Below are 1,153,433 nucleotides of genomic sequence, written 5' to 3' on the forward strand. Positions count from 1 at the left end.
TTCTAATGTTATATGAGCACAGCTACTGAACTTGTGGGCACTGGTTTCCTGGACAGAATATTATTCTCCGTGAGGTGAACCTCATAAATACTATCAAGATTTCACATAGATGCCAATTTCCCCATGAAACCATTGCATTCTCTATATCTGATTTATAATTTTTAATCGAATGGCATTTATTTATTAAAAATGTTTGTTGAGTCACTACTGTGTACTAGATACTTGTTCTAGGTGTTGGGATGGGGCATTAGATAAGAAAATGACTCTAGTTTCATGGAATTTACCTTGTTAGGAGCAGATAAATAACACAATTACACATTTAAAACAGGTAGTTGGATATAGTGACAAGTCTTTATAGGGCTGAGATAGTACCATTAAGGAGAGGGTAGTACCATTAAAGACAGGAAGGGTGATAATAGGAGGTGATAATAAAATAAAAATCTGAAAGATGAGAAGAGGTTGGACCTTGGAAGAGATAGTGGGAGCCTGAGCCAGACAGAAGAACAAAGGTGCTGAAGACAAAAACAAGCATGTTATTAAAATACTAAGTAGTCATTAATTGGGATGGTGATGGTTATCATTTCTCAAGCCTTTACAAGGACTCCATTACCTCATTCAATCCTCACAGCAACTCTACGAGATACGTATACTTACTAATTTAGAGATGTGAAATGTGGAGAGGTTCAGTCACTTTACTGAGGGATTTGGATCCCAAACCAAGTCATTTTGATAGCAGACAGTACTCTTCACTGGATCCAGTTCAGCCCATTTTTGACTTACTAATGTGTTTTGCAGTTCTATCTTGCCTTCTAGGTATATTCTGAGTTTTATAAAGGATGGTATATTTATCAACCATAACAAAATACCATAAACCGGGGGACTTAGATGACAGGAATTTATTTCTCACGGTTCTGGAGCCTGAGAAGTCCAAGATCAAGGTGCAGGTCCATTTGGTTCCTGATGATGATCCTCTTTCTGGCTTGTTGATGGCTGCCTTTTTACTGTGTCCTCACATGGTGGAGAAACAGGGAGAGCTCTGATCTCTTCCTCTTCTCATATGCTCACTAATCCCACCATGAGGACACTACCCTCCTGTCCTCATCTAAACCTAATTACCTTCCAAATACTCTTCCTCCAAATATCATCATAGTGGTGTAAGGGCTTCAACATAAGAATTTTGGAGAGACACAGTCAGTCCATAACAGATAGGAACCACACATTGTATATGTTGGATATTCCCTAAAATACTTACCAACCAATGCTGAAGCAATGCTACTTGAATGAACAAATGATGTCAATTTCATTCAAATACAGACCTACATCTTGAAGTCAATTAAATCCTGGCTTTAAATACATTCCATTTTTTTCTCTTCTGGAAGCACCCTTAAGCTAACCCATTTTGTCTAGCTACTTCTCAGTTAGTTTTCAGGTTTCAGCTTAGCTGTCAGCTTTCCAGGAAGCCCTAGGTTCACTGCCCCTCTCAGGTGCTTCCATAGCACACTGTATATTTACTTCTTATCCATTTTCTTATCTTTTTTTTTTCCCCTGAGTTTGTAAGCTCCCTGAAAACCATCACTATCACATTACTAATGTGTGGTGGCACAGTATTTGGCACACAGTAATTGTTTAATAATTGTTCAATTAAATTGATAGATGATCTGTGGCAAGTTACCTGCTCTCTGAACTTTAGTTTCCTCATCTGTAACCTGTGAATAATTAACTTCACGCAGTTAAGAGAGTTTAGTGAACTGATAGATATGTGTGTACTGTTGTTTCCTTTTTCCCACTTGTTCATCATCCACCATTTATTCTCTTCTGAAGTTCTTTACCTTACTTTCAACACATTTTACGATTTAGCTATCCAAAAGGGATAAGTAAACTGTGGCAGGTGATTTCAAAATGGATCTATCTTTCTAGAACATAGCTGGAATTCTTTAAATACCAAGGTCAAAACAGGACAGTGACTTTTTTTTTTTTTGTCTGAAGATGACCTTTTATCACACTAAAGATAGAGGCAATAGATTTTTCCATATCTTGTGTAAAAGTTTACAACTGCACTAACATTAAATTATTTGATATGCCTAAGTTGAATTAGTAAAAGGTTAAAGATATGGTTAGAATAACAATAATTTTTAATCAGAAAACCAGATCACATTGTCTGACAAGCATAAGCATATTTGTTGGGATAGTTGGATATAATCTTTGAAAATATGACTATTGCAGAAAATCTTAAGTGATATGAATAGGTGAGTATGAATCTATGGGATTTCAAGGTTCATCATTATTTCCATTCCACATTTATTTATTTATTTTACCAAGCTCCTTGAAGAAAATGCAATATATCTATAGATACAAATGTATGTAAAATATGTTTTACTATTAAATAATAGGATATATATGGAGTACTTGATCATATTTTAATTTTTAAATTTTTAGTTTTATCAAGGTAATATAATACATAGTATTAAAACACCAAGCTTACTCGAAATAACACCTCCCTCCCCACAACCCTTGGTCTCTTTCTACAAAGGCAAAACTTCCAACTTTCTTGCCGTTGCTTCTGATACTTACGTTCATGATAAACAACATGCAAATGTTATTATTTCTTGATTATCGATTTTAGATTTTATTTGCTTCCTGTTATGGTGGCCAATGATATGCCTCTCATATACCACCTCATTCCTTTACCGACTCCCTCCTTATTGTCTTGATGTAACTGTAATATAGTTTTCATTTACACCATTAGTCAATTTCATATGATCATTATTACGTGAATACCGTTGATAGATTTCTTCACGGCACAACCTTTTGTTGTTTTCTGAAATTAATGGCTTTCTCTCTCTCTCCTCATTTGCTTAGTTTTCTGTTTATCTACCTCTTTTCGACACCAAATACTTAACAGGTCAATAATTTTCCAAGTATTTAAACAAACCCATTAACCCACAATCTTTTGCTTTCCCTGGAAACCTCCTGCTGTGGCCCTATCCCTGGCTCCTGCCTGGGATGCTTGCTCCTGATGTTGCCGCACAGCTGTTGTTCTGGGACTTCCCACTCTCTAGCCCCAGTGTTCGAAATCCTTGGGCTTAAATCCTAGGTTGTCCTCTCTTGGTTTTCTACCTCCTTTTGTCATAGCACATCTTATTGTAGCTTCATACGGAAGGAATCATCGATGATACATTTCTTTTCATCATTATATGTCTCAAAATGTCTTCATTTTACACTTGAAACTTGATTGACAGTGGAGTGGGTTCAAAATTCTAGGTCGAAAATAATTTTCCCTCAACATTTTGACATTATTGATCCATTGCTTCTGTTGAGAATTCTGTCTAGTGCCACTCTGATCTTTGCAGATAATGTTTGTTCTAACTAAAATACATATATCAAAATAAATTTGTATGTATAATATATGTATGCACATATATATCATATATGTAAATTTTTCATTTTGAAATAATGTAAGCTTATGAAAAAGATGCCAAAATAGTAAAAATAATTGTTCCATATACATCATCCAGATTCTCTGAATGTTACCAATTTAAAAAATATATTTGTAATTAGTGTATTTGTCAATGTGTCTTTCTATTGATATGCATATTGTTATTCATTTTGAACCATTTGAGAGTAAGTTGCAGATATCATGCCCCTTTTCTCTTAAATGCTTCAGTTTGTATTTTCTAAAAACAAGGACATTCTTTCACCACAGTTGCATTTTCTAGATGAGGAAAAGAATTTTGATATAATACTCTCATCTAATCTACAGATTCTTTATTTTGTAGCAAAAAAAAAAAAAAAATCCTGATCTAGGATGTGTCCAAGATGAGACACAGCCTTATTGCTTCATACCCAGAATTCAGCATCAGTTTTCTTTACTCCTGTTTGTTTAGTCTGGAAAAGTTCCATGAGCTGAAATTTCACAATGATGTGCTGGACAATCTGTGGGCCCTTTTGTTTTGAAGATTTGTGCTCTTCAGTTGGGATTTTTTTTTCCTTAAATTAAATTTCAAAAATTATTTTCTTAATTTCTCTGCCTTTGTTTTCTCTGCTCTCTCTCTTTCTGGAACATCTAGTAGTGGGATGTTGGATGTTCTGATCTGATGCTCAAGTTTTCTTATCACTTCTCTCCCCATTTTTTGTTTTGATCCTTTTCTTCTAGTTTCTGGTGAATTCTGTTTGCTGTATCTTCTGTCATCTCTATTTTTAAAAATTTCAGTTGATTGAATTTTTAATTTCCAAGACAGTTTTATTCTTTTTCTGATTGTTTCTTTTCTCCAGCAGTCTGTTCTTGCTAATGTTTGTTAGATGTAATATCTTAATATCTTTTCTTTTTTCTCTGATGTTATTTTTTATATCTCTTCTTCCAAACTGTAGCTATTTTTTTTTTAAAAAAAGTCTCTTTTTCTGCTGGTTTGATTTGGTCTGTATCTTTCAAGTCACAGGCTCTATCAGGATCCTGGTAGGTAATAGTTGTCACTCTCCGGCAAGGTGATGGAAAGGCTTCTTTAAAGGGTTTGTTTGCAGGGTTTAGGGTAAACAACCCCTAGATGGTGAAACAAAACAAACAAAACAAAACAAAAAAACAGAGGTTAGCAGTAGTGAGGCCCTCTTACTGCTGTAGGCCTGAATGGTGAGAGAAGGGAGAAATTAATGAGACTTAGAACATTATGGTTGCCACTGGAGAAGAAAGCTGCCTGAAAGTAGCTACAGTTATTTTTAAACAATATTAGTATATTGTTTAATAAAGTAATATAACTATAGCCAAACTGGCTCGGCAGGGAGAGAGACTTCACTCTTCTCTTGCAATCCCTGGCTGGGGCCTCTCCTTAACGCAATCTACCTGGCAGCCAGGACTCCAGGACCTGGCTCCTGCATTCTCTAGGGCTCAGCCTCCTGGGTCATGGTACAGGGTAGAAAAGGAAGTGGGGGGTCTGTGGAGAGACAAATAGAGAATATTCAGCACAAAGCCTTTTAAAAATAGTACTCATCTTTGGCTAGCTACTCATTTGTGAATGATGCAATTAAAAGCTAATTGGAGAGTCTAGTATTTCTTGGAGGCCAATCTTTGGGAGAATAGAGGGAGAAAGGGTTAGAATCAAGTACATTGGCCTGAGTGTCCTGAGTTAGGAAGAGGTCTGAGAGAATCTGATATTTGTATATAGGCTTTTTATAAAGTCCTACTTCTTAAAGTCTTATTTTATTTTAGAGACCAGGTCTCTCTCTGTTGCCCAGACTAGAGTGAAGTAGTACAATCACAGCTCACTGCAGCCTTGAACTCCTGGTCTCAAGTGATCCTCTTGCTCAGCCTCCTGAGTAGCTGGGATTACAAGCATGTGCCAACATACCTAACTAATTAAAAAATTTTTTTTGTAGAGATGAGGTCTTGCTGTGTTGCCCAGGCTGGCCTCAAACTCCTGGCCTCAAGCAATCCTCCCAACTTGATCTCCCAACATGGTGGGATTATAGGCATGAGCCACTGTGCCTAACGTAAAGTCCAAATTTTTGTTCCTGCAACTCAACTCTGCTTTCCAAGGTACTATGGCCTCCAGTTATTGGAATGCTCAGGATTTCCATGAGACAAATATCTTTTTATCCTCCTCTTCTCTGCTAAACTATTTACAATTTTTCCATCAACTTTCACCATTTCATTGGGGTCTATTTTATGCTATCTTATTTACTAATCTCTGTACTTTTCATTTATATCTTTTTTTGTCTCTTATCCTCAGAGGCTTAGGAATCAAAGAAAATATCTTCAATTTAACTAAAATTCTTAGCCATTTTTATAAGTCCACCCAGGACAATGTAAATTTTATAAATGGACTTAGAATTGAATAAATTAAGAAACAGTGATTAATAAGAATTTCATCACAAAATATGTCTTTAAGTAGAAAGTCACTAATCTGAAAACTATATGGTACAATGAAAAATACCATTTTGTAGTTATCAGATAGAGGACTTATTATTATATACAATTTTGGTCATTTTCTTGTTATTTGAAAAGAAGCTCAAACAATGTGTAGTGTTATTGTTTCTAACACTGGAGTCAATCGTTGGCAGGAATGGATGTAGGTTCCTTATCTCTCATTTTGCCCTTTCTCTGGCAAAAGTTGCTAATACACTAAAAGCACAAAGATGTAGGAGAAAGAAGCAAAGGGTCCAAATTACCCATCCTTAAATGATTGAGAATTTGCTGCACCAGATGCTACAAAAAAATAAAAATCTGCCCAAGGTCCATTTAAATCAAACATATTTATAACTCAGTCCTTACATTTGTAATTTAACAATTGAGTTAGTTTCATTTAACTGGCAGCAGCTGGTGTGTGATTATTGCCTTCTTAATAAAAAAGTGCCTGTCAATACTTGTTAAATATAGATTCAGCCAAGGGTTCCTGCAACTGCTTGGGTTTTCATTAATATCATTTATTTAATTTGAATTTGGCAATTAAAATGTGTAGGAATTCCATAAATTACATATGCATTATGCATCTTGGCACCTCAGCTGCGAAATGAAGTTTGATAGTGAATTCTTCTGGAAATAAAACTTATTTTTACTAGTTTAAATTCAAAAATAAAATGGTCCCTGTGTAAACACAGGCAGAAGCTTGCATATTTAAAAACTGATTATGTTTGTGAAATGCTGCCCTTCAGCATGGAGCCTAGGCAGACTTTGCAGCCTGCACGTCGACTCTGGTGTGCTCTCCAATTAGATGGAACACAAGCGGAGAGACGCGGCAAGCACAGGCTTCCTTACCGCTGAAGCAGCAGATGGAACTGCAATGCTATTTTCACTCTTCAGAAACTGTAACTACGTTTTTTTAAAAGGTAAATTATCATCCATCAAGTACCTAAGGCTGTTCAGAAGAATTTAGGTTCATTTTTAATGGACTCCTTTGGTGGGAACTGGAGTAACTGCAGTATCATTTGGAAGTTTGCAGGATGGAGTGAATGTTTGGGTAGAATGCATTGCATTACGTATTGCAGGAAAAACAATGCAAGTCATTTTGTCTCAGTTTCTTCCTTTTTTTAAAATGAGCATTGTGTGTTTTAGAGGTTTTTGTTTGTTTGTTCATTTTCAGGCTTTTGCCTCTCTCCGGTTCATTGTTCATCTTCGTGATATTTTTCAGGGAAATCTCAGGCATGGGCCTGGGGTGGTCCCTGCTGAAGCTTCCTTTCCTCCCTCCAGGGCTCAATTGATTTTCGCTGTAGATCCATTACTTTCCTTTAGGCTTCCGAGAACTCATCGCTCATTCTTCTCATAACTTAGATGCCTCTTTCTTCAATTTAGAAAAATAGTTTTTGCTGTGATTTGTTTTTAAAGAGAGTTTTTAGAAGACATTTTTTTTGGTGCTGTGTGTAGATATCATTAAGTTCTAGAATCAAATAGGAATAGACATAGAAAAATATATGGGAAAGTTGTAAAGACAGTTTTATCTTAGCTAAAACAACTTGCCAGTAAAGCACTGCGTAAATCTTGTAGTCTGCTAGAGCTTGGGTCCCTCCATAAGAGTTGGTCTGACACAAATTAGAACACTAAATAGGTCTACTTGTATACAGCTTTTGTAGAAAACTAGCAATTGAATATCGGCAATTTTATATAATTCGATGTGACATTTGAGTTTTATTTTAATTAGAATTAACAGGACTTGATAACTTATTAGTGGCAAAAGAAAAAAAAGAGTTAAGTGACTTTGATAAATGTTGATCTTTGGTGTTTCTCTTGAATTTGAGTTCATGGCCACTAATGTTAATATAGACAATAGTCATCACATATAATCTTTATTTCAGGCACAATTCTATATATAATTTATATGTGTGTATATATATGTATTATATATACTTATATATTATTATACATTACATATACCTATATATAATATACTTATATATAATATGTATAATATATTTACAATATATAAACAACATATATACACTTATATATACAAACAATATATATTATATATACTTATATATAAACAATAGTTACATGCTCATATAATATATAAACAACATATATACTAAAATATAGATTATATATGTATATATTATAATAATATATGCATATTAATATATACTAACAATATATAGTATACATATATAAATATATAAACAACATATATGTATATAAACATATATAAACCATATATATATTTTATATATTCTCCTAATACTCAATATGGAATGTATTATTATGGAGCAGGAAAGGGCAGATCAGAGAAGTTCATTCACTTCCCCAGTTCACTTAGCTAAAAGCTGGTGGAAATTTTATGATCAGGTTGTCTGTCTGCTCCAGAGTCAGTTCTGTCAGCCTTGCATCATTCCTCTGGGGGCTCTTAATGTTGTCTTACTATTATCCAGTTTTCTCTACTGAATTTACTCCCCCTCTTCTTCTGTAGACCCATTATATACATATCCTTTATCCTCGAACCTCTAGTACCTCCTCTCCAATACTCACGCTCAGCTTATGACTTTGCTTTCTATATCTCTAAGAACAGAATAGAGCCCTCAGAAATAATACCACACATCTACAGCCATCTGATCTTTGACAAACCTGACAAAAACAAGAAATAGGGAAAGGATTCCCTATTTAATGAATGGTGCTAGGAAAACTGGCTAGCCATAAGTAGAAAGCTGAAACTGGATCCTTTCCTTACTCCTTATACAAAAATTAATTCAAGATGGATTAGAGACTTAAATGTTAGACCTAAAACCATAAAAGCCCTAGAAGAAAACCTAGGCAATACCATTCAGGACATAGGCATGGGTAAGGACTTCATGTCTAAAACACCAAAAGCAATGGCAAGAAAAGCCAAAATTGACAAATGGGATCTAATTAAACTAAAGAGCTTCTGTACAGCAAAAGAAACTACCATCAGAGTGAACAGGCAACCTACAGAATGGGAGAAAATTTTTACAATCTACTCATCTGACAAAGGGCTAATACCCAGAACCTACAAAGAACTCGAATAAATTTACAAGAAAAAAACAACCCCATCAAAAAGTGGGCAAAGGATATGAACAGACACTTCTCAAAAGAAGACATTCACACAGCCAACAGACACATGAAAAAATGCTCATCATCACTGGCCATCAGAGAAATGCAAATCAAAACCACAATGAGATACCATCTCAGACCAGTTAGAATGGCAATCATTAAAAAGTCAGGAAACAACAGGTGCTGGAGAGGATGTGGAGAAATAGGAACACTTTTACGCTGTTGGTCGGACTGTAAACTAGTTCAACCATTGTGGAAAACAGTGTGGCGATCCCTCAAGGATCTAGAGCTAGAAATACCATTTCACCCAACTATTCCATTACTGGGTATATACCCAAAGGATTATAAATCATGCTGCTATAAAGACACATGCATACATATGTTTATTGCAGCACTATTCATAATAGCAAAGACTTGGAATCAACCCAAATGTCCATCAGTGACAGACTGGATTAAGAAAATGTGGCACATATGCACCATGGAATACTATGCAGCCATCAAAAAGGATGAGTTTGTGTCCTTTGTAGGGACATGGATGCAGCTGGAAACCATCATTCTCAGCAAACTATCGCAAGGACAGAAAACCAAACACCGCATGTTCTCACTCATAGGTGGGAATTGAACAATGAGATCACTTGGACACAGGAAGGGGAACATTATACACCAGGACCTATTGTGGGGAGGGGGGAGGGGGGAGCAGTGAGGGATAGCATTAGGAGATATACCTAATGTAAATGATGAGTTAATGGGTGCAGCACACCAACATGGCACATGTATACATATGTAACAACCTGCACGTTCTGCACATATACCCTAGAACTTAAAGTATAATAAAAATAAAAATAAAAAATAAAAAAAGAAAATTGAAGGAATGCGGGCCAGGTGCAGTGGCTCACGCCTGTAATCCCAGCACTTTGGGAGACCATCCTGGCCAACATGATGAATCCCTGTCTCTACTAAAAATACAAAAATTAGCTGGGCATGGTGGTGCATGCTTATAATCCCAGCTACTTGGGAGACTGAGGCAGGAGAATGACTTGAACCCGGGAGGCGGAAGTTGCAGTGAGAAAAGATTGTGCCAATGCACTCCAGCCTGGGCCACGGAGCGTGACTCCATCAGAAAAAAAAAAAAAAAAGAGAGAGAATGTCCTTAATCACCACCATTACCTACTCACCTGTCTAGATCTGTGTTCCTATGCTTTGCCTCATCTTCAGTGAATATGGATAAACTGCCCTGTACCTCCTTACTGTGAGCACTAGAGTACATCTCCTTTCACCCACTCAAGGATAATCCTTCAGCAGTTTTCTCCTGTTTTGCATTCTCAATTTTTACCATTCTACTGGGTTATTCCCATAGCCATCTTGTAATTACTTTACTCTTAAAAGAAGCAGCACCTTCAACCCACTTTCTTTTCAGCTACTCTTCCACCTTTTTCTCCTACTGTGATGAAACTCTTGAGTTGTTGAGTGAAATAAGCCAGGTACATAAAGATACATTCCACATGTTCTCACTCATATGTGGAAGCTAAAACAGTTGATTTCATAAAAGTAGACAGTAGGGTAGTGATTACTACAAGTGGGGATGGATTGGGGAAGGGGGAATAGCGAGAGGCTGGTGAAGGGATACAGAAGTACAGCTAGACAGGAGAAAGTTCTAGTGTTCTATAGCACTACAGGGTGACTATAATTTACAACAATTTATTGTATATTTTCAAATAGCTAGAAGAGCGAATTTTGAATGTTTTCAACACAAATGTTGTTTGAGCTGATGGATATGCTAATTACCCTGATTTGATCATTACATACTGTATACATGTATTGAAATATCACATCTTATTCCATAAATATGTACAATGATTATGTGTTGATTAAAAATATTATCATAGCAATAAAAAAACTGTTTGGGAAGAGTTACCTATGATAATTTCCCCAAATTCCTCTCTTCCCATTTAATCTACTCCAAGTAGGCTGTTTCGGCTGCTCTTGACAAAGTCACTGATAACCTTCACATCATTGCTATATGCAATGGCTGGCTAGTTTCTTAGTTAATCTCTTGGCTGCATTTGCCATGATATAGTTGATCACTGTCTCCCTTCCCTCCCCACCCCTCTGCTTCCCTTCCCTTCCCCCTTCCCCTTTCCCCTTCTACTTTACCTTCCCTGCTCTTTCTGTCTCTCTGTCTTTATTTCTTTCCTTTTTTTGTACAGGGTCTCACCCTGTTATTCAGGCTGAAGTGCAGTGGCGTGATCATTGTTCACTGCAGCCTTGAACTCCTGAGCTCAAATGATCCTCCCGCTTCATCCTCCCTAGTAGCTGAGACTACAGGCATGCGGCACCATATCTGACTAATTAAAAACATTTTTTTTCTTTTTTTATAGAGACAGGATCTCATTGTGTTGTCCAGACTGGTCTCAAATTCCTGGCCTCAAGTGATCCTCCTGCCTTGGCCTCCCAAAGTGTTAGGGTTACAGGTGTGAGCCACCTTGCCCGCTGAATTCCTTTCTTAATTTAGTTTCTAGAACCCCACACTCTCCTGGCTTTCATCCTACTTCCCCAACCTCTCCACCACTTTTGCTTTTTGTCTTTCTGGCCTCTAAACACTGGAGTAACCCATGAATGCAGTTTCTATCTCCTCTCACTGCATTGGTGCTCTTAATCCTGTATCATGACTTTCAATTCTGTTGGTATCCACTGTCCTTGTGTACCTCTTGTGTATCCTCTTTTTCTGTGTACCATTTCAGATCCTCACTGTCTTTTGTTCCAGCTCTGTGCCTCTTGTTTGCTTGTTTTTGCCTCCTGTCTCTATTTATGTCACCGGGGAACCTTTCTGCTTATGCCACGCGGCCACACTTGTGCAGCCCAGCAGGGAGGTTAACACTAATAGAAGGTGAGACCTGGTGGATATATTTCTTCCTCTTTCTCACATTTTGTCTCTCCCATTACAGGCATTTTCACCTTTCCATGCCCTGGTGCTTCGTGTTTTTTACTCCTTCACAATTGTTCTGAGAATGGGAGTGAGCAAAGAAGGCCTTTCCTATGTTCCTGTAAAATACTACAAATACAGCTTTAAGTAAAGTATTACATATCTTACCGTTAGATTCTGGAATTGTCAACAACAATCATATTCTTCTGGTTAGCTGCTGTATCTAAATATCTTTTGTGGTACGTTCCATGAACTGTATACTTTTGTATTGTTTCATAAGCAACTTCTCTATATTTCTATAAGAAGTCCACACATAATAAATGATAGCATTTTTTCTTTTCTAAGTCCAGTTTCTTCTTTCTAATTAAACCCTTACAGATATAGTGTCTCTCATATAGGTGGAATTCCAACTTCTTTTGATGATTGATCTTTATTTATTGAATTATTCTGGTCTTTCTCCCATTTCTGCTAATTTTTGTGAATTATCTGCCTTAAACTTACCTTTCAATGGCTTGTGAGTGTCTCTGACCCACGCTTTGTCATCTCAACCTCATGGCATACACATCATATATTCTCTGACTTTAGGTTTTATTCAACTGTAACTCTAAGGACTCCAAACAGATCTGGGCCTTTAAATGATGGAAACAAAAGTAACTTAGGGAAGAATAGAATGGTGAATAGACTGAGAAAGACCAGACATGTCTTTGTTTATCACTAGAGGGCAAAATAAAAATTATAAGAAAAATTTTATTTACTTGAACATCTTGCTGTTCTCTTTCAAGCTTTTGAAACTCAATTTTATGAAGTTTCGCAATAACAATAAGCAGCTTATCCTGTACTCCCTTCCCCCAATTCTGCCTCTTCACTTCAGCTGGAGGACGAAGGTTAAAGGCCAAGTACAAAAGCAAATGTCAAGGCATTGCACATCACCAAGATTTAATCACAACATTTGGCATATTCCATGTCTGATTTATTTGTCTAGCTTCTGTCTTTAAGCCTACCATGCCAGGTCCTCCATATGTCGTGTGGAGGGATAAGTGTTTTAGACATTTGTTAGATAACAGAAGACACATAATTCCACTTCTCTTTTTTTCTAAACACACCTACGTGGAAGCACAATTTATTTCATTTATTCATCCTCACATATTTCTTGAATGAATCACCTTAACATTAGAGTATCATTCTTGTGATGTTGCCAAGTTGTTCAGACCTTACAACTTTTATGTTTCCTTATATGTCAATTTTTTTCTTTCTCCGTGTAATCATTATTTTTTGGTGTCACTTTCCCCTCAATGCCTTTGTCAAAAATGAACTCTCCAAACATTACCAATGAAACCGAATGATAAAACTAAGCTGACTGTATGCTTATTATGGAAAGGGAGAATGCTAAGTCACAAAGCTTTGGCGGTGTGTCACAGGAGGAAAGATAAGGTCAGATATATCAAGAATTAGACATTTGAGTTAAGGCAGGTCTTTCAGTGCAAGGACTTGAGTAGAATTGGAACTGATATAACAGTTCAGAATTTATAGAAACAGCCAGATGAGGATTTTGAGGCAAAATTCAAAGTATTTTAGAATGCAAACCCAAGGACAGTCCTGGAAGAGTAAGGAAATGCCAATGAAGACGCAACATGTGGCTTTGGTTTCAATATCTAGGCCAAATGTTGAAGTTGACAATCTTGGTCTCATCTTCTATTATATGCACATCCTTGAAGAACTAAAATGTCTAAAAATGTACATTTTTTGGCATCCTTATCATGAAAAAGGAGATCATAATATTCTATCCACTGATGGGTATTTCCTAGTATGGAGTTTCAAAACACTGGTCTCATTGATTGATTTTTTTGTGTTGTCAAGATACCCCTCGTATGTGGAACTATTTTACCTTTTAGCCTATTGCTATTTTTACAATGCCATTGATGGCTGCCATCTCAAAGTTAGCACACTCAATAACCTTGAATTAGTGTTCTAGTCTTCAGTTTTTAATTTGTATTTTACTTTAAGTTCTGGGATACATGTACAGAATGTGCAGGTTTGTCACATAGGTATACATGTGCCATGGTGGTTTGCTGCACCTATCAACCTGTCATGTAGGTTTTAAGCCCCGCATGCATTAGGTGTTTGTCCTAATGCTCTCCCTTCCCTTTCCCTCAACCCTCCAACAGGCCCCAGTGTGTGATGTTCCCCTCCCTGTGTCCATGTGTTCTCATTGTTCAGCTCCCACTTATGAGTGAGAACATGTGGTGTTTGGTTTTCTGTTCCCAAAGGATTATAAATCATTCTTCTATAAAGACACATGCCCACACATATGTTTATTGCAGCACTATCTACAATAGCAAAGACTTGGAACCAACCCAAATGCCCATCAATGATAGACTGGATAAAGAAAATGTAGCACATATACACCATAGAATACTATGCAGCCATAAAAAAGACTGAGATCATGTCCTTTGCAGGGACATGGATAAAGCTAGAAGTAATCATTCTCAGCAATGTAATCCAGTCTTCATTTTTATGCTTTTTGGAAGTTTCATACCAGTTAAGTGAATAGTCCATTTCTTGTGCTATAGGCATTAAAAAATACCTTCTTACATGTGCAAGCGTGAGAGGGAATTCTATGTGACTTATACCCAATGGTCCTATTTCTCTTCTTTGGAACAAAAGAGAACAAGGCTTCGCCTTCCTTTATAACTGTTTCCTTAATTCATCTCCTCTTCTGCTAAACTTTTAGTTTATCTTAGAACAAACATTTGGGTAACTGTGCCATCTTGATTGTCCCCTTGTTCTCTCTTTGAAATGCTTCACAATGTCAATGTTTCTCCCCAAGCAGAATCCTCAGAACTGAACACAATTCTCAAAGTATTCTTGGTCACTCTCCATGAGGAGCAAAACTGCAGCTTCCTTGGTCCTGGATACTATTTGTGAAACCAAAGATTGGTTTACAGGCCGGCACAGTGGCTCATGCCTGCAATCCCAGCACTTTGGGAGGCTGAGGTGGGCAGATCAGTTGAGGCCAGGAGTTTGAGACCAGCCTGGCCAATATGGTGAAACCCCATCTCTACTAAAAATACAAAAATTAGCTAGGCATGGTGGCGCACACCACCCAGCTACTCGGGAGGCTGAGGCAGGAGAATTGCCTGAACCCAAGAGGTGGAGGTTGCAATGAGTCGAGATCATGCCCCTACACTCCAGCCTAGGTGACAAAGTGAGACTGTCTCAAAAAAACCAAAAAATTGATTTGCTTTTTCCTAGATACCGTATCACACATTAAATGATATAATGTTAATATCAAAAAAGACCCAGGAGTTTTGCCCAAGTGTTGCTGTGAAGCCACATGTGTTTCATACATGGCGATACAGTCTAGGGGTTAAACACATAGTCTTTGGATTGTTGAGATTTGGACCTTAGCTCTATTCACTACCAGTTGTGCAAGCGTAGACAACGAATGAAGTCTTTGACCCTTAGTTTTTGAAATTTTAAAATAAAATGAAAAATCTACCTATTTCTTTGGATATTGTGAGGATTCATGCATGATAAGTCCTGAGACTATTTGTGCCAGTGCCTGGCACAGATAGAAGACTGACAAAAGTATTAGCATTTATTATATTTTAGATAGCTCTATTTTTCAAAATGAAAATAGCCTTTTATTATAAAAACGATAAATGTAAGTTACTTTAAACATCAATCTGTAATGAAAAGAATAAAGAAAACATAAAATTTTATTCCCCAGAGATTACCACTCTCAGAATTGTGCTCATCATGTTTCAGACGTTTCTACATGTCTACAGACATACATTTGCAAAATTTTATAAAAGTAAATACTACACATGATGTCTTCCATACTATTTATTTTATGAATACTTTTCACGTCAATTTGTACTGATCTATCACAGAAGTCAGTAACTTTTTTCTAACAAAATAGATAGCAAATACTTTATTTAGTCTTCTGAGCCACATGCAGCCTATATTATATATAGTCCTTTTGTTTTGTTGTTGTTCTTGTTTGTTTTACAGTACTTTAAATATATAAAAACTATTTCTTAGCTTGCATCCTATGTAGAAACAGGCCACAGGCCAAATTTGGACTGCAGCCCATAGCATGGCCATCCCTGATCTGTATTATGATTTTTCAATAATTAAATTGGATACATGTATCATATTCATAAACTTTTCAACTATTTATATTTTCTCTATTTTAAGAAACTCTTGGATAAAAATTTTATGTAATTTTTTGAACAATTTTGCTTTCTCTTTAGAGAAAATTTTAGAAGTGGAATTACTGGATTAAATTTTGATACATATTGAAACTATCTTTGAAGCTAAGTATAATACATTAAAGTAAGAGCCTGATTCTGTCATCTAAATTATTATTCGTTGTCCATAGCTTCTAGTTATTGGAGAATGTCTTCAGCAGTTCTATATCTAATCTTTGTGTGAGGGCAGCAGAATAGTGTCCACTTTTACTTTGACAGCATAATTTCAGAATTGTTTGAAACTTTTTAAGCAAGCACTGAATTCTAAATAACTGTAGTTACACCAAACATACATTTAAAAAAATCTAAATCTTGGCTAGGCGCGGTGGCTCCCACCTGTAATCCCAGCACTTTGGGAGGCCAAGGTGGGCGGATCACGAGATCAGGAGATCGAGACCATCCTGGCTAACACAGTGAAACCCTGTCTCTACTAAAAATACAAAAAATTAGCCTGGCATGGTGGCGGGCACCTGTAGTCCCAGCTACTCGGGAGGCTGAGGTAGGAGAATGGCGTGAACCTGGGCGGCAGAGCTTGCAGTGAGCCGAGATCGTGCCACCGTGCTCCAGCCTGGGCAACACAGCGAGACTCCATCTCAAAAAAAACAAAAAAAACAAGTCTAAATCCTAATAATGTCAGAAATCATCAAAAGATGAGCTGCAAACAGTCTTAAGTTTACTAATGTATTAAACATTTTTCTTTTTTTAAATACTCACCCACATTCTTTGAGTTCTTATGAAATATTTTCCTGGTCTGCAGTTTGTGGAGTCCCCTTGGTTTATTTGTTGGGAGTACTTCCTCTTTGGGTCCACCCTGTCATGCCCTGGGGATACATTTATGTAGAAGATCTCACCCCTTTTCCTCAATTCTAGTGGGGAGCAGCCGAGCAGGTCAATATAACTCAATCTGATAATTAGCAGGAGATTCATACAAGCCAACACTTTATTTGTATGGCAAACATATTCAAGCCCCTATCAGCTTCAAGATTCTGCGAATATGCCTAACTGAAATCTTTTCAGTAGGTTATCTTAATGCCCTGGAAGGTCTGAACTGATTTGGAGGCACTAATTATGACACTGCCATCTACCCAGTGGATGCAGACAGAGCTAACTTTATGCATATATTAAAGTCTTAGACTTGTATGGATTGAACAGAAAACAAAATGTAGACTGATCCGTTTCAATTAAGTAAGCTCTCAGCAATAGTGGCTCTGAATTCTGAGACCAGACTATGAATTTTCTGTTTAACAATTAAAATGAACGGGAAGGATAAACAAAATCGGTATATTTTGATATTGAGAGAAGATTTCAAAAGTGATATTTCAAGAACATTGTGAAAGCATCATTACCTTAAGAAACTCTATGATGGCCAGGTACCGTGGCTCCCGCCTGTAATCCCAGCACTTTGGAAGGCCAAGGCGGGTGGATCACAAGGTCATCATGAGCAACATGGTGAAACCCTGTCTCTACTAACAATACAAAAAGTAGCTGGGCATGGTGACACGTACCTGTAATCCCAGCTACTCAGGAAGTCGAGGCAGGAAAATCGCTTGAACCAGGGAGGAGGAGGTTGCAGTGAACCGAGATCATGCCACTGTACTCCAGCCTGGCAACAGAGGGAAACTCTGTCTGAAAACCAACAACAACAACAACAACAACAACAACAACAACAAAACTCTATAATTCTTTTATTTTGGTTTGGTGAATTTCTGGTTTCAAGGGCTGGCTGCATTTTGTGTACAGAGTAACATGTCACTCAGTGGAAATAAATCTTTCAGAAGTTTTTGAAAATACTGCTCTAGGTGTGTTGTTATCACTGAATATGTCAACTTCCATATCAAACAGACAAAATGAGTTCTGGTCTTAAACAGATGGGTATTGTAGGAGCTATGATAAGTTGAAATCAAACTTTCTTTCTGTGATCTATTTCAGCCTTTGAGGCTGTATTTCATCACTTGAAAATAAGTCTGGTGCCATCTAAGTGTCTCCCCTGAGCCAGAAACCACATTCTTACTACTAACTCTGACTTTCGTTGTTACTATGTGAAATTAGATTTCATACTGTGCTATCTTGTAATGTAAAATTTTAAACATTTTCTTTATATTTTAATTGAAATTATATTTGTTAATATTTGATAAAAATACGCATTACGTGAAAATTATCTGTAAGCCTACAATTTGGGGGAAATTTTGGAAGATAGTAATGAGAGCATCTTCTGCTTCTGGAATTGCACCTGCAGAGGTGACAGGTTTTTATAGTGTTGTTGATTTTTTCTAAATAAAGTATTCTCTGTATCTTCAACAGAGTTTCAGATAATTTTTTAGTATAGGTCGAACCTATTAAAGCACATATTTTATAGAACTAACTCATATGCAGCTCTTTAAAGTTTACCGTTATTTCCTTGAAGTAGGGCAAGATTGTAATTAGGTCTGTATGCCCAGCACCCCCTGAATGCCTGATAAATAATATATATTTAATAACTCTTATTTGGAACAATGGAGCTATATTAGAGCTGCATATGTGATTTAACTATAAAAATGAAACAATTGCAAGAAGATCAGGGTGAGATTCTTTTCAATTATTTAGAACGCGTTTTCAACATTTCATGCACTTACATGAATTTCACTTTAAGTAGGATTCCTTTTCTAAACAGGGCGTCAGTCATTGCCAAGGTTAAAGATTTCCTAAACCGCCAACTTTCTTTGGTATAGAGTTATACCTGGGAATATCTGTCATACTAAATCAGAGAGTGTTCTTCCCCTGTGTGCCATTCATAATTAGATACAGAATTAAATAAATGAGGTAAACTCAGATAAAGTAATCTTGTAGGTGGCTGCTTTCTCCTGTTTCCCATCCTTGTCGCATCCCAGCAGTTATACAGGTGTGTAGTCTCACTTAGATTGTGAGAACTGTGGGATGTCTTTCATTTAAGCTTCCTTGCTGTTTTGGCATGAGATCCCAATGCTTACATTTGAATATCATGTATGCTAATTTCTCCTCTTCTATGATCTGTGGGTTGATGAGCACTGGCTGGTTGCTCAGCCTCAATTGTGTGATCCCCACCCATCCTTGCCCCGACCCTGTTCACAATGAGAACAACTATTACATAGAATGCACACCCTAAATGGAGAAGAACCTATTTCTTCCTTCTTGCATTTGTTATATTTCTTAGGTTCCCTACCATCTTATTCTACTCAAGAGCCACTTTTAAATTCCAACACAGACATTTTATTTCCAACAATGAGACTAGGATTTCCTATGACTTTCCAACAATACCATAAGGCTGCTGTCAGAATTCTCAGTATAACTTGCTGAAAATTTATCTTACACAAAACGTTCTTTTAAGTAGCTTTGTATTAAAAATCATGAGGTAGTTGGTGGTTTGATTATACTTTTTAGAAAATATATCTTTAAATTTAATAATTACAGAATAAAGCTTTCTTAAAACAAGTTGAGTAGATGTTAGAAAAGATCTGTGTTAAAATATGCCTTTTCCCCCTTAAGTTCAAAATTAATACTTTATTTTTTAAATTCAAAATAAACATTAAATATAATAAAATGAAATAAACCATATGTATTAGTTCAGACATTTTTGGTTGACAGGAAGAGGCACTCAATCAGGTCACAAAATCATCTTGTGTTATTGAAGAATCTCAGGTATAATTCAGCTTTAGGCATAGCTGTATGTAGAGGCTTATGCAGGGTCAAATAGGAATTTATTCATCTTCATGTCTTGACTCAGCTAGCATCTGTGTTTGCCTCACTCTCAGAGAGAGCCTTCCCAAATGGTGCTAAAGAGGGCCATTGGACGATGTGGCCACATTGTCTTAGTTTAGCCAGGTGAGCAGGGGAGAGCACCTCTTCCATGACAGTTTCTGACACTTGGGGACTGCTCCTCCTTCGCCTCCCTTGGGTCACATGCTTATGTATGAACCAATCACTATGGCCAGGAAGATGCACAGACCTGACTGCTCTTGACTAAGACTTGTGCTAACACCTCCAACTCCTGTGAAACCACATAGGGGCTTAAAACGAGTTTGGGTGGTTTCTCAAAGAACATCAGTGTGTTATTGCCGAAAGGAGAAATGTGCGCCGGAGAGGTACTCACATAAACAAATAAACAACCCTACTGAGAATTAGAGGCAATCATTTTTATAATATAACATGTATTCATTTGCGTGTACCTTCAATGAATATTTATTGGGCACCAATATGTGGTGAATAATATATACTTAGCAGTGGAGATAAAAAGATAAAACATAATGTAAAATCCTTGTATGTTCCTCACAGCACTATTGACAAGAGTAAAGACAGGGAATCACCCTATGTGCTCATCAACAGCAGACTGGTTAAAGAAAATATACATATACACCATGGAATAGTATGCAGCCATTAAAAAGAAGGAATTCATGTCCTTTGTAACAATATGGATGCAGCTGGAGGCCATTATCCCTAAGCAAATTAAGGCAGAAACGGAAAATCAAATACTGCATGTTCTCACTTATTAGTGGGAGCTAAACATTGGGTATTCATGGACATAAAGATGGTGGGGACTACCATAGGAGGGAGGGAGGGGGCAGGGCTGGAAAACTATTAGGTATTATGCCCATTGCCTGGGTGATAAAATCATTTGCACCCCAAACCTCACTGTCATGCAATACACCCATGTAACAAATCTACACATGCACTCCCAAGCCTAAAATAAGATTGGAAATTATAAAAAATACAATAAATAAAGCTCTAAAGAGGTCACAGTTTTGAGGTAGGCACTGGACATTGAAGCCAACCATCAAGATGCAGTCTATAGCAGAAAGGTAAGCGGGCTGTTATGGAAACAAACAGACAACATGGAGGTAGCAGAAGTCAGGAATGGTTTTCTGAGGATGTTATGATGGTTGCGTCTTGAGGGATGAACGGGAGTTGTTCAGGCAGATAACTTAGAGGAAGATATAGAAGGCAATGCAAGCAGCATCCACAATATTAAAATGCTTCGATTAGTGACTCCTGGGCAGTTTCATAGTAATTATTGTGATATTGGCCCAATGCAACTTCCTTTTGCTTTATGTCAGTGGTAACTCAGTGCTAATTCAATATTGAAATTATTTATGGGTATTTCTGAAGATATTTGCCCTGTTTTTAAAAGAAGGTGTTTAGCTTCATAAGCCCCTCAAATTTTTTCTTTCCAGTGACCTAAATAATTAAATGGATAAAAAAGGGATAAGTTGAAAGGTGAACTTGGAGTCAAAAATAAAGGGTGTTCTGACCCCTTTTGTCTTGACGATAGCCTCTGCTCTCACAAAGGCCATGCTTTTGACTAGAGAAGGATTTGTCTCTTGAGACAGCTCAACAGAGGGCCACAGAGGAATCCTCACACCAGACCCACCCCTGTATGGGATAGCCAGTGACAGAGCACATGGGGCTGGCATGCCAAGCGAGGCAGTGATTTATTAATATACTGGCCTGATTCATCACAGTTTAGTGCCCAGTGAAGAAGAACTGGGCCATTCCTAGGCCATTCCATTGTTAACATTTTGGTTAATCAATATAGGGATGGAGTGAATTAAAAAAATATATAGGGAGGCAGAGGTGGGCAGATCACAAGGTCAGGAATTTGAGACCAGCCTGGCCAATATGGTGAAAAGCTGTCTCTACTAAAAGTACAAAAATTAGCCTGGGGTGGTGGCACACACCTGTAGTCCCAGTCTCTTGGGAGGCTGAGGCAGTAGAATCACTTGAACCTGGGAGGCAGAGGTTGAAGTGAACTGAGATTGTGCCACTCCACTCCAGCCAAGGCGAGAGAGCGAGACTCCATCTCAAAAAAAATAAAAAAAGTAAAAAATAAAAAATAAAAATATAAATAAATAAATAACCCCCTAAAACTGAAAGCTCCTGACAACTAGAGAGGGGTCAGAGAAGGTTTGGGAAGGGTTAGCGTCAAGCCACAGTTGAACAGTTGGGGAAGCAGAAGTCCGGCATATGCTGCTGACGTTCCCAGTAGTATGAGATGCAACAAATCATCTTACTTTGAGAGTTATCTTCATTCCCAGTAAATTCATGAAAGTGTCAGAACCCTATATATCCACAGGGTTTCTATATCCCTCTTATGTATGGCTTCCACCAATTTAGAGAACCTGCTAATCCATGCTTAGGTCTTTAGAGAACCTGCTAATCCATGTTTACTAGAAGCTGTTATAAAAATTCCATGTCTATAGAGGAAGAGCAGATGCCCTCTCCCGCAGGTGAGGCGCTGAAAGAACTGCAAACTACATGTGACTCAGAGGAGGTGAGCTGCTAGCGCTCTGAATTAAGATAGTGAAGATATATTGATGTCTTCTTGACTGAAAAAATATGTCTAGAGTTCTCTGCTTATTGGAATAAATGAGTCAATACATCTTCCATATTGATAGCTGTATGGGGGCTTTGCCAATATATTCAGTAAAGAAACTATGATTGGAAGAGCAGCTGTTTTCAGAGTCACAATCTAATTATGCTTTCAATAATCCTCCATTATTTTCCAAGACCCATTCAAGTTTTGGAGCAAGGCCAGCAAATAGTTGTTCTCTTGAGAAATAGCTATTGGGTTCAGATAGAGACTAAACTCCTCACCGTGAGGCACTAATGATCTTGCAACTTGAACTGCTCAAAATCAATGGAATGTAATAAGATACACCAAGCTATAAATTTGAGTGTGCCAAGCAGCACTCTATCATCAATGGAGTGATACAAGGTTCGGTAAAACAGTATATACCAGACTTGAACAGGCCACGAAGTCTCAAATAAATTCCAAAAGCAGATAGCTCACATTCCCAGGACATCTGTACAAAATGCCTTATCACTCATATATTTTTTGCTTTCTAAATTTTTCACTTTTACATTTTTTTTAATTTCTATTTTATTTTCTGGTTTTGCACTGAATGTCATGGCTATCAGAGACATGTCATCTGTGTAATACTAGGTCTTTGGGATATTTTGAAACTAGTTTTAGAAACTAGTATTTTATTCGCATGCATTCTTGTTTGATGCAGAATTTAAAACATATTCATTAGTTAGGGGCTATTGGGAATAAACACTCAGATTTTGAAAAAATTTAATTTATTTAATTTTATTTGTTTTAAGTTCTGGGGTACATGTGCAGGATATGCAGGTTTGTTACATAAATAAACGTGTGCCATGGTGGTTTGCTGCACCTGTCAACCCATCAGCTAGGTATTAAGCCCCATTTGCATTAGTTATTTATGCTGATGCTTTCCCTCCCCCATCCCCTCCAACAGGCCCCAGTGTATGTTTTTCCCTTCCCTGTGTCTGTGTGTTTTCATTGTTCAGCTCTCACTTATACATGAGAACATGCAGTGTTTGGTTTTGTGTTCCCGTGCTAGTTTGCTGAGGATAATGACTTCTAGATCCACTTAGGTCCTGCAAAGGACATGATCTTATTCCTTTTTATGGCTGCATAGGATTCCGTGGTGTATATGCACCACATTTCCTTCATCCAGTCTATCATTGATGGGCATTTCCATTGATTCCATGTCTTTGGTATTGTGAATAACATTCTCAGTTTTCAATTGTCCCCAAATTTCTTTACTTTGTTCCCTATTCTGAGTAAACACTTAGTTTGCTACTACAAGTGTCCAAGTGTAATTTTTTTATCATCACTATGAAAACATGATTCCACCATCTGCTTGCTTGCATTGTTCTGGTTGAGAAGTTAATTGCTGGTCTAAATAATATTTATTTGTAGGTAATATGTTTTGTCTCCCTAATTGATTTTAAGAATTTTTATTTTCTTGGTAATTTTCTGTTTGACTACAAAGTATCCAGCTGAATATGTTTTAAATTTATTCTGCACTCTGATTCTTAAGAGTGCATGTTTTCTTAATTTCTGGAAAATTTATATTTTCACTAATTCCATTAATGTATATTAATAAATATATAGTATTTATTAATTATACATTCAAATTATATATTCACATATATATTGTTCATATAAGTCATATATTATTAATATACATCAATCAATAATATATTAATGTTTATATAATTTATCTACAATTAATATAATAATATATATTTATATGTATAATTAATATATATTGCTTCTCCCTATTTTCTCCTTTATCTCCCCTGCCAACTTTGTGTAGTCATATAGTCCTATGTTAGACCTGTCATTCTATGTTCCAGGTTTCTTTCTTTCTTTTTTTTTTTTTTTTGAGATGGAACTTCACTCTTGTTGCCCAGGGAGGAGTGCAATGGTGAGATCTTGGCTTACTGCATCCTCCGCCTCCTGGGTTCAAGCGATTCTCTTACCTCAGCCCCCAAGTAGCTGGGATCTGCTCTGAGTCATAGAGGCTTCCTTCCTGTATGCCAGTTAATTTTTCATTTGAGCTCTTATTTAGATTATCATAAGGCATCTGCCACCATGGCCAACTAATTTTTTGTATTTTTTAGTACAGATGGAGTTCACCATGTTGGCCAGGCTGATCTCAAACTCCTGACCTCAGGTGATCCACCTGCCCTGGCCTCCCAAAGTGTTGGGATTATTGGCATGAGGCACCATGACAGGCCTATGTCCCAGGTTTCTTAAACTATATATGTTCCATATTTTCTATACATCTGTGTTGCATTTCATGTAATTTATTTTTGCCTACCTTGCAATTCATTAAATGCTGTATTCACGTCTATTTTTTCTGTACTCACTTCTATTTTTCTTTGTTATTTTTCTTTTCTATAGCTATATTTTTAATTATTCTTTAACAAAATCACTGTTGGTTATTTTGTTAGTTTATTGTTCATTGTGCATAATTTAAAAAATTTAATCTTTTAGAATATTTGATAGTTATTTTATCTTCTCTGTCTCACAATGCCAGTGGACAACTTTCAGTGTCTACTTCGGCCTCTGCTCGTTTGATTGTTTTGGCTGTAAGTCATAGAGGCTTCCTTCCTGTATGCCGGTTAATTTTTCACTTAAGCTCTTATTTAGATTATCATAATTTATAGGAGTCCTGAAGTGCCTTGTTGAAGGTGCCAGGAATTTTTTCCTAGCAAATTCTTCCTCTGGCTTTATGCAAAGATATTCGTTCTAATTCTCCATTTATGCAGGTTCAAGTCCTTTTATCACAGTTCCCAATTCATCTTTTACGATTTAGGGGTCTTTTATCTGCAAATGTGTCTTTAGACTTTCGTCATCATTTCTTCTTGCATCTCAAACCTTTATTCAATGCTTATTTTACATTAATCCTGGAATTTTCTTTAAAATATTCTTGAACATGATGTTTTAGTAATAAACTCTCTTTTGTGTCACCTCTATATCCTCCAATCTCCTTTTCCACTTTGGAAATTGGCTTTACATTTTGCAAGCTCAGCACTTGATTATACATTTAAGAGTGTTTTATATTCCATTCCATCCAACATATAGCTTTTCTTGTGGTTAGAGAGTTGGATTTTTTAAAAATAGAAAATGTAGTCAACCATTTTTGCCAAAACTAAAAGTAATGTGTATATATATTTTGCAAGTGCCTTTATACATCCTTCCCTATGTTTGAAAATTTTTAATGTCAAGGACATGGCTTTATTATTCATTGTATCTCTTCTGTCTTCCTTTTACCTATCTCCAATATCTAGCATAAAATGGATGCTCATTTTGCTCTGTATTCCAGGCTGGAGTGAAGTGTCACAATCTTGGCTCGCTGCAACTTCTGCCTTCCAGGTTCAAGCTATTCTCCTGCCACAGCCTCCCAAGTAGCTGGGATTATTACGGGTGTGTGCCACCTCACCTGGCTCTTTTTTGTATTTGTAGTAGAGACGGAGTTTTGTCATGTTGGCCAGACTGGTCTTGAACTCCTGAACTCAAGTGATCCACCTGCCTCAGCTCCTAAAGTGCTGGAATTACAGGCATGAGCCACCACATCCAGCCTGAATATTAGTTTTTAAAGTAAAAGAAGGGAACAATAAAGGAGGAAACATCAGACATAATGGCAATGTTTATGAAGCATCCAGCACAGTGTTAGGGCGCTAGTATTGAATCAGACTTTTTCCCCTTCCTCAATAAACTAGATCAAAGCAACCCTAGGTGCTATCAGTATTCTTTTATTCCTTGCTCCTTCTGGTACATTTAGAGAAAAAGTGATAAAGATTTATCAGTGGAAAATAATTTTATCTTTTGGAAACAAAATATAAATTTGTCTTATAAAATATTATACTACTGGATGATATTGAGTTACTTTGGGTGCCACATTCCAGTTCATTTCTTGTCTAAATGATGAATGACACTTGAAACACCATAGAGAAATGTTATTTTTAGTAGATAGTAACAGTTAATAAAGCAGTTTACTGGCTGATACTAGGCAATAAACAGCTATGACAGCAACAAAATACGTGATTTTTTTTTCCAAATGAAAAATGTTACGAGACCTGAATTTAGAATAAGGATGTAAAATTGAAATGTTTCTATATCTTCACATGCTTCCTTACATTCTTTTGTTTCTTTTCTCTCTTCTTCCCTCTTTTTTATTTCTTTCGTTTTCTCTCTCTTTCTTCCTCCCTAATTTCCTTTCTTTCTTAAAGAGGAAAACTTGACATGACTTTTGTCTCGATATAATGGCTGAGTTTAGTGTTGAGGGATGATGAAGTGTATTGCCACTGTAATACAAAATTGCAGTTTCAAAACCTAAAGTGTCTTTAAAAAGACTTAGACATGGAAAAGCAACACTGAACCTAAGAATTGTGTATCTTTCACCTAGTGGCATTTAAAATTTTCACATCTTTATTGCATTATTTACATGTGCCTAGCAAAGTTGATATGATGGTAATCCTTCATTAATTTCATTTAATTAACAATTGAATTGAATTGTTTGAGCAACTGCTATCTGCCAGGATACTGTGCTGCTATGCTGATGCCTGGGGATTCAATAGTGAAAAAGTCAAAATCCTGCTGCATCTTTTTAAAAAATTTTTTTTTAGCACACTGAAACAGAAGAAATTTGATAGTTTAACAATCGTATATTTAAGGGAAAAAAGCAAGCAAATATCTGATTTTTTCAATGTCAGATATATTTATTGTAATATTTTGCCATCTTATAAAATTTTACTGCATGTAGTTAAAATGCACAATAGGATGTTATGGAATACATATAGAACATAAGAAGGTTACTATAGTGAGGCAAATAGACATATTTAGCATCTCACAGTTACCCATTTGTGTGTATGTGTATGGAAAGATCAGTTAAAATCTTCTCATTCAGCATGAACCCCATATACAGTATAATTGTATTGCCTATAGTACTCATGTTGTATGTTAGATTTTTTTTTTCTTTTCTTTTCTTTCTTTCTTTTTTTTTTTTTTTTTTTTGAGACGGAATCTCGCTGTGTCACAAGGCTGGAGTGCAGTGGCATGATCTCTGCTCACTGTAACCTCCGCCTCCCAGGTTCAAGTGATTCTCCTGCCTCAGCCTTCTGAGTAGCTGGAATTATAGGTGCACACCACCATGTCTGGCTAATTTTGTATTTTTAGTAGAGACGGGGTTTCACCGTGTTGGTCAGGCTGGTCTTGAACTCCTGACCTCGTGATCCACCCGCCTCGGCCTTCCAAAGTGCTAGGATTACATGTAGATCTTTACACTTGCTTGCAAGCCAAGATATGGAAACAACCTAAGTGTCCATTGACAGATGAACGGGTAAAGAAATTGTAGATATATGTAATGAAATATTATTTGGCCCTTGAAAAGAACAAGATCTTGGCATTTGCCACAATGTAAATGAGCCTGGCTGGAGGACACAATGCTAAGTGAAATAAGCCAGACACACAGAGAGAAAATATTGCATAATCTAATTTATACGTGGAATCTAAAGAATTCAAATATACAGATGTAGAAAACAAATCAGTGTTTATCAGGATCGGAGGAAGAAAATGGGGAAATGTAGCTCGTAGGATGCAATGTAGCATGTATGTAGAATGAACAAGTCTAGAGATCTAATGCATAGTCTACTGCATTCTCATAGGATAGGGAAGGAATCACATGAGGAGACAATGACTATACTGGACTTTCAGGTGCTAAGAATGAGTATTGAAGGCTGTGAGAGAACCTAGGAATGAAATGTAACTCAGCCTGGGTAAATCAGCCAAGATACCTTAGAGAAAGTCTCCTAAGATGAAAAATAAAGAATAATAATTAACCTGGTGATTGGGGTGGGGAAGGGATCTCAGATCTGGAGTTGAGAGATGGCATGTTTAGAAAACTGCAAGCACAGTCGCTCAGTAAGGCTGTGGCTGACAGGATAGGGAAGCATTGAGCCTTGCAAAGTACGCTCTGTTTGTAAGCTACATTCAGAGTATGACAGTTCTACTGATTTCAGAGGGAAATACGTAGGAGTGGATTTGTGCTTCAGAATGGTCACCCTACCCAAAGACCAGGAAACGAGTTGTGAGTACTAGAAACGTGCTGAGATGAGAATGGGTAGAGTCTTCAATGGAAACACAGAAAATACCAGACGGATAGGATAGGTGAGAGTAGTCCAGGAACAATATAGAGGTTCCTTACTTGGGTAACTGGACAGAGGAAGGTACCATTCATTGAAATATGGAACATGGGAGTAAGAGCTGGTTGGCTGGTTGGGGAAAGGAAGATGAGTTTAGTTTTCTGTTAAAGTAGATGTGTTAATTAGGGGTGTGTGTGTGTGTGTGTGTGTGTGTGTGTGCGTGCGCGCGCACATGCACGTGTGTGTATGCGTGTACTCAGGAAGAAGTGCATATCAGGATTGCAGACAGAGACTGAGGAAACAAAAATAAAGATATCTTACTTGAAATCATGAGAGTGAAGAGAGAGCCTAGAAAAAAAGTATTACTGTAATCTTAGGAGAAAGGAGAACTTAAAATGGAACCATAAAGATAGTCAATATTTAAGGGACAAGGAAAGAAAAAGAGGTAGATGAAGGATTTATTAGTATTTATTTGCAAAACAGAGAGGTAAGAAGAATAAATGTCTGAAACAGGGCTGAAGCACAGTGCAACAAAATGTTAGATTATTTGGAGTGCTCAGAGGTAAGGCAGAATTGTGAATTCCTGTCCCCCTACCCCCTAGAATCCAGAATGTCCACTATGTATATATATATATATATATATATATATATATATATATATATATATATATACACACACACACACCCCCTACAATATGCGTAATTTTTAGAACATTTAAAAAAATTATCAGATGCCTTTTCTGTCCCTGGTCTCTGGTCCTTTCCACTCTACATTCTCCAGTTATTTTTGCCTCTTGTGGTTACACTGCAGAAATTAAAATAAAATAGTTGAAAAAGAACTTTAACATCCCCTTAAGAAATCAAATATAAAGCAATGTATAGAACATTCAACATCACATAATTTCTATAATATTCACGTTCATAAGATTATGTAATTAATATGTCTGTGTGATCTCAACTTCAATATATCGTTCATTCTGAATATGCATCCTGAAATCATGTGTTTCACTTGTAAAAGTAAATTGTGATGAATTGACAGGTGAATTCTTGTGCTATAGAAGAAGGAACACTGTTTTTAGCAGTAGGATATTTGAGCTCTCGTTTCTTACACCAACTTATTGTATTTTCTCACATATATCTCATAACTTCCTTGGGTTGAAGTTATATGATTTATAAAATAATAACATCCAATGTCCTCTCAACTTTTAAAAATCTATGGTTCTTAATTTATCTCAAGAAGCACTTACTTGCACCCGTGGGCTATAGACAAACAAACAAAACAAAACAAAACAAAACAAAAGCAAGCAAGGTGAGTTTTCTATTTGATAATAATGGATAAGCATTTTATTTTCATAGAGCAATTCTAATAATTGGGCCTGAAATTTTGAATATGTCTTAGTGTCCTCAGTAATGTTCTAAATTACATGAATGTGATTGAGTATGGGAATTAAGACAGACCATTTTTATGTAATTTATAGCTTTATTGTGGTTCCCTCTCCCCTACTATTTATTTGCCTGGCCTTTATTTTTTACAAATGTCTTTCAGGAGATAGCATGACCATAAAGGCTTAAATTGTGTAAATATGGCATACAGGGGGCAATAATAATCTATGGTTAGCTAGATACAGAACCAGTGCAATTACTCAAGTTAAATATTTTCTAAAGTCACTCCTCTGAAAGAGTAAATTAACTGCCTGGGGAGTAATTTGTTAGAGTTGCAGATAGTTACCAATAGTACCCAGTTATAAGAAGCAAACCTAGGAAAGGAAGAATAGAGAAAAAAAAAGAGAATATTTCCAATGATGGGCTTGCTTATTACAACTGCCTAATCTCTAATAGACAATACCAAGTAATGCTGTTCTTCCTGGACAGAAGGTTGGCATTCCCAATGAGTGAAACTTTTTGTTTCCTATGGATTGCCTGTGTTTTCAGTTCTATACTGGGTCAGCAAGGAACAGAAAGCTTTCAGTGTGACAATGGAGTCTCCTTGCCTCCTGACAGCATTTGTGACTTCACAGATCAGTGTGGGGACAACAGTGATGAACGGCACTGTAAGTGACATTCTCCTTTCTCCAGTTTCAATTCCCTGTCCATCCTGAAACCAGGGCCTCTGAACAGTCTGGAAGATTTGGCTAGATACCTGGCTCTGTATGGATTTTATTTTATATACCTTTAGTGTAGATCAGAAACTAAGATATATTGTTTACTAAAGAGATGAGTCCGTATATAAAAACTATCAAATCATGAAGATTTTCATCTGATGGAATATATTTTTCAGTCAATTTTTACTGATTATGAAGAAGGAATGCAAAACAAAATGTAGCTTTTGATGTTATGTGAGTGAAACAAAATTTAAAAGAACTCATTAATGCAGCTGTAAAATGCTATGATGGAAATCAACAGCTTAAGTGTGAATTTAATGTGGAAATATTTGAAATGAATTTTAGATTGGATGGCTAGATTTTATTTTCATTTACAGAGCACTGCTACCAAGTGAGTTTGTACCAATTGCATGTGGGGTACAACTCTGGCTTTTGTCCTTTGATTTCAGAGTAGTAGAAGGGCACAACCTTTGGAGAATACAAGACCTAGATTTACATCCTGGACGAGTCATCCAGGACCCAAATCTTGTGTGATTTTGAACCTTTGTTTTATTGTAAGAGGTCGTGAGATGAGATAAAGCAGCTCTCACAGGTGGGAAAATGCCCCATGACATACTGGGAGAACGCTAATAAACAGGAAGAAGCTTACCAAGGGAAGACATGGGTAATGACACGTATGTTCCTGTCATTTCTATTGCAGTATACAATCTTGAGGGTACACCATCTTTCAGTAATGGAGACTAGTGTCGTTCTTACACACATTCACCCTTCATAAACCACATTTTCATAAAATTACCAGGGGCTCATTGCTGGTTCATAGTAGCTATTGGTGCAATTAATTATCCAGAGGCACGAATTCCATTATTGTAGGTCACTTAATGCAAACATATATCTTCTTTTTTTTATTCAGATAAAATATCAATTCTGTTTACAGAATTCATTGTCTTCTGCTAAAATAAGGTTCTACATATTTGATTTTGCCACTGTTTGCCTTCCATTTATATATTCAATTGCTATTACGTTAAAACCAGAAGAGTGATTACTGAAAAACTTTTTTCTCTGTAGAATGAAACAGGCTAATAATATTTTTCTCTTAGTTTGGGATAGCTGTCATACTGTTACTACTCAGTAACCATTCAATACCAAGTGCAGCCAAGGGCAAAGATTCATTTGTATTTGTCCAATTTCCCCAGAGACACTAACTGTGGGCTTGTTGCCCCTTACTCTGGACTGTCTGGAAGAACCCTTACTGTTCCTTGATGAGCAAGCAGTAAACAGGAATGACTTGGCTGGTTGGACAAGTAGTGCCAAGTCCCTTCCATTATTAATCTCTATGAAGCTTCCTTCAGTACCCTGGCTGTGATAACATGCACGGTCCTGCTTCAGAGAAAAGGTTAACGTGAAGAAATGGAAAGCCGCTGAGTAGGAAAGGTCTTGGCTGCATGAAAGATTCTAAAATTCTAATAACTTTCAGCCTTGGAAGGAAGTGAAGGCATAAATCTGTCGAATAAACAGATTTCATATTAAATGTTACATGGAGAGGTCACCTTTTGGCATTCTTGCTTTTCATTTTCATTTCTGGGAAGTTTCCTCTCTGGCATTTTATTTAAAATGTGGGTGAGAATCTGCAGATAAAAATTGAGAATTACATTAAAGCATGAATTTCTTTTGTATATCACACTAGAAGAAAACTACTGTGAAGAAATAACAATGGCCAAGCAGTTTCACTCATGGAAACTTGTGATGCTAAACTTATAGATTAGATTTTTTTTTAAACTAGCTTTATAAGGATTTGCAGTAGCCACATTTAAGAAAAAAACAATGTCCCCTTTAACATCCAACTTGTGTGACCTTTAAAGAAACAGATTAATATGTCAACGTTTCTGAATAAAATTGGCATAGCTGAAGTTAAATTTCTGGTGCCTCTGGTGCTATTAATACATTTTTGAAAATAAGTTCTTGGACAGCGACGCAAGATGGCAGTCACCACAGGATTAGGAGTAAAAGTCCCTCTCAATTTCCGACTGTTGGAAGAACTCGAAGGCCAGAAAGGAGTAGGAGATGGCGCGGTTAGCTAGGGTCTAGAAGATGATGAAGAGATGACATTTACAAGATGGACAGGGATGATAATTGGGCCTCCAACAACAATTTGTGAAAACTGAATATACAGCCTTAAAATAGAATGTGGACCTAAATACCCAGAAGCACCCCCCTCCTTTGTAAGAGTTGTAACAAAAATTAATATGAATGGAGTTAATAGCTCTGATAGTGTGGTGGATCCAAGAGCCATGTCAGTGGTAGCAAAATGGCAGAATTCATATAGCATCAAAGTTGTCCTGCAAGAGCTTCAGAGCCTAATGATGTCGAAAGAAAATATGAAACTCCCTGAGCCACCTGAAGGATAGTGTTAGAGCAATTAATCAAAAAGAAAAACCACAGGCCCTTCCCATTTCTCCTCCATTCGATTTAAATAGTCTTCATTTTCCACAGTAGTACATTTTCTAGATATGTCTTGTAGACCTCTAAGTACTGGAAAGGAAGCTCCCATTCAAAGGAAATTTACCTTAACTTACTGTAAATGATACTATTTTTTTTTGTCCCTTTGGAATATATAAGTTGTGCTATAACAAATCATCCTGTCAAGTGTAACCACTGTCCATGTAGTTGAACTTCTGGGATCAAGAAAGTCTATTTAAATTGATTCCCATCATAACTGGTGGGGCACATCTAACTTAACTGTGAAAAGACACACCACACAATCACCTTACTGCTAATTACATGGCCTGGGGTCTCTATCTTCTCCCCTTACCCTCCCACCTCCCACCCTCCCTGCAACAATAGCCCTCTAGCCTGGGGGGCTTGTTAGAGTATATGTGAAGGTTTCAGGTTACAGCCTGTGGGACTGCAGCTGGGTGTGTGGGGTGCTTCGCCTGCACCCCTGGTTTCTTTAAGTCTTAAATGATGACCTTCCAAGCCATCATCCAGTTCCCATGCTCATCTACTCCTGCCCTTGGCCAAAGTGTAGGTTGTAACCCCTCCGCTCCCCTCTGAGATTGGCCTTCGGTGAGGAATTCAGGGCTTTCCCCATATCTTCTTTCCCCCACCTTTATCGAGGGGTGATACTTTTTTTCCCTCCTCCTCAAGTTCCGTTTTGCACTATCACCACCCAACACCTTCCATGACACTTCCTTGCTTTGGCCAGAAGCCATCAGGTAAGGCTGGAAAGAATCTCTCAGCTCCCTTGATTAGTTTTGGAACCGTACTTACTCACTGTCCACCAGCCTGGGAAATGAATATTGGGTCCTCAGCTGTGTCACACTCTGCTGTCATCAGCTGATGCATTGTTTTTAGCTCAGGTTTTGATAAGGTGAAAATAATAGTCACCAGGGTTACTCAGACCTGCCAGCTCTCAGAGTCCTTGGTGGTTGAACTTGGAGAAAGGCCACATGAAGACACTTGTAAGTGCACATGATCCCTCTGAATTGTTTTACTTTCCTGTAACTGCTTTTGTTTTCAAAAATTGAAGAAGTTTTAAACAGGGCTTTTATTTGGTCATCCTTGCAATCCATTGGGGTCTAGTTTGGAATCTGACAACTGGAACAAAAAGAACCTTGAATCTGGTGCCTGCCTTGGTTTTGGTGCTGCTGCTGCTTCTCCAGATCCTCAGCAGGGATTAAGAAAGAAGCCGGTGTGGACAGCAGATCCCCGAAATTGGCGGGCTTGACCTCCTGGCAAATTGCTTTGTCTTTCCACTTTCTGTTCAGGATCACTAAATGATGAAATGTGGATGTGTACAGAATTACAAGCAATTCATTGTGTACTAAAGTTTTTTTGTTTGTTTGTTTGTTTTGAAGCAGCAACTATCAAGTCTGAAAAGCAATTGATGTTTCCATTAATCTTTTTCTGGGGGAAAACCTTAGTTCTAAGGATTTAACATCTTGTAAGTGAAGTTTAACATAACAGTATTCCACAGGTAGTCTTTCTATTGTCAGACCGTTGCCTGACTTTAATATAATAATAATAATAAAAAAAAACTGTGTGTTAAAAAAGAAAATAAGTTCTTATTTTACATGAACTTCTTTTTTAGAATATATAAACCTTTTATTTTTACTCAGTATTGTTTTAAGAAATTAGAAAAAAACCTGAGTCCTCAAGATTAAATAAATTCTATTTTCAGATGATATTAAGCACTTAATCTATAGTGAACTAAAAAAGTAATTTGTAGGTCTAATAACTGTTTGGGTCTAGTGTTGATGAGAATTCCTCTTTTAGGATCCATTAACATGCTTAGCAAGGGAAATATAAGTTGTCATACTGGTCTGTGTAATTAAAAAAATTTTTTAAAATGATTTAAAAATAGCTTTTGAGTCATATTTAAAAAAATTATTAAGTGCTACATTCTCTGCTTCTGTGCTGATTCACGTTGGCTAGTCTTCGTTCTCTTTTGGTATTTTTATTTTTACTTTTTATCAATATTACTTTTAATTGACAAGTTATAATTGTATACAATTATGGGGTACACAGTGATGATGTAAGTGTATAATGTGAATGATTAAATCAAGCAAAGTAATCCATTGCTTGCAAAGCATTGCAAATCCATTGCCTCACTTATCATTTGTTTTTGTGATGAGACATTGAAATTTACTCTTAGTTATTTTGAAATATACAATACATTAATATTGACCGTAGTCACCCTGTTGTGCAATGGATCTCAAAACTTACTCTGTTTATCCTAAACTTTGTGGCTTTTATTAACTTCCCATTATTGCCCCCTATACCTCAGTGTCTGGTAATCATCATTTAATTTACTGCTTCTCTAAGTTCAGTGATTTTAGTTTCCACATGTAGTGAGATTGTGTGGTATTTGTCTTTTGGTGCCTGGCTTGTTTCACTTAGCATAATGTCCTCCAGGTTCATTCGTGTTGTCACGAATGACAGGATTTCCTTCTTTTTATGACTGATAGTGTTTCATTGTGTGTACATACCACATTTTCTTTATGCATCCATTGATGTACACTTAAATTGATTCTACATCTTGACTACTGTGAATAGTACTGCAATGAACATAGGAGGGCAGATAGCCCTTCAATAAACTGATTTTCTCTCCTTCAGAAATATACCTAGAATTGGGATTGATGGATCATATGGTAGCTTAATTTTTAATATTTGAGAAAGCTCTGTGTAGTTTTCCATAATGACAGTACTAATTGACATTCCCACCAACAATGTACAGGAGCTCCCTTATTTCTGCATTCTGCCAGCATTTGTCGTCTTTCATCTATTTTTGATAAAAGCCATTCTAACAGTTATGAGATTATATCTCATTGTGGTTGTAATTTGCATTTTCCTAATGATGAGTAATACTGAAAAATTTTTTAATGTACCTATTGAACATTTGTATGTCTTCTTTTGAGTAATAACTTCTCAGGTCCTTTGCCCACTTTTAAATCAGGATATTATTTTCTTGATATGAAGTTGCTTGAGCTCCTTATATAGTCTGAATATCAACCATAATCAGATGTGTGGTTTACAAATATTTTCTACCATTCTGTGGATTTTGTCTTTACTTTGTTAATTGTCATCTTTGCTGTGCAGAAATTATTTAGTTTGATGCAGTCCTATTTGTCTATTTTTGTTTTTGTTGCCTGGGCTTTTGGGGACGTAGCCAAAAATCTATTGCCCATACCAGTGTCATGGAGCTTTCCTCCATATTTACTTTTACAGGTAGAAGTTTTATAGTTTAAGGTCTTCTATTTAAGTCTTTAATCCATTTCAAATTGATTATTTTACATGGTGTAATTTAAGGGTCCGATTTCCTTCATCTGCGTATGGATATCCAATGTCCAGTTTTTGTAACACCGTTTACTGAGGAGACTGTCCTTTCTCCATTGTGTGTTACTGTCACTTTTGCCAAAGTCAATTGACCATGAATGTGTGGGTTGATAGACACTTAATACAGAAACAGAAAACCAAATGCTGCATGATCTCACTTATAAGCAAGAGCTAAACATGGAGTACATATGGACACAAATAGGGGAACAGCACACACTGGGAACTACTTAAGGGAGGAGGGAGAAAGGAGGGTGAGGATCGAAAACCACCTATTGAGTACTATTCTTATTGCCTGGGTAGCAAAATAATCTACACAAACCCTCATGACACACAATCTACCTATGTAAGAAACTTGCACATGTACCCTTGAACCTAAAATTAGAGTTTAAAAAAAAATGTTGCTTTATTTCTGGGCTTTCTAGCTTGTTCTGTTGGTCTCTGTGTCTGCTTTTCTTGGTCTATTTTTATGTTTTGATTACAGTTGCTTTATAGTATATTTTGAAACTAGATAGTGTAATGCCTCCAGCTTTGTTCTTTTTGCTCAAGATTGTTTTGGCTATTTGGAATCTTTTGTGATTTCATATGAATTTAAGTTTTTTTTTTCTATTTCTATTTCTGTGAAAATTACATTGGAATTTTGATAGGGATTGCATTAAATCTGTAGACTGCTTCGAGTGTTTTGGGCATTTTGACAATATTAATTTTTTAAATCCGTGAATATGGAATACCTTTTCATGTACTTGTGTTTCCTTCACTTTAATTCTCGGTGTTTTATAGTTTTCAGTATGCAGATCTTTCACCTTGTTAATTAAATTTTTACCTAAGTATTATACTTGATATGCTGCTATTATAAATGGGATTGTTTTCTCAATATTTTTTGGATAGTTTCTTATTAGTATATAGAAAAACGATTGATTTTTCTTATGTTGCTTTTGTATCCTTCAATGTTACTGAATTTTTTATTAGTTTTAACAGTTTTTTGTTAAGTCTTTTGGGTTTCTACATATAAGATTATGTCATTGGCAAACAGGTATACACTTTTACTTCTTTCTTTCTGATCTGAATGTCTTTTATTTCTTTCTCTTGCCTAAATGTTCTGGCTAGGACTTTCAGGACTATGCTGAAAATTGGTGGTGAGAATAGGTATTTTTGTTTTGTCCCTGATCTTAGAAAAAAAAGTTTTCAACATTTCACTGTTAAGTGTGATGTTTGCTACCTGTTGGTCATATGGCTTTTATTGTATTCTCTTTATAAGTAATCTGTTGAAAGATTTTATTATAAAAGATTTTGAATGTTTCAAATGCTTTCTCTGAATCTATTGAGATGGTTCTATGGTTTTTATCCTTCATTCTGTTAATGTGGTGTATCACATTAATTAATTTGCACATGTTGAACCATACTTACAGTCCTCAGCTAAATCCCACTTGACAATGCCGAATGATTCTTTCAATGTGTTGTTGAACTCAGTTTGCAAATATTTTGTTGAAAACGTTTGCATCTGTGTTCATCAGGAATATTGGCTTGCAACTTTTATCCTTTAAGTGTCCCCATCTGGCTTTATTATCAAGGTAATGCTGGTCTCATAAAATGACTTTTTATCTATTCAGCCACTCTGTGTCTTTTGATGAATTCAGTACATTTACATTCAAGGAAATTATTGATAGGTAATTAAGTATATTTATTAGTTGCTGGCATCATCAAGGTGCCAGCAGATTCAGTGTCTGGTGCCCTCTTTTTGGTCTGCGGATGGCTGCCTTCTTATTGAGACCTCACATGGCACAGAGACAGATCACATCTCCCGTGGCTGTTCTTGAGAGGGCAGTCATCCAGTCATGAAGGCACCATCCTCATGATCTCATAACTTCCCAAAGGCCCCACCTTCCAATACTATTACATTGGGAATTAGGGTTTTAAATATTAATTTGAGGGGACACACACATTCAGCTCATAGTACCACAGAATTAGGTATGCAAGAAATCTAAAAATAAATATGTAGAGCCTATCTGAAGAAAATCAGAAAAAAACACAGATATGCAGAAAAAAGACTCATGACAAGACTATGCTTCTTAATAGGATGTTGCAATGGTGTGAATAGGTCCATTTTCATGGAATCGATTTAATTACACTCTAGTACAAAATCTCACAAGGATAAACTTTGCCACCTGATAAAGTGTTTTCCAAGTTTATCTAGAAAAATGAGGGGTAAATAGCTAGTAAGAGGGAGAAGAAAAAGAGAAAGAATTTTCATTAATAGGTATGATAGTGTATCATGTAAACTACACTAACGTTATGAAAGTTTATAATTAGAAAAGAATGTGATTGTTAAAAATATTAAGCATATGCGTAATATATTTAACAAATAAACTTGGCCTTCCAAATTAGTTGGGAAAACAAAATAGCTAATAATAATTCCAGCAGATTTGTATACAGTACTTACTGTATGCCAAGCGCTGTTAAATAATCTCCATCCAGTGTCTCATTTAATTTTTACCAAACACAAACATAGTAGGAATAGTAGTTTTATTATTGTTCCTATTTTACAGCTTGAGGAAATGAGGCTTAGACTAGCTAAAATAAAATGCCAGAGGACACAGAGCTGTTCCATGGATCTGCTGGAATTCACAAACAATTCTATCGGATCCTGAAACTGTCAATACTAACCACCATACCATGCTGTTTTTATTACATAAAACAAATGAATACAAGGCAATTTCATGAAATACATTTCTTATCTACTCCACACAACAAAAATTTCTAAAGATAAAATGTTAAATATTAACAATGAAGCCATAGTCTTTATTGCCCCTAATAATCAGAAAAGTCAAGGAAAGTTTTTCTTTTTCTTCGACGTGTAATAGATTTTCAAAATATGTTTGTTGAATATTGATGTTGAATAAGTATTGGGATCGGAAAGACATTTGTAAGTGTTACATGAAAGAAAAAACTTTAAAAGTCAATAAATTAGAATATATAATTTAAAAGTTTCATTATATCAAAACATTGCAAGTAAAATGAAAGAGGAAAAATGTCTGCAATATAGCACACCAATAATTCTTTTCCAAGTCTATAAATCAAAGATGCATTTTTCTTTTGTAAAAATGTAGGTAAAATTCTTGTAAACAACTCACACACACACAAAGAGAAATGACCACGTATGATGAAGTTATCAACTTCACTATTAATTGTAAATCACAATTGAAAACAAAAAGCTGCCAATATTTTTAAAATAAAATAAATGTGAAAAATAAAAAAGTATGTTCATTGTTGGGAAGGGCATAAGAAGATGGATACTACTGCAGGCAAGAGAATTATAAACCCTACCTTCCTTTGTTTAGTATTTTTATAATATGAAAGAGGATTTTAAAAGTGTTCATGCCCTCTAACTGGTAATTTTGCTTTAGAAATTTATTCTAAGAAACAAAATGAATTCATGCAAAAAGTCTCCTCACAATACCATTTAATATGGTAGAAATGGGAAGTCATTTAATTTTATGATATTAGATTCATGTTTAAATAAATTATGATGCATCGATAATATGGACATCTGTGCAGCCATCTGTCATAATTTTTGATGCTATTTAAAAATGAGAAAATGCTCATGATACAATGTTATGAGAAAAACCATGATTACCCATCAATATATGTATTATACTTAAAAATATAGTATGGCATTGCACATAAAATATGAGATGGAATTATGTCTGTGTGTTGGGCTTATACATCACTTTTCTTTTTTGTATATCTTTATGGGTTCAACTTTTCTAAAATAGCATCTATTATTTTTGGGATTTTGTTTTGTTTTTTTTTTAAGACGGATTCTTGCTCTGTTGCCCAGGCTGGAGTGCTGTGACACGATCTTGGCTCCCTGCAACCTCTGCCTCCCAGTTCAAGTGATTCTCCTGCCTCCCGAGTAACTGGGACTACAGGTGCATGCCACTACACCCAGCAATTTTTTTTTTTTGTATTTTTCTTAGTAGAGATGGGGTTTCACTGTGTTGGCCAGGCTGATCTTGAACTCCTGCTCAAATGATTCGCCCACTGTGGCATCCCAAAGTACTGGGATTACAAGCGTGAGCCACCGTGCTGGCCTCTGCATCTACTGTTTTTTATAATGAGGATAAAATTATATTTTAAAACGATCTAATAAACAGCCTTCCCATTAGCAATTGTGCTTATTCTAGTAATGAGAGCAAGCTAATATTAGGCATATATACCATGTAACAGGATTCCTTTTCTTTCTTTCTCATTTCTATGTTTTTTCTCAAACTAATGAAAAAGGTTTTATTTATTTTTTGTTGTTGCAGATGTTATTTTTTAATCAGAGTAAGGAAATTGAGAATTTGCTAGTAAAATAATATGTCAAAGTTATATTAGCAAAGGCAGTCAATATCAGCAAGAAATGTGTTTATGTAGCAGGGTTAAATCCATGCATTGTCCAGTCCTATTCATGTTCAGAGCCTGGGACTTTTCCTTCCCCATCACAACTGCCCATCTGGATATCAGTCTTTTTCTTTTGTTTTGGAGCACAGTGTCTGGGCTCTCTCTTGTGTGTTTGTGTGTGTGTGTGTGTGTGTGTGTGCATGTGTGTATCCACTAGTATCCACCGATGTTTCCGGTTTTGAGCCTTCTGCCCCATGCAGTTGTTTTATGTACATCACCTTACAGCAGTAAGAGGAGCTCATTGTGGTGCCTCTGTGCTGGTGTTTCTTTGAAGGCAATAACTTGTCTGCAGGTTTGAGCTCAGTTTCCCTGCTGGTCCCTGATGCCAGCCTAGAAGTTGCTTAACCATCACACAAGGTGAACACAGTTCCTTTTTGATGTAATTTCTGGAAATCAGGTTCTTTTTTCTCTCCCCGGTCCCTTCCCCCAGTCTACCCTCTGCAAAGTCATGTCCATCTTTCCTACCCTCTTCTCGGACCCCTTACCCTTGCCTGGCCTCCCCAGGATGGAGTCTTCTCACTCTCCTGTTGTGGTTTTCCAATTCTAATTCTATGGAGTTAAGCCTATGCCCTCTGTCATTCAGACATTTTAGCTGTTCAAGGACCAATTATTAGTCAAAATTGGACAGTCTATTTTTCCTTGTATTTCATTTATAATGGTTCTAACTTTTCTAGAGGCAATGACAAGAGAGAGGTCACAGAGTAGAAGGTGAAGAAAAAAGAAAAACACCATTTTTAAGATTTCAAGGTTTGTCAGCAAAGTTATCTACCTTGAAGATTCTAGAGTGTCAAAGCAGCCTTGTGTCATGTGCAGCAGCGCTATTCGCAACAGCGAAGACATGGAATCAGCCTAAATGCCCATCAATGATAGATTGGATTAAGAAAATGTGGTGTATATATACATCATGGAATACTATGCAGCCAGAAAAAGGAATGTGATCATGTCCTTTGCAGGGACATGGATGGAACTGGAGCTGCTCTCAGCAAACTAACACAGTAACAGAAAACTAAATACCGCATGTTCTCACTTATAGGTGGTACCTGAACAATGAGATCACATGGACACAGGGAGGGGAACAACACACACTGGGGCCTGTCAGAGGTTGTGGGGGTCATCAGGAGGGAGAGCATCAGGAAGAATAGCTAAAGGATGCTGGGCTTAATACCTAGGTGATAGGATGATCTGTGCAGCAAACCACCATGGGACATGTTTACCTGTGTAACGAACTCACACATCCTGCACATGTAACCCTGAACTTAAAATAAAAGTTGAAAATCAAAAAAAAAAAAAAAAAAAGGAAAGAAATATTGCATTATAGTACAATTGGATATGTAAACAATAGAATTAAGAAAACAGAAATAAATCCTTACATTTATGGTCAAACAACACCACCACCACCACACTGAACTCCTTTTTGAAACTTTTACTGATGTAGATTCTGAAAATTTTCCAGTGAACGAGGCATAGCAAATGAAATTTACAAGTACTTACTTGTAACTAATATGTCAATGGTATGAATCTTTATTGGGAATTTTATCGTTTATTTTAGTTAAAATAAACATACCTACTAAAGCTTTTTATTTTTTCTGTGCTATCTTTTCTACTTCCTTCAATGCTATTTTATTATTATTTATTCAATACTTTTTATTTCTATGCTATCTTTTCTCCTTCCTTCAATGCTATTTTTCTTCCAAGAGAGTTGATTTTAATCTTGCTCCCATGGATGGACTTCAGAGAGACCTTGAACTGGATATGTCTTTTTTTTTTTTTCTTTTGGGATGTATGTCTATTAGATTCCTTCTGTTATTTTGAAAACAGTGTTCATAAAACACTTTTTAGGTCAAATAACACCATTAGGAACTTTTCACTCTTGTAATTGTTTTATGACTTAGATGCTGGTGTATACAGTGGTGTAACATAAATCATTTTCTTTAATATATTTTGATGTCTATAATTGCTTCCTAGTTGTAGACTGTTTTGTGTCATAACGGGCAATGGAAATATAAAAGAAAAGATGAACCATAAGTTATGTGGATTGTTCTTTCATCTCTGGGTATGATGTACAAAACTGGCAGTGCTTCCCAAAGCCTGTGAACACACGAAAGCATTGAACTGGGGAAGTGTTCTCAGCATATTCTGAAAATTGGCTGCGCAGTGACTCTTTCTTCTAGGGAGAAAGTAAAACTTTACTGGAATTTTATTTTGACCCATCTTCCAGAGTTTCTTATCACAATTCCGGTAAAAGATGCCTTATAACGATTAGGGAAAATTTGGTGGGGTCATGTACCTTAATGAGATTTTAATAAAAAAAAAAAAAAAGAAGTATTTCTGAATGAAATGATACCATTCTTCCAGAGCTGCAAACAATTTCTCTGGTGTTTTAAGGAGCTCATGAAAATGCAAAATAGTAACCCCATTTGATCAGGAAATTTACCTAGTTCTTCCACTTCTAGAAGACTGATTGGCACTTACAGTCAATAAATATTTAATAGACTGGCTGATAGTACTGGTTTACTGACTGAGTGAATGGAGGAATATTCAGTTGCACTATTTTCTTTCACCATGGAATTGGATAAAACTACTCTTGCAATGTAGTCTGCTCGTATTTTATGGCTCAAGTGTGTAAATTGATGTCACACAAGAAGAATATTCAGTTTGTGAGCTCCCTTTGAAGATTTCAGACACCTGGCAACATCAAATGGTGAATCGTTTCTTCCAAAGCAAATGTCTTCTGAGCCCATATGTGTGCATAGATAGCTCTCCTGCCATGTTTGTCATCCCATGTACATTTTTCTGCTTATAAGCAAAAATGTTTGTAACTAAATATCATTTCTTCATGTATGTATTGACACTTTAAGCTTGGCTAGGAATTCTGAGAGAAGCCTGGCATTCTGTTGTGAAAGCTATCAAATTTATGACAGCAAAGACCTTGAATCACAGTTTTTAAATAAGTTTCCATCAGAGAAATATGAATAGAATATAATATTCTCTACTACCCAGAAATAATTGTGACTTTCCACTGGGTAGGTCTTGAAATGCTTGATTGAATTTGGAAAAGAAATTTTACTTATTTTGAGAGAAATTGAAAACCTATTTGGGGAAAAAGTGACAGGAGTTCATTTGTTCATGAATTAGCTTAGTGAAAAATTTGTCCATGTAAAAGATTAAACTTTCTGTTTAGGGCCCTGTATTTATCCTTGCAGAAACTACTGAAAAGCCATTACATCTTCTGGCCAAATAGCTACTCTGGAATAGAGAATTATTTGTAAACAGCTATACAACACTTCTAATACTTGAGTGAATACTGCTGTAAGCTGGAGTGAATGCTATACCTTGTTAATATTTCTGCAAATATCATCAGACACCTGCAAACACTGAAGACCTCCTTTGAAGGTTATGAATCATCAGGCAATAATAAAGTTGAAACATGGTCTGGTAATCCTTTTTTCACTGATATAGATACCATTGATGACACAATCCTTGCCAAAGATGTTCTCAAGACTTAAGGATAAAGGCAACTATATAGGACAAGAATCCTGCTGAAGGAATATTGGATAATTCTGGTGTGAACTTTAACAGTACTCACTTAATTCACTATAGTATACCTTTGTGACTTAGGGTTTTTCTTGTTTATGTGTCAATGAAAATATTAAAATTAATTCAATGTAAATGATAACAAATATATCCTTGATAAAAACTAGTTAATACTTTTAAATCACCAAGCCAAATAGTAGGTCTTTAATTGACATTTACTCTTGAGAATTATGACATTTTACTTTCATTTAATTGGAATATTTTGGATTCATTTCATTCTTTTCAGGAACTGGCCGCTAATTTTTACATTAATTGAGAGTAGGGAAATTATTCTTTATGAAAATATTTTTGTATGTTATCTAAATGAAGGAAATGGTTTTCCAGAACAATACAATGAATTGTATGTACAATTTTGTGACAATGTAATACATAGTGTGTTAGTCCATTTTCTATTGCTATTCTAGAATCTTTCAGACTAGGTAATTTATTAAAAAACAAAAAGGTTGATCTGGCACATGACTCTGCAGGCTGTAGAAGCATGACACCAGCATCTGCTTGACTTCTGGTAAGGAAGCTTATATTCATGGCAGAAGGCAATGGGGGAGCAGATGTGCCACATTGTGAGACAGGCAGCAAGGGAGAGGAGGAGGTGCAAAGCTCCTTTAAACAACCAACTCGCTTGTTAACTAACAGTGAGAACTCACTCATTACCGTGGGGAGGGCACCAAGCCATTCATAGGGGATCCACCTCCATGACCCAAACACCTCCTGCCAGGCTCCACCTCTAAAACTGGGGATCACATTTCAACATGAGATTTGGAGGGGTCACACATCCAAATTATATCACATAGCTTTCCTCAAAAAGGGATAAAACACACTCATAAACTTGGAAAAGAAGGAGACCACCTCAACATAATAAAAGCCATATGTGAGAAACCCACAGCTAACATCACACTTGATGGTGAAAGACTGAAAGCTTTTCCTTTAAGATCAGGAACAAGACAGGAATGGCCATTTTTATCACTTCTATTCAGCATAGTTTTGAAAGTTTTAGACAGTGTAATCAGGCAAGAAAAATTTAAAGGCATTCAAATTGGAAAGGAAGAAGTAAAAGTATCTCTATTCATAGACAACATGATCTTAAATGTAGATTCTATTTAAAAAAAAAAACAGAGCTAGTTAAAAATCTCAGCAAAGTTGCAGGATACAAAACAAACACACAAAACTCAGTTGCATTTTAGTACACTAACGAACAGTCTGAAATGAATAAACCAATTTCATTTACAATAGCATCAAGAAGAATAAAATACTGAGGAATAAACTAAAGAGACAAAAATCTTTTATATTGAAAACTATGTCATTGTTGAAAGACATTTACAAAGATATAAATGGAAAAGATGTTCTGTGTCCATAGATTGGAAGATTTAATATTATTAAGATTTCAGTATTACCCAAAGCAATCTACAGATTCAGTGCAATCTCAGTCAGAATTTCAATAATTTTTCTTTTGTAAAAGTAGTAAAATTTTTTTTTTTTTTTGAGACAGAGTCTCGCTCTGTTGCCTGGGCTGGAGTGCAGTAGCTGGGACTACAGGCGCCCGCCGCCTCGCCTGGCTAGTTTTTTGTATTTTTAGTAGAGACGGGGTTTCACTGTGTTAGGCAGGATGGTCTCGATCTCCTGACCTCGTGATCCGCCCATCTCGGCCTCCCAAAGTGCTGGGATTACAGGCTTGAGCCACCGCGCCCGGCCAAAAGTAGTAAAATTTATCCTAAAATTCATGTGGAATCTCAAGGGACCTCAAAAACAAAAACAAAAACCTGAGAAAATAAGAAAGAGGTCTAACACTTCCTGATTTCAAACCTTACTAAAAAGCTACAGTACCCGAGTGTGGTATTGACATAAAGACAGACATCTAGACCATGGAATAGAATAGAGAGCCCAGAAATAAACCTTCAAATATATGGTCAAGTGAGTTTTGAGAAGGGACCCAAGACCAATGGGGAAAGGACGGTCTTTTCAACAAAGGTGGTGTGAAAATTGGGTAGCCACAAGCAAAATAATTGGAGTTGGACCCTTACCTTATACCATATACAACAAAGTACCTCAAAATGGATTGAAGACCTAAATATAAGAGCTAAAACTGTAAAACTTAGTAACATAGGAGACAAACTTCATAATATTAGATGTGGTAAAGATATATTCAATATGGCACCAACAGCACAGGCAACAAAAGAAAACAGATACACTGACTTCATCGAAATTAAAAACTTCTGTTCATCAAAGGACAGTATCAAGAGAGTGAAAAGGCAATCCATGGAGTAGTAGAAAATATTTGCAAATCATACATCTGATAACAGATTAATATCAGAATGTAAAAATAACTACAACTCAACAACGACACAAAACAAATAACCTAATTAAAAAATGAATAAAGACCTAAATAGACATTTCTCAAAAAAGATATATAAATGTCCAATAAGCACATGAAAAGATAGTCAACATTGTTCATCATTAGGGAAATACAAATAAAAACCACAATGAGATACCACTTCACACCCATTATGATGGCTATTATAACCATCCAAAAAATCTCCTAGAAAATAATGTATATATGAAGATTTGCAGAAATTGGAACACTTGTGCTTTTCTGTTGGGAATGTAAAATGTTTTAGCCACTTTGGAAAACAGATGACAATTCCTCAAAACATTAGAAATAGAATTTCCATATGATATAGCAATTTCAATTCTTGATATATACCCCAAAGAAACCAAAGCAGGGAATTGAATAGGTATTTGTACACCCATGTTCACAGTAGCGTTATTTACAATAGCCCAAAGCTGAAAACCACACAAGTGTCCATTGATAGATGAATGGATAAACAACATTTTATGTGCTACAACATGGATTAACCTTGAAGACATTATGCTAAGTGAAACAAGCAACACACACATAAAAACATCCACTGTATGATTTCTCTTATATGAGTTACCTACAATACTCTAATTCATAGAGACAGAAGGTAGAATTGTGGTTGCCAGGGGTTGAGGAGGGAGAAATGGAAAGGTGGTGTTTAATGGGTACGAAGTTTCAGTTTTGCAAGATGGAATGACTTCTGGGGATAGATGATGGTGATGGTTGCTTAACAATGTGAATATACTGAATACCCCAGAACTCTACACTTAAAAATTGTTAAAATGGGCCAGGCATCGTGGCTCATGCCTGTAATTCCAACACTTTGGGAGGCCAAGACTGGTGGATTGCTTGAACCCAGGAGTTTGAGATCAGCCTGAGCAACATGGCAAAGCTCCATCTCTACAAAATGCAAAAAATTAGCCGGGTGTGGTGGTGTGCACCTGTAGTTCCAGCTACTTGGGAGGCTGAGATGGGAGGATCACTTGAGCCTGGGGAAATCAAGGCTGCAATGAGCCACGATCGCACCATCACACTCCAGCCTAGGTGACAGAGCAAGACCCTGTCTAAAAAAGAAAAAAAAAGGTTAAAATGGTAAATTTTATGTAATGTATATTTTACCATAATAATAAAAAAAAGAGTAGGACTCTGATGGGAAGACTGCAACTGTGCCTCATAGAACCTGTAGGAGGAGGAGAAATGTACATTATTAATATTGACCCAGGGAAGATTTTGAAATAAGTGTGGTTTCTATCTCATCTCTTCCCTTGCTAGATTTTTCATAATTTTGCTAGATTTTTCATAATTCTTACATTGTGTTCTGTCTTCTAAGAACATTACGTTGTGATGCTTTACCCAGACCATACTTTCCAGAGTTAATCCTGAGTTCTGGATTATCTGAGTTTCTTCACCATTACTACAATGGAAACTTTATCCTATTCATTCCCATTTTTTCAAAAGCATGCACCAAGCTGACTGTCGCTTTGGCATATTATTTAATATTTTTCTTTCCATTATCGTGTTAAAGATCAAAACTAGGAGGAATTCTTTAGTGGTTCTTTAATGAGAGAATCTGACAGTGTGGAACCCAACTCAGGAGATAATTGTGGCTTCCAAGCAACCTTCCAATCCTCCCTCTTTGACTGCAGTACATCTGACCTTTGGGATTATAAAATTGAAAAAAAAGTGATACATTGCACAAGTTCAAAAAGTCCAGAAACTTGGATTCTACTGATAAGTTCCTGTATAGCACTCCTAATTGTTCATTATATGGTCCAACTGTGGCGTTATTACTTCACACTATTTAGTGATGGCTGTCATCTACATGGTGACAGATTTTATTACAGCAGATAGTTTCAGACTTGAATGCGATTGTGTGGAATATGAAGTTTAAAGGTAAACCAGCTACAATTCAAGGAAAATTATTCGAATTGTTTAAAATGTGCAGTTCTCTACTGGGGAAAATGAGTATTTAGAAAATTTTCCTGATGTATTTTTGAGTCATCTGGCAGTTATTAGATGTTCAGGATTGCTTTTTTTGCTAAAAATTAATTGAAAACCTGTGCCCATTGGATTCATTTTATAGCAAAAAGAACCCCTGTTGAGACTATTTCGATGAAAAAATATTTTATTTAGCTATTTTTTTTTCTGGTTCTTACACTAAAAAATTACCATTATCTTGTGTATTAAAAAAACAAAGAACATTGCAAACAGACATCAACTAAGTAATTTTTTTGCAGGAAAATTTCTTGGTATTTAAAAAATGTTTGACCACCTGTGTGAGAATGTGTGTACCTTTCATACACATAATTGTTGAAATATGGTGATAAAATAATTTAGAATATTTTATAATCAGATCATTGTAAAAATTGTTGAGAACTAAAAGAAACTTGAAAATAGATACATACTTATGTCAATACATGCATAGCTAATTGAATCTCACATACACACAAACACATATACAAGTGACTATATAATTTAGTTCCTTTTTTTGTTCAATCAGATTCCCTGGATAATTAGGAGTCTATAAGGTAATAATCTGGATATTCCAGCTATCCTAAGTATGTCCAAGGCCTTACAGGAATTGTGTATTTGATCATAGTGTGATTCATAGACTAATAGAATTTCTTTGCTTTTGAAGAGAATGATATCAACTCTATCTGGAAATACTAGTTTCCTTAGGCCAACTAGGAGCTCTGATACAGCTTTAATTCTAGTTCAGTAATAAAAATGGGACAGTGGATTAATAATTATGCCTCAGAGGAGAGCTTTAAGAGCTATGGTTCTGGAGTACAAAAACTTGTGTTCTGTTCTTGACATTAGCACCCACTAGCTGGTCTATCTTGAGCAAGTTACTTAATGTCTGTAAGACATTATCTGAGTTTTCTCATCTTTAAAATGGAAGAACAGGCCGGGCGCGGTGGCTCAAGCCTGTAATCCCAGCACTTTGGGAGGCCGAGACGGGCGGATCACGAGGTCAGGAGATCGAGACCATCCTGGCTAACACGGTGAAACCCCGTCTCTACTAAAAAATACAAAAAACTAGCCGGGCGCGGTGGCGGGCGCCTGTAGTCCCAGCTACTCGGGAGGCTGAGGCAGGAGAATGGTGTGAACCCGGGAGGCGGAGCTTGCAGTGAGCTGAGATCCGGCCACTGCACTCCAGCCTGGGCGGCAGAGCCAGACTCTGTGTCAAAAAAAAAAAAAAAAAAAAAAAAAAAAAAAAAAAAAAAAATTAAAAAAAAAAAATAAAATGGAAGAACAGGCTTGCTTCATGAGGCTTTCTTCTTGTTTCATAAGAAATAAGTTACTTCAAGTGGAATCTCAGCACAGAATAATTACCTCAATAAATTGTAGCAATGAGGATTCTTCTTATTATTATACAATACAGCTGGTGGGCAAATTTTTTAAAAATAAGGGATCTAGGAGTAAAATTAATGAAATAGGCCATGGCGAGGAAGCAGGCTTCATGGCATGTGATTGGCTGAATCCACAGATGCTGAAACCACAGACATACAAGCCTCATTACCAGTGGCCTGTTTTGTGGATTTTGCTCCTAGGTCCCTTATTTTGAAATATTTTGCCAGCCAGTGGTATTCTGTAATAATAAGATTCCTCATTGCTGCACTTTATTGAGGTAATTGTTTTGTGATAGGATGAAATGAAAATTATGTTCTTTTGACTGGGTTGCCAAGCACTATTTAACTATTAACCAGCATATTTGCTCCAGCTACAGCTAGTGCAACTAGTCAGGAAGTGAAGGAACTTGTCAGAGTGATGCAGATATGCAGGTGAGTGCTGAAATTAGGGCTTAGGCTGGGAGGGTTCTTGGATTCACTCAGGAAAGAATTCACTTAAAGAAGTTTCAGAGTCATAGGGCAGTGCTTTGGATATATAGTTAATTGTTCAACAATTATTAAAATCATGCTCAAGGCCTGCTTCTGTGCAGATGCAGAGTTCAAGTTCAAAGCAATTCAAAGCCACGTTCTGCAACAGTTTTGTTCAAGTAATGAAAAAAAAAAAAAAGACTGTTGAAATCTCAAAGCCAAGTGGCTCTGGTGATGGAACAGGAAGTATAAAATCTCCACTGTTTTTTAAAGTTTGTTCTTTCTACTTTCTCCAAGCTCACTGTAGTAATCTTATAACTTTACACAGCTGTTTTGTTAGGCAACTCTGAATCAAGCTGAAAAGAGCATTAAAGAAATTAGGAGAATATCCTTTGCTCCTTTTTACTACTGTGGAATATGTTATTCTACACTAAAGGTTAAAAGAAGGGGAAAGGAAAACAAATCATTATATAACATATATTGGCTACAACAAGAGTATTACACGTGAATTGTGAAAATTAAAAAAAAAAATTCAGGCCAGGCATGGTGACTCATGCCTGGAATCCCAGCACTTTGGGAGGCCCAGATGGGTGGAACACTTGAAGTCAGGAGTTGGAGACCAGGTTGGCCAACGTGGTGAAACCTCATCTCTACTAAAAATACAAAAACAAAACAAAAGAAAATTAGCTGGGCATTGTAGCACATACCTGTAATCCCAGCTACTCTGGAGGCTGAGGTAGGAGAATCACTTGAACCCAGGAGGTGGAGGTCGCAGCGAGCTGAGATTTTACCACTGCACTCTAGCCTGGGTGACAGAATGAGACTTCATCTCAAAAAAAAAAAAAAAAAAAAAAAAAAAAAAATTCACAGATAAGCTGGTGGTGGTAAACATCAGTCTTTTATTGAATTGTAGTTGCTTCATGTGGAGTAGGGCTAACTCATAGGTAGTACACCTGGAGCCATGCTTGTGGGGTGTTGGCAACTGTAGTTATACCCATTGTTACATACATGCAAATCAAGGAGTAGGTTAATGCAAATTGAGGGGCAGGCTACTTAGAAATCTCTAGAGGCCGGGCGCGGTGGCTCAAGCCTGTAATCCCAGCACTTTGGGAGGCCGAGGTGGGTGGATCACGAGGTCAGGAGATTGAGACCATCCTGGCTAACATGGTGAAATCCCGTCTCTACTAAAAATACAAAAAATTAGCCGGGCGTGGTGGTGGGAGCCTGTAGTCCCAGCTACTCGGGAGACTGAGGGAGGAGAATGGCATGAATCCAGGAGGCGGAGCTTGCAGTGAGCCGAGATCGCGCCACTGCACTCCAGCCTGGGCGACAGTGCGAGACTCTGCCTCAAAAAAAAAAAAAAAAAAAACTCTAGAAAGGGAGTGGTAACTTTGGGTCATTGCCATGGCATTTGCAAACTGTCATGGCACTGGTAGGAGTGTCTTATGCTAGTGAGCAATGAGAGCAGCTCGGGATTGTTTCTGTAGCCATCTGCTGGTTTCTGCCAGCTTCTTCACTTTATCCTGACTCGACCAGATCCTATTTTGGTCAGCAGGGTTGAGACCATAAAACAAGTCCTGCTATTCTCCTACCTCAAAAGGACCATCTTTACAGTTGCTGAGGACCACAACCTGGGGAGGGGCCATTTGTGGTTGAGATCATCTATTTTTAGAATGTGACTTTCTTAGACGTTGGATAATAGAATAAAGCCCTACATGGGTAGGTATTGGGAACAACCACATGCTTGAATTCTTCTGTTTCTCCCTAGCCTCTTAGATCACCCAGAGAAAGAGTCAGAAATGTCTTTGTTGTGATTTAAAACACTAAACTTTCCTCAAACACTGAGATTCAATGATGAGGTGCTGTACGTAATTTCAGGAGTATGTCTCGGCCACTAATGGTTGAGTTTTCATCAGCGGGGTCTCTGTGATTTGATCTGCCAAAACCTGAAATTCTGATATGCCTGCATGGCATGAAGATGGAAGTTGAGTTTTAAGATGTAACCTTAATAATAATTCCATATATGTTATGGTACCTAAGAGTTATAAAGTCCAATGGTCTCTTGCTCTCCATGGATAGCAAGTCTGTGATATAAAATGATGTAGTATTTGCATATAACCTATGCATATCTTCCTGTATACTTGAAATCGTCTCTAGACAATTTATAATACCTCAGACAATGTAAATATTAACACTATGTAAATAGTTGATATACTGTATTCTTTAGGAAATAACAAGAAAAAATCTGTATGTGTTCAGTACAGATGCATTTTTTTCCTGAATATTTTTGATCTGCCATTGATTGAATCCACAGATGAGGAATTCATAGACATGGAGGGCCAACTGCATTTTTATTTGTATTGTATTATAGATCTTCATAGCAATTGCTTGAGAGACACAGGACAGGATATTATTGTTCTGATTTTGCAAATAAAGGAATGGCTTGCTATGTTTGAATAGTTAAGCTAAGACACTCAGTAAGAATCAAAATCAGGATTAGATCCTCAGTCTTCTGACCCTGTGTCGTGTGGCATTCTTTCTATTTGAACACACTGTTTTTTGTTGCGGTAACTTACTAGAATATTGGATGCATGAAAAGCTTTGCATTAATAAAGTAGACTTAGATTTGTAAGGAATAATTCTTATGTTAACTTACATTTGTCATTTGTTGCTAAACTTTATTTTTCTGCTATTGTCTTATTTTTTAAAAAGCTAAACACAGTTGTGAAAACCAGTTTCTCTTCTCTCTCATTAGGCTTGAATTATGAAAGATGTGATTTTGAGGATGGTCTCTGTAACATGACTGAAGATCAGAGTCTGCAACCTCATTGGACAAAGAGAAATGGGATGACCAGTCTATCACCTCCGTTTTATGATCACAATGGTGATGTGTCTGGTAAATGCTTTAAATTTATTTTCTCACCTCTCTCCCTTCCTCCTTTCCTTCCTTCCCTCCCTTCCTTCTTCATTCTTTTCCACCTCTGTTTCTTCCTTTCCCCCCAAATATTTAATTAGGGAAGTAGAATCTAACTACATATTAGTAGTTAAAATGCCCAATTTTATACATTCTTTAACCAGTTTCGAAATATTTATGATTTTAAAATGTCACATCGGATTCTCACAATTGGGTTCCTGGGATTCCAATGGGCCTATTTAGATAACTGGAATTTTCCAGTTTTTCTTACTCTTTATGGAAATTGTAAAATGTAAATGGGAAAATATACCTAGATTAATTAGACAGTCAAATGTCTTTTATTTTGGCTGTACTGATTTTAGCTTTGGGACAATATACACAGCTTAATTTGACAAATTTCTTTTATTTTGGCTGGACTGGTTTCAGCTCTGTCTAGTACCACTTGTTAAATCAAGTTGACTGGAAAGCTCTGCTGAACTGCTCTGTAGACTTTGACGTAGCTCTGGAGTGAGCCAGAAACTTTTTCATTTATTAACTAATGAACTCCATTCATTCAACATCAGGTACTGGGTGTTTAAGATGTACTAGAGAGCAAAAATGGACTCCATGCCTGCCCTCATCTGATGGCTTTACACATGCTAGGAAAAGAAGGAACACATTTCCTGGCACAACTAAAAGCTAGTTATTTTTATAAGTGATACTTCCCTCAAATAAATTCAATTAATGTTAAAATATGGTTATTACCCTAGAGGTAATTTGAAACAAGCAAATATTCAGGCATTTGATGTTAGTTTGGCAGAGTTTTCATAACTATTACACATGTGGATTAGACTCCCTGGTCTGTCCTTCCCTAGCTGTAAAATCTTAAATTAATTTTTGAACCTTATTTTTCACAACTTTAAGAGAGGAAATAATGATGCTAAATTTTTAGGATGGTTAAGAACTACATGAGAAATTGTGGATAGAGCTTATTATAGAAAACCCAGAACTCAAAAAAGTAGATGTTTAGTCCATTTCTGAATAATTTTGGTGTTGCTAATTTTACCTCTACATTGATAAGATGGAGTTTCTTAATTTGTTTGGCTTTAATGTCAAAAATTATTTTTGTTTAGAATTCCTAACAATTTTTAGGAATCAGCCAGTTTTATTACCAAAAAGGGACCAGCCTCACAAATAGTAACAAGCACTAACTGCAACATAGGAAACTTTTATTACAGATTTAGTTATGTTAGATGGTGATAGTGAATCTTGCTCCCAACCTAACGGCCATTGCAGTCTTACAGATGGCTGATTCCATATGTCTCTCCTTTAGTACCTCTCCTCTGTTTCTTTCTTTTACTCAAAAGGTTTTTCACAGCACATATTTATTTACTCTAGGCTTTTGTTTGTTGATGGCTCTTACTGAATGCCTCTTGCTTGCCTCCTTACTGCGGAGTTAAATAACTTCAGAAGACACTGTGCTTCCCAATTTTCTTCTCTCTCTCTTTCCTGTCTGCCATTTTCCCTCATTTTTTTTTTCATGCATATTTTTGATTGCCTAGTCAAGAGATAAAATGGGGGCAATCCACATCAAAACTGAGGTGTTGTATAGGCAGATGCCATAGAACGATATCATCTGGGTTGACTTAAAATCTCTGGAATCAGACTAGATGGGTTTGAATTCCACCCTTGCCATTCCGCTAGTTTTGTAGTCTCAGTTTCCTCATCTGTAAAACAAAGATAATAATAATGCAAGCTACATAGGAAAAAGAGACAAAATATTGCCTGCATAACTAATTGAAGGCTGGTAACTTTGGTAATAGTCATGCATCTCTTACTAATACAATTAAATGTTAACATGTAAGTATTCTCTAGCAATAATTTTAAGTAAGCAAGTGTTCTGGCTGTAGATATTAGCTGTTGGAAAATATTTATAGAAAAATGGTCTGAATCCTGTCTTTACTCAAAAATTCTTATTTCATAAGTATTAACCAAATTTTTGATTAACTTACTCTTGAAATGATTTGCCAGTGCTCCAAATTTATATTTTTCATTATGTAATCAATGCCTTGAGTGGCAAGTTTGAGAATCGATTAGAACATTAAAAACATCACTGTTGTCGATATTTGAAATCTAGTAAAGCTCAGGGAAAGAATGGTTAAAATGTAGTACTAATTTTTAAAACAATGTAACATTGCATTTAGATAAAATAGTTGTACTACAACAAAATCAAATACATCTTTGTAAGGATGGTAAAACTACTTTTAAAGATGGGAATACAAATATGAAAGTTTTAAGTAATTCTGAAGCTCAGCTGATATTAAAGATGATAAAGGGTTTTTTAATGTATAATTCACTTTAAGTCTATCAAAGATTAAAAAACAATTTATTTGAAAAAATATTTCCCATTATGCCACAAATTATTATTTTCTAATTTGGGCATTTACAATCAGTTTTAAATGAGGATATTAGAGCTTTTGTTATTCTGATCCATTGTTAGATCTAAAATTCATATATTATGAAACATGTACACTATGAAATAGCATCTGATATTTTTATTTTGTTCTACAGTGTTCACATATATTGTGTCTATAATCTCTACATATTATAAACCCTACAAATCAATGTTATAATATTGCTTTAGACAGCATTAAAATGAATGAAGAAGAAGATATTCTTTTATCATATTTATTATTTGCAGCAGTCTTTATTTCTTCTAACTATCTGAATTTGTTTCTGGTATCATTTCTCTGCAGCTTGAAGAAACTCCTTTAGTATTTCTTGTAGTGCAGTTCTGTTAAGGATAAATTATATTAGTTTTTCCTCCTCAAAATGTTTTTATTTTGCCGTCATTCTTGAAATGTATTCCTGCTGAATATATAATTTTTCATGGTCTTTTTTTTCTTTTAGTACTTTAAAGGCATTATTTTGTTGTCTTCACCTAGTTTCTAATGTGATATCCACAATTTCATTTTTTTCTGTGTGTAATATATCTGTTGTTTTGATGCTTTCAAAATTTGGTCTTTATTGTTGGATTTCAGCATAAGCATTTTAAATTTTATCATACTTATGTTAACTAAGCTTCTTGAATCTGAAATGTATGCTATCGGCCAATTTTGAAAAGTATTTTGCTCTTGTTTATTCAAATAGCTCTGACCCATTCTCTCTTTCATTTCCTTTTTGTATTACAATCATCTGTAAGTCTAAGAGGCTGTTAGATGAGGCTTCACCATATATTTTGATTTTGTTTTCTGTTTTTCAGAGTGCATAATTGCAATTGATACGTCCTCAAGTTCTGTGATTTTTTTCCTTTGTTATCTTCATTCTACTGATAATCCTATGCAGTGATTAAAAAAGAAATCAACTACAGATGCTTCTCAAATTATAATAGGGTTATATCTCAATAAATCCATCATAAATTGAAAATGCATTTAATATACCTAACCTGCTGAGAATCATAGCTAAGCCTAGCCTACCTTAAACTTGCCGAGAACATATACGTTAGCCTATAGTTGGGTCAAATCATCTAACACAAAGCCTATTTCACAGTAAATATTGAATACCTCATGTAATTTATTGCATATTGTACTGAAAGTGAAAATAGAGTGGTTATGTCCCTCCGAATATATATCACTTTTGCACCATCATAAAGCAGAAAAATCTTAAGTGGAACCATTATAAGTCAGGGATTGCCTGCACTCTGTTTTTCAGTTCCAAAATTTTTAATTGGTTGTTTTAGTTAAAATAAAAATTTCTCCGTTACCTTTTCATTCATGATAAGAATATTTTCCCTTACTTCATTATGCATAATTATGTTGGAAGTTTTAAAATCCTTGTGTGCATCATCTCAGATTTACCTGCTGCTGATTACATTTTCCCATGTGTGATTATGTCATCCTAGTTCTTTGTCATATAATTTTGAGTTTTATCCTGCATGTGTGAATGGAGGCTCTGGGATGTGTTGTATTTTTTTTGAGGCATGGTGATAATTTGTTTAAGCAAGTGATTAAGTTGCATAGACTCAAATGACAAACTATTTTTTTTTCTTTTTTTTTTTGGAGACAGAGTCTTGCTCTGTTGCCCAAGCTGGAGTTCAGTGGCATGATCTCAGCTCACTACAGCCTCTGCCTCTCAGGTTCAAGCAATTCTCCTGCATCAGTCTCCCGAGTAGCTGGGATTACAGGCATGCGCCACCACTCCTGGCTAATTTTTATACTTTCAGTAGAGATGAGGTTCTCCATGTTGACCAGGCTGGTCTTGAACTCCTGACCTCAGGTGATCCTGCCTCAGCATCCCCAAGTGCTGGGATTACAGGCATGAGTCACCAGGTCTAGCCTCAAATGACAAACTTTTTTCTGCTCTGGGCAGCAGTCCAAATATCAATTCAATTCCTCTAGGCTTAGCTGCTAGAAGGGCTCCCTGCACATACAGGTTTCCATTTTGGCCAGAGACTTGGACAGAGATTATTCATAGAACATTGGGGCACTCTTTTTATTATTTTTTTCTGGCTCTCTTCTTTATAAAATTTCTCTTTTTTTGGTCATACCTGGCTATTCCAGGTTTCCCTTCCTAGTTCCTCAGGCCAAGGAGAGAGCAGCCCTTCTCTCAGAGTTTTAGCCTTGCACTCCACCTGCAGCTGCAACCGGACCCTATGCCAAAGCCTGACAGAATGGAATTTGCTGTGATCCCTTCACCTAAGTTACCTATCCCTTAAAAATAATGCCTCCTCTCTTTATCTCAAAGTACTCTTGTGTCCCAGCTTATAGATTTTTCTTGTTTTTCTACCATAGTCATTATGTCAATCCCTGAGTTTCCCAACTGAGTGAACACCAGCATCCCCTAAGCTGCTCTATGTTGCCCTTTCTGAAGGGAAACTTAGCCATAATCCACTCCTAAGTAATATGTAGGCTCTGCTACATACAGGTTGAGTTGGGTTCTTTTATTAAGAAGAAATTGTAAAAGACCAAACAGGGAGACAAGAATCCCACATTCTCACTCTCTAGATTATGTTTCTGCAGCCTTTATGGTCTGAATATCTGTTTATTTTTAAATCAGTGAAAATTTAATGTCCTTTCATTCCTTTCTATATTTACTTTGAAAACTCTTTACTGAACATCTGCATTGCTCCACATGCTCTTCCAGGACCTGAAGATATAAAAGTGAACAAGAATTCAGCTCTTGTCCCTGGTGAACTTGCAATCTGGTGATAGAGACATAAACCATTTACACGTACTTATGATTATATATTAAGAGTTAGAAAAAAGCAACTAGCAACTGTTTTCTTGTCTGCACGTACGCATTTAAAAGCTCACAATGTGACAAGGATACAATGTATGTGCTTTGCAGATGTTGTTTGGGAGCATCTATGTTGTTTGTAATCTGAGAAATTTCCATTGAACAGCTCATCTATTCCAGGCATCTGCACGCTTTTCATTGAAAGGGCTGATAGTAAATATTTTTGACTTTTTGGGCCATATGGTCCATATCCCAAAAACTCGACTCTGCCATCTACTCTATAAAAATAGTCATACATACACAATACATAAAGATTAAGCATGGCTGTGTTATGTTAACCTTTTGTTTATGAACATGGAAATGTATAATTAATATCATTTTTACATGTTTAAAATATTTTTTTTGAATTTTTCAATGATTTAAACATGTAAAAATGCTTCTTAACTGTAGGATATGCAAAATTAGGTGGCAGATGGATTTGTCTGTGGGTTATAGTTTGCTGCCCCTGGGTCTGTTCACAATAAACATTAATTGAGCATTTTATGTCTGACACTATTCAATATTGGACATAAATGAATAAAGAATATAATTCTTCCTCTAAGAACACAGATACATTATAATCTTAATTTTAGTGCCCAGTGTTCACATTTATAACAAACATAAGTGAAGCAAACTTTGTTTCTGTATCAGAATCAGCTTTATTATGCTATTATTTAAACATGTATCTGAACTTTCGATTAAGGGGGAAATTTTGTTATAGTAGTCAGTCCTCTTTCTTTAAAATAAATATGTTTAGTGCTTACTTGTACTGAGAGTACAAACAAGATGTGTTAACGAAATGGAATTACAGTGTCTTTTTTTCGTTTACCCTGTTTTTTTTTTTTTTTAAACAGAGTCTTACTCTGTCACTCAGACTGGAGTGCAGTGGCATGCTCTCGTCTCACTGCAACTTCCCCCTCCCGGATTCAAGCCATTCTCCTGCCTCAGTCTCTTGAGTAGCTGGGATTATAGGCATGTGCCACCATGCCCGGCTAATCCTTGTATTTTTATTAGAGATGGGGTTTCACCATTTTGGCCAGACTGGTCTTGAACTCCAGACCTCAAGTGATCTGCCCACTTTGGCCTCCCAAAGTGCTGGAATTACAGGCGTGACCTACCACACCAGACCTCTTACCCCATTTTTAGTATGGTAGTTGTGTTATTTTAAAGGTAAAATTATTAAAATAAAAATTTATTACATATGTATATTTATGTTGTTAGATTTATATATGCTGATTATTATTGTTAATTTCAATGCAAAAGCTTTTATTAATTCCAGTGTAAGACATCATGATAATGTTGTTAAGATAATAAGGACTACAGGTTTATCATCCCTTATCCAAAAATCTGAAATCCAAAATGCTCCCAAATTGGAAACTTTTCGAGTGCCAATATGATGCCACAAGTGGAAAATTCTGTACCTGACGCCTTTGGTTACTGATGGTTTAATGTGCAGAGACTTTGTTTTTTGCACAAAATTATTTTAAAACATTGTACAAAATTACCTTCAGGTTATGTGAATAAGGTGTACATTAAACATAAATGAATTTTATGTTTAGACTTGTATCCCATCTGTAATGTATGTGCAAATATCCCCAAATCTGAAAAAATCTGAAATCCAAAACACTTCTGGTCCCAAGCATTTTAGGTAAGAAATACTCAACCTGTATTAAGTTACAGGCTATATATCAAGGTGTTTGTGATGTCTTTGAGATACATGTTTGGGAATAAAACAATTACTTATTGGGAGAAAGAACAAGGTACAAAATATGGGTTTGAATAAATTTCTCTGAGACTAGAGACAAATTCTGACTCCAGAAAGCAAAAGAGCATTTGAGAAAATAGTTGAAACATGAGTAGTAGTTCAATGGATGGAGAGATGAGAGAAATGATATTTCAAATGGAAAGAACCACGTAAGGACGAGGTGGAGATAGTTGCTGTGCTCAGGCGATGACATAGAAGTCTACTATGACTAGAAATGACTGGAAATAAAGAAGATAGGCTCAAAGTGTATGTTGTGAATGTCAAGAATTATGTCATCCACAGGTTACTGATTTTGCTCACCTGAACTGTTTCCTTGCCTTCTTTTTCCTCCTATACCCAAACTGCTTCACAGTTGACAGTCGTATTCTGCCACTGTCCAACCAGGCAGCAGAAATGAGGGACATTGATGGATATAATAGCAGTGGTTGAGGAATAGTGTAAGGAATTTCAAGGACATGCATATTTGGTGCTTAAGGATTCCTTCTGCCTCAAGCAGTATTTTCCAGAGAGCTTTAGTTTCTTGCACAAATGCTTTCATTGTTAAGTTAATATTGCCAAGGTCCTTGATGTCTGTCTGTTTGTGTGTGTACATGAATTTGAAATGGGTGAACTATATGAGATTTTCATAGTCCCTCAACAATCTTGACATCTTTTGTGCATTGGATAATATATTTGTTCTATTTTTCCACTTATTTCAAATTCAGAGTTATATGTCATACTTGACAACTTAGATACTTATTTGAATTAACTGATACCATATCAATGAAATTTTGCAATATAATATTAATAGTCAAGCTGTCAAATATCTTAGAGTTCCTATGAGAGCTAAAAATGATATATTCCCTAATTTCTCTATTGAAAAATAGATATATTTTTCTATGCATCATTTGCTTTTCATTTGGCAATTTTTATTTTTATAGGCAGGTGGCTTGATTATTTGTTGAATTTGTAGATGATATATTCTTCAAATTAATTTAGACACAATTGAAAAAAATTCATGCTCAACAGAAATACATAAAAATCCCATAATAGTATATTAAAATTAAAATATTACAAATTTCAGAAGATGCGTATTTTGAACCATGATCTGAGGGTCATTTGAATGAGATTCTGTCAAATGAGTGTGATCATGATACTTTACTAATGAAATTGGTTGGAATTTACCCAATAGATGTCAATTACCTACATATGAACTCTGGGAAGTATGATGAACAGTAATTTGTTTTTAAGTATCTTACAAGTGAATTAGTCCAGGAAGCTTACAGAGACTCAAACTACTTTAGCTAAGCTTTACAGATTTTGATCAATACCTTGGTATATTGCAAATGGAAAAAGAGAATTAAATTGTTGTCTACGTAATTGTGGCAGGCAGATTATAAAATCTGCGCCTCCCCACCCCACCCCAATTTCCTATCCTCTAGTTGTTCAATCAAACATTAATCTGGGCACTTGTGTGAAGAGATTTCGTAAATGGGTTACTAATCAACTGACCTCAAAAATCACAAGATTATCTTGGACTGTTCAAGTGGTCTCAGTGTAATCACATGAGCCCTTAAAAGCAGAAGTGGAAGGCAGGAGAACTGAGGCAGAAGGGAAGATTAGAGAGATTTGAAGTTTGAGGACTTGATCTGCATTGCTAGCTTTGGAAATGAAGAAAGAGGATCACAAGAAAGTAATACAGGGGCCACTAAAATTGGAGAACAATCACTGGTTAACAGCCAGCAAAGATGCAGGGATCTCAGTCTTAAGGCTGTGTGGAATTGAATTCTTATGGCTGCATGGAATTGAATTCTGCCAGCCACTTGAATGAACTTGAAAGCATATTCATCCTCAGGGCCTTCAGAAGGTAGCACAGCCAACCTACACTTCTGTTTCAGCCTTTTGTGCATCTAAGAAAAGAACCAGCTAAGCCACACTATGCCTGGACTTTTGACCTATAGAAGCTGTGATATAATACATTTGTGTTGTTTTAAGCCACGGGGTGTGTAGTAATTTGTTATGGAAGCAATATAAAATGAGTACACTAATTTTCAAAATTTTTAGGGAAAGAAAGGTTTATATTTTCTTGATTGTCTATTCTTGCTAATAATGAACGTTTGCACTGAGTAAAATCTCCCTTTTACTGGGTAAAGAGGAACAATTCTAAAAGTCATCTAGAGACCTGGATTCTCCTTAAACACTAATTAATGGTATGATATATGGGAAAATCCCTGGGTTTTCTTTTTTCTCTTTTACATGGTTCCAGTTCCTCTAGTTTTTCATTTATATGTTTAATTTTTTTTATTCTTACTCCTATTTTCATTGTTTTCCTTTAGATCATGCCCAAAATTAAGGATCTATCTTCCATTAATGCCACTTGCCCCTACTGACCTAGCATGTGTAATTTTGATAAAGTCAAATTTAATTATCTGTCTACTCATCGTCCATCTCTCTCTCATAGTACATCTATCTATGTACTTACTTCTTTATTTATTTACTTCTTTATATAACTGCTCTTGTTTTAGGTGTTGTATCTAAGAGACCATTGCCTAATCCAAGGTCATAGACTTATACCTATAGTTCCTTCTAACAGTTTATATCTTTATATCTTATACTTAGGTCTTTAATCCATCTTTAGTTAATTTTTAATATGGTATGAGGTATCCACTTTTGAATGTACCTATCCAGTTGTCTGAGCACCATATATTGAAAACTCTATACTTTCCCCACTGAATTATCTTAACACAGTCAAAATTCATAGATGTACTGTTTTACTTTTGAACTTTCAATGCGATTGCATTGATCTTTCTGCCTATACTTATGCCAGTACCACACTACCTTCTTGATTACTGCAGCCGTGTACTGTAGTTTGAAAGGAAATTACTAGGGACGAGTAAGTCCTATAATTTTGTTATTTTCTTTCAGGATTTTTTTGCCTATTCTGTGTTTGTTCCATTTCCATATGTATTTTAGTATTAATTTGCAAATTTCTGCAAAAATGGTCGTTGGAATTTTGAGAGGAATTGCATTGAATTGGTAGATAAATTTGGTAACTATTGTCATCTTAACAATATTAAGTCTTCCAACCTATCATGCATCATGTCTTTCTGTTTACTTAGGTCTTCTTTGATTTCTTTCAACATTGTATTTTTTAAATTTTTGTTGTACAAATCTTGCTTTTTATTTATTGCAGTTATTCCTAAGTCTTTTATTGTTTTTGAGGCAACATTAAATGAGATTTTTTCTTAATTTTATTTTATATTGTTCCTTGCCAGTGTATAGAAATGAAACTGGTTTTTGTGTATTGATTTTATATCCTATAAACTTACCAACTTATTAGCTCTAATAGTTTTTAATTAATTTATTTTTTGGTGGTTTATCAGGATCTTCTATATACAAGATCATGTCATCTACAAATAGAGATAATTTTACTTTTGTTTTCATTCTGGGTGCTTTTTATTTTATTTCCTTGCCTAATTGTCTGAGAGAAACTCCAGTGCAATGTTGACTAGAAGTGGTGACAGACAGCCTTGTCTTTTTCCTATTAGGGGAATCTTTTTCAGTCTTTTACCATTAGGTATGATATTAGCTGTAAATTTTTTATATATGCCATTTATCAAGCAGAGCATGTTTCCTTCTATTATTAGTATGCTGAGTGTTTCTTTTATTATAAGAGAGTGTTAAGACCTTGTCATATCTTTTTTTGCATCTATTGTCATGGTCGTGTGGTTTTTCTTTACTTGATCAATATGGTGTCTGTATTGATTGATTTTTATATGTGGAACCAATTTTGCATTCCTAGGATAAATTCCACTTGACCATGGTGAAAAATTTTTTAAATGTGTTGCTCGATGTATATTCATCAGATATGTTGGTCTGTTGTTTCCTTTTTTTGTGATGTCTTTGTCTGGTTTTGGTTTATTAAGGTAATAGTGGCCTTATAGAATGAGTTGGGAAGTGTTTCCTCCTCTTTTGTTTTTTATAAGAGTTGGTGAAGTATTAGTGTTAATCATTTAAATGTTTCATATAATTTACTAGTAAGCCTTTCATGCTGGAGCATCTGTGGAAAGATTTTTGATTACCAATTTATTCTCTTTACTTGTTAGAGTCTATTTGGATTTTTTATTTCTTCTTGAATTGGTTTTGGTAGTTTGTATCTTTCTAGAAATTTTCCCATCATCTAGGTTATCTAATTTGGTAGCATAAAATTTTTCATAGTATTCCCTTGTAATTGTTTTTATTTATGTAAGGTTAGAAATTCTGACCCTTGTTCACTCTTCATTTTAGTAAATTGAGTATTTAATTTTATTTTTTCTTGGTTCATCTAGTGAAAAGATTGTCAGTTTTATTGATATTTCCATGAACTTTTGTTTCTTAATTTTTTTGTTGTTTTTCTATTTCCTATTTTATTTATTTCTTCTCTAATACTTATTATTTTCCTCCTCTGCTTGCTTTGGGTTTAGTTTGCTCTTCTTTTAGCTTCTTATTATTAATGTTTAGATCTTTCCTTGTTTAAATTTAGGCATTTATACCTATATATTTCTTACTAAGCACTGAGATAACAGCATCCCATCCATTTTTATATGTTGTATTTTTATTTTCATGTATGTAAAGTATTTTCTAACATCTCTTGCAATTTATTCTTTAGCCTATTGGTTATTTAGGAGACTGTTATTTAATTCTACGTATTTGTGAATTTTTCTAATTTAATTCTGTTATTAATTTAAATCATTCTATTATTTCTGGAGAACATACTTGTATGACTTGTCTGCTCTTAAATGTATTGAGATTTGTTTTATGACCTAAAATATTCTCTTTCTTGGAGAATGTTCTGTGTGTGCTTTAGAATCATATATATTCTTTTGTTGTTGGATAGAGTAAGTGTGCCTTATGTATCTGTTAGGTCTAGTTGGTTTATAGAATTGCTCAAGTTTTCTATTTTCTTGCTGATCTTTTATCTAATAGTTCTATATATTTATTTTTGAAGGTAGAGTATTAGAGTCTGCAACTATTATTGTAAAATGGTCTACTTTTCAATTATTTTAGCTTTTGCTTCACACATTTCAGGGCTCTGTTTTTACATGCAGAGATGTTTATAGTTTTTATATATTCTTGATTGGTTGACTCATTTGTCATTATAAAATGCCCTGTTTTGTCTCTAATAACAATTCTGTCTTCTGTCCAGGGTAATCAGGCAAGAGAAAGAAAGAAAGCATATTCAGATAGGAAGAGAGGAACTCAAATTATCTTTGTTTGCAGCAGGCATGATTCTATATCTAGAAAACTCCATTTTCTCAGCACAAAAACTCCTTAAGCTGATAAGCAATGTCAGCAATCTCAAGATACAAAATCCATGTGCAAAAATTGCTAGCAATCCTATATCCTAACGTCTGGCAAATAGCCAAGTTATGAATGAACTTCCATTCACAATTGTCGCAAAGAGAAAAAAGCACAGAGGAATACAGTTAACAAGGGAAGTGAAGGAACTCTTCAAGGAGAACTACAAACTACTGCTCAAAGAAATCAGAGAGGACACAAAGAAATGGAAAAACATTCCATGCTCATGGATAGGAGGACTCAGTATTGTAAAAATGGCCATACTGACCAAAGTAATTTATGGATTTAATGCTATTCCCATTAAACTACCATTGGCATTCTTCACAAAATTAGAAGGAACTATTTTAAAATTAGTATATAACCCAAAGTAGGTCAAATAGCCAAGATAGTCCTAAACAAAGAGCACAAAACTGGAGGCATCATGCTACCCAACTTCAAACTATACTGCAAGGCTACAGTAACCCAAAGAGCATGGTACTGGTACAGAAACAGACACATAGACCAATGGCACATAATGGAGAACTCAGAATTAAGACCACAGATCTACAACCATCTGATCTTTGACAAACCTGGCAAAAACAAGCTATGGGGAAAGGATTCCCTATTTAACAAATGGTGCTGGGAGAACTGGCTATCCATATGCAACAAATTGAAACTGGACCCCTTCCTTATACCTTATACAAAAATTAACTCAAGATGGACTAAAGACTTACATGTAAAACCCAAAACTGTAAACATTCTAGAAGAAAATCCAGGCAATAACTTTCATGGCATAGACACGAGCAGAGATTTCATGATGAAAGCACTGAAAGTAATAGCACCAAAAGCAAAAATTGACAAATAGGATCTAATTAAAGAGCTGCTGCACAGCAAAAGAAACTATCATCAGTGTGAACAGAAAACCTACAGAATGGGAGAAAATGTTTTCACTTTATCCATCCAGCAAATATCTAATATCCAGAGTCTACTAGAAACTTAAACAAATTTTCAGGAAAAAAACAACCTCATTAAAATGTGGGCAAAGGACATGAACAGACATTTCTCAAAATAAAATATTCATGTGGCCCACAAACATATGAAAAAAAACCTCAACATCACTGATTAGTAGAGAAATGCAAATCAAAACCACAATGAGATTGCCATCACATACCGGTCAGAATGGTGATTATTAAAAAGTCAAGAAACAACAGATGCTAGCGAGGATGCAGAGAAAAAGGAATGCTTTACATAGTGGATGAGAATGTAAATTAGTTCAACCACTATGGAAGACAGTGTGGCAACTCCTCAAAGATCTAGAACCAGACATACCATTTGATTCAACAGTCCCATTACTGGGTACCATTTGATTCAGCAATCCCATTACTGCACATACTGGGTATAAATAAATATAAATGATTCTATTATAAAGACACATACATGCATATGTTCATTGGAGCACTGTTCACAATAGCAAAGACATGGAATCAACCCAAATGCCCATCAGTGATAGAATGGATAAAGAAAATGTGGTACATATACACCATGGAATTTTATGCAGCCGTAAAAAGGAATGAGATCATGTCCTTTGCAGGGACACGGATAGAGCTGGAAACTGTTATCCTCAGCAAACTGATGCTGGAACAGAAAACCAAATACCACATGTTCTCACTTATAAGTGGGAACTAAATGATGAGAACACATGGACACATGGCAGGGAACAACAGACACTGGGACCTGTCAGGAGGGGAGAAGGGAGGTAGAGCATCAGGAAGAATAGCTAATGGATGCTGGGCTTAATATCTGGGTGAGGGATTGATCTGTGCAACAAACCACCATGGCACACGTTTACCCGTTTACCTGGGTTACAAACCTGCACATCCTGCACGTGTACCCCAGAACTTAAAAGCTGAAAAGAAAGAAAATCATTCTTCTGAATTTCATATAGCCATTTCAGCTTTCTTTTTGTTATTGTTTATATAGTATGTCTTTTATATCCTTTTACTGCTAACCTTTTTCTGTGGTTGAATCTAAAATGTGTCTCTTGTAGACAACATGTGGTTAGATCATGTTTTTATACAATATGCCAACTTCTTACTTTCGATTTAAGAATTTAATCTATTTGCATATTATATAATTATGATTTACACCTATCATCACGGTGATAGGTTGTTTCTTGCCATTTTCCTACTTGTTTTCTATATGACTTATGTTTTTTTCTTATTACTCTGTTCCTCCATTACTACCTTATTTTGTTAAATAGATATTTTCTAGTGTATTATATTAATATCCTTTTCTTTTTCTACTATATATTTTTGAATTATTTTATTAGTTGTTGCCTTAGGGATTACATTTAACATTTTAATCTATGAAAACTTAGGTTGGATTAATGCCAGTGTAATTTTAATAATATACAAAAATTTTGATCTTATATACTTCTGCTCACTTCTTCTTTATGCTGTTATTGCCACAAATTATATCATTACATATTGTGCCCATAACCTGTTATTATTATTGATTTTTATCAGTTATATAATGATTATAATAATTGATTATATAATATCTACCTCTTTATTAATATTCTCTATTTTATGACACATTATTCTTATGATTTCTGTAGTTCTTTATATATCGTTTCCTTAGCTCTTTGAAAATATTTGACATAACTGATTTAAAGTCTTTGTCTAACAAATCTGAAATCTGGCCTTTCTCAGAGACATTGTATATTGATTGCTTTTCTTTTTTTCTCTCTACATGGGAGATATCTTCTTGTTTCTTTGCATTTCTCACTTAAAAAAAAAATCCTAGACATTTAAAACAATATACTCTTGGACCTCTGGAAATCAGATGCTCAGTCTCCCAAAAACTCCCACACATTTGCTTCTGTTTCTGTTTGTTGTAGTTATAGTTGTTTTGTTGTTAATTTAGTAACTTTACTGAGAGTCTCTTAGATGTCACTGTTTTAGTCCATTTTGGCTGCTAGAACAAAATGCCATAAACCGCATAGATTATAAACAATGGAAATTTATTTCTCACAGTTCTATAGGCTGGGAAGTCCAAGATCAAGGCACTGGCAGATTGAAGTGTCTGATGAGGGACCACTTCCTGGTTCATAGGACAGTACTATCCTGCTGAGTTCTCACATGGTGGAAGGGGCAAGGCAACTCTCTAGTCCTTCTTGTATAAATGAATTAAATCCATCCTTGAGGACTCTACCTTCAGGATCTACTCACATCCCAAAAGTCTCATCTCCAAAGATTATGCTTCCACATATGAATGTGTGTGTGTGCAGGGGCACAAACATTCAGACCAAAGCAGCCTGGGACCAATAAATCTCTATGTTTTGCTGAGGGACTCTGTGTGTATGTTGGGGTGCACTTTCCATACTCATCCAGGCAGCTGATAACTCTGCCTTAGCTTCCATTTCCTGGTTTCATAGAGCCTCAATATCAGCCAGATGTTAGGGCTTAGGGTCTTTTCAGGTATTTCCAGAGCATGTGTACAGCCCTACACATGCCCATGTCTGGCTAGATTTGCAGGGATATGTTGGAACTTTTAAAATTCTCTATCAATGTCTCATTCTATTAGTTTGTTATTTTCACCAACTGTTACACACTGCCTCAGGTGACTATGAAGTTATAACACTTGCTGGTAATTGTTTTCAACAAACCCCTTATGTAGAAAAAGCATTTTATACTGAGCAAGCTATTATTATGGTCAATTTCAGATGGCGTTTTAATTGTGGTCTTTCAGGGAACCAAAAGACAGATCAACTAATGACAATTATTTGAGAATGAGGCTTTGAAAAAGGTCTAGCACCATTTTACTCATTCTTGTGGCTGCCAGGCTGCACAGGAATGCAAGCTGCTATTTTTCAAAGTTAAATGTGAAACTGGAGAGTGGGCAATGAGACTAGGGCAAGTTAAAGCCCATAAAGCTCACCATTTTTTAAAACTGAGATTTAGCCATTTGTTGAATAAAAGCCCTCCAAATTCCCAAAAAGCTTGGCTGATTTCCAGAGTTCCAGACAAGTTGAATCTGACTTTTTTGCCAGTTTTAAAATTGATTTTGTGGGGGCAAAAGTTTCAGAGGTCTCTATTCTGGCATTTTCATTGACAGTACTCTTGTGGTTTACTATATATTTTATCATCTCCTAAAGTGACTCACATAGCCCTTTGTCACTGAAGTCAGACATAAGTGGATATGGTAGCATCCATGTACAACTTGCTAGTAATGAGAAGGGATTACTATTTGAGGGTATTATTTAAGTGATACTATTTTAGCAAATATTACCTGGTTCTGTTGAGCTTGCTAGCTTAATAAATTGGTATGAGTCAACACTTATGATTCAAAGGAAACAGAATTTAATAAATAGTCAAATTATCAACTTGAAGAGGTTTGTATCTAATACTACTATTTGCTCTGTATTATCTGAATTAAACTATGCTTTTTGTCAGAAATTAGTGCATTTTCATATTTCCATAAGTTTTGACATTTTAACATTTGCTGCAAGCCTTGGATCTTGTTATGATGATCCATTCCTACAGCCTGATTTTTTTTTGAACGTTCTTGAGAACTGATATTATCTCACTGTTAAAATTCTCCTTTTTTGAGTTCCTTTGAACCAATTGGTTACTCTGTAGCATGCAACAGGATTTATGTCTCTCCTGCTCACATTCAGGTCCATTAATCTCTCAGAATATGGGAAATGGAGGAAGTACAAGGCTGCCCATCAATGGTTGAGGAAAGTGAAACCGAAAATTCTTCCTTATCTTTCCTGAAGATCAAGGTTGATGGAATTCACTGCCAAAGTTATTGGATTTAGCTCTCAAACCTTGATTCATGGTTTTTGTTGCTTTCATATTTTATATGTCTCCTTTTTTTTGTCATCAAACTTGGGATTTCATTCCAATACTTAACCAGTAACTGAGAAAAAGTATTTTTAAAAGTCCTCTAACATAAACATTTAAGACTATAAATGAAATTGGGCTATTTATGTTATTTCGTCATTTTAATAATTAACCCTTTGTCACAAGATTATGTTACACATGTGATTCAAAGACATTATGCATTGACTTTTATAAATGCAGGCACAACATGGGAATTTAAGTATCATGTAAACAAGCTATAATGAGGATGGTGTAGAGATTAATGGAGATATATGATGATAATGGTGATTATGTGTTTGCGTGTGATATCTGTAATATTGGGCTGCTAAAGGAAGTACAAGAGGTTTATAGAGAAAATATTCAATATAAACTTTGTTGTTCAAGAGCTTTATGCAGTCTTTTCTGGCTGGTTAGAGCTGTAGTAGATGTGAGTGTTAAATGAGGGGATGGTCATGTGGAGAAAAGTTATGCTGTCAAAGATTTGCCTTTTTCTCTTAAACTCATAGACAGCCATGATAAAAAAATGTTCTCTGGAAAGCCAGGGAACTTTCTATAAAGTGACATTTTTCTTTAGGGAACATCTCCATCTGTGAATTCAGGAAATTCTATACTCATACTAAAGGAGCAAGGTAAATGAAGTGCACACTAAAAAAAATCGCGATTGTCACTAAGTTAAAATTAAACATAGAAAACAGATATTGCCACTGGGTGCATTTTGAACAATTTTTTCCCCATACAAAGAAAAAGTTTATTACTAGAACAAAGGTCAAAAGATATCAAGCTGTTTCTGAATTTAAACCTTTACTTTCTACTATAACCTGAAGATTGACCTTTATTGAATATTTGCTACAATACAGAATAATTTATAGTGCCATAACACATAACAAATGACAGTTTTTATTTATGAAACACTCTGTTTAAATATTTAAATAATTTATTAATGTGTGAGTTGAAAAATATCACTGAAAAATGCTGCTTTTATTATTTAATAACTTAATGTGTCAAATCTGATCTTTAATATCAAGCTTTAAAAATATGAATAATTTAGGTAATATCATTGACAAATAAAAATAATTTTTCTGAGTATCTCAGGGATTCTTTTTAGTAGTTGAATGTTTATAAAGAACAATTTAGAGCCGACTGAATGCTCTTACCATTTGTATTGCTAATAATAATAAACTTACAATAATATATGCATATGACTTATTCTGTTTATTTGATTATTCATTTGCTTAACATTTGTTTACCTGCTGCAGGAGCCAACTAATGATAGTCCACTTGCATCACCATGATACCTGCTCTTCATCTAAATTATGTTTACATAATAATTCCACTAAGTATATTCTTAGAATAATCGTGTGTTATTACAGTTATTTCAGTTATGTCTCTGACTATATTCATAAGCAATCGTTAATGTCACTGTTTGCTGCTTAATTAGGATGCAGTTTTGGAATAGGAGTAGGGAAGAGAGGTTTCTTCCTTAGGTCTCATAATTTTACTGTTGATTCTTTTAATGATGTGACAATTAGATTTCATTTCCAATCTGACTTTAAAATACCACTGAATAACTGAGGTAGCTATGTCATCATAGTCATCATCATCATATTTCTCATTCCTTTTGACAAAGAGAAGCACATGAAATAAAGTGGCAGAAGACAATGGTTTTCAGATTATATGCTTGAACCTGCATAAAACATTACAGGAAATCTATGAGAGCCCAGGGAATGCGCAACATTTATTTTACAGACTTCTAAACCATAAGAGTCCACAGGTATTATCCATACTGCAGTGCATAGGAAAGCATCAGGGCTCAGAGTTGTTTTCCATAATCCTAGGAAAAGCTGGGACTATCTGATCCAACTTTTTCTGAACAAAAGTACAGTGAGCAATGATCTCTTCTAAAGCTGTGAGAGGACAAAAGAAACATGAAAAGTGACTCATCAGTCAGAAACAGGTTTATTTTAAAGAATAAACCTGAGAGGGGCCTCTGGCCGAGTTAGGTCAAGAGCCCTCTCTCTTACAGACTAAGAGTATTTTAGGATGGGAGAGCTTATCACAGGCTCAGAATGTTTCTGTGTCTCTTTGTCTTGCTTATCTGGGAGGGAGAGTTTTGTGTCTGTTCCCATACATCTTTCAGCAACTGCAGGCATACCCCCCAAGTCTGCTTTTAGCTTCCCTGTCTTAGTGAACCTAAAGAGAAAGGAATGTGCTTATTAGGGCCCACTGTTTTACTTGGGCCCATTGTATGAGTGTGAAGTTTGGTCTTTACACCATGCAGCTGTTTTATCTGTATTGTACTGTCTGCTCTTTCTAGCTGCTTATTGTTAGAAGTGATTTATTTGAAATGCATGAGATTAGAAAGGGAGCTGGAGCTTAAAATAGTGGTGTTTGTCCAAGATAATGGTGCTCCTGCTCTGTCACAAGTCTTCATTGCATTGCTTATTTTGGTAGGCAGTCTTGATAGTATAATGTAGATAGCATCTTTGCAGGGATGTATCTTTCTATGTTAAATGTGATAAATTGGGTTGTAAACTATAGTCCATGATCATATTATAGGGAGTATAATTGCAATTAGCTGTATCACTGGGCAATAGAAAGAAGTAAAAATATCAGATGGTTTGCAAAAGTAAATGATGTGGTTAAATTATTCTTTAAACAAAAAAAATTATTAATCTAGTGAGGATGTGGGCCTGAATTATCACTTGGTGTCTTAAATTCGCCAGTGATCACTCTGAATCTAACACATTGTCTGTTGTTTCTTTTTATTTTTTGTCTTTTAAGTTTTGTAGGTACATAGTAGATGTGTATATTTATGGGGTACATGAGATGTTTTGATACAGGTATGCAATGCACAATAATCACATCATGGAGAATGGGGTACCCATCCCCTAAGCATTGATCTTTTATGTTACAGACAATTCAATCACACTCTTTTAGTTATCTTTAAATGTACAATGAAATTATTATTGACTACAGTCACTCCGTTATGCTATCAAATAGTAGGTCTTATTCATTCTTTCTCTTTTTTTTTTTTGTACTCTGTCTCTTCTTTCTGATAGCTCACTTCCTTTTACTGGTGTCCAGAGTGGATTCTATTTCCTCAAGTTTAAGAAGCAGAGTTTTCCTTCCGACAAATGATCAACATGACTGCCAGGTATTTGAAAGCACACAGCATTTTAAATATGTTGTCACATTTGGGGATTTCTTTATCATAACTGTTTGGGTACTAATTGTCTTTCACAGATTACATTTTATTACTTCTCCAGCCAAGTGAGTGGCAAATTAATGGTTGGGCTTCAAACTGCATGTGGAGGTCCTATTCAGCATTTATGGCAAAACACAGCTGCACTCCCAAATCAGTGGGAGAGAAATGTCATCAAAATCCAGAGTTCACAGAGATTTCAGGTATGTGTGTTCTATTTTCTAACTATGGCCTTAAAGAAAAAATAAGATACAGATCTTTAACACCAGGTGAACTAAAAGTAAGGCAACTGTCCCAGTTTGCCAGCGACTGAGGGATTTCCCAAGACTTTCAAGTGCTGAAAGTGGACATCTCAGGCAATTTGGGATGGCTAGCCACCCTGAAAGACACTTTTACAATAAGGTTTTGAATTGTATGTATGAAAACTAAAGGTGATATATTTTAAGACGTACTGATATATTAGTAAAATACAACCTTTTAATTTCCTCCTAATTTCTTGAACTCTTTCCATTCCTCTCTACTTTTCTTACTGCTCCAGCTTCTTCTTTCTTTTCATTACTTTTTCCTTCCAGACTTTTTTCATGCTTTTGAGAGAGGGGAATGCTGGGTAATGAGGAAGGAGAATGTTTAAATACTTATTCCAAATGCTGTTGAAGTAGAATAATTGTCATATTCATTTCATAGATAACACAGCCTTTATTTTCTAAAGTAGTTTAGAGAATTAAAGTCAATGCAAGCCTATAAAACACAACTTATTTATGCAGCCTAATAAAACTTACGCATGGTTGAAACGATAATCTAATGATTATTACCAGTTCTTGAAGCAGTATTGCCTATTTTAACATTTGGGACAATCAAACAAAATTTTCCTGTTAAACATGAGATTTTAAAGCATTTTATTCCTTAAAACTTTCTAATCCTTCTCTGTGAGTCAATTTAACCCAAGTCGGTTTTTTTTATCATCTATTATTAGAATGATATAATAATCAATGTTATAAATTTGATATAAATCAAATCATTTGTTATATGGTGGATTTAGCACTTGCTTAAATATAGGGATTAAATTGGATTGAATTTTACCTTTGATTCTTTTGAGTGGCTAAGAGAAAAAGAATGGCTAAATGAACAGGATCTTCATTGTAAAAGTTGAATTATAAGATATAAGAATGGCATAGTTTCTTAATTGATTGATCATAAATCACTGTAATTTGGAATTTTCAGGTTTTGATAAACTTAATGGGGATCAAAAGAAGGCTACAAAAAAATCCCTTAACATGTGGTTAAATGACACCTATATGGCAGGACTTCAGAGAAACTCCCACTGGAAACACTAACCAGAGACTGAGACTGTACTCTATTGAAGTCAAATATCAGTGTTGGGGGTGTGGGTGGTTGGAAAGGCATCTTAAGTCATCAGGCACTTAAGTCTTTCTATCAACAATTCATTCATTCACTTAAGAAATATTAATTTGGGTCTCTTGGATGTGGTAGGTACAATGAGGGAAATGTTCCCTACAGCATGTTAAGGGAAGATTATTGATAGGTGTGGGCAGGGGATACTGTGTGTCCCTGGGCCCTGAAGACATCTGTGGCTTTCAAGGGCTGTGGTATGCAGAATGAATACCCCCTGAGCACCAATAATATATTTAATTTGCTGTAGATGCTCAAGTGTTATTAACCACTGGAGAAGTTATTTTATTTCTTACCCTTCTCTTCTTAATTCCCTGTGTCTGCTTGTTGTCTCAACAACGACAACAAAAGCAACAAAACTGGGCCAAGATCGTGTTTATGGGGATTGAGTCACATTGAGTAGACTGAAGGTTGATCTTGCTGAAGTTCCATCTCTCTCTGTTCTTGTAGACACTTAATAAATAAGATGAGAATCTTATCTATGGGTCGACTCCATCATTATTTACACATCTTTTTAACTTTGAAACAGAGCTGATGGTGTGGGAGTCTTAAACTACTTTTGCCAACCTTTGTGCCTTCTTAGACCTGTCTATGTCTTTTGGGGTCCAGATCTCTATTAGAAGCATAAGAGATCAGAGTGTGGAGTAGAACTGGAACTTGCTGTATCTTGTAGGTCAAACCTTTCAAAATAACGTCCTTGTTTTGCTCAGCTTCCTATTCTCGAGTGATACATCCTGAGTTCTGATGATTAAATATGTGCAGTAGATCAATTAAAAAAAAAAGTAAAACTCCAGAATATGTAATATCCAGGGTGATTCGACTGTAGCTGAGGCAGCAAGGTAATTCACTTGAGTGCTTTAAATGTACCAGTGGCTTCAACTAAAGCAGATGCATGTGCAATATATTAATTTTATATCCCCAAATACATTATTGCTGATGTGAAAACAGTGCATTTACCTTAAAGGCTTTGCAAAAATTAGGAGACTATATGACTCTCTCAGGATACCTCGGCTACACCAGCCTTTTCGGATTGCAGGTATGCTTTAGTTCTGTCCTGTCAGCAAGTGAGCAGATGTTCATTTGCTTTTGTTTGGTGGGCCACAGAGAAGTGCTGTACTTGTAATACGGCCTGGCACCATCTAGTGTCTCACTCCTGAAAAGATTCTGTGAGGGGCTTATTCGAGGGAATTCTGTAATCAGAGTCTCCAGACAGTATCTGCTGCCTCGACAACTTACAAGCCTCTGAGAATTATTTCATTTTCTGCCATTTCCTTTCCATGCTGACTTCTAATAGTTTAAAAGCCATGCATCCTTCCTTTAAAAATGTCCAAATAGGAGATTTCGGTCCCAGCTGGATCCCAGCTTAGCATGGGCTTAGGACAAAGCCTCTGTAGCTGATGCTCACCTGGGGGTTTTATCACCTCCATCTGTGAATGACTAGGTCTCTCCTTTAATGAAATTGAAGCAGGTTAATTTCTGAGGGAATGCTGCTGCATACACAAGGATTGCTGTTTATCTACTTAGCAAAGACGGAAGCATTTCAGAGAGTTTCTGAAGATATTTAAGGAATAATAACAACTAAAATTTCTTTAGCACTTACTATATGTAAGGCACTGTGTTTACTTCTTTGGATACATAATTTTATTGACCCTTCACAAAAATCCTCTAAGGTAGAAAGATGATTTACTCCAAGAATTACAAGCTTTAGAGAGTTAAATAACCTACTAAATCCCATACCCGCTTAGACTCTAAGGTAGTTTGATGTCAGATCTCAATTACTGAGTCACTGAGCCATAATAACTTTTTTTATTATGTTAAGCATTACAGGGATTTAGAATACATAGGGGAAAAAAAGCCGAACCTGTAGTTTGGTCAAATCTGTTGTGTGTGACTTATTATATATTCTTTTGTCTGCTGTGCTGGGTAAAACAACAATTTTAGGCATTGCATGCTGCTGATTAATTGCAATCACATTTTTAAAAAATTGCAGACATAAGCGATTAATTTTACTGTTGTCTTAAAATATTCAAGGAGAGAAATAATAAAACAAACTTAACATGCAGTAGAAATGTAGCCCCTAATTCAGGTGAAACCTTCTTTTGTCAGAGGCATTAGTACCAGAGTGACTCCATCTTGAGTGAGGGCTAGGAAAATGAGCTTGCTGGGTTGCATCCCCAGAAAGCTAGGTATCCCTAGCCTCTAGATGTTTACTGTTAAGGGAACAGATTGATAACATTTACTAAACAGACCTGGACTTGGGAGTGTCCTGGTATCCCGACACCTTGAGAACAAAATCATTCCTAATTTTGCTTTATAGATAATAATGTCGATTCTTGCAAAATATAGTAATTAAGAAAATTAATCCTTTATCGCAAAAGATTATAGCAGAGCACATCTCCCTGTGATCTTTTTTTATCCTGTATATAAACAAGTATTGTACCTAGGGTGGACGCGTTCTTCCTCTTACTTTCGGGACCGTCTATTGAGTGGCCATTCTTTTATTCTTCTACTTTCTTAATAAACTTGCTTTCACTTTACTCTATGGACATTCTCTCAATTCTTTCTTGCATGAGCTCCAAGACCCTCTCTTGGGGTCTGGATCGGGACTTCCTTTCGGTAACACTTTCACTCCTGTTTGTTGTTGTTCTTGAAAGAAGCTCATGTGACAGTTTTATGGGTAAGAAGGAATGAATACTATCCCTTACTACTAAGTATATCACTGACTGTAATTTTCACGTTGAATGTCTAGATTGTTAAACTAAATGAACAATCAGTGCCTTAAGTATAAAAAGATACTGAAGCATTTTTAACATGCTATTATTTACTTTTCATTTCTTTGATATTTCATTGAGAAACGCTGGAGAGTTCTCAGCAGCCTCCTATTTAGAAAGAATAGTATTTATTAATAAAGACAAAAGATGAGCTTTGCATTTTAAAAAATGTAAATTTTAACCTTAACTTTTAAAATTTTACCGTCACTTTTCAAAATCATTATCTGAGGTATTTTCCCTTTTAATTCAATAATATTTATGATAACACATGATGAGGAAATAATTACTGTCATCATTTTGTGTCTCAAATGTTTGCTTGGGAAATGAATGCATACTACTAATTAAGAAAACTCTTACATAATACATATAACCATAAATGTTTCTAATGTTTATACTCACGCTGAAGCAGTCTCATTGTCTGAGGCGATACCTGAGATTCATTGTTTCATGCCAAGGAAATAAAAGACGTGAACACACAAGAAGTGAGGTTAAGAATGGAGGTTTAATAGGTGAAAGAAAGAGAAGAGCTCTCTCCTGCAGAGAGAGGGATCCTGAATGGGTTTCCAGTCCATGGCGAAATGCAGGGGGGTTTTATAGATGAGCTTGAGGAAGCAGTGTCTGATTTACATGGTGCACTAAAGATTGGTCAGACTAGGTGTGTTATTTGCATAAGGCACAAAAAACTGGTTAGGGGTAGGTGTGCTATTTGCATAGGGCACAAAAAGATGGCCTTTCCCACCCTAATCTGTTATTATGCAGATGGGTTCTCTAACTGGCTGGTGCCATGTTGCCTGTTTCTTTACTGTGCATGTGGTAATAAAAGGGAAGACGGAGCTTCTATATTGGCAATGCCTGGCCCCCAGGTAGCCTTTTTTTATTGATGCAACTGCCGGCATCCACCTGTGCAAGCTTTCAGCTTGCTTATCTATGTTTACAGCTTGATTTTTCAGGCTGCTCTTTGTTGGAAAAAATAATTTATTGGGCTGCTTTTTGGTAGAAGGGAAGCCTTGCCAAGGACTCTTTTACCTTCACTATCTGCCTAAATAATTTCTTTCTAGCTCCTGTATCAATGCCATCCAGATAGTATTATCCATATGTCATCACCATTTCCTCTAACATTTAAATCAAGTGGCTTGAGTGCTGACTGCTTACCTCTATTCAGAGGTCATCCATCTTCTCTTAAAATGTTTGGGGTGAAAGGAATTTGTTTCATGTTCGCTGTCGGATTAGTGCAGGCCGTCCCTGACTTCTGTGGTGTCGGAACTCCATCATCTGTCCTATGATCCAGTTTTATTTTGCTGCTTTGCTCCTTTAAAAAAAAATCTATCTACCTATCTGTCCTCCAACGTTATTAAAATGAGGTGGGTGTTTGGAAAATAATCTTGCTGATGTTTTGGAGAAAACAAAGAATGTGTGTTAGATACTACTTTTCCTAAAAATACAACTACCACACAGCAACACAGCTCTGACCAGGGCCCTCCGTAGAACCTACATATATATATATTTTCTTTTTCCAAGATGGAGTCTCACTCTGTCACCTAGGTTGACATGCAGTGGCACCATCTCAGATTGCAACCTCTGCCTCCTGGGTTCAAGCAATTCTCCTGCCTCAGCCTCCTGAGTAGCTGGGATTACAGATGTGTACCACAACACCTGGCTAATTTTTGTATTTTTAATTGAGATGGGGTTTTGCCATGTTGGCCAGGCTAGTCTTGAACTCCTGACCTCAGGTGATCAGCCTGCCTTGGCCTCCCAAAGTGTTGGGATTATAGGCGTGAGCCACTATGTCCTGCCTTTATTTTTTCTTGTTTTTTAATCATCCTGGGGTTCCACTTTCTTTAGCTAATTTTCCAGATTCTAACCCAAATCCTTGTCAACTCTTTTCATTTAAATCTGTTTAGCTAGACTATTTGATTATGCCTGATGGGTCTTGTGTTTTATAGCCACATAGAACCATTAGTAAATTTCCCTCCACTTAGAGAAATAATTATTTCCCTAAGAAAAATGTTCCTTCCTGCTAGGCTAGTGGACTCAAATGGCAGCGAATTTTCACAATGACGTTTCAGCAGTTATACCAAGTTAACATGTAATTTAACAGAATCAAATAAATATGTAATATCTATTGCAAACTCTAATGAGGAGAGGATTAAGGCAAGAAGGTAATTTAAAAGCTACTTTAGTAGTCAAGGGGGAGGAGATGGGAGAGGAAATAAGAATGAAAGGAAAATAGGGATTAATGGAGCTTGTCTCATTGGAAATGAGAATGGAGGAGAAAGGGACTCTCAAGGTCAGTTTGGAGTTTTGAGCATTGGAGAGCACCAGTCTTCTGGTACCATTGTCAGGAAATGAGAGTGAGATGAGAGCTCCAATCCGAGGAGAAAGGACAAAGTGTTGTGAATTATAAATGACTTGTGTCATCTGAGTGAAAATCTCCAGCAGACTTTGGAAACTGGGGAGGAGAGTTCAGGAAAGAGATTAACATTTGTAATGTAAGTTTCTGATTTATCGACCCTGAAGATGAATGTTGTTTTTTTGGTGAGGAGTGTGGAGAAAAAAAAACAAGAGACATGTGATATAGTTAACACTTATTTCTACTTCTTTTTTAAAATATGATGACTGTCGACATATCCTTAACTCAGCAACAGCTAGGGACTATCTCTATGAAAAAGCTTTCAGAAAGAATAAAATGTTAATTTGTAAAGAATATATTTTTACTTATAAACACACAATTCATATAATAGCTTAAATATTTTAATAACTATGTTACAATAACAGTAGCTAACATTTTTTAATGCTAACTATATACCAGGTGCTGTTTTACATGTTTGCAACTCATTTTTCCTTATCATGTAGGCCATCATTTTATCATTACAATTGTACCAAGAAGAAAACTGAAGAACAGAGATGTTAAATAAGTTCTCCAAGGTCTTGTTGCTCTTAAGTAGTATAACAAGGAACTGAAACCAAATAGTTTTATTTGAGATACATATATATATATTCAAAATATATATAATATATAATAAGTATATAATTTATCTATATTATAAATAGATATTTTGAATCAAACTACTTGGATGTATATATGTAGTTATATATTATATATAACCAACTTGGGTATGTATATTATACATATATATTTAATAATATAGTATAATTATGTATTATATAATTTATATAATATAATTAATACTTGTATATTATATAAATATATATAACATATATTATATATAAAATATATATTTATAACATATAAAATATAACATATAATATGTATATTATATATAATCTGTATATAATGCATAATTTTATGTATGTATACATACATATGCAAAATCTATACAATACATATATGTATCTTATACATATACGTATATATAATATATATTATTCCATAATATATACATTATATCACATATATAATATTTGTATATATATGGAGATATATATCTCCAAGGAGATATGTAACATATATATTACAAATTTATTATGTATTTATTAATATATAACATAATTTATTAATATATACTATTAATATATAATATTTTATGTTATATATTGTATATCTCCAAGTAGTTTTATTAAAAATATCTGTATCTATCTATATAATATATATTAATCTATGTTATGTTATAATATAACATATATAACATATATGATATAACATAGCATATATTATATATGATATAAATTATATAATGTATATTATATAACTACATATACGATATATTTTTTGAAAAAATATATTTTGAATCAAACTACTTGGTTTCAGATCCTAGCTATATGTTGGATTCAGATTCTAGCCATACTTTTAATCACTATGTTATACCACCTGTGTATAAAACTCTCTCTACACAATCTTTGCCAGTCCTTTGAAACATGGTTCTATTTTCTAAGTAGTTACACTTATTTTTGTATAAAGAGAATATGACTTTCTTAGGGCTATTGACAGATTTTTCTGTAGGTCGTGGATATTTCTCAGTGGATTTGTAATAGAGTGGTAGATAGCATATGGTTTGAAAGGAAATGTATTGGTACAGCATATTGTACAGGGACGAAATAATTTACCATAGAAAAATGATCTGTTATGTTTTGCTGCATCTAGATCAATTGTAAACCTAAAAATCTGGGCCGACTTCTTGAGAAATACAATGTTTATGTTGTAAACAAGACTGAATAATGCACATGTTTTTATCACATCCATGAACAAAGCCTCCAACATTAGTGATATTCATTAATACGGATAGGATAATGTCTACCATCAACATGCCAATTTTCTATCGATTTGGGTAATTAGAAAATCGGAGAGTGGCTTCTTTTTAAGTTTCTCAGATCAATCATACCAGAGTATCTTTTCTTAGTGGTGTCTTGGATGGGCTCCACATCATAATGTCACATTCAGTCATTTTTTTTCTCTTTTTTTGAGACAGAGTCTTGCTCTGTCACCCAGGCTGCAGTGTAGTGGTGCGATCTCCACTCACTGCAACCTCTGCCTCCCGGGTTCCAGCGATTCAACCTCCGCCTCCCTGGTTCGAGCAGTTCTCCTGTCTTAGTCTCCTGAGTAGCTGGGATTACAGGCGCCCGCCACCACTCCTAGCTAATTTGTTGTATTTTTAGTAGATACGGGGTTTCACCATGTTTGCCAGGTTGGTCTAGAATTCCTGACCTCTAGTGATTCACCCGCCTCATCCTCCCAAAGTGCCAGGATTACAGGCGTGAGGCACTGTGACAGGCCACGTTCAGTCATTTTAACAATAAGTCACAGAACAATCATTTCCAGTCAATGTTTAGATAATGGCAGAAAATGTGCAGTAGGATAGCATGAGGATGACATCTAAGGCAAGAGTGGATAAGATTTAGAGAACCAAAGGGAAAGATGGGATACAATTGCAAAATGCCAAGAACTGGATCTCCAACAAAATTGACAGACCACTAGCAAGACTAATAAAGAAAAAAAGAGAGAAGAATCAAATCGACGCAATTAAAAATGATAAAGGGGATATCACCACCGACCCCACAGAAATACAAACTACCATCAGAGAATACTATAAACACCTCTACGCAAATAAACTGGAAAATCTAGAAGAAATGGATAATTTCCTGGACACTTACACTCTTCCAAGACTAAACCAGGAAGAAGTTGAATCCCTGAATAGACCAATAGCAGGCTCTGAAATTGAGGCAATACTTAATAGCCTACGAACCAAAAAAAGTCCAGGACCAGATGGATTCACAGCTGAATTCTACCAGAGGTACAAGGAGGAGTTGGTACCATTCCTTCTGAAACTATTCCAATCAATAGAAAAAGAGGGAATCCTCCCTAACTCATTTTATGAGGCCAACATCATCCTGATACCAAAGCCTGGCAGAGACACAACAAAAAAAGAGAATTTTAGACCAATATCCCTGATGAACATCGATGCAAAAATCCTCAATAAAATACTAGCAAACCGGATTCAGCAACACATCAAAAAGCTTATCCACCATGATCAAGTGGGCTTCATCCCTGGGATGCAAGGCTGGTTCAACATTCGCAAATCAATAAACATAATCCAGCATATAAACAGAACCAAAGACAAGAACCACATGATTATCTCAATAGATGCAGAAAAGGCTTTTGACAAAATTCAACAGCCCTTCATGCTAAAAACTCTCCATAAATTCGGTATTGATGGAACATACCTCAAAATAATAAGAGCTATTTATGACAAACCGACAGCCAATATCATACTGAATGGGCAAAAACTGGAAAAATTCCCTTTGAAAACTGGCACAAGACAGGGATGCCCTCTCTCACCACTCCTATTCAACATAGTGTTGGAAGTTCTGGCTAGGGCAATCAGGCAAGAGAAAGAAATCAAGGGTATTCAGTTAGGAAAAGAAGAAGTCAAACTGTCCCTGTTTGCAGATGACATGATTGTATATTTAGAAAACCCCATTTTCTCAGCCCAAAATCTCCTTAAGCTGATAAGCAACTTCAGCAAAGTCTCAGGATACAAAATTAATGTGCAAAAATCAGAAGCATTCTTATACACCAGTAACAGACAAACAGAGAGCCAAATCAGGAATGAACTTCCATTCACAATTGCTTCAAAGAGAATAAAATACCTAGGAATCCAACTTACAAGGGATGTAAAGGACCTCTTCAAGGAGAACTACAAACCACTGCTCAGTGAAATAAAAGAGGACACAAACAAATGGAAGAACATACCATGCTCATGGATAGGAAGAATCAATATCGTGAAAATGGCCATACTGCCCAAGGTAATTTATAGATTCAATGCCATCCCCATCAAGCTACCAATGAGTTTCTTCATAGAACTGGAAAAAACTGCTTTAAAGTTCATATGGAACCAAACAAGAGCCCGCATCTCCAAGACAATCCTAAGTCAAAAGAACAAAGCTGGAGGCATCACGCTACCTGACTTCAAACTCTACTACAAGGCTACAGTAACCAAAACAGCATGGTACTGGTACCAAAACAGAGATATAGACCAATGGAACAGAACAGAGTCCTCAGAAATAATACCACACATCTACAGCCATCTGATCTTTGACAAACCTGAGAGAAACAAGAAATGGGGAAAGGATTCCCTATTTAATAAATGGTGCTGGGAAAATTGGCTAGCCATAAGTAGAAAGCTGAAACTGGATCCTTTCCTTACTCCTTATACAAAAATTAATTCAAGATGGATTAGAGACTTAAATGTTAGACCTAATACCATAAAAATCCTAGAGGAAAACCTAGGTAGTACCATTCAGGACATAGGCATGGGCAAAGACTTCATGTCTAAAAAACCAAAAGCAACGGCAGCAAAAGCCAAAATTGACAAATGGGATCTCATTAAATTAAAGAGCTTCTGCACAGCAAAAGAAACTACCATCAGAGTGAACAGGCAACCTACAGAATGGGAGAAAATTTTTGCAATCTACTCATCTGACAAAGGGCTAATATCCAGAACCTACAAAGAACTCAAACAAATTTACAAGAAAAAAACAAACAACCCCATCAAAAAGTGGGCAAAGGATATGAACAGACATTTCTCAAAAGAAGACATTCATACAGCCAACAGACACATGAAAAAATGCTCATCATCACTGGCCATCAGAGAAATGCAAATCAAAACCAGAATGAGATACCATCTCACACCAGTTAGAATGGCGATCATTAAAAAGTCAGGAAACAACAGGTGCTGGAGAGGATGTGGAGAAATAGGAACACTTTTACACTGTTGGTGGGATTGTAAACTAGTTCAACCATTATGGAAAACAGTATGGCGATTCCTCAAGGATCTAGAACTAGATGTACCATATGACCCAGCCATCCCATTACTGGGTATATACCCAAAGGATTATAAATTATGCTGCTATAAAGACACATGCACACGTATGTTTATTGCAGCACTATTCACAATAGCAAAGACTTGGAATCAACCCAAATGTCCATCAGTGACAGATTGGATTAAGAAAATGTGGCACATATACACCATGGAATACTATGCAGCCATCAAAAAGGATGAGTTTGTGTCCTTTGTAGGGACATGGATGCAGCTGGAAACCATCATTCTTAGCAAACTATCACAAGAACAGAAAACCAAACACCGCATGTTCTCACTCATAGGTGGGAACTGAACAATGAGATCACTTGGACTCAGGAAGGGGAACATCACACACCGGGGCCTATCATGGGGAGGGGGGAGGGGGGAGGGATTGCATTGGGAGTTATACCTGATGTAAATGATGAGTTGATGGGTGCAGCACACCAACATGGCACAAGTATACATATGTAACAAACCTGCACGTTATGCACATGTACCCTACAACTTAAAGTATAATAATAATAAATAAATTAAAAAAAAAAAAAAAAGAACTGGATCTCAAGATGGAGCATGGATCCAAAAGCTGGTAAATGTGAAACAGTATGAACACATAGGAACTGAACATAGGAGATAATTGTAGGGAAAAATCCAGGTGAGTATTGCTGCATTTCACTAACATGTTACCTATCCTATGCCAGACATTTGAGATACAGTGATGACCCTACATTTCTTTGTTTTTCAGAGTGTTTGCTTTGATTTCTTTGGACCTGGAACTGGCATGGTCACTCAAGTGTTTCTAGAGAGTGACATGTTTCCTATTGCAGGCTCTCTTTTATAACACTGTGAGACAGTGATGTTCCTTGCTTTATGTTTTTGTTTTGTTTTGTTTTTCTTGTGTAGGTTGTTTTTCAAGGTCAAATGACTTCAACTTATGAACAGGATGAAGTCATTGCTATTGATGATATATCTTTCAGTTCAGGCTGCTTGCCTGCCAATGGTAAGAACTTTTTCTCTCATTTTGACCTTTATTGTGTATAAAGATTTCAGTGCAATTTAAACATTGTAATGACTTTAATCTCCTGTTTATTTTTGTCTGATGTTTTCATGTGGGCTATTTTTCCTTGTTCTAGTACATTGTATAACAGTGACTGGATCTATACTAGGAGTGAAGATTGGCTGTTTTTCACTGACTGATGCTGTAAAGAACTGAATGGGATAATTTAGTCTCAGACTTGAAATCTTGTAGCAATGTTTAGAGTGGCTAAAGTTAAATCTGAACAAGGTAACTCTGTTCCTTCTAGGAGACTGGGAGAAAACTAGCCTCCATAGACTTGAAATTGTCTTCTTGGACAATTGGTTTGATTATTCTGCTGAAAGATACAAAATAGAGATATTAGTTATAATCTATTTTCTATTTTGATATATCAATAAACCACATATATCAGATATAAACTTTTATTTCTATTGTTCCTTTGATTTTATTAACTGAATAATATTCTATTCTTCATTTATATTATTCCAAAACAATTCAATATTAAAATTATAATTAAAATAGCATAAAATATCAAGCTTAATCTGATTATCAAAAAGAGTCAGTCATATATATTTCAGGGTTTTTTTCTTTTAAGAATTTTTTTATATTGTGGCATGTTGTAACGGAATAAAGATAGCTATTTTATAGATAAGGCTTCTGAGTTCAATTTGGTACAGAGATATAGTTGTTGTGGTAAATAATATTTCTAGACAAGAAGAGATGTCTTCATCTACTTAAGAAAGACCATTGGATCTTGACATTGTGCTTGGTTTTTAAAAAGTTTTATTTTATTTTCAATTGACACATAATTGTACATATTTATTGGATGTTATGTGATGTGATGTTAAATACATGTATACATTGTGTGATGATTAAATCAGGGTAATTATTTGTTATCTCAAAAATTTATTTTTTCTTTGTAATAACATTTGAAATTCTCTCTTCTAGTTATTTTGAAATAATATAATATTGTTAACTATACTGTGTAATAGAAAAACAGAATTTATTCCTCTGATCTACCCATTGACCAGTTTCTACACACACACCATCCATGCTATCTCCCCCAGCCTCTGGTAACCACTCTTCTACCCTGTACTTCTATAAGATAGATTTTTGAAAATTTTGCAAACGAATAAGATAATATAGTATTTGTTTTCCTGTGTCTGGTTATTTCATTTAATGTCTTCCAGATTCATCCATATTGTCACAAATGGTAGGCTTTTATTCTTTTTATAGTTAAATAAAAAAGAATTATATTGCTTGTGTATTACCACATTTTCTTTATCCATTCATCCATTGATGGACACTTAGGTTGATTCCATATCTTGGCTATTGTGAATAGTTCGGCAATAAACATGGGAATGCAAAAATCTCTTTGACAGAGATTGAAATCATATCTCTTTGATTTCATTTTCTTTGGATAAATACTCAGAAGTGGGATTGTTGAATCATTCGGTAGTTCTATTTTCAACTTTTTGAGGAACCTCCGTACTGTTCTATATGGTTGTACTAATTTACATTTCTACTGACAGTATATAAGTATTCCCATTTATCCACATCTGCACCAGCATTTTTTAACTTTGACTTTTTGATAATAGCCATTCTGAGAAGTATGAGATGATATATCATTGTGATTTTAATTTGCATTTCCCTGATGATTAATGATGCTGAGAATTTTTTTCATATTCTATTCATTGGTCATTTTTCTGTCTTTTTCTGAGAAATATCTATTGAGGTTTTCTGTCCATTTTCAAATTTGATTATTTGTTTTCTTGAAAATGAGTTGTTTTGAATTTCTTATGTATTCTGAGTATTGACCCCATATTAGATGCACAGTTTGCAAACATTGCCTCCGATCCTGTAGGTTGTCTCTTCACTCAGTTATTTTCTTTGTTGTGCAGAAACTTTTTAGTTTGATGTAATTTCATTTTTTTAAATGATAGGTACTATTTATTTATTTTATGAGTGAAATATTTTACATATTTATGGGGCGCATGTGAGTTTGTTACATGCATAGAATGTATTCAGCCTCCATTTACATTCCCTTTCCACCCACTCACCCTTCACAGCCTCTAGTATCTGTCATTCTATTCTCTATTTCCGTGAGATCAATTCTTTTAGCTCTGACATATCAGTGAGAGGTTATTAGTTATTTATTAAATGTTTGCTAGAATTGATTAGTGAAGCCATCAGGGTCTGGGTTGTTCTTTGGTGGGGGACATTTTATTACTAATTCAATCTGTTCAGATTTTCTATTTCTTCAATTTTAGTAGGTTTTATGTGTCCAGAAATTTATGTATTTCTTCTAGGTTTTCCAGCATATGATTGTTCATAATGGCTTTTTATGATCTTTTGTATTTCTGTGCAACTAGTCATAATATCTCCTTGTTCATCTCTCATTTTATTTGAATCTTCTGTCTTTTTATCCTTAGTCCAGCTATTGTTTGTCAATTTTGTTTATCTTTTTTAAAAAACAACTTTTTGCTTTGTTGTCTTTGGTATTGTTTTGTTTAGTCTCTATTTCATTTAAGTCTGCTCTGATCTTTATTATTTATTTCCTTGAACTGATTTTGGGTTTGGTTTCTTCCTGTGTTTTCTAATTCCTTGAAGTATAACTTTAGGTTGTTTGAGAACTTTCTAATATTTTGATGTAGGCATTTATTGCGATAAACTTCTCTCTTAGAATTGCTTTTGCTGTATCCCATAGTTTTGGTAGATTGTGTGTCTATCTTTATTTGTCTCAAGGAATATTTAACTGTTCTTTTTAATTTTATCATTGGCTTATTTTGTTCTTCAAAGGTATGATTAATTTTCGTGTATTTGTATAGCTTCCAAAGTTCATTTCGTTGTTGAATTCTACTTTTATTCCATTGTGGCTGGAAAAGATAATATGATTTTGATTTTTACAGAATTGTTGAGACTTGTTTTGTGGCCTAACATATGATATATCCTGGAGAAAATTCCATGTGCTGATGGGAAAATGTATATTTTGTAATTATTGAATAGAATGTTCTGCAAATATATTTTAGGTTTCTTTGATCTAGAGTTAAGTTTGAATATAATGTTTCTTTGTTCATTTTCTGTCTGAATGATCCGTCCATTACTGAAAGTAAGGGATTAAAATCCTTTACTAATATTGTATTGCAGTCTATCTATTTCTGTAGATCTAATAATATTTGCTTTATATATTGGGAGGTCTAGTTTTGGGTGAATGTATATTTACAAGTGTTTTCTCTTTTTTCTAAATAGATCTCTTTATCATTATATTATGACCATCATTATTGATTTTTTCAGTTTTCAAATTAAAGTCTATTTTATATGATATAGTTATAGCTACTGCTGGTCTCTTTTGATTTCTATTTGCATGGAATATTTTTCTTCCATTCCTTTACTTTCTCCATCTATGGGTATTCTTACAGGTGATGTGAGTCTCTTGTAGGCAGCATAGAATTTTGTCTTGTTTTTTAATCCACTTATCCACTCTACATATTTTGAGAATTTAATCCATTTACATTTAATGTTATTATTGACAGATAAGGCCCTACTCCTTTCATTTTATTCATTATTTTCTGGTTATTTTGTAGAAATTTGTTTCTTTCTTCTCTTGTTTATCTTTGTGGCTTTGTGGTTTTGTGTAGTGATAAGCTTTGATTCTTTTCTATTTCTAATTTGTTTATCTGCTGTAATTTTTTCTCTCTGGTTACCATGGGGCTTACATTAAAAAAATCTTACAGAACACTATTTTAAACTGATAACAACTTAAGCTTGGTTGCATGCAAATATTCTAGAATTTTACTTTCCTCCCACAATTTGTAATTATGTTACCTTAATTTGCATCTTTTTATATTACATGTCCTCTAACAACATATTGTGGCTGTGGTTATCATTGATGATTTTGACTTTTAGTCATCATCCTAGAGATTTGAAAGATTATATAACACCATTACAATAATTAAGTATTTTGAATTCGATTATAAATTTACCTCTACAAGTAAGTTTTATATTTTCATAGGATTTCATAGTAATAATGAATATCCTTTTATTTCCAGTTAAAACACTCCCTTAAGCATTTTTTGTAAGACCAGTATAGTGGTGATTAATTCCCTCAGCTTTTGCTTGTCTGTAAAATACTTTTTTTCTCCTTAATTTCCGAAGAATAGCTTTACAGATAGTATGTTCTTGGCTAACAGTTTCTTTTTCTTTTAGAACTTTGAATATATCATTCCATTCTCTCCTGGCCTGCATGGTTTCTGCTGAGAAATCTGTTCATAGTCTAATGAATTCCTATAGATATGATTTGATGCTCTTCTCTTGCTACTTTTAGAATTATCTATTTGTCTTTGACTTTTGGTAATATGATTATAATGTGTCTTAAAGAGGACATCTTTATGTTGAATCTAATGGAGACTGGGCTTTATGTATATGGACGTTCATATTTCTCCCAAGGCTTGGGAGGTTTTTAACTATTATTTTAATAAGATTACTGTGCCTTTCTTCATCTTTTTTCCCTCTGGAAATTGTATAATGCAAAACTTTGTCTGCTTAATGATTTCCCATAGGTCACATAGGCTTTGCTTGCTGTTTTTCATTCTCTCTTCTTTCTTTTCTTCCCTCCTAAGCTATTTCAAAAGACTTGTCATCAAGTTCAAGGATTCAGAAAATCCTTGTTCTACTAGGCTGTTATTGACATCCTCAATTGTATTTTTTGTTTCATTAGTTGATATCCTCTGCTACAAGATTTCTGTCTTATAAATGATACCTCTTTGTTGAATTAATTATTGAACCCATGAATTGTTTTTCTAATTTTGTTGAATTGTCTGTATTCTCTTTTATCTCACTGAGTTACCTTAAGATTATTATTTTGAATACCTTTTTGGGCAATTTTTAAATTTCCATTTTGGTAGGGGTCAGGTGCTGGAGAGTTATTGTGTTTTTTTAGTGGTATCATGTTTCTTTGCTTTTCTGTATTTCTTATTTCCCTATGTTGATATCTGTGCAACTGGTGGAATAATTGCCCCTTCCAATTTTATAGAATGGCTTTCAGGGGGAAATATTTTCACCTGTGTTTTAGAATATTGGTTAGGTAGGATACCTTGATTGCACATGTGCTTTAGAGTATTGGTTAGGTAGGGTACACTGATTTTGGTTCCAGGTGGACACAGTAGGGTAGTCTCTGGGCAATTTCTTCAGCTATAGTCAACATCAGTAATACCTGAAGGGGTCTCACTGGCTTAGGTTGTGGGAGTTTGTGCAGCTCCTTGGACAAGCCTCCCTACTGGTGGTGGGGATGCTGGACTGTTCTGAATGCCAAGTGTATGTGAGAGCTGCTCTATTACTGGATCAAGTGTTACCTCCCTGTCGGGGACAGAAATGCTGGGCTGTTTTGTGTATTGAGGGTTTGTCAGGGCTGCTCCACTTTGAATGTGGCTTCTTTGCTGATGTTCATGGTGCCAGACTGTTTCACATACAAGGATACATTGGGACTGCTGTATCTCCGGTCAGTCATAACCCCCCTGGTTGGCAAGATTGCCTATAATTTGGGGGGGCAAGGCATCTCATAAGCTTGGCCACTGGGGTTGCAGCAGTACCACTAGGTATAGGCTTCAAATAGCTGGGATGGTGTGCTGCATCCCCTTGAACTGGAAGGTTGGAGTGCCTGCTGGCAGTTTATTCACAGAAGTAGAGAGCTATAGCTTCTTGGATGGAGAATGGTACACTACCATGTGTGAGCACAGTGTAGTGCCATCAGATCCTCATGGATGGGGAGATGCAGTGGCTACTGGACCCCAGAGAAAGATGTACTCTAGTCATGGCTCCAGTCTCAAGATAGCACTTTATAGCAGCAGTGTAGCTCATGGGAAGAGAAGGCACAATGTGGGCTCCTTCTTTGGAGTAGCATAACCATGTCAACTTCTGGCAGTGATCTTAGATTGGGCTTAGGGCCTGTGATGACCACAGAGTTCTATAGCATCAAAAACCGTGGCAACTGATCTTTGATGGGGGATGCTGGGGGCCTCCTGCTTTCCCTCCCTCCCTCCCTCCCTCCCTCCCTCCCTCCCTCCCTCCCTCCCTCCCTCCCTCCCTCCCTCCCTCCCTCCCTTCCTTCCTTCCTTCCTTCCTTCCTTCCTTCCTTCCTTCCTTCCTTCCTTCCTTCCTTCTTTTCTTCCTTCCTTCCTTCGACAGAGTCTTGCTCTGTCACCCAGGCTGGAGTGCAGTGGCACAATCTCGGCTCACAGCAAACTGTACCTCCCAGGTTCACGCCATTCTCCTGCCTCAGCCTTCCGAGTAGCTGGGACTACAGGGGCCCCTCACCATGCCTGGATAACTTTTTGTATTTTTAGTAGAGATGGGGTTTCACCCTGTTAGCCATGATGGTCTTGATCTGCTGACCTTGTGATCTGCTCGCCTCGGCCTCCCAAAGTGCTGAGATTACAGATGTGAGCCACCACACCCAGCCCCTGCTTACCTTTTGTTTGCAAGGATAATTACTTCTGATTTCGAGCTACTCCCAACTGGGGAGACAGGGCAGTAAAAATAAGGTATTTTCTTCCATTTTCTAGGAATCTATTCTGAGTCTCCATGCTCTAAAGGGTCCCTGCTATTCCCCTGCAACACTCTGGTGCTTTCCCTCAACTACTGTAGTCAAAATGTGCTTGTTTATTCATTGTTTTAGTCCTTTTTAGTGGAGGGAAAATACATTAGGCATCTCTAGTCAGTTGTCTTGCTTACATTATTCCTGTCTGTGCTTGGGTTTTTAACATCCCTTCTGTTAGTATAAGAGCTTACAGATAGATGTTTCTTGCCATGTGGACCAAGCCTGGGTTTTATAGAAGCTGGTGACGGTCGCTTCTAACACTGAACATGTAAAATTCCTGTTTGCTTTTGTATTTTTAGTGGTCAGTGTTTATCAGGCGAGAAATCACTATATGCTACATTTAAAAGTAGATAAATTGAAATAGAGAACTTTAAGGGAACAGATTATAAACCCCCTGCCTCATACCTAGAAGTAAATAATTAAAGTATCATCCTCAGTGCCTTTTTACTGTTAGAAAATAACATTTATTGGACTTATCAAAAGGGATACAATATATCAATAGAGAATATATGGTTAACTGAAGGCATTGCAGCCTCTAGTGCTGACAGATTTGTTATTTAAAATCTTCTCTAATACTCCCTCTTCTGTCACTTTGCATGGCATTCCTGGGTCCAGAGCACAGCCAGCTTAGTTTTAATGAGACATCTGGTTCTTGACCCTGATCCCTTCAGGAATGTCTTTATATATCTCAATTTTATAGTTTCTGCAGAGGTCAGGGTCTGTCAAATAAAATGATCCCTGACTAGTGTACTAGTGTTTTTAATTGGCTAGTCTGGCTAATCATGTTCAAAGGAGAAAAAGGCAAGGAAATCACCTATTGGCTGGACTTTCCTACTGTAGGGAAGTTAGGAATAGGCTGCTGCCATTGAAATTGTATTTGTATTACAAATTTACAAACACACATGCTTGGGTGGTGCTTGGGAGTTGAGATGGCCTGTAATAAGATTCTGCTATCATGTTAGATATAAATTTCTCTGTATATTTGGCCCTGGGAACTAAAGCCATTTCCCTAATTACCCATTATCTATATACTGGGACAAAGACCAAGTAGATGGGCCATCATATATATTCAGAAAGCAAATGTCAGATGTGTAGTAAGTATTTAAAGTATTTAAGTAAGTGCTAAAAATTAAGTAGCATTAAATTGCCAAGTACTATAAAATCACTGCAAAAGTATAAAAGCAATCATAGTACAAGTGAGACTTCAGAAAGATGAATATTCAAAGGAAAATTGTGATCCAATAGAAAAACATGAGTATCTACAATTTCTAAGATAAGTGTTCTAGACATTATTATAACCATAATGTATTGGAGGTGGTATGGAAATGAAATTTACTAAAGATGAGGCATCAATAAATTTTAAGGTTCATTTATTACCCGAGCCTTTCACATGAATACGAAATTTACATAACATGACAAGCTTTGGGACTGGAGAGGAGGACTTTGAAATCTAAGGCTGAAGTCATCAATGAATATGGAAAGTAGACCTACATGTATGACAGAGGGCAATAAGCTGAATATCTTGAACCAAAATGTTTGCACACATTCAAAGATAAATACTTGTGTTGAAGCAACATTGGGGATTTAGATGAACTGCAACCCTATTTATAGGCGTTGCCTTTTATGGGGCATTGCAAACGATGTCATCTCCTGGGAAAAAAGCTGCAAAGGAAGTGGTTTTCTTACGGAGAAAGCCAGGATTCAGATGAGGTCACCTGGTATGTTCTTTGAAGATGAGGACACTGAGAGTTGTTTCTGTTTTTGTTTTTCGAATAAAGTAAGGATTGAGGGCATATTTACATTTTTGGGAGGAAAACACAGCAGCACGAAGATTAATAATAGAGGAAAAACAAAGCATTATGGGATGAGATTGGCACTTGACTGGGGCTGCACTTCGTAAATGGCAGAAATGTGAGAGATTGTAAAATTAAGTAGCATTAAATTGCCAAGTGGGACTCTCTAGCCAAGTTCAGGCACTGTTGTAACAGACTAAACCTAGTTAATCATCAGAATCACATCGGGGAGTGATTGATTCTGGGCTTCACTCCAGTGATAGATGGGAATCACTGTGAGTGGAGCCTGAATTTTAAATAAGATTCTCAGGATATATATATTTTTTATTTATGAAGCCACTGGTGCCCAGGCTTAAGAACAGGACTAGCATTTGGGAACAGGTCTGGTATCATGCTGGTGATTGTACTTGGGGCAGAGTCCCAGCTAACTAGAATGAGTAGTTTTAGTCTCGTGCAATCCTGGTGGTAGTGGTTGCGGCAGGGGTGGAGGGAGCATCGGACATACAATCCAGCATCTTCTGGACATCGTCATCAGAAAATCCTATTCCTATGGAGGGTAGGTATAGGGCTTCTTGCATTTGGATGCAAGAAAACAGGAAAGTTTACTTAAATTACCTAAGGAAATGGAGGAGATAATTATGGCAAATGTTCATCAGTCCCAATACTGTTAGAGTTGAGGATCAAGGAATTTATTTTTTTGTATTTGCCTTATTACCTTATGCTTGTCACTTTATGGCTATAAGGTGATGGTTAAAGGCCTATACATCTCAAATTTTGGGCAGGAAGAAGGCATAAATAAGAAGGGGCAATGTTTTTGGCCACATCATTGGCTTGACTATTTTATCTGGATAACTTTAGTTGCTAGTCAGGCTAACAAAACTGAATATTTAGCTTTTAGCTTCTGGAATAGAGGTAAGCAAGGAGAACAGATTTATGAGTGGAATAAGCAAACGTATTTGCTACAGAAACTGAAAATCAACATGAGTATACATATGTAACAAACCTGCACGTTATGCACATGTACCCTACAACTTAAAGTATAATAATAATAAATTAATTAAAAAAAAAGAAGTAAATTCCAATTTTTTTTCAAAATCTGTTCCCTCTCATTCATTCCCTGTTTTAGTCATTAGCAGTTATTTTGTCTCACTCAAAAAGCTAAGAGTCATTTTTACATATTCTTCTCTTTTTTTCACCCTTATATCAATTTGGCTAAAAAATATTATTGAGGGAATGTCCTACCTTATTTCTTAAATTTTCTCCTCTTATTTATTACTATTATTTATCTAACCCCGACTTTGTTCCAGCCCACATTTTTTTTTTTTCCTGTGGGATACATTTTTTCTTCCAATTTTAATGTATTCTACTCGACAATCTACTTCCAACAGGTTATACTTTATAACAGACACCTATGGCCAGGTCTCCACTTCTCATAAATCCATCAGTAAGTCTTATTGCCTCCAGGACAGAATTCAAATATTTTATCATGATATTAGCTTCTCATGATACTGCTCTTTTTCAGTAGTCCAATGTCCTACTTCACAGTTCCCCCAAGAATCCCATACTCTGGTCAAAACAAATTACTTGCGAGTTCAGCAACACAGGGTCCTCTAATTCTTGGGCGTTATGCAAACCTCTTTTCCTCTGCCTGAAAGCCTGATTTCATAACTTTTCTTTTTCTTCTTCTTCTCATTTTTCCTCTCCTTCACCTCTCCCTATCCTCAACCTTCTCTTCCCTCTTTTCTCCCCATTTTTCTCCCCTCTGTCCTCCTCCTACATTTCTCCTCCCTCCTTCCTTTACTTCGCTTGCCCTCTTCCTCTCCTTTCCTTTTTCTTCCTCCTTCTCCCTTCTGCCTTCTTTGTTCCTTCCTCTTCTTTTTTCCTTTTCTTCTTTTTTATATGCTCAGGTTTCTGAGCATAAGTTTCTTGTGAGTTGAGTTTTCTTGTGCAGGGGATTTTCCCTTATAGACTATCCCTCCACACTGCCACTGCCACCCCCTACACACACACACACACACACGTTTATTGATTTATCTTCTAGACTAAATTCTAAGTGCCTTGAGGCATAGTTCCTATCCTGTCTAATTCACTTGTGGAACCCTAGAACAGAACAAGCACTTCGTGAATAGAGATTGACCAAATGATTGAACAGAGAACATGTGCAGTTATTCAAATGCCAAATATTTGAGATTTTGGATGATTTCTTCTTCCTTGTGAGATACGTATGCTCCATTCCATAAAAAAATAGATTTAAATAAAATATCAGGGGAAGATGTTTTTAACAGTACTTACATTTGTGCTGAGAATATTATACTATTTCTAGGTTTTTGTTTTAGTATGAAAAATGAAGCTAGGTCCTCAAACTACATAAGGAGGCTTTATTGAAGGAGAATTAATCTGGGCCAACCATTTTCCATATTTTAATAGACATACAGGTGCTTTTGCCACATTATAACAGAAATATTGTATTTAGAAATGAGTGGACTTAAAGAAAATGAGTGGAGTTAAGTTCTAACATAGCCGTCTTTTGATAAATCTTTTTGGTTTATTGAAATGATTGTTTAGGAGGCTGAGATGGGTGGATCACTTGAGGTCAGGAGTTCGAGACCAGCCTGGCCAACATGGTGAAACCCCATCTCTACTAAAAATACAAAATTAGCTGGGTGTGGTGGTGCGCACCTGTAATCCCAGCTACACTGGAGGCTGAGGCAGGAGAATCACTTGAACCCAGGAGGCGGAGGTTGCAGTGTGCTGAGATGGCACCACTGCACTCCAGCCTGGGTGACAAAACAAGACTCTGTCCTGGAAAGAAAAGAAAAAGATATTTAGGTTTCCTAAAAAGACTTCTTTTCTTCTTTCTTCAAACCAATATGCCTTTCAATTTTTTTTTCTACTTCTTTTAATGACACTAGGAAGCGATTGTATTAACTGTGTTTTTTTTTTCCTGTATTCTGACGCAGTGAATTCTGGGGTCTTGGTGAACCTGGAGGGGTCTCACAGGGTAAGCTTATTCCTAGAGATAGTAAACAGCTCACCCTTTTCACTTAACCAGTGTGATTTTCAAATACAAATCAACAAATCCAGAGCCCCCATCCCCATCCACTTCCTCTATTGTTGGACTTTCACATACCCGGGCCACTACGCACCTGCCCTACTCACCCCAGGGCTAGTATATTAGTCTATTATGGCTGCCATAACAAAGAACCTCAGACTGTGTTACTCAAACAACAGAAATTTATTTTCTCTTGATTCTTGAGGCCAGACATCTGAGTTCAAAATGTCAACAGGATTGATTGAGTTTTGTGTCCTTTCTTCTTGGCTTATAGATGGCTGTCTTCTCACTGTGTCTTCACATGGTCATTCTATACCTGACTATGACCTACACTCTAGTTATAAATACACCAGCCAAATTGGATTAGTGCCACCCGGTTGCCTCATTTTACCTTAGTTAGCTGTATAAAGGACATATTTTCAAATACAGTCACTTTCAGAAGTACTTTGGGTTAGCACTTCAACATCGGAATTTCGGGAGGCGTGATTTGGCCCATAATAACCAAGTTCCAGACAACTAGAAACAGCTTCTATGTTCTAGGGCCTGCTGACATCATTTAAACTAGCCAGTCCTAGGCCTGCTAACCCTGCCTCCCTTGCTTCTCCTAGAAACCAGAAGAAAGTTTCTGGCCCACATTTCACTCCTCTTCCTCTGCCTCCTGACTGACTCACGCTGGGACTTTCCCATGTGCTCCCTCTTCTTGGAGAGGGGGTGTCTAGAGACACCCAAGACGAGGTCTATACTCTGAGTGACCAAATAATCTGTATAACAGACCCCCATGACATGAATTTCCTATATAACAAACCTGCACATGTATCCCGAAGTTAAAATTAAAGCTGCTTTTTTTTTTTTTTTTTTTTTTTTTAAAGAGAAAACAACTCATAGAGCTGAATACTGGAAAATAGGAACTTTACCATATGTAAATTTATAAGTAATTTGAAAATGAAATGACCAATTTTTAAAGGTGAAAAATTCTGATGAGGAAGTTTATAATATATAGCTTATTTATTATACTGTCATTTATGAAAATGAAACTATTATTTTAACATATATATTTCTCTTTACTATAAAAATATATCATAAGGTCAGGAGTTCGAGAGCAGCCTGGCCAACATGGTGAAACCCTGTATCTACTAAAAATATAAAAATTAGCCAGGTGTGGTGGTGCATGCCTGTAATCCCAGCTACTGGGGAGGGTAAGACAGGAGAATCGCTTGAACCCGGGAGGCAGAAGTTGCAGTGAGCAGAGATCATGGCACTGTACTCCAGCCTGGGTGACAAACAAAAGAAAAAAAAAAGTACATATAAGCTATTTTATTTATAAAACTGCTTAGTATTAGGTATTTTCGCAGTTTCTGAACACTTTGCAAGTTGGACAATAAAACTAATTTTTTAATATGAAAGAAATTATTGAGACTATTTTCAGATTTTCAAACAATACCATTCTAACCTCTGCCCCTTCCAAGATGTGAAAATTTATTGTACATTTATTGAAAAGAGGATCACTTTAGATTTTACCAAAGTAGCTAGTATGAAAAAAAAAATCAAGACTTGCTATTGTGATTAAATAAGAACATGGTCAATCACTGATTCTTGAATAACACTGATTCCTAAAGAAACAGCTGATTATAATTTTGTATAATGATTTCATGCAGTGGCTCATAATCAGAATATTGTGAATATTCTGTGAATATTTTTAGATTGGTTTTTCAGGACTTTTCCTAAGTCTCATATGCAAATCCCTCAAATGTACCAATCATCCCTTTATTAGAATCTGAATGATGCATATATATTATCCAGTTAAATAACTAAGGACCTTTTTTTATTTTAGTTGCTTCCAGTTTTCTTTTAAGAGACAGTAACTGTTCCTTGAAATCCACTACTAATTAAGGAAAATTGACAAATTGTCTAAAACCTCTGGAGTAAAAACTGGATGTCAGTTATAACTTTTACCTCAATGGCCTTGAGACTTGGACTTCATTTTCTACCCTCAAGGAGTCTGGACAATTTCATTTAATCGGTTTGTGCTAGATAATATTTGAAGGATGGCAGGCCCTAGACATGTGGCTTCAGTGGTATAGACACCTTGAAAGGGTTGGCAAAGCTTCATTCCACTAATCATGTATCATTGATGGAGGATTTGAAAACCCCTAAAATAATATTCTACGGCCAGATTGTGGTACAATGTAAGAATAAGAGAAAGAGAGTTGGGCATGGTGGCTCACGCCTGTAATCCCAGCACTTTGGGAGGCCAAAGTGGGCAGATCGCCTGAGGTCAGGAGTTCGAGACCAACCTCAACCTGGCCAACATGATGAAACCTTTCTCTACTTAAAATACAAAAATTAGCCAGGTGTGGTGGCATGCACCAATCCCAGCTACTTGGGAGACTGAGGCAGGAGAGTTGCTTGAACCTGAGAGATGGAGGTTGCAGTGAGCCAAGATTGTGCCACTGCACTCCAGCCAGCCTGGGCAACAGAGTGAGACTCTGTCTCAAAAAAAAAAAAAAAAAAAAAAAAAAGGGAGAGGAGAGAGTGAAGGAGGGAAAATTAATGTGCATATAAATAACTAACATATTTAAATAGCTTTGAGCTCTGGGATTGAATGCACTAAAATAAAAAGAGCTGTCCAGTTTTATTGATCAGCAATTTATGCATGCCAGGCCAAAATACAAACTCATATGCCACTGTTTTTATGGTTGTAAATTCCAGTTTTCAGGCCAAAGTTAGTAAAAGTGGTAGACCCTGGTGAAAGAAATTTAATACATTTGACAAAAGCTATGTTTTTAATTCCATGCAATTTGTACTCAACTGTTTTGCTTTTTTGTTTGTAGTACTTCTGGGTGTTTTTTTTTTTTTGTCTAGTATAAATAGTGACGAATTAGAGATAATATACAACATTTAATTGAACTATGACCAATATTTAGTTTTGTAGCTCTAGGGATAGAGGATTTGTAGCTATTATATGAATCTACAAAAATTACAGTTTTAATTGTTTCATAGTAATCATTATTATGCAATCTTAGCTTCATTTATCGCCAACATTCCCTTAATTGCATATGCAGCTTTATTTTCAGGGGATCTTACATTCAAGAGGATTTGCATATTCATCATTTGTAAACTCACATTATGAGAAACCAGATTGTGGATGCATTCATAAATCATTTCCATAACCAATTGCTTCAGTTTTATCACAAATAAAAGTGAAAATGATGTATATTGAGTCTACAGTCTTTTAAAAATTTTCATCAGGTTGTTCTTAGGTCATTTATTCATTTATCAAACAAGTATACATTGAGCATCTATTACGCCAATAATTTTTTTAGGTAGTGGTGTGATAGCAGTGAAAAAACAAATAGTAATCATTGCATTCTCCAAGCTTACAATTTAGTCAGGGAGAAAAATGATACTAAGCTAATAAATAATATAGTTTACGTCAAGTGGTGATATTTGCTATTTAGAACAGTAAAGCAAAAAACTGTGAGAAGTTCCAGAAATGAGGATGAGATGAAGGATGGAGGTCATAAAATGTAGTTAGATTCTGGATGCATTTTATTGATAATGTGGAAATTTGCTGATGGATTGCATGTTTGGTGAGAGAGAGAGAAAGAGATGAGTCTTGGAAGACTCCCAATTTCTCACCTTCACTCACCTCATATTTAACTTTTTTGAGTTAAATATGAGATTTGGCAATATAGAGGTCAATCTTGATATATGCAGTTTCAGGGGAGCGGTAAAGGTGACCAAAAAACAAACAAAACAAAGAAGGAATAAAATACTGATCTGTGCTACAACATGGATGAGCCTCAAAAACATTTTGCTGAGTGAAAGAAGCCAAGCACAAAGGCTACAGCCTCCATGATTCCATTTAAATCGTCAGTATGTTCACATTAAAATATATAATCTGAGAAAAATAGCCAAAGAATAGAGGAAGCAAGCCATGTGAATATTAGATGTATTGACAAAAAGAGTCAAGCTCTGTAAAATATTAAAGGAGATTTATTCTGAGCCAAACATGAGTGACCAATGGGTCATGACACAGTCCTCAGGAGATCCTGAGAACAGATGCCCAAGGCGGTCGGGCTACAAGTTGGTTTTATACAATTTAGGGAGACATAAATGTCAATCAATGCATGCAGGATGTACATTGGTTGAGTTTAGAAAGGCAGAACAACTGGGAGAGGGGGCTTCCAGGTCATAGGTGGATTCAAAGATTTTCTGATTGACTATCGGCTGAGTTATTATCTAAAGACCTGGAATATGGGAAGTCATTCTAGGTTACAGTAAGAGGTGGTGGAGACCAAGGTTTTATCATGTAGATGAAGCCTCCAGGTAGCAAGCTTCAGAGAGAATAGACTGTAGATGTTTCTTATCAGACTTAGTTTGTTCTACCAGTAATTGCAAAAGGGAGGAGGGTATAATGAGGCATGTCTGGCTTCACTTTCCCATCATGGCCTGAACCAATTTTACAGGTTAACTTTGGAATGTCCGTGGATGAGAGGAGGGGTCCATTCAGATGGCTGGGGGCTTAGGGTTTAATTTTTTTATTTATAGATCCAGCGATAAATGCAAGGCCTTGAGGAAAGAGGCCTTGGTTTATATGAGGAAGGCCATAGTAAAGCATTGATATTTACTTCATGTAGGATGAAAACCCTGGAAGAGCAGAGGAGACATGATCTGACCCACATATCTAAGATTATAGTGGAGCAAGGACAACCACAGGAAGACAAATTAAGAAGTTACTAAGACGATCAAGAAGGAGATGGTGTTTCCTGAACCAGAGTTGGTAGTAGTAGTGGGGGTTATAAAATGTAGTTAGATTCTGGATGTGCTTTATTGATAATGCAGAAATTTGCTGATGGATTGCATGTTTGGTGAGAGAGAGAGAAATAGATGAGTCATGGAAGACTCCCAATTTCTTGCCTTAACTAGAAGGATGGGGTTTCATTAACTGGCATGAGAAAGGTTGTGGGAAGAGAAAATTTAGGTTGAGAAAAATCAGAAGTTTATTTGAGATAGTAACCGCCCACAGGGTTCACCTTGCCCACTGCCTCGAAAGAGCCAATTGATCAAGACAGGGGAATTGCAATAGAGAAAGAGTAATTCACGCAGAGCTGGCTGTGTGGGAGACTGGAGTTATATTAACACTCAAATCAATCTCTCTGAGCATTCAGGGAGCAGAATTTTTAAGGATAACTTGGTGGGCGGGGGGAAGCCAGTGAGCCAGGAGTGCTGACTGGTCAGAGATGAAATCACAGGGAGTCGGAGCTGTCTTCTTGTGCTCAGTCAGTTCCTAGGATGAGGCTACAAGATCAGATGAGCCAGTTTATTGACCTGGGTGGTGCCATTTGATCCATCAAGTGCAGGGTCTGCAAAATATGTCAAGCACTGATCTTAGGAGCAGTTTAGGGAGGGTCAGAATCTTATAGCCTCTAGCTGCATGACTCCAAAACCATAATTTCTAATCTTGTGGCTAATGTTAGTCCTACAAAGGCCATCTAGTCCCCAGGCAAGAAGGAGGTCTGCTTTGGGAAAGGGCTGTTACCAACTTTGTTTAAACTATAAACTAAGTTCCTCCCAAAGTTAGTCCAGCCTACACCCAGGAATGAGCAAGGAGAGCTTGGAAGGTAGAAGTAAGATGGAGTCAATTAAGTTAGATCTCTTTCACTGTCTCAGTTATACTTTTGCAAAGGTGGTTTCAAGATTTAGACCTATTTCTGTGACCCGAGGGAGGAGGCTTAAGTCAGTAACAGGATATTGCTGGAGTGTAGAGTTGGAGTCCAGCAAAAATTTTGGGCCTGAGGTATAATTTTGTGAGTCATCAGCATTTAGGAGAGGATTTAATGGCATGTGACTAGGTGATATTAACAAGGTTGTGGGTTTGTAAAGAGGAGAAGAGATGGAAGGACTGAGCTTTGAGGCAGTCTCATATTGAGCAGATGGGGGAAAACCACAAGAGAGACTGAGAAAAAAATAGCTGGCAACACGAGCAGAAAACCAGAAGAGAGATTTATGCAAAAGCCTGGTGAAGAAAATATTTCAAGAAAAAGGGAGTGAGCAGCTCTGTCCAATAATAATGATATGTCAAGTATGTTGAAGAAAAAAAGTTAAATATGAGATTTGGCAATATAGAGGTCAATCTTGATATATGCAGTTTCAGGGGAGTGGTAAAGGTGACCAAAAAACAAACAAACAAAGAAGGAATAAAATACTGATCCATGTTACAGCATGGATCAACCTCAAAAACATTTTGCTGAGTGAAAGAAGCCAAGCACAAAGGCTACAACCTCCATGATTCCATTTGTGTGAAATAGCCAGAGGTGGAAATCCATAGAGATAGAAATCAGATGTAGTGGCTGCCAGGGGAGGAGGGGAGAAGAGAGAACGGTGAAGTGACTGAGGGGTACAAGTGATGAAAATGTCTTGGAATTAGGTAGTTTGATAATTGCACAACATTGCAGATTTAATAAAAGCCACTGACTTGTACACTTTTTTTTGGTCGAAGCAGAGTTTCACTCTTGTTGCCCAGGCTAGAGTGTGGTGGCGCGATCTCAGCTCACTGCAACCTCTGCCTCCCGGGTTCAAGTGATTCTCCTGTCTCAGCCTCCTGAGTAGCTGGGACTACAGGCATGCACCACCACCCCTGGCTAATTTTTGTATTTCTAGTAGAGACAGAGTTTTGCCATGTTGGTCAGGCTTATCTCAAACTCCTGACCTCAGGTGATCCACCTGCCTCAGCCTCCCCAAAGTGCCGGGATTACAGGCATGAGCCACTGTTCCTAGTCTTTTTTTTTTTTGACGGAGCTCTGTCACCCAGGTTGAAGTGCAGTGGTGCGATCTTGACTCACTGCAACCTCCGCCTCCTGGGTTCAAACTTTTCTCCTGTCTCAGATTTCCTAGCTGGGATTGCAGGCGTGTACCACCACACCTTGCTAATATTTGTATTTTTGGTAGAGATGGGGTTTCACCATGTTGGCCAGGCTGGTCTCAATCTCCTGAACTCAAGTGATCCACCTGCCTCGGCCTCCCAAAGTGCTGGGATCACGGGCATGAGCCACTGTGCCTGGCCTACTTCTACACTTTAAAATAGATAAAATGGAAATGGTAAGTGATATGTTTTGTGATGTTTATCTCAATTTTTAAAAAACTGTTATTGACATAGGTTCAAGAGAGAATAGGAGGGGAAAGAACTGGTGTTGGAGTCAGTGTGAAAATAGGCAGAACTTTGAGAAGTTAGTTGGAGAAGGTTGTCGGGTCAGGAGAGTGTTTTTCTAAGATGGGTGAAGTTTTAGCCATTTAGGTCCTGAAGGAAATGATCTTGTTGACAAAGAGAACACACTGTTGTAAATGAGAGGAGAGGAAATTGGCAGCATGATTCCTTAAATAGCCAACAGAGATGAAATTTCTGTCTAAATGGAAGACGTCATCCAGAGAAGGGTATGGAGAGTTGACCTGTTCCTACAGAGGGCAAAGCATGTGGACAGCTGGCCAGTGAGATTGATGATGAGACTTGTAAAGTTTTCTTCTGATTTCTCTCATCTTCCCAATGAAATATGAAGCAAGATGGTAAGCTGAGAATAATGATAGGGAAGGAAGAGCTGGAAGTCAAAAGAGGGAATAGAAGGCTTTGAACAGTTGTCTAGGAATGTGGAAAAGGAAAGAATGAGGGTCACCATGACACCATGCAGTGAGTAGTCATCAATACGATGTCATTTCTGTTTACATGATTGTGAACAAAGTGAAATCTGCATGATTTCTTCACTCCATTCAGCTGTACAGATACAGGCTAGAGTAAGTGAAGGGATGTATTTTCTAGAGTTTTTGCCATAAGAGTATGGAGAAATATGAGCATGGCCAAGGAGTGATTGCTTGTCTGACATCTGTAATAAAGGAAATGAAGACATGATATATGAGGGAAATAATTGAAAAGAATTTAGGACCCTGGGCTTGTAGAACCTGGCCCAGTCGAAATATTGTTAGAGTAGAGATATGAAAAGAAGTGAGCTGGAAAGGTAGGGATGATGGTTGGGGAGCGGACCACTTGAAATTAAGACAAGGAAACGTTATCATCATTAGTAATGGTAATACTCCTTTTGAAGAGTGGTGGCAGAGGTTGTTTTTCATCAAAGTTCTCCTTCAAGGTCATCAATAAGAAGATATCAAGAAACTGAGAAGCAAATAAAAGTGAATATTGAAATGACAAAGAATGACAGTGAGCTAGAGCTAGAATCTTCAGGGGTTGAGGGACAGGGCACCCTCAGGGATCACCCACAGTGTCTGTAGGTGGTTATAACAAGCTGGAACACTGAGGGGTGCCATTTGACATCATGAGAGTCAAAGCTTGGGTATCTAGGAAGGTCAGAGGGAGAACTGTCTGCAAGTGGTATGGGCAGGAAGGACTCCTAGTCTACCTTCAAGTCTTATATTAGGAGGGCTTGGGGAAAAGAAAACAAAAAAACAGGCACAACTTTTTTTTCGATGGAGTCTTGCTCTGTTGCCCAGGCTGGAGTGAAGTGGTATGACTTTGACTTACTGCAACCTCCGCCTCCTGGGTTCAAGCAATTCTCCTGCCTCAGCCTCCCTAGTAGCTGGGATTGTGGATGCATGCCACCACGCCCAGCTCATTTTTGCATTTTTAGTAGAGACGGGGTTTTGCCATGTTGGCCAGGCTGGTCTCAAACTCCTGAACTCAGGTGATCCACCCGCCTTGGCCTCCCAAAGGCTGGTCCATGGCTGGGATTAAAGGTGTGAGCCACCATGGCCGGCCAACAGGCACAATTTGAGAAAGCTCCAGAGAAAGCAGTTCCAGGGAAGATCCACCTTCAGGTTTAACGGGACACCATATCTTGTATTGGACATATGTATAACTGTCCTTCAAATGGTAGACTCTGAGTTCTAACATTAGAGTTTTTTCACTCCTGTGAAGGATTGGCTTTGGGACTTGCCAGTCACTATGGAGATATGATTAAAATCCAAAAACATTGGCATGGTTGTTTTGTTCTGTTTTTCTCTGTCTCTATGTGAGTGGTGTGTGTTGTGTGTGTGTGAATGAGAGAGAGAGATAGGGTTACCTAAAGGGTGGTAGAGAAATTGGTTAAAGAGTGCTTTGTAGAATGAATATTAACATTAAAAAAAATACTTGAGTCTTTCCAGTTGCACCTGCATTTCACTTCTTGCCAATCTTTAAATTTAACAGATGGAATTCTACTGTGTCAGGAAGCACTGAATGCTGAGCAGGAGCTGTGCCGTCCAGATACAGATCTCTGCAGATTTGATATTACAGATGAAGAATTGAGATGTAAGTGTTAAATTGAGATATTCACTTTTCTGGTGTATATGCAATATATGAGACCCAGAGTCCATTCACAAGCCAACCTATGTTGACATTAATGTCCTAGTTTTAGCTGGAGTGTTATTGGGAGGCTATGGTGGTTTATACCAAATACATCAATTTAAGGCCATGTCATTTTGTAAAACAAACTGAAACTATCTTGGAATTATATGCAGTGTTTCTTCTATAATATTTCAGTGTGATTATGAATAGTAAATAATTTAACTAATCTAATCCCATAAAGTAGGTAAGGCAAAATATAAAGCCATTTTAAAAATTGTTGACTGGGTATGGTGGCTCATGCCTATAATCCCAGAACTTTGAGGGGCTGGGATGAGAGGATTGCTTGAGGCCAAGAGCTCAAAATTAGCCTGGGCAATATAGCAAGATGTCATCTTTACCAAAAAATTACCTGGGCATGGTGGCGTGCACCTGTGGTCCTAGCTACGTGGGAGGCTGAGGCTGGAATATTGCTTGAGCCCAGGAGTTTGAGGCTACAGTGGGCTCTGATTGTACCACTGCATTTGGCCTGGGTGGCAGAGCGAGACCCTGTCTCTTAACAAAATTAAAACATATTGTGACTGAAGTGGTGACGCATACAAGAAAAACTAGGAATCTCCTTTTATTTATGGCAATGGTTCTCATTTGAGAGGATATCGTACATGTGTATCAACTGAAACATTTTTGCAAAATAGAGTGGCTGGTACACTCTAAGATTTGTTGAATTCCAACTTCCAGACGTAAATTAGTGTGTGCTAGTGTATGTGTGTATATAAACCTTTTGGTTGATTACAATACGTAACCTGGTTAAGCAGCCACTCTAGCAGACTAATAGTCCACCAAGATCTTTTTCTCCCCTGTTTAGTGTGTCAGGCCTGTGGGTTTGAATTTGACATGTGTGAGTGGACATCAGAAGCATCTGTTGGCCACATTTCCTGGATGCGCACAAAAGCGAGAGAGGTCCCTGCATTAGAATCCACACCTCAGCAGGATCAAGGAGGTGATGATGAAGGTAGAAAAAAAATATCTTTTGTGTATTACTTTTAGAATTCTGCTTTATGGTGACTAGTTATAAGACATTACATAGGGCGCGTTGGTGAATATCCTGAGTATATTTTATTGAAAATACACCCTGTAATAGGAGCTGAAGGTGAAAATAACAATTATGTTTCCAACAGTGTAAAAGAAGAGTTGTACTAGATTAACAATTTTTTTTACGTTTTATTATTTCCTTCAGGAGTTATTATTGTGTGAACAAAAAGGAAAAGTATTAAAAGGCTTTTTTTTTGTTACACCTGTTAGCTTTCTTTTCTTTTCTTTTTGTTTTTAAAGTCTTACTCTGTCACCCAGGTTGGAATGCAGTGGTGAGATCTCGGCTCACTGCAACCCCCGCCTCCTCGGTTTAAGCGATTCTCCTGCCTCCGCCTCCCAAGAAGCTGGTACTGCAGGCACGTGCCACCATGCCTGGATAATTTTTGAATTTTTAGTAGAGACAGAATTTCAACATGTTGGCCAGGCTGGTCTCGAACTCCTGACCTCAAGTGTTCCACCAACCTTAGCCTCCCAATGTGCTGGGATTACAGGTGTAAGCCATCGTGCCTGGCCAAGTCTGCTAGCTTTTTCTTTTTCTTTTCGTTTTTTCTTTTTTTTTTCTTCCTTCCTTCCTTCCTTCCTCCCTCCCTCCCTCCCTCCCTCCCTCCCTCCCTCCCTTCCTCCCTTCCTTCCTTCCTTCCTTCCTTCCTCCCTCCCTCCCTCCCTCCCTCCCTCCTTCCTTCCTTCCTTCCTTCATTCCTTCCTTCCTTTCTTCCTTTCTTCCTTTTTCTTTCTTTTTTTTAACACTGCCATGTTGTCTATGAGTTTCTTCCTCTTGCTAACATATTAATTTGTATTTTCTGTTTACTTTTATTCTTTTTGCTTTTTTTCTTTCTTCCTTTTCTTTGAGGGGTGAGTATTGTTACATTTTTATTTTTATTTTTTTCACTGATCTGGAAGCTTTAATTTATATATCTTATTGTTATGACTATTCTTAATTTTAGGATATATTCTTTATATGAAATTTCTTTAACAAAGCCTAAAGTGATTTAGTATTTCTGCTTTTTTGAACGTGAAAAAGACCAAAGTACCATTTAATTATTTTTTGGTCCTGAGTTACAGTTGAACATTTTAAAGAGTTTTAAAGTCATTATCTTTTTATGATACTTATAACTATTAAGATTATATATTCCATTATTTTTCTTGCTCACCACTGTTTTTTAGATTTTATGCTTTCCTTTTTGGTTCCCTTATCCCCTTGCAAAGGTTGACTCTTTAATCAATTGTTCTTAATCAATTGTTCTCTTATTTAGAAAAGATCTGTGGTGATGAGCTCCCACAGTATCTGTAAACTTAAAATGTTTTAAAATTGTTCTCACTTCTAAATAATAATTTATCTGGTCATACAATTTTAGAAATTTTTTTTTTAATTTCTAAGTACAGGGTGATTTTCCCTCTTTAGCTCCTGATATGTACTGTAGTGACTGAGAAGTCTGAGTGCAAGTAATGTTTTTTTAGTTTAATGCAGATTTTAAAAATGTTTCTTTATGATATTTGAAAATTTCAATATGATGAGTGCAGGAATGAGTATATATTTAATTTTTAATGCTCAGAATGCACATATATCATCATTTACAGAAATTGTATTATTTTATTCAAGTAATTCTCTTACTCCCTCTAATCTTTTCATCTTGAGTTTCTATTAAAGACAACTATTGTTCACACTCCATAACTTGACCACTCCTTTTTATTTTCTATATAATTTACTCTATTTTGAGTTATATTTCAGGGCTTCTGGTACATGAATTTTCTCTTTGACACTATGGCCAGTCTGCGTTATATTCTGCCTATTGGGCATTTAATTTAAAGTCTTAATTTATTTTTGTTTTAAGTTTATACTTGCTAATATTTTCTTATTTATTTCCTAGTGTATCTTAATATGTTTTAAATAGAATGTATTAGAATTGTATGAAATTTAATTTCTTTTTTGTACAATTTATAAATGTATTTAGTTTTTGCTGTCTTTAGCATTATATTTATATGTTTTATTGTGCAGATTATTATTTTTTATTTTTTTATTTTTGGGAGGTAGTAGTAATATTATTATTATTGTTATTTATTTTATTTAAGTTCTGGGCTACATGTGCAGGATGTGCAGGTTTGTTACATAAGTAAACATGTGCTGTGGTGATTGGCTGCACCTGTCAGCCTATTACCTAGGTATTAAGACCAGCATGCATTAGCTATTTATCCTGATGCTCTCCCTCCCCTCACCCCTCAACAGCCCCAGTGTGTGTTGTTCCCCTCCATGTGTCTGTGTTCACGTTGTTCAGCTGCCACATATAAGTGAGAACATGTGGTGCTTGGCTTTCTGTTCTGGCATTAGTTTGCTGAGGATAATGGCTTCCAGCTCCACCCATCCTCCTGCAAAGGACATGATTTCATTCCTTTTTATGGCTGCACAGTATTCCATGGTGTATATGTACCACATTTCCTTTATCCAGTCTATCATTGATGGGCATTTGGGTTGATTCCCTGTCTTTGATATTGTGAATATTGTACAGACTATTTTCAAAAAGATTAATAGACTTTACTTTTTAGGATTATTCTTTTCAAACTGTGTTTTTTGCCTTGCAGATGCCTTGTAATTTTTTGTTGAAAGTCAGACATGATTTACTGTGTAAAAGGCATTAATGTAAATAGTGTGAGCTTTTACATTATGTTTATCCAGCTAAGGATTATGTGATGCTTAGTATTTGCTGTAGCTGTAAATATCTGAGGCTGAAATTTTGTCTAATGTTCTTGTTTTTGTCTTTCTTATTGTATTTGGGTTTCCTTAGAGACTTCTTTTAAAATTGTGTCTAGGACATGCAGCTCTTTCAGTAGCATGAAGAAGCATTTCAGACTTTATTTTTGAAAATGAAGTAAAATTACAGAAATCTCTTTATAAATCTGTGTTGTCAATGTTATTAAGTTCAAGAACAGCTCAAATTGGTTTTAAATGTCAGATGGGGAAAAACTTATCTACAATATCTTTATGTAAAACAAAATCCATAAGTGATGTTTAAAAGGACCATAGATATCTCATACCTCTGTGTGGCTTGGTAAGAAAGAAGGCATTTTAAGTTGTATTTCCTAAAACTATAAAGGATTTTCTACAAAAAGTAAATCATAAAATCATCCAAAGGGGCAAGAATTTTGGGAAAGATGAAGAGAAATTCTTGATTAAAAAAAGGATTGAATTGTGATATTTAAAAGAAAATGACGATAATTTGGTGGTGTAGCAATTTGTATATGTAGATTTCTTTTATTGCAATCTTTTTTTTTTTTTTTTTTTTTTTTTTTTTTTTTTTTTTGAGACGGAGTCTCACTGTGTCGCCCAGGCTGGAGTGCAGTGGCCGGATCTCAGCTCACTGCAAGCTCCGCCTCCTGGGTTCCCGCCATTCTCCTGCCTCAGCCTCCCGAGTAGCTGGGACTACAGGCGCCCGCCACCTCGCCCGGCTAGTTTTTTTTTTTTTTTTTGTATTTTTTAGTAGAGACGGGGTTTCACCGTGTTAGCCAGGATGGTCTCGATCTCCTGACCTCGTGATCCGCCCATCTCGGCCTCCCAAAGTGCTGGGATTACAGGCTTGAGCCACCGCAGAATCTTGAATTTTTACAAAAAGGTATTATCAAATTTTGTTTATAGAAATTAGGAGAAGATTTCTGTACATACTGGAACTAATATAAAAATTAAAACCTCTTATTTGTAGTTGATGTAACCATTTGAAAACATTCTGTCCTTTTAAGTGAAATATTTGTGTTTTAAGTCCGGTTTTGAACACTTCAGAAATGTAATAGTTTTAGTCAGACAGAAAGAAACTAATGTTTTCCTAAATTGCTTCTTTTTTCTTTTATATTTCAGGTTATTATGTATGGGTAGGGGCTAAGCATGCTTTTCCTTTTAACCATTTAGACAGCAGGGCTTACCTAAATAGCTCTGTGTGTCATTGCTTGGGCAAGAGCTGTCATCTTCAATTCTATTATACTATGGAAAGCAGTGTCCTGAGAGTCAGACTGTATAATCATAAGGTAAGAAGAAAGTTGCATTTATTTCAAATTCATTGAATCAGTGAAGTTTCTAACTCTTGGCAGCTTGTGTTTTCATTTCTCAGTTGCACATAAGCTTTTACTGTTTAACTTGACTTTATTTGGTATACTTTTTAAAAGAATTTTTAAGAAACAAGCATAGGGGACATGCTCATGTACAAAAGTTAATGTGATAAGCTGCCCAATATTTTTTCATAAAGTTTTCAAAATTCATCAAAGTGAATTAAAGAAACTGTAGATCTAATAAAAATGAGATAGCTGAGATTCTGTATCGTGAGCTCTGTATTGAAGCTCTGATGTGATCTGTTTTGGGCATTACATCTATATATCATTAGAACTATAATGGTTGAAACTTGTTTGGGTAGCAGTCGACATAATTTTCAAGACTGGTAATTATCGATTAAATATTGAAAAAATGGCACACTGGGTGGACTGAGTCCATTCTTCTTCTCTCTCTCCTTGTCTAACATGCTCAATGAGTTCTAAAGTGTAAAGTTGGGTGAGTACTCCAATTAGAAAAAGAGATAAAAACAAACTGACAGCTGATTCCATAGTATAGGAAAAAACCTGCTTTTTCTACTCGTATGCCCTCAGCACTCCCAATATCTTACTTCTGACACCAGATTCGTGTTTTTTTTTTTTTTTTTTCCAACACAGCAATTCATTTCTCTAGCAGACACCAACTGAGTGTCCTATGATTTGCCTCAATTCTGACACTAGCTACCTGGAGATAGTGCAGATTCCACGGGTTGAGGTCTCAGGCCCACAATACTACCCCTACTTCAGATGTCAATCACAAGCTTCCTATTGTGAGCAGTGTCTCTTACCTACCAGCTATAAATCGCAGTTCCCATGGCCCCCTTCTTAGGTTTGATAATTTGCTAGGATGGCTCACAGAATTCAGGAAAACATTTTACTCATGTTTACCCACTTATTATTAGAAATGTAGATGAACAATCATATGGAAGAGATGCATAGGGCAAGGTATGTGGGAAGAGGGGTGGTGCTTTGCTTCCATGCATCCCCAGGTGTGCACCCTCTAGGAATCAGCACATGTTCAGCAATCTAGAAGCTCTCTGAAACCGTACTCCAGAAATGTTTACAGAGGATTTGCCATGTAGGTATGATGAATTATTAGCTTAATCTCCAGCCCCTCTCTTCTTCCCAGAAGAGGTGGGACTGAAAGTTCCAAGCTTCTAATCATAGCTTGATCTTTCTGGTGATGAGTCCCCTAAGATTCTATTAATATCCCTATTGATTAGGAAATTTACAGGTTTTTGGGAACTCTCTGCCAGAAACTGGAGATGAATAAATATATTCATAATAAATAATACATAATGTATAACCATATGTAATATAATATATAACAAATAATGTATTATTTAATGTATCCAGATTTATATGGATTCACATAATTACATCTATGTGGATGTGAGATATCTATAGATATAGATATATATCTCTACACATCTACATAGATGTAAAAATATAGATAAATATGGATGTGACATATAAACATATATCACATATCTGTAGATGTGGATGTGATATATATATATCTTCCCACACATTCATATACATACATATAGATATGTAAAGTAATATACATATGCATATAAATTCTTTTTTAATTGCATGCGATATAATTTTTCTGGCATTCTAGAACTTGTTATGTTTTTGTGATTTTTGCACTAGTACTTTGTAGTCGCTGCCCTGCAATCTATTTAATATATTTCATTCCATTTGGTAAGGTGTGGGGGGAGGAAGAAAAGGGGACAGCATCTCCTTATCCTTCCTGCAGCACTACAAACTGTCCAGATACATGGCATCAATTTTACCGAAAAGGAAGAGAGAAAAAATTTAACTGTATCCATGTACGTTCCACCATTCAGGCCTCAATATTTCAGTTGCTGTCACCTGTGCTGTTTGAACCAATCCCAGTGAGCCTCCATGCAGTCTGCAACATTCTATAATTTCCAGCTCCTTCTTCAGTAAAGCCATAGTAGATAAATTCTAGAATAATTTCGTTGAGTTTAAATTATAGTTAAAAATGGTTAAATTATATATGTGGGCCTATGGTAATGCTTTTCAGATGGCAGATAATTATTTCATTAAAATTGAATGAGTTCTTAGCCTAAATTTAAGTAGAAATTTGTATTATAATGTGATCTAATCCTGAAGATTATTTTAATCTGCTCTGAAAATGAGTGATGCATTTTAGAAGTTTCATTGCATGTAGAATGGAATTATGTTTTTAATTATGAATGTGTGTATGTATTGTGTATATAATTATGAATGTGTGTGTATTATTGTAATTATGAATGTGTGTGTATAGTATGTATGTATTTATGAATGTGTGTAGATTGAAATTACTGAAAATGAGCAGTGCCATTCTTCCGGTGGCTTTAGTACTATGCAAGAAAGGAGTGAAAACAAATTGGCTTTAAGTATTACATCATATATAAATGATGTTAGATACCACACATCGTTAACTCTATTAATCAGTAATACAGTTATCGAGATTCTGTCTGTCATATTATAAGAAAAGAAGTTAATCATAGGGAAATGATCTAGTGCATTAACCAGAACCAAATGGTTGTACATCTTAGAGATTGTTGACTGATGCTTGATTCGTTAGACAGTATTCTGTGAGGTGTCCTGTCTTTTCTGATACTATTTGCTATCCTCTATACATATGTTACTCACTGATGCAAAATCTGCATCAAAGTACATTTAAGTCACAAGTCAGTGTTTTATCACACACTTAAAAGGACTCTAAAGCTATCATTTAAAAAAATAGCTCTTGATGAAAATGATGATTTACGTCTTTCTATGAATAGAATGCTGTTTTCTGTTATGAACATCTATTACTCTATAAATGTGAGCAGGTAAGCCAAGAAATATCTAGCAAGAATGCTGAAAGTTGTTTTCTTTATTTCCAGAGGACGTTAAAACTTAAGAAGTGAAAAACTCAGGGGAAGGCAAGTTGTTAAATACAAAGTTCACTGAAGTGTGTAGCAATTAAAGTTTGTACCATCTAACTATTCTTGGGTTAGATCTGTGTCCATGATCTATAAAATAACACTCATAGCAACAGCCTACTTTTTATTCTGTGTAAAGTTTCCATATAATTATTTACCAAAAAAAATTACGTGTAATTTTTCTTTACAACCAAATTTACTTGTAATTCTTTACGAGATTACATGGTCTTATTCCTAGATGTGATCAAAAGTAGTGAAACTCAACAACGTTGACTTTGGTACCCTTGATTTCTTTACTGGAAGAGAAAAGCATAGACTGGCATCTCTAAGAGATAAAGTGTTAATAAATATGTTAAATATTTTTCTTGAAAGTTAAATCAGCATTATTGATCCTGGACTAGGGGAGCAAAGATATATTTTTTAAAAAATTATTTACTGATTTTAAGATAAAAGAAAAGTAGGACATCATTTGAAAAGCTTTGCTGAGTTGGAGATTTCTTTTTTTGCATTAACACCTGTGAAAAGTAACTAGAAAGAGGGAGAGTAAGAACAGAAATAAAATGAAACCTGATTTCACTTAGAATAAATTCTTTTTACAAAACATTGCTAGTGCCATCAGACTGGAAAATGTATAGAAAAATTTAGATCTTATTCACTGTGTGCTGTGAACTTGGCTTATGAAAAACCATTTAAGTTTGGAAAGAACACTGCTCACTTTTCAAAAAAATGTGAGTGCACCCATCTTCAGGGGGAGCAGAGGGGAATCAATTAGTCACTGTGAAAAAAGAGCACAGTAGTTCTAAATTATTTTCATAAAATGAAAGTGGGGGAAAGTGGTGAATGCAGTTTGCCAAGAGGTGTCACTGAAAGCATCTGTGGAGGGTGTAAGTGTTTTGATGCTAAATAACTGAAGTTGTGTAAGAAATAAGTAGAAGAAAAATTAGTTGCTTGTCTCAACTTTTTATAACTCCAGTTCATCCTGATCCGCCATGAAAGCTATCAGCCGACAGTATGTCCACCCAATGTGCTTCATTGTCTTGTGGAAATATTCGCAGTTGATATGAATAAGTAATGAAGTACATTGTAATGGATTTAGACTATCTTCTGAAATATTTAGGACTTGGAAATTTGGAGTAGGCATCTGAGGGTGCAGGACTAAGTTGAAAGTAGATTCATTTTTAGAAAATCTTGGGCATGAATAAAATATGTGACGCTGAGTGAGGAGACAAATATTGATATCACGTGTCATTTGGATTACAACAAGATGTTGCCTTTCAGGGCTGCTTTCTATCTCATGCTAGCAAGTGGGACAAAGCCAGGCTCAGAGCTCGACCTGAGATATAATTATGTCAATCTTCGCATTTTTATCATATTGTTACCTAAAAAATTAGTGCATTCTATATGTAACATTATAAACAATTTGGTTTATTTTTGGGGAGAAATTTCAAATTAATTTGAATGATAAAATGTAAATAAAAATAAGATGATTTCAGAACATAAAAGCATTATCATAAATCATAAAGACCAATGCCATACATGCAGTAGACAAAATTTTGGGTAACTTATAGACTTTTTTATTTTATTTTATTTTATTTTATTTAGTTTTTTTGAGATGAATTCATGCTCTGTTGCCCAGGCTGGAGTGCAGTGGTGCCATCTTGGCTCACTGCAACCTCCGCCTCCCAGGTTCAGGTGATTCTCCTGCCTCAACCTCCTGAGTAGCTGGGATTGCAGGCACCCACCACCATGCCTGGCTAATTTTTGTATTTTTAGTAGAGATGGAGTTTCGCCATAGACTTTTATTGAGCTTCTTACACTCAATAAATATTTTGAATGCAGTAAAGGCTCATTACTATACTCATAGCATGTAGTAACAATTTTATGTACATTTTGCAATCTGAAAAATGATCATTGTACAGGTGCATGACATAGATTTCTCCAAAAGATGTAAATAGGCCTTTGATAGAATGACCAAATTAAGAATGTAATTTTCAGAAAATAACTGTGTGGTTTGGAACTTGGACCAAATGTTTCCATAGGAAAAAGTATTTAGTATAAATTGAAATTGTGCAGATAATGCATCTGATAACATTTTTAACCTTTATATTGTTTTCCTGTAATATTTTTCTTTACTAGTATCATGGCAATATAACAAAATGTAAAAATATTATTGAGATCAGCATTTAAATTGCTGATTTTATTAGCTGTTACTTAGAATTTTATTTTTGAAGCTCACTACTGTTTTTTTTTAAAGATTTAATCCAAATTTTTGTTCCATCCTAATACCATTTATCTGCAAAAAGCAGCTTTACTGCATGAACATGCTTTATTTTCCTATTTTTTAAAATGATATTCAGCTTTTTCAATTTTACTACCAAGACTTTAGATTTCCTAGTACTTTATATCTTACAGGTAAGGTAATATCTACTAAAATGTAATTAAGAGAGCATGTATGTAAATGTGAAGATTAGAATATGGGGAATGAGTGATGTCTTTCTCTTCAAATCAAAGGAAGAAGAAATATTTTGGACATACAACACATCAACTCACAGCCAATGGGTGAAAGCAGATGTGTTAATACCAGAAGGTCTGAAGACATTTAAGGTATGAAAGAAACAAAACAAAACAAGTATTTTTTTAAATCATGGTTTAAGTTTTAGCTTTGCAGTAATAAATTGATCATGCGCTGCTAAAGTTAAATTAGCATTTAAGTTAGGGATGCGTACTTGTATATTTGGGGAGAGTGATTGCCTACTTTTTAAATTGTACCTTTTCCTTCTCAGACCAAATTTTTGATGGCAGAGGAAACTGAGTGTATCCACTCTTGTTCACAGCTTCCTTGGTCTCCACAGCCTTCCTTTCTTGCTCCCCATAGGCTCAATAGGAATGCTGTCTCTTAAAAAATTACATTGATATTTTGTTTTTGTATTAGGTTGGTGCAAATGTAATTGCAGCTTTTGCCATTGTGGCTTTTGCCATTACTTTCAATGACCAAAACCTCAATTACTTTTGCACCAACATGTTATATGGAATGTGTAAGTTTATTTTTGCTGGAGTGTGAGTATAAAATGATGATACTGATTATATGTGTGGGTTATGAAATCCATTTCATTTCTTTATGGTGATTTTCCATTCATACATCCTATCACAGCCTATTGAGTTAACATATTGACACTTTAATTTTTTTTAGGCTGATGTCTGTTTTTATAACTTCTCAGGTACTAAACAAGTTTCTTTTTTCATAAACTGAAGATTAAATTTTGTTTTAACTCAAAGATAAAGTAAAATGTAAAGAAAATGAATTTGAGATTTATTCCGGGTTCTCAAGTGCATATGTAATATAATTAGCTGTTCAATAATTATAGGCCTTTGAGGCCTAAGTTTAAACCCATCAATTTTTGAACCCCAAATTGATATCATTTCTGCATATCTGATCTCTTGCTGCTATGAAAATACACAGCTATACACTAATAATTTTTACGTGTATGATAATTCATTATGGGAAAAGTATGTAGCGGCATACAAAGTTTTCTCATTGTTGGATATGATTTGAATTTAATATTATTTTCTAAACCAAATTATTAGACATATTTGCAAACTGAAAATTTGACCTTAAGTAATTCTTAATGAACAAACAAATAGATATCCCTTGTGTTTTTTTGTTTGTTTTAAATGGAGTCTTGCCCAGTTGCCCAGGCTGGAGTGCAGTGGTGGGATTTTGTCTCACTGCAGCCTCCACCTCCTGGGCTCAGGCAATTCGCTTGTCTTAGCCTCCCAAGCAGCTGGGACTATAGGCATGTGCCACCACACCTGGCTAAATTTTTGTAGTTTTAGTAGAGATGGGTTTCATCATGTTGGCCAGGTTGGTCTCAAACTGCTGACCTCAAGTGATCCACCCTCCTTGGCCTCACAAAGTGCTGGGATTACAGGTGTGAGTCACCACACCTGGCCTATCCCTCATGTTTTGAAAAGAAAATCGATTCAGAAACTTTAAGCTGGATGAAACTGAAGGAAGTCAATTTTAATTCTTAGTATCTGGCAGGAATTTTAACCACATTTAGGGCTGTTTAGTACAACTTTCTGCATCATGGAAATGCTTTATATCTGATGTCCAATATGGTAGCCACTGATCACATGAGGGTATTGAACAATTGAAATTTGACTACTATGACTGAGGGAACTAAATTTTATTTTATTTTCATTGATTTGAATTGAAATAGTCATCTCTGGCTCATGGCTAATGTTTTGGACAGCAAATAATTAGTTATTTGTGATACAGTCAGCTATTTATTCTTCTGCACTTTTGGTTTTAAGTAATAATTGCTCTTGGTAGAAACTCAAGCAATACTAATACTTGGACATTATCTTACACTTGACTAGCAATGTGTGGTTGTTTCATTTGCTAATATTGCTTATCTTCAGAAAAGCTAGCAATTCAGTTGGTGACCACATAAATTACTCTTTTATGTAAGTTTACTAGAGTTTTATGTTTATTCCCTTACATTTTTTTATTCCTATATTGTGGCTGTTTCAATTTGCCTGATATTTTTCTTCATGTATTCCAATACTAATTTCAGTAGTTAAAAACTAAGTCAGATGCAGTTACAGCTCTTGTTCTATAAGTAATGACAATACTTCTTATTTTCCTTGAAAATTAAGGATGATGACCAAGTAACAAGTCTGCAGTCAGGGACATCTTCGATAGTTAAGTGGGATGCTCGTGTTTTGCCTGATCCTGGGAGGTGTCTCTGAGCCTTTAGTGGAGCAGATGTTTCCATCAGTCTTATGAGCATGAGTTGAGCTTATCAAACAGGAACTTCGTTATATATTGCCTTGGTTGCTTTAAACACTTTTTCTCAATAACTGTTTAGTCTTTATCAACCTTCTTTAGTTTTTTGTCTTATTAAGGAGATTGTAAACTCACAAATTGATCTTTTTCTTCCTGAAGATTATTTTTGAAGGGACTCTTTTGAGCCAGAGAAGTTTTATTGGGCTTGATCACCTCTGGGTCTATGCCTGTGGACAGGCCCAATCCAGAAAGCTTTGCTCTGCAGATGAATTCCCTTGCTCTCGTGGCCAGTGCATCACCAAAGAATCTGTCTGTGACTCTCGGCAGGACTGCTCCGATGGGAGTGATGAAGACCCAGAAACTTGCGGTAAGTGACTGAATGGCTTACTAGTTTACACGCTCTAATTCATGACTGTTAGTTGGGTTTAAAATAGTCCTTGTTTCTATCAAGGCAAAGGTGAGTCATATGTATGAAATATGATAAATATGGATTATCGCTCTGAAACTATTACTACTATTCCTTCAGGGATCTCTATTTTAACTTAATGTTTTGGTGCTTGTTGCAAAAACTGCAACATCTCTCTCAATGTGTTCTACAAATGAATAGTTGTGATTATTGTTGGCTGGGTGCGTGAATGTGTGTGCTTTGATTAAAGAGAAGATGGGTAGGAGAGGGAACCTTTTTGTACCTTCCCCTTGGAGGTATATAATATGGGTTACCAACTTTTATTAAGTGTATGCTTTTTCCTTCTCTAGTCAATCATCTTGGAAGCTGTAGCAGAGAGGGGCGAGTAGGAGGAGGGTGGCCCTTCCTCCAGGGCAGCCTTCAGCCATCATGGCTGCTCTGGAGGAAGGGCCACCCTCCTCCTACTTGCCTAGAAATCACTTCAGCTGGCCAGGCATCGTGGCTTATACCTGTAATCCCAGCACTTTGAGAGGCCGAGGCAGGCAGATCACGAGGTCAGGAGTTCAAGACCATCCTGGCCAACATAGTGAAACCCCGTCTCTACCAAAAATACAAAAAATTAGCCAGGCATGGTGGTGGGCACCTGTAATTGCAGCTACTTCAGAGGCTGAGGTAGGAGAATCACCTGAACCCGGGAGGTGGAGGTGCCATGAGCTGAGATCGCGCCATTGCACTCCAGCCTGGGCTACAGTGTGAGACTCCATCTCAAAAAAGAAAAAAAAAGAAAAGAAAGAAATCATTTTAGCCATGACTGGCGTTTGGGAGGGCCAAAATGCCCCAACACCTTTCAGGCCTTTTCTGAAGAGTCTTTGATAGAAGTGATGACAAGAGATCCCATTACTATTCAAGCATAGTCATATTTCAACAAAAATACAATTTAATTTACAATCCACAGGATGGTTCTCATATGAGGTAACTTAGCAACTGAGATCCCTGTGTCTCTTTAGAAAACATGAATTCCAAGGATATGAATCCAGTTTCTGTATCACAAACAGGTGGTTTTTAAAAGATATTAAAAATTTGACATTTATTTTACTGCAGTGTTTTTGCGAGATGTTTGGTTGAGCAGAGGTGAAAATATTATAATAAGAGAAATGCCACCTTTTAAGTGAAAAGCTCTGTATAATAGGTTTCTCTTGGGAAGCTTGGATTTTATTAAGAGCAACGCAGAGGGACATGGGAGAGATGAGATGAGAAAGTAAGGTTAAAATCCCCTTCTGCCATGTTCATCAACAGCAATCCAGTTAATACCTCAGACTCCTAGCTTTAGACCAAGTAATCAGCTAACCATTGTGAGCTCAATGGAGCTTTTGGGCGGCTCCCTTCTTTTGTTCAAAACAAACAATGTAAGAACAATTTATTTACTCCAGTGTATGTGATGTTTCTTTCTATGTTTTATTTAAATTTTTTACAGACAATTTGGTGCATTTCTATTGGGAAAATATTTCTAACAGTTTCTATAATTCTTAATGTCAATAACTGAAGGAAAATATATTTCCTTTCTTTCCACTTACATAATATTTATTTATTTATTTATTTATTTATTTATTTATTTATTTAATTTTGAGACAGAGTCTTGCTCTGTCACCCAGGCTGAAGTGCAATGGCATGATCTTGGCTCACTATAACCTCCCGAGTTCAAGCGATTTTTCTGCCTCAGCCTCCAGAGTAACTGTGATTACAAGTGTGTGCCACCACACCCAGCTAATTTTTGTATTTTTAGTAGTGACGGGGTTTCACTGTGTTGACCAGGTTGTTCTTGAACTCCTGATCTCAGGTGATCCACCCACCTCGGCCTTCCAAAGTGCTGGGATTACAGTCATGAGCCACTGCACCTGGGCACTTGTGTATTTGAAAGTTTAGCTTTTTTCCCCTCCATTGTTTTCCCCGTAGTAAATCATTCTTTATGTTCACCTTTTAAAAATTTTTTAGCATTTGATTTTTGACATATTTTCTCATTTACTGAAGTTTCATTGACTATATATATGACATTTTTCCAATTCAGTAGATCTTGATACTGTTCTGCTATTTTCTTTGGGTGAGTGCAGGAACGGGTAATTGTGTTTCTCAACAAAAACAGTATTACTTAATAATCTTTTAAGTTTTTAAATAGTATAACCTCATTTGTCCAAAGCAAACCTGTCATGTTTGCATGACTGAGATTGACTTGATATAGGGAATATGTCATAAAAATGTAGCCATATTGCATACAGTATATATGTGTATTCATGTATTTTGATACCAAAATGAGTGTTTCATATATTTATTTATACAGTTATTTCTGCTGTGAAGTTATATAGATTTGAATTATTAGAACTGATATAAATTTACATTTTTTGCTGCACTAAAGTATTTAATATATTTGTGCATATAGATACGTGCATATGTATATTCTTACAAAATAAGAGAAGCTTTCCTTTGAAATTTAAAACCACTTCAAAATATTTTACATATACATATGCATTTGTATTTTACAAATTTGAGTTTGCAATATCAAGTTTTTTTCATAAACGATTGATTCTTCCATGTTCATGAAGCACAAGAAAAATACGTTTTTATCTTTTTTTTAATTGCACTTTGGAATGAATCTCTAGGAGGGTATAGTCTGTGCAGGCAGTTTGAATAGCACTGGGAATACTTACCGAATTCTAGAGAATGAGTAAATATGAACTCGTGAGGATTGTCAGTTGGTATTCCACAGTGTGCTTTTCCCCAAAGGCAGACTCACTCAGGTCTTCTCTCATTATCAACTTGCCCTTACTTTTAGGCATTATTTTAATATATGGCATAACGTAGCCTCCAGACCAGTGGCTTTTCAAAAGCAGTTAATAAAAAGGGCCTGTGGGTTTTGCTGCAATAGCAAACTCCACGGACCAGAGCATCAGCATTACCTGGGAACTTAGTGGAAATGCAGAACCTCAGGCCCCGGCCTAGCCTTTCAGAACCAAAAGCCACACGGAACAAGGTCCCAGGTGACTTGTCTGCATGTGAAACTTTGAGAACCACGTACCAAAGAGGCTTCAGGAAGGAAGACAGCTAGGGGAAGAAACAGATGGCATCTAAAGAAAATTGATAAAAACTAAAGGCAAACAGGTCAGAGTTCTCTCAGGGTAGAAGCAAAAACTCTTATCACTTTGCTAGTCCTTTAGAGCATGAATATTAACAAAATATTTATAATGTATATTAACAAAAGTTATAATATAATCCTGTTAGAATCTAGTATATTCTTATTAAATGAAATATTCCCTATTGATTTCCAATACATGGCTTTTTTTCTTATTTCACAGAGAGCTGATTAACTTCTAGAGGATTCATAAAATATTTTACTTTTCATGATCCAGAATTTTTCTCAGATGTACGATGAAATTATTTCTTGTCTGCTCATATGCTGTAGTGTTTAAATATGCAAGAGAAAGCTTTGTCATAATCTTAAAATATTACTTTAACTGATGAACTCTGAGTAAAATTTCTCTAAAACCAAACAATAGGTTTTCTATGTTTATTAACATAATCCTGTATTAAATGAGAGCAGTTAAGATTAAAATACATCTGCACCCTCATGTTCATTGCAGCATTGTTCAAAATATCCAACCAAAACAACTGAAGTCTCTGAAAATAGATCAAACAAGTGGTGTGTGTGTGTGTTTATAAAATATATATGTACTCACAATGGAATATTATTCAGCAATAATGAGAAAAATCCTGCTATTTGCAACGGTGATGAGCCTGCAGAGGATGATGCAAAGTGAAATAACGCAGACAGAGAAAGACAAATACAGCACAATCTCACTTATACATGGAATCTAAAAAACTTGAATTTGTAGAAACAGAGAGTAGAATGGCAGTTGTCCAAGGTTGAAGCCTGGCGGAAATGGGGAGCTGTTGGTCAAAAGATACAAATTTTCACTTACAAGATGAATAAGTTCTGGGGGTTTAGTGCACAGCCTGGTGACTACAGTTAATAACACTGTATTGTATTCTTGAAATTTGCTGAGAGTAGATCTGAAATCTTCTCATCACACACACAAAAGGTAACTATATGATGAAATGATGCTAATTAGCTTTACTGTGGTAATCCTTTCACTATGTATATGTATATCAAAATATTACATTGTGTACCTTAGTTACAATTTTATTTGTCATGTAAACATCAGTAAAGCTTAAAAAAGTAATACATATATATGCAATATGTTTAAAAAATTTCTATCAAAATAATTAAAATGCAACGTGCCAAACATATCCAAAGATACACATTGGATCCCTGAACAGTTTATACATGAAATAGATATAATTTTCAGACACATGCTACAACATGGATGAACCTTGAAGACGTTAAGTCAAGTAAGCCAGAGACAAAAGGACACATATTGTTGGATCCCACTTATATGAGGTACCTAAAGGAGGCAAATTCATAGAGACAGATAGTAAAATGGTTGCCAGGGTTTGAGGGGAGGGGATATGGAAGTTATTATTTAATAGAGGTGGAGATTCAGTTTGGGAATGAAAAAGTTCTGGAGTTGGATGGTAGTAATGGTTGTACAACGATGGGAATGTACCTAATACCATAGAACCTTACATTAAAAATTGTTAAAATATTACATTTATGTCATGTATATTTTACCACAATAAAATACACATTTGTATTTATATATAAAATTTTCAATAACTCGTATAGGAAAAAAATATATATATAGAATCTACTTCACTGTGTTCCAGAAAAGTTGGCGTAATAGATATATCTTCAAATCAAAATAGTTCAGGAAATTCCATGAAATAGGGTTTTTCTTATTATAGGACTTTTAAAACAATTTTAAATGCTAATGTGAATTGTGTGCCTTCAGAGGGAACGTTGGCATAATAGTCAAATGAAAGAAATTCAAGCAAGAATCTTGTACAATGCATTAATTTTTACTGTGATATTGTCTCTAGAAATCTTTCATGTTAGAAAAAAGTTGAATGCTAAAACACTTCATCAAGGGAAAGGAAATACCAACATAAAAGTATTTAGTGTAGCAATGATCTGTGTGGGTTTGCAATACATATTAACAAAATATTTATCTAATCCTGTTAAAATCTTATATATTCTTATTAAGTGAAATATTCCCCATTCATTTCCCCTACATAGCTTTTTTTCCCCTTTATTTCACAGAGAGTTGATTAGCTTCTAGAGGATTCATAAAATATTTTACTTTTCATGATCCAGATTTTTTCTCAGCTGAACAATGAAATTCTTTCTTGTCTGCCCATATGCTGCAGTGGTTAAATATGCAAGAGAAAGCTTTGTCATAATCTTAAGATATTACTTTAACTGCCAAACTCGCGAGTAAAATTTTTCTAAAATTGTGAACAGTGTCATATCTCATACTGCACTTAGAGATGGTGAAGCGTATTCTATAATCACAGAAAGTTAAAATAAAAGCAACCAAGTAATCAAAATCATTATTTTAATGAAAGTACTTTATTTATAACATGAATAGATATTTTTTAGATTTTGCAAATGTTTACATTTAACACATATAGTATGATAAGGCATTTAATAATTGCTATAATGCATTTGACTCTCCTGGCTTTCTTCAGATATTTATAAGTTCACTTTAAAGTTTTTGAATTACACAGGGGAGATATTAATGGAAGAACTTCAGTTTGGTTACTGGAACTTGACTTATATTTTACAGTACAGTGAAGTTCTTGAACTTTTAGCTTTAAAAAATATTCTTTTACGTGTACAGGAACACATTAGTAAAAACAGCCGAGCAATTCACCAAGGTTTTTACAGAGGTGGTTGCACCATGTCACCATGTTGCTTTCACAAATCTTTACAGTGATGGATTTTGAAAGCTAATTTTCATTTTTCAAAGGATAGTGGTGTTTAGCGTTCTGTAAAAAGCACAGTGATTGACATTTTTTAACCGATAAAACATCTAGGTAATGAAAGAAATGGTTTGAACTTTCGTCCTAAAGCCAAATTTCAACATATATACAATCAAAAGTTGCTTTTATCTTGAGAGCTTCGTTCTTTACGTCTTTGCGGTTGAGTGACCAGCTCAATTGTGAAGAGTCTGGGTAAGGGTTTGGGGTGCATCAGTCATATGGTACTTTCCATTTTCACACTCATCGATCTCATTGCCATTTCACACCACTGCCTTGTTGGGGAAATTAGGTTGGTGACTTCAGCAGCTCTCTGCAATGAAGAAGATTGCTGTTTGCATGGATTTGCTTCCTTTGTATAGCAATGCATAGTTTGCTGCCCTAACAGTGCAATATTGAGTTTATTACTCAAACAGGGACTGAGAGAGGGAAAAGATGCTAGGACAACAGGCATGCATTGAAGCAACCCTGGGCCAGGCCAGACATGTGGTCACTCTACCCATGGAAGATTTTGTATTCCAGGGAAGTATGTTCTAGGATTTGGGGGTACCCATGTAGTGAAGTGGAAGAATTTCTTGGTCAAATCCACAGCCAAGAATTTGGAACTTTGAAGCACATTTCGGAGGCCAAGTATGTACTTTGAGTCTTAAATATTTCTTTCTTTTTTTTTTTTTTGATTATACTTTAAGTTCTAGGGTACATGTGCAAAACGTGCAGGTTTGTTACATATGTATACATGTGCCATGTTGGTGTGCTGCACCCATTAACTTGTCATTTACATTAGGTATATCTCCTAATGCTATCCCTCCCCACTACCCCCTTCCCACAATAGGACCAGGTCTGTGATGTTCCCCTTCCTGTGTCCAAGTGATCTCATTGTTCAGTTCCTACCTATGAGTGAGAACATGCCGTATTCCACACTCCACCAACTGACAGAAAATTTTGGAGGTGGCCTAGAAGGTGGCAGAGCTCACAGAGGACCAAAGGATTAGACCAGAGGGTTCTGTGAATGCCCAAGGAGAAAGTCACAGCTGTGTTATAAGTTCTCAAGATTGTGTCAAAAACAAAAGGCACTCTCCCCTGGGGAGTAATGTTTTGTCAACAACCATATCCAATAAATTGTGTAGACACACCTGAGAAAAGAAAAACATAGCCAAGAGCAATAGATTTCCAGCTCGGTATATGGGCAAATTGCACTTCCTTGTCATATCAGTGCACCATTATTCGATATGCAGCATGTTTTTGTTACTATACTGTAGTCGATTTAGTTGTTTTTTATTTGTAGATAAATCCATTTAGAGGAAAAAAATAATATTCATTTGTAATGAAAGAAATGTTATACCAAAATCTATGAATGCTTAAGTTCCTGGAGAACTTGAGCCCCGGGGAAAAGTCAGCCCTTGTATCTGCAGGTTACACATTCTGCTAATACTATATTTTTGAATCACAATTGGTTGAATCTGCAACAAGGAACCCACAGATATGGAAGACCCATGTCTATTCTATGACTGTCTAACAAGCATGGCTTTCAGATCTAAAGGTTCAATTTGCATGTAGAGAAATTGGAAGTGGCATTATCATTTGCATACCACACTTCAATGTTTTAATAGTTGACATATCAAGGGTAAAAATATGTGGTCATAAAATCAGGTGTCCCTATTTATGGAGATTTGAAGATGCTTTGATTATTAGGATATAGTGAGCTTATTCGATATGCTAGTTAAATTGGCCATATTATTTAAAATTTACAAGTTGAATATAATGGTCAGAAGCAAACCCATGGCAATGGAATCTTTTAAATTATGAAACAGAGTTCCTGGTTTAAGGAGGCTTCATAGTATGAGCTTTTGGTGTCAGGTTCAAAGTCTCGATGTCTCATTTACTAAACTGTACCACAGGCAAGTTGCTTCGTGTTCTGAGTTCCAATTTTCTCTTTTAGGAAATGGTATTTACTATGTAGAGTGTAAGAATTAAGGGTAATATGTGTAAAATACCTGCTACATACTTAGAACTCAGTGGTAGTACGGCTCTTTTTATTGTTATTAAAGACGATAGCATGAAGATCTTAGAATCCTGTCAAAAATTTGGATGTTTTCTGACAATCAATTTAATTCTCCTTTTCTCCCCCACTGTTTGAAAAGTGCCTCAGCATAAAGAGGAATATTTAGGAATAAGCTTATAAATTAATTGTATTAATTTTTCCCCAAAAGTACTATCTAAGATAGTCTGATACTATGATTCTTATTTTAGGAAAATGAAATTTAAGCACATAAAAATGAATTTCTTGAAAGCACAAATCAAGCTATTAGACTTTCTAGTTGAATGCCCAGTCTTATGAAACTGTCTATTTTTCTCTCATAAATCTGGTGTCAAAGCTGTGAAAGATGCCTATAAAGTATGCTCCAAACACCGACTTTCTCTAGAACCAGTTCTTTTATGATAAATGGAGGAAATTAAGTACTTGGCAACTTTTGAGTTATGTATTAAGTGAAGACAGGCTCAGGCTGGGCACAGTGGCTCATGCCTGTAATCCCAGCACTTTGGCAGGCCAAGATGAGCAGATCACTTGAGGTCAGGAGTTCAAGACCAGCCTGGCCAACATAGTGAAACACTGTCTCTCCTAAAAATACAAAAAATATTCGGGCATCGTGGCATGTGCCTGTAATCCCAGCTATTTGGGAGGCCGAGGCAGGAGAATTGCTTGAACCCAGGAGGTGGAGATTGCATTGAGCCATTGAGCCGAGATTGTGTCACTGCACTCTAGCCTGAGTGACAGAACGAGAGTCCACCTGAAAAAAAAAAAGAAAAAGAAAAGACAAAAGATAACACAAGCTCAGCTCAGAATATCTAATTTACCTGCAATTCCAAAACGGCTAGGCTTTTTTTTTTTTTTTTTTTTGAGAAAGTGTTAGGATAGAATAATAAAATGAATACTGAGATGCTGACCTCAAGTTGTTTGCGTGTCCAGAATTAATTTAAATTTCCCCTTCCCAGTGGATTTTCTTCCTTTAAACTACCATCTCAGCAGGTTTATACTGGGCAAGCAAATTAGTTACTCCCTGAAAAGCTCTGGAGTTCCACCTTGCATGATTAAATACAATGGAAATGGCCAACTGGAATGAAATGTACCAGACTTACAGATAGAAGCATGTGGAAGGGTCATGCCTCACACAGCACCTGGGATATGGTGTGGGACTGGATAAAGGCAAGCTATTCTGATAATCAGAGAACATTCACTACCAAGAAGAATAATTTTGCAGGCCTCCTAAGATGATTAGCTAATGCAGAGCAGTGTTTCCCTGCATGCTCTTCGTTTCTCCTCACCTTTTTCTTTTCCACGTGTAACAGCAAAGCATCTCACCTGTGACTTTGAGTCGGGTTTCTGTGGCTGGGAGCGATTTCTCACAGAAGATTCACACTGGAAGCTGATGAAAGGATTGAATAGTGGAGAGCACCACTTCCCTGCAGCTGATCACACAGCAAACATAAATCATGGTAGGACATTTTCCTCTTTAAGAAAAAAAAAAAAGTTTTCTTTCTTGCATGTTGTGGGATGATGATACTATGTATTTTCATTTTTCCTCTGTAGGCTATATACATGGAACTCTGGTTTGTCTTGCTTTAAAACCTCCTGACCAAGTTAATAATTAGTGGGTAATTGAGTTCCCTGAAAGGAGCGTTGTTTTAATCACCAACATTTTTGTTGTTGCAATTTTTATAAGATTGGGTTAAAGGCATAAAGAGGTGGAAAAGTTTTCTGATCATTTTCTCAAGTTGCCCAGAATCGAGTACAGTAGACTTGCCTTCTTTTTAGAGCAATCCAGTTTTTTCAAAACAGGAAGAAAAATAGTCTAATCTTGTTTCTGGGAACTGAGAACAGAGATTTAGCACTATCTGTAACATAAATCTACAAATACTTGAATGCAATTTAGTCATTCTTCATGCTTCTTTATAACAAACAGTCTTATTTTTCCACATATATATTTTTAACCGTCATTCCAGTGTTGACATATCCTCTTAAAATAGGAACCATAAGTACCTGTGGTATTCCAATAAGTATCTGTGAAACACCAATAAAACAGAAAGGGTTTGTTCTCTTTTTTGTTTTGTTTACATTTAATCATTGGATGTCATTCCCCATATAAGTTAGCATCATATTAATTTTACTTCTTAAATGTATATATTTTAAGTAAAGACGCTGTCTCTCCGTGTTGCCCAGGCTGATCTCGAACTCCTAGCCTCAAGCAATCCTCTCACCTCAGCCTCCCAAACTGCTGGGGTTATAAGAGTGAGCCACCACACCTGGCCAGCCGTATAATAGCACAACTGTACTTGTACTGTAGATCATCTTTCAACCTCATTAAACATTATCCTATTTGTTTCTTCTTTCAGACTTCCAAAGAATTATACCAAAAATAAGTATTGATCATATTTTTAATTACAGCCATTGGTAATTAGGGTTGGTGGTAGTGGGTGAGGGTACTAGGGGATGGGGTGGGAGAATTTAACCATCCATCTGTTGGCTACAGCCGTAAACCCAGTTTGTTGTTTAACAGTGTGGTAAGTTCTTAATTTTTGCTTTTGTGCCATGACTCATTTCTTTAAGATTTGTGGCAGACTATATTAAGTTTAAAGTTTAAAATAGATAGGGGGCTATAAATCATTGGAACTATGTATTAACAGCACATTTTCTCTAAACTTATATAATATTTTACTTCTTTTCCTCTGTTCAAGTCAATTATTAAATACATAGCATATACAATACCTGGATGCACAAAGATGGACACCATGATCCCTGCCTTTGAGGTGGTCTGAGTCTGGTAACTGAAGTAGATAAGCAAGGAATTGCAGTCAGTTATGAGGATGCTTTAAGAGGGATGGAAGATGATTCAGATGAATTCGAGATGCCTTACTGAAGGAAATGACTCCTGAACTGAGCACTGAAGGGAAATGAAAAGTAGTTGGGGAACCAGAAGTAAGGAATTATGGAGAGAAGGCAGAACCAAAGAGAGGTGGGAGGGATCATATCCTAATTGGAGGAAAGAATCCCAAAAGAGGGCAGAAAGATGGGAGTAGTTAGGGATGAAAGACATGTATGATTGGACAGGAGAACAGAAGTGATGAAACAGGGGAGGAAGGAAGGGGACTCTAGAGAGTGCTGAGGAATTGGAAATGTGTCTGCAGGATGATGGTGACCCAGGTAGTCATATTAAAGCACGTGACCAATCAAATTTGCTCTAAACGACTGTTCTGGCTGAGATGAGGGGAATGGAGAGGGTGAAAGGCCGGGGTGGAAAAAAACATGGATGTGCTGAAGAAATATCAGTGAGAGATGACGAAGGCCTAAGCCAAGGCAGTGATTCCCAAAGGGAAGCTGTGCAGGCAGTGTGTCATGGTGGTCTGTTGTGAGCACTACCGTAGTCAGTTAGGGAAGAGCACGGGCTGCCCAGGGTTCTGTCAGGATATTGACACTGCACCCATGTCTAAATGCTAGGGTACTTCAGTTTTATTAGATAGAAAATAGAGAAAAGAAAAGTAGCTTCCCTGTGGAGTTGTCATGAGGATTAAATGAAATAACACCTGTGAAGATTTTCCATATAGTAAGAGCTCCATAAATATTAATAGATATTTGTTGTCTATTCTAATAAGACTAGGAATAGTACCAGATAAGACACTTAGAAAATATGTTTATAATTCACCTTTAATCTCTTACTATCTTATAATTACTACATAACTATGATTTGCATTAAAAAGATTCTAGTAGAGCCCCTGTGTTAGATGTTGAAAGACTCATTCTTTTCTGGTGAGATGAAGAATAGTGAAAGATAACAATATGACTGATAAAATTAGGGGCAGCTGGTCTCACCCAGAGTGTGAGGGACAAAAACTCTGTCTTTTTCATTTTAGAAAGGGCCAATAAATAAATAAATAAATAAATAAATAAATAAATATATATATATATATATATATATATATATATATGTGTGTGTGTGTGTGTGTGTGTGTGTATCTGGATCACGGAGTCAGCATTTCTTTACCTATGATTGCCATGATCAAACCTTAAAGAGAATCAGTAGTGATTTTAAATTGCAAGTGAGGAGGAGAATTGAAAAAAAAAAGGACCAGGAAGAGAAAGGAAAGTGAAATGGAAATTTCTGGTAGAGTCAGAGGCAGCCTAATAGTTCTGATATCTAAGAAAGTGAAGTTCTAGTTCATTTTGTTCTTAGAGCCTTAAACATAGATTGCAGCTTTTAAAACTTTTTCTTTCTTTCTCTCTCTCTCTTTCTTTCCCTTCCTTCCTTCCTTCCTTCCTTCCTTCCTTCCTTCCTTCCTTCCTTCCTTCCTTCCTTCCTTCCTTTCCTTCCTTCCTTCCTTCCTTCCTTCCTTCCTTCCTTCCTTCCTTCCTTCCTTCCTTCCTTCCTTCCTTCCTTCCTCCCTCCCTCCCTCCCTCCCTCCCTCTTTCCTTCCTTCCTTCCTTCCTTCCTTCCTTCCTTCCTTCCTTCCTTCCTTCCTTCCTTCCTTCCTTCCTTCCTTCTTTCTTTCTTTCCTTCTTTCTTTCTTTCTCTTTCTTTTTATCTATCTATCTATCTATCTGTCTGTCTGTCTGTCTGTCTGTCTATCTATCTGTCTGTCTGTCTGTCTATCTGTCTATCTATCTGTCTGTCTGTCTGTCTGTCTAACACAGAGTCTCACTCAGTTGCCCAGGCTGGAGTGCAGTGGTGTGATCTATGCTCACTGCAAACCCCACCTCCCAGGTTCAAGCAATTCTCCTGCCTTATCCTCCCAAGTAGCTGGGACTACAGGTGCACACCACCACGCCTGGCTGATTTTTTGTTTTTGTATTTTTAGTAGAGCCAGAGGTTTCACCGTGTTGACCAGGCTGAATATGTTGATAATTATGTAGTTTTTGTGCATATGTGTGTAATTAAGTCTCGAATTTCCTTCCTTCCTTTTTTGCTTGGTTTCTACCTTACTATTCCTACTCTGTTAAATTTCCATCAAAGTAGGCAACTCATATTAATTATCTGCCACTTTTATCTAAGTTCATATAGTCCCACACAGATATATACATAGTAGATACATACATATTCAAAATTATATGTGTTTCTGTGATTGTTTATTTTATAAGAAATATATTATCTTGTAACTATTGTCTTGTTACTAAAGATAGCTTATGGCAGTTGCTCCAAGTCATCAAATACTGTCTTTTTTTTCATTTTTTATGGTAAAGTATTGGTTAAATGTAAAATTCAACCATTTTAGTGTACAGTTCACTGAGTTCTAACAAACATATACAATTGTGTAACCATCACAAAAATGAAGATATAAAACAATTCTATTCCTGCCCCACACGTTGTTCAGTGCCATTTTATACTCAATGATTCTCCCACTTCCAACCACCGACACCAATGGTCTGATTTCTATCCCTACTGTATTGCCTATTCCAGAATGTCTTGAAAATGGAATCATATAATATGTAGCATTTCGATTCTGCCTTCTTTCAATTAGCATAAAGGACTTGAGACTCATCCATGTCACTGGCTTCAGCCACAGTTCCTTCCTTTTTTACTGCTGAGTAGTTGGGTCCATTGTGTGGATGAACCATACTTCATTTATCCACTAACCAGCTGAAGGACACTTGGATTGTTTCCAAATATTGTCGAATATGAGTAAAAACATTGTCAAATTTGCATACGTGTTTTTGTCTGGGCACAAGTGTTTGGTTTGAGTTCTCTATCCAATGCCTATGTCTGTTTTTTTGGACTCTGGGTGGTAAGAGAACTCCACCATTCCTGACTTTCTGTGACCTTCAGGAAGTGTTCCAGCTATCCATTTCGGGTGTTTTTATCCCCAGACTCAGGTAGTTTTCTCCAATCCATGCACACGATTGGTCCTTACATGGCGATTTAGGGGGGACTGTCTGCAGATCTCCGGAGCTTGCTGTCTTTACAAAGCTCCGTACCTGAAAGGGGCAGCTGGCACTCTGTCTTACGAATTCTACTCATGTGGGTCTCCCCAAAGCACCGACTCTATCTGTTTCAACTCGAGGAGACCACCACACTCCTGTGTTTCCCCTCTGCACAGGCACCTGGAAACTCTATCTAGGCAGTAAGCTGTGGAAATTACAGGACCTAACTCATTTGTTTCCCGTCTCTCAGAGATCACTATCCTGTGATCTGTCACTATCTTGCATTCTCAACATCCTGTATTTGACAATCCATGCTAAATATGCTTTTATCTAATTTTTTTGCTAGTTTAAGACAGAAGATAAAATCTGGTCTGTGATACTCAGTCTTACCTGGAATCAGAAGAAGTTTAATTCATGTTTGTTTATTTAGCTAAATTTATTTGATTTGGATATACTATAATGTATCTAGCCATTCCCCTATCCAGTGACATCAATATCATGACAGTGTTTCAAATTTATTATTCTACACATTTCCTCACGTAGGATACTTTCGATTTTATGCAACAGATAACTAGGAGTGAGATTCCTATATTTTTAAATCAAGATATGTATTTATACTTTCAATAAATATTTATAGATTCATTTCCCCTGAAACTTTAGTACTTCAATTTTCAGTGGCAAAATGGGAGTACTTTTTCCTATTTTCCTACCAGCAAGAGGCATTATAATTCTCTTTAAAAATTTCCAATTAATGGGTATACAATGCTTTCTCATATGTAATATTTATTTGCATTTCACTGAAAAATATTTTTTTCAAATGTTTCCAATGTATCAATTTATTTGGGTTCTTTAATTTTACTAAATAATATTTTACAACTTTCAGTGTAGAGATTTTGAAAATCTTTTGCTAATATTTTCCTAGGTTTTTGTGCTATTATAAATGTTACATTTAAAGAACTTCTTATTTTAATTATTGCTGACATATAGAAATGCATTTTTTATAGAAAATATTGACCTTGTATCCAGTGGCCTTGGTAATTTTATTTATCGTAGTTAAGAACTTATACATATATATTTTATTTTCTAGGATCACAATTATTTTGTCTGCAAATAATGACAATTTTATTTCCTTTTTTCTAAATATTAACATTTCTATTTTTCTTTTGTTGTTTTATGTACTGGATAGAATTTCTAGAATGTGTTGAATAGAACTGGTGATAGCTGCTAGACTTGTCTTATTTCTGTCTCAGAGGAAAAGCTGTCAATAGTTGAACCTTAAGTTCCATTCTTACTGAAAAATTGTATTCTTTATCATATAAGAATGCTCCCTTCTATTCAGAGTGTACTTTTAAAAAAAATAAAAAAATTGAATGTATGTTAAAAATTTTCAGTATTTTTCAGCATCTATTATGATCATATGATTGTCAGATTATCTTTTTTGTCTATAAGGTAAATTGATTTTTTAAATATTAAACCCCTCTTGCACTCCGGAACCAAACCTAATTGGAATAGTTTTATTTATTATTTATTTCTTCATTCTATATGGTAATGCTTGGTTATAACTTTTGCATTTGTCAAAGTTATAGAGACTGGCCTCTAATGTTCTCAAAACATGTGAGGTATTACTTTTAGGCCTGTGCATTAACAAGGATGCATGTTGTGCAGAAGATGAGGTCGAGCCAGATGTGAACACTTTAACCCAGGGAGACTATTCACTCCCTCCTTTAAGTTTTATATTGTGCGGATCACATAGCCCCTCTGGGATATGTGGGTGTGTAAGAGTTTTACAATAAACAATTCTGATTACCAGAAGTAAACTCCTTGCCGTTACCAGGAATACAATTGCTAAATTCCACATTTCTCCAACTTGGTTCATTGTTTAGAGCAGGCTTGTAGGAAGATAAATCAAGGGACATATTTCTAGAAGTCCCTGGGCCTGTGGTCAGAGTTTAGGCTCTCTATACCCCTTACCTGCACATATTAATTTTAACACAGTATTATCAACTTTCTAAATATTTGGTTAAAATTATCGTAGGATAGCATTTAGCTTCCCAATCAATGGTCAGTAACTTCATATTTTAATTATATTATCTTTCCATCTAGAAACATGTTATCTCTTTTCATCTAACCAGGGAGTTTGTAGTCTTTCACAAAGTTTTTAATGTTCTTCATATAAATCATGTCCCTTTTCTGTTAAATTTATTCCTACATTAAAAAAAGTTAATTTTGCTATCAGGAGTTGGACTTTTCTTGCTGTTTCTATATCTAGAAACTTACTGCTAAGAGAAGTAATTTTATAACATATCTGTTTCCATTTAGCTTGCCAAATTGTTTAAATGATACTATAATTATAAAAAATAGAATACTTTGGCTTTCCATTTTTACAATTATAATATTGGTAAAACATGAGAAATTTGCCTCTCTCTTTCTATAATGTCTACTAGATGTTTTATTTCCTTGGCTTCTACATTCACCAGACCTTTAAGATAATATTAGTCTAAGATAATATATATTGTCTACTATTATCTCTAATTGATAATTATGACAGAAATATATTATGTCATTTCTTATTTTAATTATTGTTTTGTCATTTGCCATTTAGAATGCTATTTATTTTGGGATTGTTCATTAGTCTTTATTTAATTATTTCCTTTTGTTTTATTAAGGTTTGTGACTTGAAATTGTTCACTGGTTTTCCATAGTCTTTTCAGCATTTAGATAGGATTCTATGACTTGATACTTTCATTTTGTTGATGTAATTGAATGTGGTGACCGAGCTCCTAAATTAAACCAAACCTCCATTCTCAGAAGGCTCAGATTAATCAAGACACACTATTTTTGGATAATGATTTCAAATTTATTCGATATCATTTTAATTAGAATATTTGTTCCTATGCTCACAAGTGAGGTTGCTCTCTAGAGTTTTAAATTTTGTCCTGTTTTCATCAGTTTTACTAAAAATTAAAGATATTCTGGCAACCTAAAATGAATCAGGAAGCTCTCCATATTTTTCTAAGATCTGAGGTTCCTCGAATAATGTTGCAAATGTTTGTTTTTTAAAAATTAAATAGGGAGCCAGGTACAGTGGCTCATGCTTGAAATCCAAGCACTCTGAAGGACCAAGGCAAGAGGATTGCTTGAGGTCAGGAGTTTGAGACTCTGTCCGTACAAAAAAATGGAAAAATTTACTGTATGTGGTAGTGTGCTCTTGCAGTCCCAGTGGGAGGCTAAAGCTGGAGGATTGTTTGAACCCAGGAGTTCCAGGCAGCAGTGAGTCATAATCATGCTACTGCACTCTAGCCTAAGTGACAGAGCCAGACCCTGTCTCAGGAAAAAAAAAAAAAAAAGAAAAGAAAGAAAATTAAATTTAACTCACATGTGGCACCATACATTTCTTGTTAGGTTTTCTTTTCATTACTTTTTCAGTTACTTTTGTTGTCTAAATGATTTATTCAGACCTTTTGCTCCTTTCAGATTTTGGTGTCTTAATGTGTACATGTTCTCACCTTCATTAACTGCTTGTTTGAAATCGTGTATATTCTTTTAAATGACTGGAGGAGTAAGGTCTTTGAATACTGGTTCATTTGTTTTTAGAATTTTGATTGTCTTTTTAAAAATATTCAGTTGAATTTTACCTAAATCTGAGTGTTTTTAGGTGGAAGAGTTTTTCAAAGTGACCTTTTTCTACTCTTTTCCTTTCTAGGTGAAGCATAGAGAATTTACTGAACTTGCTTGCATATGCTGTTTCCATTACCCATAGTTTGGAATTTGGGAACAATAATCTTTATCTTTCCAAGTTGGTTTTGAGATTTAAAAACAATATAAACTTGGGTTTATATTTTTCCTACTCAAAGATGGCACTGCTGACTCACACCCTTGGTTGTTTGGTTTAACACACGGTGGAGTCTATAAAATAATACATTCTAATTCTAAATCCTTTCCTTTCTGTGCAGTCAGCATTAACTTGTCTCTAGGAAAATCACTCTCTGAATATGGTATTTTCCAGTGAAAATCGTTGGTTTTCCAAATTGCCCATCATTGTGATTATCAAAGGGCAGGATCAGACCTTGACATTGTTGGGTATAGCCTTCCTTGTAAGTCTTCAATATTCAGTGAAACTACCCCAGACAGCAGCTCCGAACATGTGATCTTTTAAGCTGCTGAGAGATGTTATCCCCTGCACATTTGCTATGAGCACATCCGTCGTAGTTAAAATCTAAAAGCGGTTATTTTGTTAATGTTCAGATTAGATCTTTAATTAAGCTTTCATCCCCTCTAGCACAGACAACAATGTCAAACCTGAGAAACTAAAATTCATTCCATAAGCTCATATCCTTCAGTACTTTGTGAGGAAACTAAAAAATAAAGCTCTTGTGGGTATTTCAAGAAGGGCATGTTGAATATCTAATTGTCAGCTTAGAAGCTTCATTTAATTTGATGTCAAACTCTATGACATAAATGAAGCCAATAAAAATGTTTGTTCAGGTGATTTGGATCAAGAGCTTGTTTTAATTGATTAAATGTTATTTTAGGTATTTAATGTTATACATGTATAAATGCTATTTGTTGTCTACAAACCATAATAGTAAATATGTAAAAATGTAATTTTCCTTATCTAATTGATAGTTTAACATGTGCAAGGATAAGATTCTGGAGCAAAGAACAGCTAAGTGTGTAAGAGAACTTGTATCCGTATGACTTTCCCTTTGTTTTTGCAGGATCATTTATTTATTTGGAGGCACAGCACTCCCCTGGGGTGGCCAAGCTTGGAAGTCCTGTTCTTACAAAATTGCTCACTGCCTCTAACCCATGTCAGGTAATCAACTGTTCTGAATTTCCATTGGCCATTCTGTGGTTGTAAATCGCTGGGCTTGGGTTATTCTGCTAGTAAATGCCTGCCATGTTTTACTATCACTTTAATGATGAATTAAGAGATTTATATGCGCTATTTCAACACGAAATGCCATGTCCTTCTAAAAGACCATTTGTAACACGTAACTGGCACCATTCTTTGGGGGCGGCTATTAAAGAAGCTTTCTGTTATTTTATATTCTTTTCACACAGTCATTTCAATAATCTAAAGCTGTGGATACATATTGCCAAAATATTTGGCCAACAATGTGCATTGAGAAAAATAAAGTCAGTTAAATAAGTGTTTGTTGAAAGAAAGACGAATGGATAAGTAAAGATAAATGTATACAGAAAAAATGATTATATTTACTGAAATTTGAGTTCTTCAAATGAGTCCTCTGGTGCCGGGTAAACACAAACCAAGCAGTGAAATACTCATTTTATTTCAGCAGCATATTAGAGAGGACGGACGAGTCAGACTTGGCTTAAGTCTCTTTTGCCACTTTGTAATTGTGGCTCAGACAAATTGTATATTCCTTTTGAGACTTAGTGTCTACACCAGAAACATACATGATTCTATGGATTAAATGTCAGCATTTACACTGGAAGCATACACGATTGTATGGAATAATGACAAGGATTAAAATGTGATTAAATAAAGCACCTGGCAAAATATTTGGTACCTAATAGGTAAATAATGTTTGTATTAAATATTGGTATATATGTACCAAATATAATCTTAATTCAGTCAACATAATTCCTTTGCTTTCCATAAAAGTAACACCTAAATCAGGGGTCTCTATTCAACTTGTCTTGTTTTCAGTCCTTTTGAGAGCTCCAACATACCTCTCGCCCTTAGGATTTCAGCTCATTTTTTGATCTTTACTTGTCAGAAAATATTGAAGAGATCAATAGTGCCACACAGTACATTCACTGCCTGTAAGTATAGTGTTACAGCAATTTGCTTGGGCATCCCTGGTGATAAGTGACATATTATTCCGAGTTATAAACCTAATTATACTTTCAGTTTGGAATAAGTCTAAGTGGGAGTGTCCTGAGTTCTTAATAGTGATGACCCATAGATACTTTAAAGTCCTAAAGATACTTTCTTTTCCTTTCTTTTTTTTTTTTTTGTTTCTTCCCATTTCTTTGTGAGAATAAGAATTAAAACAACTGCCTGGTCTCCGTTTCCATTTTATCCAAATGCCTTTTACCCATTCCCACCTCTTTATTTTAATTAAATCCTATAAGATAGAAAAAGAGAAAGATAGATACAGAGTTTTTGTTTTTTTTTGTTTTGTTTTTTTTTGTTTTTTTTTTTTTTTTGGAGGGAAAAATCTAGAAGTCCAGAAGCACTTGTTCTTTGAAAGTACAAGCTAACTTAGATTTAATTCAAGGTCATACATTAATGTGATGAGACCACGAATGTCAGTTATATAGAAGAAATTGAATGTAAAGGAATACGATGTGTTAATTCTGCCTGCTTTACACAAATTTGAAGATATTAAGAGTGTATTAGAAATTCCTATGACTCACCTAGAGTCCCTGAGAAATCAAATGCATGTATATGATTTTAAAAGGTAATCTATATTTCCCATCATTGTATGCTTCCTGAGAGCCATTGATTTGTGGTCGCCGGGATTGAGTTTCAGTTTATCATTGTTTCCACTTGAGGACACTTAATTTTTGCTTAAATTTGTGACTTAGTTGGGGTTGAGGGTGTTATTTAGGTGGGGTCTCAGTGAAAATGCTGTCATGGACACTTTGAGTGCTTGCTAGTTTATGTCGAAACCAAGGCTTCGATTTCTAAAGGCTGTGGATGCTGACTTCATGGTTTGCCTTGGTTTTTGAAAAACTGAGACTGTTTCAAGGAGCCACTACAGACTACCAGAAGAGATATTTGTTTTTCATGCTTTTCTCTATGTGCTTGAATTTTAGGAGTCGTTGAGTTAGCAGGAAGGATATTTGATTTGCTTTATAATGCTTTCCAGTTTAGGAAGTAGGACTAGACTGTAGGAGAATGTTATTGATAGTCTGAGATACACATAGCTAAGGTTCTCAGGATTTTTCTAAGACTATAATATGACTGTTTTTATAAGTTTGTGGCAATATGTGATATTTTCTTACATAAAAGTTACAGAATAAGCAAACAAAACAAATTCTTACCTTCTTGGGTAATTGGAAAATCTAGCCAGTCCTCTGAATTGGAACGTATTGATAATAGTGCTTTCATGGAACCAGTGTTCTTCATTATAAGGTAGTAGAGTCAAGCAGTGAGATAACCAGTGTGGGGTACTTTGACATGATTAAAGCCTTCGTTTTCTGAAATTATGTTTTTTTTTTTTTCCTACATAATCCTATCAGGCTGATACAGTTAAGAATTTTTTCTTTTTTTGAAAGGACTTTAAAGCAACTTGAGCTTTCTTGTGAGTTGCCATCTGTAACAGCACAATTTTAGGGCCAGTTTACATGGATTACTTTGTACTTTATATGTGGCCAACACATGGCATCAGCATGGACAGTTGTTCCCGCAGCTAATCATTGTTCAAGATGTGGACTTTAATTTACGCTTCAAAAGTCCCTTCAGCCACTAGTGGAAAATTGGCATTTTTCTTTGAAATATGAGATAGGACTAACAGAACACGAGGAAGCCCAAAGCTATTCTATCTTACGCTGTTGAAATGCTGTTACTGTTTACAATTAACTAGGAAACATAAAGTATGAAGGGAATTAATGTGGATACTAATATTTTCTGAATTCTCATATTTGAGTTACTGTGTAAGTAACATAATCTCTTACTTTTAGGACTTCACAATTAAATACAGGAAGATGGATAATATGAAGCTTTTGCTTTCAAAATTTGTATGTTCATCTATTGATCTTTCTTTTGTTTTTAGTTCTCCAACTTGTTTTACAATTACATTAATATTCCTTCAGTAAAAGATAATCCATAGATTGTTTTACAAATATGAATGAGAAAATCAGGACAAAGGTAGATGAAACCAGAGATGGGTTGGATCCCAAAGTAAGGTTTATTAGGGCCAGCCTACACATTTGAGTCTGCCAATGAAGAGAGGGCCACATGTGGTTCAGATTCAAGGAAGTAAAAAGAAAAAAACAAAACTAAAAATAGTTATTCTGAGACTTCTCCTCTGAGTGCTTGCTATGATACCAAAGTAAACATTATGCCCACGATCCAACACATATATATTGCTTATCTACTGTGTGTTGATCACAGTCCTTGATGCAGGGAATATAATGGCAACAACCTAAACACATACTTGCTCTAATAAAATGTAGTTTAGTGGGGGATACTGACAGCAATTCAGTGTAAAATGCTCCAAGCTACAAGAGTGTAAGTCCAGTATAATAATAATACTCTACCTACAAATCTCAAGGAGTTCAGATTACAAATCTCAAGGCCATGTCTTACAGTGTCCCCAAAGTAGGACAATGAACTTACAAATCTCAAGGCCATGTCTTACAATGTCCCCAAAGTAGGACAATGAACTCGAGTCAAAGAACAATTTAGAAAAAAAAAATAATTTTGGAGCATGTCGTGGAATGGTACAGTTGTGCTCTAGTCCCTGGTCATTGTGTTTATTCCAAAGATCAATGTTACAATAGCTGATGGATTCTAGAGGAAGCGACGGTCTACAGAGGAAAGGGCGAGCAGGTGCTCTCTCTCCACTCTGTACATCAAAGCACCTGAAGATTAATCATTTAAACTAGAAAAACAGATTCTGTTTTATTGAAGATTCTAAACCTCAATGTAAGCTTGTTCAGGAAAAGAATGCCCAGGAAAAAGTGTAATTGACTAGGAGCCATAAAAATCACTATGGTAATGGTGAGGGATGTGTTTGTGTGTCTGTGTGTTTATGTATGTGATGAATGATTCCCTCTTTCAATATATACTTATTCCTAGCTGAATTTTGAGCAGCTGTAGATATCTTAGCTTGTTTTTTTTTTTTTCATTTCTCCCATTTATTTATTTTGCTTTTTTGGCTACGCTTGTTCTTCTGTATCTTCGTATTCTAGATCTTATAAAGGTGCAATAAGTGTGGCAATAAACAAACTGAGGAAGGCGTAAAGGGTCTGATGTGAAGCAGAGAAGGCAGAGTTTGCTGAGGGTTTGGAATAAAATAGAGAATGGCCATGAAGATCTGACCAAGGAGATCTGAGATTGAGAAGGAATTAGAACAAAGGCCATAGGCAAGTTGAAAAAATTGGCAGAAAATTTGAAGAGGAGAGTTTCAACAAGAGATGATCAAAATTAAAAAAAAAAAAAAAGAAAACAGAAAAATAAGGAAGAAATCATTTTAAACTTCTGAATCATGACCTTGGGTGTCATTTTAAACTTCTGAATCATGACCTGGGACACCTTGGGTGTCCCAGACTGAAGTATCAGAGAGTCCAAGGCCCCAGAGGCACTGTACAGAAACAAGAGCCAATGGAACTAAGACTGTCACCCCCTCTCCAGCTTAGGTACTTACCCATATACAATAACTGCTGTAAATCATCGGATATTCTTCCTTTAGTAGTAAAATATATGATTTAATATATACATATTTAGATACTTTAAAAATAGAAATAATTTAAAATCATAAGAATACAATTAAAAATAAAATAATTGGATCTTCCATTTTTGTCTTCAATATTCAAAAAGAACTGCTTTGTTGGAAACTTTTTTAACCACATGAAATTCTCTTGAATGCATTGATTCAAAGTCTTGAATATAGTCATACTGTATATAAAATCTGCCTTAGTGGAGACCCAAGAAAAATAAAAGCAAGCCCTCTTTGTTAACATTTTACTTAACTGCTTTTGAATGATTCAGGCATCGTCAAGAAAATTTCCTTTAAAAATGATCAAGTAGTAAATAAAATTTGAATGTTTGGTGTCATTTTCACTTACATGCTTTGCAGACCTGTTTAATGCGACATTCTGGGATGATGGACAATGTCCCCTATGTTAAGTATAGTAGCTACTAGCTACAGAGAGCTAGTTATTGAGCATTTAAAACATAACTGAGAGGCCGGGCGCAGTGGCTCATGCCTGTAATCCCAGCACTTTGGGAGGCCGAGGAGGATGGATCACGAAGTCAGGAGATCAAGATCATCCTGGCCAACATGGTGGAACCCCATCTCTACTGAAAATTCAAAACTTAGCCGGGAGTGGTGGCACGTGCCTGTAGTCCCAGCTACTCAGGAGGCTGAGGCAGGAGAATTGCTTGAACCTGGGAGGCAGAGGCTACAGTGAGCCGAGATTTCGCCACTGCACTCCAGCCTGCGCAACAGAGCGAAGCTCTGTCTCAAAAACAACAACAATAATAACAACAACAAAAACATAACTGAGAAACTGAATTTTTCATTTTCATTTTAATTAATTTAAATTTAATAGCCACCCTATTTTCACACTTTTGTAGTTATGCTCATTATAATTAAATGCTCATTTTCTTTTGCCACTCTTCCTCCAAAAGACTCAAAGGTCCCTAAGGACCCATAATGCCTTATACAGTTTTTGACATAAAACAGATTATCTTTCTTCCTCTCTTCTCTCTCTCTCTCTCTCACTCTCTCTCTCTCTCTGTCTGTTTTCTCTCTATATATATTTCTGAATGTTTACAGGCATTTACTTAAGCACCGATATTAACAGGCCACTAATTTCTTCTTTTTTTCCCAATACATATTAAGTGAATACCTGGAAAACACAAATTACTATAATAAGTTCTGTGAGGAATTTATGACATGTTTCATGATTTGGAGTTTAAGGTTTAGTGTTCTGCTACTGGCATATACCAGGCTGAGAGGCACAGAGTTTGCGTACTTGAGTACTGCTTGTGTGAAATCACAGCTTGTATCAATAACTTAAAATTGATCATTAGAGAAATTCAAATCAAAACCACAATGAGATACCATCTCACACCAGTCAGAATGGCCATTATTAAAATGTCAAAAAATAACATGCTGGCATGGTTGTGGAGAAAAAGGGATGCTTATACACTGTTGATAGGAGTGTAAATTAGTTCAACCATTGCAGAAAGCAGTATGGCAACTCCTCAAAGAGCTAAAAGCAGAACTACCATTCCACCCAGCAATCCTATTACTGGGTATATATGCCCAGAGTAATAGAAATTATTCTACTGTAGGTCAGGGGCAGTGGCTCATGCCTGTAATCCCTGCACTTTGGGCAGGTGAAGTGGGTGGATTGCTTGAGTCCAGGAGTTCAAGACCAGTCTGGGTAACATGGTGAAACCTTCATCTCTACTGAAAATTGGAAAAAAAAAAAAAAATAGCTGGGCGTGGTGGTGCATGCCTGTAGTCCCGATTACTGAGGAGGCTGAGGTGGGAGAATTACCTGAGCTTGGGAGGTTGAGGCTGCAGTGAGTCATGAACACGCCACTGCACTCCAGCCCGAACAATTGGAGTGAAACCCTGTCTCAAAAAAAAAAAAAAAGAAAGAAAGAAAGAAAGAAAAAGAAAAAAGACATCATTCTATCATAAAGACACATACATGTGAATGGTCATTGCAGCACTATTTACAGTAGCAAGGACATGGAATCAACCTAGATGCCCATCTATGACAGATGGTATAAAGAAAGAGTGGTACATATGTACTACGGAATATGCAGCCATATAAAAAGAAAAAGATCATGTCTTTTGTGGGAACATGGGTGGAGCCGGAGGCCATTTTCCTCAGCAGACTAACACAGGAAGAGAAAACCAAATGCCACATGTTCTCACTTACAAGTTGGGAGCTAAATAATGAGAACATATGAACACAAAGAAGAAAACAACAGACACTGGGGTCTACTTTAGTGGGGAGGGTGGAGGAGGGAGAGGAGCAGAAAAGATAACTGTTGGGTACAAGGCTTAGTACCTGGGTGACTAAATAATCTGTACAACAAGCCCCCGTGACATGTGTTTACCTATGTAACAAATCTTCACATGTACCCCTGAACCTAAAAGTAAATAGAAAAAACAACGAATTTCTAGGGTACATGTGCATAACGTGCAGGTTTGTTACATATGTATACTTGTGCCATGTTGGTGTGCTGCACCCATCAACTCGTCAGCACCCATCAACTCGTCATTTACATCAGGTATAACTCCCAATGCAGTCCCTCCCCCCTCCCCCCTCCCCATGATAGGCCCCGTTGTGTGATGTTCCCCTTCCCGAGTCCAAGTGATCTCACTGTTCAGTTCCCACCTATGAGTGAGAACATGCGGTGTTTGGTTTTCTGTTCTTGTGATAGTTTGCTAAGAATGATGGTTTCCAGCTGCATCCATGTCCCTACAAAGGACACAAACTCATCCTTTTTTATGGCTGCATAGTATTCCATGGTGTATATGTGCCACATTTTCTTAATCCAATCTGTCACTGATGGACATTTGGGTTGATTCCAAGTCTTTGCTATTGTGAATAGTGCTGCAATAAACATACGTGTGCATGTGTCTTTATAGCAGCATAATTTATAATCCTTTGGGTATATACCCAGTAATGGGATGGCTGGGTCATATGGTACATCTAGTTCTAGATCCTTGAGGAATCGCCATACTGTTTTCCATAATGGTTGAACTAGTTTACAATCCCACCAACAGTGTAAAAGTGTTCCTATTTCTCCACATCCTCTCCAGCACCTGTTGTTTCCTGACTTTTGAATGATCGCCATTCTAACTGGTGTGAGATGGTATCTCATTGTGGTTTTGATTTGCATTTCTCTGATGGCCAGTGATGATGTGATGAAAGTATAATAATAATAAATAAATTAAAAAAAAAAAAGAAGAGCAACAGAAGAAATACATAATCCTGTAATTGATGTGCCATATTTTATTTTCTTAGAGAGTTACCATTCTTCCCATAATACTAGATTGGATGGTTTTGGGTTAATAGATTTTTCAGTGGACCATTATAATCATTCAGGTCACTTGGAAAATTTGCAAAAATCACTTTTCAAGTGTCCCGATTAATGGAAGTAATATTTTCATAACCCATCAAATGTAACTTACTTCCAATTTGTGGTTTAATAAAGCACTTCAGACTTTCCTAAATTCCTTTTCAATATTACATTACATGGTATTTTCTGATACTTTATCAAGTTTGTATCTGCAAGACTAGAATTCACAGGCAGTTATTTTTCACCAGGATGAAGACAGCCTTCAGGACACTGCCTGTTCACACTTGTAATGCCAGCACTTTGGGAGGCTGAGGTCTGCTGATCACCTGAGGTCGGGAGTTCGAGACCAGCCTGGCCAATGTGGTGAAACCCTGTCTCCACTAAAAATACAAAAAATTAGCTGGTCAGGGGTGGCATGAGCCTGTAGTCCCAGCTGTTTGGGAGGCTGAGGCAGGAGAATTGCTTGAACCTGGGGGGCGAAGGTTGCAGTGAGCCGAGATTGTGCCACCACACTTCAACCTGGCTGACAGAGCGAGACTTTGTCTCAAAAATAAAATAAAATAAATAAGTAAAATAAAATGAGATAAAATTATGGTTCATAGCAACAATGTAAAAAAAAAAAAAAGAGGAAAAAACAACGAATTTAAAAAAATTGTGAGCTGTATCAATAACTTTTGTTCAGTGATTTGACCCTCAGAAATTGAAAAGATAATGGAACATTTCTTGGTATCTAATAACTTAAGAATTTAAGTCTCCATAATGCAAATTCTGTAAAAAAGTAAATTATATATAAGTTCCGATCCATATTATCATTGAATATGGATCCCATTGGCATTTATACTTAATACACTATTAAAATGACTTCACACTGGTGATGTACTGAGTGACAGTTTGACAGCTCGAAATTCTAATGGGACATGCACATCTCTTGTACAACTAGGTTTCAAGCTGTGTTTTGCATATTTACAAGCTTGGGACATAGTGAAACTTACAGCAGGGATCTAAAATTTAATTGCAGTTGAGAAACATGAATCATCTCTTTCCATGGAATTTAATTAAACATTTCCATTATTTTTGTTTCTAACTTACCTGTCAAGGTGTGAATTAAGGTAAGTACAGTAATAAAATCTAAAATGAAATTAAACAATCAGAATTTTTTAATCAGGTGGTCACAATTAAGTAGACATTGATAAAAATTTGTACCAAATAGAATGCTTGATGTTATGAAATGAACAATTTTTTTTTTAAAAGCATTTAAAACATGTTTTTCGGTCAACATTCACCACTGGAATTGGGTCTCAACAGTGAAATGCATGGTTTGCCTATATATATGCTAGTATCTGTCCATGTATCAGTATAAAAGCACAATGATGAATAAGAAAACATTTTTTAAAAAGAATTTAAAATATAACGAACCTGAAAAAATATCGCTCAATCTAAAGAGAAATGTTCCACTTTTGAGGGACCTCATCTTTAAATGTTGGGTTTTTCTTTAAAACATACAGCCTTAGGACCTGTTATGTGATAATCAGAAGAAGCAAAAAGATTTGACTGCAGCATATCTGAACTTGTTTTAATGGAGGTTTTGTGGGCATATTTTACAGAATGAATCATCCAAACAACATTAAGGGAATTAATTTTTGCCTCATACAGCTCCAGGTACTTAGAAAGTGCTCAGTAAATATTGGTTGAATCAGTAACAGTATGGAATTTCATTTTAGGGCTACTGCTATCAGCACCTGGAATAATCCTCTCTATTCTCTTTACTACGTAGTTAAGCCATCAGACCTTTAGATTGTGTTATTCTTGATGGTGAATAGGAAGTGAAATGATTAAGCTTCCCTGCCCTCGAAGAATGTTGTCTTACTTGGCTCAATTATTGATTAACAGTACCCTGTGAGCTTCCAAGTAATTTGGTAATGTTACCACAGAGACTAAATTAGTATAAAGTATTAATTACAGTTTTTAAAATTAAACTAAAAATAATTTTTAAGGAAACTTTTTCTTGTTTGAAACATCAAGTATGTATAGTGATACTTGATTTTTAATGTTGAGTCTCAACGTGTACCTCCCAGATTTATAAGAAGCCAGAGAAGGATTCTGGAAACTTCCATGGAAACAATAGTACTGCCATGACTGGGTTATACATCTGGGGGAAAGGAGAATTGAGAAGATTATATTTAACACAGAAGTTGTTTGGAATATATATACATAGTTTGTTGTTGTTGTTGTTGGTGGTGGTGGTGGTGGTTCTGAGCTGGAGTCTCGCTCTCGTTGCCTTGGCTGGAGTGCAACAGCATGATCTCAGCTCACTGCAACCTCCCCACCTTCTGGGTTCAAGCGATTCTCCTACCTCAGCCTCCCAAACAGCTGGGATTACACGCGCATGCCACCACACCTGGCTAATTTTTGGATTATTAGTAGAGATGGGAGGCAGGCAGATCACCTGAGGTCATGAATATTTCAAATTATAGGAAAAACTACCAGAGACAGGTCAATGGAATATTTATATAATTGAAAATATGTTTTCAACAGGTGCAGTTTTGGTATCATTTGTCTCAACATTCACATCTCTCAGTTTTTACAAGAACATCTCTAGATGGAAACTTGCAAAAGCAAGGCAAAATAATCAGATTCTCCGAATCTCAGTGGAGCCACGCAAAAATTGATCTCATTGCAAAAGCGGGAGAATCTACTCTACCTTTTCAGGTAAGCACATAAGAAATTAATACCATTCAACAGAAGACACTTTATTTCATGCTAATCCTTTCAGATAACAATATAACACATATAGCTCATACCTTTTCAGGTAAGCCCATAAGAAATTAATACAATGCGACAGAAGACACTTATTTAATGCTAATCCTTTCAGATAACAAAATAGTACACATAGCTCATGAATTTATTCAACATTAATGAAGCAAACACATTCAGAGATCAAACACACGATCTGGGATGAGTAGAGAGATTGTTTTGACTATGCGCTCAAGAAGTATGTGTAGAATAGTAGCAAAAGTGGAGATAAGAAATGAATAAGATGGCAGAGAGAAGAGTACCTTAAAATGATTTCTTTTTCGAAGTAAAGATGTTGGATTATATGATGTAGTGAAAATAAAATCTGACTTGGGCTGTAATATATTAATCTTATTGTCTCACTTTCTGCTGCCTGGTAACATTGAGAATGTTATCCACCTTTGGGAAGTGGAGGACATTATATTAAGTGAAATAAGCCAGGCACAGAAAGACAAATACGGCAGGTTCTCACTCACGCGTGGGAGCTAAAAAGTTGATCTCATGGAGGCAGAGAGGAGAATGATGGTTACTAGAGGCTGAGAAGGGTGGTGGGGAGGAGGAGGTTAGGAAGGGAGGTTTGTTAGTGGTTAAAAATTGTAGTTAGAAGGAATAAGCTCTAGTGTTTGATAGCACAGTAGGCAACTGTAACAAGTTATTGTGTATTTCAAAATATTTAGGAGATAAGATTTGGAGCATTCCCAACACAAAGAAATGAGAAGTGTGTAAGGTGATGGATATCCCAATTACCTTTATCTGATCATAACACAATGTATGCATGTATCTAAATATCACATTTACCCCTTAAATATGTACAACTATGTATTAATAAAATATAATAATAATAGAAGGCAATTGTATCTTGTCAAATGGGCATTCTAATTTCTACTCTCTTGTACATAAGTCTTCTGGATGACATTTGAAAAGAGCAATTTTGGAAACTAGATTGGATGGAGTGGAATATGATGGAGAGCACACTGTTTTGGAGTCAGGTGGTCTGAGTTTTAGTCTCTGCTCTGCTTATTGTTTGCTAAATGACTGTGTAAATATTGTCTTTGAGCATCAAATTTCCTAATGTGTGAAAACCAGTGATGATAAAAGCAATACTCCAGGGGAGTCTGAATATTAAAGATGATATAGCTAAAATGGCAGCCATGAACATGGGCTCTGGAACCTTGGGTTCAAGTTAAAGTGTATGATCAGCTGGGTGCAGTGGCTCATGCCTGTAATCCCAGCACTTTGGGAGGCTGAGGCGGGAAGATCATGAGGTCAGGAGATTGAGACCATCCTGAGTAACATGGTGAAACCCCATCTTTACAAAAAATTAGCCGAGCGTGATGGCACGCACCTGTAGTCCCAGCTACTGGGGAGGCTGGAGCAGGAGAAGCACTTGAACCCAGGAGGTGGAAGTTGCCATGAGCCGAGATGGCGCCACTGCACTCCAGCCTGGGCAACAGAGTGAGACTCCATCTTAAAAAAACAAAGACAAAAAAGTGTATGATCACAGACAAGTTACCCAAGTCTTCTATGCCTCTTTCACTAGTAGGATGTGAGGATAATAGTTGGGGCTTTAAGGTCATCTCGTCCTCATTTCTGAACAAATTGAGATAAATATAGACGTTAAACAGGTAGGGAATACATATTTTGGAGCAGATGGCTTTAGAATGTAGAGTCACTTGTTTAAAATAATGCTTGATCTTAGAATAAATAGAATTACCCAGAGAACAACTGACTGTGCTGGAGAAATATAGAGCTCATACTCTAGGAGAAGTCTCTTACCATTAGCCAGAGATAATATCAGAATGTATGCCTCCTGAGGACAGACTGGCTCCCAACAGGGGGTGTTGAATGGGAGAGGAGGATAAGTCGAGTTCCCCCAGGTTACTCTTCTAACTTCACAGTCAGCTAAATCTTCCTCCTGCTACAGAGTGAGGGGTAAGTAACAGCAATGTTACTACAGGGAACTGCCTTCCCATGGAAGCAGGAAGAATAGGGAATAAGCATCAACTGTAATCAATTACTGTTCTCTACTTTATAGAGTTATTGTGAGGATTATATGGTGTATACTTGTAAAGCACGTGGAAGCGAATCTGGCATAGACACGGGATTTAGCTATTTTTATTGCTGTGGTTATTCCTTGGATATTGTCTGGAAATAGTAGACACTCAATAAATGTTAGTATTCTCTGTTTTAAAAAGGGAATTTCTGCTTGATCAGAACTCTAGGCTCAATCATTAAAGGCCTCTTCACTCAGTGACAGTCTCCAACTTCCCTTCTCAAAGATCAATTTATTCTATTCTCATATTTAGTGGAAAAAGACATCGTGAATACTAGCAGCTCTTAATTGGGAAGCATTTGACGCAAAGGCTGGTCATGAAATCATTTTGGTGTCAATCTCCACTGCAAGGAGCAGGGCAACGAAATCAGAACAATTTGATCCTTTGCCTCCTGCATTTATATTCTATAGAAAATTGTTTTCATTCAGGTTGCTTTTAGTTAGAATGAAACTCACCAAGAAGATGGTTCAGAGTTTGTCATTAATTGACATATTGAGAAGAAAACAGAATGTCCTTTCTAGCAGTAGGTAATTTAGAAATATGAGTTTAAGCACATGCCATTTCTGTCTACAGCTGGAAGCTCTCATTGACCCATCACCATTACTGAAGAGTTTCAGTGAATGCAGTTTTTGTTTTCTGTTTAATGTTCTCCTTTTTGGATATAGTAATGATTTTGCTTTGCAGTGCAAATGGATACTATCCCTTATTATCTGGGGGGCATATTAACTAGTTTGTAGATGGGCAGTGGTTTGGTTAGATTCTGTGATTTTGTTGCAATGGATGTATGAGGGTTTCTAACCCAGCCCTGCTGTTCCCTCTCCCTTCATCCCCCTGCTGGTGGCTCAGTACCTTGTGTTGCTTTTTCTCTCCAATCAGCCTCAATGCTGAGTTCTTTCAAGGTCTCAGTCATGTTTAATTCAACCCAGAGAAGCTAAGATTTTTCCTCTGTGTCTCCCCACTTAATCCAGTTATGAGTTGGCTACAGCACATGTTTATTTTGGAAACTACAGATGAGTAAAAGAAAAATAAAAAAAAAATTCCCTCAAATTTCACTCTCAAGAAGGCCATGACGGCCCTATAATATCTAATCAGCAATTTAGAAAATTAAATTTGGAAAGCAAGAAGCTTTTTAAAAATGAGTTTAGAAGCAAAACCCAAGCTGACCTGAACCACTGTGAGGCCTTTAGGCAGCTCCTTTCATGATAGGTTTGATTTGACAGTGCTGCCCCCAATCTCCCAGAAGGTATCATGTAATAAACACTCTCAGTGTTATGTTACCATTCTCAGCTCTAAGCTATTCACATTTCAAAACTCATCTGGCCCCAAAGACTTTAGATAAGGAACTGTGGACTTGTATTGACGTTCTGTTGTGAATTAGTCTGGATTTTATACACACACAATATAAATAAATAGATACACTGGCACAGATATATACATGGTACTATTCAATACACGATTATCGCATGTATTTACTATTAAATATTTCAAACTAGTAGTTAATACAGAGAGAAACAAATACTCAAATGCACCTCAGTATTAACTAATGTTAATATTTCATTTGCTTATAATGTTAAAGTTTGTTTGCTCATGAAGATGCAACTTTTGTCTTCCTTGTATGTCTCTCCATCCCATTTCTTATCCTCTGGAAAAAAAAAAAAAGACGCTAATATGTTGGCTTTAACCTGATTTCTCTCAGTGTATTTTTAAAGATGTGAAAATATACGTGAGGATTCTAGCTAAGTACAGTTCTACTTTGTTCTTTTATCAACAACAAATGAAAAAGATATTACACCTACAAATAGTTAATCTAGCTTTTTAAATATTCAAATATTTAAAGTTTGTCTTCTTGGAAATAGGCTAGGATTTAAGGTTAATAGTCTGAATCATTTAAGGGTGACCTTAGTCATTGCCTAGTCATCAGTTCCATGTAACTGAGCTCTGAACATATTTATACAGTACAGTGTAACCCAGTCCAAATATTGGAAAGAAGAAAGACATCAAATCATGTGACCTCTGTGTTCCCTTTTAGCCATGAAATTCTGATTCAGTGTGGTTCTTTTGATGTCAGTTGTAGACAATATAACAGAATACATATTGCTTTGGGTTTCATAGGAAATCAACACCCCTAATTAGGTAGGGCATTCGCTCTTCTTGCTGGCAAAGAATTAGGTTTACTGTTTATTCTGTAAGAACAGCAAATTAATGACATTTCAATATTCCCTCCATTTCTTGTGAGAGTTTTATTGGAAAAATTTAGGCCAAAGAGTTAATAGTAATTTTCAAACCTGTTTTAACTTGGCCTGCTCACTTGCTATGTTCAGCTTTTCACATAAATATATTCTTTTAATATTTCTTTTCCCCCTAACTGCTGTGCTGTTTTCGTATCTCAAGGTGGCACTTTTTCTGAGTAGTCCATTGATTTCAAGTAGCTCTACTTGCTTCGAGCTTCCCATTAAAATGTAATTGTATCATATTTTAGATTTCGTTTTAAAATGACCCTTTTGTGAAATTTCCCACAATGATGGATACCATGTTCTGTCTTTATCGGAGTCAATGATATAAATCAATAACAATTTCCTGACATTATTTGATGATTCAGTGAAGGGTAAGATTCATAACACAAAAGTAAAAGGTGATCGAGTCTCCGTGAAGTTGCTGTGTCCTTGGCCTGCTTAATCTAGAGCTGCATGCAATCTCGTTTCTCCAGGCCGCCCTATTCTGCAGCATCCACTAAAGCCCAGTTATCTCTTTATTTCGTTAGAGAGACACAGGATGGTGTAATCATTAATGGCTCAGCTTACGTATTTTTCTTACTTGACATGTGATGCTCAACCAATTACTTCTATAATATGTTTCTTTCACTTTAAAATAAGATGAAAATAGCATCATCTTCACAGGATTAAAGCAAGTGAATGTGACTGGCATGTAGTAAGTGCTAAATAAAAGATGACTGCTGCTCTTATTATTGATACCATCATCATCCTTCAAAAATTAATATATTCCTACTCCTCTCTACTCCTTCTTACTGTATTTCTATTTTCTCTTGGATTCATATTCATTTTTTGCTCCTGTTATTTTTTTGAAAACAAGATTTCTGTGTTAATTGTGTATTTTTCTGGAAAAGCACTTGAGTTTTATACTTATAAAAAGTAATCACTTGATTGTGAACATTTATGAATTTATGTGGTTCCTGAAAGCAAGAAATTGTTTTATTCTTAGGGGGAGTAATATAATTGAATAAAACAAAAATCAACAAGATCCCAAAAAATAGTTTTAGAAGAGAGAGTCATCTAATTTAATTTAAAATGTAAATTCTCCAATTACCTTGAGAATCTTATCAAATGAGGTTTTCACTCTTCCTCCATCCGTGGTTGAAACAGCTCTTCTGAGTGACCTCTTTCTCACTTACTGATTACCAGTTGATGCTGACTGTAGTTCCAAAAGGAAATTGGTCACAGCATTTTATATACACACACACATACATATATACACACACGCATGTGTGTGTGTGTGGTTTTGTTAAAACCAGCAATAAAAAAAAAAGTAACAACCATGATGATTTTGAAGCCATGAAATGGTCATTATTTACAGGTATAATGTACATTTCTTGAAGGAAGTAATTGCTTGTATTTTAAAATTTGTATGATTTTAATTAATGGTAGAATTACAATTTCTAATTGTATAATTATGAATTTCATTATGTAGAAGTAAGCAAAATGTAGACGAACTAATATTACTTTTATTTGGCTTTTGAAGTTGGATTTATTCTTCCATTTTACTATGAATATCTAAAGGAACCTGGTGGTTCCCTTCAGGTAAAATAATGGAACTACATTTTAAAGAGTACCTCATCATTTTACTTCACCTCATCCCAGGGCCCACCCATTCCATTCAAATAATGTGAGCAGGTACCTTTTTAGGAGCATAGAGAAGTGCCTCAAACAGTCGCTTTTTTCCTCCAGTTTTCTTTGAGTAGCACAGACCTTCAAATATGATGGTCAACAAATGCTTGTCTAATGAGTCTGAAGAATTAAGCGTCTATTTTAATGGACATCAATGGAAGATGTATTATAATAACAAATTTAGAAAAACTCTTTCAAACGTAAAGCTGTCCAAAAAAATCACAATCACTTAATGGTATTAAACACAATATGTCTCTAAAGTTCAATACTTGTGTATGTTTTACCAAGATCCTTCTTCAAAACCTCTGTTATTTTCTGCCTCTGGCATGAAGGCTACGCTTCTTAGTTGGTTAAGATTCTACAGAAACCATCTCTAATCAGAATCTTAAAAATTATTATTATGTACATTACATTAAAATATCAAAAATTGCAAATAAAGCAACAGTCCCTGCTGACTATCCTCATCACCCACCATAGATTTTGTATTGAGTATTTATAGATAACAATTTATTTTTACTTCCAGTCCATTTTCTATTTACTTAACATGTATGAATGTACCACATATACTTGGAAATCTGAATGGTTGGATGTTTTCAGCCTAAGTAATATTATACTATAATATTTTTCTGTAACTTAATTTTTTACTCCAAAACACATGTTAAATTTCTTTCCATAATGACACATGTAGATAGATGTTATTTTTAACTTGTATAGTATTTCTCACTATTGATTGATTCACATGTAAGTTCTTTCCTGTCATTTGTCATCAAAACTAGCACTGAAATAAACATTCCTTCACAGGCCTTCATGTGTATACCTTTGAGTGTCTCTCTAGGATAAATGCTAAGAAATTAACTCAATTTTTATGGTCTATGCAATTTTTTTTAATAGATGCTATCTAGTTGCTATCCAATTGAGCTGTACCAACTCATGAAATTTTTCTCTCCATCTATTATCTGATTCATTTGTTGTTCTCTTAAAATCTTATACTCCTATAACACCCATCAACATTTTCTTTTATTATTATTATTATTATTGTACTTTAAGTTCTAGGATGGATGTGCACAACATGCAGTTTATTACATATGTATCCATGTGCCGTGTTGGTGTGCTGCACCCATTAACTCATCATTTACATTAGGTATATCTCCTAATGCTATCCCTCCTCCTCCCCCCACCCCACGACAGGCCCCGGTGTGTGTTGTTTCCCTTCCTGTGTCCAAGTGATCTCATTGTTCAGTTTTCACCTATGAGTGAGAATGTGTGGTGTTTGGTTTTCTGTCCTTGCGATAGTTTGCTGAGAATGATGGTTTCCTTCATCCGTGTCCCTACAAAGGACATGAACTCATCCTTTTTTATGGCCGCATAGTATTCCATGGTGTATGTATGCCACCTTTTCTTAATCCAGTCCATGATTGATGGACATTTGACACCCATCAACATTTTCTAAACACACCATGCACTTTCTTATCTCTGTGTTTTTGCTGAAATTGCTGCCTCAGTTTCTTGAGGTAAAATATTTTGCCCAACAAAATTTGGTATCATGGAGGCTATTACTTCTCCATCAAATCTTTTCCCAAACTCTCATTATTGGCAAAAAGAATGAATTGTCTTCTTTGAGTCTCCTAGTATCTTACACTTATTTCTTATACAGCATTTATGATGTAGTATAGTGAATGTATCATACCAAGTGTAAGAGAGAAAAAGTAATACCGTTTTCTCACTCATCACAAGGGGCATGACTGGAACCCCTATAACAAAAGACAGGTTAAAAGGAAAAAAAGTAACAAATTTATTAATATTTTATGTGACATAGGGGCCTTCAAAAACAAAGGCCCAAAGACCAGGGAAAACTCTCTATGTTTATGCTTAGGTTCAAAGATGAGTGGACACTCATGAAGAAATATAAATGGACAAAAAGAGTATTATCTCATTGTAATAAATTGGAGAGAACTGAGCAGAGATCTTTATTGGCCTCTCTGTGTAGTGTCTGTTTCATCCAGGTGTAGATAGGGTAGGACACCAGTTACGTGAGGTTCTTATGACCTGTTTTGAGGAGAAGTAAGCCAGATAATTGCTTTATAGCTGGCTCTCACAAAGAAAAGAGAGGGGAAGTCAGAGAGTGACTCCAAGGTGCTATATTTTGGGATAGCATGTTCTGAGCCCTGGCACAAGTAAATTTAATGATCCTTGAGATTAGAGACCCTCCCTGATAAGATAGAGATGTACCTTCTGTCTGTGTCCTGGACTGGTGGTCCACTATATGGGTTCATAAGATTCCAGGCATAAATTACTTCTTCCTTTCCCTCCTCTCTCTCTCTCTTTTCTTGGAATAACAACATAATAATAGGAGTAATTAACAAGAAAGAAAACAAATTAAATCAGACATTATTCAGAGTGTTGGAATAAATTAAACTTAAATAGATGTCTCTGAGTGCTCGAGCATATGAATATTATCAACCACTGTATATGTGGTTATTGATGTGTGCTTTACTACGTTGAGTACGTTTCTGTGTATGTATATAATATATATTATGTTTCTATGTATGTATATAATACTTAAATATTTTAATATGGAAATAAATCATTGCCTCCAGCACACTCATTACAAATGAATTCATATCTCAATTAAATTGAGTTGTAAGCCACACAGTTGACTGCTCCAAAGAGTTCATTATAAATGCATATGACTTTTAATGGCTCCAATGGGAAGAGATCCCTTCATTAATGATGAATGTTACCACTTTTAATTGAAACAAAGTTACCTTTGGCATTAAGGTTACATAAGATGCTGTCAAAGCCGTTATGGCTTTATAAATTTAAATTAGGATGTTCTGGTCAGAACAGGTTTCTAAAATTAGATTGGAAAATGGGACAGATGTAAATAGAGTTCCTCTACACAAAGAAATACGATTGTAAGACATTACTTTTGTGATGTGTTTTTAACAGTTTTATCTTTCTGTAATTATAGTTAATTTTGGAAGCTACTGTTTTTTCGTCAAATGCTACTGTTGCTCTAGATGACATCAGTGTATCCCAGGAATGTGAAATTTCCTATAAATCACTACCAAGGACCAGTACACAAAGCAAATGTAAGTTTTTCCTTGTCACTGTTGCTATTTTAAACATTGAATTAAGCTCTTCTCCATATCAAAATATAAAATATGTTAGAGTCACGAATACCTAATACAGCGTGTGGATTATATCACCTGTTCTTGAAACCTAAGATATATATACATTTTTTAAATGGTAAACATCTGGTCTATCATAGTCTAGTCCTTAGCCCTGTCTTCTGGTAATACGGAAAATATTCTATGCTTGCAGCTGAAATTATTACATCCAAATGTTTAAATTATAAATGTTATGAAAAAATTATAATTGTTTTGCATGTTTTAAATACACTTTTTAAATATTCACATCTCCATTAATTTTATTCAGAACTTCAAATGAGCATGTAATAGTATTCATATTTAAGAATCACCCAGGAGTTCAAAAAAAACAAAAACGTTGTGTTTGGAAAAATGATGTAAGGCCAACCAAAAATTTAAAACTAGACCTTAAAATTCTGTGTTTCTATTCAAAATTTAATATTTTCAAATCACAGATGGAGTTTGTCTAATTCTTTGACTAAATTTTTTGGAGAGAATATCAATTAAAGGCCAGAAATGTTGCCATAAAAATGAATCTCATATAGGCAACTATGTATTTTAAAACCTAATCATTATTTAGATTCTGGGATCAGTGTACACACTGAAAGAGTTTACAGTGTATCTTCGATTACTTTCTTTTCCCAGTACTAATTGATGTTTCTCTCTGACCACTCCTACCCTCAGATCTCAATGAATAAGTAGACAATATTAAAAAAATGTTTTCTGAAAAGTGTCACACTTTATTTTTCTTAATCTATATCTGTGGAAAATATTTGCATGTGAAAATCAGACATAATGTGTATTCCTGAGTTTTATTTACTTACACAACATATTTAGTGAGTGGAACAGTTGCATTCTTACAGGAGCTGAATGGGCTATCAAGAAAAATTTGGGGCACATGATTCTGGATTGAGACGAAGATTCAAGAATTTTTAATTAAAGGTCCTTTATTAAAGACATCTTTCATTCGAGAGATTGTATATTTCTGGGTACTAACTTATATAGGGCTAACGTGCATTTACTTTATTCGGAATGCGTGTTCTGCATGGATAATAGACCATTCTAAGCTCTGTGTGTGTGTTCATGCAAATATGTGTTCATGCAAGTGTGTGTTCATGCAAGTGTGTGTGCATGTGTGCACATGTGTGTCTGTATGTCTGAGTATGTGTGTGTGCATGCATGTGTGCATGCATGTGTGCATGTGTGTGCACGTGTGTGTGTGTATGATTCTGATAGACACTGAGGAGTGCAGAGCGGCAGATTTAATGATTTAAAGATTCACGAGTTCGGCCAAGCGCAGAGGCTCACACCTGTTATCCCAGCACTTTGGGAGGCTGATGTGGGCGGATCATGAGGTCAGGAGATCAAGACCATCCTGGCTAACTTGGTGAAACCCCCTCTCTACTAAAAATACAAAAAACTAGCCGGGCGTGGCGGCTGGCGCCTGTAGTCCCAGCTACTTGGGAGGCTGAGGCAGGAGAATGGTGGGAACCCGGGAGGCGGAGCTTGCGGTGAGCCGAGATGGCACCACTACACTCCAGCCTGGGCGACAGAGCGAGGTTCTGTCTCAGGAAAAAAAAAAAAAAAAACACTTCTACTAGTTTTTAAAGTTTAAGCAGGATTACCTTATTTTTGTTGTTTAATTAAAGATTTTCTTTCTCCGAATTAAATACCACATCACCAGAATCGCAATAGCTGAACGGCATTAAAGTTGACATTGAAGAGCATTCCCTTGTAATGTAGTACTTGGAGGTGTAGGGGCAGAAAGGGACAAAACCTTTCCTCACCCATCATAAGGCCACAGCTGACACTCCCAGAATGAAAGACAGTTTAATAGGGGGAAAAGCATAACCAATTTGTTTATCAAAGTTTTACTTGACACAGGAGCCTTCAGAAATGAAGATGCAAAGACCCAGAGAAAACCATGTGTTTTCTTTTATTTTTTTCATATTTATTTGTTTTTCAGCCCCTTTTCCTAGTCAGAAAACTGTATTTTTCTGCTTAGTTTTGGTGAAGAACAACCAACCATTTTAAAATGTGACTGGATAAAAGGGTATGATCCAATGGTAACAGACTGAGCAGGGAAACTTAGCAAAGCCTCTGTGTTCAGAGTCTCCTTGACTCCTTTGTGTAGAATTTCCCACCCCTGGGAACAGGGAAGGACCCCTCTAGAATGAGGCTCTTGTTACCTAATTTCAGGCAAGATAAGCTAGATAATTTCTTTATGACCAGCGCTCACAAAGAAAGGTCAGGGAAGATCAGAGTGACCTTGCTCCTGGGGTACCTCCGGATCTCCTTCAGTTCAATGTACTTTGGGGTAGCCTTTCCTGAGCTTTTACCAAGACAAACGTGTGGTTAAAGGTTTTAAATCATTCCTAAAGTTAACCTTAGCTAAAGTTATTGAGACTACTTGATCTTGCTTATGGAGAGTTCTTTTTCATAAATTCACTCAGGATTCATGGATGTGTGCTTCTATGTGAACAGCAGATCAGTTGAATTGATTATATATCTAATTAGGACAAATTACATGAACGATTCCTGAAAGATCAATGGATGTACATAAACGAAAAAAAAGGGTTTCTTATTGTTTTTGCAAATATGTCCAGTAAACAATTATAGGATCTCATTTGTAGAATTCAGTATTAGTGATGGGCAGAAGTTTATGGAGAGAAACTGAAAGGAATATTTAAAAATGTGCCATGCTCCATTGACAGTAAATTGTTATATGTATGGAGCAGAATGGCCAAAGATTTACCCAGATTACCCAGACCCTGTACAGGACTTGAAGCTTTTGAAATCTTTAATTGGCATAAAAATGGCCGCACCACTTCAAAGCAGTCTTCGAGCTGTAGTTTTCTGCTCACAGCTCACATGATGAAAATCGCAAGTACTACTTTGATTTCACCTTTAATCAAGCTGCTTCTCCTTCAGAATTTTTAAAAGCTAGTGTTGATGAAACAATTATGTGTTCTGTTTATTTGTTAAAGGGAGAGAGCCTGTTTTACGCTCTTAATCTCAATTTTGAAGCCAGATTTGTGCCAGGTGAGGATGCAGGTTGTATTTCATTCAGGAAGATCCATGGTTTTCCACCTGAGTGCCCAAAGGGAGCACATGACACTAATTGCTGTGAGTGCATTACTGACTCCTTCGGCAAATATTTATATGTACAATTTACTCTCTGAATGTAAAGTGCATACTACTCAAGCGAGCATTGTTTGATGAAGACAGAACAGAGCCTCTTCCTGATGGAAATGACTTGCCAGCGAGAACAAACCAGATTTGCTTTAAGCTAGAGGCGATGAATGAAAACGTCCTGCTAACTTTCAGTTTTGCTGTGTCGGAGTATAACATTTGAAATAAATGCAGGATAGAGCTCAAAACACAGGAACAAGGATGTATCTAGCCAGTCATAGAAAAATAAGTACCACATGATACCACTTATATGAGGTATCTACGTCGTCAAGTTTCTAGAATCAAAGAGTAAAATTGTGGGAACCAGGTTCTGGGAGGAGAGGAAGTGGAAAATTACTATTCAACAGGCATACATTTTCAGGCAAACAAGATGAATAGATGAATAAGATCTAGACATCTGCTGTATAACCTGGTACCTACAGTCAATAACAATGTATTGTACACTTAAAAATGTGTTAAGGAGGTAGATCTGGCTGAGTGTGGTGGGTCAAGCTGCTAATCCCCACACTTTGGGAGGCTGAGGTAGGTGGATCACTTGAGGCCAGGAGTTCAAGACCAGCCTGACCAACATCGCAAAACCCTCTCTACTAAAAACATAAAAATTAGCAGGGCATGGTGGCACATGTCTATAATCCCAGCTACTCAGGAGGGGCAGGTTGCAGTGAGCTGAGATCATACCCACTGCATTCCAGCCTGGGTGACAGAGTGAGACCCTGTCTGCCACCCCCCCATAAAAAAAAGGTAGATCTCATATTTTCTTATCACAATATATGTATTATGAACATTTCTTTATTAAATTATTTTTAACATCATAGTATTCTTATTAAGCACTTGCTATTTCAGTACAACTAGCAGTAGAAGGCTTTATAATGCTTACGAATGTTATTTCAAATGATAGTGTACAAATAAATAGTTCTGTGGTCACAAAACTGTAGACCCTGGCTAGTTCTATATATTTTTCCACCTTTGAGAGTCTCCTTTCAGTTTGTCTTTTTCCAGGGCAATCCCTCCATTCTTTCTGCATTCTACTAAAACAATACTAAAACTATCGTAGCATCCCTGAAAAAGTAATACAGAAGAAGAAGAAAAAAAAGAAGGGTGTGTGTTGGTGGATAAGCTTTTCCGGAAGTACTTAAATAACTGTGCTATTGAACACAATAAAAAAGGCAAGAGGAAAAGCAAGAGAAGCATTCCATCTTATTGATTACCCATACCCGAGGTGTAAACCAAGGTGGTTTTGAGTCAGGACAATGGAGGAACACAGACATTTTCCGGAAGTGTGGTGGAGCAAAGAGTTGGAGAGACTCTTTCCTCTGCATTCAAAACATACATGAGAATGATGAGAACAATCAGGGCCATTGCTGAGTGCTAATACATTGGCAAGCAGCCATGCTCTGTGACCCACAAGAAACCTTATGCGCATCTTTTCTATATCAAGAGATTTGGTAAAGAAGAAAGTCTGATCATTTCCCTCAAGAAATGTAATCTGTTACAGAGATCTCAGAAATAAATCTGAACATAAAAGACCAATTAAGTTTTGATAAAGGCACCAAGAGGACACAACAGGGAAAAAACAGTCTCTTCAATAAATGGTGCCAGAAAATCTGGACGTTCCCATGCGAAAGAATGAAATTGGACCTTTGTCTTACAGCATCCACTTAAATAAATTCAAAATGTAAGAAAGTCCTATATTTAAGACCTGAAATCATTAAATTCCTAGAAGAGAACATAGGGGAAAAACTCCTTGGCATTGGGGTTGGCAATGATTTTTTAATATCACACCAAATGCCCTTGCTACAAAAGCAGAAATATATAATGGGATTACCTCAAACTAAAAAGCTTCTGCACAGTAAAGGAAACACTCAGCAAAATAAAATAGCAACCTGCATATCGGGAAAAATATTTGCAAACCATATATCTGATAAGGGGTCAATATTCAAAATTTATGAAGATTTTATACAACTCAGAAATAGATAAATAGATAAAAAATGGGCAAAGGCTCTGAATGGACATTTCTCCACAGAAGTCATAAAAATAATCAACTGGTATATGAACAGATATTCAACATTTCTTTGGCATTAATCATCAGGGAAATACAAATCCAAAACTCTTTTAGATACCTCCTCATATCAATTAGGATGGCTATAATAAAAAAAGGGTAACAAATTTTAGTAAGAGTGTGGAGAAAAGAGTACTCATATACTGTTGGTACAAATGTGAATTGTACAGCCATTATGGAATATGGTATGGAGGTTTCTAAAGAAATTGAAAATAAAACTACCCTATGATTTAGCAATCCCTCCTTTGGGTATATACCCAGAAGAAATGAAATTCCCACCTCAGAAAGCTATCTGCACTCCCATGTTTGCTGCAGGATTATTCTTGATAGCCAAGACATGAAAACAACCTAAGTGTCTGTTATGGACAGATAGATAAACTGTGGTATTTACAAAACAGTGGAATATTATTCAGCCTTAAAAAAAAGAGATTCTGCCTTTTTTCGCATCCTGGGTGAATCTGGAGGAAATTATGCTAAGTGAAATAAGCCAAACACAGGAAGGAAAATATTACATTATCTCAATTATGAGTGGCATCTAAAAATTGTATACAGTTATAGATAATGAAACAGTGGTTATCAGAGGCAGGGGCCAAGAGAAAGAAATGGAGATATGTAGATCGGAGGATATGATGTAGCAGATATGGAGGAGAAATGTATCTAGGGATGGAATGTACAACATGAGGACTACGGTTAATAATACTTTCCTGGATTTGAGTTTTCAGATTTGATAAATGAGTGAGTTTTAGCTACTCTTGCCACAAAATAAAAGAAAAAAAGGGGTAATTATGTGAGATAATGGATATTTAATTTGCCTCGCTGTAATAACCTCTATATGTATCTCATAACCTTATGCCATGTATGTTTGATATACACAATAAAATTTGTTTTAAAAATTAAGAAAAGAAGCTTAGTCTATGAGGGAAGAAATGTATCGGTTTAATAGTTTTGTAATGATTACTGGATTAGAGATGTAAACAAGTAGCTATTTTAAGTCTAGGAAGTTGGAGAATATATTCAATAGAAGGTATGTAAGTCCTCAGCAGGAATTTCTTAAGATGTTTTCTAGTTTTCTTGCTGTTTAAGAAGAGTGTCTATTGCAAGTTCTGCCAGGGATTAAAAGTTCTAGGCCTGTCTCTGATATACATTAAGACTGTTACCAAATGTACATGGTTTAAGAACCTTACCTATATAGTCTTTTAATCATCAAATATAAGAAATAGGTACTATTTTCCGCATTTTACAAACTTTCTTATCATTTAGTTTTCTTATCAGTTAGAATTCCATTTTAAACACAGTCTACCTCCAAAACCTATATTTCTTTTTTTTTTTTTGAGATGGAGTCTCGCTCTGTTGCCCAGGCTGGAGTGCAGTGGCACAGTCTGGGCTCACGCCTCCCAGGTTCACACCATTCTCCTGCCTCAGCCTCCTGAGTAGCTGGGACTGCAGGTGCCCGCCACAACGGCCGGCTAATTTTTTTGTATTTTCAGTAGAGACGGGGTTTCACCATGTTAGCCAGGATGGTCTCGATCTCCTGACCTCGTGATCTGCCCGCCTCAGCCTTCCAATGTCTAGAAGTTTAATGAATGAATGTCTTTAAAAAATAATACTTAATCCTTTGTCCTTAGTAATTATTTCTTTAGTTACATTACATTTTATAAATCTGAAATGTATTAAATAGCTTTTAATTCTTATAGTGCTTTTCAGGGACTTAAAAGATAATTTTTCAGACATAAAAGGAAAATAAAAGATCACTATTTGGATAATGGACCCACCCTAATATGGAATTGAATTAGAAAATTAGCAAATGAGCTCCAGTTCTCTAAAGTCTTATTTTAAGTTCTTCTTTTTTTTTTTTTTGCCTGCTTTTTTTGAAAAAGCTAATTTTATACTGTGAATCTGTTTATTCATAGAAATGCTAATTCTTCATCCCATTTTTGTGAATGCTTTCATTAAAGATTCTGGCAATGAGTGGAGGTGAGGTAAAGACACAGTGAAGAATACGGAGAAATAGGAGTCTTTTTTTTTTTTTTTTTTTTCTTGTCTTCTTTGCAGCAAAAAGGTTTGAAGGAAGCATGCAAAATTTAGGCTGCGATTCTAGCGTTGAAAAAACGAACATATCACTTTTCTTATAAAGACCTTAATTGCTTGAAAAAACAGGGGTTTCTTATGAGGAGGAAGAGGCAATGCCACTCTCAGGATTTCTGTTTATGAACTTAAATCCCCCTAAAAGGACCATTGCTATTCTTGAATTTCAAACATTTAATATTTTAATACTATTTACTTGAAGTTTTCTCACTTTCACAACCATGTTTAACACAATTTACTTTCTCTTTTACATGAGACTGATTATGGCCTACCTTAAACGGGTTATTAAGTTTGCTAAAAATTTAGATCTTCAGTGCCTTGAAATATCTTCAGATTTTATAGACAAAAATAGCAAGTATAAATTGTAACCAGTTTTGGTAAATGAGAGAAAATGGATTTGTTCAAGAACTGTTTGGGATACATAGAGGTTAGGAAGTTTTGCAGAATTTTGATAGCCTTGGATAATTTAATTGAATGTTTCCATATTTATTTATATTATGATATAAAAGCACAATTACTTAAATTGTAACCCAGGTGGCCAGGTTTTCAAGGAGTCTCTTTCTCTCTGCCAGTTAAAACACCACACACTGACTATGATGTTAAATTGTCTCTGATATTTTAATCATAATAACTGAAGGACTGAAATACCTACATAGCATGACACATACAACATATTTCAACAAAACTTCTCTGAACCTTCAGAAACTCTAAGGGACAGGCTGCAGGGTGAATCACTGTTGGATACAATTTTTGTCTGGGCAGGGTGGAATTACAACGTATCAGAAAAGTTCAATGCCAAGAGTGGATTTTAGACCTGGACTCACGTTGCCATTTATGAGGAACTAGACAAATACTCTGTATGTTTTCATTTAAGGGAGTGTTTAACATGATGTGCACATCTTAGCTTGCAAGCCAAACTTGGCATCAGGACAAACCCTAAAAGGAGGCAGATTGGGAGTGAGCTCCAGAGAGCAGAGCCAGTACCTAGGTGTCTTCCCATAATTCCAGTGTTCTGAAAAGTCCATTTCTCCTGGACAGGTTATTTGATGTAGAGGCCAATCATAATGCCACCTTATCATTTTTGAAAACTTATCTTTATTTTTCTTATATCAAAATTGTTACTCTAAATTGTTTCTTTAGTATAGGTTATTGAAATACTATTTATAAGTTCCTATTTTTGTGAGCAAATACTTAGTTTCTTCAAGACTGAAATAAATAATGCTACTGATCAAGAATAATTGCATTACTCTGCACTGAGTCTTATGTTTTCTTTTATTACATAAATTCAGAGAGAAGGCTTGAATTTCCTATAGCAACTCTCTGCTCTATATTTTTTTGAAAAGTGTGTATGTGTGTGTGTGTGTGTCTTAGTCTTTGAATTAGTACTATTTTTTCAGTGTATTTTCTGAAAAATGTTTCTGAGTAGGCCTTTTTGGCTAGAGTGGAGATATTTAATCTTAATTATAATATTAAAGGCTTTCTATGATGTGTCTCTCTGTATAATTACAAATTACTTTTAATTTAATAAGACCTGGGAAAATTAGCTGCTGTTTTCTATGTTCTATCTTATGTTCTTTTTCCATAGCCCTGAATACAAGGAAAAAAAGTCTCAAAATATGCATAAATATGCTAATTATTGAGTATCTTCCTTTTTTATTAAATGCATATTGGTAAATAAGTCCCTGTAGGGAAAAAGGCTATCTGGTTATTTTTCCTTAGTAGACTGGATTTCCATTCTCTTTTCATTGTCCTCAAGTTTAAAATCTTGACAACTATTTTCTAGTCAGACAAATCCCTCTAGACAGACGTCATTGTGAAAGACCCTAATGGGAGATTGTTTCTGGTGAAGGCTTGTCATTTCTGTGGCATAAAACCAAGAAGTGGAGAAAACGTCCATTCACCCTCATTTATGGAAGTCATTGATCACTGATAAAGAAAAGTGAAAAGTATTTCTATAGACAGGTAAAATCTGATAAATAACCCATGATATTTTGATCAATCTTAGTTGCAGATAATCATGTTGTTACATTAGGAGAATTCAGGATAGTAGTGAAAATAAGTGATTCTTCTTCCTCAGTTGAAAATTCTATTTAGAATAAAATCAGGCATTTAATAAGAAAGGCTTTTTCTGTGATTATTTAAGATTAAATTCCAATACATTAGATTATTAATGGTGACTATGGAGACTGGATTTTTTTTTTTTCTGTGTCTTTACTTTGAGCTTGGATGGGATATTATTTTTTTGACAAGATCATTGTTGTTCTTCACTCTTAAAATTGTGTTAGAAGTATTAGCAGCTTTCCTTTTCTTTTTTTTGCTTATATGCTGAAACTATTCAGTTCTTCTCTTTTCTCCCATGCCACTACTCTTGTTGATTTTGTTTCCATTTTCAGGTTAGCAATGTGTGTGATAGGTAAAAGGGGGGCGTACAGAGCCTTCCCCATCTTACACTAAGTGTTCCAAGCATCCAAGCAGTTGATGTCTCCCTGCCTTGCAGAAACACACCACTGTAGGGAGTGAAATGTACATTGCTTCTGATGTGATAGAATTATCTCTTTGGAATATAGGTTTAAAGACACCTAAAAGACCACAGAATAATTTACTTAATTTATATAGTATAAATACTTACATGCTTACTTTTAAGCACTTACTTTATAGCTGACAGTGTTTGAAGTAAATTTGCATGCACAAGCTAATTTATAGCTCTGTAAAATAAGGTATAAAGAGGATTAATATTAGGGCCCTGCTTCCTAGCTGGGGAGAGACTGACACTTATAATAAGTGAATAAATTATGTACTATTTTTAGAAGGGATGTATGCTGTAGAGAAAAAATGAGGCAAGGAAAGGGCAATGGGGGAAGGCAAGGGAACTTTGCAATTTCCAAGAGAGTGGTCATAGTACATCTCAGTTACAAGGTGGCATTGAAACAAAGACTTGAGAAGGTGAGGAAACAAGCTTTGAGATATCTCTGGAAAGAGTGTTCTAAGAAGAAAGAAGGAACTAAGGGATTGGGACAGGAACACACCTGCTGAGTTTGAACAATTGCAAGGGGACCAGTGTGACTGGAAGAGGTTGATTAAAGAGAACAAGTATAGGATAATAAGGCTGAGGAAGAGCAGCCCACCTAGAGCAATGGTTCCCAACATTGGCTGTGTGTGAGAGGCACTTCGAGTTTTTTGCAGCAACATGGATTGAGTTGGAGGGCAGAATCCTAAGCAAATGAACACAGAAACGGAAACCAAATACCACATGTTCTCAATTGTAAGTGGCAACTAAAACATTGAGTGCACATGAACATAAATATGGACACAATAGACAATGGACTACTGGAGGGTGGACAGGTGGGTGGGTTTAAAAACTACCTGTTGGGTACTGTGCTTACTACCTGGGTTATGGGATCTGTACTCCAAACCTTGGCATCGTGCAGTATTCCCGTGGAACAAATCTGCACATGTACTCACTGTATCTAAAATGAAAGTCGAAACGAAAAGTCTTGAGGCAGGGCTAATTAAATCACAATCTCTAGGGTAGAATCCTGGCATTCATAATTTTTAAATTATGTGCAACCAAGGTTGAGGACCATTTCAGCTGAGGCCTTGTGGGTCATTGTAAGGACACTAGCTTTTAAATGAGACTGGGAGCATTTTGAACAGAAGACTTGCAAGATCTGACTTGCCACAATCACTGTGTTTGCTACATTGAAAAGGGATAGAAGGGGGTTGTTGATGCCCATCATCAATGACAACCTGTAACAAAATAGGGTTTATTGATAGTTGCTAAGCAAGGAAAATGGCCTACCAGGAAAAACTGGGATGTGGCTTAGCAAGAGGAACTTGTTCTAGGATTTGAACTTGTTTTGGGTGGTTTACAGAAGGGCTCAAGGAAGCAAGAATTTTCTTTTGATTGGATGTTTTTTCAAAAAATAGGATAATTCTTTAATTGTGTATCTAAATAAAATTTAGGAGGTGAGAGAAATTGAACTGAAGTTATCATTGGTTAAAATACAATACTCATGTCAGTCAGGAAAGGGGAATGAATATTTGAGCACTTTCGAGTTTACACTGTGATCTTTTTTTTTGTCTGTGTTCAGAAATGAATAGAGTGACCTTCTTTTTGTCTGGTTTTATTTCTCAGTCTACAGAGTGACCTTGTTTGATGTTGTTGATCTGTGCAAATATTTATGTTCAACGGAAGATGACTACAGCTTAGCTGTTATTGTCGGTTCAGGTACTAGCAACACCAAAGTCTAGATGACATTACCAGCAAGCTCCCAACTGATGGCCAGTGGCAAAAATGGAAGCAGAAAGAGCAGTTGGGGAGTATTCCAAGTACTGAATAAGGAAATGATGGTGACTTCAACTAGGTAGGGTGAGAGCAGTAGAGATGGTCAGAAGTGGGCAGATTCTGGATCTATTTTGAAGGCAGGTGGAAGTGAAAAGCTTTGATAGAAGTGAATAAATCAAGATAATAAAGCAAATCAAAGAAATCAAGCATTGGTTCTTCAAAAAGATGGATAAAATTGACAAACCTTTAGCTAAATGGACCAAGAGAGAAAGAGAGAGAGAGGGAAAGAGAAACAGAGAGAGGGAGAGACAAAGAGAGAGAGAAGATTCAAATTATTATAATCAGAAATAAAAGTGGGGACATTACTATCAATTCTACATAAATAAAAAAGATTATAAGAGAGTACCATATACAAGTGCATGCCACAAAATTGGATAACTTAAGTATAATAAACAGATTTCTAGAAATGTAAAACCTACCAAGACTAAAGCACAAAGAAATAGAAAATCTGAATGGATCTACAACTAGCAAAGAGATTTGATGAGTAATAAAAGATCTGCCAACAAAGTAAAGCCCTGGAACTGTCCCATTAGTATCAGTGGTGAAGTTTGCCACATATGTAAAAAAGAACTAACAACAGTCCTTCTCAAATTTTTCCAAAAATTTGAAGAGAAGGAATATTTTCTAACTTATTCAGTGAGGCCAGCATTACCCTAAGACTCAAGCCAGACAAAGGGACTGCAAAAAAAAAAAACCAAAAAACAAAACAAAAAAACACACAAAAACTATGAACCCATATCCTTTATGATCATTTATGCAAAATCCTCAACAAAATATTAGCAAATTTATATCAGAAGCATATTAAAAAGATTATACAACATTACCAAGTGGGATTTTTTCCTGGAATGCAGGAATGGTTCAATCTAGGAATATCTATCTATGTAATGCACCACATTAACGGAATGAAGGAAAGAAAAAAACATGTTATCACCTCAATTGATGCAGAAAAAACATTTGATACAATTCAATATTCAATTCAGGATAAAAATACTCAACAAACCAGGAAAAAAAGGAAACCACCTCAACATAATAAAAGCCGTATATGAAAAACCCACAGCTACATTATACTCATTGGTGAAAGACTAAAAGGTTTTCTTTTAAGATCAGGAATAAGGCAAGGATGTCCATCCATATCCACGTTTGCCACTTCTATTCATAGTACTAGCAAAAGCAATTAGTTTAAAACATAACAAAAAAAGAAAATAATAGGAATAAAGACAATGAAATAAAAGTCATATAAATTGGAAAGAATTTTTATATGTAAATATCCCTGTAAGTTCTACAAAAAAATCCTATTAGAACTAAAAAATGAATTCAACAAAATATAAAGTTAAAATACAAAAATTGGTTGCATTTCTGTACATTAGCAATGAACCATCCAAAAAGGAAATTAAAAAGCCAATTTGTTTGCAATAACATAAAAAAAGAGAAAAAGTCTTTAGGAATTAAGATTGTGAAAGACTTGTACAATAAAATTTTTTTTTTAAATTTCTGAAAGAAACTTTAAAAATATAAATAATGAAAAGACATTCCATGTTCATGGATTAGAAGACTTAATATCCTTAAGATGTGAGTACCACTCAAAGTGATCTACATATTCAATGCAATCCCTATTAAAATACCAATCACATTTTTTTAGCTGAAATAGAAAATAAGTTCATATTTAATCTCAACCCCAAATAGACAAAATTATTCTGAAAAAGAGGAACAAAGTTGGAGGACACACACACCCCCTGATTTCAAAACTTATTACAAAACTACAGTAAACAAAACAGTATGGTACTACCAAAAAGACCAATGTATAGATCAATGGAAGAGATTACAGAGTCCAGAAATAAACACTCACATATATGATCAAATGATTTTTTTTTTTTTTTTTTTGGCAAAGGTACCAACACCATTCAATTGGTAAAAACCAGTATTTTCAATACATGCTCCTGGGAAAACTAGATACCAACTTGTGAAAGTATGAAGTTGGACACTTACCTAACTTCATATTCAAAAATTAACTTAAAATCAATCCGTAACCTAAATATAAGACCTAAAACTATAAAACTCTTAAAAGAAAATATAGGACAAAAACTTTATGATGCTGAGGTTGTCAATGATTTAATGGATGACACCAAAGGCATAGGCAACAAAATAAAAAATAGACAAATTGGACTTTATGAAAACTTTAAAATTTTTTGCATCCTGAAACACTATCAACAGAGTAAAAAGGCAACCCCAAGAAGGGGAGAAACTTTTGCAAGTTATATATCTGATAAGGAATTGATATCCACAATATAGAGAGAACTTCTATATTGGTCTATTATTGAGACCAACAGCTCAATTCAAAAGTAGACAAAATATTTTAATGGACGTTTCTCCAAAGAAGATAAACACATGACCAATAAGCATGTAAAAAGATATCCAACATCACCAACATTAGGGAAATGCAAATCAAAACAATGAGATACCACCATGCACCCATTTGATTACTACCAAAAAAATAAAAACCCAAAACAAAAAACAACCAAACAAAAAACCAATCCAGAAATTAACAAGTGTTAGTGAAGGTGTGGAAATTGGAACTCGTGTGCACTGTTGGGGATGTAAAATGGCATAGCTACTGTGGAAGAGGAAAGTAGTTCTTCAAAAAAATTAAAAATATGATTACCATATGATTTGGCAATTCCAGGTTTGGGTATATACTCAAAATAATTGAAAGCAGGATCTCAAAGAGGTATTTGTACACTCATATTCATAGAAATATTATTCACAATAGCTAAAAGCTGAAAGTAACCCATTCATTCATTGACAGATGAGGGGATAAGAAAAATGTGGTGAATGCATACAGTGGAATGTTATTCAGTCATAACAAGGAAAGAAATTCTGACATATGCTATAAAGTGAATAAAACTTGAGGACATGGCCGGGTGCAGTTACTGACGCCTGTAATCCCAGCACTTTGGGAGGCTGAGGTGGGTGGGTGGATCACCTGAGGTCAGGAGTTTGAGACCAACCTGGCCAACATGGTGAAATCCCATCTCTACTAAAAATACAAAAATTAGCTGGGTGTGGTGGTGTGCACCTGTAATCCCAGCTACTCAGGAGGCTGAAGCAGGAGAATTGTTTGAATCTGGGAAGTGGAGGTTGTAGTGAGCCGAGATCGCTCATGCCACTGCACTCCAGCCTGGGCAACAGAGCAAAACTCCATCTCAAAAATAAATAAGTAAAAACAAAACAAAACAAAAACCCAAAAAAACCAAACTTGAGGACATATTGCTTAGTGAGATAAGCCAGTCACAAAAAGAAATAATGATATGGTTAGACTTATCTGAGGTACAGAGAATAGCCTAAATCTTAGAGACAGTAGAATGGTAATTTCCTGGGCCTGAGGAAGAAGGAAGTGGAGTATTCTTGTGTAATGGGTACAGATGTCAGTTTTGCGAGATGAAAAGAGTTTTGGACATGGATGTTGGTGATGGTTGTGCAACAATATGAATGCACTTAATACTCCTAAATTGTGCACTTAAAATGGTTTAGATAATAATTTTATGTTATGTGTATTTTATGACAATAAAGAAAAAGTAGGGGAAAAAGCAAATAAGAAGAGGGCTTGGTATGCCATTGCTGGTTTAAAGATGGAAGGAGCCACATGAAAAGATAGGACAGGCAGCCTTAAGGAGACAAAAGAAATCCTCAGCAGACAGCCAGCAATAAAACAAGGACCTCAGTCTTAACAGCCACAAAAAACTGAATTCTGCCATCCGCATAAATGAGAATAAGCCAGGAAGAAGATTTCTCCCCACAGCCTCCAGATAAGAGCCATTGTGACTTGCACTTTTATTGCTGCCTTTTGAGACCCTAAGCAGACAGCCATGCCCTGCCGTCCTAGACCTCTGACCTACAGAAACTATGAGGTAATAAATGAGTGTGGCAAGTCCCTAGGTTGCGGTCGTTTGTTACATAGCAGTAGAAAACTGATAGAAACTAAAATAAAATATAACCAACTAAAATAAAATAAAACCAATGCCCTGGGTGTCAATAGAAAACAAATGCACCAGCAGTTATTTTCTTCCAACACTCTAAAGATAACATTCCTTTTCTTTCTGGTTTCCATTGCATCTATTAAAGAGGTCTAATAATTATTCTTTGAAGGTGATTTATGCTTTTTTTTTTTTTCAGCTGCTTTTAACATTTTTCTCTCTGGCATAGATTTTCAGCAGTTTGGCTAGGGTGTGCCTTTGTGGGTTTTCTTTGTATTTGTTCTTTTGTGTTCACAGGGATACTTGAAATATGGCTTTATACTCTTTTCAGTTTTGAAATTTATTAGACAGATTTTTCTAATACTTCTTCAGTTCCTGGAAATACTGTATGCCTCACAATGAATTCTGAAAGAAGGCCAACATTATTTCAACAAACGATCAACAATAGAATTGTAAGAGGGTGATAAAATAACTTACAACATCAGGCATACATAGTCATGAAATAAGATGGAACTATCAAGCCAGGCTTGGTGGCTCTCACCTATAATCCCAGCACTTTGAGAGGCTGAGGCAGGAGGATCACTTGAGCCCAGGAGTTCCAGACCAGTCTGGGCAACATGACAAAACCTCATCTCTACAAAAAATACAAACATTAGCTGGGCGTGGTGGCACATGCTTGTAGTCCCAGCTACTCAGAGGCTGAGAAGGAAGGATCGCTAAAGTTTGGGAGGTTGAGGCTGCAGTGAACCATGATCATGCCACTGCACTCCAGCCTGGGCAACACAGTGAGATCCCATCTCAAAAAAAAAGAAAGATTGAATTGTTAAATAGTGCTACAATATATGGGAATATTAATACAATTGCACTTGATTTGGGTTGTAAACATGGGTAGGGTTAATATAAATAATTCCTTATATCCTGGAGAGCAGGTTATCTTGGGTAATAAGAGATCCCTATAAATTTTAACCAAGCAACCTGAGTTTTAACTTAAAATATTCATATTTTGGCTCTTTAGGTAATTGAGCTTTTACCAAGAAGTATAAAACATTTGAGATCATTAGCTTGGTCTGGGGCAAAAAATAATACATATATATACACACACACACATATATATGCATATATATGTAATGCAAAGACAATATAAATAAACATTTAGCATGATAGAAAAAAAGTTACATTATTTAAAAAATGTATCACTAATTTCTGCCTACCCCCAGAGAAAAAATAGTAGGGTCTTTTATGAATCATACATTTTGTTCATCTATATTACTATAGTATACTCTTAATGTGATTATCTAAAAAAAAATTATTTGTCTAATAACAACCCACCTCATGTCACTATAGCACTAACAGTCTTCTCATAAATATAAGCATAATAATGGGTACCGTTTTTAACATGAGCTCATTAATACAATTTCACGTTTCAAACACAATTGTGGGTGCTCCTTAGAGACCCTGATGAGCCTAAGTTATATTTGCTTTTAAATATAAACATAAAGAAAATAAACATAGGTTTTTTGTAAGCCTGTACAAATTTGGTATGAATTGATATACAGTTATTGCTTGTATTTTTGTAATATTTTCCATAGCCTATTGAGTCCTCTTTAAGGACTCTGGAGTAACAAGAGTTCCTCATGGGAGTCATTTATCCAGTAACAACAAAACGTTCTCTTCTTTTTCACTGTCAGTCTTTAGTGCTACTCAAGCAGCCTTGGTTTCTTTATTATTCCCAGTTTCTAAAATACAATTTCCATAATGACACTGTCACTCTATTACCATACATGAGCTGTCTGGACACTTCGATACTTTCTGCTTGTGAACTAGATCCCATCTTTTCTTTACTATTCAATGGTGTCTCTCCAGCAAATCCCACCCACTTTGTCCCTGTCTACTGTGTCTTCCCCATGAGCCTAGATAAACATGCTGTTCAACTCTCTTGACCCCATTTTCTATGACAGCTTTCTACCTTATTTCTCAGTTTTCCTTGATAAAGTCTTAGAAAGATGTTGTCAAAAGTTATTCTCTTCTCCAATATTTACTTAAATTCTCTCTATTCAGGCTTTTCCCCCTGTAATCAGGACCCACAAGGGCCTTATATTGTTACATCTAAAAGTCAATTCTTAGCCCTCATCCTGATTTGTACAGTGGTCCACCCTTATCTGCAGTTTTGCTTTCCACAGTCAACCTCAGTCTGAAAATATAAAATGGAAAATTCCAGAAACAAATTCACAAGTTTTAAATTGCACTCCATTCTGAGTAGTGTGATGAAATCTCATGCTGTCCTTATCTGTCCTGCCCAGGATGTGAATCATCCTTTTGTCCAGTGTATTCAGGCTGTCTATGACCACCCTGCTTGGTAGCCAACTTGATTGTCAGATAGAAAAGCAGCGTATGTTGTGTTCAGCATAATCCAGAGCTTCAGCCATCTACTAGGGGGTCTTGGAAAATATCCCTTGTAAATAAATGGGGATTACTAAAAGCAATATTTGCAGCTAACCACATTTTCCGTTTCCTGAAAACATTTTATTCACTTGGCTTTCAAGATGGCAAATTCCCTAGGTTTTCCTCAACTTCCTTGATTGTTCTTTCTCATCTTTGCTTGTTTTTCTTTCTGGCTCTGATGTCTAGACCTTAGATCTTTTATCTTCACTACTGTAGAAAACTCATCTAGTCTTCAGCTTTAAATGCCATTGATACGATCATGTCTCCCAAATTTGTATCTCTAGTTTAAACCTCTTTCTTGAACTCCAGACTCAGATTTAACTCTCTATTAAACATCTTCCCCTGGACGTTTAATTGGGATCTTAAATTTTTCATACCCACCTGCAAGCTTCTGAGAGTTTCCTCCAAACATGGTCTTAGAGTATGCCCAGGGTTAGAAATGACAACGCCATTCTTCAGTTGCTACAAGTAAACACTTTGTACTCATCTTTAACTCCACCCTTTTCCTTATACTCTACATCCAGTCAACAAGCATAGCTGAGTGTGGCTAGAGATAGAAAAACAAAAACAAACAAACAAAAACCCAGTGCCATCTGTTCTCACTTTACATTGGGGATTGCTGACCTAAAGTGTATTCTCAAGGTTACCAGGTAAGCATATGCAATTTCCCCAATCCATTGCCTCCCCTGCCTTCCTCAATGAATAACACATTTTTCATCTGTCTTCTTTAACATCTGTCTTCCACTTCTCTATTCCTAGCCTCAACTGTGATCTTACATACTATTTCACTGAAAAAATAGAAACAACCAGAAAAGAACTTTTAGAAGTTCCAGCACCACTTCTACCCACTTGTAAAGTCAGTCTTTTCTCCTGTACCCGAAGTAAACTGTCCGTGTTTCTTATATGTAGAACCCCTTTCTGTTTGCCTGTTCAACAGCATTACTCCTGAAAGTTTTTCTACCAGTCTTTTCTATAAGCAAAAAAAAAAAAAAAAAAAAAAGGTTTTTACCTCTCACATCTTAAAAATATCTTGTCTTGATCTAGTTTCTCCTTCCAGCTAATATACCATTTTTCTCTCATTTCCTTTACATTTTCCCCCTTTCCTTTATAGTACTTCAAAGAATTCACTGTATTCACTTTCTTTAACATTTCTCTTCTGAATCTCCTTTTAACTCAGTCCAGTGAGGCTCTGGCTGTCACCATTCAATAGAAACTGTTCTTATCCAAGTTACCAGTGACCTAGATCCAGTGACCTATTCTCAATCTTCATTTGACGCAGATGGTATCACCCTCCTCCTTCAAATACTTAAACTTGACTTGGCTCCCATGACCATGAGGCACCACTCTTTGTTTTTTTTTTTTTTTCTCCTATTTTTATGCCTTCTTTTTGTCGCTTTGATAATTTTCTAATTTATATCTCCCGCCTAAACTCCTCATGTGAACTTCAGGCTCATACATACAGCTCTCGACCTGACAGGATCACTTGAATACCCAATAGGAACAGCAAGTACAACATGTCCAAAATTGAGATTCTGTTTCCCCTAATCGCCTTCAAACCTGCCTCCCCACAGTCTTCCCCATTTCATGAATGCTACCTTCATTATTCCAAATGCTCAGGTTAAAGACTTTGAAATCATATTAACTTCTCTTTTTCTCATACTGCACCTTTGATACCAATTAATCCTGTCATGTCTGCTTTCAAAGTGTCTCCAAAAGGGCTCATTTTTGTCTTCATTGCTACCACCCTGTATTAGTCTGTTTTCACACTGCTCTAAGAACGGCCTGGGACTGGGTAATTTATAAAGGAAAGAGGTTTAATTGACTCACAGTTCTGCATGGCTGGGGAGGCCTCAGGAAACTCACAATCATGGCAGAAGGTGGAGGGGAAGCAAGGCATGTCTTACATGGTGGCAGGAGAGAGACAGAATGAAGGGAGTACAACTTTTAAACCATCAGATCTCATGAGAACTCACTCCTTATAACGAGAACAGCATTGGGGGAAACCGCCCCCATGATCCAATCTCATCCCACCAGGTCCCTCCCTCAACACGTGGGGATTACAATTCAAAATGAGATTTGGGTGGGAACACAGAGCCAAACCATATCACACCTTGACCTCGAATTCTCAATTCTTGTCTGGATTTTTGCAATATTCTTCCCCTTCCTTGTTTGTCCTTCACTCTCTTCAGTAAAGTCAGATGTTGTCACATCTCTGCTTAAAACATCCCAATTGTTTCCCATCTCATTCAACATTATAGCCAAAAAAATTGAAGTGCCTGTCTAATTTAATATCTTATTATTGTACTGTCACTCATTGTCCTTGTGATGCCCTCGTCTCTGAATACTTCTAAAATACATGAGAAGCATGCGTTGGCCTCAAGGCTTTGTCCCTGTGGTTCCCTTGGTGGTGAGTGTCTTTTACTTGCATAGCTGCACAACTTGCTTCCTCACCTACCCCCTTCAGCCATTTACCTAGTTGCCAAATTTTCTATAAAGTCTTCCTTGATCATTGACAAAATTACAGCCCTTTGCTCTAACATTTTCAATATTCTTCCTTATTTTATTTTTTTATTAGCCCTTTTACCATTACTTACTTATCTTGTGTTTTTATTGTTATCTCCACTAATGTCCACACCCCCCTGGCTTTCATATGTAAAAATCCATGAGTACAGAGGTTTCTTTCTTTTCCCTGCTATACTCTTAGACTTTATACTTGTGCAGACATATAGCATATATTTGCTAAGTTTTTGTCAAATGAATGAATAATGAATGAATGAGCACATAGTGGTTTTTACTCTCTGATGGTTGCCTACTTGCTTATGAATTTCCCACACTAGTGTCTAAGCTTTCCTTTTTTTCTTGTTGTGAGACGGAGTCTCACTGTCACCCAGACTGGAGTGCAGTGATGCGATCTCGGCTCACGGCAAAGTGGTAGTATACATAGATATTGAATATAGTGTCAAGTATTGTGAAGGGTCTACAATTTTACCTGACTGATAAGGAAACAAGTTAGCCTGCCATTGTTTCATGGATGCTGACAGAAGAGGTGAGATTCCTGTGTCACAGGCAGATGACTTTTTACTAATGGTATAGCAAATGTTGTGAGCAACATATTTCCATTGGTTCTCCTTGCTCCCCATGTCCCCTAAGTAAGGGGCCAATAGAGAGGTGCCGAGGTAGATAGATGTACACATGAAGCAGGCTTGCATCACCACTAAAGAGGCCTAAACTTATTGAACTCAGATCTTTTATAATGGGCTGCAAATAAACTTGTCTGACCTTTTCTTTAGAAAGAGACATTATCTTTATTCTACAGGATAATAACTTGTCTTCTGTTGTAGAGGGAGTCACTATCTGACTTTCATAGCTCTGCTATTTAAATATCCTTGAAAGGATAACCTGGAACAAAGGGGCAGTTAATGGCCCTGCTCATAACCTGTGTAGAAGCATAAGAGACCCATGAGGCATTATCTGCCATTGTCTGGATCTCAGGAGACCGTTTAAGCCATAGGTAGAATAGTGTAATTAATTATTCTTATTTCAAATACAATAATGATTTAATTATGTATTGGCATTTTTAAAAGATTTAATTATTTCTATTCATTTATATAGACATCTTTAAAATAATTTTATGGTACTTTTGCAAACATTGTCTTACTATTGTATATTTTGTTTTAAATAATTAATAACTATTAACTGTTGATGAAGTCTAGAGTTTAATTGCTTCAACCTTATGATAACTTCAAACACATAACCATTAGAATGCATGGAAAAGCCTGAAACTCAAAAGAATTACAATGTTACAGACCCTGTTCCAAAATAGATAATACAGTATTCATGTATTTGGAGTTTATAGCAAATGTTTAATCAAATAAAGGACAACGTCTATGAACCTAAGCCGACATACTAGAATACTCAATTAACTTTTGTCCTCCTTCATGCAACTTTCAGCAAGGTCACAAAATCTAGAGGGAAAAAAAAGTCTTTAAAGGAGCAAGAAGAGTCAATGTGGTGGACTTAACAGCTATTATTATTGTATGGTGTAACATGTATTTCCAGAATGTGTCCTGTGGTCATACATGTTTTGATTTTGTGTCATTATCCATTAAAAACACATAGCATAATGCTTGCTATAGAATAGCTGTTTAAAAATTGTTATCATTATTAATGATTTAACTTAATAGAAGCTGTATAATTTTTAAGAGCATAGGCTTTGCCATTAGGTTTGGGTTAGAATCCTGACAATAATAATGAGCACTGAAAAATTACATGTCACTCCTCTTTCAACCTCATATTTCTCATATCTTCTAAAATAGGGGCATGGGCCAGGTGCAGTGACTCACGCCTATAATCTCAGCACTTAGGGAGGCCCAGGCAGGTGGATCACTTGAGGTCAGGAGTTGAAGACCAGCCTGGCCAACATGGCAAAAACTCATCTCTACTAAAAATACAAACATTAACTGGGTGTAGTGGCAGGCACCTGTAATCCCAGCTACTCCGTAGGCTGAGGCATGAGAATTGCTTGAACCTGGGAGGTGGAGGTTGCAGTGAGCTGAGATTGTGGCCACTGCACTCCAGCCTGGGGTATAGAGCAATACTCTGTCTCCAAATTTAAAAAAATAATAAATAAAATAAAATAAAATAAAATAGGGACATGGCCAAGCATGGTGGCTTACCACTTGTAATCCCTGTACTTTGGAAGGTCAAGGCAGGAGGACCCTTGAGCCCTCAGACCAGTGTGGGCAATATGAGGAGACCCCATCTCAACAAATTTTTTTTTTTTTTTTTAGTTAACCAGGCATGGTGGCATGTACCTGTGTTTTCAGCTACTCAGGAGGCTGAGGCAGGAGAACTGCCTGAGCCTGGGAGGTTGAGGCTGCCGTGACTCGAGATCATGTCACTGCACTCCAGCCTGGGTTACTAAATGAGACTTTGTCTCAAAAAAAATAAAATAAGATAGGGACAATAATATTTTCTTTGATATTTCATGAGGATTAAATCAGATGACATATGTATTAACAAATGTTTTTCACTTTGCATTTATGTTCTTTCTGGTTCAGATCTTTCTGTAAGTCACAATGGTAGCTCTAGGTTTTAACTTTTTACAATTACCACTCACATGTTCAGCTTTTGTTTTATTTTTTTTTTCACTCAACATGAGCATCTTGCCTCTGTGGCTAACACCAGGAGTTCAACTGTTCAAAGTTCAGCCACGTGATGAGTCAGGACGTATTTCCTCCTATGAATGTTTAAATCCTTGTGTGAGGCCCAAATTACCAGCTCAGACTTCAGACTTCTCTTTTGTACACTTCGTGTTTATTCCTTACCAACAAACCTCAGTAGAATCACCCTAAACCATCAGAGAAGTTCTAAGACAGTGAATCTGAAATAAGAAAGAATCTGATTCTGGGCTTTTTGTTTCCCTCCCTGCTTGAGGTTTTTTTTTTTTTTTTGGCTTCTACATAAATTCATCTTCTTTTATCTCAATGAAGAGCTCAAAAAATGACAGGGATGGACTGTGAGCCAGCCCAGCAAGTATCCCCTAACGCCATTTCTCCAGGGGCAACTGCTGTAATGATATTTACATAATTAATAGAGGCCATTCAGTTAATTTTTCTCACAGTAACTAAAAGCTGCTGTAGAATCATTAGCTTTGCAACCTATAGCCATAGTACAGACAGGCATAATTTTTATTAAATAGAAATTTTGTGTCAATGGGCATCCTGTTAGGCCTGTAGCAGCCCCTAGCACAAAGCTGGCTATACACTAAACCTTGAGTAAATGCTAATTGCAGTTATTATTGCAAAAATGAGGATTCTGATGATGATAACTGAGAAAGTCAATAATGCTTCAGAAACAGTGAAAAATACTGGGATCTCAATTTTAAAAACATACCCAGGCTATTGTATTTCTCCTTTTCTAACTTAGAAATTTTATAATTGTAGACGTGTGTGCTTACATATACACATATATATTTATATATTATATACAATTTATATATAATTCTATGTATGAATTATATGTATAATTTTTCAAAACTGTTCTAGTGAAGCACATATTCAATTAATGACTAACTAGGAGACTAATTTAATTGACTATTACATTTATGATCAATCAAGGGGAGTTTTTAAATCTAAGTAGGAATAAAGAATACTAGAAAAGCATATTTGAATTTTAACAGCATAATTATCTGTTGAAAAATCACTATCTTTGAAGAGTCTTATGTAAGAGAACTACAAAGTCACTGCAATGATTTCTTAAATTTTACTACCATTCGAATATTCACTTATTTCTATAGCAATATCTCCCTGGATAGCAGATAATAAGGTTCCCTTTCCAGGTCGCTATGTGAGATAGATATTATACATTAGCAATAACCTGCTTTATCCCTATATTTACATAATAATAACTGCTAGATCCAGTTCCCTGGATTGTCTGAAATAAGAATGGAAAGCATTTGCTTCCCAGGTATTGAAATGACATCCACACACTTTGAAAACTCTGGACTCTATGTATATTTATGTGCTGTTTGCATATTATTTACTTACAGAGATGGCTTTTAATAATACGAAGACAAATATCCTTTGCATTTTATTTCTAACTTGTGTTATTTACTATTATTATCTTTAATTTTTGAGCAGTATATAATTTTGCTTTGCCACAGATTTCTAAACTTTACTTGAGAAATCTTTTTTTTTGAGACGGAGCCTCGCTCTGTCACCCAGGCTGGAGTGCGGTGGAGGATCTCAGCTCACTGCAACCTCCGCCTCCCGATTCAAACGATTCTCCTGCTTAAGCCTCTCGAGTAGCTGGGACTACAGATGCATGCCACCATGCCCAGCTAATTTTTGTATTTTTAGTAGAGACGGGGTTTCACCATGTTGGCCAGGATGGTCTCGATCTCTTGACCTCGTGATCACTCTGCCTCGGCCACCCAAAGTGTTGGGATTACAGATATGAGCCACTGTGCCTGACTGATAAATCTTTACTCTAAATACAGTAAAACTTTTTTCATTTCACTTGTTTCTAATTGTCTTTATATACTGAAGTATAGCTATCTCTTGCATATTAAGGTAGATATGACACTTTAAAAGTATTTATTGTTAGATGTATAGATGTATTTATACATTCCCTGTGATTCTGATAAGATTCAAAACTACTTTGTTGGCCAAATTTGGGTCAGGAAATTTGATAGAAAGCAAATTAGGTTTTGAAATTAGACATTTCATAGAAAGCATAAAAAACTTAATGTTTGTAATATTATTCCCTCACATTCTTCTCCATGTAGAAGAGGCATTTTCAGGATTCAAAATGATAATTTTATCATTAGGTTAAAATGCTGTTACAATTAGGTTAAATTCCCTATAATTTTATTATTACATTAAAATGCCCTTATAATTTTACATTTTGTAATCTCATTTAGTGAGTTCGTTTATACTTTTTTCCCTAAACTCATTGTTTACCTCCTAATTTATTTTACAAGTTTATGTCTATGCAGTTTATTAGTATATTCCTTGATAAAAATAGCCAATGGCTAAGAATTTCAGTGTAATCATCGTCAATGAAAATGAAGTTCATTTTACATTGGTCTATGTAGTAACGGCTGAATGTTCATGCCAAGCAAATTCAGATTATACCTTTTTGCTTTACTTTTTTAAAAATCTAATGACAGTTAACACTTATTGTCAACAGTTGCAGAGAGAATATTAGCCTAATATTTGGATTACAGTCCCATTCTATAACTTCCTAAATATTTGACCTTGGTTACATTAATAACTTCTCTCAACCTCTCTTCTTCTGTAGAATAACAACAATAATACCTTCCTATATGGCTGTTTGTGAAAGTTAGATAGATATATATTCCACACAGAGTCTATGATATAAAGTGTTCAATAACTATTAGCTGTACTATTACATTACTAACATTATAATTTCCCTTTCTTTTTCTTTCTCTTCTTCCTTTTTTCCTCTTCCTTTTCTAGAATATCTCTGTGGAATTTAACTGATTTCTCTGCATATTTATCTGAAAAATAGTTCAAATTATTCTTTTCTGCACCAATTAGGCAATGCATATAACACTTTGTGAAATATTAAGCTCTATAAAAATCTGGGGTACACATTGTATTAAATGTAGTGTATCTGGGATTCTTCACATATTAAATTGTTTAGAAGTAGCAGCTTTTCATGATTTAACATAAAATACCCTGCAGGAACAATGATGCCTCCCAGCTGATGTAATAGTAGCAGGGAAACTAACGTGAGTGTCGGAATGAATTAGGCATACCTTGACAATTCTATAAGCAATCGGGCTGAATGATGCTGTTTCTCAGAACATTTGGAAAAAATTTGTATTTCTTAAATTGAGAATTCTGTCTTCTCAGTCTCCAGTATGGAAAGGGTAGCTCCATTTTTGCAAATGCAAAAGTATCTTTTTTATTTTCTGAAATGTGTCCCTCATTGCCCTTCATGTTGTAGAGAAGCATAATAAGGTGATTTCCATTTGAGCTCTGCCTTTTCAAGGTGTGGGAGCAGTTTGGAGAGCCAACATAAGAGCCACATTTTTGTTCTTCAGTTTCCAAGTGTGATTTTGAAGCAAACAGCTGTGGTTGGTTTGAAGCAATTAGTGGTGACCATTTTGACTGGATGTGGAGCTCTCGGAGTGAACTTTCTGCTGATTTTGAGCAGCAGGCTCCTCCTCGGGATCATAGTCTCAACACATCTCAAGGTAAGAAGCAAACAGGGACTCTCTAACCACTGCTATTTACTATTTAGTTAGATCTCAGAAGAGAAAGGGAAGCTGGTACAGTTCTGTGACAACTACAGCGAACATTTGGATAGTTGAATATTGTCAGTTACAGTTATGCTGTCTGCATGGACTGATTCCCTTATGGGTGGTACAGATGGCATATAGATATACTTTTGACTGAACTAGCTGAGATTACCAATTGTCTTTGGTTATCATTTAACATGAGATGTAGATAGTGGTTCAACATTTATCAGAGCAAATTTGACCAAGAGTCACTGATTGATTTTTATTGTATAATTTTAATTTCAGTTGGACAATGATCTTGCTTAGTGTAGGGTTAAGAGACAGATGTCTCATTTTAGAATCCAATAGGTTAATGAAGGCTTTGTTTTTGTATCTCAACAGGGCATTTTATGTTCATTCTGAAGAAAGGCAGTAGCTTGTGGCAAGTTGCTAAGCTTCAGAGCCCAACTTTTAGCCAGACAGGACCTGGATGCATACTTTCCTTCTGGTAAATATTAAACAAAATGGTCAGTTACCCTAGTGGTCAAGTGTTTGCAGGCATACCTCTGCACTTATTCATTTCTGTGGTTTACTGCTGGTTTTACTCTAAAAATGGCTGTTGCATTAAATTCATATGATTTTCATTTTACCTAGGAGTGTGTTCTCAGTATATGTTGTTTTCTTTCTTAAGATGAAAGGGGCTCTTTCCCTCCAACCATGGATTATAATTTAATTAAGAGTGCATCCTCTTGTTCAGTACTGAGCTCCTTGAGACAAGTTCCCAGGGTTGTGAGAACCACAGAGTGTGTGCCTCAGCAGATAAGCTCTTGCAAATGGACAGCCACAGTTATTGCATGAAAGTAAAATGTCTTAGGATAACTCATTAAAATTGACTGTTGACCAAGTGGAAAAGTCTAAAGGTTAAATATGTAGTCTATTCTATAAATCACTTCCATTTCTTACATTTACTCTTTTTTAGGTTCTATAACTATGGCCTGTCAGTGGGAGCAGCTGAGCTGCAGCTACATATGGAAGAATCTCATGACTCAACCGTGCTTTGGAGAGTATTATACAATCAGGGCGAACGGTGGTCAGAGGCAACCATTCAGCTAGGGCGCCTTTCTCAGCCCTTCCATTTGTCACTAGATAAAGTTAGTCTGGGCATTTATGATGGGATTTCAGCTATTGATGACATCCGATTTGAAAATTGTTCTCTACCCCTTCCTGCTGAGAGCTGTGAAGGGCTGGATCATTTCTGGTGTCGCCACACCAGGGCTTGCATAGAAAAGCTTCGGCTATGTGACCTGGTGGATGACTGTGGTGATCGTACTGATGAAGTCAACTGCAGTAAGTTCTTTTTGTTGGGGGATTCTCTTTCTCATTTTGAAAGTGTCAACCTTGATGAATTCACTTTTATCTTGTCAATCAAACCGATAACAGTAAGCATAGCTCCAAAACTGATGAATGGTATGTGTGGTTAGTTAGTCAAGCCATCACTATTTATTAAGTGAATTTATTAGATACTAGATACCAAATACTAGACATACAATGATAAACACAGCTACAGAGTCCCTGCCCTCATGGAGCTTACAATCTTATTGAAAAACAAATATCTAAATATTTAATAAACAAAAATGGTAGCTTTGATAGGAACTATGAAGAAGAGTGCTGTGACTTTACATAATAATGGCACTGGACGTTCTAGACATTAGGACTTAGATCAGATCTAAAAAAAATCACAAGTCAAAGCATGTAACTAAAAGCCCTGAGATGTGGCTGCAAGGCAGATGGAAAATAGCCAGTGTGGCTGGAGCAAGGAGATGAAGGGGAAAGAGGGCCCAAAATATAATAAGGATGAAGGTGTGGGGAAGGCCAGATTCACAGGCCTTTGTAGTACATAGGAGTACAATATGAACCTAGCTCCATTATTGCCCACTGCACTTAGTGGTACAGTGCAGAAAATAAGTTCGAAGTTAATAGGATTTTTTTTTTTATTACAAAACCTTGTCAAGAAAAGGAAAAGTTTGCATCTTTCCTTGGACTCAAGATTCCTCATCCAGAAATAGCAATGATTTTAAAAATGGAAGATACTTGAATAGTATATTTATTTTATAAATTACTTATATTTTATGTATGAAAAATGTATAAATTATGCAATTTATTTTATTTATTAAATTTATTTTATAAGTAAATTATTTATTTTATGTATTAAATTTATGTTCATGAAATAGGGATGCTAATTGCAAACCAAAGTAGAAACATAAAATGCATACTACATCATAGAAAACATTAAGAAATTTCCATATAAATCATTGTAGAGAGTTTTGCATATATGTAATCTTCGGTACACATATTATCAAAGGCATGTCAAAGTCAGGCCTATTAAATTCAGAATTACCATGCATCTCATGAAATTTACACACCAATATTTGAGTGGATATAATTAAAATCGGTAATTTTGACAATGACTATCATATGAAGTGTAACTTTTCCTAAGGCCAATTTATTTTTGCAAATTTAGAAAGCCTTTTCATCTTTTCAAGCTCTCTAAATCCTACTCATTAAAAAATGTTGATGTACTGCTAAAAATAAGCAAATTACCCCTCAAGCTTCCCTATATTCACTTAGTAGGATATGATAATGGGAATACAACTATAGTATAAAAATACTTCTTCTGATTATGGATTAGTGAAAGAATGTCAGTTTCCCACATGGCTTTCCATCAAGGCATTTTACTTCATTACACAGTGTACATTAGAGATCCACAAATCCATGTTGGATTTCCTGAAATATATTGAGAGATGCAGTCTTTTACAGAAAGGTGGAGCTAGGCATATTCCCTTTGGAAATGAAGTTTGAGTGTGCAGTCAGCACCAAGACAGACAATAGAAAAATGTGTTTGCTTTAGCGTCAGTTTTATGTCAGAAATGCAGCAACTTGCCATTCACCTTCTGCCCTACAGCTGAAGACTGACATCTGGAGGGTACACTGTGTCTCCCCAGTTCACATCACAGCTGGGCTTGATTAGTCACAAGTGAGGAAATATCAAAAGAAAGCTCGTCTCCCACTTGACATTTACTCACTTGGTTCCCTTCATTAGGTCTAAGCTCCTCTTCTGTGATTTTCCAAGACAGATGATTTGTTCTCGCCTGGCTGCATTTATTCGCATACCCTTTTATTTATTGTTTCAGAGTATTTGTTCACTTTTGGCACCAAGTGCCATTACTAAGATGAATAGTTAAAGGACGGTTGACATTTATTGAAACAAAAAACTAACATGTAAATGAAGCTAAAATTTAGAACTACTTATTAATTCTAAAACCTGTCCCCTTCTCCCAAATACTGTCAAATGCCCATTTTATACCATTTATTCAATACAGTGAGTATCATTTGAAAAATGGACACATTCCTATATTACCCTAGAAATTTAGATAAGAGTTTTCAATTATTGACTACAGTAGACTTCCCCCTTACCTGTGGGCTTCCAAGATCACCAGTGGATTCCTGAAACAGAATAGTAACTAGTCCTATAGATACTATGTTTTGTTCCTATGCATACATACTTATGATAAAGTTTTTTGTTTGTTTGTTTTTATTTTGTTTTTTTTGTTTTTTTTTTTTAGACAAAGTCTCCCTCTGTTGCTCAGGCTGGAGTACAGTGGCAGAATCTCTGCTCACTGCAACCTCTGCCTCCTGGGTTCAAGCAATTCTCCTGCCTCAGCCTCCTGAGTAGCTGGGATTGCAGATGCCTGTCACCACTCCCAGCTAATTTTTTTGTATTTTTAGTAGAGATGGGATTTTACCATGTTGGCCAGGCTGATCTTGAACTCCTGACCTCAAGTGATCCACTCACCTTGGCCTCTCAAAGTGCTAGGATTACAGAAGCGAGCCACTGCGCCCAGCCTGATAATGTTTAATTTATAAATTAGGCATTAAGAGATTAACAACAACTAGTAATAAAATAGAACAATTATAACAATATGCCTGTGCTATAACTCTTGCACTTTGGTGCCTTTATTAAGTAAAATAAGGGTGACACTTAAACACAGGCACTGTGATCCTGTTACAGTTGATCTGATAACTGAGATAACTATCGTTTGTGATGGTACAAGATTTCATCAGGCTGCTCAGAATGACCTACAACTCAAAATGTATGAATTGCTTATTTCAGGATTTCTCCATTTCACATTTTTTGACCACAGTTGGTTGTGGGTTACTGTAACTGCTAACAGCAAAACATCAGATAAGGCAGGACTCCTGTAAGATTCTTCCTAAGTCTGAATTGGTCTAGGGACTGAAGGAAGCTGAAGTTTAAAAGCTGCAACTCAAAGGAGCTACAATCCAGTGAGAAGAAAAGACCCAAACTGATGAATCACAGCAAAAAAATGGCAAGGCACATACCTAACATTAGGGCAAACAGAGGTAGAGGAAGAGGTGGGGTGTTTAGAATACATGGGGAAGATGGTGCAGGGTATGGGGAAGAGTAGTAGGGACCAGGCAGTCATTTTAATTTGGGGAAAGTGGAGTTTGAAAGACAGAGGAGTTTTTATTTAAAGTTTGGATTCTATGAGCATGGATGAAAGAATTTGGATTCGAGAAGGAAGTGGTAATACTGTCATTGAAGTTTGTTACCTTGGCACTGATGCGTAGGGACACCAGGATCTGGGATGGGATGGAATCAAAGATGAGAGATTTGGGAATGAGGTCAGGAAAACATCTACATCAGGGTGCTTGTTAAAAATGTGGATTTCTGGGCTTCACCCTATATCTAACAAGCTGGTATCTGTTTCAGTGTTTTACTATGAAGTAAGCAATTTTACCATGAGCCCCAGGTGATTCTTAACATATGATTGTTCTCAGCTCTGCCTGTTAGAATCACCAAGGGAGCTTAGAAAAAATCCTGATGCATGGCTTTACCACTAGGAGCAATTAAATCAACACCTCTGGAGATGAATTCTGGGCTTTAGTGTTTGTATGTTTTTTAATGTTCCCTGGCAATTGAAACATTCATTTGAGGTTGAAATCTACTGAGCCAGAAGTTTCTCACAGTGAGCCAGGCATGGGGTCTTGATCATTTTCCTGGAGTTATGGTCATAGAAACGGAGAAGAGATGTGCATCAAAAATGTTTGGAAAAAAATGTCCAAAGCAATTCCATCTTTAGTTCATAAAATATTATTAATTGATATATCACTTAGAAACAGAAACTCTTTTTAAAAAAAAAGCTTTGGTGTTGGATTTTTAAAAATAAAGTGGCTTACCTTGGCATGGGCAAAGTATCAGCATTCTTTAAATATTAATAAATAGAATGTGGTTGCATGTATTTTTGTCCCTAATTATCTGTTGCTTTTTTTTAATGTGGATTTCAGCACCTGAGCTGCAGTGTAACTTTGAAAATGGAATCTGTAACTGGGAACAAGATACAAAAGATGACTTTGATTGGACCAGGAGCCAGGGTCCAACTCCAACACTTAACACAGGGCCAATGAAAGATAACACTCTGGGCACAGCTAAAGGACACTATCTCTACATAGAATCTTCAGAGCCACAGGCTTTTCAAGACAGTGCTGCCTTACTCAGCCCAATCCTTAATGCCACTGATACAAAAGGCTGCACCTTCCGCTTCTATTACCACATGTTTGGAAAGCAGATTTATAGGTTGGCAATCTACCAACGAATCTGGAGAGACTCAAGGGGACAGCTGCTGTGGCAGATATTTGGGAATCAAGGCAACAGATGGATTAGGAAACACCTCAACATTTCCAGCAGGCAGCCCTTTCAGGTAAGGATAATGGATTTTATAATGTACATTTGAAATGCATCTGAATGTCTAAGGAATATGAAAGATCACTGTATTCTTGAATTAAAAGTAAGTGGAATTTGATCAAAATTACGTTGAGACACATTAATCATTTAATTGAGGGTGTATCAAAGCTCTTTACATTGTTTCCTCCTTGACTATCTCCAATAATGTAAGATTAGAATTTCTGAAGTTGAACATGTGGCCATTGGAAACAGCTGCAGGTCCTTCCAATTTCAAGTAATTGTTCTACTGAAATGAACACCCTGGAAGTGGAGGGAAGAGTTTTGCATAATCTCTGATATTTTGCAAAAAGCACAGACTCTGAAATCTGTGATTTTCCTTATTTCATTTTATTTTTATCTTTTTATAGGTAAGTAACAGAAATCCAGGCTTTATTCAACAATCAGCTTCTCTGAGGAATAACTAGAATTTGAATATCATTCTCCTTACTCCTAGGGGAATATTCTTTACTTCAGATTTCACATGTTGGTCAGACTTACTATAGCAAGCTCAAATGCGTATGTGGCTGTTAACAGTTTTGTAAAGGAATTTTATATATTATCTTTCTGATTATCTCAGCAATTTCCTGATTTTGGTAAGTCAGAAGTCCTTTCAGCCAATTTTGTAGATTCAAAGAAAAAATCTTAGAGTGCTGATTGTTTATCCTTGGCCAAATAGCTTATGGGCAGCAGAACTGGGATTTGGACCAGAACTCACAGTTTCTGATTAATGAACATGTATTTACTTTCCAGCATATCATACAGCCTATAACATGCAGGGGGCTTGAATATTTGTTCTTTCATCCTATAGTCAAATTGATCTACACATAACATACTGGAAAAAAGTTCTTACCTGTCCCTGGCTAAACTTTTTTTATTTTTTTGCATGTGCTAAACTTCTTTAGTTACCCATATTTAAAGCAGTATATCTATCTAAATATCTAAATCTAGTTAACAGTTTTGTAACCAAGAACTTAGCTCCAGGTCACCTTTTGAAATCTTCTAAAAGTCATAAATGTAGATTGTACAGTGAAGAACAAATTGGAATGGGAGATTTGTCCCGATTATAAACCAAAAGCTTGAGAATGAATCCCTCATCTATAGTGTGGCATCGTTCTGGTCAGCCACAGGGTAAGGTACGTGTAAGCGTGAGAATGAATCCCCCATCTATAGTGTGGAATCGTTCATCTCTGCCACAGCGTAAGGTACATGTAATCATATGGAATGAAATGGAAAGGAGGTCCTTTGACTTTTATGTAATAATGGCTTATCCACTTCAGATTAATTCTTAAGGTTTTATTGGGTCAATTATAATTTGCATTGAGCAAGTATGTAGTGGATAAACCCTTCTTATGATATTTACTCAAGGATTGGTTTCCGGGAGAAAATCACCTTTACAGGAAAGTAGCTTCATAGCCAGATCGATGTGTGACTAACCAAGGAACACTTTCGTCATGAACCTTAAACATGAAACTTGAGGTTTGAGACCCACGTTGGGTTACAAATGGAGTGTTCTGATTGATTTTATCTAAGGCTCCTTTTAGTCTTAAATAATAATAATAATAATAAGATTCAGGCCCAAAAAGATGAAATCAGAGATTCTCCATGCTGTGTGGATTTGTCATTCTAGTGAGTAAAAAATGGGGCCTGAATCACACTTGTAATCCCAAGACTGGGAGACCAAGGTGGGAGGATTACTTGAGGTCAGAAGATCAAGACCAGCCTGGGCAACATGGCAAAATCCCATCTCTACTAAAAATACAAAACAATTAGCCAGGCATGCACCTGTAATCCCAGCTACTTGAGAGGCTGAGGCAGGAGAATTGCTTGAACCTGGGAGGCAGAAGTTGCAGTGAGCTGAGATGTGCTACTGCACTCCAGCCTGGGCAACAGAGCATGACTCCTCAAAAAAAAAAAAAAAAAAAAAAAAAAAAAAAAAAAAAAAAGAAGCTGGGCAGAGTGGGCCGCTGATTTAAGGAACAGGATATTTTTTATCCATTGAATAATGGATAGACATAGTTTCTGTTCTGCTGAGAAACAGCAGCAATAACAACCAGCATTTTAATTAACTGTGATATGGTAGATGAAATTACCTAGCATAGAGCCCAGCAGATAGGAGGTACTCATGCTGTGTTTGTGTAAAGAAAAATGCAGAGATTTTTCAAGATCACTCGTGTAACATGAAAGAAATAGGATAGGAATAAATTGTACATGTAGGTGTACAGGAACCAGTTTGCTTGTTAACGTCAGTTGAAATAATCAGCCAATGCTTTCATGTGTACCATGGTCAGTAAAGGCTCAGGAAATCATTACACATGAAACTTCAGTTCAATCTTTTGATTTATATTACAAATTTTATTTTGTATAACGTATAATAAACTAAATATATTGAAAGTTTTGAAACTATCAACACACAATCAAGGTAATGGAAATATGCTTCACCTCCAGTCCCGATGCCTCTATAATACATTTCTCTGGCCCCTCATTCCTGGCACTTACCAGCCACCGCAGTGCTTTCTCTCACTAGACAGTAATTTATACAGTCAAAATTTTATATAAATAAAATTTTACACTATGTACTCTTTTGTCTGACATTTTGTTTTTTTCTCTGCATGTTTTGCCTCTAGAGTCTGCCTTGTTTCATCTAGAACAATTATTTTAAGATTCATTCATGTCATAGCATGTATCCATAATTTGGACAAAGCAAGTTGATTCATTAATGTACTGATTGATATCTAGACTGTTTCTAGTTTGAGCTATTATGAATACATGTGCTATGAACATTTGTGCTGATAACATTATATGAACACCTACTTTTATTTCTCTTGGGTAAATACCCAGGAGTGCAATGGCTGAGTCTTATGGCAGAGGTATATTTAACTTTTCAAGGGACTTTTAAACTGTTTTACAAAGTTTACGCTTTTTTAAATTCCCATCAGCAGTGTATGAGAGTTTCAGCTTCTCCACATCCAAGCCACTGCTTGGCTGACTATTATCAGTCATGCTAATCTTAGCTATTTAAAAATAGATAGTGGCGTCTCATTGTGGTTTTAATTTGCATTACCCTAACCTGAGCATTAATTATGTTGAGCATATGTGCTTATTTACCAAACAAATGTCTACTTTGAAATGTCTGTTCCAGTCTTGCACACAAGTTTTAAATGGGGTTGTTTGTTTTTCATTATTAAATTTGGAGCTTTTAAAATATATTTTTGATGCAAGCCTTTTATCAGATATATGAATTGCAAATATTTTCTCCCAGCCTGCAGCTTGTCTTTTCAGTCTCTTAATGGATTCTTTTGAAGAGCAGGTTTTTTTTTTTTTTAAATTTGATGAGTTCTTCTTATCAATATATTATTTTATAAATCATGCTGTGGGGTCATATCAAAGAAAGCTTTGCCTTACTCAAAGTCCCAAATGTTTTCACATCTTCTTTCTCCTCTCCTTTAAGAACTTAGATTACACATAAATTCAGTGACTTGAAATTTACTGTCTACTATTGCTGTGTTCATGTTTTTTAAAAATTTATTTTCTCTCTGTATTTTATTTTGAGAGGTGTCTATCTTTTCTTCTTTAATGACTAATGTGCTATCAGCCTACTGAGTAGCTGGGACTACAGCTGCATGCCACCGTGCCCAGCTAATTTTTGTATTTTTAGTAGAGATGGGCTTTCACCTTATTGGTCAGGCTGGTCTTGAACTCCTGACTTTGTGATTCGCCTGCCTCAGCCTCCCAAAATGCTGAGATTACAGGCGTGAGCCACTGTGCCTGGCCCCCTTTAGTGTATCTTGCATATCTCTATTTTAGAACTTATAGAATACTGTTTTAAATAAGCATTTTAATGTATTTAAACTGATAATTCTGGCATCTGGATTTACTCTGGATCAGTTCTGACTGAGTGATTTTTCTCCTTATTATGAGCCATATTTTTCTGTCTTTTATTGTTACTGTTGCTTCCCTGCTAATTTGTGTCTGGATGTCAGATATGGTGAATTTTATCTTATTGAGTGCTGGAAGTATATATAAATATTCTTGATCTTTGTATTGGTATGTATTTAAGTTTAGTTGGAAAGAGTTTGACTCTTTTTGGTCTTGCTTTAAAAATTCATTAGGTGGGATCAGACCAGTTCTCATTTTAGAGCTAATTACGCCCAACTAGTGAGGCAAGACCCTTCTGAGTATCCCTGTGAATCTTGAAGTGTTTCTGGTCTGACTGGTAAAATAAGCATTATTACTGGACATTGGTGAGCACGTGTACTGTTACTTTTCATCCTCTCTGGGTGTTCTTTCCCCAACCTCAGGTACCTTTCTCTAGGCCTGTCCCAACAAGTACTTAGCTATGTACTTTAGGGGGACCCTTTGCAGAGCTCCGGAGTTCTCTTTCTGTGCAGCCCCTTCTTCTCTGAAACTTTGTCCTGAGAGCTCATGTCAACATGGTTTCTGTGGACTCTCAGCTCTGTCCCCTCAGCTCAGGGAGAACAATGGGCTCCTCCTCGGCTCTTCTCCTTGGAGTAGTGGGCTGGAAAACCTTTCCAGGCATAAATTAGAACAGTTGTTGGGCTCACCTTGTTTGGACTTTACAGCGTCTTGCAAACTTTTGTGGCATATATTTTGGCCATTTTTTTGGTTGTTTCAGGAGGGAGAGAAAGTCTAGTTCTTGTTACTCCATCATGGTCATTGCAGAAGTCAACCTAACTGGTATTTGCCAATACAGTCTGTTGCTACACACTGAACTTGCTTAAAATAATTTTTAGATGGCTCAGAACTTCCTGTTCATTGAATGAGACTCTCTGCTTATTTTGTAAGTGCTCATTTGTATGGAGGAACTTCAAAAAGTTTGTGGAAAAATGAAGTTAAAAGATAAACATTGAAAATGTGATCTTCGTTTTTTCATCCCTAAAGAAGTGATGGTCCTGGGAACGTAACAATGTCAATGCAGTCTTTTATACATTATTAGCTTAAGAAAAATGGGTGTCCTTTACACATTTGTTGAGATTGGGAAACAAAAACAAGTCAGAAAGAGCCAAATCAGAGCTGTAAGGTGGATCCCTGACGATTTCCCACTGAGACTCTCACAAAATTGCCTTTGCTTGATGAAAGGAATAAGCAGAAACATTGTGGTGTTAGAAGACTCTCTGCTAAAACTTCCCCAGGTATTTTCCACTAAAACTTTGGGTAACTTATTCAAAACACTCTCATGATAAGCAGATATTATTATTCTTTGACCTTCCACAAAATCAACAAACAAAATGCCTGGAATGTCCCCAAAAAGCTGTTGCCATGACCTTTGCTCTTCAGTGATCCCCCTTTGCTTTGACTGAATCACTTCCAACTCTTGGTAGCCATTACTTTGATTGTGTTTTGTCCTCAGGATCATACTGGGAAAGCATACTGGGAAAGTATCTTCTGGTACAGTTCTTCAAAGAAATGCTTCAGGATCTTGACCCTAGTTCTTTAAAGTTTCCCTTGAGAGCTCTGCTCTTGTCTGCAGCTGATCTGGGCACAACACTTCTGGCACCCATGCAGTGGAAAGTGTGTTCAACTTTAATTTTTCAGTCAGAACTGTGTAAGCTGAACCAATTAGGATGTCTATGGTGTTGGCTATTGTTTGTGCTGTTGATTATCAGTCCTCTTCAATTAGGGCACAAACAGGATTAATTTTTTTCCTTGCAAATTAATGTGGATGGTCTGTCCCTGTGCACTTCGTCTTCCACATCATCTTGTTTCTTCTTTAAAAAAGCTGTCCACTTGTGAACTACTAATTTCTTTGGTGCATTGTCCCCCTAAGCTTCTTGTAAAGCATCAATGATTTCACCATTCTTTCACCCAAGCTTTATCATAATTTAAGGTTTATTCTTGCTTCAGTTTTAGCAGAATTTACATTGCTCTGATAGGGGCTGTTTTCAGACTAATGTCTACTCCTTCTTAGTGTCTCAAACTAGATCCTGTTCGGACATGCTATAATAAAGTAGTATAAGTTTATTTTGCTGCCAAAATTGAAATATTCGCATAGTTTTTTTCATAATATACATTTTCCATGAACTTTTTAAGGCCTCTCATATATTCACAGGTGGAGTGCCTTACCTATTCTGACTTCAGTCAATTATTCAAGGCCTCTTTCCTTGTCAGTGATACATTAGAAAGGCAGAGTATTGAAAAATGAGAGTAGCTTCTGCTAAGAAAGAAATACTATATCTTTTTCTGCTTCTTTCTTTCTTTTCTTTTCTTTTCTTTTTTTTTTTTTTTTGAGACAGACTCCTGCTTTGTCACTCAGGCTAGAGTGCAGTGGCGTGATCTCGGCTCACTGCAAGCTCCGCCTCCAGGGTTCATGCCATTCTCCTGTCTCAGCCTCCTGAGTAGCCAGGACTACAGGCACATGCCACCACACCCAGCTAATTTTTGTATTTTTAGCAGAGACGGGGTTTCACCATATTGACCAGGCTGGTCTTGAACTCCTGACCTTGTGATCTGCCTGACTCAGCCACCCAAAGTGCTGGGATTACAGGCGTGAGCAGCGGTACCTGGCTTTCTACTTCTTTCTTATTATTTTCCCCCTCTCTCCTTCCCATATTCTCTCCTTTCTCCTCCCTTCCTCCCCTCTCCCTGTTTCCTTCCTTTCTTCCTTCCTTTCATCTTCCCTGTTTTCAAGACTTAATGAATATTTCTTGAATATCAGATGTTGTCATAATATGTTATTTGTTTAATCTTCACGTAACGATAATAGTTTAAACACAAATAATATTTATTTTTATCCCCATGTTATCAGTATAACAGTAAAGATGTGCAGAGGCCAAACCAATGGCTCTTATATCCACGCTCTTTCTTCTAAATGATTTCACCTTAGTTTTAGTCCGCATCTCCAACCACAGTTAGTTGCAATAGTACCTTCTATCTGGCCTTGCTGCTCTCATTTTTGGACCTCCTCACTGAAATCAAATTGATCTTTCTAAAATGGAAACCTGGTCTTAGTATTTTATTACTTAAAACCCATTGGTGGCTTTCCATAATTTATGGAATAAAGTCAAAATTCCTGTTTTTGCCCATATTTCTGTGTGCCTCTCATCCCTACATTTACTGATTCCTGTGTGCCTTAAGTTGCCAATAGTCCAGAGTTCATTCTCTTTTTGTACTTGGGAAGACTTCTGCATCCTGCAACTTCTCCCTTGAAACATGCTTGGAAAATACTCATTTTTTTCAGATTCAGGTTAGTTTTTTACTTCAGTTTCTGTTACCTTTTCCTGAAACTTACACTGACTGCTCCATGTGTCTTTAGGGGATTAGCTACTTATTCCTTTGTGCCCTTTGTAGATATACGTTTATCATGCAGTTTTTTTTTTTTTTTTTTTTTTTGAGACAGAGTCTCACTCTGTCACCAGGCTGGAGTGCAGTAGCACGATCTTGGCTCACTGCAACCTTAACCTCCCAGGTTCAAGTGATTCTCTTGCCTCAGCCTCCCGAGTAACTACAGGTGCACGCCACCATGCACAGCTAATTTTTGTATTTTTAGTACAGACAGGGTTTCACCATGTTGGCCAGAATGGTCTCAATCTCTTGACCTCGTGATCTGCTCACCTTGACTTCACAAGGTACTGGGATTACAGGCATGAGCCACTGCTCCCGGCCAATCATGCAATCTTTATATTTACTTGTTTACTTGCCTGTGAGCTCACTGAATGTAGGGACTATGTCCTTGTTGCTCTAGTGCCTACCCCAGTACCTGGTATCCAGAAGCTGTATGCTAAATGTTTGTTGAATGACTATTTGACTGAATGATTGTACTCCTAATTAGTAGATAGAAAGAGAGGACTACTTTCCAGTTCATCATTCTTTGTGCTTAATTCTGGTTTCTTTATTGAGTTCATAAGAATTCCTTAGTGACTTGAAACTATGGAGCTAGTATGTCAGCTCATTTAAGCAATGATTGGTTTATGTATATAAGAGGCATTAATAATTATATATTTTATTTCAGTTTCAATAAATGATCAATTTATTAATTTTCTGTGTTTTGGCTTATTCATATTTAATATCAAATAAAGGTGTTTTACTTAAAATTATTCATGCCAATTATGTCAGTTAGGTGAATATTACTTTGATTTATATTCAGGTAGTTTGGTTGAACCCTGAATATGCTAAGATATCACCTTTCTTTTTTTTATGAACAGGCTACTGTGTTTATATAAATTATTAAAATCTTCTTTGAAAATACGAAGAGTGTTATATTCTTATTTTTAGTTCTCTGTGCTTCAGAATTCCTGTGACACTTGCACTTAAGTCCTTCTGAGCAGTTGATGTTAATATTAATGTGGTTAATTCCATGAGACATGGTGGTTTTCATTTCCATCATTAATTTATACAGGAGATAGACTGTTTTCCTGGTGTACACTCAGTCATATAATTAGAAAATTTATAAGCAGAAAGGAGTTCTTTGGTCTAACCCATTTATTCTACAGATAGAGAAATTAGAGTCCAGAAACTGTCTTCTTTAAAGTCTAGTAGGTATTGAAGAACAAAGAATAGATTTGAGGTTTCCGGGTTCTGAACCCAGTGATCTTGACACTGTAATGATCTTCATCCACATTATTCACAGAAGTAAATATAATCCATATTAAATAAGAAACAAAAAATACTAGGGAGCTATTATACTGAAAAATGAAGTATTATCTTAATTATTTTTATCAGATTCAATACATAGCAACTTGAAGGCTAATAATTCCAATGATTTCCATTTTTCTAATAAGATTACAAGTTTTAGTAATCTAATTATTTTGACTGATCCACATGCTACCCCACTAGTCTGAAAAATATGTTTATTTATATGTCATAAAGAATTGTTTATTCCAAAAAGGCTAATTTTCAAATATTGGAATCTTCTGAAATTGTATCTATTTTTTTTCCACATGTTTTCTAAATATATTTTAGAGGGCATTTGTAGATTTTCATGGTGCTGAAAAATTATGGTATAATGCTCTTACTAAGGAGAATAATGGCATTTAGACATTGTAACTTTGGAGGATCACAATACCTTTTGGAATGTGGTTGTTGCAGCACTGGTCACTTATACTAATTATATAATAACATCCTATACTAATGCAATAATATGCCATACTAAATTATTAAATGATAAATTGGTCTTGAATTCTCTAGAATACTACAAAGAAATAGTTTATATAAGAAAGAGTACCATAGTGTATGTCAACACAATAGTTCCAATTTTTTTTCTTCTTTTTTAAATTTTTTTGAAGACAAGTTCTCACTCTGTTGCCCAAACTGCAGTTCAGTGCCGTGTTCATAGTTCACTGCAGCCTCAAACTCCCAGGCTCAAGTGATCCTCTTGATTCAGCCTCCCAAGTAGCTGCGCCTACAGGCATGCACGACCACACCTGGCTAATTTTTAAGATTATAGATAGGAGGTCTTACTATGTTACCCAAGCTAGTCTCAAATTCTGGAGCTGAAGAGATCCTCTCACCTTGGCCTTTCAGAGTGTTGGGATTACAGGCATGAGCCACCATACCCAGCCAATATTTCTTTTCTAAAAGACATTTTGTAACATACTTCTCATTTTAACTAACATAATATTGAAAGTGTAGATCTGAGAAAGAGATAGTGTCTGCAGATCTGGGATCCTAGATACTAATATTATGGGATGCATTCAGATTTGATCAGCAGATATTCCATTTATTCCAGAACACCACCAGCGGAAGAATGAAATTACGTCTATCACTAAAACTTTGTGTCAATACAGACTACTGTACTTGTTATCATAGATGGTCCTTGGATGGCAGCCTTAAACAATTTTAAACCTAGAAAGTTGATGTACTTTTTCTTTTTGGATAAGTTTCATTGTTTTATCTAGTTTGGTTATAATTAATGTGTTTAGTATGGCTTGCTTGAGTTTTTAAAAGTTGTTTAGTATCCTTAGAACTCAGTGCTGATTTCTTTTTCTAGCAGACCTTTTATATAGGACATCTTACATTCGCCTGGCTCTCTACTACTAGCATGTCTCTGTGAAAAATCAAGACAGCAAAATAATTTGTTATAGAACAGCCTATGTAGAGGGAGTCATATTAGAGGGAGGAGTCATATTCCAAGAGGGAAAGACCTTTGAACCAGGCTCTATTTGTAGGGGCTGTTGAATGAAAATGAGAGAGAGAGAATGGACACTTTACAACACTATTAAAGCAAAATTCTGACAATAACTTCTAAAAACATTTTAACTCTTATACAATGAGCATATTACCGACCTTCCAAAAGTATAATTTCTTACAAGAACATCCAAGTACATCATGAAAAATAACTTTTTCATACCACTATCTTCAGCTGCCTTTATTGTTGGTTCACCACAAATGTTTTTATCAGAATCACAGAACATTAATTTTTAAATTAGCTACCATTACAACCAACTTGAGAAGAACTTTCTTTTTAAGAATTTGACCCAGATGCATTCTAGATCTATGCTAGAATTTGCACTGTGAAGCAAGATTTAGCATGCTGTTCAGTAAGCAACAAATCTGAGTGTTGCTTACACAGGATTCATAACAACAGCCTCCTTCCAACCTCTTTCAATGCAAATTCTAGCAAATTCACACTTGGAAGAAAAATATTCCATGAAGCTGCATTTGTAATTTATACTTTCAGCATTTCTGTATATAATTTCAGGGAAAGTGGGATCAACTTAACATTATTAAACATGGTCCTATGTTATTTGCAACATAACTTCAGAAACATTTTATTACTAGAAGTATTAAAAAATGATGTACCATTTAGGATTTAAGACACACCCTACAAATGAAAAAACAAATTATATTATAAACAACATTTTAAAAAAATTATGCTATCTCTTTCACTACAAAATCCTCCTGGGGGAAAATATATTTTTCTTCTTTATTGAAGGATGCTATCAGAGCACAGTGGAATTACCCATTTCCTAGAATGGGTAAGAAAAATATGAATAAGGAAAAGTAGGAACATAAATGCTTTAAATTCGATTTGTCTCTTAACCCTTCTCAGTCCGTGGCGAGTTTTGAAACTTGGTGTAACTTCCTTCCTTTATTCCTCCCTCCCTTGCTTCCTCCATCCCTTCTTCCCAGTCTCCTTCCCTTCCTCTCTCCTTGCATTTCCCTCTTCTTTCTTTTCTCCCTCCCTCCTTCTCTTTTTCCCTTAGTTCACCAGAATCACAGATACCAGTCATTTGAATGCTTTCTGCTCATAGATACTGCCAAGCCACCTCACCCAGACTTCTGACTGGATTTAGTAGACTGGAATGAGAAACATAGACTTTGTGTCCGGGGCGGCCACGTCTGATTTTGCAGATTTTTGCTGTGATGACGCTATCCAGCTGAGGGCCTCTAGATAGGCTTGAAATTTTGATTGTGGGATTTATTTACCATTTTGGAATTTGCAGAAATATACTGCATATGCTAACAGCTTCCTGGCTAGCTTCCACTTCTCAAGGAAGTATTTAAATATACATGTGTAAAGGTGTAATATGAAGAAAACTGCATTAGATCCTAAGGGATTAATTATTTTGTAAGTAACTATACCGTCAAATACCATACCTGGTATCAATCATCTTAATCAGACGGTATCTGTGTATATAGGTAGATAAACAAAAAAAGCAGGAGTTTATTTCTCTCTAATGTATCCTTGACTCTCTAGCAATGACCTCTGAAATGTCTCTGCTGGTCCAGACTTGTTTGAATCACGTGCAACATTTCAGATTTGTCTTTTCTCTGCAAGTTTTTTTTTTGTTGTTGTAAAATACTATAACATATTGAACCAAATAGTTTTGCTTGCTTATATTGATGACACATGATTTTGGCTTTTATCTTCAGTGGAAAATCAATATGTCACATGGCGTTCACTAAGGAAAAGGTATGGGGCCTCTTTGTAATTCTTTATCAGCTGATTGCTTTATCTTGATTTATGCCTTAAACTTTTTCCCATTCAGCAGAAAATATTATGTTGCTATCTGTGAGAGCAAAGCGATCTATACCAATTTATGCTCTGAGTGTAGCCTTCTTCCAGAACGGCTTATGGAACATATCAACTCATTATAGATTAGGGACGTAATGGATTCTTCTTTCTTAAAAGTGGCAGATTGACAGTTTTAGTTCATACACAAGCTTTTATATTAACATTAAAAAATATTTGTATGTAAAATAAAAGATGATCGTTTATTATTATTCGAGGGATTCCCAGAATTTCAAGGTCTGAAAAGAAACTCAATGTTCCTGGTGGTAACAAAATTGCCCAGACTTCCTTGTATCAGGACTGCCATTTGGAACTGCTGGGGAAGCTATTTTCAGAAATTATTTTCAAAACAGCATTGTCGCCTTTTGCCAAACTGAAATCTGATTGTAAACTTTTGAAAACTAGTTCCTTGGAATGGAATTCAAGATGTCTCCTAAGCAATTTTTTTTAACTCAAACATACATTTTAGCTTGCTTTATTATGTCACTGTTTGTGTGAGAAGCATATTTCTATTTTTACCGTTTTGAAGTTTTTAAATTAAACTTAAATATGATTAGGCCTGTTTTGTACTTGAATAGAAGATATGTGTGTGTGTGTGTGTGTGTGTGTGTGTGTGTGTGTGTGTGTGTGTATGTATATTAAGTTCTGGGATACATGTGCAGAACTTGCAGGTTTGTGAAATAGGTATACACGTGCTGTGGTGGTTTACTGCACCCATCATCCCGTCATCTACATTAAGTATTTCTCCTAAGGCTATCCTTCCCCTAGCCCTCCGACCCACTGACATACCCTGGTGTGTAATGTTACCCTCCCTGTTCTCATTGTTCTCATTGTTCAACTCCCATTTATGAGTGAGAACATGCGGTGTTTGATTTTCTGTTCCTGTGTTAGTTTGCTGAGAATGATGGTTTCCAGCTTCATTCATGTCTCTGCAAAGGACATGAACTCATCCTTCTTTGTGGCTGCATAGTATTCCATGGTGTATATGTGCCATATGTTCTTTATCCAGTCTATCACTGATGGGCATTTGGGTTGGTTCCTAGTCTTTGCCATTGTGAATAGTGCTGCAATAAACATATGTCAATGTGTCTTTATAGTAGAATGATTTATAATCCTTTGTATATATACCTGGTAATGAGATTGCTGGGTCAAATGGTATTTCTAATTCTGGATCCTTGAGGAATCGCCACACTGTCTTCCACAGTGGTTGAACTAATTTACACTCCCACCAACAGTGTAAAAGTGTTCCTATTTCTCTGCATCCTCCCTAGCACCTGTTGTTTCCTGACTTTGTAATGATTGCCATTCTAGCTGGCGCAAGATGGTATCTCGTTGGGCCAGTGATGATGAGCTTTTTTTTTTTTTTGAGACAAGAGTCTCACTCTGTCACCCAGGGTGGAGTGCAGTGGCATGATTTCGGCTCACTACAACCTCCACCTCATGGGTTCAAGCAATTCTCCTGCCTTAGCGTCTTGAGTAGCCGGGATTACAGGTATGTGCCACCATGCCTGGTTAAAGTGGTTTTTTTGTGTGTTTTTAGTAGAGACAGGGTTTCACCATATTGGCGAGGCTGGTCTCAAACCCCTGACCTTGTGATCCACCCTCCTTGGCCTCCCAAAGTGCTGGGATTACAGGCGTGAGCCACCACACCCAGCCTATGATGAGCTTTTTTTCATATGTTTGTTGGCTGCATAAATGTCTTATTTTGAGACGTGTCTGTTCATATCCTTTGCCCTGAATTTCCTTCTTCTTTCTTTTCTCCCTCCCTCCTTCTCTTTTTCCCTTAGTTTCACGGAAGCACATATACCAGCCACATGAATGGTTTCTGCTCATAGATACTGCCAAGCCACCTCACCTAGACTTCTGACTAGATTTGGCAGAATGGAATGAGAAATGGTTGTTTGCTTTTTTCTTGTAAATTTGTTTAAGTTCCTTGTAGATTCTGGATATTAGCTCTTTGTTAGATGGATAGATTGCAAAAATTTTCTCCCACTCTGTAAGTTGCCTGTTCACTCAGATGATAGTTTCTTTTGCTGTGCAGAAGCTCTTTAGTTTAATTAGATCCCATTTGTCAATTTTGGCTTTTGTTGCCATTGCTTTTGGTGTTTTAGTCATGAAGTTTTTGCCTATGCCTATGTCCTGAATGATATGGCTAGGTTTTCTTCTAGAGTTTTTATGGTTTTAGGTCTTATGGTTAAGTCTTTAATCCATCTTGAGTTAATTTTTTTATAAAGTGTAAGGAAGGGGTCCAGTTTCAGTTTTCTTCATATGGCTAGTCAGTTTTCCCATCACCATTTATTAAATAGCGAATCTTTCCCCATTGCTTGTTTTTGTCAGGTTTGTCAAAGATATGTTTTATATTTTATGGCATAAAGCCTTCTGCCAATGGTGAAAAATAACAAACATACATGGAATGAATGAAGTCTGCTATGGTTAAGGTTGAGAATATTTATTGATCCTTGAACTCGGTCTCCAGGAATGTTGGAAGTAGAGAATGGAGATAATGGAGATAAAGAAAAGTTCTAAAAATGATAAAAATAGAAGTCACTTCCCATAATGTCAAAATTGTGATCTATTGGAGAATTCTGTGATACACCAAAACCTCTTTTTATACTGATGTTTGTTATTGTGTATAAGCAAATTTTATCAGGTGTAGGCTATTTCTATACTTTCATATCTTTAAATCCATGTTTCTATTCATATATGTATATGTGCAAATAGATGCATGTTAATGTTACATATGTATTTTTTCTGTCATTAGCGTGATTGCTATGATTATCATTAACATGTATTAGTATGACCAAAATATCATCAGTATCATTTTCTTTCTAACTGCAGTGCTCCTATAATTGCTTCATTTGTACAGAGCCAACCTACACCCACCGTTTCCCTGACTATAACTTTACCTAAATTATAAACCCTTCTAAAGCCATGAAAACCTACCAAGAATTGTCGAAGAAGCTAGGCAGCAGCCAGGCTCTGCTTTAGGAAAAGACTCCACTTTTTATTATCATGTGCAGTACTTAACTACTTGTTTTGACCTCTAAGACGTTGCTCTCCTATGTTTCCATCACGTGGCTTTCTGACATTTCATGTGATTATATTTGAAAATTTAGCCTTGCTTTCCTTTTTGGCATCTCTGGTATCTCTGCTGCCACAGGTAATGACAGCTTCCTCTATAACTCTTGGTGTTATCCCTGGTCAGATTATTACTGATGAGAGAAGTAGATGTTTTGTGTGGATTATCTTGATACCAAAAACAAATACAGATATCACAACTCAAAAGTGACAGACTGATAACCATTATGAACTTAGATGCAACATTCTTAATACAATATTAGCAAGTTGAGTCTAGGAATATTTAAAAATGATAATGTGTCTTAACAAAATGGGATTTATCTCAAGTTGGTTTCAACAACTGAAAATCTACCATGTTGACAGAAAAAAGGAGAAAAATCACATGACACTCTCAATAGATGCAAAAAAGGAATTTACAAAATACAACATATTTTTTAAATTAAAAACTCCCAGCAAACTGAGGATAGAAGAGTACATTTTCAAACTGATTACGTGTTTACAAAAAATTTATAGCAAACATCTTACTTAAAATGGTGAAAGCCTTAATACTTTCTACATAAGATGGTGAAAAATGCAATGATGTCATCTCTCCCCAGTTCTTTGAAGTATTGCATTAAATATTAAATAAGTGGAAATATATACCAAGTTCATTGATAAATATTTAATACTTATGAGATGATAATTCTCCTGAAATTGATCTCCAGATTTAGTGTAATTCCTATGAAACCTGATAGGTCCTTTTGGATAAATTACAAAACTGATTCTAAAACAGGGATAAAGAAAGGAGGGAAGGAAGGAGGAATGGACAGAAGGAAGAAAGAAAAAGAAAAGAAAAGAAGAAATAAGTGATATCCAAGTTGGGAAGAAAGAAAAAAACTATTCTCATGTGATGTAAATATATACATAGAAAATTCTTAGGCATCTGCAGAAATGTGCTAGAGGTATGAAGTGAATTTAACAAAGCTGTGAGATGAAAGATCAATAAATAAAATCAATTGTATTTCTATACACAATCAACACCAACTAGAAAATAAAATTATATAAGCAATTCAACTTATAATAGCCTCAAAAATAATAAAATAGTTCAGAATAAATTTAATGAAAGGTATGCCAATCCAAAATTTCCAAATCACTAATATGAGAAATTGAATAGGTAGAAATATGTATCAAGTTCATTGGTAAATATATATTTAATACTTATTAGAAGATAATTCTTCTGAAACTGATCTCCAGATTTGGCACAATCCAAATCAAACCTATAGGCGTTTCTGGAGAAATTACTAAGCAGATTCTATTTTCTTTTAAATGCAAAAGTCCTAGAATAGCCAGAGAATGTTTTAGGAAGAGGAACAAAGTTGGAGAACTTTCCAAATTTCAAGACATATTGTATAGCTACACTAACCAATACAGTAAAGTTATTGGCATGAAGACATAGTATGTTTCCAAATTTCAAGACATATTGTAAAGCTACACTTACCAATACAGTAAAGTTACTGGCATGAAGAAGAGATAGTATGTGTCAGTGAAACAGAATGAATGATTTAGAAAGATATCCAGCCTTACATGGCCAAAGTTGCCACAATAATTCAATAAGGAAAAGTCTTTATAAAGATGGTCCTATTAAAACTGGATATTAAATGGAGAATATGAACTTCAGAATTACCTCACACCATATCCTCAAATTAACTCAACATGTATCATATACATAATGTAAATATAAAAAGTATAAAGCTTACTAAATAGGAAAAATTTTTAATACTCTTACTATAGCTAAAACATTTTTAGATAAGAAAAGAATAGATGAAAATAGAAAAAAATAGTAAGTTGGACTTCATCAAATTAAAACTTTTGCAATTTAAAACATAGCATCAAAAAATGAAAAGGCAAACCACAAATTGGGACAGAATAATTTTAAATATGTCTGACAAAGAACTTGTATCTAGAATGTACACATAAGTAAAAAACTAAAGAACAAAACACAACTCATTTAACGTATTATTTTGACCTAAATGGGCCAAATATTTGTAAAGACATTTTAATTTAAAAAGAGATGATGCCCAATATGCAGATGAAAAGATACTTAACATTACTTGTCATCAGGGAAATGCAAGTTAAAACCACATTGAGGTACCACTGTACACCCACTGGAGTGGCTGACATGAGCAGAACTGACCATACCACACGATGTGAAGAATTGCTATTCACACCTGGCTGGTGAGACTTCAAAACGGTACAGACATTTTGGAAAGCAGTTTGGTAGTTTCTTTTAACATTAAACTTAGTACTGATCATATGGCTAAATAACTCCACTGCGACGCAAAAGAGATAAAAACATATTTATGCCGAGAATGAGGAGGGGGGCGGAGCAAGATGGCCGAAAAGGAACAGCTCCAGTCTCCAACTGCCAGCGCGAGCGACACAGAAGACGGGTGATTTCTGCATTTTCAACTGAGGTACTGGGTTCATCTCACTGAGGAGTGCCAGACTATCGGTGCTGGTCAGCTGCTGCAGCCCGACCAGCGAGACCTGAAACAGGGCGAGGCATTGCCTCACCTGGGAAGCGCAAGGGGGAAGGGAATCCCTTTTCCTAGCCAGGGGAACTGAGACACACAACACCTGGAAAATTGGGTAACTCCCACCCCAATACTGCGCTTTAAGCAAACAGGCACACCAGGAGATCATATCCCACACCTGGCCAGGAGGGTCCCACACCCACGGAGCCTCCCTCATTGCTAGCACAGCAGTCTGTGATCTACAGGCAAGGCAGCAGCGAGGCTGGGGGAGGGGCGCCCGCCATTGCTGAGGCTTAAGTAGGTAAACAAAGCTGCTGGGAAGCTCGAACTGGGTGGAGCTCACAGCAGCTCAAGGAAACCTGCCTGTCTCTGTAGACTCCACCTCTGGGGACAGGGCAATAACAAACACAGCCGAAACCTCTGCAGACGCAAACGACTCTGTCTGACAGCTTTGAAGAGAGCAGTGGATCTCCCAACACGGAGGTTGAGATCTGAGAAGGGACAGACTCCCTGCTCAAGTGGGTCCCTGACCCCTGAGTAGCCTAACTGGGAGACATCCCCCACTAGGGGCAGTCTGACACCCCACACCTCACAGGGTAGAGGACACCCCTGAGAGGAAGCTTCCAAAGCAAGAATCAGACAGGTACACTCGCTGTTGAGAAATATTCTATCTTCTGCAGCCTCTGCTGCTGATACCCAGGCAAACAGGGTCTGGAGTGGACCTCAAGCAATCTCCAACAGACCTACAGCTGAGGGTCCTGACTGTTAGAAGGAAAACTATCAAACAGGAAGGACACCTACACCAAAACCCCATCAGTCCATCACCATCATCAAAGACCAGAGGCAGATAAAACCACAAAGATGGGGAAAAAGCAGGGCAGAAAAGCTGGAAATTCAAAAAATAAGAGCGCATCTCCCCCAGCAGAGGAGCGCAGCTCATCGCCAGCAACGGATCAAAGCTGGACGGAGAATGACTTTGACGAGATGAGAGAAGAAGGCTTCAGTCCATCAAATTTCTCAGAGCTAAAGGAGGAATTACGTACCCAGCGCAAAGAAACTAAAAATCTTGAAAAAAAAGTGGAAGAATTGATGGCTAGAGTAATTAATGCAGAGAAGGTCCTAAACGAAATGAAAGAGATGAAAACCATGACACGAGAAATATGTGACAAATGCACAAGCTTCAGTAACCGACTCGATCAACTGGAAGAAAGAGTATCTGCGATTGAGGATCAAATGAATGAAATGAAGCAAGAAGAGAAACCAAAAGAAAAAAGAAGAAAAAGAAATGAACAAAGCCTGCAAGAAGTATGGGATTATGTAAAAAGACCAAATCTACGTCTGATTGGGGTGCCTGAAAGTGAGGGGGAAAATGGAACCAAGTTGGAAAACACTCTTCAGGATATCATCCAGGAGAACTTCCCCAACCTAGTAGGGCAGGCCAACATTCAAATCCAGGAAATACAGAGAACGCCACAAAGATACTCCTCGAGAAGAGCAACTCCAAGACACATAATTGCCAGATTCACCAAAGTTGAAATGAAGGAAAAAATCTTAAGGGCAGCCAGAGAGAAAGGTCGGGTTACCCACAAAGGGAAGCCCATCAGACTAACAGCAGATCTCTCGGCAGAAACTCTCCAAGCCAGAAGAGAGTGGGGGCCAATATTCAACATTCTTAAAGAAAAGAATTTTAAACCCATAATTTCATATCCAGCCAAACTAAGTTTCATAAGTGAAGGAGAAATAAAATCCTTTACAGATAAGCAAATGCTTAGAGATTTTGTCACCACTAGGCCTGCTTACAAGAGACCCTGAAGGAAGCACTAAACATGGAAAGGAGCAACCGGTACCAGCCATTGCAAAAACATGCCAAAATGTAAAGACCATCGAGGCTAGGAAGAAACTGCATCAACTAACGAGCAAAATAACCAGTTAATATCATAATGGCAGGATCAAGTTCACACATAACAATCTTAACCTTAAATGTAAATGGAGTAAATGCTCCAATTAAAAGACACAGACTGGCAAACTGGATAAAGAGTCAAGACCCATCAGTCTGCTGTATTCAGGAGACCCATCTCACACGCAGAGACATACATAGGCTCAAAATAAAGGGATGGAGGAAGATTTACCAAGCAAATGGAGAACAAAAAAAAGCGGGGGTTGCAAACTAGTCTCTGATAAAACAGACTTTAAACCATCAAAGATCAAAAGAGACAAAGAAGACCATTACATAATGGTAAAGGGATCAATTCAACAGGAAGAGCTAACTATCCTAAATATATATGCACCCAATACAGGAGCACCCAGATTCATCAAGCAAGTCCTTAGAGACTTACAAAGAGACTTAGACTCCCATACAATAATAATGGGAGACTTCAACACTCCACTGTCAACATTAGACAGATCAACGAGACAGAAAGTTAACAAGGATATCCAGGAATTGAACTCATCTCTGCAGCAAGCAGACCTAATAGACATCTATAGAACTCTCCACCCCAAATCAACAGAATATACATTCTTCTCAGCACCACATCGTACTTACTCCAAAATCGACCACGTAATTGGAAGTAAAGCACTCCTCAGCAAATGTACAAGAACAGAAATTATAACAAACTGTCTCTCAGACCACAGTGCAATCAAACTAGAACTCAGGACTAAGAAACTCAATCAAAACCGCTCAACTACATGGAAACTGAACAACCTGCTCCTGAATGACTACTGGGTACATAACGAAATGATGGCAGAAATAAAGATGTTCTTTGAAACCAATGAGAACAAAGATACAACATACCAGAATCTCTGGGACACATTTAAAGCAGTGTGTAGAGGGAAATTTATAGCACTAAATGCCCACAAGAGAAAGCAGGAAAGATCTAAAATTGACACTCTAACATCGCAATTAAAAGAACTAGAGAAGCAAGAGCAAACACATTCGAAAGCTAGCAGAAGGCTAGAAATAACTAAGATCAGAGCAGAACTGAAGGAGATAGAGACACAAAAAACCCTCCAAAAAATCAGTGAATCCAGGAGTTGGTTTTTTGAAAAGATCAACAAAATTGACAGACCACTAGCAAGACTAATAAAGAAGAAAAGAGAGAAGAATCAAATCGACGCAATTAAAAATGATAAAGGGGATATCACCACCGACCCCACAGAAATACAAACTACCATCAGAGAATACTATAAACACCTCTACGCAAATAAACTGGAAAATCTAGAAGAAATGGATAATTTCCTGGACACTTACACACTTCCAAGACTAAACCAGGAAGAAGTTGAATCCCTGAATAGACCAATAGCAGGCTCTGAAATTGAGGCAATAATTAATAGCCTACCAACCAAAAAAAGTCCAGGACCAGATGGATTCACAGCTGAATTCTACCAGAGGTACAAGGAGGAGTTGGTACCATTCCTTCTGAAACTATTCCAATCAATAGAAAAAGAGGGAATCCTCCCTAACTCATTTTATGAGGCCAACATCATCCTGATACCAAAGCCTGGCAGAGACACAACAAAAAAAGAGAATTTTAGACCAATATCCCTGATGAACATCGATGCAAAAATCCTCAATAAAATACTGGCAAACCGGATTCAGCAACACATCAAGAAGCCTATCCACCATGATCAAGTGGGCTTCATCCCTGGGATGCAAGGCTGGTTCAACATTCGCAAATCAATAAACACAATCCAGCATATAAACAGAACCAAAGACAAGAACCACATGATTATCTCAATAGATGCAGAAAAGGCTTTTGACAAAATTCAACAGCCCTTCATGCTAAAAACGCTCAATAAATTCGGTATTGATGGAACATACCTCAAAATAATAAGAGCTATTTATGACAAACCGACAGCCAATATCATACTGAATGGGCAAAAACTGGAAAAATTCCCTTTGAAAACTGGCACAAGACAGGGATGCCCTCTCTCACCACTCCTATTCAACATAGTGTTGGAAGTTCTGGCTAGGGCAATCAGGCAAGAGAAAGAAATCAAGGGTATTCAGTTAGGAAAAGAAGAAGTCAAACTGTCCCTGTTTGCAGATGACATGATTGTATATTTAGAAAACCCCATTGTCTCAGCCCAAAATCTCCTTAAGCTGATAAGCAACTTCAGCAAAGTCTCAGGATACAAAATTAATGTGCAAAAATCACAAGCATTCTTATACACCAGTAACAGACAAACAGAGAGCCAAATCAGGAATGGACTTCCATTCACAATTGCTTCAAAGAGAATAAAATACCTAGGAATCCAACTTACAAGGGATGTAAAGGACCTCTTCAAGGAGAACTACAAACCACTGCTCAGTGAAATCAAAGAGGACACAAACAAATGGAAGAACATACCATGCTCATGGATAGGAAGAATCAATATCGTGAAAATGGCCATACTGCCCAAGGTAATTTATAGATTCAATGCCATCCCCATCAAGCTACCAATGAGTTTCTTCACAGAATTGGAAAAAACTGCTTTAAAGTTCATATGGAACCAAAAAAGAGCCCGCATCTCCAAGACAATCCTAAGTCAAAAGAACAAAGCTGGAGGCATCACGCTACCTGACTTCAAACTATACCACAAGGCTACAGTAACCAAAACAGCATGGTACTGGTACCAAAACAGAGATATAGACCAATGGAACAGAACAGAGTCCTCAGAAATAATACCACACATCTACAGCCATCTGATCTTTGACCAACCTGAGAGAAACAAGAAATGGGGAAAGGATTCCCTATTTAATCAATGGTGCTGGGAAAATTGGCTAGCCATAAGTAGAAAGCTGAAACTGGATCCTTTCCTTACTCCTTATACGAAAATTAATTCAAGATGGATTAGAGACTTAAATGTTAGACCTAATACCATAAAAATCCTAGAGGAAAACCTAGGTAGTACCATTCAGGACATAGGCATGGGCAAAGACTTCATGTCTAAAACACCAAAAGCAACGGCAGCAAAAGCCAAAATTGACAAATGGGATCTCATTAAACTAAAGAGCTTCTGCACAGCAAAAGAAACTACCATCAGAGTGAACAGGCAACCTACAGAATGGGAGAAAATTTTTGCAATCTACTCATCTGACAAAGGGCTAATATCCAGAACCTACAAAGAACTCAAACAAATTTACAAGAAAAAAACAAACAACCCCATCAAAAAGTGGGCAAAGGATATGAACAGACATTTCTCAAAAGAAGACATTCATACAGCCAACAGACACATGAAAAAATGCTCATCATCACTGGCCATCAGGGAAATTCAAATCAAAACCACAATGAGATACCATCTCACACCAGTTAGAATGGCGATCATTCAAAAGTCAGGAAACAACAGGTGCTGGAGAGGATGTGGAGAAATAGGAACACTTTTACACTGTTGGTGGGATTGTAAACTAGTTCAACCATTATGGAAAACAGTATGGCAATTCCTCAAGGATCTAGAACTAGATGTACCATATGACCCAGCCATCCCATTACTGGGTATATACCCAAAGGATTATAAATTATGCTGCTATAAAGACACATGCACTCGTATGTTTATTGCGGCACTATTCACAATAGCAAAGACTTGGAATCAACCCAAATGTCCATCAGTGACAGATTGGATTAAGAAAATGTGGCACATATACACCATGGAATACTATGCAGCCATCAAAAAGGATGAGTTTGTGTCCTTTGTAGGGACATGGATGTAACTGGAAACCATCATTCTTAGCAATCTATCACAAGAACAGAAAACCAAACACCGCATGTTCTCACTCATAGGTGGGAACTGAACAATGAGATCACTTGGACTCAGGAAGGGGAACATCACACACAGGGGCCTGTCATGGGGAGGGGGGAGGGGGGAGGGAGGAGGGATTGCATTGGGAGTTATACCTGATGTAAATGATGAGTTGATGGGTGCAGCACACCAACATGGCACAAGTATACATATGTAACAAACCTGCACGTTATGCACATGTACCCTACAACTTAAAGTATAATAATAATAAATAAATTTAAAAAAAAAGAAAAATAATAATTAAAAAAAAAACATATTTATGCCAAGCCTCATCCTTGAAGTTCATAGCAGATGTATCCATCAACTTGTAAATGGATAAACCAGTTGTGGCAAGTCCATAGATGTAGTACCACTCAACAATAAAAAGGAGTAAACTGATACAACAGCAATATAAATGAATCTCAAAAGCATTATGCTCAGTGAAAGAAGTTAGCCATCAAAGACACCAATGTATCATTGCACTAATAAGATACTCTAGCAAATGCAACAGAAGCAGATTAGCGGTTGCCTGTGTTCAGGAATGGAGAAAAGATCAAATGCAAAACAGCAAAAGAAAACATTTTGTGATGATGCAGATTTTCTGTATCTTGATCATGATTGTGGTCAAATGATGATACGCATCCGCCATAACCCATTAAATTGCACATTTAAAAGGCTGAATTTTACTGTGTGTACATTATACTTAAATGGAGCTGTAAATATGTTTGGAGCTTATCTGTGAAGATTAGTTGCAGAGCAGGAGTTATTTTTATAGAGTGGAAATCTGCTGAATGCAAACTTGAGAAGGGTTGAAAGAAATTAGAATCTTCTTCCAACATGTTTCAATTAGAACACTCTTAGGCTGTCCTTACAGCTATGCTCTATATTGGAGTCTCTGATGAAATCGCATGTCTAACAATCTTAGCATGCTTTTAATACACAGCATATACACGTGATTTCTTTTTTTACTATAAAGAATACACTAGGCCAGGCATAGTGGCTCACGCCTGTAATCCTAACACTTTGGGAGGCCGAGGCAGGCGGATCACAAGGTCAGGAGATCGAAACCATCCTGGCTAACACGGTGAAACCCCGTCTCTACTAAAAAAAAATACAAAAAAAAAAAAAAAAAATTAGCCGGGCGTGGTGACGGGCGCCTGTAGTCCCAGCTACTTCTACTTGGGAAGCTGAGGCAGGGGAATGGCGTGAACCTGGGAGGTGGAGCTTGCAGTGAGCTGAGATTGTGCCACTGTACTCCAGCCTGGGCAACAGAGCAAGACTCCATCTCAAAAAAGAAAAAAAAAGAATACACCAAACAACTTTCTCAAGACTTTACTTCAAAAAGGCATGTATTTTTGCAACTTTTCTGGTAAGTCTTTATTTCAAAATGAAAAATTGAAAATAAAATGACAGTTATTTACTCAGACCCCACAAAAAAGGCCTGTATGGGGAATGCATGTATGGTGTGTGTGTGTGTGTGTGTGCGTATGTGTGTGATTTGAAGAATTCAAAAAATTTTAGTGGGGTTTTGTAGCATCACTTTGATAGCATCCTGTAATTTTGTATTGTGTTTGAAATAAAAATATAGTGACACCGATAAAAGAATTTGGAAAGAATTTGCATTATTGCCTAAATTATGTGTGCTTTCCACAATGGCATGACTCGAACATCTTTAACCCATGTAATAATATATCACAATGTATTAGGTAAAAAATAAGTAAACTGGTGTAATGAAGTTAAATATTTCTAGAGGAAAACTATAGCTTTATTTTTTTTTCCTGAAATGTTTTGAGGAGATATTTACAACAAAAGATATTTTCACTGATCAATGCAACTTTTTCAAAATTGGCTTGTGTCCCATGAATATTTAATTACATAGTGCTTCTGTGAGTTCCATTTCATTAATTTAGCATTGACAGGAGAGAAGACAATGGCTCTGCAGCCTCTCTGGGTGTGGGATGCTTCTGGTTCCACTGACTGATCTCTATTAGAACCATGGCCTCAATCATGCCTTTCATGTTTCTAACTTGATTTGCATTTGTTGTGTAATCCAAATTTATTCTCTTGTTTAGTAACTTCCACCCATACAAAAGCAGGTCTTTTTCCATTCCCCTTCACCGTTGCCCCCCTTTTTTCCTTTTGTCCTCCTGTGATGAAAAACAAGACAGAAAACAAACTATAACAACAACAAACACCTTTTGTCTATGGTCACCAATGCATTGTAACACTAAACTTTGTTCAAAATCTCTAGATCTAACCTCTATATCTGCTGTTCCCAGAGTTTCTCGAAGTATTCTCTAGACTGCTATGGCCCACTGACAGAAAGCCTAGCTATATTCAGTTGAAAGTTATTACTGTCTGATATGGTTTCGCTGTGTCCCCACCCAAATCTCATCTTGAATTGTAGCTCCCATAATTCACATGTTGTGGGAGGGACCCGGTGGAGGATAATTGAATCATGGGGATGGTTTTCCCCATACTCTTCTAGTGGTAGTGAATAAGTCTTATGAGATCTTATGGTTTTATAAGGGGACACCCCTTTCACTTGGTTCTTATTTGCTGTTTGCCTGCTGCCATGTAAGATGTGCCTTTCACCTTCTGTTATAATTGAGGCCTCCTCAGCCATGTGGAACTGTGAGTTCATTAAACCTCTTTTTACTTAAATTACCCAGTCTTGGGTATGTCTTTATCAGTGGCATGGGAATGGACTAATACACTATCTATGAATGATAGTTTGTTAGCCCATTTGCCTTGTTATAAAGAAATAACCTGAGTCTCGGTAATTTATAAAGAAATGAGGTTTATTTGGCTCCTGGTTCTGCAGGCTGTACGTGAAGCATAGTATTGGCACCTGCTTCCCGGGAGGGCCTCAGGAGGCTTCCAGTCGTGGTGGAAGGTGAAGGGAAACCAGTGTGTCACATGGTGAGAGAGGAAGCAAGAGAGACAGGGAGGAGGTGTCAGTCTCTTTGAAACAACCAGATCTTGCATGAACTCATAGGGTGAGAACTCATTCATTACCAAGAGGGCAGTACCAAGCCGTTCAGGAGGCATCTATCTCCAACATTGGGGATCACATTTTAACATGAGATATGAAGGGGACAAACATCCAAACTATATCAGATACCAAAGCTGACAATGCTTAGGATCTTTAGTTGTTCCAGGTTCTGGGAGGAGGGAGCGAGTTAGCTTCCCACCTCTGTGATGTGCTACTCTATATTATATTAGTAATTATTTTTCTCTAAAGGTTCTTAAAAACAAATAAACAAATGCAAGGCAAAACATATGAAATGCATTAAAAACATTGAGTGTCAATATATAGATTTTATTTTATCTTTTTTATTATTATACTTTAAGTTCTAGGGTACGTGTGCACAACTTGCAGGTTTGTTACATATGTATACATGTGCCATGTTGGTGTGCTGCACCCATTAACTTGTCATTTACATTAGGTATATCTCCTAATGCCATCCCTCCCTGCTTCCCCCACCCCACGACAGGCCCCGGTGTGTGATGTTCCCCAACCTGTGTCCAACTGTTCTCATTGTTCAGTTCCCACCTATGAGTGAGAACATGTGGTGTTTGCTTTTCTGTCCTTGCAACAGTTTGCTCAGAATGATGGTTTTTAGTTTCTGTTGCTTAACCAAATAGATTATGTAGTTTTGATTCACTGGCCATGAATTAGCTCTGCCTACATAAAATTTCTCATGAATAATTGGTTGTGGAGACTATTGTGTGTGACCCAAATCCTCCCTCAAAACTGAAGTTTGCCTAGCTATTGGGAGTGTTGGCAGATCATGCCTCTCAGCTGATTCTCTCTAGAATTTATTCTCAGGAGAATGAATTAAAAACTTGTCAAGCTGATGTCCATCCTTGGGGACAACTCATATCTGAAGAATGGCCAATGAAAGGTATTAAAACTCTATATTCCTGCCTCAACTTAGGGCAACTCTGAAGGGTCACCCCAGCTTCTCAGCTCCCCCTTGAGATTAGCTGAGGTATTTGTTGTGACTGCCTCATATCTCAACTCCCTTTATCCAATTCAGCCTTTCCCCCACAGTCCTTGGTTCCTAGGAAGTTACCTAATAAATGTTCTCTACACAAATGTCTCTCTCAAGTCTGCTTTACAGGGAACTTGGCCTCAGACAGGTTTTCATTAGGTTCTGGGCATAACCCTGATTAGTCATTGATATGATTCTCCTGTGTCTCCACCCAAAGCTCACCCTGAGTTGTAATTATCCCCACATGTCAAGGATGGAGCCAGGTGGAGACAATTGAATCATAGGGCTGGCTTCCCCCATCCTGTTCTCGTGGTAGTGAGTAAGTCTCATGAGATCTGATGGTTTTAAAAGGGAGTTTCCCTACACAGGCTTTCTACTCTGCTACCATTTAAGATGTGCCTTTGCTTCTTTTTTGCCTTCTGCCATGATTGTGAGGCCTTCCCAGCCATGTGGAACTGTGAGTTCTTTAAATCTCTTTCCTTTATGAATTACCTAGTCTTGGGTATGACTTTATTAGCAGCATGAGGACAGACTAGTACAGTCTGTTCTATAAGCCCAAGTCGAATCACAGAGTCCCGCTTTCTGTTTTTTTTTTCCTAGCCTATATTTCTACCAAAACTTGAGTCATATAGACTTAAAACAAAATAATTAAGCATGGCTAATATTTATTTAATATTTTATACATGCCAGGTACTGAATTTTCTAACTTATATTTTAATAATCTTTCCAAATCTCTAAAAGGAGAATTCTGCTCTTTTATAGAGAAAACAACGATGGCTCTGAAAATTTAGCATTAGGGGAAGTAGGGTGAGGGACATAGGGGGCACTTTGTGTTATTTGCACATTTTACTATCAGTCTAAAATCAGGTCAAAATAAAAATTAAAACAACAATGAGTAGTAGAAGCAGGTTGTTAAGATTTTCAGTGCGACTCTCGAATTGTTTTGTTTGTTGTTTCTTTTGGAGTGCAGTGGTGGGATCTCTGCTCACTGCAACCTCAACTTCCCAGGCTCAAGCAATTCTCCTGCCTCAGCCTCCCAAGTAGCTGGGATTATGGGCACTTGCCACCACAGCCACCTAATTTTTGTATTTTTTTTAGTAGAGATGGGGTTTCACCATGTTGGCCAGGCTGGTCTCCAACTCCTGACTTCAAGCCATCCGCCCGCCTTGGCCTCCCGAAGTGCTGGGATTACTGGCACGAGCCACCATGCCTGGCCCAAAGTTCATGTTGTAACTACTAACCTAAATTATTTTAAAAACAAAAGTCTCTTTGGACTCAAACCGGTGCAGAGTAACATGATTACGTGCATGTTTTGTGCAGGGTGAAGTGAGATTGTTATCCAGGAAATAGCTGAAATGTTTTGTTATGGATATAAATATTTCATATAAATTCTAAGCTTAATATTAGCACTTAGGTTACAATTACCTAAAGAATAGAGAACAATTTCATATAATTTTCAGCATATCAGGCAGAATCAAAAGTACACGTACAAGCATGCAGATGAATTTCAGCGAATACAGTGGTGACAATGCCCAACAGAATATGTGCCCCCCACCCTGACCCTGCTTCTTGCTCTTTCACTGTCCTAGAGATAGAACAAAATGGTTCAGGCATCCAGCTTGTCCCCTCCACACTTCACACTTTTACTTAATAGCATCTTATGTTTAACACTTTGTAATCTTTAAGATGTTTCTAATTCTTTCCGGTAGATCCCAGGACTGAGGAATGAGGAAGAATGATTTTATTTAAATATGGTTGCTTAATTTAAAAAAAATTTAGTTTTAAAATATTTTAATTATTTTATAAAATTTTTGTGGGTACATAGTGGGTGTATATATTTGTGGGGCACATGAGATGTTTGGATACAGGCATGCAATGTGAAATAATCCCATCATGAGGAATGGCCTTTCCATCGCCTCAAGCATTTATCCTCTGAGTTAAAAACCATTCAGTTGTCTGGGTGCGGTGGCTCATGCCTATAGTCCCAGCTCCTTGGGAGGCTGAGGTGGGCGGATCGCCTGAGGTCAGGAGTTTGAGACCAGCCTGGCCAACATGATGAAACCGCGTCTCTACTAGAAATACAAAAATTAGCCAGGTGTGGTGGAGAGTGTCTGTCATTCCAGCTACTCGGGAGGCTGAGACAGGAGAATCATTTGAACCTGGGAGGTGGAGATTACAGTGAGCTGAGATCATGCTCATTGTACTCCAGCCTAAGTGACAAGAGAGAAACTCCATCTCAAAAACAAATAAAAAATTACATTCTTTAAGTTATTAAAATTTAAAATCGTAAAAGATTTTTTTTCCAAACCTTTTTCAAAGAAAAAAAATAGTTAGAAACAAATACACTTTCTACTGATTTCCAACATGTATTTCTAGCATGTGTTAAGATGAAAAATTGATTTTATGTTTAATACAAAGCATAGCATAACGTAATGCAAAACAAGATTGTAATGATCAAGGAAAATAACATTAGTGCCAGTTTGCTTCAATTTGAAGCATTGGATTAAAATGAATTAGGTTATATTCCAACATGTTTATATTGAATTTCTTTTTTCTCCAATTGGTTCCTTTTTTTTAAGGGGGAGTGTTGCCTTTGTAAAAGGTTTCCCTATTATATTCGATTGTTCTGAGATGGTTTTAATATGAAGTTTTTATGTTTTGTTTTTGATGTGTACATGTTATGCTTTTATGATGAGTTTGATATTTGGTGTTCTACATGCAAAGCAAAGGTAATTTCCCAGCTTTTTTATTTTTTAAAGCCCTGGGAAGCAACATAATAAAGTAGAAATAGTATCAAGACAGGAGTTAGAATACCTGGATTCTAAAATTTAATTTTTCCATCAAGGGATCTAGTGACCTTATAGGTGTTCCTTGATCTTCTGATGACCTGATTCCTCAAAAGAATAATAAAATGATCTGTAAATTGTTTCTAATTCTAAAACTATAAATTCTATTTTAAAAATTATAATTAATTGAACTCTATAATTCTTGCATGTTGTAAGGGTCACAAAAATCCCTATTAAGAAACTAAAATAAACTTTTTTCATATCTTAAAAATACCCTCCTTATCTTTTTTTGTATACTGACATGAATTCTAACTATTTTCAAGGCCCTAAAAACATTTAAGATCACAGTTTATATTTTATTATTGACTTTCAGATAATTAACATTTTACTGATAGATATGAACAAATGTACTCTATTAGAGATAGCCATTAGTTTATTTCTCTCTTTTCAATATCAATGAAAACTATCGATTTGATAATAACAATGAATTAATTGCCTGAAAGAAATGAAATGTAAGCAGCAAAAGTGAACTTTTTAGTATAACTCCCCTTGTAAACATTGACTTAGTTCAAAGGGAGCTTATCTTAAAAAAAAAAAAAAAAAGTGCTAATTCATGTCTATTGGTATAGATACAATCTTTTGTTCCTTGAAAATAGCTCCTACTATACTGCAGACACTATGCCACTTGGTGGAGATATTAACACAAATAGTAGATGATCATTGCCCTCTTGGAGTTCATTTTAAAGAGATCAAAGTGAGACAGACACACAAGCAAATAACTACACTACAAAGGGGATGCCATCTGACTACGTATGGTGGTGTCACGGAAGGTGTTGTTTTGTTTAGGTTTTGAAGCATGGGTAGGAGATGGCCCATGTTGAGAGTGGGAGTTGGGAATTAAAAAGATGAGAAGGTCTCTGCAAATCTACATGGATGGGAAGTAGCATGCTGAAGTGGGAAACAACTAAAAAGTTCCAGAATGCATGGTTTATAAAGCTTGAGTCAGAGAGGGCTAGACCAGTAGCCAGATCAAGGATGTCTCAGATGTTACAGTCATGAATTAGTGCATTGACCTGTAGGCCATGGGAGCCATTGAAGGTTTCAATCAGGTAAGCGTTCTTTAGATAGGCTGCTGTCTTGGCTGTAAGGGGGAAACGTTTGAAGTAGGGCTATAGCTAAAAATATACAGACATTTCTTCTTCTCCACAGTCCTGCTGGCATCTGTTGTATTTTGACTTTTTAATAATAGCCATTCCAACTGGTATGAGATGGTATCTCATTGTGTTTTGATTTGTACTTTTCTGATGATTAGTGATTCTAAGCATTTTTTCATGTATTTGTTGGCCATTTGTATATGTTATTTTGAGAAGTGTTTGTTCATGTTCTTTGTCTATTTTTTAATTGGGTTTTTTTTTTTCTAATTGATTTAAGTTCCCTGTAGATTCTGGATATTCAACAACGAACAAAAGCCAGAAGTAATAAATACTCAGGACACACACACACCCCTAGGTTAGAGACCTAGGTAAGAGACCACCAACCACCAGGGTCTAAACTGGGAACACAGTCTAGTACAGACAGAATGAAAAGGATTCATGAAATATCTAGAAAGTAACATTAATGAGATTTACATGTATGGAGTGAATGAGGAGAAATAGGGATCATTCAGGATTCTGGTGGGAATAACAGGAGGAGCCATTAGTTGAGATTTAGAAATGGGAGAGGGAGTTTTAGGGAGAAAGATGCATTGTTTTTTTAGCTATTTCAAACCCTTGAAGCTTCTGTGGGACATCACAGTGGAAATAACAGTCCATGGGTTGGGACAATAAAGGAAAAAATTGGTTGAAGTCTAGGGGAAAAGTATAAAGCAAAGAGATTTAAGATAATAAACGTATGGGGTAGTTGAAAATGTGGGACTGGATTACAAAGGAAGAATGATTTCAGTTATGAAGCCCAAAGGCTGACAGTAGAAATGGGTGACTCCTCGAGGTGTTCATATGCATCTCTTATTGTATGAATAAAAAAAATTTATCTGTTCTTTCCTAATGATATCTTCAACCTGTTTTTGGATACATGTGGGCACTGCTTTTCACTTTCTCAGCCCCATTTCTTATTTTAGCCTCTGCTGTAGCAATCAATTCTGCACAGGCTTTGACCCAGGCTTTGACTAATTGGTGCGGGTGTGATATGACACTTACCTGGAATGGCCCACAGTTTGTGGCTCCTCTCACTTAACCAGGTGGGATACGCATGCAGGTGTAACCTAGAAGCTTGGCAGAGTTTATGCCCATGGGGCAACCTGTGACCAGTCAAAAATAAAGCCCTTTCCTCCTCCCAGTTGACAAGTCTTGCATTATGTAATAAGACTCCTTAGAAGGCCTATTAGGTTCCAATACGGCATTAAGCAACTTGATAAGGCATCCCATAATCAGCCTTCTTTTCTTCCCTCATTCCTCTGCCTCTCACTCTTTCTTTCTAAGTTAACTTCTTAGATAAAATACCAACTTTCCATATTTTGCTTCACATCAGGGAAAATAATTGTATATCACATTTCAAAAGCACATAAAAAGGAAGGTTACTGTACAGAAAATTTGTCTTTAATAGATTAAGCTGTAATTTTCCAAATACTTTAAAATTTTATTTCAGATATGTTTTTCATTTTTATAAGCTTCATCTAAAAGCAGAGTTCATCTAAGAATATACCTAAGAGCATATTACATAAAATATTTTTTATATTTCAATAGTTTAGCTAGGATTCTTTCAAAATTGAGAGGATCTACAAATATTTCTAATACATTAGTTTTCAGTCTTAAGGCTGAGTCAAGAACAAAGCTCCTAAACTTTGCATTGGTGATTGAAAACATTTTAAAATTGCTATTTAATTCGTTACTTTATTTTTAAAAATTTTCACATTGTAATTATGTAGATTTATGGGATACAATTTGATTTTTCAATGAATATGTATGTTGTATAATGATCCAATAAGGATAGTTAGCATATACATTACCACATGCATTTATCATTTCTTTGTAATAAGAAAATTCAAAATCCTTTCTTCTAGATACTTTGTAATATATAATACTTTACTTTTAACTATAGTCACACACTGCTGTGCAAAGAACACTACAACTTATTCTTCCTATATAATTGTGATTTCATACCTGTTAACCAATCTTCCTCCATTTTCCCCTCCCCACTTCTTCCTCACTGTTTGGTAACCACTATTCTACTCTACTTCTCTATTAACTATTTTTTTTTTTTTTTTTTTAAGATTCCACATATGAGGGAGATCATGCGGTGTTTGCTTTCTGTGTCTGGCTTATTTCACTTAACATTATATCCTACAGGCATCCATGTTGTTGCAACTGGCAGAATTTCATTCATTTCTATGGCTGAATAGTATTTCATTGTGTGTGTATCCATATATATATATATATATAAAATTATACATAATTATAAATATGTAATTATATATAATATATAATAGAACATATAATATACATGTAATTATAAATATATAACATATAAATATATATATACCTGGTCTTCACTTACTTGTTTTTAGACACATAGGTTGATTCCATATCTGATTATTAGAAATAGTTCTACAGTAAACATGAGAGTGCAGATATTTCTCAAACACAATGATTTCATTTCCTATGGATATATACCCAGTAGTGGGATTGCTGGGTTATGTGATCAAATGATTGTTTTTTTATTTTTTATTTTTTTAATGAACTTCTGTAAAGTTTTGCTTAATCATTGCACTAGTTTACAATTCCATCAACAGTGTGTAAGGGTTCCCTTTTCTCCACTTCCTTGCCAACTCCTTTTATATTTTGCCTTCTTGATAATAGCCATTCTAATGGGTAAACTGGTATCTCATTGTGGTTTTGATTTGCATTTCCCTGATGGTTAGTGATGTTGAACTTTTTTTTTTTTATTCCTTTTGGTCATTTCTGTATTTTCTCTTGTGGCATGTCTATTAGTGTATTTTGTTCCCCCCCCCCCCTTTTTTATAGATGTAGTCCTGCTTTGTTGCCCAAGTTGGAGTGCAGTGGTGCAATCTGGGCTCACTGCAACCTCCACCTCCCTGGTTCAAGCAATTCTCCTGGGTCAGCCTCCTGAGTAGCTGGGATTACAGGCACACGCCACCACATTTGGCTAAATTTTTGTATTTTTAGTAGGGAAGGGATTTCACCATATTGGTCAGGCTGGTCTCAAACTCCTGGCCTCAGGGAATCTCCCTGCCTCAGCCTCCCAATTTGGCCCATTTTTAAATAAGTTACTTATGTTTTTGCTGTTGAGTTGTTTAAGTTTCTTAAATAATCTGGGCATTAACTCCTTAGCAGATGTATAGTTTGCAAATATTGTATCCCATTCTGTAAGTAAGTTGTCTCTTCACTCATATTAAGTTTCCTTTGCTGTGCAAAAGCTTTTTAGTTTGATGAAACCCCATTTATCTATTTTTGCTTCTGTTGCCTGTGCTTTTGACGTCTCATTCAAAAAATTCTTGTCCAACCCAGTCATGGAGAATTTCCCGTATGTTATCTTCCAGTAGTTTTTCATAGTTTTGAATTTTACATTTAGGTCTTTAATTGAGTTTGAGTTGATTTTTGTATAAGTTAAAAGATAGAGGTCTAATTTCATTCTCCCACATGTGGATATCCAGTCTTCCCAGTACCATTTAATGAAGAGACTGTCTGTACCCCTATGTGTGCTCTTGACTCCTTTTTTTGAAAATCAGTTGAATTTAGGTATGAGAATTTATTCCTGAGCTGTATATTCTGTTCCATTGGTCTATGTGTTTGCTTTATGCCAGTACCATGCTGTTTTGCTTACTATGGCTTTGTAGTATATTTTGAAGTCAGATAGAGTGGTGCCTCCAGCTTTGTTATTTTTGCACAGGATTGCTTTGGTTATTTCAGGTCTTTTCTGGTTTCATACAAATTTTAGGATTTTTTTTTCTATTTCTGTGAAGAATTTCATTGGTATTTTGATGGAGATAGCATTGAATCTCTAGGACATTTTGTTAGTATGGTCATTTCAACAGTATCAGTTCTTCCAATCCATTAGTATATAGTGTCTTTCCATTTTTTGTTTATTGTAATTTCTTTTTCCGTCAGTGTTTTATAGTTTTCATTGTAGAGATCTTTCATCACCTTGATTAAATTTATCTGCAGATTTCTTGGTAGCTATTGTAAATGGAATTCCTTTCTTGATGAGTTTTTCAGGTAGTTCACTATTAGCATACAGAAACACCACTGAATTTTCTGTGTTGATTTTGTATCCTACAACTTTACTGAGTTTATTATTTCTAGTAGTTTTTGGTAAAGTCTTAAGGGTTCTCACTCTATATATCTATAAGTGTATATAGAAAGAACCCTAAAGAGAGAGAGCTCATATATATCTATATATATATATCTATATGATCATATATATATCATATGTGACACATATATGATATATATATATGATCATATTTTCTACAAACAGAGACAATCTGACTTCCTTCTTTCCAGTTTGGATCCCTCTTATTTATTTCTTTTGTCTAATTGCTCTGACTAGGACCTCCAGTACTATGCTAAATAGAAGTGGTGGAAGTTGACATCCTTGTCTTCTTCCATATCATAGAGGAAAAGCATTTTACTTTTCCCCATAAATATAATGTTAGCTGTGGTTCTGTCACATATGGCCTTTATTGTGTTGAGGTACCCTCCTTCTATATCTACTTTGTTGACAGTTTTTATCATAAAGGAATGTTGACTTTTGTTGAGTGCTCTTTTTGCATCTATTGAAATGATCACATTGTTTTTGTTTTTCTTTCTATTATGGTGGTGTATCATATTTACTGATTTGTGCATATTAAACCACCCTTCCATCCCTGGGATGAATCCCACTTGATCATAGTGAATAATCTTTTTAGTGTGCTGTTGAAGTCAGTTTACTATTATCTGGTCGAGAATTTTTGTGTCTATGTTCTTCAGGAATATTGGTCTATCATTTTCATTTTGTGTGTGTCTTTGGTTTTAGAATCAGGGTATTGTGAGCCTTATAAAATGAGCATGGTAGTATTCCTTCCTTATTACTTTTGTGGAAAAATTTATGGAGAACTGGTATTCAACTGTTTGGTAGAATTCAGCAGTGAAGCCATCAGGTCCTGGGTGGTGGTGGTGGTGGTGGTTATTTTGATGGAAGATGTTTTATTACTGATTCAATTTCCAAACTCATTATTGATGTGTTCAGATGTTCTATTTCTTCACAATTTAATCTTGGTAGTTGTATGTGTGCAGAAATTTATTCATTTTATTCTACATTATCAAATTTGTTGGCATATAGTTAAGAGTAATATCTTTCAATCCCTTGTATTTCTGTAGTGTATCAGTTGTAATGTCTCCTTTTTCATCTTTTATTTATTTGAATTTTCTCTCTTTTTGTCTTAGTTTAGCTAAAGGTTTTGTCAGTTTTACCTTTACACTTTTTTTTTTTGTCTTTGAAATATTTTTTAGTGTCTGTTTCATTTATATCTGCTGTGAGCTTTATGATTTCCTTCCTTCTACCAAGTTTGGGTTCAGTTTGTTCTTGATGTTCTAGTTACTTGAAGTGTGTAATTTTGCTGTGTAATTTGAAAATCTTTGTTCTTTTTTGATGTACGCTTTTACTACCACACTTTTCTATTAGAACTGCTTTTGCCATGTTCCATAGGTTTAGGTATGATGGATTTTCATTCTTACTTGTCTCAGTGACTTTTGAAATTTTCCTATTAATGTCTTAATTAGACCCATTGGTTTCTTGGGTGCATGCTATTTCATTTCCATGTTTTTATAAAATTTCCAAGGGCTTTCCTGTTGTTGATTTCTGACTTTATATCATTGTAGTCAGAAAAGATACTTCATAAGATATCTGTCTTCTTAAATTTGTTAAGACTTACTATGTGCCCTAATATATGATTGGTCCTGGAGAACGTTTGGTGTACAATTGAGAATAATGTGTATTCTGCAGCTGTTGGATGATGTACTAGTCCGTTTTCATACTGCTGATAAAGACATACCCGAGACTGGGTAATTTACAGAGAAAAAGGTTTAGTGGACTCATAGTTCCATGTAACTGGGGAGGTCTCACAATCATGGTGGAAGGTGAAAGACACGTCTTACATAGTGGCAAACAAAATAGAAATGAGAACCGAGTGAAAAGGGTTCCCCCTTATAAAACCATCAGATCTTATGAGACGTATTCACTACCACAAGAATAGTATGGCGAAGCTGCCCCCATGATTCAGTTATCTCCCACTGGTTCCCTCCCACAACATGTATGAATTATGGGAGCTGCAATCAAGATGAGATTTGGTTGGGGATATAGAGCCAAACCATAACAGATGAGATCTTCTTTATCTGCTGGGTCGATTTGGTCTGTGGTATAGTTTGAGTCTGTCATTTCTTGGTTGATTTTCTCTTCTGATAATCTGTCCATTTTTCAAGTGGAGTGTTGAAGTTTCCTACTAATATTGTATTGCAGTCTATCTCTACCTTTAAATCTAATATTTGCTTTATATATCTGGGTGCTCTGGTATTGGGTACCTATATAGTTGCACCTAAGATATGTTACGTCCTCCTGTTGAATTGGCCCCTTTATCATTATACAGTGACACTCTTTGTTTTTTTTTAAATAGTTTTTTACTTAAAGCCTTTTAAAATCTGCCATGACTGTGGCTACTCCTGCTTGCTTTTCATTTGTTTGCGTAAAATATATTTTACCATCTCTTCACTTTCCGTCTATTTGTCTTTAATAGTGAGGTAAGTATCATGTAGGCAGCATATAGGGGGGTTTTGCTATCTGAATCCATTTATCCAATTTATATATTTTAATTAGAGTTTAATCCACTTATATTCAGGTTTATTTTTGATAAATTAGGACTTCCTTCTACCATTTCATTAATTGTTTTTTAGATTACTTGTTCAGGTCTTCCTTTCTTATTGTTTACCTCTGTAGTTTGGTGATTTTCTGTGGTGCAAACTTTGTTTCTTTTTCCATTTTTGTTTGTGTATCTGCTGTAATTTGTTTCTTTCTCATTAGTGAAGCTAACGTACAAAGTCCTATGTTTATAACACACTATTTTAAACTGATAACAACTTAACTTTTGTCACATAAAAATACCCTTGACTTCTCCCCTCTACACACAAAATTTATATTTTTGTTACCTTACATTACATCTTTATGAATGGTAGACTCCATGGAACATAGAATCTATGTCACAGCTAAATTAATTCTTTAATGGCAACATTAAAGCAGCCCAGAGAATGTGAAAAATTGGTGTGGCTGTATTTAGCTTTTAAAAACTGTACTTCATAACTTTTTCATTAAAAAGTCTTTATAAAAGTTTGCTAATGCCTAATCTTTACAACCAGCCACTGTAGACTTCACAAGATAAATATATTATTTCAATAGTAATTGAGGCAGAATTTTTGTGCTGTTCTTGCCCTTAGAGATTGTATGTTATCCTCAGATGTAATTCTTTGATTTTTTTTTCTTTTCATGTTGTTACACATAGTTATCAACAATCAATGTGAGAATAACCATTGAACATTTTCAAGCATTAAGATTTGTTTATCCAGCTGCACAATGAGACAACCAACACTCTTGGGTCTTTACCTCTTGCCCTGGGGACAGAATACACCTGATTATTAACTTAAAGGTATGATCGGAATTGTATCAATTTTTCTTGGTCACCTAGTTTTAGAAATATGTAATAACAATAAGCTTGGGTCTGCTTCTTCAGAAGCCTGGGAGGTGGAGTGATGGTTCTCTGAAGAGGCTGAAAACAAAGTATGTATTTTCACAAGGCTTAATAGAATATGTTAAGACACAGGCCATTAACACAAAAGTGAAAGAAATGCAAAAAAAGTATGAAAGTAAGGACTTGAGAAGGGAAGTTTTATTTTTAACTCTAAGATTCATATGAATTATATGAAAGTAAATGTCCTATCCTTAAAATTAGCCAAAGGAAGCACTTTAATCATCAATATGATACGGCTTTTCATACTCCTATCTAAAGATATCCTAAACTAAGATCCAATTTTCTAAGAAAAGACCTTTTACTCATACTTTAAGGCATGTAAAGTGATATTCCTACCACATCACATCATGCTGTTTAATGTATGATTTAAACTGCATTTATTCTTCAACTCACTGGTTCCTTAGGCTTCTTATCTTTCCTTGCATGCTTAGATAATTTTATGTAAAATTCATTTTTGGAAGTTTAGTTGCTGGGCACAGTGGCTGTCACCTGTAATCCCAGTACTTTGGGAATTCAAGGCAGGTGGATTGCTTGAGTCTGGGAGTTTGAGACCAGCATGGGAAAGATGACAAACCCCATTTGTACAAAAATAAAAATATTAGCTGGATATGGTGGCACATGCTTGTGGTCTCAGCTACTCCAGAGGCTGAGGTGGGAAGATGACTTGAATCCAGGAGGCAGAGGTGTAAGTGAGCCAAGATCATGCCCTGCACTCCAGCCTGGGCAACGGAGCCAGACCCTGCTTCAAAAAAAAAAAAAGAAAAAAAAGAAAAAAAAGAAAAAAAAAAGTCTGGTAAGATTTGATTTCTATGTGGTTCAGAACTAGGAGAGCTCCAGGGTTAATGACTTGGAATCAACCCAAATGTCCATCAGTGACAGACTGGATTAAGAAAATGTGGCACATATACACCATGGAATACTATGCAGCCATGAAAAAGGATGAGTTTGTGTCCTTTGTAAGGACATGGATGCAGCTGGAAACCATCATTCTTAGCAAACTATCACAAGAACAGAAAACCAAACACTGCATGTTCTCACTCATAGGTGGGAACTGAACAATGAGATCACCTGGACTCGGGAAGGGGAACATCACACACCGGGGCCTATCATGGGCAGGGGGAAGGGGGGAGGGATTGCATTGGGAGTTATACCTGATGTAAATGACGAGTTGATGGGTGCTGACGAGTTGATGGGTGCAGCACAGCAACATGGCACAAGTATACATATGTAACAAACCTGCATGTTATGCACATGTACCCTAGAACTTAAAGTATAATAATAAAAAAAGAATTAAAAAAAAATGGTCATTGCTACTTGCATTTTCTGTGAAGCCAGCATACATGCAACATGCAACTTAAAAACCAAGCTATTTAATATGTAGCTTAGATTTCAGGTTGCCTTTGAGGTTTGATTATTGCAGAGATCAACTCCCAGACCAAATATAGATTAATTCTGCATTTGGTCTCTTTATCATATGAAACATCCCAGCCTTGGGTATAAATTAAGAGCAAATACAGACGTCCTTGTCAGGTGGTTGCTTCTCTGCACCTCCCATAGGTGGCGGTGAACTAAGACCATCAAGAGAGAAGTCAGAATAGTATCTTAGATGACGTTAAATTATGTTTCAGTAACTCATAAACTCTGTCAGTGCGCTTGCAGCATTGCTGGAGCATACCTCTTAGAATCCAAGGGATGAAAAGCAGGTACAAATAAATTGTGTATTGAGTGACTTTCAGACTGCAGTAGTATTAATTTTGTTTCAATGTTGAAATGTTGTCATTGAAGAAGTCCTAGATTCCACATGAGCTTATACACTGAGAGTTCACAATGAGATGCAGCATTATTTTGAACTATAATCTAGGTAATGTGAGGAACTAGAGAAAGCAGAATAGATTCTTAGGAAGTAGAAATAGAGAGCTCATCTAAATTACAAATGAATTTTTTGTGTAGGCTTTAACTGGTTTTACAGGAGGCTACAAGGTACAAACTATGAATCCTCAATAGTCTAGGGAAAACATAGCAAAAATTTTCTTGTAAACAATAAAATAAATGTATGCATACTGTATTCTCTCCACATTGTGTGGTTGAATAGATAGAAATTTGATTTAAGAGGAATTGATGATTCACTCTTATCTCAGTTATTAGGTCAAGTAATTTATATTTATAGGACTTTTATTTGCATGTGTGTGAAAAATTATAAAATATCTCAGTTATCAGGCAAAGGACTTTATGTCCCTGGGAATCCACTTGTCCTCTTTAACACAGAACTTAGATTAGATTATTAGCTCTTAAATTTTCCTAATTATCAGAAAATCCTAAAGTCTTATACAAAAATGCAGATTCCCTACAAGCACCAATATTGAAAGCTACAGAGGAGAATCCTAAGAATCTGTATTTTTAGCAAAAGCTGGTAGTGGTTCTGATGGTAAGAAAGACAAATTGGGGAAACATTAGATTAAATGATGTGTAAAGTAAGTGCCATGTGATTAAATGTCACAATTTATTTTAAAAATTTCTTGAGATGAATTTTAAATGTGACAATTCATTCTAGCTTATCTCCTAAATAGCATCAAGGACCCTATATTCTCTCTTTGAATTGCATTACAAAGATGCTAACTTAAATGCAGTCAGTGGAAGGTAGCTGAATCACAAAAAATGATGGTGTGTCTTACAGTTAATAAGAGCTTTTGTTAATGGTGAAGATTTTATCTGTGCTTTTAGTTCTGTAGAAAGGAGAGGGTGTCAATGCACTATCCCTTTCTAGCTGGCAGAAAACTGACTGTATTAGTTTGCTGTTACTATCTCTATAGAATATTCCACACCTCCTTCCCTCTGTTTTATCTGCTTAGCAAACAGTTCTATCCTTGATTTTGTTCAAGTAGATTTCCTTTCCTGATAACCATATTTTGATTACCAGCTAGCATAAATATTCAGACACATGTAGAGTTACATTTTCATTTTGTATTAAGTAACTGGCATTTTGTTTTATGGTTACTTTCTGGGGATACTGTCCACTGAAGACCAGATGCAAGCTGAATATAGGGGGAGACACTGTAAGAGGCTGGCATGAGGCACTAGTGCTTATTTTCTTCTACTGTAAAATGCCTGGGCATGAAGGGGAAAAGGCCTGGATGTAATTTGATCTGGAATTTCTGATCTAATGCTTTAAACGGATTTCTGATTTGAGGCACTGCTTGAGACAAACTCATCCTCTTAAATAGGACCCTGGGGCAGTGGCTGGACCCCAGAGTACATGAACAAAAAGTAGAAATCAGGCTTATCTTGTGACAGATGAAGCTGAGGTGACTGCTTGAATATTTACCCCAGGCGTAACTGAGCTAAAGGACCATCCTGCTGAGCTGCCAGATAATGCAATGAGAATGGTTTTCATAACTAATTCCCAGTTTTCAGGGAAAGTAGTATACTAATGTTTCAGAATTGAATACTTAATTTTTATTTTTGTATGTACAGATATATACTTGATGAGTTTGGGAAAAGCATTAATGGACAATTTCATCAGTTTGATGTATAGAGATGCTCTCTATCACTTAGCTTAATATGAATATGTGGCTCTATACAACAGTGTGTTTCTTTTTTCTTAGTTGTGTGACTTACTGCCATCAAAAATCCCATTATACAAATGTGTATAATGAGAAAGGCTGCAACATAGTTTAGTGAAATTATGATGAAAGATGTTTAGCAAAACTTTGACCAAATATATAATCAAAAATAGTTAATTTGCATAGCTAGTCTACAAAGTACCTAGGATCTCATGAACTGAAGATCCAGAAAGTTCTTGCAAATGGAATTTTTTTAATAGAAAAGCCAAAGGGCTTTCATGTGAAAGAGCAGTTGGTTGTTCTACTGCCACATCTTCAGAAACTGAAAAAGAAATACAAAAACAAAAAGCCTTAAGAAATTTATGACCCTCAACATGTTGAAAAATTAAATTACTTCAAATCACATAAGTAATGAAATATCTCTTAAATATTCAAGGATAACTTGGGTTGCAAGGTCTAAACCACCAAAAATATTTTACTCTAGATTTCTAGAATTAAAATTATCTATTTTTTTCAAGTAGTTAAGGAGTGATGTTTAGTTTCTATGTTAAAGGGTTTGCAACATTTATGAATATTCCTGTGTTCTTATGATTCTTTGGTCTTGTAAGGTCTGTTATATATATTAGCCTTATTGTGAGGAGAAATGTATGTTAAATTATAGACTTTGATGAGCTAAATTCCCCCACTCCCGAACTACATTATAATGTACACATGATGTCACGGTTAATGTTCAACATACCCTCAAATACCATTTTGGGAATCAGTGGCTTAGATGACACCAAAGCATTTCCATGTGTAAGTATTAAAAAAGATAGCATTAACATTATATTTTTATTTTCAAGGATGTCAAATTTGAAGAGCAATTACAAAGTGGACAAGAACTTGACAATAAAAAACTTTAAAGTTACATTTCAAATGAAATACTATAATTTTAAAGAAGAAAATATTATTAACAGCATTGGTTTTTGTTAAAATAAAAACTTTACCCACATTAAATTTAACATAATTTAATTGAGGAAGGAAAGATTCATGAATTGGGCAGCACTCAGAACCAGGAGCAGTTCAGAGAGCTCCACCCAGTAACATGGGCAGGCAGTACTTGTAGACAGAAAAAAGAAGTGACATACACAAACAGCTTGATTGCTTAGAGCTCAGCATTTGCCTTATTTGAGCATGGTGTGATAAGGCGTTTGCTTTATATGGACATGGTCTAATCATTTGTGCTGAAGTTTGGCTGCTGTGATTGACACTCGGCTATGAGAGTATACTCTTAGTTAATTGCAGGTTGTTTACATAATAAGTTAGGTTGCTGTTTGTTATGTAGGGATTCAAAGTACTAAGGTACTAAGTATGGAGGAAGCTTTAAGCCAAATTTAATTTAATCTGATAGTTTCAAAAGCAGTTATTATTTTCACTAAAATGAGATTTTAAAATCTAAATTGAAAAAAGTGTTTATTTTGGAAAAACATTTATTTTACAGAACTTGCTCCTCTTGTAAGGGTCCAAGGTCAGTTACATAATGAATATTAAGGTGCCATGAAAAAAAAAATAAAGTGTGACACATGTAGAAAATGTTATATTATTATTATAATGCTAACCACTTGGTAGATGTTAAATTTTTATAGTAAGAATAGTTATTTAAATATAAATAACTGTCTAAATTGGTTTTGTATTATTTGTATAGCTTCCTCTGTCATTTAATACCTATTAGTGACTATGTGATCAGTAAAAAAAGCTAAGAAGCCTAGTAAAAGAGAAAGTGAAAGTAAAAATTTGAATCATTTGGACCTTTTAAACCAGTCAAGAATTGGACTCTTTGACTGTTTGGACATCATTTAACCAATGGTCTTTCTATGGGCCTATGGATGAGTTACTTAAATTTTGTGGTTCTCGTTTATTCAAATGTAAAATAAGAATTTTAGATTCTAAATGTTCTCTATGGACCCATTTAGTATTAAAATTATAGATTTAAAAAAATATGTTGTAAGACTGGCCACAACTAATAGCTATTATACAGATATGTAACATATATGATATACATGTATATCAGATATATAACATATATGATATACATGTATATCAGATATATAACATATACATGTATATCTTATATGTGTATATATGTTTTAATTTATATTATATATTATTTTATATGAATTATATATTATGTATTATTAAATATAATTCTGTATAATATAAATTAAAACATATGCACACACATATGTATGTATGTATGTATATATATTTTAATTCATCTAACAAATGACATTGATATTACTCCAGATAGAAAGTGATGCTTGATAAATAACTGAAGATTGAAGGAAAGGACTTGGAAATGAAGGCATAAGTTGGGGAATGGTAAAAGGAGGATGGTCATGACAAAACTGTATAAATGTAGGTAGAAGTCGAATTGGAATTCAGGAACTAGGCTGTGTAAGGAAGAGAAAGACACGGTTTCAAAGCAAAAGGATGCAGGATTTGTCGGCAGTTTAGATAGTAGTGTGAAATATTAACGTAATCAGTGTCTTTGGCACATATTTGTTTTTTCGATAGTTTTATGTTATGTAAAACAGGTGGGATATGGCATGGCACCAAGTGTAACACCAACAGTTTTAGTTGAAAGGAGAAGTTTCATTTTTCCTTAAAATACATTGAGAGCTTATAATGTGCTAGTTACTGTGCTAGATGCTGTGTTTGCAGCCCTTGTGTCCTTCAGTGTCCCTCCTGGAGGTTGTCCTTAAAGTCTCATAGGGAAGACAAACACTAAACGCACAAATACTTACGTGATTATAAACTATGAGAAGTTTGTAAAAATAAAAAGAAAATAAACCTCACCTTGAGTGGTCAAGGAAGGCTTCTCTGAGGAAGTAACATCTAACCTGGAACTTCAGATAGAATTTCTAATTCACAGTAACTAATGGGTGGGCATATGGGACACTGAACTAAAACAAAAGACAAATGTGGGTTAGTTAAGGTTTAAGTAGGGTTTAAATCTATCATTTTTTTTTTTATTTCTGCTTTAGGTCTGCATCAGTGTTAAGCTGCTACATAGAAACATAAAAATAGCGGTAAAAATGGGATTTGGTGTCTCCTTTTACAAAGAGAATGAAAGGCTTATGATTTTTGTAAAAATACTCGTATATTAAAAATAATAAATTAGAGTTCAACTCTTTTCTTTAAAAATACTTTTAATGGTATGGAAGATAAAAAATTTAGTCTGTTGATGGGAAAAAATAACATTTAATAATTTTAAAACTATGCTTCCTAAATAAGAATTTAATTTTGGCATGTGTGAGCCTATTGATTGGACAGTATTACATTATATTCTGTTAAAATCTTATTGTATCTTATTAGGTCATTTAAAAATAATAATAACATTTACTGAAAATTTTAATCAATAACTCTGAACCGTCTTCACCTTTTTCTTGAGTATCAACTGGACCTTTTTAAATTAAATCCTTTCTAATCTTTAGTCAAATAGGTTCCATATAATTTTTAGGATTGGAAAAACTGAAACTGATTTGTCCTCATTCAAATAATATATGAGATGCGAAGTGGGTTACAGGGTATATGGGTTCTCTGAGGGTATTTTAAAATAGCATATGAGTGTGCAGAGTTTCAAGTAGCAAACTAATTTCAAGATGATCAACATTTATTCTTCTTAAAATTCACTTAGACAGGTTTCAGGAAGGCATTGTTATGTATTGGAGGCAAAAACAGAAATATGACCCAATTTTGGCCTTTTTTTTTTTTTTTTTTTTTTTTTTTGTACGCCTAAAAACACACAGAGGAAAATCGAACTGAAATGAACTTTGTGGTTTGTGAATCCTTTAAAAACCGCAAAAAGCAAATTAATCTCATATGACTTGAATACTTAGAGATGATATGTGTGATGATATGTGTAATGTAAGACATTTGTTTACATTTCAAATAAAGATCAGCTCCCCACATCCTCCCTCTTTCTCCCTCTCAATGTGTGGATTCTCTTTCACTCAGTAAGATTAGCAGAAAGAATTCTATGTAAGTAAAAAAACATGTCTGAGGTTTTGAATGACCCAATTTCTTAAACCTTTTTTGATTTCTGTTTTAATATTGTTATTATTTACTCTCTGCCCTCAACACAGCAGAGGCCTTGATGGGAAAAGATTTTGTGGGCAAGCGACAGGTGGGTGGTCAAATCTGGAAGACACTAACAAATGAGACTCCTTCCTTCAGAAGAGTATAAAATGAGACATTTTATTAGGGGAAGGGAGGCTGAGTTGATTTAACCATTCCAATGTGCAGATATATTAGAAGACAATTAAGGGATCATAATGCTTCCAAAAATGAAATATTTCAACCATGTAGCACCATCCAACTGCGCTGTTTGGAGATAATTCTCCGTGGATTTCTTCTGTTTGGCACAGTTCAGCCTTTGAGCAAAGGGCATATTTAAATGGTCTTTACCTTGAGACATTTGCTTACATTCCAGAGTAAAAATAAGCTCTCCTTGCCACCTCTCTTTCTCTGGAGGGGAGAATGGGCAGACTTGCCAGCAGCCTATTCCAGCTACAGTCTCCTCATTTTGGATTCCTCTCCTATGGGTGTGACTGTGTCACATGCAGGTAAACATCCAGGCCTCCTCATGTTGCCCTGTGGAAATGGAAGGTACTTCTCTGGCTGTTGCTTTTTCTCGTCTTTTCTGTAATATATATATATAAATAAAATAGTGGCAGATTAACTCATTAGCTTCCAAGTAGGGTAAAATCTCAGGCCCTTCATTCTTTCTGCCTTAAACTGCACAAGGACTGGCAAACCCAATGGGAACCAGGCATGGGACATTAATTGAAAAAAGTAGGTGATACAATTTGGCTCTGTGTCCCCACCTAAATCTCATGTTGATTTTTAATCCCCAGTGTTGGGAGTGGGACTGGTGGGAGGTGATTGGATCATGGGGGTGGGATTTCCCCTTACTGTTCTCATGATAATGAGGGAATTCTCATGAGATCTGGTTATTTAAAAGTGTGTCACACTTTCCCCCTTTCCCCTTCATTCTCTTCCTCCTACTCCAGCCATGTAGGAAATTCTGGCTTCCCTTTGCCTTCTGCCATGGTTGTAAGTTTCCTGAGGCCTCCCAAGGCATGCTTCCTGTACAGCCTGTGGAACTGTGAATTGATGAAACCTCTTTTCTTTATAGATTACCCAGTCTCAGTTCTTTACAGCAATGTGAAAATGAACTAATACAGTAGGTGAGGTTTAAAATAATGAATGGCAACTGACAACCTTGATGTGGGTGCATAATAGGGTAGACTAGTGTCTGCAGCAGCTGAGGAGCAATGTCTTCTTGTGAGATACCCTACTTTTAAAATATTGGCAACCAGTCTGACTCAAGAACACTGATGGAGTTAAGCTAAACTGTTATGGACTGAGTTCAGCCCAAGGGCCACCATTTAGTCTTCTCTGTCGTAAATGGTGAGATAGTCAGGATGGGGATGAATTTATTTCTTCCTGGTAACTATGGGATCACTTGGCATAATGCCTAAGTAGGCACTCATTTTTCTTTTTTGAATCAAAAATTCTCAGCAAGCTATAAGCCAGACGTTAGCTAAGAAGAAATACAATGTAATGCCAAAAGATCAACATAAATTTTGTCATGATTTTGTTTCCCAAAATAAGAACATAGATTTGGTAGACATCATATTTTTCGGTCAGTAATCCTCTTATAGTTCTTGACTACTTATCTATCCCAGCATTTTATTTTGTCTCTACTGTTGCCACAATGTTATTATTATTATCCATTCCTGCGCCCAGTTTCTCACACAGTTTTAATATGGCACTTATGGCTCTTGTTTTCTGATAAATGGTTTTCATATGTCTACTATAGTAATTGAAAAACTCCAATTATTCTGCAGTCTTGTGTATGTGATAAGTCAGCCACAGAGTTAGAGTCATAAAATTTGTCAGGCCAAATCTGAGTTTTATTTCATAGAGATTGGTTTCAGGGTTATGTAAACAATTGCAAAGATGATTTAAAAAACAATATAAATTGTATCCAGCAAATATTTCCCTCAGTATTGACCTAAAAAGTTTGCAGTTCTAAGGTGACTTTCTAAAAATTCCCAAGAATTGTAGGTTATGTGGTTAAATATTAGATAGTTGTCTGGATGTGTTTATAAGAGTTTACTTAACACCTTAGTCAGGTGTTAAAATGGGCTAAAAGAGAGCTTCATGTAATGCCTTTCATTCTGTTTGTGCATTTTTAATTATTGGAAAATCCAGTGAAAAATAAGTGGGTGTCATTAAGAAGTATAAGAAAGAGTGTAAATATTTTTCCTCTAGGAAATTATAAGTGGATAGCCAGAGAAGATTGTTCATAGCCAAATTGAAGAATAGATTGAGATTCTTGAGATTACTAGATGTAATTTATTGTTATAACATGCCACACATTAAATTAGCATTTGAGAAAAAAGTGAAAGTAATAGACACATTGATGACTTATGGCAATAGATATAGAATAAATGCTTTGTATTTGTTTATTGAGATATGATTTAAAGGTCAATTTTATCCTGTTTAGGTGAGCAGTTCTATGAATTTCAACAAATGTACAGTTGTCTTTTGGGATTCAGAGGATCAGCTCCAGGACTGCCCCCATATAACTAAATCAGTACATACTCAAGTCCTGCACTGGGAACAAAGTGTTGGCCCTCTGTATACACATCTTTCACAGCCACAAATATTTTTTATTGTGTGTGGTTTAAAATAAGCCACACATAAGTGGACCAAGGCAGTTCAAACTCATGTTGTTTAAGAGTCAACTGTATACAGTTGTGTAAGCAACCGCCACAACCAAAATAGAGTATATCTCCTCCATTCCCCCAAATCTTCCATTTCCTGATATAGTCAATCTCCTCCTTTTATACCTGCAGCTTCTTTCAACACAAATCTGATTTCTTTCCTAATTGATAGGGTTTGGCTCTGTGTCCCCATCCAAATCTCACCTTGAATTGTAATAATCACCATGGGTCAAGGGTGGGACCAGGTGGAGATATGAGGGTGGTTTCCTCCATACTATTCTCACAAGATCTGATGGTTTTATAAGGGGTTTCACCCTTTGCTTGGGTCTCATTCTCTCTCCTGTCACCATGTTATCTTCCCCTTCTGTCACGATTGTAAGTTTCTTGAGGCCTCCCCACACCTACAGAACTGTGAGTCAGTTAAACCTCTTTTCTTTGCAAATTACCCAGTCTCAGACAGTTCTTTATACCAGCATGAGAGTAGTCTAATACACCAATAATTCTAACTTTTCTAAAACGGCATAAAAGCAGTTGATAAATGATACAGGCTTTTGAGTCTGGCTTCTTTCACTTACTATAATGCTTTTGAGGTTCACAGCTGTTGTTGCATACATCACTGTTCCTTTTTGTTGCTGAGTGGTATTCTATTGTATGAATGTACTGCAGTTTGCTTGTCTGCTTACCAGGTGGAAGATATTTGGATTGATTTGAGCTTTTGGAGATTATTAATAAAGCCTTATAAACCTTATTAATGGGTTCTTGTTTAGACATGTCTTCATCTATCTTGAATAAAGAAATACTTACATGTTCATTGCCATGTCATTTGAAACTGTATGTTTAATTTTATAAGAACCTGCCAAATTAGTTGTATGATTATGGCTGTGCCATTTAGGATTCTCATCAGGAATGCATTGGAGTCCCAGTTGCTACACAGAGAATATGTGCTTTTTATAAATTTTAAACTGGAATTTCTGCCTTAAATATAATGTATCTTTATATAAAATATATTTGAGACAGAAATTCTTGTTTAAAATTTATAAATTTATAATGTATCTGAAAATACATTATAGTTATAAAACATACAAAAAAACTGATATGTTGTATTGGAATTGTGTAATATTTTACAAATACATGATGGCTAAAGGGACAGTAAGCAGCAGGTTGAATTAATTCAGTTTCTCTTATGAGTTAATGGAGCCTAAAACATGTGTTTGTGTGTGAGGACAATCGTTTCCATATCATTTAAAATTTTTGGTCAGTCATTCAGAGTTTCCTAAATATATAGAAGGATGAGTTCAGGAAAGTTGCTAGAGCCTTGTTAATGTTTAAACCTCAAAGTTCCTACATGGTTGGCAAGGCCAGTCTGTCTTTACTTGGAGCAGGTGGCAGCCCATGCAAAGAACAACTTGGATGAGCTGGTTCACTTCATAACATTTCCAAGACGATGATAGTTCCAATATTAGTAGAATTGACCTGTACAGATAAGGCAGGTCATTTAAACTAAACTGGATTTTCAGTTGTCCTTTGAGGCACTCCATAAGGTACTGATGGGACTTAGGAGTAAAATTTGGCTTCCCTAATTTCCAGAATAGCAATACTATCTTACATACAATGTATAATGCTTGTGTTTTGATAATCTTCTATTCATTCTGGGGGAAAAAAACATCATAAATGAAAGTGACATTTTCATAATAAAGGCACTTGGGTTTATACTTCTTGTGGTCGTTTTCTTAGGATTAGTATTTTAGAATAATTTACCAAGCTTTTTTGCAAGACTAAATTAAATATACGGTTAAAGTAGGGTTAAACTTTAACAGTCATAACTTTTTCCTGAGGTGTGATTATTATCAAAAAGTCTTTTAAAAATGCTTTTCTTAAATATTCAAAAGAGATTGAGACTATCATACAAATGGACAAGTTTGGTATCTCAAATTGTAACTATTGTTCATTAATTCTCAAGAATACTAACATTTAGGGGTTAGCAAATTGAAGATATTTTGGTAAAAATTATGATTAAGTTGTGTATTAGAGCAAAACAAAACTGTCTTCTGTCTTGGATTGTTTCTGTGTCCTCCCATTGGCTTTGAATGCAGACAGGAACAATATTAAAATACTTCTCATGCAACATCAAGTAAATTCCAAAAGAAAAATGCCTTGTGCAAATCACATTCTCTAGCATGTTACGGCCCTCTCTGGGTTACAGAATTTTGTCTGAAGTTTTCATAGATAGTCAATTATTTAATTTGTGACTATATAAAGACAATAAAAACATCTTGGAACAATTGACTCCGAACACCAGAATGGAGCTATGAATGTGTATATATCCCTAAAGTTGGTTTACAGCTACTTATATTTACAACAACCTCACTCTCTGTGAAGTGGGATGTTAATACCAATTTTCTATGCCTTCTTATTAATAAGGTAATGATAATCATGAGGAGTAAGACCAAGTCAGTAGTATTTATTTTTATTTACCCTGGTTTCTTCTTTATCTTGCTGTTTCTTCTAAGCCATTTGTAAGCATATTCTGTGTTGTATTGCAGTGGGATTTGCATGTATCAGTACAGGACATTTATTAGTGATTAATTTGTATTTGTACCTTTTCACCAATTGTTCAGCCAACTCTATTTTTAAAAATAAAACAGAAAATGTTTTTCTGTAGTATGTTCTTTCAAATTCTGTCTGCTAGTTTAGGTTTATGGAAATTAATTGTATGATTTTGTACTAAATATTCTTTACACATTTTTGTTTTCTCTTCCTATAATGCCTTTCATTCATGATGATGGTGGGAAAAAGGATGCATTTTTATGTTTGGAGAGACTCATTGTAAAACAGCAGGACACTTCCTGTATAACACCATTAAATGTTGTTCAAATAATGTTAGGTGGACTATCTTTGCCCACTAGTTCTATGCAGAAAGATTTCCCAAATTAATTAATTTCCTTAGTGACAAATCAGGGAGAAAATCCTGGTAGACCTCAAGAAAGAGTAGAAAGTTGGGGAAAGTGTTATGAGGTTTGAGGTCAGCAATTTGACCTTTTAAAACTTTCTTTCTCAAGGAGAATGTCAACAAATAATGTATGTGGTAACTTTGAATGAAGGATAGAGCTTGAAAAGTAAAACTGCAACTCCCACATATAACATTTGTGAGGAAAATGAAATGAAAACATATGTTCGTATAATGATGGGAAAACATAATGTATTTTTCTAAGTTTGAGTTTGCTAGAAGTTCTTTATTATTAAATTATGCTGGGATTCCTAGTAAGCATGCAATGCATTTGCATAAGTATTAAAATAATTCATCATGATTAATTCTATTACAGTAAATCTCAACCGTAATCACAATCTACCATATACTACAGTGGTTTGTCTATATGTGATATTTCGTATTTTACTAAGTTTTGGTGGAACTGCAGCTCCTGTAGCAGCACAAATGTCATCTGACTTCACTGTGGTTAATGTAGTCCTGAAGGAGATCTAATCACGATTAGCCAATTTAATAAAGTGTTACAGAATCAGTGTCATGTGAGAAACCTTTAAAGCTTTTAAAAATGTATATCCTAGCAAGTAACTCTGGTAAAATTGGGTTTCTAGGAAGATGAAGAGGTTTAACTTGGGAAATAGATGACCCAGGGGGATCAGGGGACAATTATTTGCCTTCAAATACTTAAAGGACCAGAAGAAAACTACACAAATCTAGAACTAATGGCTGAAAGTTGTAGGGCAGTGGATATCAATCTAATATGCTGAAATTTCAAAAATGGAAACTCATCAGAAAGGCAATGAGCTCCATGAGTCTAACAGGCTCAGTGAAGTATGGAGGTTTCTGTTACTAGAATTATTCAAGGCAAGATGACCACTTATGGAGACTACTGCAAAGTAATTTTTTAATGGCACGGAAGGTTATATTTGGGTAAATTCTAAATTCCTCTTCATCCATTCCATAAATTTCCCTTACCACATAAACACATTTCTTCTTCTTCTTCTTTTTTTTTCAGATTTATTTATTTATTTATTTATTTATTTATTTAAGATATTGGTGGAGGCTTCAGTGGGAGATGGCTTCACTGGAGATATTGCGATTGATGATCTGTCATTCCTGGACTGCACCCTCTACCCTGGTAAGGGAGAATATTTCACTTTGGAGTTATCTCTAAATCTGTTTACTTGGAAAACTTCCAAGGAAATCAATATTTCATTTCTACAAAATTTCCAACATGACCTTGCTTTTATTCTTTTTCTCAAATCTATTAACTCTGGAAAAGATATTTTTAGATCCTTGCTAGTAATTAGTTTTAAAGTGTCAAACATAGTGAAGCTGTTTGAATCACGTATGTCTATGTCTTATTACATGCAAAGTACTAGAAAATCATGTCTGAATTTAAAATGTGATTCCATTATATTTAAGGAGTTATAATAACCCAACCATTTGCCTTATATTTACATCGTATTGGATACTTTATTAACCTCTCAGTTTACTCTCTGGAAACACTTTAAATATTTCTAAGGATTGTTGTCAACCATCTGCTCACTATATTACAGATTTATGTCTATTAAAATGACATAAATGACATATTTTCCAGATTTATGTATCCACTTTCAAACTTTCCCCTGAACTCCAGACTTATATACTAACTACCTACTCAACAGCTTAACTTGGATGTCTAGTAGGCATCTTAAAGATAATAATAGAAAATAACCTAAAATAAACACAACCCAGGCCTCGAATAGTGTTATGAGGAGAAACCCATTCTGGGAAGTACATAGTGATCTAAGAAGACTGGGTATTAAACTAATGGAGTTTGGCACTCAGACTGAGAACTCTTAAAGTGCACGATAAGAGGGAACATGATCTCCTCCCTGGAGTGATCAGAGGCTGGATCCCAACAACATTCTCAATTGCTGAAAACTTAACATCCATCCCCGCTCTGTCATCTTAGCCTCATTGGTCAGCGGAGCACCAGCTCCATCCCAGGCAGAGTCAGTCAGGGGATGGGGCCAATTCCAATATTTTCAGTTGTAGCTATGTGACACAGCTCTGATCCTACCCACCACTCAGCGTCCTAACAGGATCTGTTGGTGTCACCACTCTGTGTTATGATTTTCATAGAACTCTAGAGACAGCCAAATCCTTCTCTTGAAGGCCAGTAAAACAAGAGGCAGAATTGAGCAAATTTACCCTTACCTCTCAAGGTCTAAAAGTGAATTCCTGATTACCAGTTGCCTCTCAATCTTGCCATTCCTGCATACCTCCCTATCTCAGCAAATGACAGTTTATGTCTAGCTGCTTATTCCATATTAACAAATCTGATTTATATTAACAAACTCAGTTTAGAATTCACTCCTCATTGCCCTCACCACTTCCCCCCTTGGTCCAAGCAACCAGTGTCTATGCATGGATTATTGCAATTGCTTTTTAAATGATCTCTCTGCTCCTACCCTTGTGCACTATATTCTGAAAACAGCAGCCTACATGTTCCTTTTCAAACTTAGATGAGATTAGGTCATTCAATTGTCAGAATTCCTATGACTCTATCTCATTCAGAGCAAATCTCAAACTAATGATAGCTTCCAAGGAATAAATGAATAACCTCTTATACCTCTTGGATTCACCTTTCATCAGTGTATATCTCATTCACTTTTCCCTACTACAAAGGCCTCTTAGCTAATTCTTAAGTACTGCAGCCAATTTATGGTGTATTAGTCCATTCTCACACTGCTAATAAAGACATACCTGTGACTGGGTAATTTATAAAGAAAGGTGGTTTAATTGACTCAGTTCTACATGGCTAGGAAGGCCTCACAATCATGGCAGAAGGTGAAGGGAGGAGCAAAGTCACATCTTACATGGTGCAGGCAAAGAGAGTGTGTGCAGGAGAACTCCCCTTTATAAAACCATCAAATCTTGTAAGACTTATTCACCTTCATAAGAACAGTGTAGGGTGATTCAGTTACCTCTCAATGGGTCCTCCCATGACATGTGGGAATTATGGGAGCTATAATTCAAGATGAGATTTGGGTAGGGACACAGCCAAACCGTATCATATGGTTGGGACTTTTCCATCTACTTTTCCCTGTTCCTGGAACAGGTTTCCTACACATGTCTCTCTTACTCCCTCCCTTACTTCCTTCTGGTCTCTGCCAGAGTTTCTTCAGGGAAACCTCCTCTGAACACACACACAGACACACACACACACACACACAGTTTCTTATCTGGCATTTTCTATTTATATTCCTGGTGTTATTTTTCTCCATAACACATAACACCCTTATAGTTAAATTTATATTTTCCCCCATATTGATGTTAGTTGCATGAGAGCAGGTGTATTACCTCTTCATTATTTCATCTCCAACACCTACAACAGTATCTGACACATACTAGTACTCAACAAATATTTGTTGGATGGATAAGTAGATAGAGGAATGTCAGTAATTTTAGATGTTTTATGTACTCTTGTTATGTATTTTAGTTTAGTTTTAATATTATTGCTAAAACATTAAATATTTCTATGTGCCAGAGACTATATTATATATCAGTCAGCTTTTGTTGAAAGCCAGGACTCAGTAGCTTATGACTGCATTTATTTCTTGCTCTCAAGCGTGTGGGTTGGCATAGAGAATAAGAGCAAAGACACAGATAGATAGACAGATAGATCCTAATCATAGCTCTATGTAATTTTATGTAGCTCTTAGCTATGTGTCTCTGTTTCATGTGGTCCTATCTCTCTGAGACCCTGGCTAAAAGATCAAATCCCTATTTGACACATTTCATAGAGGATGGGGAAAAAAAGTGTATTTGAAATTTCTATTGGGACATGGTATACATCTCATTGTGTCTGTTCATGTTCATTATCCATTGATCAGAGCCTAACAATGGGGCAGAGAAGTATTTTCCACCTCCAGGGAGCTCAGCAAGGGTAGGAGAGAGAGAAAATCTTACAAGAAAGGGAGGTGGTATGTAGGGACAGTATTACAACTGGTCACTCATGCGTATTTTATCTTACGTAATCTTACAATGTTTTAGAGAGTCTAGAAGAGTGCCTGGTCCAACATAGGTGAATAGATGTTGTATATGGAGTAGGATTAATGCCTTTATTATACCAATTTTATAGAGGAAATTGAAAAGGAGATAACCTGCTCAAGGGTACCTAGCTGTAAAGTGGCAGAACACAGTGACTGCCTCTTGGGACCATAGTGTTCACCACTAGTGTTACACTGCTCATCAAATCTGCAAGGAAGAGGCTACAATATCCAATTTACAAATATGAAACATTAAACTTAAAGAGCGTAAGTAGCCTGGATGAGAATACCAAATTAGGGATTGGATTGTGATTTTACCTAAGCTGGTCTGATTTCAATGGCCAGGGCTTCCCCCACATTGCCCCCAAATCTGAGATTAGAGAGAATCACTGTGACCTCAGAGGCAGAAGAGACCAAAAAGAGAATACAGAAAAGAAACGTGAGTCACCATTGAAACTGTTGTTGCCCTGATTATCCTGCTAAATCCATTCTGTGGCTCACAGTTCCAAGGAGAGGTAAAATAGCTACTAGAGGCACAGACACAGATGTGATATATCAGTTACAGAGTGTTAGTCCCAATTTGCTGTTTCAAGTTTTGGAAGAAAAATAAAAAACTTTAAAAACTGTATGAACTGTGTGTTTTTTGCATTGGCTTTATAACAAAATAAACTATGGGTCTAAACCACAAGGCTTGTTGAATCCTTAGGTTTGATAAAGAATTTGATGTAATCTTGCCATAAGATGAAACAAAAATAAAAATTGGGCTCTTCACAAAAAATGTTACTCTTGATGCTTTCCAGTCTTGTTTTTTTTTTTTTTTTTTCATGGCATCATGTTATGTGAAGTAAGAATCATGCTTGTAACTTCACTTAGGGCATTGATTTCCTTTCAATATTAACTCATTATTTGTTTATAGCATTATTCTTCCTTGGCCAATAAAACAAAGCAAAAATAAATAAAAATTCAAAGTCACATACACACAAACCAAAATGTTGACCTAATCCCCAAAATGTGGATTTCTATCTTACCTACAACTTTTATTTTATAGAAAATGACTGAGCAGTAGATTATTTTACTTTTCTTTGTTACTTCAAAATCAACCTTTTCCCCTCATGCCTTCCTTGTAATTTTAATGAAAGCAGTGTTCTACAGCAACCTGGGCTTGAATTTCCAGTCATCTTTGACATTCTTCTTAAGCTTGTTCGGTTGCAATTTCCACTGACTACAACCGTAAGATATTTCTCAGACCTGCTTTTTTCCATTACTCTGACTCGAGACAGTATTGACTTGAATGAAAAGCAAATATTAGACTAAATATGTTATTAATTTTCCCCAGTAGTTTTTATGCCCTTAACTGAGTTTATTTTCACTTTGTCTTAAAACATCATCATTTGCTCTTCCAAGTCTTCTCTCTCATATTCTAAGCTATAGATGTTTCTGATTTAATTTTCAAATCTTTCTCAATTGTGAATTATACCTGCTTTGTTTCAATACTTTTATAATATTGTTAATTTATTTTTCCTACTTTATTAAGATATAATTGGCAAAATGGTATGTTTTGACATGTCTGTATATTATGAAATAGTTACCACAATCAAACTATTAATAATTAACACATCTCTAACCTCATATAGTTACTCATCCTCTGTATGTGTGGTAAGTAAACTTGACTGGGTGTGGTGGCTCATGCATGTAAACCTAGCACTTTGGGAGGCTGAGGCGGGTGGATCACCTAAGGTCGGGAGTTCAACACCAGCCCAGTTGATGTGGTGAAACATGGTCTCTACTAAAAATACAAAAGTTAGCCAGGCATGGTGGCACACACCTGTAATGCCAGCTACTTAGGAGGCTGAAGCAGGAGTATTGCTTGAACCTGGGAAGCGGAGATTGCAGTGGGCCAAGATTGCGCTACTGCACTCCAGCCTGGGCAACAGAGCAAGACTCTTGAAAAAAGAAAAAAAAAAAAGCAGTTAAAATCTATTCTCAGCAAATTTCAAGTGTACAATATCTTACCAGAAGTTACTCTTCTGATAACTGAAAGTTTGTACCATTTTACCAACATATCTCCATTTCCTTCATCTCTCAACCTCTGCTAACTACCTCTCTACTCTCTTCTGAGTTCAACTTTTAGATTCCTTTTACATGTGCAATCATGCAGTATTTGTCTTCTGCGTCTGTCTTATTTCACTTAGTGTAAAGGACATGGCATTATTCTAATTTCATAATGACAGGATTTCTTTTTTTTTTTTAAGCTGCATAATGTTCCAATGTACATATATATCACATTTTCTTTATCCATTCATCTATCTCCATACATGTAAATTGTTTCCCTATTGTGGCTCTTGTGAATCAGGCTGCAATGAACATGGGAGTTCATTGGAGTCCAGATATCTCTTTGAAATAGTGATTTTTTATTGCCCCTGGAAATACACCCAGAATTGGAATTGCTGGATCGTGTGGATAGTTACATTTTTAATTTTTGGAGCAACCTCCATACTGTTTCTCATAATGGCTGTATCAGTTTACATTCCTGCCAACAGGTATGAGTGTTCCCTTTTCTGCACATCTTCACCAACACTGACTATCTTTTAACTTTTGATAATAGACATCCTAACAGATGAGAATTAATATCTCATCGTAATTTTGATTTGCATTTTTCTGATCGTTACTGATAATGAGTGCCTTTTCATATGCCTGTTGTCTATGTCTTCTTTGGATAAAAAGTCTATTCAGGTATTTTGCCCCTCTTAAAATTGGATTATTTGTTGTTGTTTTTTGTTTTGTTTGTTTTTGCTGTTGAGTTGTATAAGTTTCTTACGTAGTTTGATATTAGCTCCTTATCTGTTATATGGTTTGGAAATACTTTCTCCCATTGTGATTTTGTACATGATGTAAGATAAGAGCCCAATTTCATTTTGCTTTGCATTTCTTTAACACCGCTTATTGAAGAGATTATTTTTCCCATTGTGTATTCTTGTCATTTTTCTTATAGATTACTTGACTGTATATGTGTAGGCTTATTTCTGTGCTTTCTATTTTGCTCCATTGGTCCATGTTTCTGCTTTTATGCAAGTACCATGCTGTTTTGGTTACTATAACATTGTAATATGATTTGAAAGCAGGAAGTATGATGCCATCAGTTTTTTTCTTCTTGTTCAAAATTGCTTTATCTAGTTGAAATCTTTTGTAGTTCTGTATGAATTTTTGTCTTAGAGACAAAGATTTGAGGATCTTAGAGGAAAAGCTTTTAGCTTTTTACCATTGAGTGTGATGTTAACTTTGGGCTTGTACAGACGTTCACTTTTACCCACATCCTCCCAATACTTGTTAAAAGCTTTAAGACTGTTACTGTATTGAGGAGTATTTCTTCTATTCCTAATTTGTTTGGAGTTTTTATCATGAAAAGATGTTAAATATTGTCAAATGCGTTTTCTACATTTTTTTACCTGATCATAAGATTTTAAGACTTCATTCTGTTAATGTTATGTATCACATTTATTAATTTTCATGTGTTGAAGCATCTTTATGTCCCAGGGATAAATTCCACTTGGTCATGATATATGATTCTTTTACACTGTTGTTGAAATCAGCTTGCTAGTATTTTGCTGAGGATTTTTGCATCTATATTCATCAGTCATATTGGCCTGTAATTTTCTTTCCTTGTAGTCTCCTTTTCTAGCTTGGAATCAGGCTGATCATAAAAAATGAGTTTGAAAGTGTTTCTGCCTCTTCAGTTTTTGGAAGAGTTTGATAAGGATTGGTATGAATTCTTTAAATATTTGGTGGAATATAGCAATGAATCCATCAGGCCCTCAACTTTTCTTTGGTGGGAGATTTTTGGTTAATTGTTCAGTCTCATTACTCATAATTCCATCTGTTTAGATTTTTTATTTCTCCTTGATTCCATCTTGGTAGGTTGTATGTTTCTAGGAATTTATCCATTTCTTTAATGCTATTCAATTTCTTGGAGCATAATTGTTCATAGCAGTCTTGTATGATCCTTTGTATTTCTGTGGCATCAGTTGTAATGTCTCATTCTGATTTTATTTATTTGGGTCTTCTGTTTTCCTTATACCTAAAGGGTTGTTAATATTATCTTTTCAAAAAATCAATTTTCAGTTTCATTGATCGTTCTATTTTTTTTTCTTATCTTCATTGTAATTATTTTTGCTCTGATCTTTATTAGTTCCTTCTTTCTGTTAACTTGGAGCTTATTCTTTTTCAAGTTCCTTGAGGTATAAAGATACATGTTTTCTTTGAGATTTTTAAATTTCTGTTTTTTTTTTTATTTTTTATTTCTTAGGTATTTTGTACCACAAACTTTCCTCTTAGAACTGCTATTGCTGTATCCCATAAGTTTTAGTATGTTGTGTTTCCATTTTCATTTATCTCAGATTTTTTATTTCACTTTGATTTCTTCTTTGACCTATTGGTTTTTAAGGAGTGTGTTGTTTTAATTACCGTGTTTGTGAATTTTCCAACTTTCCCCTGTCTTTAATTTCTAGTTTCATACCATTGTGGCTAGAAAAGGTGCTGGATATGATTTCAAACTTCTTTGTTTGTTAATGCTTGTTTTGTGACCTAACATAATATCTATCCTGGAGAATGTTCTGTGTGCTCTTGAGAAGGTGTATTCTGCTGCTGTTGAATGAAATGTTTTGTACATTGTTGTTAGGTCAATTTGCTCTAAAGTATCATTTAAGTTCAATGTTTCTTAATTGATTTTCTGTCTGTATGATCTATCCATTGTTGGAAGTGGGACATTGAAGTCCTTTACTATTATTGTTTTGCTGTCTCTTTCTCCCTTCAGATTTATTAATATTTGCTATGTATTTGGGTTCTCTCATGTTGAGTACATATGTATTTACAATTATATCCTCTTGATTAATTGACTGCTATATATTTATATAATGACTTTTTGTCTCCTTTTACCATTTTTGACTTAAAGTATATTTTGTCTTATATAAGTCTGGCTTCTGGTGCTCTTTTTGGGTTTGCATTTGCATAGGATGTGTTTTTCGTTCTTTCACTTTCTGTATATCTGTCTTTAAAGTCAAAGTGAGACTCTTGTAGGCAGCACATTGTTGGATCGTGCTTTTTTTTTCTCTTAATCCATTAAGACATTCTATGTCTTTTGATTGTACAGTGTAATTTACTTACACTTAAAGTAATTCTTAATGGGTAAGGACTTACTATAGCCATTTAAAAAATTCCTTTCTAGCTGTTTCATAGATCTTTTGTTTCCTTCTTTCTCTCTTGCTATCTTCCATTGTGATGTGATAATTTTCTGTAGTGGTATGCTTTGATTGCTTTCTCTTTACCTTTTGTGTATTTACTATAGGTTTTTGCTATGTGTTTAACATAAGGCTTACAAAAGCCAGCTTATAGTTATAGCAATTCATTTTAAGCTGATAAAAACTTAATTTTAATTCCATACAAAAACCCTACACGTTTTCCTACCCCAACATTTATGTTTTTGATTTCATAGTTTACATCTTTTTACATTTATAATATTTAATAACTCTAAATTCAGAATACAGAATACACACTAGTACTGTAATGTTAATATGTAAATCACTTATAACTCTAAATGCTAAAAGATAAATGTTAAAAATAACTATAACTTCAGTAATTTGTTAATGGATATGCAATATATAAAGAAATTCTTATTTTTAATCTAATCCATTAGATGAAATTAACTACATTTCCAGGGATGGTAGGAACTTAGCCATGTAATACATTTCTGTGGTTCTTTGCATAACTGTACAATGATGCTATTACCTGAGGAGACAATTGTGAGGAATGATGATAGAGTTAAAGAGATTTCCTTATATCTTGAATCAGATCTTTAGATTAGATTAGGAATTACTCTGAGACATTTATATTAAAAAGTGTGTATCTCAAAAGAAGTATTTGCTTTTCATTGTTCTTTCTGTCCTTCATTAGAAAGGCCAGAAGTATATTTTCTTTAGCTGAACACACATGGCAAGAATTTTCTTTCTTGCACTAAGGATTAATGGTGAGATAACTGGTTTATGTAGAAAACGAAAACATTGACTACATCACAAAATACTGTCTGCAAATTAAAAAATAATTTATGTGCTTTTTATTCTCTTTTAAAATTTCAGATTTCAGCATGCACATTAGAATTGTTAGTTACTAAAATGATTAGTTATTAGAATGTAAGTATTATATGAATATCCATGTTTAAGGTATTATTAGTACTTTATTTTCTCCAGGATAACTGTTACTAAAGCAGTGGCACATTGTACAACTGATGATGCCTTGAAATTGATAAAATATGATGACTATTTTAAGGATGCTTAACATAATTTTTATGATGTCCTCTCCTACCCCTCACACATTGAATGTGTTGTTTTGTTGTTGTCGTTGAACTGAGTTGATTACATTTTTGGCATTCCTCTCTCATAAGCCTCAATGTCTCACCAGCTTTATTTACAAATGGTGTTCAAGTCTTTATTTTGCAGAGATGAATGTTTGTTTCAGTATGAATCAAAAAGCAAGGGGAACAGTGTAAATACTGTTGGCTTTACTTTTAAGATATCATTTGCAGCTTTTCATCTTCTAATATGCTGTCTGGTATATTCATTATATTTGTCTCAGAATAATAAATTACGTGAAAGCACTGTGTTTTGAAATATGCCTTTCTTTTGTACTTTCTAAAAGAGGTATAGACTCAGAAGAAAATACCAAATTATTGGAAAGTTTTGCAGTTTAAGATTTCAGGACAAAAATAAAGAAATTTGAGCCTTGGTGATTGCAATCTTAAATATTTTGGTTTTAGCTTCTTTGGTGTCATCTGTAAAGTGATTTGGCATATACATAGGAAAGAAAAAATTGGCCAAAGTCTGTGATATGTTCAATTAGCAGTTTTATTGTGTTCCTAGAAAATAAAATTGGACAAATTTTTCACTTAACCTATTATAAGTTAAAACTTTTACATTGTTTTACATTCTCTCTTAATTGAGAGAAATGCTAAATATTAAACATGGAGAAAGTTGTCTAAATGGTTAGTTTTCAGCTTACAAATTTTCCATCTGCTACTTCAGTCATTTGTAGTCACATTCAAATATAGTAGAATACCTGTAAAGATGGAAAATGTCATTGAATCTTTGTTATAAAGCAAAAGTATTCCAAAAATTATTGATTGGCTACCAGAGTCAGAAAAAAAAATTGCATAGTTTGTGGCAAACAGCTATAGCACAGTTGTTATAATCGTATCCAAAGAATAGCTATGCTTTCATAAAACCTTTTCTCCTAGAAAGTAGATCTAACACAGACCCTTCAATACAATCATACTACACATAATTCTTCCAGCTTATGGATATAACTCTAAGTTATTGTACTAAGTGAAATAGAAGAAAGGTATGATATTCCCCAAAAGCTATAGATATTTAAAAATTTTAAATTTTCTAAAGAGACTATTTAAGCTTCAAGTATGCTTTTAGATTTTTACATTAAATATATTTCTTCACTCTAAAAGTCACAGGGAAAACATACATTGTTACCTACAGATAGACATAAAGTACAATGATTCATATTGGTTAAGCAATTCAGGGATAGTATGGCTAAAGTTGGTAACAATTTATCAAGGACTAGGGATGTTAAAATGTTGATTTTATTTGCTTAACTATCAATGCGGGAATGACTGTTGGGGAGTGGAGGAGTCTAGTATAAAACAAGTTGGAAAATCTGTTTCACCAGAGAGGTTATATTATTAGTGTAGCCTGAAGTTTATCATATTTGTTACAGTGAATTCACAGAGTGAGGACTTAGAACATTGAGTCCCTCTGGAGCCTGAGACATCTACTTATGAAATCTTCCACATGACAGATGTGCAGGTAGTTTGGTTCCCCTGTGGCTCAGGGATGTGGAAGAAGATCAGATCAAACCAGACTAATCTCTACTTCTTAGTGAGTGCAAACTTGAGTCATAGGCATTTCATCTTTTCAATTTTTGTTTCATCTGCAAAGCTTTTAGTGTTCTTTGTTTACAGAGACTTAAATCTATCATTGCTACCGACTTTAGCCTTATTCTAAGCAATTATAGGTCAACAAAACCCTAAAAGCTTTGCAACAAGTTGAATATTTGCCCTACCCCACAATTCGTATATTGAAACCTTAATCCCCAATGAGATGGTATTTGGAAGTGGGGCCTTTGAGAGGTAATTTGGAGTAGATTAGGTCATGAGGATGGGGTTCTCCTGATGGGATTAGTACTCCTATAAAAAGAGAATGAGACAGGAGGTCTTGCGCACTCTCTCTCTCGCTCTCTCTCTCTTTTTCCATATACTGCATAGTCATGTCTAGCATCACCTGAGTTAAGAGTGTGATACTTTAGAAAATACTCTTCTAATTACTTGCAAAGTTAAATGACTTGACCTCATGTACCTTAGAGGAAAGTCTAAACAATGTGTGAGGACCAGAGAGTCTGTCAGGAATCTTACAGTCCTTGTCATGCCTTGGTCACACTTGAAGAATTGGCCTGACCATGTTTCTGGATTCTGTTTTACTTCCACATCACAGAATCTGTGAAATCAGCTGCAACTCCATCTTCCCAGTTACAACCACCACCAATTGCAAAGTTCAGCTCCAGAAGGAGAAACACTTTTCTCAGTTAGCCCTTTTAGTGCTCTTCTCTTCAATGCAAGACATTGGACTTACTTAGTTTGTAAAATTTCCTCATTCTGGTGGAGTAATAAATAAGGAAGTAATGAGAATAGGACTAAGAATTATAAACTTTTACAATGTTTTCGCTTAGAGTAGTTATTCTTTTACTTATTCTCTGAAACCTTTTTAAGATAAAAATGAATTGTCTCTACTTTTCCTCGGTATGAACTCATTGGTCTCTCTTTCAAGTCATCCAACTTATGTCCATGATTTCTCTCTAAGGGTTATTTTCCACTTAAGTTGAAATCAGGACTAAAGATGCAGTTCAGACTGCTGGTTTTGCTGAGCACAGTGGCTCATGCCTGTAATTCCAGGACTTTGGGAGGCCAAGGCGAGTGGATCACCTGAGGTCAGGAGTTTGAGACCAGCCTAGCCAACATGGTGAAACCCCGTCTCTACTGAAAATACAAAAAATTAGATGGCCATGGGGGTAGGCGCCTGTAATCCCAGCTACTCAGGAAGCTGAGGCACAAGAATCACTTGAACTGGGAGGCAGAAGTTGCAGTGATCCGAGATCGCGCCACTGCATTCCAGCCTGGGCAACAGTGAGTCAGTCTGTCTCTCTCTCTCTCTCTCTCTCTCTCTCTCACACACACACACACACACACACACACACACACACACACACACACCAAACAGACTACTGGTTTTAGTAGTATGGAAGACCAGATAACCTAAAAACTGTAACACTATTTATTCCTAGAAATGTCAAATATAACATAACATGCATTGATTTAAATGTCAAGCTGAGCTTAAAAAGGAGAAATCTCCAGGTGAGAGAAAAAAAGAGAGGGTACTGAGAAATAGAATGGAAAGATAAAGCCAGTGCCAGAGTTAGGGAGTAAGAGCATATGGGATGGACAAGGTGGAGAAAAATGGGAGAGGAGAGCCAGAAGTGAGTCAATTGCAAAACAACCACAATTAGGCTGATGACTCACTTCTCAACAGCAAGAACAGAAGTCAGAGGACAGATATAATTTTCAGAGTTCTGAAAGCTATTAATTGTTAGCCTAAAGCAAAGCAACACTTTTTCAGGAAAGAGGTTTAAGATGGCATTCAAAGGATAACACACACACACACATATACACACACACACACAAATATTATTTCACTGCAGCAGATTCTGCAGTTCAGACAAATGAACTATGTAAATGTGAATCTCAGAAACAAAATGAGCTAAACCACGGATGTGATGAAAAATGGCAAACACATGGATAAACCTAAATATACAAATGGATGGCAAGTACATAACGCAACTTGAATGTTTATATACTGCTGGGAAGTATAGAATTACTTCAGAAACCAGTTTGGCATTATCTCCTAAAGCTGAAATTGTACATACCCTGTGACCAAGCAATTCCATTTCTAGATACATAAGGAGAAATGTACAAAATGAGAAAACAATATCTTAGAAGAATCAACCCCAAAATCATTAATGGTAGAATGGCTAACTACAATATATTTTCATATAATAAAATATTAGCATTCAGAATTACTGAATTATAATATACACATTAACATTAATGAATTAAAGTACTATCTTGAGGAAAATACCACATTGCATTGGTTAAAATCTCTAATGGTTATAATCTCTGTTAATGATACAGAGAAAACTTCCATTCATCTAAAGTTCAAAACCCAAATACCATTTCATTTAAAAAGGACCTGCCTGATGTTTACTATATTATGTCACTATTATTAGAATTTAAAAATGTTTGACTGGGTACATTAACTCATGCAAAATACCAAAGTGGCCCTTTAAAAATATGTATTTAAAATTATATCTTTTTAAATTTTATCTTTTATTTATTTTATTATATTTTAAGTTCTGGGATACATGTGCAGAACGTGCAGGTTTTTTACATAGGTATACATGTGCCATGGTGGTTTGCTGCACCCACCAACCTGTCATCTAGGTTTTAAGCCCTGCATGTATTAGGCATTTGTCCTAATGCTATCCCTCCCCTTGCCCTCCACCCACCACAGGCTCCGGTGTGTAATGTTCCCCTCCCTGTGTCCATGTGTTCTTATTGTTCAACTCCCACTGTGAGTGAGAACATGCAGTGTTTGGTTTTCTGTTCTTGTGTTAGTTTGCTGAGAATGATGGTTTCCAGCTTCATCCATGTCCCTGCAAAGGACATGAACTCATTCTTTTTTTATGGCTGCATAGTATTCCATGGTATATAAGTGCCACATTTTCTTTATCCAGTCTTTCATTCATGGACATTTCGGTTGGTTCCAAGTCTTTGCTATTGTAAATAGTGCTGCAATAAACATATGTGTGCATGTATCTTTATAGTAGAATTATCTATAATCCTTTGGGTATATACCCAGTAATGGGATTACTGGGTCAAATAGTATTTCTGGTTCCAGATCCCTGAGTAATCTGTCTTCCACAATGGTTGAACTAATTTACATTCCCACTAAAAATATTTCTTAATGTAAAAATTATATAACTTTTACAATCTCAATAATTTTCATAATTTCAATAATTAGGAAAATACAAATTAAAATGTCAAATGTCAAATGCAAGGATGTGGAGCAACAGGAATTCACATTCATTGCTGGTAGAAATACCAAATTATATAGCCACTTTGAAAAAGGTTTGATATTTTCTTCTAGAATTAAACATAGCCTTACCTTATCATCCAGCAATCAGGTGCTTTAGTATTTACGCAAATGAGTATATTCACACAAAAACCTCGAGATAGATAGGTGTTTATAGCAGCTTTATTCAGAATTGCTAAAACTTGGAAGCAACCAAGATACCTTCAGTAGATAAATAAGTAATAAACTGGATCACATCCAGAGAATGGAATATTACTCAGTGCTAAATGACCTATCAAGCTGAGGTATGAAAGAAATTTACCTTCCTATTACTAAACAAAATAAGCCAATATGAAAAGGCTACATACTCTGATTCTGACAATATCACGTTCTGGAAAAAAGCAAAACTATAGAGATAGTAAAAACGTTAGTGTTTGCCATTGTTTAGGGGAGAGGGTAGGATGAATAGACGGAGGATTTTTAGAGCAGTGAAACTAGTCTCCATGATACTATAATTGCTGATCTAAGTGCTGACAGGAATAGAGTGTCAGATTGGGGGTTGCTGAGAACAAAAAGATACACCAGTGTCCAACAAGCATGTGAAAAGATGCTCAACATGACCATTTAAGGAAAATGGAAATCAAAACTACAATAAGACATCACCTCATACCCATTAGGATGGCCACTATCCAAATAATAAAAAATGGCATTCGTGAGAATATAGAGAAATCAAAATTCTTATGCATTCTCAGTGGGACTGTAAAGTGGTTTAGCCATTATGGAAAGCAGTATGACCATTCCTCAAAAAATTAAAAATAAGATTATCCTGTGATGTAGCAATCCTACTTTGAGATACATATCCAAAATAATTTCAAGCAGAATCTTGGGATTTTTGCCTCCCCTTGTTTGTTGCGACATTATTTACAATAGCTGAGAAGTAGAAGAACCCAAATGTCTATTAACAGATGATTGGATAAAGAAAATGTGGTATATACATACAATGGAATATTATGCAGTCTTAAGGGGGAAGGAAATCCCATCACATGCTACCACATAGATGCTGTGGACTGAATGTATTTTCCCAAAATTTATATGTTGAAATTCCAGCCCCCAACGTGATGGTGTTTGTATGTGGGATAATTAGGTCAGGAGAGTAAAGCTTTCATGGGTGGAATCAATGCCTTTATAAAAAGACAGGAGTGAGCTTGCTTTTTCTCTCCCTATTCTCTGCCATGTGAGGATACAAGGAGAAAATGGCCAGCTGCCTACCAGGAAGTGGGCCCTCAGCAGACATCACATCTGCGGGCACCTTGAGCATGCACTTCCCAGCCTTCAGAACTAAGGTAAATAAATGGCTGTTTAAGACACTCACTGTGTGATAATGTGTTATGGCAGCCTGAACTGACTAGGACGATAGATTAACCTCAAGGACATCATGCTAAGCTAAATAAGCCAGTCACAAAAGTACAACCATTGTAAGACTCAACTCATATGAAGTATCTAAGGTAGTCAATATCATAGAAACAAATGTAGAAAAGTGTTTACCGAGAGCTGGCAGGAGGAAGGAAGGAGAACAAGTGTTTAATGGATATAGAGTTTCCATTTTTTGAGATTAAGAAAAGCTCTAAAGATCTGTTGTATAACAATGTGAATAGCCTTAACTCTATTTACCACAATAAAAACAATTAGAAAACAAACATGAGAAAATACAAATTGGTACAAACTAGTATTTGGATAAGAGTCCCTCTGAAGGCATTAGTGAAGGAGTGGAAAGAGGAAGAATGAGGTCTGAGCTTTATAGAAATGTTTTCTTTCTTTCTATTCTTTCTTCCTCTTTTTGTTAGTATAAAGATCTGAAGCAATGCTGCAATAACAATTTATTTAGTGGAGTCATGTATCTATTATATAATTTTCTTAATTTTTATGAATAAAATTATTCATAAAGGTATTTTTTAAAGAAAAGAAGATGTAATTGAATATGAAGCAGTTCAGTTGATGTCTTCTTTGTCTCAAATGCAAAGTTATTGACGCTGAATTCACTGGGCTTCTATCCTACCCTGAAATGCTCTTCTCTTGAAGGAAGAGTAATAAAATCAGAAATCGGCCAGGAGCGATAGCTCACGCCTGTAATCTCAGTACTTTGGGAGGCCGAGGCGGACGGATCACGAGGTCAGGAGATCGAGACCATCCTGGCTAACACGGTGAAACCCAGTCTCTACTAAAAGTACAAAAAAATTAGCCAGGCCTTGTGGTGGGCACCTGTAGTCCCAGCTGCTTGGGAGGCTGGGGCAGGAGAATCGCTTGAACCTAGGAGGCAGAGGTTGCAGTGAGCTGAGATCTGCCACTGCACTCCAGCCTGGGTGACAGAGCGAGACTCTGTCTCAAAAATAAATAAATAAATAAATAAAAATAATAAATAAATAAAATCAAAAATCAGTAAATCCTAGGTATTTGTGACTAGAAGTGCATTATCGAGCAAGTTTAAAGTAGTACAGTCAGTGAAGAACATCATATATGTGTTTCCGTTTAGCTGTTTATTGACGTTTCTGTGTATTAAGGCAAGAAGATTAATTGTAAATCTCTATTTTGAAGAATAGCAAAACATGTGTGATCCACTGTTTTTTAAGACTTTTATTGGTCTAGTAATGTGTATTTACCCTGAGCTTGGAACACAAATTTACCCATTCTCTCTTGAAATTAACACATGTCAAAATGGCTGCCTAAATTAGAGCATAGAACGCATTTCTCAGTGCAAATGACAGTCATCTCTGTGGAATTACAATCTTTGTCTTCAACTAAAACCTTATTATCTAAATATGGAACAAACCAGCTTGGATGAGCATGTGCTAAAGTGAAAGAACATGACATCCTGCTTCAGTTAAAGGCAAACACTCATTGAAACTTTGACAAAATACGTCACTTTCCAGATGACATTTTTGATATAGGACATACAAATAAAACGTTTACATGCATCTTCTAATGCATTTTAGTTATATATATTTTCAATAAAATTATGTAAGTGAATTATGCTCTGAAATGTCACAACAAATTTAGCAATCAAATTAGAAGATTATTTTTAAGACCTTGTATTTGAACATTTTGAAAGGATGATTTTCAAAGAAATTTGTTCAGTATATTCCACTGAGATATATAAAATATCCATCAGCCTGGCCATTGAATGTTTTGCAGTTCTCAGCAAATTCCCTCAGAAGTAATTTTTATAATCTCATTTTAGATTTATTTGAAAATATTTTTCCAACAAGGTTAGTGAAGTTTTCTTTCTCTGATTCAAACTCTGTCCTTCAACATCTTCCAAATCATCAGCAGAGGAGATATACCTAATGTAAATGACGAGTTAATGGGTGCAGCATACCAACATGGCACATGTATACATATGTAACAAACCTACACATTGTACACATGTACCCTAGAACTTAAAGTATAATAATAAAAAAAAATTAAAAATCATCAGTATTCAAACATGATAAAATGATTCTCTTTTAAATTTTTTTTTCAAATTTTATAATGTTGGATGCATCAGATTTCTGTGGAAGGTAATAACTTTCACCTCTAATTGGGTTCTTATTTTTGTTCAATGACTTAGACGTGAGTATATCAAACTGGATGTGGGATAAATTTTCCAACCTGTTAGGATCTGCTTTTTTTGTGTTGTCATTGGCTAGGATAGAAAATATTTAGGATTCTAGGATAGAAAATATTTATTTTTACATTTATTTTACTTTTTTTTAAAATTTTTAATTTTTAGTTTGGCATGGGGGTGGGGAGGCGGGATCTTACTCTGTCACCCAGACCAGAGTGCAGTAGTGTGATCTCGGCTCACTGCAGCCTCAACCTCCCCAACTCAAGTGATTTTCCCACCTCAGCCTCCCACATAGTTGGAACTACAGGTGTGGGCCACCATGTCCAGCTGATTTTTGTAGTTTTCATTTATGTAGCGATGAGGTTTCACTACGTTGCCTATGCTAGTCTCAAAATCCTGAGCTCAAGTGATCCACCTGCCGTGGCATCCCAAAGAGCTGGGATTACAGATGTGAGCCACCACATGTGGTGAGAAAATATTTCTTATTCCTAAAAACTGACTCCTTCTCTTCTGTATTTTATATATCTGATCTGGGGAATAGAATGTTGATTTGCTTAACAATCCATTAATCATTTCAAACTCACCCCTATGGGATCAGAATACTATTTCCTTGGTCTTAGTCTCTCATGTACACTGAGCTCTATCTGGTAGCCTAACATTCCTGGTCTCTCTTCATCCTCTTATTCATTCCTTCCCAGAGGAAGGAAGAGCAACAATGGATTGGTGGGTTTTCAAGAAGAACCTGAGTATGCCTGCCTGGTCCCTCACCTCCTCTTTTCTTTTTAGTGTTTACTAGCTAAGGAAATATGAAATCTGGTCACCTCTTCCTTGCTATAGTTTCACCCAGGGTAGCCTGTAAGGCATAGTTCTGGGTCTTATTTCTGCGTTTTGCATTTTAGAGGACCATTTATCTACAGAAATAGGCAATTTTCTTCAGGATTAGCTATATCAATAAAAAGTTGATATTTTGTTCTATCTTCAATCTTAGTTCTTAATTGCCTCCACACTTGAACTAAGAAATAAAGTACTAGTTACTGGATTTTCCCTGAATTCCCAACAGCATGTAAATCCCCAGCCCTCCAGATACTGGACGTTTAATATTGCTCAGATTTTTGCTCTTTTCTTTAAACCATCTCTGCTTTAGTTTATTAGTTGCCTGGATTAAAGGAAAAGGTTAACTATTACAACTATTTTTTTTCCCAATGTTAGAGCAACCTACAATTCATGCTTCACACTGATGCCAAAAAGTGTATCTTGAAGTAGACATTTTATATCTTGTTATTTCTCCACATTTTTGTGTGTTTATTTCGGACTCCTAAGTTGATTTCACCTGGCTCTTTATGGTAACTGTCTACTCTCCCATTCCATATCTAATGAGTCAATCAGATGCATGCTTATCATATCACAAGATATTATCATATTAAACTCTCACAGTATTTAAAATTAAAAAAAAAACAGTTTAATATATTTCCATGCATTCACACAAGTTTTTTCTCATTGCCCATAAAAACCTTGTATTATTTTTCACCTAGCAAGATGAGCTCATCAACCTTTGAAAGTCAGTTTAAGCATCAGCTTGCCAAGGCATCTTATTTGACTCCCATTTGATATATGGTTTTCTTCTGTTTGCTTTCAATATACTGTGAAATCTTCCATTTGTTATTTTGTTCATTCATTCACTCTGGTTTTCATTGGTCCATCCATCCATCCATCCATCCATCCATCCATCCATCCATCTATTCAATTGTCCATGTTAGCATACCTACCATGTACCATGGTCTGTGAATTTTACTATGGATGCAGGGGTGAAAGATGCCATTCTTGCTTCCCTGGAGTTATATCTCTACCATAAATTTATCCCAAATGCCTGTAATGAAAGATATATCTGACTGCCTTGTCTACTAGACTGTTAACTATATAATGGCAGAGATGGCATATTTGACTTGTGTTCTGTGCAGGAAATGTGTGAGGGGAGAAGAAAAGGCACACACACAGTACCTTTAAGGGTAAACAAACTTTATCCCACATAAATGGTAATGCAGATATAATAAGCAAATGATATAATAAGCAAATTGTAATTGGAAGGGGAGAAGGGAAAAATATATGTATCAATTAAAAATATCAATTAAAAGTCAATGAATACTCTTGTGAATCTCATGGAAACCAGAGAAGAGCATGAATAAGTGAACAAAATTATATATATACACACACACACACACATATACATACATACATATACACTCACCAGACTATGGAGGATTCACCACCAAACTGGGAAGCAACAGCCTGGGCTCCAGAGTTGGCCACTCATCCATGCACAGACAAGGAGAGGTCTCATGAAGCTTCGGCGCAGTCTGGGACCCTAGCTCTTTTTGTAATGAGCTGTTTGGCATGAGCTTCAGTCACAAGGGTCCTTCCTGATGGGGCCTAAGGAACACAAAAAGGTCGACTTGTTTTTGCTATTGTCTGTTGTTTTTCAATAACTAACACATAGGAATAGATTGACATAGAGATTTCTTCGAAACGACGCTGGATGAAAGCCTCAAGGGGCTCACACAACCCGTTCTGAGACTTGGTAATCATTCTTTGTGTCCATGTTCAATTGAGTTCAGATTTAATATTTAACTTTTTCTCCACAGCTTGGATTCCCTGCATCTACCATGTGTATGGCACAGACATGTTATCAATATACGTTTATTGAATAACTAATAGTCAACGTCTATAAATGTCTTCCATCCTCAGTAATTTCAGAAATTGTAATCTTGTACAAAACTTCTAGGTGAGGATTTCTGGTTTGACTCTTTCCTGAAGCCTTGCATTTTGAATATGTGAAAATACGTTAAACAAAGATGAGGAGACGTTAGATTTATTGTAGCAGTGGAAGAACAAAGGTTATTTACCTAGTAGATTAGAAAGTTATTTAGATCTTTACTCTGGTTCTTAATTCCAGAATCTGAAACTCCCTTGGTTCCTGCTGATTCTCTAAGCCCTGGCCTTGGGCCTCCCATGTATTTGTTGAGCTCTGAATAACTTTTCAGTAAGTTCCATCTGTACCTTAATCATTTTTCATGATCAAAGTTATTTAGTTATTTACTGTTACTAAATCAAGAACCTCAATTTTATTTTAGCAGAGTAATCAATACTACCCACTGTTCTCTATGATATTAATTGTAAGGCATATTTAGAAAGCTTCATTGTGTAAAATCTTTAAAGAAGTAGAAAACCTGCTAAATGATGCCTGTATATTTTTTTTTATCAAGGTAATTTGCCAGCAGACTTCCCAACTCCACCCGAAATCTCAGTTCCTGTAACATTACCTCCACACAACTGCACAGACAATGAATTTGTCTGCAGGTCTGATGGTCACTGCATCGAAAAAATGCAGAAATGTGATTTTAAATATGACTGCCCTGACAAATCAGATGAAGCATCCTGTGGTAGGTGGATTCTTAAAATTTGTTTATTGCTACAAAATAGATAAGAAAATACAAGTGTAATATCTAAATAGCACAGCCTAGTATCATAGTTAGATATTTTCAACATGAGTTAGTGCAACTTCTAAATGTAACAGTTATTCATACAGAAAATTGTAATGGAAGAATCAGAATGCATTTTCTATCAGGTCCAGTAAGAGATACGTGTCTTTAGATTAACGTTTTGGATTGAAAACTCATTTTCACAAACTTTACTTGATTCTGGGAGTAGCATTTAGTAGCTCTTTCCATCCATTCCCTTTGATCTGTACTCCTCACACTATAAAATAGGGAATGTTTAGGGAGGTAGCTTTATAGCACTGTCAGATTAATTCATTCAAATTTTGCCATTGCCAAAATGCACATATAACATTAGTACTATTAAAATATGCAGAATTAATGAGAATTAACCTTTGTCCCCTGTGTCCTAGTTTTTACCTGCCAATTCAGTGGCTTTTCCTAAATGGATCAAAGACAAACTATTTAATTTAAAAGTGGATTTGTAAGCCAAAGATACAGTCTTAGAGGAGAAGGATCAATCTGTGTCTGAATGAGCAAAGCATAAGATCAGAAGGAGTAAACACTTTGTAATATCTTTCCCTTCCCTGTTCTTCATGGAGTAGCCTGCGAATTGACTCTACCATCATATTTCTCAAGTGTCTTGATAATATTAAGGGCTCAGAACAGACAGATAACACAGAGAGAGTAGTGAAACCCTTATTTTATGGCAACCTTGTGAAGAAATTCTAGGACTTAAGAAATCCAATGAGGTTCATATTTATTCTTCCAACCCAGAAAAAAATGTTCCTTAATGTACAAATACACCACCAATTAACTATCTAATCTAGACCAAAAAATTATAAAAGCAAAGCCGACTCACTTTGTGCAGAAGATGAGACAGTAATTAACTCAAGCTACCCAGGGATTTATGTCATGCACCACAGATGGAAAATAATACAATGGAAAGTGTGGTGGTGGTCAGACTTCCTCATGGGAAGGCATTCAAATCCCCTTATGATCTTATATAAGTTGTAGTGTTTGTAAGAGTTTATACAAAACCTAATAAATTACACATAATGAGTATCTTTAGGGAATACTGAATTTCCTGTAAGTTCAACTTTGCCATTTTAGTAATGTCATTTATGATTAGAGGGGAAGTTTTGATAAATCCTTTAAATGTCTAAATGAATGCCTACTATTAAGTTATTTTGAATCAAAGAGTTTTTATAATTTTGAACAACTATAAATGAATTATTACCATTTTATTTATGGATAAACTGAGATTTTGTCTCTTCCACCCTTTTGTAAGATAAAATATTATGACAAATCTGCTTATAAACTGTGCAAGTTTTCAAATTGATTTTGAAAATTGTGATAAAAACACATAACATGGCCAGGTGCAATGGCTCATGCCTGTAATCACAGCTCTTTGGGAGACCAAGGTGGGCAGATCAGTTGAGCCCAGGAGTTCGAGACCAGCCTGGCCAACATGGCAAAACCCCATCTCTACAAAAAGAATACACAAATTAGCTGGGTGTGGTGGTGTGTGCCTGTAATCCTAGCTACTTAAGAAGATCAGGTAGGAGAATTGCTTGAGCCTAGGAGGGGGAGCCGAGATCGTGCCACTGCACTCTGGCCTGGGTGACAGAGTGAGACCATGTCTCAAAAAACAAAACAAAACAAAACAAAAAACAAACAAAAAAAACATAACAAGAGATCTGCCCTCTTAACAAAATGTTAAGGGTACAATACATTATGGTTGACTCTACTACAATGTTGCACAGCAGATCCCTAGAACCTATTCATCTTGCTTGACACGTTATATTTTCTAACGGTTCTTTTAAAAGCCTACAAATTATATCTTTTAAATGATATGAAGAACAGAGATATATTGGATCCTAAATCCCTTCACAAGATAAACAATTAATGTCAGAGATTAACTAATACACCTGAATGTCATGATTAAAAGCACTTTTATAAATGTTTCCTTTTCAGATTTTACATTAACTCATATACCCAAATTTCTAAATGGTCATAGTGGTATGCTGGCTCTGTTAATGTCATTTAAAAGCTAGAGTGCACACCAGGTTTTCTATAGTATACACAAGAACTTCATTGAATTGAATCTTTCTTTTTTATTCAGCAGCGGAAGATTTTAGACATATGAACACATTCAGAGAGAATTCAGATAACAGTTTTACGTATAACCTGTACATTTTTAAAAAAATCAGTGGACCTGTAATTTCCTGTGATATTAAAATAAAATTATTACAAGAAACTATAAAACTTTCTAGGAAACAGGTCCAATATGAAAGTTATTGGAAATCTCGTTGCTTAAACTGTAGTTGGGAATTTGCGATAACCCCTACAGAGGCTGAGAAAAGAACAGACTTGTCAGAAGTTGGAGATCAGGCAAGGAATGAAATTGGTTAATGGAACTGCTTAAATTGCTGCTGTAGAAGCTAATTAAAATCTCACCACCTCATGAAACCGGATCATTAGTATATGTATTTTTTCTATATTTTATTCCCATAAATATTTGACTAGAAAAAACCTAGATTTCTTTGAAACTCTTCCAGTGATTTTACAAACCACTTGCCTAGTTATTTTAATAATGTTTGAAAGTTACATTATAATTAAAAACGAGAGTAAGAAAGTGCTGATTAAGATTGTACGGATTGAAATTGCCACTTATTAGCTCACCTTTTCTTTGTTCTACCCTGTCCAAGTTATGGAAGTTTGCAGCTTTGAGAAAAGAAGCCTGTGTAAATGGTATCAACCTATCCCAGTACATTTACTTCAAGATTCAAACACATTCAGATGGGGGCTTGGGAACGGGATTAGCATTCATCATGGGGAAGAAAACCACAGGCCATCGGTGGATCATACACAGTAAGTAACTGTGTACTTTGAACATGTCTCTTGGGAAATATTTATTAAGTGTCTCCCAAATTTCTGCCCCCACCACCTTATCCTAGGCCAATGTGATTGTAAAGATGAATGTTAAGTTGAAAAGAAGACTGTGTGTTTTCTTTCATATAAAATGGAAAAAAAAAATCAATTATAAAAGCAACGAATGCTCTCGTGAATCTCATAGAAACCCGAGAAGAGCATGAATAAGTGAACAAAATAATTTAATATTATCACTCTTTGAAAAGCCCTGTTAATATGTTGTTTTATAAATGATCTATGAATTCCTTTCCTCCCCAAATCTCTTTTCTCCTTCTCCCCTTTTCCATCTCCTCCACCACCTCCTCCTCCCATTTCCTCTTCTTCAGCCTCCTTTCCCCCCTCCCCACCTTCCCCTTTCTCTCTTTCTACTTTTTCTCTGATGCGTATTTGTTATACATGTATGAACACAGGTAAATGTGTGGATTTTCAACATAGATGAAAATATTTTTCTACTTTTCAGTAAGTCATGCCATTAAATATTCATCATTATTTGTATTTCACTGTAATGACTTTCAACAGTTTACTAATCTGTTCTCAACTAGTGGATTTCCCAGTTATTTTCATATTGTCTCAATATTGTAAAGTTGCTTCAAAGAAGAAATAGAATACCTAGTGTGTGAGAATGTTGCTGTAGGCACTAGAAATAAAGGAGTGACTGAAACAGATGGTCTTTGGCTCTCATTAGGGAGACAGGCAGTAAGTCAATAAATAGAAAGCGTTGCAGATGCTGTTAACTGCTACACAGCAGAATGGAAACAAGGAAAGGGTTTGTTAGTGATGGAGCGTTTCTCTCTGAATGGAACCCAGAGGGAAAGGCCCATGCAAGAAGACCAGCATGGCTGGGGTGGGATAAGAAGAGCAAACTACACAGCAAATGTATATTTCTTCTTTATTGTATTGACTATTAAGGCTTTTGTCCATTTTGAACTTTTTTCACTTTTGTGAAATGCGTGAATATTTTCTAGTGTTGTAAGCATGTTTGTATTTTAGGTACCAACTTTTTCTGTTTACCACTGTCATCTTTATGTATCACATGTAACACATTTTTATCACAGTGACTGCATGCGTCTAGTCTAAAAGTGTCAAAGAGAATTGACAGTCTTATAATGACAAACAGCTGACATTCCTTCAGTAACGTCAATCCAATTCCCTGGAGATACCCTATTATGTCCAAGATCATTCCTCTATACTTTCTCACTTTTATTAGGGACTGGTTATAGGTGCTAGTCCATATTTATAAAAGAATATATAGTCATTTCTTGATTCAAAAATTTTGGCTTCCTCTATTGACATCCTATTATGAGGAATGGAACCTCTATTCCTTTCCCCAAATCCTATTTCTCTCCCTCCCATCATTCCGACCGTGTATTAATACACAGTTCTGTTTAAGTTTTTAGCTTAGCAGTATTCTGACTCTTTTGAAATTTCTGAGCTAGATATTGCATGGTGATTACTTCTTTTGTTTGTATTTTATGTGAAAATTAATAGTTTCCTTACCTTTTATTTTCCATAGATGTTTTCTGAACTTAATGTGCTTTTCCTCAATATCAGTTGCAATATCAATTTGCATTCTCCCGAACCAAGTAGGGAAAATGATTGATATTTAGTAATGGTGCTGGGATATTTGATTTTTTATATAAAAATTACATATATAAATTTAAAAACTATACTATGTGGTTTTGTGTAACTATACTGTATGATGTTGAGGTGAAGACAAATCGCCTAGCAATGCATTTCTCAGAACTTATTCCCGTCATTAATTGACACGTGACTATATGCAGTTATATAGTTGTTCAGCCTGTTTTTTATTAGGACTTGTTTATAGGGAGTAGAATCTAACATGTAGGTGGAAGTATTAATTTTACCTTGGAAGAAGGATATTCCTTGCTGTATAACAAGCAGGGAGAAAGAATGTATTGCTACCGACTCAGATGAATTTATGAATTTAAAAAAATTAAGCAACGTGACATACAAAGTAATTTAATGGATTTTTTCAAGTATCTATTTTTCACGTACTCATCTTCTGTTTTTTAGTTTTCATTATTAATTTTTTTTTGGAGGAGTCTCACTCTAATGCTCAATCTCAGCTCACTGAAACCTCTAGTTTTAATTTTTGTGGGTACATGATAGGTGTATATATTTATGGACTGCATAAGGTATTTTGATACAGGCAAGCAATGTATAATAATCACATCATGAATGGGGTACCCATACCCTCAAGCATCTATCCTTTGAGTTACAAACAGTCCAGTTACTCTCTTTATTTTAAAGTGTACCATTATTACTGATAATAATAACCCTGTTGTGCTATCAGATAGGTCCTATTCATTCTTTCTGTTTTTTGTACCCATTAATCATACCTACCTCCCTCTACCAGCTTCCACTACCCTTCCCAGCACAAGTATTCATCCTTCTCTGGCTTCTTTTTCACGTGTCATTTTCTTTACCTTTTCTTTACATTTTTCCTTGTTCATTTGCTCCTCACATTTACATGGTAATAATTATTTTAAGAAGGGATTTTGTGACCTCATTTTGTTCCTTGTTATCATTTATTTTGGTATCTTCTCTTTTTCTGAGGTTCGGTAACTAGTATATTTCCCGTTTTGTAGTCCACAATTCTATTGTGTGCCCAAGTCCTGTGAGATCCCCTCCTTCCTCCTCTCATTCTGATAAATCCGGGGAAATGTTATTGCAGATGCTCTTATATAAATAATCTTTTCAAAATCTTTATGCCCTTTACATCCCTCTCCACAGTTAAAACTTCACAACCCCCAAACTCTCTAGCTGCTGCTTCAAAGAAAACCAGTGGTGTCTCTGCTGCTCTGTCTGGGACCTCCTTCTGCAGGTGGGCCTTACACCCAAGAGATTCACAACATCTTCAGCATCTAATTATTTTCTTTAGGCTGATTTCCCCTCTCCCTGCTTTTGAAGCTCTCTTTTGTCACTGCTTTTGTTCTATTAAGATGGCTCCGTTTTTTTACTCAATATTTTTTAATTTTTAATTTTTTTATTAAAAAATGTTTTTCTTTATTTTTTTTTCCTTGGGCTGCTTCTGACTCACACACACAAAAAAAGCAAAGGGCACTTACAGAAGGTTTTTGTGGCTTATATCAATAAATGACATCTTATGAATAATCTGTAAGTACATTAAGAAAAGGTGGACTAGAATTTCACGTGTAAGTGGTAAAGGTAGAAGTAGCAATGTGTCAAAGTATTATAAGGCAGTAATTTGTATTTCCTCTCACCCTACCACTTTCAATAGACTGAAAATTTCCTGAGGAATCCTGGGAACTCTGATTTCCCAATCTGTTGCATTATTTTCAGGTGTCTGGTGCATAATAGGTCTCAATAATTATTTGTTGAATGAATTAGTTTCTAATTAGCATCAACATATTTGTGTTTTATAATTATAGGCTACAGAATACAAAATTAAATTTTAAATAGGAATTCTTAATAGTCCGATAATATTTAACATATGTGCTCTACATGACAATAAATTGTGGAGAAGGGAACGGCACCTAACCTTACATCCCCTCTCCTTTTCTTCTTTTCTCTCTAGGCTCGTTCCTCAGCCAAGGAAGTCTTGATATTTTTTCTTTTCTTAAAAAATAGTTCTTGTGCATCAGATAGCCTACTCTATAGCTTATAGTAAGATTCTAAGCTCAGTTTTCCAAATTTTGGTTTTTGTGTTTGAAGGAAAACTTTACTAATTTTAAAATGGCTTTTCTCTCTCGGGCATCTTGCTGTAGAAATTTAAAGCTAGGTTTTTAAGGATGTTGTTTTGGAAATAGTTCTCAAGATTAGTTTTAAAAATTGAAAGGCTTTCTGTCAATTCTTTCTTGTCTCTTTCTCTGATCCCATCTCTCTTGGAGAAAAAGATTGCTTCTGGCTCAGTAAAGTAAGGATTATTTATAAGCAAGTATAAGAGGAAAAAATCACAATAATATATTTCAAAATATTTTCTCACGTTATGCACTTAATGAAACAATGAAAAAGTCTAGAAAAGCCGCAGTAGGGTAGGAATATGTAGGGAAGTTTTCATTGTGTAGTTGAGTCTTAGGCAAGGTCTTAAAATGCACATTTTTATCATGAAATGACACAACTACCTGATATTCTACTTTTTTTTTTTTTTTTTGCATCCACAATTTAATGGACTATCCTTGGCATATCTGAAGTGAACTCTGTGATATGAAGTTAAGATTGCATCTTTATTTTTTATGTTTGTGGGAGAGTAACACAATTCCATGCAGCGAATTTATTAATTTTTACATGAATTAGAAAAAGGCATCTCTTCTTGTAGACGGAGGCATTTTTAGCACAGAGTTCGGGGGGTGGATTCTCCCTTTGTCCTGATCAGCAGGGCTCAACTGAGGTTACCTGGTGTGATTTTTCTAGGGTTATAATCAAGGTATATGGAAATACTGCTCTCAACTATAATGCAATGGAAAGATAAAGTAAAAATCATTCAATTTCAATATCATCAGTTGCAATTTATGGGGTTTTTTTTGTTTTTTTTTTTGTGATTGGGGTTGAATAAGATTTCCATTTCCTTTAAATTATGTAGGGAAGGAGAATAGTAGAAAAGTATTTTTCCTAGTATTTTGAGAAAAGAACTATAATCTAGTGTTAAATAAAATCAGTTTGTACCCATTCGTGCTCCAACAACTACTAAGGCAGTTGGCAAAATCATGAGTCCTACTCAACTGAGAAATTTTTTAAAAAATTGTTATTTGTTTATCATTGAATCAAGATACTCGGACCATCTAGAATCTGAGCCTTATCGTTCACATTTAAATATGCTTAAATTGTTGTATATTTGCAGGTCTCATGTAATGGTTCCTCTCAGTTTGTGATTTTTATATGATCTCAGAATCCTGTACTCTGACCTACACAATTAGTTTATTTAATCAAGTCTCTTAGCCCAGGCAGTGTTTCTGTAGTATGTAAACTGGCTCATAGCCAAGCACTGTAAATTTTATGATCATTTTTATCTCATAAGAAAAGCCTTTATTTGATCCAATTTATTCATTTTTATTGCTGGAAGCTAGAGAGCAAAGCTTTAAGTTCTCTGTCCTCAAATACATTTTATTTTACTAAATGCCAATCTGTTGGTTAAATAATGTTTAATATCAAGATTTTTTTGGACTATAAAATTATCCCCTCAAGCAAAATAAAGTTCCTCACACTTCATTCATGTGACATGATGTCTAGTAGAATATCTACGTGTATTCTAGGTCATTGGTTTATAACTATGCTCATAGAACCCTTGGCGGAAATTCTCAAAATGGTGATTAAGGACCAATGAAAATTTATATATAAATTTGCTTATACATTTTTAAATGCAGATTGTAAAATCTTGGATTAAAATCTCTGGGAATGAGGCCAGGTGCAGTCACTTGCACCTATAATCCCATTGAATGGGGAAAAGTGGTTGGATCACTTGAGCCCAGGAAATTGAGCTTTGTAGTACACTACGATCATTGCCGTTGCACTCCAGCCTGGGTGACAGAATGACACTTTATCTCTAAAAAGAAAAAAAAATCATGAAATAGAGTTGGGAATTTGTATTTTTGGTATAATTCCTGGATGATTCTAGAATCTCATTGTTAGGGGCTTTCAAGGCAAGAAGTGGGGAAGGTATTGCTAAAAGAGAGAGGGTGGCTTTCTCACCTAATTCCAATTTTGATCAGAGAAGATTCATTTTTCTCTAAATCTAATAACTAATTTAAAAAAGTTTCAGAAGAAAGAAAAATTGCTCTAAGGTCCTTCCATTAAAGAACATAAAATAAAATTTTTGGGCTGGGTGCAGTGATTTACACCTGTAATCCCAGCACTTTGGGAGACTGAGGCAGGTGGACCACTTGACGTCAGGAGTTCCAGACCAGCCTGGTCAACTTGGTGAAACCCCATCTCTATTAAAAATGCAAAAAATTATACTCAGACGTAGTGGTGCGTGCCTGTAATTCCAGTTACTCAGGAGGCTGAGTCAGGAGAATAGCTACAACCCGGAAAGCAGGGTTTGCAGTAAGCTAAGATGGTGCCACTGCATTCCAGCCTGGGTGACAGAGTGAGACTCTGTCTCAAAAAAAAAAAAAAAAAAAAAAAAAAAAAAAAATCAAATTTGTGTGTCCTAGGGGAACTATTATAATTGTAAAATAGTTTTGAGGGAAAACTCTACCCTGAGTCATTCTAAAAAACATCCTTTCAAGGCACCCTTTGGCTTGCTTCATTTATTGTACAATACACGATGTTTTTTTCTCAATCATTTTTGCATAAGTGATTTCTTCTCTGTCTAATCAAAATTACCTTTGTCCTTCTGTTGGATCAAAACAAAAACACACATACCAATCTCATGATTAACCAATCTCATGATTATCTGGAGGTGATGGATATTTTAAAATGTTGTGGATTTGCTTAAAATATTAGGACTTGGCTTACAGGTGGTTGAGAAACTATTTGTTTGAATATGCACTATCTTGAAGAGTAGAAGTACCCACATTTTAAAAAAAATAACACTGATCATTATCTTTCAGTTGGAAATGAGTTATGGTCCCCACTGCTGCTCATGCACCTACGTTCCTATTTGTATTATACATTTGTGCAGACTTGACATCATGACAAACTAAAAGCCATACAAATAATGCAGACTATGTCCATGTGACATTAACTCTGTGTATCCTTCTATATCTAGTGCTGGATATTAATGTGGATAAAAGTGTCAGTAAAGAGAAAAATATTACAATTTTTTTCATAACAATAATAATTTTCAAAGCTTTAGTCCCTTAGACAGTAAATACCAGAAGTATTGCCTTCTCTCATAAGAAGATAAGCCAATATTTTATAGGCCAGTTTAGAAGCCATAACATTCTCCCAGCATAATTTCTAACAGATCAAGATTTTTAAATCTAAAATAATGGTTAAATACCAGTCATTAGAAACAGTTTTACTGCAATAAAAAGCAAGTGGTGCAAACAGCTGAAATTTAACTGTAGTCTTTTTTTTTTTTTTTTTTTTGCCAAGACAACAAGTGCAAATATGTAGTTATTTTCTTTTAACTGTTTTGATGCTTGTTGTCCAGTAGTATTCTGGCAGTATTGCCATAGGACTGAATATAAAACGTAATTATCCCTCTAAACACACAAAACAATGCCCTTATTTTAGATTGTCCTTGAGTTAAGGACCTATTATTTGCATTTTCATATATATCAGTAATTTGTGGTGCGTAAGTAAATTAAATCACTTTAATTTTGATTTTATTCAAAAGTATTTTCGCTGGATGATTTTTTAAAATTAACTAGAAAAGAATGAGATCATGTCTTTTGTGGAAATATGGATGGAACTGAAGGCCATCATGTTTAGCGAACTATAATGCAGTGGGAGCTAAATGAAAAGAACTCTTAGACACAAAGAGGGGAACAACAGACACTGTGACCTATTTGAGTGTGGAGGGTGGGAGGAGGAAGAGAACCAGAAAAAATAACTTGGGTACCAGGGTTATTACCTGGGTGATGAAATAATCTGTATAACAAATCCCCGTGACGTGAGTTTTACCTGTATGACAAACCCATGCATGTACCCCTGAACCTAAATGTTTAAATACAAAAAAATTAAATGCAGTCGCTTGAAATACATGGGCTTTAAGAAAAATTTGTGCTGAAAATGTACAAACCATATCTAAAATGACAGAGAGAGAGAGTGGTTAGGTAGCATACTTACTATACAAGGTAAACTTTTAAGAAGATAGTCGTAAAAAGGTCTATAAAATTATGTTACCAATGATCACAACATTTTTGACTAATAATAAAATAACTTTCATATCACAGTTACAATTGCATTCAAAAATTAAAAATTCATTTTCATTGTATAATCTTTAAATATGCTTTTCCTTTAGCCACGTTAAAATGAAATAATTATACTTGCATTCCAACTCCTGTAAAGAATTGTTATAATTGCCCAAAAGATTGTAGGAAAAACATGTTTCCTATACTAAGTAAATGCAAATTAGACTCGATTCCCTATAATGAGACAAGAACTTGAAAAAATGAATATGCCATATGAAATATGAATTATTTTTAGGACATTAGTATGATCTTTTGACATAATGATTTATGCAGATACATTAATTACTCAAATCAAACATCTTTATTGCCTAAAAGATTCATAGATGGTATCGAGTAGGCATACCATTTATCCTTAACATTAGGCATGTATTTCCTGAGCCCCTACTCTGTGAGAACAGAAAACTTTGGGCATGGAACCAGATATATATAAGTAGATGTGTAAAACCCAGTAGAAAGTGTTACTTACTGAAAGGGTGGTCCACTTAGATAATGACCTGTCAGGTCGATGTTCTTGGTTGTATGTCTGTCTTTAAAGATACCCAAGGCATTCTCTATCTTTGGATTTTGTTGGATAATACAAATTAACTAAAATAATACTATGGGTAAAGACCATATACTGTTAAGAATTTCTTAGCTTTTTTATTGCTACAAAATTTCTTTTTTTTTTTTTTTACCATGAAAAGAAAAATACATTTTTATTTTAGAGAAGTGTTTATATATAGATAAGAAAGACAATGACATTAACCATAACCCTACTACCATGATATGAACATTATGCATATATGCATATATATTTTTAATAAATAGGCATTTATATTGACCACACTGTTTTTGACTATGCTTTTAATTTTGTTTGCAACCTGTAATCAACTGTTTATTAATATTTTATGGGCCAAGAGTATCCCATTAAGTGAAGGTGCCAAAATTCGCTAGGCCAAGTCATCGCTGTTATTAGTTGCTTTTGGTGATAAACAATTTTAATCAATCTTCATTGAACAATGTATAGCTTTGACACATCTCGCATCATGTACTGAAAGGAAAATGAAACCATACACAGTAGAATTTTCTGTTAATTATTACTCGTAATTTAGACATTTGGTAAGTCTAAATTACTCCTCAAAAATGTACCACTTTTGCAAGCAGTTTGAGATGCCTGTTTTTCTGTATGCTTGCTAATGCTGAATATATAAGTATTTTTTCATATTTTCTAATTTGACAAGTTAAAATAGTATCCAATCATATATATATATTTTTATGCCTTTGGTACTAATGAAGCTCACCATTTTTTATGCCTTGCCCAAGTATATTTTGCATGTGTGTGTGTGTTTTTCCTGTTTGTGCCCTTGGCTTGGTTTGAAGTGTGCAGTGTTTGTTTTTTCATCATTGATTCGTTAAGACTTTTTAAAGCATTGATGTGTTTATCTGTTATGTATGTTGTAAAGATTTTTTCCATTTTTTGTTGGCCTTTGTTTTACTGTTTATCATATTTTCATGTTTTAAAATTCTTACTTTTTATATAGTTATGTCTTCCAATCTTATTCTTTATGGCTTATATTTTATTGTGCCTAGAAGGACATTTTACACTGAAGTTTATATACAATTCATCTGTATTTTCTACTTTTACTTCAGTAGTTTTGGTGTTTTTACAATTATATCTTGAATTCTTCTGGCAATTTATTTTGCTGACTGTTATGTGAAAAGAATCTCTTTTGTCGTAATGATTAACTAGTTGCTTTGACTTTTTTTATTATTATACTTTAAGTTCTCGGGTACATGTGCAGAACGTGCTGGTTTGTTACATATGTATACACGTGCCATGGTGGTTTGCTGCACCCATCAACCCGTCATCTGCATTAAGAATTTCTCCTAATGCTATCCCTCCCCTATCCCCTCACTCCCTCGACAGGTCCCGGTGTGTGGTATTTCCCCCCATGTCCATGTGGTCTCGTTGTTTAACTCCCACTTATGAATGAGAACATGCAGCGTTTGGTTTTCTGTTACTGTGTTAGTTTGCTGAGAATGATGGTTTCCAGCTTCATCCATGTCCCTGCAAAGGATATGAACTCATTCTTTTTTATGACTGCATGGTATTCCATGGTGTATACATGCCACATTTTCTTTATCCAGTCTATCACTGATGAACATTTGGGTTGGTTCCAAGTCTATGCTATTGTGAATAGTGCTGCAGTAAACAACCCCATCATGCTTTGGCATTTTTAATAGACGCAGTCTTGTTTCACTAAGTATCCTTTGCCACTGAGAGACCTCTAGTTCCAGGTGATGGAATCTCCATCTTGATCCTGGAGTTTTCCTATGGCTAGCATGTCTTCTGAGCATATTGAGTAGCATCAGTCCAAGATAAAGTCCTACCATGTGGATCCAGGCATCCACATGATGCTTTTATGTTGCTTGTCCCCTTAAACCACACATGTGCTTGTGGTTGCTGACCCAGCTGGGAATCCCACGACTGCAGTAATCTAACCTGTCTCACTAGGCTGCTGCTAGATGGGCACCACTCCCTTCTAGGTCAACCAGTGATGTTCATCTTGCAGGATTCTCCCTGCCACAAGTTCAAGGATGAACTCCTTTCAGTATGTGGTAACCGAAGGAACCTGACAAGTATTTAGGATTACTTTCAGCATAAGTCTTCTTTGATGCTTCTCCTACTCTGACTTGGTGCCTTATTTTGGAAAAGTGTTCCCAGCCTCTGGGCATCCCATTTCTTTTAGGTTTATGTTGTTTGATACCGTCTCCAGGCTGCTGGATAGACATGGGAGTAATGCCATTGAACCTAATCCTGTGGCCATCAACCTCAAATTCTTAAGTGGATTCTGATTTGGGAACAAGTGGTTTTGCCTGTAGGTGGCAGTGGAGAGCAGGGTTTCAGTGCCTGCATTAGTTTCCTGTGGCTGCTATTACCAATTTTCACAGACTTGATGCTGTTAAACAATACAAATGTTTTTTCTCCTGGTCGTAGAGGCAGAAAGTCTGAAATCAGTTATTACTGGAACAAAATCAAAGTATCAGCAGGCCTGTGCCCTCCAAAGGCTCTAGGGGAGACTGTTCTGTACCTCTTCCAGCTTTTGGTGGCTGCCGGCATTCCTGGATTAGTGGCCTTGTCATTCTTCTGCCTCCTTGTTCATGTTGCCTCCTCTTCTCCTTGCATCAAATGTCCATCTGCTTCTCTCATTATCACACTTATGATTGCCTTTAGAGTCTATCCAGATAATCCAGGGTAATGGCCTATCTCAAGTCTGTTAATTTAATCATAGTGGAATAGGCTTAACCATGTAAGGTAAAATTTATGGTTTGCAAGGATTAGGACTGATAGTTTTGGAGTCTGTGATTTAGTCTGTTATAGTGCCTAAGTTCTGGAATCAGATAACACAAGATCTAAATCCCAGATCCAGCATTTATTAGTTGTATGGACTTAGGTGATGATATAAACTCTGTGCTTTAGTTTATTCATCTGAAAAATTGGCATAAAAATACATATTTCATATGGTTATTGTCAGCCATAAGTAAGAAAATGCAGACAAAATAAGGATCAAAAGTACGTGTCTCATATACAATGTGAAATGTTACTTATTATGTTGTGATATAAGATTGAAAAAATATATTAGATCAAATTGCAGAGAGTCTTAAGCACTGTGCTAAGAAGATTAACAGGAGCTTTGTGGGGGGTGGCCCTTTCAGGAGCCATTGCCGAATTTTTAATATAAATGAATCAGAAGATAATTGATGTTTATTAAATATTTATTGTGATATTTGTGTGTAGACAGGTTTGAGAAAGAAAAAAGTTGGAAGTTAGAAAATTAGTTGAAGTAATTGAACAGGTTTTATTGGCATAAACTAGACAGAAAGAAGAATTTTGCAAAGGGAGGATCTTCCATGTGTCTCTTAGACCACAAGCTCCAGGAAGGTAGAAACGAGGCTATTTTGTTCACCATTGTAGCCCTAGTACTTAGAAAAGCACATTCCACCTGTACTGTATTCTCAAGCACATCAGAATTGCCTGGATATTTGTTAAAACACAGGAATCTTGGGCTAACTCTAGAGTTTCTGATTTAGTGGGTCTGGGGTAGACCCTAAGAATTTACATTTTAAACAAATTCCCAGGTGATGCTGATGCTACTGGTGTGGGAACCTTACTTTGAGAACTACTTAGTCAAGATCTGGTTCTTGAAATTGGCAGCACATTGGAATTACTTGGAGGCAGAATTGAAAGATACTGATACCCAGGTCCTGTTTCATTCAATGAAATCAGAATCTTGATGGTAGATGTGGTTGTATTTTATAAAGCATTGCAAGGGTGGGCAGCCAACTCTTTGGAAATTGCTATCCATACTAGGCAGATAACTTTAAACACAGTTCCAGGGAATATATTTCATGCTCCAAAAAATGGTTTCTTTATAACTTTTTCACCGTTATCACCTTTTTGGGTATGCACTCACATGACTGTACTTTTGTTACACTTTTTCCTCAAATGTAACTATTTCTTCTCCTAGAGTTACAGTCCTTTTACTAAATTTCTAGTTTTTTGTTTGTTTGTTTGTTTCTGACTGTTTCTTATTTGGCAAGTTGATAATCTGACTTTCCTAGCTATGTGTTTTATAAGAGGAGCAAGCCGGCTCTGGAATGATTTTTCCAATTTAGAAAAACATTGCTGTCTTCATCATTTTGTGGGGAAAATTTCAGGAATGATAAATTATTCTTAAATAATTGTTAAATCTCAAAATATTTTCTGGAGGTTTTATCACCTTTTCCTCAGCACTTAAGTGTTAAAAGGAAATGGATTTAAGGCATATGCTTACTCTGAAGAACTGCGCTATCATTTCAAGGTAAGTTGGGACTGATTTATGAAGGACACATTTAAATATCTTATTGGCTATTCATGTATTGATTTATTGAATTGATGAGTATTTGTTATATGAAATAGTCTGTTGGAAGCCCTTCATTATTCATTGTAAAAATGTGATTGAAGTAATTGTTCATCATGTTATACCTGTTCTCTTTGAGAAGACATTTGTGAGAAATTAGTTTCCAGACTTTTATGAGCACGTGATGTAATTTTACTGAAGAATCACTTTGGTTTTGTGTTTTCATAAGGCTCTCATGATTATTGCTAATTATGTTTTCTTCCTTACATTGACTCATAGAAAGCTTAGAACCGATTTTTTCATATATTGTTAGTAAGTCTGTGAAATTTCTGTAATGCCTTTTGTGATCTACTTTTATCCTTGACTCCATTTAGTGCCCCAACTCTTTTCTCTTGGTATTATCTTTATTTATATGTAAATATATGTGTGTGTGTATATATATATGTGTGTGTGTGTGTGTGTGTGTTTGTGTGAGTGTATCTTTTAGTTTATTATATTGTACTGTATTGCATATATTTTTGAGAATAAGGTGAGTTTTAAGTAAACTATAAATTAAATTTAAAAAATATAAGCATTATGAATCATCTCATTAGAAATACACAAGTTCTGTGAACTTTGTTTTAATTGAAATAATTATTTACTTATAATTGTTTTCATTTTATGAACTAGTTTATTTTCTCATTCACTATAAAATAATTTACAAGAGTTAATTCTATAATCATAAGATTAAAAGAGGGAGTATATATAGATTGGGTTTTCTTTAGGTAACTAAAACATATTTAGACATTTTATTAGTGGCATGACAGTAAAAGTAATGCAGTTTCTGGAATAATAAAGTTTGGGGTAAGAGTATAGATCATCATGGCTATTTTTAAGACTTTTTATTTATATAGTTACACTTTTAAAAGAATGTAGTGACTGCATACCCTGCCTCACAAATGTATAAACTATATTTATAGCATTATTTGTATACCCTATAATATATTACTTTCAAAGGCGTGTTAAAATGCAATTTTATAGCTGTTTTGCATACAAGTTATGAGAAATATTTTATGCAAGTAACAGGAGATGCAAAGTCTTTAAATTTAGATTTTAAAAACTGTATCATTTAAAACAATGTAAGGACCAGAAAGAAGATACAAAGTATTCTATGGGAACTGAGGAGAGAGGCTCCCAAAGCATTATGGGAAAGGTAATTTTTGAGTTGGCTGTAAAGCGTTGCATAGAATTTCATCAAGCAAAGTGATGGCTACACCCAGCATGGGGAAATAATAAATGATTCTTTTATTGTATTAAAAACTTAGTATCTAAGAGCAACGGCTTGGAAGGTGTCTTCATCCATTTTGTGTTTTTTATAAAGGAATACCTGAGGCTGAGTAATATATAAATGAAACAGGTTTATTTAGCTCATGGTCTGCAGGCTGTACAAGAAGCATGGTGCCCACATCTGCTCAGTTTCTGGTGAGGACTTTTGTGCTGCATCAAAACATGGCAGAAAAGGTCAAAGGGAAATGGGCACATGGGAAGAAGGACCAAGCCTAAGAGGCTTCCTTGCTTTATAACAACCCACTAATCCCTTCCCCACAAGAATCAATCCAGTCTCCTGAGAGTGGGAGCTCACTCACTACTGCTAGAAAAGCACCAAGCTATTCATAGATAATCAGTGCCCATGACCCAAATATCTCCTACTAGGCTTCATCTCCCAACACTGCCACACTGGAGATCAAATTTCAACATACTTGCTTGGAATGGGACAAAGGACGTGATTTACAAGGGAACTGATAGGAAAGACAAGAAGGAAAGAAAAGGAAACAAGGGGAAACAAAGGGAAAGAGAGGAAAGGTAAGGGAAGCAAGGGAAAAGGAGGAAAGGGAGAAAGGGAAAAAAAGAGAAAGGGAACTCTAAGGGGAACGTGTGTGAGAGAGACTATAGGAAATTATTAATGTCAAATGGGTAATGTCATGACTAAACTGTAAGAGAAGATAATGACTGTGGAACCTTGGAGAGTGCCTTTTTTAAAAACATAGGCAGGACTAGAAAAGAGACACAAGAGTGTGCCTTGTGTGCCTTGACAGAGAGGTACTCAGCACGTTAAGATGCTCAGCAGCATGAGTGAGTGAGAAGTTAAGAAGAACGCAGAGTTTTGGCTCACAGGGGTAGAAACCTCAAAGCCCACCTTCAATCAGTTCACTCCATATTTAAGATGATTTGCTGGGATACATTTTGCTGGCCAGAAGTGAACATTTATCTTCTTAGAGAGGAGATAACATCATCCAGACCCTCAAATCCTTTGCGTAGTTCCAGTCACAATGTATCGGAGAAAAAAATCAAAACTAGAATTCTATACCTGGTAAAAGTATTCCTCAAAACTGAAGGCAAATTGAAGACTTTTTCAGACAAATGAAACCAAGAAAATTTGTCATCAGCAGGCTTACACAAAAGAAATGTCTACAACCAGAAGGAAAATAATCCTAGATAGAAATAAGGAATGCATTATTGAATGAAAAGCTGAGAGATAAATGTACAAATGAATTTAAATTAACATAGGCTATATGAAATAATATTTATGGATTTATAATATGTAAATCATATATTGATTAAGATACACAAAATTAATAGTATAAAAAGCAGTAGAAGGGGCACTTCACATGACAAGTGCCTTGGGAATTCTGCTTCTCCATAAAACCAGGCAAAAGTTATCAAATACAAAGTAAAGGGATGGAGAAAGATCTATCAAATAGAAAGCAATAGGGAGCAGGAGTTGCTATTCTAATTTCAGACAAAACAAACTTTGAGCCAGTAATTATCCAAAAGGACAAAGAAGCGCATTAGATAATAAAGGGTAAAACTCAAAAAGAATATATAACTATCCTAATTATATATGCATCCAATACTAGAGCACCTGGATTCATAAAACAAATTCTTAGAGATCTACAAAGAGACTTACACACAACATACACAAATCAATAAATGTGATGTGATTCAGCACATAAGCAGAACTAAAACCAAAACCCACATGATTATCTCAATAGATGCAGAAAAGACTTTCAATAAAATTCAACATCTTTTCATGTTAAACCCTCAACAAACTAGGCATTGAAGGAACATACCTCAAAATAACAAGAGCCATCTATGACAGACCCACAGACAACATATGGAGAGGACAAAAGCTGTAAGCTTTTCCTCTGAGAACCAGAACAAGACAAAGATGCCCACTCTCATCACTCCTATTCAGCATAGCTCTGGAGTCTTAGCCAGGGCAATCAGTCAAGAGAAATAAAAGGCATCTGAATAAGAAGAGAGGAAGCCATACCATCTCTCTTTACAAACAATATGATTCTACAACTAGAAAACCCCATAGGTTCTGCCCAAGGGCTCTTGGATTCAAGAAACAACTTCAGCAAAGTTTCAGGATACAAAATCAAAAAATCAGTAACATTTCTATATGCCAACAACATCCAAGCTGAGAGTCAAATCAAGGATGCACTTCCGTTCACAATGGCCACAAAAAGAACAAGATACCTAGGGATGCAACTAACCAGGGAGGTGAAATATCTTTATAACAAGAATTATGAAACACTTCTGAAAGAAATCAGAGATGACACAAGCAAATGGAGAAAAAAAATCATGCTGATGGATAGGAAGAATCAATGTTGTTAAAATGGCTATACTGCCCAAAGCAATTTATAGATTTAATGCTATTCCTATCAAATTGCCAATGACATTTTTCACAGAATTAAAAAAACTACTCTAAAATTAATATGGAACCAAAACAGAGCCTGAATAGCAAAAGCAATCCTAAGCAAAAATAAAGCAGGAGAAATCATACTACTCAGCAAACTATATTACAAAGCTACAGTAACCAAAACAGAATAGTGCTGTTACAAAAATAGACACGTTGACCAAGAGAAGAGGTTAGAGAACCCAGAAATAAAGCTGCACACCTCCAACCATCTGATCTTTGGCAAAATTGACAGTAACAAGCAATGGGGAAAGGACTCCCCTAGTCAATAAATGATACTGGGATAACTGGCTAGATATACACAGAGGATTGAAACTGGACTCCTTCCTTACTCCATATTCAAAAATTAACTTAATGTAGATGAAAAATACCTAAATGTAAAGCTAAAACTATAAAATCCTTAGAAGAAATCCTAGGAAATACTATTCTGGACATAGACCCTGGCAAAGATTTCATAAGCAAATGCCAAAAGCAATGGTAACAAAAACAAAAATTGACAAGTGAGACCTAATTAAACTAAAGGCCTTATGCACAGCACAAGAAGCTATCAACAGAGTAAACAGACAATCTGTAGAATGGGAGAAAATATTTGCAAACTCTGCATTGACAAAGGCCTAACTTCCAGAATCTATAAGGAACTTGAATCAAACAAACAAAGCAAACAAACAAACCCAAATAATCCCATTAGAACATGTGCAAAGGACATGAGCAGACACTTCTCAAAGTTACACATATGGGTACTCAACAAACAGATGAAGAAATGTTCATCACTGATCGTTAGAGAATTGCAAATCAAAACCACAGTGAGATACCATCTCAAACCAGTCAAAATGACTATTACTAAAAAGTCAAAAATTAACACAGGCAGATGAGGGTATGGAGAAAAGTAAATGCTTATACCCTGTTGGTGGCAATGTAAATCTCTTCAGCTGTTGTTTAAAGCAGTGTGGTGATTTCTCAAAGAACTCAAAGCAGAATTACCATTCGATCCAGCAATCCCATTATTATTGAGTATATATCCAAAGGAATATAAATCATTTTACCATAAATACACATGCACTGCATGTATGTTCAAGGCAGCGCTATTCACAATAACAAAGACATGGAATCAACCTAAATTCCCATCAACAGCAGATTGGATAAAGAAAATGTGGTACATATATATAGCATAGAACACTATGCAGCCATAGAAAAGAATGAGATCATGCCCTTTGCAGTGACATGGATGAAGCTGGGGGTCATCATCCCAAGAAAATTAACACAGGAACAGAAAACCAAATACCACATATCCTTTAGAAGTGGGAGCTAAACACTGAGTACACACGGGCATAAAGAAGGGAACAACAGGCACCAGGGCCTTCTTGAGGGTGGAGGTGGGAGGAGGGCGAGGATTGAAATGCTACCTATTGGGTACTATGCTCATTATCTGATGAGAAAATACTTTGTACATCAAACCTCAGTGACACAGAATTTACCCATGTAACAAACCTGCACATGTACCCATTGAACCTAAAATAAAAGAAAAAATATATATAAATAACTCTTATAACTAAGCCATAAAAGACAGATAACCTACTTTAAAATAGGGAAAGCATTTGAGTAGGTGTTTTTCCAAAGAAGTTATACAAACAGCTAAAAGTCAAACAAAAGAAGCTAAACGTCAGTAGTCAATAGAAAATTTAAATCAAAACCAGAGTGAGATACCACTTCACACCCATGAGGATGGCAATAAGCATGAGGAGAATTAGACAGTAACAGGTGTTGATGAGAACATGGAGAAATTCAAGTCCTCATACTTGTTAGTGGTAATGTAAAATTATACAGGCAACTGTGAACATTGCCTGGCAGTTTCTTAAAAAGTCAAACAGAATTATATGGCTCAGTGGTTCCTCAACCAATTGAATGAGTCACCATATGATTCATAGGTGTATACCTAAAGAAGTGAAAACACATGCCCACACACAACCTTGTACATGAGTACTCATAACAGCATTATTCATAATAGATAAAATGTGGCCACGCCTCAGTGGAAATCATCCTATGAATGGACAAACAAAAATGTTATATCCATATAAGGAAATGCTATTCAGCTGTAAAATGGAATGAAGGACCATTATGTGCTACAACATGGATGAACCTTGAAAACATTTTACTAAGTGAAAGAAGCCAAATGCAAGACCACATGTATTTTTATTGCATTGATACGAAATTTCCAGATTGGGCAAATCTACAGAAAGAGAAAGTCTTCCAAAGGATAGAGAAAGGTAGAATGGATAAGGGGTTACTTTTTGGGGTGATCAAAATATTCTGGATTAAATAGAGATTGACAATTCTGAATATACTAAAATTCTCTACATTGTATACTTCAAAAATTACATGAAGTATGAACTTTTTGGTATGTGAATTACAACTCAAGGCTAATTTTTTTAAAAAAATAAAAAGGAAGAGGTAAACATTCAATAGGTGAGGGGTGAATTTTTTAAAACTATTAAATCAAAGATACATGTTTAATTTCTCAGATGTGAAAATTGTAAGATTTTATAACTAACAACTAATAAAGTAGAAAAGTAAAGCAAAATTATCTTTAACTCAGATTAGTTAGGGAAGAAAATGAAAGAAGAAATGCAAAAAAGTTGGAACAAAGAGTAGAAAATGGTAAGTTGGTAAAATTGAACCCTAAAGTACAACATTTAAATTAAATATGTGAGGGCTAATTACTCAATTGAAAGACAAAGATAGACTGGATGAAAAGTTATACATACACACCCCAAAATGCAACTATATGGTACTTAAAAAATAAACATAATAAATAAAAGGATTCAACAAGTTTGAAAATAGTATGTTAAAAATATGTATACTATCCCAAGACCAAAACAAGCAAGCTGGCATAACAATATAAATATCCGAGAAAATAGACATTAGGTCAGAATTACTACTGAGACAACAATTCATTTTATAATGATAAATAAAATAGTCATTATACCAAGTATGTATTATAACCCCAAGTTAGGGTATCTCTTATAATTTATCACTTAATATATAAATAAATATTTGGCAATGATCAGAAGTCACAGATATAAATAGAAAAACTCAGAATTAAAATGCGAATGTTAAGACACTTTGAAAGGGAGAAAATGAATAGACAAAAATCAGTAAATACATAGAATAATTAATGAACTTAGCAAACTTGAACTAATGCTATCTCTTGTACTCTATACTGTTGCTATCAAATGGAAATATAATGCAAGCCTTGTGTGTAATTTTACATTTTCTAGTAGCCACAACATACAAAAACAAAAATAAATAGGTGAGATGATTTCTATAATACATTAACTTATTTTTATTAATACATACAAATCTTTTCATTTCAACATGTAGTCAATATAAAGTTAAGATATTTATGTCCTTTTTAAAATAATCTTCAAAATCCAGTGTGAATATTACATATTATATTGTAATTTAAAAACTAAAGTCCCATTGGAATTAGTTGTTCTCTGGACTTCATAAAATTTACATTTGAAAAAGTAGATTCATATACTCAGGTTATTTCAAATATACTTAAAAGTCCATTACCAAAAATGAAAAACTGGGTCATCTTCTTAGAAGAATCATTTTTACCTTAAAACAAAAGCATATTTAATCCTTAATTTTAAGTTTCAACTTGACTGGGTTAAGGGTTCCTGGGGTAGCTGGTAAAGTGTTATGTCTGGGTATGCCTACAAGGGTTTCTGGAAGAGAATGATATTTGAATCAGTGGACTAAGAAAGGAAGATCTGCCCTCACCAAGTGAGCAGGCACCATTCAATTCGTTGAGGAACAAAAAGACAGCGGGAAGGTGAATTTGACTTGAACAAGCAGCCACTCAGATTCCCTGACCTTTGGACTTGGACTAAATTATACCATCAGCTTCTCATGCTCCGTGGCATATCATGGAACTTCTCAGCCTCCATAATTGTGTGAGCCAATTCCCACAATGTCTGTCTGTCTATCCATCATCTCTTTCTGTCTCACTCTCTCTCTCTATCATCTATCTATTAGTCATCATCATTATCTATCTATATCCTATTGATTCCGTTTCTCTGGAGATTCTTGACTAATATAGCATATCAGTTTCAAAATTACATTTGTACAAGTCAAATATATTCCCTAGCCCTTGCATTAAATTGGTATTATTGACATCAACTTCAAAGGGATACATCATAAATTGAAAACCAACTCTAAATTTATCAATGTCAACAAAACATTCTTCACATTTTTCTTGTAGATTTGTAGCCAATTACATAATCCTATTGATTGGATTTAAATTGGCATGTTGATTTATGTTTGAAAAATATGTTTCATCATTATTATTGATTTGTATTATGAAAAGTTTCCATTTCAACATAGATTTTAGTACTCGTCACCTTTGTGACCAAGGTCATAAATAAGCTTTTCTTTATTTCTTCAAGCTTCACATTTAGCCTGTTCATCACATTGTGATATCAGTGAGAAACTGCAAATCACAACGCCAGTTTTGTTTTCATTGATTATTGTCTGTTTGGCAAGCATTCCTTTTTGTCAAGAAAAGCTTGAATTGGAGTTAATAGTACGGTGGATGTTTATAGAACCCTTATCTCATCAACTAAAAAGTATTGGCAAAGCATCCACAATCATTGAAGTCATTGTCTTCTGCTCCTTTCAATGGTTCCTTGAGCTGGAGATAATTCATAGCATTACTATGCAAATCCTGAATGACTTTAACAACTGAATCCATGAAACTTTTTATTAGGTTGGTGTAAAAGTAATTGTGGTTTTTACAATTATATGGAGTCTTGTTCAGAAAGCAAATCATATCTATTTTAACATATATCATGCAGTGGAATCAGGCAATAAGAAAAACATCGATCTCTTGTTTAAAAATTCCAAGAAATCTAATCTCAGTCTAACATTGATGTGAAGTACTACCTTTGTTGTAATAGAAAATACTTCTTAAAAATCTAGCTGAAATTCTTCTTTGAAAATTATACAAATAAGAAATACTTATTCCCCAAGTAAGGTTTTCAGGTTATGACTTGACAACATTGTGTTTGTTTTTGTACATTTTGATGTAATTTGAGACCTAATATGCTCTAAGATGAGACACTGGGGAGTTATTCATAGAGCATAAATCAATATAAAGTTAAATAAAAGTATTGCAAGTTTTCAATTTTGAACCAATTTATTGTTGTGAGAAAGATCTTGTCTTCTATGGGCAATTATTGGGCAGCTTAACTGATGATCTTTCATTTCTTTTCCAGCCTGTATCTTCATTTCATTGTTTCTGTATTTACCCTGTTAGAGGATAATACCTACTTCTTAAAGTAACTTAATCCTGATGTTGTCTGTCCTCAGCATTCTGCTGGGTGAATTATCATTCATTCAAATACACACACACACACACACACACACACTTAAAAATAAATGAAGGTGCATTAGTCCGTTCTCATGCTGCTGATAAAGACATACCCAAGACTGAGTAATTTATACATGAAAGAGGTTTAATTGACTCACAGTTTAGCATGGCTTGGGAGGCCTCAGGAAACGTACAGTCATGGCAGAAGGGGAAGCAAACACATCCTTTTCACATGGCAGCAAGGAGAAGTGCCAAGTGAAAGGAGGAAAAGCCTCTTATAAAGCCACTAGTTCTCGTGAAATCTCATTCACTATCAAGAGAACAGCAGCATGGGGGTAACTGCCACCATGATTCAGTCACCTCCCATGGGTCCTCCCAAGGCACTACAATTCAAGATAAGATTTTGGTGGGGACAGCCAAACCATATCAGAAGGAAGACCATCAAATCGTGCTGAACAGAGGGTATACGACAGAGATATTGGAATTGTAAGGGAACAACATTTAAAAAATTATGCTGCATAGAGTCTGCAGTTATGACATAAACAATATTATTGTTTATTGAATTTGACCCATTATATACTTTGGTAGGACATAACTATTCTCAGCTACAGAAACGTCAAACTCTCTCACCTGAACCACAGGGTTTTTACCCGTATTCCATTAATTTGTCTAAGGCAGATACTTGATGAATTAGTTCTGCCTGACACTACTGCCTTGTCTGTACCATATGCTGTGATTTGTGATTCTGCTGGGACACAATTTCTATGAGCCCTCAACTGCCAAGAGGGAGTCTGTCCATCAGATTTGGAAGAACTGAGCTGAACACAGCTAGTAATTCTAACTTTTTAGCTTGGGAGATGTGAAAAATTGAGAATTTGACACATTCAGTCATAAAATACAGTTTCAGTGATATATAACTCACTAGTGGTGTGGATATTATTAATTCAGAATATGATAATTTCTTAAACAGGCTGAGGCACATTTCTACTTGCAAACTGCATGGCATGGTTCTTTGAGGCAAATTGGTAATGAAAACAATACGCTGAAGCTAATGCCAGAGACATAGTTATCCTCCATAGTTTTGTTGTGGGGAGGAAAAATATTGGATAGAGAATCGAGTTTAGAATGAAAAAAAATTGAATGAGAATTTTGCCACCTACCAACCTACTGCTAAACTTACTCTAAAGTTGTTTCTTTCTTGAAGATTTAATTAAAATTTTAATTGACAATAATTGCACATATTTATGGGGTACATGATTTTATCTTTTTAAAAAATTGTGTGGGTCCATAGTAGGTGTACATGTTTGTAAGGTACATGGGATGTCTTGATACAGGCCTGCAATGAGAAATAATCATGTCATGGAGAATGGGGTATCCATTCCCTCAAGAATTTATCCTTTGTGTTACCAACAGTCCAATTACATTCTTTTAGTTATTTTAAAATGCACTATTAAGTTATCGGCTATAGTCACCCCATTGTGCTGTCAAGTAGTAGGTATTATTCTTTCTATTTTTTTTTTGTACTTATTAACTATCCCTACCTTTCCCCTAGACTCCCACTATCTTTCCCAGCCTCTGGGAGTACCATCCTTCTATTATCTATGTCTATGTGTTCAACTGTTTTGATTTCATATGTGTAATGATGAGAACAGGGTAATTAGCATATTCATCATCTCAAGCATTTATCACGACTTTGTGTTGGGAACATTCAATATCCTCATCCTATGTTAACTATATAGTATATTATTGTTATCTATACTCATTCTACAGTGATGTAAAATACTAGGAGTTTCTTCATATCCAGAAATAGGAAAAGAAGTAATAGACTAGGGAATGATTAGCAGAAGTGGACAGAGTAAGGAGGATAAACTTGGCCTAGTGGGAGTCTTAAGCTTAGTCCAGTCCAGATGATAATTTCTGCAGGCTGTTTTGTTCTTCTTCTAAGAAGATACTGTAATTCTCTATTTTATACTGATTTGAGATGCTACCATATTTTATCCCCAGGTAGAGTTTAGCATGACGTCACAGAGTCAGACAGTATACCTGGCCGTACGTGTCCTACTGTAATTGCTGACTTAAGAACACATTTCTCCTATTACATTGTGAACCCATTAGAGAAAAAGTGTGTCTTTTCTATTTCAGGCCCTTTGGGCTTTAGTCCAGTGTTTAGAACAAAAGAGCTTACCTAATGTAAATTTCCAAATTCAGAGAAAGAAATATAATTTAATCTTAAAAACAATTATTTTGTACTAAGAATGTAATAAATCAAAGACAGCTGAACTGAGAAGGTAGTATCAGAGACTAATATATTGAGTATGTTTCTGTTTTAGATTTTTTAAAAATGAAGCTGTATTTTATAGTCTGGGTTTTGGGCTTGTATTGCAAATCAGGATTAGGAAAGACAAATGCACTGGAAATTACAGGATTTAAGGTTTGTTCTATTACCATAAATCTAAATTTAAGATTGTTCTATCATTGTTAAATGAACCAGAATTTCTTTTGTTTTTATGCTTGCCTGTTGAATTCAGTGGAGATGGATTCTCACAGAAGTATTCATGGAGCATACATTTTTTTAGTAAAGAGACGGCAACCATAGTAGAAACTTGGCCTCCTTCAATGTGGTGCCTTTACCTTTTGTTTAGGGTCTTTAAAGAGCAACACTCACCAATATTTAAGAATTTATAATACCTCTTTTATTTTCTCTGCTTACTTCATTTTTATAAAAGATGGGAGGGGATTTTTACCAAAATATATCTATTTACCAGACCATATTTTATACCTCTGTAACTGAAATTTATTATATATAGGGTTCTCTACAGTCTATCTATAGTAGTGTTATGGGCCACTATTTTTAAAAGGTACTATATTGAACAGGCACCATTCCAGGCTCTGGGGAAAATGATAAAAAAAGTATTTGCTTAGGTGAGATAGACAAAGACAGATTGAAAGTAAGTAGAGACTGTGTGAACAGGCGAGAAGGTGATGTTGGTGTTTAATACTGAGAAATGTATGGCATGAACTAGCTGGTTAAAAGTATTCTAAAAAGAGTTGACAGATTATGCAAAAACAGGGATCAATGAAGAGTCCTAGGTTATCTGTACAGTGGTGTTAAGTAACCTGTGACATAATGGTAGGCTCCATGCGGAAAAATAAGGTAGGTAAAGGGTAGGATGGGGACTATGTTAGTTAGGGCCTAGGCAGGAAACAGTTGGCACAAAGAATTTAATCAAAGAGACTTTACTGCAAAGACTACAAAGGATTGAATGATGCACTGAAAGACCAGCAACACCTAAATCTGAAGGAGCAAAGGGAAGGAGACCAGATTGCCCCATCCCAAAAAAAAAAAAGGCTTTAAAAGAGACAAGCTCCCACAGTAAGGCAGGAAGGAAAGGGATTGGAGTTGTGGAAATAGATACTCTGAGCTCTTTCCTCTCACTTTCCAATCTCTTGCCAGTGTCTCACACAGGCCAAATGTAATTCAAGGTCAGAAGGCTAATGGACCTGGGTGATGCACTACGTAAAGGTCCTCACAGTTGGGACTATTTTGCAAACAGTATAGTCATAAAAGAGACAGGAAATGAAGGGAACGATGTGCTGAGATTTGCTTTTTTTCTGACGTTATTGGTAACAGACTGATTTGAGTAGGGCATGATTTTATGCATGGGAGCCGCTTCATTGTTGAAATCATCTGGGTAAGTGATGAATAAGGAGCGGTGTTAGAAAGGACAGTTGAAGGGATAACTACATTTAAATCCTGAATTGTGATACATTTATGATGTGAAGGCAATACAGTATGATTGTTAATCGGAAATGCATGCTGAAAACCAAAAAGCAGCTAGATAAAAGAGGACCATTAGCTTTAAACTTGCAAACCTGGATTGTCAGAAGTCCAATTAGGAATGTTCTGTGAACACAGAAGATAATCCATCTTATTTTTGAATTCCTTAGTTTAAGAAAACTAGAAGACCTCCAAATAGCTGCTCTTCATCTCCGAAATTTGTTCTTAAGATCTTTCGTTGTGTGGCCCAGTCTTCTTATTTTGGACTCAGTCAGCAGCCTACTCTCCCATCCGTGCAATTAATACATTTATTCTTCCCATATGACTCTGTTTTGTGCCACAGTGCCTTCGTTAAACGTTCTCCTAATCATCTTTCCAAACTGAGTTCAAGATCAACTCTTCTGGGAAACTTTCCTTGATGGTGCTCTTGAGTCTGATCCCACAGTCCCTTCTCTGGGTATCATCTATATTACAGTGCATGTCCCAGAATACCATCGGTATTAATTCACTTAACTCCCACATGAATCTGTAAGCATCTCAAGGGAAATGACACTAATTTACTTTTTAGTCAACATCTATCTTAGTGCTGGCCTCAGACTAGGCCATGAGAAGAGAAGGATACCTTGAATGATAAAAATAAAAAGTTGAAACACATAATATTTGGACAAAAGAGAATAGTTCTTTTATGTTAAGGAGAAGCTGAAGACAAGGGCAAAAGAGATGTAGTAACAATAATAACATCTTTCAGATAAAGTTAGTTCTCTTTTCTAAGCTGCTTGTAGATACGGTTTTAATGCTTCTGTGGATTATTCCCTTATAAGTTATATTCTTAACTCATGCACAGATACGTTACTTTTATTAACCTTGGTTGTATTTTTCATGAGTATGTAGGAAGTTTCTTATAAAAAAAGAAGAAAGACACAGAAAAATGTATTGAACTAGAATTTGGGGAAATTCCTAGGTTTAAAATTACATTTTCTCATATATACTTTAAAGTAAATATCTAAATTTCCTGCTAGTGATTACCTTTTATTCCCTTTTAAATTAAATACAATTAAATAAAATTAAATTTTCTAACTAAACATTTGCTAGGATGTCATGAACTGAAAGTATTCTAGTGAGTTAATGAGAAAATACAGATTTTTAAAAGTAAATAATTTTTACTTTAATATATTTTTTAATTAAGTCATTAAGTTCAAGAATTTAATATTTTTATCAATGAAATTCTAAAACATGTAAATTATGAACAATCTATATTTCTGTCAATATAATCAACATTGTTTCAAAGCTCAGGGTAAAAATGAAATGCAATGATATATTTTTATGAAATGGGAAAATAGGCTCTTAAATTATCCTAAATTAGACTCCTTTGGATTAGACCCATTCACTGTCATGTTCAAATCAAAGAAAAGTTTCCTTTCAACAGTACTTAAACTGTTAAAGCTTGTAAAATTTTTATCTCACTGCTAGCATTGCCTTAGAATAAATTCCAGTTGTGACATTTTGTACTCATGTTATTATAAGAACAGGGATAGGCCACAAAACACTGTGGTGGTATTTGTTTGCCTTCTGAAATACTTCCAGCATGATCTGCATCTTTTATATATTCTGAATTTAGATTGGCCTTTCCATCATGGGCCATGATGCTATAAATAACCGATAAAGGCAGTTGCTGATGAGCAAAGCTGTAGGGTAATGTAAAGGTCAAAGAATGATAATTCATGATCATCTTAACAAAGTACATATACCACGCATTAAAATACTGAAACTGAACTCTGGTGGCAAAACACAGGGAAGAAATGACACCACGTGAATTCCCTCACCTAAATGTGACTGTGAGGAGGTTAAGAACTAGAACAAACTTATCTGTTCTTCCATTGAATGTTTATATCCAAGGGTCAGCTTTCTGTGTATAACACATTAGAGTGGATACTTTTAGACCTTATAGCTATTACTTATGCTCTTTTAATTAACCTAAAGTCTAAAACATTTGCACATCAATCTGTCTCAAATCCTGGCTTCAGCACTACCATGCAAATTAACACTGGCAGATTATTTAATTTTAGTTATCTCATCTAGGAAATAGTCATGATTATAATCCTAACTTCTGATGTTTATTGAAAATATTAAACAATAAAATATTGATACTAACTTAAAAGCCTCCTAACTTAAAGACTGATCTAAAATCTGTGATTTAAAATATTCATATGTCTCAGATGTGAATGTTTTTGGCCTAAAATCTAACTTACAAAGATTATATTTACTTTAATGGGACTTTTTCCCTGAAAATAGCTAGAATAGAATAATTTGAATGTTTCTAGCATGAAGGAAACACAAAGATGTAAGGTGATTGATATCCCTGGTACTCCAATTTGATCTTGACAAATTATATGAAGGTATTAAATGATCACACATACCCTCAAACTATGTACATCTATTATGAATCAATTAAAATGTTTTATAAAGGTCTAATATTTCTTTAGTGAGACTCTTAAAGTCGTATTTGAAATAAGATCATAAATAAAAACACATTACATCATGTAATTTCTTATACTTTTTTATTTATGTGTTTATACTTGCCCCATAAAGTGTTTTTCTCCAGTGAATATCATACAATATTGAAACAGAAACTGTGGTTGCTCCTAACTAGAATAGTTGGCTCTGATAGCTTTGTTATTGAAGTTTTTAGTTGGTTAAGCCCTAGGTGGTTATGTAACATTTCAACAACTGTTGTCGCTACATCATTTTTATTTCATGAGACCGGGAAAGAGAATTCCAAAAGCACTCTGCTAAAATTGTAAGTTTATTTTCAAAATCAAGATGCCTTACATTCATAAAGGAGAATTTTATATAGAAAAGCAAGAATCCTCTGTCACTTTTATTTAGCAACAGATTCAGTGAATATTTATTGAGTGCCACTTGAACTCAAGCTACTTTTCAAGATGTTGTAGATATTATGATAAAGAAGTTAAAATGTGCACGTCGGTATGTTTATAACTTACTGGGCATACAGCTATGTAGTCAATGAATTGATATCTCTAATGTTGAATGCATTGAAAAAGTTACATAGAAGGTGCTGTAGAATTCTTTGGTGAATCAGAAAATCTTGAGTTTAGAAACTTGAGTCTAGGATTCTAAAAAGGCTTGAAAATGAGAGTACATTTGAAATATATTGTGGAAGATTAGTAAGTATTATGGAGGGAGGACCAGTAGCAGAAGCTGTAAGTGTGCCCAGAAGAAAGACCAATATAAAGGAGGCACAGAGAAATGAAAAGGCATGATGTATTTGAGTAATTGCATGAATCCATGAAATGGGCATATCTGGGTATCTGAATAAATTCATATGTAAAAATTGAAGGCAGAAATTGGAGTAGAAAGTTATTCCTCAGAGCCTAGCAAGTTGAGTCTTTATCCGTAGAACAGCAGTGAGCAAACTATAACCTGTAAGCAAAATCCAACCTGATGCCTGCTTTTGTAACTACGGTTTTATTGAATCATGGCCATATCACTCTTTTAAGTAGTATCCATGGCTGCTTTCGTACTACAAAGGCAGAGTTGAATAGTTGTAGTAGAGACCATATGGCCTCAAAGTCTAAAATATTTTCTATCTGGATCTTTACCAAAAAAAATTTCTGACCCCAGTTGTAGACCAGTGCAATGTGAAGTGCCAGTCTGTTGATTGTTAAAGTATTGTATATGATCAGATAAACAGCTTTCATAGAATGCAAATTAATTCACTTTACCAAGAAAATCTTGCTATGAAAAAAATAATTCCAGCTGATCTGGACTGTGTGCTTAGTAAATTTATATAATTTATATGATTATAGTTATATAATATTTAATTATATATAATACATACTTAATTGTATACTGCATATTATGTTATATAATATATATCTAATATATAATATGTATGCATATAATATGTATGTATCATGTATAATTTATATAATTTACTAGGCACACAGTCCATATTAGCTGAAATTTTTTCACTATCTTATTATTTAAAATGTTTACTTATACATAGGTATATTATTTTACTAAAATAGTACAATTTTACTAAAATAGTATAGTAGTATACTATTATACTAAGTTCATATACCTGTGAATTTACTCAGACATCCAGATATACCCATTTCATGGGTTCATGCCTTTATTTAAATAAATCATGCACTTTTATTTCTCTGTGCCTCCTTTATATTGGTACTATTAAAGTCATTAGTAAATTTATGTAATTTACTAAGCACACTTGCTCTGCACGTAAATATATATGTTCTAGTAACACTGTGTATTTACTTGCAGAGCAATGCTATACAGTTTAGTTCAAGGACCTCACCTTGAGTCAGTCAAGATGTGGTGAACATTTCTGTGCAGGATATTAGGACCAGATGTGTATTTTGGAAAGGACCAATAAAGTCAAAAACAAGACTGTCTTGGTTTCTTCTGGAATACCACAGAGGAGTAGAAAGGTCATGTATGGGGCTATGGAGTTGGCCACAGCTGTTTCCAAACTCTGGGGAGTCAGCCAGTAAGAAGACTGGGCAAACAATACGCAATGTTCTTTTTTCATTAATTTACATGCTAAAATCCCACGCAAGAACTCTGATTGCTCTGGCAAGTTTACGAAGCCCACTTACTCCAGCAGTTGGTGGATCAGGGACTTTTCATCACACAATGGGGTTGGGAGTGGGAATGGGGTGCAGTTCCGCACAATGAGGAATGATCTGCAGATACCAGAGTAATGCTGTGGAAACTATGAGAAGTCTAGTGTTCTCACCTATTTGTGGGATCTAAACATCAGATAATTGAACTCATGGAGATACAGAATAGAAGAGTGGTGGTTATCAAAGCCTGGGAAGGGTAGTACGGGGAGCAAGGGGGAAGTGGGGATGGTTAATGGGTACAAAAAATAGAATGATTAAGACTTACTATTTGATAGCACAACAGGGGGATTATAGTCAATAATTTATTTGTGCACCTTAAAATAACTAAAGGAATATGATTGGATTGCAACAGAAAGGATAAATGCTTGAGGAGATGGATACCAATTTTTCCATGATGTAATTATTACGCATTGCAGGCCCATACCAAAATATCTCATGTGCCCGTTAAGCACATGACTACCTACTATGTACCTCATGTGTACCTACTATGTATACACAAAAATTAAAAGTAAAAAAAAATTTTTTTAAAGAAAATTAGCACTATTGACCACTGGCTTGGCTCATTTGGGCTCCTGTTTCTAAATGCTATAAACTGGGTTGCTTATAAATAGCAAACATATATTTCTCACAGTTCTGAAGGCTAATAAGGCTATGATCAAGGCACTGACATATTTATTGAGAGCTTTCTTGTTGGTAGATAGAGCCTTCTAGCTGTGTTTTCTCATGGTGAAAAGCTGAGATGGTTCTAGGGTCTCTTTTCTAAGGACAGTAATGCCAATCATGGAAGTTTTACCCTGAAGACCCAATCACCTCCCAGTGGCCCCACTCCTTAATAACATTACCTTGGAGAGTAGGATTTCAACATATAAATTTGGGGGTATGGACTCTAAACATTAAGGCCATTGCAAGTTCTTTGTATTTTCTGCTGCTTGAAGTATTGTTCACAACAGCTCTTTTAGTGGATTATGTCATGTCAGATATGCTAAAACAGCCTAAGCTAGCACCGTAAATCAAAGGACAGATTCCATCTGATCCTGGAGAATATGTCTCTCATACTGTGTGTGCCCAGGCCCAAAGATTGATGGGCCTTACTGAAGAATATCTTGATTTGTTCACGAATGGGTATTTTTTTCCTACTCATTGAATTAGAGTAACTACTCAGGAGATTCTCAACAAAGGAAAAAACAGTCAGTGTTTTAATTACTTAATCTGTGTGATAGTAAGAGTTTAGAAATGATTATCCTGTAAGACCTAAGCAACTTTTGTGAAAATAGCATGGACTATAAATCAGATCTCTTTTTATATAATGACTTTTCAAAGGACTTGTACATTATCACCTTGGATCTTTACTTTTGCGACACCTGAAAGTAAAGCACGATTTTCTTAAACCTTTACTACTGTGTGGCTTATGATATGTTTTATTAGAAAAAGATATGCTTCTATAAAACACCCTACTTCCCGCTCTGTATGAGAAAAGATAATTTGAAGGTTGGTAGAGGGACGCTGATATTTTATGAGTGACAGTACCGTTAGCTGTGGTCATTACTGCTGTACTCATTCCAGGAGAGGAGCCTATTTCCTCTGCAGGTGCATGCTTGAATAATCTCATTGCAGACACAGGCAAGTGTTTATGCAATTCTTCATTTTTCCATTAGGGATCATACATACATCATGTGCCCCCAATTAATGCCTATAAGACTGGCGACCAAATGATATATTGCTACATTGTACTGTGTTCACAGTTTGATAAAAACACAAATGCAGTTTGGTTGTTTGCATTTTTCAAATTGATCTCCTGACGTATCTCCTTTTTTTTTCTTTTCCCTGCAGGCAAAAGGAATATTTCAGAGATATATAATATTAGACAATTGTTTCAATAATTTATTTTATATTTGACCTTATGATTGAATTTTCTACAATTCTGTTGAATTGGGGAAATTATACCTTGATTACCTTAAGGTTTTTTTTTCATTATTTGTGTAGTTTCTGGGTAATTAGTACAGTGACCTCTATTTGAAGAACCAGTGACAAATGCTTTTATCGTTTCTACAGTTGTGACCACTAGTCATGTAATTTCTCCATGGTCTCCAGATCTATTAGCCTTATTCTGTCTCTTCTTACCTTTTATGTTTGCCACAGTCTGGAACAATGATCAACTTTTTATGTATAATTTCATCTGAGTCTACAATTTTTGTCACACTCTGATTTTTTATTATACATGTGCTTTATTAATTTTAAGTTCACTTGGTTATTTTACCTGTTTTTAAGGTCTACTAGACCCTGTGTAGAAAACAAAATGGATATGGTCCCTAAGTAAAGCAATAAATATATCAACATTTTGGGATATTTTATCCAGTTCTACCTAGTAGGCATATAGTTAAATAAATATGTGCATATAATAACATACACAGACACACACACACACAGTTGAACATCTGGCGTACCGCATGCTACAAAGAAGGCAATCAATAAATGTTATATTCACTTAACATGATACAAATGTTTTCTCCCATTGACTGGTTGACCTTTTCATCATCATATTGATTTTTATGATAAACAGAAATCCTTATTTTGAATGCATTCTCATTTTTTCAATATTTTCCTTTATGGTTAGTGATTTTTGTATCCTGTTGAGGACAAACTTTCTTATTCCCACATCATGAAGATACTGTTATATAAGTTTTCATTCCAAGTATAATCTACCTGGAATTTGTTATTTTTGAATGCTGTGAAATACCGGTTAGGGTTCATTTTTCCCTCTCATGGCTAACTAACTTACTCAGTTCATTTATAAAAAACGTTATTCTTTCCAAAACTACTTCACAAGAGCCACAGTTTTCATAAATCAGATGTCCAAATACATGTGGATCTGTTTCAGGACTATTTCTTATAGTTCTCTGGATTGTTTGTTCTTGTTCTAATTCCACTCTGTCTTAATGTTTTAGCCTATTCAGGCTGCTATAACAAACAAACAAAAAAAAAAAACCATAAACAGAGAGACTTATAAATGAAGCACATTTATTTATCACAGTTTTGGAGGCCTGGAAGTCCAAGATCATGGTGCTGGCAGATTTGTTATCTGATGAGTACCTATTTCTTCCTTCATAGATGGTGCCTGCTTGCTGTTTCCTCTTGTGGTGGAAGGGACTAGCTAGCTCTCTGTGATCTCCTTTATAAGAGCATTAATCTCATTAAAGTCACTTAATCGACTCCCTAAAGGCCCTGCATACTAAGATGATCACCTTTGTATTTAGGAGTTCAACATGTGAATTTGGGGGAACACAAATGTTCAGACCATAGCCCCTGATAACTCTATAATGAGCCTTTTTTTTTTTTTTAACTTAAAGCATTTATTGATTTAAAACATTTAATGCATTTGCAGAAAAAATCTTAACTTTAAAGTTATTTTCTTTTGTAGCCACATATGAAATGGAATTTGTAAACTGCTAACCTGAGTTTTATAAAACTACTTTTTTTGTTGTTTGTTTTCAAATTTTACTTTAGGTTCTGGGATATATGTGCTGAACGTGCAGGTTTGTTACATAGTTATACATGTGCCATGGTGGTTAGCTGCACCTATCAACCCATCATCTAGGTTTAAGCCCTGCATGCATTAGATATTTATCCTAATGCTCTCTCTCCCCTTGTCCCCACCTCGACAGGCCCCGGTATGTGATGTTCCCCTCCTTGTGTCTATGTGTTCTCATTATTCAACTCCCACTTATGAGTGAGAACATGCAGTGTTTGGTTTTCTGTTCCTGTGTTAGTTTGCTGAGGATGATGGTTTCCAGCTTCATCCATGTCCTTGCAAAGGACATGAACACATTCTTTTTCATGGCTGCGTAGTATTCCATGGTGTATATGTGCCACATTTTTATCCAGTGTATCACTGATAGGCATTTGGGTTGATTCCAAGTCTTTACTATTGTAAATAGGGCTAAAATAAACATATGTGTTCATGTGTCTTTATAGTAGAATGATTTATATTCCTTTGGGTAAAAACCCCAAAATGGGATTGCTTGATCAAATGGTATTTCTGGTTCTAGATCCTTGAGGAATCGCCACACTGTCTTCTACAATGGTTGAGCTAATTTACACTCCCATCAACAGTGTAAAAGTGTTCCTATTTCTCCACATCCTCTCCAGCATCTGTTGTATCCTGTCTTTTTAATGGTTGCCATTCTAACTGGCATGAGATGGTATCTCATTGTGGTCTTGATTTGCATTTCTTTAATTACCAGTGATGATGATATTTTTTTCATATGTTTGTTGGCTGCATAAATGTCTTCTTTTGAGAAGTTTCTGTTCATATCCTTTGCCCACTTTTGATGGGGTTGTTTTTTTCTTGTAAATTTGTTTAAGTTCCTTGTAGATTTTGGATATTAGAACTTTGTCAGATGGATAGATTGCAAAAATTTTCTCCCATTCTCTAGGTTGTCTGTTCACGGTGATAATAGTTTCTTTTACTGTACAGAATCTCTTTAGTTCAATTAGATCCCATTTGTCTATTTTGGCTTTAGTTGCCATTACTTTTGATGTTTTAGTCATGAAGTCTTTGCCCATGCCTGTGTCCTGAATGAGTCTTGATATCTGATTAAATCCTCCAACTCTGTTCTTCTCATGATAAAATTAGCTATTCCCGTCTCCTTATATTTCTATATGAAGCTTAAGATTAGTTTCCCAATTTCTGAAAAATAAAGTCTATCAGGAGTGTGTTGGGATTTCATTGAATCTTTAAACCAATTTGTGAGGAATTGATATTTTTAAAACACTAAGTTTGATAATTCACACATGCGGTGTTGCTCTGGAGTCAGACTGCATTGCCTCAGGCGGGGCGATGGGAATCATCTCTTCCCAACTCCCGTTCCAACTGGGAGACAGAGATCCAAGTTATGTAGAGATTTGTAAGGCATATTAAACATATTTCAGTTATTTCAAAACTATGTTTTAATTCATGCATGATAGATGTATGTAGCTCCAGAGTACATGTGATAATTTAATACATTCAACTAAACCATAAAGATCAAATCGGCGTACCTGGGATATTCATCACCTTAAATATTTGTCTGTCTTTATGTTAGAAACATCTGAATGATTCCCTTCTAGCCACTTTGAAGTGTACAGTAGATTATTATAAACTATAGTCACCCTACTGATTTATCAAACACTAGGTCTTTTTCTTCCATTAAACTGTAATTTTGCACCCATTAATCAGCTCCTCTTTATTCCTTCTTGCTCCCCCTTCCTGGTGTCCTATGTCAATTAAAAATACTTTAGCAGGTTTTAAGACGTGCATTGGGGGACATGATTTAATCCAATATCCATTAAAAAATTATTCTAAGTGATGTGTGAAGAAAGAATAGAGTGAATCAACAGTATATGTGAAAGAACAATGAGATTTATTATTCTAAGCAAGAGGTAGTAAAAATGTGATGAAGTGATAGCATTAAAATTGGAGAGGAATGGACAATTCAAGCTACATCTCATAAGCAGAACTCAATTTCCTGGTGGACATTTAGATGTAGCACATTGAAATAATTTTCAATGAAGTGTAATAAAATTATAATAATCCTGACATTTGCTTAAAGAAAGATTTGCAGGTTAAATAAATCATATGCATATAGGTATGTGCATGCAATTTTTTCTTGACTATTGCTTCTATATATCTGAATGTGTAAGTATATCTATCTTTGTTCTGGGTATCCCTGTTATACTGGGATATTTAGCGTATTACATATAAGAAAGAAAGCTGGAAATGCTTTTTCTCTGAGACATAATTCAGACAAATACAAATGATAATTCTGCCTCTTAAAAATTAACTCATAACTCTGTGGTTTGCAGGACACTAAAGTCCTTATTTCATTAGGAAGAATGAATGATATAAACCTAACCACAAAGTACAACTACCATTTTTTTAATATATAAAATATGCCAGGTACGGTGTTAGGTATTCCACATATTTTATTTATGATTCTTATTAACACCATACATGGAACTATCTCATTTTCTGAAATGAAGAAACTAAGATGTTTAGAGAAGTTAAATAATCTGCCCTAAATTGACCATCTAGGAAATGAGGACGCCTGAGGCCAAACCCTGCTGTGTCTTTTGCAGACAATTCTATTCCTAGAACCTTGAACAGCCACTGGCAAGACTTGCAAGACTGAGCCCTCTGTAAACACATGGTGACTGAACGACTACTTCCACCTCTCTTTCCATCTGTTTGCTGTTCATAATTCCCCCAAAATGATAAAAATTTTCAAAATAAATAGCTTTAATAAGAAGCAAATTTAAACTTTAGTTTCTAGCATCTACATTTAAATTAGAAAGTGGCAAGAAATCAAGTTAATCCAAAACAGAGTGCCAGAATACCAAACTGTGTGGATCACTTCTTTATGCTTCAAAAAGCTGTATATAACCTAGAATGACTTTAATATTTTATTCTCTTTTGAATTAATTTTCCAAGTACAGTTATAAATTCTTTCTTTTATAGCAGAAAATATATTAATATTTAATCATTTCCATCATTATTTTTCCTTTTTAATTTAGGCCTAGGAAAGAAAGGATATTCTTTAAAATTATGCACAAGGTTACTAAAATGTGTTGAAGTGAAACTGAGCTAAATCAATATAGAGAAAGTAAATTTGAATGGAAACCCTTTGAGACAGACCAGTTTCCTGTTTTTTATCCCCTACTTATTCATGTTTTTCCTTCCTTTAATGTTTCTTCTAAAGGCAATCAGTGCTTTAGGGCCTCATTTTACTCACATTAAAATTAGCTCTAAAATGCTAATTAGAGTATTAGTGGTATTATGTAAAAATATCAACCAAGTTATTACAGATTTGGTAGTTTCAGCCTTTGTCATAATTTTATACACATTGTACCAATTGATATCATGGGTTCAAAATCAAAGTGGCAAAAGTATTATTTCTGATGAAGGTAATGGGCGATAATTATGCTATATAACACATTATACTTTTAGGAAAAAATATAAAGCAATAAAATATGGTTAGTACCAAACTATACTATGTTTTACAATATTCTTTCTCTTCTTCTTCTTTTTTTGAGATGGAGTTTTACCTTGTTGCCCAGACGGGAGTACAATGACACGATCTCAGCTCATTGCAACTTGCACCTCCTGGGTTCAAGCTATTCTCCTACCTTAGCCTCCTAAGTAGCTGAGATTACAGGCACACGCCACCACGCCCAGCTTGTTTTTTCGTATTTTTAGTAGAGACAGGGTTTCATCACGTTTGCTAGGTTGGTCTTGAACTCCTGACCGCAGGTGATCCACCTGCCTCAACTTCCCAAATTGCTGGGATTACAGGCATGAGCCACCGCACCCGGCCTCTTCTTTTTATAATATGATAAATTCCTTTTCCAGAAATACCACAGATGGCTGGTACCTGTATGCTGACAGTTCTAATGGGAAATTTGGTGACACAGCTGACATTCTTACTCCTGTCATTTCATTCACGGGACCAAAATGTACCTTGGTGTTCTGGACACATATGAATGGGGCCACCGTTGGTTCTCTTCAGGTACTACTTAGGCAATCACATTTTCTGAATTTTCTCTGTAAAAGTTCATAGTGCATAATTTGGTATCATTAAAATATATTCTGTTAATAAGTGAAAATGGACAATTATCAACACTTCACTAGATTTGTAATGGTATGATGGAGTAAAAACTTTAGCAGAATTGGACATGAATAACTAGTAGGTAATTTTTATTCTATTTAATTATGAATGTTGTCTCTATGCTGAGGTTGCAGCTTCTGGGTAATACTATTTTACACTTGAAACATATGCATGTTTCAGTATCAGTCTTCTGAGTATAACACAATCAAATAAATATATACACTTGGGTAATATCTGGATGTGTCTTCTTATTGCCTTTGATGGTAGTAGTACTACATTCTGCAATAGTCTTTTTCAAAATGTTTCTCTGTTTAAAAAAATTAAACTGTTTTAAACACATAAAATGTTTCAAGAATAGCACAGACAACTCCAATATATCCTTCACTCAGAGATCTTATTTTTTTTTAAATGAGTTGTCCTGGTAATGTCCCCTATAGAAAAAAAAAATCCAGTATAGGATAATAGATTATACCAAGTTATTTCTTTCTACAGTCTTTCAAACAGGAATAATTCCTTATCTTCCCTTGGTTTTTATAAACTTGCTATTTAAAAAGCCAATAGCCACATCATTTCGTAAAATGTCTCTTAGTTTAATTTTACTGTGTTAAACTCTTTTTTCCCTATCAATAAATATTTTGCGAAGAGAAATCAGTATGAATATTGATTTCATCTCCATTTTACCCACAAAGTTTTGCCTTCAGTGGTGGCTTTTTTTTTTTTTTTGCCTGAATTAATTTTACAGTGCTGATTGCCTAACTGTGATTTTCTAACTCCATTATTCTGTCCACATTTGTAGGTTGGATTCATGTTGAAAAAAAATTCTCATCTCTCTATTTGTCTGTTCATTTACTGTTCTATATCAATGTGGACTCATAAGTTTCTATTTTAGTCAACATAATAGTATTATTATTTATTTGGTCCTCAAATTGTCTCGCATTTGGAAATAAGAGTCCCTCTTAACCAACTTCCATGTCTCTCTAAAAAGGCCCATTGTTCTTTGAGCATATTCTTTCTTTTTGGCCAAGATGTTATAAACTTTTTATCCTGTCCTGTCTCTGGAATTAACTATTGTTTCAGGAAGTCCTGTATTTTTTTATTCTGGGTGATCCAACATATACAGGCCAGAGAGCAGTTCTGGCATGTTAATTCAGAGCCCCAAGTCCTTTCTTCCCATACTGTATATTCCCTGGTAGAGAATAATGCATAAGGTTCATGAGTAATATGCGTAGACACATCAGTTATACTGAAGAAGCCAACTAAAATTTGGAGCATCTCCATTTATTCTGTTTCATAGCTTATGTGTTACTTTCCAGGAAACCTTGTCTGAAAATAAATCCACAAATTCCAGAATTGTATATACTATGAGCAGTTTTAGAGTAGGGCTATCTTGCTAGAAGCAATCTATTGATAAGGACTCTCCCCCTCTTAAATACTATTAGCTTGCCAAGAAATCTTGAGCGTATTTGCAACAAGATTAGACATGAGTTTCCTGCTTTTTCCCCAGTAGAGAGATACAGACTGTGACCAACTGCTAGGTCATTTATTTTCCAAAACATTGATTGCAATATTAGTAGTAGGTGCTACCCCGACTCCTATTTTCTTTTATTCTAGGGTTTTCCTGGCTATTGTTACTCATTTACTCATTTTAGACAAACGTAGTTTCTTTCAAAAATGTTGTTTTTTTTTTATTGGAAACATTTATTGTCTGAAAACAGTTTAAAAGTATATTTGTGTGTATACATGCATGATTTTGTTTAATAATCTAAAGGCATCCAAATGGTCTTCTGGATTGATGTTATAACTTATTGTTGTAAAGTGACTTTTTAAAAATGGTTTTAGGCAAAGCAATTACTACTACTTACTGTACGATTTTTGTCAATGAAATGAGAATTATTTGCCTGGAATATTGTGGGGTTAGGATTGATGATTTGAAATATGCTCTCTTTTTTTCAGTATAAAATTTGGTATTGGTAGATTAACTTTTTTAAAAGAATTAAAATTTTATAAGTATGGAATTATAAAATGAATAAAATGATATCTATGCCTGATTTTTTTGTGCATAGATAAATAAAATAACATTAAATGTTGCATTAATAAGTTTCTTGAACATGTTTTTTCTCTGTGATTTGTATATAGTGTGGTATTAATATAAAGAAGACTCATTTGCTATACATTTTTTCCAATGCCTTTCAAAATTGATTTTTACTTATTGGTTAGAAATGATATTTTCTTGACCTTGATAGTGTTCCAAATTAATTTGAATTTTATAGACTGATAATTTAATGATAGTTTTGCTGGTAACACATTTTTTTCTATGACTCTGGAAACTCCAATTACATTTTTAAAATGTGAATTTCATTAAAAAAACAGATAATGAAATCATTAAAGTTCATCTTCACTTTTAAAAGTCAGGACTTTCACAAATCTTTTATCTGAATAATTCTTTGGTTGTATAAATTCTATTTTTAAAAAGTAGTGTTGTGAAATCATTTAATACACTATCTAAGTCAGTTATTTTACAATCTGAAATTGTTCCACTCTCCTATGAGCCTTAGTTACTCACTTCATGGCTCATTTTGTATCATTCTAAAAGAAGAGCCATAATAGTTTGCTGAGAGTAATCTGGATTCTGCTTTACGGTGAGGGTACCGTACTGATGAGAATATGTTGGTTTCACGGCTGTTGGGCAGGAAGCTCTTACTGGTGCAGTATAAATAGATGCTCACTCATCTCACCCATCTGTGCGCTTACAATGAAATGAGCTGACATTGTAACATTACTGCCCCTCTGGAACCATCTAATGAGAAAGATCATTCTCAAAAGAGTGTTTTAGTAAGCATTCCATACTTTCTCATTTGACCACAAGAATATTATATAATATATAAAACAGCAATTGTTACTGCCACCAGATTTTTAAAAAGTTAATGTAGTTGAGTTCTTAATTAAGTGGTGTCCAGATACCTTAGGACTTGACTGACAGATATTCATGCTCATCTTTATTGTACAAAGCTTGTGAGGTACCCTAGGGGCACAATGCTGTAGAAAACAAAGATATCTAATAAAAAAATGTCTTAGCTCTTCTCTCCGGAACTTCATGTTGATATTGCAACTAAAAAAGAATCACTGGAAGAATTCTACATGTTTGCAATTTCTCAAGATAAAATACTTCAATGCCTTTTACCTGATTTATCTCTGCAGGTACTCATCAAGAAAGATAATGTGACTTCTAAATTGTGGGCTCAAACTGGATGGCAAGGTGCACAGTGGAAGAGAGCAGAAGTGTTTTTAGGCATTCGTTCACATACACAGGTGTGTAATACAGGTAGTTATGGGGTGAGTGAGTTCTGCTGATTTTTTTTTCATCCTATTTCCTTCCATACTCACAGTCTTCTTGCTCCCCATTCCCTTTTTGATATGTTCTATGGATGCGTAGACATGACATATAACACTCCATGGGGCATTTTACATAAGGAATTGACAACTTCAGAATACTCCAATTTCTTCCAAGTAGATATTCGTACTTCTAGGAACATTTAATTTGAATAACAACCTTCCTTCACTCCCCAACCAGCCCCACACATATAAAGAACGTTTCCCTCTGTTTTGCAAATATATTCTCAGAGCTTGTACAGCAATTAATTCTTTCAAACCCAATTTAAAAGATAGTCTTTGGAAAACATATTATATTGTTAAACCTTATTATAGGCAATAGATCCACCTAATTTAAAAATATTTTTTGGGAGGCACAATATTATGTAATGCTCTACTTGTCTTCATGGAATTTGTGATAATAGTAAGAGGATCAGACCTATACATATTAATAACTAAAGAAAAGTACTAGTATGCAACTGAAAATGTTTAAATTGAAAATAAGCATGTGCTGAAATGTTTGGCACAAAGCATATTTCTTATGGATTACCAAGAAAGCAAGGCCTCCATTGGCTGCTGTTTTATTGGGAATTTTCTTTAAGATGAGGCTTAGCTCTGAAGATTTGTTAAAATTTGAATAGGCAGAGTGAGAACACAGAGCCATTTATGTACAGCATTTTCTTCTTAGTCTTAACTGCCTGGGTCTTAATTCCATGAATTTAGAGCCGTTTATCTCCAGATAGAAAGGATAAAATTCTTGTTGAATATTGCATTTTCACTCTTCCCCGTGCAGCTGGGGTAGTCAAGTTGGCTGTGAATGTTCAGATAAATACATCTACAACCATGTGCTTTCTCTGATAGATCAGCTGCTCCCAACTCCAGTGGGAGTATACAGGCTTCCATTGTATAAAAGCATTGATAAGTATTACAGCCAATTTCTTAGAATGATAGGTGTAGTAAATCCTATGTATCTTTTGCCTCTCTCTGGAATCCAGTTTTCTTATGAATCACTTGTAGATAATTTAGGATGTGTATAAGAAGGAAGTTCAACTTGAAGCAGTAAAGACTGAATAGCTATTTCATAGCCTTGCACAATATGAAAGTTTTGTTAGAGGGATCCCAACTGTTCTGCCTCTCAGGTCTTTAAACTGAGGCGAAAAGAAATCTCATCAAGAACATGTAGAAGGTTTTACTCTGTCACACTTGGGCTTCCACCCCAGGTGATGAAGTCTTAACTAGTTCTGTGCATGTAAAATGTCTGTATAGTAAAATAGTGAAGTAATATTAAGGGGAATTTCAGCACATATAATCATTATTAATTTAGCCATTCTGAATTTCTAATTTTTCACATATTGAGATTAAAGAGAAGTATACCGCTGATTTTTTTGACTCTTAAAACTAAATATTAATGGCTTGTGAATATTTGCTGTTTTATGTGTGATTTCTTCCATAAAATATTATTGAGCACTTACTGCATGCAAAGCACATTGCTATGCACCATGCATGAGAGAGTCAGTGATGAGTTAGGCACACTCTTCACGATTCTGCCGTTTCTTACAAGATTATTCTCATTAGTCTCACAAAGATGAGTGCCTCTAGCCCTTGAGGAAACATGTAAAATATTTTTAGAAATGGTATGCTGAACATATCTGGGAAGTTTGTATAATTTTATTTGGGAACACCCCCAAATTTAGACAAAATATTTAATTATAATTTTTACTATTAGAGCAATCACATATGTAGCACTTACTGAGTGCTACATACTATTATATGAATTTTTAAAATATTTACTCATCTTGCTTTCACAATAATCTTGCAAGTTACATAGTATTATCATCTCCATATTATAAATTGGAATACAGAAATACCCAGGTGTTAGGTCTTCTGCTCTAGTTATGTAACTACAAGTGGCAGAGGCTGACTGTAGACACGGTCAGGCCTTTCACCAGTCCACAGTGCAACTGCCATGCTACATTGTCTACCAAATTTTACAAAAATAATTAACCCTGACTTTATTCTGTCTGAAAAAAAAAAGGATACATTGTAGTTTCTCTCTTTTTTAAGAACAGTTAATCACATTCAGTGTTAAAGTCTAGGGAATCCCAGCCAACACTGTGTGAAATGTTGAGATGTAAGTGATGATTTGATTATTTGAACAAGGCAAGCAACTGAGTTTGGACCTATACGACAGAAGATAAGCAAATTAATAGTGCAACCTTCATTGCATTATCTGATTTCTTATTCACAGAGCATTACAGCACATATTGAAATTTTAGACTATCCAGATCTTTTTTATTTTGCATATCAATATTTTTCCATGGCTCGATTTCCCTTTTAAGAAAGTCGTAGTCCTTATTATACTTTTTGGTTTCATCTCTTTTTAATCACTTTCAAGCTCTTCATCTATTTTACTAATTTATTTTTTTCTTTCCAAGCTCACCTACTATGAAGAGCAGTCTATTCCTTTTATGTAAATTCACTATACGAACACAGTTATATTTTTCTTTTGATAATGAGAGAGGCATGATTTCAATTATTCCATCTTCTCATGTTAAGAGGAGAACACCTAGGTTCACACAACAGTATAAAGACCTATCACATCTGAAGGGAAAAAAAACTATAATTATTTATTTTAAGAAAAATAATCGTCCAGAATTGGTCAAAAGACATTTCTAAATATGGTAACAGTAAATATTTTGTACAACATCACTAAAGTAAAACTGTCCTTGTTAACTCACCTCTAATTGTTCTAAATTTATTTTGAAATATCTGAATATTTCTTATGTTAACATATACATACTTAGCTTGCAGAAAAACTTAATAAAAAGACTGAATTCATTTCACTGAAATATCCTAAACTACAGAATATGTGATGTTTTATGTAGTTATGAAACAGCATTCATTTTTATTTCAAGCAATGGTATTGTTAACAAATTGAAGATGGAATTTGTAAAACCATTAATGATTCCTGTTGCTATTCTTCATTCTTCCTGATTCTACTGAAGTCCACATATGTGGGAGATCGTCATCAAACAATAGGACACGTGAAGATTCTGTTCATCACATATATGAATCAAAAGCAAATCAAAGTCAATTCCAAAGATGTGTCCAATTAAAAAAAAAAACACTCATGGTATTGAAGACTTATCTTTTAGCTTTCAAATAGTAGGAATGGAGAGATCTGAGGAATGACAAGAATTGAGCAAAATAAGGAATCTACTTGTATCTTTTCACTCCTTTCACTCTTGGTACTTTATGTCATCCGATCGACCTACTGCTTTCCTGTGCAGCAATACTCTGAAACAGGAGTAGGTCTTGTTTGACATCTGACAGCTGGCAAAGGCAGTAGTGGATCGGTGTCTCCTGCCAATTTTCTAGACCTATCTCCTAAAAATCTAGACATGAGCCAGTGGTGTTGCCACTCCCACATTCTTAGGTGTTGAGGATGACCTAGGTCTTAAATGGTCCTTAAATTTCCTGGGTCATTTTCAACATAGGGATATTAAAAAAACAAGGCAAAACAAACAGGTTCCAGCTTGATGTGCTTGATAAATAGTGTTTGTCCAGGTTTTGAACTTCTTGATTGACAGTGTAACTGTAACTGGCTTTTTTTTTTTTTTTTTTTTTTTTTTTTTAGATTGTCTTCAGAGCCAAACGTGGTATCAGTTACATAGGAGATGTAGCAGTGGATGATATTTCCTTCCAAGATTGCTCCCCTTTGCTTAACCCAGATAGAAAGTGTAATGCTCACGAATTCATGTGTGCTAATAAGCACTGCATTGCAAAGGACAAGCTTTGTGATTTTGTGAATGATTGTGCTGATAATTCAGATGAGACTACTTTCATTTGTCGTAAGTAAAAGGGTTCTGTTTTCTTACTTTTACCTTCAACTGCCATAGCCTTACTCAATATGCTGCGTTTATTGTTGAAACATGCAGAGTGTGTGTATCTCAATACCGGGGGAAGGTAAGGTGATTTAACTTGATTCTTTCCCTCTTTTCTCTGAATAATTCATTTATACTCATAATTCATTTAAAACCAATTGATGACTGTGTGTGTGTGTGTATGTGTGTATTAATTGGAGATAAATTGGAAAACAGGTGTCTTCAAAGAAAAACAGAATGGAAACAAGTATTTTTCATATGAAAGTTTTTTTGTTTTTTTTTTTTTCTTTTTGTGAGACGGAGTCTCACTCTGTTGCCAGGATGGAGTGCGGTGGCATGATATCAGTTCACTCCAACCTCCGCCTCCCGAGTTCAAGTGATTCTCCTGCCTCAGCCTCCCGATTAGTTGGGACTACAGGCATGCACCACCATGCCCAGCTATTTTTTGTGTTTTTAGTAGAGATCGGGTTTCACCATGTTGGCCAGGATGGTCTTGATCTCTTGACCTCATGGTCCACCTGCCTTGGCTTCCCAAAGTGCTGGGATTACAGGCATGAGTCACTGAGCCCGGCCTGAAATAAATTTTTTTTTTTGAAAAATTACAGGCAAAATTTTCATTAAAGACAATTCATGCAGGGCTGGTGAGCCTACAAGCTCTGATGCATGTCAGAGGATTGTCATTTCTCTGTGTATGTTGTCAGATGTGATAGGTTGTTAAAAAAAATCAACACCCTGATAAATACGTGTATATAAAATAGACATAGTGATCTCTCAAGGAGATACATATCAGCTGGGTGATATGGTTGAAAGAGATCAACTCATAATGAACACCATATATTAAAATATCCTTAGCTAAATGGGCCGTATGTACTCATTCTGCTAGGCCTGTAAAATTGTGCAACATAGTCCATTTGTGGCTTCATTTAACTGCAAATGAGGTGAATATAAATTGTCAAAATGAAGGTTGACAAATTATGTCACCATTACCTTTAATAATTTCTGAACTAGAATATTGCAGTTTAATATTATTTGCTTCTTGGAACCAAAACTGAAATATCATGAACAACTTCAGCTCACATATACATAGAACTTTTAATGTTCAAAGCCTTTTTTATTTATTAATCTTCATTTGAACTTCAGAAGCCTTGAGAGTTAGGTGGGAAAGATATTATTAGTGCAGTCAACAGATGAAGCTGTCAACAAGAGTGGCTTAGGTTTTGTCAAAGTTCATAAAACTTGTACGGATAGAGTTGGTCCTAGAACAGAAGTTTTTTTTAATTATTATTATTATACTTTAAGTTCTGAGACACACATGCAGAACGTGCAGGTTTGTTACATAGGTTTACACATGCCATGGTTGTTTGCTGCACCCATCAACATTAGGTATGTCTCCTAATGCTATCCCTCCCCTAGCCCCCTAGCCCCTGACAGGCCCTGGTGTGTGATGTTCCCCTCACTGTGTCCATGTGTTCTCATTAGAACTAAGTATTTTGATTTATGATCCAATGTTTTGCCCAAGCTACCATACCACTTCTTTTAAAACAAATTATTTCAACTTTTATTTTAGAATCAGCGGTACATGTGCAGGTTTCTTGTATAGTGTGATGGTGAAATTTGGGGTATGATTAGTCTTGTCAGCCAGATAGTGAGCATAGGACACAATAGATTTTTAGCCCTTTTCCTCCTCTCTCCCTCCCCACTCTAGTAGTCCCCAGTGCTTATTGTTCCCATGTTTATGTCCACGTTTACCCAGTGTTGAGCATCCACTTACAAGTGAGAATATGCAGTGTTGGGTTTTCTGTTCCTGCATTAATTCACTTAGAATTATGGCCTCCACCTGCATCCATGTTGGTGCGAAGGACTTGATTTCATTCTTTTTTTAAGACTGTGTAGTATTCCATGGTGTATATGTAACAGATTTTCTTTATTCAGTCCGCCACTGATGGGCGCCTGGATTGATTCCATGTCTTTGTATTGTGACTCGTCCTGCGATGAACATAGGAATGCGTGTATCTTTTTGGGAGAAAGATTTATTTTCCTTTGGTTATATACCTAATAATGAAATTGCTGGGTCAAATGTAATTCTGCTTTGAGTTCTTTCAGAGTCTTCAAACTCCCTTCCACAGTGGCTGAACTAATTTACATTCCCACCAGCAGTGTGTAAGCTTTACCTTTTCTCGGTAACCTCACCAACATCTGTTATTTTTTGACTTTTTAATAATGGCCATTTTGACTAATGTAAGATAGAATCTCACTGTGGTTTTGATTTGCATTTCTCTGATGATTAGTGAGGCAGAGAATTTCTTTCATTTGTTTGTTGGCTGCTTGTTTGTCTTCTTTTAGAAAAATGTCTGTTCATGTCCTTTGCCCACTTTTTAATGGTGTTGTTTTTGCTTGTTGAATTGACTAAATTCTTTATGGATTCATGAAGTGTGACCTTTGTTGTATGCGTAGTCTGTGACTATTTTCTCCCGTTTTGTAGGTTTTCTGTTTACTCTGTTGAGAGGTTATTTTTTGTTGTTTGTTTGTTTTTTCTGTGCAGAACTCTTTAGTTTAATTAGATCCCACTTGTCAATTTTTGGTTTCATTTCAATTGCTTTTGATGATTTAGTCATAAATTCCTTGCCAGGGCTGTTGTGAAAAATTCAGTTTCCTTGGTTTTCTTCTAGAATTTTTATAGTTTTAGGTCTTGCCTTTTAAGTCTTTAATCCGTCCTGAGTTTGTATTTATATATGATAAAAGGTATAGTTCCAGCTTCATTCTCCTGCATATACCCTACCACTTTTGTGTATAAATGAATCTTAAAAAAAAAAAACAATATTTTTACCACAAAGAGATGACAAGTGTTTGAGATATGATAAGTGTTAACTTTGATTTGATCAGTACTATAATATATACATATATTAAAACATTACACTATACCCCATAAATATGACAATTAATGTGTCGGTTGAAAACAAAACTTATTCTCTATAGACATAGATGGCCTTTTAAAATCACATGACTATATATTCTTTCAATTTTGGATTATTTATTATATACATTATTATATGAACAAGGAAAAATACTTTGCTACTCTGGAATTCTGTATTTGTTAATATTTATCTTTACCTTATGAATATTTTCTGCTGTTGTTTTAGTTATTTCTGTATCAAATGCTTGTACATTTTCTTCATTGTCATTTTCAATTAAATATCACACAAACATATAAGGTTAACAGTTAGAGCACACATAATGCTTTTGAATTTTATTTGTAATGTCACTAGTGTATCTCTTTCCTAGAGATATAGTTTAGTGTAATTTTTCAGAATTCAAAGTATCATTTTATTTCTGGCTAAATATTTCGTGAGCTCTTTGTATTTAAGCTCTAAAGTTGTGCATATTTCTAGGAATTTCTCTCTGTATGAGGGAAAGTATGCTGATTTACCAAGGGAATCAGAAATATATTAAAAATGTACTGTCTTGGTAGTTCTTCTGTTTCAAACCTAAAGGCCAAAGTAATCATGAGCCTTTGGAGGATAAGTTGTACCAGAAGGTGCTTTTTGGTGAATGATTGCAAAATCTCTTGTTCTTTTTTTTTTTAGATTTGAGTGGGCATATTCATACCAGTAATATTAGAGCAAGAAAGCTGAATTAGTTCCAAATAATGCCCAGGAATAAAACTTTTTCAGCTGCTGGTACAAACAAAGAAATTAGAATAAACCTGATTTTGGCATTGGTTGCCATGACATGAGAATTATCTCTTTTAACATAGCATTGCTAATTTTTTTTTGAAGTTCAACTGTGTTTCCAGTCTACTGGTCTTAAATGTTATGTTTTAGTTATAAAGTGACTGGAATCTGCCATAGGAATTATGAGTGGTGTTATTATATTTATATGCTATAAACTTTGATGCCCTAATTAGACCCAGAAGAAGAGAAAGACAAAAGAATCTCCATAGCAACTGATTTCAAAAGTTTGGCTGGCAACCAACCATGTATTTGGGTTTAAATTCCATAGTCTCCTTTCTTTGTTTTGTTTTGTTTTGAGAATTCTAAGTAAAGCTTGAACACATATCACAACTCTAAGAAGGCTTTGAAAATCTGATTAGGTAGAAATATACCATCTAGGAACAGCAGAAAGAATGAAAGAAATCAACTCCTTTTAAAGATACAAGACGTTTCATGGAGAAAAAAATATTTTTTATTACTATACTTTAAGTTCTGGGGTACATGTGCAGAACGTGCAGGTTTTGTTACATAGATATACACGTGTCATGATGGTTTGCTGCACCCATCAACCTGTCATCTACATTAGGTATTTCTCCTAATGCTATCCCTCCCCTAGCCCCCCACCCTCCGACAGCCAATAATAGGCAAACAGAGAGCCAAATCATGAGTGAACTCCCGTTCACAATTGCTACAAAGTGAATAAAATACCTAGAAATCCTTTGTAATATAAACGTGTACATCCTGCTTTAATTATCTGTAGATCAATATAGACTCTGAAAGCAAAATCTATAAAGTAATTTTAAAAAAATAATCTGAATATCACTTCTGTAATACAGGATGTAGTCAAAGTGATTTGTGTATCTAGGAACTCTAAAATCTTATTTGAGTATAATCATGCCATTGATACAGAGACTTCTTTCAGAAACAACCATTTTATTAGTTTCCAAATACATTCTAATTAGCTTATTTACTGATGAGTCACAATTCAGAGTACTTCAGGCATTCTCAAAATGTTTTAATTTTGTGCTATGGTAAGGATGCAATAGAATTGACCAGCATAGTCAGTGATCTATACCTAATGGGCATATGTAACGCAATTTACCAGCTTCAGATATATATGATTTTCAAGCACACACAGAACATTTAGCAAGCAACAAAAAAGGGTTATAATTTTAAATGATAAGGCAATGTTTAGGAAACTCCCATTGTTTAGGAGAAAGACACTTTAAATAGCCAATGTCCCCCTCTTAAATCACATTAAATTAAAAAATGTTTTGAAACAGAAATAACAATAATATTGCATGGAATAAACTATGCGCTTTTTCTAAGCCAGTAGATAGAGAAAAATATATTGCCTTAAAAATTTATATTAGAAACCAGTTAGGTAATGGCACAAATTAATGAAATAGAACACAACTCTAAGATGGAGGACTTCAGAAGACCAATAAATTTTCAAAACCCTGCCAAGAATAAAGAAAATAAAGACAAAACTGTTTAATTAATATATATTTATTGGGCAGTTGCTATATGACAAGCAATGTTTGAGACACCTAGTATACATCATTAAATGAAACAGAAAAAATATCATGTTCTTCTTGAGCATGTACTTTTGTGTTAAACAGAAAATATATATTTTGTGTGTATATATATTACACAAAATATATTGTGTGTGTTTATTTGTATATATAATACACAAACTTATACTTTTGTATATGTAAGTAAACTTTCATACTTACATATGTGTATATAAACGTGTATTTGTACATGCTTACATATGTGTATATAATATGTGTATAGGTACATGCTTACATATGTGTATATAAGTAAGTTACACAGCTTGTTAAGTAATAGGTACATACTTACATATGTGTATGTAAAATTACACAGCTCGTTAAGAGGTGATCAGTACTATGATAAAAAGATAAAACATAAGAAATCATAAGATGGGAGGATGGCAAATTAAAATATTAAGTATCATGGTAAGGACAGGCCTAGATGAGAAGGTATTTAAGCAAATTTTTGAAGGAAGTCTGGGACCTGCTGCTTTCCTTTTTAAGCTTTTTAATTATAGCCATCCTAGGGAGTATGAAGTGTAATCTCATGGTGGTTTTGATTTGCATTTCCCTAATGATGAATGATGTTGAACATCTTTTCTTGATCTTATGGGTCATTTGTGTATCTTTTTTGGAGAAATGTCTATTTTGCCCAATTTTTTTCACAGAATTATCTTTTGTTGAGTTATAGGAGTTCTTTAGAATTCTGAATCTTAAATCATTATCAAATATGCAGTTTGCATATATTCATTATCATTTTGTAGGTTGTCTTTTTTCATGTTTATTTTTAATACCTTTAGTTTTATAGCAATTTTAGGTTTACAACAAACTGAGTAGAAAGTACAGTTATCAACTGGGTGCGGTGGCTCACGCCTGTAATCCCAGCACTTTGGGAGGCCAGGGCGGGCGGATCATGAGGTCAGGAGATCAAGACCATCCTGGCTAACACAGTGAAACCCCGTCTCTTCTAAAAATACAAAAAATTAGCTGGGCGTGGTGGCACACGCTTGTAGTCCCAGCTACTCAGGAGGCTGAGGCAGGGGAATTGTTTGAACCCAGGAGGCGGAGGTTGCAGTGAGCTGAGATCGTGCCACTACACTCCAGTCTGGTGACAGCAAGATTCCGTCAAAAAAAAAAAAAAAAAAGAAAGAAAGAAAGAACGAACAAATGAACGAACATATATCCCTTATTTCCATATACCCACAGCCTTCCCCATACAAGAGTGGTACATTTTCTACACTCGATAAACCTAAAATGACACATCATTAACACTCCATAGTTTACATTAGGTCTCACTCTTGGTGCTGTACATTCTGTGGGTTATAACAAATGTATAATAACATGTATCGACTATCATAGTATCCTACAGAGTCATTTCATTGCCTTCAAAATCATCTATGCTCCGCCTGTTCATTCCTCTCCACCCTTAAACAGCTGGCAACTGATTTTGATCCTGTCTGCATAGTTTTGTCTTTTCTAGAATGTCATGTAGTTGAAATCACACAGCATGTAGCCTTTTCAAATGTCCTTTTTTCACTTGATAATAGACATGAAAACTCATTGCTTTTTACAGCTGGATAATATTCTGTTGTCTGAATAGGCCACAGTTTATTTGTCCATTCGCTCACTGAGGGGCATCTTGGTTGCTTCCAATTTTGGCAATTATGAATAAAGCTGCTGTAAGCATGCATGTGCAGGTTCTTGTGTGGACATAAGTTTTTAACTCCTTTGGGAAAATATCAGGGACCAAGTTTGCAGGGTTATATGGTAAGGTATGTTTAGTTTTGCAAGGAACTGCCAAACTGTTTTCCAAAGTGACTGTACCATTTTGCATTCACAGCATCAATGAATGGCAATTTCTGTCACTCCATATCTTTGCCAGCACTTGATGTTTTCAGCTTTTTTAAATTTTTGCTATCTTAATGGGTATTTAGTGGTATGCCACTTTTTAAAATTTGCAATTTCCTGATGACATATGATGTTGAGCTTCGTTTCATTTGCTTACTTGCCATTGTATGTCTTCTTTGATGAGGTATCTGTTCAGATCTTCTGTCCGTTTATTAATTAGGTTGTTTGTTTTTGAGTTTTGAGTGTTCTTTGTATGTTTTGGTTAATAATTTTTTCTCAGATGTGTCTTTCACTTATTTTCTTTCAGTTTGTGACTAGTCTTCTACTGGTAATTTGCTTTACGGTGTCTTTCAGAAAGCATCACTTCTAAAATTTAAGAAAGTCCAACTTACCAATTACTTGTTTCATGAATTGTGCCATTGGTGTTGTATTTAAAAAACTATCACTATAGCAAAAGATCATCTAGATATTCTCAGATGTTATTTGCCAGCATTTTTATAGTTTCGCATTTTATATTCATGTCTATTATCCATTTTGAGTTAATTTTTGTGGAGAATATAAACTTATAAACTCTGTGTCTAGATTCATTGTTTTGCATGTAGACGTTCAGTTTTTCCAGCGCCATTTACTAAAAAGACTCTTCTTTCTCCATTGACTTGTTTTTGTTGTTTTTCAAATATCAATAACTATATTTTTGTTCATCTGTTTCTGGGCTCTGTATTGTGTTTGATTCATCTATTTGTATATTCTTTTGCCAATGTTTCATTGTCTTGATTACTGAAACTTTATTGTAAGGCCTGGGGTCAGGTAGTATTAGCTGTCTTCTTTTGTTTTATTTTTACTATTGTCTTGACTATTCTGAATCTTTTGCCTCTCTATGCAAGCCTTAGGATTGTTTGTCAATATCCACAAAATAACTTGCTGGGATTTTATTGGGATTGCATTGTATCTAAAGGTCAAATTGGGAAGAATTGATATCTTGACAACCTTGACCATTTCTATTGATGAACATGAATTAACTCTCCATTTATTTAGTTATTCTTTGATATATTTTATCATAGTTTAATAGTTTTCCTCATATACATCTTACATCTGGCAGGGTGCAGTGGCTCACCCCTGTAATGCCAGCATTTTGGGAGGCTGAGGCAGATGGATACACTGAGGTCTGGAGTTTGAGACTAGCCTGGCCAACATGGCAAAACCTCATCTCTACTAGAATTACAAAAAATATAGCTGGATGTGGTGGCAGATGCCTGTAATCCCAGCTACTCAGGAGGCTGAGACAGGAGAATCACTTGAACCCAGGAGGCAGAGGTTGTAGTGAGCCAAGATCGTGCCACTGCACTCCATCCTGGGTGGCAGAGCGAGACTCCACCTCAGAAAAAAACAAATAAAATAAAAATAAATCTTAAATCTACTTTGTTAGACATATACCTAAGTATTTCATTTCTGCGGAGAGAGAGTGCTAATATAAATGTTATCATGTTTTTAATTTCAAATTCCACTTGTTCACTGTTGATATATAGGAAAGCAATTGACTTTTGTGTATTAATCATGTATCCTGCAAACCCCTGTAATTGCTGATTAGTTCCAGAATATTTTTGTCTTTTAGAATTTACATAGGTAATTATGCCATATGTGACGAAAGACAGTTTTGTATCTTCCTTCCTAATTTGTGTAACTTTTACTTCCTTTTCTTGTTTTATTGCATGAGTTAGGACTGTCAGTGTGATGTTGAAAAGGAGTTGTGAGAGGGAACATCTTTGTCTTGCTCCTGATATTAGCAAAAATGCGTCTAGCTTTTCACCATTAAATGTAGTTTTAGCTGTAGGTTTTTTTGTAGTTGTTCTTTAAGAAGTTGAGAAAGTTTTCCTCTATTTCTCGTTTGCTGAGAGTTTTTATCATGAATGGTGTCGGATTTTGTCAGATGCTTTTTCTTCATGTATTGATATGATTATATGATTTTTCGTCTTTAGCTTGTTGATGTGATGGATTACATTATTTGGTTTTCGAATGTTGAGCCAGCCTTACAAACCTGGAACAAACCCCATTTGGCTATGCCATGTAGTTATTTTTAGACATCGTTGGATTTGATTTGCTAATATTTTATTGAATATTTTCAGATCTATGTTCATGAGAAATGTTGCTCTTTAGTTCTTGTTTCTTACAAGTTTTTGTCTGGTTTTGGTATTAGAAGTAATACTGGCTTCAAACAATGAATGAGAAAATATTCCCACTGCTTCTATCTTCTATAAGAAATTGTGGAGAATCTTCCTACCATTTTTAGGTTGCTGTCTTCTTGATTCAGCATTTGCTTGCTTGTTGTAATCTTTTGACTGCTTTCCAGAGTTCTGACCACATTGATTCTGACATTTTCTGCTTGCATTTTGATGTGTCTGTGGCTGAACGGAGCTTAGAGCTGCCTCTTCACCAGTTTGCTGATGTGACTTCTGCTTTTGCAAGAGACTCCCCACCTGCAAGGTCTGCAGTTCATGTTGCTTCTCACCCACTGTAAAATTCTCTGTGAGATGTGCCTTTTTCTCTAAATTTAATCACAGTTTTTTTTGATGTCTCAGATTTTTGTAAAACCATAACAAAATAAACCATAAAAAATATCACCTCCCACCATGTCTCTCCCTGACATGTGGGGATTACAATTTGAGATGAGATTTGGGTGGGGACAAAGAGCCAAATCATTTCATAGTAGGTATATATATTTATGGGGTACATGAGATGTTTGAATACAGGCATGCAATGTGAAATAAGCACCTCATGGACAATGGGGTGTCCATCTCCTCAAGCATTTATCCTTTGAATTACAAGCAATTCACTTGCACTCTTTAAGTTATTTTAAAATGTAAAACTAAGATATTACTGATTATAGGCACCCTGATGTGCTATTAAATAGTAACTCTTATTAATTCTTTCTAACTATATATATACACACACACACGTACATATATATACATATTTACACAATATATATATAGCTACATATATACTATATGCTAGTATATACATATACTAGTTATATACTATATATAAAACTTTGTGTATATATAGTTAGAATGAATTAATAAGACCTACTACTTAATAGCACATCAGGGTGACTATATATATATATAGTGTACTTGTGTGTGTATGTATATATACACATATACATACATACATACACACACACATACCTAGGAGGATGTTTTTCCTGTCAAAAGTCTGAAAAACAGTCTCCAGCTCTACACTTGGTTTGGACTTTATCCCAAGGCCATGCTTTCATGATGGAGCCCTGGGTTTGGTCTTTTCTGGAAGATATGTTTTAGCATTCCACTATTTAAATGATCAATTAAAGTTTCTACTTCCGAGGTTTAAAATCTCCGAATTTCTGACCTCTCTCCTTGCCTTCTTAAATGTGTTTACTAGCTTATCAGTTCTTTCCTGAGCTTATATTTTTCTTGTGGCATCATATCAAATACATCAAGTAGTAACCAATTCATGTTTTCAACATTTTGCCTGGAAAACTCCTCACACAAATTTGTAATGTAATTATATACATATTCAGCTTTCCACAATATCTTGGGCACTAGGTTTATCAAATGTTTTGATGTTACATAATATAAATCTCAATTTTTTCAGTCTCCTGTAACAATTCCTTTATTGCCTGCCATCCTGGTCATTGCTACAAATTTTAGGTAATTTTTATGTCAGCACTCCATTAAAGTACTAATTTCTGTATAAGTTATCTGTATCATGATAATGCTGTGTAACAATCTACAGCAAAAATCATTGTCAATTTAAAAACCGTTTCTTATTTTCACCCTGTAATGGTGAGGTTCTATGATTTGTTTTCTTAACTTTTAAATTTCTAAATTTTGTAGGTACATAGTATGTGTTATATTAGTTCATTCTCACACTGCTATAAAGACATATTTGAGACTGGGTAATTTATAAATAAAAGAGGTTTAACTGACTTACAGTTCCACATGGCTGGGGAGGCCTCAGGAAACTGACAATTACAGTGGAAAGTGTAGGGGAAGCAAGGAATGTCTTCCATGGAAGCAGGAGAGAGAGAGCGAGAGAGTGAGTGCTTTACTTTTAAACCATTAGATCTCCTGAGAACTCGCTCACTATCATAAGAACAGCATGGGGGAAACTGTCCTCATGATCTAATTACCTCCCTCCAGGTCCCTCTCTGACACATGGAGATTACAATTTGAGATGACATTTGGGTGGGGATAAAGATCCAAACCATTTCATAGTAGGTGTCTATATCTATGGGTTACATAAGATGTTTTGATTCAGGCATGCCATGAAAAATAATCAGATTCCAGAGAATGGGGTATCCACCTTCTCAAACATTTATCCTATGTGTTACAATCTATTTACACTCTTTTGCCTATTTTAAAATGTAAAATTAATTTATCATTGACTATCGTCAATTTGATGTGCTATGAAATAGTAGGTCTTATTCATTCTTTCTAACTTTTTTTTTTGTACCCATTAACACTCCCAAAAGGTTCTGTGATTTGGGTTAACCTTAGCAGGGCTTAGTTGTAAGGTGTGGGTGGAGTTCATGCCTGAGCCAGCAGCTACGTAAGTCATGTTCTTTGAGCAGAAAATAGAAGGAAAAAGGCACAAATCCAGACATGAAAGTAAATGTTTATTCTCTGCCTGTGTCATGTCTCTAAATATTTCATTGGCCATAGAAAGTCACAAATCCATTTCCAAAATCAATGGGATAGAAAAGTGTACTCTGCCTAGATTGGGAGGATGAGGGGAAAGAACATTAAAAAAAAAAATCAACCAAACTCTTATACTCAGTCACTTACTAGCAGTCTTTCACAATTATTACAGATATGTTTAAACACAGGTTATTTTCCACTGGATGAAATGTGCCTCAAAATATTATTACTTTTTACGTCATAGCAGAGCAAAATTAAATATTGCTAAAGAATTAAACTTACTTCCAATCAGATTTTGGTCTAGAGAGCATCAGCATCTTTGCTAGCATTGAGGCCCCATCTGAGACTCACGAAATCATAAACTTCTTGTTAGCAAGTTCCTCAGGTGATTCATATGTGTATTAAAATTTGAAAAGTGTTGCTCTCGATAATACAACAATTTCACAAAGCTTTCTGGTGGAAGAGGGAGCTGTTATTGTACTCTTTAGTTCCTTGTCAACATAAGCAAATATCTGTTGGTTTTAATATTCGATATTTTTTAACCATTAGCAATAATTTGTGTTTTATTTTGTACATCTTTCTTTCTATATTTTTTACCACTTTCTCTCTGGTTTTATTAATTGAATAGACTGAAATATATTCAAGTCAAGACATAGTTCATATACGTGTGTTTGCCTTCTAATATAACTTATTGAAGATTTTGAGAAACTTGTAAAAATGAGCATTCATTCAGCAAGTGTTTATTATGATATTTTTGGTATTTTTTCTAATTTCTTGGAGTAATGAAATGAACAATACATATATATGTCCTGCTGTCATGGAGTTTCCATTCTGACTGTTGGTGGTGGGTGGGACACAAACATCAAAGAAAATAAGTAAATTAACACTATATATATACACACACACACACATATACACATACATGTATCTGTATTTATACACACACACACACACACACACACACACACACACACACACACACACACATTACAGTGATTAGTGGTCCAGCAAAAAGTACGGAAAAGTAAAGCAAAATGCTTGGGGTGGTGGCTTACAATTTTAAATAGGCACTTATAGAAATTCTCATTGAGAAATTAATATTTGACCAAAGAATGAAAAATGATGAATCAAGCCAAAGGATATATGATGTAATTGAAGGAATTTAAAAAATCAATGAAATATTTTAAAAGCCAAGAATAATTAAAACAGCCCCTTTTATGTCATCACTATGTCAATAACAGTGTCCTTTGGGTTCTATAAATGCATAAGGAGAATTTCACTACCCACTTTATCCCTCAGGATGCTTTTATTTACTTAGTTTTTTGAGTTGATGTGTTTACATCTTGACTGCCCTCTTTTAATTGTTATGGCATATGACTATATAGCATTCTCTAATTTCCAAGGAAACAGATGAATTCTGGTGGAGAAGGGATTATGATTTTAAGGTGTAATTGTTAGTTTTGCAGTGAGGTTATGTTACATGTATTATTTATTTATTATAGTAAGGTCGACGTTCCATCTGAAACTTTTTATGTTTTCATAATTAGTGTTCAGTTGTGGCAAAAATGAATTTCACAGTGTACACTGCCTCTGGGCTAGGGAGTACACCAGTGTGCATTATCCTGGATACTGAAAACCACTGACCTGGGTAATTACTTCGTTCTTAGTCAATAACCATTTAAAATCTAAGAAAGCATTTTATAATTAACACTCACATTATCTGACATATTACTACCAGATTTCCTTTTCATTTATTTATTTGGTAAACATTAGGCACCCCCAACAGAAGTGGCCCTAGGGCAAAAACAAAGAAAAACAAGATATGGTCTGAATAATTGTAGAGCTTCTTGTATAGTAAAAGAGATACATAAATAAGCATTTGCATTTCTTGAGAGTTAGAGAAAGTGCCAAGTATTTTTGGAGGGGTGAAATGAAGATAATTTGGTCATATATAAATACTAATCCCAACGTAGGTTTTCATAAAAGTAACACACTGCTTTGAAAACAACCAGTGTGTTTTCAGAGTTGTTATTAAGCATGGACTGAGAATAGCTTTTGTTTTCTTTGAGAAATTATGTTGGAAAGTAGGTCAGATATCATGATGTTATTAAGGCAGGCTTTCTGGGAAGGATCCGCTGTCCTGACCTTGAGGAATTCATTAGATCCGGCTGCAGCTGAGTGACGGGAGCTAAGACCACATTCATCGTCTTTCCAAAATTACCAACAGTGGTCCCTCCTCTTACTATCACAGTGTCTTAAGTGGCAAGTGTTAGGATAATATTTTCCAGATTATAAACCCAGGTCGTCGACAGAGAAGAAAAAATTATATGTGAAGGACCTCTCTGAATCACTCATGAGATAATCCATATTTTCCAAATGTTTGATATATAATGTGCCTTATGATTTTCAAAAGGTTGATGCACATAGGGCTTTTCTAAATTATTTATCCTCAAAACTGCCTTTTTCTTTGTAGGAACACAAATATGCTTTGTAGTACAGTCATTCTGTATATCACAGTGTGAAAATATTTGTTTAATGTATTTATGATTATTACTTCACAGAATAACAAAATACACTGGAAACCACTCTATCATAAATTCCTAATGATAATCAGCAATTTATATTAATATTTTAGCCTTTAATTTTGAAATATTTATGAATTCATAGAAAGTTCAAAGAGAGGCCGGGCGCGGTGGCTTATGCCTGTAATCCCAGCACTTTGGGAGGCCGAGGCGGGCAGATCACGAGGTCAGGAGATCGAGACCATCCTGGCTAACACAATGAAACCCCGTCTCTACTAAAAATACAAAAAAATTAGCCGCATGTGGTGGCGGGTGCCTGTAGTCCCAGCTACTCGGGAGGCTGAGGCAGGAGAATGGCGTGAACCCAGGTGGCAAAGGTTACAGTGAGCCGAGATCACGCCACCCAGGGCGACAGAGCGAGACTCAGTAAAAAAAAAAAAAGTTCAAAAGCTCAAAGATACCCTTCATGCATTTTTCCCTCGGTGGTTATATAACTATGGTCCAATATTAAAACCTGGAAACTAATATTGGCTCAATGTTTGAAAGTCTGCAGCATTTCATTACATGCATAAATTTATGTAAAGCATCATTGCCACAATCAAGATACTCCATCTTTACAAAGATCTTCCTTGAGCTACTTCTTTACAGTCAAAGTCATTCCCATCATCTCTAAACTCAGGAAGCCACTACTTTGTTTTATATCTCTTTGCTTTATCATTTTGAGAACGTTGTATAAATGGAACTATACAGGATGTGACCTTTGAGAATAGGTCTCAAAGATCTTCTTTCTCTCAGTGTCATCCTCTTGAGATCCATCAAAGTTGTTGTATGTATAAATCAGGTTTTCCTCTGTGTTGTTTAGTCATGTTTCATGCTATGGAGGTAACATACCCTGGTGCTATTTTCCAGAGTGATTGCCTCGTGTCACACTACCACCAGTAATGTACACAAGAACAAGTTTTGCCATGACCTTGTGAACATTTAATGGTGTTACTATTTTGTTTTTACATTACCCTTCTTATAAGTGAGGAGTGATATCTCATCATGGTCTTAATTTGCACTTCCTTATTAGCTAGCAATGTTGAATATTATTTCCTGTGCTTGTTTATAATCCATATATCCTCTTGGCTGAAATATCTCTTTAGCCCATTCTCGAATCAGGCTTTTTTTAACTGTTGAGTTTTGAGAATTCTTTATACATTATTGGTATAAGTCTTTTAACAGATATATGAATGGCAAATATTTTCTCCCCAGCTTTAGGTTGTCTTTTTTGTTCTCTTAACAGGATCATTTGCAGAGCAAACATTTTTAATGTTGATGAAGTTCAATGTATTGATCTTTCCTCTTTGAGATCATGCTTTTGATATCACATCTAAGAATATTTCACCAAGTCCTAGGTCCCTGATTTTCTCCTTTGGGTTCTTTAAAAAGTTGTATGGTATTACATTTTACATTTAAGGTTATGAATCATTTTGTTAATTTTTGTATAAAGTGTCAAATTTTGGTCACAGTTTCTTTATTTGTATATTTGCCTATAACCAACTACTCCAGCATCGTTAATGAGACTGTTCTACTTTTGTTTAATTGTTTTTGTACCTTTGTCAAAACTTAGTTGTACTTACATGGAGCTAATTCTGGGTTCTTTTCTGTTCTATTGATCCAGGTATCTATTCCTCCAGTAGTACAAGACAGTCTGGATAGCTCTGATGGAGATATAAAGGGAGTTTGATGTTGCTTTCCTGCCTACTAACCCAATATTAATTTTGTTGTCCATGAATCAAGGAGTAATTTTGACTTTCAGGTTTTACTATTTAAGAAATACATTTTATAAGGCAACAACTGCCATGGGGGTGATTTCTTTGATGGATCTGGACGAAGTAAATCAAAAAAGCTGTGTCATGAATCTTGAAATCAGTTAGATTAATTCCTTCTAATGCATTCTTCTTGTACAAAATTGTTTTAGTTATTCTAGTTCCATTGATGTTCTATATAAATCTTATAAAAATATATAGCTATAAATTATTTTGATGGAACTTTGATAAAAATTGCATTTAATAACGTCAATTTGGGGAGAAGTCATAATTTTAATGTATTGAGTTTTCCAATCATCAGCACAGTAGGTTTCTCCCCATTATTTAGATCTTTGATTTCTCTCATCAGTATTTCGTGGTTTTCAGCATACAAATTCTATGTATGTCTTACAATATTTACACTTGTTTCATTTTTTGAAGGATTATAAATGGTATTTTAATTTTTATTTCTGTCTTCATTTCTAGGATTCAGAAATAAAATTTAATTATTTAATTTTCCTTAAGTAATATGGTATGTCAATCTTGTGTCCTGTGACCTTGCTGACTCATTTATTAGCTATCAGAGTTTTGTAGATTTTCTTTGTGGACAGTCATGCTTTCAGAAAATCGTAACGGCTTTTAAGTCTTTCCATCCCTCCCTCCCTTCCTCCCTCCCTCTCTCCCTCCCTCTCTCCCTCCCTCTCTCCCTCCTTTCCTCCCTCCCTCCTTCCCAGTACACTCCTTAGATTTTCTTTGTGGACAGTTGTGCCTTCGGAAAATAAAGATGGTTTTTAACCAACCTCTGTCCGTCCGTCCGTCCCTCCGTCCCTCCCTCCCTCCCTCCCTCCCTCCCTCCGTTCTTTCCTTCCTTCCTCCCTCCCTCCCTCCCTCCCTCCCTCCCTCCCTCCCTCCTTTCCTCCCTTCCTCCCTTCCTTCCTTCCTTCCTCCCTCCCTCCCTCCCTCCCTCCCTTCCTTCCTTCCTTCCTTCCTCCCTCCCTGCCTCCCTCCCTCCCTCCCTTCCTTCCTTCCTTCCTTCCTCCCTCCCTTCCTTCCTTCCTTCCTCCCTTCCTCCCTTCTTTCTTTTTCTTGAGATAGGAACTCACTCTGTTGCCCATGCTAGAGTACAGTGGCAAGATCTTGGCTCACTGCAACCTCTGCCTCCTGGGTTCCAGTGATTCTGGTGCCTTAGCCTCCTGAGTAGCTGAGACAACAGGCGTGTGCCACCATACCTGACTAATTTTTGTATTTTTAGTAGAGATGGAGTTTCAACCTGTTGCCTAGGCTGGTCTCAAACTCCTGGCCTCAAGCGATCCACCCACCTCGGCTTCCCAAAATGCTGGGATTACAGGCAAGAGCCACCATGCCCAGCAGGTTTTAAGTCTTTCTTAGTTTAAGCTCATTGAAATGGGGATTCAACATTTCGACTTTTGTATAGTGTTTATTGTACTCAATTACAATTAATCATAACTTTTCCATCTCCATCCTAGCACTTACCCCATTCTATTAAAAATGCGACAGAACTCCATTAGGACATGCTTATTGATGAACCAGCCCCAACATCTGTTACATTGTTAAATTAATTGATCAAATGCAACACCAACCAATAAAGGAATCATTTCTGTAACTTCCGTGACCTGGCTGACAATGGAGGTGGAGGGAAGTCACCTAATTCTTGCTTCAACATTTTCATAAGAGAGAGTACATTGACTCATACCAAAGGCCGTTTCAACTGTCAGGTTCCCCCGTTGTAATAATGTTTTTCCTAATATGAATCCACGTTTCCATATTTTCCCAGTGTGAATTTTGAGTATGCTCTCTAAATGGAACAACAAAGCCTGGATGACGGCACATCTGTTTATAGCATGGTTTACTGAAGCCCACTGTTCACATTTACAGCTCAGAAAAAGAAAAATCCTGTCAAAATATTACCGCTTACTGACAATACACCTGATCTCCCAAGAGCTCTGATGGAGATATAAAGGGAGTTTGATGTTGCTTTCTTGCCTACTAACACAATATTAATTTTGTTGTCCATGAATCAAGGAGTAATTTTGACTTTCAGGTTTTACTATTTAAGAAATACATTTTATGAGGCAACAACTGCCATAGGGGGTGATTCTTTTCATGGATCTGGACAAAGTAAATCAAAAACCTTCTGGAAAGGATTCACCATTCTAGATGCCATTAAGAACATTTGTGATTCATGGCAGAAGGTCAAAATGCTAACATTAACAGGAGTATGAAAGAAGTTGATTTTAATCTTCATGGATGACTTTGAGGGCTTCAAGATTTCAGTGCAGGAAGTAACACAGATGTGGTGGAAACAGCAAAAGAACTCGAATTAGAAGTGGAGCCTGAAGATATGTCTAAACAAACAAAACAAACGGCTATACCTGCTACAGAGAATCTTTAGTGAAGAGTCAACCAATGTAGCAAACTTATTTCAAGCAAACTTGTTTTCTTATTTTAAGAAATTGCTACAGTAGCCAACTTAGCAGCCACCTTCAGCAACCACCATCTTGACCATTCGGCAACCATCAACATTAAGGCAATATCTTCCATCTGCAAAAGCATTGTGATTCACTAAATGTTCAGATGATAGCATTTTTTAGGAATAAATTATTTTTAACTAAGGCATTTACACTTTTTAGACGTAATGTTACTTTTAGTACACTGTAGTATAGTGTAAGCAAAACTTTTATATGCACTGAGAAACCCAAAATTTCATGTGATTTGCTTTATTGTGGTATTTACTTTTTTGTAATGGCCCGGAATTGACAGAGCAATACATTAGAGGTGTGCCTGTGTATCCACATACACATGAATTTAGATAGAAATAGGAAAATATAAACATTTGTGAACTTGGTTAAAGGGTAGATGAAAGATATTTTTATTATTATTGCAACTTTTGTGCAAGTTTGAAACTATTTCAGAATAAAAGGTTGCAAAAATTTTGTTAAGAAAATGAGAAATGCTAACTTGAAAAAAAAATTCAAATGATAAGTCCAAGACTGTTATTTTTAAAAATAGAGGTAGTAGATAAACTTTTACTAATTTTTAATTTAAAAAAGGAAGAAAGATACAAATAAATGTAGTTTTGCTAAAGGAGACATAAAAAGGATATAGAGACCAATAACTCTGTGCTAATTTGCAAATGTCAATGAAATAGTTACTTTTCTAGGGGAAAAATAACCAAATTAACTAATAAAGTAAAAAACCTGAAAAGACCATTAACTATCAAATAAGTTATCAACAAATGTCCTCCAGTTCTTTCTCCTGGGGTAGATACTATGGAGTTCTACCAAATTTTAATGAACTAATAATGCCCAAAGAAACTATTTCAACCATATGAAAAGGTAGAATTTATTTTATTAAGCTAATATATCACTGATTATGAAGCCTCCAAAAATCAGACGAGTGATATTCAAACGCCCTGTGAATATACATGCAGAAAAGCTTAAAATGCTAGCAAACTAAATTCATCATAATACATGTAGTATATACATAGTAATATATCATGCAATTTGAGATGAAGATCTTATAACATTTTAAGTGTATTTTGATGTCATAATATGTCAATGTACCCACATTACTGAAGAAAATAATAGCAAGCTGATAGATGCTGAAAATTATTGTTTAAATTAAGCAGCCGTTTCTTACGCTATGCAGAGCATGCGTATGATTATTTTTAAGACATTAAAGGTGTTCTATCAAATTAATGTAGGAAAGAGTGAAAATACTTACATTAAAATCAAGAACATGTCAAAATATCTACTATTAGTATTACTGTTTAATATTATCTTTGTGGTCCTGGTCAATATTTAACACATGAAATGAAACAAAGGATAGCCACATTATAATTATTTTTGAATGATATGATTACAGAGCACAAAAGCCCAAGAGATTTACCTTTGAAAAAGTAAACATTTAAGTAACTGGGTTGTATAATGTCCACTGAAAATTTAGTTACACCTGGTCACCTGGAATTTTAAACTCATGGTCACCTGGAATCTCAGAATGCGACCTTATTTGGAAATAGGACTTTTGCAGATGTCATCTAGTTGAAATACAGTCCTGCTGGATAAAGGTGGGTCCTAATTCAATGACTGGTGTCCTTATAAGAAGAGGGAAAATTGGACACAGAGAGAAGATGATGTGAAAACAGACAGGGAGAATGACAGGTGATTGATGTGATTCATCTACAAGCCAAGGAACACTAAGATGGCCCATAGCTACCAGCAGCTATGAAGAGACAAGGAAAGAAAGGCCTCCTATGTAGCCATCAGAGAGAGCATGATGCTGCCAACACCTTCATTTCAGACTTCCAGCCTGAAAATGGAGTCAGACAAAAAATTTCTGTTGATTTAAGCCACCCAGTTTGTGATATTTTCGTATGCAGCCATAGGAAACTAATACCCAGCTTCTCTAATTATGCCTTTTGCTTGTTTGTCTTAATATCAGGATTTGAAAGTCTTGTCCCGTATCATAAGCATACTATTCTACAATATGTTAATAGTTCTGCCAAAGGTAAAAATGTTCCTTAGTCAAATACATTGGGAATATCCTCTCTTGCCTAAAGAAATAGTCTGCGTATTGTGGGAATTCTCAGAGCCTTTAATATACTAGCATCTTTTAAAATCTTTCAAAGACAAAATTTATAGAATTGATCCCATTCATTTGAATGCAGAATCTTCTTCCTTTGAATGACAAATTGACACCTGTAGGACATTCATATTCAGAAGAACAGTTAAAGAAGCGATGAACTACATCATGCCACAATACCTCAAGAATAATCACACTGAATTGAATGACTGCTGTCTTCATGTTGCTACCCGGCTCACAGAGGCAGGAGTCTCTTAGAGAATGTTTTCTATTCATACATGTACTTTCTTATCCCATTGTATTTGTAAATTTGTTCTATTTTAACTCTCACCCCTAACTGCTACATCCCACATTATCAAAGGGAGTAGTACTAAAGGAGCTGTGTGTTGTATCCTCCTTCAGCTCTGCTACTTACAGTGGAATGCAAAGCAAAGTTTAATTCTGAACTTCAACTTTCTCATCAACCAAAATAAGAATAATAACTATTATATAGAGACAAAGTGAGGATTAAATGAAATGACAGATATAAAGAGAATGTTTCAGGACCTGGAACACATCATATTTCATACCCAGTACCCCTCTTTTCCTATTTTCCTCAATGTGCTTTGTTTATAGAATATGCTCAGTAATTTTATATTGAATGAATACATGAATATAATGGTAAGATTTTAATTTTTTGAGTTTGATGGTAGGACCTTAAAAGGAATTATGTTATGTTCCTTCCAAATATGCCTTTTCAAATAAGACATATTTTATACCTATAGTGATATTCATCAATGGACAAATTATAGGATTTAGAAAGGTAGAAACTAGTTTGATTGATGACACAGCTGTAGACAAAGGTGTTCATTGTCTTCCTGATGGCACAGCTGTCTGATATTGGCATTAACTGCACCAGAAATGCCAGGAATTGGCATCAGTTCTCAAGACTATGTTATGTTTTTTACCTGGTACCTATGGGAAATAATAGGATATGAAATTATAAGTTGTTCCCCCTCATCATAGTGATGTGAAATGCAAACAACTTATTTTTACTTATTTTATTTTCCCCACTGGTATATTAGAAATAAACTTTCCAAGAAAATATAACTTCAAAACGAGGGAAAAGATCAAAAGAAAAATATGATTTACATTGTAAAGATCCATGTAACAGTGTTTACATGAATAAAAATATCAAATCTGTTTTTCAGCAGCACACATTATTTTCTTATATGAATGGCCTCTCCAGATGCTGCTCTATATGCTAATCTGTTTCTCAGAGGCTGCTAAATTTTCCAACACAAGGCAACTGAATTATTTATTTCATTTTATAGTTCTGAACCAAGACAGCGGTTCATATTCTTAAACTAGATGCTGCGTTGGAGTTCATTATTATTTTCCTGACATCTACTCCCCAGTCCTTTGAAAGGATACTTAGAACTTCAGTATTCTACACTACAATAGGTTATAAGTATTACAGTCTATTCTAGGAACAAAATAAATTACAAAATATGTTTCAAATGACATTTGAAAACTGAATTAGCTATTAGATTTTAAAAAGGCATTCTGTTGATTTGATGACATAAATTATGACAGAAAATTTATCTCTATCCTTGAAGACATTACAAATGTGTATTATCTTGATTGGTAAACAATTTACAAAAACAAATTATCAGTCTTGATGTTTTCTTAAAGCAATGTCTTTAGTTCTTTCAAAAGCTGAAAGTGCTTATTTTAAGCCCTTTTTCTTTATTGTGTAAGTTCCTTGCTCAGAGGTGTAATAAAGTTAGCTTATATTTTATTTTAGTATTTTCTTATATATCCCCAAATGGCATAGAAACAATGGTAAAACTTGTATGTTTTCTTTTTTAATTTTTAATTCTTAAAATTTAACTATTTGTAGAGACAGAGTCTCACTATGTTGGCCAGGATGGTCTTGAACTGGCCTCATGTGATCCTCTCACCTTGGCCTCCTAAAATGTTGTGATTACAGGGGTGAACCACTGCACCCAGCCTCATATGTTTTCATATTCTCCACCTTATAAACTACAAAGAGTTTAGGGTTTGTTTTGCACATTGAGACAATTTTATCTGACTTGGGGTAACTGTAAGAAGGTATCCATACAGAAACAAACAAACAAAAACCTCACTGTTTTGATGCCACATGCAACAGAACTTGGACATTCTTAAAGAGTCGTGTGTAATAAAATAGAGTGGATGATTTGTCCAGGAATTACCATAGCTTCTATGGAGTTACTTGCCTTTCTTTGGCTTGTGCATTGGAGAGCAAGTCCCTGAATGTTTTGATGACAGAGTCATTCTTACCCTCATTTGCCTTAAAAATTTTGAGCAATTGTTTAAATGAGGTTTATTTAAGAGAGAAACATTTATCTGAAGATATATCAACATGCTACCATAGGTTCTTTTCAAGTATTTTTAATATTTGGACACTTATCTCACTTACGATTTTACAGATTTTTATTGCAGTTGTAATCTTCAAAAAGAACTTCATAAAGAATTATTGTCATTAAAGAATTCTAAACAGTACATTTTGTTACTTATGATCAAATTACTCACTGTTTTTTTTTGTTTTTTGCTTTTGTTTTTGTTTTGAGATGGAGTCTTGCTCTGTCACCCAGGCTGGAGTGCAGTGGCACGATCTCGGCTCACTGCAACCTCTACCTCCCAGGTTCAAGTGATTCTTCTGCTTCAGCCTCCTGAGCAGCTGGGACCACAAGTGCACGCCACCACACCCAGCTAATTTTGTATGTTTAGTAGAGATGGGATTTCACCATGTTGGCCAGGCCGGTCTTGAACTCCTGACCTCAGGTGATCTACCTGCCTCAGCCTCAATGTGCTAGGATTACAGGTGTGGGCCACCATGCCCGGCCTCCCTCATTGGTTTTATGCAGAATCATGAATATTGACTTAAAAATGAAAAGTATCAAAAGTCCTAAATATATAAATGTATAAGGTATGACACCTTCATACCACAATGCTCAGTTTTATAACATCTTCACTACCATTTTCAGCTGATAATTTACTTGCAGAATGATAAAAAGATTCCTGTATAATTTCTACTATCTTGGAAATGGAAAAATAAAGCAACTTAAGCAATGACAGTAATAAAATACTTCAAAAAATACCTGGGAAATAGTTTGGTATTTGATGCAATAGTTTGGTATTTGATGCAACTTAACATATTTAATTTCTGCAACTTATTACAATAAGCTCATTCAAATTATCACACCTTTTTACCTCACTTTTCTGTTTCACAATTTTCTCTAAAATAAAGAACTGTTCTAAAATAAAATAACTACTATGATTAATGATAACTTTTGCTCGGGGCAGCATTACCCAAGCTAAAATGTATTGCAGAATAATAAACTTCATAAATTTCTTACCAAGACCTGAGAAGCATAGATGAGAAGACAGAATAAATAAATTACATGGACCAAATAGATATTTAGAGAAGGAAATGTGTATAATACTAAAATAGTTTATCAACTTTGAAACTGGGACCAGATTTGTAGAGAAATGAACTTACAGAAGCCAGGGAAGTAGCTGTGTGTATAGCAAACCAAATTGGTCTCTTTATATCTTGCTATCAGGATATCATTATAAGGTTTCAAATATTACATGATACAGCAAGATCACTGCAATTTTGAATTGCATGTTTTAAAGTCAGTACATTTCCATTTTCCATAACATATATTTGGAAATATTTTCCAGGTACCTCCAGTGGGCGCTGTGATTTCGAATTTGATCTTTGTTCCTGGGAGCAGGAGAAAGATGAGGACTTTGACTGGAATCTGAAAGCTAGCAGCATCCCTGCAGCAGGCACAGAGCCAGCGGCAGATCACACTTTGGGAAATTCATCTGGTCATTACATCTTTATAAAGAGTTTGTTCCCTCAGCAGCCCATGAGAGCTGCCAGAATTTCAAGTCCAGTTATAAGTAAGAGAAGCAAAAACTGCAAGGTATGGGGAAAATCAAACCAACCAACCAACCAAACACAGAATTATTGTGAGAAACTGTTGATAAATTGACATACAGAAAATAGAGTGGCTGGGGCCAGAGAAAAGATGAGTTTGAATTTATTCAACTTTGGATATGTGAGGGAGGGAAAAAGCGAAGTTCAGAAGGAAAGGGAAGGATTGCTATAACTGTTAGAACAATTTCTCCTATGGATAAATTCCATGGATATTGAAGTTTGGGAAACCATTGGAAAATTCCATGGTTGTTATTCACAGCCATGTATAATACAGAAGTAAGATACCAGTTGCTTTCTGTTAAGAAGTTTAGTGCTTATTAAAACTAGGGAAATTTTTCAAACAGAAACAGAATTAAACAACAGTCAGTGTATAATTAAATATCTACAAGAATGAATACTAGAGATAGTTAGAACCACAAAAATTGTTGAGTAAGTCTTCATGAAAAACAAAACAAAAAGGACCCTGAACTTACTCCTAAAACAAGTAGAATAATTTCTATAGGCAGGAATAAAACATGACTTGGTTATTAGCCTGTGAAAATTTCACAAAAACATCTGTGGATAATTAAAAGTATAAATAAGGTTGTATGGCTCTTTGGGAAAAGCAGCAGCCTCATTCGATAACTACGTATTTACGGGGTTTTCCACTTTCCTTTTTTATTGTTTGCTTGTTTGTTTATATTCCATAAAAGACTTGAGTCAGCTAGGCTAAGAACTGAATTTAGCTTTACATATAGTACAAATTAAGTGTTTAGAGATCACAAGTGCTCAGAGATCTCTTGCTTACAAGAGATGGATACAGAAATAAATATATTTACAATAAGAAATGCAGTCTCTAATTTCTAGTCTAATTTTGACTAGAGTGTTCCCCAATGTTTGAACTCTGAAAAGCAAACAAATTACATCCAGAAACTTTCTTCCCTTCCCTTTCTCTTCCCCTGCCCTTCGACAGAGTCTCACTCTGTTGCCCAGACTGGAGGGCAGTGGCATGATCTCAGCTCACTGCAACATCCACCTCCCAGGTTCAAGTGGTTCTCCTGCCTCAGTCGTCTGAGGAGCTGGGATTACAGGCTTGCACCATCATCCCAGCTAATTTTTGTATTTTTAGTAGAGACAGGGTTTTCACCATGTTGCCCAGGCTGGTCTCGAACTCCTGACCTCAGGTGATCTGCCCACCTCGACCTCCCAAAGTATTGGGATTACAGGCGTGAGCCACTCTGCCCGGTCCAACTTACACTTCTCCGTGCCTGTGTCCACAGCTGACAGAGCCCTAACCGTGGGAGACAGACATATCAAACAGCCTTCAACACCTTAGCACTGCCACAGTATTAATACATGTTAAACTTTTACTTTGTCTTAAAAGTTTTTCTGTCTCATCGTGAGTTGATTTTATAGTTTAACTCTTATAGAGCAATTTCATCTATCACACAGACAGTGAAGATTTTCTGCAAGGGAAGTGACATGATCAGATGAGAGTTTTAGTGATAGAACTTGGTCAGCAGTCTAGAATGAAAGTAAATCATACAAAACTATTTTGGCAAAAATTGAGTTTTTATCAAGTATAGTTTTTATCTGTTTTTGCTATCTTCCAGATTACTTGGTACTTTCTCAGGAATAAAACCCAAGCATACCAGATTTTCTGTATGTTGGCTATACATCTATAAATTTAGCTTTATACATCTATAGATATTTTGAAAATCACAAATTAGTTTTAGTCTTATAAACCTAACTAAATATTAAATACAAAATATGAAAATTCCAGGTTGACATCTAAGCATTTCTATTGAGACACTTCTGAAAATCTCCGGTGAATATTTTTTCATACTGTAGTAACTAAGATTTCATCCATTGCTATATTCCCCTTGTCCCAGAACTAGAGTCCCCAATGTTTTAAACATCTGTGTGAGAATAATGAAGTATGCCTGGAAGAAATGTCAAAAAATTAATGATGAATGGTTCATTTTATGAATATTTATGATATAGATTGAATAAGAATATGTAAGGAAAGATTGTGCTGGGAAATATTGGGTCTCCCATATTAAAAATATATTCATCAGGTAAGCAGATTGATCTCCCAGATTTTTATGAGAATCACCTCTGCCCCTTCACCTTGTGGAATACCTTTCAAGCAGAGATAATCAATTATTTTTTCTTTGTGGGGGTTAGTGTGTAGGGAGGATGCATATAGAGGGTGATAAGAGAATAGATCAGACCTTAATGGTTTTTTTTTCTTTTTGAAATGGAGCCTCACTTTGTTGCCTGGACTGGAGTGCAGTGGTGTGATCTCTGCTCACTACAACCTCTGCCTCCCAGGTTCAAGCAATTCTCCTGCCTCAACCTCCTGAGTAGCTGGGACTGCAGGCACAGTCCACCAAGCCTAGCTATTTTGTTGTTGTTATTGTTGTTGTTATTATTGTTGTTGTTGTTGTATTTTTAGTAGAGACAGGGTTTCACCAAGTTGGCCTGGCTGGTCTTGAACTCCTGACCTCAGGTGATCCGCCTGCCTTGGCCTCCCAAAGTGCAGGGATTACAGGTGTGAGCCACCGGGCCTACCAATGCTTAGAAGATTTTTATTCACTCTCACTACCCTGTGTTAGGCTTTGTTGTCACCAGTGTTCCCCCTGGATATAGGGGTATTGGTGCATCTGTTTGCATGTTAAACTGATGGCATCATTCAGCAAATGACCTGAAGAAGATACAGACGTATTTACTGAGACATAAAACATAGGCCTCATATTTGTTGCACAAATAAGACAAACACAAAAGGAGAAGACCCTCTTTATAGCCGCAAGGGGTCCTTGCAGAAGTGTGCTGGACAGGTGGCCCTGGGATGCTGTCTGAGAGGTTGGCCCCTGGCCACTTTATTTCTCACTCAAATGAGTCATGGTACCCAAATTTCACCAGTACCAGGACAATCTATAATGATCATAGAGCTCATGTTGGGAAAGTTAGTTCCATAGAACAAGTATTTTGGGGTCATAGAATAATATTTAAAGATTTAATCAGTTGGGAGATGGGTAGAGTCACTGCATGGCTCACCCATTCTTGGTTGATCCTTTTTGGATTAATGCACTGCATATGTGATTTAATGGTGTTCATTTTTCTTCTTGTAGAGTATGATTTATATGACTGCTAGTGTTTCAAACATGTCTTTTTCCTGTGTGCAGAGCACTTTTGTCACTGTTTTCCCTCATTCACACGAATGACAAGACAAAAGCTTTAAAGGCTTTGAATTCCTACTGCTCCTAAGCTGTTCTGTTCTTTTCCCAGAATTTTTCCTGACTTTTTCCACTGTGTAACAGTTGCTCAAAATCTGGTAAATTTCATCTTTGCAACATTGAAATATTAATCCCTGAAAATACTTTCTATTAATTTTTATTCAGAGAAGAGCTCCCCAGGCTGCTCTGCAAAAGTCCATTGGTAGCATTTTAAGTAAAATTTGGATAATTACTGTTCTGGGGTTTTGCTGTATTTAAATGAAGCCCAGAGAATCTTACAGAACTGAGAAAGTGTTTCAAGTACAAAAATGGCAGTGGAATAAGCAAAAGAAGAAAAGAAAATAAGTTTCATGAGATTAAAAATAATCTTCTTTTGTTCCTGTTACTTCTTAATCATGAAAAGTCTTTTTATATAATGCATTGCAGTTTAATGATCTTGTATTCCTTTGACAATGGGCTCTAAGAGTTTATGAAGGAATCTTGCTTTTAGAAGTCACAGAAAGAACGTAAACTCAGCCCTTTTATTCCTACTAAATTTATATTTGATTCTTCCTCTGCTGTCTCTCATACATTGCAACATATGATTCAAGGCTGGTCTGACTTCACTCAGTGTTAAAGTGTAGACAGAGCAAGAGAATAAATAGGTGTAATTTTCCTCCAGAAATGTGTTAATAAAGAAGAGGGCAATGGGATAGAATTGAAAATAATATATTAATTATACTAATCGTATCATATGTATATTCCTATTCTTGATTACAGATTATTTTTCATTATCACATGTATGGAAATGGCATTGGGGCACTCACCTTAATGCAGGTGTCAGTCACAAACCAAACGAAGGTTCTACTTAACCTCACTGTAGAACAAGGCAATTTTTGGCGGAGGGAAGAACTGTCACTGTTTGGTGATGAAGACTTCCAACTCAAATTTGAAGGGAGAGTTGGGAAAGGTCAGCGTGGCGACATTGCACTTGATGACATTGTGCTTACAGAAAATTGTCTATCACTCCGTGGATCCATGCAAGAAGAACTGGCAGTGCCTCTTCCAACAGGTACATTCTAATCTGTGTGTGTTTGGTATTTTTGCATGGTGAAAGGTGAAAAGGAAGAAAGAAGATGCAAAAGACATAGCATAAACACCTAGTAATTTATCACTTTCATAAAGAAAATATAAGATCTTTTTAAACTTAAAAAAATATTTCTCAAGCCTTTACTCATAAAAATGTCTTCCACATTTTCTCCAAGCTTTGGTCTGTTTGTCAGTTCCCACCTTCTCTGTTTAGTCAGCTTCCTCTTTGCGTCTGCTTCAGAATTTAATCCTAAGCAAACATTGATTCACTTCCAATAAAACATAAGTAAACTTAGGACAGGGTTATTCAATTTTAATTAGACATTTTTGTGGTTATGATGTTTGCCACCTTCTTCATGGACCCATGAGCAAGCCAATTTGATATTGAAACAGAGTAGATAATTGAATGTGTCCATATGTCCTTTTAACCTAAAATAACTTTTGATAATTTGTTGAAAGAATTTTACTCAAATGTTGAGTTGACACATGTTCAATGTAATTCCTACAGAGACAATCAGAGACGATGCTATAAGTAGTATAATTAGCAAGCACCATTAACCCATATAATATTAAATGTTTGAGATGAAAATAAATGCAATAAATATTATTAACATGACAAAGGAGTAAATTTTGTTAGCCAATGATATGATAGATATTACTTTTTTTCTTTTTTTGAGACAGAGTCTAGCTCAGTCACCCAGACTGGAGTGCAGTGGTACAGTCTCAGCTCACTGCAACCTCTTCCTCCTGGGCTCAATTGATCCTCCCACCTCAGCCTCCCGAATAGCTGGGTCTACAGGCATGTCCCACCTCACCCGGCAAATGTTTGTGTTTTTTGCAGAGATGGGGTCTTGCTGTATTGCCTAGGTTGGTCTTAGACTCCTGGGCTCAAGAGATTCACCTGCCTTGGCCTCCCAAAGTACTGGGATTATAGGCATGAGCCACCATGCCCAGCAGATATTAATTTTTTTAACCATGAGTTTAGTGTAGAAAACAGAAGTACAGTTTCATTGATATTTAAATTATATTTATTATAATTGATGAATATAAAAATGGTTTATTAAAAGCAAACTAATTTGTTTGCTCTGGCTTGTAACATAGTAGGTGGAATGGACAATGTTGCCATTTCTGCCTTCCCCATTTATTTCAAAGGGAGTCTTTTCATTTGGTTACATAGAAGTTTCTAGATAAATGTTTCCCAGTGGACAATTAGTTAAACAGGCTCTTTGCCTGACAAGCTTCTAACACTATACGAAATAGTACAGAGGAAAGCAAATAAACATTTTAAGACTGTAATGAAAGGGAAATATACATAGGTGGATTTAATGCAAAGGTGATTCACATGCCCAAGACTACTCTGCTTCTCCAAGAAAAGCTTTGCCTTTCATTCTGTGTGGGATGTTTGATGGCAGATATAGGTCTTAGATAAGTCTGGTCCTTTGTAATTATTTGATCACAATAAAAAATAATCTTGTAGCATCTCATTGATGAGGGAGCAAAAATTTTCTGGGTTTTTTGTTTTTTTTTTTTTTTTGTAGAGATGGGTTTTCGTTATGTTGGCCTGGCTGGTCTCAAACTCTTGAGCTCAAAGCGATCCACCTGCCTCAGCCTCCCAAAATTCTGGGATTACAGGCTTGCGCCACATGCCTGACTCAAGGAAGCAACATTAAAAGAAAAAGTTAAACTGCTTTAAAATTTAATAAAAAACTATTGAGTGGGATACAAAAGGAACAAACCAATCTTGTTGGGAATTTTAAGACCTTAAACTAGTAAAATCTTGAATGAGGTCATATTTTAGGAAACATCCAGCAGGAGAATTTTAAAGTATGTACAAAATAGTATTGATTGTACATTAATTACAAATTAAGGGCACAAAGGAATCACACCAGAGCTCTTTGAATATCATAATATTTGAGAGGGTGTATTACAATTTTTAATGAATTTATTTTTTTAAAAAAATTGCTCTTTAATACAAGATGACAAGTGGGTAGAAAAAAATTCCCTGAATAACTTTAACATTGAGTAGGATGTAACTAAATGCCAGGAGAAATATTTAAACATTATACATTACTGAACACTAGATTGTATTCCTTCTATCTAACTGTATTTTTGTACCTATTAACCAACCTCTCTTTATCCCCCCATTCCCATTACCCTTTCCAGCCTCTGGTAACTACCATTCTACTCTCTACCTTTGTGGGATCATTTTTTTTAGTTCTCGCATATGAGTGAGAACACGTGATATTTGTCTCTGTGCCTGGCTTATTTCACTTAACATAATATCCTCCAGTTCCATTCATGTTGTATATAGGATGAATGTAATTAGCAGTAATTTACTGTGTATTTCCAAATAACTAGAGGAATGGATTTGGAATGGTCCCAACATTTAAAAAAATGATAAATGTTTGAGATGATGGTTATCCCAGTTACCCTGGTTGGATCATTACACATTGCATGCTTGTATCAAAATATCACATGTCCCCCATAAGTATGTACAGCTATTGTGTATCTGTAAATATTAAAAATAATAAAGAAATTTGGAGAAAAGTAAGCAAAAATATTTTATGAGGTTGTAGAGAAAAATAAATAAAACATTCAGCTGAGGATATCTAATTTGAAATGTATTTATAGGGTGCTCAAGAATTTGGAACCACACTTAGAGCTCATAGGAGGGAAAGATCCCTTCGGTTTATAGGGCAGGGGTGGTGGAATTTGAGCCCTGGAGGACCAGATAAAGGATATGGTCGTGAGAGTGCTGTAGGCAGGCTAAATGGCGTAAGAAAGAACAGGGATGGTGTCATGCACACTGCAGAGTGGGCTGTGGGTGATGATTTGGCTAAGGTGGGCACCTTATATAGCTACTGAGATATTACAAGGGAAATAGAGTCAAATTGTGGACCACCTTGGGTATCAGTTTAGTTTTTTCTCAAAATGAACCTACATCAAAAGGATATTAAATGGTCTTAGAAAACAAAGAATAAACAAGAATTTAATATAAGAATAGGAAAAGTTAATATAAAAGGTTAATTATATTAAACATTAATATAATTTATTACATTAAAATAAAAAAGAGCATTCATATGAAGTATGATAACTTGTGGGAATGTCTGCAGTAGAAAGACTCCAAGAAAAACAACTGAATACCTTTATTTCTATGATTAGAGCATTCTGAAAATTAAGGTGAGATACTGCAATATTTGTATAGCTATCTCAGCTGTAACGCTTACATTCAAGTGAAGCAGATGACAAATAAATGCATGTGGAGTTCACTTTCCTATAAACTACTTGATATACCTTTAATTGTGCCTTCAGAAACTAAAAGTATACACCCATTTCTTGGTAAAAGTGAAATGCTAAACTTGGTTTAGAGACTCAAGCTGTGAAATAATTCTGAAACACCTTAACTTCATTGTGAGTTTAGAAGACTCTGTAGGAGTCTCTGATATTTTTAGAGAAGTGTGTATATACATACTCACATATAAGTATACATATATATGTATATCTACATATATACACATATATGTCTGTATATACATATATACACATACATATGTGTATATACATATATACACATAAATGTATATATATACACACATACATATATATGTATATACACACATATGTAGACTTATACGCATATACGTATTTACATATATACATATGTATATGTGTATATGTATATATACATATATGTGTATATATGTGTATATATGTGTATATATGTATATATGTGTATATATTCTGGGGTTAGTCAGGGTTGGAATACAGACAATATAAGTCACTCTAAATATGTAATTTGATGGAGACAATTTTATATGCGTAAATTGTTGAAATGGTTGGATGAATGAGCTCTAATGAGGTCTTCCAGAAATGGCTCCCAGAATTGGCTCTCCATGAGACCAACTACCACTAGAGAAGTTACAGGACATCTTTCTTGGTGAGATATATTTATATCTATATGTATATCTATATCTACCATGTATATCTATATGAAGTTACAGAACATTTTTCCTGGTGAGGTATATCTATATCTGTGTGTATCTATATCTACATCTGACATCTATCTATATCTATATGGAGGGGAGGATAAAGCCAGAGGTGGGAATAGTGGTATCTTGAACAAATAAAAGGCCAGAATGTTTCTTTTGCTGTTTATGGAAGTTGGTGCAAGCGAGTTAAGGAATAGCATAAATTTCCAATAGAGCCACAAATGTAAGCCACATATTTACTTTTACATTTTCTAATAGTGACATTTTTAAAAATAAATAAAATAAAAATAAATAAAATAAAAAATAAATAAATAATAAAATATATTAATTTTAATAATATATTTTAATTCAGTCTACCCAAATTTTACCAGCTTAACACAAAATCAATATAAAGTGTTAGAGATATTTTGCATTATTGTTTACATATGAAGTTTTTAAATCCAGTGTGTATTGTACACTCACTGCACATCTCAATTTGAATTAGTCACATTTCAATTACCCAATAGCTACTCATGTCTGTTGGTTACCCCAGTGGACAACAAAGGAGATAAAATCAACACTCTAGGGCACTTTTGGGCCTGTCTCTCACCAAAGAGCTCCGTTAGTTGATGTGATATTTGTGAATTTCCAAGAATTTCAGCTGTTTTCCCGTTTAATGGAAGTACAAAAATGCACCTTGCCAAGTACAGTGGCTCACACCTGTAATCCCAGCACTTTGGGATGCTGAGGTGGGTGAATCACTTGAGGTCAGGAGTTTCGAGACCAGCCTGACCAACATGGCAAAACCCCATCTCTACTAAAAATACAAAAATTAGCCAGGCATGGTGGCGGGTGCCTGTAATTCCAGCTACTTGGGAGGCTGAGGCAGGGAGAATTGCTTGAATCTGGGAGGCGGAGGTTGCAGTGAACTGAAATCTTGCCCCTGCACTCCAACCTGGGCAACGGAGTGAGACTCCATCTGAAAAAAAAAAAAAAAGAGAAATGCACCTCAAGGTCAAATGTGAAAGCACAGGCACCATGTTCTAGTGGAATAGGTATTAATATCAGACTCTCCTCTTATTAGCTATTTTTACCCAATTTATCTGAGACACAGTTTCCTCATCTATAAAGCAGAGATAATTCCCACATGTTTCTTAGGTTCTAAGACTCTTAAGAATCAAAAGAGGTAACTGCCCACATAATTTTCTTAATGTCTGGCGTATGGTAGGTATTTTTCAATAAAAAAATCTCATTTTACATTATCCTATATTTTTTATGTCTTTACCCATATTCTTTAGGTGGCATAAACATTTGACAGTAAACCTTGTTTATTTGCATTTTATTAAGAACATGTTTCTTTCATTTGTTTTGGCAAAATTATATTTCTTGCCGATATCACAAGCATATCCTTATTTTATATTACATTATAACTATAAAATCTTATTATTTATTGAAAACATCTCTAATTTATTTTTGATGTCTCATGAGTAGTGTATGTGTGTGTATCTTTAGAATGTTTAATGATTCTTAATTTCTCATTACTGCAAAAACACTTAACTTGGAATTTGCACAGAGTGAACTGGGATAAATGGCATTATGTTCCATCAACAGTAACAAGATCCATTAAACTTTTGGAAATGACTCTAGCTCACACACACTTTTCATCTATATTCATGTGTTTAGGCTAACAACTCCATCAAGGATAGCTTAAAATAGAAAAGACAAGAGGGGAATAATGTATATATTTAGGAAGATGCAATTGAGCAGAATCTGGAATCAGTAATTCTGATTAATCAAAATAGACCCAGGGCTTTATTAGCAAAAGTAATATTAAATTATTATTAAGTCCCTAGGAGTCATATTTAAGAGCTTACTTTGATGGCAATTTTGTTAATTGCTAAATGATGAAAGATAAAAATAATTGTTTTATGAATTTTAATAAGAAAAAGACAACCAACTTTCCTCTTCTAAATGTCCATATGCAAATTAAATCATGGTCATATTCTCTACTTATTGACAGGTATTTAATAAAACTTATATGTATGCAATAAGGGCAGGAGTCAAGTGTGTGTGTGTGTGTGTGTGTGTGTGTGTGAGAGACAGAGAGAGAGAGAGAGAGAGTGAGTTTAATCACCACAGCTACCTACAAATAGGAGTTATTCAATGTATTTGTTTTGGGATATAATATGGTAATGAATTTCTTTTAAAAATATATGAAAAACAGTGAGGACTGAATAGCTCATCTTTCAAGTCACTCATTTCTCTGCAATATTTAGCAGTGCTTTAAAACTAATGCCTGGTGATGAGACTGTTGGCGTAGCAACTCAGAGTCCTGAGTTAGGAATATCTGGCTGGTCGTATATGGCTAAATAATTTAGTGAAACCTACATATGCTGTTTCGCGCAAAGTACATGTGTTACATTCTGAGATTTAAAGACATAAACTTGGATTTTGACACTGCTTACTAACTGTGATGTCAGCTAATCTACTTAAACCTCTCTAATTCCTATCTTTATGTTCTGTACAATTGGGACTGTTGGAATCTACTTCTGAGTGATTTGAAAAATAAATCAGAGAGTAACATATAGCACTTCTTGAACAATGTGTGGCATATAGTCAGTGTTAGGTGTAACTTTCTTTGCCTCTCTTTATTCCCGCTAAGGAGACTATGAAATTAAACTGTACACATGTTGACATTTCTTAAAAGCATATTTTATACTTGCTGTTCTTTCTTCCTCATGTTCTATTCGCTACTTAGAGCAAGGGTTCAAATCTCCTTTGCCTTCATTTTCTCTTCAGAAAAAAAAAATTGCTTTCAAAAAGTCTCTAAAATTTTTAACTGCTAAATGTGGTGGTTTAATTGATTATTCGTAATAAGAAATGGAGAAGAAAGAATAGTCACAATAAAGATCCAGGGATAGAATTGACATGATGGCCACTGATGGACGAAGGAGATAAAGAAAAGATTACAGTTTTGAACCTGGAAAACCTTACAAAATAGAACTGAGATTCAGAGAAGTTGATGAGTTGGCTGGATATGATGTGTGGGGGGAAGAGAAAAGTTCATTTTTAAAAATATTGGCATGCTCCACAGAATGTTTTCCAAATTAATGTTTTCCCAATAAAACGCTTACTGGTTTTTAATATCCAAATTTCACAGAATGCCTCTTTTTGCTTTTGGTGTTTGGTTTTTGACTAATATCTGTATTGGAAATACACATTGACATCACCCCAAACTCACTAGACTACTGTTCATACAGTATGTTGTGCAAGAAAAATCACAAGTTCCATTCCAAATACAAGTTCCATTCCAAACTGGTAGACAAGGACGTTTTGCAGATTTTGTGGAGTGGCAATGGAGGCTTTTCATCACGGATGTTGCTGGAACTGGGAGAAACAGCACAGCATTAGATGCACTGTGGGCCGATACTCCATTGCGCAGTTCTTCCAGATAAATTCACTATTGTCTTTCCTGTGTAGTCATGTTTTTGTCTAATTTGAGCTATAAATGGCCCTAGAAGTTGAGAAAGTGTTGGAAAAAGTTGTGGAGAGGAAAGCAAAGCAAGTGAAAAACATCACAATGTAGGAGAAGATAAAAGAATACAGGATTTTGACCCAGGAGAGCTGGCTTTGATGAAGTAGATGAAGAAGAATAATTAAAGAACTCTTGGAAAATCTAACTAAGGGATTCACTACCAAGTTTATTCATATCAACATGTAATGTTACTCTAAAGAAGACAGCAGTAAACCCAATAAACCAGCTCATCTCACTGATGAGCATCACTGATTTAAAAGAATTTATGGCCCTTGCAAATGCCGTGATAAGCATTACACCTTTATTAGTTTCACTGGATGTCATCTGCATTTTAAGAACTTAGAATGATGGTAGATATGGAATACATTATAATTATCCCCATTTACATAATGGGAAATTTTAAAAGAGAGAAATTAAAATAATTATTCTAATTATAAAGGGAAATTGCCTCTAGGATATAGCATTTCATTTGTATAAGCAGGACATCTGACTTTCAGGAACACATTACTAAAAGTATATGAGTGGGGGCTATACTTTGTTTAAATTCTCCATGGGGCATGCTGGTATATATATTTGGTCAGCACTTGGACTTGTGAGACTTCAGATGTCTGAATGGCCAGGGATGAACTGGGCCTTTTAAGGTCTGAAAGCTCTGTTTCCTTTCTGCTACCTAGGTCTATTTAAAAATACTTATCTTCTGTTCGTGGATTTAATAACAAGTAGCCTAAATAGCTCCACAGCCTCTCTCCTTTAAATACAAGATATTTTCCTGGAAACCTGCTTTTTTTGTATATTTGTCCTAAGAACTAAAATTGCTTCATTATGGCAGCTGGATTGTCTACCCATCCCTCCTCACTCTCATTCCCAAATTCCAATCTTGCTGGTGATAACTATATTTTACCTATCCTCATTCTTCCAATTTCAGACGTTATAGAACAGAAATTGTATAAAATTCTGCATGGCCTACATGGAAAACATTCCTGAAAATACTAGCTAATATTTTTAATATATTTAAAATTGGTTTTGAATGTAACAATACATAGTAAACAGCCTTATAAATATTGAAACAGCAGCTTCTCCCACATTATTTACCCAGTGCATCAATTTAAAAATGCATGACATCATTATGTATTAAAATTATGGAACGATTTAGTAGAAAATAGTAATCATGTTACATGTTATCAATTATATTGCATATTATTACACTGAAAATTTTTTTTTTTTTTTTTTGAGACAGAGTCTTGCTCTGTCGCCCAGGCTGGGGTGCAGTGGCCGGATCTCAGCTCACTGCAAGCTCCGCCTCCCGGGTTTAGACCATTCTCCTGCCTCAGCCTCCCGAGTAGCTGGGACTACAGGCGCCCGCCACCTCGCCCGGCTAGTTTTTTGTATTTTTTAGTAGAGACGGGGTTTCACCGTGTTAGCCAGGATGGTCTCGATCTCCTGACCTCGTGATCCGCCCGTCTCGGCCTCCCAAAGTGCTGTGATTACAGGCTTGAGCCACCGCGCCCGGCCCACATTGCAATATTAACTCACAGTAGCATAGTATTATTTTAAAATCTCTAGTTAAGGTAACCAGTGAAGTTTTTATTTGAAATTCATTCCTTCATATAGCTCTACTGTGGTCTGATTATTACATAGATTAACTATATAAAAGTAAGCACTGCTGCCTAAACAAGGTGTCATTGTTTTATGAAATCACCCAAGACTGGAGGTGTGGTAGTCTGCTATTTGCTCCTCAACAGCCATTCTCTTCTGCTTCTTGTAGTGGTAAAACTCCCAATACTGATATAGATACGTAGTCAAAGAGAGTAAAGACTATGTTTCCCAGTCTCTGTTATCACCAGTGTGGAACATGTGAATGTATTTTGCCAATGGAATGTAAACAGACACTATACACAATCTATAGGTTGTGCAATTAAAGAGAAGAGGCATTCCCTCCATTTCCCTTCTATCCTTCCCACTGGCCAGCATGTGAATGTGAGGGTAGGCACTCAAGCTTTGATCTCAGTTCATGAATGGTAGGAGGGGTCTGGGTCCTATCCCCCAAACACTAAAGAGCTGCCACATCAGCCTACGATTTCTTAGCTCATATTTTCTGTGAAAAAGAGAATAATCTCTTACCTTTTCACTGCTATCTTGTGGTTTGGCATAGCAGCTAAGCCTACATCTTAATAAAGGAACTCACTATTTTTCATTATCATGTGCTGTGTAACTAGGATGTTTACTTGAATGTTGACTTATCCCTAGTTACACTCAGAAGATCTCTAATTTCCCAGAAGTCATCAAGAAAGATGTTCTCTGACTTCTGTATTGTTAGTCGGTTTCATGGAGAGCCAATTCTGGGAGCCATTTCTGGAAGACCTCAATAGAGCTCACTCCTCCAACCATTTCAACACTTTATCTGTGTAAAATTCTCTGCATAAAATTGCATTCTGCTCAAAATATTTAGAGTGATTTATATCATCTGCATTTAAAGCCTGACTAACCCCAGCATTACTTATCAAAAGTTGAGTTTTATTGTTTGAATCACTTGTGGTTGTATACATTTTCTAGATGTGTCATTCTGATTCTAAAGATTCAAATTTTTTCCCCCAGAAAGTGCCCCAAATTTTACTTATAGGACCTTTCCAGGCTTGGTTTTAATCTTTATTCTAATTCTGCAATCTGGTGAGTCAAATCTTGTGTCTGATTTTTGCCTACATCAGCTTTGTGCCTATAAGCAAGAAGAAATTCTAGGGCTATCGTAGCAATACTCTGAATTTCTGACCAGCCTGTGAGTCAATAATTTAAATTTAAGAGCCAGTTATTTCTTTTTATAAACTCTCTGCTTATCAATTTCAGTGTATCCAATTCACTCCTATAGTGCTTGAATTTCTTATACCACTCACTCTGCTATGGAAACCACCATTTGGTATTCTAATACTTTGCCTTTGATGGATACTTCTTTCCCGGTAACTGTAGATAATATTGAAAGTATTATTTTGTGAGGTGTATTACTAGTAACGTTCCTCTAATGGTAACATACCCTCACTGCTTCCAAATCTAATCAGGTCATATAAATAACACACATAAGCAAAGACAATGAAAAAGTAATTTCATATGAGGTTGTTTGAACAGACTTGAAGGAGACGTGGACATTAGCTAAGCAGACATCAGACAAAAGAGTATCCCAGGCATAGGAAGCATCCCAGGTGAAGGTACCAAGACAGGGCATGCCTGACAAATTTAAAGAGGCCAGGGTAGCTAAGAAACTAAAGCTGGAAGAAGGTAGTGGGATAGGAGGTCAGAGAGGAGATGGAGAGGCAGGTTTTGTAGGTTACTACAAGGGCTTTGGTTTTTATTTTGAGCAAAATGGAGAAAAAAAAAACTCTGCAAGTGATGTGATCTACCTTACATTTAGAAAGAATCTTTTTGGCAGTAATGTAGAGAGATTTCAGAATAACCAGGTAAGAGCAGCAGGACTAGTTAGGAGGATGTTGAAATAATGCAAGCAAGAAATGATAATGCCATAGACCAGTGTGGTGGCAAGGAAGATAGCAAGAGGTGGTTAAGTGAAAGACAAGATGTGAGGTGAGAGGTAAAAAGAGGAATTAAGAGAGATTCTTGATCTGAGGCCCTTGAAGGATGAATTTGCCATCAGAGGAAATGAGGAAGACTGTGGGAGGAGCAGATTTAATAGGGGAGAGTTCAGGCATGCAGTTTGGACATGTTCAGTTTAAATGTCCGTCATCTAGGCACGTACAGATGTCAACCTAGCATCTGAATACAAATCTAAGCTTTGAGGGAGGCCTGAGAGGCAGACATTAATCTAGGGGTTGTCAGAATTAAAGTCATATGCATATAAAATCATCAAAGAATGAATAGACATTTATTCCTTGAAGAATGAATAATAGAGGATAAGAGAAGATCCAGAGAAGAATGAAGAACCAGGAACTAAGCCCTGGGACATTCAACATTATGAGATCAAGAGATAAAGACAAAGCAACAAAGGAAACAGACATAGAGAGACCAGAGTGAAAGGAAGACGTTCAGGTGAACAGTGTTCTGGAAGCCAAAGGAAAATGAGTATTACCCAGGAGTGACTGTCAAATGTTGCTGCTGGGTTAAACAAAATGAGGTCTGAAACTGGCCATTGAATTTAGCAGTGTGCAAGGCAGTGGTGAATTTTTTGAGAGCAGTTTTCAATTGTGTGTATCTTATTCCTCAACCTTGAAATTCCTTGTATAATGACAGAACTTGTAGTGAAATGAGACTGTAAGAAATGGCCCAAATTCTTAGAGAATGCCAGAGGTTGACCAGGAGATTGAGAGAAGACAGTAAATAAGAAGCAACTGGAAGTTTCACAAGTGGGAGACATAGGTCTTAAAGGATGAATGAGTCTTGATGAGACTAGGAGTTACAGAAGGAGGGTATGTCCTGTGAGAAGAGCCAGGATATAGTACCCTGGCTTCCAAAGAATCATCAGGAATTTCTTTAAAAATTCTAACTCCCAAGACATCCCACTTCCAATGTCCAATAAATCAGTATTTCTGTGGTTAAGGACTGATCATCAGGTGATTCTAATATGCAACCAGGATGGAAAATATTGCATTGCAGTAAAAAAGAGAGTAGTGTTTTGTGAAGGCCCTGAGAATATGAAGGAGTTTGTTTACAAACATAGAATCCTAGGGCATGATGGAAAGGATTGTGAAGGGGCCAAAAAGTTAAAAAATATAAGCATGGGAGGAGGAAGGGGAAAACAGTTTTTGCATTAGAGAACAAGAAAGGACTGGAAATCACTTTTTTGGGATAAAAATGTAAGGATCATAGTGATCATTGTCAAGGATGAAATTAACTGAGGGTGATGCTCTGTGGATCTTGCAAAGGTAGCACCTTGCACTGTAATTGTTTAATAACAACTGACATGATTTAAATTTATTACTTGATATGCTAACTTAAAATGACTACCTTATTTCCTGTTAAATGATTGGCAGGAATGAAATCACTGCATAATTCCCCAAAATATGCTTCTGTGTCACAAATATGTTCCTTAGCACTCACAATTTGGTTCCTTCTTAGGAGCTCTAAAAACCAAAAGACTACATTTTTAATTTCCTAAATAATATATGTGTTTGTGTTTCTGATAAAGTTAATCTTTACTGAAATATAAGGCAAGTTTGAAATTACAGAATTATTGGCATTATCTTGGTTATCAAGCTAAAACTAAACTATTTTTTACTGTGTGAGCTCCTAAACTATGTTCTAGTTAAATAAAAACCAAAAATGGTAATATAATAATCTATTTTGAATGGTTGAGTGTAAGTGAAACAACATAGTACATTTCTCTTGGAAGAAAAATATTATTGTGTGAAACTGAATATGTTTCATATCCCAATGAACTTAATTTGTTAGAAAACTTCAGTTTCACTTGAAATGCCAATTGGCTGTACTCTACTTATATAATAGGGGTGAGATGTGCAGTTTAAAATACTTTAATTTTTAACTCTATCATTGTTCCAAGAAAATGTCCTTAATTCAATTTAGGATTCTTTCCACATAAGCCATTTCTTTCATTTCTGTGGAAAGAATATTGGGGATTAGCATATCTGAGTGCTATTATTTTAACAGATATTTGGTCTTCCCAACCTACCACCACATCATCTGCTTTCACAGATATATGAATAGATTACAAAAATAACATTTCTTAGAAGAATGTCATTTAAAATTTTTAAGTTGTTTATATAAAATTCTGTGTCAAACCATAAAAACGAAAACACATACGTGTTTTTTCTCTGAAATATATTTTATTTAAAATGAAATAAAATAAAAAGGAAAGATGCTTAAAAATTTTAGATCCAGTTTTCCTGCTCTTTTGTTTGTAGTTTACATCTCTGTTCTGCCTTCCAAGATTATTTTCTTCATTCTTTAAATATGCTAACTCTAAGAAATGCCTTTAATGATGCTTTTTTTGGGATTACCTGTAATTAACTTAAATATTTTTACTTCAGCAGAGTGTTTGAAAATAGTTGAATTGGACATACTACAGGTTTAGGTTGGAAGTTATTTTCTGTTAGATATTTTCGACAGACATTTTATCACTCTCTTGGTTTCTAATTTTGATATCAAGAAATCAGCTCTGGGTCTAGTTGTCACACCTTTTAAGCAAAGTGGTTTTTGTTTTTGTTTTTTTTTCCTTTTAAGCTTTTGTGATTTTCTCTTTGTCTCTGGTATTCCACTCAATATTATGATGTGTATTAGTATGGGTTTCTTATTCGTCCTGTTTGAGATTCATTAAGATTTCTCAATCTGAGAATTGACATGTTTTATAAATTCTAAAAAAAATATCCAAGCTACTATTTTTTTTAATATTGCTTTCTCTCATTTGCTCTTTTCTCTCCTTTGGATCTCTGATGAGACTTACCTTGAGTCTTCTCCCCTTATCCTTTCATTTTGGTATACAATACGATGAATTCTGACAAATGCAGACCAGCATAAGTTCAACTACACCAAAACAGAGAACATCTACATCAACCCAGAAACTTTCCTATTCTTCCAAGTAATGCTGCCCTCCACCCCAGCACTCAGAGGCAACCAGTATTTTGATGTCTATTACCATACATTAGATTTGTTTGTCATGAGCTTCCTATCAATTCTGTGAATTTTAGAGCAGCGATCCACAATCTTTTTGGCACCAGGGACCAGTTTCATGGAAGACAATTTTTCCACATACCGAGGAGTAGGGGGAAGGGGTGGTTTAGGGATGATTCAAGTATATTACATTTATTGTGTACTTTATTTATATTATTATTACTACACTGTAATATCTAATGAAATAATTATACAACTTACCATAATGTAGAATCAGTGGAAGCCCTAAGTTTATTTTCCTGCAACTAGATGGTCCCATCTGGGGGTGATGGGAGACAGTGACAGATCATCAGGCATTAGCTTCTCATAAGGAGCATGCAACCTAGATCCCTCGCATGTGCAGCAAATAATAGGGTTTGCGCTCCTGCGAGAATGTAGTGCTGCCACTGATCTGACAGGAGGTGGAGCTCAGGTGGTCATGTGAGCGATGGGGAGTAGCTGTAAATACAGGTGAAGCTTAGCTCACTCACTCGGTGCTCACGTCCTGCTCTGTGGCCCAGTTCCTAACAGGCCATGGACTGGTACTAGTCCATGGCTCAGGGTTTGGGGACCCCTTTTCTAGGGTGTCTGACTCCTTTATCTCAACATAATATTTTTGTAACATATTCATATTGTTCTATTGTTAATTTGTTTATTTTAAATGAATGAATAGCATTTTATTGTATGACTATTTCACAATGTGCTTATGCATTCTGGTGATGAACATATGGTTTGAGTCAAACCATTAGATATTGTGCATTAGGCTGCTGTGAAAATGTTTGTACACATCTCCTTGTAAGTACCTGGAACTTTGATTGCTGGGTCCAGAAGCATGACTTACTTTATAAGAAATAACTAAACAATTTTCCAATATGTGTATCACTTTATAATCTCACTGACAAATTTCAGTGTGTGAAATTTGTAGTTGCCCCACATCTTCACCAGTATTTGGTTTGTCAGTGTCTTTAACTTTAGCAATTCTAGTGGGCATAAAGTCTCACACTGTGCTTTCAATTTGCTTTAAAGAAATTTTAAAATTGTCACATCATAATCGTACTTATTTATGGGGTACATAGTGATACTGTAATACATGCAATGTGTAGTGATCAGATGAGGGTAATTAGCATATCCATTTCAAATATTTATTATTTATTTGTATTGGAAACATTCAGTATCCTCCTTCTAGCTGTTTGAAACTTAATATATTATTGTTAGCTATAGTCATCCTAGTGTGTATGGTACACTAGATCTTACTCCTTCTCCCTAGCTGTGATTTTATACCTTTAGCAAATCTCTCCTTATCCTTCTCTTCTTCCTACCCTTCCAAGCCTCTAGTATTCTCTGTTCTACTGTTTACTTCTAGGAGATCAACTTTATTTTAGCTTCTACATGTGAGTGAGAACATGTGTTGTTTAACTTTCTATTCCTGGCTTATTTCACTTAACATAATGTCTCCAGTTCCATCCATGTTGCTGCTCACAACGGGATTTCATTCCTTTTTATGGCTGAATGAGATTGCATTGTGTATTTATACCACATTTTCTTTATCCGTTCACCTGTTATTGGACACCGAGGCTTATTTATTATCTTGACTATTGTGAATAGTGCTGCAGTAGACATAAGAGTACAGATATCTCTTTGATGTACTAATTATTGTTCCCCCTTTGGATAAATGCCCATAGGAGGATTGAAGTTTTCTGAGGAGCCTCCATACTGTTCTTCATAGTGGCTGCACTAGTTTTCATTCTCAAGAACGGGGTATAAAAGTTCTCTTTTCTCTGCATTCTCACTGGTATTTGTTATTTTTTGTCTTATTGTATAATAGCCATCCTAACAAGGGTGATGTGATACCTCATTGCGATTTTGATTTGCATTTCCCTGGTGATTAGTGATATTGATCATTTTTTTTTCATACAATTGTTGGCCATTTCTGTGTGTTTTGAGAAATGTTTGTTCAGATCATTTGCCTATTTTTAAATTGGAGGAGGAGTATTATTATTTTTGCTTTTGAGATGTATGGTTTCCTCATATATTCTGGGTATCAGTCCTCTGTTGGATGGAGAGTTTGCAATATTTTCAATGCAGCAGGCTGTCTTTTTACTCTGTTGATTGTTTTCTTTGCTGTGCAAAAACTTTTTATTTTTATATAATCCCGTGTATTTACTTTGTTTTATCTTTGTTTGTTTGTTTTGTTTGTTTATTGCCTGTGCTTTTTTGGTCTTATTCATGAATTGATTTCCCAGCCAAAACTCCTGAAGCATTTCCCTTATGTTTTCTTCTAGTAGGCTTAGTTTTGTGTCTTAAATTAGGTCTTTGATCAATTTTAATTTCGTATAGGCTGAGAGGTGGGGGCCTAGTTTCATTCTTCGGCATCTGGATATCTAGGTTTCCTTAGCACCATTTATTGAAGGCACTGTCCTTTCCCCAATGTCTGTTCTTGGTGCCTTTGTCAAAAATCAGTTGGCTGTAGAATTGTGGATTCATGTTGGGGTTCTGTATTCTGTTCCATTGGTCTATGTTTCTGTTTTTATGCCATTACCATGCTGTTTTGGTTACTATGCTTTGTAATGTATTTTGAAGTTCAGTAGTGTGATGCCTGCAGCTTTGTTCTTTTGGTTGAGGATTGCTTTGACTATTTGGGGTCTTTTGTAATTCCATATCAATTTTAAGATTTTTTTATATCTGTGAAGAATGTCATTGATATTTTGATAGAAATTGTATTGAGTCTGTAGATTTCTTATATAGTATGGTTATTTTAACAATATTGATTCTTCTCAGTGATCATGGGATATTTTTCCATTTGTTTGTATCCTCTTCAATTTCTTTCCTCAGTGTTTTGGAGTTTGCCTTGTAGACTTCAGTTTGCTTTTTCCTGATAGATTTTTGCTTGTGCTTGTTGGTGATTTGTGTATGTGTGTGTGTATATATATAATTTAAATATATTTCTTTAAATAATATATCAGTAATATATATAATGATACTTGCATCCAGTATATATAACAAATATCTCTAACTCAATGTTAGACAAATACTTTAGCAGATACTCCAGAGGAATATATGTGTGTGTATGTATCAATATATATTTAAATATATTTATATATAACATATTTAAATATTAATTCTTGTATATAAATATATATTTAAATATACATGTTTATGTTGTATATAATGTATATTAATGTGATATAAATATAAAATATATAAATATAAAATATGTATATATATTATATATCTGTGTATTTTAAATATACAACATATTTAAATATATTTATATATAAATGCACACACACTCCTTTATGGAGTATCTGCTAAAGTATCTATTTGCTTAACATTGAGATATAGATATTTTTTATATACTCTGGATGCAAGTGTCATTGTGTGTGTGTGTATATATATAAATTTAGATATATGTAAATATACAAATATTTAAATATATTTACATATAATATATAAATATATGTGAATATCCATACAAATATATTCACATGAATATATTTAAATATACATAAGTATACAAATATGCATAAGTACACAAATGTATATATATATTTAAATATATGTAAGTACACACACACATATATTCCTCTATGGAGTATCTGTTAAAGTATCTATTTGTCTGCTTAACATTGAGTTGTAGATATTTTTCATATACTCTGGATGCCAGTATCATTATATATATTACTGATATATTATTTTCTTCAGTAAGTGTCGTATTTTTTTTTCATAATGGTGTCTTCTGATAATTAGAAATGTTTGGTTTTGATGACATACAATTTATTAACCTTTTTCTATAATGGTTGCTGCTTTCTATGCTTCTGCAAATAATTTTTCTCCACCCTGGTCACAGAGATATTCCACTATATTTTCCTGGAAGTTTTTGAGCTTTAGCTTTTACATATAGGCCTCTGATTCATCATGAATTAATGTCATTATGGTGTTCCAGCTTCATTTGTTGAAATGACTCTCATTTACCTATTGATTGCCTGGAAGATTTTGTTGAAAATTAATTATATACTTATAGATCTACAACTGGTACTTTGTTCTCTTTCATCAGTCTGTTTGCCTTATTTCACCACCGATTTTGTGACCTATATATTTTTATATAAATGTGAGACCCTGCTGGGATATTGATTATCATATTATTAAATCTGTTAATCTGGGAGGATTATCGGTGTATGAATTATATTGACTTTTCCTATCCATGGGCATGATGTATCTCTGCAATTATTCAAATAGTCTTTCATTTGTCTCAGTGCTGCTTTTTAGTTTGATTGTATAGATCTTGTCTATATAAATTATCTCCAACTATTTTATTTTTTAATGCTATTAAGTCATATTTTTTTAATTTTACTGACATTCATTGCTCTATTAAAACTACAGTTAATTTTTATATGATAATTTTGTATTTTACAGCTTTGCTAAATTCACATGTTGTTTTGTTTTTGAGATGGAGTCTCACTGGCTCTGTCACCCAGGCTTTAGTGCAGTGGTGTGATCTCTGCTCACTACAACCTCCACCTCCTGGGTTCAAGTGATTCTTGTGCCTCAGCCTCCTGGGTACCTGGAACTACAGGGGCACACCACCAAACCTGGCTAATTTTTGTACATTTTGTACAGACTCGATTTTGTCTTGTTGGTCAGGCTGGTCTCAAACTCCTGACCTCAAGTAATCTGCCTGCCTTGGCCTCCCAAAGTGCTGGGATTACAGGCATGAGCCACTGCACCAGGCCCACATGTTAGTTTTAATAGTCACCTTTTCACAAATTCTTTGTAATTTAAAATTACGAAAGCTGTGATTTTTTAAAAAAGTGTTTGTCTTCCTTTTCAAACTTTAGGCCTTTATTTTTGTTGTCGTTAGCTAGGATATCCAAGACCATATTTTTAAGAGGTAGTAGAAGTTTTAGACCAGGCTGGGCAGCATAGTGAGGCCCTCTCTCTACAAAAATTAAAACAAAACAAAACAAAAATAGCCAGGTGTGGTGGCATGCACCTGTCGTCCCAGCTCTCAGGAGGATAACTTGAGCCCAGGAGTTGGAGGCTACAGTGAGCTATGATGGCGCTACTGCATTCCAGCCTGGGCAACCCAACAAGACCCTGTCTCTTAAAAAGGAAAAGAAAAGAAGAAAAACATAATTGACATTGCTTCTGATTTTAGAGAAAAGCCATCTTTTCCCATGGAGTATATTAGCTTTACATTTTTTATGTAGTGCCCTTTATCAGTATGAGGAAGTTTCCGTCCTTTCTCAATGTCCTAAGAGATTTTATCATCATTGAACATTACATTTTGTCAAATTCTCTTTTGAATCTATGCGGAAAATTATGTTTTGTTTTGTTTTGTTTTGTTTTTACTTGTATATCTAGCTGTGGGCATTACACTAACCAATTTTCAAATCTTGGCCCAGGCTTGCAGTCTTAGAATTAATCCTACTTGGTCAGAATCTATTATCCCTTCTATATATTGCTAGATTTTAGCTAATCATAGTTTGTTGAAATTTTTGCACATATATTTCTGAAAGGCATTGTTCTATAATTGTCTTTTGAAAGCTTTTTCCTTACAATTATATTCACTTATAATATGTATTATGTGCATATATAAAGTATATATGAAACATATATTTATATAATTACTTTGTATTTTCTCTCACTACAATTGCAGCTTCATAGTGCTAGGGATAATTTGTTAATTGCTTTGCTTACTGCCTGGATCATAGTTGGAGGTCAGTAAATACTCTTTAAATAAACGAATGAGAAGGGCAAAGGGAATTCCTACAGATATGAGTATACAGAAGGTCTTAGCTGTAGCTCATCCAGATTGGGTCTGGAGCCATAAACTGAATCAGTATGTTCCAGAACACGTATAAGTGAACAATTACATCATTGAATTGATTATATTTAGAGGAGTTCTGTAACTCAGTTATACAATTAAGTTAAATAAAAATGGAAAATAATTTAAGACAAATAATATTTGTATGAGAACTTAAATATAACATACTATATGACTAAGTTAATTGCAATATTTATATAGGTATATGAACACTGAAGATATAATTAAACACAAATTATAACAACCCTTGGATTGTTGAGGGGAGAAAAGTATACATCTTGGGGAAAGAAATAGCATAAGACCTATATCCTTATCCTTCATAGGACAAAGGTAAAATTGAATAATCAAAAATTAGCATGATAAATATTTAGACACATGCAGAAAATACTAGAAAAATAGAAAGATATTAAAAGTGATTGTGTCCAAAGTGTACCATAGAGTTAGTGTAGGATGAGACATAGGCCTCTTGAAATAATATTTAATCTTTTTTTTTTTTTGAGATGGAGTTTCGCTCTCTCATCCAGGCTGGAGTGTAGTGGTGTGATCCCAGCTCACTGCAACCTCCACCTCCCAGGTTCAAGTGATTCTCCTACCTCAGCCTCCCAAGTAACTGGGATTACAGGTGCCCATCATCACGCCCGGCTAATTTCTGTATTTTTAGTAGACAGGGTCTCACCATGTTTGCCAGGATAGTCTCAAACTCCTGACCCCAAGTGATCCACCTGCCTCGGTCTCTCTAAGTGCTGGGATTACAGGTGTGAGCCACAGTGCCCAGCCAATATTCAATTTTTAAACTCCATTTATGTATTACTTTAATAAAAATATAAATTAAATTAAAGGTAAATTTAACTGGATAAGAGAGCTTATATATAACAAATACATAAGACTGGTGTAGTTTTTTAAAAGCTCAGCACATTTCTCAAGATTACAAGATTACTAATCAGCTCATATATTTTTCACTATCATTATATTCCTCATAAATAATCTCTGTGAAGATAATTACATAAATATGGATGGTCATGTGAATGAAAGTTCCCTGGCCATGCTTATTCTCAAGTGAATTTTAAAGATGAAAGGTCTTTGAAAATGTGAATTTACACTTTTGGAGAAAAAATAATTCATTGATGAAAATTTGAGTAGATAAAGCAGAAAAATAAAAGTTGTTCTCATTTTTTTCTAGGATGTTTCCTCCTTGCATTTCAACAAACGCTAAATACAAAAAATAAACTAATTAATTAAAGGGGCCAGGCACAGTGGCTCATGCATGTAACCCCAGCACTTTGGGAGGCCAAGGTGGGCAGATCACAAGGTCAGGAGTTTGAGACCAGCCTGGCCAACATGGTGAAACCCCATCTCTAATAAAAATACAAAAAAAAAAAAAAATTAGCCAGATGTGGTGGTGGCAGGCGCCTGTAATTCCAGCTACTCTGGAGGCTGAGGCAGGAGAATCGCTTGAAACCAGAAGGCGGAGGTTGCAGTGAGCCGAGATCATGCCACTGCACTCCAGCCTGGGCGACAAAAGCAAAACTCTGTCAAAAAACAAAATAAAATAAAAGAAGAAAGAAAGAAAAGGAAGGAAGGAAGAGGAAAGGGAAGAAGGGAGAGAGGGAGGGATGGAAGAAGAAAAAAATGACAACATAAAACACAAGGGAAAACACTTCTATATAACCTTCTTAGGACATGCCTTGTCACTGTTAAGTTTCTCACACATGTGTACTTGTATGTGTGCTATTCTTCACTTTGCATTACCCTTGAATCCATAGGCTGGACATTGCTATTTCTAAAAAATTATAAAGGTCAATTAAACAAGAAGCTTTGACAGTTTTCACACTGTTTCGTGGGTATAACTCAGACTTCAGCTTGCAAACTGAAAAACTGAAATTTTCTCTTGGTTAGATTTGCACTAGATATACAAGAACACACATTTATCAATTCAAAACAATTCATGACTGGTCTGTTTCTCTTTCACCCTGAATAGTGCAAAACCAATAGAACTAAATGAAATACAGTTCTTTACTGCTCTCTTAGCATAAATTATTCTTTGCACTGGGAAATTGTTTAAGCAGCTATTTGTGAGGGGACTTTAATTTTGGCATCTTTATTACCTTTCCAAAGAAAGTTCATTTAAATATGTGCATACACTAGATGCTTTCTAAATGTTTTCAATGACTTAGTCTGCATATATAAATACGCACTACTGTTTTTTAAATGCCTTAGTAATTTAGACTGCACACACAGTACAATAAAGTACTAATGTAGAAATCCATTTTCTTGTGATACATAGAACATTTTAATATTCTGGAAATTATACTGTATAATCTTGCTAGAGTATACAGCTCAGATTTCAATTCATATTAATGCTATAGCCTGTTTCAGATAAATTAAAATTTTCAATGTAATAGTTTACATGATAAATGTTCACATTAAAAATATGATGGTTGGTACAAAGCCCAGTAGCACAATTACTATAGGCTGCTTTCTGCAAGCTGTAACAAACCTACTTAGTTTATTTCCTGATGTTCTATGCAAATTTTTGAAACAGTTATGTGATTTCATTTAGTATCACATCTTATTTCATGAGTGATTTGAAGTATCACGTAAATGACATGCATATAGTTTAGCCAATGTGTACACACACATATACATACACATGTATATATACTGAAGGTTTATAGAATCAAGATTCAACCAACTTAGTGTCCTGGGCAGCCCTTTACAGTCCTCAGTCTTCAGGATCCACAATGGTGGTATGCTCCTTCCAGGTAGCAGGGTGGATGAAGAGACAAAGAAACTGGCCAACAGGTGCATGCCAGCTGTCCTTTAAGAAAAGTATCTGGAGATCATCACAGGACCCGCAGGGTTATATGATATTAGCCAGAACCTAGTAGTGTGATCATACTACATTTTTCTGGAAAATGGATTTCATTCTGGGCAGCCATGTAACCAGCTAAGAATTGTAAATCAGAAACAAAGGACAGATATAGGGGGCAAACATTAGTCCCTACCACGTGCAGTGATAACACATTGTGAAGGAATGGTCACAAAGTGAAATTGGCCATGGGATGCTATGGCCCTGCACATTTTCTAGACATAGACTGAAAATATAAGCTTCTTATTGACCAGAGGGAAAAGAAAAAATTGTGATGAGGTTGAATACTCATCGCTATAACCAATAACCAGGTCAGTAGAAACACAACTTATATTAGTTGAGAATCTGATAAAATTTTCTATTGATATACTTCCAATATTCCCCCAAGTAGGTACAATAGGTAATTTTAATATTTCATGTTTTAAAATAATGTTTCTCAATACATGCCAAGGTGAAATTCACTCATTGCAACAATGGAGGAATGCAAAGTTAGACAGCTAATGTATACCCAGATGTAAGATGGTATAGCTTGATCTAGTGTTGTGTTTATTATAGAGAAAGGGTTTTTCTCTGGTGGTGAGAGAGAGAGTTGGGAGAAAAATTTAATTATAGAACAATATATTGGGCTTTAAGGTAATAGATGTTAATCTTGTTGCTATACCAAAATCACCTGCAAGGCCCTGGATAAGGACACACATCCTTACCATACTGCCACCCTCTATGCTCTCCTACTAAGTTGGAAGGTCTCAGGCATGACCTTGCTATCTGTATTTTTCTAAAGATACACTGATTATTTTGATACATAACTGGTTGAGAACCATTGTTATAAGATGTGAGAATTACTGGTTCCTTATTATAAAGAGAGAGACCAACTCCTTCCTTGAAAGCTACACACTAACAAAACTCAACCACGATGAAAGTAAAACAACAACAACAACAACAAAACAGACTAGTCAATCCTGTAAACCAGAAGGAACTTGAATTTACAATTAAAAAGTTCCCAAAATGAAAAATCTCCAGGCGGCAAGGCACAGTGGCCCACGCCTGTAATCCAAGCACTTTGGGAGGCCAAAGCAGATGGATCATGAGATCAAGAGATCGAGACCATCCTGGCCAATGTGGTGAAACCCTGTCTCTACTAAAAGTACAAAAATTAACTGGGCATGGTGATGCACACCTGTAGTCCCAGCTACTTGGGAGGCTGAAGCAGGAGAGTCACTTGAACTAGGGAGGTGGAGGTTGCAGTGAGTCGAGATTGTACCACTGTACTCCAGCCTGGGTGGCAGAGCGAGACTTTGTCTCCAAAAAAAAAAAAAAAAAAAAGTTCTACCAAACATTTAAAGAAGATCTTTCTTCCTTTCCTTGCCTTCAGCTTCTTCAAATTATAACTATCTCATATTTCATTTCCTCAGATTTCTACCTTTATTTAATCTGGGCTTGTGAATCTGTGGTTAATAAGATGGTTAAGTTGTGTTGCGCTGAGTTCCTGCTTCTCTGAGGAGCCTCTTAAGAACCAATTACATGTGCAGGGGCAAAATACTGTTACCATGGGACAGAGAGGAGGGGGAGGTCTCTAGACATCACAAATTGCTTCCCTCACAGCAGCTGGGTAGGTGTTCTTTGATATTGTGTACTATTTGAAGAAACAATAGAGGATAAAAATGTTTGAAAGCCAAAGAGTTGAGAGATTCTTTATAGAATTTTTTTGTGAGTGGGAGCCTTGCTCCTGTTGCCCAGGTGGAGTGCAGTGGTGAGATCTTGGCTCACTGCAACCTCTGCCTCCTGGGTTCAAGTGATTCTCCTGCCTCAGCCTCCCGAGTAGCTAAGATTACAGGTGCCCGCCACCACACCCGGCTAATTTTTGTATTTTAGTAGAGACGGGGTTTCACCATGTTGGTCAGGCTGGTCTCAAACTCCTGACAGTAACTGATCTGACCACCTCGACCTCCCAGAGTGCTGATACATTATTCTAGTTCACCTTAATATCCAAGCAAGGAACTCCCTCTTTTGTGAAAAGACTGTTTGCAATAAGTTGATTTATTGGGAAAAACTGAACAGGAATAGCAAGGAGGACTCTTTTATTTTTCAAATTATATTAAGTAAAAGGAGAATGATTATGGTAAAATAAATGAAACACTATGTGGTACAATTCTTAGAACAGGATTGTATTCCATTCAAAATAGTCAATCCAAAGTATAACATATTATTACCACATATCATGCTGAGGCATAAATAAAACTATACACAACTGTTAGGCTCAAAACTGATGTTCAAGCCCTTAATTCCATTGCTAGATAATTTGTTGGTTATGTTTTGCAAAATGAAGAGAAATAGTAAGATCATTTCAAAAATGAAAAGATGGCTTGTTATTTTGTGGTGTTTTTTAAAAAAGGAAAGGAATAACACATGGGTGATCTTTATATATTAAGTAAAAAATAATACATTTTCTTACTAAAGAAACTAACATTTTCTTACTGAAATATATTTCATGTCCTTAAGCAACTGGTAATACACAAAGTTATTGAGAATGGTTTCTGGAACCAAACTACCTAGATTCAGATCTCAGGTCTGCTCCCTACTCAATTGTGTAGTATTGAGGAAGATGCTTTATTCTCTGCTCATTAGTTTTTTCATCTGTAAAATGAGTATTAAGCAGAACTACTTCATAAGATTGTTGTGAAGATTGAATAAGATACATAAAATTCTTATAAGCATGACTAACAACTGAAAATTATAAGTCTCAGTCATAAATTATTGTTTTTTTTTTCATTTTTATGATACAAGTTCCTTAACCATTAATGAATTAAGAACAAATTTGTTACAGTGAACATATATGTTAAAGGAAAATATCAGGTGTAAAATGAGGTGATTTCAGGAATTAATAGATTAATATTTCTGAGTATTTTGTTTGCATTGCCAGTATTCTATAAACAAATTAACCCTAAGCTTTATAAATAATGAAATATAATTTCCTTTCAGTAGATTTTAAAATACTCTATGCACAAAGCTTTGCCCAGTTCTACAAAATACCATTGATAATTGCCAGCAATAAAATCCCAATCCCTTTCGTTCACAATTTTCACCATTTTTGTCAATTTAAGAATCAAGAATTCTGTGATAAAGTAAGCTGGACACACAGATTTTAAAACATAATTGGATTAATTGACATTTTTCTCTCCCTACTTTATTAGAAACCTTATGTATTTAGCTTTTCAAATATATACAGTTTTTGCACTCTAAACTTCATATTTCTAGAGGGCCAGTATTAGATTTTATACTGTATGGAAGCTACCTCTCTATCTTGAACTAGAACCATACCAAAGCTTAAATAATATGTATTCAGTTAACGAAGAAGGGAATTAGTTTTGCATTTCCAAAAGCGTTATTGAAAATAAATTCTCCACTGTAATTTATCACATGCACTTGTGACGATGATGATGAAATGAAATCCACTGGTAGAAGTGGATTTGGTTGAATGAATCTGCTGTCAAAACTCCTTCTATACCACTGTATCAACAAATATTTTCCAGATTCAGACAGCATCTTTTTGGTGGCCATGGAAAGAAGTATTAATCTGCACCAGCAAAGTCTTAAGGCACGAGTAGTTGAAAGAACACGGGGCCTGTGATAAATCAGTGTGTGGTCTACCTCTTGCTCTGATGTGTGCCAGATATTTCAGAAGACAAATATTTTTTGTTTATGTCTTTTTCTGAATCTATTAAAAATATCTTGTGTTTTTCCCTTTATTTTGTTTATGGTTATTTATATTACTTGATATTCAAGTGAATTCCTTGCACTCTGACATGAACATGATCATGACATACTGTCTTATGTGCAGAACTTTATTGGCTAATTTAGTACAGAATTTTGTGCCTCTGTTCATGAGAAATATTGGTCTATCGTTTTCTTGTCATGTCTTTTTCTGCTTTTGGTATTAGAGTAATATTGACATCATAAAATACACGTGGGAGTGCTCCCTCTTCCTCTGTTTTATGGAAGAGTACATGTTGGATTACTATTATTTCTTCTTTATATGTGTCGTAGACTTCATCAGCTAAATTTTGCCCTAGCGTCTTCTTTGTGACAAGACTGTTAATTATGGTTTCTATCCATGTAATAGTTGTAGGGCTATTCACCTTTATTTTTTTCCTCAAGTTGGATTTGGTAATTTGTTTTTGGAGGAATTGATATATTTCACCAAAGTTATCAAGTTTAGTGTTATAAACTTGCTCATAATAATCCTTTGTGATCTTCTTAAAGTCTATGCAACATGTAGTGATACCTTGTCTTTCATTTTTCGTATTGGGAATCTTTGTCTTATTTTTATTTATTCATCAGTACAGATGATGTTTTATCAGTTTTATTGATATGTTCAACAAAACAGCTTTTGGTTGAACTGCTGTTTTTCACAATTGTTCATTTTGTCTTTAATAGATATCTCCTCTAATCTCTATTATTTTCCTCCTCTACTTACTTTGTGATAAATTTACTTTTATTTTTCTAGCTTCTTGCTTTTATTTTTCTTTTATTGGAAAGGATAGGGAAGGAAACAACGAAATAGGAAGAAGAAATGTACATGTCTTAATTATTATTATATAAGGAGTCTCTAGGATTCAGTCATCATCACAGGATATGATGTTGAACTCAAAGCTGGTTCTCATGCCCCAGCTTACCAAACCCCATAGATCATTTCAGCCACAGGACATGGCACCTTTGAAAAACAGGCGGTCTTCTCTAGCCAAGTCAACTCCCTCAGGCCACATGACACCTAGAGAGGGGGGGTCAGGTGTGGTGGCTCATGCATGTAGTCCCAGCACTTCAAGAGGTTGAAGTGGGAGGATTGCTTGAGCCCAGGAATTAAGACAAGCCTGGACAACATAGTGAGACCTGATCTCTACAAAGAATATAAAATTAGCCAGGCATGGTGGTGTGTGCCTGTAGTCCCAGCTATTAGGGAGTCGGAGGCAGGAGGATCACTTGAGTCCAGGAGTTGAAATTAAAATAGAAATCAGTATCAAATTACATATCTGAAAAATCACCCAAATATTTGAAATCAAACAACATATTTGTAAGCAACCATATATATTATATATAGCATATAATATATATTATACATATTTTATATATATTATATATACTAATATGTAGTATACATAAATTACATATAATGTATCCTATATAGTATATATACGATATAATATATAATGCATAATTATATATTAATATATATAAATAATGCTACATATTATATATTATATAATAATTATATATTATATAATAATTATATAATAATTATATATTATATATCATACTATATAATAATCATATATAATTATATATTATGTATTTTACATTTAAATATATTTTATAAGTTATATATAATATATTAATTATATATTGTATATTAATTATATATCATTTTATAATATATTATATTATATAGTACATATAGTGTATATTATATGTAGTATATATTATATATAGCATATATAATTTTATTCTTTTTATATTTTAATGCTTCCTTTTTTTCTTTTCTTGCCTAATTGCTCAGACTAGTACTACTGGTATGATTTTGAATAGAAGTGCCAAGACTGGGCATTAATTCTTTACTCCTTGTGCTAGAGAAAGAACTGAAAAATTTTCGCTGTTGAGTATAATGTTGTGTTTGAGCTTTTTATATATGACCTTTATTATGTTGATGTAAATTCCTTCTATATATAATTTAAGAGAATTTATTATGAAATGGTGTTGAATTTCATCAAATGCTTTTTCTGCATCTATTTAAATGATCATAAGATTTTTATTCTTCATTCTGTTAATGTGGGGTATCACATTATTAATTTCCTGATGTTAAACTATTCTTGCATATCAGGTGTAATCTTACATGGTAATGATGCATGATCCTCTTAAAGTGCTGTTGAATTTGGTTTGCTAATATTTGGTTGAGGATTTTTGCATCCATATTTATTAGGGATATTAGCTATAGTTTTCTTCTTTGGTAGTGTTTTTGCATGACTTTGGTATTGAGGTAATGCTGGATTAATAAAATGAATTAGGAAATGTTCACTTCTCTTCAATTTTTTGGAAGAGTTTGAGAAGAATTAATGGCAATTCTTCTCTGAATATTTAATAGAATTCACCCTTGAAACCATCTGGTTCTGGACTTTATTGGGAGGGTTGTTACCATTTCAATCTCATTACTCATTATTAGTCTGTTCAGATTTTCTGTTTCTTATGATTCAGTCTTAGTAGGCTGTAGGAATCTCTAGGAATGTATCCATTTATCCAAGTTATTTGATTTTTGGTGTATAATTGTTCATAGTGGTCTCAGTGATCCTTTATGTTTCTATGACATCAGTTGTAATAACTCCTCCTTTAATTTCTAAGTTTATTTATCTGAGGCTTCTCCTTTTTTCTTTGTTCGTCTAGCTAAGTGTTTGTCAGTTTTGTTTATCTTTTCAAAAAATGAACTATGTATTTTATTGACATTTTCTATGGTTTATTCTTTATATTATTTATTTATGTTCTAATCTTTATAATTATTTTTATTCTGCTAACTTTGGACTTAGTTCTTTTTCTTCTAGTTTTCTGGCAAATATAGTTAGGATGTTTATTTAAGGTATTTCTTTTTTTATAATTTATTTATTATTATTATACTTTAAGTTGTAGGGTACATGTGCATAACGTGCAGGTTTGTTACATATGTATACTTGTGCCATGTTGGTGTGCTGCACCCATCAACTCGTCATTTACATCAGGTATAACTCCCAATGCAATCCCTCCCCCCTCCCCCCTCCCCCCTCCCCCCTCCCCCCTCCCCATGATAGGCCCCGGTGTGTGATGTTCCCCTTCCTGAGTCCAAGTGATCTCATTGTTCAGTTCCCACCTATGAGTGAGAACATGCGGTGTTTGGTTTTCTGTTCTTGTGATAGTTTGCTAAGAATGATGGTTTCCAGCTGCATCCATGTCCCTACAAAGGACACAAACTCATCCTTTTTTATGGCTGCATAGTATTCCATGGTGTATATGTGCCACATTTTCTTAATCCAATCTGTCACTAGAACTAGATGTACCATATGACCCAGCCATCCCATTACTGGGTATATACCCAAAGGATTATAAATTATGCTGCTATAAAGACACATGCACACGTATGTTTATTGCAGCACTATTCACAATAGGTATTTCTTTTTTAAATGTAGGTATTTATCACTGTATACTTCCCTCTTAGTACTGCTTTTGCTGCGTCTCACAAGTTTTGCTATGTTGTGTTTTCATTTCATAAAATGTTAATAATTAATCTAACCAAAAAAATTTTGTCAGAGACGGAGTCCATGGTTGAAACTTATTTTCAATGGCTTCGTAATGGAAAGTTCACCTAATTAGGCAAGCTCAAACAGTTCTGGAACAGCGTAGTACACAAAATTGCCAGAAGCCTTCATAACACCAGTTTCCTCTCCAGTGGCTTCAATGTGGCATTCCGTTCATCTTCATTTTCTACTCTCTTCCCTCTTGACCATCTATTGTCTAAAATGTGAGACTTATCCATGAGATACATGCTTCTATATGAGGTTTTATCACCAGCCGTTTCCAGATGCCAGAAAACCTTATAATAAATACTGAACTTCATTCCCTACCTCTGACCCACATCAACCCTCATCCACCAGGTAACTGGCCTCCAGAGGTTCATGCGGGGAGGCTACCACCATTACAGTAAAACAAGGAGTGATGTTATCAGCTCCTCTACCTGGAAGAAAGGGAAGACAAGAAGAAAGAAAATGTCAGATCCTGTAGTGTCAGAGTAAAAAATGTGAAGCTGATATCCCAAGTTGGATTTCTAAACAACTTTTTCTATTGAAATATTGTTACCCATGACAGTTAAATTCTATTGTAATATTGGAGTAGTATAATAATAATACCTTCAGTATACATTCTAAATAACCTTATTCCAAAGCACTTTTATTTCACTCATTCATTTATTTGACTAATATTTAGTAATCACATACTAAGAGCCATGCACTGTTCTAGGCAGCAGTGATATATATATATATATACACACACACACACACACACACACACACATACATACACACACAATACTGTCTTAAATTAGCTTAACTTCTCTAGGATTTTGCTCTTTTTATCTCTTTTGAGATAAGGAAACTAAAGTTTATCAAATATTGGTATGATCCAAGTCACATTACGAATAAATATCAGCACTAGAGGTCAAACTCAGGTCTTCAAAGGCATTGCTTTTTCTCATGTTTTATGAATAAATCTCTATGGTTGACATTGTGTTGTAGAAAAATTGCTTCTAAAAATTCCAAATTATAGACAAATAAATATGCATTTTAGAGAAAAATCTGTTGTAATGTCAGTTATTAGTTATATATTTGCAGTCGTGCTTCTAAGGAGGTGTCTTACATATCGTGGCTTCTGAAGAATATTGGAGTGAATGGATGCTAATGGAATGTATTTCCAAATGCCACATAATTCACGATCTCTTAGTTCCTTAAAGATTTTATTTCCAGATGAAACAATAGAAGGCTTCACATTGGCTCTCAGATATAATTTACATCCTTGAACACAGTTTACAAGGAATGCTGCATTTGGGGAGACGGAGGGATACTTTCCTAGATCAATAAAGTGATGCTTTTTTTTTTTTTTAGCATTTGTAAATAATCATAGTCATGAATAAGCTTCTATAGTTAGAGCTCTGGAGTAGACTGGGAGAGAGAGAGAGATGGGGTTCAGGTACCTGAAATTCCTGAGAACAATATGTTCCTTTATAGATTAAAATGAATCCACTCTTACTGCTTTTTGACCTCACCGAATGTGTTAGGAGTGTTCGCTCATTCTTGTTTTGTTTTGTTTTTTGTTTTAGGTTTCTGCCCACTTGGCTATTGGGAATGTCAGAATGGAAAATGCTATAGGCTGGAACAAAGGTGTAACTTCGTAGATGACTGTGGAGATAATACTGATGAAAATGAGTGTGGTAGCTCCTGCACTTTTGAAAAAGGCTGGTGTGGCTGGCACAACTCCCTGGCTGACAACTTTGATTGGGTTTTAGGGGTTGGTTCTCATCAAAGCTTAAGACCTCCCAAAGACCACACACTTGGAAATGAAAATGGTAGGTGATTAGATTGTCGTAATTGCTTTCACATGATATTCGCAACGTACATCAAAATGTCTTTTCCGACAGCACCTGGGGAGCTCTGGAGAGACCACCACGATGATATTGCAAGACGATCAAACATGTAGTGAGTGTATGTTTTTTCTTAGGACTGCAGTAAGAAAGGGCCACAGAGTGGATGGCTTAGACAACAGACATTTATTGTCTCAAATTCTGCAGGCTTGAAGTCCAAGATCAAGATACTGGCAACGGTGGTTCCTTCTGAGGGTTGTGAGGGAGAATTATCTCTTCCATGTCCCCTCCTAGATTCTGGTAGTTTCAGTAGTTCCTTGGCTTGTGGATGGTGGTTTTCCCTAAGTCTTCACATCATCTTCTCTGTGAGCATGTCTGATTCTTGGTCCAAATTCCCTGTTTTATTAGGACCCAGTCATATTGGATAAGTCTCCATCCTAATAGTCTCATTGTAACCTAATCATCAGCAAAAACCCTATTTCCAAATAAGGTCACATTCATAAGAACTGGGGGTTAGAACTTTGGCATATTTTTGGGAAGGGGGGAACACAATTCAAACCATAAGAGCTTTTAGCCAGAATCCAGTATTAATCATTAATTCAGTCATTGAAGTTAGATGAGAATGTATGCTGCCATCAAACATCTTTCCTAAATGGCATACACTTGTAATCGATAACCCTGAATTCTGCCACTCATATGATCATCAGCAAGTCATGTAACTTTTCAGATTCTCAGATTCCTCATCTGTCATTTTGAGATAATAAAATTCGATCTGTGTGCCTCACAGAGATTTGGAGATGATGTATATGAAGGGATAAGAGTTTGAAACCTATAGAGATGGCATGAAAATTTCACTGTAAAACCACATATGTTAAGGGTATTGGGCATGGCTCATTTTTGTAGTGAGTAGCTGAGATTAAGTCTCAGCCTCTTTGGTGAAGGAATAAAGGACAGTAGCAGAATGAAGAAGGGACCCTGAATCCCTGGATGCTACGTAATAGGCAAAGAAGTCTAAATACTGAAATTCCATAGGCCTATTGAAAAAACAAACAAACAAACAAAAAAACTGACCAAGCCATGGAGAGCAAGACCAAAGTCTCATTCAAGCACTCAGCTCTCCATACATGAAATGTTTTGGATATGTCAATGAGCAAGAACAAAACTCAATACCTTTCTTCCCATGTTACTTACTAAAATTCTCAGTATTTACACACTCAACAGATGACTGAATTTTTAAAAGCACATTTTATCACTCTTTTCTTTTAGATTTCATAGGTAGTCTTTACATTATTTTACAATCACTTGATAGTTGGGAAATCAATAAAATAATTTTTGTAACTATCTTGTGGATTCAATGGCGTAAATATCCCATCAGATCAGTTAATCTGCATACTGTGAAGCATGTGCTAAAAGCACAGACAGTTGGAAATTGTTCTGTCAGCAAGCTAGAGGCAAGGCTATTCGATTTTCTTTCTGTTCCAGATGAAAATACTTTTGGCAGCTCAGATCATATGAATTGTAATTAAAGACCATAACTATGATGGAAATGTAAAAATAATCCCATCATTGTTATTTTGGTCTTTTCTGAATTCTGTCCTTGTTCCTAGGGCACTTCATGTATCTGGAGGCCACTCCAGTGGGCCTTCGGGGTGACAAAGCACACATCAGGAGTACCATGTGGCGGGAATCCAGTGCAGCCTGCACCATGAGCTTCTGGTATTTCATATCTGCAAAGGCAACAGGATCCATTCAGATTCTCATCAAGGTAGGAACATGGCCTATGATGCCTCTGAGCTTATTGTGTTCTGTTTTAGAGACAGGGTCTTGCTCTGTCACCCAGGCTGCAGTGCAGTGGTGCAGTCATCGCTCACTGCAGCCTCCAACTCCTGGACTCAAGCACTCCTCCTGCCTCCGACTCCCTAATAGCTGGGACTGCAGGCACACACCACCATGCCTGGCTAGGTACTGCAGGCACGCACCACCATGCCTGGCTAATTTTATATTCTTTGTAGAGATCAGGTCTCACTATGTTGTCCAGGCTTGTCTCAATTCCTGGGCTCAAGCAATCCTCCCACTTCAACCTCTTGAAGTGCTGGGACTACATGCATGAGCCACCACACCTGGCCCCCTCTCTCTAGGTGTCATGTGGCCTGAGGGAGTTGACTTGGCTAGAGAAGGCCCCCTGTTTTTCAAAGGTGCCATGTCCTGTGGCTGAAATGATCTATGGGGTTTGGTAAGCTGGGGCATGAGAACCAGCTTTGAGTTCAACATCATATCCTGTGATGATGACTGAATCCTAGAGACTCCTTATATAATAATAATTAAGACATGTACATTTCTTCTTCCTATTTCATTGTTTCCTTCCCTGTCCTTTCCAATAAAAGAAAATAGATTATTTGTGTATCTGAAAGAAGAGCGGCTATCCATTTTTCCTCACATATGAGCAATCATTAAGGGAACTAATAATAGACATTCTGGTTTGAAGCACACTGTGCAAAGGGCTGAACTACTCAGGAGAATGATCAAGGTATGATTACACGGAACTGCTTATTAACTGTGACACGGTAATGCATTTTCTTCCTGAGTATTAATTGGATGTTTCTGCCAGAGCTTTAATTTAGTATAACAAAGTGACAGTGTTCAGGGAACAAAATAACATAGTAAATATTAATATTAATGAGACTTGGTCAAACACCTTTACTCTTTACTGAGTTAAAACAGCAGCTGAAAGGAGATATATGTGTGCGTGCACAGGTATGTGTGTATTTATTTGAAGAATCTAGGTGGAATTCCTAGAAAGCTTTCTTTAAAGCATGCCGTGAAGACCATTGCTGTTTTTTTTTTTTTTTTTTTTTTTTTCCTCACACATGAGCTTTGGTTAAGTGCCCTGGCACTGATAGAAAATGCCTGAGCTGAATACCAAAGAGCTTTTGCCTCTGAACAGTTTATGTCTGCAGAGTCTTATGTTTCATCGGAAACCAGAATTGACTTTATAACTTAAGAGTCTTCGATAATGATGCAGAAAATTCTGCCTAATAAAATACATGTTGCAAGAACCACAACAAATCATTCTTATATTTAAAGATGGAAACTTACAAACATATAGCACTTAAAGTTCTCGTAAGAGGACTTCACTGGCACTCTTGGAATGTTATACTTGATTCTATGGTGTGCACCATGTAAGAGATTTGGTACTGCTCTGTGGGCTTTGCTTTTATTATTTGCCTCAGTTGTATTTACATTTCAATTATGTTATACTGACAAGCTTTATATTTCTAGAAAGTGTAATATTAAACCATTTTGTGATATTAGTCTTCCTACCAAGGAATAGAATTCCTGTGGTTCCTCTAATTGATTCTTAGGGAAATTTAACAGCATTTTAAAAAGCCTATCTTCTTACTATACACACACACACACACACTTAAAAAGTATATGCCTATATTTAATTAGTCATGTTGATTGTGAAGAAATTTGTCATAATATAGTTGGATTTTATATTCATGAATATTAGGGCAATCATTTCATCTTGGTGATTAATAAGATATGTGTTTCCAACCAGCATTACAAAGTAGTTATTTGGCTGTCTCTGTGTGGAATCACGCTGGATTTTACCTTGCTCATTCTTTTGAAAGCATCCTAGCTAGATAGTAAACCCAATAAAGGCAAGGATTCTGCCTCCGAATTATTTCTTTCTTTACTCTTCATCTTTTAAAATGTTCTAGTATACACATGCGCTCCCTCTGGCTTGGCCCTCCCTCTCTTTTCTTAGGTAGGCCCACTTCTGTGTTTTCTATCTTTTCCCTCCACACGGAGTCACACCCAATCAGGAAAACTCGGCCTTTTGCAGAACTTTCCTTGACCACATTTGCCTAGCCTCCCACAGTGGTTCCTTTTCTGAGTGTCTTGCAGCTCCAGAAATATTCCTACTAACTGGCTGTTCATTAGAAATTATTCTAGTTCAACAAACTGATTGTAAAGTCTTGAGAGCAAGGCACTGAAGTTGTAGGCGCCAAGTGTCCCTCTCAGATCTTCAGAAAAGGGTCTGCTGGATGAAGCAAAAAAGTGGTGGCCTCCCAGAGGTTGTGGCTGGGCTGGAGCCAACCCTTATTTAGGACAATGCTTGCGAAGGGATGGCCATTGTGCCTTACATGCGTGACATTCAAGTCTAGCCTGAAGAAGAGTCTGCCATCTAAATCAGAAACGAACATGGAATCAGATATAAAAGCATGTGCCATTGAACAATAATTTACTAGTAGCATCATTTATATAGGGTAATACTGATTATAGATAACTACAACAATGCATACATAAATATGTCATTTATAGAACACCATTACTTATGTTATTTCATGGAATTCTTAGCACACCCCTCTGAGTTAAATAATGGGAGCCTTATTTTACTAAAGGGGTAGAGGGGTCACAGAAATAACTTTACCACCCTATAGCTAAATACCCAGTCAGGGACAGAGTGAGAACGTGAATCCAAGTATGTCTATGTCCAGAACTCATTTGTTTACTCCCAGCCCCAAGCCCCAAGTGTTCCACACTGACTTTAATATTGAAATGAAGATCCCCTTTTACCCAGATCTATACACATTGCATAGAATATATTTTTAGAAAAAAAAAAAACCAAAATGAATCATGGTTCTTAGAATGGCCATATATGATTCTTAAATGACTCCTGTAATAAAAAAGTAAATTCAGAGAAACTTCAATAAAGCAAAGCTATTGCTTTTGAGAACATTTGGTAAAAAGCAGTACCATATTACCTATTACCTATTTCTTCGTTTTTTGCCTTTGGTTACATGAGAGTTACTTTTCATTAGAGAGATGCAACTGAAACAAATGTAGTTTTTGTGTCTTTAATCAAGCAATGGGTGAATAATAAGAGGATCCAAAAAATTGAGAAATTGATGTTAATTTTCTCTTCTTCTTGAAGTTTGCTGTAGTTACGAATGAGAAAAAAAAAAATAACCCTTAAAAGGATGTAGTTAACTTTTTGGAAGGAATAACAATTTTTTAAATACAGTTGTTTTGTATGAGATCAGAGAGTTTACCAGGTAGGATGACTGGCTCTCACGCTCTGCTTGAGCCAAGCCAAACACTGTGTGATGAGATTCAGCCTGCGGGAAGCAATCACAATCTCTGTTACTCCACTCCTTCATTTTATGAGTGAGTCAAGAGAGGCTCAGATGGGCTAAGTTATAAACTCAAGGTCACTAGTAAGTGGATCGACTATGACTTGAACTCAGGTATTCTGAAATTAAGTTTAGAAAGTCTGCATAATTGGTTTGGTTTATCTCTTTCTAAGGAGGATATCTGGATGTTAATCTAAGTAAAAATAACTGGGCCCTATCTTTTTCTGAATTTTGTAATAGTTCATTTTTAAAATGCCATCCTTATTTTTGCTAACATTTCTCATTTTTCCTTTTTAACTCATGTATATTCAGTATTAAATTTCTTATTAAATTTAAATGCATTACCTTCCAGACCAGGTAAGATTTAAAACAAAAAATAAAACAAGCACTCAAGAGTAGAAAAGGGATTTTACAAGATGAAAGTTAACTCATTTTGCAAATATATTTAATTTTACTCCCACTGTTTTACCTGTTGTCACTCGTTTCCTGATGGGGTTAAAGTTGGTTTTTTTTTTTTTTTTTTTGAGACAGAGTCTCGCTCTGTCACCCAGGCTGGAGTGCAGTGGCGGCGTGATCTCGGCTCACTGCAAGCTCGGCCTCCCGGGTTCGTGCCATTCTCCTGCCTCAGCCTCCCGAGTAGCTGGGACTACAGGCGCCCGCCACCACTCCTGGATAATTTTTTTTTTTTTTTTTTTTTTTGTAATTTTAGTAGAGACGGAATTTCACCGTGTAAACTAGGATGGTCTCAATCTCCTGACTTCGTGATTCACCCACCTCGGCCTCCCAAAGTGCTGGGATTACAGGCGTGAGCCACCGCGCCCGGCCCTGATAGGGTTAATTAATGATGAGTAATATGTATACATGAATACACTAAAAGTAATTTGAGGGAAATTTTGAAATGGACTTTGTTTTCGATAATTTGTTTTCTTTGGGTAAAATCTGTCTAGCCTCTACAAGAAACAAAAGACCTTTCGTCTTTTCAATCAGCCTTTTGAATAAAATGCAAGAACACCTGCTACCTGAAGAGCATTATCTTCCTTTGGAACTATTCCATCTGTAATAAACTGTTGATATTTTAATCAAGATTACTGCATGCTTTAGGGAATTTGAATATATTTAATTGAAGGCATTCAGGACTATCCATTATGCAGTCATGATAGAAAATATAATATATTCAAGCCAGAAGTGGAGAAAAATAATGTGTTTCAGGAGAGCCCTCCTGATACAGCAATCTAGTTATGCTGAAAGACCATAATTAAATTAGTTCATTGCTTTATCTTGCTTAGTGGTTCAGATAATTTTAGAGTTGGTGGGGTCTTACTCTCAGCTATTCATTTTACAGATGAAGGAGGCAAGAGTAAGAGTTTATATTTCTTGTCTCAGCTCACATGATATTTTAAGGAAAAAGTCGGGATGTGAATTCAGTTTTTCTGAATTCTAACTTAAGGCTCTTCTACTTGTCTTCCTAGAAATTTTATCTAACGATTTTGATATGTAATAGGGAAATAAATATTTTGTTCAAGAGGCTGTGGAAAATATCAGATAAAGAGAAGCTAGCTTTCTTTAAGTAAAATACTGTGGCTGTTCTGGGTCCACTTTTAACCTTAGTCTAGGGAGCAATGAGCCTTGGTTGTAGACAAGGGTCAACTGAATTCATGGTAAGCATGGTAAGCTCTCTGCATCCATCCAAACCCATCTCCACCACATCCTCTGCATGCATACTCATCACTGCCCTAATCTGAAAAGATTTACAACACAGATTGAATATTCCTTATCCAAAAATCCAAAATTTGAAATGCTTCAGTGAACCTTTGCTTTGAGCATCATGTTGACCCTCTTAAAAGTTTTGGATTTTAGAGCATTTCAGATTTTGGATTGCAGGGTTAGGGATACTCATCCTATAACTGCTTTACTAGAGTAGTAATTAGACAGGTTTTCAGAATTAGGTTTATTTTGATATTGACAAGCTACTGACTATTTTATGCTATTTTGAGTATACTATTTGCATTTTATTCATTATTTCAGAAAAAAGGTATACATAATATAGAAGATACATAGAATCTGGATAGGGAATTTGACTTCTCCAAGACTGTCATGTGGATTTTGGACTATAAATCAATTAAACTACATTTTTAGTGCTTTTTCAGAATTGTTTCAGTATCTTAGCAGTGTAATCTGCATAGTTTTGTTGTATTGTACTAATGTACTTGGCCAAATAATTGGAGAAAAGTTGATCTTTGCATTTTAAAGTGTGAACCACTGAGTATCTGAGACAGATTTCAGTCAATTTAGGAAGTTTATTTTACCAAAGTTAAGGACATGTGCCCATGACACAGCCTCCAGAGGTCCTGACTACATGTGCCCAAGGTGGTCCAAGCACAACTTGGTTTCATACATTTTTAGGTAGACAAGAGACATCAATCAACATATGTAAGATGAGCATTGATTTGGTCCAGAAAGGTGGGACAACTCAAAGCAAAGGGGAACTACTCGAAGTGGGGAGGGGGCTTCCAGGTCATAAGTAGATAAGAGACAAATGGTTGCATTCCTTTGAGTTTCTGATTAGCCTTTCCAAGGGAGGCAGTCGGATATGCATGTATCTCAGTGAGCAGAGGGATGACTGGATAGAATTGCCCTAAGCAGTTCCCAGCTCTACTTTTCCCTTTAGCTAAGTGATTCTAGGGCCCCAAGATTTATTTTCTTTTCAATAAGGTATAACCGCGCAAGATATCAACACACCCAGAGTTTAATTTAGTTAGTTGCCACATCACAATACTCTAGTTATAGAAAGTAAATATTTCTTTATATCGTCTTAGAGAACATGGCAATAATTATTCCAGGCATATTTTTGAATATGTGAGATTTTCCTTTTAAACTTCTGTTCCCATGTTCTTTACCTTTCAGTGTCTCTACTATTTCCAGGTAGGACTCCTACGAAGCTAGTTCCACTGGAATCTCTTCTGTCATGAAGAAAAGATGTCCATTAGGATGCTAACACCTTAGTTTAATTTATCCCAGGAGCCCAGGAGTTTTTGCTTTACAGAGAAGTATATAGTCAGCTCTAAAGAATGACATTATCACTATGATTGTTGCCATTATGTTTCTATTTCTACTCCCACTAGCGCTGCTACTCTTGTGTGCAGTCCAAATATTGACTAATTCCTCTTCCCTTTACCTTCCTTTCTCTCCCTCCTGCCCTCTCTCTCTCTCCCTTCCAACCTTCCATCCTTCCCTTCCCTTTCTTTCCCTTTCTTTTCCTTCTCTTCTCTTCTCTTCTCTTCTCTTCTCTTCTCTTCTCTTCTCTTCTCTTCTCTTCTCTTCTTTTCACAGAGTCTAGCTCTGTCACCCCAGCTGGGGTGCAGTGATGCAATCTCGGCTCACTGCAACCTCCACCTCCTCCCTGGTTCAAGCGATTCTCCCACCTCAGCCTCCTGAGTAGCTGGGAATACAGGTGCATGCCACCACGCCTGGCTAATTTTTGTGTTTTTAGTAGAGACAGGGGGTTCACCATGTTGCTCAGGCTGCTCTCGAACTCCTGACCTCGTGATTCTCCCGCCTCGGCCTTCTAAAGTGCCAGATTACATTCGTGAGCCAACAGGTCTGGTCTCATTTTTTTCTGTATCATGTGATGTCTTCCAACTGTAGAATCCATTTAATCTTCAAAATAAGATGGCAAGGAAGATATTTTGTTTTCTAATTTTACAGACCACAAAATTAAGACCCAGGTCATACAAACAGTACATTGAATAATCAAGATTAAAAAACAATTCTAACTTCAATATTCATGCTCTTAACTGCAATACTCAACTTCTACTATTAGAATTTAAAATATTCTAATACTCAGGAGTCAGAGAGGTTACTGTCCCTCAAAGTTTTTCAGTGGCTCTGAAGTCATACAAATCAGAAATTTCTGTCTCTACATATTAATAAATCTATAGATGTATTCCACACGTTAGAGAGGAGAGGTGACTACTTTGTGTTCATCAACTTCAGCAGTTTTATTTTTTTTAACTTAGTTTGCCAGCTTCTAGTAACAGTTATTGCGTTTATCTAAATTATTCCTTATCATATTTAATATAACTCAGACATTTTAAAATCATGTTTAATACAGCTGCATTTTATTTTTTAAATTATTTTTAATTGACACATAATAATTGCACATATTTATGGGGTACAGTGTGATGTTTTGATACATGTATTCATTGTATAATGATCAAATCAGGGTAATTAGCACATCTATAACCTCAGGTATCTGTCATTTCTTTGTGGTAAGATCAGTGAAAATCCTCTCTGCTAGCTATTTTGAAATGTACATTATTTTTAATTATATTCATCTTACTGTGCCAAGAAACACCAGAACTTATTCCTACTAACTGTAACTTCATACTCCACCAATCTCTCCCCATCTTCACCTCCCCTGTCCCCTGTCCCCTGTCCCCTCCGCATTCTCTGGTAACTACTATTCTCCTCCTTGCTTCTATGAGATATATGTTTTTAGGTGCTGCATATGAATGAGATCATGAGGTGTCTGTCTTTCTGTACCTGGTGTATTTCACTTAACATAATTTCCTCCAGCTTTATCAATGTTACTGCAAATAACAGGATTTCATTTTTTTAATGGATGAGTAATATTCCATTGTATATATAGACCCCATTTCTTTATCCATTTATTCATTTTTGGACACTGAAGTTGATTCCATATCTTGGCTATTGTGAATAGTGCTACAATAAACATGAGAGGACAGATATCTCAACCTATTGATTTCATTTCCTTTGAATATACACCCAGTAGTGGGTTTGGTAGATTATATGGTAGCTCTGTTTGAATTTTTTTTTTTTTTTTTTTTGAGGAACCAACATATTGTTTTCCATAATGGCTGTACTAATTTATAATCCCACTAGCAGTGTGCAAGGGGACAGTGTTACTGGGTGTAAAACACTTGTTTTACAATTTTTGCTTGTGCTGTCTATGAATTTGAGGTCTTATCCAAGTTCCACAACCTTGCTAACACTTCTTTATCTTTTGTCTTTTTGATAATAGCCATTCTAACAGCCATGAGGTGATATCCATCATGGTTTTGATTTGTATTTCCCTGAAGATTAGTGATGCTGAGCATTTTTTTTCTCATGTATCTCTTGGCCATGTATGTGTCCTCGTTTAAGACATGTATATTAAGGTCTTTTGCCCATTGTTTAATCAGATTATTTGCTTTTTTGACTATTTAATTTTTTGAGCTCCTTATTTATTCTGGATATTATCCCTTTGTCGGATGAATAGTTTGCAATATTTTATACCATTCTGTAGATTGTCTCTTCATTCTGTTGATTGTTTCATTTGCTGTGCAGAAGCTTTGTAGTTTGATGCAATCTCATTTGTCTATTTTTTCTTTTGTTGCCTGTGAATTTGAGGTCTTATCCAAAAAAATCCTTGTCCATTCTGATGTCATGAAGCATTTCTTCAATATTTTCTTTTAGTAGTTTTGTAGGAATAGCTGCATTTTAATGTTGGTTAGGAAAGAATGAATTAGAAACAAAGTAATACCAATTATTAAAATATTTTTAAAAATCTGTAATAGTGACTTTGTGAATATATGTTAAACAAGATTTATGGAGGAAGAAGTAACTACCATTATTTTAAAGGAGTGATAAACATAAATGATACTTTTGAGATAGCCAAAGTATTATAATGGGATATTAAAATATCTACTATTACTATTGGTGAGAAAGTCACAGGTACTACTAGTACCCGTGATCTGTTGCCTGTATTCACAATGTGAAGAAAATACCAAAACTTTAGTTGAAGTTTGTGAAAATAAAGATGTATTTCCTCCATCCATGTTATAACTCTCTTGAAAATTAATATTCTGTTTCTAAGAAGCCTGAAGAATTTTCAATTTTATGAGGACATCTATCTTATGTGTTCAGTGTTTACATTTATTTATTAAGAAATATTAGTGTGATTGTCTGTGGAGGAATTTCTTATATGAAAAAGCAATTCCAGCTTCTAACATTTGAGATCCATTAAGTCACTGAAGATAGCATTCTATCTGAGCCAAGTTTAGAGCAGACAAAGTATAAATGAGTTTAAATGCTGCCACAGCAAAGAGCTATTTCAGCCAACTAGGCATCAGGCCTGCAGCCAGGTAGAGTCAGCAACTTCTAAACTGGCTGCTCATGGATTAATATAGTGAGAGATTTGTCACCCGGACTCAAGAGTGCCTCTCCAAATGTCATAAGTAGTCATAGACATTGTCATCTTAGCTATTATAAGATCTGAGAGAAGGAAGAGAAGAAAAGCAATATTGTGGCTTGTCTGGTTTAAAATATAATAGGCCAGTGGCTTCACATGGTACTGTCCATTTGCCCACAGAAACTTTGTAGGTACAATTGCTGTACACACAACTGGTCTGTGTAGGAGTCCTGAGAGCCAGTTAATTTCAATTTAACTTCTGCTTATTTACTGATAGTATTTGAATTTGGATTATTTCAAACAAATTTTTCATGGTGAAACATTTCTTTTTTTCTCTTCTCATTTTTCTAGGGCATTGCTTGAAAAATTCTAACAGTTTTCAGCACATGGCATTGCTTGAAAAATTGTAACAATTTTCAGCGCATGATAGTAACTCTTTGTAGAACTCATAAGGTCTTAATTAATTGTTAATGCCTACTCTTCATTTTCTACAGTTTTCAATACGTGCTGCAACCAAAGTAGGGTAGAATTGCTTATCAGTGGTCTGATTGTTCTAACTGAATCACATTTCTGACTCAGATGCTGCTATAAGTTTGGCAGTCCATTTTTACCAATTATAAATCACAGAGTTGGAGTACAGAGAAAACCCTTGTAATTCACTTTCGTATGCATCGATAAAATAAGCAATTAAAATGGCAATAATCTTAGATATTTTATCTCTGTAAGAAATGAATGTACAAAACAATAGCATTTGTAATCTTTGAGGGAATTTTTATTAAAATAAATGTTTTAAACTTTTTTTAACAAATGAAGAAGTGTTTAGACAAACTTACATTTTCTAGATTAGTGTATTTCTTTACATCTTCTAAAGAAGTCAGGAATATTTTCTGATAATCTGTTGTGACAATAAAGCTCATTGATAAATTCTGCTATGGTTCTCTCACTGTGGATAGTATTATATGAAAGATACAAACAACAACAACAAAAAAGCTGAGCAGTTTGGGATATACTATGCCCAACTTAGACTATTTGTAACTAACAATTCCTTTAATTTAGGATTACAACTTTCTTCTGCAAGTACCGAGTTTCCAGCTCCATCCCAGTTTTTTTCACCCTTGCTTTCATTCATTACAATTTAAACACATAGTTAGTGAGCTTTTCCTAAATACACTCTGGTCTCATGGAGCTTGTGAGTTTAAAGTAGGCTTAACTGCTGACAAAAAGCAATGGTATGGCACGGATTCTTTCTATTAGAAGTTGTAAGAGCTTCTTATTGGACCCTGAATGTCCTTCAGTATTTAATTCTCCTCCTTCGGAAGTCATACTTTTCCTGAAAAGGTGGTTTATGACTTCACATGCTACATTCTTGGCACAGGAACCTCTCTGAGGTTCATGGAATGGGTTTGAATTAAGTGGCGCTGTGTTCCCATGTGATTAAGTCTTTGTCTCCTGGCACTGCCATGCTGCTTGATGACTGAGTATGTGAAAAGTTACCTTCTCCAGTGACTAGGGAAGTTTCATGATGCGGACCTCATCTACCTTGTTTACTATCCTATCTGTAGCAAGTAGCATAGTGCCTTGCACATAGTAGGTATCAAACACATATTTTTTATTTGAATGAAAGATTGAATGTACAAGCGGTACATAAATGCCAACTCTACAGAATAATTCAATATTCTAAGAATTAAAAAGCTACTGAAATATTTATAGGCTGAAAGTGTTTAGAAGAAATAAAAAAATTAAATTGGATTTTGAAAGACAAGTAGAATTTGGATAAATAGAAGCAAGAGGCCAGGTGTGGTAGCTCACACCTATAATCCCAGCACTTTTGTAGGCCAAGGCAGGCAGATCACTTGAAGTCAGAAGTTTGAGACCAGCCTGGTGAACATGGTGAAACCCCATCTCTACTAAAAATTCAAACATTAGCCGTGCATGGTGACATGTTCCTGTAATCCTAGTTACTCAGGAGGCTGAGGCGGGAGAATCGCTTGAACCCAACAGGTGGAGGTTGCAATGAGCCAAGATTGCGCCACTGCACTCCAGCCTGGGTGACAGAGGGAGACTCTGTCTCAAAAATAAAAATAAATAAATAAATATAAAAAAGAAGGAAGAAAGGAGAACATTATTTCAAATGAGAATACACAGAGGAAGAGAAGCCTGGGATGTATTGAGTGGACCCTGAATTCACTAATTATTGGATAGTAATTAAGGATATGATGTTAATGACAATAAAAAATAAGCATTTATTCTACCCTCTACAGTCTACATCATACATTTGCATATCCGATACTGTGATTCTATTTGTGTCATTTAACATAGCACTGCTTTCATTGTTTCTGTAATTTTCAATTATTTCTGACTTATTAACTTATATTTAGCTTTAACTTAACTTTGTAATCATTTCTTTTGGGTAACTTCTAATGTAATGTATTTAAATTAAATAAGTTATGATGTACCAAATTATATATGCAAATTAGCAGTTTGTATAAACACAGATAATAGGAAGTAATGAAATTGAAAACTAATTCAAAACTGCTTTTGGAATGGCAGAAGAAAAACAGTTGAAAAATGAAATCCTTGAATATTATTTGAATGACCTTAACTTTTAATTTTTTCTTGATATGAGAAAACAAATTTCAACTTAGTTGCTAGATATTCATTCGGACATTGACATTATTTTCTTTGCAGCAATGGATGTGATGACAGATCAAATAACTTTTGTAGAATGAAGAAAATATAAATGTTTAATTTAATTCTTATAACTCAAGTTCACACAAGATCATCGAGAATCAAGCATAAACAGCATTAACACAACAGTCAGTGGCAGCCAACAGGCACACGCTGGCCACCTCTAGTGATCTGACTTTAAGATTGATCAAACAATCAAAAGAGAGTTATTTAATCAAAACAATCTATTTGCCAACACTTTGTAGCATTTGTCTTGTGCACTTTTCATGTAATTTTGGAGAACTCCAATACCACTCATGTTTATACTTAAGAAAACATGATACTTACATAAACCCAACAAGAATAATTAAATTTTGAAGAATGAGACTTGCATGTATAACACTGAGCTTTGGAAAGCCACAAACTGTTTGATATCTAAAATTCTGCTCCCCCTAGAACCAATTTTTGTCCCTTTGGGGGCAATATTGGCCCCTCTTAAGAATGCGTGTTATACCGTCTACTTTTTCTCCAAGTCCCATCTTTCAGTCTCTAAGAACTCTCTTTCTTCTGGGAAGGCCATCATTCTTCACCTTTGCAGAGAGCAAGTTGTCAAACTTAACACAATCACTAAACTTGAGTCCCAGAGATTGAGACCATCATGGACAACATAGCGAGACCCCATGATATGGTTTGGCTGTTTCCCGCCCAAATCTCACTTTGAATTGTAATAATACCCATGTGTCAACAACAGGGCCAGCTGGAGATAATTGAATCATGGGGACGATTTCTCCTGTACTGTTCTCCCGGTAGTGAATAAGTCTCAGGAGATCCGATGGTTTTATAAGTGGGAGTACAAGCTCTCCTGCCTCCTACCATGTAAAACATGACTTTGCTCCTCACTTGTCTTCAGCCATGACTCTGAGGCCTCCCCAGCCATGTGGAACTGTGAGTCAATTAAACTTCTTTCCTTTATAAATTACCCACTCATCGGTATGTCTTTATTAGCAGCATGAGAACAGACTAATATACCCCATCTCAAAAAACATCAATAAAATAAAAAACTATTCCCTTACAATCTTTCTTAATAAGCCAGGGTAACCACATATTATGAATACACATGTGTCTTCCATGCTCTTATTTATGCCTTTTTCTTATCTGTGCCTTTGTTAAATCCATGTCTTTTCTACATTTGGAATGTTTGTCTCCTCTCCATCCTTCCCCCGCCAACACACACATGTAGATTTTGACATAACCAAATCCTGAACATCTTTCTAGACCCAGATTGAATATTTTCCCTTCTGCATCTTGTCGCTTACTACCGTTATCTTGAGAGTTAGATGTAGGTACAATTTAGTTTTGTGTCCTCCATAATAAATGGCTCATTGTAGACTCATATAATGTTAGAAAAAATAAGACATTTATAGTGCTTAAAGAAGCTTAACTATGAACAGGGAGAAAAATATGTGAACCTATAGTAATAATTTACAAAGTGGAAGATTTGGGGGAAATTGGGAGCTGATGATGGAATTATCTATGCAGTCTAAAAAGAAATTATGTTTTCCAAAAAAAAGACTAGTTTTGTAGTCCTGATTTAAAACCCTTATATCATGTTGTGGTGAGTATTATGCCTTCACGAATAAAAAATAGAAGTTATTAAAAATGGACTTGGACGAATTACTATTCTTTTTATAAATTAGACCATATGGTTATGAATTTACTTTATGGATTAGACCATATGTATTAGGGTTTTGCCATTAAAAATTCCATGAATGACTCATTGAGGACTTTGTTACGGGTTACAAATGCTGATACATTTTATTTTCCATTCACAACGTGCCATTTAATATATCCACATATAATCATTGATCATTGCTTTGTCTTTTATGCTCACCTGTTGGTGGCAAGAAAGCATACTTAGTTCTTCAGACTTATGAGCTGAGGGATCATTATTCTGAGTGCTAGCAATTGAAGTGACATAGAGACTTAAGGTTAAAAAGAAGGGTAAAATAATATTTTTATGTGAATTCATGGATTTCATTTCATCAGCATTCATGAGCCCTAAGGATTTTACAGGTCATATTTTTAATGAGTTATCTTGACTCTTTTTGACTTCACTGGGGATCATTCAGCAAATAAAATTTTACCAAAGTTAGAGGTAAATATGGCTCCTGAATGATGAAAGAATGGTGAGAATATTCTTTAGTCTTTTTAGGGTTTTCTTTTAAGTTGTTTTTCAGAAAAATCCCCAAATTGTAAGGCAGAACATTGAAATTAATTACTTTGTTGGCTTCATTAGAATCAGAGCTGAATTTTCTTGGTAGTCAAAAGAATATAAAACATAACAAAAAGTGTATTGTGAAAAAGCATAAAATAATACTTCAAATGGCGTTAAGCTTTTTACTAAGCAATTTTGTTTCTCGTGAGGTTTTTAAAAAATGTCTAAGCAGAAGATAAATTAAAAATATAGTCAAGCTTAGAGAAAAAAATACTTTTTATTTTGTTTTTCCATTTGAACACAAAATATAATGGGAGCATATAAGTAAAACAATTTACTATGTTTCCTTAGATGTAGGGAGATTGTGAACAGTTTTATTTTTATAGATAGATGGTTTGCAGTGATTTCAGAATGCATTTATGCTTTTTTATTATTACTTTATCCATGTAGTAATAAACATCATTAGGAAAAAAAACTCATATAATAATTTCAAGCAGATATTTCAGTACTTAATTTTTTTATGCCTTGTAGAATGATTAAGGGCAGAGTGTTGACCTGGAACTACAGATAATTTATCTTTGGCTAAGACGTAGTATATTCTATTTCATATTAGAAGTTTCTGATATATGTTGCTCCCTTGAAAATCTTCCACTTATTTTCCTCTACACTTTCAAGCCACAAATATATGGTTTTTTTTTCTAAGTAGCTTAAGCACTGTTAAATATTTTAGAAAATTTTGTTAATGTAAATATAGCCAGATCATTGAGTAGGCAAACAATCAATGGTAGCAAATAACTGACATATCCATAATAGAGTCACTTTGTGTTCCTAGACCTCTGGGGAAGTGATCGTTTTATATTGCTTCACTTATTTTGCACACACATACTGCAAATTACTTAAAATTCTGTTTCTGAAATAATTTGTTTAAAAACTAGCACTTCAGAAAATTTCTGTTAAATTTAATAACTTCAATGTGAATGCCCTGGATCAAAATCATTATACATAACAGAGCACTCGATATATCCATTGTATCTTCTCATATGTGGTGAGCTCTGAAAATATATGAAACGCTATGCACAGAGAAGAGAAAGCAAATGTACTAGTTGCTTTTCCTTATAACTTCTTATGAATGAGTCCATGAAAATGCATGTCCTATGTATATTCATGAAGAGAACTAGCATTTTATTTAGTAGGTTTTTCATGACAAAAAATCCTTTGAAAGGCAGAGTTTGTGAAAATAATCGAAATTTGAAGTGAGGCATTGGTGGTCTTTTGCATATATGCACATTACCCCAACTTTCTAAATATTTCTTAATTTGGTAAGAATGCTTCAACATCTTCTTTGTTATTTTGTACCAAGGAAGTTAAAACTACTGGTAGAATGTAGAAGGAGAAATATGAACATAATTATTACCTTTACGGGAAATTTACGTTCAACAAGAAGGGTCACCTCCTCTCCCTCTTTGAAGTCCCAACCATTCTCTTATATTTTTGAGTTTATTTTTATATCTCCCACAGAGTTGTTTACTGTGCGCTGCTTCTCAGCATTGTGTACTTTTCCCTGCAACTCCCAACAATAGTTTTGGCCATGGATTATTCTGTTCTAGTTGCTGCCTAAGAGTCTGAGACCCCTGACTTGATCATCTGCTACAATCAACATACTGTTTACAACAAAGATTCAATGGGAGGAAAACCACATCTCTCTTTGGTCCCATCCGTCAATTCAAAGCAAAAACACCAACACATGGCTTATTTGCATGTTATAGATTTTACAGAAGCATTGATCCTAATTAGAATCTTAGAACCCAGAATATGGCTGTACTGAGAGTACAAAAGGAAAATCAGATCTCAAAACTTTCATACAGAGATTCTCTCCATACAAATATCCTAGTTCCTAGACTCATTCCTTTGCATCAATGTTGACCCTCCTTTGAATCTATTAAGGGAACCACATGTTCTATTCTTCCAATGCATACACAGACTCCAATTTCAGGTAACACCACTCACTAAACATAGGGATTACTTTTGCCTTAGGATGCATTTTGTTTTCCTTTTGTTGGAGCGATGAAGACCCTGTGACCTATTAAGTTTATTTCCGGAAGTATGAGATATTTAGCCAAGAGAATTTCACATTGGGCTCCTAGACGTGACAAAAGATCACTGGCCATGTAGCTGGAGACAGACCTGGATTTGAATGTCAACTCTGCCGCTTACTACTCATGATCTTGGGCAAACTACTTAGAATCCATAAGCCACTTTCTTTACATTTAAGAAATAATGATTATAATGAGTTGCAAATTGTTTTCAGGGCCACCAAATGCTATAACAATGGATGAAAGAGTACTTTGGAAACTATAAAGCGTTTAACACACTTTAGGTAGAGTTTTCAATTAATCCTTCATGAAATGTAAGCATAGGAAAGGGAGAAAAAGTAAAATTCAGAATATTTGTTTAGTTGTGTTGTTAAAATAGACTGCATTAATATCTGTATCATCTAAAACTGTGCCATCTATTACTTTTCTGAGCAGGAGTTTTCATTGTATTTCCATTAAATGCCCTTTCACTTGTGGCCAGAATTCATTCTATGTGTTTGATCTCACACGTTGTCTGGTTGGATGGGTGTTCGTTAAACTTCGTGTCTGTGTTCACTGATAGCTGGGCCTCGATGAGATCCCGTCAGGTGGTAAGCTTAGAGCACAAGCTGTTATTGTTTGCCTCCCATAACCTGGCTAAGGGTGTCTGTCATTTAGGAGGTAATGTTAGAAAGGGAGAATGTTGTCAGCGGGTGAGTTATTCATGACGAATAAATATCCAAGGAAAACTAAAATGTTTGTTTTTAAAGCAAAGGAAGGGCATTGAGATCTGTTGACATATTCTATTTTTAAAAATTATGCTGCTCTTGTACATGATGAATGTTCAAATAATATCTCACAGACAGAAGAGCATTAACATGATATAGTGCCATGTACAACTCACTTAGTAGGTCTATAGTGAGAAAAAATACAGTACCCTCACTTGTTATTAGAGGGCCAACTTCTCCATAAAAGCACAAAATAGGAGGATAATCTGATGATTAATATGATATCAGATTTTTGTTTTAGTTTTTCATATAGAACCCTTGTGTATACCTTCTACCACCAAACACATGTGCTGCTTCCTGTCTTAAATGAGGCGGGGTCTGTCTTCCTGATGAATTTGCCTTTTGTCTTGACTCTACTCCCCACTCCCCAATTCTGGAATCTGGCTTTTATGAGCATGGATCAAATCCCAAGATTTAAGCTTCAATACCTGTGCTTGTAACCACCATATACTACTGCCTCTATAAATAACCCCTGGCCAGGCATGGTGGCTCACAGCTGTAATCCCAGCACTTTGGGAAGCTGAGGCAGAAGGATGCCTTTAAGCAAGGAGTTCAAGACCACTTTGGGAAACATAGTGAGACCCTATCTCTACAAAAAATAAAAATCAATAGTCAGATGTGGTGGTGTGCATCTGTAGTCCCAACAACCCAGGACGCTGAGATAAGAGGCTCACTGCAGCCCAGGAGTTGAAGGCTACAGTGAGCTGTGATTGTGTCACTGCACTCCAGTCTGGGCAACAGAGTAAGCCCTGTTTCTTTAATAATAATAATAATAATAATAATAATAATAATAATAATTAAAGAACTTCTAATTGCTTTAGCATAGACAAATTGACAAAAGACATACATAGGTATCACACCTAAGAGGAAATAGAAAAGGCAACTAATAAACCTATAAAAAGATGCCCTGCCACTGTAGTGATCAGGAAAATGCAAATAAAGCCTAAATACCCAAATGTTGAGCAAAAGCGGGGTTAAAAAGCTGATACCAAGGATTCCTATGGATGTGGAACAAACAATTAAAAATTTAGTATACTCTTGGCAGGAGTATAAATTGGTAAAATAATAACAATTTGGCAGTAGTAAGTAAAATTGAAGCTGCACATACTATCCTATTACATAGCCATATTCTTCCTTTGTATGTTCTCTAGAAAAAATATTTATCTGTGTGTCCAAGAGGTATAAGCAAAAATGTTCAAAGTAGAGAGTTTTGAAAAACCCTGAAAATGGGTGTCTCCATACCGCTGTTACCAAACACCATGGATTCAGTCTATCACTGAGACAATGAGTATTGCCCGGGAAGAAGGCTTTATTATATTACAGATAATGTCAGCCAGGGAGATGATAGCCAAATCTCAACTCCATTCCTCCTCCCCAACTAAAGGATTTATATAGATGGGAAGGAAAAGAGGAAGGGAAAGGAAGAGAAGTTGTTCAACAGGCAGCAAATGCTTGAATGAAGGGTCTAGTGTCTCATGGTAACCACGTGAAGGAAAACAGGAATTAAGGAAGGGTAAGGAATAGGAATTGGTCAGAGGCAGCAGGTGCATCTGTAGATGAAACTGTAGGCTTCTCAATCTTCAGTTCCATGGGCATCTGGCTTGTTGGAAAATTGGGCCAGTTTCAACACGAAAGGAAAGACAAATATCAAACTTCACACATGGTTTCTCTTCATAAGCACATTCTAGTTCCCAGCCTTGATCCTTGACTTCATGCTTGACTCTCCTTTGAGTATTTTAAAGGAATAATATATTCTGTCCTTCCAATGAATAGATAATGGGTGATATAGTCAAACAATGAAAATCATACATCAGTGAAATGCGTTAACAAAAAAATTAAACAATCCAATTAGAAAATGGGCAAAAAACATAAACATTTCACTGAAGAGAATATACAGATGGCAAAACAAAAACACGAAGAGGTTTTCAACATCAGTAACCATTAGGGAAATACCAGGTAAATCCACAGTGCAATATCACTACACGCTGACCAGAATAGTGAAAAAAACTGATAATAACGTCGATACCAAATGCTTGGGACGATATAGAGATACTGAATCATTATACATTGCTGCTGAGAATATAAAATGGTATAGAAACTCTGTAACAAAGGGTTTGGCAGTTTCTTAAAAACAAACCAAAAACTGAACATGCAACTACCATATAATCCAGCAGTTGCACTCATAGTTGTTTATCCCAGAGAAATGAAGAGTTATGTTCACGCGAAAACCTGTACACAGATGTTTATAACAGCATTCTGTTAACTGTACTAGCCGTTATCTAGAACCAACATTCTTTGCAATAGCCAATTTCTAGAAACAACCCAGATGGCCTTCAGTTGAGTGAATGGTTGAATAAACTGTGGCACATCCATACCCTAGAATACCACTCAGCAATGAAGAGAAGCAAACTATTGATGCATGCAACAACCTGGATGAATCACCAGAGAATCAGATTGAGTGAAAGATGAGGATTCCAAAAAGTGACTAATTTTTTTATTCCATTCATATGACATTTTTGAAATGACCAAATTCCTTTAGAAATGGATGACAGGCTAGGTGAGTTCAGTGGCTTACCCCTGTACTCTCAGTGCTTCGGAAAGCTGGAGCAGGAAGACCACTTGGACTCAGGAGATCAAAGCTTCAGTGAGCTATGATCATACCAAAACACTCTAGCTTGGGCAACAGAGTGAGACCTGTCTTTAAAATAAATAAATAAAATAAAAATAAATGGATAACATATTAGGGATTTCAAAAAGTTAAGGAGGGAAATGGGATAGGAGAAAAGTGGGTACAGCTATTAGAGAGCAACATGAAGAATATTATCAATCCTTGTGGTAATGGAGATGTTTTGTATCGTCACTGTATTTGTGTCAATATCCTAGTTATGATATTGTACTCTAGTTTTGAAAGATGTTACCAATGGGGGAACTGGATAAAGGGTATTTTGAGATTGCTCCATATTATTTCTTAAAACTTCATGTGAATTCATAGTTATCTCACAATAAGAACTTTAATTAAAAATAATTTTGTTAAATTTAAATTCTAGTGGTGGTTTAGTTTCATTTAGTTTACATACAGCTAAAATTTACTTCCAATTTGTACAATGTGAAAATATCTCCATCTTTTTTAATTTTTAATTTAACTTAATTTTAGTTGAAAAATAATAATGCATACGCATGCGGTGCATAGTGATATTTTGATGCATATAATATATGGTGATCATGATGTATTTAGATCTGTAAACTCTGTAGTCCACAATATCATCACAAAATGGACAACAAAATAATCTCAGCCATTGACATTTCAGGTTTTGGTTAATTAGTAGCTTGCTTTGTGTCTATTCCAAGCCATGTCACATAATTAATACGTGGATAACATCCATGACTGCTTATAGTTTTTTGTCAGTTTTACCCTCATTTAAGCAATTCTTAAACATTTTCCAAATGTGTTATTTTTGTGCTTTCTGTTTTTCATATTGCCTGTATTATCCAATGTCAAGTTGTAGATTTAAGCTAGATTTAGTATGATAAATAGTTTTTGATATCCTACACCCAAGTTTAGTATAGATTTTTTTTCACCTCATTACAAACCACTCTAAATGAACCTTAAGGCAGTCTTCATGAACCTCAAGTCTAGAAAACAGTCATTTTTCTCACTACTTAGAAAATATAGGTGAAATAATTTGCACTCTGGAATGAAGCTGTAGTCAGGCATTTCAAACCAAAAAACTTGCATAGTACAAGCCTAGGTCTTGACCTCTGAAAATCTAAATTAAATCTTTCAGTTAAGTGTGAACATTGTACACTTCAGGGAATAACCTTGATAATGGACGCTAGGAAAGTAGAACTAGACAGAAGCTAGTGAACAACTTCCCTCCTTATTCCCTCCCCTCCTTCTTTTTTCTTCCTTCTTCCCTCCCTCCTCTTTCCCTTCCCATCCATTCTTCCTTCCTTTTTTTTTCTTTAACAAGTGTTTAGTGAGGACCTACTTTAATCTAGGAAGAGTCAAGAATAGATGTTGCATGGTAGCAGAAAATAGATGATTAATTAATGTTCTAGAAATTCCATTTAGCTTATGGGATAATGCAGAATATATAGATTTAGACATCTAATATGTCAAAAGCTGAATTTGTGTACAAGAACATAAATGAATCTTTTTGACATAAATGTTGCCTAGTAATATAGTCCATCTTGATAAGATATATGACCATGTGGATTTTTCCATTTTATTCACTCTTAATTGGGAATTTTTGGTAAATGTGCTATAATTTCTTTTTCAGAAAAATATTTTCAACAAACACAGGATTAATATAATATCAAATCTGAGACTTTTTGAATGAGAAGACTTTAAATATCAGGCCATTCTCTTAGGCAGCAGTAAGTGGACGAATGGTTTTAAAATATTATGTAGCAATTGTCCACAATAATGTGTGACCCAATCCAGAAAATATAAAATTCAGACTTTTGAGAAGATATTGTTTAGACTCCATGAGGTTGCCTTTTTTAGGTCAGCTAGGTAAAGAGATGAAGAACACAAACTAAAATAGTTGGGTTTGTGAAGACATATGCTTAGTTACAAAAACCACCAGCAGCAGCAGCAGCAGCTAGCATTTCCCTGGAGCTAATACCAATATTATCCAAACACAACCTAGCTCATAATAGGCAATTAATAAATGTTTGCTTAATGGAACAATTAGTGGTACCTAGGTCTTATTCATCTCTTCCTATGAACTAAGCACTCTTTTAACTACATGATCTCATTTAATGTGCATAATAAGTGCAAAAAAGCTACCGTGATCATACTTTATGCAGATCAGATAACTAAGTTACAGAGAACTCATTAACTTTTTAATGTTAGTAAGTGGTGGAACTGGAGTACAACTCCAGACAGTCCAGTTCTAAGATCCAAGCACTTAACCATCACCCCAGACTGGCTGTCGAGGTATAGGACTCAAAGGTTTACTAATTCCACACACAGCCATTACCCAACATTTAGCAGGCAAACAACCAAGGGACACTAGTATTTTCCTAGAATTATTTAAGCATAGCAGTGATTTGGAGCTTGGTAAGAGAAAATTTTAATTATAGAGCTAAATTAGGTTCACGGATGTAAAAACAATGTTGCAGCTGCCAAAACTTTCTGATTAAATGTGTAAGCTGTTAAAAAATTAAAGTATAAGCCTTGTGGGACATCTGACTGCACACTTAAGGTTTTTTTAATATCTTTACATTGATCATTACTTAAGTAAATTGTATAACACGCAATGGTATTAAGAAGTTTATGGCCGGGTGCAGTGGCTCACACCTGCAATCCCAGCACTTTGGGAGGCCGAGGTGAGTGGATCACTTGAGGTTAGGAGTTCGAGACCAGCCTGGCCAACATGGTGAAAGCCCGTCTCTACTAAAAATACAAAAATGAGCCGGGTGTGGTGGCAGGTGCCTGTAGTCCCAGCTACTCGGCAGGCTGAGGTGGGAGAATCACTTGAACTCGTGAGGCGGAGGTTGCAGTGCGCCGAAATTGCGCCATTGCACTCCGGTCTGGGTGAAAGAGTGAAACTCCATCTCAAACAAATAAATAAAAGTTTATAATATTACTTACTCTCTTAAATGACGGCAATGAGCTTTTAGCCTGCATCAATTAAACTACTTAATCAATTGAAGGGATACTAGAAAAACCCCATCAACCAGCAAGGAAAAGAGTAGTTTGTCACCTGACAGGAGTCTTGTATGGGGGCTAAAACATCTCAGATATAATTAGAAAACCCAAATGTATACAGTGACTCAGTGGGGAATCCAAACGTGTGTGTGTGTGTGTGTGTGTGTGCGCGCGCGCGCGCGCGTGCGCGCGTGCGCATATATATATATATATATATATATATATATATATATATATGTATTTTTTTTTTTTTTTGAGATGGAGTTTCACTCTTGTTGCCCAGGCTGGAGTGCAGTGGCACAATCTCGTCTCACTGCAACCTCCGCCTCCCGGGTTCCAGCAATTCTCTTGCCTCAGCCTCCCGAGTAGCTAGGATCATAGGCATGTACCATCACACCCAGCTAATGTTGCATTTTTAATAGAGATGGGGTTTCTCCATGTTGGTCAGGCTGGTCTCGAAATCCTGACCTCGGGTGATCTGCCTGCCTCAGCCTCCCAAAGTGCTGGGATTACAGGCATGAGCCACCGAGCCCGGTCCCAAATGTATATTATTGCATAATGAAGACATGATGAGCTAAGAAATTAGTATTAAAACAAATGTGGGACCCTGGGATCTTTCGGGTGGAACCTGAAGCCCTATAGTGACAAATGGATAACTTAAACACACAACCTCCTGCTCATGATGAACTCATGGTGAAAAATGACAAACCAATGTAAGAAATAAGCCACCAGGAGGCAGAGTCTGCCAACCATAAAACAGAAGCATCATCATTCCACTACTGCTCCTGAGCTGGTGTCTTGCCATCTTTCTCCATGAAAATCCTACTCATCTGTCGAGGGGATTAATTCTGTGATTTACCTATCACTGTTTTCTCTCATAGTAATGTTAAGTGTAGACATCTTATGTGTTGAGTAAATTAAAAGCTATTACTATGTAGATCAAACATTTTATTTTACAAAGAAAGAAAATAAATTATATATGATGTATTTTAGAACATAACTTTATTCTTAAAAATTGAATCTCTTTATGTAAAAATATTGAAATCTTAGAAAAAAAAAGTAATAGTTAACGTCAATTGTGGAATCCCTCCTATGTGTAAGGTCACCATCATATATAGGATGTAACCCAGTTCTCTTAACAATATTATGAAGCAGTTATCCTCGCATTTTACAAATAAAAAACTGAGACTCAAAGATTTTCAGTCTCTAACTTCACAACCCTTGATAACAAAAAAATACTAAATAGTTTTGAAATTGAGGCACTATTAATGATTTGACCATGATTCCATTGTGTAAAATGTCTTTAACTTCTTATCATCTTGCAACATTATTTCAAATTTAGGTCTGAGATATTGGTAGATTTATGTTCTCAGCAAAAGCACCCAGCCCTTCAACAGTAATATTCAGTTTAATATACTTTTCCTGTGCTTCTTTCACCAATTTTCTGCTTTCTACTAGATTGATTTTGAGAGAGATTTCCTTTATTTACAATTTTTGATTTATGCTTTGAAAACTAAGTATCCAATTTTAATAATTTTAATAGAAATAATTTAGGTTACTTCTCTTTTAATCATGAAAAAAAAAAGAGAATTTTAGGGCAATTTAATTTATTACCTCCCAATCTTTTCCACCCATCTACCAGATTATTATTCTCTAGTTTCTCCTTGTTTTTCTGCACTACCACATAGCCAGTCGGGTTTTTTTGTTTGTTTGTTTGTTTGTTTGTTTTTTAATGATTTTAGGCTGCGTGTGGTCGCTCATGCCTGTAATCCCAGCACTTTGGGAGGCCGAGGTGAGCGGATCACAAGGTCAGGAGTTTGAGACCAGCCTGACCAATATTGTGAAATGCCATCTCTGGCGGTTACCTGTAGTCCCAGCTACCTGGGGGGCTGAGGCTGGAGAATCACTTGAACCCGGGAAGCAGAGGTTGCAGTGAGCCGAGATCACACCATTGCACTCCAGCCTGGGTGACAGAGCGAGACTCCATCTGAAACGAAACAAAACAAAACAAAACAAAAACAATGATTTTACCAATTGTTTTCCTCATAATTGATTCTCCTTCCTTCTAAGTACAATTTCCTCTTAAATGTAATAGATCATTTAGTAGTTTTATCAGGAACGTTCTCTTATAGACTTTGCAGAACTTTATATAATAATGTACTCTGTTCAACGATTAAAATTATGGATAAATAATTCCTACATATTGTCCAGAAGGTTGTTGTAGTGGTAGCACATGGGACACACTAGAGGGGAGACAAGAAGTAAAATTCATTCAGGTGCAACTTAAAATTATTACAAAGCAATAACTGATAAGCCATTTTGTCACAAATAAGATAACAACCTATGTGATAAATTTTTAAAAATATATTGTCAGGTAACTGGTTTGTGACTCAGAATTGGGAAACCAAGGAAGGAGAGGCATACAGATCCTACGTTTTTGATTTGAGTTATTGGGGTAAAACTTAGAATAGGAAACTCAGGAAGACGATCAACCTAGTTTTGGAGAAGAAAATGATGAATTGGTTTTAGATTGTCATATAATTTTAGTGCTTGTATGACATCTAGCAAGTAATATGAATTGTACAGCTGTGTCCAGAAAGATATTAAAATTGGAGTGAAAATTTGGTATTTATTCTCAGAAATGTATTAGTGAAAGTTGGGAAAGGATGTCATAGTTAAGTTACAGAGTGTAGGGGAAGGGAAAGGAGGGCTTCGTGAAAGCTGTTGATAATCAGTACTGTAGTCAGCATCTTCTGAGGCAAGCGATTCCCCCAAGAACTCTACAAGCTAGCAATTTCCTGGAGAGCAGGCTAGCAATTTCATAGAGTTTCTTGCAAAATTTATAAATGGCATAACTTTCTATGTAAATGTAAAAGAAAGTCATATATAGTGTAACTCTTTACTACGGGTCAAACACCTCAGGTTTCGTATTGATTATAGACAGCCCCAAATGATCTTTTTTTCTATAAAATCATCTTCATACCTTCTAGTTGAACTCATAACACTTTTTTTTCTGTAGAAATAATATAATAAGCCATGATTTGTTTCACCTGTTAGTCTATGAAGCCCTATTTAAACCATAATGTAGCTTTACATTTGAAATTAAAACAATAGGTATAGAAAACATCTTTTTTGTTGTTGTTTAAACACCAAAATTATAATTCAGTACATGGGACAGAAAAAATAATCTTTAGTAGATACAGTAATTTTTAAATGTGTTAAATTAGAGATAACTAAAGCATGCTAATAAGGCACATCCATACAAAGGATTTATTTATTTGGGCATTTACCGTATCTTATCAAGATTAGTATAAGATTTGTATTCATTTCAGTAAAGGTGGTTATATAAACTTTTCCTTAAATAGTTAATGATACTGTGATTCCCCCTTGTGAATTATTAGACAAAATCAATACTTTAAAGACATAATCCTTCTAATTTTTTATTTGTTGTTAAGATGATTTATCTTCATAAATAATGTGTTATTGTACTAGCTTAAGGCTAATTAAGTTAATTCACATATTTAAACATGGTAAATGGCAATCAATGTACTATTTCTGCATGTAGACCAAGCAGGAAAGCAAGATTTTAAAAAAAGACATATTCAAATTATCAGATTATTTTAAAATTGGCTAATTTTTTAAAAAATTCGTAAGTGTGCTGTTTTAAGAAATGGGCCTAGAGAATAGGTGATTTCTATAGAATTCTACAAGATCATTATTTTTGAAAAGACCCTAGGATAGCTTTCATATCAAAGAGAGACAATACCAAAATTTTATTAAGTGAAAAACCCTGCTTTGTAATACTGCCAATAGAAAGGGGTGTTCTCATGGTCTTTATAATCTCTAGACAATAAATCTTTGTAAACAGCGGTCATCAGTTTTCTGTGTTGTTCACACATGAAATCCAAGTATTAAGAATAGGGCTTGATAAATTTGGTAAAACTCAACCTTTTATTTCATGAAGTGGGCTTTTAAAGTAAAAGTACAAACTGAGTGAAGAGAGTTTTCTGATTTTTCTCTGGTTATAAACAAACTCTTTAAATGTTAGTTAGAAAGTGCAGGTTGCTTGTTAACTAATTTGCCTAACTTCCAGGAGAAACTGAAGTTCCTATTACCATTGATGTAGTTTGTGTTAGGTTTTTAGGATCTGGAATTCTACTTAATTGTGTTTGAAGTAGGTTAGATTTAAAAGACAAAGCAAGATAATGGTTGTGCCAATTAAACTAAATGAGAGTTACAAGGAAGCGATCTGTTCCCCAAATTATCTGAAAGTAACCCAAATCGAGAGAATCAGAAAAGCCACAAATCTGCATTTCCACAATATGTGATTTGTGGTATCAGCCAGCACTCTTCAATGTGGGAAGGGGCTACCTAAGAGCACCACAGGCTGGAATAAATGAATATTGAGAGGCAGAGATTAAGGTCCATCTTGGAGGCTGATTGCCCGAGGGACATCCTGATAACTACTAGCAGCTTAATCTTCATTGATGTGAGTTCTAACCCTTCTCATCTGCTCAAATATATTCAGCAGCTCCTCTTTGCCAGATGGAAAAAAAAAAAGTCCAAACCTGTAATTCCTGTGTATAACTCAACACTTTGGCAACAGAAGTCAACTTTTGCAGCTATACCTCATACAATACCTCTCTATTTACCATCCAGCTATGTTCTAGGTTTTAATCCTGCTCTTCTGCTCAAGGACCTTGTTTTCTTGATACTCTTTCTTCTATTTCAAGTCTCACCCTCTCACTGCATCAGCAAATGAACCTACAAACATCTTTAAAAGGTTTTAATCTATCATATTCCTGGCTTGAGTTATCACTTCTTTACTCTGCTTCCCTGGACAGGAAAACTTTTCAAAAACTTGCCATTCTTGCTCTTGCTTCTTTAATTTGTATTCACTGATCAATCCCTAAAACTCCGCAGAATCTACTCTTGGAAAGGCCATCAGTTTCATCTCACCAACAGGCGATGAACACTTTGCTATCTGTCACCAAATTGCTTGACTGTTCAGTCATATTCAACAGCTATGGTCAGCCCTTCTTGGAAGCCGTTTCTCTTCTTATGAGATACCATACCTCCTTGGTTGTCCTCCCACTTTCCCAGCTTTTTATTCTTATCCCTTTTTCCAACTATGTCTCTTCCAATTTCTAAATACTGGATTACCTGAGGACTGGGTCTTTGCCTCCTTAGTTTTTCTCTTCAAATGGTCTCTCTGGGTCATTGTATCTTTTCATATAGCTATAAATGTCCACTGTTTTGTTCTTTAACTCCTATCAAACTGCCTAATCAATTGGATTTACAATAAATTTAACATACCAAATTGAACTTTGATTTTGGTGGACATTTTTAAGTTTCCCTATTTTATAATAGTTTCATGTGTATATGACTTATCTCCCCCAAATTAGTTGTAAATACTTAAGAGTTTTTGAAATAGCATTTTGTATTTTTCAACTTGTTATGACATATACCAGGAAAGGGGACTATTTGGTACTTAATACTAATTGAATTCCATTAACATATCAATATGGCAAGACAAACCCTGTGAAATAAATTTGTTCCACAGCTTTAGGCAGTGGAACAAATTTACTCTTAAGTTTTAATTAGCTTTACTAATTTACATAAGCAGAGATCTCTAAAATTGTATCTTAAGTCAGCATATGTAATATTTTTAAATGAATATGATATTGAGTGTCACATCAGCTTTCCAGAATGCTTTTCTTAGACTGAGATCATTCATTTTTAGGTACACCTTGAGCAGCAGTTAATTGAGTGCTGTTTTTACTCACTAATTCAATACAATGTAAAGATCTCAATTCTGAGTGAGCTGAATGCATGTAACATTGTATGGATTACACTATGTATCACATCATATAAATGTATGATATAGTGAAAACATCATTTCCTTACTGTTCAACAAACTGAGTTCCTGAGTGCCTACAGTGCACTGGCGTTACAACAGCAAACCACACACACACACCCCCCTATACACACATCTGCCCTCTGGATTAATTTCTCTTAAGGAAAACAAAGTTATCTAAGAAAAGTCTTGACAATTTTTTTTAATATTGATGAGCCCATATGAATATTTTCATCATAAAATAAAGCCTTAGGATGAATGTAGATCAATTGATCTGTCTCTATCTATAGATATAGATATGCTGATAAACTATCATTATAGATTATCTGTGCCTAGGAAAGACATATATTCAGTAAACTAGCTAGATAATAGATCAAATACGCACCATTCCCTCCGGCCCCCAACAAATACACATTGCTTTCAAACATAAACGCCATGATTTAGAAGATTTTAAACTAAAAATAATTAAAAAAGAAAGATTATGTTTTTCAAGCTAATCTCTTTTTAGGTATGTTTTATATTTTTCTTGGCATTTCAGCATACGTTTTTTGGAGATTGAGATTAAGGTTTTATTCATCTTTAAATGAACTCCAACAGTCACTGCTATGCCTGACATGTAGAAACATTGTAATGAATGTTTTTAGTGCCTTCCATGATGTCTAAATTGTTTACTATAACAGTGAATAATTTCAGTGGATTTCAGTGGATGCTACACTGTTATGATCATATGATTTTCCTTAGATACATTTCTGATTACTAAAATAATTGCAAAATTAAGACGTCATATTTTAATCATGAAATGTGATATAAAAGCTTCTTTTCAAAGCCACATAGAAGAGATATCTCTTTATCTGCCAATGGAAAAAATATATATTTCAAATCTTAAGGTCGATAAATTGTGATTTTTCTATCCATTAAACCCTTAAGGCTTTCATAATTTTTTTCTATCCTTATAACCAACATCTTAGCCCAGGTTATCACATAGCAGCTTTGGGATTGGCCTCCTTTCATTCTAACTTCACATCTCTCCTAGTGCCTGGGACAGTGCTCTATATCCACTTTACCTCCTTGAAAACTATTCCCTCTTTCCTGCCACAAAAAAAGTAGTATGGTGGAGCACGTAAATGATCATTTCATTATTCAAAATCATTTGGTGGTTCCCCATAACCACAGAGGATGAACTCAAACCATTTCAATATGCACAACCTTCTCCAGCTAACCGCCTTCCTTTCCACATCTCCAACCTCTGCCACTTGACTCCCACGTGATCTATATATGCTTGTCTTTTAATGCCTTCATTTCCCTTAACTCATGATCCCTTACACTTTCCTGGTTTTAAACATGGTCGTTTTAAAATGATTTTCCTTCTTCTCCGTCGTCGCCTTCTTTTTTTTTTTATTTATTTTTATTTTTTTTATTTTTATTTTTTTGTAGAGACGGGGTTGTACCGTCTCTACTAAAAAGAGTAGTTGGCCAGGCTGGTTTCAAACTCCTGGCCTCAGGTGATCCACCGACCTCTGCCTCCCAAAGTGCTGAGATTACAGGCATGAGCCACCATGCCCCGCCGATTTTCCTTCTTTCAAATGGAAAAATCCTTTTACTCTTCAAATCCCATTCAGTATTACCACTTCTCTGAAACATTCCAGCCCAAAACAGTGATCACTGTAATATATTCATACTTTAATTGTAGTAGTATTTTATTGTATTTTATAGCTATCTTTTCCAATAGACTCTGAACTCCTGAATGGCTGTCAACTTCTCTTATTCGTAAAGCTTAGAGCCAGGTATGATAAATGTTTATTGAATGGATCAATAAACTAAATACTATCCTACTGTTAGGAAAGGAAAAAAAATAAAAAGAAGACATAAAGTGTCACTCACTGTCCCCTATTAAATAGAAAGATAAAAGTGTTATATATAAAGTTTCGGTGCTGCAAAATAAATAGCACCAAAATATAAAATTTTCTTTTTAATTCTCAGAAAGGCAAGATACTTCTATAGAAGGGTGCACCCTTACAGATGGAGCAATGGTGAGTGCACACGTGGACAAGGGAGGCGAAGGGATTCTTATCCCTAATGCACGTGGCCCCTGATGCTGTGTCGTTCCCCTATTGGCTAGGGTTAGACCGCGCAGGCTAAACTAATTCCGATTGGCTAATTTAAAGAGAGTGACAGGGTGAGTAGTTTGTTGGGAAAAATGATTATGACAGAGCAGGTAATCAGAATGAGTCAGGGTGGAGTAGGTGACTGTGTTATGCCCAGACCGTTTATTCCCCAAAGAAGACCACCAGAGTCCAGAGTCAAAGCTAAGCAGCAAGGATCTTTATTACAGGTTCGAACCTGGAGCTCTCACTTGCTCGTGAAACGAGACGGGCAGGAGAGCTCCCCTACTGAGCTCCGAACAATGTTATATAGTCTAAGGAAAGTAGGCATAGAATCATTATACAAATTAGAGGTATGATTGGCTGGAGTTTGAACAAAGCGATTTGGCAAACTATGATTGGTTCCCGCCATTTCTGATATTTCAGTACAACCCTTGAGGCGGAAGAGCAGTTTTACACAAAGGCAGTTAATTATATTGCATCAGGTTGCACGACCAGTTTATGGCTATCTTGCTTAAACACACCTTGTGACCTGGCTATCTTACTTAAACATTCCTTGTGACCTGGCCTCAGAAAGAAAAACATGTACTTACAGAACTTACGAAACCTCTGGTACGTGCAAAGATTAGAGAGCAGAACAAGGGTGTAGCGGGTGGGGGGCGGGTACACATCTATCTTTGTGTCCTTTCAACTGAAATGAGTCAAGGTGGAGCAGGTAATCGAAAAAGGTTGCTTTATGAAGAGGTTAAGCTTAAAAGTAGAAGGCAAAGAATTGAACATACTAACATATTGATTCTTTGAAAAGAAATTTGGAACTTATATCTAACAAAAGTTATCTGCATAAGGAAAAGCAATCATATATTTGTTTACATGGGATCTCTATTCCCTACATCTAATATGAAAAACAGAGGAATAAGTTTTCTCTTAAAGCATTGTCTATATTTAACTAACGCTCATCAGTGATTCATGCTCTGGGTAACAAGCCATTTAATCAAGTTGCAACTAGATAAGGAGGATGTTATTTTTAAATCCTTGTTATTGTGTCTTTTAGAGTCTTTTGTGCACACACACTCTGCCTGGATCAGAGCTTTGTCTCCCATGCTGCATAGCAATATTGTAAAATTTAAAAAATGCATTTGACTTACAGAAACTTCCAGGGGTAGAGAGATACACAATAAATGCGATGCACAGGGGTAGCAAAGTCATCAGAGGCTTGCAGCATCCCTCAAATGGGCAACTCCAAAGTGGGCAAGGCTGTGAAACCATCTTCACCACTGGAATCAGAAGGGTGCATTTCATTTTCGAAGGAAACAGGGATACTTGTCTCTTTTTAGTTGCCATTCATTTTGATTTTGTTCACGTAGACTTACCTGAGTACCCTCTCTTACACTTGCAAAATGACTCTACCCATTGGTCAATTATGGGATTTGAATGATAAAGATGAATATTCCCAAGGATATGTGGGACACAGAGTCTGTGCTAATGGGAGAGATCTTGCTCTGTGATCAGCCACCTCAGAGGGTTAGTGTTCCCTTCAAATCAGCCAAAACAACAATACCTGTTGTCTTTTCCTGTCTCTGAAGATGCTTTTGATGTATCTGTGTGTGTGTGTGTGTGTGTGTGTGTGTGTGTGCATGTCTGTGCACACTTTAATCCTAGAATTTGTTAAATGCTATGTTTGAGAAACTCTGCCAGTGACACCAGGATTTGAACCCTTGCTCTCCGATGCACTCTGATTCTAAGCACTGACATTCTAATGCTAGCTTAGGAGATGAATGGAGAAAGTCACTAACTTAAGTAGGGAATAACAGGTAATTGTGGGAAAAGATGGGCAATCTTAAAAGGAAGTATTTTCAATTTCTGGTTAGAGGCTGCAGTAAAATAAGTATGAGACATTACGAATACTAAGTCCTGTAATTACTGTGTCCCTAGATAATTATGCCCCAGTTAGAGAATGTTTAAAAGCTTTACACACTAAAGAGTATGAGAAACACATTTCATTATTGCAAATTTTGCTAAATGCATCAATGATTAATAGTGGCACTAGTCAACATATCCCATATCTTCTAGTCATGTTAATAAGGTTAAAAACATCATTTGTGTTTTTCCCACTATCATAGTATTGGATTGTCAGCAGCTCATAAAGGCGATTTTTACAATTAATCATCTTTCTCTCCACTTTTCAGAGGCAGATTGCTATTGCCTTTTCCCCCCTGGCCAGTAAAGGGTTAAATCCTCTACTTGAAAGACATGTTGAGAGTTTGGCTTAGATGCAGGGATTTTGAAGATCAGAGCCAAAGTGAGTGTGTTTGTGCCAAGAAGGATGGAAGGAGCATATGACTGGACCCATCTGTAGCAAATTGCCTTTGATGATGCAACAAAAAATAATTAAAACACAACAAAGAATAGCGAATGATCCCAGTAATGAGCAGAATCCTCTGGAAGACAGATAAAGATGCTGGTGCAGAAAAACAGCATTTCTTCCAGGAAGACATTTTCAAAAGGAAACCACATTGATTTAACCTTTAGAAAGTCTTACTGCTTCTATTAGGTTCCATTTAGATCGTATTCTTTTCTAACTTCAAGTTGACATTACTAATAGTTAGTAAAATTTTCTGTGAAGCCCTGAGATGGAATGCCACTTTGCAGTATCTTTGCAATTTTATAATCAATAAAATACCTTCCTGCCAGAACAGAGTAATCAATGTATGAGAAATAAATTTCAAACAAAACAATAACAAAGATATTGGTGAGAAAATATATTTTAGATGTTTAAAATGTTACATATAGAAAGTAAACACAACAAAACATAGAGCAAAACCAGACTTACAACATTTGCATCAGTCATGATATAAAACCTGAAGGCGTGTTAGACAAAAATGTTAGAGAGGATTTAAGGATAGTAAAGAGAATTATTACTCTGTATTATTTGTGCATAGAGTAGTAATTGCTTTCTGGCCCCAGAGATACAGATCTAGAGTGAAACTGAACAAATGAGAATTGCATTTTTATACTTCATGATTAGATGTAGAATACCCTGGATCTATGGTTTACTGGAACCCTGTAAAATAATTACTATATTATTTCATTTTCTAAGCCAGATTTCACCTTCTGTCTATAATTTTTTCCTGAAGTTTATTTTGTCTGAGTTTTCATTTCCCCCTCAATGGGGGAAGTTTATGAAGCCTCACTAATTAGGCTGGAAATTTCAATGACAAAAAGTGCAGAATAATGATAGCATTTTCATTTTTGCCTCTTGTGTTTCAAGTATGCCTCCAAGAGGGCCTGCACTCTGTTTCTATCCCACTTTAGGGCAATCCCATCAGTAAGTAGGCTCTGGTATCTCTTGTACTGCTCATATCTACTGTTCTCCTAAGAAGTGAGATTCTTAAGCCCTTGCAGTACTCACCATAGACTCATGGCTTCCTGTCCTATGCTGTCAGGTTAGAGAATGCCTTTAGAATTGAAAGACTGATATCAACCAAAAAATGTGCTAATTCCAATTTAGCAAGTTTTGGGAAGCCTAGCTATGGCTATTTGAGGATCACCTAAATCTCGTGTAGAAGACTTTGTCAGGTTGCAATTTATATTGTTCCAACAAACAGATCTAGGATATTGTACACACCTACCACTCACTCCATGGTAAAATGCAATCCTATTTGCTCAATTTGACTCTAAATTTGTCTCTCTGTGGACCTGAAGTTATTACCAATCTAGGAACAAATATTATAATGATGATTTGTACTATTTTTAAGGTAGACTATTCCCCCCCAATAATTAAGAAGCTTATTATTAAATAAATATTAAATAATAGATTAAATGATAGGTAGGTTAATCTGATACAAAAATGCCCTCCCACCCCCCCAAGAAACATAAACCTACAATGCAGTGCTCTAAGTGAATGGTGGTGGCAAAGTTTAAATGAAATACATTAAGCCATGAGTCACTGTCTGCAAGCTATGCAGTACAGGTGGTGCTCTGAGTGTCTATGTAAGAATATAGGCGCATGGAGAGGTTACTGTGGCAGGTCATCGTGTGTGTCAAACGATGAGAGCACCCATTCAGCTGCCAGGAATGAGAGAGGAGAAATCAAGGGATTGAGGCCCTAGGAGGGAGGTCATGTGTTCCATCCCAAAAACTGAAGAGAGACATGCAAAATTGGCAGAATCATGTCACCCTGAAGCCCTTCCTTCTGCTGTTCATGAAGGGCCAGGATGCAGCAGGGAGGCTGATTTCAATCTGCATACGGGCGGTCATCCTAACAATGAACACAGTTTGACATAGGAAGAGCTGATTCAAATGTCACGAGACTAAATGGAGATGATTATTTCGTATGGATCATTTATGTTGGATGTTAATCTTACAGAGATGACATGTACAAATATCAATGCAACCAATTAAGAGATGGACATAACATCTGTAGTTGAAAATAAAACAGAAAAAAAATCCAATTTGTTTTGAATATCAGTTTAATGAAATAAATTGAGCCAAGAGTTTGGAAATCTAGCTCATGTATGTTTCTGGAATTATGCCGCTTGTTCTTTGTTTTTCTTTCTTTCTTTTTTTTCTTTTTGTTTTTCTTTAAAGAGTCTTGGTCTGTTGCCCAGCCAGGGTGGAGTTCAGTGGCGCAATCTCAGCTCACTGCAACCTCTGCCTCCCAGGTTCAAGCAATTCTCCTGCCTCCGCCTCTCAAGTAGCTGGGATTACAGGCACCCACAACCACGCTTAGCTCGTTTTTGTATTTTTAGTAGAGACAGGATCTTGCTATGTTGGCCAGTCTGGTCTCAATCTCCTGACTTCAAGTGATCTACCCGCCTTAGCCTCCCAAAGTTCTGGGATCACAGGTGTGAGCCACCATGCCCGGCTGCCAATTATTCTTTAATGTAACCTTAATTAATTTCAGTTCTAAAACAATATTTAAAAATAATACTTTTCTACGCAAAATGTACACTAATATGAGATCTGCTTTTTTCACAGATATTTCAAAAATCAGAGCTAAAGTAATTTTCAGTGTTACAATTAAAATATTACGGAAACGTGTCCATTGCCTTTGTGAAATGGACAATTCAGCATTGCCTGCTTTGGTTTTCAGAAATTCCTCCAATTGTGTTTGGTGGTGAGAATTCATATTTGCTTTAAGAATCACATTTGGTTTTTTTCTGTAAGCCTTGATATGGCTTTTATCCAAAAGCAGTAGAATTCTGACCTGAGTTTGCTTGGGAGCAGATACCAGCAACTGGATTAATATCAAGCATTAGAAAATTCTACGTCTCTAGCTGACAAAAGGGTGGCTCTTTAAAACTGAATGTCAAAAGAACCAAAGAGTGAAATGGAAAAAAAAAAAAAAAAAAAAAAAAAAAAAAAAAAAAAAAGAAGCAACAAAGGAGAAAAGGATAGGATTACAACAGGGAGAACACTTTCCAAAAATCATATTCATGGTTCACATGAATTATTTTTGGATTTGCCTTTTAAAATATGATAGTTTTATATTTAATCATGTCATTAAAAAGTGCTTGGGGGCCATTTCTTCTCTTTTTATCTGCCAGAGTGGCTTTCTGAGAGAGTAACGATCTGCCCTTTAGCAACTATTAAATGACAATGTGAAGTAAACCCAAGCCCTTTTTGTTAGCCTTTAAAATTTCGTCTTTTCCTTATTAGCCTTAATAATAGAGTTTTGGCTATTGCTTTTGACATTTTACCTCAGTTTGATCTTAATATATTATTTGTGATTTCCACCTCTTCCCTTTATTCACCATCAGTGAGTCAGTCCTGTGGAAAATTGGTCTCCAGTGACTATTAAGGAATAGTAGCATTGAATATGTTCTGGTAGAAGGGTGTACATGTGTGTGGAAGTATATAGGTGTGTGTGTATGTATATATGGATCCATACCCACACATCTGTCTGTGACTGACTGTCTGTCTGTCTGTCTGTCTGTCTGTCTGTCTATCTATCTATCTATCTATCTATCTATCTATCTATCTATTTATCTATCAAACTGAAGGCTGACAAGAGTGCATTAGAGGAAGGATACAACTGTTCTCCATGGGTTGCAGAGAACTGCAAGGGCAGAGCGAAGTGAGGGACAATGTACCTGTTCTCTGTTGTATTAAGGCAGCTCAGCGCATTCTCCTGAGATGTTTAAAACTGGAGAGGGGAGTAAGAGGGAAAAGATCTCCAGCCCGCCTTTGACTCTATTTCTTGATAGAACAAGTAGTTTTAACATGGAAACATACAGTTTTAACATGGAAATGTCTGTGGTCCTGGGAGTAATGGAGGAGGATGATTGAATTGTTAAAAATTAAAATAAGGGTGATAATTTGTCCTTAGAGTCTCCTTCGAACCATAGGCTACCAACTCATTCATTAGTTTGCCTCCTGCCCAAATCCCAGAGCAGTAATCTAATCCATGAAAAATTTAGACATACATGTATATTTTTCCTTAGTTTTCTGTTTCTTCATCTCTCTCCCAAAACATTTCACTGGAAAGAAAATAAGATGAGGGATGCTATTTTTTTAAACAATTATTATTTCTAGAAAAATATTTTTAACAGTCTTATTAATGAGTGTTGACATATGTATATATATCAGCAAAATGTTAATGTCTTCCATATGCCAAGCATCATGTTAGAAGCTTTAAGTCCTTGATTTCCAATCCTCACAATAGCCTGCATGGTAAATGTGACAGTTTTCATGTTTCAGAATGAGGAAAATGGGGTACTTAGTGGTTAAAACATGTCAAATAAATAGAGAGCTGGATTATTTCTGTTCTACTCCATTGACTTCAAAATAAAGTAAATACAGATGAGTGGAGTTTGAGAATAGTGAAAGAGTTCAGTTCATTTGCCATGAAGTTTAAGGGATGGAAAATACCTGCAGAAAGCATGATTTTTTCCCATTCAGTACTTATGAAAGACATCACTAATCAGTCATGACAATTTTTTTTTCCTACTAGCCATATGCAGTTTAAAAATCTTCAGGCTTTGGCTGGGCATGGTGGCTCACACTTGTAATCCCAGCACTTTGGGAGGGTGAGGTGAGTGGATCATTTGAGGTCAGGAGTTTGAGACGATCCTGGCCCACATGGTGAAACCTTGTCTCTACTAAAAGTTCAAAAAATTAGCTGGGCGTGGTGGGGCATGCCTGTAGTCCCAGCTTCTCAGGAGGCTGAGGCAAAATAATCGCTTGAACCCGGGAGGTAGAGGTTGCAGTGAGCCGAGATCACGCCACTGCACTCCAGCCTGGGCAACAGAGTAAGAGTCCATCTCAAAAAAAAAAAATAAATAAAATAAAATAAAATAAAAATTCAGGCTTTGATAAATGAAAATAAATTCTGGCATCTCAAGTCTATGGGTAGGATTTTATATATGTATTTTTTCCTTTTAAATGTGGTCTCATAACACTTTTCTAATTAGCTTCCTCTTTTCAATTATATAAATGTGTGTTGTATGTGCATATCTATATTTGCGGTTTCTTTTCCATAATGACTGTCGCTATGAGGAATGTTGATGCTGACACCTAGGTCGGTGCACTAGGATTTGCTTAATTTTTACATGAATTTTCACTCAACCAGTTTTATCACTTAGTTTTATATTGTTATATTCTAGTATTTCCATTTTTAATGCTTAGAACAAGGATATGAATTCATAAAAGCAATAATTATTCTTTCTGTATGGCATCCTTGTTGTTAGTAAATGTCTTCCCATTTATTGCTAAGTAATTAATCCACTATTCATGGGCATTTAGGTCTCAGTGCTATTGCCCAAGGCTTTAAGGGACATACACAGCTCTTTCATAATATTAAACCTTAATGAGCATGGCTATCATAATTTTATATACATAATAAATTGAAAGCCTAAACCAAATCAACATTTTATTTTTCATTCTCCCCCTGGTGTTTCAGCAGTTAAAATGTCCAGATAACAGATTATAGAGGGAGTGTTGTTATAGCCATTTTAAAAAGAAATATGACAATTGCCTAGCAGGGGCTTAAAGCATGTCTTGCAGATGGCCTCTTGTTAATTTAGCTCTCTAGTTTCCAGTAGTGGATGGTGGCACAGACATCAAATTCAGACAAATCTGGGTTCAATCTCTTAAATTTCCTGCAATGTGTTTTTGGCCTCATCCCCTAAGTAGTCTGAGCCTCAATTTCCTTATTTGTAAAATGGTTAAATAATAGGTCTTTTCAGGGTTATTATTGCCATTATACAGACTGTGTGTAAGATTCTAGTATAGTTACGTCTATTTTGGGGTTAATATTATTATAATTTATTTATAGAACATACATACATGAGAGCTAAAAGAGTCCCAATCATTTTGCGATTTACTGAGCATCTTCTGTGTAGGATGTATTGTACTAGGTATCTTTGATAGAGGAACACAGAGAATTAAGACATGGAATTTGCCTTGAACGCAATCCCAGTGTGAAGCTTATGTATGCTGCATATCACTGTATACACATATGAATGCAGCCTAAATCTCAAATTGCATACACTAATTTCCTGAACTAGAAGCATCAAGAGCTGTAAATACTTGGCCTCTCTCACCTGACCAGAATCTCTGACCAGCATCAACAACCCCACTTTGTGGACAGAATAAAGAACAGTTTGACCCAGAGTCACTTTCCTCTACTGCCTTAGTTTCTCCTGGGGGTGGGCAGGGAGATTTTGGGAGATGAGGTGTTGGCAATTAGGAGGTGAGTGGATGATCTCCAAGGGTTTCACCGAGATTTCACGGCAAGCTCCATGTTTAATTAATTTCATCAAAAGTTTTCCTTCTTTATGAGGCTCATGCATAGGTTTATCTGACTTCCTGTTTTCTTCTCTTAGACCTGAACCTAGGAAACCGCTTCAGAAAAGTCGTCTTCACCTGAAATTGTTCTGATCTGATTCTGAAATGTTTAACTCTGAAATTCTAATCCCTGAATACGATCTTCTGCCATTTTATTTCTCAAATGACTTTTCTATCTCATGGTAACCCCAAATCCCCCTTATTCTCCTAATCTCTGCCTGTTCTTTTCCTTCATAAACACCCCCATCATCACCACTACAGGAGCTACTGAGGGCTTCAGGTCCAGATGCTCTCCAAAATCCTTCACATATATTATCTATTTAATTATCACAACCTTATGATTTAGGTGCTAAAGTCCACACACCCCTATCCATAAACTCTTTCAAACATTTGAAATGTCAAAAATTTGAAAAAAGATCAGGTAATAGAAAAGTTACATTATTTAAACTGCAAGCATACTGAAATGTTTAAAGTTTATGTATAAGTTAATCCCATTTTGAATTTTCAGAAATAAGATGAAATTAACCGTAGACTATTTTAGATTTGCATAAAATGTATTCTACAGGAATAACCATAAATTCAAAGTCTAAAAAGCTCTGAAGTTTTTTTAAAAAAATTATAACTCACTTGCCATCACATTTGACAAAAACTGACATAAGCCTATTTGTAGTCTGATTTTGTTCCATTGAACATAAATAGCCATATATTTTACTTTGGAAGTATTCCTGTGTCTTATTATGGAACTGCTATTACAAACTTACTGGGCTATTACATCTAATATATGGTATGTGTATTATAAGAACTTTCTAAAGTTTAAGCAATTCTGAATTTAAAAACACGCTTGACCACAAAGACTTGAATTAAGGGACTGTAAATACGTATTATTATTACCTTCATTTTACAACTGAGGAAAACAAAGCCAGAATAAATTGAGTGACTTGCCCAAAGTCACATACTAGTGTGATGTGACTGGGAGTCAAATAGAGTCACTTAGGCCAGGTGCAGTGGCTCGTGCCTATAATCCCAGCACTTCAGGAGGCCGAGACAGGTGGATCGCCTGAGGTCAGGAGTTTAAGACCGGCCTGGCCAACATGGTGAAACCCCATCTCTACTAAAAATACAAACATTAGGTGGTGGCACAAACCTGTAATCCTGGCTACTCAGACGGCTGAGGCCAGAGAATCACTTGAACCCGGGAGGTGGAGGTTGCAGTGAGTTGAGATCGTGACATTGTACCCCAGCCTGGGCAACAGAGTGAGATTCCATCACAAAACAAAACAAAACAAAACAAAACAAAACAAATAGAGTCATTTGGTACCCAGAGCCTGCGTCCAGTTGCTGCTAAGCCTGTGGATTTTTGGATACCTGCTGTAGTCCCCAGTTTTCTCAGCCCTACCCTAGATATTTAACCCCATATGTTCAATTATCTTCATCTGATTTCTAGTTCTTGATATTGCGCTTGTATCTATCAGTTCCATTAATGAATTTGTGATATCTAATGTCAACTAGATCTTCAGTGTGACCCTTCAGTTCTCCCACTTATTCCAAGGCTCTGCCTACTCTCAGGCCCCTCAGCTTCACCTCCACAAATTCCCTGCCGTCTTTAAGATTCCTGCCCTGACCCATCCCACAAATCCTTGTAATACAATTAAAGACACTTTCAGAATATGGCCTATGTACCTAGTCATGACTTCTTAAGGTCTTTAACTCACTATTGATGTTCTTACCATCTCAGACTATTCAAGGTTCCTAAAATATTTAAACACTTCCATACTTCAGTATCTACAATCATGCGGTTTCTTTGCTTGGAATTTCCTCATTTTCTTTATGCTCTTGCTGGTATCGTGTTCACTTTCCAAAGCCCATTTCAAGTGCTACACACTTTATTACAACTTGCTAATTTCATACAGGTCCTTCATTTCATTGAGAGCCCACTAAAGTACTTTCCCTTTTTGTTATAATATAATAAAATTTGCTCACACACAAGTATAATCATTACATGTTTTCATTGCCTTTTATCTGTCAGCTCCTTAAATCATGTATTCTTATTTTCCCATGTGACACCCAGCTCTATTGACACATAAAAGACACTTAATATTAATTGGATTTGAATGAAAATGATGACCTTAATGTGGATTGTATCTGTGTAGGTTTCATTATGTGTCTTCACCTATGCTAAGGAGTATTAAAACGTATTGAGCAAGTTAAATATGCCTCGTTCAAGTTTGTGTAAAACAAGCATAAATTTAAGTTGTGTTTCTATAATTGTAACATTTTATCAGCAAATAGAAGGGTGCCTAATATATACTTGATGCTCCATATATGGGTTGAGTAAGTAAGAAAAAAATAAAGTTATCGTGTTGGGATTCTAATCGTTAGTTAATAAACCATTTTTTAATTTTTATTTTTATTTCAAGTTCTGGTGTACATGTGCAGGATGTGAAGGTTTGTTACATAGGTAAACGTGTTCCATGGTAGTTTGCTGTACCTATCAACCCATCACCTACGTATTAAGCCCAGCATATGTTAGCTATTTTTCCTACCTCTCTCCCTCCCCTGACCCCATGAACAATAAACCAATTTTTATCCTACTTAATTCCCATCCTGCATAAATTAATGGCTAGACTTCTGTCTTTTGTTATAGACTTAATTCTTCCTTTAATACTTTGTTGTTTTAGCATAAGGTCCATTTTTTAGGTTTGTACTTATTTTGTTCAGTATGTCTTTCTAATTCATTAATATATTTTCAGAGTAAAAGTTTGGATATTTTGACTTGTCTATTGTTAAGAAAATACACAATAGCATTTTTGTTTTGGAGAATCCAGCGATTTATTCAAGCCAGGAAATTCTCCCATTCCCTTATACATATACAGTAGATACTTTTCTGAGTAGTAACGTATTTCTATATTTTATTTTTATGTACTGTTAGATAGTATTGGTTTTCAGAAATTTTCACATTGAACATTTTACTTTTAGCACTCCTCAAACAATTTTTATCCATTTATATCCAATGTATGCAGGTGTTCCTCTGGAAAGAGAAATTGGTACAAGAATCTTGGCTTGAAATTTATTGTTCCTTTATACACAGTTGCCGTTTCACCTGCATACATTTGTTTTATTTTCTCTCTCGTCATTCCCCACCCCTCAAAGAAGACAAGTGAGCTGAGTTATGTCCAATAATTTTGCCATAAAATACTGTTCTTCTGTTTGCATTGAATGGTTATCAACCTTCATGAACGACAGTGTGCCACAGGACAGATACAATCATTCATAACTGACACCTTGCTTTTGACCTTGCTGCCGTTACTTATTACTCTTCCTGTCAGGTGCTTCCTAAGGACTTTTCATTCTTATTTTTTTCCCATTGTTCTTGTATGTTCCACCATACGAATTTTTTTTTTCTCCTTCAGGAACCAAATGTAGTGTGAAAGACAGTGAAAATCAGCCATCAGCCACTAAGTGGGAAATCATCTTGAGTGTCATGGATTGGGGTTTTAATTAGGTTAGTGAGCCTTTTCTATACAGAGAGTAAGGACCTGGCATGAGTCATTCTGAATATAACTTTGTCAGAACAATGAGCAACATTGGCTATTGTCTGCTATAGACAAGGCTTACTCTTTTTTGTGTTACCTAAGATTGAGAACAATGATAGTATGCCTCAGGAAAATCACCTATATAAATGCAACAATTCACTGTTTAGGGAAAACACCCTTTAGTGAATTTTGAAATGTTTATTTTACATGTGTGCAATTTAGGCATGCAATTTAAACGAATTAAGATTAATTTTTACCTATATCAGACAAAGAATCTGAAATCTAATAGTTGGATAGGGAAGTTTTGAGTCAACTTTTAGCCAGTGGTTACAGTTCCATGAAATGCCTTAATTCATTCAGTCGGAATTAATTGATTAAGTAAATACTTCTTTAGTGCCTTCACAATGCTCTGTTTTAGGTATGGGAGATCCAGAAATGAATGAAGTGGAGAAAGTGCTTGTCCTCATGAATCTTAAATTGTGAAGGGGAAGACAGACAATTAACAAATGTGATTTTGAAAAGAGAAGTGAAAGGTGCTATAAAAAAGCAGGTTGATTCAATATGAATAAGAATGGAGCCCATTTTGAAAGTTCTGAAAAGGCTTCTCCAAAGTGACATTTGAAGAGAAAAAGCCAATCACTAAATATTGCTTTTCTGCAATTCTGATAATTGCATTCCTGATATGTTTTCTCTTTCTCCCCTAAACTTGCAATATCCAAAGACTCTTGTGAACATTTCAAAAAGAAAACTGAATAATTTTGGATGCTTTATAATAAGCACATTTTAAAATTACATTCTTTACATTACATACACACTCAGTATCTGTTATGTAATGCACTTGTAGTACCTCTGCACACATATATGTATATATAGATACAGTTATTCCACTCGCAGTTATTTATTGAACACTTATTATGTGCAAGGCACTGTGTTAGGTACTCCTTATCAGATTTTACCTATCGTTATATTATTTTTATCTAATGAAAGAGACAGATATTTATCAGGTTTTCATACCATGGAAAACTGTATGTAAGTGTAGTAAGTGCTAAGAAGGAGAAGCATATCCTGCTCTCAGAGTGTATGGCAGGGAGGCATGCCTTTGTTGAGGGGATCAATGAAGGCTCCCATGAGGACGTGATTCTGCTGAAATGTGTAGAAATTAAGGAGGTTGAAATGGGGAAAGACAAAGAGTATTTCCTATAAATGTCCTGAGATGGGAGGGATCTTGGGTCATTGGAAGACTCTTTGAAAGGGAGTGTGTGACTGGAGCAGGAGTGAGGAGAAGCATGATAGAAAATGAGGTTCGGCAGAGGGCCTCCGAGCCCTTTAAACACGACAGCCTCTTAGTGCCATATTATGGTATCAATTTCATAGGATCACTTGATAAGTCCAATTTTGGTCAACAGTCATGTCAGATGGCTTACTAGACATGCTTTAGGACTTTGTGAAAATTTTTTAACTCTATTAACTATTTCGAAGATCTAGAGGCAGCTGTCAGATGTTGCTTTATTAACTTCCAATCATGAGCATGGCAGAAAATGACCATTTGAACATGGAGGGAAAAAAAAAATGAACATCTGTGTGGAGAATGGAAAGGCTCAGTGAGAGTCATGCATGGGAACTGTGACCATTCTGTAGACAGACAGGGGGCAAATAATGGTCAGGGTGAGAATGTGGTTTCTATTTCCATGGGAAGACCCTTGAAGGACCAAACACACACACACACACACACACACACACACACACACACACACACACACACACACACACACACAGGGATATTTATATCATATTTATGTGTTTGTGTGAATGAAAGAGACACTAAACTTTCTATCATATATAATATAAATGAGTTTCTGATTCTGTAATTGGAAACCCTGGGAAACAGAGAAAGACTGGTGTGGTAAAAAGGAAAATGATTACTAAATATGGTTTCTACCTCTTCAGCTCCTCTACTTTGATCTGTATAATTTGCATTAAAATGCCTCCTTCGCCTTTGAGTCGCATATTGGCCCAAATCTTTAAAGAAAAGTGTCAGTAAATAAGTATTTCAGATTTAAAGAACACTACTCTAGTAAAGAATGAGAGGATATTCTGTCTGTTTAAAACGATTTTATAAAATGTATGTCTAAAATCACACGTCTACCCAATGTGTATATTGATCTAACCTTCATAATTATTTTCTCAGGGAAGAAAATTTCCTGTAAATGCAAGAGCCACTGATACAGGTATTTCTCCAACAATAAGAGCTGTTTGCAAGATATTTCTGTAGACGAGATTTTATGTAAATTTTAAATAGTCTACATTGATTTCATTTTATTTTTAAAAATTCAAAATACAATTAACATATATATAAACTTTAAACATTACAAAATGCAGTTTAAATATAACTTTTCTATTACTCAATGTTTTTCAAATTTTTAATATTTTAAATGGTTTAAAGAATTATATTTATTGATCTACTAGATTCAGATATTATTCTACATTCAAGCCACTCCTTTCCATTTCTTTAGAGATATTTAAAAATATTTTATTGTAACTATGGAGGATTTTAATATCAGAAAACCATCTATGTAGCTTGAAATATTTTTATGTTCTAGTCTTTTTCTGAGGCAAAAGATAAAACTAGACCTTCATGGCAGTGATTAGGGCCACACATGTATAAAATGATTTTTCTTTTGTTGTTGATTAGATTCAAAATGATTCCTGAATCTTTTTCAATGGTCCTGAATCTTTTTATTTATTATTTGCATGGTCCACCGTAAACATAACTTAAGGTTTGATTGATAAAATACGAAAAAAATTAACAACAAAAGAATTATTGGACATACCAGACACAAAAAGAAAGTTTTACTTAATTAAAACATTGAAAGCTATGCTCTATTATATTAAAAATGAATAAAGGTCAGACAGTTCTTATAGTTATTAATTTTTCTGACTTTGTCACATTCAATTGGATAAATTCTCATTACATGTGGGAATTATACAAAAATATGCATAATTAATTTATAATATATATTTTATTTTATAATAATATCCTATATTATATATAGAGCAGCTTTTTAAAATTTATTTAATTAACTGCCTTATTTTAGAAAAGTTTTAGATTTAAGTAATTCTTGCAAAGATAGTACTTCACATTCATTTTCCCCTGGTATTAACATCTTACATTAGAATGGTACATTTGTCACAATTAATGAACCAATAATGTCCGCTATTAGTAACTGAGTCCATACCTTATGCAGATTACCTTGGTTTTTGACTAATGTCATTTTCTGTTGTAGTACTCAGGTCTTCCTATCCTCCTCTTGGTTATGACAGTTTCCCATTTTTTTTCTTGTTTTTGGTGATCATGACAGTTTTAAGGCATACTGATCAGGTATTTTTTAGAATGTCCATTAACTGGTATTTAATCTGGTGCTTTTTAAAAAATGAATGGATTGGGGTAATATGTTGGAGAATAAGACCACAGAGGTCCCATTGTTATCATATTGTGTCAAGAGTCCGTAGTATCAAAATGCAAGGTCATGGTTGATAGTAACTTTGATCACCAGACTTGATAAAGTTGTCAAGTTCCTTCCCATATCCCCGGAAAGTTGCTGTCCCTTACGCCCTTTTTGTGCGTTTCAGAAGAAATCCACTGTGCACAGCCCACGGTGATGGAGTGAGAAATCATGGTCCACCTCCGTAAGGGTGGAGGATCTATGTAAATCATTTAGAATTCTTTAGCATGGGATGTTTATCTATTCTCCCATTTATTTCTTTATTCAACCGTTTTTTTAAATATTAGTATGGGCTCATTGATACTTATCTTGTAATGTGGGTTATAATTCAATAGCACTCTTTTTGTTTTGTTGCTCAAGTTGTTCCAGTTTGGGCACTGGGAACTCTCAGCACCTGTGTCACTTGTTGTATCCCCATTATTGTGGGAATTTATTTATTTAAGCACTTTCTGACTTTTCAGCCCTACAAGATGTCCTAGGCTCTTGTAGATTGCAAGTCCTAGAATCAGTCTTTTCTCCAAGGATCACTGGTTCTTTTATTGGAGAATAATATTAGAAATGACAACTGAGCACTGTGTTGCTTGGAGAGCCTCTCAGCTGACAGAGCTAAGAGACCTGAGTCTATGTACAGATCCGTGAATATACACATATCTATAAATATTTGTATATGCAATCATCTTTATCTAAATTAATCTAAATACAAGTTTATATTATTTCCAACTACAGTCTATTACCACATGGATCATTCCAGTCTTCTCCATTAGCTTAAATGTAATCTTTCACTCCAACAGCGAGAAACCTGGTTTCTATATAACATTCCATTAAAATGGTTCCATCCCCTAACCATTTAATTAATCATTCAATTTTTGTAGACGTGGATAGTGCTTTCAGAATTGTAGACCTATACCCCTGTAGGAAACAGCTTTAGTAACCAGAGTACAGTGCTTACATGAAGTTCCTTTTCACTTTGGTTTTAAGGACTCCAACTCATTTTCACATTTTCTTAGGTCAATAACTTATTTCCACTCATCCCTCTATGAGGTTGTTTCATACATTTGTAATACATTTGCATTGATTGGTCAGATTCTGCATTTCTTCCTGGCATACTTCAGACTCTTAAATGATCTTTCTAAATGGCTTACTTTTAATGGCATAAAATGGCTTACTTTTAATGGCATAACATGCTGTTAAGTTGTATCAATGAGTTTTGAAAAATGCTTAGTATCTTGAGCTTACCATTACAGTATTATACAGAAAAGTGTCACTGCTCTAAAGAAATCCCCTGTTCCTCACCTATTCAATTATCTTCCTATACTCCTGGACCACTGACAGTCACTGATAGCTTTATCATCTCTATACTTTCGGGTTTTCTAGAATATTATGACAATTGCATTTAGAGGAGTATTTGAGGGGGAATATAATGACTCTTCAAACACTGAAAGTGCAACGAATATTAACAAAACAAATGTGACCTTTTTTTGTAGACAGGATTCTGTAGCAGAAGAAAATGACAAACACCTCAAAAGGACAAGGCCACAATATGGAACTTAAATCTTTGTAGTTAACAGATAAATGATATGATGACTTGGGTATTGGTCCTAAGATCACCTGTTTTGTTTCTTTGTTCTTTGTTTTATTTTGTTTCTTCTTTTTATTTATTTATATTTTCTTTGTTTTTGTTTGTTTGTTCCACTGCTTTGTATATTTAATGTTTCAGTTGAGAGGGCCCTGATACCAATATGATTTTCTTTCCTTGTAAGTAAATTACTTCCAATTTCTGGAAGCTCGTGACATTTTCTCTTAAATTTGGAGTTTAGAAATGTCACCAGGATGTGTTTCAATCTTAACATTTTGAACTATTCTTCAGCCCAGAAATTATCTTTTATTTTATTTTATTTTTGTTATTGTTTCTCCTCAATCTATTTCTCTCTTTCTGGAACTCACATTTGGATCTAGATTTCCTGAATCCATTCACATTGCTTGTCTTTTCACTCACAATATTCACTTTTTTGCATTTTGCTTATTAATAGTATTAATAATAAATATTGTTTGAATATAATATCAACAACTAATGTTATATGCTAATGCTAGCCACTGATAAGTGCTGAGCTTAATTTTAGACCTGGCAGTCTACCTTCAGAGCCTAGAGGCCCGTCATTACAGTGATACATGCTGTATTTTGAGATTACTTCAGTTATTTCAGATCACATATTTGGCTTCTAGAAATTTCAATTCTATTATTGATTTAAGCTTTTTTTCCTGAAATAATTTTGTCTTAATAGACCCAATTCTTTACATCCTCAAATTGCCCCATTCCAAGTCCTTCCTTACAATTTCTGGTAGTTTCTTTTTTGAAAACATGTCTTTCTCTGCTATTAAATATGCCTTGATAGAAGTCCCTGATGTGACTTTTAGATTTTTTATTTAAAATTGTGGTAAAATATATAGAACATGAAATTTACTGTCTTATCCATCATTTAAGTGGTACATTTTAGTAGCTTGCAGTGCACTCACATTGTTGTGCAACCCTCACCACCATCTATTCAAGAGCTCCTTTCATCTTGCAAAACTGAAATTCTGTACCCGTTACACTCTTAACTTTTCTTTCTTCCCTCCCCCAACCCTGGGAAACCACCATTTCACTTTCTGTCTCTATGTTTCTTTTTTTACTTTGGGTGTCTTATATAAGTGGAATCATGGAGTATTTGTCCTTTTGTCATTACTGTGCACTGCATAATAGAAATATAAATATGTCCTCAAATATAAAAATGTCCTCAAAGTACACACATGTTGTAGCATGTGTCAGAATTGGTTTTCTTTTTAAGGCTGAATAATATTCCATTTTATGTATATACCACGTTACATAATGGATTATATACACCATAATCGATTCATTCATGGATGCACAAGTAGATTGCTTCCACATTTTGCTATTGCAAATAATGTTGTTATTAACATGGGCTTACAAATATATCTCTTCAAGTCTCTGCTTTCAATTACTTGCCCAGAAGCATAATTGATGGATCACATAGTAATTCCATTTTTAGTTTTCTATAGAACCTCCATACTGTTTTCTACAGTGACTGTACTATTTTATATTCTTAGCAACGTGCACAAGAGTTCCAATTTTTTCGCCTCTTTACCGACACGTGTTATTTTCTTTTATAGTAGCCATCTCAGTGAGTGTGAAATAGACTTGATGTGCTTTTGATGGTTTACTTTAGTGTTCATACAAGCTATTGGGTTCTCTTGAGTGGTGAGTGACTTTTTTTCTTGTGCCCAGCCGACCCCACAGCTCAGACAGACAAGCCTTCTTTGTTGATTGCAGCATGAATAATGTTCAGTAAAAACACTTTCCACAGGACCTATCCCAGGCTCTTCTGAACTCAATGCCTGTAGCATGGTTACTGTTCATCCAAGATTCACGGGCAACCGATGCTTTTTCTTGAATCCACTGGCTGTTTACTGTCATGGTTATGTGTCTCCATCAAGGAACTAGGAGCATGATGAGGTCATGGATATGTTTACAAAATGCTAATTTCCTCAAAATTCTCACAGATTATATTTGAAAACTACCCATCTGTTGAATTTAAGTTTGTAATTGTTTTTAAAAATTAGAATTTTAATTAATTAAAATTTAATTTAAAAGTTACATAAAACAGCCACTATTATGTTCACTGTTAAACATTGTTCTGAAAGATTAAGGCAATGTACAAATAAAGTTAAAAGAGAGAAGAAGCTGGGCATGGTGGCTCATTCCTGCAATCCCAGCACTTTGGGAGGCCAAAGCAGGAGGAGAGCTTGAGCCGAGGAGTTTAAGACCAGGCTGGGCAACATAGTAAGACCCGGTCTCCTCAAAAAATAAATTTAAAAAATATTCGCCGATTGTGGTGGTGCATCCCTACAGTCCTGAGGGTGGGAGACTGAGGCTGGAGGATCACTTGTGCCTGCGAGGTCAGAGCCTGTAGTGAGCCAGAGTCACACCACTGCACTCCAGGCTGGGAAACAAAACAAGACCCTGTCTCAAAAAAAAGGAGGGAGGGGATAGATATTAGCAAGGAATAAATAAAAGTCATGCACAAGACAGTATAATTAAAAGTCAAAGTATTTAGAGTGCAGTACATTAGCTATATAACTATACTAATTAGCTAAATATATAAAATAGTTTTCTTCCTTTATTTTAATGTATTTAGTGTGTATATATAGATGTAAGTAATAAATATATAATATGTGGACTGTTGTTTTGAATGTTTCATATTTTTCATTTTGTATTTTATATATTTTCTTTTACCATTTTTCCCCCTTCCCCACTCCATTTCCCTTTTACTCCATAGGCAACCTTTCTAATGTATATTCTTTGGTTGTATACATTTTATAATATGTGTGCTATTACTTCGAGTGTGTCAAAATTTACATTTTGTTTATTACATTTTCCCTTTCATTCTATGTCTTAAAGATCCATCTTGGCTTTGATGTATACATCCAGTCAATTGCTTCTCACTGATGCAAAGCAATTCCTGGGGCGTACTCATCACACTTTAGGTGTCCATCCTACCACTGCCTGATTGCCAACAAGTCTGAGCATCTCCTTTTATGCTTGTTGAGCTGTTGTTTCCTGTAAATTGTTTAAAAAGATCTCTTTCACATTTTTCTGTTTTTCTGTCATTTTTGCATTGACTTTGGGGAGAGTTTTTTTAATACTAGTTTTTAGTCCGTAGTCTATTTATATTTCTATTTTTATTATGGTAAGGCTTATTGCTATTCTGTATCATATTTTTTCAAATTTTACATTTTATTTTTGTTCTTATGAAGGTTTTTATCTAAAGCTTAAAACCCATTCTTTTTTTAATTGTTATACTTTAAGTTCTAGAGTACCTGTGCACAACATGCAAGTTTGTTACATATATATACATGTGTCATGTTGGTGTGCTGCACCCATTAACTCGCCATTTATATTAGATATTTCTCCTAATACTATCCCTCCCCTTCCCCCACTCCACAACAGGCCCCAGTGTGTGGTGTTCCTCACCCTGCGTCCAAGTGTTCTCATTGTTCAGTTCCCACCTGTGAGTGAGAACATGCTGTGTTTGGTTTTCTGTCCCTGTGATGGTTTGTTCAGAATGATAGTTTCCAGCTGCATCCATGTCAATACAAAGGACATGAAATCATCCTTTTTTATGGCTGCATAGTATTCCATGGTGTATATGTGCCACATTTTCTTAATCCAGTCTATCACTGATGGACATTTGGGTTGGTTCCAAGTCTTTGCCGTTGTGAATAGTGCCACAGTAAATATACATGTGCATGTGTCTTTGTAGCAGCATGATTTATAATCCTTTGGGTGTATACCCAGTAATGGGATGGCTGGGTCAAATGCTATTTCTAGTTCTAGATCCTTGAGGAATCACCACACTGTCTTCCACAATGGTTGAACTAGTTTACAGTCCCACCAACAGTGTAAAAGTCTTCCTTTTTCTCCACATCCTCTCCAACACCTGTTGTTTCCTGACTTTTTAATGATTGCCATTCTAACTGGTGTGAGATGGTATCTCATTGTGATTTTGATTTGCATTTCTCTGATGGCTAGTGATGATGAGCATTTTTTCATGTGTCTGTTGGCTGCATAAATGTCATCTTTTGAGAAATGTCTGTTCATATCCTTTGCCTACTTTTTGATGGGGTTGTTTGATTTTTTTCTTGTATATTTGTTTAAGTTCTTTGTAGATTCTAGATATTAGCCCTTTGTCAGATGGGAAGATCATAAAAATTTTCTCCCATTCAGTAGGTTGCCTGTTTACTCTGATGGTAGTTTCTTTTGCTGTGCAGAAGCTCTTTAGTTTAATTAGGTCCCATTTGTCAATTTTGGTTTTTGTTGCCATTGCTTTTGGTGTCTTAGTCATGAAGTTCTTGCCCATGCCTGTGTCCTGAATGGTATTGCCTAGGTTTTCTTCTAGGGTTTTTATGGTTTTAGTTCTAATATTTAAGTCTTTAATCCTCCTTGAATTAATTTCTGTATAAGGTGTAAGGAAGGGATCCAGTTTTGGCTTTCTACATATGGTTAGCCAGTTTTCCCAGCACCATTTATTAAATAGGGAATCCTTTCCCCATTTCTTGTTTTTGTCAGGTTTGTCAAAGATCAGATGATTGTAGATGGGTGGTATTATTTCTGAGGACTCTGTTCTGTTCCATTGGTCTGTATCTCTGTTTTGGTACCCGTACCATGCTGTTTTAGTTACTGAAGCCTTGTAGTATAGTTTACAGTCAGGTAGTGTGATGCCTCCAGCTTTGATCTTTTGGCTTAGGATTGTCTTGGCAATCAGGGCTATTTTTTTGTTCCATATGAACTTTAAAATACTTTTTTTCCAATTCTGTGAAGAAAGTCATTGATAGCTTGATGGAAATGGCATTGAATCTATAAATTAACTTGCGCAGTATGGCCATATTTACGATATTGATTCTTCCTATCCATGAGCATGGAATGTTCTTCCATTTGTTTGTGTCCTCTTTTATTTCACTGAGCAGTGGTTTGTAGTTCTCCTTGAAGAGGTTCTTCACATCCCTTACAAGTTGGATTCTTAGATATTTTAACTCTCTTAGAAGCAGTTGTGAATGGGAGTTCATTCATGATTTGACTCTGTTTTTCTGTTATTGGTATATAAGAATGCTTGTGATTTCTGCACATTGATTTGTATCCTAAGACTTTGCTGAAGTTGCTTTATCAGCTTAAGGAGATTTGGAGCTGAGATGATGGGGTTTTCTAAATATACAGTCATGTTCTCTGCAAAGAGGGACAATTTGACTTCCTCTTTTCCTAATTGAATACCATTTATTTCTTACTCCTGCCTGATTGCCCTGGCCAGAACTTCCAACACTGTGTTGAATCTGAGTAGTGAGAGAGGGCATCCCTGTGTTGTGCCAGTTTTCAAAGGGAATGCTTCTAGTTTTTGCCCATTCAGTATGATATTGGCTGTGGGTTTGTCATAAATAGCTCTTATTATTTTGAGATACATCCCATCAGTACCTAGTTTATTGAGAGTTTTCAGCATGTAGGGCTGTTGAATTTTGTTGAAGGCCTTTTGTGCATCTATTGGGATAATCATGTGGTTTTCTTCTTTGGTTCTGTTTATATGATGGATTATGTTTGTTGATTTGCATATGTTGAACCAGCCTTGCATCCCAGGGATGAAGCCAACTTGATTGTGTTGGATAAGCTTTTTGATGTGCTGCTGGATTTGGTTAGCCGGTATTTTATTGAGGATTTTTGCATTGATGTTCATCAGGGATATTGGTCTAAAATTCTCTTCTTCTTGTGTCTCCACCACGCTTTGGTATCAGGATGATGCTGGCCTCATAAAATGAGTTAGGGAGGATTCCCTCTTTTTCTGTTGATTGGAATAGTTTCAGATGGAATGGTACCAGCTCCTGTTTTTACCTCTGGTAGAATTCGGCTGTGAATCCTTCTGGTCCTGGACTTCTTTTGGTTGGTAGGCTATTAATTATTGCCTCAATTTCAGACCCTGTTATTGGTCTATTCAGGGATTCAACTTCTTCCTGGTTGAGTCTTGGGAGAGTGTATGTGTCCAGGAATTTATCCATTTCTTCTAGGTTTTCTAGTTTGTGTAGAGGTGTTCATAGTATCACCTGATGGTAGTTTGTATTTTGTGGAATCACTGGTGATATCCCTTTTGTCATTTTTTATTGTGTCTATTTGATTCTTCTCTCTTTTCTTCTTTATTAGTCTTGCTAGCAGTCTATCAATTTTGTTGATCTTTTCAGAAAACCAGCGTCTGGATTCATTGATTTTTTTTGGAGGGTTTTTTGTGTCTCTATCTCCTTCAGTTCTGCTCTGATCTTAGTTATTTCTTGCCTTCTGCCAGCTTTTGAATGTGTTTGCTCTTGCTTCTCTAGTTCTTTTAATTGTGATGTTAGGGTGTCAATTTTAGATCTTTTCTGCTTTCTGTTGCGGGCATTTAGTGCTATAAATTTCCCCCTATACACTGCTTTAATTGTGTCCCAGAGGTTCTGGTATGTTGTATCTTTGTTCTCATTGGTTTCAAAGAACATCTTTATTTCTGCCTTCATGTTATGTACCCAGTAGTCATTTAGGAGCAGGTTTTTCAGTTTCCATGTAGTTTGACAGTTTTGAGTGAGTTTCTTAATCCTGAGTTCTAATTTGATTGCACTGTGGTTTGAGAGACAATTGTCATAATTTCTGTTCTTTTACATTTGCTGAGGAGTGCTTTACTTCCAACTATGTGGTCAATTTTGGAATAAGTGTGATGTGGTGCTGATAAGAATGTATATTCTGTTGATTTGGGGTGGAGAGTTCTGTAGATGTCTATTAGGTCTGCTTGGTGCAGAGTTGAGTTCAGTTCTTGAATATCTTTGTTAACTTTCTGCCTTGTTGATCTGTCTAATGTTGAACAGTGGTGTGTTAAAGTCTCCCATTATTACTTTGTGGTAGTCTAAGTTTCTTTGTAGGTCTCTAAGGACTTGTTTTATGAATCTGGGTGCTCCTGTATTGGGTGCATGTATATTTAGGATAGTTAGCTCTTCTTGTTTTATTGATCCCTTTACCATTATGTAATAGCCTTCTTTGTCTCTTTTGATCTTTGTTGGTTTAAAGTCTGTTTTATCAGAGACTAGGATTGCAACCCCTGCTTTTTTTGTTTTCCATTTGCTTGGTAGATGTTCCTCCATCTCTTTATTTTGAGCCTATGTGTGTCTCTGCACGTGAGATGGGTCTCCTGAATACAGCACACTGATGGGTCTTGACTCTTTATCCAATTTTTCAGTCTGTGTCTTTTAATTGGACCATTTAGCCCATTTACACTTAAGGTTAATATTGTTATGTGTGAATTTGATCCTGTCATTATGATGTTAGCTGGTTATTTTGCTCATTAGTTGATGCAGTTTCTTCCTAGCATCGATGGTCTTTACAATTTGGCATGTTTTTGCAGTGGCTGGTACTGGTTGTTCCTTTCCATGTTTAGTGCTTCCTTCAGGAGCTCTTGTAAGGCACGTCTGGTGGTGACAAAATCTCTCAGTATTTGCTTGTCTGTAAAGGATTTTACTTCTCTTTCACTTATGCAGCTTAGTTTGGCTGGATTTGAAATTCTGGATTGAAAAATCTTTTCTTTAAGAATGTTGAATATTGGCCCCCACTCTCTTCTGGCTTGTAGAGTTTCTGCCGAGAGATCCACTGTTAGTCTGGTGGGCTTCCCTTTGTGGGTAACCGGAATTTTTTCTCTGACTGTCCTTAATATTTTTTTCCTTCATTTCAACTTTGGTGAATCTGACAATTACGTGTCTTAGAGTTGCTCTTCTTGAGGAGTATCTTTGTGGCATTCTCTGTATTTCTTGAATTTGAATGTTGGCCTGCCTTGCTAGATTGGTGAAATTCTCCTGGATAATATCCTGAAGTGTTTTCCAACTTGGTTCCATTCTCCCTGTCACTTTCAGATACACCAATCAAAGTAGATTTGGTCTTTTCACATAGTCCCATGTTTCTTGGAGGCTTTGTTCATTTATTTTACTCTTTTTTCTCTAAACTTCTCTTCTCACTTCATTTTATTCATTTGATCTTCAATCACCGATACCCTTTCTTCCATCAGGTTATTTAAGGTCTTCTCTAGGCTGTTTATTGTAGTTAGCCATTTGTCTCATCTTTTTTTCAAGGTTTTTAGCTTCTTTGAGATGCGTTTGAACATCCTCTTTTAGCTCGGAGAAGTTTGTTATTACCAATCATCTGAAACCTACTTCTGTCAACTTGTCAAAGTCATTCTCCATCTAGCTTTGTTCCATTGCTGGCAAGGAGCTGCATTCCTTTGGAGGAGAAGAGGTGTTCTGATTTTTAGAATTTTCAGCTTTTCTGCTCTGGTTTCTCCCCATCTTTGTGCTTTTATCTACCTTTGGTCTTTGATGATGGTGATGTACAGATGGGGTTTTGGTGTGGATGTCCTTTCTGTTTGTTAGTTTTCCTTCTAACAGTCAGCACCTTCAGCTGCAGATCTGTTGGAGTTTCCTGGAAGTCCACTCCAGACCCTGTTTGCCTGGTTATCACCAGCAGAGGCTGCAGAACAGCAAATATTGCTGCCTGATCCTTCCTCTGGAAGCTTCATCTCAGAAGGGCACCCAGCTGTATGAGGTGTCAGTCAGCCCCTACTGGGAGGTATCTCTCTGTTAGGCTACTCGGGGGTCAGGGACCCACTTGAGGAGGCAGGCTGTCTGTTCTCAGATCTCCAATTCTATGCTGGGAGAATCACTACTCTCTTCAAATCTGTCAGACAGGGACGTTTAAGTCTGCAGAAGTTTCTCCTGCCTTTTGTTCAGCTATGCCGTGCCCCAAGAGGTGGAGTCTACAGAAGCAGGCAGGCCTCCTTGAGCTGCAGTGGGCTCCACCCAGTTCCAGCTTCCCAGCCATTTTGTTTACCTACTCAAGGTTCAGCAGTGGCAGGCGCCCCTCCCCCAGCCTTGCTGCTGCCTTATAGTTGATCTCAGACTGCTGTGGTAGCAGTGAGCGAGGCTCCATGGGCATAGGATCCTCCGAGCCAGGCGTGGGATATAATCTCCTGGTGTGCCATTTGCTGAGACTGTTGGAAATGCGTGGATTAGGGTGGGAGTGTCGCAGTTTGGCTAGGAAAGGGAATTCCCCGAACCCTTGCACTTCCTGGATGAGGCGATGCCCCGCCCTGCTTTGGCTCACACTCTGTGGGCTGCACTCACTGTCCAACAAGCCCCAGTGAGATCAACCCGGTACCTCAGTTGGAAGTGTAGGAAAAAAATTCTTGTATTTATTTACCTTTATTAAATAGTGAAAACTCTAGAAACAGATTCAGAGTATGATAAAGATGTCAGTTGGAAAAAAAAAAGAGATATTATTTAAATGGTTTAGAAAAAATGGATAGTTATTTGGGAAAAATTTGTATATTCCCTTCAAACATGTGAAATGGAACTTCCAAGTAGATCTGTCTATTAATGTTTGTAAAATTTGAAGTGGTTCGATCTTTTTAGTGTTTCTTATTGCCTTACTTTGCACAGCCCAAGAAAGAAAGACTGGTGTAAAGTATGAAGACAAACACACTATAAAATAAATATGCAATATCTGAGATAAATGTCCATGTGCATAAGTGTGAGGAATCAATTCAAAATTTGGAAAAAGGTTAAATTAGAAGAAGAAAGTAATTCTTCAATATCTCTAACCATTTTTGTATTAATGTCTATTTTTTATTATTAATGTGGTTAATCACTTTTCATAGGCTTATTTCCTCTGGGTATTGAGATTAAAATCTACATAAATGCAAGAGAGAAGTCCTTTGGCAGAGGCAAAGTTACGAGTTGGGAGTGAGAGATTTTTCACTTTCACAATTTAAAACGAATTTAAATCAGGATATTAAGTAAATAGGTGAAGTAACGACATACGTGGAATAAAATTTGGGAACTGACTACATAATCACTTTTTAAAAAGTTTGTCTGTTAGTAATACAGACACAGAGAGAGAGAGAGAGAGAGAGCACGTGCAAGCGTGAGTGCTTTTATAGTAGTTTTTTTTTTAATGACTCTTTTTCCTGTGTTAAATTATTACATCTCCAAGATAGGCTCCCTGTCTTTTCACGTTTTTGTGCCTGGCATCTAACTTAGTACCTGGCACTGTGTGAGCATAGAAAGTTTGCTGAATAAAGGAATGAATGAATGAATGAATGAATGGATAAGGAAATAAATCTCCATTGCACATTAGGATGAATATTTTTGTTAATTGTAGGGATAACATTTGATGTTATGAAACAACAGCTAATGTATTAGAATGATGTCTTGTAATACATCATCATTAGGTTGATCCATGGTTGGTTTGCAAAATAATTTACCCTCATTTTTTTTCTAACACATAAAATGACAGTGAATACATTATTTGTCTCTTTGTTTTTACTAGAAGACCAGTTGTAAGATTTAAGGAATGATTCACCTTTTTTGATTAGTGTGATCATATGCTCTTCTTTGATGGTATTTGTTGAAAATTCTTTGGGGATTTGGCATAGCTAATGAGTGGCTTTATAAACTGCATAGGCAGATAAAAAGGAAAAGTTAGTAAAGTGAATTAAGTCTGTAAATCAAGACAGGCTTTTATCAATATCCAACCTCTAATATTGCTAGAAGTCAGACAGACCACCCTTTCCTTTAATTTTTAATTTAACTAACCATCCCTTTGATTTCAAATCACTAAGACATCACTGAGAGTCAAAGACTAACCTTGAGAAGGATTTATCTTCTTTAGTCATCAAAAAGATATGAAATTCCATTAATTTTGTGTGAATTTTCCACCCTTTTCAGTACAGAAGTTACATGAATCTGTAGGTGTCAGATTTGTAGTTGTTTTGTTAAGGATGTTAATGATCTATCTATAAACTGTTAGTTGTTTTGCAAAGTTAATTTTAGATTAACTGATGCATAGTTGTGCTTTCTGTAACCATGCAAAGGAAGAACCACTTGATCCAACATCTTCGTCTACCTCAGCAGAACAAGGCATCAGACATATTTATTAGCATTAGTTCCCTGAAAACATGAAGTTATGAATGTCTAGCTCCTTGGTATACCCTCTTCAGACATTCCTTTTCGTTTTTTCCTCTTTGGCTTTTATTTTTTAGATTATCTGTAAATTACACATTTCATACCTGTATGCTATAAATCTATTGGAACATTTTGCTTCACTTCTGTATGCCATTTCCCTAAATCTTCTCCTCTAGTCTACTGTTTTGATTACAAGCTTCAGAGACAAAGTTTTTCTTGTGAATCATCATGAAAATGCTGTGACCCAGGACCAAGGAATATTAATTGGGAACTAACCATAAACGGAATACTGTGTATATATGTATATTTTTTTCTTTGCCAAATATCCATCATTATGATTTGTTAAATCATCTAGTTCCCAGAAAGGGCTAGACCTAGAATACCAAAGAACAGTGTATACAATCTAAGCCTTGCCCTGTGCTCAACTGGTTAATATGCTGTTTTAGTGAAGTTGTCATTTTTGCTTGGTCATTGGGCTTATATGTCATTTTATGTCATGTTACATTATACTGGGTCAGTTCACATATTAGAATATTGTATTACTAGTTAACCAACCTCAGATATTGATGTTTATGTAAGATTTTTAGAAAATAAATTTGTTCTTTTCAATTAAAAAAATTTATGTGAAAACAATTATAGTTGTTACTTATATAATAATTACATTATAACAGAATTTATGAAAATCAAAATAATATGTAATATAATTTTTGAAATCTTATTGCTGTTAAAATTATCACTTTTCCTCCACTCTCAATTCACTTCATACATCCTTTATTACATCCATCAGGGATAAGTGATTTCTCCAACATATTTCTCCTTTTCTCTTTTCCTGTGTCAGTGATTTAAGCTTTCTGAAGAAGGTACAACTTGAATAATTAAAAAATATGAATAGAAGTTTGGATAGCTAGTGACATCTGAAACTGTAAACCCAGGGCCTCAGTAAACTGTTCAGATTTTATCAAATATCCATAATTTCATGTAAATGCAAGGAAAGGTAGATTTTACTGAGTAGGGCAATTTATTTTATTTTATTTTATTTTATTTTATTTTATTTATTTTTTGAGACAGAGTCTCACTGTGTTGCCAGGCTGGAGTGCAGTGGTGCGATCTCAGCTCACTGCAACCTCTGCCTCCCAGGTTCAAGCGATTCTCCTGCTTCAACCTCCTAAGTAGCTGGGACTACTGGCACACACCACCACACACTGCTAATGTTGTATTTTTAGTAGAAATGGGGTTTCACCATGTTGGCCAGGATGGTCTCAATTTCTTGACCTCATGATCCGAGTAGAGCAATTTATAATAATGATGTCTCTAAAAGTTCCAAAATAAATGTATTGCTAATTCTGCTAGTTTTTCTTTTGGGAAGTACTTTAGTAGATTAATATGCCTCTGTTTGGATGAGATAAACTATGTCTTAGTTATTATCAGAGATATGTTAAAGTCAAATAAAATATAGATTAAAATATCTAAAAAATTTTTTTGAGGGAAGCAAGAGTTGCAATTTGGGGCATATACACAGACAAGGTGGTCTTCAGTATATCTGAAGAACAAAGAGAAGATTGGAGGTTTTGTAAAGGAGTAATGTAAAAATAACTATTTGGTACTATGCTTAGTACTTGATCAACAAAATAATCTGTACGTCCAACCTCCATGACACGAGTTTGCCGGTATAACAAACATGCACACGTACCCCTGAACCTAAAATAAAAGTTTTTTAGGAAAAAAAAAAAAGAGAGAGAAATGTTCCATATTGTTGTGAAAGAAAGTTCATTGGCACTGGTAAAGTTATGCAGAGCTGGCAAGCTCTAACTGGTGCATGATGGGTAAAACTAGTTTTAGAGTCTCAGCAGATTCTTTCAGTATCTGTCAGATACAACTAATTTCAGGTTACAACTGTCAGTTTCAGGAGCCGGGTTTGCAGAGAATTTTATTTTTGGAGCAGTGTTACATGCCCTGAGTGCTTTCCACGACCCCTGACCTCTTGACTCTGTTTGACTTGGGTTTGACAAGAATGACTCAGTTCGTAAGATCAACTTTCACAGGTTCAGTGCTTCTTTGTTGTTTCAGTTTTTATTGGTCAGATGCTTCTGAGCTAAATAACTGGGTTTTGCCCCACACTGTGTCATCTTCTTTCATGTTTGATTATTTCCCTCATACAAACTTCTTTACTTTCAGACAGAGAAAGGACTATCAAAAGTATGGCAAGAAAGTAAGCAGAACCCTGGTAATCATTGGCAAAAGGCCAACATCCTGCTAGGAAAGTTAAGGAATTTTGAAGTCATATTTCAAGGTATCAGAACAAGAGATCTGGGAGGAGGAGCTGCAATTGATGATATTGAATTTAAAAACTGCACAACTGGTAAGTTTCCAGAAAGCACTTCCATTTTGAAGCACATTTATAATCTTAACCATTTTATCTTTGTTGCACATGTTTAAAATGCTTTACTGTTTTGTATTTTGTACACATACAAAAATCAATTGAAAGGTATAATTTTATAATTGTGAACTTAAAACTCTGTGTTAAGAGATAATACCTGTCTTAGTCTGTTTGGGCTGCTATTACAAAATGCCATAAGCTGGGTAGCATATAAACAACAGAATTTTTTTCCTTGTGGTTCTGGAGGCTGGGAAGGCCAAGATCAAGACAGGCAGATTTGGTATGTGGTGAAGCCTCATTTCTTGGTTAATAGATGGCACCTTCTTGCTGTGTCTTCACTTGGTGGAGTCCAAGTGGAGCCCTTATAAAATGAGCTCCCTTGGGCCTATGTTATAAAGGCACTAATCCCATTCATGAGGACTCTGCCCCCATGACATAGTCATCTTCCTGAAGACCCCATCTCTAGACACTGTCACCTTTGGGTTTAGGATTTCCACATATGAATGAAGGGAGGAGAATAAACAGTCAGACCATAGCAATATCTTCTTCATCATTCAATTGCACGAGTGACTCCCCACTTCCTTCCATACTATCCACTTTCTAACAAGAATAATTTTTCCCTTCTGTATTTGTTTTTAACACAATTTTAAATGTGAGCCTAATATTTACATGTATTTACCTAATTTAAACTAATTATAAATGAACCAGTAAAAACGGGTTAGAAATCTGGTAGTTAGTGCTTCTATAAGAAATAAATTCAATCAGGCAAAATTCGAGCAGAAATTGAGCTGAGAGCTGTACTTGGGAGATTTAAAGATGCTACTCCAGCCTGTGAACAGTAACTTGAAAAAAAGTACTTCCATTTATCATGTTTCTAAATGAAAAGTATAACTACACTTAGATTCTCTTTACAAAACTACCCAGAAAATGTCAAAAATAATTATAAATACATTTGTACAATTTCACAGTTTTCAAAGTTCTTCCAGAGGAATTATTCCATTTGGTTTCCAAAATAATCCTGTGTGAGATATACCGCCAAGGAAATACATGCCTTCTGTGGTTTTCTATACTGATTCACTTGGCAGCAAGCCTCTGCGACTAAAAGAGCTAAACCTGAATGCTATTTAATTTTATTGTTGCTCTCATATTAAAATATTTCACTGAGGCAGTTCAAAAAATGTGACTTTGGTTTTTTCGTAGTGTTACAGCATCTGCTCTTTTTATGAGCAGTTCTGTTTCAAAAGATTCTGCTTAGAAATACATTCTTTTAACTTTTATATCCCTCTCCTCCAACCTATGTTTCTAGAAAAGGTGGTTGTTACTCAGTTATCTTATGTTACATAAAATCAGAAATTATGTGTTTCAGACCATTTAAGGAGCATATAGCTCCAGGTGTCTGTGTCATGCAAGTGACAGGATTTGGGCTTGAAGATGCTGGGGAGAGGGTGTCTTGATGAAAGAAGTTGAGGTTTTGCACATATATTCGTGTAAAGGGAATCTTAGACATGAGAATATGCTTCTTGAACTCTCTCCTAGTAACTTTCCAAGTAATATGTTGAAATTCTATTATGGTTAGTAACTCAATCTAGAAATGATTTTGGCCACTCGAAAAGGAAAAATTCTTCAAAATTTTCTCTGAGATTTTAGAAAGGAAGAAGCTTTATTCAATAAGAGAAATTCCTTTCCTCTCAAGGGAAGCAGAATGATTCCTAGATGGGTTGATTCAGGACAGAAGGAAACTGAGAGTTATTATTCTGGCTTTGCCAGTTTCATGTAGAAGTTTGCACTCTTTCTTCCCCTTTTTGTTATAGAGTTCTGTGAGAATTTACATGATTACAATTAATTTTGTTCAATTGAAGCCAACACTTGGCTAAGTTATACTTTAATATTGTATATTTAGTGACCAATTGCTTTTAGGCCTATAGTTCTTTCTTTGTCATCAAGTAAAGAGGCATCATGTTTTCAGTTATAGTTGAATATGGTCTATTGCACATTTAATACATATTCAGAAAAAGTAGCCACTGGTTTTTAACAGCCCAGCCAGCTACAATTAACAAGGATTTTCAAATTGTTTTTCAGTAAAAATAGAAAACATGAAAAAATTATGAGAAAGTTTGGAAGACTGTGAATGGAACTCAATGACATTCTTTTTAATCATCTTAGTTTTTAGCTTTATGCCAGTGAAATATCAGGGCTGTGTAATGTGGATGATCAGAAGGAGCTTAGAGTCTAAGTTACACTAAGTTGCTTTCTGTAGTTGCCACTTTAGAAGATGAGAATGGTATTTAGCCAAACACTTCAAAGTCAGAAAGGCATTTTATCATAGGGTTTAAGAACGAGGAGCCTCGAGTCAAACTATGTGGGCATGGCATTTGGCTGTGTCATCTGGCTCAGGTAAGTTTCTTCATTTTGCTTTGCATCAATTTCCTCACCAATAAAATTGAGAAGATGAAAATAGTATTTTCATCAATGGTTTACATAAATATTAAATATGTTAATATATGTGAAGTTCTTTGAATAGTCTTGGTACATAGCAAAATTAATGTTACATTTTATTATTACAGTGATCATCATTACTACTAACATGCCATATTCTAAAATGGTGCTTTATTGTCCTGTGTTAGGAAACCAACTTCAAATCGTAAACTACCAGGTCACCACACAATTGATCATGAAGTTGTTGATGTTATGCATTTGAAATAAATAACTTAAAAAATCAGTGAATGTTTATTTCTGTCACATTCTAATCACAAAAAATTCACACATATTGTATGCTACCATTTATATGAAATGTACAGAATAGACAAATGTATAGAGACAGAGAGGAGGTATGAGGGTATGAGGGAATGAGGAGAGGGGAATGGCTGCTAACTGATACTGGAATTCTTCATGGAGTGATAAAAATATTCTAATGTTGTTTATAGTGATCAATGCACAACTTCATAAACATATTAGAACCATTAAATGTCATATGGCTAAACTTAATGGCATGTAAATTATAAATCAATAAAACTTTTTAAATGAAAGGAACGACCCACCTGGGCAACACAGCAAAACTGCCATTTCTATAAAAATTTTAGGCCAGGTACTTGGGAGGCTGAGGCAGCTGGATTATTTAAGACCAGGAGTTCGAGACCAGCCTGGCCAACATGATGAAACTCCAACTCTACTAAAAATAGAAAAATGAACTGGGCGTGGTGGCACATGCTTGTAAACCCAGCTACTCAGCAGGCTGAGGCATGAGAATTGCTGGAACCAGGGAGACAGAAGTTTTCAGTGAGCCGAGATCGTGCCACTGCATTCCAACTAGGGTGATGGGGCAAGACTCTGTCAGAAAACAAAAAACAAAACAAAACAAAAACTACAAAAAAACAATAGAAAATTAAAACATAAGCCAGGCATCGTGGCTTGCACCTGTAGTCCCCAGCTACTCAGGAGGCTGAGGCAGGAGAGTTGCAGCAGGCTGAGCCCAGGAGTTGGAGGTTTCAGTGAGCCATGATCATGCCACTGCACTCCAGGCTAGGTAACAGAGTCAGACCCTGTCTCAAAGAAAAAAGATCAAGAATTCTGGAAAGATGGTGATAGTAGTGCCATAACAGTTTTTGGATTTTCCCAAGTCCTCACACAAAACGATCAGAGAACCTAATTGGCGAAGTCAGCAAGTCATGAAAAACATATACAACAAAATTAAATGAAAATACAGCTCTACAAAATCCAAAATACAAACTAATAGGACAAACCACAAACAGTGACAAGACTTGTGTATTATTTATTTCTATAAGGGGGAAGGCAGGAAAATCACAAAAGAGTCAACAGATACTGGAAAACACAGCGAGGTTTGAGAATGGCAACTAACAGTGGACAGGTTTTCTGACTTGGAGAACTGAATGGGTCCAAGGTATCTGTGATGAGGTCTGTGGGGCTGGAACAATTTGAACTCTCAAAATTGATCCAACAGGATTCCCTTGTATAAAAGCAGCCCACATTAAAAAACCAAACAATTAAAAAACAAAGATGCCAATAAAAACGCTCCCAGGAGTGGAATCAAATTGAACAGTCTAGGGACAGTTGAAGATGAGAAAAGATTCGCTTCAAAGTGTGGGAGAACATTAGCCAGGAAATGTAAACATAAAGGAACATTAAAGAACTTTAGTCAGGAAATGTCAAAAAGCAATCACCATATTTTTATGGATATATATAGATTTTATAGACTTATATACTCTTTTCAGATTTTGACCCTACTCATATGAATTTAATGATATTCTTTTAGAGCCTCAGGTTCCTTATCCACAAAACAACAGGATCGTGATAGGAATGTCTGTGATTTCCCTGCAATTACCTGATATAAGTCTGGAATTTATGCATATGTTTTTAAATTTCAGAATCATTGAGAGCAAATTTAAATTGGTTGTGAGTAGAAATGAGGAAAGATAGATTATACATACTGTATATATATATGATGCATATAAATCATATATATAAAAAATGGCATATACAAATATTCTTAGACTTATGATGGTGTTATATATGGATAAACCCATATAAGTTAAAAATGCATTCCATACCCAATAAACCCGTTATGAAGTCAAAAAATTTTAAGTCAAACCATTATAAATGCGGATGGATTTATGGTGAGGTTACGTCCTGATAAACCCATCGTAAAGCTGAAGAATTATAAATCAAACCATTGTAAATTGAGGACTGTCATGCACACATACACACAGACACACATACACATTATACGTACCATAATGTGTATGGTACATATTTGGTAGTTATCTACGTGCAAATAGGAAAGCTATTTAAGTTTCATATTTCTTTCTTTCTATTCAAAAACTTACAATTCAATTTATTAGATAATATTTAGAAAATAGCCAACATAAAGCTAGATATATTCTTTTTTATTTCTTTGCATTCTGAATACATTGTGGTGCTATCTTCAACTTATTATCAAATGTATTTTTCTAAAAAGAAAAATAAAGCAAAATAATGGCATATTCTGTAGTCCGTCCAGGAACACAGTAAGAAGCCTCTCTCCTTTTCGGACAAGTTAATAAGGAAGCAAGTAGCTTATTCATATAAAAATAAGTGACAGTTTATAAATTTGATGTCCCTCCTTTTTATTCAAGTTGGTTTAAAGATGATTTGTACAGAAATCTTATAAAATGCAGCAACCATTCCACAGAACAGAGAAGTAGGAAGACAATTCATATTGAAAAGAGAGGAATATCCTATCATTGTAATTCTAAAGTTCTAAATTTAAATGACTTCTGAAATTTCAGAATGTTACTTAAAGTACAATCATTTCTTAAGCACAGTCATTCACCTGATACTCAGGGAGCTTACTATAAATACTAGGTAGCATTTATGTCAGCTGTAAAGATCCCAGATCAGCAATAAGACCACTAGGTGTGAGTCCTAGCTTACGCGTTTGCTATCTGCTCTATGGTTTTAGGCAAATGACATGATCTTCTTTTGCCTTATGTTTTTCATCTATAAAATTGTAATAATAATGCTTCTATCTCATAAAGTTCCTATGAAGATTAAATTATTAACTCTATACAATGTACTTTGAAAAATGCATGAGATATAGCAAGCATCTGAATATTCATTGGCCAATAAGTATAAATGAACTACACTGCAAGACTTGTTAATTGTTTTAGGGACAACACTTTTTATAGCACATTTAGAATCCTATTCTGTTTTGTTCCTTCATTTTCACATGTTCAGCAAACATTATCGATTTTCTAGTCTGCAGAAAGCTTTGTGCAATGCACTGCACACATCTACGGAGAGCTGGGCTGAAATGTGCGCATTTCAGAGTGTTCAGTTTTGTGGATTTTTCTGTTTCCCTTTTCAGTACCCCTTTCTTAATTCCTGGCATTTGTCTCCTTCCCCAGTGTGTTCCCCCCATGTTTTCTATTTCCAGGACCCCTCTGTGAACTGCTCGAAGACACTGGTAAACCCAGTACCTCAGGGTAGAATCCAATAATGGTATAAGATGTTGCATTTTCAACTGAATATCTAGAAAATCCAATTTAATGATGACCAGTTTTCAGTTCAAGGAAAAGGAAGAGATAATTTAGGGAACAGAGAATATTTCCAGAATCTTCTGACAGTAGTTACTCAATCTTTCCCTACATTCATACATAGCAAAACACTCATACCCCCTAACTAATCTTGATTGTGAAAAGAAAAAAATACCTTGAGGGTAAAATAAAATAAGCTGGCATTGTTATAATTTCAGATGTCTTAGGTGTTGTCTTCACACATAATATAAAAAGGCATTCTTTTTTATCGTAGCCACTTTCCCATCTTTCATGTTTTCCTGTTAAAAACTGTATGTATGACTCCTTTAAACAGTGATTGATCTGGAGTGAAAAATTGTGGCATGATGATAATGATCTCAGTGCAGCATCACTCTGGATTCAAATTGAACTTGGGAGATCACAAAACGGTGATTGCTCTATATAAAGTTCACACACAAATAAATCTATAAAGAGAACTCCATAGATTTTAACTTCAGAACTTACCTTCTTCACTTAGTTTACATGAAAAGCTGTATTTCTGCTCACAGGCGAGTGCTCTGAGTGTTGCATTCAGATCGCTTGCAGGCTTCTTCTAAAGTAAATGTCAGAAAAGAAAAAGAAGAAAAAGAAGGTGGCAATGAGTAGAAAAGTAATGCGTATCTCACCCTAATGAAATAATTAAAAGTGATAGTTATTTATTTATTTATTTAGAGACAGAGTCTTGCGCTGTCGCCAGGCTGGAGTGCAAAGGCACGATCTTGGCTCACTGCAACCTCCACGTCCTGGGTTCAAGCGATTCTCCTGCCTCAGCCTCCTGAGTAGCTGGGATTACAGGCATGCACCACCATGCCCGGCTAATTTTTGTATTTTTAGTAGAGACAGGATTTCACTATGTTTGCCAGGATGGTTTGATATCCGGACCTCGTGATCTGCCTGCCTCAGCCTCCCAAAGTGCTGGAATTACAGGTATGGGCCACTGTGCCCATTGCTTTAAGTAAATATTGTCAGAAAAGGAAAAGAAGAAAAAGAAGATGGTAATAAGTGGAAAACTAATGCACATCCTACCCTAACAAAATAATTAAAAATGACTTTTATTTTTAAAAGTGAATGGCTAGATAATATGTAGTACTGTGTAATGTAAGGGTGGATAAATGATAAATGAATGGATGTAAGGATGGATGGATGGATGCATGGGTGGATGGCCAGACAGATGGTTTAATAGAGACCATGCATTCAAATCTTGTTGTATGTGTAAAATTCAGAATAGAGCAAGTTCCTGTCTTTATTGAGTTACATTCTGGTGGCACATGCAGATAATAAGCAAAGTAATATATGATATATTATGTAGTAGTGATAAGTGCTACAAATGGTAAAGGGAAAAAGTAATACAGAAATATTTCCCTGATTAGAGTGGGCAGAAACAGCCTATTTGAAGGTTGTATTTGTACAAAGGCTTAAGTGAAATGAGGAGGCAACCATGCAAACATGTCAGGGAAGAGAAATCCAGGCTTAGCAATCAGTGAGGCAGATTTGCTAGAAGAGCAAATTGCTGGAGTGAAAGGGAAGGGTAGACAGACAGTGATGGTCCTCATCATGCAGAGCTTTGGTATCAGAAATGCCTGCTCACAGCATAGGGATTAAGCAAGCCAAACCTGGAGTCAGACTTCCCAGGTTCAAATCCTGGCTTTGCCACTTACTTGCTGTGTGATCTTGAATAAGTGCTTAGCAACTCAGTGCCTCAGTTTCTTTATGGCAATGAAAATAGGACCTCCCACCCAGGCAAGGTGACTCATGCCTGTAATCCTAGCAGTTGGGAGGCCAAGGCAGGCAGATAACTTGAGGTCAGGAGTCGAGACCAGCCTGGCCAACATGGTGAAACCCCGTCTCTACTAAAAATAAAAAAAAAAATTAGCTGGGGGTTTTGGCACACACCTGTAATCCAGCTACCCAGGAGGCTGAGGCAGGATAATTGCTTGAACCTGGGAGGCAAAGGTTGCAGTGAGACAAGATTGTGCCACTATACTCAAGCCTGGGTGACAAGGAGAGACTCCATCTCAAAAAAAAAAAAAAAAAAAAAAAAAAAAAAAAGAACCTGCCTTATATTATTAGAATGATACTATGGATTTAAAAGTTACTATATGCCAAGTGCTTTATACAATAACTCTTCACGGTAGCTACTGAAGCAATGTTTGATATGATTGCCATCGTTCATCAACACCATCATATTTAATTGAATCCTTAAGACTCTGAGAAATTGAAATAGCTAGACATTACACCAAATAACAGCTGAACTGATTTCCTTACTGATGCTTAATGGCATGGAAACATAGCCTTATTAACCATAAAATTGTAGAATACTAGTAAAATAATGATAAAGAACTTGGAGGTAAAAGCAGTCACATAACAACTGACATATCTGTCAAACAGGTTCACTGTCCACTGGTTACCAACTTGCCTGAGTCTGGTGAGACAGAATCCTCATACACTAGTTACGTAAAGCAGCTTTATTACCTACAGATAGACAGCAAGGGACAACAGAAAATTAGGGTTCATCATTCAACTGGTCCCCCAAGGCTCAGGAAAGCTGCCCAGCATGGATGGAATCTCATCTGTGCAAGACCCTGTTGCACCACAGCTGATGATCTGGTGAAGCCCGCCCTGGGTTCTATACCTTAGGTGAAAACATGAAAGAATGTTCTGTTTCTAAAAGGAATTGGAACCGAGACCAGGCTGTTCTAGAGTGTCCCTCTTATCTCAGAATGCTGCATTCCCAGCACATTCTGTATTTCTTCTTGAGAACTGCAGGCAAGAAACTAGGGAGACCTGGGTTGGTCCAAGGCCACAGGGAGAAATGTTCAGCAATATCTAGTTTGCCAATGATTTCAAATGGTCTTGAAAGAAAACAAGTGATATCAGACATATCATTAGTGTTTCTAATAGTAGAATGTTTTAGTAATACTAGTTTAAGTATTTTAAAACATTGTAAGTGATGTTTTAAAATTTTTTAATATTCAAATAATTCTTATTGTTACAGGTTTGTTTTATTTTGGATTCAAAAGTTTTTCAGTAAGGAAAGGGAGGGATAAGAATATGATCCTTAACTACAAATGTTATTTAACTTGAACCAGACCCAGGTCATAGCAGTTTCTTTCTTTACCTGATTATATATGACTGTTTTTATACTAGGTTTCTTTATACACTGCAATGCACCTTTTGTACCTAGAGCTAAAATTTTCTGCCAACAATTGATATAATTTGTTAAATATGCTCTTTGTATAAGAATCAATTCATACATTTAAACTTGCACTTTAAATGAAACCTGCACTTTACTTAATGGCAGGATGAAGTACGCAATACTTCTCAAATGACAGAATAGTCTTATTTGAAGTAACTACATCCCTGCAAATATTGATTAACAGAAAGTGTCAAAGTCGTGTTTAAAAATAGCTTTGTATAATTAGTTTATTTCCTGATTATATGTTCTCTTCCAACTTATCAATATTAATAATGTCCATATATGAATGCATATTTTACTGAATATGTATTATATATGGATGCAAAGATTAATTTTGACTTTTCAACGAAAGGTAACTGATTTTTATTGATTGAAGAATTTTGATTATTAAGAGGTAAGAATGGTGATATTGTCATTGATTTATAGACAGATGCTATCTTTTTAAAAACGTATCACCACATGTGGTAGAGACACTCTGAATAATCTCAGTTTCTTTCCCACATGTCTCCCTTTTAGTTAAATGGGACAATGTGAATGAGAACTGGCCAATGTGCTGTGAGGAAGTAGCATGTGTCATTTCCATTTGAAGTGTTTAAAATGTAGTGTACAATTTTCGTCATTACAGATTTATTTTGGATTCAAAAGTAAATCTCATCAGATCTCCCTTGCATGTTAAAAGGGGCCTTATATCCCAGATAGTATATCTACATCTACCTCATCTTTCTGAATCTATAGAGGAGAATCTCTTAGCAAACTTGTTTTTTGCATATGTATTTATATATATATGTGTGTGTGTGTATATATGTGTATATATGTATACGTATGTGTATATATATGAATACATATGTGTGTATATATATGTATACATATGTGTGTGTGTATATATAGTATTTTTAAAGATTTAAGTGGTATTTTAAAAGTATACCATCAAGCCCATCCTAACACACATGCAATTTACTACCTAACACACAATGCAATATTACATAAAGAGACATTATTTAACATAGAGTTTTCCAGCTTCTCTACCTTGGAAGCAAATACATTTGCTGTATTTAAGGTCACAGTCTGAGGATTGTGGTTGCTTAATTAATAAACAAAAAGAAACCACAACCAAGCTATCAATCCTTTGCAGGTTTATTCAACCTGAAGATGTAAGAGAGAAGTATACTTACCTTCAGATTCTAATAGTCTGAAGGTGTTAACCAGAAGCTCCCAGCATTCCTGGGTTCAGCCTTTTGAGGAAGTACCCTCAGTGAATAAAGTTGACACTAAACAAAATTCTGAACAAAGAGGTGGAGATAGTCTTTGTGACATCAACTCTCTACCTTCAGTCATTGCCAGTTATAAATCTAACTTTCTTTTATTGCTTCAATTGATTTGAGATAGGCTTCAGAAGAGAGGCTTCATTGCCGTGGTCAACTAACTGCATTGTTCTTCAATAAGCCGTAGAGCCAAATAATTTGTTTCTTATAAAATCAGGGACTAGTTCTTTGTTTCTGGTCCAAGGCCATTCATTAAACAAAAGAACTATGTGATTCAGTTTATTATACTTTTAATCAGTGTTTTTAAATTAAAAAAATCAAAACCATGGATGAATCTAATTACTTTAACATTGTATTCAAGTAAATCATTTGTTACATACCTTGAAAACATCAAATACTGCTTTATCTCTCAATAAAATTAAGAAAATTAGCATCTGAATGTTAAAAAGGTCTATATTTAAAGATGTAATTTAAATCATAATCAGAAATATTACTATTAATATAATTATATTATAATCCAAGCACAATGCTATTCCTTGGTTCATTTACATTATTAAGAAAAAATAATTATTTGAGCAGACATTTTAGTAAAGTTTAAATAGCCCTTGAAATATCCCTAGGTTCAGATAGAGGCAACTGTAAATCTGAATGTTAACATTATCCTCAGTTCATGTAATTTCTAATTAGAATTTGTTTCAATTACAATGAACATTTTCATATTCAGGATCTAGGTCCGTAGGACCATTGCATAGAGTTTTTGTGACGATATGGTGTTTCAGTTTTTACTGAACTATATTTTACTTATTTTCATGCAAAATGAATATTGATGTTTATCAACAGGACTCCTACTTTATACTCATATATTTTTTTTCCACTACATAATTGAAGTATATACTATTTAGTCCTGAAATATCAGTACAGATATATAATAGTATATAAGATGTATAAGCTACGGTTGAACTTGAGTAGATGTGGAACACATGAAAATTACATCTAGTTGAGCCAAACATAAAGAAACAGTTAACAATAAAATCTACAGATATTTATACATGCACAGATATTAAGCCAGGACTACAAACCAATTTTCTTGTCTATTACACTTGATTGAACGCATACACAATGCACATACTCACACACAGATTTTTTTTTACTATAACATAATCTATAAGTTTCTGAAAAATCTCATGTTTTGAATAATATGAAAAGAAGAAAGCCTTTGGAAAAATAGGGTTGGAGCAAGCCACTATAATCATAGGTAACCTAGTTACCCAGCACTAATATAAACACTAGCAATTACATTCAAGCTACTAGTACAGTTTAAAGTATCTTGAATTCCTAATAAGTGGAGGAACTTTTGAGTAAATGTATGACTCTACCTAAAACAGTGGGTGGATGGGAGGCAAGGACCTTGATGTAAAAGTAGTATAAAATGTTTAAGGCTGTTGAATTTTGAAGGCAAGAGCAAATTACCCAAAGACCAGGAGAACTAGGCAATAAAGAAGCACTTTCAAAAGAGAGCACGTGGATAACTCATCTAAAAAACTTGGTTGAAGCACACTCTGTGCAGTCCTGGAATTCCTCTATGACTTGCTGAGCTCAGCTGTGCAAGTACAGTTTGGTTTCATCTGCTGTATGTTGGTGCTACAAGAATTATTGTAGTGGTCAAAATCATGGACCAATCAATACAACTTCTGTGTTATAGGAACCTAATTCCTCCACTGATTAGTTGTATACATGCCTACTTGTTTAATTGTTTTACAGAAGCGTGCATTGAATAAGTGACAAGACAATGGAAGGAAATGAATAGATATTGAAAAAGAAATGGGCGACATGTCATACTAGACCCAGCATATACACAATCTCATTTAAGCGGGGAATAAGGATGTTTAATATGGAATGGATTCTTGAAGGATTTGAGTCAAATGACTCACACAAATTGTCTGGAAAGTTGTCTTGGAGGAATTGGGAAATGAAGAGTCTAAAATCATTGATTAAAAGGTCAGGAAGGAGTTCAGAAAAAGAAATCAAGTGTGTTTGGAGTTCTTGCCACTAGCTTAGTTTTTGGTCTTTTAGTCTTTGTACATTCTCATGATAATTTCTTGGAAATCTCTATGTTAACTAGATTTACTCCACCTGCCAACAATGTCAAACATAAAAGGAGTTTATGTAAAGGTACAAGAAATCATACAGATCAAGAATACAGTACAACGTCAGGAAGATATGAAAAAAGACTAAAAAGTGAGGGGGGTAGGGGCAGTGGCTCACACCTGTAATCCTTCACTGTGGGAGGCTGAGGCAGGAAGATCACTTGAGACCAGAAGCTCAGGATCAGCCTGGGCAACATAGTGAGACCCTGTCTCTACAGAAAAATTTTAAAAATTGGCTGGTGTGGTGGTGTACTCCTGTGGTCCCAGCTACTTAGAAGGCCAAGGCAAGAAGATCACTTGAACCTGGGAGGTTGAGACTGCAGTGAGTCGTGATCTCACCACTGCACTCTAACCTGGGTGACAGAAATTGTGTCTTTCAGCTCATCTTTTTAATTTCCCTTTCTGTGGAACGTCCATCTCTGCTTTACCATACATACAGAAAACATATCTCCGGGGAGTACACGGGCCTGGACACATTGTTGCAGGCATCCTTTAGTTTTGTTTCTAAATTCTCTGATTGACCTATCTTGGGTCAAATGGTCACCCTCAGACTAGTTATTGTAGACGGATGGCAGGATACATTAGACAAACATGCCAACCCGAACTCCACTTTTTGTGACTGTATTGATGAAGGAGTGTCACCAGAATAGGGGAGCTGGGTATACAAATTATAATAGCTATGTCTTATTTTCTGTATTCTGATGCTTCCTAGCAATAGTAAAGCACTTCTTCTTGAGTGCATTTTTCAAATGCAAACCAGCCAATCTAGAGCCCACATCTCCACCTATTTCCTTTATGAAGCCCTCACACTCAGAGCCACTATCCACCTGCCTTAATCATCCTAGGGTTAAGTACCAGAGACTAGGAAGAGCCACCATGCCCCAGAGCTTACTGAAATTATTCAAACTAGCCAATTGCAAATCTGCTTCTCATAGAAACTACAATAAAGGCTCTTGCCCACAATTTTGCATCTCTTTGTGTCTCCAGATCAATCCAAGTGTTTCCCTTTGCAGCCTCCCTGCAGTGAAGTGTTCGTCCTTCCCTCAGGATCTGTGAGTATAAAAACCTGTCTTTTCCATGGCAGTCATTTCCTGATCTGTTGGCCTCACCATGCTTAAATATTACTAAAACCTAAGTGAAAGCACAAATTCACTATAAGCTCATTTAAAATCTATTCTTAGAACATGATATTATGCATTCAATAAATATTAATACGGTACCTCCTACTAGCAAGTATAGAAGGATATTACACAGATAAGTTGATTATTCTAATAGATGGCTAGTCCAATAGTGAGGATAAAAAGTAATGAACTGCACTAGAGCAGTACAGTGGGAGTGGAGATGGGGAGGGGGTACCTGAAATATTGTGAGAGGAATGATAATTTAGGAGGCTGCTTTAGCTCTGGTAGCTTCCATCTGGCTAGCAAGGAAAAAAAAGGCAGAGAAAAAGGCAATGGAAGGACATACTTGATGTCTTTTAAAATTGATTTCTTGAAGCTTTTGTGTATTCTACTTATAATGAATTAACCAAAATTTAGTTGCGTGGTTAAATCATAAGGAAATCTATGAAATGTGTTTATTCAAAACTAAGTTGTATTACTAGGAAAGAGGAAGGGAATGTATATTTGTATAGAGAACCAATAGCCTACCAGAAGTTCTTATAAGGTCATTTCTTTTTTCATTTCTTTAATTTTAATTTTATATATATATATATTTTTATTTCCATAGGTTTTGGGGGAATAGGTGATATTTGGTTACATGAGTATGTTTTTTAGTAGTGATTTGAGAGATTTTGGTGCACCCATCACGTGAGAAGTACACAGTGAACCCAATTTGTAGTTTTTTTTTTTTTATCCCTTACGTCTCTTCCACCTCCCACCCTTTCCCAAGTCCTCAAAGTCCATTGTATCATTCTTATGCCTTTGCATCCTCATAGCTTAGCTCCCACTTACGAGTAAGAACATAGGATGTTTGGTTTTCCATTCTCAAGTTAGTTTACTTAGAATAACAGTCTTTAGTTCTATCCAAGTTGCTGCAAATGCCAAATGCCACTAATTCATTCCCTTTTGTGGCTGAGTAGTATTCCATCATACATACATATATATATGTGTGTGTGTGTGTGTGTATTTGTGGTGTGTGTATATATATATGATGATACCACTATTTGTGGTATATATATATATGATGATGATACCACTGTTTGTGGTGTGTATGTGTGTGTGTGTGTATATATATATATACACGTACCACTATTTGTGGTATATATATATATATATACACACACACACATACCAGTATTTGTGGTATGTGTGTATATATATATATACACATACCAGTATTTGTGGTATGTGTATACATACACACACACACACACCCACTATTTGTGGTGTATATATATATACCTACCACTATTTGTGGTGTATATATGTATATATTTATATGTGTATATGTATATATGCTTATACATACCACTACTTTTTTACTCATTGACTGGTGGGCATTTGGTTACATATTTTTGAAATTGTGAACTGTGCTGCTATAAACATGCCTGTGCAAGTATCTTTTTTCGTATAATTACTTCTTTTCCTCTGAGTAGATACCCAGTAGTGGGATTGCTGGATCAAATGGTATTTCTACTCTTGGTTCTTTAAGGTCTATTCTCACTGTTTTCCATAGTGGTTGTACTAGTTTACATTCCCACCAGCAGTGTAAAAGTGTTCCCTTTGCACCACATCCACACCAACATCTATTATTTTTTGATTTTTTGATTATGGCCATTCTTGCAGTAGTAAGGTGGTATCACATTATGGTTTTGATTTGCATTTCCCTGATCATTAGTGAAGCTGAACATTTTTTCATATGTTTCTTGACCATGTGTATATCTTCTTTGGACAATTGTCTATTCATGTCCTTAGCCTACTTTTTGATGGGGTTGTTTTTTTCTTGCTAATTTGAGTTCATTGCAGACTCTGGATATTAGTCCTTTGTCAGAGGTATATATTGTGAAGAGTTTTCTCCTACTCTGTAGGTTGTCTCTTTACTCTGCTCACTGTTCCTTTTGCTATGCAGCAGCTCTTTAATTAAGTCCCAACTGCTTATCTTTGTTTTTGTTGCATTTGCTTTTGGGTTCTTGGTCATGAAGTCTTTGCCTAAGCCAATGCCTAGAAGGGTTTTTCTGATGTTATCTTCCAGAATTTTTATAGTTTCAGGTCTTAGATTTAAGTCCTTGATCCATCTTGAGTTGATTTTTGTATAAGGTGAGAGATGAAGATCCAGTTGCATTCTCCTACACGTGACTTGCCAATTATCCCAGCACCATTTTTTGAATAGGGTGTCCTTTCCCTACTTTATATTTTTGCTTGCTTTGTCAAAGATCAGTTGGCTGTGAGAATTTGGGGTTTACTTCTTGGTTCTGTATTCTGCTCCATTGGTCTGTGTTCCTATGTTTATACCAGTACCATGCTGTTTTGGTGACTATGGCCTTATAGTACAGTTTGAAATCAAGTAATGTGATGCCTCCAGATTTGTTCTTTTTGGTTAGTCTTGCTTTGGCTATGTGGGCTTTTTTCTGTTCCATATGAACTTTAGGATTTTTTTTCTGGTTCCGTGAGAATGATGGTGGTATTTTCATGCGAATTACATTGAATTTGTAGATTGCTTTTGGCAGGATGGTCATTTTCACAACATTGATTCTACCCATCCCTGAACATGGGACGTGTTTCCAATTGTTTACGTTGCCTGTAATTTCTTTCAGCAGCGTTTTATAGTTTTCCTTGTAGAGGTCTTTCACCTCCTTGGTTACGTATAATTTCATTTTTTTTTTTTTTTTTTGCAGCTCTTATAAAAGTGGTTGAGTTCTTGATTTGATTCTCAGCTTTGTCACTGTTGTTATATAGCAGAGTTACTGAATTGTGTATATTAATTTTGTATCCTGAAACTTTGCTGAATTCATTTATCAATTTTAGGAGCTTTTTGGAGGAGTCTTTAGAGTTTTCTAGGTATACGATCATATCATCAGCAAACAGTGACAGTTTGACTTCCTCCTTACTGATTTAAAGCCCTTTATTTCTTTCTCTTGTCTGATTGCTCTAGCTAGGGCTTCCAGTACTCTGTTGAATAGAAGTGGTGAGAGTGGGTATCCTTGTCTTGTTCCAGTTCTCAGAGGGAATGCTCTCAACTTTTCCCCTTTCAGTATTCTATTGGCTGTGAGTTTGTCATAAACAGCTTTTTATAAGGTAATTTCTGAGCTTAAAAATATGTAAAAGTATGACTTTAATATATACTGTCAATTAAGAATTTGTATCAAATGTAAAGTTTCACCTAACCCCGTGTTCTTAGGGCTGTTTCTTCACATACTCTCTGTTGAGGTTGCTTGTTGTTTGATTCTCTGGAGTCTTTAAAAAAATTTTTTTTGAGACATCGTCTCACTCTGTCACCCAGGCTGAAGTATAATAGCACAATCACAGCTCACTGTAGCCTAAACTTCACAGGCTCCAGCAATCCTCCCACCTCAGTCTCCCAAGTAGCCGTGACCACAGACGTATGTGCCAGCACGTCCAGCTAATTTTTTGTATTTTTAATAGAGACAGGATTTTGCCATGTTGCCCGGGCTAGTCTCAGACTCCTGAGCTCAAGCAATCTACCTGCTTTGGCCTCCCAAAGTTCTGTGATTCCTGAGCCATGCTTGGCCTCTCCAGAGTCTGTGGATGTCTTTCCCTGTCTCTGTAATTCAAAAACTAAAACCTTTCTTATAATCCCACCACTCCCATCAGGTTCCTTTCCTTTTTTAATTTAGGTGCAATAATTTGTCAATTTCTTGAAATTCTCACCAAACGTTTTAAAAAGAAATTTCAATTTTTTAAATAGAAAAATTTCCTAATCAAGCAGATGAAATTGTAGATTGTTTTAATTTACATCTGTGATTAATAATGAGGTTGAATCTTTTTTAAAATTCATGTGCGAATTATTAAACATTTATTTTTCTTCTTTTGAGAATTACCCATTTATTTTCTTGCCAAGAATTTCTGTTGAGCTGCTTGCTTTCTTGTATTCATTCAGAAGTAGTCTGTCTTCATTAACTATATTAACCTTTTTTATAAGATATAATGTAAATATGTTTTTCTTGATTTTCATTGTCTTTGCATATTGTTTCTAGTAATTTTGATGAAAACTTTTTTCCCAATTTGTTTAATTTAGTCAAGATTTTCTTCTGTTGCTTTTGCCTTTGTCATTAGGCTTAAGAAGCCCCCTAAAATTAAATCAATATTATTCATATGTTTCTATATTTTCTATCTTTACATTTTAGGGCCTATATTAGTTTTCTTGGGCTGTCATAATAAAATACCACAGACTAGGAATCTTAAACAGGAGAAGTTAATTTTCTCTCAGTTCTGGAGGCTGGAAGTCCAGGTTCAAAGTATTAGCAGGATTGGTTTCTTCTGAGGCCTCTCTCCATGGCTTGAAGATGATTTTCTTCTACTTGTGTTATTACAGGTTCTTTCCTCTGTGCATGTACCCATTGAGTATTCCTTACTGGAAATCCTTGGGACCAGAAGTGTTTTGAATTTTTTATTTTTTCAGTTTGGAGTATTTGCATATACATCAGATATCTTAGGAATGGGGCCCAGATCCAAACACAGAATTCACTTATGTTTTATATACACCTATGCACATAGCCTGAAGGTAATTTTATACAATATTTTAAATAATATATATGACCCATCACATAAGACCAGGTGTGGAATTTTTCACTGACATCATTACTCCTTGCTGAAAACATTTTGACTTTTGAAGCATTACCAATTTTGGATTTTCAGATTAGGGATATTTAACATTTTCATGCCTGGCATCTGTCTCCTGCTTTCTAAGGACAGAAGTCACATTGGATTACTGCTCCACCCTTAGGGCTTCAGTTCAATTTAAGGACCTTTCTTGACTGGGCCTGGTGTCTCATGCCTGTAATCCCAGCACTTTGGGAGGCCAAGGTGGGTGGATCACGACGTCAGGAGATCAAGACCATCCTGGCTAACACAGTGAAACCCCGTCTCTACTAAAAATACAAAAAAATTAGTGGGGCGTGGCGGCGGGCACCTGTGGTCCCAGCTACTCGGGAGTCTGAAGCAGGAGAATGGTGTGAACCTGGGAGGTGGAGCTTGCCCTGAGCCAAGATCGTGCCACTGCACCTGCAGCCTGGGTGACAGAGCGAGACTCCGCCTCAAAAAAAAAAAAAAAAAAAAAAAAAAAGGGACTTTCTTTCAGCACTATCTCCAAATATAGTAACATAGATTATAGCTTACCCATATTATCTCATTTAAACTTTATTATCTCTTTAAAGGCCTTATTTCCAAATATGACTTCATTTGAGATACCAGGGGCTGGGACTTCAACTTAGGAATTTTGGGGGAGAGGATGTAATTCACCCCACAATAATGCTAAAGCCCTCATATGTAAATGTCCTTGAACCATACCTTATTCCCAAGTTCCCTACCAAAATAATGTACCATAAGGCTTTTTTGGCTTTTTTGGTCAAACAAGGTTTTTTCCCTTTACAAAATGGTAGTATATATTATTTCCCTTGTTGCATAATCTACATAGTTAAAAAAATTTAATTAAAAAATTTTTATTTTAATTAAAAAAATTTTTTTTGAGATGGAGTCTCACTCTGTGTCCAGGCTGGAGTGCAGTGGCATGATCTTGGCTCACTGCCACCTCTGCCTCTTGAGTTCAAGTAATTCTCCTGCTTCAGCCTCCTAAGCAGCTGAGATTACAGGCATGCACCACCATGCCCAGCCAATTTTTGTATGTTTAGTAGAGACTGGGTTTCTCCATGTTGGCCAGACTGGTCTTGAAGTCCTGACCTCAAGTGATTCACCTGCCTCAGCCTCCCAAAGTGCTAGGATTACATATGTGAGCCACCATGCCTGGCCTAGATAATTGAAAACAACAACAAAAAAATCTACTGTGCTTTGCAGGAAGAGAACATCCTGTATTCATTTTAGTTGTTTGTTTCTTAATGGTTAATTAGAATTCCCTTAATTGTCCCACTCTGGTGGAAACTAAACTGTAGAATTAGGTGATTATCCTGATTATCACGGGATCACAGGAATTCATTTGACTAGGTGATGCTTTTATTTTATTAATTGCTTTAAATGTAGGCATAGTCCAAAATATTAAAATGTTCTTTTAATCTAAGACTAAATGTGTTAGTTGAATTAATTTTAAAAAGAAAACAAAAAAGAAATGAACATATTTTGAAATTAATAATTTTATCACTCACTAATGTTTTACTCTTGTTAATATAGTTCTAGATCTTCTTTAGTATAAGTTATTGTTTCCTACATATATTTTCATGAGTTGAGTCACTGATTGAAAGTTATCTTGGTATGCATTAAATATCATAAGCACATTGAAATGAAGTGGAGTAGAATACAGCTTTCTTTGAACTAGATACAATTTTCCAGTATCTGAATATCTGATACAGACTGCTAGGGAATATCTGAAACAGACTCTGTGTAAGAACACAGCCTCTGTGAGGTTAGCTGGGGGCCCTACACTACCAAAACCTCAGCGTTTATATAATCTGAAAGATTCTGTATTCCCAGTCTTCACAAGATCCCAGAAAACCCATTTCCAGAAATACACTCCTTTTTTAATTTTTTGCCCTTTGTTCTCATTGGTTCTGATACTAAAGTTACCCACAGCCCTCCATGACAAATGTATTTCTATGAAAAGGTAAAACTTTGTTTTCCTTTCAGTTTTCTTTATTTCTCTCTAACTCTTCTCTCCCTCCTCTTTAATTTTTAATAAATAATATTTATTTCCCATTGTGAAACGCATCAGTGACTGTGGTTCTCAAACTTGGCTACATGTCAGAATCTTTTAAGGAACATAAAATACTATTTCTGCCTGGGCAGACCAATTAAATCATTCTCTCTGGGTATGGGGTCCTAGAATCCATACTTTTTAAAACTTCAAATTATTATAGGGTGAATACAGTAATGTGAGCCCTTATTATACACATAAAAGAATATTTTTAGTGTACACTTTCAGCTTAATAATAAAATAAGATGTTCCCCTTAGTTACTCCACACAAATTAAGTATATTATCTGTCTTTGGGAAATTTTTTATGTGTTCTTGTCGAATTACGTACTTTTCTCTTCTGGTAGAGGAAATCAATGCCATTTCTTTTATGATTATGATCTTCTTGACTTTATTTTTAGTTTTAGCACAGCTGATTGTATTCCTAAATAATGCTATTTAATTTAGCCACTTTTTGTCCTTCATATAGATAGTTATGCATTTTAGTGACTTGCTTATTTCTGAGTGATATGTGTTTGAGATTCTTCACTAAGCACAGAGCTGTGACTCATTCATTTCATCAATTACTTTATGTAATCATGGATGAATATTCCTAAACTAAGAAAGAATTCCATTTTTTTTCTAATTTTTGCTTTTATGGAAGTAAGTAATAAGAAACCTAATCCACATAGAATTGGGATGTTTGCTGAGATTTGAGTTTTGCTATTGCATTGTCCTGCAGGTGTCTGAACTGGGTTACATGCCAAAAGTAAGTTACATGCCAAAAATCAGTGTTGCATAATCAAAAATTGTTATTCTCTTTCTTTCCAAAAAACTTGATTCAAGTGTAATTGCCACATAGAAAGTTGTATTTAGTGTATACAACTCAATGCGTTTGGGGATGAGTATACACTCATGAAAAAAGTCACCGTTGTCAAGGCCATAGACATATATCTCACATCCGTAAGTTCCCTCCCATCCCATTTATTGGAATTTTTATGATTAAAAACACTAAGCATAGGGTCTACTTTCTTAGCAAATTTTAAATATTTAATATAGTGTTTTTGTCTAGAGGCACTATACAATATAGGGCAATCTCAGAACTTATTTATCTTGCATCACTGAAACTTTGTACCCCTTAAACATTACTTCCACATTTCCCCCTTCCACCAGACTCTGGCAATCACCACTCCATGCTTCTGTGAATCTAAAAGAAGATTCCACATATAACTAAAGTCATGTCATATTTATCTTTCTGTGTCTGGCATATTTCACTTAGGTAATACCTTCCAGAGTCACCCATGTTGTCCCAAATGGCGGGATTCCCTTCATTTTTCAAGGTTGAATAATATTCCACTGCGTGTGTATATCACCTTTTCTTTATGCATTCATCCATCCATTCCATGGACATTTAGGTTGTTTCCATATCTTGGTTATAATGCTGCAATTATGATACCAGGTATAAATCTCTTTGAGATACTAATTTCAGTTCCTTTGGGACATATACCCAGAAGTAGAATTGTCGGTTTATTATGATAGTTTTATTTTTAATATTTTAAGGAAACTCTCTACTGTTTTCTGTATGGTTGTACCAACTTACATTTTCACCAACAGTGTGCAGTGGTTTCCTTTTCTCCACATTCCCCCCTGTCTTTTATTTTTCAAAATAGTAGCCATCCCAAGAGGTGTGCGGAGATAGCTCATGGAGGTTTTGATTTGTGTTTCTCTGATGATTAGTGATATTGTCCATGTTTTCATATACCTGCTGTCCATTTGTTATGTCTTTTTTGGGAAAATGTCCATTCACGGCCTTTGGCAATTTTGGCAAGTTATTATTTTTTTCTGTTGTGTGAGCTACTTATATATTTCTGATATTAATCCTTTATCAGATATATGATTCACAAATATTTTCTCCTAATATTTTCTTGGGTCATGTAGGTTGCCTTTTCATTTTGTTGATTGCTTCCTTTACTATGCAGAAGCTTTTCAGATTGATGTGTCTTACTTGTTTATTTTTGTTTTTGTTGCCTGACATTAGGGGTTGACATCCAAAAATTTATGGCCAAGATCAATGTCAAGGAAATTTTCCCCTCTCCTTTTTTAGGAGTTTTACCATTTGGGTCTTATGTTTAGGTTTAATCCATTTGAGTTGATTTTTTTTGTTTGTAAGATAAATGTTCAATTGCATTCTTGTGCATGTGAGTATTCAGTTTTCCCAGTACCATTTGCTGAAGAGATTATTCTTTTTTCATTGTGTATTCTTGGCGCCCTTGTCCAAAATTAGTTAGTCCTACATGTATGGGCTTATTTCTGGGCTCTTGATTATGTTCCATTGGTCTGTGGGCCTGGTTTTAATGCCAGTATCCACACTGTTTTCATTACTGTGGCTTTGTAATATGTTTTGAAATCAGGAAACATGATGCCTTTGGCTTTATTTTTCTTGAGGGTGCTTTGTCTAATCAGGGTATTTTGTAATTTGGTGTGAATTTTAGGACTTTTTTTTTTTTCTGTGGAAAACGACATTGGAATTTGGATGAGGATTGCATTGAATGTGTGGATCACTTTGGGTAGTATAGACATTTTAACAATATCAATGTTTCAATTCATGAAAATGGGATTTCTTCCCAGTTATTTGTCCCTTTTCCTATTTCTCTCAGGATTTTTTTTAACTTTTCAGTATGCATATATTTCAACTCTGCTTACATTTCTGTTTTTGATTCTTTAATAGATGGGTTTGTTTTCCTAATTTCTTTTTCATATAGTTTATTTTTATCATGAAGAAACACTACTGATTTTTGCAAGTTGATTTTTGTATATCCTGCATCTTTACAAAATTTGTTTAATAATTCTAACAGGTTTTTTTGTGGATTCTTTAGGGTTTTATATATATAAGATCATGTCATCTACAGAGACAACTTTACTTTTTCTTTCAAATTTGAATGCTTTTTATTTCCTTTTCTTATCTATTTTCCCTGGCAAGGACTTGCAGTACTGTTTTAAATAAAAGTAGTAAGAGTGGGCATTCTTGCTTTGTTCCTGATCTTAGAGGAAAAATATTTTTCTTTTTCACTATCGAACTTCACATATGGCTTTTATTATGTTGAGTTACATTCCCTCTATACCTAAATTTGTTGACAGGTTTCATCATAAGATGTGGAAATTTGTCAGATGCTTTTTCTCCATCTATTGAAATGATTGTATGATTTTTATCCTTCGTCAGTTAATGCGGTGTACCACATTTCTTGATTTACCTACGTTGAATCAACTTTGAATCTCATGAATAAATCACACTTGATCATGGTATATGATCCTTTCAATGTGCTGTTAAGTTCTGTTTGCTAGAGCTTTGCTGAAGATTTTGCGTGGATGTTTATCAGGAATATTTGTCTGTATTTTTTTTTTTCTTGTAGTGTTCTTATCCGACTTTGATATCAGAGTGATGTGGGTCTCATAAATGAACTTGGAAGTATTTCCTCCTCTTCAATTATTTGTGAAAGTTTGGGAAGAATTGTCATCAATCTTTTTTAAAAGAAGAATTTGATAAAATTCACCAGTCAAGCAATCTAGTCCTGGGCTTTTCTTTGTTGAGAGTTTTTGATGACTGATTCAATCTCTTTACTCATTATTGGTCTGTTAAGATTTTCTCTTTCTTCATGACTCAGTCTTGGTAGAACGTATGTTACTAGGAATTTATCTATTTCTTTCAGGTTATCAAAGTTGTTAGAATACATTTGTTAATAGTAGAATCATATGATCCTTTGTATCTCTGTGGTAACAGTGGTAATATCATTCATAATTTTATTTATGTTGTTATCTGGCCTTTCTAAGTCTAGCTAAATGTTTATTAATTTTGTATGTCTTTACATAAAACAAACTTGTAGTTTTTTTGATCTTTTTAATTTTTTTATCATTCCCTATTTCATTTATTTCTGTTCTCATCATGATTTTCTGACTTCTAAATTTAATAATTGATAAATATGAATTTATCTCATACCTTTCACATATATTTTTAAATATGCAATTTTAATATCCTAGACAATAATATTTGCCATTCCAGTGACAACATTCCACATTCAATGGAAATTGAAGCTAAACATTTTTGGCATCCAAAGCTTGTTCATATATAAATGCTCATCATCACTGGCCATCAGAGAGATGCAAATCAAAACCACAATGAGATACCATCTCACACCAGTTAGAATGGCGATCATTAAAAAGTCAGGAAACAACAGGTGCTGGAGAGGATATGGAGAAATAGGAACACTTTAACACTGTTGGTGGAATTGCAAACTAGTTCAACCATTATGGAAAACAGTATGGCGATTCCTCAAGGATCTAGTACTAGATGTACCATATGACCCAGCCATCCCATTACTGGGTATATACCCAAAGGATTATAAATCATGCTGCTATAAAGACACATGCACACGTATGTTTATTGCAGCACTATTCACAATAGCAAAGACTTGGAATCAACCCAAATGTCCACCAGTGACAGACTGGATTAAGAAAATGTGGCACATATACACATGGAATACTATGCAGCCATAAAAAAGGATGAGTTTGTGTCCTTTGTAGGAACATGGATGCAGCTGGAAACCATCATTCTTAGCAAACTATCACAAGAACAGAAAACCAAACACCGCATGTTCTCACTCATAGGTGGGAACTGAGCAGTGAGATCACTTGGACTCGGGAAGGGGAACATCACACACCGGGGCCTATCATGGGGAGGGAGGAGGGGGAGGGATTGCATTGGGAGTTATACCTGATGTAAATGACGAGTTGATGGGTGCTGATGAGTTGATGGGTGCAGCACACCAACATGGCACAAGTATACATATGTAACAAACCTGCACGTTATGCACATGTACCCTAGAACTTAAAGTATAATAATAACAAAAAATAAAAAATAAAAAAATAAAAAAATAAAAAAAGAAGAAGAAAAAAGGAAAATATGAAAGCTTGCTCATAACCTCACTTTATCCTCAAAATTTAAGGATAAAGTGAGGTTATGACGTATACCCTGCTCCTATAACAGTGCTTGATGTACTACAGACAACAAGCAAATATCTATGTAATTTTTAAAAAAAGTATTTTAAAATTGTGGTAAAATATATAGAACATAAAATTACCTTCTTAATCATTGTTAGGAGTACAGTTCAGTAGCCATAAGTACATTCACATTGTTCAACCATCACCATCATCATCATCCATCTCCAGAATTTCCATCTTGCAAAACTGAAATTCTGTACCTGTTGACAATAACTCGTCGATTTCTCCTTCCCCAGCCCCTGATGTCCACCATTCTACTTTCTGTCTCTGTGAATTTTTCTACTGTGGGTGCCACACGTGAGTGGAATCATACAGTATTTGCCCATTTGTGACTGGTTTATTTCATTTAGCATAATGTACTCAAAGCTTACCCTGTTGTAGCCTGTGTCAAAACTTCTGTGAAAACTTGTTTTTTTCCAGGCAGAATAATATTCTATTGTATGCATATACCACACTTTGTTTATCTGTCAGTGGACAGTTGAGTTGCTTTTGCCTTTTGACTATTGTGAATAATGCTGCTATGACATTAGTGCACAAATATCTGTTCAAATCCCTGCTTTCAGTTTCTTTGAATATAAGACAGAAGTGGAACAGTTTGATTATATGGTAATTCTATTTGTAATTTTTGTAAGAACCACCACATTCTTTTCCATAGCAGCTCTATCATTTTACAATCCCACCAAAAGTGCATGAGGGTTCCATTTTCTCCACATCTTCACCAACACACGTATTTTCTGTTTTTTTTTTTTTTTTTCACAGTAGTCATTCCCATGGGTGTAAGATGTTATCTAATTTTGGTTTTCATTTGTATTTCCCTAATGATTAGTGATGTTGAACATCGTTTCATGTGCTTATTGGACATTTGTGTATGTTCTTTGGAGAAATATCTACTTAAGTCTTTTGCCCATTGATTAGTCAGGTTACTTTTTTGTTATTGCTTTGTCAAGTTTTAAGCAATCATTTTTTTAAAAATGAGTAAAGAGATGAATGTGAACAGTAGGATCACTCTTTTGCTTTGTCATTGAGCAGCTAATAAAATATAAATATATATGCAGTTATAAATATAGAAACATTTATAATTTTATCCTATTCCCAATGTACAGCCAAAGAGATTTGAATAAAAGTGTCCAAGTTTTAAAAATCTCTTCATCAAGTAGTCAAGTCTTTGTTTGCTATAATCTCATTCGTAACAAAATCTCCTTTGCTCTAAGGCATAGCTTTTCTTTCTAATCTACCAAACATTTCGACACAGCCTTCTGAACAATGTCTTCTGCCATCCTTTTCCTTCACCACCTGATGTTGTTCCCTGGTGTCATTACAGGGAATAAGCCCATTGTAAGTTACCGATTTTAATATCATTTACTAATATTATTTTATAACTTTAGAAAGTAAATGATAATATAAAATATTATTTGTGTTTTCTCAAAGAAGCATTTTGTTCTTAAAAGACTGCCGGCCAAGGATGAAAACAAACAAACAAAAAAATTAGAACTTTCAACATTTCCTATAAATCAAGAACTGTTTTGTCAACTTTGTATATTTTATTTTATCTTGGCAAAATCGTACTAGAACCCATTTTATAGAACTAAGGGTGTAACAGGGCAGGAAATTAAGAATCAAGGAGGAAAAAGAAACCTAGAAAATGAATGTTATATAACATTTATTAAATGCCAAACATGTACTGAAAATTTTGCATTCATCAGCTCATTAAATGTTTATGCACCACTTCATATAGGAAGTTCAATATCCCTGTTTATCACATGAGAAATATGAGGCTCAGAAAGATTTGTTAAATTTAACCCAGTCACACAGTTGTGGCAGATTTTGCTGAGGGATTTTAAGATTTCATTTAAAAACATTTTGAACTTTCTTTAAATTTTCTTTTTTGTAGCTTTGTTAACAGTTACAAAATAAAGAATATAAGGTAAAAATATTAATCTTGAGTCCCAGTGTCAATAATAATCCTCAGTTCACAGCAAACCTATTGAATTCTGAAGGCGTGATTGAAATACTATGTCAAAAGTATAGTAAAGATTAAATTGTTACACAGCCCCTAAATATAAGCAAGTTCAATGGAAAGGGTCAAAGACAATATTATGCTGTGATTAGACTTGTTTGTATTCATTTTATGCAGAAAAACATAACCTGTTCATTGTTTGACCCTGAAATTTGCACATAAATTGAAAATTATGTAACTGTGTTCTGCAGTGACCTGTCTACATCAATAATAGACAAGAAAGGCTAATTAAAAGGTCTCAATCTGATTGCTCAGCTTCTCAAAATCTCTTCTTCTTCATTAAAGCCCATTAATGTTATCAAAATCAGAGAGATTCTAAAACCTCATGTTTGGGAAAGTTGTATTTCCTTTAACGTGGGATTGTTTTTCTTTTATTACACACATCAGTGATGATTATTGATGCCGCTCCTCTCCTCACTTTGAGAGTGGGACCTAAAAAGATCAATAATAGATGCAATTAATAGTTAATATTCATTTTAGTGCACATACCTTCAATAAATCAAGGGCATTTTTGCGAAAGATTGGGGGATGATGGGTCAGAAAAGTGAAGAAACAATTGTGGAAGCCATCCTTGGGGAGAGTAAGGTCCAAGGATCTCAGCAGTAGGTGTGTATGGAAATTTGCTCCAATGAGCTGCCCACTAGATGCCTGTCCCCGCCAAACTTGCATCTTTAGGTGTCTTAATACAGCATTCAATCCCAAGTAGAATAGTCCTGTCATTCTGTCTTTGATCAGTTGTCTATCCTTAGGTCAATTAGCCATGTAATATCATCTTGAGATACAGGATAATGAGTATTTCAGGGCTCTTTTCTGTCCCTCTCTGAGCTACACCCTTCCTCACTTGGCAAGGGGTGTGTCCAGCTAAGAGGACACACCCACTCAGAGACATGCTCCCTTTTCCAGATCCAGGATCTCAGGTTTCTGTGGTTCACGTCTACCTCAGAGGTCTTTGTAGGCCTCTTCCCCAGCTCTGTCCTCTGTCAGATGAATTGCCCTGCTGGTGTGCTTACCCCAGGCTGGTGGAGTGGCTAAGCAATGACTGTGGATTTGAGGCATTTGTATGTGAACAGGTTAGACATGGATTTACAACCATAGCCTGAGTGGTCATCTTGAACCAGGATACACATTCATTTTGTGTTTACTTTGGACACCATTCCAGGCTACACATAATAGCACTTATTTTACAAGACTCTAGCTATGTTTTTTTATTCATATGACATGTTCTTACACAATGAACATAGAACATTCGTGAGTCTTTCTTGGAGGTATGTACCCTTCAGAAATACATCTCTACATTTCAACATATGCTTCCAAACTCTCCATCTCATTAACCTAACTTCTTTGTCAAATTAAAAAAAAATGTTTTCTACTGAAAGACATTCATGTTTTTATTTTTTCCAGGTATTCCAACATCTCATTTTTTAGAATCAATGGTACTAAACTCTTAGCTCTATATAATTCTTGATTTTTCCATTCCAGTGGAAACATACATTCAGAGATGGGAATGCCTAGGCCTTGAAATGCACTACAGGAATATGTTTTAACCTGTTAGTGCTCAACAATATTAATAGAATATTAATCTTACTTTTTACCTCATAAGAGGAATATTTTATTGCATAGCTGAAAATGATACTCTTATATTACTTGTTATAGAAATTTTTATACTTTCATTTATATATTTTAAAGGCTACAAGAGAATAGCCAATGAATTAACTAAGTATCTTCAAGGTAATATTCAAAACTCCATAAAATTTTAAAGATCCAACGTAATTGAATGATATCTTTCAAAGTTACTCAGGGGATTTTACAAATGGGAAAATAGAAATAAGGCCTGTTGGCTCTTAGTTGAGTGACTATTGTGCTACTCTAGAGTAGTTGGAAATAAATAAATAAATAAACTCAATAATTGTTGACTCGCTTCGTCATGAAGTGGCATCATTGTCTGGGGCAAATACCTGGGGTTCATTGTCTCACGCCAGAGAAATTGTGGATGCAGACACACAAGAAGTGAGTTTAAGGGTGGAGGTTTAGTAGGCAAAAGAAAGAGAAAAAAGAATAGCACTCTGCCTTGCAGAGAGAGAGGGACTCCCAAGTGGGACTTCTAGATTTGTGCTGAAATGCATCAGATTTCATAGATAAGCTTGAGGAGTCAGTGTCTGATTTACACAGGGCCCAAGAGATTGGTCGGACGAGGTGTGACATTTGCATAGCACATGAAGAAGCTGGTCATCCCACCCTAATCTTTTATTATGCAGATGGTGTCTCTACCTGGCCATCACCATGTTGTCTGTTCGTTACTGTACACATGGTTGACGAAAGGAAAGTTGGAGCTGCCATGTTGAACATGCCTGGCTCCCAAGTAACCCTTTTCTATTGGCACAGTTGCCAGCATTCACCTGTGCAGGCTTCTAGTTTGCCTTTCTATGTCTGCAGCTGAGTTTTACAGGCTGCTCTTTGTTGGAAAGGAAATGATTTGGGGGCTGCTTTTATTAAAAGGGAAATCTTACCAAGGACTCTCTGGCCCTAACATTTTCAAACTCCATCAGAATAAATCAACTTTATCACCAATATAGCCAATTAAACACATATCCTTACTGCGCATTATTGTTTTGAATTATTGCTTCAATGTAAATCCTAAGCAAAAGCTATCTGAACAAAGGAAATAATCATCTCCCAAGACAAAAGTAAGATGCTCAGTTGAACCTGCCTCCTTTTGCCATTCCCTATCAGATATATATGACATTGATGCTTTATTGTACAAATTTCATTTTATACCTCACCTTCAGTAGAGTGGAGATAAGCCAGGAGCAATGTGTGCACTCCCCTCTCAATATAGCAATTAGAAAATATTAATTAGGACTAAACACATAACATATCTCATCAATCATGCTTTTCTTCAAGTTAGAGTTAAATTCAGCATGTGAAAAGGTACCTTTAATGAAGGGCCTCTTTTTAATGAGGATTACAGTTTCCTGGTCTGATTTCTTTTCTTTCTTTGCAATTTTATATCTCATACTAAATTCACCTTTCTCAACAAGAGCATTTACTATTTCAATACTCCTTATTGCTGTGACCCGATTCTGGTTTGTTTGCCTTTCCTTTCTGCCTCATTTCATCACGTACCATGGGCCTCCTTGTCTATGTAACAACCAGTAAATTGCTTCGTTAGCTGTGTTTATATAGAGTATCAAAGTCACCAAATACATCACATTTCAGAAATTATCTTGGGCAATGACAGTAATTATCACACAGGCTCTTTATCCTCTGAAAGGTTTTCAATGGTTGAGAGCTTTTTTAGCAACCATTTTTACCTGTAAAATAATCTAAGAATCCTTTTAACCAAAGTATTTTAAATTCATTAAATGTAGGAATTAGCCTAGTACTAATAGCATGTTTAGAATGTATCTGGTGTTTCAGATAGCCACCTATTCTCACTGCAGTGGTGAAGCCAGCCCAAGCAGTTTTACCAAATTTAAACACAGTTCCATAAAATATTATTTGATCACTCAAAAGATATCTGTGTTTTGTGCTAGTATTGAGTATATAGTGATGATTATAATACAGTTTCTTCCTTTAAGGATCCTTCATTTTCTTTCAGAATGGGCATGTTTAGTTTATCTGTTACAGAGTAAAGAAATCAAATAGAAAATGCACCATTGTATAGCATTTCAATATCATGTACTATAATTAGGATATCTGGAGCCCCAGAAGAGCCAGATGGATAGATGGGTCTGAGGCAGGTCAGATAATTCTTCATGGAAGGAACAGCACCTAAGGTGTGAGTTATAGGAGTCCATATTTGAGTAGGATGAGAGAACATATGGATTTTGTTGGCTGAGGGTAAAGACTGTGGTGCCAAAGCATGAATTCTGGCTTGGCTATTAAGTAACTACATGAAATTAGGTAAGCGAAATAGTAAGAATTCTAGTACCTGCTTCACGAAGCTGTTTGGAGAATTATATGAGTTAATATGTTAATATGTAACGTGCTTAAATTGAATAAGGCATGTAATAAATTCTCCATAAGTGCTAGTGTCACCGTCATCATCGTCACATCCTTATCATATCAGGCTACTGCTATAACAAAATCGATCCAAAAAAAAATTCATAATCCAGGAAGTGTATCTCCTGTTCCCTTTACAGTAGTTGTCATGTAAACAGATTGGTGAAGCAGCTTTTCTGTTGTATTTACTCAGGGACCCAGGCCTTCAATCTGTGGCCTTCAAGGTCCATCCCGCTGATCACGACTTTTCCATCCACGTGGAGAGGTACAGAACATGGGGAACAGTGTGCAGAAGTCTGTGTGGCCTCACCTGGATGTGTGCACATTACTTCTACTCACATTCCGTGGGTTAGAACTCAGCCTTATGAGCTCACCTAGTAGCAAAACGAGCTGATAAAGTGCCTGTGTGAGCAGCCACAGCCCAGAAACAAGCATGTGCTATAGAAGCGTGACCACAGGACCTGAAATAACCATCCTTCTCAACCACGTGGCTGAGGAGGGACAAATGCATGAAAGAAGATGGTGTGCATCTCCGGACCATACATGGATGGTTATCCTGAGATTGCTCATGAGTCAAGGAGTAGAGAATGATAAATAAATTAGGAGGCAAAGAAAGAAGATAGTGTGTGAATTTTTAATCCTGTTTAGTATGTCTGATATGTTGCAGAGAAATCTCACAGATCTAAACAATAAGTGTTTAGATCTCAGCAAAAGGAACAGGTTGCCATTGTAGACATCAGGCCATCAGCCTCCAGATAGCAGTTAAAATCAAGTGGGACTACAAAGGAAAATGAGTTGGGGGTCACAGTTTGTTTTTCTAGAATTTAAAAGTCTGGACTGGAAAAGGAACCAAAAGAGGAGAAGGAAGGTTGAGACTTTGACAGAGTACCAGGAATACCATGCCAAAGAGCTTAAGGAATTGAGGTTTCAAAGCAGAAGGCGTTTTCAGCATATCAGCAGCAGCAATAAATCCAGAATGGGAAGGGTTGACATTTATTTTAAAATGGTAATTAGGACATCATTAGATATTTAAGCAAGGGTTCTTTTAGTGCAGTAGTAGAAACTGCTAAGAAGCAAGGAGTGAATGATGACTTCTGAATCACTAAAGCACTGAAAATGTTTCCTTTTGTGTAACAGCATAGTGGTCCTTGTCAGGTATACCAGTTCTGAGTTTTGTTCTTGTGTTGCTTTAATTTCTTGTTATCTCTTCTTCCTTCTTTCTAGGCCTTCTAAACAGGCTTTTTTTTGGGGGGGAGGAGCAGTCTGAAACTGTAAACCAGTGATTTGAAGTATGCATAGCCTAGGGTTCAGCAATCAATTGTTCTAAAATTATATGAAGAATTCATTTTATTTATTTATTATTTTTTTTAATTATTATACTTTAAGTTCTAGGGTACATGTGCACAACGTGCAGGTTTGTTACATATGTATACTTGTGCCATGTTGGTGTGCTGCACCCATCAACTTGTCAGCACCCATCAGCTCGTCATTTGCATCAGGTATAACTCCCGATGCCATCCCTCCCCCCGGCCCCCTCCCCATAATAGGCCCTGGTGTGTGATGTTCCCCTTCCCGAGTCCAAGTGATCTCATTGTCCAATTCCCACCTATGAGTGAGAACATGTGGTGTTTGGTTTTCTGTTCTTGCAATAGTTTGCTGAGAATGATGGTTTCCAGCTGCATCCATGTCCCTACAAAGGACACAAACTCATCCTTTTTTATGGCTGCATAGTATTTCATGGTGTATATGTGCCACATTTTCTTAATCCAGTCTGTCACTGATGGACATTTGGGTTGATTCCAAGTCTTTGCTATTGTGAATAGTGCTGCAATAAACATACGTGTGCATGTGTCTTTATAGCAGCATGATTTATAATCTTTTGGGTATATACCCAGTAATGGGATGGCTGGGTCAAATGGTATTTCCAGTTCTAGATCCTTAGGAATCACCATACTGTTTTCCACAATGGTTGAACTAGTTTACAATCCCACCAACAGCGTAAAAGTGTTCCTATTTCTCCACATCTTCTCCAGCACCTGTTGTTTCCTGACTTTTTAATGATTGCCATTCTAACTGGTGTGAGATGGTATCTCATTGTGATTTTTATTTGCATTTCTCTGATGGCCAGTGATGATGAGCATTTTTTCATGTGTCTGTTGGCTGTATGCATGTCTTCTTTTGAGAAATGTCTGTTCATATCCTTTGCCCACTTTTTGATGGGGTTGTTTGTTTTTTTCTTGTAAATTTGTTTGAGTTCTTTGTAGGTTCTGGATATTAGCCCTTTGTCAGATGAGTAGATTGCAAAAATTTTCTCCCATTCTGTAGGTTGCCTGTTCACTCTGATGGTAGTTTCTTTTGCTGTGCAGAAGCTCTTTAGTTTAATTAGATCCCATTTGTCAATTTTGGCTTTTGTTGCCGTTGCTTTTGGTGTTTTAGACATGAAGTCCTTGCCCATGGCTATGTCCTTAAAAACTGGATATTTAAAATATGTCCATACACAAAATATTAAAGATAAAATGAGTTTCATGTCAGAAAAGATAGTTTGGTATATATACTTTTCTTTCAAACAAGTATACATACAGTTTATGAAGTCATCTTTTTATTTAAAATATGAAAAGTCAAACTTCAGGAAATACTCTTTTCAGCATGCCCCTTGCCTCTGTGTATTGCCAGTGAAATCACATTTTAAAATATTTTTCTAAACTATTTCTGTACACTAATACATGGTCCAGTAACTCTGATAACACCTCTGATAATTTCGATGCAAACTGAAGTGTGCTGTCACTGAGATCACTAAGGTTACAGTTTCAGACATGTTGCTATTAATTGCCTGATATGTGCATTGACCTTTAAACCTAATTCTTTTGAACTTAAGATAGACTTAAATTATCATGGTGAATCGAAAATATTCTATTATGTGTATGTTCTAGGTATTTGAAAATACTGGTCATGTGATATCAAATCATTGGCAGTGCTGAGATGTCCTTTTATTTGCAAACTTGCCTCTGATAGTTCCTTCTACAGTAGGAGAGCAACCGAGTGAAATAAGTAGTTCATGTGTGAAGAGACATTTGGGTGCATGATCTTCCCAAAATATATGTCCCGTTTATTTTCTCAAATGTTGTTCTTCCTTCACATAAGTATGAATCTTCTAGTCATGTTTATTTGCAATAGGTTGCCAAACTTGCTTTATAAGGAAACTGAGAAGAATGGAATTTTATAAATAAGGAAACTCAAAAAGGAATTGATCTCTTTCTATTGAGTGTCTGGCCTATTATTCTACTTGGTTAAATGACCCGCTAGGATGATAGGTAATTCGAAATGTCATCAACAATTTATATTAACACACCAGTACAAACTAGGGCTACTTTTATTGTCTTCTGACAACAACTCATAAATATATTCAATTATAGCACTAAATATACTGTTTTACTAATAACTTTTCATCACTGGATCATAAATTCCTCGAAGGTGAGAGCTATCTCAGTGTTTTCCATAGTGTCTGATAGTTGCTCGATACATGTTTCTGGCATGAATAAATGGAAGGTTCTAAATTGTTGGCATTACTAGATATAAACACACTGTACTTTGTATGAGAGAGTGATTATTCTTATTATTCTCATTTAGAAATCACATTAAATGACTTATTAAAGATTACAGCTTTTATAAGAACTGGGGTTCAGATCATTATCTTGGTCAACATATTTGCACTGCTCAATAGCAATCAGTGTTTACTCTCCAGAATTACCAGGTCTAACTAGAGGTTAACTTTTGCTTGTAAATTCAAAACTTTTGAGAGATGCCTACCATAAAAACTGTCCAAAGATAATTTATCAACAAGTCAAAACAGATATATCACAAGGAAAATTCATGTATTAAAAAGCTAAAAAGAAATCAATCAAACAAAAAAACAATTTTGTAGAAAAGTTTCTGGAAGTCCTAGCCAGAGCCATGAGGTAAGAGAAAGGACGAAAAGGCATCCAAACAGGGTAAGAAGTCAAATTATCTCTCTTTGCTGATGATAGGATTCTATACCTAGAAAGTCCAAAAGACTCTTCCAGAAGGACCCTATAACTGATCCACAACAATGTACAAAAAATAGTAGCATTTATATATACAAATAAAGTTCAAGATGAGAGCTAAAGAGCACAATCCCATGTATAACAGCCACACACTAAAAAAAATAAAATAAAATAACAATAAACAAAACAAACTTAGGAATACATCTAACCAAAGAGGTGACAGATATCTACAAGAAGAACTATAAATAACACAAAAAAATGGAAAAACATTCCATGTTCATGGATTGGAAAAGTCAATATCATTAAAATGGCCATACTGCCCAAATAATTCCAGAGATTCAATGCTATTCCTATCAAACAACAAATATCATTTTTCACAAAATACTATCCTAAAATCCATATGGAACCATAAAAGAGCCCAAATAGCCAGAATAATCCTAAGCGCAAAGAACAAAACTAGAGTCATCACATTACCTGACTTCAAATTGTATTATAAGGCTACGTTAACCAAAACAGCATGGTACTGGTACAAAAAATAGACACATAGACCAACAGAACCCAAAATAAGGTCACACACTTTTTACCATATACAGAAAGTAACTCAAAATGGATTAAAGATTTAATGGAAGACCTCAAACTATAAGAATCCTAGGAAAAAAAAAAAACCATAGGAAACACCAATTTTGACATTGACCCTGGGAAAGAATTTATGTCTAAGTCCTCAAAAGCAATTGCAACAAAAATAAAAATTGACAAATGGGACCTAATTAAAGAGCTTCTGCACAGCAAAGGAAACTATCAACAGAGTCAACAGACAACTTACAGAATGAGAGAAAACATTCACAGACTATGCATGTAACAAAGGTCTAATATTCAGAATCTATAAGCAACTGAAGTTGATAACAAAAAAAAAACATTAAAAAGTGGGCAAAGGACATGAACAGACACTTCTCAAAAGAAGACATACATATGGCCAATGAACATGAAAAATGTTACACTTCACCACTCATCAGAGAAATACAAATTAAAACCACAATGAGATACCATTTCACATCAGTCAGAATGGCTACTATTAGAAAGCCAAAAAATAACAGATGCTGGTGAGGTTGCAGAGAAAAAGTAATGCTTATATACTGCTGGTGGAAATGTAAATTTGTTTAGCCACTGTGGAAAACAGTTTGGAGATTTCTTAAAGAATATAGAACTACCATTCAACTCAGTAATCCCATTACTTGATGTATATTCAAAAGAAAATAAATCTACTAAAAAAAAGATGCATGTATGCATATGCTCTTCATAGCACCATTCTCAACAGCAAAGACATGGAATCAACCTACATGCCCATCAACAGTGAATTGGATAAAGAAAATGTACATATTATACACCATGGAATAACACACAGCCATAAAGGGGAATGATGCGTCCTTTGCAGCAACATGATGTATCTGGAGGCCATTATCCTAAGTGAATTAACGTAGGAACAGAAAGCCAAATACCACGTCTTCTCACTTAACATGAGAGCTAAACCTTGAGTGCTCATGGACATAAAGATGGCAACAATAAACACTGGGAACTACTGATGAGAGGAGGGAGGGAGGAGGGCAAGGACTGACATGCTAACTTTTGGTGACAAGGTCACTACCTAGGTGACAGGATTATTTGTATCTCAAACCTCAGCATCACACAATATACCCATGTAACAAACTTGTGCCATGTACCCTGGGAATCTAAAATAAAATTGTGTAGGTTTATCAACAGCACAGTTCACAACTGTAAAGATACAGAATCAGCTTAAGAACTCAGCAACCCATGAGTGGATAAGGAAAATGTGATATATATACACCATGAAATACTACTCAGGCATACAAAATAATGAAATAATGTCTGTTGCAGCAACTTGGATGGAACTGGAAGCCAATGTCTTAAGCGAAATAACTCAGGAATGGAAAACCAAATACTGCATGTTTTCACTTATAAGTGGAACTAAGCTATGGATATATGGAGTGGCATACAGAGTGGTATGAAGAACACTGGAACCTCAGGAAGAGGGAGGCTGAGAGAGTAGGTCGAGGGATGAAAAACTGCCTGATGCATATAATGTACTCTATTTGTATTGCAGTTGCACTGAAAGCCCAGACTTTATCACTATACAATTCATCATGTAACCAAAACCATTTCCACCCCAAGGCTATTGAAATTAATTTTTTAAAAATAATACATCAGTGTAGCTTTTTTGAAAAGCAATTTTATTGATATCAGAAGCCCTAAAAGACACAAATTCATCAATACATTTTTATACCCAATAATGGCATTTTAGGAGTCTGTCTTACATAAATACTTCCAATTATGAAGAAGCTAAATGTGGTTTTGATTAAATGTAAAATAATGTGAAAACTCTATAATAACGTCATAATGGAATTGTTAACTAAAGTAAGGGTATATTCAGTTTTCATTATATTTTATAGACATTAGTGAAAATCAGATGAAATATGATATAAATATAAAGAAGTGGAGAAAATATTGTGTATATGATTACAAGTGTATAACCAACTTACAAAATTTTTAAAAAGAAAAATGTGACAAAATGTTAAAGACATTTTGTAAAGAGGAGAGATTTTTTTCTACATTATCTATTTAAATTCTTATTATAATAAAATATATTTTAAAGACTCAGAGGTTTCCATTTACTTATCACATTAAATCAAATGTCAACCTGCATTTTCAGAACCAAAAGACTTAGTTTCTCAATACTTCACAGAACAACATACCTTTGTAAGTCTGATCAGTGTTTTGTTTTGTTTTGTTTTGTTTTGATTGGATCAGTGTTTTTAACTCCTGCTCACTCATGGACGTCTTTGAGTCTTTGATAGTTAAAATTCTTTGTTGTGGTCTAAACTCCTTTCATGCCTTCAATGCATCTAGATGTTTACTTGCTTAAGACTTTTCTTAGATATGTTTCCTGATTCACCGTATTCCATGGGAAATTTCTCTTGCACTTGGAATTTCACTAGATCTTCCACAGATACATAGTAGCCTTAAAAACTCCAATTGTTTCTTTTCAGTTGATTCCAAAGTTGAATATGTGGATTTGTCAACTAAATAACATGGTCTTCCAAAGCAGGGATTATGCCCATTTTATGTTTAATATTCTTCATGTGGTTATGTGAAAAACAAAGGTGCTTAGAAACACATGCCCATGTGAAACTTGCCGCCTGGAATCTCAGAGCATATTGAATGCTGTCAGCTTAAGAAAGTAATAAAACAAGTGTTTCTTCATAAATATTATCTATAGAATGATTGTATCTAGTTCAGTGTAATGAGCTCTGTGTACAAAATTATTTTAATCCAAATTGAAATTTATGGAGTCGAGGATTTGTAAGTTTTGTTTCAAAGTAAAATGGAACTAGTTTCCAATTGGTGTCACTTTCAGGTTGGTGAGAGTTTGTTTATATCTACAGTAGATTAGTGCTATATATACCTTATGTTCTTACTGGATTAAATTTTCTTTCCTTATGGCTGCATTGTTTTCCAAGGCCTTCATAGGATCTTTCAGTTTCTCATGTTTTAGTTACGTCTTTAGATCTCTATTTGTCAGTCTTTTTATAGCAAAGTAAATATTCTAGTTTTTCATATGCCATAATCTGCTAGCCAGGTTATTTTCAGCTTTTATTATGAGCACCAATGTTCTATCCATTCTTGTATCATCAAATATGGAATATGTGAGATATCTTTCATTTCATATATTTGACAACCAGGTGAATAGTTATTGCCTTTATCATTACCATTTTGGCTGAATAAAAAATACAAAATGGCTAAACACATGCAAAAGAGTCTTTCATTAAAAAAATTGATCTTTTCAATTTACTGTATTCTTGTCTTAAAAAAGATATGTGAGGCTTTTTTTTTTTCCTTTGGACACCTAATATTTCATAGATATTCTAGTCATTGTTCAGTTGACTGCAATTCAAAGCATCACTTTATTTCTCTTCATGGCTCTGCTATTCTATATTATCAAAGAAAAGAAGCCTTATTTAGAGATGTAGCCTATTTCAGCCATTTTTAAAAATAAAAACCAAAGAACCAATTATTTAGAGTGAGTCAAAGCATATTTCCCCTGTGGAGTAATTATATGGCTTTACATCCTATGGCATGGAAAAATAAAATAATCTCAAATGCATAGACTTGCATATGGAAAAAATGTCTACATACTGCCCTAGGGTTAACTGTAAATTCTCACTAGTGTTAATTAAAATTATGTGGCAAAATTCCTAAACTACTCAGTAAACATGACCTTTAAGTTGTTGTCTTGTTAATGCCCATAATTGGACCATTTGCTGTTGTCTTAGATGTTCTCTCTTCAGTCTTCATATTTGTAAACACTAAATTTTACTGGTAAATTGGTTTTGGATGTCATACAGGTTTTATCTATTGTATTATGGGCATAATCCAAAGACTCTGGATATGCACTTTTAGTCAAGTCTGTAGAGTTGTGTTTTTTTTAATTTGTGGAAGTACTGCCTGTCAGAAAATTACCTCCACCTCAGGTACATCACCTCTGAACCTATAATCACTATGTAACAAAGGAACTGCTGAATTTAATTTGTTGAAGTTGATAAAATTGTGAACCTTTAATATAAGTCACTATGAATCTGTGAAGTATTATCATTTGACTACATATCTGATGAAATAATATTTAAATATATGAATTACTCTAAAAATTCAATGTCAATTCACTTTTCTAAGTCCCCTTTAGATGAAACTATTGTTTCCGAAATTATGATAACCACGATTTATAAAGAGCCAACTATATATCAGGTTCTGTGTGAGGCCCAAGAGAACACAATAAAAACTTTTGCTTCTAAGGAGCTTGGAGCCTGGGGGGACAGCCAGCCATGTGTAAATAGCTCTTATATGTGATGATACTCATTGTAATATAGGAATAAATGGGTACTTAGGTGGCATGAAACAGGAGTGTCTCACCTGGGGCAAAGATGGCAATGAGAAAGGCAAGACAAAAGTAGAGAAAGAGAAGTCATTTCATTGAATGGTAAGTTTGGGGAACGGGCACCCGGGGCTCTGGGGGGAATAGTCAGGGCAGACCGAGGAAGTACCTCCTGTGAATGCATGAAAACAAGAAGAGCAAGGGACAGATTTGTGAAACCTTCAGTCATAGGATATAGAGCAATTGCAGGTACTTAAGAGGCACAGAAAATGAGACTGGAAAACTGAGCTGGAACCAAGAACAAAGGATTTTTAATGTCTTTATTAGGGGTTTGGATTTATGTGCTAGGTAATGGTCAGCCTCAGTCCCCACCTGTACAACTATGGAAAGGCGTGTGGCCATGCAAAGAAGTCAAATGTCATGAATGGCCTCCCTGCAGAGTTAGGATTTTTGTTAAGAGTACTTTGCATTTACTAAGAAGTAGTTTGGATTATTACATGGGTTATTAACATCCCGTGTACTGAAAAATTTTGGTGGTCAGAGGAGAAGGCGGGCTCCCAATCCGGTTCCATCCAGTTCTCCCACCATCCCCCACCAGGGGTCTCAGCAGCTCAGAGGGCAGGAGGAGCGGCAGTGCCAGGCACCGCGCACACGCCCTTCCAGAGTCAGGACGCCCAAGAGGAAGGTGAGCTCCGCTAAAGGGGCCGCCAAAGGAAGAGCCCAACAGGAGATCAGCGCGGTTGTCAGGTAAACCTGCTCCTGCAAAAGTGGAAGCGAAGCCGAAAAAGGCAGCAGCGAAGGATACATCTTCAGACAAAAAAGCACAAACAAAAGGGAAAAGGAGAGCAAAGGGAAAACAGGCCTAAGTGGTTAACCAAGAAAGTAAAGAAAAGTTACCTGCAGAAAACTGGGAAATGAAAACTGTGGAGAGTCCAGCCTCTGATGAAGCAGGAGAGAAAGAAGCCAAGTCTGATTAATACTAAGTACCATGTCTTATCAGCGGTCCCTGTCTCCCTTCTGGTATAATCCAGGGAAATATTTTTATCAGCTATTTTGTAAATGTAAGTTGTTTAGTAGCTCCAGAAACATTTTTAAGAAGGAGGGAATCCCATCTCATCCTATTTTTAAAGTGTAAATGCTTTCTTTTAAGAGGTGAAATCATTCGCTGGTTGTTTATTTTTTGTTACAACCAGAGAATAGTGTGTGATATTGAATTATGGAAGGCTTTCACTGCCTTGGGTGTCAGCTTAACATTCCATAGATGAGGGATTAGTTTTCATATCCTATAATACAAAGCATATTAAATGGCAGTATGGAGTCACAATCCTGTATCTAATGTCGTTAACATTTTAAAGTACTTCTATTCCCATGTTGTTTTGTAGTAGAATTGTTTCCTGAAGAAAACTACTCCTCAATCCTGGCTCTCCCTGTCAGAATTGTGGGCACTCTGTAGCCTCTTTGGTTGTGATGGTCCTATTTTCCTAATAACTTTGTTACTGTGCTGTGAAAGATCAAAAATTTGAATATGTAGTGTACATGCTATTCAGTCGGAATAACTTTAAAAGAGAATTACAATATATAGCTTTTTAGATTTTTGGTACATGTGTTAAGAATGGTGTACAAATTGAAATGTCTGTACTCGACCAATACAATCTCAATTATGAAAGAAAAAAATATCTTTTTATCTTTTTTTTCTTCGTCCATTTAAAATGTTTGATTTTTCTTTCTAAATTAGGCTGTGATGTGCCAGTGAAACAGGCAATGTTGGCAAAACAATGTTTGTTACAATAAAATACATTAGACATTTAAATAACCTTAAAAACCAGGTGAAGGGACATAAACCCAGTCAATGGAATCTGGAACGATGTTTTCTGCACAAGCAAGTACAGGCATACCTCTCGTTAAAACTGATGTAAACAGAATGAAACATCAAATCCTACAGAAGGAGCCAAGTGGGGCAGGGGGTGGGGGTTAGGAGGGTGAGGGTAGGGTGGGGGTGAGGTGAAGGGAGGCCAAGGTGGAAGAGGGAAATGACAAAGCAAAACAACACAAACTGAGGTAGCAGGACTTTGCTCAGTGCAGAAAAATTGGCTTATGAATAAAAATTAGACTGTGATATCAAATTAAATTCAGATCATCATGGCAAAAGACACAATACATGCTATTTAGTTTTAGGAAAAAAACACACATTCATTTCCTAAAATCTGCTGCCAATTAATTTGCTGACGGTGTCTACTGGCTCGACTATTTTTTATACAAGGATGCCTATTAAATACTCCATTCTTTTGCCTAAGATAGTGTTAGTTCTCTGTACTTGCCAATGGACACTTTAATTGTGTGTATAAAAAGGAAAATCTTGCCCCATGGGAGTCAGAAAAAGCAAAATAAAATCTAGAGTATGAAACCTCCACAAGCCAGTATGTTCATGTGAAAATTCAGCAGAAATAGACAGTTGCTTTGAACAACAAAAAAATTAGTTAAGTTGAACATCTTCTTTATGTAAAATAGTCAAGACGGGAACATACCGCTAAAGTTCGTGTCTGTGCTATAGACCCAGATCACCAGAGGCATTATGAGCAGCACAAATGGCCAGGAAATCCCATCAGTGCATGCTGACAGTGAGTAGGATTTGGTGGCAGGCTGCACACACCCTTTACCAGGTTCTAGGTAGTTACGGGCCACAAACTTGCGCATCTTATCCATGAGAATCATGGGCAAGGAGATTTTCAGCACCATCAAAGTGCATAAAAGGTATTTCAGAAGTAGAATCAGTATAACTTGTTGAACTATTGATGATGGGACTGAGAAAGAGGAAGTTGGGGAAGTCCACCTTAGGTAACTGTTGAAATCCTTAACCAGCTCACTAGTTGAAATCTGTAATATACCTAACCAGAATCTTTAATGAAAATATTGGCTAAATACTGCTTTTGGGTTTTTTTTGTTTTTCTCTAGTGGGAGAGATCTCTGAGATTTGTCCAGAAACCACTGATTTTTTGTGTCGGGACAAGAAGTGCATTGCATCCCACCTTGTTTGTGATTATAAGCCAGACTGCTCTGATAGGTCTGATGAAGCTCACTGTGGTAAGTTTATCTGTCTGCTGTATGGCAGCCAGTTCAGCAGAGATTTTCCTTTATAAGTAGTGTTAGATATTGGCATTGATGATGGAGAAGAAGTATTATTTTCATGCACTAGAGTAGATTTAGAATAGCCCAAATATTTCCCCAAATTTGTATACAAGTACCAAATACAAATATAAATGGCAGTCCTTTCATATTCTTTACCCCTATACTGAGAACTGCAACAAGTCTATAGAAAATCATTTTACCAAAAAATAATCCCATTCTGTAATTAGGCACACTGTGTGTAGGGTTAGAATTAAAGTTTCTAGGAACTGCAGTAGCAATCTGCCTTTCTTTATTGGTCTTCGTTTGTTTTTTCTATTATTTTTTTCCAAAAAATTGTTAATTTTGTATATGTGGCTGAAAATCAGCACTTTTAATAAATACCAGTTTAGTAATTAATTTTATCAATTACATTGCACTGGAGAAAGAAGACTGGATGGGCCCCATTGGATTTTTATTCAAGCTTTAATTCAAGCAATGTTTTAAAACTTATATAAAAAACTAAGTATATAATTTTAAAATATGAGCAGATATTTAAATTCAAAGGATCTTTATTCCATATATCTTTTTTTTTTTTTTTTTTTTTTTTTTTTTTTTTTTTGAGGCAGAGTCTTGCTGTGTCCCCCAGGCTCAAGTACAGTGGTACGATCTCGGCTCACTGCAAGCTCTGCCTCCCAGGTTCATGCCATTCTCCTGCCTCAGCCTCCCGAGTAGCTGGGACTACAGGTGCCCGCCACCATGCCCGGATAATTTTTTGTATTTTTAGTAGAGATGGGGTTTCACCATGTTAGCCAGGATGGTCTCGATCTCCTGACCTCGTGAACCACCCGCCTCAGCCTCCCAACGTTTTTTGCATATATCTTATTGGGAAAAAAAGGATCTTTTTTCCATATATCTTATCTTTGCTAGAGAATATTGATACCATCCGAGCTACTGTTGCAGTTACCATTTGCTGCCTAACAAGCTACCCCAGAAGTTAGTCGTCTAGGCCACTGTTACATTTTGCTCACAATTTTTTGGGTCAGTAATTCAGGAAGGGCTCTTCTGGGCGGTTTGTCTGTGATGGCCTGAGTCGAACTGATAGGGTGGAGCTTGATAATCACATCCAGGATGACTTCTTCTCTTGATACTCTTTGGTCTCTCTGTCTTACTAGAGATGGTGTCTCATCCTCCAGAGTAGTGCATGTGACTTGGGCTTTACATAACATGGCAGCCACAGGGCGGTAAGCCATTGTACACAAGGCTGGCTTCTACTAGAAAGTGTCCCCTGACCCTCAGGAAAAATAGCAACCGTTACTTTGATTTAGCCTCAGATGTTCCATAATACCATACCTGATTCCTGCTAATGGCCAAGCAAATAACAAAGTCTAGACTAGACTTTCAATGGGAAAACATCACACGTCAAATGTAGAGAAGGTTGTAGGGTGATCTTTTTGGAGACAAACTAACACACAAGCATATTTACATTTTTATTTTATAGCTCAATTTAATTTTTATTTCTTAGAATCTTATACTGATGCTTCCAATGGGCTCATTTTCTATTTAAAATTTTTAATATATTTTTAAACTTTAAAAAGCTGTGGTAAAAAATACATAATAAAAAATTTACCATTTTAACCATTTAAATGTATAATTTAATGGCATTAAGTACATTTGTATTGTGCAACCACTGCCACCATCCATCTCTAGAACTATTTTTATCCAAAAAACTAAAACTGTACTAATTAAAGAATAACCCTCCATTTACCCCTTCCCCTAGACCATGGTAACTACCCTTCTCCTTTCCATCTCTATAAAAGATCTTTCATTTCTCTTCTAGGTACCTCATATAAGTGGAATCACATAGTAGTTTTCTTTTTCTGTGACTGGCTTATGTCACTTACCATAATGTCTTCAATGTTCATTTTTGTATTTTAATTTTAAATGAAAGTATTTTTAAAAAGTCAAAACAATCAACACATCTTAAGACTTTATTACTAATACCAGAGAATTATAGTATTAATTTTATAAAATATCATGTATTTCTTTCATAGTATGTACATTCTCAAATAAAACTTATAGTGCACTGAGTAACATTTTCTAGTGTTATTTCTAGCTTATTTTAAATTCACCGGCCAGGCGTGGTGGCTCACACCTGTAGTCCCAGCACTTTGGGAGGCCGATGTGGGTGAATCACAAGGTCAGGAGTTCAAGACCAGCCTGGCCAATATGGTGAAACCCCGTCTCTACTAAAAATAAAAAATAAAAAAATAGTCAGACCTGGTGGTGGATGCCTGTAATCCCAGCCACTCGGGAGGCTGAGGCAGAGAATTGCTTGAACCTGGGAGGCAGAGGTTGCAGTGAGCCAAGATTGTGCCACTGCACTCCAGCCTGGGCAACAGAGTGAGACTCATCTCAAAAAAAAAAAATTCACGAAAAAAGTGTATTTTTTAAAATACTGAGTGTAAGGAATTAATTTCAATGGAAGTCTCTAAAACGTGTGAAATCACCATTTTCCCCACAAGATGTACTAAGCAGGGCATTTAATAGTCACCCATGAAACAGTAAAAACTTGGACAAATTCAAGCCCATAAACTGCAGTCAGCACTCAGGTGAAAGAGGAGCCCACACATTTAGAGCATTAAGAGGGAGCACAGCTGCATCTGTGAGGAAATACAGAGGAACCACATGATTAAGAGCCTACCTACTGACCCCTGCACTTAGCACCACATGCTGGCTGGATTACACCCCAAATCTTCAACGCCAAAGTGCTTTGCCAACATACCCTCCATCAAACCAAAGGCAAGAAGTCAGCTACAAATGAGGACCCTGAACAAAGCCTAAGTCCTCTGGAAACATCCAGAAAAGAATTCTAATGACTGTACTCAATCTACGCTGAAGTTAAAGGAACATTTGCACACAGAAATCAGAAACAACCAGTGAAAGCACTCTGGCAACTCAAATGGCCAGAGTGTCTTCTGTTCTCCAAAGGACCACACTGGTTCTCCAGCAAGCATTCTTAATCAGGTGAGATGGCTGAAATGGCACACACAGAATTCAGAATATGGGTAGAAACAAATATTGAGATTCAGGACGACATTGAAACCCAATCCAAAGAAGCTAAGAATAGCAATTAAGTTATGCAGGAGCTGACAGACGGAATATCCAGTATAATAAAATAACCTAACTCACCTAATGGAGCTGAAAAGCACACTACAAGAATTTTACGATGTAATCACAAGTATTAGCACCAGAATAGAACAAGTTTAGGAAAAAAATCACAGAGCTTGAAGACTGGCTTACTGAAATAACATAGACAAAAATAAAGAAAAAAGAATAAAAAGGAATGAAAAAATTCTCTGAGAAATATGTGATTATGTTAAGAGGCCAAATCAATGAATCACGGGTATCCCTGAAAGAGACAGGGAGGAAGCAAGCAACTTGAAAAATTGCTTTCAGGATATTGTTAATAAAAACTTCGCCAACCTCACTAAAGAGGACAACATTCAAATTCAGGAAATGAAGAGAACCCCTGCAAGATATTACACATGAAGATCAACCACAAGACACATAATCATGACTTTTTTTTTTTTTTTTTTTTTTTTGGTGAGCTAGAGTCTTGCTCTGTCGCCCAGGCTGGAGAGCAGTGACATAGTCTCAGCTCACTGCAACCTCCACCTCCCAGGTTCAAGCAATTCTCCTGCCTCAGCCTCCTTAGTAGCTGGGATTACAGGTGTCTACCACCACACCCAGCTAATTTATCTATTTTTAGTAGAGATGGGAGTTTGCCATGTTGGCCAGGCTGGTCTCGAACTCCTGATCTCAAGTGATCTGCCTGCCTTGGCCTCCCAAATTGCTGGGATTACAGGTATGATTCACCACACCTGGCCATAATAATCACATTTCCCAAGGTCAAAATGAAAGAGAAAATGTTAAAGGTAGCTAAAAAGAAAGGGCAGGTCACCTACAAAGGGAACCTCATCAGACTAACAGTGAATCTTTCAGCAGTGAATCTTTTGCCCTCCAAGCCAGAAGAAATTGGGGGCCTATATTCAACATTCTAAACACACACACACACACACACACACAACAAAACCAAAAAAACCGCTACAACCAAGAATTTCACATACAGGCAAACTAGACTTCACAAATGAAGGAGAAATAACTGAGACAAGAAAATGCTGAGATAATTCATTATCCGCAAACCTGCCTTACAAGAGCTTCTGAAGACCATCACCAGCCACTACAAAAACACACCTGAGTACACAGACCAGTGACACTATAAGCAACCAGACACACAAGTCTGCATAACAGCCAGCTAATGACATGATGACAGGATTAAATCCATGCATATCATGTTAACCTTGAATATAAATGGGCAAAATGCCCCAATTAGAAGGCGCAGAGTGGCAAGCTAAATAAAGAAGCAAGACCAAGTGGTTGGCTGTCTTCAAGAGACCCATCTCACACTCAGTGACACCCATAGGCTCAAAATAAAGGAAAGGAGAAAAATCTACCAAGCAAATGGAAATCAGAAAAAAGCAGAGATTGCAAACCTCATTTCAGACAAAATAGACTTTAAATCAATAAAGATCAAAAAAGACAATGACAGTAGATATGGTAAAGGATTCAATTCAACAAGAAGACCTAACTATCCTAAATATATATGCACCCAGCACAGGAGTACCCATATTCATAAATCCAGTTTCTAGAGACCTATGAAAAGACTTAGACTCCCAAACAATAATGGTGGAAGACTTCAACACCCCATTGACAGTATTAGACAGATAATTGAGGCAGAAAATTAACAAAGATATTCAGGACCTGAACTCAACACTTGACCAATGAACCTAGTAGACATCTACAGAACACCCCACCCCAAAACCACAGAATATACATTCTTATTGCCAGATGGCACATACTTTATTTTTTTATTTTTTTATTTTTATTTTTATTTTTTTTTTTGAGACGGAGTCTCGCTCTGCCGCCCAGGCTGGAGTGCAGTGGCCGGATCTCAGCTCACTGCAAGCTCCGCCTCCCGGGTTCACGCCATTCTCCTGCCTCAGCCTCCGGAGTAGCTGGGACTACAGGTGCCCACCACCGCGCCCGGCTAGTTTTTTGTATTTTTTAGTAGAGACGGGGTTTCACCGTGTTAGCCAGGATGGTCTCGATCTCCTGACCTCGTGATCCGCCCATCTCGGCCTCCCAAAGTGCTGGGATTACAGGCTTGAGCCACCGCGCCCGGCCGGCACATACTTTAAAATTGACCACGCAGTTGTACATAAAATAATCCTCAGCAAATTCCAAAAAAATGAAATTATACCAACCATCACAGCACAATAAAAATGGACATCAGTGCCAAGAAGATCTCCCAATATAATGTATTTACACAGAAATTAAACAATCTGCTTCTAAATGACTTTTGGGTAAATAATGAAATTAAGGTAGAAATCAGGAAGTTCTTTGAAACTAATGAGAACATGCATGCAACATATCAGAATCTCTGGGACACAACTAAGACAGTGTTAAGAGGGAAATTTATAGCACCAAATGCCCACATCAAAAAGTTGGAAAAATCTCAAATTAATAACCTCAAATAATTTCAAATTAACCATCGCGGTCGTTGATTGGTGGGACATCTGCGTAAAAGTGTGAAAGCCCATGGAAAGGGATGACTAAGGCCAATACAGAGTGAGAAATGTAAGCAAGCAAATATATGTGAATATTTTTAAATTAATAAGGGCAGCCTGGCTGTATGACTGCAAAATAGAAGAAAGGAATTAGAAGAGAATGTGAAATTGAAGGACATGGAAAAATATGTAACTTTGAAGAAAATGAAGCTGTGGAATGTCAATAGCAGTGTTTTGATAAGGAGTTGAGATCATAAACAGAGATTAGCCTTAGGAAAGAGAAAAGTGGCATAGTTTGAGATTGAGAGAATGAAATGTAAGAGAATTTGTCCTGATTGGATAAGTATCTTTAGAGTCAAAGATAAAGTCATATATTAAGCAAGGCGGGACAGAGGGTGCAAGGATGATAACAGAGAATAAAAAGGATGTAGAATTAATATTGTTGGGCTGTATATCAGGGAGTTACTTACACAGAACATTAGTAAAGAATGTGCAGGTGACATCATTCTAAAGACATAATGGCTGTCTTTTATATCCATTGCAAGATTCTGAATTTTTACAGATGTGTTGGCTAAACACCAGCAGAACAGAATGTCTCATTTTTTATCCATATCATATAATAAAAACCTATTCTATATTATATAACACTGGCATGACAAACACAAAAAAGACACACATAGCCCATAAATAAGCATACAAGAAGCAATAGATGATATATAGAATGAATGAAAGGAATGTACATGAATACAAGTGGTTGTAATTTGTAGGGATAAGATGCAATAATGCTTGAGAAGTAAAATGCTAATATTTTATTTAAATAATCTCAGGGATCCAGAAAGTTTTGTATGGAAATATTAAAGCTTTGCTTGCTATATATTTAGTGTCTATTTTTACAGCAAGGCTTTTTTTCTGATTACATTTCTATATGCTAACATTGGTTGTATGTTCAGGAAAAGTTGTGAACGAGAAGAAATTTTAAAAATAACACAAACTTTCTTTCTAAAAAGAAAGGAAAAGTAAATGATGACCTCAGTTGATTCATACTGATTAAATCACCCTGTCATTCTTTCTGTCTGTACAACACAGTCTGGTTTTACTGTGGGTACTCAAAAGTAATAACTGATGTACAAAAAAGAGAAAGAAAAATGAAAGCCTAGATCTGGGTATCATGATGGCACTTTTCACAGGTGACTAGAAATAGATACAGTTATTATCTATTAATTTTTCTCATTGTGAATAATTTAATTTTTAAGGAGTTATCAATCAACACTTTTAGAAGAGAATTTCTTTCTTTTTTAGTGACTAGCTCTGATATGTGATGCTGCAGTGACTGGTATGGTGTCCGAGATAATTTGTGTCCTATATAGTTTACTACTTCTCCCAAAGTGCCTTTTCTTTAGTAAATGACTTTGTGTCACTGATAGGCTATGCTATTCAAACATCGGAATAAGGGAAGGAAGTGAATTAAACATCCAGACAACTGAAGCTGTTTATTTATTTGACCTGAATAATCTTGTATTAGCATAATGTTATGTTCATTGTTCATGTGTAGACACAGTTTTAACTATCATCTATAAATATTTTTCATCAATGCATATAACTCCTTAATGGATAAGTGACAACATTCATACACTGCTTCTAGATCCTTCAATTAAAATATTATCAATGAGTGCAAATGTCTTGATGCTGTAAATATATTTATAAAGAATTAGAATATGCAGATACTAATTTTAAATGATCCCAAATATAGGGTAACAGCAAAGGTGATAGACATTTCCAGAAACTTCCATTAATATTTTTGCTTCCCCAGCACAGTATACAAGCACAACAGGAAGCTGCAATTTTGAAACAAGTTTAGGAAATTGGACCACAGCCTGCAGTCTTACTCAAGACTCTGAGGATGACTTGGACTGGGCCATTGGCAGCAGAATTCCTGCCGAAGCATTAATTCCAGACTCTGATCACACGCCAGGTATGTCTAGTAGCCATCCCCAGACCATGAAATCCACTTATCTGGAAACCTGCTTTAACAATTTGTGTGAATTTCAGTGTGCATTTCTTATGTGTATGTGGGGACAGAGCTCAGTAGATTTTTACGGAAAGAGGGCTAGTCCCTTCTATTGCAAACTCTGAATTACTAAATAGACCCAGAGCTGACACTGCTACAACAAAGAAGCTCACCACTCATATTTTAAGAGATTCACAGATTTTACTCTACCCTAAAGGTGCCATTAAATTCCCCAATTGGGAGAGGGTAGGTGGGTGGCATTCAGATTAATGATTGCAATATCCAAAGATACACAACTGACAATGCTAAAAGTTATCCTGTCGTGACAATGGCCAGTCACAACAATGAAATGGCTGACCACCAGTTTCCTTTCCATCATTTGGAAGTACAGGAGCCAAAGCGTAAAATGCTAAGTGGTGATGGAATGAGTGAGCATCAGCACAGTCTTCACAAGTTTTGCTTTCTGCCGTGTGATTTCAGATTATGCAATCTTTAATGGCTTTACAGTTAATAGACTCAAAGTAGGAGTAAGCTTGTAATCTTATTTACTCTTACGAAGAAGTCCTACTGACTCAGAATTTATCTTAGAAATCTAGCTTTTATTAGGGATTAAAAAAACCTAAGATATTTGTGATGGCTAATTTTATTTGTCAATTTGGAGGTGTTTTGGATAAGATCAACATTTAAATTGATGAGCTTTGAGTAAAGTGGATTGCCCTTCATAATGTGGCCTCCTCCAATCAGCTGAAGGCCTGAATAGAAAAACAAAACAAAACAAAACACCAGCCTATGCAGCAAGAAGGATCCCCAAGAGAATATCTTCAGATTTCATCTGCACCATAGGTTTTCATGGTTTTCCAGCCTGACAGTCCACCCTGCAGATATTGGACTTGGCAGCCTTCATAACTTCATAAGCCAATTCCTTATAATAAATCTCTTTCTAGATGTACAGATATCCTATTGATTCTGTTTCTTAGGAGGACCCTAATCAATACCATATTCTTCAAAACAGTTGAAACATATGCACAGTAGAAAAGAACAAGATTACGTGAAATTTAAGTAACTTTCAAAAGATTGTCCTAGCCATTATATGACTAGGGAAAAGAGCACATTAATTTTATTATTTGTATGTTTCAGGCTGATTGAATGTATCATGCTATTTAATTACAATATGGGTGTTCACTCTTGTTTTAAAGATTTTTCCTTAATTCGTTTTATATGGTGAATCACATGTATTGATTTGCATATGTCGAACCAACCTTGCATCTTAGGAATGAACCCTACTGGATTGTGGTGAATTAACTTTTTGATATGATGCTGGATTTGGTTTGCTAGTATTTTGTTGAGGATTTTTTATGTCTGTGTTTATCAGGGATATTAGCCTGTAGTTTTCTTTTTTCACTGTGGGTTTGCCAGATTTTAGTATCAGGGTAATGCTGGCTTCGTAGAATGAGTTAGGGAGGAATCCCTCCTCCTCAAATTTTTAGAATAGTAGAATTGTCACCAGATCTTCTTTTTATGTCTGGTAGAATTAATCTTTAAATTGAATATTCTAACTCCTTTTGACTTGTCATGTTGTATCTCCCTTTCCTTTCACAAGTTTTTGTTTCCCTTAAAAACATGAAGTTAATGTATACTAGATTATAAGTTGAACAGGATAAAGAATCAAGAAACTAAGGTCAGTAATTGTAAGGATTTAGTATATAACAAAGGTAGATATTTAAAATAGTAGGAAAAAGGTGGATGATACAGGATGGTGCTGGCATATCTGGTTATCCACCTGGAAGGACTTAAAATTAAATCCAAGTTTTATATCATATGCAGCAATACAATCTAGATAAAGGCTTAAATGTAACAAATAAAAACAAGAAAATCCTTGCAAGAAAACAGAGTAAACTGTGTGTAATTTAGAGCAGAATATTTTAAAACCTCCGAAACCCAATTTAGAAAGGATTTTGGCCTCTTTGACATAGAAGTCAACTTTTAAACCTGGAAGTCAGCTTCTAAACCCAATTTAGAAAGCATTTTGGCCTCTTGCACCTAGAAGGACCGACACATAATGACTTATATGAGGATATTTACGTCAGCATTGCTTTTAGCAGAAATAATGGGAAATAAATGAATGCCTATTATATGATCATTTATGTGTTCCTTCCTTCATTCACTTAGCTATTTATCAAATGCCAGGCACTTGGCCAGGTCCTGTGGATGCATCAGTGAATAAAACAGGCATAAATCCCTGTCACAGTAGAGCTTACGTTACAGAAGGAGGAAAAGATAATGGGTAAACATAATAAATAAATAAATTAGATGGCGTATTAGAAGTTAAGGGGAGAAAAGGGAAGGAATAGAGTACATAGGAGTGTGAAAGACAGTAGGTAGGTGTGTGCCTTGGAGTTGGGAGGATGGCCATGTAAATAGGCTGGTCAAATTAGACCCTGCATAGAAATGCCATTCAACAAGAGACCTGAAGGAGCTGTGAGGAAGTGACCTGTGGTTACCTAAGAAAAGAATGTTCCAGAGCTCGTTCAACCTGTGTTTGGAAGGTGTCTCAACCCAGTTGCTAATGACATTTGGGGCAGTCTAATTAATTAGGGGTTTGACCTGTGCAATTGTAAGATGTTTAGCAGCACTTGAGGCCTCTACCAACTAGCTGTCAGAAGCACTCCTCTTTCTAATCATAATAAAGCCAAAATGTCTTTAGAAATTGCCCCTGTTGAGAACCCAGAGAAACAGCCTAGAAGCCAAGGTAACTTGTAAAATCTACAACATGCAATATTATGCTGACACTAAAAAGAATTTAGTCATGTATAGTCGATTTGAAAGGATTTCCAAATGATAGTGTTGAAGGAGTAAAGCGCTATGCAAAACGTTAAGATAAGGTGATCTAGTTTTTCTAAAGCAGACAGCTAGTACCCCCTTATTGTGCATATGTATAAATCTGTGCATAGATATTTCTGTGAATGACTGTAGCCATGGAGGAGAGTATAAAAGGATACATACTTGTTTATTAACATAGATTACTTGAATGGGTGACAGGGTTAAAGTGGAGAAGAGGAAGAAATAAACTCAATATAAAAACAAACAAGGCTGGGCACAGTGGCTCATGCCTGTAATCCCAGCCCTTTGGGAAGGTGAGGCAGGAGGATTGCTTGAGCCCAGCAGTTTGAGACCAGCCTGGGCAACATGGTGAAACCCTATCTCTACAAAAAATAAAAAAGTAGCCAGGTGTGGTGGCATGCCTCTTGTCCCTACTACTCGGGAGGCTGAGGCAGGAGGATGGCTTGAGCCCATGAGGTTGAGGCTGCAGTGTCGTGTTTACTCCATTGCACTCTGGCAAGACTCTGTCTCAAAAAAAAGAACAAAATAAGAAGCAAATAACAGGAATTGTACCTGAAAAGAAAATCCAACATACATGGTGGTAGCACATTTGTGCGCTTGTGAAAAATGTGGTGAATATATTAAGGTTTGCCACTTGAAAGGTCTGAACTGTTGCTTGTCCTTTTAATATTTACCTTTTCTTCAATGTTTCTGTTTATCAATTTTACATTACTAAATAATATAGTTTTTCTAAAATTTTTAGAATATAAATAAGCAGGAAAAACTTTTCTAGTAACCTCAGAGTAATGATAAAGCCATCAATAAGCTTCATGTTTGTTCATACTCCCATTCTTTCTTAATGTATGCATTTTCAAAGAGAAATAGTTTCTAGTTGATTTTGTAATTCTAAAAATATAGTGTAAACAAGGTTATATGTAGTGAAATATCTTGCACAGCATAGTTTTATAGTATTTTACTTTTTGAATATATCAAAATTTACAAAATCTAATTATAAACATTATTTTCTCCATTATAATAAATATCACAACAACGAATTGACATTTAGATGGAACTTTTTTACTTCTGTAATTCCCAAAGTTGAATATATGGGATTTTTTGAGAAAATATGAGAAACAAGCCAATTTTCATTTATTCTGCTTAGATCTAGACAATAACATGTGGACACAAATGCCTGTGAGTTCGTTAGATATTATCTGCCACAATATTCCCTTATGCTAAGACAGTATTTGAAAACTACTAGCATGTCTTCTGCTACAATAATACTAAAGATAAAAAAAACTGCAGGCTCAGTTGAGAACAAGATTAAAGTATAGTCAATAGATATGAGAAAGTTTACATCTGTTGTTCAAAAAGAAAAACGCGAGTGATCAATGGATACCTTTTAATGGAAACATTAAAGACTATTAATAAGAGTATTAATTTTTCTTTTTTGAACTTTTAGAGCTTATGTATGTTCATTAAAGACCACATGCAAATTTTGAATCTGGTTGTTTATGTAATGTTATATATAAGCAATGTTGTCCGCAGATTTTAAAAAAAGCAATAATTCTGACAGAACACTTTATTATCCTCCTTATTAATCACTACTTGAGACAGTATTTTTACAGAGTGCTGACTTCAAAGCAGCCTGATTATATCATTCTTGATACACTAATACGGCTGAGTGAGACTGTTTAGGCATCTTTGAGATAATGGGATGCTGAATAAATTGTAAGGACATTAATTAATTTTGACCTTCTGGGAAAAACAAAATTCTTTATGAGAAGGCCAACAAATTCAATGAGCCTATGATCTATTTCTAAGCATCACAACATAGTTGTTAATTAAAATCGTATTTATGGAGTTTTGCACTTATTGTTATCAAGACAAAGAATTAGATATATAAGGGGGCCATTTTCGATGCCCATCACAGGGCTATTTATGAGCCTTTTTGGAGACATTGGCGAAGCTGGAGAGAGAAACTACAAACATCAATCCACTCTCTGGTCTACACATGAATACTGTTTAGACTTAATGTATACAAGATTGAATGGCAAGAGTGACATTTATGTAGCATGAATTAATGAAGGCGTAAGGCACAAAGCTGCTGCTGTCTCTTTTTTTCCCTTCATAACTTTATGCTCTCTTTAATGATATAATTGGCCATCTCCACAATTAGACTATCAACTCTAGTAAGACAAGTGTCACATGTTTTGCTATTGTTACGTCTCCTCTAGCATTTAAATGTCTGAATTGCACCTGATACTTTTGTAGGTTACTTGGAACTATCCCCTACTGTATTTATTGACAGTGAAGTATTTTGGATTACTTAATGCATTAAGCATTTCCTGAGTGCCTGGTACCATGGAAATGAATGGTGCCTGAGTACCATTCATTGTGTTGGGAACTGAGAATATGAATTAACTAAATGTTTGGTAAGTAACTGAGGAATCAAATATGCTGACTGATATAGCGTACATGCTTACTATCGTGCATTTCTATACTAACCACTCAAGGTCAAAAAATATCCCCAAATAATCTTAGCAAGCTGATGCTCTCATGTATAATAGCAATTTAAGACATACAGTATTCAGTAAATACAACTCAATTTGATATTTGGTTGATAGTGTCCTGCAGGTAACGCAGATGATAACTGTACTTCCTATGGGCAGATAGGACAGACATTATCATTCTGATATCAGAGATGAGGAACACAGATATTAAATGATTTTTATCAACCTGTAAAATGAGTAACAAAGCCAGAGTGGAAACCCTGGTGTATGGATCCTAATCCAAGCCCTTTTCCAGGACATCACTGTAGTGTGTTCCTTCCTTATATATAACTCTACCTGAATCCCCTTAACCTTCATATTCAGGGCCACTAAACCTCGATTTCACTCTAGATTTATATCACCCTGGTCTCTGATCGAGTAGAGGGAGACTCCTATATTCATTTGCTTGGGAAGGCTGGACAGGGATATGGAGTTGGATATAAAAAAGCCAGCCCTCGCTCACATGATTCCCAGACCATTATTCTTAGACCCACTTTGATCTTACTCACATGCACTTAAACACACGCATACACTTAAAGACATACTTGCACACACACTCGTGCACAGACACATACACACACATACAGAAACATATAATGACTCTATTGTAACACATATTTTAAAGATTAAACTGTTGGACAAGAAATTTTTGAAGCATTCCAGGAAAAAGAAGGAGAAGATGGGGGAGGAGCTGGGTGGGGAGAAAAGAAGGAGAAAGAGGCAGAGGAGGAGGAATAGGGAGAGGAACAGGAATAGGAGGAGGAACAGGAAAAAGGCAAATGGGATCAGAGTGAATGGAGGAAGAACATCAGAAATGCTAAGTTAAGGAAAAATAGTTCACTCTAGGTCTTCCCAAAGAAGCTACACATATATACAGATATCCTAACATCCAAGGACTGAATTGTGCCGCCTTCCTCCAGAATTCATATGTTGAAGTGCTAATCCTAGTGTGACTATTTGGAGATAAACTATCTTTAAATAGGTAATTAAGGTTAAATGGGGTCATAAGAGTCCTAATTCAATAGGACGGTTGTCCTCATAAAATGAAGGAGAAACACCAGGAAGTACAGAAGAAAAGCCAGGTAAGGACACAGAGAGAAGACAGTCATTGCAAGCCAAGGAAAGAGCCTCATGAGAAATCAAATCTCTGGGCACCTTGGTCTTGGACTTCCAGCCTTCAGAACTGTGAGGAAATAAATTTCTGTCATTTAAGTCACTAAGCCTCTGGCATTTTGTTGTGGCAGCGCTAGCAAACCAATAAAAATGCTAAGAAAGGTTGCGAAGAACTCTGCAGGGGAGCTCACTCAGACCACTTGGAGGAATTGTGAAGTTGGCCCCGCTTCTCAAGTTTCCCACCAATGATCACTGCTTCCAAACACAACCGCTCGCATAAATTGCTTTTCTTCTCAGGATTAAGTCAGGGAAGGGCAGTCTAAAGAAATTTGGACATCTGCCTGTTGAAAGATAATCATGAGATAATTATAGCCTGAAAATTAGTCAATGTCATAGTTGGGGTTACACAGGATCATCACAATAGGGAGTGGTTTTGAACCTTGGCTGCATATTCAAATCATCTAGGGACTTAATGAAAGTACTAATAGCTGGGTCCCACCCACAAAGATTCTGATTTAATTGGTCTATGCTGTAGGCTGAGCATGAAGATTTTTAAGAATTCCGCATGGGATTCTAGTGTGTGGTGAAGGATGAGAACGCCTGCCCTACAGGGAAGCGTGCTTGCCTGCATGCTCAACCTACATCCAAAGCACCTGCTGTTCATCCCCCATTCAAAGAAGTCTGTTGGGAAAACAGTTATTTATTTTGACTATTGAAATCCATTATTGTGTCCTAAGCAACAAAGACTTTCATTGATGAGCTTAAATAAACAACCAAGAATCACCACACATTTGAAGACAACTAATGTCATGAAAGAGAAAGTAGAGGATGTGAAAAGAACAGTTATCCCTGGAAGAAATAGAGCTCAGCACAATGGACAAAAATCATATTGCTCATTGCTCTTTAGAGAACTGTCACTGGGTTTATTATCCAGATATATGAGCCCAATCTCATTCAACTTCTTGTGTACTTAGGATGAAAACTATCAATCAGATGCACCTGTAGAAGGCATTGATTTGGAAGTCAGCATCAATCATACTTATCTAATGACACCAGTGTACCATACAAGTGCAACCATTTTTATCATGATATTTAAATATTGGTGATATATATATCACCTATATATATGTATTCCCATATATACATGTATATTCCAATGCAAATGTGTGTATATATTTAAGTAAATATTAACATAAAATATATTTTCTGTTGGTTAGATATTATAAGTGTTGTTAACTGTAATATGCTACTAATAAGAAGTCATTATCTGATAAAAATATATACTGAAGTATTTAAAGATGGTACAATTTGATACCAGGCTTGCTTTCAAATAATTTTGTAGTATTGAAAATGTGGGTGGAAATAGAGACAAAGCAAGATGGACCATGTATATTAGGCCATCCTTGCATTGCTATAAAGAAGTACCTGAGACGGGGTAATTGATAAAGAGATTTAGTTGACTCATAGTTCTACAGCCTTTACAGGAAGAATAGTGCCAACACCTGCTTGGCTTCTGGGAAGGCCTCAGGAAGCTTGCAATTATGGCAGATGGTGAAGGGGGAGCAGGCACATTGCATGGTGAAAGCAGGAGCAAGAGAGAGAGTGGTGGGGAGAGGAGGTGCCACACACTTTTAAATGACCAGATCTCCAGAGAACTCACAAAGAGAGCACTGAGCCATGAGAGAGGATTCTTCCGCCATGATCCAGTCACCTCTCACCAGGCCCCAACTCCAGCAATGGGGATTTCAGTTAAGCATGAGATTTAGGCAGGAACCAATATCCAAATGATCTTACCATGGGTTGAAGATGGTTAAAGCTGGGTTTTGGGTAGGTAGGAGTTCATTAGTCTATTATTTCTACTTTGGTATAAATGTAAAAATTTTCAAAATAAAGGTGTTTAGAAAAATGGTTCCCACAAAGTATGAATGCGATCAAATGTAGTGAAAAAACCTAACAATATGAAACCTAGTGTGGAATTAGAACTGATTATTTAGAAAATATCAGGGGAGTTGTACACCAGATAGAAGACAAGAAATAATAGTATCTCTTCACTAGGTTTTCAAGTTGTATTGAAACATAACAAAGAATGTGATACATAAATTCTTCTTTAATTTAATATGATTTTTAAACAATACATTGGAATTTATTGTGATGCCAATTCGGAACAAATTTCTGTTTAATACTGGTTAGTGTTTGGATACTCAAGAGGAGTTAACTACTATGAATAGTCATGATAACAATAAATCCTGAGAGTGTTAAAGTGAAACATCTGGGATTTCTGTGATGCTTCAGTCACCACATTGAAAACGTATGTGAATAAATGGAGGCGTTTTCACAGGTGGGTGACACAAAAGTAAAATAATGTACATTGGCATGATTAAAAAAATGTTTCTTCAATCATTCATTCATCCAAGAAATATTTCTTGAAGTCCATTTTTTGAGGCACTCTTCTAGGTACTTGAAATATCTGTTGAATAAATCAGAGAAGAATCTCTGCCATCATGTGGCTGACATTGTAGCAAAGGGGGAAAGAAAGTCAATATGAAGCATTATCAATCACATATTTATATAGTTTGTTGGTTGTTGATAAGTGCTATAGGAAACAAAAGAAAAGTAGGAGTTTCTGGATGATAGTGAGGGAAGAAGAGTGAGTTAAATAAGATGTTACATGTAACTACTGCAATAAAGATGCTTTCATTAGTGTTTTTAGTTTTCCAAAGAGTTGTGGATGGATGGATGGATGTGTGATGTATGCTGAATAAACAAAACAGTTTTTTTCAAACACAATGAGAAATTTCAGAATGATTTATAGGAAGAGAACTAACATTTATTAAATGTTTCCTGAGAGTCAGAAACTGTGAGAAAAAGAATTTATATATGTTGTCACATTTAGTATTTTTAAAACACTGTGATGTAAAACATATTATTTTTTTAGAAAGGTTAAAAACCTTTACCATGTTACATGGATGACTGAGCAGGTAGATTGTAATACCAGATTTTCTGACTCAAAACACTTTCTTCTGAACCTACACCGTCCAATGTGATAGCAGATAGTTACATGGAACTATTGAGCCCTTGAAATGTGGCCAGTAAAAATTGAGATGTGCTCTATGTGTAAATTACAAACTGGATTTCAAATATGTGGTAACAAACGAAGAATATAAAATATTGTACTAGTAAGTTGTACATTGAGTATATGTTAAAATTATAACATTTTGGATATATTAGATTAAATAAATTATGACTACAAACTTACCTTTTTTACTTCATAAAATGTGGCTACTAAATATGCTAAAACTACATATGTGGCTCACATTGTTTTCATTGGCAACCCTGTTTAATACTACACTGCATAGGTAAAGAAGGCTTTCTTGTCTACCGAGTGAATGAAACACTGGAATTGACTAGAGAACTATTGAAAAAAGCTGTCCCTATATAACTTTGAAGATGAGTAGTCTTTTACTTATAAATTTACACACTTGCAGCAAGAAGTGGCAAAGATGGTCTATTTGACATCCAATTCACTTTAAGCCAAAAGTACTTTGGAGAAAAACAGAACAATGAAAAGCAAAGTGGTATAATTGTAACAATTTAGCCTAGTCTATTATCTTTATATTACATTATCTATATTAACAAAGTGTATCCTAATAATTAAACATTATTAAAAGAAGAATGTTAGACAAATTATATTTAGCAGAGTTGATTTGCACAATGAATAATTCATGAATTGGGCAGCACTCAGAACCAAAAGTGGTTCAGAGAGCTCCACCTTTCAGTGTGAGCAACAAGCTTTTATGAGCCAAAAACAGAAGCAAAGTAGGGAAATCATCTGATTGACTAGAGCTAGGCACCTGCCTCATTTGGGCATGGTGTGATGAGTTGGCTGCGACTCATTGGCTGAAATTTGTCTGTTATACTCCTAAATTTAGTTTTGGTTTATTTCTGTACTAGTTAGGTTGCAGTTGGTTATCTAGGAACTCAAAGTACAAAGAAGACTTCAGGGCAATGGCCTCTTGCTTATTTACTTTGACAATTCCCTTTTGTGGTCAGCCTCTCAATCTTGAGAGATTGATGCAAACCTTGGGCACTGATGCTACTGTTTATCACCATCATAGTGGACATTTTTGGTCTCAGTATAGAACTCACTAGGTACAACATCGAGTCAGCTAAATGATTATGTTCTCTTTGTGCTTTTGTGGTTCTAACCAAAGTAAGACCGTTTGATACACAGTGAATGGCTACACACAAGCATTTAAGGCTCTTGAGAGAATACAGTGTACCTGGGAGACTACTATGATGACTATCAGAAGAATAATACCAAGACACTGAAGTTTACTCCATAGCAGGAGCCCTGTAAATCAAATGAACTAAAATCACATAAATCAAAAAATAAACCAGAAGAGAAATCTGCTTGTTTTAACCAAATAGCTTGTTTGTTGAATTCTTGCAAATTAGTTTCTATACCAGATGTATGTATCCATGTGCAGCAAGAGGTGTTAGCTATTGCAGATACTCCCTGCTGTTCAGCCAACAGGTAGTCCAAAGCAATCTTGCTATCTAAAACAACCTTATCAAGAGAACTTAAAGAAATGTACTAGGCAGTCATAGTGTTTGCAGTATAGTCAGCTCTATCAGTTAATATTTGAGACTGATATTTCTAACCATAACTTTATTATATTTATGCCCAGCCAGGAAAGGAGTGTTCTACCCAAAGATGCTCATTTACAGCTATTAACACCTGCTAGAAAAATCGTATTTATTTTACAGTGAAAAATGAAATGTATAGATCAATTATCAGTTTCCAATTGATTGTGGAGTGAGTGGTGCCATTAAAATCCTTAACCCAGATTAGCCACTTTTTGAGACATGGAATTTCTATGCATATGGCTGATTGTTAAATTCTCTACAAATAAAAATATATCTTCAAGGGCCACAGCCACAGTTCCCTTTAAGATGTCTTGTGATTTAAGGGTCACTAGTAGGAAAGCACTAGTAAAATTTATCCAGGACTTTATTATCAAATCATTGCATGGTTAGAGGCCATCAACAATTAGGGTATATATTTGTCTACAAAATGTCAAACTATCTTTTGTTGTTCTTATTTAATTTCTGGCAGAATTAACTGCAAAACCCTCACTATATGTTTTGGCTACTGGTAGCTTTAAACAAGGAATATGAATATGTGAATCTAAAAGTTTAACCCTATAGAAGAACCAAATCTACAATATGCGAAAATGGTCACATTTGGAATATCAGTAAATTTTGTTTTAGTGTGAAATGGAGGATCTCTAAGATCATGTAGGGATACTGGTTTAACATGACATAGTCAACATGCAGTTAGGTTTTCTACAGAAGTTATCAACTGTGAAATCTGGATTTTGGCATTATCTTACCATTTGTAAACAGAAAAGAAACACAGAGAAAAAATAAAAAAGACAAAGTTTTCTTTTTTTTTAATTTTTTTTATTATTTATTATTTATTTATTTATTTATTATTATACTTTAAGTTGTAGGGTACATGTGCATAACGTGCAGGTTTGTTACATATGTATACTTGTGCCATGTTGGTGTGCTGCACCCATCAACTCATCATTTACGTCAGGTTTATGGAAAACAGTATGGCGATTCCTCAAGGATCTAGAACTAGATTTACCATATGACCCAGCCATCCCATTACTGGGTATATACCCAAAGGATTATAAATTATGCTGCTATAAAGACACATGCACACGTATGTTTATTGCAGCACTATTCACAATAGCAAAGACTTGGGAAAAAGACAAAGTTTTCATAATGAGAGTGGGGAGAAGTTTTGATCCTTGTTTTGGGAAAATTGGCCACATCTAGGATGTCATCTTCTTCTGAAGAGAAATCTCTTTGGTCAGTTTTGCCTTGAGGTCTCCAGAAGTGCAGTCTTGGAGGAGTCCTCTTGAGTTGAGAGATGTGGAGCCGAGACTGAAGGTTATAAAGTTTTGCTGCAGTATGACTGCTTAAAAGAGCTTGGTATCATTCCTTCCAGTGGGGCTCAGGGGCAGTCTTTCCCTGGTGTCATTTCCAATAGACCCATTCTCTGTGTCCTGGATCATGAAAAATTTGGTTATCATCAGTTGGTGGGTCACAGAGGGCTTTTTTTTTTTTACATGGTAAACATATACTCTGGCATAACACATTAAAGCTTGGCAATATTTAGTCATTTATAAGAACGGGAGGTACAGACAGCTCTATTATTATGGGTAAAGGCCTTCCAGTGACTATTTTACAAGATTTCATAATTGGTGTTTTCCAGGGGGAGTGGATCTTATTTCCATCAAGGACAGCAGTAATACATTTGCCCAAGGCAATCCAGTCTATTCAGTTAGTTTTGCATAATGCCATTGTGTTTGTGATATCTTATTTAACTGTTTGATGATCTGCCCATTGAAATGAGTGCCTCCATCACTGGAAATACAGGAATACCCCATAAAAGAAAAACATTTATAATGATCTCTTAGTTACTGTCATAGCATTGACTTTCCCATACAGGAAAGCTTCTGTCCAACCAGGAAACATACAAACTACAAGAACACATTGATATCCCTTCAATGGGATAGGTGGCAATTGAGTGAAATCCATTTGTAAAAGTTTAAATGGTTTATTGGTAGAAATGTAACACCTAAAGAGTTGATTGTGTTCCCAGAATTATGGGTTTGACAAACCAAAAAATGCTTACAAATCATTTTAGCAATTTTAGGCTAGTCACTCCGATTTTTTTTTCATAATTTAAGACATTTTGAAATTTCCATAATGATTCGTGGAGTGCATAGTTTTAAATAATGGAAGATTTAAGGACTCAGGAAGGACCAAGTAGTCATCTGGGTCCTTCATGGGTGTACAATTAACATTGAATTTACTTGTAAATAACACCTTTGTTTCTTCATTTCAGGTATATAGCACTGTTTATTAAATAGGTTGTCATAGATAATTTGACTTGGGTCAATCTTACTGTGTTCACTTAAATTGCATATATGATATGGTTTGTATGTTTGTCCCCTCCAAATCTCATGTTAAAATGTAATCCCCAGTGTTGGAGATGGAACCTAGTGAGAGCTGTTTGGGTCATGAGGATGGATTCCTCATGAATGGCATGGTGCTCCGCCTCTGGTAATGAGTCCATATGAGAGCTCATTGGTAAAAATGTATCTGGGACCTCCCCCTTCACTCTCTTGCTTCCTTTCTCACTATGTGATACAGCAGGTCCCCTTTCTCCTTCTGTCATGACTATAAGCTTCCTGAGGCCTCACCAGAAGCCAAACAGATACTGGTGCCATGCTTATACAGCCTGCAGAACCATGAGTCAAATAAATCTTTTTTTTTTTTTAAATAAATTGTCCAACCTAAGGTACTCATTTATAGCAATGCAAAATTAACACAGTATCTTAACAATTTCAGTATTGGCTGACTTACCACGAAAATCTGCAACAATATTTCCTTGGCATTCAAATTAATTCTTCTTCTACTTGATGTTGGGTTAGCAATTTAGGTGCCAATCAGTTTCTACATTAAAATTCTGGGAATTCTTATCTAGTCAAATAGTGGGATCTTACAGTTATCAGAAACCTGTTATATTACATGATATGTTATTAATATGTGTTTAGTATCACATTAATAAGGTTTAGTATCACTTATTTGACAGTGTTTCCCATGCCATTTAACATGTTAGATAAGCCTAATTAGTTTTACACCTCTCTTTAAATAAAGAGAAAGAAAGAAAAAAATTATTTTGAGATAATTCTATGGCCTGTGGGAAAACTCCCTAAGTTAGTTCAAAGTCAAAAGATCCTAATTTAGACTTTGATTTTGGGAAGTCGTGAAAAATAAGAGGTTTTAAATACTTGATTAAAATAGGATTACGTGGCACTGTGAAACAATGCTTACTCATTTAGCTAGAGTAATAATTAAAATATTTAAAGACAAATGCAGAAAGGTACATAGTTATAGGAAAGAAAAACCTTAGTTCATTTAGTAAACAGAACTCACTTTTCTTAAGAAATGAAAGATCCTTTACAGACTGCATGAAGCATTGGAAATTATCTTGATAAAATACAGAATATTTGTTTCCTAGATCAATTATCTAAAAGGAAAGCCTTTCACAATTTTCTACTAAAAGCAGACCAAGACTCCAAGTAAACCTCGTTGTTTTAACACAGAGAATCAAATTCTTGTTTTGTATCAGCATACTTTTGATATAAAACCTTAATTTTTTAGAAGACTTAAAAATGATTCCCTACTAATTGCGGCCAGTTTGATCACACATAAAATATCTGTCCATTCCTTCTACAACACCCTTACATCCATTCAGTTTTTGTTTTATACTTTTTCTTTTTCCCATTTTGAAACAGCCATTTCTTATGCTTTAGGACAAAGAAATATATATATATATTTTTATTTAACAAACAACAAAAACACAACTTTATACTTTATAGCTTTTCTTACCAAAAACATAGCTTGCCATCTTTATATATTTGAATTTAGAATTGTTTTTCTCATTATTTCTAGTAATTTTAGTTTTATGTATGAATTCAAATAATGAACTCTTAGTGACCTTAATTTACAGGGAACACTAGGAAGGAAGCAAGCAACTGAGGTATATCACACCAGCTTTCTGTAGATTGGCAAATCCATGAATCATAATTTCTAGAAACATGTGCTTTTTCATAGTACACTTTTTTTGGTATGACAGAACATGTGTACTAACAGTTTAAACTACCTTTGGTCTCTGTAATGAGAAACTATAGAAGAGGCAACATTTTATCTCTGTCCTTACAGAGTTTTTTTTTAGTAGGTCACTTTAAGTGGTTATTTGTACAGATTTAGCCTCAACTTCCTCTTTTTTTTTTTTTCCCCGGCAGGGCGGGAGTGCCGGGGCGGGAACGGAGTCTCGCTCTGTCGCCCAGGCTGGAGTGCAGTGGTGCGATCTCGGCTCACTGCAAGCTCCGCCTCCCGGGTTCATGCCATTCTCCTGCCTCAGCCTCCCGAGTAGCTGGCACTACAGGCGACTGCCACCATGCCTGGCTAATTTATTTATTTATTTTTTTAGTAGAGATGGAGTTTAACCGTGTTAGCCAGATGGTCTCAATCTCCTGACCTCGTGATCTGCCCTCCTCGGCCTCCCAAAGTGCTGGGATTACAGGCGTGAGCCACCGCGCCCGGCCAACTTTCTCTTCTTGATGATAAAAGAACGTTAAAACCAGCTAGTATAGGAAGGACATCATTCTCCTGGGAATTTTAGATTACTTACATCTATTTAATTCACTTGTTTTTATGATTATGCTTGGATTGCTTATGAAGATGAGACATTAAACAACTAGCCATCATCATCGTAAGTTATTTTCCTTGCTGACAATTTTTTTAATATAGAGATAACATAAGCTTGTTTTACTAATAAACCTAGGTAGAAAAAGTTGTGCATCTAAATTATATCTAGTGTTGAAAAATCTGGAGATGTACCTGCTTTAATCAAACTCACACACTTTAATTAACTTTTATTTACCAAAGAGTATCCCAGCTCATGTAAATTTGAAAATAATTTGCATTAGTTTCTTTCTAAGAGTTTAAGGAATATCTAATTTACGCAAGTGCTCATTTTTTTAAGCCAATTTTACAGAGCTCTTATTTTTTTTTTCTTTTTTTTTGCCCTTATAATGTCTATTCTCTTAATCAAGACTGGTACCAGTCCACCACCAATACTGTTTTTCCCACAACAATGACTTTTTGAAGAACCCAGCCCAACTGTCTTATAGAATATTCCACAATCATGATTTGTTTGATTGTTTCTTAATGGTATTATTTAACGTGTTCCTCCATCGCCTGTATTTTCTACAGTTCTTTTTTTTTTTTCTGTAGTATTTTTTTTTATTATTATACTTTAAGTTCTAGGGTACATGTGCATAACGTGCAGGTTTGTTACATATGTATACTTGTGCCATGTTGCTGTGCTGCACCCATCAACTCGTCAGCACCCATCAACTCGTCATTTACATCAGGTATAACTCCCAATGCAATCCCTCTCCCCTCCCCCCTCCCCATGATAGGCCCCGGTGTGTGATGTTCCCCTTCCCGAGTCCAAGTGATCTCATTGTTCAGTTCCCACCTATGAGTGAGAACATGCGGTGTTTGGTTTTCTGTTCTTGTGATAGTTTGCTAAGAATGATGGTTTCCAGCTGCATCCATGTCCCTACAAAGGACACAAACTCATCCTTTTTATGGCTGCATAGTATTCCATGGTGTATATGTGCCACATTTTCTTCATCCAGTCTGTCACTAATGGACATTTGGGTTGATTCCAAGTCTTTGCTATTGTGAATAGTGCCGCAATAAACATACGTGTGTGCATGTGTCTTTATAGCAGCATGATTTATAATCCTTTGGGTATATACCCAGTAATGGGATGGCTGGGTCGTATGGTACATCTAGTTCTAGATCCTTGAGGAATCGCCATACTGTTTTCCATAATGGTTGAACTAGTTTACAATCCCACCAACAGTGTAAAAGTGTTCCTATTTCTCCACATCCTCTCCAGCACCTGTTATTTCCTGACTTAAAAAAAAACAAACAACCCCATCAAAAAGTGGGCAAAGGATATGAACAGACATTTCTCAAAAGAAGACATGCATACAGCCAACAGACACATGAAAAAATGCTCATCATCACTGGCCATCAGAGAAATGCAAATCAAAACCACAATGAGATACCATCTCACACCAGTTAGAATGGCCATCATTAAAAAGAGCTCTTTTACAATTTGATTTTGGCAATCCTGTAAGGTGGTAGAAAAATATCACACATACATAACATACAGACAATTAGACAAAAATATATAGACAGACAGAAACCTTTCTTATAGCTTTTATTTGAAAAGTTAAACCATGTTTCAGGTACAATAATATGAAACTCACTAATTTATTAAAGATCAGGAGTCAAATTCTTTTTTTTATACATGGAACAAGATTGCTTTCCTAGATGACTAAATATTCTACTAATATTTGTGGGAAAACTTTTAAGATTTTTTCATTTGTTCAATTTTCAAATATCTCCTCCTCCTCCTCCTCTTCCTCTTCTTTTTCCTCCTCCTACTCTTCCTCCTCCTACCACTCTTCTTCTTCCTCATCTCCTCCCTCCCTCCCTCCCTCCCTCCCTCCCTCCCTTCCTCTTCCTTCTTTGTTCTTCCTCTTCTCCTTCCCCTTCTTCTCCTCCCTCTTCTCCTCTTTCTCCTTCATCATTATCATTTTCTCTATTCTTGCATTTTAAAATGATATCTATGAGGTCCTACAGAAGTCAGGGTTAAATTTTAAAGTCACAGAGCTTAAATTTTAGGCTTAAATACTGTAGTCTGCCTAAATCAAGAAAGAATGGCTTAAATACTGTAGTCTGCCTAAACCAAGAAAGAATGGCATAGCTAAAAGCCCAGTTAAGACAAGATGGCCATGGCAAGTACTTAAAACAAAAATAAGGCTTTTTAGTTGACTGAGTAATTCCACTGGGTGAAGCAGGATTGAATAGAAAAAAACAATTAATTCTGACAAACGTTTTTCTGAAAAGATACAAATATCAATTGGATAGATTAAAACTATAGACTTTTGGGGGCTTGACTTGAAACTCGCACCACAGAAATATGCTTTTTTTAATCTGAGGGATTGGTTGGTTATTGTTCTGGGAGTCAAGCCCTTAAGTACTTTTTCTAGTAGGGAAACATTCCAGGCCAATGTGAGTGCATTCATCAGATGGCTGGTGAAAATATGGGCAATTTCTTTTCCAATAGCCTGGCAGTTTACAGTAAAGGCAGAAATCTCAGGGCACAAGGTTCTAGTTTGAAATCTCTCAGTTTGGGTTTTAAAATACACACAAGGTGGACCTCTTAGTCCCATAGATACAAAGACATGCATCATGACTTTTCTAAAGAGTTTTCTCACTGTAGCCAATGTAACTCTAAGTTACCTTTGGTAAAGTTTACCCATTTCTGTATAAAAACAAAGATTCTAGGTCCATAGTTCTTATATAGGAAATCAGCTGGTGTTCTAGATGGGGGAGTTCTAGATACCTTGGACACAGATGAACTTACAATTTTAGGTAGTAACCTGAGCTATTGGATCCAGTCTAGTTTTATTGTGAGGTTCAATATGAGCCTGGGCACAGTCATATCAAATAATTGTTGAAATAAAATCAGGGAGCTCAAAACACAAATTTGAGGAGCTCAAATCTAAGAGAAAACTCACCCACAACCTTTACTTGTTGCAAGAGAGCAATGGACATAATGGACGCAGCAAGTACCTTTGCTTGATCACTTGGCGCTTCTGAGGGTCGTGTGAGGTTTCCTCCACATCCCACTTCTGACACCGAACTGTTAATTTAGACAAATTAAATTTAGCAGAGTTATTTTTGCAGAAATGATTTATAAATCAGGTAGCACTCAGAACCAGAAAAGGTTCAGAGAGCTCTGCCTGAGTTGGAGCAAGTTTTTATGAGTGAAACACAGAAGCGCTTTAGGGAATCCCGTGATTGGCTATACTGCTAGGCATCTGCCTTATTTCGGAATGTTGTGATTAGTTGCCTGCCTATGACTGGCTGAAGCTCTATTGTTTGTTATACTCCTAAGTTTTATTATAGTTTGTGTACATACTAAGTTAGGTTGTAGTTTGTTTTGCAGAAACTCAAAGAGACAACCTCAGGCTAATGGCCTCCTGCTAATTTAATTTAACAACATTTACATGGCAATCTGAATATATCAGCAATTTCAATGTCCATAAATAACTGTCTTCTGAATTATTGTGCAGATATTATCATTTCTGTTTTATAATTTCCATAGAGAAAAACCAATGACTTTCTTAATTTTATATTTTCTTTATCTTTTATATGTTTTTCTTTTTCTTATATAATGTCAAAGTTGATATTTTATTATTTTTTGAAATTACAGAGTCTCTACTGACCTGTGAGATAGTATTTATGATAATGCAATGACATCTCTATAATGACATATGTTTCCTTCATAATTAATTATACAAAATCATCCAGATCTCTATTTCCAAATTTTGTATTAATTGTTACAGACTCTGCATTTTCAGGTAATGGTGTGAACAGTTTTTTCATAAATACTAAAATGCAATTATCTTTGGCAGCAGAAAGGTACTTTTCTTAATAAAATGTTTAGTTGTTTTACCAACAGTCATGTTCTGAAACTTCCTAAATGGAACAAACTTTGACTTACTACATAATTAGTTTCAATTTTAGTGGCAATTGCCATGCATGAATCACTCACAACCACTATGATAATTATGACCATCAGCACTGCCAGTGCAACACTAATCATAAGGTTGATTTGCTTTAGTTGTTTTGCTTTTACAATGAATTAGACAGCATTATCCCTATAATGTCGTTTGGTGTATGTAATGCAAGATCTCACTTTTTAATGATGTATGAATGTATCTCGGGTTATTTTAAAAGCTTTCTCTCTTTTTGTCTCTTTTCTTTGGATGCCCTAGAAATATCCCCTTCATGTTTACCATTACTTAAAAACTGTATATACTTATTCTAATTTTTTTCATTGTCAACATTTTTCTTCAGCATAGTAAAGTTTTGCATAGTAGCATTTATCTACACTATGAACATTAGTTTTTTTCTCATTTTCTTCTATTGTTGCCTCCTATTTTTCCTTTTCCTTTGACTTTTCTTCTGTTATGCCACCAGAACATATAAGCATGAGGTGAAAGGAGATTTTATCAAGGAAAATGACAAACTATTAGTATAAAATGAATAGTTATTAATATTACTAATATTTCCTATACTCATTATATACTTTGAAAAATCTTTAGTATCATCTTTTAAAAATAATTTGGTTCTAGGTAGGCACGGAGGCTTACACCTGTAATCCTACCACTTTGGGAGGCCATCGCAGGAGGCAGGAGGACTACTTGAGCCCAGGAGTTTGAGACCAACCTGGGAGACATCGTGTGACCCTGTTGCTACAATTTTTTTAATAAGGTAGCCAGGTGTGTATCTGTAGTCCCAGCTACTTGGGAAGCTGAAGTGAGAAGATTACTTGAGCACAGGAGGTTGAAGCTGCAATGAGCTGTTATCACAGCACTGCACTCTAGCTAGGGCAACAGAGCAAGGTGCCTTCTCAAACGAACAACAACAAAAAACTGGTTCTGATATTTTCTAAATATTATATTTGTTCAATGATTAAGTAAATACTTTTATTTAGTTTGGAACAAAAGACTATTAAACGGTCTACTTCCACACAAAGCAAATGAAGAGGCGTTCTTACAGTTGCTATTGTTTACCACTTTTTAAAGGAATAACATATAACTAAAGGTAGATCATTGTTATGTCCACCTAAATAGAACATGTCTTGTTGTCAAAACTGATGTGACCCTTTGTAGCTACTATTCACTGAGTGTCAATCACCATGCACTTGGCTCTGAACAGGCTTTTTCATTTAATCCTCACAACAACCTTGAGTATTTCACGGAAGAGGAAATTGATGCGCCGAAAGGGTTACTAACTTTGCCCCAGCTACACAGAAGGCACTTATTGAACTTAGCACTGAAACTCGTGTGTATGTAAAGCAAAAGCCTGTATTTTAACCACTGTCCTTTTTTTAAATTTTTTTTTTAAATTATACTTTAAGTTCTAGGGTACGTGTGCACAATGTGCAGGTTTGTTACATATGTATACATGTGCCATGTTGGTGTGCTGCACCCATTAACTCATCATTTATATTAGGTATATTTCTTAATGCTATCCTTCACCCCTCCCCACACCCCACAATAGGCCCCAGTGTGTGATGTTCCCCACCCTGAGTCCAAGTGTTCTCATTGTTCAATTCCCACCTATGAGTGAGAACATGCGGTGTTTGGTTTTCTGTTCTTGCGTTACTTTGCTGAGAATTATGGTTTGCAGCTGCATCCACTTCCCTACAAAGGACACGAACTCATCCTTTTTTTATGGCTGCATAGTATTCCATGGTGTATATGTGCCACATTTTCTTAATTCAGTCTGTCATTGATGGATATTTGGATTGGTTTCAAGTCTTTGCTATTGTGAATAGTGCCACAATAAACATACGTGTGCGTGTGTCTTTATAGCAGCATGATTTATAATCTTTTGGGTATATACCCACTAATGGGATGGCTGAGTCAAATGGTATTTCCAGTTCTAGATCCTTGAGGAATCGCCACACTGTCTTCCACCATGGTTTAACTAGTTTACAGTCCCACCAGCAGTGTAAAAGTGTTCCTATTTCTCCACATCCTCTCCAGCACCTGTTGTTTCCTGACTTTTTAATGATTGCCATTCTAACTGGTGTGAGATAGTATCTCATTGTGGTTTTGATTTGCATTTCTCTGATGGCCAGTGGTGATGAGCATTTTTTCATGTGTCTGTTGGCTGCATAAATGTCATCTTTTGAGAAGTGTCTGTTCATATCCTTTGCCCACTTTTTGATGGGGTTGTTTGTTTTTTTCTTGTAAATTTGTTTGAGTTCTTTGTAGGTTCTGGATATTAGCCCTTTGTCAGATGAGTAGATTGTAAAAATTTTCTCCCATTCTGTAGGTTGCCTGTTCACCCTGATGGTAGTTTCTTTTGCTGTGCAGAAGCTCTTTTAGTTTAATTAGATCCCATTTGTCAGTTTTGGCTTTTGTTGCCATTGCTTTTGGTGTTTTAGACGTGAAGTCCTTGCCCATGCCTATGTCCTGAATGGTATTCCCTAGGTTTTCTTCTAGGGTTTTAATGGTTTTAGGTCTAACATTTAAGTCTCTAATCCATCTTGAATTAATTTTCATATAAGGTGTAAGGAAGGGATCCAGTTTCAGCTTTCTACATATGGCTAGCCAGTTTTCCCAGCACCATTTATTAAATAGGGAATATTTTCCCCATTTCTTGTTTTTGTCAGATTTGTCAAAGATCAAATGGTTGTAGATGTGTGGTATTATTTCTGAGGGCTCTGTTCTGTTCCATTGGTCTATATCTCTGTTTTGGTACCAGTACCATGCTGTTTTGGTTACTGTAGCCGTGTAGTATAGTTTAAAGTCACGTAGTGTGATGCCTCCAGCTTTCTTCTTTTGGCTTAGGATTGTCTTGGCAATATGGCTTCTTTTTTGGTTCCATATGAACTCTGAAGGAGTTTTTTCCAATTCTGTGAAGAAAATCATTGGTAGCTTAATGGGGATGGCATTTAATCTATAAATTACCTTGGACAGTATGGCCATTTTCACGATATTGAGTCTTCCTATCCGTGAGCATGGAATGTTCTTCCATTTGTTTATGTCCTCTTTTATTTCACTGAGCAGTGGTTTGTAGTTCTCCTTGAAGAGGTCCTTCACATCCCTTGTAAGTTGGATTCCTAGGTATTTTATTCTCTTTGAAGCAATTGTGAATGGGAGTTCACTCGTGATTTGGCTCTCTGTTTGTCTGTTATTGGTGTATAGGAATGCTTGTGATTTTTACACATTGTTTTTGTATCCTCAGACTTTGCTGAAGTTGCTTATCAGCTGAAGGATATTTTTGGCTGAGATGATGGGGTTTTCTAAATATACAATCATGTCATCTGCAAACAGGGACAACTTGGCATCCTCTTTTCCTAATTGAATACCCTTTATTTCTTTCTCCTGCCTGATTGCCCTGGTCAGAACTTCCAACACTATGTTGAATAGGAGTGGTAAGAGAGGGCATCCCTGTCTTGTGCCAGTTTTCAAAGGGAATGCTTCCAGTTTTTGCCTATTCAGTATGATATTGGCTGTGGGTTTGTCATAAATAGCTTTTATTATTTTGAGATATATTCTATCAATACCGAATTTATTGAGAGTTTTTAGCATGAAGGGCTGTTGAATTTTGTCAAAGGCCTTTTCTGCATCTATTGAGATAATCATGTGGTTTTTGTCTTTGGTTCTGTTTACATGCTGCATTCCGTTTATTGATTTGCATATTTCGAACCAGCCTTGCATCCCAGGGATGAAGCCCACTTGATCATGGTGGATAAGCTTTTTGATGTGCTGCTAGATTCGGTTTGCCAGTATTTTATTGAGGATTTTTGCATCGATGTTTATCAGGAATATTGGTCTAAAAGCACTCCTCAGCAAATGTGAAAAACAGAAATTATAACAAACTGTCTCTCAGACCACAGTGCAATCAAACTAGAACTCAGGATTAAGAAACTCACTCAAAACCACTCAACTACACGGAAACTGAACAACCTGCTCCTGAATGACTACTGGGTACATAACAAAATGAAGGCAGAAGTAAAGATGTTATTTGAAACCAATGAGAACAAAGATACAACATACCAGAATCTGTGGGGCACATTTAAAGCAGTGTGTAGAGGGAAATTTATACACTAAATGCCCACGAGAGAAAGCAGGAAAGATCTAAAATTGACACATCACAATTAAAAGAACTAGAGAAGGAAGAGCAAACACATTCAAAAGCTAGCAGAAGGCAAGAAGTAACTAAGATCAGAGCAGAACTGAAGGAGATAGAGACACAAAAATCCCTTCAAACAATCAATGAATCTGGGAACTGGTTCTTTGAAAAGAAAAACAAAATTGATAGACTGCTAGCAGGACTGATAAAGAAGAAAAGAGAGAAGAATCAAATAGACACAATAAAAAATGATAAAAGGGATATCACCACCAATCCCACAGAAATACAAACTACCATCAGAGAATACTATAAACACCCCTACACAAATAAGCTAGAAAACCTAGAAGAAATGGATAAATTCCTGGACACATTACACTCTCCCAAGACTAAACCAGGAAGAAGTTGAATCCCTGAATAGACCAATAACAGGCTCTGAAATTGAGGCAATAATTAATAGCCTACCAACCAAAAAAAGGTCCAGGACCAGAGAGATTCACAGCCAAATTCTACCAGAGGTACAAGGAGGAGCTGGTACCATTATTTCTGAAACTATTCCAATCAACAGAAAAAGAGGGAATCCTGCCTAACTCATTTTATGAGGCCAGTATCATCCTAATACCAAAGCCTCGTGGAGACACAACTAAAAAAAGAGAATTTTAGACCACTGTCCTTTAATGTGGATTTCTCAGAACATCCCAAAATGTGTAAAACTGATGACATAAAAATGGTTAGTAATTGATGGTTTGTTTTGTATAAAAAAATGCTGCAATTGATATTATCTTTGTCATTGCATTTTGTCTATACCAAATGGCTCAAAACAAGTAAGTATGTTTTTTCTATTCTTCTTACTCTAGTTGCTGTTTTCTTCCTATATATCAGTATCATTTCTACTTTCTCCTTGTCTTATTTCACTTTTTAGAAATACAAGTATTCCACTCCATACATACAATACCGTCAAAAAATAAATCCAGGTGACTTTGTTGGCTGATAAGCCTCAGAATGTGTCTTGCAGATTTAGTTTTCTTAAAAATTTTCTGTGGAAAGGAATAAATGGTAGCCATTGTTTGCTAGTTAACCATAATTAGAATATAAGTGTTTCTCTATGAAACCATAGTGAGTGTTTAGGTTAGGGTCCTTCATGTTTATTTTTCTCTGAGACAGGTTTTTTACCTTAGTGATATTAGACAACAAGAACAAACCCTGATTATCTATAGCTGCTCAATATTTCTTCGAATATTCACCGCATCAAATAAACAGTAACTTTCATTTTGCTGCCAAAAAGCAATGCTGGTCTGAAAATATGAACCCCTTCTATTCATCCACATGTACCATCTGAATCAGATACCCAATCAAATATTCTTTGGTATATTTGTCTATATTTATTTAAAATATTTCCAAGAATACTTAACAACTGTTTCAAGCAGGACCCAAATGATGCTTGCTTGCTTGCATTTTTTGTTTATGCCAAAATGCCGTGAGATGATATTGAGTGAAAAATATGTGAGTGAATCAATTCATTTGGAATCTTGGAGGGCATGATTAAACTGTGAATATGTAATCTGAAAACTTTTCAGATAAATTACTTCATCATTTTATAAGCATCTAGAAACTGTAATTTCTCCAAAAACAATCTCCTAAATATATATTTATTTAGACTCTATTTCCCAGTAAAATAATAAACCACTAAACTTAACCATTTCTATCTTCCCAAAATGTTACTTCCTTGAATTTATTTCATTGACTGTCCTTAAACTGTTACTCTATCACCATATCATACTTTTTGTCTTCAAGCATCATAGTTCTCTTTGACCTTAATCAAAAAAGAAAAAATGAAATAAACTTAGTCTAGATTCTCTTCTGATTATTGTTTTGATATATATATTAAATAATGTATATATAATAAATAATATACATATATATATATATATAAAAATAACCATTGCTCATGTACTTTGTATCCCCCCCCCCTCACTATCCACACCTTCCTTGGTGCCCTTCAATCTGTCTTCTGCAAAATATTATTTCTGCAACTAATAATCATTGGTCACTCATTCTTGGTCATTGATCTAAATAGTGTAAAGATATTTTACAAAATGCAGTCTCTGTCCTCTTGAATATATTCTAGTTCTCTTCAAGGACTTTTACAGTTTTTTAAATTGTAGCAACCTGATTCTTGCTATTATATGTATTTAATACCACTAATCAATCACTTATTTCCACATTTGAGTTCCATACTATCATTTGCACACTAGGTAATTGTTCATATCTCCAAGTCACATATTCAAATGTAAACTTGCCTTCCTTGCAGAAAGCATCTTCTTCTCATGACCCTAGTATTTCTGTTATTGTCATCATCATTGTTAACAGTGTTAATTCTCTCTTGATTTCAAATTCTGTCAGCTCTCTTTCTCAGCTGATTATATGTTTTCATATCTTTGCATTTTCACATCTGTCATCCATACTCACTTCTGGGCTATTGTAGATGTCAAGACCGCTCATTTACAATGCAAGTATTCTTCTGTACAAGGCCACTCTTCACACTGATGCAAGATTAATATTTATAATTGGTGACTCCTGGTCCTCCAAATGATCAGAGGCTCTTCATTGCCTTTCAGTTTAGCATCAAGGACTCTCTGCATTCTCCTCCAAATTGTATTTTTCATTCTAAATCTTATGTTCTTCTTTTACAAACTGAGTTCTTGTACCTCAAAAGTACTCTGGGTTTTATTAATATCAACACTTCATAGTATCATTGTTTTGATATGATTTGTAATTTTTGGCTGATAGTAGACACTATATACTGGGTAAAAGAAACTGAGATTTAAAGGCCATTAGTGTGAGATTTTTATGTTTATCTGCCTTAGGACTAAGATTGTATTTACTGTTTGTTATAGCAGTAGGTGTCAGAAGGTAACATTTCCTCTGGTATCCTTGTCTTTGTCTACCTTACGATAGTTGAGTTTCCTTGGAAGCTTCTTCTTAAGTAAGGACTGCAAGATGGCCTGTCTTTCGGTGGTCGTCCCCCATTAGTACACACCTTTTATGAAGTTTTTCCTCCTCCACCAAATTTAAGCCATCTTTTATTGGTTGAACTATGTAGCATTTATGATCTACATCAATATTTGATATTATATGATCCCAGTAATCCGAATGAGCTGTAAATTATTATTATTATCCTCTTTTGATAGATGATAAATATGAGACATAGTAGGGATTGAGAAATTTTCCCAAAGTCACAAAGATTATAAGTATCAGCATGTGGCTTTTAACTCAGGCAGTTTGACTCAGAGCTTGCCTTTAAAACAATACATATTATTATCTTGTATTGTAAGATTCTTTTGGATTTGTTTCGTATTTTACCAGTCTTATCTTGTACATCAGTCTACATCCAAATGAAAGACATGCTACCTTGTCTATAGTAATTATTCAATCAATAACTTGCAATTAGTTGTCTTATTTCCACTGATAGAATCATCTTTATATCTGTTCTCTAAATTTCTCAGGAGAGTAGCCTTAATTTGCAACTATGTTCTAAGTACTTTACATGTCGTAGATGATTTAATTTTTACCACAACCCCATGAGGCTGAAGTATATACTATAATTATCTCTTACTGCTTCAGAGTCCTAGAGAATTTAAGTAGGTTACCCAAGGTCACATACCTAATAAGTGGTAGAGTCAGGATGCAAATCAAAGTCTAGCGCTCCGATGCCTTCAGACTTAACCAGTGGACAATCCTGCCTACAGTTCTGCCCATTACATATTCATTAAAATAATGTGATAATATATTTCCCAGTTTCAATGAAAATAACTATTCTTCTGTTCTTACTTGCTTTCCACACTCCTCCAGGTAAAATGTATCTGAAATTTAAATGTAGTCATAGCTCTTTTATAATAGTGACCACTTACCATTTTACCTAAATAAAAGCATCTATCATTTATTTTATTAGTTTTGCCTTCCTTTTTTTTTTTTTTTTTTGAGACGGAGTCTCCCTCTGTCACCCAGGCTGGAGTGCAGTGGCCAGATCTCAGGTCACTGCAAGCTCCGCCTCCCGGGTTCCCGCCATTCTCCTGCCTTAGCCTCCCGAGTAGCTGGGACCACAGGCGCCACCACCTCGCCCGGCTAATTTTTTTGTGTTTTTAGTAGAGACGGGGTTTCGCCGTGTTAGCCAGGATGGTCTCGATCTCCTGACGTAGTGATCCGCCCGTCTCGGCCTCCCAAAGTGCTGGGATTACAGGCTTGAGCCACCGCGCCCGGCCTAGTTTTGCCTTCCTGCATGACCATGAAACAAGTTTAACTTGTAATCTCAGTTTGGAAAATAAAGTTACAGAAATGTTATTAAGCGAATTCATGTTTCCAAAGGCATCTTGAGAAATAAATGTCTCATAAAGAGGTTTTTCAGGGTTCTTTGAATATGAGGATGTGGAGATTCAGAATCCCTTGTCTCTAGCTGTAACTTACAGGAAATGGCAACCAATTTCACTTGTATTTCATCTTCCTGTGATTGAGGAATTCTTGCTGCTAAGTATATTAGGAGCTTTCAGAATAAGATGACTCTACCTTGTGTTGGCATGCCACAACCAGAAGCTTCCTTTTTGTATCAGATTAATGCATACTGTAGGGGGCAGGATGGAGGGGGGAGTTTATAATATTGATTTTGATAACAGTTAATGGCATTAAAATAAGACATTCTGGTAAAAAAAAAAGTGTTTTTATTTAAAGAGGCAATAATTAGTCTCAAAGGAGATTAATTCCTAAAGCATAACTTATTGGAACGAAATACAATTTATGACATTTAAAGGAAATAGTCATCGTATCACTCTTTAAAAAGCAAATCGAAATAATGTAACGACAGACATTTTTATCAAATGCTATGAGAAAAATTCATTTGCCTCCAGAAACACTGCATCTATATTTTCCATTCTGACAACTTTGAGGAAATTTCGTTCTCTCGCTGGCCATATTTACATTTCACAGCCTTTAAAAATTGCAGATGTTAGCCGGGTGCAGTGACTCACGCCTGTAATTCCAGCACTTTGTGAGGCCAAGGTGGGTGGATCACCTGAGGTCAGGAGTTCGAGACCAGCCTGGCCAACATGGTGAAACCCTGTCTCTACTAAAAATACAAAAAATTAGCTGGGTGTCGTGGTGTGTGCCTGTAGTCCCAGCTACTTGGGAGGCTGAGGCATGAGAATCACTTGAACCCGGGAGGCGGAGGTTGCAGTGAGCTGAGATTGTGCCACTGCACTGCAGCCTGGGAGACAGAGTGAGAAAAAAAAATTGCAGATACACGTTGAAAATCTGAGGGAAGAAAATAAAAGCACAAAAGAGATTGAGAGCATTTCACCTGATAGTCATTAGACACCCTTCTATTAAGAGTGAGAGACAGGCAGAAATTACAGAGGATGCAGAGGTAGACTGAATAAATCTGACTCTGAAGAATGGAGCTTTTGCTATTTTGAAAGAGACATCATGCACAGCATGATGTCTTAAAACTATTTTTTTTAAAAAAATAGTTTTTAAAAAAACTATTAGCCAGCTTTATTTTATGAACAGGAAAATAGGGGAAAAAAAGTCTAAAATTGACTCTTAATTTAAAGCAGGGAGAGAATTCAGATCACTAGAAGTGAGAAATTATCTTTTATTGTTTTCCTTTAGTGCAATAAGTATGATTCTTCTTAGGGCACTGAAGCTGTCAAAGCATACTTTTCCTTTATTTTTAAAATTTTATTATTATTATTATATTGAGATGGAGTTTTGCTCTTGTCACCCAGGCTGAAGTGCAATGGCGCAATCTCGGCTCACTGCAACCTCCTGCCTCCCAGGTTCAAGCGATTCTCCTGCCTCAGCCTCCCAAGTAGCTGGGATTACAGGCATGCACCACCATGCCTGGCTAATTTTTATTATTATTATTATTATTGTATTTCCAGTAGAGATGGGGTTTCCCTATGTTGGTCAGGCTGGTCTCGGACTCCTGACCCTAGGCAGTCTGCCCTCCTGGGCCTCCCAAAGTGCTGGGATTGTAGGCGTGAGCCACCAAGCCCGGCTAGCTTTCCTTTAAAAGTACCAACTTTTTTTTTTTTAACAGAAAAATGTAAAATTAATTACCTTATAGTAGAATGACTCAACAAAACAGTTTTAAAATCTCAAGATTGTAGCTAATCACATCTAAAAAACAAATTAGAATTTTTTACTCTCTGCTGACGACAATGTGAAAAAATGTCCATGAAGCATAGTGATTGATTCTGAATTTGGCTAATATATATTTGGCACTCTGATACTAAGTATTGTGATTTGAGGATAGTACACTTTGATGCTGAATTTGAGGTTTTAAGGTAAAAGTTGAATATTAATTGGAAATCTCTATTCATTGACTAATTGTAGCCAATTAAGACGCAAAATATAAAATCTGTGCCCCAGGAATCTTAAGAATTTATAATCATAAATTTACACAAGCAAAAGTGAAGTATTAAATGAAAAGTGTCCAGAAAATATTTGGTGTCAGTTTGGGAGAGGTAAAATTCAGATATATTTAATGAATACAATATTCCAGAATACTACACCTGGTAGTATTCAATTAAAGTGTAATCGATTTTACAAAATTAATTGAATGCATTCTGATCTTACTATATGAAGAGTTAAGTAGCTTTTGAAATGGCAAGTAGTAAGCTGTAAAACAGTCCAAAATCAAACAAACAAACAAAAATTCTGCTTCTATAAATACCTGTCCTGTGACTGTTGTTGATCTTTTCATAGAGTCATATAAATAAAGCAAGTTGGTTTAATGATTTACCATTAAATTCTAAATATGTTGTGGCAGTTCAGACATTTAAACTTTATTATCTGCTTTAATAAATTCTGAACTTTGTGCGAGAGGCTACATTGACCTTCCCCAAGGATTTTGCTAGATACAAATAGGTAGGTCTCAATGAAGCAACTGAAAGGTTATAAATGTTTGAAAGTGGGTCTGGTCTGAGCTCGCTAGATAAAGAATGAGTCTATTTCTGAAAGTATAATTCAATGTAAGGTATTATAACATGGAGATACAGTACATAGTTTCTGAATAATTCATGTATTTCTATTAATAATTTGAAGAAGCTAAGCAACTTTTCACCTTTATGATTCTCCTATATATATATATATATGCATGTATATATATGAAATCACAAAAGTTTTTCCCTCTTATAAAGTCAAACTTAGATATGCCAGAGTTTCAGAATTAAAAATTACCAAAGATTAAATTCGCAATGATGTCTTCCCAGGTACATTTTTACATTCTCAAATTTTAAAATGAATACCTTGGGCCGGGCGTGGTGGCTCAAGCCTGTAATCCCAGCACTTTGGGAGGCCGAGACGAGTGGATCACGAGGTCAGGAGATCGAGACCACCCTGGCTAACACGGTGAAACCCCGTCTCTACTAAAAAAAAATACAAAAAACTAGCCAGGCGAGGTGGCGGGCGCCTGTAGTCCCAGCTACTCGGGAGGCTGAGGCAGGAAAATGGCGGGAACCCGGGAAGCAGAGCTTGCAGTGAGCTGAGATCCGGCCACTGCACTCCAGCCTGGGCGACAGAGGGAACCTCCATCTCAAAAAAAAAAAAAAAAAAAAAAAAAAAAATGAATACCTTGGCATGCATTAATATTTCAGCCAAGAATCAGTTTTCTGACTTTTGTGTTAAACTGCGGAATTTTATAAGAGCAAAATTGAGTATGCAAATTTGAAGATATTAAGTGGGGATATACTTCGATAACTCAGCCTAGAGTCCCTTAATTAATAATTGGAATGGTTAGCTTTGATATTGGGCCTTACATGACATTGATTGTCCTGTGCCAAAATAAATATCCTGCAGTGAAATGGTGGATGATCATTCACAGTGAATTAATTTTCTTCACATTGTGTTTCATGATATAACCCTAAAATGCAAACATTAGATTGTATAACATTTCTTTCTATGACGTCAATACCTTTGCTAAACTGGTTTTAGTAGTTGCTGTCACAAAAGTGACATTTACTGGGGAAAATTTGGAATAGCAAAAGGAGGTGATGCTCAGTCCAATTTCAAGGTTTGGAAATTTGTGTAGTGCCCAAAAGACACATAACCCATTAGAAAATAACTGTGGCTATTCAAGAAAGAAATAATGCATATGTTATTGTTTCCACCTGTGTGCAGTAATTTTCCAGGTACCTGCAATGTTGTTAGAATATTTTTCAAGTACTTGAAATGTTGTTAAGTACCAGTCTGGAAGAAATATCTCAATTTTGTTTTTTAAGTACTTTTCTTTATTAGTAAATTACTGAGACTCTAAAGATGTTGTGACTTGAGTTACTTTAGGAGCCTGTAACTTATTACAAAGGATGGAGCATTTGGTTGGACTTAATTCAGGTTGTTGTAGAAACTTAAAATTGGCCTTTTATAATTAAGTATTGGACTAAAAGTATTGAAAAGAAATATCTGAATTAGTGAAATTTCAATGTATTTATGCAATTGGAGGAATAAATTTACATAAATACAAGATTTTAAGTCAGAATTCAATTCCTAACTTTGCTAAATTGGTTGAATTTGTGTCAATGAACCTAATTACTACTTTTCCTACTGCTCTAAATATTTGACTTTCAACGTTGGGTTGACACTACAAAATGGAAAAAGAAATATTTAAAGTCTGAATTAAATAGGATCTGCTTCTGAGATGGAAGTACATTAGTTATCATTATATATGTTATAGTATTTGAGAACTGAACTATAAAAATAATTTATACAAATATGTTAGTTATTTAACTGTTTGGGACAAAGTCAAGGCTATTTATTCACGTCCAATATAGGATGAATATATTCGATACTTTCCATTAAGCCCTATTGTACATGAAGAGTTATTATAGCTCATTGAATTATACCATATTTTTCTTACTGAAGACAATGTTTTAAAGTTGGTCTGATAAAGTGCAGTCTAAATGCGTTAGAAATTCTCAAGTGTATAAAAGGCAACAGAATGTAGAGAAATCCAGATGTTCTTATTTAATTAAAAATACCATGGATTTAAAGAAAGCACGTTTTTAATGACTAAGCCACTGTTCGCAGTATGTTTGACAGGTGCTGTCTAGGTATTCTGGCTTTGCATGCCACCTGTGTTGTGATTTTCCAAATAAGAAAACAAACAAGCAGTATTTTGGGAACAAAATGTGAAACTTAGAAAACTTTTTTTGTTCCTGTGGCTAAATTAAATACTATATTCAGTTTTCCTAACCCAATATTTGGTGGTACATACAATATATTTCAAAGGACAATGCGGGTAGAAAACAGTTTGCCGATGCTACAGGAATAGTTCAAGTTGTTTTCATGTGTACTCTTTTGTCCTGAAAATTTTGCTGCAATAATTCTCAAAGTTCCCTGCTTATCTTACTGAAATAAAATTAGGCCGGGCGCGGTGGCTCACACCTGTGATTCCAGCACTTTGGGAAGCCGAGGCGGGGGGATCGCAAGGTCAGGAGATTGAGACCATCCTGGCCAACATGGTGAAACCCCATCTCTACTAAAAATACAAAAATCGGCTGGGCTTGGTGGCACACACCTGTAGTCCCATCTACTTGGGAGTCTGAGGCAGGAGAATCACTTGAACTTGGAAGGCAGAGGTTGCAGTGAGCCGAGATCGTGCCACTGCACTCCAGCCTGGCGACAGAGCAAGACTCCGTCTCAATAAATAAATAAATAAATAAATAAATAAATAAATTAGAAAAATAAATTTTATGGAAATTTTCTTATTTTGGCAGCCTTTGTAAAGGGGTGTTAGTGAAAAGAGATATTTTCAGTCAAATAGGTTTTTTTTAAAAAAAAATAGATGCAAGTTATTTGCATCTTCCAGTCCAGCATGTAAGGAGCTTGGAAGGCATCATTCCTATCATTATAGAAGGAAAGGTGAACCAACTGAAAATCAATTCTTTTTAGATTCATTAGAGAACTGGGGTCACAGGCAAACCACTACCCCCAACATTGGACAGCCAGACAGCCAGACACAGAGTATCGCAACTTACCTGGGCAAGTAGCCCATGAACGGGAACTCTTCAGGGAACAAGTACTGGTGTAGGAATCCTAACTGTAACCGACAGATTGCTGCAGCCTCAATGTGGACAAGTTTGAGAGAAAACAATGTGATGGGGACCCAGTCCTTGGCAGCCCACACACTTTGGTCAATGTTCCCTTCAGGGGCCCTCCCACATTCTCACAGCAAAGATGAAAGAAAAATCTCAGTTTTCAGCAGGGAAAAGGGGAAAAGTAGCCATTTTGAAATATTGCTAGAGCGTTCTATTCTTAACAAGGCCTGCCTTCAAGAAAAACATTTTCCCGGAACCTAACCAACCTAGGGGAATAGAAATACCCAACTATGTTATAAGAAGTGACAGGGAATAATTGAAAATACTGTCTTACAGTACTTGTACTACCCATGAAATGGGTTAGTTATGTTGTTATGTAAAGTTGCTTATAAAATGGTATGATATTTGACAGAGGATTTGGTTTGGTAGTTATAGTGTATATTGCAAATTCAAAGTCAATTCCTAGAAAAAGAATGGAAAAACAGAAGATGTAAAATTGACATGTTAAGAGAGGATGAAAACAGAATCGTGAAATATTCAATTAAAGCCAGAGAAGACAGAAAAAACAGAAGGGGGGGGGGGAGAAACAAAGATTAAGAATATAAGAGTATTGAATACAAAATAGAGAAAAATATGGTAGATGAATAAATATTACTCCAACTATATGAATAATTACTTTAAGTGCCAATCATCTAAATTCACCTGTTTGTCAAAATAGATACAAACACAAGACCCAACTATATATTGTCAGTAAGAAACCTACATTTAATATACACACACATTAAAAGTGAAGGCATGGAGAAACATATACCATGCTAACATTAATCAAAAGAATGTAGAAATTTAGATAAAGATGACTTTGGAGCAAGGAAGATTACAGGGATAAAAAGAAACATTATATAACATTATGTAGCAATAATGAGATCATTCTTCCAAGAAGTCAAAACATACATGTTCTATGTACATGGATAGTAAGACAATAATTTGTAGATGTCAGTTCTTCCCAACATGATGTATAAATTCAATGCAATTCCAATCCCAAGTTATTTTGTAGATATTAATAAACTGATTCTGAAGATTGCATGGAAAGGCAAAAGACTCAGAATAGCCAGAACAATATTTAATTAATAAGAATGTGTCAGTATTGGCTCATTAATTGTAACTAATGTGCCACACTTTGTTGAAATGTCCTTCAAAAAAATGAAAAGGCAAAAATCCAGGCCATTAAGTGGTGTGACATGGTCATCTAATTCTCCTTTGCAATATATTCTAGCCACTTCAATTTTCAATTGTATTCCGTTTCAATTGTATTCAAGCGTACAGCACATGAGTATTCCTTGCACTGAAGAATTAAATGCTGGGAGATAAAGGTAAACTAATACATATGCTGATTATTCTAATACATATTCAAGGATATAGCACATGAGTATTCCTTGCACTGAAGAATTAAATGCTGAGAGATAAAGGTAAACTAATACATATGCTGATTATATGAAGAGCACTCAATTGACCTGACAACAAGTTTTTTAAAAGAAAAACTTCAAAAGAGAAGCCTATTGGACCACTAACTCACAAATAATGCTTTAAAAACATGTATCTGAATAACAATACTAAAATACCACAAGAAATCAAGAATACTTTTAATTATACATTATTTTAATAGTCTCAATTTTGAACTAAAATTAAATAGGTAACTGAAGGGAAAAATACACATACACATAGGTAACATATAAATATATGTAGAAAATATTTTAATATATTATATATTAATATATGATAGATAAATATATAATAGATAAATATATTTAATTATATATTTTATTATATATTATAAATATAAATATAAATATATATGTGTAAATATATAATATATTATAAATATAAAAAATATATATGTGTATTTTTTCCTTAAGTTAAATATTTATTTGTAGTCTCATTCAAAACTATTCATATATTTTCTACATATAAATATATTATACATTCATATATTTATATATTATATATAATTAAATATATATTTATATTATTTATTATATATAATTATATATAATACATTATATATAATTAAATATATATAATCATTATATATAATTAAATATATAATATATATTTCTATTTACATATTTATACATAAATATATTTATATTTACATATTATAGATAATTAAATATATATTAATATATATATAGAAAACATTAATAGTTTTGAATGAGACTACAAATAAATATTTAACTTAAGGAAAAAATACACACACACATATATATATATATTTTACCTATCCACAAAGGGGAATGGTATCTATGATGAATTTCTGACAATGGCAACAGAAAAAAATGCAATTGTGTTTAAATGCAGAAATCTTTCACATACTAATGCATTTGAGAAGAAAAGAAGTTGTGTATTACCTAGAAAAAACTAATGTAATGACCCGAAGAATCACATTTCACTTTGCAGTTATAGCCATTCACTACTACCCTGGCCAGTGTGGGAATCAGAGCAACTGAAAATAAGATACGATACTAGTCAGTCCCCAGTACCTACTCTGTACTTGCTGTATGCACAGCATACGAAGTATTTTATTGCTGGAATCTGACAGGTTTGAGCAAATTAGGAGAACAGTAATACACCTTCATATTCAAAACCAGTATTTGATTACTTTATGAGTCACTGGCTCAAGGGAATTTTGTGAATCACATGATCATAGTGACACTTTTTTGGCTCAAAAGAATGAAATGTTATTGATATATGACTCCCAAAATGAAAATGAGTTCTGTTTGATTGTGTGTATGTATGAGGATAAAAAGATATCTGTTAATGGTTGCAATACATTCCGACTCATACAATATTATCATTGCACTGAAAAAAATTGTGTTCATTTATTCAAGGTAGTGGTAAGCACTTCCTGTACGTCAACTCATCTGGCTCCAAGGAAGGATCCATTGCCAGAGTTACTACCTCCAAATCCTTCCCAGCAAGCCTCGGAATGTGTACTGTTCGGTTCTGGTTCTACACGATCGATCCCAGGAGTATGGGAATATTAAAGGTACAAAAGGAAGCCAGAGATTTATGATCACTGAAATATGCATGGCATGTTTAAACATTGTCTTTCCTTGTCTTATTTGTATTTTCGTTGGTCACACCACCAATGCTGATGCCATTAATTTCCCATTTCTTTCTGGGGCAATGGGACATTGGCAAGCTGTGCTGTCATTCATCTTAATCTCATTCAAGATTTATCTCGCTGACAGCTGCCACCTGAACTCAATTATGTCGAATGCTATTTAAAAGATCATCTGGAGGTAAAAGAATTTGGGCAGATTCCACATGTATCTTCTTTAGCAGCTTAGCTAGGGACAGTAAAGAAATGTGATGTGAGGCATAATGGTGAAGAAGATAATTTTCTACCCAAAATTCAGTAAAGGAAAAGCAAATTTGAGATTTTAAGTGTATATCTGCTTACAGTAAAATCAACATGCATGCTCTATTTTTACCTAATTTAAAGCAATAATCTGTACCAAATGCAGATACCTTTAATGAAACAAGTTGCTGCACTCATATTTTTCATTGTATCAATGAGTTTTTCAATCATTATGAACCAATTTTAAGATCCTGGTTTCTAATTAAATGATTACATATCAACACACCACACCTAGTATTATTAACTTACAGTTTATCCAATCCTGTTTTTTAAATAAATGCAATTGGGATTTTTGTCCTTATGTTAAATGGTCCTCTGTAAATAACAGTTCTTATTAAGTTCTGCCTTATATTTACATGTATTAGAAACATTCTATGGTATCAATTTTAATTCTCACCTTCACCTGATGAGGAAAGTATATTTTTCCCAATTTTACAACAAAGAAACTGAGATTCAAAGAGCCTTAGTAACTTTTTCAAGATTTCACAGTCAAAATTCTGATTTCAAAAATCTGGTACCTTTTTTTGGTGGGGGGCAGGGAGGAACAGAGTCTTCCTCTGTCGCCCCGGCTTAAGTGCAATGGTGTGACCTCAGTTCACTGGAACCTCCGCCTCCCAGGTTCAAGTGGTTCTCTTGCCTCAGCCTCCTAAGTAGCTGGGATTACAGGCATGCATCACCCTGCCCAGCTAATTTTTTGTATTTTTAGTAGAGATGGGGTTTCACCGTGTTGGCCAGGCTGGTCTCAAACTCCTGACCTCATGATCCACCCACCTCATCATCCCAGAGTGCTGGGATTACAGGTGTGAGCTGCCATGCCCCCACCTCAAAAATATGATATCTGTTGCCCAGTTTCGTTTCTCAGATTCTCTGTGGTCAACCAGAGAAGTCAGAAGAGAAACATGTGAAAATGAGAGAAAGTAAAATGGCCTTATCAATTCTAGACATCGACAGAAATTGAAACTCTTAAGTAAAAATCTAAACGTGCAAAGAAAGTTGAGAATTTATCCTGACTCTATGAGGATGTCTGTTTTTTCAAAGGAAGCCAGTAAAACAACAGAGAAAGAGGTTCATTTCTAACAGTCTGGGAGCACATGAGTAAATGCAGAGTATGTAAAAATTTTATTTTTCATAGTTTTTACATCTAATCGATGAATATTCAGTAGATTAGCCTATTGCTTATGCTAAATTTTATCCATTGTAATTTATAACCATTGAGCTTCAAGAAACTCCAAAACACCTTATTTCTGCTGACATTATGAAACACAGATTGCTACAACTGAACAGGACACTAGTCTACAGTTCCTCACCAAAGCAAGTATCAATGGAAAGGCCACTAGACCCTTCCGTATAATATAGGCAGATTTCCGTCACTTTCTAAGAAATTGTTGCTTCCCCAATTCAAAAAGATCATTTGTGTGTTCTTTAGCTACTCACCAGCTGGACCTTCAGTTCCTTAGTTACCCAGTTAATTGGCCCTCTGTGTTTAGCCATGTTTCTGTAAATAACCTTTGAAATAGAAATGTTGGCCTCATGTCTTGATTTCTGATACTTGGCTTTGGTGCCTACTGGTTTTTCTCACCAGAAGGCAGCAGTTAAGTAGATGCTTTTCTACTCTGACCAGTTTTCAGAGAGGTCTGGTAGAAAGAATAGTGGCAGGAAATTGATAACCAGCATGATACTGATTTTTCTGTAGCAATGGTCTCAGTGGGTATATTAGGTCATTCTTGCATTGCTATAAAGAAATACCTGAGACTGGTAATTTATAAAGGAAATAGGTTTAATTGGCTCACAGTTCTGCAGGCTGTACAGGAAGCATGGCACCAGGCATCTGCTCAGCTTCTGATGAGGCCTCAAGAAGCATTTAAGTATGGTGGAATGCAAAGTGGGAGCTGTCGCAATAGTGAAAGCAGAGGCAAGAGGGGGAGGTGCCAACGTTTTTAAATGATCGGGTATCATGATAAGTCACTCACTGTCATGAAGACAGCATCCAGCCATGACAGATTTGCCCCCATGACCCAAACAGTTCCCACCAGTCCCCACCTCCAGCATTGGGGATTACAGTTCAACATGAGATGTGGACGGGGTCAAATATCTAAACTACGTCAGTGGGGTTGACTGCCACAGTGACTTTCTTTTACCACGTCCATGAGTGATCTCAGTAGGGCCAATAATAAGCTACTTTAAGCATTTGATGCAGAGGAAGAGAGGTATTTCTCTTTCTTTTAGATTACAAGTTGTAGGAACATAGACTAGGTGTGGGGCTGTTGGAGGCCATCTTTCCCCACAAAGGGAGACAGATTGTTTGACAAAAAAGCTAACACACAGGGGGACACAGAGCTAAAAAAAAGGGGAAGAAACAGAAACATACCTGCTCTATTTAAACTCTCAATCCCACTTTTTCTGCTCCGGTAGAATTCTCCTTTTGTTATTTGCTGCTGAAAAAGCCCTAACCATTACAGAAACTCAGCAAAAACTGTTTTCCTAATGTGTTCTTGTATCACTGATGGATCATAGCAGCTGGGCAAATCTTATTTTCTCAACTATTGCTGTGGAAAATCTTGAGTTATTCACACACTGAAAACCTTCCTAAGCATGCAGTAATTTTACATGTGGAGGAACCAATGAAGTGGAAACCATTCTCCCTGCTCTTAGGATTGAAGCTTTCCATTAGCATGTTTTTCTTTTACCTGCAACTTGGTGCTTTCTTACAATCTCAAATTTGGGTATTATAGTGCTGCAGGACCACTCCTTATAAATAGGATGTGGACCCATGTTTGTGGCTCTATTTTCACAAATAATTGACACTAAAATTCCAATTAATATAATCTGGACTTGCAGTGGGAAAAAAACTTCTTTTTGTAAGTAAAAAAGAAGTCCTTTATTCCCCTTCTCTAATAATGTTGACACCATAAAAAAATCTTAAAAGAATAAAATAAATGATCATATCTACTGTTGGTGTGGATGTAAAGAAATAGATATTTATTGCTAGTTGGACTATCAATTTGCAATTATGAAGACTATTTTGACAATTAAAAAATTATAATTTTTATATTTACTAAAACATTTTACATCTAGAAATTTATTGTAATGAAATATAGATATATATGCTATTTTATTTATAAAGTTTTTGTTGTTGTTATTGTTGTTGTTTGAGATGGAGTCTTGCTCTGTCACCAGACTGGAGTGCAGTGGCGCGATCTCAGCTCGCTGCAACCTCTGCCTCCCTGGTTCAAGCGATTCTCCTGCCTCAGACTCCTGAGCAGCTGGGATTACAGGCAAGTGCCACCACGCCCAGCTAACTTTTGTATTTTTAGTAGAGATGGCATTTCACCATGTTGGTCAGGCTGGTCTCAATCTTCTGACCTAGTGATCCACCCGCCTTGGCCTCCCAAAGTGCTGGGATTACAGGCGTGAGCCACTGCACCCGACCAAAGTTTTTTTTTTTTTTTTTAAATCTCAATGTTCACCCTAGTAAATATTGGAAACCACTTGAGCATCAAATAGTAGGAATTACTAAAATATAATACATTCAGTCATATGGAAACACTGTAGAACAATTCTGTGAATGAATAATTAGTGATAAAAAGAAATGTTTATTATTCTTTAATGATCTAAGCAGATTGTTAAGGAATATGTATACTAGTATGCAATTTAAAAACATCAAATTTTGTGTGAAAATGTGTATATGGCTATAGACATTTACCTATATAAATATATGTATGTATATATATGAGAGGGAAAAGGAATAAACGGAGAAACACACACTACAATGGTTAAAAGAATTTTTTGTACTTTTTGAGATGAAAAAGTTTATTATTTTGCAGTCTTATGTATTTTATGATTTTTCTACCTGAAACTTGTATTAGCTTTCTAATAAAAATTACATATTTCTAAAAGGTCCTCATACTTGGAAGGGTTGAGAGACACTGCCCCAGAATGTGCCATAAACACATGACCTCTTGGGTTAATAATAGCAAATGTGGTTCCAGAGTACATGGTAGCTTACAATTGTCTGAAACTATTTCTTACGTTGATTATAGAAACCCTTCAGAAGGGATATGGCAAAGAAAATACCTAAGATGAATTTTCAGAGGCAAGGGTTTATGAGGCAATAAAAATAGGAAGGCTTTCTCAAAAGAGATTCTGAATTGTAGATTGTGGGAGTATGTCTCCTTGTCAGCATAAATTTTCTGAAATCTCACTAAAGGTTATGCATTCCCTGCCCTTCCAGGATCTGCTCTGTATTCCAGAGAACTACACTTCCCTGGCTCCTTTGCCTTCTGCCTTCCTAGGTAGGTTTGGTCAATGGAAGGTACCCACCAAAGACCTGAGGACAGGAAGAGAAAACAAGCCTTCCTCCTCTCTCTCCCTATTTTGGATTGAATCTCTAACTGTGCCTTATCTGTGACTCAGCTTCCCCCAATTAGGCCATGCTTCCTTAGTTCCAGCTGCCATAGAACATGCCCGAAAAGTTTTCTATTCTTCCAGCAGCTTGACTTTGGAAACTTTCTTCCTTTGTCCCTCTCGTTTTAGGGATGGAAACATTCTACATATGGTAGGTTGCATCATAATTTCCTTGCTGACTTCTCATCTGCTCCATAACCTTTGTAATCAGTCCCCTATATCTCTATATTAAACTTCCTTTATTTGAAATATGTTAGAGTAGTTTAGCTACTCTAAACTTGATTTTGTCTGATATAAGTGTGCACTGTAAAGAAAACACAAATCTTTTGATGCTATGACCTTACAAAATAATAATTTAAAAATTGAGTGACAGCTTCAATTTGTCATCATAACATGAACTTATTTCTGAATAAGGTTCTAGTAAGTGATAACAGAAAACATGTAAACAAACAAAACAGGTAACTATGAGACCTTCTATTTGCCATACAGAACTCTGGAGCAAATAATAAGTTTCCCGTGATTATTACTCATCGCCTGCTGAGAGAGGCATTTTATTTTGAATGGTAAGGAAGCCCCTCTCAGAAAGATGATATTTGGATTTAGAGTTGAAAAAACAAGAAAGAGCCAGCTTTGTGAATATCTGGAGAAAGACTGCTCTAAGCAGAGGTTACAAGCTAGTGAAAAAGCTCCCATGTAGAAATTTCTACGGCTGGCATAGCGGGAACAACATAGACCAGAGAGATAAATAAGATTGAAGATGTAGGAAGAGACCAGGTCATTTATGACCTTGTACATGATAAGGAGATTCAATTTTATTCTAAAAACCATGGGAAACCGTCAGAAAGTATTAACATGAAGAGTAATCTAATTAAAAAAATGTAAAAGGGCTGTTGGGCCGCTGTATGGAAAAGGGCTGGAATCTGGTGGGTAGGAGGAGGCCGAAGTGAAAGTGAAACTTGATGTCTTCTTTCAGGTCGCTATTATCAAATACCATTGACTGGGTGACTTATAAACAACATCAATTTATTTCTTCTAGTTCTGGAGGCTGGGAAGTCCAAGATCAAGGGAATGGCAAGTTTAATATCTCACCAGACCTTTTCTGTGACTTCACATGATGGAAAAGGCAGGAGAGCTCTCTTCTCTCTCTCCTTTTTCTCCTCCCTCCTCTTTCTCTAGATATTCACAAGGCTGGCTTCTTGTATTCAAACATCATCTTTCTCAGAGGGGCTTCCTTATCAGTTGATACAAAATACCTCTCTCAGCAGAAGATGAGTAATTACTTATCAAGGGAAACTGATTTTTTTTTTTCCAGAGAACTATATCACAAATGGAAAGTTTCATAGCTACCTGTGTTGTTGTTTGTCATTTCTCTTACTTGACTTCAGTCTCTTTATAATGGCACTAATCCCATTCATGAGGTCTCCCCCTTCATGATCTTGTCTCTCCTATAGGCCCTACCTTCTAATACCATCACCTTCGGGGTTAGGATTTCAACATATGAATCTTGGGGAGTAATATTCAGTCCATTGCACGGGAGAAAAGTGAAGATAATTTCAGAAGTCCAGGGCCACAAAGATGTGGCTTGATTTAAAATGCAATATAAAGATAAACTGAAAACCAATGTCTATAAATAATGCAGAGGACTTAGATCTTCACTGACATTTAAGATAATTTTCTAAATAAAGCATATCTAAATTTTATTAGCATATTGATGAAGTGAATGATGTAAAGCGAAAGCGATCAACTACTTGTATAGTTGATGAGATCAGGGTGAAATTCAGTTATGATTTTCCTATTATGTTTTAGGATAAAAAGCCAAACTATGCTGATTTATCTCAGCCTTCAAAGTAGAGGGCTGCATAAAGAAAATATTTTATAGAAATTAGGAAGACTTCAATATCTTTTCATCGTAAATGACTGATAATCAGAATAATAAAATGTTCACATAGGCATCAATATCCTTCAATTAAAGGCTGAAGGAATTAGGGAACAATGCTAATTTGTACTTACTTAATAATTGCTTTATTTTCTAGTAATGACAAACCAGAAGAACTTCCAAAGATCAGTTTCTTTCTGTCTTTCAATTACCTACTTACATGTCAAATTAAAAGCACTCTTTAAAATGATGTGGTCACTTTTTGATCCACCTTGCCAAAAGAGCCCTGAATGAAACCAAATTAATTTCCCATTATATTATTTAATTACAGTTATTCAGCTTCCTACCTTCTGTCTTGTTTTGATGTTTAATGCTATCTCAATTGAATTGGTCTATAAAAAGCAGTTAATTTGGCACTGGACAAGATGATTTCTCTAAAAATAACTAATATATTTTATTACTCCAGACTTATTTTTAAAGAAATAAAAGGAAAATGAATAGGTAACTCACAATTTATATTTCGTAATTTTTTGTAATTTATATAAATTTCTAATTGCTCATGGGAAAAAAAAGCTACTTTCTAAAACTTCCATGATAACAGATAAGTATATATATACACATATATATATATTCATATACATATACATGTATATATATGAATGGGATTCCAGAAACCAATTGTTCGTATTTCAGAACAAGTAGCCTATGGTGTTGAAAATAGTCTCTATCTTAGATTTCAGGTGTTCTTAGGCCCCAATGAGTTTCAGTAAAACCCATAGGATAAGACATTTAGCATGTAAATGTTCCAGTTCAGAAAACCATTATTGTTGTGAGCTGGTGCTATTGAGTTTTGTTTTGTTTTATTTCAATGTAATATTTAGGAAGATAGTAAAAGCAGAGAAAAAAAACAGAATAATATCAGTCAGACTTAATAATATCAGATGGTTACAATATGCCATACACCAAAGTCCTTTATCATAAATTAATCAATCTGATTCTCACACCCTCCAATGAGGCAAGTACTGACATTGTCGATATTTTAACAGATAAGGCAAATGAGATAGACAAAGCTTCAGGAATTTGTCCAAGGTCATAGAGCTGGGCAGGTTTTCCCACATGGCCTATCTCTACTCTATGCTTATAACTACTGCGCTTTTCTGCCTTTCAGAATTAGAGGGCTATTTTATGATATATTTAGGGTTTGCATTTTCATTATTCAAAACTGTCTTATATTTTCTACCAGTAGTTATAAAATTTAATTCTTTAAAAGGTATTTTACATATTTCGTGTTCTGCGTATTATACTTTTCAGTATACATTTGGTTGGAATTATACATTTTACAAAATGGCATCATGGTAGCTTAGTTAGATGTGTCCCCAAATGCTTAGTGTGTGTGAGTTTAGTATGGGGGATGCTGTAAGTATTTGTTTTACCAATAGTTGCCTATAAGACATGCCATGCAATCCTTTTGTTCTTTTGCTTTGTTTTTTAATTTTTTATATTTTTGAGACGGGGTTTCACTGTCACCCAGGCTAGAGTGTAGTGGTGCAGTCTTCACTCACTGCAGTCTCGACCTCCTGGGCTCGAGTTATCCTCCCACGTAAGCCTTCCCAGTAGCTGGGACTACCAGCATGCGCCACCACATCCAGCTAATTTGTTTTTTGTTTTGTTTTGTTTTGTTTTTTTGTGTGTGTGCAGTGATGGGGTTTTGCCATGTTGACCAGGCTGGTCTTGAACTCTTGAGCCCCAAGTGATTTTCCCACCTTGGCCTCCCATAGTGCTCGGATGATAGGTGTGAGCCACACGCCCAGTGTATTCTGCTGCTTGAGATGGTTAACTTTTGAATGAGCTGCTCAAGGTCAAGGGCCACCAAGACTGTATCTTCTTTGTCAAACTCACTGAGGGCCCTTCTGGTCGATTTTGTAATCATCTAGAATTTGTCATTAGATCTACAGTTGTCCTGTTAGAATTGGCAGACGTTTCTGGAACCCATTCTTTAGGCTAGTGCAAGAGGAAATTCTATTCCCTGTGATGATAGCAGACATCTCATCATCCTAATAGGAAGTTTAGCAGAGAAGAAAAAGAGTCTTACCCCTACTCAGCCTCTCTTGAATGCAGAATGACTGTGGGCCCTCTGGGGTGTGGTGCAGAGACACGTGGCACCCACAGTGAAAGGTCTTTGAGTTAGTAAGGCTTTTGATATATCATTCAACAACGATTCTCACAACCCATAATGGATAACACAGCAAAAAATATGAATAATGAACCAATGAAATATGGCACATAGTGAGTTTCTAATAATAGAGGAAATGCATTGATACTTACGTTCCCTTAATCAGGTACTAGGTTGTCATTTATTGCAGTGAAGTAATAATTTAGAAAATGATAACCCTTGTTACTTAGCTGCTGAAAAGGCTCTGGTTATTCTCATGAGATGTGACCATACAAATTAGGACCCAGCCCATCTCCCAGTTATCACTTGTGCCGCAGAAATTTCTCCAGGCATATGTCGAGTGAAAAGAGAAGTAGAAAAAAGAACTTGAAGTTTCAATAGCAAAAAATATGTGAAGTTGAATATTCACTTATATTTATGAAAAACATATATTTTCAGAAATTAAAATTGGAAGGCCGGGCACAGTGGCTCATGCCTGTATTCCCAGCACTTTGGGAGGCTGAAGCAGGAGGATTGCTTGATGCCAGGAATTTGAGACCAGCCTGGGCAACATGGCAAGACCTTGTCTCTTTAAAAATAAAAATATATTCAGGATTAAAAAATGAAAGGAATTAAGTGGGTGCTAGTTTGTATAACATATGCTTAAGGCAATATAAACATCAGGACTTTTTGTTGTGTTTCTTTTATTATTGACACTGTAAAAATGCATTCTTATGAAAGTTATTGAGTGGCATTATCAGTATGCTGTCTCTAATTTTATTCATTTTCAAAGTACATTTTAACTAATTTTCTAGACTAACCAGTTCTCTTTCATTCTTGTTTATGCTGAACTTCATGGCCAGTGTTTTTACAAGTGGTGTTAAATTGCTTATCAATGGTAGCTTTGGAGAATCATATTAGATAGTATTTAAGAGACATATGCAATTATCCACATGCCTAAAAGGTAGGGAGATGTGTGTAGAAGTTTTTAAGCATACTTAACAAATTTATAAATAGACTTGCAGAAAACCTAGATTATACCTTAAATCTGAGCATGCCTTACTATTTTCAGCAGAAACATGAAAAGTAATGTTCTAGGGCAGTAGCTCTTAATGTATCACTCATCCTGGCACATTGAAATCATTTGTACAATATGACATGAGTAATGTGTTATAGCAATAGTTAAAATGAAGCAAGATATTTTTTAATGATTTCTTTTTCTCTTTGTAAAGAATAGATTCAAGTTTCTCCCTCTATAATATCAATGTTTTCTATTTTAATCTAATACGTTTTATTGAATAGCAGAAAAAGGCAAGGTTTGGTCTGGTGTGCCAGAGACACTTAGGATCCTGCAGCAGTGTACACTTAAAAGTGTGTCAAGCATACAAACATGATCTATCACATAGTAAGAATCACCAGCTCATATTAACACCTTAGCAAAGATGGTTGAATAGGTCTTGATAGCAAAGAGATACTCTGACAGCTGTGCCAGAGTAAACCTTGCTAAAATGTACTATGTGTCTTCCATTGTTAATAATAGAAAATATAAACCATAGGATGGCAAAAAAAACCACTGCTATTAAGTTTGCTATTGAAATATAAATTAGGCAGGATGGGAAAGCACCACACAAAATGCAAAGGTCGACACTCAAGAGAAAGAGCTAATCTAATTTGACCTTCAAAGTAGACTTTCCTTTCACAATATAATAAAAGTAGAAAAATAAAAGTGAACTCAACTTGAAGAGTTATGCAACTAAAAATCAAAATCAAGTCACAGTTTTAAGACAGAGGCATGGGAATTTGCAAAAGAAGGTCTTTCTTACCCCTGACTACAGATAGACTAGGTGCAAAGTCATCTTGAGAAAGAACCTAAATCAGCTTCACTTGGAAGTCTGGGTCTGGAGCTGAATATTATTTCTTTATAAAGACCATTTAATATATGTGAAGCTCAAGTAACTTTTCTTTTACATTTTTATTTCACGAAAGCTACCCACCTTTATTTTACTTACAGAGTCTGAGTTTAATGCCTTGTTTAGGAAACCATTTCCTGTCATAAAATAACAAACTACTTTCATTTGTTTTAATAATTATATAATTTATGATTTTAATAATTATATAATTCTGATTTCTAGTTTTAACTACTTAATCTAGTTATAATTCATTTTTGTTTATGAGTGGTGAGAGGTTAGAATCTTCTGATGGCTTTTTTCCAAATTGCAGTATAGTTGTTCCAATATCATTGATGTAATTCTTTGTCCTCTCCTGTGGATTGGACCTGCCTCCACTATCATATGGTAAATTTATATACACAGATGTAAATTTTCTTTAAATGTGTGAAAGAATGATAGCTTCTCAGCTGGATACAAAGATAGGTAGATAAATAGATATTAGAAATACAGAGACAAACCATAATCCTCTCTATCCTTACTGTTATTGGCTTAATTTGTCAGTGTAGGAAAAAGGTATTTTAGAAGCCTCCAATACAATTATAAAAGTGTCTATTTGTCTTTTTGTTTTATCTGTCTTAGAATTTTTTGTGTCGAAGTTATGATGTTGAATGCCTAAAGATTCAGACAGTTATGTCTGTTTGGGGAATTACAACTTTTATCAACAGTAAATGGCCCTCTTTATTCTTTCTCTGGAAATCCTGTATTATTTGTTAGTAAAATGCACGTTCTACTGTCTTCATTTTTTGTCGGATTCATATAAGAAAATAAAAGAACTTTTATCTGAGCAATGCAAGAGTCCTATTAATTATTACATCCAGGGAGACATTAAACTGAGATAGCAATCACACCCTACTCCCCTGGGTTTTTCTTTTTCCTTTTTTTTTTTTTTTTTTTTTTTTTTTTTTTTTTTTTTTTGAGACAGGATCTTGTACTGTCAGGCTGGAGTACAGTGGTGCAATCATAGCTCACTGCAGCCTTGGCTTCCTAGGCTCAAGTCTCAAGCAATTCTCTGGCCTCAGCCTTTCAAGTAGCTGGGACTACAGATGTAAAAATCATGCCCAGCTGAATTGTTTTTTTTTTTGTTTGTTTTGTTTTTTTGAGAGAGAGAGAGAGAGAGATGGGGTCTCATTATGTTGCCTAGGCTGGTCTCCAACTCCTAGACTCAAGCTATCCTCCTGCCTCAGAATCCCAAAGTGCTGAGATTACAAGCCTGAGCCACCATACTAGACTTACTCCCCTTTTTGAGTTATGTATTTATCTCTTCAAACTGCTTGTGATTGCCCCACGCATCTATAAATCAACCTAATAATGCCACACCAGACACTGTAACCCATACCCTGTAGCTTCACAATGCATAGCCAATCACTAATCAGTGTTATTTTTGCAAACCAATGGAGAATTCTTGGCAGACAACTTTGTGTCAACTCGCTCCATATCCCTATTTTTGCCTTTACAAATCCACTTGTAACTGCTGCTAAATGAAGTGTATATTCAGGGCAACTGGAATCTATGCTCCTGGGTTTCCATCCTCAAGCCTGGTCCAAATAAACTCTCTTGTTCACATTAATTTCACCTCACCTTCTTCTTTTTAAATCAATATATATCTTATCTTTATTTTAATTATTCCATGCTTCTTGTCTTTTAATTATTCCATGCTTCTTGTTTTTAGTTATGCCTTTTATAAACAGTATATGGCTGGATTGTTTTTTTTTCCACACAATCTGAGCTTCTGGTTTTTTAAATGTATCAATTCAGTCTTTTTATATGTTGTGGTTACGGTTTCATTGTCATATAGATCTTTTGGTTGTGTGTTTTCTACCCCCCCCCACCCCCACTTGTGTCTTTTTGCTTTATTTTGGGTGTTTTGTTTTTTTTTTTAAGATGGAGTCTCTTGTCACCCAGGCTGGAGTGCAATGGTGTGATCTTGGCTCACTGCGACCTCTGCCTCCTGGGCTCAGATGATTCTCCTGCATCAGCCTCCCACGTAGCTGGGACTACAGGTGCCTGCCACCACACCTGGCTACTTTTTGTATTTTTAGTAGAGACGGGGTTTCACCATGTTGGCCAGGCTGGTCTCGAACTCCTGACCTCAAGTGATTCACCCACCTAGGCCTCCCAAAGTGCTGGGATTACAGACGTAAGTCACCACACCAGGCCTACTTGAGTCTTTAGATGGATTGGTTAGATTTCTTTTGTTCTTCCTTATTCCCAGTGTTGTTAGTTTTACTTGCTGTGCCTTTTTTTTTCTAAAGTGGACACAATTTTTATTGTCTATTAAAGTATTTATTATGAATGAAAATTAATAACCTACCTACCACCCACTAAAAGTAGATCTTTGGCAAGATTTGATTGGCCTGAATCATCCTCCCTAAAAGTTCTATGACTTATTAAAATTGTCTGGAACTAAAGTGTAAAAAATTTCCCTACATTCTTGGCAATCATATTCATAAAAATCACCAAGATCTCTCTTCAGTTTTTCAATTCACAGGGTATTATCATCAAGTAAAACTATGCATTTTACTGGATGATAATATCAAGCAGTGGGCAAGTTATCTTTGCTTACCACTCTTTATTAATGCCTATGCAATCTACTATATTGGATTCTTTTTGTTTGATATGCGTATTAGCTTGCTAGAGTTACCATAACAAGATACCATAGACTGGATGGCTTCAACAATAGAAATATATTTCCTTATAGTCATGGAGGCTGGAGGTCCAAGATCAAGGTGTCAGCAGGTATGGGTTTTTCTGAGGCTTCTTCCTTGACTGGTCACTGGTCACCTTTCCACTGTCCTCAGCAAGGTCTTCCCTCTGTGTAGGCATATCTATCCCTCATGTTTCTTCTTATGTCTTAATTTTTTTTTATAAGGGCATCATTCACATTGGATTAGGGCCTATCCTAACAGCCTCATTATAACTTAACGAGGCCCTGTCTCAAAATACAGTCACGCTCTGAGGTTCTGTGGTTTAGGGTTGCAACATACAAACTTTAGGGGAACACATTCATCCTGTAACAGTATATTTTCCTCATATGCATTTCAGATAAGTGCAAAATGCTAACCTTTTGAGTTCCTGATTGAGAAAAACAATCATGTGTCTATATTGGAAAGATTGGTTGGGTATAGAATTCTAGTTGAAAATTATTTTTCCTTATGTAATTGAAGATGTGGCTGCACTGCATGCTAATATCCAGTACCTGCCTACCTTTTAGAAGACTGATGTCTGTCTGATTATTTCTCCTTCAGGATTTTTACACTACCTACTTTTCCTCATAAGTGAATAAAATGTTCTTTTTATTCCCTGGAATCCATAAATTTTCCTGGAAATTTAATGAGCCCTCATCATTTGTCACCTTAGGGAGATTTTCCTCTGTAATTTACTTGGTTATCTCCTTCAAGGAAAACTATTAGACAGATCTGCAAACTTCTGGACCTTTCCCCACCAACCCCTCACATAAATTCACAACGTTTTCAGCTTTTAGTCCTCTGGCACTGTGGTCTTGGACAATAACATCTTTCAGTTTTCCAATTCACTTTTTGGTATTTAATCTGGGTCAGTTCTGCTGTTCAGTCTCTCTCTGAGGGTTTTATTTTTACAATCATACTGTTAATTTCCAAGAACTCTGAATGCTTCCCCCCTTTCATGTTTGCCTGTTAGATATGACTGACACCCAGATCTCTCAAGGAAGTTAATTTTATTTCTTTCTTCATTTTCCCATTGGTTCTATTAACTGTCTTCCCCATGGTGTTCAGTATTCTGTTTAGTGTAGAGTTTCTGTTTTACAGTTTTTCACAACTGTCTGGTTACTTAGTATTAGTGTTCTATTTCTATAGATAGATGAGTCTACACTGAATATTATTACTGTATGTGTTTTATCTTCTCCCACCAAGTAAGAAATTTCCTTTCCCTAACAGTGAATATGCATTCTGATTCAGGATCTCTGGTTTCATAATGCTCTGATGTAAAGGACTAGCTGTTTTCTAGTGTGTTTATGTTTATGATGTATTGTTAGCTTGTTTATGTGTTGAAGGAGGTACACGTATTTTTATGGCAGTCATAAGGGACATTGCATCATTTCTCTGGTCTCAGTACAAACTCTTGGAAACTCCTATGTCGGAGCTCCGTTTCAGCAATATTTACCCATCTTGTCTGTTCTGGGTACGAATGCTAGAATCAGCAACTCCTAACCCAAGGAATCAGCCTGGCTTTTCTGGAGTCCTTGGATTAATTACCAGATGGTGACGTATACACGGCTCTTTCTCTTTAGTCTTCGTCTCTTTGTGTTATTCCAGAATTTGGCTGGAACAGTTCACATTTTTGTCATTGGTACTGATCTTTCCTTTTACTTGTAGGTGTTTCCAAATGCCTCAGTTCTGTTTATGTATTTTCATCAAACAGTTTCCATTTGATTTAAAACTTCCAGAAAGTCCTATCTATTTTTGTAAGCTGGTACCTGTGATCCTGATTTTCCTGTGCTTCTGTGGATTTATGTCAGTGTTTTTCCTGTCTTTCCAGTGGAACATTTTTGGAGAGTATAGGTAAGTGTGTGTTTCAGTTAGCCATCAGACAGAAATGATTTTTCTAAATATTTACAACTTTTGAAGAACCTACTAAAAGAACAGTAATTCAGCTCAGAAATTCATTTTTTCTCCATTTGCTGCCTTGCAGTGTAAATTTTCCTTCAATTTGAGGGAAGGTGTTTTGAAGGCATTCTGAAGGTTGTCTGTGTAGTGATATTGTTCATTGAGAGAAAAGCCTGTAAGTGTCAGGCTAACTAACATTAAATGGGTCATTTTGCTAGGAAGAGGTATTTTCTTGGTGCTTTATTTCTGATTACTCCTATTTCTAGTTACTTGGTCTCTTTCACATAATGTGATGTTAAAGTTGAAGAGCTAAATACAAATCAGCCATTTCAATTTCCACATCCATAGTAGCTATAAGTTTTTTTTCAGTTCTTCCTCCTGTGAGACATTCAGTGATGTTTATTACAAACCAAGTGAGGTGCAAGAAAGACTACCCGACTGGAACACAGGAAACCTGTGTCCAACACCCAGCTTAGAAAGTCACTAAGGATTAGAAACTCAGAAATTTCTAAAGCTCTCTGCTTCGCGTCCTTCTTATTTGCAAGTACCTTAGTAATACTTTAAAAAAAAAACTGAAAAACTTAAAACTACATCTGAAATTATTACTGTTTTAATCCCACAAAAGAATGCCAACTTCTCATAATGAAATTCCCCAGTTACCACTCTCATTATCATGACGTGACTTATCCTTGTATATTAGCTCCTTTTTTTCCACCATAAGATATATATGATATGTAATAGCAATAGTAATAACATGTGCTTAGTGTTGGTACTGAGTTGACATACTTCACTTAAATTTAAACCTAGTAACAGATCTATCAGGGAGCTATAGCACACTTTATTTTATTGTACTCCATTTTACTGAACTTCACAGATACACATATATATATATATATATATATATATAGAGAGAGAGAGAGAGAGAGAGAGAGAGAGAGAGTACAAATTGAAGGTTTATAACAAAATTGCATTCAGCAAGTCTATGTATGGCTGCTATTTTCCCAATAGCTTGTGCTCGCTTTGTGTTTCTGTGTCACATTTTGAAAATTCTCCCAACATTTCAAGGTTTCTTCTTATCACTATACTTTTTTTTGTGTGTGTGACAAAGTTTCCCTCTTGTTGCCCAGGCTGGAGTGCAATGGCACAATCTCAACTCACTGCAACCTCCACCTCCCAGTTCAGGCAATTCTACTGCCTCAGCCTCCCAGCTAGCTGGGATTACAGGCATGTGCCACCACCCTTGGCTAATTTTGTATTTTTAGTGGAGATGGGGTTTCACCATGTTGGTCAGACTGATCTCGAACTCCTGACCTCAGGTGATCTGCCCCCTCTGCCTCCCAAAGTGCTGCGATTACAGGCGTGAACTACCACGTCTGGCCTACTTGAGTCTTTAGATGTGTTGGTTAGATTTTCTTTGTTCTTCCTTATTCCCAGTGTTTATAAGTTTTAATTGCTGTGTCTTTTTTTCTAAAGTGGACATCATTTTTATTGTCTATTAAATTATTTACATACTATGAATGAAAATTAATTGCACACTTGTAACTTACCACCCAAGTAAAAGTAGATCTTTGGCAAGATTTGATTGGCCTGAATCATCCTCCCTAACAGCTCTATGACTTACTAAAATTGTCACCATGCCTGGCCTCATTATATTTCTTATGGTGATCTGTGGTCAGTGATCTTTGATGCTACTATTGTATTTTTTTCTGAGGTGTTATGAACTGTAATATAAAATGGTGAATACAATTGATAAATACTGTGTTTTTTCTGACTGTTAGATTGACCTGTGGATCCCTTGTCTCTCTCCCTCTCTTCGGGCCTTCCTATTTCCTGAGACAAGACCACATCAAAATTAGGCCAACACTTAAAGGCCAATGGTCTTTAAGTGTTCAAGTGAAAGGAAGAACAGCACTTCTCTCATGTTAAATCAAAAGCTAGAAATGATTAAGCTTAGTGAGGAAACCATATCGAAAGGTGAGATAGGCTGAAAGCTAGACCTCTTGCTCCAAATAGCTAGTCAAGTTGGGGATGGAAGGGAAAAGTTCGTGAAGGAAGTTAAAAGTGCTACTCCAGTGAACACGCACATGATCACAAAGCAAAACAGCCTTAGTGCTAATATGGAGAACGTTTAAGTGGTCTGGATAGAAGATCAAACCAGCTGCAATATTCTCTTAAGCCAAAGCCTAATCCAGAGCAAGACCCAACTCTCTTCAGTTTTATGAAGGCTGAGAGAAGTGAGGAAGCTGTGGAAGAAAAGTTGGAAGCTAGTAGAGGATGATTAGTTCATGAGATTTAAGGAAAGGAGCCACCTGCCTAACATAAAAGTACAAAGTGAAGCAGAAAGTGCTGACGAAGTGCGCGATAAAGCAGCAGCAGGGTTTGAGAGGATTGATTCCGATTTTGAAAGAAGTTCTCCTGTGGGTAAAATACCATCAAATAGCATCATTTGCTACAGAGAAATCTTTTGAACAAGGAAGAGTCGATCATGCAGCAAACTTATTGTCTTACTTTAAGAAATTGCCACAGCCACTCCAGCCTTCAGCAATCACCACCCTAATCAGTGAGTAGCCCAACAAGGCAAGACCCTTCACCAGCAAGAAGGTTATGACCCGAAGGCTGAGATGGTCATTAGCATATTTTAGCAATAATATATTTTTAAATTAAGGTATATACATGGCTTTTTGTAGACATACTGCTGTTGAACACTTAACCAACTACAGTGTAGTGTAAACATGACTTTTATATGCGCTGAGAAACCAAAAGATTTGTATGACTCATGTTATTGCAATATTCAGTTTATTGCAGTAGTCTGGAACTGAACTCGCAATATCTTTGAGCTCTGCTTATTAACGTGTCTTTCATTTAATAGCCATTAAAACTGAAATTTAAAGAGATTAAGTAACTTGGCCTATAACATTCAATTAATCTGGGAAAAGACAGGATTGGAATCTGGGTCCTAATTCCTATTATGTTGCTCAGCTTTCTGGCTAACAGGTAGGTTAAACATTGGGGGAAAGTTCTATGCTTTTGAAATATAGTAGAGATTAACAGAAATGCCTCCCTATATCACAAATAATCACCAACCAATTTTGGGCAGTCCTTTATAGTTTGAAAAAGTATTTCATATATATAAACCCATTTAATTTGCTTTGAGGTGTTAGGAAGGAAACTGTGGGATTCTTGGTCTTCGTCTTAAATAAGAAAGGTGAAGAAAAAGATAAGAGTGATCTATTTCCTCAATCTTTAATGACTCAACTGAATTGTAGATTGTTATTTCATCCTAATTCTGATTGTTCTAAGATTTGTTTTTTATTATTACCCACTCCCCTACTTGCCTATGGTGCATTCTTTATAACATGCCCTAGATTATTTATAATTCAGTGACATCCAAACCCAGAAATTGTGGTGAAGTTTTAGTGCAACAAAGTAATTAAGTTTTTTAAACTTTTTAATTTTAAATTCAGGGGTACATGTGCAGGTTTGTTACATAGGTAAATGTGTGCCATGGGTTTTTATTATTATTATTTCATCACCTAGGTATTAAGCCAAATAACTAGTACCCATTAATTATTTTTCCTGACCCCCTACCTCCTTCCACCCTCCACCCTCCACCCTCCAATAGGCCCCAGTGTGTGTGGGCTCCCCTCTATGTGTCCACATGTACTCATCATTTCGCTCCCACTTAAGTGTGAGAAAATGCGGTATTTGGTTTTCTGTTCCTGCATTAGTTTCCTGAGGATAATGGCTTCCAGCTCCGTCCATGTCCCTGCAAAGGACATGATCTCATTCTTTTTAATGGCCGCATAGTATTCCATGGTGTCTATGTACCATATTTTCCTTATCCAGTCTATCATTAATAGGGATTTAGGTTGATTCCATGTCTTTGCTACCATTAATAGTGCTGCAATGAACATACATACCTATATGTATGTCTTTATAGTAGAAGGATTTATATTTTGGGGGGTATATACCCCGTAGTAGGATTGCAGGGTAAAATGCTAGTTCTGTTTCTAGATTTTTGAGGAATCACCACACTGTCTTCCACAATATAAGTGTTCCTTTTTCTCTACAACCTTGTCAGCATCTGTTATTTTTTGCCTTTTTACTGGTAGCCATTCTGACTAGTGTGAGATGATATCTCATTGTGATTTTGATTTGTGTTTCTGTAAAGATCAGTGATTGAACTTTTTTTTTTTTTATATGATTGTTGGCTGCATGTAGGTCTTCTTTTGAAAAGTGTCTGTTCATGTCCTTTACCCATTTTTAATAAGGTTGTTTTTGTTGTTGTAAACTTAAGTTCTTTAGAGATGCTGGATATTAGACCTTTATAAGATGCAAAGTATGCAAATGTTTCCTCACATTCTGTAGGTTGTCTGTTTACTCTGTTCTTTTTGCTTAGGATTGCCTTGGCTATTTGGGCTCTTTTTTGCTTTGTTCTTTTTGTTTGGGATTGTCTTGGCTATTCTGGCTCTTTTTTGGTTCCATATAAATTTTAAAATAGTCTTTTCTAGTTCTGTGAAGAGTGTCAATGGTAGTTTAATGGGACTAGCATTAAATCTATAAATTGCTTTGGACAGTATGGCTATTTTAATAATATTGCTTCTTCCTATCCATGAGCATGAAATGTTTTTCCATTTGTTTGTGTCATCTCTGATATTTTTCAGCACTGTCTTGTAATTTTCGTTGTGGAGATCTTTCACCTCCCTGGTTCACTGTATTCCTAGATATTTTATTCATTTGTTGCTACTGTGAATGGGATTTTATTCCTGGCTCAGCTCTCGGCTTGACTGTTGCTGGTATATAGGAATGCTACTGATTTTTGTATGTTGATTTTGTATCTTGAGACTACTGAAGTTGCTTATCAGCTTAAGAAGCTTTTGCGCTGAGAAAATGGGGTTTTCTAGATATAGGATCATGTCGCCTGCAAGCAAGGGTAATTTAACTTTCTCTCTTCCTTTTTGGAAGCCTTTATTTCTTTATCTTTCCCAATTGCCCTGGTCTGGACTTTCAGTACTGTGTTGAATAGGAGTGGTGAGAGAGTGCCTCCTTGTCTTGAAGGGGGAACGCTTCTAGCTTTTGCCCATTGAGTATAATATTGGATGTGGGTTTGTTCTATGTGGCTCTTATTATTTTGAGGTATATTCCTTCAATATACAGTTTATTGAGAGTTTTAAACATGAACGGATGCTGAATTTCAACGAAAGCCTTTCTGCATCTATTGAGATACTCATGTGGTTTTGTCTTTCGTTTTGTTTATGCAATGAATCATATTTATTGATTTCTGTATGTTGAATGAACCCTGCATCCTAGGGATGAAGGCTACTCGATTGTGGTAAATAAGCTTTTTGATGTGCTGCCAGATTAGTTTGCCAGTATTTTTTTTTTTTTTTGAGGATTTTTGCGTTTATATTCATTGAAGATAGTGGCCTGAAGTTTTCTTCTTCTTCTTTTTTTTTTTTTTTTTTTTTTTTTTTTTGCTGTATCTCTGCCAGGTTTTGGTATCGGGATGATGCTGCCCTAGTAGAATGAGTTAGGGAGGAGTCCCTGCTTTTCAATTTTTTAACTATAGTTTCTGTAGGAATGGTACCAGCTATTCTTTGTACATCTGGTAGAATTCAGCTGTGAATTCATCTCGTCCTAGGATTTTTTGGTTGGTAGGCTATTTATGACTGCTTCAATTTCAGAACTCCTTATTGGCCTGTTCAGGGATTCAGTTTCAGGGTGTATATGTCTACAAATTTATGAATTTCTTCTAGATTTCCTAGTTCATATGCATAGAGGTATTTATAATATTCTGTGACGGTTGGTTGTATTTCTGTGGAGTCAGTGGTAATATCACCCTTATCATTTCTGATTGTTTATTTGAATCTTCTCTCTTTTCTTCTTTATTAGTCTAGCTAGCAACTACCTACTATATTAATTTTTTTCAAAGTGCGATCTCCTGGATTTGTTGATGTTTTGAATGTTGTGTGTGTATGTCTCTGTCTCCTTATCTGTAAACAGGGTAAGAACACTACTAACTCTCACAGCAGTACCTGAATAATCCTGGTTTTTATAAGTAGATGGATTTGTCTTTTAAATAAGTTGATGAATTGATTATGGTAGAAACATTTTTTAATTTCAAAAGAAAAAAATTATTTTATTTTTCTTTTGTTCAGTGTTTGCTTTTGTAAAGAATTAATAGTTACACTATAATAACTTATACACAATAAAAATCAAGTTCTGCTCTCCTGCCCTCCTTCCCCATGTTGCCTCCGGTACACATGTTCAAGCTATGGTCCACAACATTATTTTCTGATAAATATGTTATAACAGTTTGATCTAAGTGTAGATACATTATATTGTACTTGTCCTTAGAAGAAAACAAATTTTAATATGCAAATGTTTATTTATATAATACATAAATGGAAAAAACTATAGTAGGCATACAACCTAATTATGACTTGTAGATGATGATTTCTAGATACTCTCCTACTAGAAATGAATGTTAAAAGTCCTAAGAAGACTATTTTATTTATATATGTACTCGTGTTCACCTTATTCCATATACTGTACATGGCTATTGACAATCTGGGAATTTAAAGGTGCAGCCCTCAAGAAGCTGTTAAATAACTAAAAACAGAAACAATTGGGCTCTATGGTTGGACAAGGAAAACACTCAGAAAATTTCCAATTTAAAATTTCCTATCAGTAGGAAAATATTAAAAAATAATTTTCTGGGCTGGACACGGTGGCTCACGCCTGTAATCCCAACCCTTTGGGAGGCCAAAGCGGGTGGATCACGAGGTCAGATCAAGACCATCCTGGCTAATGCAGTGAAACCCCATCTCTACTAAAAATACAAAAAAGAAGTAGCCAGGCGTGGTGGCAGGAGCCTGTAGCCCCAGCTATTCGGGAGGCTGAGGCAGGAGAATGGCGTGAACCCGGGAGGTGGAGTTTGCAGTGAGCCGAGATCGTGCCATTGAACTCCAGCCTGGGTGACAGAAAATCCATCTCAAATAATAATAATAATAATAATAATAATAATAATTTTCTGCATGTATGGATATGTTTATATATTGAATTTTTCATATATCTCATGTTTTCAATACAATTTAAGTCAAGACATTTGGTTGTGTTATTTTTCTGGTTAATAACCATTATGTCAAAGTATAAAAATATTTTGTTACATCATTTTAAAAAATCCATTTATTATTTCAACAGCTTGTACTGTTTTTTTAAAAATTTTATATTCTTCATAACTAAATTCCCTATTTCTAGTGTTAAATCCCCCACTTAAATTAAAACCTTTTTTGTTATTCAGAAACTGAATAATGTTTAAATTTAGCAAGTTCTCTTTAAATTTTTAATGTTCTACATTATAAGCAGTAGCTTTGAACATAATATCTTTACATATAATATAACCTTGATGATAACATAAACTGTACTATAATTTAATATTTTTGTATATTCTTGGAATCTATATTTTTATGACAAAGATTATGCTAAAATTATTACTTTACATTATAAAATGTTGACAGTTAATACATTACTGAGTCTGTGTTTGACTAAAATTGAAAAAATATTAAAATAGAAATAGCCAAATTCATCCAGCAATTAATTTTTAGAAAACTATTTCAAATAATTATTACTGTGATATGTGTTGCTGTTTTAGTAGAGTATGTTTAATAAATGTAAAATTAGAAACAAATGACACTGGAATTAATTATTTTTCAAGGAAGTTAGCATGGTGGTTTTTCAAAATTATTGACATTTAAAAGTTATTAAAAATAAACATTTTGTTGAGAGTTATCACACAGAAACCCTCAGAATACAATAATATCAATTCCATTGAAGTACAAAAATATATGCTGTAATTTTAGTTGTTAATGGGCTTCCCATTAGACATAATGAATAAACAACATTATGAGTTCTTAAATAATACTCCTAGTTTTCCTCATTGACCACAGTGACTATGGAATCACTTGCCATAACATGTAATTATTCAATTTAATACACTGGAGGTATTATAAATACATGTTGCTAATGAAATAACCTACAAACTGGCCGAAATTTCATTGAAATAAATAGCGAGTTAGTGAAGTTGACCAGGATTAATTGGGACTAGTGGTAGGGTCAAATAATGGGGTAAGATGTGTTGACATGTATTGGAGAGTTTAATGCTCATGACATAGGGGAGAAAAAGTCATGGTATGATTTTGAGAAGCAGAGTAGGAAGAGAATGGAAGGAAAATGAATTTGACAAGAGCATGTAGGATTGAAGATTTAAAAGACTGAATGCAGAGAGAAAAATAAACTGTAAAACCAATAAAAATAGATACATTAATAAATATGTACAGAGGTTTGGGGAAAAAAACAAAGTGTTGCAGTTACATTTTCATGTAATTTTGCTTTCTAAAGTAATTTTGCCAGAAAAAAATTTACAAAATAAATATAATAAAGCCATTTATTTTTAAGTTACTGTGATATAAACCAAGATTTTTGTAAAACTCAGAGTTCACTTTAATTAGGTTCTGTATAGTACACTCTGTTATCAGCAAATTGAATTAGACATTTCACATCTTTTTATTTTTAATTTTTAAGAAATGGAAAAGTAATTGGATAAGCTTGTAAACCAAGTATCCACCAGATGCTGGGGCTGAAGATTCTTTGGGATGAGTGCTTACGTGTCAGACTGGAAGTAGTCAACAGATCCAAATTCCCTTCAGATTGAATCTTAGCTTCTTTTGTTAATTAGAGGATCAACATTAAAAGTATTTTTTTTTTTTTTTTTTTTGGCTTAAGAAATGTCTCGAGAATCATCTTTTCCAAAATGTCCAATTTGACTTTAGGGTTTAAGTCTCACATTTCAGGTTTCCAAACTTTGGGCAAGTTTTAAATTTTTCTTTAGTTTATAGTCATCTTGATTTATTTTTGTTTTGTTTAATTTGCATTAACAGCTAGATTTCTGAAATTGATCTTAGATTTCTTTTGTACTTGGGGACACTAGCAACATGCTTAACTTCTGGCTCTGGAATATTTGGTGATTCTTGGTAGTATTTCTGGAATGTCAATTTAATATCATAAAATGTAATAAGATGACTGGTATTCTTTCCTTACAGTATAAATTTTGGATATATTTTTATTTATTTATTTTTATTTTATTTTATTTTATTTTATTTCTTTTGAAATGGAGTCTCGCTCTGTCGTCCAGGCTGGAGTGCAGTGGTGCAATCTCAGCTCACTGCAAGCTCCACCTCCTGGATTCATGCCATTCTCCTGCCTTAGCCTCCCGAGTAGCTGGGACTACAGGTGCCCGCCACCATGCCCAGCTATTTTTTTGTTTTCTTTTTGTATTTTTAGTAGAGATGGGGTTTCACCGTGTTAGCCAGAATGGTCTCTGTCTCTTGACAGATCTGCCTGCCTCGGCCTCCCAAAGTGCTGGGATTACAGGCATGAGCCATCGCACCAGACCATATTTTATAGGATAAGTTAACTGTAGATAAATTTTGACACTAAGAAAACAGTGACACAGTAAGATTTTTTAGTAAGAGGGAGGTCATTGGAAAAATGTACTATTGCAATAGAAGAAAATTAATATCCATGTATTTTCTTTTCTCTGGGTCTTATTTTCCCATGTGAAAAAAAGCATTGTATAACTGATTGCTGAAGTATACTATAAGCCAAATATAAATATATAGAGATATATAGATAGTATTATATATAAGTATCTAATTATATATGGTATGATATATAAATATTACTATATTACCAAATTATACATAACTTTGGTATCTAACTTTAAAATTTAGGTACAAAAAGAGAATATAGAAATATTTCTTTAATCTTATCTTTTTCCTCATTAATTATAAGATGTTTTAAACAGCACTAGAAAATGCCATATTTTTTAAATTATTTCTGCTGATAAACAAAAATACTAAATCTAGCATGTTTGTTGGTTTCAAAGCTAACTATTTCTCTTTCATTTCTTGTTTGTTGCATTTGTTAGTCACTGAACTATAAAAAAAAGTGCTGAATATCGATGCTAGTTAATCCAGGAAGATTTCCATCTTCAAAATGTTAAAATATTTTCTGCACATTACTGTGGTTTTTAAAATGACTTCTGTAATCTCATATTCATTATCATATTCATGTATCTTGAGGGTCCTCTTTTTCTGCAGTTACAGAACCTTAGTGTAACACAGACAAAGTTCTTTACAATAAAAAAATTGTGTTTATATCTCCTCCAGCTTTTTAAATGCTTAAGACACTTACAGTTTTTTTTTTATTATGTCCAGTTTGACATACAGAAGTTGATGACAGAAGCAAACAAAGGTCCTACTAACCAAGGAAAATATAACATCCATTGACTCACTTTATAACTCACAATTTCTACAGATAGAAAATACAATAGTCAATATATCGAGCTGTTACATAGCCAGAGATTTCATTCTTTCATCAGTCATCTGGATGTCCTGATACTTCTAATATCCAATCATAAAAAGTTGTTTTTTAATGATTTTTAAAGGTGTATACCATTGAAGAATCGGGGCTAAACATCCTGGTGTGGTCAGTGATTGGAAATAAAAGAACGGGATGGACCTATGGCTATGTGCCTCTCTCCAGTAACAGTCCGTTTAAGGTGGCATTTGAAGCTGATTTGGATGGCAATGAGGACATCTTTATTGCTCTTGATGACATCTCTTTCACCCCAGAGTGTGTGACTGGAGGTAAGTGATTCTTTCAGAAAATGGGAATAAGTATTTATTTTTAGTATCTAAATATACTAAATGTTTGGGAATTTCTGAGGAATTACATTTATTTCCAGGTCCAGTTCTAGTTACACATGGAAAAGAGTCATATATAGTAAGAAGTAAAGTTTATCTGCCCGTGAACTTTGCCATGAAATTTTCATGTCTTGTTGGCAACGAAATAACTTTGCACTAAAGTTGTTTTAGAAACCCTGAGGAAATTTTGTTCGGCGAATGTAGCTTTATTTTCTGCTTTCCTTATTCCCAAAGGTTCACAAGAACTGCACAAGGCAAAGGCCCCCATGGCTACCTGTTATCTTCCAGACTGTTTTCTCCATCTGTATTGACCTTTCCCCTTCCCCAGGCCACGTTCCTTCTCCTAACCATTTCTACCGTACAAGCTAGAAGGCTCATTCTATTTCAAAAAGAAAAAAAAAAGTTATATTCTAAACACCTTTTCTTAAAAAGTCACCCCTTTAAATGAAATCTGAATTTCTGCTATTTAAGACGTTCTCCCCTAAGTGGGGCTGTTTGTTCCCTTACTGAGTCTTCCATTTAAAATATTAAATAGTAGGGTCATTGTCTGTCTAGCTACTCAGTGCCTCTTTTAAAGTTTTTTTTTTTTTTCCCCTAACACTCCTACTCAAAGGTTTCTTTTCTTTTAAGGCCACACATCTGAATTTTTATTCTTCTCATAGTTTTTCTCTGGATTCTAAATCCTGGGCAATTTCAACTTCAGGTGAGACACCCTATCTAAAACATCAACTTCTTTGAGTCTAATAGGTAGTGCAAACCTGCTTCTGCAATAAGTCACTCTCATAGTTACATTCAGGGCCTGAGCATCCCCTTTGAAATCTTAAGGTTAAAAATCTCATATAATCACCACTTTCTCATCTTCATTACTCCTCCGAAGGCTGTTTTCTAGTAACATTAATAATAAGAAAAATATATTCTAGATCATCAAGGCCTCCTGGTTTTTGGGATTCCATAAACAGCCTCTTACTTTTTCTCCCAATAATTATAGATTTAATGATTAACACCTTATCCAAATCCATTCACATTCTGAATTTTGAATTCTGTTATGTCCTATTTCTTAAATTTTTCACACAAATTTGAATACTATGTGCCAGGCAATTTGCTAAGCATTTTGCACATATTAATACATTTATTTATCAGCACACTCCTGTAAATAGATTCTAGATATACATTCATATAATAATATGAATAGATCATTCAGCTGATATTCTGCCATAATGGCTTTATGGTAAATAAACTTATTTACAATAAATTATAATTTATTTACAATAAGTAAATCTATTATTGTAAATAGATTCTAGATCTATATTCATATAATAATATGAATAAATTATTCATCCCATATTCTGCCATAATGGCTTTAATCGTCTTTGCAGTTGAGGTCATATAACCTCTGAATTTTCCAAAACTGTTGCTAGTCATGCTGATTGGAACCACTAAATGTGCTGGTATCTTACCTTAGCTAGGCCTTTTAGGGCCCCAGACACATGAGTTTCTCATTTCCTGGCACCCATTTTCTCCAGCAATCCTCAAATCCTCCCATTTCTCCCAGGCACATTCTTCACTCTGCTGGTATTCTTGTGTCCTTTGAATAGAAGTAAAGCCATTTTGTGATAAATTCCTTTAATTTCCTCATTTTCACCCCCTAAATGGGCCTGCATCTGCCTCCAACTCTTTTTTTCACCATTTATCTCAGGAAAAAAAAAATTCTTCATCTTCCCAAGCATGAATATATATTTTTAGAACATTTGCTTTCTCAACTTCTCTAAGCCATTGCTCCATAAAAGTCTTCTGTAGCTCATGTCTTCAATACCTCTTCTTCCACTCATTCTTGGCTCTGTCTTTTATATATATATATATTCCATAATATGTATATATATGTATATTCCATAATATGTATATATATTATAAAATGTATTATTATATATTATATATTGCTAATTACATTATTATATTATTCATTAGTAACATATATTAACATGCAGTTCATATATATAATTCTACATACATCATTATATAATTATATATATTATATATATACTGGAATATATATTTACATATATTTCTTATATATGTTATTCCATATGTATATAATGGAATAATACATATTTATATGTATTTTATGAATTTTGAGCTCCTCAAGAGCAAGAGAAGCTTGAGAGCTTATATTTCATCTCCAGATTCTAACATAGGGCCTAGGAAATGTAGCCTAAGAAATTGCTGTTTTTCAAAATAGCATAATGACAGTGAAAACTGGTTGTGTGAACAACAACCTAACATTCACCAAAGTATAAAGGTTCATCTTTCCCAGTATGTGATAGAACAGATTTTACTGTCAAGGACTATTTAAAAAAAACCAAAACACTGTGACCTTTGGCATTAAACCTTGAACTTTGTCATTTTGTGTAATAAAAGTACCTCTCCCTAGCCCCATTCTCTCCTCCGAAATCCAAAATCTTAAGGCATAGCTTCTGCAGCACGACTTCATTATTGATTCAGGCAGTTGCTTTTAGAAAATCATAAATTAAATCAGCACTCCTAAAACTGGGGTGTACAGATGCCCACAGCAATGTCCTAGGGAGTATGCAATACCACAAAATAAATCCGATGTAATTCATTGGGTTTATCTGAAAATTTTGGGAGAAAAGTTAAATAATTTATTATGTGACATTTGAAGTAAACACAAATCTACTATATAGTGGAATGTCAAAGAGAAAACAGAAAGCTTTAAAGGAATGTGGTCCTTTAGCGCTGTTACTAATGTCCTCTTCCCTGTGGTTTTTGGCACTATTGTGGAAAATTTTGAAAGGTGCCTAATAGATAATTTAGACACTGAACACCTGTGTCATATAATAGACAATATGCATAATGTATTGGTGAATATGAAAGTTACAACCAATGCAAGATCTAAATAATACAAGAGTCTATTGTTAAGTGTAGAAAAATGATAAAAGTGTAAAACCAATTTTAATAAGATATCCATCAAAAAAGATATCTATCTATAAATCCTGAAAGATATACAAAATATATCTGTCTCTGAAAAATAGAAATATGAATTGTTTTTCTTTTCTTCATGGTATTTTTCTTCCATGTTTTTAAATGTCTGCTTAAAACTGTGTTGTTTGTAATTGGGAAAAAAATAATGATGTTGCTTTATCAAGTAAAAGTATAATGTCATGATACATATAATTAAGAACCACATATTTTGGATTAATTATTGTTTTAATCTTGCCCTAAATGAAGTTATTTATTGAGATTATTATAGGGCACTGTTGCATAGATGGATTTATTTCTATTACTTTGAGTCCTGTGTTTTTCCAATAGTTATTCCTGTTAATAATAACTCCTATCTGTGAAACTCTTTGAGAAATGTGAGAACAGATTATAATTAGCTCTTCTTACTTGCCAAGGTTAGGGAACGTCAGGCAGAATACACATTACGGGTGAGCTGTTCTGCTAGTAGTTCAGGCATCTGATGTTTCACCATTCAGGAGCAAATCTTTATCCTGTGTAAGAATGACTAATCTAGAATTAGTTTATCCTGTGTAAGAATGACTAATCTAGAATTAGTTTTGCCTTAGCGGTTTTTCTTCCAGTTGCCTTAACTTTCCAAATAACAGCCAACAAAGTTAGACAGAAGTTTTAGATGTTCAAGAAGGAAACAAAAATAGCAATTATATATATGCCTCAGAGACATTTGGCAAAAATTATCTTTTAAGTGTTAGTACTTAGCAAGGCAAACTTTATTTCCCAGAAATGCTGGATAAAGAAAGCATTCTTTTTCACATAACATTTAAAATAGGTCAAATTGAGACATTCCTCTTTAAAGTTTCTATTTTATAGGCTAAAAATCTCCAGAATAGGATGCAGTTTACCAGTAAAATATAGTTGTTAAAAAATGCAAGAATTCTTATAGTACAAGACCTACCATAATGAATGTTTACTGAATAAAGCAAGAAACAGAAATTAAATATTTTTTTTCAGTATCCATTTATGGTTCATACTTCAGCCCTTAGGAAATGTGAAAAAGTCTATACCATTAAAACTACTAGCTTTGTTTGTCTTTCCTTAGTAAACACAGACAAGACACAAATGAACCAAGGCACCTGAATTAACAGATAACTTTCTTCGGATCTTATAACAAGACATCCAGATTTGTATGTTGAACATGCCAGCTTTCTGCTCAGGTCCAGATTAACATCCTACGATTGAAAACAGCAAACTCTCAACTTCATTTCAACCTCATATTAGGTGTTTTGTTGTTGTTTTTATCACCCCCACAAACTCCCATAATCGGAAGGAATATAGAACAACATTTGTCACCCCAAGTTACCTGCAGTTTTCTTTCCATGTAGAAGATTCCACTAAAAACAGCAGTCCTATCCCCCACCAACCTTTACCTTCCGCATTATTACTTCTTTGTCCTGCCTTAATTCCTTTACGTTTCCCAGGGCAACATTTTGTAAACGAGACAAACTTGACGAAATAGGAAATCTCCAGAAATTCTGAGTCAGCAGAAGAGTGTGTTTATTTTTATTGCATCTGTTTTCCTTAAGCCATGTGAGTTTCCAAGAGAGAAATGTGTTTTCTGTTTTACTTCTATCATTTGAAACAAGGAGGATCTCATCTGTCTCTGTGATGAAGAAACATTTTACAGCACTGTTAGGACATGGATACTTTTAAAACTAAATGTGAGGTTGTAAAAATATTTGAAATAACAATGGCTTGAAAATACTGTGCATATCTGCGCCGTTTTGTCAGGAGTTTAATAAGGTGGCAAATACCAACAGACACAACCCTATGGAGATTGCGCCATAGCTAGGAAGTGGATTATTTCCATATAGAAGTTGGCTGGTACACTGGGTAGAATAGTATCTTCTCAAAAATCCATGTTCTTTGCAAGACCTCAGAATATGACCTCATTTAGAAATATGGCCTTTGTGGATGTAATTAAGAAGTGAATTAGGGGCATTTTGGAGTAGGATAGACCCTAATCCAATATGACCAATGTCCTTAGAAGAAGAGGAGAAAACACACAGAGAATACCATGTGATGAAGGAGGCAGAGATTGGAGTAACTCATTTACAAGCCAGGGAATGTCCAGCATGGTCAGCCAAAAAGATACTAAGAGAAAGGAGTGGAGCAGCTTCTCCCCAGAGTCTGCAGAGAGAGCAGGGCCCTAGCAACACCTTGAATTCAGACTTCTGGTCTCCACAACTATGGAAGCATCAATGTCTAGTGTTTTCAGCCATCTACCTTGTGTTACTTTGTTACTGTGACTAGGAAACTAATACAACTGGGAGCATTGAAGCCTACTTTATAGTCAAGAACTGGGGGCAAATCTTCATTATGCACTGCTTCCTGTTTGCTTTCTGTCTCTCTTGTTTGCTATCTGGGATGGGACCCCACTGAGCCATGAGCTCTAGATTCTGTACAGCGGGCAGACAACCTTGACCATGGGACATTTTCCTTCTGGATCCTGCCCCAGGTCAAGGTGGTTGGAAACCCTCCCTGGACCTGGAAGCCATTAAGGCTTGGCCTCGCATCACCATGGCCCTCTCCTAGGAGGGACTCAAGGCTGGCATGGCTCTGCATGGCAAGCATGGTGGATCAGGGCACCTGCCCAGCTCAGCCAGTCCCTGGTGCCCCTTCCTCTGAACCAGGTGGCGGCAGCAGCCCTGGGCAGAAGAGACAGCTAGGAAGTGGTCTCATGGAAGCCCAGTGGAGCAGAGAAATGAGAAACAAAGCACATTTCATCCAACTTTAGGCAGGAAAAGCAGAGATTCGCCCCCTGCCTCATTTTCTTTCTCTTCCCAGAATAATCATTAAACTTCTCCCGTGCTCAGCCACCCCCTTCCCCCACAAAAAGAAAAAAAATCTTCATTATGCTAACTTACTACTCATTGGACCTGATTTTTCTCATCCATGAAATGATTATTGTCAGGATTTAGTAATATGCCTTTCCTAAGAGTTGCATTAATCACTTCACGCAAATGAGGAATCATTTTGAAAAACCTACGAATCATTCTTAAGTGACCTAATATATCACTTAATATTCCCCATTGAAACATGCTGCATCTGAAACTCCCTTAGATAAAGGCAGTAAATAACAAGAGGTGCTATGATATGGTCAAACGCTGAGAAAACTCCAGTTTGGGAGATTAACATTATGGGCACTTTCTCCCCTTCCCCCAGTGACTAGGTTTTGTTGTTACTGAATTGAAAGAAAATAGACCTTCAGAGAGTGAATGGAGATTCTAAAGAAAAGAAATGTCATCATAGGGCATCCTTTTTGTCTTGACTTGATAAATATTAGTTAATGGCAAATAGCAAGGTGCCAAACAAAATAAAGAATAAAATTCATAATAAAGTTAAGGGGAGTAGTTCAAATTCTGTTTCACTGCTGAAAAAATAATAGCTCTCACTTCATTAATGAATAGAGACTCCCATTCTTCTTTCGTATCTCTAGGCTGGACTAGCAAGTCCAAGTTAGAATTTTCAGGTGTAATCTCTTAAGCACAAATTATTTAAAGGCAGAGATCTTTGTCAGTTGTGTTCAATGGTGTATTCTATATGCCTGGATGAGTTCCTGTTATGTAGTAAGCACTCAATGAGTATGTTGTATGACTAGAGAAATATGTTGAATGAAGAGATAATTAAGTAAAAGTCACCGTTAGTTGAATTTATGTGGCACCTCTCTCTTCATACTCACCAATGACATCAGCCTGCAAAGTTGTCTCAATTTTGTGTTTGGGGAAAAGAGAGATCAAGAACAAGAGACAGAGAGAGAGAGAGAGAATGAATTTTGTGAATAGTCCAGCAGGCTCTGTGTGGTTATATTGAGTGGTGGAAAGAAGACTGCTGGAATAAAATTATGGAGAGCTTGGTCTAAACCATGGTTGAGCCACTAGATACTTGTACAATTTTGGACAAATCATTTAAACTCTCTAGACCATGTTATGTCATCGGGGAAATGAAATAGATGATTGCTTAAATCCCATCCAACTCTGCCATTTTGTGATTATATGAGACTAGATTTGGGGGAGAGGATTAGTGAAACAGAAAGAAGGCACAGAGCATGACATGGGAGAGTAGAGAATTCAGAGAGAATGAGGAGGGAATTAAAGGAGATCTGGGAGTTAGAGGAGCGAGGTAAAAGTAGAAATGTCGTTGCAGTTAGATGCAGAAGACTTCTCACTACTGGATGTGTCTTTGAATTTAAGTTTGCCATTCATACAGTCAATGCTAGTTGACAATCAATGTGCTGCCCTCAAGTTGGATTGGAAAGACAGGTAGGAATGTAGCAATGTCTACAGCTCTCGAGGAGTTTACAATCTAAGAAAATACTGTTATAATGATGCATACCTGAAAGTTTAAAGTACAGTTTGCCCTTGAACTACATGGATTCGAATTGCCCAGGTTCACTTATTTGTGGAGTTTTTTTCAACCAAATGCAGATGGAAAATGCAATATTCGTGGGATGCAAAACCCACATATACAGAGGGCAACTATTGGTATAAGCAAGACCCAGCAGGGCTAACCAAAGCCCCAGTTTGTAGCATTTGCCTATTTGGTGTAAATACTCCCAGCATGGTTGATTTCAGGCTGCTCATGTGACATTCCTGAAGGTGATATTAGGAATAGATACTCAGCATCATCTGGTGAACCAGTACAAGCAGCATGCTACAGGATGCTAGTAGTGTCAGAGGAGTGAGCCCCAGGTTCAACAGCGCCACTTCCCTCCCAGCTAGACACTGGGAATGAAAGCAAAGGCCATGGTTCATGGCAAAAAAATAAAAATAAATAAATAAATAAATAAAGTAGCACATTTACTCAGCATTATTAATAGATATTATTGCCAATGAGCAATAATGTTTTCATAATAAGGATATTTGTACCTTTTGTTTCAGCTGATAAAGAAGGCCTCAGAAGTCTCTTGGTTATGAATGATAAGGAAATGCCATTAGTGTCTTCAGTGCCTGTGCATACCTTTGTAAATATCCACTTTGAAACCAGTTACTATCCACTGCTCCATATCCTTACTGTCAATACAGCTCAGTCAGTAAGTTCTATAAATGTTGCCATCTTTTCTTCTCCCAGTTTCTTTTTACTGCCCAAGTTCTCATTTGAGACCTTCTGATTATTCATCAGACTCTCTGTAACGACCACATAACTGATGTATCTAATTTATTCACACATATACAACTCCCAAATTAGTCCTCTAGTACCAATTATGTTGTCAGTTCCAGAAAGGTAGACCACTCCCCTATCTTACCACAATAGAGAAAAGAATATGTTATTGCAAGCAACAGAATTGTGCTTGGGCTAACGTAAGCAGAAAGTGAGTTTACTGAAAGGATATTGGATTGCTCCAAAATTCAGAAGTAAGGTTAAAAATCCAAACCAGGGACATGAGCAGGAAGTAAGTGAGACAACGTTTGAGGGTAAGATTGGCTAATGCCACTGCCTTCAAGTAATTGCTTGAAGAATTGTACCCCTCTGCCATCACTATGAATAATCTTAAATACTCCCTATGTCATTCCTCCAAAATTGAAAGTGCTGGTTGGAGCATACCATTTCCAATCCCAAGTCATACTTCCACACTTCAAAGTCACATTAAGTTACTCTATCATCTTTAATTTGCACAACATGCCTCTCTGGATGATAGCCATTCTTATTCTCATTTTATCAGAGTTAAGCTTGAAAATTCTGCAACATTTGTGCCAAATTATAACATTAACCAGCAACAATAAACCCTCTATGTATACTTTCATGTTGTATAATAGAACACAAATAGAAGGGAAATTAATCAAAATACATAAATTCATGTAATTTGTAAAGAGGAGAAGAATGCTTAGTGGTTAATTGCCTACTAAATAAGTTTCTTATTCTTTAGTACACCTACTGACTTATCTGTCTCTGTCTATAAAATGATCCCTTTAAACAGGATCCTTTGTCTTTCTCAAGTCATTACCCATATCCCCTCATCTCCATGATTTTAGTCCTACCACTTCTCTGGCTGAGAAAGCACAACCCTTTATCTCCTCTTGTGTAAATCCTCCTCCAATTTTGGGGCAGAACAAAAGCTGCTTTCTTCATGAACTTATCCTTAATCCTCCCCACAGGAACCCATGCTCTGAGATTGTCTTAGCTTTAACTTTGCAGTTCTTCTATAGTATATCTTACAAGATACTGTTGATATCTGTAGCTTGTTCTCCGTCATTTTTAGTTTCTCCACATTGAAAAATCCACATTGTCTTTTTTTAATAGACATATGGTGATAGGGTTATGGATAACTTTCTCCTCATCTTTAGATTTTTTTTCTCTTTTATTTATTTATTTATTTTTTATTATACTTAAAGTTCTAGGGTACATGTACACAACATGCAAGTTTGTTACATATATATACATGTGCCATGTTGGTGTGCTGCACCCATTAACTTGTCATTTACATTAGGTATATCTCCTAATGGTATCCCTCCCCACTACCCCATCCCCACAGTAGGACCTGGTATGTGAGTTTGATTTAGCAAGAATGAGTGATCGTTAACTTCAAAATGGATTGAGAAAATGTAAAATAAATTTCAAGTCGGTATATAACATAGAGTAGGTATCTATTGTATATAATATAGCAATTGTAGATGAATTATTTAAAACTTTGTTTTAATATGAGTGTCATTTTTATGATTTTGGTTCAGTTAGTGATTCATAGGCCTTGTTTTAAAATGAATAGTGATAAATGTATAAAAGCCGAAAGGAAATGATTACCAGGCAATCCTGATTCACTTATTGGATTATAGAATATTATTAGATTTTAAATCTATTATTGTGGGTCATGAAGTCCTTACTGTTTGTCAGAAGATGGGTTAATTCCTTTTTGCTCCTGGAAGGGATATTAGATTTGAAGGCAAAAACACTAGAGCCAGAAAATGGCATTAAATGCTAATACCAGGTAGGCTTAAGGGAGCAAAACCTGGATTCCCTGCTTGACAGCTTTTAGAGGAGTCTGCCTGTTATGCTAGGAGGTGGTTCTTACTTGGTTGCCTGCTGCTCATCAGGCTGGAAGGAATTTTGTTGAATTAGGGGGAAGAACTCTAAATGACAACCATGGAAAAATCACGCTCAGTGTGAATCATATTCCATTAGCTTGAATTTCACAAGTGTCTCATCCAGAACTCAAAGATGAAACACAAACCACTGTCCCAACACTCTGTCTTAAAGATGAAGGCTTTTATGTGAACGATGATATTGGTCACATAAATACATATGCATTAATATATATGCAGCATAACATATATATAAAATAAAACATAGCATGGTAACTTAGTCATTTCACAACCATATGGAAACAATCATCAATTCCTAAATTCCTGGTCACTTTTGGAAATTATAACCTTTGCTGACTCTTATTTTCACTCAGAAAAGCTCAGCATCCAAATGTTTTACCAGGCCAAGCATGTCAGAGAGATTCTGTGGGCTTTTCACAGCCAGGGTCAATCTGGCCCTGTTTTGTTCTCTTGGGCTAAGAGAGTCTACTTTTATTAGGATTTTTCTGATTCCTTGGAACACATATGTTGTTTGCTGGAAAACATCCAGACTTTATTAAAAAAAGTTAATTTGTTGTCTAAGAAATAGGAGAATGCAATGTTGTTTTACTTAATAGTCTAAGTTTTAAGAAAAAAAATTTTTTTTTTTTCAGATAGAAAAAGAAGAGACTTTCCCAGAATGGCCTTTTTTTTTTTTTTTTTTTTTTTTTTTTTTGCAATAGCATCTTATTGATGTGTAAGACTATTTTACCCAGAAAGAACCAGTTGCTATTTGTAGAAATAGCTGAAAATGGGGGCCTGGGTGGGATTGATGGTTCAACAAAGAGTGATTGTGCATACACATATGAGTCTTCATTTTTGACCATTGTAAATTTGCTCAAAATAGAAAACATGGGATTAGAGAAATAACCCAGTTCCGGGTGCAGTGGCTCATGCCTGTCATCCCAGCACTTAGGAAGCCTGAGGCAGGTGGAACACCTGAGGTCAGGTGTTCGAGCCCACCCTGGCTGACATGGTGAAGCCCTGTCTCTATTAAAAATATAAAAATTAACTTAATGTGGAGGCACATGCCTGTAATCTCAGCTACTTGGGAAGCTGAGGCAGAAGAATCGCTTGAACCCGAGAGATGGAGGTTACAGTGAGCTGAGATCATGTCACGGCACTCCAGCTGGGGGGACAGAAAAAGAAAACAAAAAAGAGGTGACAAGCTCATGTCTGGGTGTTTTGTTTTGTTTTGTTTTGTTTTGTTTTCACAGAATACACGATTGACCGATTTAAAGACCAGTCCAAGAACCAAAATATCTAAACCTTGTGTTTTGTCCTTCCTTCTTCTTCTGATGGTGTTGTAACTCATGTTATGCATGCTGGTGAGATGTGCACCCTGTGGGTTTCCATATACATCTTTTAGCTTACATCTTCATACTTGAGTCAGCCTGTTCTGACCAACAATCTCAGGGAACGCGTGTTATATAATGGGACAAGATAACCCAACAGAATTTAATCTAATAACATTTAGTTGTTTCTATTAGGAAGGCAGAAATTAGTCTCAACCTCTGTGTTTTATAAAATAATGATGTAGTCATATGTAGTGCTTTAAATGTTAGGTTAAGGGGCTCATTCACATTCCTCAAAAGTTACTCTTCAGTTAAATATAGCTATATTTGTCTTTGTCTTTAGTGCCGATCACTGTTAACTGGAAGGTATGGTATCACAGCCACTTGTTCTATTTGGTTGCATCATAGAGTGGTTGAGATATTGCACCTGGAAGGTATCTATTAGAGACAACTGTAGAATAACAGACAACTGTAGAATAATACCTGACTCTTGAGTGGTCTTCTCTAATGCCCATCTCACCAAATGATTTGTCTCCCATTTGACCTTTCTAAGACAGGTAAAACAGATGTTCCCAAAGTGCATATGAAATTTAACATTCTTCCTTCACCGATAGATTGTCTAAAACTCCTAGAAGTTTTTTATTGTATATATTTATGGTGTGTGATGAGAGATGGCTTCTCACTCTCCATTCTCAGCCTTTTATACTAAGAGAAAGATCTGATTATTGATTGGTGCCAAAGCACCTGCTCATAATTTCTGTAAATAACAGCTTTCCACACATAGGACCGATGATGACTTTCTCTTTCTCAGCCTACACCAGCTAGCCAAGAATATAATGCATGTCCTATAGTCTGAAATATTCGTTATTTCCTCTGTAATTTTAGGGTTTTCTGGAGAAGAACGTGAGCATAGGTGAGTCTGAATCAGATGTCAGTGTGTTGAATACCAACTAAAAATGGTGGACTTAACCCTGTAAGGCGTTGGAGAACCATTTTTGAGCAGAGTTCTTCCTTTGGGAAATGTGTGCTGGAAGAAATGTAAATGTTGAATTAAAAAAGGAAAGTATTTAATAATACTGGGCCTAAAGTTAGAAGTCAAGAGTTGAGGATTTGAGGAATGCTTTAGCTATTAAATAAACGTGCAGTAAATATGGACTAGAGCTATCAGTGAGCAACAGCATTAAATTAGGCCAAGTACACAACCTCGTCCAACATTGCATATAATTGCGGCCACGCTAACACAGATATGTCAGACTGGGAACTATTGCACCATCTGGAAATGATTAAACAGGAATGAATCTGTAATGCACAGGGGTCCCTCTGGGTTCCAGGGCTCATGGCAGGAAAAAAAATGGCCAGCAACCACCCTTCCTTTTTATATTTTTAATATATTTTATCACTTTTACATACGTTTTAGATTATTGGGGGTTATATGAAGGCAGTAAATTCATCATGTATGCAATTTCAGTCATTTGCAGTGGTATCACTATTTATGGATATGGAGGAATTATTTAAAATCCCGGCAAATATTGATGTTGGGTAAAAGCGATAACTCTTTTGGGGCCTCTTAAGACATTCTGTTTCTTCAGATCCTATTTTCTTTCAAGTCTGCAGCCTCTTTATGTGCTGGGGGAAAGGAAGGACTCTGATAATAGGGTTTTCACTTCTCCACCTCCATCTCATCTTTCCTCTGAATGACGTTGCCCATCATCCACTGCCTGGCTATCTTCTCCAAAACTCCTCTATTATTAGTGAGTAGCTTCCTGCTTTCAGGTAACCTGCCTCTGGATGCATGCACACATATTTGTACAAATAACATATACATACATATGTGCATTTATGTTTGTGTTAAGTTTGAATTTTTTCCAGCTCCCTCCTATGTTGATTTTATTTAGCTTTGGCCTTAACTAGCTGCAGTTATTCACTTTGAAAATAATTATCACTTTGTAGTTGGCATCTCTTCTCAGATACTTGTTAGCTTCCACATTGGACGTAAGTTCTGGAAAGTTCTCCATTTTCTTCACTCTTGTCTCTCTGTCTGGCTTTTGACTTTTTGGTCATGGCCAAACGAGCCTTCTTGATTTCTTTTACTACATGCACTCTGTGTACTTTTCCTCACATGCCAGGACTTTCTGAGTCTTTAGACAAATAGAGGTCATGTTCCATCTTTCTAGGAATATTTAAGCTGTTAAATATATGGAAATGAAATAAGATCAAATTATTCTTTTCTCTGTCCCCATTACAGAGGATGATTTTTTAAACTAAAGAAGAAATTAATATTTGTATACTTTATGAGGGGCTCTTATGGAGACATAACCACAGTTATAATTCACAATAACGTGAAAACAAGAGTACTTATAATTGCAGCTACTAAATTATAATAGTTTCCCCTCATAGATTTTTTTTTGTAATCTTTTTGAATGCTGTTAATAAAATGCCTCCCAGAGACAATTACCCATTTGTAACAGGTGTATTATATTTTACAATGAGCATTTTTACTGTCTATCACTGAGTATGACAATATTTGGCAACAACATAATTTCTGCCCTTTAAAACTGAAGTTCTACGTGCATATCATTTTTCTTTCAAGACAGACAATTTTCCTTTTCTCTAAACATATTAATCATAAAGATAAAAATCCATCAGATTATCCTTGGGCACTTTAAGCTTTTATGGAACTTGTATGAAATTCGTGAGAACATTTCATTGACTTTCACTGCAAATTATCAGTGTGAAATAATTTTTATTGCTATAAGAAATATGTTTCTACTGCTATGCAAACATTAAATGAACAATGAAACTTAACGTCTTGTGGAGGACAAAGAAACACCCACAATGTCAGGGATTGGAACTGTCTGCATAGCACAAAGTGAAGTGATGGTAATCAGAGACATGTCTTGGTTACTACGAATGTCGAAGTTCCTAAATGCCAGTTCCTAAATCCCTTATCCTAGGTGTTTTTCTTTTCTTAAATATTTTCTTTTGCTCTCTTATAAGATCTATAGGAAACAAAAATGGCAGGTTTATTCATATATATATATATACACACACATATATACATATATATATATATGCATGCATATACAACATCATTTGCAAAAGTCCTTTATGTAAAATCACATAAAACTTCTGAAGCAATTGGTAAAGACCTGTAGGATGCATATGAAATAAATGACAGAATTCTTTACTTAAATATAAGTTTATATTCAAATATATTAGAAAGTTTGTTTTTTAAAGAGCTTTCCAGTTTCTGTATTGTTAATCTATCCTTTTACTACTTATGATTTAGTCCATGGAAAGAGTCAATGAAGTCAATGAAAGAATTCTTCAGTTCATCCATTTTGATTATCTAACTTCATATTAATTATCAAGAAAAGTATAATTCCTATTTAAACCATTGATGTATTATTCATCAATGTAAGAAATGTTGATTGAACACATACCTCATGCCATTTACTCTGTTGGGCACTAGGATGTCAGTGTATTCTCAAAGATAGGTTAAAACTTGTCCAATATGATTTGGAGTGTCCAAGCTCTATTTGAGTCACAATTTTGAGCAAAACATGAGTAAAGGCCTGGTGAAGATGCTATAATAGTAATATAATTACAATTTCCTGACAAAGCCCAAGTATAGCTTTGATTGTGGGATTTTCTGTTGCTTCAGAATCCTTTTTCTCAAAACTAATTTGTACACTAATTCCCTAAATTCTAAAGCAATATTTCTTATTTATTCATTTATTTAGAGATGGAGTCTCGCTCTGTCACCCAGGCTGGAGTGCAATGGCGCGATCTCTACTCACTGCAGTCTCCACCTCTTGGGTTCCAGTGATTCTCTCACCTCAGCCTCCTGAGTAGCTTGGATTACAGGTGCACGGCACCATGCCTGGCTAATTTTTGTATTTTTAGTAGAGATAGGGTTTCACCACGTTGGCCAGGCTGATCTGGAACTGCTGACCTCAAGTCATCCACCTACCTCAGCCTCCCAAAGTGCTGGGATTATAGGCGTGAGCCACTGCGCCTGGCCCAAAGCAACATTTCTTAACCTGTTTTCTGCTGAAACCCATGCTAGCTGATGTTTATGTGCTTGTCACATTAGTTGCACAATGTAAAGACAAGAGAGTGAAATTGTATATATTGAATAATGTACAATTTCAGGGTAAACATTTTATTGTACATTTTAGGCATTGGATTACTGCATATTAAAAGGGATTCAGAGAAATTAAAAAATTAAAATTTTAAGAGAAAAGTATCAAATATGATGTACAGACTGAAATATATGTTGTAAGGGATATTGGTACAAGATAGATAGATAGACAGACAGATAGATAGAAGATAGCTCAATACCAATGTTGGTATTTATGTGTACCAATATTAGTATATATAAATAAAATATGTCTAAATATGTGTAGCTGTACATATAGCTGTGAATGCACACCCTTATTCCTTACTGAAGGAAGCATATTTGGTGGCGTACAAGTGAGTGAGAGTAACTTTATTGCTGGAACAGCCTTGAATCAGCTCCAATATACAAAGAATAAATCAGTTGCAAACAATGGCATGAGATACACTTTATTGCTGATTCCAACACACTTGAAACTTGGGATCCTCCTTTTGAGAAACACTCCCTAAAGCATATAAACTAAGCTTTCATATGAATCTCTTTGTTCTTCTCACCCCAGCATTAGGTCTGTATAATACCCCTAATCAGATGTAGCTTGAAAACTGTTGACTTAACAAAAACAAACAAACAAACACCCTTAAGATATATAATGAGTCATCTTGTCAAGATGAATCAGCGTTTTTTTGGAATGTCTTTATTTTCTCATCTCTTTCCCTCCATCACAGTCACCAACATTTCTGAGTGCCCCTCTACATTTCTTTTGTACATCCCTTCATCCTTTCTGATGGTACTCTTTGGGGAATACGCAAACGACACTATCAACACAGAATGTACTATTTTCATTTGCTTTCCTGATCTAAGTTTTATTTTTGCACTGAGCATGTTAGGCTCTTCCGCACAGTAACTGTCTCACGTAATGAACGACAACATGAATTTCCAAGGAGGCTAACTACTGTTGGGACCGACCTGAAAGCATTTCCCTTGCACAGTCACCAGCCTTGCACCTCAATGCCATTGGTTTTTAGCAACCTGACCAAGCAGCTCACTGGGCATAGTAAGAAATGGATCAATGTGCTTGATCAAGGCACAGTACATTTATCAAAGTGTTATGCATTTACTTGCTGGATTGCTACATTCTCAAATAAATTTGGAGAAATTAGAACATAGAAATTTTAAGAGAATCACCAAATATTAGGTGTTGGTTACAATGTAGGTTCTAAGGAATATTGGTGGTGATATATATAATATATATAGACATATTTTATATATGTATATATTTTATATGTGTATATATTCATTATATATATATATATATATATATGTAGTGAGATATCTATCTATAGATCTGTCTTATGCCTTTGCAGGGATGTTCCTGAGAGAACTTCTATGAAATCTCTGATTTGGAGTGTACCTTAAAGTCAGCTTCCCAGGGAACCTGACTTATAACACTCTAAATGAATCTAGTTTAAATTAAATCTCCTCTGAATTGCTCCTCAAATTTTCATAAGACAGATCTATAGATAGATATCTCACCACCAATATTGCTATTTTTATATATCAAAGCTAATACATGTATATATACAGTGTGTGTATGTCTCTCTGTGTGTGTATATGTATACTTTATATTCTACAGCAGTTTTAGGTTCACAGCAGAATTGAGAAGAAAATTTCACATATACTCCCTGCCCCCACCCTCATCGTCTTCCCCGCTATTAACATGCTGCACCAGAGTGGTACATTTGTTACAGTCAATGAGATGAACCTACTTTGGCACATTGTGGTCACCCCAAGTCCATAGTATACATTAAGTTTCACTCTTTGTGTTGAAAGTTCTACGGATTTTGACAAACATACAATGATATGTATCCAGCATTATAATACAATACATATAGTTAGTTTCACGGCCCTGAAAATCTCCTGTGCTCTACTTTTTCATTCCTCCTTGCCCTATCTCCCACCCCATAATTCCTGGCAGATCTTTTTCCTGTCTCCATAATTTTGCCTTTTCTAGAATGTCATATCTTCGAAATCAGACAGCGTGTAGCCTTTTCAGATTGGCTTCTTTCACTAGTAACATGCATTTAAGGTAGTGCTGAGGTTTTTCAGAGTATTAAAAAGAGAACAACGAATGTTGTTCTTATTTTACAGAGTTAAAGGAATTGTATATTATTATCAGCTCCAAAATATAAAGAATAAATCAACTGCAAACTGCAACATGAGATACACTTTATGGTTAATTCCTCCCTCCCTTCCTCCCTCCCTCCCTCCCTGCCTCCCTCCCTCTTTCCCGGCCTCCCTCCTTCCTTCCTTCCTTCCTTCCTTCCTTCCTTCCTTCCTTCCTTCCTTCCTTCCCTCCCTCCCTCCCTCCCTCCCTCCCTCCCTCCCTTCCTTCCTTCCTTCCTTCCTCTTTCTTTCTTTCTTTCTTTCTTTCTTTTCTTTCTCCCTTTCTCTCTCTTTCTCTTTCTTTTTTTCTTTCTTTCAACAAAGTTTTGCTCTTGTTGTCCAGGCAGGAGTGCAGTTGCACTATCTGAGCTCACTGCAACCTTTGCCTCCCGGTTTCAAGCAAATCGATTGCCTGAGCCTCCTGAGTTGCTGGATTACAGGCGTGTGCCACCACGCCAGGCTAATTTTTGTATTTTTAGAAGAGACGGGGTTTCACCACGTTGGCCAGGCTGATCTCAAACTCCTGACCTCAGATGATCTGCCTGCCTCAGCCTCCAAACTGTTGGGATTACAGGCATGAGCCACCATGACCATCTAGCCACACTTCTTAAAGCATGTATATGGCAGAGTGCATCCAAGTCGAAAGATAAACATAGTACATCTTCCAGGAGAATTAGTTTATTTGATTACCTAAAGGAAACCACTTATATCAAAAAGTATGGATTTATAGTAGAATACAGAGTTTTCATTAGGTTAAAACAAGAGACAAAATAAATATGGAGTGAATGAAGGACTGCTCTTGGCTAAGAGACTACCTAGACTCTCCATAGGAAGCAAAGTCATGTTCTCCCTACATCAGAAATATTTCTTTAGAAAATTTGAGGAGCAATTCAGAGCAGATTTAATTTAAACTAGATTCATTTTTATGTTTGGAGAGTGTTACAAGTGAGGTTCTCTGGGAAGCTGACTTTAAGGCACACTCTAAAACAGAGATTTCTTAGAAATTGTCTCAGGAACATCCCTGCAAAGGAGGGGAGGAAACAGAACTGGGCATCTGCCTGGTGGCAGGTGGGGTTTAGCTGTGATGCAAGTGCAGTGAGAGCCTCCACTGATACCATGGGGAGCTCTGGAGCTGCACTGGCTCTTTGTAGATGTCTTACCTTGAGGCATAGGGCCTAGACCATCTTATCTCCAACTCACCGGTCAATGAATGGAGCTGTTCCCAGGAGGTGGTGTAACTCTGGAGGGCAATTCCTGGAGCCTGACTCAAACATGAGCTGTCATCTGGCAACCTCCCAGCAGCTGGGGGAATGGACACCTTGATGTGGATGGAGGAAGCCGGGCAACAAGCCAGTATGCACTATAGGCAGGACAAGCCCAACAGAGTCTTTGAAAAGAAGGGTCTAGAACAAGTGAGTTCTGAGTATCATTCAATAAAAAAAAATTTGACATTTAATGCAATGGCTACCTCCAAAAGGAGAAATTTTTATTTTTGCATATCCACTGTAAGAAAAAAATATAGAGAAACACACACACACACACACACACACATCATTCTGAATAGGAACTGGGAAACATAAGAAGTCTGTGTTTGTTTTCAAATAGAGACATTACTTTCCTCATTTTTTTAAGACTTAGCTAAGTCATAGATATATTACTAAAGTTGGTTCTAGATTCTTGTTACATGCAAAGAATTTGTTAAACCTTTTCGACCTTTGGTGAGCTCGTAAAGATGAAAGTTTCATACATAAAATACTTTAGAAAAAAAGATTTTCTGTCCTTCTTAAGTGTGAGATTAATCTAATGAAAAGTTTGCAGAGAAACTATTTATTTGACCATGGGCGGGTACTAGAAGAGCTATATATAAAAGTATAAATATTTAAATCCAATTTACTTTCAAAGTTTGAATTTATAATTTGTACATTGGAACTTTGCAATTTTATATGCTGCTGTGATCTCAGGCAGTTAGGTTAAAACATGATAGCGATGTCTCCAAGTCATACATTTATCTATCTCCTACTTAAATATACTGATTTCTACGAACATAGGCTTCCTAAGCACAGCCACATGTATCCCATATACGTAACTTTAGTCATAGGGTCAGAGTCTAAATTCCTTCTAGATATATCTTCACTATTGGTTTAGTGAGGAGGGAGAGGGACTTTCAAATCTCATTTTTTAAATGAACTCACTATATCATCTTTACATATAATACAAATTATTCTCATACAACCCATAAATAAAAATAGTTTAAAATGTCAAGAAAACAAAATATACCATTCCTGAACTGGCCTCCATTGTTACCTGGCTCTATAGTTTCCCCTTAATATATTGTTGAGTCCCTCACTAACTAGCACAGGGACAATACAGAGTGTAAGAAGCATCCCACTAATCACCAATTAGTGAAGTCCTATATATTCACATATCTTCTCTGACCTTTAGAAACATCAGATAGTCAACACTTAGCAGTCAGCCTCTGCTTTAAGTTTGGCTTAATGTGGACTCAAACATTTGCTGCAGAAAAGTTTCATGTAACCAAAGTTTATTACACTAGCATTGAGTCTTTGGATATTTAAAATTTGTGGGCTTCAGGGTCTTCATTTGTAAAATGAGTTGGTTGGATTTGAAGCAGGCTACCTTCAGGATTCCTAGTGTAACATCTTAGATTACGCTATGATTTTATCTGGCTTTAGATATGGCAGCACATGGCCTTTCACCTGTAGTGAAGATTCAAGGACGGAGTGCAGTGTGACAAAACCATAGCAGATCTCTACGTCTGTGGCTCAAACCTGGCCAGGGTCTCAAGAGCCAGATTCCCTGGGTGGGGGCCACTAAGAGACAGTAAATAAATGATACTCTGATATTGTAACAATTCCGTTAAATTCTAAAATTGTGAGTGCATCTTTCCAAAGTTTCTAATTTACTGCATGAAAGTATCTTTACTCTTGAGCACAATCTGATTTAATAGTCCAATTGAAGGCATAGAAATCAAAATGTCTTTTTTAATTTGAAGGTGTCAGTTTCCGTGTCAATGATGCCTTTTTAAAAAATATTGTACCTGTAAGAATGGCCATAATTAAAAAGTCAAAAAGCAATAGATATTGGTGCGGATGTGGTGAAAAAGGAACACTTCTACACTGCTGGTGGGAATGTACATTAGTAGCACCACTATGGAAAATAGTATGGAGATGCCTTAAAGAACTAAAAGTTGAACTGCCATTTGATCCAGCAGTCTCACTACTGGGTATCTACCCCCCAAAAAAGTGATTATATGAAAAAAGACACATCCATATGCATGTTTATAGCGGCACAATTCACAGTTGCAAAGATATGGAACCAACCCAAATGCCCATCAATCAGCAAGTTGATAAAGAAAATGCAGTGTATATACATCATGGAACACTACTCAGCCATAAACAGGAATGAAATAATGTCTTTTGCAGCAACTAGGATGGAGCTGGAGGCCATTATTCTAAATGAAGTAAACCAGGAATGAAAAACTAAATATTGTATGTTCTCATGTATAAGTGGGAGCTAAGCTATCAGGATGCAAAGGCGTAATAATGATATAATGGACTGTGGGGACTCAAGGAGAAAGATTCGGCATGTGGTGAGAGATAAAAGACTATATATCGGGTACAGTGTACACTGCTCAGGTGATAGGTGCACCAAAATTTCAGAAATCACCACTAAAGAACTTATCAGTGTAACCAAAAACCACCTGTTCCCCCCAAATTATTGAAATTAAAATAATTTTTTATGTTCCTGACATTATGATAAGTCATATTATTGAATCACATTTGCCTGTTTTGTGGGCTTCCTATTAATCCTAATTGGAAATTAATTTACTTCGATTAACAAAATTCATTTTATACAGTAATAAATGCAACCTGTAATGTCCCAACACTGGATGGAGGGAAATTCCCTAATGCCGACATGACTTGACCTGCTCTCTTTTTTAGGTCCTGTCCCAGCGCAGCCATCACCCTGTGAAGCTGATCACTTTTCTTGTATCTACACACTCCAATGTGTCCCTCTCTCAGGGAAATGTGATGGACATGAAGACTGCACAGATGGATCCGATGAAATGGATTGTCCTCCCAGCCCCACCCCTCCACTCTGTAGTAACATGGAGTTCCCGTGCTCTACAAATGAGTGCATCCCTTCCCTCCTGCTATGCGATGGAGTGCCTGATTGCCACTTCAATGAAGATGAACTCATCTGCTGTGAGTTACTTTCACTAACTCAGTGTGTCAGGGAAGGAATGCTGCTTTAGAATGAGAGAGAAGGCTCCACAGATAAAATGAAGTTCTCTAGAGCCTTACTGTGATTGTATCATTAATAACACAGCTTCCTGTGTTATGTTGCAAAACAAGGCATCTGTCCTCTGCTTAGTGTTTCTAGAAACACCGTGTTTGCGGTCATGCTAATTTTTGTTAAACCTATCTATTTCCTTTCCCATTTACATCAAATCATTGATATGGAAGATGCCATTATGTGTTTTTATCTCATTAACGTGTTTATGGAAGTGGTTTGAAGAAATTCAGTTAGAGTTTCTTCCTACCACAAAGGTTCATGAAGATGGCTCAAGTAATGGGCATATTGATAGATATTTCCTTTTTGATCAAGTGGCAAATATTGATTTTAATGGATCTATATAGTTAAGGGTTGGATCTGGATCGTTACCTGAGTAAATGTCATGTCATTAGGAGTTCATGGGATAATGCATCCTAGAGACATGGGTTTGAATTTCATCCCTGTCACTTACTATGTGTGCAGTCTTGGGGGAAGTTATTTGAGCGCTACCAGTTTTGTTTTGTCATCCAGGTAATGAATTCAGTAATACCTAACTTACAAGGCTGTGACGATTTGAGCAGATGCATGTAAAATCCCAAGCTTTGTATTCAGTACCTTTGATTTTTAGTATAATAAGCTAGTGTCAGGTAGGGAAGGAAGAATGTTAGGTAAGAAGTAATTACACACATCTTAAAGTGAGTACATAATCATGGTGGTGTCCAAACGCCTAGCATTTTGTTTAGTTATTTGCTTGCTTCCTTACTTATTTTATATTTTATTATACCATATTATATTTTTGGATTAGTGCTGCAGTGATAGTGGTCCATAAACTATATGTTAATGATCATACTTTTTGGAATAGTAAAAGGCAGTTTGAAATGTAACTACAAGAGGAGAACATTGAATGAGTCTGGGTGCAGTGGCTCAGGCCTGTTATCCCAGCACTTTGAAAGGCCGAGGTAGGAGGATTCCCTGGGCTCAGGAGTTTAAGCCCGCCTGGGCAACATAGTGAGACCCCATCTATACAAAAATAGCAATAATAATAATAACCAGGTGGGGTGGTGCATGCCTGTAGTCCAAGCTACTCTGGAGGCTGAGGTGGAAGGATTTCTTGGGCACAGGAGTTTGAGGCTGCAGTGAACTATGATTGTGCCACTGTACCACTGCACTCCAGCCTGGGGGACAAAGTGAGAATCTGTCTCAAAAAAAAAAAAAAGAAAAGAAAAGAAAAGAAAAGAACGAAAGAGAGACAAAGAAGGAAGAGGGGAAGGGAGGAAAGGAGGAAGTGGGGGAGGGAAGGAGGGAGAGAGGGACAGAAAAGGAAGGAAGGAAAGGGAAGGGAAGGAAAAGGAAGGGAACGGAGAAGGAAGGAAGGAAGCAAAGGAGGGAAGGAGGGAAGGAAAGGTGGAAGGAAGAAAGCAAGGGCTATTTCAGGGACCTGTGTAGTATGGGACCTCTAGAAATTTGGAACAATTGGAAGAGGAGTAAAGATGAATGAAAGAAAAGAGAGATGACCTTGGGATGTTTAAAGGCTTTAGCCTTAAATCAGTGAAACTATTTTCCTGGTTCAGACTAACAAATTGGTTTTCCAACTCCCTGTTATTTCCTACCTGTATATTCTCTCTGAGATAAAGTCAACCTGTCAGGTCTTATAATCTTTTCTTAGAAGCAAGGTAAGCAAATGGAGGTGAATAGAAAAGAGAAAGCCTGTCAAATTACTTATCCCTGTTCCCATCAGAGCTCTAATGTAATTTGGCTGATAGAAATCATATTAAGTTCAGTATAGCCATATGATATTTGGCTTCAAATAAGACTGCTATTTAAAGAGAAGCTTAGGGAAGTACTGTGTCCTTATAATGCTAGGCATTCACTGGAAAAATGGAGTTTGCCTAGTCCTATGAATTTCTGTTCCAAAAGGGAAATAAGCCCATGTTAGGAATAGACGGGGGACAAAATTCTAGAACAAAATTATAGAATAAGAGAATTTAGTGGTCAAAATTCACCAAACATGTGAAGATATAATGGTCTTTGGGGACTTTCCTATTGGTTTAGAATGTGATTTTGTAAACTCACATTCATTCATTCATTTATTCACAAACCTCATTAAGAGCCTAACTGATGCCACATGTTATGTTACATATTGATGAGACAGATAGATATGACACTTTCAGAGCTCAGGCTGAAGATGTGCTATACATTAGTGAAGGAGGCTAGTCAGTGAAAGTGAGGAATACTATATGATCAATCCTATGACACAGACAAGCACCTCATGTTAGAAGGCACACAGGGAACTCTCTATGGTGCTAGGGAGTCTTTACATTCTCACGAGAGGAGTGATTACACAGCCAAACTTGGAAAGACAAATAGTCATTGGATGAATAAAGCAGAGATCTGGATTCAAGTGAAGTGAAGATTGTTCCAGGAGCAGAGAACAAGTCGTTAGAGTGAAGCATATTTTGTGTTGCTAGAGCAGAGCCTGTGGTTGGAAATGTAGAAAGAATCCTGGAGAGTGAAGCGGGACCCACATCTTGCAGAATCCTCACCCCTGTGCAACCATGCCAGTGCTACATAACGGCACTTAAGTTGGATATGAGATGGATTGGAGTGAGGAAGAGGGACTGGTTAGGAGATGTCAACAGTTCAAATACAAAGCAATTGATTAGACTTTAAGGTAAAGATTATTAATAGACTTAAGGGATGGTCAGGTGATGAGGAAGAGAAAGGAATCAGCAGTGACTTTCAAGACTGTGCTTTCAGGGATCACGTCTATAGTTTGCTACTAGAGAAGTTTTTCTGAACACATAGGGCACCAGAAGCACAAGGAGGAGGTACAGCCTTCTCTCCTGAACATGAAGCTGGCTCTTGGTCTTGCTTTGTTCCAACTACCATTTGCCATTGATTATGTCCTTCTCTTCCTTCCAGAAAGTAAAAGGGAGAGAATGTAGTCTGAGTGATTTTTGTTAATCAAAAAAGAAAAGAAGGACTTCCAACTTTCTAATTTGGACATCAGGTCAGCTAATGTGCCATTGCTTGAGCTAGGGAAAATAGGAGAAGAACATGTTTGGGGAAGATGTGGCTTCAATTTTAGATGTGTTGTATATGATACCTGTGACCCGTGCACATGAAAATGTTCAGAATGTGTTTGGAAGTGTATATATAAAGCTCAGGAGAGAGCTAAAAATAAGATAATATAAGGATGCATGGCCATCAGCGTATGATTATTGAAGCTGTGGGTGTAGATGAGATCAAAGAGAGAGGAAAGAGATAAAGTGGCAGGCAGAACCTGAAGGAACAGCTAAAAGACTGTTTAGAAAAAAGCAGACATTGAAGACACTGAGAAGATGTGGTCCTAGACATAGTGGGGTCACAAGAGACTGAGGATCTTAAAGGCAAAAATCCTTTAGTTTCAAAATCTTCACAGGTTGAAATGTTTCTGAGAGATCAAATAAAAAAGGGCCTAAAAAATATAAATTGGAAAAAGCCAAAAAAAGTGGTTTTTGATGATTTTGGAGAGAGAACTTTTTATGGAGTGGAAGGGCAGAATTCTGAAGCTACTCTTTTTTTAAGAGCAAATGGGAAATGTCAAAGAGGGAAATCAATTGTAGATAACTCTTTCAAGAAGTCGTAATTGGAGTGGAATGCAGGAAAAAAGAATTGGTTTCTTTGATTTCTGTGGCTTTCTCATGTTTAAATGTTGTAGGACTAAGGATTTGGAGATGTTTACAATTTTAGACAGGGAAGTCAACAATAATAGATGTTTACAGGCCTTTATTTTTGCAGAAATAAATTTTCTAGTCTTAGAAATGTTTAGATAAACCTGTGAGTTCAACATTTAAAAACACTTCATATTTGAATATTGTCTTTCCATTGGAAACATTAATTTTTCATGGACTGAAGCAATATAGTGTTTATCAAACATATCTCCTTTCCCTAAAAAAAGAAAAGAAAGAAGAAACATGGTTAATTATATGGAAGAATAGCACAAAACTAGAAACACTCTTTTCACTGATATTCCTCTGATAGCCATCTTCTATTCACCAGGAGAGTTTCAAGATTTCATCAGCGGTTGTGTCAGTCAATATCCTGGCAAGAAATAGTTATTGATATTGCATAAGTTGAAAAAATATTAATAAGGGGATTGTTTATTAGAGAAATAGTATGCATAGCAAAGCCATAAGGGATAGTAAGAGTGAGGGCTTTTATCACCTACAGACCAAAGAGTGTGAGAGGAGGTTCAGTTACCTGAGCCTAGAGTGAGAAGGGAGTACATGGTAAGATGTTTAGTTAAGGGAAGCAGTTAGTCCATGCTGACCTCAAAGGGTCTCTTCACTCCATATTAATCTGCTGGTGGTGTTACCCATTGGCCAAATCCAATCATACACCAGAAGTTTAAAAGGCTTATTAATGTATCCTTATCGTCCAGCCTTCCAGGGCCCAGATGGGGAGAGAAGGTGGAGAATAGATCAGGAGAAGTACATGGAAACTATGCATCAATGACAGAACAACTGTGAAAAACAAAGGGCATAAGTGGGTGTTTTACCTCCTTTCCGATGGTAATGGATATGTCCTGTGAAGTGCATACCACTTCTGGTGATTTGGAATGGGTCACATTCCTAAGACTTGTGGATCACACCTTATCAGCAATATTTTTGCAATTGGCTTTTAAATATGTTAGCTATGATCTCAACATCCGATAGTGCTTTTCAACAACAGTGTGAAGATTATTCCTCTGCATTTACCTGCTTCATTTCTTACAACAGTGTTCCTCAGTTTTTTTCAACATTAAAAATCATGGTAATTAATCTGTTTTAGGGAGGTATTGGAGGAGTAAATGAAATTAATATGGTAGAGTGCATAATACACACAATAAATTATTATCCTTTCCCCATTAAATTATCTCATAGTTTCATTGAATATTATTTAAACTGCTAAGATACTTTAATAAGAGTACTGGTTGAATTTAAATCAAGAATAAAATAAATATCCATCCTGCTATATGTTAGGTGTGTGTGCCCTGAAGGGCTTGTAGCCTTCATTCTCATGGCCCAAGACCATAGTTTCTCTGCCATTAGAAATATTGATCTGCTGCATATAGATTTTATTTTACTAGAAAATAGGTGTACATCCATAGGCTTACTTTATGTTCAAATATATTTTCCATGCAGCAACTATAACCAATTGAGAAATTTTGCTTTCAGGAAGTAGTGCCAATGAACCATTCATAAATTGTTTAAAGTATCATCAACCTGAGTGAATGAGCTATGTGGCACAAAATGCCCTGTGTTACTTAGCCTATTTTGGTAAGAAAGAATACCAATTTCTAGGATGAGAAATGTAATAACTGTTTTTGTTTGTTTCTTTGTTTGTTTTTAAGACCGAGTCTCACTCTTTTGCCCAGGTTGGAGTGCAGTGTCACAATTGTAAATCACTGCAGCCTTGCCCTCCCAGGCTCAAGTAATCCCGCCATCTCAGTCTCCCAAGCAGCACAGGCATGCTCCACCATGTCTAGCTAATTTTTTAAAACAAAATTTGTAGAGGTAGGGTCTTGCTAGGTGGCTCAGGCTGGTTTCAAGCTTCTGGGCTCAAATGATCCTGCCGCCTTGGTCTCCCAAAGTTTTGGGATTACAGGTGTGAGCCACTATGCTCAGCCAAATAAGTATTTTACAGATTTTAAAATACAATGTCTGAAAGAGAATGTACCAAAAAATAGATATTATTCATGGAAGCATTTTGAAACCCGAGTTTTCTATGAATTTTATGTATGAATTTTTTGGCTTAATATTGGAATTATTCTATGTCGTACATATATTAATAAAGAAGGAAAAATAGAAAGTAAATGGCTCAGATTATTTTCCTATATTCAGTACAATGTTATTTGCCTTATGGATGCCAATAAATATTAGATGCATTCATAATTTATTTGCCACCTACTGTTAAAAGAAAATTTATGAATATTAAATATAATGTTAATGCTATTTAAAATGCAACAGAAACTAATATTTTGTTTATAAATTTCATGAAGCCAAAGTCAGTTTTTAACTATCTAAGCTGTTAACTTTCTAAGACAAAAGTAAAACTTTTTATATTGAAAACATTTATTTTCTGATTTTTTAATGTGTTTCAACTGCATTTGTGCCAAAGTTGTGAACTTATATCATTTACAAGTTAGAGCTCGTTATTATACAGTCAATTTGAAAACAAGTTACCAGTCACATTAGAAATTGGATGAAGAAATATGGATAAATTCCTATCTCCCATAGAGGAAGGGTTCAAAATATATGTTTTCAAGAAGATGAGTAGTATCTGCCATATTTGTATACAAATGTTAATATATTATATTGTTTAAAACCTTAAAGCTATGATCTTATATTATCTCTCAGCTTTTTGCAATGAAAAATAATGATGATAAAAATATATATGCACACACAAAATATGTGTATATATACACACACATATATATCAGATACATATATACACATTTTTGTGTGCATACAAAATAAAATAAACAGGCACACCTTGTTTTATTGTGTGTTGCTTAATTGCGCTTCACAGATGTTTCATTTTTTACAAACTGAAGCTCTTCATCCTTGCATCCTGCAAGTCTATCAGTGCCAGTTTTCTAACAGTATGTGCGCATATCATGTCTGTATCCCATTTTAGTGATTCTCACAATATTTCAAACTTCTTCATGACTATTATATCTGTTTTGGTGATCTGCGATCAGTGATCTTTGATGTTACTATTGTAATTGTTCTGCGGTGCCGTGAACCATGCCCATATAAGATGGTAAATTTAATTGATACATGTCGTGTATGTTCTGACTGCTCCACCAATCAGCCATTCCCCCATTTGTCTCTTCCTCTCTTTGGGTCTCCCCGTTCCCTGAGGCTGAACAATATTGCAGTTAGGCCAACTACAATAGCTCCTAAGTGTTCAAGTGAAAGGAGAAAATGCAGATCTCTCCCTTTAAATCAAAAGCTAGAAATGATTATTAGTGAGTAACGCATGTTGAACACCAAGATAGGCTGAAAGCTGGCCCTTTTTCTCCAAACAGCCAAGTTGTGAATGTGAAGGAAACATTCTTGAAGGCTCCTCCAGTGAACACTGGAGTAGTCTTGAACACTATTCCAGTGAATACACAAATGATAGGAAAGCAAAACAGCCTTATTGTGGATATGGAGAAAGTTTTGACATATTCCTGCTGAACCCTGGAACTCAGAGGAGCAGGGTTAGAAGAAAAGAATAGATTGATACTACTATTATTTAGTGCTTTTGAAATCTATCCAGACTTTCTGACAAAATGGTGTAGTGGGTTCATTCTTTGACACATTCCCTCTGCTCCAGCCTAATCTAGAGCAAAGTTCTAGCTATCTTTAATTCTATGAAGTCTGAGAGAGGTGAGGAAGCTTTGGAGGAAAAGCTGGAAGATAGCAGAGGTTGGTTTATGAAGTTGAAGGAAAGAAGCCATCACCATAACATGAAAGTACAAGATGAGTCACCAAATGCTGAGATGGAGAAGCTGTACCAAGTTATCTAGATCTAGCTAAAATCACTGATGAAGGTGGCTATGCTGCACAACAGATCTACAGTGTCAATGAAACAGCCTTCTATTGGAAAAAGATGCCATGTAGGACTTCCACAGCTAGAGAGGAGAAGTCAATGTCTGGCTTAACTAAAGACTAAATATTTTCTAGCTATTATTTTGTTAGACATTAGGCTGTTGCACATTTAATTGGCTAAGGTATAGTGCAGACATAACATTTATATGCGCTGGAAAAGAACAATTTTATGTGACTTGTATTAATGTAACATTAGCTTTATTATGGTTATCTGGAACTGAGCCTACCATATCGCTGAGAAATGCCTACGTACTTCTTCATTTTTAACAAACATTATCTTATAAGATTTTGCTTTAAGAGTTTATCTTATAAGAGTTTGAAGATTATTATTTCCTAGTTTACTTGGTTTGCAATGTAATTTATCTTGTCTATGTATATCCTAAAATGATTTAAACATTTGGGAATGCTGAAGATCAGTCTTCTCCTGAAACCCTAGACAATTTCTGCCATTTGATTACAGCTTTTTGTTTGTTTGTTTTGTTTTGTTTTACAGAATCTTGCTGTGTTCCCAGGGTGGAGTGCAGTGGCACAATCTTGGCTCACTGCAACTTCCACCTCCCAGGTTCAAGCAATTCTCCTTCCTCAGCCTCCCAAGTAGCTGGGACTACAGTCACAAGCCACCAATCCTGGCTATTTTTATTTTATTTTATTTTATTTTAATTTTTATTTTTAGTAGAGACAGGGTTTCACCGTGTTAGCCAGGTTGGTCTCGAACTCCTGACCTCATGTGATCTGCCCACCTCGGCCTCCCAAAGTGCTGGGATTGCAGGGGTGAGCCACTGTGCCTGGACCAGCTTTTTTTTTTTTTTTTTTGGTTTATCTGTACTACTTCCTTATCCAACCTCCCTAGTCAAAAGCGAACTGCTGTACTCGCTGAACCAATAGAAAGCTTATTGATTTTCCATCTGTAGACTTTATTCCTACTTTACTAAATGGCTTTTCTCTAGAAATATTAAAATTTAAAATATGTTTAAAGATTCTGATCTTAACCTTCAGCTTTTATAGATCTCTGTATGCTAAAGGAATTTTCGTTTTTATAAATGCTTCTCTACAGCAATGCTTTGTCTACTAAGTTTCACCTCACAGAATTTCTTTTCTTATTGTTTTGAGCTGTTTATCACTCCTGTATTGTTGTTCTCTTGTCATCACTATGTATGATTCTGGTCATTCATTTTTAAATTTCTGCCCTGAACTCTACGTTCTAAGTTCTAAGACACTGTGTTACATATGGTGAAAGCTCAATATTTTTTGGTGTGAATTCATAATCTAGCACCTCAGGAAGAATTGCTCAATAAAGATTATTGCCTAAATTTTTCAGAGTCAGCATTTTCAGTCAATGGAGATACATATTCTTAAAAACACGATTTTTTTATGTACAACTTTAAAATATATTTTAATGGGCCATTTTCAAAATTAATTGTGTCAATTATCTATGATACATAAAATAAATTATTTGTTCCAACCCATAATTATACTTGAAGAAAAAAATAATTTATGAAAGAACTGGCAATATCTGTATAAGAACCATACATGGGGACATTTATTCTTGGGTCCTTTAAATAATTTACTTTGAAAAGGTTGTAACTTCATTGTCTTTATTCATGTGCAAGGAATTTTTCAGACTAATCATCTTTAAACTTTTAGTAGCAGGTTTGGAGTAAAATGTTCAAATGAGAAGTTGTATATGATACCATTAAGTAAAGCAGAGGAAAACAAAGCTGTTCTTGTTGAACCTGGGTTAAGTGCGAGACAGTTCTGACTATCTACTGCTGCCTTTGACATATTTCTGCTGAACCCTGGTACTCAGAGGAGCAGGGTTAGAAAACAAGAATAGATCAATACCATTATTATTTAGAGCTTTTGAAATCTATCCAGACTTTCTGACAAAATAGTGCAGTAAGTTCATGCTTTGACACATTCCCTCTGCTCCAGACACATCACAATGCTAGATAGTAGAGTTATCCCATTAAATACTCTGAGAAACAAGATGAACATCAACACTGGCACAGACCAGAACCAGAGTAGAACCACAAAAGGGATCAGGACTGCAACCCGGAATTCTTAGCTTCCAGGTCCTGAAGCAAGCAGGAAAACAGAGGAACCATATTTCACACTCGATGGCAGCCTGAAATGAGAAGTTCTCATTTAGCTCTAACTCAGTGCCAACCACAGCCTCTTCTTTCTAGGAAGTTGTAATCCTAAAGAAAGGAAGAACATAGTACAATTTTAGAACTGAAAACTGAGCTTCCTAATAGACAAATCAGATATCATTAAATTAATCAAGTTGCGTACAAGAAAGGTAAAGTGCTTTGCAAGACTAGATAGCCATTGAATAGGCATCAATGTGATGGGCATCAATAAGGACACTTTTCTGAAACAACCGAAGTCTTATGAGCAATAGCATCTCTCAGCTATTAAAATGTTTGCCTATTGAAGTCAGATCAGTGTCTGCTTGCATTTAATGCAATGCATTTGATGACATGTGTAACACTACGTAATGCATGTATTAGTCAGCACAGGCTGCCATAAGAATATAACACACAGGATAGCTAAAACAATAGGAATTTATTTTCTCAAACTTCTGGAGACTAAAAGTCCAAGATCAACATGTAGGCAGGTTTGGTGTCTCCTAAGGCCTCTCTCATTGGCTTGCAGATGGCCACCTTTTTACTATGTCTTCACATAGCCTTTCCTCAATATAAGTGCATCCCTGATGTCTCTCTCTTCTTAAAACCTTCATTACCTTCTTAAAGCTCCTATCTGTAAATACAGTCCTTTTGCGGGTTAGGGTTTCAAGATATGAACATTGAGGTGAGGACACAATTCAGTCCCTAAGAGTGCACATCTGGGAAGTGATTCTACAAGCAAATGTGGTTTTCCTTCCAGAAATTTTTAAGTTAATGCATTTGAAATATTCTTCAAAAAGAACTGTGTTCCAGAATATCAGACTAGAAAAACATCAAGAGTAACATAATATTTGCATTTCTCTGGTGGCCAGTGATGATGAGCATTTTTTCATGTGTCTGTTGGCTGCATAAATGTCTTCTTTTGAGAAGTGTCTGTTCATATCCTTTGCCCACTTTTTGATGGTGTTGTTTGTTTTTTTCTTGTAAATTTGTTTGAGTTCTTTGTAGGTTCTGGATATTAGCTCTTTGTCAGATAAGTAGATTGCAAAAATTTTCTCCAATTCTGTAGGTTGCCTATTCACTCTGACGGTAGTTTTCTTTTGCTGTGCAGAAGCTCTTTAGTTTAATTAGATCCCATTTGTCAGTTTTGGCTTTTGTTGTCATTGCTTTTGGTGTTTTAAACATGAAGTCCTTGCCCATGCCTATGTCCTGAATGGTATTCCCTAGGTTTTCTTCTAGGGTTTTTATGGTTTTAGGTCTAACATTTAAGTCTTTAATCCATCTTGAATTAATTTTTGTATAAGGTGTAAGGAAGGGATCCAGTTTCAGCTTTCTACATATGGCTAGCCAGTTTTCCCAGCACCATTTATTAAATAGGGAATCTTTTCCCCATTTCTTGTTTTTTGTCAGGTTTGTCAAAGATCAGATGGCTGTAGATGTGTGGTATTATTTCTGAGGGCTCTGTTCTGTTCCATTGGTCTGTATCTCTGTTTCAGTACCTGTACCATGCTGTTTTGGTTACTGTAGCTGTGTAGTATAGTTTGAAGTCAGGTAGCGTGGTATCTCCAGCTTTGTTCTTTTGGCTTAGGACTGTCTTGGCAATGCGGGCTCTTTTTTGGTTCCATATGAGCTTTAAAGTAGTTCTTTCCAATTCTGTGAAGAAAGTCATTGGTAGCTTGATGGGGATGGCATTGAATCTATAAATTACCTTGGGCAGTATGGCCATTTTCACAATATTGATTCTTCTTATCCATGAGCATGGGATGTTCTTCCATTTGTTTGTATCCTCTTTTATTTTGTTGAGCAGTGGTTTGTAGTTCTCCTTGAGGAGGTCCTTCACATCCCTTGTAAGTTGGATTCCTAGATACCATCTCATACCAGTTAGAATGGCGATCATTAAAAAGTCAGGAAACAACAGGTGCTGGAGAGGATGTGGAGAAATAGGAATACTTTGACACTGTTGGTGGGACTGTAAACTAGTTCAACCATTGTGGAAGACAGTGTGGCGATTCCTCAAGTATCTAGAACTAGAAATACCATTTGACCCAGCCATCCCATTACTGGGTATATACCCAAACAATTATAAATCATGTTGCTATAAAGACACATGTACACGTATGTTTATTGCGGCAGTATTCACAGTAGCAAAGGCTTGGAACCAACACAAATGTCCATCAATGATAGACTAGATTAAGAAAATGTGGCACATATGTACCATGGAATACTATGCAGCCATAAAAAAGGATGAGTTCGTGTCCTTTGTAGGGACATGGATGAAGCTGGAAACCATCATTCTCAGCAAACTATCACAAGGACAAAAAACCGAACACTGCATGCTCTCACTCATAGGTGGGAATTGAACAATGAGAACACTTGGACACAAGAAGGGGAGCATCACACACCGGGGCCTGTTGTGGGGTGGGGGGAGGGGGAAGGATACCATTAGAAGATATACCTAATGTAAATGACAAGTTAATGGGTGCAGCACACCAACATGGCACATGTATACATATGTAATAAACCTGTATGTTGTGTACATGTACCCTAGAACTTAAAGTATAATTTAAAAAAAGAGTAATATAATAAACTGTTACATATTATTTTGTTGTGATAATTCACTGAGACAAAAAAAAAAATGCTTGCATCCCTGATCATTATTCTTTTTGTTTGCAGCCAACAAGAGCTGTTCTAATGGAGCTCTGGTATGTGCCTCCTCTAATAGCTGTATCTCAGCCCACCAGCGCTGTGATGGTTTTGCCGACTGCATGGATTTCCAGCTTGATGAGTCCAGCTGCTCAGGTACCCCATTTCCATTAAAATATTCTTGTGATATGAACCAGCAACTTAACCTGCACACAATGAAAATATTAAAACTTGAGGTTCTAAATAATGGCAAGTATGGAATAATTGGATTTCTATTCTTGGTTTGGGGGCAGAAAGAATGTTGACATTAATTGCTACATTTCTAAAAATTATAAACATATAATGAGCTCATGCTAGATCTATACAATGTTTGATAAGAAAAGAAAAATCAAATATGTAATCTTAACACAATGTAATTTAAGATTATTAGCATTTACTAATCTCTCCTCTGAAAATTGCTTGGTTTCTATAATAAAGAAACCCTATACAATCTAGTGCTATTATTTTATTTTTAAATTGTGGTCTTCTTTTGTCCACTTCTTTATAAGAGTTTTCTATTTGCATAATCTAGTTACATATTTAAAACTAAATTTATTAAACCTTAGTTTGACTTCTAAACATTTTTCTTTCTTCTGATCTTGGAACATTTATATAGCATAAGAACTGACAGTATATATCTGTCATTATACTTTTATCAAAGCTGCTTTAAAATTTTCTGATTTATTGTAGCCCCTTGTTAACATCTCTCCTGAGTAAATGATTTTTTTTATTTCACTTAGGTGACATATAAAATAACAGACCATTAAAGGCAATATGGTTTTGTCCTAGCTAAAGGATAATATAAATTAATGATAGAGATATATTCAGTGAGATTTCCTAAATAAGTTGGAAATATTTTATATCAAAACTGTTAAGAAAATACTCTGTATCTTTCAAGAGAGGAGAACATTATGAGATCTGTGGTAGAAGCATGATAATTGTAATCAAATCACATTGTGAAAACGTCTTTTTTTAAATAATGCTGGAAGTGAGTACTCACACAGCACTGCAGTTTATGAGTGCAAAAGCAAATGAAAAAGTGACCAAATCTGGCCCCATAAAATGTGCAAAGATGGATACTCTTTGTCACTTTTTCTGCACTCAGAATGCATGTACTTCAGATAAGATACCAGTATTATTTTCTTTACAGAAAGTAAGAAAGTCATTACTGAATAGCTCCATTCTTTGACACTAGTAAGAGTCAGTATTTATGCCAGACCCAAACTTATTTACATAAAGATGAGATTATCTTCAGCATGGTCCTATATGAGCACAAATATAATATGTTATAATTTGTTAGCTTCTTTGATATAGTCTACTTTTAAAAGTGGGATCAGAAAAACAGAATACTTGTCATTCATACCCAGCAACAGACACTCTGCAGGTAGTACTATAGAACACATTTTTGTTGTCCGTCTCTTCATCAGTCACCAGTCATGTTTACAGTTCACTTCCAAAGTGTAGGTCATGTTGACACAGCTATTGGGTTAGAGTAAAATAAAGAACTAGTGAAATACAGTTTTCAGAAATAAAATCCCTATTATATTATGTTTTATCTATTTACATGTTGTATGCTTTTTGGCCTGTCAATCAAGTATAATAAAGCCAAGCTTCTGTTTTAAAGATGTCTTCAAGCCTGATCCACACTAAAGATTTGTCAATGTACATTACACATTACTCTTTCTTTCCAACATTATATTCTTTTAAGGTCAGCATTTAATAGGCTTTTGTGAACTCAATCTTTACAGCATCCATAGTGGTCTCACCATGATCAGAATCTGGCCTCACCCACCTTGAGGTTTAAGTCATAAACAAGAATATTAAGGTCGGGCACTGTATAAATGTTGCAGGCTACACATATTTCAATGAATCCTGTTCATGCCTAACTTACATTATGAAAGTATATTATTTTCCAGTTTTGGTTGCTTTGCAACCAGAAATTATTGGCTAGAATTTGTCTGGCTAAATCTAAACTGAAAGTGTTTTTCTAGTCATTTGTGGTAGTAGAGGTTAATAAAGCTTATGCTAAGGAGAAACTATAATTATGATATTCATTCATTTGAAGGAGAATTAGGAAAGGACACTAAAAATGTAAAATTGTAGGATGGGACATTATAAATATAATACTATACATAAAAACACTGACAATGGTGGTGGTGGTGATGATGATGATGACGATAATGATGATACAGCTTAATAAAGTTTCAGAAGTATTTAAAAACCAAACAAAACAAATGCAAACACTTCTCAGGCAAGTACTGTGGAGCTACTTCAAGTTTGTTTGTTATTATTGTTTTTATTTTTTAATTGACACATCATAATTGTATATATTTATGGGGTACAATTTGACGTTTCAGTGCATATGTTTTGTATAATGGTCAAATCAGGGTGGTTAGCTTATCTGTCACCTCATGCATTAATTATTTCTTTGTGGTAAGAACTTTGAAGAGCCTCTCTCCTAGCCATTTTGTAATATACAATATCTTAATATTCACCCATTACCCTACTGTGCAATAGAACACCAAAACTTGTTCCTTCTATCTAATAGTAACTTTGTACCCATTGGCCAACCTCTGCCTGTCCTTTTCCTCCCCTCTCCAGTCACTGGTAAGCACTGTTCTATTCTCTGCTTCTATGATATCAACTTTTGAGGCTTGATAGATTTTCCTGTAGTCCCTGTGCCAGGATTTCAAGATAAAGAGAATAATCTCTTCCCTCTGGGACTTGGTTTGTTGCACAAAATCTTCAGGTGGACTCCTAAGGTGTATATATCTCTTCAAACTATGTGCAAATAATTGTGTATATGCATACTTATCTGGGACAGTACATAAATGCCACGTGATTCAAAGGGGTTCGTATGCCCACAGCATCAAAAACTGCAAGCAGTTGTAGAAATTCTGAGCTAAATAGCTAGTCATTTGACATTTTTGCTCTAACAGGCTTAGGAGTCAGAAGACAGGGTTTAGTTCTAGTTCAGATGCTTCTTTGCTATTAACTCAAGTAAGTTATATGAACCACTTGAGGCCTCACTTTCCTCCTCTGCAAAATGAGGATAATTATGGTATATAAGACACAAGGTTATGAGGACTAAGTGAGATAACACATGTAAAACTCTTAGACCAGTCCCTGACACATAGTAGGCCTTATATAAATGGTAGTGGTGATGGTGATTATAACCACAAAGGAAGAAAAGGAAGAGAAGAAGAAGAAGATGGAGAGAGCAGTGTCAAGGAAACTAGGTTTCATAGGCAATGCAAATACTCCCCCAATATGGAAAGATGATTGAGAACAATTATTTAATACCTTATACACACCATTCACTAGTATAAAAATGCTCACAAATTTAATTTAACCTTCCTAGCAGTCCTATAAGGAAGTGCTATCATATATATTTCTACATGAAGAATCTTTTTTTTTTTTTTTTTTTTTGAGACGGAGTCTCACTCTGTCACCCAGGCTGGAGTGCAGCGGCGCGATCTCGGCTCACTGCAAGCTCTGCCTCCTGGGTTCACGCCATTCTCCTGCCTCAGCCTCCCGAGTAGCTGGGACTACAGGCGCCCACCACCACACCCGGCTAATGTTTTGTATTTTTAGTAGAGACGGGGTTTCACCATGTTAGTCAGGATGGTCTCGATCTCCTGACCTCGTGATCCGCCCGCCTTGGCCTCCCAAAGTGCTGGGATTACAGGCGTGAGCCACCGTGCCTGGCCTATACATGAAGAATCTTATACTTAGAGTACCTAGCTCAAAGTCACATAACTCTTACATGACTGAGCCAGGTATCATCAGGGAGCACCAGGATTCACGTGGTATCAATCTTCCCAGAAAACTAGTATATAGCACCTGTCACTTCCCTAGTCTCTATGTACATTAAGGGGGAAAAATGGAGGCTTACTTGCAAATTATTTCTATTTAAGCTTAAAAGTTACTATTGTTTTTATATGTGTGTTCCTCTTTGGGATTCAATGTGAAATACCCAGAATGATATTTCTGTGTAACCAGTTGTCAGTTGTATTGGCCTCCAGACACATATTCATAATAACCAACACAAAGGGCTACAAGCCAGAGAGACATTGCTGTGGCTAAAGATTGGAAACCTCTGCTAATGGTAATATTGCCCCATAGATTCCCAGTTCCCATATTGGGAATTATATCTACTTATCTCCTGGAAATACTCAGCCTCTTCATGGCTAATTAGCCATATCCATCTCCTTCCCCATTTCATTTGCTCTCTGCTTAAAATCGTTTTGAGTAAATCAAAGCTGAAAATACTTGGTGCTGTGTCTTTCTGTATTATGGATAAAGAACCTGGGTCTAAAGCAGAAAGTTATAAAACCTTATCACAGAGACAACCTGTGAGTTTTCTGCCCTGCAAAACAACAGGACTCACCTCTGTTTCCAGTGAACATCTGTGTTCTTTGGACCGTGCTCCACTATACAGCACAAAAATGCATGTTTAGATTCACACAGAATCATTCTGATGTAAAGCAAGCTTATGTTTCATTTTCTGCAATCAATTTAAATATGAATGACCCACCCCAAAATGAGCAGCTCTGCTGTGCTGTTTGTTTTCTGATACTCTGCAGTCTCCAACACTGTTCTCATTTTTCAATAAAACAAAATCCATATTTGAGGAAGACTGAAATTATACCTAAGATCAAAAATCACCATAAAACAGCTTATCTAACAAAGTTTGTACCAATTTATGCTTTATCATATTGGTCGCTATTGTTCAGTCAAATCAGCAAATTGCTTATTTGTAAAGGAGATGCCATGTCCGTTCTGTTCAGTGGAGCATGCCACCAGTCCTGAGGGACGGAGCTCCTTACTCTCATCTTCGGCACGTTACTCCCCTGTTTTATGTAATTAGTTAAATAAGGAGGACTAAGGGAGGGCAAGATGGGAAATACATTCCTGGGAAAACAAACTGCTGATTTTTTTTGAAACCAAAAATGATGCCAGACTCAAGATATATTTCAGTTTTGGTCCTAAACTGCAACTTTCCTCCTTCCTTGCTTTCCTCTTTCTTAATGCCTGCTATTCCTTCTCTAGTGTGCAATGACTGCCTTTATTAGCCCATTCTCACACTGCTATAAAGGCATACCTGAGAATGGGTAGTTTATTTGAAAAAAAGAAAAAAAAAGAAGAGGTTTAATTGGCTCATGGTTCTGCAGGTTAGACAGGATTCTGCTTCTAAGCTGGCTTCAGGAAACTTACAATCATGATGGAAGGCAAAGGCAAAGCAAGCACATACATATGGCTGGCAGGAGAGGGGGAGAGAAGGGGGAAGTGCTAAATACTTTCAAACAACCAGATCTCATGAGAACTCCACCATGAGACAGCACCAGGGGGATGGTGCTAAACTATCAGAAACCACTCCCATGATCCAGTCACCTCCCACTAGGCCCCACATCCAACACTGGGGATCACAGTTTGACATAAGATTTGGATGGGGACACAAAACCAAACCTTATCACTGCTTAACAGTCTGCTCTCTCATGCCACCCTTTCCTTGTTTTACTTCATTATGTATTGCTTACATAAAATTTCTAGTTCTCTATTTTCTCACTATCCTTCATGATTATCATCATTTCTCTGTTCTAGTAAGTGTTTTCTCTGTCTCTGCTAAGATTGGGCTTATCAAAGACAAGGAACATTATCTATGTGACCCTATAGTACCAGAAACAATGATTTCAAAATGACTTGAGGAAAAACTCCAAACAGTGATGCTATCTAAAAGGCAGAGAAAAATATCTGAAGAAAAGCCTCAAGTCTATATCTCTACTTCGTATTAAATATTTCATCTGAGGTTGAGACCTGAAAATTCCAATGCCCACAGGTCAGGTCACTTCCACTTGGATGCGCCTTATGCACTTAAAACATAACATTATCTTTTCCTTTAAAAATCTTAATTCCCCATAAATCCCCTTCAGTGAATGAAACCACCAACTAGCCAGTGACCCAGCCAGAAAGGTGGACATTATCCTTGACTCTTCCAAATAGTCACCAAGATGTTTCAATCCTAATATTTAAATATCTCTTAAAAGGTCAACAACTTTCTACCCCCAAACCCATCCTAATCCTTTAATTCAGGCAACCATTATATTTTTGCTAGTTTATTACAAAAAAGACTCTTAATGGGGCTCTCAAATTTTAGGCTTAGTCTTTTTGTTGACTTGATGCACTGCAGCCAGAATTCTAACACATGAAACATGGCACTTCCCTTCTTAAAATCTTGGCTGGGCTGATGTGACCCAAAAACTGTGTGTCTCTGACTTTTTTTTACACTATCTTTGTATTATGAGCAGTTCAACTAGACTGGACTGTCTTCAGTTCCTCCATCATGCTACACCCTCTTCTGTGGCCTCTGGGTCTTTATGCTCACCTTGACACGCACACACTACCACTACTGCCCAAATAAATGGCTACTGATTCTCTCTCGAAAGCTTTTTCTTACTCCCCAAATGTGCTCTTCTTGGTGTTCCCATCACCCTTAGAACATCCATCCCAATAGAATAATTTCATCCTGCATTTTAATGCCACACTCACTTTTTAATATTTTATTTTATTTTATTTTATTTTATTTTTTTTGCATCTGGAAGGACAGTAGGAGCAGGGACCATGGTTATATATCTTTTTAAACTCAACATTTATTAAACTCATACTATGAACTGGTTGTTCTTCTAACAGTCTCACAAACCTATGAGATAATTATTATTTGTTAACCTTGTTTACAGAAAGCAAATAGAGGCACAGAGATGTTAACTACCTTGCCCCATACTACTCAGCTAATAAATTGAGCTGAGATGAGCAACTGGGCTCCTGTGCCCTCAGTCTTAACAACTATACTAAGATGCCTATATTATTTATTAGTATATTTCCAGTGCCCAGCCCAGTGCCAGACATTTTATAGGTGCTCAGAATATATTTATTCGATTAAAATTAAAGACAGGAAATTTTAATCAAGTGTTGGAGTTAAAGTAACCCACCGAGGGAGGACTGGTATCCTGCAAGAGAGGTGTTGAATTATATCCTATAAATATGTACAATTGCAATGTGTCAAGTAAAAATAAAAAGCCTAGGAACAACTTGGGTCTTAACTGAATAGGGGAATTGACAGGGATTGGTGGGTCTAGATGTCTCGTGAGTGTATAAGGAGGCAGTTCATATGAACACAGCATCAGGAGCTAAATGTGCTCACCACTCTCCCAGTAGTTACTCTATGAAGATATTTAGCTTCTTTTTAACCTATTAAGTAAACCACCTTTGAAAATAAATGTTCCTGTTAAACTAGAACTAGGGAGTGACACAAGCAGTGAAATAAGAAGACCAGGGGCAAACCTGAGTTATACTGACATCTATCATGGATGCAGAGGTAGGACATCTGCATGCTCATAAGTGAGTGACGTATCAAAGGCTTTTGCCTGCCGTGACATGAGGACTGTTGTGTAGAACTAGAGAAATGTTTCAGTAAACAAAACACTTTATTGTCATCACAAATATGTCATGCAGACACATTCTAAATAAGTGGATGATACCCAATCCAGGGGGGAAGTTCTAGTGTTCTAAAGCACTGTGAGATGACTATAGTTAACGATAATATATCATACAGTTTCAAATAGTTCCAAGGAGGATACTGAATGTTCTCAACACAAAGAAACAGTAAATTTATGAGATGATGGATATGCCAACTTCCCTAATCCCCTGATCTGGTCACTATACTATATATGTGTGTGTGTGTGTATGTACATATGTGTGTGTGTATATATACGCACACACACAGACTATATATACACACTATATATACACACACACTATATACATACATACATATGTATGTATGTGTATATATAGTGTATAGTGACTAGATTTTTTGCTTAAAAAATTTAAAAAATTAAACAAGTAAATAATTTTTTTAAGTCTTCTCTTTTTGTGGATCATTCAGGCATGTGAAGGGCATGAACACATTCAGGGCAGCAGGGGCCACTGGACAAATTTGAAGGGAGTACAGGAAAGTAACCTACGGAAATTCTTTTGCTTTTTGCAACTGGAAAGGAATTTACTCTCAGAGATTATTAGATTTAATGTCATGACAAATGGTGATATCTTCTCCTCTCTCCTAATACTATCTATAATTAACTGGCATCTTTGTGATGCTTCTTTTTAGAATGTCCATTAAATTACTGCAGAAATGGTGGGACTTGTGTAGTGGAGAAAAATGGTCCTATGTGTCGGTAAGAAGCATTGTTTAATTTTTTTTTTTACGATTTTTTGAAGCTGGCTTACTTATTTTTCTATAGGCTGCTGTAATAGAGCATCAATTAGTAGGTGGCTAGTAATTGATGTAAAAACAGTGGATAATGGCATATTTACATTTATCTGTCTGAATAAGGTAAAGGAATATCTGAGTACATTTCAGAGAAATATGTGTTATTTATTATGATTGTGTATGTTTTTCATCATTTTATATGTGGAATATATAATTTTAATAATACTATTCCTTGCATTAATATTTCTATCAGGTTTTTAAAAGATTTTTTTCTGATATGAATATCTTTCTATTTCAGATGAACTTTGTGTCTATATTTTCTGTCTTCATTTCAAAGTTCATATTTCTCTTTAACAACAAAGGATGAAATTAATTTATAAATAAAATCATTTGCTTGTATATGCAGTGGGTATTTAAAGTAAAGTTAAGGTATAGATAAGAAATACATTTGCAGACTCAAAGCAAGAGTAAACAAAAATAGGCCTTGTGATTTCTTTGGGGAGATATTTATATTGCATATCAAAGATGGCTTGATTTCTTCTCTCACCCTTTGAGGAATTGTGCAAAACAGTTTCATGAACTCCAAAGGAAATGACGCATATTTCATTATATTTGTGTTTATGCCTGTATAAGCTAGCAGACCAATGGATATATCACTTTCCTTATTAGAAAACTCATTGAAGGTTGCTACTCAAATCATTACAAAACACACAAAGGTATCTGAAAAACAATGATTAATAGTTGTTTGAGTCCTTATTTCTTTCTGAATCAACACACATAATTTAGAAAAAGTAGTTTATTCCTAAAAAAATAAAAAAATCTACCAATTAAAACAATAGCAAAAATTTTATGATGGACTATATTTAGACACTGCTTTAGTTTAACATTGTTGAAATGTAACTACTAATGAGTTTCTTGGAACTGTTTTCTCTTTCAATGTTTTACATAATTTATTTCTCAGCATGTCAACAGAATTATACTTTTCCCCATGTCAGCTTCTATGGAAATTAATTTATCAGAAACTATTACTTGATGGAAAACAGGATACATAATATTAATTTCTAAAATCTTCTGAAAGAAGTGTGAATTATACCATAAATAATGTTTACTAAATATCAACTGAGTAAATAATATTAATTAATGTCGACTGCTTACAGTAAAGAGGTTTGATTTTTGTCCTCTTTAATCCTGACAGTTAGGCCAGAAGACTCCCAGAAAGAGCAAGAAAAGAGCTTTACATTCTTGTCGTGGTCTTAAATAAACTTTAAAAATTAAAATCCAGATGGTGAAGTCCTAAACTTCTCTCAAATGGGAGAACTCGTAGGTGAGGGAAATGAGACAGAGAATCGAGAGAAGAAAGGAAGTCAATGGAGAAAAATGTAGAAAGGAATTTACTGCTAAGAAAGTCAATCAAATGTCCTAAAGTATTATTTTTGATAGCAAATCATACTTTACAAATAGTGAAATAACTATAATGAACATCAGTGCAAACAAATGTTGGAATTAGTGCTGTCTAGAATGTAGGTATGAAAAAATGACTTTTGAAACTTTTTCCGTATTGTAATAGCTTAGCCATTTCATTCAGTTTTCTTTCTTTAAAATTATGAACTAAAAAAGTAATATATGTGGATTGTCATAAGTCTTTTTAAAACATGCAGTAGTGTATCAGGCAAAAAGTAGAACTCTTGACAGTCAAATCCTAGTCCGTAGTAGTAAGGTTTGTATCCATTTAGATTTGTTTTTCTTTACACAAACATACATACACACAAAATTTTAAATTCTTAGATCCCTTGTATATTATTTTAATCTTTATTTTAGGTTCAGGGTTTATTTTACGTTCAAAATCTTCCATGACGAGTTTACTTATGTAACAAACCTACATGTGTAGTTTTATTTATTAAAAATTTATTGAGTCAAATATTTATTAACTAAACTTGTCATGGGGGATTTTGTACAGATTATTCCATCACCCAGGTACTAAGCCTAGTACTCATTTTTTATTTTGCCTGATCCTCTCTTTCCTTCCACCCTCCATGCTTCAGTAGGCCCCAGTGTCTGTTGTTCCCCTTTGTGCATCCATGTGTTCTCATCATTTAGCTCACACTTACAAGTAAGAACATGTGGTATTTGGTTTTCTGTTCCTGCGTTAGTTTGCTAAAGATAATGGCCTCTGGCTCCGTCCATGTTCCTGCAAAGGATATGATCTAATTCTTTTTTTACGGCTGCATAGTATTCCATGGTGTGTATGTACCACATTTCCTTTATCCAGTCTACCATCGATGGGCAGTTAGATTGATTCTTCATTGTTGCTATTGTGAATAGTGCTACAATGAACATATGTGTGGAGGTGCCTTTATGATAGAAAAACTTACATTCCTTTGGGTATATGCCCAGTAATGGGATTGCTGGGTCCAGTGGTAGTTCTGTTTTTAGCTCTTTGAGGAATCACCACACCGCTTTGACAATGGTTGAACTAATTTACACTTTCACCAGCAGTATATAAGTGTTCCTTTTTCCCCCAACCTTGCTAGCATCTGATATTTTTTGACTTTTTAATAATAGCCATTCTGACTGGTGTGAGATGATATGTCACTATGGTTTTGACTTCTATTCTTGTAATGATCAGTAATGTTGGACTTTTTTCATATGCTTATTGGCTGTGTGTGTATCTTCTTTCAAAAAGTGTCTGTTCATGTCCTTTACTCACTATTTAATGGGGTTGTTTGTTTTCTTCTTGTAAATTTGAAACCCCTCATATTAAAAAGGCACTTTAACCTGGAATTTATAATAAAGTGATAATCTTTACTTTTCACCTTTTCATCTTGGCAGTGTTTAGCGTGGATTGCTCTTTCTCATTACCTGGTTTCTGGGATATCACTGATCATGCCTGTCACTCTCCTTCACCCATTCCTTTTCTTTCCTGTTGTCTAAATATTGGGATGTTAGATGATGCTTGCAGTTTCTGTCCTGTCTGTCTACACTTGCTCACTATCTAATCTTGTCTAGCCTTGGACCTGGGAATAAAATTTGTAGACTTTGCATACAGCTTACCAGCAGACCAGACTCCACATTTAACCAGCGACGTAATGCCAGATCTCATTCAGATTTTATTTGGATATCTCCTAGGCATCGCAAATGTCATGTGTTCTAAAAGACCAGTTTTCTGGACAGGCCATGTTCTTCTATTTCTCTAAGCTTTGGATAAACTGATCCTTCTGTCTAGAACTTTCTCTTTTTTAACCTATTTGCCCAGAGGATGCCTTTTCATCCTTCAGATCCAACATAGGTGACGTTTTTTCTGGGAAGCCGATTCCACCCCACCCAGGGACGGTCGCTTTTTCCTCCTTCTGACTCCTCTCCTCTCTTGCTTCCCTTTCCACAATATTTTACGAGTATTAGTTTTACAAAACTACCTGTTGAAAATCAGCCCCATCTATCTAAAAAATGCATTTCCAGTAAAATTCTGTTCTTTATGATGATCAGAATTTGTTTTGCCCAAATTTTTGCTAGTTTTCATTTTTAAGGATACCTCCAACAAGTATGGTCATCAAAAAATTGTTAAATATGCTGACTTCTTACAAAGTACACATTATATAAATTAATGAAACGGGAGTGAAAAATGTTTAAATCTAACACAAAAAAGGAACGAAAGGAATAAATAACAATAGCACAACAGATCAGTTGCTTTTCTGAAAGAAACATTGTGAAGTGTAACATTATATATTGACATCATTGCATTGAAAGTTTTTCTAGCTATTAATTCTTATTTATCTTTTGCAAGAATTTGTATTTCTGGCCTGATAATTTGTTCAAAATATCAAAACTAAATTACTATCTGACAAATGTGACAACGTGAAAACATCATGGTTAATAAAAAGCATTTCATCCAAATAAAGGCCAGGCGCAGTGGCTCACCCTCATGGTCTCAGTACTTTGGGAGACTGAGGCAGGAGTATTGCTTGAGCCTGGGAGGTAGAGGCTGCAATGAGTTGTGATCATGCCAGCCTGAGTGACAGAGTGGGTTCCTGTCTCAATAATAATAATAAATTATTGTTCATATTTTGTGACAGAAAAAAATTAATAATATAATCAAAGACCTTAAAGTATAAAATAGATTAGGATAAAAATATGTCGAGAAGAGAAATCAAAAGGTTAGTTTAAGGAAGAAAGGTACATTTAATTTTTTTTTAAACTTATTTACTAACTTTTATTGTAGGGTCACGGGTACATGTGTAGGTTTGTTATATAAACAAATTATATGTCTCAGAGGTTTGGTGTACAGATTATTTCATCACCCAGGTAATAAGCATAGTACCCAATAGGTAGTAGTTCTATCCTCACCCTCCTCCCACCCTCCACTCTCAAGCAGGCCCCAGTGTCTGTTGTTCCCTTCTTTGTGTTCATGTATATTTGATGTTTAGCTCCCAATTAAAATGTCTAACTATTAAAAACTTTTAGGTATTTTGTATTGAAAGATGGCGCATATTCAATCACCATTGTAATTACATTTTCGACGTCTACATTTAAGAGAGTGATGTCAGTTTCATTTACAGTAACCTGGAAATTATATCTTTTGTAATTTATTAATATTAACCTGAAAAACATTAATTTTGACTTAAAATTAAAGGGACTGTGAAATTTTTCAAAAACTCCTTTGGAGAGTTCATGGGCAAAAATTTTGAAGACCATGGGCCAAGAAAACAAAGGTCATGTCTTCAGTACCTTTTCATGACCAGTCCCTAATGTATACCCGACATTGCAAGAGTTATTTTAGTAGGTGGCTCACAAAATAAATGATGAATGAATGTAAAGTCCTGAAATTTCAAAGAAAAGCATCAATACATTGAAATATATTCTTGAAATGTATTGAAATATGAGAAAATGACCTCACCATAACCCAAACTATCATTCAAAAAAGAATTAGTGGGGGATTTCCTATGTATGCAGCAAGAAGTACTAAGTAAGCATATGATGTGTTCATCATGCTAAAAAGAAATTACTCTCCAATTTATAGGATAGAGCAACTACCAAAAAAAAAATTGTCATCTATTAAAGAAATTCCATTTTACTACAATGACAGAAGAGGGTGCTCTTAAATTAGAAATCTTGTAAACTATCTCAAATTTCATAAATTGAAGGGACAAATGAAATTTTCACTCATACAAGGCCTTTGTTAAAAATAAAATTCAGTTAGAACACTTCCTCTCCCCACCGAAAAAACAACAAAGAAACGTGTAAAAAATAAAATACATTAAGACCTTTAAGTCCAATTCCAGGCTAAATTAAATATTATTTTAAAAAACATACAATTGGGGATATTTGAAAACAAATACATGCAACACTTTAATTTAAAATTTTAAAGTCTAAGTATAAAAATGGGTTAAAAAAAAAAACAAAACACACACACACGCACAGTAAGAATCAATTGAACCCAAGGAAATAAATTGGCTGAATTAACTTAATTGCTTGAACCCAGGAAAAAATGAAATTGAAAAAGTAAAGATTAAATTATCATTTCCAAAGGATGATATATTCAAATATAAATGTATTAAGAAATTTTTAACAAAAGTGGAAAAATAAGGAAATGGAAATTAGATAAAGTAAGGAGAATCAAAGAGAAAGTAATTAAAATGGAAGAAAAAGAACACTCATATGATTGGAGTCCCTAAAGAGGAAAATAAACTAGTAGAACAGAACTCACATTTGAACTATAATTCAAGTAAACTTTTTTCAAAAAATGAAAAGAGACCTGAATTTACATATTGAAAAAGTCAGCAAGTACCTGAAAATTTTAACACAAAACCAAAAACTCTAATGCATATCCTGGGAAAAATATTAAACTTTAAGATACAGAAAAAAATGTTCATGGCCTCTAGGAAAAGAACCAAATAACACAGGAGGACAAGGGATTCGGCTGGCATTAGACTTCTGAAAGCGAAGGAACAAAGAAAACTCTTGTGATTGTCTCCAGAGTTGTGAAAAAGTCTTTGAAAAAATTTAACATCCATTCTTTATATTTTAAAAAGAGGCACTACAGAAAATGTAAATTGATGGATATTTTTTAAGTATGGTAAACTCTGTATTCCCTATTCCTAAATGTGGCACCTTCCTTAAGAGAAAACCATAAAAAGCACTTCCATTAAAATTAGAAACAAAGCAAGTATAACCACTAGTTAAACTGATATTTCATATTGCACTGGAGGTAGTCACCAATAAGAAAAAAATTATCAAGAATTAGAAAAGAAGTTATCATGATGGCATACCTGGAAAACCCTAGAGAATTGATAAAAGTTAATTCAAACAATAAAAACAATTTAGTAAGCAGGTTTGGAGGATATAAAATTAGTATTCTTAGATTAATAGTCTACATACATAGACAAAACTATTAAAAGGAAAAAATGAAAAACAAAACTCTATTCACATTGACAACAAAAAGATAAAATATTAGAAATACATTTAATAAAATAGAGCAAAGCTATATAATAAAAACAATCCAGAAGAACTTAAACAAGTGGAAAAATATTTCCTTTCCTGGATAGTTGACTTAACATCATAAAGGTGTCACTTCTCCCTAGATAATTCTGTAAGTTTAACACAATCTCAACAAAAAGACCTACAAGCTTTTTGTAGGGGTAAACAATTAGATATTGCATTCATATGGAAAAATAAGTGGAACAATAGCTAGTAAAACACTGAAAAAAACAAAAACCCAAGCTATGAGAATCTGAGTAGCCATGAGAAGCTATGAGAATACCAGTATCAATAGAATAAAGCTTTTATTGTTAAACAGCATTATGCAGGCATTTGAATAGACAATTCAACATTTCAGACTAGTAGAGTAGGAAGTTAAAAAATGAATCCAAGTACATATGAAAACTTAGTAAATGATAAAGATGGCATCTCAAATTTCTGGACAAAGATGAACTTTTTAAAAGGGAGTATTGGGGCAACTAGTTAAGTATTTGGAAAAAGATAAAATTAGAACCATACCTCACACTATATATACACAAAGATAATCTTCACTTAAATCAGAGTTCAGAGTGAAACCATACACACTAAAGAAATACACAGTAAATTTCTTTATATTATGAATGTAGGAAAAAGCTTTATTTCAATGACTCGAATGCAATTGTATTTGAAGACAGATAAAATTAATTATATAAAAATGTATTTTTAAAAACCTTTTTTTATGACAAAAATTACCACCATAAGCAATATCAAAAGATAAGTGGAAATCTGAGAGAAAATACTTACGTTGCATGTATCAGAAAAAGGACAAATATCCCTAATACATAAAGAACTATTTTAATATACAGAGAAAGCCCAAATATCACAGAGAAGAAAGAGATAAAAAATTAATTTTAAAATGTAGAGAATGATGCTTGTATTTATCAATGTTCTCCAGAGAACCAGAACTAATAGGATATACGTAGATATATAAGCAAAGATTTATGATGAGAATTGGCTCCTGTAGTTATGGAGGCTGAGAAATCCCACAACATGCCATCTGCAAGCTGAAGAACCAGGAAATACAGTGATGTAATTCAGTCCCAGTTTGAAGGACTAAGAACCAGAGAAGCCAATGCTCTAACTCCCAGTCCAAGGCTGTAGACCTGAGAACTGGGGATGGATGTTGTACATCCCAAATCCCAAGGCTGACAACCAAGACCTCTGATGTCTAAGAGCAGCAAGATGGTTGTCCCATCTCAAGAAGGAACCAGTTCCCCCTCCCTTCATCTTTTTATTCTATTTGGGCTCTCAATAGGTTGCATGAAACCTCCCCTCACTGGTGAAGGTGAATCATTTTTATCTCTTCTGGAAACATCCTCACAGACACACTCAGAAATAATATTTTACCAGCTATCTGGGCATCCCTTAGCTCAGTTAAAACATAAAATTAACCATCACAATGCATAAACATATGAAAAAAGATTCATTTATTTAAAAAAGCAAATTACAACAATGCTAAGATGTCATTTCTCACTTCTTGAGTAAGCAACATATTTTGATAGCAAAGATATGAAGAAACACACACTTTGCTAATTGCTAATGCGAATTGGTGTAATTCTCATGGAGGTAAATTTGGTAGTCTCTAACAAAACTACATATTCATTTACTTTGGGACCTAACAATTCCATTTATAGAATTTATTCTGTAGGCGCACAGTTCTGACACTATGAAAATCCATGTCCATAAGGCCTCTGTCACTTTTATAATTTCAAAATATTGGAAACATCCTAAATGCCCACAGATGAATAATCTATTATATGATATACCCATACCATGGAATGCAAGGGGAACATAGAACAGTTAAGAAGCTTTCCTTGGGCCAGGTATAGAAAAGTTATTTTCTGGGCCAAGCTAAAGGAAAATGAAAAAAATATAGTTATCATCACTGAAACTGTTCTGTAGCTTTCTTTCATTTGACTCAAATTTTAAAATAACCTAAAAAGTGTGTTATTATTGATAATTACATGTCAAGCACCACCTAAGTGTTTGACATGCCTATGCTCATGACATAAACCTGTAGAACAGGTAATAGTATGTGTAATTCAGCAGTTAAGATGAGGGACATTTTGGCTGGGCACGGTGACTCACACCTATAATCCCACCACTTTGGGAGGCCAAGGCAGGTGGATCACTTGAGATCGTGAGTTTGGGACCAGCCTGGCCAACATAGTGAAATTCCATCTCTACTAAAAATACAAAAATTAGTTGGGGTTGATGGCACATGCCTATAATTTTAGCTGCTTTGGAGATTAAGGCAGGAGAATCACCTGAACCCAGGAGGTGGAGGTTGCAGTGAGCTGAGATCGCACCACTGCACTTCATACTCCAGCCTGGGTGACGGAGTGAGACTGTCTCAAAAAAAGAAAAAAAAAAAAAAGATGGGGAACATTTAGATGAGGCTGAGCACAGTGGCTCACACCTGTAATCCTAGCACTTTGGAGGCAGAAGTGGAAGGATTGCTTGAGCACAGGCTTTAGTGAGCTATAATGGCATTGTTGCACTTTAGCTTGTGTGACTGAATGAGATCCTATTTTAAAAAGAGAGAGAGAAAAAGAAAGAGAGAGATGAGACATGGTGAAATTAAGTACTTCTCGCAGAGACAAAAAACAAAACAGTTGCTTGAGTCCAGATTCAAACGTAGTTCTTTGGCCATGATCTATGCTCAACCCTTATGGATGCTACCTCTTTGGAGATCTGACTAGATGGCTTATGATTCTAGGGTTGCATGATACTATGAGTACAAATTTGAATAAAATGCCTTAAAGAAAATCTAAAACTTAGCTTTATTTGCATTTGGCTCTTTCCTTTTCTTTAACATGCTGTGCAGTTTTGTTCCTATGAGAATTCATATTGCCTATTTTATGCTTTCCCACCTTGACTAACTGAAAAACTCCAGATTCATCCTTTACTTCCCAGTTAATGTAGAATCTCCTCTCTAGAACATTCCCTGAACCCACAGGCATATAGATCATATCCTGTGTGCAGTGCAGTGTACAATAAAGGAAAGAGATATGATTCTAAAAACGGACAGACCCAGGTTTAGGTATGAGCTCCACTGCTAACTAACTCTATGACTTTAAAAAATTACCTAACCTCTCACTAAGGCAGAGGATGAAAATGGACATTTGCTTAAAACTAACCTTCTCTGCCATGATGAAGCTGTGAATTAAAAGAGGATACTGCAATTGCTGAAATGTATCATTAATAATTGTTTTATTTACTGAAGAATGTTTTTTAAAAAATTGTGTATCTAAGTGGGAGACACTAGTAATCTGTTTGCCAATTGCATATTTAACATCAGCTAAATTACCTCCATAGCAACCAACAATCATTCTTTACTAGGTGGAATATAAAACACATCATCAAAATGTAAGACCATGGCCTCTGCTGTTGTTCTTTCAAACATAACGTAGTACTCAAATGTTGAGGACTAACAAAAATCCTCATAATAACATTGGGATGCTTTGCAAAGAAAAATCATTCCAAAGTTTCAAAAAAGTCAATTTAAAGTAGAGAATATTTAGATGTATTTTAGGTAATAAGCTTGAGAGGCCATGCAGGGTGATGCATTATTTTCAAATCTAACTTATGGAAAAGACAATTTTGTAGAAAAGCATAAATTACTAAAATTGGCCCAAGAATAGGCATAAAAGTTGAGTACATTGGTAGACATAGGAGAAATTTAAAAGTCAAAACTGTAGTCTCTCCCTCCAAAAAGTGTCAATGTGTTTTCTGTCAAAAAACTGAAGGCATTATCCCTTAAAACCAAGAATTTTTTTTTTTTTTTTTTAAGTCAGGGGGTCTGCCCGGCCTTGGATTATTCTGTTTGCTCACGGGGTTTTAGCCAAAGGTACAAGCCAAAATAAGTAGAAGCTAAACATATTGAAAAAGAGGAAACAAATATTTTTGCAGATATTGACAGCCTAGGAAATCCACGTAAATTTACTGCAATACTATTAGATTGAAAACAGGTTTCAGCGAAATAGATGGAAATAAGATAAATATAAAAGACTAGATGAATTTCCTTTTCACCAGTAGTAATAATAATTAAAGTAGATAATTGGAAAAGGGCTCCATTCTGAAATAGTAGTAATTATTATAATATATAGAGGCCTATACTGAACAGTACACATGCATCACCCACATAAAGAACCCTAAAAAGCACAAATGAAGGACCCTCACAGAAGACCTAAATAAATGGATAGAAAAAAAAATGAACAAACCACTTTCTAGAGTTAGTGATTTTCAATATTGCACAAATGACCATTAGCCAATTAATTACATTGACTAATTAAATCTAGTTAATACTTTAGATTTTTGTTTGATTTTGAAATAGGCAAATGGATTTTAATGTTCACTTGGAAAAATAAAACTTAAAGTCAAAATTATGAAATAGTATTTACAATACTTGACGATACAGCTTGCTATAAAGTCATTGTAATAAATATTATGAAGCTGGAACAGAAATAGACAAATAGACCCTTGGAAAAGAATAAAAAGTCTACAAATAGCTTAATGTGGTTACATAAAATTAGTATAAAATAGGTGGCATTTCAAGTTAATGAGAATGGATGAGTTGGAATATGTAATAATTGATATTAACATAGTTAGCTAGCCATTAATTTAAAATGTAAATTATTATTGACATGCAGGAATTAATTTCAGAATTATTAAAAGTATATATAGGGGAAAAGTATAAAATTTTTTAGGGAAAATAGCATGCAAGAATATTTTAAAATCTGGAAGTATGAAGGTCTTTTCTAAACTTACTAAGCAGCCATAAAATAAAAGATAAACAGATTTGAAAACTTGATCAAATGGATAATTCTTAAACAAAAGTATTTAGTGTGGTAAAAGACACCATAAACAAAATTAAAAAAAAAATAATATCCAGGGCCAAGTGTGGTGGCTCACACCTGTAATCCCAGCACTTTGGGAGGCCAGGTAGGGTAGATCACCTGAGGTCAGGAGTGCAAGACTAGCCTGGCCAACATGATGAAACCCCATCTCTTCTAAAAATACAAAAATCAGCCAGGTGTGGTGGCAGGTTCCTGTAATCCCAGCTACACGGGAAGCTGGGGTAGAAGAATGGCTTGAACACGGGTGGAGGCAGAGGTTTTACAGTGAGCCAAGATTCCACCACTCCCTCCAGCCTGGGTGACAGAGTGTGACTGTCTCCAAAAAAAAAAAAGGAAAGAAAAAACAATAACAGGCCAGGAGGAAGATATACAGGATACACTACAGCTAGGGATTACTCATAATATATACCGTATTCCCTCAAAACAATAAAAACTATGTAACGGATAAACTAGACCAACATTATTTACAGAAAAAGGAAAATAAATGGTCAACACACATCTGAAAAAAAATTCAACCTAATTAATAAATAAGTGCAAAGTAAGTCATGGATATCCTGTTTTTACCTATTAAAGTGACAATGGGACTATAACTTTTCTAAATATACAACATGGAGAAAAATACAACTTTTGGGAAAAATAAAGTGGCAATATTCATTCAATGTTTTAATATACACATTCCTTAATTTAACAATCTCAATCCTAGGATTGTAGCCTACTAACAAGAAATACAAACACAAATGTATTGCTTTTGGCATTTTGCAATAGCACCATATTGAAAACACAGTTAAGTGTTCCAAATAGTGTCAAGGAATACTATGTAATATTTTTTTTAAATAGAAGATATAAATCCTGACATAGAAAAGTATCCATATTGTTAGGTGAAAAGGCAAATGCCAGAATAATATGTATATTAAGATCCTGTTTGGAGAGGGAGAAAATGTGTAACTGTATGAAAAAGAAAAAGGAGACTGGTGAGTTAGACATCAAACTGTTAAGAATGGTTAGTGAGCTCTGTGGAAGACTGGCTTGGGGGAAAGAGAGATTTCATACTTAAATTTTTGCATTTTTATTTTACCAGGTACTGCTTTTTATAACTTAAAAAGGCATTAAAAAGATTTTTTAAAACATATGTTGCTAATTTTTCAGGTAAGAAACAAAAGAAAAAAATAGTTTTTATGTTTTAAAAAAACTAACATCTCTTACAGTAAAAGGCAGTCAGTTGGCTGCTTCTAACAAAGTGTCCTGCAGATGAATGTGCCCGTCCCTCAGTTTTTCTTTCCATGTTGTCAGAAAGCATTACACACTTTCTGCCTCTTGCAGAGCCAAGCAAGCAAGACAGACCAGGAATGTGATTGAAGGTGAGGCAACAAACTGCTCTTGCCAAGCTCACCGAGCCTTCTTCCCTGCCTCATTTGCAGAGCTGGATTGTACTCCAATCACATATGCCAACAGACTCACAAAAACGAAAAGCACAGTAATACCTAATTTCCCCCTCTCTGCTCTCCTTTCCCAGAGAGAAATCCTCGTGATATGTTTGTACACTTAGCTATTAAATGGTTTTTAGGCTCCCGGTGATAGCCGTAAGCTTTCGCAGTTGGTACCTCCCGAATGAATGACCTGTTGACTCAACCAGGGAGGGCATTCTCTAAGGAAAGGCATGGCCCAGATTCCGTTCACTGGTCATTGCTGACAGGGATTTGTGATCCAGATATTTTCCAAGATCTCTAGTATGACCTGACTGCTAAGTAGATATTTCTGTCCTCTGAGAAGAGTAGTGGGTTATTTGTGGGGCAGTATCTAATGCCAGAGGACTTGCTTTAAAAGAGAGAACAAGAAATAGCTGTCTAGAGTGTAAGAATCAGGAGATTCAAAAAACTCACTCCATCCCCCATCCTAAAGTAGCTGCATAGGAAAATGTTTCTACACAGTTTTCACTTTATCAGTTTTCCTAGTATGTGCATGACCAAGCTTCATGGGGTAGACGTTGGTTGAAAATGACACCTCTTCTTTCTTTGCTGTCTGTGATGTGTGTGCATGTGGCCAATGCACTCTACTGAACAGAAGCAAGAGACACAGCTCAGTGGTGGCGCTCAAGAGACTGGAGCTTCTAAGAATGCTGACAAAAAGTCACTCCTCAGACTGAATTTCACAATTTCCCCAACCAGGCCTCCCCAGTGGCCCTGGAACGGCAGGCCATCCAGCTCTGCTCTGATCCTACACAGCTTTTCTTCCTGCTCAGCCAGCATGAGTTTAACTATGTCAGAGTAGAAGCTTTTGTGCTGTTGCTAGGTGGCTGATCTCTGCCTTACAGAAGCAAAATCTAGCAAATGAGGTAGAACTTTTTGAACTTATCCCTCTTAGTAGAGAAATGTTGACAGATCTAAGTAGTTCAATGCATTTTAATTTTGAAACCCCCGTGGGACTTTTCTTATCCTCTGAAAGCACTAGTTAATGTTTGCCATTGCCCTAATCTTCTGTCTGTAATTCTGCCATGAATCCCTTTGTATTTTTCAGAGAAAGACTTACTTTCCTTATTTCCACCAGGCAAAAGAAGGAGATAATGAAACTGGTTTATGTTCCCAAGTTTAAGGTTAAATTACGAGTATTCATGATCAGTGGTTAGAGTTTTTATATATGGTTATATAAACATACACTTTGGTATTGAATTAAAAAATACATCTCTTTCAAATTTATTGCTTGGGCATCTAGAATGAAAACATATAATATCACTTCATAGTAAGTCTTTTCATTTTAGTGCTACTACCATCTAACAATTTTGAAGACTAATATAGCATGCTTTCTGAATATATAGGGAGAATTCTAACTTTGAAACAAGAACATTTTCTAAGAATTACATTTTTCTTTCTGTAGATAAAAACCAAAAAGCAATATTTTCCTGTTACAGTGTTAGAATAAGAGTGTGTTTAGTTTGAATAAAGACTTCAGTAATGAGAATAAGGCTTTACATATATTATTCTTTTCCATTTGTTGAATTAAAAATTATATTGTAAGAATTTTCTCCATAGTAATGTAAATTATGATGTATTGTCTTTTCCTGTTGTTTATGGATTTTATGGTGTCAAGGGAACACAAGTTATATACATAAAAAGAATATTTGAAAGGCATTTTATATATGTAAATATATATTTATAGTATATATTTAACTAGGATAAATTGCCCTAGCAAACATATATTTATATCGACAAGAATTTGCCTATATTTTTTGGTTTGTTTTTATGGCAAAACATCATAATACATAAAATTAAATTAGTCATTCATTGGCTATACAGTATATGAAACATCATGATATACAAGGGAAGGAAGACTGGCCTTGGAATTAAAAGACCTGCCTTGACTGCACTTTGAAAAACTTATTTTAGATTCAGGGGTACATGTGGAGGTTTGTAATATAGGCAAACTCGTGTCATGGAGATTTGTTTGACAGATTATTTCATCACCCAGTACTAAGCCTGATAACCAATAGTTTTTTTTTTTTTTTGATCCTTTTCCTCCTCCCAACCTGCACCTTCAAGTAGGCTCCAGTGTTTGTCGTTCTGCTCTATGTGTCCATGTGTTCTCATCATTTAGCTCCCACTTATAAGTGAGAACAGGTGGCATGTGGTTTTTTGTTCCTGCATTAGTTTACTAAGGATGACGGCCTCCAGCTCCATCCCTGTTCTTGTAAAGGACATAATCTCTTTGTTTTTTATGGCTGCATAGTATTTCATGATGTATATGTATCATATTTCCTTTATCCAGTCTACCATTGATTGGCATTTAAGTTGATTTCATATCTTTGATATTGTGAATAGTGCTATAATGAACATATACATGCATGTGTTTTATGGTAGGACAATTTCTATTCCTTTGGGTACATATCCAGTAATGGGATTGCTGGATCCAATGGTAGCTCTCTTTTTAGTTCTTTGAGGAATCATCACACTGCTTTCCACAATGGTTGAACTAATTTACACTTTCACCAACAGTGTATAAGAGTTACTTTTTCTCCACAACCTCACCAGCATCTGTTATTTTTTGACTTTTTAATAGTAGCTATTCTGATTGGTGTGAGATGGTATGTCATTGTGGTTTTGATTTACATTTACATTTATCTAATGAACAGTGATTGAGCTTTTCTTCATCTGCATGTTGGCCGCGTGTATGTCTTCTTTTGAAAAGTGTGTTCATGTCCTTTGTCCACTTCTTAATGGGGTTGTTTTTTCTTGTAAATTTGTTCAAGTTCCTTATAGATGCTGGATATTAGACCTTTGTCAGATGCCTAGTTTGCAAAGATTTTTCCCATTCTATAGGATGTTTGTTTACTCTGTTGATAGTTTCTTTTGCTGCTGCACTTAATAATTGTATAGTAGTATCAGCCAGGAACCTGGTAGAAAGAGAATTCAACTCAGACGGCCCAAATAAGAAAACTTTCATGAAGTGGCCTCTTACTTTAATGAAAGTATGAGCAAGGTTGAAAGAACAACATATTGAGGCTCCAGGAAACTAGCGACAGTAGAAAGCCTAAATCTAAAGAGACAAAGAGTAGATCTTTGTTAACTAGCTTCTAATGAGAACTGGCACTGTGGTAGAGCTTCAAAGAAAAATCTTTAGTTGGAGGACAACCTGGTTATTGCCATTGTGAAGAAGTTGGAGGAAGCAGGCAAAATGTATTCCACATTCCCTGTCCTTCCACCTTCCAATCTCCAGCTGCTGTCTTCCATTGGCCAAGAGAAGCAGGAAGCCAGCCAACCAGGCAACATGGATAGGAAAGCAGCCCATAGATTCCTTTCTCCTAGGGCTCTGAATAGGGCACAGAAGAGGCTCTGAGCCAGCACCGTGATGTTGGTGAATCTTTTTATCTCTATCTTAGTATATGCAAAAGTTATAAAGAACATTCAGTTTCTAGGAATAAAAATCTGGCTTAAAAACCTAAGGAATGATGATTTTTTTGATAACAAAAATTGTAGTGGTAAATGGTTACCAATATTGTTTCACTTATTCAAGGACATCAGAAACAAATCTGTGATTATCCCAATCTTACATGCTGGGCCCAGAACTCCATCCTAACCCCTTTCTAGAGAAACCCAAAAAAAGGCAGGGCAGAAAAACCAAAAGAGCTTAACCAGAGGCCTCACCCAACAATTTTTGCATATGTCTCATTTTCCTAAGAAATAGGCTGAAAAAAAATGTTAAGTGGATGTTTAGATTAAGTAACCAATAAATAAGAGATTATCCAGATTATAAGAGTGTGATTTTTAGACCTTTTGTGCTACATTGAGCCTATGAAAAGTGTTGAGAGAGAAATGTTAAGAGAGTGGACTTCTGGGCCAGGCACGGTGTCTCATGCCTGTAATCCCAGCACTTTGGGAGGCTGAGGCAGGTGGATCACTTGAGGTCAGGAGTTCAAGACCAGCCTGGCCAATATGGTGAAACCTTGTCTCTACTAAATATACAACAATTAGCTGGGTGTGGTGATGTGCACCTGTAATCACAGCTACTCTGGAGGTTGAGACTGGAGATCACTTGAATCTGGGAGGTGGAGGTTACAGTGAGCCAAGATCGTGCCACTGCACTGCAGCCTGGGCAACAGAGCAAGATTCTGTCTCAAAGAAAAAAAAAATAGATAGAGAGAGAGAGAGAGAGAGAGAGGGGACTTCTGAAGATTTCTTGGCCATGTTGTGAGTTTCACACTACACCACCCCCAAAGGAGAAGCACAGTGTAATTCATTTCGAAGGGACTTCCCAGAGAGTATTGATATGTTTCTTATAGTAGTAAAAGCTCATAGGAATGTTTGTCAAGCACATGAGATATTTGAAAATATTTGCTGTGGCTGTCAACCCATCATATCAAAGCAGAGCAAGAGTAGCTAGAACATTGGAAACTCCACGTCTCCCCTTAGAAGTGAGTCAAAAATATACAAATCCTAGAGACAGAATATTCTACCCATATTAGTAATGACAGCCTGGTGGCTTCAAAAAGATTTCCCCAAATAGTTTTGTCAGAAGTTGAGGAGAACCCAAAGTAAAGAAACTCCAAAAAGCCTTGTGAAAAAAAACTTACAGGTTTTTTTTTAAGCCTACAGCACACAGTATTCCCAGGAAGCTTCCCATTTAGGTAATAACCAGTCTCAACCCCTCAACCCTGGCTTAGCTTTGACAAGACCAGATGAGATCAGACACGCAAACACATTCAGGATAGTATGGTTATAGGCCACAGTTTCTTTTTCTTTTCCCTTCCCTTCCCCTTCCCCTTCCCCTTCCCCTTCCCCTTCCTCTTTCTCTTTCTCTTTCTTTCTTTTCTTTCTTTCTTTCTTTCTTTCTTTTTTTCTTTCCCTTTTTTTTTTTTTGACAGAGTCTTGCTCTGTCACCCAGGCTGTAGTGCAGTGGGGTGATCTCAGCTCACTGCAGCCTCCATCTCTGGGGTTCAAGCAATTCTTCTGCCTCAGCCTCCCGAGTAGCTGGGACTACAGGGGGGGCGCCACCAGGCCAAGCTAGTTTTGTTGTATTTTTAGTAGAGATGGTGATTTGCCATGTTGGCCAGGCTGGTCTTGAACTCCTGACCTCAAATGATCCTCCCACTTCGGCCTCCCAAAGGGATTACAGACATGAACCACTGCACCCGGCCACACAGTTTCTTCTTAAAACACCTGCCAGGTCCAGAGAACTGGAAGTATGCTCAGATCAAAAAGTTATTCCTCTCCTTTCCTGCTGCCTTCCCAGACTCCAATGCCAGATAAGCAGAAGACACTGGGACTGGAGTAGCTGAAGAAGAATGAAAATGTCAACTCACCTACTCAGATGGTGGTCAACCTTCTGGAGGGGAAGAAATGCTGCTAAATGTGAGGTTTTGGTTGTTACACAAGACTGAGCATTTAAATCACCAAAATTAGGTCCATTTTTGTGACTTAGAGTGCCCATCACATTATTGATTTACCCAAGACTGATCAAGGAAGTCGTGAGATCTAGTAGAAATGTTATTCATGTGTAGCAGGTTTAAAGATCATGGAAGAAACAATGGATTTCTGTTTTAAATTATATTCCATAAGTCATGCTTGTGGAATATGGAGACTTAGATTTTCAGTTTGGCATTGTTCTGGATTCTGTTGGTAAGAAAGGAAAAAATAGACATGGGAAAGACAACAGTCTTTCCCATAATACTCATCTGCAAAGCAAGCAGAGTGAACTAGACCAGGGACCTCAACATGGTGCACAGCTATACAATAATCATATGCTATGAAAAGTAAGAACGCTATAAAAACTTAGCAAGAAGAGTTGGATTCCAGAGACCTATTTGAAAAACAACAACAACAAAAAGCTAAATTGTCTGGACATCTGACTCCACTAAAGGAATCAACAAAAAGTACTTCCAGATTGGTGAAATAGAGGTTCACCGTATGAAACTGGGTGTGCAAGCAACGTTCTATACCCATGAAATTAGGATGAAGAAATGGTGCAGTTTTGCCTTGATCTGTAGCTTTTCCAGAACTGAATATTTGTCGTAGCAAGGATCACAGACTGCCTTGCAACTAGTACTTGGATCAGACCTTCTATAGGAATAATCCCTAAGATGATGGCAGCACAGGGGCCTTGAAACAACAAAAGACTTAACTGGAGAATGGAAGAAAACCTAAGCAAAGTAACCCTAAAATCACTGCACAGAAAAACATCAGAAGGGAGAAAACTTCAATTCAAGAGAAGCTCAAAAATAGAACTCCAAGACAGTGAGAAAATCTTGTGGTAAAAGAGACAGAAAGTGAAATCGGCAATTGGAAAATATGCTCCTGATAAAATAAAAAGAGTAAGTCAGCTGAAAATGTGTTTAAATAAGTGTGTTTATGATTCTCAAAAACTTAAAGAAAAATAGTTCATAAGAAACAAAAAGAGTTAAAATAAAAAGTTCAAAAGCAGCTGATTAAAGAAAAATTAGGCGTAAAAACTAGTCCCTGGAAATTTAAAATCAAATCCAATTATGAGTTAAATACAATCGAAGAGAGAAGTAATAAAGTGAAGGATATCATTAAGGAATTCACTCAGAATACAACACAGAAAGAAAAAATGATTTAAAAATACAGAAGAAGAGTAATGATATATGTGATATATGGATGAATAGATGGAAAGCTACAAGGTACAGCTGTTAGGATTTCTAGAAGTGTTGGCTAAAATATTTTTTAAACATAGTGAAAGAATAAAATATCTCAGAATTTCTTATTTACATAAAATTTGCATAAAATAACCTCAAAAATTCTCTCATATACATGCATGCAAAACATACACTGAAATAAACTAAAAATGCACACCTTGACATATTATTGTAAAATTGCAAGAAAACAAGGAAAATAAAATATTTAATTTTTTTATTGTATTTAGTATTAATTTTTTTTTTTTTTTTTTTTGAAACGGAGTGTCACTCTGTCACCCAGGCTGGAGTGCAATTCACAATCTTGGCTCACTGCAACCTCCTCTTCCTGGGTTTAAGCAGTTCTGCGTCAGCCTTCTCAGTAGCTAGGATTACAGACACGACCACCACACCCATCTAATTTTTTGGAAAATAAAATATTTTAAAAGCCTTCACAGAAGTAATACAAATTACCTATATAGTTTTAACAACTACCTTGACCATGGAATTCTCTTAGGACAATAGATATCAGAAGACAACAGAAAGAAAATACTAAGGCAAAGTAATTGTCAAGCTAGAATTTCATGCCCTAGTAAACTAGTTCTATGAAGACAGGAGGGTGACATAAAGACATCGTCAGCCAAACAGAGTTAGGAATATTTACTACTCATTGACTTTCCAATAAAGCAAATAATTCCTTGGTATGTATTTAAGCAAAAAGAGAAGTTTATCCCCAAAGGGAACGTGAAGATAAACAAAACAATTGGGATAATGTTGGTATCAACAATGCTTAAGGACAGAGCAAAAGAAGTATAGACCAATCTTTCTTATGAATAAAGGTGGATTAAAAAAAATTCCTCATGAGTTTAACTACACAAAACAATACAGCCTCAAAATAAATATATATAGTAAAAATTGACCAAATTACAAGAAAAATATATTTCTAGGATTGAATAAAGAATAAAACTTAGGCCCGGTGCAGTGGCTCACGTCTGTAATCCCAGCACTTTGGGAGGCTGTGGTGGGTGGATCACCTGAGGTCAGGAGTTCAAGACCAGTCAGAGCAACATGGTGAAACCCTGTCTCTACTAAAAATACAAAACTTAGCCAGGCGTGGTGGCATGTGCCTGTAATCCTAGCTACTCAGGAGGCTGAGGCAGGAGAATCGCTTGAGCCCAGGAGGCAGAAGTTGCAGTGAGTCAAGATTGTGCCATTGCACTCCAGCCTGGGCGACAGAGTGAGACCCCTTCTCATAAAAAATAAATAAATAAATAAATAAATAAATAAATAAATAAAACTAATTCAGAGTAGATTTTTTTTTAAATGTGAGATTACTATATTATTTTGTCAATAAATTTTAAAACTATACAAAATTGGTAATTATCTGGAAATTTTAAATTACCAGAAATGGCTTAGGATGAAATAAAAGTAAACCTGTCACCCTAAATAAATTAAATTGATAACCAAAAAGTCATCCTATTCAATGGCCAATAAGACTTGATAAGTTTATTTTTTTCCTTCACCTTTTAATGTGAAATATACATTTAGAAAAGTGAAGAAAATACATATATCAACCTAACAAAATAATTGCAAAGCAAACTCCCATATCTGATGGTTTTAAAACTTAACTTTACCAAATTTTAATGGAACAATAATGGCAGTTTCATGCCACCTATCTCAGAAACAAACAAATAAAAGAGGTAGAAAACTATCCTACCTATTTGATAAGACTTGAGATAATGTTGGCATCAACAATGATTAAGGACACTACAAAGGAAGTATAGATTAATCTTAAAAGTAAAGTATTAGAAAATCGAATTTATTAATTGTCACCAGGTAAGGTGATTTAGTCAGAGAGAGGTTCAGAAGCTTGCCCTTGTGCGCATGATAAAACTGGATACCATGCTGACCCGGCTCCAGAATTCCACTTGAGAGGGGAGTTGCTGATGATGTGTAACTAGATAAGCCACATGATTAAAATTATTTTTGGAGAGGTTATTGTCTTGTTCACTTTGTAGAAAAAAGAAATGCATTAGCCAACATCCAGCTACATGACGTAGTGGATACCTGGGGCTAAGTCAGGGCACTGATATGAAGTAGTGAAAGTAGATGCAGTTCCCAAAACCGGTTTGAGATCACTTCCTTGAAGAGCAGCCAGGTGATCCTAGAGAGAGAGCATTATGTGGCACATTTAAGAATTTGGTAGGCCAGATGCGGTGGCTCATGTCTGTAATCCCAGCACTTTGGGAGGCCAAGGCAGGCAGATCACCTGAGGTCAGGAGTTCAAGACCAACCTGGCCAATATGGTGAAACCCCATCTCTACTAAAAATGCAAGAATTAGCCAGGTGTGGTGGCAGGCGCCTGTAATCCCAGCTACTCAGGAGGCTGAGGCACGAGAGTTGCTTGAACCCAGGAGGCAGGGGTTGCAGTGAGCAGAGATTGTGCCACTGCTCTAGCCTGGGCAACAAGAGAGAAACTCAGTCTCAAAAAAAAAAAAAAAAAAAAAAAAAGAATTTGGTCTCCATGGCAAAACTGTCCATGCTAATTTGTCAACAAAAGGAATGCCAAGGTTTTATAAGGTAAGTATCTAAGCAAAGGCTGTGAATAAGGTCACATGCCAGAGGCTACTTTTTTCCCCTTTTTGTTACTTTCCATGAATTATATAAACATGTTAAGTGTGTTACAGACACAGAGAAAACAAATGGAGGTGGGAATGAAAGTAGAGAGATTGTTTACGGAGATTGAAAATAATAATAAAAGTGACAGACACTCTATTAGTCATCTAAAAGTAAAGTGATCCTGCATTAAGGGAGTGGCAGAAGGTTTATTTTAGAAAAGAGATTTTAAAATGTAATAATTAATTGGGTATGAGTGAGGGATGATTAAGAAGAAAGAAAAATCAAAGTACGCTGAACCTTCTTAATCACTTGGAAAATGGTAGTACTGTAAGCAGGAAGTGGAATATCTAGAAGAACTGTTGTTTTTAAGAGAAGAGACCTACTGTTCTATTAAACTGTCCAAAAAGCATATTTCCAGCTACTTCAGGAATGTGAGTCAAGCAATCCTGCACCAGAGCTGGGATTTGTTTGCGATGATTATGGCATATATTTTAGCCTTTGCCCTCAGATTCCAGTGAGGTCACCACCCACAGAAGATTGTCTGTGGAAGCTGGGTATTTGGCAAGGCTCCTAAGAAGGGAGCTCTGATTCAAACCATAAGAGACATGTCAGCAAACAGTTTAACCTCCTTTTTGTCATGTGGGCAACCATCATAACAGGAAGCCTGACTTTATTTTATTTTACGTTTTATTTTTGTAATTGAAGCCTCATGAATACTAAGTTCTCAAAATTTGCTTTATCTAGGGGTTGTTTGGGGGTGAGAGGGGGGTGAAGGTTGGGGAAGAAATCAACCAGAGCTCCCTAAGAAAGAAAACCAAACTGAAAGTAAAAATTAGGAAATGGAAGTACGGCATGGTCCGAAAGTTCAGATGTAGAAACACATATAGGGTTAAAAATGAGCAACATTTTTCTCCTTCAAAAAGTGGTTGTGTAGCAAAGAAAAATAAAATAGTCTTGATCCTGGACTTTTATTTCAGAAAAAGTATCCGTTATATCATCAAGGAGGACTCAGCTGTACACAGATGGGTGAAATTTATGAGTTTATTATTTGTCTCTAGAACACTGCAGGATATAGTCATCTCTAAGGGATCTTGATTAGGCAAGTGGCTGAGATGGAGTTAAAATGAAATAGGCACATCTCTTTGATCTCCACAAGAATCCTGTAAAATAATTCTCTAACCAGCACACATGGAGATGCCATACCCTTTAAGGTAACATTTCCTCAGTTCACACCATACATTTTGAGAAATTAGCAACAAAAATAACACTTCAAAATTGGAGTTTCACTCTGCACAGTGTCCCTGAAGGAGTCACTTAAATCTCAGTGGTCCATTCCTATAGCGCACAGGAACCATTAGTGTTCATCTCAAGCCTTCCACCATATTAGTGTGAGAAATGACAGACACAAATTATTTTATTGAGAGAGGAAATTAAAAGAGTATAAATGTATAGCAATTGAATGTTAGTATGTGCTCTGATCCTATTTCCAACATAAATACCTCTGGTGGGAAGCTAAGCACAGTATCATTTTCAGAATACAGATAATGTGAATGTTTTTAATGCAACAGGGCAAGATGTAGTTTCAGTCACCATTAGCTAAATCTAGAGTTACCATTGCCCTAAAGAGTCAATGTGTGGCTTTGTGTCTATATTTCACATATATTAGAAAATATGGGATTTTGGGGGTAGTGGTGAGAGCAGAGATGGTGGTTAAGTGCACAGGAAAGCTGTGCAGATTCCATTGAAATGGGTCAAGTCACTTTTTTTCCCCGCAATGCACAGGGAGTAAATGCAGTTACTCCCCATTGACTGTGAGGCCCACTGTCGGGGAAAGGGATGCTTCGTTGTCATCTTTTTTATTTTACTTTTCTTGAGAAAGAGTTTCGCTCTTGTTACCCAGGCCGGAGTGCAGTGGCGCGATCTCGGCTCACTGCAACCTCCACCTCGCGGGTTCAAGCTATTCTCCTGCCTCAGCCTACAGATTACAGGTGTGCGCCACTATAGCCAGCTAATGTTTGTATTTTTAGTAGAGGCGGGGTTCACCATGTTGGCCAGGCTGGTCTCAAACTCCTGACCTCAGGTAGTCCACCCACCTCGGCCTCCCAAAGTGCTGGGATTACAGGCGTGAGCCACCACACCCGGCCTTTGTTGTCTTCTACTCACTGGCTGCCATTCCTTACGGTCCCATTGCAACATCCAAAGGCACTTTCATTCCTGGAAAAGAAGAAGAACCAGGATAAGAAAGTATGTTTTCATTTTTTTTTTCAACTAAATAAATGTCTGTGGGGAATTTCAAAAAAGTTGCTAATTGAAATAACATTTATTTGTGTTCCTTTCTACCCTAACCCTGTCCTATGTAAGGTATTTTATGGAGTTTCCTAGCACTAGACTATTTTGTAAAATGTGGTATCCAGCAGCATCTAATTCTAATTTGTGTCTCTCTAGGTCACTATTACCCTGTGGTTAAAAGGGTTCTTTTTTTTTAAATTTCGTTTTTTGAACTTATTTATCTAGTTTCCTCCTTTCCCCTTTCTACCCAATCCAGAAATAACTGTATTTGTGGTATTACACAGCAAAACAGCTGAAATGTGGAAGTGATATATTAAGTTCTTGTTTAATGAAATTTTTTTAAAAGGCAAATAAAATAATTCGTTAGAATAATGGAGTTCTGTATTTGAAAAAATTAGTTTTCATATCCAATAGGAAATCATCTAAGAATTGCTTTCTACCCATAGTATCATTTTAATGCCATGTACATTTATTTATCTTGGACATTCACTTCTACTAATGGTCCCTTGGCAGAAAAAAAGATAGGCTTAAATAAGAGAAAAAGACAATTGCATGCATTTATCAGGTTAAAACATCCCTAAAGGTATATTTAATGTAATATACTTTCTATGATGATGGGTAATTTTTTTTTTTTGGACAGCAAATATGGTAGGATGAATGTGAAAAACAGCTAGATACATAGTGACATTCTAGAGTTAGCATTCAAAACCTTATTCTTGGATAAAATAATAATGCAACACTGAAGATACTGTAGATAAACTGTACATGTCAGAGTATAAAGCAATAGTTATGTATATACCAGTCATTGCCCCTTGATCACTAAACAGAGGCTTTACATGCAACCAAAAAGGATACACTCTGAAATACAAAAAGGAAACAAAGTAGTGGGTAATACTTTATTTTAAAAATATGGTTCATACAAGCAAAAGACACCTGCCCTAAGAAAGATGTATAATTTTGTTTTACTTATTGAACAAATGTCTTCTCCCCAGTACCATATTGGACATCATTTAGAACCCTTTGTTAGACTCTAGTTCTTCTTTACATATCATAGGAGGCAACATATAAATTATAGAAAAAAACAGGACCTTCAGAAACCATTTGTTATATTCTTGGAGTCAAGAGCCGTTGTTAGGAAGGAATTAGCATTGTGGCTATGTTTCTCAATTTATAATCTAATGTGAGTTTGCCTCTCCCTTATGCAAGCTCATTAGTTGATTTTTAATGGCTGGTACAAGCAGCATAAATTTAATTACAAATGCATTTTACAAAATATTTCCCAATGACTAGACATAGCTTTCCCAGAGTGAAATTGTAAATTTAACACTCATGTATGTTAAATGACCCAAGTGGTGTTACAACCCACAGATCTAAACTCTGTCCCTTTATTATTGGCAATAACAAGTAGTTCAGAATAGTAGGAGTCAAAGATTGTCTTTGAGTGAAAAAAAAGATTAATGCATACTTTGCCTCAAAATTAAAACTAATCTTGATCATGTGGAGGACATTTCTAAAAAATGTCTTCAAATGATACATTACAAACTCAACCCCAAACTAAATTTATTAAAAGTTCATAACATGCTTAGTTTCAAAGAGTTATCTCAGTAAAACATATATTTTGCTTGTTAGCTTATGCATCTCCACATATTGGCTTGAATTGTAGAAATCAGATGACAGACTATTCCAGAAAACCTAATGAATCTTGGTAGTTAATTGTATCACTCTTCTGTGAAGGTGTATTGAACTCTATGATCTCGAGAATTAGCAAATGGGTAATTTTTAAAATTTTCTTTTTTTAATGAGACTGTACTCCTGCTTTTGAAATCCATTCAGAGGTACAGAAAGTACTTATGAAAAGCTAACCAAAGCAAACAAGAATGTCAAATTTCTTTACTTGAAACAGTCTGCCTGCATAGTTGACCCTCTTACATTGCTACTTCCCATTCCTCAGTAAAAGTGGAAGATAAAGGAAAAGCAAAATAATACAAAACAAGATAGAATATATTGAATAGAATCACAGGGGGAAAAATATCAAAATTAGCAGTACAGTAACTATACCTGCCATCCGTCTGGATTCATCCTACTTCTAAAGCTAGGAACAAATTAGAAAGATCTAAAAACAACAACAAGAAACACATTCTGCATAGAAATCCTCAAGTTCAACGCAGGTAACATTCCTACGAGAAGATCTGAGGCTTCTGAAATTTGAAGTCCTTGATTAAATGCCTCAAGTTTGAGAGCCTGGAGGGAAAGAGTCAAAGATTATTGCATCTTACTAGTAGTGGGTATAAGGTTGTTAGGTAAGAGGGAGGACATGAGAGAGAATATTTCTAATAGGTTTCAGGGAGTAGATGCTGATAGGCATGAGCAAACAAAGGGATTATTACTATTGGCTCCAGAAATTCCTTCTTCTTCAGGTTCTCACTAAACTTTATTCACACTATGACTTAATAATTGTAGTAATTTTGTAGTTAGTTTGAACGTTGCTATCTTATCACATCCTTGTGGCTAGTGATCAAGTCCCGTTTGTCTTCATATCTCTTTTTTATATTCTCTCTGTTGTAGAAAAAAATATTGTATATCAACTAGCATGGTAATTAATAAATAGTAATGTGGGTAAAATAAAAATTGTTTAAGCCGGGTGCGGTGGCTCACGCCTGTAATCCCAGCACTTTGGGAGGCGGAGGTGGGTGGATCACCTCAGGTCAGGAGTTCGCGACCAGCCTGGCCAACATGGTGAAACCCCGTCTCTACTAAAAATACCAAAAAAAAAACCCAAAAAAAAGAAATAGCCGTGTGTGGTGGCAGGTGCCTGTAATCCCAACTACACAGGAGGCTGAGGAAGGAGAATTGCTTGAACCTGGGAGGCTGAGGTTGCAGTGAGCCGAGACTGTGTCAGTGCACTTCAGCATGGGCAACAAGAAACTACATCTCAAAAAAAAAAATTGTTTATGCATTCATGAATAAGATTGGGTTTATTATTTATTCAATTAACCAAAGTTAATTGATTATTTGACTAAAATGTTCAATAGTTTCCACAAAATTTTATAATAGGAGCTCATATTAATTAAGACATTAGAGTAGAAAAATCAGCACTAATTCTGATTTGAGCTCCCACACTACTCCAATAATAGATGAAATTAAAGTGTAGACACCAGAATGTTTTAAATAGAATTGTATTTATTAGTACACAGTGTCAAGTCGAGAAACACTGCCTATCCTGTCCCCTTCCTTGAAGCACGCATTGCGTTTCCCCCTTTCCTGTCTATTCCCTCCCTTTCTTCTCCCATACTCTGTGCCTGGGATGCTGGCCATCCTGGACTGCATCAAGAGGCTCCCTTATCCTCTAGCTTCTAATTGAATTCAGCCAATGGGATGCATTGGCAAAGGTCAGAGGGTGGAGGGAGAATGAGAGTATCTTCCCCAGCTCCCTTCCTTCTGCACCACTGTAGACTATGCTTTAATAAGAGCTAGCTTCTGGCACGCAGCTCTCTGCTAGAGATCTGTTTCTTCAAAGCTCTCTCCTCTTGCCTCTTCGTCTTTTTACTGCTGCTTGACCTAACATACTGCTCCATCTTTTGTTGCATTGCCTAAACCTTTCCAGTGTTTTGTAAAATTCCCTTCAATAGACTCTCCTTAAAAACCCAACTTGACTATGTCCTCTGTGTTCTGCTGGAACCCTGATAAACTCCTCATCTTCAAACTCTTGATGTTAAGAAGGGTAAGATTCAAAGGCAATGCTTTATTGGTGTGTAGGTTCCCTAACTACAGGAACTAGAAATTCTGTGGGATACTATCTTCCTGAACTCATTTTAGATACCTGATCTGGTGAAGAAATCCCGTCATCCTTCATTTGAAAGAGACATTAACGTTGCCTGGAGGCTTAGAAGGTTCTTACTGCAACTGCCTTATCAATCTACTTTGCTAGAAGAAACTTATGCCCCCAAATGCTTTGCTTACGGTCATTAGACATGAATGAAAGGAAGCAGTTACTTCATTTAGATCATGCATAGTGATGGGGGCCAGTTTGTGCTTATGTAAGTAAAGGTTATATGACTTTATCCTTCCATACAAGATAGCATCTGATTCTAAACCATGAAATGGACTTAAATCAGGACCGTCTTAAAGATGAGGACTTTCCAAGAAGATCTTATCCCATGATAAGACCTGAAAAAAAATGTGTTAGTAGATAATACATCATCTAATAATATAAATGATTACCATTTTTTAATATTATGAATCAGGCACCATTGTCTCATTTAATTCTAAGGAAAATAATGAGAGTGTTGCTTTCAGATGATGAATTTGAGGATTAGACATACATTCCTAAAGTCATGTGGCTAACAAGCAGCAAAATTGGAATGTAAACCAAATTTTTCTACCTGTAGGTAATATTACTGTAACTCTTAACCCTCATCACTAGCCTCTTAGTGCAGATAAGAAAGCAATAGTTCACAAATCTATTTATTGTCCATGTGGAGTAAGTAACAGATCCTGTAAAAATTAATTTTGTTTTGATAATAGAATGAAGCAATTATCTAGTACTGATTAAAACTTGGAATAAATCACATTAATTCGAATTCAAAGACATTATCAGATCATTTTTCTTATTTTCTCATTTTAATAGTGTCATTATATCTCGTAAAATCTTAGACGAGACCTCTGAATTCAGTATATAAGAAATGGATAGGAGTTGAATTATTTTTTTTTTTAATTTTTAAAGAGTAAATTAACAACTTGTCTGTTTTCCTATGAAAACAAATTCTGGTTTGCCTTTATGTTTGTTTTTGTTCTTGTGGACTAAATGTAAGTTTTGTAGCTTGTAGAAATAGAAAAAGCAATTTATTTTTATAACAAACATGGATAACGTTTTTGCAAAAATGTTTCTTTTCTTTTTAAAACATGAGACTGTTACTTCTTTTGTTTATTTTCTCTGAGACTATCCAAAGGTTAGCATTTCCTTTACAGCAGTTCATTAGCAAGAGTGCTGGCATGTAGGGGCTGCTGGCTGGGGTTACTAATAGGAAAACTCACTACACTGTCTGATCTACTACATCATTTCCAGCTTTTGGTTAACCAATGACCAAAATATTTGTAGAACATAAAATATTTTAGGGCTCGGCCCAGTGGCTCATGCCTATAATGGTAGCACTTCAAGAGGCCGATGGGGACAGATCACTTGAGGCCAGGAATTCAAGACCAGCCTGGCCAACATGGCAAAACCCCATCTCTACTTAAAATACAAAAAAAAATAGCTGGGTGTAGTGGCACGCACCTGTAATCCCAGCTACTTGGGAGGCTGAGGCAGGAGAACCGCCTGAACCTGGGAGGTGGAGGTTGCAGCGAGCCGAGATCGCACCACTGCACTCCAGTCTGGGAGACAGAGTGAGACTGTGTCTCAAAAAAAAAAAAAAAAAAAAAATTAGGTTTAAAGTAGGTTTTGAAGTTTCTTCTGTTAGACTCTATTAGTTTCTCAACAATAGGATGTAATACCTGGGCAACAAGAAAGAAACTCCATTTAAGCGTTCATGAACAAGACTGTGTCTATTATTTATTCAATTAACCAAAGTTAATTGATTATTTGACTAAAATGAAAAATCTGTATCCCTGACACTCAGAACAGGGTCTGGCAAATTTGTGCTTTAAAAATATATATATAATGCTAATGATAATCATTTTTATAAAGTTGTTTTGTGTGTCGAATGAGAGATAACATATATAATCTTTCACTCTTGTTTGTGAGAGGAGAGAGGGACAGAAGGCGTTGCATTGTAGTTTAAGACATGAAATGTGCTGGAGGTGTCATCCTCAACTGAAAACTCCTAACTGAGCTCCGCTGAGCACTGAGTAGTCAAAGACCTATGAGAGGTAATTGAGCAGACAGGAGAAAGGAACAGAGATCACTTTAAAAAGCTGGATGAAACTTGAAAAATGTCCTCAGGTGACCTAGAAGTGTTTCTTAAATATGTTTCAACAATAGAGCCCTAGCATCAAGAAGAAAAGAATGCACTTTCCTGGAGAAATCTGAGGGTACAGCTTGAAGCAGCTCCTTGCAAACATGACATTTCATCAGAGTGCCCTGTTTTATCTTGAAGAAGTCACACAAATTTGCAGTGTACGCCCTATTTTGTCTGCATGTATATTTAGATAGCAATGTTTTTCCAAACTCATTGAATCTAATTGATGTCTCACAGTTAAGTATGCCATTTCTACTGTATTTTGAATATTCCTAGCATGCCACTATTAGGCCAGCCTGTTAGAGGAAAACCAAGCTAGAGGAGCTTACCATGCCCAGTCTCCTTGGGAGTACATGGCAAGTAGGCTTTCCATAGGAAAGTGACTGTTACAAATGGGCTGCACCTGAATAGGAATAAGAATAGACGAGTAAAGTGACCAGTGACTTGTTTTCTAAAGTTGAAAGTGGAAAGTGGAACACATTTGAATGTGAAAGGGTCACAATTTAGCCAGGACAAATTAAGCAACACTGTCCCAGGTAAACCAGGACATATGGTAATCTAAGTTATAGAGGGAGATCCTAAGTAAATTGTGCAACGGATAGAGCAAGAACTGTCCAACTGGTTTAACCAGGGATATTGACATTTTATGTATCAAAAAGATTGGCAGGAGATAGACTAAATGAAGTCATTAAATCAATAATATGAAATATTAAAACTTTTGCTTCCAGCTGTTGTGGAATAACTGACATAAGACTTAACCATCTTGTTTTCGACAACCATAAAACTAGGCAAAATACATGACACACTCTTTTCCAACATTGGACAAAAGGGCTGCACCACACAGCAATCCCTGTGAGAAGGGAAACTCAGGAGGTAAGTCCCATGATTTTGCGGACTCTTTGCCTGGGGATAATTTCCCAATTGTGGCACAGAATGTAAGTGTCCAAGCAGAGCATGATGACTAGGGAAGCTGGAGCTACCGGAATTTGCAAAGCAGGACTCAGGGAGAAGGAACCTGTACAAAAGAGAGGCCTAGAAGAATGTAAAGGCCGTGTTCCACAAGCACAGTGCAAAACTCCTCAAGGGTTACCAGAGAGAAACTGCTGTGGGACCAGAAATGAAAGAGAAATATTAGAGATCAAGCAGTCCTGACAAGCGTTGGAAGTCCAACATGACCAAGTAGAAAGATCTTATTAACACATTTTTTTGCATCACTGGTATTCATTCGAGACACATAAAATTTGTTACAAGAAAGAGCCTTACTTTAGAGTAAGAATCACACCTCAGAATAAGGCCTATTCCGTAGATCATCACAACAAAGCCTAAAATCAAACCTTGACAAATGCACCAGGGAGAGAAAGTTTGGAGTTTGAGTCCACCAAGTTAGAGGAGCTTGGAAAACCCCTTAAGCTTTCACAGATCAGCCCTATCATAGCTTAAAACCGTGCTTTCCCGAGTTTCAAGAGAATCAACCAATAAATGAACTGAGGTCTGCCAGAGAAAAACATCAACACTCTTCAGAGGAAGATGACCAAAATATCTCCAGTATATAACCTACAGATCAAGTGAATACAAACTTACAGAGATCCAGAAAAAGGAAAACCCTTAGTCAAAGAAAAAAGCAGCCAATACAAACCAACTCCAAAATATCTGATTATTGCAGTTAGCATCCATTTTATATATATCCTAAAATTATTTTTTATCATTATAACATGTTTTAAACCTTTAGTTTGGGGAGTAAATGTGAAAGTTTGTAATATAGGTAAATGCGTGTCATGGGGATTTGTTGTACATACTATCTCATCACCCAGGTGTTAAGACCAGTACCCAGTAGTTATCTTTCCTGCTCCTCTCTCTCCTCTCACCCACCTCAAGTAGACCCCAGTGTCTGTTGTTTCCTTCTTTGGGTTCATAAGTTCTTATGATTTAGCCCCCACTTATAAGTGAGAACATGTAGTATTTGGTTTTCTGTTGCTGCGTTAGTTTGCTAAGGATGATAGCCTCCAGCTCCATCCACGGTCCCACAAAAGACATGATCTTGTTCTTTTCTACAGCTGCATAATATTCCATGGTGGGTATGTTCCACATTTTCTTTATCCAGTCTGTCATTGATGGGCATTTAGGTGGATTCCATGTCTCTGCTATTGTGAACAGTGCTGCAATGAACATTCATGTTTATGTGTCTTTATGGTAGAATGCTTCATATTCCTCTGGGTATACACCCAGTAATGGGATTGCTGGGTTGAATGGTAGTTCTGCTTTTAGCTCTTTGAGTAATCACCATAGTGCTTTCCAGAATAATTGAACTAATTTATACTCCCACCAGTAGTGTGTAAGTGTTCCCTTTTCTCTGCAACCTCGCTAGCATCTGTTATTTTTTGACTTTTTAATAATAACCATTTGGATAGGTATGAGATGGTATCTCATGTGGTTTTGATTGCCTTTCTCTAATGATCAGTGATATTGAGCTTCTTTTCATACGCTTCTTGGCCACACGTATGTCTTCTTTTCAGAAGTGTCTGTTCATGTCCTTTGCCCACTTTTTAATGGAGTTGTTTTTGTCTTGTAACTTTAAGTTCCTTATAGATTCTGGATATTAGACCTTTGTCAGATGCATAATTTGCAAATATTTTCTCCCATTTTGTGGGTTGTCTGTTTAGTCTGTGGATAGTTTATTTTGCTGTGCAGAAGCTCTTTAGTTTAGATACCATTGGTCAATGTTTGCTTTTGTTGTGATTGCTTTTGGTGTCTTTGTCATGAAATCTTTGCCCGTTCCTATGTCCAGGATGGTATTGCCTAGGTTGTCTTCCAGGGTTTTTATAGTTTTCTGTTTTACATTTAAGCCTTTAATCCATCTTGAGTTGATTTTTATATATGGTGTAAGGAAGGTTTCCAGCTTCAATATTCTGCATATGACTAGCCAGTTATCCTAGCATCATTTATTGAATAGGGAGTCTTTTCCCCATTCCTTGTTTTTGTCATATGCTCAAAGAATTAATGGAAAGTATGGTCTTGATTTTTAAATAGATACGGAATCTTAGCAAAGAAATGGAAATTATAAAAAAAGAACAAAATGGAAACTCTAGAACTGAAAAGTCAATAATTGGACTGAAAATTTTCCTAAGTAGGATTAGCAGATTACAGATGTCAGAATAAAGATTCAGTGGCTTTGAAGACAGAAATTATCCTATCTGGAAAAGTCTACAGTGATGAAGGAAAAAGGAATTGTCCAATAAAAATACCACTGAAAGCAAACATGAAATACAGCTCAACTTCAGATAGAAAAAAAACTGTGAAAATGTGTCCTCAGCAGCTGTCTACTATAAGAAATGCATAAAAATAACATTCAGGCTGAAGAGAAATAATACAAAATGGAAACGTGCATCTAGAGAAAAAAAAGGCATCAAGAATGGCAATTAAGAAATAAATCTAGAAGACTATGTTGTGTTTCCTTATTTTTCCTTAAAAGACAACTAACAGCTTATAGGAAATCTGTAATAAGTTTTCTGTAACATCGTAAGGTAGGAAATAGGAAACATGTAGAGTAAGAGATATAATAATAGCAAAATCATGATGAGGTGGGGAAATGGAATTATATTGTTGTGAGTTTATTACATTTGTAAAGTAGAAGATAGGGAGTTTCTCAATAATAGGGAGGTGTAAAGTCAATAAAAGTAGACTGCAGCCTCAACTAATGTCTCCGTAATAGCATTTTAATACATCTTAACATTCCAGATTTCCAACCAATTCTCAAGCACCTTTGAATTCAGCTCAGGCTCTCCAAGCTGCCTCCTTTGTCTCCCATTAGAGCAGTTTAGCAGCAGTTTCTACTAAGAGTGAGAATAGGTGTCCTTTTGGCCTGACAGTCAATGCTGACAGCAGGAGAGTGTACTGCAAATTAGAGAATGCATCAGGAGTTGTTTGCAAACCCACTGAGTGGATAATAGAAAGCCAGTTTCCCCACTATCTCTAGAATCCCTTGTCCATATCAAAAGATGGTCTCTGCTCTTGACCCAAAGGGAATACTTTAAGTCAATAATGGCATCTTTTAGACAATACCATTTCTCTTCTTTTTCTCTGTTTAAAAATGTTAAATGGCCACAAGTCCAAAGAATTTAGTTACTGTCTTACCGTAAAATTTTAATTAACTATCATGGTTAGGAAATTGATATTTCTGATTAACTGAAGATTAGTTAGTAAAATTGATTGGTTCTGGAGCATCCTTGAATATGCTGGGGTGTGCTATGGTGATCTAGTTCTTATCTAACTTCAAAAAAGTTAATGTTTCTTTCTAAATTAAAAGCAAGAGGATTGTTTCATCCCTCAACAATGTGTCTTTAGACAACACTCTAAATAATGATTTAAGGTAGGCCAATGCATCCTACTTACATATTATTCTTATTTTTAAAAGAAGGCCATTATTTGAAGGAGAAAAAGCATAACGTGAAAAAGCAGACTACTTCAAAACCACAATTATTCAGTTATTCATTAAATAGTTCCCTCACACAAAACAAACAACACTTAATGAGCATTGTTATGTACAAGGACCTGGGATCAGATGTGGATAAAAACATAAAGAAGGCAACTATCCAAGCTCCCAGATGGTTAAGAGAGTGGGAGAGACAGATGAGCAACAGAGCCACAATATAATGAGATGTTGCACAACATCTCACTATAAAAGACATGTAAGCACTGTAGAAAGAATGCCATGAGATCAGAGAGTGGGGCTTGATTCATTCTGTCTCGGCATGATGTCAGGGCTGTTAGTTACAAGCAAAAGAAATAAATCTGACAAATTTAAATACAGCTGATGAGGTGTTTTTTTTTGTTTGTTTGTTTTTTGTTTTTAAATGTTGCATGACCCACAGAAACACTTGGAGGTCTGGAGAACAAGGCTTGGGGTCTATGAAGCCAGGCACAAGGGCCAAATTGATGCAACAGAACTGATGGAGAAGGGGCACCAGTGTGGCTGCCACTTGAACCTAGGGCTAGCCTTGTGACGATACTGTCTCAGAAACTGACAACTGATGAAACTGCCAGTAGGGCCAGCGAGGGTGACCATGATGCATCACTAGATCCAAATTCCAAGTCCAGGATGAGAGCCTGTCCTTGGCAGAGCCTATGTCATGTGCTGACACCCTGGCTGACGTGGAAACCAAAAAAGCAAGTGTCAGGTGCATTCGACTTTATCATACAAGGTTGGTTTGTCCTCCCACTTTATTTTTAAAGCACTCTTGAGGTGAATCTTGAACAATAAATTCATTCTTACTAAATAGGCAAGGAATTACATGTTCTAAGAAGAAAGAGCCAAATGTGCAAAAGCATAATTTTCAAAGTGCGAGTAGTTTAGTAGTGCTCGAGTATGTGGCCCATATGAGAGGCATGGAAGGTGAAATTCCAAAGGTAGATAGTACCCAGATCATGAAAGTTTGCATATGATACTGTAAAGAGTATAAGCTTTATCCTCGGAGAAATGGGAAGAGATATTCTCGGATTTGAGTGTTATGAAATTCACTGTGTGCTGTGGGAGATGCTCTGTGACCCAAGTGTGGGTCAATACTGCACTGAAGCAAGGAGGATTTGTCCAGAGGTGATTAAACTGGCCAGTGCAGTGACTCACACCTGTAACCCCAACACCTAAGAACTACCAGCTTAGCAGGAAATTGTATACCCTGTGATTGGCATACATTAACTAACTCTTTATATAAACCTTAGGGGTGAGATTGTTCCCATTTTATAGTTGAAGAAACTGAGGTTTACAGATTTAAATAACTTATCAAGATCATATAGCTTATAAGTTGTAGAACAGAGACTCAAACCAAAGACAGTCTGACCAAAAGTTTTGGCCCCTGCCACCATGCAACGTTACTTCTTTCTCAACAATCTTGTCTAAGTGCCAGACATTCATTTAGAACTCTCCAGGGGAAATCACCATAGGCATAATTTATATATCAGTATGTCTAAGATTGAATTAAACATCATCTTGCAAAACCTTCTAATGTATCTGCCTCTCTTATTCAGAGACCATTATTCCTAGCAATCTATTGTACAAATCAGCAATCTTGAGTGTTTGGGGAAGCCATTCATTTTCTCTCATCCCTGAGCAGCTGGAAACATCTGATCAGTTTCCATCTCTTGCTGATTTCTCTTTTACACTTTATTAATTTTTTTTTCTTTTTTCAAGACAGGATTTCACTCTGTCACCCAGGCTGGAGTGCAGTGGCACAATCATAGCTCACTACAGCCTCGAAATCCTGGGCTCAGGTGATGGTCGCACCTTAGCCTCCTGAATAGCTGGGAGTACAGACATGCACCACCACACTCAGCCAATTTTTGAATTTCTTTAGAAAGAGGGAGGTCTCACTATGTTGCCCAGGCTGATCTCAAACTCCTGGCCTCAAGCAGTCCACCCACTTCAGCCTTCCAAAGCAAGATTTTTTGTTTCCTTGGATCTAAATTGTTGTTCCATAGGTTTTAAAGTGAAACAAAAATAGTAGCAGAAAGAAACCCTTGGGAAAGAGATTAAAGCTCCTATGTCCTCTTGTATTGAAGTTTTCATTTGTTCATTTTAAATTTTTTCTTCTTGCCTCTGGGAGACTTTGTTTCTTACCTCTAAGCAGGTAACTCAGAGGCAATGTCCAAATAGTCTATGTAAATTTCAGAGTAATATCAAAGTTATTCTTTGGTGGTCCATGGTGATTCATTTCAGTAATTTTTCCACTATCGGGTCTTGTCTTCCTCCTCTATTTTTTGAGACTTTGTTGGAGAGCTAATTTGGGCACTCCTTTGCTGCTAAGAAATGATTCTAGATCTCAACCCAGAGTCACCCAGATGGGTGAAATCCAAGTGCAACTGTAATCACGAGTGTTAACTTTTTAATTAATCTGTTTGTTAACAAAGAGCAGAGTTATTAATACAGCGAGTAGCTTCCTGACATGTGCCACATTAAAAATAGGCAGTCATAGCTATTTTACAGCATAATATTGTCTCCTGTGGGAGCAGATGGAATTGTGATTTTTTTTTTTGAAGTGGCAAAATGATTTATCACCTCCCATAAGCACTGCCGTCTACCTGGCAGGAATGATGCATCCCCTGGCATCCTCCATCCAGTGGGAACAAACAAGTTTGATGGATAAAAGACTAAACCAAGATTAAGAAAAGGGAAAGAAAAAAATGTTATCAAAAAAGTGGAGCTTTTTTTAGCATGTCTTATTAACAAGATGTGTAGCAGAACACATTTAACCAAACACAGTCATCATTCAAGCCTGTATGTGAATGTCTAATTTTATCAGTGCTTTAATGATTTATAGTGTAAGCATCAATGGAAACAAATATAAAGTCTGACTTCAGCTGGGACAAATGACCATTATCAATATCTCTACATAGATGAACCCAAAAGGAGAGTCATATTAAATAGTGCAGTTGCTTGTTCTGACTATATTTGAGAAAGGAAACCTTTGCTGGTAATAAATGACTACCTTTTCTTTACTTTCACTTACTCTCAATTGCGAACAAATAACTTTCAGTTAAATCTGAAATCCAATGTTCTTAAAGTAAAAAGAGCTTAGGAAACAAAGTTCCCGAAAGAAACTACCTTTGTTGTTGAGTACTGTAAAATACAAATGAGACAGAATGAAAATTGAAGCTGAAAATATCCAGGCACAGAAGGGAAATCAGAAAGTGGCTACCAAGAGAATTAGACACAAGAAAGGAATGTAAAAGATAGACACATCTGTGTGTGCTGGGGCTGGATGCTTACATATTTATGGACTCTTTCAGCTTCCTACCCGCCCTGCTGCATAAAAGTCTTATGAAAATTTGAGCTATTTGAGTTCAGTAGGGATTAAAGAAGTGCCACATTATTCCCTATTAATAATAACTTTAAATAAATCAGAATTATGTGAGACTGAAGATGCATTTTAGAAACAAATGCGATGCAATTTGTCAATACTTTGCCCTGTTCTATGGAATAAGAATCATGAAGAATAGGAATCTGTAGACAGAATAAAGCTGCAACGGTATAGAAACTGCATTTGAGATCAAAAAGAAACGTGCATACGTTTTGTTGTTGTCGTTGTTGTTGTTGTTGTTGTTGTTCTGCCACAGTCTTGTGGTTAAATTAATTTTGAAAATGAAATGCAAATTGGAGACTTTAAATTTCTGCAGTAAGACTTGAGAAAAATGATCTGTTTCTAGAAGTTTGTCCTTTCTACGCCTGAATGGCAGGAAGAGACAAGTAATTGTATAAACCATTTCTGGCCCCAGTTTATCCATATTATTTGGCCCTCCAGATCTTACTTTCTTCAATGTAATTATTGTTGATCTGAAGATATTCTTGACATCAAAGAGCGTAGAGATCCCAGGAAGTTGTATATATGTGTGTGTGTACATATATATGTGTGTGTGTATATATGTGTATATATTTATTTATGGAGATAAGATAATTTTATTCACAATTATTCTAATTCTAATACATGAGATATAACATAATTGCTTTGTGAGATATATCTAGACATATGACATACTCATTGTTGAAAAAAAAATACCCCTAGAATAAAGATTTTGTTTTAAGGCAGGTAGTGACTCAAATAGAAAGACCCATTATTACCACATCTCTAATTTACCTTCTGCCAATTTCCACTTATTTCTATTCCGCTAAAGGGCCGCACACTTACCTTCATTGATTTCAGGCAGTAGAGTGTATGGAATCTGGGGACAGAGTGTCTGAGTAAGTATCTGGGTCTGATGCCATCTAGCTGATTAAGTGTATGGAATTTGGGGACAGAGTGTCTGAGTTGGTAGCTGGCTCTGATGCTGTCTAGCTGCAGGAGCTTGGACATGTTAATCACATTCTCTTTGATATTCTCATATATAAATTGTGGACAGTAATGGAACCCATCTCAGAGTATAAGTGTAAGGATTAGCTGAGTGAAATTGGTAAAACAATGCCAGGTATATAGTTAAGTGCTCAATTCTGGAAACTATTTATAATTATTTCAGTTTATTTGTACTAAGAAAAACTCTACCATTTTAAGAACTTATCAAAAAGCAGAGTATCTTATATCTTGACCCAAATATGTGAGTCCTAATACTGCTTGAGGTGTTTAGAGATTCCAAGCCATTCTTCAATTTATTTATGCTAACCACTTATAAACTCATATTTGAAAAATATCTATGAAAGTTCAATTATTTTAGAGTGCTTTATTTGGTGTTATTTACAACAGACTATATATTGCTCTTATAATTAGTGTTTTGTGAGAACAATAATCAGATACATTCACCTAAACTTTCCAATTTACTAATTCTATAAATGTTTTTCTTTATTAAATATAATTTAAAATAATAAGGGCCAATTACTTCTTGCTGAAGGGCCACCAATTATTCTCAGTATTCCTTTTGCTACTGTGGTCCAAGAAACCCTGGCAATATTTCACACAGCAAACATTTATTTTTTTCTGTCTGACTCAAATTAACTTCTGCCCTGTGTATTTATCTGCAGCCTCCATGTAATCTTATAAAAACTTTCCCAATAGATACAAATTTGGCATTCTGGGAACGTTTCTCAGCTGTATACCTGCTTTATGAATGGTATGATGACTTTAGAGCAGACAACCTTTTATTCATTAGGGTGTCTATCAACTTGTCCAGTAGTGATCTTGACCTTGTCTTCATGAAGCATTTTACTTTGGGGCTTTTTTCATTATGACACACTCAATCTCGTTTGCTGTAATACCTTTCTTCACTCTGCTTACAAGCACTTGCAGTTTTATTGTGAGCTATCTATCGATCTGGTGTGTCTTTATTTTTAATTTAGAGGATCTAAGGGCATAGTTACTACTAAATCAATGCATTGCACCAATGTAGATATGGATCAAATAATATTTTGCCAAAATTATGATGGTTTTGTATCCTTCCTTCCATCCACCAAATTTTTCCAATCTATAGATCACAGCTGCTATCCTCATCCTCTCACAGTCTTTTCATTCCTTTACCCTTGATACTGTGGTGCACTGGCAAAGATGTTCAGACCCCTCGCCCACTCCCTAATTAGCTAATTCAGTCTTTTCTCTCTCTGACCTGTCTTCAGCTTTTGCTTTGCAGACCAATCTGGCCTTTACACAAACTGAATTTTTATTCTTTGTTGAATTAACTCCCCTTTCCCACATCCTAACAATGTGCATTCTTCCATACTCAATCTTCAGGTCTTTGCTTTCTCTTTCTTAAAAATTCAGAGCTCAGAGTGACTTTCCAGAAGAATCCAGGAAGAACACACTCCAGCCCAGGGGTCCACATCAGGGCCTCTGTATCTGGGGTCAGGAAACCCAGTCAAGAGGGAACCCTCCCTACACACTGAGAAAGGACTGCAAACACAGTAAATTACAGAGTTGGGACTTTTTCTTAATGTTTAATTTTTTTATTTTAATTTCTGTTGGTACATATTAGGCGTATATAAATGGGACACATGAAATATTTTGGTGCAAGCATGAATGAGTAATAATCACATCATGGAGAATTGGGTAACCATCACCTCAAGCATTTATGTTTTGAGATAAACAACCAATTATATTCTGTTAGCTATTTTAAAATAAACAGTTAATTATTATTGACTGTAGTCTCATAGGGTTTTTTTGTTGTTTATTTCAAAAATAAAGGAATGAAAAAAGAAGAATCAAACAATATAGATTATATACACATGCATCTAATAATTAGTTAAATACACCACTAATTTATGGCCAGGTGCAACAGCTCATGCCTGTAATCCCAGCACTTTGGGAGGCCGAGGCGGGTGGATCACCCGAGGTTGGGAGTTTGAGACCAGCCTAACCAACATGGAGAAACACTGTCTCTACTAAAAATACAAAAATTAGCCAGGCATGGTGGCAGGTGCCTGTAATTCCAGCTACTTGGGAGGTTGAGGCAGGAGAATCACTTGAACCCAGAAGGCAGAGGTTGCTGTGAGCTGAGATCGTGCCATTGCACTCCAGCCTGGGCAACCAGAGCGAAACTCCATCTCAAAACAAACCAAAAAAACCCCACTAATTTCAAAATGTACAAGTCATAAAGCATTAAGAATCTCCATTATACATTCATTCAGTCTACACATCTTGCCTTCTGCTATTTTTGCTTTTGAGATATCTTTAAACATTGATATGTTCATCTGTAAAATGTGGTAACAATGTTTGCTTTGGGTGGTTCATAGGGCTCTTCTGAGATCTGAATAAAATGATGTGTATAGAAGTTATTTGAAACTTCTATTCTGTAGATATCAAGCATCAAAGATATTTTAGCTTTTGAAAGAGAGCTAAAAAGTTTACCCCTGGTAGTCTAGTGGTTAGGAAAACACACCACACACGCGCACACACACACACACACACACACGCACAAACACACACCCCAGTTTGGAATATTAGAGAGAGCTTTATATTAAGTAAGGGTCAAGAGTTATCGGCCTAATAACTGCTCTGTCAAAAGCCGGGCTGTTTCTCTCCAGTTAATTCACTTCTCTGATCTCTAGTTTTCTTATGTGTAAATCAAAGTAGAGGCAGGGACTTGGACAAGAAGAACAATTAAGGTCCCTGCCAGCTTGAATTTCTATTACTGTCTCCTATTTACCTACCGTGGTACTTGGCATGACCTCCAGTTTCATACTGTTTCTTTTCCACTGTACCATTGGCCACAGTTGAAAACCACGCTCGATTTCTCTGGATGGTTTACCTCGGACAGTAGTCATTGCTGCATGAATTTTCCTAGAAGAATGCCATTAAAAATAATCTTGATATTTTTTTAAGAAAGAAATGAAAAATCAGTTCAGCCAAACATTTACTTTGGAAAACAAATGGTTTGTTATCTGTATAAGTGTTTTAATTGGCAAAGCAGAAAGCTGCCTGTTTACCACATGACCAAAAAATGACTAGTCTGTGTATTTTCCTACTTTTTGCTCTTTAGCCATCAGGGTTATTTTAGGACAGAGAGCTCTTCCTGTCTATTTCAGTCTTCTGCTAGTTATCTGAACAACTTTTATCAATATATCAGTTGCTTTAGCCTTTATACTTCTAATAATTAGCACTATACACTGCATATATTAGGAGCTTAATAAAATTATTGTTTATGGTAATAATAGCAAATATTCATAGCGTGTGTAATATGTACAGTTCTAGGCACTTACATGTGTTAAATGAGTTACGACTTACAATAGCCCTAGGAGATGGGTGCTATTATGTTTGTGTATTTTACAAATAAGGAAACAGAGGCACAAAGGAAGTCAATCATTATCTTTATCTTCTTACTTACACGATGAGATTCTTAAGTTACTCCTCATCAATCAACTATTTTTTGAAATACCTATTTCTATATTCATTACCACTGATACATAGATAACCTTACATTTTTAAACCATTATTTTAAATTTTAATATGGGATTCCATATATTTTTCCTGTTCATATCAATTTCATTCTCTTCACCAGTTGTCTGCCTCATAAAAGCCATTTCTTCTTATAATAACACATTGTTTGGATCTTCAGGATAATGTTCCTTTCAGCTTTTCCTAACGTAATTGTAAGATTACATATTTAATTTTCTCTTTTTTTTTTTTTTTTTTTTAAGACGGAGTCTTGCTCTGTCGCGCAGGTTGGAGTACGGTGGCCGGATCTCAGCTCACTGCAAGCTCCGCCTCCCAGGTTTACACCATTCTCCTGCCTCAGCCTCCCGAGTAGCTGGGACTACAGGCGCCCGCCACCTCGCCCGGCTAGTTTTTTGTATTTTTAGTAGAGACGGGGTTTCACCGTGTTAGCCAGGATGGTCTCGATCTCCTGACCTCGTGATCCGCCCGTCTCGGCCTCCCAAAGTGCTGGGATTACAGGCTTGAGCCACCGCGCCCGGCCTAATTTTCTCATGTTTTTATATAAAGTCAATAAATAAAATATATAAGGTGCTCATGTCCCTGTTGCATTTCTTCCTGGGTAATTTGAAGCCCCGTCTCAAATCAAATGATGAATGTTCCATTTTCAGCTCCACACTCAACTGAGGTAGAAAATTTCCTATCCGTGCTATTTTGTCCTCTGATTTGCTGAACTGGTAAGTAACAGGTAGTGAATTTTCTAAGATACAGAGAACAGCTTGAGCTATTAGGAGAATTTCTCCCTAACTCCATCCCCACTTACAGTGACTTTAGCTGTAAGAACTAAATCACACAGTCGTCATGTGCCCCAGTCGATACCTTTGGGTTGTGTTTCTCTCTGGGGGTTAATTCCACAGAAAGGACATAGAGATAAAAGCACACCCTTGTAGAAACAAAATGACTTTTTTGTTCTCTGCTAGGCACTGACTCTGAACTTGTGATTAAAGTCTGGTGACACAGATGATATGTCAGAGCTTGGGTATGTTTGTGTTAATCTGTCGGGTTTATGATTTGGAGAAATTTCTGCCAGACAATATTGATCTTAAGTTTTCTTCTTTTTCTCTGTGATATTCTGGGTTATACAGTCACATCAACACAATTTAATTCAAAATGTGTAAATTGATTGACCAAAAACCAAACCTATCCAAACCCGTAGACAAAGCAGTGACCAAGGCAGATGGTACTACTGCCTGCCTGGACCTTAGAGCCTGAGAGGAGAAATACACTTTTAATGAGTCACTCTATATGCATGATGAGTTTAATGGGAGTGGAAGAACAGTGTCCTAGGCATGTTTACAGTCATCAGGCACCATGTTAAAATGCCCAAAGTTCCTTATGCACTACCTTCACCTTTCTCCATGTGAAAAGTAGTTTTGTTTTATTTTGACTTGACTTGCTTTTGAGAGTAAAGAGTAGCTGTCTTCACTTGAAAGCATGGAATATTTTCTCCCATAAGTATCTAATCTAATAAAATAGCATGTGTCAAAATACCAGTGGTATTAATTCTAGCAGGTTTTTCCACTTCCTTACATTTTCATAAAAGAGAAATCTAGTTAGCCACAGTTCTCATCGTTCCTCAAAGAATTTATTTTACAATTGAATTTCCTTGTTTAACTATGTTTCCCCTAAGTTCAGCCTGTTACCTTTCCATGAAGAAAGAAGTAGTAGATACTTCAGTTACTTTAACATCATTCTTCGTAACACACTTAAGAATTTTTGTTTGGTGAAAAGGAAAACAAATGACAGATGAAAATTAACAGAATATAATTACACAGAACAAACCAAGGAAAACAGCCTTAACTGCTATTGTCAGAAATGATGCATCTATTAAACACCATGGCTAACACCAAGATGAACAAAATAAGTACTTCAGGTTCAAAAACTGAGATTCTAAATTCATTTTCCAATAATATAAAGGGATTCAATATGACACATATTCCTTCATTTTTTAAATATCCAAAGAAGTAGTATCTGTTAATATAATCAGAGACTATTTTAATATGAAAGAGTATAATTATTATGTACTATTCTAAGTCCTAGGAAGAAAAAAAATAATTGAATAAGACTTTTTTAATGTATTCTTGATATTGACTAGGTACTGTTCAATACCAACACTATTTTGTATTTATAATTGAATACACATAAATTAACTTGTTATTTGAAGCAAAATGCATACAGCAAAATCAAAGCGTGAATGGAAGTTAAAGCACCTTTAAGATGGAAGTCTCCATTGAGGCTCTCCTTCACCTGATCTTTAAAAGAGATTAACAAGCACACTAATTTCATCACAGAGCAGCAGGTTGCAGAAACAAAAAGCAAAGAGATAACTAATTCTTTTATTCACTATTTGTTATTTAACAAAATTAAATACTATTGTCGAGTTTAATATACTATCATTCTTTTTGAAGAATCCAAAATACTCTCCCACTCTTAAAACATTATATATTTGTAGCATTTCTAAGATGTAAAGAATATACAGTGGTGTGTGCAGACCAAGGTATTAAGAGTTTTAATGATTTACTCAAGGTCATCCAATTATTCAAGGAAAGAGAAAAGTTCGGTTTTTAAATTTTCAACTGCCCATGTTTTTGCACCATTTTGTGCATTTCTGTATATAACTTTGGAAAACATGATCCTGATTATGATTCATCAGGGTGTGACTTGGTCTATCACCCACACCAATTCCATAACAAAAGCAATAAGAGTAAGAAAAGTGAATCAAAAATCTGAAAACTCTCAGAGATCAACCAGGATAGTGTGACAAGGAGGCCAAGAATTTGTTCTAGAATAAGCCAAGGTAAAAAGCTTCAAGAGAAGAGTCCGATTTTCATTAATCATGGAATGTTGACCCTCAGAAGAGGAGTATACCATATCCATGGATGGCTTGAGTGGCCCTGTAGTGGGATTTTTTGTAATTGCTGGATTTCTGTATTTTATTTTATTTATTTTTATAGATTTAGGGAGTACAAGTGCACTTTTGTTACATGGATATACTGCATAGTGGCAAAGTCTAGGCTTTTAGTTTAACCATCACCCATATAATGGACTTTGTACCCAATTGGTAATTTTTCATCCCTCACCCCTTTTCCATCCTTCCATATTTTTGTGTCTCCAGTGCCTATTTTCCACTCTCTATGCCCATGTGTACAAATTATTTAGCTTCCACTTATAAGTGAGACCGTGTGATATTTGACTTTCTTTTTCTCAGTTATTTCACTGAGGATAATGGCCTCCAGGTTCATCCATGTTGCTGCAAAAGACATGATTTCATTTTTTCTTATGGCTGAGTAGTGTTCCATGGTATATATCTATGACATTTTCTTTATCCAGTCCTCCACTGAAAGACACTTAAGTTGAATCCATGACTTTGCTATTCTGAATAGTGCTGCAATGAACATACAAATGCAGGTGTATTTTTTAATGTAATGGCTTCTTTTCCTTTGGGTAGATAGCCAGTAGAGGGAGTGCTGAATCAAATCGTGGTTCTAGTTTTAGTTCTTTGAGAAATTGGAGCACAATTTTTAATGGGTTGTCAGAAGATAGAGCAGAACCCAGGTTGCATGACAGGGGCTGCACTCAGCTTCCACAGAGCTACCACAACCCTCAGACAGACAGCATCCGGCTTTCAAACCCTTCATCTGGGAAACAAGTGAACTGCTTTCAGACCATTTCAGAATAATTCACTTGTTAGGGTAGAGAAATGGGAGTTTTCTTCCCTGATGTTGGTCTGGACAACAGGTGGATATGGTTAAAATGTTCTGTCCTGCTGAGCTAGCTTTGACCAGGGTTTTCTCGGCTAGACAGAACAGGCCTTTTGGGGAACTTTTATTGGCTGCACCCACACACGTTTCTGGGTTGTGGCGTTTTCTACTGGCCAGGCAGGGACATATAAGAAACAAGGAAAAGGCAAACAAACAAGCAAAAACAAGAGGGAATTCGTCCCCAAGTGGTTCATTGATTCCTGAAGTCCCTGAACAATTTGCCTTCTCTTCTCTGCTTTCAGAGTCTTCCATAGGTGACTTTCGTATTTTCTCCAGGGTTTTCTTGTGATCATCTGCAAGAATAAAATGAAATGCCTTAGCACCATCTAAGACTGTAGTGTCATAGTATAAAATAAAATAAAACAAAATAAAATAAAGAAACATGGTGACTAGTTCCATCTACCTGCTAATTTAGATTGTTAATTTAATGATTTATTAGATCTAATGTAATTTCTTTTGCTTTGTACCTTTCCTGTGACAGTGGTTTCAGAATTTTATATATTATCTAGTCATCAGAATAATCATGCACTCCAGGGATTTTTGATTCAGTAATTCTCAGGCAGGCTCAGGAGATCTCTTTTTTTTTCTCCTTCTTTTTTTAATTGCTTTCCTAGTAATTCTGGTGATGAGTCTAGTTGTAAATTGCTGGCTTCAAGTGTTAATTTAATTTAATGGCCTTTGTATATGTCAAAAGCAAGCTTGTTTATTAAGTTAAAGGCTTCACAGAATAACAACATCTTTCTTTAAATAAATGGAGGCCCACAGCTAAGGAAGAAAAACGATGTAATTCCTGTATTTCTGATATACTTTTTAAATTTGTGTTGTTTCTGTATTGAAAAGAGCTGTTTTAATATATTTATTATAAATTTAAAAATTCAGAAGCTTATCTAGTTTAAACCCAAAACCTCAGAAATAACCAAAATTAATATGTTTATATATCTTTACCTTTAAAAGTGGGATCATACAGTTTGTTAACCATTGGAGTGCTTGGAGTGCTTCTTTTTGTACTCTTTATCATGACCATTATTTTTTCATTTCAGTAGAAATATCGTAAAATAATATTAATTATTCACCTATCATCAAAAATTTATATTTAAGCCAAAGGCCAATTACCTTGAATCTTAGCAGATCAAGAGGCACTTATTAAGATTGATTGTATTTATACCTTTTGTAAGAGAAGAAAATAACTTTGTCCTCTACCCATCTTAGGTTCATTGACTAGGGCTCTGCAAATTAGACTGACAAAATATAGAGTAATAAGACAAAAAAACAAGTTTATTAACACATACATACACATGGGAGAACTCCATGATGAGTAACTCAGAGGTGGTTAGAATTTAGGCTTACATAGCATCCTAACAAAAGAACAATACATTTACAGAGAAGTGACAAGACAAAACAAACAAACAAACAAAAAAATGGATTTTGAGCTTCTGGGGTGGAAAGTTGTGGGACAAAAATAGAGGGAAACTAATGGTAGATGATGGCTAGCTAATAAGGTTCCTTTGCGTAGCATTTCAGTGCCATCTTTCCTACAGTGATAAGGTCGTTCTCCCATTCTTCATACCGGAAGCTGAGTGGGGGTAGGACCTTCGTAAGGGGAATTTATGTTCTGTTTTCAGGCAGATAAAGGGAATGGTAGAGTTCATTCTCTGTGGTTTTTTTATCAATTGCCCCAAAGTGATCCTTTTTCCAAAGTGGCACATTTTAGGGTGACAGAACTCAGATCGCCTTCACCTTCCTCCCACAAGACATCACACCATTTCACACTACTGATACAGCAGCTTCCCTGAAATTCTACTAAAACATGGGCATTCAGGGCTTTAACTTAAACATTAACTTCTCTATGCTTTTGCTCTCAGAGCCATCAATTACCATTCAGGATTTCTGATCCCATTTTATAGAGTACATTTGCTCATCTAAATTAATCCTGTCCTCCCTCCATTTTCCCAAACTCTTTCTTTGTGTCCCCTGGATCTCTGGCTCTGTGGTTAACTAACTGTCCTGTAGCCTTGAGATCTTCTCTAATGGTTTTTTTTTTTTTAATTCTTTGCCCTAACAGAAAACAGGCTGTCCCTGGAGGACAGTGCTTTCGCTGTGGCCCTCTCAGTGCAAGCTGGTTATGTGTTCACAAGTCAAATGGTTAGAATTCAAACCCAGGAGGGAAACAGGTGTCCTCCTCATCCCTCCTTGCTTCCCCCAAAACTTTTGTCCTCCCTCTTCTTTCAAAGCCGCTAGCTTCTTTGAGGCATGTGCCATCTGGCTACCCTGTTTGCTATTCCTCATAGTTCCTGGCATCAGCCTCCTCACATTTATAGATTTGTATTTTTACCTGTATTTATTTCCATTCCTGTAATCATTCTTAGTCACCTAACCATCCATGAGTTTATCTTCCAAATGCTCTTGGTCCTTTCAATTGTCTGACCTCTCCCTAATTAGCTTTTCTTCTATACTTTCAGATCTTTTCATTCTTTTTGTCATATTCTGGATGTTGTCACCACTTACAGCTATAGTATTTCCATTTCAGATATCCCTGTTTCTGACTATAGTGCTGTATACTTTTAGACTATGGAATCAGTCTAGTACTTTAACTGCAGTATTCCCTGTTCTTATTCAGATTCTCAAACTATTGACTTCAAACCCGTTTTTACATATTTCGTTATTTTCCTCATCTTCCTTTACTTCCGTTCTTACCAAACTTAAATTCCATGATCCATTATTGAGAGTATTCTCTTGGAAATATTGTCAATTTCTTTTTACCTTTCTCCCTGAATCATGTTTATTGGGAAAAACTTGACTTCCAAATGAACCCAACTACCTGTCTTTTCTATGACTGCATTAGAGCAGCTAAAGTAGATGGAGAACATTTTAAATGCTGGTAGGTAGCTGGTAGCATAAGCCTTTATCATTTCTCCCTTTCGAGACTCACCAAAACAACAACAAAAAAGAATAAAGCCATATAAATCCACAAGGGCAGGGCAGTGAAGAATGAACAAGGAAAGTTAATAACATTTTAGAAGATAAGCTGTAGATGGTGGAGTGACTTATTGGAGTGGAAGAGCTGGAACCTTTGTATCTGTAGAAGAAGCTATCAGGGAGGAGCAAATGCATTCACTTTACAGACACCCTAGGAGGCCGAGGAATTAGTGGTAACCTGCACCTCACACTGCAGAATGGAGCATTAAATTGGACATAAAATTGCTTGCTACCCTGTAAGGAGTTCTTTGATATCCAAACTCCAGCTGCACCCCATGAGGCCCCACCCCCATCACCGCCTCTCAATAAAGGAGATTTATTCTCTAGAAAAATTGTGCCAAAAACTTTGGACTGAGGCCAGGTTCTGTGGCTCACACCTGTAATCCTAGTGCTTTGGGAGGCTGAGGCAGAAGGATCGCTTGAAGCCAGGAGTTTGAGACCAGCCTGAGCAACACAGGCAGATCTCATCTCTATTTTAAAAAGAAAAGAAAAAAGCCTTTGGATTCAGTAACAGCTTACTTAGCAGAGGGCAGCTATGAGGCACTGTTCCAATGTTTTAGTCCTTTGGTGCTGCTGTAACAAAATACCACATGATATAGTTTGGATCTGTGTCCCTGCCCAAATCTCATGTTGAATTGTAATCCCCAATGCTAGAGTTGGGGCCTGGTGGAAGGTGTTTGGATCATGGGGATAGAACCTTTGTGGCTTGGTGCAGTCTTCACAATAGTGAGTGAGTTCTCACAAGAGCTGGTCATTTAAAAGTATGTGGCACCTCCCTGCCACTGTCTCCTTCTCTCTTGCTTACCCTTGCTTGCTTACCCCTGCTTTCACTGTGTGATGTGCTGACTTACCCTTTGGTTTCTGCCATGACTGAAAGCTCCCTGAGGTTTCACCAGAAGCTGAGCAGATGCAGCACCATGCTTTCTGTACAGTCTGCAGAACTGTGAGCCAATCCTCTCTTTATAAATTACCCAGTCTCAGGTATTTCTTTAGAGTAATGCCATGATGACCTGATACATCATAGAAGGATTTATTTTTCATAGTTCTGGAGGCTGGGAAGCCCAAGATCAAGGTGCTGGCAGATTCAGTGTCTGTTGTGAGCATTCTCTGGTTCATAGATGGTGCCTTTTTTGTGTGTCCTCACATGATGGAAGGGGCAAGGCAGTCCTCTGGGGCCTCTTATAAGGACATTAATCCCATTAATGAGGGCTCTACGCTCATGATCTCAACACCTCCCAAAGACCCCACCTCTGAATATAATCCAGTTGGTAATTAGGTTTTCAAGAAATAAATTTAGGGCGATACAAACCATAGCACCCAAGAATTGCCTATTTGCATGTTTACTGGAGAGAAACCTATTCTCATTTCCTCCCTGGTTCCTGGGAGACCAGCAGCCACTCTTAGATCTTCCCCATGCCAAACTCCCACTGCCACCACAGAGTGAAAGATGGAAGTATCTCTCAATGGGGAGGCGAAATGACACCAGAATGAAGCCTTGAAAAATCTATAATAGGGCATGCACCAAGAAATGGAGGCTGATGACCTAAAACACAGCCCTTCAATCACCCAGTCCAGTCCATGCTAGACACCCTGTGATCATTTTTTCAGGGCTTTACTCATCAGTGCACCCAGAAAGCTGAGAATAACCAAATGTGGGAGGACGCCACTAATAAGAAAGCCAGATAAAACTAATACATCAACAGATTCTGGTAGAAAAAATATAACCCCAATGAAAAAGAAATGATATAGAGATCTGAATAGAAACATTTAATTCTATTTAATATGTGCAGAGAGTTAGAAAATATACCTGGTATCTGTGAAAAAGTATTGACCAGAGGGAAAAAAGGGATTTAGGAAATTAAAATACAACACTCAAAAATTTTAGACATTGACAAAAATACTGGAATATAAATTCAACCCCTTCTCCTCCAGAAAAAAGAGTATAAAGAAAAGGAAAATATGGAAAAAAATAAGAAAATTTAAGGGTCAATTCAGAAAGTTCAATATCCAAATAGTAGCAATTCCAGGAGGAGAGAACAGAGAAAACAGATCAGGGAGAAAATGGTAAAATAAATAATGCAAAAATTTCCCCAGATTAATGAAGGTCTCTAACTTCCAGGTACAATACATTAGGAAAGATTTATGCCAAGGTGCTCCATAGGGAAATTTCAGGGAAACTGAGATGGCAGCACTGTCCATAAAGATTATCTGTGAATATAACTGTCCACATCAAAAGATTCATGAACACTGAAAGAATCACTAGCAAAATGAGGGAGGAAGCTGAGGAAGAGGAAGACATGGGATATGGGACCCAGGGCTGAAGTTTGAGAGAAGGCCCACAGGTTGTTAAGGGGAGGACCCCAAGAGCAAGCCATTCAGGCTGGAGCAAAGGGATAGGGGATTTTGGAAGTCTTCTTCTAAAACTTTTATACGTTTCCCTTTCCTAAAGGAAAAGGGTAATCATAGTTTATCTAGTACTTTAATCTAGTACAAAATTATGTTGAGAAGTTGTTGGAGAGTTTAGGAATTAGCCATAAAGCATAAAGAGCTGAGCAAATGAAAATAAATTAGATAATTAACTCCAGAAAAAAACTAAAAAATAAATGATCATTAATCCTCATACACTATTGACTCAGCAGTAAACCATACTATTTATGTAGTAATAATGTTATAAACTCTGAATATGAATTTAATTACATCAGGTGGTAGAGAGAGGCTGCTAGGAGGCAGTGAGTGAGTAAGAAACTGCTGGTTATATAGTATAGAAAAAATTTTAGTTTTAACAATGAAATAGATAAAGAACCTCCTATATGTATATGATTTATCAAAATAGAGGTGCCCACTAGAAGAAACAAATCAAAATTTTTTGTCTTCAGAGCTCAAGACTTCCAGTGCAACTTGAATTTTTGAACAATATGCATAAAATAATTAAATGAAAATAAAATATAATGCCGTCTTCTCTCTCTCTCTCTCTCTCTCTCTCTCTCTCTCTCACACACACACACACACTCTCTCTCTCTCTCTCTCTCTCTCTCTCTCTCTCTCTCTCTCTCTCTCTCTCTCTTAGTTATAACCTTAAATAGGCATTCAGCATTGCCTTAAAGTTTCACTACATGTTTCTGGTTTGAATGCTTTCTGGAAGTTAAAAATTACTCCAAATGTATGCTTTCTTCTCTTCCCCTCAATCCTCCCACTCCACATTTCTGCAAATTATTTACCCATAAATTTTATTGAGGGATTCATTATCAAAGAGTTCCCAAGTTGTTCCATCAGCAAATCCATCAGCCAGCCTTCACCTGTTGTCGTGATCCATGTCTTCCCTCAGAAAGGACCCTTTGCCTCCCAGCACTCAGAAACCCATTCCTCCTCCTCTTCCCAAGAATTTTCATTATGCTCTTGCTCTCTTTCTCAGACACTAGCCTCTCTACTGAATTGTCTGCTGAATTATCAACAAGCAGGCTCACATGGCTACCCTAAAACAAGAAAAACACAAAACAACCCTCAATTGTCCTCACTTCTATTCCAGCTTCCAACAGATTCATCTTGTTCATTTCATGACAAAACTTCTCGAAAGTGTTGACCACATTGCTGTTTCCAACTTGGTCCTCACACTGGCAGTGCAACCCCCGTGACTCTGTCGTGAACCTAGTTACTTACACCTTCGCATATTTTCTTTCTCGATACACATACACCCCCATCAATAAAATGTAAGCTTCATGAAGTCAGGGAGTTTATCTTTTGTGCTGCTATCCTGATTCTTAACACATAGCACCTAACCTTCAATAAATATTTTGACCACTATAATATCTTTATTTCACAATAAGACAATGATTTTCTAAAAGATATTTTAGCATAAAATGTATAGTATACACTGTGGAATGTACAGTATGATGACTACTTGAATAGATTTTTAAGATCTAAACTTTAAAACCCCTTCTATTTAGTGTAAATATGGAATGTGAATCCCATGCTGATATACATTTATTATTTTGCATCAATCTGTGTGTATGTTACATATGTAAATATAACATGCTACAAAAATAGCTAAATATTGGCAGGCATGGTGGCTCACACCTGTAATCCCAAGACTTTGAGAGGCTGAGGTAGGTGGATCACCTGAGGTTAGGAGTTCGAGACCAGTCTGGCCAACATGGCAAAACCTTGCCTCTATTAAAAATACAAAAATTAGCCAGGTGTGGTGGCACACACCTGTAGTCCCAGCAACTGAGTAGGATGAGGCAAGAGAACCGTTTGAACCCAGGGGGCGGAGGATAGAGTGAGCTGAGATGGTAACACTGCACTTCAGCGCTCCAGTCTGGGTGACAGAGTGAGACTTCATCTCAAAAAAAAAAAAAAAAAAGGTAAATATTTATCAGTACAAACACCACCAATACATTCTATGTATCCATTGCCTAAAAGTTAGAATTTTAGTATCTATTTGTTTCCTGGAAAATGTAGTGGAAAACTAAGGAAATAATGAAAACTCTATACATTTTTAATTTAACAGAAAATTCCTGTTGCTCTGTAGATGGGATGGGGCAAAATCACTTGGTACCAGGATTTATTGTGACAGAAACTGCTGAACCCTAAGTAGAAGATAAGGCAACCTTTCTTTGGTGGCAATCATCTCTTGCTCTGCCTTTTTTTCCATTCATTCTTTCTTTTTTCCAATTTTTCTCCTGCCCTAACCAACTAGAGTGTCCACAGGCCAGGTGGTAAATGTCCTATTGTCCTTAAAACTTATGAGATTATTACAACATGGAATAGTTCCTAGGAGACTCATTTTTCTTCCACTGTTAGCCATGCCACCTTATTCTTATTCCAGAGAGTCCACGTCTCTGTCATCTCCAGCCCCATCTTCACAGGTGTTGCACATTAAAGACCATCATTCTTCATTTTTTCCAATGATGTGAAGATTTCAAAGATCATTAAGTCATCTAACAACAAAGATATATAAACAGTGGAATTGCTCTTAGACCTCTCTCTATATATATAGTATTATATTACTGCCAGCTCTTTAGACTCCTTTATAGGAGATGATCTACTGCATAGATCAACTTTGAGGCTGATGTATGATTTTGTAGATGTGTTATATTTGATTGATGCAACAGAGATATATAGCTTTTTGGTTTTTTTGTATTTTTTTTTTCTTTTGAGACAGTCTCTCTCTGTCACCCAGGCTGGAGTGTAGTGGCACAATCTTGGCTCACTGCAACCTCCGCCTCCTGGGTTCAAACAATTCTCCTGCCTCAGCTGCCCGAGTAGCTGGGATTACAGGTGCCCACCACCATGCCTGGCTAATTTTTGTATTTTTAGTAGAGAAAGGGTTTTGCCATGTTGGCCAGGGTGGACTTGAACTCCTGGCCTCAGGTGATTTGTCCGCCTCGATCTCCCAAAGTGCTGGGATTACAGGTGTGAGCCACTGCACCCGACGGATATATTTCTTTTTGAAACCTATCAGTTAACCTTCATCTTTTTAAAAGAGTACATATAACCTGAGAATTATCTTCTGCTGAACATTTTTGAGATCATTCACCAGTAAATTGATGGAGGCCAGAAAATATCTTAGGAGATTTTTCATTAATAGGAAAATAGTTTTGATTTTACTCATTTTATGTGTTTAGAAGAGCTTATATAATATGAAGAATATTTATTCATTAAGAGTTTGAAGAAATTCATAAGTACAGTGCTCTTTGGTGGAAATTTTATTGGAGGTAGTCTGTTGACAACTTAGGACAATAGATTTTCTGCTATATTTTTACTTCTCTCCCACAAGGCCCTCTGCTTTTTATACAAATTTATTTGCCTTTGGTCGGGTGTGGTGGCTCACGGCTGTAATCCCAGCACTTTGGGTGGCCAAGGAGGGTGGATCATGAGGTCAGGAGATTGAGACCATCCTGGCTAACATGGTGAAACCCTGTCTCTACTAAAAAAAAAAAAAAAAGTACAAAAAATTAGCCAGATGTGGTGGCGGGCACCTGTAGTCCCAGCTACTAGGGAGGCTGAGGCAGGAGAATGGCGTGAACCTGTGAGGCGGAGCTTGCAGCGAGCCGAGATCACGCCACTGCACTCCAGCCTGGGCAACAGAGCGAGACTCCGTTGCAAAAAAAAAAAATTATTTGCCTTTTCCTTATGGGTTAGAACTGTATACTGAGGGAAGAGGCAGTTTTCACTAAATGCTGCAGCACTATATGCTCTTATATTCAGATTGCGGTAATTTAATTAAGATGTTGACATCTATAAATGGCACTGTTCTCAGATTTTCTTCTGTGCATAAGATTTTTTGAGCTCTATCATCAGGCAAATATTGGCTTATTTTCCAAATGTATAGCATGAAGATTACCTTTTCCTGAAACTTTGAAAGAACAAACAGCAAAATAGCCTAGATTGAAGCATGTGGTAAGACTTTTTCAGTATCATAAATATTATTGAACTATCATGAATTTCTACAGTTTCTGTTACTTTTTTATTATTTACAGTATCTCTTTAAAAGCATTCATTTTGTTCAGGTTTTCAGATTTCTATTGATATATCTGTTTTTAATATATGTACATAATATTTAAATACTTTTATTAAACTTACATATTTTAAATATATATACATAATTTATATGCATGTGCATGTATGTGTCTGGGTGCATGTGTGTGTGCATAATGTTTGGGTAGTAAAAATTGCAATAAAGAAAATTAAGGTAAGCAGATGTCAGAAAGAGATGGGGAGGAGCTGATGGCAGTGGCATGTCTTAGACTTGTTGACTAAGACATCTCTGAGAGGGTGTAATTTGAGTTAAGACCACAATTCCATGAAAGTGCAAGATATTCTAAGATTTGGGCAGAGTGCATCTGTCACTGGAAAGAGCAAACATGAAGTCACTAAGAAAAGGATAAGCTTAGTATATTTAGGGAATGGCGTAACCTTATCTCCACTGAGTAAGTTCAGAGGCCAGAAAGCACATGGTTTGATAGGATATGATGTCTATGACCTAGTGCAAAGCCTAGCAAATAGAAGGTACTCAATGATTACTCACTGGCCAACATGTTCAGAGTTTACACTTTTTATCTCCATTTGATGGAAAGCCATTGAAAAATTTCCTGTTTTATGTTCACCAAGTAGAGAACCTCCTTGTTTTCCCAAAAGGTGAAAGAGAGTCTTAGAGCCTCATAGATTCTCAAGTCTGGCCCCTCACAGATTCTGCAGTTGGTGGAAATTCCTTCCTTCCAGAGCCCAGCAATTCATTGCTTATTCTTTCTAATTTCAACATTCCCATTTTTGTTTATTTGTGTGCTTTTATGTATATTTCAAGTGATAGAAAACATGAATAAGATCTTACTGGAAATAAGAGGCCAGAATATACATTTTAAAGGAAAAAATCTTTCAGACTTCCTATGAAAAGAGAAGAAAAATTTCAAAAACCTGTTTCTTGGAAGCACTACACTCCACAGCAAAAATTTAATGCCTTCACCTTCTTCATCTTAAAACAAGACTGGTTTCTATTGACTTGCATCCATTTTCAATTGCCCAGTTTGTGAATTATTTAGTTTCCTCTCTATTTCTTCTTCCTTTTTTTTCTTTCCAACTCCAGGGAAATATTACTTCATAACAGCTTGAAAAAAAGGAAAGGCAGGAGAAATAGAAAGCTCAAAACATCAACCTCAGGACTTTTTTAACTAAAACATTTTTTTTAGTATCATCTCAGCCATAGAATCACATCATCAACCTGTTTGAAAAAAGTGGGAAAAGAAGAATGCTTTTTATCTGCTGCATTTCTACTCAAGTAATTCAAGTTATTTCAAATGTACTGTAATAATTTTGAAATAATGTTGAAATGTGCTTCCTTCCTACATTTGCAATTCTGTGCAACTTGACTACCAATTCAAATGAAAATTGCAATAAAAACCACACAAGAGCACATGATTTGCATTTTCAAGTTATAATCTAAGGACAGAATTTGATAATATATAAACTGCCTTTTTATGAAGAACTGAAATAAATTTACTATTTCACTAATATGGTACAATGGCAAGCAGACAAGCAGTTCACTAATATTCACATGGTACAATGACAAGCAGACAAGCAGTTCAGAGGCCCTGAATTTACTACTTACAAAGCTATTGCTCTCTGAACTTCAATTTCCTCTGTAAATTGGGAATAACAATCTTTCACAGGGCTGTTTTAAGGCAGTGGTTCTCAAAGTGTGTACCCCAGACCAAAGTGTATACCCAATAATGGGATTGCTGGATGAAATGGTCTTTCTAGTTCTAGGTCTTTGAGGAATCATCACAATGCCTTCCATAATGGTTGAACTAATTTACATTCCCACCAGCAGTGTAAAAGCATTCCCATTTCTCCACAGCCTCACAGCATCTGTTGTTTCTTGACTTTTTAATAATCGCCATTCTGACTGCCGTGAGACGGTATCTCACTATGGTTTTGATTTGCATTTCTCTAATGATCAGTGATGTTGATCTTTTTTTTAATATGTTTGTTGGCTGCATAAATGTCTTCTTTTGAGAAGTGTTTTTTCATGTCCTTTGCCCACTTTTTAATGGGGTTGTTTGGGGTTTATTTTTGTAAATTTGTTTAAGTTCCTTTTAGATTCTGGATATTAGACATTTATCAGATGAATAGATTGCAAAAATTTTCTCCCATTCTGTAGGTTGTCTGTCCACTCTGATGATAGTTTCTTTTGCTGTACAGAAGCTCTATTAGTTTAATTAGATCCCATTTGTAAATGTTTGCTTTTGTTGCAATTGCTTTTGACATTTTCATCATGAAATATTTTGCCCATGCTTATATGCTGAATGGTATTGCCTAAATTTTCTTCTAGGGTTTTTATAGTTTTGGGTTTTACATTTAAGTCTTTATTCCATCTTGAATTAATTTTTGTATAACGTGTAAGAAAGGGGTCCAGTTTCAATTTTCTGCATATGCTAGCCAGTTATCCCAGCACTATTTATTAAATAGGGAATCCTTTCCCCATTGCTAGTTTTTGTCAGGTCTGTCAACAATCAGATGGTTGTAGATGTGTGATCTTACTTCTGAGTTCTAGATTCTGTCCCATTGATCTATGTTTCCGTTTTTGTACTAGTACCATGCTATTTTGGTTACTGCAGCCTTGTAGTATAGTTTGAAGCCAGGTAGCGTGATGCCTCCAGCTTTGTTCTTTTAGCTTAGGATTGTCTTGGCTATATTGGCTCTTTTTTGTTTCCATATGAATTTTAAGGTATTTTTTTTCTAATTCTATGAAGAATGTCAATAGTAGTTTAATGGGAATAGCATTGATTTATAAATTACTGTGGGTGATATGGCCATTTTCACAATATTGATTCTTCCTATCCATGAGCCTGGCATGTGTTACCATTTGTTTGTGTCTTCTCTGCTTTCCTTGAGGAGAGGTTTGTAGTTCTCCTTGAAGAGGTTCTTCATTTCCTTTGTTAGTTGTATTCCTAGGTATTTTATTCTCTTTGTTGTAATTGTGAATGGGAGTCCATTCATGATTTGGCTCTCTGCTTGTCTATTGTTGGTGTATAGGAATGCTTGTGATTTTTGTACATTGATTTTGTATCCTGAGACTTTGCTGAAGTTGCTTTTCAGCTTAAGAAGCTTTTGGGCCGAGATGGTAAGGTTTTCTAGATACAGGATTATGTAATCTGTAAACAGAGACAGTTTAACTTCTTATCTTCCTATTTGAATACTCTTTATTTCTTTCTCTCCTCTGATTGCCCTGGCCAGAACTTCCAATTCTATGTTGAATAGGAGTGATGAAAGAGGACATCCTTGTCTTATGCTGGTTTTCAAAGGGAATGCTTCCAGCTTTTGCCCATTCAGTATGATATTGGCTGTGAGTTTGTCATAAATGGCTCTTATTATTTTGAGATACATTCCATCAATACCTAGTTTATTGAGAGTTTTTAACATGAAGCGTTGTGGAATTTTATTGAAAGACTTTTCTGCATCTATTGAGACAATCCATGATTATGTGATTTTTGTCTTTGGTTCTGTTTATGTGATGAATTATGCTTATTGATTTGCATATGTTGAACCAGCCTTGCATCCTGGGTTTGAAGCCTCTTTGATCATGGTAGATAAACTTTTTGATGTGCTGCCGGATTCAGTTTGCCATTATTTTGTTGAGAATTTTTGCATTAATGTTCATCAGAGATATTTTTCTGATATTTTCTTTTTTTGTTGTATCTCTACCAGGTTTTGATATCAGGATGATGCTGGCCCCAAAAATGAGTTAAGGAAGAATCCTTCCTTTTTAATTGTATGGAATAATTTCAGAAGGAATGGTACCAGCTTCTCTTTGTACCTCTGGTAGAATTCAGTGGCAAATTCACCTGGTCCTGGGCTTTTATTTGTTGGTATGCTATTTATTACTTACTCCATTTCAGAACTTTTTATTGGTCTTTTCAGGGATTCAGCTTTTTTCTGGTTCAGTCTTGGGAGGGTGTATTTGTCCAGGAATTTATCCATTTCTTCTAGATTTTCTAGTTTATTTTCATAGAGGTATTTACCCTATTCTCTGATGGTTGTTTGTATTTCTGTGGGTTCAGTTCTGATATCCCATTTATTATTTTTATTGTGTCTATTTAATTCTTCTCTCTTTTCTTCTTTATTAGTCTAGCTAGTGGTCTATTTTATTATTTTTTTTTTTTCCAAAAAACGCCTCCTGGATTCATTGATTTTTTGAAGGGTTTTCATGTCTGCCTCCTTCAGTTCCACCCTGATCTTGGTTATTTCTTGTCTTCTGCTAGCTTTGGGCTTTGTTTCCTCTTGGTTCTCTAGTTCTTGTAGTTTGGTGTTAGGGTGTCGATTTGAGATCTTTTGAGCTTTTCAGTGTGGGGATTTAGTGCTACAAATTTCCCTCTTAACACTGCTTTAACTGTGTCCCAGAGATTCTGGTACATTGTCCCTTTGTTCTCACTGTTTTCAAATAACTTCTTGATATCTACCTTAATTTCATTATTTACCCAGGAATCATTCAGAAGCAGGTTGTTCAATTTCCATGTGGTTGTGTAGTTTTGAGTAAGTTTCTTAATCTTGAGTTCTAGTTTGATTGTGCTGTGGTCTGAGAGACTCTTTGTTATGATTTCAGTTCTTTAGCATTTGCTGAGGAGTTTTACTTCCAATTATGTGACCAATTTTAGAGTAAGTACCATGTGGTGCCAAGAAGAATGTATATTCTGTTGTTTTGCAGTGGACAGTTCTACAGATACCTATCAGGTCCACTTGATCCAGAGCTGAGTTCAAGTCCTGAATATCCTTCTTTATTTTCTGTCTCAATGATCTGTGTAACATTGACAGTTGGGTGTTGAAGTCTTCCACTATTATTGTGTGGGAGTCAAAGTCTCTTTGTAGGCCTCTAAGAACTTGTTTTATGAATCTGGGTGCTCCTGTATTGGGTGCATATATATTTAGGATACTTAGCTCTTCTTCCTGAATTGGCCCCTTTACCATTATGTAATGCCCTTCTTTGTCTTTTTTGATCTTTGTTGGTTTAAAGTGTCTTTTCAGAAACTAGGATTGCAACCCCTGCTTTTTTCTGCTTTCCATTTGCTTGGTAAATTTGCCTCCATACTTTATTTTGAGCCTATGTGTGTCTTTGATATGAGATGGATCTCTTGAATACAGTACACTGATGGGTCTTGACTCTATCCAGCTTGCCATTCTGTGTCTTTTAATTGGGACATTTATTCTATTTACATTTAAGGTTAATATTGTTATGTGTGGATGTGATCCTGTCATCATGATGCTAGCTGGTTATTTTGCAGACTTGTTGATGTAGTTGTTTCATAGTGTCATTGGTCTTTGTACTTCAGTGTGTTTTTGTAGTGGCTTGTAACAGTTTTTCCTTTCTATATTTAGCGTTTCCTTCAGGAGCTCTTGCAAGGCAGGCCTGGTGGTAATGAATTCCCTTAGCATTTGCTTGTCTGTAAAGGATCTTATTAATATTTCTCTTTTGCTTATGAAGCTTAGTTTGGTCAGGTATGAAATTCTGGGTTGGAAATTCTTTTCTTTTAGAATGTTGACTATTGGCCCCCCACTATCTTCTGGCTTGTAGGGTTTCTGCTGAGAGGTCTGCTGTTGGTCTGATGGACTTCTCTTTGTAGATGACCTGGCCTTTCTCTCTGGCTGCCCTTAACATTTTTTCTTTCATTTTGACCTTGGAGAATCTGATTGTGTGTCTTGGGGTTGATCTTCTTCTGGAGTATCTTACTAGGGTTCTCTTGATTTCCTGAATTTGAATGTTGGTCTGTCTTACTAGTTTTGGGAAGTTCTCCTGGATGATATCCTGAAGTATGTTTTCCAACCTGGTTCCATTTTCCTCATCTCTTTCAGGTACACCAATCAGCTATGGGTTCAGCCTTTTTGCATAATCCCATAGTTCTCTGAGGTTTTGTTCATTCCTTTTCGTTCTTTTTTTCTCTAATCTTGTCTGCCTGCCTTATTTCAGCAAGATAGTCTTTACGCTCTGAAATTCTTTAGTCTGCCTGGTCAGATGCATACTTGCAGTTGCATTGCGACGTTCTTGTGTTGTGTTTTTCTGCTCCATCAGGTCATTTATGTTTGTCTTTAACCTGGTTATTCTGGTTAACACCTCCTGTAATGTTTCATCATGGTTCTTAACTTCTTTGAATCGGGTTAGAACATGCTCCTTTAGCTCAACAAAGTTCATTATTACCCACCTTATGAAGCCGACTTCTGTCAGTTCATCTATCTCAGCCTCAGCCCAGTTCTGTGCCCTTGCCCGAGAGGTGTCGCAGTCATTTGGAGGAGAAGAGGCCCTCTGGGTTTTTGAGTTTTCTGCATTTTTTCGTTGATTCCTTCTCGTCTTCATGACTTTCTCTATCTTTGATCTTTAAGGCTACTGACCTTTGGATGAGGTTTTTGTAGGGAACTGTCACTTTTTTTTTTTTTTTTTTTTTTTTTGAGACAGTGTCTTGCTCTACCTCCAGGTTGGAGTGCAGTGGCACAATCTCAGCTCACTGCTACCTCTGTGTCTCAGGATGGCCTCCCCACGTTAGCTGTAGCTTTCACTACAGGTATGCACCACCATGCCCAGCTAATTTCTGAAATAACTTTATCTCTGTGTTAGCAGTTTATTTTACTTTAGACTTATTAGAACAATTATAAATAAAACTTTTTTTTTTACTTTAGACTTATTAGAACAATTCAAGTCGATTAAAAGACTGGAGTAAACCCTCTGCCAGTTCCAATCAAATTAATTGTGAACCCATGCTTAGAAAACTTGAGATTCCTCATTTGTTTTCTCTGACAATGAGACAAATGAGCTGAGATGGGCACACAATGACAATAAGGGTGGGAGAAGTTTTTGTTCCAGGCGTTAGTATAATGAATGGGTGTTACCAAGCACACTCAGGAATAAGTTATTTCCAAAACTCCCTCGTTATAACCTACTAATAGCAAAAGACCTGTTAGAATTTAGGAAATATTTGATTAGGTTGGCTGTGGCTGAAAGCGTCCAATTATATTTTATTTTTTCCTTTCTCCTCTTCATGTTAAGAAAGCAGGCTCTTATGCATGAATGGAGCGGGATGTTTATCTCTCTCTTTCAGGTGGGCTCTGCCTAATACTTATAAATATTATGAAACATGCCAGAGCTAATTAGATGTGCAAGAAATTAGTCCAAGCAAATTAATCACTGCTACTCAAAGTGGAATTTTAGTGCCTTGTGGCTCAGAGATTATTTAGTGACTTCTCTTGCTTTCTCATTTTGTTACGATATAATTCACCCATGACAATGAGAATGGCTTGCTGAGGATTACCTCAATTTTCCCTTCTGCTGACAGAGGCTCAGCATATGGCCCAGAAAACACTCGGTCTGAGCTGCAGCTTTCAGGTTAAGTTGGAAGAGCAGTACTTTCTCCCTCCTAGAGCCCTTCTGATGGGATAGAAACTTCACCTGGGCATGGGGAACAGTCATGCACATGGCAGGTACTAAGCATCTTCAGCATCTGCTGATTCTTCCCTTTCCTGTGTAACAGGATCAAAAGTCTCCAGGCTACTGAGACACCAAAATGGGTTTGAGGCCGGGCACAGTGGCTCACTCCTGTAATCTCAGCACTTTGGGAGGCCGAGGCAGGCAGATCACTTGAGGCCAGGTGTTCAAGACCAGCCTGGCCAACATGGGGAAACCCCATCTCAAGAAAGAGAGAAAGAGAGAGAGGAAGGAAAGGAAAGGACAGGAGAGGAGAGGAGAGGAGAGGAGAGGAGAGGGGAGGGGAGGGGAGGGGAGGGGAGGGGAGGAAGAGGAGGGGAGGGGAGAAAGAGGAGGGGAGGGGAGAAAGAGGAGGGGAGGGGAGAGGAGGGGCGGGAGGAAGGGAGGGAGGTAGGAAGGGTTTCTAAATAACAGAATTGGTAAGCCATGAAAACGGAAACTGGCAATGACTTTCTAACTCTAAGTCTTAACCGAGTGCTCACAATGGGATCAGAGACTGTGCTTGCTAGATCCAGCTCCTTGACAGACCAGGCTGTTAGGGAATGTGGGCCTAAGGTCAGCTGGGAAAAGCCACGACCAGAATTTATAGCAGAAAGCTAAAAATTGTGTAGCAAACAGCTGGGCATAGCACTTTACAGTCTACAGTGTATTTTCATGTGCATCGTAATATTTAATTCTCATACACATTCTGAGAGTGATACTTATTGCCATTTGTAAATAGGAAACTGAATCTGCCTGACTATCCCAAAGCCACATAGCTAGAAAGCAGCAGAGTCTAGCTTGAACTCCAGGTGCCCTGAGTCCTGCATTCCTTTCTCTTTCCAGCATCACAGCTGCCTCTCTATATCTTGAGATGTTTGCAGGGTGATGCTTAATGTGATAAACGGACATTTTCAGACCTTTACAGCCAGAAATGTATTATGTTATGAGAGTGTTGCTCTCATAACAGATAAAAATTGTGAAGTTAATTAGCATTACAAATGATTTTTATGCATTCTTTTATTTTATTTATTTAAGTTCTGGGATACATGTGCAGAACACGCAGGATTATTACATAGGTATACATGTGCCGTGGTGGTTTGCTGCACCTATCAACCCATCATCTAGGTTTCAAGCCCAGCAGGCATTAGGTATTTGTTCTAATGCTTTCCCTCCCCTTGTCCCCCACCCACCGACAGGCCCCGGTGTGTGACGTTCCCCTCCTTGTGTCAGTGTGTTCTCATTATTCAACTCCCACTTACGAGAGAACGTGCAATGTTTGGTTTTTTGTTCCTGTGTTAGTTTGCTGAGGATGATGGTTTCCGGCTTCATCCACGTTCCTGCAAAGGACATGAACTTCTTCTTTTTTATGTCTGCATATTTTAACTTTAGAAAGATGACAAGAAGCAAAACCATGTAGTCAACAGAGCCAAAGTTGAAAATCTCCATCAGATTGTACCCTTTGGTGATTTACAGCTCAATCTCTCTGTGACTTCGTCTTCTGCTCTATGAAATGGGGAAATAATCCTGACTTTGTAACATTATCATATTATTAAAAATCTAGAAAGCATTTAGAACCTTGTTTAGCACATAATGAGTGCTCAATAAATATTTCTTATTGGGTGGGCTTTATATAATTTCTAAAGCATATAATGTAAATGAAGAATGACACCATCACCTTTCAACATGATAGACATGAGTTTCATAGTTATGTTGCTATAAAAAATAAAAAAGCCTGCTAATGGCTGGGCATGGTGGCTCATGCCTGTAATTCCAGCACTTTGGGAGGCTGAGGCAGATGGATCACTTGAGGCCAGGATTTTGAGGCCAGCCTGGTCAACATGGCGAAACCCTGTCTCTACTAAAAATACAAAAATTAGGCATGATGGCACATGCCTGTAGTCTCAGCTACTCAAATGGCTGAGGCAGGAGAATCCCTTGAACCTGGGAGATGGAGGTTGCAGTGAGCCAAGATTGTGCCATTACAATCCAGCCTGGGCGACAGAGCAAGATTCTAACTTAAAAACAAACAAACAAACAAATAAATAAATAAACATAGCCTGCTAAAAAGAAAAACAAGGCTACATACTATAAAACTAAAATATAAATTGAATCTGGAATATATTCCAAACATACTGCTTCTGAAGGAATTTTTCTCCACATCCTTCAAAACTACAAAATTAGAGACTGAGCGTGGTATGGAATCAGTATACTATGATATAGAATTAGTAAATCTGCAGGTTAGTCTAGGATCCTATTAACAACTCATATTTGGACATATCTCTCCAGAAAAAAAAATCAGTTATAGGATTTCTGTATACTTGGATAACCAATATTTTCAAAGCACAGATACAGTATACATATATAAACACTTCCTTCTTTAGAATACATATAATTTAATATATCATATGGTCCATAAATTTCCAGGTGAGATTGCACATTTTTCACTTTCTAGGTCTGGAATAATAAAAATTCATGAAGCAATTCTTTGATGCTCTCTTTAAGAACTTTTCTTTATCTTTACTTTATTTTCTATTTTGCATCTTGTTTATTTTTACATGTATTTTTCATTTTCTCTCTAAGTTCATGCTTCTACAAATTCTCAGCCATGGCTTATCCATCTTTATATCCCCAACATATCTGGTTGAGTACTTTGTACATAGTAGACATTCAGTAAATATTTTATGAACATAGGATTATTAATTTAATGAGAAGAGCTGTAGGGAGTAAAATGGAGAAGTAGAAGAATTAAAGTTTGTGTGTAGATGTGTGTGTGTGCTAGTAATCAAAGACCCGATTCAAACTGGCTCAAATGATACAGGAATTTATTGACTTATACAATTAAAATGTCTACATGCAGAGCAGGCTTGGAACATGAACTGATGGAAAAGTTCGCAATGCCATCAAAGTTATTCTGCTATTTCTTCATGACTTTGGAGGCCCTGTCTTCCTATTAGTTGATTTTATCCCTTGGCTGTTTATTGTAGCACAATGGTAGCAGATGAGTACCTGAGATTAAGAGGGCTGCATGCTTCCTCTTTTACATCAGAGCTGGGAAGAAGAGGTCTCTCACCACAATTATCCATCGAAATGTGCCCTTTTGTGACAGAATTCTTACTGGACGAACCTACATCCATGTCTATCTATGAACCAATCCCGTGGATTAGCAATGCCGTGCGGTGATAGGTGTGGTTCTGAGCCCACATTCGAGCAAGAAAAATGGCATGACCCTAGGAACTGGGTTGAGGGTTCAGTTCTGTTAGCAGTGGAGAGTATCTGAGTCATGCAGCACTTAAGTATGTTACCGTAGGCAGCAAATTCTTACGAGTCTGCAGCAACCTCCATTCTTGCCTTCTCAGAAGAAGGAGTTCCACCGAGGGGCCTGAGACAGAGGAGAGACACAGGCAAGTTTTAGAGCAGGAGTGAAAATTGATTAAAAAACTTTAGAACTTTAGAACAGGAATGAAAAGGAGTAACGTATACTTGGAAGAGGGCCGAGCGGGAAACTTGAGAGATCAAGAGCACAGTTTGACGTTTAACTTGAAGTTTTACATGTTGGCATACTTCCAGGGTCTTGCATCCCATCTCCCCTGATTCCTCCCTTGGGGTGGGCTGTCTGCATGTGTGGGGGCCTACCGACACTTCGGAGGGGCCGTGCGTGGTCTGTTTGCTGCAGCTGTGTGCATGCTCTCTTGAGGCGTTCTTCTCTTACCAGTCCAACATCCCTAGAGGAAGGTCATATACCAGTTCAACTCTGCCGTTTTGCCTCTTAGTGTGCATGTGTGAGCCCATTTGCTCAACTCCAGAAATCTTATTAGGAAGCTGCTGATCTCCAGTTTCAGGTGTTTCTATCTACTGGGAAACTGCCTTTGCTTCGGCTGTGGCCAATTATTATTTTAGAGAGGCAGCTTAATAACTGCCTAACCATCACCTGATGGTCACCCACCTGGCATTTCTGGTGGAGGGGTGCCGCCTTCTGCCCTGTTAATATCTGACTAGTGACCTACTGTAACAATCCCAGCCAAATCATGGAACTGCTAAACAATTTGTGGCGGGAAGGGAGTGAGGATGGAAGGCTAAATGAATTTGAAGGAGGCGACCACAGCATGTGCAACATACATTGGGTAATAGTTTAAATTTCCAGAGTTCAAAAAATAAGGCTGAAATGCTGCAGTGTTACACTCACACATATTAGACATGTGAAAGAAGTGGTAAAACGTAGAGCCCCATAAAAGCTCAAAATATGTCAGGTCCTCTTGGGATGCTTTTTACTTACAAGTGCTTTTTGAAAAAAAAAAAATAGCAAGTGTTTGTTTTTTTTTTCCTCCTGTTAAGATTAACTGTTAATTTTATGAGTAAAACTGATTTTAATAATTCCCTATAAAAATATGACTGCTAAAGTAATTACATCACATCTAACATTTTTTTTCTTCTTGACGTTAAAACAAACAAGCATTCTAATTTAGATGGATGTGTCTTAGTACAAGTATTATTTAATGTTTATGGTCTTTATGAATCTTTTTGGATTACACAAGGGGCAGAATCATATTTGCATTCAGCCTTGTGTAGTCATAAAATAGCAAAGAGATTACCTGCAAGGGGCTATTCTAGTCCTTAAGAAATTGTCAAGCTCCTAAAGTGAATCTCACTGTGCTATTCCTTTAGGATCCTTCTTTCTGGCCTCAGACAATGGTTCAGCATTTCCCATACCCACCCACCAAACGACTCAGCCACTCAGCTCCCCACAGCTATGCCTAAAATATCCCTATTTGTACTGGTTTTCTCTGGTTGGCATCAGCCTAGCCTAAACCCACTGAATTACCTCCACCTAGCTTATCCACTCTCCCTGTCCTATTTCTTTCTACAGGAGCCTTCACCCTTTACCCCAACCAACTATAAAAATACCCAAAACACCACTTAAAAACAAATACTTGCTTTATCCCTTCAGGATTAGACATTTTCTCACTTTTCATTTGTTATACAAATCTTACTGATTTACTATTGAGAAATATGAGGTTGGTGCAAAAGTAATTGCACTTTGACCCTTCCTTTTAGAAACAATGACTGCAATTAATTTCGCACCAATCTAATAAATAGATGAGGGAGATAGCTAAGCTTCCCTACCTAGATTCCATGTGAAAAATAATGGAGAAAATCGCTGTAGTATTTTCTTTGTAAAACACCTTAATTATTATTATTACTTATTTTTATTTTCATTTTTATTTTTATTTTTGGAGATGGAATCTCACTCTGTCACCCAGGCTAGAGTGCAGTGGTGTGATCTCGGGTCACTGCAACCTCCACCTCCCAGGTTCAAACAATTCTCCTGCCTCAGCCTCCCAAGTTGCTGGGATTACAGGTGCCCACTGCCATACCCGGCTGATTTTTGTATTTTTAGTAGAGGCGGGGTTTCGCCAAGTTGGCCAGGCTGGTCTTGGAACTCCTGACCTCAGATGATCTGCTCGCCTTGGCCTCCCATAGTGCTAGGATTACAGGCATGAGCCACTGTGCCCGGCCTATTAATATCATTATTTTTTGAGACAGGGTTTGCTCTGTTGCCCATGCTGGAATGCAGTGCATAGCTCCCTGCAGCCTCCAACTCTTGGGCTTAAGCAATTCTCTCACTTTAACCTCCTTAGTAATTAGGACTACAGGGGCACACTACCTTGCACGGCTAATTTTTAAAATTTTTGTAGAGAAGAGGTCTCTCCCTGTTGCCCAGACTAATCTCAAACTCCTGGCCTCAAGTAATCCTCCCATCTTGGCCTCCAAAAGTGCTGGAATTACAGGCCTCAGCCACCATGTCCGACCCTAATGATTCTTATTAGTTAGTTATGGTTAGCTTGGAAGATAAGGGAGTCCACCAAGCTCTAGTTAGTGCAGACAGGATTTTCTATTTTTGCTTCCAGCCCACAGTACACAGGGGGATGGCAGGAGAGAAATTTCTTTCACTGCTATTGTTCAAAGAATGGGTGGAACTTCAACACACCATTCTCGCATGTGATTAATGCTGTTCTCCAAGTGCCATTAGAAGGGTTGGAATCTCACCCCTTTCAGGGAGATTTTAAAGAAATCCAGGGATCAGACTGCCACAATTACTCTGAACACTGGATATTCCATGGAGGAGGTTTAGTTTAACAAAGATGAAAATGCGTGTTTAATATTCTCACTTGCTTCTTTCTGCAACCTAGCAAATGTCTCTCCCTTCTCCTCCTCCTCCACCTTTATATACTGGGGTGAAGAGGAAAGAAAAGCAACAACAATAAAAAGTTTGAACTAAAAATACATATTTATGTATACATGTACAATATGATAATTTCTAAACATAAATGTCTGTGACAGTTATTTGCACAGATATCTGATCTTAAGGAAATGCGTGATACATCGTTGAGAGAAAAAGCTAGGTGCAGAGAGAAGTATATGCTTCTATTATAGGAAACACACATACAAAACCAATATATAGATAGCTCTATGTGTTTGTGTATCTGTACGTGTGTGTGTTCTATGAGAAGGTAAAAGTAGTAGAAGGAGACATACCTTAGTTACCTTGGGAGGATGGAATTGCATATGGGAATGATGGTTTGTGTTTTAACATACATTTGTGGGTAATTTCCTTGTCACTTCAAGTATATATTATTTTTAATGTAATAAACATCAAGTGACAATTTTACAAGGGAAATTTTCTTCACTATAGAAAATTTTTCTTTACTGTAGAAAAATGCACTCCCTTTTGGATTTGAGGCAAATGATGAATAAAGTAAAGTAATATTGGACACTGATGCAAAATGAGTCAATTTTTAAAAACAAAGAACCATGTGGAAACCATGTTTCTACCTTATAAAGTCAACAAGGTGACTATTGAAAAAAATTATCTTACACAATGATATGAAAATAATACAATTTAATTTTGGTTTTGCTTTGGCTTAACGTTTTTGGTTTCTTATCAAAGTTATCCGTGTTCCTGGTATCTCATTAAATTTATTGACATTCATCATTTTATCCCATGACAGTTCTGTGATTTTACAAGGAAACTTGTTACACAGGAGGGGATAATTTGGGAATTTTAGCATGGAGATTGCAATTTTTGCTTCAGGTAGCAACATATCCATTTATATTCAGACTTACTGACTAAAATTTTTGGAATCATAGATTTCACCATGTAAGTTTAAAATCTCAGTAATCTCTACTCCCATTTAAAAATTTACTGACATCTATTAAAATTTGTAGAAGGTAAATTATCTCGAAAACATGTATAGAAATCATTTTGTTTCAAGATGGCAGGCTGATACACAAAAACAACTGAAGTGGAAAGTTTTGGGGGGTAGTGTATTTTCGTATGCCAAAAATGACTAAAATTCAACATATTTTGAAACTACTTTTGACCCTTACCGTAGTTTATTTCCTATTATTTTCTCATGTTAGCTGATACGATGATATTAGTTTGATTTGTTCTATAACATAACTGCTCTGTGGTAAAATCAGTCAATTAGTAGTATATATTTCCATAGCTATTGGAAGGAAGACCCCTTCGAAGATTCCAATACCTTTGTTTTATTTAGAAACATACATAATAAAACTTCTAACACTAGAATGGGCGGGTCTTTACAAAGTTCAGAATTGGAGAATATCCTGGGCCTCTACATGGGTGATAAGGTTTATTTCTCACCAAATCTTTCTGTTATTTTTATTTTTATAGGCAAATTTTTATCAACATAAGAACAAATTTTCTGTCTTTATTTTTTTTGTTTTATCCCTCGTTCTATGCATATTTTCTGTAAAATTACCGTAAGAATTATTTCAGTCTAGTTGAACTCCCCATAGAACTATCAAAAGGCCACTCAGTACTCTATTTGTTCATCACCAGGTTTTATATATAAATATAAATATACATTTAGATAAATAGGCAATATAGATCACGGATAGGTGGATAGAAGATAGAATGAAAGAATGATAGGTAGGTAGGTAGGTAGGCAGATAGATAGATAGATAGATAGATAGATAGATAGATAGATAGATAGACAGCCAGCCAGCCAGCCAGCCAGCCGGCCAGCATCCATATTCTTTCTCCATATGTCTTGGGTTTCTCCATTATTTTCTTAACTGATACTCCAAGACAGTTTCCACTAAAATTTATCAATAGGCACATTCAAACGTGTACTATTTGTCTCAGATGATTACTGTAGCCCTGATGCCAGGAAAGTGGCACTTTCAACATTTAAAGGAATTGAATTAACTCAGAGTGAAAACACGTCCCCATATCTAGATCATACCAGTGTGTGCATGTGCGAAAGATTGACAGGTAGGATTCACAAGGTCGGATGAGGACTGACAAGGAATGCATCTTAAGGATTGTGAGGGAAAATGAGAAATACCCCAATCTCCCACAATTATAATTTATTTTAATTTGAATTGAAGAAACATTAAAACAATGAAATTGTCTTCCATTTCTACTTTTAAAATAATATTTGCTAAAGAAAGAAAGGCATTCTGATAGGCCTCTATGAACGTCTAAGCTTTTTATGTTTAAAGAAGCTGATTGCTTTTGTGAAGGAAATACTTTTGAGCATACAAATTTTCAAATTTAAAAGAGAGATTAAGTGAAAATTCGATACATTGTGTTGAAGAAGCATTGCTTCTAACACTCAGTTTTTATACCTACATATTCAAAAGCGACGTTTTCATCCTATTTTGTAGCATGTACTGTGAAGTTGGCAGGAAATTTGACCAGACCCGTTATAATTTGTAATTTGTATCCTGTTACTACTGGTAAACAAGTGTGTGTACATGAACTTTCAGATACTACCAGAAAAATTTCATTACATTTACTGCTTAGCGATAAACCTTATCTCCCTTAGAGGCAGAAGGTACTCTTTCATTCTTAACTTTCTCAAGACCGTCCGCACCAGTGTTAAAAGTTTCATCATGTACATCCCTAAATAAAACAAAGGTAATGGAACCGTAGTAAGTATCTGAGATTTTATTAGTACATCAAATGACATTAGTAACCTGTTTCCAAGTCTAAACACTTGAAGGATTATCTCTTTGTAATGAGAAATAAATGTGTTCTCTGGTTTGTATTTATGGTAATGTAAAATTTGAATCTGCTCCATTAGTGTTCTGAAATAACTTAAATCTCTTCACTATAGAAAAATGCACCCCCTTTGGATTTGAGGCAAATTATGGATAAAGTAAAGTAATATTGGACACTGGAGAAAAATGAGTCAATTTTTAAAAACAAAGAGCCATGGGGAAACCATGTTTCTACCTTATAAAGTCAAGAAGATGAATATTGAAGAAAATTCTCTTACACAACAATATGAAAACAATTTAATTTTGGTTTTGCTTTGGCTTAACATTTTTCATTTTTTATCGAAGTTATCCATGTTCCTAGTATCTCGCTATTTATTGACATTCATCATTTTATCCCATGCCAGTTCTGTTCAAATATGTTTTCACTTTTCTTTTTTCCAACTATTTCATTTTATCTCATTTCCAGATGTGGACAAGGATGGAAAGGAAATCGATGCCATATCAAGTTTAATCCCCCTACTACAGACTTCACGTACGCTCAGAATAGTAGGTGACATTATGACTAAACAAATGGCTTGGTTTGGGTGGTCTCTAATATATTTCACTGCATATTTATCTTTTTCATTGGTTTAAAATTCCAGATACATGGGCTCTCCTGGGTATTGGATCAGCATTCCTGATGACTCATATCACAGTTGCGGTCTTGTGTTTTCTTGCAAACAGAAAAGTACCAGTAAGGTAAGTGATGCCTTTAGTTGTTAAATGAAATATACCATAGCAGAAAAATTTTCTGCAACATTTCCTTTGCTATTTTTTTTCTGTCACTCCATATTACATGCAGGAAACTTTATTGTTTTCATGCTTTATGGATTTATTTTTCTGGGCAGAAAGGAGGAGCTACCTAACAAAAATTGCTCTTCTTTTTTTAGTATAAAGCCTGAAATTTACTTTTCAGATTATGTTAGGAGCCTTTTTGAGGGCATCTATATATATGTGACATTATCATATACATATGACATTATCATATATATGTGTGTGTGTATATATATATGTGTGTGTGTGTGTGTGTGTATGACATTATCCACAGACTAAAAAGACTTGAGGGGCTAGACTTGCCACTTCTGGTGGTGCCTGGGGAAGACAGCAGAACAGCAAAGGAAATTCTTTCTTTGCTTACACAGTGTGTTAGCCTGTTCTCACACTGCTAATAAAGACATACTGAGACTTCTGCATAATTTATAAAGGAAAGAAGTTTAATGGACTCACAGTTTCATATAACTGGGGAGGCCTCACAATCATGGTGGAAGGCAAAAGAGAAGCAAAGGCATGTTTTTCTTTCTTTCTTTTTTTTTTTTTTTTGAGACGGAGTCTCACTCTGTTGCCCAGGCTGGAGTGCAGTGGCATAATCTCGGCTCACTGCAACCTCCGCCTCCCAGGTTCGAGTGATTCTCCTGCCTCAGCCTCCCAAGTAGCTGGGATTACAGGCACCTGCCACCTTGCCTGGCTAATTTTATTTTTAGTAGAGACGGGGTTTCACCATCTTGTCCAGGCTAGTCTCAAAATCCTGACCTTGTAATCCACCCGCCTCAGCCTCCCAAAGTGCTGTGATTACAGGCATGAGCCACCGTGCCTGGCCGCCAAAGGCATGTCTTTCATGGCAGCAGGCAAGACAGCTTGTGTAGGGGAACTCCCCTTTATAAAACCATTAGCTCTCGTGACACCTATTCACATCATGAGAACAGCATGGGAAAGACTCACCCCCATGATTCAATTACCTTCCACCAAGTCACTCCAATGACACGTGAGAATTATTACAATTCAAGGTGAGATATGGGTGGAGACACAGCCAAACCATATCACATAGGGAGGCAGGACTCTTAGCACTAATGTTTTAGCCCTAGCACCCCATGTACTGAGCATGCGCAAAACAGGGCCAAGAGCTACTGCATCTGCATGAAGGAACTCTGCAGACTGGGCTCATGCAAGACTCAGAGACCCTCACAATCAACAGTGCCACCAAGGGTCCTGGATCTTTTCTACCCATTACCCATTTTCTCATTCCTAGCATGGGTTCCAAGTAAACCAAGTAATGAATGTGATTGGCTTTTATGAACTCAGCAAGATAAGGGCTCACTAAAAGATTTAATAACATTTTTAGAAATTAAAGAAATGCATCATATCTTGAACACCTGAGTTTGTGGTCAGAAATTTAGATCTGCTGCAATACCAAATATGTCACAGAGCAAAGGATTCTTCACTTTTTTCCTTGGTGTCAATTTGTACATCCCTCCTCATGAATTATTTTCAGATCTCCAGCCTGCAATCATGTGAATAAATAGACACCTATCTTGATAACAGGAATTATAGCTAGGTTATTATAGAACTATGGTGTTCGTAAGGAAAAAAAATGATATTTGTAATCTATTAAGACTATCTTGGTCCGGACGCGGTGGCTCATGACTGTAATCCCAGCACTTTGGGAAGTCAAGATGGGCAGATCACTTGAGGTCAGGAGTTCAAGACCAGCCTGGCCAACATGAGGAAACCTTATCTCTACCCAAAATGCAACAACAACAACAACAACAAAAAATAGCCCGGTGTGGTGGCACATGCCTGTAATCCCAACTACTTTGGAGACTGAGACAGGAGAATCATTTGAACCTGGGAGGAAGAGGTTGCAGTGAGCTGAGGTCACGCCACCACACTTTAACCTGGGTGACAAAGTGAGACTCCAAAAAAAAAAAAAAAAAGACTATGTTATTCAGTATTAATTATGTAATTATTTTTTGTGAGCCTACAATATGCTAGACAACATAAACACAAACATGAATGAAAAGCAGTCTAGACTTTAAGAAGTTTCTAAGCTAGGGAAAGAAGCAGATACATAAACCACTAGGTGAAATACTAGTTGTGTGCTAGAATACACACATGTATTTGTCTGGCTTCTCCAGAGAAATGTTAAAAAAAAAATAGGATATAGAGATAGAGACAGAGAGAGAAAGAGAAAGAGAAAGAGAAAGAGAAAGAGAAAGAGAGGGAGAGAGAGATTTAAGGACTTGTCTCATGCCATTGTGGGGACTGGCAAGCTTGAAAACTGTAAGGCAGACCAGCAGAGTAGAAATCCAAGTAAGAGTTGATGGTCCAGTCTTGAGTCTAAAATCTGCAGGGCAAAACACCAGGCAGGAAACTCTGACAGAGTTTTTGCTTCTCAGTCTTGAGGCAGAACCCTTTCTTTATAAGGAAATCCCAGTCTGCGCTTGAGCCCCCCGCCGCCACTCCCATTATGGAGGACCATCTGCCTTACTTAAAGTCAACTGATTATAATGGTTAATCACGTCCGAAAACTACCTCCACAGCAACCTCTAGACTAGTGTTTGACCAAACAATCGGGCATCATAGCCTAGCCAAGTTGACACAAAAAGTTAACTTTCATGATATATAAGCAAGCTGTCATTTTCATACCACCAGCAAGAGCGTTCAAAAATAATTCTAAATTTCACAATTTCTCCAGATTCATGTTGAACAGCCTGTCATTGGAAATTATTGAGAGGACCCTCATGCAAATATTGGTGTCACTATGCCAAAGCCCGACAGAGCCGCCTCTCTTGCTCTCTTCTATTTCTCTCATTTTCTTTAATTTTACATATTCCTTTCTCTTTGCTTCTTACCGTCTTTCTTTGCCAGACTCTACTTCTATTTACCCTTTCCCTATTTCTTTGTCCTTCTTCTCTTAACCTCAAATTTTCTTCTGTCTCGCTGTTTTTTTAAGTATTTTCTTCCAGTAACTTATTTAGATTCCCCAGGGTTTGCCTCTCCATCCACTTTTCTTCCTCTTCTACACATTCTCCATAGATGTCATTCATTTCCAAGATTTTAAGTGACATCTAGATGTAAATGCCTTCAAGTCAGGTCTCTCTCTTACTGAAATATTTTTCCAAGCTCCAGATCCATACCATGCTTTCAACCATTTGTTAGACTTTCCAGCTGAATATTTCTCGAACTACTTCGACCTTAACATATGAGATATTAGTGCTCATAATTTCCATATCCTGGAATCTACCTTTGAAGCCTGAGGAATAAAGGGTAGCATCATTATTTGAGGTGTAAAGCTCAGATATAGCTATTTTTATTGTCTTACCAAACACAGCAGAACTCTAATAGTATCCATCCCTCATACACAAGTATCACAAGGAATTGAGTGAAATTGGCTACACCCCTCAAATAAGAGGTTCAAGTAACACATGTTCTATACAAAGACTACCAATAATTGGGGTCAGACACAAATCCCCGAGGCTCACAAAAGGAAGCAGAACCATCTCTGTTGAACCATCTCTTTCTTCTTCCCAGTCTATACAAAGAGATGACTGGAAGGAAAGAAGGATGAGAGTTTTTGAAGTTATTGTCTTGGAATAGTGCAGTATATTTGGTGAGAAGTTTTTCCTCTTTCCTGGGAGAAGAAATGGGGAAGGTGAGGAAGATACCATCACCAGCACTACCCAAAATTAATGATGGAAAGGCTGCAAAAGAATTAATAGTTTAGATTGATGATGGCTAGAAAACAGGTACAAAATCTACAAAAATCTACTCCCTGGAGCTGCATCAGAGTAGAGTGTAAAGAAAACGTTTCTAGGAGTGTAAAGACAATGTTGGCTTAATGTTTTGAAAGTAGATGGCCACTGGAGTATTCTGCCCCAGCAAGTCTTAAAAAGACTGTGGTATGGAATACTATGCAGCCATAAAAAAAGAATGAGTTCATGCCCTTTGCGGGGACATGGATGAAGCTGGAAAACATCATTCTTAGCAAACTAACACAGGAACAGAAAACCAAACACCGCATGTTCTCACCATAAGTGAGAGTTGAACAGTGAGAACACATGGATGCAGGGACACATCACACACTGGGGCCTGTTGGGGGATGGGGGGAAGGAGAGGGAGAGCATTAGGACAAATACCTAATGCATGCGGGGCTTAAAACCTAGATGGTTGATGGGTGCCGCACACCACCATGGCACATGTATACCTGTGTAAAAAACCTGCACATTCTGCAGATGTATCACAGAACTTAAAGTATAATAATAATAATAATAATAATAAAGACCATGGTGTAATATGTACCTGGGAAGGGAGGAAACTGTACTGTGGGGAAAGGAGGGAGGGAGGAAATTGTACTATGTCTCAGTTATGCAGATCCACAGAAGATGTGGAAGCTGGAGTTTACTTGCAGTCCATTTGAGGAAACACGGAAAATAGAGGTAAATTGAAATTGTAGGATTGTTCAGGCAGTGCTCATTCAGGTGAGGTGAAGCCCTTCCTGGAGAGGGCAATAGGGGCAGGGTTGAGCTGAAGGTAGACACAGCTACCTTTCCTTTAAAAGGTGTATTGGGCCATTGTTGCATTGCTGCAAAGACATACCTGAAACTGGGTCATTTATTTTAAAAGAGGTTTAATTGGCTAACAGTTCTGCAGGCTACACAGGAAGCATAGCACCAGGATCTGCTTCTGGGGAGGTTTCAGGAGGCTTTTACTCATGGCAGAAGGCAAGGCAGGAGCTTGCATGTCACATGGTGAAAACAGGAGCAGGAGAGAGAGAGTAGGGGGAAGTGACACACACTTTTAAATGACCAGATCTGGTGAGACCTCACTCACTAAAGTAAGAACAGCATCAAGTCATGAGGGATCTGCTCCCATGACACAAACATCTCCCACCACGCCCCACCTCCAACACTGGGGATTACAATTCAACATGAGATTTGGGTGGCAACAAATAACCAAACGATCAATATATCATAGTATATCAAAAGACATCCAATGATAGAAGGGTCCCAAGTGAAATTGATTTACACACACACACACACACACACACACACACGCGAAACCCATACACGTCACCATGAAGGCCACAACAACAGAAAAGTCAAGCCAAGAAGTCAGAACTACATTAACCCACTGCAATAGAAGACCCCTCCCTACTATTGACAAGTAACAAGTTACCAAAGAAGATTCCAGCCTGTTTCCATCTGTTCTCTGTGTCTACACTGTTCAGCCAAACCTTGACAAAGGAGTGGGGCATGCTTCAGAGCCAAAACATAACCTTCCCAAGTTTCCTTGCTCCAGGCAGCAACCTTGTACAAATCTGCCATCTGCCATGAGGAAAGGGTAGGAGGCAAATAGAGGTTGGACTTTGGTTTTATTTGACAGCCTTAAAGTGGATTGAACTAAGTTTTAATCATTAAAAGTGACCATAAATTTATGAAATTTGCCCAAGACAGATGAACTGGACCAGGAAGAAAGGAGGTTGATAAAATATGAAAGAAATGAATAATTGCAAAAAAATAGAAGCACTTTCATGTTTTTAAACTACTTTGTTGTGATACTTGATCTATGAGTGACTCAAGTCTTAGTCTCTACTACCTAATAGAAGCGGGTTAGGTCCAAGATAATATCTATCTCTAACCCTCTGATTACCTTCCTGGAGACCTTCTCTTCTGATGTCCTTCATCTCCAAACAAAAGGCTTTTTTCCCTATGACTGCCGAAAACAATTATCACCCAAGACTGTAGCCAGTTTTTGTGACCTTTTTTTTTTTTTTTAATTTATTTATTATTATTATACTTTAAGTTGTAGGGTACATGTGCATAACGTGCAGGTTTGTTACATATGTATACTTGTGCTATGTTGGTGTGCTGCACCCATCAACTCGTCATTTACATCAGGTATAACTCCCAGTGCAATCCCTCCCCCCTCCCCCCTCCCCATGATAGGCCCCGGTGTGTGATGTTCCCCTTCCTGAGTCCAAGTGATCTCATTGTTCAATTCCCACCTATGAGTGAGAACATGCGGTGTTTGGTTTTCTGTTCTTGTGATAGTTTGCTAAGAATGATGGTTTCCAGCTGCATCCATGTCCCTACAAAGGACACAAACTCATCCTTTTTGATGGCTGCATAGTATTCCATGGTGTATATGTGCCACATTTTCTTCATCCAGTCTGTCACTGATGGACATTTGGGTTGATTCCAAGTCTTTGCTATTGTGAATAGTGCTGCAATAAACATACATGTGCATGTGAGATACCATCTCACACCAGTTAGAATGGCGATCATTAAAAAGTCAGGAAACAACAGGTGCTGGAGAGGATGTGGAGAAATAGGAACACTTTTACACTGTTGGTGGGATTGTAAACTAGTTCAACCATTATGGAAAACAGTATGGCGATTCCTTAAGGATCTAGAACTAGATGTACCATAAGACCCAGCCATCCCATTACTGGGTATATACCCAAAGGATTATAAATTAGTGACCTTTTGAGTCATTTGTTCCACACCTGCTCTTAAGACCAAGATAATGAAGTTCTTACAAGTTGTACTCAAAAGGGAAGGATTCCCTCAGGCCGGGTACAGTGGCTCATACCTGTAATCCCAACACTTTTGGAGGCCAAGGTGAGGGAATCTCTAGCTCAAGACTACCCTGGGCAGCATAGCAAAACCCCACCTCTACAAACAAATACAAAAATTCGCCAGGTGTGGTGGTGCGTGCCTGTAGTCCCAGCGATTCAGGAGGCAGAGGTGAGAGGACTGCTTGAACCTGGGAGGTCAAGGCTGCAGTGAGCTCTGATTGTGCCACTGCACTCCAGCCTGGGTGACAAAGCAAGACTCCATCTCTCTAAAAATAAAATTTAAAAAAATTAACGAGAGAGAGAAGGAATCCCTCAAAGGAAGCAGACCAGCCTCAGCAGATGGCTAGGCAGACCCAAAGGTTCACTCTACTCAAGGGCTTCAGATCCTCAGATCCTTACTCTCAGGCCTCAGTGACCTCATAAGGGGATGTGGCCCAGATAGTTCTAGGGAATCATTTTGCGGATGCTCAAATGTTATGTATTATCTTCTGAAAGGGATCTAATTGAGGAATGTGTACCAGCTTGCTGTGCCTTCTTTGTCATTTCCTCTTTCTCAAATGTCCTTTTCCTTATCTCAAAACTATATTGGGGAGATGGAGGAATATGCCCTGGAAGAAGGGAGCAGAGGGACACTCAGGGACTGAAGCACCCAAAAAATAAACTTAAGTAGCAAAAGATGAGATTCAAGACAAGCAATATGGAAAAAGGAGCAGGAGATAAACCTTTGCCAAGTTTCTGTATTTCCCTTCCCTTCCCTCCCTTTCCCCTCCCCTCCCCTCCCCTTCCCTTTCACTTTTCCCTCCCCTCCCTTCCTCTCCCCTCCCCTTCTCTTCTTCTCCCTCCCCCTTTTCCTCCTTCTTTTCTCTTTCTCTTCTCCCTCCCTCACCTTCTCCCTTCTCCTTTCTCCCTGTTCCCTTCTCCCTCCTCCCTCCTCCCTCCTCTTCTCTCCTTTCCCTTCTCACCCCTTAGAATTACAAATCACAATCAATAGAGATGATTGTGCTAGTACATACTTTAACATTTCTATTTGAGTTGGACAATAAAGTTAAACTTCTCAAAAGAAAATTCTGATTTCATTGACTGGACAGACAGCCTGACTGGCTTTGTCCTTTAGATTAAGTGAAAAACAATTTCTTTAGTTTTAAGGAGCTCAATTTACATCTTCAAAATTTCGTGCTATTAAATTTAAAGCACATGTACAACATAAAATATGTTAGAAATGTAAACATATAATAAAAATCTTAAATATGAACTTAGATATGCAAAAGGAGATGCATAGCTTTTCAAAATTATTTCATGAAATATTCAAGTGATAATACAGCACGTTTAATTTTTCACTGTTCCCATTCTTCCACACCCTACTCCTGGGAAAAGTCTCACTATTCCCCAAAAGCATATGACTATTCATGACCTCTGCCTGGCAGAGCTATTCAACCGCATATATATTTGATACCAGGCAAATATTTCCTGCCATCCTGTCGGGGTGAGTCACTCAGAGCGCTGTCCTTAGCAACAATGTTATAGCAATGATGACATCATGTTGTAACAGCTATTTCCACATTAATCCTTATTTTTATATTTCCAGTATCTGGGATTGTGTGCATAATTTGTATCCAATATATGATTGCCAAAGATTATCTAGACTTTATTTAAGATTATCTACTTGAAAGCATCACCAAAAACGTTGCTTATCCAATGATTACATCCACATAATGTTATTACAAGTTAAACCTCAAAATCAGTCTTTTTGCATGAAATCGTTTAAGCCCTAAAGTAAGTTAAAATGTTTGGTCAAGGGATGGCTCAGTGAAATAACGTGGCTTACCTTGAAAATAATGCCCAAACCTTGAGATACACAGAACTTCATGTAAGCAGGAAACCATCACCCTCTCAACATTAACCTTAATCTTAAGATTTTTCCATTAGATTTTGTACAAAGAATATGTGGCATAAGAGGCCTTCAGTAACTTGAAAGAAAAATTTTTTCATTGCTTTTTAAAAACAGGGAATGGAGCATGGTGTGCTCAGACAAAGCTAAGCACAGGAACCAGCCTCTTAAAGTTGTTGTTGGAGATTTGATTTCCTGGATTTTATTATACATTCTGCGACTCTTCTGTTAGCTACTTGCCACCTAATGTGTTTGTGAGGACACTTTGATTACGGGGAAAAAAAGCAACTCAAGCTGATTTGCTCAAAATAAAGAATTTAGGGTGAAGACACAGGATGTCTCACAGAGCTCAAGGGTGGGAATGAATGAGTAGAGCCTCAGAAAGGCCTGAGCCAGAGGAATTCTTCATCTGCCTCTCATCTCTGTTTCTTTCTGCTTGTCTATATTGATTCTCTCTCTGCAGGTATATTTCCTCTGCTTCCTGTCCCTGTAACAAACTAGTATTGCCTAGAGGATAACTGTATATGCGGCAAGGGCCACAGCACACCATAGCTTCAGGGAAACATACCAAGGCATTCTTGTGGCCGGGACGGGCCAAAAAAGAGGTGATTGTGAAAGATCTCTGAAAGCCGTCTTCTACATCTATCCTCGTGGTTCAAAATACTCCAGATTTTCATTAGTGACACCTTCAAGGAAGCAGGAAATACAGCAGGCTTCAAGAGTTCATAGTAAAAGAAGAGAGATGTAATCATCAGATCTATATCTGTAAATCACGATTAAAGGGTACAAATAGGCCTGGTGCAGTGGCTCACACTGGTAATCCCAGCACTTTGAGAGGCCAAAACAGGTGGATCACTTGAGGTCAGGAGTTCAAGACCAGCCTGGCCAACATGGCGAAACCCTATCTCTACTAAAAATACAATAATTAGCCAGGGTCCCTGTAATCCCAGCTACTCAGAAGACTGAGGCAGGAGAACCACTTGAACAGGAAGCAGAGGGTGCAGTGAGCTGAGATTGCGCCACTGCACTCCAGCCTAGGTGACAGAGCAAGACTCTGACTCAAAAATAAATAAATAAATAAATATTAAAACATAAAGGGTAAAAATAAACAGTAAGCCATTTATTCTTACCTTACCAGCAGCCTGACTATGCCCATTGCTTTCCTTTTTCAGACTGTATCATCTTTGCCTGGGGAAACATTTGCAATAATTAACTGTTTACTATTTAGCATTGGGGCACATCCCCTTGAAGCACTGTACTAATTTAGTAAATAAACTAACAAAGGTTAAAAATCAGAATTTTTTTAGCTATGCTGAGAAATAACATATATTCATGTGAAAAGTTGTTTGAAAAGTTTAGATCTGGAAATATTCTAAGTAATTTCATAGAATCATAAGTCAGTTTGGGCTATTAAAACAAAATACCATAAACTGGGTGGTATAAACAAGCATTTATTTCTCACAGTTCTGGAGGCTAAAAAGTCCAAGATCCAGGAACTGGCAGATTCAGTTTCTGGTGAGGACCCTCTCTCTGTGGCTTGCAGACAGCCACCTTCTTACTGTATTATTACATGGCAAAGACAGAAAGATCTGGAGTCTCTTTGCCTTCTTATAAGGGCATGAGGGCTCCACCTTCGTGGCCTCATGTAAGCCAAATTACTTCCAAGGGCCCCACCTCATAATGCCATCGCTTTAATAGGGCTTCAGTATATAAATTTGGGGGGACACAAACGTTCAGTTCATCACAGTAAGTACGCAACAGTAGAAAGAGTGTTGAGTAGGAAATTATAAGATGTGAATGTGATCTGGAGCAAGTCTCATAATTCCCTTCCACAAACATTTATTAAGACTTCCTTTGTGTCAGCAAATAATACCCCCACTTTCTGGTTCGTCTGAATATGTTCAGTTATAATATATGTTTGACTCTGATGAATGTTATGATAGAAATGTAAACCAGGCCGGGCGCGGTGGCTCAAGCCTGTAATCCCAGCACTTTGGGAGGCCGAGACGGGCGGATCACCAGGTCAGGAGATCGAGACCATCCTGGCTGACACGGTGAAACCCCGTCTCTACTTTAAAAAATACAAAAAACTAGCCGGGCGAGGTGGCGGCGCCTGTAGTCCCAGCTACTCGGGAGGCTGAGGCAGGAGAATGGCGTGAACCCGGGAGGCAGAGCTTGCAGTGAGCTGAGATCCGGCCACTGCACTCCAGCCTGGGCGGCAGAGCGAGACTCCGTCTCAAAAAAAAAAAAAAGAAATGTAAACCAAAAAACTTTGGGGGTAAAATGGAAGGAAAGAATGATCAAGAGAATGATGCTTGTTTATATTTCTGATAAGGAAAGAAAGCGGCCAGGAGTGGGGCCCATGCCTGTAATCCCAGCACTTGGGGAGGCTGAGGAGGGCAGATGGCTTGAGCCCAGGAGTTCAAGACTAGCCACGGCAACATGAGAAAACCCTGTCTCTACAAAAAAAGAAAGAAAGAGAGGTGATTAGGATCCCAAATCTTGGAGGAGCTAACCCATGGGAGATACAGAACGTTGTTTGAGATTCTTGAATGGTTGGCCCTGGCCCCAAATGAAATATACCTGTATTATTATATTCTCTGTATCATACCCTTTCTCACTGCAAACATTGTATGATAATGTGAATCCTTAAAGGCAGAAGTTTAGCTGCTATCCAAGCCTGACATCCTAGATAGGCCTAGCCTGCACCCACTGATGAATATTAATCCTTAGCAAAAATCAAAATCTTGCTTACTCTGTGCCTCAAGGCATACAGCTGCTTTTGCAGCTACAGTGTCACAAGCGAGCCTGTCCTGGTTCCAGAAATACTTAGCCTTAGCAGAATGGAATTTCACTAGCACAGTGGCCGAGGTCATCTCATAATGCTTGCAAAACTGTTACTCTCTCCACGTGTCCACATGTGCCTTCGCCTACAAGAAGTAAAGCTGTTCTCACAGTTTGAGATACACAAACCTGACTCCCAAATCCTAGTCCCTTGTGCATATATTGGCCATGCTCTGACAATCCTGCTAAATGTTAACTTTGAGCCAGAAAAGGGAAATTGAGAACAGGATTTTGAGATCTTACCCTTAAAAACAGGGTTAGGCCACCAATGGGATTCCTCCTCTTCCTCCTCCTCCTCCTACTCCTCCTCCTCCTCCTTCTCCTTCTCCTCTTCCTATTCCTCCTGCACCACTTATTCCTCCTCCTCCTCCTTCTTTTTTCTTCTTTTCTATTTTAAAAGAGAAGCCTAAACAGCCTGATCTCTGATTTTTTTCTTTAATCCCTAGACCTAGACCTTGTTCTCATGTCCTGCAATAGTTGGGGGGAAAAAAAAAAAAAGCCCACAAGAGAGGCTTCAAAGGAAAGAAAGCATTTCTTTCAAGCCAGTCATTATTTATTCCACCCATAAAACATTCTACCCCTTACCCTTTTTCCAGAGATTTCATAAAGTTAGACCTCCTTGTTCAGAGTCAAATTAGAGGTGCACCTTGATATATGACTTGAAGGCAATGGATACTAGAGAGCCAGCAATTTGGATGGATGAATTCACAGGGCTGTAAAAGGAGATAGCACTTGGATTGAGATCTGAAGGATGGAGAAATCTGGTAGAGATGTGGAAAGGGAGTTCAAGAAAACAAAAGAAAATGCAGAAACTTATGTTTTCAAAAACGATGAACACAGCCAGAGAGTATGGGAGGGGAAACAGATTACACTTAGAAAAGTGTGTTGTAGAGACGTGGTTAAGGCGTTTGAAAGCTAACAAAAGAGATTTTCATTTATTTCATTTTATGTAGATGGACTTTCGCTCTTTTGCCCAGGCTAGAGGCTGGAGTGAAGTGAAGTGGCATGATCTCAGTTCACTGCACCCTCTGCCCCCACCCCCCCGGACCCGGGTTCAGGCGATTCTCCTGCCTCAGTCTCCCCAGCCTCCCTTGCAGGTGGGATTACAGGTGCCTGCCACCACGCCTGGCTAACTTTTGTATTTTTAGTAGAGACGGGGTTTTTGTCATGTGGGCTAGGCTAGTCTCGAACTCCTGACCTCAGGTGATTTGCCCACCTCAGCCTCCCAAAGTGCTAGGATTACAGGCATGAGCCACCACCTGTAATTTATTGTTAAAAAGGAAAAAAAAAAAAAAAAAGGCCGAGTGTTGTCTCCTGTCTCCCTCTCAGATCCATCCTCCACCCATTGTCCACTGAACAAGACAGAGAAGGATAGCAGTTGGATCTAGGAGCTGGCTTTTACGAATTTCATTAATGGGCCCCTGTCTTCTGAATTTGCCTTATGTTTAACCAAACTGGAGCACCTTGAGACAGGAAAAAGAGGGAGAACTGCATATTCATAACCCTGGATTCCTTCCTGCAACCTAATTCTAGCTGGCTGCTTGGAGCGGCAGGTTTCTCAGCATACCCTTACACTGACAACTTCCAATAACCCTTTCTCCTCCTCTTCCTCCTCCTCCTCCTCCTTCTCCTCCTCTTTTGTTCTTCCTCCTCCTCCTCCTTTCTTCTACTTCTCCCTTCTCCTCCTCCTCCTCCCTTCTTCTCCTCCTCCTCTTTTCTTCTTCCTCCTCCTCCTTTCTTCTTCTTCCTCCTCCTCCTCTTCCTTTCTTCTTCCTCCTCCTCCTCCTCTTCCTTCTTCTCCTTCTCTTTCTTCTTCCCTCCAGCTTAAGGTGGTAACAGGCCTGATATTATTAGCCCAGCACAATGCACATCACTTATGATTTCTCTTCATTCTGGCCACACCTTCGTAAATTGCCACTTCATAAAAATCTCAAATTTTCCAGTTTAAGTATGTCAGCTGGTTCCTGCTAGGGCCCTAACTGATATGAACAAGGCAAGTGTTCTAAGCAGAAGACAAGAGCATGTCTGTGTTTAAGAGAAGAACACAGAGCGTGAGAATAGATTTTAAAAGATTGAGAAAGCGATTTTCAGTCTAGAGGGCATAAGCCTGTTCAAAAGACTTAGATCTGAGAGATGATGAGGACTTGAACCTGAGCAGCAGTGGTTGACTTAATACAGGAAGTGAGAAAAAAAATGAAAAAGTAAGCATCAAAGATGATCCCGGAGTATCATACTTAGATGACTGCACAGCTGATAATGCTGAGATCTGAAAACTGAAGAGGAAAGCTTATTTGGGCAGTAGGGAAGGAAATTATTTTATAATGTGTATTTTCTTATGCATAGAATGAGGAAGTTGGCATGAATCAGTTTTATCCAAACTTCTATCATTTATAGGCCACCCTCACAATTTAGACCATGACTACATATGATGTTATGATGTTTTTTTTTTTAATTTTACCTTCTTTTTCTTTTCTTTTCTTTTTCTTTCCTTTTTTTTTTTTTTTTTTTTTTTTTTTGAGACAGGGTCTTGTTCTGCTGCCCATGCTAAAGTGCAAGGGCACAATCATGACACACCGCAGCCTCAACCTCCCAGGCTCGAGCAATCTCTCACCTTAGCCTCCTTCATAGCTGGGACCACAGGCCTGTACCAACACTCCCAGCTATTTTTTTTTTGTACAGACTTGGTCTTGCTATATTGTCCAGATTGGTTTCAAACTCCAGGGCTCAAGCAATTCTCCCACCTTAGCCTCCTTCATAGCTGGGACCACAGGCATATACCAACACTCCCAGCTCTGTGTGTGTGTGTGTGTGTGTGTGTATAGACATGGTTTTGCTATATTGTCCCGATTGGTTTCAAACTCCTGGGCTCGAGTGATTCTCCCGCCGGGGCCTCCCAAAGTACTGGGATCATCACATGCCTGTGCCAGCATGCCGGGTCACACTGAGTTTTTATTTTTGTTTATTTTGAGACGTAGCCTCGCTCTGTCGCCCAGGCTGGAGTGCAGTGGCGCAATCTCGGCTCACTGCAAGCTCCGCCTCCCAGGTTCATGCCATTCTCCTGCCTCAGCCTCCCGAGTACCTGGGACTACAGGCTCCCGCCACCATGCCCGGCTAATTTTTGTATTTTTAGTAGAGATGGGGTTTCACCATGTTGGCCAAGATGGTCTTGGAACTCCTGACTTCAGGTGATCCGCCTGGCTCAGCCTCCCAAGGTGCTGGGATTACAGGCATGAGCCACCACACCCAGCCAGCCACATTTATTTTTAAATGGAAACATGGATCCACCTTTTTTTTTTCTCTCTCATTTTTTAAATTGACTTCTTTGCTCTTTCCTAAGCAAAAATATTCATGAAGTCATGGGTTTGGTGTGCCATTTATAAATATTTCCATTATGACTGGGCGCTGTGGCTCATGCCTGTAATCCCTGCACTTTGGGAGGCCAAGGTGGGAAGACCACTTGAGGCCAGGAGTTCAAGACCAACCTGGATAACATGGTGAAACCCCATCTGTACTAAAAAAATACAAAAATGAGCCAGGCATGGTGGCGCGCACCTGTAGTCCCAGCCACTTGGGGGCCTGAGGCAGGAGAATTGCTTGAACCCAGGAGGTGAAGGTTGTAGTGAGCTAAGATTGGAGATTGGACATTGCACTCTAGCCTGGATGATAGAGCAAGATTCTGTCTAAATATGTATTTTTTTCATTATACTTTCAATATGAAATTTAACTATAAAATTATAATCTTTGTGTTGCCTAAAGTTAATATCTTTTATGAGCCATTCACTCCAACAACATAATGGGAAATAATAAATTATTTTACGGTTCTTTCCCAGCTCTGAAATTCTATGATTTAAACAGAATATTGAGCTTAGTTCTTTTGGGTCCTAAGTATTCCCTAGTTGCAGTGTAACTCGGCGTTAAATCTTTCAGCTATAAGGGTGTCTTTAATTTGACTGAGTAGTGCTCTACACTTATCTTTGCATTACAACTCCCTGAAAGATTTAATGCTCATTTTAAAAATTAAAAAGATGCCTAATTTACAATTCACGATTAGATGAGACACTCGGCAACTTTATCTGTATGCTGGTCTTAACTACACAACAGGCTGATGGTTAAAACAACAAAGTCTGGGGCTCATGTGTTGTAATTCTATTTGCTGAAAAATCTCTGGAAAGTAGGGACACCATTGGCATGTCTTGCATCTTCCCTAACACATTGTGGGAATTTTATAAATGACATGTTGGGCAGGTGCAAAATCAGAAGCTGAGAGAGAAGATTGCTTGAGCCCAGGAGTTGGAGGCTGTAGTGAGCCATGATCACACCACTGCACTCCAGGCTGGGCAACAAAGCAAGACCCTATCTGAAAAACAAAACAAAACAAAACAAGCAGAGGGACTGTGCTCAGTCATTCCAATATTGCCCTCACTTGAGACTATTTAATTTGGATGTCTATGTGTGACAGATTCTGCCCCTAAGTTCCTGAAAAGCAGTGCCTGGCAGCTGACAACCTATTTACCAATTTTACTAATAAGGATGTCACTCTTGCATTATTTTTCTTAGAGAAATGAGTGCATAATGAACCCTTTTTTAAAAAGTAATAATTGTATTTACTGATGGAACATGATTTAAAATTTCACATGTATTTTAACTAATATCTCATATTTATTTAATGAATTCCTTCGTCATTTAAGATATTATTCGACCATACAAAATCAGTTTACATGCAATGTATCAGGAACACTTTTATTGAATAACGCAAGCTTCATTGGTGTGTATACACGTGTTTGTGTGTTGTTATTGCTGAGTATCCCAGGTTGTTCTTAATCCATTTTCATTGGACACAAACTCCAAACAATCTATAGAACAATACAAACTGTATAAAATATGTGAAGACTACTTTACTGTATTACGGCTCCATATTCTAATTATTTGGTCTGTCAGCTATTTCACCATTATCATTTCGTCAGTATAATATCTCTGTTTGGCAGAGGTTGTCCCTGGAGCGACGGTTGTAGCATATTTCAGCATCCTCCCTCCGTTCACAGTAAATCTTACACAGCAAGAAGACGACCTTTCAGTTTCTGACATTTCTGGGTTGCACTGTTTCCTTGTACAAGCAATCAGTGTAGATGAATGTGCTGTAGCCAAATCAGAGATGGCTCTTAAAAGAGGTGACTTGGGTAAATGAAGAAAGACAGTAAAGAGAAGTGAGGTGCTTTATTAGTTTTAAGTTATATAGTTTTCCAATGGCATGCAGCAAATATATTCAGCACCTTTGACTAGTGTGAATCAATCATGTTACCGAAGGTTAGAAACTTGGGAGGGAGATCGGCATCTTAATTTTTGTTTAATAATTGCTTTCTTATCTTCCTGATAGACTCTTTTTTTACTTTCAAATCTTCTGTCACATCATTTCTCCTTAAATGCATCCTTAGGGACCCTCTTCCAACTTCCACAATCTGTTTCTTGTGTTTGGTTTTCAAGCTCACTAATGAATCAAAGTTCTTCAAAGACCACTTTATTTTCATCTTTTCAAAGAAAGAAACACATAAATCAGAAACTCTTAGCAATTCATTCTATTTTTTTTTTTTTTTTTTTTGGCAAACATCTGCCCTTATTATTTGCTAGTCACTGTGTTAGGGGCTAGGAATATAAGAATAAATAGTAGTTTATACTCTAATGGCGGAGGTATATATAAAAGCAAATAATCTCAGCACTGCAGTAAGCATATATCAAACATATACAGGCACTTCATAGAAAGCACTGGGAGAGGAGAGACTGTCTTTGGTTTGAAGGTAATGGTACTATGGAAGGTTGAGAAAGGGTTGCTGCAGAGGTGCTGTATCACTCCAACCTGGACTCATAGATTGAAATCCACCAAGTGTCAAAGAAGACCATCCCCAAAAATAGAGCAGCCTGTGTACATGTGTATGGCACAGACTGTGATAGGGAATTGTTTCTGAAACACCAGGGGTTTGGTCTAGGCCCTGCTGCTCGCTGCACAGAAAGCCAATCACTGAGACAACAAGTATTGCCAGGGAAGAAGGTTTTAATGGGGTACTGTAGCCAAGGAGTTGGGAGATCAGCCTCAAATGCATCTCCCTGACTAATTAAAATCAGGGATTAGCAGAGAAGAAATATAACCATCTGTGGGAAAACAGGAATTAGAGAGGGGTAAGGAAGAGGAGCTGGTCAACAGGGAGCAGGTGGTCAGTTGGAAAATCGTAATGGGTGAGGGGTCTGACATCTCACTGTCCAGATCCAGTTGTCTGATGAGTTTCAGGTCCTCAATACTATCTGGGAGGCCTGATGGTTGGTTTCCTGAGAAAGGAACTCAAATAAGACAAATATCAATTTCTGTGTTTAGTCAAAGAAACCATAAACATCAGCTCTATGAAACACTTGAGTCAGCTTCAGAATTGCATGGTTAGTGTGAACAGAACACAGGTCATGGATGAAAAAATAGTGGGCAATTGACTAGGAGTTTAATAGAGAAAGATCACTTTTAAGAAACCAAACAAAATCCTAATTGTATCTTTGTATGCCTATAATTTGTTTTTAAATAGGATATTTAAAAATAACTACAAGAAAATGCAGTTTTATTGCCTTTTTCAATGTTTCCATTGTCCTGAAAGCTGAAATTGTTCGTAGATTCAGAACAGTTTAAATGTATTAATAAACCCAAAGTGAGATATATGTGAAGGAATTTGTGGATATTCAGGAGTCATAATGAAATAAGATCATTTTTCTAGACAGATTCTTACATAAGGCTATTAAGTTTAAATCGTCTAAAAATATTTAGGAAAAAGGAAGCTGCTAGGTGATTGCTAAGGGAAATCATGAAAGCTGATAATTAACTTCAACATTGAATTAGTTTTCAATTAAACAGATTATGTGTCTAAAATAATCCAATAAGAAAATTATAGTGAGTTTTCATATAGAGTAATTTGTAAGGAAAAAATATTTCCTTCTGGTCAGAGAAGGTTAGACAGTACCTGGACCTTTCCAACCGTGGAAACTTGGAGATATCACATTCATAAGGGGAAAGGAAGATAAAAGAATATTTTTCGAAGAGATAGCTAGCAAAACCAAGTTGAATGAAAAAAAGAAGTCAACCAGGTAAGTCAATATTTACTCATGTCTGTGTCAATAGAACAGAGCCACTCAAATGATGTGTGTTGAAGGAACAGCTCTGTTTTTGTTTTTGTTTCCAATCCATTATATACCAATGTTTTGTAAAATATAATAAAAAAAGAATTCTTAGAAAAAAGAAATAAAGAGGGGGTCTCCTCTTTTGGCTTTGGAGGAGCCCCCCTCCCTCTGTCTCTGTCTTCTTCCTTCTTTCTTGCCTGTTAAACTCTCCAGTCCTTAAAACCACACACAAAAAAAGAAACAGGAAATAAAAAGACAAAAAATACTAGTCCAACTTTCTTATTCTTATCATCAACAGACATAAAATTACTCTGTCAAATTGCTATGAATGTTTCTAAACATATATTCTCCATTCTTATACTTATCTGATCCTGGAACCATATCCAGATAAGACCAAAACCATACATAAACCACACTCTGAGTAGCTCTGTGGTAGGGGATAAGGCATATAGTTGGAGCTCAAATAATGTTTCCTAAGCAAGCTGGGAAAATAAAGACTTTGGCTCCGCCCATGGGAAGTTAATCTTCAAGAGACATGAATGTAAATAAATTGATGCCACTAAGTCCATTTTTCTGTACAGATTCTTACATAGGTTGTCAAATTTTAATTGTCTGAAAAATATTTAAGAAGCAAGTTGTTAGGTGGTTGCTAAGGGCAATCACAAAGACAGTGGTATTGCAATTCATTTTCAACCCAAGAGATTATATGTCTAAGAGAATATAATAAGGAAAGTAGAGTGAGTTTGCATATAGAGCAATCTAGTTGGAAAAATATTTTATTGCAAGGAGAGAAAGTACTACTCGTCATCATGGTAAAATGCACAATGCACAGTGGCATGCAGAGAAGTGGTCAGTCTGACTCCAGAGTTGGCAAAGGTTCTGGCCAATGAGAAAGGCATTCAAAAGCAAATGCAAGAGTTAAGAAAAATGTTGAAGTGGGAAAAGTCCCCTTATCCCTCTTGCAGAGCGTACAATGGGTGTGTGGGGCTCGCTCCGTCGGTGCCCTGCTGCTCAAACCTCTAGGGGGAGCATGCAGACAGGCAAGTTGTGGGGATCCGACCCCACAGCAGTGTCTGGGGTTGAGTTTTTACAGCGCCCCAGTGGGCATGTGTTACAGTATGCTCTTTCAGTTTAGCTGTCTGTAGGCGGCTTGTGTTATCCAGCTCAATTAGACCCTCTGCCTTATGGCAAAGACAGAGGGCTTTCTGTTTCCTGGATTCTTGCTTTGGTGTACTGGAAAAAATCGGGTCACACTTGGGCTTGGAGGATGGTTGCAAGTGTTTTTATTGAGTGGTGGTAGCTCTCAGATGATGGAACCAGAAGGGAATGGATTGGGAAGGTGGTTTTCCCCTGGAGTAAGGCTGCCCAGTGGCCGGGCTCCCCTCCAACCACCCCGGCCAAACTCCGCCTCGTTCTGCTGGTCGGCCTGCCAGTGTCTACCGGCTTCTGCTGACTGACATCTGTTTGGGTATTCTTTCACCAGTGTGTTCCTCTCGACATCCAGCTGCTTGTATGTCTGCCCGCTAGGGTCTCGGGGTTTTTATAGGCACAGGATGGGGGCTTGGCAGGCCAGGATGGTCTGGGAAATGCAACATTTGGGCAAGAACACAGAAATGCCTGTCCTCACCTAGGTCCGTTGGCACAGTCCTGGGGGTGGAGCCCTCGCCAGGGACCTGCCCTTCTCTACCCAGCTCTTCCCTGTCCCCCTGCCGTATCAATGTGACACGTCCAAAAAGTGATGAGTAGTACTGCAGGGCTAGGATGTAGCTTGAGAAGAGATGATAAAAGAGGGGAGTCAGCAAAACAGGGAACGTGAAAATCATGAGGCGTGCAGATCTCATCTTTTATTTAGGCAAATGTCCTACAAGGTGTGTGGGCAGGGTGGAGGTGGGGAGCTCAAGTTGGGGACACATCTTGTGATCTTTCCAAATTGTGAAACTATCACCCCTACCCTGAGATTCCAATGCACAACTGACACATAAATAGAACTTGGGAAATCCAACTACACGGGTTTAAAAGAATTTAAAATGTTGGTTAATCTCATCACCCAGAGTTACATACTGTTAACATTTTGATGTATCTTCTTTTGAACTTTTATCAATGTATAAATATGTACATGCACTCTTTCCTCTTAAAATTGAAATTGCTGTGAAATTTATTTCTCCTTATTTCGCTATACTGACCATTCTCAAACATTTTGGTCTAAACATACCATCACACCTTTAAAACTTATTGAAGACCCCAAAGAGTTTTCTTAAGGTGGTTTATACCTATCAAGACTTACCATATATGAAATTAAACTAAGAAATATATACAATTATATTTATTAATAGCTTTTTAAGTGACAAGATATCCATTATAACCTATTATGAAAACATATTTGTATATTTAAAGTATATGGTGTATATATACATATATATGAAATGTAACATTCATATATATATGAAATGTAACATTCATATATATATGAAATGTAACATTCATATATATATATATATATATATATATATATATATATGAGAAATATAACATTCTATTTAAAAGTGACCTTTAGCAACTGTGGGGCTTTGGGATATCACATTTGTTGAAGAAAGAGAGAGAAAAAAATATTTCCACAACAGGTAACTAGCAAAAATTTATCAAAGGAAAAGTATATGTTAGCCAAATAAATAAGTATTTATTCATATTTGAACCCGCAGTGCTTAGTAGAACAAAGCTACTTGTATTAGTCCATTTGCATTGCTATAAAGAAATACCTGAGGGTGGGTAATTTATAAAGAAAAGAGGTTTATTTGGTTGACGGTTCCACAAGCTGTACAAACAGCATGATGCCAGCATCTGCTTATGGTGAGGCCTCAGGAAACTTACAATCATGGCAGAAGGCAAAGGGGAATCTGGCGCATCACATGACAAGGGTGATCGAGAGAGAGGGAGGAGGTGCCATGCTCTTGTAAACAACTAGATCTCTCATGAATTCATAGAGTGAGAACTCATTACTGCAAGGGTAGCACTAAGCAGCCCTTCACGGGGCATCTGCCCCCATGGCCCAAACCTCCCAGTAGGCCCACTGTCCAACACTGGAGCTCACATTTCAACATGAGATTTGAAGGGGACAAGACATCCAAATCATATCACTACTCCAACTAAAACAAACCTTTCGTGAGAGCTAGTGTGGGATTCTTATATCCACTTCTGCATTAAAGCCATTATCTGGATTTGTTGAAATATATGAACCACATTCAACCTCACACAGATACGTATTTTTAAAAAGGAAGTGATATGGTTTGGATCTGTGTCCCCACCAAACTTCAGCTCAAATTGTAATCCCCATTGTTGGAGATGGGGCCTGGTGGGAGGTGATTGAATCATGGGGGCAGAGTTTTCATTAATGGGTTAGCACCATCCCCCCAGTGCTGTTCTACTGATAGTGAGTGAGTTGTTGTGAGATCTGGTTGTTTAAAACTGTGTGGCACCTGCCCCCACTCTCTCTTGCTCCTGCCCCAGCCATGTGAGACATGCTTGCTTCCACCTGACTGTATATTTCCTTAGTCATCCCCAGAAACAGAAGCCACTATGCTTCCTGTACAGCCTGCAGAACTGTGAGCCAATTAAACCTCATCTCTTTATAAATTACCCAGTCTCAGGTATTTCATCATAGCAATGCAAGAATGGAAAAATACAGAAGGTGTATTTTACTAGCTTTTGAGATAATTATTGATACTTTTCTATTACACCAAAACTTTACATGGGGTAGTTTCTTCAAATGCAGTTGTAATGCAGAATCTGAAACCACATCCATAGAATTTTTGAACTGTTACATTAAAAATTCACTGGTCTATTTTTCACTTTGAATGGATCACTTACCTATGTGTGATTTTGTAGTATCATGCATGTTACATTTAGAAAATATTGGTTCACTGATTTATGCAGTATGTCAGTTGTTGACCCATTTCATTCTGCAATATAGCAAACAAACAAACAAACAAACAAAACCTCATCAATTAAGAAAGAAGGAAGAAAGAAGGAGAAATAGAAATACTTGAAGCTGAGGCTGGATAATTTATAAAGAAAAGGGGTTTAATTGACTCACAATTCTGCAAGCTGTATAAGAAGCTTGGTGCCAGCATCTACTCAGCTCTTGGGGAGGAATCAGGGAGCTTTTTTACTAATGGCAAAAGGCGAAGCAGGAGCAAGCACATCATGTGGCAAGAGCAAGAGCAAAAGAGACTGGAAGGAGGCCCCACACACTTTTACACAACCAAATCGCATGAACTCAGAGCAAGAACTCACTCATCACCAAGGGGATGTGGCGCTAAGCCTTTCCTGAGGGATCTGCCCCCATGATCCACTCAGGTCCCACCAGGCTCTACCTCCAACATTAGGGATCGCATTTCATCATGAGATTTGAAGGGGACAAATATCCAAACCATATCATAGCCCTATACCACTAAATATTCTTTAAAGTATGACTTGAAAAGGTTGATGTGTCAAGTACATGGATCGTCATTTAACCATTCTCCCTATTAGACATTGAGCTTGCATCTAATTTTTCATTATTATTGATAATTTGTGATAAACCTTTTTCTATATGCATTTTTGTCTTTCTCTGTAATTATTACCTAAAGACTGACTCCAATAATTTTACTAGGTCAAGACATATTTTTTAAACGTGCTGTTAGGGCAGGCATTGTGTCTAAGGCCTGTAATCCCTGCACTTTGTGAGGCCGAGGCAGGAGGATTGCTTGAGTCCGGGAGCTCAAGGCAACACGGCAAAAGCTCATCTCGGCAAAACAAACAAACAAAAAATTAGCTGGTCATGGTGGTACATGGCTGTAGTGCTAGCTACCCAAGAGGCTGAGGAGGGAGGATTGCCTGAGTCCAGGAGGTCAAACTGTGAACCCACGACTGCACTCCAACCTGGGCAGCAGAGCAAGACACTGTCCAAAAATATATACATATATATAAAATATATATACACTATCAAATATATTTCCAAAGGAACTTTCCTGCTAGGCATCTGGTTTCTATTAGGTGGTTGTGAATTTGCTAACACTGCACTTGAGAAGTGGAGTGAAGACGGAGCTCCCATTGGCAGCCTGGGTTTTCTTTAAGGTTAAATTACAGAAACCTGGGTCAGCTTTATTCCTACTAATTGCCTCCATATTCCTGGGCATGTTCCCATTAAAATGCTCTGCCACAGCAAGACTGCTTAAACAGTGACGGTTTTGTGGTCAGCATATTTATTTCCTGCCCGAAAAGAGTGGAAGAAAAATAAAGCAGCTGCTGTATCATGTGAATGAGTTTAGCAAAATTTGGTGTTCCAATTGTTTGGTTTTGTGACCCCGGGTGATTAATCTTTTCCTCTGCCTTTTGTGGCATTTCTGGTTGTGTTTGCAAACCCAGTTCTTTCGGAACTTTTTCACCCAAACATTTGGTTCAGTTTGTTCCTGAAATGAACAAGGAGTTGGAATGAAAATGTGAGCTCATAGACATTTCCCCTTAATGTATCGTTGCTTTTTCAAATTGGCTTCTTTTCTTTCTTTCTTTTCCTCCAGATTGTTTATTAAAAAAAAAAAAAAAAATCATCATTTGACAGGAATAGAGACCATTAGATAGTTTGTTATTTACATTCTAATTTCTCTCTCTCTCTTTCTCTCTGTCTCTCTCTCTCTCTCCCTCAGCAGTAGTCAGATAACATCGTATTTTATGGGAGTGTACACTCAATGAGAATAGGTTGACTTCATAGACTCAACTTATTTCTTCTATTACCTTATGACTTTGTGCACAAAGTCATTTTTCTACCTGTAGACTTCTATAACAGATCTAATGTGTTACACTGCAATGATGCACTATAAATTATAAGCTTGGTGTTGACTTTTTTATTATAAACATGAATATATGAAAATGCCCCCAAAATCAAATTCTCTAAGGCATTGTTGTGCTTCAAGATCTCCATAAAATCTCCCCTCCCTCCTTGCCAACACTTTCTGGGTAGCTTTTACTGAAGCACATCTTGGCATCGTTTCAGCTTGATGTTTGAAAAGTATTCGTTGAAACAACCTAGTGTAACCCTTTGCTGATTTTCCTAAAATAACATGGTTAGGGACGTGTTACTTTGTAACATTAGATTGCAGTAACAGGATCCACACAATAAATACTTTATCTCTTGAGTTAGAGAAAAGGTGCTTCTAAGTATCTGGTTTGTTTCTTTTTGAAATTATAGCCTGCGTAATTGATTGTCCTGCTTAAATTTGATTTCTAGAATCTTAAAGTTTAAGTTGCGTCCTGCCTCTAATAAATATACATACTCCAATGATAGCCATTTCATGAACTGTCCATCTTGTTACCTTTGCCTCAATTCTATTTTCCTGTTCTCAGATTCCCTTTCTCCAACTTCCTACCTACTTCTTATCTGTTTTCTGTTGTTTTACTGTGCTATTGTTTTTGTAAAATGCTATAAATCAGTCTTTATTACAAAAAGGACAAAATAGTGCCTAAAATTAAAATTTATGATTACTTTCCTTGAAAAAACCAGTCTATTCAAACAGGCTAAAAAATGGACTGTAAATCATCAGAGAGCAGGTGTAAAATAACACTTTAAGGTTTTGAGAAAAGAAAGATGATACATTGAATCATTTGAGACCGAGCGTTACATTGGAAACACAGGGCACCAATCTCTCATCATTACTGCAAGTGAAAAATGAACAAGTAAACAAACCACAAAACCTATTTCCTTAGGTTATAAAGCCAGGGAAGAAAAAAAATTAAAGAACATTGCTCATTGATTTTTAGGATGAGACAAAGTTAAAAAAAAAAAAAAAAGAAGAAGAAGAAGAAGAAGAAAGAAGAAGAAGAAGAAGAAGAAGAAGAAGAAGAAGAAGAAGAAGAAGAAGAAGAAGAAGGAGGAGGAGGAGGAGGAGGAGGAGGAGGAGGAGGAGGAGGAGGAGGAGGAGGAGGAGGAGGAGGAGGAGGAGGAAGAAGAAGAAAGAAGAAGAAGAGGAAGAGGAAGAGGAAGAAGAGGAAGAAGGAGGAGGAGGAGGAGGAGGAGGCGGAGGAGGAGGAGGAGGAGGAGGAGGAGGAGGAGGAAAAAACAGTACCCTGGTTAAGAAACAAACATTTCTAAAAAGATCTCTTCTTGGCAGTGGGAAATATATTTAATGAACATTAAAAATAGGTATAATTAAAAACAAACCCAGGAATATTTTATTTTGATTGGAATGCTGTATTGTATTTTCCTTTTATCTGGAAGATTAGATCGTTGGGAAAGGCTTCAAATTCCTTAAATCTTAAGACTCGAAACATTTGGGGAAAACTAATTGAAGACTTTAAAATGAGAGAGGTGGAAGTAGGAAGAGGAGAATTAAGATTTACTTCCCTGGGACAACTCAGATTCACCATTAATTACACTAAACGAAATAAAATGTAATAGGCATGACTCCAGAATAAATGAATTCTATTTCCACTAGTGAAATTATTGTCTTACATAATTTAGATGCAGCCTTGAAAAAAAAGTCACATGCATTTTTATGGTTAGGAAACATCTCTCCCTAGTAGTAACAAATCAAACTCTTCACAGCCTGAAAATTCACTTGAAGACCTTGATGTTTATGCCTAGATGTTCCATACCCCTCATTGTTTAAAAGAAATACATAGGAGGAACACAGGTCTTTATTTTTCAAATATTGTAAAATAACAAATTAGTACTCAGGTGATTTTTCTTTCCAGCCATATAACTTTTTCATTTTCTCCATAGTAGAAATAAATAGAAAGGCCATGCCTAATCTACTGTACTCTGCTCATCTTCAGGGAAGCCTCCAAGCTACTCTGGGCTGCCACTTAAGCAGGTGAAAAAGGAATGGAAAAAGAAAAACAAAACAAAACAAAACAAAAACAGAGGGCAGAGGGTACTCCTGACCCACTTACTGTCTTGGGCTAAGCAGAACAGGAAGCTACATACAAACATGGCTCTATTGAACAATAGTAAAAAATGAATTGTCTTTCCTCCGTGGGGGTTGAGGAAATATATCATTGAGGGTGGAAATAAGCAGAGAGAAGTTAGTGGGCTTCATTTCATCACTAAACCTTTAGACCATAGATAATTATCATCATTCTTTCTACAAACACTCAGTTGATTCCTACTGTCTTCCAGGCCTTCACAAGGTGCTGTGACAGAGAGATGAGGAAACCAGACATGTTCCTTATCCCTCAGAGGACTTAGAGTCTAGTTGGGGGAGAATCTCAGTTGCTTCATCTGTAATAGAAGACAGAGACAAGATGATTGCAAAGGTTCTTGCCAGGCTCTAAATTAATAAATCTATTTTATTTAAATTAAAAGTAATGCTAGGCATGGTGGCTCACACCTGTAATCCCAGCACCTTCAGAGGCTGAGGTGGGATGATTGCTTGAAACTAGAAGTTCAAGACTAGCCTGGGCAACATAGTGAGATGTCATCTCTACAAAAAATTTAAAAATTAGCTGGGTGTGATAGCACATTCCTGTAGTCCCAGCTAGTCAGGAGGCTGAGGCAGGAGGATCTCTTGAGCCCAGGAGTTGGAGGCTGCTGTGGGCTAGGATCATGCCACTGTATTATGGCCTAAGTGACAGAGCAAGACCATGTCTCTAAAAAAAAAAAAAAGGTGGAAAAAGTTCAAAGTAGTACCGTGATTATTAATTTTGACACCTCCTTATTATTGTTCTTTATACCAATGTCCTTTCATTTCACAAATTTGGGGGTCAGGAGAAAGAAGTAGGAAGTTTAAAAGAAGATGTAAATGACAAAAGGAGGAAAGCATAAGGAAAGAAGTTGAAGAGAATGGCACTCAACTATCGGTAGGCACCTACTTGTGATAAGCACTTTATAAACATGGCATTTCATCTAAGGACAGAAACCAGCAGTTGCCACCCTCTGAAAAGCTCTAGAGGTAGGAGCCGTATACTAATCAACTTTGTAAGTCTAGGACCCAGTGCAACGTTTGGCACATAGTATGTGTCCTAGACATGTTGGGTGAATGTCGATAAGTAAATAAGAAAAATGATAAGTAACATTAAGAAATTCTCTTTCCACCATCTGAAGGAGTGAGTTACCACATTGGAGAGCATCAATTCCTTTCAGGCACTTAACTCATGACAATTGTGTCTCGGATTTTAGGATATTGTCTGACATCTTACAAACAATGTTTAGAAATCATTTCCCTCATGGAAGCATGAGGACCAACGCCTCCTCACAAGAAATACAGGGAAAATACCTTTTGATAGATAAATTATTTTGTTTATCCATTAACATCGTTTGACACCTGCATTGTAATTATCCTAATTTCAGTCAGTATGATTCTTCATACTTTCACGTGGACAGGTTTCGACACTGAAGTTTTATAGCACAATCCACCAAGATATGACGGAAACAATCATCCATGACCCTCACAAATGGTATTCCCTTTCACTTAAAAAATCTGTGCTAACATTTTGAGCTCATGTCAGGCACAGTGGCTCACACCCTAATCCCAGTGCATTAGGAGACCAAGACAAGAGCATTGCTTGAAACAGGAATTTTGAGTTCAAGACCAGACTGGACAATATAGCAAGACCCCATCTCTACAAAAAAATTAAAAAATTAGCCAGGTGTGTTGGCATGCACCTATAGTCCCAGCAACTCAGGAGGCTGAGGCCGGAGGATCACTTGGGCCCAGGAGTTCAAGGCTGCAATGAGCTATGATCACACCACTGTATACAAGCCTGGGCAACAGAGTGAGACAGTGTCTCTAAAAATAAAAAATAAAAAAACGTTAAAGTTTTGAGCTCATTTTTCTTTGAATATTTTCTAAACCTAATTTTAAATATGAACATATTGTCACAGTGTTACTCCCATGAGATGGTAGTGGAAACTTGGTGTTTGGTGAATTTCACTAAGCAGCAGGAGCAGTTTTACAGACACACCAAGTGACTTACTCGTAAATTAGGGGGAAAATCAAAAACAAAAACAAACACATGTCTGTAGTTAACATAAAGAAATTAAATCACTCATTTATCACCAAAAATGGCAATCAATTTAGTAAATAAAGTGAAAATACTCAGTAAAACAAATTATAAAAGTGTATGTTAAAAATTAACAAACTTGCAACGTGTGTAAAAGGATGTTCATTTTGAAGAACAGGCCTCTCAGCAGGAACATTGTGCTGTCACTCTGTCCTAGACACGTCAGCATTTGGAGTGACAGCTAGTCTCACTGTCACCTTTGTTTCCTTTCAACCCAGATAAAGGTTTATTCACTTAGCTAGTCTAAAGATGTTCACTTTAAGTGGCAATCAGATTCTACCCTGAAACTGTCCAAACATTGCCATAATAATTTTCCTATACACTAGCTTTAAAATTGTTTATATTAAGGAAGTTTTATAGCCCCACTTAGCTAGGGATAAATGTGGTTATCAAAAATAAACTTTTGCCAGAGGAACTGGGAAAAAAAGGAAGTAAAAGGCATTCAAATTGGAAAAGAAGATGTAAAATTCAGTATTCACAAATGGCATGATTCTACATATAAGAAATCCCAAAGAATCCACAAGACAGCTACTAGAGCAAATAAACAAATTCAGAGAAGTTACAAGGTATTAAAACAACACTCAAAAATCAGTTGTATTGCTACATACTAGCAATGAACAATCAGAAAAGGAAATCTTGAAGGCAGTTCTATTGATAATAGCATCTAAAAGAATAAAATACCTGGGAATAAATTTAACCAGTGAGGTGAAAGATTTATACACTTAAAATCACAAAGCATTATTGAAAGAAATTAAATAAGACCTAACTAAATGGAAAGACACACTAAGTTCATAGAAAGGAAGACAATATTGTCAAGATGTTAATACTAACTAAAGCAACTGATATGGTTTGGCTCCGTGTCCCCACCCAAATCTCATCCTGAATTCTAGTTTCCATAATCCCCACAAGTCGTGAGAGGGGCCTAGTGGGAGGTAATTTAATCATGGGGGTGCTTACCCTCATGCTGCTGTTCTCATGATAGTGAGTAAGTTGTCACAAAGTCTGATGGCTTTATCAGAGGCTTTTCCCCCTTTTGCTCTGCACTTCTTGCTGCCACTGTGTGAAGAAGGGCATGTTTGCTTCCCCTTCTGCCATGATTGTAAGTTACCTGAGGCCTCCCCAGCCCTGTGGAACTGTGAGTCAATTAAACCTCTTTCCTTTATAAATTACCCAGGCTCAGGTATTTCTTCACAGCAGCATGAGAACAGACTAATACAGCAACCTACATATTCAAGGCAATCTCTATAGAAAATTCCAACAGCCATTTTTGCAAAAATGAAAAACCTCTTCTCAAATTTATAAATTGCAAGGGTACCAGATAGCCAAAACAATGTTGGAGAACTCAAACTTCCTAATTTCAAAATTTACTACAAAAATACAGTAAACAAAATTGTGTGGTATTGGCATGAAGCATGAGAACATACATATAGATCAACTGAATTGAATTGAATTGAATTGAATTGTAAATTCAAATATAAACCCATACATCTATCATGATCAATGTTTGACAAAGATGCCAAGTCCATCCAATGGGGAACAAATAGTCTCTTCAATAGATGACATTGGGACAACTGGATTTTGACATGCAAAAGAATGCAGATGGAACCCCTACTTCACACCACATACAGAAATTAGCTCAAAATGGATCAAAGAGCTACATGTAAGAGCTAAAGCCATAACGCATTTAAAAGAAAACATAGTGGTAAATCTTCATGATCTTGGATTTGAAAATTGATTCTTTCTTAAATATGACACCAAAAGCACAAGCAACAATAAAAAATAAATAAGTAAATTGGACTTTATCAAAATCAAAACCTTTTGTGCAACAAAAGACATTATCAAGAGAGTGAAAAAACAATCTGCAAAATGGTAGAAAATATTCAAAATTATGTAACTGATAAAAGTTTAATATCCAGAATATATAAAAATCCATACAACTTAAGAACAAAAAGACAACCCAATTTCAAAATGGGCAAAGGACTAGAATAGTCATTTTTTCAAAGAAGATTACATATAGTCAATAAGCACATAAAAAGATGTTCAACATCACTAGTCATTAGGGAAATGAAAATCAGTACCACAATTAGATACCATTCACTTCCACTGAGATAGCAATAATAATAATAATTTAAAAACTGAAAATAACAAGTGTTAATGAGGATGAGGAGAAATAGAAACCCTCACATTGTTGGTGGGAATGTAAAATGGTGCAGCACTATCAACAGTTGGTAGTTCCTTGAAAGTTAAAAAAGAATTACCAAGTGTTCCATCAATTCAACTCCTAGTTATACACCTCGAAGAATCAAAATAGAGACTTAAGCAGATATTCATACAGCAATGTTCACCATAGCACTAGTCACAGTAGCCAAAAGATGGAAACTACCCAAATTTCCATCAACAGATGAATGAATAAACAAAATGTGGCATATACATCCAATGGAATATTATTCAGCAATAAAAATGATTAAAGTTCTGATACATGCTACAATATGGATGAATCTTGAAAACATTATGCTAAGTGAAATAAGCCAAACATAAAAGGACAAATACTGTATGATTCCACTTAGATGAGGTACCTAGAGTCTCATAAAGACAGAAGGTAGATCAGAGTTTACCTGAGACTGGTTGGACGGGAATGGGTGTTAATGCTTACCGGCCATGGAGTTTCAGTTCAGAGTGATAAAAACATTTTGGAAATAGTAGTAATGGTAGCACAACACTGTGAATGGAATTAATGGCATTGAGTTGTATACTTGAAATGGTTAAAATGGCAAATTTTATGTGATATATAGGTTACCACTCTTAATTAGAAATTAATAAAAGTAACATTACTGAAAACATTGAATTGTATCTTTAAGTTTGTGAATTGTATGGCATGTGATTTATAGCTCCATAAAGCTGTTAAAAATAAAAATGTAAAACATTCCCCTCAAAGTCATGTTTATTGGTATTGGATATAACATAGATTGGTCTTTGTTTTATTCTTCTTTTCTTCCTTCCCATTTGTAATAATTTCAGACTATTATAAACACTTCCATGCTTTTATCAACACTAAAACAATGTTGTCAGTTAATAAGTGAATTGCATTAGAACTATAAATATGCTCACTAAATTAAAATTGGAAATTGCCATCAGAATTATCTTAGTTTTGCACTGACATATGTCTCTTTTCGCACATTCAGAATTCCACTTCGCACGGCATCTGCACATAATGGATCTAAGATAAACTTAATTTATGTGAATGCATGATAAGTCAAGGGAGAAAAACTTATATGATCCATGCAACTTCCTTTCCTCTACTCAAAATTTCTAAGTCAATTCCTTTATCATCATTATTCCTAGAAGTGGTTATATTCTTTAGAACCTCAATTCTTACAACTCACTTATTCATTGGTAGGGGGAAAAAAAAATCAACTCCTCCTTAAGAGCTACCAGCATATTGACAAATACAGTAAGTCAAACATTGCATTTTTTTTTTTTTTTGGCCTGATGAAGACTCTTCATTACACCATTGAGTTTCAGAACTGGCCAAAAACTTTATAATGAAACAAACATTTTATTTCCTTCATGTAAGGATCCACCATTCTAACTAAAATTGCCTGTATTTGAATATCAAATTGGCATAGGTGATGAAGATGGAAAATCATAGTATTAAACTTCAAATAGTAAATATGTAGAGTGACATTAGCAATTTCCTTCATGGAAGAATCTGTGGACGGTGTGTATAATAGTTTACCTTATAAATAAATAGGAAAGACATTAAAATGTAAGTCTAATTATCCAGGGATTTTCAAGAATGGGAGATATATCTTCGATCTGGGAAAAATAAAAGCAATTTGAGACTACTAAAAAACAAAAGTTGCAGTAGGAAGGATTTGCCATTGCTCACCTCCCAATACTCACACTGAAACCCTTTCTTCTTTTATTACAACTCCACATCCTTACTCTTAAATATCTTCCTTCTTTGTAGTTACCCAAATCTTGAAGGCCAGACACCTTCAAATGCTGTTTTTTCATTTTAATGGAAAATTATTTCAGACTTAAAACCCTTTCAGAAGACAAGCAGCTTCAATAATTGAATTAAGAGGGCTGAGAATTACATAAATTTACCTGGCTTCTGCCTGCCAACCATGGTCTGGGTCATCTGGAGTCCCAGCAGTTTAAGGCCAAAAATAATTGCTTCATATCAAGATCTTTTGTGTTGCTTCTGCCTCACATCCTTGTGACTGATGGCCAAGCTGGTCCCTTCAGCTCCTGGTTGCATGCTCGGCCTTTGGCCATCTGTCCTGTCTAGCCCTGTGGTTTGGGTTTCCTCCTGCTTCCTGATTTCATGCCTGATTTCAGCCTCTATTAATTTTCTGAGCTCTTGGTGTCAGCGGCTGTCTTATCTTTACTTGGTTCCTAATTTCTATTTTGTTTTGATCATCCCTACTTCCGTGTCCAATTTTTCCTGCTTTGGTATTTTGATACATTTCAAAACTGTATTTCACTCCCTACCCAGTCTCAACTCTAAGATCATCCCTGGCTCAGCTCATGCGCTAACCCTGCTGTGTACTAAGATTACTACTCCAAGAATTTAACGTATACTAGTCTTGAACAAAGTAAAGGCAAAGAGTCAAACACAACTTATTCAAATTAATCAGAGCAACTAATAAGCATTCAATTAGTGCTTAAGGAATTAACAGATATTTGTTGCCTCAGTTCAGACTTTTTTCAAGAATAACCCACAAAATAGATGCAAATGGCCCGATTCATCAATAAGCAAAATGTACCCGCAGTGAGGGTGAAACATTTAATCTATTGTATATTTAAGCCAGTGGAGATCAGGAAGCTTAAAAGACACTGAATCCACAGGGAAAATATATTGCCAGCCAAACATAATTAGCCAGATTAGACTGTTAGGCTCACTGATGTTGCAGTTTCTTTGAAAAGGACCATGTGGTTTGGTAGATGACAATAGGCAGTTATGCCTATGGCAGTTTGTTTTTAGAAATCCAATCAGTAAGAGCCTCCTTTTTAGTACATTTTATTTTGGGACTTAGAATTATATTACTGACAAACATTAATTTTCACTATGTCCTGATTAGGCAAGAAATATATATTATACATACATTATACATTGTATTATACAGTTATCATACATTATATACTTGTTACTCTTGTCATTAAACCCTTAAAAAAATCATCCTGGAATTGGTCTTCCATTCTCCATTGTGTGTGTGTGTGTGTGTGTGCACGTATACACAGGCAGGTATAGGATCCTTTCGTGTGTGTGTTTGTGTGTGTGTGTATTTAGTTTTTGGTTATTTTTTGTTGTTCCTATGATGGACATTTTTTCTTCATCAGTTGTCACCAAGTAGTCCAGGGCTGTGTGTCTTCTAATAAGTCTATTAATTCTTAAGTATAAAAGGAAAATAATCATATGGAACCCAGTTAATTATAGTGAATTATGCACATCTAGTCTGATATGGGATATTACCAAGGGCTTGCTGTTTTTGATTTTCATGAAACACTACCCTAAAGAACTTTTCAGAACACTTGTACTTAACTTTGCTGATGAAAATGTTAAGGACTATGACTCATGTGCTACAGATCTTTATGACAGATATTGTCATGGAAAACAGTCTTCAGGATGTAGTGGTTTGGCACTTTGCAGTGTCAAGGACTTCAAGATGACCTTTCTTTATCACTAGTACAGCTTCATATTACATTGTTCTTTCAAATGTTAGACGCTTTGCACTGAGTAATAGTTTAAGAAATCAACATTCAGACTACTAACTTTTGCCATTTCTTTTACTTGCCTGGGTTCATTTGGATCTAAATACTCAGAGTTCAAATTACATTTGCTTTCATGAATGTGGTTGCCTTGGTGTCCTGCAAAAAAAAAATAAAAAACAAGCTAACTTTACTCATGGTAATACATTCATGGAAATAAGTGTGCTGGCTAGACAACGTGTCTCAAAAGTTTCTAACAAACAATAACCTGAAAATATACTATGGTAAATGTGAATACTTTTTATTTTTTAATTTTTTTGATGGCCTGTGTGCTTTAAGGAAAACCGAGGGAAGTGGTAACTGTGCCTTTGTCAATCCAGTTTACGGGAACTGGAGCGACCCAGAGAAAACAGAGGTAAGTGGCAAAGGGTGAACTGTATCATTTCACAGAAATGCAGACACACACACACACACACACACACACACACTGAACCAGTGTTGCTTGAACATGTTTCTACGTCATAACTAAAAGAAACGTTTTAGTGGAGTTATTTCAGTTGGGGGTAGAAAGGAGTTTCCGTCTCTACAAATATGCCATGAGAATTGTCCATTTCAGGACAGCTTCAGTCTGCTTGTAAGTTCAGTTCACTGTTAAATGGCATTGTGGTCACTGTTTATACTCAAAAAGAGCTGACAAATCTGGAAAATATCAGTTTAACCAACAGAGTATTAGTCAGTTACTTATAGTAACTATTAATTGAATGTCTTTCATATTTTATTTTCAAAAACAAAAGAGAGGATAGCATTCTATGTTCTGTTTAAATTTAGAGTGACTAGTGAGGGCCATTACCTGATAACTTAGAAGAGAAAAAAGAAGTGAGAATGTATTACATCTTCCTTGGACCTTTTTGGGGCTATCCCTTATTTGTATAAGCAGGGAGAAAATGGCAAGGAAAACCTTTCTTGTTACTTTTTTAGATTTTTTTAATTTTTAAGTCATTTTTAGGTATAGTTGACAAATACAACTTTTATATGTTTAAAGTATACATTATATTTTACTATAGTATACGTTGTGAAGTGATTACTACAACAAAACTATTTAAAATATCTGTCACCTCATATAGTTAACTGTGTGTGTGTGTGTGTGTGTGTGTGTGCGCTGCAAACATTGAGGATCTCTCTTAGCAAATTTTGAGTATATCACACAGTATTATAGTCACATGTCATACATTAGATCCCCAGAATTTATTCATCTTGCACAAAAGCTTTGCACTCTTTGATCAACATCTCGTTCCTTTCTTTTTATTTTTCCCATTCCTTTCTTAAGTGTTATGAGACTTCATCTGGATATAAAGTAAATTTAGTTATGACACACCACTTCTGAACTCTAAAAGTTTTATTACATTTGATTTTAGAGCTATATAAAATTCACTCCTTATAAAGTGAGTGTTACATAAAGCTAAAGTTTTAATTATTCTTTTTCTTTATGAAAATAGGTCATAGTTTTTTATCTTGCTCTTGGTTATGAAAATGAGTAGCAAGGTATCAGGTCAGGTGGTTTCTAGTAGTTTAAGAGCCTTGAGTACTGTGGTTGAAGCCTAACAAAACACTTGACTTTTTTATTTTTGCGTTTTAATCAATAATGATATGATACACACTTTTAGTATTGTTTTGGGAGGAATGAAAACAGAAAGTAAACGATTTCCTAAAGCACAGAGAAAATGAATTTAGATGATTCAACAAGTAAGACAGAGTAAAAATGAAAAGGTAGACCTACTTCATGGATAAAAAACACATACATATTTAAGAAAACAAATGTAATATATCTTTTTGACAAACTAGGATGGTATAATATAAATATATTTTCATTTTTACTAGAGAAAGAAAATTTATTATTATTATTTTTTGAGACAGAGTTTCACTCTTGTCTCCCAGGCTGGAGTGCCATGGCATGATCTTGACTCACTGCAACCTCCACCTCCTGGGTTCAAGTGATTCCCCTGCCTCAGCCTCCTGAGTACCTGGGATTACAGGTGCCTGTCACCACGCCTGGCTAATTTTTGTATTTTTAGTGAGACAGGGTTTCACCATGTTGGCCAGGCTGATGTCGAACTCCTGACCTTAGGTGATCCACCATCCTTGGCCTCCCAAAGTGCTGGGATTACAGGCATGAGCCACTGTACCTGGTCAGAACATTTAGTATTTTTTATCCTCAACTTAGTTTAACTTTTACTGCCTGAAAGATACACCTGAGATAAGGAATTAAAGTGAGATATTTTAAATTTTATATTTTTTATATTAGTGTCTCATAAACTTGTAGTAAGTAAAAAGTGGCTCGGTAGGTGTTATGGATTCTTTACTTTCTACGGAGATGGGTTCTGTTGCATTCAGATCTGTACTTCTCAGCAAGCACAGGAGGGGTCTCCATCAAAGACCCACCTTTCAGTCTACTTTCAAGATGGTTTCCACTGTGTGTGAGTGTGGTGGCGTAATGGATGACTGGAGAGCACCTCGGAAGTGACTTATGTTTATTTTCTATTTTGATAAAAGAAAAATTCCTTTTTCGTTTTCTGTTTTCCTTTCATTATGAATGGCTAAAGAAGAAATCCTGGCACATCTCCTGGCCTTTGTGGCTATTTTGATTTCGATTGTTTCAGAAGCAAATGACTTTGTATTAATCAAACTAGGTCTACTTTCCCTATCATCAGAAAGACAGACTTCTCTAAATCTATCTTTCAAACTATTTTTTTTTAATTCTTGGAGAAAACGCTCACATTCTGATACAGAAATGGAGAGAATATTCATGGCAACATTCGTTGGCAATTCATGCCAATATTCATGGCAATATTCATTGTAAGCAACTGCCATGTACCCATCAGCCAGCTTCAAGGACCACCAACCCATGGTCATTGCTGTTTCACCTCTACTGCCCTCCATTTCCTCACCCTCCAGAAGGTTTTCAAACAAATCTCAGATATCATTTAATTTCAACCGTAAAGACTCCAGTTGTATCTTCAAAGGACAAGGACTTTTAAAAATATAACGGCAGGATCATACCTAAACATTTAACAAGAATGTCTTGAGGCCATCAAACACTCACTGTTCAACCTACCCCAATTGCCTCATTAAAATGTAAAGGGTTTTCTACGGGGGTTTTGTTGTTGTTGCTGTATTTTAAAAATCGGAAATTTTAGAAGGTAGATGTATCCAAATGGGTAGATATGTCTCTTAAATCTCTTTTCATCTCTAGGTTCTATTTTCTCTCTTATTTTTTTTTTCTTGCACATTATTTGTTGAAGAAGCCAGACTGCTTGTCCTATAGAATTTCACAAATTTTAGGTTTTCCTGTAAACTATATAATTATATATAATTATAGTTTACAGGAAACTTAAATGAAATGGCATTTAAACTTACATAAAATGGCTTTGTATACTTAAAGTCATTGGTTTTGTTTTGTTTTGTCTAACCTAACTATATTCAATACAGAAGGCTTAGTGAAACCAGCATCAGAGAAAGAAGTAGTCAAAATATTGGTCATTGCATTTCCCCACCCCACCAGAGGTGAGGCAGTGGTGCCTAAGTCCAGAGGACCCCAGGATACATGGAATCTAGGCTTGTGTCAGAAACTCAAGCAGTGTGGGCTATAAGTGCTGGAGGAAGAGTCAAGGATGTTCTAGTTATTACTCCAGTGAAAATCCATTAGGACCTTTGCTGCATTCTGCGTGATCTTTAAAGAGGTTTCTTATTTTAATGCCTAAAATCCTACCCTTTCAAATGTGTTTTTCATCTTCAGAGTTCTGTCTATTCCTTCTCAAATCCATTATATGGCACAACATCAGGAAGCCTGGACACCCTGTCACATCATCTCAAACAGCAGCATCAAGACCAAGTCTGATCCAAAATGTGTAGTTGCTAGAAAATTGAAGTCTCCACAATCTAATAGAAACTCATCTTCTACAATGGTAAAAAGAGAAAGGATTTAAATGCCAGTGTAATTATAACATTTATGAATGAATCTTCTTACAGAATATAGAGAATGTTTATATGGAATCAGAATCAGTACCTTATCTTCACTGAACATCTGAATATTTTAATAAAATTACTACTTAATCAAGTTTCTTGTTTTGCTTTGATTTTATCTTTTTTTAAATGATGAATCAATTTGTTTCAGATTCTGAATACAAAGAAGTTTTAAAATGCTCTTTCTTTGCCGTACAGCTTGGAAACACAGGTGAACTGACTTGGTATACATACGGGTAGAAATGGACAAATCACAGCAATCCAAGGCAACATAATCATAAGTTGTTTCAGCATGTTGTAAAAAAATGTGATAAATTATCCTCCTATTCTTGCCTTTTTCAAATAATTAATACTTTTCTACAGACATAAAAATAATGCTAAAGCTAGGAGTTAAGAAGCTTGCAGCTGCAAGAAACTGAAAACCCCCCAAGCGAATGTCTTGAATCGTGTGACAATCATTACCCCACAAACCAGGAAATTAGGAGATGGAGCCCCTGTTAGAATGGTCGCTGGAACACTTCCATGACCCCAGTAAGGACCTTATCGGTTGCTGAGTTTCACTTCCCAGCCTGTGCTCTCAGGCTAGCTCCCCTACAGCTTAGGTGAGGGCTCCAGCACAATGAGCTGCAGCATCGTTGTGTTCGCAGTAAAGTTCGGAGGCAGAGAGGCCCATTTCTTTCTGCTTTTCACTTTTGACCAGGAGGAAAATCCCTTCCCCCACGCACTTCCCGCCACAGCACTCTTCTTATTGGCCCGCATAGACGTGGCGCTCAGGCTGAGCCAGTTACTTCGAAGGCAATGCGGCCACCCACCGTGATCGGCTGGAACCCTTCGCTTATACCCCTTGGGGCTGAGAGTATCTGTGAGGCACCTTGTGAAGCAGATGACTGGAGGTGCTTAAATGAAATTGAAGTTAGGAAAGGTGAAGGGGATTATATCTATTAGGCAGCAATCAGCATCTAAAGGAAAGGAATGTTCCTCTCTCTAGTAATGTGCCCTGCAATCACTTCAGGGGATTTAGATAGAATGGATTAGCAATCTGCCCAGCCCTTGCCCTCAAGGGGTTGAAGAGGAGAAAAAGCTGGGAGTCACTACCACGCGATTATCTGGGACATTTCTAAGCAGAATAGAAAGTCAGTTGTATGCCGTGTAAGTTTCATTATTCTATTAGTGTCTTTTGTAAAAGTACAGACTGGCGGGGAAATAGTATTTATCATCTTGCAGTAAATCTCAAATTTTATCTAAATTAATTTTTTGAATGCATTATTGTTTTGCTCTGTATTATCTTTTTCTAATTGCTGCTTTCATATTGACACTAACGCTTTTGATTCCGGAAATATTCAAACGAGGAAAGGTCAGTAGTAGTAGCAGGTGTTGTTCTTGTCCTTGACTCAGTCTGAATCCTGGAATTGTGGGACATAGACGCTTTTGAAAGTTGCATTTGTTTTAGCTTAAAACTGCTAATATTATCCACATAGATTTAGCATATTTGCTTAAGCATACAGTATTCTTTTAAAAAGAATAGAATTAAAATTCAGCTATGGTCTCAGTAAAGAACTCTTGAGGCTACTACATGAAAAATGTAGGAAAATTCAATTCCTTACACAAAAGATAATAAAGATTATTCTACAACTTCAACTGGCCTGCTTCACAGGGATATTGAATTTGTGACATATAAGGAACCCCAAATACAGGTTAATGACAGAAAATCAACAAAGAACAGAGATGAGCGTACTCTTTTTTTTTCTTTCTTTTTTTTTTTTTTTTTTTAATTCTACTTTAAGTTCTGGGATACATGTGCAGAACATGCAGGTTTGTTACATAGGTATACATGTGCCATGGTGAGTTGCTGCACCCATCAACCCCTCATCCCCTCATCTGCGTTAGGTATTTGTCCTAACACTCTCCTTCCCCTAGCCCCTCATCCCCCAACAGGCCCCAGTGTGTGATGTTCCCTCCGTGTGTTCATGTGTTCTCATTGTTCAACACCCACTTATGAGTGTGAACATGTTGTGTTTGGTTTTCTGTTCCTGTGTTAGTTTGCTGAGAATGATGGTTTCCAGCTTCATCCATGTCCCTGCAAAGGACAGGAACTCGTTCCTTTTATGGCTGCATAGTATTCCATGGTGTATATGTACCACATTTTCTTTATCCAGTCAATCAATTACTGGCATTTGGGTTGGTTCCAAGTCTTTGCTTTTGTGAATAGTGCCACAATAAACATGTGTGGGCATGTGTCTTTATAGTGGAATGATTACTGCCCAACGTAATTTATAGATTAAACACTATCCCCATCCAGCTACCATTGACTTTCTTCACAGAAGTAGAAAAAAAAAACTTTAAATTTCATGTGGAACCAAAACAGAGCCTGTATAGCCAAGACAATCCTAAGCAAAAAGAATAAAGCTGGAGACATCACACTACCTGACTTCAAAATATACTACAAGGCTACAGTGACCAAAACAGCATGGTACTTGTACCAAAACAGACACATATGCCAATGGAACAGAATAGAGGCCTCAGAAATAACGCCACACATCTACAACCATCTGATCTTTGACAAACCTGACAAAAACAAGCAATATGGAACGGATTCCCTATTTAATAAATGATGTTGGGAAAATGGGCTAGCCATAGGCAGAAAACTGAAAGTGGACCCCTTCCTTAAACACCTTATACAAAAATTAACTCAAGATGGATTAAAGACTTTAATGTTAGACCTAAAACCATAAAAACCCTAGAAGAAAACCTAGGCAATACCATTCAGGATGTGGGCATGGGCAAAGACTTCATGACTAAAACACCAAAAGCAATGGCAACAAAAGCCATAGTTGACAAATGGGATCTAATTAAACTAAAGACCTTTTGCACAACAAAAGAAACTATCATCAGAGTGAACAGACACCCTACAGAATGGGAGAAAATTTTTGCAATCTATCCATCTGACAAGGGGCTAATATCCAGAATCTACAAGGAACTTAAACAAATTTACAAGAAAAAAACCACCCCATCAAAAAGTGGATGAAGGATATGAATAGACACTTCTCAAAAGAAGACATTTATGTGGCCAACAAACATGAAGAAAAGCTCATCACCACTGGTCATTAGAGAAATGCAAATTAAAACCACAGTGAGATACCATCTCAGGGCAGTTGGAATGGTGATCATTAAAAAGCCGGGAAACAACAGATGCTGGAGAGGATATGGAGAAATGGGAACGCTTTTACCCTGTTGGTGGGAATGTAAATTAGTTCAACCATTGTGGAAGACAGTGTGGCAATTCCTCAAAGATCTAGAACCAGAAATACCATTTGACCCAGCAATCCCATTACTAGGTATACACCCAAAGGAGAGTACTCTTAAGGGTATTTAAATTTTTCTTCAGGTGCAAGTTATATGCACCCTAAACTGCTTAAAGCAAGTAATTAATAAGGTGTTATAAATACAGATTGCAATTCTGTGAAACTAAAAAATAAAACTGATTTTTCTTATCCAATATGTAAAATAGGTTCAGTGCCCATGTTCAGTTTTCTTTATTTGACATGAGATTCAGAAATGAAGAATTTAGTTTTCTTTGTATCATGTGTCTTTGGAAAAATTTTTGGCATAAGTCCAAATTTGCACCATTGTGATTGTAAAAATAGGCAAAGGTGGAAGAAGGGAAAACCGGCAGTGCACGGTGTCCACAATTATATAACCTATCTTCCAAAACATACTTTAAGCACAAAATCATATAACAATAACAACAAGAAACACAAGTAAGTATGGATTATCTGCCAAATACTGTTCTAAGTATTTTATGTATTTTAACTCATGTAAATATAAATAACATACTGTATACTATTGTAGTTACTAGCCACATGTGGCTATTTAATTTGAAATTTAAATTAATAAAATATATATATATGTATTTAAACTTTTATGTTTGGGGGTACATGTGCAGGGTTATTATGTAGTAAACTTGTGTCATGGGAGTTTGTTGTACAGATTATTTTGTCACCCAGGTATTAAGCCTAGTACCCATTAGTTATTTTTCTTGATCCTCTCCCTCCCCCTACCCTCTACCCTTCATTAGGCCCCAGTGTCTGTTGTTCCCCTCTATGTGTTCTCATCATTTAGCCCCCACTTATAAGTGATAATATGCATACCCTTAAGCATATTCTGTTTTCTGTTCCCATGTTAGTTTGCTAAGGTTAATGGCTTCTAGCTCTACCCATGTTCCTGCAAAGGACATGATCCCATTCTTTTTTAGGGCTGCATACTATTCCATGGTGTATATGTACCGCATTTTCTTTATCCAGTCTACCGTTAGTAGGCGTTTAGGTTGGTTCTGTGTCTTTGCTATTGTGAAAAGTGCTGCAATGAACATATGTGTGCATGTGCCTTCATGATATAACAATTTATATTCCTTTGGGTATATCCCTCATAATGGTATTTCTGGGTCAAATTGTTGTTCTATTTTTAGTTCTTTGAGGAATCACCACATTGCTTTCCACAATGGTTGAAATAATTTACACTCCTATCAACAGTGTATAAGCATTCCTTTTTTGCTGCAACCTCATCAACATCTTGCCAGTTACTTTTTTACTTTTTGATGATAGCTATTCTGACTGTTGTGAGATGGTATCTTATTGTGGTTTTGATTTGCATCTCTCTAATGATCAGTAATGTTAAGCTTTTTTTTTTTTTCATATTTTTCATATGCTTGTTGGCTGCATGTATATCTTCTTTTGAGAAGTCTGTTCTTGTCCTTTGGCTACATTTTAATAGGGCTGTTTGTTTTTCTCTTGTAAATTTGTTTAAGTTCCTTATAGATTCTGGATATTAGACCTTTGTCAGATGCATAATTTATAAAAATTTTCTCCATTTGCAGGTTGTTTACTCTGTTGATAGCTTCTTTTGCTGTGCAGAAGTTCTTTAGTTTAATTAGATTCCATATGTCAATAAAATTAAACCTAAAATGTAGTTCCTCAGATGCACTAGCTACATTCCAAGTGCTCAGTAGCTAAATGTGCCATTAGCTACTATATTCGGCAACTAGAGAACACTGCCATCATCCCAATAAGTTACTTTGGTGAGCACTGGCTTAGAACAAGGTTGAAATAATGTACTATAAATAGTACAGTAATCTTTATTAATCTAATTGGTGCTTAGATTATTTCCCAGTATGTGTACTTTAACCAGATGCAGCCCATTTTCACATGATAATAAATTTAAAATAATACAAAGTATATTGAACTGAAAGCAAACTAGCAAACCTATGTGATGAAGTTCATTTTAATAATGTTTTCTCACAATATAAATGTGTTATGTCATTCTATTATACCCGCATCATCTTTGAATATTCCTTTTTATATTTAGATGGAACATTGAAAAAACTACATAAGAATTTGCTTTTCCCTTTTTAGCTTCTTGATTTTCAATCATTTTTCATATTTATCACACTAAGAACTGAAGATTCACGTTCTCCTTGAAATACTAACTGCATTGTGTTTGGCTTTTAAGGGTATGCATTTAGATAAACCAATTACTATATCCAGGGGAATGTTTTTTGCAATAAGTAGTCTTAAATTTCATTCTTATAAATAAAAACCAGGGAAGATTCATCATAAAATATAAAAAGACTGGGCTTTTTTTCCCCCAATGGCCTTTTAAAAAAAATCAAACGTCAACGTATATTTTCAATGTTAAACCAATGACAGCTTTGCGATTCTTAATGTTATTCTGCTTTTCTTTGTGTCAACTTGCAAAATGCTTTGCATTTCATTGCTAATATGTCTAGAAAACCAATGCAAGGGTTAGTACCTAAAGCAAATAATCATCAAACTCAAGAACCTACTCTTTAAATAATTAATTACAAGTGGAAAGGCACCACTTTCTACAAGCATCCACTTGTAAAATTTTAATGAAACTAAGTACAAGCTATATCTTGAATTAACGAACTCTATATCTGTGAATCAATTTGAGTACGTATGAACAAAAAATAATTGATTATAATATTTAGGACCTACTTAAAAATCCACAGTGATACATGTCATTAAACATTCTGAGAAAGTAAAGTGCTCTAAAAAGCATGTGTTCTTCTCTGGAATGGAGAAGCAATAATAAAGAGCCTTTTGTTTTCCTAATTTTAAAAATTTTTGCTTATTTATTTAGGCCTGGTCTGGCTTTTTTAGAGGTAACTTCCTTGGAACTTCATAATATCTGTCCAGAGTTTTGTTACTGAGAAATTTGCTCAGTAAATTAGGATAATATAATTTAGGGCCAATAAAAGAAATGCCATCCTAATAGATCAGCCATGACAAATCTAGTTTTTTAATCCAGATTCTTACTGAAAATATTAAGTAAATATTTAATATATTAATAACCATAAACTAATGGTTAAAGATTTAGTCACTGTGACAAAACTTGCCTTGCTGTTAATTTGTTCAACAAATCTTTATAAAGAATTTTTATGGTGAAAGAAGTAAGAGAAGGCAGTGAGGAAGTGAGATGACAGCTGAATAACAAACAATGTATATAATGTGGCCATTACCCATCTATCCTCCTAGAACATCTACCTTCTAGATGCCAGCCTCATAATTATTCTCTCATCAGTACTGGAGTTTTTTCAAGTATACAAGTTAAGAAATTAATAAAATAGAAACACATATAAAATGAAGTCGGTAAACAAAATTAAATGTTGGTTTATTAAAAGAGTGATAAATCCTTGATGAAACAAAAATTTATAAACCTTTGGTAAAAATAAATTATAAAATGAATAATAAACTCCAGAGAAATAAGACAATGTACAAATAGCCAATGTCAGAAATAAAAATGATATAATCACCCCAGATCTTACAAACACTAAAAGGATAATTAAAATGTTGTTTATTAAAAAGCTTTATGATAAAAATAATCAAAATTCAGTGGAAATAAATTTTTGAAAATGCAAGTTTTCTAAAACAAGCATAAGAAGAAATAGAAGAGCTAAGTAGTCCTATAACAAAGTAATTGATTCATGTTAAATAATCTTCCTTCAACAAACTCTAAGTTCATAAGTTTCACTAGCAACTTTTAAGAATTAATCACATTTAATTAATTTAATTTAATTACATTTAAATTAATTACATTTAAGAACTGACCAACTTATACAAGTACTTTCAAAGAATAGGAAAAGATGTAATACTTCCCAATACATGTCATGAGCACAGCATAGTTTTGATACAAACCCTGACAAATACATTGTAAGAAAGAAAAATTTTAGGCCAATGTTACATATAAACACAAATGTGAAGCATTATGTGTGTGCATATATTATATATTATGTAATATATGAAGTACTAAATACATGTTATTTATAATATAAATATACGATATATGTGAATAACCAAATATATATTACTGTTTTTATATTTACTCCATGAATGCAAATTTGGTTTAACTTAAAACCTCAGTGTAACTCAACACATCAGCAGAATGAGAAAAAAGTACATGATAATTATAGTAAGTGCAGAGAAAAGATTTGGTAAAATACATCTGTTCATAATAAAAATTTTTAGAAAACTAGGAAATTAAGGGAAGTTAACATTATTAATATGATAAAAAGCATCTGCAAAAAAACTCACAGCTATATTTAATGGTAAAATGTTGAAAACTTTCACTTTGACGTGAGGAATAAGCCAAATATACCCACTATTGACACTTCTTTCAAAATATTTTAACTGTTTACTGGACATCTTAGTGAGAAAATAAGACATGAAAAAGAAATATAAAGTATAAGAACTGAAAAGGAAAAAAAATACTGTAATTATTTACAGATAGTATGATTGGTTACACAGAAAATTTAGAGCAATCTCAAGGTCAATAAATTAATTATTGACTTTAGTAGGTTTGTTATACAATTAATATATAATGTTTAATTGAGTTTCTATAGATCTTGAAACAAATATAAAATAAGTAAAATCATAAGTTAAAAATAAATACATTAGAATAAATTTTACAAAAGACACATATAACTTAAAAATTTTAATGAGAGATATTAAAGAGGACATGTAAATAGAGACATATACTATGTATTTTTTTCAAATTGATCTGTAAAAATTCAATTAAATTCTTACCAAATTTCTGCCAGATATTAAAGACCTGAGGAACTGATTCTAAAATCTATATGGAAATGCAGTTACCTAAAATTAGCCAAGAAAGTGTTGAAGAATGTGGTGTGAGGAATTCTTAATTGAAGATTATATATAAAGTTAGAATAATTTTCAAATTGTGATATTGTCTATCTATAATGATAGAGATTCCAGAAACAGACACCCACATAGAGGGGTACCTGATTTCCAACAAATGGGGAACTGCAAAATAGTGCAGAAAGGGCATTTTCAGTGATGGCCTAAAGCTTTGTTTCCATGCAGAAAAATTAGTGAAACCTGACATCCCCCACCTACTTTATGTGAACATCAATTAGGTGGGTTTTATTGAACAAATGTTCCCCAATTTATGATGGTTCCATTTAGGATTTTTTGACTTTAAAATGCTATGAAAGGAATGTTCAGTAGAAACTGTACTTTGAGTACCCACACAACCATTGTTTTTTACTTTCTGTATGGTATTCAATAAATTACAGGAAATATTAAATAATTTATTATAAAATGAGCTTTGTGTTACATGATTTTGTCCAACTGTAGGCTAATGTAAGTGTTCTGAGAATGTCTAGGGTAGACTAGGCCAAGCTAGGAGGTTCGGTAAGTTAGATGTGTTGAATGCATTTTTGGCTTATGATATTTTCAATTTGCAATGTGTTTATCAGGATATAACCCCATCATAAGTGGAGGAGCATCTGTCCATCTAAATGTGAAAGACATAACAGTAAACCTCCTAGAATGACCCAGAATATAATATATACAAAAGTATGATTATTATCTCCATAAGAGGAAGACTTCGTAAATGAGCACAAAATTAACCATAATAGAAAAGATTGATAAATTGGATAATATTAAATTTAGACACTTCTGTTCAACAAAAGATGCCATTAAGAGATGAAAAACAGTGAACTACATAAAACTAGTGAAATACATATACAAAGAATATATTTTTATTACTCTGTCATCCAGGCTTGAGTGCAATGGTGCAATGATGGCTTACTGCAGCCTCAATCTCCTGGACTTACGCAATCCTCCTGCCTCAGCCTCCGGAGTAGCTGGGACTACCGGTGTGTGCTTTTTATTTTTTTTATTATTATTTTTTTTTTTTTGGAGAGAGAGTACTTCAGCATGTAGTTCAGGCTGGTCTCAAACTCATGGTCTCAAGTGATTCTCCCGCCTTGGCCTCTCAAAGTGCCGGGATTACAGGCATGACCCACCATACCCAGCCAGAACATTTTTTTTTAACTCTAAATCCATAAAAACAAGCAACAGAAAAATTAGCAAGATACTTGAACATGAAATTCACAAAACAAAATGAGCAAATAATCATATGAATACATCCCAACCTTGTAAATTATCTGACAAATCCAAATTAAATGTACAACTAGATAGCACTAGATACTAGGTTCATACATACTACTACTTGCCAATCTGAATGGCTAAAATTTAAGAAGACTGACAATACTAAATGTCAGTGTTATAGACTTACTATGCCTCCCCAGATTCATATGTTAAGTCCTAACCTTTGGTGTGATAGCATTTGGAAATAGGGTGTTTGTGAAGTAACTAATGTTAGCTGAGGTCATGAGAGTGGGACCACCATGATGGGATTAGTGGCCTCATGAGAGAAACCCAGAGAAACCTCTCTCTGTGTCCTTCTCTGTCTCTTTCTCTCTTTCTCTTTCTGCCTGCTTCTGTCTTTCTCTCTCTTTCTCTGTCTCCGTTTCTCTGTCTCGCTCTCCATTATGCCATGCATGTGAAAAAAAAATAGATCATATGAACACACAGTGAGATGGCAGCTGCCCCTAAAGCCAAGAGGAGTTTTCAAAATGAAACCTACCCTGTCAGCACGTTGATCTCAGACATTCCAGCTTCCATAACTGTGAGAAATACGTTTCTGTTGTCTAAGCCACCAGACTATGGTGTTTTGTTACAGTAACTCTAGTTGACTAAGACAACTGGCAAATACCAAGGATACTGCCAACAAACTGTTGACGATACCTAGGAAATGAAGCAACTAGACTTTCATACCTGCTGCTAAGAGTGTATATGTGTCATTATTTTCTAAAGCTGAGCATATGGCTACCTCATAACCTACCATTCACCTGCTTCAGGAATTCCATACATATGTGAGTCCAGGAATTTTATATATATGTATCTCCAATAAAATGTGCAACCAGTACACAAAATTGCATACATATGTGGATCTAGATACATATATAAGAATAATGATTACTACATTATTATAAACAGGAAAATCCAAATATCTGTCAATTGTGTGTGTGTGTGTGTGTGTATAATACATTAAGTAAAGTGTAGCATAGTAATAAAATAGAACAATAGAATGAACAAACTACAGTACATGCAACAGTGTCAAATCTTACAAACACAATGTTCAGGAAAGAGGGTAGATGCAAAAACATATATATTAGGAATATAGTGTTTAGGTGTGCAAGTCTAGGTGGTGAAATTATGAAAGAACATATGAAAAAGAGATCTTGACAATGACCTACTTTTTGACTTAGAGGCTATTACACAAGCATGATTTATGTGATAATTCATGAAACTATGTATTTTGATTTTTTTAAGTTGAGATAATTCATATACCATAACATTTACCATTTAGCCTATTATACAAGTAACATGAAGACATTCTCCATTGCATAAGCTTACATCAGACAGGAATAACTCACTGATAGTTAACAGCCTAATATTAATAAATGATATAATAAGCACCCTATTATTTACACTGTTAACCCAACACAGCCATGCTCTAAGGAAAGATTACAAAAAGTAAAAGGAATTCAGCAAATCTTACACTGCCTGTTTACCAAAAACATCACCTCTAGCATTACCGATATTAAAGGCACTGCCTGCCCAGTGACATATGTTCAATGGCCGTGGTATCCTGATTGTGCAAAGGTAGCATAATCACTTGTTCCCTAAATAGGGACTTATATGAATGGCCACACACGGGTTCAGCTGTCTCTTACTTTTAATCAGTGAAATTGACCTATCTGTGAAGAGGCAGATATGAATAAATAAGAAGAGCGTATGGAGGTTTAATTCATTAAGGCAAATAAAAACTCGAACAAGCCTAGAGGCCCTAGCCTACTATCCCTGCATTAAAAAATTTGGTTGGGGTAACCTCGGAGCATAATTCAACCTCCGTAGGGAGGGGACTTCGTAAGAGGAGAGCAACAGAAAGGGCTAGGGTTGGAGCAATAATATAAAGGGTAATAGTAGATATTGAAGGCCATAAAAGTTATTTGGTGAAAGGTTTAATTGCATCAATGAATGGTTGAAGCAGCCCATAGGGACCTACAATGTTGGGTCCTTTGTGTAGTTGTATATAGCCTAAGATTTTTCGTTCAATAAGTGTAAGGAACGCTATAACAATAAGAGTGGGGATAAGGAGAAGGTTAATTATAGGCATATTGTTAAGAAGAGGAGTTGAACTTCTGATTATTAAGTCTTAGGTTTTATGAAATTGCTGGGCTCTGCCATCTTAATGAACCTACCACTTACGCTAGCATTTTTGCATATGATGTATCTCAGTGCCTGTCTTCATTTCCAGCATCCCACCCCAAACATAGGAACTATGTCTGACAAAAGAATTACTTTGATAGAGTAAACCATAGAGGTTAAAATCCTCTTATTTCTAGGATTTGAAATACTTTGAAATAATTCCTACATTCTATAGAAATTGAATCTACCCCTGAGAATCCAAAATTCTCCATGCTACCTATTACACCACGTCCTAGAGCAAGGTCAGCTAAATAAGCTATCGGGCCCATACCCTGCAAATGTTGGTTACACCCTTCCCGCACTAATTAATCCCTTAGCTCAATTTAGTATTTCCCTTACTATTTTCACAGGAACTCATCACAATGCTAGGCTTACACTGATTTCTCACCTGAACAGGCCTAGAAATAAACAAACTAGCCTTACTCCAATCTTAATTAAAAAAATAAATCCCTGCTCTACAGAGGCAGCCACTAAATATTTCCTTACACAAGCAAGCACATCTGTAATTCTCATGATAGGCATCTCTCCCAATAACCTGGCTTCCAAACAATGAACAATTCTAAACACTGTCAATCAATTCTCATCCTTAATAATAGTGGCCCTAGTAATAAAACTAGGAATAGCCCCTTTTCACTTCTGAGTCCCAGAGGTAACCCAAGGAATCTCTCTAATGTCTGGTATACTTCTCCTGACATGACAAAAACTAGCCCCTATCTCGATTATGTTTCAAATTTTCCCATCAACAAACATGAACATCCTTCTATCTATCAGAATCCTATTATAGTGGGCAGTTGAGCGGGACTTAACGAAACACAACTGTATAAAATCCTGGCCTACTCCTCAATCATTCACATAGGTTGAATAATAGCAGTACTAATTTGTAACACAAATATTACCACCCTAAACCTGATTATTTACTTTAACAACAACTACATTTCTAGCGCTCAACCCGAGTATAAGCACCACAACCCTGTCACTATCTCATGCCTGAAACAAATTAGCATGGTTGACACCTGTAATTCCACTAACTCTACTATCCCTAGGAGGTTTACCCCCATTAACAGGGTCCTGTCTAAATGAATCATCATCCAAGAACCTGCAAAAAACAATAGCCTTATTGCTCCTATATAAATTATAAAATTCAGTGAGTTTTATATATATTCTCATCTCGTGCATCTATTACCACAGTCTAATCCCAGAAACTGTTTCTATTACCTCAAAAACAAATTCCACATCTGTGAGCCCTTATTCCCAATTCTCCCTTTCCCACATTACCTGACAATCGCTAATCCACTTTCCGTCTTTGTAGATTTTCCTATTCTAGATACTTAATATAGATGAAATTATCTACCTTTCTGCAGAATTCACAGAAAAAAAGGGAATTTATATGGAACTTTTTATGTCTGGTTTCTTTCACTTAGCTAATGTTTTCAAGATTATCAATGTTGTAGGATGTTCTAGTACTTTAATGCTATTTATTGTTGAATAAAATATAGATATATGGATATATTTATATGGTATAGATATGGCACATTTTATTTGCACATTCATCAGTTTTTGATAAACTGGATTATTTCCACTTTTCAGCTATTATGAATAGGTCTGCTATGGGCATTCATGTATAAGTTTTTGTGTGAGCAAATAGTTTCAGTTTCAGTTATCTTGTGTATATATCAAGGAGTAAAATTACTGGGTTATATTTTTTAACTTCTTCAGATATCACCATACTATTTTCCACACTGATTGCATCATTTACGTTCTTACCAGCAATGCATGAGGGTTCCAGTTTCTCCATAGTCTCACAAAGATTTGTTAATATCTGTATTTTTTTTTATTATAGCCACCCTAGTGGTGATAAAGTTGTATTTTGTGGTTTTAAGTTGGATTTCTCTAATGATTAATAATATTGGGAATCTCTTCATGTGCTTGTTAGCCATTTGTATATCTTCTTTGGAGAACTGTGTAATGAATTCTTAAATTTTTATGTTGCACCTGTATCAATTTTCAATACAAGTTTAACTTTCTCACGCCAGAAGCAGCACTCATTTACCCTTGACACAATGTCCAGTCTAGGCCACACCCAAATTACGTAAGCTGGTGGCCAGAGATGAGAACTTAGGGATGCCTTTTCTGTCTAGGAGACTGGGATTCCCTGCCACTTCCTTTGAATGCACTATTCAAACATTTGTCCACAAACTTAAAATGATCCACACCCTATTTCCTTATATATACTCTCATGAGCTCACTCTCTCTCTGCCTGACTCTTCATTCCTGCCTACATGATACAGGGATTAAGGATCACCCTTCTGACTCATCGCGCCCTCCTTGACCAGGATCTGTAAGTAAAAACCTTTGAACTTGTTCCCTATTGTGGTGGTGTATTAAATTTGTGCCTTCCACCTAAAGGACCAAGCGTTGCTCCAGGTTGAGCTTTCCCTGGGACACCAGAAGAGAACACAAGGTCAGGTTTCTAGCACCAGAGCCTTCGTCAGAGAAGCATAAGCCGTACACATTGCAGAAGAGCCACAAGGGCATCTGCCAGTATAAACAGGTTTCCCATGTGAGAGACAGCCCCCTAGTTACAGGTTGGACAACAAGGCTTCAGGTCACCTGCCAGGTAAAAGAAGTATCCCATGAATAGCACAAAGTAAACACCCACATCTAGCTCTTCTTCATATTCTGTTAGGGGACAGTTGCTAGCTTCTCTAGTACTAGAACCTCAGTTTAGCTGGGAGCTCCAAAAACAAACTGTCTACTCAAATACTTTGGCCATTTTTCATGGACTTATTTTTAAATGGTTGAGTTATAAGTGTTCTTTATATATTGTAGATACTAGACCCTTATCAGATAGATGATTTGCAAACACTTTCTACCATTCTGTGGGTTGTCTTTTCGCTTCCTTAATTGTATCCTTTGATGTACAATTTGTTTTTATTTTTATGATGTATGATTTCTTTATGTTTTGCCCTTGGTTGTGTGTTAGATGTTATATCTAAGAAACTCTTGCCAATTGCAAGGTCAAGAAGATTATACTGTTTTCTTCTAAGAGTTTTTCTTGAGATTCTTGGATGTGTATAGTTTTTTGAAATCAAATTTGAGAAATGTTGGCCTTTTTACTTTCTGGCCTTTTTACTTTTCCTCTTTCTTCTGGGCCTCACATAAGTGGCTGTTGGTGTACTTCATAGTTCCCACAGATCTCTGAAGTCTATTCATTTTCCTTCATTTATTTCTCTTTCTGTTTCTCATACTAGAGAATTGTATGATCTTTAAATATACTGCTTCTTTCTTCTGCATGCTGGAATCTGATTTTGAGACCCTCTAGTAATCTTTTTAAAATTTCAGTTACTGTATTTTTCATCTGCATAATTGCAGTTTAGTTCTTTTTTATAATTTCAATATCTTTCTTGATATTCTGCATTTGGTGAGACCTAATTTTTATACTTTCATTTAGATCTTTACACATGATTTATTTCAACTCTTAAAAATGACAGTAAAGAAAATAATAAAATTTATAAATACCATAGATATTTTAGTAAAAGCAAAAAGAATATTTATTGGTTAAAAACACAAAAAACACTTACTGTATACAAAACATACACCTAATGTAAAGTGAAGTTGAAAGTAGAGTGGTGAACTAAGTCATATTTTTTTTAATGTCAGCAAAATCAAATTCTGATTAGGAAAATTAATATTTGAAAAAACTGAAGCCAAGGAAATATCATTAAGTGTTACTGTGAGCTTTTATTATGCTTATAAAGAATATGATCAGTAGTGATAGCATAACTACCACGAACCCTCTTTACCAAATCACATAGTATTTAAATATATAAAGAAAAAAATCCTCTGAGTAGAAAACAATACTAGGGAGAGGTTTAAACATAATTATCCCTGTCACTAGCAAATCAAATACATCATAAACTTAGTGTATGAGGTATAAATAATAAGGGTAGTCTAGAAATACATGAAAATCTACACCCTATCAAAAACATATCTTTCCAAGCTCCATGAAATATTTATAAAAATTGATCATTAAAAGAATCTTAAAAAAATCAATAAATTAACATAAACTGAATTGATTATGTTCTCTTTTCAAAAAGCAATGGAAATCATTATGGCCTAGGTGGAAACCAAACCAAAACTTAATTTACCTGATGGAAAATTAAAATACGTCTCAGAGACAACTGTTAATAAGAAGAGATAAAATAACAGTTTGATTGTGTAATATATTTGGGGATTGGTGACAAAGAGTTATCTTTTTATGAGATGTCACCAAAGATGCATGCACGTGAAGATTTGTCACTTTATTTATTTTGCCAGTAAATATAAGGATAATTTAATTATGTATTTAATTCAATTAAAAATGGCAAAAGAAAAAAATCCTATGGACCACATTAAAAACTGACTAAAAAAGATCAAATGGGAAATTTGACAAATTATAACACACAGGCATATATTAAAACTGATTATGAGACCCATGCACTTCAACAGTAATAAAAGAGATAAGCTACCAACCAGTCCAATAAAATAAAGAAAATATGAAAATCAAGAAGGGGAGTGGGATAAGGAAAAGCTTTACAAATACTGGCCAGATTTTGAAACTGTAAAAAGTACTTTGTACTAGTGAAGGCTAATCAATTTGAAAACCTAGATAAAATTAATGATTTTCTAGGGAAATGTCAATAAAAAATTGAGGCAACAGATAACAGAAAACATGGAGTAATAACTATGGCAGACATTCAGAAATCACAAAGCAAAGATGATTTCAAAGAAAATTATTTCAGATTTTCTAGAAAAATATGTACATGTGATTTGGCCAGGCACAGTGGCTCATGCCTGTTATCCCAGCACTTTGGGAGGCCGAGGTGGGTGGATCACTTGAGGCCAGTAGTTCGAGACCAGCCTGGCCAACATGGTGAAACCCAGTCTCTACTAAAAATACAAAAATTAGCTGGGCATGCTGGTACTCACCTTTAGTCCCAGCTATTTGGAAGGCTGAAGCATGAGAATCACTTGAACCCAGGGGTTGGAGGTTGTAGTGAACCCAGATTGTGCCATTGCGCTCCAGCCTGGGGAACAGGGTGAGACTCTGTCTCAAAAAAAAAAAAAAAAAAAAAAAAAGAAGAAGAAGAAGAAGGATATTTACATGCGATTTAAACAATTCTGTACCATTGTTCTCCTTTTTCAATTGTGATACCTGCATTATTATGTCAAAAAACTGGAATACAGCAAAGAAAATATAATTTTGACAGATGTTACTTACAGAAATTGATATAAAAATTATGAAATAAATGTTGCCAATCCAAGTAGGTAATGAAGTTCTCTCTAATGGGAATTTGCATCTTAAACAAAGACATAGAATGGAAAGTGGTTATGAAGTGAACAAGGCTGAAGCACCTGAGAGAAATGCCTGGAAACATGATGACCTTACTCCTGATATGGCGATATGCAAAGCAAACCTACATCATATTCTTCACGGATTCTGGTTGTTTTACTTTTCTCTTTAATTCCGAGAGCTCCCTGGTATCCTTTCAGTGTGTCTTTTTTGCTTGCTTAAGATATTAAGGTTAATTTCTGTTGCTAAACAACCAAAGAATACCAACTTAAGCAACATAAGTTGGTGCTTTTCTTAGTTCTGGCTGCTGTAACAATGTATCCTCAACTGGGTTGCTTAAAAAGCAGACATTTATTTCTCAAACTTCTCGAGGCTGGGAAGTCCAAAATCAAGGGGCCAACAAGGCAAGTTTCTTTCTGAGGCCTCCTGTCTTGGAGGTGGCTGCAATCTCCATTTGTCCTTATATGACCTCTTTTTTGTGTACACTCAAGCAACCTCGCTGTTGTCTCTTCTGTATTTATTTATTTATTTATTTATTTATTTATTTATTTATTTTTGAGATGGAGTCTTGCTCTTTTGCCCAGGCTGGAGTGCAGTGGCACAATCTCGGCTCACTGCAACCTCTGCCCCCCAAGTTCAAGAGATTCTCCTACCTCAGCCTCCCAAGTAGCTAGGATCACAGGCATGCACTACCACACCCAGCTAATTTTTGTATTTTTAGTAGAGATGGGGTTTCATCATATTGACAAGGCTGGTCTCAAACTCCCGACCTCAAATGATCCACCCACCTTGGCTTCCCAAAGTGCTGGGATTACAGATGATCCACTGTGCCCAGCCTGGTTTCTCTTCTTATAAGTGCACTAATCCTATCATGAGGGTTCGACCTTCGTGACCTCATTTTAATCTTAATTAATCTCTGAAAGGCCTCATATCAAATACCATCACATTGAAGTTAGGGCCTCGACATTTGAATTTTGTGTGTACACAGACATTCAGTTCATAATAGTACTGTTATAAGAACCTGCCACTTTTGCCATTATTAGTGCATAGATAATATGTGTGGGAAATATATTATGAATTGGCTGAGAATATAACAGAATAAGAATGCAGACAAGGAATGTGTTAGGAAATATATCCCTTCAGGTTTCCAATAATTCTTCCATGTCTTCTTTACAGATACTTCTGCATATTGCCTGTTATTCAGGATTAATCATAATCATTCAAAAGATAAGTTTTTCAGAAAAAAATATTATTAAAGTAACAAAAAAATTTTTGATTTTTTTTTCTTTTTTTTTTTTGAGATGGTCTCACTCTTTCACCCAGGCCAAACTGCAGTGGCATTATCACTCCTAGTGCAACCTTAACCTCCTAGGCTCAAGTGATCCTCCCATCTCAGTTTCCCAAGAGGCTGGGACTTCAGGCATGTGCCACCACACCTAGCTATTTTTAAAATTGTTTTGTAAAGACAACATCTCACTACATTGTCCAGACTGGTCTCAAACTCCTGAGCTCAAGTGATTCTCCAGCCTCAGCTTCCCAAAGTGCTGGGATTATAGGCATGAGCTACCATGCCCAGCCAAAAATATTATATTGATAGATTTTCAGAAGGCATGATGGTTAATACTGTCAACTTGATTGGATTGAAGGATGCAAGGTATTGTTCCTGGATATGTCTGTGAGGGTGTTGCCAAAGGAGATTATCATTTGAGTCGTTGGACTGGGAGAGGCAGAGCCACCCTCAATCTGGGTGGGCACCATCTTATAGCTATCAGTATGGCTAGAATAAAGCAGGCAGAGGAAAGTGGAATGAAGGAGACTTGAGTCTTCATCTTTCTCCTGTGCTGGGTACTTCTTGCCCTCGAACATTAGACCCAAGTTCTTTAGCTTTTGGACTCTTGAACCAGTGGTTTGCCAGGGGCTCTCAGACCTTTGGCCACAGACTGAAGCCTGCACTGTTGGCTTTGCTACTTTTGAAGTTTTGGAACTTGTACTGACCCACAACTTCCCTGCTCCTCAACTTGCAGACGGCCTATTGTGAGACTTTACCTTGTGATCATGTGAGCTAATTCTCCTTAATAAATGCCCTTTCATATATACATATATACTACTAGTTCTGTCCCTCTAGAAAACCCCTGACTAATACAGAAGGCATTACATGCTTTGAGAACAGACTGTAAGAGCAGAATGATAAAAATACCTTAAAAATAAAACTCATGAAAGGTTATCACTGAATTAGCAAAGTTATTACACTTGCTTTTAAAATAAATCATGAAGGATCACAATAAATATTTACTTGGTAAATTTTGCATTCATTTGGTCTGGTAGACTCCAATAAGCACAATTCCACTTTACTTTGACTTTCCTTATAAACATTCTATGGTGAAAGATTCTGAGGAGGTGATATGTTATTCCTCACAAATCAATTTATAGGACCTTACTTTTGCTGCCGATGCAAATGTGTAAAGTACTGAACTGTACAAATCTTGAAACACATTAAAATACATGTCACAATACTATTCATTATTAATCTGCTCATGGAAACAAATTTCAAGAAGTAGAAGGTATTTAATGTCAAATTAAAGCAGGCTTGTGATAGAACTCGACACTATAATCACATTAATATCAAAAATGATAATAATTTATGTCAGTGTGCCTGAAAATTAGTAATGATTTCTCAGCTAAAGAAAGAAGGAAATGCATTCGTTTAAATGACATTAATTCTGTCCAGGTATATAAGTAACACATTCAAACCCATATATAATTCTATCCCATGTCTGTACATATTACAGGCTGCAAAAGGAAAACTCCTTTAGTCCAGAAAATGTGCAGTTTAACAGAGAACTTTGTAGTGATGGTAGAACAAAGTGCTGATAAAAGTGTAACCTTTTCAAGGACAATATAGAGAGACAGAAATAGAGATAGAGATATATGTCTATGTGTATGTATATATGTGTAGTGCGCGCGCGCGAGAGAGAGAGAGATTGGTTCTGGTCTGTGTCAAATCATGAAATTGAGGCTTAAGTCCTTTCTTTTGCTACCCTCTTTAGTCCAGTCTAATTGTGGCCATGATGGAAAGACATCACCTCTCCGCACCTGCCCAGACAAGCCAAGTGTCTCAGCGTCCCTGGTAGCAAATTCTTAGGTCGCCCTCTCTGTGCCTGCACAGTTCTTGGGTCCTGGGAGCTCTGTTTCTTGGGAAGAATCCCATGTGAGAGTCTGGGGGCAGATCTTTTCCTTACATGTAAAAAATAGTAAGGAACTTATAGATTCCTTAGTCTATAAGTTAAGATCAATTTCTCGTATGAGACTTTTTTTTTTCTTTTTAGTCACCTTTCAAGTCGCTAAAATCGGTCAGATTTCATTCTAATAATGTGCCTATTAGAAAAAGTATTTTTTGGTAGCTTCAGAAAACTACAAAAATCCACCAGTTTTTCTTAAATTTGTACATTTTTCTACAAAATAAATTCTGCTAGAAAATTTTGATTAGAAAAAGGACCTTGGAATTTCACTTCTTGAAGAACATTTGATGGAGTATATCAGATTCAGAGATATTATATCATATAATTAAATGGAATAAGGTAGGGAATACTTTTATTTAAAATTGTAAATGTTAACAGAGGAAAACAATGCAGTCGCCTGTGCCCTACATATAAGAGACAAGACAAATTATGTGTGTGCCAAACAGGATTTCTGTTTGCTTTTCTGAAAGCAAATTTTAAAATTTTCGAGAGCACTAGAATTTTTTCTCCTGATACCTGTTTGGCAGATGCCCATTTGTAGTTTGCCGAAACATTTGCATTTTTCCACAGTTAAGATGCTTGCAAGACACAAATATGAAAATAGACCATTTCTGATTCAAAAGACTGCCAACCAGTGCTTGGTATTATACATTTCAATGCTTGGTCATTTAGTGTTGCCAAAGTAATTAAAACCAATTCTTTGAAATTGAATTGCTCATTTGATGTGTCTTACATTAATTGCAGAACCACCTACCACACTGAAAATGCTCATCCAACAGAGGCTGTCTTCTCCCCAAAAATCCTAGTTCCAAATGATTATTTCTTTCTGACATTACAGAAAAAGCTTCTACAATAGGCACATATCAATTCTGCACAGTTCAGCTCATCCTTCTATGATTGATGCATAATAGATACTATTGTAGCTATTCCAAATACTCTTGTTCTTCTTCGTCACTCTCTATCATACCATGACTCAAAAGACAATGAGCACATTGCTGTTTTTGAGATGCTTTGATCTACTGCAGCATCTAGAGGCAGAACTGAAAAGAAAGGAAGAATGATGGAAAAAGATCTCTGAAAACCAGCCTGGCCAGTATTTATTTCCATGCAGAGCATAAAACCACCACCAAGCCAAAGAACAGAATGAATCTAGATCAATTAGTGCAAGAAAGGAGCCAGTGTTTGATGGGTGTCTATGAATCACATCACAGCAATAACTGTAATTTGGAAGCTGAAAAATTATCAAAGCTGATATTACAATTAAAAGCTCAACTTTTATGTTTTATTGGAACTAAATGTGTTTGATGGGAACTAAAAAGATAAATATTATATTATCTTGATGTCTTTTGGATCTAAAGTATCAGTATGAATTAAAGTGGAGTAAAACGCATTAGGACCAAATAAACAATGTCCTTTCTTCCCATTAAAAGCTCCACAAATAAAATTCCTTTTTGCTGAAGGTTTTTACACTGTCTATATATTTGCAGTGGCATATTTAGAAATATAATGCCTTGGAAAGGGATTTTATAATGCAAGTTCATTATTTTTTCTACCATGATAAGGAGAGGAAAGGAGAAGAATGCATCTTATTACTTGCTAACAAAATATTGTTGACTTGTTCCACAAGATCCTTTACTATAAAAATCGGAGGGGATTTTTATTCGTGTGAGTGTTTTTGTTTGTTTGTTTGTTTGTTTTGAGACAGCCTCTTGCTATGTTTGCCAGGCTGAACTTACTCCTGGGCTGGGCTCCAGTGATCCTCCTGCATCAGTCTACTAAGTAGCTGAGACTACAGGCATGACCACCATGCCCAGCTAATCTTAGTTATTTTATGTTTGAATTTGCAGAAAGACTACAGCATGTAAAAAGATAAATGTATTGGTTTTAGAATTAAAGACTTAGATTAAAACATATTTACATTTTCAACTGATAGCAAAGGTTTTAGGAGAGCAGCAGATCACTAATTATTATCAAGATTGATTTAAACAACTGTTATACTTTTATTTTAAGGATTTCTTATACTCCACTATAGGTAAAATGTTACATTATTTTTAAGTGATTGATGTAGATGTTTATGCTATACATCAGTAACTTATCACAGTAAACTTTCAAATGTCATTTTATGTATAGCATAAGGGCCTTACAACAGTATTTTTCTATCTTCTCCCTCTTTTCCTGTGTGCTGTTTTTTGTATACTTTTGCATCTGTATATGTCAAAACTCTACAATGCATTGTTACTATTTCTACATTATTATCTTTTAAAGCAATTCAAAACATGGAAAAACATATTTTATGTTTTACCATTATTTTTACCCTTCCAGGCACACTATTTCTTTGAATAGTTTCTAATTTTCAATCTGATGTCATATTCCTCTGTCTAAAGAATAAAGAACTTCCTTAATAAACAAAGGGCTAATGCCAACAAATCCTCTAAACCTTTATTTGCTAATCAACTTTTAATTTCATATTAACTTTTTAAAGATTTTTTTTTGCTTAGTGTAAAAGTCATGCTGCAAGATTTCTTGCATTACTTTAAAGATATCACTAATTTTTGGAGGAGTTACAAAGAGTTTCTAAGAAGTCTAATGAAATTATTATCTTTGTTTCTCTCTTTGTAATATTTATATTTTTTTCTGCTTGCTTTCTATATTGTTCTGTTTATCACTCGTTTTTAGCTGATTGATCATGATGTGTATAGGTGTGTTTTCAGGAATTTACCCTGCTTAGGGCTCTTTTGAGCTTCATAGATCTGTGGCTTATATTTTTTCCATTAATTTTGAAAAATTTCCGAAAACAATTCTTGCCTTTTCTAGTGTCTAGAAAAAAAAAAAAAAAAACAAAGAAAAAATGTCTGGCTGTTTTCTCTGCATATGTTTATTCTGTTCCATTCTCTCCAATTTCATATATGTTAGACCATTTGATACTGGGCTGAAGCTCCTGGGAGCTCAGTCTGTTTTGGGTTTGTTTTTACAGTTTTTATCTTTGAGCTTCAGTCTGGATCATTTCTACTGACCCATGTTCAAGTTTATTTATTATTTTCTCAGCTACACTTAGCCAGCTGATGAGCCCAGTGCAGGACTTCTTCACATTTTATTTTTAATGTCTTCATTGTACTTTTTAGAAATGATTTCTTCTTGTCTGCTGAAATTCCCCTTCTTCTCATACGTGTTTACTTTTCCACAAGCTTCCTGTGAATTATGCTTATGTAAAATTCTCTATCAGACAATTTCAACATCTCGGTCACTTCAAAACTGGACCTTTTGTTTACTTTATCTCCTCATGACGTATTGTTTTCCTTGTTGTTGTTTTTTTTTTTAATCTGTCTGATAAATAGCTTGCTTTATTTATTTATTTATTTATTTATTTATTTATTCATTCATTCATTCATTCTAAGAGACTGGGTCTCATTCTGTCATCCAGACAGGAGTGCAGTGGCACAATGATGGTTTGCTGCAGGCTCCAACTCCTGGGCTCAAGCGATCCTCCCACCTCAGCCTCCCAAAGTGCTTGGATTATAGGTGCATGCCACCATAGCACCTGACCCTGGTCGATTTTTAGAGAATGCTAGATATCATACACAGAACAGCAGAGACTGAAGTAAATAGTATTTATGTGTACAAACGAGCATATACCTCTTCTTTAGTCGTGATTTTAGTGCCTGGGTTTGAGATATTTTAATCAGAAGCTTACATCTTTGTTTCTGTTCTCATACTCTTTAGTTTACCACAGACTTCAAATCTTCTAGCAATTAGATATTGTTATTTTGAACTTTAAGTACAGACTAAGGCACTCGAGGTTTTATTCTGTGCTCACACTCCACCCTTATGTTCAGCAACACCTACATGTCTAAGCTGAAAAACTGAGTCTCGCTTCACTTTCTATCCCCACAAGGTGCTAGATTTAGGGTGGGAGCAGCAATGGAGGGAGTTCTGTGGTCTCCTTCTTGGCCCTCGGGGGTGGGTCTCCTTCTGGCCTGTGTGTGTGACTGGCCTTCAGGGGTGGAACTTCAGCACTCCCGGGTGTCCTCACTGTGGCACTGGTCTTAAGGAGGAGAGAGTTCTCTGCCTCTAACCCAGCATTGATAGATCTCTTCCGGGTATTGATTTAGGATCCCAGGCAAGACAGTTTTCTGGTCTTTCTAAGGATTGGGAGTTACTGTTTCTATCCTGTTAAGAACTGAATTTTGTCTTACCCAAAATTAGTATGTCAAAGCCGTAACCAGAATGCTGCTGTATTTGGAGACAGAGCCTTTGAAGAGTCCATTAACTTAAAATGAGGTTGTTAGGATGGGCCTTAATGCAATCTGACAGGTACCCTTATAAGGAAATGAAATTTGGACTCATAGAGACCCCGGGGATGTGCACCTGGGCAGATGTGGCCATGTGAGAACACACAAGGTGGCTGTTTTCAGGCTAAGGAGATAGACCTCAGAGAAAATCAAACCTGCCGATTGATCTTGGACTTCCTCTAGAACTCTGAAAACATAAATTTCTGTTATTTAAGCCACCCAGTCTGCAGTAGTTTGTTATGACAACCTTCTCAAACCAGTACATTCCCTTTGACCCCACTTCTCTAGCAGCAATAAACCTTTGTCTGTGTCCTGAGATACAAGAGGTTTACCTACCCTTCTACAGGCAGATGGGTTTCATTTTTCCTCTTCCCCAGAGGACATGGATTTTCAGCTGAGCTCCTGGTGTGTGGACAAAGAGCTGAATTGCTGCCCCTGTTCCAGTGAGTTAAGCCTTCTACATTGCAGCAGAGACCATAGAAGTGGTAGTACTCCAAGCTTGTCCACCACCAGCAGCCAATTACCCTCGTTGCTGTCAAAGGGAAATCTCCAGTTTCTTGCTCTGCCTCCAGACGTCTTTGTGAGCACCTGACAGAAGCCTATGGAAAAGTAATTGTGAATGCAACTTTTGCCTGAGGCTTCCACCTTCTACCAGCTCACATGTTAACTCATGCTTGGCCTTTTAAAAATTGTTCAAGTTTTGCCTGATTTCTTCTTTTTTAAAACAAATTTTTTGGCCGGGTGCAGTGGCTTATGCCTGTAATCTCACCATTTTGGGAGGCCGAGGTGGGCAGATCACCTGAGGTCAGGAGTTTCAGACCAGCCTGGCCAACATAGTGAAACCCCATCTCTACTAAAAATACAAAAATTAGCAGGGCGCAGTGGCAGGCGCCTGTAATCCCTACTACTCTGGAGGCTGAGGCAGGAGAATCACTTGAACCCAGGAGGCGGAGGTTGCAGTGAGCAAAACTCTGTCTCCAAACAAAACAAAACAAAAAACCCCAAAACTTTATTGAGATACAATTCACATACCATACCAATCCACTTATTTAAAGTGTACAATTATTCAATGGTTTTTAACATATTCACAGATTTCTGTACAACCATCACTATAGTCAATGTTAGAACATTTTTTCCTCTCAAAAACCTCATAGTTTTCAAGCTATCATCCTCACCCAAGCTGTCACCCCAGCCCAAGGCAACTACCAATCTACTTTGTCTCTACAAATGTCCTTGTTTTGGAGTTTCATATAAATACAATTGTATAATAGGTGGTATGTTGTGACTGGCTTCTAGCACTTAGCATGCTATTTTTGTGGTTCATCTGTGTTGTGGAACGTATCAGTACTATGTTCCTTTTTTATGGCTGAGTATATTTCATTGTATTTCTATACAACCTTTTGATTTATCTGTTCATCAGTTGATGCAAATTTAGTTTGTTCCCACCTTTTGGCTGTTCCAAGTAGTGTTTCTATAAATATCCTTATACAAGTTTCTATGTAGACATATGTTTTTATTTATTTGGGGTGAAATCTAGCAGTGGAATTGCTGAGTTATTTTTTAACACCATATTTAATTATTTGAGCAACTGCTAGACTGTTTTCCAAAGCAGCTGCGTGATCATACATTCTTACCAGTAGTGTATGAAGGTTCTGATTTATCTGCATTTTCACCAACACTTGATAGTATCAGACTTAGGATTCTAGCCATCCTAGTGGTTAGGAAGTGGTAACTTGTGATATTTATTTGCATTTTCCTGATGACTAATAATGTCAAGAATCTTTTCATGTGCTTATTAGGCATTTGTATGCCTTCCTTACAAAAGTGTCTATTCAGATCCTTTGTCCATTTTTAAATTTTTTTTTTTAATTTTTGAATTGGAAAAGTTTTTATATAGTCTGGATGGAAGTCCTTTATCAGATATATGATTTGCAAATATTTTCTGCCATTCTGAGGGTTGTCTTTTCACTTTTTAGATGGTGTCCTTGGAAGCGCAAAAGCTTTTTTGTTTTTCTTAACTTTGTTGGAGTCTAATTTATCTAATTTTTGTTTTGTTGTTCATGTTTTTGGTATCATGCCTAAGAATCCATTGCCAAATGCAAGGTCATAAAGATTTATTTTATTCTTATGTTTTCTTGGTTAAGGAAATTTGTGCCTGTATTTATAAGATATATGAAGCTATACTTTTCTTATGATATCTTTGTCTAATTTTGGTATCAAGGTAATAGAAGTCTCATAAAAAGAGTTGGGAAGTATTCCCTTCTCTTCCATTTTTTTTGAAAGGGTTTATAAATAATTGGTTTCAATTATCCTTTAAATATAATATTTGGTAAGATTTAGTGGTGAAGCCCTCTAGGCCTGGCCTTTTCTTTGTGGGTAGTTTATTATTATTGTTATTTCTCCTTCAGTCTAGCCGCTTATCACGGGTTTAGTCAGATGGTCTGTTTTTGTCTGGAGTCAGTTTTAGTCATTTATACATTTCCAGGAATTAGTCCATTTTTTTCTAAGCTGCCTGATTTGTTGGCATACAATTGTATATGGCGTTCATTTAAAATCCTTTTTATTCCTATAGGGTCCATAGTAATGTTCCTTTTTAAATTTCTGATTCAAGTGACTTGAGTCCTCTCTCTTTTCTGTGGTAAATCTAGCTTAAGACTTGCCAATTTTGTTATTCTTTTAAAGAACCAGCTTTTGGTTTCACTGAGTTTTCTCTATTATTTTCCTATCCACTAATTCATTAATTTCTTTTCTAATATTCATTATATTCTCCATTCTGCTTGCTTTATGTTTAGTTTGCACTTCCTTTTCCAGCATCAAAAGGTAGAAGATTAGGTCATTGATTTAAGATATTTTCTTCCTTTATGTGATTGGCATTTACTGCAATAAATTGGCCTCTAGGCAGTGCTTCAATTGCATCTAGTAAGTTTTGACATGGTGTGTGTTCATTTTCTTTTATCTCAAAGTATTTTCTGGTTTGTCTTTTGATTTCTTCTTTGACCCACTGATGATTCAGGAGTGCATTTAATTTCCACATATTTATGAGTTACCAATTTTTTGAATGCTATTGATTTCTAATTTCATTTCATTGTAGTCAGAGAACGTATTTTGCATTATTTCTATCCTTTTAAAGTTATTGAGGCTTGTTTTGGGGCTTAGCAATATTATTAGGGCTCCCTTTTAAATACTGAGTAATTTTTTTCTTACTGCCCACAAGATGTTTTCCTTGTCTTCACCTGTCAACATTTTTACTATGATTTGTACATTTGTGGTTCTCTTTGAGTTTATCCTATGTAAAATGCATTGAGCTTTCTGGATGGGTACGATACTGTTTTTCAATACATTTGGGACGCTTCAGCTATTGATTTTTGGCCTATTCTTTTTCCGTTCTTTTCTCTCCTCTCCTTTGGTACTCCCATTACACATATATTGATATGCTTAATGATGTCCCACATTTCTCTGAAGCATTTGTCACTTTTCTTCAGTCTTTATATTCATTCTTTTTATTTCTGTTTTTCAGCTTACATAAATTTTATTGATCTGTCTTCTACTTCCTTATTGTTTCTTCTGCGAGATCCAAATCTAATGTTGAGCCCTTCTGGTGAATATTTTAAATTTAGTAATTACTTAGAATTTTCATTTGTTTTCTAAAATTTCTGTCTCTATTGATATTGTATATTTGACTTAATGTTGTTATTATTCTTTCTTTACTTACTCCTTTATTTTTTGTTGCTTTAGCTCTGTGAACATGCTTATAATGGCTACTTCAAAGTCTTTTTCTGAAAAATCTAACATCTGGTCTCTCTCACATGCAGTTTCTATTGCCTAATTTTTTTTGTATGCCTCACAATTTTTTTGTTGAAAATTTTCCATAGTATATATAATTACCTATATATAGATATTTAATGTATATATTAATTAATTTAAAAGACTACTCAGAAATTCTGAGTACTACCCAACCCCAGGGAGGACTTGTTATTATTTGCCTAAGTGAATTATTTCAGCAAAATCTGTGTCTCTTCATCTCTGGTGTTAGCTTTTGATGTTTTTCCTCTGCAAAGTATAGCTTCAGGTGTGCCTGTAGTCGCCCTAGAATGACAGTGGTACTAGTAGGACTATTTTCATCTCTTCCACTGACCACTCTTAGCTATCAAACTCCACCAATTACTGGCAGATTGTTCTATTGTCTTTAACAATGCCCTATGACAGAAATTGTTCCATGAACTAATCCAATCAAATTGTGGCTTCTCTGACAGGATAGTTACTGAAGTGACTGATTTTTGCTCAGACCTCAGGCAGACTCCAGGGAGACTCTTTCCAGATTCCCTGGTTCTCTCCTTCAAACTTGTTGTCCTACAGTTTAGACTATCTTTTGTTTGTTTGTTTGTTTGTTTTAGATCCAAGATCTCACTCTGTCACCCAATCTGGAGGGCAAGGGCAGAATCACAACTCACTGCAACCTCAAAATCCTGAGCTCGAGCGATCCTCCTGCCTCAGCGTCCTGAGTAGCTCAGCCTATGGGTGTGCACCATCACACCCGGCTAATTTTCTAAAATTTTTTTTGTAGGGATGGGGGTCTCACTATGTTTTCCAGGCTGGCCTTGAACTTCTGGACTCAAGCAATCCACCTGGCCACAACTGCCATTATTCTTGACAGCGCGTCTGGGATTGAATTTCTTCTCTCTGTTGCAAATGAAGTCAGTTCCTTAAAAATAAATGAGGTGGGCCGGGCACAGTGGCTCACGCCTGTAATCCGAGCACTTTGGGAGGCTGAGGCAGGCGGATCACCTGAGGTCAGGAGTTCGAGACCAGCCTGGCCAACATGGTGAAACCCCACCTCTCCTAAAAATACAAAAATTAGCCCAGCATGGTGGTGCGTGCCTGTAATCCCAGTTAGTCTACTCCGGAGGCTGAGTCAGGAGAATTGCTAGAGTCTGGGAGGCAGAGGCGGCAGTGAGCTGAGATCGCGCCACTGTACTCCAGCCTGGGTGACAGAACAAGACTCCATCTCAGTAAATAAATAAATAAATAAATCAGATGTTATCTGTTTTTTGGCTTGTTTTCACTCAGGCAAAATCTCTGAACTAAGGTTCTGGAATTATGGGCGGAGAGGATGGCAGTCTCTGTGAGTGACATCCCTGCTCTAGGATCCCAGTACTCAGTGAATGAGAGCAAGAGTGAGCAGGGCCCCAGTATTTCAGCAGAACGCACCCAAGTTAGAGTCTCTGACCCAGGAGTGATGGCTAGGCAGAAGGGTATCCCCACTCCTCCACTGCACTCACACAGAACTTTGCCTCAGCAGCTGGTGGTTGGGATCAGGAATGGAAAGCAAGGATGCCCTGCTCCTCCTGGGAGGAAAGCCCTCCAATTGCCAGCTGGGAGGAGAGGCAGCCCAGCGTTCTTGGAGGCAGCAGTGTGGAGTCAGCCTCACTGAGATGACAGGGAGTCGAAAGGAACTGGTCTGGGTTCAAGTACTATAAATACTTGCCTTTATTGCAGAATTTTCAGAGATGTTCTTGAATAGATGTTAATTTGCTCTTTGTCCTTGGGATCATTTCTAGAGGTTTTACACGGTTGTTATTTCTTGTAGTTTTCACCCATTTCAGTAGGGAACAGGGGAGCATGGCTCCTCATGCTGCCACGCTGGAAGTCCATCACCTAATTTCTTACCTGCTTTTGTTACAGACACCAGGCCCTTGGGTCCTTATGTAATGGAAATGTACATGGGCCAAGCTGATTTCCCAGATGAGGCGTTATTTCAGGGCTTGTGCTCCAGTGCAAGGGAAACAGCAGAGGTGCAAGGATCCTCTGGCCGGCTCCTTAAAAAGCCAGTAGGGGCCAGGCGCGGTGGCTCATGCCCCTAATCCCAGCACTTTGAAGGCCGAGGCGGGCGGATCACGAGGTCAGGAGATTGAGACCAGCCTGGCCAACATGGTGAAACCCCGTCTCCGCTAAAAATACAAAAATTAGCAGGGCGTGATGGCACGTGCCTGTAATCCCATCTGCTCGGGAGGCTGGGGCAGGAGAATCGCTTGAACCCGGGAGGCGGAGGTTGCAGTGAGCCGAGATCGCACCACTGTACTACAGCCTGGGGACAGAGCGAGACTCTGTCAAAAACACAAACAAACAAACAAACAAAAAGCCTGTTTAGGCAAAGTGCAGGAATTGACTTTGCTAGGAAAACGGGAGCATAGGAAAGCCAGAGTGACACGTTGTTTTATTTTTATTATTATTATTATTGTTGTTGTTTTATTTATTTTTGAGATGGAGTCTGGCTCTGTCACCCAGGCTGGAGTGCGGAGTGCGGTGGCGCGATCTGGGCTCACTGCAACCTCTGCTTCCCGGGTTCAAGCGTTTCTCCTGCCTCAGCCGCCGGAGTAGCTGGAACTGCAGGCATGCGCCGCCACGCCCAGCTATTTTTTTGTATTTTTAGTAGAGATGGGGTTTCATCGTGTTAGCCAGGATGGTCTCTGTCTTCGGGTATCGTGATCCACCTGCCTTGGTCTCCCAAAGTGCTGGGTTTACAGGCGTGAGTCACCGCGACCAGCCGAGTAACACGTTTTAAAAAATCAACTCCATCTTAAAACTATCAAGACACATTCCTTGCCAGCCACTACCCACGGTCATAGGATGTTTAAGGCTGAGGATGCAGCTTAATAATGCCTGCAAGGATAAACACCTGGGACAACAAAACACCCAGATGTTCCAATATTACCTAACAATATGCACTTTTTAAGTGATAATACTTATGCTTTGTGCTTATGCACTAAAATGCCAAGGATAACTGTCTTTAAATCAACAAAGTAATAAATTCTGTCATTCTGCCAGCCCACCCACATGCAGACACAATTTAGCTTAGCTTTTACATAGATAAGACCCCTATATAAGAAAAACTTAAAACACAGATGTTGCATTCCTCCTCTTGCTTTCTGAGAACACCCTACTGTGTAACTGAGTAGCTTTCAATAAACTCTCTCGGCCGGGCGCGGTGGCTCAAGCCTGTAATCCCAGCACTTTGGGAGGCCGAGACGGGCGGATCACGAGGTCAGGAGATCGAGACCATCCTGGCGAACACGGTGAAACCCCGTCTTTACTAAAAAATACAAAAAAACTAGCCGGGCGAGGTGGCGGGCGCCTGTAGTCCCAGCTACTCGGGAGGCTGAGGCAGAAGAATGGCGTAAACCCGGGAGGCGGAGCTTGCAGTGAGCTGAGATCCGGCCACTGCACTCCAGCCTGGGCGACAGAGCCAGACTCCATCTGAAAAAAAATAAAAATAAAAATAAATAAAATAAAAATAAACTCTCTCACTGCACTCTGTAACTCGCCTTGCATTCCTTCCTGCACACGATCCAAGCATCCTATCTTGGAGTCTGGATTAGGACCTCTTTTTCCCACGGCAACAACAGGGTTAGGGTATGCAGGCTCTGCTAGGCAAAGCGGGTGAGGGGTAGGGGCTGCAGGTGGCTTACCTGGTTGTGATGGTTATCTTGAGTAATGGGCCACCTGGTAGTCTGGCCAATGGCAACAAGACTTTCAATCAGCGTTCCTTTCCTGGGTGGGGCATTACTCATGGTTTCAGTCACGTTCCACTCCACATCTACCACACTAATGCTAGGGCAATTGTTAAAGGGCATTTTGTTCCTGACTAGCTGCCTCCTCCATTACCTTCATGTTCCTGGAAATTGTGACGCCAAAAACAATCTACAGTCAATCAAGAGCTGATGTTATTTTAAGGTAAATTCTTGGAAAACAACTTAGGAATGGCTTATTTTTTCTTTAAAAATCTGATTGGAACTGCTGCTAATTGGAGTATATATTCAGGGAAACGAATCTGTGTTACCAGGTGGCTATCCTCAAGCTTTGAGCTGGAATACACTCTATACTTAATCATATTTTCTGAATCTCATTATTTAAAGTTAACATTTTTTATGTCTATACAATATTACTGAGTATAAATATGTCCAGACCTTATTAAAATAAATTATGGTTTTGATAACCTTTTGAATTTCCTGTGTATTCAGATGTAGACTATTAATTCAATCATTTATTTCACAAAAAAATTATTAAGCACTTCTATATATTATAATACTGTAGTTTTCAGGGATGGGGGACTAAATCCTGAGTCTTACCTTCCAGGAGATGTCAGTTTACCAGGAGACACATGCATGTAGAAAGATAACTACAGAAAGACTTAATAAAGGAGCTAGGAAAAGCTAAGTCTGAAGAATGGAAGAAAGTTTCAAAGGCAAGAAATATTGGGGAAGCCCATGGAAGTAGAAGCTAGAACAAACGCTTTCTAGACAAGTGTCATGTGTCCGAGGATTGGATACAAAGTATGGCAAAAATGAAACCGGAAACATAGATCAAGGCACGTTAATAAAGGATGCTGTGTCTTGATAAGGAGTTACAACGTGACAGGTGCTTTTGGATAGAGAATAACTGGTAGCAAGGAAACCAATTTAAAGGCTATCATATCAACCAGCAATTATTTGAATTTGGACTAAAAATGTGACTGTGTGGGTAGAAGATGTTGAAACCTATTTTTATGGTAGAATTGGCTTTTTTTTTTTTTTTTTTTTGACTATTTAGCCACAGTGGGGTTTAGAGAAAGAGAACGTGAAACTACCATAGGTTTCTGGCTTGCAAGTCTAAGTAGATATTGTTATAATAATTAACTAAATTATTAATGCAAGGCAGAGAATCTCATCTCGAAAGGAAAATAATGAATTTGGAATTAAACATGTTAAATTTGAGTAACCTAGATATTGCAGTGAGGATTGTAATACACTGTAAGTAACATGGATCTGCGGTTCTAGACCAATGTGCAAGTGTGAAAGTGAGAACAGGCAGACCTGGATTTATATTATGGTTTCCTTTCTTTCTTCTTTCTTTTTTTCTTTCTTTCTCTCTCTCTCTGTCTTTTTCTTTCTTTCTTTCTTTCCTCTTTCTTTCTTCTTTTTCTTTTTCTTTCTTTTTTTTTTTTTTTTTTTTTTTCAGAGTCTTACTCTGTCACCCAGGCTGGAATGCAGTGGCATGATCTCAGCTCACTGCAACCTCTGCCTCCTGAGTTCAAGCAATTCTCCTGCCTCAGCATCCCAAGCACCTGGAATTACAGGCATGCGCCATCACACCGGCTAATTTTTGTATTTTCAGTAAAGACAGAATTTCACCATGTTGGCCAGGCTGGTCTTGAACTCCTGACCTCAGGTGACCTGCCTGCCTTGGCCTCCCAACGTGCTGAGATTACAGGTGTGAGCCACTGCACCCGCCCTACATTCTGGTTTTCTTAAACAAGTTCGTTTACTTTCATTTTTAAAGTACAAGTAATATGAGCTACTTCACAGAGCTTTTAGTGGGTGATTAAATTACAATTTAATCATAAATGACAGCTATGATGCTATTTATTTTGTTTGTAAATTGATATATGATAATTGTTCATGTTCATAGGGTACAGGGTGATGTTTCAATACATGTGTACAATGTATAGTGATCAAATCAGGGTAGTTAGGACGTCCGCCACTTCAAACCTTTATCATTTCTTTGTGATGATACTTTCAAGATCGTCTTTTTTACCCATCTTGAAACATAACAATACATTGTTCTTAGTCACCATACTATGTATCAGAACACTGGAAGGTATTCTCCCCATCTAAGTATTGATGCTATTTGTTAGTGAAGTCTGATTTGTATTAATAGAGATTAATTAAATGAACCAAACAGAGTACATACAGATTGAGTATCACTTATTTGAAATGCTAGGTACCAGAAATGTTTCAGATTTCAGGTTATTTTCTGATTTGGGAATATTTGATTTATACTTATGAGTTGAGCATCTATAATTTGGATATCAAATTAGGGTTGAGCATCATGTCAACACCAAAAATGTTTCAGATTTGGGAGCATTTCCAATTTTGGATTTTCAAATCAGGAACACTCAACCTGTAATGTGTTTAAAGTTAAATCCAAAGAAGTGCTTCTTGGTACAGTTTTGTGGTTTAACAGAATACTTCAGCCTTAGGTCAAGCTTGATCCTTTAAGGTAGCAGAGCAGGAGAAAATCTAAATAGAGTTTGAGATTTGTTTTGTCTTTTGCACTTTTCAAGTGCTTTCTTATGTATCATCTCATCATATTCAAAGCCATTCTTTGAATGAGGTATGTTCACCCCAATTTTATACAATTTATGATTTGCCTGCCTAAAGTCAATCACAAAGTGTAGTTATGGAACTGAACGCTCAAGTCTGGCTTCTGGCTTGTAGCCTACAACTCTGTCATATCAAACCTGCCACTCAACGGGCTCCACATTCATCCTCCTATTCTGAAACTTACCTTAGACCTCAATAAAATAGCTCTATGAAAGAGGGCCTTTGCAAGGCAGCTCTGACGTGTAACATTTTTGGCTTGAAAGCACATTAGCAGTTTGTTATTACCATTCAAAAACCGCCTTCAAGGAGACAAGAGATCAAAACCAACAAGTAAATGAAGGTGTTAGGTGAACGATTCAATTAAATAATTTGGAAATATAGGTGATACTGTTTTTTTCAAAAGTCTGTGTTGGAATTCTAATGCTGTTATGACATAAAACCAATCAAATTGTAAAAAGGTTACTGTTGTTGCCAAAAATTCAGCCCCCACACACTCAGTGCTGTCGTAAATAATAGTTATCCTTATGGAAAAACTAACACATCTTGTTAGCTATATGTCAATATGAAAAATAAAATTCAAAATGAAGCAAACATATATGCTATAGACTTTTCTTCCTTCGACTCTTTCATCTCTTCAACACTCTAAATTTTTTCTTAGGTTTTTCTTGTTAATCGAAGAAAGTTTAAGCATATGAACAATATTTTGTTACCAAGTCCATGATGCATTTCTTGAAAACTTACTAGTCTAGTGACAATATTACTATCATGTGAACCATCAGTTTGCGCAAAATAAAATTTGTGTTTTACATGAGTTAATGGTGATATCTGCAGTTTTCCTCCTTTCAGGAACCTCAAAACATTCATGAAAGTACCACTTCGGCTGTGATAAGAACACTTTCTCCTCCAGTTAGTTTCTATTTCTTTCTTACATTCCATGAGACAATGTCCCATGACAAGAGAAGATGGGAACTTAATTCTGTTCAGGCACATAATTGCTGCAGTCCATGGAAAATAATAGCAATAGGTCTTGAGTTCATCTAAGAAGAGCAATTATGCATTAAATGATCCAGTTTATGCTGGACATCTGTAGCATATAGCTGTAATTAATCAAGAATTGGTAAATGTAAAAATATTAAATATGAGGATAAGCATTCTCTGTCGCTTGTTTTTTTCCTATTCACTAAAAGAGAACATGAATATATTAGAATTAACAGTAAATTATGAAAAGGTTTTATTTGAAAGAAAATCTTGAATCTTCAAAGTTTTGAGATAAATAACCCTCAAGAAAACTGATTCTTGGTAAAAACCTTTATGATAGGTCCAAATTGGAAGGAATGAGGAGAAAACATTTTATTATAATCAAGAGAAGAAATAGAAAAAGTAAATGGGGGAGAGAGGAAGTTTCAGTTTATCCATCATCCTTTGAGTAAAATTAAACGATCAAATATGATTCTAATATTCTGTGTCTATGCACTCCTAGGTAAAATAGTAAGGTATGCAAAAGATGCAGGAAAAACCCTCCAATATAATACTCAAGATTATGTGTATTTTGTGATAAGGATAGGTAAACTCCAAAAAAGTATAATTATATAGGTATAATTTTAGGGGCTCTGGCATCTGAACAGAAATGGAATTTAATCCAGTAAATGACTGTGGGTCACTTACTATCTTACCTGTACTGTTTTTACTGCTGGGAATAAAGAGATGAGTAATACTTGGTCCCTGTTCTGGATAAACTGAAAATCCAGGCAGTATTTTAGAGCACACCCCAAAACAAGCAAACAACAAAAACCACAATAAATGACCCGAAGTCATAATACGAATAAATTATCATCACAACACAGAGAAATACATGCTTAACTTTTAGCCTAGAGGAAACAGAAATGCAGATTAGTAAACAGCCTCTCAGAGGAAGTGAACTTGAGCTGGCATTTGACCAATGTAGAGCTGTCTCCAGGCAGGCCAGGGTAAGAGGTGGCATTCTTTTAAGTCCCTCAGAGCCTCTGACATTCTTTGAAGTACTTAATGACATGAAACATATTTAAAATGTGCCCATTTATGCATGATCATATGAGTTGAATTACATTTGACAAGATACTATAATGTACACTTTGTAGACATTAAATGTTTATCAACTCAATTTTATGATTTTTAAAATATATGTAATACAATATAGTTTCCCCATTTTCCAACACTTTCTTGCACTCTTGGAGAACTCATGTTCTTTATGCAGTATTCCTATGGTGCCTAATGGAAAACAATGACTGAGGAGAAGGCATTCCAGCCCCAAGGTTCAGTGGAATCCAAGCTCTGGGAAGATACATATTTAAGTAGAAAAGTTTTTTGGCCCATTTAGACTGCTATAATACAATATCTTAGAATGAGTAGCTTATAAACAACAGACATGTATTTCTCACAGTTCTGGAGGCTGTGAAGTCCAAGATCAAGGCTCTGGCATATTTGGTAGATATTGAGGTCCTGTTTCTGGTTTGCAGATGACCTTCTTCTTGCTATGTCCTCATATGGTAGAAGGGGTAAGGCAGCTCTATGGGGTTGCTTTCATAAAGGCACTAATCCCATTCATGAGGGCTTCACCCTCATTACCTAATCATCTCCCCAAAGCCCCATGTCCAAATACCATTGCATTCAGGGTTAGGTTTAGACATATAAATGTGGAGGGGACCCAAGCATACAGTCTGTAGCATAAAGCCTCTCAAATCATAATATCACTGATTAACCCTGTGGAGGCATATACATTTCCACATTGTCATAGTTCATTCTTTCCACCCTGTAGTCAGATGTCATCAGCAAAGTGCCTGATTGAGGATTTCTCAGAGAACATACTTCCCCACTAACTCTGTGATTGTGGATAACTCCCTTCGCCTCTTCAGCCTTTGTTGACTTGTGTGTAAAATAAGGATAGTACTATAGTACTCTAAATACAATGTATTTGAAGTTGCCTATGGAAGACTTTCTGGAGATGTAAGGCATTAGAGCAGCCACAATCATTCAGTGTTTTTTATTTACCACTCTTCTTAGAACCCAGGAATGGCAAAAGTACTTAAAATGTTTTTGTTACTAGAAAAGCAGCATGTAATAAGAAAATGAGTAAAACTCCTCTCTTCTTTACTTTTAGAAAGAATTGAAAGAGAGCTTTTCTTTTAATAGAAAATACTTGAGAAATGTTGGCTTTCTTTGTGAATTATCATATGTAAAATCATACTTGACTAATAGCATGCAATATTTAACCTTAGCTCAAGCTGTGAGTAATTAGACTGATATCCTTCCCACACATGTAGAGTGGCAGTAATATGATCTGAGGCTTGGGAAGATGGCTAATGGTATAAGCATGTCAATTAATAAATATTTTAAAACATAAGCACATTTTTCCATTTTCTTTCTTTCTTTTTCTTTTTTTTTTTTTGTTTTTGTTTTTGTTTTTGGCAAGGTCTGGTTCTGTTGCCCAGGCTGGAGTGTAGTAGCATGATCTTTGCTCACTACAACCTTTGCCTCCTGGGTTCAAGCAATTCTCGTGCCTCAGTCTCTTGAGTAGCTGGGATTACAGGTGTGCACCACCACACCCAGCAAAATTTGATATTTCGGTAGAGATGTGGTTTTACCATGTTGCCCAGGCTAGTCTTCAACTCCTAAACTCAAGTGATCCACCCGCCTTGGCCTCCCAAAGTGCTGGAATTACTGCTGCATCCAGTCATTAGAAATATTTAAAATGTTGTGTAGGTTGTATATTTTACAGGAAAAAGTTCACAGTTGAAATATCTTACCTAATTTACCTATATATCACTAGCAACTTCTGGTTATTATAACTTAACACTAATAATCCCCATACATATTGAAGAGTAAATTTTGTTCTTTCCAGATGCGTTATTGTTGCCAGGGGTAGGTATTTGGTGTTTTGTTGTTGTTATTGTTAGGCACTTACTTGTATTTTTGTCAAGGGGCTACAATTATGTGCTTCAGATACCAGAAAGCATTAAAATATATACAGTGAGATATCTCCTGTCTCTGTCCCCAACTTCCAAGTCTTCACTCCTTTCTTCCATCTTCTTAATCTCATTTGAGCCACACCCCACAAATAACCACCATTGTTAATGCTAACATTAAACGCTTTGCTTAAAAAATTAAAATATGACTATTTAGTCATTTGTAGGAGGAAACTGATGGGTATTTTATAGACTCAGGGAAATTACAGAAGCAAAATCTCGGAGAATTGAATAAGGAAAGGGACTTATATAACAAGTGAAAAGCTTGTGTCATGGTTTGTGTCACTATCTGAGTCTATCTGCTTTAACAAATTATTCCCTGAAAAGCAACTATGCAGTTGACCTTGTGTGTGCCTGCTGCTGTAGCTTGTTTCTTCAAGGAAAATTCAAAACACTCTGTTAGTCTGTTTTTTCATTGCTATCAAGGAATACTTGAGGCTGGGTCATTTATGAAGAAAAGAGGTTTTACTTTGGCTCATGGTTCTGCAGACTGTACACAAAGTATAGTGCCAGCATCTGCTTCTGATGAGGTACTCTGGAAGCTTACAGTCATGGCAGGAGGCGAAGGAGACCCTGCATGTCACATGGCAAGAGAGAGAAGTGGGAGGTTCCATACACTTTATTTATTTATTTATTTATTTATTTACTTTTTGAGACCGAGTTTCACTCTTGTTGCCCAGGCTGGGGTGCAATGGCACGATCTCGGCTCACCGCAACCTCTGCCTCCAGGGTTCAAGTGATTCTTCTGCCTCAGCCTCCCGAGTAGCTGGGATAGCAGGCATGCGCCACCATGTCCAGCTACTTTTTGTATTTTTAGTAGAGACGGGGTTTCTCCATGTTGGTCAAGCTGGTCTGGAACTCCCGACGTCATGTGATCTGACCACCTCAGCCTTCCAAAGTGCTGGAATTACAGGCATGAGCCACTGCACCCGGCCACACTTTTAAACATTCAGAATCCTGCATGAACTCAGAGAATGAGCTCACTCATTACCAGGGGGATGGCACCAAGCCATTCATAAGGGATCTGCTCCCATATTCCAGTGCCTCCCACGAGGCCCCACCTCCAACACTAGGGATCATATTTCAGCATGAGATTTGGAGTAGACACACAATCAAACCATATTAAGTCTGAAAATTGATAGATCAGGATATGCCCTGCCAAATTCATGGCATTGTAAAATTTTCTCCCAGGGAGTAATGTCATCATTCTGTCACTAACTTTTTATTTGGTAGTTAAGGAAACAGAGCTCCGGTTTCCTTAGGCATTTTGGGCACTTCCAGAGTTTTTATTTCCTTCTTTCTACTAAATTGATATTTTGAAATAATTATATGATAAATTTGGTCACCTCTACAAGCTAAGAATAATCAATCTAATTTAAATATTCTGTATTGATATTGTAAAAATATGTTTGTTGAATGAAATTAATAGTTATGTATCAGTCGATCAATGTTAATAAATCAAGGCAAAAAATATTTGTCAGGTTTCTTTGGAATAAAGTACATATAAATCGAATCACTCTTCATTTATCAGAAAGACCTACTTGCATTATATTACTGACTGAGTTTTGTTGGTTTCAAAACTTCTTCCGTATTCCATTCACTCTTGGTTTGAAAAATTCTTTCTCACTCCATTCAGAAAGCATTTTTATATGTATCTGTCCCAGCACCTGCCACACAGCCTGACACATAGCAGATTCCAAATAAATACTTGCTGACATCTAGACCAATTATATATATTACAAAATCAATATTTGTTATTTTTTCATGTGATATTTAACATTATTCTTGATGATAAAGGGTTTTTAATACAAATTTATTGTTTATTTGCTTTAAGAAAATAATTGAAAACTAGAAAATGTCATAAAAGATTATTGTTCTCAGTTTCATAATTTATTAAACATATAACACAATTAGAAAGTTTTAAAAATAAGCAACTAATAACGTTGCCAGAATGAGTTCATCTCACAAGGCATCATATATTTCTTTGTTTGAGATTTTTCACAGAAAAGTGGGAAATGAGTGAAGCATAGCCAAGTTGCAGCATATTTTCCCAAACTTATCTTGTGTTTTTTAATTTTCAACAAAACTTTCTCCTCATGTCATTACCCTCCGTCTTTATCACCCACAATCCTACTGCCATGTCAACCGAATAAAACTCCCTGTCCTGTCTTCACTGTGTATCCATCTCTTACTCTATCTTGAAGCTTCCAGTGAAGTCCTCCCTTCTCCAGGAAGCCTCTCCTCCACCTCTCAGCCTTCAGTGATTTCTTTGCCCTGAACTCTTACGGTAGCGGTAATACTCACTGCATACTTAACCTCCCTTATATTTAGACATTATTGGCTAAGTTTCTTGTGCATACATTCTAGTCAGATTGATTTCAAGAATTTCAAGAGTAAGAACAGCCTCCACATTGTCTCAGTTCAATCCTGGGAATTGAGAATGTATGGGAAACTGGGGCTCACCGAGAGGGGGTAAATGAATGCCTCACATTCACAGGTTTGCATGGCAGGAATGAATACATCTCTCATTCCCCAGTGTTTCTACTTTCTTACTGTGTACCTAGAGAGTAGGGTCTTTGCATGTCTTTCTATCCACAGCAAGGCTAAGCATGCTGCCTTACAGAGAATGCATTTGGGGTTCTTCATTATTGTTGTTTTGTTATAAACTTGATGTAAAACATATAGTCTACTATAGGTTTTAGGAAATATTGGCTCAGTGCTTTGATAGAGGAGCATTTGTGCTGGCATGCATTCATATTGTAAAGCAGCACTTGCTTTTTGGAGGCTATTTGGCAACAGTCTATTCCTGTGTTTGACAGGCCCGTCACAACTGACTCATTGGGGAAAACAAATTCTATGTTTAGACAAATAAAAAAGAGGGGAGAGCTTAGAAAGTTGAATTAATTTACCATTATCAAAAACATAAGAACACATTATGTTTACTTATGCCTCCCTCACTACCCTACCTAGCAAAAGAAACCAGATATACACACACACATATATATATACATACACACACATATGCGCACACACACACATATATACATACATGGAATGGACTAAATGTTTTGCTTCAAAATTCATATGTTGAAAACCTACTTTCCAATGTGATAATATTTGGAGGTTGTCTTTGGAAGGTAATCCTAACTACTCAGGAAGCTGAGGCAGAAGAATCACTTGAACCCAAGAGGAGGAGATGGTAATGAGCTGAGATAGTGCCATTGCACTCCAGCCTGGGTGACAGAGTGAGACTCTGTATCAAAAACAAACAAACAATAAAAAAAAGAGCTCCTTAAAGTTGTTAGAGGTATGGCAGACTAAGCAGGAGTCCCATTTTCCCCTCGCTGTCCTCACCTGGGTCCTCTACCCATTGCTCAGCCATCATCATGCCTCTCACATCACCTAGCTTCAAGGTCTTATCTCTCAGCCTCACGGTGATTGGTTCAGCAGATAGTGGGGCTTCCCATGTCTTTTCCCACCATCCATAGGAAGAGCTGCAACTGCCCCAGTGGTGGTGGACGACTCCCGCTTAGACCAGGAAGCAATAGAGAAAGCCATTTTGGTGACTGCTTCTTTCTTCCACACTCTGCTCTCACAGAAGCCCTAGGGGATGCTGTGATTACTTGGATCAATTCAATTATGACTCGTGCGTCCCTCTTTCTTGGGACAAAGTTCGTAAGTCTCTGACCTTTCCTATTCTCTGGGTTACACAATAATAGCAAGAAAAGTGACAATGATGATAATTAACATTTGTTAGAACTTACTAGGTGCTAGATAATAAGTCCATTTTTACCATGTAACTCATTAATCTTCATAGTTCCATGAGGTAAATAGACAGTCATGTGCTCCCCAACAATGTTTTGGTCAAAGACAAACTGCGTAAATGAAAGTGATCTCATAATATTATAATGAAGCTGAAAACTTCCTGTGGTTTAGTGACACTGTAGCTATCCTAATGTCATTGTGAAACACATTACTCACATGTTTGTGGTGATGCTGGTGTAAACAAGCCTATTGTGCTGACAGTAATATAAAAGTATAGCACATATAGCGTAACTGTGTATAATACATAATACTTGCTAGTGATAACAAACAATGTTATTACTGGTTTATGCATTTACTATACTATACTTTTTATTGTTATTATAGAGTGTACTCTTTCTACTTACTTTAAAAAAGTTAACTGTAAAACAGTTTCAGGCATATATTTCAGGGAGCATTCCAGGAGAAGGCATTGTTTATATAGGAGATGACAGTGCTATACATATTATTACCCCCAAGGACCTTCTAAGTGGGACAGGATGTGGAGGTGGAAGACAGTGAAATTGGCGATTCCAACCCTGTATTGACCTAGACTAATATGTGTGTTTGTGTCTTAATTTTCAACAAAAGTGTTTCAAAAGTTAAAAAATTAAAAATGAGAAATTTTAAAAAGAAAAAGAAAAGCTTGTAGAATAAGGATATCATAAAACATTTTTGGACAGTCGTACAATGTATTTGTGTTTTAAAGCTAAGTGTTTTTACAAAGGAGCCAAAAAGTTAGAAATCAAATGTTTATACAGTAAAACATTACAGTAAGCTAAGGTTAGTTTATTAATGAGGAAAGAAAAATATTTTTGAAGAATGTAGTTTGGGTATACAGTGTTTATAAGGTCTAAGTAGTGTACAGTAATGTCCTAGACCATCACTCACCACCCACTCACGACTCACCCAGTGCAACTTCCAATTCTGCAAGCTCCTTTCATGGTCACTGCCCTATATAGGTATACTATTTCTTATATACTATGCTTTTACTGTCTCCTTTCTATGTTTAGATACATGAATACTTACCAGTGTGTTACAATTGTTACAATTGCCTATAGCATTCAGTCCAGTAACATGCTGTGCAATATTGCAGCCTAGAAGCAACAGACTATTCATTCCTTATGGCCTGGATGTGTAGGAGGCTCTACCATCTAGGTTTGTGTAAGTACACCCAAGGATGTTTGTCAACAACGAAATCACCTATCCATACATATCTCAGAATATATCCCCATCAAGAAGTGACATATAACTCTGTTATTCCCATTTCTCAGTTAATGACTTTGAGGCCCTCAGTAGTTGAGCAATTTACCCAAATTCACAGCTTAAAAGTGAAGGCAGCATTTAAACTCTATCTGACTCTAGAATTTGCATTCTGAACTATAAGTTCCAGCTGCCTCTCATAATGTACATCCCATAGTAAATAATAACAGTATCGATGACACTATAGATACCCATTGATAAGGCCCATGCTTTGAGTAGTTTTTCAATGAGTTGAATGGGTTACACTGAATTAAATTATTTGCTGTCTCCCCTGGTTCCTCCAAATAGGAGCACCCTTGTGGGGCTGGCTAAATGGAGCTGGAAATGTAATCTGTAGTTAGGAAACATTAGGGGCTTTTTGTTTGTTGTTAAATCTAAGATAACTACTTATTAATAGCCTTTGGGGGATGTTTGAATGTTTATAAAGTATTATTACAATCAGAGTCCACTTCAAAGTATAATCAAGAGTTCAAATGATTTCCTTCTTCCTTAATCTTATAATACAAAAGGGAATTCACTCCTTTTCTGCAAGTAGAAAATCTGAAATCTAGTTATAGGAAAGAAGAACATGAAAGTGTAAACTTGTTTTTTTCCTTTGCCTTTGAAATCCATCACCTTCCTTTACCATAGAAACAAAAGATTATTCTAATTTTTTCTAAGATTATTAGAATTTATTTCATGTGCAATACTTCCTGGCTTTAATATCTCATAAATTTGAAATGTTCTGAATTTATATGGCTTAGTTATTCTTCAGGAAGTATTTATCTTTCTGTTTGTTTTTCTTAGCACATTTAGAAAAAGAAAATATTTGTACTCTCATTTGTCATGTAACAGTTCCTGAGCATTCCAATTTATTCTTCAGAATCTATTAGTGTGGAGTCGAAAGCCTTATCATTTTAGGGACATTTTTAAGCTTTCCTATTTTTCTCTCCTGGCACTTTCTAAAACTTCTAGCGTTAACTTTAACATTGCATTTCTGAAATTTAATGAAAATCATTTTGTCTTGGATATTACCACAAGAAATGAATTTAGTGACCAATGTACATGTTTTCACTCCCATTACCTAGTTAATCTATAATTATCAGGGAAGAAATAATCTGAATAAGAAATTTTCCAGAAATTAGGAATTTGCTAATTTAAATATTCAAAATGTGGAAAATATATACGGTTGACAAATATTTTCTTGCTTTAAAAAGAATATGTGAAGCACAACCTAACCACATTTGTTATTTTGGTTTCAGTAGAATTATAAATTATTATGGAGCACTGCAATAATACAACAGCTATTTTCTCACTGATAAAACTCCTTCTCACCTTAAATTCAACAAGTTTATTCAACACACATCTTTAATGAATGCCTATTATATTTGACACTCTGCCAAGTGAATGACAACTTACGAAACAGCACTCATATAAAAACATTGACCATCACCAGCACCCCCTAAAACCTCCCCCAGTGGCTTCTCCCAATCATCAACCCCACCTCCTTCCCATTGCTATCTACTCTTTGACTTCCTACATCATATGTTAGTTACTATCCTTTGTAAATGAAATAATATATATTCTTTTGTATCTTGCTTTTTGTTTAACATTGTATTTGTGAAATTCATTCGTCTCACGGCATTTCGCAGCAGATTTCATTGTGAATGAATATACCAAAAATTGCTTATCCATTCTACTTTTTCATGGACATTTTGGCCTGTTTCTAATTTGAACTTATAGAAATAGTGCTATTTTAAATATTCTGGGACATGCCTCGTGGTAAACATATGTATGCATTTTTGCTAGGAATTTATCTAAGAAAAGATGTGCTGTTTTCAGATAAACGTATGCTTAGCTTTAATACAAAAGGGTCACATCACGTAGTCTCCAACACTGTTCTAGAAATCTCACATAATACTTCTGAGTATGTGTATCTCATTGGCCATAACCCAGCTGAAGGCCACATACCTAGCTTCAAGAAAGGGAAGGCAGCAGTGGATTTTGGCTGGATCCACTCCCATCCTTAATAAATTCTGAATCCTGACACCAGGAAAGAAAGGGAGTATTGGTAATGCGTGACAAGCACACGTCTCTGCCACACTAACTCTCCCTCAGCCCTTGCCATCTCAGGAAATAAACTATTGTCCACTTAGTGTTCCAGTAAAAAATCCCAGGGTCATTCTTCACTCCTCCTACCCCCTTCCAGTCTATCAGCAAGTCTTCTTGTATTTCCCAAATACATCTCGACTCTATCATCTTCTCTCCTCCTCTGCTATCCCCTTAATATAAGCCTGCATCATCTCTTAGAGAGACGCACTATTGCAGCCGCTTCCTGTCCTGTTGGAGCTCTTTTGATCCAGTTTTGCTCCCCCGCCATCCTTATAGCAATCAGTATGGTTTGGTTTGGTTTGGTTTTGCCTTCCTGTTTGGGGGGTTTATTTCCTTCCAATAATGCCACATTATTTCGCTATCTAAAAGCTTTCAATGGCTTCCTTTTGTACTTACAGTAAAAACTCAACTTCCTAACACTGGCCCTCTTGAACATCTACACGTTCGTTCCACTCTCATCCTCTGCTCCAGCTACAAAAGCTTCACATACATCAAATTCTTTCCCACTTCATGATCTTTGCCCCAGAACATGCTCCTTCCAAGTTTTATGGTTTTGTTTGCTCGTTTTGTTTGCAGTTTGTCTCCCACCACGGGAACGTAGGCATTGTGAATGTAGGGCTTGTCTGAGCTCTGTACCCAATGGGAAGGGGACCAGCCTAAACCCTGGTGGTGGTGAACAATGCTGAATGAACAAATGCATCTCTTATTTGTGAGCCTATGAACAATTTTGATTTCTTATTATGGCTTATACTCTATTCTAAATATTCTCAGTATTCTTTAGCAAACATGGATTGCTCTTGAATGTTAAAAAGGTTTAATTTAGTGACTACATTAAATAATTTGCCATGTATAATTATTAAGTCTGAAGTTAATCAATTAGTAATGTCAACTAATATTTTGCAGCAGCACCTAGAATACTTAATATATAGTGTAGGAACATCAGGTAACAGACAAATCAACACACATTATAACTTTGAGGAACTTATGATTCTGAAATGAGAGCTAAGAAATAAACATAGCTATCTATATTCTAATCCAGACTTTTTAAGTTCTAGAAAAGGTACATAAGTTAAGTGTGAGTGATTACTACATGATTTTTTTCTCATTAAATGTTGTTATAATGGGTCTCAAAATTCTGTGGCAGAGTTTTGATCAAGTTGTTTCCATTAAAAATTACTCACTTTAAAAACTAATAACTTAAAACTGCCCCATGCAGAAAATGCCAAAATAGTCCACAAAACATTCTTCTTTTCTTCTAAAGATTTTGTGATGCGTTGTTACCATTACCCAGTTTTTTACTATTAAACTTAAATGGCCAATTGAAACAAAGAGTTCTAAGACTGTTCTTGTACCACTGATTAAGACTGTGATGGCAAGTGTTACAGATAATTCCATTTAGCCATATACTATGGTTTGGATTTGTGTCCCTGCCTAAATCTCATGTCGAATTGGAGGAGGGACCTGGTGGGAGGTGATTGGATCATCGCGGTGGATTTCCTCCTTGCTGTTCTTGTGATAGTGAGTGAGTCCCTTGTGCAGCTGTTATGTGAAGTAACATAACAATACTATTCGGGTATTGGAATGATAATACCATTCAGGTATTCAAGGCAATACCATTCAGGTATTCAGGGCAATACCATTCAGGACATAGGAATGAGCAAAGATTTCCTGATGAAGATACCAAAAATGTTTGCAACAAAAGCAAACATTCAAGTTCTTGCTTGATCTTACAGCAAATATTTCTCCATCTTAGTTCATGTTTTATTATTATTTACCCTAAAAGCAAATCTGACATAAAAATAAGAAAAGAATTTAAAAAAACATAAAAACAAATAACAAAGAAAACCACCAGTCTCTGAAGTAAGTTCCCAAGTATGCGTGCAATCGCTGTCTAGATACTAGGCAAGTATTTTCCAGCACTTGGTCTAACTCAGCAATGCTGTTCAACTTACTTCAGGGAAAATGAGCAGCTTATTTGATATATGCTGGATTAATCTGCCTTTTCTACAGGATAACAGCCTCAGGGAAAGGCACCATTTGGAAATCAAAGCTGAAAATCTTTAAGACCTCCAAAGAACACTAGAGATAAGGTACAACTGAAGTTAAAAAGAAACATTTAATAGCCTTAATTTATCTTAAAGAATAAATGCCTCATACATTGAAAGATGTTTAGTAAGCTGTTTATTGAAAAGAACCCAGACAAATGTTATGTAAAGGGTGGCAAAGTCTAGCAATGTTATGGTGCTATTTAAAATTACTTTGATAGGCATCCAAATGGGAAGACAGGAAGACAAACTATCCCTGTTTGCAGAGGACATAATTCTATATCTGGAAAACCCCATAGTCTCTGCCCAAAAGCTCCTTTAGCTGACGAACAACTTCAGCAAAGTTTCAGAATACAAAATCAATGTACAAAAATCAATAAAATTCCAATACACCAACATCCAAGTCCAGAGGCAAATCAGTAATGAAATCTCATTCACAGTTGCTACAAAAAGAATAAAATACCTAGGAACACAGCTAACCAGGGAAGTGAAAATCCCTTAAATGAAAAATATAAAACACTGCTCAAAAAATAAAACAGAGATGTCACAAACAAATGCTCATGGATAGGAAGAATCAGTAATGTTAAAAAAGGCCATATTGTCCAAGGGAATGAACAGATTCAGTGATACTCCCATCAAACTACCAATGGCATTCTTCACAAAACTAGAAAAAAACTATTTAAAAATTCATATGAAACCAACAAAAGAGCCTGAATAGCCAAGACAATTCTAAGCAAAAGAACAAAACTGGAGGCATTACGTTACCCGACTTCAAAGTGTACTACAGGGCTACAGTAACCAAAACATCATGGTACTGGGAGAAAAGCAGACACATTGACCAATGGAACAGAAGAGAGGGCCCAGAAATAAAACTGCACACCTACGACCATCTGATCTTTGACAAAACTGACAAAAACAAGCAATGGGAAAATGAATCCTTATTTGATAAATGGTGCCGAGATAATTGGCTAGCCACATGCAGAAAATTGAAACTGAACCCCTTTTTGATACCATATACAAAAATCAACTCAAGATGGATTAAAGACTTAAGTTTGAAACCTAAAACTATAAAAAACCCTTGTAGATAGCCCAGGAAATACCATTCAGAACATAGGAATGAGCAAAGATTTCCTGATGAAGATGCCAAAAACAATTGCAACAAAAGCAAAAAAATCACAAATGGAACCTAATTAAACCAAAGAGCTTCCACACAGCAAAAGAAACTACCAACAGAGTAAACAGAGCCTACAGAATGGGAAACAAATTTTTGCAAACTATGCTTCTGACAAAGGTCTAATATCCTGAATATATAAGGAACTTACACAAATTTTCAAGCAAAAACAACCCCATTAAAATGTGGGCAAAGAACATGAACAGACACTTCTCAAAAGAAGACATACAAACGGCCAATAAGCACGTAAAAAGAAAGCTCAGTATCACTGATCATTAGAGAAATGCAAATCAAACCACAATGAGATACTATCTCACATCACTCAGAGTGGCTATTATTAAAAAGTCAAAGATGCTGGTGAGGTTGTGGAGGAAAGGAAACCCTTATACACTGTTTGTGGAAGTATAAATTCATTCAGCCATTGTGGACAGCAGTGTGGAGATTCCTCAAAGAGCTAGAAACAGAATTACCATATTACCTAGCAATTCCTTTACTGGGTATATAACCAAAGGAATATAAATTGTTCTACCATAAAGACACATGCACTTGTATGTTCAATGCAGCACTATTCACAATAGCAAAGACCTGAAAGAAATATAAGTTTCCATCAATGGTAGACTGGAAAAAGAAAACATAGAACATATACACTATGGAATGCTATGGAATGAGGTCATGTCCTCTGCAGGAACATGGATGGAGCTGGAGGCCATCATCCTTAGCAAACTAATGCAAGAATAGAAAAGCAAATACTGCATGTCCTCACTTATAAGTGGGAGCTAAATAATGAGAACACACGGACACATACAGGGGAACACCACACACTGGGTCCTACTTGAGGGAGGAGGGTGAGAGGAAGGAAAGGACCTGAAAAAAGTAACTATCTAGTACTATGCTTAGTATCTACATGACAAAATAATCTGTATACCAAACCCGCATGACACCAGTTTACCTATGTTACAAACCTGCACATGTACCTCTGAACCTAAAAGTTAAATAAATACATAAAATAAAGAAAATAAAATTATGTTGACTCTTTTTGCTCTTATTTTCCTATTTACTTCTTGAGAAGTATTTGTAGCTATAGTTTTATTAATAAGAGGCATCCTCAGAATTCTAGACATGAACTACTTAATAAATGATAGTTACCATTTATTGTATAATCACGGTAATACGCAAAGAAATCTAGTCACATTTTTCCTGTATCCTTTATAAAGCCTGATCCTGCCTCAGTTCACCTTGGTTATTTAATACATATTTATTTTACTACATCGTTGGGAAAACATTGTATTGAAATGGAAAAATGATTCTCAATTCAATCACTTATTAGCACTTATTAATAATCTATGGTTTTTCATAGATTTTCTATGGTTTTTCATTGATTACATAACTGCTAAAGTTCCTCCTGGCTGTAAACTGTAAATCCTTTCGTTTTAGTATTCTCTCTCCTTCTTCTTCCTTCCTTCCTTCCTTCCTTCCTTCCTTCCTTCCTTCCTTCCTTCTTTCCTTCCTTCCTTCCTTTTTCTTTTTTTCTCTCTCTTTCCTTCCTTTCTATGTCTGTATAACATATATTCTCCTTCTCAGACCATATTCACCCATTCAACCAATATTTGTTGAAGACTTATCACCCACTCTTCCAGTGTAATTCAGCAATATCAAATAAATCTTTGCCTGCTCATGGATTCCTTGAGAGAAGACTCAGTCTGATCCATTCTTACATTTTTCCATGGTGTCTGAAGAGGGTATTTGCCTTGTAGACACACACACACAAAAAAATTAATGAAGTGAACTTTTCACTACTTCAGATTTTGAAATGCAGTCTTGTTTTTGATAAATTATAGTTAAAGGAACACCAGATGGCCTCAGAGACATTGAACCAAGGAGACAAAATGTAGATAATTATAGGCAGTTACCTTTTTCTAAATGTGTTCATCTTCCATAGAAGTTTAATTTTCACAAATTATACATCTCTGTCCTTTATACGACCTTCAGAATTCTGATTTCAGACTTTCATAAGCAACAGACACACATTTTAAGCTATCACGAAAAATAACTCTTCTTAGGCTATTCAATTTTGATGACATCACCATTTATGTGCACCAGAGGTTTTATAATTATTTTAATCTTATTTCATTTTTGTCCTTAACACTTGACAAAAAATATGAAAACTGAAAAATAAAACATGCTGACTTGGCTGACAAGAACTATGGCTCTCATAAACCTAATACATTTTAAATAGCAGTAGAAAACTTTTAAGGTTTTAAAAATGTATCTTACCCAGATTCTGATTAGATTTAAGCAGGTCTACCCTGTATTTGGTTGTTAAATTAAAACAAACAAACAAAAAAACAACTTTAATATGTATAGAGTGTTGGAATTTTATCATGGAGGATTAAGTGTAACAAAAAGAGGTTGCTTTTTTATTTTTTCTTTAAACTCTCTGGGAAGAGACACTCTTCCCGTATTTGACTATTATCTGATTAATGTGCATGAGACTTTCACACACATTTTCAAAAATGCATTTGATATGAAAGTATATCTATCCAACAGGGGTCTCTGATAGCCAACTGGTGGTGGTATCCTCTCTTTTATTTCTCTCTTTTTTTTTCTTTTCTTCTGTCTCCTTGTTTTTCTGTATATTCTCTACTTATGCATTAGGCTTGCTAGTGACACCTAGAGGTATCTGCAGGCATGGCATACCACAGGATAAAAGAGTTGGTTGATCGCTACTATGAATTTTAAATAATTAGAGGTTTTGGAACCTATATGTTTTCTTTTGTCTCATTTTTACAAATGCTACAGAGAGTTTGAAGACATTTGATAATTTTTAAAATGCTTGGCTAGTTCAGTATGGCACAGTCGAAAATGTGTATGTGTGTTCGCACTGGATTAAAAACGTGACTCTGTCATTGATCAGCTGAGCAACATATTCACTTAAAAAGTTGGGTTCCATATTTATAAAATGTCTATTAAGATACTGATCACTTCAGATTTTTGTAAGAATCAGATATATGTATATAGAGCACCTGACATATAGTAGATACTAAATAAATGGTAGTTATTATGATGTTCATATTTTGTTCATATAATGTTCATATTTTCTATTACACTGGATTAAATTATTTTTACATTTAAAACATGGGTACAATTAAATGAAATTGAAGATTGTCCCCTCAAGAAAACCTTGAAAATTAAAAGCAAAATTGACTGTCACTTCATATTTTTATCTGATTTTTAAGAAAGTGTTAATAAATTCATAAATGTTTAACAGAAGAGCCTTGGGTATCAGTGACAAAAGCTCAAATAATTAAGACAGTGAATAAATTAATTGTGAAAGCAGATCTCTTCCTTAAAAATAAGACATTGAACAAAATGTTTCTCCATTTTCTCATAACTCAGAGATACTAAAATGGTACTGAATCATGACCACTCTCCTTATCCTTACTAACTGAAAGGAGAAAATGTTCAGAAACAGTGAAATTCAAAGAATTTACATCTCAAAATTAAGCAGCAAGAAATGCTGAATGTCTCCTTCTTCCCACTGATCCAACTTTAAAAAGGTCTTTAAATCCTTAGAGGAAAACACAGGGGAACCATTAAAACAAACAAGAATCAACAGCCAAGGGAAGAATTTGAATTGTTTCATTTCTTTGTTTATTTTATTGTTTATATATATATATATTTTTTTTCTTCTCCTCCAAATATTTTTTAGTCCTCTGACCTGGATAGTGATTTCTTTTCCCAACACCTCAAAACTGCCTCCACTCTTTTTCTTTTTTCATCCTCTTTCATGATTGTTTTTATTTATGGTTCGTCTGTTGATTCTACACTGTAAGATATAAGGGCAATTTGAAAACATCTTGAGCTTAGTACCAACTTTATTAAATGATAAAAGTGTGAGCTCCAGAAAGCAAACTATGGGCCTGAAAACTGTTGGTATTTTTAAAAGCAGTGGCCATATATAGAGGAAGGAGCACATTCTGTACTAGGGTTTCTCTCAGAAGCGACAGGGTTACATATTCAGTAATGGATAGGACAAGAAGTGAAGGCACCATAAGAGGTTGACTGTGTATTTCCATTAAAGTGAATTACATGAGCGAGTTAACAGAGGCAGAAAGAATACAGGTTTAAACTTGATGACTTGGGTGAAGAGCAAGTCATCAAGTTTCAGGGCTACTGGAGAAGATCCAAGAAATGTGGGCAATATCAAAGACAGCTTTGAAAGACAGAGTCTAAGGAGGCTGACTCTAGTGAAGAGCATAACATCTCTGAGAAAATAATTTTGGTGACAAAATGGAGAAAGAGTAGTAGGAAGAGGTATAACTTACTCATTGTAACATTCCAAGCCTAAGGTTTCAAGTGCCTAAAATAATAAATTTGGGATGCTTATCTAACTACTTAATATTTCCAATAGAAAATAATACTGCATTTATAGTTGCAGTAGAGTTAACCATGTAGTTTTATATTATTTTATTTTTTACAACCACCTTCTGAACTAAGGAAGGGATTGTTATTTTTGCTTTACAGAGGAGAAATGTGATACTCAGAGGGTGTGGGTGACAAGCTCCAAGACACAGGTAATAAGTAAAATTTCGATCTCGTCTTTTAATTGAAACTAGAAACATAGGAAAAAACAACAGAAATTACAACAATTTAACAGTTATTTAGAGTTATCAATGATTTGGGATTTAAAAATACAGAATTTAACATTTCTGGTTTCAAAGCAATACACGGTTTCCATATGACACTATAGAATATTTTAAGTAAAAAAGAAAAGATAATTTATCTGATGTATAGTTAATTGTGCGTTAATAGCTCTCATGTTATTGGCTTGGGATTATAATTGGAAATTATATCTGAAAGTAATAAAATCATAGTTGATGATAGAATGAGACAGGCTTTACCAACCTTTCCAAAAATCAGATGACTTTCCAAATTTTATTTTTAAAAAGTCCACCAAATAATTTTTTGAAAGATTAATAGGTTTTCACAGAGCACAAATACATAAAATAATGGCTGCCTTTTGAAAGATTACATTGTTTTCACTTATCTCATTGGTATTTGAGGAGAAATCAGGACTTGTATTTTCTCACAAAATGTGAAGGGAAAGGCTCTAATAGCATTTTAAACCACCAAAAGGGCATGATTGATTATTATACTCATGTGGTTGAATTTCTTTAAATTTTGCTTTTTAATGAATCTTTAAATTATAGTGTTAATAGTTACACTATTGTTAATTTCAATAGACTATTTTCTGTAATAGAAAAAAAACAAAACATGTAGCATAACTAAAGAAAATCAAGTGAAATGGAAGAGTAAATGATAGATTCTCCAGTCTCTGTTAATCTCATCCAGGCTTTGTTAATCTCGTGATTGAAACCAGAAACTTGCATGCCAATCATTTGGTGTGTACTACATACACTCTGATTTAAAAGATATCTGGAATGATACAGCATCAGATTGTTCCTTCTAACACTTAAGTGTCCTTGATACATGGAAAAGAGAAGAAAGTGCCAGTCAGGCAGATTAAGACCTTTACTTATAAATGATTCATTTCCCTGCTTGCTTAATTTCTAAAAGTAGATATCTGGGTGTTATCCAACAAAATGAATGGAAAACTGCCAGCCTGCATGATATATACATGTGAGACTGAAGTCACCTGATATCTGGGTCAAGAATTCATGTTACACACTGAAGGATGCACTTCAAACAGAGGTTTATACTTTACACAACTTAAAAATAAAAGTTAATAAGACTACAACTTTTGAGAGGGGCTAATTTGCTTTGTAGTGAATTGCATCCAAGTATGTATATAATAGTTGATGTATGTGTATATAAATGATATAAAAGTTGAAGAGATATCCTAATTTCCCACTGGTTTGTTGACCACATCTTTATTCCCAGAACCTATGAATATCTTACTTTACATGGTGGAAGGGACTTTGAAGACATTAATTTAAGCACCTGGAGATGGATGATTCTGGATTATTTGGATAGGCATGATATAATCACAAGAGAGAGGGAGAAGAATCAGAGTCAGTAGAAGAAAGTGTAACGAAAAAAGCAAAAGGCTGGAGCTATGCAAGGTTCAGGCCATGAGCCAATAGATGCAGGAAGCCTCCAGAAGCTGAGAAAAGTCAGGAAAAGTATTCCCCCGAGAAGAAACGCAGCCCTGCCAATCTCTTTCTTTTTCCCTGGAGACCCATTTTGGACTTCTGCCCTCCCACCAGACTAGTAAGGTAACAAATTCGTGTTGTTTTAAGACACAAAGTTTGTGTTTATTTCTTTATTTTAGAGACAGTGTCTCGCTCTGTCCTGCAGGTTGGAGTGCGGTAGCACACTCATAGCTCGCTGCAGTCTTGAACTCCTGGGCTCAAGCAATCTTCCTACCTTAGGCTTTCAAGAAGCTAAGACTACAGGCTCATGCCACCATGCCCAGCTAGCTTTTTATTTGTGTGTGTGTGTGTGTGTGTGTAGAGATAGGCTTTTGCTATGTTACTCAGGCTGGACTCCAATTCCCCAGCTTCAAGCAATCCTTCTGCCTCGGCCTCCCAAAGAACTGGGATTACAGGTGTGAATCACCATGCCAGACCTGTGGTAATATATCACAGCAGCAATAAGAAACATAATGAAAGTAAGATTTCCAAATAAATACATAATAATCACATAACTTTGCCATAATTAACCATTTCTGTATTGTTCAACTTTAGCTTGTTTCCATCTTTTTCTATTATAAATAGTGCTGAAGTGAATATCCTTATGCATACATGTTAGCATACACTTCTGATTTATTTTCTTTAGATTAAAAAACTGGAAATGGCTTGGAGCAGTGGCTCATATCTGTCATCCCAGCACTTTGGGAGGATGAGGCAGGCAGACTTGCTTGAGCCCAAGAGTTTGAGACCAGCCTAGGCAACATGGTGAAACCCCGTCTCTACAAAAAATACAAAAATTAACTGTGTGTGGTGGCACACATCTGTGGTCCAGCTTCTCAGGAGGCTGAGGTAGGATGATCACTTGAGCTTAAGGCTAAGCCTGCGGTGAGTTGTAATCAGGCCACCACACTCCAGCCTGGGCAACACACTGAGACTCTGTCTCTAAATAAATAAATTAAATAAATAAATAAATAAATAAATAAATAAATAAATAAAATTAGAAGAAATAAAAACCTGGAAATGAAATGACTGCTGTAAAATTTTTTAAATATTTAAACACAAAGACAGTAGAGAGCAACATACAACTAACACTTCGATTCATACGTGAAGATGAACTTTTATTAATATAAGTAAAATATTCGTGATAGAGATCAAGTACCATTGAATCCCCTTTTCCATCCTCTCTCCGTACTCTCATCTCCTCCAATACAAAGACTGAAAAATATGGAATGATTCACAAATGTGTGAACCACCCTTGCACAGGGACAGTGCTGATCTCTGCACTGTTCTAATTTTAGTATCTATATTAATGAAGCAAGCACCAGGGTTTTATTTTATTCTTAAAAACACCCTTGAAGAAAGTAGCCAAGGTTATACATTATAGCTTGTTTATGACAACAATCCTTTTAGACTCCAAAATATCTTCATAGACAAGAAAAGGCAAATACGGGCCTTTTGAATGAGAAAGAGAACGCAGAATTGAATAATGAGCCAATTGGAGCTATTTTTGCTGGATAGGCATTTCATTTTCACTGTTGATTTTACCTCACATTTAAAGTATGAAATGTTAAAATTTTTTAAATCTTCTAATTATGCATTTACAAACGATTACTGTCACCATTCCCAAATTAGCCAGACTGGTCTGTGTTCTGAACTGTGAAGAAAAGGCAATAAAGAGGATATTGTTCCCTTTACTGTAACTCCACTGTTTTATTCGAGTGTCATAGTGCCTACTTCACAATCTGATATGAGAAGAGGTTCTTCTGTCAAGCTTGATCATAATTTGGATGAACTCTCTACTTAGGCAGAACACAGCTCTGTTATGATGATGAGGATTCATTCCAATTGTAGAATATTACAAAACTAGAAGTTGACCTAACGGAATCCCCAAATTAAAAAAAAAAAAAATCAAATATAAGATTTTCTCAAGGTCTGTAACTGTTTGATAAGTTTTACATTCCAAACTGTATTTATGACAGTATCAGTTTCTATTGAACTACTATGTTGATTCATTTGGAAGAACAAGTCTCAGACCCTCATCAATCTAAATATTCTCCAGCCTTGGCAACATGGTGAAACCCTGTCTCTACTGAAAAAAAAAAAAAAAAACTAGCCAAGTGTGGTGGTGTGCACCTGTAGTCCAAGCTACTAGGGAGGCTGAGGTGGGAGGATTACTGGAGGCCAAGAGGTGGAAGTTGCAGTGAGTCAAGATCATGGTACTGCATTCCAGCCTGGGTGACAGAGTGAGACCCTGTCTTAAAAAATAAATAAATAGGCCGGGTGTGGTGGCTCACTCCAGCACTTTGGGAGGCAAAGGTGGGTGGATCACAAGGTCAGGAGTTCGAGACCAGCCTAGCCAGCATGGTGAAACCCCGTCTCTACTAAAAAAAAAAAAAAAAAAAAAAAAAGGTAACTGGGCATGGTGGCATGCGGCTGTAATCCCAGCTACTCAGGAGGCTGAAGCAGAATTGCTTGAACCCGGGAGGTGAGGCTGCAGTGAGCCGAGATTGCACCACTGCACTTCAGCCTGGGCAACAGAGCAAGACTCCATCTCAAAAAATAAAAAATAAAAATAAAATAAATAAATATTCTAACACAACATTTAGATAATGCAGCTTACACAAAAACAAGAAGATATAAATTTACTGCCGTTTAAATGATACATATTTGGAATTAATTCCTATAAAGTATTTTACGTAACCAAAAGCATACATCACAAAGCTAAAAATTAGTATTTGGGTAACAGTGAACTCTTGAAACACAAAGTATTTATTTCTTACAGTCTGTACTATTTTCTCAGATAAAGCCATGAATAATGTGTTTTTTCATTGCTTTCAATAATTTAAAAAGTTATTTAAAGCTAAAATAAATAATCAAATAATAGATGTCATTATATGTATGTATAAGCAATGAGAGATTTTATGTGTAATTAAAGGGCTAGTTTGCCAAGACATCAATTATATCCCTGTTTAAAATAATGACCATATGAATAATGCACCTCCCTCTATAGGTATGTTTTATTTATTCTGATAAATGAAGCAAGGAAGCAAGGAAGAAGAAAGTTTCCATAAATACCTCTAAAAAGCCCTATAGGAGAAACTATTGTTTTAGAATCAAAAGGATTTAAGCTTTGACTGGTAACATGTAAACATAATCAAGGAGGAGCCATTAAATAAGATGGGCTGGTCTTCAACTTACCTGTTACTGTCCTTCCTAAATTCTGAGTAACAATTCATTATATAAACAGGTTTCATCTTAGGGGAATGTGCTTCATATTTAATGTATGCTTCTTCCTTTCTAATCCAAATAAAACCCACTTCAGAAATATAGACACTTATGCCGGGCACAGTGACTCATGCCTATAGTCCCAGCACTTTGGGAGGCCGAGGCCAGCAGATCACCTGAGGTCAGGAGTTCGAGACCAGCCTGGCCAACATGGTGAAACCCTGTCACTACTAAAACTACAAAAAATTAGCCAAGTGTGGTGGCGCATGCCTGTGGTCCCAGCTACTCGGGAGACTGAGGCAGGAAAATGGCTTGAACCCAGGAAGCAGAGGTTGCAGTGAGCTGAGATCACACCACTGTACTCCAGCCTAGGCAACAGTGAGACTCCATCTCAAACCAAAACAAAACAAAAAATGTAGACACTAGTGAAGTGTTAAAAAAAAAAAAAAACATTCATTAGCCAGGCACAGTGGTTTGCTCCTATAATCCCAGCTACTGGAGAGTTTGAGGTAGAAAGAAAACTTGAGGCCAGGACTTCAAGACCAGCCTGGTCAATCCCATCTCTATGAAAAATAAAAATAATAAATATTATTCATTGTTATTTTATAGAAGTACATTTTCTTTTAAGATTATCCTCATTCGTCATTAACATTAGAGAGTATAAAAAATGCATTCATATACACGTGTATAATGGAAATTTATTGTGATGTCTTCAACCTAGGGTTCTTTTGGATGTGTGGTGTTGGGATGACTTGCATAATTTAATCACCTAAAAAGCTTGTTAAAAAATTACTTTCCCACGTTCCGCCCAGAGTCAGACTCACTGAATCAGAATCACCAGGCCGGGTGTGGTTCAGAAGTCTGCATCTGAAACAAGACTATCTGGTGATACTGGTAGAGGCAGTGGAAGGAGGGACCTCCAAGCAGCATTGCTTTAGGGGCTAATGTCAGATTTATCTAAGGTTTACTCTATAAAGCTTTCTTATAGTACATTTCGATGTAATACCGGAGGATCTCTATTGTATATTAAGTGAGGTTTTTTTGTTTTGTTTTGACGGAGTTTCACTCTTATTGCCCAGGCTGGAGTGCAATGGCACAATCTCAGCTCATCACAACCTCCATTGCAATTGTTCAAGCAATTCTACTGTCTCAGCCTCCTGGTAGCTGGGATTACAGGGCCCTCCTGCCATGCCCAGCTAATTTTTTGTATTTTTAGTAGAGACGGAGTTTCACTATGTTGGCCAAGCTGGTCTTGAACTCCTGACCTCAGGTGATCCACCCACCTTGGCCTCCCAAATCACCCCTGGGATTACAGGGGTGAGCCACTGCACCCAGTCCATGAGGCTTCTTTTTAAACTAATGATTGACAGCGAATGGAACTGCCCATAATGGCAGTCCTTACGGAGTCACTAAATTAGTCCCATCCCCAATTTGATACTGAGTCATTCAAACTACTTAAATGCTGACTCCTGCAAGCAGTTGTGTAACGGCACTGATTAGCCATTATACATGATTGGTATTTTGTGTGCTATTTAATGGTCTCTTTTAATAAGCATAAAAATCTAATTCCTTTCTCATACACCCCACTTCTAGGGTATGGCAGCTACACCACAGCCCCATTAAGAATAACTGTCTTTCTTGGCAGGGCATGGTGGCCTGTAATCCTAGCACTTTGGGAGGCCAGGGAAGGAGGATCACTTGAGTCCAGGAGTTCGAGACCAACCTGGGCAACACAGTGAAATCTTGTCTCTACAAAAACTAAAGATAAATAAAAATTAGCCAGGCATGGTGGCACACACTTGTGGTCCCAACTACTTGGGAGGCTAAGGTGGAAAGATTGCTTGAGCCTGGGAGGTCAAGGTTGCAGTGAGCCATGACAGTTGGGTGAGACTACCAACTTTACCAAAATATATATATGTGTGTGTGTGTGTGTGTGTGTGTGTGTGTGTGTGTGTGTGTGTGTGTGTTAGCCAGCTACTTGGGAGACTGAGCAGGGAGAATCGCTTGAGCACAAAAGTCAAAGCTTCAGTGGGCTATGATTGTGCCACCGCACTCCAGCCTGGTCTGCAGAGTAAGACACGGCCTCAAAACAAAACAAACAAAAAGGAATAACTATCTTTTTAATATTCCCATTAACAGAGATTTTATATTGTAGTTTGTATTTTTAAAAATAGACTTCCGGCCGGGCGCGGTGGCTCAAGCCTGTAATCCCAGCACTTTGGGAGGCCGAGACGGGCGGATCACGAGGTCAGGAGATCGAGACCATCCTGGCTAACATGGTGAAACCCCGTCTCTCCTAAAAATACAAGAAAATTAGCCGGGCGAGGTGGCGGGCGCCTGTAGTCCCAGCTACTCGGGAGGCTGAGGCAGGAGAATGGCGTGAACCCGGGGGGCGGAGCTTGCAGTGAGCCGAGATCTCGCCACTGTACTCCAGCCTGGGGCACAGAGCAAGACTCCGTTTCAAAAAAAAAAAAAAATAGACTTCCTTTCTTTCTCAAAAGCAAAACTATAACATCATTTGTTTTTCTATCTACATATCCTTGAAACTACCTTTACAAAATGATGACAGTAAGAGAAATCTGACATAGTTGACTCCATCTTGCTTCGGACCTCCAAGCTGTCCTTGATCATTCCTGGGCATGGTCCAAGCTAACTTTGGGAGGAATCTAGTTTATAGTTTTACTTGAAAGCAAGAATTATAATGGTCCCTCCCTAAAACTAATCCCCTCTTTGTTCAGGGGCCTACAACCACCTTTGGAAGACTAATAAAAGGCCACAAGAATAGGATTATGAGAGGTACCTGAATTATGATAAGCTAGGCATAGTTTCTATAATCTTTTATTGCTCAGGGCTTCTGTGGCCAGAGGTCACAAGATGTGTGAGTTTCCCAGTTGCTCATATAGAGAAAGTCACTATTGTAGAACCTAAGATTGGTTTTCAGAGATATCTTTCAGACTGACCCCACCAGGACTCCTGACTCATGACTCAACTGATCCTGTGGCCCCACCCAGAGGCAGACTCAGTGCACAAGGATGGTTTTCCACACCCCTATGAATCCATCCCCAACCAATCAGCAGCACCTATTTCCTAGCCCCTACCCACCAAATTATCCATAAACACTCTAACCTCTGAGCCTTTGGGGAGACTGATTTGAGTAATAACTTCAATTCTCCCTCAGGGGCCAGCCTCACATCAGTTAAACTCTTTCTCTACTGTCATGCTGTGGTCTCAGTGGATGCTTTTCATTTGTGCGGTGGGCAGGAAGAACACTCAGATGATCAGAGTCCTTTTCCTAAAATATCATCAGATTTGCAGGAAATAATGACAAGTTCATCCTGTTAAGAATCACATTTATGTAAAAAACTCAGGACCAGGCATGGTGGCTCACACCTATAATCCTAGCACTTCAGGAGGCTGAGGGAAGAGGGTCACTTGAGCCCAGGAGTTCAAGACTAGCCTGGGCAACATAGTGAAATCCTGTCTCTACAAAAAATAAAGACAAATAAAAATTAGCCAGGCATAGTGGCACACACTTGTGGTCCCAACTACTTGGGAGGCTAAGGTGGGAAGATCGCTTAAGCCTGGGAAGTCAAGGTTGCAGTGAGCCATGATAGTACCACTGTAATCCATCCTGGGTGACAGAGTGAGACCCCATCTCAAAAATAAATAAATAAAATTCAGATACCAATGAACATCAAATAAAAATGCAGATACCAAGTCAAGTGGCCATTATTAATCTTGGATCTAATTTTAGAGTTTATAAAATTGGCTACACAAGGCTTGAGGTTAATGATGTGAGGACTCTCGGGTATCACTTGGAACCAAGAGAGGGATCATTATGTGGTTGTAACTCTGTGTCTATCCTCTCATTATATTATCTCTATATTTCTCCCTGTCCTGTATCAGGAATCATTCTTTGGTGCTGTCTCCAGAACTACATGTCAGTTATCTCTGATCATCATTTGCTAATATGTGTATCTATCCAGAGTATGCTCAGTTGTTATAGCTTCTCACAGATCTTCAGAGTCTTTTAAATGTTACCTCTTGATTTTTATCTTTCAATGAACTTCCTCCCACTCAAGCATGGAGTTCTTTGCTCCTACTCCTCTTACACATCCTCTGTCTTCATGTTCAGATATGACCAAGGATAGTGTATGCACTCTGTACTGTAGTGCAAGCATTTCTTGCCTAGACTTTTGATCTTGGTTGGCCTTCATCAAGTAAGTTTAAAAGTGAATTCTCAGGTCCCTAAGCAATATATCTTTTTGCTTTCCCTACTACACAAAATAGAAAGTTTAATGGTCTTTGGGGATGAATACAAAACACTCTTGCAGTAGCCCATTTTCACACTACTGTTAAAGAACAACCTGAGACTGGTTGATTTAGAAAGAAAATGGGTTTAATTGATTCACAGTTCTGCATGGCTGGAAAGATTTTAGGAAACTTACAATCGTGGCAGAAGACAAAGAGGAAGCACGTTTTACATGGCGTCAGGAAAGAGAGAGCGCAGGGGGAGGTGCCACACTTTTAAACCATCAGATCTCATGATAACTCACTAACTATCACAAGAACAGCAAGGAGGAAATCTGACCCCATGAACCAATCACCTCCCACCAGGGCCCTCCTCTGACACGTGGGGGTTACAGTTAGAGATGAGATTTGAGTGGAGACACAGAGCCAAACCTCAACTCTCCAGTCCCTAACATACAGTAAGTAACTAACATGATCATCTTAATCCAATATATTAGAAAGCTTTTCTCTCTCATTGCCACAGGATTTAGAGGTTATGGAATATTTACAAGTTGTATAATGAAAATATAGAGATGATGTTTTTTATTTGGGGGATCTGTTTATTTTATTGAAGGCCCCAAATCGAGATAGAAATTCAAAATTTCAAAACCCAAGTCATATTGACTACTGAAAAGACAGGAAAAGCATAAAGAATAATAAATAGAAAAATGAACTGAAACTAAAATGCTATTCGAAAAATTTTAAATAAGAAAGTCACTGAACTATTTTCAAAGTGACATCTCAGAAAGAGAAACTTGCAAACAGCTAAAGCTAGTGAGACGGTCCCAAAAACCAATAAGGAGAAAAATCATCCTAAAAATGATGGATGATTTAATCAGGACAACTAAAATTAAACCAGAAGGAGAGATTGCACACAGATAGTAAAATATGTCAGACCACATATTCTGTAGAGCTAGAAAAAAATGGGAGTATTGAATTCTTTAATAATAAATGGAATCCTCTAAGTATTAAAAGAAACGAATAGACTTTTCCAGTTATGTGCAAAAAGCATTCATTAACAATAGCACATTAGCATTCATTAAAATTTCTTGGATGCTCTTAAGAGATTCTAAAGCTTTCATTTGCCTTTTAATACACAAATTACACTGTGATTTGTCTGTCATTTTAAGTAGGTCAGAGAATACCTGAGTTTCACTGTTCCTTCATCTTTTGCAGGATTTCAATAAATAGTGCATATGTATTTCAGTGAATTAGTCATGATTAAATAATACTTATGTTCTACTGGAAAAAAGCATTGGTGGCCAAATTCTGTAACTTCTAAAGTACTTGGCCCTGACAAACTCAATACGAAGCTATAGGAAAGGTCAAAGTGTACAATAATATATTACTTGAAAGTTACATATTACTTTTTTTGCTCACATGGCTTTTCATATTATTATTAGGTCAATGTAATATTATCATATGTATTTCTCTGAAATATCTCCCATCCTTTTTTGTTTGTAGTTAACTTATAGGATATTATTATGTATGTATGTTATATGGTATATGGTTATACGTATATAACCATGTATATAACTAATGGTTATATGTTTTACTTTTGTCATTTTTTCTGCTATAAGTACAATTTCAGTACTATTATGAACCAAAAACATATTTTTGACTGTCCTGGCAACTTACTTTGGTGTTGACATACTTCATAACATTTATCACAACATATTTGCTAATGGGAATACAGGTTGCAGTTTAAAAATTAAAAATGACAGGTGTGGACCTTTGGGGCATAATGTCTTCTGAGCCAAGATTTTGTATATTTCTCTTTTGAAAGACGCTAGTTAGTCCTATCTGGTTTGATACACTGTGAAAAGAAGTCTTCCGCCTGACTTGCCTGTGCCATCAGCATCAACTCAATGTGAAAGATATGTTCAACTTGTTCCATTAAAATGAGGGGTTGTTTATTAGCTTATTCTAAACGGATCTCCCAAATATTTGTCTATGAATTCTCTTCTAGTATAACACTGTTTATCTAATTATTTAATAAATTATTCATTTATCAGAACAAGAGGGAACATTATATTGTTTTTAAATTTAGAAATATACATTCAGATTTGCTAAGCATCACGTGTGAAGTAAATATGATTTTCTATAAAATTCTGGGTTTACCAGCCTGGGCAGCATAGTGAAGCACTGTCTCTACAAAAATACAAAAATTAGCTGGGTGTAGTGGTGTGTGCCTGTGGTCCCAGCTACTTAGGGGGCTGAGGTGGGAGGATTGCTTGAGCCCAGAAGGTCAAGGCTGTAGTGAACCAAGATCGTGCCACTATTTTCCAGGCTGGGCAACAGAGAGAGATCCTACCTCAAAAAAAAAAAATTCAGGTTTATCTTTTTATCCAGGCGAAAAACTAGGCACAGTGAAGAATCCTGAGATGACTGGGTTGATATTAACCTGTTGATGTGAGTGTGCAGAAACTTGCTGAAGCCGTCAAGTTTCAAGTGACTGTATACACAGCAGAAAGAGTTTTCACCACACCCCTTTCTTGCCTTCTGAAGCTTTCACATCACATTACATGAGCAATCTTGACTCGTGTGTATGTTGATTTTCATTATCCACATCCCATGTGAGATTTAGCCTTTATTCCTTAATAAAAGTGGATAAGTTGTGATAATCCAGTAACATTTCTCACATTTAAATGGTTCATATCTGCAATCATGTTGATATTCAATTTCCTTCATTGCAGTAATATGTTTATAGCAAATTAATTCTATGGTATTGTCTTAGTTGAGGATAAAAGAAAAATAAAATAGAAATGGAAGTGCAATATCTTAAGAAACAAAGTAGTAATATTTGAGGATGCAAAGGAGAGTTTTAGGGGGTAAAACCAGATTGCCAGGAAAATTCTGAAGCAAGTGACGATAGAAGGGTAGGTTAGAACAAGAATGAAACCAGAGTGACAAGACTACAAAGCAAACAAACAGGACTAATTTGTCTTTTAAAAATTTAAAATTGGTATATTGCAAAACCATTGCTATAAAGAATATATTATTAAGTAGTATTTAAGACTTTTAGAGTATATGTTTTACAAATCTTAATGTTGAGAATACAGATTGTTACACCAAGTTTATTAACATGAAATAAAAGAGCAAGTAAAAGTTAATTTTCAGCCAGCAGTCAGTGTTGAATGGTTCATATACAGGTAAACAGATAAATAACTCAAATGTATCTGCATTCTAGTCATGTAGATATGGTACCTTGAAATATGAATGTGGCCTAAGGGATTTATATGGAATGTGTTTTCTTCTTCACTTGCTAGCATAATTTTCTTTTCCAACTTAGTTTGGCTTGAACATATGAACTAATTATATGCCATCGTTTTTGTTAAAAATTGTCTCAAGAAAGGAGGTCAGACAAATGTCTGTCAATGGATGAATGGAAAAACAAAATGTGTTATGTACAAACAATGGAATATTATTCAGTCTTAAAAAGGAATGAAATTGGATACATGGCACAACATGGATGAATGTTGAGGACATTATACTAAGTGAAATAAGCCAGACCCCAAAGAACAAACATTATGTGATTTCATTTATATGAGGTACCTAGCCTAGTCAAATTCATAAAGATGAAAAGTAAAATAGGGGTTATGAATGGATGGGGGAATGTGGAATGGGGAATTATTGCGTAATGAACACAGAGTTTCACTTTGGGATAATGAAAATGTTTTGAAGGTAGAGAATGATGTTGGTTTCTGAGATGGAGTCTTGCCCTTTCACCCAGGCAGCAGTGCAGTGGTGTGATCTTGGCTCACTGCAACCTCCACCTCCTGGGCTCAAGCAATTCTCCTGCTTCAACCTCCTGAGTAGCTGCGACTACAGGTGCACACCAGCACACCTGGCCAATTTTTGTATTTTTAGTAGGGACAGGGTTCTTACCGTGTTGACCAGGCTGGTCTCAGACTCCTGGCCTCAAGTGATCTGCCCTCCTTGGCTTCCCAAATTGCTGAGATTACAGGTGTGAGCCACCACACCTGATCCAATGCGAAAGTTCTTAATACCATGAAATTATACACTTAAAAATGGTTAGGATGCTAAATGTTATGTTATGCATATTTCACCACAATAAAAGGAAGTTAGAGAACTTGAAACATCTTTAGTGCATTTAAGATCTTAGGATCACTTTGGAAACATGCTAAAATCCAACCAGAAAGAGTATGGAGAAGCACAAAATAATGGGCTGAGGTCAATATCCATTAGTGTTAAAAGAGCTATTACAACAAATCACTTTAATGAGTCATTTTAGTGAACATCTGTATATAAAGAAATGTCTTTAAGGTCAATCTACCTCTTTTAAGAAATGTTCAAAATATGATAACATGCTCTTCATCTGTTTACTTGTTGAGACTGGATTGATTAATAAAAGATTTTAATTTTTTACGAGAATACATTGATAAGTCAAGTGAGAAAATGAATATATTTATTTGAACTATTTGCTAAGATTTCTAATAACTCAGAAGTCAACTTTCATCTATGCTACTCATGCTGCTTTTTTTTTTTTTTTTTTCGGAGACAGGATTTTGCTCTGCCACTCAGGCTGGAATGGAATGCAGTGGCACAATCTTGGCTCATGCAGCCTCAGCCTCCCAGGCTCGAGCTGGACTTAAAGTATATGCCACCACACAGAAAATTAGGCTGGCTATTTTTTTTACTGTTGTAGAGACAAAGTAATGCCATGTTGCCCAGGCTGGTCTAGACCTCTTGGACTCAGTGATCCTCCCACCTGTCTCCCAAAGTGATCAGATCACAGGTATGAGCTACTGTGCCTGGTCTGATGTAACTCATTTTTATCTTACAGATTAAAAGTTAATACTTATTTAGTTAAAAATTATGCAAAGGGATGCTGAGCAGTAGTTTGCAGTCCTGCATTGTGTAGGAGCAGGCAGTATGAGGTTAATGAGTTTAAAGATATAAATATTTTCTATTATGACATATATTAACATTTTCAAACCAAAATGCATAAAAAGGTAGGGGGGAACTAGTGTATTTTTTAAATCTCTTAACAAATATTCTTAAGTCAAAAGAATATACAAATGTGATGCTATTCTATCCCCACCTATTTTGAAAGACTTAACTTACTTTAATGTTAAAGTTAAACCAGATATTATAACTTCATGTACTATATCTTCTTGTTATACTTTAATTATTTCACATTTATTTTTTATAAACATCCTTAATCTCTAAAGTTTTCAGACTATTTAAAAAGGTGCAGGAGTGACATCAGTAAAAATGTTAGAATAAGGATCTCAAAAATTTTCTCCTCTAGAAAAGCAACTGGCAAAGGTAACAGAATCATCTTTTTCAGGATTCTAGAAATTAACCAAATGCTTGAAGGAACCCAGAAAATGTTTATTCAATAAAAAATAGATACTCAACAAAAACCTGGGAGTTTTATGGAATTTTATCATGCTCTAGTTCTATGTCTTGCTCTTCAACTCAATGGCAACCATAAAAAATAACAGTCTGCATTCTTGGTGCACCTTGCTAGCTATTGGAATTAGAAAACAGAGCTGGAGTCATTTCCGAATATCTGTCCTTATTAGACCTGCCTGACAGATTCCAGAAAGACCCACTTAGAAGGTAACTTGGCAGTTTCCCAGTACTAAAAGCCATATGGCAGGTGAGTGTGGGGGCATTTGTCAGAAACAATTATAAGCAAGAGTTTTACCTTTGTGGTTGCCTATGGAGATTGATAATTGATGGGGCAAATAATAGACTAACCAAAAAGTTTAAAAGGAGAAACTGAAGAATGAGAAATCTAGATGAGTTTTGAGAATCTACAATGTATTTCTGGACTGTAGAAGGCCACGTGCATGCATAAGGCTACAGAAAGACCTTATAAGCCTGTAAGGACTCACTTCTGGCTGACCATCAGCAGAAAGTGAAGGCTTAAAGCAGATTTGCGGACTGCCAGGCTGAGTGTTGAAGGCTAACCCCAACAGGCACACACAGCCCCTTGGCATAGACTGAAATAATTTTTCAATCCATTTTTTGTGTGTGTGTGGAAACTTCTGTCTAACAATTAGCTGACCCCTTGGCTAACCAAATAGAGACTTAAGAGGCCACTTTTAACAAAGAATACAGACTTTATGAAATTAGTTCAGAAAATTTACTAGATAAACAATGGCTATATCAAGCAGCAATAACAACAAACCCTGGTGAGGGAAGAGAGTCTGATTTATAAAGTTGTCACACAGTATGATTTAAAATGTCCAGTTCCCAACAAAACATTATGAGACATGCACAAAAGTAAGAATATTTGGCCTATGCACAGGGAAAATTCAATCAATAGAGACTATCTCTGAAGAAGCTCATATGTTGGTTTCACTAGACAAAAATTTAAACAAACTAGTTCAAATATGTTCAAAAACCTGCAATAAACCATGTGTAAATAAGTTTTTTTTAAGCATGAGAATTCATGCTCATAAATGGCATTATAAAAATGAACCAAAAAGGAATTCTGGTTTGAAAAATATAATAACTGAAATGAAAAATTTACTAGAGGGGTTCACCAGATTATCTAAACAGTCAGAAGAAAGAATCAGTAAACTTCAATACAGTCAACTGAGATTATTTTTTCTGAGAGACAAAAAGAAGAAAAAATTAAGGAAAAATGAACAGATATCAGAGAATGGTGGGACAACATCGAGTGCACTGATGGATACAAAACAGAATTCCAGAATGAGAGAACTAAGAGAAGAGACAGAAAAATAGCTGAGGAAGTAGTTGGAAAAATTTATTATATTTGATGAAAATGATTAAGTTATGCACCCAAGAAACTCAACAAACTCCAACTAGGAAAAATATCAAAGAAATCCACACCTAGATATATCATAATAAGCTGTTGAAGGAAAAGAAAGAATCTTGAAAGTACTGCGAGAAATGATTCATCACATAAACAGAATTCTCAATAAGACTGATATTGAATTTCTCATTAGAAATATTGGAGACCAAAAGGCATTGAAATGATATATGCAAAGTGCTAGAAAACATAACAAAACAGAACTTTGTCAACCAAGAATTCTATAGCAGGCAAAACTATTTTTCAAAAATAAAGGTGAAGATAAAACATTCCCAGATAAACAAAAACCAAAGGAGTTCATTGCTGGAAAACCTGCCTGACAAGAAATACTAAAAGGAGTTCTCAGGCTAAAATGAAAGAATACTAGATAGTAACTCTAATTCACATGAATTTTCTTTTTTTTCTAAAAAGCACCAGTAAAAACAACTACATACGTAAACATAAAAGACAGTATAAGGTTTTGTGGGGTTTTTTTGTAATTTTTTCTCCTGACTTTAAAAGACAACTGCATAAAGCAATATTATAAATCTACGTTGATGGGTGCACAATGTATAAACATGTAATTTATGCCAAAAACAGCATGCGGGGGATAACAAAGCTATATAGGAGCAAAATTTTTGTATGCTATTAAAATTAATTTTGTATTAATTAAAATTAGATCATTATAAATTAAGATATTAATTATAATTCACAGGACAACTGCTAGGACAATAAAATAGAAAAGAAATAACACAAGAATTAAAATGGTACTCTAGGCGATATATCTATTAAACACTAAATAAGTCAGAAATAAGGGGGAAAAATACATATAGAAAACTGGCCGGGCGTGATGGCTCACACCTGTAATCCCAGCACTTTGGGAAGCTGAGGCAAGTGATTCACCTGAGGTCAAGAGTTCAAGACCAGCCTGGCCAACATGGTGAAACCCTGTCTGTACTAAAAATACAAAAATCATCTGGCTGTGGTGGCGTACGTCTGTAATCACCGCTACTCAGGAGGCAGAGGCAGAAGAATCGCTTGAACATGGAAGATGGAGGTTGCAGTGAGCCAAAATGGTGCCACTGCACTCCAGCCTGGGTGATAGAGTAAGACTCCATCAAAAAACAACAACAAAAAAGAAAATGATAAGAAAATTGCAAATATGAACCTTACCTTATCAGTAATTATATGACATTTAAATTGATTAAATTTTCCAATTAAAAGATATTGCATAATAGATTTTTTTAAAGCAAAGTTTATCTATATGCTAACTCTAAGAGACAAAATTTAGATTCAATGACACCCATAAAAAATTAAAAGAATAGGAAAACATACACCATCTAAGGAGTAACCAAGAGAGCTGGAGAGTCCATACTAATATTTGACAATAAAAGATTTTAAAACAAAAATTGTTACCAGAGATCAAAAGAACTTTTTATAATTATGAGTCAACCTGAGGAGATATCACAATTATAAACATATATGCAGTTAACAATGGAGCATAAAAGACATAAAGAAAAACTGAAATAATTGAAAAAATAAAAAGATAATTTAAAAATAATAGTTGAAGACATTAAATAGCGGTTAGAACAAGTAAACACAAAATTAAACCTACTACTGAAGACTTGAACAAACCTATAAACCATCTAGACCAGAGACCTCTGCAGAACATTCTCTATATTTGTGGACTTCTGTAAAACGTCTGTAAAACAACAGAATATATTATTCTCAAGTGCTCACTGAATGTTCTCCAAAATAGACTACATATTAGTCAATACAACAAGTCTCAATAAATGTAAAAGGTTTGACATCATACAAAATACGTTCTCAGACCAAAAGGAACTAAAGTTAGAAATCAATAATAGAGAAAATTTATGATATTCACTAATATGTAGATATTAAACAACACATTCCTAAATGACTGATGGATAAAAGAAGACATCAGAAGGGAAATTAGAAAACATTTTGAGATTAATGAAATGAAAACACAATATACCAAAACTTGGGATGCAGCAAAAACAGTGTTCTGAAAGAAAATTATAGCTACAAATGCCTACATTTAAAAAGAATAGATCTAAAATCAATGACCTAACTTTCCACCTTAAGAAACTAGAAAAAAATGTAAGCTAACCTAAAATAAATAGGAGGTAAACAAGAGAGATTAATGTGGAAATAAAAGAAATAGAGAATGAGAATAGAAAAACAATCAAGAATGTTAACAAAACTGTTAGATTTTGATTAACAAAATTGACAAAGCTTTACTTTAGTTTAACAAGAAAAAAGACAGAACACCCAAGTTATCAGAAATGAAAAAGTAGACATTACTACCAACCGTTCAGAAATAAAAACCATTATATGGGAATATGATAAACAATTGTATACTAATAAATTAGATAACAAATGGAAAATTCCTGACAAAGAAAATATCAAAACAGGCTCAAACAGTAATAGAAAATCTAACTAGACTGATAAAAAGGAGAAACAGTAAGTTAATAATGAAAAAAGTTTCCACGCACACAAAAAAATCATACCCAGATGGCTTCACTGGTGAATTCTATTAAAAAGATTAAAGATAAATTAACACATATTGTTTCCAAAAAGTAAAGAGGAAGGAACACTTCCTAACTCATTCTATGAGGGTAGTATTACCCTGATACCAAAACCACGCAAAGACTTCCCAAGAAAAGACAAATAAAAACTAATGCCCCTTATATATATGGATGCAGAATTTTGTTAAAATGCTAGAAAGCTAAATTTAGTATCTGAGAAAAAGACCATATCCATGACCAAGTAGAATTTCTCTTGAGTATATAAAGTTGGTTCAACACCTTAAAATCGATCCATGTAATACACCATACCAATAGAATAAAAGAAACAAATGCACAATCTTATTAGTTGATGCAGAAAAAAAATTGGCAGAATCCCCACCCACTCATGATAAATATACTCATAAACTAGGAATGGAAGGAATCTCGCTCAACCTGATACAGGTCATCAGTGAAAACTCCACAGCTAATGGCATGTTTAATGGTGAAAGAGTTAAAGCTTTCCCTGTAGGATCAAGAACAAGACAACTACTGTCAACACTTCCATTTAACATTGTACCAGAGGTTCTAACCAGGGTAATTTGGCAAGAAAATATAACAAAAGGCATCTATCTATATGGGAAATGAAGACAAAAAAAGAAAAAAAGATATTTGCAGATCTTATACCTAAAAGAAAACGTTAAGGAATTCTTACGCCTGTAAAAAACTACTAGACATAATAAATACATTTGGCAAGTTTGCAAAATTAATAAACAAAAATCAGTTGTATTCCTATCTATTAGCTGGTATATGCTGGATTTTTCCCCCTCCAAATTCATATGTTAAAGACCTAATTCCCAGAACCCGAAAATGTGCCTGTAATTGGGAATTGAGCATTTAAAGAGGTGTTCAAGTTAAAATGAGACCATTATGGTGGTTCCTAATCCAATCTCACTGCTGTCCTTATGATAAAAGAAAATTTGGACACGAAGGAAGATGTATACACAGAGAAAAGATCATGTGAGAACATGACCATTTATAAGCCAAGAAGTAAGGCCTCGGAAGAAACCAAAACTGCTGGCACCCTGATCTGGGACTCTTAGCCTCCAGAAATGTGAGTGTTTACACCACTCAGTCAGTGGTGTTTTGTTGTGGAAGCCCTAGCAAACTAATACGAGAGCCATTCGAAATCTACAAGTGGAATTAAGGAAACGATTTCATTTATAACAGCATCAAAAAGAACAAAATATTTAGAAATAAATATAACAAGTGCAATGCTAGTACATTGAAGCTACAAAAGTACATAACAATATTGAAATTAATTAAAGAAGAGCAAGATTAATAGAAAAATATCTCATATGCATGGATTGGAAGACTTCCTATTGTCAAGATGGCAACAGTCCCAAAATTAATCTGGAGGTTCAATTAAATCCCAATAAAAATTCCAACAGCCTCTTTTGGAGAAATGGACAACCGGATTCTAAAATTTATATGAAAATGCAAAGGACTCAGACTAGCTAAATCGATCTTGACAAAAAGAACATAGCAAGAGGACTCACATTTCCTCGTTTCAACTCTTACCAAAAAGCTACAATAACCAAAACAGTGTGGTATAAGGATAGACATATATATTAATGGGATAGAATTGAGAGTACAGAAAGAAACCTATATGTCTACGGCCAACTGATTTTCAACAATGATGTCAAGATCATTCAATGTAGTAACAATCTTTTCAACAAGTGGCTGAGACAATTGTATGTCCATATGCAAAAGAATAATTTTTGTTCCCTTCCTCACATTTTATACAAAATTTATATAAGATGGATCAAATATCTAAATATGAAAGCGAAACTACAAAATTCTTAGGAGAAAATATAGGTATAAATCAACGTTGGAATAGGCATAGGTTTCTTATACATGACACCTATAGTAGAAGTAACCAAAGAAAAATATATACATTGTGCTTTATCAAAACAAAATAAAATGTGCATCAAAGAACACTATCAAGAAAGTGAAAAGACAACCCATATTATTTCATTTCTTTCAGAAAATGTTTGCAAATCCTACATATTTTAAGAACCCAACATCCAGACTATGTTGAGAACTCGTACAACTCAACAATAAAAAGGCAATCCAATTAAAAATGAGAAAGGACTTAGAGAGAATCTTTTCCAGAGAAGATACACGAATGCGCAATAAGCCCAAAAAAAGATGCTTACCATCAATAGTCATCAGGGAAATGCAAATAAAAACCAGAATGTCATACCACTTCACACCAACTGGGATCACTGAAATTTTTTTTTAAATGAAAATTAACAAGTATTTGCAAGGATGAGGAGACACTGGAACCCTCATGCATTGCTGGGAAAGTAAAAAGGTGCAACCACTGTGGAAAACCGTTTGTCATTTTCTCACAAAGTTAATTGTAGAGTTACCAAACTGCTCATATGTTCACACAAATTGTGCTTGGATTTTTAAAGTCACATTATTCGTAATAGCCAAAAAGTGGGAACAACCCAAATGTCCAATAACTGATGGACTTCATCTTTTTCCATAGTATAATTCAATGGAATATTATTGGAAATAAAAAGGAACAAAGTACAGATATAGTCAACAGCATGGGCGAATTTGAAAACATGCTAAGCAAAAGAAATCAGACACAAAAGGCCATATACTGTATGATTCCATTTATGTGAGCTCTCCAGAAGGAACAAATTCCCAGAGACAGAAAGTAGATTAGTGTTTGCCAGGGGCTGAGGAGAAATGGGAATGGGCAGTGATTGTTAACGGGTATGGGGTTTCTTTTTGGAGTGATGACATGTTCTGGAATTAGATGGTAGTCTGGATTTTACCACCTTGTGGGCATACTAAAAACCACTGAATAGTGTACACTTAAAAAAGGTGAATCTTAAGCTATGTAAATTATATATCAATAAAAATTTTGTAGAGATGGAAATAAAAAGACTGGAAATCTAGGGCAAAAGAAAACAGGATGAATGCAAGATGAGGAAAGGAAATTCAGTACAAGTCATGTTGGCGGACACTAGCAGTGGTGGTGCCTGTGGGAATCAGAGCAGTCCTGCCTCCAACACAAGAAGCCCTGTGATCTGTGCCAGGAGTAACAGCCTCCACTAGGGGCTCTGCAGAAGCACAATTTCTCCTGGGGCTGATATTTGAGAGTCAAATTTCCTGCAGTTTAGATATTTCCATCAGTTTAGCAAAATCTGGATAGGCTATAAGGCTGACAACTGTGTCCAAAGCAATAATCACTTGAGAACTTTTCCAGGTGCCCCATCACTCTGCATTGTACAGCATATTCTTTAACATGTTTATTTCATTTTTCAATTCAGTAAGTGCTTGCTGAGCACTTGCCCATTTTCCTTTATTTGCAAAATGTAGGAATTTAACCTATCGTTGAGCACAATTTGGGAATAAGGTTTAAGTTTCTATGATACAATGTTGCCATTTAAAAATAAAGGTAACATAATGCTCCTACCCCCTTTTGAGAATATAGTGTTCCATTTTATTAACATCTTTTCTACTTTTTTTTTTTTTTTTTTTTTTTTTTTTTTTACATTTTTATGTTTTGCTATTTACTGGTCAAAACCACTGTAGCTCATTCAGATTCAGAAAGGAGACTATAAACATGTATGCCATGTTAATGCAGGATATTGTTTCATTATGAATGTGCCTATATTGTTAATTTCATCTAAATAGTACATGCAGTATTTATAGGAGGCTAAAAGGCATAAAGTATTCTTGTATGTGAAACGCTCCAATTAAAAAGAGTTATGTTAGCTGTTAAGTAAGTTTTTAAAATATGTTTATTCAATTCAAACGCAGAATTGATAAAATTTTCTCCTTAAAACTGTAAAGAACAAAAAGCTGGAATTACCCATCAACAGTACAATAGAATTCCAGTTTATTCTGAGAGCAGATCAGCCAAGATGAACAAACGAGTCTTGTAATTGCATACCAGAGGTCAAAAATTAGCCCTACCAAATGAGGAGGGAGAGGAATTGCTGAGACCTAGAAGAAAGGTCATAATATTTGGACTGAATAAAAGCAATTCACTAATAGCAATTTCCCTTTATCTGACAGCAATTGTAGAAAGTTTTAACAAATCCTGTTAAAATGGATGAAAACTATTTCCTGAATAGTTAATAAAAGATTATAATAAATGTCAAGTATTCTACAGCATGTATAGAATCTCATTTCCAAGGGAGCATGCTGTTTTCTTCAGCATCCTGTTAGCCAAGTTCCAATTTTGGACAGGTCCTAGGAAACACAACATCGTTAAAGACAGAGATGAAACAAAGTGATTAATTGTAAGCACATTTCTATAGATAGTATTGCACTTGGAATGTGTAAAAATCTCTCTGAAGCTTGGTAGAGATAAGGGTTGTAAACAGATTTGAAATCCACACGGCAATAGATCACATGCTAATCTTTGCCCAAAGTTCTATGTTGTTGAGAATGATTCTGATATATTATTTTAAAGGAGAGAGTGTCGTATGAATTCCAGATCTTTGTCATGGACAAAGAATCTAAGTGCTATTCATTTGTGGTTCCTGATTCATTTGTTCTTTGAGAGATTAGCTAAAATGAAGGGAGTGGGTGAAAGAACCACCAATTCTTTTCCTGTGTCTACAGTAAATACAAACAGATCTCCAGCCATTACTACATCTCTCCCTCCTGTCAGATGGAAGATGTAACATCTTCCATGAACGCTTACTTTGTTACTACAAAATGGAAAGAGACACTTCTACTCTGGTGAAATGTATATGGCAAACCCAAATAATTTAGGCCACAAAATACCCTACTTTAGCCAGAATGATAAGAGTAATCTACTTTTTCCATTTCACTCTGAGCATACTGTCCTACATACATTTTATTTATTCCTTCCTTGCTACAATGTAAAGGCAGAATATACTTTTAAAAATAATTATTCATCAACATTTAAGACAAATGATCAAAGCTTGAGTTTATTGTTATACAATGTTGCTCTTTCATCTTTATTTCTGAACAGCAAATCTCATCAAGCATGATTGAGTTTTGCTTACTTGTATCTTCTCCCATACTTCTGCATTTACTATGTGTATAGCTCTTCAGAATAAAATTAAGATAGAAGTAAACCAGTACAATTCAGCAGCATCAGCAACTTAACCAAACATATAAAAGTCTTTCCCGACTGACCCTGAATGACCATTTAGCCCCCTTTCAAATTTTGGCATCAAATTTCTACTTACAAAAAGTATATAGTTTCAATCAGGAGGGCAGAGCATTGATGACCGCAAGTAACAAGAAAAATGAACGCTACGAAGACGCACATAAAATAATAAAGGAAAAAAGCAAGAAAATGATAGCAAGGAGAGGTGGGGATTTACTTGTTGTCAGAGGAGGAAACACTTATATTTCTACTGTGAAAGAAGGAGAAATAACCCAGTCTAAAAAAAGAGGTGCTTTCTTGAAATAGTTTCTGTTGGATTCCCCATTATTTTAGATATGATGGGAGCTGGAGTTGTGCAGAATATTTTGGGATGCTTTCCACATGGATTTATGATTCTCAAAAAGAATCAGCATCAATTAAACTATAGTTGACCCTTGAACAGTATGGGGGTCAGGGGAACGGACCCCCTACACAGTAGAAAATTCATGTACAATTTCGACTCCTCATAAACTTAACTACTAATACCCTACTGTTGTAAGAAAATCATAAGGAAGATAAAATATACTTACTGTTTATTAAGTGGAAGTGGATCATCAGAAAGACTTTCATCCTCATCGTCTTCACATTGAGTGGGCTGAAGAGGAGAAGGAAGAGACATTGAGTGGGCTGAAGAGGAGGAGGAAGAGGAGGGGTTAGTCTTGCTGTGTTAGGGGTGGCAGAGGAGGAAGAAAATCCATGCAAAAGCGGACCCTCCCAGTTCAAACCCCTGTTGTTCAAGGGTCAACCGCACAATCAAGTTTTGATGAGAAGATTCAGTTTTCAAACTTGATTTTAAGCAGGTATGTATCTAGGTACTCAAATTCAGATGTAATATTACATGGAATTTAAACACTCCTGGTTAAGCAGAAATAGAAGAATCCTCACCTAAGTAGAAAAATCGTTACCTAAGTAGAAATCAACCTATGAGAGGAAAGCTCAGGAAAGAGCCAGGGTACTGGCATAATAAAGAGTTGTAGGCATGGCATAATAAAGAGTTGTAGGCATGACATATGTTTGTGTTTATTCGTGTATATCTGTCGTTTGAAATAAAGAGCAGATTGAGTATTGGATTAGGGGAAACATATTTCTTGTGAGAGAGCCATCCTTTGAGCATCACGTTTGCAAAGGTAGATTGATTATCCGGATACACTTCCAGTGGGGTTTGCTGCAAGCTGAGACATCTATTGACAGCATCCATAGACTCTTCAGAGCTTGGAGTGGAAAGGAACTGGAACTTAGAACACATGGAAATTTGTTACGTGACTGAAGTGTTCTCTCACTTTTGCTTCGGAAACACTTAAAGCCACATACTTTGCGGTAGGCAATGTTCTACATTTATTAAATATACAGTTAACTCATCCAATCTGTTGCAACCACCTTATAAGGGCGTTACTCTAATTCTCTCCATTTGATGGATGGATAACTGAGGCTAGGAGATAAATTGCTCATTGCGGGGCAAGTGAAATTCCAGCCCAGGCTATCCGGGCTTTAGATCCTGTACTTTTAACCAATAGCGCTTTGCTTCTTTTCCTTGTATTTATCCCTTTCAAAAATGATTAACTGTATGCAAAATAATATAACTAACGACAGGGCCGGCAAGGGTTAACATGGAAACAGATCCCCGAGCTGAAAAAACAAAAACAAACCGGGGAGCCAGATCCCCTGAAAGCCCCGGTAGGAAATTCAATGGGCCTCCTGTTCCTTTAAACTCTCGCTTTCGCCCCCGCTGACACTTTACAAAGCCGCGGCGGCAATGGCGAGGACCACGCTGCGGCGCGCCACCCTCCGCCACCCTCCCGCGCGGGGCTGGGGTCCGAGGGGGCTTCGCGGAGTCGGTAACCCAACTGGCTCTCGTTTGCTTTCTCCACACCCAGCCACTGCCAGACCCAGCCTCCGGGAGGGAGCGAGCTATGGTTAACCCTTTCGTGCCCAGGGAGACCCCGCCAGGGTTGGGGCGGGGCGCGATCGCCCCCCGCAGTCGGGCGCGAAGGCGGCCCGGGCGCCAGGTGGGTGGGGGGAGCAGTTGGCGGAGCTGCCCAGGACGCGCGAGCAGGGTGCGGCGATGGCGCCCAGGCAGCGCGGAGGTACCGCCCCGCGCTCCCCCGCTAGCTCCCCGGACTCGTCCCCTCTCCTCGCGCTCGGGGGCAGCCGGCTGCTGGGGGCGCGCGGGGCTGGAGTGGCCCTCTCCCTCCCGTTCGCTAGGCTCCCCCGGCTTAATCTGTTGGCGGCGACTCCTCAGCCAGCCCCGAGGAAAGTGCAGTCATTGGACAGGTCGGTGCGGGCTGCCGGTTTCAGGGAGGAAGGTGGGAGAAGCCTGGAGGAGCGAAGGGGAGGGCGGAGGGAGGAGGGAGGAGGGTGCGGCGGCAGATCTGGCAAATTGCGAGCTGCCTTCCCTCCTCAAAGTGTGGAGCAGGAGCGCTGGGGAGCGTGGCGACGGCAGCGCCTCCTCCGCCACCAAACTCCTGGGGCTCCGCGGGGGCTTGGGGCCACCTCCTCCTGAGCCTGGAACCCTCTCCCGATAGGTTCTAGCCTGACTCCCTCCCACCCCACCCTTTTCCTTTCTTCTTCCTCTCTCTCTCTCTTTTTTTTTTTTTTTTTTAAAAAGAACACACATTTTTTTTTTTTCCTGGCTTCGGACCTCAGACTGCTGCAGCCCGAACCTTCCCAGGGCTCAGCTCTTTGGAGCTGCCCATTCCTCCCGCTGCGAGAACGGACGCGCGCCCTGCGTCGGGCGAAGAAAAGAAGCAAAACTTGTCGGGAGGGTTTCGCCATCAACCTCCTTCCCGCAAACCTAAAAACCTCCTGCCGGGGCCATCCCGAGACAGAGGAAAGTTCCTGCAGAGCCGACCAGCCCTAGTGGATCTGGAGCAGGCAGCAGCGGCGCTGGCTGTGGAATTAGATCTGTTTTGAACCCAGTGGAGCGCATCGCTGGGGCTCGGAAGTCACCGTCTGCGGGCACCGGGGTGGCGCTGTCCGAGTGGAACCGACAGTTTGCGAGCCCCGGCTGCAAGTGGCCTTTCCTCCCCGCAGTTGTTGTTCAGAGTCGGGTGAGGGCTGCGAGTGTGGCAAGTTGCAAAGAGAGCCCCAGAGGTCCGGAGAGGGCTGCGCTCCTGCTCGCGTTTGCTTCTTCCTCCTCTCGGTTCCCTACTGTGAAATCGCAGGGACATTTACAAAGGCCTCCGGGTCCCACCGAGACCGATCCGCAGCGCTTGGCCCGGTCGCGCCTCTTGCATCGGGAGCCCCCGAGCACCGGCGAAGGACTGGCGGGCTGGGTAGGGAGGTGGCGGCGGCGGCATGGCGAGGTTCCCGAGGGCCGACCTGGCCGCTGCAGGAGTTGTGTTACTTTGCCACTTCTTTACGGACCAGTTTCGGTTCGCCGATGGGAAACCCGGAGACCAAATCCTTGGTAAGTAAGATGCACTTTGGCTTTTTGATTTTGTGCACAGCTGAAGACCTTCCTGGATCTCTCGTTCCCCCCTACTCTCTCCCCATACATCACCTGTCTGCCCTTGGGAAACTTATTGCAGTTGCTTTTCGGGTAAACTTAGGATTCCCAAATGGGGAAAAGAGGGTTAAAAAGAGAAGGACGCCGGGGACTAGGGGTTTTCTTGAGGCTTTCGGGCTTACTTCACCTGGGCGGCAGGGGGTGGTACTGTCTCCCCTAAGTAGCCCCGGGAGGGCTCCAGTGTGAGAGCAAGCTGCTTCTGTGGATACATCTCCTAGGACCTGGCATCTCCAGGCTGTGTGCTCTACGGCTCCTCCTCCTTCCTCGCTGCTGGTTAAACTAAGCGAGTGTGTGATGTGGGGTGGGTGGGGGACTTGGTGAAAGCCAGGGATTGCCGGTCTCCCCTCTGCATGAGAAAATTCCCTGTGGCAGCAGCTTCCTTCCCCTGGCAATCCCCAGTAGCTCTGTCTAGTGAACCGGGCCAAGCGGGCCCTGGAAGTGGGGCGGGGTAGGTGCGGCCGGCGCAGAGGTGGGGAGCAGGTGGGAAAGGTGGGGGCGGGCGCGCCTCTGGATGCTTACCCCTGCTCCCATTGTCCTCCGCCTGCCAGCTTCACAGACAGGCCTGAACGCGCAGAGGGTTCCTCAGAGTGCCCTGATTTTGTCCCCGGGAGGACCCCCAACCTCCGCATCCTCTTAGTGGCTGTCCTGGCAGGTGCGCGTCCTGCGGGGAGCCGCGCCCCGCGGACGATCGCCGAGCGGAAGGCGCAGGGCTGCCTCCTGGGACCCTGCCCACCGCGAGCTGGGTGCCTACTCCTCCCCATTTCTGCCTTTCAGTGAAGAAAGTGAAGACACAGGCAGAAAGAGATCTTGGCAGAAATTGGTGAATTCGGGTGGACTTCGAGAGGAGGTGAAACGAGAAAAAAAGAAAAAACTTGGAGGGAAAATAAAAGAAAACGAAAACTTACTGCTTAGGATAATCAATTTGTTCTTTTCTGGGGTGTGTGTGTGTGTGTGTGTGTGTGTGTGTGTGTGTGTGTGTAATTTAAATGATTGCCCAGAAAGTATGCATGCGTCCTCAACAGTCAAACTTGAGAGTCACAGATGGAAGGCTGGGGGTACACCTGGGGATGCCAGGCAAGGTGAATCTTGAAGATCTTGAAGGAAACCCTTGAGTGAAATTTACCAAGCCGCGACTTAGAAGACAGTCACAACACTTCGCCTGTCCCTGGTGTAAACTGTTCTAGATAAAACACAGATACTGACTGTGCTCTTATTTATGGTTGGAGGGGTGTGTGTGTTGGGGTGTATGTGTAGGGAGGCAATAGGATGACAATACTTTTAAATCTGAGAATAAAATGCAGATTTCTTGGGTGTTGATTTGTCTTTGTCACATTTAATTGTTCTGCATTAATGGACATAGGTTGTTCTTGACTGTGTATGATTTATGACTGTAGACTATACCTTTTGTTTATTTCTCTGATATGTTTCACTGGTCGGAAAAAAATAACACTTTTAGCCTTCCAGGAAAGAACACATTTATTTAAAAATTGCAACAGCAATTTTCATGTACTGATTCATGGTATGAATAGATGCTTAATGAAAACAATTTATTCCACCACAAACGAGGCTAAAAGGATGTGTGTGCCAACTTGCATCCCAAGTTGTTTATTTAAAAACTTCTTTGGCACTAGGAATAAATACTGCATTTGCAGTAAAAATAAATAAATAAATGCCAGCAAATGTTTATCTTTTTATAAACCTTTTCCAGTAATGTTACTGAAAAAAGAATATATGTACACACACACACAGATACACACACACACACACATTTGCTATGCCAAGAAGTTCAGAAATTGAGGATGAAATTCATCCCGAAGTAAGATTGGCCATATAATTAAAAGCTCTTGCTGTGGGAAATATAAAATACTTAAAATGTTCAACATCAATGTACTGGTATTTTAAGCTAGTTGAATATTTCTGATGAGAAATATACTCTAGAAGCCCATATATTGATAGGATTGATTTTTAAAAGAATGGTTTTAAATTCCTTGGCAAATTTTCGAAGACTTTTATAAACTGAAGTAGCTTCTTTCCTGGACATCAATTTACATGTAGTTTTAAGAAGAAAATATTGTAATTAAATGGTTAGCTTACTGAACATATAAAAATGGCAAGGTGAAACAGAAAAAATACACAATTTTTTTTGTAAAATAGTCTATATAAAAGTTCGATATGGGGGGAAAAGTCCAACAGTCTTGAAATTTGGCACACAACAATCAGGATTTTTATTACAGACATTTTGGCACAGGAGAAATATCTGATTTCCTAACCGGGACATTTTATTATGCATTACTTTAGTAAATGCTGCAGTTGATTTTATTGCCACCAGAGGGCAGAGAAACTGCTAATTTCCTCTATTACCTTTTCTGTTTTAGAGGGAAGTAGTTTATCATATAATTTACACTTATTTTAGTTGTTCTTTCTCTGGTTAAAGATTTTTTCTGTTATTTCCTGCTTTTGTTGGAGTTAAACAATTTACTTTGAATTATTACTAATTTGTAGAGTTTGTTATGAGAGTGTTGCTGTTGAGACATAATCACTAAAGTTTGTTTGCATATAAACCTAGAGCAAAATAGTATAATAGAGGGGTTAATTCAAGTGAATATTTATTATAAAATGGACATCTGTCCATATTGTTGGACAAAGGACAGGTTGATTATTTTATCAATCAATGATTTGAGGCTACATGCAAAATTTTAAAAATATGAAATGTGAGTTTCTTTTTCCTTTAGAGAATAGATACAAGTTTTGAAGCTTGAGGTTAGGTAAGTTTGGACTGAGACATAATTGTGTAGAACATTTATGTCAAAGATAATGTTTTTGTTTGTTCATGAATGTCTGCATAGAGGTTTGGAATTATTATTATTATTATTTTGAGTAGGAGTCTCACTCTGTCACTCAGGCTGGAATGCAATGGCACAATCTCTGGCTCAATGCAACCTCTGCCTCCCGGGTTCAAGCAATTCTCTTGCCTCAGCCTCCTGAGTAGCTGGGATTACAGGCGCCCACCACCACGCCTGGCTGTTTTTGTATTTTTAGTAGAGACAGGGTTTCACCATATTGGCCAGGCTGGTCTCAAACTCCTGACCTCATGATCCACCTACCTAGGCCTCCCAAAGTGCTGGGATTACAGGCTTGATCCACCGCACCCAGCCTGGAATTATTATAATCAGGAGAATTTGCACATTTCAGTGTGATCTTCAGAAATAAACTCTTGTCAGGGAGAATGTATTTGAGTAAAACTTAATAATGAAAGATTAATTTTGCTCCAGACAGGTTTCCTTACTACAAGAATCAGATACTGTCATGCAGAGATGTAAAAAATATGTATCCTTATCAATTAGTTTTTGTCATTTTTTCCTAAAACTATCTCCTATTGCAGAAACATTATGTTTTTAAAGAGGAATGAGTTGATCAACAACCTTGATCACAGGATCTAAAGTCTTCAGCTGCAGACTGGGCGCCGTAGCTCACACCTGTAATCCCAGCACTTTGGGAGGTCGAGGTGGGCAGATCACCTGAGGTCAGGAGTTCGAGACCAGCCTGGCCAACATAGTGAAACCCCATCTCTACTAAAAATACAAAAATTAGCCGGGCGTGGTGGTGGACACCTGTAATCCCAGCTATACTTGGGAGGCTGAGGCAGGAGAATCGCTTGAACCCAGGAGGTGGAGGTAGCAGTGAGCCGAGATAGCGTCATTGCACTCCAGCCTGGGGGGGTGACAAAGGGAGACTCTGCCTCACAAAAATAAAAATAAGTAAATAAACAAACAAATAAAGTATTCAGTTACTTCCTCATCACATTAAATACATTCTCTTCTCCATGGTCTTCAAGGCCATTGCAGTGTGGCCTCAAGCACTTTCCCACCCTCTCCCCTGCCTGTTCTTGAATGCTCTCACCAGATGAGCTGCTGGAAGTTCCCTGAGTGTGTGCCATGCATTAACACTTCTGCCATTCCTCCTGCTCTTTCTTTTCTAAGTCCGTCTCCATCCATCCATTTTCCAATTTTTCCTACAGATTTATCTCAAGTGACACTCTCCACAAAAGGACGTGTTGTCTTAGAATTCTCAGTGCACTTTCTGCCTTTTTCAAAGGCGCTTGCTTGATACTGTAGGGTTTCCTTTTCTTTCCGTTTCTGCCTCTCTCTCATGTATTCCATTAGACCAGACCATACGTCCCTGAGGTCAGGGTCTGCTGTCATTTATTTCTGAATCTGCTGTGGCAACTACCAATAAATAGTTGCAATAAATGGTTATTGGACTTAAGTGAACTGAATAGAACTATAGTTCAAGCTGAATTATTAATTTGAATGCCACCTTGGGAGACTTTTAAAATAATTCCCATGCTGAGAGTTTGTCCATCAATAGGATAGAAATAAATTTAAAACTAACTTTAGAGAGTAATTGTTGAAACCAAAGCACAAGATCCAAAAGTCTGCTAAACTATCCTTCTACTATTAGGTGGGACTTTCAAAAATTCATTCGCCCATTCTTCTATCCTGCTGGTTTCTGAGTGAATGTTCACTCATGTTCTTAATCTCATATCTTTTTTCTTTTATACATTTCTTTAAAAAATTTCTTTGTTTTAATTTTTAATTTTTAATAATATGTATTTAAGCTGTGCAACATGATGCTTATTTTCAAATTCTATGTATAAGAGAAAATCAAATTGCATTTGTATTTCTGTGTCTGAATTATTTTACTTAGCACAATGTCCCCCAGCTTCATCCATGCTATCACAAATAGCAAAATATTTTTTAAGGCTAAATAATATTCCATTGTGCATATATATATATGCACTATCTATGCAATATATAGAATACATATGCACTATCTATGCAATCTATAATATATATGAAATATACAATATATATGCACTATATATGCAATTTATATGGAATATATATCCAGTTATTCATCAATGGACACTCAGGTTGTTTCCATATACTGGCTATTGTGAATAATGCTTCAGTTAACATAAGAGTGAAGATACGTCTTAAAAGGGGCTGATTTTCTTTAGATATATATCCAGAAGAGAGATTGCTGGCTCATATGGCGGGTTTATTTTTAATTTTTTGAAGCAACTTCATATTGTTCTACATTCCCACCAACAGTGTGTAAGGGTTCCCTTTTCTCCACGTTCTCACCCACACTTACCATCTATTGTCTTTTTATTTTTATTTTTTTATTATACTTTAAGTTCTAGGGTACATGTGCACAACGTGCAGGTTTGTTACATATGTATACATGTGCCATGTTGGTGTGCTGCACCCATCAACTCGTCAGCACCCATCAACTCGTCATTTACATCAGGTATAACTCCCATTGCCATCCCTCCCCCAACCCCCCTCCCCACAATAGGCCGTGGTGTGTGATGTTCCCCTTCCCATGTCCAAATGATCTCATTGTTCAGTTCCCACGTATGAGTGAGAGCATGCGGTGTACAGTAGCCATCTTAATATTAGTAGGTGTGACATGATACCTTATTGTGGTTTTGATTTGCATTTCCCTAATGATTAGTGATGTTGAGGACCTTGTCATATACCTGTTGGCCATTTTTTTTTGTCTTATTTGGAGAAATGTCAATTTTTAGGCCCTTTGCCCATTTTAAAATCAGTCATATGCCTTAAACCTTCTATTGATAGATAGGACTTTCAAAAAGTTTATTCCACTATTCTCCTATACGGCTAGTTTCTGGCTGCATATTTACTTATATTTTTAATTTAATATCTTAAAATACAGTATACATATATATGTACATATGGATACATATATGGTGGTTGTGATGTTTCATTTCACTGAAGCTGAAGACTACTAAATAATTTTGATTATTTTTGAGATTGCTTTTGAATTAAACTGTCTTTAGGCCTCATGCCACTAAACTATAATGAAGGAGGCTTTAGAAATATTGTCTTGGCTGGGCGTGGTGGCTCACGCCTGTGATTCCAACATCCCAACACTGTTTTGGGGGTCCGAGGTGGGTAGATCAGGAGGTCAGGAGATCAAGACCATCCTGGCCAACATGGTGAAACCCCATCTCTACTAAAAATAAAAAAATTTGCCAGGTGTGGTGGCACGCACCTGTAGTCCCAGCTACTGAGGAGGCTGAGGCAGGAGAATAGCTTGAACCCGGGAGGCGGAGGTTGACAATGTGCCACTGCACTCCAGCTGGGCAACAGAGCAAGACTCCATCTCAAAAAAAAAAAAAAATCATAAAACTTGTTTTGAGGTGGGTTCAGTGGCTCACACCTGTAATCCTAACACTTTGGGAGGCCAAGACAGGGAGATTGCTTGAGCCCGTGAGTTGGAGACCAGCCTGGGCAACATAGGGAGGAGACCTCATCTCTACAGTTGTTGTTTTTTTTTTTCAATTAGCTGGTCATGGTGGTGCACACCGGTAGTCCCAGCTACTTGGTAGGCTCAGGTGGGAGGATGGCTTGAACCCAGGAGGTCAGGGCTGCAATGAGCTGTGATTACACCACTGCCTTCCAGCCTGGCCAACAGAGTGTGACCGTATCTCAAAAAATAAAATAATAAAAAACTTGCTATGGTAGCTGTTACAGGGAGGTAGATGAGGATATTCTGCAATACATTGCACAGTGTCTGCTCCCCGAGATAGTATGCCATGAGAAAATGAGAGAGAAAGAGAAAGAGACAGGGACAGGGTGAGAGATCTTATGTTTCAATAACAGACATAGTTCTTTTGAACTTGTTTGTATCTTCTGGACATTATAAATAGGGGCTCGGAGTTTTACCATTTAAATTTTGGTTTCTTGAAATCTCAGTGCACAATTGGTGGTCCACCTCCAACCGGTATGTAAACTTTCTGGCCTACATTTTGTGTGCTAGCTTACCTCTGTCTTCATCTTACCTTTCTCACTTAAAATCTCATTTGGTATTTATTTGGGAAAAAAGCAAATAAGATTGAATCGCCATAATACATAAGGTTGTGTATCACTAAGTTGCTTTCTGCTTTCTCTGAATCTGATGAATTCCAGCCCTTTGACTTTATTCTGAGTACATTTTCCCAAAGCTTTAATTATGTCTGTAGAGTACTCCATTCTGAGAGGTCTTTCTTCACTGAGTTCACGCAGGATGTCTTCCCTCACTGCCTCCCACACAATGATTCTGTTAAGCTGAGGAAGTTACTACAGAATGACAGAGTAAGTAGTGATGCTTCTAGCAAGACAGTTTCTTCCACTATTTATTGTGTTATAAATTAACAGAATAATAACTGAAAAAAGATGAGACTATGAAATATTCCGCATGTGTTTATAACCAGACAGTGAACTCATTTCATATTTATTGTTTGGTTTTATTTTCCTCTTTTTAATTAAAAAGGTGGTAAGCTGTGGACTGATAGTATAGATTTGTATATTTAAATAGAATTAGAGGTCTTGTCAGTGGCCTGTTTGGAATTAGCCCGTTAAAGATTACAGATCTGAACATGGGGTCAGACACTAAGTGACCTTACTGGAAATGTAGACTTTTAATCTCTTCCTCCAGAGGCCATCAAACCAGATCTAAGCACTAGTACCTTTCCCCTACCCTTCAAATTAAAATACGCTGTTCTCATTCTTTCTGCTTGAGGCCTTATCATAGATAGCGGTCTGTGATTTTTGTCAAGAGAGGGTCACAGGCCAAGATGTAGACTGACTTCCTTTTTACTTGTCTGGAATCTTGTTACTCAGTTCCTCAATTATTTTTTACTCAATAATCGGACATTTTCCTTAGAATCCATGTCGCTCGAGGTCTCATCCTGTAGGTAAGGTGTGTAGCTCATTGAGGCTTTGAGAATATGGAGAGAATATTAAGAGTTTGCCCTATGGAAAAACTGAATAGGAATTCGAATATTTAAAAGTCAATTTTCTATATATTCCTTGGAGTGTTCAGTAATACGAAAAGTCTAAATAAAACTGATATATTCTCTTTGAGTATGGTGCTTCATAAGTACACTCTGGTTCATTTAGATTGGGATACTGTATTCTTGGGTCCAGCTGGAATATGGAACATTGGACATTCAATAATGTTTTTTGGGTAGTAGTTTTATGCTTCTGTGTGTATCCACTTGCAGTAGTAACTCCTACCGTTTTCTCTCTGAAACCATAATATGAACATCCAATAACATATTTATTTCCCTAAAGCCTAAAAGGGAAGTAAGATAGGCAGAATTTATCATTTAGAGCATGAAATGCACCAATAATGATGAGTTTTAAGATGGGAAAGTATTTAAGGTACATTTCAGGTACTGTTCATGCTGAATCTATTATATTTATTTGCTTAATTCTTTCTGACATACAAACAAGCTGTAGCTACCACTGACCTAATGAACCTAGTTATTTATATGCTGTCTGTTTGTTCATTTGTCTGGTCAAAAGGGCCCACTCACCTTCCTGTGGGCAGAGCTGGCGGGACCAAGTCTGGTATTACAGCCGACTTCTCCTTTTGGCTTTCTCTTCTCCTTCTCCTTTTGCTATCTTTTCCCTTGAATTCATTGAGAAATGTCTATATACAAATTACATAAATACCATCTACCTTGCAAAATATTCCAATGAAAAGTGTATGTGAGATAATTTTGGGCATACTGAATCATGTTCTTAGTGGGTATGGGTTCCTGTGACTTCAAGGAATCCTGTCCTGAACTTTTAATTTTAAAATATTTAACCTCCTAATTATTTTGCCCGTCCACGGTTTTATGTTAAAGATTGCCCAAAATGTACTGCCTGTCCATAATTCTTTCAAGAATTATTGCTTCTGATATTAGCCATTTTAATTCTATTTATTATTTATATAGGTCCTGGGAATAGACACCTTTGAATTTTTTGTTGTTCTTGTCATTTAGCCATTTAATTTGCTAATTCCAAGAAACAAAAATTGAACTAAGAGCCATACCACTGTGTCTTTGCACTTTTTTTTCCTTGGTGCTTGTTTGGAGCAGAAACAAGAGGGTCATTTTAGATTATTTTGTCATACAACAAAAATTTGAAGAATATTTTAATACTTTGAAAACTGTGGATGCCCTGTGAGAATCAAGTTGACTTGTGAGGTTAAAACAAATTTTATTTCACATTTTAGTCTGAGAGCATTCTTGCTATATTACAAAGATGTTGCTCAGTGCTTTATCTTCTTATGCTGCTTTTGTTACACTAGCATAGGATATTATATGTCTTGTATAATGTATAGTTGTACCTAATTTGATTTGTAACCTGACTTTAAAAGTTTTATGTAGCTTTAAAACATGTTTAATTTTTTGTTCAAAATGAATGAATTTTATGAAAACCTTTTGTTTTACGTGAAGTGTGAGTAAATATAGCTCCTATATCGGAATCTTGTGGTCACATTTGTTAATATGGAAAGACTTGCAAAATGCTGATGGTTATGTTGTGAAACAATTTTGGTGGAGACTGAGTTGTGTAATAAATCACATCACTTGCTGTTTTGTTTTTAGCAACTGCGTCTACTTGGGTTGGACTTAATTGTAATCTGCTCATCCACAACTGATTTATTCAATTTTCCATCCATGGATAATTAGTGCTCTTTTGAACGTGGGGGTAGGAGCATCCTTGCAAATGTATTTTCCTGTTTACATGCAGGAGATGCTTGGCTTATATTTAGAGCTAGACTTTCTGGGTTATTGGGTTTGTGAAAGGTCTACTCCAAAAAGATAAATCCTGAAATAAGCCCTGCTGAGATAATCTACTTTGACGATAAAGAGGGTGGGGGAACCCATAATTATCCCTATACTGATACACAGTCTTAATTACTATAGCTTTATAATAAGTCTTTATATCTGATGGGACAAACCCGTCCTTCTTGTTCTTGCTCTTCAGAAGCTGGCTCTTTCAGGAGGTTCTTTCCTTTTCCAGAGCCATTTTAGAATAAACATTTCAGATTTTGCTACAAACTTTTGGGCTTTTGATTGCAATCTTATTAAATCTCTGGGTCACTTTGTAAATAATTCAATTTCTAAACAACTGGGAGACTACGTAATTTCTTTTCTACAACATCTAATGGCCAGAACAAGTACCACAGGGTTTCATAACAACTTTTTTCTTTTTTTTAGACAGATTCTCACTCTGTTGCCCAGGCTGGAATGCAGTGGCACGATCTTGGCTCACTGCAACCTCCACCTCTCAGGTTCAAGTGATTTTCCTGCCTCAGCCTCCCAAATAGCTGCAACTACAGGCGCACCACCACACCCGGCTAATTTATGTATTTTTAGTAGAAATGGGGTTTCACCATGTTGGCCATGCTGGTCTCCAACTCCTGACCTCAAGTGATCCACCCATTTTGGCCTACCAAAGTGCTGGGATTACAGACATGAGTCACTGCGCCCAGCCATCATAACAAATTGTTAATAGTGACTATTTGACAGTGACCATTTTTAGTTGAAATGAAATGTCCAGATGGAGAGCTGGAGAGGTTTTCTTATCACATCATCAAACTAACCATACATCTAATTGTTTCCTAGGAAACAAATGGGGAATGATAGTTTAATTAAAATGGACAACTCAGCTAAGGGAAGGAAATGTTAACACCTGGCTTCTTAGGAACTATCACAATGGAAAGAGTGAGCTCAAGGCAAGTAACACATAGACATGATGATATTTTTGCAAAGTGCCTCTTAGCATCCTACCTCTGGACCAACAATGCTCCAACAAAGACTTTGTCTTAAATTTGCTGCATCTTAAGAAACAGCTTTGGAAAGAACGGTAAAATCTCCAAGCTTTAGGATCCTCCTTAACATTTGCTCACTAGCTGATTCATTTCGATCCCATTGGAGATTTACTTTGAAAGAGAATACAGTTTGCAAGTTGCTACCACTCTATAGATAATAGAATTTGTTATTTGATTTAGACTCCAGGCATTTGCAAATGAAAGGGGTACAATTTTCTTGTTTGATTTGAAAATGTCAACTCCTCCTCCAGTTCCGCACAGTCCCTGACTGGCTATGGGCTCTGAACTCAGGCTTGGTGATCTGAGTATTTTTTTAATCAGGAGTATGTGGAAAAGCCAGGCGGCTTGTTTTATTTCTTGGTTGTTTAGCCTTCTTTATCTTTTTAACATCTGTTGTTCATTTCAGATATTTTTAAAAACAAGCAAGATTTAAAGTCATCCTGCACATGACAGTCTCATTGTCTGGACGTTGCAAAACAGTTCCATGCAGGAAGCCAGATTGGTGCAGTCTCAGTTTTGTCAAGCTGTTTTTAGAAGAGATGTTTGAAAATAGGCATGGCCAATAAGAAGCTGATTTTTTTTATGCCAAGTACTTTTGTTTGACTTCAGATGGCTTTTCTCCAGCCCCCAGTTCTGTTGTCCTGTCTTCAACAGGCCTGGCCTTTCTAGCCTGGCTTACTGCATAGGCTTCCCACCTTGCCTCCAGAATTGCCCTGCTGGAACCCGTTCTTCATTCCACAGCCAGAAGGATCTTTCTACAATGCAAATCTGGCTATGTACTTCCTCTGTTGGAAACACTCCTGTGCCTTTCTGTTGCTCTCATGCTGAAGGTATCTGGTCCTGTTTGACCTCTTCAGGTTCAAGTTCAGCACTTTCTGCCCTTCCCCAGGATCCCCGTACGTTGTCTCTGTTCTGAAATTCTGCACGTGCCTTTGCCTCTTTTTGGAGCACATCTTCCTCCTTTTTTTTTTTTTTTTTTTTGGCTTTTTGTCCTTCAGGTCTCCACTTAGCCTTGATGTCTTCATCGTTTCACTGATTATCAGTAGTAATTACTTGTGCCTGCATTTGACTATAACCCGCCTTCTGTGACTGATTCCCCAATGCTGCCTAGCTCCAAGCATAGGAAGCTGTCTGAAAATTTGCTGTAGGATACTTGTTAGTGTTCCACTTTTATAAATGATGCTGTGTTGGTTCAGGTTTATCCCTCATGCAAAGAGTTTTGTTGATACTTTCTTACCACATGTTTCTTTGGGCAAAATGTCTAAGTCATAATTTCTGTAATGTGATGTCCTGGGTTAAACTATCAATGACAGGCCAGACACGGGGGCTCATGCCTATAATCTCAGCACTTTGGGAGGCCTCTACTAAAAATACAAAATATTAGCCAGGCGTGGTGGCGGACACCTGTAGTCCCAGCTACTCAGAGGCTGAGGCACAAGAATCACTGGAACCCAAGAGGCGGAGGTTGCAGTGAGCCAAGATCATGCCACTGCACTCCAGCCTGGGCAACAGAGGGAGACTCCATCTCAAAAGTAAAAAATAAAAAAAAAAAAAAGACAAAATGTACAGAGAAGGTAGAGATGGAGTGACTGCAAAGTAAGAGAATTTGTCATATATATTTGTGAAGAACTTAGAACTCATTTACAAAGGATGTTTTACAAATGATCCAGTCATATACTAAGCTAGCAAGAACAAAGAAAGGGATAGTTTAACCGGTGTTATCAAGAGCAGTTTTAAATTTCTGAGCTTTGTAAATCTGAATAACATTTCAAAGACTGTGAAAGGACAAGAATTTAATCCTAATAATTTATAATGCACAACTTGAATTGTCTGATAAAATATTAAAACTGGTTAATTTGCTTCTCTGGGGAGAATTCTGTAGTTAAAAATGATATATGGATAAACAATGAATGAAATAGAAATTAGAGATAGAGCCATGAAATTTACATAATTAGCTTTCCACCTATCTCAAGGCGAAAGAGTCCAACTGGGAAATTCCCCCTGGGAAATAGATATTTAAGAGATTTTTCAGATACAGACCATTGGGCAGCCTTTTAAATATTTTTCAACAAAAGAATCAATACAATCTCTTGGTACCACACTCAGTGACTTGAGTTAACTCTTTTCACGGTTTTAATTGTGATCCACTTGCTCACGTTTTAATCCATTCAGGTCAGCTTCTTCCATGTAATCAACGATTTGTTTCTCTTGCATTCAGGGCACATTATTTTTTCTTACCTTGGCTTTTATTGTTTTTATTGAAACATTCTCCAGAGTTCTTTCTCTCTTCCATACTCATGGTACGGTCTGAACATCTGATATTTTTATCTCCTCAGTATCTCTTTCCCCTATCCTGTGGTAACAGCACCCTCCCATTATTTAGGAATGTCCTCTCCCCACTCTATGTTATTCTCCTGGTTTCTTTTAATAGTGGCATATTTCCCATGACCAGCTTGTGTCTTAAAAGTGGCCATGCAGAGTGTACCTTCACATTTGAACCTCAGGCTAATTGGTCTTTCTTTAACTATGCTTCGGAAAAGAGAAGATTTTTTGTTGTTGTTGTTGTTTGTTTGTTTGTTTTGTTCCTGGGAGTTGCTGCATTGGGAAGATAAAAGTCTAGAGCCATCCATAGGCCATCTTGGACTGCCTAATCGGATAAAGCAGGAAATTCTGATTTTGAATTGGGATTTGTTACTTACCACTGAAAGAGTCTTGAGAGATCCATCAAAGTGTTCAATTATATTGCTATTTGTATTAGTATTCAATTGAGGACTATTCTTCCCACTAAATTGTAAGCTGTATGAGGGTAGGAACCAAGGTTTGTTTCCTTTTTTTTTTTTTTTTTTGCTTGTTTGTTTTCTTGGCACTTTTCATAGTGCACCTTTTCATAGAATGCAATTAATAAATACTTAATGATTTTTTCTGCATAATTTCATTTGGTAGGGCCTATTATCAATGACCATTAAAACGATTCAAATCTCAGATGTCAAGTGACATTCACCAGATAAGTCATAATTTGTGACTGTGATAGATTCTTTCTTCTCTGTTGGTTTTCTTGGGTAAATTTTGTCCCATTCTGATATTACATATTCAATTCTTGTACCTGGGTCTTATTTTTCTCATCTTTCTTGGTGTTTCACTTACCGTCTTCCTTTATTTGGTCGGCAATTCCTGTCGTCATTTTATTTTTCCTGTGGGAATAGATAAACTTTCCAGGCACTGGAAAACCATGAAAGAGAAGGCTTTAACTCATTTTTTTTTTAACTTTTATTTTAGGCTCAGGGGTACTTGTACAGGTTTGTTATATAGATAAACTTGTGCCACAGGGGTTTGTTGTCACCCAGGTAGTAAGTTTAGTGTTCCTCCCCTTCCTCCCACTCTCCACCCTCAAGTAGACCCCAGTGTCTGTTGTTCCCCTCTTTGTGCCCATATGTTCTCATCATTTAGCTCCCACTTATAAGTGAGAGCATGTGATATTTGGTTTTTTGTTCGTGCATTAGTCTGCTAAGGATAATGTCCTCCATCCACTTTCCTGCAAAGGATATGATCTCATTCTTTTTTGTGGCTGCATAATATTTCATTGTGTATAGGTACCACATTTTCTTTATCCAATCCACCATTGATGGACATTTAGGTTGATTCCACATCTTTGCTATTGTAAATAGTGCTGTAATGGACGTTTGCATGCATGTGTCTTTATGGTAGAATGATTTACATTATTGACCCAGCAATCCCATCACTGGGTATACACCCAGAGCTTTAAGTCTTTCGTGGATGACATATCATAGCTTTTGTTAGTCCAATAATCTGTACCCAAAAAGAAGAGGCAAAAATCCCATCAAACAGACCATCAGTGCTCCATAACCAATGCTTATTCATTTTGTTTAATACTTTTTTTAATTGGGATTCTCCAGAACTTTAAAAATTTAAAAATAAAACAAAAATAGTCTAACTACGCTCCAGACATAGCACCTACCACATAGTAGGCTCTTAATTTAAAAATTGTTGACTGACTTATTGAATAGCCTGCAAAGGTCTGTCTTGCGTCTAATAAATGCATTGACTCATTTCTCTTTCCATTCATTTATTCAATAACTAATCAGTAATTAAAAAGAAACACGGAGGAATGCATCAATACACTTATTAGAAATAAAATAGGCTGTTGTAGGTTAATTGGAAACCTAGCCACTCTATCTCATATTCTTTATACGTAAGTTGGAGACTGCCATATGTTACACATGTATGTGTGATGTGTACTTAAAATATATGGCATTTCATCATATAATTTGAAATATCTCTGTGAAGTTCAATTTGCCTAATTTTTATATTAGTTAACCTTTTCCTCCACCGGGGTAACTTCAGTTGGAAGATGTTTCTACTGTCAATTGAATTTTGTAATTCACTGTGTGAGATAGAAAAAGACATGGTTTCTATACATAAGGTGTGTGATTTACAAGAGACTATATGCATGTATATAATGTGGATATAGTGCAAGGGACAAACCCATACTTGTGGTTGCACAAGAGAGCTGGGGAAGAGTCCCGCGGGGGTGTGCGTTGTGGGAAAGTTCTCCAGGGAAGACAACATTTGATTGTCTTGTGGTTGCTAAAAGGATGCTTTTGATGCCAGATGGGCTTGAGTCCAAATCTTGGCTCTAAAATTTCCTTGCTGCCATTTTGACCTTGGGCAAAAATATTAACCCCCGAACCTCCATTTCTTCATCTATAACACAGCAGTAAAATTACTCATCTCTCTAGTCATACTAACGGTTGTGAAAAATGTCTGTTCTCTGAAGGTTTGGTGGGTTTCAATAGAAGAAAATAAGGGCATTGGAAGTGGGAAGTTAAGGATGTCAGAGGCAAAAACAAAAATGGGCAGGGCAAGGCATGGGGTTTTCTCTGAAAACTTTACTTAATCTTTTTAAATATTAGTTATCGATGTATCTATATTTCAAAGTGCCAGACATAAAGCCATATCACCTTCAGTCTAGTAATAGTCATGTACGGTGCTACTGTTGCAGGTCTGGGAAAAATTCAGGCCAATGTGAGCCTTTGATGGCCACTGGAACAGTAAATTGCAGCAGCAACATCTAACTAGGAGTGCTGACTGCACCTCCAGCAGGCTCAGACTTGCATGGCTGCCTGCGGGAATGCAAAGCGTTTCTCTTATTCACAACCCTCCCCCTCACTCATTGATAGCCTAGGGCCAGATCTGGATGTGGAGAACATTATTCCAGTAAAACATGCATTAAAAGAACACTCAAGGAGTTTATTTTTTAACAAACTCATGTTGTGTAAAATGAGATGAGGATCTCAGAAACAGTTTTCTTTTCTTGGCATGGGCTGAGGACACGAAATGAAATTCTGCTGCGTCATCTACTTTGAAGCAAGAAAATAATACTTTGACCTTATGAATGTATTTGATTCTAGGGATAAATAAACCACCTTAGGAGATTACACAATTCCCTTGGATGACAAGTTAACTTTTTTTGGATAATGATGCTCTGTGTATAAAGGGATCCAAAATGCTACCTGTGCATTAGTGAATTAATCAAAAAGGTAAGCAAATCTGTGTGTAAGAACAAGACAGCTGTCCTAAGATTGAGTCAATGAGTAGAAGATAAGAAACGTCAAAATAAAAAATAAATACAAATCTTTAAAAACCTGCAGAGTTCAGAGTTTCCTGGGCATTTCATATTTCACTTTTTTGTTTTATTTTCTCCAGAACTGTACGGAGGCCTTTAGTGTTTTAGTTGAGGCCAGCCCTAAACATATGGACAATAGAAGTGGACGTCTTCATGGTGTTATTTGAGAGCAATGGAACCAGTCCTTGTTCCTGCATGAACTTGCAGGTTGTCAGTAACTTACAGAGTCATTTATTTGGGTTTAGGTAATATGTCTTGGAAAATGTGAAATATTGCAAGGAGGAGGAATGGTCATCCATATCCTCTGCATTTGAAACCTAAAACAGGTGTGCTAAAAAGACAGGTATAGTGTCCAGGTTTCAATGGACTGGGAAAGGAAGCCTTTGGCAAGGCCCCTGATTAGATCAAGAACAGCACAAAATCACTGAGAGAAAGAGAGAGGCAGAGAGAGAGAGAGAGAGAGTGTGTGTGTGTGTCTGTCTGTCTGTCTGTGTGTGTCTGTGAAGAGGCAAGGGATAACAAAGGCAGAGGGACAGATGTATCAAAAAGGGGCTGAGAGAAAACTGCTCAAGAAAGAGGTTAGGTGGTTCTCAGGACCGAATCAATATCCCATTTGCTACACTATCTGTGTACCATCTATGCCGCCATTTCAATACACATCTGGCAATAGATTGTTAATATTACCAGACATTAGTAGAACTTTTCAAGCTTTCCAAATTATGTAATTGGATTAGCCTATAAACTAAACAAAATTGGCTCAATATATAGTTGTTTTGAAAGGACTGAGATAACTGAATTAAAGTGACATTACTATGCTGTTAGGTTGGGGTTGATGGTGAGGTTTAGCTCTGCGAATAATTATTTATTCACTCTACAAACATTTGCTAGATGTATCCTATCCTCCTAGCTTTGTGATGTGAAGGGATACAAAATACAGCCCTTGCCAGGTAGAGGTTACCATGAAGTATTGAAAATAGGAAAGTAAAAAGGACAATTGAAGGAAAATGTGGTGTGTGTGTGTGAGAGAGAGAGAGAGAGAGTGGGTGCATTCACTATGGCATTGAGAAACGGGAGCATAGGTCTTAGCCTGGAGAGTCAGGGAAGGCTTCCTAGGGAGGTATGTCTGGGTCTGCATTTGAAGTGTGAGTGACAGGAGGGCAGAGTTGCTGGAAGGGCATCCTGAACAGAGAGAACACTCCTGGGGCAGAGAACTGTGAAATCTTCAGGGAACTGCCCTTGCCTGTTGGGCAAGAGCAGGCGCAAGATTAGGAAGGGCCTTGCACACCCAGCTGGGTGTTGAATTCTCCCATGAAGTGGACAGCTGGCCTAAAGTGCTGACATTTCAGATGTAAGCAACCGCACCCAGACCGATTTTTTATCAGCTGAGTGACAAACTCAGATGGACTCTTAGAAGGGTCTCTCTAGCAGTGGTGTGGAGAGCAGCTAGGAAGGGCAGGCCTGGAAACAGACCCAATTCAACACTGCTGGATCAATAAAGATGGAATGTGATGCAGGCTTCAGATCAGAGGACAGCTAAGATAATTCTCGTGTTTTCCAGGTGCTTTATGGAATAGAAAAATGAGCTCAACCTTAGACTTGGCGAGTACTGAGGTGCTCATGGGACGTACCAGTGGCGACAGCAACTCTCCCAGGACTGGGGCTCAGCAGGGAGGGCTCAGATGAGTTCAGGATGTCAAATCATTGAGGTGTACCTGGTGGTGGTGGAAATCAGCCAGTGAGCAGGAATAATCAGAGAAGAGCAGAGGGTCAAGGTCAGAGTCTTAGAGAGCTGGTCTGGGAAGGGGAAACTGAGGAATGGGCCCCCAGGCGGGAGATACAGGAGGAGCAACGTAGAGTGAGAGGCAGATTAGGAAAAGCATCACTAGGGCAGGTCAGGGAATTCAGTAAGAGTGGTTTTGGTGGAGGAATGGTGGCTAGCTGGTGGCAGATTGTGGTAGGATAGTGATGAAGATCAGAGAAGGATGCAGTAATGTGGATGACATACCACCCTTTTAAAAAGCATGGCTGGGATCTGGGTGTGCTGGCTCACAGCCGCAATTTCAGCACTTTGGGAGGCTAAGATGGAGGATCGCTTGAGCCCAGCAGTTTGAGACCAGTTTGGGCAACAAAGTGAGACACCATCTCTCCAAAAATAAAAATAAAAATATTAGCTGGTCCACTGCACTCCAGCCTGGGCAACCGAATGAGATCCTGTCTCAAAAGAAAGTAAAAAAAAAAGTATGGTTGGGAAGTAAATGACAGAGAGGGAGTGGCCAGAGGGGAACGTAAGGGAAGAGGGTTTTTTTTTTTTTTTGCTGGCAAAGGAGATTTGAGCTCATTTATAGGCATGGGGGAAAACAATCAGTAGATGCATAAGTGAGTTGAGAATCTATATGACCAATATAGGAAACCATGTTAGGATCATTGTCTCAACAAAAATGATCACAGCCCTCCAAAAATGCAACTTGACTTTAAGAAGGCTTTCTTTTATCACATGCAAGAATATTGCTGTGACATCTAATAAAAATTTAATTAAGGCTTAAATGATATCACATTTTATGTAACCTGAAGTCCTTAAATCCATGAAATCACTCAAATAGAATCAAGTCTGTTGGAAAGAGAATCTCATCTTAAGAAGTGACAGCAGGAGAAATGAATAAGTTCCATTTTATTTTATCAGTGAGGTCTGGGGCTACGAAATGGTTCTAACAGCACAAAGAAATAATAGCTGCTTTCGAGAACAGGGTATGTAAAATAATTTGTTTAGTTTCAGCCACTTTTGAAAGCCAATTGTACACCCTGAAAGAAAGGCAATCCTGACTCCATTGTTCTTTCGCCAATAAGTAGATCGGGAATTACAATAATAAATAGAAGAAAGAATGTTGTTTTTCCTTGCTGTAATTAATTTTAAGGTTCTTGCGAAGATGAATTTTTGTGGTGAATAAAATAGTCCCTTGCACATATTAGGTACTGAGTAAGCATTTGTGAAATATGGATTTTCTAGCCTTTATTTGTGTTTAAGGAATCAAGGAATAAAGCTCAAAATTGACTTTCAAGAAATTTTTGGAACTCTCTTCTCCCTAAGAAACTGTAAAGTCTTATAAAAGAGGCATTATTTATTTTCTCCAACTATTTCCTGCTAGGTGAATTAAAGGTTTTTTTTTTTTTTTTTTTTTAAATCAATAGTTGTTTTATAAGATTGTTTGAGGACTAAAAGGGCTGATTGTAATCACCTGTAACATGCTACCCAGCAAGACATTCCTGACCAGGTTGAAGTTAAGAAAAAAAATGAAGAAGTGAAATATCAAGCTTATGCAAGTTTGAAATTACAAACAAGAACAAAAGTTAAAACCCATAAGCCCTTCTTATCGTAGGTTATCTTTCAGGATAGATTATATGGTTGTTTCTCTTAGTAATTGCAACATTGCTCTGTGTTCTCAGTGAGAGAGAGAGAGAGAGAGAGAGAGAGAGAGTGTGTGTGTGTGTGTGTGTGTGTGTGTGTGTGTGTGTGTGTGTGTGTGTGTGTGTGTGTGTTGGTGGGCAAGCAGGGACAAATAAAGGAGTTGGAAAGAAAGTAAAGATGATAAATGGGTGGCTTAGGTCAGGTTCTGATAATTTTACAATATTTATGGATGAACGCTAAGGTGGTTACATACTTTGTGCTTGCTTAAATGTTCCGACCTAGTTTAACTTTGTAATGCATTGCAAACACAAAAACACCAAAATGCAAAATTAATGGATTTTGCAATTTGTTTTGTAAGACATGCAGAAATGCTAATGTAGAATATAAATGTGCATGGGTCTGCAGTGATCGTTCAGCTTGTAACTGAAATTGTTAGGTCATTTATCATTGTTTGTCTATGTAAATTGCTTTGTCACATGCTTCCACATAAATCAGCAATGGAGGCCTGTCCCTTTTGTTTTGGTTTAGTTTATTTCTTATTCACGTAAGACTGTTAACCTGACAAGATGTTAGCAAAAAGTGACTAACATAAAACCATTTCCTCTGTCTATTACTTGCATTTTGGTGAAACAAGAAGGAAAAAATACTTACAATTCAATACATTTATATATTTATTGATTTATTTATCTTTGAGACAGGGTCTCGTTCTATTGCCCAGGCTGGAGTGCAGTGGTACGATCAGGACTCACTGCAGCCTGGAATTCCTGGGGCTCAAGCCGTCTTTCCACCCCAGACTCCCCATAGTTTTAAATTTTTTTGTAAAGACAGGGTCTTGCTATGTTGCCCAGGCTGGTCTCAAACTTTTGGGCTCTAGCAGTCCTCCCACCTAGGCCTCCCAAAGTCCTGGGATTACAGGTGTGAACCACCATGCCCGGCTAATAGATAACTTTAAAAAATTTAAACTTCCAGTTTCCAAATACTCACTTGTATTGCTAGAATAGATTATGGAAATATTTATTTGCATATAAAAGACTGGAAACAACTCAAGCTTTTAATATTTTCTATGCTATTTGTTAACTTTACTCTGTGGTTTTCTAGCCCATGATAATAAATACAACATCGGCAATCTGCAATCAGAGGAATTTAAGTCCTAGTAAAACAGACAAGTCACTTTGCTATAGTCTCCTTAAATTTATGGAGGTGTTGAAATGCTTTTGAAAAGTGTGAGCTCAGATGAACTTAAGTCAATTATTCAATCTTATAGAACAAAGATAGACATATTTGTCTGCTATAAAAGCCTATTTTGGAAATTGAGTGTGACAGTGTACACAACTGCAGCCTGTTCAAACAGTTCCATCTGAATTATGCTTAATTGAATTTATTTTCATGGTTATTTCATAATTGGGAATAAGGATAAATAAGTGTGATATAATTGCCGATTTTAACAATGTGCTGGTTGATTAGAAAAGTGGTGACACATGCAAACTGGATTGTGGCACTCACCAGTGAATTCTGATGATTGTGGGTGTTACAAGTTTAAGCTTCAGCTCCTTATAAGCATCGCTTAAGATTACTGCTCTGGGGCTAGGTGTGGTGGCTCACGCCTGTAATTCCAGCACTTTGGGAGGCCGAGGCCAGTGGATAACCTGAGGCCAGGAGTTCAAGACCAGCCTAGCCAACATGGTGAAACGCCGTCTCTACTAAAAATACAAAAATTTTCCAGGCATGGTGGTGGGTGCCTGTAATCCCAGCGACTTGGGACACTGAGGCAGGAGAATCCCTTGAACTCGGGAAGCAGAGGCTACAGTGAACAGATATCCCACCAATATCCCACCATTGCACTCCAGCCTGAGAGACGAGCAAAACTCAGTCTCAAAAAAAAAAAAAGTTACTGCTCTGCTACCTTCAGCTTAGAAACAACAGAGGAAGGTCTAGAAAGCTTGTCCAACCCACGGCCCACATGCCCTGGGCATGTGGCCCAGGACAGCTTTGAATGCATCCCAACACAAATTCGTAAAATTTCTTAAAACATTATGAAACTTTTTTGCAATTTCTTTTTAAGCTTATCAGCTATCTTTAGTGTTAGTGTGTTTTATGTGTATCCCAAGAGAATTCTTCCAATGTGGCCCAGGGAAGCCAAAAGATTGGACTCTGCTGGTCTAGACTCAGCTCACAGGGGCCTTAGACATCTGGCCTGGATTTGATTCCAAGTTTCATCAATTATTAATTCCGTGTCCTTGGGAAATTGCTTCACCCGCAATTCTTTGGTTTGGTCTTCTGTAAAATCAAATGATAATGCCCACCCCACATGTTTTTTTGTGTGTGTGATGATTAAAATATGAAACATAGAAAATTCTTCGTACCTGCTCTGGGGTATTCACCAGTGGTAGCTGTTACTTGTTTGTTAAACAGATTCTGGAGATACTCAACAGAGATGAATGTGTAATGGCAGACTCTTTAGAATGTAGATTTTGGGCGTACATCCATTTACTTTCTTGCTGCCTGTTAAGGTTACAATATGTATTAACATCTTATGATAATAAAGGTTGAATGAAAATTCACTTGCTTTCATTCTCCATACCCATTGAGATCTTCAAACAATCTAAAATTTCATCGTTTGAATAGGTTGGCAGTAGAATTTTTTAAAATTACTTCTTGATAAGGAGAAATAATTGAAGACAAAAACTAAATGTTAACTAATTTCTTGTGTAATGTTACTGGAAGCCTAAAGGGTTTGTTCACCACTCTTCTTTCATCTTCTGATGCACTGATGTCTTGCAGATTCTTTTCCTTCACTAAAATCTATCTTGGAAATGCCAGTGGTCAGCAATGTGTTTTGGATTGACAGTTAATATCTATATATAATTGTGAAATGCTAATTTTGTTTCAGGAAAGGAATTTCTTAGGATTAAAACTAAAATAAAAGTTTTATTCATTTGACTACAGAGAAGGGAGAAGATTAACATTAACTAAAAACTCAAGTGTTTAAGCTTTAGATAAGTATGCAGCTTTCAAATAAGATTACAAAACTTTCCTAGGTGGAGGATTTAGGGGCTATCTAGTCCAATCTCTTCATTTTACAAATATAACCCAGGACATTTATATGACTTTTGAAGATCATAACCATAGTTGTAGCAGGCTCAGCCTTAAAATACTCTTTCAATCTTACTGTTATTAATATTAAATTTATCATTAAAAACTAAGTAAGTTCACAGTTCCAAGACAGAGTACATTGAATAGTAAGCTTTGGTAATAAAAATGCAATCAAATCACATTTTGTTAAAAAATTACACATCCTTATGCCTTGAGCCACAATGTATACATTCTTATTTCATCAAGGAACTTCTAATTTATATGACCTCATAAAAATTGAAAAAAAAATTACTAGCAAAGGACAGTAAGGACTGGCCTATCCTCATTATTGCACTAAACATCATTCCTGTGATACTACATGATTGAAGAGAATTTAGTAAGGAGTGCATGTAATTGGTATATAATTTCAATTTTATTTTGGTGAAGCATTGAATATTACTGATTAGATATATACTATTCATGTCACTTGCTATTGTCAAAGAAGTGATTATGACAGTGAAACAGATGTCAGAAAGCAATCACACTAATAACAACGTGATCACCGCCACCAACTTAATTCCAGAAACCTGCCTAGAATCCTTCTGAAGCAAGTGCTTTTCCTCAGCTGTCTAGAATATCCTCAGCTGTCTAGAATATCCTCAGCTGTCTAGAATATCCTCAGCTGTCTAGAATATCCTCAGCTGTCTAGAACAGGCATTGATCTGTGTCCTCTACCCATCACAAGCTAAAAACAGTTAGGCATTTCTGGTTAATGGTGCCATGGAACATCAGCGTTCCAATCCTTCTCTTTGAATCTTACATCGTTTTCCAAGTGATTTAATTTCTTTTTGAAGCTTATTTTCACAGATGGAGGCTTGTTTCTTAGATTTGTTTTATTTGACCATGATCACACTTTGAAATGTGCGCATTATGATTAAAAAATCAGCCCATGCCTGTTCTTTATTTTTCAAGTAATGTAAATTTTTAACTTGTTCTTCAGTATGTCTTTTGGTGTTCTACCTTTTTCACTAAATTTCAGTGTTTCCATTTTAAAATTTAATGCTTTTCCTTATTTCATATTTCTTTCAAGTTATGAAGGCAATTCTGTTCATTATAGATATTTTAGAAGATACAAAAGAATATATAGAAGAAAAAATCTTGTTTATCATCTAGCGGTCAGAAATGGCCATTATTAGAATATGGTATGTTTCAGGGTGGTTTTTTTTTTTTTTTTTTTTTTTTTTTTTTTTTTTTATTGCTGCCTATCTATCTATCTATCTATCTATCTATCTATCTATCTATCTATCTATCTATCTATCTATTGCTATATCTATCATCTTTTCCCCCTCTATTTTGGTCACTAGCTGTGACCTTAGACAGCTAGACTTCTGTGCCTTTCTTTCTTCATTTGTAAAATGAGAATAATAGCAACCCCTACCTCGTACGTTACTTTGAGGATTAAATTAGTTAATTCAGATAACGTGACTAGCAGAATGCCAGATATAGGAAACTTTCAGTAAGTGCTAATGATTTTTATTCAGCATTGCTCATTTGTATCTTATGTGCCTGTACATCTTTTCATTTGTTTGTATTTTATAGTGTACATAGTAGTATATATGTGCATAGCAGTATGTTTATAATGTACACAGTATTATGTACATTATAACATACAAAAAATAATACAAATGAAAAGAAACAAAACACCCCAATGGATAATCTGTCATGCCGCACATTAAAAACCACTTGGGAGCAGGCACAGTGGCCTGTGTCTGTAATCCCAGCACTTTGGGAGGCCGAGGTGGGAGGATCGTTTGAGGCCAGGAGTTCAAGACTAGGTAGAGCAACATCCCAAAATCCTCATCTCTACAAAAATTTAAAAAATTAGCCAGGCATGGTGGTGCATGCCTATGATCTCAGCTACTCTGGAGGCTGAGAATTGATGAGGAGAATAAATGATACTATTTACAGGTAGCTTCAGATTACTATATTTACACTGAGGTTTCAGATATACTGAAGTCATTTTGATAACTTGGTACTCTCTGGTGTTATCTATGTCTCTTCACTGAATGGAAATATGAATCAAGGACATCTTAACATGTTTTGAGGCTTATAAAATACTCACGGGTGTACAGTAATGGGTTTCAATGCTGGGATTACTTTTAGGGTTCAGTTAAATGTATACATTTCCCACCCCTGTCCTTTCATAAGAAGTGTCCTGACAATTGCAGCTCCCAATGTCCTTGCTCTCTGTTGATTTCTCCCATGTACTACCCACTGAAACCTTGATATTTTAAATACCTTATTTTCCTACTTGTTTGAGTCACAGCATAATGAACATCTTTATAAGTAACACTCATGCTGACTTCAACTCAAAGGCCTAAAGATTATCTGCAAAACCTAAGCCAGTAAGAAGCTTTTATCTTGCTCAGACAAGGTGAATTTGAAGGCAGCTAAACACATTGCAAATTTAGAAGAAGGATGTAGGTCTTAACTTGTGGATAGACTTTTTCTCATATATGGGTTAATGAATATCCTTCTCTCCCTTGTGAATTCTTATTAATGTAGGCCATAAATAGAGCATTCTTTTTTGCTCTATAAATGTTTATATTATCTGATATGATGTAAACAAATCTGATAGATGTAACTAAAAAAAGCAGTGCAGAGCTGAGTTATAAGTGTATTCAGTGTTTATTAGCTGAGATGTTTTCCCCACATACCTTCAATTTAAAAATATATTTTTATTCTCTATTACATATCCTCCTTCTTAGTAATGCTTTTCACTTATGTCACATTTTTTTTCTATAAAATTTACCGGACCCCTAATGTCTATGCAATGATCTGCCACTATATCTAGAGTATTTTGGTTTCCCACCAACGTAGTTTTAAATCATATTTAGCACAGTTGACTTATTTATGAATACTATTTGAAAACAAAGTGTCCGTGTGGTAAACCGGCTTTTCACTGCTACATTTTAAAAGATAACGAATGCAATGGATACCTATATTTTTTTTGTTTCACAATTTAAGGCTAAGGTGTTAATTTGATAATTATTCAATATCGATTTATCCAATATCAATTTATTCTCATGTTCTTTATTTGTAGTTTTTCTGGGTTTCCAAAGAGTCTACCACTGTTATCGTAGTATTCCTCCATAAGGGCTCCATCCACGGGGACCACTGGGAACTTCTGGCTGCATTAAGGTATTTTCTAGCGAAGAAGAAAATCAGAGAGAGAAAAATAAATGTTAGAAAATAAGAGAAGTGAGAAATATAGAGGAAAAATGAGTAAATAACTAAATGTGGTATACATACAAAAATGAGTAAATAACTAAATGAGTAAATAACTAAATGTGGTAACAAATAGTTATCTGAAAGAATGAAATTTTGTCATTTGCAACAGCATGAATAGAACTGGAGGTCATTATATTAGGTGAAATAAGTCAGGAACAGAAAGAAAGATGCCACATGTTTCTCATTCATATGTGGGAGCTAAAAAAATCTGATCTCCTGGAGCTAAAGAATAGAATGACTGATATCAGAGCCTGGGATGGGTGTGTGGGTGGTAAAGGGGGATAAAGAGGGGTTGGTTAGTGGGTATAAACATACAGTTTGATAGAACAAATAAGCCCCAACATTCCGTAGCAGAGTGGAGTGACTGTAGTGAGCAAAAGTGTGTTGTGTATTTCAAATAGCTAGAAGAGAGGACTTGAAGTATTCCCAATACATAAAAATGATAAACACTGAAGGTGATGGGTGCCCCAAATGCCCTGACTGATCATTACATGTTCTACACATGTGACAAAATGTGGCACATATTCTGTGAATATGTAAAATATTATGTATCTAAATAAATAAAAATGGAAACATTTAAAGAACAGATAAGACAGACGCACAGGAAAGACAGACACTGTAGCGGGCAGCAATCTCAACATCAATTACCTCAATTTCTCTCTTGCAGAACATTTTCTGACATGACTGTGAAAAGCAAAAGTATGATTTGTTGAAAAATTAATCTGACTTTTAGTGGAGAAACTGGATTAGGATCATCGTTTATTTTGTAAATTTGTTTTTGAACCAATGGTTCCTATCCCAGTAGGTGGAGAGTTTCAGTCAAAATGACTAAGTAACCAAAAACCTGAATGAAGCTGGACATTTTCCTCGATGCTCACTGAAGTCTGTGCATGAGTGGGTAGAAACGTAGTGACTTAGTCAAAAGTGATGAATTACAAACCACTGTACACTCACAAATAGAGGAGGGCCTTGCTTTTCAAAGGCTACAGGAATGAGGGATTTTCTAATTCGATGTTGAGGTCATATAAAAGATCACTGTCTGGTCTTTTCTTTTTTCTTTTCTTCCCTCCTTTTTTTTTCTTTTTGAGGTAGGGCTCTTAAAAGCTCTGTTGTCCGGGCTGGAGTGCAGTGGTGTGACCATGTCTCACTGCAACCTCTGCCTCCCAGGCTCAAGTCATCCTCCCACCTCAGCCTTCTGAGTAGCTGGGACTACAGGCGTGCATTACCACACCTGGCTAATATTTTCATTTTTTAACATTTTGTAGAGATAAGGTCTTGCTATGTTGCCCAGGCTGGTCTTGAACTCCTGAGCTCCCGCCTTGGCCTCCCAAAGTGCTGGGATGAGCCAATACACCTGTCCAAAAATGTCACTTATAATGGCCAAAATTCACAGGGTACTGGACATTGGAACCAGGAATATAGCCCCAGTTTTCGTTCAGTATCTAATCGTACAAGAAAATATCTTGTTTTGGTTATTCACTTCTTATGTGTGGTAGGAACCCGCTGGGCCATGACACAGGTTCTTCCTTAGCAAGCTGTCTGCTTCCAGACGTGGTTCTCATAGGGAGTTGCCCACCCCTAACTGTGGGGCAGGTCATTTCCCTTCTCTGCTCTCCACGTTCCCTGTGTATAGAGGAAGGCCCTTGCATCAGGTCTGAAATTCTCACCGGGTGTGCCGTAACACAAACGTTATGCCAGTGTGCCCATAAATTGTAATAAACATGTAGGATTTGTTTTTTGCTGCAGCTTTGGAGAGACAATTATGGTGACTTCTTGTCAGATGAAATGTTAAACTGAACTGTAGAGAGTAGGGGTAATTTATCGCAAGCAGGAGGTGAAGTGTCACGTTAAGCCTGTGCCACGAGGTGTTCCTTGGGATCTTTGAAAACTCTTCTTCTGGGTGTTAATGATAGAGCAAGGCCCTGGCAGGAAACCCTTCTCCCAGGAAGTCATTCCATGTCAAGGGTGACCAAATTAGTAGTGATGCAGGGCAGGCGAGACCCAAAGTGGAGCTTACCCCATGAGAGTTTTTAGCTTTCCACAGAAAATAATTCAAGGGCAAGCCAGAGGTAGAAGAAAACAGCTTTATGAAAGAGGCAGTGTTACGGCCCTAGTGATGTTACAGCTCCTTGACTGCTCCTGCAGAGCAATCCAGCCCCTCAGCAGAGAGAAGCAGCTCAGGGCAGTTTTGCAGTGCTATTTATACCCACTTTTAATTGCATGCAAATTAGGAGGCAGTTCATAAAGAAATTTCCTAAGAAGGGGTAGTCTCTTTTGGGTCATTGGGTCATTGCCATGGAAAAGGGGCGGTAACTCCCAGGTGTTACCATGGTAATGGTAAATTGGCATGTCATACTGGTGGGCCTGATTGAAAGCTCTTTGCTTCGTGGTCCCGTTTTAGTCAGTCTTCAATCTGGTCCAGTGTCTGAGCCCTGGCCCTGGAGTTGAATCCCACCTCCTGCTTCAGTAGGGCTCTATCTGTGGAGGCTATTTATTTAATTCCTTCAGGTCAATTCTCTTTATTTCCAAAATAGCCTGCCCAGGTCAAAAATTTACAAAGCTGCACTCAAAGATTGCTTGAGTCCAACCTTTCACTTCTTCCTCCGTACCTCAAGTGTAGTCATGGCAACCACCCTAAAGAATAAATATAAACGTGATGCCTGTGCCAAAGGTGAGTAATTTGGATCTGGTTGTGGCAGGAAAGCTGTTTTTAGGGGAGGAGGAGGAGGAGAAAATAAAAGGAAAAGAGCATTATTTTTCTCCAATAATCCCCTATGATTTGATGTTTTTTACCATAGAAGATAAGATTAGAAAGAGAAAATAGGGGCTTTATGAAGTGATTAAATCTCAAGGAGGCAAAAAGAAAGTCAAGTCTTACTGATGGGTTCTGAATCAGCTTATGAATTATCTTCTGGCTTTCAAAGGGACTGCGTTATTGATGTGATACCTACCGTTTATCTTTCTGCATATATCATACCTCTCTTTCATTATAAAGAATAAATCCTACTATAAACTTTCTTGGTCCATTACAAAAAAATTGATTTTTTGATTTGTCCATAATAAACCCAGTGTGAAAGACTTCCTTTATCTCACTAAACTTTTTTGGGGGGTCTGATATCAGTTACTCCCTTGGGAGCCAATGTCAGGATACACAGCATGGGAAGAGGGAAACGTGGAAGGACAGTCTCATAGGCCAAGACCCCAAGTCACATAGTTGATCTGGCATCAAGTGGCCATCTCAGAAGTGCGACACGCTCCCTGTATTAGTCTGTTTTCACACTGCTAATAGAGATATACCTGAGACTGGGTGATTCATAAAGAAACAGAGGTTTAATGGACTCACAGTTCCACGTGGCTGAGGAAGCTTCACAATCATGGCAGAAGGGAAAAGGCACGTCTTACATGGCAGCAGGAAAGAGAGAGTGTGTACAGGGGGAATTCCTTTAATAAAACCATCAGATCTTTTGAGACTTATTCACTGTCAGAGAACAACATGAGAAAAACTCTCTCCCATGCTTCAGTTACCTCCCACCGGGTCCCTCGCACAACACTTGGGGATTATTACAGTTCAAGCTGAGATTTGGGTGAGGACACAGCCAAACCACAACACTTTCCCAAAAAATATTTTATTGGTCATTGTGTTCTATTTTACTTGAAGTTCTTCCTGAAAATAATACAGCATTTCATAGGCTTTTGTATATGTTTGAATGTGCGTGCTTTCTATATTTGTTTAGAGGGTAGAGGAAAGTGCAGATGATTCCAAATAGTGGATTTTCATGTGTGGCAAAATAAATGATCTGAGAACTTCTTCTGGGAACTCAGAAGGAGTCACTTTGGTTTATGCAGGTCTGCAGAGCACATTTTAAGAACTACTGGCATAAGTCATTACCTCTGGTGGAAAAGGCTGCCTGGCATGTAGCTGTTAACTCAGTGGTTGCCCAAGTGCAGAGATTCAGCATTACCTGGGGATTTATAAGAACAACTCTGGGCTTCAACTCAGATTTGCTAAGTCACAAACTCTAGGGGTGGAGCCCAGCAAACTGTACCTTAACAAGCCTCCGGGAAATTCCATACACATTTAAGTTTGAAGATCACTTTACTGCCCCCGCTCTCATTTTCTAATAATCCCGACCTCAATGTATTTCAGCCCAATGCTTGTCATAGCTAACATACATTCTGTTCTAAATGGTGTTATGGACTATGCTAAGCAATTCACATGCATGATTATGTTCTTGCAACACCACTATCACATAGAGTCTATATTTTGGCTTCATTTTAAAGATGGGGAAACTGATGCTTACAGTGATATACTGTACTGGGATTACACAATTAGTAAATAGCAGGGACTGAGATCCACAGTGTTTAACTCCTAAATCTGTGTGACTAACCATAGAACTATTCATTGTGTATACCTACTGATTGCTAGGCTGTTAGATGCCAGTGTTAGAATAAAATAGTCGCCTACCCAGTGGAATCCCATTTTCATACATTAGAAATTGAGGTTGGGTGCGGTGACTCGTGCCTGTAATCCCAGTTTAGGAGGCTGAGGCAAGAGGATCACTTGAGCCCAGGAGTTTGAGACCCCATCTCTATAAAAAATTTTTTTAATTAAGAAAAAGAAACAGTTGTCTTCCCTGGCTTTTTCAGTGCAAGCCGTTTCACCTAGAAAATACCATTTTCCTTCTCCTTTAATCCAGTTCTGTGGCCACTATGAAAATGAGACACAAGACCTACCTATTCCTGGAAGCGTTCTCTGCTTTTCCTTATGGAATGGATCCTTTCTTTACACACTTCACCTCAGTTTTTGTTGTCATCTGTTGCTGCAGTTTGGTGGTTTTGCATTGTGTGTGTCTCTTACCTCTACTCCCTGCAGATAAATTGCAAATTCTTACAAGAGAGGGACTCTATCTGTTGGTGACTCCTCTCAGTTCCCCAGCAGGGTTCTTGACACAGGAGGCATCCAGTGAGGGTTCTTGAATGATAAGGATGTTTGTAAAATCTCTTCCATGCAAGTACAAATCTAGGTTGGGTGAGGGAGGGAACCACCTGAAGCACTGGAGGGAAATGGCTAAAATAAATTGAAAATACTTAGTAAAAGTACCAAAAGAAGAGGGAACTGTTGTCATTGTTGTTAATTTGAATGTCCAAACATCTTCCATGTAGGTTAGTAGAGAATTTCAAATGTTTCCACAAAGTACCCAGTAGGATTGCAGTACTCCTTCTAGTGGCAGTGTTGTACCCACAGGCTGTTCTTTTTGGCTGCACTTGAATTTCATGAAGTGATGCTGTTTGCCTCTAAGGGCTTTGGAAAGGGAGGATGGCAGGTTTTTTTAATGAACTCACTCTTCTTCCCATGAAAAGAAGCTTTCAGAAAAGACAATTTCACTTCATTGCTATAACGTTGAGCAATGATACAAAAAAGTTTTTCACTTTAGGTGAGAAGTAAGAGTTGATTATGTGAAGAAGGAATCCCTATTAATGTCCTATTAATATCCTATTAATATTTTGTGTCACATATATTTAGGAAATTTTAAATTCCTTTGTGACCCTTCATTGCCCTTGTTTTTTATTTAATCATAGGGATTTATGGAATTTATACAAGCAGTTTTGCAACCCACATGTGTACATAGTTTTAAAAAGGAAGAATAGTATTTTTGTTATAAAAGAAACAAGTTTATTGTAGATAATGGAAATTAAAAAATAAATAACAATAACATAATTCAAATGCATGTTTCTTTTCCATGTGGTGAATTTATTGATGTATATTATAAACTAGGATATGTATATGTAGACAAGTATTCTCTCTTACTCTCTCTCTCACACATATACACACAAGTTGCCAAATTTTTTAATGAAAACCTAATTCTACAAAATGAAATCTAATATAATATGATACATGGTATAGTTTGACTGTGGCCCCACCTGAATCTCATCTTGAATCGCAGTTCCCATAATCCCCACATGTCTTGGGAGGGATCTCATTGGAGGATATTAGATTCTGGGGGAGATTCTTTGTGTGAACTCATTCACTATCTCATGATAGTGATCTGATGGTTTTTATAAGGGGCCTTTCCCCCTTCTGCTTGGCACTTCTCCTTGCTGCTGCCATGTGAAGAAGGACATGTTTGCTTCCCCTTCCACCATGATTGTAAGTTTCATGAGGCCTCCCCAGCCCTGCACAACCGTGAGTCAATTAAACCTCTTTCTTTGATAAATTACTCAGTCTCCGTTATGTTCTTATAGCAGTGTGAGAACAGACTAATACAGTACATATTATATCTGTTATCCTATTTCAATGGATGGGATGGGTTATTTTGAAGTTAAAGGACTATAAAGAGACATAGGCACTTAGTGGTAGGAGAAAGTATAAGAGAAAATAAATTGCAGTAGAGATTTTCCAAAGTTCTTCCTAAAGGGAGGTCTGCTTCACCTGTGGTGTGGGCTTTGAGGATTGTCCAGTCTCTAGCAGCATTAAATGTAGTTCTCTATGTTACATTTCCTTACTCCCTAAATTATATTAAGGTAATTTGATTGACCTAAGGTGGTAGTCTGTAATTGTCACCCACCTTAGCAACATTCATCAATGTACTTTGCACCCTCTAAAGAGAGCAATGGTCAGGAGGGTGGGTGATGCTATTTAATGCTAACCTCACTGCCTGACTTCACTGACAATAATTGCTTTACATGTCAATTTGCTTGTCCCGTATAGTTAAATTAGAAATATCCCTTATCTAACCTAGGAGAAAACTGCACCTGCCTAGCTGGTAGGATTATTTTTAGATAGGCACACATTTTGAATAAGGAAAAATTAAATATGTATTTTCCACAGCAGTAATGTTCAGTACCTAATACTAATACTTCCTTTAGTAAAAGTCTCCCTACTTGATAATAGTCAGTGAGAAGTTAGCTGAGTTGTTTATAGACAATGGTCTTAAAACTTTTGAACCTGTACTCCTTTTACTGGGCATTATAATTAAAAGGCAAAATGCAAAGCAAATTTGCTAAAAAGATTAATATCTCATGAATGTTTCATCATGAAAGACCCAACTAATCGTCTAATCGGTTCCTCCATGACCACTACTTACACACCCCATACTAAGAGACTCTAAAGCAAGAAACCTGCATTTAAATTACCATCTGTTAAATTCTTTATAAGTGCCACCAAAATATGCATTTTAAATAAAATACCCTGTACACTGCACTTTAGGAAAGACATGAATTTTAATGCATTTCCAAGGAGCAGATAAGAAAGCAAATCAGGGCTTACTCAGTGTTCTCAAATGACAACCCCAGACCTGGAGCTAAGTAAAAAATGGATTCAGCCGTAAAGCCCAGAGTCCTGTGCTGTTGGAGCTCAGAGGGCTCTCTGCTTCAAAAATAGGAGACCCTGCATATCATTCAATTTGCTTTCACAAACATTTTGTCGAATGCTTACAACATGCCAATCATTCAGATATGTAACCCCAGAAGATTTAAAGAATCACAAGACCTACTTTTTGCTTTGGAAGTGTTCAAAAGTAAAGGATTTTATGATAAATGGGCAAAACTAGATGTATAAACAAAGTATTTTACGACATTGATAAGGGTTATAGTGATGTCTTCACAGTGCTATGTTTTTGGACGTAGATGGGGAACAATTATTCTTTCCAAGGAAGATCAGATCTCGGGAAGACTGCTTTTCTCTTGCTCCCCTGTCATCATCCAAAGGAATAAAGTAACATAGATTAGGGCCTTTCCTATAATCACCTCTCAAGAAATATTTGTTCATTTGACCTGAACTGTAGCATTTCTAGCTCTTAAAATATTTAGGGTTTTTGTTGTTGTTGTTGTTTTTAATTATTATTATTATACTTTAAGTTCTAGGGTACATGTGCATAACGTGCAGGTTTGTTACATATATATACTTGTGCCCTGTTGGTGTGCTGCACCCATCAACTCGTCAGCACCCATCAACTCGTTGTTTACATCAGGTATAACTCCCAATGCAATCCCTCCCCCCTCCCCCCTCCCCATGATAGGCCCGGGTGTGTGATGTCCCCCTTCCCGAGTCCAAGTGATCTCATTGTTCAGTTCCCACCTATGAGTGAGAACATGCGGTGTTTGGTTTTCTGTTCTTGTGATAGTTTGCTAAGAATGATGGTTTCCAGCTGCATCCATGTCCCTACAAAGGACACAAACTCATCCTTTTTGATGGCTGCATAGTAGTCCATGGTGTATATGTGCCACATTTTCTTCATCCAGTCTGTCACTGATGGACATTTGGGTTGATTCCAAGTCTTTGCTATTGTGAATAGTGCCGCAATAAACATACATGTGCATGTGTCTTTATAGCAGCATGATTTATAATCCTTTGGGTATATACCCAATAATGGGATGGCTGGGTCATATGGTACATCTAGTTCTAGATCCTTGAGGAATCGCCATACTGTTTTCCATAATGGTTGAACTAGTTTACAATCCCACCAACAGTGTAAAAGTGTTCCTATTTCTCCACATCCTCTCCAGCACCTGTTGTTTCCTGACTTTTTAATGATTGCCATTCTAACTGGTGTGAGATGGTATCTCATTGTAGTTTTGATTTGCATTTCTCTGATGGCCAGTGATGATGAGCATTTTTTCATGTGTCTGTTGGCTGTATGAATGTCTTCTTTTGAGAACTGTCTGTTCATATCCTCTGCCCACTTTTTGATGGGGTTGTTTGTTTTGTAAATTTGTTTGAGTTCTTTGTAGGTTCTGGATGTTAGCCCTTTGTCAGATGCGTAGATGTAGATTGTATATTTAGAAAACCCCATTGTTGTTGTTGTTTTTTAAGCAGTAGTTACACTTAACAATTCATAGTTTCTGACAAAGATTTCCTGCCTGCAACTTACCCCTCTTCACATGTTTTAGCTCCTCTCTTGTCAGTAACCATTTATGACTCTGAGAAGCTGCCTTTGACGGAGCATGAGACTAATCAAGAGAGCTGGAATAACACGCTTTCCTTCAGCTCTTTTCCCTCATTTTTTAAAAAATTTTTATTTATTTATTTATTTATTTATTTATTTATTTATTTATTTATTTATTTTTTGAGACGGAGTCTCGCTCTGTCGCCCAGGCTGGAGCGCAGTGGCCGGATCTCAGCTCACTGCAAGCTCCGCCTCCCGGGTTCACGCCATTCTCCTGCCTCAGCCTCCCGAGTAGCTGGGACCACAGGCGCCCGCCACCTCGCCTGGCTAGTTTTTTGTACTTTTTTAGTAGAGACGGGGTTTCACCATTTTCCCTCATTTTTTATTTTTATTTTTATTTTTACTTTTTTGAGACTGTCTCGCTCTGTTACCCAGGCTGCAGTGCAGTGGCACAATCTCGGCTTAGTGCAACCTCCACCTCCTGGGTTTAAGCGATTCTCGTGTCTCAGCCTCCCCAGTAGCTGGAATTACAGCTAATTTTTTGTATTTTTGGTAAAAACATGGTTTTGCCATGTTGGCCAGGCTGGTTGCAAACTCCTGGCCTCAAGCAAGCCACCTGCCTTGGCCTCCCAAAGTGTTGGCATTACAGGCATGAGCCACCGTACCCGGCATCTTTTCTCTTATTCTTTGAAGAAGCCAAGGTGTTCAGACCTGAGTTAAAGCTAGCAGATGGCGATAATAAGGAGCAGTGATTTTAATCAAGAAAGAGCCTGACATTTGCGTTCAGGGATAAGAGAAAATACTGGATCAGGCCACAAAAAGGTAATCTAGAATCTTGTTCAAAGTGTGGTCCATAGCAACATCGGTTTCACTTGGGAGTTATTGAGAAAGGCAGAATCTCTGCAGACCTACTGAATGAGGATCTGCATTGTAAACAGTTTCTTAAGGCCGGGTGTGGTGGCTCACGCCTATAATCCCAGCGTTTTGGGAGCCTGAGGCAAGAGGATCACTTGATCTCAGGATTTTGAGACCAGCCTGGGCAACACGGTGAGACCTCGTCTCTACGACAAATTAAAAACTTAGCCAGGGATGGCGGCTCATGCCTGTTGTCCCAGCTAGGATGATCCCTTGAGCCCAGGAGGTTGTGGTCCCAGGTCACTTGAGCCCAGGAGGTTGAGGCTGCAGTGAGCCCACATCACACCACTGCACTCCAGTCTGAGTGACAGAGCAAGACCCTGTCTCAAAAAAAAAAAAAAAAAAAAAAAAATTTCAATAAGCTCCTTTGCATATTAAACCTTGAGGATTGTTCCAAGTTCAGTGGAAAAGATTTTAAATCATTGAAAAATGAGAAATACAAATGGATTCTAGAAAGCAAAGGTTTTTCAGCCATCGTGATACTGTTCCATCTCATATTCCACAAAGTCTGTTGACCATAGATAATATAATATGCAAATGATGGATAATTACATCAAAACACATATTCAGCCAAATGGATGATATTGTGGACTTTGTACCATTTAGTTAATTAAAAATCTATGTTTTTATGATGGAGTTTATTATTTTGTCTAGTCTACAGAATAGTGCCCATTGCAAGACCCTTCTGAGGTGAGAACATTACCACGAGTCAATTATTAAGTAAAAGAATCTGATCATGTAAATATATTTTTTGATCTCTTCAAATTGTAGTGATAGTTCTAACCCAGTCATGTTCTTAGTCTGGCACAATAAAATAAGCAATATAATCATCACCAGGCTGAGTGAAAATACTTTTTACTAATTTTGCAGACACAAGCTAATCAAGATAATTTGAATCTTGGACACAATTCAAGAAAGCCATTTATTTAACTACTCTGAGATTCATTCTTTCAATTGCTCAATAAAGGTTACAGATAAAGATAATACAGAAAATAGAGTACAGTTTTAAAAGGCTGAAGGGATGGACGAGGTATCAAATGTGGAACCATTTATTATCTGAAACTGTAAGACTTAAAGTGAGTAATGCCTTGGTTTTGTTCTTAGATTAAGCATCACAGTTCATTAGAAGCAATACTAATTATTCCTATATTGCTTATTGAATAAGAACTGCAAAGAATATGAACATTACTTTCTCTTTGCTGAAGAGTGCATGTGTAATTAGATTTTACCACTTTGCTGTAACAAGTATCATTCCTCCTCCTGTTTCTCCTCCTTTATTTATTTATTTATTTATTTATAGAGATGAGGTCTTGCTATGTTGCCAAGGCTGGTCTTGAACTCCTGGTCTCAAGGATCCGCCTGTCTCGCCCTCTGAAAGTTTTGGGACTACAGGTGTGGGGCACCACCCCCAACCTCTCCTTATTCCTCTTCTCTTTCCCCTTCGAGTTTCTGTCTCTGTTCAGGGTCTCTAGAACACGGAAGTTGAGTTAACTTTCCATTACTGCTTTTTGGGGGACTTGCAATTTCCCGAAAACTAGAGAGAAAACAAAGTGAAAATGAGGGATGAAGGGACACAGTAAATGGAAGGCCACAGTTTCATAAGGAAATATAGCTGGGTGCTTGATTCCACAGGTTGTGTCTCCTGCCAGGTTGTTGGAAATGAACATATCTTGGAATAGATCTTTTTGCGGATCAATTGCTTTTCTGACTTCTCTCATCCTTTGTGTCTCTTTGGTCCAAATTGACCCCAAAAGGCTTTGACTCCCCTTTACTTACTCTAGCCCTCTGCGCAGGCTCTGCAGAGACCAGCATTTTCCTGGTTCTGGTTTGGTCAGACCTTGGCACTGGAGGTGTTGTGGCTCCCACTGTGGTGGGTGCCATGGAATCAGCAGAGAAGGCTGACCCTCGACCCCTGGGGAGGCTGCGTCTCCCTATGGTGACAGGAGACAAGGCTATCATAGCCACAACTGGGTGTCTTACATGTGCTATCAGACTGGCTGGAATTTCTGGGGGCTACTCTCCCCTGCAGCAGGGTGAGTGGGTGAGGCCTGGGAGGCAAGTGGCCTCAGCAGATCAGGACATCATATAAACTGTGTTTAGGACAGTCTCTACATAATTGCCTGAAATGATAGCATCTTAAAGGAAAACACCCATTTGTCTTTCCACAACAACCAGACTAGCCTAAACTATGGTAGACAAAAGGCCTAGATATGTTGTTTTTAATATAAATCAGTGGCTATCAACCCAAGGCAATTTTGCCTCCCAGGGGCCATATGGCAATGGCTGGAGACATTTGAGGTGGTCACAGCTTGAGGAGTGCTACTGGTGTCTAGTGAGTAGAGGCCAGAGGTTCTACTAAACAAGCTGCTATACACAGGACAGTGCTCTACAACAATTATCCAACCCAAAATGTCTTGGTTGAGAAATGTTCATATAGACAAAAACCTAGATTTTTTTTTTTTTACATTATAAGGTTAATTTAATATTTTATTTGGCGAGTGAAGTTAAAAAAACCTCAGTTCCTGTCCCTTAGTTGCAATTCTAGCCTAGCCTGGCCTTCCACAAATACCAATGTCTTTGGGTAATCAGTGACCCTGGGCAAGAGGGGTGCCAGGACTTCCAGGGGAGGTGTTGGAGGGTATCAGGAGCCAATTTCACATATTTAAAAATGTATCCTTAGCCAACTGCACAGTGATGAGAGGTTGGGCTTTGATCTTTACTCCCAACTCCTCTGTTCTACATCTTTATAATCCTTGTGTTCAAGACCAAGAATTCAGTCTAGAATCTTTAAGTCACCCCAGTCCTGAGAATTTATGGAGTAGACACACATCTGTGAGGCTGGCCGCCATTTTTATAACAGTTTTCCACAGCGAGAAAAATGTGTTCTATTAGAAACATATGTACAGTCATTAGAATCAGTTCAGCATTCATCTGAAATATTTTTACATATCTCAATTTGAAGAAATCTCCCACAGTTCTTAAAATGACTTTTGTTATTACTATGAATAGATTCAACTGTGTTAGAACTAAAATGTAAATTACTTCAGGGCAGGGATCTTTGTTTTATTTATAGGTATATCCAACAATCCTAGAATTGTGCCTGGTTCATACAACATATGTTTGTTGAATATAATTTTGGAGACTTAGTAGTAGAAATGACAGTTTTTATGAGAGAAATGTATAAATACACAAGTAATTAAAACTCAAATATGATATTTTTGGTTGTTCTGTGTTAATATATCAGAGGTACCAGGCCCATCAAAGTCTTGTGTCATTTCAAATTATCATCAGTGGTTGCCTTTTGAAGTCCTTGAAATGGAGGTTTTTTCCACTTTTTCCCCCTTGGATATTTATATTTATGGAATCAAACAGAACTGCATTCGAATCCTAGCTCTACCTCTTATTTCTGTGTACCTTCAGGCAATTTATTTGAACTTTCTAAACCTTCGTTTCTTCCTTTGTAAAACTTTTATTACAGATTGAATATTCCTTATCTGAAATTCTTGGGAGAAAAAGTGTTTCTGATTTCAGATTTGTCAGATTTTGGAATATTTGCATTATACTTAGAGGTTCAGCATCCCTAACCTAAACATCTGAAATCTAAAATTCTCCAGTGAACATTTCCTTTGAGCATCATCTCAGCCCTCAAAAAGTTTTGGATTTTGGAGTATTTTGGATTTGGGATTTTCAAATTTGGAATGCTCAATCTATATTAAATAAGCTAATATAATGGGCATAGTTTAGTGCCTACAACAAAGCAAGTATTCAAAAATTGGGTGCTATTAGGCCAGGCACAGTGGCTCACACCTGTAATCCCCGCACTTTGGGAGGCCCAGGAGGGCAGATCATGAGGTCAGGAGATCAAGACCATCCTGGCTAACATGGTGAAACCCCATCTGTACTTAAAAAAAAAAAAAAAAAATGCAAAAAATTAGCCGGGCGTGGTGGCAGGTGCCTGTAGTCCCAGCTACTTGGGAGGCTAAGGCAGGAGAATTGCTTGAATCTGGGAGGTGCAGGTTGCAGTGAGCCAAGATCACCCCACTGCACTCCAGCCTGGGTGGTAGAGTAAGACTCTGTCTCCAAAGAAAACCCCAAAAATAAATTGGGTGCAATTTAAAAACTGGTTATATCAGATTTTATCAATCAGAGATATTTTGTCAATTAATATATTTACTATTAGTGTTGAATGTTTTGTGAACTATTTATTGTTTACATGTATATTATATGCTTGATCTTTGTCTTTTTCTATTTTTTTGCTTTTAGGCTTTGGCATGATAACATTATACTAATAAAAGTGATTTATACACACACACACACACACACAGACACACACACACAATGTCAGCTCTCCTTATAATAAACTTGGTTTGCCAGACATCATCATCTGCCAGTTTGATGGTCTGTGATGAACTTGGACCCAGAGATGTGCATTGAGAACTTTCTCCAAAAAGTACACATTGAATTTGAGAAGCATTAGTCAATCACTGTAAGTGTAGCAAGAATTTGAGCTTTGTTCAGAGTTTTGATGCTCACTTCATCTTTTTACATCCCTGTCTTCCCTGGCCCTGACAGCTCGACGCTGGCATTTCACACGTTTCATCGGCTTTCTCCAAACCAAAAATAAACTGTTTCCAGACATGAATAAAAAGGGGAAATCAAAACAACTTGTACTAAAAATGTGAGAATTCTGAAGACTTTTAAATTTATTTTCCATTACTTCTTATTTCACAAGCATTCTTAAATATCTTTTTTTATTGCATCCTCGAAGATACATCATACCATGGTTATGGGGATAAAGAAAACAATCATTGCTGAAATAATTTCCATATTGGAAAAATCGTCAGGGAAGATAGATATGTACAAAATAACTAGGATCATGCAGACTGAGTTTCTACTGTGGCTCTTTTATTTTTAAAGTGACAATAATAGTCATAATTTATTAAACACCTGTATGCCAGACATTCAGCCATGCCCTTTAAGTAGATTATTTTATTAAGCTTTCACAATAAGCAACAAATTACCTAGTTTACAACTCAGGGAGCTAAGGGGTACAAAATTAAGTTACTTGCCTAAAGTTCTACAACTAGCAAGTTACAGAGCTAGTCAAGACTCTCACTAGAATAGGGAGTCATTTTATTATTTATTTCAGCTTCCCACAATATAATGAACACTATTTACTTTTTAGATTTCAATGACAGGAGAAAACCAAAATGGCCTAGAACTAAATCCTCTCTCACTGACCTCTACATCTGTAACCCACACACTTCTTAAAGCTGTATTAATATTAAAATTGCAAACTGAACCCAATCAACTGAGCGATAAGATCATTTGTGCTCCTAATTAGAACTTCAGATAGAAATGAATCATTTATATTTGTGTACTTTTTTGACTAAGAATTATTCATATACTTAAATATTCTTCTCTTCAGTTTAGAAGATATCTAGAAAAGGTATAGATGAACAGTTTTTCAAGTTAGTGGCAATTGTCTGAAGGGTTCATTGTCAGACCTCTCTTTTTCCAATTTGTAAAGTTTGTATCCATGTATTGGTATGGCTGCACAGTTTGAAGAAGCAAATTGCCTCATGCCTCAGAGTTCAAATAGGAAACTAACAAAGACATTAGAGATGTATTAAAATATATGCCTGTTCTCCATTCCTTTCAGTGGCTGGACATGCTTAGGTTCTGAAGTATTATTTATGGGAATAGAACAATATCCACAGGAATAGATGTAAAGAAATCTTATTTACCCAATTTATAATGAATCAACAAATCCATGGGCAATTGATTCATTATCAAAATATTTAAAATACCATTTATTTTCTCTAAGAATTGGTGGTTTTGACGTTTTAAATATATTTGTTGGGAGACTTTTAAAAATTGGACTTGCCTGTTGTTTGACTTACATAAATATATTCTTGAAATTATAAATGACTTTCCGTTCATCTGTTTGCTTTTATTACTGTTGTTTGGGAGCAACATGCAGCTAGGCTGGTGAAACGCTCATCTGGCCTCTTGGAGGAACAGAACCAGCAGTGGAAAAAGACTGAAGATATGAATAGCAAGAGCAGTTTAGAGTTACTGATTTCTGGGGACAAATTTTCAAGCAAAAATCCCCCTAGGGTGGCTCTAGTCCCCCAAATTACCCTCCTTCGTCACTCATTCTTCCCATGCTCCTTTATCTGCCAGGAACCTGCACCATGCAGCTAACCTGCTGTCTCCCGTTTAACTGTGGGCTCCTGAGGTGTACCAGGTACTCCTTTTTCAAAGCAAAATCTTCAGCGTTTGATGCAGTTTCAAGAACAAAGTAGTGTTCAACAAATACTTGTTGAATAAATGAGGGGAAGAATTCTTGAAATCATTCTCCCTTTTACTTTAAGATTGCAGTGAACTTACACCAAATTAGGCATTCATTGAATTAGTTAATATTACTTTGTAAAAATATAAGTATCTTTAGTAGAGTCAGAGACTCTCAGGTTAATAGAAATGAATTGGTTTAGATTTCTGTCTTCTTAACATCTAACTGAAATTAGCTGTACTGAAGAAATGTAAGTTTAATTGAGGGTGTAAGGTGTAGGGGAGAGTTTGGGAGAAGGAAAGTAAGCAGTGTTAGGGATAGTGAGTAGTTTGCATTGTAGAGTGGTCCAGTGGGCAGGAAGACGGGAGGTAAAAGGCTTCATAATGGCACTAGAAGCCATTACGAAGGTAAGAGAGACTGGTAAAGAGAAGACTGAAAATGCTGTCTTAGTCCATTTCTGTTGTTATAAAGAAATACTTAAGGCTGGGTAGTTTATACAGAAAAGAGGCTTATTTGGTTCATGATTCGCAGGCTATCAAAAAAGCATGGCGCCAACATCTGCATCTGATGAAGGCCGCAGGAAACTTCCACTTATGGTGGAAGGTGAAGGGAAGCAGGGATCCCATGATGAGAAAAGCAGCGAGAGAGAGAGGAGGAGGTGCCAGACTTTCTTCAACAAAAATCTCTCAGGGAACAAGAGTGACAACTCACTTACTCCCATGAGAGTGACACTAAGCCATTCATGAGGGATCTGCCCTCAGGATCCAAACACCTCCCACCAGGCCCCACCTCCAACACTGGGGACCAGATTTCACCATGAGATTCCACAGGGGGGAAAAAAAAAAAAAAAAAACCCACACAATAGCACATGCCAAAGCAATGCTGTATAACCACAAACTCTCTAATGCCCCAGAGACAGCATTAAATGCTTTATATCCTTTCCTTGCTGTAATTTTTCTTGTTTCCAACACTCATTTTTCAGACTGTACCGTTTGGTGTTACACTTCACACATATTACAGGTCAAGTAAGCTGTAGTGGGTTGACCTGAGGACCTATCACCGTTTGTTAAAGCCTTTCCATGTGGAAAATGCACAGGACAGCATTTTAGAATTTTAAGGAATCTTAGAAATTGTCCAACTCAATGGATTTTTAACTTTTTAAGATTCAGAGTCCTATTTTTATTTTTATTATTCTATTTTATTGTATTTAAGATGGAGTCTCTCTGCATTGCCCAAGCTAGAGTGCAGTGGTGCGATCTCAGCTCACCGCAAACTTCCTCTCCTGGGTTCAAGCAATTCTCCTGCCTCAGCCTCCTAAGTAACTGGGATTACAGGTGTGCTCCACCATGCCCAGCTAATTTTTGTATTTTTAGTGGAAACGAGGTTTCACCATGTTGTCCAGGCTGCTTGAACTCCTAATCTCAAGTGGTCCACCCACCTCAGATTCCCAAAGTACTGGGATTACAGACATGAGCAGTTGTGCCCTACCAGAAACCTATTTGTATTCAAAGAAAATCTTGCTTTAGGTGAAATGTGTCATACAGATAAAAGCAAAGCTGATCTGAGGGTGAGTATAATCACACTACTAACAGGACCCTCTTTCCCTCTTCTCTCTCTTTTCCCCAAGGGGGTCTGGCCTCTAATTAGACCTTGGCTTTGTCATACTGGGTGCAGTTTGCAATCATTGATCTGAACAATTATGCTTGTTCACTGGTTAAGTAAATCCAGTGACTTTTACGAGCTTGGCAAAATGAGTTAAGAGCAAACTAAGTCTGGTCCCCAGTCCAGTGTGCTTGTCATGGTACTAAGATTTTCCAGCAGCAAGAATGCCTGGCATAGGGTCCAATATAGTGCCTAGTGCACTTCATAAATACATATTGACAAATGAGTGAAAGAAATGAATGAAAGAACACTGAACTAGATATCACAAGCATATCTAAGTGTGCAATGTTCTGGCTCTTTTTGAATAGTTTGGGGAGAAATGAACCAATGGAGAATTAATTCATTCTCTGAAGGCACTGTTTTCTCTACTCAAGATCTGCCTTTGCACTGTGAGAAATCTAAACTTCCATGAGAATAAAAGGCATGTCTGTTTTGTTCATCATCAATAAATATCTACTATACCCAGGGCCCAGCACCACCTGAACAGACCAGATGCTCACTAAATATGTGTTGAATGTACTGTTTATGGATCTTTCCATCTGTACAACTCTCAACTCAGCAGGTGGAACTAAGCTCATTCTCTTCTGTGTTGCAAGCATTTGGTTAGAAGTATGTACATAGTCTTCAGTACCAGAAAAAATCTGGGAGCCAGGTTTATCTAATCTTCTTTACTCCTATTCTGTGCAACTAAAAGCTTGTCAAAGTCTGATAATTTTACCTTCTCAACATCTCTTAAATTTGTCCCATTCTTTCTGGCCCCTAAGACACTTAATTACTGCAGGACTCTTATATTGCTTTGTTGGGTGATTTTTCTTTTTTTCTTTTTCTTTTTACTTTCTTTCTTTTCTTTTCTTTTTTTTTTTTTTTGAAATGGAGTCTTGCTCTGTCTCCCAGACTGGAGTACAGTGGCATGATCTCGGTTCACTGTAAACCTCTGCCTCCCAGGTTCAAGTGATTTTCCTGCCTCAGCCTCCCAAGTAGCTGGGATTACAGATGCCCACCACCATGCCTAGGTTAATTTTTGTATTTTTTGTAGATATGGGGTTTCACCATGTTGGCCAGACTGGTCTAGAACTCCTGACCTCAGGTGACCCGCCCACCTCTGCCTCCCAAAGTGCTGGGATTACAGGCTTGAGCCACCGCGCCCAGCCAGCTGGATGATTTTTCTTTTGCAGTAACCTCTCGGCCAGACACTTCCAGTCAGTGTCTCCTTCCTTCCTCTTCTTGCCTGATTGGTCTTTCCAAAAGTAAAACCTCACTTTGCCACCTTCCTTGCTTAAAAGTTTAATGTCTCCCTAGCCACCATGAGATTGTCTGAACCTTTTTTTTTTAGCACAACATTCCAGTAACCTTTTCAGTCTCATTTTATGCCTCTCCGTTCTCAGCCTCCCCTAAATGACTCGAGTTCACCTACAGCACTATCGTCTCTCATATATTCCTGTTCTTTTCATCCATGGTTCTCTTCTGCCCCTGATTCTTTGCCTTGCAATTTCTTTCTCATCTTTCAAACCTCAATTCAAATGTCCAATCTTTTTGACCTTTTCTGCAGCTCCTCTGACCTCTAGCCCCACCTCATTTAGAGTTGGAGCACATCTTTTATAACCCTTCTGAATGCTAAGATGATTGACTTCATGCTAATATCTCCACTGGACTCTGAACCTGATGGCTGGAACTCCTCCTTTGTAACCTGCAGCTACATCAAGATCCTGGTCTTTCACTCAGAGAAGGTGTTATTTGTAGGCTACTCACATTGATTAACAAGTGGGATTGATTTCAACCACCTAGAGAAAAGCCAGCTCGTTTTGTTCAAGTTTAAATATAGGAGATATGTTAAATGGTGATATTTAAAGGTAAACAATTCTTCGCATAGGAGATGAGGAAAGATGTTCTAAACATCTACTTTTTTGGTAGAACCTATAGTGGCAAGTTATATATCAAAAGAATATAGTAATTAAAAATTATGAATTATATGTATAGTCATAACTGATGCATAACCTGACAAAATTATTTAAACTAAAGTATTACAATCCAACCAGCACCTTGAATCAGTTGTATTCTCTAAAAAGCTTATGGTTTTTGTGACTAGGTTTATATCAAGCACTCATGTGTCCCACTCCTCAGATATGGTGTTTTTATGTAAAATGTGAAATTATGGAATTAGTCCCATTCAACCAAGAAGCAACAATTTTATGTAGCCAATACTTGTTTATTCATTAAAAATATGTATTAAATGCTTACTATTTTCAAGGCACTCTTTCAGGCACTGGAATTTCGGTAGTTATCTAAAGATTTGCAGTAAAGATAGCCAAGTGTTACAATAAGACAACAGAATTGTGGAAAGAAAGAACAAAGAGGGTGAGGGTTCTTTTCTTTTAATTTGTGTTTTCTTCAAGTTTAAGAATTTGAATCAGCTTATGAATCATACATGAGAAAGTTTACTTAGTTTATATAGAGCTAGTAAAGGCATTTATAATACCTACACTACACAACACGTATCCAACAGCTACTCATTTTTCTTTTCTTTTCAACATGAAACTTCCCAGTCAGGGAAAAATGGAAGTAAATTGTGTAGGATCTATTTACACCCTGCCAAGAGATACGCAAGCTTCTTAAACCTGTATAGGTTTGCATATGTTTCTTTTCATTGCCATGAGTCCCCAGAGCCCTGATCTCTTATTCTTTCAGAATATAGAGGTGTGGAGGTGAGTTCTATGGAGCTGCAACTCTATGTAAATCTGCGTCTGAGGAATAGCAGTAGGAGGTTGTAAAGAACTTCCTATAATCCACGGAAGTGGCGTGTGTCTGTCTTTTATCAACCCTGTTCTGGTTTTCTTTTTAAATGACAAGAACACATGGGAACCTTCCTTTTGTGCTTTTATTTTTAGAGGGTAAGAGGAGGCGATTTTAATCTTTACCATGTAAAATGAACCACCTCGCTCATCATTGAATCTTCATGTATTTCAATTTTCAATGGCATCGGAGACACTAAGGATGTGAATGTTGTGCTATTATGTTTTGGGGCCCTTTTCCCTCCGGGTTTTGTTTAGATGAATCTTGGATCTTGTGTAGATGTTTGTGCAAAAGTTGTATTGACAAAGACATCTGTGCAAATCCCAGTTCAAAACAATATTTAGTTCTGGGAATTGTTTAGAAACAGCTGCCGGCTGACATTACGTTCTAGAAGTGCTTGCAGGGTTGGTACGTTGCATGGAGCATTTTGTGTTTGACTCTTATAAACTGATAACTGGGCTGCAAAGAAATAATATTTAATGTTGTGAGACACTGTATATTAGACAGAACATCCTAGAATACAGGGAGCATCACTGCCCACTTCATACAGCCCTGCAGAAAGGCAAGCATGACACACAGCACTTCCTTATGTGTAAGCTTTGTTGTACAGATAACTCCAAGGATGGAATTTTTGCTTGAATAAGTTAATGACTTAGTACCTGAAGGAAACAAGACATGCATGCCGTGACTAATTTCATATCATTTTAATATGTTTTGTAGCTTGTATATTAAAAGTTAACAAGCATTTTGTATGTCAGTTCAAAGTAATAAATAAGCTGTATGTTGGATGAGAGAGAGTAAAAACTTTTTTGGAAGTTGTAGACCAAAGATACTATTCAAAATATTTTTTTAATATCAGCGGAAAAGAGTATTAGACTTGATAAATGTGTAATGTAGATACAATAATTAATGAAATATATGTTGGTCTCTGACTAATTAAAGCTAATTATCTATGTATAATACAACATACTACTTTCTTAGGTGAGGGAGCAAAATGCATAAATTGAGGCAAAATGCAATTTTTATTAAATCTGGGAAGATTAAAAAAATTTTTTTTGAGACAGGGTCTCTGTTGCTCAGGCTGGAGTGTAGTGGTGTGATCATGGCTTGCTGTAACCTCAAGTGATTCTCCCAACTCCTCCTCCTGAGTAGCTGGGACTACAGGCAGGTGCACCACATGTAGTTAATTACTTAAAAAAATTTTTTTTTTGTAGAGATAGGGTTCTCACTATGTCATCCAGGCTGATCTGGAACTCTTGGCCTCCAGCAATCCTCCAGCCTTGGCCTCCCAAAGAACTGAGATTATGAATGAGTCACCTTGCCCAGCCAAGATTTTGAGTATTCACAGAAAAGAGGATGATATCTAAGGAAAAGGACCACAGTTCAGTGTGGCTGGAGGGGGTTACAGGAGAGAGGATAGACAAGTGGGAGTCCTTCTTTAGTTGTTTTACCAGCAGATTTGTAGTTGTTAGATTGTCTGTCAATACTGTATTCTGCTTAGAACCAGTGAGGAAAGCAGTGGAGGAGGAAAGTAGATTTGTGTAAGACCATGGATTTTCTGAAAGCTGGGACATCTCAGTGACTCGTTGCCTGTAGCCAAAGTTAAACCTGCACAAATGACTTCTCTCTTGGGCGCTCTGCTGTTTCACTTTGGGTTAAAATCTTTTGCTTTCATTTTGAGCATAAGAGTCCAGAATGCTGATGGAAAAAACTTGGCTCTTTGCTATTTTTCAGAAATGTATTTTTCTACATGACAGTGGTAGAGGTGGGCTGCGCTTCCTTTTGCAAATAGTGAAAAAACTTTACTATTCTCTGGAGGTTCTGCCCTCTCATTACTGGAATGAATGGACCCAAAGATAGCCTGTTTGGCTTTGTGTTTTTATGTCTTTCCTACGTCATTATCATCTACTTTGCTACTTCTCTGCCATTTAGCATCCCAGAGTATAATGGGTAGTAAAAAAATGTCGAAAATACCTCCAAGCACCTGAATTTTCCTGTGAAAGTTCTAATTCAAGATTGTTACTTTCTGTTTCAGCCCTTGATCATCTTTGGAAGCTTCATAAACAACTGAGACTTTAAAAATGGAAAATTTAGAAAGAACAAACCATTACTGCAGTAGTAAGCGTAAAGTCAGTTTTCACAGTTGTGTAACAGGTTTCTTTAAGCTCTCTTTCTGGAAATATACAGTCTTAACTTCCAGCTGCCTGACAAATGATGAACATTTACAATATCATGCCCTTAAATCCTCCTTCGATTTCCTAACAAGCACACAGCTACCATTGCCACCTTCCTGGTTATTATTTCAGCCATCTCAAAGATTCTTTATGCTTCTGCTGGCTTCACAAATTCACACTTTCCCCCCTCATTTATACTTCATTGCCAATGAAAAAAATAAATTCCTGGAATGGATACGTTGCAAAAAAATTATCTTGTAGGCAATTTGTAGTTTTCTTGGCTCTTTAGAATGATTGAAAACAAAGGAAATTAGACATTTTTTTGGGGGGGGGGGATGGAACTGCATAGCAAGATAATTGATTTCTGTAGTCTTAAGGTATTCTTTATTTGTTTAGTGGCTTAAACAATACAAATTTATTCTCCTGCATTTCTGGAGGTCACAAGTCCTCGAATCAGTTGTTGAAATGCTATATTCCTTCTGGAAGCTCTAGGAAATAATTTGTTTCCTTCCCTTTTGCAGCTTCTAGAGCTCATCTGCATCCCTTGGCCTGTGGCCCCATCTTCCTTATTCTAAGCCAGCAAAGTTACATTTCTCTGGTCTTTCTTCCCTCCTGCTAAATCTCCTGTTCTGCCTCTTTCTCACACTTAAAAGGAACCTTGTGATTACACTAGGCCCACATGGATAATTGAGGATAATCTCCCTATCTTAAACTCAATTGATGAGTAACTTTAATTCCATCTGTAATTTCCACCTGGAATTCCTCATTCTGCTCCCAAACTGATTTGGGGTTCATTCACCCAGTGCACAGAACAAGACAATACTGACACCAGGATTTGCAGCAAGAGAAAGTGAACTAATTACTGCATGGTCCCAAGCAAGGAGAATAGGCTGCTACTGCTTAAGACTTGAACTTCCAGGTGGCCAAAAAGCAAAAAATTGGAAGGGAAGGGTGCATTTTAGGAAAGAAGAACTTAGAGGCAAAATTGTAAATCAATACATGGAGGTTATACATTGGTTTGGCCCAGCAAGGTGGGATATCTTCAAGTGGGGGCTTACAGGTCGTTGGTAAATTTAGAGATTCTTTGATTTGCAATTGGTGAAGGAAGCAAGGTTTTGTCTAAAAAGTTGGGGTCAGCAGAAAAGAATATTACAGTTTGGCCTGTGGGTGTGACCTATCCAGGTCCCTCAGGAAGAAATTTAGAACAAAGAATGACAATTGAAATTCAGTCCTCCTTTCCCTCTTTTTGTTTGAGACAGAATTTCAACCTTGTTGCCCAGACTGGAGTGCAATGGTGCAATCTTGGCTCACTGCAATCTCCACCTCCCGGGTACAAGCGATTCTCCTGCCTCAGCCTCTTGAGTAGCTGGGATTATAGGTGCCCACCACCATGCCCGGCTAATTTTGTATTTTTGGTAGAGACGGAGTTTTGTTATGTTGGTCAGCCTGGTCTCAAATTCCTGACCTCAGGTGATCCACCAGCCCCAGCCTCCCAAAGTGCTGGGATTACAAGCATAAGCCACCACCCCTGGCCTCTGTTCCCTCTTGTCTGAGGCCTATGTGACAGGGCTCAGCGTTTTCCATCTGGTGGAGATCTGGATTTCTGTAAAACATCTCAGGGACACAGGTCAAGGAGGTATATTCAGTTTCTACAAGGAGCCAAACATCTGGTGACTTTAACTTACTGGGGGGCTATTTTTTAAGCTATTATTAACCTTCTTACTTCTCAGATTGCTCACTGACTCCTCAAGGCTCACTGGGTACCTGGAATTTCTCTTGAAGGGACTCACAATTTTTCCTTTATTTCCATGCTTGTGGGGAGGTGTGTGGCAGGCTTCTAGAGGCCACTCACAAACTGAGGCTCATGGCCTTCTTCCATATTCAGACCAACAGCATCACATCTTCAAATCCCTCTCACTCACCAGTCTCACGGTATTCTCAATGTGAGAAGAAAGACCTGGTGGAGGCAAAGTTTCATCCTTGGAAACTGCAGAAAAAAATATATTGTGTATGTATAAATGTACCCTTGAAAAATCAGAAGGAGAGCCTGTCTGAAATTTGGTTATTTGTTGTCAACATTAGTAAATACATTCTAATAAAATATCTGTAAGTTACCAGTATTCAAAATATTAGAAAGTTTCAACTGGGTTTAAACAAGTCATTTGTCAATGCCAATTTAGAAATTTAAACTGTTATTTGGGGGCTGTAGAACCTGTTTCAATGTGATAGGTGGCTTTGTAATATTTTTATTTATTTTATATTTTTGAATTGAATTGAAAAAGCTCTTTTTTAAACTTTGGTTTTGGGGGTACATGTGGAGGTTTGTTACATAGATAGATTGTGTTTAATGGGGAATTTGTGTACAGGTTATTTCATCACCCAGGTAACAGGCATAATACCTGATAGACAGTTTTTTTATCCTCTCCCTCCTCCCACCCTCCACCCTCAATAGTCTCCAGTGTCTGTCGTTCCCTTCTTTGTGACCATTTGTTCTCAATATTTAGCTTAATAGGTAGTTTTATATGAGATTTGGAAGTCTTAGTCTAGTCATCTTCATGTGCATTAAAATAAGGGAGTCCATGTACCCAGGAGTTCTGCCAACATTTAGCAAACTATTAGCACATTCTCAGAAATAGCAACCAATGTCCTGCAATGTCTGCACCTGATCAAAATGTAATGTAGTTTGTTCATTTTCCGACTCTTTAAAATTAGCTTGGAAAGAAAAGGTTAACTCTATACCATTGAAACAAAAAATATGACCCTTATTTTTAAATTCATGTTTAGTTAAGTAATTACCCAGTCAGTGGGTGGAGTCCACTGCTAGTGTATATTCTGTTGATTTATTTTTTTTTAATTTACCCTCTATTTAATAAAATACATTTGTTTTCCTTGAAAAATGTTGTAGTGTATTTACTCTATCAGCATATAGTTTTTGACCTTGACACTTTCTTCTTTAAATATTATTTCAAAACATACCAAGTATATAGGAGTTACCAAGATGAAGCATATTTGTGGTTAATTCAAAACTTTTAATGAGAAATTGCAAACCTTAAGTTAAAATATGTAAGATATTTTCATTTCTTTTAAGTTTTTAAATGTTGACATTTGATTATACCCTCGGTGATAATTTTTTAGTTAAAAATATGCTGGCACCTTCTGCCCTATCCCACAGATTATTATAGGCATATTAGAATGACTCGTCATGGGCTTTAGAGTCAGAGAACTCAGGGTTCAAGATTTGGCTCTATACCTTTCGACCTTTAATAACTGTGAAAAGGGGACTTGTGTGGTCGTTCATGACTGTAATCCCAGCACTTTGGGAGGCCGAGGTGGGTGGATCACTTGCGCTCAGGAGTCTGAGACCAGCCTGGGCCACATAGAAAAACTTCGTCTCAACCAAAAGCACGAAAATACGCCCTCTCAACAAAAAGTACAAAAATTAACCAGATGTGGTGGCATGCGCCTCTGGTCCCAGCTACCTGGGAGGATAGCTGGAGCCTGGGAGGCAGAGGTTGTAATGAGCTGAGATGCTACCACTGCACTCCAGCCTGGGCAACAAAACAAGACAAAAAAAAAAAAAAAAAAAAAGAAAAAGAGAAAGAAAAAGAAAGGAAGAAAGGAAGGAAGGAAGGAAGGAAGGAAGGAAGGAAGGAAGGAAGGAAGGAAGGAAGGAGAGAAGAAAACCAGTACATTAAATTTCTCTAAGCCTACATCTTTTTTTCTCATTTGTGCAACGTATTAATAGCTATATCATAGGAATCTTGTGAGGATTAAAGAATAAGCACAATGTGGTTAATGTTAAATTTAAACATTTAATTAATATTTAATATTATATCAAATAGTATTTCTTTGTATTTAATTATCTGCAATGTTTAATTTTTATCTTGTTTAATGTAATAGCAATGCTAGAACCATAGCTATAGCTTTGTTACTTATTTTTTTTTTTTAACTTTTTTTAACTCCCCCCCACCCACTCCCCCACCACTGCCAGCTCGTCTTATGTTTTTGGTTAGAAAACAAGTGCAAATATAATTTGGGATTAATTATGGAGGAATATGCAATAATGCAATGGTCATCAAAGCCTTTAATAAGTCATTGTGAGCTTATCCTTTCATGTTGTTTTATAAAAGCACTCTATAGGGGTTTGGACATTCTCGTGAAGGAACAAGATAAAGGTAATTTCTGGTGAGACTCACATAGTCTTGGAGAGGAAAGCAGGATAATCCCTAAGACAGAGTAAGGATTTCTTGGCAATGTTTTGCACAAATGAGACAAAGGGAACAAACTTGGGGTCTTATTCAAGCGACTATTATAAAATGATTGAAATGAATGAGATACTGCAACGTAAAACCCAAATTAAGTAAAGATAGACACGAAGGAGGAGAAATGCACATCAAAGGGAAAAGGTCAAATCTACTAGGGTAATTCAGCAAAATTCAAAGTGGAAAATGTAACGTCTGTGCTTCACCTTTGAATATAGTTAAAGATGATGGATTAACTGAAATATTGTATGAAAAATGCAAATGCTTGTATCATTTCCTGGCATTAGTAAGTACTAAATGGAGCTTAGCTATAATTACTATTTTTTTTTTTTTTTTTTGAGATAGAGTCTCTCTCTGTCACCCAGGTTGGAGTTTAGAGGCACAATCTCAGCTCACTGGAATCTCTGCCTCCCAGGTTCAAGTAATTTTCCTGCCTCAGCCTCCCAAGTAGCTAGGATTACAGGTGCCCGCCACCATGCCTGTCTAATTTTTGTATTTGTAGTAGAGATGGATTTCACCACGTTGGCCAGGCTGGTCTCGACCTCCTGACCTGAAGTGATCTGCCTGCCTCAACCTCCCAAAGTGCTGGGATTACAGGTGTGAGCCACCACACCCAACCTACTACTACTATTTGTGCTTCAACTATTACTATTATGTTACATTTGGTTCTATGTCACACCTGTTTGGTGTTAGGCTCAGATGAGGAGAGAAAATGTCATATATAACTTAATTACTACTTGCTGTGCACTGGATTCTCTGTTATGTGCTTTACATGCATGATCTCATGTAATACATACAGCAAAGCAGGTTCCATGAGGTAGGTTCTGTGATTATCTCCTTTATACAGATGAATAAGCTGAGATTTAGACCGAATGAATTGCCCAAGACCGGAGCTGGGATTTGACCTCTGGGCAGTTTGGTTGCTAGGAACCATTAGGAGCTGATTTAATGCTTTCTCATCACAAGGGATTGTCAGGGACAGAAGGCAGGTGGAGATCTTCTTGGAAGCTGGAACATTGTAGTATTTAGTGTCCCAAAGAAGAGAAGAACAGCAAAGCAAGAGGTAATGATACAGCACCATTTTTTCTTTCTAAAGAATTAGGACCTCATGAAGAGAACTGTTCACATATACTGCAAAGGGATTGATGAGGACCTTGTCATTCTTTCAACCACATTGTGTTGACTTGGGACATACCATCATGAACCTTTTAATAATTACAAGATAAATTTAAAAAGCTGTCAAAACATAGAAGACAGACCATAGCATCATGTTAGTGTCAAATTGTATCACAGTGAGAAATTTTATTATAAGGTGTCCTTTTTTAGATTCTTTGAGCTAAAAGTCCTTTTCAAATATAATCTTATCAGTGAAGACCATCCTCATAGTTCCCATTTAATTTTGCACAATGATCACCCAATGTCCATTTCTTGTCTATTTGGCGCCCATGAGTCTTGTCCCCTAGTGTATCATAGAAATTACTTATATTGGGCCAGATGCATAATCCCAGCACTTTGGGAAGCTGAGGCAAGTGGATCACGTGAGGTCAGGAGTATGAGACTAGCCTGGCCAACATGTTGAAACCCTTTCTCTACTAAAAATACAAAAAATCAACCAGGTGTGGTGGCAGGTGCCTGTAATCCCAGCTATTCTGGAGGCTGAGGCAGGAGAATCACTTGAACCTGGGAGGTGGAGGTTGCAGTGAGCCGAGATTGTGCCACTGCACTCCAGCCTGGGCAACAAGAGTGAAACTCTGTCAAAAAAAAAAAAAAAAATTACATCGTTTACCATATGTCCCTTTCCTTAAGTGTACACCCTATAAAGGCAAGCATTTCTGTCTTTTTAATTTATTCTTATATCTCCAGAGCCTGGATGGCTTTAGGCACTTAGTAAGTCATGATTGATGAATGAGAGGCACCTTTTCAGGGTGAATAGGCTGCGATGCTGGTTTGGAGCAATGGGTGAGTAATTTTTCTTCAGAAAATCCAACAGGTTCAAGAAGGAATTTCAGGGACCATTAGCCATAGAATAGTCCAGGACATGAACGAAGGCATCTGCAAAGGCAACGCAGGTCAAGTAAGGGAGACATTGCAGCAGACAGCCGAGGCCATTTCATCCCTGAGGTGACGTTCAGCCCCATAAAGGCGAGCACCCGGATGTAAAGAATACACTCAAAGCAGGATTGGAAAGTCAGGGAAATCTCACTCACCTTGACAGTGGTGACAGCTCTGTTAGAAGGCATGATAGGTCAAAGTTGGCAAACGTAGCAAGAATGAAAATCGGGACCGGAAATCAGTGACCTCATAAGGAGAATCAGCCCAGCAGAGCAGGTGTCAGTCATTAATTATTTTGTCCTAAGGTCACTATGTACTCGAAATGTTTTTGTAGTTTTACCCTTAAGTGCTTAGTAAAGTTCCCTGAATAACTTTGACGTTGGCTTAGCTTATTAACTAAGGGGAAAAGCATTTCAGCCACACCTAGACAAATGTGGTTTGGAGTTAGGATGTTCCAGCGGGAGAAGGGTGTCAGCTGTGGAGTTAAGAAACCGGGTGGGGTTCAGGGGAGCTGGGCAGAGTTAGAGACAGGGTGGGGGTGACTGGACTTGGGTTGGCGTCCATGAGTTCCCTCCAGGGTGTTGTCTGGCAAAGAGGGTCTACGGTCATGGGACATATGTGTTCCCTGGGGTAAGTCAACCCAAATGTAAAAAAAAAAAAAACACTTGTTGCACCCTGAGACATGCTTTTAGAGTTTCTCTGGGTCTCCTTGAAGGTCACCACTGTGCAGGAAAGAGTCTGGACTGTTTGATTCACTCCCGTTTTTCACATGTCTCATCTTTATGCTGATTCAAATGATTACAAAACTCCTAAGGGAACAGTTTGGCTATTGGCACCAAAGAATTGTTTTGACAGGAAATCTCCTAATACAGCAAAAGGGTCGGTACAGTTCAAAACAAGGGTGTTCATGCAGTGTTTTTATCATGTGCGCCAGAGTTCACCGACGTTCACGACTGATGTTTGTCCACGGAGTTCCCGGAGTGCTTTGTGGCAGAGATTTCAGGTGGAGGGAGCCTAGAGATGCCTTAGAAATGATTTAAAAAAAAAAAAAAAAAACTTCTATGGGATGCTGACTGATTCTATGCTTATTGGATGGCACACTCAACAGAGTAGTTTGTGGGTCTGTTTGTTTTGTTTTGTGGATTATAGTTCTAGATTTAAAGGGAGTATGTATCTAATCTGGCTTCCCACTACTGAATTATTGGGATTAACCTTCTCCTTCTACCCCTCCCCCCCCTCCCCCTCCCCCCCCCCTCCTCCTCCTCCTCCTCCTCCTCCTCCTCCTCCTTCTTTTTCTTCTTCTTCTTTGAGGTGAGACCTTACTCCCTCAGCCAGGCTGTAGTGCAGTGGCACAATCATGGCTCAACGCAGCCTCAAACTCCTGGGTTCAAACCATTCTCTCCATTCTCTCTCCTCAACCTTTGGAGCAGCTGGGACTACAGGTGTGCACCACAGTTCCCAGCTGAAATGACCATTTCTTTAATCTAGTGTTTGTCGAAGTATGATCCTTTGCACACTGAACCAGAAGTGTAGTTTTAGCAAATCTGGACTTGACCAAAACATTTGTAAAATATCTTATAAAACATTATATAAAGTTTACTTTTTACTAACAAAAAAAGTACATGATAAGAAATTCCATTTCATTTATTTGGTATCACAAAGATCTATTTCCACTGCAAAGTAGTATTAGGGGTGTTGGGTGGCATGCAGTATTTGGTACTCCCTAAAATGATCTGGCATCAAAAGGGGATTTGAGAGTCACTTCTGGGAACCAATTTTTGGTTCTTATGAGGACTTACCATAAATGATTTGTAAGGTTTTTCCTTTATGTTGAAGCCAGATTACCATACTCTTAAGACTTAAGACATGCATCTGGGTGGCCAAAGAAGGCAGAGAGGGACAGAGCCAGCTCAGTAAGATAGTGGGTAGATGTGTAAACCTCCTCTCACTAAATTAGGCTTGACCCAGTGCACAGCTTTCTAGCAAAGTTCAGCAACATTTATGATCACAGTGGATTATCTCTGTTATTCCTGCCAGTGAAATCAGTAGCAAGTGTAGGACTATTAATGAGCTTGCGTTTGTGATTTAATTTAGAGTGCAGGTCCAACTTCAGGAAAATGGCGTGCAGTAGACCTGCAGAGGGTTTGAGATGAAGCCTTTTTTCTGCTTGGAAACAATTTCTATTAGGCAGACACGGAACGATTTTCTTTTAAACCATGGACTCTCCCCTTACTGGTTAGTATTGAGGGGAGCAACTCGCTTTCTAGAAATAGAGTCTTCCTAAGTTCCACAGGGCACGTCAGCTGCTGTCTCTTTCCTACTTTGCTCAACTTTGGCTGGTCGTTGACTCTCGATCATGTTCATTGTAAAAGACGTTGCAATGTGTAGGAATTGCAGAAGTAGGATCCCTGCCCTCAGAGGACTGTAGGTCTAATAGAGGAATAAGTAAAACACACAAACACTTGGGAAATAAGGTGCCATATGCTTGAGAACAGGATCATATTTTGCTAAAGAACTGAATGCGTCAGATGCAGACAAGCAAATTTTCTTTCTACGAGCTGGAGTATTACTAGATAAGGCTTCTTGAAAGAAATAACATTTGAATTGAACTTTAAAGAGTATGTGTGATGTTAGTAGATAGAGTTAGAGGCAGAAAGCATTTCAGTTAAAGGGATCACAAGGCCGGAAAAGCTGAGGGCTTGTCTAGGGGACCTGGGGGAAATCTGGCTGGACTGTCAGGGAAGTTGGAGGATTTCTCAGAGACAAGGATGGGAAGTTTCATTGGCACCTGTTCTTGGAGGTTCTTGTGCAAGGCTAAGGAATGTAAGCTACTTATGATCTGGGGGAAGCAACTGTCAGAATTGTTGTAGAGGAAACCTCGTCATGGGGTAGATGATTCATCTGAATGACTTCTCTGGCACCCTCTAAAGTGTCACTCCTTAAACCAATCATATCTTTCTCAGACTGAAGGTCCAAAAATTAAATCATACATGCAAAGCAATTTGTCAGTGCTCCATAGTATATGGTTAGCCTTATAATCCTTCCTTAGGATCCAATATAGGAAATTGTGCAGAAGGCAGAATTGTATGCCGTTTAGTTTTTCAGTTAATGTTCAGTAATATGGCTGCGATAGAAAATAAACGGGAAAGAAATGCTGCATGAGTTAGTGGCTCTTTCTCAGTTTTACTCATTGATTGTGTCACAAAAAGTAGATAACAGAAGGTTGTAATGAGCATCATGGACATAATAGAATGCTATGGTTTTCATTCAAGAAGAACAATCCAAGAGGCCAAAAAGATAAAATGGAATAAAGTTCATTTTTAGAAATATTTTTAAGCAGAAATTTTGAATAACTAAGTTAGGATTAAGCCAGCTAATGACCTTGATAATTAACAGTCATAGAGGTAGTAAAAGGTCCAAAACTTGGCTAGAAAATAAAAGATAAATAAGATGGAAATAAAGGTACTGTATGGTGTGTGTGTGCACACATGTGCACTAGTCAATGTTCAATCTCTTCCCAGTATGCTCAGCTGAGCATAAGTAGGATTCAGAGTTCTTACTGTGAATTTCTGTTTTATAGCAGAAATGGAAATCCAAAATGTGATTAATTCAAATTTTCTAAGACATCAACAGCAAAATTTATTTCCTTCAACTGTCTATTTTCCTTTCAAAATAAAATAAAATGCAGGCATTTGAGAATCAGAGCGATGAGAGATTTTTGTCATCCCTTTCTAGTTCAATGTCATGTAAAATAAGGCACATTTTGATTAAGAGAGAATAACTTGACATGTTGATTTTTTGTGATGTGTGCAAAAGCACTCTATGCAAATTTACTTCTGAAATTTTTGTAACATTTTTCTTGAAAAAAATAACCCTAGCAGCATTTTTCTGGAGCATTTTCTTCAGACAGACTCCACAAAATTTGAGGACAATCAGCGGTGGGGATTGCGAGTTCAAACATTGGTTCCCAGTTTATCCTTCCCCATTTCTTATTTTCAAGTCCATTTACACTATGGTTCTGGGAGAGTAATAAAGGAACCAGAAGGAAAAAGAAAAATAGGTCAGGAGGAAGGATTTGGGATTGCAGAGTAACAGATCTTTTCTATTGTGGTAAAATGAGTTTTGCTATCTTTGAAACTGATTTGAAACCAGTAAGAGAAAATTATGCTTCAACATTTGAAAATCTTTGCAGAAACTGGATCTTTTCCTCAGCTTGATTGTGGTGAAATGTATACAAATGATGTTGGTTTCTCAACCCTCAACCCACACTATGCTGCATGTATATCTTCCTCTAAGAAAGGAAAACATTTTAAAAGCCAATTTTTAAAGAGGAAACAAAGCAATTAGTCGGGCGTGGTGGTGCGTGCCTGTAGTCCCAGCTACTCTGGAGGCTGAGGCAGGAGAATCGCTTAAACCCTGGAGGCAGAGGTTGCAGTGAGCTGAGATTGTGCCACTGCACTCCAGCCTAGACCACAGTGAGATTACATCTCCAAAAAAAAAAAAAAAAGAAAGAAACACAGTATCACTATATCTGAGTAGTTATGATGGAATCACTCCATATGCGTCTAGTGATAGGAACTCTGTGTATCAGTATTTTTTAAATTCAGTTTCTAAATGTTTCATAGATTTTTGAGTTATGACAATGTTGCATAGCAGATAAAAGCATTTCTGTTTCTAGCAACTGTAACTGTTATCAGGTTAAATATTATCTTTTGGCTAGCTTAAAGTTGTTCAACTCAGATGTTTCCTAGGTGTTATTACAAATTACATTGCAGGTACTTAAAAAACTCATACATAAACGTATCTGATCTTCTGGTAATTAATATTAGCCAGAGATTGCCCACATTGAAAGAAGCTTAGAAAATATGTGATTCTATCTAAAATGAAAATTCAATTAAAGATTTGAAGATGGCCTCAATAAATTGTTTGCATTTCACTGAATATAAGTTGATCATTGAATTCTGTGATGATAAAATAACATTTATTGCTATTTATTTTGTAGATCAGCAAAATAAGGGAGGGAAGGTGAAGTGAGATAGAATGAGAAGGAGACAGAGGGAGGGGAGTTGAAGGGAGATAGAATGAGAAAGAGAGAGAGGGAGAGGAGAGAGAGAGAATTAGATGATACAACTGTAGTAAACTGGGACTTGACCAAGTTTTTCTAGGTCACCATTATTTCTATTACTTTGTATTCAAATCCAACTCCATAGATTGTTTGTCGCCTCCATAACTCACTCTCCCTTTCTTCCAGGGTAACACAATTCTTAGTTGGGCACACAGCTATTAGCTTATGAAGTATTTTCTCATGCACCCATGCATCTTGATATGACTGTGTGACTAAGTTTTTGCCCAATGTGAGTAGAAATGTTGTGTGCAAAATCTCTCTTGCTTTTACTTTAAAAACTAAAAGATTGCTTCCTCTCTCTGTGGGCTGGAATGTGGACCTGATAACCTAGCTTGAAGTATGCCTTCAAGGGCCATGCCCTAGTGGATAGATGAAGTGGGTGGCACCTGCATCCCTGAATGACCTCATGGAGCAAAATCACTCACTCAGCCTGGCTGCCTGCCTGCCTCTGGAGAAAAAAATAAACCTGTAACTTCATTAAGTCACTATTTGGGGCTTTGTTATAATAGTTTAGTCTATCCCTTAATTAATTATTTCAGCGTTTGAAGTATCGTCTTTAAAGCTTTAATGTGTTTTCCTTCCCTCTTATTTGGTCCTCAGCATGGGTTTTGCATCGATGGAGTAATGTGTCCTACTGAACAAAATTCCAGAAAGTAAGTGCCTTGGTGGGGCTTGAAACAGCTTCCAGCAGCATTGCCACAATATGTCCTGTAAGGATCAACCCTGATGAATTTTGAGAATATGCATAGTAAAGACATTTAGACTGGGCTTGAGCAAGAAAGAATCTGTCAAGTCATTGAAAATAAGTAAGAATGTTCTATAAGCTATAAATGTACTTTTTACAAATTATTGGCTATAAGATATGTGGATGTAAATATTTGGAAAATGTCACATGGGCATCACATATTTCTTAATCAGACTCTGGATTTTTTTAGAAAGAGAGAGTCTCACTCTGTCACCCAGGCTGGCATGAGATTATGCCATTATAGCTCATTGCAGCCTCAAACTCCTGGGCCCAAGTGATCCTCCCATCTCAGCCTCCTAAGTATCTGAACTACAGCCATGCACTAGTGTACAAAACTAAAATAAAAGCTTTTTCCCATCTCTTGGATTTAAACAATGTATCTTCTTGGAATAGAGCATAATCATTTAAAGAAACATTAAGGTTGCAAATTCCATTAGTAAATACGATCTTGACTCTAGCCGAAGTGAAATAATTTATTTTGCGAATGATAGAATTCCCAAACAAAATCTTTGGATAACTATAGTAGTCCATTCTAGGCAAACTCCTTTAATTTATAATGTGCTCATTGGCATTTGGATTATTTCATCCTTCAACAAGCTATCCTTAGCCCCTATAGTTAATTTAAGCTAAAATGGTTTAAGGTCTTTCTGTTTTATTAGTTACATTGCATAGTTTTTACAAATTAATTTGTTTTTATTGCCAAAATAAATCCTTTTGTGTCTTTTTTCCACTAACACTTTTCAGTTTCAAATTACCCTGTCATCTCCCACATATTAGAGAAGATGTATAAAACGAACTCTGGCTTTTTCTGGGTGTCATACTATTTTGAAATGGCTTTCATTAGGCATTTTGATTTTCAATAGTAAACTTGAGTCATACCATGGGGAATTAAGAACAAGAAGAGGGTTTCTCCTCCACAGATATATATAATATTTCCTTTTTAGCTTAGTCTAATCCCAAACTTCCTTAGTTTTGATTGATGCCACTGCCTTGCACAGGTTGACTGGTCTTTAAGTAAGTGGTCTTGTCTCTGCCTATATCATTAGCCAGTGAATCATTGCAGAATCTAGGGATTAAAATTTCTTAAGCATGCATTAAGAGGAAAAAGAACATCCCTTCAATTAGGGACTAAAGCAATGATAGGATAGGGAATTAAGACCCTGAAAATGACAACTTCCAAAATACCCTAAAGAATAAAATACGAAGTGTAAGCCTGATTACATTTGAAATATTTAGGCTCTGGTTAGATTTGACGATTTATAAAATAATATGAGAGTATCACAGTGCTGGGCACATAGAATGTACTCAGCCAAGGTGAGCTGATTTCTTGCTAAATATTATTCATCTAGAATGATGTGGATGCTGTTTTATGTAAATTCTGGCAGTCAGTGAGCTTTATATCTCTATGTATGATGGTGCGAATCAAATTGTGCCATTATTTTTTTCAATTTTCAATGCTCACTATGTACTAGACACTTTGCCAAGTGCTTGTATTTCGACAAATACACTTGTTTAGTGATTTATATATTAGACATAGGTACATAATAGAAGGCCTTGCATTGCAGGTCGAGAAGGTTGTATTGACTTCAGCAGGTAGTGGAAATTCGTTGCACACACATGATCAAGAAAATGCAGTAAACGTACATTTTAGAAGGATTAATTTAGGTGTGTCTTATAGGATGAATTAAAGTGTGAAGGAAGTAAAGATGGGACCGCAGTTTGGAACTTACTGTGAGTAATTCAGGAGACAAGCAGATGGTGTAAAATTGTGGCTGGTCAAACTCTGATTTTTGTGGTCAGTGAGTTGATTGGGTTTTCTTGGCCATTCTAAGTGTTTGGAAACCCCTAATCTAGGGACTTTTCTTTCCTTCTGTTATGTTATTGGAGGAGAAAAATATTATGGTGAGTTTTGAAACAAACTTTTAGTTGTTTTGACTCATGTGGACTGACATTATTTTGAAGTAGCAAAACCATTCCATGTAAGAAACCGCAACATGAGATAACATTTTAGACCGTAACTTGAGGATTTCAAAACAATGAAAACACCATGTATGATTAGTCCTTTAAAGCTTGGGTGACCACTCTTTGAGGTGTATTTATGAATAATTTTTTGGTATATGATGGTATCTATTACATGGCAAAGCTGAATAGTGATACTTAAAAAATCATTTTCTATTTGGAATCAGTGAGATAACAACCCTCTCTATTATACTTTTCTTAAAAACATACTTGCAGGAGTCCTCCCTAATCCATGGGGCATATGTTCCAAGACTCCCAGTGGATCCCTGAAAGCTCAGAGAGAACCAAATCCTGTATGTACTATAATTTTTCTATACATACATGCCTATGATAAAGTTTAAATAAACTATACACTGTAAGAAATGAACAACAATAACCAATAATACAATAGAACTATTATAACAGGATACTGTAATAAAAGTTATATAAATGTGCAATCTCTCTCTTTCTCTCTCTCAAGTTATTTTATTGTACTGACCTCATCTATTTTCAGACAGCAGTTGACTGTGGGAAACTGAAACTTTGGAAAGCAAAACCCAAGATAAGGGGGACTACTGTATTAAAATTAGAAATGTTGCTGAAGTGATATTTTGGAATTATCTATGAAATAAAGCATTCAGGACTTTCCATGAGTTACCTATATTCTCCCAACATCATCTATCTTTGCTTTCATTATTCTTTTTCTATTTTCTTATTCCTTTAATGCCTCTACCTTATGTCATGCTGTTATTACCCCCAGGATGTTTAATTTCAATTACTGCATCTTCAAGAACCATTTAACATACTATGGAAATCAGCAAAGATGATTCACAAAAATAACTTTGCATGTTTTTAATTCTTAGGAGTTTGCAAAAACAGTTTTCTATCAATTATCTCATTTTAATTTTCTTAACGATCTTATGAGATCCAGAATGTTATTTTCCAATTATTACACAAGAGTAATTTAAAATTAAGTTGTACTCAAGTGAGCCTTGAGCCTGCCTACATCTTTGAATGAGTTGAGGGTTTTTTCCAATATCCCAGTTACCTCCCATTTCTCCTATTTCTGAAATTTATGTGTAAGATGCCAGTTTTTATTTATTTATTTATTTATTGAGACGGAGTCTTGCTCTGTCACCCAGGCTGGTGCACAGTGGCATGATCCCAGCCTACTGCAACCTCTGCCTCCTGGGTTCAGTAGATTCCCCTGCCTCAGCCTCCTGAGTAGCTGGGATTACAGACATGTGCCACCATGTCTGGATAATTTTTGTATTTTTGGTAGAGGCGGGGTTTCACCATGTTGGTCAGGCTGGTCTTGAACTCCTGAACTCAAGTCATCCACCTGCCTCGGCCTCCCAAAGTGCTGAGATTACAGGCATGAGCCACCGCATCTGGCCACCAAATTCTTTTGAGAATGGAGCCTTTCACTTTCTCCCCCATTGACTCCTTTACACTGAGAATCTTTCAATGCTTAAGGCTAAGGCTAGTTACAAAGACTTAATTAGTAACTGAGCGCTTTCTAATTCGATGGAATATCTACTAGATTTACTGATTGACATCATCTATATGATGCCAGATAACAGAATTTTTAACAGAACGTTCTTACTTTTTGACAAGATGTGACAATAAAAATGTTAAAGATTTGTTACATTATTGAGAAAATGAAAAGGGTCAAAGAATTTCAATAATTACAATATTAAATAAAAATTGCTTATATATTTCCTAATTATTGAAACTGCCAAAAAATTCTGATAACTTCTCCAGTTTCCTGTTGTAGAAGGCATGGTAATTTATTAGCAGTTTTAAGTGATTGGGTCATGACAGTTCATATATCTTATTATTATGCAAAGCCTATATTGACAGTGTACTAATTCTCAACGTCCACATTTAACTGAAAGAATGCCTAGCTTTAACTTAATGCTCTAGTTACTTCTTCATACAATCATCTTATGTTGTTAGACATTTTGGCAAGGTTTTGACTGCTGGTTCCAGCTCAAGTTCATGTGTTAATACTTGACATGTTTCTGGTAATGTTGACATTGAGTGCTTACTAAGTGCCTAGTTAAGTGACTAGTAGACTTTTCTTGTGATGGATTCCTAAATGATGGAACTCCAGCTGATACTGAAATAATTTGAATGTTTAAAATAAGATTCAGGTACATACAAAGTTAGAGTTGCTTGTTTTTCCTCCTAAGATGTTAAACATTTCACTTATGTTTCCGCCACTACTCCACACAATAAATATCAATGCATTATTATCCATTATTCTAGAGTAGCAATGTTAACTTGAGTATACCAATAAAGATAAGGGGGTCAGGCAATTTCCATTCTTTAATCAAGGAAAACAAGAAGCCCAGAAGAGGGTCAATATCATTAGGAAGCTGAATAAATGTTTAGGTTAATAAAGGAAATGCAAAGGAAGAGGTTAGTGAAATTTGAAAAAAATCGGGCCAAAAACTAGTAGATCCAGGACTTATATCCAGTTCTGTCTGACTCCAAAGTCAGGTGCTGCTTTTTCAGCTCTGCTGCCTTGCTTCCATAAATAGATGTCATGAAGCTATGTGGTAGAGCTAAATCGATGAATCAAATATAATAGCGTGAAAAGTTTCAAAGGACAAATATTAAGTTCTGAACTTGGATTCAAAGAAACAACTCTGAACAAATGGATGAGATGTGGATAAACAGTAGCATATGTCAGAAAGATTTGTTAAATGTAAGTTCAATATTGGCCAACATTCTGACAAGGCCAGCCAAGATTATGCCTTGAACAGTGTTAAAAGCAGAACAGTCTCAAGAGCAAATAAAATGAAAGCACCATTACATAGTGGTTGCTTGTGCTTGAGTCTTGGTTTTGTTTTTGCTTTTGTTTTTCCTACACTACCAAGGAAAATTTGTCAACAAAAATTTCTTTTTCTTTTTCTTTTTCTTTCTTTTTTCTTTTCTTTTCTTTTCTTTTTTTTTTAGGTTACTCTACTTCCTACATGAGTTTATAATGGTTGACTTCAAATGAGTGGTTGGTCACAGGGAACACACACAAAATAATCCTGAGAACTTACGTCCCCTTTTCTTTTCCTAGAATATTGAAATAGTTTGAATAGTGTCTCCTAGGGTCAATCCTGTGGCTGCTCTTTTCATGCTATTTCTTTCTGCTTTCTTCGCACTTGGAAAAAAAATCATAGAGAAGGATGGGTAACGAAAAGGAAAATTCATTTTAAGGATTTTGCATCAAATTCTACATGCCTCTCAATTGTCCAGTGTTCCCTCACCTCCACACTTGTTAGTGCTACGGAAGGGCATCTCTGTTTAGATCAGTGATGTGCAAATATTACTGTCTCTGGATCCGCTTAATTTTTTTTTTTTTTTTTCTTGAGAGACAGGCTCTCACTCCTGCCCTGGCTGGAGTGTGGTGGCATGATCTATCTCAGCTCACTGCAGCCTCGACTCCCTGGGCTCAGGTGACCCTCTCACTCAGCCTCCTGAGTATCCAGGCCTACAGGCATGCACCACCACACTTGGCTAATTTTTGTATTTTTTTGTAGAGATGGTGTTTTGCCATGTTGCCCAGGCTGGTCTCAAACTCCTGAGCTCAGGCGATCCACCCAACTCAGCCTCCAAAAGTGCTGGCATTACAGGCATGAACCACAATTACAGGCATGCCCAGCCTAAACTTTTAAAAAGTATTGAGGACCTATTAACAATAATTTGTTTATTGTGAGTTATATCTCTCGATATTTACTATGTCAGAAATTAAAGATGAGAGTTTAAAAACTTGCCTAACGACTTCTTTAAAAATATAAACCCTTACATCTTTACATAAATGAGATTTTTATGAGAAAAAATGTGAAATTCTGAAAAGAAAAAAATCTTAGAAGAATCATAATATGTATGTTTTTGCAAATCTCTTCAGCGTTCAACTCAATGGAAAATGACTAGATTTGTGTATCTGCTTCTGTATTCAGTCTCCCATTCTATCCTAGTCATATAACCTCTGGACAGTTTCACTGTATACTTGTGATAGAATGAGAAAGAAAAAGATAGTGTCTCCGTATTAATATGAAAAGAGTTTTTGACTTCATAGCTCCCTTGAAAGGATCTCAGGAACACCTACAGGTTCCCAGAACACCCTACTTTGAAAACCACTAGTTAGGATATTAGTGTGTGTTTTTAAATCTTCTAATTATGCCCTTCGTAGTTACCAATAACATGTTCTGTATACTAGAGTATGGATCAGTTATTCATTGAAACATCTTAGTAGAGAAGCTAGTGATTGAAACTTGGAAAATAGGCTGGGTGTGGTGGCTCACGCCTGTAATCTCAGCACTTTGGGAGGCTGAGGCAGGTGGATCACTTGAGATCAGGAGTTCGAGACCATCCTGGCCAATATGGCAAAACCCTGTCTCTACTAAAAATACAAAAATTAGCCAGGCGTCGTGGCTGGTGCCTGTAGTCCCAGTTACTTGGGAAGCTGAGGCAGGAGAATCGCTTGAACCCAAGAGGCAGAGGTTGCAGTGAGTGGAGATGCGCCACTGCACGGCACTGCAGCCTGGGTGACAGAGTGAGACTTTATCTAAAAAAAAAAAAAAAAAAAAACCCCGAAAACTTGGAAAATAATTTATATAAGTGAAATATTGCCTCAGGAGTACCTGGGATAAATAAAAAGTGTGAGTGCATGCATATTCACAAATGTATGTCACACATGTAAAATCTAAACACATTTTCTGTTAATCAACAGAGAATGAAATAATAGAAATCACTCAAAATATCGATGGTGGCATAGACAGTATTTTCTTCTGTCTTGGGTGTAAAAGTGTTAAAACTTATTCAGGTCACTTGACACAAAAGTAAGAGTAAAATAGATTATTTCTTGAAATAGTAATAGACAGCTTTTTATAATTACATAGACAACATTAGCAGGATGTAAGTCACTTACAAATGACATTAATGCTGAGCCAACCAAAAGAAGGAAGAAAACACAACTTTGAATTACTTCTGCACAGCCCACATTCTATCATGTGTAATTTTTTAATTGCAGTTTGCTGTGTGGTCTTGTGAAGGAACACGCCTATCACTCCACTTCTGACGGTGCAAGATGCTTTGGTGTTCAACTGTGATAAATTATTAATGGATTTTCTATAATTAAAACACTCCCTTTTTGAAGAGCTTTCCTTTCATACCTTTAATTTTAAAAAACAAACTAGGAGACTGGGCTATTGCTTTGGCAAAAGAATGATAAGAAAGTATCGTTTAACAAATATTTATTCAACTGGGTGGATCAAAGGTGATATGAATTTCATTCCCTGATTCTGGGAGTGTACAGGACAACTGGGAAATGATTCAAATGTATCTAGGATTTGGCATAACTTCCAGATTTTATTTTACAGGCCAAGTTCTTTTTCTTCTGGCTATTGACCTCCAATGAACTGTTTGGCAATCTTCAAAACAATAATAATAAAAATGAACAGGAATGGATTACCTAGAGCAGGGTGCAGTGGTCTAGAGGGAGTTAGACCTACAATGAGATCACTATCTAAGAGAGGTTGAGAGAGGGGTGGCCTGAGGAGTTAGGAGGAAAAGCAGGTCAGTGAACAATATTGTAACCAGAGTATGGCTGTAGGGCACAGACCAGCAGTCATTATCAGGGAAGCTCATTCGCAAGTGAGGGATACATTTTAAGTCAGGCAGATGGAACAGAGACAAGGACAACGTTGGAAGAGATGGTACTTGCACAGATCTAGGTGACCAAGTGACATACATCCAAGAAGTTCGTCAAATGATGAGGTTTGAGGTGGGATTGGCCATCCTTATGAGATGTGCAGAGAGGTAGGGTGAGGCTGGTAAAATCAAGGAAAGCACAGTTCCTAAAAAATGTCATTGAAAAGGGAGATAAGCTGAAAATCAGGCAAGATGTATTACCTGAGTATATAGAACAGAAATGTCACAGTTCTGACAATGCCAAGCAGTATTCTTTGGTGACTACCTCTGAAGGAATTTCAACTGTTATGAACATAAATTAAATACTTTGGAGTAATTTGATATACATCTTTTCTCAAGTTTAGCCCATGGCTTAATCTTGCAGAGGGTACTAGAAAAAAAAAAATACCGTTATCTCTGGGAAACATTTTTTATGATAATATAATAGAGGCCAAATTTTGACCCATTGCTTTATTGGAAAGATCATCCGGGACTAGTATTCACTTCCTCCTTGTTCATGACTTAAAGTGCTTGATCATTTTGGGACACGGTACATCCCATTTTATACATATTTTTTTAAATTGTCTTCAAATTCATATGATGACAAGCTCTGTCTATTCTTTTCATTGCCAGTTATTTTTATTTCTCTTAATGGCCATGTCACTCCACCTATTAATCATGCTCTTGGGACCATGAATTAACTCATTCAAGCCACTCGGGCCCCTCCAACTACACTGGAGCGCAACTCATTAAATGACTCATTATAATTGTTTTCAAATCACTAGGGTCTCATTTAATAACTTGCTGGAACCATTCAATTAAATAGTGTCCTAGTGCCCTCAAAATGTATCCCTGTTTAATGACTCAGGCACTCTTAAAAAGAGAATTTATTAAGTGACCACAACTATGCTAGGGTTATAAAGTGGAGTGAGTTATTTTCTTATTTGCTTTCTTTACCTTTCCCTATCTGTGGCCTTCCCAACATGTCTTACTGAGGCACCAGCTATAAATATGTATAAATAGTACAAAAATCTTGGACTAGTGCAACTGTAAGAGATAGTATGTTTCTTGGCCTTAAGTTTAGACATCTACAGGCAGGAAAAACATAGATCAAGAGAGGCCTTGACATTTTGTGCTTTGAGATGAACTCCAAATAGTGCCAGCCAGCAGGTAACCCATATAATTAAAATGAGGACTAACTGTGTAGGCACTGGGTTAAGTCTTTCTCTGAATTTTCTCACTGAATTCTCACAAAAATACTACGGGGTTGTTGGTTTTTAGATTAGCCTGGATGTTACAGAGGAACCAATTGAGGCTTAGAGTAGTGACAGGTGGAATAAATAACAGAACTGGGATCCTAACAGAGGCAGTCTCACGTTTCAGGGCCCTCTCTCATTCATTCATTCGTTCATGTATTTATTCCAGTTTCAATTATTAATGCCCACTCTTGTGACAAATTTGATAGCCTGCTGTGAGTAAAGGACAGGGAGTCTATTATGTCAACTTTTGGGGATAGCCCTGGCCTTCCTCTAATTCCTTTGAACTCCATAGTCATGATAGAGAACTGCTTTTTTCATTTTGTTAATTAATTTTTTAAAAAAATTTAATTTTGTTTTAAATTTCTATTTTAGATTCAGTGGGTATATGTGCAGGTTTGTTACCTGGGTATATTGTGTGTGATGCTGAGGTTTGGGTTATGATCCCATCACCCAGGTACTGAGCATAGTACTAGTTAGTTTTTCAGCCCTTGCTGCTCTCCTTCTCTCCCCTCCCTAGTGGTCCCCAGTGCCTATTGTTGCCATCTGTATGTCCATGAGTTCCTGATGTTTAGCTCCTATTTTTTATAAGTGAGAATATGCGGTATTTGGTTTTCTGAGAACGGTTTTTTTTTTTTTTGAGACGGAGCCTCCCTCAGTCGCCCAGGCTGGAGTGCAGTGGTGTGATCTCGGCTCACTGCAAGCTCCACCTCCCGGGTTCACGCCATTCTCCTGCCTCAGCCTCCCAAATAGCTGGGACTACAGGCGCTGCCACCTCCCCCGGCTAATTTTTTGTGTTTTTAGTAGAGATGGGGTTTCACCGTGTTAGCCAGGATGGTCTCGATCTCCTGACCTCGTGATCCACCCCCCTCAGCCTCCCAAAGTGCTGGGATTACAGGCGTGAGCCACCACGCCCAGCTAATTTTTTTTTTTTTTTTGTATTTTTAAGTAGAGACCGGGTTTCACTGTGTTAGCCAGGATGGTCTCAATCTCCTGACCTCGTGACCCGCCTGCCTCAGCCTCCCAAAGTGCTGGGATTACAGGCGTGAGCCACCACACCTGGCCGCTTTTTTTTTTTTTTAAATCAATAACAGCTAAACCCCACATTTTAAACTGAACTATGTATAACATAGAATAATTATTTAATACCATTTAGACTTCTTGTACTCGTGCAATGTAGTTAGATGTGCATGCATCTGTATATAATGTATTTCTCTCAGTGATACTGATAATTCCCAGCATAGATATGCTCGCTGCTTGTAGAAGTCTAGAATACATATAAGCCACTTGGAAATATTCAGCTCCAGGAAATTCCTGTCCCCGCTCCTTGCTGCTTTCCTTGAGATTCCATCATTTCTGACTTTCCCATGTAGGGTCTAACTTCTGACCTCATTTCTTTCTCACTGATCTGCCATGCACTCTTCTCTCTATGCAATTGCCTAGACATCTGTGATTGCTTCTCTTTTACGTCTTTCTCTCTCTGTCCACCCACTCCCAAAAAATATAAGAACCCAGTTGAGGAGTTAGAATAAAGCAAAATATGCTGCATTCTCCTTAAAAAAAAAAAAAAAAAGTATTGGGTACTTAGTATTTCTATTATATGGATAGTAATACCAAAATGCAATATTACAGTGGTTTGTGTGTCACCCCATGTGAGTAAAAGCACATGATTTCTTGGCTTTCCATTTCTCTGTGTCCCAATTTAAAGTTCCACACACAGCTGGCTTTTTACCATCTTTCCCGTGCACTTTCTTTTCCCTCCTTCTCTTTTCTCCCATTTTTCTTCCACAATCTTCTGTAATTACCATTCACATCTATTAGATTGTGCGATAGAGTTTTGAATGACATTATCCAGAGTCTATAACATGGGAAATAGTATTTTCTGAGCTGTGCTCCTTAACTCCTCAAGCACCTACTGCGGGTGTTGGAAAAAGAAAGCCACAGCTCTCCGCCTCTGCCTCCTCCTTAAAAGCTTCCTGTGTCTTCCCTACAAAGAGATTAGAACTAATTTTAGACCAGTTGCCCTTGGGAGGTCGGTAACCTCTGGAGCGATTATAAAGCTAGGCATGATTGAGGAAACTTCTCTTTCGCTTGTAGATTAATTTCATTTAGCTGTTATAACTTATTTTTTGAAGTAAAACTCAAGTCTAATAAACCAAAGAATTGGTTTCACCTTCAAGTTCTCAACAAAGCCAAAGCCAAATAACATTACATGTGAAATTGCTTTTTTGATTTAAAAAATTGGATTTTTGTTTTTACAGAATAAGTCAAGGGATCCTTACTGAAACAGAGAATAGCCTAGTTTTATTCTCATATTAGATCATTCTCTCTTAATATGCTTATTTATAGAAAAAAGAACTCATGCAAAAAGACACTTACTTTCATTAAAGTAAAACAAGGGACTTTAGAATGATAGAATATTAATATTGACAGTGTGGAGAAATATTCAGGTTACATTATTATTTACTGTAAAAATCATATATACCTGGTACTCAGCAGCTACTTAATAAATGTTTACATATAACAATAATACTTAATAAACACTTAAATATTTCTTTTACTATGTGCCAGCCACTGTCTAAGGGCTCTTAGTGAATTCTCACAACCAGTTAAAGAGGTCTGTGCTATTATCATCTCTGTGTTGGAGGTGAATGTCTGTGGCGTGGTGAATTTGAATGACCTAATTTGTCCAAAGTCATTCAGCTAGTAAGAAGTTGAGTTGGATTCAAACCCAAGCAGCCTGGCTTCCAAGATCCGCTCTTAACCACTATGCCACACTACTAGCCCAGTGCTGTTAAATAAAGATCTTGCTTGTGGAATCACGTGCCAAAAATGCTTGTCGAAATAATTCTACACAGGAAGACGTCAGATGTAAAGTTACGACTAGGACTCCAACTGAAATTGCTTAATGCTGTGTACATAGTCATGTCTAGGCATATTGATTGCTATAAATTCTTAACTCAGATAGTTCCTAGGATTTCATCTTTGGCTATAAAAGCCCAGTCTATAGTAGAATTGTATTTAAAGCAAGATAGCTTTTATAAATAAAGGTAAACTTCTTATATTTTGGTATTTCTTCTGCTTTCTCCTGCAAACCATTCCCGTATTTGATGGTCACTTTCTGCAGCAAGATATTTTGATGTTCTCTGGTGGGCCAGCACGATAAGTCTCAATGAGGATTGTGTTTATCTATAAATAAAACCTTAGTATACAGTACGAGCTAAGACCCAATCAGACAGCAGAAGGAGCCTGGCTTTCTTACTGTTGGCCTAGTTGAAATGGTCTTTTTTTCTTGCCACTGTTACAATTTGCCATTGTCATCACAATCAGATTCACTCAAGGCAGTTCAATTCCATAGATATTTAGAGATCTAGGTTTATTTTATATTACATCCTTAGGGCGTGGCTCTGACCTTCATCAAAGAAGGATAATAATCCCGTTTCAAGGGGCCTGGCATAGGTGATTATATCAGCTTACGCACGCTATGGTGGGGGGGATGCCTAGGTGTGGGGATTGCTTTCATTCAGATGTGGCTGTGACAAGCACACATTTAGCTAGGAGTCCAGTGTGGATAAAAACATAATGCTGAATTGTAAGCCCCACTGTGTACTTACTTCCAAGGCTGAATATACATTCAGAGTGTCTAGTATTCTTGATGTTTGTTGTAGGAAGCATTAAATAATATTTGGAAGAAAAAAGTACCATATCCAGTTACTTCATTGGTTGAAATAGCTGACGACTTATAATAAAGTAGTCTGTGGACTGCTTAAACATTTTGTAGTGAATTCGTGTGTGTGCGTTTTTATAATGGTATTCTCAGTCTTAAATGTCTTTAGAAAGTCATCTAACATAAATAAATTGAGAAAAGTTTTCCTAGTGTAAGGCTGGTCATAAACTCCACCTGATAACTTTGAGACTTGTTTTAAATCAGGTGGAAGCTCTGTGCAAAACGGTGGATTTGTGACCAATATAATAATGGCTCCTTTTGCAAGAAGCAATACTTCTGAAATCAAGGGGAATGCATTAGATGTATACGTAATAAACAATTGAAAATAATTTTGGAGACAGAACTTATTGTAAGTGAAATTCTGCCATAAGTGAAATAGTCCTTTATAGCCTTTTGACTTTCTCATCAGCATGTCATGTCAGAAATGACAACTCATGTCTCCTCAACTAGTTACACAGCCCTTCACAGCACTGTTTCCTTTGTGGAAACCTCGTAAGTGAACTTTGAAGAAGGAATCTGTATATTCACGAGTAGAGTTTAGTAAATGACTTTACCAGTTAGGGGTTCAACCATGCTGACAACTCAAATCCCTTGAACCTTCTTCAGTGCTCTAGAGTTGGATTTGGTGTGATTCTCTTCCCAAGAAAAGAATGAATTCAGAGAACCACCCAGAGGAGGAAGTCAAAGCCCAATTTTGAGAAAGAGAAATTAGCCTGGACACAGCACCACAGGCTGTAGTGCAGAACTGTGAGAAACCTTCTGAATCATCCAGGGAAAAAGAAAGGTACACCTTGATGAGAAAAGAAATTTCTGCAGTGTCCTTGAAGTCCCCAAGATCCCAGAAATCCCTTGCAAACATGAAACAAAACAAAACAGAAACAAAAACAAAAAACTAGTGTTTCCCTTTTTTTCCATTAGCACAATCCTAGGAAGTTAATTTGTTTCCCAAACTTATCTATGACATACTGTAAAATTCTCCTTTATGCCCTGGTGCCATGAATCAGAGATTCATTTTAATTTTAACCACTTTCAATTTCAGTTGGAATTTATATATTCCTGAGGGGACAAAAGTGGGTTGGAGGACATTTATTTGGCCATATCCATTTGTAGATCCTTTTATTTGAACTACTTTTCTTTTTTATTTGAATTTTTAAGTATCTATTTTGAAATTTTAAGTAATAAACAGTTGTTAACCAAATATTTTCTAATGTAACTGGCGTAAGTATTTTTATTTTTATCTACAGTCTTACATCAGAACTATCAGATTTTTATTATTACACATAAAGTTCTGGGGTGCAAATGCTCAATATCACTGGTCATTAGCAAAATGCAAATCAAAACCACAATGAGATAGCATCTCATGCCAGTTAGAATGGTGATCATTAAAAAGTCAGGAACCAACAGATGTTGGAGAGGATGTGGAGAAATAGGAGCGTTTTTACACTGTTGGTGGGGGTGTAAATTAGTTCAACCATTGTGGAAGATAGTGTGGCAATTCCTCAAGGATCTAGAACTAGAAATACCATTTGACCCAGCCATCCCATTACTGGGTATATAACCAAAGGATTATAAATCATTCTACTATAAAGACACATGCACACGTGTGTTTATTGTAGCCTTGTTCACAATAGCAAAGTCTTGGAACCAACCCAAATGCCCATCAATGATAGACTGGATAAAGAAAATGTGGCACATAATACAACATGGAATACTATGCAGCCATAAAAAGGGATGAGTTCATGTCCTTTGCAGGGACATAGATGAAACTGAACTAGTTTTCTTAACAACTAGGGAAAGTTTTGAAACAGGGAAGTCATAATTGTATCTAAGAGGATGATGATGGGTCTGGAGGTGTCACAGGGGCCAGGGGACCAACCAGCCCAGCGTGGTAGAACTGGGTGCCTTCAAAACAGGTGAAGGGCATGGAAGTGAACAGCATCAAAATGTTTCCACATTCTCCAGCAAAATGGTCTGATAGAAATTTGACGAAAACCACAAAAGTGAGCTTCCTGTGTAATTCTAAATTTCCCAGTAGCCACATTTTTCAAAAGTCAAGCAATGAATGGAATTAATTTAAATATATTTTATTTTAATATATGGCATTATACATATCAAAAATGTTATCATTTCATTGGGTAACAAATACAAAAATTACTTGCGTGGTATTTATTTTCCATTTGATTCCATGATACATTCATTGGATATATTTAAAATACATCCAGTGTGTATTTTGCACTTAGAGCACATCTCATTTTGGACTTGCCCCATTTTACCCACTCAGTAGTCACATGTGGCTAATGGCCACCGCCTTGGACAGCTCAGCTCTGAAATTCTCTTTGATCAGGCCCCTGAAGTAAGCTTTCCAGCCACCATGTGAGATCATCTTCTGCCCTTGAAAAATCATGCTAAGGGCTGGGCATGGTGGCTCGTGCCTGTAATCCCAGCACTGTAGGAGGCTGAGGATGATGGATTGATTGAGGCCAGGAGTTTGAGGCTGCAGTGAGCTATGATCATACCATTGCACTTCAGCCTGGGTGACAGAGCAAGACTCTGTCTCTAAAAAAATTTTTAAAAGGAGAAGTAGGTCTGAGAAGGAAGCCCACTTCAGAATCATGGTACCACTCCAGGAAGGTCCTGGAGCAGGTCAAGGTAGGGGGGCCCTAGCTGACCCTGCAGTCTTTCACTTTCCTTCACTCCAGGTTTTCAGTTCAAAAGGTATCCAACTCCTCCTATCTTGATCTGCCATGATCTTGGCTTAGTTTTTCCACAGCCATTGAGAGCTGACTCAGCAACCAATCAGGCTGAGTCCAAGAAAGCAGCCCCTGAGCTGACCGTATAAACTAACTTTGCAAGCACAGCCTTGACTTTGCACACACAACCTTAGCTTTGCACACACGGAAGGGAAGGCAAATTCTGGCAAACCATGATGCTCAATCTGGCACCAAAGAGAGGCAGAGAATTGCAAGAATGGCAGTTCAGAGCTTGAATATTGATACAGAGCTACATTGCATTTTGGTTGGATTCTTTGGTAGCTGTATAACCTTACACTAGTTCGTTAACTAGGTTTTCTGTAAACAGTGGTTATTGTTGGGATGGAATGAAGGAATGAATATAACGTGCCAGATATAAATAAGTCCTCAATAAATGCTTGTTATTGATATCATCGTAACAAGCTTCATGGAAACTCCTGTCACTCACTTTGGTAGGGAGATTTCTACCTTTGATTTTTGTTAGATTTGAGCTTTGTGGATAGCAGTTCTGCACAATAGTGGGCTTTTGGTAAATAACACTTATGACTGTGGAAGAGAGATAATTTTGGGCAGAAGATTACACGTGCCATTAAAGTAAAATAAAATGGCATCAGGAACAGTCTTCCTCGAGGCGTCTGCATGGCTCAGACTCTCAATTTCTTTGGGCTTTGGTCAAATCTCAATTTATCAGTGAAGTCTTTCCCGAGCATTTTGTTACACGGTAGCTTCTCTGCCTCACAGATCCCAAAATGTCTCCATCTATCTGCTTATTTTTTTGCATAGCTCTTAGTACCACCTGAGGTTCTTTATATGTACTTGATTATTGTCTTACTCCCTATTAAAACGTAACTTCCCTAAAAATGGGGAATTTTTGCCTATTTCTTTGCTGCAGTCCCCTGTCACCTAGAACAGTTTCTTGCACATAAGTTTCTGCCCTAGGGAGTTTTACGCTCTTTTCTTATCAGCAAAGCTCTTTTTGTCTGTGAGTACATGACTCGTCTTATTTAAAAAGCCTCTATATTTCAGAATGATTTGAGTCTGTTTCTTTTCTCCGTGCCTCTTCCATGATTCCCTTCTTTCCCTTCTTTTTTTTTCTTGAGATGGAGTTTTGCTTTTGTCACCCAGGCTGGTGTGTAATGGCGCGATCTCGGCTCACCACAACCTCTGCCTCCAGGGTTCAAGCAATTCTCCTGCCTCAGCCTCCCCAGCAGCTGGGATTACAGGCATATGCCACTGTGCCCAGCTAATTTTGTATTTTTTTTTTTTGGTAGAGAGGAGTTTCTCCATGTCGGTCAGGCTTGTCTCGAACTCCCGATCTCAGGTGATCTACCCGCCTCAGCCTCCCAAAGTGCTGGGATTACAAGCGTGAGCCACCACACCAGGCCAATTCCCTTCTTTAGTCAAGAGGGAATTAGGAAAGCAGTTTAGGGAACAGAAAACATAAATATATGCTTCTGTTTTGTATTTAAATTTTTAAACTTTTTTAAGAGTATATATAATGTATTTTTATTTTAAATAAACACTTTTACATGTGAAATAAACACTTTTACATGTGAAAAGCTGACACCATGAGAAATTAGATATGTCCAAGACCTTGGAGTCAGTTAGTAGCAGAGCTAGCAATAGATGTTGGATCTCCCTAATTTGAGAACGTGTGATTATATATGATAATTTTCAGATGTAGTAACATTCATTATTAGTAATATAATTAATTTTTAAGTAGAAGGACTAGCTGCAAGATTTGTTTTTGCAAAAATGAAAGTTCTACCATGTTTATCTTCTTCTGTAATCAATGAAACTGAAAAAAATACCTGTTTGCCCTGTAACATCAAACTCATTAAGAAATTATTTTATCTTGACTACCACAAACTTGAAAGTTATATTTATTGTTGATTTTTTGAAAATAAAAATAAATAATATTATTTCCAAGTAGACAGACAATTTGAAGCTTAACCTTGAATCATTCTCTCAACAAATACAAAGAAGAAGGAAGCTAGTTTATTTTTTATTTGTATTTTTTTTTGTTTTGTTTCAATTTTTATTTTAGATTCAGGTGGCACATGCGCAGGCTTGTTACTGGAGTATATTGTGTGATGGTAAGGTTTAGAGTGCAAATGGTCCCAGGCAAGACAGTTTAAACTTGACATCAAGGAATTTAGATATAATAATCATCAGATTTGTTTTGGTTATATATGGGTAAATTCTCTTTCTCGTGTTGCACTTAAGAATTTTACATCTATATAGTGTCTGGAAACGTTAAAACAGGTTTTAATTTACACATATGTCTTGCAAGCAGAACTGGTGGAAAATTAACAGTGACAACAAAAATTAACTTTACAACAGCCAAAGCGAATTTTCATTTCATTTTCACTAGTCTGGTGAGCCTAGCTGGTAGAAAATTAACAGCAACAGCAAACTTTAACGACAATGAAAAAACTGACATTAATTTAGAGATTAATGCCTATGGCTTATATATTTATTTGTCGGGGAAGCAGAAAACGAGGAATTTTCTGGATCAATGGGAGTTGAGACCCGTCCCACTATTAAATAATTGGAATTGTCAAACTCCAGAGTACTTACTTACTCCTTGCCCATAGACATGTTTGACCTAGAACAATTTCTTACATGCAACAGACATTCATGAAATATATATTAAAATAAAGCTTGAAGGGTGAATTAAACAAATATTTGCTTAGAATCTACAATGGTATAGCCACTGGGCTGGATTTCGTATACAGAGTTCTTACCCTTGGGAGTTTTACCACTTCTTTTCTTAACACTTTGTCTATGCTAGAAAACAAAAAGAGAAATAGAAATCAATAGATTATAAAATAAAAACAACCCAGAAACTCAAAAGATGGCCCATTAACCACATGTAGAACTCACCCAAGATTTGCGAAGGGGAAGGTAACCATTTTCTTTGCCTGTCTCCTGCTACTCCTCTTCCACCCTGACTTATGTGTTTTTCGTTTTCATCCCAGAGAATCCCCTCCAGTCCCATTGAGGCCTCTCAGACCAGTTGTTTATCTGACTTTTGCCCTTAAAGCTGCTTCTCATAACTTTTGCATTACGCTTATGTAAAATGTGCACACTTCATTGATATGCTAGTCACTTAAGGAATAACAATAAGTTAGCATAAGGTCCAATTTCTTTTCTAACCAGGTAGTTTATGAAGATCAAACAACCTGCTTGCCCTTCATCTGCTGCTAGAGCTGGTGATGTTCTGATAATTAAACTTTTTGGCATTTAAATTACCAACTGTTGCCTAATTGAGATATCATTTCTACAAAATTAATGCAGGATTTTTTGATTGCACATGTTATATGAGAATAAATACTCATGAACCTTATCAAGCCTCAGAAAGGACCTTTGAAGCTTGAGCCACCAAAATCAAAGTATAAAAAGGAGCATTAGTTTGCTAGTAATTGTAAATTTTAAATATATATTTGGTCTGAAAGTATCACTAAATTCTTACGGGGAAAAAGGGAAGTTGTAAAAATCTATAAATCATTCAACTTCATATAGTAGCCAAATGTGAAAATATTATAGGATACTAAATTAGCAGTATATATTACTACACTAAATACTAGTTAAGTATTTTAGATTTCTTTAACACCTTTATGTGTACATGGTATGAAATGGGTTAATTTCAGTATTTTTTATTAATCTCGCTCACCAGTTCTAATTTTATGTTAACTTCAAATCTTGATATTTCTTGGGTCAAGAGCATCTGGTTATTTAACTTTTTGCCATATTTTCCTAGATGGTTAGAGAATTATTACACTTAAAGTCTTCAAGATGCATCACAATGAGAAAAGATGTAGACGTAAAAATAGGAAATTTATCACATTTTTTGGAATTTCAATTTGGCCACATTATTTTTCTATGTCCCACTTAAAGGAACTTTAATGATTATTTCCAAAGGCATATAGCCAGTGAGATTTCATGTGCCTACTTAATTATCTGATTATCTTCATCACTCCACAAAGGATTTTGAAAAGCACACAGTAAGATTGAAGTACAAATAGATGCAATATGAGAATTAGAGAAAACATAGAGAACAGAAGATCAAGGAGGGCCTGGGAGGTGTATGGTGGGAAGTGGTATTTGGAATAACAACTTATGAGACACCTCTTTTAACCATCAGTTAGTCAAGTTGAGATTTTGGTTCTGAACTTCTTGAAGACTAAAGCAAAAGAGAAACCAACAGTTACAGGGTTCTCAATGTCCATTATCAAAATATATGCCATTTCTTTTTTTTTTTTTTTTTTTTGAGGCGGAGTCTCGCTCTGTCGCCCAGGCTGGAGTGCAGTGGCGCGATCTCGGCTCACTGCAAGCTCCGCCTCCCGGGTTCCCGCCATTCTCCTGCCTCAGCCTCCCGAGTAGCTGGGACTACAGGCGCCGCCACCACGCCCGGCTAATTTTTTTGTATTTTTAGTGGAGACGGGGTTTCATTGTGTTAGCCAGGATGGTCTCGATCTCCTGACCTCGTGATCCGCCCGTCTCGGCCTCCCAAAGTGCTGGGATTACAGGCTTGAGCCACCGCGCCCGGCCGCCATTTCTTTAAAAGGAACAAAATTTTTCCTCAACTTTAGGTGAGGAAAAAAAAGCAAACACTATGCAGTATTTCTTCAGGTTGAAGTGTAGTGGTCAAAGTTTTTATCAACATCCACATAGTTTTGGAAATAATGGATGCCTCATAGTTTTCTGTGTTCGGGTTTCTTATTTATTTATTTATTTCTTATTTCAATAGGTTTTTGGGGAGTAGGTAGTATTTGGTTACATGCATAAGTTCTTTAGTGGTAATTTCTGAGATTTTGGTGCACCCATCACCCAAGCAGTGTATATTGTACCCAATGTGTAGTTTTTTATCCCTCACCCCTGCCTGCACTTTGCCCAGAGTCCCCAAAGTTCATTGTATCCTTTTTATGCCTTTGTTTCCTCATAGCTTAGCTCCCACTTATGAGTGGGAGCATACGGTGTTTGGTTTCCATTCCTGAGTTACTTCACTTAGAATAATAGTCTCTAATCCCATCCAGGTTGCTGCAAATGCCATTATTTCATTCCTTTTTATGGCTGAGTAGTATTCCATGGTATATATGTATCGTGTGTGTGTACACACACACACACATATGTGTGTATATGTACACACACACACATATGTGTGTATATGTACACACACACACATATATATAACAATTTCTTTATATACTCATTGATTGATGGACATTTGGTCTGGTTCTATATTTTTGCAATTGCAAATTGTGCTGCTATAAACATGTGTGTGCAAGTATCTTTTTCATATATTGACTTCTTTTCCTCTGGGTAGATACCTAGTAATGAGATTGCTGGATCAAACAGTAGATCTACTTTTATTTCTTCAAGGAATCTCTACACTATCTTCCATAGTGGTTATACTGGTTTACATTCCCACCAGCAATGTAAAAGTGTTCCCTTTTTACCACCGCCACACCAACATCTTTTATTTTTTGTTTTTTTGATTATGTCCATTCTTGCAGGAGTGAGGTGGTATTGCCTTGTGGTTTTGATTTGCATTTCCCTGATAGTTGGTGATGTTGAGCATTTTTCCATATGCTTGTTGGCCATTTGCATATCTTCTTTTAAGAACTGTCTATTCCAATCCTTAGCCTACTTTTTGATGGGATTGTTTGGTTTTTTTAGCTGGTTTGTTTGAGTTCTTTGTAGATTCTGGATATTAATCCTTTGTCGGATGTATAGATTATGAAGATTTTCTCCCACTCTGTGGGCTGTCTGTTAACTCTGCTGATTATTTCTTTTGCTTTGAAGAAGCTTTTTAGTTTATTTAAGTTCCATCTATTTATATTTGTTTTTGTTGCATTTGCTTTCGAGTTCTTGGTCATGAAGTCTTTGCCTAAGCCAGTGTCTCAAAGGGCTTTTTTGATGTTATCATCTAGAAGTTTTATAGTTCATGTCTTAGATTTAGGTCTTCGATCCATGTTGAGTTGAGTTTTGTGTAAGGTGAGAGATGAGGATCCAGTTTCATTCTTCTACATTTGGCTTTCCAGTTATCCCAGCACCATTTGTTGAACAGGTTGTCCTTTCCCCACCCTATGTTTTTGTTTGTTTTGTTGAAGATCAGTTGGCTGTAAGTATTTGGCTTTATTTCTGAGTTCTCTATTCTGTTCCATTGGTCTATCCTATTTTTATATCAGTACCATGCTGTTTGCGAGACTATGGCCTTATAGTATAGTTTGAAGTTGGGTAATGTGATGCCTCCAGATTTGTTATTTTTGTTCAGTCTTGCTTTGGCTATGCAGGCTCTTTTCTGGTTCTATATGAATTTTAGGATTTTTTTTTCTAGTTCTGTGAAAAATCATGGCAGTATTTTGATGGGAATTGCATTAAATGTGTAGATTGCTTTTGGCAGTATGGTCATTTTCACAATATTGATTCTAACCATCCATGAGCATGGGATGTGTTTGGATTCGTTTGTGTCATCTATGATTTCTTTCTGCAGTGTTTTGTAGTTTTCCTTGTAAAGGTCTTTGACCTCCTTGATATATTCCTAAGTATTTTATTTTATTTTATTTTATTTTATTTGCAGCTATTGTAAAAGGTATTGAGTTTTTTATTTGATTCTCAGCTTGGTTGCTGTTGGTTTATAGCAGAGCTACTGATTTGTGTACATTAATTTTGTATCCTGAAACTTTGCTAATTTCATTTACCTGTTCTAGGAGCTTTTTGGAAGAGCTTTTAGGGTTTTCTAGGTATATGATCATATCATCAACAAACAGCCACAGTTTGACTTCCTCTTTACCAACTGGGATGCCCTTGATTTCTTTCTCTTGTCTGATTGTCTAGCTAGGACTTCTAGTACTGTGTTGAATAGAAGTGGTGAAAGTTGGCATCCTTGTCTTGTTCTAGTTCTCAGAGAGAATGCTTTCAACTTTTCCCTGTTCGGTACAATGTTTGCTGTGGGTTTGTCATAGATGTTTTTTATTACCTTAAAGTATGCCACTTCTATGCTGATTTTGCTGAGGGTTTTAATCATAAAAGAATGCTGGATTTTGTCAAATGCTTTTTCTGCATCTATTGAGATGATCACGTCATTTTTAATTCTGTTTATATGTGGTGTATCACATTTATTGACTTACGTATGTTAAACCATCTCTGCCTCCCTGGTAGGAAACCCACTTGATCATATCAGATTATCTTTTTGATATGCTGTGGGATTGAGTTAGCTAATGTTTTGTTGAGGATTTTTGCATCTATGTTCATCAGGGATGTTCGTCTGTAGGTTCTTTTTTTTGTTGTTGTTATGTCCTTTCCTGGTTTGGGTACTGGGTGATACTGGCTTCACAGAATGATTTAGGGAGGATTCCCTCTTTCTTTATCCTGTGGAATAGTGTCAATAGGATTGGTACCAATTCTTCTTTGAATGTCTCATAGAATTCAGCTGTGAATCTGTGTGGTCCTGGACTTTTCTTTGTTGTTTTTTTTTTTAAAAATTACCATTTCAATCTCACTTATTACTGGTCTGTTCAGAGTTTCTGCATCTTCCTGGTTTAATCTAGGAGGGTTGTATATTTCCAGGAATTTATCCTTCTCCTCTAGGTTTTCTAGTTTATGTGCATAAAGGTGCTCATAGTACCCTTGAATAATCTTTTGTATTTCTGTCGTATCAGTTGTAATATCCCCCATTTCATTTCTAATTGAGCTTATTTGGATTTTTTTTTTCTTTTCCTGGTTAATCTTGCTAATGTTCTATCAATTTTGTTCATCTTTTCAATGAACCAGTTTTTTTTTGTTTCATTTATCTTTTATATTTTTGTTTGTTTGTTCGTTTCAGTTTCATTTAGTTCTGCTCTCATCTTCGTTATTTATTTTCTTCTGCTGGGTTTGGATTTGGATTGTTCTTGTTTCTCCAATTCCATGAGGTTTGACCTTAGATTGTCTATTTGTGCTCTTTCAGACTTTTTGATGTAGGCATGAATGCTATGAACTTTCCTTTTAGCACTGCTTTTGCTGTATCCCAGAGGTTTTGATAGGATGTGTCACTATTATTCAGTTCAAATATTTTAAAAGTTTTTATCTTAATTTCATTGTTGACCCAATGATCATTCAGGATCAGTTTATTGAATTTCCATGTATTTGCATGGTTTTGAGGATTCCTTTTGAAGTTGATTTCCAATTTTATTCCACTATGGTCTGGGAGAGTACCTGATATAATTTTGATTTTCTTAAATTTACTGAGGCTTGTTTTGTGTCCTATCATATGGTCTGTCTTGGAGAATGTTCCATGTGCTGATGAACATAATGCATATTCTGCAGTTGTCGGGTAGAATGTTCTGTAAATATCTATTAATTCCATTTGTTGTAGTGTATAGTTTAAGTCCCTTGTTTCTTTGTTGACTTTCTGTCTTGATGACCTGTCTAATGCAGTCAGTGGAGCATTACATCCCCCACTATTATTGTGTTACTGTCTATCTCATTTTTTAGGTCTAGTAGTAATTACTACTAGATTATGGCTGCCTCTGCTGAGTCATACAGGTCACTAGGGAAGTGAGGGAAACCCGGCAGTCACAGGCCTCACCCCACTCCCACATAGCCCACAGTCCCAAAAGCTGGTCTCACTCCAACCATGCCCCAACCCCTGCCCACCCCCAGCAATGGTATCAAGTCTGTTTCCAGGCAGCTGGTGACCAGGGCTGAGAATTTCCCCAGACCACAAGCCTCCCTGCTGAGAAAGCAAGCAGACTCACAGTTTTTCAGTGGCTCATGAAACCTGTAGCAGTGATCCAGTTCCTTCAAAGGGTCTGTGGATTCTCTTGATTTCTTGGTATGTTCCTGTGGTAGTTCTTAGAGGAAAAGTTCACAATGTGAGTCCTGACATGCTGTTCTGCAGGAGCTGCAAGCTTGTCCTGCCTTCTATGCACCATCTTCCTGTGTTAGGGTTTCTTAGCATAAGCCAAGGACGTATGTTATTAGGAAAAAGATTTTAGAAGTAAGAATCCTAGATTTGAGGGGACATCCTTGAAGGCTATAAACTACTACTTCTTGGGAAGTGAGACCCTCTTTAATCTCCACTTCAGCTAGTGTCATGCAGAAAAGGAACACCCTCCCTCTACAATGTGTGCTAGCCTTTTATGTCATCAGATATCATTCCTGCAGGGTGCTCTTTGACCCACCTCATATGCACAGAAATACTCTGTGCTGCTCACCACTTTCAGGTTGACTTTAAGATGTAGGCATAGGCAGCACCCTAAATCTTAATGGGAAACAGAACCTCATGTACTCTGATTGGTTCACTGTAATTGTTTCCTTGTTAATAGATGAACACAGTTTCCTTTTCCCTTTGTTTATTTTAATTGGTGTATGGATGGGTTCTTGGATGATTTCGGCATAGTCATAGCCATGAATCCAAAAGGATATTCAGTGGAAATAATTTAACTAGAGGCCAAAAGAAACATGGCCCAAGCATCCAACTATCTGATGGTTTGGGTTTATTGAGATATAAAACCTTTGGCAAAGTGATACTTTTAAGCCATTCTTTGTAAATATTATTTCTTCTAACTGGGTTTTTGATAGACTCTGGAAAATAAGCAATTAAAGGTTGTTTTGGGGTTCTCTTGTAAGAGACCCAAAGGAGGCATTCTGAGTAAGTGGTCTCGGGAAGACTCACACACTTAAAAATCAACAGAGTGCGGGAAAATGTGGCAGGACTGGTGATATTTTACAAACACTGAGGGTCCCTATAATGAGTGCTTTTTGGATTTGTTTATCTAACTCAACCAGTCAGCCACAGAAAATTCTCAATTGCACTCCCAATTAAATTATGATTTAGAATAAATAGCTCCTTTTGAATACCCCAGAATGAATTCTTTAATTGCAAAAGGTACCCTGAAGTTACAAAATATTAGACTTCTTTCCTGATGTCATTGGATATAAGCCAAATTAATTTAGGATGTATCTGCCAGATACCATGATTTTAGTTTTTGAGTAGAATATTTTAAGACAGTCTTTCTGACAATAATTGACAAGTTGTAATGACCATTTATTGAGGCTATTTCTAGTTCATTCATTTTTACAAGAAATATTTACTGTGAACCTGTTATATATATATCTGGGCCCTGTTCTAGTGTTGAAGAGATACAACAGTGAAAAAAAAAAAAGACTCAAATCTCTGCCTTGATGGATCTTACATTCTAATGATGTGAAACAGACACAAACTAAAGTGAATGATAGGGCGTGTTAGATAGTGATGAGTGGTATGGAGCGAAATAAAGAAGAGGGAGGGACTAAAGTGTGAGTGTGTGCCTGTGTATGTGTGTTCACGTGTGTGTGCATGTGTATGTGCACATGTATGTGTTTTAAGATGCGTGTTACTATTATTCAGGCATAGGGTGGCCAGTGGATTAGGAAACAATGGGCACTGAGTTTGTTACTCACAGATCCCAGGAGTAGGAGACACATCATGCCACAGCACGCAAGGTCACATGGGAAACACCAGGGCCAGTCAGGAGGAAGATGAGCAAAAGGAAAATGTGAACCAGAGCTTGTATTATGGTTTATGTAGAAATAAACAGGTGAGGCAGGGGAAACAGATTCTGGACTGGCTAGTGTGAATATTTTTAGTGGATTCTGTGGTATAGGGACTGTCCTTAGTTGCCCGTTACATGACTCTGGGGAGATTAGGGCAGGTGGACAGTGATTGTGTGAGAGCCCCATAGGGGAGGTGGTTGGGGGTGTGGGCCATGGATTGGTTGGTTTGCATATCACAGGTGTGCTCATAGGCCAGCAGATTTTACTATCTCTAGGAAGGAACTAATCCAGGAAGGGGCAGTTTCTCCTGAGTCAGCAAGGCCCCAGCACCAAAAATACAGATGATAAAGACATATTTAATGCTATGTACGTGTGTGTTGTTGCTCTTTTAAATAAGGTGGTCAGAGAAGATTTCACATATAAAATGACATTTGGGCATTATTGTTCCCCTAAAATGCTAAGCGTTGCTCTTCTGTCTGCCTGGATCCCAGATATCTGTGCCTGTCATTCTCCACCCCATGTCTGACAGTGAACAGAATGCACAGACATGTGTGATAGCCTGCCTGTCACCTGTTCGAGGGTTCTGATATTTTCTTTTCTTCTTTTTTTTTCCCCAAGCAAGGAAGCATGCATGCAACTGATCAATAATTAAAGTTGGTCAGCTTCAAAGAGATGGCAGTGTAACTCCTAGAAAGATTTATTATGGCATGGTAATAATTTTTTTTTCCATGGAAATGTATTCATTAAATTTCCCTTTGATTTTCAGGAAGTAGAATTTTATTTTCTTAAGTGCTAAGAGCCTGAAATTCTGGCCTTAGATGATAGTGGTGACTCTCCATGATCATTTCCTTTAAGGATCTTGCTGTTTCTAGTTCCAAGAAACACTTTTTAAAAAAGCTTAAGGTTTAACCACTTGTGTCATATTACCCAGAAGTAACATTGACTATTCTGTTGTTTGTCCCAAGATGTTTCCATCCTTGTTTATGATGTCCTCACCCTCTCCCCACCTTCACAGTACATAGGAAAATCAACAAGTTAGCACAGGAACACAGAGAAGAATGGTATTCTGGGATCAACATTACGAAAAGGCAAACTGAAGATGGACTCAGTCCATGATCTGCAAAACCAAACAGAACAGCAAAATAACCATACCTAAACAATAACATTAAATATGATTAAGGAGGCCATGGAACATTAAAGCAACCACAACATAGATAGCACACCTTATTATGTTAGCTTTCCTAAATATGTGGCTAAATCAGCAACATTGACATTTTTAGTAGAAAATACTTCAACAGAAAACAGGAAATCAACTTACTCGAGTGCTCTTCAAATGCTTTTCTTGTATATCACTTAAAGGAATGTGGAAACCTATCTATTTCCTTGGTTATTTTACAGTTGACATAAAAGTACCTGACTGCTAATAGCAGACTGTTCCGTCCTTGGCTCTAACTTTATTGCCATGAACTTCACGCACACACCTCTCATCTTCAGAAAATCACGTGGGCTTTATTGGCAAAACAGACACAGAATCTGACCAGTTTTCAGACCCTCACTGGTACCAAATGGGCCCCAGCTACCGAATCTCATGTTTCAAAACCTTTCATTGTAAGATTTAATCACTGTGTTACAAAAGAGTAATTTCTGGCTATAAAAGCGTGATGTCACTCTTTAAAATAAATCAATTTTTAAAAAATAGCAGTTTATAATTCACAACTATTTACTAAAAATATATATGTAAATAAGATCTTAAAATAATTTTGGATGGTTGTTTTTATCCTTAAAATTATGTTTTCATTGTTATATCACAAAATTTCTGTCAACATAATTTATTTTCAGTCTTAAAATCTTTTACTAATCAATTTATTATCATTCTTTGAAATAAAAAACATGTTTATAAATTGAAATAGGACATTTTAAGAAGTTTTCTCTAGGGGTAATCTACAATATTTTGATTTATTTCTCTATATTGAGTGAGTTGGGATTACAATTGCTAGAAGTACCTAATTGATCAAAATATCACAAGTATTTTCTGTTTTCTGATAAGCAGTTATTAAACATAAAAGATAATGTACAGCTGAAATTTTATATCCAAAAGAGAGGGATGGGGGTGGGAGGTAGGGCCACTAATTAAGAACATTCTTCTAACATAGGAGTTGAATTGTCCTTTGCTTGGAGCTCAGGAGATGTTAACACTCCTAAAAAATGCACATATTAAGATTCTAATGAGTGAAAGGTATTCTCAGGGATCAGTTAGAAGACATAGTACCATATTACCTCATTTATTCCACACAGCAGTTCTTGAGACTACATCAGGATACTGTCCATGGGTCTTTGTGTATTTCCAGGGAAGGGAGTTTCTAAACAGAGGCCCCGGAAAGCTCTGTTCCTAAAATGAGGAGATGACCTTGCTTTTCTTTGCTGAGTATTGCTATATTAAGACCACCTAATTCTCCTTAATTTGAGTTTTTGATCACCAAACAACTTTGATTTCACCACCAAAATAAAGTTCCCTTCAAGGAACGCATACACTAGCAAAGTAGTCCTTATGACTGTTTTCTATGATGTGTGTACATGAAAATGTCAGCATTCTGGTTTGTATATCAACCTCTCCTGAATTTAGATAGTGTGAGTTGCTACTCAGAAACCAAGTTTATGTGGGCAAGAACTGCAGCTGTGGACCTGTAAATAAGGTTACTAATCTCATAAAAGCGAGAATCCCTGAATCAAGCCTCAGGGATGTTGGTAAATATTGTCTGACAATTTTACACCACACACTCACACACACACTCACACACAGATGAGATCATGAAGCTAATCTCATTTCTTTGTTTAGATTCATATTTATCTAGCCCAAACTAGGCTTTATTTTCATTTTGTAGAAAAAACAGAATTTATCCCAGAGTCATACCACCTCTGGTATGAGGTGGTATGACTCAGCATTGCATTATCCACACGCAAGTTAGCAAGAAGAAAGAGATTAATAAGGCTTATAAAAGCCAGTATATATTTCACCAAAGTCACAAATCAAACTTGACAACAGCTTGGCAAGAGATTAAGGAAATGAACAGATGACCACAGCAGAAGAGAAAAGGACCAACAAATCTATTTGCTCTTATTTACTCTCTCAATTATTTTACTATTCATTCTTGCATTCATTTATGTATTGAATGATTCATATATTAGTGAATGCTTTTGAGGTCAAGCAGTATTCAGTGTAGTAGAGATATCAAGAAGAATAAACCATGATCTCTACTTTGGAGAAGCTTGTTGTCTAATGGCTAGAGAGAATAGACACAGGTACAGAGGTCATTACACAAATGATGATGATTATCATGACAACAGCAACAGATCCTTTTGTAACACTTACCATAAACCAGGCACTGTTCTAAGAGCACCTAGATATCAAATGATATAACTGCTATAAAATGAGTATATGTTCGATGTATTTCTAGAGGACTCATTAGGATGTCACCTTTAGTGCCGTTCATACTTGGGACCCTAAAATTCTACCTTCACATATTTTGGGAAATATTTAGTACAGAACATAAAATCAAAAATCAGTGTTGTGTCTGTGTTAATCTTTCACATACATTTTACAAAACCTGAGTGGCCCAGGGTGATGTTATAATTTTTGAAGTCACCTTTGTGTAACAGCAATATCATTGACATCCACGAACCCCAGGGACAAGGACAGAACAATGACTAGGGAATTGTACACTTTTGTGTATATTTGCCTGCAAGTTCAGTGGATTTGTACTTGTAAACCTCTTTCATCTTTGGAAATTAAATGTTCATTATCCAGGGAATCAGGATACTGCTGCTATATGATAATAATGACAATCAGAACAACAACATTTTTATGACATGTAGTATGTGTTTCCCGCATTTTTCTAAGCCCTTTAGATGGATTATCTCATTTAATCTTCACAACTCAATGAAGTTGATACTACTATTATAACCACTATCCAGGTGAGGAAAATGAGTCACTGAGAGACTGTGGGATTACAGATCTGGTGCCTTCTGTGAAATGATAAAGGAGTGGGTCCTTCCCCTAGAGCTCTGGTAATTACCCTTTCCCTTTTGGTCAACTGAGTGTGGGAGAGCCATCACTTTTTCAGTGGTTGTTTTTTTTTTAAATTTAATTTAATTTTTTGAAGGAGTTGTTATTAGAAGAGGCACAGGAATGTTGAGGAGCTGCTTAAAAGGTGGAATATAGAACATTCCATGCCTATCCTCACCAGCTGCCACTATCTAAGAAAAGCCTAGTTCTGACCAGGTGTGGTGGCTCACGCCTGTAATCCCAGCACTTTGGGAGGCCAAGGTGGGTGAATCATGAGGTCAGGCATCCAGGACCAGCCTAGTCAACATAGTGAAACCCTGTCTTCACCTAAAAATACAAAAAATTAGCCTGGTGTGGTGGCGGGCACCTGTAATCCCAGCTACTCGGGAGACTGAGGTGGGAGAATCACTTGAACCTGGGAGGCACAGGTTGCAGTGAGCCGAGATCATGTCACTGCACTCCAGCTTTGGGGACATTGCGAGACTCTGTCTCAAAAAAAAAAAAAAAAAAGAATAGCTTAGTTTATGCCTCATCTCCCTCTCAAAAGTTTGGACCTTCTCGGGGGTGTGACTTGTTCACTAGCAAATGGGCTGCAGGTATTACCTGGTGTTAAGCTTCATTGATCAAAGGCCATATAATATTTGAAAGTGTGAGTACAGATTATCTAGTGTACATGCTCAAAAACTAAGCCAAAAACGTGAAAGGAATCAGTGAGCATGTTGATCATTTTGAGATAGTGCTAAAAACTGAAATGTGTCTGTGGAACGGAATAAAAATCTAAAGTTTACCCTTCTAGGTATATTTCACCTATACACGTTTTAAGATATAAATACTTAATTCCATTCTTGCATAACTTTAAATGCTGAATGCCTCCTGTAAACATTTTCCAATTTGCTCTAGCATAATTTTAAATAAAACCTCCTTAGCCGTCTCATTCCTGTTCTCTAAGGTTACTGTTTTGCCATATAAAATTTCCTATATTCCTTACATTATATTTGCTTGTGATGGTAAAAAAGTAGATATCAGCTTCAGTAGAGCCTTTGTCAAACATTCAAGGCATGAGAGGTGCTAGACTTACGGATTCATAGACAGAACTTAAAGAACCTTTGAAGTCATCTCGTTTCACCTTATAGTTGTGAAAACTGCAGACCCAGATAAATGAAATGACCTCCCCATTGAAGCCAGAGCCTTTGGTGAGTGAGCCAGGTAGAACCCATTTCTCTTGTCTCTAGTTGAGGACTTTTTCTACCATGCCAAGGCATATACAGTCTTTTCTATTTTTAGTTCATTAAACAAGAAAATTACTGTATCAATGAAGTATATTACAATTTTTCTGGTTTACATATCAGTATTTAATTCTGTGCGTACATAGATAGTGAATAGATAGATACATATTTAAGAGTGTATGTTCTATGTAAGCAAATTGTTTCTCTTTCTTTGAAATTTCTGTCTGTGTCTCACAATATTTCCCTGAAGCTATTTCTTTTCTCTAAATAGCCTCCACTCTATCTTGGCTTATTACTTGTGCCATTTTCTTTTCACTTAGCTTATTTTTCTCTGACTGATTCCACATGTTACTTTCAATCACAGCATCTCAAGACTTTGGACGAACAGCCCTGAAGCATTTCGCTTCTTTGGTATTCTAAAGGGAATTTAGTCTGAGTGTACAGAACTATTAGAGCTGAGATGCTGAATGCTTTATCTTGTTTTTTTTTTTTTTTTTTCTTTTTGCCTGTTTTTCTATAAGGCAGTTGATATTTTGAAAAGAAAAACAAAAACTTGTTTTATTCTTTGTCTATGAATGTAGACTTTTATAAGCTTATCTTGAAACCAAATTCATCAAATGAACAGGAATCAATCTGAACTTTCTCCCTTTGAACATTCCGGTAAATTGTTTAACAAAATGGGGTAGGACTTAGCTATAACATGAAGAGAATGCGAGTATGGAGGTGAATATACAAGTTAGTTATCAAACATCTCTTATGTAGGCTAGCAAGTCCTGCCTTAATTACCTTATGATATATATGACTTTGATATCACTTTTTTTCAGATCAAATTTATTGATCCTGGACAACAGGAGTAATGATATTGGTAATATCTGTTGATAAGAGATATTGGTGCCATTTATTTTCTTTACTCCTCCTTAAAGATCCTTATTCTACTTATTTTAAAAACAATAATAATTAACATTAGGAATAACTTTGAAAACTACCACAAATCCTTTTAGAAGTTAGTGGTATATAAAGTCTAAGAACATAAAAATTGATAAATGACAAAAATTAAATATGATAAAATAGATTTAGGACCTCGCTAGCTCTTTCTCTAGCTAGACAGTGCATTTTTCTTGTGATTATCACCCAATTATCTCATTATATTTTTTAAATTACTAGCTTTCCTAACTGTATAGTGCAGAAAACCAGAGCTACTGGAGCTGCGTCAATCTGCACCTCTTTCCTACGCAGTTTAATTATCAAAAAGGCAGCTGAAAAGACGGTGTTTTCTTAAGCTTTGACTCGAGAGCATGAGTTTTAGTAGGCTCTGGTGTCCTAGATCTCACAAGTTGTCAAAGTATCTGAATGTTTTTGAATGCAGCTATACACAATTAATTGAATCCCCAAAAGAAATCTAGGAACGTCAGTGATATGGTTTGGATTTGTGTCCCTGCCCAAATCTCAAGTCAATTTGTAATCCTCAGTGTTGGAAGTGGGGCCTGGTGGGAGGTGGTTGGATCATGGGGGTGGGCTTCCCCCTTTGCTGCTGTTCTGTGATAGAGGTCTCAAGAGATCTGGTTGTTTAAAGGTATGTAGCACCTCCCCTTCTCTCTTTTCCTCCTGCTCTGGCCGTGGAAGATGTGCTTATTTCCCCTTTGCCTTCCGCCATAATTGTAAGTTTCCTGAGACCTTCCCAGCTATGCTTCCTGTACAACCTGTGGAACAATGACCCAATTAAACCTCTTTTCTTTATAAATTACCCAGTATCAGGGGTTTTTTTTTTTTGTTTGCTTTTGTTTGTTTATTTATTTGTTTGTTTGTTTTTTATAGCAGTGTAAGACCGGACTAATGCCCTCAGTTTTATTCCTATTAGTGCATTGCTGACTTCAAACTTAGATGTTTCAAATTTCAACTCTTTTATTTGCAATTATTCATTCAGTAACTCAATTGGTAACTTAGGTTATTACTTAAAATTAAGTCGAAATGTAGGGTAAATGTGTAAATCTCTTACTTCACTGTAGTGTTTTGATCAATTATGATGGATGAAATAATGGTGCCTGCCAGCTTTAGGAGGCTGTGCTGTCAGCTATCAATAGCAGGTGATAGAAGAGTATGCTGGGGGTGGAGAAGTACATTCATTATTATTTTCTGTTTCTTCTTTTTCCTAGAAAATGTTTATAGTATCTTTTGTAATATTACATTTTGACCTAGACCATTTACTGTGGAAATAGAAAAGTTAATTTCAACTACAGCTTTTTATTTTAGTTATACCCAAATCATCAATTAGAGTAGTTAAAACACACACACACACAGAGACACAAACACATACAATGGTAAGGATTATGCTTGAAAGGAAAAGATAAGATCCTCCATTTTCTACTGAAAAGGAAGATAAAGTAGGGAAGGAAGGAAGCGGGCAGAGGGAGGACAGGAGGAAGGGAGGGGAGGAAGGGAGAGAAGGAGGAAAGAAGGAAGAGAGGGAGGCAGGGAGGCAGGGAGGAAGAGAGGGAGGGAGGAAGGAAGGGAGAGGAAGGAAAGAAGGAAGGAAGGAAGGAAGGAATACATCAAGTGAAATTACTTTGAGAATCATTTTTTCTTTTTTTCATTTCTTTTTGTTTTGTAGAATATTAAAAAATAATTGCATGGTCTTATTAATCTCTCGCATTCCTTACTTTTCCTTCCAATTTTAATTCTGAAAAGAAGAGCTAGGTAAAATATGTAATCATTGGAATTCCACTTCATTACCATATACAATCACTGTATTCTGTCTCAGTAGATATTCCATTGATTTACTTGCATCACACAATGAATTTTAAAGTTACTTGGAATCTGCATTTTTAATATCTTTATTAATTCACCAAATTGCAATCTTCCATAATGCACATGACCATTCATGAGAAACTAATGATAAGTAAAGAGTTGAAAAGTTAAAGTTACTTCAAGGATTTCTTAGGTTCTTTTTCAGGCCAAAGCATTTATAGCGTAAAGAGAAAAGCGAATATAAAACAAGATCTTGGTACTTTCATGTAATGACCTAATTTATACCTTTGAACAATTCTATAGCATAGGCTCCATCTTTAGGATGGGATCACAGAATCTGAGAGAAACTTAGAAAACTGAAGCCCAGGGTCACGCAAGTACAATAGTCAAAGTCTATTCCCACACCTTTATGACCTGAAACCATGAATTAAAATTGTATGTCTTCTTGATGGATGGACAGTTTTATCGAGACAATCCCTTTCTGTCTCTGATAATTTTCATTGGTCTGAAGTCTACTTTATGTGATATTAACGTAGCCACTCTAGCTATTAATGTAGGCTCTCTGGATTTCTTTTGATTGGTGTTTGTATGACACATCTTTACATTCATACTACCTCTATCAATAAAATTAAAATTAGTTTCTCATAGACACTGTATTGATGAGTCATATTTTTTTAAATTTACTCTACCAATCTCTGTCCTTTGGTATATTTAGAACATTTATACTTAATAAAATTATTGGTAATTTGTTAAGGCTTAACTCTGCCATTTTAGTATTTGTTTTCTGTTTGTTTTCCTTGATTGTTGTTTATCTGCTTTCTCTTTCTGCTTTCCTGTGAGTGATTTGAACATTTTTAGTGTTCCATTTTGCTCTACCTATAGTGTTTCTGAGAATATCTTTTTGTATATTTTTAGTGGTTACTCTAGAGATGATGCAATACCTCTGAAACTAATCAAAGTATTCTAATATCAATATTTTGGCACTTCAAATGAAATGTGTGACTCTTACTATCACTTAAGACATTCTAGCCATCTCACATTGTCCTAAACGTCTTCTTTACATACATTGAGAACTACATTACAATACATAATTTTGCTTTCAATCATCAGACTTAATTTTAAAAAATCATGAGGAAATGAGTAGTATGTTTTATTTACCCATATATTTTCCTGCTCTGTTGTTCTCCGTTTGCACTAATGTTCCAAGTTTCTTTTTGTTGTCATTTTCTCTCTCTTTGAAGAACTTCCTTTAACGATTCTTTTAATCAGGTCGCCAAATTGTTTCTTGCATCTGGAGGTCCCTAGAAACTCGGTCTTCTCCGTCTCTACCTTTTGGAATCTTCTGCTGCTTGGTGCATTTGTTTTATCCAAAGTTTTAGGTACGATAAGAGGGAGGACTAAGGCACAATGTGCTAGCCCCATCATTCTGGAACTGGAAGTCCTCCCTATACTTTTTAAAATTTATTCATGTTAAACCAAAAAAATGGCTGCTGTAGCCTCTGCAACTTGCTGAGAGCTCATTTGGGAATAGAGAGCTTATTTTTCCCTTCCCTCTGTCTCAGCTCGAGCCTAACAGCCAGGTGGTGCTTTCATGTGTACCTCTCTTGCATCCTAGAAAGTACAAAGTACATCTGCCTTGGAAATGCTCTGTGGGTAAGAAAGTGAGCCGTATCAATGTAGATAAAATATTCATGGGGAAATTATGTGGAGAAAGTTGTGTGTGTGTTTTTTTTTAAATGGAGTCTCACTCTATTGCCCAGGTTGGAGTGCAGTGACAGGAGCATGGCTCATTGCAACCTCTGCCTCCTGAATTCAAGCGATTCTCCTGCCTCAGCCTCCTGAGTAGCTGGGATATACATAGTAAAATCTATTTTACTAAAAAATACACATTTTTTAGTAGAGATGGGGTTTCACCATGTTGGCCAAACTGGGCTCAAACTCCTGACTTCAGGTGATCCGCCCACCTTAGCCTCCAAAAAAGCTGGAATTACAGGCGTGAGTCGTCGGGCCTGGCCTGGAAGGAGACTTTTTGTCCCTTTTTCAACACACATATGGATAGATGAGCAATCGAAGTCTGAAAAATGCTCAAGTAAATCTTACGATGGTAACAGTAGCCAACAATTATTTATAGGCACTATGAGAAGCTATGTACTATTTAAAACAATTGTCACACTCTAGGAAACGATTATTTATTATTATCATCATCCCCATTTAACATACCAAGAAATTTAAGTCCAGAGACAAATCTCACTGAGCTACATAGTGGTAGAGCTCCAGTGAACTCAAACTTTCCCCCAAAGATCAGTGGATTAGAAATAAATATGTACGATACCTGGCACCTATTCAGTGCTTGAAAACTGGAGTAATAGTCATAATTACAATTTTCTGTAATTTAAATAATCATGTCATCCAGGTATACTCATGATTTCCCAACACTGAGTCTCTAGAGCAAAATTCCATGTGTATGCAGAGCAGAGATTTGTGTAGCAACAGTGGTTAAATATAGCTTTTCAGTCATGCAAAAAGAGGGATGATTAGAAACAATAAAAGTATTATGTAAACAGTTGGAAGACCATTCTTTATAAAGGGCTCTCTGATAGGTGTGGCTTTTGACTGATTTTCATCATCTAAGTTGGAAAGTCAGTACTGACAATATCTCAACTCTTCTACAAAATTGTGAAGTTTATTTAGTTAGGGCTTTTCTTGAGTCTGACTCTTGCTTTATGTCGCTAAGAGTGGGATAAGCATTGAGTCTAACAGTGAAGTTCTAGAAAGAACATCTTCATGGTGACTTGAGCATTGCTCCGAGGCTGGGCACAGAGGCAGGATAGAACTGTGTTCAATTTTTTTGGTACTGCTGTAACAACATTAAAGATATTTTATGTTTTGGTGGGCTGCAGTTTGCTTTAAGCTCAGCCGGGCTACCTTATAAACAAAAAATATATTTTCCATGATACTTCAAATCCATCCTGAAATTCAGCATCAAAAGTATCACAAAAACTTAAATCATGCTTCATACTCATCAAATTCTATGACTTTCCTTTGAATTTTGGGCATAAATTCTTGCGAATGGTTTTGAAATTCTTGAAAATATCTGATTCAATTCAGCCTCGATCCTTTTTAGCAATGAAAGGGAATGCAGTTTCTGAATGTTAAGCATATATGTTCAGTCTGAATTTCAATAACTGTCCTTTTAAGTTTAGGCCGTTTGTATTTTCTCACATCAGTAAGAAAGGGATTCAGACAATGTGGGTCTCTTAGAGGCCTTTAATTCTCCAAAAGTTCATGATATGTGTCAACAGCTGAGTAAACGTTTTAATGGGTATTTAAAACCTACTCATCTGAATGCATTACGATCAAATAAATTAAATGCCTATATTCTGCTTCAGCTGCCTGTGAATAACTCATAAACTGGGGGACTGGACAACAAAGAAAACACACAATCATGATCAGTTTTTCCCTCACGTTAAAGCAGTGAACCTACTTGCAAAGTTCACAGCACACACTCTCCTGGCGAGTTATGCAAAGAGAACCGTATTTCTCCTTGGGTTTGAATGAATTAGTGGAATATTTTTACCCTTTCTATGCTGGTGTCCCATCACTGCGTTCAGCACTTTGGGATTGAGCTCTAAGTTCCCATACTCCATTTCAGCCATTGGATAATTTGTGTATGGTAGCCCTATAGATACTATCTTCTTGCCAGAAGAGTTGAGCAGGTCAGATATCCTAGTTTAGATGAGTTACCTCAGGCATGCTGATTTCATCTAGTCCTCCACTGTCTGAGAGAGATCAAGAGATCTGTGGTTTAAGATGTGTGGCTGGTTCATGAAAGAGTCAGGAAATTCCACCTGGTCATTTCAAAAGAATGTAACTAACCTGGGTTGCAGTAGTTGAGAAAATGTTTTGCAAAACACATGGAGCTTCCTATAAGCCTAAGTGACCAGAAACACAGGGCAGGTAGAGTTCAAGGTCAGTCCATTCTCTGCATTAAGGGAAGCTGTGAAAGGAAGGCCTTGGAAACATTGAGAAGCACATATGGGCATGGAGGATCGCGAGCTGACCGATCTTTTCTAACATCAAGTAAATTAAACACAAGCTGAGCAAATCGATGCAACTATTTTTTAATGAAATAAAGTTTTCAACTATGATGTATTTTAAAACAACAAAAATAGAAGCTTGGCCTGGACTCTAACTTTGGATTTGGGAGGCTTGGAAATTGTGTAAGAGAACATATTAAAGAAAAGTAAAATATTAGCACAGGCAGTACTTTTCCATATGTTAATATAGAGACTCTTGACGAACCTAAGTAGGTTGGTTGTGTAAGCTTTTCTTACCTCAAACAACAAATAAATTTTCTTAAAAGGGCATGGATGAGAATGGCTTCCCTTTGGGTATCAGATTGCTAAGCATTTCTCAATTGTTAAGAAGTTATTTCATCATGTATGGAGTGCAAGTTGAGTTGCAGGGCATATAAGCATTATTGTATTAAGTATAAATGTGCATTCCTGCATCTGAGGGTCCTGTGAGGTCCATCTCCCAGGAAACAATCTGAATAGTTACTGAACACATGGGATGGGTCAGGGCAGATTGTGAGAAGCATAATGTTGATCATGTAAACTTAGATTTTGTACATTTGTAAATATAGGGTATTTCCTGTATTGCATTGTGGCTGTAAACTAGGGAGAAATGTAAATACAGGGTCTAACTCTGTAAATAGCTTCTGATTTTTCCTAATAGTGTACTCCTTGAAAAGTGCTTTTCAATTAATGCCATATGTCAGATTCTTTTCCAAAGGGGTGAAAATAAAAATCCATCTTATAAACACTTTGGTTTTAATCGATATTGGGTGTGCTTTTACAGTGTTGTGCTTATTTTGGTTTGCACAAAAACCTTATTAAAAAAGGACATTATCTTGCATGTAGGCACTTGCTAAGAGGAATACAGCTTGCTGCCAGAGAATATTCTAAATTGCCGATCTTGTTGGGAGCCTGCTGTAAAAATATCTGCAGCTTGGAAGAATTGGAGATGGCTAATAACAGTGACTGTAATTAATAGCTAATTGTTTTAAGGAAAGAAATTAACAATTTGAGCTGATAACCTAACCAATTAAAAAAAAAGAAGCAAAACGAATTCAGAGAAAGACAGCAATATGTATTGTCCTCACAGTTATTTCTTATGGACGTGTTTGGTATTATATAATACATTTTCTTTCTGATATATACCTGCAGCTGATAGTGGTGATTCTTGGCCCATCAGACCTTTGGTTTATTTTGCCTTTCTCTTCTGCCTTTTATTATTAAACCTTGCCCTTTGGTCATGGTGTGTTCAAACTCTATCTAGACTATTCCATTCTAGACACAACACAACAAGGTGATGGTAAAAAGTTACTATGTTTAGTCTGCAAAAGAAAATGCTAGGCAAACACTAGGTGTGAACTACCTTCTAGTGTTTGAAAGGCTGTTTGAAAAGTCAGAGATTTATGGTACTGCAGAGTTCCCGAGTGTTGATTTAGGAGCAATGGAGTAAAAGAGAAAACAAATGACCACTTTACCCACCCCCAAACACACACTCGGGCAATTTTATAACGACGACGTTCTCACACAGCAGTCAGTGGCTGGAGGTGGTGGTATTTGCTACCACTTTACCACTTTTAGATGGGGCAGTGTCTCTTGCTTCCTCTACCCCTGCTAACCCGCAACACTGAAGCCAAGCTCCTGTGGCTGTCGTGGTTGCATGTGATACGGCAGTGCTGGGAAAGGAAGAGCGTGGTCCCTTTTAATGATACATAATGGGAGGAAAGGAAGTGCTGAGTAGAGGCAGCTGTGGTCCCTGGCTAGGGCTCCACCCCCACAGACCTAGGTGAGGACAGGCATTTCCTCCCTTAATGTTGCATTTCCCAAGACCATCCTGGCCTGCCACAGCCCCATCCTGTGCCTATAAAAACACAGGCAGACAGAGAGATGGCTGGATGTCCAGAGGAGCATGTATTCCTCAGTGGAGGAACACAGGGTGGCTGCATGTCAAGAGGAAGGCACAGGTGTTTGCAGCATGCCACCAGGCCATCGACTGGTGGAAGGACGAGGAGTTTCGCTGGGGCAGTGAGAGGAGCGGCCAGGCTGCTGAGCGGCCCCACTCTAGGGGAAAACCCTCCCACTCCATCCCGCTTTTAGATTCCCCCATCTGCTCAGAGATACCTCCACTCAAACAATCCTCCCACTTCAGCCTCCAACGTAGCTGGGACCACAGGCATGCACCACCACACCTGGATAATTGTTGTATTTTTTGTAGAGACAGGGTTTCACCTTGTTGCCCAGGATGTTCTTGAACTCCTGGACTCAAGCAACCTGCTGGCCTAATCCTCCATAAGTGCTGAGATTATAGGCATGAGCTACCATGCCCAGTCTCTATTCTGTTTAAGTGAACATTTAAATTAACTTTAGTTGGTATGATTTTTATTATTTTTATTACCTTATTTTATATATATATATATATATTTTATAGACACAGGGACTAGCTCTGTTTCCCAGGCTGGAGTACAGTGGCATGATCATAGCTCATTGAAGCCTTGAACTCCTGGGCTCAAACAGTCTTACTACCTCAGCCTCCCAAGTATCTAGGACTATAGGTGTGTACCACCATGTCTGGCTTTCTTTTCCTTTCTCTCTCTCTCTTTTTTTTTTTTTTTTTTTTTTTTTTGGCAAAGATCAAAGATGGGGGTCTCACTATGTTGTCCAGGGTGGCCTCAAACTTCTAGCATCAACTGATCCTCCTACCTTGGCCTCTCAAAACGCTGGGCGTATAAGCCACTGTGCCCAGCCCCTAATTTGTATGAATTTTTAAAGCAGAACTTTGGTTTCATAATTTTAAAAGTATCACTTAGAATGTGACCTACAAAATCATCTTGATTTTTATGTGTTAAACTTGAGAAAGTATGTTCACAAGACATAATAAGAGACAATTAATCAAAAACCTAGAGGATATATGATTCTGTAGATGTTTCAGAGGGACAGTTGCATCCCTGTTGGTCATCTTCCTCATAACTAAATAATGAGAACCTCTCTTCTTCTGGAAAGCTATGACATTAACTTAGGGATTTGGCAAATATTCTAAGAAGACATGATTCTTGCTTTCACAGAGCATAGACTCTCAGATGATTAATTGACTTAACCATGCATCATTACGTAACCAGACAAAAACAAAACATGCTAAGTTAATTTTACTCTTAGCTGCATTTTTCCCCATCGAAAATTCTGCTATGATTACAATTTTCCTCTTCCTCAAGGTTGCAGCTCTAGCTTTCATGGAGCCAGTGGGGCTACACAGGGCTGCAGTACAATTGTGTTGTGTGTCTGGGTTCTGCACATAGGCCCTGGCCTAGGGAGGCAAGGGGCTGAAATCTAGCCTGTATTCCATGTGCCAAGCCCAGTGTGTTAGGGCCAGTTGGGACAACTGTGTCTATTTTTTATTATTATTTAATTTTTATATTTTTAAATTTTTTTGAGACAGGGTCTCACTCTGTCTCAGTCTGGAGTGCAGTGGCACGATCTTGTCTCACTGCAACCTCTGTCTCCTGGGTTCAAGTGATTCTCCAGACTCAGCCTCCCGAGTAGCTGGGACTAACAGGCATGCACCACCATGCCCAACTAATTTTTGTATTTTTAGTAGAGACGGGGTTTCACCTTGTTGGCAAGGCTGGTCTCGAACTCCTGACCTCAAGTGGTCTGCCTGCCATGGCCTCCCAAAATGCTGGGATTACAGGCGTGAGCCACCGCTCTCAGCCAGAACAACTGTGTCTAAATGTTTCACTCAGAGGACACCCAATTCTGATGTCCACAAAAGTGCTCTACAGGCTAGCAGAGGCTCTGGAGCTAGACATATGCTTCTGCCTGCCCATTGTGAATTGAGGGCTAGTGCTCCAGTGTGGTTAAAAGCTTATCATAATTTGTACTTTATGGGGCTGTTCCTGGAGGGTAGGGTTATGTGTGTGTGTTGGCGCAGACAAGCAGTGAGACACACATCAGTGATAGCTTTGTTTACTTACTATTTTTTTTTTTTTTTTTGAGACGGAGTCTCGCTCTGTCGCCCAGGCCGGAGTGCAGTGGCCAGATCTCAGCTCACTGCAAGCTCCGCCTCCCGGGTTCCCGCCATTCTCCTGCCTCAGCCTCCCAAGTAGCTGGGACTACAGGCGCCCGCCACCTCGCCCGGCTAGTTTTTTGTACTTTTCAGTAGAGACGGGGTTTCACCGTATTAACCAGGATGGTCTCGATCTCCTGACCTCGTGATTCGCCCGTCTCGGCCTCCCAAAGTGCTGGGATTACAGGCTTGAGCCACCGCGCCGGGCCTACTTACTAGTTTTTTAAAGCACAGGTTCTGGGATCAGGAGGAAGAAGATGGTGTTGGACGTGAGGTTTCCCTCTATGAGTCATGATTCCACTTGACTTTAGCCTCTTGGAGTGTCCCTGGGGTTGAGCTTTTTGGAGGCTTCATTTGTGACCAGTACTGTGTGTGTTTTCACTCAGTACAGTTTTGAATAGATGCTACTGCATTTACTTTATGGCTTAATTGTATGGGACTCAAGAAGAAGGGATAAACGCTTCTCACCTTGGAGAGTATATTCAAGACTCAGCTTAGTGATTTGAGTGGCAAAATCCAGCTCAGTGGTTCAAAAAATAAAATATGTTTTGAAAGCTCATAAAGTTGGTCTCCAGTGCCAGAAATTCCCATTTTGGACTGGCTTCAAGGCAATGAAAGCTCAGACACTGACTCATTGAACTATTTCCTTATTAACAGACATAGTACCAAGCATTTTTGAGGGTTGAAAAAATAACTGAACTGTCGTCCAAAATCTTTGAGCCTCTCAAATGCAAAGTTTTTTAAAACTCTTAATTTTGAGACTTTTGTGATTTCAAAGGAAATCTGATCTATCTCTCTTTATATGTTGTTTATTCTTAACTCATCCAAATGCTATTTGGCCAACGTTGGCTTATGTTTAAAAAAAAATCTCTTAAGTCATTTTATAAGCTGCTCAGGGCTTTATTTCTTTAGACCAGGAAGTTGTAAATTGCCAGCATTAAGCAGAAGGTGTGTTGTTGAGTGCTAGTTTTATTTAAAAAGAATGAGATTTTATGTATTTTTGAGCAGATTTGCTTTATTGACAATCCACCCCAAAATATCATGTAACAGTTGAAATTTCTCTTAGATACACTGTTAGAAAAGTCTTGCCTAAAAAAAAACAAAAACAAACAACAACAGCAAAAGACATAAAGTATTGCTTAGTTAGAACAATGACCATCCAGATTATTTTGATGAAATATAAACACATTTAGAATTAACACAGGGTTTATCAAAGAGTTATGTAAGAGTAAAAATCAACGGATTTATATCATTTTTCTTCATGCTAATAAAATGTTATTCTGAGGGCATGGCATTATTATACATATTTATTAAACTGAATACTTTTCATTTGATATGGGCAGAAAAAAATTGCTTTATCCAATTGCTACACTGAGGCAATTAAGGATAATTTTAAAAATTCATGACAGTCAATAGAAAATGGGGGAGAAAAAGGACCTAACAAACCTTATCTTTGCTTCCATGTGAAAAGATTGATTTGGATTTTTTTTTTTTCCCAGCAAAAACAGAGATATAAATCCTGACCAAATTTTGTATAAAATCAAGTTAATAATCTTCAGCTGATTCCCTCTATTACTATTTATTGGTATATAATTTGGCCAGTCAGAGCTCATACCTGTAATCCCTGCACTTTGGGAGGCCGAGGCTGGTGGATCGCTTGAGCCCAGGAGTTCACGACCAGCTTGGGCATCATAGCGAGACCCTGTGGCTACAAAAAAATAAATAAATACAAAAATTAGCTTGGTGAGGTGTGCATGCCTGCAGTCCGAACTCCTCACGAGGCTGAAGTGGAAGGATTGCTTGAGCTGGGAGGTGGAGGTTGTAGTGAGCCATGATCACACCGCTACACTCCAGCCTGGGTAACAGAATGAGTCTCTGTGTGTGTACACTTCCCAAAAGTCCCAACCGGCCAGCACTTGCCCAACCTCTCCTCCCCAGTAAAAAATTTTCTTATAAAAGCCTCAGCTTCCAAGTCTTTGCTATTGTGAATAGTGCCGCAATAAACATACGTGTGCATGTGTCTTTATAGCAGCATGATTTATAATCCTTTGGGTATATACCCAGTAATGGGATGGCTGGGTCATATGGTACATCTAGTTCTAGATCCTTGAGGAATCGCCATACTGTTTTCCATAATGGTTGAACTAGTTTACAATCCCACCAACAGTGTAAAAGTGTTCCTATTTCTCCACATCCTCTCCAGCATCTGTTGTTTCCTGACTTTTTAATGATCGCCATTCTAACTGGTGTGAGATGGTATCTCATTGTGGCTTTGATTTGCATTTCTCTGATGGTCAGTGATGATGAGCATTTTTTCATGTGTCTGTTGGCTGTATGAATGTCTTCTTTTGAGAAATGTCTGTTCATATCCTTTGCCCACTTTTGGATGGGGTTGTTTGTTTTTTTCTTGTAAATTTGTTTGAGTTCTTTGTCGGTTCTGGATATTAGCCCTTTGTCAGATGAGTAGATTGCAAAAATGTTCTCCCATTCTGTAGGTTGCCTGTTCACTCTGATGGTAGTTTCTTTTGCTGTGCAGAAGCTTTTTAGTTTAACGAGATCCCATTTGTCAATTTTGGCTTTTGCTGCCGTTGCTTTTGGTGTTTTAGACATGAAGTCTTTGCCTATACCTATGTCCTGAATGGTACTACCTAGGTTTTCCTCTAGGGTTTTTATGGTATTAGGTCTAACATTTAAGTCTCTAATCCATCTTGAATTAATTCTCATATAAGGAGTAAGGAAAGGATCCAGTTTCAGCTTTCTACTTATGGCTAGCCAATTTTCCCAGCACCATTTATTAAATAGGGAATCCTTTCCCCATTTCTTGTTTCTCTCAGGTTTGTCAAAGATCAGATGGCTGTAGATGTGTGGTATTATTTCTGAGGACTCTGTTCTGTTCCATTGGTCTATATGTCTGTTTTGGTACCATCAGTGACAGACTGGATTAAGAAAATGTGGCACATATACACCATGGAATACTATGCAGCCATAAAAAAGGATGAGTTTGTGTCCTTTGTAGGGACATGGATGCAGCTGGAAACCATCATTCTTAGCAAACTATCACAAGAACAGAAAACCAAACACCGCATGTTCTCACTCATAGGTGGGAACTGAACAATGAGATCACTTGGACTCGGGAAGGGGGACATCACACACCGGGGCCTATCATGGGGAGGGGGGAGGGGGGAGGGATTGCATTGGGAGTTATACCTGATGTAAATGACGAGTTGATGAGTGCTGACGAGTTGATGGGTGCAGCACAGCAACATGGCACAAGTATACATATGTAACAAACCTGCATGTTATGCACATGTACCCTAGAACTTAAAGTATAATAATAAAAAAAAATTCTTCACCTTGCAAAAAATAAAAAAATAAAAATAAAAAATAAAAGCCTCAGCTTGTAAGCCATCAGGGTCTCAGCCAGACTCCTGACTGCGGCCCCTTGCAGGCTTATTCCTGTGAATAAACCTGTTTGGCCATTGAGTTGCCTCCTGTCTCTCACTTTCTTCCTTTACATTTTCCTAACATTTGGTGCCGAAATCTGGGGCCGGAGTCTGGGCTTCTTGGCGGAGAGGCTGGCTCTCGCAGCCTCCCATTCTCAGGCCCCTCTACCACCCTTCTTTGCACCTTCACAGCCCACTCTCCTTTATATATACCCCGTGTGTTATATATTATGTATATAATTTACCGATTTCCTTTGAATTTTATGTATAGGCTAGCAATCACATTGACATTTCTGATGAGTGAAGGCCTGTGATTCCTTGGCAAGGTTATGTAATAGTGGCCAATAAATGTCCTTATGTATTCACAGATGAAAACATTGAAACATAAATGGAAAACAATCTTTCCCAGCCACAACATGAGTAGCGTGGTTCCAGATAGAGTTAAAAAAATATATACAAAATCCCCAGACCTGTATTTAACTCTCAGGCGGTCTGTGTAAATCATTTGGAGGAGATCTGAAAAGACGACAGATACCCTGTGTCCGTGTTTCGTCTCTATCAAGTAACAGATTTTGGTAAAGACAGTCAACTTCTTGATGATTCAGTTTCCACGTTTATAAAATAGATATTGTTGTCTGTGTGTTCACCTGTAATAAAGGTGACAAGTTAGTGCTAGTAAAATGTACTTCACTCCCCAGATGGAAAACGGAATTTCCTAGTGCCCATTTCATTACCATCTACAGAGATCATAATGGCCTGTCCCACATCTCAATGAAGTTGTAGTTCTCATCGGTTACCTCGCCATGCTTTTTGGGAGGTTGACAGTAAATGGATTCAAAATTGGGGTGAAGTCAAAGGTCTGCAAACTGTGACTGTATAGAATATAAATTTGTGAACCTGCTTGAGACAGCACAGTTAACTCACTTAAGTTCCAGCCGTGACACCAGTGAGCTGTATTTAACATCAGAGTGCCAGAGAAGGTCACCTAGGTCCTGCAGGAAAGTCTGTCGAGCTTATTGCAGCTCAGCTGGAACCAGGAGGCAGCAGAAGGCACGGAGAGCCTGTGTGGCCTCTGCACCCCGGTGAATTTATCACCTGGCATGTGCTGCAGCAGCCAAGCCATTCTGCTGTAAGTGGGCCTGGTATGGACAGTTTTGAAAGACATATGACAGACCTGAAAATAGTCAGGAGGCAGTTGAGCAATCCCTCATTTCAATGTAGTTAATGACAGAAGGGCATGGAAAGGCTTTTGACCTGCTTTTTAAAAAATTATGTTTTTAGCAATTAACATTTGCATCCCTATCTTTGAAAATAAGGCCACTATGAAGTTTTATGCAAAATTATATTTACAAAACTAACATAGACTTTGCACAGACTTTGAGTAAGGGACCACTATGGGGTGACAGAGAGGAGTTGAAGTCACAGGCTGATGAGTTGACTTTTCTGTTTAGAATCTGCCCACGCCAAAGCGGGCTTTTATCAGCCTCTGTAGGACAATACTTAGGTGAGGAATAACATTCACTGAGTTGAGGTTGCCTGCTGTTTTCCACATAGTAAACTGAGAATGTGTGCAGTCTGATGAGTTTTTCTCAGTACCTGTTTTGTACTGGGGTTGATCGTCTAAATTCTATGCTCATTAGATTGATCTGCTGACATTAGAGAGCTCCCACGTATGAACGCTCAGTGTATCCACATGGAGGCATTAGGCAGCAACCTCAAGGAGCTAAAGTTGATATGTTTCTTTATTTTTTTAATATAGGCCAAATAGGAATAAACATAGAAAATTTCGAGAGTAAAAGAGGTGACACAAAATACCATTCTACCTGGTCTGGCTTAACCAGAAATGAATTCAGAGAAGCAGAATTGCCAGTTACTCACACAGCAATCTCTGCTGGTTATGAATCTGTGACTTTCTATCATCCCTTGGTATAAAATAAAGGCAAGAAATAATGACTTTTATGCGTGCTTAGCCAATGATCCAGGTGAGATTACGTCCCCATTGGAGTGGACAGGGCCTCCGTTGCAGCTTAGTTTTGTGGAAATTACAGTTCTGCACAGGGTGGGTGGCGGGTTTTTATTGTCTGCAGTATTGCAGTATTATATTGTCAGAAAATCACCTGAAGGAGTAGAGGAGAAAGCTCTGTCTGCTTAATAGAGGCGTCAGCAGGCAGAAATCCACGGACTCGCTGCCCTGTGTTCATCTTGCCTGAGAAATATAATAGCCAGTTACTGGAAAGGGCTGATTGAATCACTTTCTCAAGAATCTCAGATGGAAAAAAAAAATGGGCAAATGCAGAATTCCTTTCCATCTTTTCCCATTGTTCTCATATTGTGGGGAGACGTTGGTTTTGAGAGTAGACTCAGTGTCAGTTTTGTTAAAAGCATGCTCTTCCCCCAGTTTCAACAGTGCCTTGGAGAAATGTACGGAAGACTTCACAGTGAAATGAGAAAGCACGTAGTTTCAGTTACTGAAATAAGACACCACATGTGGTGTAGCAATGAGATGGGATCATTATTTGTATATCTATAAAGACCATTGAGAGCCCTGGACATTTTGATCATTGCATCTTTTATTAAGATAGACTTCAGAAGTTCACAAGTAGCTCCTAACCTAAGAGTTTTCCTCAATGTGAATAATGACAGTTGTCCTGAGTCTTTCTGTCTCTTTCCTCATCTTCATTTCTAACGTTTGAGCCCCGGAGTCATCAGCCTGCCTTCTCGCTGACCTTATTGATCTGCCCTCTGATTTACTATGATGTCGTTGTTGCTGACAAAATTAACTTATTCATTCAGTCATTTATTTATTCAGTAGTCATTCAGTTTGTTTGGAGTGCCTAAAACATTCAAGGTGCTCTGTTAGAATTCTGGGAATAAAAAGATTGGGCAGAAAAATCAATCCCACCTTATGAAAGTAACACACAAGACACTGAACTGCAATAAAACAGGGTAGGTGAAGAGTCACGGGCATTGGGAGCGCAGGAGAGGGAGTGACACCACCTAGGAGATCCTGGAGGAAGCTGACATTTCACTTGGACTGTGAAGGATAAGATTATTTTTTTCTAATGAATTAGGAATGAAGTCAATCCAGGTAGAGAGACAAATTTATAAAAGCGGAGAATTGGCTGGGTGTGGTGACTCATGCCTATAATCCCAGCACTTTTGGAGGCCAAGGCGGGTGGATCACAAAGTCAAGAGATGGAGACCATCCTGGCCAACATGGTGAAACCCTGTCTCTACTAAAAAAAAATACAAAAATTAGCTAGGTGTGGTGACATGCACCTGTAGACCCAGCTACTTGGGAGGCTGAGGCAGGAGATTGGCGTGAACCTGGGAGGCAGAGCGAGCTGAGATAGCCCATTGCACGCCAGCCTGGGTGACAGAGTGAGACTCCATCTAAAAAACAAAAAAGCAAGGAATCATGGATAGGTATAACATCCTCCTGGAAAAATGAGAACTTCAGTGTCACTAACTTCTTTTATATATATATTTTATTTCAATAGCTTTAGGGGTACAAGTGGTTTTTGGTTTCATAGATGAATCGTATAGTGGTAAAGTCTAGGATTGTAGTGCACCTGTCAACTGGAGTAGTGTACAGTGCACCCAATAAGTAGTTTTTCACCCCACACCTCCCCTACGTTCCTCCATTCTGAGTCTCCAGGTCCATGATGTCACTGTGTATGCTTTTGTGCAGCCATCGCTTAGCTCCCATTTATGAGAAGAGGCAGTATTGGGTTTTCAATTTCTAAGTTAGTTCATTTAGAACAGTGGCCTCCAGTTCCATCCAACTTGCTGCAAAAGACATTATTTCTATCCTTTTAATGGCTGAGTAGTATTCCATGGTGTATATACATGACATTTTCTTCGTCCACTCATCTGCTGATGGGCACTTAGGTTGATTCCGTATCTTTGCCATTGTGAATTGTGCTGCAATAAACACACATGTGCAGATGTCTTCATGATATAGTGATTTCTTTTCCAATGCCACTAAATCTTAAGTCTGTAGTAGGTTGTGAAAGACTTTAGGTCTGGGGGAGGAAGTCGGGACAAACTAATGATGGACACAATATACCATTGTATGAGTTTTTAGCTTTAGATACCAGGGTAAGTTGAGTGCCTTAATTTAATTAAGGCTTTTACAAACATACCTTTTTGTAGTGCAAATAATCTGTGTTTATTGTAAAATTTGGAAAACCAGGTAAGTAAGCAGAAGAAATTAAGAGACCTATATCCTTTTAATAATATGGGGGCACTTGGGAGACCATCCTATGATGAAGTGTGCCAGAGATTCAGGCCACTCCTTGGTGGGGCTTAATTCTCAGGACCTTGCTGCATTTGAGAGAAAGGAGAGTAGACTGGAGTTTCACTAGTTTTATTGTAGAGATCTCGTCTGTCCTAGATTGAGTGTCTTTGGTGATGGATGGAGGGGAATACAGGACTTTTCTTTTCTTTTCTTTTTTTTTTTGAGACAAAGTCTTGCTCTGTCGCCAAGGCTGGAATACAGTGGCTCAATCTTGGTTCGCTGTAACCTCCGCCTCCTGGGTTCCAGTGATTCTATTGCCTCAGCCTCTCAAATAGCTTGGATTACAGGCGCATGCCACCATGTCCAGCTAATTTTTGTATTTTTAGTAGAGACGGAGTTTCACCATGTTGACCAGGCTTGTCTCGAACTCCTGACCTCAGCTGATTAGTCCACCTTGGCCTCCCAAAGTGCTCAGATTACAGATGTGAGCCACCATGCCCAGCCGATAGGGCGTTTTATCATTCTAAAAAGAACCCATTCTTGGCTGGGCATGGTGGCTGGCTCATGCCTCTAATCTCAGCACTTTGGGAGACTGAGGTGGGCAGATTGCTTGAGGTCAGGAGTTCAAGACCAGCCTGGCCAACATGGTGAAACCCTGCTCTACTAAAATAAAAATAAAAACAAAAAAGAACCCACTCTCTAGAGGGTAAGAGTTTTTTACTGGGGAGCTCAAATGGGACCAGAGAGAGGCCTTGATTCATACCCAACCCTCAGATTTCTGTCTTGGAGAGTTAGCCTAAGCCCCCAGTGGTTTCAAAATTGCCTCTCTGCACGTGGAGTAATTAGGTTCTGTTTCAGCAACGTGAAAAGTTAAACAGATTGTCAAGACAATCTCTATTTCTTTGTGGAAATGTGTCCACACCTTTTAACAACTGACTGACAAATACATGTTTTAACAGTAAATCTTTTAAAAATGATGTTCTAAAGTGCCCTTGGATCGCTTTCCTTCTGACTTGGAAGCTATTTGTACACGTGCCAACACACACAGGATTGAGATCAATTTTTTCTCTCTTGTGCAAGATCAGAGTCTAAGCAATGACTAGCACAAAGCTATGAGTCAGGAAGAAAAAAATGAAACAAAGCTGCGTTTCCATCCAGGCGCTCTGAAATATAACCACTGATATGAAAACACTGCCTTTTGGTTGCATGTCCCAAGGTAAAGGACAAGAGAAGACTATCTATTGTAATTTTATGTTAATGCTCCCCACATTCATTTCACACTGTCCATACTCAGTTCCAGAAAATCACTTTGTAGGTGGAACTGTGTTAGTGACTGTTATTCTGAAAGCGCTGTGGTGCTAAGTTTCCTTGGTCTGTTTGCACCATCCAGAAGGAAAATTTCTCCTCCATCCTGGAGGATGTGTCATTTGAACATCTTTTAGCACTCTCAGAAGAGCATAGATGTTCATTTATTCTTTTTTTTTTCTCCCTAGAATTTCGTTGCTCTAGCCTACTTTTTTTCTTTTTTCTGGTTTCAGATAAATTTTAAGTTGCCCAGATTCCCTTAATGTCATTTCCACAGGAGGCATTATACTCTTCTTAGGCCCAAATTCTAAAATTCCATTTTGGGAGATTATTTCATTAAGAAACTGACTGAAATCAATTTTAAAATGAGGATGATACGTCTCAGTTGGAAACAGTAGCACTTCAGTAGCAAACATTTATTGATTTGTAGAAGGATAGAAACTTCCTTTTTTCAAAAGCAGCTGGGATGGTTTTTTCCACTTGAGCTCTCTGCAAACCGCTAATAAGGTCTTTAGCTCTGTGATCTTAGCATAATTCATGGTTGTCAAGAGGGATATTTGCCGACTTAAAGGATATGTTGACTCTTATCAATGAAATGCAATGAAGCTGATATTTGTACTCGGAATTTTTATTTCAGGCACACTGGGCCTGTTCTGAATACATAGGAAGACCAGAACAATAATACTTGCTCTATGATAAACAGAATGGTATATTGATTTTGGAAAATATGTCAGCTCAATTTGGAAGATTGCTAAACCATATAAAACAGAGCCAGTTTAAAAAAAAAAAAAAAAAAAAAAGGCCAGCACGGTGGCTCACACCTGTAAATCCCAGCACTTTGGGAGGCTGAGGTGGGTGGGTCACCTGAGATTGGGAGTTCAAGACCAGCCTGACCAACATGGTGAAACCCCATCTCTACTAAAAACAACAAAAATTAGCCAGGCCTATTGTTAGGCGCTTGCAATCCCAGCTACTCGGGAGGCTGAGACACGAGAATCACTTGAACCCAGGAGGCAGAGGTTGCAGTGAGCCAAGATCATACCACTGCACTCCAGCCTGGGTGACAGAGAGAGACTCCGTTAAAAAGAAAGAAAGAATGATGAGAGAGAGACAGAGAGAGAGAGAGAGAGAGAGAGAGAGAGAGAGAGAGAGAGAGAGAGAGAAAGAGGAAGGAAGGAAGGAAGGAAGGAAGGGAGGGAGGGAAGAAAGATGAAAGAAAGAAAGATGAAAGAAAGACAGATGGAAACAAAGAAAAGATCGTGAGCTTGTGTTTGCTGAATGATGGGTTTCAGCGCAGCCAGTGTTGTCTTCTGGAACCAGCAAGCACCCATGCGAAGGAGAGCCGGTCTGGTTAGTTAGATGACTTTGGGTAGATGAAGAGTACAAATGCATAGCAGGAAAGAGGTTTTCAAGAGCATGATCCATTTCCCCCAGCGAGCTGAACCTGGACTCTTCAGAAGTCCTGAGGACAGGCCAGCTTGGCACGTTTTCTCCTTTTCAGCTTCTAGCCTGCTCTCCTCCTTTCCGCTGTCACCTCTGAATGCTGTGTGGAGGCGCTGATCTGCCTAAGACACAGGCTGTGAGCCAAGCTGTTTTTAATGACCGTCCTTAAGCTTCAGCCCAACAGCTGTTTTACAGGTGCGCATGATTCAGCAACTAACTCACTGTGAGTGTATGATTTAAAAGGTGCATGTAAATCATTTGAAAAGGTATTTTAAATGCTCTGGTGGGCTCGCTATTTAAAGGAATCCTGCAGCAAATCTGTTTTGAAAGGGAAGACTCTCCTTCTAATGCCAGTAAGGATCACCGCCCCCTAGGTTTGGCCTTGTGTGTATTTGATAGATTTAAAGTGGGGTGAGATATATTTTCAGGCCGTTATGCTCTGCAGAGTCCCACATTGAACTTCACCAGCTTGTTTATCAATGTTGTCGCTGCCTCCCTGCCCACAGGAGCATCAGCTGGTTTGGCAGGAGGAGAAGGCAGATCATCTGTGCCTCTATCTGACTCACCTTCCCAGCCATACAGAGCAGTTTCAGGCTTGTCTCCACATTCCTTCTTTCTGTGAATGAAGAATCACGTGGTCACATAAAAAATATTACTGGAGTTTCAAGGATGAAAAATTCAGGAAATATACTTAATGAAGTTTAATTTCAAAACAGGAAATACCTTCTAATTTGGGAAGTATGGGTGTGTGTATGTGTGTGTGTGTTTAAGCTAAATAATGAAATCTTATAAAAACTTCCTGCCTGAAGAATTTTGCATGACTGTACAAACAGATTTTTGATACTGTGTATCATATGCTGTTCAAATAACCTGACAGTCCTAGTGGGTCCTGGGTCCACATCCCTTCCTGCTTCGTTGCAATCATAATGACATAGTATTCGCTATTTTTGTCAAAATGTTGACAAAGTACCAGAAACCAACTCAATTGCTGGTGTTATTCCTACTCCTAATTTATTTCTCAATTCTTCCAAAGGGTCTATTTTTCACTCCTCTATTTATTTTTTTCTCATCCTTCTCCACACTCCCTCCACTTTCTCTTCTCTTGGCACACGTGTGTCTTTTCTGATCTTGAACTTATCTTCCCTTCCAGCCTTTCCTTTCTATATACCAGGTCCATTCAGTCAGCCAACTGGAGTTATCAGGGTGACAAGGCTCCAAATATCTTTCACCACGTATTAAAATAAACTTGCACTTTCATAGACCTGCCTTCAGCATCCTTCATTTATGTTTGTTTCACACACTATCCAGCATTTTATTTCTCTTTATTTTTGATTTTCTCACTTTGGGATTATGTTTACTTCTGCAAAGCAAGACACCAACCATATGTACTGGCAATGGAAGGAGAGCAAAAGATAGCTCTCCATGCAAAATGACTTTTAAGTAAATCATAATCTTTGGATAGATTATCCTCATATCTCATATTGGAGGTTTTAGTTGCAGAACATAAAGTCAGAATGTTATGGGAATAAAAAAATAACACACACATTCTTTCTGAGCATGTTTGAACGCTACACTTTCCAAACCAAATGTTGTGAATTTGTTGTGCTCCATTTAGGTAGTATGTCGCCTTTGAGATATACAGAATGAAGTTCATGACTTTGGGTCAAGTAGAAAGTGATTTGGAGAACGGGGAGGGGATTTGGCCTGTTCAATTACCTTTTGTATTAGTCCTTTTATCTAGGACACTCTTGCTGCCACACATAAAACTTCCCTTTGCAAAAGAGAGGTTAGATAATACTTTGACAGCAGAAGAAAATCAGTGTCAAACAAACAAGCATGGTACCAAGCATGCAAGTGTTGTTAGTTAGGCCTGGGTTGGACTCCTGGGTAACTCACTTGGTACTTGGGAGATCTTTGGCAAACTACTTAACTCATGTCAAGCCAAGGTTCTACTTGAGCAAAATTATTCATTATTCTTTTCTGTTTCCTCTTTTTCTTAAAGACATTTTATAGTATCTCTTGTAATATTAAATTTTGGCATAGATCATTTACTGTGGAAATGGGAAAGTTAATTTCAACTACAGCTTTTTATTTTAGTTCTACCCAAATCATCAATTAGAGCAGTTAAAACACAGGTACACGCGGTGGCTCATGTCTGTAATTCCAGCACTTTGGGAGGCTGAGGCGGGTGGATCACGAGATCAGGAGTTCAAGACCAGCCTGGCCAAGATGGAGAAACCCGTCGCTCCTAAAAATACAAAAATTGGCTGGGTGTGGTGGCGGGCACCTATAATCCCAGCTACTCAGCAGGTGGAGGCACAGAATTGCTTGAACCCTGGAGGTTGCAGTAAGCCGAGATCGCACCACTGCACTCCAGCCTGGGTGACAGAGCGAGACTCAGTCTCAAGAAACAAAAATAACAAACAAACAAAACACACACACACACACACACACTGGTGAGGATTATGCTTGAAAGGAAAAGATAAGTTCTTTCATTTTCCACTGAAAAGGAAGATAAAGTATGGAAGGAAGGAAACGGGGAGAGGGAGGGCAGGAGGGAGGGAAAGAAGGAAGGAAGGAAGGAAGGAAGGAAGGAAGGAAGGAAGGAAGGAAGGAAGGAAGGAAGGAAGGAAGGAAGGAAGGAAGGAAGGAAGGAAGGAAGGAAGGAAGGAAGGAAGGAAGGAAGGAAATGGAGGGTGGGAGGGAGGGAAAAAAGGAAGGAAGGAAAGAGAAAGAAAGAAAGAAAGGAAAGAAGAAAGAAAAGAAAGAAAGAAGAAAGGAAGGGAGGGAGGGAGGAAGGAAGGAAGAAAGATATCAAGTGAAATTACTTTGAGCAATCTTTTTTTCTTTTTGTCAATTCTTCTTATTTTGTAGAATATTAAATAATAATTGCATGGTCCTATTAATCTCTCTCATTCCTTACTTTTCCTTCCAATTTTAAGTCTGAAAAGAAGAGCTAGTTAAAACACGTAATCATTGGAATCACAATTTATTACCATATACAATCACTATATTCTGTCTTGGTAGATATTCCATTGATTTACTTGCATTACACAATGGGTCCTAAAGTTATGTAGAATCTGTATTTCTAATATCTTTATTAATTTAGCAAATTGCAATCTTCCATAATGGTCATGACCATTCATGAGAAAGTAATGATAAGTAAAGAGTTGAAAAGTTAAAGTTATTTTGAGGGTTTTCTCAGGTCCTTTTTCAGACCAAAGGAAAGGAAAAAGCCAATATAAAACAAGATCTTGGTACTTGCATGTAATGACCTCATTCATACCTTTGAACAATAGAACAACAATAGACATGCCACTTTCTGCATAAGGTTGATAGTTGAAGACTCAACATAAGTTCACCAGTGTGAGGTTTCCTATTGTGGTCACTGCATTGGTCACCTTGATGGGAAGCAAACATAAGTCTTGTTAATAGTCTTGGCCTGACTGCATTCAATCTCCTAATCAAATTCGCCTATAATTTACTGAGGTGTTTTGGTGGCGAAAGAAAGATTATGGACATAACTTCTACTTCCTTTTCCCTATTTTGGTATAGTTGATTAAAATAAACGCAGTGTTCTAGTTTAGTGGTTCTTCCTATCCAAGGCAGTGCCTAACTAGTTTGCTTTCTAGACTGTTTTTTCAGGGGTTCCCTGAGTTTGTATAAGAGCCATCGAATCATCTATAATGATGGGGTCTTCCTCGAGACCTGTTCTTTTTGTGTTTCTTTCACTAAGGTGAAACAGGCCCTTTCACTGGCTTTTTAGTAAAAAATATTCAAAGAAATATCTCTCATGTATCTCGGGAGATGTGTGGACTTGTAGGGTCCACAGTACTTCAGCATCAATGTTGGCCTTGCTAATGCCCCAGAGCTGCCCCTTTTCCAGAAAAAGTATGTATGCTCCCCTCGAAAATTTAGCAGAAGAGTCAGAAATTCATTGTTCTGCTCATCAAATCATTGACCATTCATCTGTTGGGGCTTTTAGCTTCTTTGCAACTACTGCACACATGACCTGGTCTGGCCCTTCCTCGGAGTTCACGGGTGGTGGAGGCTGACAGTGGGAACCTAATGCTCTTTGATAAGACCAGTAGTCTCCTCAGATGCTCCACCATCAGCCACCTACTTCTGTGCTTGGCTTTGGGTAACAGGCTGGCCAGCTGTGAGAGAGGCACGGCAGGGCATTACCTTGACAGCTGACAGGTGGTGTGGGCCTGGAGTGAGGGAAATAATCTGCAATCTGGAAATTTGCCATACTGCAACCTGGCCCATGGAAGAACCCAAGGATGCACGAGCTCCAGCTCCTCACCTTTCATCTTAGAGAGAAATATGGGCTGTGAGAGTTGGCCAAAGGAGGTGCATATGTCCAGGAAGCACACCTGGGAGCTCAGGCTGGACATGTCACCACTTCCTCTTTGGCTGCAATGCACACATCTGGCTATTGCCATCAGTGGTTAGCAAGAGGCAAAGAGATGCTTGGCTCAGCATCCAAGAGAATTCAGTCACCCAAGAGAATGTTAACACTGATGCATTGACCTGCCTCCTATGTTTTAAAGTCCTGTTCATGATAATGACAATGAAGTGTCACCTCCCCAAGGAAGTGCAGCAAGACCATAAACAGAGTCATAAATGCCACTCAAAGCAATTAGTATTCAAAAGCACACTTTAGGACAGTGAAGTTATAACTACGACAACTCTGCCGGCAGACTAAAGAAATGAACATTCTAGTACAACCATCAGAAGAAAAGTGTGGGCCAGAATCACATCCATCCAATAGCTAGATCCTGTTACTGCTATTCCTAGTAGATATCTAAAGAATTCATCAGCATCTGTTGTAAATCAAACAGACAAACCTGTCTTAGTTCTTAGTTCCATTTTGATATTAAAACCAAATGTTGAAATCATTGAGAAACAAAATGTATAAATTTGCTCATGGAGTGTCTTGATTTCTTTTTAACAGAATTTTTATTGAAGTCTAATTTGCATATAGAAAAATTGCAAATTCTAATTGTAAGCTTGATATATTTTCACTGGGTAACCGGAACCCAGATTAAGAAGCAGGATTTTACTGGGACTCCAGAAGTCCTGCGTACTCTGCTCTGGAAACTCCCCCACTCATCTCACCTCTCAGGGTCTCTATTACCGTGAATTCTAATAGGATAGATTGGTTTTGTCTGCTTTATACTTTATTTCAGGGGTTGGCAAATGTTTTCTGTAAAGAGACAGGTGGTAAATATTTTAGGCTTTAGAGACTATAGAGTCTCTGTTGCTACTAGTCAAATCTGACACTGCACTGCAAAAGTAGCAGTAGATCATAGCAAAATAAATGGGCATGGCTGTGTTCCAATAAAGCTTTATTTACAAAAACAGGTGATGGCTGGATTTGGCCCATGGATCATAATTCGCCAACCTCTGCTTTATGTAATGCCTGACAATATGTTTGTGAGCTTTATCTACTGGTGTACTGGGGAGGGCTCACACCAGCTTATGAGAACTGATCTCATTGTGCACATATCATCCCAACTATGCCTGCAGTGATGTACTGTTGGTAACTTGAAATAGTGCATGGTGGAGTATTTACACCAAGGAAGTTGGCAAATGTTACAAATTGTGTGCCTCCCACCACGGACCATTTGCCTTAGAATATGACAGGGTTGGATCTCAATGGCAATTCACTTGATATCCCCAAGCCTCTGTTTCTTCATCTGCATTGGGGATATGGAAATATCCAGAGATACTTTATATATGAGCTGCTTAGCAAATGACTGTTACATAATATCCTATTCTGATGCAATTATGGTCTTCTAAAATATTCCAGATATTGGCAGATATTGACAGCCCATCTCAGCACTTTTTATTTTTTTCAATTTAGATCTTTGATGTCCTTACTGACTTTGGAAATGTCTCTTGCATGTGTTCCTTGCTCTCCAATGACATTGAAACTTAGACCCGACCCTCAACATTTCTTATCTAAAATTGTCCTGATTTCCTTTGACCCTCCTTTCCTTCAGTTCATCCTCCACAATGATCTCCAGGATTCTGTTTTTCGGAGTGTTACATTAATCTGCTTGTGGGACAAATTAATGGCTCCTGATGCCCAGGACTTAAATGTAGTCATCTTTAGCATGTCATGGATGGTCTTAGTCCCACATCTTTATGGTCATTTCCAGACCTTTGCTTGGTCTGCCCTCAATCGGAATATGCCAGGGTTTTGGTCTCTGCACAGCATTTTCCTGGGTCACCTGTTCTGAATTTTAAGGGCCAGTTTACAAGATACCTCTTCACTCTTCACTTCCTCCTTGTCTAACCCCTGATGGCCACCTCATCCACAGCAGAGTGAATTGTTCCCTCATCTGTGTTCCCATGGTTATAGGAGCTTAATGTTATCGGAATACGTATCACTATATATATATATATCTATATATCTATATATATATATATATACACACACACACACACACACACATATGCAACTTCTATGAGGACAGAGGCTATATTTTTCTTCAGAATATTGTCCTGACATAACTTTTCTGGCATGCCAATAGATGGCTGGAATGTAACTCAGAAAAACAAGGAAACACAAAGACAGGGATAATGGAGGTTTCTTGCCACCACCCGGTGGCAGGGCCAACCATCTCTGAGTAGGTTCCTCTAAACAGAATTTCTTTCTAGATGAGGAAGAGTTCCTGGTCAGATGGGCATATGAGAAAGAGGCAGAGAAGGAGGCAACAACCAGTCCTTGGTCACTATCCTGTCTTCAGAACACCTTTAGGAGAGCTCATAACCCACTTAGGTGGCATGGTATTGACTTTGTCTGATATCAGTGGCTTTAGGCACAGGGTAGCAATAGCTAACACATTTTCCTTCAGCCCTGGATGCCTTTTGCTTTTGACTTCTCAGTGGTTATAAAAACTCATTACCTCTATTTGCATGGTGGCATCGCTAGCCCTCTTGATTTGCAAACCCCATGTCCATAGGCACAAGATTGTATACATTACATACAGGAAATGTTGGTTATCTTACCTTGGCATAATCCCCTAGCACAGTGGGGAGGCTTGAGGCTCTAACTCAGGCATAAGCATTCAGTGGTTCCTGTGGCAGGCGTCTGATCTCTCACAAGCAAGAGTTTCAGTGACCTGGTACCATGGCAAGATGAAATTGGAAAGGTAGTGTATTAGGCCATTCTCATATTGTTATAAAGAAATACCTAAGACTGGCTAATTTATAGAGAAAAGAGGTTTCGTTGGCTCACGGTTCTCCAGGCTGTACAGGAAGGATGGCAGCATCTGTTTCTGGGGAGGTCTCAGGGAGCTTTTACTGATGGTGGAAGGCAAAGTGGGAGCAGACATCTTACATGGCAGGAGCAGGACTGAGAGAGAGTTTAGGGGGGTGGCTATACAATTTTAACAGCCAGATCTCAGAAGAACTCACTCACCATCACGAGAACAGCACCAACAGGGAAATCAGCCCCTGTGATCCAGTCACCTCCCACCAGGTCCTAGCTCCAATGTGGGAATTACAATTTGACATGAGATTTGGGCAGAGACACAGATCCAAACCATATCGGGCAGTGAGACCAAGTTGTGGATGGTCTTGAAATGTAACTTCAGACATGGGCTTTACTGGGTAAGCAATCAGCAGTACATGAAGGCTGATTACCAACAGTGTTGTAATTAGAGTTAGGTCAGAGGAAGATTAAGCTGGCAGTTGTGTGCAGAATTAATTGGAGCAGGAAGAAACAGAAACCAAACAATCTGTAAGTAGTCTGTTGCAATAGTTCAGAAAAAAATGTAATGATGTTCCTAACTGAAGAAGTGGCAGTAAGAATGGGTGACAAGGATAGATCGAGCATGAAAAAACTGAGATAGACTTTTCTGAACTTCAGAGCCAGTTGTATATACTGAGGAGGGAGAAATATCCTCTAATCAAAGAGTGAAATCCAAACATATTTCAAGGTTTTATGCACCAGTGGCTGAGAAGGCTCAAATGAAAAGAAGATAAATACAGGATAAACAGGTGCAAATGTGTTGAATAATGCAAAGTAATCAATTAACACATCTGAGTGTCCCCTCTGAGATATCTGTGCTGTGCTTCATAAATTAATGAAACAGCCATTTCTAGGCTGAGATGCAATAGGACTTTAACAATGTAAAGTGACATTAGTAGTGATCTCGACTACAGATTAAGTTGTGGGAATAGATTACCCCCCTCTAGAAATGGAGAAAAATCTAAAGAAAATACTGCTTTAAAGGAAAGAATCTCAGGGAGTTATATCTGCCAAGAAGGGACAACCCTGGTTAGAGTTTTCTCAATGATACTTAAATTACATCAAATTAGGGTTTGGGGACATGATTTTTCCAAGATGCGTCCCCCCCAAAAAAATGCACAGCAGCTCTAGGATTTATCTAGCTACACGTTTAAACTTCTATTTCAAACTTACATGCAAGATTTTGTAACGGAAAGCTCATAGAAAGTAGGATTTAAAAGGGCTGAAAATTTTCTCCTCTTCCTTTTTTTCCCCTTTGGAAAAATGTCACGTGACGATGTATTTGTACCTACCCAAAGAAAGCATACATTAAAGGAAAGGACTTCCTTCATATAATGATGTGTGGAAAGGAAAATGGAACACAGTAGTTGAAAAAGACCCATTATTTGTAGGGTTCTACTCCAGACTTTTGTTGGAGGAAATGTGACAAATGTGGCATAAATAACAGAAAATGGGGATGTTTTTGAATTATGAGCAGAAAGAATTCTAATTTTCCACCTATATAGCTTATAAAATCTGAAAGATGTTTATATTTGGACTTGAGATGTCAAAGAAGGGAATGAATTCCATTGGTATGGTTGGCTTTCTGTGTAATATGTCTATTTACATGGATGTTTAAGCTGGTTGCTTGAATAAATTCAAATTTTCATAATTTCAAAGAGTTTAGGTGATTTAATATAGTCATGCAAACAAATCTCAATACTAGAGGGTCTTATCATTGGATAAATTCATATGCTGGAAATGGAAGATAGAGAAATAACATGATTTAATGTCATACTAATTCTACATTCTGGGAGAATTTATTTTATTTAAAATATAGTGAAGAACCTTGAACCTAGTGATGTGATTTGTACTAAGATGCCTAGAACATGGAAATATATACTCTAGTAAAATTTTTTTTTAATCTGCTAAGAAGTTTTAAATGCACATTAACATTCAGAATGATACATAGAATCAAATAAACCATTTGCATGATTTATACCTTTAAAATAAATCTGAATTTTGGCTACAATTAATTGAAGAGTAATGGAATACTTTTTTTATTATTATTTGTATTTCCTAAGACAGGTCATTCCTTCATTGTATGCTTTACTTGGGTAGGTATAAGCACACCTCATTACTTATTAAAGCTTATTTTATTGTGCAAAAAGAAAAAAAAAACAATTTTTCTTGGATGTTCAACCATTTCTAAAACAACTTTCTGAAAATAAATCATCATTGTCTCCTTGAATAATAAGAAATAAAAGAATACATGCCAACCACCTCATTTTAGTACTTTTGAGATTTGACAAGAATTTATGAGACAGAGAAGCAGTAGAATTAAATATTTCGTGAGAAAGAATTCTTTCAGAGTAGCTGTTAATAATTCTTCTAATTATTGTACCTGTAAATGTTGGATATTCCTAATTTGAGCTATCTCTGAGATGTGGGGTGTGTTTAACATTTAAACAATTATCTTGTTTTGGAAGCTGACATCACGCAGGAAGTAAACTGCTAGAATCATTTACTTGTAGACCTAAAGAATTTCAGGGCGAGGAGAGATTAGTTCTTTAATTTTATAGGTAAATAAGCTAATAAAAGCAGAATTCAAATAGGATTTGATTAAATTTACACAGCTATGCCGTGAGAGAATTCTTAATCCCTAGTGGAATTTCCCATGCCTCTGCTTCATTTTATCTCGAGCATAAATGCTTCTGATTCCTAGTCATGGAAACTTCCAAAGACACTTCCCAAAGAATAGACATTCTCAAGTAACTGGATGTGCAAAAGGCAAGACTGTGTGAGTCTGCTCTTTATTTTCACTTTGTAGAGATAATGTGTTCTTATCATGGTGCTCCCCTCCCACACATGGATCCCTGAACCAAGATGAGCAAATCAGAGCCCTCTCTCTTGGACCTGGGAATTGTGACAGAGAGTTAGTGTCATATGACTGTCCTTTCCCAGTGAATGCAGGTGTCCTTGGTGGCATCGTGTAGCTCTTGGAGGAGCTGGAGCTGGTCGTTTCACAGCAAGAACATGACGGGCAGAGCATTTTGTTGGAGCATTGCTGGCTTCCAAGGTCTGGGTCGTGTGATTCGCAGGAACCAGCAGTATTGACTATATAGCACACCACTGAACCTTTTTTAGGAATTCATCTTTTTGTTCTCTTTCTCTTAAGCCAGTTCAAATGGAGTCTGTCACTTTAAATAATGCCTAATCCATGTTTATCCTTTTGAAGATCTTTACAGAAGGGAGAAGAATGCCTTTTGTGACTATTGAAAGTACAAAGAACTTTACCCTTCACTCATGGAAATGAACATGGCCACCCACGGTTTTCTTTTCCTTCTTTCTCTTTTTTCCCCCTTCACTTCATACCTTTTGACTCTACTAACGTGTTGAGTTCTCATTATGTACTGTGGATTGTTTCACATAGCTCTTCTCATTTTATTTCAACCAGCTATTCAGTATTTTTTTTATTTTTTCATAATGTACACCTATTTCCTAGTCAAGCCCATTTTGTATTGCGTTTGTTTCCAGCCTTTGACATTTAGAGAAAAAAAAAAAAAAAAAAAAAAGAACCTTGGTTTTGGAGTGGAGCTTTTTAACGTGATTGAAGTGTTGTACACAGAAGCAGAAAGCCCAAGTATTATTTATCTTGAACTAAGGGGAAGATTTATTAACTATCTACAGTGACTATTCTGTAAAGATAGTGGGTAATTTTCCAGTCATTCTCTATCTTTTCCAAAGACCAGAGTAAGATTAAATGGACCTAAACTAAAATATTAGAGATGCAGTTGAAAAGAAAAAGATTGTCCAGATGGTAAAAGCTGTTGACTATCATATAGTGTGCTAAATAGTGCAACACAATACCTTCTACTATGCTAAAAAGACAGCATCTTTATCTGTCTGGTATTTTGTGGTTATTGTTTCCTCTAATAATTTTGAGTACACTATCTTATGGAGGTTGCATTTAATAACTTCATACATTTCTCTTATGACAGGCAAATTCTGTAGTTACTATGTACTGTCTTACATGACTCAAAACATTTCTCATTAAATCTAACTGAGCCAGGCACGGTGGCTCATGCCTATAATCCCAGCACTTTGGGAGGCCGAGGCGGGTGGATCACTTAAGGTCAAGAGTTTGAGACAGCTTGGCCAACATGGTGAAACCCGTCTCGACCAAAAATACAAAATAATTAGCCGGGCATGGTGGTGTGCACGTAACTCCAGTTATTCAGGCGTCTGAAGCAGGAGAATTGCTTGAACCTGGGAGGTGGAGGTTGTCGCAGTGAGCAGAGATGGCGCCACTGCACTCCAGCCTGGGCGACAGAGCGAGACCCTGTCTCAAAACAAAAAACAAAACAAAACCAGAAAACCAAAAAAACTAATTGAGTTCTTCAAGAAATACTACAAAGAAAAGCCAAATCTACTTTCTGGAGTATATTAAATCATTTTATCCTTAGTTGACTAAATGCTCATTTAAATATTTGTAGGGGAAAAGTCAAGCGGTTATTTTTAATAATAAGGAGATGTATATTATGAATAATCATGCCTCCAGTTAATTCAAAAGCAGCATTTTGGCCACTAATTGTAATCTCACCACTTTTAAAAGTCTCTTTGTCATGCACTTACGTAGAGAATTTATAATAATTTTGTTCAGCTTCCTCTCCGTCCTTATACACTTGCCATTAGGGTGGCTAAAGATCAGATGTGGGCTGAACATTTTCACATAGGAGGACTCTGGAGCTGAAGTATGGAGTTACCCCACAATTATCAAATAATCCAGATTTAGGCAACTTTTGCTGTTTGCTGATTTAATAGGGCTTTTTTTTTTTCTTATAAGTGTTCTGCAACGTTAGGATATTTTTCAGTATACACATGTATCTTTACAACAATAGATGCTAAATTTAAACATTTCTGTGATGTTCTGTATAATCTACTTTAGGTCTTGGGTGAATATCTTATGCTTCTAATGTAAGGAGTTTTATGTCTTCGCCATATTTCTCTCAGAAACAAGACCACACCTTTGCAGAGTGAAAGTTCTTTAATTGAGAAGCCATTATTTAGAATTCATCTCATATAGTGCTTTAGCACATAAGCATAACCATATACTGTTGGCATGGCTTTAATTTATTGGTCAAGACCTGTTGAAGCACAAAATTGCTGTGCGTTGTAAAACATTAGACCACATGAAGCTCCCTGGGCCACTGGCTTTCTTCATATACTTTGCTGAATATTTTTTCCCTTTTCCCCTGTATCCTACCAGCCTTCTAAAGAAATTCTTCAAATAGGAACAGTCTCATCTTGTCCTTTTAGATTTATTAAATCAAACTGACGCATCCTAAGAAAGTGGGCTATTTCAGTGACGTGTTTACTTGAATGAACAGGTAATAATAAAGGTGATTTGTGTTCCATTTTGGAGGAAGTGGATTTTTGCTATGCATTGTTTATTGGGAACATCACTTGCCACATTTCATAGAATGTCACCTTTGCACCATTAAAATGGCTTGGTATTAATTCTTACTACTTTCCTCTAAAAACTTGTGGGCTGATTTTTACTTTCCCATAGCAACAATGTAGAAGCAGCCACAAATTTCATAACGATTTGAAGAATTTTAGATGATAACTGTAATGTTCTCATGAACCTGAAATCAGTTTGGTATGCTTTCCAGTGGGTCCGGAATTTCTCGAGTTTTCTTGCAGTCTGGTGGTAGTAAATATTCTCCTGAAGAATAGAGAAATGAATGGCATAACCCTACTGAGAAGCTATCCCATTGACTTCTGTATTTAAAAAATGGAAATAAAGTGCAGATTAGGAATCTGATTTTTTTCCTTCAACTTCTGACATGAAAATCTTCAGAGTATGTATGAATTCACATGGATATGCCAGATATTATATACTTGGAATGCATATTTCCTTATCTGTTAACTCTTGTGGTTGGTAACTTTTCAAAAAAACAAAAGATTTCTACATTCATATTGTTGCATGTTTTAGTGAAGTTTATGTTTGTTAAAAGAAAATCCTTAGGCAAACTAAATTTAACAGAATTTAATTGGACAAAGAACTATTGGTGAATCGGGCAGTCCCTGAACAGGAATAGGTTTCAGAAGCTCCAGGGCTACCATGTGATTGAAGAAGATTCATGGGCAGAGAAAGGAAAGTGACGTACAGAAAATGGAAGTCAGGTACAGAAATAAAAGCACTGGTGGCCAGAAGTGATGGCTCACGCCTGTAATCCCAACACTTTGGGAGGCCGAGGAGGGCAGATCACCTGAGGTCAGGAGTTTGAGACCATCCTGGCCAACATGATGAAACCCCATCTCTACTAAAAATACAACAACAACAACAACAAAGCCAGATGTGGTATCAGGCACCTGTAATCGCAGCTACTCGGGAGGCTGAGGCAGAAGAAGCGCTTGAACCCGGAAGGCGGAGGTTGCAGTGAGCCGAGATCGCACCACTGCACTCCAGCCTGGGCAACAAGAGCGAAACTCCATCTCAAACAAAACAAAAAGAGAAACAGAAGTATTGGTTACTGCTTGCCGTTTGCCTTATTTGAACCTGATTTGAACAGTTGGCCACCTTCGATTGGCCAAAACTCAGCGACCGGCACAAGAGCAGCTTACAGTCTGTTTAAACATCCAGTCAGGTTACAGTTCATTATGTATGAAGAAACCTTTAAAATATGTAAGGAGGCAGCTTCATGCTAAACTTAATTTAACGTGTTCACATTTCTGCCCAGATAGATACATGAGCACCCGTGGACTTCTTGGCCCTTTAAAGGCTTCTTCTGCTGACCTAGTAACTGAACTGTGGCTCCTCACTGAGGAGTCTGTCTTTTTGTCAGTGTCCCAGGTGGTTTAACAAGGGAGTCTCTTGAGACAATTTAAAAAATCTTGACGTGCTTGTAGCTGACCAAAGTCATGCAGTCCTGCTGGTGATGAGGTATTCTTCCCGTCCTGCAAACCTTCAATTTGTTTGGAAGTGGATACCATCCTGGCAACACTCACCGAGGATCTGCTTTGCCAAGGTCAGGCTGGCCTGGATTCAGCTCTCTTGGCCTTGGTTTTTTATGCTTCCTTGTGCAGCCCAGATGGAATGGAGGATGGCTTTTAGCCGTGCGATTCTAGTGAAATCCTTGGCTGAGAGCAGTTTGTTATGTGACCTGAATTGTCTGTGGGTTCATCAGATCCGCAGAGGACTCCACAGCGTTTCCATGTTATCTTGTCTGTGCTTCCCAAGTACACTCGTATGCTTACAGTCAATTCAATTGCCTCTTGATAGCAGTGAATTAACTGAGTCTTGTGGAGTGAGAAGAGCCTGTATCTAACTCCAACCGACTACTTTCTTTCAATGTGACAAAGCCCCGGTTCACTCCAATCAGATATGAAGGATTTATATTATGCTGTTCCCTGTTAAGTTGAAAAAGGTTTCCAGAGGACTGGAAATGTATTTTCACACTCGCTTTCAAATCCCCTGTTATAATTTTGGACAAGACCATGCAAGACAACGTGGATTCAAATTGGACCCAATACTATGTCCTGCTCAAATTCCCTTTGCCCGTTGATTAAGGATAACAATGGATCAGGCAGAATGCTCCCAGTATTGAAATCACTGTTAACATCATTATGAATTGGTTGTGGCATAACAGAGAATTTTCTCAAGGCAGCTCAGTTGATCTGAGGAATCTGCTGATTCCTCATGGAATCCACTGCCTCCAGTCATCTCCTCCTCTATGTAATCCTAGATGCCACTGCCTGAGTGAGTAATCTTCGAAAATGTAGCTTTAATAATAGGGGATGGGGAAGCCTCTCATTGTTTAAATAAAAAAATACAAACTTATTAATATTCAGTACTCTCTATAACTTTTCTTTCTGGCTCCAGCTTCCACTCTGTCTCTTCGCTCCAACCAAATTAAATATGTTGTTTGTGGTAGCAAGAATGATGCCTTTCCCTCCGCTCACTGAAGATGTCCACATCCTATTTCCCAGAACCCGTGACTCTGTTACATTACATGGCTAAGGGGAAGGAAGTTTGAAGAAGGAATTAAATTTTCTTATCATTTCCTTTGAGATGGAGAGTTTATCCTGGATTAATCTGGTAGGCCTCCTGTAATCTCCAGCAGTGGTCCCAGACCTTTTTGACACCAGGGACCAGTTTTGTGAAATACAATTTTTCCATGGACGGGGCGAGGGAGGGATGGTTTGGGGATGATTCAAACACATTGCATTTATTGTACACTTTATCTCAACTAGACAGTCCCATCTGTGTGTGATGGGAGACAGAGGCAGATCATCATGCATTAGATTTTCCTGAGGAGCACGCAGCCTAGATCCCTCCCGTGTACAGTTTACGGTAGGGTTTGTGCTCCTATGAGAATCCAGTGCCGTCGCTGATCCGACAGGAGGCAGAGCTCAGGTGGTAATGCGAGTGATGGGGAGTAGCTGCAGATACAGATGAAGCTTTGCTTGCTCACCTGCCACTCACCTCCTGCTGTGCAACCTGGTCCCTAACAAACCACAGACTTATACTTGTCTGGGCCATGAACCTGGGGTTTTGGACCCCTGATCTCAAGGGTCCTTATAAGTAAAAAGGGGAACCAAGGCAGAGAGAATAGAGATTTAAAGATTCTCGAAAGCTGACTTTGTAGTTGAAGATAGCGGAAGGTCACAGCCAAGGAATGCAAGTGACCTTTGAAGGCTAAAACGGGCCACCAAAAAAAAAAAAAAGAAAGAAAGAATTATTCCCTAGAGCCTACAGAAAAATGCAGCCCTATGGAAACTTTGATTTTAGTTCAGTGAGACCAGTTTTGAACCTTTGACCTCCAAAACTGTATGGTAAGAGATTAGAGTTGTTTCAGCCTCTGAGTTAGTGGTAACTTGTTACAGCAGCAATGGGAAACACACCACTGTGGAGTGCAGTAGTTGTAAAAACAGACTCGGAGCCCAGGCTCTCAGGTTTGAATCCTGACCCTGACGCTAGCTCTGTGTCCCCGGCAAGTTACTTGACATTGTTTAGGACTTGGATTCCTTTCCCTGCTCAGTGATGCTCAGATAACAAAATATCTCCTTTCTCCAAAAACATCTTGTGCTTTACTACTACTATGTTTGCTAATATTATTAGGTTCACAGTTCTTTTTGGAAAAAATTGATGTGGCTCATTGAATTTGGCACTAATATTGTATCTTCCCTAAAAACTTTCTGTAATACACCTCAGGGTAATTTATGTCTCTCTAGCTTGGCTGTTTAACAAGTTATAACTTTTCCTATAGTTAATTGTTATATTTGCTGTACTGTCATTACTAATATTAATAACTCCTTGAAGAGATGGATAGGTTTTTTTCATATTTGAGTCCTTCCTTCCCTCCAGGGTCTAGAAAAGTCCCTTGCTTATTGCAGATGTCCCTCAATGCTTCTGAAATTGAACTTCACTATTGACATGAGTCTTGTGAAATTAAGGGTCCAATAAGATGTTTTACGTTTGAGACTATGTTACTCACTTTAAAAACTAAATGGGATCATGTACAGTGCAGTAAGCACTTTAGAAATGTTAAAGGATGAAATGGTTAAATAATCTTATTTAAGAACTTCCTGTGAAATGAATTTTTAAGTTCACAACTGTCATTTGTACTACAATTCTTCATTAAATTAATACCCAAAGTTATCCTTGGCATGTGTTATATAGTAAAGGCTCCAGACATTCAGTATATTATTATTAGGGCCTCAGAAGAAGGTAAAAATGAATAGAGATGTGTTCTCATTCCCATTGCCTAGTTCTCTACGGATGCCATTTCTCAAATTTCAATGAAGGGAAATGGAGAAAATAAACAAGACTATTAACAGCAAGCAAGTAGAGAATGGCTTTGAAGAATGATTTTTTTTTTTTTTTTTTTTTTTTGGGTATAATGGAAAGAGTGCAGTGCTCTCAGTTAAGAATGATTTTGATCTTCCATTCTACTCTTACTCAGAGTAGAATGACCAACAGTTTGCTAGTTCCACATCTCTGTTGATGGTGGAAGTTTTTTCTTTTATAGAAAAAAACTTGGGCTTGATTGTTTCAATGGAAAACTATATCTGGGATCAGAAAAATGTGTGACTGTGTGGCACTTAATGCTGTGAGCTCTGAAGGAAGAGAGACCTGGATGTGGATTCCAGCTTTGTCATTTAGTGCTCCTGTGCCTTTGAGCCATGGTTAACCTCTCCAACCCTGTCTTTTCTTGTGGAAAGGTATTAATAATAACTTACCTTTAAAAATGGTAGTTACTATTATTTCAGATGCTCTGCTGCCCATATTGTGTTTCATTAAATAATAAAACATTGCATAATTATTTAATAAGTGCATTAGAATAGACGTACATTGGCCGGGCACGGTGGCTCACACCTGTAATCCCAGAACTTTGGGCAAATCACAAGGTCAAGAGATCGAGATCGTCCTGGCCAACATGGTGAAACCCTATCTCTACTAAAAATACAAGAATTATCTGGGCATGGTGGTGGGCATCTGTTGTCCCAGCTACTCGAGAGGCTGAGTCAGAATTGCTTGAACCCAGGAGGCAGAGGTTGCAGTGAGCCAAGATCATGCCACTGCACTCCAGCCTGGCAACAGAGCGAGACTTCGTAAAAAAAAAAAAAAGAAAAGAAAAAAACCAATTGACATACATTATATATTTACATATTTACATTTTAAAGCTATTTTAATGTATAAAACATATGCTCTGATATTCATTCTGGAAGGGTCTAGGGTCTAAATTTGTAACAAAGCATTCTACACATCAAAATACTAATTCTTGGGTGTTTGAAGGCTAAGGCTAGTTGAATACTTGACCGTTAGTAGTCTAGTGCGAGAAAAATTCTGATGTGCAGAAATAAAAGCATTAACAGCTGTTCTGACGTGATCATTTTTCAATGCTTGTCAGAGCAGAGGGCTCTGAATATCTTCTGAGAATACATGAGGCTGGATGCAGTGAAAAACTAAAACTACTAATAGAAATATGAGGGGGTAGATCAGAGATGCAACTTTAACCTCAAATGAAATATGATAAACGAGATTAACATTTTAGAGCACTATTATAAAATAACAAGAATGGTGCTTGGTAAATGCAGCTTATGTTAGAATGTATATGGAATATTCATTCCTTAATATATACTGATTTGCTGTGTGAATATGTAATAGAAAATGATAATTCATCTTGATATTGGAGACTTCTGTACCATTGGGACTAGAAAATAGCAATGCGATAATAGAGGAATTTTCTTGCTCCAGTTACATGATACATTTTAAGTGAAAGTGTAGTTAGTAACGTATGTGTCCTGTTGGCCATAACACAATAGTATTGTTTAAAGAAGGTTAACTGAGTCACAGAAGATGTACTGATCATTTTATCCATGCTCAATATATGATAGGCAAATACATTATTATAGCCTAACTTTTGGAGACCAAAGTGAATTACTGATGGGAAGGCTGTCTTTCAAAGTGATATTTTTCCCTTAATAAAGCAGACAGCAAAGGAACATGCTTTAAAGTAATAAGAGCCACCTATGACAAATCCACACCTAGTATCTTACTGAATGGGAAAAAGCTGGAAGCATTCCCATTGAGAACTGGAACATGACGAGGATGCCCACTCTCTCCACTCATATTCAAAATAGTACTACAGGTCCTAGACTGAGAAACCAGTCAAGAGAAAGAAATGAAAGGCATCCAAGTAGAAAAAGAAGTCAAACTATTTTTCTTTACTGACAATATGATTCTATTCCTAATGGAGCTAATAAATGACTTCAGTATAGTTTCAGGGTACAAAATCAAGGTATGAAAATCATTAGCATTTCTATATGCCAATGTGTTCAAGCTGAGAGCCAAATCAAGAACACAATCTCCCCTACAATAGCCACACACAGTATACCTAGGAATACATCTAACCAAGGAGGTAGAAGATCTCTACAAGGAGAACTACAAAATCTTGTTGAAAGAAATCACAGATAACACAGACAAAGAGAGAAACATTACACACTCACAGATTTGAATAATTAATATTGTTAAATACTGCCTAAGCAATCTACAGATTCAACTCTATTCCTATCAAACTATCAATGACAGTTTTGAAAGAATTAGGAAAAAAAAAAAACTATGCAAAAATTCATATGGAACCAAAAAGTAGCCCAAATAGCCAAAGCAACCCTCAGCAAAAATAACAAAGTTGGAAACATCACATTACTTGACTTCAAACATAGTATATGGCTACAGTAGCCAAAATAGCATGGTACCAGTACAAAAACAGACACATAGATCTATACAACAGACTAGAGAACTCAGAAATAAAGCCACATACCTACAACCATCTAATTGTTGACAGCATTGACAGAAATAAGCAAGGGGAAAAGGACTCTTTGTTCAATAAATGGTCCTCGGATAACTGGCTAGGCATATGGAGAAGAATGAAACTGGACCTCTGCTTTTTGCCATATACAAAAATTAACTCAAGATGGATTAAAGATTTAAATGTGAGTCCTCACACTGTAAGAATCCTAGAAGAAAACCTAGGAAACACCATTCTGGACATCAGGCTTGGGAAAGAATTTATGACTAAGTCCTCAGAAGCAATTGCAACAAAAAATCTATAAGTCAGGCTTAATTAAAGAGCTTCTGCAAGGCAAAGAAAAGGAACTATCAACAGAATACCCAGACCACCTACAAAACGGGAGAAAATCCTCAAAAACTGTGATCTGACAAATGTCTAATATCCAAAAATCTGTAAGAAACTTAATTCAACAAGCAAAACAAATAACCCCATTAAAAAGTAGGCAAAAGACATAAGCAGATGCTTCTCAAAACAAACACGTACACAAACACATAGGCAGCCAACAAACATATGAAAAGAATGCTCATTATCACTTATCATTAGAGAAATGCAATAAGATACTATCTCACACCGATCATCACAACGACCATTATTTAAAAGTCAAAAAGCAACAGGTCATGGCAAGGCTGTGGAGAAAAGGGAATGCTTATACGCTGTTGGTGGGAGTATAAATTAGTTCAGCTATTGTGGGAAGCAGTTTGGAGATTTCTTGAACTTAAAACAGAACTATCATTCTACCTAGCAATCCCATTACTGGGTATATATCCAAAAGAAAACAAATTGTTCTACCAAAAAGACACCTGTACTTGTATGTTCATTGCAGCACTATTCATAGCAAAGATGTGGAGTCAATTCAGGTGCCCATCAATGGGGGACTGGATAAAGAAAATGTGAGACACAAACACCATGGACTACTATATAGCCATAAAAAAGAACAAAATTATGTCCTTCGCAGCAACATGGATGCAGCCAGAGACCCTAATCCTAAGCAAGTGAATACAGGAACAGATAACCAAATACCGCATGTTTTCACTTATAAGTGAAAGCTAAATATTGGGTACTCATGGACATAAAGATGGCAACAGTAGACACAGGAGACTACACGGTGAGGGGGGAAGGAAGGGGAGCTGGAAGTGACAAGCTACTTGGGTACTATGCTCAGTACTTGGATGACAAAATCAGTCATACCCCAAATGCCAGCATGTACTCCCTGAATCTAAAATAAAAGATGGAATTATTTTTAAAAAACTACATTTTTTTTAATGTAGAAAGAAAAAAAAGTGGTATTTTCTTCCCCTTCTCCCTTTCTTCCTTCCTCCCTTGAGGATCCAGGAGATCTCTCTCTGTCCATCCGCTTGGCTACCTAACAGCAGCTGTTGTTTGAACCATAAAGTGAGTTATTCATTAAGTCAGCCTTTTCACCAGCTGACTGGCTGCTGACTTTCTGAAAAATGACACTGATTTCTTATGATCCTCAAATGAGTAATAAAAATCAACCATCTAAATTCATTCAACCTTAATTGAATAAATACTGTATGGATTCTCCCACAGGATCTCAAAAGCAAACCAAAAATTGTTCAGCTGAAATTAAACAGTCTTTGGCTGTATAAAACTAATGGGAGTTGAAATGCAGGAAATTCCATTTAGCAGTCAAAAACCCCAGAGCATACCAGACTTATTCAGAGCATTGCCTACATCTTTTGTTCAGAGAATATACAGGGAAATGTTGAGTATCTGAATTTCTAAAATGATTGCTTGGGCGAAGAGGACCTGCTTGGATGTGTAACTATTTAAAAAGCAGCTATCTTGGAAATACAATGAGCTATAAGTGAAATCTATAGAAGAATTGGCTAGTTGTTACTTGCTTCAGATTGTCAAGAAAGAAAATAAGACTTAGTCATGAGGGGCACATTTTAAACAGGTTAACCTGTCTTTGGCAAGAAGGGAGTCAACCTAAGGAAATGTAATTTTAATTTTAATTTTTTTTTTTTTTTTTTTTGAGACAGAGTCTCGCTCTCCCAGGCTGGAGTGCGGTGGTGTAATCTCGACTCACAGAAACTTCCGCCTCCCAGGTTCAAGCGATTCTCTTGCTTCAGCCTCCTAGGTAGCTGGGATTATAGGCACGTGCCACCACACCCAGCTAATTTTTGTATTTATTAGTAGAGACAGGGTTTGACCATGTTGGCCAGGCTGGTCTCGAACTCCTGACCTCAGGTGATCTGCCCACCTTTGTGTGTAACTTGGAATTCTATAGTTTCTGTACATTTTTTTAGAAACAAATTTCAGATATTATAGCCATCATTTTCAGAACTTATTTATATGACTAGTTAGTATAGACTGCTGTGTAGCAAATTAATTGTGGGGAGAGAACAGTGAGAAGAGAGTGACCATTGAGATTGAGTGGTTGTGATTCGGAATAGGGATGTGGAATGGAGGGGAAGAGAAGTAGTGTCATTTGATTTAAGTATTTGGGGTACAGTCAATAGAACTTGCAGAAACACTGGATGTATATACCTGTGAGTGTGTAAGTGCACACGTGCTTGTTTGTTAAGGGTAAAAAGTGTTCCCAGAAATGGGAGATGAAGCAGTAGAAGAAATCCGGGGTAACACCTTTTTGTTTTGAACAATAAAACAGAAACAGGTCTAGCAAAAATACCAATCTTGATTTCAGTTTGATCAAAAGTTCAAATTTCCAGTAGCTCTAGAAGTAGTATTAGCATTAAAATCCATTCTTCTAGATTTGTTTAAGACTGGAAAGATCAGAAGGCAAAGGACATTTCAATTTTCAGTTTCAGAGCTGTCAATCTTCTTTCTTGAACTCTAAAATTATTTTTCTGAAAGCAGTTTATGATCATCATGCTCAAAGTGATCTCTAAGAGTGATTTTAAAATTTTTATTACAAATTTTCCTTAATGTAAAATGAAAAGAAACTAGCTTGTTTTTTTTTTTTCTTTTAAATATGACAGCAAACGTACTGTTTTGATGAAATGGTGTTCTTCTAAGCCTTGGTGATTGTTTTAATTTCAAAGAGTCCGGAAATGAAAGTGACAGCTGATAACTTTTGGAAGTGTGGGCGGGGTGATGAAATCGTGCATTTAAATCATGTTAAAAGCTTGGCTTGAGTCTTTATAAGCTTAGTAATTTACAGTAGTGATATAAATCCAGCTGAATCTGATGGAAGAAGGACTGAGGAGGTAGACATTGGAATAGGCAGAGACTATGAGAATAATAATCAAAGAACAATTGATTCAGTTAAGCAAAATGTGTGGGCTTATCTTTTAAAGCAATTTCTTTGTAGATAGTTGATGAAAAGTATAGTAAGCCTTTGGTGTATTGACTGTTTTTCTCTATCAGCCCATTTAACACTATCTCCTGAAAACAAAATTTGGTGTGTATTATTAATCTTTTATTATCCTTACAGACATTTTGAATAAAATTACTCTCTAAGCCAGTTTTATGTAATTGGCAGCTAATGTAATTGGTGAATGCTATTTGAGAAGAAACCCAGGAGTAAGCATCTAGCATCTTATAGCTTATTCAGATGTTTCAGATGATCTGCATTTTGTAAAATGAAGTAATTTATTATTTACACATGACATCTGATTTTTGATGATCCATTTGTAGTCTATATTGTCTATATAGGGCTTAGAACAAAAACATAGGATGAACGTTAATTTTGTTTTCACAATACAACTTCATTTACATGGATCTTATTTTAAATTTAATTTAAATGAATTATTTCAGCATAACTAAAAAAACTATTATCTTGGGATTCTATTCCATTTAGTGATTTTTTTTTAACTTAAACATGATGTTTAATACAGATTGCTCACATAGAGAACAAATAGGCATGATGAAATTGTTTCAAGCTGGTTAGATGGTATTGGATGTAAGTTGGAAAAACATATTTCTGTCACAATTTAAGCAGTCAGCAAATAATCAGGACACCTTTTGGTCTACTTACGGGAGAGGTCACGTAAGTGATGCCTTAACCGGCACTCTTGCCTCCCCATCCCTGTCGTAGCTGTCTGTACACCTCTTTCAGGACCCTTTTCCTAAAGCAAATGGGTGATTGTACTACCTTCTTGCTCACAAATTCCTAACTCTCTATTATCAACTAAATCAAGCCCAGATTGGGCTCCAGTTGGGCCTTTCTTGTTGCCTGTAATTATTTCTCCTTCTGCCTTTCCTTGATTTTTCTTTTTTTTTCCTGAGACAGGGTCTTGTTCTGTTGCCCAGGCTGGAGTGCCCGGTCTTCTGAGTAGCTGGGACTACCGGCATGCACTATGCCCAACTCATTTTTCAATTTTTTTTTTCAATTTTTTTTTCAATTTTTTTAAGAAACAAGGTCTTGCTATGTTGCCCAAGCTGGTCTCAAACTCCTGGCCTCAAGGGATCCTCCCACATAGCCTCCCAAACTGCCAAGATGACAGATGTGAGCCATTGCACCCAGCCTCTTTCCTGGATTTTGTACCACACTGAACTATGTTTCTAGAAAAATGACATCCCCCCACCCATCTCCAGGAAATGCACCCTCATCCTGATTCCCCTCATCATCATCTTTCTACATTGCACCCATCTTCTCTAACCAGTGGTATCCAAGGTTAGGGAGAGAAAGCGCGTGGTGCCAGGTCCAAGGGCTATCTTCATTCAGGTTGAGTGGCTTTTATTAGCCGCAGCGTCCTTATCTGTAAATGTAATACAGCACTTTTAATATACAATGGTTTTGGGGACCAAATAAGATAATATACATAAAACACATACACAATACCTGGAATACATTGGGTGCTGGGTAATAAAATAAATTCCCGGCTTTAAAAAAAAAAAAAAAAAAAAAAAAGTTGTTCTCAACTGTTTTCTGTTCCCACACTGGAAATAAGGCTCTCCTCCTTTGAGCCGTCCCGGCACTTCATTTTAAATTTTCAAATGTTCTTGGCTGGGTGCAGTGGTTCACGCCTGTAATCCCAGCACTTTGGAAGGCTGAGGCGGGCAGATCACCTGTGTCAGGAATTTGAGACCAACCTGGTCAACGTGGTGAAACCCCATCTCTACTAAAAATACAAAAATTAGCCGGGCATGGTGGCGGACGCCTGTAATCCCAGCTACTCAGGAGGCTGAGACAGGAGAATCACTTGAATCTGGGAGGCGGAGGTTGCAGTGAGCAGAGATTGCGGCATTGCACTCCAGCCTGGGTGACAAGAGTGAAACTACGTCTCAAAAAAAAAGCATCATTTTTTTTCTGTTAGAGTAGACATCGGACATATCATCTCTATTAGACTGTAAATTCTTGAAACTATAAATACTTTATTGGTTTCTGTAATCGCCACAGCATTGAAACAATCCCTTTTACATGAAAATGAGTCTTAATTGACTGGAAATATTAGTGAAAGAATGGCAACTGCTCTCAGGTGGGGATGTCTAAGCACTTGAATAAATTTTTTAAAAGAATGTAAAATATCTCAGTAATCACTTTTTATATTGATTACATGTTAAAATGAACACATTTTGGATCTGCCAGGTTTACTGGAATATATTACTAAATGTAATTTTACCTTTACATTTACCTTTTAGAAAATATACAATTACATGTGTGTCTCCCATTCCATGTCTATTGTACAGCTCTGGAATCTCTGTATTAACATTTCTCAGCAAAAACATCAGCTCTCAAAGAAATCTGTGGACTTGTGAATTTACAAATCTCTGATTGATAATAGACATTAGCTGATTTATTGTGTAGATTAATAGGTAAATGAATGAATGAGCAAATGTACACATGGAAGGACAGAAGGAGAGATGGAATAAAAGATCAATGAAGGCACAGACTGTATCTGTCTCACATATTTATGTGTCCCTAGCATCTAGAACATTCTCTGTCAGTTAAGTACTTATATGCATGTCTTACATATTAGCATTGTCTAAAAGTTTTGATTGGCTTAGTCCAAGTGTATTGGACTACCTCAATACTGGAATGTCTATGACTAATGGTTTGCTTTACACCCATAGGTTACATGATTATTTTGATTTTATAGTGCAGAGAGTAAAAACTTAAGACAACTTAGCAATTAAGAAGTACTACTGGGAACAATTCTGTTTAATTATAAAAGGGCAGTTTTAGATATCTACTGTGTGAGCACTTGCATAATTTGTGAAACATCAGCACAAATGTTCCTGTCTTCATCTAGGGCAACCCAATTTATGAAATTCAACAATTTGGAAATTTTATAAATCATCAAAAAGATGTCCATGCTTTAGTTGAAAACTGTGACTTTTAGAGGTCACAAACAAACTAGTACCAACTTACTTCCATCTCTCATTCTAGTCTTTGAACTGGGACTGTGTGGAAATTAGTTTTTGAGCAGAGAGTTATACTATTGACGTGTGTCACATTTTAAGAAGGATATTGCTCTCTTTGTAGTTTTTTGTTGACTCTATAAATGATTTACTGTAAATGCTCATTGTGAGAATATGTGAAATACAGAATGTTTAATATAAATAAAAGATCTGAGTTTCTGATACCCCAAAGCAGCCCTTAAAGTAGTTTCACACACAAAGTTCCAGACAGTGTTTTAGTCGTGCCCACATTTGGATTACATATATACAATTTTACAAAAATGAGATCAATTTTGTAAGCTTTTTAACTTAATAATATGCTGGAAATATCTTCTTTTCATATCAATACATGAAATTATCACGTTTATGCCAGGATAATGTTGCATTAAATTCATGCATCATAATATATGTAACCTGGCTCCTCATGATGGACATGTCAATCTTTTCCAATTTTCGATACAAATGACACTGTGATGAAGTGACTCGTGCATTCATATTTGTTCACTGATTTGATGGGCCCTTTAGTAAAAATTCGACCATATGTTCTTGCTGGGTCAGGGTTATGCAGATATTAATACATGTTGCTAAACTGTCTTCAAAGAAGTTGTACCAATTTACATTCTGTTTCCACATTCCTTGACAATACGAATCTGGTTTTTGCAATGAAAGTTACTGGGACAGTAACGTTTATTCTTTAGAGTTTGAGTTTTATGCAGTCTATATATTAGGTGCTACCAGAAAGATTAACAAATATAAATACTCTTCTGATTGTGATCTCCTCAGGGTGAAATACTTAAATTATTCTTTTGAGATTGTCTGACTTAGATCTGCATATTCTTGTAAGTTCAGCTTTCCGCTAGAAGTTTAACTTGTTTTTCATTGTATCTAATACCTTATTGGATTAACACATGTTCTTCTTAAATGAAAGTTGTTGTTTCTATGTATATTGCTGGTGTTTCACGTAGAGAAGAGCAGATGAGGATAATAACCCACTTCTTTATCACCTCAAGGCGAAATCAAGCTTGATTTTATAGCAGTGAGATACCTGTTATACAGTATACTCTCTAAGAGAGACACAAATAAATAATTCCACGGTTGTATTCACACCTGTCTCATGCTATTGTGGAAAGTGAATGTTTAGATTCCTTTCTGAACTGAGAGACATTTCTTGAGCACTCACTATATGCTTGAGTAAATATGCAATAAAACCTACAGACCTAAAATAAATTATAACCTATTCGCTCTACTGTTCTTTGACATCTAAACATGTAACTTTGAACTGGAAAACTGATGTATTCCCTTTGGCCGTGAATGACATGTCTGAAAAGCCAAGTATCTCTGTAACCAGATCTCCTCTTGTTCTAAATTTAATTGGAACTGCATGTAAAATATTATGGACCAGGGCATTTAGAATTAATACCTCAAAGGCTGTAATGTAGTTCAATACTTGAAGTTCAAATTAAGTTCGGAAACTCAACGAGACCTTGTTTCCGGAGAAGTGAGACAAGAAGTTTGCCAGTGCCATCTAGGCACATTATTTTGTAGCTAACAGGAAATTTTGAGCCACGAGCAGCCACTAACAGATCCTTAGACCAGGTTTTGTGGCCTATGGCAGACCGGCTTCTGATCAGAAGTTGAAACAGAAAGCAACATAGTTGTTACTCTTCTTTGTGATATCTGAATAGAAGGGAGAAATCAAGCTACATTTGGACTGTCATTTCCTTAAATGTTCATTTTACAAATGAAGACATTAATCCTGCGATGTTGAGCAGTTTACCCAGAATTCTCATCCCTTCCATAAAAATCCCACTATCCATCTGATAAGCCCTTTTTAAAAAAAATCTTACAAAACTGTTGAATGATTTTTAAGGAAAGGATAATAAAGATACCTGGAATGATCATCTTGGTGTTTCTGAGAAACACATTTCTAACCGAAAAGGAAGATGAAATCAAAGAGCTTATTACTAGAAATAATGGGTCAAAGCCTCATCCAACTTCACCTTTTGATAAAAAGCTAAAAAACAATTCATCACTGCAAAGAAAACAGCAAGTATTAAAATGATATCTTTATAGCAGTGAGTTTATTTGGTGCCTTTCTTAGCAAGGACGTTGTCCAAGTTTTTATTACATTTGTGCTGACTGTGTGTTAAGAGTTCATATCTTAATTTAAGAATCCTGAAATGGCTTGTCTCCTTAATACTTACTTAAATTAAATTTAGAAATATTTGTATCTGAGATATATCACAGTGTAAATAGCATAGGTCTTTATTTAAATCAGTAATTTAAAATCTGGGGTCTATGCATCACTTATAAACTCCTCTCGTGGGAGTGCCAGATGTATTTAGAATGTAAAACATCCAGTAACCCAAACGGAACCCTAGGTACCCACAGATTTTGAAGATCTTCTATGAAGAGTTTGTTCAGCACTTTCACCCCCAATTCTATGACCTATAGAAATACAGAGCCACGGCCAGGATTTCTGAAAACACTCAGGACATTTTCTGTGTCTGTTATTTCAGAGTTCTGTCACCTACCTATTTTTTCTGTGTTGTGCTATGTGGCACTGATGTGAAAATCCACAGCATCTTTGAGCCCCTCCCTAAATCACTCACACAAAATGTAATTATTTCATAAATACTTGCTACAGAAAAGGAAATTTGGAGAAAGATTTTAAACTGCAGTAACAAGGCCAGGCAAGACGGCTCGTACCTGTCATCCCAGTGCTTTGGGAGGCTGAGGCAGAAGGCTTGCTTGAGCCTAAAAGTTTGATTCCAGACTGGCAACATAGCGAGAGCTCATCTCTAGAAGAAAAAAACAAAAACCAAAAAATTAGCCAGGGTGGTAGTGCACACATGTAGTCCTAGCTACTGGGGAGGCTGAGATGAGAGTATTGCTTGAGTCCAAGAGTTCCAGGTCACAGTAAACTGTGATCTTGCCACTGCACTCCAGCTTGGGTGACTGAGTGAGACCCTGTCTCTAAGAAAAATAAATAAGAAGAATAAAATATAAAATAAATGACAGAAACAAAAACTGGCAAAATGAAACAGAGGTTACCTCTTTGTAGTGTCTTTTGGGCAGTTCAACCTATTACATTTGTGAGGATGGGGCCTCTTGATTTTGCTAGCTCCTCTCTTTTTCCTTCCTATTCTCTCCTCTACCCTCTTTTATTCTTCTATTCTCCATGAAGGTAGAACACTACTCTCCAGATACCCTAAAGTTGAATTGTTCAAATGTCCTATAACCTTGCAGTCATACCATCTACTGAAACACGTATTAAAATATCTTTCCAAGCAAAGGCAGTTCCTGTTTAATCCCTTGTCCAAGGAATTGTGGTGCCAGATTACATATTTTTTCCTCGCATATTACAATAAAAATTTCATATTAAAACATGAAAGTGACACAGACCTTGAACAACGTTGCTATTTGCATAATCAGTTGTTATTTGCATAATCAATTGGGATACAAATCATCAGTGTACATAGCTTGCTGTCCCTGGAAACTAAGAATATAAAATCAATGGAGGCTTAAGTGTAGCAGTTTATTTAGCGCCTCAGGAAGCTGAGCAGCAGTAAGTTACTTTCCTTGAAGCAGTAAGTTACTTTCCTTATCTGTGTTGCCAGGTAGTTCTGAAAGCTGCTAGTTAGACCATACAGCATGGGCTGTTTGAATTTTCTTAACTGTTGTTAGCAGGATGCTTTCTGTGTGTTTTTATAACAAAATTTTGCAGTGTTTTGGAGTAGTACTTCTGTGATTTCTTACTGGTAAAGTATCCCAAATGAAATAATTATTGCATTGTTCTCGTGGAGATGGATGTAACCCCATGGCAGAGATATACACTGTGCCAACTCATTATTTTCAAGATCTAAATAGAAGTCGTTGATTCTCCCTGCCTCTATCAACAAGCATCATGACAATCCAACCAAATGAGATAGTGGTACTTTGATGATCAATGTGAGGCCACAATTGGATTGTTGTGGAGCTCTAAGCACATCTGAGTATGTGTAACTTGAAAACCTTTTGTTCCTAGCATTCTGCTAAGTTTCTGACACAAGTGTCACATTAAAGGAAGCTTGTAAGAAAAGAAAAATTGTTAGCAAAATCTCATACACTAGAAGTGACAAAAATTGCATGAAGAGGGTTCAGCAGGAATCGTTGTCCTATGACATGATCAGTTCTAGAATTCATGCGGTGAGCCAGGTTAACTTTCCAGGAAGTTATGGAAGACAAAGCCGATCTTGTTAATGTGTGCTGTTCACCTAAATGAGTCAAATGGCACTGATACCCACATCAGCCATTGATGATTGGGTGGTACCTTGCACAAAGGTCTTAGAAAAATGTTTGCTCTGGGGAAGCATCGCAGTGATCGATGAGAAGAGTCAATTTGATCAGCCTCATCAGGGTTTGCCTCGACTTCTGAATCGAAGCTTGATTGCTTTGCGTGGGTGATGTTTTTTGCCATGCTAGGAGGGCCCTCAAAATGATGACACATTTTCTACCGTGTCATGCACTTGCTTACAAATCTGAAGGATCCATTTTCTGTTGTGGCAATTGGTGTATACCAAGTGAGCAGAGAGCTTGCTCCAATTATAACATCTCCTATGCCTTTTTTGAGAGAAAATGATACTGAATGTATTGCCTTTTATCACGTGGAAATGAGGTGTTTTTAGTGACTAGATACTTAGTTGTGTTTCAAATGTGGAAAGAAATAAATCATGGATTTTTCTTGCCATAAAGCTAAAATTTAGGAAAAATTCTTGTATATGAGATACGTGTTTCAGGAAATAAAGGGATGAATGTTGCAAGTTAAATCTTACTGAGTTTAGTGTACTTAGATGATTTTATGTCTTGTCATTTTTCCCTGGAGAGCTTACAGTGAAAATACACCCCAGATCCTCTGTTTGAAACTAGGATTCTATCTTACAATAGTAATATGATAAAATGTGATGAAAAGGAGTTTTTTTTTTTTTTGATGGAGTCTCGCTCTGTTGCCCAGACTGGAGTACAGTGGCATGGTCTTAACTCACTGCAACCTCTGCCTCCTGGGTTCAAGTGATTCTCCTACCTCAGCCTCCTGAGTAGCTGGGACTACAGATGTTCACCACCGTGCCTGGCTAATTTTTATATTTTTAGTAGAGACAGTGTTTCACCATGTTGGCCAGGTTGGTCTTGAACTCCTGACCTCAAGTGATCTGCCTGCCTCAGCATTCCAAAGTGTTGGGATTACATACAGGTGTGAGCCACTGCGCCCAGCCCAACACTGATTTTTATTCAAGGCAACAAAGCTTGAGGATTTTTGATGTGGTTACTTAGCACTCTTTCAATTGATAAAGACAGCAAAGGTAGGCTGTTCATTCGTGAAATTTTTACTGACTAAGGGCCAGGCACGGTGGAAGACCCTAATGATACAGTCATAACCAGAGTGACATCACCTTGCCCTCCCATGTACCACGTGTCTGTCTGGCTGATGCAGGCGTCACATTACAGAAACCTTGTGTGAGAGGAGAAATATTAGTCCATCTTTGTGTACATTAGAATTTACTTCAGTATGTCTATTATGTCTAAATCAATGTTTCTCAAACTTTATGGGAGATCAGAAACCTCTTGGGGGCTTTTAAAACCATAAATTGCTGCATTCACTTCCAGACTTTGATTCAGTAGGTCTGAGGTTAGTCCCAGAATTTGAATTTTTATCAGGTATCTGGGTGATGCTGATGCTGCTAGTCTAGGATCACATTTCCAGAACCACTGCTCTGAAAATTTACAACTGCAAAAATACGGAATCAGCACAAATGCCGGTCAATCAACAAGTGGAGAAAACAATGTGGTATTTGTACATACCGTAGAATACTACTCAGCCATAAAAGTGAACAAAATAATGGCACTCACAGCCACCTAAATGGGATTGAAGACATTCAAAAATCTTTTTTTTAACAAGAGGAGTGCACGTTACAGATTAAGAGACATAACTTCTTTATGACTGCATAATATTTCATTTACATGTGGTACATATACAAATATGTGCCACATTTTCTTTATGTAGTCTACCACTGATGGGCATGTAGGTGAATTCCATGTCTTTGCTATTGTGAATAGTTGCTGCAATAAACCTATCAGGGGTAGAACAATTTATGGTAGAACAATTTATATTCCTTTGGATATATAGCCTAGAATGGAATTGCTGCGTCAAATGGTAATTCTGTTTTAAGTTCTTTGAGAACTCCCCACCATGGCTGAGCTAATTTACATTCCCACCAGCGGCATGTAAGTGTTCCCTTTTCTCTGAAACCTTGCTGGCATCTGCTACTTTGTGGCAACATGGATGGAGCTGGAGGCCATTCTAAGCAAACTAAAGCAGAAACAGAAAACAAAATACTGCAGATTCTCACTTATAAGTGGGAGCTAAACGCTGAGTATATATGGACATAAAGAAGGGAAAAACAGCCACTTGGGACTACTTGTGGGTGGAGGATGGGAGGAGGGTGAGGATCAAAACATTACCTATCAAGTACTGTGCTTATTATCCGGGAGACAGAATAATCTGTACATCAAACCCCCATGACACGCAATTTACCTATATACCAAACCTGCATATGTACTCTTGAACTTAATTTTTTTTAAAAAAAGAGACATAGCTTCAAATATTGAGAAATATAGCATCAAATTTATTAATGGTTGATCCTGAGAAACTATTTATAAATCATCAAATAATATAAATTACTTATATTTGGGAGTCCATTTCGACCTTTTCTTGAGTTTTATCTGAAGTGTCTGCAGCCATCTTTTTTTTTTTTTTTTTTTTTTTTGAGGTGGAGTCTCGCTCTGTTGCCCAGGCTGGAGTGCAGTGGTACAATCTTGGCTCACTACAAGTTTCACCTCCCAGGTTCATGCTGTTCTCCAGCCTCGGCCTCCTGAGTAGCTGGGACTACAGGCACCCACCACCTCACCCAGCTAATTTTTTGTATTTTTAGTAAAGACAGGGTTTCACCATGTCAGCCAGGATGGTCTCGATCTCCTGACCTCGAGATCCGCCCGCCTCGGTCTCCCAAAGTGCTGGAATTACAGGCGTGAGCCACCGTGCCCAGCCATGCAGCCACCTTTACTTATAAATCGTGTTTATTTTTTTATCTTTCCTGATTGTGTAATAGACTGTGGCTCAGAGCCCTCCCTTCCCTATCTGTGGAGAGACTCCTTTGTCTGGATTCTTTCTGTTGGTAGCTCACTTTATACATCAGGTTTACAATGTTTCAGAAGTAGACATTAAAGGAAGGGGAATTCCTTGCACATTCATTTCCCCGGAAATCAGAAGTAACACACTCCATTGAAACCTACTAGAGTATGAACACTTTTCATTACTGTTATTTTCATCTGATATCTGATGTATTTGACCCAAGAATACAGATTCTGGGGAGGGCATGAGGGAAAATGTCCAAAGAGCCCTTTTGATGAGCGCTGATTAGAACCAAGCTTCTGTTTCTTTAGGCTTTAGGTCCTGCCTGAAGTCAGAAAATGAGTTTGAACTCAGGTTCTTTGGGAAGGTAGCAGCAGTTTTTCACCTTCTACACGCAGTGATTCTAAAATGTGTAAGTGCAATAATGGCAAATTCATTATTGGATAAAATATAAAGAATATGGCAACTAGGAACACTTTGCCAAAACAGAATCATTGGTTATAAGCAATGGTCTGCCAGTGAACGTTTAACAGACTCTCTAAGGAAAGAAAAAAACCCTGATTCGTAGCCTCTGCCAATTTCTTTGGCTACTCCCACCATGGCTGAGACTGAAGTCAAATTACTGGCCAGACCACACTGAAATGGATTTGGTGAGAGATGCAGACCACTGATTCCTGGGAGCCGGCTCCAACTCACCCCTAGAGGCTTACAACTTTATTTTTTGTCGGTTGGTTGGTTTTCAGGTGGGTGAGCACAGCAATAAGGAGGAAGGGAGGTTGTGCTGATGTTCCTCAGTCCTTTATGAGGGCAAAACGGAGTTTCAGGATTGGCTCTTTTCCAATCTCCAGCTTCCCATTCCTGCGTAATGTATTAAATAGCTTTCCATTTTTCATCACTGCAGAAATAACTCAGAAACTCAAAAGAGCAATACCCTGAAAGGAGTTAAAAACTGATCCCTATAGGAAAGATAATAAGCACACATCGTCCTAGCTATATTCATGTAGCAATGCCTCTGAGCCTTGGGCGTGGGTTGCTTATGCAGATTCTCTGGCACAGGATCACACACTATTGTCACAGCACTTGTCCCCTTGCTGTGTTGTTATTTGTTTGCGTGTCTCTCTGCCCCAGTAGACAGACCCTGAGCTCCTTGAGGGCGGGTATCATTTGTTTTTGTTTTTTTTTCTTCACTATCTCCAAACCTTAGCAGAGTGCCTGGTTAATAACAGGCTCCTTTCCTGCATTCTGTGCCTCCACAGGGGGCAACTCTAAGAGCCTTTCCAGCTCCAGATCTCCCTCTGGGAGCAACCCAGGCTTCTGCTGCAACCACTTTGCAATTAAACTTTCTCTTTGCTTAATCCAGCTTCCCTCATGCTTTTGTAGGTAGGAATTGTTCCTGAGAGTGCTCCATAACAGATATCCTGCTTGCAAGCCCCCATTTCAGGGACAATATTTCATTTATGACCTTTTGAATATTGCATAGAGAGATTTGGAAATTCGTTTGGCCACTTTTCTACAGTAATGCATTTCACAGCATGAAATAATTTGCATTATTCAAAATTGAGTATCACATGAAACCAGTGGCCCTTTGCTTGAGGGTATTATTAAACTAGATGATCCATTAGAATCTTCGACTCCCTAAAAATGTTTCTAGCACTAGGCACTGAAATCACCTTACTTAGCTGTGATTAATGAGATTGACAGAGTTTCAAGGCAGACTGCAAACGCTTCAAGAAGGAGTTCTACCATAATCATAAAGTCTTATCCTGGATATTTTTGAATAATTGCTATGGACTATTGGTCATTTTTTGGCAAGGGTAGGTACTGTCATTGAAGAGGTGGATATGTGCCTTTGGTCCCAAGGCAAATGCTATGCTTTTGCAAAAGAAATCATCTTTTAATAGAACTTACTTTCACATCACCTGAATTCCTTAGTATGTCATCTGAGATTCCTGGGTACCAACAATTCTCACATGTTCTGTGTGTCACATTGCCAGTACAATCAGACATCTGCTTCTGGAATAATAAAGCTGTGTTTGTGGTGCCAGCGCATACCTCGGCTTCCACGAGTCAGGAAGCGTATTGTTGCATGTACTGGAACCATCCAGGTCTGCAAGAGCACAGCAGATTTCTCTGGAAAACAGGTTTTCTTTTTTTGTTGTTGTTGTTTTGTTTTTGTTTTTTTGTTACACAATTCAATGAAAGTGTCTTAATGGATGACTCTCAGAAATCAGGATGATTAACTTTAGACTTTGGCATGGACTCAAACAGCCATTATTAACACTGTGCTTGTATGCCCTGGTTTTAGAATGAAATTCCTAATTTAATTATATCCCAGTAGTCCTCAATGGATTGACAGTGCCCTTCTTATTAATAAGATCTCAGTCTCAATTCCAGAAGATGTTTCTTTTAGGTGTCAGTAAAGTGGGACAAGTAGACTTTCAGCAATTTTCCTGAATTAGGGAAGACTAGGAAGTGCTATTACAACCACATTGTAATCACCAGTATTACAAATTAGAGAAATATATAACTATAGAACTGCAGGTACTAAAAAACACAGAGTAAAGTCATATTTCTTTCTTTCTCTTTATATATATGGTATATATATAAACATACACACATATACATATGTATATATAGTATATATGTACTCATATATATACTACATATACATATATACACATAATTATATATGTATATATTGTGTTATGTGTATATACACATATATGATATATATCATATATGTGTAAATGATATATATACACATATATGTGTATTAGCCATTTTATTTTATATATGTATATATACACATATATAATGAATGTATGTGTACATATATAATACATATGTGCACATATATATAAAATATATATATTGTGTGTATACATACACACATTTAGATAGACGAGTAGACCAATGTAGCTGTATGATATAGATACAGAAATAGATGCATATCATAATTTGGGTTACATTTTTAAATGGTGTAAACCAGAAAGTGAAATGTCATTAAAGGAGCTTATTTTATTAAATTATTTTGTCTCATGAATTTAACACACAGTTTTGCATTTGATGATTGAACTTGTCTTTCTCTTCCTTTTCCTTCCCTTCACCTTTCTTAATACCACTGAACATAAAGCAAGACTGTAGTCCCACCACACTAGGCCTGAGACATTCCCACTGTGCTGAGAGCCCCATAATTTGAGAACAGGCCTCCTGGGAAGATAACAGTTTGCGTTACCATTTTTTAATCCCTCACATCTTCTGTGCTTCCCTCACATATCCTGGCCTGAAATGCAGAGGCCAGGGGGAAACACTGGGGAGAGGGCTCCCTGGACCTAGCAGTGTGATTATCACAGCTGGTGCTGGGTCGCTGTTTTCACAGCCACTTCCTGGAGCTGTGAATGGTCTGCCCAGACATAAATCCCAGCCCCTCTCTGTCAGTGCTAACAGATGGCAACCTCATGGCGAGACTTGTTTTATGGCACAGATTTTATACTCAGTTGTAGCAGCCAACCTTGTATAAAATGTGACTATAATGACACCATCACAGTCCCCACCTCTATCTAGAAAGCAAAAATGTGTAACATACATGCTTTGGCTGCGTATTAGCTGCGTCGATCTAAATTTTGTGGATGTGGAAAATCACCAATGGACTTGTTGAGCAAAAAATAGTCAGTAATTTAGGGAACCCATGTGAGTTCATTAACATTCTCATATTGGGCTAGATTTTTAAAAGATATGCCTAGAACATGGAAAGATGGTAACAGTATCAAAGACAAGTAAAATGAAAGGATAGGAACTTCATTGTATCTGGATGAAATCAGACAAACAAGGGAATTTAAAAAGACAAATTAAAAGAAAGCAACAAAATGGGCTGAAAACACAATATTATTTAGTTATTGGGGCTTAAACCCAGAAAAAAACACTATTTCATTTCTTACTGTAATGAAACCTAATCTTCGAACTAGAAAAAATAGAATAAACATACTAAGAGAAAACAATTGTAATAATAAGTATAATAATAAACATAAGAGGAGATTAAATATGTGAAAAATATGTTAAAATCAGACCTTACCACTTAAAATCAGCTCAAGATTCCAGGCATAAATGAGTGATGTTACAGCATACTGAAAAAACATTGCAGATACTATGTCATGACCACTTTAGCAGCTGGACTTGCTTGCTTTCTTATTTTAAAGCAGAGAAAACAGTCAAAGATCAGATCATCCTGCATCAAAAGTGAATGTAGCATTAGGCTATATTGACAGAAGTTTGGTTTCCAGAAAAATCAAAGATGCGTCCTAATTAAGACTATTATTTGGTACTGTGTTTTCAGAGAACATGTCTTACATTGATGTTGATGAAACAGATCTGATTTCTATCAACTAAAATTATGAAGAAAAGAGAACAAATATTATGTGCATTAGCTGAAAGGACTTGGAATATTTTAGCCTAGAAAAGACTTAAGGAGAAAGATAAGTTAGTTCAAATCTTTGAAAGGCTCAGATTCAGGCCTCATTTATGTCATTGCATTGGACAATAGAACAATCAGTAAGTTGAAGTGACAAGTAAACAGGTCTCCACTTAGCGTCAAGACAGGTTTTGTACAATTACCAGCTGTTTAATTGAAGTGGAAATGAACTGCTCTGAGACAGTGAACCCTGTTCAAATGGAAAGTGAAGTCAATTGTTCAGGTTTATGGTGGAAGGAATTCTTGTATTATATGAGTGATTAAATACGATGACCTCACAGATCTCCTTCATTTCTTTTGTGTTGTTGTTGAGACAGTGTCTCCCTCTATCTCCCAGGCTGGAGTGCAGTGGCACAATCTCGGCTCCCTGCAACCTTCGCCTCCCAGGTTCAATTGATTCTCCTGCCTCAGCCTCCTGAGTCACTGGGACTACAGGCGCACACCACTATGCCTGGCTAATTTTTGTATTTTATTAGAGATGGGGTCTCACCATGTTGGCCAGCTGGTGTCGAACTCCTGGACTCAAGCGATCCACCTGCCTTGGCCTCCCAAAGAACTGGGAATATAGGCATGAGCTACCGCACCCGGCCCACTTCTAAAATTCTGTTTGGTTTTGGGGCAGAGTGTCATTTTGAACTTATTCAGCAACTATGCAAGGTTGTAATATTTGAGCAGTGCTATTCATTCAAGCCATTTTACTTTCATATTGTAAATAGTAAAGTAAAATGCTATATTGTAAATAGTAGCAGGATATAGGGGAAATACTCAAATAAAATGTCTTTCAGTGATGTAGATGGTATCCTGTAAAACTATTGATTAAATACCAACATCATTGCCACAGATAGCGTAACCCAGTGTCAGACCAGTAAGCTTCATCAGGGTAAGGCCACCAATCCACAAACTGAAAACAGGTGGCAAAAGTTCCCTGGGGGACTTGGCATCTGTAAGTAATCAGTTACTGTAAAAGCCCTGGTCAGACACAAAGTAGCTTCATTGCTGATGACATTTTTAATAGCTGAAGAACCTCACCACTTTATTTAATTATAATTTTAATATACAATATACATGCAGTTGATCACCTTTGACAATTGTTTGATTCTCTTCTACTTTCTTAGCCTAAGTTACAATATGATAGCCAGACCTTTTATTTTGGCGACACCAACAGATCAGAAATGCATGATGGAAGCCAAGATGAACTTGTCTGTCTTTATAGCTAGAAGGTTTCCATGTTGCATTTTCTCTGGTTCCTCCACTCATCCATAACTGATCCTTAAGGAGAAATCAAATACATATGTGCTTGGTTTCTGTTCAGTGGAAATTAAATCCCACAAAAACCAAACTGTGGTTTGAACTGAAAATACTCATTTTTAAAGTATGTTACCAACCTTTCTGACATGATATTCCACCAACCTCCCCCTCCCCAAAGGAGATGGAAGTAAATTAAAGTTTATTCATAGCAAAATTGACATATAAGACAATGGATAAAGACATAAATTGCTAACATTGCCCAAAATCGGTATTTTCAAAGCCTTGGATCTTCTACTTCAAAGCTTTATTGGAAATCACGATGGTAAGTAAGAATTTAGTAGAAAAGCCAGGCTACTCCATTTGGAGAAAAACGAATAGCTTAGAGTCCTTTGGGCATACCATGGGAAGATCTCTGTAGATTTCTGAATGTTATTGGCCAGTATTTCAGTTAATACGGTAAGATAATTTTTCTTCTGACTGTACTCAGTAATTTGTCAGAAAAGCATTTGCTTTATGGAAACAGTAAGTTTCTGCACGTATAACAATTGAGACAGGTCATAAAACAGAATAGAAATATAAAGGAAAACAGCAGAATGATTTAAAATACCCTGTTTTTGGAAAATAAACGCTATGTGAAGTCAAATAAAATATACTGCATACAATCCAGAAGTTTACTCACCTCCACATTTTCCGTTTCCTCCATAGTTACATAGAGAACTCTAAGGCAGAAGTCTGCCACATAAACTGGCTACAATTTTAGTCAAAATGAAGAAGCAATACAGGGCATTGGAAGAAGTTTAATCTCATGCCTACGTTCTTGAACATGCCTCTGTCCCCTAGCCTCTTCCCTACACTAGGAGAAATTTTATCTTCATATGCCACATTGTTTTCTACTAGGCATTATTCTCTTCTCTAAAATGAAGAAAGCGTTTTGCATTATTGGCTTTGGTCAAGGCTTCGGTTTGTATTTTATTAGTTTATTCTGGTCATGAATGGCTGATTTATTGTTTGAGAAAACCTTTCTGGTCATCATGGCCTTCATACTTGGTATACATCAACTGTCTCATCATCATAATCAGGAGCCTGGATATTTTTAAAGTTTAAGAACAGTAAGCCCCTTGACAGATTACAATGACATTTCCAAGACAGTTCATATGAGGAAAATGGAATCAAGCAATAGACAGTGAGTGCCTTCCTGTGTATAACTGTGATATTAACTGAAGCCTTCTATATATAATGAAAGCCCTGTTGGATTACACACATCACCCTTCAGATGTCATAGCTGTTGCTAACTGCAAAGCACAAGTAGTAGTCTCCTCTGCAGCCAATGGAGACATTATCTTGGCTTCCAACTTTTTTAATTCAGAGGATAGATATGGCATTTTCCTATTGATTTCATTGTGTAAACATAAAGACATATTTTAGACCTTTTGATTATGAAATTCTCAAACCCTCAAGTGTGGCTTTGTAGCTCCCAGGGATACTGCCATGGTTCAGGAAGGGATTTCTGGCGAGTGGGATGCAACATCAGGGTGGCACCTCCATTGGTTCAAGAACTAGGGCAGTGTAAGAGCAATAGGTAATAAGCCTGGTGTTGCACTGATGGCCCTGAGTAGTCCTAAAACAGTCCCAAGAAATCTAGACTAAACATATTCTACCACGGAATCTCTCTCTGAGCTTCGTTCCAACCTCGCAGAAGGATTTGCTGAAGTTGACTTGGACCTAAAAAGCATAAAATCCCATGGGTAGGTAAAGATTAAACCATGCAGCTATTTCTAGAAACTTCAAATTCTGCACTGCTCCTGATTCTCTTTGTCTTAGTAAGATTTTTGATTTTAGATATGATTTAATATAATATACAGTTAATTGATAATACAGCCCATTGGTGATTATTGTTTAGAGTTTAAAGAAGCTGACTTATTGACTCATTGTTCCTCTTCACATTTTGTTGCTTACCTTTTAGTTATTTCTGTTTTTGAAGAAGCTCTTGAGAATGAGAGGAGTGAACGTGCCTGTGCTTTTTATATACTAATCATAACATGATGAAGGAGTTATTTCAAGAGGTGAAAATCATTGACCAAAACTAAATTTCCCAGTTCACTGTATATTTGGATTTATCACATAGCTCAGTTCCTTGTTACCATGGGTAAGCAGAAAAGTACTATAGGCTAGTTACTATTTTGTCCTTAACAATCAAAGTTGTTATATCGGAAATCAGAGGTAAGAATTAAATAAGAGGGTTGAAATGAGGGGGCTGAAATGTACATTGTTTATCCTGGTGAGTAAGAAGGCTGGATAGGGACCGGATTTAAAGGCTGGAGTTTGAAATTCTTGGATAAAGAAAAGTGAGCAGCTTCTGGGCAAAAGAAATACTTTTGGGCTTTTCTACATTCTAAGATTTATTAGGAAACTGTTGTTCTAGGCTTTTCTGCTTATGATGTGTTTCTCCCATTTATTCATATCTCGACAAACATTTATTAAACTCCTTTTTTATGAAGCAATGTGTCTGATTGTAACTTGTTATGATCATAACAAGCTGGGATTATAACAAGTTCACTCAGCCCATCCAAGTAGGAATGGAAGATGTGTTTACATGTGATATAAGTCAGCATATGTTCATTGCCATGCCGAGAGGGAGAAAGTTCTTGTGAATGTGTAATCAAGCTGGAGATCTGATGCGGCAGGGGTGGCTAAAGCACAAGGCAGATGGAGGGAGAGATCCCAGGAACAGGGATGCGTTCTGCATAGAGGGAAGAAGGTTCAGTAATTACTTGGGGAGTGGGAGAGCAGTTCAGTTCATTATAGCTACAAGGTTTGAAAGGTGAGTTGAGACATCATTTGAAATGGACTTGAAGATCAGACTAAGATGTCCAGCCTTTATCCTGTGGACAATTTACAGCCAGTATACATTTTTCAGCAGGACTTCTGATACTATGAAGATATATCTGGCTGCTCATCAGTGTTGGACTGGATAAAGGAAATGTGGTACATCTACACCATGGAATTCCATGTAGCCATAAAAGGAATGAAATCATGTCCTTTGCAGCAACATGGATGCAGCTGGAGGCTGTTATCCTAAGTAAATTAACGCAGAAACAGAAAACTAAATACCCATGTGTAATCAAGCTGGGGATCACTCAAAAGTGGGAGCTAAACGCTGAGGACTTGTGGACATTGAGAGAGAAACAATAGACACCAGAATCTACTTGAGGGTGAAGGGTGGGAGGAGGATGAAGATTGAAAACCTACTTATCGAGTACTATGCTTACTACCTGGGTGAGGAAATAATTTGTACACCAAATCCAAGCAACATGCAATTTGCCCATTTAACAAACCTGCACACACATCTCCCACAAGAAAAGTTGGAAGAAAAAAAAAATGATGTATCTGGCAATCGTGACCAATGGAGACTTGATTAAGGAGAGAATGGATACAGGGGCACAGTTGAGCTGTTAAAATAGGGAAGAGATATTTTTAAAAAGCCTGAACTTTAATGTAATGTTGAAATAAGAAGGGAAGTAGTACTTAATTGACCAATTGGAGAAATTTGAGCTAATTAGTATCCTTAGGGTACTTTTTACTGCACTGATGAAACAAATATATTTAAAACCTCACTACTTCCTATATACATGTAGTGAATAATCAGAATTAAGAAAAATATCTAAAATTGTATGTTAACTTGTATTTTTGCTAAAGGAAAAACCTATTAAGATTTTAATAGCTTTTCTATGGTGGAAGCAATGCAATAACTCTTTCAATCCACAGATTAAAATTTAGATTTTTAACTTAGAGTCCTAATGAGATTTAAAAAGAGTTCTTAACTTTGAATTTTAATTATATTTTTTTCTTAATAAGCTGTGCCTATAGTTAATTTCTATATCTTTGTGAAAATTTTGTCATTTTCAATTGATGGAGGTGTTTTGATTAACTTTCTTCAAGATCTGAGTGTGTGTGTGTGTGTGTGTGTATATATATGCATATACTCGTTGCTATTGTGCTTATTGCAATGCACAAACTACTTTATTGTCTTCATTATTGTCAAGGAATTGGTAGGAAAAGAAGGATATTTGTTCAAAGATACTTTAGGTTTTCCACTTCTAATTAGAATTTCGACTTTCTATTTAGAAGTGAAAATCTGTAAGTAGAAACATACAAAAAAAAATTGCTTTGGTAGACCCTACAGAATCAGAAGACATACGTTTTAGGTTTACCTTTAGAGAAACAGCAGTTTTTCCAGTACAGGAAAAAGTTATAATACTGGAATTTTCCCTCTGATTGCCAGTCTGAGAGGAAGTGGTTGGGGAATGGTGACCCACCAGCCCGAAAGCCCCAAGAGCAACCATTAATAAGCACTCTTTGGTTGAACACCCATCATTATGGGGACCGAGCTCCTGGGAGAGCGCCATTCTGCCTCCATTTGGCATTCAGAATTGTCAGTAAGAGAATGAATGGAAGTGTACAAAGTCTTCCTGAAACAGACCGAAAAAGTCTTCATTTGGAGGAACGAATAAGGAGCTAAAATTAGAACATCTCATTTTTTCAAGTGAGTTTTATAGGTGAAACTAGAATCAGGATAGTTGCTTCGATTACGCTAAAAAGTGAGACTTGGGATATTTTATGTATACCATGTTTTAAGTGCCAAACATTTTCAATACCCAACTTTTGAGAGTCTAAAAGGGCAGAAAGCAAGTCTGATAGACAGCATCAATAGTTTGCCTTTTGAAGCTCTTTTTGAAAATCTAGAGAAAGACTCAAATTATCTAGATTATGTGGCTATTACTTTAAGTAGGATTACTTATGTCACGTTTGCATCAGGAAGTAGGTAAGTGACCAATTTCTCATGTAGTTCCACAATCTTCAACAAAATCAACTTATTGCTGGATCCTCATTGCACCACGAGATGTAAATTGTTAGTTCCACAACCAGCTGGTGGTTTCTGTGGCCCAGGGAGGGCTGTCAGCCAGTCTGTGGGCTGAAATGTTGGTGACAAAGCAACATTAACATGGAAATATGAAGTCGCTCAAAGGCCATACTTCACTGGCTGATGGCTGGACTCTTAGCTCAGAGGAAGAAGGGAAAAATAAATTGCCCTGGTGTTTACTGTGTCTGGAAGTGAAGTCAAGAATTATCTTGTATGTGGGGAGAAAAACTTTCACGGGGAATGAAGGAAAGAAACAGATGAGTATACAATTAGGGGACTTAATTTCCAAATCTTGTGGTCTTCTCACAGTTAGCTATAAATGCCCCCTGTACTATCTCTTAGCCACTTATAAACTCTGTAAGGACAGGGACCAGGCCTGGTTTGCTTACTGTTATACCCATGGATAACCTAGTTGGCATTCAATCGATTTCTACTAAATAAATGAGAGAACAAATATCTACATTTGGCCTATAATTATGTTTAGTAACAGAATCATGGCAGTTCAAATAATGAAACAATGAAATGCTCTGGTCTTGCTTCTTCAAGGCAACTTGTTGAAAGACCTAGGAAAAGGTCATTTTCTGACCTTCATAATGAAAATGTTAGATAAGTTTATCATTATTCCATTTTCATAAAAGTCACATGAACACATAAAGACTTGTAAACCATCATAGGCTCTATCATATCCCACTTCCCAGAGGCAACTGTTTTCACTTCTTTTTAGCTATATTCTCACGATATTTTTCTACTTATATCTAAATAATATGGTAATAGTGCTAGCTCTGGTTTTTCAACTTTAATAATTATCTCTTAAAACACAATGGAAGGCCGGGCGCGGTGGCTCACGCCTGTAATCCCAGCACTTTGGGAGGCCGAGGTGGGTGGATTACGAGGTCAGGAGATGGAGACCATCTTGGCTAATACGGAGAAACCCCGTCTCTACTAAAAAATATATAAAAACTTAGCCGGGCGTGCTGGCAGGCGCCTGTAGTCCCGGCTACTCGGGAGGCTGAGGCAGGAGAATGGCGTGAACCCGGGAGGTGGAGCTTGCAGTGAGCTGAGATCGCGCCGCCGCTGCACTCCAGCCTGGGCGACACAGCGAGACTCCATCTCTAAAATAAAATAAAATAAAATAAAATAGATTTTAGTTCTTTAAATTTAATCCAGCCCCCGTCACACACCATTCCCCCAACTTTCCAATAATAACATTCTTAGCTATGTTACTAATAAAAGCACTATTTAGAGATGAGAAGTTTCAGATATTATGGTTTCCTTCGTCTCTCTTTTGATTCCCTGTTTCACAAATTTCTTGTCTTTACTTTTCCTTGATTTACTGTCTGATTTTGGTACAATATATCCTCTAGTAGTTTCCTGGAAAAGAATACTTTGGACTGAGATGGATGGATCACTTGAGGTCAGGAGTTTGAGACCAGCCTGGCCAACATGGTGAAACCCCATCTCCGCTAAAAATACAAAAATTAGCTGCGCATGGTGGTGTGTGCTTGTTATCCCCGCTACTTGGAAGGCTGAGGCAGGAGAATGGCTTGAACCCGAGAGGGGAATATTGCAATGAGCTGATATCGTGCCGCTGCACTCCAGCCTGACGACAGAGCGAGACTCCTTCTAAAATAAATAAATAGATAGATAGATAGATAGATAGATAGATAGATAGATAGATAGATAGATAGATAGAAAGAATATGTTGGAGATAAGTATCTCAGTCTTTGCATCCCTAAGTGGCCTATCCCCATGCAAAGTTGGCTGCACAATGAATTTGAAGTTGAAATTCATTTCTCCAGACAATTTTGAAGGCATTGCACTTTTGTCTTCTAGTTTTCCTGTGTTATTGTTGAGAAATCCTAAGTAATTTTTTGTTGTTGTTTATTTTTTTGTTTTATTTTGTTTATTTATTTATTTTTTTGAGACTGAGTCTCTCTCTGTCACCAGGCTGGAGTACAGTGGTGCGAACTTGGCTCACTGCAACCTCTGCCTCCCAGGTTCAAGTGATTCTCGAGCCTCAGCCTCCCGTGTAGCTGGGATTACAGGTGCCTGCCACCACACCCGGCCAATTTTTTGTATTTTCAGTACAGACGGGGTTTCACTCTGTTGGCCAGGCTGGTTTTGAACTCCTGACCTCGTGATCCACCCTTCTTGGCCTCCTAAAATGCTGGGATTATAGGCGTTAGCCACTGTGCCTGGCCCTAAGTCATTTTAATCTTTGGTGTGCGATCTCTTCTTTCTCTCTTTCTCAGTCTCTTAACTATTTTTAGCTGCCATCAGTGTACAAAAATTTCATGATGATGTGCCCAGATGTGGGTATAATTCTTCCATTGCAGGGCACCCAATGTATTCTATCAGTCTGGAAACTCATCATTGCTGGGAAACTTTCTTGGATTATTTCTTTAATTTTTCCCCGTCTATTTTTTACTTGTTCTCTCCGTGTTATGTGTGGGGGGGTGGTCTATTATCGAGGTCTGAGGCCTTCTGGAATAATATTTTCTGACTCTCTTTTATTTTTTTTTTTTTTCATTTTCTTGTCCTTGTTTTTTTCCATCTCTTCCCCTTATTTTTTTTTCTTTCAATATCCCCTTTTAAATTTTCTTTTATTTGTAATATTGTAATTTCAATTTCTAGGAGTTATTTTTCCCCTATTTTTTATTTAAATAAAATCCTGTTCTTATTTCATGAATGAAATGTATTCTCTGATCTTTCTGAGGGTATTAATGATAGTGTCCATCTCATGGCATAATATCTGTTCCCTTCAAATTGCCTGTTTAGTCTCACTTGTTTATATTAGAGGCATTCCACAGATATTGTGAAGTCCTTGGCTGTTTGCTCGTATTGTGAAATGGGATGCTAGAAAGCCGATTGGCATCACTGTAGATTGATCCAACCAGGTCTTTTAATCCATCTTTTGTGCTGGGGAGATTCTGGGACCTCCCACTAAATGTATGGACTCTGACCAACAGTATCCATGTCACCCAGAAGATTGTTAGATGCAGAATCTCTGACCTAACCCCAAACCTACTGATAAAATCCTTCACAAGATCCCCAGGATAGGAGCATTGCCCTGGAGAACAATCTTCTATCCATCTGCTTGGAGGGCCTAAGCCTGAGCATTAGCATTCTAGGAGGCCACTGGGGGAGGGGGCAGAGGGCAAATGTTTCCACATTCTGATGATAATCTTTCAGCTAATCTCCTGATTATAAGGGCAGTGTTGCTGCTTTCACCATTGCACAGTATGTTAGTCAGTCCAGGAAGCTGTGACGATGTATCATATACTCCGTGGCTTAAACAATATACATTTATTCTTCATAGTTCTGTAGGCTGGGAAATTCAAGATCCCAGTGCCAGCAGATTTGATGTCTGGTGAGGACTCTTTCCCTGGTTTGCAGATGGCTACCTTCTTGCTGTATCCTCACATGGCAGAGGGGGTGGGGCAGGGAAATCTTGTGTGTCTCTTTCTTTTTTTATAAGGGCACTAATTCCATCATGGGAGGCCCACCCTCATGACCTAATCTGAGCCTAATCACCTCCCAAAGGTCACACCTCCAAATGTCACCCAATTGGGGATTAGGCTTCAATATATAAATCTTGGAAAATGTAAACATTTAGTTAATAGCACCTGGTGTCTCTCTGTTTTACCCTTTCCAGATAATATGCCTCCAGTTTTCTGCTAAATTGAGTGGATCATCTGTTAGTCTAGCTGCTTCTTAGTCTTCCTAAATTTCCTACCCTACCTTCCCTATGTTTCTGGTATATCCAAACTGTGAGCAAATCCCCATTCTATTTTTCTGGTTAAAAATAAACTTTGTATCTCTTCTGTTCTTTTCCATTTTGTTTGTTTTATGGATTTACGGTTTTTAAAGGTCCCTATACCTGGATTTTAGTGAGTTTTATAGTAACAGCAGAAACAAATGCATGGATTCAGCTTACAGTCTTTAACCTGAAGTAGCTTAATCTTTAAGATTCCTCTGACTCTCAAATTGTACATGTCAATTTCTCTATTATCTCTATAGACTAAATATATCTTGTTACTTGGATTTTTTTCATACTTTTTTCTTTATATTTTATTTTTATTCCACTGTTTATAAAACCCTGAGCTCTTTCATTCATACTTGATTCATGTGTGCAGTAAAGAGTGTTGTGTTCAAAAGGATTTAGCTGTATAGAAATCTTCTATATATTCTTTTTTGAAAAAGAAAATCTTCAGGTGTATAGAAGAAAGTTTTCGCGTTCAAATTTAATTTCAACCCAGTTCTGATGTCAAAGTAAGTTATTGCCAGCAGAATTCAGTGTTACTAATGGGTGTTACAGTTTCAGAAATATAACAATAGCAGGTGTGTTTTATTTCTAGATTCACCCCTCAGTAATTAGTTGGCATTTGAATTGGATTTTAAATAGTGTGCTACCAATCACTCATAATTCCACATAAAACTCAGCACTTTAGTTTTGATTACAGTTGGACCTGCTATTTGATGATTAGTAAATTGGAGGAGTGAGAGGCAAATAACTCATTATTACAATGACAGTTTATTGATTACTCTGCAAAGTATCGATTACAAGATAAGAGTAAGTTATCATAATTATTATTTCTTACATCTGTGGAAATGATGGAACAAGATCAAAGTAATCTTGAGTATTATTATCTACAAGTATTTTCTTATATGTATGAATGTACATATAAAGTGTATGTGTTGTGCAACAGGAAACAAAATAAATGTCTCTTGATAAAAGATCTCCAGGTTGAAGATTCTTATTCCATGTTGACATAGTTCTTCAGCCTTAAAATATATTTAACTTGATTTAACCAAATATTCATAAACTTTATTTGCTATGGGGCCTTTTCTCTCCCACTTCTGCATAAGACTTTAAATGCTCCCATAGAGAAAAGGAAGGGAGAGATTAAAGCCAATTTTGTGATACCTCTGCATGATACTAACTTTGTGCCTCCTGAGCCTAGTTCAGTACTTAGCACAATATTCAATAAATAGTTTCAAAATAATCTGAGCCAATTTAGTTAAGCTTTACTTCTTCCTTTCATCTATCTATCAATAGATATATAGATGTTGTTTTTTTTTTTTTTTTGATTGAGTCTTGCTTTGTGGCCCAGGCTGGAGTGCAGTGGTGCGATTTCTGCTCACTGCAAGCTCCACCTCCCAGGGTCAAGTGATTCTCCTGCCTCAGCCTCTCGAGTGATTGCAGGTACCCACCACCATGTCTGGCTAATTTTTGTATTTTTAGTAGAGACGAGGTTTCGCCATTTTGGCCAGGCTGGTCTTGAATTCTTGAACTCAAGTGATCCACCTGCCTCAGCCTCTCAAAGCCCTGGGATTACAGGTGTGAGCTACTGCACCTTTTTAAAGCAACTTTTTCAAATTATCACCTGAATTGCTTGGGGTTTTGTTTTCCTTCCTGCTTTAGACTCTCTGAAGTTACCACTTGACCAGTTTGTGTTACTACCAGGGGTTAGTTATGTGACTAAACGTGCGGCAATGTGAGCTCCATCTTACCACCTTCTAAAATAAACTTGCCCCTCAGCATTTCGACGGTGGAGAAATCACTAAGCCTAGATAATTCAGACTGATCTGGGAGCCTGGCATTTGGTTCATTTTCTAATTGAATGTGTATCATTGAAAATGTCTCCTTAAAAAACCATTTCATTTTCTTAGTGTCATATATCCTGGGTACCATTTGAAGTAATATAAAAGCATCTTAAGAGTTACTCAAATTCTCTTTGATTTTCATAGAGCCTCTGACTTCGTGTTTCAATTATATTTTACTAAACTGTTGACATACAAGACATATAAAAGATGAGAGTGAATGTCAATTTGATGGCGTGACTGCATTTTTTAATAGCAAGACGATCTTGTTTTCTTTGACTCTCTTTTATGCTTAAATGAATGGATCTTTGTAGTGGGTATAGCTAGTGGAAGGGTTCAGGGTATTGACAGATTTTTGCAAGCTGTACTTAGGAAGGAACCTTATACTCTTGTGTATCCCTCCCAGAAACTAATTAACAGCTAAACACACAGTAAAGGATCAATTATGTTTGTGATGTCTTGTGTCAGCCTGTTAGGGCTGCTATAACAAAATACCATAGACTGGGTGGTGTAAACAACAGATTTCAGTACAGTTCTGAAGGCGACAAGTCCATGATCAAGATGGCAGCCGATCTGGATTCTAGTGAGGGACCTCTTCCTGGTTTGTAGCTGGCCTTCTGTTTGTTATGTTCTCACATGGCATTTCCTTGGTTTGGGCCAGACATCTATGGAAATGATAGAGCAAGGACATAGTCAAGTCATCTATGTGTATACACACATACGTATAAGAAAATACTTGTAAATAATGGTAGTTAAGATTATAAGCAGGGAGAGAGAACATGTGCAGTCTAGTATTTCTTCTCATAAAGGCACTAACCTTACTGGATCAGGGATCAGTGTCAAATTTCTAATCTCATTTAACTTTACTTAATTCCATAGATGCCCCATCCCCAAATATAGCCAAACTGGGTGTCAGGGCTTCAAAATACAAATCTTACGGAGACACAAACATTCAGTCCATAACGTCTGGTTTTATAACTTTTGTTGTATTTTTCACTTTGAGTTGATCTTGATTAATTCGTTAAGGTTTAAATTTAAAGTTGTCAAGAAAAATGCCAAATCAGTTTTATCTCTTTAGTTCAATAGGGAGAATTGGTGCCTAATGATTTTTGTGACAAGTATAAGATTTTTTAAAAATCTTGTGTTATTTTTGTTTCTCAGCTGTTTGACAATTACTGAACCATTATTGAGAATAGTTACGGACAATTACTGACAACTATTGAATCTTCAATAGTTGAATATTCAAGAATTTCAATAGTTGCTCTCTGTTTCTGTGTTTTAAATTTACTTTGAAATTCTTTGAGTTTGTTGAAGAGACAATGCAATTTGAACAATTCAGTGTTTGCCTCTCTCAACCTCTGTTTCACATCCTAGACCTTAAAAATGATACAGTCGGCATAGACTTTTACAGATGAAGAAACTGAGGCCCAGAGGGAAGTGATACTAAAGTCTTGATACATTGGTTTGAAGTACATGCTTTTGTCTTTTGTCAGTTTATGTAGCTTGAGGTGCAATTGAGACTTGAACCTCATTCCATTGGAGGTGATTTAACAGAGGAATTTAATCTACACCTGATGCAGCAGAAACTTAGCAGAAGGAGATCTCTGGGACTCACCCAGACATCTGACCTGTCTTTTCTAAGTAAGCTTACTCAGAACCTGGAAGCATCTCTGCACAAAATGACGGGTCAAGATGGAGTTTCACAGAATGATTGAAAGTCAAGGCTGGTGGGTGCCAATTTTATTTTTCAGTGGTGGCTAATTCAGCATGCGCCTTTTTGTTAGGTTGCAGCCAACTCTTTGTAAATGGTATCTGTCAATATAAACACAAAAAGTTGAAATTATGTACTCCACACAATAATGGATTATTTCAAATGAGTATGACACTGATTGTAAGGACCTACGGTGGAATCAGAGCAAAATTGCCCTTCAGGCCTTTCTGAAGATGAAGTGCAAGCCCCGATTCATCGTAAAGCTTTCTTGTGACCACTAACCATCCAGAAACTCCTGACCTCCCTTTTCTTTGAGCTGGTCAGTCCAGTGAGGCAATGCATGTGAAAACACCCACACCCCTTTGACAGAGTCAAATGGGAATCTCCAGTGCTGTTATCGTTAGTCCAGAATACATGGTATTCATGATGCCTGCCTCTGCAGATTGCTGCAATTCTACATTTTGGTACAAATGACAAGAAACTTTCCCCAAAGAGTAAATGCATTCATTTTTCTAAAACTGAATTTTTGTAAAAATCTTACAACAATGAAGGAGTCATTTGAAATAATATTTCAGAGTATTTTTCCTTGAGGAAGAAATGACGACATGTCACATGACTAATTTTAATCCTAGAGTCTCTGAATGGTCCCTTGTGACTGACTGGTGGTAGGCACATTCAGAACTGTCCCCCCGTTCTGTGAGTCTTTGTCTATTTGCAAGTCTACTATTGCAGTATCCTGCTTCAAACACCTTCACAATCTTTCTTCTAGGATATCATAGACTCCCGGGTTTATTTCAGGTGTGAAACAGACTGCTCTTTGCAGCCTAATCCAGAAATACAAGCAATAGTATTAACAATCTAATTTGGTTTCTTCAATTCAATGTTAGGACAGTAAAATTAATTAACATACATGTTTTTATACAGGATTGGTAGGTGGTATGATTGTTACATCATTTTAAAATAGAAAACATGCTCACTAGCTAAATTTTTGATGGATGACAGAAACAACAGTAAGCTCTTTTGTTGCTCTTTTTTGAGATGTCTACCCAGCATCTAGCATCTACCCAGCATAAAACATGCCTTTATATCTTTAAAAAGAAATGACCTGTAAAAATCACCTTATGTATTAGTTTTGGTGGCTATACCATATAGGATTATAAGGAAATAAACTAAATCACCTTCATTCTTCACAGGTGGTCATTCATATTACTGAGGGGACATTGAATCATTATGCAATTGCCTCTTTATTGAACAAAGAATAGTAGGTCTGAAAGTCCATTTATTTCTGTAAGCAGTAAATCTGCTAAAATTTAGATATATTATTTTTAAAATTTCTTTTTAGTGCTTTGTGGTAGTCTCCAAAGAATCATCTATTTTCAATGTTAACATACTTTTTACACCATTTGTATGTTCTTTAGACTGTTTTTAATCTAAAATTACTTATATCACATTTGATGATATAAATCCTCTTCTAAGCAGCGTATCTCTGTAGGTAACCTCCGCTTAATCACTAAAGAGAAAATTCTAAATCTTTAGTATTTACTGAGCGAATCACTTGATACTTCTAATTATCGGTGGTAGATTTGATAGCAATCAGGTCTGCAGTGAGTAATTGGCGAATTCTATTTTAAAATTTATTCCTTTTTCTACATTAATCCAGCCAAACTGGGAAAGAGGACATACTGTTTATCTTGTGAAAAACAAAAAGAAAGGAAAGAAACATTTTTCTTTAATTCTCTAAGCGTTCTTACATTGATAGTGTGGCTTCCTAAGGTTCTGTGTTGTTTGTTTTGTTCTTAGAGGATAAATGCCTACTTAACTTTTTTGGAAGTCAAAGTCAGGAGGAGGAATTATCCGCTGGACTACAACAATGTACTGTTGAGGGGGTGAAGACGTTAAGTCTTCTGGTGTAATAGCTGCTCTTACTTAGTAATTTTAGGTAACTCCAAGGAAACTAACGGCCTAGTGAGATAAGAATATGTATGTAGCTTTATTTCCTTCTGCCTCCCTCCTCTATCTGGGTTCTTTTTTTGTTCCTGTTATTTTCTGGAATCCCAGGTTTAATAGGTCCCTCCTATCACCCTGCTGCTCAAAAAATAGTCCATGGACCGGGGGTGGCAGCAGCAGCACCAGGAGGCTTGTCAGAAATGCAGGACTCCAGGCCCACCTTGGGCCGCCCGAGTCAGATCTGCATTTTAACTCTTAATAGTCCCTCACCTTCCCTCAGGTGAATCCTGGGCATGTGGGAGCTTTTCCCAGATTTTCCGTAGTACCTGGCCTGCCCAGCTCATCACTCCAATAATTAATCCTGATATTTACAATATAAAAGGCAGGCCCAAACTATGGGGTGATACATCAGTTTAAATGTGTTACTGAGACTTGGTCCAGTCGTTTTCCATATGATGACATATTCCCACAGGTTGTCAAAGTGTCAGGCAAGAAAAAGCAGAAGCTACCACTTTGAGTTTCACATATTTATTTCCTATATGGGTATAATTCAAGCTCCAGAAAGAATTCAGGTCCCCTGTATGCCTCACTGCCATCGTGTACCCCTATCTCAGGGTTCCCCATTTCTGGACGGCCACTCCAGTAAAAGGTCTGGTGTTGGGACAGGTGTGTCCTCGTGAAAGCAGGGGAGGAATAGGCGGGATAATGACACTGAACATCCCAGGTGGACTTCGTGTGGGAGCTGAAACTGAACCTGTGGTCCGAAGACCCAGGCTCAGGTGTCAGCCTGAGATGTGAGACATTGTGTAAAGTTAAAGTGAGGACATGGTGATGTCTTTTCCTTTCTTTGTTCACATGCCATTCTCTATAAACAGTACACTTGAAAATTTGTCTCAGAGAATTTTGCTTTTCCTCTGGGGAAATGTAAAAGAAAATTATATGTGTAGGGTAGAAACATGTTAATTGCGCATTAATTTATTCTAGAAGGGATGCAAGATTATTACTTTTGAGTGGGACTAGAGTTCAGGGAAAATAGTGATTTCTGTGCATGGCTGATGGTGGGACCTCAGACAGGGTACGTTACCCACCTGCAGTTGAATTTATTCTGTGAAATTGGAGCCATGACACTGCCTTACATAATTCAAGGGCTGTTGTGAAAAACAAAGTCGATAGTAAGAAAGCACTTTTCAAAGAAGTGTATGCAGCTAAGGAGTTAATAAAAAAAATTGCAAATACTTGAACAAGTCTTTTCATTTTTAAAATAAAATCAAAACCAGTATGTATAGATTATCTTATATATGCACTCATATTCCACCTATAATTTTTGTTGATGCCTTCAAAGTATACATTTATGACCTTGAACTTCAGAGACACAGGAGAAATAGAATTCTTCAGCGTTTTACTGACAACAATGTTTCCCCAACTGTAGTTCTCTGATCTATCTGCCTCAGTATCCACTGGGGTCTTTGAAGGGTGTAGGTTTGAGGAATCTTCAGAAATACCATGTGATTTTAGTGCATTCTAAACTTTGAGAAACTAGTTTATGTGTACTTTTATTATCAATGATAGGAAGAATGTAGAGATTGTATTGATATTCAGTGTGTAGGTTGTGTAACAGCTATCCTTAATTTTTTCTTTAATTCTTACTCTCGTAAAAGGAAATTGTATTTCTGTTTTCTTTTTGAAATGTTGTTTGTTCATTCATTCAACAAAGATTTCTTGAGCATCTTCTACGGCTGCGAAGGCTTATTTTCTTTTTAGGAAACCAATTTCATTACTCTTTGCATTCCTACATTATCAGGGCAATACATGCATTGCAAACTAAGATGCTTTGGTCAGATTTCCGGTAAGATATGGACCTCAGACACAGTCTCTGTTTATGGACAATAAGCCACCATAAATTTTAGGATGTCTCCTCCCCTTCTCCTGTCTTTGATCTTATTTGTTAAAATTAATTTGCTGTCCTTTCTACCTGTTGGAATATTAAACAGAGAAAAATGGGGATAGAACAAATCAGGTTATTTTTGCTCTTCCATGCCACACCTTGTTGCATGAAGTTTAAATCCACTTTTTCTATAGTAGAGATTATTGTAGCGGATTATAGTAGTGATCAATTGTTTTCTTATTTCCACTTAGAGAAGTTGCTCATGATGTGGAAAACTCAGTCAAGTATTTCATATGTCTTATTAAATACATGAAATGGAGAATTAACAATCCTAGGCATTAAAATTGTTACTCACCTGTCAGCCTAATTAAGTACTTACTTTTCTTCTCTGAGTCCTCTCTTTATGCTAACAAATAACTCATCAAATTAGTCAATCCCTGACTGACTTAATGCGTGATAGCCGGATATCTTCAGAATAAAAGCGTTGTTTGCTTTTATCAAGTGCACCTAAGGTGGTGAAAACATATACTCAAGCAATCTATTTTGAAGTCAATAACAGCAGAGGTGATCATGTTAAGTCATGTGTTGGATCAAGCCTTTTCTTCCTAAAACCCTTCCAATGACTTTCCAACTCCCTAGAGTAAAATCCAACTTCATTGCATTGTGCAAGGCCGTGGGGGATACAGTTCCTTCTCACCTTCCCTCCTTGTCTCAGACCACTTTGCCTATGCTTCCTCCACTCCCGACACACTGGTCCTCCTTCCAGTCCTCCAGTAGAAGACTGATTCTTGCTGGTGCCATGTTTTGGCTGGGGCTTCTGCAAACCACTGGGAAGCCTTTGGAAAGTTTGAAGCTGGCATGATTTGATTAAGAAGAAATGAATGAATGAATGAACAGATTTACATCGAATTGAGGAGAAAGCACTTTTTTTTTTTTTCACAAACAGGAACTTAGGCATTTTGCAGAGCACTCTGAAACATTTTAAATGTCAGTGATTGATAAACGTATTATGAACTAGTGAGAGGTCTTTCTAAGTGTATTTACAATGAGTTTAAATACGGTCGAGTTAGGATTAGCATTCTCAGAAAAGACCTGAATCCAAGCTTAGAAACTGGAATTTACATATAAATAGAAAATTAAATCAGTTTTCTAAACAGGTATTTTTGAAAATCCAATAACAGGTTAACAAATTTAAGGTTTATACAAACACAGAGAACATTTTTGACTTAATTTTAATTAAACTTCATGAAGTATTCAATTGATAAATGGGAATGGAACAAAGCATTCTCTCAGCATTCCAAATAGCATTGAAAGATGTTGATGCTTAAAAAAGAAAAAAAAAGAAAAAAGAAATGATCCCAGGCTGCCTGTCTGTTACCCAGCCAAGTAATTCGTAACAAAAGGCAGGTTAAAACACTTCACTCCAGAACAGTGTGTTGGGAGTTGTGAGACGTTATGTAAAGTTAAAGTGAGAACATGGTGATGTCTTTTCCTCTCTTTATCCACATGCCATTCCTTATAAGCAACACACTTGAAAATTTGTCTCAGAGCATTTTGCTTTTCCTCTGGGGAAATGCGGAAGAAAATTATCTTTGTAGAATGGGAACATGTTAATGGGCATTAATTTATTCTAGAAGAGATGCAGGATTATTACTTCTGAGTGGGACTGGAGTTCAAGGCAAATAGTGATTTCTGTGCATGACCACTGGAAGTGCTCAAGGCTAGTGATCACAGATGTTTGAAGTGGGAAGTGGTTGTGGGATAGATAGTTAATTGAGAAAGGGAGATGTGTGTTTCACTGATATCTCCCTTTCTCAATTTTCTCAAGTACTACCATTATTGTTTATATTAATTGAAATATAAATGGAGCAAAGCCATTACCCATGTTTCAGCGTTGGGTGAAAAGACAAGTGAGGTTAATCCCATTTGGCTGGAGAACCTAGAGAGATGACCCCTGACGCAGGCGTGCAGCAGTTGATGCCTTCACAGAATAACCACATATTCGACCGGCTTATTTCCGAAGAGGTTCCCTCCGCTTTAACCAAAACCAGAATTATGATTATGCAACTTTGCCACCATTCTAAATGCCTACACCTAAACAATGTCACTTTCTTTTTTCGTTTTCCTAGTTCGTTAAAAATTTGTCTAGATTTTCATGGTCACGTGCATCCTGCCGTCCCAGAACATATTTTTGTACCGACTTAATACCCTTTCTTTAGTCCAGAGTGTCATGCATGCAAATCTGGATGTAAATGGATTGAAATTTAAATATTAAGGTACACTTGCCATCCTTTTTTTACTCTAGGTTGATTCTTTGAGTGTTGATGTTACTTTATTTTATTTTTTTCCGAGACGGAATCTCACTCTATCGCCCAGCCTGGAGCACAGTGGCCAATCTCTGCTCACTGCAAGCTCCGCCTCCCGGATTCTCGCCATTCTCCTGCCTCAGCCTCCTGAGTAGCTGGGACTACAGGTGCCTGCCACCACACTCGGCTAATTTTTTGTATTTTTAGTAGAGACGGGATTTCACCGTGTTAGCCAGGATGGTCTCGATCTCCTGACCTCGTGATCCGCCCGCCTCAGTCTCCCAAAGTGCTGGGATTACAGGCGTGAGCCACTGCACCCAGCCGATGTTATTTGCTTTTATTTTACATTTTTGTTAACAGAAAAGACAGGAAAAGTTCCTAATTTAACTTCCATTTTATATATAACTAACATTTCATACCCTATTCCCTTTCCCCTACCCTATCTTGTTTAAAATTTAGACTCTTACCACCAAGTAATTACACTTTTTCTTCTCCCAGCCTTTGTTAGTGACGAATGAATGTAGTGCTTTTGTCCTTGGTTTGGCTGGAGGTTCATCATTTACATAATCACCATTGTTGGGGTAATGTCACATGAGCTTACTATCCTTTTATTAGAATTTTAGAAGCTCGATGATTTTGAAAGCCTTTGCAAGCCTAACTGATAACTAAGGAAATACAGAATTGGAAAATACCTGATATGTGTAGCTTCCAGGAAAGATTAAGATATTCTAATAATATTTCAAAATTGGGAACGTCTCTTGGGTTAACTGACAACTTCCTACTATTTTTTTTGTGCTATAGTTCATACTTTTTTTTTTCCTTAACCATTTGTAGGTTAGAGAAATTATATCTAACCTTCACTCTCAAAATCAAATAGTCCTCTTAATATCACTATCTATAATTCGTGAGAAGAGACTGAAGATAGATAATATTTAAGATTAGGTCTCCAGTTTCAAAACTAAATATTTACTTAATACTGGATTCAAGGACTAGCATTCTTCAACCCATACCATAGACATATTAAAAAGGAAGTATTTAGTATATGATATTATCTCCAAAATTGTATGATTTGGCAAAGATGAAACATATTAATATTCTCACTGTACAGTGACAAAATCAAATGTTGTAGTGCTTTCAGTATTGTTATTTTCTGCCCAAGATTTTTCCATCATTTGATAAGATCTAAAATGTTTATATTGGCAAAATTTCAAATTAAGATTAAGTTAATAATGCCACTTTTTTTTTTTTTTTGAGATGGAGTCTCACTCTGTTGCTCAGGCTGGAATGCAATAGCGCCATCTCGGCTCAATGCAACCTCTGCCTCCCGGGTTCAGGCGAGTCTCTTGCCTCAGCCTCCCAAAATGCTGGGATTACAGGCATGAGCCACCGCGTCTGGCATAATGCCATATTTAGGTGGCTAAAAATACAAATCCAGTTTTCTATGGTTTAGCCTGAGTAATAAGAAAATATCTGGGAGATGCTTAACAAAATGTAAATGTTTTTTTAAAAGCAAAAGTTTGTAAAGTATGTTTTGGAACTTGCCCTATAAAACGTGGTATGCTATCATGTCCTGCTGGTGAGTGTGTAAACTGATACAGGCTGAGAGCATTAGTGCACAGTTTCTACTCAGAAATTGTTTCTGAGCAAAGAATTGCAGTTGTTCACAAAAATATAGCCTCTAGTATCAAATTAAAATTTTAACTATTCAGGAATAGTTTATGGTAGGCACAAATTGTCCATTAAATATTATATACAGTCAATAACATGGAAGGATATTTATTATGTAATGCTGAAATCAAGTTATATGCATATATGGACACACACATATGTACACACATGCACACTTGTATGTTTGAAGACATGTGCAGGCTTGCAGAGAAATATTCTGGAAGGATATTCATTAAGGTGATAACTCTGAGCCCTGCATCCAGGACAGAATAATATTTTAATTGTTTTCTTATTTCCTTTTTAATAATTTATTTTTTATATTTTAAAAAAGTATTTTAATTTAATAATTTTTAAAGCCCTTCAAGTTATTTACTTATGTGAATTTTTTTTTTGAGATGGAGTCTTGCTCTGTCACCCAGGTTGGGGTGCAGTGACATGATCTTGGCTCACTGCAACCTCCATCCCCCGGGTTTAAGCAATTCTCCTGCCTCAGCCTCCCAAGTAGCTGTGATTACAGGCATTCACCACCATGCCCGGCTAATTATTTGTATTTTTAGTAGAAACGAGGTTTCACTATGTTGGCCAGACTGGTCTCAAACTCCTGACCTTGTGATCCGCCCGACTCAGTCTCCCAAAGTGCTGGGATTACAGGTGTGAGCCACCGCACCTGGCCAATGTTTTTAATTCGAATGAGGTCATGCTTACTTTACTGTAAGGATTTTTTTTTTTTATTTATACAATGAAATTCATCACTTAATGACTTTTTGAACTGGACCATGTTAAGTCCATATTCTTCAGGTGTTGCTTATTTATAAAATAAAGAACATGATTTCTCTCTTATTACTTTGTCCTGAGCATTAGTGGCTATCTATCAAACATAATTTTTAGCAAAATCCTGGCAAGAATTTGTTGTCCTATATGAAAGACATGGTTTTTCAATTATTTTATGAAATTCAGGCATTTTTCTTAGTCTTACACTAAAGTAGGCCACACCCTTAGAAGGAATTTATTCTAAATATATATTTTAACAACTACTTAAAGCAGAGAGTCTTCTACTTTATCTAGAATTTGCTTTTGTGAGTTATGAAAACCTTTTATAAAAATGTAATTCAAAAATAAAGGAAAAAAGAAGCCATTGGATTCTAAAAGTGTCAGAGCGCAACTCATGTACAGGTGGGTGATAAATTACTTCTGAAATGTGAGTTTCTATCTCATTTTAGTGCTTGATTCTTAACTGGTTGTTTGTATGTTTAAGGAATATATCACAAAACTGGAAATCTAATTTTAGTATAGTTTTTACTGTCTCGATTTCTTTTCTTAATATAGTTTTGTTGATTGTGGATTATTTACAATGTTAGTTAAATTATGTAATCAGTGTAAATATATGCAATCATGCAATTTAATTAGGGAAAGTTATTTAGGAAAGTAATGTCAGGATTCAGACATTCATAGCATTTTAGAAATTCTTGGGTACTTATTTCAAAACTGCTAGTTGGATGAATAGTAGTTGATATCCAAATTTAAATGTTTTATTCCCAAAAAAGTGAAAAAGATCTTGCTAAATTCAGTGGAGTGAAATAGTATTGAAAGTATGATTCAGGCCGTGCATGGGGGCTCATGCCTGTAATTCCAGTACTTTGGGAGGCTGAGGCCAGCGGATCACCTGAGGTCGGGAGTTCGAGACCAGCCTGACCAACATGGAGAAACCCCCAACTCCACTAAAAATACCAAATTAGTCGGGCGTGGTAGCACATGCCTGTAATCCCAGCTACTTGGGAGGCTGAGGTAGGAGAATTGCTTCAAACCTGGGAGGCGGAGGTTGCAGTGAGCTGAGATCCTGCCATTGCACTCTAGCCTGGGCAACAAGACTGATACTCTGTCTCAAAAAAAAAAAAGTATGATTCAGTTTGTGAATATCCAATATTTGTTAAATTTATACTGATGTTGAAATTTCTATTTCTCATCATTTTCCCTTTTTTTTGGCTTAAAGTTCTACCATTTTGAGGAAAGAGGCTAAATGAAAAGTGATTTTTTTTTAACTCAAAATCATACGTTTACCTAGAGAAACAAGATTTTCATATCAAAATATTTCACCCCAATAGTAGCTTGAATTAATTAGAATGGGAACTGGGTAATGGTATGATTTATCTGATTTAAATCATATGCAATTTATAAAACACAATCAGACAGAGGTACATCTATTGGCTGTTGTCTGTGGTCATTGAGTAAGTCAGCCTGGGCTCAACGTTGCACCATTACGGATTTCGACCCCATAAACTGAATATAGTGTTATGACAATATGGAATGAGATTGAGTCTATCAGACGTCTGAAAGCCTGAATTTAATAGAAGGCCCTCAGTGATTTGGACCCTAGACATTTGCAGATCATCTCTCACACTGAGTACCATTAAGACAATTGATTACATCTGGCCTCTTCTGCCTCAGTCATTTCATATTTTCCAGAGTGAGGCTATTGGCCATGATTGGTCCTTGTTTACAGAATTTTCCATCTCCCCTGGTTGGCGAACTCAAACTTTTCATGTGGTGGGACTTAGCTGTTAGTTTGGAGCCCTCATTATAAAATTAGCTAAATATAGGAAACAAGAGCAGTGTGAGATGACTAAAGGTGAATAGCAGTGTGAAAGTGTTTTACCAAGTGGTTTTAGTTGATTGTTGTGCTCTGGAACCACTAAGCTATCATAATACATGAATTTTCACAAATTATTATCATGCATCATAATATCATGTATTATCATAATACATGAATTTCACAAATAGAAAACTTGAAAATGAATGTAGAATGTTTAATATATGACCCCAAATAGCCTTAAGTACACAAACAAGATACTTAGCTAAACCGTAGAATAGGAGACTTTTATAGGTGGGAAGGACCATATGGCCATAAAGCTGCACCTCATTTTACCAGTGGTGGGAGGTTACATCCTAAACATTTTATGTGGTTTCTGGGTTTACGATGCAATGTTCTTTGTGAAAAATCACAAGAATCTTATTACAAAATAGATTTTCAGATTTAATTAAATGCTCTTTTTCTATTCATAGGTTATCTGTGGATTATGGCTCCAGTGTAAAGAAGCCTATTCCTTAAATAAATCACACAGATTTTATATGAAAATTCAGTGGACACTCTGAGTTCTTTGATCATTTTCCTTTTATTATAAGATAAGAGGTTATCATCATCACAGTATAACAAATACTAAAATCGTCTTGAATTTTTCTTTTAAATTCCTACTAGATAGTTAATAGAAAACCCTCAATTAATGCAAAGATTAATTGTTTTAAAGTACTTCCCAAATATTTCAAGATATAATAGGAAACAATAACCAATATTACTGTGCTATTACTTTCTGCTCTGTTTTTATCTTAACAACATTTCATTTGCTTCTATTAACAGAATCAACATGATGGGATATCCTATTTCTTATTTGCTTTTCTATGCTGAATTGTTTACAGATTTTTGCTGTTTTAAATAGCACACTTGGCCTAGATTATTTTTTCTCCTTTGATTGTTTTCTTGTGTTATATCACTAGGCTTTGTGACAGATTGCTAAACTGATCCTCTGAATGATTAATCAGAGGCAGATTAGACAGGAATTAAGACCCAGCCTCACGACTCGGCTCTGGCTGCCTCCTGGAACCATCACAGTACCTCTCACATACGTCAATTCCCTCATATGTAAAATGGGATAACAATTCATGCCAAGCCCAAGCCAATTACTAACCCTAAATGAGGGTTATTGTTATCATTATTAACCTATCATTAGAAGCAATGTGTAAAACAGCTTTGTTTTATAACTATTAATACAGTTTTATTCTATTTATTTTTAATACTTTAGTAAAGATGTAGCAATACCTTAGAGTTGTCTTACATTTTATTAATGATGGCTCATTAGGCTTGGCATGCTTTTTATGTTCCATAGGATAATATATAATCATTACACATAAAATTACAATGTCTCTTTACTCTTTTATGTAATAGTAAAATCATAAACCATTACAATTTAAAAGTGTAAATTAGTTAAGTGTGTATTTTTGTTTTATTGTTTTATTTATTTATTTATTTTTGAAATGGAATCTCACTGTATCCATGACTGGAGTGTGGTGGTGCGATCTCGGCTCACTGCAACCTCTGCCTCCCAGGTTCAAGGGATTCTCCTGCCTCAGCCTCCCAAGTAGCTGGGATTACAGACACATGCCACCTCACCCAGCTAAGTTTCGTATTTTAATAGAGACTGGCTTTCACCATGTTGGCCAGGCTGGTCTCAAACTCCTGACCTCAGGTGATCCACCCACCTTGGCCTCCCAAAGTGCTGGGATTACAGGCATGAGCCACAGTGCCTGGCCAAGTGTGTATTTTGGATTGAGTGCCTGCTTAATTGTATTTTCCTATTCTGTTTCGTTTTATATATATATATATTTTTAAATTGCCAAATGTTTTTCACCAAAACAATACCCTACAATGGCCCAAATGCCTGCAATGACTTCAAAGGCAGAGAAGGGTAAGGACAGAGAATAGGGAATGTGCAGGGCACTTGCATCTTGGTCATAGGCCTGCATGGTTCTAATTATCTGCTGCCTCAGAGATTGAACCCTTATGCCTCGAACTTCCAGGGTCATTCTCTGCTCATTTTCTAGTTTTAACTTAAAATTGTTCTTTTTTTCATCTAGTTCATAGCCTTCACCCTCACTGGGCCATGCCCACATTCTCCAAAGACATGTGTTGTATTTCTTACTGATTTCATTAACCACAAAGAACAGAGATGATGAACTGCAATCATAAGTGTAGCTAAACATTACCCAACTGGCCAGTGAGCTATTGTGGGGTTAAGATCATCTTGGTTAACTAGAAGCTTTTACAGGTTGTTTCCCATTGTATTCTTTTTTTTTTTCTACCGTTTTCTCTGACTACTCGGGAACATGATTACATTCTTTTTTTTTGAGACCACTTCTTGCTGTCACCCAGGCTGGAAGGTTGGAATGCAGTAGTGCCATCACGGCTCACTGCAGCCTTGGCCTCCTGGGCTCAAGCGATCCCCCAACCTCAGCCTCCCAAGTAGCTGGGACTGCAGGCACACACCACCATACCCAAATGTTTTTCACTAAAATTTACTAAATTTTGCAGTTATAGTGGAGATGGGGTTTTGCTGTGTTACCCAGGCAGGTCTCCATCTCCTGGTCTCAATCAATCTGCTTGCTTCAACCTCCCAAAGTGCTGGGATTAAAGGCATAAACCACTGCACTCAGTCTAAAATCTTAATAAGTTAGACAAGAGGTTTCATACATAAACTGTTAAGACACCATCTCAGATCAGTTGTTAACCTGGTTAATCATTCATTTGTTGATTTTTTTTTTTTTTTTTTTTTTTTTTTTTTTTTTTTTTTTGAGACAGAGTCTCACTCTGTTACCCAGGCTGGAGTGCAATGGCACAATCTTGGCTCACTGCAACCTCCGCCTTCCATGTTCGAGTAATTCTCCTGCCTCAGCCTCCCAAGTAGCTGGGACTACAGGCATATGCTACTATGCCCAGCTAATTTTTTGTATTTTTAGTAGAGACAGGGTTTCACCATGTTAGCCAGCCTGGTCTTGAGCTCCCCACCTCAGGTGATCCACCCACCTCGGCTCCCAAAATGCTGGGATTACAGGCGTAACCCACCGCACCAGGCCTCATTGAATTTTTATTTAAAAACTTTGGGCCGGGCGCGGTGGCTCAAGCCTGTAATCCCAGCACTTTGGGAGGCCGAGACGGGCGGATCACGAGGTCAGGAGATCGAGACCATCCTGGCTAACACAATGAAACCCCGTCTCCACTAAAAATACAAAAAAATTAGCCGGGCGTGGTGGCGGCGCCTGTAGTCCCAGCTACTCGGGAGGCTGAGGCAGGAGAATGGCGGGAACCCGGGAGGCGGAGCTTGCAGTGAGCCGAGATCGCACCACTGCACTCCAGCCTGGGCGACAGAGCGAGACTCCGCCTCAAAAAAAAAAAAAAAAAAAAAAAAAAAAACTTTGGATACCTATTATATGCCAATGTCCATGCTTGTATTGATGGGACAAAAAATATAAATAAGCTAGAGTCTCTATTTTGAGACATCTCTGTATCCATGGTCCTCAAGACTACCCCAGCTTTGGAGATTTGCTGGTGGGATTCACAAGACTCATCGTATAGTCATGCTCGTGGTTATGATTTATTACAGCAAAAGGAGACAAAGCAAAATTGGTACAGGGAAAAGGCACATGGGGCAGTCAATGTCCAGGGAAACCAGGGCCAAGTTTCCAAGAGTCCTTTCCACACACATGGTATGCATTTTAAGTTTTCAGCAATGAATTGTTATAACACGTTCACAGTGTGAAATATCGTCTATCCCAGAAGTTCATTAAAAACTCCGTCCCAAGGTCTTACTGTGGGCTGGTCATGTAAGCTACCTTTTGTCTAGCATGTAGCAAAATTCCAGACTCCCAGAAGGAAAAAGGTGTTCAGCATAAATCCTACTGTTTGCCCGGTTTAGGCACTGTGAGCCAGTTTTAGCAGTTAGGGAATGACGGGAACCCTCCCTAAATCTAAATTTCCAGATGCCAGCCATGGGCCAGCCTTGCAAATAGCACTTTCTAAGGATAGCAGTCTCATGCCTGCTGTGTTAACTCTCCTCTGCACAGTCTCACATTCCAGTGGTGGTAGACGTAAGAGTGTTGAAGGAGTCAGGCAAAGGAGTTACTGGATTATAGAAGAAAACTCAATTAACTCAGCCTGGGGGATTCAAGGGAAGTTCATTTAAACAGACAATATTGAGCTGAATCTTGAAGGAGTTACCAGTTTTCCCAAAGTCTTGGGGTAAGGTAAAGGCTTTCATCCATGCAACAGTAACTATATTCATTGTAGGTAAAGAGATTATTAAATTCCGTGTGGTGGGAGCATAGGCATGATGGGGAGAAGGAGGAGATAGGAAAGTAGCTGGAACAAAAGGATGGAGTGTCTTGTAGTTGAGTGGATATAAGGAGTCACTCGAGGCTTGTCAGAAAAGTGAAGTGAAAAATTTGAAAGGTGCCTCTGGTAGCAAGTGGACAAAAGATTGGAAAAGGAAGAATTTGACAACATAACACTAGATAGGGCTGGGCATGGTGGTTCACTTCTATAATCCCAGCACTTTGGGAGGCCAAGGTGGGAGAATTGCTTGGGGCCAAGAGTTTAAGACCAGCCTGGGCAACAAAATGAGACCCCCCATCTCTACAAAAAATAAAATTAAAAATTAGCCAGGCATGGAGGCCCATGCCTGTAATCACAGCATTTTTGGAAGGTTGAGGCTGAGGGATCACTCAAGGCCAGGGGTTTGAGGCCAACCTGGGCTACAAAGCAAGACCCCATCTCTACAGAAAATAAAATTAAAAATTAGCTGGGCATGGTGGTGTGCACCTGTAATTCTAGCTACTCAGGAGGCTGAGGTGGGAAGATCACTTGAGCCCAGGGATCTGAGGCTATAGTGAGCTATGATCATGCCATTGCACTTAAAGCCCAGGTGACAGAGCAAGACTCTGTCTCTAAAACAAACAAATAAACAAACAGGCTAGGAAGCCAGGAGACAAAAGATGATGGAAATGTGACCTGAGGCACCTGTATTAGTCCATTTTCACCATGCTAATAAAGACTTACCTGAAATGGGGTAATTTATACAGGAAAAGGGGGTTTAATGGACTTACAGTCCCATGTGGCTGGGGAGGCCTCACAATCATGGGGGAAGGCGAGGAGGAGCAAGTCACATCTTACATGGTGGGCAGCAGGCAGAGAGAGGTTGTGCAGGGAAACTCCCCTTACAGAACCATCAGATCTTGTGAGACTTATTCACTATCACTAGAACAGCACGGGAAAGACCCGCCCCCATGATTCAATGATCTCCCACTCAGACCCTCCCACAACACATGGGAATTCAAGATGACATTTGGGTGGGGACACAGTCAAGCCATATCAGCACCTATGGTGGGAATAGAATATGAGGCAAACTTCAACCTAGGAGACACAAAAGTCTTCCTCAGAGCTTTAATAAAATAGGGTGTCTAGGTCCCATTCAACTCCTTAGTATCTCTGGACCAAGCATGCTGAAAACTTTATCTTCTGTAGCTACCTTAGTCTGTAATGCTGCCAGTTAAAACTTCAAAGCTGGGGTAGTCCAGTTTATCGACATACCTAAGGATATAGCTATTTTCTATAGAATTTTATCTTTGGTTCTGCAGTGAATTGAGATGCAAAGACATATGGCAGTCTGTCTCAGCCAAATATTTTCATCTAGTCCCAGATGCATCTATCCAGCCAATCTGCTTTCAGTGAACACTCTGAATGTTTCAGAGGATTCACAGTAGTGATTTGCTTCACTTGAAAAGTGCAGGTCAAAGTGTTTGTCAAAAGGTGCAGTAAAGATGGATCCTAATGACGCAAGATGCATGTCAATTTATGCAGTTACTTTTTGGTGGTTTCACATGTATTACGTGTGTGCTTTGTATGTAAAACTCAAAAAATGTTCAGATGTTTTCAGCAAATAACTGTCAGTTAAATGCAAGATATTTTAATAAAATCATTAGTATAATACAGAAATATACCCTTCCAAGCACCGCTTTCTTCCCTTTTGCTTTTATGTTATATTATAGTATATGATGACGAAAGAGAGACCTGCAAGGTTTGCAAAGTATAATATGAGGATACACATGAATTTCCTGTTCTACTTTCAGATTAACTGAACACTGTGGGGTTTCCTAATAATGTTTATTGGAAAAACAATGAAGAACTCTGTATTATAATAGTTTATCTGCTATTAAGATCAAATAAAATATCTTAAGAATGTGTTAAGGTCAATTGTATTTACAGAAATGTGTTTTCAAAGCTTCCTCTTCTTATATTCCAATGGGAATCAAGAGGTGCGTTTAGTGTTTCCATGAGCTGTGTGATTAATGACTATAGCCAAATATGTTGGGGGAAATGATCATTGAAGGTTTTTCCATCAGTGTTTACTTAACATACAGTAGACAGGAAACAAACAATCTGTTCAGCCAGACTCTTCAAAGATCCCTCCTATTGCTTTTGTTTTTACTACAGCTGGAAAGGGAAAAAGTATGTCACATATATTCCTTCATCTTGCTTCTGAGTAATTTGTTTTGGTGCTGATTTAAAGAGTAATTTAAAATATTTTGTATGAGTTTGAAAGTCTGTGAAATGCATAGGAGTAATTTACAATATAGATAATGAAGCTGTGATTTTTCCAATTATCCTGTCTTTATTCTGTAAAACATCCATTTTGACTTGTTTTATCTTCTCTAAAAATCATTTAGAAGTGGGATCAAAATCTAACTCAGTTTCATACTTTTCAGTCTTGATGAGCCATGTACTACCGAATTATGAACACATAATAGGATTTCCTCTATGCACGAGCAGGTAGCCTTGTTTATTCATGACATAACCAGAGAGAAAGAATTAGGTTTAAAATGCCAACCAAAAGAAGCAACCAAATGGATATTCATGGATGCCAGGCCCTAAAGCTCACAAATGTTCTCATTAGAAAACCCCTCAGGTTTTCCCTGAGATCCTGTTTACTCTTTGCAAACACAATTAGAGCAAGCAAGTGATCTGTTTTCCAAGTTTGAGGTAGCAAATTCTAGGAGGCACAGAGATGGAGGTTTGTCAACATTTGACTGTAATAGCTGTCAGTGGTGACAGCAAGGGAGAGATACAAAATCATAAAATGCTGCTAAACAATGGGATAAAAAATCAAACCCCCGCTGTCTAGAGACCAAACCTTGTAAGTGCTAGAGTAAGGATATATGCTTGTCTCCTACCTGTCTGCTAAATTTACTGTTTCCTAATAATCTTACTAAAGGATGAGCTTGAATGTTCACTACAAAAACAAGAGTTTGACACATTCATCAGACTTCTCAAATTTCAACTTAAGTGGGAAATGGAGACTTCATCGTTTCTAAGTTTTGGAGTTCTTTTTCATTTGTTCTCTAGAGAAGGAAGGCAGGAACTAAAATAGGAAAGCAAATCTGAGGAAGTTGAGAAGTAGAATCCCATGCAGAAGGCTCCCCAGTGTTAGGCATTCCATTTACTTTCTGTTCTGTGCCAGGATCCCAGAAGCTAATTTAAAAGGGGAGGGAGGGTGCTAATGGTTATTCCAGAAAGTTCTGTTTTGTCCTATGTTATAAATATCTAAAAAATGGTAAAAAATAATATCAAGGAGGAAGAAGTAACACTTATTTAAAAGAAACCAAGAGCTGCTTTGAAATTCTGTTTTGAAGATTTTAATAAAGACAAATCCTTTGATGTTGTAGGTGTTTCTTTTTTCTGATTTACATTTTGGAAGACTGATATGCCTCTGGTTGACACCATTCCCTTAGTGTGTATGTTTTTAAAATACCATTTTTTATCTGGAATCGTTTCATCTATTCTCTGCATGATGTTTGCTACCATTTCTTATCTAGGTTGACATTCTAACACGGATCTTGCATGGGTTTTCAGCGGTTCCTACGTGACTCTTTGTGTTTGCATAGCTACGTCAGGGGTGTAACTTGCTAAGAGCTACTATAGCAAGTGCAAGGAAAACGCAGGTATCTGACATTGACCTAAGTGTTGTGCTAGGAGGTCTTATCTGGTTGTCATAAAGTTTTATTGCTTACCTGGATTATAAACTGCCTCATATATTTTTGGTAATTAAGCAGGATATAGAAATAAAGCAAGTAAAATTGCTTTGTGCAGCTTTGCCTAAAACCATAGGTCTTAGAGCCTGACACATTCTCCAGAAAAGCTGTCTGCTTTTGCAGGCAGGATATTTTCATTCCCATTTAAAATATAGGGTAACAAAAGCACTGAGACTTTTTAGAATTATGCTGGATCATACAACCAGCAAATCTACTGGAAAGAATTCCAGCCCAAGAGTCCTGGATTCTTCCTTGCACAGTAGTTTTTTCATTACTTAATTTTGCCTGGTCCGATGATGCTTGTTCCAGAAAGACTGTCAACAATTCATTCATCCACTCATTCAGTCAGTCAATAAACACATTTTGAGTACTATCCAATGGCTAGTAGGGACAACAGTATTACAAAAAGAGATATTTTCTACAGTGATGATGACAATACTGCTTAGATGTGCTTATTACACATTGTGTGGAGGGCAGGAGGGTGTCCACACTCAGCCCTTTATGTACATGAATTTTTTTTTAAGCCTACAGCAATTCAATAAAATGAACACAATGCTACATTTCTCTTGCTCTTGGGTTTCTCCCTGTGGAGTTTTGGCTACTTTGGTCTCTGTGGTCCTTTTGAGCTCTAACATTCTAGGAGTTCAAGGAAAGGTCTAGATGGCAGACATCATGGTAGTGTTTCTCTCTGGGTACTATGCACCAAAATGTCAGACAATAAGAGATCTTTTAAGTTTACTGTGAAACCAAATAATATCCTCTCTGTCTAGAAGAATTAGTAGCACCTTTCTGAGTTGAAAAGTTTAGGTAATTATGCCTGTGATTGGTAGTGGTAACCTTAAGTTAGTTATTAGAGTTCTAAGTAGTTGAATCATTGTATTATAAGCTGTATTAAATACATTTTGGTTTCTTAGAATGTTATTGTACCAAGGGGAACATAATGGCTATAATTAAATTTCTTCTCCCTTTTTGAATCCATATCTTGCCAGTTCTAAAACCCGTCCATTCATATCTTTTAGTAATAGTTGGGGAGAAGAAGGCTGTTCTTGTTCAGAAACTGAATTTCCAATACTTGTGGCACGCCTTCCCCTACTGACCTACCGAAATGAAAGATGGGGAGTAATGATTAAATCTCATTTTTTCCTCCTGGAGTAGCAGGATAAGCTGGGTCAGCAAGGCCAGTCCCTGCAGACAGCTTTAAAATGCCTTTGTGATTTGATCTCCTTGCCTTCCCATCCATTTCTATAAGTGCCCATCACTGTCATCCTTTAGACCCTGACAAGATTTCAAGGTGAGAACGGCGCAAATGAACAAAAGTACAGTGATGACTCCTGAGGGTCTTACTTATTAAATGGGTCAGGCAATGAACCAAGACTGGCTTGTAAGCTACAAGGGAGTTTCGCCCATTTACGTGAAGACGATCTCATGTATTATTTAACCCGTTCATATACATTGGTGTCTCTTTGCTGTCCAGCGTAATGCAAGTGAAATAAATATAAGCTTACAAGTTAATGAGGTCTGATTTTTATTTTCAAAATAATCTGACAGTCACTTGGTTTCATCCCTTTGGATTCTAGCTTGCTTTTTCAGAACAGCTAGAGAATGTTTATGAAGTGTGCATGTGGAGGGGGCGAGGGAAGGGAATAAAAATGCATTGCTTCAGGGCAGCACATCTGTTTTTAAAAACTCTGCAAGATCTGCCCATTAACCACTGTCACAACTCCTGGTGTTTCCTGCAATTGCATTCCAATCAGAGATGTTCGTACCAGCTCAAGATGTCACAAGTAAACAGATTTAAGCCTTGTAAGTTAGTTTCCTATTCTCGTGCCTCACAGAATTATTTTTTCTTCTCGAGCCGACAGCACGTGCATGTATGGTACACATAATGAGTGGTAACACATTTTCTTTCTTTTTCAAACAGATTGGCAGTATGGATTTGCTCAGGCCTTCCCTCACGCAGAGGAGGAGGTGGAAATCGATTCCCATGCATACAGCCACAGGTGGAAAAGAAACTTGGACTTTCTCAAGGCGGTAGACACGAACCGAGCAAGCGTCAGCCAAGACTCTCCTGAGCCCAGAAGCTTCACAGACCTGCTACTGGACGATGGGCAGGACAACAATACCCAGATTGAGGTAGATAAATAGTCTCGGTAACTGAAATGGATTGGTGAATATATTTCATGTAGGTGCCCAACTTTTATTACATAAGTTGTCCCTTCATCTCAGTCTAGAACTTGATGACAGTGAGCAGTGCGGCAACAATACTGCGCCTGCTCTCAAGGAATTCATTGTGTAAGAGCATCTTTATTTATTTATTTATTTTTGAGACGAAGTCTCACTCTGTCACACAGGCTGGAGTGCAGTGGCACGATCTCAGCTCACTGCAACCTCTGCTTCCTGGGTTCAAGCAATTCTTCTGCCTCAGCCTCCTAAGTAGCTGGGACTACAGGCACGTGCCACCACGCTCAGCTATTTTTTGTATTTTTAGTAGAGATGGCATTTCACCACGTTGGCCAGGCTGGTCTAGAACTCCTGACCTTAGGTGATCCACCCACGAAGGCCTCCCAAAGCTCTGGGATTACAGGCATGAGCCACCTCTCTTGGCCCTGTGTAAGAGCATCTAAGTGCCATAAGCAAATCATCCCAGTGCCATGTGATATGTACAATGAAAGTATGCAGGCTGTAGTGTGGCATGAAGGAGAGTGTGAGGAAACTGCTTGGGATTGAGAGTTGGGGTGCTGCCAAAGAGGCTTAGCCTAGAACTGGGCATTTAGGTGGGGCTTGACAGATTGAGAGGAGTTCACCTAATTGATGACCTGTTGATGGGAAGAGGGAGGGGCATGCCAGGCAGAGTCAATTTCCTCTGCAGCGGCTGAGGTGTAGAATGACATCTCCAGGACTGTCTCATAGGGTGACCGCTGGTTCCAGTTTGCTCGTGGCCAAGAGGTTTTCTGGAACGTAGGATGGCTTCCAGTGTTAAATACGGAAGAGTTCTGGACAAACTGGAATGATTGGTCTCTCTGACTGAGTTATTCTTTATTATGGTTGCAGCTATGAAGTGGAGGGAGGAGAATGGTCAGAGAACAGTTTGCAAAGTACAGACATGTGCAGAGGGTGCATTTTAGGCACATTTGAAGGTTGCTCGAAGGCCTCAAAGGTGGTGTTACATTTCTCAAGTTTCTGTAGTCCTTAGCACTGCAAATCACAAAATACGACCTTGTTTGTAAACTAGGTCCAACAGAAACAAGCAAGTAAACTGGTAAAAAGCGAAGACCACCCAACTGAGAACAAGCAGAGGTGATTTATCCAGTTTGCTCGGGCACGGCTTCGGCTGCCATCACTTGTTTTCAGCAGAGATGTAAAGGCAGGTTGGGGAGTGGGAAGGCTTTTAGTGAAAAATAGAAGGTTCAGATGCACTCTGATTGGAGGTTGTTGGCATGGCAAACCTGGAGGTGAGCTAATTAGAAACAGCATGTTTGTTTGTTTGTTTTGAGACTGAGTTTCGCTCTATCGCCCAGGCTGGAGTGCAGTGGCATGATCTCGGCTTACTGCAACCTCTGCCTCCTGGATTCAAGCCATTCTCCTACCTTAGCCTCCTGAGTAGCTGGGATTACAGGTGTGCACCACCACACCCAGCTAATTTTTGTATTTTTAGTACAGACAGGGTTTCACCATGTTGGCCAGGCTGGTCTTGAACTCCTGACCTCAAGTGATCCACCTGCCTCGCCCTCCTAAAGTGCTTGGATTAAAGGCGTGAGCCACCGCACCCGGCAAGAAACAGCATCTTATGTTACTAGTTTGAGGAACATCTTTGGCTTTTAATGGTCCTGAGAGAGATATGAAGACAAAGAAATAGAGAAGCTCTCAGTTACTAAGGAAGTCCTGACCTTTCTGGGCTCACCACTGCCAAGGCTGTGTTGTGGCTTCCTGAACTGGCTGCTGGAGAGGTTGCATCAGCGTTCTATTGTCACATATGGTCTGCTCATTGTCTGCTGGTACATTCTCTCTCAACCTGAAGTTTCAGTTCCTACTTTCTCTGAGCTGACAGGCTTATGATTTTTAAGAACCAGGCAGCATCCTTTTTACTGCACCACAGTCCCTGAAATACTCATTATTTAAGAAAAAGAACTCAGCTTCCTGAAGCAGATACTACCTAGTCCTGCAAATAGTATCAAGGCATCATTTTGTTCCCTCATATTGAGAGAAATCTTCAGAAGATCTGAAGCCTAGGCTGTGGGGATTCAGTATATTGGAAAAAGACAGCAATTTCTCGAACCCCACTCCATGGCATTAGCTATTATGCAGCTATGGTGTTCGCAGGCTGCCCCAGCCAGGTCCCTTACCAGGCAAAGGTCGACGTGTCAGGAGCAGAAGTCTTCTTATGTCTCTAAGAGGATATTCTGACTCCTGCAGAGTGACCTGCTATTTTGGCAATGATGATGTCATAGCAACTTGGGGTAGGCAACATAATTGCCACTCTTTAGCTGGGGTGTAGTGTCAAGAAAGGAGAACTGAATAGAAGCAGAGGTGTATACTCTCTGCCCAGAACTAGGACTCGATGGATATTGAAAGGGAACAACACATCACTATTCGGCTAAAAGCCCAGACTTTACCATGACGAAATGCACAAAATCTGCACCAGTACCCCCTAAGTAGGTAAAGATTTTAAAATTTTTTTAAAAAAGAAAGAGGAGAACACAGATTCCAAGAACTCTGTGATCTCTCCTGTGGGGTGCTGAATTTTCTTAATCATTTATAAAATAAGGAATCTCTTTGATTGGGGATATATTAACACTCCTGCAAATACAATCCCAGGGGTTACTGTAGCCGTAATTTTGTTATTCAGCCTATTTTTCCACTTCCTACCTTAACAGAGGGAGACCACGAAGTGTCAGTAGTTTTGAATCAGTAAAAAGACGGCAGAAGGATGGCCCAGGGGACTGTTTGGTGGGTACGCACCCAGGGCTAAGATCTGCCAGCTGCTGTGTAGATGCTGTCTTGTTTGGTCCTCACAGCAGTCTCGAGAGATTTGTGTCCCCATGTTTTTTGGCAATTTCAATGATTCTTTTACATGAGGGCAATTTCAGATTTAGGTTTTAGTATTTTCCAAGGCTTCCTATTAATGAGTATTCAAACCCAGCTGGTATTCAAATGCAGGCTTTGCCAGGCTCACAAGGTTGATCCTTTAGACTTGACGTTGCTCTTTCTAGCAAAAGGAAAGACAAATGGCACTTGAATTATGTAGTGATTTTGAACAGTGGCAGCCCCTGGGTATCCATATGAGGGTAATTGTGGGGTTTCAGTCTGGCAGGAAAAAGACTTGTCTTAAAGCTAGAGTTGCATACTAAGAACACTGCCTTTATTTCAAGATTCACTCATTTTGATGGAGTTCTGGGGATTGATGGAGATTACTGGGATCTAAAGCTCCCCAAGTAACTCATTGGCACTGCCACTAGTTTTGGAAACAAAAATCTACCTCTGAAAGTTTGGAAAGTGTACTAGGCCATTTTTGCCTTCCTATAAAGAAATACCGAGACTGGGTCATTTATAAAGAGAAGAGGTTGATTTAACTCACGGTTCTGTAGGCCATACAGGAAGCATGGCTCCAGCATCTGCTTGGCCTCTGGTGTGGACTCAGGAAGGTTTCAACCATGGCAGGAGGCAAAGCAGGAGCAGGCATGTCACACGATGAGAGCAGGAACAAGAGAGAGCGAGGGGCACAGTGCTGCACATTTTCAAACAACCAGATCTCTCCTGAACTCACTCATCACCAAGGGGATGGCACTAAGCCATTCATGAGGGATCTGCCCTCATGATTCAGACACCTCCACCAGGCCCCACCTCCAACACTGGGATTACATTTCCAAATGAGATTTGGAAGGGGCAAATATACAAACCATATCAGAAAGGTTTACTTATCCTGGCCCTTGAAATGGTGTTTGTGGGCCAGGCACGGTGGCTCACACCTGTAATCCCAGCACTTTGGGAGGCCGAGGCAGGCGGATAGCCTGAGGTCAGGAGTTTGAGATCAGCCTGGCCAATATGGTGAAACCTCATCTCTACCAAAAGTACAAAAATTAGCCAGGTGTGCTGGCGAGCGCCTGTAATCCCAGCTACTCAGGAGGCTGAGGCATGAGAATTGCATGAGCCTGGGTGGTGAAGGTTGCGGTGAGCCGAGATCCCACCACTGCACTCCAACCTGGGCGACAGAGCGAGACTAAGTCTTAAAAAAAAAAAAAGGTAAAAAAGGTAATTGTTACATTATGCACATGTACCCTACAACTTAAAGTATAATAATAATAAATAAATTAAAAAAAAAAATAAAAAATAAAAAAAATAAAATAAAATAAAATAATGATTTATTTTCTTTGTCCCAAAAAAAAAAAAAAAAAAAAGGTAATTGTGAACACGGTTGCATCTCTTTTGGAAATAGTTTTGCCTAATTGTTCAACAGAAATAAGAAAGAAAGGAACCAAATGGTTATAAAGTGAATACTCTGTGCCTGGCATTGTTACAAGATCTCACTTCTCGTTTTGGTTTATATTGCTAAACAAAAACAATAAGCTAGAAAAAGTTCTGTGTGCTTTTTTCCTTTAGATGCTTTCGAAGTCGGTTTCAGGGATCAGAATTATTTTGTCTTGCAGCCCTGGCTGCAGTAGTGGCTGTGAAAATTCTGTGTATCACAGTGAGACAAAAACCACCCAGAACGGTGTTCCTCAGATGTTCTCCTCATTTTTTTCATTGCCTAGACTTTATATTCTACTTTCACTTAAACAGAACAGCAACAACAACAAAAATCCCAAACCAAAACGAGACAATCGCATGTTTACTGTTTTGACACAAAGGCTGTTATTCTCTTCACTTGGTACTTGGTGACAGTATTTTTTCTGGCTCTTCACAAGAACAGATAATGGAAGGATTATAAAACTTGGTATCCCAGTTAAGTAATTCCTCCAGTTAAGGTTTTGTTGTTGTCATTGTTTTCATTTTCTAATATTCTTCCCATGAACATATACAATCTCTAGAAGCCAAGTGTATATCCTGTTGAATAAGCAGGAACCCAACAGACGGCAAATGCCACTATTGATCTGAATGTTGATTTCTGTGAGACTTTTCTTCTTCTATTTCCTCTGTTCATTCATATGGACATATAACCACTTAGCCAGATGAGAAGTCAAGTACCTTCTGCTGATGTGTAGGTATTAAAAATGAGGTGTCCTGAAACAATCACTGGATGTGCCACTTTGTATAATTATTTTGGGAATATAAAGGTTTACAGGGCTTTCAGGCAGGATTGGATTCCATTCATGACTTGGCCTTGTTGGAGTGGCCTTCACTGAATTCCACAACTTCAGGGACACATGTGTAAATGAGCAGCGCAAGCATCTTCCCCTGGAAGCTGGCCACCTTCCCATTATCTGGCAAGAAGCTCTTGTAGCAAGGATAGCACCTCACGGGATGGAGAGAGCTTCAGCAGTGTTGGCTGAAATTACTGATGCTTCATAAAGCTCAGTTTCACCAGCCCACTGCTGTAGAACAGTGTTGATCACGTACAGTTCTTCACTTTATAGAAATCAATCACAGAGTCCTTTGTGACATGCTAGACCAAATATATGGTTTTAAACACTTATTCACATGCAATATTGGAAGTCTCATATTCGCACTCTTGGGACACTGAAAGTGTTTATGAAAAGGACTGCACTGTGTGATTTTTGCCTTGATTCAAAAGCCTCTGGATGACTGAAGAAGGGAGGTTTTAGAAATAGGGATTAGGGATCATATTAGTGTAGTTTCATGATCAAAAGTGACTCAGAGATTGGGAGCTAGGCCAATGCCTCTGAAACTTTAACAAGCTTTCAAATCACCTGGGAATCTGGTTAAAATGCACATTCTCATTTCTTAGTTCTAGGCTGGAGCTGGTCTGATATTCTGTTTCTAATAAGGTCTCAGGTGATACGGTTGTGGGCAGGCCACAGGTCACACTTTGGGTTGTAAGGATTTAGCTATTAGTTTTGAGAGCAGAAATCTTGGATTAAATTTAGGTGCCTGCCAACAGTATGTCTTATGGAGTTCTCATTCTGGTGCCTAATTAAAACTTTCAGTTGTATCCAGCAACTGTTGTATTATTCATGTACATTAAAGTTCATATCTGAGGAAAGTACAGTCAAGAATGATCAACAAATATATGTGACAGATTTAGCTAAAAAGTAGAGATAAACAGTTTTTCTCTTAAATACATATCTAAAAACTCTCTTTGATCTTCAGCTATCACACATACACTGCCAGTTGTGTTGGCATCTTATTTTTACAAATTGTGCGATATGTTTCTTTAAAAATTTTACCAGTTGCTAATTGCTATATACAAGGTCATTGCATGGGCTCTAATAGCTGATTGCAGCCTTTAACTAGAAAATCTATTTGAGAGGAAGTAAGTCATCAGCAAATATTTAATCTAAAAAAAGAATGTAGGCCAGGCATAGTGGCTTACGCCTGTAATCCCAACACTTTGGGAGGCCGAGGCAGGTGGATCACTTGAGGTCAGGAGTTCAAGACCAGTCTGGCCAACATAGTGAAACGCTGTCTCTACTAAAAATACAAAAGTAGCCGGGCATGGTGGTGTATGTTGTAGTCCCAGCTACTCAAGAGGCTGAGGCAGGAGAATTGCTTGAACCTGGGAGGTGGAGGTTGCAGTGAGCCAAGGTCGTGTCACAACACTTCAGCCTAAGCAATGAAAGTGAAACTCTGTCTCAAAAAAATAAAAAAAAAAAATGTGATGGTGTTGATGATTACTTTATGAAGAAAAAACAAATTCTGTAATGTTGATGTGGACAGAGTCTCCATGTTATGTTTGCAGTATAGAGATGATATGGTTTGGCTGTGTCCCCACCCAAATCTCTTCTTGAATTGTATAGCTCCCATAATTCCCATGTGTTGTGGGAGAGACCCAGTGGGAAATAACTGAATCACAGGGGCGGACTCTTCCCATAGTGTTCTCATGATGGTGAGCAAGTCTCATGAGATCGGATGGTTTCATAAAGCGGAGTTCCCTTGCCTGTCGCCATGCAAGACATGACTTTCCTCCTCCTTCACCTTCTGCCATGATTGTCAGGCCTCTCCAGCCATGTGGAACTGTGAGTCCATTGAACTTCTTTTTCTTTATAAATTACCCAGCCTTGGGTATGTCTTTATCAGCACCTTGAGAATGGACTAATACAAGAGAGTACATTGGATCATCCTTAGATGTGGAAAATCTTACTCCTCATCTGTATTTTAAGCCTACAGAAGCTCACTCAATTTCAGAGGTCTGAAAGTGACAATAATGAATATAACTATAAAGGAGCAGTAAGACATCATCCCACTTCACAGAAATGGAGTGATAAAATTTTGTGGAATGTTGCTATGCTGGTTCTGTCTTTACGCTACTATCGTGCTCAGTGAGTTCCTAGAAGAAAACCCTTATGTACAAGAAGAATGTGATAGTGTAGATTTTTGACATTGTTCAAAAGTATCCTTTGACATTGAACAGACCTTTTGCTATATCTATTATGAATGTGAAAATCTGATGGAGTTTTTGTGTGTGAAGTATTTCCTTTTGGGGGACTCTTAAACTGGTAGATGTTTAACATGTGGCTGCAAAATCAGAAAATTGTGCAAAGGGAAGGCAAAGATTAATCCTGAAGAAGTGCACATCTTGGACCTCAAAGTGAACTGAAATCTTCCAAATGCTTGTAGGTGTCAGATTGGCTTGCACAGAGAATGAAAGCATGTGAAAGCATGCAGTTGAAAAGGAGAAATATTGCATAGGTTCATGAACAGGCAGAAGGAGACCTTTGTTCTGTAGAGAAGCAGGATTAATGCAGTGATGAGGTGTCATCTGAACCAAGTCACAAAGAAAGTGTCAGAAGATAGCCAGGTGTCAAGGTCATACTAGATAGCGTGTTTTACACAGATAACCAGGAGCAAGATTTTAAACTTCATTGTATATGACACTAAGGTGTTTGAAATTTATCAGGAAGGTACTTGGAAACTGCTGTACAATATTAAATACAGAAAGGCAAGTTGGCATTGATGCTCCTACCCGATAGCTATGGGAACTGGATCAGAAATCCCAAATCTAGCAGTGAAAAGATGAGTTCAATTTAGCTTAGTGTGACGTGAGATAGTGGTTAGGGGAAAGGCTATGGATGAGCATATGAATTTCAGAAATATTTCGATTTCTACTCATTAATTTAAATTAATCAATATTGCTGAAATTTTGCGTGACCTTCTGTTCCTTGCTTGATTCTGAAGGTTAATTGCAGGTCTCTGCCATTGCCTTTCCTGGCAGAGTGGCCTGATGCTACCTTGACAGCCCCTATCTAATGTGGGTTGAGAACTGGCCTCGTTTCTTCCACTCTGTATTGCCAAAGGTTGTGTGTTAACTGACAGCAAAATCTATTTCAGTCTTTTCTGTTTGGGTAATTTGCAAAAACACATGGATTTTAAACTTCTGATTTTTCTCCCATTCATTTTCGTTTAGCATATTGATGAGGACTTACTTTGCAAAGAAGAAAGTGTACCGAAAATAGTAAATCAGACAGAAGTGATATCTGCAATTATTGCTCACCCTCTAAAAAGATAATGAGGATTAAAATAGAGTATCATATATCTTGCTCGATTATAGATTATTCTTAGCTTGACATGTCAGCTCTTTATTGAAACAAAAATGGAAAAAGATCCATAACTGTCCTTCAAAGAGTTCCATGAAGAATAACTGAATTTTCTCTTTGATGCTTCACTGTGAGCTAATTGAGTTTACTGATAGTCATGGCATGAAAATAGTCTTTAGAATGATACATGCAGGTTGTAGAATTATTAACTGCATTAGTCATATAATTTATTTTCAGAACAAGAATTATGTTTCAGGGTGAATAATATTCTTGCATTCTCCATGTTCAAAGAGAAATCTCATATTTAATCTCCCCATTCCCCAAGGGATCCTAAGATTAATTATATGATCATCACATCAAGTTTTTTCTACTTTAATTTCATAGCCATTCATGAGGACTTTAATATATCCTTACTCTGCATTAAATAGTGACAGTAATAGGGGAATTTGAATTAGAGAATGCCAGGTAACAGTTAATCAGCTGACTTTCTATTTTATCATTTTGCAAACATATTTCTCTTCTTTGCCTATACTAATTTCCAAGATAACATATCAAATATACTCAGATGAAAATTATTTTCAATGTGAAAATTAGAGTCCAGCCCCAATGTCATAGGTCTAAATATTTGTCTAGTTGATTTTTAAAAATCATGTTAAAGTTCATTGTTTTTGTAGTTCAGAATATGTCCATTCTTTCTATGTTGAACAAAGGACTCAGGATGAAGGAGCAAGTGGCCATTGAGTATGGGCTGGAACTCAGGAGCAGGGAGGTCAGAAGATGCAGGAGGCCTCCGTTCTCCTGGTGGCTCATGGAGAGGCGTGCTTGTGCCAGAGTGCAGCTGGATGTACCCACAGAAGGACGGTACTCCTGGGAAGGAATTCTTTGCTCTCCCAAGCATGGGAGAAATTCATACAGGGAAATTCACATTTGAGGATCCCACACAATATGGTCCAGGCTTAACCGCCAGCAGTTTAGCAAAGTGTGAAAAATGTCATCCACCAGCACCTAGACTGGGGTTACCAGGTCTCAAGGAATATTGAATTCAGCTCAGCTCCTGTCCCTGTGGGGACCATAACTCATCTTCTTAGCTTTCTGTTTTCCTGGCGATAAGGAGAGAGCTTCCGGGATCATTCACTGGGCAATCCCATTCCATATCAGTGGATTAGACCTTAAAGACTAGGTTTTCTTCCTGTGATTTTCAGAATCACAAATGGAATAATGAATTGATTGTACCTCAAAGGCTAGATAAATCTGAGTTGACACAGACATGCTGATAGCATTATTTTTATTACTGCATCTGGGGGAATATCAGAGCCACTACTTATTTCCATGAAGATCCATAATATGATGAATCTACTCTGTCCGTGAACTTACATCATCTTTACAAGGAATAATGCTAGTTGGCTACACGAATCACAGTGAGTCTTTGCCATTTATTTTATCATGCAAATTAATGTGTACTCAACAATTTAGCACCAATTCATTGAATACATAAAGGATGACAGTGTCTGATAAACAGTGATGTTCTGTAACTGTATATGACAACCATAAGTTTCTATGAACCTTCCCCAAAAATGTCTCATGTGTCTTTGTCAAATATTGTGACTTAGATGGAAACACTATTAGGTCTACACATCGATAGGCCATTACAAATAGAGGAGGCATTTAATTTTTTCTCTGATTATCTAAACATATGTATGAAAATTTGTGTTTCTATTTTTAAGCAATGATGCATAATACACTCTGCTAAATATTCAGGGAGTTATACTTCACCTTGTATTTCTGAAGCAGATCTAAGATAGATAAGGGAATAAGGGTCTCTCTCTCTCTCTCTTTTTTTTTTTTTTTTAGATGGAGTCTTGCTGTGTTGCCCAGGCTGGAGTGCAGTGGCGTGATCTCTGCTTACTGCAACCTCCACATCCCAGGTTCAAGCGATTCTCCTGCCTCAGCCTCCTGAGTAGCTGGGATTACAGTGCCACCACCACACCCAGCTATATTTTTTTGTATTTTTAATAGAGATGGGGTTTTGCCGTGTTGGCCAGGTTGGTCTCATACTCCTGACCTCAGGTGATCCATCCACCTCGGCCTCCAAAAGTGTGCTGGGATTACAAGAGTCAACCACCGCATCTGGCCTGATAAGGGTCTCTTTGTAAAAATATTTGCATGTCTAATCCACGCATAGCTTTTGTGTTTGTGATAAAAACATTTGCTAACGTGTCACTCTATGCTCTATTAAAGAAGGCATCAAATACTCGAATGTTCAAGAAAAGATGGTAACATTTAGAATGAAAAGAGACTGCCTTAGTTTTCTTTTTGTATTTCCCTGAAAGAAAACATTTCTGTTCATGCCCGAGCAATGCATAGATGTATAAATCTGTCTAGAAACAAAAGCAGTGAACTTGGCAGCCTTTGGGAATAGTTGTTTTTAGTTATTGTCTATATGTTATCTCAAACTTTAGAGATTAAATTGAAGTAATAGTTTGGAATCCATTGCACTGAATTGAAGGAATGCAATAAACTATTGTGGCTGGAACTATTTTGCTTTTACAAGTAATTTCTAACTCTTTTATAAACTTATATATTTATGCAATCTTTAGCTTAAAGAGCAAAGCTATGTAAATCACTAACATTCGCCTTTTAGATGATATCTAGAGATCTGTCCCTATCAATCTGTTTATCTATCTACCTAGCTATCTACCTGCCTACCTAGCATCTATCTCTTTTATTTTGAATTCACAATGCAGTTCCTGTTTGTGCCCAAAACAATTTGAAAGAAAAACTTACAAAGCAAACTTCTATTAATTTGTTTAATTTTTTTTAAATTCACGTGTTATATCACCTCTTATTAAGGAAATCTTTTAGGTACTTCCAAAACTGAAAATGTTTTATTTCATAATAGGATTTTCTACCTAAAAGTAATGCTGCCTGATCTTTTGTGGTTTAATGAAATTTTTTTATAATTTTCAAAGATGAATGCATTGATTTTGATTTTTGGATTTTTTCCCAAGAGTATTTAGGTTATAATACTCCTCCTTTTTCTAAGATTATAGTGCTTTGCACAGTGTTTATTATTTGAAGGGAAATCTTTACTTGTTCTGTCATTTAAAACTAGTATAAAGTAAAAGCTAATTTAAAATTCTATGCCTTGAAAATGTTTACAAAGTATCTCGCCAAACTTTCTCAAAGAACTGAAAACAATTCATTTGTCCATTGTAAATAGGATTATAGAATTATCTGTTATATTAAAAACCAGGTATAAATGATCATCTTCTTTTTCCTTAATATATTTTAATAAAAATTGACTTAACTTCCCCTGTCCACTGAGTAATCAGATACTGCTTTATTTCATTTACAAGTAAATGGAATTAATCTTCATCAGAATAGAAGAGTGTCACATTCAAATGGGAGAAATGTAGTTAAATAAGGCTTTGTAAGGAAACAACTATGAATATAGAAATGTGCTAGAACAAAATTATAAGTATTCATTAGAAATTTTTCTCATGTTACCAATTGTACCCAGATGATAGTAAAATTATCTCCTAAAGGCAAACACACTTTTTAGAGAAATCTTTGTATATTCACTATTCCTCAAAAACTCTATGGAAAGTAATATTTTCTATCGTATACCTAAGGAAATAAAATGAATTAGTACATTCAGAAGTCTCCCCTTCCCCTTCCCCTTCCTCTTCTTTCTTTCCTTCCTTCCTTCCTTCCTTCCTTCCTTCCTTCCTTCCTTCCTTCCTTCCTTCCTTCCTTCTTTCCTTCCTTCCTTCCTCTCTCTCTTTCTCTCTTTCTGACATCAACCCATCCAAGGTAAATCTTTTGATTGCAGGAGGCCTTACTGAAGCAGCTAAGGCTCAGTTACTTATTGGTCCATAAGTAACTTAAATAGAAATTAAAATTACTTTTGCCATGAGAGTTGAAATGTTATTTTGCTCCCTTGAATAAGTTTGCTATGGTTTGAGCAGATTTAGAATGCATTTAATAGGCTTTGTTCAGATAGTTTTGTTGCTGAACAATAATTATAACAGCCATTTCAAGGATTTTAAAAAATTTTGCTTTGTCCGTGTGTATCTCTTACCTTGTCACACAGAGAGAATGTTATATATTCTGCACACAATCAAAGTCATTTGCATAAAAGGACAAAAGAAAAAGTAAGTCTATTTTTATCTTTTCCTTAAGGACAATGTTGAAACATTTCAAAGGGAACTTTTTTTTGTTTTTTTTTTGGTTAGTGATCACTGGTGAATGTAAATTACAGTAAATGGTAAATGGCTGTGGCACTGTTCCTCCTGATTTTCTATTGACTTTTTAAATGTTGATCAGAAAGAATCAAGGAAGAGAAAATGATTTCCAACTTTGAAGCAGTCCATGAAATAAAGCCAGAAGTGAGTTAACAGCAGGGAATCAGAATGTGGGAAAAACATTAATTTTCTCACTTTGCTCCATTTTATTCCAAAAGAGGTTTCTCCCAGTCTCTGCTCAATGGCTACCTTACCAATGTATCATTGTCTTCCTTTGGGCTGCAGTTGCAAAATTAGGAACTCACGAACTTGCCATAGTAAGCAGTGCTTTTAAAAATCCTTATGTCTAGGCAAGGTTGGAATATACTAAAGTGTTTTTTTTTTTCAAAGTATCTAAAGAGAAATTTGGTAATTTGTATGTGTGTGCATGTGTCTGTGTGTTTGTGTGTGAATTTGTGTATGTTTGTATGTGTATATATGTGCACACTCAATGTGTGTGTATTATTTTGAAGGACTTTAATTAAAAATGACTTTTGTGGGAGGAATTAATGGTGGCTTGGATAGCCCTTATACGTGATACTTATTGTCCTCTTCATTTAGATGTTATTTCACCGAGCATTACAATCAATATAAACTAAACAGGTACATGGAAGACTGGCCAAGACTCCATTTTGCTCCACTGAATTCCTTAAACTTTATATGCTCTCTAGTTTGTGGCTCTGGAAGACAGGGCAGAGAGAGACAATGAAAAGAGACCAAGTATATGGCTCACGCCTGTAATCCCAGCACTTTGGGAGGCTGAGGCGGGCGGATCATGAGGTCAGGAGATCGAGACCATCCTGGCTAACACGGTGAAACCCCGTCTCTACTAAAAAAAATACAAAACATTAGCCGGGCGAGGTGGCGGGCGCCTGTAGTCCCAGCTACTCGGGAGGCTGAGGCCGGAGAATGGCGGGAACCCGGGAGGCGGAGCTTGCAGTGAGCTGAGATCTGGCCACTGCACTCCAGCCTGGGCGACAGGGCGAGACTCCGTCTCAAAATAAATAAATAAATAAATAAATAAATAAATAAATAAATAAACCAAGTATAATCGATTAAAATAAAACAGGGATCAGAAAATTATGAAAAGGTAGAGAGAGGATAGGATGGTGAACCCAACGGTCTGGGCACCATGAATGAAAATCTCCCTCTCATCCTCATTGGCCTCCTTCCAATACAAGCACGTACATTCCCGGGAGCCTTATCCACTTTGGTCTGTTCCAACCGTCGTGTTCACTCTGTTTTCTTATTGGCAAATTTGCCCTCTAAACCAAGTGTTTCTTTTTACTAAGAACTCATATACTAGTAACGACTTGTGTCATCTGAAACCATTCCCCATGTCACCATTACAGTAAAGCCATCGCGAGTATAAAGTGCATTCTCTTCTGGAAAAAGTGGAAGGGCCTCTCTATTTAAATCAAAGTTTGGCAAATGAAACTCTCTGGATATCGCTTTAAACCGGGAAGCCATGAAATGACTGGACTGTTTCAAAAGACCAAGTCTGGGGAAGATCTAACTGAGATTGGAATCTCCTTGAGAAAAGAAACAATGCTGGGTACTTTGCTGATGTTCATAAAGCATCCATTGATTTGAAGCGACTTGTATTGGATGTAGGGAAAGCAGCGTTTAACTGAGGGTTAGACATAAAACCCGGAAACTAGAGAGAGGCAACTTCCTTTCTGACCAAGAAAACCAAGACTCATTTGTGGTTTGGACTGGAAGAAAAACGGAGTCCATGTGACAAGAAGTAGAACAAGGTTGCTAACAAAAGCCTGACATTTTTTCCTTGACCATTTCCACATTGAAATGAACAGTGAAGTAGAATATGTGATTATAGCTTGGCCACTGGGATTCTTTGTCTAGCAGTAGATTTGTTTTCACACTCAAATTATCTGGGTGCCATTTTCTTCTGCAAAAGAATAAATTGATGAAAAACAGAGGAAAGTAAGGTAGTCACAGAGGAACTGAGAAAGTGTTTACCTGGTGTCCATGGTGTCAAAATCTGTCTACTGTCAGGCACAGGACAGTGCTTAGTACCTTCTGGAAACCACTCTTGTCTACTAGAGTCCTCATTAACCTATGCTGATCAAAGCTCAAGCTACCTGCACGTATTTTCTTCCTCCTCTTTCTCCTGTGTCTTGGATTAGTTACAGACTTGAGGCTGTCCACATACAAAATAAGAGTCAGAGGAAGCAGCATTTGTATTAGCAACCTCGCTCCTTGCAGAATTCTGGAACAGAGCAAAGTGAAACCACAAGCAGTTTCCAAAGACAGTGAAGGGGGCTTACAGGGAAAGCATCTTCCTGGCTTTACACGCTGCAGCTTCTGTTCCACGTTGGTCATTTTGCTTCTGAGGTGGGTGTTTTTACCTACTTTGCTGATTTCCTCTCTGCTTTCTCTCCTAGGCAATCACAAATTGAAATGCTGCAAAGCACACATGCCTGGAGAAAGAGAGAGGCAGAGAGAGAGAAATAGGGAGAGAGAACAGAGAAGCACCGTACTGATTCCTGTAGGTGTCTGGAGTGACAGACAACCTGAAGTCACTGCTGTGAATCTTAAACTGCCCTCCCTGAGTGCTGATGGGACTTTCTCAGTAGGGAGCAGGCATCACAGTGCTTCTGGGTGGGCAGGGCCATTGGGCAGCTAGGTAGAAGAAAGGGAACAAGGTTGATCAAAACACGGGACCCTTCCAGGGCTGTGCACCCACTTGCTCCTTGTAGACTCATTCATGACCCCCTCAGGTTCATTTCATGCAGTAATCCATCTCTTAATCTCCTCAGAGTATCAAGAAATACCTGTTTCCAAGTTCCCTTGTGATGCGAACAATCTGAAATTTCTCTTTCCATCTTCCTGAAGTATTATGTATCTGCCTAGTTCTCACATGAAGAAATTGAATTCCAGTTTTAAAAAGGGCTCTATTAACCAGTATTTTGGATTGATTACTCCCTTTGCCCTCACACAGACTTCCTCTGAACAGAATTCATCTGAACAAATAGTTCAGAGGAGGTTTCCACTTCCTTAATTACTAGCACATACCAAATTTGTTTTCCTGAGTTCGTGAAAGTTACCTTGACTAGAGTTCTAAGGATTTCAAACTCTTCGGTTCCATTTTTTCTTTTTCATTCTCATATTTAAAGATGATCACTGCACTTAATTTGATGAGCAAATTCAAATGGCCTTGGAGTCATGCAGGTAAATAGTCCAGGTGTTACAAGAAGGAGAAAGACAGAAGACCACATAGCATGAGTTATCTTAAGGGATTTTCTTTCTGGATGCAGGAAAACAGTGGGGAATGGGGACCATGGGGGCTACAAGGAGAACGCTCAGCCTAACAGGACAGCCATTAACCAGCTGCAGAGGATTAGGGGCATGTAGGAACCTGGGCCCAGCATGCCAGATCTCCTAGTTTCTCCAGAGACATCCAAATGTTTACATAGTGGCTATTCATTCATTATTTCATAGTCATATGTAGCCCAACACAGTGATGGCAAAAGAAAATATTTCTACAGGGCCATCTCTCCAATGGGCCCCCAGCTGCTATTGCTAGTGCACACCACGCAAATGACTCATCACCTTCCTCGTGTAAACTCACTAGGCCATCTCTCCAGAAAACCTTTTATTCCAGATTCCAGGGGACACTTCACTGATGTCTACCTGTTTTCCCCATACTATGTTGAGTTGAAATCAGTAAGATACATGATTCTTGGATATATATTCCAGACTTCTTCTCTGCTATTGTCTTATACTTATTTTATATGAGCACTATCCAGATGAAATACTTCATTTTTCTTCTGTTAAAAACAAATCATTAAAAATAAGAAATGGAAGATAGTTTTAGAGCTCTCATCTCAACTAGTGATTTTGAAGAGAGTTTCCAAGATCATGTTCATATTTCTCTGAAATGTTAGTTTTTGAAATTGCAGTCACAGGAAATTTACTGCTTGCTTATAATCAGTTTGCTACTCCAAGTTTGCAGAAGTATTTAAACATATGGAGAAAAAAGTTCACATCTACTATTAACTGCCTATAAATACTGTCATTTGAACAATGATATTTCTTCACATAATCATTTTTTGTTCTTTATTAAGACTGAAACATTTTAGACTTGCCAGCAAGACTTTAGAAAGTCAACATGATTTGAAACATTGGCAAAAGAGTCAATTTCTAATAAGACAGTAGCTGTTCTATGGTAATTACTAGTTTACTAAAAATAAACAAATGGGGTTAAATTGTAGGATCATATGAACACCAGGTATGTGGATTGAGTATATATAAAATAGCTATAACTATTTCTAAATTGTGCATAGATTTGAAGGGAAAAGAAAGAATGCTACCCAGCTAAATAAAAAGTAATGAAACTTGGCTGGATATGGGGGCTCATGCCTATGATCCCAGCACTTTGGGAGGGCAAGGCAAGAGGATTCCTTTAGCCCAGGAGTTCGAGACCAGCCGGGGCAACATAGAGAGACAGCATATCAATTTAAGAAAAATTTTTTAAATAATGAAGCTCAACCAAATAAAAAAGAATGAAAACTGACTGTTTTAGGGGCAAACTTTGACTCCGAGAACTGGTGGCATTTCTTTTCATGATTATAACAATTTCTACAGATATAGCTAGCTGGTATCTTACACAAGAGACTGGTTTTAGAGGTGTGATGAAGTAACTCGGTCCAGTGTAGACTGAAAAATTACAGGCAAGGCCAGGGTCAGGACCCACATCTTCTATTTGTAGCTACTGATTTTAGCAGACTCTTTCCCCTGCACCCCCACACTGCAACCCTTTGTACTGGTTCTTGGTAATTGAGGCCTGGTGCTATGAACTGAATTTTATTCACTTAAATTCATATGTTGAAGCCCTACCCCCAATGTGATTGTATATAGAGATAGGGTTTTTATGAGGCAATTAAGGTTAATGACATCATAAAGAAGTCCTAATCTGATAGGATTGGTGGGCTTATAAAAAGAGAGGGAAAAGGCATCTCTCTCCATTCACACACATCGAGGAAAGGCCATGTGAGGACGCAGTGGGAAAGTGGCCATCCGAAGACCAGGAAGAGAGTCCTCACAAGAACCTGATTATGTTGGCACCTTGACACTGAACTTCCAGCCTCTAAAAATTGTGACACAATGAATTTATGTTGGTTAAGTCGTCTAGTCTATGTATTTTGCTATGGCCGCTAAGCTGCCATGGCAGCACAGGCATATTAAGACTTATACACGTGGAAAAATGTTCTATTACACAACATTTTTCTAAAAGAAATCCTCATGAAATTTCTGTTGAGCACCTAACCTGCCAATCTGATCTTAGCTATGAGTGTAGGGTACTTTTTAAAAAAGAAAACAAAGATCTCTTTTCTTTTCTTTCTTTCTTCTTCTTTTTTTTTTTTTTCTTTTGAGGCAGGGCTTGCTCTGTCCGCCCAGGCTGAAGTACAGTGGTGCAGTCAGAGCTCACTAGAGACTTGAATTGCTGGGCTCAGGTGATCCTCCTGCCTTAGCCTCCTGAAAGGGTGGGGACTACAAGCACATGCCACCACATACAGCTTTATTTTTTTTTGTTTTTGTTTTTTGTTTTTTTTTGTTTTTTGTGTTTTTTTTTTAGAGAGGACTTCTTGTTATGTTACCCAGGACTGGTCTTGAACTCCCAGCCTCAAACAATCCCCCTGCCTCAGCCACCCAAAGCACCTTTTTATTAAAAGAGAATGCAACTCCTCTTGAATCCTGTGACTGGCTGCATGAATAGCCGGCAATACCAGACTCCTAGTACATCTTCACTCCCAGTTCCCCATGGTCCATTTCCCAGTAAACTTGTGATCATTTATCTCTTAGAGAAAAGAAGCCACTTCAGTTTTCCAGACTATACAGTTTCCCTTTCTTCATTCGTATAGACTCCCTCTGGTTATGGTGCTGGAGAGATTTTGTAACCTCTTATACATCTGTATCTCTGTTCGTGAGATATGTGTGTGTGTGTATATATATATGTTTATTCATATATATATGTGTATCTCTGTTCATTATCTATTATTTGTAAACACTATTCCTTAGTGTTCTTAAAGTTTTAGGCTATTTTTGAAACTGATTTGGGAAGCTAAATCCTTTATATCTCTAACACATTTTGCATATGTCAACAGAACTACTCACAGTTGCATGTATTATTCAATAAACATTAATGTCTGATGAGAAATTTGAACATCAATTAGCAGTCCTTTTTTTCCTTATAACCAAGATAATCCTATTTAGAATGAGCTATTGCATAAGATAAATAGTGTCCTAAGAGCTCTGACCCAAATAACAGAGGACAAGCCAGAAATAAAACCTAGAAAGGAAAGGTAGAGGAGAAGACAAAAAGTAATCTGGAGCTTTCTGGAAAATTCAGACCTATTTCCTGTCTGAATAGCAAACTATTGGTCATCAGTTTACTTCCAGAACTATTTTCAAACATCACTAAACAAAATATGCTAGACAGTTAAGCATAGTTAAAATGATGTCAGATATTATAAAATACATTTTTTATCCACACATAGGAAACATTTGCATATTCTCAAAAGCCTTTGTTCAAAATCTTCTTACGGTAGTTTTATCCTGTTTGTTTTTGGTTTTGTTTTGTTTCATTTTACTTTAAGTTCTGGGATACATGAGCAGAACATGCCGGTTTGTTACTTAGGTATATACGTGCCATGGTGGTTCCGTGCATCTATCAACCCAACATCTAGGTTTTAAGCCCCACATACATTAGGTATTTGTCCTAATGCTCTCCCTCCCCTTGACAGGCCCTGGTGTAATCTTATCCTGTTTTAAGTGAGAAAGTTCTGTTGTAGACATCTTAATTTATTAAATTGTTTTACAATTCTTAGCCAAATTTTTCATCCACAGATTATTCACATATTAATCCTCATCCTAACCTCTGTATACAATAAGGCCACCCCCTCTTGTCTTGCTGTGGTCTCTTCCCCATTCATTTCTCAGATGACACAAATCTCACTCATTCTGATCTTTCTCCTCCAGTCACATTTTATTTTGTAGACATCTGCTTGAAATGTTGAACTTACAATTGTACTCAGCAAGAATGCATCACAGAACTGTACTGTAGCAGCAGCAGACTAGCAATGATGGCTCATTTACTCTTGGATTCTTCTCTATACATCTATTTATCAACTGTCATCTAAAAATTCAGAGTGTACTTTTTTACACGTTAAAGCAATAAGGTTCTTAGATAGATTGTGTTCATCTATGTATTCATTCAACAACTCTTCCATGAGTGCTAGTTGTCAGTATTTTTTAGTAAATGAAGCAAATACAGATGGAGGCTTCTTGCAGCTTACAATCTAGTGGGGTTGGATAGAAATAAAGTAAACAAAGAAATCTATGATTTTAAATATGAAAAAAGAAAATGGGTGCAGAGACATGGGGTATTAGTGGAGGGTGAGAAAGGCCTTTTAAGATAGGATGGTTGGGAAGACTTGTCAGAAAGACTGAGTTCAGAGCCTAGAGGTCCTTGAAAGCCACATGAGGGAATCTGCATTTCTTTGGAACCTGATGTATTCCGTGACCATTATTCATATCATCGGTAGCTTGATCCTCAGAGGACCTCGCAGGCTGCTTTCTAGAATAAGGATTAGAAGATTAGAAATATGAACAAACTCTCTCCTCTACATGCTTTGACACATTCACTGTGGGTCCACTGTGGGAGGCTTGCATGATGGCCTCCCAGCGTCCTATAGGTAACCAGAATCAGCTTAGGAGTTCTTGAAGGCTTGTACCAAGGCGAAGAAATGTGATGTACATGCAAATAATCATTTGCTACATTCATTATTATTGTTACTGGGATGAGGGAGTTGTGAATTTGAAGATGAAAATCTTGCAACTTTCCTAGAGTTTTTGTGAATAAAATATGTTAATACTTGGCAGAGTATGAGAAATACTCCGGACCTTAGCTCTGCAATTTAATGACCAGTATCTTGGATTATTTAAATATGTTCTACTCCACCTCTAAAGGGGGAGACAAAGTAAACATTGTGGCAGTGGCCTCTGGAGCTTGGATATTATTATAACCCTCCTCTCACCAAAAAAAAAGGCTCTTAATGTTTTTTGGAAAAGTAATGGCATTTAAATATATATATGTATATATATACACATACACACACAATATTTTAAATATGTATGTTTATATATATTTTCTACAATCCATATTGTTTCAGAAAAAGAAAGCATTAAAAAGAAATAAAACATGATGGCCGGGCGCTGTGGCTCAAGCCCGTAATCCCAGCACTTTGGGAGGCCAAGACGGGTGGATCCCGAGATCAGGAGATCGAGACCATCCTGGCTAACATGGTGAAACCCCGTCTCTACTAAAAAATACAAAAAATCTAGCCAGGCAAGGTGGCGGGCGCCTGTAGTCCCAGCTACTCGGGAGGCTGAGGCAGGAGAATGGCGTAAACCCGGGAGGGGGAGCTTGCAGTGAGCCGAGATCCGGCCACTGCACTCCAGTCTGGGCGACAGAGCGAGACTCCATCTCAAAAAAAAAAAAAGAAAAAGAAAGAAATAAAACATGATAGAATAAAATATCAATAAATAACTAGATGTATCTTACCAAATTATCCTCATTTATTCACATTTTACTCTTTGGGAACTACTGCTTTACAAATTCTTTATTGTAGATCTAAAACATTTCTCGATGTCGTAAATACCTTATAAGTATGTGCTATGGTTTGAATGTGTCCTCCAAAAAGCATGTGTTTGAAACTTGACGCCTAAGGCAACAATGTTGGGAGGTGGGACCTACTAAGGGGTAATTAGGCCATGAAGGTTCTGCCTCATGAATGGATGAATGCTGTTATTGATGGAGGGGCTTCTGATAAAAGGATGAATTTGGCTCCCTTCTCTTGCTCTCTCTTGCCCTCTCTTTGCCCTTCTTCCATGGGTTAACACAGCAAGAATGCCCTCATCAAATGGCGCCCCTTCCTTCTTGGACTTCCCAGCATCTAGAATCATGAGCCAATACATTTCTGTTCATTATAAATTACCCAGTCGGTGGTATTCTGTTATAGCCACACAAAATGGACTAAGACAGTCTGCAATCCACAAAAGTTATTTATAAGCAGCCACTTTCAAAATACGTTTTATTAAAAACCTGCAACTTATTTGATTGCTCAATATATTTCTCAGTTTGTATCTGCTGCATTTAAGATGGCATATGATGACAAAGACAGGGTAGAAAAGAGGATTTATTTATTCATTCTGTATCTCTGGGGCCAGGCTTCATTACCCTAGAAATAGCAACAATTAAGAATTCTTATTTCAACTGCTAGGACATTGCTTTACATTGTTCCTATTCTGCAGACTAATACATTGATTGATCTTATATAAGACGTATTGGTCAATGTATTGGTCTGCAGAATAGGAACGTATATGATATTCTGGGGGAAATTTCCACCTACAGTTTCCAAGGCAATCTGCTTATTTTGCCTCCTTGACTTTCAAAAACATTCCTTTTATTCCTCTATATGTTTTGAAAACTATTGTTGGCATTTTTCTTGTAATAAAAAACTTTAAGCCATCACAAGTTTTGTAAAATCTCAACTACATAAGGGAACCAAATATGAGTTGAATTTGACAAATGATGTCCTTCATATTGGACTAATTAGTAAGAAATCATCAAGTCCAAATAATCTAGTGCATAGACCTAGATTGAACTTTGCATTTTGTGCTAGTTGTAACAGAACAGTGATGTGCTATTTGTTCATGCCTGTTCTTACTCATCTGATTCCAGGGAATATTTATTAACAATCTTTGGTCTCCAATAGAACATATGAATTCTTCTCATTATTCTCTTCCCGCACTGTCTCCATTCTTGCTCTCTGGAGTAATAAACCTTTTCTCCAGAGGAAAACCCAAGGATAACTTTTGTTTTTGCTTTTCTTTTTAAAAAATAATTTCTAATTTTATTTTAGATACAAGGGTTATGTGTGCAGGTTTGTTACCTGGATATATTGTGTCTGATACTCAGGTCCTGAGCACAGTACCCAAGAGTTAGTTCTTCAACCCTTGATCCCCACCTTCCCCCATGTAGTGGTCCCCAGTATCTATTTTTGCTATCTTTAGGTCCATGAATACCAATTGTTTAGGTCCTACTTATAAGTGAGAACATGCAGTGTTTGATTTTCTGTTCCTGCACTAATTCTTATAGGGTAATGGCCTGTAGCTACATCCATGTTGTTTAAAGGATATGGTTTCATTCTTTTTCATGGTTTCATAGTATTCGTGGTGTATATTTAGCACATTTTCTTTATTCCATCCACCATTGATGGAAACCTAGGTTAATTCTGTGTCTTTGCTATTGTGACGAGTGCTGCAATGAACAGACAAGTACAGGTGTCTTTTTGGTAGAATGATATGTTTTCTTTTGAATATATACCCAGCAATTCCACTGCTAGTTGGTAGTTCTGTTGTAAGTTGAATGGTAGCTCTGTTTTAATTGCTTTGAGAAATTGCCAAGTTGTTTTCCACAGTAGCTTTACATTCCCACCAACAGAGTATAAGGGTTCCCTTTTCGTCACAACCTAGCCAGCATCTCTTGTTTTTTTGACTTTTTTTTTTTTTTCAGATGGAGTTTTGTTATTGTTGCCCATGCTAGAGTGCAGTGGTACGATCACAACTCACTGCAACCTCCACCTCCCAGGTTCAATGATTCTCCAGCCTCAGCCTCCCGAGTGGGTGGGATTACAGGCATGCACCACCACACCTGGCTAATTTTGTATCTTTAGTAGAGGCAGGGTTTCTACTTGTTGATCAGGCTGGTCTCGAGCTCCCGACCTCAGGTGATCGGCCTGCCTCGACCTCCCAAAGTGCTGGGATTACAGGCGTGAGCCATAGCGCCCAGTCTCGACTTTTTAATTATAGCCATTCTGACTGGCATGGGATGGTATCTCATTGTAGTTTTGATTTGCATTTCTCTGATGATTAGTGATGATAATCTTTTTTTTATATATTTGTTGGCTGCTGGTATGTCTTCATTTTGGAAGTTTCTATCATGTCTTTTGCCCATTTTTAATGTACTTGTTTGTTTATTACTTATTCAACAGTTTAAGTTCCTTATAAATTCTGGATATGAGACCCAAGGATAACTTTGACATAAGCTTTTTTTTCACTTGTTTTCCCCTCCAGATTATTATTAATATTTTCACCATTGAGTAATAATTTTAATTTTATATATAAATTCACTAAATTTATTATATTGCTGACAATTCTAAGCAATTTGTATTCACAATACAGATTAGTGAAAAGAACTGTGTAGATAAACTCAGGCAGAGGAAATCTATGAGCAAATGAAACTTGTCTACTTTTACAAGCATTGAACTTTACAAGTATATGGAGTTCTAATATAGAGTATTCGATCATTCAAGTGACTTCCTTTCCTGATTTCTTTTGAACTTTTCATCTGAGATGCATAGGTAAATCAAGTCGTTCTAGGTTATATTATTAATGCAATCACTTAATACCTATGTTTTCCACTAAACTATAAGCAGCGTAAATGCAGAAACTATGGGGTTTTTTTTATATTGCTGTCTATATATTTCTTAAAATGAAATTCTCCTGAATAAATGTTTTTAATATCCTAATGGTGAATGGCATTTAATCTAAAAAGGCAGCTGGTTGGTATTTCAACTGCAAAGACTTGGAAAGAGAATATTTTCCTTCTGTGAGTCTCCACCCAAGGGCATCACATACCAATAAGAAGTCCAAACTGGTCAATTTAGTCACGTGACTTATCTCCTTGAAGGAAATAAAAAATAATTGAAGTGGTATCATTTCAGGAAAGTGGTTCAACTTTTAGCTTTTTAAGGATAAAGTTTGATGGATCAAATCACCTGAAAATCTTCTAAAGATTCCAAAGCCCATGCCATGTTTTAGAACAATTAAATCTGAATCTGGGCTGGAGTGCAGGATATGATTCCAACATGCAGACATGTCTGGAAACCACCAAACAAGAGCAGATAGCACCAATTAGCCAAAATTTCTAAACTGATGGATGCACAAATTTAATCTTCCCCAAACTAAATATAACCTCTTTCTACTAAGTCCTATGTATAATTAGCATTATATTCCAATATATATAATTCTATAATGTATTCTAATATATATAATATATTCCAGTATATGTAGTCACACCCAATTTAATGCTTTGCATGGCATAGTTATGCAAAGCCTAGTTCTCATGTGCAGTGGTCTGAATGTGTCCTGCAGAATTCATGTGTTTGAAGCTGAATCCCCAGTGCAATAGAGTGGACAGCTGCGGCCTAATGGGAAGTGTTTAGTTTATAAGGGCTCTGCCCTCATAAATAGATTAATGTTGTTATGAAAAGAGCTTGCATTATTGGATTCATCCCCTTCTCTCCTTCTCAATGTGAGGATACAGTGTTTGTTCTCTCTTGCCTCCTGCCTTCTACTATGTGAGGATACAACGAGAAAGCCCACACAGGTGCCAGTGCCTTGATCTTGAACTTTGTAGCCTCCAGAACTGTGAGAAAATAAATTTCTTCTCTTTATAAATTACCAAGTCTGTCATAGCAGCACAAATAGACGAAGGCATTGTGCTTGCAGTCTGATTAATGATCTTTAAAATTGTGTAGATATCTCAACATGATGCAGCTTGTCCATGGCACTTTTGAAGATACTTTCTCTTGACACTTGTTTTGAAGCTGCGATAACCTGAAGAAAAAAAATAAAATTCTACATCAAATCAATGCAGAAGAAACCATGATATGAAGATTCCATATTTATATTTGGAACACGTATAGGTGCAACCTGTGAAACATACAAAAATCTCAGAAATTGTCTAGATCTGATATCCATTAAGGAAGAGAAATCTGGACACAGCCTACTTTACTGAGATTGATTTCAACATGGGTAGAACTTTAAGAGTCACCACTTCAAAAACAGATTTAGGACTATTTGTTTTCCTACATTTTTCTGGGACATAAACCTTGCTGTACATGATGTGCAAAGTGGTAAGCTCTACATTGACAGAAGTGAAATTCTTACATTTTGATGACTCTTTAAGGATAAATTGAAATACTTCATAGATTTCTAAAGTCTTGGCTTGGGCATGGTCATGCAGAGCACAGCGTGTTGCAATTTGGAAGTTTCAGCTAATTGGTGTTACTTGCTTTTAATTCAGCGGTTCCCAGCCTGGTCTGCACGTTGGGATCACACTCTGCATTCCATCTCAAAGTCTGATTTAATTGGTCTAGAGCGTGGCCTCAGGTTTGGAATTTTTCAGGGTCTCCAGGTGATTCTAATGTGCAGACAAATTTGAGAATCACTGCTCTAGTTCAAAGAGATTTGTTGGGTCATGGTGTGTCCCACTTTAAGCATGTATCAACTAGTGAGAGAAAAATAGAAAGGCAGGTGTTATTTGACTATGAGAGGGAGACCTCTCAATTACAACTGATTACTCCTAAGACCTTGCTTTTGTGAGTGGCGTATGTACTGTATTTGGGAATCAATGGTATTATTTTCTTGTATTTGTTTTTTAGTATTTAAAATGATATATAGATATACCAGATTCTGTTTTAAAATGTTAACTGGCATTAGTTACTCTAAACCTTCTGGACTGTCTCAGTTATACTAAGTACTTCAGGATCATTTCTGAGTGCTCTTCTCCCTCTCAAATACCAGCAAGTCCTTTGGATTTTTCATAACCCTTCTCATAACAGCCTCTTTCTCTTTTGTTCTTATTGGTAACCCAGTTTGAGCTATTATGAGTTTTATTATGAGCCTATTGAAATAGCGTCCAAACCAATGTCTGATTATAATTTGTACCTTCTCTGGTCCACCACATTTTCTGGATTGTTCCTTCGAAGTCCACATTTAATCCATTTCTTCCAAGGCTCTCATACAGAATCAAGTTCAGACTTTCCGGACTGACATTCGAGGCTTTGTGCATTCTAATTTCAGCATATCAAACTGTCCTCAGTTCACATTACTCTTGTGTATGAGCTTTTGTTCTGGAGAGTTTCTGGATTACTTCTAGTTTATTTCTGCCCTTTTCCCTGTGATCAGACCAGTCCCTCTGACTAGAGTGACATTCTCAAATTCTAAATCATTTTTCCAGGACCAGTTTTAATGCTCTTACTTCTCTGAACCTTATTTTTCTTACCTTTAAAATTGAATGAAATTTCCTTTCTTAGAAGGCTTATAGACTGAGTCCTGTCTTTAGTTTAGCAGTTATCTTCTCCTGGTTTGGAAAAGAGATATTTGAATATCCGTATCATTTTACTAGGCTGCAGACTTCTAGAGGGCAAAGACTAGATCATAAATACCTACTTGCCCTTCATACCTCCCACATACATAATCCATGCATCATGAATACTTGTTAACTTAAATGCATGGCATGTGAAAGAAATGCTTGTAAAAATAATAGGCCATTTGACGGCATCTTCTTATATTAGACTATAGTCTCTTGAATGTTTTCCCTGTATATTTCTTTTTCTTGGGTCTTTCCAGCTAGTTCTTAGGAAAGTGAAAAGCTAATAACATTGATCCCCCTCCTCACCCCTGGGAATTTGCAAGACAGAAGCAAAAAAAGAAAAATAAACAAATAAAAAAAGAACAAATACTTCTTGGGCTGCACTGAAATAAAATCCCTTCCAGCTATCTTGTAATTTTATTGCAAAGTATAAATGCCAGTTTTATAGATCCGAAAGAGAATATTTCTGCAAAATCGGCAAAACCGTATTATGAAAATATTTGTCTGAATGTATCATTGGTAATTTTAAAACAAAACTGCTCAACAGCTTGTGTTTTTTCTTTTTTAATAACTCGTGAAGGATTGCAAGCTCTCTTCTTTCGTTCTGCCCTTGTTTACCCTCCACATCAGCTACCTGACATTAAGTGAGTTGGCAACAAGGTTTTCCGTCTTCTAAGATGTGATCCTAGAAGCATTTGTCATTTGAATTTGGCTTTTAAATTCTTATTTAGAAAGCAGTAGGAAGATTTATACTGCTAAAAGTTCCTCTATGCCAAATGAAGGCACTCTTAGAGATTATTTGAAAAAAAAATGGATGCTACTTAAGAGTATTATGAAAATGATCTCTCAACAAAGTGAAAATGGGGCAGAGTGACCATGTATATATAGTTATAGGTAGCCAGAGAGCTCAATAGCTCAGGAACAAAAAAACAAACAAACAAGCAAAAACAACAACAAAGACTGGATGGCATTGCATTACACAAACAGCCATGAATTCCTGCAGTTCCTTTTATAAGGAGATAGGATCTCTCTTCTCACCTCTTCAATCCAGGCCATGCCTTGTGACTTGTTCTGATGAAAACAGTGTGAAGCGACATTGTGTACCTCATAGGCAATGCCTCGAGAGGCTGTACAGCTTCCGCTCTTGCCCCTCTTAGATTCTTTCACTTTATGATGTGAACAAAATCCTCTGAAAATGAATTTGGAGGAAAGAGACTTTATTCCAGTGAACAATTTGCAAACCAAGGAGATGCAGCCACCTGTGGTGTAAAACAAAGATACATTCCAGAGAGCAAAGGGAAGGCTCAAGTTTTGTAGCAAAGATTCCTGCCACAGTTTGCAATCAGGTCTGTTTATGTAAATAAAGGATCAAAACTTGCTTAGCTCTGATTGGTAGATACAGCTGAGCCCTGACTGGCTGAGAGAGGTGAGCGCTGATTAGTTGGTTCAGGTGAGCTCTGAAAGTCCCAAAAATAAAAAGGTGTGGGTTTCTGGGGAACTCAGAGTATGTGTGTGACCCCTTATCAGCCAATGGCCACTTGGCTCTATTTTAAATTTAGGCCCAGTTAACAACTTGAGATCTGCCTTGAAGAACTGACTCTTTCAGATTCATATTTGTTCATTGTGAATAAACCCAATCTATCCCACTTAGAAATGAGACAGCAAGTGGAGATAGAGACCCTAAACATGTGACCAACGCTGACTGGGACCGACCAGGCCCAGCTGACATACCAACTGATTGCAGGCCAGCAGTAAACTCAGCTGACACTGTGTAGAACAGAAAGAATTGGGCTCAGTGGTTTATGCCTGTAATCCCAGCACTTTGGGGGGCTGAGGCAGAAGGACTGCTTGAGGCCAGGAGTTCAAGACCAGCCTGGACAACAGAGTGAGGCCCCGTTTCTACAAAAAACTTTAAAAAGATAGCCAAGCATGTGTCATGTGCCTGTAGTCCCAGCTACTCAGGAGGCTAAAGTAGGCGAGTCTTCTGAGCCCATGAGGTCCAGGCTGCAGTGAGCCACGATTGTGCCACTGCTCTCCAGCCTGGGTGACAGAACAAGATCCTATTAAAAAAAAAAAAAAAGTCACAGACCTGGATTCTTCATAACAGCAAGGAAGAAGTAGCAGCACATTACAAACCAGTCCAATTTACTTATAAATTTGATTCACTATTCAGTTTTTGATTCTTGAAATGTCCATGCCGTATTACAAAAAGTCCCAAGCCACCTCTGTTCGTAGTCTATTCGTAAGTAACAAACAACTCCAAAACTTGATGGCTTACAACAACTACCTCTTCATTCAGCATTCTTTGGATTGGTGAGGTGCACTGGGCTCCATGCCCAGCCCATTATGACCTTTTTTCTAGGAGGTGACAAAGCCAAATAAATTAGCCTTGTAAAGTATAAAGAAGCGCTAACATCAACAACTATGTGTTGAATATCTATTAGGTATTCGGCAAAGTTCTAATCACTAGAATACAGAATTGGACACAACACAGAAAGTTATTTTTATTATTTGTTTATTTATTTATTTATTTATTTATTTATTTATTTACTTTGAGATGGAGTCTCACTGTGTCACCCATGCTGGAATGCAAAGGCATAATCTCGGCGCACTGCAACCTGCCAGGTTCAAGAGATTCTCCTGCCTCAGCCTCCCAAGTAGCTGAGATTACAGGTGTGTGCTACCACGCCCAGCTAATTTTTTGTATTTTTTGTACAGACGAGGTTTCACCATGTTCACCAGGCTGGTCTTGAACTCCTGACCTCAAGTAATCTGCCCGCCTTGGCCTTCCAAAGTGCTGGGATTACAGGCTTAAGCCACCATGCCTGGCCCAGAGAGAGATTTTAAAGAAGTTTAGTGGAGGTGAAAGAAGAAAAAAGATCTGATGTTAAACAATGTTTTAAAGGAACTTAAAACAATGAAAGCAGACTAAGGGAGGATTATTTCAGAGGCCTGAAACAGCAAATGCAATGTATGCTGTTGGAGAATATGGACATATTCATGGGACAACAAGAAAACCAGTGTGGTTGGTGTGGCATGTGAGATGATGAAAATGAAGTTGGAGAGATGGTTGTGTCAAGCACTGTGTATGGTAAGGATATTGGATTTTATTCTAAAGTGTGATGGGAAGCCTCATTTGAACAGGGGCACGATATGATTAGATTTCTGGTTTAATAGGTTTACTTTTCAAAAGGATTACTCTACTATATAGAGAATAGAGTGGGGGAACTTGTATGAGAAACGGGGAGACCAGTGAGAGAGCTCTTACAGAAGGTCTGATAAGTAGCCTAATAGAAACAATTTGAGCAAGCGTGATTTTTTTTTTTGAGATCCTAAAAATTTTGATAACTACAACATATTGTGGAAGTGGAGAGAGCATTGACTCTGGAGTTTGTATGTGTTATATAGAACTGGTTTTATATCCCTGCGATTTATGTGGTGCTAAGCAAGCTACTCCATATGTCTCAGCTTCAGTTTATTTATTTTTAAAGTGGTATCTAATTCTCTGGTTTGTTGGAAGGATTAAATATATAATATATATTATGTGCCAAGCAGAGGGCTTTGAAATATGATAGGTGCATAAGTGTTTGTTACACTTATTATCAAGTTTTTGTAAATATGTGATTAATCATTTTCTTAGTTTTAAAATAAAGGATCCAAAAGAAGAACCAAGCACCAAAATCCCAATATAATAGATGGCAGGGATTGAGGCAATAGATTAAAAATGGAGAGAATGATGGTTTCCAGCTGCATCCATGTCCCTACAAAGGACATGAACTCATTCTTTTTTATGGCTGCATAGTATTCCATGGTATATATGTACCACACTTTCTTAATCCAGTCTGTCACTGATGGACATTTGGGTTGATTCCAAGTCTTTGCTATTGTGAATAGTGCCGCAATAAACATACGTGTGCATGTGTCTTTGTAGCATTCTTTGGGTATATACCCAGTAATGGGATGGCGGGGTCAAATGGTATTTCTAGTTCTAGATCCTTGAGGAATCACCACACTGTTTTCCACAATGGTTGAACTAGTTTACAGTCCCACCAACAGTGTAAAAGTGTTCCTATTTCTCCACATCCTCTCCAGCACCTGTTGTTTCTTGACTTTTTAATGATTGCCATTCTAGCTGGTGTGAGATGGTATCTCATTGTGGTTTTGATTTGCATTTCTCTGATGACGAGTGATGATGAACATTTTTACATGTGTCTGTTGGCTGTATAAATGTCTCAGCAAACTACTATCACAAGAACAGAAAACCAAGCACTGCATGTTCTCACTTATAGGTGGGAATTGAACAATGAGATCACTTGGACACAGGAAGGGGAACGTCACATACCGGGGCCTATTGTGGGGAGGGGGGAGGTGGGAGGGATAGCATTAGGAGATATACCTAATGTAAATGATGAGTTCATGGGTGCGGCACACCAACATGGCACATGTATACATATATAACAAGCCTGCACGTTGTGCACATGTACCCTAGAACTTAAAGTATAATAAAAAAAATAAAAAATAAATAATATAAAAATGGAGAGAATGTAGAACCCTAATTCAATATTTTTGATACTTCTTGAAGCTTGCTGGAAATATTTTTACATAAGGGAATGCTGAAACACAGAAAGTAAGTGACCCCATTTCTTCTTCATTTTGGCATTCCCAGTATTATAGCATATTTATTCATTTCAGTTTACTAACCAATATGGCCCCCTTTTATCAATTATGCATCGTATTAGTCTGCTCTCATGCTACTAAATAAAGACATACCCAAGACTGGGTAATTCGTAAAGGAAAGAGATTTAATGGACTCACAGTTCCACATGGCTAAGGAAGCCTCACAATCATGGCAGAAGGCGAAGGAAGAGCAAAGTGACGTCTTACATGGTGTCAGGCAAGAGAGAGCACGTGTGTGGGGAAACTCCCCTTTATAAAACCACCAGATCTCATGAGACTTATTCACTATCACAAGAACAGCGTGGGAAAGATTCACCCCCATGATTCAATTACCTCCCTCAAGTTCCCTCCCATGACACATGGGAATTATGGGAGCTACAATTGGAGATTTGGGTGGGGACACAGTCAAACCATATCATGTATATATTTGTAGGTTGTTTTAAAAAATTGATTTGTGGCCGGGCGCGGTGGCTCAAGCCTGTAATCCCAGCACTTTGGGAGGCCGAGGCGGGTGGATCACGAGGTCAGGAGATCGAGACCATCCTGGCTAACATGGTGAAACCCCGTCTCTACTAAAAATACAAAAAACTAGCCGGGCGTGGTGGCGGGCGCCTGTAGTCTCAGCTACTTGGGAGGCTGAGGCGGGAGAATGGCGTGAACCCGGGAGGCAGAGCTTGCAGTGAGCCGAGATAACGCCACTGCACTCCAGCCTGGGAGACACAGCGAGACTCCGTCTCAAAAAAAAAAAAAAAAAAAAAAAAAAAATTGATTTGCTTTAAAGATATGTTTTCTCTTTATTACTGTTCTTTTTCTCTTCACATGTTCATCATTCCTCAAAACAATGCCATAAACTTTGAGGGTGAGACAAACTAAGACAATATGAAATCTATTGTAATTTTGTTTTTGACTCTTAGTACCATGCATCCTGTTTCTTAAAAAGGTTTTATTGTGTAAGATGTGAAAAAGTTGATTATGAGAATTTTTTACCCAAAAATAAATACGTAAAGAGAGATTCCATTAAGGTTTAGCTATACATTGTTTTACCATTTTGAAATATTATGAGTTTGAAAATAATTGCCCAACATAGCATGTCCTCTTTACCTGTCCTTCCTGTTAAGTTTTTAAAATGCAATCCCAGAATTTCAATTACATATATATGATTTCATTTTAGAGGTAGCTGTTAATCCCATGAGACAGAAATATATTTGGATACTAGGTTTACTATTAAAAGTAACAGTATTTTCATAAAATTAGGTTGATTAAATATTCTCTTTATTCTCTTTAGGGTAATAATTCTCTATGTTAGCATAATATATGCTATTAATGGTCAGATTAATTTATTTGATTGCTACTCTTTCTATGCTTGTTCTGTTTGAGACGTATTTTCATAATTAAAGTGATATGCTTAGAGGCACATACAAAATTCAGTAAAAAGGGAGTTTTCAGAATATCATTTATTTGTAAAACTGTTTTCCAATATTAGAGGCTATAGAACATTGCTCACTCTGTAAAGTCTGGTTTGAGATCTCTAATGTTTGAGGAGAATTCATGCTTCTATTAATGTTAATAGCATAAGAATGTAGAATGCCTGATTTTTGTTGTTGTTGTTGTTGTTGCCATGGTTTATGATCATGTGATACACACAACATTTCTGTCAAGGACAGGTTACATATATGACAGTGATTCCGTATTTTTACTGTGACTTTTCTGTTTAGATACACAAATCATTACCATTGTGTTACAGCTGCTTACAGATTCCAGTACAGTAACCTACTTTACAGATGTATAGCCTAGAACAGTAGACCATACCACATAGCCTAGGTGTGAAGTAGATTATACCATCTAGGTTTGTGTAGGTACACTCCATAATGTTTGTACCATGATGAAACTGCCTAATAACACATTTCTCAGAAACTTGTCATTAAGCAACTCATGACTGTTTTTGTTAACAAATGTGATGTCTAATAGCATTTTATAGTTTCCAAAATATATTCACATGTTTTTCTCAAGTAGACATTAACTCCAGTGTGGTGACACTAGTTTTATTCTAACTTCTGTTTTGTAATCTTGAAGATAGAGGCTAGGAAAGTTATCTTTATTTTCAAAATGGTGTGCAGAGGGGTAACGTAGTATTAGATTCTAACTATATGGCAAACGACATCAAACCTCCTAGAAAAAATCCATTTACAGCTGATTAATTGCTTGTTAATCACTTCCTGAATCTGGGAGGCTAAGATTTTAAAGACTTGGAGGAGTTAGAAACAAAGAAAAAATACTAAAGAAAAGTTTCGTTCTCTGACATTAAATAATAGTATTTTAAAAATCTGACTCATTAGAAGTATATTAGGCAAGATGTGGTGGCTCACGCCTGTAATCCCAGCACTTTGGGAGGTCGAGGGGGGTGGATCACTTGAGGTCAGGAGTTCAAGACCAGCCCGGCTAACATGGTAAAACCCTATCTTTACTAAAATACAAAAATTAGCTGGGCATGGTAGTGCGTGCCTGTAATCCCAGCTACTCCAGAGGCTAAAGCAGGAGAATCGTTTGAACCCGGGAGGCGGAGGTTGCAGTGAGCTGAGATGGCATCACAGCACTCCAGCCTGGGTGACAGAGTGAGACTCTGCCTCAAAAAAAAAAAAAAAAAAAAAAAAAAAGTATATTATTACCTTTCACTGGGAATACCAGACTAAACAGTAACAGTTACTTTAGAAATGAGATTATTGGCCAAGTAGTTACAAGTAGGTAGAAAGAAAATACCCAGTTTTTCCACAGAAGTTGATTATGTGAAATTCTTAACTGAGTTATAATTTTTAGAAGTTGATTCTGAGTAAATTTTTGCAAAATTCTTTTAAAATTATAAATAGAAGTCAGTTATCAGTTTTTTTGCTAAGAAATAGATCAAGACAAATAACTGGATTTTTCCAAAAGCCTCCTTATATTAGAAAGCTTGAGTGGCAATTCTGATTAGTACTAGAAAATGACATAGGTTCTTGAAAGTAATATATCTGGCATCTGGGGCTTTTTTACAAATCCAAACTTAATAAAACTTAACTGTTTGTATGTTCTGTGGAATAAAACTGTGCCCCCCATCCACTCCAAATGCATAGGTTGAAGCCCTAGGCCCCGGTGTGACTGTATTTGGAATCAAGGCCTTTAGGAAGTAAGGTTAAATGAGACTATAAGGGTGGGGCCCTAATCCCATGAGATTTGTGTTCCTATAAGAGGAGGAGAAGACTCCAGGGAACTCTCTCTCCATCTCCTGAGGACACAGGGAGAAATCAGCCCTTTACAGGCCAGAAAGAGAGCCCTCAATGAAAACAGAATCAGCTGGAACCTCGATCTCAGACTTCTAGCCTCCAGAACTGTGAGACATAAATTTCTGTTGTTTAAGTCATCCAGTCTGTTGTACATTGTTATGGTAGCAGTATGTTATGTTAAGGCAGTATGCAAACAGTACCCAATTTCCAGCCCTGTTAAATGTAGAACAGAAATTTCCATCTTTTACAAAGGGTGAATTTTTTTTAATTATTAGAACATTTTAAGGCCCTCCATACCATAGTTGTTTATTTCCAGTGGATTGGAAAATCACACTATCAAGAATTAACAGAAAAAATCAGTGGCTCTGAAAAATGAACATGCATTTTACCCACCACAATTATATTGTGTATTTGAAAGATATTTGCGCACATATACGCAAGACCCATAATTTATTCCATTTATGTAGATAATGCATAGGGTCTCCGAGATTCTTACATTCCCTGCAACATGTTCGTGAATTTTGCTTCCAAGTTTGGGGGCAATCTACAATTTATCAATGAGGATGATTGTGTACCAGTGGAACTGATACCAGTGCTAACTGTAACTAGCTACCTGCACTAGCTATTCAAATACATGCTTTTATCTCTCTTAGTGAGGACCACTTAAATCAGGCAAATGGTCTTCTGATCTATACCTAGCAATCACTTTCTATTTGCCCTGTGGCCAAAAGATCTTAGAAGCTTAGTTAAAAGGCATTCCATGAGAGATCTAGTTCAACTCCTTCCTACACAGACTAAAGCCCAGAACTTACAGTGGCTATTTAGAGTCAGAACCTGTACTTCAGCTCAAATCTCCTCTGAGCTACATTATTTTAATGTTAATTTTATGTATTTTAGTAGAAATCACATACATATTGTAAACATTTTTTTTGAATCACACTTTTTGTTGAGTTTGTGAAGCCTTCAGAAATCCCTTGTAAGTTGGCAGTGCACCTAACTCTGCCTCAGATTCTTTCTGGCATCTTCTATCTCATCACTGTATGCCTGGGAATAGTCTATGGGGCTCATTCTTCAAAAGATTCAAGGTTTGTATCAGGAAGTAGATAAATAAAGGTGTAGCATACCCAAGTAAAAAATACATTCTATTTCATTTAGTAAATGAACCAACGTAAACACATACTAATATACCTCAAAATGCCTGTAGATCTAGGCAAGCACTTAACTGTGCTGTGTTAATTTTGTTATGAATTTGAAAGATCACAAGGGTATTGTGCTTTCATGGCCATATAGCTCACCCAACTCAGCATAGCAGAGAGGACAATCTCATCTATGAGAGAGATTGTTACTGGGAAAATGGAAACTGTTTTATAATGGAAATACCGCTGGAATCCTATCTTTAATGTATTGTACAGTATTCTGACCTCACAGTAAATTCACACACTTACACACCCCACTCTACTACATTTTTAGGAGGGTCACTTAACTAAACGTTTCTGAAGGACACGCCTAGAATCCCAGCATGTTGGGAGGCTAAGGCGTGCAGATCACGAGGTCAGGAGATGGAGGCTAACATGGTGAAACCCCATCTCTACTAAAAACACAAAAACATTAACCGGGTGTGGTAGCACGCGCCTGTAGTCCCAGCTACTCAGGAGACTGAGGCAGGAGAATCACTTGAACCCAGGAGGCGGAGACTGCAGTGAGCCGAGATCGCACCACTGCACTCCAGCCTGGGCGACAGCGCAAGACTCCGTCTTGAAAAAAATAAAAAAATAAAATAAAATAAAGAATAAAATAAATCATACCTAGAAAAGTCAAAGATATTGCTAGAGGGATAGACCATGTTGCAAATAGATCAAGTAGGTGAAAATTCTTGGGGAATTGTGAAGATATGGGTAAACAACTGTAACAACACAGAAAAAATGTGCATAATGAGAGCTGGTGCAATAATCTGATATAACCAAGAGAAGACAGATGGATTGATTTAAATTATTCTGACACTCTATCAGTAAACTGAATTGTGCACCATGTAATGGTTCTTAGTGTCTGAAGAAGGTATTAATGTAGTATTTGTTGATGGGTACTGAAGTCTATTCAAAGCTAATATGTAATTGTTCTGATCATGCTGAAATTGGGCTTGATTTAAGGATGCTGAGTACTTTATATTCTGTTCTTAGGCTTTTCAAATGTGTTTAAATAACATTCATTTAATATAATTCTTTAGCAACCCAGTGAAAGAAAGCTAAATACTATCATTCACTTTTTGCTGAGAAAAAAAATTAATGTGACTTAATTATCTGCCCACACCTCACTCCCTATAGGTCACCTTCTAAGGTAATTGAAAAAGGTGGAGATTCAAGGGTGGAACCTTTATCTCACATTGCTTTCAATGAGGTCTGTTTCCAACCCGGCTAGGAGTTGTTACTCATTCCACTGGTCAGCTCTTTAAGTCCAAGACCCCTGCCTTTTTCTGTATGATTTTACTTCTGGCAAAAGAGGGAATCTATGTGCAGGAAAGGCCACACTGAAATGAACTGAATGGATAACTGACCTCACTAAAGTGACAGCTCGTTAGGGACCAAGCCAGTGAGAACCAGAGATCAGTTCTCCGGTCTGCAAGTTTAATGTCTTCAACCACAGGCTATCTTCCTCCTCACCTTGGTTCCTTCCTGATCTACCCACAACTATGTCAGAATGTAGCTGTGTGTCCAGTTTACTGTCTATATAAATGAGTGAAAAAAGGAGATGGTTTGGTGATGTTTCTGTAAAACACTTACAACAAAAAAATCACTTTATAAAGATTTGAACTCCAATCTCTCATTCCAAGTTTAGCAGAAATGAACATTTTACTGCATTTCTCTTAATGCTGATTTTGTTTATGGCAATTAGTAAAAAAAAAAATTGCATTCTACAGCAGTTAAGTTATCGAAGCTAGTACCTGAAAGAAAAGGTAATGGAAATTTACATATCACCTGTTTCACAGAGTAATTTTAAGTTATTGACCTTGAATCTCCATATTGAGTATCTGATCTATGGTATGTTAAAGGATTCTTTTTTGAGAACTTTACAACATACTTATGATAGAAATTCTATAGAACTGTTTACTGTGTGTAGCATATGGCCTTGTGTCTCTTGATCTATGTTGGCGGTTTGATTCAAAAAATCAACAATACCCTTGAGCATCTTCATATATTTTCTAAAGCTTTATATAAAGAAAAAGAAGAAAGTGGTTTGCATATAATGTGTTTATTGTAAAAAATCCATATAATACAGATGAGAGGGAGGAGAATGCTTCTAAATTCTGTCATCTGGAATTAACCAGTCAATATATGGTAAATATCTTCTACTCATATCTTTAGGCAAATTTTCAGAGAGGGTGGAGAAAAATAGGTGAGTAGAAATATGCACATTCATATTTGAATAGCTGTAATTTTGTAAAATTGAGATTATAGCGTGAGTGCTGAAAAATAAAAATAAAATTCTAAGCTTCTAACCAGCTGAATTGACCCATTTTGGCCAAGAGGACCTCAGAGAAACCTTAACAGCTGAGTTCCCGGCTGTGGTGGGATGGAAGGTCAGTCATGCCTCAGTGCACCCCTTCCTTATTAACCCTTAACCAGAATTCTTTCCAAGGAGTAAGCAGAAATCAGCTCTGGAACACAATAAACAGATGACTCGTTCCTTTATCACCCTTAGCCAGTCATCTGAGGCAGCCACGGGACTCCCCCTCCCACTTTGCTGTTTCCACATTACCACTTGCCAGTTTCCCGGTGCAACCCTTCCCAAAACTAGACTGCCATGTCTGGACAGGTTTCCGCTGACTCAAGGAGGATGCCCAGTGAGAGTTTTGGTGTCCTTGGCTTCACCTTTCGATGTCAGGGGGGCCAGATCTCTACCCTTGGATCATGCTAACAGCATTTTTTGTACATGTGACCCTTGAAGAGGCACAAAGCTCAATTGCACTTGTGCGTGTTTTGCCTTTCATAAATACTCAGGACTCCTCCTGTAGCTTATTGAATATGTATACTCAGCTACCCTGATTAACATAAATCCCCGTGTTGCTCTCGACTTTTGCTGGAGGATACCCTTCCCATTGCAGGGTGGCCAGACTGTAGCTTGCAGGAGCTGCCTTGCAGAAGGACTGGTAGCTCCCAGCTGGTTTGTGAGTGGACTATTTGGAATGCAATGTGAGATAAAGATCCTATCCCCTCCCTCACCTTTCCCAATTTTATTAGAATTTGGAAAGGAGAAATAAAACTTTCTTTCCAAATTTATGAACCTCATGATTCTTCAGTTGACAATACTATGTTTGAGGAAAATCATGGGCTTTCAGTGCCTGGCATACAACCTGAAGGCCACTAGTTTCAGACTTTTACCTTAAACGGTTACCTAAAACATTAACATTTTGAGTTTACTATTTTTAAAACTATATTTTTATACTTTCAGATTTGTCTGTTAATTGCCTGCTATGAAACATTAGATAGTTATTTTTATATTTTCATGGTTGATAGTAATGGCATTCTGATTTATAACCATAATAGTGAAATTGTCCTTTTTCCCTTTACATAATTTTCATGGATACAGTGCTCACCCATCAGAAGATTTGCTATAGTTTCTCTCTTCCCATAGATAGCCACATGCTGAATACAGCTAATAGTTATAGAATTTTTTATTACAGGTGCATTGATTCACCCATTGGTTGATTCAGTGTATAATTAGGCATTACATTTTTAAGAAGTTCTTATTGATGGCATATTCTCTGTATATTTGTATGTATTAAAAATATATTTGTTTCCTATATATTTAAATTACAACTTAACTGAACAGAAAAATTCTTGAGTCACAACTTTATTCTCTGAGATTGTATAAACATTGTTAATATCAGATGTTATGGAGAGGTACCAGGTACACACTTATTGAATTTTTTTCCTCCATATAGATAGCTCAATTTCTTTCTAGATGCCTATAAGACTTCCTTGTTTAATCTATTGGAAACCTCATTAGGAAATTTTGTGGTACTCAAAATTCTATGGCAGATTTTCTTAAGACATGATGTGGAAATTCAAGTCTTTATCTCAGAAAAATATTTTTCTAATATATCATTAATTTTTTTTTTCTACAACAACTACATATGCACCTGATCTCCTTTCTGTTCCCCTGCAATTTCTGTGCTGACTTTTGTCTTGTCAGCTTGAGATGCCACAACAAAATACGATAGGCTCGGCGGCTTAAAGAACAAAAGTATTTTTTCTCACAGTTCTGGCAGCTAAAGGTCCTAAATCAAGGTGCCAGCTGTTTGGGTTCTTAGTGAGGGCTCCCTTTCTGGCTTATAGACAGCCTTCCTGCTGTATTCTCATATGAGAGAAAAAGAGAGAATTAAAAAGAGAGGGAAGGAGGGGAAATGAATTTCATATCTCTTCTTGCAAGGACACTAATCCTATTGAATAAGGACCCCAATCTTATGACATTATTTAGCCTTAATTACCTTCCTAAAGACTATATCTCCAGATACAGGCACATTGGGCATTGGGGCTTCCACTTAGGAATTTTAGCAAGGGGACACCAACATTCAATCCAAAGCATTCGCCCTAGACATTTATCTCATTGTTCTTTTCCATTTCATGTTGTGTGTGCCTCGGAGCTATTTCCTGTGTCCTGACTGGTAATTTAGTCGTGCTTATTCTGGCTACTAGTGGGTTCATCTCTGTAATTCTTTACCTGACTACTGCCAGTTCACTCTTTCTCTCCTCTTGTTATTTCATCGTGTGCTTTTGGTTTCTTATACTAGCATGTTTTTGTTTGTTTGTTTGTTTGTTTGTTTGTTTTTTAGATCACAGGGAACTCTTTTATTAACTCTTTATTTCTGAGGAGTGTAGTATTCACAAGTAATATTTTAAAATAGATTTATCTTTAAATGACTTGCGTAGCCCTTGTGAAATCACTCTTATAAGGATTCAATATATTTGTTAATACTTGGCAAGAACCATTCAAGTTATAATCTTCCTTTATTAATTAAGGAATGATCTTCAAGAGGTGGCCGATTCATTCAGTGCTAAATAATCTTACTAAGAATTTTGATTATGTTTTAAGTATCCATTGATACCATGATATACTTAAATCCATCCAGTCATTTAAGTATATCAAATGACTACTACACTGATAGTCATATAATATGTATTTGATCTTTTTTCTTTTTTGCTTTTTTTTAAGTTCTAAATGAAATGAAGCTGGAGTTCAAATATCATTACTGCATGAGGCAATGTGAGGCATTCATAAACATTATCCATCATAAAAGCAACACCCATGATAGAAAAGAAGGCAGCATTTGGGTTAGGAATTATATAGATTGATTGCTGCAGAACAGCTAAGTTGCAGTTATGATAACTTTTCCTCCGTATTTTTGGTGTAAATCCTCTGTCTACAGCTGCACATTTCCATGCATTTTCGAGAAACATGGATTTATACGATTTAATACCACATACTGTGCCATCTACTTTCTCTAACAGTTGCTTTCCTAAATGAATTGGCAACTAGGCATATCACAGTAGTGTTTTGTTTTATTTTCTATGGTGTTAGAAATAGTTTGCTCTTGAACAGAAAATGAAAATCTTTGCACTCAAAGTGGCTTTTGACAACTCCTTAAGTGCCATTGCTCCTAAAAAAGGATAAGACGTGTTTTGAATAATTTACTAGTGCTAAAATGTCACATTTTTGAGAAATCTATTTTATGGTTTTTCTGAATATCTGAGCCAAACACCTCTCTGGAATTTAATAACTTGTGTCTCTGCCTTCCTAAGTAAACAATAAATTGTCTTCCTTTTTGAATAAAGGTTGCCATGACAACTTGGCAGGCGTGGGCTATGGAAGTCAGATACCGAGCTCTAGTATTTCAAAGATGTGATATTGTTTTTGGCAGCTCTGATTTAAGAAAAACTGAAGGTGTATTTTCACATAGTGTATCAGTGGTGGACTTCGTAATTAGACTAAATTGTGTATATTTTTGCAGGTAATTCATTATTTAAGTACAATGATATTCTTGCTCTTTATGATAACTTCAAGACTCTTTCTTAACTAATCACAGAAATCCAGAGATTAAGGAAAATGCCAAGGTTATTTTATAAATGCTGATTTCAAAAATTATCCTGAACTCAATTCTGAAATTTTGACATTTTAAAGAAAATATCTATTTAGTAATTACAGGGAAATTTTGCAGCATCAATCAAATAATCTGTTATATAATTCACCTAAAGATTACATCTTTAACTTCAATGTTCCTGAAATCTTTGTAATAATACTGTCAATAGGGATAAAAATTAAATTTTGATTTAAACACATTGAGTATTTTCTTCAAAACCACCCTTTTATACCATTCACTGAAAAAATAAATGAATTATTATTTTACATAATAATTTAATTTTTAATTTTATAAAAATTTCAGTGAATGCTATAAAAGGGTGGCTTTGAAGAAAATATTCAATGAAATGATTTCTAGGTGGCCTTGCTCAAAGTTGTTTAAGTTTGGTTGCAAGTAAAAAGGCCTGTTTTTTCAGTTATGATTCTTTCAGTTGACCATAACCTAATTCAAGGTGATCTAACAATAGAAAAAGACTCAAGGTTTCATGGAATGAACAAGTCCAGTAACAGGTCACACCTAGATAGACTTGCTCAGGGATCTGGCCCTTCCTTCCTTCCTTCCTTCCTTCCTTCCTTCCTTCCTTCCTTCCTTCCTTCCTTCCTTCCTTCCTTCCCTCCCTCCCTCCCTCCCTCCCTCCCTCCTTCCCTCTTCCCCTCCTCCCTTCCTCCCTTCCTCCCTTCCTTCCTTCCTTCCTTCCCTCCCTCCTCCCTCTCTTTCTCTCATTCTTTTCTTTCTTTGATAGAGTCTTGCTCTGTTACCCAGGCTGGAATGTAACAGCATGATCTCAGCTCACTGCAAACTCTGCCTCCCAGATTCAAGCAATTCTCCTGGTTCAAGTGCTATGCCTGGCAGTAGAGACGGCGTTTCACCATTTTTGCTAGGCTGGTCTGGAACTCCTGACCTCAGGTGATCCACCCTCCTCGGCCTCCCAAAGTGTTGGGATTACAGGCATAAACCACCACGTCCAGCCTGTAATTCTTTCTTTAGCAATGTGTTTGCCTTATCTTCAGACAGAATTTCCTCATAGTAGCAAAATGGAGCCAGTGGTTCCAGGTCTCACGCCTACATATCTCAGCAATCAGAACAAGGGAAATGATCTCTTCTCTACCTAAATTCCTGAATGTCTCAGTAATTGCGCCTTCTTAGGTTATCTGCTCATGCATGCCACCAACCACTGTGACCAGTGTAATAACATGAGCAAAATGGCCTGTGCCCAATGTCAAGGAAGGTTCCCACCTCCAAATCTTCTGGTTGTGAAGCCCAGTACACACAGATGAGTTGAATACATACCAGAGACACATCCACAGTGTGTTTTACCCTCAGACAACCCAAACTATCAGTGTCATTATGAGATTCTGGAACAGAGGGAGGGCTGGAAACCCATTGAGGTGTCAGAGCCTTTGGGGGCTGCATGATCTTCTTTCTTCTTTCTTTATATTTACTTTGTTCTTCTTTCTCTGTAGACCTTTCTTTTCTTTCACCAAGGTGTACATATAATTTGTGTGCCATACCCAGAGTTTAATTGCAGATATACCTAGGGCGTTTTATTTGTTTGTTTTGTTTTTATTTTTATTTATTTATTTATTATTATTATTTTTTTTGAGACAGAGTCTCACTCTGTTGCCCAGGCTGGAGCGCAGTGGCCGGATCTCGGCTCACTGCAAGCTCCGCCTCCCGGGTTTACGCCATTCTCCTGCCTCAGCCTCCCGAGTAGCTGGGACTACAGACGCTCGCCACCTCGCCCGGCTTGTTTTTTTTGTTTGTTTGTTTGTTTGGTTTTTTTTTTTTTTTTGTATTTTTTAGTAGAGACGGGGTTTCACCGTGTTAGCCAGGATGGTCTCGATCCATTACCTCGTGATACGCCCGTCTCGGCCTCCCAAAGTGCTGGGATTACAGGCTTGAGCCACCGCGCCCGGCCTGTGTTTTGTTTTTTTAAAATGGAGTCTCACTGTCTCCCAGGCTGGAATGCAGTGGTACAATCTTGGCTCGCTGCAAACTTTGCCTCCAGAATTAAGCAATTCTCCTACTTCAGTCTCCCAAGTAGCTGGGATTACAAGCACTCGCCACCACATCCGGCTAATTTTTGTATTTTTAGTAGAGATGGTATTTCGCCATGTTGGCCTGGCTGGTCTCAAACTCCTGACCTCAGGTAATCCGCCCGCCTTGGCTTCCCAAAGTGCTGGGATTACAGGCATGAGCCACTATGCTAGGTCTTTATTACATAAACAAAAAACTTACTGTTAGCATTTAATCACTATTCTCAATATTTACATTTGGATCATAGTCTCTCTTTTAGGCACGAGGCAAAATCTATTTAGAATACTACATAGAATATTCTTTTCCTTTTTGTAATAAGTTACGTATATATCTCGATTGATGATTTGCTAAAAAATACATGAGATTCATGTTTTGACTGGATTTCAAGAATAATTTTATTATATTTAATTATCACTTAAATGATAAATGAATTAAACAAAATTCACATCCCAAACCTTATTATTCAAATCATAGACCTATTTATTCAACATTTTTTCTTATACTTACCTGAAGGCTTTAAAATATTTTTTGTCTACTAACTCCTCAAATTGATTTCATGGTTATAAAACATTGCAATCAGAATTAGCCAAAAATCATGTAATTTTTCTGGGTATTTCTCATCAAAATTGCTTCTTAAAACATTTACATCTCTTCACTGAGTGGGAAATATGAGGAATAAAGGCTTTGTGACAGGCACTGTGGTAATATCAACAATGTGAACTCAAATAAAAGTAGAATGTAGTAACTCAAATTAAAGGAAAAAATATATTGTCTTCATTTCTAGGACCATTAGCTGAAAGCAGGCCCTGATATAACCTCATTTTTAAAGAAGAGAAGTTTGAATTTGTTATTACTAATTGTAATTATACCATAGGTTTTTAGTAAAAATTTCGAAAGAGACATTTTTGTTCAAAAGGACCTGTTTGTTCTGGTGAAAAATTAGATATTTGCACCCAGTATACATTTCCTTCTAACTCTTGTATATTTAATAATTTCCTCTAAAGACTACTAATTTTACACACACTCACATGCACACACACACACTCATGTAAAATACAAAACTTAGAAGGAAATATATATTGAAATTGTTAAATATACAAAACATGTAATCACTATTCTCCACATTTATATTTGGATCATAGTCTTTCTTTTAGTCACAAGACAAAATCTACTTAGAATACTGCATAGAATATTCTTTTTCTTTTTGCAATCGATTACATATATGTCTCGATTGATGATTTGTGAAAAAAATACATGGGATTCATGGTTTCACTGGATTTCAGGAACCATTTTATTTTATTTAATTAGCACTTAGATAATAAATGAACAAGACAAAATTCACATTCTGAATTTTATTATTCAAATCATAGGGCTATTTATTTAACATTTTTTTCTTACAGTTCATGTGTGTGTGTGGGTGTGCACATTTATTTATGTAATCCAAATTCATTTCTCTCAGAGTTTAGTTAATTCATTTGGCTCTTTTAAAGACTATTAATACTCTTGAGTTCAATAGGTTTTTTTTTAAGAATTGTAGTTAAAACATCTCTGTTCTTGATATATATTATTATCTGTTATTGCAGGAGGATACAGACCACAATTACTACATATCTCGAATATATGGCCCATCTGATTCTGCCAGCCGGGATTTGTGGGTGAACATAGACCAAATGGAAAAAGATAAAGTGAAGATTCATGGAATATTGTCAAATACTCATCGGCAAGCTGCAGTAAGTGTTTTGACATTCAGGGTTCGTTTTTCCTACTGTGAAAAAAATGGTTGCTTTAATTGGCCTGTAGCCATTTCTTTTATAAGTTTGATAATTAAATATTAAAATGGCCCTATCTGTGGTAATCATTTTTCAAGTATATTCAGTTCTGTAATTGTAATTTAGATTAATAATTACATATAAGATATGAAAGAAAATGAAATAGAATTGTTTTGATATACTGTCATTAATTTAACCAGTTTTCTTAGTCTATCTGATGAACGTATATTGGATTCAAAATTGAGCTTTATCTTGGATTATTTTTAGTTTTCTTATAACCCATGAGTGTATAGAACATTTTAAAAAATTACTTGCATTTGGTATCTTCCCATTTACATGAGTTTATTCCTCTTGGTCTTGGATTTAACCAAAGATTTAACCGAAGTCATTTATGACTTAGATAACATATATAGAACAAATTATGTTCTTAAATGAAGACGTTTGATATAAAGAAAAATAATAAAATATAGAAAGCATCACATTGATATTTTAAGCCTGGGCTCATTATTTCCTAACCGTGCTCCTGAAATAAATAATTTAACTATTCTGAGGTGCTTTCTGCATGTGTAAACTGAAGATGAGAGGGAATATTAATACTTGCCTCCCTTTCCTTACATGGTCATGAGTAGGCTATTCAAGGGCCAGCCTGAATGCTCAAATGCATTAGCTTTTTCAATCTTCACAACAATCCTATGATTTAAATATTATTACATCACACATTGCAGATAAGAGAACTGAGGAGTCTTGGAAAATTCAGATAACCTGTCCAAGGGTCTCCACTAGAAAGTGGTAAACTGGGGTGTTAACCTGGGTAGCCAAGCTGATGCTCAAATTTTGTGTGTAAAATGTATCACACTTGGTTCTCAGAATGTTCTTTGATCATCATTTTATGATAAATGCCGGATTTCACATTTTAACAGGTGTTTGGTTTTGCTGGCCTGGGTAACGGTGGTGATAGTGTCATTGATGAAACCATGAGATGTTCTCTTCAGTATGACCTGAAGTGAAAAGAAAACAGCTTTAACCTTTCAAGTTATTTAGAGAGGCATTGATTTGATAAATGTTAAATATCAAAATTTTTGGCAGTGGCCTTCCTTGTTTATACGTAGATGTTCCTGTTTTCAGGAGATCAACTGCTAAAAGCTAAATGGAAATTAAGAATAGTGTACTATGATGATTCATTGAATTTTCAGTGTAGAGCACATGCTTCCTGAGTCTGAGAAGCAAACAAAGTAGCTACCTTTCCTTACTAAATTCCATCATCCACCCCCACCCCACTTTTTTCTATATTCAGGCAACCCCAGGTAGGCAAGATGACAGATTTAGAAATAATTCACTGTGGAATTTCCAACAGATTTTCAAGAGAAGAGAAAATTGTAAAGAATAGATTCGAACAATGTCTATCTGAGATCTATTGCATTTGACAACCTTCCTACTATAGCACAGTGGTTAATAGTATAAAATATACTTTGTGGAGTTTTGAATGTTGGTGTGTGCACATGGGGATTCATTGACGTGGCCTAGTTCTAGTGTCAGTCACTATGGGTGACATCTATAAGCAGAGAAAGAAGTTCCTCAGTTAAAGTATTAGCTGATTTCTTCCTCTATACAAATATGGCTACCATCTCTCTCCTCTGTTCTGCCCCCCAATGTAAGACAGTTTGTATCCTGCCTCTCCTTAAAGAAGCCTGTTCTCTTTGCAATAGGGTTTACTTGGTTGCCTTGTAACAGCTCTCTGATTGTCTCATGAAAAATGATAATACTGTAGACAGTCCATTTTTTTCTTATTGTTAGTATGGCAGTGACATTGTTTGTTGCTTTTAACACTTGAGGTCGCCTCAAACATAAATGGAAGGACTTGAACTTCTGGTTGTAACTTACCTGGTGCTCTTTATGTTGATGGTTAAATATATACAATTGTTAGAGGCTTTTGTTTTAGATACTCTGCCATTGTCATATCTTGGGTTCTTGGTTATCCACGAGTATTTAAGCCATTAACAAACATTTCTTCAGAGTTAGAAATTGGTGGAAAAAACTATCAACAAAATTCGACACACTTCATATTAAACACTCTCAAGAAACTAGGCATAGAAGGAACATACCTCAAAGTAACAAGAGCCATCTGTGACAAACCCACAGCTAACATTATACTGAATGGGCAAAAGCTGAAGCATTCCCCTTGAAAACTGCCACAACACAAGGATGCCCTCTCTCATCATTCTTATTGAACATAGTATTGGAAGGCCTAGCCAGAGTAATTAAGCAAGACAAAGAAATAAAGAGCATCCAAGTCAGAAGAGAGGAAGTCAAACTATCCCTGTTTTCAGATGGCATGATTCTATATCTAGAGAACCCCATAGTCTAGGCCCAAAAGCTCCTTTAGCTGATAAGCAACTTCAGCAAGTTTCAGGATACAAAATCAATGTTCAGAAATCACAAGCATTCCTATACATCACCAACTGCCACGCCAAGAGTCAAATCAGGAAGACAATCTCATTCACAATTGCCACAAAAACAATAAAATACCTAGTAATACAGCTAACCAAGGAAGTGAAAAATCTCTGCAATGAGAATTACAAAGCACTGCTCAAAGAAATCAGCGAAGACACAAACAAATGGAAAAAAAAAAAAAATCACATGCTCTTGGATAGGAAGAATCAATATCATTAAAATGGCCATACTGCCCAAAGCAATTTACAGATTCAAGGCTATTCCTATCACACTACCAATGACATTCTTCACAGAAGTAGAAAAATTTATTTACAATTCATATGGAACCAAAAAAGAGCCCAAATAGCCAAGGCAATTCTAAACAAAAATAACAAAACTAGAAGCATCACATTGCCCAACTTCAAATTATACTGCAGGGCTGAAGTTACCAAAACAACATGTTACTGGTACAAAAACAGTCACACCGACTAATGGAATAGAATAGAGAGCCCAGAAGTAAGGCCACACATCTATGACGATCTGACCTTCAACAAACCTGACAAAAACAAGCAATGGAGAAAAGACTCCCTATTTAATAAATGGTGCTGGGATAACTGGCTAGCCATATACAGCAGATTGAAGCTAGATCCCTTCCTTACACCATATACAAAAAATCAATTCAAGATGGATTAAAGACTTAGATGTAAAATCCAAAACTATAAAAACCCTGGAAGACAACCTAGGCAATACCATTCTGGACATAGTAAAAGGCAAAGACACCAAAAGCAATCACGACGAAAGCAAAAATTAACAAATGGGATCTAATTAAACTAAAGAGCTTCTGCACAGCAAAAGAAACTATCAACAGAGTAAACAGACAACCTACAGAATGGGAGAAAATATTTGCAAGCTATGCATCTGACAAAGGTCTAATATCCAGCATCTACAGGGAACTTAAACAAATTTACAAGAAAAAAAAAACATTAAAAAGTGGGCAAAGACATGAACAGGCACTTTTCAAAAGAAGATATACATGCAGCCAAGAAGCATATGAAAAAAAGCTCAATATCACTGATCATTAGAGAAATGCAAAACAAAAACCCCAGTGAGATATCATTTCACACCTATTAGAATGGCTGTTATTAAAAAGTAAAAAAAAACAAAAACAAAAACAGATGCTGGTGAGGTTGCAGATTAAAGGGAACACTTATACACTGTTGGTGATGCTGTAAATTAGTTCAACCATTGTGGAAAGAAGTATGGCAATTCCTCAAAGACCTAAAGACAGAAATACCATTCGACCCAGCAATCCTATTACTGGGTATATACCCAGAGGAATATAAATCATTCTACCATAAAGACACATGCATGTGAATGTTTATTGCAGCACTATTCACAAAAGCAAAGACATGGAATCAACCTAAATGCCCATCAATGACAGATTGGATAAAGAAAATGTGGTACATATATACTATGGAATACTATCCTGCCATAAAAAAGAACAAGATTATGTCTTTTGTGGGAACATGAACAGAACTGGAGGCCATTATCCTTAGCAAACTAATAATGGAACAGGAACCAAATATACCATGTTCTTACGTATAAGTGGAGCTAAATGATAAGTTATGAACACAAAGTAGGGAAAAACAGACACTGGAGTCTACTTAAGGGTGGAGGGTGGGAGGAGAGAGAGGAGCAGAAAAGATAACTATTGATTGCTAAGCTTAATATTTGGGTGATGAAAGAATCCGTACAACAAATTCCTATAACATGAGTTCACCTGTGTAACAAAGTTTCACACATACTGCTGACCCTAAAATAAAGGTTAAAAAATTTATATGTGCTATTATGGTTATATTGTATCTCAAGACCCAATATACACTTAGGGTTGGATTAATGACAGTGGAGGTATAAACCCTATTTTAAATACTCTTTCTCTTAATTTTGAATATTTTTGGCCTCCATCTTGTCAGATCTGATTCCATCATTATAGTTTTTACTTCATGATGTGTTTCATACAAGGCTGACTCAGCACAGAGCTTTGCTAGCCACAGTCTTGTGCACTCCTGTGCTTTCGTTTATTAGTATAAAAACCAAATCTCTTATTTGGCAGGTCTAGATGGGCCAGAAAATTTGTATTTCTACAAATTCCAAGGTCATGCTCATGCCACTAATCCAGGGACCATGCTCAGACTCTATAGCAGGGGTTGGCATCCTGTTTCTCAAAAGGTCAAGATAATATGTTAGTTGTTGCAGGCAGGCCTTATGGTCTCTGTCACAACTACTTGACTCTATTGTTATAGCTTAATAGCCATAGACAATATGTAAATGAACAGGCATGGCTGTGTTCCAATAAAACTTTATTTATGGAAATAAAGAAGACATTGGTCCTGTATCTACTTTATTACTCTCAACAGAAAACACACACACACACCCACCATACATGATCACACAAACACACACACAAAAAAACACTGACACACACTTCCGTTTTAACAATAAGATTGGTAATATTAACTATTTTCCATCTGAAAAAAAAATGCTACGTGAACTCCTTCATTTAAATTTACAGCCTAAATATTACAAATGTACTTGCTAGAATATTTGTAAAATTCCCCACATTCTCTTTTCATAAATGTGATTACTAAATATTAGCCTGAGCTTTCCAAACTGTATAGAATAATCCATGTTCTAGCATTTCCTCAGTTGGTCTTTCTACCTTTCCAATCCTGCTTGGTTCTCTGTTTCATTTCCATTGCGCTTTTCTCAGAATAAAATCAAGTTGTTACAAAAGATGACAGAATTTTAATATTAAAGTGATATTATGACCGGGGGCTGAGTAATGCCCACATACACGTCTACAGGCAACACACACACATACTTCATGTTACTGAGGTGGTAAACCACAAGGGAAAATGGAAAACGGCAGACATGAATCCACCTTATTAATTAGCTTTGCTTCTGTTCTCATTGACATAAAAAGCTCTCTGGTAAGTTGGCTGGAAACAGGATTTAAATTTAAGCTCCAAGGGGAAGAAGGGAGTTTCTCGAATCTTATCACCAGTTCATGTAATTTGCATGCCCACGAGTATATATTCTGTCAACAAATTATGCAAAAAAAAAAAAAAAAAAAGATTTAGCTCGGGATAGTCCCAGGGCCAGAGGGCTAACAATTTAGCCCTGAATAAGCAAGAGGTACAGTGAGAAGGCAAGAATGTTGACCCTCCCAGAAGAGGCAACTTATCACCCACTTCCCTGCTTCCTGAAATGGAAAAGAGGAGGGTACAAGAGATGTTTTACCTAGGAACATTATTTTTTTAAAGACATATTTCCCCCTTTACCATCACTGCATATAAATGTGGTCCAAACACTATTTTGGAATCTTAGATAATATTCTTGAAAGAGGAGGAGCGTGGAAATAAAGTAAGTTTTTCCTTTTCTCCCATCCACAATAATATCTTATAATTTCAGAGCAGAATAAAACATAGGAATCATTTAATTCACATATTTGACATGCCCACACACATTGGTATCTCTTTCCTTTTATAATCTCAATCATAATCATTGGTATTTACACGACGTATGTGTATAGTGGAATTTGATTACATGTACTTTCAAATCTCTCCATTGTCATTTTTGTTTAAATAACATTTCTTAAATCATTATTGCAAAATAAGCAGATGCTAAAACCTAGTTTTGCAGTTGACAAATTAAGGCAAAGACCATGTCTTTCTAGCTAAAGCAAAGTGAAGAATTGGTATGAGTTCCTGGCAGATGGTAAGCAATGAGGCAGGCACTTTATATTAAAATTCTCACAATTATCTGGGTATTTTGTCCTTCATTCAGAGCCGCACAGTTTTCAGGTTGCAAATCTAAAAGTTTCTGACTATAAACCTAGAAACCAGCCTGGACTTGTTCTTTTCCCTCTTTCTAGACATTTGAAATTTCACATTTTTGTGATTTTCTTCTATATTTCTACATCTATATTATTTAATTTATTTCTGGACACGGTTTGATTCAACTGCCAGACATATTAGAATTATTTTGTCTTCTGAAATGACGTTCTGATTGACAACTCCTAAAGATATATCTCTCTGTCCTGGTGGAAGGAGTCCAGTGTTTGAAGTTAGGAAATCTTAGCTCCAACACTTATTTTTGTGGATTCTGGCCTCTTTGCACCTCAATTTTGTAAGCTGGAAGAAAGGGGGTAAAAATGCCTGCCCTGATTGCCTCCCAGTGCTATGTTGAGAATAAAAATGAAATACTTATAAAAGGACACTGAAAACCTCAACAAAACAATACAGTTGCTGAGCATTATTATTTGAGTGTTCTAATTCTTGACAACAAAAATAATAACCCTGTCAAAGAAAGTAGTTAAGGCAGTAAAAACAGATTGTATTTAGGGTTATTGCAATGAGGGAAAGAATCTTGATGTAGAATTGGGCTCAGTTCTGAACGTAGCATGGGCAAGATGAAGATATGGCCAAGAGCAGAGTGGGCATCAGTGGAGGGAAAGTTATAAGAGGAGACGTGAGAAGTAAGTGGCTATTGTGCCTAAACTGAGTTGTTAGGATTTTTACTGAAGGAGGGTCAGGGTGATTAGATAGCAAGGGTAGGGGATGAGGGTTTGATCAGTATTGAGGATGGTCAGACATCAAGGGTGGGGAGTCTTGCTAAACTGACTTAGCATCTTGTCATTCCCAAATAAGTTAATATCTGAGTCTCTCTAAGAGTCTCTCTCAGATAGATAAATACATAGATGCATAAATATGGATGGTTGGATGGATGGATGGATGGATGGATGGATGGGTGGACAGATGGATGGATGATGGGTGGAAGAATTGCTAGAGATCTAGGTATAGGATAGACGGATGGGTAGATGGAAAGATAGGTAGACAGACATATTAATGGATGGATGGATAGATAGGTAAAGATGATTGATATATCTCTATATTTCTATCTATATCTTTCTATGTATATATTTTATGCCAAACAATTGCCAATATACTGTTTGCCAGACATAAACATACTCTGGCTTAAATATTTTTCAATCTTTCTATATGTTGGTAGGAAGATTGATTCTTTAAATATGAAACAACCGCAAAATGAAATGGTTGAAGTGCTATTCTCTATCTCACTCTATCTCTGTCATAATGCAGGTAAGGTTTTTGATGAAACTTGTTTGACTTTTTATGTGTTGATTGTTTAAAATTTTTATATTGAACTGTCTTTGATGACATTTCTGACTACTTGAATATACATAGAAAAATTCCTTTAAAAATTAAGTCTTCTGGAGATTTATTCCCTTCAGGAAAATAACTCATTGCTTCAGTTAGCAATGAGTCTCATATTTGCATCATGTTTATGTTGGGAGAACTACATTTGGCTGCTGATGGTGACTATAGTAAGTTGGTTTTTCATATCGGACACATTTATTTTCTTCTGTGCATCAAAAAATCTGTTGATAAGTGCTTATTTTTCAAAATGATTAAATTGAAAGGCAATATAATTTGCTTTCTCTATTAGGCTATTATCTAGACTGTATGTTTTTGCCTGAGTTCTATTCGTAATGTCTAATAATAGGTTGCTTTTTATTTACTCTTACATTTGACTGGTTGAATAAACTTGCTGCATTCTGTCTTTTGAGTTGCTTCAATTCAAGTGAGACACAAGTTTATCAACCTGATCTTACTTGTCTTTACTCGTAGGATTTTTCTCCAGTTTGATAACAGACTGGGATAAGTTGTGTCTGCATATGTCTCTGTAGCTTAATTTCAGTTGAATAAAGTCTTCTACATACATAAAGGAAGAAATATACTCGACATAATGTAATGTTTTATTGAATACTATTCATATTTTTGCTCTAATCAAATTCTAAATACTCAGAAAATTCGTAGTTGCAAAATAGTAAAGGAATTCTCTTTGGATATTTAAAAGGTATGTTCTAGTCTTCAACGTCCTACGAAACAGATGTACACTCCAAAGTAATCATGGATTAATTTGTTTAAAAAATAACAGGGATTCAAAAGCATAGGATTTGGCATCATGAGATCCAAATTCAAGTTTCTTACAACTATGAGACCTTGGGCAAATCCCTAAATTCCCTGTCAATTTCTTCCTGTACTAAGTAGTTGTGATAGTAATGTCTGTCCTGCCTACCACATACAATATATTAAAATGAAATGTTATGGCACTTGATAGTTACTTATGTAGTTTAAGAAATTCTATTAATTCATTTTACTTGAATTATACTTACGTCACTTACCAAACTTGAGGTTAATCCCTTTTGTCCCAAGTATTATTCCAGGGCCTGACTCTTTTTCATTGCACAAAACTAGCATGATTCGAGTGGCTGAGTTGTATTTCTCTGCATGCCTGGGAAACGGGCTGGTCCACCAGCCTGGAAGCCAGTAAGTACATGGAACAGTCTACCCCTGTCCTGCCGATGGCACTTATGACAGATTAAACATTCCCTAGGCCACCTAATATGCTGAAGTTAACTAACTCCTTTTACTGACATAATTACATAAATACATGCATATTACTAATAATTTAATCTACTCTTGCTATTCTTCCTGAATCTAGGAACCAAATTTTAGACATGGAAAGGACTTTGGAGAGCCTTAAGGACAGCTGCCTTAAGAAATTCACATTGATCCATTTCTTCTTCATGTAAGAAATCTTAGCTTCCCAAAGCAAGAAGTTGCCTTCTTATTTGACAGATCATATTTGAGTTCCTATTTCATTACAATTTAATCTTATTTCTTCATCTTGGGTCTTTAGTGAAGGATGAGCACCATTTTTTACATAACATTAGCCATGGAAGGTAACATAATACATTCTGTGTTACCAGTGATGGCTATAAAATAATTCTAGATAGATAAATATCTATTCACCTTTTAAAGTCACGAGTGAGGCAAACATTTTAGGTTTCTGATAAACCCTGTTAGAAGGTTTCATATTAAACTTTTATAACCATAAACGCTGCTAAAAAGGAGACCCCTCAACCATGTCTCAGGTGCAATAAACAAGTGTATTTACTCTGCTTTTCACCTGAGATTCTCTTTTCCAACTTATTTCTTATCATCTTTTCTGTCATCTCTTCAGGAGCCTATGAAGACTTACGACAGTTTAATTTTAGATAACATGAGTGTAAAACATATTCTCATCCTAAAGTTATTAACTGATAAAGATGTTACATGACTCCTTTGAAAGAAAATGTTTCATAACAGAAAACTTAGCAAACTGTAAATGGAATATAACATTTTTTTAGAGTAAATACATCTGAAAGCAGATTATCTTAATTCTTGTGAAAAATCTTAAATTATAAAATATTGTGTTTGAGGATTGAGATTCCCTGGGCAGGTTAGTATTTCAGTATATTTTTAAAATATTTTTTATACCTGGTCCCAATATCTTTATTTTTGTCTGTTCCTTCCTACCTAATTATAGCATATCACTTAGGTGATGGATGGATAATACCCTACACAAAATGGCCAGGTTTCTATGTGGATTGTTTTTTTCTTTGTTTTTATTTATTTATTTTTATTTATTTTTTATTATTATACTTTAAGTTCTAGGGTACATGTGCACAACGTGCAGGTTTGTCACATATGTATACTTGTGGCATGTTGGTGTGCTGCACCCATCAACTCGTCAGCACCCATCAACTCGTCATTTACATCAGGTATAACTCCCAATGCCATCCCTCCCCACGCCCATAATAGGCCCCGGTGTGTGATGTTCCCCTTCCTGAGTCCAGGTGATCTCATAGTTCAATTCCCACCTATGAGTGAGAACATGCGGTGTTTGGTTTTCTGTTCTTGCGATAGTTTGCTGAGAATGATGGTTTCTAGCTGCATCCATGTCCCTACAAAGGACACAAACTCACCCCTTTTTATGTGGATTGTTTATAAACTGCCTTCCCATCAGAATGTCTAGTGTGCCTGGAATTCCCAGCCCCAGAGAATAGGCATCTTTTTTCTCATTTTGCTAGAGGTGCTCTGTTAAAATTCCAATGGGGCTAGAAGTGAAACCCTATTAGCCATTCTCTATTAATGATAGATTGCCAGAAATTTCCTACCCTGCAGTATCTGTCTGTAAAGAAATGCCAAGTAAGGTTCAAGTTTAATAACTGGGCCAAGGTAAAGCACATTAGTCCTGATTCCATGTGGGCTAAACTGTAGGATGCCAAGGATGTCATAAGGGAGCAACTCTTGGACGCTGTGTTGAGAAGTATCAATTTACTTAGTTTTTTGAAAAAAATTAGAAAGTTGACAAATGTGGCCAAATGGAAAACATGAATCTGCATTTAAAAAAAGAGGTAGGGGGCTCTTTATATTATTTTTTGTAACTTTTCTTTCTTTTGAAATTATTTCCAAATAATTTTTTTTTTTTAAAAAGAGAAGTTAGCAAAGGAGGATGAAGAAGGAAAATTGAACTTGGTCTAAATTTCAATTTCAATCAGCAATTGAATTTTGAATTATTTAGTTGCTTCGCTCATGAACTTTACCCACTAAATTACAAATATTTTCTAATTGGTACATAATATTTTACATATTTATGGGGTGCAGGTGATATTTTGTTACATGCATAGAATGTGTAATGATGAAGTTGGAGCGTCTGGGGTACCCATCACCTAGAGGATTCATCATTCCTGTGTGTTAGGAACGTTTCATCCTAACATGTCAGTGGAGTAGTGTCAAAACGCATGGACTTGGAACCAGATTGCCTGGATTTGAGTCCTCACTTTGCCAACTGTGAGGTTTAACATTGAGCATGTTATTAACTCTTTCTTAATCACTTCCTCATCTATTAAATGGAAGTAATAACAGTGCTTACCTCCTAAGGTTGGTCATTAGGACTAAATAATTTAGCATTTGTACAGTGCTTAAAGAGATACCTGGAATAGTGTCCAAGATATCTGTTACATCGATAATAATAATTATTATGCAAACATTTACCTTTAAAAATGATCATTTTCCACTGACTGGAAATTAGGGAGTTTGTTGCCTGAAAGGCAGATTGTTATCTACTGAGAAAAGGAAGGACCTTTCCATTATCTGAACGATAAACACAACAAAATATTTTTTTGTCTTGCCCTGTTTGAGGATCATTGATCAAGGATGTCACAAAAACGTCACAACCTTCAGGCTTTGCGAACCGTAGTTTTAAAGACACTTGGCTAGCAGGAACCTCTAGATTTCAGTTCTGTCAATGGAAAATTTTAGGGCATACATGTGCTACCTGGTAAAGTGAGATTATGTTTTCCAGAAACAAGTCTATTCTTCCTTTTAACCTATTTCACTCTTGCCAAAGTTTCCTTACGGCAATGATTTTGGAGTTTCAAAGACCGCTTATATAACACAGAGCTTTGTTACTCAAAGTGGGGTTTAGGGGGCAGTATCAGAAGCACCAGGAGCTTGCTAGAAATGCAGGATTTCTGCCCCCTGAATCTGGATCTGAATTGTAACAGGAACCCTAGGTGATTCATTCGCACCTTGAGGTTTGAGAAGCTTGGAGAACTCTCTTGACTTGCTTCTAGGGTAGCATGAAAAATCTAGAAGCAATTCCTTCTGGCTCTCACCCAAACCCCATGTGTCCTTGAAGGGTTCTTTATAAAATCCTGTCACATTCTTTCTGTATCCCTGAACAGCTGGACTCTCTGAACTCTGCCAGAGTTGTAAATATCACATAACTAATATGAATAATTCTCAGCGTTTGCAAGTACAGGCAAGCTACTGTAGCCACGTGTTTGCTGGGAACCATGCAGTAAGAGAGGTCAAAAGATATGGTGATTGTTCATTTATTCTCAGGTTCATGTGCACCAGCATCAGCTAATTGCAAATGTTTACATTTTGTTTTCCAGTTTATGAATATTCCCTTGAAGAGCGCCATTCAATAGCCAGGATTAATTAAGTTCTAAGTTTTGCTATGAAGAAAAGTGCTGAAGAGGTTAGAATTTCTAACTCGGAAAATCAATTCAATTGATGGACTTTATTCTCAAAGAAGTAGCCAGTTCTTTGTTTGTGCATTTGTATATTGATCAGCCCTTTCCATGAACATTTTGATTTTTTAATTAGGTTTCCAGTGTTTTCAGGGACTGGATTAATGACCCATGTCTGTCAACTCCTCCCAGAGTATGAGAATGGTTAAAATCCCATTAAAAAAAATTCTACATGGTAAAAGCATTATTATGATCCTGCCCACTGTGCTATTTTATTTTGGGATACACTAGGCTCACTTAGGGCCTGGAAGCAGGATCTTACTTTATGGTATAACAAAGAAGTTTGCAATGCTCTTATTCAAATATATGCCTCTCCATGTTTTATTTTCCCTCTTTGATAATCGCTTGTTGTGAAAGCCTGCCAATTTTAATTTTTTTCTGTCAACCACATTTGAGTTTATATTACTTTTATTTTTTATATTTTTAGAGACATGGTCTTGCTCTGTCACCCAGGCTGGATTGCAGTGGTGTGATCATAGCTCATTGCAGCCTGGATCTCCTAGGCTCAAGCAATCCTCCTGCCTCAGCCTCCCGAGTAGCTGGGATTGCAGGCCAACATGGCTGGCTAATTCTTTTTTATTTTTGTAGAGACAGGGTCTTGCTATTTTGCCCAGGCTGGTGTCAAACTCCTGGCCTCAAGCGATCCTCCTGACTCCCAAAGCACTGGGATTACAAGTATGAGCCACCGCATCTGGCCTATATTACTTTTATAAGCAAAGTTATTTCAGTTTAATAGGGGAATAAAGCACGAAATGACAATTACCATTGAGAATTTTAAAAAAGAAAGTAAATGTTTTATACATTTAGAAGACAAGCTCCTGTCTTCTAAGGAACTATCCTTAGAGGGTAAGAAATGAAAACATCTGATCCTGGAGTGTGAAAAAGAAAAAAAGAAGTCGTTGAGACTGGGCTGGTCACTGGGTGAGCAGGGGCCCCCTGTTGTGCCTAGGCCCAGGTGTGGCCAATGGCGCAATGGCTCAGCCCAGCTTGGTGCTCTATTAGCCCAGTCCCTGTGATTTGGTGCATTTGATCTAATTAGACTGCTCTGCACCTTTCTCAAATTTTCTCTCTTTTGTGTCTCTGGCCTCATGCGTCTAGGTGCTTTCAAATGATGTTTTACTATTACTAATTTTTAAAGAAAATTATGTTGTTATGTCTACCAAGAGTGAAAGACTGACAATATTAAAGATTCCATATAGAAAACACAGTCACTGAAGGCTTATAACAGGTGGGAAACGAATCACGTAGTATAAAAAAAGAAATATAGAAATTATACAGTTGTCAAAACGCAGGGTTTTGGAGCCCAACGTGTTTGGATTGAAGTCTTATCTCTAATACCTACTGGTGATTTGAATTTATCACTCATCCTTTATTTTTGTAAAATTTTGTTTTGAAATAATTTCAGACTTATAAAAAAACTTGCAAAAAAATTTTAAAGAGTTTCCATGTAGATTTCACCTAGTGCTGTAAATTTTAACACCTTATATACCCACGATACCATTAACAGTCTCAACAAATTCGTGTTGGTACTATACTCTTAAATAATCCATAGGCCTTATTCCAGTTTTCCTAATTGTCTGCAAATTATTTTTTCTTATTCAAGATCCAACTTAGGACCCATATAGCATTTATTTGTCAAATATTCTAGCCTCCTTCAATCTATAGCAATTCCTCAGTCTTTGTCTTTCATGAACTTGACACTCTTAAAGAGTATTGGCCAGTTATTCTGTACAATGTCCCTGATTTTGAGTGTCTACTATTGCTTCATGATTAAATGTAGGTCTCTGTTTTTGGCAATATTATGATGGGGATGATATTTTGTCCTTCCTTGTGCATCATATCGGGAGGTACATGATGATAATAAGTCTCATTAGTGTGAGGTTAATTTTGATTACCTGGTTAAGGTGATGCCTAACAGGTTTTGTCTTTTCCCTGTAAAGCTACCATTTTTTCCTTTTGTAATTAAAAAATCTTGTTGAAAGATGCTTTGAGACTATACAAATGTCCTGCTTCTCATTGTACCTCAACCTACTGATTTTAGCATTCATTATTGCTAAATACAGGCAAAATACTTAGCATAATGTCTGATATATTAAATGTTAATTTCATTCTTTTAACACCTACATATACAATAATTATGATTATTTTAATATGACAAAAATGAAGACATCATAACATTGCCTAGAAACATGTCTAATTGAGATAACGATTCTATTAGAAAAACAATTAACCAGAATTAGTTTAATTCTTTAAGAGCTGTGATAATGCACTGCTGTATTTGAAAGAACATAAATCATGTTCAGCTATTTATTAGGAATCAAATAAGGAGCTATACTTGCTTAGGAAACTAGTTTTAAATAACTAGTGCTAGACACCTTCGTGTACACAGTATATTGTTATACTTCATTGACTCAATGCTTATGATGGTCCAGGTATTATTTGGTCATTTGATCCTTATGATAACCTTTTGAAGAAGTGTCTTGACCTTACAGAATGAGCAAACTATGGCTTTAAAAGGTTAAATAGTCCGGGTGCAGTGGCTCACACCTGTAATTCCAGCACTTTGGAAAGTCGAGGTGGGCGGATCACGAGGCCAAGAGATCAAGGCCATCCTGGCCAACATGGTGAAACCCCATCTCTACTAAAATTACAAAAATTAGCTGGGTGTGGTGGCGCATGCCTGTAGTCCCAGCTACTAGGGAGGCTGAGGAAGGAGAATCACTTGAACTTGGGAGGCAGAGGTTGCAGTGAGCCAAGATCGTGCCATTGCATTCCAGCCTGGTGGCAGAGTGAGACTCCGTCTCAATAAATAAATAAATAAATAATAAATAAATAAATTTAAAAAATAAAAAAGGTTAAATAATGTATGAAATCGCACAGTTACTAAATACCAAAGCTGAAATGTAATTTCAGGTCTCTGCGACTCCAAACCCATGCTAAAGCATTCAATAATTTGGAAAGAGCAATTAAATATTTAAAAATACAGTTCCACATACTTCCATTAAAAAAAGACTATAAAATGTGTGTTTTATGATGAGTAAAGGAGCAAGACAACAATAATCTATTCTAAGCATTTATAGGTGAATAAATTTTATGTGGACCTTATACAGTTTCAATAAAGTTAGTAAATTGTTACATGTATCTTGGAAGAAAATATCACATCCCAGTTAAATTTATCATAGGTGTATGGTGTTTGTCGAATCATTTTTATGTATTAGAGATATAAATATTACTGGAAATACACCAATATACTAGAAATATTTATGTAAATAAAGCAAATATAATTTTTCTTTTATTTTACAACTCACAAAGTTAATACTTGACATAAATAAATGAACTGAAAATAATGTGACTCAATATTTATTTGATCTTATATTTGAAATTGTTTTATGAAAAAAAATCATAAATACCACTTTACCAATAAGAATAACATCTCACCTGTTTGAGAGTTTTAGGAGACAAATACGTGCCCCTCAAACATAATTATTTGAATGAATAAAAATAGAATATTAAAATATGTGTGTAAAACCTAATGATTATTAATTCATTCTTGAATAAGTGGATGGTCATTGTATTCTTTTGATCCTTTGCTATGATAAACTCATGAGATCAGCAATTATGAAAACCACGGTGACTACTCATTTTCTTCCTGCAAGCCACTTTCAGCAGGATTATTTCTTATAAAGCTGAAATAAAAAGACTTGGGGAGTCAGAAAAGTATGACTTTATGATGGTAAATAAGAAACTGTCCTAAAACAAAAAGAAGTTTTTATTAGTGACATTTTAAAACATGACTTTGAGGATTATAGATATGCCCACTCTGGATTCCTAACTCTTTATTCAAAGGTTTCTGTATTCAAGGTTTTGAGGCGTTGACTAATAATTCATCCTTGCAATACCACTGAGAAATAGGCAAACAAGTCAAATGGGAATTGAGTATATTTTGGATTATAATTCCTGTGTTATTAAAAAAGAATTAGCAGAGATTGTAATAGTGTGAAAATGGATAGCAATTAACATAGGAAAAATATGTAAAGAAGGCAAGAAGAGGTATAGACACACTCAGAAATCTAGGAGTATGACCTGAACGAGTCTGATAATCTGTTGCCCCCAGAAATTGTAATAGGATATGTTTTGGGAAAGCATGATGTGGCCTTAAGGCACAGTCATATATGGATGTAGGTGCCATAAATTTACTGCAAACCACCTGGACTCTGTACACTCCGACCAAGTCTTCAAAAAATGTTTCGTAATTTTATTTTCTACCATAGGAAGACATAATGCTGCTTTTGTTTGTCTCAAAGTTACCATTCCCCCTTCTTTCAAATAGCTAACTCTTTTCCATAGATTTTAAGAAAGTAGTTAGCAAATTCAGTTGATTTTATTTATACCTTTTATGTTCTTTAATATTTTACTTCAGAGTTTTTATTTTCTGTTTTGTCAAGACTCTTAATGCATTTGTTGGGTCTTCCCACCACCATTTTCTTGCATATTTCTTTTTCTTTCATGTTAAGTATTTCTTAAGGATGAAATCCAAGAGCACATAATGTTTAAGCTGTAGTAAATACACCATTGCTTCAGCATTACATTTCTTTCACCCAGTTTGGAGTGCAGTGGCATGATCTCAGCTCACTGCAAGCTCCGCCTCCCGGGTTCATGCCATTCTCCTGCCTCAGCCTCCCGAGTAGCTGGGACTACAGGTGCCCACCGCCACACCCAGCTAATTTTTTGTGTTTTTAGTAGAGATGGGGTTTCACTGTGTTAGCCAGGATGGTCTCAATCTCCTGACCTCATGATCCGCCACCTCAGCCTCCCAAAGCGCTGTGATTTTTTCATTGACATTGCTTTTTATGACAATGCCCAGGGTTCTGTTAGCCTCTTTGGTTGCAGAAGAGTCCTTTGTTTTATATACTATTTGGGGTCATTTATTATTTAATTAAAGGATGCATAACTAATTAGTGACACAGCAAGTTTTCTTACTCACAGCTATCCAAAATGGCTCTTCTTCCTGCATTCATAATCTCAGTTGGTGACACTGTGGTTCACCAGTCAATCAGCTAGAAATCTTAGAGATCTGTGCTTGACTCCAGATGTCTCTCACTCACTCCAAACTTTTAAGTCCAATTAATCACAAAGTCCTTTCTGTAGGATTGGAAAGATGAATGTCCCAGCCTCCTGACCTCCGGTTAAATGATTCTGAGGCATGTTTTTGTTTTGTTTTGTTTTTTTCTCTACTGTTGCTCAGTCCATGGGGACTGAGGGCCAATCGGTTATAATGATAACATGTCCAATACTATACCTGCTATTGTTTTTTTTTTTCCTTTTTCCTTGTCTTACTTTTCCTAGTCCCTTGAGCAAGTGCTATCTGGGATCACCTTCCAAATAAACTGTCTGCCCCTAAGTCCTTATATCAAGATTGGCTTTAGGCGTAATCCAAGCTAAGGCAAGGCTTGAAGAATATGGAAGCCATGACTGACCAAGATTGAGAGAATATTGTCATCAGAAGGGATGTCACATATCTGTACCACAGACAAGAGCTAAGGGTAGCAATGCAAGGAACTAAAAGATGTTGCCTATGGCTGACTGGAGCAGAGAGTATGAGGGCAAAAGTTGTCAAATAGCAGGGACTAGTTCATGGTGTGCCCTAGAACTCATGTTCACCTTGTTGGCATGACTCTCAGTGAGAATGGGATTCTAGATTGAATGATTTCAAGTGGGGGAGTGATATGCTAGGTAATATACAGCAGCAAGCCCTAACCATTTTGGCACCAGGAACCAATTTCATGAAAGACAGTTTTTCCACAGAGGGTAGGAGGAGATGGTTTTGGGATGATTCAAGCACATTACCTTTATTGTGCACTTTATTTCTATTATTATTACATTATAATATATAATGAAATGATTATACAACTCACCATAATATAAAATCAGTGAGAGTCCTGAGCTTGTTTACCTTTAATGAGAAGGTCCCACCTGGGTGTAATGGATGAGAGTGATGGATCATCAGGCATTAGATCTCATAAGGAGCATGCAACCTAGATCCCTCCCAGTGCAGTTCACAATAGGGTTCACACTCCTATGAGAATCTAATGCTGCCACTGCTGATCTGACAGGAGGCAGAGCTCAGGTGGTAACGCAAGCCATGGGGAGCAGCTGTAAATACAGACGAAGCTTCCCTGGGTTGCCTGCTGCATAGCCCAGTTCCTAACAGGCCATGGCCTGTGGTCTGGGAGTTGAGGCCCTCGCATACAGAATGAATTTAAAGAGAAATAGAGCCATGACACTTATGAGGAAGTTACTGCAATGATAGTGACCGATGTTTGGAGAAGAGTATCGGTAGTGACTGGCAAGAAATGAATGGATTACACAACTGTTTAGCAGACAGTATCTTCCTAGATTGCCATCGTGATTCCATATCAGAGTGAAGCAGGCAATAGTGGTAACTAAGGAAAACTTGTCATTTCAACAGGGAACCTTTTCAGTCAGAATTATTGATGTATTTGCAAATTTCCTTTGAAGATCTATTTGTCCTCAAGAAAAGGTCTTTAGCTTAAATCTGTATCCCTGTATCTTAATCTAATTCCAAACATATTTAAATACTTACAGTGACTGAGAAACTCATATCCTAGTCTTTTGGTTCATATTTGGTGGTAATTGTTAGGGTTCATTAGAGACATATATTTAAATCAAACTCTGACTCTAAAAGTGAGAATGCAGAAGGTAAATTTTACCAATTTACTGATGAGCATGGAAATAAATTAGAATGATGGAAAACAATATATTAAGCAAGTGCTTTTATAAAATTATTACTGACATCTTTGAGATAAATGATCCTGCCATTGAATCCTTCCTTCATTTTAGGGTTCTTAGTGACCACTTATTTCAGTTAGCTCCATGAAAATGAGTTTTGCTGTTCCTGTTAGTCAGCACAAAATAAAAATGATCATAAATCTTTTATAAAGATGAGGCTTGCATTAAAAAGAAAATCTAATTGAAAGTTGCTTTAAATTTTGAGTGATTAATTTCATGTCAAATAAGTCATTAGAAATCGTGATGGCTATAAAAAAGCAATCATTTGCAAAATTGGAGAAAGCTAAATTCCATCTAGATACACTTTTCTACTTTTAAAATTTGTATATTGGGAGAGATACAATATAGCAATTGTGGAATTTTAATGTAATAGCCTGTTATTATAGGTAGTTTGTATATGTGTGCTGTTGGGCTCTCAACCAACTAATTATTTTCCCTCTGGATACTTCTATTTCAGGTGATCATCTGTATTATATTTGGTTGGTGCAAAAGTAATTGCGGTTTCTGCCATTTTAGTGTTTCTCTTGTTTCTTGTCTAATAATAATATATCTACTTAATATCATTTCAAACATAAAACAAAGATTAGGTTTTTTTATGTTTTGGGTTTTAACAGATAGATATATACACACACATATATATAAATATATATTTAACATTTTTATACATACATATATATGTATATATATTTTTAAAAATAGGCACTATATACCTGTGTAGTTAAATACTAAGAGCTAAAGCTCGTGGCCCCATTTTATGAAAACAAAGGGTGCAATCTAGGAACTGTCTCCCTAAATATCTGTAATGTACTCCAAATGTACTCTCCAGTAACCAATATTGTTTGTCCTACAGCTCTTGTATTTTTAAGAGTGGACATAATACGCTAAATTTGGAGAGGTGATTGTATTTGAAAGATAAAAATGTCTGCAGGTCAGCCGAGCGTCGTGGCTCATGCCTGTAATCCTAGCAGTTTGAGAGGCTGAGGCAGGTGGATCACTTAAGGTCAGGAGTTCGAGACCAGCCTGGCCAGCATGGCGAAATCCCATCTCTACTAAAAATATAATAAATTAGTCTGGCATGGTGGCAGGTGCCTGTAATCCCAGCTACTTGGGAAGCTTAGGCAAGAGAATTGTTTGAACCCAGGGGGACAGAGGTTTCAGTGAGCTGAGATTGTGTCACTTCACTCCAGCCTGGGCAAAAGAGTGAAACTCTGACTCAAAAAAAAAAAAAAAAAAAAAAAAGTCTCTAGGTCTAGATCCGTTGGTGCAAGACATCTTCCATGAAACTGCTTTTCATTATGGGATGTACATAAAACAAATTAAATATGTAATGATGTAACATAAAATCGCTTTTGATTTTTAATCCAATGAAATCTTGACATAACATGCTCTACTATTTTTGGAGGAACTAGTCAAACTAAAAAGAACCTCAGAATAAGTTGCCTGTCATCAAGACTGAACTGATTATTCAGTGGACAACTAAAATGCAGTGGTGATGTTAACTATTTTCTTTTCACATACTTCAAAATTTAATTACCAGAAAAAAAATATTATATTATTTAGTACTACCGAGGACTCAGGTTTTAAAAGCAAACTATAATAATTGTGGGGTAAAGTAGAAGCATCATTTTTGTTTTAAGTGAAAGACTCTTCATTTCACATTTACTATGCTACATATTATTGATTTTCTTCTCTGGTGGTGTTTTTTGCAGAGAGTGAATCTGTCCTTCGATTTTCCATTTTATGGCCACTTCCTACGTGAAATCACGGTAGCGACTGGGGGTAAGTGGTTTTCTACCCATTCACCTTAAGTAATCTATGGTTTGACTGCAGTTATTTTTAATGTACTCTATATTTCAAGGTGGGTATTTATTGATAAAACCATTGTGTTTTATCACAAAGCCATAGGTATAAATAAAACCAAACAAAGGGTATTGTTATTGGAAAACTTCTCAGCAGGAAAAAAAAAGTATTTATAATAATTTTCAACCTAGATCACCTCTGCTTTTCTTCCAAATTTTAATTCCTTTTTGGTAGTTTGGTAAAACTCTCCACATGGCAGAAGTTGGAATAGAGCTAGAAAGAAAGGCTGCTTAATGAAGCTGCTGGTGATCTTAATTTTCTTTTAATGTATATATTTGCTATATATATGTACATATATATAAAATATGTAAAATATATATAAACCTATATAATATATAAATATATATAAACATATAAAATATATGTACATATATACACACACATATGTATACACAAAAACACACAACCATATGCACATTAGCTTTGATCATTTTTTTCCTTGAGTGTTACCTATTTTGATTGACAATTCATTTGAGAGTCTTCAAATAAAGGCTGAAATCCAGCTCAAATGTTTTAAATTTTATTTTTCTCCACCAGCTTAGAGGTTAGTTTAGAGATTAGCAATATCCTAGCAAAGTAATTATCATTCTTTATTGTGTATCTCAGAAGTCAGAAATATTTTAGTCTTCAAGTGCTACTAGAAGCGATAAGCAAAATGCCAGGGAATATCCCTGTAGGCTTTATGATGCAGGGGTAGGGAAGAAGGAGAAAAACACATAAAAATGGAACAGTAAGTAAAGAAGAAATTAAAAGAAATTCTATAGATGTACAAAGAGGCTGTGAGCATCTATGCCCAAAGCACCATAGACAGAGTCTCTTTCCTTCACTGACTCTTACCAGGGGTCTTTTGGATGGTGTGAAAACCATGTTAAGCATTGCCATTTTTTTTTTTTTGCCATACTTTAATATAAGACCTAGAAGGTACTTAGGATTCAGAAGAAGATTTGTAATCAGAAATATCAACAAGTAAATGGAAGTGTTTTGAGCACCTACTCTGAGTGATGGTAAATAAGTCCACCTCTGCCTTAGAGTTGTGTAGCTTAGTGAAATATTAGGTAAAGTGAAGCAGAATGTGAGGAATTGCTTAGGAAATATAAGTGATGAAATATGCCCAGGTGCAGTGGCTCACACCTGTAGTCCCAGCTACTTTGGAAGCCCAGGAAGGAGGATTGCTTGAGCCCAGGAGTTCAAGACAAGCCTGGGCAACACTGTGAGACCCTATCTCTACAAAAACATTTAAAAACTTAACCAGGCATGGTGGGGTGCTCCTGTAGTCCCAGCTACTCAGGAGGCTGAGGCAGGAGGACCGCTTGAGGCCAGGAGTTTGAGACTGCACCGAGCTGTGGTCATGCCATTGCACTACAGCCTGGCTGACAGAGCAAGACTCTATCTCTGAAAATAAAATAAATAAAATAAAATAATTAGCTGGTATGGTGGCATGTACCTGTAATCTCAGCTACTTGAGAGGTTGAGGCAGGAGGATCACTTGAGTCCAGGAGTTTGAGGCTGCAGTGAGCTATGACCACACCACTGCACTACAGCCTGGGCAACAGAGAAAGACCCTATCTCTAAAGAAAAAAACAAACGGAAATCAGAAAAAGAAAATACAAATGATAAGCTATGGGTTTCCGGGGATGATGTAACTCAAACATCTCTGAGTCTTAAATGAGAGTTAAGACTACAGAAAAATTGGTGTTCAGAGTGTTTCTGGGATCTCTTCTGTGATTGACTAGACAGACGTCCTAAGCAGATAGACCTATTTGACAGATGCTTGCCATCCTTACAAATCTTAAAAAGGTTCTTAACCAGAGAAGTCTTGGAAGGAAAATGGAAACCACGAGTTGACTGCAGGCCATTCTCAATAGACCTGGGCTGGGAGTTTTAAGTAGAAACACAAAGATGCCTCTTTTGTTGGCTATCAGTTCTTTTTGTGTTTACAGATTCCTCTTGAACCGGCTTCTACATTGGGTGTGAGAAAAATTAAAGTGATATGTTTTCATGGTGCATCCAAGCTGTGCTAATAAATAAAGGGAATGCTTTAAACCATAATCCTCTTCATCTTACTTCATGGTTTTGCCATTTCCCACATTTCCTTGAAATCTCTCCATCTCTTTCCACACAGACACAAATTTAACATTGAAATTAAGTCAAGATAATGTCTCATCTTATTGCTAAGATCAGCACAACTTAAAAATGGAAAGTTGTTTAACAATGTAGACATATGCATAGTTTACCATGGACCCTCTTTGTATATGTATTTTACTGTGAATGAGCTTAAGTTTCTAGTTTAAAATGTGAATTACAGCTAAAACATCTGGTCATTTATCTTATAAACTATAAAAATAAAATCTTTGCTTATTAAACATTTCAATATTCAAAAGCTTCAATAATCCATATGTACAATGGAATTGGAAATATCATCTATTTTCTGGTTCACTGATAGTGGAATCTGAAAGCATTCATTTATCTTTCTAGATAAAAAATACTTCAGAATACAAATATTTCAAGCACTAGAAAACTAGTTCTCTGAATTTCATCAACAGTTTCATTAGTGATACCACCAAGATGTTTTTTTTCCATATCACACTGCATTGTTTTCTTTCTATTTGAATATTTTAATTGGTTCTTTTTTACTATTAGCCTGCTAGTGTGATCTTTTAAATGTTCGAAAATGTAGATTTAAGTTTGAGGATTTGATTTGTAATCAAATAGCTATCCTAGGAATGACATTTTTACCTGAGTCCATCATGGGTACCATTACGGTGATGAGATGGGAGTATGTGAGATGGGTTAATTACTACTTTATGTAATGGGGAAGAGAAGAAGTAACGTTATACAGGTAATTTTGGTCCCAGTATGTAAGTATGTAGAGAGATGGTGATTCTTAATTAAGGTACTATGTGGAATTGTGGGAAGTTGGACATGAGACTGAAAAGCAAAAGTGATATGAATTTAAAAGCTAATAATGAATGTGTATTACTTACCTTGATCATAGAACAATTTGCCTTCTCTTTCTACACAGGTTTTGACTTACAGATTTCATAAGAAAGCAGTTTAAATTTTAGCTCTATTTTATTTCATTTGCTACGTAAAATACTAAAATGTTTATTAAGTAATATATTTACATATCCGAAAACTAATAACGTGGACATTTAAAAAGTGAAACAGACAAAAGTAAAATGTAAATCTCCCTTCTTCCTTTGCCTCTTCGCTCACCAGTTTCCTGCCCAAGAAAAAAATATCTTATTTTTTGAAGTATGGTATATTAAAATTCAAACTTGGAGTAGTTTCCTGTATCTGGCCAATAATCATTAGGTTTTTTTTCTGTTTAAATTCCCACTAAGAGAGATTTTAAAACAATAATAATGCATCTTATCTTCATTAGGTTTTCAGGAAGTATATTACCAAATCTCCCAGCTCCTTTTATGTTCTGGCTTTCAAGTGGTAATATTTTAATTGTAGTCCAAAATAGTATTTCATACTCTTTATAGGGACTTGATTAATAACAGGAATAAAAGTCTTTTTAGGAGAGGAAGAGAGTTAGTTATTACTCATGATGATTGATTTGTAAATACCAACCACATCTTCTTTCAAGTGTATAACCCCATAAAACAAAGCGTGTTGTATCCATTAACTTTCTGCATCTAGGGAGAAGGTGGATGGAGTTTTTTTGTATTATTATTATTATTAACAGAGATCACAGGTTATGGTTATCTGAGATCTATGCATGAATGGAAGATACTAAAGAGATAGATGCTGGATGAAAGTAAATCCATTCCAACTGGCTTCAATAATTTAAAGTTACAAGCTCAAGTCTCAAGGATTCCTAGACAGAAAGATAAATTGCGTGATGTCTACTCTACTGCATCTAAATAATTCTCTGAGATAGACCTCCAAAACCCTGAGAGTTCATCTGAGCTGTCTTCTTTGATAATTTACTCCTCCCTCAAACTGTCTAGTGTCAGCAGTAGATTCAGTAGCTTGAACATTATTATATATGTATGTATTTATTTTGTAGACAGGATCTTACTCTGTCACCCCAGCTGGAGTGCAGTGACACAATCATAGCTCACTGTAGCCTTGACCTCCTGGGCTCAAGTGATCCTTCCACCTCGGCTCCCCAAGTAGCTGGGACTACAGGCATGACCACTATGCCTGGCTAATGTTTAGATTTTTTTGTAGATATGGGGTCTCACTATGTTGCTCAGGCTGCTCTCAAACTCCTAGCCTCTAGCAATCCTCCCATCTCAGCCTCCCAAAGTGCTGGGATTACAGGTGTGAGACCCTGTGCCAGGCTATATTGTTTTGTCCTTCACGAATTGCATATTCACAACCACTTTTGTTTCTCCTGCATGTCTGTTCATACATGCTTTATTTCATTAGCACTGGCTCCTTGCGGCAGGGGTGGGAAGCATAATTGGAAATTAAGCCATTAGGAGACCCAGAGAGGAAGCACCCAGGAGCAAGAGTTGACTCAATAGGAATCAGCAAGAAAAATACAAGAGGCAGAAACATGGGTAGAATGAAGGAGGACCATTAGACGTAAACAAAAGAGAGCAGAGCATTGGCATACGATGGATAAGTCATGATTGGAGGACAGGAATGGGGGAGGTGGATCAGCTGAGACGAGGGTGTAGGTAAAAACAAGGTCTCCAGGCTCATCATAACGGCCACTGAAGTGTCCACTGATTGCTAGTGCTAGAATACTCCATTAGGGATGTTTATACCAGGAAAACATCATTCATCTTCTTGCAGCAGATCCAGGCTTTCTTGGAAACACTGGCAGTAATATTTTTGCTTGTAGCCTTTCCTAGTCACTGCAGCAGTAATTCAGATAAATAGCAATTTTACACAGATGCTTAAATACATCACCCAATTTAAAATAAAGGTTATCTAAGTGACTCTGTTTAATTAATAAAGTAACAATGTATGCCAGATGCTCTAACATTGTCCAATCCTGGAAAATAAAGGAAAGAAATACTAAATAGTGCAGGACTGACATTAGACCCTGGTCATTTCAGAAATGAGTTCAAAAGAGCCCCCTCAATTCCTACTTAAGCCAGAAATTGAGTTGCATTTTCTTAGAGGAGGAGTCAGGCTTCCAGGTTAAGATAAATAGACTTTTGAATCTGAATACTTCATCAGTTCCTAAGCCAAGCCAATCGTAACTGTATGATCTTCAGCAAATGACTTAATCTCTCTGATCTCAGTTTCCTTACCTATAAAATAGCACAATAAAAGTACCTGGTTCATAAATATTTTGTGATGATTAATTAACATATGTTAATGATACCTGTTTCGTAGAAAATGCTACATAGATAGCATACGCTATTACTGCATTTTTCTCCACATGTACATTTTCTCTTTTATTTCTTTTCAAAATGCTTTTTCTTTAAGGCCTGTGCTGTCTTTTTAGGTTGTCTGTTGTTTTCTTTAATGACCTCATTCATTAGATTTCTCTCCATAAAGCATAGAAAGGGTCTCAAGGAATGTTTAGGAACATAACCCATTGTCATCTCTAACTGCTCCTATTAAAGACTGGCTCAACCATTCGTGTCTAGGAAGTAGAATAGCATGTAAATAACTTGGGAAGTCCGCTTGATCAGCATGGCTATATCTATCACTTCTTGGTGCTGTTCAGAATCTCTCTAAAGACTGTCCCATGACGACATTTTGCGACTCTGGGACACTGTCTGGAAACCTTAGAAAATTTAGCAATTTTGTAACACATGGTAGAATCTTGAAATCTTTCTCTAATTGTGACAACATAGTTTATAACTGGGTAACAAGCATTATAATCAGTAAGACATATATATTGTTATACCCACATATTCATTCTATCCTTTGTATAGCAAGAATTGTAGGGCCAAGTTATCAAAGCGTAAAGATAGTCAAGGGTGAAATGATTGGGATGGGAATGGACATCCCCCTTGGTAGCAGCCAGGTAGCCTTGAGGTTTATTTAATTGCTAACAATCCAATTTAAAAATGTATTCAAGATCCAACCCCAAATGCAGAGTTAAATATTAGTCCAATTTCTGTGTAACATTTTGCCTTTGAACTGGGAAACAGATTTCTCTATATGTAGTCATTATTTCATTACTACCTTTATTTTCAAGATCTTTTTCTATTTTTTTAATACATTACAGAAAACCAGTTGGTATAAAGTTAAAGTAGCTAAAAACTATGCTCTCACTTAGAGCTATATAGCTCTGGAATTGAGACATAGTCATAAAAAAAATAGATCTAAATATTTTGTTGGCTAATTCTAGTGGGGTTATGATGGGGTTAGATTACTTTGTTGATGTGAATAGCCTGAGGGCTACAGAGAAATTTTCATTTAATCTGCTGGAATTATTGTTCAAATGAGAAGCTTCTCCTGAAGGCGAAGAAAATGTCTTTTAATTGGCTTATTGTCAATTTCCAAAGCTAATTTTAAAAATAAGCACAATTTAGTTAATAGCTCATAAAGAAAATGCAAAGCACTTTTAGTTGACTCCAGAAAAAATGTAAAATTAAGATAATTTAGAGCAATTAGATTTTGTAAAAAAAAATGTAAATTATAGAGTGAAAACGTTAAAAATATTTTAATTGTAGCAAAATATGCAAAGCATAAAATTTGCCACTTATGAATGTACTGTTTATGAAGTTTTAGTCAGTAAGCTCTGGAAAAAAATTGTTTTTCCTCCTTGTTCTCCTTCTCCTCCTCCTTCTCCCCTTCTTTTTCTTCTTCTTCTTTGAAGCATGGTAATCTCTTCAGGTAAATTACTAGTTTCTTCCAAAATGCCTTGAAAACACAACTATTTTTCAAATCTTCACTCCAATGTATTTGTATAAGCCAGGTTTATTGTTCTCACACTCTTTACCTTTCTACCTCTTAATCATTAAAGATTATCTTGGAGAAATTTTTTAAGCTATTTATTTTATATTAGATGAATCTAATAAAACTTGAGACAAACCTGGACAACACAGTGAGACTTCATCTCTTCAGAAAAAAAATTTAACAGTTAGCAGAGCATAGTGGTATGCTCCTGTAGTCCCAGCTTTTCAGGAGGCTGAGGCAGGAGGATTGCTTGAGGCCAGAAGTTCAGGGCTGTAGTTACCTATGATTATGCTACTGCACTCCAACCAGAGTGACAGAGCAAGATGTTATCTCTAAAAATAAATAAATAAAATCTAATAACTGATAATATAATTTGGAGATGATTGAGTACTCCCATTTTCTATACAGTTTGAAAAATAAGAGTCATGGAACATTATATATGTAAAAATGAAGTATAAGATTATGTGTTAGCAGGGAAAGAATGTTTATCATGATAATCAAGATATAATATTTTAAGTATACTGTGATGGTAATTTTTTAGAAATACATAGCAGTGGAAGGAAGAGCTAATACTGATTGCTTTGAAATGATGACATTGGTCTTATGTTTCTATTCCCTAGCTTCCAAGAATTCAGTTGAAAAATGTTGTTTATATTTCAGTCCTCTTGTAATAATGATTGTAAGGAGTGAGTAGAAATCTGGTTTCTACTCATTTATTTTAACAGAGAAGGGTACCCATATGTTTTAACACTACTTATCAGAGTTTTATTTCTCCCACTGGTATATAATACTGCTCATATTCTGAATTCTCTTATTTTCCATAAGGCTTGAAATATGTTATTTAAATTAACCTGATTTATTTTATCATAAAAATAAAATATAACAATGCATTAGAAGAAGACTAGAGAAGGACTACTTTATAATCCTGAGATTGGGAGCATTTTTCTAAGACTGATACAAAGCCCAGAAACCATAAATGAAAATATTGAAAAAAATGCATATAATAAAATTTTCATATATTAAAAATTCATGGCATTTAAATACCCTCACTTAAGAAAAGAGAAATAAAAACCTGGGAACTATTACAAGGAACTTAAATAAATTTACAAGAATAAAACAACCCCATTAAAATTGGGCAAAGGATATGAACAGACATTTCTCAAAAGAAGACATTTATGTGGCCAACAAATATATGAAAAAAAGCTCATCATCACTGGTCATTAGAGAAACGCAAATCAAAACTGCAATGAGATACCATCTCATGCTGATTAGAATGGTGATTATTAAAAAGTCAGAAAACAACAAATGCTGGCAAGGCTGTGGAGAAATAGGAACGCTTCTACACTGTTGGTGGGAATGTGTATTAGTTCAACCATTGTGGAATAGTGTGGCAATTCCAAAGGATTATAAATCATTCTACATAAACACGAATGTTTATTGCTGCACTATTTACAATAGCAAAGACTTGGAACCAACCCAAATGCCCATCAATGATTGATTGGATAAAGAAAATGTGGCACATATACACCATGGAATACTATGCAGCCACAAAAAAGAATGAGTTCATGTCCTTTGCAGGGACATGGATGAAGCAGGAAGTCATCATTCTCAGCAAACTAACACAAGAACAGAAAACCAAACACCGCCAAACACCACATGTTGTCACTCCTAAGTGGGAGTTGAACAATAAGAACACATGGACACAGGGAGGGGAACATCACACAATGGGGCCCGTCAGGGAGTGGAGGACAAGGGGAGGGAGAACATTAGGACAAACACCTAATGCATACAGGGCTTAAAACCTAGATGACAGGTTGATAGGTGCAGCAAACCACCATGGCACATGTATACCTATGTAACAAACCTGTACATTCTGACATTCTGCACATACGTGTATCCCAGAACTTAAAGAAAAAAAAAAGGAAAAAACAAAGCAAAACAAACAAACAAAAAACCTGGGAAAGGAAATATTTAAAACACATATGACAGTGAAAGGACTGTTCTCCTTAATATATAAAGAGCTCATGTAAGTAAAAGAGAAATGTAGCAACTAAACAATGAGCAAATGACAAAGAAAAGAAATTACAGGAATTTCTGGTTTCAGGTATTTATTATAAAGTGTTTGGAGGTTGTCACTCTCATTCTATCGAGAAAAAGCTAAACAAACTGAAAATTGAAAATTTCTGTTAGACCCACGAGAGAGCTGAGATTGCAGGGTGTATTAGGGTTCTGTAGAGGGACAGAACTAATAGGATAGATGGATCTATGAAGGGGAGTTTATTAAGAAGTATTGACTCACATGATCAAAAGGTGAAGTCCCCCAATAAGCCATCAGCAAACTGAGGAGCAAGGAAGCCAGTATGAGTCCCAAAACCTCGAAACTAGGGAAGCCAACAGTGTAGTCTTCATTCTGTCCCTGAAGGCCTAAGAGCCCCTGGCAAACCACTGGTGTTAAGTCCAAGAGTCCAAAAGCTGAAGAACTTGGAGTCTGATGTTCGAGGGCAGGAAACATCCAGCACAGGAGAAAGATGAAGGCCAGAAGAGTGAGCAAGTCAGCTTCTCCCACCTTCTCCTGCCTGCTTTATTCTAGCCTGTCTGGCAGTTGATTCGATGGTGCCCACCCCCACTGAGGGTGGGTCTGCCTCTCCGATTCCGCTGACTCAAATGTTAACCTTCTTTGGCAGCATCCTCACAGACACACCCAGGAACAATACTTTGCATCCTTCGATCCAATCAAGTTGACCGCATCACAGAAGGCAAACCACTGTCCCCAAAATGTAGAGACACAGGCACATCCAAAGACACACAGAGGAGATCGGATCATCTGGGGCAGAAGCCGCTGCAACCACAGATTGCTGATAATACTTAAAATGTGACTTCCACAAAGCTAGAATTTCAGTGCGGATGAGCCTAAGGGCTGGAAACTCCTGAAGATTCTAGTCTTAGGGGGACCTTTAAACTTCTGTGGGCTTGACCCCCAGGAACCGCAGAAGGTTCTCCCAGTGACGATCTATGAAACTCCCAGATGGCTCTGCTGGAGTAAGGGAAGAGGAATCATTGTGAAGTACACCTAGAGCCTCCTCCAGAACAAAGACCTTCCTAGGGCCTTATCCTAGCTGGGGGGAGGTCATTTCTCCCACTGGAGCAAGCCCCTGGAGTCTTCTAGGCTCACATAAGGGAGAATTAAAAATTCATAGTCAACAAGAGTCAAGACTTTAGGGAAATACATCTGGAATGCTATATCCAGGGAGGGGAGTAGGAGGCAGGGAGGGGGAAACCCTATTCCACTAGAGACACCCTTAAGAGAGTCACAGCCCAAAGATACAGACCTACTAAATACTAAAGACTAAGAAACTTCTAAAATGGAAATGCAAAGAAAAAAGGAATGAAAGAAAATAAAACAAAAGCAGAACAGAATATCAGAGACCCGTCGGATAATAGCAAAAGACACAACATCTATGAACTTAATTGGAATATCAGAAGAGAAGAAAAAGAGAAAGAAGAAATGTTGGAAATACCAATAGCTGAGTGCTTTCCAAAACTGACAGATATCAAACTAGGAAGCTCGGAGAAAAACAACCAGAAGATCACCAAAAGATCACACATAGGCATATTATTTGCAAGCAAACAAAACAAACAAACAAGCTTTAAATAAACCAGAGAAAACTACACCTCACTGCAAAATACCCGATCAGTATTTGTGCCATTGCACTCTAGCCTGGGTGACAAGAGTGAAACTCCATCCAAACAAACAAACAAACAAACAAAAACAGGAGAAGTCTGAGAAACTATCACAGCTAAGAGGAACATAAGGAAACATAACAGCTAAATATAATGTTATATTCTGGATAGAATCCAGGAAGATCAAAAGGACATTATGTAAACATAGAGAAATCTGAATACATTTAGTTAATAATTCAGCTAATAATTATATATCAATATTCAATATCAATTCAGCTAATAATGATATATCAATATTGTTTCAAAAATTTTGACAAAGGCATCATACCTTTGTCAGGGTATGTATGATGTTGGTAGTATGGGAAATCAGATGTGGAGTATATGGGAGACCTATACTGTCTTTGCAACTTTCTGTACATGTCAACCTATTCTAAAATTAGAAGTTTATTTTTTAAAAAGGAAATATAAGTGGCTGTTACACATGTTAACACATAACCTCACTCCCAATAAGTGAAATGCAAGTTAAAACTATAGAGATGCTGTTTTTACTTGAGCAATTTTAAAAGGTTTTTTAAAAACCTTTTAGTAACTTTTGTCGCTCGATATTTTCTTTAAGGTATGGAGAAAAAGAAAGTCTCAAGATTTGCTGATGACAATGTATTATTATCCACTAAAATATAAAATGTATAACTAACACTGTGATTTCTACTCCTAAAAATGTATCTTATAGGTGTATTTGTGTGTGAACAATGTGTATAAGGATATCCACCGCTAAAGACTGAAAACCACCTGAATGCCCATCGTTAAGGATGTTCAGGTTGTGGACAGGTTAAATAAACTACTGGGAACCCACAGAGTAGAATACTATGTGACCTTTAAGCAGAATGAGATACTTAAGGTATGCTTATTAAAAAAAAATAAAACACCACAGGATGCAGATGTTACTTACATATATATGTACATATATATGTATGTATGTATGTGTACAGACAGATGTATAAGCTATCTCTAAAACAATTTGGAAGAAACATAGATATGATTCCAAGTGAACAGAAAAATCTCTAGAGAGATATATAAGAAACTATTAATAGCGCTAACCCCCAAGAGACTTGGCAGATGCCTGGAGATTAGGAATAGGAAAGAGATGTAATTTTCACAATCATCTGTGCTTTTCAAATTATTACAATGTGCATGTATTACTTTTCAAACAGCATTAATATTTAAAATTCTTACTGGTAAGAATGGATAGGAATAATTTCTGCAGTGTATGTATTTGTTTTTATTTAATAGCATCTTGTAATATGTATTTGTCAAACAAAATTAACAATATTTAAAAGAGTATGCAGTATAAAGCTTTCTTCATAATTATTTTATTTCAAAATTTTTTAGAGCTTGAGGCAGTATAAATTGCTCATGAAATTGCCTATTTTGTTAAGAAAAAGTATTTAAATTGTTTATTAAGGAGCTTATGAGTACCATTCTAAAACAAGGGATCCACAACTCTAGTTTATTACATTCAAGGTTCCTCTGGATAAAACTGAATTAATAGCAAATTGCTGAATGTTGCAGTGAAAGAAGGGGAGAAAAAAGATTTTCATGATTCTTGGTTGAAATGTAACAGTCCCACTAGGAATAGTAAGTATCCCCATTTAATTAACCAGTACATATTTTTATGTTATTGGCAACTATTTAATTAACAATATTATAATTACAAACTAAAAACAGATTCCCCAGAGTAAGGAGAAACAGGAAAATCTAAGTGGTTTGTACGTGTTTTCGTAAGTCTTACAGATTTGGCAGCAAGAAGCACCAGGGCTTCAAGAGTAGACCAATGCGGAAAAGGAGGTGGGTTAGAAATGGGGAAGGCCAAGACTGGCGGACACGATGTCCTGATTGGAGGCACCCTGTCTTTGAGTAAGGCTCCAAAAAGCAGGAGCCAGCCTTACAGCAGGAAGGTGGCGTGAGAACACACAGTAACACCTCTATGAAGCCACAGTGGAGAGTCATTCTGGGTTGACCTTACAGCAGGCCGTATAACAGGGTAGTGGGATGGGAAGACTCAGTAATACCTTCATGAAGCTACAGTGGCGAATCATTCTGAATATTCGAGATTCCTTGTGGAAGGCAGGTAGAAGGCAGTTGCCCAGTTAAGGCGTAGGGCCAGAGGCTGGTTTAGGCAAGAAGGAATATATACCTTAACTTCCAGACCATGAGATTCCTTTAAAAGGACAGCTGTGTAGAACCACACACAGCTGCTGGCTGCCCTTAGTAGATACACCCTTGGACAGAAGGAAAGGCTGGCATGATAGAACAGTCACAGATTTCCTCTATCTTATATTTGGTCAAGACTGTGTACAGTGAAGGCTTTCAGGACCAGATGCTGAAGGTGCTCATGAAGGCTGTGGCAGAGGAAAAAAAAAAAAAAAATCACATGAGTTTTGGTTCTGGAAAAGTATCCCTATCAAGAAAGCGGTACCTTTTTGATATGGTCCCGGTGGCATCTTTCTTTCAGTGTCTTTCTTAGGCAATAAATATCTTGCCTTTTTCATATGTAAATGGCACAACCCTCGGGTCAAGGACAAAAGTGTGCTTTTTTTTTTTCCTCTAGAGTTGCTGGGTTGTTTTGTCGAATGGCACCTTCTACAGCATTTCTACAAGCAGCTTGGCACCGTTAGTACCAAGCTCTCATCTGTGGAAGGGGGAGGGGGGTGCTATGCGATTTAGGTTTTTTGTTAAAAAAAAATCTTACTTTCATAGACTAAACTGCAACTGTGTTTCTCAACAGTTTGTGCGCAGCAGGTGGCTAGCACAGAGAGAACTGATAAAATGTTAGAATGCATTGCAGACACTGCCTCAGAATTGCCTGGAATGTTTCTCTAAAATGTCCTTAGCTGTTTCCTGCTTACAGGGCCTGCTCTAGAATTTCCATGTAGGAGGTGCTGAGGGTCAGTAACCTAGTTAGAAGGTGAGGGAAGGGGAAGGATGATCTACTAAATGATCTTTAAGCTGAATTTGCATAGCATCTACATTTTTGTTGCTAAGATTCTGATTCATTTTAGTAAAAACAGCAACATATTCTGATGTTTCAAATTTCAAACTGTATACAAGATTGGTGCTTAGAATTAATTATTATGATTTGATTTGGGGAGACATGGGAAAGTGATATGGATATGGGGACCCAAAGCCCATCTAAGTACCTCTAGGTACCACCGCTCCTACACAGTTGAGACCTTCTGACACTTGAGCCAGGCATGTCATTTTTTCAACACCTCCCTCAAGATGATTCTCTTATTTAATGTGCACGCCTATGGAAACAAAATACATTTTAAGAAACAGACTGGCTTTATGTAACATCTGGTCAGTGAGAACTACGTAGTAAAAATGTAGTTACAAAAATCATGCTATTTGCACCATCAAGAAAGCAATTAGAGGTTTTAGGCATAAATTCCTACAGCTGCCTATAAATGGTAAAAGGAAAAAATAAGCCACTACTCATCCCTTAATAGAATCTAATTACTTTCTTGTAATGGTTTGCTTGACAAGTTAAGATTTAGACTGCAAAGCAGGATATTGTTCTTAGCAGGCTCAATGTCACCTCTGTTTTATTTCCATTATCCTGAGTTTTTCACTGGGGACACATACTTGTTATTTTCACTGGTTTGTGGTCTGATGGTATTTAAAGATAGCTAGTACTTGTTGACAAAACAGAGTTTCACCCTGTCTCCCAGGCTAGAGTGCAGCGGGGTGGCCATAGCTCACTGTAGTCTCGACCTCCTGGACTCAAGGAATCCTCCCATCTCAGCCACCCAAATAGCTGGGACTTTAGGCACCAGCCAGCACACCTGGCTACTTCATTTTTTTTAATTAAATTAATTAATTAATTTGTAGAGACTGGGTCTATGTTGTCCAGGTTGGTCTCAAACTCCTTGCTTCAAGCAATCCTCCCACCTCAGCCTCCCAAAGTGCTGGGATTACAGGCATGAACCATTATGCCCAGGCTTGTTATGATGTATTTTGAGGAAATGAGGGCATTTTGCATGTTCTTTTTGACATTTTGCTAAATGCAAAGCATGGGTTTACAGGCGCCTCTCATCTTCTTCCAAATGCAGAATTTGAGGCGGCCTCTTCAAATTCACATTACTGTTGCCATTTGGATAAGATATCAAAATGGCACATAGAAGGTTTTCTTTTTTCTCCCCTTCAAGAACAAGATTCAAAGAGACAGCATCTGTCACAATCACCTCATTAAAATCACCCATTCTTGAAGTGAACATTTGTAGCAGCTCCTTGAAAAATCAAGCCTGTAGCACGCCTAAGCAGTTAACTTCAAAAAAGCAATGGAAGTGCCAATCTGAATAACTGCTGTGCCACTTATACATGGCTTGTATTAAAAGCAATGTCTCTCCAAAGATGAAAGCCTACCGTATAGAGCCTGTTGGATCCTAAATCTAAGGCAAAAGAACATAGAAGATATTTCTTCCAAATTTTAAAGGATAAAGAATACATTCATAATTAGTAAGGACTCTCTGTGATCCCCTAATTCTGAAGAGGCAACAAAAAGAAAAAACAATGTCAAAAAGATCATTTCAAAGGTTTTGAATTTTGTGAATACAAATCTATTTCAGGTTGTTAGTTCAAATGCATGGCCTCTCTTTCCTACAGGAGTCAAACCTGCTTTGCTTTGTAGCAAGGCTAGGCAGGTCTACACAGGCCCCAGAATTATATCTGAGAAGCACATATTAAATGTGCAGATACCACCCTCACCTCCATACTCTGGTTTGCAGAGGAGGTGTTCATGTGAGCTGTTTAGCTCAAAGATATTGTAACTCAGAGAATATTTAAGATAATTTATTACTACTTAAAATGGTTAGCTTGCTGAGTAATTTTAAAAAATTGCCAAGTTGTCCATTTCCATGTAGTGAAGCACAATCCACCATTCCCATTCCATTTGCCTTCCATGGAGAATAACTTCCAGCCAATAAATACTGATGTTGACCAGGGAGATATTTCTTGAGCTACGTATGTAAAACGGTGAGTGGTTATAGATCCAATAGGAGCTTCTAACCGTATGTAATTTTTCTTCCTCCAATTGATGCAGTTTAAATAGTTAAGCTCTGACTTGTTGGCAGTTGGATATACTATCTCTGATGAAGAGCCACTTGCTAGCAATGAAAAAGCAATTTCTTAACCTAATGAAGTAGATAATTTAAAACCAAAGGCAATATATTTGTAGTTTGTTTTAAAAGAAAAATAAACAGGCCACATTTAGTAGTAACATTTCTGTTATGGGACTGTGGTTTTCATGGCCCATATGTATTTCATCCAAATTTTTTATTAATAATTTCCCTACCACTTCCAACATATTTGTGAACCTTCCCAGTGTTTTAATCAAGGGCACAAAGGACACATTGGTTATGACATTTGGTCACACTACCATCTTCATGCCTTAACTTAAATGCTAATGAAGTGCATTTTAGCCCATATAGAATGAAATAAATGGAAGGGATAAATTCCTGTGGAACAGGCTGTATAATCATTATTCCTTTTTCTCCTAAAATCAAAATGATCTAAACAGCCATGGGTCAAAGAGTGAACATTCAAATACTTCAGAGCACTAGAGACCTAAGCATCCTGGAGATGTTTCAAATCTACTTTAACTCTGCTTCTGACAAGTGGTCCCTAATGTGTAGAGTAAAGATACCTCCTAATGCTGCAATTTCTGTGCCAATGCTTATTTTAAATAGCTGCAATGAAGGAGCTAAATGTTTCCAGTATGTATTAAATTATTTTAGTGAAGATCCCCAAGGCAAATGAGAATTTGTAGCCTTGCATTTAAGAGGAAAGCAGAATTATGAGTGAATAAGGTATTTTTCTTGGTTGAGAAGAATTACTGGATTTCAACATCTTAGTGAACAGCTGTTACTCTGGGATAATTACGATTTCATAATAGTTGTAAAGCCGATTGTTAGCACTAGAGTCTGCTATTTACATGGGACACTGCTGGGTACTGTTGAGGAAACAAACCAAAAGGCATGATCTTTGTCCCCAAGAAAGGTAGAGATAGATTGTAAACACCACCCATAGGAAACTATTCATAATTTACACCTGTTAGGTAGGCAACAGAGTATGTTGGTTAAAGGGCAATCTATGAAATAATATGGCCTTGGTTCACATCTTGTCTCTGCTATTTAAAGCTTTGTGTCTTCTTTTCCTTAGCTGTCATATCTGAAAATTGGGTATACCAATCACATCTATCTTAATTATCATGAGGATTAATATTATACTTAAAGTGCCTAGAGCAGTCCTTAGCAAATGCTAAACACTCAATGAAAATTTGCTACTTGTTATGTTTGCTAAGGAATATATCTACTCTATGATTTAGGAGTATTAATACTGCATATTATTTTTTTCTCCAAATTTTATATTCGACCTTTGGATCACATTGCTTCTGGGATACTCAGGCACAAGCTGGGCTCACAACTCATTGTGAAACTCATTCCAGCATCTGTCTTTTTTCAACAGTGGATGATTGAATCTGTGCTTTGTCAAACCTATAAGTAATACATGTCGTGGATCTTCAGAACTACTTAGAGTCAAAATAAGGAATGTTAACATGAGTAAAATTTAAAGGTCTGCTGTTAAATTTTAAAAAACCTGTATGGCCGGGCGCGGTGGCTCACGCCTGTAATCCCAGCACTTTGGGAGGCCGAGGCGGGCGGATCACAAGGTCAGGAGATCGAGACCACGGTGAAACCCCGTCTCTACTAAAAATACAAAAAATTAGCCGGGCGCGGTTGTGGGCGCCTGTAGTCCCAGCTACTCGGAGGCTGAGGCGGGAGAATGGCGTGAACCCGGGAGGCGGAGCTTGCAGTGAGCCGAGATCGCGCCACTGCACTCCAGCCTGGGCGACAGAGTGAGACTCCGTCTCAAAAAAAAAAAAAAAAAAAAAACCTGTATATACGTGTGTGTGTGTGTGTGTTTAAATACAATGTAGAGATGTTAGCAAAGGCTTTGTAAGCCCAAACATAAAATCAATTTCCAATGGATGAGTCATGAAAGTGTGTATGGAAGAAGTAACATTTGGCTGGAATCTTGAAGCAAGAGTGGGCTTGTGGTAGGCTGAGAAGCTGGGGAAGGGAGTTGCAGGCAGCGGAAGTAGCAGTACAGGTAAACTGCACACATGTGTTTGGAGAATGTTGAGTAGTTCAGTGACTTGTCCCTAAGATTCATGGTGAGAGTTACTAACAGAGAAGGCCAGGAAGACAGATGAGGAACATTATGTACAAGTCCTTGATATTAGAAGAAGGTTGAACTAACTTTATTTATTAACCAGTAAGCTGGGGTCATTGAGGGTTTTATGGAGAAAATTACTATGGGTTTTTTTGCTTGTATCATGGAAGACAGATGGAAAACAGGGTCCTGGTCATAATTTTCCTAGGGTGGTTAAAAAACAATGGTGCATAAATTGGGCCAAGGTGGAAGACTAGAAAGGAAGGGCTTGAGAGAGAAGAGTGCATTGACAAAACTTTTACTATATGCTAGTTCATTGCAGGTAAAAGAGAGCCCAAGAGAGAATAATAATTAACTAATACAAGAAACACAGAACAAATAGAATTCATACATTTTGTGATGGTCCCATCTTTTTTATTCTAACACAGACTCCATCTTGACTTTGTAAGGATGATGTGGACTTTTTTCTAACGCAGACTCCAACTTGTCTTTCTAAGGATGACGTGGACTTTTTTTCTATCGCACACTCCATCTTGTCTTTGTAAGGATGACGTGGACTTTTATTCTAACGGAGACTCCATCTTGACTTTGTAAGGATGACGTGGACTTTTTTCTAAGGCAGACTCCATCTTGACTTTGTAAGGATGACGTACGTGGACTTTTATTCTAACGCAGACTCCATCTTGACTTTGTAAGGATGACGTACGTGGACTTTTATTCTAACGCAGACTCCATCTTGACTTTGTAAGGATGACGTACGTGGACTTTTATTCTAACGCAGACTCCATCTTGACTTTGTAAGGATGATGTACGTGGACTTTTATTCTAACGCAGACTCCATCTTGACTTTGTAAGGATGACGTGGACGTTAGGTTCAAGTCGTTTTTTGCGTATCAGAGGGAAAGCCCATCCTTGCCTTGACTTGGGCACCCTGGTAAACCATGGCCTTGGTTAATTAGCATTGCCAGTGGCACCTCCGAGTGTCAAGGAAGCTGGCTCACCGCAAACGAAGCTGAACCTTCCCCATTGGTAAACCACCTGTCCTAAGTGCTGGGTACACAGAGCCCACAGATGTTCATGGTGGTTCAACAGTGGTTCATATGTCTATCTTATGCCCTCCTCTGGAAGATGACAGGATAATTAAATACAAAACAGAAAATGCCCATGTGTATTATCAGATACCAGGTTATTTTTTCAAGTTCAATTCCCGCCAAAATCAAGTAATAGCAACTGTTTCTCACAGAATATAAAGCAACACTCTTATGTTCACTAGCAACATCTGAAATGATAATAGAGGATTAGGAAGCCACAAAATCCAAGCAAGAGGTGGCTCTCATGGTGAGAATAGTCAATTAATGAGATGGAGGGGAAGATATGCAGGGAGATGAGTTGTGCAGTTCTTCTACCCCCATGCCATAGAGACAATATTGTCCATATATTTAACTTTATTTTTCAAACTATATGCATTCTTCTCACTAGCTCATCTTCCTTCATATTGTGCCACATAAATACAATATTTAAGGTACATTTAATGCCCCCAGTAGAGTGATTCCTTAGCAAGGTAGAAAAAAATTACAGAAAAGTCCTAAAATTCTGAAGTTGAATATTTTCTTTGTGCATAATACGTGTGAATATTACATTAACATTGTACATGAGTTGCACATTGAATACAATATGGTTTTGACAGAAACTGACGTTACTTAGCTATCTTATTAAAAGCTCCAGAAAATACCCCACAAAATATATCTTAAAAGGTAAAGATTTACCAGATGTTAATACTAATTGAAAAAGCATACTTTTAAACAATATCATTACTATCATGAATGCACTATCCCACTGGCACAATTCTTATATTAAGGTATTTTCCTTAGAATATTCGATCAAGTGTCTAGTGAATAAAATTTCAGACACAGTATCCTGACGTAATAGGTAACAAATGTTGCACACAGGATGAATGTAGCTTTGTGAATTTAATTACTGCCAACTCCTCCCGGTTTTAAAACATCAATATGTGATATGTTCAGCCTAGAACAGTATAGGAATTCAGTTGTATCTGTCCACCAGCATGTTTGAGCATCTCTGTGCTGAGGCCCTACATGGGCAGTAGGTTCAAGGGGCCTTGAAGGCCACATTGAAATTAGCATCACACTCCCCACTTCTCACCACCAGCATACCCTTCCCCCTGTGAAATGTATTTTTATCCACCCCTTTGTCCAAACCTGAAATCTTACTGTCATTCTTTACTCTTCTTCTCATTGGCTCTCATCATATAGAACAATGACCAAATCTTGAACAGATGTATGTCTAAATCTTTCTCTAATGCAAAATGTTTTCTACATACTTTCAGTCTTCACCTTCCCCTCTCTCCTACATAGCTCATATAGTTTCCTGACTCATTGTTACTATTCTAATCTTGCCTTTCCAAACTTGTTTTCACGTAAGAGAGTAAGAACATTTTTAAGATGAGGCATGACCTTTCTGGCAGGAATTTGATGAAATGAAGGCTGTTCATTTCTCTTCCTCCTGCACTGAGTTTCAGCCATTTTTAAGTACTTCCAGGTTCCAATAATCCTCTTCTTCTTAGCTGGGCCCTAGTGCTTGAAGTTTTAAAATCTTTAAGTCTGCGAGGGCTCCTCCTCAGATTCCTTACCTGGATTATCCCTGCAGGTCCTGGGCTTAAGCTTGATGCACTTCTGCACAGAAACCACCCCCGGCCCCAAAGACTGAGTTCCGTGTCCCCGGACTACTCTCTCTAGTACATGGTCCTCACACCTCTTGTAAAACATCTGTTCCTCTGTGCTGCAATTCCCTTCCTTTACCTCCATGCCCTCTGACGGCTTCGTTGTCAGCCAGGCACCCAGGCAAATGCCTATCGTAGTAAAGGTGGTTAATACGTATTTACTGGATAAATACATGAGTGAATTTTATGCATCTAACCACAACCTTAGACAAATATTTACTAAGCGAAACTTCATTTTACTACCTGTTATATGCCAGGGAATTGAACACATGGACAATTTAACAAGTGCCTTCTATGGAGAAAAGAAGGAAAGGATCACAGTCCTTTCAGTTTGTGATTCTGTAATGTATTTATGAAATACAACATAAATAATTGAGGAGCAGGGCTTTTAGCTTTAAATTAAGGCTTAAACTGATCATATGATTTTTAAAACTTAAAATGTGTTTACTTTAAGCCTTATCCAGTGATCCATTTTTCAGAGTCTATAGCATTGACAGGACAGTTAATGTTAGGAAATGTATGCTATTGACTTTTCAAACTAAGATTCCACTTTGCTTGAATAAATCTTTTTATAAACTCTATACTATTAGCACCGCTTGACCTATAGTAAGTGCTCAGTTAATATTGGTTGAATGGACATGACTACAAAGGTTTTAGAAATTCAAAAAGATGTTAAAAATGCTTACAAGGTATTTACATTTGGGAAATATATTTTGGACAAAATCTCACAGAAGTTGATTGCTGACAAGGAAGTTGGGAAGTGAATTAAAATATTTATTATCTGTAGTAGGTTGAATAATGGCCACACAAAGATACCGGGTCCCAATTCCTTAGAACCTGTAAATGTTACCTCATAAAGAAAAAAAGTCAATGCAGATGGGATCAAGTTAAATATCTTGAGGGGAGATTGTGCTGCATTATCAAGGTCAGCCCTAAATGCGGTCACAAGTACTTTATAAGAGGAAGCTAGAGGGAGATTTTACCAGCAGAACAGGAGTAAGCAATGCAACCACGGAGAAAGAGATGGGAGTGACATGGCCGCAAGTCAAGGGATGGCAGCCCCCAACAGAAGGCAGAAGAGATAAAGAACGCATTCTCTCCTAGAGCCTCCAGGGAGAGTCCATCTTTATTGGCACCTTGATTTCAACCCAGTGATACAGATCTTGGACTTCTTGTCTCCAGAACTGTGACAGAATAAATGCACATTGTTTTAAGCAACGATGTTTGTAGAAATTTGTTACAGCAGCCACAGGAAATGAATATGATATCCATGTTATCGTTTCTTGTGTCCTTATAATGGATAAACCTGAGTTTATAACTATATTATTGATACAAGTCTAGGTGAAAAACGAGTAGATTTTTGGATTCCATCATCCCTTTATGGAACAACTTCATGTATAACATAAATCACCATAATATTTATTTTAGTTTTCTTTCTCTCTCCCCATTCTTCATATTAGACCATAATAATTTAGGAGAACGTATGAGAAATATTGGGAGAATATTGGGAGAATAATCCTAATATAAGATGTTAGGATTATTAATATCTATCAATATCTATATTAATACTTGACTATATATCTCTTGTTTCTAATGGGCCAGCCATTGGCAAATTTGAATTTCACCCTTGCTGAGCTCCATATGATCTTTGGTTTCCATAGCCATGATGCTTGTAGTCATGATAGTAGCAGTCTTTGGTGGCTAGTCACTTATGCTCTACCAAGTTCAGGAAAGTTTATTGTTCAGTTAAGGAAATAAAGAACATGTTTTTTTTTTTTTCAGAAAAAGTTTATACATAAGTTACCACAAAAACCACATGAGAGAAAATAGCTAAAAACGAAAAACAACTTATCTTGTATTTATTTATTTACTTGAGACAGGGTCTCACTTCACTGCCCAGGCTGTAGTGTAGTGGAACAGTCTCAACTCAATGCAGCCTCTGCCTCCTGGGCTCAAGGGATCTCCCCACCAGAGCCTCCCAAGTAGCTGGGACCACAGGGATGCACCACCGTGCCTGGCTAATATTTTATATTTTTGTTAGAGATAGGGTTTCACCCTGTTGCCCAAGCTGGTCTCGAGCCACTGAATTCAAGCAATGTGCTGGGCTTGGCTTCCCAAAGTGTTAGGATTACAGGCATGAGCCACCATGCCCGGCCAACTATCTTTTCAACTCAAGTGAAATTATTGTAAATAGCAGCTTACTCTCCTTATTTCTCACATTAATTGGAAACAGTATAAATGGCTTTAAAAGAAATTTAAAATACATGGAGAAAACCTAGGAATAGAGGAAATAATTTACAAAATATTTTGCCGTGTATTAAATATTTTGTAGATAAAGTCTTCTTCTATATATGAAGACACCATTTGGATTTTTAGCTGAAGTAAAGGAACATCCTACCATGTACATTCATTGATAGTAATTTGGATATGGCTTAAAATATCTGAGAACATCATCATCCGCATTAGATTGTTTCAATTGCTTTATAGTTTTCAGAATTATTGCTTTAACTCTGGCATATCCTAAGACACAGACAGTAGGCAACTCACCTAAGGTCATACAGAGAGTTTTCACTAACACAGAACCTCATATGGGTTTGATTTTCTGTCCAGGCTTAGACCAGAGTTTCTATAGCATTTCTCTCTGGAATTGTGCTCTCAAAGTGATTCTTAAAACAAAATTTATGACTGGAAGTGATAGAGAACTTGAGCTTCCTTACAACTGAGTTTGGTTTTCTTTCTTTTTTTTTTCTGCTCTCATCAGAGTCTGGTAGCATGCATTTCATAGAAAGTCATAGAGGCTGTGGTGTCGTTTTACGTGCATCCTAACCTAAAATAGTTCATGGTATAGGGCTTATTTTAAAGATCGGTATGATCTTGGACCTTTTCTTTCTTTTCCTTCCCTTCTCTTTTCTAAGAAAAGAGTATTGTTGCCGTTGCTGCCGATATCATTTAGAGCCATCAAATACTGAGATCATTCACGTGGAAGGCTTTTTTCCCCTGGGATTCATGTCATGCTAACAAACTGCAAGAATTTTATTTTATAAGACAATGTAAAAACACTGCTGCTAATTTATTTCTTCATTGATTCAAGAAACATTTGCTGAGTATTGATTTCAAGTGATAGCTAGATCCTGTAATTATAAGAGAAGGTGCAAGCCTTCTAGAACTGCACAATTAGAACAGTCTGATAGAAATGTAATGTGGTCCACAAATGTGACCGCACATGTAATTTTAAAAATTTCTGATAGTTGCATAAAACGTAAAAAGAAACAGATGCAATTAATTTAAGAATATATTTTATTTAACCAAATATTTCCAAAATATCATTCTGACATAAAATCAATATTTTAAATTATTAACGGTGTAAGTTTATTGTTTTTTTCTTTTGAAATCAGTGTGTATTTTATGCTAAAATCATGTCAGTTTAAACTAATTACATTTCGTGTGCTCAGAAGTCACATAGTAGCCAATCCTACAGTATTAGACAGTGCAGGTCTACAGGCTTGCAATGTCCTAGGTGCAATAAATCCAGTGGGATTCATGTTTCTAGAGATATTTGCAAAGTGGTGAGAAAACACAAGGCAACAAACAGTTAACTCACTTGGACATAAAGGAAAGTGATCGAGAAAATGTGTTTAAAAGGAGCACATATAAGAACTATGGAAAAAGTAGGCAACAGTCTATCGGGGAGAGAAGTGAAAGGATCAAGTATAAGTGGGCATTTTTAAGATTTTAAGTAATTTGGTGATACTACAGTATTAGGTAACCTGAGGGAGAGTGGATTAAGGAGTAGTTTGTGGCAAAAAAAAAAAAAAAAAAAAAAATGTGAAGGCAAGGAAGCCGAAGATAGAATTACTGAAAATCCTGTGCTCTGCTGAGGAGTACAGATGTTATCTTGTGTAGAGCCTGGTGCCACTGGGTTATTTTAGGGAGATGAGTTATGAGGTGTGATTAATGTTTTAGGTGGATGATCCTGCTGGCAGTTTCGAGTGGATTGGAGAAGGATGATACTTAAAGAAGAACATAGTTAATAGGTTACTGCAATGGCCAAAGGAATGTTTCTGAAGATGAGATGACTTATTAAAAATGTTGCAGAATCAAATGAGTTTGTGTAATGTTAGGTTAAATGCAAATAAATGTATCTCTTCTCTTCTAAGATGTTTCAGTTTTTACAATGTTAATGTTCATTGAAATTCATGAGGGAGACATGGTATACAGTTTTTCCCAAATTAATTTGGCCATAGAACTCCTTTTTTTCTTCTTCTTTTCAAGAGCCATTTTGCAGAACGAGTGCTCCCTGGAATACTTCTGGAATGCTGATTTAGGAAAAGCCTTAGCTGGAAGAAAAGGAGGGCACTGTGTGACCTTTCAAAGGTTTTTCCACTCTGTTTCTTGTCCTAATTAGTATCTTGTGCATAACAAATCTCTCCGTGCATGTTTCAGTTTTGATTAAATGATTTGGGCATGCCTCCCCGTCCCCCACTTTTTAAATCAGGACTAGAGAAACTAATCGTGGAATTATTACCTTATAGATAATAAAATCACCCTGAAAGAAAATAAGATTGTAGGAGAAAATTGGGATAAAAATAGAAGCCCAGAAATGGGATGAACAGAGAAGAGAAGGGAAGGAAAGATGAGGGAAGGGAGAGGAGTATAGGATGGTGATAAAAAGAAAGGGCAGAAAATTAGGAGTATTTAAACAGCCAGCAGCAGCAGAAGAGAAAATGAAGCAAATTAAGAGGCAAGAGGCAAATGGAAGAGAAAAAAGAGGACAAGTACTCAGATTTTAAGGCAGAAAGTAGTCTCAAAAAAAAGAGAGAGGCCAACCATGCCAGACACAGAAACGAATCAAGTAGGAGAAATAATTTCGCCATAAGGACCTCAAGCTTATATTCTATATGAATTATTAATTTGTAAAGCTAAGTAATTATTTTATATGTCTGATGACTGAGATATATTTTGTTTGAATGTTGAAGCTTGAAAATCCGAGCAGATTTACAGATGCATGTGTTTAGGACAGAAGCCAAGCAAAAAAAGTGTTCATTGGTGCTACAAAACTATTACAAGTATTAAGCAAACAACCTACTTTTCTAAATGTAGGGTCTGTTTCTTTCATACATTAAAAAAAGCAAAATTAATTCCTTCTTAGGTTACTCTGAATAAAAATTTCAGAAAAACAGTTTTGCAGTTTTCCGTGTGGCTGGTTTTCAGATCTATCTGGTCATTTCTGTCGGATATTTGGCAGATTGTTTTCTTCTTGTGCCTTGGGATTCGAGTTCGATGGATCCACTGAGCGAGATCAGTGCTTTGAATTGATCTAGGGACATTTGTCGCTTGTGAATAAGTAATTTAGAGTTGAGAGCATATGTAACAGTCGAAGTCAAGAGATGTCTTATTTCACCAAGAAATAGGTCATTTGAATCAGGAGACACTGAGTGTGCTTACAGTAATTACTGGAAGCAGGTGGACTTCACAGCCAGTACTGACTTTGATGAAAGAGGCCTCACAGTCTGAAAATAGCCCATGTCGTGTTGCGTTCTGCAGGGAAAAATGAAAAAAAAATTTAATAACTGACTTTGAAGTGAAAACCAATATTCTGTCAGCCCTCATTTATTTTCCATGGCCGGTTAGAGATACTATTACTATTTTAACTTGTTTCTGTAGGAAAATTGAGAGCAGGATCTTTTCCCCATTTCCTGAACGTAATCCTTGAAAGTTTCCTCCTGTTATACCTTTTGCAGTTTGCATGAATTGTTTTGGTTTTACTTGAAACTTGTCTTTTTCTAATTTTGAAGTTGTAATTGAATAGAAAAACACCGATGAATCGAAAACCAGTAAGATATCAGCCACTTATACCGTACAGCCAAATCTGCTTTTGAAAACACTCAGGTAGTTTCTGCAAAAGTCAGTGGAAATTTGTTATAGATACCTGTGGACCATGGGAAGATATGTTCAAATTTGAGGCAACATCTTGCCGAAAATATATCATTCTCTTGAAAATGGAAATATAGGAAGAGTTATTGCTTTGCTTTACAAATGATTTAATTTTAAAAATATGTCATCTAAAAGTGATTATTACTTTCAAGTTATGTTTATATAGTATTAAGTTATATATTTATATAGCATTATATTATTTATAGTATCATATACTTATATAGTATTATTTATATTCCTTATAAAGTTGTGTGTTGTGTGTGGTGGAGAGAGACTAACTATATAGCAGATATAAAATATTAGTTTCCTATCAGTTTTATTGTTTTTTTTTTTTTTGGTTGGGGGTGGGGGTGGTGCAGCTGCTATAACAAGCTACCACAAACTGGGTGGCCTAAAACAACAGACATTTATTCTCTCACCGTTCTGGAGGCCAGAAGTCCAAAACCAGTGTCCCTTAGCTGAAATCAGAATTGGCAGTGCTGCCTTCCCTCTGCAGGCTCTACAGGAAAATGTGTTCCTTGCCTGCTCTAGCCAGAAGACCTTCACCTGTGACCACATCACCCCAGTCCTCAAGACCTGTATCTTCTCTCTGCTCTGTCTTCACATCATTTTCGTGTGTGTGTGTGTGTGTGTATGTAATCTGCCATCTCCCAGTACCTCCCTCTTATAAGGATACATGGATTGCATTTAGGGGCCACCTTGGAGCATCCAGGATGCTCTCCCCATCTCAAAATCCTAAACCTAATCACATCTTCAAAAACACATTTTCGCATATAAAGTAACATTTGTGGTTCCAGAGATTAAGACATGAAGATGTTTATGATGGGAGAGCATGGTTAGGGCATTTTTCAGCCTAACGTTCTATTCAGTACACATTCTCACTTTCTTTCCTGTTGATAGCATCCTGATATTGTTCAAGATGGCATTGCTCCCATCGTGTGTAGGCGGTGGCTTATGATGAATCTAAACCAATTATGGGAGTCTATCTCTACACTCCGTGCAGCTCTGGATGGCCCTGTAATCCAATTCTGACAAATGAGACACAAGAAAACAATCAGATTGGGAGTTAATCCTCTGAAGGGAGCATTGGTAGAAGCATTGAATGCAATAGGCATGGCTAACATTATCATGGGCCCTATTCTCCACCTTGAAATTAGGCATCATCTTTGTTCCCAAGGCAACCATTTTTAAATCATGAAGCCAAAAACTGATAACTGAAAAAGTGACAAAGCTAAGAATGGGAAAATTGAAATAAGAAGATCATTATTAAGCAGCTTAAACAATACTAATAACTGTCATTTGCAGACTTTTTGATATGAACAAATATAGAAAATAATAATAATAAATAAAAAAGTAACATAAACCCATGTTTGTTTAAGGCACCACTGAGTTCTCTATTACTGTGGCCAAAAGCATTACTAACAAAACACATTCTAAAATATTCAGAAAATATTGAGGAACATGAAGAAGAAGAATATCGCCATTAACACCAACAACCAGAAATTATCCCATTAACATTTTGTAGTAGATTCTTCCAGCCATACAAAAGAGATCTTCTAGTTCATACTGTTTTAGAAAGTGCTCTTTTAAGGTCTGATTATGTTATGACCATATAAATATTAATTTACAAAACTAATATCTGCCTGATGGCCCATCTTTTTGATAAATCATAGTTTTAAAAATCGTCCATCTAACATTTATTTAGAAATGAAAATTTGAATATTTCACGTACTTTCATTTCCCTTCTCACAGATCCTCAAAAGAATTTTGTTTCAAACTTAGTTTTTCTTTATATTGATTGTGTGGGGGTTTCTTTGCTCAGCAAGAAAATATAAAATAACGGTCCATGAAGAGCAAAATAAGAAAAACAAGTGCTAAATTGTGTGAGTGAGGGCCTCTGAGTCATCAGAAAGTGCTGTTTTCACAGAACTTTTCTCACTTGAAGAGATCTGCTAGGAAGGCTCTGGGAGGATGAGGCCTAGTTAGAGTTGCTGAGGGAGTGATTATGTTGCTAGGGAGATTCTCTTAATTATGTTTAATTGGTATCTTATCATCTCTTTTACTGTATTTTTGTTTTTAGTAATTCATTTTAAAGTAGACATTTTAAAAAATCAAAAGACCTTTTTGCAAAAGTAGTGCTGCATGGTTACGATTTAAGGGGCCTAAAAACACAAACCAGTATGTATTATTTATGCAAAAGAAAAATAAAATACTATATTTCATATGTCACCTATTCAAAAGTTGAATTAATGGAAAGTATGAGTCTAACAACTTATTTCCTGTCGCAAAATTTATAGGAGGAATTTAGACCAGTAGCTTAAAGAAAGCAAAAAATGCCCTTCTTGTCATTACACACTAAGAGCACAAACTTTAAAAGAATCTCAGTCTAGCAAATGCTGATTATATCCACGGAAATAATTCCCATCATGGAAAACAGTACATTGCACTAGGGAAAAGTGCAGAATGATTTCTGGTTAAACCAGTGATTGACATAGCGAGAATTGAGTCCTGTTCTTTCTCACTGGACCTAGTTACCAGAGGAGTTTGTAATGAAGTGTTTATAAATGTGTAATTCCATTTTTGTTTTGTGTGTTTGTGTGGGAAAGAGAGAGAGATAATGAAAGGAAATGATAGGTTTCCATGGTAACATAACAGAAAATCCATAACATGGAAGCGATGTGATGTCAGTGATTTTTTTTCCTCCAAGGGAAAGGGCGAAAGTACAATAAACATTGTGTTGTCATCAGCCAAGTGCAAGCATTTTGTGTATTTCAGAAGACACTTAATTTAATTCATAGTTGACTCTAACATGGTTGCTCTGGACGTGTCATTTGCGTTGTCCTTCTCCTCTCTCCCCAGTATGTAATTTCAGGTGAAATTGCCTTGGCCTGCAGAGTAATTGATAACAGCTTAGCAACACAGGTGACAGAAAGGAAGGGGAAGAGCATCTTTTGCTTACTTCAATATATTTTGCCAACAATTTGGTGCTCTGTACCTTCTGATTCTCTGTTCAATCAGGTGATGTTGAAAATGTCCATTACCAGAACGCAGTGTTTGCTGAGTACTCACGTCAACTGAGATGAAAATTGCATGCTATGTATTAACAGCCCTAATTATATCCACCCATGCTAAAATTTAAAAAAAAATTAACAGCAAGTTGTGAATTGTGTTGGCAATTAAATGACAATCGCATATTATATTGTATGTTGTTCTCACTTACTAGTTTGGTAATTTAATTTGAACTTGTTATTAAGATTTCAAGCCATTTATTGGCCAATAGCTATGATTCTTCTTTTCTTTTTAAAGTTTTCTCTCCAAATGATGAAAATATGTCAAAAGGAAAAATTGTGAGACAGATAAGTATTGATGGCATCTGGTTTGGGGGTACAGTGGCTTCTAAAAATGATGTGTGAGGATAAAGATTTAGAGGATGGGGGTAGTGTTGATCTACTCATCCACATTCTTCCAAAGTAGGTGGATGGCTCTCATTTCAGTTCAGCTCAGCCAGTATCAGAAAGTTTGTGTGATTGTGACTCAAGAAAGAAGAAACTGAATTATGCACCCAAATAAAGCAAACTCCTGTCAACCATCATCAATCATTTTATTCTTTAGACTGAGACTTCTAAGGAATCTACTCTCCGGATCAATCCTTTCTGCTTCTTGAAGTTTCCTGTTTTCTCTCTTCAGCTTTTGTGCACTTCATATCTCAAATCTTTGTATTTCAAAGCTTGAAAGCTGATTTCACCTAATTTCCGTCTTCAGTCATTGTGCTACTTCTTCTACTAAAAATGTCTTTGATTAATACTTATCACTGAAAAATCCTTAATGTTCTTACTTTGCTTCCTGGGTTGATCATCAAAAATCTTCAGCTACTGAAGTCAGTAGTGTCCCCCCACACCTTAACAAATCTAAGGGCCATTGACTGGCGTGCATTCTTGACCTCTTTGTGGGATTAGGTTCTACTGATCCTCTCGTCTTCAGGAAACATTCTCTCCTTCTAGAGTCTATTAAGTGACAATATATTGTTTTTTTACCAATCTTTTTTTTTTTTTTTTTTAAATTATTTTTGAAATAGAATCTCACTCTATTGCCCAGGCTGGAGTGCAGTGGCATGATCTCGGCTCACTGCAACCTCCACGTCCGGGTTCAAGCAATTCTCCTGCCTCAGCTTCCTGAGTAGCTGGGATTACAGCCCCCCTCCCACCATACCTGGCTAATTTTTGTATTTTTAGTAGAGAGGGGGTTTCAACATGTTGGCCAGGCTGGTCACAAACTCCTGACCTCAAGTGATCCGCCCGCCTTGCCTCCCAAAGTGCTGGGATTACAGGCAGGAGCCACCGTGCCCAGTCGGTTTTTTGCCAACCTTTCTAAGAGATCCTTGTCTATTTCAGCTCAGTGACTGCTACCATTGTGGTCTAAACTTCTCATTGTTTATTTCTGTATTTCAGAAGTTTTCTGTCTGCTGTAATACCAAATCCACAATCTACATTCCATGTTGTTATTCCGCCTAGACAACATCTTACATATATTGATTAAATTATTTTGATTTAGATAACTCGGTATTTCCTAAATTGCAGTACATTTACATAATTATCATTACCTGTCTGAGGGTAAAATGAATACTCTTTCGTGGTTTTTTTTTGCACTATAGCCTTTATCCCAAGATATAACCGTTGTTTTTATTCCTACTATCCCTTAGCCCATAAATCTAATCACTCTTTTATTTCTATTAAATGGACTATATGTCTGTCCTATTCCATCACCAGCAGCAGAAGGATTCTGGATATATTTTGAAGGGATTGGTAATAATATTTGCTATAAATTATGTAAGGGGTACGAGAAAAATAGAGAAGTCAAGGGTGGTTTTAAGGATTTTGGCTTGAGCAACTGAGCAAATGGCAGAGCCCTTTATTGTGTTACAGAACACTGCAGAAGGACAAGATGGGGGAATCCTGTTTTTGGCATGGTAAATTTAAGATTCTCATAAAATACTCCAATGAATGTGTCAGATAAGCAGTTAAGATCTTTGAGTACAAAGGCTAGAGGAAAAATGGGGGCTGGAGTTGTAACGTTAGGAGTTTATCAGTTTTTAAAGCCATGCGATAGTACAAGAACACCAAATGATTGAGTGTAGGCAGCTGGAGAAGGTATCCTAGGCCCAGCCCTGGAGTACATCCATGATTACAAAATAGGAAGAGGCAGAACATGCTTCCAAAAGAGACTGAGAAACAGCAGACAATGAGGTGGGAAGCAGTGTCTTTGAAGACATTTGCTAATAGGTTTTAAGAAGGCCATAACTATGTGGGGTGCCTCTGAGAGTCTAAGAAGGTGAGGACAGAAATCTTGCCATCAGGGTTAACGCAGCCATCGGGGACCACAGTGCTAAGGACTTACAATACGTTTAGGGGCCCATGAAATATTTTAATTTGTGTTTATTTTCAAATCAAAAGAAACACATAAATATAACGTCAATGCATATATAAAAATGAAACCCGCCTGGGTTGTATTTGTGTTGATAACAATGCAGTCATATAGTTTTTAACACTGTTTTATGGAAGATCAGGCCCACAAAGGACTTCAAGTGCTCTGATGAGCATTAGATAGGCTATGTAGATGTCACTGCTCATATTGATAAGAAAAGCTTTGAAAAAGTCCTTGAAACCTGGGAGTTGTGGGTTCAAGGAAGAGGTGGAGAGGAAATTGAATGTGGATCTGGAGATAGTATTTTTAACGAACCATTAAAAGAATGTTGTAAAGGGGTACAGAGGAATAGCATCATAGCTGAAAGAGATGTGGGGTTAAAGGAGGGGTGTGTGTGTGTGTGTGTGTGTGTGTTTGAGAAAACTGGGAAGGCACATCTTTTCTTTTCTTTTTTTTTGAGATGGAGTCTCGCTGTCTCCCAGGCTGGAGTGCAGTGGCACAATCTCGGTTCACTGCAACCTCTACCTCCTGGGTTCAAGCAATTCTGCCTCAGCTTCCTGAGTAGCTGGGTTTACAGGCATGTGCCACCATGCCCAGCTAATTTTTGTATTTTTAGTAGAGACAGGGTTTCGCCATGTTGGCTAGGCTGGTCTCGAACTCCTGACCTCAGGTGATCCGCCCACCTCGACCTCCCAAAGTGCTAGGATTGCAGGCGTGAGCCACCATGCCCGGCTGACACATCTTTTATAAGACATAATTGAAAGAAGAGAGATTTTCAGAGCAGAAGGACATGGGGTCCAGTACCTGAAGAAAGGAGTTGCCTAAGATTGGAACAGGTTTTTCCTGATTATTTCTGTGTTCACAGTGAGATAAGAAGTAAAGTCATTAGCTGACAGTGAGGAAGTCTGAGCATAGGTGGTGAATCTGAGGAGAGAGGACACAATATGAAATAGTCACATTTATCTTGAAAGAATGGATTGTCTAGGGAAACGTAATGAGATTGCTGACAGAAAGAATGTAAGAAAATTGAAAATGTTAACAGCAGTAGTTATTTCTGGGCAATAAGATCAAATATTATTTTTATTTTTATGATTTTTTTTTGTCAAATGTTTTACACTGAAGTTTTCTCACTTCAGAAAACTATTGAGATGTTTAAGCCTCTTATTTTTAATATCTTGCAGTGGTTTCTATGTTCTTTAGGAATTTTCTGTAGACCAACTCCAGCCCCTTGTAAGAATTCCCTTGTAAGAATTCCAGTGTATGATAGCATTCTGTAATACATATTTTTATAGGTTATTTCAGCTGCTCACTGTATGAATATGTTGTGTTTCTAATGAAAGTGGCAACTCGTTACTGCAGCAACTATGTTCTGTGTAGGTATTCATTGCTGTTAATGTATTAGTTTACATGAATGTCATAAAAATATTTATTGGCACATGGGTTTTCTCTCACTCTCTATTTCACTATTAACGTTGTTAAATGGGGGGGAAAAACACATTTTCAGCAGTATTCTCTCTTTCTTCTTGCAATGTTGTCTAACTGGACAGATCATGCAGGTTGCAGTTGCTCACACCTGTAATCCCAGCACTTTGGCAAGCTGAGGCGGGTGGATCACGAAGTCAGGAGATCGAGACCATCCTGGCCAATATGATGAAACTCTGTCTCTACTGAAAATACAAAAATCAGCCAGGCGTGGTGGCACGCACCTGTAATCCCAGCTACTCAGGAGGCTGAGGCAGGAGAATCGCTTGAACCAGTGAGTTGGAGGTTGCAATGAGATCACGCCACAGCACTCCAGCCTAGAGACAGAGCTAGACTCCGTCTAAAAAAAAAAAAAAAGAGCTTCCAGATCTTCTTGGTCCTGGACTCTGGGGGGCACCATCAGCTCAGTCTCTGAATGCTTGACCTTAGAGAATGAGGTGAAGCTTATGTTTCCTGAGACTCTCCACCCGCCTTTTCTTGGCATATGGTGAAATAGTATTCATTTTCGTATCACTGCTGCTTCATTCTGTTCCAGAAATGTTTTACATGTACCACAAATATTTGTGCCACATAAAACAGCATCCTGTTTTTGGACTGGCTTGAAGATATAACCACAATGTACAATGTCATTTCCATAGAAAATATCTTCTGACTCTCAGGTAAAATGATTTACAACTAGTTGTAACACTGACAACCTCGAATGACTATTTTGATAAACATGATCATCCATATTAATGGCAAGAAGCAATGACATATGCATTAAAATGCAAATATTTGCTTTTATTTGGCTTCAGCAAGCATTGTGCAATTCAGTTCTTGTGTTCTCCAAGCAGCTGGGAGGGAGGAATGAGTGGTGAGGAAAAGCCAGTCTGCTGATAATTTACAAAGTGGATTGTCAAGAGTAAACCCAAGGCTGCAGTCTCTCCTCCTGCCCCCTACCCCCACCCCACTTTTCTCTCTGCAGCAACCCAGAGCAGGTTTCTCAAAGGAAACTGAAATGGGTATCACCATGGTTGTCAGGCTCTCAGCATCATCATTAAGAACCTTCTAGTGAACAGCCTGGTGCCCTGAGAGATCATCACATTCAGAGCCACATTCGGGGCAAATCCTTAAGCTACTCTCTAGCGATGTGGACCAGAGCATTATTTAATCTCCACAGATTGATTTGCTCATTTCTAAATTGGAGATTAAATTATACCATCAATAAAGCCTTGAAAAATAGGATTATTTAAATTAGTGTTGGCCTTGAGTAGTTTAAAATATCCATTAATTCCATATTTAATTCCACATTTATAATTCCAGTGGTTATTTTGTATCAGACATTAAACTAAACATCAGGAATTCAAAGTTGAAGCAGAATTCCTGCCTCTAAGTAGTCACACAACTATGTACGGAATTGGATGATAATGGCTTTGTTGACCACTTTCACTTCCATGGCGGGAGGAACTTCCTTCTGTTTTATGTTTAGCAAAATTTATTTGTAGGTTGAAGACTCTTCACTTAGACATAAGTTTAAAATCAAGCCACACAGATCATATGACTCACGGGTTGAATTATAAGAAAATACCAGGTCTCCAAGTAAGCAGAGCCACTGCTGCCCTGAAGCTCCTTGATTTTATCATGAGGTTGGTCTGGGCTGCGTTAGGGTCTTTGTCTCTGTCATAAGAGCCATGGGAGACTGGAAGGTTCCTAAGCAGGGGAATCCCTCATTTTTGGATTGACTTTCGAAAGATAACTCTGACTGACACATTGGCCAGTGCTGGAATCTGGCCTGTGATATCCCTCAAGATGGTCCTTAGAGATAGCTTGCTCCCCTCTAACCCCCTTCACCAGGCCTTTCATTGGCAATGTGCACATGGGATTGTGCATGTGGGAGGAACAGGAGTGGGGAGTTGTCATAGGATCTTTCAGGCTCTCAAAGGAACCATATCCTGTATCATCTCAGAGCTGTTCACAGTCTGTTTTCTTTGTCCAGAACTCTCCTTCACCTCCCTATTTTTTTCCCAATTAACTCTTAAGCATCCTTTAACTCTCGGCCTTTCAGAACACTCACCTAGCTGTCCTGTGCTGTATTCTATATACTGTAGCTTACTTGCTGTATGCTATATACTATATATATGCCACATATGTTATATGCTTTTTACTATATACCATATACTGTAATATACAATATACTATTTGCTATATACTGGATATATACTACATGTAGTATAAAGGATAAAGTAACAGTAAAAACTAAAATGAATAAATGCTAACACTCAAAAAACGCTAAACTCCTTTATCCTTTATGTTATATGTAGGGGACACTATAGTCTGTATATACTACATGCTATATACTATATACTATGTGTTCTATGTTATATACTGCGTACTGTACTCTTTACACTGTATACCGCTTACTGCATATTTTCTCCATAGAACAGCATCTATTACTATTCCTTGGTATATGTCAGTGTGTCTGCTTATTTGATTACATATCTTTCATCTCCAGTAAAAGGCTTCACAAGGTTAGAAACCATGTCTGTGTTGTTTCCCATTATCCATCTAGTCCTTCCACAAATATTTCTCAAAGGTTGAATAAAGGATGATAATCTTCTAGAAGAGACTAACTTTGATATTTCTGAAAGAAGGTCTATGAATTGATGGAAAATTGGGGAATTGAAATAGCTTGGATTAAAAATTAAAGGCAGGAAAAAAGCACCTATCAGGCAACATCTAAACTTCTTTTTTTGTTTGTTTTTTGAAGGGGTGGCCTGCCCCTCCACACCTGTGGGCGTTTCTCGTTAGGTGGAACGAGAGACTTGAGAAAAGCAATGAGACACAGAGACAAAGTATAGAGAAAGAAAAAATGGGCCCAGGGGACTGGCGCTCAGCTTACAGAGGACCCATGCCGGCACCAGTCTCTGAGTTCCTTTAGTGTTTATTGATAATTATCTTTACCATCTTAGAAAAAGGGAAGTGATAGGATAATAGGATCCTCGTAGGGAGAAGGTCAGCAGTAAGACATAAGAATAAAGATCTCTGTGACATGAATAAGTTTAAGGAAAAGTGCTGTGCCTTGATATGCATATGCAAACATCTTCATAAACCTTTTTAGTGCATAAAGAGCCGCATTGCGCTAGCAAGTCCCACCTTTCGCCCTAAGGCGGTTTTCTCCTTTCTCAGTAAACAGAACATACAATCGGGTTTTACACCGAGATATTCCATTGCCCAGGGACAGGCAGGAGACAGATGCTTTTCTCCATCTCAACTGCCAACAACCGCCAAGAGGCCTTCTTTCCTCTAGTACTGGTCCTCCTCAGCACAGACCCTTCACGGGTGTCAGGCTGGGGGACGATCAGGTCTTTCCCTTGCCACGAGGCCATATTTCAGACTATCACATGGGTAGAAACCTTGAACAATACCTAGCTTTCCTAGGCAGAGGTCCCTGTGACCTTTGGCAGAGGTCCCTGTGACCTTTGGCAGTGTACATGTCACTGGGTACTTGAGATTAAGAGAATGGTGATGACTTTTAACCAGCAAGCTGCCTTCAGGCACTTGTTTAACAAAGCACACCCTGCACAGCCCAAAATCCTTTAAACCTTGAGTCACCACAGCACATGTCTCTTGCAAGGACAAGGTTGGGGGTACGGTCACAGATTAACAGCATCTCAAATATAGAACAAAATGGAGTCTTTTATGTCTACTTCTTTCTATATAGACACAGTAACAGTCTGATCTTTCTTTTCCCCACAGTTTTTAATTGTAATCCATTGTAAGATTAAATCTGTCTTTATGAGACATTGTCCTAAGAGTAGTGATTTTTACTGGCCTTCACAGACTGTCAGAATCTATGTCCTAAAATTGTTCTGGGAGAGTTATTATGCAAAGGTGACTTTCACCAGTCTTCCTGATATACGAATGTCAATGTAGAAAAGAGCTATTCAGTTTAGAGGTTTTTGAGTATTCAAGTTTATTCAGTTGATAGTATTTTAGCTTTTGCTGTTTCTTTTTCCTCAGAATGAAAATTATTTCAAGACATTTAACTCTTAGGCATAAGGGTGTATATATTTATCTGAAACAAAACAATTTTACCAATAAATATGAGCAAACGAAGGAAAAATTAACAAGTAAATCTAGAAGATTATGCCTAAGGAAATTATTTTTAATAATTCTTTTAGGTTAATCTTTGTACCAGATTTTATAAATGATTCAGATTCAAATTAAATATTGTGCAATTCTTATTATTAGACTTTTTGGACTACTTTACATAGATACCATCCCTCAGCTTTGAAATATTTGAAGTAAATCTTCAATACAGTCTTAAAAATTCACAGAATAAAAACTTCATCTTCCAGTAAGCATTGACTGAAAAATCCGTCGGCACAGCAAGGCAACATTAGCAGTGACTGTTTCTGGATCCTTTGGCTCAACCCCTTTCTCTCTAATGTGGTGTTTCCCAAGTTGTGTTCTGTGAGGCTTAGAAATTGTCAGCAATTTAATGAAAGATTGGATCCCTTCTCAAATAAGCCTGGGGATTACCACATACCGATTTTCCTTCTTGGAAATTTACATTAGATTAAAAACTCTAAGGCATCCTACAATTCTTAGGAAATGTACTAAGGTCAAGTATTACAGCATTAAAGGGAAAAATCAAGGCACATGAAACAGAAATAATAGCATTTTTTGTTTATTTGTTTCTCTACCCTTTTCCCAATATCATGTTAGATAGTGGATACATATTATGTGGGGGAGAGGAGAAAATTGTTAGTAGCAATTAAGAAAATCAGTGCATGGTAGATCAGGTAAAATCATATAATGGCAGAAAAGGACTCATACCACTTCGCCAGGACTTGAAAAGGGGTGGATAAAGTTATTATCAGTATTAAATTTGGGAGAAATCTCATCATCCTGTTTTTTAAATCGAGGTTGTATCATTTGATAGCTTTCCAAATTACCATTCATCCCAGTCTTCTAATCTCTTTAACTCTAAAACCTTCCACGTATCTGCCTTATCTTGATTTTTCTAAAAGAAATATTCAATGAATATCAAGTTGGTAATAGACACAAAGTAAGATTGTAGGTGAATAAAAATGTAGGGTTTTGCTAAGTGTCTTTAAATGTTTTGTGATGCAGTCAAGGGCAAGTTATATGGACATTTGCTTATGTATAAAATAAAGGCTGTAAAGATCAAATAAGAACTGAAATCAACAAATGTCTTGAACATTTCTCCAAGGAGAAAAAGAAAAACTTTGGATCTTGCCTAATACTGGCACAATAAATTGCTTAGTAAAATAAGTGAGAGGAATCCCATTCGTTGTTATTTGAAATGCTAACCTGGCACTCGGGGGTGGTTATGATATTTACTTATTTATTTATCTGTCTTTGTGAAACAGAATATTACATTTTCCCAAAATTTTGCTTATACCAGTTAATCTTAATATGAAGATGTGTTTTCATCCTCTTGTTGCCAGGATGCATTTAGCAATAGCTGTTGAGTGTTGCATGTTGTCTCAATGACACACTGTGTCATCCTTTTGTTATAAGGCATTATTTGTATAAAGTAGCATCTTGCTGCCTGCCATGGGAATTGTGGCTATGCATTGGCTTTAAATGTTTCCATACAAATTGGTAACTTGAGTGTATTAGATATTTTTGTTACTCCCTGAGAGATAAAGCAGCTTCTCTCTTAAATTTTAAATTGATAAATTACACTATATTTCCAGTGATACACTGAAAACATTAAGAGCTCATTATACCAGAGTCTTTCTTCATCTAGGACATTCTGCTCCAGTATTTGTAAGCTTAGCTCCAAAGAATTAGATCAGTTTGATTATTTGCTATGAGAAAATATCTTCTTATATCTGGCTTCTCTTAATGATTGTAAGCATTAATTTTCTATTTGAAAGTCATCTTTCAGATATCTTCTCTCACATGGAAGATAATTACAAGGCCATCTCAATGAAGAAAGTTTAAATGTTTTTTTAACTACTATAATTAGAAAACGACCCCGATAGCAATACATCTTTAGAACTCGAATGACTTAACTAGTCAGTTAACTTCCAAACACGGAAAGTAACCTTCCAGAGGGCAGGATCCTCCCTGTCATTTTACTCTTGAATCCAACTCCCAAAACAACATCTGGCATCAAGTCAGCCCTCAGATTGCTAAACGGAGGAATAAATGAAATGTGTGAAGCACAGTTCTCATTCCCAAGCGTTCATGGAGAGGTAATAAAAGCTGAATCTGATGCTTTTTCTCTCGGAAGGCATATGTCTAGCAAAGGAAACAAGGTAACACAAAAAATATATATATGCAGGCATCCAAAATATTCCACGTGCCAGACAAAAAAGATGAAAAGTGACAGGAAAGTTCAAGGGAACACAAGACATCTGCCTGGCAGGGATGGAGACTGCTCAGGAAGAAGACAAAGCTGGAGAGAAGGTGGCATTTCTGGCAGGTGGTGTTATGCAAGGAGGAGTGCTCTCCAGAAAAGGGAAGCAGAGATGAGAGCACGTAGGAAGGAGTTGAAAAGAATGAAGAATAGAAGGCCTGCCCTTGCCTACTCTGGAGAGAAGACAGGATAGATTAATTAGTGCTGGGTCAAGGAGGGCAGTGAATGACAGACAGTACCACTTAACACTTATCCTCCCCTTTCACCAGAAATTTGTTATCTCTCCCACAATCTTTCTCACAAGTAATGACAGGGAATGGCTTGGTCAGAAATTGTCTCCTTATTTATTTGCCTCAATGGTAGTATTTACACTGTGAAATCCCCTTGTTTTGGAAATCACCTGCATTGATATCTGTAATACCATCTTTCCTGGCATATTCCCCCCTTCTCTGGCTCCCTCCCGCTCTCATGCATCACCAAGACTGGTCTCAGCAGCCTGCCCCCTGGCTTGGCTCTGAATGCTGGTCACTGCCATAGTCAGCCCCTCCTTGTGCCCCCACACGGTTCCTCCCAGCAGCTGACCTTGGAGGACTTCAGGATCGGGGAAATCAGCATCTCCTCTCCTAACCCTTGCTCTCTAGTTCATCAATCTTCTATTTTTCTCCTAGTTTTGCAGGATCTCTGCATGTTACAATTATCTTTGTTTTGTTTTGTTTTTGATCAGCCTTGCTCTTTTCTTCCCCACAGAGACTCTGTTTGAGCCATCCCTCCCTTTTCATTCTCTCTGCCAACAGTCAAGTTCCGTGTCACCTCACACTTGTGCTACTCCAGTCGCCTCTGACACCTATCTGGGCTCCCTTGTCTACGCTCACCCCTAACCAGGGTACCCATATAATTCTACCAAACTAAAATAGTGTCTTTACTTTCTCTCCTGCCTACTTATACAGCAGAAATTAACCAGCATTTATGGAGAACCGTGGTGGGCTACACAGAACACTGGGCAGATGGAGTTACGATGACAAATGCATCCCCTGCTCTAGAGGAATGTTCAGTTTTGTGTGGGTGATAGACTTGCAAACCTAAGCTACTCACAATGGAATCTATTCTAAAGTGCCTTAACATGTCTCGTATCATTTTTTAGTACTTTCCCATCAGCTTATTCATTTTAACCTCGATGGTAACTCCATAATGCCATTTTTTTAATGATTCAATGAGTCTCTCTCTCTCTCTTTTTTTTTTTTTTCTTTTTGAGACGGAGTCTTGCTCTGTCGCCCAGGCTGGAGTGCAGTGGTGCGATCTCGGCTCACCACAAGCTCCACCTCCCAGGTTCACGCCATTCTCCTGCCTCAGCCTCCAGAGTAGCTGGGATTACAGGCGCCCACCACCATGCCCTGCTAATTTTTTGTATTTTTAGTAGAGATGGGGTTTGACCGTGTTAGGCAGGATGGTCTCAATCTCCTGACCTCATGATCCGCCTGCCTCGGCCTCCCAAAGTGCTGGGATTACAGGAGTGAGCCACCGTGCCCAGTCTCAGTGACTCCCTTTACTTTAAAAAGAGAAGTATTTATTTTACATACACCAGCAACTAATATTACAATATCATATCATTTTACAGATAAGAACACTTTTTAAATTTTATTTTAAATTTGGATTTCTGAATATAATTATCTTGTGATTCAGGAAAAAAATATATTTTCCTTGGACCATAGATGTTCTCTAAGTAAAATATACACATATATAAGCTAACATTTGTTTTAATTTAGTTCAAAAGATAAAACAAAATGTCAAACTGAAATGTTTGTTTTCTCAATAAACAGTGTAAAAAGAATCACACTGTAATCATTGCAGGAAAGACATGTTTACTTCATTTTAGAACTAGTTAAAGATGACCAAATATATTTTGCAAACTTTGCATGAATTCCCAAGATGCCAGTCTCACAGTTACTCCTTCTCATGAGAAAGTTCATTCTCTCAGAGGACAAGTATTTTGAGATGGTTCTAACATCCAGAAAGTTCACAGAGCCTAACGTATACTTCAAGTAATTTCTAACACTCTGTGGCAATATTTTGATTAATATTTTATTAACTAAATGTCTGCATTCTTCCCAAATTCATATGCTGAAGCCCCTTTCCCAATGTGACAATATTTGAAGATGAGACTTTGGAGAGGCAATTAGGGTTATAGGAATTTATTGAGGGGGAGACTCATGTTGGAATTAATGGCCTCTTATGAAGAGTCATTAGTGCCCTCTTATGAAGAGTCATTGTCTCTCCATCTGCACATCCCATGTGAGGACACAGCAAGAAGGTGGCCATGTGCAAATCAGGAAGAGAGCCCTCACCAGAACCTGACCATCCTGGCTCCCTGATCTCTGACTTCCAGCCTCCAGAATTGTAAGAGAATAAATTTCTGATGTTTAAGCCAGCCAGTCTATGATATTTAGTTATGGCAGCCTGAAAAGACCAAGATAGCAATTGAATTATATTTGAAAGTAATTCACAGAGTTTTTCAGTTACTGAACTTACATAGGAAAATTTAAAAAAAGGTTCTAGTTTCCAATCAGTATTCACTCTGCCATTAGCCTCATTTTGTGTTTCAAATTTCTCCTCCTCCTCAATGTACAGACTTGATCACTGTTTTCCTGAAAAAAAGAATTCTCCCTAGAGCTCTGACTCCATGTCCTCCTCTCCATCATCCCCTGCTTCAGTGAGACAGTATCCCATGGGCATCTTTAGTGAACTTTTTAATTTGTTAAGCTGTCATATTTGTTCATCTGTGTTAGGTTGGGAACCCTTAGAACACACTTCTGTCAAGGTGGATTTATAACACTTGGAGAGTTCTGCTTTATAGGATTTTAAGTATAGAAATTTTCTTACTTCGCATTGATTTAACATTATGTTAATACTTAGGCTACCTTAGTTTATTCAAAAGATAAGACCACATGAAAGTTGGAAAGAAAATTTTTACCGTGGAATATAAGTGCTGTAGCTCTTTATACAGTACTTGTGAAGTACTAATATTGTAGAAATACACATTGTCAACAGGAAAATTAATGCTTTTATCAAATAAACTGAGCTCATTGCTTAAGGTTTTCTTTAGACTTTAGAAAAATAAGTCAAAATGAAATAAAATGACCCTTGAAGTGACATCTTTTTATTTCATTGAAGAGTAGTTTACCATTGTGTGTTCATGCATCTTCATCTTATCAGGTGCAGAGATGCAAATTCAGTTTCATGGTTGGTTTAGCAGGGAATCCCTCCCATCTGTAGGCTTTGCAATGGAGAATACCGATCAGAGGAATCAGATTCTTTTCCCAGATCTCCAGACTTTTCGCTTCAAAGTGCAAGTGCTTAATGCAAAGACAACTGACTCAACAGGTAGATGATCAGTGATGGCAAACCACCAAATGACCCTTTTTATTGTAATACCTAACACTGTGTATGGGTTACAGAAATTGGGTTAGCTTTCTTAGCTTGATAGCTAGCTTGCCTGCCAAGATTGGGTTAACTTTTACTCTAAACCAGCCTTCAAGCCCAAATTTAGCTTTTTTCTTCCAATTTCCTCATGGTAGTAACTGGTACCGTCATCTTCCATTTAATGCCTTTCTCAGTCCTTTCGCCCTGTATCCAATAAGCCATCAGGACACTGGTTCTACTTTTAAAAACTCTCTGATGTGTCTACTTCTGCCCACTCCACTCCTAATTAAAGCCAATTCCATCCTTCCATGGGTTCCTGAGAGAGAGAGAGAACGAGAGTGAACTATTCTCTCTGTTTCAACAGTGAATCCCTCCTTACTCATTTTCTACACATTCTGGCTGAATGAACTTATTATTATTTTTTTTTTAATTTTTGAACCACTTCAGTTGCACAAACAATATAGATAATGTGGAAAACACTAGTGTACCCATTCCCTAGTTTGAAGGGGAAAAATAAAAAACAAAGACACAGTTGATTTTGCCATGCACCCTTCTCAATTTTTTCCTCCATTCTTCTTTGGAAGAAAACATTCTCCTTAATGTAGTGCTTATCAGAATGCTCTTCCAATTAAGCAAATCCGGCTGGGCGTGGTGTCTCATGCATGTAATCCCAGCACTTTGGGAGGCCAAGGTGGGTGGATCACTGAAGATTAGGAGTTAGAGATCAGCCTGACCAACATAACAAAAGCCTACCTCTACTAAAAATACAAAAACTAGTCAGGTGTGATGGCAGGTGCTTGTAATCTCAGCTACTCAGGAGGCTGAGGTAGGGGGATTGCTAGAACCTGGGAGACGGAGGTTGCAATGAGCCGATACTGAACCACTGCACTACAGCCTGGGTGACAGAGTAAGACACCATTTCAAAGCAAAACAAAACAGAAAGCAATTAGGCAAATCTGGTCAAGTCTTTGTTGAACTCTTTAGTGTTTGGCCATTGCCTTTGAAAAACATCCCCAAAGTTTTGCTGTGGACTGGCATAGCCTTCCACCATCTGACCTCGGCCTGTCGCTCTCTGGCCACATCACACACCATTCTCTGTGAAGTCTGGAGAAGGCTTTTCTCTCTACTTTAGCCCTAATGCCCAGCACAATACTTCAAACATACTAAGCACTCAATGATTACTTGTAAATCCAGTGAGTACACGGATCAATGTCAGACGCTGTGTTAAAATACAAACATGAAGATGTTATGGTCCTTGTCCTCTGGGGTCTGTAAGAGGTGGTGAGAGAGGGGAATAGACCTAGGAATGGATGTGAAAACAAACAATTTTTACTCAGTGTGAGAAGACCTGTAACAGACGTCTGGATGAGCACAGGCATGGACCACAAAGGGTGTAATCAGGCTTTCTGGGTTTGTGGAGAATGAAAGAAGGCTTCACAGATGAGGAGAAGCTTAAAAGATAAATAGGATTTTTCAGGGCACAGAAGCAGGAAAGTATATTTCAGGCAGAAACAGCAGCCTGTGAAAATGCATAAACCCGTGGTACCTGCAGGGAACTGTGAGTACCTGGAGCACAGGACACACGTGGAGGGGTGGTGAGAGGTGAAGTTGAGCCAGGCAGTGACCAGACCAGGGAGGGCTTTATATGGCAAGCTGCTGTGTTTGAAAATTCAGCAATTCACACTTGAAACCAAGTGTATGACTTATGTATTGTGCCAAGTAAAGCACTGAATACAAAGATGAGTAAACTGACCCATCTATCCTTAAAAGCTAGCTCATCCAACCAATGAGGAGATAAAATAAATCCGCAATGCAATTTTTTTTTTTACCACTTTCTCTTCAAATACAGTTGTTTCCTGAATGGCTAGATTCTGATGACATTGGGGATTTGTCATTTTTATAGTCATTGGATAGTAGTCATGTTGCCCTAAACCAGAGGGCCAGCAGGTCGCTCTTTCACCTGTCACCAGCACATCCAGGAGGAGTGTTCACGTCAAGGCTTTAGAAACCCTCAGCATTGCAAAGCCTGTGAAGGATAACAAAGGCCACTTGAGAGGCGTTAGCGACCTTGACTCATGTCAGCTTGTCCTCTACCTTTTGCGAGATGGTCTGGGCTTAGTGTGGGGCACCTAAGCTGACCCCCTATCCAAGGCCAGAAATAAGTAGCACACGCTAGAGTGGTTTCAGCCCCATTTTCATAACAGCAGTAGAGCCACTTCTTTAGCTTAATGAGGGTCATCTTTCTCAATAATCTACGAGTGATTACCTAATAAATATATACCCTTCACACGTTAGTACATAATAACCCATTATATCTTTCCGGAGAGAGGATTTAAATAGGAAGGAGAGAATTCATGGTCATATTTACCCAGGTATATTTTCTGACAATGGCAACGTAAGACATGCATAGTGTTGAGGATTACACAGTGAACTCTGGAACATTTTGTCTATGCCTCCCCCACCCCATACTTCCCATATCTAAAATTTCTGAAAAGGTTAAAATACTATTACACTTTATTTAAATAATTTAAGGAAGTATTATTTTAGTATGATTGAGTGTCTTCTCTAATATAGGCTTGCCCCAGTTTCATGACGCTTTGGGTACTTAGACAGGGTGCACTGTCATGGCCAGGTCAGGTTATGCAGGACAAATCCTACCTGCAGCCATCTTGACTAGTCCACTCACACATTAAATGGGAGCTGCAGATAAATGTCCATGGAAATAATTCCTCCCAACACGATGAACTTCTTTATCTCTTCTTTAGCAGATAGAAAGTGGAATTTTTAAAAAGTCATCCTTCAGTTCTGATTGCTCTGAACCAGTTACACAAAAGTGTGTTTGAGATGTGGATTCATGCTGCTCCTCCACAAAAGCTGCGTGTTAGGAAACCAGGTTATCAATTACAAAAGACCTTCCATGCCTTCCCGCAGTCCCCTTTCAGAGGTGCCTCTTTTCATCCGAAGGAGATCATGGCTTTGCCCCCACGTCTTTTTGTAGATGTAAATGTAAAGGTGCTGTGGGAAAAATAGCTCTAAGATTTTTTTTTTTCCTCCCTGGAAAACAGTAAAATATTGAAGCTGCACTTGGAAGGTCTTTTTCTCTTGGTTGCACCAGTTAAACTAGGAGGAGATGTAGCGTTGTTATTACTTGTCTGCTCTTGGATTGTCCCATAGTTGTGGTTCTATTGCCTGCCTTTCTTTGCTACATACCCATTTCTCCCTGTTCTCAGTAATCTGCTGTGGTCAAAGTCACAGGAAATCGAGAAGTTAATAAGCCATTTTTTTGAAGAGCACTTTCTAATGCTTTACTTTGGTTGAATAATCAGGTGTTAAGGTTTAATAGGAGTAAAAATGTTGGGAAGGGAATGGAAAAAGAAGTTATGTAATGAAGTAGCGTTAGAAGTAAGGTATTTGGATACCTACAGATTGGTGGCTTGAAAGAAACGTACCAGTTTCTCTCTAAAGTGTGTATGACGTCTCTAGAAGTAAGAAGACATAGAAAGGAGACATTTGAAGTCAGAATTGTTATTTGTAATCAATGACATCCCTTCTAAATGTTTTACAAAATATTTTATTCAGTCTTATAAAAAATTTTTTGGTAGTTGTTTTAGTTAGGTCTCTGACTTGTATTTTGCTTATTACCTAATTGCAAGTAAATTATATAAATTGTTATTGATCATTTAGGTATCGATTTTAAAAGAAGAGTTTATTGTTTCTGTGTTAAAATAATGCACAATGAATAAAAATGAAAAAATAAATAAAATATATAAAGACTGGAAGAAAAAATATATTCTCATTTTCAGACAATACAATTATCACATACTAAAGCCTTTAAAAATGAAAAAAAAATTAGTTCAGCAGTTGAGCGAGATTGTAGAATATAAAATCAATATATAACATTAGTTGTGTTTCTGAATACATAGTCATAAAATATAATTGAGCATAAAGTTTTCAATAACAGTAGCTTCAAAAGAGCTAAATAAATCAGAGGACATATAAAGATTATGTGAAGGACGTTGTGAAAAATTTCATAAAAAATTGAAAGATTTCCAAGAATATATAAATAAATAATGATAAATACCATGTTCATGGATTGGGAGATTCAAAATTAAAAGAAGTGAATTCCTCTCAAACCGACTTATAACTCCAATGCAATTTCGGTCAAAATATAACATGATTATTTTATGTGTGCTTATGTGCGTGTGTGTGTGCACATGTATGTTGACAAAGTTTATATGAAAGAACAAAGGAACAGTGATTTTCACACATTCAAGGCAGACAGTTGATGGACTCTTAATTCACCAGGTCTGAAGATATAATAAGGAAACGTTGAGCCATCGATGCAGGGATAAACAAGTTGACCGATGAATCAGAGTTGACTCCTGAAAAAATCCCATATGTTTATGAAAATTCAACTATGTATTGTCCAGCAGAAAGAATAGGATGGAATTTTCAAAAAAAAAAAAAATGAGTCTGTGATATTTGCTATCTCTACTGAAAAAAAAAAAGCATCAAATTTATCTGTGTGTAATAACCTATAAAAATAATTTCAGGCGAAAGAAAAACTTAAATGTGATAGGAAAATTTACAAATCATTTAGAGAACAATTTAGAAAAAAATGTATTTATTGCATCAGAGTAGGGAAAAATATTTTTCTGACTTTAGGGTAGGGTAGGGAAGCCTTTTAGGAATGCACAAAAAGCACAAACCAGGTAAGCGTTTTCCACGTACCCGGGAAATGATCGGGGCATCTATCTATCTATCTATCTATCTATCTATCTATCTATCTATCTATCTATTTTAAAGCTAAAAGCCATACCTAGACATCAATAAGAAAAGGTTAAGGTGTTTTAGTCACTTCAGAGAAAAGGAAATGTCAATGGCAAATTAGCTTCTGGAAAATATTCAATTTTATGTTAACCTCAAGAAAATGTAAATAAATGCCACATGAGATATAATTTCACAACTACCAATGATAGGTTTGAATCTGTGTCTCCACTCAAATCTTGTGTTGAATTAATCCCCAGTATTGGAGGTGGGATTTGCTGGGAAGTGATTGGATCATGGGTGTGGATCCCTCATGAATTTTTTGCACCATCTTCTCATGACTGAGTTATCTTGAGATCTGGTTGTTTAAAAGTGTGTCGCACCTCCTCCCTCCATCTCTCTTCATCCTGCTCTGGCCAAATGAGATGTCTTGTTCCTGCTTTGTCTTCTGCCATGATTGTAAGTTTCCTGAGGGCTCCCCAGAAGCAGAAGTTGCTATGCTTTCTGTAGAAGCTGCAGAACTGTGTGCCTTGCTCTATCACCCAGGCTAGAGTGCAGTGGTGAGATCTTGGCTCACTGCAACCTCCACCTCCATGATCAAGCAATTTTCATGGCTCAGCCTCCTGACTAACTGGGATTACAAGTGTGCACTACCATGCCCTGCTAATTTTTGCATTTTTAATAGAGACAAGGTCTCACCATGTTGGCCAAGCTGGTCTCAAACTTCTGGCCTCAAGTGATCCACCTGCCTCAGCCTCCAAAAATGTTGATATAAAGGCTCAGGCATTTATTTATAGCAAAGTGAGAATGCACGAATACCAAAAATGCCCAGTACCACAAAACATCATATTTTGATGAGAATATGAAACAACAAGAATATGTACTTAGTGATGATGGATGTATCAATTGGTATATTTAGGAAAACAATTCAGCATTATCTGGTGAAGTTTAATATGCACATGACTTGTGACCTAAACATATAACTTCTAGGTTTATACTTTAGAAAAGTCTTGTACATATGCACCAGGGCATGCGCAAAAATAAAATTATGGAAGTACTGTGAAAGAGCAAAAAAAAAAAAAAAAGAAAGAAAGAAAGAGAAAGAAAATAAAGAAAAAACCCAAAGACAATAAAAATATAATCAAGAGTCTAATGAATAAATTAATTATGGCATGTTTATATAATGGAATGCGATACAGCAGTGAAAAATGAGTGGAACACAGCTACACGCACAACAGGGATGATTCTCTTAGCAGTGCAGATTGAACAAAAATTAAACAATTTAAAAAGAATGCTTACAGTATCCATCAATCATTTTGCAATCTAAACATAGGCTATACTATAGGCACATAAATGTATAATGTAAAACTATAAAGAAAAGAAAGGAAATGGTAAACAAAAGTGAGTAAGAGTCATTAGCTCTCAGTAGGAGGGAAACACTGCATCTTAAAGATCTTATTGTTTCTTATTAGATAAGCCTTTTAGTCTGGATGGTAGGTATACTGACATACAGGTGCCCATTGCCTACTTAGTCATACGTGCATAAACACAAATTCTCTGCATATATTGTGACTTTTATGTTTTTAAGAGTTATTTCTAAAAATTATTAAAACATGTAAATAAATAGAAATTAGATGAACATCACAAGATATTTTGATGTGTATGAATATGTATTTAAGAATTTTAAAATATCAATTGTCCTTGCAGTGGCTCCCATGGTCAAGGAAAAATGCTTTATCAGTATTTTGATCAAAATCAGTACTGTCAGTTGATTTTGTTGTTGTTGTTGTGGTGAAATTATAGGAAGTAGAATCTCTAACATTTGAAAGTGGATATAATTTGGGAGAAAAATAGTAATGCTAACCAAATTCTACTCTTATTTTTATTTTTTAAAAATTGATACACAACAGATATATGTATTTTCAGGGTGCATATGATAATTTAATACATTCATCAAATTCTATTCTTTTTGGCCTCTATGAACATATTTCAAATAAATACAAGTAACTATGCTGGAAGAATGTACATTCTAATAAACCTTCCCTGGAGTCTTCATCAGGAGGAAATGACTGAGTAAAATTGATTTTTGCTTATTTTTCATTTAGAGTGGAAGATGGAGTAGGGAGAGAAATATAAGGCATGGATATGGTTAAAAGGACTTAGGGCGTCTTTCGATCTCTCCCTGCTCTCAGCAATTGCAGTGCTTCCTAAAATAGAGTTGATGAATTTTATGAGGAATACATTATATCTGTGAAAATAAATGCAGTTTTGAAAATCTCAGTCAAGATGAAATTAACCAAGATATTGAAAGGTATGTGCATCTGGGTCAACAAAATGAAAAAGACCATGGCTGAAATGCTTTTAGACTAAGTAAGCTGGATGCTTCCTGGATTTTACTGCGGTTCAGATTTAAAGATACTCGATATGTGTTTTGTATTGATTTATAAAATCAATGTACTTTAACATGCCATCTCTTTCTCTCTGTCTCTGTCTCTGCTCTGTCTCTATATATGTAGCTACATGTATACGTATGTGTCTATATAATAGATACTCGTGTGTCTGTATATACATGGATCCATATATGCCTACACACACACACACACACACAGACACAGACATACACACCCTTTATAAAAACAAAGCCAAATGTGGTATAAATTCCTTTCTTTTCTCAAATGAGGTGAGTTTTTCTTTCAGTATGCAGTGTCTTATGTGTTCAAATTGTAGAGCATATTGAAAGTACAAAGAGTGAATTGCAATAGGAATATACAGCTAGGTCGATGCTGTTTTGTTATGGTTATTTTGGCACTCTCACTGACTACGGTATCTCATGGCTCCTGGCCTGGGGGAGAGAAGGAGGAGTATATGGCAAACACAACTGCAGTGGGGGACAGATTATGAACTAGTAAAGTACCCAAAGTTGTCATGTCAAGGCATAGACCTAATTCTTAAACGCCATATTCTGGCCATAACCAAGGGACCAGTAGGACACTTCAGGAGCACTGATAAGAGTGGCAGTGCAAAAAAGTGAGTTGTTTTTCTAAATCCATGGTGTAGATCTTCTTTAATCCAAAGCCAGTCCCAGGAAACTTTTTTTCAAGAAATGGAGTCATGATCAGCTCCTATTTAGAATATTGGGTAATTTTAAGGAAATTACAGAAACTTTAGACAGGGAAGAAAGGCAAAGAAGAGAAACTAAACCTTTAATGATAAACTACCATATTCCAGGGACAGGATTGTATTGGGTTTCTTTCATTATTTATCTCATATAATTCGCACAGAGGCTATTGGTATTGCCATTTTGAAGCCAGGGAACCGAATATCAGAGCATTTAAATAATTTATTTGTAACAATGCATACTAAATGGCAGGGCCACAATTTACATTGAAGCCTTTTTTTTTTAATTCCAAAAGCAAATTCTGCCCCCTTATATCTTTTCCAATATAAACTCTTTGGGAATTAAATATTGCTTAAAGGTAAATGAATCTCCTGGGAGAGGTGATTTAAGAGTATGTGTCAATAATAAATACACTCGTGAGAAAACCATGAACCTGAGGGTAGAGGCATCCAGGGGAGTGTTTGAGGATGGGGAAAACAAGTAATGAACATGTAAGAGACATGTGCTGAGTTGAAGGGAAAGGGTGATGCATTCTGATGTAATAATGACATTTGGTTTAGAAAGCTATGAGAGGGTAATATAGTGGCCGACTGCCATGGAAACTAGCAACAACTTGCAGTTTCTTAATTGTTTATAACATTGCAATTGGCATTTGGACAAGACAACTCTTCATTGAGCAGAAATACAGAACATTTAACAGCTGCCTCCCCCAGCTTCATCCCAGTAATGTCCCCCAGACATGGTGACAATCAACCCCCTACCCATACACCTATTTCCTAATATCCACTGGCACTTGAGAAGCAGAGTGTTAGGGAAGTGGTATACCACCTGGCAGTGGGACTCTAAGAGAATGTTGTAGAGATCTTGACTTAACTTACTAACAATTCCATATCCGAAGAGTCAAATTAAGCACTTAGGGAAGATTGAAATGAATCCTGCGAGCCTGGTCCTAGCTGAGCAAACACAACTGGCTGTGTGTTTGAAGTGATGTGGAAGTGATTGAAGGCTTGAGCAAAATCCAACCTGTTTGTACTCTTGGATGAAGGGTTGAATAGAGAGATTGTATACCATCACCTTGGGGGACCAGACTACTAAAACATCTGAGAAAATGTAGTCACGATCACCACTCTGAGATTGCAAAAGGGCACATGTCTCAATAAGGGTGGAAATATCACAGAGGTTTGAGCCTGACCATAGGACTGCAAAGATCAAGAGCAAAGAGAGGAATCAATGCAGCTACAGAGAGAGCCTCTATAGAGCTCTGATTTTAAAAGGATGTCAGAGTTCAGTGCAATGCTCCTTATATTTGTGTTGCTTGGAGCAGTTGCAGCTGCATTTATGTTGTCTTTTTAAAAAAACCGATTAATGCACACAACAGTGTTATTTAAAGGGATTCATATTAGCCTAATTTTATAGAGGAAATTGCAACTCGATGAGAGTAAGTGATGACATGAGGTCATACAGCTTGTAAGACAGAAAGGAGAACTCAAATCTGAGCCTTTCCACTGCATTTTTACTCCTTGCAGAGAGAAATGAACATATAAATATATATATATGATATTTATAACATATATTTTACATGCACTATACATACACACTATTATACATACACTATATATACACACATACATTTGTACATTTGTGTATACATATATACACATATATTTAATAGTATACACACAGATGTATATATGTTACATATATATAACATATATGTATTATATATAACATATATATATATAAAAACACTAGGTTGGATATATAAGGATATGACACTACCTTGAACCTATAAGGTAAGTGCTAAGTCAATTAAAACCCAAACCATCTAAGGAAAATATTGAGATACATTAGGTATTCGGGTGGAAAAAAAAGAAGGAAGGAAGGAATAGACCCTTGATTTGGGACTGTTGGTACAATGCAGATGACTGTGTTTGAGAAAGCAAAGCTCTTCCACTCTCTTCGAGTTTCTTTTCCTGTCTGAATGAACGGGATTGATCTTGCCATGTAAAGGGAAAGACAATGCAGAGATTGTCGGCACATTCAGGACATGGCATGGTCTGATTCGGATGGATCTAGTAAAATTCGGAGATGAGATCTCTGTCTTTCCCAGAAATGTGTAAACAGTCATGGAAACAAAAGCATTTCCAGAAGGATGAGAGTTGGGAAAGTGTAATTATTTCAAAAATATACTATAAAATTTGTTTTGTAAACTAGAGACTGGATTTTGGGCAAGGATATGAAAGGGATATTCTCCTGCTATATAATATTTTTACTTTAAGTATACCTGATTTTTAAAATAAGGCTTGATTTACTATAGAATATTCAACATGTACAATAAGGTATGGTGATGTAGAAAAAGGACTCCTATCCAAAGGCACTCCCTTCTTTACATATGAGCATCTTCCTTCCAGGGCTGTTTCTGGACATTTTAAAAATGGATTTCGAATGATAGTTTTTAAGTCCTTAGAAAACGAAGAGACAAAATGGGGTGTAGTGGTACATGTCTATAGTCCCAGCTACTACAAAGACTGAGGGAGGAGAATGGCTTGCAACCAGGAGTTCAACTCCAGCCTAGGCAACATAGCAAGACCCCATCTCTTAAAGAAAGGGAAGGGAAAAAGGAAAAAGACAGTTATCTTTGTTAGGTTGGGGGCATTATGGTTGAAGTGAAAGGTAGAGCAATGCATGAACTTCCCTCTCTAGAGCAGAACAGAACCAGGATGGAAGCCCTGCTGATAATGTAGAGATGTTCTAGATAGTATCTATCCCAAATGGGTTATATAGGCTCTGGTCAACCTAGACAGAAATTCCAGGGGAGCCAATACTCACAAATATGGAAGCGGAATAACTGTCTTCTAGAAAGGCTGCCTGCAGGGAGCATGGTCAAAGGTGATTCAAGACAGATGCTTTGCAAACACAGGGCAGTCTACCCAAAGACCAAGCAGACCTCAAGTCCTGGGGACTATCTCTCACCTATAACTTGGCTGCAGCATGTGACTCCAGCATTTGACAACAGGATCTCCATATCCTTAGTCTAGGAGTGTAAATAATTCAAAGCAACCCTCTCTTTGTCCCTCATTTAGGAATAAGACTTTTTATTTTCTTCGAGTATTGACTTTTTTTCAGCTTCACTGAGATATAATTGGCAAATACAATTTGTGTATATTTAAGATGTACAATGTAGTGTTTTGATATACATTTACATTGTGAAATGATTACCACTATATACTTAATTAATATATCCATCACTTCACATACTTTTTTTGGGGGGGGGTAAGAACACGTAAGATCTATTCTTTTAGCAAATTTCAAGTATGCAATACAATATTATTAACAATAGTTGTCTATGCTATATATTAGATCTTCAGAACTTTATTATCCTGAAAAACTGAAACCTTATACCCTTAAGTCAATGTCTCCGTGTTTACCCTATCCCCCTGCTTCTAGCGGCCACAATTCTACTCTCTGATTCTATAAGTGTAACTTTTTATATTCCACATATAGTATTTGCTTTTCTGGGACTGGCTTATTGCACATAACATAATTTCTTCCAAGTTCATCCATGTTGACACCAATGACTTCCTTCTTTTTAAAGGCTGAATAGTATTCCATTTTGTACATATACCACATTTTCTTTATTCATCCACTGATTAGCACTTAAGTTGATCCTATATCTTGGCCACTGTGAAGAGTGCTGCAATGAACATAGAAGTTCTGATATCCTTTCCACATAATGATTTCACTTCCTCGGGATACATACTCAGAAGTGGAATTGCTGGATCATATAGTAGTTCCACTTTTAATTTTGTGGAAATCCTCTGCGTTATTTCCATAATGACTATACTAATTTACATTTCCACCAACAATGTATAAGAGTTCTCCTTTCTCCACCTCCTCGTCAACACTTTTTATCTTTCATGTTGTTCATAATAGTCATCCCAAATGGTATCTTTTATTCTGGTTTTTATTTGCATTTCCTTAATGATTAGTGATGCTGAACATTTTTTATGTACCTATTGGCTATTTGTGTGTTTTCATTCGAGAAATGTTTGTTCAAGTCATTTTTCCGTTGTTTAATTGGGTTATTTGTTTTCTTCTATTGAGCTGAGTTCTTTATATATTTTGTATAATGACCTCTTAGCAGATATGTAATTTGCAAATGTCTTCTCCCATTCTGCAGGTTTTCTCTTGACTCTGTTGATTGTTTTCTTTAACGGCTTTTCAGTTTCATGAAATCTCATTTGTCTGTTTGTGTTTTGTTTTAGGGGTCATCATATGTATATATAGGGATCATCATATATATATATAGTTTTTCAGTTTGTGGTCTCACATTTAAGTCTTTAATCTACTTTGAGTTGATTTTTGCATATGGTGTGAAATAATGCTCCAATTTTATTTTTCTACGTGTGGATATCTAGTTTTCTAACAATATTTATTAAAGAGACTAACTTTTTAGCCATTGTGTTCTTGCCACAGTTGTTGAAAATCAATGACCATAAATGCTTAGATTTGGGGCTGGGCTGTCTATTCTGTTCCATTGGTCAGTGTGACTGTTTTCATTCCAGAACCATTCTGTTTTGATTTCTGTAGCTTTGTAGTAGATTTTGAAATCAGGTAGTGTGATGCCTCCAGCTTTGTTCTTCTTGCTCAAGATCACTTTGGCAGTTACAGGCCTTTTGTGGTTCCATATGAATTTCATGATTTTTTTTCTATTTCTTTGAAAATGCCATTGGGATTTTTATAAGAATTGCATTTAATATGTAGATTGCTTTGGGTCACATGGAAAGTTGAATATTTTTAATTTTCAATTCTTCTAATCTATGATCACAGGATATCATTCCTTTTATTTGTGATTTCTTTAATTTTCTTTCACCAATACTTCAGTTTACAGATCTTTTATCTGTTTGGATAAAATTATTTCTAAATATTTTAATTTTTGATGCTATTGTATATGAGAGTGTTAATTTCTGTTTTGGATAGTTCATTGTTAGTGTATAGAAACACAACTTATTTTCACGTGTTTATTGTGTATCTTACACTTTCACTGAATTTGTTTATTAATGCTTACAGTTTTTTGGAGGAGTTTTCAGGGTTTTGTATGTAGAGCATTATGTCATCTGCAAAGAAAATTTTATTTCTTCCTTTCTGGTTTGTCTTTTATTTCTTTTTTCTTGATTAATTGCGCTGGCTAGAACTTCTAATATTATATTGAATAGAAATGGCAAGAACAAGAATCCTTATCTTGTTACCAATCCCAAGAAGCTTTTAGCTTTTTATTGTTGAGTGTGATACTGTCTGTGGACTTGTCATACATATTCTTTATTTTCTTAAGTTACATTCCATCTGTACCTAATTTGTTGAGAGTTTTTATCATGAAAAGATGTTAAATTTTGTCAAATGCTTTTTTGCGTATATTGAGATGATCATATAATTCTTAATCTTCATTCTATTAATGTGGTATATCACATTTAGTGATTTGTATATGTTAAAACAAGGATAAAACCTATGTGATCATGGGGAATGATCTTTTTAATGTACTGTTAAATTAGATTTTCTATTATTTTGTTAAGGATTTCTGCGTCTACATTCATCAGGGATATTGCCCTGTAGTTTTCTTGTATTGTAATGTTTTTATCTGACTTTGGTATCCAGGTAATGCTGGTCGTGAGAAAAGAGTTTGCAAGTGTTTCTTTCTCTTCAATTTTTTTGGAAGATTTTGAGTAGTACTGATGTTAAATATCCTTTAAGTGTTTGGTAGAATTTACCCCAGTAAAGCCATGAGGTCATGAGCTTTTTTGAAGGTTTTTGATTACTGATTAGGTCTCTTTACGTGTTTTTTTTTTTTTTTTTTTTCAGATTTTCTATTCTGTTCTTTTGTTCTGGTTTCTTTTATCCATATTTTCTATTCTGTTTAGAGTTTCTATACTGTTCTGTTCAGACGTAGTAATATGTATGTTTCCAGAAGTTTATACACTGCTTCTAGGTTATTTAATTTGTTGGCATATAATTTTTACAGTAGCTTCTTCTGATCTTTTATATTTATATGGTATCAATTGTAATCTCTTCTTTCACTTAAAATTTTTTTTTCACTCCTGTTGCCCAGGCTGGAGTGCAATGGTGCAATCTTGGCTCACTGCAACCCCTGCCTCCTGGGTTCAAGCGATTCTCCTGTCTCAGCCTCCTGAGAAACTGGAATTATTGGTGCATGCCACCATGCCCAGCTAGTTTTTGTATGTTAAATAGAGACAGGATTTCATCATATTGGTTTGGCTGGTCTTGAACTCCTGATCTCAGGTGATCCACCTGCCTCAGCCTCCCAATGTGCTGGGATTACAGGCATGAACCACTGCACCTAGTCACTTGTAATTTTATTATTCTGTTTTTTCTTAGTTTAACTAAAAGTTACTGTTTTATTAAAAAAAAAAAAAAACCGAGTCCTATTGTATTGTTTTTTTCTAGTCTCTGTATCATTCATATATTTTCTGATATTTTTTTTATTACCTTCCTTCTGCTAACTCTTTATTATTTCCTTTCTTAAGCTTAGTTTGTTCTCTTTTCCTGTTCCTTGAGGTGTCATATTAGGTTGCTTTCATGAAGTCTTTCTTTTTTCTTCATGTGGGTATTTATTGCTATAAACTTACCTCTTAGGACTGCTTTTGCTGCATCCCATAAAATTTAGAAAGTTGTATTTGTCTGTTTGTCTCAAGGTATCTTTTAAGTTCACTGTTGATTTCTTCTTTGACTCATTGGTTATTCAGAACTATGTTATTTAATTCTCACATATTTGTGAATGTTTCCAATTTTCCTCCTCTTATTGATTTCTACTTTCATTTCATTGTGGTCTGAAAAGATACTTGATATTACTTAAATCTTCCTAAATCTGTGAAGACTTTTATTTGACCTAACACATGGATCTATCCTAACAAATATTCTGTGTGCATTTGTAAAGAATGTATATTCTGCTGCTGTTGGATGAAACATTCTGTGTATCTCTGTTAAATTTATTTGTCTTCAGTCTTGTGCATGTCTTCTGTATACTTATTGATTTTTTTGTCTGGATGACTCATCCATTGCTGAAAGTGGCAATATTGAGGTCCTCTACTATTATTGTATTGGTGAACTATTTCTCCTTTTAGCTCTCTTAATATATTTATGGGTTGTTTTTTTTTTGTTTGTTTGTTTGTTTGTTTGTTTTTGAGGTGGAGTCTCACTCTGTCGCCCAGGCTGGAGTGCAGTGGCGCAATCTCCACCTCCTGGGTTCACACCATTCTCCTGCCTCAGCCTCCTGAGTAACTGGGACTACAGGTGCCCGCCACCAGGCCCGGCTAATTTTTTTTTTTTTTTTTTTTTTTTTTTTTGTATTTTTAGTAGAGACGAGGTTTCACCATGTTAGCCAGGATTGTCTCGATCTCCTGACCTCGTGATCCACCTGCCTCGGCCTCCCAAAGTGCTGGGATTACAGGCGTGAGCCACCGCACTCGGCCATATATTTATGTTCTTAATATTGGGGGCATAAATGTTTATAATTTTATACCCTTTTGATGCATTGATATCGTTATCATTGTCTTTTGTGACAGTTTTTGATTTAACATCTATTTTGTCTGATACAGTTATGGCTATTCCTGGTCTCTTTTGGTGCAATTTGCAGGGACTATCTTTGTCCATCCTTAACTTTCAGCATATGAGTGTCCTTAAAGCTAAGGTTAAGTCTTTTGTTGAGAACATATAGTCGGATCTTTAAACAAACAAACAAACAGAATCAATTCAACCACTATATGTCTTTTGATTGAAGAATGTAATCCATACATTTAAAGTAATTATTTATAGGTAAGACTTACTATTGACTTATTGTTAACTGTTTTCTATTTTATAGCCCTTTTCTTGTTTTCTTCCTCTCCTGTTGTTTTCTTTTTGATTTGATAATTTTTTGTTGTGATTTTCTTTAATTTCTTTATCTTTATATCTGCCATCAATTTTTCCTTTGTGGTTACCACTAAGCTTACATAAGACATCTTCAAGCTGTAGCATATGTTTTAAACTGATAACAACGTAGCTTTCTCCACATACAAAAACTACACTTTAATTTCTCCTCTCCTCATATTTTTTGTAGTTTATTTCACAATTTTATCTTTTTTATTATGTATTCATTAATAAATTATTATAGCTATATTTCCAATACCTTTGTCTTTTAACTTTTATACTAGAGTTAAAAGTGAGTTGTGGAGCACTATTGGAATATGAGAATAGCTGAGTGTGATTGTATTCTGACCTTTACAGTGAGTCTTATTCTTTCATATATTTTCATATTGTTAGTTTATATCATTTCACTTCAACTTAAAGATTCTCTTTACCATTTCTTATGAGGTAGTTCTAATGGTGATGAACTCCCTCGTCTTTTATTTGTCCAGGAAATTTTGTCTCTCTTCTACATTATAAAAGTCAACTTGGCTAGGTATAGTATTCTTGGTCATTGCTGGTTTACTTTGAACACTTTGTATTTATCATATTTCTTTCTTTTGCCCTGTAAGGTTCCTGCTGAGAAACACCCGGATAGCCTTACAGACATTTCTTTTTATGTCATGAGTAGATTTTTGTCTTGCTGCTCTCAAAATTCTTGTTGTGTTTTTGACTTCAGAGAATTTGTTAATAACATGTTTTTGTAATGATCTGTTTATGTCTAAACTTCTTGGGATTCTTTGTGCTTCATGGATCTGGACGTTCATTTCTTTCTCCAGATTTGGGAAGTTTTCTGTTATTGTTTATGCATAATAAGTTTTTGCCTTTTCTCTTTCTCTGCTTCTTCTGGAACTCTCATAATGAATATATTGGTTCACTTAATGATGTCTCATAATTCCTGTAGCCTTTCTTTGCTCTTATAAAAATTCTTTTGTTGTTGCTCCTCTTACCAGGTAATTTTAAATGCTCTGTCTTCAAGCTTGCTGATTCTTTCTCCTGCTTTAACAAGTCTACTATTGAACCTCTCTATGGAATTTTTCAGTTCAGTTAATGTGTTCTTCCATTCCAGAATTTCTGTTTGCTTCTTTTTTTCATGGTTTCTATCTGTTTGTTACACTTCTTGTTTTATTCTTGTATTGCTTTCCTGATATCAGTTAGTTTTGTACTTGTGTTCTCCTGTAGCTCACTGAGCTTCAAGATGATTATTTTCAATTATTTGTCAGGCAGTTCATAGATCTCCAATTCTTTGAGGTCTGTTATGGGTGCTTTATTTGGTTATCTTGATGCTGTCATGTTTCCTTGATTATTTGTGAGCCTTGTTACCTTGCATTGGTAATGTACTCTGCATTTGAAGAAGTAGGCACTTCTTTCAGTCTTTATATACTGATGTTGACAAAAAATGACATTCACCACTCAGTCCATCCAGAAATTCTGTGCTGGTGGCTGACAAAGTCTATGTTCAGGCTTACTCCTGGAGTTTTTGGGTAGGCTGGCTGGATCAGCGTTTGGGTGGGCCTACTGCCTGGGTCCACAGGAGTTAACCTGGTGCCTGGGTCTGCAGATGTAGGCCTGGAGCCTCGATTAACTGGGCAATCCTAGTGTCTGGGTCTGCATGACAGGCATGGTTCCTGGGTCAGTGAGTTTGGGCCTGCATCTTGGGTCTATGGGAATCAACCTGGCACAAGGGTTCACAAGGGCTTACCTGAAGCCTAGGTTTGTGAAGGCCAAACTACTTGGTACTGGGTGCCACATCATCCAGCCCGGAGCCTGGAGCCATGTGGGCCAGCCTGGAATCCAGGATTGCAAGTGCTGGTCTGGTGTCGGGGTGGGCCTGGCATATGGAGTCACATGGGTTAGCCTGGAGCTTAGGTCTCTATGGGCCTGCCTGAAGGGGTTCACTGGGATGGGCCAGTGTCGGGGTCTACAGGAAGACTTGGTGCTGCTCACTTTACTCACCCGGAGGGTATCTTTCTCTGCACTGGGCTGCATAGGCTTGGAGAAGACTTGATGTGGGTAATGTGAAATTTTCTTACCTATCTTCTTCAATGTGTCTTTTCTTATTTTTAGGCTCCACTTAGGTGCTATAATCTCTCACCTGGGTTTCTTAGTTCTTGTGAAGGTATTTTTGTCTATGGGTGATTGCATAAACTGATTTTTCTGAAAGCGGACAAGTACTGGAAACTCCTATTCTACCATATTGTTGCCATTACTCTACCTGCGGGATTAAGGCTTTTGAAATATTAGTTGGTTCTATTTTGATAGAGGAAACAAACTTGTCGGCCAGTTCAATGTCTCCGTGAAAAGCCAGATGCCTTGTGTACTATAAAACTCCAAAGGTTGGCATGCATAGTCCGCAGTCTAGATATGATTCTGAATGAACCCGTATCTAGAAATCCTAGATAATCAGAAACATTTTAGGAGGTGGTGAGGGGAGCTGTTGACAGTGATCACTAGGAGGAATTAACATTAATTAAGAACATATTACATGAATTTCTTTTAGGAACAAGATGGAGGAAACAAGAACTGAAATCAACAATTTTGTTGTTAGTTCAAAATGAAAATTCAGGAAGAAGGTTTGGGCTTTTTGGTGTTTGATTTTTGGCTTTTGTTTGTTTGTTTGTTTGTTGTCTATCTTTCCCTCTTCATCTATACATTTCACCTCCTGTTCTTTCTGGAGTTGGGGAGAGACTTTTTATATGGTCAACACAAATTTTTATATTGGTAATTTTATGAACATAATTTGCAGCTGATAACAGAGTTGTCACTTGTTGCTTTTTTCCCCCCCAAGGAATGGTTTTGTTGTGGTTTATAATCCCCAATGGTGCCTTATGTCAATAAAATTAAGGAGTCTATGACATGTGATATATGTTAACACATGTAAATATATTTTGATTTTGTATACAAAATCTATTTGATGTATTTTACCTTGACAGCTGGTTACAAGTATAAATATGGTAACTGTTTGGTGATTGACACTATTATAGGTTGCTTCCTAAGAACTGATGGATATATTTTAATATAAAGACCCTTGATATATTTTAACTTGATAACTGGTTGGAATTGTAAAGGGAAAGTATTTGGTGATTGACAGTATTATGGGTTTCTTCCTAGGAACCAGTGATTAGTAAACTCACATTAATTTCTGAATGCTTCTATTTCTTCCCTTCATTTTATTTTATTAACCGTCTAGCTTGCAAATACAAGCCAATATCCTCATAGTGAACTATATGGTCCACTAGCACCAATTTTATTCAGAGGAAGTCTGTTACATAAAACCTGTCATTGCACTGTAGCAGCTGTCGGACAGTTACATTACCAAATAACTTACCACAACTTTTCATTTTCAGATTATCAATTGCTGCCACACATGGTTTTGTTTAAAAATCTGACAAGTATTTGTATTAAAGAAGGTAGTTTATAGCACGTGAAATGTATTGTGACTTACAAAATAGAACTTTTGCAAAACATAATTTGAATTGTTCTGAGACCTCATCAAGTTGTTCAAGCAACTTGTCCAACAACAACACTGAGCTATTGACAAACAATAAATGCAAACACGCAGTTAAATAATTCAATTCTTCATGAATAGAAGAAATGGAACACATATAAGGTTAGTCAGAGATCATGATAAGGAAGTGGGTCTTCAAATCCTTATGGATAAAAGATCATAAATTTCAGATCTATTTGATTAATGTGTAGAGATAACAGTACATATGTCATATAATAAAGATGGCATATACCATTATCATTTGCACTCTAAAGACAACATTTAGCTACAAATGTTCAATGCCCTACAGGCATACCCATCAACTCCAACCTTTCCTCTTGGGTCCAAAATATTAACTAAAAGATGATGAAGTAGAATATTTTATGGAGTACCTTACACAGTAAAGTTTTACGGAGTGTTTCACAAGCAATTATAGCTTCTTTGTGCTGCTTTTATTACGATGACACTTCCAATTAAACAAAACAACCACTTGCAACCAATAGGAGGTTAACATTTTTACAAAGTGCTTGTTCCATCAGAATGTAAGGAGAAATATATCAAACTAAGAATTTTGGACACTCAGGTTTTTGTTATCTATTATCCTGTAGTTGGGATCAATAGTCTACCTTAATTCAAACAAGAATAAGGCAGGTAAACACATGTCGTACATTTAGGTCTGACACACAATTTTAAAGTCATATAAATATCCTAGCGTAAGTCCAAGATTAACTTGTAAAGGCTTCATAGAAAAGGCCTCAAGAGGTAAAAATTTGAGCAAATATAAGTGATTCATTGGTTTTCTGCAAACTTTTAAGCATTTGTCTTACAGTATTCACTCTTTCAGCCATCACAACAACCCAACGATATTGACTCCGTTACACTCCCATTTAGCAGATTAGGTAACTGAACTATACAGAGTTTAAGTAACTTAGTCACATCACTAGGAAATAATTTTCTTCTACTAGGAAATGAATTATCTCATCGTGTGTGATTCCCATGTCAATTTACATCTCATTTGGTGAATTGCAATAGAGGAATATAATATAAATCTATTTATGAAATCTTCCAATTAAAATAAAGAGCCTTTAGTATTACAATAAAAGTAGCATGATTTGAGGTGGCCAACACCCTGCTCTAAGGCATAAGTGCTGGAATTTTCACACAGACAGAACAGGTCTTTTCTTCCTCAACCTCCTTGTTTAAGTATAAAATCCAATGAGGGAGAGTATATAGCAGATCCTTGAATAAAGTTGTTCTGCTCAACATCATTCTTCAATGTTGATGAGAAAAGAAACACAAAAAACTGACTCCTGGTTAGGGCCACTGTCGTGTGGAGTTTGCGCGTTCTCCCCATGTCTGCGTAGGCTTTCTCTGGGTACTTTGGTTTCCTCCCACATTCCAAAGATGTACACATCAGATTTACTGCATGTCGACATGGTTTCAGTGTGATTGAGTGTGGGTGTATGTGGGAATGTGCCCTGTGATGGAATGGCATCTGGTCCAGGGTTGGTACTTGCCTCACTCCCTTAGCTGCCAGGAAACGCTCAGGCCACCTGTGACCCAGAACCAAAATAACTGGATAAATAATTATCTTATCTGTTTTTATTAACCTTTCTTAAATGTATGTAGAGCTCAAGTTTATTTAAATAAGTGTTTTTGGAACACTTTATTTAGAAGTTTGGTGAGATTTTGTATCCAGAAATATGCCATAGGAACTTAATTCTTACTGATATCAGTTAGCCAGTGCTGAAATTGGTTGCCTTACATATTTTACCTTAAAGTGACAGTTTCCAAGAACCTGGAGATGTTAAGTGAGGCCTTACTGGATAATTATGGAAAGTGTCATCCAGTGGCAATTTTAACTTGTTTATGGGGATTGTCAGCATTCCTACAGAGTGATTGCCTTAGAAATGACGTCAAGATAAGTAAAAATAATACTGCCTAACTTTCTGTCTTCTAATGTATCTGTTGTAAGGCTGGACACATAATGACTGCAAAAATATACTGTAAAGAGTCCATAACATTTGGAATCACAAGACCTATTCTAGCCATGTGGCTTTAGGCAAATTACCCAGCCTTATTAAATACTTCATTTAATAAATGAAAATAATACTAACTGCACCATTATTCTTTTTTAAAGTTAGTGCAAGAACACAATAAAAAAAAATACATGAAGGTTGGCTGCAGTGGCTCATACCTGTAATCCTAGCACTTTGGGAGGCAAAGACAGGTGGATCACTTGAGACCAGGAGTTCAAGACCAGCCTGGCCAACATGGTGAAACCATGTCTCTACTAAAAATACTAAAATTCGCTGGGCATGGTAGTGCATGCCTGTAATCCCAGCCACTTGGGAGGCTGAGACAGGAGGATCGCTTGAGCCTGGGAGGCGGAGTTTGCAGTGAGCCAAGATCATGCCACTGCACTCCAGCCTGAGTGACAGAGCAAGACTCTGTTTCAGAAAAAAAAAAATGAAAATAATATAATTAGCAAAGGCCTATATAGATACTGGTTAATTTCACCATTATCAGAATAATATTTCAGGTTAGTAAATACATAGTTATGGTTAATAAATCTATAATGATTGAATGGGATTTATTCATGACAAGATCTACAATGATAGAATCCCCCAACTGACTCGATGAGGCTTACAGATATAAAAACAGATTATTCACATGACTAGAGACTACCTACGGAAAGCGGCCCAAGGAAATTTTTCAAGGTACAAGAACAAAGCTGTTGATTACAACCAATCTCAGAATTTGACTCTGGTTTTGCTAATTGCTAAGGCAAAAGAGAGTGGCCATGTATTCGCTATTATTTGAGATTCAAAGAACAAAATATGTTTGCTTCTCTTACTTTTTTTTTTTTTAATTTATTTATTATTATTATACTTTAAGTTCTAGGGTACATGTGCATAACGTGCAGGTTTGCTACATATGTATACTTGTGCCATGTTGGTGTGCTGCACCCATCAACTCGTCAGCACCCATCAACTCGTCATTTACATCAGGTATAACTCCCAATGCAATCCCTACCCCCTCCCCCCTCCCCATGATAGGCCCCGGTGTGTGATGTTCCCCTTCCCGAGTCCAAGTGATCTCATTGTTCAGTTCCCACCTATGAGTGAGAACATGCAGTGTTTGGTTTTCTGTTCTTGTGATAGTTTGCTAAGAATGATGGTTTCCAGCTGCATCCATGTCCCTACAAAGGACACAAACTCATCCTTTTTGATGGCTGCATAGTATTCCATGGTGTATATGTGCCACATTTTCTTAATCCAATCTGTCACTGATGGACATTTGGGTTGATTCCAAGTCTTTGCTATTGTGAATAGTGCCGCAATAAACATACGTGTGCATGTGTCTTTATAGCAGCATAATTTATAATCCTTTGGGTATATACCCAGTAATGGGATGGCTGGGTCATATGGTACATCTAGTTCTAGATCCTTGAGGAATCGCCATACTGTTTTCCATAATGGTTGAACTAGTTTACAATCCCACCAACAGTGTAAAAGTGTTCCTATTTCTCCACATCCTCTCCAGCACCTGTTGTTTCCTGACTTTTTAATGATTGCCATTCTAACTGGTGTGAGATGGTATCTCATTGTGGTTTTGATTTGCATTTCTCTGATGGCCAGTGATGATGAGCATTTTTTCATGTGTCTGTTGGCTGTATGAATGTCTTCTTTTGAGAAATGTCTGTTCATATCCTTTGCCCACTTTTTGATGGGGTTGTTTGTTTTTTTCTTGTAAATTTGTTTGAGTTCTTTGTAGGTTCTGGATATTAGCCCTTTGTCAGATGAGTAGATTGCAAAAATGTTCTCCCATTCTGTAGGTTGCCTGTTCACTCTCATGGTAGTTTCTTTTGCTGTGCAGAAGCTCTTTAGTTTAATTAGATCCCATTTGTCAATTTTGGCTTTTGCTGCCATTGCTTTTGGTGTTTTAGACATGAAGTCTTTTCCCATGCCTATGTCCTGAATGGTACTACCTAGGTTTTCCTCTAGGATTTTTATGGTATTAGGTCTAACATTTAAGTCTCTAATCCATCTTGAATTAATTTTCGTATAAGGAGTAAGGAAAGGATCCAGTTTTAGCTTTCTACTTATGGCTAGCCAATTTTCCCAGCACCATTTATTAAATAGGGAATCCTTTCCCCATTTCTTGTTTCTCTCAGGTTTGTCAAAGATCAGATGGCTGTAGATGTGTGGTATTATTTCTGAGGACTCTGTTCTGTTCCATTGGTCTATATCTCTGTTTTGGTACCAGTACCATGCTGTTTTGGTTACTGTAGCCTTGTAGTATAGTTTGAAGTCAGGTAGCGTGATGCCTCTAGCTTTGTTCTTTTGACTTAGGATTGCCTTGGAGATGCAGGCTCTTTTTTAGTTCCATATGAACTTTAAAGCAGTTTTTTCCAATTCTGTGAAGAAACTCATTGGTAGCTTGATGGGGATGGCATTGAATCTATAAATTACCTTGGGCAGTATGGCCATTTTCACGATATTGATTCTTCCTATCCATGAGCATGGTATGTTCTTCCATTTGTTTGTGTCCTCTTTGATTTCACTGAGCAGTGGTTTGTAGTTCTCCTTGAAGAGGTCCTTTACATCCCTTGTAAGTTGGATTCCTAGGTATTTTATTCTCTTTGAAGCAATTGTGAATGGAAGTTCATTCCTGATTTGGCTCTCTGTTTGTCTGTTACTGGTGTATAAGAATGCTTGTGATTTTTGCACATTAATTTTGTATCCTGAGACTTTGCTGAAGTTGCTTATCAGCTTAAGGAGATTTTGGGCTGAGACAATGGGGTTTTCTAAATATACAATCATGTCATCTGCAAACAGGGACAATTTGACTTCTTCTTTTCCTAACTGAATACCCTTGATTTCTTTCTCTTGCCTAATTGCCCTAGCCAGAACTTCCAACACTATGTTGAATAGGAGTGGTGAGAGAGGGCATCCCTGTCTTGTGCCAGTTTTCAAAGGGAATTTTTCCAGTTTTTGCCCATTCAGTATGATATTGGCTGTGGGTTTGTCATAAATAGCTCTTATTATTTTGAGGTACGTTCCATCAATACCGAATTTATTGAGCATTTTTAGCATGAAGGGCTGTTGAATTTTGTCAAAAGCCTTTTCTGCATCTATTGAGATAATCATGTGGTTCTTGTCTTTGGTTCTGTTTATATGCTGGATTATGTTTATTGATTTGCGAATGTTGAACCAGCCTTGCATCCCAGGGATGAAGCCCACTTGATCATGGTGGATAAGCTTTTTGATGTGTTGCTGAATCCGGTTTGCCAGTATTTTATTGAGGATTTTTGCATCGATGTTCATCAGGGATATTGGTCTAAAATTCTCTTTTTTTGTTGTGTCTCTGCCAGGCTTTGGTATCAGGATGATGTTGGCCTCATAAAATGAGTTAGGGAGGATTCCCTCTTTTTCTATTGATTGGAATAGTTTCAGAAGGAATGGTACCAACTCCTCCTTGTACCTCTGGTAGAATTCAGCTGTGAATCCATCTGGTCCTGGACTTTTTTTGGTTGGTAGGCTATTAATTATTGCCTCAATTTCAGAGCCTGCTATTGGTCTATTCAGGGATTCAACTTCTTCCTGGTTTAGTCTTGGAAGAGTGTAAGTGTCCAGGAAATTATCCATTTCTTCTAGATTTTCCAGTTTATTTGCATAGAGGTGTTTATAGTATTCTCTGATGGTAGTTTGTATTTCTGTGGGGTCCGTGGTGATATCCCCTTTATCATTTTTAATTGCGTCGATTTGATTCTTCTCTCTTTTCTTCTTTATTAGTCTTGCTAGTGGTCTGTCAATTTTGTTGATCTTTCAAAAAACCAACTCGTGGATTCATTGATTTTTTGGAGGGCTTTTTGTGTCTCTATCTCCTTCAGTTCTGCTCTGATCTTAGTTATTTCTAGCCTTCTGCTAGCTTTCGAATGTGTTTGCTCTTGCTTCTCTAGTTCTTTTAATTGCGATGTTAGAGTGTCAATTTTAGATCTTTCCTGCTTTCTCTTGTGGGCATTTAGTGCTATAAATTTCCCTCTACACACTGCTTTAAATGTGTCCCAGAGATTCTGGTATGTTGTATCTTTGTTCTCATTGGTTTCAAAGAACATTTTTATTTCTGCCTTCATTTCGTTATGTACCCAGTAGTCATTCAGGAGCAGGTTGTTCAGTTTCCATGTAGTTGAGCGGTTTTGATGGAGTTTCTTAGTCCTGAGTTCTAGTTTGATTGCACTGTGGTCTGAGAGACAGTTTGTTATAATTTCTGTTCTTGTACATTTGCTGAGGAGTGCTTTACTTCCAATTACGTGGTCAATTTTGGAGTAAGTACGATGTGGAGCTGAGAAGAATGTATATTCTGTTGATTTGGGGTGGAGAGTTCTATAGATGTCTATTAGGTCTGCTTGCTGCAGAGATGAGTTCAATTCCTGGATATCCTTGTTAACTTTCTGTCTCGTTGATCTGTCTAATGTTGACAGTGGAGTGTTGAAGTCTCCCATTATTATTGTATGGGAGTCTAAGTCTCTTTGTAAGTCTCTAAGGACTTGCTTTATGAATCTGGGTGCTCCTGTATTGGGTGCATATATATTTAGGATAGTTAGCTCTTCCTGTTGAATTGATCCCTTTACCATTATGTAATGGCCTTCACTAAACATGGAAAGGAACAACCGGTACCAGCCATTGCAAAAACATGCCAAAATGTAAAGACCATCGAGGCTAGGAAGAAACTGCATCAACTAACAAGCAAAGTAACCAGTTAATATCATTATGGCAGGATCAAGTTCACACATAACAATATTAACCTTAAATGTAAATGGACTAAATGCTCCAATTAAAAGACATAGACTGGCAAACTGGATAAAGAGTCAAGACCCATCAGTCTGCTGTATTCAGGAGACCCATCTCACACGCAGAGACATACATAGGCTCAAAATAGAGGGATGGAGGAAGATTTACCAAGCAAATGGAGAACAAAAAAAAGCAGGGGTTGCAATACTAGTCTCTGATAAAACAGACTTTAAACCATCAAAGATCAAAAGAGACAAAGAAGGCCATTGCTTCTCTCACTTGATTCTTTTACATGAAGGTATCTTTCTCAGTCCCAAATTATCTTCATAAATGACCACTTTTCTGCAAAGGCAGATGAGCAAATGAGTGCTATTTATAGTAGAATCATATAGTAAACAAAGGAGACATTGTATGATTAGCTCTTCAAATGGCTACAGAGATGTGTAAATAAAATGGTTAAAACATATACCTGATGGATTATAAATCATTCTACTATAAAGAAACGTGCACACATATGTTTATTGCAGCACTATTCACAGTATCAAAGACTTGGAACCAACTCAAATGCCCATCAATGATAGACTGGATAAATAAAATGTGACACATAAACCCCATGGAATACTATGCAGCCATAAAAAAGTATGAGTTAACGTCCTTTGCAGGGACATGGATGAAGCTGGAAATCATCATTCTCAGCAAAGTAATACAAGAACAGAAAACCAAACACTGCATGTTCTAACTCATAAGTGGGAGTTGAACAATGAGAACACATGGACACAGGGAGGGGAACATCACACACGGGGGCCTGTCAGAGGGTGGGTGCCTTGGGGAGGGATAGCATTAGGAGAAGTACCTAATGTAGATGATACATTGATGGTTGCAGCAAACCACCATGGCACATGTATACCTATGTAACAAACCTGCACATTCTGCACAGGTATCCCAAAACTTGAAGTGTATATAAAAAAAAAATTAAAAAAAAAAAAAAAAGGCCAGGCACGGTGGCTCACGCCTGTAATCTCAGCACTTTGGGAGGCCCAGGCAGGCGGATCACGAGGTCAGGAGATCGAGACCATCCTGGCTAACATGGTAAAACCCCGTCTCTACTAAAAATACAAAAAATTAGCTGGGCAGGGTGTCGGGTGCTTGTAGTCCCAGCTACTCGGGAGGCTGAGGCAGGAGAATGGCGTGAACCGGGGAGGCGGAGCTTGCAGTGAGCTGAGATCACACCACTGCACTCCAGCCTGGGTGACAGAGCAAGACTCCATCTCAAAAAAATAAAAATATAAATAAATAAATAAATAAGCAAACATATTGCTTAAATTACGCCAAAACATTAAGAACCAGAAAAGTAACATATATGTACACATAAAATATACATATGTATTTATATAAATAAATATATATTTTATATATAATCTTTAGCTGGGAATGCCCAGAACAGTCAAAGAAAAGAAGTAAATGTCTAATGGGGTGTTGGTAGCTATGAGTGCCTTTAAAGCTTTGGAGTTTTGTTGCATTAATTTGCATAACTCTTTCTTATTTAACACCTAATTACATTCCCCTGCAAGCTTGTAAGGCTTCTCTCCACTCAATTATTAACCACTACTGAAGTGATATTTTTAAAATCTGGAAACTTAAGGAGAACTAGGTAAAGCCTATCATTAGATGGGCTTCACCAAGAAGTCAAGAATTTTATTTCTTGGTCGTTAGAAACTAACCTGAGATATTGATATAATTAACTTTCAATATAGCCAAGAAGAACAAGCAAGTATTCTCTGAATAAGTAAAATTAAGCTCATTTTGCAGAGTACTAGGGTTTTTTTCCTTCTTGGGGTTTTTATTTTTTTTCATAGTAATTCTTCGTGGTGGTGGTACTAGTAGTGGTAGTAGTAATAGAAGTACCAGACATGCTAGTAATTGTGGTAGCAGTTTCTTGTTCACTGTGGTTGTAGCAACCATAATACTCATAGTAACATAACTTATTTTAATATTCTAGTAACAAAATAATTAAAAACTATATCTGTGGCTTATACATGTTAACAAATTCTTCTATATTTCTACTTAGTTCTTTGGAAACAATTTGAAATTTCACCCTTGACATTTGATAAATTGTAGATTTGGGGAACAGTTTCCTCATCAAAAGAAACAATAGTTAATGGTTTCTGTCATCTGAAAACTGGGTTATTGAGAGTGGAGAGAAGTTTCTTAGCAAATCTATGAAAGTATATATAGTTTCTTAGCAAATCTATGTAGAAACATTGAGGGGAAAGTATATATATTTTATTTATTTAAATACTAGCAGTAAGTATGAAGTGTCTGAAATCATCAGTGCTCTTACATTTTGCAACAGTGTATTTCTAGGTATTGCTGGTGTTCTTCTTACAAAGTTGTCTTGGAGAATGGATTTTGTACTTATGTAAAATTATCTTCCTTGAATAACTGACCTCCATCCTCCAAGTTATGCAGTTTCTTCTGTTTGTACTTGGAGAATATAAAGAAGAGAAATAACCTGCTTGGAGCTATTTTCTCGGAAATAACACTTTCAGCGTCTAATTCAAACATTTCCCTTAAGAGATGGTATCTATAGAATTTTCGTATTCATTTTAATGATAGATTATAAATGCATGCTGGTGAGGATAGGAGAAAAAATAGAGACCCTGGAAAACAGTTACTCTTCATGTTTATAATGTTAAGGATGTGATATTGCACTTTGATATTAGGAGTATGACTGAAAATCTAGAAGGAAGTATAATAAAAGCAATGACCTTATCACCATAGTATTTTTAATACATTTCAGCTAGGTGAAATTACAAATGTACGAAATTCTGCTTAAAGCATCAGGTATTTATTTTGAAAGATAGTGCTTGGTAAATAAGAAACAATAAGTCATGTAAGAAACAAGAAGCCATGATGATAAAAGTACACATTGAATATTTTTCCAGTTAAAATATTTTTTAAGATGAATAGCTAGAGTTCAATTATGTTTTTGATGAAATGTTAAAAGGTAGTCAAAGGAAAGAAGATATTCCCAAAAAGAGAGAAATTAATTTCTAAGTAAATAGCTACAGGTTTAATTCTGTAATATCTTACCTAGACATCACAGTTGGAATTTGAAACAATGAAGACCACAATCTGCCAATGAAATATTTATTCAGACCATAAAATGAGTTATCAAAGTTTAACATTTTTTGAGCTTTAAATATCATTATCTTATTAATATAAAATGATTTATATTAGTGCCGGGTATCTAATTAACTCATGACTGCCCAAACATTACAATTGCATTGTCACAAATAATTTGCCTTGCATTTTATTTGTGTGTGTGCATTTGCATATGTATCTCAATTGTGTATTTCTTAGATTAATATTAAAATTAGTTAGCAATCCCTGAGCTGACTCTCCTTTCAGGCAGCTAAAGACTTTGAAGGCAAGAAGCCAGCACAGGATTAACAATTTGTCATGGATCATCCACAAAGTAAATAAACCTACTGTGAATAATAGAAAGGGAGTTAGACTTGTAACATAGGAGCTATTGAAAGTTAATTCAAAGCCAAAGTCCTCCATAGTAAATTCCTTCTCATTATCCAACTGCTAGAATAGACTGGCATTGATTAAATCTCTAAATAGGGAGGCATTTGTGCATTGTCAATGTTTTACCACCTTATCTGTAGACATATAGACTTTATCTTCTTGATAGCATGCTGATAATGTAGAGGCTTGAGCAAACCAAGAATGTGAAAACTTCACCATGGGTGTTTAGCCCCCTTTCAACTTTCAAGTAAAAAAAAAAGATCAAAACATTTTCTGCATTGTACCAGATGTCATTTCTAAAATTCCTATGCTGAGATGGTAGCTTAAATAAATATTATGAAAATGAATTCACTCATTAAAAGGACTTGTGTGGTAAGCTAGTGTTAAAATAACAAGGGATTAATAACAGCAAATTGAATATTTGAGTTACTTATAATGCAGTATTAGCATTTTTAGCCTAATAATCTCATCCAGATAGTAGTCACTTTTCCCCCAATTAAAATTGTACATGTTATAGATTTTGGGTTTGCAAGGTTCTACCAAATTATACAAGAATTTGTTACTTAATCCAGACCAAGTATTGTTAATAAGATACTAAGATGTTAAATACGTTCCTTTTTTTCCAGCTACCATGACATTTTATTTTCATAATACGACTGTAATTGGGTTTGTAGTATTTTAATCATAATTTTATATGGGCTTCTTTTTCTGAATATGTTTCCTATTTTTCTAATTCTAGGTTTCATATACACTGGAGAAGTTGTACATCGAATGCTAACAGCCACACAGTACATAGCACCTTTAATGGCAAATTTTGATCCCAGTGTATCCAGAAATTCAACTGTCAGATATTTTGATAATGGTATGTATTGAATAGCCTATTTTTTTTTGCTGCATGTGTATTTTTAAACCTCAAGCATCAGATTCCTGTTAATGTTTTTCTTAATTGTTTATTTTTTGGTGTGTAAACTGCTTGATGCAAATGGTCTGAGATGACAAATGTTATTCTGCTAAGATTTATAAAGTACACAAATGGCATTCATTCATTCATTCAACACGTTTATTAACATCTACTATACACAATAAAAATGAGTTGCTGTAGACAAGACCTCAGACAAAGCAAATGAATTTATTTGATGCTATTTCAATAAGTCAGTTTTCCAATTTTCCCATCAGAAAAAATGGAAATAAGAATAATTTTGTTAGTTCTGATTTTCCAGTAGAGGGAGGTGGCATATATTGACATTAAATTTCCAGAACTTATGACTTGTATGTATCCATAAGATGAACACATATTTTAAAAAGTATAAAGTAGTTAGTTGTGGGTAGTTCAACTTAAGAAAATAAAGTTTTCTTAACTTTAAAAAATGAGTGAGAGCCTGTTAAGATTTATCAAATATACCAAGAGCAATATATACCTGCTATTACTATTTTGGGACATATAAAATAGAGAAAAAACTGGAATATATCATTAAGTGCTGCCAAAATCCAAGCAAGAAATTCAAGGCGTTGGAGACCTAAATGAGTTTTCATCTCAACATCTTATTGAAAGCTGTAACTTTGGTAGAGAAAATAAATTATAAGTAACAAAGAGTTTATATTTGAACGATTAATTAAGTATAGAATTTTCTGTGTATTTAACATTCACAAATGATATTTGTTTGTTCAAATGACAATTTTATGCCTGCAAATAATACAAGCAATTGGGGTGAACAGAGTTATTTCTACTCTTGTCTTATTTGTGATGATCAAGGAAGAAATTTGCTCATGGTTGGAATAGACTTGATGGTAGCTGTAGCCTTGGAGAAATACGATCATTTTGCTCAGAGCAATCTCCTGACCAGTGTAATGAAAGCCATTTTACAGGTCGAAATAGCACAATGAAGAAACTAAACATAGTTAGATATTCACCTTAGGAAATACACTTTGAACAACTTGAGTAACACCAAGATATGATCCAATATGAAGTAACTGTAAATGTTAGCTGTAATAATGATTCATCTCTATTATTTTAAGAACTATTATATTCTCTTCCATTTTTTAAAAACTCATGAGGTGCTAACACCCAAGGATGTGCAAGTAGACTGTAAATACAGTATTCTTGAGGCAAAACTGCAGCCAGAAACTTATCTGAAACTTGCTCTATCATTCCAATACAAAATTGCCTTGGGAATCTATCCTATGGAAATAATAAAACATTTAGTGAACATTGACTATTTTCCAAGCTCCGACATTCACTACGTGATATTAGAGTCATTTACTCATGGGCACATGATTCTAATGACCAAGACTTTATACTGTTGCTATCAAAATCATAAGACATATTAAATAAGTCTCTCTACATATATTCTCATATACCTTGTTCCTAGGTAGCTCTTAATATTTGAATTTTACTTGCATTTGAGTGATTGTTAAAAATTGATGTATACTACTCCAACTTCTTTCTTTTAAAGAACTCTAGGTTCTTTAAAAACAAGGACTGTGGCTATTTATAAGAAATCATTTTATCTCCAGTATCCTGTATAGATACTTAATAGGCTGTAGGTCCTAAATAATTATTCAATGAATGAATAAAAATAATTACATATGTAAACTGAGTTTTTATTTCTGGGAATTGTAAAAGTATTAATACTCAAGAAAGCATGTATTTTTTACCCATTGAAATACCTTCTGTGTAATGACTTATTCCATAGGAATCTAATATTGAGGAATATTGAGTTCAAACAATATGATAATGAAAGCTTGTGTTTTATTGAATGAATGAAACACTTTTAAATACTGTAAGGCTCTTCACAAAGCCCTTTTAATACCACAACAACTTGCTGAAATATTTTCAAGTTTGGCTAGAATCACTGACAGGATACTTAAAGATTGGAAATTCAACAATTTAGGAAAGCAGACTTCTCTAGAGAAGACAGCAGCAGGTTAGAAAATTTAAATCAGCAAATGTTGAGAGAGCTATGCTATTACATAATATAAAATTTAGCACGTGCAAACAGTATGCCTTTTTTTTTTTTTTTTTTTTTTTTTGAGACGGAGTCGCGCTCTGTCTCCTTCTGTTACCCAGGCTGGAGTGCAGTGGCGCGATCTCGGCCCACTGCAAGCTCTGCTTCCCGGGTTCACGCCATTCTCCTGCCTCAGCCTCCCGAGTAGCTGGGACTACGGGCACCCGCTACCACGCCCGGCTCTTTTTTTTTTAATTATTATTTTCAGTAGAGACGGGGTTCACCGTGTTAGCCAGGATAGTCTCGATCTCCTGATCCCTGATGCACCCGCTTCGGCCTCCCAAAGTGCTGGGATTACAGGCGCATGACCCACCGCGCCGGGCCAACAGTGTGCTTTTTAGCAACCTGCTACTAACAAAATATTGGGAATCTCTCCCTCAGAATTTGCATTAAAAACTTTAATTTATATAGCCCTCTTATTTTCATAAATAGTCAAGGGTAACTATATTTTCTTGTATTTAATGCCGGAATTGCTTGAAGGCAAAAACTGTACTCCCCATGTTACAGGAAAGGAAACGGTTTCATGCAGATTAATTGTGTCCAAGTTCACATGGAAAGTTTTATAGAGACAAGGTGCGAGTCTAAGTCTTCTGCCCTCTGGTTCATTGTTTTCACTGCATCACCAGAGTGCGATAGAAGCTAGAGGATAAGGGAGAGACTAGAGCTTGAGGGTTGTAGACATGTGTGAAGGAAAAAGAAGCTAGGAGGCATTTCACAATTAGAAAATTCCTATACTTATAAAATCATGGGAAGTTTCCTGGCTATTGTCTTCTTGCTCTTTCCTTTTCTTTTTTCTTTTCTTTTCTCTTCCTTCCTTCTTTCTTTTCTTTTCCCTTCCTCCCTTCCTTCCTTCCTTCCTGCCTCTTCTTTCTCTTTCCTTCTTTCTTTCTTTCTTTCTTTCTTTCTTTTTCTTTCTTCTTTTTCTTCTCTTTCTTTCGTTTGTTTCCTTCCTTCCTTCCTTCCTTCCTTCCTTCCTTCCTTCCTTCCTTCCTTCCTTCCTTCCTTCCTTCCTTCCTTCCTTCCTTCCTTCCTTCCTTCCTTCCTTCCTTCCTTCCTTCCTTCCTTCCTTCCTTCCTTCCTTCCTTCCTTCCTTCCTTCCTTCCTTCCTTCCTTCCTTCCTTCGTCCTTCCAGGGCAATATAGACACAGAGATGCCCGTGGAAGGAAGAGATCTGGGTGGTCTTCACTCATAGCAGTGATAATGGCTAAAAGCACCAAGGTCAAGTTAAAAAACTTTTTTTTTTCTTTTCTACTTTTTAAGTTTTGCCTCAAAGTACATTTCTATACTTCAACATCCTTTCAGGGCTTACAATTGAATATTCAAAATATTTGAAATAAAGTGTCTATTTAAAGCTGTCAGCTATCTCAAGAGATATTACTAATAGCACCAAATAATTACTGAAAATTAATTCTTCCATGCAGTTGTAATTTTTAAATACATCAGATATTTATTGCTGGGAGATAAGATTTGCTCTTTTAGTTCTATGATTTTCATTTTCAACACAGCTTTTTTGGGCAATAATTTTTTTTTAACCAAACGGAAAAATCTAACAGAGTGAAGAAAAAGTCGTAGCAGCTCTTTTCTTTTTTAAAAAAGAGAATACACAATGTCAGTTAAAACAAAAATGTGAATTCTCACTGGTAACTATTAAACTGTTTCAGTTTTTATTTCATGTCAATTGTTTATAGTAAACACTGACAGAGTGAGCTGGAATGTAATATACGGCACTGAAGTTTCATCCCAGTGTACTTCAAGAGGCTTCGAAATCTTAGCCCAGGGCCTTTTGAGCTTCTTGCAGCCTCCTGGAAGAAACACAGCAAAGACAGAAACACAAGCGTTGTGAACTCAAGGAGAAAATTCCCATTAGTGTTAAAGGAACTCCTTCAATGTGGAAAAGTATATTTCTAAGTATGGAAAAACATTTTCAGGTCTTTTGTACGTGGTCCTAACTTTTTTAATGTGCTTTTTTTCTCTCTCAGAATTTGTCAAATGTATTTGAAGTACATTCAATCCACTTGGGCTGCATTTTGAAAGTGGCTTATGGAAATTTAAGCAGACAGTATCTATTAACATTAGATTAATAAAATTCCAAAGGCAAAATTCCCCCACACTGTGTTAGCTCAAGTATTGACCTTAGTATGAAGTTATATTTTACTAAATATTTAGACTACTCAATCCTTTAAAGAAATTCCAAATACTATTTCAATAACAGAATTTGATTAACCACATAAAATTGAAATCGTACAAGCATCAGATTTGAAGGCCAGATGCAAAAACATTTTTGTGAAAACTCCCACCAGAATTGATACATATGTTTTTCTCATTGCATTTCTTCTTTTTACAATGGGTGTATAGGCACAGCACTTGTGGTCCAGTGGGACCACGTACATCTCCAGGATAATTACAACCTGGGAAGCTTCACGTTCCAGGCAACCCTGCTCATAGATGGACGCATCATCTTCGGATACAAAGAAGTAAGTGATGTATTGATAATTTCTTTCCCTTCCCCTTGTTCTTGACTGCTGCCTTTCCTCCAAGTGTCAAGAAAGGGACATTTTACAGCCATGATCCTCGAATCATTTTCTTGCCTCTTGGTTTCTTTTGCTTAATAAAAAATGTTTTGAGGTTAGTTTTAATCTTCTGGGTGCATTGATTGTTAGCTCTTTTGTTTTGTTTTCTGATATTGTTGGCATCAGGACCCATCAATTTCATAAAATTGTTGAGTAATTATATTGAGTAATTATTGAGTAGAGTGAAATGCATCTAAGAAAAAAACATCCAATTTGGAGGAATTTCTCATCTAAATCTAAATGTTTGTATTTATGTATTTTGTTAGTTTTTTTTTTTCACCTTGTTGATTTCTGTGTTATATTTTGGTTCTAATTTCAAAAGCATTTATAGAGACGAAAACTTATGTGGCTGAATGACCCAGTACTGAGATAGTTCCAGGAGAGCTGAGCTTACAATCCCTTTGACTAATGTTTATTGAAACTGGATAGGAAAGATAAATTAGAGATCTAAGTGACAGAAAGAACAAGGGAATTTAAACTTATGGTTTGTTTCATTTTAACAAACTGACAAAGTAAAGAATGAAAATTTACTAAATTGTAGCCTTAAATTTACAAAATATTTAGACTGGAATAACTGTGTGTTTGATTTCCAACTCTTTTGACAAAGTAATTAAGACCTGTTGGACTAAGAATATTAAAAATAAAGTTCCAGGAACTACAAATGTAATGTTTTAGATAGTCTCTAATTATGAGAGAAACCTGAACAGTGAGAATTAATAATGAGCATTATTAACCCATAGGTTAATGGATATTTATAATAATACAGACTTGATATCTTATGTTCAACTGAGGGATTACTTTTTCCTTGAGAAATGAATCCCAGATTATAAAAGGAATATTGAGGATCAAGAAAGAATTCACTTTGGTCAAATCTTCTGAAATTCATCTATTCCGTAAAATGTAGCATAATTTAATTACAATCAAATAGGCCAACTCTAAAATTTATGTCAGATTTATATAGCCCTCTTATTTTTTGTCAGATATGTCAGATATTTCTATTACTGTAAAAACTTTTTAATGAAATTTTTCATTTACTTGGGGCAATTGAGTAAGTAGGATATAATTATAGACTATGTCCTACTTGGTGTTTCTTTGTCCAAGTGTATGGTTTTTTTTTTTTTTTCAATTTTTATTTCAGGTTCAGGAGTACATGTGTAGGTTTGTTATACAGGGAAACACATGCCATGGAGGTTTTGTTGTATAGATTATTTTCTCACCCAGGTACTAAGCCTGGAACTCAACAGTTATTTTTCTTTCTTTCTTTTTTTTGAGATGGAGTTTTACTCTTGTTGCCTGGGTTGAAGTGCAATGACCGGATCTTGGCTCACCACAACCTCTGCCTCCTGGGTACAAGAGATTCTCCTGCCTCAGCCTCCCTTGTAGCTGGGATTACAGGCATGCACCACCATGCCCAGCTAATTTTTGTATTTTTAGTAGAGATGGAGTTTCTCCATGTTGGTCAGGCTGGTCTTGAACTCCCTACCTCAGGTTATCCTCCCGCCTTGGCCTCCCAATGTGCTGAGATTACAGGCGTGAGCCACCGCACCCAGCCGATAGTTATTTTTTCTGATCTGCCTCCTCCCACCTTCCACTGTCAAGTAGGCCCCAGTGTCTGTTGTTCCCTTCTTTGTGCCCATGCGTTCTCATCATTTACCTGCCACTTATAAGTGAGAACATGTGGTATTTGGTTTTCCATTCCTGCAATAGTTTGCTAAGGATAATGGCCTCCAACTACATCCAGGTCCCTGCAGAAGACGTGATCCCATTTCTTTTATGGCCTCATAGTATTCCATGGTGTGTGTGTACCTGATTTTTTTATCCAGTTTATCATTGGTGGCTGTTTAGGCTGATTCCATGTCCTTGCTATTATAAATAGTACTGCAATTAACATACACATGCATGTGTCTTTGTGGCAGAATGATTTATTTATTTTTTTAATTAATAGACTTTATTTTTTAAGAGTAGTTTTAGATTCACAGCAAAATGATGCAGAAAATACAGAGAGTTTGAACATAGTCTTCTTCCCCTGCTGAACATCCTCCCCCATCATCAATGTACCCCACCAGAGTGGCACATTTGTTGCAATAGATGAACTTACATTGACATTGATGCATCAATGTCACTCAAAGTTCTTAGATTACATTAGAGTTCCCTCTTGATGCTGAACTTTCTAAGGGTTTTAAGGATGTATAATGTCATGCATCCATCATTATAGTGTCATACAGCATCCTTCCTACCCTAAAAATTCTCTTTGCTCTACCCAGTTTTTTGTTTCAATAGGTTTTGGGGAAACAGGTGATGTTTGGTTACATGGGTTTATATTCCTTTGGTTATATACCCAGTAATGGGATTGCTGGCCTGAATGTAGTTTTACTGGTAAGGTTGTGGAGAAAAGGGAATGCTTATACACCGCTGTTGGGAGTGTAAATTAGTTCAGCCATTGGGGAAAGCAGTTCAGCCATTGGCGATTCCTCAAAGAGCTAAAATCAGGGCTATGTTTTTATATCAGAGCCCATCATATTTTTATGTCACACTCCCTGGACACCGAGAGAAAAATTCTCAAAAGAACTTACTCATTTCTAGTTTTCATTGCAATCTAGTATATTGCTGGAACTGCACAGTGATGTTTTGAAATGTTTGTTTTCAACGGTTTCAACCAACACTGGTCAAGTTTCTGGAAAGACGCAAGGTCAGTAAGTGTGAGGACTTAGGTCTCACCAGCTGGAGGCTTTGTCAAAACAGAAGTGTGTGTTCTTATTGTGGTTTCACTTGCTAGTCTTTATTATCGAAAGTGTCATCTTTCTTTACACTGTTCTCAAAGGGTATCTCACGTTGCAGAGTAACAGTTGATTCTTCCTATTCTCTGGTCTAGGTTGGTATTTTTAAAGGCCTTTTCTTCATTTTACAAAGAAAAAAGTTCCGTTATGGTTTTCCTGTTTTGTTATGGGGAATTTCAAGATGACAGGCAAATTTAATGCTTTCTTGATATTCCCAGGCTCTTGTCGTGAAGAATGTCTTCCCTCTGCACTTGGAGTTCAAAGAAGTCGTTTTTACTTTATTATTCACTTTACTTTAATTTGCCTTTCAGTTCTTTCTTTGTTCTAGATAGAAAGCAGTTTCTACTTTTCTAGTCTACCACTTTTTTCTTCCCAATAATTGTTATATATTTTATTTTGCTAAGGCAAATTATTATTTGTAAAATTTGTCATAAGAGAGTCCCCTTACATTTGGGGTGACAGCTAGAAGCTCCTGGTACTGCTAGAAAAATATTCCTAATCACATGATAGCATAAAATAGTAGTTTGTGTAATGTATTCTCATTTTCAAAGTACTTTCATATGCATTATAGCGTTTAATTCTTCAACAATTTCCTATAGCTTTAATATCCTAAGCATTTTACAATAGCGTTGGTACATTGAAGCTGTTCAATAAATGTTTATGACTTAATTATGGAAATAGATCATACATGATCATCTTCATTTTGTAGCTGAGCAAGCTAAGTCAGAGAGATTAAATGACATACTTGAGGTCACAGAGCTAGTTAAGGATAAATCCAGAATTTAATTTGATGATCCCAAGACATCTCAACCATTTTCCCTGCCTAAAGAGATTATGTAAAACAATTCACAAATCTATGTCTCATTTGTTTTTCCAATAAGTATTTCTTAATATTGGCTGTTTAAGAATCTTGCTTGTTAGACTTTGTCATATCACACAATTACAAGTATAGATAGGAGAGGTATTCCTACTTCATTTGGAAAGCTGACTAAATTCTAAGAACATAGAATTACAAGGAGTAAAATGTTCTGTTCCTGTCCAAGCTAAACTTACTGAATTATAGATAGGGAAGTAAGTGTAATTCTTTCTGTAATAAGTTTCTTCTAATAGGCTAACACCAGCTTTGTTTTGTTTCATTATGTTTTATGTGAATAAGAAGAAAAATTCTGATTTACACAAAACCCACCACCAATTTGGGACTTGTTTAAAATTGTAAATTTTAATTACAATTAAATTTTACTTTAAAAGTAGTAATGGATTGAAAGAATTCAGTTAGGTAAATTTCATTTTCAATGCCCTCATTCAATTTATCTCAGTATTTAAATGTGCCAACCATGCTAAGCACGTACATGACCTCCAATCCTTTCATGCTGCAAATATTGCCTTTTCTTCAATAGCATGATTTTTTTTGTAGTGCAAACTAAATGATGAATGATCAATAAATAAGAAAATGCATTTACAGTTGTAACAATCTTGTTTAGAGTGGGATTGAAATAGGGAAGTACGACTGCTGCTTAAAATAAGAATGAATACAGATTTGCTCATAATATTCAATGTTTCTTCACCAATACTCTGTTGTTTTCTAGAATCATATTGGAGAGAAGACTTGTGGAGGCATGGATTCCCTTAAATAATTAAGTTATTTTTCCTGAGGTTGTAGCTCCTGTGTTGTTTAACTAAAGATTCGAAATTCTGTTTTAAACTATAGGCCCTTATTGTTACACAGCTGTATATTTTAATTAACTTCAAAGATAGAGTTTGCTTAGAATTCAGTCAAAATACAAAAAGAATATTTTTTAAAGTTCTTTTTCTCAAATTACCAACTGTTCATTATAATGCATTTTTCAGTTTTAGAGTATCCAGTTTTTTTAGATAGATTTAATTACCTATGAAATTAACTGTATCATCTGTTTCCTTGACTATATTAATAACAGTTATTTTAAATGTTGTGACCAATAACTCCAATATCTACACGTCTTATGGGTCTGTCTCTATCACCTGTTTTCTTTCTATTTTCTGTAGATTTTTATTCATTGGTCATGTTTCTTTGCATGCTAGATGATTTTTTAAATAAAATATTGGACATGGTTTACAAAGTACTTTGAGGATGTAGATAATGTTTTCTTCCTGCAAGTCAGTTTACTTTATTTTTTTGGCAGTTAGTACAGGACAGATTACTTTAACACTGTGCAGCTAAGCCCCTTCAAAGTTGAGCATCAGTCCTTATGAGACCAGAATATTTCTGGTAAGCCCTTACTCTTCTAGTCCTTCAGGGATCTCCACTAAAGATCTGGATTTTTACTATGGACCTTTTCCTTAGTGCCCCTGAATGCATGTATTTTTCTTCAGCTCCATGAGACAGCCCAAAGGCTGTGGAAAGGCAAATCATTCTTACCTGTGATCACAAGTGGCTGTGATATGATTGATATAATATGATGTGCTAAGCTGTGGAATCAAAATGACTAGCCAGGAAAGACAGTCAAGGATATAAAAATGAACCACCGAACCGTTCAGTCGTGTATTGAAAAGAAAGTGTGTAGGGTAGTTACTTAAACTCTCTGGGCGAAGTCAATGACACCTTCTCACTCTCTATCACTTGCTTGTAAATGGGCAAATGCTTTGATGAGAAAAGTGGTGTTGGGTTTATGTCTGCGTTTTCCATTCTTTGGGATTTTGGCTTTTCAAGACCTTGCTCTTTGATAACTACCTGAAGTTTTCAACGGAAGCTTTCCATAGTTTATTCACATTTCCTGCTTGATTCAAGTAGTAGAAATGATCTTAATCTTGTATGCCATAACCAGCAGTGAAAGTCACTTTCACATTTAACAGTAACCTCCAAAGTTGATAAAATCTGGCGTTTCTTGAGCTCTTCATATATGCCAGCCACTGACCTAAGCATTTAAAATAAATTATGTATAATTCTCACAAAAACCATGAATAGCTACCTTGGACATTTACAGAAAAGGAACCTGAAACACCCAGAGGCATTAAGTAACTTTTCTAAAGATATGGAATAAAGATTTATCCAAAGAAATACGACTCTAAAGCCCAAAGGCCTAGCTACTGTACCAGAATGCCCTCTTACAAACTTCCTTTTCAATAAGTGACTGAATCAATTTATTCATTTTGATATCCTTGACAGTCCTCCTTGGCCAGTCGTTATCATACCATAGCCTAACATATCATATCAGAGCATATCATGGCCAGCAAAGGCTACCATATTTGGGAGCAAAGGGAAAGTTTGCCTATCCGCAGCATTTATATTATTAATCTATAATTTTTTTAAATGAAAGAACCTGTACATAGGCCAAAAAATGGATCCTTTCTTAAATACATGGAATTTGGCAACCAAACTCTCATTTTCCTATTCTGTTAGTAATTAGCTATAACCCTAAATCTCGGCGTCTTCATATTAAGTTGCCATTAAATAGTGATGACTTTTTGCTTGATTACAATAGATATGGTTCTAATATTTCTGGTCTATTGATAATGTAACAAGGAAACTAACAATTCTCAAAAAAGTATTGTATTCCAGTGGCCAGGCGTGGTGGCTCGCGCCTGTGATCCGAGCACTTTGGGAGGCCGGATCACTTGAGGTCAGGAGTTGGAGACAGGCCTGGCCAACATGGTGAAACCCGATCTCTACTAAAAATACAAAAATTAGCTGGGCGTGGCAGTGCATGCCTGTAATCCTAGCTACTGAGGAGGCTGAGGCAGGAGAATTGCTTGAACCCTGGAAGCAGAAGTTTCAGTGAGCAGAGAGCACGCCACTGCACTCCAGCCTGAGCGACAGAAGGAGACTCTGTTTCAAAAAAGAAAAAAAAAATGTATTTCAAAAATGCTAGAGATTTGAAATAAGGGTCTTTACAGTCCTTGATGCTGTCTATCCTAGAATACTCTTACTTTGTAGAAGTTGCAGTTTCTCTGACTTTTTTAATCTCTATTCTCATTATATACTTGGCATTTATAATCACTCTGGACACAAACTATGGATGGATGTCACTCTTTTTGTGTCAATTGCAAACTCGGGTCCTTTTTTTTTCATTAGCTTATGTAAGGGATAAAGATAGTCACTAGGTTAGGAAACTGGTAATTTAAATAAAAATGTCATATAATCCTACTAGATGGCAATAGGAGAAAAATCACAGAAGAGGCAGGCTCAGCCTGGGAGTCAGCCTGTTCTATCCATTTTCTCGGTTGAATACTTTACCATCTCCTTCAGCAGCAAATTTTAGAGGAGGTCAATATAGAGGAACTTTACTGTTTATGAAGTAAAATCACTTTTTAATCTACTCTACCATTTAAGTGTTTAAACCTAATGTTCCTTGGTGTCACATTTGCTTCTTCTATGGAAGAATGCATAGTTAATAAATCACCATTGCCAATTAGTTGTAGGTTTCAATGGGGCTCTTAATGCATTTTTTAAAAAATTCTTTGAAGATTATTTCTCTTATTTAAACTGTAATGACCCTTCACTCATGGTTAGCAGCCAGAAAGCATTAAAAGATGAACATTGGCTGAACTTGTGGAATTTATAGAAAAAAGGTAATTCAAGAAAGTTAGAGAAGGCCAAAAAGAACGCAACAGTGAGACCACCACCATTTAGATATAAGGTAATTTCCTTCTGTAACTATTGCTACGTCTGTGAGAATACTTGTGTGAATACAATATATACATCCAAGACATTTGATAAATGTGTGAGCAGAAAAGAATAATATATACGTACATATATATCTAATACAAGGACAAGAAAACCAGGTAGAATAAAATGCTGATTTAAAACTCTCAAGAAATAATTCTAAGGAAAATGTAGAGACAGATGTTTTGTATCATAGGACTTCCCTGTGTTTTAAACAACTAAAGTATTAAAATTTTATCTACACAGTTTTATTTGAGATCTAATTCATTTGCATTCGTAGAGATATTTTACTTTTTAGCTATCTCACATGTAGAAGTGCCTGACATTTTAATTTTTGTTTACTTTTCCTAGTGTAAGAAAATGGTAAGTTGGATTATTCTCCCTTGATAATGTTCCAATGACAAATCCTGTGTGTAAAAATAAATAAAGTAGCCAAGTAGAAAGATCAATGTCCCAAAGGAAATTATTTTATTTTATTTTATTTTATTTTACTTATTATTATTATTTTTTAAGACAGAGTCTCATTCTGTTGCCCCGGCTGGAGTGCAGTGGCGCGATCTCAGCTCACTGCAACCTCTGCCTGCCGAGTTCAAATGACTCCCATGCCCTAGTCTCCCAAGGAGCTGGGATTACAGGTGCCTGCCACCATGCCTAGCTAATTTTTTGTGTCCCTCCCAAACCCAGGGTGTAGACTTTCTTTAATCTCCTTTCTTTTCTCTTGATGTCTAATTCCAAAACCATGTTTAGGTAAGTTTCCTTATCTAGCTATTGTCCCAGGTAAAATCCACACCAGAGTCTTGACTACATTGAGTGCAATGGCACAAGCTTCTTCAAGTGGGCACCCTGCGTCACTGTCTTTTGTATGAAGCTCAGACTCTTTGTGTGCCAATTCCATGTGAGCAGTCTTAACTCAGAGGGCACACTTTTTACTCTGTGTATGTTTTTATGTTTTATGTGTACACATATGTTTGTAAAACAGATATGTTGCCAACATCTAAACATTAAAATATTTCAAGTAAAAATGTAGATTTGCATTTTTTCCTTGAGGACTCAGAAAGCCCTGGAAGCCCTTTGCTTGCAAATATTGCCTGGAAAATTCACTCAACGCGTGCACCCTCCAATTTCTCCCTCATGAATTTCTTCTTTCTTACCCGAGGCACACAGTAGCTTATGTAGAAAGGAAGTTTGAAACCTCTGTTTTAAAGTGGAGGTAGATTTTACTTATCACCTTCATGCTGTTAGTTGACTGCTTCCAGATTTTCTACAGATTATGATTGTGGAGATGGGGGCAGGAGGCATGTTAGGAATTGATTGTTTGATGATAGCTCACCTTGACTTTCATGCTGTTAGATGCATTGCTCAATACCTGGCAGACGAGAGTTCAGGAGCTGTACACTACAAAAGGGTTGAAATAATTGTGCAAATTGTTACTGATACTCAGGAAAGCAAATGAATTTTTACATTGTCAAATTTAACTGAAAGCCCTTCTATTCAAGTGTAGTTTACGGATAACTCAGCATTAATATTTTGGACTTTATATGTTTGTGTTTGTTTTTTAGAGACAGAGTTTTGCTCTGTCATCCAGGCTGGAGTGCAATGGCATTATCACAGCTCACTGCAGCCTCCAACTCCTGGGCTCAACTGATTCTCCTGCCTCAGCCTCCCAGGTAGCTGGGGCTACAAGTTGTTATTTTGATAATAATAAAAGAGATCACGACTCTTAAAAATTAGATTCACTGCTGATAATACTGAAGCCAGATCAGATACTTAAGTAAAATGAAGGAGAAAGTTAAGGGTTACAGGCAGATAAGAATGGGTAAAACAGAAAGCTTTGAGTTTATTGTGGGATTTTGTTGTTGCTGTTGTTTTTAATATTAAGCTACTAAACACCATATTGCAGATTAGCAAGGAAACAAAAAATGAGTTTGGAGTAATTCTTTTCCAGTTAAGGTTTGATAGGATATGATTCACATCTTGGAACACATACTATACAATCAAACCCTTGCTGAGATACTGTGCTTCCTAGTGGATAGATAGCTGGGCCTGTAATGGAAACAAATGAATGTTTTGGTGATGTTTTCAGGGCAGAACAAAGAGGAAAATCAAATTCCATTAACCATGACTTAAGCGGCATGCTGTTGTCTCCGTAGTTTAGAGACAGGTGTCGGAACCTCAGGTTTCAGGGACTGTGTGGGGTTCCTGTGTGCTGGAGAAAGACACCACAGAGTGGAGAAGAGAGGAGCTTCTGTCTTTGACTCTCCTTCCAAAGGCCAGTGTGCTCTGCTCTACTTTTGCTTACCCCTGACATCTTTTCCTGCCTTGATTTTGTGTAGCGATTGCAACCACTTTCTGCTTCTATGCTTACTTTGCTTTGCTTTAATATCTCAGTTATATAAAAATGTATACCAAGTAATAAACCTATCTCTAGCTTGTTATATAGAGCAAAAATTATACTGCTGTTTAAAAGAAGTATTCATGAATGCTTTTAGGGGTCAAAATGGAAGCACATTTTAGCCAGTGTGAAAGCTCCTTTTATTTCTATCCTGTGGAGAGAATGTAATTGTAAAATCAATTCGCCAGAAGTGTGCAATTCAATACAGATCATACAGAGGCCCAGTTAAAATTCAGCTTTGCTTTAATCTTAAGAAGGCAACTGTTACAGACACTTGAAAACAATAAAGCTACACTGTTTTAAAAATTAAAAAAAACTTCTGTAGTTTAGAGTTTTTATTATTTCAGTTTGGCTTCCTGACATCCCCAGGATCTCATGATGACTCACGAGACATTTTGAGGATGAATATAAACTTGTAGAAAGGATAAGAAAATAGCTTCCCGTAATCAAAGTTTTGAAAGTTTTGGTGTTTGACGTGTTTTTGGTCCATATGTTCATTGACTTTGGCACTTCATACCCTTCTAAATACAGAGTCTTCTATAAAATAGTTGATCGTAACAACAACATGTTCATTCTTGTGCTAATTTGCCCAATACCGGCTATACTTCTAAATAGCTTGTTTATACATACACATACATACACACATAATCTCTTTGTTATTAGTTAAAAAGAAGTTCATTTTACTACCTGGGTAACATAATGAGACCCTGTCTCTGCAAAACATAAAAAAAAAAAAAAAAAAAAAAATAGCCAGCTACTCGGGAGGCTAAGGCAGGAGGATCACTTGAGCCCTGGAGGTTGAGGCTGCAGTGAGCTGTGATTGCACCACTGCACTCCAGCCTGCACAACAGAATGAGACTCTGTCTCAAAAAAAATAAAATAGAATAAATAAATAAATAAAATAAAAATTTTTAAATAGTTTATTTTAAAGGTACCTTTTAATAATACAGTGTCTAATTTTATGCTGACAGAGGACCCTGCAGAGTGGTCTCACTTGCTCACAGAGAGCTCACACGGCCTCCTTACTTGACTGCCTGTAATATTTTGAAGTTAAAGAGATTACAGTGCAAGAAGGCAGGGTAAGAAAGATAGGAAAATATCAGGTGTGGAGAGGCAGACATGTTCCATAGGAAATTTTAGAGAAAGTCTGGAATTGTTCATCTTTTCTTCATTCATCTTTGATGACATTGGGCATGTAATTCACTTGGCAAAATCAGCTTTTCGAAAATCTGGCATGTAATGGTTTCATAAAAGCCTTGGGTGGCTTCTAGGAAAATATAAGGAGTTGAAAGTTTCTTGTAAATTTTCATTTTAATATTTAATCAGGACAAAGAGCACAGTTTTAGAAATCCTGGGCTCTTACTCACAAGCTCTATGAAATTTTGATGGAGAGCATGTGAAGCCAGTGGTTTTGCCATAAAGTGATCATCCGTCTCCAGTGCTTCCTCTCCTGGTCTCTGAATGGTTCAGGACTGCTCTTGAGAGCTGCATATGTTCCCTGCATATCCAAAGGACGCTTCTGATAGACCGTGACGTGAGTCAGTCCCCTGAAGTTGTACAACCTAACATTCCTGATGAAAACACCGTCTCATTGCTCTTGCTACTGAAACCAAAAGGCTTCCTGGTATCCTTTACTCTCCTTTTGTCCCTCGCTGTCCTTATTAAATCTATGGGGAGTGTCGATAGCAGTGCCTACATAATTCTTCCAGAATCTGGCCTCTGTTCACTTCCACTACTGTTACCACTTTGGGGTGGTTCACGGCACGTTACCTAGAAAACTGTGATACCCTAACTAGTTTCTCTCGCTCCCGTGGTCCCTCTGCAGTCTTGATTTACCAGCAGCCAGTGTGATATTTTCCCAAAATAAAGGAATGTCCTTTCCTCTGCTCAAAACCTCCCAAATCTTTCTGTATCTTTTGGACTAAAATCCAGTGTCATTGTCATGCCTTGCAAGAACTACACGCTCCCTATGATCTGCCCCTGCTACCTCTCATCGCCTTTGACACTCTTGTTTGGTACTTCTGCTCCAGCTGTAGAGATAACCCTTTAACTCCTAAAATATACCAAAAGCAATTCAGTCAAGCCCTTTACATGTGCCAGTGCATCTACCCACAGTTGCTTCCCAAATATCCACATGACAGATTCTCTTACTTCGAGTTTCTGCTGAAAAATCGCCTTCTCAGAGAGAGCTTCTGTGACTCTCTTTTCTCCTAGAGACCCCCATTCCTCTCTATCTTTTTACTCTGTTTTAGTTTTCTCCTTGGTACTAACCACCTTCTAGTATGCTATAGGTTTTACGTTCGCTTGTTTTAATGCCTGTCCCTGTTGTCTAGAATGTAGGCTCTGTGAGAGAAGGGTCTTTGTATTCCTGTCTGCTGTAATTCCAGTGCCTACAAAAATATAGAAAATATATTCAATTAATATCTGATGAATGAGTGAATGGATTCTATCTTGTCAAACAGCATGGACAATGTGTATGCCTTTGGGGGAAAATAATTTATATGTAGTAGACGTCATTCTTAGGAATCTATTTTCTACTCGATAATCCTCAATTATATGAAGACTCAGAGTTATATGGTAGTAGTGGTTTGACAGATGCAGTAATCAGAAATCATTAACCCATGAGTATGTACATTTGAAAAACTGGCAACAAGTTAAAGCATAACTCTTGACCGCAAATGATGATTTCTACCTAACTTCTGCTCTCTTTACATATAGGTAGAGTATTTCACCCTTATCATTTGAGTTTGTACCGTTGTTAACAATTTACATGTTGAAGCTTGGAAAAGTCAAAATCATTTGAAAAAAATTTAAGTTGATAACTGGAAGAATCAAAGATGGTTTATAGTGATCTTCCTAGAGGGTTGGTCATGTCAGATAATTTTCGGTGATAGAAAACTGTACACCATGAAGCTATCCATTTTGGTTTTGGCTAAATTTTCCTCATGTTAAATGAATCTACATCTAGGTAATTTATATATATTGGGCTTAGTATTTGAAATGCACAGACAAAAGAATGAACTAAAGAGATATAGAAGAATGAAAAAAAAATGCTGCAGAAAATGAAACCTTTCTACTGGAACATCCCAATCTTTCAAGTTTAATTGTACCTAGAATTAGGTATTCATCTGAAATCTGGGCATGGTGATGTGTACCTGTAGTACTAGGGAGGCTGATGCAGGAGGATTGCTTAAGCCCAGGTGTTTGAGGCCGCAGTGAGCTATGATCATGCCACTGCACTCCAGCCTGGGCAACACAGTGAGACCCAATGTCTTAAAAATACACATTTATCTGATTCCCAGAAAATTAGGATCAGCAATACTACCTCATTTCATGGAGAAACACCCATATTCTATTCTATTGGCTATTTGATATTTAACAGAGAATGTACTGATTGATACTGCTGTGTAATAAACCACTCCAAAATATAGTGGCTTAAAACAACTCCATTTCTTATTTCTCACAAGATGCCTATGGATCAACTTGTTGGTTCTACTGTTATGGGCTGGACCCTGTTGATCTCAGCTGAGCTTCTGAATGTGTAAGCGGTTATCTGGTGGACTGGCTGGGAGCTGGCTAGGCAACAATAACTTCTGGTGCAAAAAAAAAAAAAAAATCCTTCATGTGTCTTGTATATATCTGCAGAAGACCAGCAGCATATATTTTCTTGGCTGTAGCAAGGGTTCAAGAAAGGAAGCAGTAAGCAGTTTTTTAAAGTTTTGTTTGTTTGTTTGTTTTTTGTTTTTTGCTTCAAGTTTGCTGCTGTCCTCTTTTGCCATATTATTGAGCCTGGAGTCTGAGTGGGAGAGGACCACAGAGGTACTGGGCAGAAGGAAACGTTTGATTGAGGCCATTACTACAATTGACCCACCACCAATAAAAAGCATGGTGGAGAGGGCTTGACACAGACACAAAACATAAAGGAAGTGGGTGAAAGGAAGGAAAGAGATGGAGAAAAAAATAAAAATGAAAGATGGCTGGGCCAGGGAAGAAGAGATGGGGAAGAGAGATAGAAAAGTTGGAATGCGGCCGGGTGCAGTGGCTCACACCTGTAATCCCAGCAATTTGGGAGGCCGAAGTGGGCGGATCACCTGAGGTCAGGAGTTCAAGACCATCCTGACCAATATGGAGACACCACATCTCTATTAAAAATACAAAGTTAGCTGGGCATGGTGTCACATGCCTGTAATCTCAGCTACTCAGGAGGCTGAAGCAGGAGAATCGCTTGAACCCAGGAAGTGGTAAGCCGAGATTGCACCATGTCACTCCAGCCTGGGCAACAAGAGTGAAAGAAGAAAGAAAGAAAGAGAGAGAGAGAGAGAGAGAGAAAGCAAGGAGGGAGGGAAGGAGGGAGGGAGGGAAGGAAGGAAGGAAGGAAGGAAGGAAGGAAGGAAGGAAGGAAGGAAGGAAGGAAGGAAGAAAGGAGGGAAGGAGGGAAAGAAGAAAGGAAGGGAAGGTGGAATGCATAATATGAAGAGAGGAGAATGCTTCTGGGAGGGCTGCAGGAACCAAGACATGTGACTTAAAAAACAAGCTCTGAAATAAACATGTACTATGCATAATGATATAATAGGATTTTCCAACTGATAGCAGTATAAACTCAAGTACTGCTGTGGGTATGGGAAAAGAAGACATACAATAAATTACCACAGAATTATCTGGTAAAGCCTTTTGCAACTTGCAGAGGAAAACTGAACTCATAAATGTTGGAGAAGGGGGTCAAATGACAAATGACAGGAACAGTGGCATTTATATGATGGTAATAATAGATGCTTGCTTCTGTTAATAGATGCTGCTTAAAAATGAGATGATCATGTCTTATTAGGATACAAAAATATATAAGTGAATTGGAATTTTTCCCTATGCTTTTCCATCTTCTTGTATGCTTTAACTGTAAGTCTGTCTTAAATACAAATTACTTTCATATTAGAGTCCTCAACACGGGGTGTAAGACTGGGAAACAGTATAATGCTCAATAAGAAAGGGGATTTCACATATTGATACTGAATTTAGATTAGTAAATCAGTAAATAAAGTATATCAGCCGGACGCAGTAGCCCACAGCTGCAATCCAGCACTTTGGGAGGCAGAGGTGGGTGGATCACTTGAGGCCAGGAGTTCCAGACCAGCCTGACCAACATGGTGAAACCCCATCTCCACTAAAAATACAAAAAAAAAAATCTAGCTGGGTGTGGTGACGCACGCCTGTAATCCCAGCTATTTGGGAGACTGAGGCATGAGAATAGCTTGAACCTGGGAGGCAGAGGTTACACTCCAGCCTGGGAGATGGAGTGAGACTGTCTCAAAAATAAAAAATAAAAAATAAAGTACATCAGACTGGGATATAAATCTTGATTTTGTTTTGCTTGTTTTGTGTGTTTCTGTTATCCAAATACAAAAGACTAATTTATATTAGTAAAGAATTGAGCATAGTGACGCAAATTGGTTAAGAATTGAGCATACTGACACAAAATTGGCAAACAATTTAACGTTGTTTAAGAGAGACCTGAAATAGTACATTAAGGGAAAATGTCATCTTCTATTTACTTGTTTCAAGGTAATTCCACAAATTCCAAGAGCAATGAACTTTTTTCTTAATTTGTCCATTTCAACAAAATAGCCCTTTTCACAGTTTCATGATGTCTTGGTCAAAAATAAGTCACAGAGTTTCTATTATATATTATATTATATTATATTATATTATATTATATTATATATTCTCTCCAACTTACTATATATTCTCTCCAACTTATCCCCTTCTTATTGTTATGCTGTTTATTGTGGCTTATACAGCAATATCTGATCTAACATATTATTTAATGAATTACCCACAGATGGCCCAAAATCTGCTTATTCTGCCTAAAGACGTTTTTGCTGCATTTACTCTTTTCTTTTACTGTCCCGTTTCTTTGTTTATTGAAGATGGTTTCATTCCCATTTTTGTTTCTATAAAACTGATAATAAAGAGAGTAATCATATCTCCAATGAATCTTTTCTGAATCTGGAAAAATGGACCCCAAGAGTTCATGTCATTTATAACTCTCATATCATTTTTCGTATATTCTCAATGTATTGTATTTTTTTAACTGTAAATATTAGAAATGTCTATCGTATTCAGGTCTTGGTTTCATTGAGATTCAAATACAAGAACTGTCACACTGAGATGACCATAAGAGCTTAGAAGTCTTTCACAGTAGTTTCAAACAAAACGGTGAAATGATTGCCAAATTTAATTAGATATTAATCAATGACGATATTGTCGAATGTATATTTAACAGTGCATTTATTTGTTTTTCTCTAGGTTTTATATCTATAAGACTGCTTATAAACAAAGATTTTCTAAAATTCTATAAAAACAAGTATACAATGAAGTTTTTGTTGGAAAACAAAGAGTAAGAGGAGAATCTCTGTTTCCAAAATTATAGCCAGCACTAAATGCATTCATGATGTGCCTATATGTGTGATAAGTTTGCAGCATCTAGCATCAATTATATTCTCTGATAATCTATTACTTTCAACATCAAGTAGCCATCTTTAGAACCAGGAACTATCTGTCTCTTCTATTCATTCAATAGCACTAAACCGATGTAATTTTTTGGTTTTGTATGTCCCTCTTTTCTAATACTTTGGGCTCCCTCTCTAGTCTTTTACCTCCTTCCCGTGGTTTTGTCCATGAAACAAGAGGATCCTACTACCTTTCTTCCCTATAAGAAATTCAGATCTAACATGTAGCAACCTGCTTTTTTTTTTTTTTTTTCCAGATTCCTGTCTTGGTCACACAGATAAGTTCAACCAATCATCCAGTGAAAGTTGGACTGTCCGATGCATTTGTCGTTGTCCACAGGATCCAACAAATTCCCAGTACGTAGAAGAAGGGCAGTCACAATGAGTGAGCCTCCGTGGGGGTAAATTTAAAGGAGATTGATCTCAGACAGATGTACTTGAAGAAAAAAATGGCTAATTAACTAGCCAATTGATGCTTGTTAATTCTGTGGTTTGGTTTATAACTCCTATTGGGTTATCTCTGTCACCCTTGAACTGACTCAGGTAAAAAAAAAAATTAAATAGCCAAGCCAAGAATGTGTAATTTTGGATTCTTTTTCTTGTTTCTTTTTCCTGTCTTCTGATTTGGGGTCTTACTCTGTCACCCAGGCTGGAGTGCGGTGGTGCAGTCACAACTCACTGCAGCCTTGACCTCACAAGTTCAAATGATCCTCCTGCCTCAGCATCTTGAGTAGCTGGGGCCACAGACATGTGCCACCATCCTCGGCTGTTTATTATTGTTGTTATTATTATTATTTGAAGAAATGAGATCTTGCTATGTTGCCCAGGTTGGTCTTGAACTCCCGAGCTCAAGTGGTCCTACTGCCTCAGCCTCCCAACGTGCTGAGATTACATATGTGAGCCACTGTGCCCAGCCAGATTATTTGTGATAGTTGGCTTGGCTAAGCAGATATAGCTCTTTTATTAATAAGAATGACATAAACAGTGACAGATTATTGGATTGATAGACATATGACTTTTATGTATGTTTATCTTAAGTTTCTGAGCAAAACCACAGCTTTGTGCTATCTTATATTTAATGTATTTGTGTAAAACTGTTTGGGAGTCTAAAGGAAGATGCAAGAAAAAGTACAAATTAAATTTTTTTAAAAGTACAAAGTAAATAAAAATCTGGATGGAGCTATACTTACCATCAGAGAAAATATATATTTTCTTTAAATTATTGTTGCCTATCTAGTCTAGTTTACATTTTATGGAATAAGAAGGCATGTGTTACTTTGGATAACTGTTTGTTATAGCAGAAACTAAAATGCTAACTGAATTAGCCATTCTGACCCTATAAATAGGCATCTGTTGAAAGCTTCTGGGTTTTGAATCTCCTTCACTCCAAGAACAGTCTTGAGAGATGCTTTGGTGTGGTAGTAAGCGAAGTTGGGGTGGGAGTGTTTGTGTCCTACGTGTTCTTATTTAAGGAAAGGGGAGATAATAAAATATATCTCAAGATGAGATCATTTTTTCTCTTTTGTTGAAAGTTCTTTTTCTTCTTTTATTTGATTACAGTGGTAGATAATTTATCACATGCTCATGTTCTTTGGTTGTGACTTGAGGTGATTGTAGTTAATGATGCCAGCTCTCAAATATAGACAGCAACTGGAGTGGCAGCTATACTTTTTAAAGCAACGGATCAGCAGAAACATTATAGGGGTTATCTTACCACTGTGAGATATCTTAGAACTGAATGCTTATCTTACAACTAAATGGCATTGATACATGGTGGTTCTGCTTGGTGAAGAACATGGAGTTTCTCCTTGTTAGCTGAGATTTGTGGGAGGCAATATTCAAGGGAATTGTTAAATCAAAGCAGGTTTTCCAGAAACTAAATTGTTCTGTGAACAAAGCAAGGATACATGAGTGTGTGTAGGCAACATAAAGGCATCCTGACAGAGCTCTTAAATAAGAGGCCGAGCCCTGGGACAGCTAAAGTTGGTTTCTGTCTGAGGACGGCCGTTCTCACATTCTTTCTTTCGGAGTTGTTAAATCAAGCATGGTTTGAGTCAATTATTGCACAAGTAAAAAGAAACACTAGTTTTAGTTTATTTGTTGGTTCTTTTTTTTTTTTTTTATTGCCGAAAAGAAATTATTTGCAGCTTACTCAGCAGGGCTTTTAGTCCATATTGTTGTTCTGATATATTATTGCTTAAAAAAAAACACCAACCAAAATACCAAAAATTTTTCTTACAAATGTATTTTAATATGCAAGTATTATGTTGGTATATTCCCAATGTTAAAATTGTACTTAGATATCAGGGCCCTAAAGTGTAATTTTGCATCCCTTGTTAGGCTGTCAAAGGATAACTATTATGTATTGGCGGAAAATATTTTCAAATACAAATCTCATTTAATAAATTGGCAAAATTTGTATGAATTTTCAGACCAGATTATGTCTAAAGTTTGGGACTCGGCAGTTATCCAAAAGAACTTAATTCAAACTTAGAGTTCAGAGAAAAATGTCCCTCAGACAATTTGCATACTGAAAAGCAGTCACATTTTCTGTTAACCTTACTGTTCCATGCTGAGAAAATTAGCCAAGAAGGAATGAAAGATTTGGGTCTCTAGTTCTGCCCTTGTTGCTGTTAGATGGGACCATATTTATGCAAGAAAATTGGAATCAATATGTTCTACTTAAAAATCATTTGGGAACAAAAAACTTTATCTCCTTGAAAGTCTCTCCCACATTTGTAAAGTATAACTGTGTCTGTTACATGAGCTTCTGTATAACGAGAGATATATAGTTGCATTGTATTCTCAGCTAACAAAAAGCGCATCTTTATGCCAGAGATTAGGATAACTCAAGATTAGCACAACGCAGGTTATACAAGTACAGTTCTTTTGTGAGAAATAAGTTGATTCCTACAGACCTATGTTACATATTCAGCAATCAGAGTTTAGACCGCTATAAGTCCTTTTCAAAATTCAGTTCCCTTATTTAGCAACACTCACTATTAGGAATTGTCTTTGTAGGGAATTTAAATACTTTGCCTCTGTTAACATTGTTCCCCCCACCAAGTAGATTTAGGGAACAACTGATTATTACCCGAGTAGTGAGTAGTTTCATTTCTTCTGCATTGCAAGGTGTGTTACATAGAACCCTGTTCTCATAAGATCAATTTTCTATTCTGTTAATCATTTTGGTTACACAGGTTATATTACCTAAACCTCTGGCTTCATGTAGCCATGGGAACATGGGAATGTGAGCTAAAGCCTGGAAAAGAGTATTTCCCAGTAGATCATCATTACTATACCATTCTTATCAGATTTGGTGAAGGTTTGGTAAAGCATTCAAAATGCTGTAAAGCAATTTTAATTTATTTATTATTAAAATTTCTCCCCATTCATTCTTTCTCACAACAACAAAACACTTGCTTTGCAGTTTTTAAAGACCCCCAAATAGTAAATAATTTCAATGTAAATTTCAAGTGTAATTAATTAAAGCAGCTTTATTTTCTTTCATAAAAGACCAGGTGATCTGATAGTTTCAATATCAAAGGGAATTCAGGCATTGTTAGTAAATTGATAAATCCCTCTGAGTTTACAAGAGAAATACCTTTGCCCCCTCAAAATGAGAGGGAAAGGTCTGTGGTAAAACTAAGGCTTATATTTAAAAAGGTGGAAATTAAAAGTAAAGAAAGTATAAGAAATATTGTCATTTGATTATTGGTCATGAAACGTTAAACTTCTATTTAATTTCTGTAACGTTCTTTCTATATAAAATGAGCATCTCAGTACCTAAAATGCCATGTATACACAGCATGCATTACCTAGCAGAGAGTATATAGTATACTTGTACTTAAAGTTACTGTTTTTTCCATCATCATTATCACCTTTAAAAACAGCGATACTAACTTAGATGTCACTGCCAAGTCCGGGTGCCCATCAGAGTGGAACCACGGGAGATTCCCACTGAGAAACACAGTGACAGTGTCTCTCTGGAACTTCAGTGCTTTCTGACTGTGTGGTTGTGTGTTGCTTTCTGTCTCTTCATAAGACTTGAGTCTGCCTGTCTGTCCATCTGTATGTCTCTAAATCACTGTTTTTCATAAAATGTATTTGTAAAACTTTAGAAACAGAAAGAACCATAGAGATCAGCTAATTCAATATCCACAGGTACAGCTATGAAAAACAGGTCTAAGTACAGAACTGACTTTGGTTGTTCCTTTCAGAAATACGAATGTAAAAATATACTTATTATGATTAGAAGCATAGCACATTATAATTCTGAGTAATTTGTAAATTGACAGGAACCCCAAGGAGGAAAATTTAAATTACCTAGAAATCTGCTACAGAGAAATTGCAATAAATGTTTTCACGTATCTGTATCCAACTATTTATTTGTAATATACACATATATGAACATACACACACATTAAGAAAATTGGCATTATGCTGTAAATACTTCTGCCCCCTGTTTTCACCTTCATATATAAAACATATTTTACACTGTTAAATATCTGTCCAAAATGTCATTAATAGCTATAACAAATTTCTTTGTTTCATAATTTATGTAACCTGTCACTAAAGAGGTTGGTTACATAGTTTGCATCTCATATTATCAGTAAAATGGTGCTAAATATCCTTGTTTTTACATTTTTGCATGTATCTGATTCTGAAAAAGTGAATTTGTAGATGTTGAATGTTAATATTGTTTTGAATGTATTTTGACACATTGCTTCCATCAAGGTTGAACCAGTTTACTACCCATCGTTATGTTAGAAATATCCCATTTCCCAAAGTGCTTTCTAATATTCATTCTTAACTCTGCAAATTTGATAAGCACAAAATAGTATTTCATTGTTGCTCTAATTGTCTTTCAATTACCAGAAAGTTTTAACACTGTCATATATTCCTATGTCATTTGTAATTTCCACAAGTTCTTGGTAAATAGCTCTATTAAGTAATTCTTTCTCAGCCTCAGCTTATGTCCTTCCACATCCTTACACAACATGCAGAGGTCTTCCTGAATACACGCGCAATTCTCACTAGTGCCACTTGCACTAGTTTGTTTCTCTCTCCTCCAATGTAACACTTTGAATTTCAATCATAATCTCTGGGGTGCTGACTTACCCATTGGGCCTCACTGTTTCTCTACCTTCCGAGCTTAATGAGTCTAATCTTCCCAGCAAGAAACTCGAAAAATCCACTCATGCCATGTGGTTCTTTAATCTGGAAAAGATAAGGCCATGCCATTTAAGTGAAGAGAAAGTTACATTAACGCACAAATGCAGGGCCTTGTACCAATCCGGAAAGCAGCTGATTTCACTTAAAATGCTTCTACTCCAAGTTATGACAGTGACTATATCTGAATCCCTTAGAATATTCCTTTATTTTTCTCACTCACAGTATATTATTTGGTACTTTCTTAAGGTCAAGCCTCTTTGTATCAGTATCTGCTGTTTTAAACGTATTGACATTGTTTGTGCTACAATGCACCTTTGCTTTGCTGTTTATTATTCATAGCTCCATAAGAAACATTAAACATTTTCAGAAATAAAACTGACAACTAGTAGAGCAAATATATTTTAAAAATACTACAAAGAGGGTCATTGAATTCTTTGAGGAACAATTGTAGGTATACATTTTGCTGTATGTGGTCTTTTGATAAGCTTAGAGACCAGGAACCACTTTTTTTCTTTTTCTAGATGGAGTCTAACTCTTTGGCCCAGGCTGGAGTGCAGTGGCTAGATCTTGGCTCACTGCAACCTCCGCCTCCTAGGTTCAAGCGCTTCTCCTGTCTCAGTCTCCCAAGTAGCTGGGATTACAGGTGCATCCACCACGCCCAGCTAATTTTTGTATTTTTAGTAGAGACAGGATTTCACTATGTTGGCCAGGATGATCTTGAACTCCAGACCTCAAGTGATCCACCTGCTTCAGCCTCCCGTAGTGCTGGAATTACTGGTGTGAGCCACCATGCCTGACCCAGGCAGCAATTTTTTAGTATTACTTTTAGACAGTGAATAAAATAACCTTAACAAACAAAAACACAGCTTTGCCCATGAAATATACAAACTATCTTAAGCTTTAATTAAAAATAATAATAATAGCGTAGACCAGTATGCTATTCAGAACTTCCTGTGCTAATGGAAATGCTGTGAACCTGAATCATATCACGCGATCTCACTAGTCACATGTGGCTACTACGAACTTGCAGTATGACTAGTGAGCCTCAGCAATTGAATTTTTAATTGAATTTAATTCATTAATTTTATGTTAAATAGCCGTATATGCCTAGTGGCTATCATGTTGGATAGGGTAACCATAGACCATATCCACATATTTAAATAAAATATTAAACGCCAAGTATAATACTTACAGAAACATTGTTTTTATTTCTTCTTTGCTTAGGATAAAGGCCTTAGAATATTAGTTATGATTAAATAATAAATTTTAAAATATAAGTGTATTTATTAAATAACAACATTTCAAACATGATCATTATAACTGATTTTTCCCATAGAAAACAATTTGCAATTTTGATTCAGTGGTAGGACACATTCACTATAATTATGTAGCAGCCATAATGAAAATATGTGGTCAAAACTTATAAAAAATATAAATAATCTTGAAAAAACTTGAACTTTTTTATTTTATAATATTTTCTAAAACCCAGTTCAAGCCCTTTCGGAGGAACTGGGCCTCATTTGTCATTTTCAGAGTTGTAGTCTTCTCATTCACTTAGAAACAGATCAATCGACAGATCTCCAGTAAATTGTGTCATCTTACCTTTGCTCACCTCAAAATGGAAAACCCTTCAAAATTATTCATTTTTCAGAAGATAAAATTGCTTCTGTGTATAGCACAATTTCATTAGGTGCTTATATTCTCAAGTTTGCGCTAGCTCACCAAAGGCTCAACAAAAACAGAAATAAATGGAAATCATGATGTTTTCTCATAAAATAACTACTCATGAAGCACTTCCAAGATAGAGAGCATTGCATAAAATGATATTTTATTAGTTTAATGCATACATTTCTAATGTAAGCTAGTTGACTGACCCTGACTTGATTTTTAAAGACAAGCAAAATTCTAAAAATTTTCTGGACATAGAAATCACTGATTAATCAATTTTTACATATATGATAATTTTTCTAAAATTGTTATGAACAAGAAAGGCTTTCTTCAGGGACTTGTGGTTAAATTCTTTCTTTTATTTCATCTTCTTTATTTATTAACATATAATCCTATACAATACTCTTAGAGAAAGTAAATTTTTAACAATTTAGAACTGTGTCTAGCTGGGAGCAGTGGCTTGTGCATGTAATCCCAGCATTTTGGTTGGCCAAGGTGGGAAGATCACTTGAGCCGGCCAGTTCCAGACCAGCCTGGAAGGAAGACATTGGAGACTGGGAAGGGTGAGAGCAGGGAGAGGGTTTGGGGATGAGAAATTAGTTATTGGGTACAATGTACACTATTTGGGTGACAGGAGCGCCAAAAGCACAGACTTCACTACTACACAATATATCCATGTAACAAAACTGCACTTCTACCCCTTACATTTATACAAATTTTAAAAAAGAAAGAAAGAAAAGCTTCAGAAGCTGCCTCTAAGGCCTTCATTTTGGGATATTGTTTTCTGAGCCTCAACACACCCAATTCAATTTAATGAAGTCACAAGTCTCCTTTGTGAAAAGAAAAAGGAAAAAAAAAAAAAAGAGAGAGAGAGAGATGTAATGACTTGGCAAATACATATCATGCTTTCTTCCTGTAAGTCTCAGGAGCAGGGAGGCATGTCCCCCCTGCAAAAACACCAGGTTCGGGACAAGCGGCCCTCAGCAATGGAACCATGGTATTGTCACAGGCCCGCAGCCCACCTGCCACACTGGCCCACTGTGACACTGCATGGACCATTTACTGTCCCACTGCTGGTTCTGGTTCTCTTTTTGTTTCTTAATCATTTGTTTCTTTTACTGATGCATAATACTTTACATATGGGGACATGTGAGTGTTTATTACCTGCATAGACTATGTAATGATCGGGTCACGGTATTTGAGGTATCCATCACCTTGAGTATTTATCAGTTAATGTCTTAGGAACATGTCAAGTCCAGAACAAAGTAATTCTCAAAGGAAGGCAGGAAATGCGGCTGGTTTAAGCCATTAGTAAAGTATACGTGAGAGAAAAAGAAATTTGAAGGTTGTTTTGGGCCATATTTTTTATTTCCTTTATGCTTACTCAAGTAACTTAGGAACTCTGGCCATTTAAGTTCTACCAGTGTCCTGAAACTTTGCCAGCAATGAGGGAATGTTGACAGGACAATCTAAAAGGCTTAAATTAGCATTTCATGCTCAACTAAGGTTTATGTTTTATTGAATGCCTAATGACATTATTATTTCAGAGAATTAGAACTACAGAGAGAAATTTTTAAAATGATTCTGGCAAATGCATTTTTTATTTGCAGCTACTTTATTTAACAACTCCAACTAGCTAATTCTGCTACTGCATTGCACTTTTCTGAGGGAAGCTTGTAGCCACTATAATAGTGTCAATTGTATCTCAAGAGTCTCTTTTTTCCTGAGTCTTCATGCTGGAAATGAATCTTGTGGTTATACGATACAGGCTATTTCCATTAAAGAGTATTCAATAAACGGTGTTTGTGCTGGACTGGATTTGAACCAGAAAAGAAATAAGATATAACCATATGGAGCCAGTCATTAAGCATTGGCAACACATAAATAGGGAAATGTTAGCAAATCATTCATTTGACAATTCAGGCAAAATATTGTAATACTTACACAATATAAGAGTAAGGCAAGTTAGGCAATTTCTCATATAGTCTCTGTGTGAATGTTAAGCTTTCAAGGCAGGAAAATGAACTAGATCATGGCTAATCATGCCTCAAGGTACTCATTAGTCTGTGTTCACTTCAGCTAGAGTGGATATTGATCAAAGAAGATTCTTGGTGTTTCCATATGATCACATTGTCCCTCCTGCTGGTATTGATCAGGGTTTCTAAAACATGCAATATTTGCACTTTGCTACACATCACCGTAAGATTTCGATCACATTTTCTCTATGTTAATTTACTCAAATTAATTTTTCTTAACTTTTAAAAGGCACTGATGGGTGAGTATTGATCTATTGAAGTTGAATCACCATCACTAAGACTGAACGTTTAATTCAACTTTATTTTGGCTTATTCTTGGAGAAGACCCATGAGTAAAATATATTTTTGGAATCATATGAAAGCTTCTAGCATTGGCAGGGGTAACCAGAATTCTAAGTACTTGTTTCTGACAGAAGTATCTCTGAAATACTACATAAATGAGCATTTGGAAATCGTCGTTAATTGGCAGGTCATCGAACAAAAGTAATTCTCATTAATTTGGGTTTTGTTCAATTCATCTCCTCACAATATGTAGAGGTCTCTGAGCAGGTAATAGAACTAGCATAGCAAAAGAAGGTCACACTTTCTCTTTACTCCATATGCACGATCAATAACTCTCAGCAGCTTCTCAATCATTGTTAGTAGTTGAGAATTTCAAAGTGTAACATGAAATAAAAGGAATACTAGTATTTTAAGCACCAAGTAATATGACAGATTCTGTGCAAACTTTAGTGTGAAGACTCAAGAACCCCCATCCTAGTGATCTTATGGAAAGGCCACATTACTTATATATTTATAAGAACTTGATGCTTTAGCAAAATACATGAGAAAGCAATACATAGGAATGAATTCTATTTAGACACAGACAGAAGATGAGCCATCTTTTTGTTTTAAAAGCTAAAAAGAAAAAAAAAGATGTGATTTATATACTTTGTGAAACCTTACTATGTACTATGAAACCAGTATTTCCTCTGTTTTTTTTTTTTGTGAAGTCTACTTTTTGAAGAATGTATATGCATCTTTCAGTTACACCAAAATTTCACTGGATTAGAGTTCTTAACAGTGTTTTTCAATCTGATACTCCTGAGATATTTTCAGCCAGTGACCCAGTGCCACATCGAGTCACAAAAGGGTTTGCTTCGACCCTTTCCCCACCCCTTCTGCAATACAATTTCATGGTGAATAATTAGAAGTGGATAAAAAGATATGAGTAGAGAAAAGGAGAGATACTTGTAGAAGTAAACATTTGACAGCCTCTGCAAATTCTCAGATGAGTAGGTATCTTCCTTTTCTGAACACTTCTACTAAAAGGTAACTCACTATCGTCTGGGCCACCACATTCCCTGCTCTATATTTTAGAGGAGGTCATCGTTGGGTCTAATGATTTCAATATAAATTTAACTTCCTCTAAGTGAAAAATGGAGAAGAATTACTAGAAGTTTGATTCCAGGATTGTAGTGTGATTTCAGTAGGTTTGGATCTATCGAGATAAGATTATTTAATGCAGCATATAACTTGTATGATCTGAGGTTGTTATATTAAAGTTAGACAAAAATTGTATCTAATACGTAATGAGCATTTACAATGCGAAAGGGACTGTCTAGCAATATTCCTATCTCATTTTAATCCTCAAAGCAATGCAGTAATATAGGTGCTATTATCCCTATTTCATAGATGAGGAAACTGAGGCACAGAAAAGCTAGCAAAGGAGCCCAAGGTAACACAGATTCCTCACAGCAAAACTGGGGTTTGAACCCAGACAGAATGTTCCAAAGCACATATTATTAACCACTATGACATTACTTCCCCAAATTGGATACTGTGATATTTTAAAAATAACTTATGGACAGGCTTAGTGGCTCACACCTGTAATCTGAACACTTTGGAAGACCAAAGTAGGAGGATTGTTTGAGCCCAGGAGTGGGCTCAGCCTGGGCAACATAGCAAGACCTTGTTTCTACCAAAAACAGTTTTAACAAATTAGCTAGGCATGGGGGTGCATGCCTGTAATCCCATCACTTTGGGAGGCCGAAGCAGGAGGATCACTTGAGTCCAGGAGTTGAAGACCAGCCTGGGCAACATAACCAGACGCCATTTTTACAAAAAATAAGAACAAAATTAAGTGGGTATGGTGGCAAATGCCTGTAGTCCCAGCTACTTGGGAGACTAAGGTGGGAGAATCGTTTGAGCCCAGGAGGTTCAGGTTGCACTGAGCCGTGATTACACCACTGACTGGGCAACAGAGGGTGACCCTGTCTCAAAAATAAAAATAAAAACAGTTTATAGCCTTACTAATTACTGATAGATGTGCTGTTATTCCAGAAATGCATTCTTATCACTACAGGCATTTCAGGAGTGGAATAAAATGTTGACAACGTTATTTTTCCACTTACATTGACCAAACCTGGGCGAGCACATTAGTATAAGGCTTAAAAGGGGATTTTAAGTATATTTGAATGTTTTGTTCTGGTTTGATGTTAAAATATGTTTGCTTATATTTATTAGATTTTAAATGGTTAGAGTTCTTGTCAAAGTCTCCATCTGTCTTCTTCCTCAGGGACATTGATGGATTTGCTAATGATTTATAAACTACATTGTGCAATATAAATGCTAATTAACCTTCTTGAGATATGATACTGTGTATTTAATATGTAGCAATCCTTATTTTTAAAGTGATTTAAGTTCCTTTTTTCCCTCCAGCTTTATGGAGATATAATTGACAAATAAAAATCATATGTATTTAAGATATACAGGGTGATGATTTGATATATTTATACATGCTGAAATGTTCCCCACAATCAAGCTAATTAACACATTCATCACTCACATAGTTATTGTGTGTGTGTGTGTGTGTGTGTGGTGAGAAGACTTAAAAATCTATTTTTATTGAATTTCATGTACAATGCAATATTATTAACTATGATAACCATGAAATATAAGAATGATTTAACTTATGTTTTACTTTTATTGAAGAAGTTTATTCTAAACTTTTAAAGAAATCACATTGTTATTCTCCATTAACTTTATTTAGATTGTGAAACACTTTTACCCATTTCTCAATACTTCAGCTTTAGTATGGAAAAAATGGTATCATTTTACCTTCTTGATTTCATGAGTCAACATCTTTGAAAATATGTAAATCTATCCAAAAAATATTTAGTATAGTCTGAATGACAATGAGTTGAAGCCTTAATAAGCAAGTGAGAAATCTGAGACCCTAATCAACACTTCCGACTTCGTTGATAAAAAGACTGCTGGTTACTTGGCATATGATTTTTATGTATTTTATAATCAGTCTTCTCACAGGATGAGGCTTAATTTTAAAACCACATTGGACCATTTGTATATAATTCTATATCCATTATTAAAATGCTGTTGTTTGGTAAGCAGGGAAATGTTAAAAGTTGATTTTTTTTCCCATTTTTTTTTCTAGATGTTCGAAGAAGAACAATTTATGAATACCACCGAGTAGAGCTACAAATGTCAAAAATTACCAACATTTCAGCTGTGGAGATGACCCCATTACCTAGTAAGTGAATATGTAAACCTAGGTGGAAAACAGGATTTGCAAACTTGATGGTCTGATCTGTTCAATGGTTATAATAATCGTATTAAATAATTACCATTGTAATTGTGTTTGGCATGCATGGGCATTTTGATCCTGAGGATTGCGGGACAGTGATTTTTATTTTAGTTGAGTAATCTCTTTCCCCCCCATGTTGCCTGTTAGTCTTTGTGAATCTGAATCCGTTCTTTCCTGTTTCCTAGCATGTCTCCAGTTTAACAGATGTGGCCCCTGTGTATCTTCTCAGATTGGCTTCAACTGCAGTTGGTGTAGTAAACTTCAAAGGTAAAAATATAATAATAAGAATAATAATAAAATTTAAAAAGATATTTTAAAAGATTAGAAATTAAAAAAAAACAACTTATGGACAGGCACAGTGGCTCACACCTGTAATCCCAGCACTTTGAGAGACCAAAGTAGGAGGATTGCTTGAGCCCAGGAGTTCAAGGTCAGCCTGGGCAACATAGTAAGACCCTGTTTCTACCAAAAAAGTTTTAACATATTAACTGGGCTTGGGGGGGTGCATGCCTGTAGTCTCAGCACTTTGGGAGGCCAAAGCAGGAGGATCACTTGAGCCTAGGAGTTGAAGATCAGCCTTGGCAATATAGCCAGACCCCATTTTTACAAAAAATTTTTAAAATCCCATTGAATTTGAAGTGGATGTCAATGGTGTAGCATATGTATGCATTAGCACTATTGTATGTATAAAATATGTAGATATCATGATCAAAATGAAAACAAAACTCATAAGTGGGGATTTTACTATTTTCCTTTGAGAGCTCAAAATGACTAAGAGCCTTTATATTTAATAAGGTCATTATCTGACATGTATTTATAATTCTCTGTGGGACTTAAAATACAGGATGATTATAACACAGTTGACGAGCCTATAAACCTACAGAAGCATGTTATGAGATATATTTTCATAGCAAGGGTAGTTTATAATAATCACATTAACATTCTTAGTAAATTCCTATGTAGCATCTCAAAGGTTTTTAGTCGAGATTGGAGATATAATCTAATACAAATATAGAACATGTGGTTTTGACGTCACATTGTAATTAGCTAACTCTGAAACTTAAGCTACATAATTTACTGGTGTCAGAGGTTTACTGATTTTGACAAGTGGCAAAGATGGTTTTCCAGTTACTAGAGCTTTTCAGAGACTGAATAATCATTTGTTGGAAATACAGGATGAAGACTTGTAAATTTGTTTTGTTATTTACTCAACCATTTTGTGCATCAGTGATGTTCCGGGTACTGGGAACACAGCAGTAAACAATATTGACACGGTCCCTGTCCCCCGTGAAGTTTACAGTCCGCCTTTCTCGCCTTCAGAGTCTATGAAAATTGTTTCCCCAGGCAGAAAACTGAATATTCATGCTGTTAATCCGTGTATGTTATACCCGAGCTTTCGGTTGTATGAGCGACGTCTGTCTTACCATCTTCTTGCTATAGCATTTGCTGTAACGATAAAGACATGCTCCAGGAATACTTTAAAACTTATTGAAGAATGCAAAAATAAAATGCCAATATTTCGATCACAAGCTTTGGGAAACATTTTTAACTCACTAACTTTAGAGCAACTACTGCAGTATTATGGCTAGAACAATACTATTTATGATAACTTCTGTTTTGTTTTCAATTTAACGGGGCATTCTAGTAATTTCCTTTGTGAAATGAATTCCAAATAATAAAAAAGCAAGCAGGCAGTTTGCATGTTTAAAAGGAGATTTTTAAGTTAGTTATATATCTAAAGTAGGAGGAACTGCTATAAAAGCAAGGGTTTATGGTTATTTATATTGATATTTTACTAAGTTTTCCATAAAGATTATATGCATATCAGAAGTTATTCAAAATCTGTTTAGATACCGACATAAGGGAATCTAAAGAGATGGCATTTTAATATGTATATTTAAGGAAATCTGATCTCAGAATTGGAAAATGTCCAAAGGAATTATATAGGAGGCACTGGTTTGAGCTGCATACCTACTTCAGATCCATTTCAGTGATCACCTCGTCCAAGTCTGCGTGAGGTGCCTATCAGCTGTTTTTCTGCATCCTGGGCAAACCGCCATCATTAGCATTTTGTGTAAGGCCTGCTAATGCTTGTTCATTTGTCTGTCTTCTTTGCTAGGCTCTAAGTTTATTAAAGGCAGAGACCATATCCAATTTGTCCTTATATCTCCAGAGCCTAAGAACATACCTGGGACAGCAGGAAAAAAAAAAAAAAAGGATGAACAAATGAATAATGATTAGCTTCCAAACGAAGGAATCATACTAAAATTTGTCTAGCACAAACGTTTCCCAAGATGAGGGACTTTCAATGCTAAAACCAGGAAAGTCCAGGAAAAAAAACAAAGGCCATTTGACCACCCTAACCAGAAGACAATTAGGAGAATTTTTGACTTAAATCGTGTTATGGTAAATGGAGGTTTTGAAGGTTCATCTAGAAACCTGCTTACCACTGATCATTTCATCTTTTAATATAATTTTTGATGAAATATATGTTTAGACTTCCAAACAAGCAATTTTGACAATCAAAACATATCTGCGAGTTGGAATCTGCCTCTACTGTTAATACTTTCAGTTTCTTGAGAGATGTCTCTGCCAGACATTAAGCCAAGGAATTTTCAAATATCACACCACATTTTCACAGCGGAGGAAACTGAAATTTTTAGGGGCTCAGCTACGTGTACAGGGTCTCATAGCTCTTAAGTGATAAGTTTGGAATCAAACCTCCATCTTTGTGATGCCCAGCTTTTGGTCTTGTTTTTTCAACACCTGTTCTGTGTCACACCTGCCAAGCTGCAGGTGCATCAAGCAAGATAATTTTCATTGCTTTCTGAAAACTTGTAGACATATTACTGAAAAATAAATCTGTCCTAATGGATGCCACAAGAAAGTATCATCGCTTTGAAACTGGCATAAGAAGAATGTAGAGGATAATCGAGAAAAGTCTAAGACTTTTGCATATTATTGAAAGCATAGCTTCTTTAAGATTACTGGGGAAAAGAGAGTTGGTGAGGCATATGAATGAGAAAGAAATTCATCAAAGAACACTACTCAAAAAAACTACAAGTTTTCTGAATGTTACTGTTTGGTGTTTTATTGAATACTGAACTTATTTAAAATCTTGGATTTATTTTTAATTCTTCAGCAACCCTGTTATATACATATCAAAACCTGTTTAATTAATCGGTTTAACTATGCCTCATTGCACTGTTGTTCAACTTAATTTCCCCACTGCATTTTTTAAATTTCTCCTCAGACCTGTAAGCTTCAAAACTTTGCTTTGCTGCCCAGAAGCATTTCCCCAGACTTTACAGCTTTTACGAACAAATTCAACAAAACAAGAGAAGTCTTAACCTAAGCAGCACAAAAATTGCCCCTCTGGCTTTTTTCTCCCATCGCCCTTACTTTCTTCTTTGTGCTTACTTATCCCTGAATGATAATCAGTTGGTGGTAATTACTGAACTCTCAAGTAGGGCTTGCTCTAAAAAGATAATTTTAATTGGTTTGTTGATTTCATTTAATTCCCATTTTTCAGGGAGCAAAAACTAAGGCAAAATGTTTGCAATGGCTTTCCCAAGCTCTAAGATAATTTGAGTTATAGAAACATAAAGAGATCCATGGTCTCAAGTGCTTACTTAAATTACTTGGTCCATTTCTTTGGACTAAGAGTGGTTTTGTTTCCTCATTGCAAACTGAGAATACCTAATCAATCACTTTTAACTGCACCTTATAGCTTCACTCATTCCACAAAATTTGTGAGTGCCTCTGTTCAAGTCACTCACCAAGATTGTGCGTTCAGTAGTGAAAAAAGACAGACAAAAATCACTTCCCAAGGAGAGCTTTCATTTTGGTATAGGGAGACAGAGTTCAAGCAAATAGATATACAGAAAATAGAGTTAATAGTGATGAGTGTTACGGTAAGAGAAACAGGAAAATGTAAGGGGATAATATAGCAAATTGGTAACAATAGCAGGAGTTTACTTTTTGATATCGCCTTTAAGTAACCTTGCTCTTTTAAAGACAGCATGGTTTGATTAGTTTTTAAATGAAAATACATTTTTTGCACTTAAGTATTCATTCATTTATTTACTTAACGATGTATAGAATGCATAACACATGTCAGGCATTCATCTAAACACTAAGGTAGTTAGAGCAATAATCAAGTATTAATCAAAACCGTAGCTCTCATGGAGCTTGGAGTTTAGCTTAGTAAGCCAGGAAATTAAGAATTAATAATTAGGCAGACAAAGTCAGATAGTGATGGGTTGTCTGCTGGATTTGAAAGAGCCAAATTGCTCTTGGCTGGGTGGCCAGGAAAGGCTTTTTGGAGGGGGTAATAAGTAAACAAAGATCTGAATGATGGGTAGGCAGCTACAGCAAGGTGAAAGCAAAGAGACTTGAAATGCCATTTGAATGGCCCATGCAGTGGCCCTATGGTGGGTCCAAGTTTGACCTGATGAGGAAAGGAAATAAACTTGGTGCATTGGGAGGATTCCAAGCTGGTTTTGGAGTGAGAGGGACATCAGATAAACTCAGAAAGCTACCCAAGTGCTGGGACACAGATGGCTCTGTAAGCTAGGGAGAGTTTTATCCTCAGAATCATGGAAAGCATTTAGACTGTATCACTAACGCAAAGGGACGTGATTTTACCATATTTAAAAATGGAACTTTGGCTGCTTCTTGGAGAACAGAGCTTTTGTTGATTTGTTTATTTGTTTGTTTGGGGAGTGGTCCAGAATGAAAAGGAAGAGGCTAGTAGTGAGCTTGTGCAATAGTGCACAGGAAGTAATAATAGTAACTTGGACGAGCGTGATGGTTCTGAGGATCAGGAGAGATCAATCGATGCAAGGTGTTTGGGAAGGAAACAGATTATGTGTGTGTGTTTGTGTGTGTGTGTGTGTGTGTCTTAATCAAGTTTATTGAAGTATAATTTACATACAATAAAATATGCACATTTTAAATGTATGAGGCAGCTTTAAAAAGTATAAATTCCCGTGTAATCATCACCGCCTCAAAATACAGATTTCCTTCATGTTCCTTTACAGCAAATTCCTCCTCACCGCCACTACCTTATGTAGCAACCACTGATCTTATTCCTATCATCATACATTTAGTCTGTCCAATCTACACCTATATATAAAGGGAATCACATGGTATTTACAATTCTGAATTTAGCTTTCTTTCACTCAACGTAACGTTTTTTCAGTTAATCTATACTATATTGTTCAAATATCAGAAATTTGATCCTTTCAATTGCTGAGTGAGTGAATACACAACAATTTATTTACTATTTGCCTGTAGATGAAGATTTGGGTTGTTTTTAGAGGCTGTTATGAGTGATGAATAAACCCACTATGAATATTTATGTACAACTATTTTTACAGACAGATGTTTCCATCTCTCTGGGTTGGGTGGTAAATATATAACTTTATAAGGAACTATCAAATTGGTTTTCTATATGGCTATTTTAGATTTCTTTTTTAAAAAATTTTACTTTAAGCTCTAAGATACATGCGCAGAATGTGCAGGTTTGTCGCATAGGTATACATGTGCCATGGTGGTTTGCTGCACCTATCAACCTGTCATCCAGGTTTTAAGCCCTGCATGCATTAGGTATTTGTCCTAATGCTCTCCCTCTCCTCGTCCCATACTCCCTGACAGGCCGTGATGTGTGATGTTTGCCTCCCTGTGTCTGTGTGATCTCATTGTTCAACTCCCCTTATGAGTGAGAACATGTGGTGTTTGGTTTTCTGAAACAGATTATTTACTAACAAATTAGAAGTGAAGTAGAAGGGAAGAAGAAGAATCAAGGATATTTCTTAGATTTTTGTTTCAGCAACTGGTGGATGTTGGCACTCTTTTGAGATGGGTAAGACAGCACAAGAAAAAAGACTAGGATGAAGAGAAATGAAGAGTTTGCTTTGGGACAAGATAAGTCTGAGATGCCTGTCAGACTTCAAGTGGAAATGTTGAGTAGATAGGGGATATGTAAGCCAGGAATTCCAAGAAAGAC

At 36.6% G+C, this 1,153,433-nt stretch overlaps 2 protein-coding genes, 5 long non-coding RNA genes, 2 other non-coding genes and 1 pseudogene across 11 annotated transcripts in view; 6 read left to right on the forward strand and 4 right to left on the reverse strand.

The window, feature by feature from the left end:
- Window positions 1-32,708: 32,708 nt before the first annotated feature.
- On the forward strand, window positions 32,709-33,137 carry LOC102137943 (ubiquitin-conjugating enzyme E2 variant 1 pseudogene; annotated as a pseudogene).
- A 773-nt stretch (window positions 33,138-33,910) lies between these two features.
- Window positions 33,911-707,445, forward strand: MALRD1 (MAM and LDL receptor class A domain containing 1). The gene is made up of 41 exons (XM_074000837.1): window positions 33,911-33,944; window positions 34,089-34,190; window positions 53,528-53,668; window positions 73,945-74,039; window positions 74,129-74,290; window positions 86,485-86,581; window positions 107,251-107,352; window positions 108,251-108,397; window positions 112,322-112,488; window positions 117,999-118,091; window positions 120,436-120,643; window positions 129,959-130,105; window positions 139,238-139,335; window positions 149,803-149,976; window positions 158,988-159,108; window positions 185,832-185,984; window positions 186,411-186,516; window positions 186,988-187,355; window positions 191,376-191,788; window positions 245,066-245,153; window positions 266,151-266,327; window positions 269,093-269,255; window positions 306,976-307,132; window positions 310,430-310,540; window positions 314,238-314,451; window positions 338,897-339,144; window positions 343,136-343,427; window positions 375,131-375,376; window positions 376,999-377,156; window positions 438,639-438,822; window positions 482,302-482,430; window positions 489,892-490,053; window positions 526,936-527,093; window positions 552,940-553,141; window positions 574,824-575,087; window positions 587,576-587,701; window positions 595,752-595,818; window positions 668,777-668,856; window positions 668,952-669,048; window positions 703,671-703,746; window positions 707,125-707,445. Exons 1-41 carry the CDS (start codon window positions 33,911-33,913, stop codon window positions 707,224-707,226), a joined length of 6,429 nt encoding a protein of 2,142 aa, XP_073856938.1. The 3' UTR covers window positions 707,227-707,445.
- LOC123567039 (small nucleolar RNA U3) lies at window positions 577,899-578,112 on the forward strand. The gene has a single exon (XR_006689740.1). It is a non-coding gene; the product is annotated as a small nucleolar RNA U3 (small nucleolar RNA).
- Window positions 707,446-763,746: 56,301 nt separating the features above from the next.
- Window positions 763,747-763,850, reverse strand: LOC123566973 (U6 spliceosomal RNA). Its single transcript, XR_006689686.2, has one exon. It is a non-coding gene; the product is annotated as a U6 spliceosomal RNA (small nuclear RNA).
- A 22,768-nt stretch (window positions 763,851-786,618) lies between these two features.
- Window positions 786,619-1,153,433, forward strand: part of PLXDC2 (plexin domain containing 2) — a 467,700-nt gene continuing 100,885 nt past the window's right edge. For 2 of the 3 annotated variants that reach the window (XM_074001155.1, XM_074001156.1), the window contains exons 1-10: window positions 786,619-786,838; window positions 787,211-787,973; window positions 973,080-973,291; window positions 1,019,025-1,019,171; window positions 1,040,166-1,040,235; window positions 1,113,815-1,113,937; window positions 1,118,436-1,118,554; window positions 1,135,219-1,135,318; window positions 1,147,274-1,147,369; window positions 1,147,609-1,147,690. In XM_074001155.1, coding sequence (XP_073857256.1) covers window positions 787,862-787,973; window positions 973,080-973,291; window positions 1,019,025-1,019,171; window positions 1,040,166-1,040,235; window positions 1,113,815-1,113,937; window positions 1,118,436-1,118,554; window positions 1,135,219-1,135,318; window positions 1,147,274-1,147,369; window positions 1,147,609-1,147,690 — 1,061 coding nt within the window. In that variant the 5' untranslated portion in view covers window positions 786,619-786,838; window positions 787,211-787,861. Of the gene's footprint in view, window positions 786,839-786,966; window positions 787,974-973,079; window positions 973,292-1,019,024; window positions 1,019,172-1,040,165; window positions 1,040,236-1,113,814; window positions 1,113,938-1,118,435; window positions 1,118,555-1,135,218; window positions 1,135,319-1,147,273; window positions 1,147,370-1,147,608; window positions 1,147,691-1,153,433 lie in introns of those variants that run through there. The other variant, XR_010577861.2, reaches the window with a different exon arrangement.
- Window positions 788,421-788,972, forward strand: LOC135965030 (uncharacterized). Its single transcript, XR_010577863.2, has 2 exons — window positions 788,421-788,520; window positions 788,847-788,972. It is a non-coding gene; the product is annotated as an uncharacterized lncRNA (long non-coding RNA).
- Window positions 856,305-859,951, reverse strand: LOC135965027 (uncharacterized). Its single transcript, XR_010577859.1, has 3 exons — window positions 859,742-859,951; window positions 856,815-856,920; window positions 856,305-856,494 (listed from the first exon to the last, which is right to left on the reverse strand). It is a non-coding gene; the product is annotated as an uncharacterized lncRNA (long non-coding RNA).
- On the reverse strand, window positions 904,444-908,729 carry LOC135965028 (uncharacterized). The gene is made up of 3 exons (XR_010577860.2): window positions 908,629-908,729; window positions 904,895-905,009; window positions 904,444-904,551 (listed from the first exon to the last, which is right to left on the reverse strand). It is a non-coding gene; the product is annotated as an uncharacterized lncRNA (long non-coding RNA).
- Window positions 948,442-949,172, forward strand: LOC135964930 (uncharacterized). Its single transcript, XR_010577674.1, has 2 exons — window positions 948,442-948,718; window positions 949,004-949,172. It is a non-coding gene; the product is annotated as an uncharacterized lncRNA (long non-coding RNA).
- The window catches only part of LOC135965029 (uncharacterized), a 16,623-nt gene continuing 11,399 nt past the window's right edge, over window positions 1,148,210-1,153,433 (reverse strand). Inside the window, exons 2-3 of the long non-coding RNA XR_010577862.2 lie at window positions 1,149,395-1,149,611; window positions 1,148,210-1,148,869 (exon numbers count right to left, since the gene is read on the reverse strand). This is a non-coding gene — a long non-coding RNA (uncharacterized lncRNA). The remainder of the gene's footprint in view (window positions 1,148,870-1,149,394; window positions 1,149,612-1,153,433) is intronic.

Source organism: Macaca fascicularis, chromosome 9, assembly GCF_037993035.2.
Source record: "Macaca fascicularis isolate 582-1 chromosome 9, T2T-MFA8v1.1".
Taxonomy (NCBI): Eukaryota; Metazoa; Chordata; class Mammalia; order Primates; family Cercopithecidae; genus Macaca; species Macaca fascicularis.

What these genes read in the sequence shown, in the direction of transcription:
- MALRD1 (XM_074000837.1), top strand. Translation starts at nt 33,911, where the DNA reads ATGACACTTCCTTGCTTTGGCCAGAAGCCATCAG. An exon ending in CCACCGTTGGTTCTCTTCAG is followed by an intron (nt 307,133 to 310,429) that starts GTACTACTTAGG and finishes TTATCTCTGCAG; the next exon opens with GTACTCATCAAGAAAGATAA. An exon ending in GCATTCGTTCACATACACAG is followed by an intron (nt 310,541 to 314,237) that starts GTGTGTAATACA and finishes TTTTTTTTTTAG; the next exon opens with ATTGTCTTCAGAGCCAAACG.